General features: G+C 41.9%; 2 protein-coding genes across 2 annotated transcripts; both read right to left on the bottom strand.

Moving 5' to 3' along the window:
• Positions 1-253475: 253475 nt before the first annotated feature.
• LOC126481900 (dopamine receptor 2-like) lies at positions 253476-864341 on the bottom strand. The gene is made up of 3 exons (XM_050105858.1): positions 863863-864341; positions 282419-282503; positions 253476-255095 (listed from the first exon to the last, which is right to left on the bottom strand). The coding sequence occupies exons 1-3, from the start codon at positions 864339-864341 to the stop codon at positions 255006-255008; spliced, it is 654 nt and encodes a 217-aa protein (XP_049961815.1). The 3' UTR covers positions 253476-255005.
• A 149197-nt stretch (positions 864342-1013538) lies between these two features.
• Positions 1013539-1048749, bottom strand: LOC126481899 (dopamine receptor 2-like; the record flags this gene model as incomplete). The annotated part of the gene is made up of 4 exons (XM_050105857.1): positions 1048639-1048749; positions 1017547-1017786; positions 1014754-1015386; positions 1013539-1013583 (listed from the first exon to the last, which is right to left on the bottom strand). Coding segments are annotated over exons 1-4 (1029 nt in total), but the record flags the coding sequence as incomplete, so codon positions are not given.
• Between the last annotated feature and the right edge of the window lie 104684 nt (positions 1048750-1153433).

The following is a 1153433-nucleotide window of genomic DNA, read 5'->3' as shown; positions in this document are numbered from 1 at the left end:
CACAGAGTTAGAGCAGTACAGGTATCTTTTTTACACTCTCATACTGCTTGTAAACAACCAATATTAATAACAACATACTTGCAGGAGCAGCAAACAATGACTAGAGTGTTGTACTTGATTTTTTCGTTATTCTTCTTCTTCCTAAAGGTGTCTGATCACAATACACCATGGTGTGGGTACACGGGGTGACGAGGGAACCACCAACAAGACCTGGTCCTTGGTGGCAAGCTCCACTGTGTCAGACACCACTGTGTGGGAAGCTGCAGCAGTTGCAGCCATGGAAGTAACCACCTACACCACCGCTGTTCCTGCACCAGTGCTTCTCTGATGTCCATCGGCAGCCCCTCTTTGGCAACCGGCTTGCGGTTTTGGCAACATGCATCTCCACAGCTGCAGCCAGGCTGCTCACACTGCAGCACCATCTCCTCCCCATATTCTTGTTCAAATTGCAGGGTGTGTGCACCTCTCTGTTCCCCCTCACAGCCAGAAGCAGTAACATCTTCGTCATCTAGTTTTAGTTAAATTAAAGGTAGTAATCCTGAAGCTAGTGGTAGTACCCTACTCCATCCTTTTAATGAATGGCATCAGATTAGAAACACCATACTGCATTTACAATACTCGGTATTTGCTGATGCCTTTGAGGAGCGAATCTCATCCATCAGGATCATGAATCCAGAGAGACCCTGCAGTGTTTATGAAAGCGTGCCTTCCTGTTCTGGAAACGGAAATCCTCAAGATTGTTAATGATTCGCGGTGTCCCACCATTAAATACTGCGATTTGTTGTGTAGCACACGTTCTGGTAGCGCCCGTGACTTCAGATCATGGCGCTGGTTCTTAATATCTCAGGGCACACAGACATTAATCTTAATCATAAAACCGCAGTGGGATCAATACTGCTGAAACTGGGAGCCTACGGATCTTCTTGCTCGCGTTTGCTTGATACGTGACCGTGCACGACTACCGACCACACACGAATGTCTTACTGGGTACACACAACTTCAAAAATGTGGTGCAACACACGTAAGACCTCTGTTAAGCTTCCCGTAACCATATGTTTCCTGTAACAGTACAGGATCCAATACCGTGAATAATCGCTCTACTAAAATGCAGCAGAGGACTGGATCATCGCTACCTGCTGATAAACGCTGTAGGAAAATAAATCTGGAAGTACTCTCAACACGCTGCTTCACCGAGTGGAGCGTTTCAAGTAAAAAAAATTTTTGACCACCTGCTTCATAACGCCTTGGCCCAACTTTGGAACGCAATACAGCATTGATCCAAAGTGGCTTGAATTTGGCAATTCTGTGGTAGATTTTCGTCCGTACGTTCCACCAGATGTCTAGGCACAGGTCGGGTGGTACAATACTTTCAGGCTGGTAGTTTGTAGGCGCGAAGCTGACACCCGGTAGTGTCCGATGTTTTTCATTGAGCTCAGGTGAGGTAAATTTGATGACCAAGACATGAACGTCGCATCAGTATCGTGCTTCTCAAACCGCTGTGGCATGGGTGTGGCCTTCTGAACTGAACAGTTACCCGCAAGCGTTTCAGGTTGTCTACAGCTATCACGATGCCTTCCATTAGTGGTTCACGTCCCACAGAATCCCAGTTGAATGCCTGCACAGCATAATACTGTCTCCATAGACAAGTGTTTGTGCCCCAGTGCATGTTAGGGGCAGCCGTATCTGGAATATCCGGAAATGATCAACGACCTGGTGCATTAAAAAATGTAATTTAATTGTCCAGATGACACACTTGCATTGACTCACGGTCCTATCTCGATAACCGCATGTCCAAGGCAATCATAATTGACGGTATCAAAGGGTCAGCTTGGGAACACTCAGTGGTCGCCTACCTCTGGTCCAGCAGGTAAACAGTATGCACTGTACAGTGATCTCAGAGGCCCCCGTGCGTGACCAGCGTTGTACTCTGTCATTAGATCTGTCACAGATAGTCACCTACTTTGCATTAAAAAGCGAGCGAGCCTCCAACTTCCCCATTCCGTGTCAAGGCTGGACGTCCATCATCTCTTAACTTGCTTGTAGTTTCCCTGTTTTTCAAGCTCACGATAGAATCACACAAACAACCGACCACTGTAATCATTTCCGAGACGCCATGCCACAACAACGACTATATGTCAAAATCCCTTACGTCGTTAGATTTCTCTGCTTGTAACTCATATTGTCGCCAGGATGATTCCCATCTCTGTCCCACTTATATATTTTCCGTACAGGTTCATGCACCTGCAACACCACCAGGCAGCCCTCAATTTCACGTTGGGCAGTGGCCCACCAGTGTATATATAGCGTAATTATTATTAAACTTCCACTACTTGAGAGGGCCCTTATGAGACACGAGTTATCGTGGGACAGTGAAATGTGGCTGCCCACGGGCCTGCCGTCAGCAATGCAAAGTGCCTACATAGCATCATCTCATACGTCAGCACAGGCCAGGGTCAACAGAGTGCGACCTTTTGGCTTCACCGAGCCGCGACGAAGCATACGAAAAGATTGAATAGAGCCTTCTTTATTGTGAGAAAAGGTTTTCAAGTCGCCACGAGCACTCAGCCCGCCGAGTGCAACTGCACTCTTCAGAACGAAGAATGACTGGTGATAAACTTCCGCATCATCTCTGATTTCTTTGATTTTCTCATCGTGGTTATTTCACGAGACAGTAACAGAAGTTGCAAGGAAAAACATAGGTACAAAGAAGGTAACTGCGAAGAAACCGTGGATAACAGAAGAAATTCTTCAGCTGCTCGATGAAAGTAGGAAATACAAAAATCTGCACCGAAGTTCAGGAATGCGGAAGAAATACAAAAAGAAATGATTGCTGGAAGGACTGACTCATCATACAGAAAAATCAGAACAATCTTCGATGATATAAAAAGCAAGGGTGGTAACATTACGAGTGGGATGGGAATCCCACTGTCAGACGCACAAGAGCGAGCGGATAGGTGGACAGAGCACACTGTAGGCCTCTTTGAGGAGGAATTCTTGTCTCATGACATTTGAACCAATTTCTGTTGTCGATGTATTATGCTCGCAGTAAAAGATCGTAACAACGTGATAAAATTGTCTCTGATAGTGTTACTGTATGATTACATTATGATGGCGTCCTCTTGGGTAAAATATTCCGGAGGTAAAATAGTCCCCCATTCGGATCTCCGGGCGGGGACTACTCAAGAGGATGTCGTTATCAGGAGAAAGAAAACTGGCGTTCTACGGATCGGAGCGTGGAATGTCAGATCCCTTAATCGGGCAGGTAGGTTAGAAAATTTAAAAAGGGAAATGGATAGGTTGAAGTTAGATATAGTGGGAATTAGTGAAGTTCGGTGGCAGGAGGAACAAGACTTCTGGTCAGGTGACTACAGGGTTATAAACACAAAATCAAATAGGGGTAATGCAGGAGTAGGTTTAATAATGAATAGGAAAATAGGAATGCGGGTAAGCTACTACAAACAGCATAGTGAACGCATTATTGTGGCCAAGATAGATACGAAGCCCACACCTACTACAGTAGTACAAGTTTATATGCCAACTAGCTCTGCAGATGACGAAGAAATTGAAGAAATGTATGATGAAATAAAAGAAATTATTCAGATTGTGAAGGGAGACGAAAATTTAATAGTCATGGGTGACTGGAATTCGAGTGTAGGAAAAGGGAGAGAAGGAAACATAGTAGGTGAATATGGATTGGGGGACAGAAATGAAAGAGGAAGCCGCCTGGTAGAATTTTGCACAGAACACAACATAATCATAGCTAACACTTGGTTTAAGAATCATGAAAGAAGGTTGTATACATGGAAGAACCCTGGAGATACTAAAAGGTATCAGATAGATTATATAATGGTAAGACAGAGATTTAGGAACCAGGTTTTAAATTGTAAGACATTTCCAGGGGCAGATGTGGACTCTGACCACAATCTATTGGTTATGACCTGTAGATTAAAACTGAAGAAACTGCAAAAAGGTGGGAATTTAAGGAGATGGGACCTGGATAGACTAAAAGAACCAGAGGTAGTACAGAGATTCAGGGAGAGCATAAGGGAGCAATTGACAGGAATGGGGGAAATAAATACAGTAGAAGAAGAATGGGTAGCTTTGAGGGATGAAGTAGTGAAGGCAGCACACGATCAAGTAGGTAAAAAGACGATGGCTAGTAGAAATCCTTGGGTAACAGAAGAAATATTGAATTTAATTGATGAAAGGAGAAAGTATAAAAATGCAGTAAGTGAAACAGGCAAAAAGGAATACAAACGTCTCAAAAATGAGATCGACAGGAAGTGCAAAATGGCTAAGCAGGGATGGCTAGAAGACAAATGTAAGGATGTAGAGGCCTATCTCACTAGGGGTAAGATAGATACCGCCTACAGGAAAATTAAAGAGACCTTTGGAGATAAGAGAACGACTTGTATGAATATCAAGAGCTCAGATGGAAACCCAGTTCTAAGCAAAGAAGGGAAAGCAGAAAGGTGGAAGGAGTATATAGAGGGTCTATACAAGGGCGATGTACTTGAGGACAATATTATGGAAATGGAAGAGGATGTAGATGAAGATGAAATGGGAGATATGATACTGCGTGAAGAGTTTGATAGAGCACTGAAAGACCTGAGTCGAAACAAGGCCCCCGGAGTAGACAATATTCCATTGGAACTACTGACGGCCGTGGGAGAGCCAGTCCTGACAAAGCTCTACCGTCTGGTGAGCAAGATGTATGAAACAGGCGAAATACCCTCAGACTTCAAGAAGAATATAATAATTCCAATCCCAAAGAAAGCAGGTGTTGACAGATGTGAAAATTACCGAACTATCAGCTTAATAAGTCACAGCTGCAAAATACTAACACGAATTCTTTACAGACGAATGGAAAAACTAGTAGAAGCCAACCTCGGGGAAGATCAGTTTGGATTCCGTAGAAACACTGGAACACGTGAGGCAATACTGACCTTACGACTTATCTTAGAAGAAAGATTAAGGAAAGGCAAACCTACGTTTCTAGCATTTGTAGACTTAGAGAAAGCTTTTGACAATGTTGACTGGAATACTCTCTTTCAAATTCTAAAGGTGGCAGGGGTAAAATACAGGGAGCGAAAGGCTATTTACAATTTGTACAGAAACCAGATGGCAGTTATAAGAGTCGAGGGGCATGAAAGGGAAGCAGTGGTTGGGAAGGGAGTAAGACAGGGTTGTAGCCTCTCCCCGATGTTGTTCAATCTGTATATTGAGCAAGCAGTAAAGGAAACAAAAGAAAAATTCGGAGTAGGTATTAAAATTCATGGAGAAGAAATAAAAACTTTGAGGTTCGCTGATGACATTGTAATTCTGTCAGAGACAGCAAAGGACTTGGAAGAGCAGTTGAATGGAATGGACAGTGTCTTGAAAGGAGGATATAAGATGAACATCAACAAAAGCAAAACAAGGATAATGGAATGTAGTCTAATTAAGTCGGGTGATGCTGAGGGAATTAGATTAGGAAATGAGGCACTTAAAGTGGTAAAGGAGTTTTGCTATTTGGGGAGCAAAATAACTGACGATGGTCGAAGTAGAGAGGATATAAAATGTAGGCTGGCAATGGCAAGGAAAGCGTTTCTGAAGAAGAGAAATTTGTTAACATCCAGTATTGATTTAAGTGTCAGGAAGTCATTTCTGAAAGTATTCGTATGGAGTGTAGCCATGTATGGAAGTGAAACATGGACGATAAATAGTTTGGACAAGAAGAGAATAGAAGCTTTCGAAATGTGGTGCTACAGAAGAATGCTAAAGATTAGATGGGTAGATCACATAACTAATGAGGAAGTATTGAATAGGATTGGGGAGAAGAGAAATTTGTGGCACAACTTGACCAGAAGAAGGGATCGGTTGGTAGGACATGTTCTGAGGCATCAAGGGATCACCAATTTAGTATTGGAGGGCAGCGTGGAGGGTAAAAATCGTAGAGGGAGACCAAGAGATGAATACACTAAGCAGATTCAGAAGGATGTAGGTTGCAATAGGTACTGGGAGATGAAAAAGCTTGCACAGGATAGAGTAGCATGGAGAGCTGCATCAAACCAGTCTCAGGACTGAAGACCACAACAACAACAACAACAACAACAGTGCTGTTAAAAGAATTACTGTTTGTTGCGCGTATTAAGAGTCTTGGGAGAGACGGCTGGATACTTTTAGCAACTATTCATACATGAGATTGCAGGTTTGAGTGCTGTTGTCCACGTCTCTTCCCGTACACGTCGCATTCAATTTGAAACAATTCTGCTATTTCAATACTTCCAAAAATACTAATAAAAGTCGTGACGCTCACCTTTGTTCTCATGAAATAATAACGGTTTATTGTGTCTCTTGTACAATTCCCCACATAACATCAAAAGAAGCGAACAGAAAACTCTAGTTACCCTTAGTTACGAGTAAACCACAGAGAAAGTAATATTCCGAGTCAACGATATCGTAGAGTCTCTCAGATAACGTCTTTGCCACTTAGCTTTCTCACAGTCGATTCAGTACATTACATATTTATTACACTACAACAGGCAGAAATAATGAGCATGAGTGAATTTCAGAGGCAGGAAAAAGACGTCACAGTTGTATACAGGGCTATGCATACGAAATCAGTTACTGGCAATGCAGGTCTAAATAATGAATAAGAAAAGAGAAATTCCTGTAAGTTACTGTGAACAGTATACTGAAAGCATTATTGCAGGCAAGACAGACACAAACCTAACGCCACCACAATAGTGCAATTTTATATGCCAACTGGCTCCGCTGATGATGGAGTATTAGGAAGAATATTCTGTGAGATAAAATAATTATTGATATAGTTAGTGGAGACAGAAATTTAACTGTGAAGGGTGAACGATATTCGATAGTAAGAAAAGGAACCGAAGAAAGAATGTAGAACGTGGACTTGGTAGAAGAGAATGAAAGAAGATGAGTCTTCGTAGAATAGTACAATTTTGCACCAAGCGTAATTTAATCATAGCTGGCATTCGGTTTATAACTCATCTCAGAAGTCTGTACACATGGAAGAGACCTAAAGAAACTGATCAGTGTCAGATTGGAAGAGTAATTGAACGAAATAAGGTAAACCCTTAAAAAAGTAATACAATGATACTGGAATGTATTTGAAGTAAATCAGGTGATTCTGAAAGGATTATATTAGGAAATGGGTACCAAAAATAGTAGTTGACTTCTGGTATTTGGGCAACAAAATAAGTAAGAATGGCTGAAGTAGGGACGATATCAAATCCAAACTGGCAATAGCAAGAAAAGCATTTCCTAACCAGAGGCATATGTTAACAGCAAATACACTCCTGGAAATGGAAAAAAGAACACATTGACACCGGTGTGTCAGACCCACCATACTTGCTCCGGACACTGCGAGAGGGCTGTACAAGCAATGATCACACGCACGGCACAGCGGACACACCAGGAACCGCGGTGTTGGCCGTCGAATGGCGCTAGCTGCGCAGCATTTGTGCACCGCCGCCGTCAGTGTCAGGCAGTTTGCCGTGGCATACGGAGCTCCATCACAGTCTTTAACACTGGTAGCATGCCGCGACAGCGTGGACGTGAACCGTATGTGCAGTTCACGGACTTTGAGCGAGGGCGTATAGTGGGCATGCGGGAGGCCGGGTGGACGTACCGCCGAATTACTCAACACGTGGGGCGTGAGGTCTCCACAGTACATCGATGTTGTCGCCAGTGGTCGGCAGAAGGTGCACGTGCCCGTCGACCTGGGACCGGACCGCAGCGACGCACGGATGCACGCCAAGACCGTAGGATCCTACGCAGTGCCGTAGGGGACCGCACCGCCACTTCCCAGCAAATTAGGGACACTGTTGCTCCTGGGGTATCGGCGAGGACCATTCGCAATCGTCTCCATGAAGCTGGGCTACGGTCCCGCACACCGTTAGGCCGTTAGGCCGTCTTCCACTCACGCCCCAACATCGTGCAGCCCGCCTCCAGTGGTGTTGCGACAGGCGTGAATGGAGGGACGAATGGAGACGTGTCGTCTTCAGCGATGAGAGTCGCTTCTGACTTGGTGCCAATGATGGTCGTATGCATGTTTGGCGCCATGCAGGTGAGCGCCACAATCAGGTCTGCATACGACCGATGCACACAGGGCCAACACCCGGCATCATGGTGTGGGGAGCGATTTCCTACACTGGCCGTACACCACTGGTGATCGTCGAGGGGACACTGAATAGTGCACGGTACATCCAAACCGTCATCGAACCCATCGTTCTACCATTCCTAGACGGGCAAGGGAACTTGCTGTTCTAACAGGACAATGCACGTCCGCATGTATCCCGTGCCACCCAACGTGCTCTAGAAGGTTTAAGTCAACTACCCTGGCCAGCAAGATCTCCGGATCTGTCCCCCATTGAGCATGTTTGGGACTGGATGAAGCGTCGTCTCACGCGGTCTGCACGTCCAGCATGAACGCTGGTCCAACTGAGGCGCCAGGTGGAAATGGCATGGCAAGCTGTTCCACAGGACTACATCCAGCATCTCTACGATCGTCTCCATGGGAGAATAGCAGCCTGCATTGCTGCGAAAGGTGGATATACACTGTACTAGTGCCGACATTGTGCATGCTCTGTTGCCTGTGTCTATGTGCCTGTGGTTCTGTCAGTGTGATCATGTGATGTATCTGACCCCAGGAATGTGTCAATAAAGTTTCCCCTTCCTGGGACAATGAATTCACGGTGTTCTTATTTCAATTTCCAGGAGTGTATAAATTTCATTGTGTTTGGAGGTCTGTTACAAAGGTATTTGTCCGAAGTGGAACCTTGTACAGCAGTAAAACTTGGACGTTCGGGATTTCAGACAAGAAAAGTATTGAAGCTTTTGAAATGTTGTGCTGCAGGAGAATGCTGAAGATTACATGGGTAGATCGTGTAGGTAATGGAGAGGTACAGAAGCAAATTAGGGAAAAGAGAAATTAGTGGCAAAACTTGACTAAAACAATGAATCAGCCATAGAAAATTTCCTGAGCCGTGAAGGAATCGTCAGTTTGGTGATGGCGGGAAGTGTGGCAAGTAATAATTGTAGATGGAGAACATGGGATGTAAACATTTCTTAGGTTAAAATGGATGTAAATTAATTAGCTTCCGGAGATGATGAGGCTTGCGCAGGATGGACTTGGGCTGAGAGTTATATCAAACCTATCTTTGAACTGAGGAGCACAACAACAACAAACTAGTTAGTGTGCTGTTCTTTAGGGTTTAGTGCAGAACTTTCCTGCGAAAAAGCTGCCTTGTGAGAAGCATCAGAATTTTCATAAATCACCACGCTACAGCGCGCATGGGCAAGAGGCAACCCGTTCAGCACCTGCCTGGCTTCCGTCACGGTGTGTGAAGATATTGCTTTAGTGGACATACGAATGGAGCCGGCCAGATAACCATACAAATGTTTTCACTATTGAGTGTGGAGAGAACGCTGTGCAAATGGTTAGAAAAAACTGGAAGGCATCTTCCTACAGCTGAACGGGTGTCTTTGAAACCAATAATTTCTTTCACTCCACGGCTACGAATTACCTGGGCAGCGAACAGTAAACTGGTCAAATGATTGGCTCGAACCTGTATGTTACTACCGAGGAGGTCACACTAGTTTTGTAAACGCTCAGGCTCTATGTTACGGCATTTAATCAGTTTCAACCACTTTATGTAGGAGTAAGCAGTAAAGAGAAGTGGAAAAAATTGACAAACACGTCTTCAAGAGGAGAAGAAACTATAAGAAATATGGAACGTGATAGAACTCGAACGATGAGAAACGTAAGTGAATTGCGGGTAGAAACGCGCTTGTGAGTTAACTAGCGCTTTGCTCTCATTTAAGTATATGGCCGAAAGAGATAGCCTTACAGCAATTGTGAAACGAGTCCTGTCGTCCAGGACCGTGTGCCACAAAGAGGGCAGATTCGCCACGAGATGGGGAAATTCACAGGCTTCTATTGTGCTGAATGAGGCCAGGCTGATCAGGCCTAAGCGCTGTAGTGTGCGAGTGAGACAAACGAGAACCTACGTCATAGGGATACACCATAGGAGCTGTTTGTGCCCAGGGAGGCGTAGCAGTGTTAAATATGGCGGACCTAAGATCAGCCATAAAGGGAAAAATTTATGAAAACTATTTAATTCTGTTGTAATTCAGGGAATGAGGCCACAATGTTCTTGATCTACCATCTTTCTTAAATTTTCATGGTGATCCCAATAAAACTATAATAGTTTAAGATCTACTGTTGAAGCGAAATTAACAACTTTTGTAACAAAGACCTTAATGCTAAAATCTGAACGCTTTGGTCGATCTTAACGATCGACATTTCAAATGAAAGTGCATCATGAAAATGACAAATGTTGTAAATAACAACTCTGTAACTTTATTTGTTTAAAAGGTATAGTAAATTTAAATTATCAGTATTTTCAGTTAAGCATCAGATCATTATTTCCTCCACACAAAGCACATTGGACGATGACAGCATGACACGTTATTGAATCATTAGGTAACAGAAGATTTGTTGCAAAGTTTGGTGCATAATAGTTACTTTTCTCTTTGTTTATTTATCAGAAAGCACATTAGTGCAAGCCTATTGGCTATGACATTCAAAGTTAAGAAGAAAATTGTATTGGTTTTATGTAAAAGAATTCAAAGTTTGTTATGTAATAGATATTATTGTTACTTTATTTAGAGCGTTAAAGTGGCCCAGCTACGATTATTTAAATATGTTAAAATGTAAAACAATGTAGAATAAGCTGTAGCCAATCAGATGGACGGCTTCAGGAAAGGGAGCTGTAATAGTCAGTTCATCGACGATGTACGGCACGCGGCAGACGCGGCCGAGACGGGCAGAGCGACAGTGCCAGTGGAGACGTGAAAGCGGACGGTCGGTCTTTAGGTAGTTAGGAAGTGAAACGATTTAGAAAATTTCCCATTGTCTGGTATCGTGGGATTTAGTCTCACAGTGGAGTGTTGGACTTGTATTTCAGGTTGAGATTATGAATGATCGAACTGTGTCAAATGTATATGCGCTCGAGTGTAATAGTATTTCTAAACACGACAACTTTCGCTATTAATTTGTTTTCTGAATGAACATTATTCTAACCAAATCTAACTGTGTGGCCTACATCATTTATGGGTCATTAATTTAACCTCTGATAATATTATTATTGTTATTGTTTGTTATATTATCTTTGTATGTTTCATACAATTACACAAATTGCCATCAGTTAGACAATTTCACCAAAGGGTCACAAGTATCTAATTTAGGGAATGTAATGCAACACTGCAGGTCAACTCCTAGACGAGTTTGAGCCAAGACATTTCGACGAAGAGGAACCGCATGTGAGCCCGAACATTCTTGTGATGTTAGGTCGCACGCTGACAAAAAATATGGAAGGACACGTGATTATATAGTCTTCCTATTTGCTCTTTCCCTAAAAAACATGTCATCTTTGCACATATGTGTTGAACAGTGTCTCTAGTATGCCCATCGATCTTGTCACGTCGCTCTTTTCAGTACTGAGCGGAGAGTGAGAACGTAAAGACGCCTAGAAAATAGTGTCTCCCACCAAGTAAGGATGCCTAATGAGATATCACCTGATTTCATGAAACGTAACTGTCATGTATTTCCTTCATGACAATTCTTGGCCGCACACTGCAGGGACAACATTTTGGCACAGACAGTGAGCTGCAGACCAGCTATCGAATTGAAGGAAAGTACAGGCGGCTGTCTTCTGTGTCGAGGGTAGTGGTAATTTGGTACAACGCTACAATATTATGTGGAGCAGTAGCTGGAATGTGTAGCCAACCGATGTAAATAAAACATAGTTGATTTTCTCTGTTGTTACCATTTCGTGACCGATCGGACTTCACTTTCCGGATAACACTCGTAGAACAGTCATCTGAGATCATCAGAGAAAATGTGCAGTAAACATGTAGACTGGTACCATGGGAGACTGCTTTCTTCTTCACAGCACGTTGACTCCTGTTCTTCAAAGAACATCTGCTAGTGTTCATGGCGGAGGTACTCCTACATACCAGAAGGACGACTTTGTTCCAGCATGAGGCCTTGGCACACATTGCAGAACGTCTGCTGGATTACGTGCAGATATTTTTAAACATATTCGCCACAGGCCTGGATGACTTAATGCAAGTGATACGCCGCCTTGATAAAAAGAAGGGATATGGAACTCAAGAAGTAACAGAAATAATTGATAAGATTAGTAGCCAGTTCTTCCCCCATATTATGCTCCGATTGTAATTTAGATACGGCTTGTAGCAAAGGCAACGAGTAATTCTTTAATCAGTACTATTACACGGCTTTCGCATGGGGCAGGCCCCAGAAGGCATCAGAAAACATGACTGCTATATCTGTAGCCCCTTCGTAAGTTGCGTGGAAGTCCTTTTATATCTCTTCACAAAAGGCAGCTCGTTTAGTTTGCATTTACAGTGTGTGTGTGGGAGGGCACACACTATTCATGCTCCAGGGGGATTCCTCTGAGGTGCCATTGTGGCGTGCGTAAACCTGAGACACCGCTTCGTAATGTGCCAGAGTTTGTTTTGCGTTAAATCGGCATAACTGGTAGGTGTCACCTGATCTTATAATTGAAAATTGCTGTTACGGAAAAAGAATAATGGTTTCTTAATTGCTTGGGAAATATAATTACATTTATTTTTGTAAAATGTTGTATAGATTGTCTGAAAATATCTGAGCAGCAGAATCCGGTCAAAGTTAGCTGGTTTACAGCTCGCGGACGACTGCAGAATTGCGACAAACATAACATGTACGGCCCAGCTGGCCATCGCAAGTCTCCAACAACGCCGAAATGGAAAACCAACTATTGTTGAAAGGAAGAATTAACGGGCTGTATTTCATTGTAAATGGTTACTCGTTTGTCCCATGAGAAAAGCAATCAGTCATTGCTGGTCTGCAGCCGGACTCAGGTAAGTCCGAATCGGGGGTTGGACTCGGGTGTGTCTCAGTCAAAAGCTAGACTCGTTTTGGAGAATTCCGTGTGATTGTTATCGTTTTTTTGAAAGATATTTACTCCGACCTATGATAATTTTGCTCTCACTTGGTGGGGAGAAAAGTATGAAGTGAATGATTTGTGTTGTAACAGAATTTGGTGTGAAATAACATTAGTGGCTAAGTTAAATTGTAGTTTAAGACTGTGAATTATTATTTTAAAGAAGAAAGCTTTTTCTGTTTTATGTGGCGCTCTTTAATGGTAACTGAAAAATAAATTTTGATAAGAGGAAGTTAACTGGAGCGCCGTTGGTTAAAAGAAGCGGCCAAATAAAGAAAAAAAAATTATAGGTTTAAATTGTCACACAGCGAAGATAAATTTACCACTAAGAAAGAGTAAATTAATAAGGCAAGATTTTGTCTCATCTGCTTTGAAGCTGTGGCGTGGACTGGCCGCGCACATCGTTTGTTGTCCATATGCTGATCATTAATATTACGCGTTGTGCACAGAAGTGATGCCCGGAAACTGCGTTTACACATGTTCACAAACTTCAGGGAATCACGAGTGGTTGCTACAAATTCGAAAATCAATGATGTTCGGCAGTGGCCAGCAAACGGTATGTCGGCAGTCTCGCAGTTCTCGTAGCTAAAACATAAAATGTTGTGTGACTAGGACCTCCCATCGGGTAGACCGTTCGCCGGGTGCAACTCTTTCGAGTCGACGCCACATCGGCGACTTGCGCGTCGATGGGGATGAAATGATGATGATGAGGACAACACAACAACTAGTTCCTGAACGGAGAAAATCTCCGACCCAGCCGGGAATCGAACCCCCGTGCACTTAGGACTGACATTCTGGCGCGCTGACCACTTTTTTTTTTTTTTGCCTTTCGCGGGCAAGTGTTCTACCACTTTTTTTTATTTTTTTTAATTTTTTTTTAACTGAACGAATCCAATATTGACAGATGAAAAGTTGTGGTGGACTGGGAGTGGATCCCAGATTTCCTGCTTTACGCGAGCGTTCGCCTTAACCGCTTTTTTTTTGTTTCTTTTTTTTTTTATTTGATAAGAAACATTCGTATATTATCATCCTACGGACATGGGTAGTTAAATGAAAACAATAAAATATAAATAAATTATCGGGTTGCGAAGCAGGGGCACAAAATTTAGATGCCACGACGCTAACCACTTTTTTTTCTATTAAAAACGCGATTGTTAAGAAAAAAAATTGGTTATGTCAGGACGCGAACCACCGCCTCAACAAATAAACTTTCTACAGGACAGTGACGCTATTCATTACGCTTTTTTTTTTAACCTGAACCGCATTTTTTTAATACAAATACATAAATAAGATTTACATACAAGTTAAATGAAAGTGAAAATAAAAAAATAAAATTTCGTATTCCAAGCGGATTTTTTTTTTGGGAGCAGGAAGGCAGGGTAAACAAACAATCTTCATTGGTACAATTGTACTATCTTAGAGATAAGAAAAGGATCGAGACAGCAAAAACAAAGCAAAAACAATTTGGAAACCAGAAAATCAACGTAAAGGCCGCCCTTTTTTTTGTGGAACATGAATAAAGTAAATGACAATCCTAGTCACGGGCGGGAGTGAAAATAAAGTTATCATCTGCATCACAATCCCTGCAGCACGCGGTGTCGCATCATAAATCTGGCAGACAGCCATATAATCTTGACCATTTCTGCCTTTGTGGGCGGCATATATTTATGTATTTCTCCTGCGTCGACCATGTAGGGGCCAGTTTTCTTCTCAGTGTGCTGTATGCCAATATAACTGAACCGCGCAGTATTGTCTCTAGTCGTTCTGCTGCAGGAGTCTTCTCAGTTCTGGGACACCCCAGCTGTCGGGCGGATTGTGAAAAACAGTTCCTAAAAAATTGGAAAAGTAAGTCCTGTATTTCGTATGATTCCGTATGAGCTCGTGTTGTTCTTATAAATACATCCAATAATCCATCACGGACTTAATATCGTACGAATACAAATATTTCGTCGCATGTCCAGCGATCCAATTGACCGCATACGTCTTTTGTTTGGGAAAAAAGGTCTTGTCCGGTAGAAAACATCCGATGTGATTTCTGTGTAGTAAGTGCGCCGAAGGAAGGCCAATATTCGACGCGTCAGCATCCAGACGTCCCTCGCTGCGCCACACACTAAACCATGTTCTTCCGTTGCTAACAGGCCACAGTTTGTGCAAAGAGGAGAATCGACCATATGAATTGTATGTAATCGACTCCTGGTCACAAGTTTACGGTTTATAAGAATGTACCACATCGATCTCTCTGCTGTTGACAGTAATGGAATATGCACTGCACACCAAATGTGGTTCCACGTTCTCGACGGGTATTTGAATTCCATTACGTTGCGGCCATGGTGATCCCTCAAGCACCTATAGATCTTCCGAGTCGTGGGTATTCTCGTCGAAGGTACTTTCAGACAAACATAACTGTAATCAACAAGAAATGAGGCAATGTGTGCAAGAGAAGGCGAAATATTGCCCACCGCAATAGGGGGTTCGTACGAAGGCGGAACAAGTACTTCTATCAGAGCTGACGTTATGGTGTGCTTTCGTTGTTGCCAATTTCGTATCATCGCCCGCATGTAAAGCGCCAGAGCTTTGTTTCGCACGTTTGTGAGGTTGAGGCCACCGTTCCGGAATTGTAGCGTTAACGTGTCATATGTGATCTTAAACAACATCCCAGTACTAACATAGTAACCAAAGGCAGCCATGAGGCGGTCTGCAATACCCTTCGGTATTGGTAGGATCTGCGCTAAATGGGGCAGTCGTGAGGCTATGTGAACGTTAGTGTATGCCACACGCTGGATCATGTCAAAGGATCTCAGTGAGTTGTTCCGTATCGCCAGACGAACATTTTGCAGAAGCCGCCGAGAACTCACCGCCGCTGACCGCCGTAGTGAACGGGTAAATGTGATCCCCAGACATCTCAGCGATTCCACCGTCTGAAACGGTCCCGGTATGTCTTTCAGACCCCGTCCAATGTGCATAATTTTGGATTTCGTCATGTTAATGACACTGCCTGCTGCCGTCCCGTAAGAGTCTAGATATTCAACAGCCTGATGCACTTCATGACCTGATCTGACAAGAAGGATCAGGTCGTCCGCATATGCGCGACAAACGAAAGAGTTCTCATTAAGCGCTATCCCAGTAAGTGAGCGCCTCATAACACACATCAGCGGCTCAAGCGCTATCGCAAACAGCATCATCGAGAGTGGGCACACTTGTCGGACGGAGCTATTAATATGAACCGAGCCCGCTTCCCGACCGTTTACAATCACCTTCGATGTAGCCCCTCGTATTAGCCTCATAATGATGGAGATGAAAACAGGTGGAATCTCCATTCGGCTCATGACTGACGCCAAGAAGTCATGGTTTATCCTGTCGAACGCACGATCGAAGTCCACAGATATCATCGCCGCTCGCATTTTACAAGTTTCCGCAAGGGCGATAACGTCACGGTATTCACTTAACGCCGAGGAGATGTTGTTTCGCACCCCTAGGCAAGCCTGATCAGGGGATATTGTCCTGGATATCGCCAGCTTGAGACGAGACGCTAGTAGCCGTGCAAAAATTTTATAATCGGTGTTTAGCATAGTGAGAGGCCGATATTGATTAACACTGCGACTCCCCGCCATCTTCGGGATGGAAGAAGAAAGCCCGTCACAAAATCCGATGGTAGGTGCATGTTCGAACTCATCGCCTCATTGTACATCGACACCAACTGTGGCATCATCATGTCCACGAATTCTCGATAAAACTCTAGCGTAATCCCATCTGGCCCCGGTGATTTATGGGCCGCTCCTTTTGTGAGTGCCACCTTTATATCGTCTTCTGTGAGTGGCTCCATAAGCGCTGCCTTATCCGTCTCTGTCAGTGTCGTTTGCAGATGTTGCAGTATCTCTTCCCCCACCAGACGGTCCGTCGGTGTACCGGCATAGAGATGGCGGAAATGCTCTAAAAATTCATTTGCAATGTCCTGTTGTGTTGTCAGTTGATGGCCATCTAAACCGTGGAGCACTGTTACCAATGCCCGGCGGTAACGCTTATGTTCCCGCGACACATGGTGCATCGAAGTACGTTCCCCAGTGATGGTGTCAAGACATCTCGCCCGTATTGGGATGCCACCTAGTCGTCGTCGCGTGATCGATAGGATTTGTGCCTTGACACGATGAACTTCCGCATGATGTTCTGCAGACGGCACCTGGAAGGACAGCTCACGAAGCATGGTGTAATAATAATCAAGAGTGTCTCTTTGCCATCTCGTCTGATCCCGACCATACTGTATGAGAGTTCTTCTTATTGCCGGCTTAGTACATTCGAGCCACCATTGAAGCACGGAGGTATATGTTGGTAGACGGCGGTGACATGTGGCCCATACCTCCTCGACTCTCTGACGACATTCGGGGTCCGCCAAAAGGGACGAATTGAGCTTCCATGTCCCGCGGCTTCTCCACACACTTTGCCTAGGGAGTGACATGGTACAAATGTAAGCCAGATGATCAGTAAATGCCGCAGGCCATCGTTCCGCGTCAACCACCTTATCCTGTAGGCCAACCGAAACATATATTCGATCTAGTCTGCTCGCCGAGTGACTGGTAAAAAAAGTATATCCCTCACGGTTCCTATGAATCATGTCCCAGGTGTCGCTTAACTCCAGATCCCGGCATAGCACATGCAATTCACGACAGGTATTGTAATGTGGTGTCTGGTCTTTTTGGGCTAAAACACAACTGAAGTCACCACCTATAATGAAATGATCGAATCTGCCGGTAAATAAGGGCACAATCTCTTCCGAATAAAATCTCGCACGCGCCCGTCTGTTGTCTGTGCCGGAAGGGGCATAAACATTGAGAATGCGAATTCCATTAACAGTTATCGCCAGTCCTCGTGCCGAAGGTAGATAAGCCAGGTCTCGGACCGGAATCCCGTCCCGGACCAATATCGCCGTTCCACTGTCGTTGTTCGAGTGCGGCGAGGTGTAGGAGATGTATCCATGTACTTCCTGGAACTCAGGAATGTAAATTTCCTGCACCATCAGTATATCCACATCCGACGCGTATATCATGTCCCTAAACAACCGCTGTTTCACGGGCGATCTAATGGTATTTACATTCACTGTCCCTATTCTGTATGCCTGGGGTCGAGTAGCTGTCATCTCCACATGATGTTAAAATGACAAAGTTTCACCGTGTCGATAGTCCCTTTGCACATCCGCCGAGGGTCGCCCGAGGAACGTGTCCCTGCGGCATTAGGTTTCTTGAGATGCGGACGGATGCAAGGCCCCACCAATAGAATGGTCCGCATCGGTGATGTCGTCTTCCTGCTCATACCAGCTGATACTATTGGTGTGCTCCAAATTTTCCTGTGCGGCATTGATGTGTGACATCTGTTGTTCTTTCGCAGCTGTAGACTCCAACGCCGAAGGGGTAGCAGGCCCCTGAGCGGATACGTCGTCTGAACGATATGACATCATTTCACTGTCCGAATTCATATGATCTGCGACATCCGAAGCTTGTGGTTCCATGCCAGAAGGGTCCATTGTGTTAGACTCGTCTGGGCTCCCTAGAAGAGAAGGGAGCGTCTCCGCAGAGTTTAGTCGACGCTTCTTGCGCCGCTTTGGCGAGCGTTGTTTGCGGGCCCTAACCTCGGCCTCTGGTGTTGGCGCATCTTGCATCTCCTGCGTTCCCGCCGCCGCCACAATGCCCTAGGGCCGTTCCACTTCAGCTTCCATGCCTACTGGGATGCTGTCATCCTCTTTATGCGCCACCTGTAGTGTCTGAGATTGGAGGTTGGTCGGAGCCATTCCTTCTTCAGTGGTGTCCGAAGGCGCCTCAATCAACTGCGGCGTCGGTTCGATGGTGCGCTCCGACCTCGGCGTCACCTCCCCGCGAAGTGCCGTCACGTAAGTCATCGGCAGTGACGTTGGTGTAGTCGGATTCTGGAAGTCTCCGCTGGGAATTTGCACGAGTTTCCTCTGCATACACGCTGATCGAAGATGTCCTTCACCACCACACCCGGAGCATGTCCGGGGCTGTCCATCATAGATGACAATAGCTCTACAGCCGCCGATGTTTATGTACGATGGCACATGTTTCGTAAGGGCAATTCGCACCTGTCGGACGCCATTGAGCACTGGATACGTGCTAAAACTTTCCCAGCGTTCGGCCGTATGACTAATAACTCTGCCATATGGCTGGAGTGATTCAGTGACCATTGATTCGGGTACCTCGAAAGGCAGCTCGAAGATTCGAATCGTACGCACGCCCAGGCCCGAATGAGCGACTAAAACTTCGCCAAAATGACCATCGGAGTGTCGGAACTGGAATCCTCGTTTGGCGGCTTCAGTGATCCTATCGCATGCTGCGTCGTCAATCATCTTTACGTAAAGAGTGCTGCTCACGATTGATAAATGAATTCCAATAATCTCCGTGTAATTAAGATGCACTTCGTCCCTCAAGAAACGTTCGATTTCGAAAGCCTTCGGTCTTGCATACTCGTTACAGAACGTGAACTGTATCGTGGTTTTTCGGAAATTGTGTGCCATTGCGTTCGATTCAAACAGTAACACACGCGAGTGACGACGGTGTAAACACCGCTTCTTCCGCGACCGTTCGCAGCCGAGACATAAACAAGTCCGAGCTGCTCCGCGGCGAAAGGCGGACTGCCCACTCAGCTACCGGGGCCGGACACCTGAAACATAGAAAAGTTGACAGGCACGGTTAATGTCGTTGAAATGAAACTTTGGTAAAAAAAATTATTCGTATATTGACGATACTTTTACAGACATAAATACTTTACACACCTTGGAAATATCTTTCAAGTACAACTGCCTGTTACAAAATCATTCGCCAGAGCGGTCATTACAAAGAGAGCGATCGACAAGAGTGGAGACACCAATAGTGAGTGAGCCTCAGGAGTGAGAGAGAGAAAGAGAGAGAGAGAGAGAGAGAGAGAGAGAGAGAGAGAGAGAGATCAAGAAACAGCCAGACGCCACTCGTGTTCAAATACAAGTAGACAACTGAAGGCAACTTTACTGTCATGTTCCCTCAGTCTGTTCCTGTTCTGGAAGCCCCTTGCGTGGGTAAGCGGCTGATCGTATAAAATTTGATTGTTGACGCCGCTTGCGCTGCGTCAGATGCTTTATTTGCCGATTAAAAAATACAATTACCCTCTTCCGCTAATCTGTATGCTCTCTCACTTTTCAGAATTAACTACATTTTTCCATTATAAGACAGTTTAAAGACAATACGCGGAGGTAATACAAAAATAAACGTTTCTTTCGTAGGTTAAAATAAAGTACTTTAGTTTTGGACCTTAAATTTATTTATACATAAAAAGAAACGTTTATCTCGTGGTTGGTGATTCATGTACGTTATGTTCGTAATTAGGAGAAAGAACATCCTACGTTTGAATGTGATAAAGTGAGAACCAGTGTAAGTTAGTAGGAGATTTGCATGTTCGATCTCGAATCTAGTAGCTTTTCCTAAACGACAAAGCAAGAACCATTGTCACTGAGGATACGGAAATTGTCTCTCCTATCGGCTGAGAGCTGTTTATTTCAATACTACTGGGTTCGCGGAAAATAAACACCTGAAGTGGAATTAGTTTTGTGTTTATTTTAAAGTCCAACATTATAAAAGTAGTGGCGATACCTAGACTTTTTATTATTTTTCCTCTTGGAGGGGTTTCTTTGATTGCTCTGCACTTGCAAAATCAAAGCTGACTTCTATCTTTAGTCGTCCTATTTGCTCTTTCCCTAAAAAAGATGGCAACGTCTGTGGTCAAAACAGCGTCCTCGAAATGAAACAGTGAAATATGCTATAAACCAAAAATTGTACTCCCAATCAGGCACTCTGGGAAAGCGGCAGAAATAAAGTAACTGCAGATGCACACATAGAGGCAAATCTGTGTGAAGCTGTTGTGAGCTTAAAAACCATGTTAGGTACCTCAGCAGAGGTATCTCGTGGTCTGCGATACCTTTCAAAGTGCAAGTCTCATCATGTTCCTAGCAGCAAAGTTTGCTTTCGTGCTAAGATTTAGATTCGTTTCTCAGCTTGCAGGCAGTCTACTTGTCAATCACTTTCCCTGTCATGTTGCAGCCTTCCCTCCATGTGGCGCTGTACGTCTGTGCCAATGAAGAGCACTCGTACTTAATATGCACCGAACATTATTTTGAGGTAATCATCCGACGGAAGATGGAGCGTCGCACTATCCCACAGTGATAAATACCAAAACATGTTTCGAGGATACTAGTTTCTGGAAGACATAGATGAAATGAATTTTGAGTGTCTTAATCCAAGAATATATTGCGCAAAAGTGGTGTAGCTACCTACTCATTGGAACTTCGAGCAACCTTGAACCTGTGCAACATCACATGTACAGTTTTTTATGGTTTTTATGGTAAACTTGGCGTCAAACGTGCAGGTTGCCTGGTTGAATGGACAAGACAATGATATCATAATCCAAAATGGTTGTAACGGAAATTGTAAAAAGCAAAACTGTGGAGGTAGCCCAGTTGTGCTGGCAGAAATTAAAAAAAAAAAAAAGGAAAGAAATGATGCGAGATGGCGGAAACAGCCACTCTATGCTTTCTAATCCCTCTGTCACCCAAATCAAAGATGGCGCCAATTCAAAACTATTCAAACAATCTGAACTTTAAAAACGAAACAGCTAATCAGTTTTTAGCCACAATCAAAAGTTTCCAAACAACCTAAATCGCATAAATTGGCATCATGTTCAAAAGCAATCGAATGATCTGAATTTTTTTATCAAAAATATGTTTGTGTATTGAATACTATTGTAACAGACAGCATTTGCACGTCTGCATTGTCTGTAATTATGCATCAGATATCTAAGCTGAGAGAGCCATGCACTCTCTCTCTCTCTTTCTCTCTCTTTCTCTTTCTTTCTCTCTCTCTCTCTCTCTCTCTCTCTCTCTCTCTCTCTCTCTCTCACACACACACACACACACACACACACACACACACACACACACACACACACACACACACACGCACACATACACACACGCAATATTTATGTCACTGTCACAATGTCAGTTTCGCGTCTAAAATACCTGGTAAAAGTTCGTAAAGGGAGTAACTTCCAGTATTTCTATGTCTAAAATGTAAGACAAAATCCCTAAAAGCTGTAACTTACAATAATTGCATGTCTAAAATGTATGTCCAGAACACACAAGCTTTAACTGCAACCCTGTGTTTAAGTTAAATATCACAATTTTTTTGTCATGTCTAAAATGTTTGACAAATTATGTAAAGGGTATAACTTACAGTATTTCCATGTCTAAAATGTGCTTTAAAACTGCATCGAAAACACACAAAATGTTTACGTCATCTGACACAAGCCGAATTACATGTCTAAAGTGTATCTCAGTAATATGTTACGCACTCCAGGTCATACAGATACTTTTGAACATGGCAGCAATTTAATATGTATCAGAGGGATTGCAAAACACAACAGGACTGGTTTCCCCAGCTTGGATATTTTTTTAATGTTCCACTAGCACAACTCTGCTAGTTCCACCGTCTTCCATTTTTAAACTTCCCATCACAGCCTTTTTATATTTTGACAGCTTGGAATTTGACGTCATTTTCCTGCTCTTGCATGTAGACCAACCGCACATATGATGTCATGGGTAAGATACTGATCCACACTTGCTATGTCAAGTTTCCGCAGCTCGTGGTCGTGCGGTAGCGTTCTCGCTTCCCGCGCCCGGGTTCCCGGGTTCGATTCCCGGCGGGGTCAGGGATTTTCTCTGCCTCGTGATGACTGGGTGTTGTGTGATGTCCTTAGGTTAGTTAGGGTTAAGTAGTTCTAAGTTCTAGGGCACTGATGACCATAGATGTTAAATCCCATAGCACGGTATTCACCTAGTAAAATGTAGGAAATTACGTAAAACCAATATCCAGATTGGTCAGCAAAACATCCCTCGTCATCCAGGCGTATTTAATCCACGTCTGGCACACCTCTCCATCCCGGAATCGGCGTTTTAGCACGTACGGCTATCTGGGAGTATACGAGTAGTACATAGCCATACTATTTCCAAAGCATACTTTTAATGTACATAGTTTATAATAATTTGCAGTCGCGATCCTGTTGAAGAGTGTAGTTTTTAATAAAATTATTATCAGATCCGTAACTGCCTGGTTTTCAGGAAGCAGCCCTCCTGGATCAGAGAAGTTCTAATCTGGCTTTAATCTGTGGGATATAAATGCTGAAACGTCCACTTAGAAAATTTTATGAATTACTGTCCTGATAAACCTCTTAAATTATTTTATTTTCAAACAGCTGAGCAGAACTGAACGTACTCAGACATTTCGCTCTTTACCTGTTCTGATCAACACTAAACTGACACACAATATTTTTAGCACAACGCAGTCTGACTTTCAGAAATCCTTACAAAAGAATGGTACTGACTAACATTAACCTATACCTTTCACAAATCACTTACCCCACAAAAATCTTCGTTACTCGAATTACTGCAATACAGTGAGCGCCACTACTGCCAGCTAAATAAAAGATTCAAACTACTGAAGGCACTAACTACTGATAGGCATAGTTAGCAAATGAAAGATTTTGATAGAGAACAAACAATGTATTTACCTTAATAGTGTTCAAAAGTCATAATATATATAGCAGTTCATGACATCCAGTCTTACAAATTTACTGTCTCTCAAGGACACACGTCAGATCGTCCGCTCTTAAAATTCTGCCATCTCTCTCCCTACATCCACCACTGCTGGCGCCTCACATCCTACTGCGCAACGCTATGCGCTGTTCACATCCAACTGCCCACTACAATAGCAAATTCCAACAATGCAAACCAGCCACAGACTGCACACAGCACAATCGGTGATATTCATATAGAGCGCTACATGGCGTTACCAACACAAAAACCTAAACAGGCTACTTACAGTGCTAATGAAAATAACATTAATAAATCTATGAAAAATATGAATAGAAATAATTAAATTATTATGTAAACAACATAAAATGAAAAAACAGAACTTGGATTAGTGCCACTACTAAGTGATAACCATTCTCCTCATCTTTCATCACAAACGAAAGAAAAATACCTATTCCAGCTCTTTTTCCGAATTTGCCACGTAGCCAAGAGATTGTGTCCGTCTCCGGTACAGGGAAAGAGGAATACGGGAGACAGGCATCCATATACAGTTGACCTAATGTCCTTTCGTACTACATATGTTGCTGGTGAACTCTTCTCTTGCTTCAGATTCTACGTGCAACAGTGTAAAAATGGTCCACGACCGTACCTACCTGGGCTGTTCAGGGTCTACGTAACTGTAGCTCCATGACGTTCCAAGAGAGGCCCTCATTGCAGCCAGTCAGAAGCAGTATGTGTCCAGAAGTCCCTGCGAAGTGTTGTCTATGTGCTGGTGTTCCGTAGTAATTTCGTCTTTTTCTGTTTCATGCGCTGCTAAATATTCCCACTATGAGCGGTTCCTGCGAAGAGTGTGTCTGAGTTTTAGCTGTGACTGCTCCAACTTCTTTATTCATCTCGTACGTCTAATCCCTACAAACGTTACTTCGTTAAATATGAGTCGCCATATTTTTTCTTTCAACATTATAGATACTACTAGACAACAGAAATCGGTATCTTGGTATCAACTTAGTTTATTGTCCGGTTTCGACTTATCACCCATCACTCTATCCAACGAGTAAAGTGGCGAAACATATTGAGTTAATGTCTACGTGTCGCTGCTGTACTCGATGGATCTGAGGCTCACTTCAAAGCCGAGCGGTCTCCTCCCGCCCGCATCTCGTGGTCGTGCGGTAGCGTTCTCGCCTCCCCCGCCCGGGTTCCCGGGTTCGATTCCCGGGGGGGTCAGGGATTTTCTCTGCCTCGTGATGGCTGGGTGTTGTGTGCTGTCCTTAGGTTAGTTAGGTTTACTTAGTTCTAAGTTCTAGGGGACTGATGACCATAGATGTTAAGTCCCATAGTGCTCAGAGCCATTTGAACCATTTTTGGTCTCCTCCGCAGATCCAAGCGGCCTGACCTCGCCGCTACACCTTTCGTTCATTCTTTTCCTTTATTTCGATTATGTTCTGAGTCCTGTCAAGTAGTGGATTATTAACCTTGAAAGCACTGTGTATTTTAATGTGAGACGCATCACGCTGTTAGGATGTTCATAACGTAACCAAATGAAAGACCGGATCGAAGAAGACAAGACGACTGACATTTATTAGCAGTTATTTAATAAGGAATCACTACATCAGTAACGAAAGAAACAGCAGGAACTTGATTGCCTTCACTCAATCTGTGTACGTAGAGAATACTTGGCAGACGTGAAGGGAGAAGTAATTACGCTGTTGTTAGCGATGAATTTTGTCACGGAGAAAAAATATTCTACGCCTTGAGCGGTGGTATAATGGACCAACACAAGACAAAATCGTCCAGTAAACATTGACCCTATAAGGTATACCTTAAGAACTATGAGCACTTGTACATCTTCTCCACTGTGAAACATATCTTTTCTACATCAAGCTCTTTGCTAGTACAAATGACCTACAGAATGCAGTAAACAGATGACGACCCAGTCCTCTATTCTTCTCCATGGATACACCATTCACTGAACATCAGTTAGTGCTGTTACTGGAAACCTTGTTCACCGTTCCCGGTAAATATGCGTCATAAATTAGTTCTAATGGAAAGAGTTTGTGTTTTGATAAATTTAAAGCTAGATGGGACTGTCAGCTTACATACCCCACAAGTGATGCGAATATGCACACAGCTAAGAAAGCAAGATATTTTCAGTTATGTAGGCGGTGGAATTATTTGCGATAGACATGCTATATGTACCACCAAACGGTTTGACTGGTGCAAGACGTCGTCAGTTCCTATTGCCTGTCCTGTTAGAGGAGGTAACATCCGACAAGAAGTGGAGAAGTTGTTCATGCATGACGGAGCCCATTTACCACTACATGTCCGAAAACACCTATGACAGACATTTAATGGGTAGCGGATTGGTTGGGGACGTCCAGTACGTTCATCAGTTTCTTCGCCCATTCTTAATCCCTTTGATTATTAATTGTGGGCCACTTGAAATATTTGGGCCACGTTAATGATTTAAAAACCTACAGGAACCCGTCATCAGTGCCTGTCAGCTCACCCATGACAAATGTGCAGTTTTTCAGAGAGACATCGTTCAGAAGTGTGTCTTACTGGCTTCCTCTGAATGGACATCGTTTGGAGCACTACATTTAGCTATAGCTCACAAGTGAAGATCTTATGCAACAGAAAGCAGATTACTTGTTGCAGCACGGGAATAATGTTTTCTCAATTTGTTATGCCCATCCGACTTGGATCTCCGCCCCCCCTACCTTTTATAAATCCCTCCAAATACTTGAACGTCATGCTCTCCGCCTCGCCTATCGCATCCATCTCCCCTCCCCCACACGGATCCTGTACGATCTCATCCCCTTCCCCCACCTCCTCCTTTTCCTTGAAAGGATACGGATCCTGTACACCTCCCGCAAACTCGATCCTCCTCACCTGCTCGTCTCCCCGATCCTCTCCCACCCCCGCCCACTGCCGCACCTGTATTCGCACATCCCACCCGGTCTCCATCTCTCCACCCTCCTTGCCCTCTCCCAAGGTGGCTTCCGCCAGCTCCCCCTCCCTGATGATGCCCTCCTCCCCTCCATCTACCCCTCCTACCAACTTTGATCCTCCCACCCTCCTCCTGTGCTTGCTCCTCTGGGCACCCTCCCTCCCTTCTCTCAGTTTTCCCTCCCTCTTCCGTTTCTCCCCCCTCCTCCCCCGGGCTTCCCCTCCCCTGTCCCTCTTCTCCTGCCCCCATCTCCTCAGCCATTGGCATCCTTTTTCTCCCCTCTCCCCCACCCCATCCCTGTTCCCCTCTTGGCAGGTCCCCCGACTCGCACACGCTAAGTGGACATTCGCGCGCCGGAGATTACCGCCATCAGTGTTTCGTGTGTGCCGTCATGTTTAGCGTTCACTGTCACACTCCATCGTTCACCAGTGCCGTCGTCTTCTTCAGTGTTTGTGCGTCGTGTCAACAGTTCGTAGTGTGGATTGTCATCGAGTGTGAACGGCTCCATGTTTTTTTCTGTTCATGTGTCTACTGTTTTTTCTCGCCGTTTTTCCAAGTGATGTATCTTCTCTGTTTATATCATTGTACTCTCTTCGGCTGAAGAGCGGCGTATTGTGCTGCTGCCAGCCTACATGTTCCACAGGTTTTAAAATCACAATAAAGAAAAAAAAAGGCAGACCAGTCCGCTGCTAATGGCAACCGCTATAGCAGAGTCTCCGAGAAAATATCACCGAACCTGCTGTACTGCACCGTCGATCGAAGTACCAGCCGTCCGAGAGGAACCACATCTCCGGCTAGATCGACGGACGTCTACATCTATTGTAAAGCCAGCTATTGTATTGTAGAAGAAGTTACGTTCAATAAACTGTTGGAGAATACAACAAGTAGAATGCATGTTTGCGCAACAAAATTACGTCCATATTTTGATATGTTTGTGGACTTGCCAATCAATCGCACAGAAACATCATTTCGTTGTGGATGACAAGATATTTGTTAATATAAAGAAATTACCATGGAACCGAACCTTCTATAGAATGAGGTGATAATTACAACAGAAGTAAAATGTTTAGCCCTAATAATCGTTTCCAAACCGTTATTTAAACCATGTTTCGCATTTTACAGACCTGAGCAAAGGTGTCCACTGATGGTAGCACGTATTTGCCGAAACATGTTTTTTTCATTGCAAAGAATAGTTCTTTACGTAATAGTTGGCCCTTTATTCACATAATTTAATCTACAAATACAACTGCTGTTAAAGCTTCCAAATCAAACGATGTTTACGGGTAGTTTCTTCAGGTTAATAACAACGGCAGCTTCGTTTATGAATCAGGATGAAAGAGAACACAACAAGCCGTATCTGAGGGCGACACTGGAGCGCACGCGTGTTGGGTCGTAAACATTGCAGACGACACAGCACACAGCGCCACGGCATGCCGCACGGGCTGCCGGCAGCGCATCCCCGGCAGTGTCCGCGCTGGCGGCGGCCGTAAACAGGCCGGCTGGGGGCATAGGTAGAGAGGCAGGCTACTCGCCTGCAACTGCCCGCCGCTATATCTGGCTGAGCGGCGGTCGATACCGGCGGATTAGGAGCCAACGGCCACCGGTCAGCTGCTAATGCTGTTCCTTCCCGAGTCCGCAGCCCATCCGCATAAGCACTGTACGAGAAACGCCAGCATTTCAGAAACACACTGCCGAAACTGACACGTGCTACAACGGAACCAACAACAAATACATTTCGTGAAGCAGCCGCGTGTCGCAAACGCATACTGAATGTTCACTAAATATGCGTAAGTAAGATAAACAGGAAGTACTTTCTCCATACATTTTTACATCAAAGATGATTGGACATTGAGACATCCTGACGTTCGCATTGAGCCAGTAAATAGCGTGTAGCGTGTACCTGCTTGGCGGTCACAGTAGTACCAGACCACGATATTATTGCACTTGTCCTCCTGTGGTTGTTAATGGAAACAAGCTGTGACGTTACAGGAAGGATTTACAGTGGTGACTAAGGAAAGTGCATCGTACTGATGATGATTTCAAGACTGTTGTGCATGAACTGTCAAGTGGTTCAGCGCGTCTGTGTGAAATGTCACGAACTCACGATAAACCGACCGAAGCGCCCTCACTCGCCAGTGCACTAATACTGTAGTCAACTAATGCACAACATTATGCGCTACACATGCATGTTATTTACGATGTAAATGAAAGGAATACCCGAAGAGCTCAGCGAACGTGCTGTGAATATTTCTCTGCACTAAGATGGTCGCATTGTGGCACATTTGCAGCAATCCTCTTTCGACTGTACAATACACATTGATAGTCACAATGCACGCAAACGACGGTGCGTAATCGTACCTTTCAGGAAGACGCCTGTTACGATTTGAGAACAAGCCCAAGTCAAGTACAATACACTTGCAGTTGCAGCTGAATTCATTGTTCACCATAGCTTAATTCATACATGTTGCCTGAAAATCTGCTTCATCCTTTTAATCCTACCGCAATACAGGTTCCGTTACCAGTTGATTATCGCCTTCACTTGAGTTAGTACGCTGGTTTCTGCAACAGGCTGACGGAAACCCACAACTTATTGAAGATATTCTCTTTACACGGGAAGGCATGTACAGTTGCTACATAATTCGCATGTATGGAAGGACGAGTACTTAGCTGCGAGGATTGAAGGAGTACCTCCTCCATTAACATTACCAAAATGCTCTTGCAAGAACAGTGTGCATCGAGGAGGCAACATTCAGGGCAGAAGAAAATAGTTTCCCATCATACCAGTTCACATGTTAATTGTACGTTTTCTCTAATTATCTCACATGCTTGTTGTACGATATTTATTTGGAAGTGGAATCCACAATGAAAATCGAATGAAGCATTGTGCAGATGTGTTGAACAGTGTCTCTAGTATGCCCATCGATCTTGTCACGTCACTCTTTTCGGTAATGAGCGGAGAGTGAGAACGTAAAGACGCCTAGAATATAGTGTCTCCCACCAAGTGTGGATGCCTAATGAGATATCACCTGATTTCATGAAACGTAACTGTCGTGTATCTCCTTTATGACAATTCTTGGCCGCACACTGCAGGCACAACATTTTGGCACAGACAGTGAGCTGCAGACCAGCTATCGAATTGAAGGAAAGTACAGGAGGCTGTCTTCTGGGTCGAGGGTAGTGGTAATTTGGTACAACGCTACAATATTATGTGGAGCAGTAGCTGGAATGTGTAGCCAACCGATGTAAATAAAACATAGTTGATTTTCTCTGTTGTTACCATTTCGTGACCGATCGGACTTCACTTTCCGGATAACACTCGTAGAACAGTCATCTGAGATCATCAGAGAAAATGTGCAGTAAACATGTAGACTGGTACCATGGGAGACTGCTTTCTTCTTCACAGCACGTTGACTCCTGTTCTTCAAAGAACATCTGCTAGTGTTCATGGAGGAGGTACTCCTACATACCAGAAGGACGAATTTGTTCCAGCATGAGGCCTTGGCACACATTGCAGAACTTCTGCTGGATTACGTGCAGATATTTTTAAACATATTCGCCAGAGGCCTGGATGAATTAATGTAAGTGATACGCCACCCTGATAAAAAGAAGGGGTTTGGAACTCAAGAGGTAACATAAATAATTGATAAGATTAGTAGCCAGTTCTTCCCCCATACTATGCTCCGATTGTAATTTAGATACGGCTTGTAGCAAAGGCAACGAGTAATTCTTTAATCAGTACTATTACACGGCTTTCGCATGGGGCAGGCCCCAGAAGGCATCAGAAAACATGACTGCTGTATCTGTAGCCCCTTCGTAAGTTGCGTGGAAGTCCTTTTATATCTCTTCACAAAAGGCAGCTCGTTTAGTTTGCATTTACAGTGTGTGTGTGGGAGGGCACACACTATTCATGCTCCAGGGGGCTTCCTCTGAGGTGCCATTGTGGCGTGCGTAAACCTGAGACACCGCTTCGTAATGTGCCAGAGTTTGTTTTGCGTTAAATCGGCATAACTGGTAGATGTCACCTCATCTTATAATCGAAAATTGCCGTTACGGAAAAAGAACAATGGTTTCATAATAGCTTGGGAAATATAATTACATTTATTTTTGTAAAATGTTGTAGAGATTGTCTGAAAATATCTGAGCAGCAGAATCCGGTCAAAGTCAGCTGGTTTAATGCTCGCGGACGACTGCAGAATTGCGGCAAACAAAACGTCTACGGCCCAGCTGGCCACCGCAACACTGCAACGACGTCGAAATGGAAAACCAACTATTGTTGAAAGGGAGAATTAACGGTCTGTATTTCATTGTAAATGGTTATTCGTTTGTCCCATGAGAAAAGGAATCGGTCATTGTTGGTCTGCAGCCGGACTCAGGTAAGTCCGAATGGTGGGTGGACTGGGGTGTGGCTGAGTTAAAAGCTACACTCGTTTTGGAGAATTCCGTGTGATTGTTATCGGTTTTTTTGAAAGATATTTACTCCGACCTATGATAATTTTGCTCTCACTTGGTGGGGAGAAAAGTATGAAGTGAATGATTTGTGTTGTAACAGAATTTGGTGTGAAATAACATTAGTGGCTAAGTTAAATTGTAGTTTAAGACTGTGAATTATTATTTTAAAGAAGAAAGCTTTTTCTGTTTTATGTGGCGCTCTTTAATGGTAATTGAAAAATAAATTTTGATAAGAGGAAGTTAACTGGAGCGCCGTTGGTTAAAAGAAGCGGCCAAATAAAGAAAAAAAAAAATGATAGGTTTAAATTGTCACACAGCAAAGATAAATTTTTTCACTCAGAAAGAGAAAATTAATAAGTCAAGATTTTGTCTAATCTGCTTTGATGCTGTGGAGTGGACTGGCCGCGCACATCGTTTGTTGTCCATATGCTGATCATTAATATTACGCGTTGTGCACAGAAGTGGTGCCCGGAAACTGCGTTTACACATCGACTTAACAAACTTCAGGGAAGCACGAGTGGTTGCTACAAATTCGAAAATCAATGATGTTCGGCAGTGGCCTGCAAACGGTATGTCGGCAGTCTCGCAGTTCTCGTAGCTAAAACATAAAATGTCGTGTGATTAGGACCTCCCATCGGGTAGATCGTTCGCCGGGTGCAACTCTTTCGGGTCGACGCAACATCGGCGACTTGCGCATCGATGGGGATGAAATGATGACGATGAGGACAACACAACAACCAGTTCCTGAATGGAGAAAATCTCCGACCCAGCCGGGAATCGAACCCGTGCACTTAGGACTGAGATTCTGGCGCGCTGACCACTCAGCTACCGGGGCGGACACCTAAAACATAGAAAAGTTGACAGGCACGGTTAATGTCGTTCAAATGAAACTTTCTTAAAAAAAAACGATTATTTGTATATTGACGATACTTTTACATACATAAATACTTTACACACCTTGAAAATATCTTTCAAGTACAGCTGCCTGTTACAGAATCATTCGACAGAGCGGTCATTAGAAAGAGAGCGATCGACAAGAGTGGAGACATCAATAGTGAGTGAGCCTCAGGAGTGAGAGAGAGAAAGAGAGAGAGAGAGAGAGAGATCAAGAAACAGCCAGACGCCACTCGTGTTCAAATACAAGTAGACAACTGAAGGCAACTTTACTGTCGTGTTTCCTCAGTCTGTTCCCGTTCTGGAAGCCCCTTGCATGGGTAAGCGGCTGATCGTATAACATTTGATTGTTGACGCCAGATGCTTTATTTGCCGATTAAAAAATACAATTACCCTCTTCCGCTAATCTGTATGCTATCTTACTTTTCAGGATTAACTACAATTTCACATTATAATACAGTTTAAAGACGATACGCGAAGTTAATACAAAAATACAGCGTTTCTTACGTAGGTTAAAATAAATTATTTTAGTTTTGGACCTTAAATTTATTTATACATAAAAAGAAACGTTTATCTCGTGGTTGGTGATTCATGTACGTTATGTTCGTAATTAGGAGAAAGAAGAGCATACTTTTGAATGTGATAAAGTGAAAACCAGTGTAAGTTAGTAGGAGATTTGCATGTTCGATCTCGAATTTAGAAGCTTTTCCTAAACGACAAAGCAAGAACCATTGTCACTGACGACACGGAAATTGTCTCTCCTATCGGCTGAGAGCTGTTTATTTCAATAGTACTGGGTCCGCGGAAAATCAACACCTGAAGTGGAATTAATTTTGAGTTTATTTTAAAGTCCAACATTATAAAAGTAGCGGTGACACCTAGACTTTTTGTTTAACTTTATTATTTTTCCTCTTGGAGGGGTTTGTTCGATTATCCTGCACTCGTAAAATCTTAGCTGACTTCTATCTTTATAGAAACAAACAGGCAATAAAGATAGAACAGTTTATGTTTTAAAAAAATGAAAGTAGTAGCCCGAGTCAGATTTGCTCAGTGTTTAATATACAATAATATTCTGAAAGTAAAGTTCAATTTTACAGCAAACGAATAATTATCAAATCTCATAAATTGACAAAAAGAAGTCAAACATTAGATAAAGAAAAGTCTGCAAGGTTATAAAAAGCGAACATATTAATTCCCAAAGTAATTGGAAGATTACTTCAGATATGTTAATTTGCAAATAGAGAAACAGTTTCATATTTCTAGAGTTCAAAAGGAGAGAAATTATCTCAAGGATTTTATTTAAAGCGAAGGAACGATAATTTACTTATTTCTGAGAGTGTGAGAATTATAAAACGAATAAATACTTTGGTATTCATGTTATGCAACGATAGTGTTGTAACGTGGCTGCTACGTATAAAAGTTATGTCTGATCAATGACGTCAGTTAAACAAGAAAGAAAATTATATGTCTGGAAGTATGATGTTAATATATATTATTTAAAAGTGCAGACAAGGAAACTGCAATTACCTGGTTCTATGTAATCTGGTTGCGGTTTTGAATTCGAAATATATTTAAACGATATTATCGAGTACGATATCTCCCATTTTTTAAATAAAATAGTTGAACGTTTCCGTTGCGTCGTTGCTTAGCAAGGTGTGTTGTCGTGTAGTAGTTTTACAGACTGGAAGATTTTATTTTTTGCTGTGAATGGTGTATTTGAGTACCTGATTTTCTCTCCATCGTATACTACAGCGCATAGCAACTTTCATTGAAGCATAGATCGTCTTTGGTAGTAGTTATTAGTACGAACATTGTAGATCTTTTGATAGTCAGATGCGTTAGCGATATAATTATTATCATATTCTTAGCTACCACTAGTCCGTCAAACGGCAAATAGTATCTTTTGTAATTCTGTAGTGCACAACATCTTCGTAATGGTAAGTAGTGGGTTCTGTATTGAGAGAATTTCAACATCGAAGTAAAAGTGTCTACATTGTGATCTGGACAGACGATATATCCAGTACAGAAGTTTACACCAGCTGGTTATCTTAGCTGTAATCTTTCCTGTGAAGTTGACTGACGTACTTCCACGATAGTGGTAGCACATCAGATTCTTGTGTTGTGCTTCTTCAATACAACTGAGCGAAAGGAAGGTGTCGATTTCTGCTGTGCGGCGTTGCTCTTCTGTTTCGTGTCACTGTGCCTCTGTAGTGTGTAATCATTTTGCTATTTCGGCGAGGCTGGTTGTGTTTGTCGGGTGGCGTAGTACGCCTTCCTCCTGTGAGCAATCTCAGATACTAGTCGGTAAAAATATGTGCATAGGCTCGCCCAATACAGCAATGTATAAGTTGGTAGTTATTCTTCCTCTCTTCTGTCTAGAGACACTGGCGCGGTTATAGTTTGAGTAGTTTAGAGGGAGTGATAGAACTCTTGTCTTTCCAAAGCCAATTTCTTATGGCAAGAAGGAGACGTCCCCGTTGGCGCTACGAAGGCGGCCGCCATGCTCAGGGATGGAACACTCCTTTGTCAAAGTGAATGGACTATGTATTGTAAAAAATGTTTAAATGCAGTCATGTCACCTAATGCACCTATGTTGTCCTATAAATTGGTCTCTCTCTCTCTCTCTCTCTCTCTCTCTCTCTCTCTCTCTCTATATATATATATATATATATATATATATCAGTTATATTGTTCTGAAACTCTCAGTGGAATATTTCCAACATTTTGTTAGGAGGTGGTTTCTAAGCGTTATCTAGTTATCAGTTTTGACTGGCTGAAAATGTGGAGATGAGGCATTTTATCCTTTTTCCTTTTTTTTGCGAAACATTCATGAGAGTGGGAAGTGTAGTCTCTCGGCATTCTGGACTCAGTCTCTGATCAGGACAGTCGGTGGTATGAGATCTCAACGAGCGCAAATGATCTAACGCAGGGTTGAGATTTCGACCAGGCCGAACGCTAACGGGATACTGGTAACTGGTGTCAGACTACAAAGGACGGGGATGCTGCCTTCAGACCCTGATGTTGGTTAAGTGCTGCTTCTCTGGATAGGACGTAGGTACGTGTGGGTGTTTGTAGTCCTGAAGCGATTTTGCGGAGACGCGTGATTCATTCAGTTCTGTAGCAATGATTCTGTTAGTTTCTTTGTCCGATTCGTGTGTAGACGTCATCTTAGTGCATCCTGTCCATACTTTTTTTGTTAGAATGCTCATGATCATGTCTGATTAAGATCCCAGTTGCTTTTATATCACTGGTTAATATAAATGTTACCGAGATCCTTAGAGCTGTTAACTTTCATTACTGTCTTACCTGTTTACCGACAGTCTATCCATAAGCGTTTACTATATAACAATTGGTTCTCTTCCATGTTCGTTAACGGTTATGTTTTCCTGTTATATGTGAATGTCCTGTAGATTTTGTGTGTGTGTGTGTGTGTGTGTGTGTGTGTGTGTGTGTGTGTGTGTGTGTGTGTGTGTGCGAGCGCCGTACATATAAGAGAGCTTAAACCTAGTAAATCCGGATTCATTTTATGTATTCCGTGTCTCGACAATCCCTATTCTCTTTCATTTAAATAATTACTGTAAGGCTGGTATCTACGGTTCATTTATGAGGGCTTTTCTGCGTTATCCACAGCGCGAGATTTCGATTTTATAGATTGGGAAGGGGGCGGGGGTTACGCGCACTAATTCTCGATAGTCCAGATGGTATCACGCACTAAACTGACCAGTCAAGTAGACGCCCACGTCAGCTTCTTGTAGTGAGTCCTGAAAAACGTCATAAATAAATGCCCTCTTCCATATCAGGTTTTAAACCCATAAAATGATTTCATAACTATGGCTGATTAGAACCTTAAAAGTTCTAATGTCCTTTTTTCAACCGAATGCGTTCCAATAAATGTTGCCGTCTGAGTTATCGGCCGTTTTAGCGAACAATGCGCGGGCTGTCGACTGCGCTTAGTCTTTTATATACCATTGCAATATGGCGGAGGATATTTTATGTTTGGTTAGGGACCTCTGCTGTCTCTACGGTGCATTTTATGGACATCCTTCAAGGGGGAGTCCTTATTTTTAGCTTTCTAACCTTCCGTCCATTGGGCTGAACGTATAGACACTTAACTTCTTTTACTTATTGGCGTTCTAAGGTTACGACACTCGCTTTTGTGCCCTACAAAAAAAAAAGTTTTACATTATTCCATGCTAATACTAGGTATATTGAATGCTGAAGGGCAGGAGCAATTTACCTTGGGCAACGATAAAATAGGGGGCGTGAATGAACACTGGAAGCAATCTGTAACCATATTAAATTGTATTATGTTCATACACTGATTTCAAGGACTTAAATGCATCCCACATCGTAGGCACATTACGTACTATAAGCACTCGTGCTTCAGTCAGTTAATCTAATATTCCCATTTTACAACTACGATTTCTAGAGACACACAGGAATCACGTCACACTCTCTGCATTTGCAAATGACGACTTACCTTCTGATATGAAGAGCATGCAAAGAAATAGCCAAAGCGTGTTGCTGTTGCGATATTTTGGAAACGTATATATTGGTTGTAACAGTAGCTCGCCAAGACTCGTTCCCCTGCTCAAGGCAAGAAGTCTGTAAAGTCATGTGTCGTATTTCTATGTAGGCTATGTTGCGAAGTTCACATACTATTGCCACAACAACTGTATCTTTAAACAGCGGCTTAGACTTACATTAAAAACACCATAAACCTTTATTAGAATGATTATTGTTTCATCTAAAGCATAGGAACTCTTGTAATAAAGCATAAATTAGTCCATGTGTGAATATGGTGTAACAAATGACCAGAAAAGGGAGACTGTACAGCTGAATTGAAGAAATCGATATGAATTAGAAATTATTGAAAACCTTATACTAGACGAAGATGTGGTGAATATCCCTAATATTAGCATGGAATAATGTAAAACCTATTTCTCATCTGACGTCATAAGCGCATGCGTCGTAACCTTAGAACACCGATAAGTAAAAGAAGTTAAAAGCGACTAACCGTTAAGTCCAATGAAGGTCTTATCCTTGAAGAAAAGTCCACAAAATGCGCCGTAGGGACAGCAGAGGTCCGTAACTAAAGATTAAATGTTCTTCACCATTGTGGATAAAAACAGAACGCGATCGACAGCCTTCGCATCTTTCGCTAAAACAGCCGATAACTCAGACGGCAATATACACTGGAACGCAAGCGGCTAAAAAAAGGGCATTGGGTCAGAAAATGGCGAACCGTCAAAGGCTGATGACAATTAGCAGAAAGTTGTGGCGGGTCAGCACTTAACAAATGGCGATGGCTAAAAAGACAGTGCCCAATACGTCTTGTGATGAGAGGGCCGAGAAGAGGTCGGCCAAGCCGTTGAGAGAGGTTTAATTCCGTGGAGCTTGTTCCCGAGAAAAAAAGGCCAATGGTGATGCCAAAGTGACACCATCTGCCGACAGATGGCTACACGGAGATCATTCGAAAGGAAAGAGCTATCAGGCCGAAGTAGGAGGATTGCAGCCTTGGCATCAGCGTCAGCAGCCTCATTTCCCACATGAACACCACGATGGCTCCCTCAACAGCGAGCAAGTGGAAATTTTCTTGGCCCTGTTGCACTGAGGGGTGGACTGTATAGAGCGGACAGAGGCTGTGAGAGGCACCGAGAGAATCGGGGCATATGACACAATGAAAAAGCCTGTGTCGCCAGATGTAACAGGTGGCCTGATAGAGGACGAAGAGCTCTGGTGTAAATACTGTTCTGAAAGCCAATAGCGACAATGGTCTGTGCCAAAGACGAAGGCACACCCGACGTCGCCATCAGTCTTAGAGGCATCAGCGTACACGAAATGCTATTGATAAATTGCATGTGAAGGTCGAGAAAATTACATGGATAAATTGAATCCGGAGTAGTTTCCTTGGGAAGCGAATAAAGTCCAAGACGAACATGAACTGCCACCGAAGCCAAGGTGGTGAAGGGTCACACCGATCGGGAAAGTGGCAATTAGCGCACGCAATGAATACAGTTATCCATTGCAGAATGACGGTTAAAACCACTGAGAGCACGTCTCCTTGCGTAAATCGCTTTGCGGCACGCCTCAGTCCACCAGCGCGATAAAGAAGAAGCTCGAGGTATGGAACATTATGCGGAGGTAAGGATAACGTTCATAAGGTATTCTACATCGTCATCACAACTGGGAAAACGTTGTTCATCAAAGGTCACCAGGGAGAAGTGAAGCCTTCAGATGGGTTTACACACAAGTGAGGTAGGAGTCAGCAAATAGACAACACTCTAGTACTTGTCTGAGAGAACGGACCACTCGAAAGGATTGGCAAGTTGGGCAGTGTAGAACGAGAGGTCCAAACGGGAATAGGTGTGCGTGGAGTCTGAGAGGAACCTGGTTGTTAGAAGACAGAAGAGGTTGAGTTGACCGAGAAGGTCAGTCAAGAGGGAACTTCTCGGACGGGGGATGGTGGCGTAACAGACGTCAAGCAACAAAAAGGGGTGATGGAGCTGATCATTAAAGCGGAGTAGGTCTGCCCTGGTGACAGCGAATGACTAAGGAATATAGACATTACAAAGAGAAAAGGTGAAACAAGCAAGGAAAATGCCGACGGCAACAGCTTGTAGCTTGCAGCTGGGTGTTCAATGAGTTGTCTTGGCTATGGATATAATCTCGAATGAGCAGCATGACTCCCTCATGAGATGGAATGCCGTCCTCGACAAGGGGGGGGGGGGTTCAAAGGCGAAACGGAAGGGTACGCTGGAGGTCAAACTGGTTGTGAGGACGCAATATCGTCTCCTGTAGGCAGAAAACAACCCGATGCTACAAATCTAAGAGCAGCCGCAATTCCTGCTTGATGTATCTAATTCCACGTAGGTTCCATTGCGGAAGACTCATAACGGGGAATGGAAGGAGAGAATAATTGAAGGGCAGTCACCTCTGTGGCTGCCTAGTACCATTCTTCGAAGACTCAATGCTACAGGGCGCAGAGGCTGGGGGATCTTGTCTCATGAAACCTACGGAGGCATCAGCATTCTCTCCGGGTCGGCCTGAGAACTCCAGGGTAGGAAAACGGTAGGTGTTGACCACCTGCGAAATGGAGATCGGCCAAGTGGGGCGACATTTGGAAGACGATCTCTGAATAGGGGAAGGAGAACACGGTTTGCCTTTGTTCGATTTCTTAGAAGCTTTACGGTTGGCAGACGACAACTCAGAGGACTGTTGGCTAGAGGGACATAAAAAGTCTTCAGGAGAGTTTTTTGCTCTTTCCAGCGTGCTGGTTGTGTAGCAGGTGATTTTGCCGCTGAGGCAAAGTTTTGATGGCTTTTTGCGCAGCTGTTGGAGAAGGACACGGGGATGCTGCTGTGATACTGGGCGATTGCACAACTGTAATATTGAACTGGAGGTTGTAAGTCTGTGTGGCCATGTCCTTCATAGAGAGAGACGTAGCAAGAACGGTACTTTAAGTAGCGGCCGTTAAAAGTCAGACTACCCAACAACTTGAGAGCGACGCGATAGTGTCCTTTTTCCTTCAATCGGATCACGTGGACGGTTCGTTCATCGAAATACACATCAAACTCACAAGTTGAGGTGGTATGGTTGCCATTACAATGGATACAGCGTGGAGAAGGAGACGTGCGGTTTTGCTGATGGGCATATCTACCACAAGTAACGTATTTTGACCGAACTCTCGAGCGTGGTTATAACGTTGACGCTGGTAGCAAAGCATACGGTCGGACCGTGATGACTCCATAGCCAGCCCTAATCCTCGAGGGATGCACTACTCGATCAAATGTGAGAAAAAGAGTGTATGTAGGCACGGAGTTTGCATCAACCTTTTTTCATTAGCTAATGGACGGCAGTGACGCCCTCATGAGATAGATCATTTTGGGGTTCGCCGTCGATCATACCATCAAGCAACCAAGTGTAAGCAACACCAAGCGAAGAATTCGGCGTACAATGGTCCTCGACACGAACAGGATAACCATGGAGGAGCGAAGCTGTAAGAAGTCGTTAGGTTTGAAAATCACAATTAGTCTCCAGAACCAAAGTCCCAGTACTTAAGCGACAGCAGCATTTCACATGACCTGAAATTGCATAAGATCTTTCTGAATAACAAACGGATCAACTGCTGCAAAAGGCTCATCTTCTTCAGTATTTAATACCTCGATGAAACGAGTTGTAGCTGGGAGAGTCAGTGAAACTTCAGCCTCAAGCAATTTACGTTTATTGGATGTAAATTGAGGTGAAGATCATTGTTGTCTGTCTCCGTGAGTGCAAGCGCCTCCGTTGCGCTCCTTCCAACTATAGACCTACTCAGAGGAGGCTGACCGGCCTTAACTGACCGTCCACACTTCCCGAACCCCAAACAGAGAGGCCAACTGGCAGCTGGGAAGGTAACAGCTCAGGCAGTCACTCCTCCCTGAGTTTGGCGCTGGGAATTACGTGTTAGCTATTCACCTGTTTTTCGTGAAACGCGTATTCCGGTTTTCAGAAGCAGACAGGGAAGAAGAGGAAACAAATACCTCAAACGCGGAAGTGGAAGAAGGGGCTGAGACGGAGAACGATGTGAGAGGAAAAACGGAGACAGGGACTGTTCTGATGCCAGTCTACCAAAACGTCAGACCGCATTCTCCGAAATATCCAAGAAACGTCTCCAAAGGGAGGAGAAAAGGAATAACAGGATAGACATGCAGAACGGGAACGGAAGATGTGCTGCAAAGTATGGCACGCACGAACTCTCTAAAGAGTGTTGAGCCCCTGGGAAGGAAACCCGTTCTGTATCATGTCGAAAACTGACCACTTCAACAGGCGACTTAAGTTAACCTTCAACAATGATAACTGCTCATTAAAGACCTGTAAATAATGCGACGGCAAGCTGCGTGGGGCTACCCAGAATTCCACCAAACATTTTCAACACTTAGTCAGAGAATGAGCAACGTGAAACCATTTCAATATAACTTAATAAATTACTCAACCAAGTCAGCGCCACTGCAGCCAGAATGCGCCAACAGAAAACGCAAACAAGAACAAAATAGGCTCAACTCGCACTGCGACAGTTCCCAGCAAAACATACGGACACGCTCGTCAAAGCATTTCACCGGAGATATTCTTTCCAAGTTCGTCAAAGACTGCGATACCTGCAATGATCGACTGCCTGGTACAGAAGCGTCTTCGCAGTATCTCTGCAATTTTCCACTACGCGGAAGAAGTAACAGTTCTGAACGTTGTCATTGTGACTGGCGACTTTCCACACGCAGTATTAAAGTCGTACTTCTTTCAATTAGTGCATCTTGTGTCATGGATCTCTATATTTCCCTGTGAGATGCCCAAACGACGCCACATTACATATTTCTCTGGGGTTACTTGAAAACCAAACTGTATTTTACCTCTATGGCCTCACAGGAGGAATTAATTTGCTAGCATTTTTGCAGCGACTACACGAGTACTGAATTCGCCACACATTATCTATTGAATACGGGACGCCCTGCTACGCTGGAAACAGCCCGACACTGAAGTTAATGTTGCTGAGAACAATACAGAGCTGAAAAACATAGAATGTTTTATTCTCAGTCACATCCAGTAACCTCCTGGAAACTCAATATGCATTACCGATATATGGTTACTTCCTCCCCATCATGGTACGTCTCATTCCGGCTATTAAATTTACGAATCTTGTATATAGCGTACTCAAAACACTTACTTTTTAGCTTGTTTTTAAAACAGTTGTTATAGCCTGTCAGTACCATAAATTCCCAAGAGAGGTGATCAAATATTTTTATGGCTTCATCGGGCCAGGAATACGTTAAGTTGTGGGTAGTGAAAGCAACTATTATTCCATTGGTATGTATATAAATGTTGCTGTTATTTTGAAACAGTGACTGGTTCTACACGTACGACAGTGAATGTTCTGTAGGGCTGCTGTTAGTATGCATAGTTTCTTCAACAAACAACTGCTTGACGTTTGATAGTAAACACTGGATATTAAGCTTACAATACATTTACTCACAAAGATACTTTGTAGCTATGTGTGGAATCAAACTTTAAAGTTATTCCTGTTATCAGTGACTGGAGATATGCAACTTTCTGATACATCAGTTATAAAAATCAGTCAATTACACCCAGAGCAAACATTAGTCAACTGAAGATCTGTAATATCCGATATCTAGTTCTGATTCTGATCAGTACGTATCTAGTAATTTTGAACAATCTCCTTATGCATTTCCTCTCTGTCATGCCCTATTGTTGTTGAAGATATCAGGCCAAGGTTTGTACAGAATTAAGAGTTTTGTTTGTTGCAGGTTTACAGATCATTGCAGAGAATCACTCAATATCTTTTATTAATATTTTATTTATTGTTCCTTTTGTTGTTACAGATCAACGAGTTTGATTTCCTGACACCATCAGCGTTTCTGCTTTACCAGTGTAAGAAGGAAGATTATTTGCCCATACCAGGAAAAAGAACGGTCTCAATATTTATTCAACCTGAACGTTGTGTGAAGCATCTAATATGACCTTTTGTTTATCACTTATATATGAAGTGAACCACTTGGTCACTGTACCTTCAAGGTCGCAGTCACGGTAATTATGAAAAATATATTGTGATTTGCACATTCCATTACCGTAGGTGTTTTACAAATGTTCTCGGTACGTGAAATAGTTTGATTGCAATATTTTTTTTCCACTTCGGTGGATGGAAGACACGGTGTTTAGAGAGGAAGCCGCTTTCTCGGCCTGACAGCCCTCGAGCGTAACAGCACTGCATCGCGTGTGGCCTACGCGACAAGTTGCAGGAGCTGTATTGGCGAACATTGAAATTCAGAGCGCGGGCCTCGCCTGCCGGCGGCAGTGGTATCGCTACGAGAGGGCGCAGTTAGTACGGACTTACTTTCTATCGCAGGCAGGGTGAGTGGCTCGAAACTAGGACTCATCGTATCCTGGAGCCTCAACAGTTTTTTGGGCCGGTGGCCGGACACAGCACGCCTGTTTTCCACGGATGAGCGCTCTGAGGAATTGCGCCGATTGCTGTCAGTCAGGACCTCTCGTGGAGTCATCCCGCGACCTGTCGTCCGAAGCCAGCCTACCTATCGGATACCTTCCCCTCCGTTGCGCCACAGCCGGTGCGAGCCACTTCCAAGTCCTTCTGAAAACGAACCTGTGACTGACTCAAATCTCATATTGACAGGTAAACTCAATCATTCTTAAATACCCTGCCTTTTCCAAAATTACTGAAAAAATGTTAGTTATGAAGTTCGTCAATAGATATTAATATCTATTATTATTTCGTTTCTGAAGAAATAGTTAAAAATAGTATGCTTTTGTCTGTCTGGAAAAATAGCCTGTGGATGTGATACATTACGTATAGCGACTAGATTTTCCTATTCCACTTAAATATTATCAGTTCCATGAGAATGAAGCAAAGAAAGTTAATTATTTTCGTGTACGATTTTAGCGTAGAATCAAAGTGATTGAATGACTTGGGTATTGATTCTAGTGTATGCAGGAATGGTTTTTGCTATCGATAACTTTGGCGAGACTGACTTAAGTGGCAGTCATATCTCTGTCGCCTTTCACTTACATTTAATACACGTATTCATACTTATTATAACCACTAATAAAATGTAAACAAGAATTGTGTAACATTTGAGTGGATGACAGTGATTAGAAATGGCTGGTTCTAATTTTCCCACATATCTTTGTTTAAGATAGATCTATTCTTGACTTAATATTGGAAGAATTTTTTAAAGATCGCCATTACTCTGCTTCTGTAGCCAAGGGGATGTGAAGTCATATGTTTGAGAAGAACCTGAAAATCTGGATCTATACGTCCATTTATTTTCCACCGCCGAAGTCAGGCTGGTTTTCACCGTTCGTGTTTCAGTCCCAGGTAATTTACAGTAGAACGAAAACTCACCCTTTGTACAGTTTCATTGTCTCCATATACGTGAGACATATATCGGCGGACGGAAGAGATTAGTTTCTTGGCATTCGATGGGGCGATGCCTCTCGGAATTTCTCGAGTATCTCTACAGTGCACAGTGTCTTTCATGGAGAGGAATCCAGTGGAATTTCTGAACAAATTCTGTAGAGATATCGTTCTGATTAAACCAGTCCGTCAGAAGTGTGCGCATCTTTCTCCAGTATTCTGTCTCTTCTATTGATAGTAGATGAAAAATCCTAGACCGATAAGATTACTTATAAATGGTCTTGAAAGCGATCACTGTCCTTACCGTCTACCGCTTCTTAAGGATTCTATCGAAAAAATAAATAATAAAATAATAAAATCTTCATCTCAAGTGGATAAATGCATTTGATCACTCCACTTTGAATCGCTACGTATAGAGATATGCCTTGATACTTGACACTTGAGACTGATTTTAGTGGATGATCACTGATCATGCAGATAGGAAATACAGCGCACTTTTGTCAGTTTGCTCTCAATTCCATATCAAGGGGTTACATGGGCTCTCTGTGTAATAGTATATGGTATTCTTGAATTTGCTGTCGGACTCTAAAATCAACTTACCATAACATTTCAACAGGCTACCTGGCCGCCGTCTACATACAGAAAGCTGCTGCAAAAATTTCCCACCAGTGCTCACTTGACGATACTAACTAGATAGACCGAAGAAATATTGTGCCAAGTTGATTGAAATCTGGTTGCGCAGGACAGAGTGGATCAGGTTGTGGAAAGGGGCTAGGATCAGTTACTGTTAGTTTCACAAGGACACACAACTTTATTCCTCGAAAACTTTGCAAAGTTTTCTCTTTAAAACAACAAGGATCAATTCATAGCTGAGGGCCCAAGTAAATTCTCAATAATAAAGTATAATAATTCCTTTTAAAACACATGGATTTAGAGAAACGGCTGAAGGCCTTACTTAAGTAAAATTAAAATTTCTCCTCTGCTAAAGGGCCAAATAATATTTCAGATCAGCAAAGGAAATTCTTTAAAAGGCAAGCATTTACAAATTTCGGCTAAAAGCCACATTATGGATAATTTAAATTAATTCCTCGGCTGAAAGCCAAATAATATTTCAACATAATAAAAGGGAACCTTTAAAGACAAGCATTTACACAGTACAACAGAAAACCATCTTAAGAAAACTTGAAATATCTTGACGCTGAAGGCCCAAACAATTAATGAAAATAATTAAAGACAATCCTTAAGATACACATTTCCATAGTATGGCCGAAGGTATTCAAGATAATTAAAGAGAAAACAAACAGACAGGATTTTACACATTACGGCTGATAACCACAGATTTGAAAACAAACGCGGCTGAAGGTCTAAATACCGAGTAAGGCCTAATCACAAAATACTTCACATAGGTTCGTCTGAAGGCCATATACTGAACATAGAACAAACAAAGTTAATACACGGCTGAAAGCCTGGCACAGTACTTGCGACAAAAGAAAATCAAAATCACAAACAACAGGCCGGCGGATGTGGCCGAGTGGTTCTAGGCGCTTCAGTCCGGAACCACGCGACTGCTACGGTCGCAGGTTCGAATCCTGCCTCGGGCATGGATGTGTGTGATGTCCTGATGTCCTTAGGTCACTTAGGTTTAAGTAGTTCTAAGTTCTACGGGACTATAATATTCTTCTCGGGTATGCAGCCGGATCATAACGTTATGATCCGGCTGCATACCCGAGAAGAATATTATCAATTATTACGCTGGGAAAGCCTTCGTAGTCACTTCTACGGGACTGATGACCTCCGATGTTAAATCCCATAGTGCTCAGAGCCAACAAACAGCGGAACAGTGGTGCTCAGAAGTGTTCCAAGGGTCGGCCTGGGGAAGAAACAAACAACAGTTTATGTAAGACAGTGAGCGGAGCGTAATACTAAATAATCGGGTGGCAGACGACCTAGGGACGGCTGAAGAACTAACCAATAATCTAATCATTTCCCTTCCACCCGACGAATGGGCGACAACCAAAAATATCAGCGAGGACGAGGATCGCGGCATGAGTATGTCTTAATAACTGGCGTCTATACACAGTCAAGGCACAATAACCACTCAAAGAAAAAGGGATAACATCATCAAGCTGTCGAACTGCACGCCGTGCCGGACAGCATCAACACGGCGAGGAAAACACACTGCCGGAAAACTACGCTAACGACCAGGGCAGGTAACAATTCGTTTGAAGGGTCCAAAAACAGTGAAAACATTAGTTAAATGCAAAACAGTAGTTGTAGCAGTCGCGTTACAGCTCGGAAGGAGCCAGGTAAATGTAGGAAACGCATCGATAATAACCAAAACGTACCGATTACCTCTCTTAGTACGAGGTAAGGGTCCTACATAATCGATACAGAGTTTGTGCATAAGACAGGATTCGCGGTCAGAACTCAACAGACCCTGTTGAAGACCATTTTTAGGTTTGGCTACATTACACATGCGACGCCGAGAAACCATCTCTCTCACGTCACGGTCCATGGAGGGCCAAGTCAAATCCTCAAATTTTTTGCTATGTCTTATAAGTTCCTAAGTCGCCACCCACCAATGACTCATGAAAATAACGGAAAACCGGGCGCACCAGAGCTACTGGCAAACAGATCATAAATTGCTTTTACACAAAATGTCCTGCTTGATAGCATACTCATCCGACTGCTTCCCAGTCAAGAGGTGTTGCTTAACGGGTGCCCAAATAGGGTCCTGATCCTGAAGCCGAGAAAACTCAAACAGAAGGGGAATCTCACCTAACACGCTAAATTAAGGCTGCCTGCCTCTGTCTTCCGGGTGCCCTCACTAGGTGTACTTCAGTGAACTTGCGGCTGAGGAGATCCGCAAAGATACACTCCTGGAAATTGAAATAAGAACACCGTGAATTCATTGTCCCATGAAGGGGAAACTTTATTGACACATTCCTGGGGTCAGATACATCACATGATCACACTGACAGAACCACAGGCACATAGACACAGGCAACAGAGTATGCACAATGTCGGCACTAGTACAGCGTATATCCACCTTTCGCAGCAATGCAGGCTGCTATTCTCCCATGGAGACGATCGTAGAGATGCTGGATGTAGTCCTGTGGAACAGCTTGCCATGCCATTTCCACCTGGCGCCTCAGTTGGACCAGCGTTCGTGCTGGACGTGCAGACCGCGTGAGACGACGCTTCATCCAGTCCCAAACATGCTCAATGGGGGACAGATCCGGAGATCTTGCTGGCCAGGGTAGTTGACTTACACCTTCTAGAGCACGTTGGGTGGCACGGGATACATGCGGACGTGCATTGTCCTGTTGGAACAGCAACTTTATTGACACATTCCTGGGGTCAGATACATCACATGATCACACTGACAGAACCACAGGCACATAGACACAGGCCCTTGCCGGTCTAGGAATGGTAGAACGATGGGTTCGATGACGGTTTGGATGTACCGTGCACTATTCAGTGTCCCCTCGACGATCACCAGTGGTGTACGGCCAGTGTAGGAGATCGCTCCCCACACCATGATGCCGGGTGTTGGCCCTGTGTGCCTCGGTCGTATGCAGTCCTGATTGTGGCGCTCACCTGCACGGCGCCAAACACGCATACGACCATCATTGGCACCAAGGCAGAAGCGACTCTCATCGCTGAAGACGACACGTCTCCATTCGTCCCTCCATTCACGCCTGTCGCGACACCACTGGAGGCGGGCTGCACGATGTTGGGGCGTGAGCGGAAGACGGCCTAACGGTGTGCGGGACCGTAGCCCAGCTTCATGGAGACGGTTGCGAATGGTCCTCGCCGATACCCCAGGAGCAACAGTGTCCCTAATTTGCTGGGAAGTGGCGGTGCGGTCCCCTACGGCACTGCGTAGGATCCTACGGTCTTGGCGTGCATCCGTGCGTCGCTGCGGTCCGGTCCCAGGTCGACGGGTACGTGCACCTTCCGCCGACCACTGGCGACAACATCGATGTACTGTGGAGACCTCACGCCCCACGTGTTGAGCAATTCGGCGGTACGTCCACCCGGCCTCCCACATGCCCACTATACGCCCTCGCTCAAAGTCCGTCAACTGCACATACGGTTCACGTCCACGCTGTCGCGGCATGCTACCAGTGTTAAAGACTGCGATGGAGCTCCGTATGCCACGGCAAACTGGCTGACACTGACGGCGGCGGTGCACAAATGCTGCGCAGCTAGCGCCATTCGACGGCCAACACCGCGGTTCCTGGTGTGTCCGCTGTGCCGTGCGTGTGATCATTGCTTGTACAGCCCTCTCGCAGTGTCCGGAGCAAGTATGGTGGGTCTGACACACCGGTGTCAATGTGTTCTTTTTTCCATTTCCAGGAGTGTATTTTCAGTGCTTTTCACTTGTTTAACTTCAAATTGAAATGCAGGAAATTCATACTGCCCATTTGGCAATACGGTGAGTTTCAAGTGGCCTGGCTAACACCCAGCTCAACGCCTGATTGTCGGTTTCTAGCTGAAAAATCCGATGCTCAATATAGAAGCGGTACTTCTGCAATGCGAACAAAACGGCCAACGCCTCTCACTCGTAGACGGAATTATGAAGTTCGGCACCAGTTAACCGATTAGACGCACAGGTTAATGGCTTCCTCTGACAATCGAAATCCTGGAGGAGCACATCCGAAACACAGGAATTAGATGCGTCAGTTTGGACAATAAACTTTTTATTAAAGTTCGGTACTCCGAGAACGGGAGGGCTGGCTATAGCTGCCTTAATGTGCTCAAACGCGGCCTCTTGGGCATGTCCCCATTGAAAACGTACTCCTTTTCGGCGTATTTCATTTAAAGGGGCCGTCAATGAGCAAAATTAGGGACAAAACACGTAAATCAGTTGGCCATGCCTATGAACCTAGCAATTCCACGTTTATCAGTGGGCGGACGCAGAACTCGCAATGCTTTAGTTCACTCCTGGTCGATGCGAATTCTCTGACCTGGCAATAGGTGACCTAAGAAGGATATCTGCTGTCTGGCTAACGTCAATTTACTGGGTTTGACAGTTAACCCGCCTCCCTGTAATCTCAAAAAGAACTTGCTGGATATGCTCCAAATGGTTCTCGAACGACCGGCTGTAAATAACTAAGTCAAAAATGATTCAAATGGCTCTGAGCACTATGGGACTTAACATCTGAGGTCATCAGTCCCCTAGAACTTAGAACTACTTAAACCTAACTAACCTAAGGACATCACACACATCCATGCCCGAGGCAGGATTCGAACCTGCGACTGTAGAGGTCGCGCGGTTCCAATCTGAAGCGCCTTTAACTGCTTGGCCACACCGGCCGGCAATAACTAAGTCGTCCAGATAAATACACACACATTAATTTCAAGTCCCCAAGGATATTATCCAGCAATCGTGCAAGAACGGCTGCACCAGTTGCCAAACATAAGGGAACCCTGTTAAATTCAAACAGATTCCAATCAGTACAAAATGCAGTAATATGGCTAATGGAATCTGATAATAGGCTTGGTTCAAATCAAGAACAGTAAACCAATTACCACCGGGAAGCCAAGTAAAGGAGTTATGAAGAGCAAGTAGAGGATGAGAGTCGAGGAGAACCTTAGCATTCAGGCATCGGTAGTCAGCAACAGGCCTGAAATCCCACCCCTGATCCTTAGGGACAAGGAATATGCTAGGATAGGCAGATGTCGAAGACCCTTGCTCAAGCATTTTGGATATTTTAGCTCTCAGAATCTTCTCCTTAGGGGGTGAGAGACGATATGGGGACTGCCTAACAGGAATATCGTCAGATAGTCGGATATGGTAATTAAAAACATTAGTAACCCCTAGCCTATCACGAAGAAGCTCCGGGAACCTCTGTAGCAAATTCTGTAACTGAGAGACCTGGTGTGGGGAGAGATCGAACTCATTAGGCACAGACTCAACCGCCAGGATGCCGGAATCTCGATGCACAGAATGTTTAGTACATTCACAAAACCAAACTGCTCCCCAGGAGCGAACGTAAAGAAGAAGGCGTGCCCAGAATAATTCAAGACTAACCCAGTGTTATCGATGAAATCACACTCCAAAATTTAATCGACCGGCAATTTCTTGACCAAGGCTGCTGATAAAGGCCAGAAACATCCCGAGCCGATATACTGCCTCGGACCTAACCATGCAGAGGCGACATCTGGCCATTGGCCATCCGACATCTCTGCATCGGAGAAGAGACCGACCGAAATTTCATAACATGCCCAATTTCAAGAAATTATTCGAAGCTTCATAGTGAAAAGAAACAACCAGAATCCAAAAGCGCGCAAGTTGGTTCTCCACCTACTCGAGAACAGGTATAGGGCAAGGATGGTGATGAGGGAGCGACAACAGGGTTACACCAAGGTTTAAAGTCTCCATCCCGAGGCCGCTGGCCAGCCCGGCGCCATTTATTGGCTCTAGGTGCGCGAGGTTGAACGCAAGAGCGCACCAGATGAGCCGTGCTACCGAATCTGAAGCAACGCCGGGGTTCCTTCTTAACGACCGCAGCCGATGTAGTCAGTTCAGAATTTCCCTTGACAGTGCCCGAGGTCTGACCCTCAGCTTCACGACATACATTTTCGCAAAGCGGCAACGCAGACATCGCCACAACAGCAGCACTATGCTCTTCCCAGGTTGAAGGACGATTACGAAAAACAAAATGTGACTTACCCGCCGCCCGCACTCCCCTAAAAACAATAGACACCAATTCTGGCTCTGGCAAATCGATCAACGATGCCAAGCAGGAGGTCTGAACTCTGTCGATATACTGATGTACCTGCTCTTTATCCTGCTGCATCTTCCACATATAAAAACACTCAAGCTGTTTCCGAACTCCGGTGGTCAATCTCTGCCTAATGATGAACTCCCTCAGTTGTTGTAAGGAGAACCCTTCCATCATGGCTCGGGACAGGAGGTTTTCCAACTCACCTCTAGCTAACGGATACAACATTGACAAAACTACTTGGTGCGGAAGACGAAAGGTAGCAGCATGTTGATCAAGACGAACCAACAACCATAGTAAGTTTTCAACCTGCTCAAGTCGATCTACAACTAGTTCTGTAATATCTCGAAAGAAATACGCCAGAGGATTAGGCAATTTGGCAAACGCTGCATATAACTCCACACAGGATACAACACCATCCCCGGGCTGGCTCTTCGATACAGCGAGTCCCGTTCTTCAGACCTACTGCCATCCAGTTACAGACATGTAAGCTTAAACTGTAATGTATTAACCAGAGACCCCAGCTCGACGGTAAATTTTTTATGATCTTCCTAACCCAACATGCCCAAATCCACTATTCGATTGTTTAAATGCACTAACTGCGCCAGCACCCTATCCAATTGACTGTCACTAGGTTGAGTGCCTTCCAAAACACCAATGGTGTCCTCAAGGCCCATGACCGCTTTAAATAATTACTCCAAGGCCAATTCTGTCTCACCCACCACCGCTGGCATATCGTCAACCTGGTGGAGAATAGTAGCATGCAAGCGGACCACTAAGGCCGGAACACTGCCCTTAAGAGGCTCGCGCCTTATCGCCAACTCATAAACATGGTGGTCATTTCTCAACAGGCCGATTCCCGGACACTACCTGACCGCCATTTAAATACGTAACCTGAAAGAATTAACAACCAAAACAATATTGTGCAACACTAACAGAAGTAAAATTAGAACTAAAAGTAACCGAAACGGGAGTGTCACAACGTAACCACACTCTGCAACCAGTTGAAATCCGGTTGAGCAAGACAGAGCGGATCAGACTGTGGAAAGGGGTCAAGAACAGTTACTGTTAGGTACACAAAAACACACAACTTTATTCCTAGAAAACCAATGCACAGTTTTGCCTTTAAAAAGATAAGTATCAAATCACAGCTGAGGGCGCGAGTAACTTCTCAATAACAAAGTTTAAATAATTCTTGTTAAAACACAAGGATTTAGGGAAACGGTTGAAGGCCTTACTTAAGCGAAATTAAAAATCCTCAAACAATTCCTTTTAAGGCATAAGAATTTAGACAAACGGCTGAGGCCCTTAATTAAAATTAAAATATCTTCTCGGCTAAAGGCGCAAATAATATTTCAGATCAGCAAAGGAAATCCTTTAAATAACAAGCATTTACAAATTTCGGTTAAAAGCCACATTAAGGAAAATTTAAATTAATTCCTCAGCTGAAAGTCCAATACTATTTCAACATAAAAAAGGGAACCTTTAAATTAAGTATTTACACAGTATAACAGAAAAACATCTTAAGGAAACTTGAAGTATCTTGACATTGAAGGCCCAAACAATTGTTCAAAATAACTAAAGACGAACTTTAAGATAAGCATTTACACATTATGGCTGAAGGCCATTTTAAGAGTTCAAGATAATTAAAGAGAAACCTTACACATTATGGCTGAAAGTCACAGATTTTAAAACAAACGTTGCTGAAGGCCTAAATACAGAGCAAAAATGAATTTAAATCAAAATCACGGCTGAAGTCCTTATCATGAAATACTTCACATAATGTTTGGCTGAATTCCATCTACTGCACTTAGAACAGACAAAATTAATACATGGCTGAAGGCCTGGCATAGTACTTTCGACAAAAGAAAATCACAATCACAAACAGCAGAACAGTGGTGCTCAGAAGTGTTCCAACGGTCGGCCTGGGGAGGAAAATCTAGCAACAGTTTAGATGAGACAGGCGGCCAAGCGTAACACTAAATAATCGGTGGCAGCACGACCTAGGGACGGCTGAAGAACCAGCCAACAACCTAATCAATTCCCTTCCACCAAACCAACGGGACAGCAACCATAAATATCAGTGAGGACGAGGATCACAGCAGGACTAATAATTGGTGCCTAAACACAGTCAAGGCACAATAACTACTCAAAGAAAATCGGAGAACCACATCGAGCTGTCTAACTACACGCCGTGCCGGACAGCATCAACACGGTGAGGAAAACACGTTGCCAGAAATCTACGCTAACGAACATGGCAGGTAACCGGAACGATAACGGCCACAAGGCAGAAGATACTGCTGGTGCACTTCACTAATAAATTATAATCATTTCAAAAGTGAATCACCATACGGAAAACGGCTGCGAAATTTTGTCGACTCCAGCACATTACTGCTTGCGGGAACAGCTCAGGAAGCAACAACCAGCAATCAACGAAGAGATGTCACAGCAGTAGAGGTTTCACAACAGGTTCACTGATTACTCAACTCCAGTATGCAGGTTCTATGTGCGACGAACTTCGCATCTCTCGCAGCTAATGCCACACAACTCCGACCGCGCGTGCACGCCGCCAGCGGCCCCGGCCTGCTCTCAGGCCGCGTAGACTTCCTCGCTGTTCTGTCGCAACCGACCAACACCTCACACACACCACGACACGGAAATATAGCGGCCACACCAAAGAAGGTACGGCGGTACTAGTATCGATAAACGCTGCTGCTGCCACTGATGGAGGCAAGTGAGGAACTCGTTCAGGTAGTAACTGAGGGAGCAATAAGACACCACTCGATGGTGACAAAGTGCCAAAAAAGAAAAACGGCATCAGCGCGAGCCGACCACGGCTCATTTATCCTAGAATTCACCAGTAACGTCCAAGGGAAGGCTTCGTCATATGTACGTTGGGAACCATCTATTAGTCTTAGCTGATCCTGCGGTTTTGAACATGACTGTTACTCAGCAACTGTACATTAATTTCGACATAGGATTAAACAGTCAACCACCTGCACATAAGCGACAGGTATATTGACCTATGTTTTCACACCTAAAACGTTGCTAAATCGTAAAATTACATTGCTAAAAAGAATTAGTCACAATATGAAGCAGCCATTCTCAAGTCAAGGGTAAAAAAAACGTTCTAGCCTCTGCCTCGCGTGCCCAGCTAGGCACACATGGCAATGACTAGAACGTTTTATTTTACTTTTGACATTAGCATAGCTGCTTCAAATTCTGACAATTGCTTTTTAGTAATGTAATTTTACGATTTAACATTGCATTCCAATGAACAGCAGATTTATGTTGTTGCCAACTGGGCACCCGTGACAGAGGCTATAACGTTTTATTTTACCTTTGGCTTGAGCATAGCTACTTCAGATTCTACTGCTTTTTAGCAACATAATTTTACGATTTAGCAAGATTTCATTCTGATGAAGCCACCCCTAGTACGTGTCAAAACATAGATCAATGTAACCTTCGTTTATGTGCAACCGGTTTGAAAGTTTAATCCTACATAGATCTAAGCTGATCGTTTTATACACATTACAGCGCCGGATGTGAACTGGTCAAACGAGCTACAAAGATAATACTCAATTTTTCATTTGATATCTGATACGTTAATTAGTATGTGTTTTGGGGTGTAGAAACCGAATCTATATTTCAAAATGTTCTAGCACGTAATAATTGCATTTCCGAGGGTTTTTATTGTTTATTGATTGATTATTCTCTATATTTTACTGTTATTTATCTTTTGTTTATGTGTCTATTCTCTGTTTTTATTTTTTTGTTTGTGATGCTGGAGTGCTTGGAGGATCTAAAAATTATGACTATACGGCAATGTACCTGATGGAAAAGTAATCTAAAGTGTGAAAGAGACTGTATGATCTAGTACATGTTGATACATGTGTAGTGCAGTTCTCATGACTCATACCTTGACGCAACAGTATACAGAAACCTTTTGTTGCCTCAGTGAGCTTTTGTTGAGAGAGACACTGGAAAGGTGTGGTGTTTAAAACTTAGGCTTAGTGGCAACTGGTAAATGTTGTCGTTGGCTAGTCGAACCCGATAACTATTGCTATGTATATGAGAAATTCATCCCAAAATCTCAAAAAGAACCAATCACTCATTTAGTTACAAAGGCACTTAAACTGTACTTTTTGACCTGTCGGTGATCAATTTTGCATGTCACATTCCCTGCATAACCAGTTATACCATTTTAATCTGTTAGATTACCCATGAATTGTCATCCATACAAAGTGAAATGAGACATCAGGACGTTAGTAAATTCACTAACTTCTTTATTTCACCTCTTGACCGTAGTACCTCAGGAAGAGCTTGATGGAGGTGTTCAGTTGCTTCTCAAGTAAAACAACAGATCACTGACATTGCTGACAGCGGAAGAAGAGAGCTGAGCATGAATCACTTGACTGCCGCTTTCATTGACGTCTCCGACTGCGACCCTGATGGCAGCCGTGGCAGTGGTGTCCGCCCTCCAGCGAGGAAGCGGTTCTATGTGCAGTGGCGGCTCCTTTTGTGACTCAGGACAGGCCCTACCCCTTGATCGAAGAGCAGACCACGTGCTGCATTCCATTATGTCACTCTAGGTGTCAAAGACGCGGTATTTTAGTACCGGAATGTCTAAGTATGTATACGCTTCAAACTATGTTCATTTAGCACTTAAAGCGTGGATTCTCAACATTCCTGTGATGGCAAGTGAGGAAAAGTTTTCATCTTTCTGTTAGTGTATTGCAGCATTGACTGTTGTTATACCAATCCATAGACGGTAGATTAAGACATTACTCTAAGAACGTGACATCAATGCTCTGACACCAGTGTTAGGTGACTCTTGGATTGTCACCCATGGATAGTGAAATGATACCTCAGGACAGGGGTTTTTTTTTTGGTCATCAGTCTACTGACTGGTTTGATGCGGCCCGCCACGAATTCCTTTCCTGTACTAACCTCTTCATCTCAGAGTAGCACTTGCAACCTACGTCCTCAATTATTTGCTTGACGTATTCCAGTCTCTGTCTTCCTCTACAGTTTTTGCCCTCTACAGCTCCCTCTAGTACCATGGAAGTCATTCCCTCATGTCTTAGCAGATGTCCAATCATCCTGTCCCTTCTCCTTATCAGTGTTTTCCACATATTCCTTTCCTCTCCCATTCTGCGTCGAACCTCCTCATTCCTTACCTTATCAGTCCACCTAATTTTCAACATTCGTCTATAGCACCACATCTCAAATGCTTCGATTCTCTTCTGTTCCGGTTTTCCCACAGTCCATGTTTCACTACCATACAATGCTGTACTCCAGACGTACATCCTCAGAAATTTCTTCCTCAAATTAAGGCCGCTATTTGATATTAGTAGACTTCTCTTGGCCAGAAATGCCTATTTTGCCATAGCGAGTCTGCTTTTGATGTCTCCTTGCTCCGTCCGTCATTGGTTATTTTACTGCCCAGGTAGCAGAATTCCTTAACTTCATTGACTTCGTGACCATCTATCCTAATGTTAAGTTTCTCGCTGTTCTCATTTCTACTACTTCTCATTACCTTCGTCTTTCTCCGATTTACTCTCAAACCATACTGTGTACTCATTAGACTGTTCATTCCGTTCAGCAGATCATTTAATTCTTCTTCACTTTCACTCAGGATAGCAATGTCATCAGCGAATCGTATCACTGATATCCTTTCACCTTTTATTTTATTCCACTTTTGAACCTTTCTTTTATTTCCATCAATGCTTCCTCGATGTACAGATTGAAGAGTAGGGGCGAAAGGCTACAGCCTTGTATTACACCCTTCTTAATACGAGCACTTCGTTCTTGATCGTCCACTCTTATTATTCCCTCTTGGTTGTTGCACATATTGTATATGACCCGTCTCTCCCTTAGCTTACCCCTACTTTTTTCAGAATCTCGAACAGCTTGCACCATTTTATATTGTCGAACGCTTTTTCCAGGTCGACAAATCCTGTGAAAGTGTCTTGATTTTCCTTTAGCCTTGCTTCCATTATTAGCCGTAACGTCAGAATTGCCTCTCTCGTCCCTTTACTTTTCCTAAAGTCAAACTGATCGTCACCTAGCGCATTCTCAATTTTCTTTTCCATTCTTCTGTATATTATTCTTGTAAGCAGCTTCGATGCATGAGCTGTTGATTGTGCGATAATTCTCGCACTTGTCAGCTCTTGCCGTCTTCGGAATTGTGTGGATGATGCTTTTCCGAAAGTCAGATGGTATGTCGCCAGACTCACATATTCTACACACCAACGTGAATAGTCGTTTTGTTGCCACTCCCCCCAATGATTTTAGAAATTCTGATGGAATGTTATCTATCCCTTCTGCCTTATTTGTCCGTAAGTCCTCCAAAGCTCTTTTAAATTCCGATTCTAATACTGGATCCCCTATCTCTTCTAAATCGACTCCTGTTTCTTCTTCTATCACATCAGACAAATCTTCACCCTCATAGAGGCTTTCAGTGTATTCTTTCCACCTATCTGATCTCTCCTCTGCGTTTACTAGTGGAATTCCCGTTGCATTCTTAATGTTACCACCGTTGCTTTTTTTTAATGTCACTAAAGGTTGTTTTGGCTTTCCTGTATGCTGAGTCTGTTCTTCCGACAATCATATCTTTTTCGATGTCTTCACATTTTTCCTGCAGCCATTTCGTTTTAGCTTCCCTGCACTTCCTATTTATTTCATTCCTCAGCGACTTGTATTTCTGTATTCCTCATTTTCCCGGAAAATGTTTGTACTTCCCCCTTTCATCAATCAACTGAAGTATTTCTTCTGTTACCCATGGTTTCTTCGCAGCTACCTTCTTGTAGCTATGTTTCCTTCCCAACTTCTGTGATGGCCCTTTTTAGAGATGTCCATTCCTCTTCAACTGTACTGCCTACTGCGCTATTCCTCATTGCTGTATCTATAGCGTTAGAGAACTTCAAACGTATCTCGTCATTCCTTAGTACTTCCGTATCCCACTTCTTTGCGTATTGATTCTTCCTGACTAATGTCTTGAACTTCAGCCTACTCTTCATCACTACTATATTGTGATCTGAGTCTATATCTGCTCCTGGGTACGCCATACAATCCAGTATCTGATTTCGGAATCTCTGTCTGACCATGATGTAATCTAATTGAAATCTTCCCGTATCTCCCGGCCTTTTCCAAATGTACCTCCTCCTCTTGTGATTCTTGAACAGGGTATTCGCTATTACTAGCTGAAACTTGTTACAGAACTCAATTACTCTTTCTCCTCTTTCATTCCTCGTCCCAAGCCCACATTCGCCTGTAACCTTTTCTCGTACTCCTTCCCCTACAACTGCATTCCAGTCGCCCATGACTATTAGATTTTCGTCCCCCTTTACATACTGCATTACCCTTTCAATATCCTCATACACTTTCTCTATCTGTTCATCTTCAGCTTGCGACGTCGGCATGTATACCTGAACTATCGTTGTCGGTGTTGGTCTGCTGTCGATTCTGATTAGAACAACCCGGTCACTGAACTGTTCACAGTAACACACCCTCTGCCCTACCTTCCTATTCATAACGAATCCTACACCTGTTATACCATTTTCTGCTGCTGTTGATATTACCCGATAATCATCTGACCAGAAATCCTTGTCTTCCTTCCACTTCACTTCACTGACCCCTACTATATCTAGATTGAGCCTTTGCATTTCCTTTTTCAGATTTTCTAGTTTCCCTACCACGTTCAAGCTTCTGACATTCCACGCCCCGACTCGTAGAACGTTATCCTTTCGTTGATTATTCAATCTTTTTCTCATGGTAACCTCCCCCTTGGCAGTCCCCTCCCGGATATCCGAATGGGGGACTATTCCGGAATCTTTTGCCAATGGAGAGATCATCATGACACTTCTTCAATTACAGGCCACATGTCCTGTGGATACACGTAACGTGTCTTTAATGCAGTGGTTTCCATTGCCTTCTGCATCCTCATGTCGTTGATCATTGCTGATTCTTCCGCCTTTAGGGGCAATTTCCCACCCCATTTCCCACCCCTCGGACAAGAGATTGCCCTGAACCTCTATCCGCTCCTCCGGCCTCTTTGACAAGGCCGTTGGCAGAATGAGGCTGACTTCTTATGCCGGAAGTCTTCGGCCGCCAATGCCGATTATTTATCAAAATTTAGGCAGTGGCGGGGATCGAACCCGGGACCGAAGACGTTTTGATTATGAATCAAAGACGCTACCCCTTGACCACGGGTCAGCGGTACATTTGTTTAATTTGTTTAACGAACTTCTTTATCCTGGCCCTTGGTTGAAGTACATCAGGAACAGGTGGCTGGAGGCGATCAGTACCAAACAATAGGCATCTGACATTGCTGACAGTGCAAAGATTTGGGCCGACTGTGGCTCACTCGCATGCCAAAGTCACTGACGTCGCCGGCTGCGACTGTGATGACAGCGTGGCGGTGCAGCTGGCAGTTCTGCAGGGGGCGGCCGTCACTTTCCTCCAGTGAGAGAGCGACTGTCTGCTCTGGCAGCAGCTGCTTCTGCGGCTCTGGACAGGCTACCCTGTACCGTGGTCGGGAAGCATTCCAGGATGTCGCTCCAGATGTCACAGACTCGTGGTGTTGGTTGTGATGTTGAGATGAGAATATTTTAGCGCACAAATGCCCGAGTTTGTACACTCGCCGAACCACGTTTATTTAGGGCTTAGGGCACATACTCAAAACACTCCCACGGTGGCAAGGGAGAAAAGGCTTCCGTCTTTACCCTAGCGTGCTGCAGCATCAATTGTTTCTATACGGCACTCAGCTGTCAGCCGTATTTTGCTTCACAGTGCATAACACTCTTGTCTGCCTGCAGCTGGTTCTGTTGCAATTCACTTCCACTCTGGTATACTTTTTGAGCAAGTATGGTCGATGCTATAGAAATGGAATAATTGAAGGGAAAATGCTGAGCCATGCCACTTACTGTACAGGGGTGCGGTATGAGCCTAAAGACCATTTTTCACACTTTTACCTCAGACTGATAAATACTGCAGGGCATTGAACTAGTATCTAAATGACTGTCCTTAGTGCTTTTGCCTATGTTCCACGACGAAGGGTTACCTGTTCCTGTCTCCGACTTGCAAGTCACTGCTCTCATATACTGCTGTTTTTTGTCTGTGGAACAGCCGTGAACCCAAGTGCACAATTCAGTCTGGGAATGGTCTACAATGAAATCATACGTGTCTGGAGAGCGAAAAGTATTTGGTTGGTTGAGGCTGGTAAGATCATTTTGCCTATTGTTCATCTCATGTTGAGTCCTATGAAGGACTTTGTAAAAGATGTCGGTAAAGGAAAGCAGGGTTGGTTTGGGTTGTTTGGGGGAAGAGACCAAACAGCGAGGTCATCGGTCTTATCGGATTAGGGAAGGACGGGGAAGGAAGTCGGCCGTGCCCTTTCAAAGGAACCATCCCGGCATTTGCCTGGAGCGATTTAGGGAAACCACGGGAAACCTAAATCAGGATGGCCGGACGCGGGATTGAATCGTCGTCCTCCCGAATGCGAGTCCTGTGTTCTAACCACTGCGCCAAAAGGAGAACACGCTTTCAGCTATTTCACAGAAACGTTTCATAAGTTGACTGAAGGACAGCTGAAAGAATTTGTGTTTGTTGGACCACAGATAAGAAATTTGATGAAAGATTGAACGCGTGATACAAACCCACATATATCGAATCACCTGCCTGGTCCTCTTTCAAAGCGATAGTGAAGGGATTTTGGGCGGCAGACGAACTGATAACTATGTTTCCATTGTGAATCTTCTGATAGACAACTAAAAGATCATGGGGTACTGAATTTTGCTTAAAATTCAATTTTTACCTTCTCATCTTGTTTTCTTTCGCAAAAATTTGAGAGTCGTAAGTGACGAGCAGGGTTCACGCTTTTATCAACACATCCGTGTGTTAGAACGCGGTATCAAGGTCACAGGAGCACTTCCATAACGAAGAGTGCTGCTGGCGTCTTGTTGGAGGTGTGACCAAATGGCAGACGAAGAATGAGCATCATTGTCATATTTTTTAGTATCGAAAGATGTTAAAATTGAACTAATGTTGCGAACTAATGTAGATCTTCTACTGGGTTCATGTCTATATACACATATTAAATATCACTGAGTTCAAAAATTTTGAATATATTTCGTTTTTTTCTGTTAGTGTTCGCCAGTACTGTTTTGGTTCTGCTGCGAATCTAATAAATGTGACGTGTCAAAAAAGACCTGATTTTAGCAGCGAATTCAGCTGCCCAAAAATAGATAAACCAACTTATTTTCAACCATTTGGTCACGAATGTAATCTGCTGGATTGCGTGTGTATTGTAGATAGTGATCTGTACGACGGACGTTTCTTTCTCTTCCGACGAACAAATTACAGAGTACTGATTGACAGAAAGTATGTCACGAATCAATTCCGATATTTCATAATCACGTATTATGTCTACTAGGTAAGGAGGCGGCAGTGAAGACTTTCCGTAAAACAAGAAACCGACTTCATCATCGGCTACACTATCTACGGCTTTCTCATTACTGTGGGTAAAGAGAAACATTAATAGTCCTCGTCCTACAGAGAAACTCATCATATGCTTGTAGAATTGGGGGTGAAATTTCAATACATATCGAAACAAGAGTGATCTGCGGTTTCAAAAGTCATGTCTCTACATTTAATTAATACAAAACAACGCTAAATTGGTCGTCGTGAAACATAAAAATGATTTTACTAGGAAAGGTTTGTGTGTTTATCACATCTTCTGACTTGACAGTGATACATACAAATAGAACCTACTGTTCATGTAGGACAGGTAATGATGGTGTGTTTTAATTTCATTAAATTTATTAAATGAAATGTCTCATTTCTTCAGTTTCTAGCCACGCACACGGTAGAACAGTATGTGTAAATATTTTTCAGCACCGTGTGATAGCTAACAATGGAAATTACAAAACGTTTCTTCACAGAATTCTTCCTGTTTAGTGAAGACACTTTTGGAAAACTCTCTTTTACAATTAATTGAGCGTCTTAATACGCAAAAAATTACACTGAAATATAGTTCATTGCCTGTGATACAGTATTCTACTGCAAGTTCCGCGGAGGCCATGGTGGCTAACACACATAATAGCAGATGTCACTCTTGTTAATTAGACGGCGTAGCATTTTCATCGGCGAACGCGGAAGCTATTGGTGATTGACGTTTGAGCATTATGTCAACACTGATCATGAAACTTGGGACTTAGGGAAAGCAGGAAAGGTGTGGTTCAAATGGCTCTGGGCACTATGGGAATTAACTTCTGAAGTCATCAGTCCCCTAGAACGTAGAACTACTTAAACCTAACTAAGGACATCACACACATCCATGCCCGAGGCAGGATTCGAACCTGCGACCGTATCGGTCGCGCGGTTCCAGGCTGTAGCGCCTAGAACCGCTCGGCCTCCATGGCCGGCAGGAAAGGTGTGGACGGAGACTAATCAGTTACCGTTGGTTGCACAGAAAACACATACACTTAATTTTTTAAAAAACTCTCAACAATAATTTTAAAATATTTTACTACACTGGCGGCTGAAGGCCTTCTTGTTGTTGTGGTTTTCAGTCCTGAGACTGGTTTGATGCAGCTCTCCATGCTACTCTATCCTGTGCAAGCTTCTTCATCTCCCAGTACGTACTGCAACCTACATCCTTCTGAATCTGCTTAGTGTACTCATCTCTTGGTCTCCCTCTACGATTTTTACCCTCCACGCTGCCCTCCAATGCTAAATTTGTGATCCCTTGATGCCTCAAAACATGTCCTACCAACCGGTCCTTCTTTTTGTCAAGTTGCGCCAAAAACTCCTCTTCTCCCCAGTTCTATTCAATACCTCCTCGTTAGTTATGTGATCTACCCGTCTAATCTTCAGCATTCTTCTGTAGCACCACATTTCGAAAGCTTCTATTCTCTTCTTGTCGAAACTATTTATCGTCCATGTTTCACTTCCATACATAGCTACACTCCATAGAAATACTTTCAGAAACGACTTCCTGACACTTAAATCTATACTCGATGTTAACAAATTTCTCTTCTTCAGAAACGCTTTCCTTGCCATTGCCAGCCTACATTTTATATCCTCTCTACTTGGACCATCATCAGTTATTTTACTCCCTAAATAGCAAAACTCCTTTACTACTTGAAGTATCTCGTTACGTAATCTAATTCCCTCAGCATCACCCGATTTATTTTGACTACATTGCATTATCCACGTTTTGCTTTTGTTGATGTTCATCTTATATCCTCCTTTCAAGACACTGTCCATTCCGTTCAACTGATCTTCCAATCCTTTGCTGTCTCTGACAGAATTACAATGTCATCGACGAACCTCAAAGTTTTTGTTTCTTCTCCATGAATTTTAATACCTACTCCGAATTATTCTTTTGTTTCCTTTACTGCTTGCTCAATATACAGATTGAATAACATCGGGGAGAGGCTACAAACCTGTCTCATTCCCTTCCCAACCACTGCTTCCCTTTCATATCCCCTCGACTCTTATAACTGCCATCTGGTTTCTGTACAAATTGTAAATAGCCTTTCGCTCCCTGTATTTTACAACTGCCACCTTCATAATTTGGAAGAGATTATTCCAGTAAACATTGTCAAAAGCTTTTTCCAAGTCTACAAATGCTAGAAACGGAGGTTTGCCTTTTCTTAATCTTTCTTATAAGATAAGTCGTAAGGTTAGTATTGCCTCACGTATTCCAACATTTCTACGGAATCCAAACTGATCTTCCCCGAGGTCCGCTTCTACCAGTTTTTCTATTCGTCTGTAAAGAATTCGTGTTAGTATTTTGCAGCTGTGACTTATTAAACTGATAGTTCGGTAATTTTCACATCTGTCAACACCTGCTTTCTTTGGGATTGGAATTACTATAGTCTTCTTGAAGTCTGAGAGTATTTCGCCTGTCTCATACATCTTGCTCACCAGATGGTAGAGTTTTGTCAGGACTGGCTCTCCCAAGGCCGTCAGTAGTTCTAATGGAATGTTGTCTACTCCCGGGGCCTTGTTTCGACTCAGGTCTTTCAGTGCCCTGTCAAGCTCTTCACGCAGTATCTTATCCCCCATTTCGTCTTCATTTACATCCTCTTCCATTTCCATAATATTTTCCTCAAGTACATCGCCCTTGTATAGGCCCTCTATATACTCCTTCCACCTTTCTGCTTTCCCCTCTTTGCTTAGAACTGGGTCTCATCCGAGCTCTTGATGTTCATACAAGTGGCTCTCTTTTCTCCAAAGGTCTCTTTAATTTTCCTGTAGGCTGTATCTATCTTACCCCTAGTAAGATAAGCCTCCACATCCTTACATTTGTCCTCTAGCCATCCCTGCTTAGCCATTTTGCCCTTCCTGTCGACCTCATTTTTGAGACGTTTGTATTCCTTTTTGCCTGCTTCATTTACTGCATTTTTATATTTTCTCCTTTCATCAATAAAATTCAATATTTCTTCTTTTACCCAAAGATTTCTATTAGCCCTCGTCTTTTTACCTACTTGATCGTCTGCTGTCTTCACTACTTCATCCCTCAGAGCTACCCATTCTTCTTCTATTGTATTTCTTTCCCCCATTCCTGTCAATTGTTCCCTTACGCTTTCCCTGACACTCTGTACAACCTCTGCTTTAGTCAGTTTATCCAGGTCCCATCTCCTTAAATTGGCACCTTTTTGTAGTTTCTTCAGTTTTAATCTACAGCTCATAACCAATAGATTGTGGTCAGAGTCCACATCTGCCCCTGGAAATGTCTTACAATTTAAAACCTAGTTCCTATATCTCTGTCTTACCATTATATAATCTATCTGATACCTTTTAGTATCTCCAGGATTTTTCCATGTATACAACCTTCTTTTATGATTCTTGAACCAAGTGTCAGCTATGATTAAGTTATTCTCTGTGCAAAATTCTACCAGACGGCTTCCTCTTTCATTTCTTCCCCCGAATCCATGTTCACCTACTATGTTTCCTTCGCTCCCTTTTCCTACTCTCGAATTCCAGTCACCCATGACTATTAAAATATCGTCTTCCTTCACTACCTGAATAATTTCTTTTATCTCATCATACATTTCATCAATTTCTTCATCATCTCCAGAGCTAGTTGGCATATAAACTTGTACTACTGTAGTAGGCATGGGCTTTTTGTCTATCTTGGCCACAATAATGCGTTCACTATGCTGTTTGTGGTAGCTTACCAGCACTCTAATTTTTTATTCATTATTAAACCTACTCCTGTATTACACCTATTTGATTTTGTATTTATAACCCTGTATTCACCTGACCAAAAGTCTTGTTCCTCCTGCCACCGAACTTCACTAATTCCCACTATATCTTACTTTAACCTATCCATTTCCTTTTTTAAATTTTCTAACCTACTTGCCCGATTAAGGGATCTGACATTCCACGCTCCGATCCGTAGAACGCCAGTTTTCTTTCTCCTGATTACTACGTCCTCTTGAGTATTCCCCGCCCGGAGTTCCGAATGGGGGACTATTTTACCTCCGGAATATTTTACCCAAGAGGACGCCATCATCATTTAATCATACAGTAAAGCTGGATGCCCTCGGGAAAAATTACGGCTGTAGTTTTCCCTTGCTTTCATCCGTTCTCAGTAGCAGCACAGCAAGGCCGTTTTGGTTAATGTTACGAGGCCAGATCAGTCAATCATCCAGGCTGTTGCCCCTGCAACTACTGAAAAGGCTGCTGCCCCTCTTCAAGAACCACACTTTTGTCTGGCCTCTCAACAGATACCCCCTTTGTTGTGGTTGCACCTACGGTACGGCCATCTGTATCTCTGAGGCACGCAAGTCTTTCCACCAACGGCAAAGTCCATGGTTCATGGGGGCTGAAGGCCTTATTAAGAGGAAATTGAAAAAATTTGTCGGCTGAAGGCCACAAGCACTGTTACAAACAGTTGACGGCTGAAGGCGTGATAAAGGATTCAAAATTATTAGGCGGGTTAATGCCACAAGCAATTTTCAGAATTAAAAAATTAGGTTAAATTTTAAACAATTATGACAACTTGTCTAATGAAGACGGGGTGATCCACAGACAGTGCTCCCTGGATCGACTTCAGGAAAGTGACTGCAGCTGTGTACATAGTGACACAGGCAGCCAAGAGTTGTACTCACGTAACAGGAATGTAGCTCACAGTAGGCGTAGCCTACGTGCCGACCGACCGATTAACCAATCCGCCTAACGTGTTGTCACCGGTACACTGTGGGACTCCTTAAGGGAAGAGCGAAGAGACGGATAGCACCACGTCTTCAGAAACACACCCAAGGCTGAAGGAAACACTAGAACCAAGGTACACCTCCCAAAAACATATGCACAAGATGCTGTCGAACTACATGCCGTGTCGGACAGCATCAACAAGTGTTATAATGTGTGTGAATTCTAAGGGACCAAACTGCTGTGGTCATCGGTGCCTAGACTTACACACTTCTTAAACTAACTTATGCTAAGAACAACACACATACCCATGACCGAGGGAGGACTCGCACCTCCGGCGGGAGGGGCCGCGCAGTTTGTGACATGGCGCCTCTTACCGCACGGCCACTCCACGCGCCCAGAATGAACACGACGGGGAAAGGTACACTGCCGGAAAAGTACGCTAACCTCCAGGGGAGGTATCTGGGGCGTTAGCGGCCACAAGGCATAAAATACCGGTGGTTGCAGTTCACTAAAAAGAATAATACTGAATCCAAATTAACATCAAGGAGTAGAATGCAGCTAATGGTTTCCGCCAACCTGACAGACTCCACTCGTTGCGGTTGGTCCCACCGACCCTTGGAGCAGCAACACGTAAACAACAGCGAGAGCTCAAACAATAGAGGTTTCAGTACTGGACACGGTTCACGCAACTTCAAACGTCCTGGGTTCGGTCGTCGGCTACATCCCCTCAGTGCCTGCGTGCCGCCAGCAGTAAAGCCTGCCTTCGCGGTGCGGACCTGCTCGCTGCTTCGTCCGAAGCCGAACTGATGTCCATTCGCAACTCCCCACCAAATCCAGTACGCAGACAGCATTAAAATAACTGCTCATTCAAAACCACAAGATACACATGGATCCGGGAAAACAATTCCACCAACAACTCACAATACTAAATGCAGTCACTGTGAAACAAGACGGACGAATTATAAGTAGGTACAAACACAGAGAAGCCAGAAACGGTTGAAAGACCAAATGCATCACCCGCTGCGATGACCGACCGAACGACAAATCAACGGTCGTTCCCATTCATGTCAGGCACGGTAAAAATCCCAGTGTAAATCGTCGACTGACAACTTATTGCCATGAGGTCACTTCGACGAGCGGACACACACACAGGTGAAAGTCTCACTACTCGAATATCACGGTCCATTCAACTAAACTCTCGGAAACCGGTCCTTGACGTGGCCGTACACTCTCGCGACCACATCCTTCCGTCGGACAATGCACCTGTGTCGCCAGCGGTCGGGCGAGTACCGGCTGTCCGGACCTCACTGCTGCTCCGTCCCAGCTCCACTCCCTGGACACACGACTACCAGGAAAAATTAGAGGCCGCTCCAAAGATGGTACCACAGTATGCGCTATCGATAAGCGCTGCTGCTGCCACACACGGACTGACAAGGTGAGCAACCATAGAGGTGCCAGTGAACACACTAAGAAAACGGAATTCAACTATCGCTGTTACAAGATGCCAAACTATGAATGGCATCAACGCGAGCCGCACACTGCTCAGATCACTCCTGTGGTTGTGCTACCTACAGAAAAACCTAACAGTGTCTATTGGTCCCTCACTACCACTCCCGAAAGTTGGTGACCATTACAAACTGGATCCACCAATGGTCGACAAATACGTCTGCTTGTCTGTCCAAAGGAAGAAGATATTGGTACCCATCCTCTCTGGTCCCAGAAGTTCATCCCTTGGTAGTCTTCTTGTACATGTAGAACCTACTGTTAGAAGGCGTTCTATTGTATACGACACTGGGTAAATGGAAAGAATTCTTCATGGTCCAGGTTACCTTAGCTCAAAAAAGATTGTGTCATTTTCTTTGTGTCTTCACTTCAGCAGCTCTTGTTCAGGAGGGACCCTATCTCATTAAGTCTAAGGCGAAATCCATGCCTAGGTTTATAGGTGAAGAGCCCAGAAACATCTGCAGAGGAGAAGGTGAACTAACTGCGATGGAGAGCATGGCAGAGGCAGACTTTTACTGAGGGATTAATATGAGTCGAATTTGACTTTGAGTGGGTATGAGCAGGTATGGCATACAGTGTGTGATCTATGACAGGCGGCTACAAACTGAATCTGACCAATAATAGGTAACTGAACCAAGCTGGACTATTCTGTGGGGCAAGAAGTGATACGTAGCCACTCTATCGTTTCCTTAAATTTGAATTGTGTGGAACTACACTCCTGGAAATGGAAAAAAGAACACATTGACACCGGCGTGCCCGACACACCATACTTGCTCTGGACACTGCGAGAGGGCTGTACAAGCAATGATCACACGCACGGCACAGCGGACACACCAGGAACCGCGGTGTTGACCGTCGAATGGCGCTAGCTGCGCAGCATTTGTGCACCGCCGCCGTCAGTGTCAGCCAGTTTGTCGTGGCATACTGAGCTCCATCGCAGTCTTTAACACTGGTAGCATGCCGCGACAGCGTGGACGTGAACCGTATGTGCAGTTGACGGACTTTGAGCGAGGGTGTATAGTGGGCATGCGGGAGGCCGGGTGGACGTACCGCCGAATTGCTCAACACGTGGGGCGTGAGGTCTCCACAGTACATCGATGTTGTCGCCAGTGGTCGGCGGAATGTGCACGTGCCCATCGACCTGGGACCGGACCGCAGCGACACACGGATGCACGCCAAGACCGTAGGATCCTACGCAGTGCCGTAGGGGACCGCACCGCCACTTCCCAGCAAATTAGGGACACTGTTGCTCCTGGGGTCTCGGCGAGGACCATTCGCAACCGTCTCCATGAAGCTGGGCTACGGTCCCGCACACCGTTAGGCCGTCTTCCGCTCACGCCCCAACATCGTGCAGCCCGCCTCCAGTGGTGACGCGACAGGCGTGAATGGAGGGACGAATGGAGACGTGTCGTCTTCAGCGATGAGAGTCGCTTCTGCCTTGGTGCCAATGATGGTCGTATGCGTGTTTGGCGCCGTGCAGGAGAGCGCCACAATCAGGACTGCATACGACCGAGGCACACAGGGCCAACACCCGGCATCATGGTGTGGGGAGCGATCTCCTACACTGGCCGTACACCACTGGTGATCGTCGAGGGGACACTGAATAGTGCACGGTACATCCAAACCGTCATCGACCCCATCGTTCTACCATTCCTAGACCGGCAAGGGAACTTGCTGTTCCAACAGGATAATGCACGTCCGCATGTATCCCGTGCCACCCAACGTGTTCTAGAAGGTGTAAGTCAACTACCCTGGCCAGCAAGATCTCCGGATCTGTCCCCCATTGAGCATGTTTGGGACTGGATGAAGCGTCGTCTCACGCGGTCTGCGCGTCCAGCACGAACGCTGGTTCAACTGAGGTGCCAGGTGGAAATGGCATGGCAAGCCGTTCCACAGGACTACATCCAGCATCTCTACGATCGTCTCCATGGGAGAATAGCAGCCTGCATTGCTGCGAAAGGTTGATATACACTGTACTAGTGCCGACATTGTGCATGCTCTGTTGCCTGTGTCTATGTGCCTGTGGGTCTGTCAGTGTGATCATGTGATGTATCTGACCCCAGGAATGTGTCAATAAAGTTTCCCCTTCCTGGGACAATGAATTCACGGTGTTCTTATTTCAATTTCCAGGAGTGTATGTGTGATAGATTCCTGACTGGTAGGACCTGCCTCAAGCAACTATTGATAATGAAGATTGTGTCAATCGAAACTTAGACCACAGTCATTTGACCACAGCTGTGGACAACCCTGTGGAAGGTGTTGCCATTGCCACACGTAGAGCAGCTCAGGATACACTGAACTACGGAACCCACACAGTTCATCGGGGTTTGGCTACTCCTGGCCCTTGTAACATCATGGACTAAACGACCCTCAACAAAGCTATCCGTCCCATTTGATGCTAATCTAAAGGGGTACAGTATGTGAGGACACTCAGTTTCTTCCTTCTCATGTCCATTCATCCATTTTTCATCCACAGTTGCACAGACACTGTGCACAAGCACACAGGCACATAACCATATAAGATTCTATATGCAGTATACTGATTCAGTTATTAATTTACTTTCAGGTTCAGGTGCTACACCGCTGCGTTCTTTTATCGCTATAGGTATCAGTAACAGTGCAACTGCCTGCAAGTCATTTCACAAGAATCCAGAGCAAATCACTGCAACCGTTAATGACACACAGTGCTAGACTTTAGTAAGTTTACATGCTGTTTACATCCACAATAGAGGGATAATACCAATGGATCAATATTAAGCAAATATGAAATTAATTAAAATTACGCCAGATTTAATGTAATGGTGTCAATTTAAAATAGTGGATGACTCTTTGGAAAGTTAAGTTAATAACTGCTGGTAGTTAATATGCTGAGGTGAAGAGATAATAGCTATTCATAGAGATGTGAGATATATGACAGGGGCCCTGTGGTCAGTACGATACGTGAATAAATACCTAAAAAAAATCTGTCAACTTAAATTTAATAACTAAGTTCGTGAAGTAGAAGTATGAGATAATATGGATCTTAATGGTACTGTTATGTTCCTAGTGTCACGATGAAAATAACAATTAACGTTTTTCAAAGAACTCGACTACTGATAATGAACTAAAGTTATATAATTTATGTTATAAAGAACAAGAGGGCAACCGGTTCACTCTTTAGAATCTTAATTTTACTTCTTGGTACATAAAAATTTTTGAAGATATCGTCGATACTAATTTTTTTTGTAATCGAGCTACCTTTACATCGGTCTTTATACATGATGTAACAAGATGGTATGGCCAAACTTTCAGAAAAAATTCCACACAAATACAGAAAATATGTTATATGAACGCTTTATTTTCATGTTAGAGCCCATTTCCTACAACTGTTCAACCTAATAATTGTGGGAAACACATGTCAGTACTGTACCAAAAGCTTTCATAAATGAAATAGTCAAAATGCCCACCATTAGCAAGGGTACAGTGGTGAAGTCGGCTTCTCATTGAATGTCTGATACACTGATAAATCACTGGAGGACAGCCTTCCACAACATAGGCACGATGACTCTCTACGTCTTGTTCAGGGGTTCCGTACACAAGAGCTTCCACATGTCATCACAAATGAAATGACAGCGGGCTTAGGACCGGAGAGCGTGGAGGTCACCTCTACCTGTCCATCTGTTATGGAATCTTTTATTCAGACGCCTATAAATGTTAACACTGAAATGAGGTGGAGGTCCATCGAGCACGAAGTTATTTTTTTACATGCTTATTTGGGTTATCTTATTTCTAAATTTGATTTTTCCCACAATTCATTTTCTTTATATATATTGTTTTTTGTTAAACTTACTGTCCCTATATGTTTCGTCACACTCGTAAAAGCACATTTCGAAGCAGAACAGGTAGATTATTCTCTCAGAAAACATAGTAAGTTGCTCCTTTGATGCTGGTGGATGGACTGCACGCCCTAACAAACAAGTCGCCAACAATGTCGGCCCAAGCGTTGACAGAAAAGCTTGTTGATGACATGATGGTCAATTTCATGAGGACTGTAAAACTTACAGTCTGACCTCGTCGAAATGAAGCCTCATTCGTGAATAGGACATTTACACTAGGATGAGAATTGACACATTCGCACAATTGAACTCGTGCAGGAAAATCAGCTGGTGACAAAAATTCAAATGGCTCTGAGCACTATCGGACTTAACATCGGAGGTATAATCAGTCCCGTAGAACTTAGAACTATTTAAATCGAAGTAGCCTAAGGACATCACATACATCCATCCCCGAAGCAGGATTCGAACCTGCGACAGCAGTAGTCGCGCGGTTCCGGACTGAAGCGCCTAGAGCCGTTCGGTCACCGCGGCCGTCAGCTGGTGACAGTGCCTGCGTACGTGGTATGGATACAGCATATTTTTATGTAGCACTCTCCGCTTATGTGATCAGCAGCTAATTGTCTCACACTAACACTAGAGGTGTCATGAATTGTACGAAGAAGTTCCTCCACCAGCTGAGGTGGCCACGTCCTCCTACGCCTCCCACACTCTCGATTGATAGTCCTGAACATCCCATGCTCCCTAAGACGACGATCATTGCTTCAAATGTTCTCCTGATGGGGCACAGTCGTTCTGTAAATCTAACCTGATACAAATGTTGAACGCCACGGCCATTGCCATCTGCTAGTCCGTACAGTGAATGGCCGCCTGTCATCTACGCATTTGAGTACACTTCCACTGCACTGTACCGGAAATCAAGTCCATGATGAACACTGAACCGTTGATGCTGTGTACTGCACACTGAACAGTTGATGCTGCGTGGTTGATGCTAGTAGATGCGTTAGTCGCTTGTGAATACACACCATGAATTGATTCACATTCCAACACTATGACATTACAACAAACACTGTCATTAAGCCTAAATAATTACAACCTACTGCACATCATAACCACTCTAACCATGGAGGGTTTTTGACATTTCAAGTAACAAACTGTTTAATGTAAGGTACGCTGAGTTGCTGTGTGTTCCTCATGATTAATGTGACTGCGAAGAGGAGTCGAAAATAAACTCTAACATGGAAATAAAACGTTTTCTGACCCATGTCCACATATTCCTTTATATGTGAGGATTGAATCGTGAAAGTCATATCTTCTTGTCACACGATGTATACGTTTTGACTCACAAGAAATCTATCAACTACGCATATATCAATAAACGTTTAACATACGTCAATAAGAAATTTTGTAATGCAATATACCTGATTATACATAGAATTTCCGTCTCAGATGTTTACACCTCTTTAAAGTACTCTACTGCTTATTATCCGCGTGTCTCTATATTTTAGCAACAAAAACCACTAGATGACACTGCATTATACGTCCTAAGTTTTGTCAATTACCTTTAATTGACGCCAGCTGATATCGTTCATAGTGCTACAAATAAGGAAGTAGACGGCAGGCATATATCGCTTAATACTTGAGTACGACGTCATTCTAATACCGTATTCTGATAATACATTTGGCTATATTGTAGTGGAAATCAGTATAGAGGCATGGGTACGTGTAGGAAAATTGATGTTGTCTCTTGGAACAGTTGCGCACAGTGTATAAGCAATAGAATGAGATCCAATATACTGATAAATGCAATCAAATGGTATCCCATCTGATGAAAGTTGTACAACATATTACCAGACATCAACGATTCAGGTGGCAGTCGACTGTGTGCCATGTTCGTGTCTGCATATGTGCTTTTCCTGAAGTAGACGGCAGGCACATATAGCCTAATACTTGAGTACGACAAAAAACAGACACCATTAATTTCAGTGCGTATTGTGTAGATAAAGCACGACTGTGACACGACCATGCGGAAAATAGTTATTATTTGATGAGAAAGAAAAAATCATTGCGTAGAAGGGAATGGGACTCCTTAATCGTCAAATCGGCAAAATGTTATACCGTTTAAGGACAGCGATGTATAATTTCTTTAGATTCTCCGCACGAAATGTACAGAAAGGAAAGAATGTGCAAACAAGAAAATTATCTGAAGCAATGAACGGTTAGTTTTTCGCAAAGCAAGAGCCACAAACTGTTATTCTTATCAACTTGTTGCTGCTTTAGAGTTGCCAGTAACTGCCAAACCTGTAGGTCAAATTTTGTCAAATGTAAATACGTTGCGTTCAAGAAACTACTACAGCAACCAGCTCTAACAGGCACACATAGACAGGCTAGATTGGAATTTCCTGAAAAACATGTGTCATGGACTTGAGAATAAAATAAAATGTTGTTGAATGAGGAGAAGAAGTTTAATTTGGATGGTCCATATGGACTACAATACGATTGGTACAATCTGAGAACAGAAGCATGTAATTAAGAACAGATACATTGATGGTGGAAGTGTTGTGATTTTTAAACTCTAAGATGAACTATAATGTGTACATTGAGATGCTAGAGAGAGAATGGATTAGAATGTTTGAGGATCTAGGGGACAAAATCCTAATGTTTCAACAAGATAATGCATCCGTGCGGATTTCTCCACAGCAAAAAAGTGGTTTAAAGATAAAGGTATAGATGTCTTGTCCTTGCCTGCACGTAGTCTTAATTGTGAGCGAAAAGAGCGACAAGAAAGGGGTGGGCAACAGTTTCACTGCAAGATCTACAAACGCTAACCGAATCAACACCGAAGAGAATATTGGATGTAATTAGAATGAACGAAAGTTGGACAAAGTACTGACAATACACGACAGAAAATGAATGCCTTTATATCAGCTTCCAACAAGAAAAATGCAGACGGCCTTATTTTGTTACTCTTGTAATGAACGAAACTACGTCTTTCCGTCATGATTGATTAAGGCTACTTATAAATTTGATAGATCTGTGCTTCAGGCATTGTATAATACTTTCGTGGGTACCCTGAGTTTATACTGATTTCCATTACTTTATTAGCAGCATGTAGAGTATTATAATCTTGTTTTGTAGCCAAAACTGGGCAGGTAATAGTGGCTCTGCAGCAGTGATGGACGAATGTTCTAAAATCCGCCTCTGTCATCCTTTTGCAGCAATCTGTGCCGTATCGTGAAGTTTGCTGTCTTGTCGTTTAGCGATATCCCATTTGGTGAGAGCTGGTATCGTCGTTTCGCAGTGTACACTTGCTCAAAGCGCCGTCAACTAAGCTGCACTATTAGCGTTATAAGGTTCCACACCTGTGTGCGAATTAACTTCGAACAACTTTTCCAATTCCAAGTTCACTTTGTAAAGCAAATAGTAGATACAAGAAAGTGTACTTAATTTCCGTATTCTGCGTTTTTCTTTAATGCCTCCCGACCCGTCCTCATTTAACACATACACTTCCACCTTGAAAAATACCGTTGACCTCTTTTTCTTCGATATTTACGATCGATGAGATGACGTAGCAATTGTTTCACCGAAAGCAGTGTTCCCCAAGGCATGATGATCGAATAGATTTCTGTAAACGTACGTCTCTTGAAAATTGATAGGTTGTGGCTAACGATTTCTTCTGCAAGACGCCATCTGAGTTCTTGATATGCCCTTTGGCTCTCGTAAGGATCCACTTCGGTTGGACCGCCCAAAAGTCAGATCCGTTCTGGGCTGACTGTTATCACTGAAAAAACCGGTTTTCTGTTGTACCGGTTTATTTCATCTCCAGTTTAACCTGAATGTTAAAACTGCTACAACCAACTGGTTTCTGAAATAACCGATCGTTTGTCATTGCTATTATTTGTAGCGCATCTATGAAATTTTTACCCTGAAGCAGGTGCGCTGAACATAATTACCCCAACGGGCGCATGCGACACTCAGTGGCACCTGACACCAAATACCATTTCGCTGACAGTTTTTTTTAGTTTCCTGGTAGAATTTGTAGAAGGGGTTTTGAGCTCCAAGCAAGATCGTTGTAACCACAGATTTCAGTGCCTTTAGGGCCTTTACTAAAGGAAGTCTTAGAAAAATTTATAGTCAAGAGAAACGGAAATATGGTATGGTCGTAATAAAGAACAAGACATCCAACTAAGAAAAAAATATCGTTAACACACATCAAGAATCACATACTGGAGAAACTCTGCAATCATTACAATTCACAGCGTTGTGGCTGTGTTGCTTGCGAACAAATCTTTTACAATTACTGCAAGTCACAGTAGTTTCGTTTCTTTTTTTACCACCACAAAGATGGCACCTTTCACACCTTGCAACAACCTCTTCATTACTTACGGGGATTGATCGATAAGATGACAGAAATCCTTCGAAGTCCCTTGCTAAAGTAAAGAGTTGAGCACTCTATTTCAACTGGCTTTCCATTAGAGCCAAGGCCAGTTTTGTGAGGTACGTCCTCCTTCTGAACCTTTATCTGCATTATTTGTGAAGTACAGTACTTGGGAATTAGTTCCTGGATATTATAAATACCGGAAAAACAAGGCCAAGATCCATCTTGTTGTTGTCCTCTGAGTGGAGTAAAAAATTGGAAATTTGTTGTAAGTTCTATGGTACCAAACTGCTGAGGTCATCGGTCCCTAGGCTTACACACTACTTAATCTAGCTTAAACTAACTTACACTAAGGACAACACACACGCTCATGCCCAAGGGAGGAGCAGTGCGAACAGTGGCCAGGCACCCTAGACCGCACGGCTACCAATCGCGGCTCAGTAGAGTAGGATGTAATCAACACTGTCTACGACACCTTTCGTTGCACTGTAGTTCAGATTTACAACAGACTTTGCTGTAGAAGTTTCTATTCCATCAGTTTCATGCATCGACGGCAGAAAAAAGCACAGCCTTGTTTCTTTTCATTTGTCACGAAACAAGACAGAAGTCATTTTGAAATCCAAAAAAACAGTTTCCTATTACTCGCAAACTTTTAGGAAAGAAATCAGGAGGAATTTTTTTCTTGTTCTTTTTAGTGTCCCTATGAAGGTTAACCCATTTTCTAGAAGATACTGTCCTAAAGGGTAACTGCTATAAAAGCTGTCCGTTCCAGTGAGTGCCTTTGATTGGTTCAACTAATCTCTTCACAGTATCCATAGACTGGTTAGACGCAAGATATAGTCCAGGATTCTGTCTGACGCAGTATACTTCAAATTATAAATTGTATTGTTATTGCACAATGTGTAAAAGTTAAAAAAAAAAGACTTGGCAGGCTTATTGGGCATGTACTGCACCAGACCACAACGTCCACGAAAACGAACTAGTATTTCGTCTATGGTTGTGAACTCCTCTGGGGTGTAGCTACTTCTGCAGTTGTTCAAAAATGCATAGTTGAGATCGTGGATGGAAGGAATTTTCTCAATTGCAAGTCGCTCTTTCCTCTTTCAAATAACATCAAACCTCAGTGAACAGAGCAAGAACAGAAAGCACTTGTATCTAAATGCTGTCCTTAGAATAACCATTCCTGTGCCGCTTGATGCTCACAGCTCTACTACCTCTGTGCGTCCTTTTTGTACAGCAGTGCGAAACAGTACTACTAAGAGAGCCATTGTTACAGAGGCAGATGTATTTCTGCAGCCTCTTTCCCTCGCGTAATCCACAGATAACCCCTTGTTATTTATATATCTGTTGGTGTTCACAAAAACACAGTCAATTATTTTAGGATCAACATATTTGAGAAAACTTTCAAGGCAGAAGTATTTCTGCAGCCTCTTTCCCTCGCGTAATCCACAGATAATCCCTTGTTATTTATATATCTATTGGTGTTCACAAAAACACAGTCAATTATTTTAGGATCAACATATTTGAGAAAACTTTCAATTTCAGTTTTAGTTCCTGCAGCTTTGCGTTTTGGGGTAGGTAAGACATTAATTATATTCTTACGTTATGTTTCACCCAGCACCTCTAACGGATTATTTATCCACAACATTTCCTGGCCCTTATCAATTTAAAATGACGCTCATCTCTTAGTAATTCATTCACTTCTTTCCCGCCATCGTACGATTTTTCATATTCACTGGAATAATTTGCAGCCTCGATTAATTCTGATTGATCATCACTGTCAAAGAAGTCAACGGAATTCTCTTCGTCAAATGTTTCCAGAAGAAGGCGCTCAATTTCGTCTCGCATCAATCCTTTTCTTTGTACAAACCTTCAAGACAATAGATAAAGTGTAATACTAATCTTCAGTGACTAATTAATCATTCATTCGAAGTGGTTTTTTTGTAAAACATCGCTTCTGATCTTTAAATATGTAGCTGAGATTACCCCACTCTGACGTATATCACAGGGCGCGTGTGGCACGCAGTGCCGTCTAAATGTAGTTATTCACTTCATAAATGAGTCACGACTATTAAGAAGGGTCTTGCAATGGGACAATTGTGAGACTTGTCGCCTGACAGTGCCATCGAAGCATATTAGCGCCGTTGTTGTGTGCTTCACGTTAATTTTATTACGGAAAGAAAACTCTATTGGCCGTACTATACGGCACCACGCACCAGCCACAGTGTCAATACTGTATATCAAATTTACCTTCTATTCCAGGGAACATTGTCAATATTTTCTCCTTATATGTCGTCGCAAGTTTAATTCAATGAAAGATCGGTTCAAATTAACTGCAGTTTGTTATGATATTCTTTGCTTGCACATAATTTTCTCAGTTAACAGATAAATCAGCACGAACTAATGATAAAATGTTATTGAGGTCGAATACGAAAATTAACAAATGGTTCAAATGGCTCTGAGTACTATGGGACTTAAGATCTGAGGTCATCAGTCCCCTAGAACTTAGAACTACTTAAACCTAACCAACCTAAGGACATTACACACATCCATGCCCGAGGCGGGATTCGAACCTGCGACTGTAGCGGTCGCGCGGTTCCAGACTGAAGCGCCTAGAACCGCGCGGCCACTACGGCCGGCCGAAAATGAACAACCTCAGAAGTTGAACAAATACAAATTAGTAACTGAATGGCTTGGCAAAGCCCGGGAGTAATAGGTGAAAAGAATGACCGACATCTCGCAAGTTATCTATCAAAATAAAAAATAGCGAAGGGTTTACTGTGATTATTATGATCTAATCAAAGGAACGTATGACAACCACAAGCATTCAGCATAGCTATCCTCGGCATAAATGAGCCCTAGATAACTTTAGCAAAATATAGACCACGCAGAGCCTAATCAACCCAGCAGCGTTGTAACAAACATGTATGGAAAGACCGTGTGCGGAATCACGGTTTGGAGGGCGGGGGACGTGGTGCTAGGTTCTTATTTAAGTTAGGAATACGGGGTTAAAAGTTTTTAGTTTATCCGGGATCAGCGGCCATTTGTACAGCCATTCGAACATCAGTCTTACTGTAACTATGTTGCAGTATATTAAGCAATATTTGAACATTGCCGGTGTCCAGGCAAATTGCGAGAGTCGATTATTTCCTTTTACAAAAGATTTAAATAAGGCTGAAACTAACGCATTGCTAATGGCGCCATCTGTATGTGCACAGTTCGTATCTTATTTAAAAAAAAAACAGTCATTCTCGTTCGGATTTAACGTGCAAAGATATCCACCCCTAAATAACTCTGGACTGGGGCGAGACATATGGTTCAAGTTTGGTCCACCGCTGTGTCAGACCTTGCTTTAAGGTGCGTTCTATTGGTCTGAAAACAAGATATTGCTTCGTTTTTATTTCACGTGGAAAAACCATGTTTTTCTGGCAAGCTTTTTAAGTGCGCCACTGCTATAATTTAACCTTGTACGAATCAATTGAAACTTTGCGCGATGGTAGATAAAATGATAAAGTAAAAACGAAATTTTTATCGAAGAATTTTTATCCGTTGTCGAGATACGATTGTTTGAAGTCGAGCGAAATTTAGCATGTAGAACTCGTTCTTACGTGAACTGAGTGCACTAAAACCGTTTAAATTGAATCAAACAATTAAAATGTGCACTATTACGATTACATTTTTTTAGATCTACACTTTTCTGTTTCAGACTTTTCTGAATCGGTTCAAATTTTGTTAGAAAGTTGACTGTATGGTGAAATTAATGGTCGTTCTCTTTTTGTGTGAAAACTGTCCGTTGCCAACATAGAGGCTTCTAAAGTTGTGCATAAAAATATAAAACGTACGTAAAATTCGGTTTTACACGCTTCACACGTCAAAGACTGTTCGAAGTGATACTTATGAAAATAAAAAGATATTCTTGCGGTAATTTCGAAAAGTGTTTTCAAAAATCGTTCATCGTTAGGGTTTTACGTTCGAAAAATCACGCGTTTACACCCGTAAATGTTTTTCGTAGAAATGCATTACATTTTAATCTCTGCTGTTGGATATTATTAAGGAACAATTGTTATCACAATTGATTATCGTTTCATTGTTTACACATTAAGGATTTTATCGCCAGAGGTAAAAAATCACCGAAAAATCCTTGAACGTGCAAAACAATGAGTGTATGAAACGAGAATTACGTACAGCCCTGTACGAAATGGTGTATTGTTTGATGGAGCATTTGAAGCTTTATTGATGACCACGCAGAAAATTAGACTAACCGAAAAATTACTATAAAAATAATTGTCAGAAAAGTGGTCACCTTAATTGTAGTCAACTGAAAATCTTCTATGCTATCTTGTAGAAAATTTATTTTCTTACAATACATGTTTAAGATCGTGAATTTTTGTAGAGGATAATCTTTTGTCATGCATACGTTACTTAATTAAGCCAATCATACTCATTTTTTTTAATTCAGCCTGAATGTTGCAACAATCCGCACCAAAGTTATTCACATGAGTTTTTCTAGCGATTGTTTCTTAAGTGCCAATTTATGTTATTGAATACTTTAAATAAAGAATGGTGAGAATTTGAAGATAATAGATAATAAAAAGTTGTATGCTTTTCAATAAATCATTATTTGTGGCGCAAATCGCGTAGCTTACAATGTAGTAAGCTTACAGGCAAATTTATGTACATATTGTAAGCTCACAGGCAAATTTATGTACATATTGTAAACTGTTTATATGCATTATCTTAAGTTTCGCACAGTATTTAATATTTCATTCGATATCGTATTTATTCTACTGGTGTATTATTTCCTCCTTAATTATTTTTGATTATTTTTCGTATGTTTGCTTATACAGTCTCGTGGATATATAGATAAAATGCGTGTACAGATTAATTAAAAAAAATAAAAACTTTCAACAAAATTTTAAAAAATGAACATAAAACAAAATAATAAAATTATAATAAATAAATAATACGAAAACTTAAAAAAAATAAAACAAGGACCTCCAGCGGGCCAGTTACTTTGACGTGATGACGTGTCTTGTGTGCTCTGAGAACAGAGTAAGCTATACCGGACAACTTCAAAAATACCAGGCAGGTAACGGGAGAGGAATTAATGGGAGAGGAGCCAGACAAACGATGCCCAACTCAAGCAACGTGGTTCGAAATACAATAAAAAACTTACCCGATCAGTCGCCGCCCATACATCGCTTGCAAGGCTATGACTGTCTAATGTCCAAATTATGGTAAAGTGAATTAGCTTCTTTACATCTCTAACTCAACACAGGACAAACTCACCTCTTTCTCCTGTGAAAGGAATATTTTTCATTCTTGTATAATATCTCGTCTAGTTAACGGCACAACAGTCAGGTAAGTTACAGTAAAGAGAGCTCACGAAGTTCCAAATCCTCCATTGCGTGTCCACATACTTATTCATAGATTGGCGCATTTTATTAATTTAGGATCATGGCAGAAGAAAACTTTGAAATACTGATCACACGTTATTTTTCATTCCAGAGTGTCGTTTTCACAAGAGGGTTTGATTTTCTTCCATATACGATGCGAAATTCTACTCAACATTTCTGGCGTGTTGGCAGTAATTGCACGTCGAACACCATCCTTAAGTTGGTGAACTGGTAAGTGAGGCAGCAACCTTCTGCTTAATGAACCCCATAGTGCATTGTCGCAAGATGACACATCAGGAAATCAGGGTAGCCGCTCCAGAGGTGCAGGCAAATGGAGAGAACGACATTCAACCCACGTATCGGGAAATACCTGACTGAGACATTCTCTAACGTGAATAGGATCCTGGACTGGTACTCCACCGTGCTGGAGCCGTACACAACCTAGCAGTAGTCGATCTTGTAGATGTGGAATCAACCAATCACAAAACATGGCGTGACACACAGTTTGGTTGATAATAACTTCAAAATATGGACGTACAAAGTGGGTTGCAGAAATAGCGATCCAGATCATGACATGTAGTGGGCTGTGTTGAAGTTCCTCATAAAAATGTGTTTTCTTTATTTCGGATGTAAATGTGTTTCGATTTTTCTCAGCGATATATCGCATACTCATCCGAGAAAAACATTTTGGCCATTGAAAGAAGGGATGTAGAGACATCGGCATTCGCCCACGTCAGAACCGAACGGATGCAATAATTTAGCAAACACCCTCGACTATGATCAGGTAGGTCAGTCGGGTTTATGACAGCTACTAAGTTTATTGTCATACAGGTGAAATCTACCTGTAGTTTACAGTAATTTGACCCCCAACGAGTAACGCAGTTTCTCATACCCACAATTCCGGTGCATTTACTGTGATTATCTTGCAGTCGTTTAGTGTCTACAACTTCAAGTCTTGATAAGGTGTTTTTGAACACTTTATAACTAAGGAACAGCAGTCAGATATATTATTAGTCTTCTTTACATAAACAATTACATGAGATCAATGCAATGAAATATCCCGCCCAGTGCGGCCACCTTCACTCTAGACAAAAACAATCCACCCTCGAAACATATATACATCTGTGGGTATCAAAAAGAGCGCTAGCAAGAGTCGTCTATATCGCGTAAAGATTGTGACAACCTCCCTGGTCATCGGGGCTCAATGCGTAGTGAGACTCATCACAGAAGACAATTTTACTCCAGTTAATGAGTGTCCGGAGAAGCCCAGGACAGCAGTCAGATACCAACATCCAGGAGTGACAGTTTGGGGTGCCATTTGTCTTTGCAGCAGGACACCATTGGCTGTCATCAGCGGCATTCTTATAGCTCAGCGGTATGTCGGAGACATTCTAAGCCCACTTTGTTGCCCTTCGTGGCAAGCCATTCTGGTAATACATTTCAGCAACAAAATTCCCGCCCGCACTCGGCGAGAGTTTGTACTCTTTGTGTTCGTGCTTGCCAAACCCTATCATGGCCTAGAAGGTGGCCGGATCTCACCCCAACTGAAAACGTTTGAAGTAGCACCTCGGGTCTTTGACGACCTAACGTGCCAACTGGATAGAATTTGGCACGATATCGCTCAGGAGGACATCCATCAACCATATCATTCAGTGCCAGGCCCATACTGCTTGTGTAAGAGGCAGAGGTGGACCAACGCGTTATTGATTTGCTCAGATTATAAAACGTAGCCAACTTTTCCGAAATTTTAATCATTTGTTTGTTTGTAGGCCTACATGTACATCGAATCCACCGATTTCCGTCCCACTGGGAAATTTCTTCGTGGTGGGTCATTTTCTTTTGTCTTAGAGTGTACACTGATTGCACCAGGCTGAAAGGGAGTAGAAGGCCCAAAACAGTACCGCCAACGTTCGATTTTGCAAACTCCACTCTGTTAATCTTGACTAGCGGGTACCAACAGTTCTGACTGAGCATCGCTCACTGGCTCCCAATGCATATGTCGCGGCTATTTTCTGCAGCAATTAGTTTGCATAGGCAGCCTCCGTTATATTTGGATGTGGAGGTCGGAAAACGGTATACTTCTACAATACAATGAAACTTATTCAGTATATTGAAACATCAGACCGATAGAAAGACTATTCAACACGTAGTCGAAATTCAGCAAACAGACTCAACGTCTGGAAACGTAGGATGACATGCCTCCTGAATGCAAAGTGAGAATAAACTTCTCTAGAGTGTAAGAATGATCAAACAATCCTCTCTTCCACTAAGAACCCTTAACGAGCTCAGAATGAACTCAGAATGATTCTATGAAAGCGCCTATTTCACATTTTTATTCTTCCTCCCTCACTCTTGTCCATCGGAGTGCTGAATCTCTCGACATATCGTCGACTCATTGGTGGGCGCAAATTACGATGTCAGCCAGTGAAGGTATAAATACTAATTCTACATATGTAGATATGACACTGAAGAGCCAAACAAACTGGTACACTTCTTAATATCGTGTAGAGCCCCCGAGAGTACGCAGAAGAGCCGCAACAAGACGTGTCATGGACTCCACTAACGTATGAAGTAGTGCTGGATCGAATTTACACCACAAATCCAGCAGGGCTGCCCATAAGTCTGTAAGAGTACGAGGGCGTGGATATCTCTTCTGAGCAGGGAAACAGTAAGGCATCACAGATATGCTCAGTAATGTTCATGTCTTGAGAGTCTGGTGGCCAGCGGCAGTGTTTAAACTCAGAAGAGTGATCCTGGGGCCCATCTGTAGCAATTCTGGACGTGTGGGGTGTCGTATTGTCCTGCTGGAGTTGCCCAAGTCCGTCGGAATGCACAATGAACATGAATGGATGCTTGTGATCAGACAGGGTGCTGACGCACGTGTCACCTCTCAGAGTCGTATCTAGACATATCAGGGGTCCCATATCACTCCAACTTCACACGCCACACACCAATACAGAGCCTCCACCAGCTTGAACAGTCCCCTGCTGACATGCAGGATCCATGGATTCATGAGGTTTTCTCCATACCCGTACACCTCCATCCACTTGAAACAATTTGAAACGAGACTCGTCCGAAAAGGCAACATGTTTAAACTCAACAGTCCAATGTCGGTGTTGATGGGCCCAGGTGAGGCGTAAAGCTTTTTATTGTGCAGTCATCAAGGAAGCACGAGTGGGCCTTCGGCTACGAAAGCCCTTATCGATGAAGTTTCTTCGAATGGTGCGCACGCTGACACTTGTTGATGGCCCAGTATTGAAAGCAATTTGTGGAAGGGTTGCACTTCCATCACGTTGAACGATTCTCTTCAGTTGTCGTTCTTGAGGGATCTTTTTCCAGCCGCAGCGATGTCGGACATTTGATATTTTATCGGATTGCTGATACTGACGGTATACTCGTGAAATGGTTGTACGGGAAAATCCCCACTTGATCACTACCTCGGAGATTCTGTGTCCCATCGCTCGTGTGCCGACTCTAACACCACGTTCAAACTCATTTAAATATTGATAACCTGCCACTGTAGCAGCAGACACTTGTTATCTTGTACAGGCGTTGCCGACGGCAGCGTCGTATTCTACCTGATACATATATGCGTATTTGAATACGCATTCCTATCCTAGTTACTTTTGCGCTTCAGTGTATATTTTTCTCTTTTTCTTTCTCTTTCGCTATAAAGGCTGGCCGTACACATGCGTTTACATGTCTTGGTGAATCTGTTGGCCGTTCACGTAACTAGTTACCAGACATAGAGTAAAGCTAAGTTTTTATAAATTATCATATTCAGATTTTGCTTGTTGTTGTTGTTGTTGTTGTTGTTGTGGTCTTCAGTCCTGAGACTGGTTTGATGCAGCTCTCCATGCTACTCTATCATGTGCAAGCTTCTTCATCTCCCAGTAACTACTGCAACCTACATCCCTCTGAATCTGATTAGTGTATTCATCTCTTGGTCTCCCTCTACGACTTTTACCCTCCACGTTGCCCTCCAATATTAAATTGGTGATCCCTTGATGCCTCAGAACATGTCCTACCAACCGATCCCTTCTTCTAGTCAGGTTAAGCCACAAGCTTCTCTTTTCCCCAATCCTATTCAATACCTCCTCATTAGTTATGTGTTCTACCCATCTGATCTTCAGCATTCTTCTGTAGCAACACATTTCAAAAGATTCTTTTCTCTTCTTGTCCAAACTATTTATCGTCCATGTTTCACTTCCATACGTGGCTACACTCCCAACAAATACTTTCAGAAACGACTTCCTGACACTTAAATCTATACTCGATGTTAACAAATTTCTCTTCTTCAGAAACGTTTTCCTTGTCATTGCCAGTTTGCATTTTATATCCTCTCTACTTCTACAATCATCAGGTATCTTGCTTCCCAAATAGCATAACTACTTTAAATGTCTCATTTCCTAATTAATTCCCTCAGCATCCCCTGACTTAATTCGAATACATTCAATTATCCTCGTTTTGCTTTTGTTGATGTTCAACTGCTCTTCCAAGTCCTTTGCTGTCTCTGGCAGTATTACAATGTCAGTGGCGAACCTCAAAGTTTTTATTTCTTCTCCAGGGATTTTAATACCTACTCCGAATTTTTCTTTTGTTTCCTTTACTGCTTGCTCAAGATACAGATTGAATAACATCGTGGAGGGGCTACAACCCTGTCTCACTCCCTTCCCAACCACTGATTCCCTTTCGTGTCCCTCGACTCGTATAACTGCCATCTGGTTTCTGTGCAAATGGTAAATAGTCTTTCGCTTCCAGTATTTTACCCCTGGCACCTTCTGAATTTGAAAGAGAATATTCCAGTCAACATCATCAAAAGCTTTCTCTAAGTCTACAAATGCTAGAAACGTAGGTTTGCCTTTTCTTAATCTAGCGTCTAAGATATGTCGTAGGGTCAGTATTGCCTCACATGTTCCAATATTTCTAAGGAATCCTAACTGATCTTCCCTGAGGTCGGCTTCCACTAGTTTTCGTATGTAAAGAATTCTCGTTAGTATTTTGCCCCTGCAGCTGTGACTTATTAGACTGGTAGTTCGGTAATTTTCGCATCAGTCAACACCTGCTTTCTTTGGGATTAGAATAATTATATTCTTCTTGAGGTCTGAGCGTATTTCGCCTGTCTCATATATCTTGCTCACCAGATGGTAGAGTTTTCTGAGGACTGGCTCTCCCACGGCTGTCAGTAGTTCTAATGGAATGTTGTCTACTCCCGGGGCCCTGTTTCGACTCAGGTCTTTCAGTGCTCTGTCAAACTCTTCACGCAGTATCATATCTCCCATTTCATCTTCATCTACATCCTCTTCCATTTCCATAACATTGTGCTCAAGTATAGACTCTCTATATACTCCTTCCACCTTTCTGCTTTCCCTTCGTTGCTTAGAATTGGGTTTCCATCTGTGCCCTTGATATTAACACAAATGGTTCTCTTTTCTCCAAAGGTCTCTTTAATTTTCCTGTATGCAGTATCTATCTTACCCCTAGTGAGATAAGCCTCTATATCCTTACATTTGCCCTCTAGCCATCCCTGCTTAGCCATTTTGCACTTCCTGTCTATCCTGTCTATCTCGTTTCTGAGACGTTTGTATTCCTTTTTGCCTGCTTCATCTAATGCATTTTTATATTTTCTCCTTTCATCCATTAAGTTCAATATTTCTTCTGTTACCCAAGGATTTCTACTAGCCCTCGTCTTTTTACCTACTTTATCCTCTGCTGCCTTCACTACTTTATCCCTCAAAGCTACCCATTCTTCTTCTACTGTATTTCTTTCCCCCATTCCTGTCAATTGTTCCCTTATGCTCTCCCTGAAACTCTGTACAACCTCTGGTTTAGTCAATTTATCCAGGCCCCATCTCCTTAAATTGCCACCTTTTTACAGTTTCTTCAGTTTTAATCTACAGTTCATAACCAATAGATTGTGGTCAGTGTCCACATATGCCCTGGAAATGTCTTACAATTTAAAACCTGGTTTCTATATCTCTGTCTTACCATTATATAATCTATCTGAAACCTGTCAGTATCTCCAGGCTTCTTCCATGTATACAACCTTCTGATTCTTGAACCAAGTATTAGCTATGATTAAGTTGTGCTCTGTGCAAAACTCTACCAGACGGCTTCCTCTTTCATTTCTTCCCCTACTACGTTTCCTTCTCTCCCTTTTCCTTCTACCGTATTCCAGTCACCCATGACTATTAAATTTTCGCCTCCCTTCACTATCTGAATAATTTCTTTTATTTCATCATACATTTCTTCAATTTCTTCGTCATCTGCAGAGCTAGTTGGCATATAAACTTGTACTACTGTAGCAGGCATGGGCTTCGTGTCTATCTTGGCCACAATAATGCGTTCACTACGCTGTTTGTAGTATCTTACCAGCACTCCTATTCTTTATTCATTATTAAACCTACTCCTGAATTATCCCTAATTGATTTTGTATTTGTAACCCTGTATTCGCATGACCAAAAGTATTGTTCCTCCTTCCATCGAACTTCACTAATTCCCACTATATCTAACTTTAACTTATATATTTCCCTTTTTAAATTTACTAGCTACCAGCGCGATTAAGGAATCTGACATTTCACGCTCCGATCCGTAGAACGCCAGTTTTCTTTCTCCTGATAACGACGTCCTCTTGAGTAGTCCCCGCCCGGAGATCCGAATTGGGGACTATTTTACCTCCGGAATATTTTACTCAAGAGGACGCCATCATCATTTAATCATACAGTAAAGCTGCATGCCCTCGGGAAAAATTACGGCTGTAGTTTCCCCTTGCTTTCATCCGTTCGCAGTAGCAGCACAGCAAGGCCGTTTTGGTTAATGTTACAAGGCCAGATCAGTCATTCATCCAGACTGTTGCCCCTGCAACTATTGAAAAGGCTGCTGCCCCTCTTCGGGAACCACACGTTTGTCTGGCCTCTCAACAGATACCCTTCCGTTGTGGTTGCACCTACGGTACGGCCATCTGTATCGTTGAGGCACGCAAGCCTCCCCACCAACGGCAAGGTCCATGGTTCATGGGGGGAGATTTTGCTTAATGTTCTGAAATGTTTTATTCACGGTAGGTTTGCTAGTAGCCAGCATTACATTACATTGCATTACAATTAATACTTGTTCCGTAGATCGTGAATACATCACTTCGTAATGATGTGGAAACGCGTCAGTTTAACTTAAGTTTCATTTACGTGGTGAATGTTTATTTTAAATGACCTCACATTTTTTGGCAGCATTATTTCATAAGTGAATTTATGTTTTGCGAAGTACTGTGAATATCTGGAGTTCCTTAAATAAATGCCAGCAAGGTGATCCTGGGTGAGCTCCAGCTATTAATCTGATCACACTCGTTTTTCTAATGAATAATTTTTTGACGAATTGTCCGAAATTATGATACCGATTGAAATCAGTGAATAAAATAAGCATAGTTGGGTACTTTACTGGTATGTTTATCACCAAAATTTGCAATAATCCTAACAGCATAAATAGCTGAACTTACGCGTTTCAGCACATTATCAATGTGTTTCTTCTATTTCAGTTTCTTATCAATACTCACACCCAGGATTTTTGACTATACTGCCTTAGCAACATACTTCTGTTCAAAGTCTATATTTATCAACTGTGTTATGCCATTTTTTGCACAGAACTGTATAAAATGTGTTTTTTCAAACGTTAGTGAGAGTATATTTGCAGAGAACCACTTAATAACTTTCTGAAATACATTATTTATAATTCCCTCAGTTAATTACTGTTCGTTGGATGTGCAGCATTCTTAGAATCCCCGTGTGTTGCGCCATGGCCGCAGCGCAGAAGTACTGTCGCTAACGAGGAGTATGAACGGACGTCTGCAACGCTTTGCTCATCCTTATGGTAAACGGTGAATATTAAGGGAATTATATTTGTCGATAATACAACCATACCATCAGTCAACGAGATTTAGCGGTTAGTCAAATGTGGATTGTTTCATTGGCGAGCCAGGAGGCTCTAGCAACATCTGCAGCTACGGTAACGTGATGAAGAATTATTATTTCTCAGCTGTGCCGCACTTAAACTTGTAAACTGACCACTTAATATGCGTTGTGATTGATATTGCGGGGAGGTAAAGTACTTGAGTGTGTTTTTTGTTCGTTGAGATATTTTGAAATTCGTTCCTATGTCGTGAATAGGAGTGACAAGTCATGAGCCATTGCTGCTTCTATAATTTACAGTCTGATAAATTAGTCAAAGATACATCACTGCACTTGCTGGCTTAAAATTAAGTACTGAAATATTCTAAATTGCAACTGACAACTTGTATATTGAAATTCAGATATGTTTTTGCCGCTACACTGCGCTTGTGTAAACGGCATACTTCTAATTATTTACGCAGAATGTAGTGATTGTGGCCATGGGAATGCAGTGTGCCTTTGCTGAAACGAATGTGAAATTGAATGTGTTTTGCTCTCTTGGTTTTGCTGCTATGTTTAATGTGCTGTGATACGGCATTGTAGACCGATGTTGTAAAACCTGTGCTCATTTAAATTACATTTTGTAAAACGCGTTTTAAATACTTGTTATCTTTGTTGTTATATGTCTTTGTGTGCACTGTTTCGGAGGCGGTACTATTTTTACGTTTCGTAGTACGATTATGGAGTAACGAAAGTCTGGCCCACAAGTCCAAATACTAACGTGACTGGCTGCATTCAATAATCGATAAGAGTATCTACCAGTAAACCCCCGAGTCTGTAAAGAATCTAACTCCCACGCACAAAACAGCTACTGGCTCGTGATTACGTTCATGTGTTAAATATTTGATGTTAAACACATAAACGAGGAAAAGTTTACGAAAGTTTCGACATTGTGTTTAAAGTTTGCTGGAAGTTTCTAATTTCTCTAACTATCAGTCACTGGCTGAGTATGACACGGATAATTTGCGTTTCGTTTTAAGCAAAAGCTAGTTTTCAGTCAACGTCAATGTATACAACGTAACTTCTCCTTTTGCTGTACAATGACATAATTTTGCAGGTCCGTTCAGTGGCTTACTTGGACAGTTTCTACAAAATACGTTGCGAACGGAGTCGGTGGTCAAGAAGTAATATATCAAAACCTCGTGCCTAATGCAGCATTTTTACTGCATGAACAGCAAACATGTAAACCGATAAACTTCCTTTCATCATTCTGTTAGGATTGTCAGCAAGGAAAGGTTTCGTAAACGTTTGAAATGTGTTAAGTTTGCTGTAAGTCACTAACTGCTCTCTCATTCCGAAATACAGAATAAATGAAACCTGAGTATTTGCGCACGATGAATTACGCTGGTTCAAGACATTTATTCAGTTTCTAACTCTAATATATATTCAAAAAATAAAAATTCAAAGACAAATCTTCAAATTTGATTCTTACAATCCTTAAATGCGTCTAACTGTATAAATAAACAAGCTATATAAACCTTGACCATCTAATAATTCACCTCAGCATAATCGAGAGACTCATTGTGTTAAGACCTTTAACTTAATACGTGTTAGTGAGAAGATTATGACAGCGTTTTGAAGTTTTAAATTTGCTCGACGATTACATGAAGTATTGAAAAACAGATTTTTATTGCCCTTGGAAGCCGTTATATAGGTAACATTCGACTTGGACTGTTCATCATGAAACATGAAGTGCGTTAGAGGTTTAGTGAAACGTATACTCCGATGTGTGTCGTTGCACTGCAACAACAGTAATTTTCTACACGCAAATAGTGGTATTACCTCACGATACTTAATTTTTAGGCAGATTAAGGCTACTTTAACGCTGTTAGAATTTTATTACGCCAACTGTTTGTTTCGGTAGAGATGTCAAAATTGTGTAGTGTAACATTTTACGCGTTATTAGGGAGCAGTCCCGCTAAAAATAGATATTGTAATATATTGAACAGTGGTGCCGAACGAAAAGCTAAGAAAGGTAGAAAGATGTTTCTGTTTGACAAGTGGTACGGAAAATAAAAGAAAAAGCACTACTGGTCGATTACGCTAATAATCTCAAAATATCAATGAGTAGTCATCTGTGGTGTCTGAAACTGTAATGATAACATAAGATTAGTTAAGTGAAAAGTAGGTGTGAGAATTTGTAAGAAAATTAAATTCTTCTATGAAATACGTGGCGTATGAGACCCTCTGTCTCGTGCAGTACTCGTCAATCTAGGAAATTTAACAGGTTGGATTAACGGAGGACTTACAGAAGATTCGACTGTGATGTGCACGTTTCGTTACGGGATCACTTTCTAAGCACGGGAGCGTTGCTGTGGTACACAACAAATTCCAGTTTCAGATGATACAACACAGGCTCCGCACATCACAACGAAGTTTGCTACAGAGATTTCGAGAGAGTACGCAATAAGAGTCGGTCTACAAATTCCTTTCACCCATAAAAGTGTCGCGAAGTGACCACAACGAGAACATCAAGGAAATTAAAGCTTACATGTAGACATGACGACAATAATTCTTTCGACAGACCATTCGCGAATGAAACAGGCTACAGGAAGAAGTTCTTTTGAGTAACAAAATATTTTGAAATATTTTTTATGAGCACATGAAGAAGAATTGTAATTCAGAATAATACGAAGGGCTTCCACGATTTTCCCTCTCCGCACTCCCCACCATTTCTCTTCCCTCTGGGAGACGGGTTTCACATTTTGAGAACCTCTGTAATACAGTAAACATCCTAAATAACTTGTTTTAGTTAAGGAAGTTTTGTCTCTTCAGTTATTTCCTTATTAGTGAATGAAGTTTTGTCTCTTCAGTTTTTCCCTTACACTCCTGCTTCCACTGTTAAGTCATTTTTTCATAGGAGACCTAAGAGGTGCTGAACTATCCAGTCTGTGTTGTCTTTTTCTTCGAGGTACTCTTAGCCCATTATTTTTTCCATTCTTACTTGGTTCACTCAGTTCTCAAAATTCTTCTAATGTACCACTTTTGAATTCATAGCATTTTATATCATAACCAACACTCAAATTGCAAGTAAGTGGTTAAATAGGAAAACTGTTGATAATTTCTGACTTGTCTTCATACAACACAAAAACTGTATTCTGACAAATTTATTGTTTTTAAGTATATTAACTTCTAATTAATTTGTCATGCCTGCTGAAAGATCCTAACGAGATGTCAATATTTGTGTGTATAATATTAACACGACGTTACGTAATCTCTGTAGGAAGTACATAAAAATACTTTTTGATTATACAGTTCATTATATCAAGCAACGTTAGAAAAATTCTGCGGGTTTCTTAATCTCACAATAGGCTCACTGCTCTCTTAGCGGTGAAACGCATTACAAGCGTTATTAATAAGCACCTTAAATTGTAAAATACTCTGATTGTTAATTACGCCCAGAGATAGCAGCGAACGATCCGCCAAAGCTCCGCCGCTGCAGCCAAACACGCAACGACCGACGGCCTTTCAAAGTTGGGTCGCGTTCCCGCACGTCAACACGCCAGTGCCGAATAACTTTGCATGCATTAGCGCGCGGATCCAGTTGCTCTAATGAAAATGCAGGCTTTTGGGGACGTGACATTCAGCTTTAGGAACTAGCTCTCTTATCAGCCTCTAAACTTCAATAATACATATCTAGACCTTTTACAGCCCCAAGGTGTCTTCTGCTTGACTACAGTATAGAAGCTATGATTTGCATGTTATTTAAGGAACTTGTGTGCATCAGATTCAAGACTTTTAAAGCTGATTTAAAGATGGTAAATCACTGTATTATTCTCGTACAAATGATCTTCATTGTTTTTATACAGGAAGAAGCCACAGATTGACCGAAAACCTTTGTAACGTGAAATACTGACGGGATGAAGGAGCGCTCTCAAGCCATATTTCATTGTTCTTGGAGCCCTACTGCTTACATCGCCCTGTTCTGAGAGTCTAATTAACATTTTCTGAAGATAACCTGACCTTCACCGTCCCTATTTAAATCCTTACTTATATTTTCTTTGCCAACAACTTAAAATTGTAAAACAACTGACTAAATCACATTTATTTCCCCATTCCATATTTTATACTGTAGTGACAAAGTGTTTCTAAAGTCTTACTACGTTGTTGGAGCTGTGGTCATTTAGCGTACCGTCAAAATTAATCGTATTATTGGAGTACATTTACTTCCGGCATCATCTCCCACACTGTAAAATCTTTTGAACATCTCCCCTTCTTTGTGAGGATTTTCAGTGTGCTCCTACTATCTGCTTCCCTTCTGTATTCAACAAAGCTGTGTGCTGATGATGCTGTGGGTAAGGTCGAGTGACTGTAGGAGGATACAAGGAAACAAAATTTGTAGTTGGTCCGATGAACGGCAGTGAACTCTAAATGTAGAAAAACTTACGTTAATGCGTATGAGAAGGAAAAACAGCAACCCCTAACGCTGGGATGAGTCATTAATGTCTGCTTGACTGAATTAAGTCGTTTAAATATCTGGACGTGAAACGGAACGAGAATTTGAGGATCATAGCAGGAAAGGCGAATGATCAACTTCAGCTTGTTGAGAGAATTCTAGGAAAGTGTGGATCATTTGTAAAGGAGACCGCATACACGATGATGGTGCGAACCGTTTTGAGTACGAATGTTAGCCATTCGAACCAGGTCGGATTAAAGGAAGACATCGAAGCGATTCGTAGATTGTTAGACTTGTTACTGGTAGGTTCTAACAACAAGGAATTGTTACTGGAAGACATCGAAGCGATTCATAGATTGTTAGATTTGTTACTGGTAGGTTCGAACAACAAGAAATTGTTACGGAGGTGCTTTGGGAACTCAAACGGAAACCCTGGATGGAAGGCGACGTTATTTTCGAGGACATTGTTGAGAAAATTTAGAGAACCGACTTATGAAGCTCACTGCGGAGTGATTTCGTTACCTCCAACATATATTGCGCGTAAGGACCACGGAGATAATGTACGAGAATTTAGGGCTCATACCGAGGCATGTGGACAGTCGTTCTTTCCCTTATTCTATTTGCCAGTGAAACAGGAAATGAAATGACTGCTAGTCGTACTGGGTACACTCCGCCAAGAGCTGTAACGTGGACTGAGGAGAATCGATGTAGATGTAGGTGCAAATAAATTGTATTAAGCTCAGAATTTGTGTTATGCATTTCCTACATTTTCTTGAAGTAAATTTTACCACAATTTTTGTGTGATGTAGGTCATGTGATGAAACATTCCCATCATCTAATATTAATAGCGAAATTCAACTTTTTCAGTATCGCCAGTTCTCTTCGTTTACCAGGCTGATTTCCAGTATTTACATTCATAAATGAATAACCTTTACTACTGCCTATTCGTCACACCACTTGTGTTCTTGTATCAGCTGTCCTAAAAAGAAATCAACATTTGGATGCTGAAATCGAAGAACCGGCCAACACTTTCTAGCTAGCATTTACGCCATGCCATTGGCTCTGCAACTGCGAACCAGGCACTGCGTCAGTAACCGGTTTCTCGAGACGTTTAGGCGGCGCTTAGCTGGCTGCGTATGTGTAGTCAGCTGCAACAAGACCTGCTACGTCGTCTACAAAAGCTGGACGACCGGCTAGCTATAGCTGGGATTTGAATCGGCGTCAGCTGCATGTTGGCTTCCATTGTGCACCATTGTCCTTCCGCCATAACTACAGGACCTCCAGCCGAGGGTCCAACCAAACCCTTGATTGTCTGGGGTTCGATCTAGTGCTCTCTCCGCTCCGAGCCTCTGGGCTACGTTAGTGCCAGCCACCGCCCCCATCCACCGATTCCGGACCAGATCGTGGGCTACTGCCGACTACAGCCCTGGCCGCACGCTGTTCGTTTCCGACCGCAGATACAGCAGGGGCGCCGCCGCCTGACGCAGCACTGAGGCAGTGCGATGCACTGCTAGCAAGGTCGCTACCGAGCCGTACTGACAAAAAGTGCTGACTCCGTCGCAGTCTCGCCGGTGCAACTTGCAAGTCAATAAATTTTTAGTCGCCTCTTGCTGCCTTCATCCACTCACCCACATCCATCGCATTTGCGCTACATCTAATACTCTCCACTATACATGTCTCTCTTTCCCTCAGTGCTGCAGCATGCCTCTCTGCCACTATTTAGATTATCATCTCTTTCTTGACAAAGTAGTACTGTTCTTTAAATTCGTCACGTATTACTTCGCGTTAGACAACGTCGTCTTGCGAAATTCAAGATTTGTGTAAGGCGACTACAGTTGACTTGATTCATATGCAAGAAGAACAATTGAAAAATTACGTTCCTTGTGGACGCGCTACATAGACACCCATTAATTTACTCTGTCACTTATTTGGTTATAAAAATGCAAGAAATACTTCATACCAATTCAAATTATATTTTAATATTTAAATTCACATAGAATATCGCAGCTTACTCTCCGATTTTTAGAACTTTAAAGTTACTCTCTCTGTGATTACGCAGGTATGTTCACCAACTCAGGTTTTCAAAAGTAATAACTTTTTACTGTAGTACGTGTGCTATTAAACCATTTTACTATTTGCAAAGCACTGGTTTGAGTTTTTTTTAAGCCTTCAACCGTTTATCATTGCTAATCTGTCACTTTTAGGGAAAGTTTACTGATACCATTGGGAGTCCTGTCCTAAACTCAATTGCTGACCAGGATAACAACCAAGGATTATAAACATATGTTTAAGAGGCGCTTATAAGTTTGGTATAACCTTAAAATTTTTATAGGTTCCAGAGAAGCAGTTTGATCCTTTATTAGTGAATCCTGGAACTGTCAAGGATTAGACGTTGTTCTAACGTAATTTATTACAAAAATTATCTTTTTTGCCTAGACCGTTGCACATTCTGTTCTTACTAGAGGACCTACTGCTCAGTAGCCAATCACAGTACACGATGCAATTTTACTAATGCAACAGGGAGTTCTCCTTGTTTATTACTGTCATTTTGCGAGATTTTGACCTGAAGATTCTTGTGGAATTGCCATCTAGGTGAAAAAAATTGTTATACAATAAACTAATATTTTATGTTTGATCCCCCTTTAGACAGCAGAGGAGGTAAAAGTAAATACTAATCTTGATACATTCATAGACACTGTGGATCTACAGAAATGCTGTGAGTATATTAGATGAAGGAAGACAAGAAAAGAAGTGGCGAAAAAGTTGTTTTACAATAAAAAAATATTTTTAGTTTGATCCCACTTTAGACAGCAGCGGAGGCAAAAGTAAATACTAATCCTTATTCATTCATAGACACTGTGGGTCTACAGAAATGCTGCGAGTAAATGAGACGAAGAAAGACACGAAAATAAGTGGATTGGCACTTAAAATTCCTTTAACGAGGGTATCGTTAGAGATGGAGCCGACCTTCATTGTGGACAAGCATAGGGAAGGAAACTGTCCTGGTCGTTTCATATAAACCATCCCAGCAATTAATTTGGTGATTTAGGTACACTACAGGAAACTGAAATATGGTTTCTGAATACCGTTCCACCACCATGTAAACCCAGTATCGAGTATTACACAACGTCGACAGGTAAAATGGGTTGAATGTTCGAAATCCTGAGAAGAACACGAATAAAGAAGAGTGGCAGAAGAGGTTTTTCAGATATTTGAGTAGTTTATCCAGCTGTTGTTTTACTTGTATCACGAGGAATAAGTTGAAAGAAAATGAAGTACTAGTTCAACGAGAATCTAGACGACGCTCTGATATGATTGTATGTAGCCCTTTGTGCGAAAGTGAGAAATAGTTACAAAGGAACAAACCTCAGATCAGAGAGTTAAAACCGAATAACAATGTTTTCTACATATGGAGATGTATGTCTCCTGGTATCCATTAAGGTAATTTATTGCTCAAACTCACAATTTTGTACGATCGACAGTTTTAGGAAAACCAGACTAGAGACTACAGTCGCACACATCACTGCAGGAATAATACCATGTGACAACCAATTATGAGCGACAAATAGCCATATGTGAGATATTGTTTGAAAGAGAAAGATGAACGTTTCCTCTATACAGTATATATCAAAAGGTGCATTACTTCAGGATCATATTTTCCAGTACATAAGTTGCTGTGTTGCCGTATGTTCTTGCCTTAGTCGTCATTCCACTGCGCATGTAGATCTTCAATGAAATGACTAAAACTCAGCGGAATGGAACAGTATTAATACTTGACAGGGGAAACATGTAGGGAGGCTGCATCATTTTCACTGTGTTCACACCGCAGTAGTCCAATATGAAAGTACATATTGATAACGTTATCCAGGTCTTTGCCATAAGGTGTACCAGTATACTGCCTTTTAAACTCTTTGCAAAACCCCTTTAACTGTGGAGGTAAATTTAACTGAATCGGAGTTAATCATGTATGAGGCGAGACTTAGTGCTGAATTTAATGTATGAAACGGATTTACGAACGCTATAGTTTATTTGGGGCCTAGCCATGAATCTGAAGGTGCTGAATAGACATAAGAATTATCATCGAAGTAGATGATAATAAACTCAAGATTTAAGTGCATACTGTAGTTTATTACAAAAGACGTTTGGAACAGCAAAGCACTGAAAACAATTATGTGATTATAAATGTTACAGTGACGTGTTCCGTTGAGAATTTCAAAGCTAAAACTATGAATTGTTTAAGAATCTCGTAGCTGGCTCTGCGATGTATATTGTAACCTGACTACATGACGAGCACAATGATTGTCTGTCTGTACAACAATCTAACAATCTGAAGAAGCTGAAGAAGCATTGACCAATATGAGACAATGAAACCTATCTACAAACTCTAGTGTGCCCTAATATTCTGGAGCCGTAAGTAGCACTTACCAATGTCTTCTACATAATACATGCAAAGCGGAGACACCAAGCATCTCTGGTATGATCATGCAGCTGAGGACTGAAGCACTGCGCCCCAGCCGACATAACCGGTTCAGAGTGCACCCTACAGAGACCCAGCCTGTTCACCTTTAAGATCAATGAATTTCACACGGCCACATCTGCACCACGTCTGCCCTATTACAATGTTCCTGTCGCCAAAAACCGGTTTGATTCTTTCACCCCATTAACAAAATGTGTGCTCCTATCCTTTTAAAAGTTACTACAGCCTGCCAATGGCGCAGCAGTTTCTTAGACAAAATAAGCAACCAAGAAAAGGCAAAACATCAACAACCTCATAAATTTGAATGTCCTTTCCTCTTCTCTAAAAAGATTCCCGCTAAATTCTACATCCTCTTGACATCAATTCTATCACAGCATCAGTGCTCATTCAGGCACCAGACAGTTTCGCATCACAGGATCTGTGAAATGTTAAAAAAACTGTCCACTCAACTGCAGCTTCCGAACCTTAAAAACATCAGAGCTGTTTTGTCAAGTTTCTAGGAAAGGTGGGAGATTTTATCTCCTTAAGTACCCTACCGGCCAGTAAAATTGCTATACCACGAAGATGACATGCTGCAGACGCGAAATTTAACCGACAGGATGAAGATGCTATGATATGGTTCAAATGGCTCTGAGCACTATGGGACTTAACTTCTGAGGTCATCAGCCCCTAGAACTTAGAACTAGTTAAACCTTACTAAGGACATCATGCACATTCATGCCCGAGGGAAGATTCGAACCTGCGACCGTAGCGGTCGCGCGGTTCCAGACTGCAGCGCCTAGAACCGTTCGGCCACGCCGGCCGGCCACTGTAATATGCAAATGATTAGCTTTTCAGATGATTCACCCAAGTTTGGCGCCGGTGGCGACAGCTACTACGTGCTGACATGAGGAAAGTTTCCAACTGATTTCTCATACACAAACAGCAGTTGACCGGCGTTGCTGGTGAAACGTTGTTGTGATGCCTAGTGTAAGAAGGCGAAATGCGTACCATCACGTTTCCGAGTTTGTTAAAGGTCGGATTGTAGCCTATCGCGATTGCGGTTTATTGTATCGCGACATTGCTGCTCGCGTTGGTGTAGATCCAATGACTGTTAGCAGAATATGGAATCGATGGGTTCATGAGAGTGATTCGGAACACTGTGATGGATCCCAACGGCCTCGTATCACTAGCAGTCGAGATGACAGGCATCTTATCCGCATTGCTGTAACGGATCGTGCAGCTACGTCTCGATCACTGAGTCAACAGATGGGGACGATTGCAAGACAACAACCATCTACATCTACATCTACATCCATACTCCGCAAGCCACCTGACGGTGTGTGGCGAACAGTGTGTGCACGAACAGTTCGACGACGTTTGTAGCAGCATGGACTATCAGCTCGGAGACAATGGCTGCGGTTACCCTTGACGCTACATCACAGACAGGTGCGCCTGCGATGGTGTACTCAACGACGAACCTGGGTGCATGAATGGCAAAACGTCATTTTTTCGGATGAATCCAGGTTCTGTTTACAGCATCATAATGGTCGCATCCGTGTTTGGCGACATCGCGGTAATCGCACATTGTAAGTGTGTTTTCGTCATCGCCATACTGGCGTATCCCCCGGCGTGATGATATGGTGTGCCATTGGCTACACGTCTCGGTGACCTCTTGTTCGCACTGACGGCACTTTGAACAGTGGGCGTTACATTTCAGATGTGTTACGACCCGTGGCTCTACCCTTCATTCGATTCCTGCGAAACCCTACATTTCAGCAGGATAATGCACGACCGCATGTTGCAGGAACTGTACTGGCCTTTCTGGATACAGAAAACGTTCGACTGCTGCCCTGGCCAGCACATTCTCCAGATCTCTCACCAATGGAAAACGTCTGGTCCGTGGTGGCCGAGCAATAGGCCCGTCACAATACGCCAGTCACTACTCTTGATGAACTGTGGTATCATGTTGAAGCTGCATGGGCACCTGTACCTGTTCACGCCATCCAAGCTCTGTTTGACTCAATGCGCAGGCGTACCAAGGCCTTTATTACGACCAGAGGCGGTTGTCCTGATTTCTCAGTATCTATGCACCCAAACTGCGTGAAAATGTAATCACATGTCAGTTCTAGTATAATATATTTGTCCTATGAATACCCGTTTATGATCTGCATTTCTTCTTGGTGTAGTAATAATAATGACCAGTAGTGTATTTCTTTTAACATGCTCTTATGGCCTACCGTCTGTTGACATTTCATCTTGTGGAACGGAAGCTTTTAGCTCGGTTGCCCTACCGACAATGCTATGAAACACACAATAACCTCGCCACCTACTCACTGTTCAGCAAAGCGACCTTCACCCCCCAGCGTGGTGAGACAGCTACACCTGCTCCTCTCCTTTCTACAGATCTGTGAAAGCCTGTGGACTCATGGTTCCCCACGGCTGGTTTCACTGGGCCTTACTACAAAATGCCTGTTTCGCATTCACAGCATTCCTCACTTCCAAAGCTCACCCTTAAAGCGTATTGATATACCCAGTATCAAGCCAGGTTACGGAAGGTTAAGAAGTAGAAATGCAATCAGTTCATGCAATCACCCATTAAACTAATTCAACTCCACTACAGTTCCATTAAGAAGGATGAATAAATGAAAGAGAGACGAGTTGAAGGGCGTGCCACCTGTGAACTTCACTGAAACTCCACATTTCCATTTCGTTAACGAATACATCTACATTTACATATACACTCCGCTAGCCACCAAGCGGTTTATGGCGGTGGGCAATATTCGCGCCAAAGTCATATTTTCCCCTCCCCCCCTCCACTGTTCCACTCGCGGATCGCGAGAGGGAGAAACGGCTGTCTGAACGCCTCAGTACGAGCTCTAATTTCCCTTATCTTTGAATGCTGATCATTGCGCGATTTGAAAGCTGGTCGTAATAATATGTGATCTACATCCTCGGCGATGATCAGATTTTGGAATTTAGTGAGCAGCCCCTTCCGTTTAGAGCTTCGTCAATCTGCAAAGTGTCCCACTTCAAACTTTCTATGAGATTTGTAACGCTCTCGCGATGGCTAAATGTACCAGTCATGAATCTTGCCGCTCATCTTTGGACCTTCTCGATCTCTTGAATCAGACCAACTGGTAAGGGTCAAGACCTTGACACAGTCCACCACCCACACTGAAGTGAGAGTGGGCCGGCCGGCTCAGTCGTACCTGTGGTCGGCTCAGTGACAGAGAGCTGTGACATCCTCCCCTGCACATTTCGTGCAGCAGAGGCTTCCCCAGGCACTCCATACCCACCGTACCTCAAGGTGGCACTCTGGAGCCTATTGACTGTGGCCAACAAAGCCTCCAGCTGCGTTTAGACTGAGGCCAACTCCTCCTGAATCCCCACGCAAGAGACACAGTCCCTATCCATCTAGCTAATACGTGATTTACTACAAGAAACTTAAGGAAACCTAATGCCACACAAGGTTAACAGCTACACTCTGGTTGGCATAAATGTAATAATTATGGTAACGCAGTGATAGCGATTCAGAATCATTAGGGCTGCTCAGCAGAAAGGCTGGTAGTTTTACCTCAACTCTGATAGCCATGTCTCAGCGGCTGGGAGTAACAGCCTAATGATGCCTGAGACGGCTGCATTTGGATATGTACAACATCAGATTCACATCAAACAGCCCTGCAACTCACGTGATGACTTCTAAAGTTGAATGTATCGTTGCAGAAGATAACACTCGGACGTGGATCCGTTTATGAACTGGTTCTGCAACTGTTGTGATAAGAGGAAAGCAGTAGTCTTGTCATAGTACTGTTGCTAACTCACAAAATATTACACGTCACTCATGTAAATAGGTACTTGCAAGTCATCACGTTCATGACAGCTTATAATTGTGTAATCAATACCAATGCATGTAATATAAACTCTGAGGAAGATTAACACACTTTTACCCTGCACATACGCAACTGCTCTCTTCAGCCATCTTCATCGGTCAAATCATTTTGTAATGCAGTTTGATACAATTTCTTCCTAACAGCATCTTAACAAAACTTGACCTCACCACAGCTCAGCTGCTAATTGTCGTGATCTGCGCCATTGCACATGTACGACCGCTCCTGGCTACTGCTGGCCAGCACCATACTCCTCCAGCTTCTGCCTCCAACGTCTCGAATAATTACCGCTCAGGAAAATCGACGCTACTTTATAAGGTGAGCCAACGACAGGTGAAGACGCTGTTTCCTAGTGGACTGCGACGCCCTAGCTCGTTCCAAGATGACACAACCTCACAACAAATCCGCAAAGTAGTGGTTTCTAGCACGTTGCACAACATTACGATTTATTTGGTACCAATTTGCTAGAAATATCACAAGGTGCAAGTACCTTTCACTAGGAAACACAACTTTATTACAAACGTATAGCATAACTATAGCCACAATTTTCTTATACTGAAGAAATGCGTCATATATTACAATACCACAAAAATAAAAAATAAAATTAATCTGTGCTTAAGACAAGAGTTCTTGCACACAAGTAACTTAAAAAAGTTTCCACGTGCGGATAGGACTTACACACTGAGGGTTCCGTACAAACTTAATTATGTATATAGTTAATCCATTATGGGAATCGAGAACACGATCAGTTTTACCTTTTATTAAAATTTATATTGCCAAGATATCGGTCCCAGGGATTCCAAGATTTCTGAGATTGTTTTAATTTCAGTAATACAAATGTGACATAAAGTCATGCAGGAAACAAGCGACCGATATTCTAATAATCAGTAGGTCTCCATTCAAGCTGACTTGGTCGCAATGGTAAAAGCCAAACATCAAGCATATGATACACGACGGAATTTAGCTATTAACAGTTATCCGGGAGCGATTACTGCACGTACATGAGGCGCTGGACATGTAACTTGAAATGCTGTATCTATATGCAGTAATTGCTCCTGGAACTGATGATAGATACACTGAAACACGTCACATGAGCAATAATGTTATTCCTTGCCTGCTTTTTTACTTTTTCCATGGTGACCAAGTCGCCCTGAATGCACAACTCCTAAGTGTTTTAATTTCAAGTTGACGTCGGATGACAAATGACAAAGGACTTCGTTTTAGTGTGATGTAATTACATATTAGCAGTTTACGGAATTTTTCCTTCACTTTTACTGTGAAACGTTGCCTGTTGCCAGACTTCATGATTGTAGGTCAACGGGAAGTACGCTATAGATTTTGAGTGAATTTTCGAGTATCAAAATATGTATCACTGATGGCCGTATCTTTTGACTTAGAAGCATAATTGCTTTTACAGAGAAAGGGGACCCATAGACCACAGAATGTGATATAAATTTCAACTTCATACGTCTACCCGTTCCTGTGAAGGAATGTTTTTAACAGTCAGACGGGCAGACCGGCAGACAGACTGGCGGACAACAAAGTGATTCCGTAAGGGTTCCGTTCTTACCGATTGAGGTGCGAAACTCAAAAAACAGAGAGAATAGAAACAGTATGACACGTCAGCAACTTGTAATGGCTATGTTATCCACAATAATTTTAAAATGAAGTAATAAACAAACTAATTTAACATAGAACACTCTCAACCTCCATAGCTAACTAGTCAGCGCGACAGAAATGCCATTTGAGAGACTCGGGTTCGAATCCCGGCCGGGTCAGATATTTTCTCCGCTCGTGTTATGAGTGTTGTTTTTCCTCAGCGTAATTTCATGCTCGTCGACACCCAAGTAGCCGAAGTTTCGTCGACTAAAAAGATATGCAGCAGGCTGCCCTGTTCCCGCAGTTGCGACTTCCAGTAAGACATGCGCATTATCATTATAACATATAGCACTTTTGGACGGCAAATTCAGCTAATTCAGTGCAACCAATAAGCGGAGATATCTCAATAAAAGGGCAGAGTTTTTATTTCGGCTCCAGCGATAAGAATTCTGCAAGCATCACGAACAAAACCAATCAGACACTCCCACTACTTGCTCTTACTGAATACGCTGCCAGCCGCCAAGCGTCCTGCTCGTGCCATTATCCTCCTCTCAATGTCTAGGTTTCCAGCTGGTTTCGCTGCTCTCTGAAACACGCCATTCTCCCCCCCTGCGGGTCCGGGGATTAGAATAGGCCCGCGGTATTCCTGCCTGTCGTAAGAGGCGACTAAAAGGAGTCCCTCCCCCTCACGGGGGTAGTTAGCGCCTGCGTCCGGAGACGGACGGTTCCACGACCTCTATTTGCGGTCATTTTGCTTTTTCAATTCTCGTTTCTTCCTACCTTTGGTTGGTTCCTTTCTTTGCTCTTCTCCACCTCACTGTCTTCCTTACTCTTTCCCCTGCAAAATCTCCTTGCCTTCTTATTGCCTTCTTCTCCTTGCCTTCTCATTGCCTTCTTCTCCTTGCCTTCTCATTGCCTTCTTCTCCTTGCCTTCTCTGGTCTCCGCCTCGGCGTTTGAGACAGTCTGTCCTCTCTTTCTCTCTCTCCCTCTCTCTCTCCCCTTTTTCCTCTTCTTCCTTCCTCCCTGTGCGTGCCTGAAGGCCGACCCACGCGTTCGCACGCCTAGCCGGTGACGGGGTAACGCGTAATTCCCCGCCCTGGGTAGACATGTAAGGCACGCGCGTACTCCCTGGTAAAGGCCAGGCCCGGGGAGGGGTGATTGCCGGAGCTGATACCTTCTGACCATGCCGATTGGTCCCTCCATCTGTTTTTCGGGAGGTGTGACCTGAGGTGTAAACATTCACCTAAGGCGGGAGTGCCCTCTGAGAGGGTCCCCACAAGGAAGGAGCGCGCCATCGGAGACGCTGGCAATCATGGGGGATTCCTCCGCAATGGATTTCACTCCATCTCTCTCGACTTCTGCCCAAAAACGGAAACATGACCAGCCACCAGTGACAAAAGCACTACCGCCTGCCCCACAGTTCCTCGTCGTTTCTCGATCTGAGGACGGAAAGGATTTTTCCTCTGTCAACCCTTTCGTTATCCAGAAGGGCGTAGATGCCATAGCCGGATCTGTCAAATCTTGTACCAGGTTGCGTAACGGTACCTTATTACTAGAAACTGAGAGCGCCTTTCAGGCACAAAAACTGCTTCGGGCCACACTCCTGTACACGTTCCCTGTCCGGGTGGAGGCCCACCGAACTTTGAATTCGTCTCGTGGTGTAGTCTATACTAGCTCCCTCGACGGATTGACTGACGAGGAGATTCAATCTTTCCTCGCTGAGCAGGGCGTGACGGCTGTCCATAGGGTCATGAAAAAGGTCAACAATGACCTTGTACCGACCCGGACGCTTTTCTTGACCTTCGATAGTGTTAAGCTGCCATCGCGCATCAAGGCGGGCTACGAGGTTATTTCTGTTCGCCCCTATGTCCCGATACCTACGCGCTGCTACCAGTGTCAGCGTTTCAATCACACTCGACAGTCTTGTTCCAATGCGGCTAAATGTGTCACTTGTGGCAGGGATGCCCATGAGGGTGACTGTCCACCTCCGTCTCCTCGTTGTGTGAACTGTCAGGGTGACCATGCCGCATCCTCCCGCGACTATCCTGTCTGTAAGGAAGAACGCTGTATCCAAGAAAGAGAAAGTGTCCACCTCGGCTGCTCGCGAGCTATTGGCTAGTAGGAAGCCCACGCTGCTCCCAGCGGGGAAATACAGTACTGTCCTCGCCTCTCCTCGGACTACCAGGGAGGTGGCAACCCAGACATGCGATATGACCTTCAGCACCACGGTCGTCCTTCCGGCAGTGCTAAGATCGCGCGGTCGACGTCTCCTCTTCCTCCCGTCACCCCACAGACACCAGCCCCTTCATCAGCTTCTGCTAAGACGAAGACCCAGAAGTCAGATGCACGGGCCTTCAAGAAGGAACCGTCCCGTGCAGACTTCCTACGTACCTCGACCTCCCAGCCTTCGACCGGTACTTCCACCAAACGTCCTTCCAAGAAGGCTCATAGGAAGCACAGTTCTCCTTCTCCGCCACGGCGCATTTCTTCTCCTGCGCCACCCAGCGGTTGCCGCCCCAGGCCGTCATCCGTTTCGCCTGGCCGCACCGCTGGTAGCCGAACATCTGGCCGTTCACCGGCGGAGGAAGCTCTCCCTCCCGGGCATCCTCCCAAGATGGCCGATGAAACTATAGACCCAATGGACGATGACTGTCCGCCTACTGATAGCGGCGGCAGTGCTCGCTCGAAGCCAAGCCCTCAGCGGCCTTCGATGTGACCCCTTCTTTCATCTTCCTTTTCTTCTTACGATGGCACTTGTTTACTGGAATATTCGCAGCATTCGCTCCAACCGAGAGGACTTGAAGTTGCTGCTCCGCTTGCACCGTCCGCTCGTCGTAGCCCTCCAGGAAACGAAGCTACGCCCATGCGATCAAATTGCCTTGGCACACTACACCTCTGTGCGTTTTGACCTACCCCCTGTGGTAGGTATCCCAGCTCATGGAGGGGTTATGTTGCTGGTCCGGGATGATATTTACTACGATCCCATCACGTTGCACACCGGCCTGCAGGCAGTTGCCATCCGCATTACTTTCCCCACTTTTACATTTTCCATTTGCACCGTTTACACTCCATCGTCATCTGCCGTTACCAGGGCAGACATGATGCAACTTATTGCTCAGCTACCTGCACCATTTTTGTTAACTGGAGACTTCAATGCCCACCATCCCCTTTGGGACTCTCCAGCATCCTGCCCAAGGGGCTCCCTGTTAGCAGACCTTTTCAACCAGCTCAATCTTGTCTGCCTCAATACTGGCGCCCCAACTTTTCTTTCGGACACATCTCACACCTATTCCCATTTAGACCTCTCTATATGTACTCCACAAATTGCACGCCGGTTTGAGTGGTATGCACTTTCTGATACATATTCGAGCGACCACTTCCCGTGTGTTATCCATCTCCTGCAGCATACCCCCTCTCCGTGCTCCTCTAGTTGGACCATCTCCAAGGCAGACTGGGGGCTCTTCTCTTCCAGGGCGACCTTTCAGGATCAAACCTTCACAAGCTGCGATCGTCAGGTCGCACACCTCACGGAAGTCATTCTCGCTGCTGCTGAATATTCCATCCCTCACCCTACTTCTTCTCCACGTCGCGTACCGGTCACCTGGTGGACCGCAGCATGTAGAGAAGCTTTACGTGCTCGTCGACGTGCTTTACGCACCTTTAAACGCCACCCTACAGTGGCGAATTGTATCAATTATAAACGATTACGTGCACAGTGTCGTCGTATTATTAAAGAAAGCAAGAAAGCCAGGTGGGCTGCTTTCACAAGCACCTTCAACAGTTTTACTCCTTCTTCTGTTGTTTGGGGTAGCCTGCGCCGGCTATCTGGCACTAAGGTCCACTCACCAGTTTCTGGCTTGACGGTCGCGAATGACGTCCTTGTGGCCCCTGAGGATGTCTCCAATGCCTTCGGCCGCTTTTTCGCCGAGGTTTCGAGCTCCGCTCATTACCACCCTGCCTTCCTCCCCTGCAAACAGGCAGAGGAGGCTAGGCCACCTAACTTCCGCTCCTCGAATCGTGAAAGTTATAATGCCCCATTCACCATGCGGGAACTCGAAAACGCACTTGGCCGATCACGGTCCTCCGCTCCAGGGCCTGATTCTATTCATATTCAGATGCTGAAGAACCTTTCTGCTGCGGGTAAAGGTTTTCTTCTTCGTACTTACAATCGCATCTGGATTGAGGGACATGTTCCCGCATGCTGGCGCAAGTCTATTGTTGTCCCGATTCCTAAGCCGGGGAAGGACAAGCACTTGCCTTCCAGTTATCGACCTATCTCGCTTACCAGCTGTGTCTGTAAAGTGATGGAGCGAATGGTTAGCTCTCGATTGGTTTGGCTGCTCGAGTCTCGACGCCTACTTACCAATGTACAATGTGGATTTCGTAGGCGTCGCTGTTGACCATCTGGTTACCTTGTCGACCTTCATTATGAATAACTTCTTGCGGAAGCGCCCGACCGCGGCTGTATTCTTTGATTTGGAGACGGCTTACGACACCTGTTGGAGGGCGGGCATTCTCCGCACCAAGCATACATGGGGCCTTCGCGGTTGCCTACCTCTTTTTATTCGTTCCTTTTTAATGGATCGACAGTTCAGGGTACATGTGGGTTCTGTCCTGTCAGACACCTTTCGCCAGGAGAATGGGGTGCCACAGGGCTTAGTTTTGAGCGTCGTTCTCTTCGCCATCGCGATCAATTCAGTAATGGATTGCCTCCCAGCTGATGTATCAGGCTCCCTTTTCGTGGACGATTTTACCATCTATTGCAGTGCGCAGTGTACACGTGTCCTGGAACGCTGTCTTCAGCGTTCTCTTGACCGTCTTTACTCCTGGAGTGTCGCCAATGGCTTCCGTTTTTCTGCCGAGAAGACGGTCTGTATTAACTTCTGGCGCTACAAAGAGTTTCTCCCACCGTCCTTACGACTCGGTCCCGTTGCTCTCCCAATCGTGGAGACACCCAAATTTTTAGGTCTTACATTTGACAGGAAACTTAGCTGGTCTCCACATGTGTCATATTTGGCTGCCCGTTGTACCCGTTCTTTAATTGTCCTCCGTGTTCTCAGTGGTATGTCGTGGGGAGCGGATCGAACCGTCCTGCTCCGTCTATATCGGTCGATCGTCCGCTCCAAGCTGGATTATGGGAGCTTCGTATACTCCTCTGCACGGCCATCCATCTTACGCCGCCTCAACTCCATACAACATCGGGGTTTACGACTAGCGATCGGAGCGTTTTATACTAGTCCCGTAGAGAGTCTTCATGCTGACGCTGGCGAATTGCCACTCACCTACCGGCGCGATATACTGCTTTGTCGGTATGCCTGTCGGCTACTGTCAATGCCCGACCACCCGTCTTATCGTTCCTTTTTTGACGACTCTCTCGACCGTCAATACGAGTTGTATGTCTCTGCCCTGCTACCCCCTGGAGTTCGCTTTCGTCGCCTCCTTCAACACCTTAATTTTTCACTCCCTGCAACCTTTCGAGTGGGCGAGAGCCACACGCCACCTTGGCTCCAGGCTCAGGTCCGCGTTCACCTTGACCTCAGCTCGCTCCCAAAAGAGGTTACCCCCAGTTCGGTCTACCACTCCCGTTTTGTGGAACTTCGTTCGAAGTTCATCAATATGACCTTCATTTATACAGATAGCTCTAAGACCAATGACAGGGTCGGGTGTTCTTTTATTGTCAGGGCACAAAGTTTCAAATACCGGCTCCATGGCCATTGTTCGGTCTTCACAGCTGAGCTCTTTGCCCTCTACCAGGCTGTTCTTTACATCTGCCGCCACCGACATTCTGCTTATGTCATCTGCTCCGATTCCCTGAGCGCCATCCAGAGCCTCAGTGATCCGTATCTGGTTCACCCTTTCGTGCACCGGATCCAACGCTCTCTTCGGCAGCTGGTGGACGTCGGTTCTCCGGTTAGCTTTATGTGGGTCCCTGGCCATGTCGGTATCCCTGGGAACGAAGCTGCAGATGCCGCGGCCAAGGCTGCAGTCCTCCAGCCTCGGACAGCTTCTTGTTGTGTCCCTTCATCATATTGTAGCAGGGTTATTTGTCGGCGCATTTTATCGCTGTGGCATGCCGATTGGGCTGCACTTACAGACAACAAGCTTCGGGCCTTGAAACCTCTTCCCGCGGCTTGTACGTCCTCCTCCCGCCCTTCTCGGCGGGAGGAGGTCGTTTTGGCCCGGTTACGCATTGAACACTGCCGGTTCAGCCATCGCCATCTGCTAACGGCTGCGACGGCGCCGTTCTGCCCATGTGGGCAATTGCTGACGGTCCGCCACATTTTAATGTCCTGTCCGGATTTTAACACACTGCGTCTAGATCGTAACCTGCCATGTACTTTAGATGCCATTTTAGCGGATGACCCACGAGCAGCTGCTCGTGTTCTTCGTTTTATCAATTTGACAAACCTCTCTAAGGACATTTGATGATGCTGCTTTTTAATCCTATGCCTGTCAGTCTGTCTTTTATCGTGTTTTCCCTTTTAGATGTTGTTTTAAACTTGTGCCCCGCGGTGCATTGTTAACGTAGTCAGGGCGCTAATGACCATTGAAGTTGTGCGCCCTAAAACCACAAAAAAAAAACAAAAAAAAACGCCATTCTCACGCTCCGGCCGTTACCACATTAACACCGGTCCAGCTCATGAGCACCTTCAGTGTCCGGTGTGCCTCCTAGTCCGGAGCGAGAAAACTGCCCGTTGACTTTAAAGCCACTTGCTCAGTGAGCCGAGACTGTACATCGCACAACAGCATTTATACACATAAAAAAAAAGTTTTGCATCACCTCGCTTCCGAGAGTACCGGAACCTGTACAGAAAACTGGAATAGAGATCAACATAAACATCATTTCCGTCCTTTCTAGTGCTCATGAAAACCACACATTGCAAGTTGTACCATAATACAGCGACACCTTCAGAGGTGGTAGTCCAGATTTCTGTACGCACCGGAACTCTAATACCCAGTAGCGCGTCTTCTTGCTTTGATGCATGCCTGTATTGGTCATGGCATACTATCCATAAGTTCATCAAGGCACTGTTGATCCAGATTGTCCCACTCCTCAACGGCGATTCGGTGGAGATCCCTCAGAGTAGTTGGTGGGTCACGTCGTCCATAAACAGCCCTTTTCAATCTATCCAGGCATGTTCGATAGGGTTCATGTCTGGAAAACATACAGGCCACTCTAGTAGAGCGACGACGTTATCCTGAAGGAAGTCATTCACAAGATGTGCTCGATGGGGGCACGAATTGTTGTCCATGAAGACGAATGCCTCGCCAATATGCTGCCGATATAGTTGCACTATCAGACGGAGGATGGCAATCACGTACCGTACAGACGTTACGGCGCCTTCCATGACCACCAGCGGCGTACGTCGGCCCCATATATCGCCACCTGAAAACGGCAGGGAATCTTCACCTTGCTGCACTCGCTAGACAGTGTGTCTAAAGCTTTCAGCCCGATCGGGTTGCCTGCAAACACGTGTCCGACGATTGTCTGATTGAAGGCATATGCGACACTCATCGGTGGAGAACGTGATGTCAATCCTGAGCGGTCCATTCGGCATGTTGTTTGGCCCCTTGTACCGCGCTGCATGGTGTCGTGGTTGCAAAGATAGACCTCACCATCGACGCCGGGAGTGAAGTTGCGCATCATGCAGCCTATTGCGCACGATTTGATTTGTAACACGACTTGGAAAATCATTATTCAACATGGTGGCATTGCTGTCAGGGTTCCTCCGAACCATAATCCGTAGGTAGCGGTCATCCACTGCAGTAGTAGCTCTTGAGCAGCCTATGCGAGGCATGTCATCGACAGTTCCAGTCTCTTTGCATCTCCTCCATGTTCGAACAACATCGCCTAGGTTCACTCCAAGGCGCCTGTAAGCTTTACTTATTGAGAGCCCTTCCTGCCACAGAGTCACAATGTAGACGCGATCGAACCGCGGTATTGACCGTCTACGCATGGTTGATCTACATACAACACGAGCCGTGTACCTCCTCCCTGGTGGAATGACTGGAAATGTTCGGCTGTCAGACCTCCTCCGTCTAATAGAAGCTGCTCATGCATGGTTGTTTAAATTTTTGGGCGGATTTAGTGACATCTCTGAAGAGTCAAAGGGACTGTGTCTGTCATACAATATCCACAGTCAATGTTTATCTTCAGGAGTTCTAGGGACTGGGGTGATGCAAAACTTTTTTATGAGTGTGTATTTTGGGAAGTCTTTAAGCACTACCAGTGTTGATATAAAAGTCTTTGACCGTCTACCCATGGAAATAAAATGTCTGACAGTTAGCAGAAGGGGTTTCAAATGTAGATTAAGGACGTTTCTGCTTGACAACTCCTTCTATACTACAGAAGAATTCTTGAGTAGACATAGTAAAGTATCTGCATGTAGCCATACAAATATTATTTTTTGTTATGTGTAAGTGGTCTAGTCTTTTGAAAATGTCCTTGTTGTACCTGTCCGTTCCACGTAGGAGTTCTTCATCGACCTGTGCTTCTATGCGCTTTATATTTGTTAGCTATCGGACATGGATTCCACATCTGAGTCAGAGCTCTGCAAATACATGTCCTTGATGAATGGTAGACTGGACATATCTCCTAATTTTGAAAACATTTTTATTCGGTTTTATCTATATGAGCTAGGGTGTTTACCTTCCCAGAAGAATTTTTGACTAGAATGGACGGTAACCATAAATAGCGCTACAGATTACAATACATAAAATATTGTATTGAAGAAACTGAGTGTGGTAGATACGTAATTAAAAAGGTTATAGTCTTAGCAATAGGAGAAACTATCTTTCAGTCGATAGTCAAGGATGCAAATCGATCACAGTAAGAAAACAGTGTGATTATTAAAATGGAGTGTAAACATTGTTTTCTTAATGTGACGCTCTCACTGAGTAACGAACTGTATGCTCGCAATCATCCCGAATTGAACAAAAACCCTGTATAAAACGAGCAAATGCAAAGTGCTTTTCCAATCGACGTATGGCAAAGCTACTTCATAATATTCAGTGCCTTACGGTCCTTATCTGCAAATTAATCGATCTAAATCTTGAGTCAGAGAAATATGTTGCTGGAATAACCAACATAATCCGTAAACAGTGGATTATTAAAGAACAGAATGGTTTGTGAAACTTGCAACACCACGAAAAGTACTTGTAAATTATATAAGTTTCATGTTACACAATAAGAGAATGACGATATGCAAATGCTTGTAGCTACACACGCGTTTCAGAGGACATGTTCGAGTGCGCTATCCATCTATATGGTCCATTCTTGGGTCCACACCTCATCAAAAGCGGCTGAAAGTGGACCATGAGGTAAAATTAGTGTCCCAAACGTTTCCAATCCATACGTGATATAACACTAATATGGGCAGGTCAGGTAATCAGAGCGTCCTGTACGTTCTTCGCGGCGTGTGGCCGATTATTATCCTGTTCGGTTGTGGTTTTTGTTGTCCGAAGAAGTTACTGTTAAAGTTCTCTGCTGTCGTGTCTGCTGTTCAGTATGCACCCAAACGGGGAGAGTCCACAGCGCCAGTTTTATCCAACAGCGCCACAGACAAAATGCTTGTCGCTGACGTACTATGGTTGCCATTGAGGCATTTACCATTTCTGGACGACTGATAGATGTGAGACTCGTGCTAAATCTTTGTATTTTTCCACTCCTTACGTCAGTCAAAATCCTTACGTTACTATTGCCGTGTGAGGCGTTTATCATTTCCGCACTCAAAAGGGATACTGGAATAGCGTGCGTGGCACTAAGCGTGGTCATGTTGAGCGTCGACGTACCAGAAGAAAGATCCACACCCACCTGCACACTCCACAAGTGAGTGTGTACGCTACGCTACGGCTACACAGGTGAGACAACATTCATTCTGAACTGTGGTCACACTGCGTAGCTCAGAATTCATTCCACACTGCGTTCGACTTTCTTCTAGGCACCCCTCACTGTCGTAACAACGTGCGGTTGTACGATGTGAAATGGCTTAGTACGACAGAGTCGTTTACTGGTCATTTTGCGTGTCCGAACGCAGTCACTTGATGGTTATGCGCCTTTTTAAGTTGGCGAGATGTACTGGTATCTCCACATTTCTTCTTGGTTTGACGGCTATTCACCGAATAACAGTCCTGGTTACGTAAGAAGGGGCTCTGCTGTGCATCCGGGAATGATATATCTCTGTCGCCTCTGTAGTCATTGCTGACGGACTGCTCTTTGCAACATGCGAGTTTAGGTTCATTCAAGTAATTGTTCATGGTGTTACATACTTAAAACAGTTTGAGTATATGCAAGCATTAAAACAGCATGACGCAGGAGCAACAGAAGTTGAATACAATGCGTGTTACTGGAACAAGTAACTAGCGTTGCAGCCACTCCATGATACCAACTGAAGGTAAAAGTAATTAGTATCGTTGGGTCTACGACTATGCTTCCACTGGTCTTTTTTTTCGTAGTTCGACGCTTTATTGTGGAAAACGAGTCGAAGTAATGGACATTGCTGGTCGCTGCCTTCTCACATCTTTTGGGCAGTATACGAATCCCGCGGCGAAAGAACTGGGCGTTTTTTGAGGAGAGCCATGAATCGATCCAATTTTGCACTTGTTCATAAGCCCGGAAGTGCTGGTCAGCCAGGCCATGGGCTATTGATCGAAAAAGTGGTAAACAGTGGGAGCAATGTCTTTAGAATACGGCGGGAGGAGTGGAACTTCCCATCCCAAATTATCCAAGTATGTGGAGTCGAGCGTTGTTATGCTGCAAAATCACCTTTTCACGTTTATTGCTGTATTGTGGTCGTTTGTCTTTCAGTGATCGGCTCAAATGCGTCAGCTGCTTTCGATAACGGTCTCTTGTGATTTTTTCCATCGGTTTCGGTACCTTCGAATTCTTCTCTCTTCCACCGCCATATGGCCGTTGACGTCAAAATCACCGTTACTGGAGAGTTGAACCATTCTCGGCACGTTCTTTCCCTAAAAGGTGGCTCACCATTGAACTTAGCCAGCATCTTAAAAGGCTCAGCCGCAGATGTCTTCATGTTAAAGCAGAAAATTAAAACTTTCACCAAATGAGGGGAACTGGCCTCGCAAGTTGACATATTCAATCGAAAATATTTCGATTCCGTTATGTTCATAAATTCCTAAGATTGTCTTACGAAACGACCGAAATCCAGCATTACCGCTACTGCCATCTAATGCAAAACGGCGGAAGAAAAGTTGTAGATCTAATAACAAACAGAGGATTATTAGTGTTGAGATAGAGCTTTAGACTGTTGTTGTTGTTCATAATTCTCTATTATTAGACTGACGGGAAAAACACAGCAGAAAGTAGGAGTTGTGCGACGTAAACTAAAGGTGGTAAGGGTATTTCTGCATCTAAAAGATGATGTTTATTCAGATTTCGCGCCAGTTGCGTGTGAGTGGCGTTAGTGGCGCCACTATGAGTTTACAAATCATTTTTCCTTTAAATACACGCTGTAACGGTCGTGAACAGTAGTTGTCTTTGTGATCGGTTGTGGTGAGTGGATGTTAGTCAACAATGTCTTTAAGTTGACAAAGACGCCATTATCAACACCTCACTGAATTTGAACTAGGTCGTGTCATTGTCAGGAATGCAGCCACTGTACATGTTTGCCGGCTGCAGTGGTCAAGCGAATACACAGTCGCAAGAGAACCAGTCTCCGGAAAGCTGCGTTGCATTACCGCGAGCCAAGTCCTTCGTGTTCGGCATATGGCTCTGTGGCATCGCACTGCATCTGCAGCTCCAATTTCAGCAGTAGGTAGCACCACAGTGACACAATGAATTGTTTCAAAGGGGTACATCAAGAACAGCCCCTTGATCCAGACTACCTGTTGCGTGCATTCCACCAACCCAAAACCACCGCCATTTGCGATTTCAGTGGTGTCAAGCGAGAGCTCATTGGAGAGCAGGGTGGACGTCTGTTGCGACTTCTCACGAAATTCGGTTCTGCGTCGGTGCCAGTTTTGACCATGTGTTCGTTAGAAGGGAGCCAGTTGGGGGCCTGCAACCGACCTGTCTGTCTTCTAGACCCACTGGACCTACACGTGGAGTTATGGTCTGGTATGCGATTTCGTATTACAGTAGGAGCACTCTCGTGGTTAACCTCTGCACCATGACTACAAATTTCTACGTCAGTCTGGTGATTCCATCAGTTTTGCTGCCATTCATGAACAACATTCCGGGTGATGTTTCCCAACAGTATAACGCTCGCCCACCTACCACTGTTGTAACCTAACATGTTCTACAGTGTGTCGACATGTTGCCGTGTCATGCTCGATCGCCAGATCTTTCTCCACTCGAGCATATGTGGGACACCATCGGACGACAACTCCAGCACCATGACAACCAGCATTCCCCGCTCCTCTGTAGACAAGCCAAGTGCAACAGCCATGGAACTCCAACCCACAAATTGAGATCCTGCATCCTTACAAGGCAACGCATGCACCTTTGCAAGCTTTCATTCAACATTTTGATGCTTACACAGGCCACTAATGTACCAGAACTTCACATTTACAATGGCTTACATCGCGCTTACAGTAACCTATAAATTTGCAACGTTAGTCACTTACATATGTTATCTGCACAAAATTTCATTATTCTTCATCAATTCTTTTCTGGTGCCTCGATTTTTTTCCGTCAGAGTATTAGGTCTACAACTTTACTTCCGCCGTTTGTGTTGTAGTGAGTTTTCAGATTAGACCTTTTGAAAGACTGGTACAGTATTTGGCAGAGAAGCTGAGGAGAGGTTGTGATGTAAAGTTGGTCATTGCTAGACTCTGCACAAATGTCTCCTATTAAATTCCAGACGTTCGCAGTGTCGCGTAAATTGAGGGGAAATTGTACAGTTGACGGTGAGCTGTTCTTCGAATAGGGACGTTAAACTCGGGAGTCACCATCGTGCTATTCGAGTTGGTTGCGGGCCGGTACCGAATGTCACCTCTCCTCATAACCGTGCGACACAATGAAAACGTCACTCTGTACCCACGTCCACTGGAGTCACCACCAGTAAATACACCAGGTAGGTACACTAAAGACAAAACTCTTACACATTGCGACGAAAGTGACCATTGTCCAGACGACCGGCGATTAGTGCAGGAACTGTACGTTGACCATCAACTTTAATAGATGTAGTTGAGGCGAACGGATTTGGTTGGGGATTGGTACGGTGCTGAGTTAACAAAACTGTATATAGTTTAGCAGTAGTTCACTACTAAAAACACTCGAAACACCTTACAGCTAGCGACATACACAGTTCTGTAATAGAACACTGATGACTAGTAAATAAGTGTGTAAAACACAAGCCTCGCCGCATCAATAAATGCAGGTCTTAAAGTGAATGTGCGCAAGGTGATAATAATTATTAAAAAATCGCCATACTGCAGTGGACTCAAATAACATATTCCTTTTCTTATCAAAAATAATTTAAAGTACTAAGCAATTGTAGCATGTATTACTAATTGTCGTACGTCTTTAACAGACAAGTCGAGAAGTTTCGCTGCTCAAATAAGTAATTGCACTTACAGACTGCACAAACAGCTTAGGCCTAATGATAAATGCGTACCACGGCAGAGATCTTTCAATTAATTAAGTTTTACATACAAATTTCGTCAAATAAGAAGATACCTCTCCCCAAAGGACCAACTTATGGCAACACTAATCAGTCTTAAGAGAACAAATTTTTCGCTACTGAAAAAACTTTTAACAATTAAGGCAGAGTCAACGGCAGGTGTTCTGTCAGGATTATAAACACAGTAAGCCTTGCGGAGCAAACAGCTGGTGCCAGGTATGAAGTTCGTGAGACCATCACGGCTAATTGCCTAGAACAGACAACGTTCCGCAGACGGCAGGACCAGTCTTATACCAAAAGCAGATTCTAGACGGTGTTGCTTAGATTTACTTAAGTTGAATTTAGAAGTAATCATTCGCTGTAGATCCTAAGGGATAATTATAAATATAAAGACCCCTGGCCAATATCATTTACATCAGAAGTATAGAACATCAAAGTGAGGCAAACACAGAATCTCAGGGGGGCAAACGGCAAGCAAACAACGTCAGTGGCCAATCAAATACACAGAAAGAAATAGCTGAGCCATCGGGCAGAAACGACTAACAAACAATTACAATATAATCACTCCATTGGTGGCTAGTTCCGCAAACAGCTAATAACAGGGAAGGTGGATTTACTAGAATCAGCTGGCCACCTGGCTTACAAAAATAGAGACCGTTTCCACATGTGTATGAGAATTTTACATTATCAACGATGGTTTGGTGAAACCACAAGACTATCTAAAGTATACATTGTTCACTCTTTCTGGGTTCGCTCTTCAGTTCCGTAAATAAGATACTAAATCATGTCCAATCTGCCCTGTAATACCCACACATTAGAAGAACTCCATACAATTCTAATAAAAAAGAAAACATCTACAAATAAAACAAGGCGTGCAACCACTGAGTAGGTTACATGGCAGACAGGTAGCTTACATAAAAGTTTTAACAGTAAGTGCAGGCTCGTGTAATCAATCAGTCAAGCCACGCTACCCATTAACGTGGTAAGCAGGAATCGAAATTGAAATTATAATCCACTTTCGCCACAAATCACGAATACGCTTCAGAAAATTGGCAAAACAAAGCCTGGTAGAAAAATACAAACAAGTGCCTTAACTCACAACAAAATATTCAAGTAATGACCAAAAATACGAGCTAGTTTTAAACGGAACCAGGATGCAGTGGGTCCCACGGCAGTTAAAAACATGATTACTGCCAGTTACAGAAAGGGTTCACCATAAATTCTTCAATACAGGCACGTAAAGCTTGCCTGAGCAGGCTCATTTCCTCCATCAGTCGAGTAGCTGACAGGTAGACCCCAACTATTGTCGTGGGGCCAGTAACGATCCACAGGATAAGCCGCCACAATGTAGCTATGTTCACCCAATAGAGCACTCACATGCTCTAAGTAAAAACAGACCTTGCCACACACGTCCCTATATCCGCATCCACCACAGTTCACACACCCTCTTGTGAGCCGGCGTCCCCTACTTTCCCAGCAATGAGTCAGAGACACACACAGGGCAGATACTATCGATAAATGAAAGTCAAGGATGTTGTGAGCGCACGGCACAGTAGCATACTGAGTATAAACAGGCCAAGAAGTCCACTGCTAGATTAAGTTACGTGCGATAAATCACTGGAAAGAGCCATAATTGTAGTATACCTAAAAGTGTCCTACTTGAGCGACTTAAACATGAAACTAGTCATAGCAGTAGCAGATACCAAGCTACGAATCATTACAAGAGCCTTAAGACATGTAATTCCTCTTTGATAAAAGTGGCTTGAATAATTCTTCATTATTATTCATCAGTGTGTGAACCATACCAAATTTAATTAACAGAATAAATAGAGAAGTTTCAACGAAAAGTGGCACAGTCCGTCACTGGAAGGATTAGTAAGTGTGATAGTGTTACAGAGACTCTCAACGAACTCGAGCGGCAGACGCTGCAAGAGAGGCGTTTTGCATCATGAAGAGCTTTACTGCTGAAATATTAAACGTTCCAAAGGAGTCTGAGAACGTATTGCTTAATCCCACAGATGTTTCGCGAAATAACCATGAAAATAAGAGAAATTTTACCGAGAGTTGCTCATCCTACCCACTATTTACGATTGGCAGAAGGAAGGATGAAAAACATAGAGCTGCAGAAGTACTCTCCTTCCCAGACCATTCCCTTCGGCGTCTGCCAGCCAAGAACTCCACGGAGTATGGTTGTCTCGGCAAATGTTAAGTAATAAATTGACAGATGAACTACCAAGTGAATATGACTGAAAGTAACGTGTAAGGGAAAAAATCTACGTTAGATTCATACCACAAAAAGTACAAGTAAGTACAAAATCCGATATGAACTCGAAGCTAGAAAAAGCAGCCGGCGAGAGTACTGTATCTTGGAACATTTCAGGTTTCGCCTCCAGCTAGCCCTGTAATAAATGTTTCATATATTTTCTTGTTCTGTTTTAAAGTGGTAGCATGTATTCTATGTGACCTGCAGCTTTTTCTGAAACTAATATTTTTACAAACGGGAAAATCTATTCAAATTGTTCAAATGGCTCTGAGCACTATGGGACTGAACTTCTGAGGTCATCAGTCCCCTAGAACTTAGAACTACTTAAACCTAACTAACCTAAAGATATCACACACATCGATGCCCGAGGCAGGATTCGAACCTGCGACCGTAGCGGTCGCGCGGTTCCAGACTGCAGCGCCTAGAACCGATCGGTCCCAACGGCCGGCGAAAAACTATTGCAAGGTACAACTCGGTCATGTAGCTCCGATCAAATATTCTATTCAAATTTAGGAGTGTTGAAATCGACAAAATCCAATCAGTACTACGTGTAATAGACTATGTATTACATTACACTGAAGTGACGAAAATCATGGGACAGCGATGTCACGTACACAAGGTATATACACTACTGCATATTAAAATTGCTACACCAAGAAGAAATGCCGACCATAAACGGGTATTCATTGGACAAATATATTACACTAGAACTGGAATGTCATTACATTTTCACGCAATTTGGGTGCATAGATCCTGAGAAATCAGTACCCAGAACAACCACCTCTCGCCGTAATAACGGCCTTGATACATCTCGGCATTGAGTCAGATAGAATTTGGATGGGGAGTAAAGGTACAGCTGCCCATGGAGCTTCAACACGATACTACAGTTCATCAAGAGTAGTGACTGGCGCATTGTGACGAGCCAGTTGCTCGGCCACCATTGACCAGACGTTTTCAGTTGGTGAGAGATCTGGAGAATGTGCTGGCCAGGGCAGCAGCCGAACATTTTCTGTATCCAGAAAGGCCCGTACATGATCTGCAACATACGGTCGTGCATTATCCTGCTGAAAAGTAGGGTTTCGCAAGGATCGAATAAAGGGTTGACCACGGGTCGTAACACATCTGAAATGTAACGTCCACTGTTCAAAGTGCCGTCAACGCGAACAAGAGTTGACCGAGACGTGTAACCGAAGGCACCCAATACCATCACGCCAGTATGGCGACGACGAATACACGCTTCCAATGTGCGTTCACCGCGATGTCACCAAACACGGATTCGACCACCGTGTTGCTGTAAACAGAAGCTGGACTCATCCGAAAAAATGACGTTTTGCCATTCGTACACGCAGGTTCGTCGTCGAGTACACCATCGCAGACGCTCCTGTCGTGTGATGCAGCGCCAAGGGTAACCGCAGCCACGGTCTCCGAGCTGATAGTGCGTGCTGCTGCAAACGTCGTCGAACTGTTCGTGCAGATGGTTCTTGTCTTGTAAACGTCCCCATCTGTTGACTCAGGCATCGAGACGTGGCTGCACGATCCGTTATAGCCGTGCGGATGAGATGCCTGTCATCTCTACTGCTAGTTATACGAGGCAGTCGGGATCCAGCACGGCGTTCCGTATTACGCTCCTCAATCCACCGATTCCATATTCTGCTAACACTCGTTGGATCTCGACCAACGCGAGCAGCAATGTCACGATACGATAAACCGCAATCGCGATAGGCTAGAATCCGACCTTTATCAAAGTCGGAAACGTGATGGTACGCATTTCTCTTCCTTACACGAGGCGTCACAACAACGTTTCACCAGGCAACGCCGGTCAACTGCTGTTTGTGTATGAAAAATCGGTTGGAAACTTTCCTCATGTTAGCACTTTGTAGGTGTCGCCACCGGCGCCAACCTTGTGCGAATGCGCTGAAAAGCTAATCATTTGCATATCACAGCATCTCCTTCCTGTCGGTTAAATTTCGCGTCTGTAGCACGTCATCTTCGTGGTGTAGCAATTTTAATGGCCAGTAATGTAACAGCAGTGAATTGGCAGAACTGTCAGGTAATTCATGTGAAAAGATTACCGAGGAGACTATTGTAGCACGATGGTAATTAACAGACATTGAACGTCGAAGAGCAATTAGTGCGAGTCGCAATATGAGACTTTCTGTTTCGGAAAATGTTGTGGTATTCAACATTCCAAGATCCACAGTGTCAAGAGTGTGTCGTGAATACCAGATTGCAGGCATTACCTCTCACCACAGACAACGCAATGACCGCCGGCCTTCACTTAACCACCGAGAGCAGCAGCGACTTCATGGAGTTGTCACTGCAAACAACCAAGCAACACTGTTTGAAATAACCACAGAAATCACTATGGGACGTACGACGAACGTATCCGTTAGGATAGTATGGCGAAATCTGGCGTTATAGGGCTATGGCAGCAAACTACAGATGCCAGTGCCTTTGCACGATATAGCCTGCAGCATCTGTCCAGGACTCGTGACCATGTAGTTGGCATCTAGACGACTGGAAAACCTTGGCATGGTTAGATGAGTCACAATTTCAGTTGGTAACAGCGGGCCCCACGAAGCCAAGGACACAAGTTGTGAACCACTGTCTAAACTAGTAGTTATTCCATATTGGAGTGGGCTGTGTCTACAAGGAATACCAGATATAGCGTTCCCACGAATAAATAATATAAGTTTTTGATTACTACCACCTTCACTTACCCTTCTTCTTACATCTTCTATAGTAGATAACGGTGCTGGTACAGGATGAACAGTTTACCCTCCTCTTGCAGGAGCTATCGCACATGGGGGGGGGGACCAGTTCCAATTGAACCCATCATTGACTAGAAGTGGCTGCATACGGCTACTTGGAGTCCTCTTCAAGGCATTCATGGACTCTTGTTCCCAAACAACACTGTTCAGTCATCAGGCCACAGTTGCTCACAACTGGTTTCAAGAACATTCTGGACAATTCGACCGAATAGTTTGGCCGCCTTGATAGCCTGAGAAAATCACATCGATTATTCATGGAATAGAACTGAGAGGTCAGTTCATGCACAAAATCCTGCACCATAAACACTTCTGCAATTATGGAAAGCTATTCAGGCAGCATGGCACAGTATTTCGGCAAGTGACTTTAAGCGACTTGTTGAGTCTACAGCAAGCCGAGTTGCTCCATCACACAGAAGTAAGAGGTCTGACATGATATTGGTTTGTATCCTATGACTTTTGTGACCTCAGTTTCTTACTCTACTACACATCAATAATTGGTAAATATATGATTGAATCATATCCATTCTTTCGGGAGGGGGCGGAAGGAAAGGTAAGGAACTAATGATATCAACTGCAGTGGGCCTTTGTCTGATCAGTGGTGACAAGCAAAAATGTGTGTCTGGTCAGGATAGTAAACTGGGCTCTCCTGCTTACTAGGCAGCTGGGCTGAGTTAACCAATGTACCACCCATGCACAGTTTTAATGCAGTTGTACAGATTATCTTGGAAAACCCCCAGACAATCCTGATTCCCACCCTGTGCCACCAATCTGCAGTCTCCATCCATGTCCTCCTTGCTGGCTAAGTAGATATAAAATGGAGGTTTGGGGCTCATGGACTTGGCCTTGCCTTGTGCCAGGATCGACCCAAGTTACCCAGAACTTATTTTTTATGTCTATTGTAGTAGACAATTCAAGGTCAAAATCATGTATTTTCATTTAAAGAAACTTCTGTTTATATTAGGTTGCTTATAAAATTCATAAAAGTTAATATTTTATGTTATGACATTCATTTATTATAAGTTAATTAATTTTTCTCACAAAAGGTGAGTGTAAGAAAATAAAATTAATACGTTTTTATAAAAGGTGAATGCAAGAAAATAAATAAAATGAATTATGGTGAATGTAAAAGACTAAATAGTTGCATTATCAAAAAGTCTAAAATTTTCACAGAGTGAATTACAGACCATGAAATTCATTATTTTTATTTTTAAGTTTCTTCACTCCTTCATATTTCAGTTTCATCTGTTCATTTCCAGTTAATTGTAAATGATAATGAGTAATTAAATTATAATATCTATTTGGTAAAATAATCATAAGTTCATTATTAAGCTCCATACGAATTTTTCTCGCCATATCTAATATTTAATTATTCACATCCAGTAATATTATATAGAACATTTATCTCTAATGGCTTAGTTTTTTAACCTCTTTTGCGAGATTTGCATTGAGGAGCTTCTAGCTTATAGTCTCTGTTTGTATGGAAAATGATTTATTAGATATTTTTTATAATTTATAAGACAGATGTGGTAATGTATCTGTTTAATTTTCCAAAACATATCTTTTGTCATCATGAGGACTCAACACTTTCTTGTTTATTTCAATAGTGTATATTTTGCATTTTTCACTTTGAATCATATTAATTTTTCTGTACTGCTCTCTCTTGTTAAATAAACAATCTTTATAATCTTCTAAGATTATTCTATTTTTAACAACTCATTTCTTAACTCCTTTAAATTTTTCTTTATTTTATCACCAACTTTACAAGCATACATTTTTCCTCTAAAACCAAAAAATTCTTCGATTGTTTTTCCATTGCACTCGGGTTTAATTTTTTCTAAAACTTTCTTGTTTACTTCTGAAACACCATAAATATTATTTTCAGGATGATCACTAGTATCAAATTTAGAAACTATCATTTTTATGTCATAATAGATATATTCCATTTTTATGCTGTCGATGTAACTGCCTGTACCTTGATAACACAACTCAATATTTTCTCCATATATCAGTTTCATTAATCTATAGAGAAGAATCATACATCAGTTCCTTAGACAAATCAAGTATACTCATATGAACATAGATGGATTTATTATGCATAATTTTCTGTATTCATATGGACAGCAATAACATTTTCATTAAATATAGCTCTTAATTTAAAGTTTGGTATAGCTATAAATTTATCGAGTTTACCATCACCTGATACTAATTTTATATCAAGTCTACTTCTAATATTTTCTGTTCTCTTAGCAAATACTGAATTATTCATCAATTTCTAGAAATATTTTTCAATATCATTTTGGGCTTTAGTTCTCATTTGAATCTACATTCTTCTTCAATCAATTGAAGTGTTTAAATTTTAAAACTTTGCGTATTTCCATTAATTTCATTCCTAATGATAATTCCTGTTAGGGATTTCTATGATGAACTACACATCTATTTTTGTCATTCATAGTAGTTAACAACTTGCTGACTTTAGTTTGGTACCATTTTATTTTCAGGTGCTGTTGGTATATCTTTAGGTACATCTTGTAATTCCTTGAGATATTCTGAATCTATATATCCAGTTTTAGCAGTATCTGAAATTTCACTTATTTTTGTACAAGCAAAACTATTTGGTTCATCCCATTCAGATCCTGAATACTCATAGCATAACCATATGAATTATTCACATCTAAATATGCTAGATAATTTTATAGCTTTTTAATATCAAAATCTCTCATATATTTATTGTTTGCGATAACATATCCTTACAATACCATAATACTTCTTCTCTTATTCCCTTTCAACCATAAGAATCGATCATAATCACATAATAAACCAAGTGGTTGTTTACCCATTTTCAACATAGCATCCCAAGACAGAACTAAATCATATGCTTTTATACGAGTTTTTCTAAAATCTTCAAATACATGAGACAATAACTATACATTAGTTTTAAGATTCTTAATATTAATTTTTTTGAAACTATTATTGCATTTTTGTATTCTTCATCACTTATTTCACAGTCATTCAGTTTATTATAGAATTCTACTTTTGCTGGTATCTGTGACTCTTCAATTTCTTTCAAAAAATCCATGTAATTTATGGATATACACCTTTTCTGATCACTAAATTAGATGACTCTTCTGGAAAAATTTTGTAATTTTTTTCATATGGTAAAAGTTAATCAAGTGAAGAAACCATAATTTAACTGCGCAAATGAATCTCATTTTTAAACTTTCCGTTCTCTTACCTCAACTAATAATCAATTTTTGTTGTTTGGTATTAAATCTATTTCTTTTTCACTATCAACAAGTACTTTCACAAACAGATACAAATCATATCATGATAAATTATCTACAATATGTGGAATTTTTAACTTGAAATGATAGTTACTATGTAATGGATTTAAATAGATCCTAGTCAAATGATCATGATGTCAAAATCTTTTATTTTTCTGTGAGTAATGATATTTAAACCTTGTACAAACCCCACATTGTTTGTCTTGATTGTTTCTCTAGAGATGATCTCATTTCTTCAGTTTCAGAAGTTCCAGTTCCTTCAACCTCTCTTTTAATACATTCAATAAATTTCATATGATAATTTGGTACTCTATAAACAACAGGGTCTTTATAGTTTTCATTTATATATATATATATATATATATATATATATATATATAATACCAGGATCTGTTTGGTTTACATGTTTGATATTGCATTGTATATGAATTTACTGGCTTCAGTTGACAGTTGTCATCTTTAATAGCTAATTTTCAAAATTACGTAAGTAACAAATGGAACTTTTGTGCATGTTGATAATATTTAAAACCAACATATGAACCTTAATTTGGCATTTCTACTTTTAACCATTTGTTAATTAAACAACTTTTCCTTTACTATTGAAATGGAGTAAACATAAATCACAAATATACCTTACTTCTTTGTGTTTACTAACTTTGCACAAGACAAGTCTCAATGTATTTTATATAACAATAGTGTGAATTACTGTCACCCTTGAAATAAGGGAGATTTACATGTTTTGTCTCTCGAATTTCGTAAATGTAATGGACACACTTGGTATTTTCCATCACATGAATAAACATGAATAGATACATTAATTCCACTCTCACTTTTTGGAAGATTATCAACCACTATAGGGAACTCAAAATTTTGAAGTTTCTGATCAAGATCAAAACCAACACTTTTTGTATTGTAACTCCTTCTGAATTTTTATCTACAGGATATAATGCAGATCTTATAGCCTATAGAAAACATTTTTGATCATTATTTTTTACATTAATACATGGTTCTTCGTTTTAACTGCTTATTCAATGTAAGATGATCCTCCCAGTGGAACATATCTATTAACTCTTAGTTGTAAAACAATAATATCCATCCTGATGCATGTGCTTGAAAATCACCCATTCTTGATAAATTATTTTCTTTATCATTCCTACATTTTTTGATCTTTCTTTCATTTGTGATAATATAGGTCTGTATATGGAAATGAAATTCCATATTATATCTATTTGTCTACATTTGGTACTGACAATAAGATCTTAAAGTTATTTTCAATCTGTGAAGTATTCTTAGAGTGTCTGTAACAATTTTTGTAATTTTAGATTTTACTGCAGTCAAGGAATTGTTAGGTTCAATTGAGTTTCCATTATTTTCAGAATTTTTGGTTTGCACTCTGTTTGCGGAAGCAGTATCAACTACTTAAGCTCTACATGTTCTTCTCTCTTGGTTTCTCAAATAAATTAGAATGAAAAGAAAATAATATTTCATCATTAGTTCCAAGTGTTTGTTTCTCAAAGGTGTTGTTAGAAAAGGGAATATTTTTTTCAATGGGGTACTTCATTCTATTTGAAAACATCATCATGATTGTTATTTTTTCAGGAAGGTAACTGCTGGAAAGACTTCCTCTTTCCAGATATAACTTTGTGACTTGATGTCTTTTAATAACACTATTTAGAACCCATGAACCATGGACCTTGCTGTTGGTGAGGAGGCTTGAGTGCCTCAACGATACAGATAGCCATACTGTAGGTGCAACCACAACGTAGGGGTATCTGTAGAGATGCAGACAAACGTGTGGTTCCTGAAGAGGGGAGTAGCCTTTTCATTAGTCGCAGGGCCAACAGTCTGGATGACTGACTTACCTGGCCTTGTAACACTAACCAATACGGCCTTGCTGTACTGGTACTGCAAACGGCTGAAAGCAAGGGGAAACTACAGCCATAATTTTTCCCAACGGCATGCAGCTTTACTGTATGGTTAAATGATGATGTCGTCCTCTTGGGTAAAATATTCTGGAGGTAAAATAGTCCCCTATTTGGATCTCCGGGCAGGGACCACGCAAGAGAACGTCATTATCAGGAAAAAGAAAACTGGCGTTCTTTGGATCGGAGTGTGGAATGTCAGATACCTTAATCGGGCAGGTAGGTTAGAAAATTTAAAAAAGGGAACGGAAAGGTTAAAGTTTGATATAGTGGGAATTAGTGAAGTTCGGTGGCAGGAGGAACAAGACTTCTGGTCAGGTGAATACAGGGTTATAAATACATAATCAAATAGGGGTAATGCAGGAGTAGGTTTAATAATGAATTAAAAAAATAGGAGTACAGGTAAGCTACTACAAACAGCATAGTGAACGCATTATTGTGGCCAAGATAGACACGAAGCCCAAGCCTGCTACAGTAGTACAAATTTATATGCCATCTAGCTCTGTAGATGATGAAGAAATTGATGAAATGTATGATGAGATAAAAGAAATTATTCAGGTAGTGAAGGGAGACGAAAATTTAAGGTCATGGGTGACTGGAATTCGAGAGTAGGAAAAGGGAGAGAAGGAAACATAGTAGGTGAATATGGATTGGGGCTAAGAAATGAAAGAGGAATCCGCCTGGTAAAGTTTTGCACAGAGCATAACTTAATCATAGCTAACACTTTGTTCAAGAATCATGAAAGATGGTTGTATACATGAAAGATCCTGGCGATACTAGAAGGTGTCAGATAGATTATATAATGGTAAGACAGAGATATAGGAACAAGGTTTTAAAATGTACGACATTTCTAGGGGCAGATGTGGACTCTGACCACAATCTACTGGTTACGAGCTGTAGATTAAAACTGAAGAAACAACAAAAAGGTGCTAATTTAAGGAGATGGGACCTGGATAAACTGACTAAACCAGAGGTTGTACAGAGTTTTAGGGAGAGCATAAGGGAACAACTGACAGGAATGGGGGATGAAGTACAGTAGAAGAAGAGTGGGTAGCACTGAGGGATGAAGTGCTGAAGGCATCAGAGGATCAAGTTGGTAAAAAGACGAGGGCTAGTAGAAATCCTTGGGTAACAGAAGAAATATTTAATTTAGCTGATGAAAGGAGAAAATATAAAAATGTAGTAAATGAAGCAGGCAAAAAGGAATACAAACGTCTCAAAAATGAGATCGACAGGAAGTGTAAAATGGCTAAGCAGGGATGGCTAGAGGACAAAAGTAAGGCTGTAGAGGCTTATCTCGCTATGGGTAAGATAGATACTGTCTACAGGGAAAGTAAAGAGACCTTTAGAGGAAAGAGAACCACTTGCATTAATATCAAGAGCTCAGATGGAAACCCAGTTTTAAGCAAAGAAGGGAAAGCAGAAAGGTGGAAGGAGTATACAGATTGTCTATACAGGGGCAATATTCTTGAGGACAATATTATGGAAATGGAAGAGGAGGTAGATGAAGATGAAATAGGAGATATGGTAGTGTGTGAAGAGTTTGACAGAGCACTGAAAGATCGAAGTCAAAACAAGGCCATGGGAGTAGACAACATTCCATTAGAACTACTGACAGCCTTGGGAGAGCCAGCCCTGACAGAACTCTACCATCTGGTGAGCAAGATGTATGAGACACTCGAAATTACCTCAGACTTCAAGAAGAATATAATAATTCCAATCCCAAAGAAAGCGGGTGTTGACAGATGTGAAAATTACCGAACTATCAGTTTAATAAGTCACAGCTGTAAAATACTAACGCGTATTCTTAACATACGAATGGAAAAACTGGTTGAAGCAGACCTCAGGGAAGATCAGTTTGGATTCCATAGTAATGTTGGAACTCGTGAGGCAATACTGACCCTACGACTTATCTTAGAAGCTAGATTAAGGAAAGGCAAACCTACGTTTCTAGCATTTGTAGACTTAGAGAAAGCTTTTGACAATATTGACCGGAATACTCTCTTTCAAATTCTGAAGGTGTCAGGGCTAAAATACAGGGAGCGAAAGGCTATTTACAATTTGTACAGAAACCAGATGGCAGTTATAAGAGTCGAGGAACATGAAAGGGAAGCAGTGGTTGGGAAGGGAGTGAGAAAGGTTTGTAGCCTCTCCTCGATGCTATTCAATCTGTATATTGAGCATGCAGTAAAGGAAACATTAGAAAAGTTCGGAGTGGGTATTAAAATCCATGGAAAAGAAATAAACACTCTGAGGTTCGCCAATGACACTGTAATTCTGCCAGAGACAGCAAAGGACTTGCAAGAGCAGTTGAACGGAACGGACAGTGTTTTGAAAGGAGGGTATAAGATGAATATGAACAAAAGCAAAACAAGGATAATGGAATGTAGTCGAATTAAGTCGTTTGATGCTGAGGGAATTAGATTACGAAATGAGACACTTAAAGTAGTTTTGCTATTTGGGAAGCAAAATAACTGATGATGGTCGAAGTAGAGAGGATATAAAATGTAGACTGGCAATGGCAAGAAAGCGTTTCTGAAGAAGAGAAATTTGTTAACATCGAGTACAGATTTAAGTGGCAGGAAATCGTTTCTGAAAGTATTTGTATGGAGTGTAGCCATGTATGGAAGTGAAACATGGATGATAAATAGTTTAGACAAGAAGAGAATAGAGGCTTTCGAAATGTGGTGCTACAGAAGAATGCTGAAGATTAGATGGGTAGATCACATAACTAATGAGGAGGTATTGAAAATAATTGGGGAGAAGCGAAGTTTGTGGCACAACTTGATCAGAAGAAGGGATCGGTTGGTAGGACATGTTCTGAGGCATCAAGAGATTACTAATTTAGTACTGGAGGGCAGTGTGGAGGGTGAAAATCGTAGAGAGACACCAAGAGATGAATACACTAAGCAGATTCAGAAGCATGTAGGCTGCAGTAGATACTGGGAGATGAAGAAGCTTGCACAGGATAGAGCAGCATGTAGAGCTGCATCAGACAATGCTCAGGACTGAAGACCACAACAACAACAACAACATTTAGAACTACTTTATTTTATTTAATGTATACTCTTAAATTATTTCTTTTACAACAGTCATGAAGCCAAACAATTCTGATATTCTCCATTTTGTCCCACCTATTTATATAAAATAAAATTTATTATATTTGTAAAAAGTAATATCTCAATTTTTAAGACTACTGAGTTTTATTATTTAATAGATATTTAAATATTAAGTAAAAATGATTTTACTTTCTTATTTTTCATATATTCAACAGTACTCTTTTGAATTTATTGTTATATTTTTATATAATTAGTAACTTAAAACAGTGTAAATTTTTAATGTCTTGACAACACCTAGATTTCTTTGTAGGTGTATTGTTTTTCTTGTTTTTACCATTATTCATCGATAATAGTATTCATGAATGTTTTATACTTGGTATTAGTTGTGAATGGTTTTTATAATAATATTTAGAAATATTTTTCCACATACACATTGAATTTGTATACAGTTGTCATTTTGGAGATGAGATTCATTGACACATTGTCTACACATAGTTCTTCATCAATATTTTGTATATTTTTGGGAAGTTGACATCTCAAAATTTACAAAATTTGGATTTAGCACTGCTCGGGTTGTTTTTAATGTGCTCCATTTATATAGAAGAAATTTTATTAGGGATATAAATAACAAAATATTAGAAAATTTAAAACCATTCAATTTGGATGCATTAAAGGGTAACGAAAAATCTGCAATATTTATTAACAAACCTGCATTGTGTGTGGTATCTATATAATATTAGTTAAAAAAAATAAAATTCAAATAAAAACTTTTCTCTTAAGTGGAGCCAATTATAGATGTTACAAACCTATTGAATAACAATCTTAGATGTAATAATAAGCAAGTCTTCATGATTACTCATGAAGAAGATAATCCCTGGTTTAATGCAAGTCATGTTGCTGATCCCTTAGGATATAATTGTCCTCATGCTTTTCCGATATATCCTCTATTTCTGATTCACTTCATGCATAAATATGTTGTAGCATTTCGTAAGATTTAATTTCTGCTATACCTCCAAATTAGTCTGTACAATGATGATAGGAATAATATGTTTTTCATGTTTTTAGTTTTCTTTGACAGCTTTCAGAACATTATCAACTATACCATCTGTTATTTGTTTAACTTGTTCAGTACTGGCTGATCTCCTTTTTACATTTTTCATATTTTCTTCTTGGTTTCTTTTCCCAAAGCTTGAACTGTTGTTTCAGTTCTTCAACTTCCTTTCTATTTTGTTCACATTTTTTAACAACTTATGGATCTAATTTTTTAAGCATTTATTAGTGTTGAAAAAAATTTTAATTCATCATTTTAATCATAATGTTTACCTTATACATTCTTGTTTAACTTTTATATTTGAAGTTTATGTTCATATGAAATTTTGAAATTTATTTCTGAACATACCTTGATTTGGGTTACTTGTCATATCTATGTAAGAAATCCAAATTGGTTATTACAACTTTTATTAAACATTTCTTCTCAGATTTTTAATCACAGATTTTAAATCACTACTAACAAACTCTAGGCAAATATTAGTTAAATTTCTCTCATCTTCTCTGAAAATATTTTAAAAGTTGAGATTATCTCTGACAAATTGATTTGGTATTTTTGAATACGTTTGAGCTGAATAAAAATGTTCTATTTCTTCATTTCTTCCTCCAGTAAAAATTCTTAAAGTATGTCTTGTTTTTCAAGAACGAAGTCATCAATTACTACAACTGAATTATCTAGACATTTACCTTATGGAATAATATGATAATTATTTTCAGTAGCGATTTTTCATTTTGCTTGCCTTCAATTTTTTACACCATTTTTATAAATTCTTAACATTTTCGTTGATCTAAGCTTTTTAATAAACACAGAAATGATGAATTTTATTCGAATTCAACCATCCTAGAGATAGAATATAATTCTCCATGAAAAATATTTTTCCACAACTGCTTCGTCCTTTGATTGCACATAGAATGACTTTGATAAAAGTTTCTCATGTTTATTTTTTTATTTCTGTCATTTATTTAAGTACTTTTTTTATTAGTATAAATGGGTAAATTATTTCAACTATATTATAAGTCATCTTTCCTTAAAAGAGATTAACTGTACCAATAAGAGAAAATTATCAATCTTATGTTAATTGGTTTTATTACAACATTTTTAACTCCAAACATTTCACTGAAAAATAATGAAGTATATTGCATTGGGGAAGTGATAGAAATTCCTGTAGTTCAGTATAGTTTATATAATTTAGAAAATTTCATCGTTTCGAAAATCCAAATATTCACATTAATGTTGATGAAATTTTGAATAGTGTTGCTATTGAGAGTGATATTAAGTTATATATGTGTGTAAAAGATAGCACTGGAAGTGTTCTTGCATTTAGCAAACAAACTGCTGAAGCCAGTAGAAAAACTATAGGTAACTATGTTCCTAAAATTATTCCATTTGAATTAATAAATATAAATTTTGATCTAGCTCATGGAATATTTGTTAAACATAAGTGATCATTTTCATAGAGAAACTAATATTATTGCTTTATATTAACCAAATGCTGATTTAGGATGACCGATAGTTTATGAACCACATTATCCTGTAGCTATACTTATTTTTGATCCTATTCAAGATTGAGAAATTACTATAATCTATGAAAATGACAGTCTTGTTGACTTTAATGGAACTTGTGTAACGTTTGTTTGAAAAATACCTTAATAAATTTTATCCTGAATAAATATGAACAAAATCGCGAGTTATCAGTTTTATGCATTCCCTGTGAATGAGAAAATAAAAAGTAATCTAATGCATCCAACAAGGATATAGAGATTGAAGTAATATTGGTGATGTACGGCTTCATCCGAATTACTCACAGTTATACATGAACTTTGGAGTTGTTATAGTTAATCGTGATGGATGAGAATTGGGTGAAAAATTGAATGAAAAATAAATCGACAATTATGAGGCAAAACTGATTTTTAAGACCATGAAGAAAGGAAATAATATTTTATCTAGACTCTAACATCCTTTTCTTCATCAACAGCTTTGTTATATTTGATTTCATCTCTTCCATAGAAGGACATATTCTTAATAATGGAAAAACGAGGAGTAAGGAAAATGAGGTAGTTTATCCACTTGGACTACTTGGCGGAATTTTTTGAAGATTATAGAGGAACTGTGTGGGAAGAAGATTTAAGAGTAATTTTTACTAGGTCTTCCAAATTTGGAGATTTGATTCTTAGATGGCCTGATTATAATGGCATTGGAGTTGAAATTAAAGATACACTTATTAAGGAAGAATACACTGTAATAGAATCGATGGAAATTCGTGTACTAATTGTTAAATATGAACCAAATTATGCATTAGAACAACACGAAAATATTCTGAAAAATCCGAAAGTTCTCCCATCTTTTTATGGTCTGTAAACTACAGGAGTTGAAGCATTGAGTAGTATGTAAAATTTCGAACTACATATCAGGAATTATTATTATCCTGCCGAATTTGTTATGCTATGATTTCTATTAGTTACATCTCAGACAAATCGTAAAAATCATCAGTTATATGACTCATTATTATCAGTCAAATTAATCTACTGAATGTATACTTGAGAAATGGGAGAAACGAATATTTTCTTCAGGAGATATGGAATATTTAACTTTCAAATAATTTTCTCAATGTACACTACACATTTCTCGATTTTAAACGAGTTACACTACTCAAATCAGACACTGACATAACTCCATATAATTTCATTTAAAATAATCCGATCTATGTGATTAACTTGACCCATAGCAACAATGTTGTAACTTCACAGAAAACGACTGTGAGACTTTGCAGAAAAAAATCCATCAGATACTTTGGCTTATGTAACAATGTAAGGTAAGAAAATTTAATTTACGATGCACAGCAGAGAATACTTATTGAAATTTTTTACCTGTATAAATGAATAAAAAATAGAAAAAGTTTTAGAAGTCTTAAATTTATGGTTACATTTCCTTCTGAAGTATTTTTAGAAAGAAAGAGAAAACAGAAATTCAATAAATTTTTTATATTAATTAAAATATATTATCATGTTTGAATTTTCAAAATCTGTTAATGTTTGCGTGAGATCGATGCTTGTTCCCCCTCACAGCCATACAAAACAACACAGGTCTTGCCTGTGTAAGCCTCCTCAGGCATCTGACAGCTCTGAAAGTTTGCAGCTAGTATTTATTTGGAAGCATTTGGTTTCTAGATAAGATAATACTAACAAAGTGATTACTTTGGTCAGTGATCGCATCAGAGATGAGGCCACACACTGACTGACTCAGTTTCATCTCAGGTACACCTTCTGCTGCACTGTTAACTAAGCAGTTCATTACTTTATTCAGAAATGGTGCTAAAGCAGGTAATTTACATCTGAAATAAAGTAATGAAAATAGCATTTTTAGAATGTACTTTGTCAAAGCAATATGAGATTATATTTCGAATGCAATATATATTATTCTTTTTAAATTTATTTTGAGTGTTTTAAAGGAACATTACATTATATTGACATTTCATCTCTTCAAATAAAATACGAAAATCTGAAGAAAATAATTTACTTACATCTGAAACAAACTAATGGAAATATCATTTTTAGAATGAACTTTGTCACTCGAATGCAGATTGTATATACAAGCTGCGATCGAAAACATTTGCTCCAGGAATGCCCCATGCCAGGAATTGGCTGGCTGGTGATGATTGGACATCGATACGCAGCTGAAGAATCTCTGCCCGCTCAATTACAGACGATGACTCACGGAGGGTGCTGAAAAGATCTAGAAAAAAAAAACTCTTGAGGATGATAAGATAAGAAATATAGAGAAGTAGAAAAACTCACTCTACAGGTATCCTTAATATGGTACCAAAGGTTTTCAGTCTTTTTGATAATGAATTTATTTATTTATTTACTTTTTTACATCCACCATAATTCATTTTATTTATCTTCTTACATTCACCATTAATAAACAACACATTAAATTTATTTTTGTATATCCACCTTTTGTTAGTAAAGAACAATTTATTTATAATAAGTGAATGTGATAATAAATTTTTTATCATTTTTCTAAGTAATTTAATATAAAATAGACGCTTTTTAAACGAAAATGCGTGATTTTTACCGAGAGTTGCGGAATACAGTAGCTATAAAACGAAGGTTCTGGGTAGCTTGGGTCGGTCGTGCTGTGAGCCAAGGATGAGCCAAGTGAGCCAGAACCTACATTTTATATCTGCTCCGCTACTTTGAAATTTCTGCATGTTGTCGAATGTAATTGTGAATCCGTATTGAAGGTGGCTGATTCATTGTCAATGTCATTGTCATTGTCAATGACAGTATGTTGTCTGTTCTTTCCGACATCCGCCTTCAGTTTACATAATAATCGCTAATTGAAATAATATTAAGAAAAAGTATCATAGAAAGCAGTTTAAACCTTTAAAAAAACTAATATAGATGTTATTTGCTCCTAACACAAATTTCCAGTCTGAGGACATGGAAAATTGTTGACACAATAAAGATACTCAATTCCTTTACAAATATCACATGTTCCATGACAAAAAGATCTTTCGTTTCAAGGTACAATATGGTGCACGGCTGACGAAGTATGGCTCAACCGTGCACATGTTATAGAAACTGTTTTCAAAATACACAGAATATACAGAATTTTACTCACCATGAACCTATCTAACTGTATAATTGTGCAGCACTCGAATGCGTAGAACTAGTAGTATTTGCAAACCATGCACAACCGTAATCCAATACCAGGAACGGTAGAAAATACTAGAAATTGCTTATGGCGCTCTCTTGCGAACGGTCCTTCATGCGTTACAAAATCGGTCACTAGTCTGAGAAACAGGGCAGGAGACACCATACCTGTATGTTCCAAAGTACATTTTCCTCCAGGTATAACACTCTCCCTACAAGAAAACGTAGTGGCAACAGATAAAGACGGACATGTGCAAAGCAGATTGTTGTTGGGAAAATGTGGAACACTACCCCAGATCTGTCCAAAGACTGCCGACTAACAAATATTTGTATATAAACGGTGTCACTCCTAAGGGTCGTAGGGGGCATTTTTTTATGGTGCTTGGCCAGGCATTAATTTTTGCAACTTGTAGTTAGAGTCAGCCCAAACAATTTCTGATTATCACGCCTTTCAAACGACGCGCAGCATCGACAGAAAGCATCTCTTTGTTTCCCATTCGGTCTACCCCTTTCGACAGAACGATCGCACTTTATACGTTTTATCGATCTGTTTTAAGAGGAACAGCGAAACATGACGAGTAATTAGTACTCCAGCAGCGGCCGAGCAGCGCTTCTGCATGGCGACAGCAGTCAGCTCGGCACAGGGCGGTGGTGTCGCTCCTGGAATATTGACATTCTTCTTGTTTTACAGGTCTTACCACTAAATATCGTAAAAACGAATAACACACTAGACTAAATTGGGGCCTCGCTACCGGATGGGTAGGTAAAATTCAGGTCAAAAAACCTTTATATTTGTAACAGGAAACAAACCAACGCTTGCCATCCACCCATCCACTCTGCGCGTCGCATGAAATACGCGATGACCAGTATTTGTCTTGGCTGACTCCAGCTACACACTGCTAATGTCTGCCGAAACACAAGAGATAATGCGCCTGACGGTTATTAGGAGAGATACAGTGTATGTACGTTCAAATTAAAAGAGATGCACTACATATGAAGAGATGGAAGATGTGAGACTGGTGACGTAAATAATATCAAAGAAACTTCATAGCATCAAAAAGATGTAACAACCTTTAAAGATACAATGCTGGCTGAGAGAGGGAAACCAGTGAACACCGTAAATCTTGGAATAACAATGTGTAGTAAACAGAAACAGTCACAGCTCGCAGAAATTGCTCTCAAGTTCTGGAATGATAGCTAACATTAGAATATGTTTAACAACAAGAAGAATGAAATAGATTGTCCAGCTGTGTTACAACTCTAACAGCATGAAGTATGTAAATTTTCCTAAATCAGTCAAAATAACATACTCAACCAATCGAACAGTGTGAGTCGCAATAATTGCAGCTTAGGAAGTGTAGTACTAAGTTTCTATAGTAACAAACGTGAATGTGTGTGAAAATAAAATAAGAGAGTGGAATGATCTATCAGCATATAATGTGTTACCTCGAAGAGCACCAATGAAAGAGGCTGTTCGACGGACGTACCACGTTTATCAGCATTACTTACGCTATCAGGAGTATCATAGAATTTAATGAAGATCAACGAAAGTAAAACTCATCAGGCAAATTCTAGTGAGGGAAATTTCGGCTATTGTCAAGACGAACTAGTGTCCGATAGAAGAAGAACCGTCCTGGATCACAGATCGTGGCCCCGAAATCGAATGACGAGAACTTATTATTATTTTTGGATGCCTAGCCACAACTCTGTTAATATCCCTGCAGGATATTTTCGAAAATCTTGAAGAATGCTTCCTTCGAGACTGGAATCCGAATCGAGTTCACTCGCACTGTCTGGCGATTTCATTAACGGCACTTGTCTCTGGCGTTCTCTGGGAGGAACGGTTTGAACTCAAGAATTCCGAAAGGCAAGGTCTGCTGGCTTTGCACTTCGGGGAACTTCTGTCGTACTCGGACAAAGAACGTGCTTAATTTCCCGAGTATGCTTTACGCTAAGTGAGCCGAGCAGCGAAGGCCGTTCGGAGCAGGGAGATTTCTTTTTTCAATTAGTGTAAAACCCCGTGCTTCCGAGCGATGCCATTATTGCACATTTTCTCGATATTGGATGTACATAGCGTAAAAATAAGAAGAAAAAAGTTGTTTGAAGAAGCGAGAGGGGGAGAGGGAGGCGGAAGGAGGAAAAACAGAAGGAAAAAAGCGAAGGGGAGAGAGAAACGGTGTAAAGGGAACGTTGATTGCGAACGCATCAACAGCCAATCGAGAGGCCTATACAAAAATTTTCATCATCAGAGGATGCAGACAACATCCCGACATCGTCCCTATCATCAGAGTCCGAAGAGAGCAGCTTAGGCCAATAAGCAGCTTACGTTACCGGGCAGGTCATTACGGCTCTGCTCGCTTCATTTGCTGTATTTCCCATTAGTTAGATACCCTCCTGCCTTCTGGTACGCCCGCAGTGTTTTGTGTACAACAGAGGCTCGGTACTCGCGTTGGAGGCGCGTGCAGTGCGAGCAGTAGGTCCAACTACTTAGTGGATACAGGAAGGTACGTGCGCTGATGCTAAGTAACCATGTGTGATACTGATAAACGGGTAGCACTTTAGAATTTGTCATTTTCGAGTAATATTTTTGGTGGTACGTTTAATGAGCCCTTAACAGTGAAATAATTTAAAATAATTTACCACAAAAATGAGAAACACGTCGTCCAAGGCCTTGTTGCTGTCCAGTTGGCACATGTTGGAGGGATGAAACACATACATGACAGCTAACTCGCATTTGGATAGCACACCAGTGTGTTTCCTAACCTCTCCAGATGCAACACACAAAGTAAGATATTTACCTTCTACGATATGTTTGTAGTATCAGGTCTAGAACTCTACCTATGTGAACAATCCTCCTTTGTAATCGAATACAATCTTTCGCTACTTGTTTCCGGGGTGCAAGGCTTGCTGATCACTTAGCAAAATGTCATACAATAATTTTCTGAACTGTGTACGAATCTTTCGAATTTGTGGTTAACAATTTTTGTGACTGACTTTTAACTGACCGTATGTTTTCAAACATAATTTCCAAAGGTGAAATTGAGCTTTCACTTCATTATCAGCAGACGTCTTTATCATCACCAAATATAAGCATTAGAAAATGATAGAAGCTTCCAAAACTTCCTTTGCAGTATATATTGTTTCAACATCATTTCGATGGTTGGAAGTAAAGTAATTGCCCTACCAGGTTATTCGGTACTCTCTATGGGCTTTTCCAAGAAATTAAATAGAAGAGGGATTCAGGACGGGAGGAGAAGGGGAGATTTGTGGTTTAGGAAGGATGCTTCTATGTGAGGAATCCACATGAATAGCGTACATCTAGGTCACAGGCAGAAGCATGCAGCTGGCAATTCACTCACTCGGTATCAAACGGTGCTGACTCACCAATCGATGGACAACAGCCCTGTGCCACTGCCACGTAGGTGAGGAACATAGATTGTGCCTATACAGCTTCGACACAATGTAGCGGCATAATGTGCCTGCAAGCTTTCATGTGCATTTATAATTAGAATTACCCTTTAGCTCCGATTTTCCCCGTTTTCTGTGAGGAAGGTGTGTGCTGTATACCTGAGATTCACTGTTACCACAGTATAACGAAAATTAAAGAGAGAATCGAATTCTGAATATTAGTGAAGGTGATTGTTTTAGTTTTGGAATTGTAGATTTCCTTGAAATAATAGCTGATGAATTAGTGCTCGCTTTCAGTCAGGTGCTAAAATCGCACTGACATTTTGACATATTTTAAAAAAATAGATTAAAATGTTTACGTTGAGGAATGTTACAATAGACTATAATTGACAGCTTTGTTTATAATTAAGAAAAAACTACATTCAGACTACTCTGTAATATTTTGTACGTATACTGAGGAAACGAAGTAGTTGGACTCGTTACCTTTGATAATATGAATAGAACCAGAAAGGTACTTTCAGGTGTAGTGCTGAAAAGGCGTGGGTAACATTAAAATAGATTTCTATCTGGATATTTATTCGAATAATTGGATCATTCAGACAAATTTCTTCGCCTATAAATTACCTGTAAATTAAATAACGAATGCCACAGTATTTTTTTTTGTTCTTGTACAGAATTAGTATTGGTTCCCTTGGCTCCGTGCATTTTCTGTTTAATTAGTAACTTACTAACGAGACATCTTCGCATATCTGAAAATTTAATGCGTCCTTGTGGAGGAAGGAGTTTTACAAAATAGGCGGTTTGTAGAATGCACTTTTGGCATTTTGGCAGGTAATTATAGAACGGAGAATTTTTCATAGCGTAGTGGATGTTCGAGAAAAATTTGCAGTTACCGTAATAAACGTGTTTTACAAAATAATGTGTCACAAAGAGATGGCTATAAAGCTCAATACCTACTGTACGTGCCTCCAGACCTGAAAATTCCCCCGGAAGCTATCATGAAATGTGGTTCAGGAGTCAAGCGAGGTCTGGCTGTTTCGGCAAGTGCAGACAGACTGAAAGCAGCCACATGCGATTTTCACTAGGCAGGCTGCTTACAACTGGCGGTACGGAGCCACGAAGTCAGAGACGTCGAATGCGCAGGTTGCAGTGCAGGTCATTGTTTTATTGCATGCTGCAGAAGGCCTTCCTAGTGCGTTACGGCTCTTACGTGACCAGCTCGGTCCCCTTCAGTTGTCACTGATCCTGTGAATACGTCTCCCCTCCCACAGGTAACGATTAACGTCACAAGACTTTTAATTTAATGCCTCCTAAAACATTTGTGCAATACTGCTTGACGTAAAAGGTCACCCACAGTGTTTCAGCATCAGTCCCGAGGAATCTTGCTGTTACAATAAGAGATAGCTTTTCAATCCGACATACATCTAGGCGGTTATGCAGACCTTTGAGTTTCAAAAAGTTAGGAAGAGACACTGGGTTCGAATATGTAAAAGAGTTCGTAATACCGCAGCAAACTTGCAACTTGTGCATTGTGGAAGTGTCAAGAGACGACTGGAAGACATTTTTCGCCTTTCTATACCAACTGCAATTATTGTAGCAAAGTCTCACCCAAATTTAAAACCAAGTAGTTCACTTCTATTGCTGTTCGTGATCAAGGGAGACTGACAGTAAACTTGAGACACATAATAGGTAAAGAAATGTCAAAGAAATCGAGTCACGAGTTTCGAATGATATCTGTTTGGAATATGATATGATGATATGAGACGTGAAGTTAGAGTGGAATCACAATAAATTATTTTCCAAAAACTATATCAGAGTTGACGATTTCTCAATTTTTACTGAAGAAGATTGTGGGTTGAAAGTCATACATCGAAGTCATTATTAAAGACGAATTCAGGATTGCACTGCATGTGTAGAACGTATTTTCTTTAGTGTCACAATGGCAAATCTCTGTAAATCAACTAAATATACTCATCAGTTGATCCAAAAAAAAAAAAAAAGAACGAGCCCTTCAGCAAACGAACTTAAAGTTATTCAATACAGCCCAACATAGTGTAGTTAACAAAATCAACAAAAGAACAACATATTTATGAAAGCTAACCAGATACAGGGTGTTTCAAAAATGACCGTTATATTTGAAACGGCAATAAAAACTAAACGAGCAGCGATAGAAATACACCATTTGTTGCAATATGCTTGGGACAACAGTACATTTTCAGGCGGACAAACTTTCGAAATTACAGTAGTTACAATTTTCAACAACAGATGGCGCTGCGGTCTGAGAAACTCTATAGTACGATATTTCCACATATCCACCATGCGTAGCAACAATATGGCGTAGTCTCTGAATGAAATTACCCGAAACCTTTAACAACGTGTCTGGCGGAATGGCTTCACATGCAGATGAGATGTACTGCTTCAGCTGTTCAATTGTTTCTGGATTCTGGCGGTACACCTGGTCTTTCAAGTGTCCCCACAGAAAGAAGTCACAGGGGTTCATGTCTGGCGAATAGGGAGGCCAATCCACGCCGCCTCCTGTATGTTTCGGATAGCCCAAAGCAATCACACGATCATCGAAATATTCATTCAGGAAATTAAAGACGTCGGCCGTGCGATGTGGCAGGGCACCATCTTGCATAAACCACGAGGTGTTCGCAGTGTCGTCTAAGGCAGTTTGTACCGCCACAAATTCACGAAGAATGTCCAGATAGCGTGATGCAGTAATCGTTTCGGATCTGAAAAATGGGCCAATGATTCCTTTGGAAGAAATGGCGGCCCAGACCAGTACTTTTTGAGGATACAGGGACTATGGGACTGCAACATGGGGCTTTTCGGTTCCCCATATGCGCCAGTTCTGTTTATTGACGAAGCCGTCCAGGTAAAAATAAGCTTCGTCAGTAAACCAAATGTTGCCCACATGCATATCGCCGTCATCAATCCTGTGCACTATATCGTTAGCGAATGTCTCTCGTGCAGCAACGGTAGCGGCGCTGAGGGGTTGCTGCGTTTGAATTTTGTATGGATAGAGGTGTAAACTCTGGCGCATGAGACGATACGTGGACGTTGGCGTCATTTGGACCGCAGCTGCAACACGGCGAACGGAAACCCGAGGCCGCTGTTGGATCACCTGCTCCACTAGCTGCGCGTTGCCCTCTGTGGTTGCCGTACGCGGTCGCCCTACCTTTCCAGCACGTTCATCCGTCACGTTCCCAGTCCGTTGAAATTTTTCAAACAGATCCTTTATTGTATCGCTTTTCGGTCCTTTGGTTACATTAAACCTCCGTTGAAAACTTCGTCTTGTTGCAACAACACTGTGTTCTAGGCGGTGGAATTCCAACACCAGAAAAATCCTCTGTTCTAAGGAATAAACCATGTTGTCTACAGCACACTTGCACGTTGTGAACAGCACACGCTTACAGCAGAAAGACGACGTACAGAATGGCGCACCCACAGACTGCGTTGTCTTCTATATCTTTCACATCACATGCAGCGCCATCTGTTGTTGAAAATTGTAACTACTGTAATTTCGAAAGTTTGTCCGCCTGAAAATGTACTGTTGTCCCAAGCATATTGCAACAAACGGTGTATTTCTATCGCTGCTCGTTTAGTTTTTATTGCCGTCTCAAATATACCGGTCATTTTTGAAACACCCTGTATGTCCATACGCTGATCACATTGCTGTACTTTTAATTACTCTGGAGTCCCAAAACAAATGATAATATCATCGGGAAGGTTATTAGGGGAAAAATGCAAACAGGAAACAGGTCTTACTTTCCAAATATGCAACTTTTGAGAAATATCCTTATTACAAGAAAGTAAAAACTACCAGCATATAACTCCTTAGTCCATCCAGTTATCACATACAGATCAGATGTATGGACACTGACAGAACAAGACAATCATACACTGAGAACCTTTGTGCGGAAAAGACTACGGAAAATCTTTCGCCCAATACGAGAGGAAGAAGGCTAGAGAATATGCTACAACGGCGAATAACGAGTATTAATACGAATTAGAGATGTAGTAAAATTTGTGAAATCACGGTGAATGCGATGAATAGGACACGTGGAGAAAATGGCAGACGATAGAACTTCAAAGGAAATGAAAAAAGCTGTGATCCATTCAGCTAGGCGAAAAGGGAGACCTAGAATAAGATGAACTGACGATGTAATAGTGGATCTCATAAGCATGAGAATCAAGGGCTGGAAAAGAGCAGCAAAGAACTGAGAAATGTGGAGGAAAATCGTTTAAGTAGTCAAGGCTCGCGAAGGGCTGTAGCGCTACCAAAGAAGAAGAAGGAGAAGACGAAGAGGAAGAAGAATTTAAAACGAACCAAAAGTACATACATTTAAAAAATAACAAAGAATAGGAAGAATAAATGCAACTAAATTTAAAATTTATCTATTATTCTTAACACTTTTTGTTCACAGATGAAGAATAAGTGTTTTTATTGACGTGAGTGAATAACGTTTCAAGTAATATTTTTTGTTCATGAATAATGAATAATAATTTATATCTGTCTCAATCAAAGGCCATTCGCATAAATTTCTCGCAAATCTGGTGCCAAGCGAAGCGCATTGTGCATGCACACACTGCAAATCAGCAACTTATGTCAAAGTAAGTGCAGGTACGAGAAATCCGCGTGGCTGCGGACAAACCCTCACGCGTCTATCCAACCGTGTGGCTGGTGTATATGCACTCACGTGGCTGTCATTAGGAGCGGTAAGCTTTTGGCACCTTCCGCCAGCGTTCGCGAGGAGTGTTCGCGCTCTCACTCGCACACGTGGAGAAGCCGCGTGATTGCAGGGCTTCATTAGGAGGTGGGAGAGAGAAGGGAGGGGAAGGCTGTGATAAGTAATAGGAGGAGGGCGAAGGTTAAGCTCATCTGAATGCTGATTTGCTTTTCCGTTGTAGCGTGTTTGGGGAAACATTCATCTCAAGATCGGAAATATGAGGAGTCACGGAGATTAGAGGGGAGTGGTGTCAGATTCCTCGATTCCTTTTTCTGATGCTTCTTTCGGTAGCAGGAAAAAGTAGACTCTTTTCGGGTATTAGAATGAAACACCTACGTGGAAACACTAATTTAACTCTTTGTGGGACAACATATTCGTGAGGAATTTTGTTTCATCAGAAAACTAAACACAGTAAAACATTCGTCGAAAAACTAGAGTCTTTTTTACGAATATGCCACAAATGATTATAACTTTACTCATATTAATTACAAGTATTACCATGTTATATTCCAAGCGGAAATTGACTCATAACTTGCCATTAAAATGCTCTGTTTTCAACTTGGATCACTGAATACATCTTCTGGAGACGTTAACACTTTTCATCTGTTGGAGATAAACTGTTGTTATAAAAGTACAAAAATACATAATTTTTACATGATTCACTAGATGATTCAATGGATATGACACGAAGTTTCTGGGATGATGAGGAAAGCCAAACGTAGCGATCTGAGAAACGGAACTCTAGTTTAGAAACCACCAAGCTGAAAATTGTGACAGAAATAAGGAACTTTCAAATTCACCGGTGGCCCCCAGCAAAACTCATAGACACATTTTTGTAATAATTTTATTTACTCGCCCAGCTTGCACACGATACTGAACTTCAACTTGCTCGGTATATTCCGTGGTGCATATAGATTTTCAAGGATGATACAAATAGGCGTTTATTCATTTGAGGTATGTAACCTTCGTCGACAAACGAGTGAATTTAATGTTACGAAGTATTCCATCTGAACAAGCCTAGTGGTGGTTCAATACTGTAGAATAGCCTTCAGCCTCGGCATGGTGTTTTGTGCGGAACAATCTTCATAATACGTCACAAAGAGAAATTAGGAAGAGCAGGCAAGGTGAAAGAGCACGCCAGAAAATCAGACATCCTCTTCTCGTGCACATCTCAGGGCACGTCTGACGCAGATTTGCATGCGCGGGACGAGCGCAGTGAACTGGGGTTGCAGCCATATGTGACGATAAGTGACTGGAAATCAACTCGAGTGGTTTCTAAGTATATGAGCAGAAATGTACCAGAAACCCAGTACATACTCGTGTAGTCAGCAAGAGTGATCCATTTAAGGACCTATTAATCAGTCACTGACTAAGCATGACTTTTCGTTCACTGCAAATGTGTGTTAATGGCTCTTCACAAACGTAGCAGAGGAATTCTCACTATCGCACACTTGACTACAGCGAATATTGAACATTCTGTCCCTGATCAACAGGTTTAATCTGGCAATGTACATTTTGGCACAATATGACGCAAGGTCAAAAGTCAGCAGGAGTTAAATTTCTACTGTCTATGAATGGTATGACTTTATCAGCTACTGCATACCTTAGAATATTAGCAATGTCTCTACTAAGAGTCGTCATGCGTATTTTCTCTGGTGTTTAGGCAGATACTGCCAACTTCGTTTTTGTAACGTGTAGATAAAGTCGGTCCACTCAAAATGCGACGCCCAGTGACAAGGGAAGTTGTTATTTTATTTCCCGTTATAAACCAAATAATATTTATACGGGCCCAGTCAATAGAGCGGCCTCAAAATTAGTGTAGCACGATACTCGTTTTATCGATAAGTGTTAACAGGAACAGTAAAACGATACGAATAACCAATATTCCAGAAGCGGTTCGTGTGCCGCTCTGCATTGGGCTGTCTGCTACAAAAAAATGGCTCTGAGCACTATGGGACTACCCATCTGTGGACATCAGTCCCCTAGAACTTAGAACTACTTAAACCTAACTAACCTAAGGACATCACACACATCCATGCCCGAGTCAGGATTCGAATCTGCGACCGTAGCGGTCACGCGGTTCCAGACTGAAGCGCCTAGAACCGCACGGCCACACTGGCCGGCTGTCTGCTACAACCACACGGCATTGCTACTCAGTCGCTACTGTGGTACTACTTATTCTTTCTGTTTTATTGTGCATCTGAAGAACATCGATGAAATGAATGTCGCAACTGACTAACTTTTATGCTAACTTCGGACCGCCGTTTTGTATTGACATGTCAAATTCTCTCTAAAAAGACTTTTTTTCGTAACAGAAAGTAAACAAATTTTTTCCGTTGACACCAGACATAAAGTGAAACATGTGATAAGCAGTATTTGTTAGGGCCGACACCATTTACACATTGCAAAAACGAAACTGCGAATATCTACACCAACACCAGAGAAAATGCGCCTCACGACTATCATGGGACACATCGTTTCTTAAATTGTACTAGCAATGATTTGGGCTCCCGTATTCCAGTGGATAAGCTATTCTATAACACATTTGGCCTCTTAACATTAAATGCAGTCGTTTGTCGACAAAGGTTACATACCTCAAACGGATATACGCCTATTTGTATCATCCTTGAAAATCTGTATGCAGCCCGGAATATACCGACAAAGTTGAAGTTTATTTTACGTTCCGGAGAACTGTAGAAACGCGCAAGGCAGTACAGACCCTGCCACTTATGTTAGAAAAGAGGCTGAAAAGAGCCAGACTTATGTTGACAGCATTTGCCAATTTAGAAGGGGATTGTAGATCGTGTCTTGAGGAACAAGTTCAGAATAGGAGCCTATGTCATCCAATGAGGCTACAGAAGGCCAAAGTTGGAGGGAAAAACGCCTGACACAGGTACTACGCCACCCATTCAGCAGTAAATTTGAGCCTGCACTCTCTACAGCGCTGTTAAGACAAACGTGAACGCTTCAATGCCATGTTACCTTATACACGCCGTAACCTGTAGTATGAATATCCGAATGCGCTTTTACACCATACAAACTCCCATTGGCAGCCGAAAGGGTATTGCAGCAACAGGTCATTTTCCCTATAGCTTCGACGCTTTTTAGCCTTGTTTTGTGGGACTTACTTGGGTTCCGACCCTCAATTTTTTCCTAAAGACACCACCTACAACCCTTCAAATATTGTTGGCGTTTTCTTCTGTAGTAAATTCCTGATGCGTTCCACAATAAAAGCTCATACGAATGAGAAGGACTTACACAAGTTCAAAATTGTGATTAAATAGAAACGTTTTGTTATATCCCTCCCCCCCTACGCCACCCCCCCCCCCCCCCCGGCCACTACTTCAATTCTCTCCATTACAAAACTGAAAGAGGTTTAAGAACAATCCCTACATCAACCAAATGCCTTTTTACATCTCTGACAATCTTACTGATGCTAGGATTTTATATAGCAACTGTTGATGTTAGTCAGTTGAATGAACTGGTAATGCTTGCGATGGACTCTTCCTGTTTTCTATAATAATTATTCAGTATCTTGTCCTGACACCCAGAAATGTTGTCTGGTTTTCTGCTGTTGATATCCCACGTAACTTTGACTGTATCATCGGAATGCTCTAGCTCAAGGAAGAAAGGAAAATTCGACTTTAGCGATCTGTTATCATCAAGATATTACAAATGGACCGCTAATTCAAGTCGTATATGGAGTGGAAATGAAAACGACTGTACCCTTACTGAAGGTATCACTCAGAAGTTCGCCTCAAATGATTTAAATGCACCATCTGACATGACTGCAGAGTGACGTTGTTCATTTGTGGGTCACTATCTCATATTCGATAAATGGTTTATTCTTTGTGTTTGCTCTTTCTGATATATGAATCCATTCTGATATTGGCCTTTTTATATAAATCATTAATAATTTGTCACCCAATAGCTTTGAAAATAACACGTTTTCCGGTCATACGAGAAGGTAATTAATCCTATATTTTTTTTATTTTTTGCCATATAACTTATTATAAAACACTGTAATATATGTTTTACAAGAAAAATTGACGTTCCAGAAAATATTGGAAGTCATGTATAAATTCTAGCCACAAAAAGACCAATAATGATTTCTGTCTTAATTCTAATCGTGTTAATGTCAATGAATCTAAGGTAACAGTGCACTCGTATAGCGTTAAAATAGGATGGTTGTCGTTGTTGTGGTCTTGAGAGTGAAGAATGCTTTCATGCACCAACTCGCGCTAATTTATTCTGTATAAGCCTTGATCTTCCACCAAAATTTCCACCCCCCCCCTCCCCACCTCACTCCGCTACATTACAAAATTGACAATGACAATTCCTTGATGCCTCAGTATGTGTCCTACGTAGCAATCCTTTCTTCTGGGCAGGTTGTGCCACAAATGGCTTTTCTCCCCCGTTACATCACTACCTCCTCGTCAGTTATTCGATCCGATCCACCTAACCTTCCAACCATCACAGTTCTCGTGCAGCGGCACATTTCTTCTTCTATTATCTCTTTTTTTCCCAACAGTCCTCTGAATGCTTTGATGTGACCCGCCATGAATTCCTTTCCTGTGCCAATCTCTTCATCTCAGAGTACCACTTGCAATCTACCTCCTCAGTTATTTGCTGGAAGGACAGACCTCCTCTTCCTCTACAGTTTTTGCGCTCTACAGTTCCCTCTAGTACCATGGAAGTTATTCCATGATGTCAACAGATGTCCTATCATCCTGTGCCTCTCCGTGTTCTCCACATGTTTCTTTCGTCTCCGATTCTGCACGTACCTGCTCATTCCTTACCTTATTTTCAACATTCGCCTGTAGCACCACATGTCAAATATTTTGATTCTTTTCTGTTCCGCTTTTCGCATAGTCCATGTCGCACTACCACACAATGCTGTGCTCCAGACGTATATTCTCAGAAATCGCCAGGAATGCCGTTTGTGCCAGTGTTAGTCTGGTTTTGATCTCCTCCTTGCTCCATCCGCCATCGGTTATTTTGCCGCCTACGTAGCAGAATTCCCTAACTTCATCTACTTCGTGACCATCAATCATTTTGTTAAGTTTCTGCTATTTTTAGTTATTTTCGTCTTTCTTCGATTTACTCTCAATCCATATTCTGTACTCATTAGACAGTTCGTTGCATTCAGCATATTATGTAATTCTTCTTCACTTTCACTTAGGATAGCAATGTTATCAGCGAATTAACTCGTTGATATCCCATCACTTTGAAATTTAATTCCACTCTGGAACCTTTCTTTCATTAACCTTTCTTTCATTCCCATCATTGATTTTCGGTGTAGAGATTGAACAGTAGGGTGGAAGGACTACATCCCTGTTTTACACCCTTTTTAATCCCAGGGGTTCGTTCTTGGCCGTCCACTCTTATTATTCCCTCTCGGCTCTTGCACATATTGTATGTTGTCCGTCTCTCCCTCTAGCTTACCCCTATTTTCCACAGAATTTCGGACATCTTGCACAATTTTACACTGTCGAACGCTTTTTCCAGGTCGACAAATCCTAAGAATGTGTCTTGATTTTGCTTTAGTCAGCTTCCATTATCAACCGCAACGCCACAGTTGCCTCTCTGCTGCCTCTATCTTTTCTAAAACCAAACTGATCGTCATCTAACAAATTCTCAATTCGATTTTCCATTCTTCTGTGTATTATTCTTGTCATCAATTTGGATGCATATGCTGTTAATCTGATTGTGCGATAATTCTCGCACTTGTCAGCTCTTGCAGTCTTCGGAATTGTGTGGATGATATTTTTTCCTAAAGTCAGATGGTATGTCGACAGACTCATACATTCTACACACCAGCGTGAATAGTCGTTTTGTTGCCACTTCACTCAATGAATTTAGAAACTTTGATGGAATGTTGTCTACACCTTCTGCCTTCGTCTTCAATTGTACTGTTGTATCTATAGCCTCAGAGAACTTCAAACGTGTCTCGTCATTCTTAAGCACTGATTTGCGTATTGATTCTTTCTCACTAATCTCTTGAACCTCAACCTACTCTTCATCACTATTACATCGTGATCAGAGTCTATGTCTGCTCCTGGGTACGCCTTACAATCCAGTATCTGATTTCAGAAACTCTCCCTGACCAAGATGTAACCTGACCGAAATCTTTCCGTATCACCAGGTCTTTTTCAAGTACACCTCCTCCTCTCATGATGCTTAAACAGCGTATTCGATATGAAGAGCTAAAATTTATCACAGAACTCAATTGTCTTTCTCCTCTCTCATTCCTTTCCAAAGCCCATCTCCTCCTGTAACTGCTTCTTCTACTCCTTCCCCAACTACTACATTCCAGTCTCCTTTGAGAATTAGATTTTCATCTCCCTTTATGTACTATATACCCTTTCAATATCCTCATATTCTTTCTGTATCTCTTCATGTTCAGCTTGCGACGTCGGTATACATACCTGAACTATTGTTGTCGGTGTTGGTTTGCTGTCGATTGTGACAACCCTATCACAGAACTACTCACAGTAACACACTCTTTGCCCTACTTTTCTATTCAGTATGAATCCTATTCCCGTTATAGTATTTTCTGCTGCTGTTGATATTATCCTGTACTCATCCACCAGTTATCGCTGTGTTGTTTCCATTTCACTTCAATGACCCCTATTATATCTCGACAGAGACTTCGCGTTCCTCTTTTGAGATTTTATAGCTTCCCTGCCACATTCAAGCTTCTGACATTCCACGCCCAGACTCGTAGAACGTTATCCTTTCGTTGATCATTCAATCTTTTTCTCATAGTCACCTCCCCCTGAGCAGTTCCCTCCCGGCGATCCGATTGGGGGACTATTCTGGAATGTTTTGCCATGACACTTTTTCAATTACAGGCTATATGTCCTGTGGATACACACTGTGGGTCTTTAATGCAGTGGTTTCCATTGCCCTCTGCATTCTCATGCCGTTGACCATTGCTGTTTCTTTCTTCTTTATAGGCAGATTACCACACCACAGACAAGAGAGTGCGCTGAACCTCTGTCCACTCTATCGCCCTCTTTAAATAGGCCGTTGGCTAAATATGAGTGATTTCTTACGACGGAAGTATTCGGCCACCAATGCTGATTGTTATTCAAAATTTAAGTGGTGGCGGGTTTCGAACAGGACACCGAGAACGTTTTGATTACCAGCCGAAGACGATACCCGTACAGCACGGATTTTACCCACCAACTGTAAATCATCAGCATGTACATGCGTTCAGAGCACACTCCAGACAAATACCTAGAGAAAGTATTGCTAATATTAAAATTATATTATAAGTTAGCAGTTTTCTCTGTTTTAGAAATTCTTTCCCACTATTACCAAACCTCTCTATTTTGTCCTTCATCACGTATTTTGCTACCCAAAGAGCAAAACTTCAGGACTACTTTTAGTGTCTCTTCCCCTTTTGAAGACATTATTCACTCATTTCCTCGTCCTTGGCCGTCTCTGGTAGAATTATTTTGATCAACAAAACCTCAGTGTTTTAATAAGTTCTCCCTGAAATTTTATTCTCTTGCTGAACTTCTCCTCGGTTTCCTTTACTGCTTGCTCATTGTTAATATTGAATAACATCTCGGATGTTCAACAAACCTGTTTCACGCCGTTCTCAGTTACTGATTCCTTTTCATGTCTTTCACATGTTGTCTGGTTTATGCACAAGTTGTTGGGACCATTCTCTGTTATCTTTATGATTTCAAAAAAAAGTAATCCAGCCAAGAGTGGCTTGCGCTTTCTGTAAATTTACAAGTGCTGTATATACGTAGACTTGCCCCCCTTCAACCAAAATTCTAAGATAAATCTCAACATGTCTATTGCCTTAGAATTGCTCCTCCTCAACCAAAATTCTAAGACAAATCTTAACATAAGTATTGCCTTGTGTATCCCTATATTTCTCTGCAACAAAAAATCAGTTTCGCCATATCAAACTAAATGATTGAAATACAATAGAAATCCTGATACAATGCACTTATTTCACTCAAATGCAATATTGCATTAGAATCTAAATGAAGGAAAGAAGCCAAATACAGCAAATGAACATCAAATTAGTTTCCAAACTGGTAGGTACACTGGCTGAATAAACAAATATTGCGGTATGTACGAAGAAAGCTTGTAACGTTCTTTCAGTTTGTTTGTGGTACTCAGTACATCCGTCTGTTAGATATGTTGCAAAATGTGACAATGAGAAGTGGCTGTTACCTGGTGGGTTACTCGCGTGATTGCTATGAGACTCGGCAGCGCTGTATTACAGCAAGCTATTGACGTTCCAGTTCCCGGCGACAGCCATCGAACTGCACATGATAAACTGCTGTAAATGTATAAGAACAAATTAACACAGCCACAGTGCGTATTTTTCAGCAATACTCAAACTCAGTTTACACACATTCCCGCTGTGTCATTAGTGTGTTCTGTGACATATAACCTGATTGGTAATCACCTGCGTTGTCTGAAACTGAAAATAACTATCGTAAAATACGAATAGTTTACTATTTCAAATAGAAGTCGACAGTATGTAGCATCCATTCAACAAATTCATGGACCTTATGAGTGCTTTTTTTATATATTTGATTTAATCATGATGAGGGCAGGGTGTGCTATTCTAACAATGAGTTTTCTTTTCACGCAAATCACAAAATCAGAGAGAGTGAAACAGTTCCAAAGTGAGAATATTTCAACAATATTTATATTACTGGTATTCGCTTGAAATTTAATGGAACCCTACATAAACCATAGTCCTTAACTGGAGAGAGAATCTATTTCTGTTTCGGACATGTCCAAAAGAACAGATACCATCTTAGTAAATATACAGTTAAGGCTCACCGGCCACTTGACCATCTTCTTCTTCTGTGCGAATGCACAAACAGTGTCCGAACTCTTACGGGAATCGGCAACGCGCCGCGAGTAATGAGTATAATGGGCGGGGGCACTACGAATGTAGTGCGGAACAATACGTTGAGAATGTGGGTTTCGCGGCAGGCATGCCAGAGATCCATCCCTGCAGTTGCGCTATCCTCTGTGTCCTCGGTAGCTCAGGTGGATAGCCGGCACGGTAGCTCAGCGTGTTCGGTCAGACGGTTAGCAGCCCTCTGTAATAAAAGAAATGAGTTAACCGTTCAAAGACGAACTTAAACGAATGTCTTACGACGTCCGTCTCGAGCACATACAACGAACGAAAGCGAACAAAATGAGAATAAAAAAAAAAAGGATGGATAGAGCGTCTACCACGTAAGCAGGAGATCCCGGGTTCGAGTCCCGGTCGGGGCACATATTTTCATCTGTCCCCGTTGACGTATGTCAACGCCTGTAAGCAGCTAAGGGTGTTCATTTCATTGTAATTTTATTTCTATTTTGTTTGTAGCTCGATTTCGCACACATTCCTAGAGTAAATTTAAAATATTATTTATTACGGACGCTGCATTCAACGTCGAAAAACGTTCTATTGTTTCTCATTTCATCCGAGTGACCTGAGAGCAAGGCACCCAGTTCCCACTTGGAAATATTTGGTAGATTGTTGTTTCTTACGTGTTGCATTTCCTCCTTACGAAACCAGGGCGGACTGTTGCAGAACTTTTTTGAACCAAATACCCCAGTAAGGTGGGAGAGAGGCATAAGGGTCCTTAATTGCGAATATTTAGGAGTGGATTTCCAGTTGCGGCAATTGCCTTATCTTCATCTTCTTCCTTTATCGAATAGGTCAACAAGGTCGAGCCATATCTTCCCTTATCTTCCCCCCTGTCTTCTCCATCTAGGCTTGTAAAAAATAACTTGTTTTGCAAGTCTATTTTCAGGCATTTTGTCTACAAGTTCCTACGATTTATTCTAATATCTTCATTTCTGAAGCGATCTTCTTTGGTGTACACTTTAACAACACGGAGAAATCTCATTTCTGCAGTTTGTATCCCGCTCGTGGCAGTTTACATGGGAAGCTACGTTGCAGTTCCATGGGCCATAGTAGATACTACCATGACTTAGTCAAACTTTATCTGTGTCTCTTTCGGGGCTTCTTTTTGTATCATATTTCTAATTGGATCTTAGGATCTTGTCATAATCACTGTCGAAATTTCATCTTATATCAGCCTAGATATTGGAAGTGGGTAATCTGTTTCAGTATTAGATAATTTATTACAATTTTAGATTTTGTAGGTGATTTCCCTTTGAATGCCCCAAGTTTTATTTCTTGAGATTTCCAAGTTATACTTTTAAGGGGTGAAATTAAGACGAAAAACAGTTGATTGAAGATTATCTTCACTTTCTTGAATTATTATTTGATCGTCTGTGTGTAGTAACGTTTCTCTCTGTAGATCTCTTTGACACTGGCATTATATAGCTTCCAAACCCTGACTGGGTCATCTGTCCAGATGTTGGACGTAGACCACATCCTTGTCTAACTCCCTATGTTGTTTTTAGTTCTTTAGGCAAGTTATCTTCATCTTTGATTATAGCTTATATCTCTTTGTAAAGAGCTTTCATAGTGTTAATTAGATGCGGTGGGAAGCCTCTTTTTATATAATCTACCACAGTTGGTGCTCACTGACTATGTCAAAAGCTTTTTCATAATTTGCAAACGCTTTGTGCATCTCTATGCTAAATTTTATTCATTTCTCTGCCAGATTTATGATAAAAATTCTATCACTGCAGGATTGTCATTTTCTAAAACCTTTCTTTTCTAATAAAATTGTATCAGCGACAGGAACAGGCTATTACTTAAGTTAGTGTTATTGCTTTGATGGCATTTGTTAACAAGGCGATTTCCTTCCAAATTGTTTGGGATGCTTGACAGTTGCCTGATAACCATCGAAACCTCCAGGGAAACCTCTGCTGGAACTGAAAGGTTACTGAAATACTTCCCACTTCTTTTCCTTTTTCCAGGCAAGTATAGAGATATTTCGTGTTTTGCGATGCAAGGCGTAGTGCTGAGGATGGAATAAAACTGAATCTTTGGCATTAACACCATACGAAGTGGAGCTGACAGCTGTAACTGAAATCATTCATTGATTTTATCTGTTGCGTTACTTGTTCCTGTAGTACGTTTGTAGCTCTATAATTGACGTAATATCTGACAAACACGGCACAAATCGAGTACGAGACATTGCATTTATTGTTTTTTAAGCGAATGCTTTTTCCAAGCACCAGAATTAGATTCTCTTGAGCATTTCCCCTATTTTACTAAAATGTGTGTAATATATGTCATCACTTTCAACACAAAAGCCAGTATAATAAAAATATGTAGTTGTCAGACGATTCCTCCAAATTTAGTTATTTATACTGTTATAAGAAGTGAGCTAATGTTTACTGAATCATGTTCGGTTTTTTCACCAAATAATAATTTGCGTTTTATGTTGTTTACTTAATCCAGTACTGTGAAACACTATGAAATTATGAAAAAGTTGACTATTAAGAAAACTGTTGCTGCTAGTCACAAAACGTTAACAATAAGCTATGTACTCGGTAATAGAGAAGAAGAGTATCGCTATTACCTGGTAAAGTGTGACTGAGAAGCTAATTTTACTTCTAGCCCAGGTGCTACAACGTTTAGCAGATTCCACAGGTTATCAGCAATGGGAAAAAAAACTTACAGAAAGAAAGAGAACTGTGATGGTGATAATAAAAGCAGTAGCTTTATCAGTGTCTGTGACGCAAGGAAGGATGTGTTATGTAATGTTGGTCAAATTTTCTGCACCGATTCTAGACATAAGTTAACATGAACAACTAACAACTGAAAGTAACACACGGACGATTTCCAGTCAGTACATTGATAATTAACGCATGTTGACACCAATCATTTTTCAACAACATTATTTATTATGTTTTGAACACATTTTTATACAAACTGAACGTAACATCAGTTAAATGATGTACCAAATGGAATGAAACATGGTGTTTACGTGATTGAAATCGCAAGTAAGTAATTACTTTAGAGTATTATCGCAAAAGAGCAAATGAAGTGCATTTATACTTAACATTTAGGTGCAGATGACATTTATTGTGTATTTTTTCGAATTGGAAGTTATCTCTTTTTATCATTATGTGCTAAATCCGTAGAATATTGACTTCAGTTTCCTTTCTGTATTAAATGTCAAACTAGTCAGATGAAAAATGTTTTCTGCATGCTTTATGTGGTCGTAAGTCTTAATTTTTTTTCTTTTCAAGCGCAAGATCCAACTACTCCCTGGTGCTTCATCGGTAGGAAAGCTGTTTATTGTTCGGAAACTATTTAGCAAGAAGTTACGACACTTGTAACATGAACAGGAACAAGAAATACAATCCAAGAATGCTCTATAACATTTTAATGAGACAGATATATAATGTTTGTCGAAAGATTGCAAAGAAATTGAGTGATGAAACAGTGAATCTTAAACAACTAAAAGATAACATTCCTGGAAAATTAGAATCATGGCAAATATAGTGGTATTAATGTGTGATGAGAATAGAGAAAGAAAGATAGTTCTTGTATTTGTTCCAAAATAAGTAACTAAAATAAGACCAGCATCTCAAGAAAATGGAGCAGACAGCATGTAGACGTGAATTTTAAGAAAGGTTAAGGTTGTACTGATCTCTACGTAAATGGGTAATTGCCAAAGTACAAAACCGAAAGTCACGGTCGTATTATTCAGTAGGACTTGAGATTTAATTGTTTCATTCAATATTTCTTTCGCCTATGACAAATATTAATGTGAAAAATTAAGGAGTTTCTCCAGCTTCAGAGTCCACTTTAAACATTATTAAAGCTTGTTCAAAGAAACGAGAAGTACAGTAAGAAGTTTTAAGTTTGAAATAATTGTTCGCATCGGTAATATGAAGTAAAAGAGAAGAGCATTGAGATCGCACAGTGCGCAATAAATCGTAACAAGGGAAGTGAGCTGGTCATGTTTCTGGGATCAGATTGACATCATAGGCATTGGTCAATACCCCTAGTGTCGTTGAAATAGCATTTGTGTAAAACATTCCTTGCCGGGTCTCCGAAGTCTCTTAAATGCCGGTCGCAGTAACAGTTTATTTATTATGTGAGCGCAGATTGTTTGGCAATGGACTATCATACAAACAAATGGAGCAGATCTTCCTTGCTACACAAAACGGGTCAAAACACTGTTGCAGAACAACGAAAACAACATGCCAAATTTAAAAAGAGGCAAAATCTCCAAGATTGGCGGTACTTTAGAGAAGTTAGAAATATAGTGCTGACTTGAATGTGAGATGCTTATCACAGTTTGCATAACGAAACTTTGTCTCGAAACCTGGCAGAAAATCCAAAGAGACTCTGGTCGTATGTGAAGTATGCTAGCGGTAAGACATAATAAATGCGTTCTCTGCGTGATAGCAATCGAGATAATATCGAAGACAGAGCTTCCAAAGCAAAGTTACTAAACACAGCATTCCGAAATGCCTTCACAAAAGAAGACGAAGTAAATATTCCAGAATTCAAATCAAGAACAGCTGCCAACATGAGTAACGAATTAGATAGCTCGGAGCAGTGGAGCACCTTAAATCACTCAATAAAAGCAAGTCTTCTGGCCCAGACTGCACACCAATTAGTTTTCTTTCAGAGTATGCTGATGCAATAGTTTTATACTTAATAATCAACCGTTCGCTCGACGAAAGATCATTACGCAAAGACAGGTAACACCAATATTCAAGAAATGTAGTAGGAGTAATCCACTGAATTATAGTCCCTTATCATTAACATCGATATGCAGCAGGATTTTGGAACATATATTGTGTTCGAACATTATGAATTACCTCGAAGAAAACGGTCATTGACACACAGCCAACACGGATTTAGAAAACTGCATTCTTGTGTAACACAACCAACTCTTTACTCGCACGAAGTGTTGAGTGCTATCGACAAGCGATCGAGTAAAACAGAAGTTATCTCTGGCGTTCCACAAGGTAGTGTTTAGGCTTCTTGCTGTTGATTACCGATATAAACTATTTGGGAGACAATCTGAACAGCCGCCTTAGGTTGTTTGCGGATGACGCTGTCGTTTACCGATTAGTAAAGACATCAGAAGATCAAAATAAATTGAAAAACTGTTCAGGAATCATATGCTTATGGCGCGAAAATTGGCAGTTGCCCCTAAATAACGAAAAGTGTGAGGTCATACACGTGAGTGCTCAAAGGAGTCATTAAACTTCGGATACGCAATAAATAAGTCAAATCTAAACGTCATAAATTCAACTAAATGTGTAGGAATTACAATTCCAAACGTCTTAAATTGCAAGAAACACACAGAAAATGTTGTGGGAGGGCTAACCAAAGACTGCGTTTTATTGGCAAGACACTTAGGAAATGTAAAATATTTACTAAGGAGACCGCCTACACTACGCTTGTCCGTTCTCTTTTAGAATACTGCTGTGCGGTGTGGGATCCTTAGCAGATAGGATTGACGGAGTGCAGTGAAAAAGTTCAAAGAGGGGTAGTACATTTTGTATAATCGCGAAATAGGAGAGAGAGTGTCACTGAAATGATATAGAATTTGGGGCGGACATCATTGAAACAAAGGCGTTTTTCGCTGCGGAGGGATTTTGTCACGAAATTTCAATCACCAACTCTCTCTTCCGAATGCGAACATATTTTGTTGACGCCGAACTACATTGGGAGAAACAATCACTATGATAAAATAAGGGAAATCTGAGCTTTTGCGAAAAGAAATAGATGCTCGTTCTTTGCGCGCGCTATATTAGATTGGAATAATAGAGAATTGTGAAGGTGGTTCGATGAACCTTTCTGCCAGGCACTTAAATGTGATCTACAGAGTATAGACGTAGATGTATGGTAAATATACAATTCTCAAATACGACTCACTTTTGCAGTGTGTGTTGTCTTCAAAAAGCAATGGTGCCATCGAAATCATGGAATACGGAAATAACTACGAAAGGCTCGACATACCACTGAATTCGTGGGTGGTAGTTAGTGAAAATAAAAATTCTGAACGCCAGGGTGCTTTTCGTCAGATGCAAGAACTCCTCAGTGCAGGGAAATTTAGCGTTTGCTTACCCTGAAATTTCTCGGAATTCTCCTGCTCTCTTGAGTTTTCTATTCGCGGACAACCGAATCCTTCTCCCACCGACCTCGTTTTTCATCCTTGCATGCACGAGGTGGTTGCAGTAGCACGCTTACATGGACGTACTGTGTGGAGACTTGCTAGTCCAGAGTTTCGCGTTCTGCTCTCTATCTCTCTCTCTCTCTCTCTCTCTCTCTCTCTCTCTCTCTCTCTCTCTCCCTCTCTCCCCCCAGCCCTCCTGCGCCCTGGCAGAATAGGGTTAAGCGAGTCTTTTTCGATCCTCGGACTTGGCTAGCAGCTTCGTGTGTCAGAGGGCTACGGTAACAGCCCCTGACTTCTCTGTGTAACTTTCTCCTCCCGCGGGACGCTTTTTTCCCTACTGCTCTGGAATCGTAGCCATTGACTTCTTGCTTTTGCACGTCATAAAAAGACGCGGAAAATTTTGTGTAACGATTGTCCTACAACTCTACAACTCCTTCCAGTATCATAAAATTCTAAACTTCCGAAACAGCTTTTCGGATTTCGGTCCGCTAATAGAAGTTTAACATTTATAATATCTAGAGATTGTCAATACAAGAAATAAAGCATCACATGCTAACCACTGTAGACGCAGCTCATTCCCTAAGTACAAGTTCTCACCACCTGCATACTTACAGGAAGGTTGCAGACAACAGTAATACCACGGTGAAAGCTATTTATAAAGAATTGAGGAAGTAAGGGAAGATGTATAAAGTTTTCTTCAAAAATCTGAATCGCCCAAGAACTATATATCAGCGAAGGAAAGGAAAGTTTGTAAAGATCTCAAGAGGAACAATCACACCGTAGCCACCAGTTGTTGTGGATAAAGTGAAATACCACAACAAGACACAACAGCTGACGGCTATTCATGTATCCTAAGAGGAAACAATATTCCTGTGGACATAATCGCAAGGAAATTTAATAATTAGTTATCAGACTCCAGAATGCTTCTACATCTACATCAAAATCTATACTCAGCAAACCACTGTAAATTGATTGGCAGAGAGTGCTTCCCATTCTAACAGATAGAGAATAAGGATTTCTTAAAATTTCATTAGCTTATGAAACGCCGAAAGAATGACTGTTTAAAGCCTTATTAATAGACGTGAGCATTAGATACCGTGCTGCAATGTACTATATGAAGATGAGCTTCCAGCACAAAACAGGAACAATCGCAGAAGATGACGTCACCCATAACTTAAAGAGTCGGCTGAATATGTGGTAGAAGGAATGAGACGCATGTGACAAGGGCTGGAAAGTCTGAGTTCTTCCAGAACGTAAGCGAAAGACTAAGAATAAAACACAGCAGCCCAAGCTGTGCAATAATTCATTTCGTAACTGTATGTGGCCCGCATCAAACACCCTTACAACGGTTGAACATCCGTCTGAGCCATGATTGCGCATGTTGGGAAACTGGCAACTCCGAACACGTAACACAATACTCCACCTCAGTACAGAGGCCAGACGACAAAGAATGGCTGACGACATCGTATACAACTGTCTCAGGAATCCAGACCAAATTGCAGACCTAGACAGAACACCCGATATTATTTAAGGATATTAGGAGAATGGGTTAAGGAACGGCCTATACGGAGGGGTCCAAGAAATTGTAGTGTAGTAGTTTGTAGTTCTGGCAATCGCCTCACAAACATTGTATTGCGTTGTTTTGTTTTGTCAGATGACAGTCGCCAGATAGTCAGTGTATTGTTCTTAGTTGCACCTAGTTACTCGAGTAAATATGGCTGGCGCAAGGCTTACATTTTAAGTACGAAAAAATTAATGAGTTTCAACGGCAATGACGATATGAGTATCAAACTGAGCCACCGACACGTTTAATGATTCGTCGTATTCGAGACATATCTGAAGCCGAAGGCTGTGTTAAAAATGTACACAAACAACGATCTGGACGACCTGTAACAGTAACAAGTCCAGTTAACTACCGTCGTGTGTTACAACAACTCACTCGCTCACCACAGAAGTCTGCGAGGCAGTGTGCCCGTGAAACTGGAGTGAGTCGCTCAAGTGTACGGCGAATTTTGAAGACAGCAAAGTGGAAGTGCTACATCCCACGATTGCTACACGAAATGATCGAGGACGACCCAGATCGCGGAATGGAGTGCTGCGAGTGGTTTACTAACATGGTGCGCAACGTTGAAGAGTTTGCAGAGGTGATCGTGTGGTCTCATGAGGCACAGTTCAAACTCAATGGTACAGTAAATCGCCACATTTGCATCTACTGGGCCGCCGAAACTCCGGACGTCCATGTAGACAAAGCCGTGAATTTGCCAGGAGTAAATGTGTGGTGTGGGTTGTCTTACCGGGGTTTGATTGCGCCATTCTTCTTTGATGGCACAGTTACCGGTGAAGTGTACCTTCACAAGCTTCAGACGTCCGTTTTACCTATCATCCGAGACTCATATGGAGATGGAAGAGTTCACTTTCAACAAGATGGTGCCCTATCCCACTACCAAAATCGTGTTATGGCCTATCTCGACGAAAATCTACCAGGGAGGTGGATAGGCCGTAGAAGTGCTGTAGAGTATCCACCACGTTCCCCAGACCTACCTCCTCTGGACTTTTACCTGTGGGGAACACTAAAGGACGTCGTTTATCGACAAAAGCCACGCACATTGGATGAACTTAGAGAATCCATCGTACATTCATGTGGAAATATCCAACTGAACACGTTGCAGTCAGTAGTTCGTGCTGCAGTTTGGCGGCATCGTTTGAGTGTGGAAGTTAATGATGACCATTTCGAACACCTGCAGTGATATCTTTAAGTTGGACTTTAAGCTACACGTTCACCAAAAATGAGACAACTTCGTCAATAAGTTTGCAAGTTATGGACTTTTAAACAGTGGATACATTTTCTTGGGCCCCTCTGTAGATACGCACCCGGGACAAACGTAACCGTTACACTAAATGACAGCAGCCATGACAGAGAAAATGAAATATCATTAATTGATACAGGAACAGAAGATGAGGCAGATACACACTCAGAGAAGATAACATGTAACACGAACTTAGCCACAAAAGTAAGTAAATATACAGAATAGTATTACAAATAAGAATACCTTGTGTATACATCTACACAGATCTACATAAACATAGAAAATGTTAGTAAGGAATGCATAACGCATGATCTCATTCCGAGATCTGCCTTCCTCACAAGCCCTGTAAAGAAATGGCAGTAATAAACACTCTAGTAACTGTCTTTGAAGTGCTCTTAGCAATAGTCTGTAAAGACTGACCGACTACTATTGCCTATGGGTGACTTACAAAGAGTAATTTTGGAAATTAACCCTTAATAGAAAGTCATATAATATATAAAACTAGTAATCTCAAGAGGCTCGATGCCATTCCGAATCGTTCCCTTTTGATCACTGACGGTGGCGGAGAACTATACTTGCCTTCTTATCCCTCTTTTATTGTCTTCTAAATTACTAACAAATTTATTAACACCTTCCGTTACCTTAAAGCAATTTCCAGTTCCTATTATGTTTAATTTTCTTTGAAGCTCGTTATTATTATTTTGATTTATTTGTTGAAGACAACATAATCTAATATAACAGAAAAATTAATGAAAACTGTAAAATATAAGACCTGCCTTAAAATACTAGGTAACCGGTTTGAGCGTAGATTTTCGGTGGAGTTTTACCTGGAGTAGGGGTTGTGCACGAGTGGGCTTACCTTGACAAACAACTTTATTAAGCACAAAAGTATCTTTCCTGGCAATTAACAAAATACACTACTGGTCATTACAATTGCTACACCAAGAAGAAATGCAGATGATAAATGAGTATTCATTGGACAAATATATTATACTAAAACTGACATGTGATTACATTTTCACGCAATTTGGGTGCATAGATCCTGAGAAATCAGTACACAGAACAACCACCTCTGGCCATAATAACGGCCTTGTTACGCATGGGCATTGAGTCATACAGTGCTTGGATGGCGTATACAGGTACAGCTGCCCATGCAGCTTCAACACGATGCCACAGTTCATCAAGACTAGTGACTGGCGCATTGTGACGAGCCGGTTGCTAGGCCACCATTGACCAGACGTTTTCAATTGGTGAGAGATCTGGAGAGTGTGCTGGCCAGGGAAGGAGCCGAACATTTTCTGTATCCAGAAAGGCCCGCACAGGACCTGCAACATGCGGTCGTGCATTAGCCTGCTGAAATGTAGGGTTTCGCAGGGACTGAATGAAGGGTAGAGCCAGGGCGGATAGTAACACATCTGAAATGTAACGTCCACTGTTCAAAGTGCCGTTAATGCGAACAAGAGGTGACCGAGATGTGTAACCAATGGCACCCTATATCATCACGCCGTGTGATACGCCAGTATGGCGATGACGAATACACGCTTCCAATGTCCGTTCACCGCGATGTCGCCAAACACGGATGCAAATATCATGATGCTATACCACCATCGCAGGCGCTCCTGTCTGTGATGCAGCGTCAAGGGTAACCGCAGCCATGTCTCCGATCCGACAGTCTATGCTGCTGTAAACGTCGTCGAACTGTTCGAGCAGATGGTTGTTGTCTTGCAAACGTCCCCAACTGTTGACTCATGGATCGAGACGTGGGTGCACGATCCGTTACAGCCATGCGGATAAGATGCCTGTCATCTCGACTGCTAGTGATACGGGGCCGTTGGAATCGAGCACGGCGTTCCGTATTACACTCCTGAACCCACCGATTCCATATTCTGCTAACAGTCATTGGATCTCGACCAATGCGAGCAGCAATGTCGCGATACGATAAACCGCAATCGCGATAGGCTACAATCCGACCTTTATCAAAGACGGAAACGTGATGGTACGTATTTCTTCCCCTTACACGAATCATCACAACAACGTTTCACCAGGCAACGTGTAACCTCCCCCTCACTTATCGACCTTAATGACACTGAAAAATGAAACCTCGTGTACCTAATGGGAATTTTGGAAAAGCAATCGTCACCGAAGTTAACCTGTCGGTAAAGAGGGAGGAAAGGGTTACATCTAAATGAAAGGAAAAATGCAATTGAAACTGGTGGAAATTAATATTGAATCATGGATAAAGTTAATAAAGAAAGTAAATGTGCGGCCGTTACGTTAACAATCAACTAGCGGTAATTAGATATTTGAGATTTGAGGGAAATTACGGTCGCCAGTCCTATGGACAATGACTATAATAACTGAAAAAGAAAGGTTATTACACATATAATTAGCACTAGAAGCGTGGCAACTGAAGGTTGACACGTGTAGCGTGAAAACTGAAAGTTTGTCAGAAGTAATAAATTTCGCTACACTTAATTTAGCAAAAGAATTAATGAAACCGGAAAATCGAGAGTTAATTTAGTGACTGAAGTTAATAGTGAGCTTTCTTTCTGAAGCACATCGAAATACAGTTAGTCTTGGACTACCTCAACAATCATTTCTAAAGCTACTTGAATCTACGCAATTTAGAAAGAAGAGATTTAACTTTGAACTTGAATTAAACGATTCTGAACAATTAACAATAGTAAAATTTAGTACGTACCAAGCTGAGCTGCAGTCACAGGTAAGCTAAAATACGGTAACAAAACTCGCACTCTTAATCTGTGCTTGTGTAATCTAACTATTGTAGCCAGCTAATGCTTAAATTGAACTTTGAAATTAAAGCAGTGAAATGGAATTATGCTGGCGTTTGAACTTCAACGACACTCGGGTTCATTTCGGAAAAGGAAGGGACCCTGCTTGGCAATGCAATTGGGACAATGAGCAACAAAGGTTCATGCTAAGTTGCTGTAATTTTGCGAGGCAAATGGAACAATTTGAAAAGCTGAGGTCTGCCATACAGTTCTGAAACTTTACGTGCTTTTAGTCTTCCTTGTTGGTTGATTGAAAGTTTGAAGCCGTCGATTGAGGAGGTGGCGACAGTCACTCATTGTCGGCCGTCGCTGTTGCAGAAGCTGGATGTTGGCGCGCCTTCTTCTCGACACGGTCACCAGGCGAAACGGGCTCTTGATGTGCGCCAGCTAATGCTTCCCGTCCGCGACACCATGTCAGAAACTATCATCGCGAGTCGAGCGCAATTACATGCTGCCAAACCCCGAAAGCGCGGCAACTCGCGGGAGCGTCACACAACACCTGCTCCACTCGCTACTCCCGCCAGACTCTTTCTTCTGCCCGCGCTCCACGCGGCAGAGTTCCCACTACCAAAGATCCTACACACTTTGATTCTTCACACGACCTATCGATGTAATCGTTCGATAGCAGTTTTCCCTAGACAAGGCCCAGCGTAAAACTACAAATAATCTTTACACAACAAACCAATTATACATCGACATAAATGCATAAATATATATATACACAAATAGTAAAACAATTACAATATATAAAGGCACAGAAATGTCATATATTCAGGTAACAAAACAAAGAAAAAAAATAATAGTACTATAGATAAAAATAGGAGGATATGCATTTCCGGCGTTACACGTGCCCCACATTGTCTGAGGATGTTCGTGTAACGTAAACAGACTCAGAAAATGTCCCAAAAAAGAAACAGCGGAAATGCATATGCTCAAAACATCAACAAAAGTTAGCATTCGTCTAATTAACCATAAATCAATTTTTAGACCATAATAATTGAGTGGAGACACTCCTAATCTTGTTCCACTCTGTCATCTTGCACAAAATAAAATAGGTTGACAACATATTAAAATTCATAGAAAATATAGAAAATGGTTTAGCTATTCCAAAATCGTCAAAATCCGTAAGACTATCAAGAAATGGAATACTATTTACAAAATTAATCAGAGTGCATGGTCATAAAAACAGGTAGATCAAAATACGCAAATAAATAATAAAATAGACTACACATTTTATATAACCTTTTCATAATTAATATTCTCGTCACGAGAATCTATTTAATGCTAAACAAGAAAATAATGTACAGCAGATCGACAAAAACATAAATATTAACAGCAGAATTCTTTCAGCTGTCCAGGAAGAAAAACAATTCCGCCTTCCGTACCCGCAAGTACAAAGAATGCCGAGAGCGGCACGGAGAGCCTACGGCGGCACAAGAGCCGACAGCGGCTCCGCCTCGTCAGTATTGTTGCGCCCGCCTGTGCGGCACGCTTGATCTCACTCGCCTGTCTAACGGCATTTTCAGAACGTCCGCTTCACTGTATTCTTTGGAAAAAAACTCACTCCCGAGTAATCTCAAGGAGTCCATTAACACTATCACAGTGGGTAACTCAACACTGTCCATCATCACACGCATGTACTAGCCTGAAACTTAAAACAGCGTCTAAGTACATCGGCAATGACTAGTAAAACACATATTCATGAAATCTTACAGCTAGTTACAAAATCATATTTACATTGCTTAATCAACTGTGACAGCTGAAAACTTAAACTAGCAGCTTGGATTTTTCAATTGATAAATAATCACTCTCTCTGAAATCATTTAGTCAAAATTAATTACTTATTAATTACAACTTCTTTAATGTCCTCTTGGTCAGGCAAAAGCATGGCAATCTAGCAAACCTTAAATCTTACACTCTATATTTACATACTGTACAAATTACCCATTGTGTGGTATTAATCGATCCTAGGTTGGTACAATTTCAAGTCTACTATATTCCGTATACCTAATCGTTTTCCAGAGCTTGGATACTCTAAGCAATAAGCATTTGTGTGAGGTATACCAATGACTTTATATGGTCCATTATAAACAAACTTAAATTTAGAGATTTCATTGTCTATCTCGCTCGATTTCTCATGAGCTTTTACAAGTACTAAGTCTCCGATTGCAAACTTAGCAAAACGCGCTTTAGCGTCATGACGACGTATGCGAGCATCGGCTTTTAGCTTCATTACTTCTCGCAAACGATCTTTTTTCACACCAATACTAATGTTAACCCGTGGAGGGAATTTGATTATCTCATCCAATTCACTTTCTACACTTTTGTCAATGCCGAGGTTCCTCACATTACAGTAGTTCAAATTCATTCCTGCGTCAATGTCATCCGGCCAGTTAACAATGTGTATAGGCTGGTATTGCCTATGCACACCGTCTCCTGCCTCGTCTAAACTAACTGCAATTGTTTTATCTTGGGATGTACATGTCAAAGTTTTGCTTTCGCAATTAATCACTGCACGGTACTTTAATAGCCAATCTAACCCGATAATTACTTCCGTAGTTAAGTCTGGCACGACGACAAACTCTTGTTCAAATCGTGCCCCACATATCTCGAAGTTGACAAAATCTGTTTTGTGACCGGTTTACTGGCCTTCCCAGTAGCACCGATAATTTTCACTCCTGTTACTGGCATAACTACGATGCCAGGTCTGTCTTTCAGTAACTCAAATATTTTCCCAGATACAGCACTCAATTCTGCACTGGTGTCAATCAACACGTTTAGTTGTAGGCCGTGCATATTAACAGCCACTACTATCTGTCTACGCTTGTCCTCGACTGTTTCTTTATTTTCCCACAGTAAATCCTCGTCTATATCCAGATCATTCCAGAAAAAACCATCCGGCTTTGATCCTAAATCCGGTTTATCTGGCGGCTTTTTCAGCCTCTGTTCACATACAGTTTTAATTTCAACACGTTTGTCCTGAGGCTTAGTCTGTAGCGTCGCCTCCAATACCGAAACCTTTTCCTGTAACTCGTCAACTAGTGAGTGTTGCTTTGCTATCAATTCACTAATTGTCACCTTCGTTGATTCCTCTTTAATCAGATTGATCTCATTTGCCAACCTACCTGGAGACATGTGCCCAGTAGTATCTGCAATTACTTCCTCTAGATCTGCGCAACCCACACTGTTATCTTCTGACCGTATAATGTCAGCTCTAACCTCATACACGCTGTAATCTACGTGCTTTTCTACCAATCGTGTCTGGCTATCACTAAAATTTTCGTAATCTTTCTCCTTAATACTCTCGCAATGTTTAAACTGGGTGTTCGCGTCGGATGGGTCGGTTACTTCTACCACTACAACTTTCGGTAAAGTCTGCCGGTTAGGGCCAGAACTTTCCGTTACTACTTCAACATTCAACTCCTGCGGGACGAAACACGACACATCTTGCTCGTGCTCCCCCTTAACATCAACTATTTCTAGCAAAGTCTGCCGGTTAGGGCCAGAACTTTCCATCACTTCACAATCACTATCTTCCTGCGGGACGAGACGCGGCAAATCCTGCCCGCGCTCCCCATAAACACTTCTCCCATACAGGCCCCTATAATCTCTTAGTTCGTCGTATAAGCGACCGAACTGCCTTAACCAGACCTCATCCCTCTCTGCATCCCCTCGCTCGATGACGGACGTTTTATCCGACATCTGATCTTCTTTCAACACTTGCGAATCATTCTTAAACTCAATCTCCAGTTCCGCTGTGGGTATTACAGCTGCCACTTTATAGTCGATTTCCGGAACACTACTTAAATTGTTCTCACTGACAGTGAATGTATTTTCTACTGCCGTGTCTACAGCTGATCTACTACTTGTGGGCGCACTCCTTTCTCCTAATACTGGCACACTCTCCCGCCATTGATTATTCCATACGGAATTTTCATAACGACGACACCTGGGTTTTCTCCTGTTATTGGGCCGCCAAAATTTCTCCACGCCCGGTCGGCCCCTCACCGGCGCGGCTAATGGTTTCCCTGTCTCGTCCCAGCAGATACGCTCCCCGGATACTGCTGAGGCAGCTGGTCACAACCTCTGGCGTTATTACTATTCTGCACAGCCCGTATCACGCTAGTATGATACTGGTTTCCGTCATTCCTGTTATTATTTGCATTGTACCGATTGTTATTACGGTCCGAACCATTATTGTTATTGCTGCCATGGTTGCGGTATGCATTATTCCCATGGTTATCGTTGTTGTGGTTGCTGTGGTACCCGTTGTTGTTACCACGGCCTCTACCACTGTCGCGATTATTGCGCCAATTGTCGTCGTCCTCAACTCTTTCCAGGAAATCATTGATTGTCCTGTAATTGCTTCCTACGTAGCGTTTTGTATCATCTGGAAGCTTCTTGTAGAGTTCCCAGACTATTTCAGTTTCCGTGCGGCGATCACGCAAATATTCCAACTTGCGGATCCAGCCCTCACAAAACTCCTTCATCGAAACGCGCGAATTCGCATCGAAAGGCCTCGATACATCAAATTCGCGCCAGACACCTTGCTGTTTCTGCTCTGACCAGTATTCAGCCAGAAACAAATTTCTAAACTCGTCAAAAGTCAGGTTCGTAATGTTGAGGTTTAAGCCCCAATGCTTGGCATCACCAGCCAACACATCAATAACCGCATTAATTTTTCTCTCATTAGTCCATGATCTGGGTAAAACTCTTTCACAATTTTTAAAGAAATCCGTCGGGTGTATACCGCCTTTTTTCAAGGGGTCGAACCGCTCCTCTTTCGTCAACAACTCCGAACTATGTGCACAGATTGGCACATAGCTCTGTTTTTCGTCAAGTTTCCTTTCTAATTCCGACACCCTCGTAATCACTTGGCAAGTGGTTGTCGCAAGCGTTTCCACTTCCCTCCTTTTCTCTTTTCAGGTATTAGCCTGCTTCGTCACTTTGGTATCTACTTCGGATACTAAAGCCTTTAAAGTTTCCACCTTCTGTTGATCCTCTTTTCTCACTAATTGAATTTGTTCCGTCACCTTATTCTCGATGATCGGAGCAACTGCGTCTCCTACACTTTTCTCGATTCTGCTAATTTCGGAATCAAAACGAGTATTTATGCTCGCAATTTCCGCCTGAACGCCTACCATTTCCTGTTTAATATTACCGATTTCGGTATTAATCACGACAATATCGTCTTTGATTTTATCAACTTTTGCGTTAACAACTTCAACATTGTTGTTAACAACATTAATAGCTTTGTTCTGATTGTCTAGCATTCATTCAACTTTTTTAGACTGAGCTACTTGCTTGGCAACCTGAGCTGCTTGCTTGGCAGCCTGAGCTTCTTGCTTGGCAGCCTGAGCTTCTTGCTTGGCAGCCTGAGCTTCTTGCTTGGCAGCCTGATCGTCTTGCTTGGCAGACAGAGCTTTAATTTCCGCCGATTGACTCTTGATTTCGTTAATCAAAACATTTAATAAATCAGTTAAATTCCCGGAAACTACCGGTTTTACTTCCGAAGCGGCTTCCTCTTTAATTGTCCCCCCGTATTCGTCATCAAGGGATTCAGATTTGATTTTCACTTCCGATTCCGAAACAATTTCTAAAGTTTGGAATTCCATTTCTGCTCTTTGTTTCGTTTCGGCGGTCGCGTCTTTCATGCTAACCGCCTGCCCCTGAACAATGGGTACCGTGGTGCGCGTTTCCCACTGTTCGACCGATTGTTCCGTATCCAAGTCTACCAAATTTTGGCAATTGTTGCCTTCACTCATTTTAATATTTTTCAATATAAATGCCAAACCTCAAATCTAATTAGGATTCCTCACACTAATATTCTCGCCGACGTATCGACCATTTCGTAACCAGTACTTTGTTACGAGATTTACACAATGCAAAATTCGTGTCCAGAACAACCTCAAATCTGAAGATTGTCCTGTCACCAGGTCGCCACGTGTTACCTCCCCCTCACTTATCGACCTTAATGACAGTGAAAAATGAAACCGCGTGTACCTAATGGGAATTTTGGAAAAGCAATCGTCACCGAAGTTAACCTGTCGGTAAAGAGGGAGGAAAGGGTTACATCTAAATGAAAGGAAAAATGCAAGTGAAACTGGTGGAAATTAATTTTGAAATATGGATAAAGTTAATAAAGAAAGTAAATGTGCGGCCGTTACGTTAACAATCAACTAGCGGTAATTAGATATTTGAGATTTGAGGGAAATTACGGTCGCCAGTCCTATGGACAATGACTATAATAACTGAAAAAGAAAGGTTATTACACATATAATTAGCACTAGAAGCGTGGCAACTGAAGGTTGACACGTGTAGCGTGAAAACTGAAAGTTTGTCAGAAGTAATAAATTTCGCTACACTTAATTTAGCAAAAGAATTAATGAAACCGGAAAATCGAGAGTTAATTTAGTGACTGAAGTTAATAGTGAGCTTTCTTTCTTAAGCACATCGAAATACAGTTAGTCTTGGACTACCTCAACAATCATTTCTAAAGCTACTTGAATCTACGCAATTTAGAAAGAAGAGATTTAACTTTGAACTTGAATTAAACGATTCTGAACAATTAACAATAGTAAAATTTAGTACGTACCAAGCTGAGCTGCAGTCACAGGTAAGCTAAAATACGGTAACAAAACTCGCACTCTTAATCTGTGCTTGTGTAATCTAACTATTGTAGCCAGCTAATGCTTAAATTGAACTTTGAAATTAAAGCAGTGAAATGGAATTATGCTGGCGTTTGAACTTCAACGACACTCGGGTTCATTTCGGAAAAGGAAGGGACCCTGCTTGGCAATGCAATTGGGACAATGAGCAACAAAGGTTCATGCTAAGTTGCTGTAATTTTGCGAGGCAAATGGAACAATTTGAAAAGCTGAGGTCTGCCATACAGTTCTGAAACTTTACGTGCTTTTAGTCTTCCTTGTTGGTTGATTGAAAGTTTGAAGCCGTCGATTGAGGAGGTGGCGACAGTCACTCATTGTCGGCCGTCGCTGTTGCAGAAGCTGGATGTTGGCGCGCCTTCTTCTCGACACGGTCACCAGGCGAAACGGGCTCTTGATGTGCGCCAGCTAATGCTTCCCGTCCGCGACACCATGTCAGAAACTATCATCGCGAGTCGAGCGCAATTACATGCTGCCAAACCCCGAAAGCGCGGCAACTCGCGGGAGCGTCACACAACACCTGCTCCACTCGCTACTCCCGCCAGACTCTTTCTTCTGCCCGCGCTCCACGCGGCAGAGTTCCCACTACCAAAGATCCTACACACTTTGATTCTTCACACGACCTATCGATGTAATCGTTCGATAGCAGTTTTCCCTAGACAAGACCCAGCGTAAAACTACAAATAATCTTTACACAACAAACCAATTATACATCGACATAAATGTATAAATATATATATATACAAATAGTAAAACAATTACAATATATAAAGGCACAAAAATGTCATATATTCAGGTAACAAAACAAAGAAAAAAAATAATAGTACAATAGATGAAAATAGGAGGATATGCATTTCCGGCGTTACACGTGCCCCACATTGTCTGAGGATGTTCGTGTAACGTAAACAGACTCAGAAAATGTCCCAAAAAAGAAACAGCGGAAATGCATATGCTCAAAACATCAACAAAAGTTAGCATTCGTCTAATTAACCATAAATCAATTTTTAGACCATAATAATTGAGTGGAGACACTCCTAATCTTGTTCCACTCTGTCATCTTGCACAAAATAAAATAGGTTGACAACATATTAAAATTCATAGAAAATATAGAAAATGGTTTAGCTATTCCAAAATCGTCAAAATCCGTAAGACTATCAAGAAATGGAATACTATTTACAAAATTAATCAGAGTGCATGGTCATAAAAACAGGTAGATCAAAATACGCAAATAAATAATTAAATAGACTACACATTTTATATAACCTTTTCATAATTAATATTCTCGTCACGAGAATCTATTTAATGCTAAACAAGAAAATAATGTACAGCAGATCGACAAAAACATAAATATTAACAGCAGAATTCTTTCAGCTGTCCAGGAAGAAAAACAATTCCGCCTTCCGTACCCGCAAGTACAAAGAATGCCGAGAGCGGCACGGAGAGCCTACGGTGGCACAAGAGCCGACAGCGGCTCCACCTCGTCAGTATTGTTGCACCCGCCTGTGTGGCACGCTTGATCTCACTCGCCTGTCTAACGGCATTTTCAGAACGTCCGCTTCACTGAATTCTTTGGAAAAAAACTCACTCCCGAGTAATCTCAAGGAGTCCATTAACACTATCACAGTGGGTAACTCAACACTGTCCATCATCACACGCATGTACTAGCCTGAAACTTAAAACAGCGTCTAAGTACATCGGCAATGACTAGTAAAACACATATTCATGAAATCTTACAGCTAGTTACAAAATCATATTTACATTGCTTAATCAACTGTGACAGCTGAAAACTTAAACTAGCAGCTTGGATTTTTCAATTGATAAATAATCACTCTCTCTGAAATCATTTAGTCAAAATTAATTACTTATTAATTACAACTTCTTTAATGTCCTCTTGGTCAGGCAAAAGCATGGCAATCTAGCAAACCTTAAATCTTACACTCTATATTTACATACTGTACAAATTACCCATTGTGTGGTATTAATCGATCCTAGGTTGGTACAATTTCAAGTCTACTATATTCCGTATACCTAATCGTTTTCCAGAGCTTGGATACTCTAAGCAATAAGCATTTGTGTGAGGTATACAAATGACTTTATATGGTCCATTATAAACAAACTTAAATTTAGAGATTTCATTGTCTATCTCGCTCGATTTCTCATGAGCTTTTACAAGTACTAAGTCTCCGATTGCAAACTTAGCAAAACGCGCTTTAGCGTCATGACGACGTATGCGAGCATCGGCTTTTAGCTTCATTACTTCTCGCAAACGATCTTTTTTCACACCAATACTAATGTTAACCCGTGGAGGGAATTTGATTATCTCATCCAATTCACTTTCTACACTTTTGTCAATGCCGAGGTTCCTCACATTACAGTAGTTCAAAGTCATTCCTGCGTCAATGTCATCCGGCCAGTTAACAATGTGTATAGGCTGGTATTGCCTATGCACACCGTCTCCTGCCTCATCTAAACTAACTGCAATTGTTTTATCTTGGGATGTACATGTCAAAGTTTTGCTTTCGCAATTAATCACTGCACGGTACTTTAATAGCCAATCTAACCCGATAATTACTTCCGTAGTTAAGTCTGGCACGACGACAAACTCTTGTTCAAATCGTGCCCCACATATCTCGAAGTTGACAAAATCTGTTTTGTGACCGGTTTACTGGCCTTCCCAGTAGCACCGATAATTTTCACTCCTGTTACTGGCATAACTACGATGCCAGGTCTGTCTTTCAGTAACTCAAATATTTTCCCAGATACAGCACTCAATTCTGCACCGGTGTCAATCAACACGTTTAGTTGTAGGCCGTGCATATTAACAGCCACTACTATCTGTCTACGCTTGTCCTCGACTGTTTCTTTATTTTCCCACAGTAAATCCTCGTCTATATCCAGATCATTCCAGAAAAAACCATCCGGCTTTGATCCTAAATCCGGTTTATCTGGCGGCTTTTTCAGCCTCTGTTCACATACAGTTTTAATTTCAACACGTTTGTCCTGAGGCTTAGTCTGTAGCGTCGCCTCCAATACCGAAACCTTTTCCTGTAACTCGTCAACTAGTGAGTGTTGCTTTGCTATCAATTCACTAATTGTCACCTTCGTTGATTCCTCTTTAATCAGATTGATCTCATTTGCCAACCTACCTGGAGACATGTGCCCAGTAGTATCTGCAATTACTTCCTCTAGATCTGCGCAACCCACACTGTTATCTTCTGACCGTATAATGTCAGCTCTAACCTCATACACGCTGTAATCTACGTGCTTTTCTACCAATCGTGTCCGGCTATCACTAAAATTTTCGTAATCTTTCTCCTTAATACTCTCGCAATGTTTAAACTGGGTGTTCGCGTCGGATGGGTCGGTTACTTCTACCACTACAACTTTCGGTAAAGTCTGCCGGTTAGGGCCAGAACTTTCCGTTACTACTTCAACATTCAACCCCTGCGGGACGAAACACGACGCATCTTGCTCGTGCTCCCCCTTAACATCAACTATTTCTAGCAAAGTCTGCCGGTTAGGGCCAGAACTTTCCATCACTTCACAATCACTATCTTCCTGCGGGACGAGACGCGGCAAATCCTGCCCGCGCTCCCCATAAACACTTCTCCCGTACAGGCCCCTATAATCTCTTAGTTCGTCGTATAAGCGACCAAACTGCCTTAACCAGACCTCATCCCTCTCTGCATCCCCTCGCTCGATGACGGACGTTTTATCCGACATCTGATCTTCTTTCAACACTTGCGAATCATTCTTAAACTCAATCTCCAGTTCCGCTGTGGGTATTACAGCTGCCACTTTATAGTCGATTTCCGGAACACTACTTAAATTGTTCTCACTGACAGTGAATGTATTTTCTACTGCCGTGTCTACAGCTGATCTACTACTTGTGGGCGCACTCCTTTCTCCTAATACTGGCACACTCTCCCGCCATTGATTATTCCATACGGAATTTTCATAACGACGACACCTGGGTTTTCTCCTGTTATTGGGCCGCCAAAATTTCTCCACGCCCGGTCGGCCCCTCACCGGCGCGGCTAATGGTTTCCCTGTCTCGTCCCAGCAGATACGCTCCCCGGATACTGCTGAGGCAGCTGGTCACACCCTCTGGCGTTATTACTATTCTGCACAGCCCGTATCACGCTAGTATGATACTGGTTTCCGTCATTCCTGTTATTATTTGCATTGTACCGATTGTTATTACGGTCCGAACCATTATTGTTATTGCTGCCATGGTTGCGGTATGCATTATTCCCATGGTTATCGTTGTTGTGGTTGCTGTGGTACCCGTTGTTGTTACCACGGCCTCTACCACTGTCGCGATTATTGCGCCAATTGTCGTCGTCCTCAACTCTTTCCAGGAAATCATTGATTGTCCTGTAATTGCTTCCTACGTAGCGTTTTGTATCATCTGGAAGCTTCTTGTAGAGTTCCCAGACTATTTCAGTTTCCGTGCGGCGATCACGCAAATATTCCAACTTGCGGATCCAGCCCTCACAAAACTCCTTCATCGAAACGCGCGAATTCGCATCGAAAGGCCTCGATACAACAAATTCGCGCCAGACACCTTGCTGTTTCTGCTCTGACCAGTATTCAGCCAGAAACAAATTTCTAAACTCGTCAAAAGTCAGGTTCGTAATGTTGAGGTTTAAGCCCCAATGCTTGGCATCACCAGCCAACACATCAATAACCGCATTAATTTTTCTCTCATTAGTCCATGATCTGGGTAAAACTCTTTCACAATTTTTAAAGAAATCCGTCGGGTGTATACCGCCTTTTTTCAAGGGGTCGAACCGCTCCTCTTTCGTCAACAACTCCGAACTATGTGCACAGATTGGCACATAGCTCTGTTTTTCGTCAAGTTTCCTTTGTAATTCCGACACCCTCGTAATCACTTGGCAAGTGGTTGTCGCAAGCGTTTCCACTTCCCTCCTTTTCTCTTTTCAGGTATTAGCCTGCTTCGTCACTTTGGTATCTACTTCGGATACTAAAGCCTTTAAAGTTTCCACCTTCTGTTGATCCTCTTTTCTCACTAATTGAATTTGTTCCGTCACCTTATTCTCGATGATCGGAGCAACTGCGTCTCCTACACTTTTCTCGATTCTGCTAATTTCGGAATCAAAACGAGTATTTATGCTCGCAATTTCCGCCTGAACGCCTACCATTTCCTGTTTAACATTACCGATTTCGGTATTAATCACGACAATATCGTCTTTGATTTTATGAACTTTTGCGTTAACAACTTCAACATTGTTGTTAACAACATTAATAGCTTTGTTCTGATTGTCTAGCATTCGTTCAACTTTTTTAGACTGAGCTACTTGCTTGGCAGCCTGAGCTGCTTGCTTGGCAGCCTGAGCTGCTTGCTTGGCAGCCTGAGCTTCTTGCTTGGCAGCCTGAGCTTCTTGCTTGGCAGCCTGATCGTCTTGCTTGGCAGACAGAGCTTTAATTTCCGCCGATTGACTCTTGATTTCGTTAATCAAAACATTTAATAAATCAGTTAAATTCCCGGAAACTACCGGTTTTACTTCCGAAGCGGCTTCCTCTTTAATTGTCCCCCCGTATTCGTCATCAAGGGATTCAGATTTGATTTTCACTTCCGATTCCGAAACAATTTCTAAAGTTTGGAATTCCATTTCTGCTCTTTGTTTCGTTTCGGCGGTCGCGTCTTTCATGCTAACCGCCTGCCCCTGAACAATGGGTACCGTGGTGCGCGTTTCCCACTGTTCGACCGATTGTTCCGTATCCAAGTCTACCAAATTTTGGCAATTGTTGCCTTCACTCATTTTAATATTTTTCAATATAAATGCCAAACCTCAAATCTAATTAGGAGTCCTCACACTAATATTCTCGCCGACGTATCGACCATTTCGTAACCAGTACTTTGTTACGAGATTTACACAATGCAAAATTCGTGTCCAGAACAACCTCAAATCTGAAGATTGTCCTGTCACCAGGTCGCCACGTGTAACCTCCCCCTCACTTATCGACCTTAATGACAGTGAAAAATGAAACCGCGTGTACCTAATGGGAATTTTGGAAAAGCAATCGTCACCGAAGTTAACCTGTCGGTAAAGAGGGAGGAAAGGGTTACATCTAAATGAAAGGAAAAATGCAAGTGAAACTGGTGGAAATTAATTTTGAAATATGGATAAAGTTAATAAAGAAAGTAAATGTGCGGCCGTTACGTTAACAATCAACTAGCGGTAATTAGATATTTGAGATTTGAGGGAAATTACGGTCGCCAGTCCTATGGACAATGACTATAATAACTGAAAAAGAAAGGTTATTACACATATAATTAGCACTAGAAGCGTGGCAACTGAAGGTTGACACGTGTAGCGTGAAAACTGAAAGTTTGTCAGAAGTAATAAATTTCGCTACACTTAATTTAGCAAAAGAATTAATGAAACCGGAAAATCGAGAGTTAATTTAGTGACTGAAGTTAATAGTGAGCTTTCTTTCTGAAGCACATCGAAATACAGTTAGTCTTGGACTACCTCAACAATCATTTCTAAAGCTACTTGAATCTACGCAATTTAGAAAGAAGAGATTTAACTTTGAACTTGAATTAAACGATTCTGAACAATTAACAATAGTAAAATTTAGTACGTACCAAGCTGAGCTGCAGTCACAGGTAAGCTAAAATACGGTAACAAAACTCGCACTCTTAATCTGTGCTTGTGTAATCTAACTATTGTAGCCAGCTAATGCTTAAATTGAACTTTGAAATTAAAGCAGTGAAATGGAATTATGCTGGCGTTTGAACTTCAACGACACTCGGGTTCATTTCGGAAAAGGAAGGGACCCTGCTTGGCAATGCAATTGGGACAATGAGCAACAAAGGTTCATGCTAAGTTGCTGTAATTTTGCGAGGCAAATGGAACAATTTGAAAAGCTGAGGTCTGCCATACAGTTCTGAAACTTTACGTGCTTTTAGTCTTCCTTGTTGGTTGATTGAAAGTTTGAAGCCGTCGATTGAGGAGGTGGCGACAGTCACTCATTGTCGGCCGTCGCTGTTGCAGAAGCTGGATGTTGGCGCGCCTTCTTCTCGACACGGTCACCAGGCGAAACGGGCTCTTGATGTGCGCCAGCTAATGCTTCCCGTCCGCGACACCATGTCAGAAACTATCATCGCGAGTCGAGCGCAATTACATGCTGCCAAACCCCGAAAGCGCGGCAACTCGCGGGAGCGTCACACAACACCTGCTCCACTCGCTACTCCCGCCAGACTCTTTCTTCTGCCCGCGCTCCACGCGGCAGAGTTCCCACTACCAAAGATCCTACACACTTTGATTCTTCACACGACCTATCGATGTAATCATTCGATAGCAGTTTTCCCTAGGCAAGACCCAGCGTAAAACTACAAATAATCTTTACACAACAAACCAATTATACATCGACATAAATGTATAAATATATATATATACAAATAGTAAAACAATTACAATATATAAAGGCACAGAAATGTCATATATTCAGGTAACAAAACAAAGAAAAAAAATAATAGTACAATAGATGAAAATAGGAGGATATGCATTTCCGGCGTTACACGTGCCCCACATTGTCTGAGGATGTTCGTGTAACGTAAACAGACTCAGAAAATGTCCCAAAAAAGAAACAGCGGAAATGCTTATGCTCAAAACATCAACAAAAGTTAGCATTCGTCTAATTAACCATAAATCAATTTTTAGACCATAATAATTGAGTGGAGACACTCCTAATCTTGTTCCACTCTGTCATCTTGCACAAAATAAAATAGGTTGACAACATATTAAAATTCATAGAAAATATAGAAAATGGTTTAGCTATTCCAAAATCGTCAAAATCCGTAAGACTATCAAGAAATGGAATACTATTTACAAAATTAATCAGAGTGCATGGTCATAAAAACAGGTAGATCAAAATACGCAAATAAATAATTAAATAGACTACACATTTTATATAACCTTTTCATAATTAATATTCTCGTCACGAGAATCTATTTAATGCTAAACAAGAAAATAATGTACAGCAGATCGACAAAAACATAAATATTAACAGCAGAATTCTTTCAGCTGTCCAGGAAGAAAAACAATTCCGCCTTCCGTACCCGCAAGTACAAAGAATGCCGAGAGCGGCACGGAGAGCCTACGGCGGCACAAGAGCCGACAGCGGCTCCGCCTCGTCAGTATTGTTGCGCCCGCCTGTGCGGCACGCTTGATCTCACTCGCCTGTCTAACAGCATTTTCAGAACGTCCGCTTCACTGAATTCTTTGGAAAAAAACTCACTCCCGAGTAATCTCAAGGAGTCCATTAACACTATCACAGTGGGTAACTCAACACTGTCCATCATCACACGCATGTACTAGCCTGAAACTTAAAACAGCGTCTAAGTACATCGGCAATGACTAGTAAAACACATATTCATGAAATCTTACAGCTAGTTACAAAATCATATTTACATTGCTTAATCAACTGTGACAGCTGAAAACTTAAACTAGCAGCTTGGATTTTTCAATTGATAAATAATCACTCTCTCTGAAATCATTTAGTCAAAATTAATTACTTATTAATTACAACTTCTTTAATGTCCTCTTGGTCAGGCAAAAGCATGGCAATCTAGCAAACCTTAAATCTTACACTCTATATTTACATACTGTACAAATTACCCATTGTGTGGTATTAATCGATCCTAGGTTGGTACAATTTCAAGTCTACTATATTCCGTATACCTAATCGTTTTCCAGAGCTTGGATACTCTAAGCAATAAGCATTTGTGTGAGGTATACCAATGACTTTATATGGTCCATTATAAACAAACTTAAATTTAGAGATTTCATTGTCTATCTCGCTCGATTTCTCATGAGCTTTTACAAGTACTAAGTCTCCGATTGCAAACTTAGCAAAACGCGCTTTAGCGTCATGATGACGTATGCGAGCATCGGCTTTTAGCTTCATTACTTCTCGCAAACGATCTTTTTTCACACCAATACTAATGTTAACCCGTGGAGGGAATTTGATTATCTCATCCAATTCACTTTCTACACTTTTGTCAATGCCGAGGTTCCTCACATTACAGTAGTTCAAATTCATTCCTGCGTCAATGTCATCCGGCCAGTTAACAATGTGTATAGGCTGGTATTGCCTATGCACACCGTCTCCTGCCTCGTCTAAACTAACTGCAATTGTTTTATCTTGGGATGTACATGTCAAAGTTTTGCTTTCGCAATTAATCACTGCACGGTACTTTAATAGCCAATCTAACCCGATAATTACTTCCGTAGTTAAGTCTGGCACGACGACAAACTCTTGTTCAAATCGTGCCCCACATATCTCGAAGTTGACAAAATCTGTTTTGTGACCGGTTTACTGGCCTTCCCAGTAGCACCGATAATTTTCACTCCTGTTACTGGCATAACTACGATGCCAGGTCTGTCTTTCAGTAACTCAAATATTTTCCCAGATACAGCACTCAATTCTGCACCGGTGTCAATCAACACGTTTAGTTGTAGGCCGTGCATATTAACAGCCACTACTATCTGTCTACGCTTGTCCTCGACTGTTTCTTTATTTTCCCACAGTAAATCCTCGTCTATATCCAGATCATTCCAGAAAAAACCATCCGGCTTTGATCCTAAATCCGGTTTATCTGGCGGCTTTTTCAGCCTCTGTTCACATACAGTTTTAATTTCAACACGTTTGTCCTGAGGCTTAGTCTGTAGCGTCGCCTCCAATACCGAAACCTTTTCCTGTAACTCGTCAACTAGTGAGTGTTGCTTTGCTATCAATTCACTAATTGTCACCTTCGTTGATTCCTCTTTAATCAGATTGATCTCATTTGCCAACCTACCTGGAGACATGTGCCCAGTAGTATCTGCAATTACTTCCTCTAGATCTGCGCAACCCACACTGTTATCTTCTGACCGTATAATGTCAGCTCTAACCTCATACACGCTGTAATCTACGTGCTTTTCTACCAATCGTGTCCGGCTATCACTAAAATTTTCGTAATCTTTCTCCTTAATACTCGCGCAATGTTTAAACTGGGTGTTCGCGTCGGATGGGTCGGTTACTTCTACCACTACAACTTTCGATAAAGTCTGCCGGTTAGGGCCAGAACTTTCCGTTACTACTTCAACATTCAACTCCTGCGGGACGAAACACGACGCATCTTGGTCGTGCTCCCCCTTAACATCAACTATTTCTAGCAAAGTCTGCCGGTTAGGGCCAGAACTTTCCATCACTTCACAATCACTATCTTCCTGCGGGACGAGACGCGGCAAATCCTGCCCGCGCTCCCCATAAACACTTCTCCCATACAGGCCCCTATAATCTCTTAGTTCGTCGTATAAGCGACCGAACTGCCTTAACCAGACCTCATCCCTCTCTGCATCCCCTCGCTCGATGACGGACGTTTTATCCGACATCTGATCTTCTTTCAACACTTGCGAATCATTCTTAAACTCAATCTCCAGTTCCGCTGTGGGTATTACAGCTGCCACTTTATAGTCGATTTCCGGAACACTACTTAAATTGTTCTCACTGACAGTGAATGTATTTTCTACTGCCGTGTCTACAGCTGATCTACTACTTGTGGGCGCACTCCTTTCTCCTAATACTGGCACACTCTCCCGCCATTGATTATTCCATACGGAATTTTCATAACGACGACACCTGGGTTTTCTCCTGTTATTGGGCCGCCAAAATTTCTCCACGCCCGGTCGGCCCCTCACCGGCGCGGCTAATGGTTTCCCTGTCTCGTCCCAGCAGATACGCTCCCCGGATACTGCTGAGGCAGCTGGTCACACCCTCTGGCGTTATTACTATTCTGCACAGCCCGTATCACGCTAGTATGATACTGGTTTCCGTCATTCCTGTTATTATTTGCATTGTACCGATTGTTATTACGGTCCGAACCATTATTGTTATTGCTGCCATGGTTGCGGTATGCATTATTCCCATGGTTATCGTTGTTGTGGTTGCTGTGGTACCCGTTGTTGTTACCACGGCCTCTACCACTGTCGCGATTATTGCGCCAATTGTCGTCGTCCTCAACTCTTTCCAGGAAATCATTGATTGTCCTGTAATTGCTTCCTACGTAGCGTTTTGTATCATCTGGAAGCTTCTTGTAGAGTTCCCAGACTATTTCAGTTTCCGTGCGGCGATCACGCAAATATTCCAACTTGCGGATCCAGCCCTCACAAAACTCCTTCATCGAAACGCGCGAATTCGCATCGAAAGGCCTCGATACAACAAATTCGCGCCAGACACCTTGCTGTTTCTGCTCTGACCAGTATTCAGCCAGAAACAAATTTCTAAACTCGTCAAAAGTCAGGTTCGTAATGTTGAGGTTTAAGCCCCAATGCTTGGCATCACCAGCCAACACATCAATAACCGCATTAATTTTTCTCTCATTAGTCCATGATCTGGGTAAAACTCTTTCACAATTTTTAAAGAAATCCGTCGGGTGTATACCGCCTTTTTTCAAGGGGTCGAACCGCTCCTCTTTCGTCAACAACTCCGAACTATGTGCACAGATTGGCACATAGCTCTGTTTTTCGTCAAGTTTCCTTTCTAATTCCGACACCCTCGTAATCACTTGGCAAGTGGTTGTCGCAAGCGTTTCCACTTCCCTCCTTTTCTCTTCGCAGGTATTAGCCTGCTTCGTCACTTTGGTATCTACTTCGGATACTAAAGCCTTTAAAGTTTCCACCTTCTGTTGATCCTCTTTTCTCACTAATTGAATTTGTTCCGTCACCTTATTCTCGATGATCGGAGCAACTGCGTCTCCTACACTTTTCTCGATTCTGCTAATTTCGGAATCAAAACGAGTATTTATGCTCGCAATTTCCGCCTGAACGCCTACCATTTCCTGTTTAAGATTACCGATTTCGGTATTAATCACGACAATATCGTCTTTGATTTTATGAACTTTTGCGTTAACAACTTCAACATTGTTGTTAACAACATTAATAGCTTTGTTCTGATTGTCTAGCATTCGTTCAACTTTTTTAGACTGAGCTACTTGCTTGGCAGCCTGAGCTGCTTGCTTGGCAGCCTGAGCTGCTTGCTTGGCAGCCTGAGCTTCTTGCTTGGCAGCCTGAGCTTCTTGCTTGGCAGCCTGATCGTCTTGCTTGGCAGACAGAGCTTTAATTTCCGCCGATTGACTCTTGATTTCGTTAATCAAAACATTTAATAAATCAGTTAAATTCCCGGAAACTACCGGTTTTACTTCCGAAGCGGCTTCCTCTTTAATTGTCCCCCCGTATTCGTCATCAAGGGATTCAGATTTGATTTTCACTTCCGATTCCGAAACAATTTCTAAAGTTTGGAATTCCATTTCTGCTCTTTGTTTCGTTTCGGCGGTCGCGTCTTTCATGCTAACCGCCTGCCCCTGAACAATGGGTACCGTGGTGCGCGTTTCCCACTGTTCGACCGATTGTTCCGTATCCAAGTCTACCAAATTTTGGCAATTGTTGCCTTCACTCATTTTAATATTTTTCAATATAAATGCCAAACCTCAAATCTAATTAGGATTCCTCACACTAATATTCTCGCCGACGTATCGACCATTTCGTAACCAGTACTTTGTTACGAGATTTACACAATGCAAAATTCGTGTCCAGAACAACCTCAAATCTGAAGATTGTCCTGTCACCAGGTCGCCACGTGTAACCTCCCCCTCACTTATCGACCTTAATGACAGTGAAAAATGAAACCGCGTGTACCTAATGGGAATTTTGGAAAAGCAATCGTCACCGAAGTTAACCTGTCGGTAAAGAGGGAGGAAAGGGTTACATCTAAATGAAAGGAAAAATGCAAGTGAAACTGGTGGAAATTAATTTTGAAATATGGATAAAGTTAATAAAGAAAGTAAATGTGCGGCCGTTACGTTAACAATCAACTAGCGGTAATTAGATATTTGAGATTTGAGGGAAATTACGGTCGCCAGTCCTATGGACAATGACTATAATAACTGAAAAAGAAAGGTTATTACACATATAATTAGCACTAGAAGCGTGGCAACTGAAGGTTGACACGTGTAGCGTGAAAACTGAAAGTTTGTCAGAAGTAATAAATTTCGCTACACTTAATTTAGCAAAAGAATTAATGAAACCGGAAAATCGAGAGTTAATTTAGTGACTGAAGTTAATAGTGAGCTTTCTTTCTGAAGCACATCGAAATACAGTTAGTCTTGGACTACCTCAACAATCATTTCTAAAGCTACTTGAATCTACGCAATTTAGAAAGAAGAGATTTAACTTTGAACTTGAATTAAACGATTCTGAACAATTAACAATAGTAAAATTTAGTACGTACCAAGCTGAGCTGCAGTCACAGGTAAGCTAAAATACGGTAACAAAACTCGCACTCTTAATCTGTGCTTGTGTAATCTAACTATTGTAGCCAGCTAATGCTTAAATTGAACTTTGAAATTAAAGCAGTGAAATGGAATTATGCTGGCGTTTGAACTTCAACGACACTCGGGTTCATTTCGGAAAAGGAAGGGACCCTGCTTGGCAATGCAATTGGGACAATGAGCAACAAAGGTTCATGCTAAGTTGCTGTAATTTTGCGAGGCAAATGGAACAATTTGAAAAGCTGAGGTCTGCCATACAGTTCTGAAACTTTACGTGCTTTTAGTCTTCCTTGTTGGTTGATTGAAAGTTTGAAGCCGTCGATTGAGGAGGTGGCGACAGTCACTCATTGTCGGCCGTCGCTGTTGCAGAAGCTGGATGTTGGCGCGCCTTCTTCTCGACACGGTCACCAGGCGAAACGGGCTCTTGATGTGCGCCAGCTAATGCTTCCCGTCCGCGACACCATGTCAGAAACTATCATCGCGAGTCGAGCGCAATTACATGCTGCCAAACCCCGAAAGCGCGGCAACTCGCGGGAGCGTCACACAACACCTGCTCCACTCGCTACTCCCGCCAGACTCTTTCTTCTGCCCGCGCTCCACGCGGCAGAGTTCCCACTACCAAAGATCCTACACACTTTGATTCTTCACACGACCTATCGATGTAATCGTTCGATAGCAGTTTTCCCTAGGCAAGACCCAGCGTAAAACTACAAATAATCTTTACACAACAAACCAATTATACATCGACATAAATGTATAAATATATATATATACAAATAGTAAAACAATTACAATATATAAAGGCACAGAAATGTCATATATTCAGGTAACAAAACAAAGAAAAAAAATAATAGTACAATAGATGAAAATAGGAGGATATGCATTTCCGGCGTTACACGTGCCCCACATTGTCTGAGGATGTTCGTGTAACGTAAACAGACTCAGAAAATGTCCCAAAAAAGAAACAGCGGAAATGCTTATGCTCAAAACATCAACAAAAGTTAGCATTCGTCTAATTAACCATAAATCAATTTTTAGACCATAATAATTGAGTGGAGACACTCCTAATCTTGTTCCACTCTGTCATCTTGCACAAAATAAAATAGGTTGACAACATATTAAAATTCATAGAAAATATAGAAAATGGTTTAGCTATTCCAAAATCGTCAAAATCCGTAAGACTATCAAGAAATGGAATACTATTTACAAAATTAATCAGAGTGCATGGTAATAAAAACAGGTAGATCAAAATACGCAAATAAATAATTAAATAGACTACACATTTTATATAACCTATTCATAATTAATATTCTCGTCACGAGAATCTATTTAATGCTAAACAAGAAAATAATGTACAGCAGATCGACAAAAACATAAATATTAACAGCAGAATTCTTTCAGCTGTCCAGGAAGAAAAACAATTCCGCCTTCCGTACCCGCAAGTACAAAGAATGCCGAGAGCGGCACGGAGAGCCTACGGCGGCACAAGAGCCGACAGCGGCTCCGCCTCGTCAGTATTGTTGCGCCCGCCTGTGCGGCACGCTTGATCTCACTCGCCTGTCTAACAGCATTTTCAGAACGTCCGCTTCACTGAATTCTTTGGAAAAAAACTCACTCCCGAGTAATCTCAAGGAGTCCATTAACACTATCACAGTGGGTAACTCAACACTGTCCATCATCACACGCATGTACTAGCCTGAAACTTAAAACAGCGTCTAAGTACATCGGCAATGACTAGTAAAACACATATTCATGAAATCTTACAGCTAGTTACAAAATCATATTTACATTGCTTAATCAACTGTGACAGCTGAAAACTTAAACTAGCAGCTTGGATTTTTCAATTGATAAATAATCACTCTCTCTGAAATCATTTAGTCAAAATTAATTACTTATTAATTACAACTTCTTTAATGTCCTCTTGGTCAGGCAAAAGCATGGCAATCTAGCAAACCTTAAATCTTACACTCTATATTTACATACTGTACAAATTACCCATTGTGTGGTATTAATCGATCCTAGGTTGGTACAATTTCAAGTCTACTATATTCCGTATACCTAATCGTTTTCCAGAGCTTGGATACTCTAAGCAATAAGCATTTGTGTGAGGTATACCAATGACTTTATATGGTCCATTATAAACAAACTTAAATTTAGAGATTTCATTGTCTATCTCGCTCGATTTCTCATGAGCTTTTACAAGTACTAAGTCTCCGATTGCAAACTTAGCAAAACGCGCTTTAGCGTCATGATGACGTATGCGAGCATCGGCTTTTAGCTTCATTACTTCTCGCAAACGATCTTTTTTCACACCAATACTAATGTTAACCCGTGGAGGGAATTTGATTATCTCATCCAATTCACTTTCTACACTTTTGTCAATGCCGAGGTTCCTCACATTACAGTAGTTCAAATTCATTCCTGCGTCAATGTCATCCGGCCAGTTAACAATGTGTATAGGCTGGTATTGCCTATGCACACCGTCTCCTGCCTCGTCTAAACTAACTGCAATTGTTTTATCTTGGGATGTACATGTCAAAGTTTTGCTTTCGCAATTAATCACTGCACGGTACTTTAATAGCCAATCTAACCCGATAATTACTTCCGTAGTTAAGTCTGGCATGACGACAAACTCTTGTTCAAATCGTGCCCCACATATCTCGAAGTTGACAAAATCTGTTTTGTGACCGGTTTACTGGCCTTCCCAGTAGCACCGATAATTTTCACTCCTGTTACTGGCATAACTACGATGCCAGGTCTGTCTTTCAGTAACTCAAATATTTTCCCAGATACAGCACTCAATTCTGCACCGGTGTCAATCAACACGTTTAGTTGTAGGCCGTGCATATTAACAGCCACTACTATCTGTCTACGCTTGTCCTCGACTGTTTCTTTATTTTCCCACAGTAAATCCTCGTCTATATCCAGATCATTCCAGAAAAAACCATCCGGCTTTGATCCTAAATCCGGTTTATCTGGCGGCTTTTTCAGCCTCTGTTCACATACAGTTTTAATTTCAACACGTTTGTCCTGAGGCTTAGTCTGTAGCGTCGCCTCCAATACCGAAACCTTTTCCTGTAACTCGTCAACTAGTGAGTGTTGCTTTGCTATCAATTCACTAATTGTCACCTTCGTTGATTCCTCTTTAATCAGATTGATCTCATTTGCCAACCTACCTGGAGACATGTGCCCAGTAGTATCTGCAATTACTTCCTCTAGATCTGCGCAACCCACACTGTTATCTTCTGACCGTATAATGTCAGCTCTAACCTCATACACGCTGTAATCTACGTGCTTTTCTACCAATCGTGTCCGGCTATCACTAAAAGTTTCGTAATCTTTCTCCTTAATACTCTCGCAATGTTTAAACTGGGTGTTCGCGTCGGATGGGTCGGTTACTTCTACCACTACAACTTTCGGTAAAGTCTGCCGGTTAGGGCCAGAACTTTCCGTTACTACTTCAACATTCAACTCCTGCGGGACGAAACACGACGCATCTTGCTCGTGCTCCCCCTTAACATCAACTATTTCTAGCAAAGTCTGCCGGTTAGGGCCAGAACTTTCCATCACTTCACAATCACTATCTTCCTGCGGGACGAGACGCGGCAAATCCTGCCCGCGCTCCCCATAAACACTTCTCCCATACAGGCCCCTATAATCTCTTAGTTCGTCGTATAAGCGACCGAACTGCCTTAACCAGACCTCATCCCTCTCTGCATCCCCTCGCTCGATGACGGACGTTTTATCCGACATCTGATCTTCTTTCAACACTTGCGAATCATTCTTAAACTCAATCTCCAGTTCCGCTGTGGGTATTACAGCTGCCACTTTATAGTCGATTTCCGGAACACTACTTAAATTGTTCTCACTGACAGTGAATGTATTTTCTACTGCCGTGTCTACAGCTGATCTACTACTTGTGGGCGCACTCCTTTCTCCTAATACTGGCACACTCTCCCGCCATTGATTATTCCATACGGAATTTTCATAACGACGACACCTGGGTTTTCTCCTGTTATTGGGCCGCCAAAATTTCTCCACGCCCGGTCGGCCCCTCACCGGCGCGGCTAATGGTTTCCCTGTCTCGTCCCAGCAGATACGCTCCCCGGATACTGCTGAGGCAGCTGGTCACACCCTCTGGCGTTATTACTATTCTGCACAGCCCGTATCACGCTAGTATGATACTGGTTTCCCTCATTCCTGTTATTATTTGCATTGTACCGATTGTTATTACGGTCCGAACCATTATTGTTATTGCTGCCATGGTTGCGGTATGCATTATTCCCATGGTTATCGTTGTTGTGGTTGCTGTGGTACCCGTTGTTGTTACCACGGCCTCTACCACTGTCGCGATTATTGCGCCAATTGTCGTCGTCCTCAACTCTTTCCAGGAAATCATTGATTGTCCTGTAATTGCTTCCTACGTAGCGTTTTGTATCATCTGGAAGCTTCTTGTAGAGTTCCCAGACTATTTCAGTTTCCGTGCGGCGATCACGCAAATATTCCAACTTGCGGATCCAGCCCTCACAAAACTCCTTCATCGAAACGCACGAATTCGCATCGAAAGGCCTCGATACAACAAATTCGCGCCAGACACCTTGCTGTTTCTGCTCTGACCAGTATTCAGCCAGAAACAAATTTCTAAACTCGTCAAAAGTCAGGTTCGTAATGTTGAGGTTTAAGCCCCAATGCTTGGCATCACCAGCCAACACATCAATAACCGCATTAATTTTTCTCTCATTAGTCCATGATCTGGGTAAAACTCTTTCACAATTTTTAAAGAAATCCGTCGGGTGTATACCGCCTTTTTTCAAGGGGTCGAACCGCTCCTCTTTCGTCAACAACTCCGAACTATGTGCACAGATTGGCACATAGCTCTGTTTTTCGTCAAGTTTCCTTTCTAATTCCGACACCCTCGTAATCACTTGGCAAGTGGTTGTCGCAAGCGTTTCCACTTCCCTCCTTTTCTCTTCGCAGGTATTAGCCTGCTTCGTCACTTTGGTATCTACTTCGGATACTAAAGCCTTTAAAGTTTCCACCTTCTGTTGATCCTCTTTTCTCACTAATTGAATTTGTTCCGTCACCTTATTCTCGATGATCGGAGCAACTGCGTCTCCTACACTTTTCTCGATTCTGCTAATTTCGGAATCAAAACGAGTATTTATGCTCGCAATTTCCGCCTGAACGCCTACCATTTCCTGTTTAAGATTACCGATTTCGGTATTAATCACGACAATATCGTCTTTGATTTTATGAACTTTTGCGTTAACAACTTCAACATTGTTGTTAACAACATTAATAGCTTTGTTCTGATTGTCTAGCATTCGTTCAACTTTTTTAGACTGAGCTACTTGCTTGGCAGCCTGAGCTGCTTGCTTGGCAGCCTGAGCTGCTTGCTTGGCAGCCTGAGCTTCTTGCTTGGCAGCCTGAGCTTCTTGCTTGGCAGCCTGATCGTCTTGCTTGGCAGACAGAGCTTTAATTTCCGCCGATTGACTCTTGATTTCGTTAATCAAAACATTTAATAAATCAGTTAAATTCCCGGAAACTACCGGTTTTACTTCTGAAGCGGCTTCCTCTTTAATTGTCCCCCCGTATTCGTCATCAAGGGATTCAGATTTGATTTTCACTTCCGATTCCGAAACAATTTCTAAAGTTTGGAATTCCATTTCTGCTCTTTGTTTCGTTTCGGCGGTCGCGTCTTTCATGCTAACCGCCTGCCCCTGAACAATGGGTACCGTGGTGCGCGTTTCCCACTGTTCGACCGATTGTTCCGTATCCAAGTCTACCAAATTTTGGCAATTGTTGCCTTCACTCATTTTAATATTTTTCAATATAAATGCCAAACCTCAAATCTAATTAGGATTCCTCACACTAATATTCTCGCCGACGTATCGACCATTTCGTAACCAGTACTTTGTTACGAGATTTACACAATGCAAAATTCGTGTCCAGAACAACCTCAAATCTGAAGATTGTCCTGTCACCAGGTCGCCACGTGTAACCTCCCCCTCACTTATCGACCTTAATGACAGTGAAAAATGAAACCGCGTGTACCTAATGGGAATTTTGGAAAAGCAATCGTCACCGAAGTTAACCTGTCGGTAAAGAGGGAGGAAAGGGTTACATCTAAATGAAAGGAAAAATGCAAGTGAAACTGGTGGAAATTAATTTTGAAATATGGATAAAGTTAATAAAGAAAGTAAATGTGCGGCCGTTACGTTAACAATCAACTAGCGGTAATTAGATATTTGAGATTTGAGGGAAATTACGGTCGCCAGTCCTATGGACAATGACTATAATAACTGAAAAAGAAAGGTTATTACACATATAATTAGCACTAGAAGCGTGGCAACTGAAGGTTGACACGTGTAGCGTGAAAACTGAAAGTTTGTCAGAAGTAATAAATTTCGCTACACTTAATTTAGCAAAAGAATTAATGAAACCGGAAAATCGAGAGTTAATTTAGTGACTGAAGTTAATAGTGAGCTTTCTTTCTGAAGCACATCGAAATACAGTTAGTCTTGGACTACCTCAACAATCATTTCTAAAGCTACTTGAATCTACGCAATTTAGAAAGAAGAGATTTAACTTTGAACTTGAATTAAACGATTCTGAACAATTAACAATAGTAAAATTTAGTACGTACCAAGCTGAGCTGCAGTCACAGGTAAGCTAAAATACGGTAACAAAACTCGCACTCTTAATCTGTGCTTGTGTAATCTAACTATTGTAGCCAGCTAATGCTTAAATTGAACTTTGAAATTAAAGCAGTGAAATGGAATTATGCTGGCGTTTGAACTTCAACGACACTCGGGTTCATTTCGGAAAAGGAAGGGACCCTGCTTGGCAATGCAATTGGGACAATGAGCAACAAAGGTTCATGCTAAGTTGCTGTAATTTTGCGAGGCAAATGGAACAATTTGAAAAGCTGAGGTCTGCCATACAGTTCTGAAACTTTACGTGCTTTTAGTCTTCCTTGTTGGTTGATTGAAAGTTTGAAGCCGTCGATTGAGGAGGTGGCGACAGTCACTCATTGTCGGCCGTCGCTGTTGCAGAAGCTGGATGTTGGCGCGCCTTCTTCTCGACACGGTCACCAGGCGAAACGGGCTCTTGATGTGCGCCAGCTAATGCTTCCCGTCCGCGACACCATGTCAGAAACTATCATCGCGAGTCGAGCGCAATTACATGCTGCCAAACCCCGAAAGCGCGGCAACTCGCGGGAGCGTCACACAACACCTGCTCCACTCGCTACTCCCGCCAGACTCTTTCTTCTGCCCGCGCTCCACGCGGCAGAGTTCCCACTACCAAAGATCCTACACACTTTGATTCTTCACACGACCTATCGATGTAATCGTTCGATAGCAGTTTTCCCTAGGCAAGACCCAGCGTAAAACTACAAATAATCTTTACACAACAAACCAATTATACATCGACATAAATGTATAAATATATATATATACAAATAGTAAAACAATTACAATATATAAAGGCACAGAAATGTCATATATTCAGGTAACAAAACAAAGAAAAAAAATAATAGTACAATAGATGAAAATAGGAGGATATGCATTTCCGGCGTTACACGTGCCCCACATTGTCTGAGGATGTTCGTGTAACGTAAACAGACTCAGAAAATGTCCCAAAAAAGAAACAGCGGAAATGCTTATGCTCAAAACATCAACAAAAGTTAGCATTCGTCTAATTAACCATAAATCAATTTTTAGACCATAATAATTGAGTGAAGACACTCCTAATCTTGTTCCACTCTGTCATCTTGCACAAAATAAAATAGGTTGACAACATATTAAAATTCATAGAAAATATAGAAAATGGTTTAGCTATTCCAAAATCGTCAAAATCCGTAAGACTATCAAGAAATGGAATACTATTTACAAAATTAATCAGAGTGCATGGTCATAAAAACAGGTAGATCAAAATACGCAAATAAATAATTAAATAGACTACACATTTTATATAACCTATTCATAATTAATATTCTCGTCACGAGAATCTATTTAATGCTAAACAAGAAAATAATGTACAGCAGATCGACAAAAACATAAATATTAACAGCAGAATTCTTTCAGCTGTCCAGGAAGAAAAACAATTCCGCCTTCCGTACCCGCAAGTACAAAGAATGCCGAGAGCGGCACGGAGAGCCTACGGCGGCACAAGAGCCGACAGCGGCTCCGCCTCGTCAGTATTGTTGCGCCCGCCTGTGCGGCACGCTTGATCTCACTCGCCTGTCTAACAGCATTTTCAGAACGTCCGCTTCACTGAATTCTTTGGAAAAAAACTCACTCCCGAGTAATCTCAAGGAGTCCATTAACACTATCACAGTGGGTAACTCAACACTGTCCATCATCACACGCATGTACTAGCCTGAAACTTAAAACAGCGTCTAAGTACATCGGCAATGACTAGTAAAACACATATTCATGAAATCTTACAGCTAGTTACAAAATCATATTTACATTGCTTAATCAACTGTGACAGCTGAAAACTTAAACTAGCAGCTTGGATTTTTCAATTGATAAATAATCACTCTCTCTGAAATCATTTAGTCAAAATTAATTACTTATTAATTACAACTTCTTTAATGTCCTCTTAGTCAGGCAAAAGCATGGCAATCTAGCAAACCTTAAATCTTACACTCTATATTTACATACTGTACAAATTACCCATTGTGTGGTATTAATCGATCCTAGGTTGGTACAATTTCAAGTCTACTATATTCCGTATACCTAATCGTTTTCCAGAGCTTGGATACTCTAAGCAATAAGCATTTGTGTGAGGTATACCAATGACTTTATATGGTCCATTATAAACAAACTTAAATTTAGAGATTTCATTGTCTATCTCGCTCGATTTCTCATGAGCTTTTACAAGTACTAAGTCTCCGATTGCAAACTTAGCAAAACGCGCTTTAGCGTCATGATGACGTATGCGAGCATCGGCTTTTAGCTTCATTACTTCTCGCAAACGATCTTTTTTCACACCAATACTAATGTTAACCCGTGGAGGGAATTTGATTATCTCATCCAATTCACTTTCTACACTTTTGTCAATGCCGAGGTTCCTCACATTACAGTAGTTCAAATTCATTCCTGCGTCAATGTCATCCGGCCAGTTAACAATGTGTATAGGCTGGTATTGCCTATGCACACCGTCTCCTGCCTCGTCTAAACTAACTGCAATTGTTTTATCTTGGGATGTACATGTCAAAGTTTTGCTTTCGCAATTAATCACTGCACGGTACTTTAATAGCCAATCTAACCCGATAATTACTTCCGTAGTTAAGTCTGGCATGACGACAAACTCTTGTTCAAATCGTGCCCCACATATCTCGAAGTTGACAAAATCTGTTTTGTGACCGGTTTACTGGCCTTCCCAGTAGCACCGATAATTTTCACTCCTGTTACTGGCATAACTACGATGCCAGGTCTGTCTTTCAGTAACTCAAATATTTTCCCAGATACAGCACTCAATTCTGCACCGGTGTCAATCAACACGTTTAGTTGTAGGCCGTGCATATTAACAGCCACTACTATCTGTCTACGCTTGTCCTCGACTGTTTCTTTATTTTCCCACAGTAAATCCTCGTCTATATCCAGATCATTCCAGAAAAAACCATCCGGCTTTGATCCTAAATCCGGTTTATCTGGCGGCTTTTTCAGCCTCTGTTCACATACAGTTTTAATTTCAACACGTTTGTCCTGAGGCTTAGTCTGTAGCGTCGCCTCCAATACCGAAACCTTTTCCTGTAACTCGTCAACTAGTGAGTGTTGCTTTGCTATCAATTCACTAATTGTCACCTTCGTTGATTCCTCTTTAATCAGATTGATCTCATTTGCCAACCTACCTGGAGACATGTGCCCAGTAGTATCTGCAATTACTTCCTCTAGATCTGCGCAACCCACACTGTTATCTTCTGACCGTATAATGTCAGCTCTAACCTCATACACGCTGTAATCTACGTGCTTTTCTACCAATCGTGTCCGGCTATCACTAAAAGTTTCGTAATCTTTCTCCTTAATACTCTCGCAATGTTTAAACTGGGTGTTCGCGTCGGATGGGTCGGTTACTTCTACCACTACAACTTTCGGTAAAGTCTGCCGGTTAGGGCCAGAACTTTCCGTTACTACTTCAACATTCAACTCCTGCGGGACGAAACACGACGCATCTTGCTCGTGCTCCCCCTTAACATCAACTATTTCTAGCAAAGTCTGCCGGTTAGGGCCAGAACTTTCCATCACTTCACAATCACTATCTTCCTGCGGGACGAGACGCGGCAAATCCTGCCCGCGCTCCCCATAAACACTTCTCCCATACAGGCCCCTATAATCTCTTAGTTCGTCGTATAAGCGACCGAACTGCCTTAACCAGACCTCATCCCTCTCTGCATCCCCTCGCTCGATGACGGACGTTTTATCCGACATCTGATCTTCTTTCAACACTTGCGAATCATTCTTAAACTCAATCTCCAGTTCCGCTGTGGGTATTACAGCTGCCACTTTATAGTCGATTTCCGGAACACTACTTAAATTGTTCTCACTGACAGTGAATGTATTTTCTACTGCCGTGTCTACAGCTGATCTACTACTTGTGGGCGCACTCCTTTCTCCTAATACTGGCACACTCTCCCGCCGTTGATTATTCCATACGGAATTTTCATAACGACGACACCTGGGTTTTCTCCTGTTATTGGGCCGCCAAAATTTCTCCACGCCCGGTCGGCCCCTCACCGGCGCGGCTAATGGTTTCCCTGTCTCGTCCCAGCAGATACGCTCCCCGGATACTGCTGAGGCAGCTGGTCACACCCTCTGGCGTTATTACTATTCTGCACAGCCCGTATCACGCTAGTATGATACTGGTTTCCGTCATTCCTGTTATTATTTGCATTGTACCGATTGTTATTACGGTCCGAACCATTATTGTTATTGCTGCCATGGTTGCGGTATGCATTATTCCCATGGTTATCGTTGTTGTGGTTGCTGTGGTACCCGTTGTTGTTACCACGGCCTCTACCACTGTCGCGATTATTGCGCCAATTGTCGTCGTCCTCAACTCTTTCCAGGAAATCATTGATTGTCCTGTAATTGCTTCCTACGTAGCGTTTTGTATCATCTGGAAGCTTCTTGTAGAGTTCCCAGACTATTTCAGTTTCCGTGCGGCGATCACGCAAATATTCCAACTTGCGGATCCAGCCCTCACAAAACTCCTTCATCGAAACGCGCGAATTCGCATCGAAAGGCCTCGATACAACAAATTCGCGCCAGACACCTTGCTGTTTCTGCTCTGACCAGTATTCAGCCAGAAACAAATTTCTAAACTCGTCAAAAGTCAGGTTCGTAATGTTGAGGTTTAAGCCCCAATGCTTGGCATCACCAGCCAACACATCAATAACCGCATTAATTTTTCTCTCATTAGTCCATGATCTGGGTAAAACTCTTTCACAATTTTTAAAGAAATCCGTCGGGTGTATACCGCCTTTTTTCAAGGGGTCGAACCGCTCCTCTTTCGTCAACAACTCCGAACTATGTGCACAGATTGGCACATAGCTCTGTTTTTCGTCAAGTTTCCTTTCTAATTCCGACACCCTCGTAATCACTTGGCAAGTGGTTGTCGCAAGCGTTTCCACTTCCCTCCTTTTCTCTTCGCAGGTATTAGCCTGCTTCGTCACTTTGGTATCTACTTCGGATACTAAAGCCTTTAAAGTTTCCACCTTCTGTTGATCCTCTTTTCTCACTAATTGAATTTGTTCCGTCACCTTATTCTCGATGATCGGAGCAACTGCGTCTCCTACACTTTTCTCGATTCTGCTAATTTCGGAATCAAAACGAGTATTTATGCTCGCAATTTCCGCCTGAACGCCTACCATTTCCTGTTTAAGATTACCGATTTCGGTATTAATCACGACAATATCGTCTTTGATTTTATGAACTTTTGCGTTAACAACTTCAACATTGTTGTTAACAACATTAATAGCTTTGTTCTGATTGTCTAGCATTCGTTCAACTTTTTTAGACTGAGCTACTTGCTTGGCAGCCTGAGCTGCTTGCTTGGCAGCCTGAGCTGCTTGCTTGGCAGCCTGAGCTTCTTGCTTGGCAGCCTGAGCTTCTTGCTTGGCAGCCTGATCGTCTTGCTTGGCAGACAGAGCTTCAATTTCCGCCGATTGACTCTTGATTTCGTTAATCAAAACATTTAATAAATCAGTTAAATTCCCGGAAACTACCGGTTTTACTTCCGCAGCGGCTTCCTCTTTAATTGTCCCCCCGTATTCGTCATCAAGGGATTCAGATTTGATTTTCACTTCCGATTCCGAAACAATTTCTAAAGTTTGGAATTCCATTTCTGCTCTTTGTTGCGTTTCGGCGGTCGCGTCTTTCATGCTAGCCGCCTGCCCCTGAACAATGGGTACCGTGGTGCGCGTTTCCCACTGTTCGACCGATTGTTCCGTATCCAAGTCTACCAAATTTTGGCAATTGTTGCCTTCACTCATTTTAATATTTTTCAATATAAATGCCAAATCTCAAATCTAATTAGGATTCCTCACACTAATATTCTCGCCGACGTATCGACCATTTCGTAACCAGTACTTTGTTACGAGATTTACACAATGCAAAATTCGTGTCCAGAACAACCTCAAATCTGAAGATTGTCCTGTCACCAGGTCGCCACGTGTAACCTCCCCCTCACTTATCGACCTTAATGACAGTGAAAAATGAAACCGCGTGTACCTAATGGGAATTTTGGAAAAGCAATCGTCACCGAAGTTAACCTGTCGGTAAAGAGGGAGGAAAGGGTTACATCTAAATGAAAGGAAAAATGCAAGTGAAACTGGTGGAAATTAATTTTGAAATATGGATAAAGTTAATAAAGAAAGTAAATGTGCGGCCGTTACGTTAACAATCAACTAGCGGTAATTAGATATTTGAGATTTGAGGGAAATTACGGTCGCCAGTCCTATGGACAATGACTATAATAACTGAAAAAGAAAGGTTATTACACATATAATTAGCACTAGAAGCGTGGCAACTGAAGGTTGACACGTGTAGCGTGAAAACTGAAAGTTTGTCAGAAGTAATAAATTTCGCTACACTTAATTTAGCAAAAGAATTAATGAAACCGGAAAATCGAGAGTTAATTTAGTGACTGAAGTTAATAGTGAGCTTTCTTTCTGAAGCACATCGAAATACAGTTAGTCTTGGACTACCTCAACAATCATTTCTAAAGCTACTTGAATCTACGCAATTTAGAAAGAAGAGATTTAACTTTGAACTTGAATTAAACGATTCTGAACAATTAACAATAGTAAAATTTAGTACGTACCAAGCTGAGCTGCAGTCACAGGTAAGCTAAAATACGGTAACAAAACTCGCACTCTTAATCTGTGCTTGTGTAATCTAACTATTGTAGCCAGCTAATGCTTAAATTGAACTTTGAAATTAAAGCAGTGAAATGGAATTATGCTGGCGTTTGAACTTCAACGACACTCGGGTTCATTTCGGAAAAGGAAGGGACCCTGCTTGGCAATGCAATTGGGACAATGAGCAACAAAGGTTCATGCTAAGTTGCTGTAATTTTGCGAGGCAAATGGAACAATTTGAAAAGCTGAGGTCTGCCATACAGTTCTGAAACTTTACGTGCTTTTAGTCTTCCTTGTTGGTTGATTGAAAGTTTGAAGCCGTCGATTGAGGAGGTGGCGACAGTCACTCATTGTCGGCCGTCGCTGTTGCAGAAGCTGGATGTTGGCGCGCCTTCTTCTCGACACGGTCACCAGGCGAAACGGGCTCTTGATGTGTGCCAGCTAATGCTTCCCGTCCGCGACACCATGTCAGAAACTATCATCGCGAGTCGAGCGCAATTACATGCTGCCAAACCCCGAAAGCGCGGCAACTCGCGGGAGCGTCACACAACACCTGCTCCACTCGCTACTCCCGCCAGACTCTTTCTTCTGCCCGCGCTCCACGCGGCAGAGTTCCCACTACCAAAGATCCTACACACTTTGATTCTTCACACGACCTATCGATGTAATCGTTCGATAGCAGTTTTCCCTAGGCAAGACCCAGCGTAAAACTACAAATAATCTTTACACAACAAACCAATTATACATCGACATAAATGTATAAATATATATATATATACAAATAGTAAAACAATTACAATATATAAAGGCACAGAAATGTCATATATTCAGGTAACAAAACAAAGAAAAAAAATAATAGTACAATAGATGAAAATAGGAGGATATGCATTTCCGGCGTTACACGTGCCCCACATTGTCTGAGGATGTTCGTGTAACGTAAACAGACTCAGAAAATGTCCCAAAAAAGAAACAGCGGAAATGCTTATGCTCAAAACATCAACAAAAGTTAGCATTCGTCTAATTAACCATAAATCAATTTTTAGACCATAATAATTGAGTGGAGACACTCCTAATCTTGTTCCACTCTGTCATCTTGCACAAAATAAAATAGGTTGACAACATATTAAAATTCATAGAAAATATAGAAAATGGTTTAGCTATTCCAAAATCGTCAAAATCCGTAAGACTATCAAGAAATGGAATACTATTTACAAAATTAATCAGAGTGCATGGTCATAAAAACAGGTAGATCAAAATACGCAAATAAATAATTAAATAGACTACACATTTTATATAACCTTTTCATAATTAATATTCTCGTCACGAGAATCTATTTAATGCTAAACAAGAAAATAATGTACAGCAGATCGACAAAAACATAAATATTAACAGCAGAATTCTTTCAGCTGTCCAGGAAGAAAAACAATTCCGCCTTCCGTACCCGCAAGTACAAAGAATGCCGAGAGCGGCACGGAGAGCCTACGGCGGCACAAGAGCCGACAGCGGCTCCACCTCGTCAGTATTGTTGCGCCCGCCTGTGCGGCACGCTTGATCTCACTCGCCTGTCTAACGGCATTTTCAGAACGTCTGCTTCACTGAATTCTTTGGAAAAAAACTCACTCCCGAGTAATCTCAAGGAGTCCATTAACACTATCACAGTGGGTAACTCAACACTGTCCATCATCACACGCATGTACTAGCCTGAAACTTAAAACAGCGTCTAAGTACATCGGCAATGACTAGTAAAACACATATTCATGAAATCTTACAGCTAGTTACAAAATCATATTTACATTGCTTAATCAACTGTGACAGCTGAAAACTTAAACTAGCAGCTTGGATTTTTCAATTGATAAATAATCACTCTCTCTGAAATCATTTAGTCAAAATTAATTACTTATTAATTACAACTTCTTTAATGTCCTCTTGGTCAGGCAAAAGCATGGCAATCTAGCAAACCTTAAATCTTACACTCTATATTTACATACTGTACAAATTACCCATTGTGTGGTATTAATCGATCCTAGGTTGGTACAATTTCAAGTCTACTATATTCCGTATACCTAATCGTTTTCCAGAGCTTGGATACTCTAAGCAATAAGCATTTGTGTGAGGTATACAAATGACTTTATATGGTCCATTATAAACAAACTTAAATTTAGAGATTTCATTGTCTATCTCGCTCGATTTCTCATGAGCTTTTACAAGTACTAAGTCTCCGATTGCAAACTTAGCAAAACGCGCTTTAGCGTCATGACGACATATGCGAGCATCGGCTTTTAGCTTCATTACTTCTCGCAAACGATCTTTTTTCACACCAATACTAATGTTAACCCGTGGAGGGAATTTGATTATCTCATCCAATTCACTTTCTACACTTTTGTCAATGCCGAGGTTCCTCACATTACAGTAGTTCAAAGTCATTCCTGCGTCAATGTCATCCGGCCAGTTAACAATGTGTATAGGCTGGTATTGCCTATGCACACCGTCTCCTGCCTCGTCTAAACTAACTGCAATTGTTTTATCTTGGGATGTACATGTCAAAGTTTTGCTTTCGCAATTAATCACTGCACGGTACTTTAATAGCCAATCTAACCCGATAATTACTTCCGTAGTTAAGTCTGGCACGACGACAAACTCTTGTTCAAATCGTGCCCCACATATCTCGAAGTTGACAAAATCTGTTTTGTGACCGGTTTACTGGCCTTCCCAGTAGCACCGATAATTTTCACTCCTGTTACTGGCATAACTACGATGCCAGGTCTGTCTTTCAGTAACTCAAATATTTTCCCAGATACAGCACTCAATTCTGCACTGGTGTCAATCAACACGTTTAGTTGTAGGCCGTGCATATTAACAGCCACTACTATCTGTCTACGCTTGTCCTCGACTGTTTCTTTATTTTCCCACAGTAAATCCTCGTCTATATCCAGATCATTCCAGAAAAAACCATCCGGCTTTGATCCTAAATCCGGTTTATCTGGCGGCTTTTTCAGCCTCTGTTCACATACAGTTTTAATTTCAACACGTTTGTCCTGAGGCTTAGTCTGTAGCGTCGCCTCCAATACCGAAACCTTTTCCTGTAACTCGTCAACTAGTGAGTGTTGCTTTGCTATCAATTCACTAATTGTCACCTTCGTTGATTCCTCTTTAATCAGATTGATCTCATTTGCCAACCTACCTGGAGACATGTGCCCAGTAGTATCTGCAATTACTTCCTCTAGATCTGCGCAACCCACACTGTTATCTTCTGACCGTATAATGTCAGCTCTAACCTCATACACGCTGTAATCTACGTGCTTTTCTACCAATCGTGTCCGGCTATCACTAAAATATTCGTAATCTTTCTCCTTAATACTCGCGCAATGTTTAAACTGGGTGTTCGCGTCGGATGGGTCGGTTACTTCTACCACTACAACTTTCGGTAAAGTCTGCCGGTTAGGGCCAGAACTTTCCGTTACTACTTCAACATTCAACTCCTGCGGGACGAAACACGACGCATCTTGCTCGTGCTCCCCCTTAACATCAACTATTTCTAGCAAAGTCTGCCGGTTAGGGCCAGAACTTTCCATCACTTCACAATCACTATCTTCCTGCGGGACGAGACGCGGCAAATCCTGCCCGCGCTCCCCATAAACACTTCTCCCGTACAGGCCCCTATAATCTCTTAGTTCGTCGTATAAGCGACCAAACTGCCTTAACCAGACCTCATCCCTCTCTGCATCCCCTCGCTCGATGACGGACGTTTTATCCGACATCTGATCTTCTTTCAACACTTGCGAATCATTCTTAAACTCAATCTCCAGTTCCGCTGTGGGTATTACAGCTGCCACTTTATAGTCGATTTCCGGAACACTACTTAAATTGTTCTCACTGACAGTGAATGTATTTTCTACTGCCGTGTCTACAGCTGATCTACTACTTGTGGGCGCACTCCTTTCTCCTAATACTGGCACACTCTCCCGCCGTTGATTATTCCATACGGAATTTTCATAACGACGACACCTGGGTTTTCTCCTGTTATTGGGCCGCCAAAATTTCTCCACGCCCGGTCGGCCCCTCACCGGCGCGGCTAATGGTTTCCCTGTCTCGTCCCAGCAGATACGCTCCCCGGATACTGCTGAGGCAGCTGGTCACACCCTCTGGCGTTATTACTATTCTGCACAGCCCGTATCACGCTAGTATGATACTGATTTCCGTCATTCCTGTTATTATTTGCATTGTACCGATTGTTATTACGGTCCGAACCATTATTGTTATTGCTGCCATGGTTGCGGTATGCATTATTCCCATGGTTATCGTTGTTGTGGTTGCTGTGGTACCCGTTGTTGTTACCACGGCCTCTACCACTGTCGCGATTATTGCGCCAATTGTCGTCGTCCTCAACTCTTTCCAGGAAATCATTGATTGTCCTGTAATTGCTTCCTACGTAGCGTTTTGTATCATCTGGAAGCTTCTTGTAGAGTTCCCAGACTATTTCGGTTTCCGTGCGGCGATCACGCAAATATTCCAACTTGCGGATCCAGCCCTCACAAAACTCCTTCATCGAAACGCGCGAATTCGCATCGAAAGGCCTCGATACAACAAATTCGCGCCAGACACCTTGCTGTTTCTGCTCTGACCAGTATTCAGCCAGAAACAAATTTCTAAACTCGTCAAAAGTCAGGTTCGTAATGTTGAGGTTTAAGCCCCAATGCTTGGCATCACCAGCCAACACATCAATAACCGCATTAATTTTTCTCTCATTAGTCCATGATCTGGGTAAAACTCTTTCACAATTTTTAAAGAAATCCGTCGGGTGTATACCGCCTTTTTTCAAGGGGTCGAACCGCTCCTCTTTCGTCAACAACTCCGAACTATGTGCACAGATTGGCACATAGCTCTGTTTTTCGTCAAGTTTCCTTTCTAATTCCGACACCCTCGTAATCACTTGGCAAGTGGTTGTCGCAAGCGTTTCCACTTCCCTCCTTTTCTCTTCGCAGGTATTAGCCTGCTTCGTCACTTTGGTATCTACTTCGGATACTAAAGCCTTTAAAGTTTCCACCTTCTGTTGATCCTCTTTTCTCACTAATTGAATTTGTTCCGTCACCTTATTCTCGATGATCGGAGCAACTGCGTCTCCTACACTTTTCTCGATTCTGCTAATTTCGGAATCAAAACGAGTATTTATGCTCGCAATTTCCGCCTGAACGCCTACCATTTCCTGTTTAAGATTACCGATTTCGGTATTAATCACGACAATATCGTCTTTGATTTTATCAACTTTTGCGTTAACAACTTCAACATTGTTGTTAACAACATTAATAGCTTTGTTCTGATTGTCTAGCATTCGTTCAATTTTTTTAGACTGAGCTACTTGCTTGGCAGCCTGAGCTGCTTGCTTGGCAGCCTGAGCTGCTTGCTTGGCAGCCTGAGCTTCTTGCTTGGCAGCCTGAGCTTCTTGCTTGGCAGCCTGATCGTCTTGCTTGGCAGACAGAGCTTTAATTTCCGCCGATTGACTCTCGATTTCGTTAATCAAAACATTTAATAAATCAGTTAAATTCCCGGAAACTACCGGTTTTACTTCCGAAGCGGCTTCCTCTTTAATTGTCCCCCCGTATTCGTCATCAAGGGATTCAGATTTGATTTTCACTTCCGATTCCGAAACAATTTCTAAAGTTTGGAATTCCATTTCTGCTCTTTGTTGCGTTTCGGCGGTCGCGTCTTTCATGCTAGCCGCCTGCCCCTGAACAATGGGTACCGTGGTGCGCGTTTCCCACTGTTCGACCGATTGTTCCGTATCCAAGTCTACCAAATTTTGGCAATTGTTGCCTTCACTCATTTTAATATTTTTCAATATAAATGCCAAATCTCAAATCTAATTAGGATTCCTCACACTAATATTCTCGCCGACGTATCGACCATTTCGTAACCAGTACTTTGTTACGAGATTTACACAATGCAAAATTCGTGTCCAGAACAACCTCAAATCTGAAGATTGTCCTGTCACCAGGTCGCCACGTGTAACCTCCCCCTCACTTATCGACCTTAATGACAGTGAAAAATGAAACCGCGTGTACCTAATGGGAATTTTGGAAAAGCAATCGTCACCGAAGTTAACCTGTCAGTAAAGAGGGAGGAAAGGAAAAATGCAAGTGAAACTGGTGGAAATTAATTTTGAAATAGGGATAAAGTTAATAAAGAAAGTAAATGTGCGGCCGTTACGTTAACAATCAACTAGCGGTAATTAGATATTTGAGATTTGAGGGAAATTACGGTCGCCAGTCCTATGGACAATTACTATAATAACTGAAAAAGAAAGGTTATTACACATATAATTAGCACTAGAAGCGTGGCAACTGAAGGTTGACACGTGTAGCGTGAAAACTGAAAGTTTGTCAGAAGTAATAAATTTCGCTACACTTAATTTAGCAAAAGAATTAATGAAACCGGAAAATCGAGAGTTAATTTAGTGACTGAAGTTAATAGTGAGCTTTCTTTCTGAAGCACATCGAAATACAGTTAGTCTTGGACTACCTCAACAATCATTTCTAAAGCTACTTGAATCTACGCAATTTAGAAAGAAGAGATTTAACTTTGAACTTGAATTAAACGATTCTGAACAATTAACAATAGTAAAATTTAGTACGTACCAAGCTGAGCTGCAGTCACAGGTAAGCTAAAATACGGTAACAAAACTCGCACTCTTCATCTGTGCTTGTGTAATCTAACTATTGTAGCCAGCTAATGCTTAAATTGAACTTTGAAATTAAAGCAGTGAAATGGAATTATGCTGGCGTTTGAACTTCAACGACACTCGGGTTCATTTCGGAAAAGGAAGGGACCCTGCTTGGCAATGCAATTGGGACAATGAGCAACAAAGGTTCATGCTAAGTTGCTGTAATTTTGCGAGGCAAATGGAACAATTTGAAAAGCTGAGGTCTGCCATACAGTTCTGAAACTTTACGTGCTTTTAGTCTTCCTTGTTGGTTGATTGAAAGTTTGAAGCCGTCGATTGAGGAGGTGGCGACAGTCACTCATTGTCGGCCGTCGCTGTTGCAGAAGCTGGATGTTGGCGCGCCTTCTTCTCGACACGGTCACCAGGCGAAACGGGCTCTTGATGTGCGCCAGCTAATGCTTCCCGTCCGCGACACCATGTCAGAAACTATCATCGCGAGTCGAGCGCAATTACATGCTGCCAAACCCCGAAAGCGCGGCAACTCGCGGGAGCGTCACACAACACCTGCTCCACTCGCTACTCCCGCCAGACTCTTTCTTCTGCCCGCGCTCCACGCGGCAGAGTTCCCACTACCAAAGATCCTACACACTTTGATTCTTCACACGACCTATCGATGTAATCGTTCGATAGCAGTTTTCCCTAGGCAAGACCCAGCGTAAAACTACAAATAATCTTTACACAACAAACCAATTATACATCGACATAAATGTATAAATATATATATATATACAAATAGTAAAACAATTACAATATATAAAGGCACAGAAATGTCATATATTCAGGTAACAAAACAAAGAAAAAAAATAATAGTACAATAGATGAAAATAGGAGGATATGCATTTCCGGCGTTACACGTGCCCCACATTGTCTGAGGATGTTCGTGTAACGTAAACAGACTCAGATAATGTCCCAAAAAAGAAACAGCGGAAATGCATATGCTCAAAACATCAACAAAAGTTAGCATTCGTCTAATTAACCATAAATCAATTTTTAGACCATAATAATTGAGTGGAGACACTCCTAATCTTGTTCCACTCTGTCATCTTGTACAAAATAAAATAGGTTGACAACATATTAAAATTCATAGAAAATATAGAAAATGGTTTAGCTATTCCAAAATCGTCAAAATCCGTAAGACTATCAAGAAATGGAATACTATTTACAAAATTAATCAGAGTGCATGGTCATAAAAACAGGTAGATCAAAATATGCAAATAAATAATTAAATAGACTACACATTTTATATAACCTTTTCATAATTAATATTCTCGTCACGAGAATCTATTTAATGCTAAACAAGAAAATAATGTACAGCAGATCGACAAAAACATAAATATTAACAGCAGAATTCTTTCAGCTGTCCAGGAAGAAAAACAATTCCGCCTTCCGTACCCGCAAGTACAAAGAATGCCGAGAGCGGCACGGAGAGCCTACGGCGGCACAAGAGCCGACAGCGGCTCCACCTCGTCAGTATTGTTGCGCCCGCCTGTGCGGCACGCTTGATCTCACTCGCCTGTCTAACGGCATTTTCAGAACGTCCGCTTCACTGAATTCTTTGGAAAAAAACTCACTCCCGAGTAATCTCAAGGAGTCCATTAACACTATCACAGTGGGTAACTCAACACTGTCCATCATCACACGCATGTACTAGCCTGAAACTTAAAACAGCGTCTAAGTACATCGGCAATGACTAGTAAAACACATATTCATGAAATCTTACAGCTAGTTACAAAATCATATTTACATTGCTTAATCAACTGTGACAGCTGAAAACTTAAACTAGCAGCTTGGATTTTTCAATTGATAAATAATCACTCTCTCTGAAATCATTTAGTCAAAATTAATTACTTATTAATTACAACTTCTTTAATGTCCTCTTGGTCAGGCAAAAGCATGGCAATCTAGCAAACCTTAAATCTTACACTCTATATTTACATACTGTACAAATTACCCATTGTGTGGTATTAATCGATCCTAGGTTGGTACAATTTCAAGTCTACTATATTCCGTATACCTAATCGTTTTCCAGAGCTTGGATACTCTAAGCAATAAGCATTTGTGTGAGGTATACCAATGACTTTATATGGTCCATTATAAACAAACTTAAATTTAGAGATTTCATTGTCTATCTCGCTCGATTTCTCATGAGCTTTTACAAGTACTAAGTCTCCGATTGCAAACTTAGCAAAACGCGCTTTAGCGTCATGACGACGTATGCGAGCATCGGCTTTTAGCTTCATTACTTCTCGCAAACGATCTTTTTTCACACCAATACTAATGTTAACCCGTGGAGGGAATTTGATTATCTCATCCAATTCACTTTCTACACTTTTGTCAATGCCGAGATTCCTCACATTACAGTAGTTCAAATTCATTCCTGCGTCAATGTCATCCGGGCAGTTAACAATGTGTATAGGCTGGTATTGCCTATGCACACCGTCTCCTGCCTCGTCTAAACTAACTGCAATTGTTTTATCTTGGGATGTACATGTCAAAGTTTTGCTTTCGCAATTAATTACTGCACGGTACTTTAATAGCCAATCTAATCCGATAATTACTTCCGTAGTTAAGTCTGGCACGACGACAAACTCTTGTTCAAATCGTGCCCCACATATCTCGAAGTTGACAAAATCTGTTTTGTGACCGGTTTACTGGCCTTCCCAGTAGCACCGATAATTTTCACTCCTGTTACTGGCATAACTACGATGCCAGGTCTGTCTTTCAGTAACTCAAATATTTTCCCAGATACAGCACTCAATTCTGCACCGGTGTCAATCAACACGTTTAGTTGTAGGCCGTGCATATTAACAGCCACTACTATCTGTCTACGCTTGTCCTCGACTGTTTCTTTATTTTCCCACAGTAAATCCTCGTCTATATCCAGATCATTCCAGAAAAAACCATCCGGCTTTGATCCTAAATCCGGTTTATCTGGCGGCTTTTTCAGCCTCTGTTCACATACAGTTTTAATTTCAACACGTTTGTCCTGAGGCTTAGTCTGTAGCGTCGCCTCCAATACCGAAACCTTTTCCTGTAACTCGTCAACTAGTGAGTGTTGCTTTGCTATCAATTCACTAATTGTCACCTTCGTTGATTCCTCTTTAATCAGATTGATCTCATTTGCCAACCTACCTGGAGACATGTGCCCAGTAGTATCTGCAATTACTTCCTCTAGATCTGCGCAACCCACACTGTTATCTTCTGACCGTATAATGTCAGCTCTAACCTCATACACGCTGTAATCTACGTGCTTTTCTACCAATCGTGTCCGGCTATCACTAAAATTTTCGTAATCTTTCTCCTTAATACTCGCGCAATGTTTAAACTGGGTGTTCGCGTCGGATGGGTCGGTTACTTCTACCACTACAACTTTCGGTAAAGTCTGCCGGTTAGGGCCAGAACTTTCCGTTACTACTTCAACATTCAACTCCTGCAGGACGAAACACGACGCATCTTGCTCGTGCTCCCCCTTAACATCAACTATTTCTAGCAAAGTCTGCCGGTTAGGGCCAGAACTTTCCATCACTTCACAATCACTATCTTCCTGCGGGACGAGACGCGGCAAATCCTGCCCGCGCTCCCCATAAACACTTCTCCCGTACAGGCCCCTATAATCTCTTAGTTCGTCGTATAAGCGACCAAACTGCCTTAACCAGACCTCATCCCTCTCTGCATCCCCTCGCTCGATGACGGACGTTTTATCCGACATCTGATCTTCTTTCAACACTTGCGAATCATTCTTAAACTCAATCTCCAGTTCCGCTGTGGGTATTACAGCTGCCACTTTATAGTCGATTTCCGGAACACTACTTAAATTGTTCTCACTGACAGTGAATGTATTTTCTACTGCCGTGTCTACAGCTGATCTACTACTTGTGGGCGCACTCCTTTCTCCTAATACTGGCACACTCTCCCGCCGTTGATTATTCCATACGGAATTTTCATAACGACGACACCTGGGTTTTCTCCTGTTATTGGGCCGCCAAAATTTCTCCACGCCCGGTCGGCCCCTCACCGGCGCGGCTAATGGTTTCCCTGTCTCGTCCCAGCAGATACGCTCCCCGGATACTGCTGAGGCAGCTGGTCACACCCTCTGGCGTTATTACTATTCTGCACAGCCCGTATCACGCTAGTATGATACTGGTTTCCGTCATCCTGTTATTATTTGCATTGTACCGATTGTTATTACGGTCCGAACCATTATTGTTATTGCTGCCATGGTTGCGGTATGCATTATTCCCATGGTTATCGTTGTTGTGGTTGCTGTGGTACCCGTTGTTGTTACCACGGCCTCTACCACTGTCGCGATTATTGCGCCAATTGTCGTCGTCCTCAACTCTTTCCAGGAAATCATTGATTGTCCTGTAATTGCTTCCTACGTAGCGTTTTGTATCATCTGGAAGCTTCTTGTAGAGTTCCCAGACTATTTCGGTTTCCGTGCGGCGATCACGCAAATATTCCAACTTGCGGATCCAGCCCTCACAAAACTCCTTCATCGAAACGCGCGAATTCGCATCGAAAGGCCTCGATACAACAAATTCGCGCCAGACACCTTGCTGTTTCTGCTCTGACCAGTATTCAGCCAGAAACAAATTTCTAAACTCGTCAAAAGTCAGGTTCGTAATGTTGAGGTTTAAGCCCCAATGCTTGGCATCACCAGCCAACACATCAATAACCGCATTAATTTTTCTCTCATTAGTCCATGATCTGGGTAAAACTCTTTCACAATTTTTAATGAAATCCGTCGGGTGTATACCGCCTTTTTTCAAGGGGTCGAACCGCTCCTCTTTCGTCAACAACTCCGAACTATGTGCACAGATTGGCACATAGCTCTGTTTTTCGTCAAGTTTCCTTTCTAATTCCGACACCCTCGTAATCACTTGGCAAGTGGTTGTCGCAAGCGTTTCCACTTCCCTCCTTTTCTCTTCGCAGGTATTAGCCTGCTTCGTCACTTTGGTATCTACTTCGGATACTAAAGCCTTTAAAGTTTCCACCTTCTGTTGATCCTCTTTTCTCACTAATTGAATTTGTTCCGTCACCTTATTCTCGATGATCGGAGCAACTGCGTCTCCTACACTTTTCTCGATTCTGCTAATTTCGGAATCAAAACGAGTATTTATGCTCGCAATTTCCGCCTGAACGCCTACCATTTCCTGTTTAAGATTACCGATTTCGGTATTAATCACGACAATATCGTCTTTGATTTTATCAACTTTTGCGTTAACAACTTCAACATTGTTGTTAACAACATTAATAGCTTTGTTCTGATTGTCTAGCATTCGTTCAATTTTTTTAGACTGAGCTACTTGCTTGGCAGCCTGAGCTGCTTGCTTGGCAGCCTGAGCTGCTTGCTTGGCAGCCTGAGCTTCTTGCTTGGCAGCCTGAGCTTCTTGCTTGGCAGCCTGATCGTCTTGCTTGGCAGACAGAGCTTCAATTTCCGCCGATTGACTCTTGATTTCGTTAATCAAAACATTTAATAAATCAGTTAAATTCCCGGAAACTACCGGTTTTACTTCCGAAGCGGCTTCCTCTTTAATTGTCCCCCCGTATTCGTCATCAAGGGATTCAGATTTGATTTTCACTTCCGATTCCGAAACAATTTCTAAAGTTTGGAATTCCATTTCTGCTCTTTGTTGCGTTTCGGCGGTCGCGTCTTTCATGCTAGCCGCCTGCCCCTGAACAATGGGTACCGTGGTGCGCGTTTCCCACTGTTCGACCGATTGTTCCGTATCCAAGCCTACCAAATTTTGGCAATTGTTGCCTTCACTCATTTTAATATTTTTCAATATAAATGCCAAATCTCAAATCTAATTAGGATTCCTCACACTAATATTCTCGCCGACGTATCGACCATTTCGTAACCAGTACTTTGTTACGAGATTTACACAATGCAAAATTCGTGTCCAGAACAACCTCAAATCTGAAGATTGTCCTGTCACCAGGTCGCCACGTGTAACCTCCCCCTCACTTATCGACCTTAATGACAGTGAAAAATGAAACCGCGTGTACCTAATGGGAATTTTGGAAAAGCAATCGTCACCGAAGTTAACCTGTCGGTAAAGAGGGAGGAAAGGAAAAATGCAAGTGAAACTGGTGGAAATTAATTTTGAAATAGGGATAAAGTTAATAAAGAAAGTAAATGTGCGGCCGTTACGTTAACAATCAACTAGCGGTAATTAGATATTTGAGATTTGAGGGAAATTACGGTCGCCAGTCCTATGGACAATTACTATAATAACTGAAAAAGAAAGGTTATTACACATATAATTAGCACTAGAAGCGTGGCAACTGAAGGTTGACACGTGTAGCGTGAAAACTGAAAGTTTGTCAGAAGTAATAAATTTCGCTACACTTAATTTAGCAAAAGAATTAATGAAACCGGAAAATCGAGAGTTAATTTAGTGACTGAAGTTAATAGTGAGCTTTCTTTCTGAAGCACATCGAAATACAGTTAGTCTTGGACTACCTCAACAATCATTTCTAAAGCTACTTGAATCTACGCAATTTAGAAAGAAGAGATTTAACTTTGAACTTGAATTAAACGATTCTGAACAATTAACAATAGTAAAATTTAGTACGTACCAAGCTGAGCTGCAGTCACAGGTAAGCTAAAATACGGTAACAAAACTCGCACTCTTAATCTGTGCTTGTGTAATCTAACTATTGTAGCCAGCTAATGCTTAAATTGAACTTTGAAATTAAAGCAGTGAAATGGAATTATGCTGGCGTTTGAACTTCAACGACACTCGGGTTCATTTCGGAAAAGGAAGGGACCCTGCTTGGCAATGCAATTGGGACAATGAGCAACAAAGGTTCATGCTAAGTTGCTGTAATTTTGCGAGGCAAATGGAACAATTTGAAAAGCTGAGGTCTGCCATACAGTTCTGAAACTTTACGTGCTTTTAGTCTTCCTTGTTGGTTGATTGAAAGTTTGAAGCCGTCGATTGAGGAGGTGGCGACAGTCACTCATTGTCGGCCGTCGCTGTTGCAGAAGCTGGATGTTGGCGCGCCTTCTTCTCGACATGGTCACCAGGCGAAACGGGCTCTTGATGTGTGCCAGCTAATGCTTCCCGTCCGCGACACCATGTCAGAAACTATCATCGCGAGTCGAGCGCAATTACATGCTGCCAAACCCCGAAAGCGCGGCAACTCGCGGGAGCGTCACACAACACCTGCTCCACTCGCTACTCCCGCCAGACTCTTTCTTCTGCCCGCGCTCCACGCGGCAGAGTTCCCACTACCAAAGATCCTACACACTTTGATTCTTCACACGACCTATCGATGTAATCGTTCGATAGCAGTTTTCCCTAGGCAAGACCCAGCGTAAAACTACAAATAATCTTTACACAACAAACCAATTATACATCGACATAAATGTATAAATATATATATATACAAATAGTAAAACAATTACAATATATAAAGGCACAAAAATGTCATATATTCAGGTAACAAAACAAAGAAAAAAAATAATAGTACAATAGATGAAAATAGGAGGATATGCATTTCCGGCGTTACACGTGCCCCACATTGTCTGAGGATGTTCGTGTAACGTAAACAGACTCAGAAAATGTCCCAAAAAAGAAACAGCGGAAATGCATATGCTCAAAACATCAACAAAAGTTAGCATTCGTCTAATTAACCATAAATCAATTTTTAGACCATAATAATTGAGTGGAGACACTCCTAATCTTGTTCCACTCTGTCATCTTGCACAAAATAAAATAGGTTGACAACATATTAAAATTCATAGAAAATATAGAAAATGGTTTAGCTATTCCAAAATTGTCAAAATCCGTAAGACTATCAAGAAATGGAATACTATTTACAAAATTAATCAGAGTGCATGGTCATAAAAACAGGTAGATCAAAATACGCAAATAAATAATTAAATAGACTACACATTTTATATAACCTTTTCATAATTAATATTCTCGTCACGAGAATCTATTTAACGCTAAACAAGAAAATAATGTACAGCAGATCGACAAAAACATAAATATTAACAACAGAATTCTTTCAGCTGTCCAGGAAGAAAAACAATTCCGCCTTCCGTACCCGCAAGTACAAAGAATGCCGAGAGCGGCACGGAGAGCCTACGGCGGCACAAGAGCCGACAGCGGCTCCGCCTCGTCAGTATTGTTGCGCCCGCCTGTGCGGCACGCTTGATCTCACTCGCCTGTCTAACGGCATTTTCAGAACGTCCGCTTCACTGAATTTTTTGGAAAAAAACTCACTCCCGAGTAATCTCAAGGAGTCCATTAACACTATCACAGTGGGTAACTCAACACTGTCCATCATCACACGCATGTACTAGCCTGAAACTTAAAACAGCGTCTAAGTACATCGGCAATGACTAGTAAAACACATATTCATGAAATCTTACAGCTAGTTACAAAATCATATTTGCATTGCTTAATCAACTGTGATAGCTGAAAACTTAAACTAGCAGCTTGGATTTTTCAATTGATAAATAATCACTCTCTCTGAAATCATTTAGTCAAAATTAATTACTTATTAATTACAACTTCTTTAATGTCCTCTTGGTCAGGCAAAAGCATGGCAATCTAGCAAACCTTAAATCTTACACTCTATATTTACATACTGTACAAATTACCCATTGTGTGGTATTAATCGATCCTAGGTTGGTACAATTTCAAGTCTACTATATTCCGTATACCTAATCGTTTTCCAGAGCTTGGATACTCTAAGCAATAAGCATTTGTGTGAGGTATACCAATGACTTTATATGGTCCATTATAAACAAACTTAAATTTAGAGATTTCATTGTCTATCTCGCTCGATTTCTCATGAGCTTTTACAAGTACTAAGTCTCCGATTGCAAACTTAGCAAAACGCGCTTTAGCGTCATGACGACGTATGCGAGCATCGGCTTTTAGCTTCATTACTTCTCGCAAACGATCTTTTTTCACACCAATACTAATGTTAACCCGTGGAGGGAATTTGATTATCTCATCCAATTCACTTTCTACACTTTTGTCAATGCCGAGATTCCTCACATTACAGTAGTTCAAATTCATTCCTGCGTCAATGTCATCCGGGCAGTTAACAATGTGTATAGGCTGGTATTGCCTATGCACACCGTCTCCTGCCTCGTCTAAACTAACTGCAATTGTTTTATCTTGGGATGTACATGTCAAAGTTTTGCTTTCGCAATTAATCACTGCACGGTACTTTAATAGCCAATCTAACCCGATAATTACTTCCGTAGTTAAGTCTGGCACGACGAAAAACTCTTGTTCAAATCGTGCCCCACATATCTCGAAGTTGACAAAATCTGTTTTGTGACCGGTTTACTGGCCTTCCCAGTAGCACCGATAATTTTCACTCCTGTTACTGGCATAACTACGATGCCAGGTCTGTCTTTCAGTAACTCAAATATTTTCCCAGATACAGCACTCAATTCTGCACCGGTGTCAATCAACACGTTTAGTTGTAGGCCGTGCATATTAACAGCCACTACTATCTGTCTACGCTTGTCCTCGACTGTTTCTTTATTTTCCCACAGTAAATCCTCGTCTATATCCAGATCATTCCAGAAAAAACCATCCGGCTTTGATCCTAAATCCGGTTTATCTGGCGGCTTTTTCAGCCTCTGTTCACATACAGTTTTAATTTCAACACGTTTGTCCTGAGGCTTAGTCTGTAGCGTCGCCTCCAATACCGAAACCTTTTCCTGTAACTCGTCAACTAGTGAGTGTTGCTTTGCTATCAATTCACTAATTGTCACCTTCGTTGATTCCTCTTTAATCAGATTGATCTCATTTGCCAACCTACCTGGAGACATGTGCCCAGTAGTATCTGCAATTACTTCCTCTAGATCTGCGCAACCCACACTGTTATCTTCTGACCGTATAATGTCAGCTCTAACCTCATACACGCTGTAATCTACGTGCTTTTCTACCAATCGTGTCCGGCTATCACTAAAATTTTCGTAATCTTTCTCCTTAATACTCGCGCAATGTTTAAACTGGGTGTTCGCGTCGGATGGGTCGGTTACTTCTACCACTACAACTTTCGGTAAAGTCTGCCGGTTAGGGCCAGAACTTTCCGTTACTACTTCAACATTCAACTCCTGCGGGACGAAACACGACGCATCTTGCTCGTGCTCCCCCTTAACATCAACTATTTCTAGCAAAGTCTGCCGGTTAGGGCCAGAACTTTCCATCACTTCACAATCACTATCTTCCTGCGGGACGAGCCGCGGCAAATCCTGCCCGCGCTCCCCATAAACACTTCTCCCGTACAGGCCCCTATAATCTCTTAGTTCGTCGTATAAGCGACCAAACTGCCTTAACCAGACCTCATCCCTCTCTGCATCCCCTCGCTCGATGACGGACGTTTTATCCGACATCTGATCTTCTTTCAACACTTGCGAATCATTCTTAAACTCAATCTCCAGTTCCGCTGTGGGTATTACAGCTGCCACTTTATAGTCGATTTCCGGAACACTACTTAAATTGTTCTCACTGACAGTGAATGTATTTTCTACTGCCGTGTCTACAGCTGATCTACTACTTGTGGGCGCACTCCTTTCTACTAATACTGGCACACTCTCCCGCCGTTGATTATTCCATACGGAATTTTCATAACGACGACACCTGGGTTTTCTCCTGTTATTGGGCCGCCAAAATTTCTCCACGCCCGGTCGGCCCCTCACCGGCGCGGCTAATGGTTTCCCTGTCTCGTCCCAGCAGATACGCTCCCCGGATACTGCTGAGGCAGCTGGTCACACCCTCTGGCGTTATTACTATTCTGCACAGCCCGTATCACGCTAGTATGATACTGGTTTCCGTCATCCTGTTATTATTTGCATTGTACCGATTGTTATTACGGTCCGAACCATTATTGTTATTGCTGCCATGGTTGCGGTATGCATTATTCCCATGGTTATCGTTGTTGTGGTTGCTGTGGTACCCGTTGTTGTTACCACGGCCTCTACCACTGTCGCGATTATTGCGCCAATTGTCGTCGTCCTCAACTCTTTCCAGGAAATCATTGATTGTCCTGTAATTGCTTCCTACGTAGCGTTTTGTATCATCTGGAAGCTTCTTGTAGAGTTCCCAGACTATTTCGGTTTCCGTGCGGCGATCACGCAAATATTCCAACTTGCGGATCCAGCCCTCACAAAACTCCTTCATCGAAACGCGCGAATTCGCATCGAAAGGCCTCGATACAACAAATTCGCGCCAGACACCTTGCTGTTTCTGCTCTGACCAGTATTCAGCCAGAAACAAATTTCTAAACTCGTCAAAAGTCAGGTTCGTAATGTTGAGGTTTAAGCCCCAATGCTTGGCATCACCAGCCAACACATCAATAACCGCATTAATTTTTCTCTCATTAGTCCATGATCTGGGTAAAACTCTTTCACAATTTTTAATGAAATCCGTCGGGTGTATACCGCCTTTTTTCAAGGGGTCGAACCGCTCCTCTTTCGTCAACAACTCCGAACTATGTGCACAGATTGGCACATAGCTCTGTTTTTCGTCAAGTTTCCTTTCTAATTCCGACACCCTCGTAATCACTTGGCAAGTGGTTGTCGCAAGCGTTTCCACTTCCCTCCTTTTCTCTTCGCAGGTATTAGCCTGCTTCGTCACTTTGGTATCTACTTCGGATACTAAAGCCTTTAAAGTTTCCACCTTCTGTTGATCCTCTTTTCTCACTAATTGAATTTGTTCCGTCACCTTATTCTCGATGATCGGAGCAACTGCGTCTCCTACACTTTTCTCGATTCTGCTAATTTCGGAATCAAAACGAGTATTTATGCTCGCAATTTCCGCCTGAACGCCTACCATTTCCTGTTTAAGATTACCGATTTCGGTATTAATCACGACAATATCGTCTTTGATTTTATCAACTTTTGCGTTAACAACTTCAACATTGTTGTTAACAACATTAATAGCTTTGTTCTGATTGTCTAGCATTCGTTCAATTTTTTTAGACTGAGCTACTTGCTTGGCAGCCTGAGCTGCTTGCTTGGCAGCCTGAGCTGCTTGCTTGGCAGCCTGAGCTTCTTGCTTGGCAGCCTGAGCTTCTTGCTTGGCAGCCTGATCGTCTTGCTTGGCAGACAGAGCTTCAATTTCCGCCGATTGACTCTTGATTTCGTTAATCAAAACATTTAATAAATCAGTTAAATTCCCGGAAACTACCGGTTTTACTTCCGCAGCGGCTTCCTCTTTAATTGTCCCCCCGTATTCGTCATCAAGGGATTCAGATTTGATTTTCACTTCCGATTCCGAAACAATTTCTAAAGTTTGGAATTCCATTTCTGCTCTTTGTTGCGTTTCGGCGGTCGCGTCTTTCATGCTAGCCGCCTGCCCCTGAACAATGGGTACCGTGGTGCGCGTTTCCCACTGTTCGACCGATTGTTCCGTATCCAAGTCTACCAAATTTTGGCAATTGTTGCCTTCACTCATTTTAATATTTTTCAATATAAATGCCAAATCTCAAATCTAATTAGGATTCCTCACACTAATATTCTCGCCGACGTATCGACCATTTCGTAACCAGTACTTTGTTACGAGATTTACACAATGCAAAATTCGTGTCCAGAACAACCTCAAATCTGAAGATTGTCCTGTCACCAGGTCGCCACGTGTAACCTCCCCCTCACTTATCGACCTTAATGACAGTGAAAAATGAAACCGCGTGTACCTAATGGGAATTTTGGAAAAGCAATCGTCACCGAAGTTAACCTGTCGGTAAAGAGGGAGGAAAGGGTTACATCTAAATGAAAGGAAAAATGCAAGTGAAACTGGTGGAAATTAATTTTGAAATATGGATAAAGTTAATAAAGAAAGTAAATGTGCGGCCGTTACGTTAACAATCAACTAGCGGTAATTAGATATTTGAGATTTGAGGGAAATTACGGTCGCCAGTCCTATGGACAATGACTATAATAACTGAAAAAGAAAGGTTATTACACATATAATTAGCACTAGAAGCGTGGCAACTGAAGGTTGACACGTGTAGCGTGAAAACTGAAAGTTTGTCAGAAGTAATAAATTTCGCTACACTTAATTTAGCAAAAGAATTAATGAAACCGGAAAATCGAGAGTTAATTTAGTGACTGAAGTTAATAGTGAGCTTTCTTTCTGAAGCACATCGAAATACAGTTAGTCTTGGACTACCTCAACAATCATTTCTAAAGCTACTTGAATCTACGCAATTTAGAAAGAAGAGATTTAACTTTGAACTTGAATTAAACGATTCTGAACAATTAACAATAGTAAAATTTAGTACGTACCAAGCTGAGCTGCAGTCACAGGTAAGCTAAAATACGGTAACAAAACTCGCACTCTTAATCTGTGCTCGTCTAATCTAACTATTGTAGCCAGCTAATGCTTAAATTGAACTTTGAAATTAAAGCAGTGAAATGGAATTATGCTGGCGTTTGAACTTCAACGACACTCGGGTTCATTTCGGAAAAGGAAGGGACCCTGCTTGGCAATGCAATTGGGACAATGAGCAACAAAGGTTCATGCTAAGTTGCTGTAATTTTGCGAGGCAAATGGAACAATTTGAAAAGCTGAGGTCTGCCATACAGTTCTGAAACTTTACGTGCTTTTAGTCTTCCTTGTTGGTTGATTGAAAGTTTGAAGCCGTCGATTGAGGAGGTGGCGACAGTCACTCATTGTCGGCCGTCGCTGTTGCAGAAGCTGGATGTTGGCGCGCCTTCTTCTCGACACGGTCACCAGGCGAAACGGGCTCTTGATGTGCGCCAGCTAATGCTTCCCGTCCGCGACACCATGTCAGAAACTATCATCGCGAGTCGAGCGCAATTACATGCTGCCAAACCCCGAAAGCGCGGCAACTCGCGGGAGCGTCACACAACACCTGCTCCACTCGCTACTCCCGCCAGACTCTTTCTTCTGCCCGCGCTCCACGCGGCAGAGTTCCCACTACCAAAGATCCTACTCACTTTGATTCTTCACACGACCTATCGATGTAATCGTTCGATAGCAGTTTTCCCTAGGCAAGACCCAGCGTAAAACTACAAATAATCTTTACACAACAAACCAATTATACATCGACATAAATGCATAAATATATATATATACAAATAGTAAAACAATTACAATATATAAAGGCACAGAAATGTCATATATTCAGGTAACAAAACAAGGAAAAAAAATAATAGTACAATAGATGAAAATAGGAGGATATGCATTTCCGGCGTTACAAACGCCGGTCAACTGTTGTTTGTGTATGAGAAATCGGTTGGAAACTTTCCTCATGTTAGCACGTTGTAGGTGTCACCACCATCGCCAGCCTTGTGTGAATGCTCTGAAAAGCTAATGATTTGCATATCACATCATCTTCTTCCTGTCGGTTAATTTTCGCGTCTGTAGCAGGTCATCTTCGTGGTGTATCAATTTTAATGGCCAGTAGTGTAGTAATGCAACAACGGAAATTACTATATACACCAGCTGTAATGCCTGAAGCCAGGCATAAGGATAAAACAACAAATAAACCAAAAGTCGTTCCGTATAATGAAAACATAATCAGAATGAAAGAAGAATTAATATTCCTTCAGCACAGTGATGGCAGAATGTAAAAGAAACACAGCCATAGTAAGACCTGAATCTGGCCAATAACAACAACGTAACATGTCACCATACACCGCCTTTAGGCCATAAATGTAATAAACACAAATGAGAAAAGCACGCTACACAAGCCAATTCATAAATGTACTAAAACTGAAAATCAGCGCTCCGACTTGTACGTATGTACGTATCTATTGAACTGGGGACTTAGGAACGACGGAGAGGCTTCATCCCCGCCTTAGCCCTTACTGGTACACAACTCCACAGGCTACAGCAGCCCACTCGCCCCACCGCCGTCCACACCGAACCTAGGGTTATTGTTCGGTTCGGTCCCCAGCGCCTCCCTTCCCCCACCTCCCGGGAACGTCTCATCCAGTCGAGTGCAACCTCAATGTTTGCGTGGTAGAGTAAGCATGGTGTACTCGTACTTGGAGACAGCGCAGCAATCGCCGACATAGTGTGACTGAGGCGGAATAAGGGGAACCAGGTCGCCTTCGCCGAGGCAGATGGAAAACCGCATAAAAACAATCCACAAACTGGCCGGCACACCGGACCTCGACACTGATCCTCCAGGCGGATTCGTGCGGGGAACCGGCACTCCTTCCCGCTTGGGAAACAGTGCTTCACACCGCACTGCTAGTCGGGGGGGCTCCTCTCCGACCCAGCCGGGGTTTCATATATTTACATTCAAACTAAATCTAGATCTACTAACCACTCCCTTTACCAGCTACTCGTTTTTACAAACACAACAATCAACCCACTAAAATACGACGTACGCCAACATAGCAATTAGAAATCCTTGTGTAGTGGAGTGTACAATTTCTGTAGGGTCCCAGCCTAATGATAACAACGTGGTGAAGAAACAACCGCACGCCCCCTGTGCCAAAACAGACAGTAGCCTCGACACATGACGTTGTACATACTGTCTTTCCGTGTGAAATACACTCCTGGAAATGGAAAAAAGAACACATTGACACCGGTGTGTCAGACCCATCATACTTGCTCCGGACACTGCGAGAGGGCTGTACAAGCAATGATCACACGCTCGGCACAGCGGACACACCAGGAACCGCGGTGTTGGCCGTCGAATGGCGCTAGCTGCGCAGCATTTGTGCACCGCCGCCGTCAGTGTCAGCCAGTTTGCCGTGGAATACGGAGCTCCATCGCAGTCTTTAACACTGGTAACATGCCGCGACAGCGTGGACGTGAACCGTATGTGCAGTTGACGGACTTTGAGCGAGGGCGTATAGTGGGCATGCGGGAGGCCGGGTGGACGTACCGGCGAATTGCTCAACACGTGGGGCGTGAGGTCTCCACAGTACATCGATGTTGTCGCCAGTGGTCGGCGGAAGGTGCACGTGCCCGTCGACCTGGGACCGGACCGCAGCGACGCACGGATGCACGCCAAGACCGTAGGATCCTACGCAGTGCCGTAGGGGACGGCACCGCCACTTCCCAGCAAATTAGGGACACTGTTGCTCCTGGGGTATCGGCGAGGACCATTCGCAACCGTCTCCATGAAGCTGGGCTACGGTCCCGCACACCGTTAGGCCGCTTCCGCTCTCGCCCCAACATCGTGCAGCCCGCCTCCAGTGGTGTGGCGACAGGCGTGAATGGAGGGACGAATGGAGACGTGTCGTCTTCAGCGATGAGAGTCGCTTCTGCCTTGGTGCCAATGATGGTCGTATGCGTGTTTGGCGCCGTGCAGGTGAGCGCCACAATCAGGACTGCATACGACCGAGGCACACAGGGCCAACACCCGGCATCATGGTGTGGGGAGTGATCTCCTACACTGGCCGTACACCACTGGTGATCGTCGAGGGGACACTGAATAGTGCACGGTACATCCAAACCGTCATCGAACCCATCGTTCTACCATTCCTAGACCGGCAAGGGAACTTGCTGTTTCAACAGGACAATGCACGTCCGCATGTATCCCGTGCCACCCAACGTGCTCTAGAAGGTGTAAGTCAACTACCCTGGCCAGCAAGATCTCCGGATCTGTCCCCCATTGAGCATGTTTGGGACTGGATGAAGCGTCGTCTCACGCGGTCTGCACGTCCAGCACGAACGCTGGTCCAACTGAGGCGCCAGGTGGAAATGGCATGGCAAGCCGTTCCACAGGACTACATCCAGCATCTCTACGATCGTCTCCATGGGAGAATAGCAGCCTGCACTGCTGCGAAAGGTGGATATACACTGTACTAGTGCCGACATTGTGCATGCTCTGTTGCCTGTGTCTATGTGCCTGTGGTTCTGTCAGTATGATCATGTGATGAATCTGACCCCAGGAATGTGTCGATAAAGTTTCCCCTTCCTGGGACAATGAATTCACGGTGTTCTTATTTCAATTTCCAGGAGTGTATAACTGACATCTTGTTACACTCGCTGTGTCCTACAGTGTACACTACCTTGCATCACTCAGCCGGCCAGTATAGTACTTGCGGTCGCTGAATCACACTGTTAGTGCTTCCCTTGTAATCTGGAACCACTGTTTGTGTCTTCACTACAGTAGCCGTCATCTTGTACTCGAAAGGACGCCAAATCCCCTCCTGGCTTGTTTGCCTCTACACTCAGAGGCCAAGCTACAATAAATAAAATTTTGTCCTGTCCAGGGACTCAATATTTTAGAATATTTGGAATTATTACCTTGTTCTTCTGTATAAAGCAAAGGAGACTCTTCTAGAATCCTTCTTCCTAACCACTTTCTCTTCTGCCTCTATAAACGTAAGATAGCCAGTTTTATAGCTGTAAGTTAATTCTCAATAATAATGTTAGAATTGCCAATGACTTGTTTTTTGAAGCGCACATCTCTACATTTGTGAACATTGAAAAATTGCTGCTAATCTCTGTGCGACGTTGAAAGCTCTGACGGAATACTGGTGCAACCTTTTTCAGACAGTGCGCCGTTACAGAAAACTACGTCATCTGCAAGTCTGAAGTTACTACTAATATTCTCTTCCATATCATTTACATACAACATAAACAGCAAGGGTCGCAACACATTTTCCTGGTATACCTAAAGTCACTTCTGCATATGTTTTAGGCTCTCAATGCCAGATAACATGTTTGTCGCCTCTCCGAAAAAAATTTCGATCCAGTCATCAATTTCATTTTGTGTATCGCATGATCGACTTTTCGTTAATAAGCTTTAGAGTGGTTATGTGTCAAAGGCATTTCTGAAGTCTCGAAATACTTCCATGATCATGGTTCTCAAAATACCATATGAGGAAACTGCCAGTATGGTTTCACAAGATCCATGTTTTCCGAATTCGTGCTGGTTGCTATGTTTGAGGTCATTCTGTTCGAGATACCGCATTACGTTTGAACTCAGATCATGTTCTAACGTTCCATAAAGGTTGGTTGTCAGGATTGGACGGTAGTTTCGCGGAACACTTCCGTTAGCCTATTTGCAGAGGGCTGTGGGATTTGCTTCCGCCCATCTACTAGGTAAGGTTGTTTGTTCTAGGGCTCCATGCTATGTTACGATTAAAAGATATGTCAATTCAGACGCAGATGTTTACTGAAATCTAAAAACCATTTACTTAGGCTCTTGAGGCTTGTCCTGTGACAGTGATTTAACCTGTTTTTCAATGCCACTGACACTAATATATGTGCCACTCAAATTTTCAGCTGTGTGAAAATTTCATTGCTTTTGGCAGCACTCCTGCTTTTTCTATTGTCAATTTCAATTCCTGCGAGAGCCATTAGGGAAATTCTGGTGCCACCGACAGGCTCTACATATCACAAGCGGATATTCAGCTATTCTACTGAATTTCAGCCGCCGTTCCTATACATATTTTTGCTCAGCACTAAATGTGTGAAGTCTATCATTGAGATATGACATTGCTGTGGTTTCTATCTTGTTTGATGAACGTGTAAGTCCTTCTACTTGTTTATCTGTCCATTATCATTTGGTGATCGTTTCTTGAAACACTGCTTCATGGCCAATGATACCAGTATGATCATAGTTTGCCTCGAAGAAGTCTATTTAGTGTCCTTAAATCAAACTTATCTCCAACACGAGTGGTCTTCCGATCTACCTGTTATAGATAATTTTCAGGAAAAGTGTTGTTTTTGTGGTCTTAACACTATCAACAGTCGCAAAACAGACATTTTTCCAGGTAACAATTTGATGATTAAGGTTTGCTCCCACAATGGTTAATTTGAAGGTCACTCTGGTCCTCAACAAAAAGATCAAACTGTAATTCAATGTCAACTTTCGATACTGAGTCTTGCCCAAACTATTTCGCATTGCTGCTTCAATTTCTGTCTCCAGGAGTTTGGGTTGATTTTCCATTACGACGAATACGTCACCTCCATTTCCTATCCGCCTGCTATTTCTATATACACTTAGATTCACCCCAAAAATCTTACTGTTGTCGATTTCGGGTTTTTGGAATTTTTTTGTATGTGGAATTATGTGATTTCCACTGTGTTTCAGGAACGTTTCCAGATCTGGTGATATATTGCACTTATTTCGGCAGCTGATTGTTTCATCTATGAGAACACATTTCTGAGGATCTTGGACTAATACTTCAGCATCTCGTACAACTTTCATTTCCTTGATGGAAAAACCATTGTGTGCACTTCACATGGAGTCAGCCACCTGGGTAACAGTCTGTTGCGTATAGTGTACGCCTGACCGTTTATGTGGACCTTACAATTCTCAACCCTAATGTGTAAGTTACAGCCTACCTTGTCATAGAATCTTCGAATTCTCTTTTGCAGACCTTCCATTCGTCTCAGGACAAGGAGACCACGAATGGTTCTGCCGACAATACTGCATATTGCAAGTTTCGTTGAAATTTAATGAGACAGGCCGGTTTTCTCCACCATCTCTCGTAGTCGCTGGAAGAATTCCAGTACGAGCTTGGGTATCATTCGTTCCAACATGCGTGACACCCTCCAGGTGGTTGCATCCTGTTGCCCCAAACAGGCTCTTCAAGGATTGTAATTAGGCCGCCAGGCACGCGCTAGGTGGAGAAATTGGTTCTTCCCATTCCTTGCTGTCATTTTACAAATTTGTTCCCCTTTTCTTACTGCCGATGATTAATGGATCCCCAACGCTTCTATGAATACTTTCCCCTGACACGGGACGAAACAGGCTTCCCAGCATGTGATGTGTTTCTCATTAAGACAGTTTCAGTTTCAGTGGGACGCAGTATCTAAAACGTGTTCTTAAGGGAAATGGGCTTAACGCCCTCAGTTCTCCCTGGTCCCCAGTTCACCCCTGTACAAAGCCGGGAGACCAAACACTTACATGCCACTCAGTCACGCGTATGAATATATTCTGCATTTCCTGTAGAGGCAACTTATCCAGCCGGCCGGGGTGGCCAAGCAGTTCTAGACGCTACAGTCTAGAAGCGCGCGATCGCTACGGTCGCAGGTTCGAATCCTGCCTCGGGCATGGATCAGTGTGATGTTCTTAGGTTAGTTACGTTTAAGTAGTTCTAAGTTCTAGGGGACTGATGACCTCAGATGTTAAGTCCCGTAGTGCTCAGAGCCATTTTTTCCGTGAAATTTACGGCAATGGGGAAAGTGGTGCGTATTCGTTTCATCAGATATGGAGGTGGCTATTAAATTGATCCTATATCTACAGAGAACTACACATAAAATTAAGTACAGTTTATCTGTTCACTTGTTCAAGGTTTATGGCCCCTCATCAGTCTATCTCGATCCAACGTCAGTCGGAAGGCTCAACCAAAAATGTCGATTTCTTCAACTATTTCACGGTATGAATATTATTCAATTCCCATATTCAACTTTTACACACGATCACCCAAGAACTTGTCACGCACCTATTAATTCACAAGTTCTAACTACTCAAACTCAGGATTCTATACACTTTTGTTTCACAAAATTACTTAACATAAATATTCGATCACGAACACTAATCGATGATTCTTCTGTCACTGTCAAACTTATGAGACTTCAGCTTATTCCGCACTTCTTGGCCGCAGCCCTGCTGTCATCTTTGACTCCTAGCCACCAACTCACTCACTCCAACGTCTCGAAAGTGCACAAAGTTTACCCTCAACCATTGGCACATAAACGCAACTTCCAGTCCCTTCTAGAACATCTGTGATACTACTGCCACTGGGAAAGAGCAGCAAATACCGATCATAAGACCATTACAAGTTCCTGGTAACCTCTTTCATAGGCTCACCAGCCACAATATTAGTCACCCGCTTAAGAAAGCGCGCTACACTTTCTTTTGTACGATCATGAGGAATATGGCACAAGCACTCTTGTTTTCCTATAAGACAACCGCTGTGTTAACATAGCTCCAAGCAGATGTTCCTGATTTGACGGACACACAAGGACATTATCACATCTCTCTTAGCCAGATAAATGATCTTATACTAATCCCATAGAAAATTCTGTGACTATTTAAAACCGAGGGCGAAATGTAGCAGTAAACATCCTACCAGTTTGTTACTTACACAGACCATCAATGTGAAACATTGCACTGTGATGTTGACCAAGTATTTTGATGCCCAATGTTATCATTTACTTCCTGTTAGTATTACGTCTTCGAAGTACAACCGCACTGCCTCCACCTGTGAATACTCACTTGCACATACCTCTACTGCAGTGATCGTCGCGCTGCACTTCAACAGTCGAGTTGTGTCTGCCGTCTCTTTACACACAACCACACCTGGAAAATTCATATGGCACTACCACTAAAGAGAAAATATTTCTAGTATAAGTGAACTACACACACAGAGGTGACTAAAGCCACAGGATATCTCCTAATATCTTGTCGGACCTCCTTTTGCCTTCCGTACTGCAGCAGCGCCACCTGGCATGGATTCTCCAAGCCACAGGAAGTCCACCACGAAAATACTGATCCACGCTGCCTCTAGAGCCATCCATACACGCTACATCATTACATGTGCAGGATTTTGTTCACGTAATGACATCTCGATTATGTCCGACGTCGGGCGATCTGAGAGGCCGAACCATTCGCTCGAACTATCCAGAATGTTCTTCAAACCAGTTGCGAAGAGTTGTGACCAGATGACATGATGCATTGTCATCCATAAAAATTCCATTGCTGTTTAGAAACATTAAATATATTAATGGCTGCAAATCGTCTGCAAGCAGCTGAATATAGCAACTTTCAGTCAATCACCGATTGAGTTTGACGAGAGGATCCAGTCAACAGAGCCCACACCATTATAGAGTCACCACCAGCTTACACAGTGTCTCGTTTGTTAATAATCTGGGTCCATGTCTTCATGGGGTCTGCGCGACACTCGAACGCTACCATCAGCTCTTACAATCAGGCCACGATTCTCCAGACGTCTAGGACCCAACTTATAGGGTCACAAGCCAAGGAGAGGCACTGAAGGCGATATTTTGCTTTTGGCAAACGGATACGTTGGTCGTACATATCACATTGATTTCTGTGTTTATTTCATGCAGTGTTGATTGTCTGGTAGCACTTACACCACTACGCAAACGCCACTACTCAGTCATCAAGTGAAGGGCGTCGACCGCTGCGTTGCCCACGGTGAGAAATATTGCCTGAAATCTGGTATCCTCGTCACACTCTTGACACTGTGAATCTTGGAGTATTGAATTCCTAAACATATTCCTAAATGCAATGTCTCATGTTCAAAACCTGTTAATTTCCATCGTGTGGCCATAATGACGTCGGACACGTTTTCACATGAATCATCTTAGTACAAATGACAGTTCCACAATGTACTGCCTTTTTATACTTTGTGTACGTTATAATATCGTCATATATATATATACACTCCTGGAAATGGAAAAAAGAACACATTGACACCGGTGTGTCAGACCCACCATACTTGCTCCGGACACTGCGAGAGGGCTGTACAAGCAATGATCACACGCACGGCACAGCGGACACACCAGGAACCGCGGTGTTGGCCGTCGAATGGCGCTAGCTGCGCAGCATTTGTGCACCGCCGCCGTCAGTGTCAGCCAGTTTGCCGTGGCATACGGAGCTCCATCGCAGTCTTTAACACTGGTAGCATGCCGCGACAGCGTGGACGTGAACCGTATGTGCAGTTGACGGACTTTGAGCGAGGGCGTATAGTGGGCATGCGGGAGGCCGGGTGGACGTACCGGCGAATTGCTCAACACGTGGGGCGTGAGGTCTCCACAGTACATCGATGTTGTCGCCAGTGGTCGGCGGAAGGTGCACGTGCCCGTCGACCTGGGACCGGACCGCAGCGACGGAGGGATGCACGCCAAGACCGTAGGATCCTACGCAGTGCCGTAGGGGACCGCACCGCCACTTCCCAGCAAATTAGGGACACCGTTGCTCCTGGGGTATCGGCGAGGACCATTCGCAACCGTCTCGATGAAGCTGGGCTACGGTCCCGCACACCGTTAGGCCGTCTTCCGCTCACGCCCCAACATCGTGCAGCCCGCCTCCAGTGGTGTGGCGACAGGCTTGAATGGAGGGACGAATGGAGACGTGTCGTCTTCAGCGATGAGAGTCGCTTCTGCCTTGGTGCCAATGATGGTCGTATGCGTGTTTGGCGCCGTGCAGGTGAGCGCCACAATCAGGACTGCATACGACCGAGGCACACAGGGCCAACACCCGGCATCATGGTGTGGGGAGCGATCTCCTACACTGGCCGTACACCACTGGTGATCGTCGAGGGGACACTGAATAGTGCACGGTACATCCAAACCGTCATCGAACCCATCGTTCTACCATTCCTAGACCGGCAAGGGAACTTGCTGTTCCAACAGGACAATGCACGTCCGCATGTATCCCGTGCCACCCAACGTGCTCTAGAAGGTGTACGTCAACTACCCTGGCCAGCAAGATCTCCGTATCTGTCCCCCATTGAGCATGTTTGGGACTGGATGAAGCGTCGTCTCACGCGGTCTGCACGTCCAGCACGAACGCTGGTCCAACTGAGGCGCCAGGTGGAAATGGCATGGCAAGCCGTTCCACAGGACTACATCCAGCATCTCTACGATCGTCTCCATGGGAGAATAGCAGCCTGCATTGCTGCGAAAGGTGGATATACACTGTACTAGTGCCGACATTGTGCATGCTCTGTTGCCTGTGTCTATGTGCCTGTGGTTCTGTCAGTGTGATCATGTGATGTATCTGACCCCAGGAATGTGTCAATAAAGTTTCCCCTTCCTGGGACAATGAATTCACGGTGTTCTTATTTCAATTTCCAGGAGTGTATATTTGCATATCGCTATCACATGATGTTTGCCACCACATTGAATTTGGAAGGCCCACTGCCCTCAAAATAAGTGGTTGTACAGTCCTCATCACACCGGAACAAATCCAAAGATCTGACAGAGCTTGTTTAAAAGCGACTGTGCAGTTACCAGTGGTACAAAGGCCATGCACGAAAATGTATTCACATAACGGTTTATGAGCCATAAACCTCACAACACAGGTAATCTGTGCTGAGAAGGTGCCATTTAACTTTATTTTTTCCACGCAGGATCCATCATACTTCGCCAGGGTAGTCAGGGAGGCCATAAATACCCAATCTGCTAGTCTACAAGTCAACACATCTTACAAACTGCGAGTCGCGACGAAAGGGTCATCGGTGACTATAATACAAAAACAACTGAGTAGCCACAGCTCTCTAGTAGGTCACAGTTACCTATCATCATACAGGGAACTAATAATTTGTCCTTGAACTATTCACGTCTAACTCTCAGACATTTGTCACTAGCAGAATAAGCATTAAAACACATAATTAAAGTGCACTACCTTCCCGACTTTACTTCTGTGACGTTGTTAGCAAGATATGTGCTCAAACAAAGCTTATTATGACACTAAGATGGAGAGACACTTGGCGCACGTTCGCACGTTCGTCCTGTCCAATCTCGGAGCGGTGTCTCCCTAACAATGGCCTCTCCCCACCGCTCGCCATTCTTGGTGGCAGTGACGTTAGGCTTCATCGTTTAACGAATATTCACTCTGCTTGTAATTATCTGTCTCTCTGCGATTACTCTGAACATTGCGTAATTCAATTTTGTGACTCCGCTACATGACGTTTTCATAAGATGTACGGTGGACTTTTTTGATTCCAGCTGCGTCCGCTTATGGGCCGCCCTCCTGAACCAAATGGAAGGGGTGTCCGCCCCCGAAGAGTGCGCCTTAACTTTTACGTCGTATCCCTTCTCTGTATCCCAACACCTGCTTTCACCTCTTTCAGCCCCCACTGGCCCTGCCGGCCACGCTGACTGGCTATAATCGGAGGCCACTATCCGTGTCTGCCCCTACTGTGCTAACTGGCATCTTCGCTTTCCAGCTAACTGTTTACCAGTTCAGATAGGCTTCTCTTAATTAATTGATACCTCCACTCTATGTACTTCATCAGTATGGTGTATTTATCATTATTCGTATAACGAAATCCTGCATCATTTATCAGCACTTACTTAAGTTTTTGAATTCTTGTGCTTCATTGCACAAGTGTTTAATTATCAGCTTGAATTTTCATAGTGTTATGACAGTACACCTGAAGAAACTTAGGGATACTTTTCCATAAGGACTATATCTCCCAGGGTAGACAAATTTTTTTGACCAGTGTTCCTACTTCCCGAAATTTCATATAATATCTCCAGATTACCTTTCTAACACGCCTTTGGCGTATAAACAGTGTGTGCCACACAGGAACTGACGATTGGTAATTTCCGTTTAACAGAGAGCTGGCTAAAGCCTGAAATAAGTTCTGCAGAAATTTTTACGAAGTGTCAGACGGTGTTCAGGAAAGATAGATTAGGCAGAATTGGTGGTGGAGTGTTCGTGTCTGTCAGTAGTGGTTTCTCTTGTAGTGAAGTCGAAGTAGATACTCCGTGCGAATTGGTATGGGTGGAGGTTATACTTAACAGCCGAACTAAGTTAATAATTGGCTCCTTCTACCGACCCCCAGACTCCGATGATATAGTAGCTGAACAGTTCAGAGAAAATTTGAGTCTCGTAATAAATAAATACCCCACTCATACGGTTATAGTTGGCGGGGACTTCAACCTTCCCTCGATATGTTGGCAGAAATACTTATTCAAAACCGGTGGTAGGCAGAAAACATCTTCCGAGATTGTCCTAAATGCTGTCTCCGAAAATTATTTCGAGCAGTTAGTCCACGAACCCAAGCGAATTGTAAATGGTTGCCAAAACACACTTGACCTCTTAACCACCAGCAATCCAATAGAGAGCATCGTGACTGATACAGGGATTAGTGATCACAGGGTCGTTGTAGCTAGGCTCAATACCGTTTCTTCCAAATCCACCAGAAACAAACGCAAAGTAATTTTATTTAAAAAGCGGATAAAGTGTCACTAGAAGCCTTCCTAAGAGACAATCTTCATTCCTTCCGAACTGACGATGCAAATGTAGACGAGATGTGGCTCAAATTCAAAGATATAGTAGCAACAACAATTAAGAGATTCATATCTCATAAATTGGTAAGAGATGGAACTGATCCCCCATGGTACACAAATCAGGTCCGAACGCTGTTGCAGAGGCAACGGAAAAAGCATGCGAAGTTCAGAAGAACGCGAAATCCCGAAGATTGGCTAAAATTTACAGACGCGCGAAATTTGGGACGGACTTCAATGCGAGATGCCTTTAATAGTTTCCACAACGAAACATTGTCTCGAAATTTGGTAGAAAATCCGAAGAAATTCTGGTCGTATGGAAAGTACACAAGCGGCAAGACGCAGTCAATACCCTCGCTGCGCAGTGCCAATGGTACTGTTACCGACGACTGTGCCGCTAAAGCGGAGTTATTGAACGCAGTTTCCCGAAATTCCTTCACCAGGGAAGACGAATGGAATATTCCAGAATTTGAAACACGAACAGCTGCTAGCATGAGTCTCTTAGAAGTAGATACCTTATGGGTTGCAAAGCAACTCAAATCGCTTGATACGGGCAAGTCTTCAGGTCCAGATTGTATACCGATTAGGATCCTTTCAGATTACGCTGATACAATATCTCCCTACTTAGTAATTATATACAGCCGCTCGCTCACCGGTAGATATGTACCTACGGATTGGAAAATTGCGCAGGTCGCACCAGTGTTTAAGAAGGGTAGTAGGAGTAATCCATCGAACTACAGACCTACATCATTGACGTCGGTTTGCAGTACGGTTTTGGAGCATACACTGTATTCAAACATTATGAATCACCTCGAAGGGAACGATCTATTGATACGTAATCAGCATGGTTTCAGAAAACATCGTTCTTGTGCAACGCAGCTAGCTCTTTATTCGCACGAAGTAATGGCCGCTATCGACAGGGGATCTCAGGTTGATTCCGTATTTCTGGATTTCCGGAAGGCTTTTGACACCCTTCCTCACAAGCGACTTCTAATCAAGCTGCGAGCCTATGGGGTATCGTCTCAGTTGTGCGACTGGATTCGTGATTTCCTGTCAGGAAGGTCGCAGTTCGTAGTAATAGACGGCAAATCATCGAGTAAAACTGAAGTGATATCAGGTGTTCCCCAGGGAAGCGTTCTGGGACCTCTGCTGTTCCTGATCTATATAAATGATCTGGGTGACAATCTGAGCAGTTCTCTTAGGTTGTTCGCAGATGATGCTGTAATTTACCGTCTAGTAAGGTCAAGCGAAGACCAGTATCAGTTGCAAAGCGATTTAGAAAAGATTGCTGTATGGTGTGGCAGGTGGCAGTTGACGCTAAATAACGAAAAGTGTGAGGTGATCCACATGAGTTCCTAAAGAAATCCTTTGGAATTCGATTACTTGATAAATAGTACAATTCTCAAGGCTGTCAATTCAACCTAGTACCTGGGTGTTACAATTACGAACAACTTCAGTTGGAAAGACCACATAGATAATATTGTGAGGAAGGCAAGCCAAAGGTTGCGTTTCATTGGTAGGACACTTACAAAATGCAACAAGTCCACTAAAAAGACAGCTTACACTACACTCGTTCGTCCTCTGTTAGAATATTGCTGCGCGGTGTGCGATCCTTACCAGGTAGGATTGACGGAGGACATCGAAAGGGTGAAAAAAGGGTAGCTCGTTTTGTATTATCACGTAATAGCGGGGAGAGTGTGGCAGATATGATACGCGAGTTGGGATGGAAGTCATTAAAGCAAAGACGTTTTTCGTGGCGGCGAGATCTATTTACGAAATTTCAGTCATCAACTTTCTCTTTCGAATGCGAAAATAGTTTGTTGAGCCCAACCTACATAGGTAGGAATGATCAACAAAATAAAATAAGAATAATCAGAGCTCGAACAGAAAGGTTTAGGTGTTCGTTTTTCCCGCACGCTGTTCGGGAGTGGAATGGTAGAGAGATAGTATGATTGTGGTTCGATGAACCCTCTGCCAAGCAGTTAAATGTGAATTGCAGAGGAGTCATGTAGATATAGATGTAGATGTATTTTAGTAAAATACATAGAAGGTCCTCTGTGAAGCTTGGATGAACTGATGTATTGGCTGACTAAGGCCTTAGCGCGGTTCCTGTTCACCCATCACTGAGTGTTGAAGATTTTCATAAGTCCAGTGATGGATTAAGAGTTATTCCTTTATATCGTGAGAAATGAAAATATAAATACAGAATAAAAATAACAGGAATCTCTAAGAACTTAGGACACTATCTGGTACGTCAATTTATAACTAATTTCTGTTTGTAATTGTGTTTCCAGACGTTACTTCTGTTATGAATACGCTAAGATACATTTTTTGCTATTTTATGGAAGGGACATATCGCCAAACAGCTGCAAAGTGGGTAGCGAGCTGGTTTGTTAGTCGTCACATAGACACCAATGCTCACGAGGACTGAGAGGATTTAGCAATATTTGGTGTAAGTGACGTGGTTTTCGACGTCAGAACAGGTAATAATTGTGTAAACATTTTTAGTCTCCAGTATCAATATCTTGTCTTCAAGAATTTATTTATTATTTGATGTATTAAAGAAAAATTTCACGGCTTTAGCTACTTTCCAACGGTAAAGCGTAATTTTCTCACTTTGATGTGGACTTGAAGAATCCAGCAAGCAATAGAAGAACGTATGAAATTCTCATATAATACTATTTACCATACTGAAACTGTGCTCTCTACAGTGGCAGATGATGGGTGCTATCATCAGTGTTGAAACTGAAATTTACTGACACCGAACCATACGAAAATGGTAACCTATGTGGAAGTTTTCTCCAAGAACTCAACGTTCTGCCTTGAATTAGTTATATGCCATTAGCTCTCGGGAAAAAGTGCATCAGAAAATTACTTACCATTCCTTCTTTCATTGCAATATTCAATGATACCTTGTAATTGATCTTTGGCAAACCTACTGAGATGGACTTGTTGACTTCAGTATATATATGAAATCTATTTATGAACTAAAACATTCACTGAAGCCTCAAAACTGTCATTTGTAGTGTGAAATCATGTGCATTTGAAGAGTTTGAAAAGTGCAGTGGGCGATTAAGAATCATCTTTTACCTCGGGGATTGTCCATTTACATTTACTCTGATAAACTGAAACATGAATACACAGCAGAGATCATAGAAATGTGTAAGGAGTTAAAATGGATTTGTGATCGTAATTGTGCTGAGGGCCATTACCCCTGTTATGTATACAATAAACGGATCATATTTTCAAATAGTCTCGCAGTTTGTAACGGTCGGATCAGGTAGTCATCCTACAGGGCCCAAACGAGTCTCACGAGGACCAGAGGATTCAGCATTGTTTGCTCTTAGTAAAGTAGAGTTTCGATTTCAGAACAGGTGTACTTGTATAAAGATTTTTGGTCAGCGTTGCTAATTCCTTGTCTTCAAAAATTCAATGTAAGGAAGCGAAGTTTCACCGGGTTTAGTAATTGTACAGTACTAAACAACAAAGCAATTTCGCTTCAATATGGACTGTAAGAAGAAAAACAAACAGCAGGAGTAAACAGGCCCAAATTATCTTCTGTCTGCAGCTAAGGCACTGTGCTGCTTACCTTACCGAAACATTATTCTCTTCGGTGACGGGTGATGAAGGCTGACGTGACGACTGAGTATTGAGACGGAAGTTAGCTGAAACTGAACCATGTGAAAGTGGTAAATCGATACGGATATCTTCTCAAAGAAGAACATTGTAATGTTTTCACCTCGGCTGTTTCTACACGCATTTAGTTTATTTAATTTAGCTCGATTGACCAATACTTGCTTTAGAGGCCATTCTAGAGCCCTGAAAGTGCCAGCACGTAATATATATTATTAATTAGCAGCGAACACGGCAGTTCTGAAGGCGAGCACATACATATTCAAGGGTGAAATTTAGATAGAGTGCTTACTGAAAACAGTAGTAGACATCATAGAAACTAGTGTCACGTTCTGAGACACTGCATGTGCTAACTTTCGTAGTCGATTTTTAAGTGTGTCTGCTACAGTGTGAGTATAGACCGGTACAGGGTGGTGAGCCGTGGCGGCACCAGTTCACTTTATCTCTGTCTTTCCAGTACCTTCTTTGACTGACGCCCCGATAGGTGGCGTGAATTTAACTTGCAGCTTTCGTAGATGGTCACTGGCTCAGAAAGTTGGAATAAGGCCGGCAGTTTGTTGTGGGGTGAGAGCGGACAGAAAGGGCGCAGTTGAAGGGCATCACGTGTCTGTTATCTTGCTCAAAGGTTCCTTCGGCCGTTAGTCTCTCAGGGCCGAGATGGACTTGTCATTCTTTGGGTAGTGGCAATCACACTGTTGTATCGACGGTGTCCTCCTCCGGCCTCCAGTGTATTTGCACTTGCCTGTTTATCCATGCAGTGCGAAGGTGAACACTTATAGTTTTCACCTCCTCGTTTTCGAGTATCCATGGACCATTAATGGGAAATTTTGCGATCGGTATTGCTCGGGTCTGATATCTGTGGCTCTGCCGTTTGTGCCTTATGGATCACTGAAACATTTTAATTTGTGGTGATTAATCATGGCCTCAATCATGTTGAACCTTCGCATTTATTTTATTAGTGGAAATTTTGGGTGTGAACTGATGACTGTGTTGGCAATAAAATGTACCACAGATCTTTCCTTTCTTTGGATAACCAACGCCATAAGCCGTGCAACACTTTGAAATTCAGTGGTTTCCTATTGAAGTGAAATTTGTAACTTTACCTTGAGGGGAATACCCTATATTAATACGCGTGTTTTGAAGCTAAGTTCTGGATGGTCGTCAAGCCTGAGGACTCATTCAAAGAGATAGTGTTTGTGACGCGTTGTCACTAAGTGTTCCTTTGGAGGGGTAAGCTTAATCATTTATTTGTTGTATATGTTTGAATGTTCAAATGTATGTGAATTCCTAAGGGATCAAACTGCTAAGGTCATCGGTCCCTAGACTTACACTCTACTTAAGCTAACGTATGCTAAGAACAACACAAACATACGCACGCCCATGCCCCAGGGAGGACTCGAACCTCCGGCGGGTGTGGTCGCGCAATCACTGACATGGCGCCTCTAACCGCACGGCCACTCCGGGCGGCGTATATATTTGATTCAAATAGGCACGTGGCCATGCAATTTTGGTATAAAGCTTAACTGCATTGTTTAGGGAGACGTTAATTATTGTTGTTGTTGTGGTCTTCAGTCCTGAGACTGGTTTGATGCAGCTCTCCATGCTACTCTATCCTGTGCAAGCTTTTTCATCTCCCAGTATCTACTGGAACCTACATCCTTCTGAATCTGCTTAGCGTATTCATCTCTTGGTCTCCCTCTACGATTTTTACCCTCCACGCTGCCCTCCAATACTAAATTGGTGATCCCTTGATGCCTCAGAACATGTCCTACCAACCGATCACTTCTTCTGGTCAAGTTGTGCCACAAACTTCTCTTCTCCCCAATCCTATTCAATACTTCCTCATTAGTTATGTGATCTACCCATCTAATCTTCAGCATTCTTCTGTAGCACCACATTTCGAAAGCTTCTATTCTCTCCTTGTCCAAACTATTTATCGTCCATGTTTCACTTCCATGCATGGCTACACTCCATACGAATACTTTCAGAAATGACTTCCTGACACTTAAATCAATACTGGATGTTAACAAATTTCTCTTCTTCAGAAACGCTTTCCTTGCCATTGCCAGCCTACATTTTATATCCTCTCTACTTCGACCATCATCAGTTATTTTGCTCCCCAAATAGCAAAACTCCTTTACTACTTTAAGTGCCTCATTTCCTAATCTAATTCCCTCAGCATCACCCGACTTAATTAGACCACATTCCATTATCCTTGTTTTGCTTTTGTTGATGTTCATCTTATATCCTCCTTTCAAGACACTGTCCATTCCATTCAACTGCTCTTGCAAGTCCTTTGCTGCCTCTGACAGAATTACAATGTCATCGGCGAACCTCAAAGTTTTTATTTCTTCTCCATGAATTTTAATACCTACTCCGAATTTTTCTTTTGTTTCCTTTACTGCTTGCTCAATATACAGATTGAACAACATCGGGGAGAGGCTACAACCCTGTCTTACTCCCTTCCCAACCACTGCTTCCCTTTCATGTCCCTCGACTCTAATAACTGCCATCTGGTTTCTGTACAAATTGTAAATAGCCTTTCGCTACCTGTATTTTACCCCTGCCACCTTTAGAGTTTGAAAGAGAGTATTCCAGTCAACATTGTCAAAAGCTTTATCTAGGTCTACAAACGCTAGAAACGTAGGTTTGCCTTTCCTTAATCTTTCTTCTAAGATAAGTCGTAAGGTCAGGATTGCCTCACGTGTTCCAGTGTTTCTACGGAATCCAAACAGATCTTCCCCGAGGTTTGCTTCTACTAGTTTTTCCATTCGTCTGTAAAGAATTCGTGTTAGTATTTTGCAGCTGTGACTTATTAAGCTGATAGTTCGGTAATTTTCACATCTGTCAACACCTGCTTTCTTTGGGATTGGAATTATTATATTCTTCTTGAAGTCTGAGGGTATTTCGCCTGTTTCATACATCTTGCTCACCAGATGGTAGAGTTTTGTCAGGACTGGCTCTCCCACGGCCGTCAGTAGTTCCAATGGAATATTGTCTACTCCGGGGGCCTTGTTTCGACTCAGGTCTTTCAGTGCTCTGTCAAACTCTTCACGCAGTATCATATCTCCCATTTCATCTTCATCTACATCCTCTTCCATTTCCATAATATTGTCCTCAAGTACATCGCCCTTGTATAGACCCTCTATATACTCCTTCCACCTTTCTGCTTTCCCTTCTTTGCTTAAAACTGGGTTTCCATCTGAGCTCTTGATATTCATACAAGTCGTTCTCTTATCTCCAAAGGTCTCTTTAATTTTCCTGTAGGCGGTATCTATCTTACCCCTAGTGAGATAGACCTCTACATCCTTACACTTGTCCTCTAGCCATCCCTGCTTAGCCATTTTGCACTTCCTGTCGATCTCATTTTTGAGACGTTTGTATTCCTTTTTGCCTGTTTCACTTACTGCATTTTTATATTTTCTCCTTTCATCAATTAAATTCAATATTTCTTCTGTTACCCAAGGATTTCTACTAGCCTTCGTCTTCTTACCTACTTGATCCTCTGCTGCCTTCACTACTTCATCCCTCAAAGCTACCCATTCTTCTTCTACTGTATTTATTTCCCCCATTCCTGTCAATTGCTCCCTTATGCTCTCCCTGAATCTCTGTACAACCTCTGGTTCTTTTAGTTTATCCAGGTCCCATCTCCTTAAATTCCCACCTTTTTGCAGTTTCTTCAGTTTTAATCTACAGGTCATAACCGATAGATTATGGTCAGAGTCCACATCTGCCCCTGGAAATGTCTTACAATTTAAAACCTGGTTCCTGAATCTCTGTCTTACCATTATATAATCTATTTGATACCTTTTAGTATCTCCAGGGTTCTTCCATGTATACAACCTTCTTTCATGATTCTTAAACCAAGTGTTAGTTATGATTATGTTGTGCTCTGTGCAAAATTCGACCAGGCGGCTTCCTCTTTCATTTCTGTCCCCCAATCCATATTCACCTACTATGTTTCCTTCTCTCCCTTTTCCTACACTCGAATTCCAGTCACCCATGACAATTAAATTTTCGTCTCCCTTCACAATCTGAATAATTTCTTTTATTTCATCATACATTTCTTCAATTTCTTCGTCATCTGCAGAGCTAGTTGGCATATAAACTTGTACTACTGTAGTAGGCGTGGGCTTCGTATCTATCTTGGCCACAATAATGCGTTCACTATGCTGTTTGTAGTAGCTTACCCGCATTCCTATTTTCCTATTCATTATTAAACCTACTCCTGCGTTACCCCTATTTGATTTTGTGTTTATAACCCTGTAGTCACCTGACCAGAAGTCTTGTTCCTCCTGCCACCGAACTTCACTAATTCCTACTATATCTAACTTCAACCTATCCATTTCCCTTTTTAAATTTTCTAACCTACCTGCTCGATTAAGGGATCTGACTTTCCACGCTCCGATCCGTAGAATGCCAGTTTTCTTTCTCCTGATAACGACATCCTCTTGAGTAGTCCCCGCCCGGAGATCCGAATGGGGGACTATTTTACCTCCGGAATATTTTACCCAAGAGGACGCCATCATCATGTAATCATACAGTAAAGCTGCATGCCCTCGGGAAAAATTACGGCTGTAGTTTCCCCTTGCTTTCAGCCGTTCGCAGTACCAGCACAGCAAGGCCGTTTTGGTTATTGTTACAAGGCCAGATCAGTCAATCATCCAGACTGTTGCCCTTGCAACTACTGAAAAGGCTGCTGCCCCTCTTCAGGGACCACATGTTTGTCTGGCCTCTCAACAGATACCCCTCCGTTGTGGTTGCACCTACGGTACGGCTATCTGTATCGCTGAGGCACGCAAGCCTCCCCACCAACGGCAAGGTCCATGGTTCATGGGGGGGCGTTAATTATTATATTTTTATAATCCCTTACCAGTGATTTAAGATCAGTTTCCTTTGGGCAGTTTTTTTGGGAGTAATATTTACTACCTTTTTTATGCCAGGTTTTTTATGCTTATAGCCGTGATCTCGTAAGATGATGCCGATTGTGGTTCATGTAATTTGTATTTCTATAGCCTATCTCTCACCTATGTGGTATTCATTAGCAGCACCTCTTAGCCTTGTGAAGCGCTAGCCCGACATCTCGGCGGAAGCCGGTAGCGAGGGCCTGTTGCTGTTGCGACCCTGCACGTGCCATCTGCCTGTGTTTGGAGAGTGCCCACTGTTGCTATAAGTACCACCTTTACCTTCTCAAGGCCCTGATGTACTTGCTTTAACTTGTAAATATTCTGCCCAAAGGCCTACACATGAGCGATTTTGTAATTGAATTTTGAGGTAGTTCCTTTGACTCTGAGATATTTGCGAATACTTGTCATTGTGTCCGTTTATGGATGTAAGAAAATTTGTGAGATCTGACATGTTTGGATGTTTATTCTAAATTGATAGTTCTTAATAACTGCCACTGTTTAAGAAGACCGTGCCGGGATTGTGTTATACTTACTTTTTGTTTAAAAGAAGTTTTATTATGAGTTACTTATTTATTTGTTGCTGGCACTGATTCCTTGAGGTAACAACAATTGACAGTTAAGTTATGTCAATCTGTGCTTAAAATTTAAAAAGACTTACTTTCATTCAACAATCTCTTATGATCAGAGATATTTGGTTGTTATTATGTTTTATGTTTCTGCTATCGTGTGCAAAATAAATAAATGTGGTTATTTAAAGGGCAAATAATGAAAGAATTGTGCGTCACCCTTACATGCGATTCTTTTCCTATGTCAACCTGCATCTTGCGGTTACAGGTGGGTCAGATGCAATCTGAAGCATTAATATTATTTTTATGAAGGTCAGCTTGCAATTTCACTAAGGTTTCATGGTGTATTCCGAATGCTTTTTGTGCAAGTGAAATAATATTAAGGTTGAATGGCTTAGTGGATTTATTAATACTTTTACAGTAACTAAGTTACTTGGATTCTCGGACTGATTTACTGTGGTTACATGTGGCAACTTATTTCAGTATTGGAAGACTGTGTGATATATTGAACCATTATGGAGTGTATACTTACCGAATTCTTGGTTGAGTTTCTGTTACATTCTTTTGTCATAGTATACAGATATTAATGTGAGACGATGAGCTATTATTTAATCATTGTCTCTGATTTCACTCGTAATTATTACATTTCGTGTGAAACAGTAAGGCAGTAGTGAATAATATTTCTTAGTATCTTATAGCATGATTAATTTATATTGATTACGTTATTTTATGAAGTTTAATGCAGGATTTATTGTAAGAGCATACCATTTATTTACAATAGGAATGGATATTGATACCTGAGCATACGTCACGTCAGAAATGACAATTATTGCTGTACGAACAGGGATTAAGGTGTGAAGATGATTAGCAACTTCATAAGGAACGAAGTTCAATTTTAACAGCACTGGATAACGATTTATGCATGTTACTGAGGTTGTTTATGGCAACACAGGAAGTTATCATCTCTGATATGAAATAGTAAATGAAAGCTGATACTAGTGAACTAATAGAGCTGATGAAGGCTCGTAAAAATAATTAAAAGACCAAATGAGGACTACTACTAAACAGATAAAGGCTAACTACGGAATGTAAGGATAAAAATGTAAATAAATGGGCACTCTTCTTAAGGAATCGATAGAAGGCATAGGCAAGCAAACAAAGAATAAAACTTGACTGAAAAGAACAGAAACGAGATAGAAGATAATATCACAGTTGTTCAAGGTCATATGACTGAACCTGCAGAGTTCACAGCACAAGTAAACCAAGAAAGTTGAAAGCACAATGTGAGTCAGGTTTCTCTACAGTAAATGAACAAATTAAAGTAACTGGAGAGGAACAGAATTTGTCAGTGAGAGAAACTGAGTTAACAAGAAGTAAGAAAGAGGTGAATAAAATGGTAGATGGATTTGGAGCTATTGTACTTAATTTGTCTGAAAGTAAGAAAGGTAATTCGAAATGTGCAGCAGCTGCCAAGCATGCAACTTGAAAAGATGTCGGTCATTAATGATGGTTAAGGAAAACGTATCTCCGATCACAAATCAATGCAAAACAATAATTTATTCTTCTTCGTCTGATAATGTGGACAAATGTGGTAGTGTGGTACTTGTGCGACTTTATGACTTGAAGGCGACTGATTTTCCGGAAGTTCTACTCGATGAGTAACGTAAAAAATGATTCTGAATGAGGGTGTAAATCATTTGGATGTTTGAAGTCAAAGGTACACTTGTCTCCAAATTAAATCGACAAACGGAACTTTTGCAAGATTGCTTTTATTTTGCGACAAAACAGTGTAAACAGGTAACAGTAAAGTAGATACAGTGAAGAATATAGAAATAATCAACTGCAACATGCATAAAGGTAGACAAAAATGTTCTTCGTTTTTTCTCACTTAATGGGTTTGCACCCACTTTCTGACAACTTATTAATGTGCTCAGTATGGGGTGTGATCATCTGTGGCACAGATGCAATTCTGACATCGACGGGACACGCTGTGCATGATGTCACTAATCTCATGTTGAGGCAATAACGCCCATTCTCCCTGCAGAGCTGCTCACAAGTCTTGGACAGTGGTTGGTGGATGCTGACGTGATAAGTCGTCTCTCTAGTGCATCCCATATGCATGCCATATGGGGTTCAAATCGGGAGAGCGAGCCGACAGCGCCATGCGTACAACATATTCCATTTCCAAAAAGCATCAACCACCCTTGCTCTAGGAGGTCGAGCGTTATCGTCCATCAGTATGAAGTCTTGGCTCACAGCACCTCCCAACAACCATTCATAAGATCCCAAGATCTCCTCACGGTTGCTGACAGCAATTAAATCTTGCTGATTCACCTGTACAGTGTCATGAAGAGGTGTTCGAGATGTCAACATAATCCCTGCCCACGCCGTAAGGAATCCTCCTCGATATGCGTCTCTGTCTACAATGTTTGGGTCCCAAACACGTGGTCCACGTGGTCTCCAGATGTGAATCCGTCGAGAATAACTCTCTAGTCAAAATCGGGACTCATCTGTGAAAAGAACACTGGCCCACCATCCGGCCGGCTGCGGTGGCCGAGCGCTTCTAGGCGCTTCAGTCCGGAACCACGCTGCTGCTACGGTCGCAGGTTCGAATCCTGCCTCGGACATGGATGTGTGTGATGTCCTTAGGTTAGTTAGGTTTAAGTAGTTCTAAGTCTAGGGGACTGGTGACCTCAGATGTTAAGTCCCATAGTGGTTAGAGCCATTTGAACCCACCATCCGACTGTCCCGGTGGCATGTTGATGCCTCCACTCTAGACGTGAAGACACGCCAGAGGTAAAAACAAAGCAAGTCTCCAACAATAAAGACCACTCACTCTGTTGAAGTCCTCTGTACACCGTTTGACTCAATACAACACGTCCAGGACATGTTCCACATCCACGAGGAACTCTTCAGGACGGATCTATGTAACGAAAAACTAATCTAGCCTAATCTAATCTAATCTAATGCTCCGAGGTCGGATGCCAGTTGCAGTGCAGTACAAAGGTGGTACCATAGTGCCCTTAACATTCAAATAACGGTCCACTCTTACTGATACACATTTGGTCAGCCCCGTCTTGGTCTCCAGGATACAATTTTGGTCTCTATAAATTGTCGCCTCATCCGAGAAACAACGAAACGTTTCACATTAAGCCAGCGGGTCACGTCAATTTATGACTCTCCTGCTTCCATTCCTCCTATGGCACTCCACAGCAGAGAGTCTGCAGGCGTCTTCTCTGTGCCATACCACACCACCAGTGAATGTGTACACAGCATTTGTGGATGTGGGACTACCTTGCAAACACTGCCGCTCTTGATTGGTGCCCCGACGTCATTGATGGGGTGGTTACCTGTTGATCGGAATGCCATCCCCGTGCAGAACACGACCGTACTGCCATCAGTTAACAGTTTGTACGATTATATCGTGAATCAGACACAGGACGGAGAAATAGCAGTTTGTTGCTTTTATTTTGGACAACAGTATAGATGATTTTCCACAGTTACTACTGCTTCATTTACTTAATATGATGTCACAATTCCAGAGTGCAGAGCCCAACCGGAAAAATTTTAGGCATAAATTTCATGCCTTTTGCAGTAAGGTAAGTGAAAATTTCATTGTGAGAGTGCGGTATCATCTCATTTTCTGGTACGACTCTATCGTGTGTGGAGTATTCAGTGTTTATGTTAGAGTAATAGCTGACAGTTTTTTATGTGGGCCAGGCAGCGCTCATGTGTTCTCGTTTGTATATCTTCTTTTGGATTATTGATAAGTCATGTGTCATATGTTTTAACCAGTTTTCCTCTTTGTGAACGGTACATGTTAGATGAGAAATGTTTACTTATATATTAATAACTTTTTATGTTGTAGCAATTTTCATTTTTGTGTGTTCCTTCTCCATGTGAATTTTGTATATATAAAGTGAAGAATATTTACAGTGTTATTTCCTCTTCTGATATGATTGATGAGTATCTGTACAGAGCTCATCCATGTAATAGTTCATCAAAAATGTGCATAGTGGTTTCCCATATGATAACGAGGTGTTAGAAAATTGAATGATTGGTTTCCTCTATGCTCTTTCGTAGTTTTTGTCTCAAATTTATATTTCTATATTAGTATCGCTATATATCATGCTTTATTCAATTTTACCTGTCTAAGTACGAAAAGCATGTAGTGATTTTCATATAGTGGTTTGTGTAAGTACAAAATGTCATAGATGCTTCTTCTTGGGCTCTTTTTATTCTTGTCTTTACTATAAAGATATTGGGTTTATTTGAAAATTGTGTAATCTAGTGGGCTGATGTAGCATGGTCATCTCTTCCTTGTGAGTCACAAATTTTGGTAAGAAATATTGAGTGGATATTTTTCTATGGGCTGATATGCAGAACGAGAGTGAATTATAAGCAAGTTTTATGTCACATGTGTTTATCCGCTTTCTTTGATACTGTGTTTCTCTATGTTGATGACATTTGCTGAGATTAAGTGTGTCTTCTCAGATGGGAACCAATAGTTTTTAACACATGCAGCTAGGTATGATCTTATATGGTGGATTGAGTGAAGTAATTCATGCAGTGCATACTTAGTTTTTGTTAGATTTTCTGCTCTGGTTGGATTTACGCTCAGTTATTGCATGAGATTTTTATTCTATTCTCTGGATCCTGTGAATTTCATTCTGAATCCCACAACCGACTGTCTATTTGTCTGTGTGACCTGACTACTTTATGTGAAAATAATTTTGCCTGATCCACCATTAACGATCCACTAAGATTAAAATGTGAGAAAGAACTTTTGCATTTGATATGAAGTAAGGATACCAGCTTTTTAACACGTAGTGCTTCATGTATCATGGGTGTGCATGCTCAAGGATTCCAGCTCTGACATTAAATTTTCACGTTTTTCACTTTTCGGTACTGTTAAATAGAAATTCGTTTCTGAATTTGAGAGTAAGATCTTGTGGTTTGATTTCTTATGTATTATGATTCTGAGTTGCTCCAGAGTGTAGCGATAATGAATATTGTTGCTGGTAGTGATGTTCAGAGGTGAATGATGTGTTCATCCACTGTGACTTCATTAAGGGCTATATTTTTGAGATTATTTCACAGAGGAATTTGTGTGGTTATGGATTCCACATAATGTGATCTGTTCTTTTATTTTGTAAGCATATGAGGGAAAAGTTAGGAAAATAGAGGGTGGGTACACGAAAGCTAGGCCTGAGAGACACTACAACCAACAAAGCAGAATCAGGAGTGTTATTGCTATGGTTACTGGAATGAATGATGGACAGACAGCTGTTTAAAGTGGAAAACAGACAGAACAATCCTTTTCAGATCAGGTAATCACGATGTTAATTCCATATTTGTTGATATGGCACTAATGTTGAGCAAGTTATCTGTTGGTCATTCTTGTTTTGTAGATGTTCAAAAGCTTCTACTTCCTATATTTTCTACTCTTTCTTGTATTACATGGTGTTTATCCTGATACAAAAAAGGAACCCTTATCTGTTGCAAACTGTCCTCAGTCTCTACATCTCTCATACTAATAGCCAGCTATCATCCATTACTCACATGTACAAAGAATAATAATGGTCCCATAATTGAACCCTACGGGATTCCATTCGTGATTTCTAGAAAGTCACTAAAATTTTCTCCCCTTCTGAAGTCGTTTCAGTTATTTAGCTCAACTTTTTGCATTCTATTTATTAAGTTTGATTCAAACCAATTGTTTGTAAAGCTATCAATTAAAAAAAAAGTTTTCATAAGAGAGCAACTTCATCTATACAGTCAAATGCCTCGAACCTCGAAAAGATCAGAAATAAATCTGTTGGTGATATTGTTTTAGTAAATGCTTATAATGTTTGGTAAGTAAGTCAATAAAAATCATTTGCAGTCAAGAAATCCTTCTGGGAACTAAACTTTGATATGTTAATTTGTGTGTAAGTTCTAACGTTTTTTGGTGTATGTTCTGGCAAAAAGTTCTGTGTGTTACTGCACATCGTTATTATATGTTATAATAATGTTATGTTATGTTAAAAGAAACTGCATGTATCCTTTATTATCGCTGTAAGCAAGTGTTTTATCGACGTTCTGTTGGCAACACTATATTGAGGGTAATCGCATGATTCACGTTGTTGACATCTCGGTTAAATCCAGAGCTATCATTATTTGAGTGTAAGGTGGTATAGTGCTCTTGGATGTACCTGCAATTGATTAATGGAAGCAACAACGTGATGATTCCTCATGAACCTAGGGGAAACATGTACGGATACTTTAGAGCTTTTGAAGCAAGCTTATGGATATGGTGCAGTAGGTCGTACAGTGTTAAGTATGGTTAAGTCACTTGAAGGGTGATCATCAGTAGCAGCGTCCCTACTACTATCATCAGTTGCTAATAGTAATGATTAATGTAAATCACAATATCTGAATTACCATTCAATTATTGTGTCTTCTAAAACATCATCAGACATCTGAGTTGTCTCAATACCGTGATAGAAAAGATCTGGTTTTTGGACGTAATCTTGGAGACAAAATCTGGAAACGATGACACCCATCTTGTCTCTAACGTTATATATGACAAGCAGATATTCTTTACCACGATACTGACACATCTCGGGTACCTGATGATGTTCCCGTAGTGCGAAACACGTCATGACACAACAAATGTGTGTTAACAAAGCAGTGGTGGCTTATAAATCATTAATATTAGTGTGAATTAGCTGTGGTGCTCAACATGATTAAAATTACAGTCTGTTGGAGACGAATTTCGAACTCGTCGTCCGTTAGAGGAGTTGCAAGAGAATTCTTCATCTCAGTTGCATCTATTTGAAAAAGTTGAGTGGAAAATTTAAGTAAAGACGCCACAGTTGTCGTAAGACAATAGTTGCTCCACCATTACAAAGTGCCATCTAACTTATTTTTGTCAACACATGAAATTTGTACCTACATAACTATCCACTCCGCGTGGCGGACCTATTCCTGTGCACTACGCAGCTTGCCCCTCGTGTCGAGTCGACCGTTCTTTCTGACACCAAATAGAGCGACCTTTCCTGTGTGCTATCCGTTTGCTGGCACCTACCCAATCTGCGTGCATGCCCAAATGGCAACTTCCTAAGGCTGATTGGCAGCTTTACTCCTCCCTGGTGACCTCTGGAGACCAAGATTTCCCCAGTTGTAGTGACCAGGTGGAATATTTCACAAAAGTTATCCTTACTGCTGCAGATCGATCCATTCCCCACACTTGCTCTTTACCACATTATGCCCCAGTCCCTTGGTGGACTGAGGCATGCCGCGACGCAATTCGCTCACGGAGACGTGCTCTCCGCGTTTTTAACCGCCATTCTACGATGGAAAACTGCATTCATTATAAACACATGATGGCAAAATGTCGTCGCATTCTTCGGGATAGCAAAATGGCTAGCTGGATTTCATTCAGCAGTTCTTTTAACAGTTCCACCCCTTCCTCTATCGTATGGGCCAACCTCCGACTGCTCTCTGGGACCAAGATCCATTCCCCATTTTCCGGCCTGATAGCAGCTGACGATGTCATCGTGGACCCTGTTGCTCTCTCCAACACCTTGGGCCGCTATTTTGCGGAAGTTTCGAGCTCTTCCCGCTATCACCCTGCCTTCCTCCATCGGAAACGACCAGAGGAGATTCGGGCGATACCCTTCTCTTCTTCGAATCGTGAGTAGTACAATTTACCATGAGGGAGCTAGATCATGCTCTCAGTTCATCGCGATTGTCCGCCCTCAGGACCAGACGGCATCCACATTCAGATGTTCCAGCACCTGTCTCTTGCGGGCAAGCACTTTCTGCTTAACACGTACAGCAGCATCTATGCTGAGAGCACTTTTCCCGGCATGAAGCCACGGTCATACCCATACGTAAGCCCGGTAAGGACGGAAAGCTTCCTTCTAGCTACCGTCTCATCACTCTTACCACCTGCGTTTGCAGGGTGATGGAATCTATAGATCATGTCCGTCTGGTATGGTGGCTCGAGTCTCACAATTTACTGGCGAATGCACAGTGAGGATTTCGAGCGCCGCGTTCTGCTGTTGACCATCTAATTACTTTGTCCATTCATGTCATGAATGGTTTTCTGCGAGAATCACAGACTGTGGCCGTTTTTTCGATTTGGAGAAGGCCTCGACGCTTCCTGGAGAACTGGTATCGTCCGTACTCTTTACACGTGGGGCTTCCGTGGCCGCTTGCCTTGTTTCCTTCACGCATTTTTAAAAGATGGAGTTTCAAAGTTCGTGTGAGTTCCGCCTTATCGGACACCTTTACCCAGGAAAACGATGTGCCTCAGTTCCGTCCTGAGCGTCGTCGTCTTTGCTATCCTCATTAACCATATAATGGCCTGTCTCCTGCCAGGCATCTCCTGCTCCCTTTTTGTGGACGATTTTGTCATCTGTTGCAGCCCTCCACGGACCTGTCTCTCTAAGCGGCGTCTTCAGCGATGTCTTGATAGTCATTACTCCTGGAGCATCGACAATGGCTTTCGTTTTTTCACTGACAAAACCGTCTCTATGAATTACTGGCAGCGCAAATGGTTTCTCCTGTCATCTTTACATCTTGGACCTCTTGGCCTTCCGTTCATTGAAACTACGAAATTTCTGGGACTCATACTCGGTAGGGAACTCTCTTGGTCCTGCCATGTGTCTTTCCTGGGAGCCCGCTTTACTGCAGAGTGTCCTACGTGTCCTCAATGGTACTTCCTGGGGTGCTAATCGAACCACCCTCCTCCGTCTGCACCGTTTCCTTGTCCGTTCGAAACTCAATTATGGGTGCTTTGTTTATGCGTCTGCACGTCAATCCCTCTCACGTCGTCTCAATAGAATCCACCATCGTTGCATCCGTGTGGCCATGGGCACCTTTTACAGTAGCCCAGTTGAGAGTCTGTATGCTGAAGCTGCTGAACTACCACTGCCGTGGCTTTCTCCTGAGCAGATATGTTTGCCGTTTGTCTGTCATGCGTGGCCACCCATCCTATGCCTCCTTCTTCGATGATTCCCTTGATCGTCAATACGGGGCGCGTCCCTCTTTTCTGTTACCTCCTGGAGTCCGCTTTCGGCTCTTGCTACGGCTGCTTAACTTCACACTACCTGCGACTTCCTCAGTGGGTGTCAACCCTTCACCACCTTGGCTTCTGAAGCGGCCCGTGTTAACTTTGGCCTTCATTCGCTTCCTAAGGACACTACCGCAGCCTCGGTTTATTGTCTTCAGTTTCACGACCTACGCATGGAAATTCGCGATACTACCTTTGCATACGCTGATGGCTATCGGACTGACCGTGGAGTCGGGTGTGCCTTCGTCATTGGCACCCTTGTCTTTCTATATCGGATTTCGACAAACTGCTGAATATTTATGGCCGAACTCTTCGCCCTTTATCAGGCCACGGAGTACATCCGGCGACACACTCTATTCAGTCCGGTCCTCTGCTCAGACTCACTCGGTGCCCTTCAAAGTCTAAGTACGCTGTATACCACCCATCCCTTAGTATAGCTGGTCCAGGAAAACTATCACTTACTCACTCTTGGTGGAGCCAGTGTGATGCTTCTGTGGGTTCCTTGTGATGTCGTTCTGCCACGAAACGAGGCTGCTGACGCTGCTGCCAAGGCTGCAGTCCTCGTACCTCAGCCCGTGAGTTTGTATGTTCCCTCCGATGATGTCTGTGTTGCCGTCTGTCCGGAAGTGGTGTCCTCTTGGCATGGCCAATCATCCTCCCTTCACGGGAATAAGCTCAGGAATACTAAGCCTCTCCCAGCGGCTTGAACGACCTCCTCTCGCCTCTCCCGCTGGGAGGAGGTCATTTTAACTGGGCTGCGTATTGGGCACTGTCTTTTTAGCAATCGTCATTTGATAAGTGGCGCTGCCCCACCAGTTTGTACACATTACGCTCAAGTTTTAACTGTCCGCCACTTCCTTATGGAATGTCCATTTTTTAACCGTTTACGTTCCCGCTTGGGTTTGCCGTCTGAGGTACCGGCCGTTTTAGCAAATGACGCACGGGCCTGTTTTTAGCTGTATTCTATCATGTTAATAGGGACTGAAGTATAGTCGTTTTTTCACACCTCTCTGTCTTCGTGTTCTGTAGTTTTGACTTGGGCGCGTATGACCCCAGTTTTTTTTTCACCCTAAAGCACACAAACCAACAAACCCTATTAAAGACCGTCTACTGCCTTTTGTAGCGTTCTTGGAACCATTATCGATCACTGAAACTTCAGTGTCATAATTGTCTGTCAATAGAAGTATCATTTCTGTTTGTTTTATTGTATCTTTCTTTCGATTACCTTCTGCACTGTACTGTACTGCATTGTAGCAGTTCTTGCTATGTAGGATCCAAGTTCCGTCCAGCTATGTTACTTGACAGTGTCACATCATGCGAAAGTTACTTCTGTCCTCAAGTTTTGCACTCCAGTGTACACTGAAGGGCCAAAATGTTTTTACCACCACCCATCGCGAGTCTGAGTGCCGCTTGCTACGTTACAGCCCCGACACGCGTGAAGGAAGGTACACACGTGGAGCAGAACCTAATGGGAAAACTTGGTTGCAACGATTGGCGCACCAAACGGAGAAATACACTGACATAAGCGGCACTGAGAAATAATGGGTTATGGTGGTCGTCTGGGAACGAGTATCTCTGAAATGGCGGGACTGGTCGTGAGCATCTATAGTGAATGTTGAAGGTGTTAACCAAGAGTAGGCGATAAGTTACTGGAAGTCCAAGCCTCATCAAAGTGAACGATGGAGGCTTGCTGTCTCTATGAAGAGGATAGGAGACGATATGTGGCAGATTTGAGCTCAGAGTACAACGCTGGTGCCGATATTAGTATTTTGGAGCACACCGTTCAACACGTATTTTTGAACTTCACTCCGTAGCAGACTACGCGTCCGTTTTCCCACGTTGGCGCAATAACGTTGTCAATTACGGTTTCAGTGGGCACCGAATCACTAAGACAGGCTGTGGATCACTGGAAACGCGCCACCAAAAAGTAAAATTCACCTTTCGTCTTACAGAAGATTGACCAAGAATTAAACTGGAAAGACCATGCAACTAATCTCTCGCAGAAACTCTGTTGTGTATGTTTTACTCTGACCAAAATTTGAACTGGACCATGGAAATAATTTCTCCCAGAAACTCAGTACTGCATGTTTTGCTCTGAGAATTATTTGGGAAATTTTCTCTCCAGATGTTGGTAGAGTGACTTATTTTGGTTATCTCTCGTCCCTTGTAGCTTCTGAAATAGTTTTCTGGAATAAAATTAGTAGTCGATTACACGACATTTTTACAGTAGAGAAAAGGGCTGTTCGAATCTTGTTGTATAGCTCGACTGTGGATCATTGCAAGTCCCTATCTGAAAAATTATTTTTGCTTTCTATTCCCTATTTTTACGTACCAAAAATGTGTGTTGATGACAAGAGCTAGATTTGTGAGCTGCTAACCAACTCTGATCACCACAGCTACAGTACTCAGAACCATGGGTAACTCAACACAGAAAAAGTTAGAACAATTCGCACTCAGAGACAAGTGAGCCATTTTGGTGCCATTCTTTATAATGTGCTCCTAGCATACATAAAGAGGTTGGAGATGGAAACAGCTTTTAGATTAGAATTAAAATCATTTCTTTTTGGGAAGTGTTTCTACAGAGTAAGTGATTATGTTAGCTCATGGGATTAATAGGCCTTGAATTATCGCCGCGTGGGATTAGCCGAGCGGTCTAGGGCACTGCAGTCATGGACTGTGCGGCTCATCCCGGCGGAGTTTCGAGTCCTCCCCCTGGCATGGGTGTGTGTGTTTGTCCTTGGGATAATTTAGGTTAAGTAGTGTGTAAGCTTAGGGACTGATGACCTTAGCAGTTAACAGTCCCATAAGATTTCACACACATTTGAACATTTTTTTAAATTATCGTTGGATTCTTTTCATTATGTTAACTGATGTACCAACAATGCGGTGTTTATCTCTGCAAAGAATGCTTCTGTTATTGGTCTTCTGTTACCTGTGTTCCGGATACAATGTGTCACACCTTTGCTGAAGAGGGATTTGATGCTAACCTAATTGTGATGATTCTAGTATCGGCAGGTTTTGTTGTACTTGTGAGAACCTTTTAACAGTACTTTATATTGTGATCTTGTGTTCTATTTGTTAGGGATATTTGAAATCAGAGTTTCATGTTTTTTATACGTCATTCATTGTCTTATTGTGCATTTTGTGCTTGAATGCACTGCCATGTAATTTGTTTGTGTGTTTATGCTCTTCATTTGGTTTGTTTACTTATATGAATGTTGTTCTCACAATGTAAACGATGTATTTCGTTATTCCCCTTCCAGTCATGTACCGAGTGAGGTGGCTCCTCTAGCCTTGATGTACTGGACTCGCATTCGAGAGGACTGCGATTTGTTCCCCGTCCTACCATCCTGACTTGCATTCTCCATGATTTCCCCTTGTCGCAAAAGCTAATGCTGAGATGGTTCGTTTGTTTAGGCCAAGGCCAATGTCCTTCCCTATCCTCACCTTATCCTGTTCTGTTTTGTAGTGTTTTATATACATATGTCCATTCTACTTGTTTCTGACATGTCCGATACTATTCTACCCACTCGTTTATGGACGGATAAATAAGTAGATAAATAAATAGATTGGTTATGCCCGGATACGCCATCTGCCAGAAGAACGGGTGCTAGAAACGTTCACCATGCCACCAACACAGGCCGGCGGAGGTAGTGTTATGCTATAAGAGGCATTTGTCTGGCAGCCATGTAACCTGTGACCTGTCGTAGAAATTACAGCTGTGAACTACGGAGCATTATGCGAACGACTTGCATCTCTTAATGCTTTATGTCTTCCCCGGCAGGATAATTGTCCGTGTCACAGTGTTGTTTGAGGAGAACGATAGTGAAGCCTTGTTGATCCCTCGACTATAAAGTTAGCCTGATATGAACCCGTTGCAACACATACATTGCGCTACCGTGCGCCAGCTCTGCTCCCATAAATCACTGGTCCGTGATTTAGTGGAATTGCCTGAGCGTAGATATGTCGTAGCTTATACTTACGTGAACCTTTATAAGTACTTGTCGAAACCATAGCCCCGCAGAATCGCTGCTATATTGCGATCCCAAGGCAGAGTGAAACCCTGTTACGCAGCTGGTCATAATGTTGCATCTCATCAGCGTATCTGATCTGCGTCCTGTATCACTGAAATCTTATCCTTCCAATCAGTTTAGAAGCTCGACATGTCAGAATGGTTGTTCCAGAGTTCGCACGTTTGTGTGGTCGCGCAGTCTTCGGTAATTTGGCGCTAAAGCTGAGCAAGTTACCTGTTGCACATTTCCGTTTCATATGTGTTGAAAATTTGCTACTTCCCATACCATCCACTAATTTTTATTTTATACGTTGTTCCACCAGACTCTGACATGGGAATGGAACCCCTCTTTCTTTCAAATTGATATGATCACACTGTTAGTCAGCTATCACCTATTCGAGTAATCATCTTTTCTGCTGCCTTAAATAACGTTATTCCACACACATGTCATACGTTGGCACATTTACGTTCGATGTATATGACATTACTTTTACCTTTTTGTGTTCCTATTTTTGTGTTCCAAATTCTTGACTTCTCTATCTCATTCGCTGCAGTGTTGTTCTTTACTGTCCCCGTGGCCTCATTTGCTAGTGAGAACTAGTTTAAAGATAAATTCATCGAGGGTAGTAAAAATACTTAGTTTCATGGTACAGGAAAACATTATTGTCATATGAGTGATAATATGCAAAAGAAGAATTAAATTATATCCAGCAACAGACTTTTATTCAACAAAATGTCGAACATCAATAACTCTGGTAACTCTTGAAACGTGATATAAAACATTTGAAAATACAAAAATTGCAGTATTTATGAACAAGTGGTTATAGAGCCGTTTCAGTTTTAACATAAAATTAGTAGAACATTGCATGTTTACAAAAAATGCTCCAGCGAATTCCATTATTTAACGTGTTATAACTACAAAGACTTGTATGGCAAGGTAAGGTCTATAAATTTACATGCATTTCCAAAGGCCGATGGATAAACTGTAGACATTCCACAGTTACTCCACATCCCATTATTTCCAATTAATTTTTTGTGCGCATCGATAATATTGGTAATCCCTGTTACAATATCTTCTCACCTCAATGTCTTTAAGCTTCTCCAATGTTTTTAACGTAAATGACATTTAAATTGTTGTAGTATATACACAGAAATATTATGAATGCTTTTCTTCCCAGAAACTACGTTACTTCACGAACTACGTCAGAGATCCTCATAATAAGCTGCTCTTTAGGTAATGAAATGTTTTCTGAGGTATAGACACAAAATGTTTCTTTGATAGACGCCAAGTAAATTTCCTTTTATCTGAGATACTCAGTTCTCTTTTGTCGTTTTTTCGTATTACACTTCTTTGACAATTTAATGTTTGGGATTTTGGACGGGCAATAAATGCAATGCGAAAGTGATGCGACGGTTTTGAGCGCAGAACGAACTTACTGAAAAGTAAAAAAGATAGACAGGAAACTAAGAAAATGAAGGTTAATGCAATATTCTTCTAGCGAAGAAGAATTGATGTACCCCAGAATGGGATGCATTAGGTCTCGGCAGAATTTACCATGGTATTTGGCAACAGTTGATGGTGGGTTACCTGACGAACGAGGACGTCGTGTTTCAAATTACCCCTTTCATTCCAAGACACATATCATCAACACAACGATGATCAGAGGGAGAGTAAATTCAAGTATATGAACTTTCTATTACTAATGGGATCCACTCAAAATAAACTACATTGTTTAGCTGATAGTAAAAACAAAGGTCTTTTACTTGTCAGACACCGGTAATACAACAGGCAATGAGAAGAAAATTTTATAATATCTGGAAAATCGTTTTCCGAACTCGATACATCCATTTTTCTAAATTTTATAGTCGCGTTGATTTCGTAAAATAAAAGAGCAGTTTCTTTACAAGCGCACGTTTTAATTTGCTACCACATCTCCCAGTAAAAAACGAATTTACGCTGTAGGAAAGTCTGTAACGAATGAATCAGTGATTTCAACATGTAGAAAAAAAGGGTGTTAATGAGTTTTTTTTCTTTGAGTCCAAACCTGACGAATTTATGAATGCGAATTCTCTTCTCTCAGTCAGAGAGCGTAATTAGGAAAAAGAACTACGTTTCTGAGCGTATAATTTCCCCTCAACAACAACACAAAATATACATCACATAAAGAGCTTAGTTGAAACCAGGTGCGAATCCACGGCAGCCGCTCTCGGAGCGTCGAGGCGGGCAGACACGTGGAGACAGGAAGTGACGCAGCAAGGCGCGGGGTGGCCCGGCGGCGACCGCGCTACGAGAGGCTGGGCCTGCGCCGCAGTTCGCCGCCGGCCGCGTCGTGACGTCATATCCGGTAGAGCTGGTGCTGGTGGCGGCCCACGGAGGAATAGCCGACGCTTGAGTGCGCCAGCATGACCGCCGTGTTGCCCAGGAACTGCAACAGAGGGGTCCACACGTGTCGGCCCTGCGTGAAAGCACATTCAACGAGGCTCCATCACTGTGCATTTCAGCCATATCAGCAACCCCTCAAGATAATGTAAAGCACCACTCGTACATATATACGAAGACACTCCTGACCGCACGGTGTTTCGATGACAAGATGATTAGAGACAGAGCATTGTACATGTTTTCTGTGGTACAAAATGCTTTCTTTGGCATGTGACTGATGACAATGTATTACCCTTTTCAGCTGACACCATTTCGACAGCTTACGTGTGAGGTACCTTAAGTGGAAGTATTCAGTTCCTAAGCTGAGTGTTTATGGTATACTAGCTGTTATCTGCAGCTGCGTTTGCATGCCAGTAGTTTTCGTAGAGTCTACTGTACGGGGGTGTGGGGGGGGGGGGGTGAGGGGTGGGGGAGCTTGCTATGTGTATCCTCTCCTCAGTCACCTGCCCAAACACATAACGTGGAATATACAGTGTCGGTACCGAGTGGCACTTATGGTGGATAGTGAACAGGATCTCGCATCTATACATCATTTTACTGAAGTAGCTATACATTATGAAACGTGTATATTAAGCAACAAATTTACACTAGTGAAAATAAGCCACGTTAAAAAATGTTCCATTCCAAGCTTTATCTTGTTAGGGGTCGAATTCTTTTTCTTACTTTCTGAAGTAGCCTATGTTCTTCCTCAGGGTTCAAACTATCTCCGTAACAAATTTCAGTAGTTTATTCATGAAAACGTTACAGAGTTACTTTCGCATTTATAATATAATATAAAGCGTGGATTACGTACTCTGAAGATTCTACAAGACTGCATTCATTACGTTGACTCGTATTATGTACAATTTATCAGCTAATAAAAGCATTTACGCAAAAGATGTAAGTAACAGTCAGAGAATATATAGCTTTTGTCAAAGGGTAAATATGATCCCTAATTAGTTTGTCTTATTCAAATCAATAAATGTCAGAAAGAACAAACTTTGTAAAGTGGCCCGAGTTCTTCCTCAGTATCCATGCAATCTTCACACCAAAGTTCAACAGAGTCGGTTCAGCTGTTTACTTTTGAAAAGAGAACAGGTAAACACAATTTCACTTTTATAATACTAGTACCGAAGTATGAACTGTCGTGTTGTTAGTTTTGTTGACATGACGAAATGTTTTCTCTGTTGTGTTTGGAGATTGAAGACTGTTTTCATTGCCACTCTCCACTCTTTTCCATCTTGTGCAAACCTCTTAAACTCTGAATAATTCTGCAAAATACATACTTTCGAACATGCTTACTGCATTGATCTCCTGGTCTCCCTCTACAATTTTTACCTCCCTCACTTTCCTCCCTTACTAAACTGGTGATCCTCTGGCGTTTCAGATTGTGTCCTATCTGCGATCCCTTCCTCTAGTCACGTTGTGCCTTGAATTTCTTTTCTCCCTAGTTCTGTTCAGTACCTCTCCCTTGGTTACGTGATGTACCCTTTCAATCTCCAGCATGATTCAATATCCCCATTTTTCAAAAGCTTCTAGTATCTTCTTGTCTCAGCTCTTAATCGTTCACATTTCACTTCCATACACAGCTACACTTCAGACAAACACATCCAGAAAAGACTTCGTAACACTTAAATCTATATTCGTGTTAATAAATTTCTCTCCTATGGAAATGCTTTTCTTACCATTGCCACTGTATATTTTATATCCTCTGTTTCTGCCATCAGTTATTTTAATGGCCAAATAACCCAGCTCATCAACTAGTTTTAATGTCTCGGTCCTAGTCTAATTCCCTCAGCACTGGCTGATTTAATTCGACAGCATTCCATTATCCTTGTTTTATTTTTGGTGATGTTCATCTTATATCTTGCTTTTAAGAGACTGGCCATTCAATTTAATTGCTCATTCATGTCCTTGGCTGTTTCTGACAGAATTATGATATGATCGGCACACATCAAAGTTTTGATTTCTTCTCCCTGAAGTTTTATTCCTTTTTCAAATTTTTCTTTCATGTCGTTTACAGCTTGCTCAATATGCAGACTAAATAAAATCAGGGATAGGCTACACAACCCTGTCTCACTACTTTCCTTTCATGCCCTTCGACTCTTAAAAATGCCATCTACTTTCTGAAAAAGCTGTAGATAACCTTCCGCTTCCTGCGTTTTGCCCCTACTGCCGTCAGAGTTTCAGAGAGTGTATTCCAGTCAACATAGTGAAAAACTTTCTCTAAATCTACAAATGCTACAAACCTGGGTTAAGCTTTCCTTAATCCATTTTCTAAGCGAAGTCGTAGGGTCACTACTGCCTCTTGTGTTCCTTCATTTCTCCAGAATCCAAACTGGCCTTACTCGAAGTCGGATTTAAAAAATTTTTCCGTTTACCTCTAAATAATTGGTGCTACTATTTTGCAATCACAACTTATTAAACTAACAACCACGACTTATTTAACTCATACTTCGCTAATATTCGTACCTTTCAGGGCCTGCTTTATTTGGAATTGGAACTATTACATTCTTCTTCAAATCTGAAGACATTTAGCCTGTCTCTGACATCTTGCATACCACGTGGAATAGTTCTGTTATGGCAAGTTCTCCCAATGATATCAATACCTCAAACGGAATATCGTGTGCCTTATTGGCCTTTTCTCTGCTTAGCTCTTTCAGCACTCTTTCAACTTCGTCTCGTAGTATCTTAGCCACCATGTTATCTTCATATACGTTCTTTTCGATAATATTGCTTTTATTTCTCTTGTGTAGCTCCTACGTCTACTACTTCCACCTTTCAACTTTCCCTTCTTTACTTAGCGCAGGGTTTCCATTTGAGCTCTTAACATTCGTACAATTTCTTATCTTTTTCTCCAAAGGCCTATTTAATTTTCCTGTAGGTGGTATCTATCTTACCTCTTGTGATGTTTTCTTCTATATCCTTACATTTGTCCTCTAGCTTTCCTGCTTAACCAACTTACAGTTCCTGTCAGTCTCATCTTTTAGACGTTTGTATCCTTTTTTGCCTGCTTCATTCACTGCATTTCTCGTATTTTCTCCTTTCATCAGTTATAATTTCAGTCTCTGCTGCCTTCAGTGTATCATCTCTCAAAACTACCCATGCGTCTTCCACTGTATTCCGTTCACTTGTTGTAGGCAATGGTTGCCTAATGGTCCCTCCGAAATTTTCAACAACCTCTGCTATTTTCAACTTATCTTGGGCGCACCTCCTTACAATTATACTTTTTCGCAATTTCTTCGTTTTTGATCTACAGTTCATAATCAACAAATAGTTACCGGAGTCCACCTCTGTCCTTCGTATCTGATACCAAAATCCGTGTCATACCATCATACAATCACGATATTGCAGTGTCTGTGTTATTCCGATTACGATGCAAAGTTCCTTTGTACATGTATGCTCACTGCGGCCAGCACACCCGGTCCGGCGCAAAATGTCATTGCCGTCATTCCATCCTACAGCTGATGGTAGTCCTTGTTCGCGACTGGAAATTCATTTGATGTGTTTTATTTGATTATACAATCGTCTGAAACCCTCTGGTGTCTCCAGCTCACTTCTACGAGTACAACCGTCTTTCATTATTCTTAAACCCAGTACTAGCTATGATTAAATTTTGGTATGTGCGAAATTCTACCAGGTGCCTTTTTTCATTCCTTACTCAAGGTCCATAGATTCCTGCAAAACTGCCTCATGGTAGACAACCAGGGACAGCGCTGCTCCTTCTACAGTCGGACGGTAACCAACCATCACGTCAAAGAATAAGATCCAGTCCATGCTTAGAGTTATGGAAGTCAACCATATCATCACGTTTTATCAACAAGCTCCAAAACACAGGAATATTCGCTGTATCAACAGAGGCCCGCGGCAATGGTGCAGCGACATACCAACTATGCACCTCGGAAGTGTTGTCACGTTTGATGACTCATCACTGCTAGCAACAGTACGGCAACCACCACCAGCACGAACAGGCACAAAATGCAGGACGTCAGCATCAGAACTGTACCAGTTATTCACAGAAATGACAAACGTAGTGAGGTCGGTCACCATCCCTTCTACAAGCTGGTACAGTACTTCCATTAGTGGAAATCAGGAGTCCGCAGCAATCCCACCAGTGACACCAGTATCAGTACCCGCCTCAGGCCACGTAAATCACATGCAGGAGGGCGATGAGTGTACCGATCGTATCTGTCGTCTTTGGGAAACAGCGGTCTTATACACTGTTCAGACAAATTAATGTGGCCACAAATCAAAAGACTGTATAATCACTTTTTGCTGCGGGGACTTCTGCGAGACGTTCGAAAGGATTCAGTTTGGCTCTGGAAGGTGCAGAAAGGGATGTGGAACCATAACGATTACAGGGCCCGGGCCAGATTTGCTAGGTCTCTCGTTTGAGGATCCTTGGCACGAGAGATTGTCGACTGAGTTTAAATCCTTGGAATCTGGTGGTCAAAGAAGAAGGGTAAACTCTTCTTCGAATCACGTACATACACTGTAACATACTGCGTTCTCTTGTTGGTAGATACCATCGTGGTGAGGAAAAACTAACTGCATGTAGGGGTTGGCATAGTCACCAAAAATAGACGCGCAGTTGTGTTGATCCACTGTACCTTACAGAAAAACTACGCAGGGAGTACCACTGAAACATTCTCCACACCACAAGACAACTAGGTATTTGATTTCAGACGTTTCACGCTGTACATGCCAACGGCCACATATCCGATGGGCCATGAGAGGTGATTTTCCTGAAAGGGTCACCTGTCGCCACTCAGTGGACATCCAGCCGTGGTACTGGTGTGCAAATTCCAGCTTACGTTGCCAATGGACAGCAGTCAGCATGAGTGCATGAATGTGGCTCCGGCTGTTGAGCCCTTACAAGCCAACGTTAGCTGAACGGTTGTTAGGAAGATGCTGTTGGCAGCTCCTAGGTTCATCTGGGTGTCAGTTGCTCATCAGTTGCCCGTCTATACGCCCGTGTACTTTCCGCAACCGTCGTTCATCCTCGCTATATAAGTCCCGTGCTTAACCACAGTTGCCTCGTTGCCTCAGTGCCGGTTTTAGATAGAGCCATTTTTCCACGCACGATCTGCTTTAACAATGACGTCAACGCGAACTGTTTACAAATTTAGCCCTTTCGGAAATACCAATGCCAATGGTCATTCTCTTTCGGATGTCAGATAAATTGCTCCGTTTCCGCAGTACGACAATGACTGCACTTTTTTCCGCGTCCCCATGACAACGCTGTATATATCCTTCACTATTACTGCTGTCACCTGCCTGCTATGAGCGGTCATTACACGTTGACGTCGAAGGGAGGCAGTGGTCATATTGATGTTAGTGGACCGTGTATACTTGTCATCGGTGGAAACGGCAGAGACCATCATCACAGGTTAAGCGGTTCCGCCACTACACCAACATAACCACTGCTTGCATGGTAGGCGACTTGCGAAACTTCGAAAAACGCAATGTAGCCGGCTGCAGGACAAGTCGAAGTCATTTCACTTTTGATAACCACTCAAACTGATCATCACGAATTACGCTAAACCACTGCTGTGTCATCGCCTTTGTTCTGGGTCGTTTCGCTCCGATATACCCTGCCGATTACGTCATTTCGCCCTGCTATACTGCCGCGGGATTCTTTCTCTGAAAGCAGCGCTCGACTGCAAGTAATAGACATTGAAACGTCTGCAACGAATATCTGGGTTACCGTGATCTACGTCTTGTGAAACACTCTGAATATGCTCACATTCTGTTAAATGTCTCTGATTTCATCTTTTGACAGACGTCTTATTAATGGAGTAGTTTCAAGTGTCATTTCGTTTTACGTCGTATGTTTCCTTGCGGACTTCTATTTTCTCCGGATATAAGAATACGGCGGATATAGTCATCGGCAACATAACAGAGTGGCAGAAAGTGCGTTTTACAACCACTAGTGGGGCCTTGATAAATATTTTTCCCGGATTGGTGCTCCTCGCACTATTCTGTTTCTCATTGTTCTGGTACGTGGGAGGGACCCAAGAGATGAGCCAGTGACACCAGTTGCCTACACATAACATAAAATCTACTTGATCATGTGGCCCCTGCGCTGTGTCACATCGTGGTATGTTGGGTGTGCGGGAGCAAACGGCGTTTCTTCAGGCAATGCAGGAAAAGTACATGCTTGGGACGAGGAAGGCCATGGGTGGCAGGGAAGTTTGTCAGTGTAGATCGTAGGCAATTGTAGACACAGTTTAAAGTAAATAAAGAAATAATAATTTAGTGTATATGGTATCTCTGTACCAAGTGGAGTTTAACATTTATATGTTTTTTTCCCGTGTTTTGTGTTTTAGTTACTGGAATCAGCTGTGCATGTATAGGGTGTAACTAAATTCCTCTAAAGATGTTGAGGATTTGCAGTGGGGACCTGCACGATTAAACTTAGCAAGTTTAGCATAGAAACTCATGGGAAACGTACCATTTTCCCGCTATATGCAAAATAACAAAACACATGTTCAAATTTACCGGGTTTTCGGAACCACTGACTAGTGCATCGCGTATATTCTTCCGGCTTGCACCCGACAGACTGCATTCTGTATCGTCGCATGAAAAGCTTGATTTAGGAGACCCCTCCGGCGTGCGTTGTTGCTGCAGGGGGTGCTGAAACACTAGGGGTGGTGATCGTGTGTACCGGGAGATTTTGCGAGGTACTGTATCTGTGTTGATGCCGGTGGTCATCACATGGAGCCGTACTTGTAACTGGACCCAGACGACAAGCAGCAGGAGTACATAGACCAACGTGTGTGGTGTGTGGTGACGCTGATGACCTTGACCTCGACGTTGAGCGCCCATAAGACCCAATACACATACAAGTGTGTTGTGGTACCTCACGTGTAATGGCGATATGGTACGTTTCTGGCCATGAGTTCCTACGCTAAACTTAACCGTCTTGGTTCCCATTACAGCTCTTGAAAGCCTGTAGAGTGAATTTAGTTAGTCTGTAAATTATAGGTATGTCTGTTTCTGTGATGCATATATCCAAGAGGCCTACAAATGAACGTAATAGAGACGTTTTGTTTAGGGAATAGGGTAAAGGGACTTGAGCCGTGAGCACGAATGTTTCCTGTTGTACATATAGAATACAGATAGCTGCGGCCCTGCTGTCCATGTCTTTTGGCGTTGCCTAGGAACGAGACCAGCTCGTCCCGCGAGGTGGCGGAACAGTGGACGGGTGCGCTCGGATTTATGTCTGTCTGCTGGGTGGTTTGGGGAGGCAGTTGAATTGACTGATTGGAGGCACCTGGAGCCGTTGGTGAGTAGCGTTGGCCGCGGCTTGTTTTCCCCTTCTGTTATAATTTGGTTTAAATAGCCAATTTCTTCAAGTCTTCCATCTTATTATCTTATGCTTCATTGGACCAAACAGACGGAAGTCGGAATGTGCGAGATCGGGGCTGCAGGGTGGATGAGGAAGAGCAGTCCAGTGAAGTTTTGTTAGCTACTCTCCGGCGAGGAGGCTTGTGTGAGGCCTTGCATTGCCAAGGAGAGGGAGAAGTTTGTTTGCAATTTTTGGCAACAAATACACAGATGTTTCTTCTTCAATTGCTTTAGGATAGCGTAATTCATTTCAGAGTTGACCGTCTGCACCATCACTGAGGACATCAAACAGCATAACCCCGTCAGAGTCCTAGAAGACCGTCGCCATGACTTCATCGGCTGAATGTGCGGCTTTGAACTTTTTCTTAGAAGGAGAGTCTGCGTAGCGCCACTCCGTGGTTTGCCACTTTATTTCCAGTTCGAACCGATGAACCCATATTTCATCGCCTGTGACGATGTTCGACAGTAAATTGTCACTATCAGCCCCGTAACGCGCAAGCAATTACGCAAAAATGATACTACATTTTGCTCTTTATGGTATTCTCTTAGGCGGCGAGAATGTCAGCACTAGCAACAGAGCCGTCCAGCTCTGCAGCGAGGCGTTTCATTGTGATCCGTCGATCACCTCAAATGAGGGAGTCCGCACGTTCCAAGCTTTAAGGAGTCGCAGTTGGGTGCGGCCGGCCGGCACGCAGATGGGACAGATTTGCGCAGCCTTGCTGCGATGGTGACAGGTGCCTCGCCCAATGACTGACCGTGGGTTCACTCCCAGGTCTCGGTATGCATTCTGCAAGCGCCTATAAACAAATGTGATGCTGTGGTTTTCCGCCGAAAGATACTCAATGATAGATCTCTGCGTGTAACACACCTCCTTTACAGACACCATTTTGACATATAGCGACGCCACCTGTCACAATTTCATGAAAGTATAGGGGCTGAAATCGGTATTTTCTGCGATGCCCCACAGCAAATTCTGCATTTTCTGAACCGAAACTATCCGAAAAAGAAATGGGTCGAATTGCTTGCTAAAAGCCACTAATAATAAAGAGTTTACATGCTCGTCGTCTGTCTTGCTTCAGCCACGTTCTAACCACGCCAGCCTCCCTTTGCCCTTGCCAACTGATAGGATACACAACGACCAGGCTGAGAGAGCCACCGCCATCTTAACGGCTAGAAGAATGTCTCCTCCACCTCCATAGCTGTCACTACACATCATACTTTTCAATGTAAGTCGAAGACACATAGAACAATATCTTTTAATTCTATTTAATTTGATGAACGCCGCAGTTACGTTTGTAGACTTATCAGTATTTTAACCTCAAGAGCTAAGTTGCGCAACACTGTGATGAGAGCATTCCCTCTAGATAAGCGTTGTTGAACTGTTCAAATGACTCTGAGCACTATGGGACTTAACTGCTGTGGTCATCAGAACTTAGAACTACTTAAACCTAACTAACCTAAGGACGTCACACACATCCATGCCAGGGGCAGGATTCGAACCTGCGACCGCAGCGGTCGCGCGGTTCCAGACTGTAGCGCCTAGAACCACTCGGCCACTCTGGGCGGCCGTTGTTGAACTACACGTAGGACAGAAAATGGTTGTATGCTGGCTGTTAATATGGTTTAAATATAACAACTGAGACTTCAGGTCCTTAAAATTGATGAATTACTCACATGCTTTCGACGAGAAGATTAAAATTTAAAAATATTCGCAGTGGAATGAAAGACATTAATCACAATGATAATGAAAAACTGTGCTCAAGGTTATCATTATAAATATTACTGTACGAAAAGTAACTCATTCCTCACTTGTTTTTATGAAAATGGCCAAAGATCACGTAAGAAAGAATACTGTGTACCTTTTACTACAGAGTTATGTTACTTGGATGACAGTAACATTATTCTTGAAAAATTTTACACTTCGTTTTTGTTAGGAAGAGCGAGACTACAAGGGAATTTTACTGTGAGTGACGTAATTTTAAATGCTGGTATGTGCAGTTCCTGCCGTGCCTCAAGTAATTTTTATTTCAAATTGTATTAAACTTGAAGATTATATTGTAGATGCGAGTACGTTATTTATTCTCTAGTTGCATTTATTTAAAAACTATTACTTACGAAAGATAAATGTATACTTCTTTTAAAAAATGGTGTTCAGTTAATAACCTAAATGTGATTGGTCTGCTTAATTTACTCAAAAATGTGAGATAATTTTAGCTATTTTCGTAATTAATATTTGGGGAAGTTGGTTTGTTTCAAACTCTACAAACCAATTAATCACTCACAAAGGATATGAAACATAATAAAACTATCAATTTCGTACGAAAAATGTATTTAATTTTTTCAGAAATTTGAGAAAATTATGTCAGCTGTGAAAGTAAGTGTTTATCCAATTATGGGGCCATGTGGCGTTAAATAACGCCACGTTTTGAAGAAAGCGATGAAAAATAAGCTGAAGAAATGCTACTGACAGTATTTTGACAAAATTATACTCAATGGTAACGATTTGAAAACTTACTAAAATGACAGTAATAGCGAAAATTTTCAAACAAATCCATCGAGAACGCACTGTGTAGCACATCTACAGACCCCTCAGTCACCATGTATCAGACACGTATATGTTCACCCGTGCGAGTCTTCCAACAACAAGACAGACAATTAATATACTGAAAAAATCAGCGAGGTTTCAGGCACTTAGTACCCTTCTTGAGGTTAAGGAAATGAAATTCCTTTTACGCTACTGGAAGCTGATCATCTCGATAAATACAGCTTCAGCTTTGAACATGGATAAAATACTAAACTTAACGTCAAGCCAGACACAAAGAATCATGTACCTACCCAAGGAAAACAAACTGGAGACTCTGAAGATATCCAACCACATTCATTTTAATACGGAATGTATCACCAATGAGGACCACAGTAAAATGCGTCTTATTGTTGACAATAGCAAATAATACGATACTTACAATCTTCTGTAGAAAGGCAATAAGTGCCTGAAATCGGTTAATGAAATAAAACTTCGCTTCTGCAACTGCTTGAGATTATTTCGATCTATAGAACTACAGTTGCCGAAGCTGGATCAAATGCTAGTCATTTAATAATAGATAATCTGTCCATTTAATTACAGAATCGGCACCCTTTATCTCGGACCAACCCATGGGTGCTTTCGTTTTGAAGTTATTAACTCTGTTTCGAGTTGCTTCTTATTTCAATTGCAGACTGACCCTGAATCAAAATTCTGAGGAAACCAGAACAAACAGGTACCTGAGGTACTTGAGAAATGAAATCCGAAATCAGATTTCAGACTGTCATTCATAGAAAAGTTGATAATTTGCTCACAGTGACGGCAGCTGTTAGAAAGTAGGTAAAATTTTGACCAGTTTCTACTTCTTCTTCGTGAAGGTTTACAGAGGCAATGAGGACTGATTTGCGATGGTTGTAACAGTGTCAGGATGTGAAACGCATTCTACAAAAGACGTTGTCAGCGGTCTGTGTCAAAATACGTGGTATTTGCCTCGTGGTTGTCGACTAGCATATTTTTTGGGATCAGAAGTTGACTGAAGTGCAGCAGCGTATCCCAGGCATAGAAGCCTGAAGTGCATACGCCGCCGCCACTACCCTCACTACCGCATCAGCTCGCCTGCATCCATATCTTCCGACATGAGAGGACGGCGACATGTTGATGCTTTGCTCTAGACATTTTTCACCTTGCAGCTAGTCACAGCTAGCCTGTTCGTTACCATAAGACGAACTTAATTTACTCTTATAATGAACGGATTACGTAACACGATGATAATATTTTGAGAAAATTATATTCAGTGACTTTAGTAGAAAACGTGATTGAAACTTCTTTAATTTCTTGGTTGTAAGTAGAGCGATGAATTGTCGGCTGCTGTGCCAACTTTGTAGAGCTCACGATGCGTGCGTGGTATATACAGATGCTGAAGTCTAGTGAAGGCTCTGGTAGTGCTTATTGGGTGTCACGAAGCAAACAAGGCCTACACAAGCTGGATCCGCACTCCACTACTATGGCAGCCGAGTTGATTGCCATTTTGGAAGCCCTGTTATTCGCTCAGACGTCTACAGTAGACACAATAGTCGCCGTCTCTGACATTACGGCAGCCCTATAACTGTTTTAAAACAATCATAATAGTTTCACCATCCCCATAGTTGCAAAAATTGTCAACACCGTGTTTCGGGTGTGGAGGTACTGCCCCAACTACGTGACGTATGGATGAAGCGTGACTTTGGGATACCTGGAAATGAACAAGTAGATGTTTTGGCAAAGCAGGCATCTTTGCAGGAGCTATTAAATATGATTAACTCTCTGTCGCAGACTTGACACACATGGTCGGAGAGCGGTTGTCCTCGGACTGGCGAGATGAATGGTAAAATTAAAGACAGTCACCGCCAACTGGTTCAGCCCTCGATTCCAAGAGTACCGTGGTATAGTAAGGTACAAAGATCAAGGAGATAAACGACGATCATAGCAAGGTTGAAATTTTATTATTGTATATTCAATAAACACACCTGTCGGCTCAACTAACCGCCACCCCTCTATGTGTGTACAGAGAGGAAGAAGACCCAAACCATATATTCTACGGTCGCAGGTTCGAATCCTGCCTCGGGCATGGATGTGTGTGCTGTCCTTAGGTTAGTTAGGTTTAATTACCTCTAAGTTCTAGGCGAATGATGACCTCAGAAGTTAAGTCGCATAGTGCTCAGAGCCATTTGAACCATATATTCTACAATGTCCTCTGTACAAATATCACTAAACGTTCTTGCAGGTAATCTTCCGGCTCTTGGTCGTCCGTTCCCAAGCAGCCTCCAAACATTATTAGCATCCAACCGTATAGAAACACCTAAGTTACCTTCATTAGAGTGCACTCAACGAGTGTGATATGACTTTCAAGTGACAGAGCACAGCAAGCAATCGTCCTTTTCTTTCGGGTTTTATTAGGCAAATCTAGATTTCGGCTAGTGCCTAGCAATTGTCAACGCACTATTTCATAGTATTAATGCATGTTCTATTACGTTGTTCGGGCTTCTGCCACAGTTCGTTCAAGACTGCTATGGCAGCCCTATAACTGTTTATAAACAATCATAATAGTTTCACCATCCCCATAGTTTCAAAAATCGTCAACTCTGTGGACAGAAGCACGAACGAAGGGGGACTGACGCACTAGGAGATGCATTGATACTATGACGCTGTGCATTGATAATGGCTAACCACAAGCCGAAATCTAGATTTGCCTGAAAGAAAAGGACGACTGATTGCTGTGCTCTATCATTTGAAAGCATAAGCTTCTACACGTGTTCGTCAACAATACAGAGTGTTTCACAATATTTTGACGATTTCAAATTGGAGTAAAGAACGCTAAAAACAAAATACTGCAACGGTAGCGTCGTATACCAGAAGTATGGCGTGTCAAGTTTCGTCTCAATTACAGGTCAGTAGTCATGCCGTACTGGTCGAAGCAACATCGCGGTCGTTCGCGGCGGAGGGCTGTTTTCGCCACGGCGAACGTGTAGTGCACGTGAAACGCGCCCTTTTTAAGCATTTCAAGATTCAGCCGCTATATACAATATCTTCTCATGGAAAAATATTGAACTTGGTAAGATTCTTCCGCACGACTGACACTGCATCGAATCGAAAGTCAACTGGCCCTCGGAAAACCGTCCAAGTTCCGAGAACATGAGGTCACGGTTTCGCCAGTGTCGAATTTATTCTTCTTGCACGAGCCATGACACCATCCTCACACAAACATTTATAGATGACGGACCCACTGAGTAAACATTCCTAACAAACATAGCGGGGTAGTAGTTTACAGGCAGACCGTTGATCGTTACGAGAACTTGGTTCCAGCAAGACGTCGCAATATGCCACTCATCCATTACTTTCCAAAAGCGGTTGTGTCGAATGGCCGCCTCGCTCCTCTGATTTAACCTTGCCAGAGTTTTACCTATGGGGATATTTGAAAGTGTAAGTGTACTCCGAGCAGTCGAGAATCTTACAACTGTTGATAGGTCGAATTCACTATGAAATTTCAAGAATTCCTCCAGCAGCTACGATAGATGTGTTCAAAACTGGGTGGAACGCATCGAGTGTTGTGTAGCTGCGAATAGTCGTCGATTGTACAAGTAGTATTTCACAATTAAACTGGAATTAATGTTGTACCTTGCGTCGTAAAACGTTCAACTTTGTTTCACGATTCTTTTGTGTTTTATTCAAATTTGAAATCATCAGAACTTTGTGAAAGTCCCTATAAATCAAGACCTACGGAAAACAATCGGTCTTGCGTTATCTTGTTGAAACAGAACATTACCGAGACTTGTAAGATGCGGCATAGCTACAGGCCTTCACAGGTCAGAAAAGTAAAGCCTTTTCTTCAAATTACTGACAGTGTAACCAGTACATGCTTCACATTGCGCCATGTTTTTGGCCCATATGACGATGGCAACATTTTTTCTTGCATAGAACCTCTCATTTAGCTGCTGTATGCGGGTAGGGGAGTCGTCTGTGTCACTGCGCGCCCCTCTGTCGGTGCATCCCTTCCTGCTGCCGCGTTAAGGGGGCAGCAACAGGGGTCGTCGTGCTCACAGTCTGTAGTGCTCCAGACGCCATCTTGCTGTGTACAAGTCCATTTCCTGACTCAAGGTGCGTGACGCAGTTGTACGATGCTGCCCGCCCGAGGAAACAATATGCTTTCTTCTCGGGCTCTAGTCACATGGACAATGAATGGCAATGAAATGGCCATGCTGAACTCATTGATTCCATAATTCCAGATATGGGATTCCTAACTACGTCAACAACAATACGGCAAAACAATAAGTCGCAGTCTCGTCAGGTCACCGTTCCGCAACTGTCGAATTTCTTCTTCTTACACTGTTCGAGTCCTCCCTCGGACATGGGTGTGTGTTTGTCCTTAGGATAATTTAGGTTAAGTAGTGTGTGAACTTAGGGAATGATGACCTTAGCAGTTAAGTCTCATAAGATTTCACACACATTTTCTTCTTACAAGAGCCGTAACACCATCCTCACACAAACATTTATAGATGACGGACCCACTGAGTAATCATTCCTAACATACATAGTGTTCATGTCATAATTCTGCCTGCTTTACATGGTTGCACTGAAACATTAGTTACCTGCTTAACACTGAGCGAGGTGGCGCAGTGGTTAGCACACTGGACTCGCATTCGGGAGGACGACGGTTCAATTACGCTTCCGGTCATCCTAATTTAGGTTTTCCGTGTTTTCCCTAAATCGCTCCAGACAAATACCGGGATGGTTCCTTTGAAAGGGCACGACCGACTTCCTTCCCTGTCCTTCCCTAATCCGAAGAGACCGATGACCTCCCTGCCTGGTCTCCTCCATCGAAACAACCCAACCCAATATGCATAACCAAGCATACTACGTTCACATCAGTTTAATATTTGTTGAAAGTCTCCTTCATGCGATACGAATGATCAGCACCATAGCTGAAAATTCGTCTCGTTCTAGATCACCGACCAGCCAAGAAACCACGTCGAAGATCTTATTGGACAACCTGATTCCGTCTTTTCTTTTAGGGTGATCTTAAAATATTACAAGTCTTTTGCGTATTGCATCTGACATTTACTATGTTTAACCATAGACTTCATCGTTCGGTCTCTTTTGGTTGATGTCATTCGTATGATATCTGCAAGCCAGTTTCTTAATCGGTTTCCTGTAAGAGCACAATTGGAGTCCTATCAGTTTCTCCGTCGTTGGAGAGAATGGTCATATCATTGGCAAAAGGTAAACAGACTGCCATGATTCCCTTGGTCTTGGTTCCAATTCTCATCCAGCTACGTCGGTTCCCATCATTTCTTTAATACACTCTTCACGGTCCATAATAGTTATTCCATAAAATATTCTACGAGAAACCCTTTCATATTTCCTTTGAAGATGAATTCCTTGGAGACGTTAGAGCATCCAGTGGGGGACGGGCGTGCAGCTCCCACGAGGGCGTCTGGAGGGTTTAATACTGGAGAGAGCAGCTGCACGTAGCGCGGCCAGCCACCATTTGTTACGGCGCGGCTGCAAGGTGCGCGTGCTTGGCCGAGATACCCGGCGAACTTGGTCCTTACGTGGGATTTGAGTTATCGACTGCCGTCGAGGGGGCCGTAGTCTGGCTTTGCTCGGAGCAGCTACGCGCCGGAGAGAGCCGCGGGGAAGGCTCCGTGACGAAATGGTGGTCGGGGAAAACGAAACCCACCGACCGAGTGCCCGCCTGTGTGCCACATATCCCTAGCTACAGAGTGCGCCGCGTCCACGCCAAAAGCTCGTACTACTGTCACCACCAAATCAGAGGTATGCTAGGCGACCATTGGTTGCCTAACTTTTCTACCCGACTTGCAACATTTTTTGTCTGTACAATTCATGCGAGGCAATACTGACGCTATGACTTATCTTCGAAAAGTTGAAGAAATTCTATCCTATGTTTGTAGGATCTGTGGAGTTAGAGAGATGTTTTGACATTATTAACAGTGTTATAACTATTGAAATTCTAAAGGGAGTGAGGACAAATTACAGGGGGCAAAAGAGGAATGACATTAAGCTGTATCTTACGCCCGATGTTGTTCTGTCTACACGCTAAGGAATCTGAGGCGGATACAAAATAAAAATTTGGAAAACAAAAGAACGAAGTCCAGGGAGAACAAATGGAAACTTATAGACTTGACGATAACTCTGACAATCTGTCAAAGACGGCAAATATGAGCACATTAATGGAATGGTTAGTGATTTGGAAAGAAGATAATCAATAATGGAATGTAGTCGAACTAAATCAGACGACTTTGAGTCATGAAAAGTAGATGACTTTTGTTGCTTAGACAGCAAAATAACTAATGATGATCGAAGTAGAGAGGATGTAACCGCAATAGCAAGAAAATCACTTCTGAGAAACGTAACTTTGTTAACACTGAATAAAAATGTAAGCCTTAGGAAGACTTTTCTGTAAGTATTCGTATGGAGTGGAGCCTTGTAAGGTAGTGAAAATAAAAAACAAGCGGTTCAAAAAAGATCAGAACAGGAGCTTTTGAAATGTCATGTTATGGAAGGGTGCAGAATATTACATGGGTAAATCGGATAACTAGTGTGGAGGTACTGAACGAATTGGAACTTGACTAAAATCAACAATCTGTTGACAGGATATACCTTGAGCCATTAAATAATCGTCGATCTGGTAATGAAGTGTGGGAGATAAAAATTTTAGAGGCAGACCGACACTTCATTAAGCACCTTAAAGCGGTTCATCTGCTGATACCTTTAAGCGATTTTTGAGTAATCAAGAATCCACTAGTAAAAATTCCCTCAACAAACTAGAAAAGATGAAAGGAACTGTGATCCTTCAGTTACTGTAAAATAAGAAATTTCACAATGGGTTTATAGCAAATAGCAAAATATTTTGGTAAAAGGCGGTCCTGTATTACCATCAAGTTAATTCTCCAGGTTGATATCACAGTACATTGTAGGAATGAAAGAAGAATGACAGGAGTGCAGTCATAGTACCATAAATTTCAAAGGTCTCCGATTTAGTAAAATTTATGCATGCTGCAAGTTAGCAATGTTGCCATGAGCAACAGCCTAACTCTTGCGGCTTGCACGTTCAGGAACCTGAAAAGTGATAGGTAAATCCGCTTTACACGGAACTCAGGCAATAATAAAAACGCGGAGTATACTGAAAAATCAATCTGTTTCTATACAGAAATATATTTGGCGGTAAATTTGTATTTCCTAACAAAATTGCCCACGTGCTCAAGCACTAATTTAATAGCCTTTCATACCGAATTATTTGATTAACATCTTATTCATATTTAGCTAACAGTTCAGTGCATCTTTTGCAAGTTTTTATTTTCCGATTTACTCCCAATTCTCTTAATTTTCGGATGTCATTTAACTTGTGTATGTTACATTATTTCAATAAATGCGTAGTCGTATGCAATGGATGATGTACCTGTCGTGTTGTATGCCATACTTGCGAAGGTTTATTTAACATAGGGAGACATCTCAGGTAATGTGTGACTGTTACATTTTGAACGACAGGGACGAGTAGAATTAGAAATGATTTTGTTGTTGTTTTTCCAAAGGCATACAAGCGGTTGCTCCCAAGAGTTAATATCTCACGGAATACTGTATTAGGACAGGATCGACAGAAGGATGATTGGAAACAGAGTATAAGTTCGAATAGGGAAGGAAGACTATGGGAGGAATTCTGCTATGTTCTTTTCAAAGTATCCTACGCTTTGCCCTAAGTGGTATAGAAAAACCACAAAAAATCTAAATATGAAGTATTGTAGTTCATCTTAGATTGACAATCTACAGTTCTAACCACTGGGTCACTTCGCTCACTTAGTATTTGGAATTATAATTTAATATGTTAACGAAACAAACATTGTCTGCATCACAACTTTTATTTTACAGTGAATCGGTGTCAGTCTGTGATGGACATCATCATCAGGTCTAGGTTGTAACTGGCAAAAACAATAATGATTTAATAGAACTGTAGTATTACGAACACCTGTCTCGTGCACAGTAGAAATAACAACAATATATTATGAACACAAACTGAACATGGCGCCGCAAAATGCAGTTTGTCAACGTTGTTGAAGATAACGCAAGAAACAAGGACATGGTGGAGAGAAAAATTGTCGTATCGTCACATGACATCTGCGTAAGTCACAGATGAGTACATTAAAACAGCGTCAAACTACATCTCGGTACGTAATTAAATAAGAATTGAATAAAAATTGAGACTTAAAGGACACGTTAATGTAGATATTTCAGCGTGAATAATGCGTTACACAATAGTAGGTAAAGACAGATGTAAACGAACTGACCAGACACAGGACCGTGCTTTTGTTTTTTGCCTACTATTGTGTAACGGACTATTCAAGCTGAAAGGTGTCGTTTTTGTCTGATTCCTCATGAAATTTTTTTTTAATTATGTACGGAGAGGTGGCCTTAGACTGTTTCACTGTAATCATCTATGACTTTCGCACATGTCAGTGACTACACGAAAATTTTTCTTTCCACAACCTGCTTGTTTTTTATGTTATTTTCACGAGACATTGACATATTGCGGCGCCATGTATGTATGTGCAAGTTCATAGTACTTACTATCCATCAGACAAGTGTTTCTAACAACAAACTTCTTTAAAATCGTCACTGTTGATACCTTTTTGTTTCAAGCTAGACCTGAAGTTGATCTGCACCGCAGGCAGAAACCGGTTGTAGGTAAGTAAGAAGTTGTTGTGCAGACTGTGTTGGTTTATTTATGATAACACAAGGGCCAATGTTCCTAAGACAAGACACCTTTATGAAGTGGTGTATTAACGAGAGTGTGGTGTACTTTCACTCTGCCACATGTTCTCTTCTTAATGAGTTTAATTATGCTTACCACTGGGATATGATCTAACTAGCACGGGGTTTCAGGCGTTATTCTACTGTTATGTCGTTCGTGAGATACACATCTATTTCTTCCTTTTAGCTGTAATTATGTTTCACATGTCAGGGGCTACATAAAACGATTCGTAGAGCAAACGTCTTTGTTGACGCCATCATTCTTCAAATACTCCTAATTCGTGATGCGCAGAAGTGAAACTAGAAAAACAGTTCAAGAGATTAAAGTGGGTGAACATAATTCAAACATTTATCGTACTACCGGGCTTTGCCTGTGGTGTGCAAACAGTCCATTAACTGATATGTATTTGATAAATTTCCACTTCATTTCTTTCAGTACACACTAGTTAATGAACACATTTGTTTTAGGCTACCGGGATTAGATTTGTCCTCTGCAGAAACCTGTAACAGACACAACAAATAGCATATGCATGTAGCAATATCGTAGCAGAGGAGGTGAGAGATTGGTAGTAGAGAGTTAGGGTAACATGTTACTAAATTTCTGGGAGTGTGTGCATTCATTTATATATGTAGAACGATAGAATAATGTACAACAATGAAAATCTCGCTGGACGGAAGCACTGCAACAATGACATTCAGAAAAAAACAACCTCCTTCGTAATACGTGAGGTTCTTAAAGTTACTTCAAAAATCTGGTATTTCTGGAAACCGAAATATGATTGTTGAACTTTTACGCTTTTCTCTAGAGGATCTGCATCTGGAAAGCGTCAGTTATTCATGTAAAGTTAAGTATTCCTAGAGAAGAGTGGACATACTCATCGTGTGCGACATGCAACATTCACATTTATACATCGATACAGTAGCAGTCCCTTTTGCAGTAACACCTTCGTGCGTTGCCAACACATATGTTAAACAGGCGTGAGTTCCTTTCATTTTCCAGGAAGCGCTGTGAGAGATGTGCACAGCATTTCATTCATAAACCATATAACTGAAAACGAAAAAATAACTTCAGAGGGCTTCCGTTCGTGACAGAGGTCATGCAGTGAGTTTCGATGAGAGGAGGGCCGTGAATAGAAGGATCATGCACAGGCAACGTTTCCCAAACATCATCGTATGCGAAAAATAAATATGATGCACTCACGCGCGACAAATTCGTATTGTATCTTGCTTCTTACTGATCACTCTTGAGTGATAATTATACGATGGAATCATTACAAAGCGCTTGTGAAGTAGTTGAAAAGTTTCCTTCTACATATTTTTTATTTGCCTAACCGAAATCATTGTTTCTTGATTGTAATATTACGTTTAACAGCAAGTTCGACACTGCGACGGAACAGAGATTAGGAAATGTTGCCCATAAGCATCTGGAGAGCGAAGAGGACAAGGGGTTGGGTACACAGACATTCACATTCCTCCACCTGTACACAAAAACGTTTGGGTAACAAGTACATGCAGGATACGTGCGACACTTAAAAACAAATACCAGTAATGGAACGAAAGTGAAGCAAGGGATTTGTAGCGTTGTAGCATGAACCTGGAACACATATCGCGTTTTTGCTAAAGAATTGGAGTATATATTTTCTATGTGATCTTTATGAGTGTTTATGGCATGTAATCTTGAATTTGCTTTTATGTTCTTCTGTGCTGCACAACTGAAATTCATATATTTTGATGATGCTCATTTCTCGTTACATTTTAGGCAATATACTAAACTCCTGTGTTACAATTTTATGTTTACAGCATTTCATTTGGCTTGTAAACATGCGTGAAGGTCGTCAGTGGTAGACACAATTGTCCACATTAGTACAAATGCCAACAAGCCTATACCTCTATTATGAGAATTTACTCACTATCAATACTCATGTGGCCTTTTATTTATTGTATTACAGATCATCAACAAGATGTGAGGTAGTCTCAGCGAAATGAACTTAAGGTATTCAATCCTGTAATGGACTACAATGCTTTACACCAAGTAATTAATTTCAGTATATGAGTACAACCAATTTTTCAGTCACATCCAGCCAACATATTGAATCTGCTAAGAAGTTGTTTGGAGTCGACAGTCAATATGCCTGTTTTTCCAGCTTATATGTGGTGCTTCTACTTTTACATAGAGCTACGAAGCTTTTTTTTTCTTACTTTCTGAGTGTGCCACATATATAAATATTGGTTCGACGCTATTTAAATATCTTGACAGAAATTAATTCCCTGGTACAAACATCTTGGTCTGTAACTCGAATAAAGATACTGACCAATATTCCATTTCTTTCGTGTTTCTGGAAATAAGCTTACGTTTGTTTCTATTCTGCCGATTTCAATAATTTTTTTCATTTCAGAGGTCGGTGTGATTTTTGTGGTGCTAGCGATGTGCTCTGGTGTAAGAAGTTCTTGGCGATGGTGGTGGGTGTTCCTGAACGTAGGTTAGTTGAGAAGACAGACAACAGAAAAAAATGGCGGATGAGCAGTGTGTGCGTGTAGTTACAGTAAGTTCCGTGTTTCTTTCACAACTATCAGCACTATTAATTTTGTGATATTTTATATGAATCGAGCATTTGCGCCATGATAATTATCATTTGATAATTCACTTGTTCATGGCAATGAAAAGTGCATATTATGTTTGCTCCACCAGGAGTATCAAAATATTTCTTGTCTTTACTTCGGTATTTATTTGTATGCGCTTATAGAATCATGTGATGGTGTCAGAATGTGACATTCGTGGCATAATCAGTAACTAAATATTGTACTCTGTTAGATGTATTTGAAGGTTTTGTCGTCACGTTTTTTATCAGTGGTGTATGTATGTGTATGTGTGTGTGTGTGTGTGTGTGTATAAACATTTACAGCAACTGAACACTGTCTTTGACTTAGTATTTGAATACAGCGACGCAGTGTGTGTGTGTGTGTGTGTGTGTGTGTGTGTGTGTGTGTGTGTGTGTGTGTATGTATAAACATTTACAGCAACTGAACACTGCTTTGACTTAGTATTTGAGTACAGCGACGCGGTGTGTAGAGGGAAAACAGAAGTAGAACACATAATGTCAGGCAAACAGTGAACGCAGGGCTGCAGATGAATCCAGGTTGGCATCCACTTGTTGAGAAAACATGCACAACACGTGCAGGCCACGTGGGCACACCACAAAGTGGACACAGACAGGCTCCGTGGCGTACCTTGGGGCGAGCTTACACTAGAGCCAAGCGGACTGGCGTTAGATATAAGTTTGCTCGCAGGAGTCCTCCCTGCTCGGCCGATGGTGATGGTGGTGGTGATGGTGGTGATTGTGCTGACGGAATGAATAATACTTTCCAGCTCCCATCTTCTGCAAACATAAAAAATGCACCAAAAGGAAACACATCAATACAACAATTACAGCCACTCCGTTGATAACACTCGTGTGTAACTTAACCATATGGTAATATGGATGATGTAAAGTCATCATTACAAATTACTCTTAGATTAAAAGTATCGTATAACCATAAGATTCTCAATATGGCGCCCACGTCATTTGTCTAGCCTCCTTACTTCGTTGTTTAACTATTGGCTGTAAATTACGAAGATGCTGAGTTATCTATGTTTAGATGTCGTGAATAATAACAATTTTTACTCAGTACATACCTAGAAATACACTGGAGTGCCAAACGTATGAAGCAAAGTAACTTTCACATTATGTGTCACTGCCAAGTAACACAGCTCCGATGAAACTTGGACCACACACAGAAGGCTCTGTTACACTGTAGGTAAGTGAAGGAAATATGTAATGAGACGTGCAGAAATGACGCTTTTATTGAAAGCCAACAAGTAAAGTGAGTCACGGCGATTTATGATGGTCCCCTGGACGTTGGAAAAGGTAGGAAATGCCTCTTAATGGGGTGTGGGATCACCACAAACAGCAGTGAATGATCTGCAACGTGATCGTGAGCTGACCACAAGAATCGTAAGAGATACTTGGGAGTGCTTATCAACGCAGTTCACAATTCCTGGATAGATTCTGGTGCATGTGGACGCGTTAAAATACGTCTCCCAAACCGATTCCACAAGTACTCGGTGGGATGTATGTCGACAGAATGGGCAGGCCAGTCGATTCGCCGAATATCCTCTCGTTCCAAGAGCTCCTCCATCCGCGTTTCTCGAAGCCATCACTCATTGTGATCTGTAAAAATGAAGTCAAGGGCGATCGCACACTTGATAGACGTATATGGGGAAGGAGCACGGTGTCACAGTAATGTTGTCGGTGAGCGTAACGCGTTCAAACATCTGGAGATCAGTACGCCCACGCAGCATTATGCCTCCTCACACGATAGGACTTGACCATTAAAATAATCATGTTCGACAATGTCACTGGACAATACGTGTTTGCACCGCAACAGGTGCACTTCCGGCACGGTCTAACTCGAACGTTTCTGTGGTCCAGGTGCTGTGGGGAGGCATTATGTTGCCTGAGCGTACTGACCTTACAAATCTTTGAATAATGTGTACTCACCTGTCAGCGTTATTGTGACACTTTACTTCTTTCCCATTTGCGACTTTCCAGGGTTGCATTTGGCCATACCTTCAATTTTACGGATGACAACGTGCGACCGCATCGAATAGCGCTCGTGGAAGAGCTCTCGAAACGAGAGGATTTTCATCGAATGGACTGTCATGCCTGTTTCGCCAAATTAAATTACATCTGGTACATGTGGGGTGCTTTGGGCAGACGCCTGAAAGCACCAACGTCCAACCAGCAGTTGTGAACCACGCAGGTGGTGAAGTAACGCCCTTCCACTAGAAGTCCTTACAAACCTGTTGTCCAGCACTAGAGCACGCTGCAGAGCAGGCATCATTGTTAGTAGAGATCACACAACTTGATAAGTATCATTCGCAGTCTTTTGTAATGCCAAGGAGACCGTCATAAGACGTGATTTCAGTGTGATAATTGTCTTTCCGTTCGTTACATTTTGTGTTTCTTTCACTTGCCTTGTGTAGTACAGATAATCTACCTGTTTCTACATCTACTTGGATCACACTTACATGCCTGGCAGAGGGTTCATCGAACCACCTTTAAAATAATTCTCTATTATTCCACTCTTGAACAACGCGCAGGAAAAACGAACACCTACGTCTTTCAGTGCGAGCTCTGATTTCCCTTATTTTATTATGATGATCATTTCTCCTATGTAGGTTACCGTCGATAAGATTGTTTCACATTTGGAGGAGAAAGTTGGTGATTCAAATTTCGTGAGAAGGATCCGCCGCCACGAAGAACGCCTTTGTTTTATTTGTGTCCATCCCAAATCCTGTATCATGTCCGTGACATGCTCTCCTCTGTTCCGCGATAATACAAAACGCGCTGCTCTTCTTTAGACTTTCTCGATGTTCTCCTTTAATCCTACCTGGTAAGGATCCCAGTTCGCAGAGCAGTACTCCAAAAGACGACGAACAAGTGTACGCACTCTCTTTAGCAGGTATGCTACATTTTCTAAGTGTTCTGTCAATAAAACGCAGTTTTAGGTTTGCCTTACCCACAACATTTTACGTGTGTTCTTTCCAATTTAAATCCTTGGTAATTGTAATTCCTGGATATTTAGTTGAATTTACGGCCTTCAGATTTGACTGATTTATCGTGTAACCGAAATTCATCAGTTTCCCTTAAGCACTCATGTGAATGACCTCACTCTTCTCATTATTTAGGGTCAACTGCCAATTTTCCCACCATTTAGATATCTTTTCTAAATCATTTTTCAATTTGTTTTGTCCTTCTAATGACCTTACCAGACGATAAACGACAGCATCATCTGCAAAAAAACTAAGGCAGATGCTCAGATTGTCTCCTAAATCGTTTATATAGATAAGGAACAGCAGAGGGCCTGTAACACTATTTTGGGGAACGCCAGAAATCACATCTGTTTCACTCCATGACTCCACGTCGGTTACTACAAACTGTGACCTCTCTGATAGGAAATATCGAATCCAGTCACATAACTGAGACGATACTCCATTAGCACGCAATTTCACTTCAAGCCCCTCGTGTGGTACAGTATCAAAGACCTTTTGGAAATCTAGAAATACGGGATCAGTTTGAAATGCCTTATCAGGTGTATTCAACACTTAGTGTGAGTAAAGAGCTAGTTGTGTTTCACCAGAACGATGTTTTCTAAATCCGCGTTGCCTGTGTCAATAGACCGCTCTCTTCGAGGTCATTCATATTGTTCGAACAAAACTTATGTTTCAAAATCATTCTGCATAACGAAGTTAATCTTATGGGCCTGTAATTTAGTGAATTATACCGTTCTTGAACATTGGTGTGACCTGTGCAACTTTTCGGTCTGTGGATAAGGATCTTTCGGCGAACGAGAGGTTCGATAAGATTGTTAAATATGGAGCTACTGCATCAGCATACTCTGAAAGGAACCTAATTGGTAAACAGGAAGGACCAGAAGACTTGCTTTTATTAAGTGATTTCAGTTGGTTCACTACTCCGTGGATATCTACTTCATAGTTACTCTTGTTGGCAGCTATTCTTGGTTTGAGCTACGGAATATTGGCTTCGTCTCTCTTTGGTGAAGGAATTTCTAAAGGCTGTGGTTAGTAACTCTGTTTTCGCAGTACTATCGTCGATAGTATTTCCATTGCTATCTCGCAGAGAAGGCACTGTCTGTGTCCTAGCGCTACCATACTTTCTTCTACGAGTGGTCCAGCGTTCATCGAGCTATGTTACTTGGCAGTGATATATCATGCGAAATTTATTTCCGTCTCTGACATTTGGGCACTAGTGTACTTAACATTCATTACGTGTATGTCTAACCTTACTAACTTAATTGTAGAAATGAAATTATTTCGACTAGTGATGTTAAATACTGTGCTTTTAAATAAAATTAAGACTGTGTGTCTCTCCAAGACAAGAACATGATGCCCACTACGCATGCGTTGTACAACTATTTTTCTACCCGAAGCTGTATAACGCTTCAATTCTCAGCTTCGTGTAGCCCTGTTTCGCCTAGCGTCTATCTCGTTGTACCGTCTCGCTGTGTTTATGATCTCTCAGATTAAAGTAATTTTTATCCTTGCGTCCGGATAGCTTTGCGATCGGATACCCTTCACGTCAGTGAACATAAGGAAGGGAAATCCTTTGCTCTATTTATCTATGAAACGTGCAAGCTTTATTCTTTGGTTTATCCTACGTTAGGTGTTTGTGTATCATTTTTGCTAAGGCAGAGATTGTGAACCAGCGGTAGAGTACGTCAAGAACCACCGAAAAACAGCCATCTTGTCGTCTGGCATTCCAGACCAGCGAACCTTAGTTCTCAGCTCTACTGATTTCTATGTTACTACGTGTAATTTACAATTTAAATAATTACTGGATAAAACAAGTTTTTCTTATATTTAAAAAATTTATTAACCTTCAAAATAAATAAGGTGTTCCATAAAAGTACCAGGGTTCCCAAAGTCTTCCTTCAGAGGAAAAGTTAGGGGACACCTGGCTTAGACAACGAAAAGAAAAGATTAGAACTACTGAACGAAATATCTGGGGAGACAGGCGTAGAAATATCATTTTAAGCACAGAGAAAGTGACCAACGAAAGTGGATCATCAAGAATTTAAAGAAATCAAATATAGCAACATCATAAAAATAGACAGACTTAAATGTCTGGGTGGAAATACAAACATAAAAGTGGAAAACAAGCAATTAAAATCTGAAATGGAAAAGTGACGAGCATACACAAGAGTAAGAAATCTGTACAATATAAACTATTTCTCTAAAGTGTTAAATTTAGGCGGTGTAACACATTGTAAAAATATGGATTACAAACATAGCTTTTATCTGAATGCAAAATGGTATTGTAACATTAGGAAAATACAAATGAGTTTTGCAAAAAATATTTGGTCCAGTGAAGAACAGATATGGCAATTTGATTTTGTAACCAAATGAGTAAATTATTCATTCCGTCCTAAAATAACGTACCAGATCAGGAAAAGGTGTGTAACAATCCACGGAGATCTAAGAAGGAATAAAGGAGAACAAGTTAACAAAGAACCACACATTCTTCCAAAACAGAAAAGCAGACAAATAAAGTGGGTCAGACAGCAAGACAAAAGAAGACATAGAAGAAATGGAGATTGAACAGGGGTCATTTCTTAACAAAGACAACTTGGCATTAGAAGTCAAGCAATTCAAAGATTTAAAGGAAGATAAAACAAACAGAGAAAGAACTGGAGTCAAATGGAAGGGAAAAGAACTCACCATGAGGAAATTATTGTTGGGTGAGGACGAAAGAAAAGAGACCTAAATGATTATTTTGATGGTGTTCTCAGTTGGTCTGAAACGAAATTTTTTTAAAAAAGAAGAATGATAGCAGGTGTTAATACTTTAATAATCTGGAAACTATTCAAAGTAAAATGGATAGCGATTGGGTTTCCATGTTATCGGTGTATTGATTACTGCCACTTTCCATTTTTTTTTCAAAGTCATTTAAGGAAAGTAGTCTTCGGAGAAAGTGCAGCCGTAATAATTTCCTGCATAAGTGCATCGTCGTATACATTAATATCTTAAAGCCTACGATAACTTTGTACCTCGTTTCTTGCGTCTAGTGATAGCAACACTGAGATACGAAGAGCTGTACCTGGCTAGGTTTGGACCGAAGCGCCGGCTGATACTTCCGGCGCATCCGCCTGGGACAGCAAACGCACAGTATCCGCACGAATGCCCTGAAAAGAAGGAGAAACATGTTTGACAGACCTGACTGTATGCAATAAATTAAATTTGTGCCATTGCTAATTTAATTAGCATCAAGACCATCACCTGGATTTGTCCACAAAGCACTAGATCTAATTTTTATCGTGTAAGGGGCTGGCAATAAATAAAAATTGAGAACGGAGACGATAAAGAACAACAGAGAAATGTGACAAGGATGTAGCCTTTCTTAGAATTGTATTTATATTATTGTATTACGAAGATGAAACTCATTAATACTACTCTTTGCAGACAGCTAAATAATTGCTCAAAAGACGGATAACTACCTTCAGTCCCTGAAATGAAATACGAAGGAGTAAGAGCTATCCTCTCAAAATTTCAGCAGAAAGCTGAGGTAGTAATCAGTGAGCCGCAATTTTCTGAACGTCGATAAAACAGGTATCATACATTAATCTGAGATATATGTGTACATAAAAAAGTAAATACTACTAAAGTAAGCGTCAAGTAATGTGGCTCAATAACCTGAACCAAGCATGGCATTCGAAGGAAAACAAGAATAAAATTTTGTAAAGCCAAGGCTACTCCAAAAATGGAAATGCCTCCTGCACATTGACCAATAATGACAAGTAGAAAATAAAATTATCCGCTAAAGTGAAGTACACGTAATGAGATCCGAAATAAGAATTGTGTATTCAGAGATCAAATGAGCTATGACAAAATTAATGACCACTTTTCACTTAATGAGAGTAAAGACATGAAACTATTCATTCAGAGATAAAATGCGCATAAAGTAATTAACGTTCACTTTATGAACCGAGCATAAAATTGAAACGACATACAAATAGAATGGGGAGGGCAGAATAGTTAAAAATGTAATCAAATATAAACGAATAGGAAGGAGAGATACAGGCTGACCGAGATAAAGGTGGCTTTACTAAAGATGTAAAGGGCTGTAAGCCCACTCTATGAAGTGAAAAAGTTTTTCATTGTCAGTATTCAATGATCATCAGAGTCAAAATATACTGAAAACTAGGCAGATCCAAGACGGTACTTTACAATTAACATGCAGAACTACTCTTCTCACGCATATAGCAGAACTTGTGATGCTTTCACCAGTTGCTGGACACGAACCCACACTATGATTCTATACCTACGAATTTCCGTCAGTGCGCTCATAGTGTAGTTTGATCCTATTAGTGATAGTTGGAATTCTTAGATATTTGCTAATTTACGTATTTCACGACGGCACATAATTGTAGATAAAACTACATTCTTGGTGCAGCTCCTGTGCAACATGCCAACCAAGCCGCGAAGTTTTCCATAGGACGGTTAATGACTTGTCATAGGTGTGCAGCGCTGCAAGTACTTCTTTTCACAGTGAAGCAATTCAGTTATCATTCCGTTCGACTACTGGAACATGGAGCAGATAGACTCACCGTATTGATTTTAGAATCATAATGAATGTGGGGGTCGTTATTACAGCGAGTATCCGGCAATGTCATAAACGAACATGTTTCGTTTCCCATTAACGGAGAGCTACTAGCTGACATTTAATCTAATGTCAGCAGCGTTTTTTGCCTTGAGACAACTGCCGAGCGATGTCGGGGCAGACAGATACAGGCAGTATTCTTCTGAGCGTTTTCCCAGGCATTTCTCCCCTAGTCGAACGACAGAATATTTCAGTCTGCCTTTAACACTACCGTCACCTCACGGTGATGTTTAGATTCACCAGGAATCAAACGTCGTTCGGATTTCACGTTAAACTATACGTCACGTATCCGCGGTGGGATTACTGGGATATTTGAGGGGCATAGAAGTCGTCAGCGTGCGATTCTAGACTCACACGAGAAAACATATACTGTAAACATGGCATTTTCATTTCTGCTTATTTCTATTTATCTGTATCATATTCAAGAAACAAACACAGACGATAATATCAGCGAAGACCATTGTTATCAAGCTGTCATATAGTTAGATACTCAAAAACAGTTTCTACATCTGCTTTTGATCAGTGCTATTTTTTACTGGTAGTCTTATTTAAAGATATAACATATTTTACAGTTATCAGCTTTGAGTCTACCGTGACATTAAATTCCATCAGTCATTCCGACTGACCCCAGGACAGGTGTCTCTGGGATATGAAAAGACGTGAAATATATATATTTAATTTAAGTGCAATACAATAAAAGTATTCGACAATATGAAATATTAGAGCATTACAGTGTTAATTTTGATTATAAAATAACTTTAAACCAGATTTTAAGAATTTATGTGATGATGTTCTTCAATGGAATAGAAGGAATCACCAAACACAACGTCCTTTAATTCAATCGTAAATTCCGTTCCATTACTTAAAATATATTTCATATGATCTGCTAGGTTATTGAATGAAAATGTACCCATGTATCTCTCCCTTACCTACTAATGGTCACTCCATGACGACTACATACACATTTCTACTTGCATAAATTTTGTATCCATTGTGTACACCACCTTTTAAGAAAATAAAAATATACCTGAGATCGTTCTTATAACATGCTTGTGTGTTCTGGAAATACTATTTCTTACAGTTCCATTCCCCCAAAAACTGTTTCTGCAACTCATTATTGAATGTAAAATGTAGAATACGTTAATTTCTTCCCTTTTTAATACTGCTGTGTGTACGTTTTTCGGTGAAAATTGTGATGTATATATAGTCCCAAAAAGTAATACTATCGAATCATTGTATTTAATTGTTTCAATTGACTATTTTTGTTGTTTTGGAGGCTACAAATAGAGGTACTGAATTCTATGCACTTAATCTTAGCAAAATGTAATGATAGTGAGACGTCTAGACGCCACTGCTGATGTTTTCAGGTATCTTATTAGTCGTGTTTTCAAAAATAGGGTTCATATTACTTCTTGTTCCAATAATTTTTTATTAAATGCGGCATAGGACAAACCTTGCACCTTCTGACAGTGGATTAACACGTCAGAACCTGATGAGGACTCAGAACAGAACCTTGTGGTACACAGTAAGAAATGGTGATGTAATGGTCACTTATTCTAGTGTTCTACAATGTTTTACCTTTTGCTTGAAGCTATGATTGTCCACACAAGAAAAATATAGCCCCTCTCCACATGAACTGTGCACCTTACCGTTGGCGGGGAGGCTTGCGTGCCTCAGCGATTCCGACAGCTGTACCGTAGGTGCAGCCACAACGGAGGGGTATCTGTTGAGAGGCCAGGCAAACGTGTGATTCCTGAAGAGGGGCAGGAGCCTTTCCAGTAGTTCCAGGGGCAACAGTCTGGATGATTGACTGATCTGGTCTTGTAACACTACCCAAAACACCCCTGCTGTGCTGATACTGCGAAGGGCTGAAAGCAAGGGGAAACTACAGCCGTAATTTTTCCCGAGGGCATGCAGTTTTACCGTATGGTTAAATGATGATGGCGTCCTCTTGGGTGAAATATTCCGGAGGTAAAATAGTCCCCCATTCGTTTCTCCGGGCGGGGACTACTCAAGAGGACGTCGTAATCAGGAGAAAGAAAACTGGCGTTCTACGGATCAGTGTGTGGAATGACAGATCCCTTAATCAGGCAGGTAGGTTAGAAAATTTAAAAAGGGAAATGGGTAGGTTAAAGTTAGATATAGAGGGAATTAGTGAAGTTCGGCGGCGGGAGGAACAAGACTTTTGGTCAGGTGAATACAGGGTTATAAATACAAAATCAAAAAGGGGTAATGCAAGAGTAGGTTTAATAATGAACAAAAAAAGTGGAGCGCTGGTAAGCTACTACGAACAGCATTATTGTAGCCAAGACAGACACGAAGCCCACACCTACAAAAATAGTACAAGGTTATATGTCAATTAGCTCCACGGATGACGAAGGGATTGAAGAAATGTATGATGAGGTAAAAGAAATTATTCAGATAGTCAAGGGAGACGAAAATTTAATAGTCATTGGGGACTGGAATTCGATAGTAGGAAAAGGAAGAGAAGGAAAAGTAGTAAATGAATATGGACTGGGGTTAAGGAATGAAAGAGAAAGCCGCCTGTAGAATTTTGTGCAGAGCATAATTTAATCATAATTAATACTTGCTTTAAGAATGACGAAAGAATGCTGTATTCGTGGAAGAGGCCTTGAGACACTGGAAGGTGGATAATGGTAAGACAGTGATTAAAGAACCAGATTTTGATCTGTGTCGGCTGCATGTGTCTATCTCCACGACGCTGTGCTTTTGAGTTTGAAAGTTATTTATCTAGCCCCGTTAAAATTTCGACATTGTTGCGCAACATTTATTTTGCTATGCGATCATTTTTTATCCATTTTACTCCATTTTTACCTTTGCAAAACCCCAAGAGTGTTTGAAAAGGTTACCCTGACTCAGAAAATTAAGAGCCGGACACACGTTTAAGACCCACGCTGAAATTACTGCTTGCAATAATATGACTGATACAAATGGTTTGAGAGCTTAGCTGCGGATCATAAAGCTGATATTTGATGACGTTAAATATGACATTAACTGGAGCTTGAGGTCTTTACATAAACAAATTTTAATCGAACACATTAATTTATTCAATTAAAAACACAAACATTAAACGCATCTGGATATGAAAGAACTTCAGTTGTAATTACAAATCTGTCCTCCATGAAATACATCAAGTAATCCTGCTGGTTCTCAGAGTTAGTCGAAGATAAAAGCAAACGTACACTTTAGACACAACTGACGTTCAAAAAATAAGTCGCAAGCTTCTAATAAAACAAATGTATTGGCTGTTGGCTGACAGATGGAGAAATGCATGCATCTACTATAGCATACCCTGTATCTGAGACAGATCACAGCAATTATTTGACTAAATACAGACCACTGACTGTCCTATGACGTTGGCGCTGTTAATAATACTCACCGTTAATAATCAGGAACAGATATGCAGAATTCTGCCGGAATGCATGTGTCTCTGAAGCACAGGGCGAGGATCGTGCCTCTGGCGATACGAACACTGGACCTCAGTCAGCTGCTAATATGTGCACCAGATGTGCACAACTGTCTGTCTCAGAATGAACTTCTCTATCCGCCCTCGTCTCAATCACCAGTCGAATTCCTTGATCCACCCTCATCTCCATCTCTAGATGAACTCTTCGACACGCCTCCGCCTCCATCTCCCACTAAATGCACAGGTCTGCCCCTGTCTTCATCTCTGAACGAAGCCCTAGAACCGCCCTCATATCTGTCTCCAGATGAACTCTAAATTCTTTTAGCTGAATTATACAGCCTCCTCTTTTCTTTCCGCCAAACGAGACATGAACACCAATCACTGAATAGCAACATCCAGGCGGCCAATAGCAGCTTGAATTGTTATCTGCTGAAGGCACCCTGCAGAACATATAAGGACGCTGGCCACCCGCTGATAAAGTTCCTCATCCTCGCCACTGCTCGCCCAGTAGGATGGAGGCGAGTCATAAATGCACAGTTGCATCAGCCCCCGGAAAGGCTACCTCCACGGAGAAAAACCTTTTGCTACCTGCCTGGTTGGCTCGGTCTTGCTGTTTTGGTTACGTTGGTCACTGCCTTCCCTGTCCCAGATCCAGTTGGTGCCCTGTCCCCACGCACTCTCAGAAATTACAAAGAAAAAAAAAGACTTGCACCGTGTTAAATGTAGTTCAGATATGAAGTTAGTTACAAGTCAATATGAACAGTCACTGCAGTCCAGTTTGCTTTTATAAAACGTTATCATCTTATTCTCCCCCCCCCACCCCAATTATTTAAGAAGAGTGTGGTTCTCATATTAAATGAAAAAGGGTGTGCTAAATGGATTGCAGCTTTTTACACCTTTATTTTGCATTTTTATGTACCTCTAATCTTACAAACAGTTCAAAATGGCCTTGGTGACCGAAAGCAGACGTGCTGTTAGAAATCAAATTTCAATTGGTGCTGAAATTTCTTTACAATTAATCGGCATAGTTGCCAACATCTTGAGCCATCATGTTCAACGTGTTGGAAAGCACCTTTGAGAAAAGCTAATACATAAAATCACATATTTATGTTCAGTTCTAAATCAGCATTTAGTAATGAAATCATATGAGATTACAGTGATAAATGGCATTCGGTTTTGTTACGGTTCCTCAAAACAGTGAGTTAATTAATACGTAATGTATTTATGCTATGTAAGATGCCCAGAATGGTTTGTTGGAAGTGCCAAAAACCTTTGAGTCGCTTATACTGGAATAATTTTAATTTTAATTTTCCGTCTCCAATTTCAAAAGAGGAGAGAAACTGAATGTCATGACGGCAGCAGAAAGCGCGCTTTCGAGCGGTGTAATCAGCTGGTAGCCGGCTTTGGCGCACTGCAACTAGCTGCGCGCTGCCGTGGTTGGTGGATTAACAAGCAAATAGGGACGGATACGCGGCGGGGCTATTAGCTGGAAGCGCGCTCGCAACGAAGAGGCAGTCCTTGCCGGCGCGGCAGCCTTTGTCGGACGCGGGCGCACCTCGGCGAACCAACCGGCGCAGCCTCCCGTCCCGTGCCGTCACGGCGACCACCCGGCTCCCTGGCTTCTGAATATTAATGAAGGCCGGCCGAGGCTTGTTTTGTGCACCCCGGCAATTTGTCGCCCCTCTTTGAACCGTGAAGAAATGGAGGGAAAAATGGAAGCTAATTGAGTTCGACCTTTGCGACTCCCTTTGTTCGCCTGTTTAATTTTTGTTACTCGAGGAACTGTTAGTTCATTCCGGCGCCAATCTTCTAGTTAAGGCTTTGCTGCGAGCTACGTGAGCGAGGTTATTTAATATTCCCAAAGGAAGCTATTCCTCTTTCGTAGCAGTTGGAGAGCTGGCACCACACCTTAAACGATGTAAACTTCGGACGTTCTGCAAGTGATTTCGAAACTTTCTTAAGTTCCTAGAAGAGTGGTTTTTCTCTCAGCTTATATTCCTGATCTTCAAGTAGCTTCAAATTTGTGAACTCAATACCTTATGAAATCGAAGAAGCTCGCCATATAAAAAAATAGTCACTCCTCAAAAGAGCAGACTGGCGGTCTCTTTGGACGTCCTGTATGTGATACAAAGCTGGTAACAAGCGGTCGTCTGGCACCCCACCAGAGACGTATGGCGTGACAATTCCAGTCGGTTCTACGATATCAGCTTAGTATGAGTAAGAGGTGTCAACCTGAAAACCCTGACAGTGTGGCAGTAATGAAATTGGGCGTTCAAATGAACACACCCTGAAAGTAGTAGAGCGAGTTGTTGGATCAGCGCGGGCTGTTCAACTTGTCTACAAGTAGTAGTCCAGCACTAGAATGCATTTAATCAGGCTCGCAAAAGTGGTCTAGGGGTATAGCCTTTCATTAGTAATCAAAACGTTCGAAACGCTCCACCGCTTAAATATTGAGTAATAACCAGCAATGGCAGCCGAAGACTTCCGGCGTAAGAAGTCATCCTCATTCTCCCAACGGTCTTGTCTTAGGGGTGGTAATTTTCCGTAACGGCGGAAACATCATCAATGATCAACGGCATGAAGCTGCAGGAGGCAATGAAAACAACTGCATTAAAGACACATGACGCCTATCCACAGGACATGTGGTCTGTAATCGAAAAACTGTGATGCGATCTCTCCATTGGCAAATGATTCCGGAAAAGTCTCCCATTCAAATCTACGCAAGGGGCTGCCAAGGGGGAGGTGACCATAGGAAAAAGATTGAACAATGAACGAAACGATAACAATCTACGAGTCTGGACGTGGAATGTCAGAAGCTTGAACGCGATAGGGAAGCTAGTAAGTCCGAAAACGGAAATCAAAGGCTCAGTCTAGATGTAGTAGGGGTAAGTGAAGTGATAGGGGAAGCAGATAAGGGCTCCGGTCAGATGAGTACACGGTAATATCAACAGCAGCAGAAAATGATATAATGGGTGAAGGATTCGTTATGAATAGGAAGATAGGACAGAGAATGTGTTACCGTGAACAGTTCAGTGATGAGATTGTTCTTATCGGAATTGGCAGCAAACCAACTACGATATATATATATATATATATATATATATATATATATATATGTATATATATATATATATACCAACGTCACAAGCTGGCGATGAAGAGACAGAGAAAGCATATGAGGATACTGAGAGCGTAAAACGGTACATAAAGGGAGATGAAAATCTAATAGTCATGGGAGATTGGATTGCAGTTGTAGGGGAAGGAGGAGAAGAAACAGTTACAGGAGAATATGGGCTTGGGACAAGGAAAGAGAGAAGACTAATTGAGTTCAGTGATAAATATCAGCGAGTAATAGGGAATACTCTGTTCAAAAATCACAAGAGCAGGAGGTATATTTGTAAAAGGGTGGGTGATACGGGAAGATTTTAGTTAGATTACATTATGGTCAGACAGTGATTCCGAAACCAGGTACTGGACTGGACTGTAAGGTGTATCCATGAGCAGATGTAGACTCAGATGATAATCTATTACTAATGAAGAGTAGGATGAAGTTTAAGAGATTACTCAGCAAAAATCAATAGGCAAAGAAGTGGAATAAGAAAGTACTAATGAATGATGACGTACATTTCAAATTCTCTAATGCTATAGATACAATAATAAGGAATAGCTCAGTAGCCAGTACAGTAGAAGAGGAGTGGACAATCTCTAAAAAGAGCGATCACAGAGGTTGAAAGAAAAACCTAGGTACAAAGATGGTAACTGCGAAGAAACCGTGGATAACAGAAGAAATACTTCATTTGATCGATGAAAGAAACGAATACAAAAATGGTCAAGGGAATACAGAAATACAAGTCGCGGAGGAATGAAGTATATAGGAAGTGCAGTGAAGCCAAGACGAAATGGCTACATGAAAAATGTGAAGGAATCGAAAAAGAAATAATTTTAACAAACCATTTTGGAACGGCTATAAAAAAAATTAAAAATATTTTTTTTTTAAATTCAGTCTTGATCGCAACACGCATGCTATAAGAATAAATAATTGCCGGAAGGACTGACTCAGCATACAGGAAAGTCAAAACTGCCTTCGGTGAAATTAAAAGCAGGGCTGGTAATATTAAGAGTGCAACGGGAATTCTAATTTAAATGAAGAAGAGCGAGCGGATAGGAGGAAATAGTACATAAAAATCCTCTCTGAGTGGGAAGATTTGTCTAATGTGATGGAAGAAGAAACAGCAGTCAATTTTAAAGAGCTAGTACAATGTGTCGTTACGAGAGCTATGGAGGACTTAAGATAAAATAAAGCAGAAGGGATAGATAGCATTCCACCAGAATTTCTAAAATTCATTGTCGACGTGGAAACAAAAAGGCTATTCACCTTGGTGTGTAGAATGTATTGATCTAACGACATACCATCTGACATTCGGAAAAATATCATCCACGCAATTCCGAAGCCTGCAAGACCTGACAAGTGCGAGAATTACTGCAGTCGCAGCTTAACAGCTCATTCATTCACGTTTCTGACGAGAATAATTCGCAGAAGAGTAGAAAAGAAAATTTAGGATGTGTTAGATGATGATCAGTTCGTATTTAGAAAAGATAAAGGCACTAGAGAGGCAATTCTGACGTTACAGTTGATAATGGAAGCAAGACTAAAGAAACATCAAGACTCGACAATGTAAAATGGTGCAAGATGTTCGAAATTATGACAACAATAGGGGTGAGCCACAGGGAGAGACGGGTAGTATACAAGAACAATGCGTACAAGTGCCAAGAGGGAATAATAAGAGAGGACGACCAAGAAGGAAGTGCTCGGATCATAGTGGGTGCAAGACATGGACGTAGACTTGCGCCTTTACTGTTCAAATTGTACAACGGAGAAGCAATCTGTACATCGAAGAAATAAAAGGTTCAGTTGTGGAACTGAAATTCATCGTGAACGGGTATCATGACTGGTTTCACTGATGACAATTCTGTCCTGAGTGAAAGTAAAGAAGAATTATATGATCTGCTGATTGAAATGAACAATATAATGAGTACAGAATATGGACTGCAAGTAAATCGAAGAAAGACGAAAGTAACGAGAAATAGCAGGAATGAGAACAGCGAGAAATTTAACTTCAGTACTGATGGTCGCGAAGTAGATGGAGTTAAGGATTTCTACCACCTACGCAGCAAAATAATCGATGACAGACGGAGCAAAGAGGACATCAAAAGGAGACTGGCACTGGCAAAAAAGGCATTCCTGGCTAAAGCAACTCAACTTGTATAAAAAATAGACATCAATTTGAGGAAGAATTTCTGGTGTTCGGAGCACAGTATTGTATGATAGTGAAAGATGCACTGTGCGGCAACCGGAACAGAAGAGAGTATAAGCAGTTCAAATGTGGTGCTACAGACGAATGTTGAAAATTAGGTGGACTGAGAAGCTAAGGAAAGAGGACGTTCTGCACAGAATCGGAGAGGAAAGGAATTCTGCGCAGAATCGGGGAGGACAGGGATATGTGGACAACACTGACAAGGAGAAATTACAAATGGTTCAAATGGCTCTGAGCACTATGGGACGTAACATCTATGGTTATGTCCCAAAGAACTTAGAACTACTTGAACCTAACTAACCTAAGGACATCACACACATCCATGCCCGAGGCAGGATTCGAACCTGCGACCGTAGCGGTCACGCGGTTCCAAACTGAAGCGCCAGAACCGCACGGCCACACCGGCCGGCGAGAAATTACAGGATGGTAGGACATTTGTTAAGACATCAGCAAATGATTTCCGTGGCACTCTAGGGAGTTGTAGAGAGCAAAACCTGTAAGGGAAGACAGAGATTGAAATATATCCAGAAGATTATTGAGGACGTATCCAGAATGAGATTTTCACTCGGTAGCGGAGTGTTTGCTGACATGAAATTTCCTGCTACGTTGAAACTGTGTGCCGGCCGCGCGGGTAAGCCGAGTGGTCTAAGGCGCTGCAGTCATGGACCGTGTGGCTTGTCCCGGCGAAGTTTCGAGTCCTCTTTCAGACATGGGTGTGTGTGTTTGTCCTTAGGATAATTTAGATTAAGTAGTATGTATGCTTAGGGACTGATGACCTTAGCAGTTAAGTCCCATCAGATTTCACACACATTCGAACATTTAAAACTGGTATGCCGGACCTGGATTCCAACTCGTGACCTTTGCCTTTCATGGGCAAGTGCTCTACCAACTCTTCTTCTTTCTTTTTTTTTTGTTGATCTCATTTTATTCATTGAATTTGTTTGGAGTGGGCGTCTGATGACACCCGTTTAGGTTCTTCGTCGGTCCATTCACTCAGTTCTTTATTACAGACAGTAACTAACTCTCTGACGGAACACGCTGAGCTACTGTGCCGTCGGCCAACTTAGCTACCCAAGCATGACTCACGACCCGTCATCAGAGCTTCAATTCTGCCAGTACCTCGTCCCCTACCTTCCAAACTTCACCTTCGCAGAAGAGCTTCTGTGAAGTTTGGAAGCTAGGAGATAGGAACTGGCAGAACTGAACCTGTGAGTATGGGACGTCAGCCGTGCTTGGGTAGCAGGGTTGGTAGAGCAATTGCGCGCGAAAGGCAAAGGTCCCGCGTTCGAGTGCTGGTCCGGCACACAGTTATAAACTGTCAGGAAGTTTCATTGAGAACGTAGGTTGTAAGTGCTACCCTGAGATGAAGAGGTCGGCAGAGGAGACTAATTGTTGGTGGGCCGCGTCAAACCAGAAGACTGAGTGCGGTATAAAAAGAAAAGAAAAGTTTCCTAAGTTTCCTAGCCGGAAGGGGCCGGAGACGAATGTCACACGTGTCATTTTCGGCCGATTGAACTCGATAGGAAACCTACATGAAGGACTGTCAGTCACAAATTAAATAGTATCCATTTATATCATGTGATCGGCTACACCATTATTTCTTATCCTGCCTGATTAATGTTGTTGTTATGATTTCGCGCAGACTTGCTTAGGCTGCAGACGTTCAGCTCATGGCTGGTAGTGTATTTTCTTCTGGTTATGTTTTAACTAAAAATTACGTTTTTACACTGAAGGCCGGCCGGTGTGGCCGTGCGGTTAAAAGCGCTTCAGTCTGGAACCGCGTGACCGCTACGGTCGCAGGTTCGAATCCTGCCTCGGGTATGGATGTGTGTGATGTCCTTAGGTTAGTTAGGTTTAATTAGTTCTAAGTTTTAGGCGACTGATGACCTCAGAAGTTGAGTCGCATAGTGCTCAGAGCCATTTGAACCATTTTTTTTTTACACTGAAGATGACTGACAGCTACTCGAAATTAGATCGAAATTAATTCGCTGACTACGAATAACTTGGCGTGAACTGTATTAGGTGCAAATGTTCTACCTGTTTGTGACATGTGAAAATTTGTGCCCGGTAGGGACATAAACAATGATTTCACGCAATAGGTGATGGCCGGTCCGGCACAAATTTTCATTTGTCACCACCGAGTGAACATCTGCATCTAACACAGCTCACAACATGCTATTTGCTGTCAGCGAATTCATTTCGATATGAAAATTACCCTCTCTGCATAAGCTGTTCCTGAAAACTGTAGACGTTACTAAGGTTTTTCTTAGTCGCCCTCCAAGTTTTTAGAGTCCTTCTATGTCTCTTCATTGAAGTGCTACAGACGTCTTGTTTTACCATTAGGTGTCCATATGGTTGAGAGTTTACTGGGAAGGTAATGTTTTCAAATTACGTTAAAAAACGACGTTACCTGGCGCAATCGTAGAGTTTTTCTATCCGGAAAAAGAGTTTGCAGTTTTGACCTTCCGCACATACCCCTTCTTTTACATTGGGCCCAAGAACTTTCATCTTTTCTTTTCACTCTTACTTCCCTCTTACTTCCGTAACATGTACTCATTTCAGAAAATCCTCGTTCTTTAGCGAAAGTGCTGTTCTCGATAGCCATCGATAGAGACAATTTTCTTCCCTAGTAAAATATTCTTGATGCTGTTTTATCAGATAATGACATTACTATTAAAAAAGTGGTTCTTGTGGGTGATGCAGAATGTTTACAACGTACCGCAGCAATCGGCCGCAATTTGGTTTCGGTTTACCTTACCTAAAAAGCGTCACTATCGGTTTCTAATCCACATTTTCGTCGTCAAAAGTCTTGCATGATTTTAAAATTAATCTGCATTTGTTCTTATCTCATACAAATGAAAAAAACATATACTCTACAATGAATATACAGCGATAATGCTTTAATATTTGCATATTACATTTTCTTACATTATGTAGGGGTGACCGGGGATAGCTGGCATATGGGATATGTTGGCACACTGCTTCTTTTTTCTACCGATATAAGAAATGAGCGCTAGGAGTGCAACAGTCAAACTCACAAACGACATTGTTCCTTCCAGTTTCAGTCTGATGAGGACTCCTAGAGAGGAAGGACTTCATCTTTCATGTTTTTCAGACTGGTGAGTATTTTTTTTTTTTTCACTCAAAGTTTTTGTTATTGCGTGAAGCTCTAGAATATGTCTGGGAATTTTAAGCAGCTGTGATGTGTAGAGGAGACAATAACAATTGTATTCATATTGAACTGCTTCGCAAAACTTTTTGTGTAGCTGAGAGACATTCATCTTGTCTAAAATGTGTTGTTGGGCAAGTTGGCATCTTGGCTTAGGGGCATGTCGGCATAGACCACGTGGCGTATTCCAACTTACTCCTCACTGACTTTTTTCTTAAATCATAGGTATATGCTGACATTTTTTAACTACTTTCTGATATATTTCGTTGCAGGTTTGCCATGAGGAATTACAAGAGAAGGACGGAACGAGCAAAGCATACTGACCAGAACGTAAAGAACGTCGTACGTGCTCACACTATCGACAAAAGAAGCCTAGCCGACACAGCGATAGAATTCAACATCCCTGTACGGAACTTAGCTAGCTTAGCTAGATAGCTATTACCAGAAAACGAAAAAAGTGTGATGCTTCCACTGATGAGGACTCTGATGTTCTAAGTGGAGATAAAACTCCTAGGAAGGTATTTATCAGTCAAGTGACATAACTTTTTTTTTTAAAAAAAAGGAGTAGTTGTGTAAGCATTTCCTCGTGGGCCTTCTGAACTCCAAGGCCATATATCTAACTACTACACATGCCTGTCATAACATCAGGTTCGCAACTGATGGCATACTTCGTATTTCGTGTTACAGGTTTTCTCTCAGCAACATGAGTATCTGTTAAGTGAATACCTGAAGAAAGCCTCAGATATTTATTTCGGTTTAAGCCCGAAGGAAGTTAGAAAACTGGCTTTTCAATACGCGACCAGAATTGAAGTTAACATACCACTGTTTTGGGATGAAAAAAATTGGCGGGATCTGACTGGTACACGTATTTTCTGAAGAGATATCAGAGTTTATCCATCCGAACACTTGAAGCCCAAATGCCTAGCCGGGGTCACCAGTTTTAATAACGTAAATCTGAACAATTTCTCCAGTTTCCTTAAAAACGTTTTTGATAGATTAAAGTTGCAAGCTCAAGATATATGGAATATGAATGAAACGGGGATCACAACTGTACAGAAACCAGACATAGTGATAGTATGGAAAGATTTGAAACAAATTGGAAGGATAATCTCTGCTTAAAGAGGTAGACTCTTAACCCTAACAACATGTGTATCATATTCCCTAGAGCAAAATACGAACCACATTTTGTTCTAGACGTTCCGGCTCGCTCTGACGGTGATACGAACAACTCATGTTGGATGATAGAAACAAATTTTATTATGTTCTCCAAGCACTTTCTTCGCTATACTATAAGTCTCAAGGATCGCCCAACACCTCAAATGCTTGCTAACCTCGATTCTCATTTGTCTGTTGAAGCACTTGATTTATTGAAAGGAGGTGGGGTGCTTATCCTATCATTTCCCCCACACTGCAATCATAAATTGCAGGACCTGGACCAGAGTCTGTTTCGGCCACTTAAAAAATATATCAGTACTGCTTGTGATGCTCGGATGAAATAAAAGTGCCTCAGATACTAACTTGTGTTTATCCCTCACAACCTCTTAACCACGCCAGCTTACCCCAACATGTGTGCCAACTTAACCCACATGTGGGGTAAAATGGGACAGATGTAGTGTTTTAGTACACTATTTTTACGAATTCCGCATGTAATTCTAAGTTATATTTTCATCATTAATTAATAACAAAGGGATACCAAGATCTGCAGCATCGATCATATAAGCAGAAAGTACTACAGCAGAAAACAGAAAAATCGTAAAGTAAAAACTATGCCTACTACTCCCGGCATCCCCAATTTTTAACGTTGGTAATGATCTAAAAAGTACGGACACTTTCGAAAATAATCACCATTTACCACTTCTGTCAGTGTAATTGAGAAATCCAAACGAAGAATTAACAAAATTTGATATAGTTATTGATCCATATGTCGACGTAATTTTGGACTACATGAACGTTATTCGATGGGGAAAGAGTGAGAAAACAAACGCTCCGGTTGGTGATTTCAAGGCATCCAATCTGCAAACCAACGTACCATCTCTCATAAAGGCATATACGATATCTTACATTGAGTGTGTAAATTGGAATCCTGTAATAGGGATTTTTTTCTTTCAATAAAATAAGCCAAACTAAAACTGTGGACGATTGGTACTGAATGCTGTGAACGTTCTGCACAAAAGTTCATCAGTCTTATTCTATTATTCTCACTTTTATGTTTTCACTCGTTTTCTTAATTTACTACAAGTCGTAAGCTGTATTATTAGTATTTTCTTTAAATTTACATCTTAATAGTGGAACGTGACGACAACACAACACCCAGTACCCGACCCGACAGGGAATCGAACCCGCGAAGCTTTGGTTAACAACCCGCCACCCTGACCCTTACGCTAGCTAGGCGTACCGATATAACTATTGTACTCGTTGTATTTTAGTTTCTCCGCTACCTGGCGATTGTCGCCGAGATGGCCGGGGTGGCCGAGAGGTTCTTGGCGCTACAGGCTGGAACCGCGATACCGCTACGGTCGCAGGTTCGAATCCTGCCTCGGGCATAGATGTGTGTGATGTCCTTAGGTTAGTTAGCTTTAAGTAGTTCTAAGTTCTAGGGGACTGGTGACCTAAGACGTTATGTCCCATAGTGCTCAGAGCCATTTGAACCATTTTTGATTGTCGCCGAAAGAACCGATTATCGGTTATATCTCTTTTTTTTTACCCCGGTTAAACCTGAATGTTGAAACCGCTGAAAACAACTAGTTCTTGAAATATTCGGTTTTAGGTATTTTATTCCTATAATTTCTGGTAATAGACGTACGAATCGAAGAAACACTGAAAAAAAATTTGACTATTTCTGTTTCAAAATACATAGACTCAAAATATCAAATTAAATAGGGAAATGAAGGAGAAGTTAGTCCGACCACCTTTTGTTGCTTTTCTCGAAAAGTATTAAGTGGCTGAATACTACCAAAAAGTCACGATTATTCTAGCATTGATTGTAAGTTTTTTGAAACTCTGCTCAAAAATCATGAATTAATCGGCGGTCATATCACTATTTGGGCATTAATAATGGTCAATGCTGAAGGATGAAAACTGAGATTGAAACTCGTGTTACTTTGTATGTTTTCAATTACTATAGGCAGATAGACATATTATGTAGAGAGGAATCAGATCAGCAACTACTTCGTATACTCTATGAATCAATTGTTAAATTTATTACTGTTACCATGATTTCCTTTCTCTTTTTTTATTATTTCATAGAAATGGAAGATAAATCACTAATCTTCTAAAGCAACCGAAACATTGTACTTTATTCCCCCATCACTTCATAAAAGTACTTCCACACTAGGGTTGGTACCGTTATACAATAGAACAGATGTCGAAGCGCTAGCGAAAAATGACCGTATGGATCAGATGTAACTAAGTCTTGCACACTGCACGTACAAGCGTAACACACGCAACGAAACACAACAGGGACATTGTTTCTGTAATACTGTACCAGTTCTTATACATTGTGTTTGTTGCTCGTTTCTGTTGGCATCTTTAGTGATACACGTTTTCCTATTTTTACATGTAAAACCAATGCAAATTTTTCGAATAAAATTACTACCTTTGAAAAAAAAAGTGTATATAAATACGAACAATTTTAACATTTCTGCTATGGCTGATTGATATTTCGGTTTTTTACTCGGTTGTTAGGAAAAAATTAAAAAAGCACCGAAAAATACTCGTTATTCAACACTAAAATACCAGTATCGGTTTCAACCGGTCACTTGTTGCCATCCCTGTTTTAGACTAGTCTACACAGAAAATCCAGATTACACATCTGGAGGGTCGAAAACACAACTTGTACGACTAACACTAACTGGCCAAAGCCGAGGCAACACATCAGCCCGCACCAGAGCCTCCGGCATGTGGCTGCACGGCGATGAGGACGCAATCCGCCGCCTCCCCCAGTGGACTACGCCGTTAACCTCTCACCCCACACCTGACATGCCACCACCCGATCGCCAGTCGCTGCCCGCCAGTGACGCGATAGCCCTCCAGTTACAGCGAGTCGCGTGGAGTGCCCCGCGGAGTGCTCCGGCGATCCATATCGTCGAAACTCGGCTCGCTAAGCCCCTCGTTATTTACAAATACACCAAGGTTGGGGGTGGGGGTCGGCGAGGAGGACTTAAAGCAGCGCATCCTCGGAACGAAGACTAGAGTTTAACGTCTCGTCTGAGAATAAGTCTGGTGTACGAACTTCGCTGATCCACTGCATCAGTTCACGTCGGTATCCTCGTTACGTTAACGTTAAATCAGAACAGCTTCTGCCATCTAAATTTTGAGTTTTATTTTGTTTGTACAACTACTTTCAGAGTTACATAACGTCATCTTCGCCAAATGATGATCGAAGGATCGCTGTGTTAAGAAGAAATCTACGAAGATAGGGAAATGAATGGTGGCCCCTATTTTCACAGTTTAGGAGGTGGGTCTCTTCCTACTCATTGGTCAGGGGCCCTGAAGATGTCATAATGTAACGTTGAAACTGGTTCACAAATAAAACAGTACTGGAAGGTTAGACGGCGGAGGTTGTTTTAATTCGACATTTACAGTGAACAGCCGAGGTCTCGCAACCTTCTTGTGTAAAGATGGGCCGGCCAGGGTGGCCGAGCGGTTCTAGGCGCTGCAGTCTAGAACCACGCGACCGTTGCGGTCGCAGGTCCGAATCCTGCCTCGGGCATGGATGTGTGTAATGTCCTTAGGTTAGTTAGGTTGAAGTAGTTCTAAGTTCGAGGGCACTGATGACCTCAGAAGTTAAGTCCCATTTTTTGTAAAGATGGACTTACAGACTTACAGACACTCGCAGTCTTAAGGTTAAAGATGTTTAAGGATTCTTTGAACAGTTAGCTGAAAGCGCGCACTAAATGGGACTACGTCTCTCACATGGCATTTCATAATCCATCGCTGCACTGGTAAAAGAAGGAATGAAGTCTGGTTTTAATGACCCATCGACAATGACATCAATACCAGACTATATGTATAAACTGGGGAGGATGGGGAAAGAAATGAGATGTGTCCAGCCAAAGTATCCATCTCCGCATTCACCTTAAGCGAATTATGGAAATAATGGAAAATTAAATACTTGTGGCTCGTGGGGGATTTTAGCCTCCATCCTCCAGAACACGAGTGAGGTGCGGCAGCAATAATGATCATGTTTCTCTTAAATGCGAGTGATGTGGTAACAGGAACAGAAACTGTACTAGTATTCACGATGTCAAATCAAACCCCTTTCAGCTGTCTAGTTTCCAAACTTGTTTATTTGGCTGCCGGTTTCGGCGATTTGCTACTCCATCTTCAGGCCCCTGACCGACGTGTTGGAAGATTCCACCACGGTTCTGATCAAAACAGGAGCTAGAATTACTGGTATTACTAGATTTCTGTTTGCGACAGAAATCTCTTCAACCATTATCTACGTACCAGAACCGAGGTAAAATCTTCCTGCACGTCGGTCAGCGGCCTGAAGATAGCGTAGTAAACCGACGAAACTGGTAGCCAAACAAAAGATGTTTGGAAGCTTAACGGCTGAAACGGGTTTCGTTTGACATCCTGCAAACGAACAGGGCTTGTGTTCTAAAGGTTGCCGGCACGGTAGCTGAGCGCGTTCGGTCAGAGGGTTAGCTGCCTTCTGTAATAATTAAAAAAAAAAAGCTGAGTGAATGGATCAATAACTAACTTCAACGGGGGTCAGGGAATGTCCGCCACGAACATCTGCAACGAACTTTAACGAACAAAACGAGTTAACAAAAAAAAAAAAAAATAGCGTCTTTGTGTCATAATCAAAACGTATTAGGCCCCGGGTTCGAATCCCGCAACTGCATAAATTTTGTTTTAATAATCAGCATTGGCGGCCGAAGACTGACGTCATAACAAGTCAACGGCTTTGTCGAAGAGGGCGGAGTAGCCGACACAGGTTCAGGGCACCTTCTTATCATAGGCGTGGTAAAATTCCCCTAAAAGGCGGAAGAATCAACAATGATGAAGGGCATGAGGATGCAGAAGGCAATGGAAACCACTGCATTAAAGATATATAACGTGTACCCACAGGACATGTGGCCTGTAATTTAAGAAGTGTCATGATTATCTCTACATTGGCAAAAGATTCCGGAATATTCCCACATTCAGATCTCTAGGAGAGGACTGCCAAGGCCATGAGAAAAAAACTGAATAATCAAGGGAAGGATACTGTTCTACTAGTCGGAGCCTGGAATGTTAGAAGCTTGAACGTGGTAGGGAAACTAGAAAATCTGAAAAGGGAAATGCAAAGGCTCAATCTAGATGTAGTAGGAGTCAATGAAGTGAAGTGAAAAGAAGACAATGATTTCTGGTCAGATGAGTATAAGGTAATATCAACAGCAGCAGAAAATGGTGCAACAGGAGTAGGCTTTGTTAAGAACAGGAAGGCAAGGCAGAGAGTTTGTTTGTGTGAACAGTTTAGTGACAGGGTCGTTCTTATCAGAATCGACAGCAAACCAACACCGACAACGACAGTTCAGGTATACGTGTCGACGTCGCGATCTGTAGATGAAGAGATGGGGAAAGTGTATGAGGATATCGAAAGGGTAATACATTGTGTAAAGGGGAATGAAAATCTAATAGTCATGGGGGACAGGAATGCAGTTGTAGGGGAAGGAGTGTAAGAAAATGTTACAGGAAAATATGGGCTTGGGTCAAGGAAAGAGGGAGGAGAAAGACTGATTGTGTTCTGTAACAAGTTTCATTTAGTAATAGCGAATACCCTGTTGAAGAATCACAAGAGGAGGAGGTGTACTTGGAAAAGGCCGGGTGATATGGAAAGATTTCAGTTAGATTACATCATGGTCAGACAGAGATCCCGAAATCAAATACTGAATTGTAAGGCGTGCCCAGAAGCAGATATAGACTAATATCACAATATAGAGTAGGTTGAAGCTTAGGACGTAAGTCAGGAAGAATCAATACCCAAAGAAGTGGGATACAGAAGTACTAAGGAATGATGAGATACGGTTAAAGTTCTCTAAGGCCATAGCCACAGCTATAAGGAATAACTTAGTGGGCAGTATATTTGAAGAGGAATTGACATCTCTAAAAAGGGTCATCACAGAATTGGGAAGGAAAACATAGATAGAAAAAAGGTAACTGCAAAGAAACCATGGGTAACAAGAAGTACTTCAGTCGTTTGGTGAAAGGAGGAAGTACAAAAATGTTCTAGGAAACTCAGGAATACAAAAATACAAGTCGCCGAGGAATGAAATAAATAGGGAGCGCAGGGAAACTAAGACGAAATGACTGCAGGAAAAATGTGAAGACAACAAAAAAGAAATGAACGTCGGAAGGAGAGACTCAGCACACAGGAAAGTCAAAACAACCTTTGGTGACATTAAAAGCAACGATGGTAACAATAACAGTGCAACAGGAATTCCACTGTTAAACGCAGAGGAGAGAGCGGATAGATTTCAAAGAATACATTGAAAGCCTCTACGAGGGGGACGATTTGTCTGATGTGATATAAGAAGAAACAGGTGTCGATTAAAAGAGATAGGGGATCCAGTATGAGAATCAGAATTTAAGAAAGCGTTGGAGGTCTTAAGGTCAATTACGGCAGAAGGGATATATAACATTCCATCAGAATTCCTAAAATCAGTGTGGGAAGTGGCAACAAAACGACTATTCACGTTGGTGTGTAGAATGAATGAGTCTAGAAGCATACCATCTGACTTGCGGAAAAGCATCATCCACACAATTTCGAAGTCGGCAAGAGTCGACAAGTGCAAGAATTATCGCACAGTCTGCTTAACAGCTCATGCATTGAAGTTGCTTTCAAGAATAATGTACAGAAGAATGGGAAAGAAAATTGAGAATGCTCTAGATGACGATGAGTTTGGCTTTACGAAAAATAAAGGCACGAGAGGGGCAATTCTGACGCTGCGGTTAATAATGGAAGCAAGACTAAAGAAAAATCAAGACACGCCCATATGATTTGTCGACCGGGAAAAAGCGTTCGACTATGTAAAATGGTGCAAGATGTTCGAAATTCTGAAAAACGTAGTGGTAAGCTATAGGGAGAGACTGGTTATGTACAATATGTACAACTCCCAAGAGGGAATAATAAGAGTGGACGACAAAGAACGAAGTGCTCCTATTAAAAAGGGTGTAAGACAAGGATGTTGCCTTTCGCCCCTACTGTTCAATCTGTACATTGAGGAAGCAGTGATGGAAATAAAAGAAAGGTTCAGGTATGGAATTAAAATTCAGAGTGAAAGGATATAAATGATACAATTCGCTGATAACATTGCTAACCTTTGTGGAAGTGAAGAAGAAGTACATGATCTGCTGAACGAAATGAACATCTAATGAGTACACACTATGGACTGAGAGTAAATCGAAGAAAGATGAAAGTAATGAGAAGTAGTAGAAATGAGAACAGCGAGAATCGTAACATCAGGACTGATGGTCACGAATAGATGAAGTTAAGAAATTTTGCTACCTATGCAGTAAAATAACCAATGACAGAGCCAGGAGGACATCAAAAGTAGTCTACGTATGACAGAAAAGGCATTCCTGTCGAAGAGGAGCCTAATAATATCAAACATCGTCCTTAATTTGAGGAAGAATATAAGAGAGGAAGAGCAAGAAGGAAGTGCTCGCATCAAAGTGGGTGTAAGACAGGGATGTAGCCTTTCGCCCCTACTGTTCAATTTGTACATGGAAGAAATAAAAGAAAGGTTCAGGTGTGGAACTAAAATTCATGTTAATGGGTATTATGACACGTTTCGCTGATGACATTGCTGTCCTGAGTGAAAGTAAAGAAGAATTACATGATCTGCTGAATGCAATGAACATTATAATGAGTACAGAATACTGACTGCATGTAAATCGAAGAAAGACGAAAGTAGCGAGAAATAGCAGAAATGAGAACAACGAGAAACTTAACTGCATGACTGATGGTCACGAAGTAGATGGAGTTAAGCAATTCTACCACCTGCACAGCAAAGTAATCAATGACAGACGGGGCAAAGAGGACGTCAGAAGAAGACTGGCACTGGCAAAAAACGGCATTCCTGGCCAAGACAACTCTACTCATACCAATCGTAGACTTTAATTTGAGGAAGAATTTCTGGTGTTTGGAGCACAGTATTGTATGAAAGTGAAACGTGGACTGAGGGAAAACCGGAACAGAGGAGAATCGAAGTATTTGAGGTGGGGGCTACAGACAAAAGTTGAAAATTAGATGGACCGATAAGGTAAGGAATGAGGAGGTTCTTTGTAGAATCGGAGAGGAAAGGAGTATGTGGAAAACAGTGAAAAGGAGAAGGGACAGGATGATAGGACATCTGTTAGGACATGAGAGGATGACTTCCATTCTACTAGGGGAAACTGTAGAGGGCAAAACCTGTAGAGGAAGACACAGATTGGAATACATCCAGAAAATAATTGACGATGTAGGTTGCAAGTGTTACTCTGAGATGAAGAGGTTAGCACAGTAGAGGGATTCATGGCCGGCAGCATCAAACAAGTCAGAAGACTGAGGATGACCAATATAAAGAAAACAAAATGGACAGCAAAGACCCTCACCATCTTTGAATAGATGGACATACAGCGACTCGTATTCATCTTATTCGTGAAATGTAATGTTCAAATTATTGTCTTGGAAAACTGATTTATACTTTTGCAGATTTCTGGAAACAAACGAGGCTGGCACTGGAAAGGCTCTTTGAGTCACGATTCTTGCTGTAGTAGTATAAGCATATAGCTTCTGGAGCAGTGCCTAATAACGACTAGTACAGGTATAAAATAACAGTTTTGAGACACTCTTCATCGATTTAACAAGTTTTAAGTATAAAATTGGCTAATCAAAAGAGACACTCTTATATTGATAATGATCGCATTCGTTTTTGTAATACTGATTAAAAATTACGAATTCACTTACTACTTCATGAAAAATTCACTTGTAAAATCAAGACAAAAAGTGCAAAACATCACCTAGAAAACACCTTCCACTCAGTGACCACCTACTCCTTCACTAAGCTTCAGTCTTCTGTCCTCCTGAATGTCAACGGATCACGGAGACCTACCTCTCAGTTAACATAGTGCTCACTCGGACCTTCCCTAGTACAGTAGTGAGGGTCTCCTCATCGTCCCCTACACTCCTTCGGAGTATGGGATGTCATCATCATTATCCTTTACTTCAGGTTGAAACTCGTATTAAAATCAATCCAGATGTTGGCGATGAATCGTTCAGAAACGATGACAGGTAATGTTTTGCCACATAGCTAGCTCTCTCCACACATAACTCATATAAGACTCCATGAGATAATGGCTAGCTCTCTCTGCACATAACAGATACAAGACTCTGATCAACTATTCGTACAGAGTTAATCGGAGTAAGTGGCCTTCAGCTTGTATATTTAGTTGGTATTCAAAAGGATTTGATCAAATCTAGTCATTTTCAACAGTTTATTTTGAATACAAATACTTTATTTCCTTTGCATTATTTCGTTTACTTGAAGAGACGAAATGTGAACAACTTGTCAATATCAATATGAAGGCTCAAAGGAAGAACAAACAAGAATATTACACGTGGAAAACGAAGTATATTCCTGTAATGTTGAGAATGAGGACAACTTCAACGCCGCAAAATACAATCCACAGCTTGTTTAAGAAGCTAAACGAAATAGAAGAAAAATTGAAGAATTACAGAAAGGATTTAGAAATTGGTAAAAACAACAAAGAACAGAATATGAAAAATATAAAAAAGAAAGTCATTCCGTTATTGACACAAAAGAACTAGTAAAAGAAGGAATCGAAGGATTAAGTGATGATGTACTGAAAGCCACTGTAGAAAACAGAGATGTTGAAAAAAGGTGTTACTATATTGTAAAGAAAATTATGATGACATGTTTCCTATTCCATCAACACCATCAGAATCGTCATTTGAGAGAAGTTTATTTCATAAAGATGATGGTATTGAAAGTCCCTCATCTCAAAGATGAACACAACTTGAAGGAATGCTGCAAAGGGTAGAAGAGGAAAAACGAAAAAATGAGTAAAAAAACGGTTGTACCTCTAACTACCTATCTTGGTCGAACAATAAGAAAGTATATTGATGCTCTCAATGATAAATATTTAGGCTTACGTTTCGAAAGCTGTAAATACATATTGGGGCTCCTGAAGTTAAATTTAACGATGGCCACATCTTAATAATGAAAAACATCATAAAGCAACCAATGATTTAATTCAACTCTTGTCTAAAGACAATTTTCATCCTGGAGGACATGATGAAGAAGCTAAGAACAGCTATGAAGATATATTAATATCTATATCTATATTTAAAAATAATGACACTAATAGTATTAATCGTTTTCTGCTGTTGACTGATGTAACAGAACATTAAAAGACAAAAATATTTATAGAATTTTATATTCAAGGCAATTGGATGGACATTTCAAAATTAGTTGACGAGTACTATAACACATCGTGTCAAAGCACAGAAAATGAAATCAAATGATACAAATAAAATGAATGAAAACCATGTTCTGTTGGTTGGTTGTTTTTGGGGGAGGAGACCAGACAGCAAGGTCATCAGTCTCATCGGATATGGGAAGGAAGGGGAAGGAAGTTGCCCATGCTCTTTGAAAGGAACCATCCCAGCATTTGCCTGGAGTGATTTAGGGAAATCATGGGAAACCTAAATCAGGAAGGCTGGACGGGGGATTGAACCAGCGTCCTCCCAAATGTGAGTCCAGTGTGCTAGCCACTCCACTACCTCGCTCGGTAAACCATGTTTTAAAAAATAGTTATCCTCAAAATATTACTCCTGTTAGCGACAAATATTATATTGGTGATCAAGTGAGAAAAGCAAATTGAGAGGGGTATTTGGAGAAGGATATATTGCTAATTTCTCTACAGAATTATTTGAAATTGAGATGTAATATTTTCAGGTGCTATCACATACAAACTGAAAGAAATTAAAGGAAATTTTTATAACACGAACTACAGGAAACAAATTATCCAAATGCACAGATTATTGAAAAAGTATTAAGAAAAAATGATGATGAAGTATACATTAAATGATTAGCATTTGATAATTCTCATAATAGTTGGCTTTGACAAATAGTGTAAATTAATAACGTAAGCACATAGTAATTAACACATGTTCCTGTATAACTGGCATCTCTAAATGCAATGGCAAGACAACTAGGAAACAAAGGATATTACAAACTTGCTAAAAAAACTTATTGATCTTATTAGTAGTAATAGGGAATTTATGTTCCTTAGTATTCTTCTAAATCCTAAATTTAGAGCAATTGAATGAATTGTATTTAAAATTCGTTACTCCCATTGTTGATTACATTAAAAAATTAAATCCATTTAATGAAGAACAGTGGAGAAAGATATCAATATATCAAGAACTGTCAGAAGATTTTGTAACAGAATTTAACGACATATTTCCTTGCGAAGGTACATAATGGTATCAAGAATTATCTGAGGAGTTTATGAGAGAATTTCAGGACAAATTAGACTGGAATAACATATCTGCTGAACAAGAACTATTTTAAGACTTTATTCGAGAATTTAAGGATAAAGGTAACTGTGTAAATATTTCATTGAAGGAAAAATTTCCTGAAGATTTTATTGGATAATTTCAAGATAAAGTACATTGGAGAAGTATGTCAAATTATGAAGAAATATCTGAGAATTTAACAGCAGAATTTCAAGATGAATTGATTAGTGAAATTTCAAAATTTTTAGATGATAACACAGAATGCTATCATTGTCTGTATTTATAAATTTACATTTCAGTTTTTTTCTATCTAGTTTATCAGGATCTTCTTTATATATATCAATTACAATGTCAGTTTGTTCATGTCTAGGCAAGTAACTTAACACAATCGGTTTTAATTTTTGTCTTTGTTTCCAATATTCAACTGTGTCACAACTTTATATTTGACAAAAATTGGATCAAACTCTATTAGTGCATTAAAATGTTTTCTATTTCGATTAGAACATATTTGTGGGTATCTTCACAGAAATGTCTGATATAGTATGATGGATCATTAAAGTGTATTTGATACAATTTTTCTTTTTATTATCTTTATGTACTACAAAATGTTTTTCATCTATACTTTCTGCAAACATATATTTGTAACATTCTTCGAATAAAATATAATATAATTTGCCACTATCTACTCTGTGACAACTGCATAAAGAACATCTACCTTAAATGGAACCTAGATTGAACACCACCTAATTAAAACAGTTTTGTTGCCTATGTTCAGATGTAGCAATACAAATAATTTGTTCTTCCTTCATTTCTAAGACATTATACACTTTATATTTTAAATATACAGTCTTATAGTTGTATAGCAGATTGTTGAGATTTATGTTCTGTATATCTTCAATACAGATTATCAATCAAATTTTTTGTGTACAAGTAAATAATATTTTCTTACCTGTTTGCTTTGCTTTGTGTTGATGTCATCACTGATTCTATGAAATCATCTACAGTTAGTAAAACACTTTCTAATGAACAAGATTATTTGTTGTCAAGCTTTTCACTTCATTTTGAATGTATTCATGTTCTAGAGCAAGAGGATCATCATATCTTTTTCTGTGTAAGGTATATCATTAGTTTTAAGAGATTCAAATTAATGTCTTTTTTTTCCTTATAATTCCAGACGACAGATCCTTGGCAATTATAATATCATATAACAAGGACATAATACCATTTTTCATTAAGACGTTTTTCTTCAGTCAATGTAGCCCAAATATCATTCAACAAATTCCCTAAATTTAGTTGATAGTTGTAATTCTGAATAAATTTTGATATATTCATCATAGACACTCCTGAATTGTTGCAATAACTGAGGTACATGAGAACAATTCCATTTATATATGAAAAAAATTTGGAAGTTAGTCACCAAAAGAAGATGTGTTGAACACATTTTATGCTTTTTTAGACAACAAACAATCCTGAAGAATTTTTGTATGCATGAACAGAGAGTCTAAAAGTAAGAGCAAAACAACTATGGGTGAAAGGTTATTCTCATCTGAGGAAAATACAACTTGTTGATCTCATCCAAAACTGTAGTAATAAAAAAAATGAATGGCAGAAATGTACTCCAAAAGATCTAAGAAAACAAAGTAAGAAAACGAGCAGTTAAATGATATTGTAAGTTGGTAAAGCAGTGACTTTCGTCTTTGATTAACTGTAATTTGAGAATTTACATCTTAAGGAAATATATAATTTGTATTCTACAGCAACTGAAACATATACAAATAAAAACGTTGATTATATTAAAACAATATCCCTATTGTGAGTTTGGATGGAAATATATATAAGGACATTATGCAGTTTCTATAGATTTCATGAGAGAATTTCAAGATAAATTAGAGTGGAATGTAATATCATATAGAAACTTGACCAAAAATTTCATGAAAGATTTTCAAAATAAAACAAATAGACGTATTTTATAATACAACAAAATGTAACTAGAGTGCAAACAAGAGAATTTCGAAATATTATTAAATGTTGTATCATAACACGAACTGACAAAAATTTCAGAAGAGAATTTCAAGATAAAATATGTTAGGATGATATATGAATAAATCAAATATTATCTGAAGCTTTTACAAGAGAGTTTCAAGAAAAAATAGCTTGGATTAAAATATCAAGAAGTCAACCATTTCAAGCTTTCATAAGAGAGTTTCAAGATAAAGTCAGTTGGAGGATATTTTACATAGTCAAGAATGATCTGAATTTTATATGAATATTCCAAGATAGACTAAATTGGACTTTTATATCAGTTGATCAAATATTGTCTGAAGAGCGAGTTTCATCACAAATTAGACTTGGATACTATAACATGGGATCAATATTTGTCTGTAGATTTTATATGTGAATTTTGGTATTCAGATGGGATATTATATCACAAAACCAAAAACTGTCTGACAATTTAATTATAGAAATGAAAGACCAATTTAAATGGGATAACTTTTTTAAATATCAAGAATAGTCTGAATCATTCACACAAAAAGCAATAAGAGCTTATGAAATAAGGAGTTCTTCAGAAGTAGATTGGTCTATATTCTTAGTCAATGAAGACCTTCATTTTGCCAATGAAATATGGTCATATATCTCATAAAGAATGGGCTGATCAATGGTTAGTAGAGTGGTCTTCTTGTCCAATGTGTAGAACTGTTATTAACAGTATCTGAAGGGTAACAATCAGTAATCAGTTGTTCTTGTGTGTTCATATCGAAAACATTTGAACTTTCTTTCTTTCTTCGATTTGGGATTATACCCGCAGCTTAATTTATATAAATTTTTGTTATTAATAAATGAGGTTGATAAATGTGATAACCCAACTTCATGAGTTTAACATACATTTTTATTAACATAATGACCACAGAGTTGGTTATGTAAAACCAGACAAAATGTTGTGTATAATTTTCAAAATCATTATTTATACCTATACTGAAAAGATATTTCTGTATTTTAAAGAAACAGTTAACTACCTGATGACTATGATGGTTGGGAATTTGTTTCATTGTTAGATAATCATATTATTGATTTGGTTGTCAGTGAGGAGAATGAGTACATGAAGACTGCAATCTATTCAACAACTTAAAAAATATATCTCATGTTCGTTTTATCAGTATAATTTAGGACTGTGTTGTAAACAGGTCTGAAAATATCTTAATATTTTACTTCATCATCGATATAGCTATCTTTTCTAATACATTAACATCATCTATATTACATTTTTATACCTTTTATATTATACATAATAACAGATAAATCTAAGGACCTCTTCATCATGAAATGCCCACATGGTAAAGTATCTCTACCATCTTTCATAATGTGTTGTTTATCATGATTTGAGTTTAGTACTTCCTTGTGGACTGCAACTGGTTTTATGCTTAATTAAACTGATCGTTCTGTATTCTTCTTTGCTGTCAAACAAATATTTTTTTACAATCGTTCAATGACATTCTGGTCTTTAGTATATATTCCTTCACTGCTTTACATTTCTTCTCCTTCTTTTCATCAATTTTGTTTGCATAAATTTTGGGACTCAATCCACAAATTCTGCTATTGTCTTTCCATTGCATTTGACTTTCATTTTTCCTAAAACTTTCTTGTTTATTTGTGGCATATTGTATGTATTATCTGTTGGATGGTCACATGTATCAAAGTTATCGTTAATCGATTTCATATGTTCATAAAATTCTATATGTTATATGTGACTGTCGGTACCTACTTCAACAGTTCAACATAATCACCATATTTTGGTTTCATAAAATTACAGTGGAAATCATACATCAATTCTTTAGATGTTTTCCACTATAAATTGGCTTATTGAATATGAATTTTGTTGAATATTGTTTGATCTTTTAAATTCGGCTTAGCAATTAATTTACCACATTTCTTTCCATCAGCTAATAATTTTATATCCACTCTTGATATTGACTTACCAAATATGGGATTATGCATCAGCTTGTAGAAATCTTTTACAAAATCATTAATTGCTTTCATTCTCATTTCTGTATTTTGTCAACTTATCAGGTGGCTCAAATTTTAAATCTATGTATTTTTGTTAATTTCATTCCTAGAGACAGATACTGTTTAATTTTGTATAATGAACAACATAATTATTTTTGTTGTTCAGACTAGTCATCAACTTACTCTCTGTAGTTCTAGGTACAATTTTATTTTTGGGGGCTAATGAGAATGATGTAGTTCTTTTGGATACACTAAATCTATTTCGAAAATATATCTTGCTTTAGCAGTATATTTGGCTTATCTGTTTAGAATCAGAGGATTCTGACTCATCCAATTCAAACCCACTGTACAGTAAATATTGACACACAGCCCATCTATATAAATTGTTGGATCTAAGAATACTACATAATTCGTTATCTCTTAATACCAATTTTTATGTAAGTATTACTTTCTTTCACATTTCTTTGACAACATTGTGTTGTATCACATCTTATTCCTCTTTTACCATTAAAATCATCTCATAATCTTGTAGTAATTCGATTTCTTTGTAGTCATTTTAATCATTGTATGAAACACTAAAACATATGCAGTACAATACCAAGTGGTGGCTAATTAATGTGCTTTTAGAAGTTTTTCTAAATTTTCAAAGACATCATCTAACAATACATCATATTTAAGGTGCACACTCCTCAATCACCTGCATTTTTAGCATTATCTTCACCCTCATAGTAAACTGATCTATAAATAGCTCAAAATTCTTGCAAACAATTAGGGTCTCTACTCAAAGCATTTCCCAAAAGTCATTGAGGTATTTATTATATTCTATTACTCAAAACTATATTTATAATAGTATAAAAAACAGAACACTATTTGACTGTGCTACCATTTTCTTTGTAACCACTGACTGCACAACTTGGAAAAAGAGTTAGAGTACAGACAACATTCACATAAGTGTTTTATTTCTCCATTTCCTTCCCTGATGGTGGTTTATGAATGCAGGTAATTTAGTTTACCACACCAAAAGTATTTAAAAATGTAGCTAAAATATCGCTGACATCATCATCATCATCATGTTATAAATGTTTCAGAAAATAGTAGGCAAGGTAGGTAGAGCAGCTCATTCTAAATATCTGTACCAATTTTTTCTCATTTAGGAGAAAAGTGTACCTGAATGATAAAAATTCAAGTTTTTGGTAAATTGCAAAAGAAGATTTACAGATTTATTAAATTACCATTATTCTCGTTAGGACATTCCACCTGCATACCCCTGTTGTCCTCCTGTTTCCTTAGCCTCCATACTCTTTCTCTTCATTCTTTTATTTATTTTTGACTCCTTGGTAGCACCTTCTGTAGCTGTCTCCGCTTCAGTTACTCACCTCTTATTAATAGCCATTAGAGCTGAAGCAATATTACTTGCTGTCTGGATGTTTAACTTTTTCATAACATTTATCCTTGAAATTGAACCGTCATTGAATGTTAGTATTGTGTCCATTACACTAATCTTCAGCACTGTCAGCCCAACAAACACAGTTTTGGGTATTCTCTCCCATATACAGCTGTTAAAGCTTTCATTTACATTTTGAGAAAGACGATGCATACATTTACTATATAGATTTTTATTTGCTAGATCCCTATACATAGGCCTAATTGCCTCAATTACAAGCAATTGGTAAGGAGTGCTTGTGGGTAAATTGTATTCCTGTAGCATTGCTCAACCAGTATTTGCACCACAAATCTCACCTTTTGGACACAAACCACGCTGTGGGGTTTCATCTGTTGACACTCTGTGAAACTATGTTCCCAAACATCTAATCTCATGTTCTCTAAATCTCCTACATTTCTCCTTATCGCTAGTCCATAATATTGAGTCAAAGAATCAATTTAATTTTTTGTAAGACGACCTGAACCCCCTACATGTTTTCCATCTGGCAGTTTTTTTCCACTGAAGTATTTACATAATTTTCTCAGCCGAGTTCCCATTCTGTTTTGTACAATGCCCAATACGTTCACGCTATCAGAGTGTCCCCATATGGTCTGCTATTAACAACAGTAGTGTGTCCTTTACAGTCTACATCCCCAAGGTACCCTACATATCTTACACCATGGCTTACCTCTGAACTTCTAAAAGTGTTTAGAACTTCTTTCACTTCCATGTTTCCACTTGGGTTATCAAAGTTCTTTATACTAACATGGGTGCCAATAAAAATACTTGAACAACCGTGGCAGTTCTCTGTTAGACATTCGTAATCTAGTATCTTATCAGTTTCTATAAATGTGGCAGTAATAACCACATTCAGAGAAGTATGACCTCTCTTCTGCCAAGATCCATCAAATTCGGCTACAATGTATGTATTCTCAGACAAGGCTACTCCTTTTCCTTCTGCTGTTTTCATTGAATGTCCACTTACATCACATAAAGCGTTATGCATTAATTTATTGCATCTCTCAAACCTCAGTGGAGGTGGAGGCAAATCCATCACTTCACAAAAAGTCTGGGCAGCTCTCATTCCCCTTCCTATACATTGCATTGCATAAGGAAGCTGAATATTTACACTGTAATGTCGACTGAGAATCACTGTGCATCTTACACGAGTTACAGGCAATCACTAACCCTTCCTTGCTGAAATGTCCCCATAAACGTCAATATTGTCTTCACAATTGCAGTGCTTACATTTCACAGCACTCTGGAAAACTCTTGACAGCATATTTAAGTTCACAATAACATTTCCGTCGTTTATTGCTGCTCACAATACTACTAGGCATGTTCTTATTCCATTCAGAATGCGAAAGTTTACGTCTAGAAACTCTGCCTGTAGACCAGCTTCTGTTGAGTACTTTTGAAGCAACTGACGAGAATTATTCGGTTGTGTTTGGAACTGGTTGCCGCGAAAATTTCGTTTGCGGCTAAATTTCTTTACTCTTGGTATTTGTAGCACAGGAAGCACACACAAAGAAACAAAACGAAACACAATATATACAAAACCACATGCACATGAAATTCTGAAATGATGTATTCTCAGATCTTTGTTTACATTTGGACCATAGCCTTCTAGACATGCCTGTACTTTTGTTCCAGGAAGCAGTGCCTTCTAGAATACACCTGTGTTAATGATGCATAACTAACGAGAGAAAAAACCGGAGAACAAAATAATGCAACATATATTCTGACACACTTCAAACTGACAGATAGGCATGGATCCTGTGCAACATTGCATTCCACATCAATTTTAGAACAAACGGAAAACCATAATGCCTATAAACTATACATTTTTAAATTCAGGACGAAATGCTCTTTTCTATAGACTAGGAAATTGTTTGCAAAATTTTTTTCATTTTCACGAGCATGCCCCCTTAAGCTACAAATCATAATATCTGTGAAAATTCTTGATATTATATTCATTCCAAATTAAATTTCGCAAAAAGTTCTTCATTTGATATAACCTGTTCTTTCACAGTTCTTTTCCAATCATCCATATATATATATATATATATATATATATATATATATATATACATATATGGGTATATGCCTTCCTTAGTCACTATACTGAATTGTTCTTCTGGGAAAAACTTTCAAATGTTGGTCATTTGATCTCTCTCCAAATTTGACAAAAGCTTGTCAAGTGAATCATGAACCTGAATGTGTCTGTGAGTCATGGTATTAAATCTATCACTTTATCATCATATCCAATTTCTTTTAGATGTAGGTGTAGATCAAAACCACTCAAACTATATAAGTATACTGGTACAAATGTTGTCATTTGCAGTTGAAGATTACATTTATTACCGAGTCGTGCAATGAATTTTCAGTAAGGTGGTCCACTTTTATGTTTTATTTTACGCAATGATGTCTACACAGTGTGCAAATTTTTGATATTCCATGTCTTGATTGACCTTCTGGTGTTAATTTTTCATCAGTTCTATTTATTAATTTGTTACAATAATCTCTTAAACTTCTTGCTCAACTGCTTCAATAAAATTTTCACGTGTATCCAAACCTCTATATTCAACAGGATTTTTATAATGACCATTTATATACTTAATGTAATTATAGAAACAAGGCAGTTCATGTTTTTGATATTTCGCTGTATGTGATTCATCTGGATTAGGTTGACATGTATTCATTTTCGATGTTAAATCTCACAAATCACCCTAGATCACAAATTAAACTTTCGTTGCATGTTGAAATATTTGTATCCGTTCTCCTTTCTCTGATAAAACTATTTTAATTGGCTTATTGTTGGAACAATGATTTTCACGAATTTTCAATCCATTTTCTCAAGAATAATGTTGTATGCACATTTCACACACATAAATTTCAAGTTCATATTTAGTTTTTGAGCTAACAATATATCTGCCTAAATCTTTTATCGAATAAGAGTGTGGCTCATTTTCATTCCTAATATTCAATAAATTTACATGTTTTTCTTTCATATCTCTGGTTATATGTAGAGGTAAACCACATATTTTTCATCATATACATAAACATTTAGCGAGATTTTAAGCTTATTTTCAGTTTCATTCATAACATACTTCTTAATTGGGAACTAGATTTCATTTAGTATTCTATCAGCTTCACCACCAAGGTTTTTTATATTTTGTTACTTGTTGTTGATCCTTAGTAACAGGATTCATTTCTCACTCTACAGCCCAAATAAAACATTTTTGATCATCATTGTCAACATTAATACAGGTCTTTTTTATCAGGCAGATCTGTATACAACAAAGTGCAAAAAACCTGATATAGGTATGCATATTCAAATTCGGAGATATGTAAACAAGCAGAAGATTTCACTGTGTTCACAACACTCATATAAGACAACAAGTGCCTGGTGCAGTTGTCAGATCAGCTACGCCTGGTACAGTCACAGGTTATCAAGATTTAAGCGAGTTTGAACATAGTGTTTGAGTTGGCACCTGAGCAATGGGACACAGCATCTCAAAGGTAGCGATGGGGTGGAGATTTTCCTCCATGACCATTTCACAAGTTTACCATGAATATCAGGAATCTGGTAAAACATGAAATATGTGACATCGCTGTAGCTGGAAAAACATCCTGCAAGAATGGGACCACTGACAACTGTAGGTAATCATTGAACTTCACAGAATTGCAACCCTAATGCAAATTGCTGCAGATTTCAGTGCTGGGCCGTACACAAGGGTCAGTGTGTGAACCATTCAATGAAACAGCAACGATATGGCCTTTTGGAGTCAAAGGCCCTCTTGTGTACACTTGATGACTGCATGACATGAAGCTGTATGCATCATCTGTGCCCATAAACACTGCCTGCTTGGACAAGTCTCGTTCCAAATTGTATCAAATGAATGGATGTGTATGGGTATAGAGACAACATCATGAATCCATGGACCCTGCATGTCAGCAGGGGACTGTTCAAGCTGGTGGAGGCTCTGTAATGCTGTGGGGTGTGTGCATTTGGTGTGATATGGGACGCTGATATGTCCAGATACGACTTGGACATATTCTAAGTCTGTATTCTACTTGTGAAAGCCTTTCCTAGCTGATAAATACTATATATTCTTCATTTTTCCCACTTGTTATATATATCATCTTTAAATCCGGATTTTAAATCAACTCTGGTTTGTTAAGTTTTGATTAACAATGTGGACCTAAGCTTTTAGCTGAGGTTATATGTTCCATGACTAACTTCATCCGTAGCTATATTTATATATGTAGAAAGGTATTAGAGAATGTTGTCTGTATTTTCTTGTCAATAAAAATGTATAAATTAATTATAATCAGTAGTGTTCTAGTATAGAACTGCTAATTTACATGTACAATTAATATCGAAGAGAAATTTCTTTATTTTTAGGCATATTTGACATTTTCTCCAATGTTTACCTCTTGTTCATTTAGAATACCCAAAACAAATAATCTCTTTTGTCTCATTATAAGTAGGACATATTTCAGTTGAGATATCTTCAAACATTTTATTGTGAGTTGATGACTGTAAATATTATTGAAATATACTGTGCATAAACTCTAACCACATTTGCAAAGGTATGTTTTCGAGTAATGTATCATTTTGTAGCTATATAATGCTTAGGTTGACATACTTTATCATATTCTTTGTAGCATTATTTACACATATGTATATGCTTCCCTCTTGTGTATGGTTCTAGATGATGATCCTCAGTGCTTTCTTTAAATATTGGATCTCTTGCATATCTTATTGTTATCATTTACTATACATAAAATCTCTCATCTCATTTATAGAATTCAAATGTGTTATACTGTAGCCAAGATACTGAATAGTTTCATTTATACATTAGAAAAAGAATTCTACACATGAGTTTCATGTCAACTGTATATTTTAATCATAGCATTCTACTTAATTTTCATTCAAAAAGTCAAGCTGTTGTCTGTCAAATATGTACTTTAGTGTACTTGTTGGTAGAATGTTTTTGACCTGATTATCTTACCAACTGAGTACTTCAGCATATTTGTTTGGTGTAATGATTGTGACCTGATCAGCAAGCTCTAAAAATGTTTTATAAGCATATTTTATATTCGCATTTTATACATGTTTAATTTCATGTGTATGATTTGTATTAATCTCACTCAACTTCATAAGCAGAATAAATTTATTGATGTTATTGAGCTGCACGATGATTTTTCTCCATTTATGTTTTAATAAATTTGTGTCTAATTGATCACCAGTTGATATCTTAAAAAAAATAGAATTTAATTAACCTTGAATCTGATGTAATGGTTTCATATTTAGAAAGTGTTCCCATAAGATAACATTTTTTCATTTTTTAAATTTTAATACCATGATCAATAATCAAATAATCTGCAATTTTTGTTATTAAATAATTTTTTGGTACAGGTTCTCATTTGTAATTCCTGCTAAACACTGGAAAGAAATTTATTTTCTATCCTTTTCTGGAGCAGTTAACGTAGATATAACTGGCCAGCTGCAGTCATTAATTTATTTAGCTTATTAATAAAATATTTTCTTGATATCTGTGATTGTTGTATATTTTAATTCTCTCTCGTGTACATTCTTAGCATTAATTAGCATCACTACACAACATTTTACTATTTAGACCAAATTCACATTGATTATATTCAGGTAGATCAGGCAGACCTATGATTTCACCTCTTTTCAATTGTAGAATTAATATGTCCTTTTTATGTGTAACAGTTTGCATTTCATTGTTCATATTATTCTGTGTGTTACTGTTTTTGTTCAGTTAATATTTATTTCCACACTCCTTGTTCATACATATTTCATTGATCATGGGTCACCTAACTTCTTCCCATACTTTGTTATGTTTTACCCTATTTCACACTTAGGCACTTCTTTAATATCTGACCCATGACATTCTTAGTATCTCTTTTATTAGCATTATATCTGCTTTTTCGATCGTGATTTATACACACCTTACAAGTCATTCTGGATTTATCTAGTTTCATTCAGTTATGTTCTATATGCTGCTGCATTTAGTACATTTCTTTAGTATGTTGTCTGAGTTGCTATCCATTTATTACACAAAAAATTAGAAATTTTCTGACCATATTTGTTATTTATCACTTGCAAGTCACTGTTTTTTTAAATACAAGAGTGTCTCTCTTGATTAACCAAATTTGTATTGAAAAATGAGCTAACTTGTAAAGTCGATGAAGATTGTCTCAAAGACGAGTCATTTTGTATCTAAAAATGATCAGTATTATGCATTGTGCCAGAACCTACATTCCCATACTACTTACCCTGATGGAGTTTGTGATCCAGAAAGTATCACAACACCAATATTCATTAAAACTTTATGAACTGGTTTGAACTGTAGACAAATTACAACTCTTATACTTAGAAGAAAATATTTGAAAAATAAACTTCGGTGATATGTTCCAAAGATGTGGGTGAACAGAATAATCTTGCCTTTAATAGGTACTAAATTACAAACACAAAGGTATGATAGTGATATTAAGTAGGTGAGTGAAGGAGCTCACATTGTACAAGGTAAAATTTTTCACCACAACAAGAAAAATTATATTAAGTGAATAATGGAAAATGGGGCAAGTGAGTAAGAGGCTTAATGTACAACATGGCCAGGATGGGGTTATGAGTAATATCTGCAGTTATAAGTTTGAATAAGGGAAGTAAGCTTGATTAGATGGACTTACGTTTATTAATTTCTGTTCTTTCAAGACAGTTTGTCTTCCATTCATTTTGGTTGTGACGTGAAACTTCATGTTGTGCTTTGTAAGTGTGACCTACTTTAAGCAAGTTGTCTGCAAAAGTAGAGTCCCCTTTTTCAAGTTTCCAGATTCTGTGGTGTTCCATCTAACAGGTACATATTGTTCTACCAGACAGACCTATACAGATATTGGCACAATTACAAGTAATTTTATATACTCCATTATTTTACATAGCTGGAGTGCTCTCTGAACCACTGGGAAAAATGTGGCCAACTGTGTTGTGTGCATAGGACGACGTTTTTAAGTTCCTGGATTTAAAGTTTTTGACTACATGCAGTGAGAATTTTCCTAAATCTAGAATTGTGCACTATTAATTGCTTTCTGCAGAAGATGAGTCAAAAACATGATATAGAAGAGAGTAAACCTGTTGTTTTTGCATTATGCAATATACTAAGGTATGACGGTAGCCATTGTTTCATACTGTTTGTCTGATAGCATTTAATTCAAGTTCGAGGGTTTTTTCACTCACGCAATGGCTGTTAGGAGATATTTCTTGAAAAACAACTTTTGGTAAATAATACGCTGCCTTTCGTGTTTGTATACAGGTTCCTAAATGTTGATGATGTGTTGTGCTTATGGACAAGTATTCCTCTAGCAGTTAAATTCTCAACACATCAGCACAAAATTGAACATGGAGTGAGAGGGTAGCTGCGTAAATTATTTAGACCCAACCATAGGCGCCAATAATCATACCCATAATTTCAAGATGTATAGGAAACTTACCAGTACAGATATGAGAATACCTGCAAATTCTCAACAACAAGCAACGCAATGAACCAGCTTCCCTTCATTCGAGCCGACCAGAGTGGCCATGAGGTTCTAGGCGCTACAGTCTGGAGCCGAGCGACCGCTATGGTCGCAAGTTCGAATCCTGGCTCGGGCACGGATGTGTGTGATGTCCTTAGGTTAGTTAGGTTTAATTAGTTCTAAGTTCTAGGCGACTGATGACCTCAGAAGTTAAGTCACATAGTGCTCAGAGCCATTTGAACCATTTTTGAACCCTTCATTCGATAGTACATTTCCTAATATCCATCCCCTGAATGACGATAACTTCGAAATGGAATTAAATACAGTCAGACATACAGCATCAAGCAGTGGACACTCTCGTACCTGGTAGACTCCATAATGCAGAAAAAGCAGAAAACAACTATTTTTACCCTGTTTTCGACACACCATGTCAAGAAAACAATAAATGGTGCTCAATTCCATATTTAGGAAAAGTCTCATTGGATGTAGCCAGAAAGGTTAAATTCAGGTAGTTCAAAAGACCATTTTATGTGCACAACACTGCTGCACACCTCTTGCTTAACGATTGAAAAGAGTAGAATATATAAAATTATTTGTAATTGTAGCAAATTTTATACAAGCAATATGCACCTGTTTGAAGAAACACCACAGAATTGGGAAACTTGGAAAAGGAGACACTACTTTTGCAGACCAGCTGCGTAAAGAAGGCCATAGTTACAAAGTGCAACATGAAGTTGCCAACCAAAAAAGGAAGGAAAATAAACTATCTTGACATAATGGAAATTAATAAAGAGATGTCGATCAACCCAAACTTAGTACAGAACGACCAGACATAGTTTCCTTACTCACCACTTCTAACTACAGGTACTACTCAAAATCCCATTTAGGCCATGTTGTAAACTATCGCTCTCACTTACATGCTCCATTTTTCTTTATTTCAGTTACATAATTTTTCCTATTGTGTTAAAAAATTTTACTTTGTATAATCACAGGTACTTCACTCACCTGATTAATATAACTATTATACGTTATGTGTTTGGAACTTAAGACCTATTGATGACAAGATTATTTTGGTCAGCTGCATCTTTGGAACATGTCACCAAAGTTTATTGTTTAAATATTTTCTTCTACATGTAAGTGTTATAATTTGTCAACAGTTCATCCGTTAATGTGTCACATATTTTATCTTAGTTAAATTATCTTACATCGCTTTTACATTGAAATAATTCCACTTGTTTTATTCCTAATTCTAACATTGACATTTTTCGTCTCTGGAAGTGGAGAGACTCTGTAGATCCAGTGGTTTAAAATCTTTGATCTAACAAAATTTCACTGCACCACTTATGTTTCTTTCTACCTGATGATGGCGTCACTGCCGAAAACTGGTTCCTGTGAAAAATAATAAATATTTCAGGATGTTACACAAGTGTTGTGTGTGTTTCGTTCACAATGTATAAAATATTCTACCAACAACCGATGGAAGTCAGTAAAGGCATCTAAAATTTAACGTGGCTTTTCTTTTTCATTCTTCGTAAAAGAAAGACCACCCTATGAATTTGTATGCTATATCAATATTTGATTCATCGGATTTCTGGTAACTGGAAGAAACTACGCCTGTGATGTGCGAACTAAAAGAAATTAAAGACGATCTGATCACGTAATTGAAAGTACGCCATTTGTCGGATTGTTTTAATTAAACTGATGGTTTTGCCAGTGCTGCAGTGTGAGCTGTATACATCGCAGGATGCCGATACAACGTAGATATGTACATAAACCGGTGGGCTCGCGAAATATCCTGATAAAATAATAGCTCCACTTTGTGGCACCAGGTAGAAATATGGCCCTATCAGCGGTCAGAATGTGAAACGTTTCCTCTTTTGAAGCTAGTATGCTGTTTGTTGCTTTATAAGAAGTGTTGATTTCGCTTGGGAGGTGACTATTGGTGTAAAAGGTTAAGAAGGTCGACGTTTTCCGCATGATCGTCAGTGGCTATTAGGAAAAAATGTCTGTGCGCTGCTGGTAGAGTTGTTTCATCAGAGTATCAGCATTAACAACTATGTATTGCGTGGATATCGCCAACAGAAACAGCTGCGAAGAGGTCCATTACAGTAAATGGGCTTCGTAATATGACAAGAAAGCTGTAGAAAGCTGTAGAAACACTTGAATTGAGTGCTAAAAGAAAGCCCATCTTATGGATAGTGTAGAGGGAGGCAGCCCATTGTCATGGCGTCTGTTGATGAAGTTGCTGTAACTACAGCCAACCACGCAGCACATACCATGTATCCTGCAACCAGTGCTCGAGCTGTGTCACTGGAACTGTCTCTTTCCTGGTCAACAGTACAAACAATTTTGTGGCCCAATTTGCACTGGTATTCCTACAAGATACATAATGTGCACGAGATAAAGCCTGAACTTAGCTACAACGCCATGACTTTGCCTTCGTTTCTTGGTTCACTTGGAAATGGATAATTTGTGGCCAGTAAATAGTCTTTGGACAGCCGAGGTATATTTTACCCTGCACAGTAATGTCGCGTATGGCGTTCTATTCAGCTATATGTTGTGCAGTAGAATCCACCGCTCTCAGTTAGTGTGACAGTGTGGTGTGATTCTCGGTCGATTTTTCTTCCATGAGATGACACCTGGTGGGTCTGTACAATGATATCTACACATTGTAAGGACCTCCTTCTGCAATACTGATTACAGCTTCGCAGGCACTCAGCTGTGCCCACACCGCTATTTTCATGCAAGATTGGGCGACACCACATGTCGCTTGCCAGGTGAGAGATTCGTCTCGAGAAACCTTCGGTAACAGCCACATCAGCTCTGGGTGATTTCAAAAAATGTTTTCTTCCAGATCACCGGACGTAAATTCATATACTTCTGCTTATGGAGACACCTGAATGATCGCGGCTATCGGGATGTGCCCGAACTCTTCCTGTTCAGGATAACACTCGATGACGTACCGCTCTGATTACATCGGCTGTGCTGCGAGCAGTTGTCGATCACGTCGGTTTACGGTTGCAGCATGTCGCTGAGGTGCGAGACCACACTGAACACATGTTTTAACTTGAGATCATGTCCTAATAAACGTACCGGAACCACCGTTATCATGTGTTCGATCTTTTCTTCACTTTTACTATACCCACACCACATTCTCAGTGCCTACAACGCCATATTTTCAGCTGGTGGCAGACAGTGGAAATATCAGCTTACCTCGTAGGCGCACAGGTTAATGAACACACCTACGGTATTTCTGCGTCCTGAAATATATACAACCCTTATTTTAAAACTCGGCACAAGTATTACTATCCAGTACAACTAGAACAGCATTGTTGCGACAATTGTAACATTATAATGATAAGGGGTGGCTGGGTACCCTTCCTGTCGCCCCACCACGTCCGCTTTCGTCGGACAGCTGTATGAAAGGGAGCTAATAACAAATAAAGTTTTTGTTGAGTAAGCATTCTTGACTCTGCGTTCCGGGTAGTACTGAAGATTCCATCCCATAGCTTCCGCACACGATACTCTGAAATCAGGGACGGCCATTCCCGAACACCGGCGTCAGCCAGATGTAATAACGTCCAATGGAAAAGCGAACTACATTACAAACAATTGACAATACGCAATATGCGACGCACCTTGTAATGACCTCATTCGACTTCACAATTTTGTGTAAATGCTACAAAACAACTAACTTCAGTAGTTACGACAGAAAACTATCATTTAGGGCACATATTAGGGATATGGTAAACTGTGTTTCGTTAAAATGTGGTAATGTCGTTCTGATTGGTCTCCACATATTTGGCCGCTGAAGATAAATTACCATGTTCGACTTTCGCAGACGAAAATAGAGGCAAAGTGTTGGGCTACTGTCAACGCACCGGATTATTGAAAGAGTTACAGTCTTTTACAATACTGTAATATTCACGGATGTGGACAAAGATAAGAGATGCCGTGGGGATGCAGAAACGTTTCTGTTATCTACGTCGATCTCTAACTGTAACTCATCTGTCGCCATATTGTTGTGTGATATAGTGCCATCGCCCACAAAATTCACTGAGGAAGGTAGAGCATCGGATTCCCATTCGGTACAAGTGAATTTACTGTCCTCATATGACAATCCTCACTTAGGTTTCCTTTGGTTTCTCTACACCAGAAAGAAGAACCCCGATCGTTCTTTCCGCAAGAAGACAGCCAATATTCTTCTCTGTACTTGTTCGAAAGAAGAATATATTGCTAGCGAATGAGATTATTGTGTTAAAGATATGTTTAAAAGTAAGTGCACTAATTAGATATTCCACTAAAAGGGAAACGAAAGGAGCGTGTGGAAAATAATGTGAGACAGCATTATAGAACATTTGCTAAGATACCAGTAAATAGCTTCCATGGGTCTAAAGGGACCTGTAGTGGGTAGAAATATTAGGGGATGGGAGAGGTAGGAATATATATGATACTGTTAGGTTGTCTGTTCTCGTCGAAAGAACATTAAATCCTTATCTTTCACGTATTTAATTAGTGATATTCACCATGAAAACGATTTTACAGAGCATTTCCAGTTTACATTTACACATAATGTTACTTCAAATAGAAAAAATTTTGAACTTTTGAATGATATTTTGACCATTTTTCTGTGCGAGCTTCTTTATTTCATAGGCCTGTTAACGTTATGATTTTGGCCTTAAGACATTGTCAAGTACAACACTGGTAAAATATTTATACCAATGCACCGAAAGTGAGAAATACCAAAATTAACATAATTATGCCATTCCAGTGTCAGATAAAAAAATTATAGAATCAATACTACTAACACGTTGGTATAATTGTACTTTTTTAAATGAAGTCATCGTGAAGACCTATTAAACGGTCGGTCCCAGTGTGTAGATAAGTACAAACTCACAAATATGTATGGCAGCCAGGTAGCAAACATGTTTTCTGTCATAGAACCGTTGAGGCACAGAATAAACATCAGTACAGTAGTTACATGTGCTGTGAACATGGTCTGAAAATGTACTATAGAAGTTACTGGTTGATCGGTGGTCAAAGATGAATAGCGTAGGTTGTAAGCACTGATGTCTATACTGCCTGGTTGTAAATCTCTGACCTTGCTGCATGAAACTTCAGTATACCTGCAAATTCCTGTAATCTGCATCATCTAACACGTTGCAGTTAGGCAAAAATATTTCTACCAGATTGTGCGTGATAAAGAAGTCTTTACTTGTTTCTGACCTTAATATTTATATGAATACGCGGTTTAACAGGACGATACGGGAGCAGAAGCGAAAGGATTTTCATTTTGTATTCTCGCAACATCTCGTGGAAGCCATGTTGTAATTAGACAAGAAATGAAAAACACAGCTGGAGTTCGACATTCGGATAATATAGAGGTTATTGGCCGTGAGTCCATGTTGCACAATCCATATTACGCTAAGATCGTAGGTACATAAAATCGAAACACATTGAAACACCGCTGGTAAGACAGCGTTGTCTGTGAATACATTCGTGAAAGACCAGTGTTATAGTCGTATGTGAATATTAAATGCAAATTCTTACAGTGATCGGATGTTTATTATTGTGGAGGAGGTACAACGGGAGAGGGGAGCGGTGTGGGTTAGAGGTAGAATGGAATCGGAAATAAAATGTGTGGGGTTGGTGCGGGTAATAAGCCGCTCCTCCCTCTCGAAGGGCTGCCATCCTACGTCAGCGTCATGCGCTTCACGAAACCAGAACTGACATAACGGTTATAGGGTACCCTGATTCCTTTTGTTGTTATGAGAGTCGCTTCCGAATCCCTTCATGCACCAGGATTAGTCTTTTTACTCATTCCAACATAAAAAAAGCAATCAAACACAAGGCTAATTGGAGTAACAAAGCATTTTGGTAGTGATTACACCGCAACTGTTTGCTGCGGTTGACAGTGATAGCTCAGGCCGGACATCTATCGATATCTTACGCTACCCTCCTGAAACAGCCACGATACAGTGTTCGTGTAACACCTTCAGCTTTTCGCAGGATGTATTCCATATTTGTCACATATTTACCTATATGAAAAACTGTGCCACGTCAAGTAATTAAACACATGTTTTTGCAACTTAATTGATCAACAAGATATAAGTATTAGCTTTGTTTTCCTTAAACGAAGCAGTGGAATTTTTGACACTGGAGTAGCAGAATTTTACGACACAAATTTACTGTTTTGTAGGAAGCACTATAAATAGGTACAGAATAAATGCCCTGAACCTGAGGATTTTTGGACTATTGTTGCGGCGTTTTTAGTGGCACGCCATCCGGAAGATGACTTCACTCTCCATTCTTGGTCGAGAATGACGTAAACATCAGTGTTGCTTGCTTATATTTCGTATGGAAGGAATCGCAAAGTTCTGGACAGACGGCATACCATTCACACGGCCAGAACAGCACAAAAATCAAAAAAATCACTTTACTTCTTGTGGATAGCTTCTTCTCAGATCTGTAACAATGTTCCATCACTTAATTTGTGTCATAAAGATCTCCTATAAAGGTGCCAATAAATCTTACTGTTAAGTTTAAAAAAGCCTATTTTGATAACAGGTTCTCGATAGATAAAAAAGACATGGAAAGCGAGGTTATTGTTTCATATAACAATGCAAACTATTCGTCTGACTGAAAAGGTACTATATCTTCACTTAAATAGAAGAAAGTTATTTGCGGCTGGTATTTTTGGTGCTTGCAGCTGTGTACCGGAACAGATAATAAGGAGGATGCAGAACTGAGCATTTTGGACTATTCATGAAAATTACCTTATGTTCAGTGTGTTGACACTATGTCTAGACTGAAATCATGTGTACATTGGAAAATTATTTATTGATTTTGATTTATGAAGCATAGCATGGGAAAGCCTTAAATAAGTCCAGTAACAAGCATAGTACATACCAGGTCTCGTAGACTGCGTGTCATATAACCTTGCGAAAGTTTCTCGCTTGGAGCTACACGTAATAACATCGACACGAATTTATCGGTGTTTCATATTTCATGTACGTATACCTTCCCTGCGCAATGCAGTTTCTGTTCACATGCATGATAGATGTCCAGCGTGACACCCCTCTTCCATACTCCACGGGGAATTGCTGCTGGCGATATTCACTCAGACATGGTATACAATTAACAACTAAATCGTGTTAAAGTCCATGTGGAATATGAAACCAGTTGTTATAGCAATATATCTCAGTTGTTTCTCCCCATCCTACTGCAATATTTACCCTGCGTATTTTAAAAACTTTATATTTTGTTACGCACGGTTGCAGGAGAATGAATATAAAAACATAACTGCCGCTCATTCATCTGTTTTATAGATTAATTGGGTCCCTTTGTACCTATGAATAATTGAAGTATTATTTGAGCTCACTGAACGACCGAAATGAGTGAGAAACAGCATATTATGACAGAGTTATTTCACTGAATTATAGAAGTTAAACCGCATCGTAAAACTCTGTATACTTCAAAATTTTCTAGGTAGTTATCCTTCAGTTCCTTTGTTTATTCATATGCTAAAATGACAGTGAAATCGTAATATGGCATCGTGAATCACTGGCAATACAGATGTGGTAAATTTTGTTGACAGTTGCTGACGTAGCTTAGGAGCGGCAACAGAATCAGAAAATAATCCACTCAATGCTTTAAGACTGAAAGAACTTAAACCATCTGTTTCATCAGGTGTTTGAAGCAGAAGTGAATCTGCAAACATTTCAACAACAGCAAAAAAGAACATGACTTTTACATGACTTTCGCTACTGTACTTCTGTTGTCCATACACAAGATAATTTGCTTAAGTTGAGGCATCAAAATAGCTCGGGTATAATGTATCCAACTAGAAAGCTGCGAAGACCAAATTCGTATAAGCAACAGAGACTGACAGGATGCTGCAGTCCACAACACCATTGTTTTGAAGCTAAAGAATCCCTATTTTTAACTACATATTTGCGTACTGCAAGTAGATATATTTATAACAAAGCATTTCCCAAATGTTTACATTTACTTCAGAATAACTCCAAGGAATCACAGCATTAAGTATTAATGCTTCGTACATTTATTTCGCGTAAATAATTCGTGACGACGCAATAGCATTTCTTGGTTACCGAGTACGCAACCATATGTAATACAGTTATTCGTATTAACATTTGTTTATAGCACTTCCAACAGTACGAAATTCCAGAGAAAGAGATCCGAATTGTAATACTTCGTGAGCTAACATGGCTTTTCAAACTGAGGGATCGCTTTGTAAATTACTGAGAAGCCATTAGGCTGGTACCACGTAATTATGCGTGCTGTACTGCGCCTTTAAGAAGTAGCAATATTTTCCCCTTCACAAAACGTTGCACACATTTATCCGTACAAAATAGCCCCGAAACAATACTTGTAAATCAGTTTGTTAAATGTTTCGTGACCAGGTACACGGGCGTTCATCATGCAAGCTTTGCGGGTCTCCCGGGCACCAGTAGTGCATGGTGTTTCAATTAACGTCATCATCACTCGTTAAGAATCAATCATCTGAGAACAACATACACTGTTTTTGTACCATTATAAGCCCATGAAGATTATGAAATTCATCACCATAAAGTTCGTGATACAATGAAATAAGGGCGAAATTTTTTACGCTGTAGTATCCTGAGCACAGCAAACAACAATACTCCAGTGATATTAGCAACGTCTCTTGAATTTACATGAGGATTTACACCATAGGTACCTGACTCTGCTATCTAATCACTGTTCACCATTACAGTTCTTCTACGTGTAGTTTTTTTGGATTGTACATTTCCAAAAGTTGTTAACTCTTTCAAAATGCTGTAAAACGATATGGTACTCTCAGCGGAAAACGTATTGCATACAGTGCGATCAACTTAAGTTGAATTCGTTTCAGTTTCCCTTCATTACATATACCTCAACATCCACATACATACTCCGAAAGCCACCGTAGGGTACGTGACGGTGACTACCCTATACCACTACCATTCATTTTCTTCCTTGTTTCACCTGCATATACAGCGAGGAAAACTGACTGTCTATACACCTCCGTACGACGCCTGACGTCTCGTATCTCATCTTCATGGTCCTTACGCGAAACCTGTGTCGGCGAGAACAGAATCGTTCTGCAGTCAGATTCAAATGCCGGTTTTCTAAATTTTCTGAATCGGGTTGTTCGGAAAGAATATCGTCTTCCCCCCAGGGACGCTCATTGAGCTACCTAAGGATCACTGTAATATTTGCGCGCTAATCGTACCTACCGGTAACAAAAATAGCAGACCGCCTCCGAATTGCTACGACGTCATTCTTTAATCTGACCTGGTGCTGATGCCAGAAACTAAAGCAGTATTCAAGAACAGGCCGCCAATATGCAGTCTCCTTCACAGGAGAACCATACTTCCCTAAAATTCTCCCAATAAACGTTCCCAACCACAATTCTTACTTTCTCGTTCCACTTTCCATCGCTTTGCATCAGATATTTAAACGATGTGACTGCATCAAACAGTACACAACTAATGCTGTACCAGAGTAATTACCTTATATTTATCCTACATTTAGAGGTAGCTGCCACCCACCACACCAACTACAATTTTTGTGTGTCTTGCTTAGGCGATGATCAATAGTGCGCACAAATTTTAAAAAGACCATAAAACTTTGATGTCTGTAATAATGTTACTCTACTGGCCATTAAAATTGCTGCACCAGGAAGAAATGCTGGTGATAAACAGGTATTCATTGGACAATTATATTATACTAGATCTGACATGTGATTACATTTTCACGCAATTTGGGTGCATAGATCCTGAGAAATCAGTACCGAGAACAACCACCTCTGGCCACAATAACGGCCTTGATACGCCTGGGCATTGAGTCAAACAGAGTTTGGATGGCGTGTACAGGTACAGCTGCCCATGCAGCTTCAACACGATACCACAGTTCATCAAGAGTAGTGACTGGCGTATTGTGAGCCACTTGCTCGGCCACCATTGACCAGACGTTTTCAATTGGTGAGAGATCTGGAGAATGTGCTGGCCAGGGCAGCAGTCGAACATTTTCTGTACCCATAAAGACTGTACAGGATATGCAACATGCTGTCGTGAATTATCCTGCTGAAATGTAGGGTTTCGCAGGGATCGAATGAAGGGTAGAGCCACGGGTCGTAACACATCTGAAATGTAACGCCCACTGTTCAAAGTGCCGTCAATGTGAACAAGAGGTGACCGAGACGTGTAACCAATGGCATCCCATACCATCACGCTGGGCGATACGCCAGTATGGCGATGACGAATACACGCTTCCAATGTGCGTTCACCGCGATGTCGCCAAACACGGATGCGACCATCATGATACTGTAAGCAGAACCTGGATTCATCCGAAAAAATGACATTTTGCCATTCGTGCACCTAGGTTCGTCGTTGAGTACACCATCGCAGGCGTTCCTGTCTGTGATGCAGCGTCAAGGGTAACAGCAGCCATGGTCTCCGAGCTGATAGCCACGCTGCTGCAAACGTCGTCGAGCTGTTCGTGCAGATGGTTGTTGTCTTGCAATCGTCCCCATCTGTTGACTCAGGGATCGAGACGTGGCTGCACGATACGTTACAGCCATGCGGACAAGATGCCTGTCACCACAACTGCTAGTGGTACGAGGCTGTTGGGATCCAGCACGGCGTTCCATATTACCATCCTGAACCCAGCGATTCCACATTCTGCTAACAGTCATTGGATCTCGACCAACGCTAGCAGCAATTCCGCGATACGATAAACCGCAATCGCGATAGGCTACAATCCGACCTTTATCAAAGTCGGAAAAGTAATGGTACGCATTTCTCCTCCTTACACGAGGCATCACAACAACGTTTCACCATGCAACGCCAGTCAACTGCTGTTTTTGTATGAGAAATCGGCTGGAAACTTTCCTCATGTCAGCACGTTGTAGGTGTCGCTACCGGCGCCAACCTTGTGTGAATGCTCTTAAAAGCTAATCATTTGCATATCAAAGCGTCTTCTTCCTGTCGGTTATATTTCGCGTTTGTAGCTCGTCACCTTCTTCATGTAGCAATTTTAATGGCCAGTAGCGTATGTAAGGCAATACATAAGCGCGAACTAACGACATTTATGAGTTTCAGATGTGCAAATGCAGAAGCTGTTGTCATGACACAGAGCATCTGTGCAGACGAATGGGAGCGGGTTTCAGACTACTTTGGCATCGGTTGGCATTGCCACCAGAAGCAGTAATAACAGGAGAAGTATATGTAGCATAGTCATAATCTAAGAGTCGAGAGGGCATAGAAAGAAAGTTGACAGGCGTTGGGTAAAATAAATAGAGTAGACTAAGTGATGAGTGGATATCGTGCCATCCTATCATAGGGGTAGGCGTGATGGAAAATGGAACTACGACAACTCTCTCACACAGACCGGAGACACTTCACACCATATTTTTAAGACAATGGTAACTATTCAGGATGTCATGTTTAGTGAATACGATAACACTTATTTCTTCCTTTCATTTCTATGACGATCACTCAAGAAAACATTCAAAGAGCTTATCTTTGTGTTGTTGTTCTATTCATAAGAAACTAAAATTCGATGTAAAATCTTGGTAGATCTTGTGAGTTGTCAGACTCACTACTGGTGCTTCCTGTGGACGTCACGTATCAACACCCTGTGGCTGGCGACTATTACCACGTGGCAGCTTGAAGAACGCCATCGGCGGGGGTGGCCCAGAAACCTGCCGAGTGGGGGGCTGGTGAGCAGCGCTGAATGAATACTGGGACAGATAGGGGTTGTCCACCTGCCTTCACAGCCTAACGAGATTGAAAGGGGAGGGGGAACTGCTCCACGCACCGTAGCAGCCATAAACAAGACTACCCTGAATGAGTATGAATGGAGGTATCTTCCTGGAAAGGGGTGGCCCACTACTGATGTCACATCACTCTCTCATCAGCCTGTCGAACGACCTCACGCCGAGTAGCAGCTGACAGCAAATGGGACCTGATGGACAGAAGGCTCGTCCCTGACATCACGCCAGCCCTCGAATGACCTGCAGGCAAGCCGGCACCACCGGACAAGTCCTGGAAGAATCCTCCAAGTGCGCACACTCCTTTACAGAGCCGGATGGTCACGAACCATATGAGTTGTTCCTGCAGTCATGCACCATGATGCCGAGGGCACTGGCGACTGTTGGGACATCACCTGTTACATACAGGCACGATGAGAGACAATAAATCATCAATAGGAGACGGGTTGTGCACGAAATGCAGCGCTGTCTCACCACACAATTCAAGCAAAGACTATCTCTTTCAGATCCCAGGTCGAGAGACACAGTCGAGGCAGAGTCGTCACTTCCTGAATTAGAGATGTTGGGCACTGTAAATCAACACTAGTGCCTCATTTCCTCCCACCAGATGTCTTGTCTGTCACACCTGACAACATGCCAGACTGCCAAGGTCGAGATGATGCCAACAACCCAGTTGCCGCACTGATGCTGCCATGGAGAAGATGGGGGTCCAGACACATCTGCTGCTGGTCTTTATACCAAGTGCTAAGTGGAGAGCAACCCTCACTCTGCCACAAACTCGCTGCATCGTGATGCTTCCGCCTGTCCAGAGACTATTTTTGTGTGGTGAGTGTGTTTAGCGCGATGTTCTATCTGTGTGACTTTCTAAATGTCGATTCTCTCTTCCAGGGACCCTTGCGGAGGGAACGATAGGATGTTCTGTGGCAATTATTCTCATGTAACTCTGTATAGTTTCTTATGAAACTGATTTAACTTTTGATGCAGCTACTCTAGTGAAGATAATCTCTCAACCATTTATGTAAATATTATTTGGAAAGTGTGATATGCAAATGTTTCGTAGTTCGTAGAAACAATATTACACTGCCCAAGGAAGTAAGCACAAAAGATGATAAATGTTAGTTGCTTGTTAAGATTTTCAGAATGAATGTGATTCTTACATTATAATTATTATCTGTTTAAGTAATATGGATGACTCGAACCTGATGGATGACTGCGCAGGGGTAAATCGCTGAGGCACAGAACGGTAGGAAATCCATGGAATTGTAATACAAACAGTGTCATTAATCGTCTCTGACCACATAAATTGTATGAGTGCGTAAAAATACTGCTGCAAGATCTTTTTAATATAATTTTTTTATTTAACACATATAATTACATAGGGCCAAATTGAGGAACAAGCGTCCCGGTCATGGGAAATGTCAGTACAAGAAATTACAACGCAAACGTAATAACAGATGAAATAAAATGTTTATGAAACCAAAAAAGACGAGCCATATGTTTATTTAAACGCAGTCTACAATAAGACACAGGAATTAGCTTAAATTTTCAAGGAACTCCTCGACAGAATAGAAGGAGTGATCAATGAGGAAATTTTTCAGTTTCAATTTGAAAGCGCGTAGATTACTGCTAAGGTTTTGAATTCTTGTGGGAGATTATTGAAAATTGATGCAGCAGTATGCTGCACACCTTTCTGCACAAGAGTCCAGGAAATGCGATCCAAATGCAGCTTGGATATCTGCCCAGTATTAACTGAGTGCAAGTTCTTGGGAATAAGCTTATTTTATTAACAAGAAATGATAGTAAAGAATATTTATATTGAGACGCCAATTTCAGAATAACCAATTTAACAAACAGGGGTTGACAAGAGGTTTGCGAACTTACACCACTTATTGAGTAACTGACCATTTCTGAGCCAAAATTATCCTTTGAGAATGGGAAGAGTTACCGCAAAATATAATACCAAAGTGAAAATAAGCAAGGTAGGCTACTTTTGCTGTCGAGTTATCGCTTACTTAAGATACCGTTGGAAAAGTAAAAGTGGCAGCATTAAGTCTTCGCACAAGATCGTGAATGTGGGCCTTCCTCGACAGCTTACTATCTATCTGACCACCTAGAAATTTGAATTCAGTTTCATTAATCGCATGCCCATTCTGTGAAGTTTAAATGTCGGGTTTGTTGAATTGTGTGTTAGAAACTGTAAAAACTGAGTCTTACTATAATTTAGCATTAGTTTATTTTCTATAAGTCATGAACTTATGTCATGAACTGCACAATTTGAAACAGTGCCAATGTTACACACAACGTCCTTTACTACCACGCTAGTGTCATCAGCAACCTGTAATAATTTAGAATCAAGGGGGGAAAGGGGGGAATATCATTTATACAAATAATGAACAGGAGCGGCCCCAGCACTGATCCGTGTGGCACCCCTCATTTGACAGTGACCCACTCAGACCCCACATTATAGCCATTCTAAACACGGTGGATAATGATTCCTTGCAGTCTGTTGTTAAGGTAAGGGGTGAACAAACTGTGAGGTAATGCCCGTATTACATAATGGTCCAAATCCTGGATCAATATTTTGTGATCAACACAATCAAACGCCTTAGTTACATAAAAAAATGCTTATCGTTCTAAACCTTTTGTTTAATCTATGGAGTAGGTCACAGAGAAAAGAGAATACAGCATTTTCAGTTGTTAAACCACTTCTAAAACCGAACTGCACATTTGACAGCAATTTATGTGAAATAAAATGATGGATTATCCTAACATACACATGACTTCAGCAAACACTGATGGCATAGAAGTAGGTCTAAAATTGTCTGCATTATCCCTTTCTCCCATTTTATAAAGCAGCTTTACTACTGAGTACTTCAGTTGTTCAGGCAACTGACCATTCTTAAAGGAAAAATCAGAAATACGGCTAAGTACAGGGCTAATATGTGCTGGACAGTACTTTAATATTATGATAGGCACGCCATCATACCATGAGAGTCCTTAGCCGTCAGTGATGTAGTTACTGACTCAGTCTCCCCCTTGTCAGTATCACAGAGGAGTATTTCAGACATCAATCTCGGAAAGGCATGTTCCAAGAAAGTTTTATGATTCCCTGTGGAAACTAAGTTTTTATTTAATTCACCAGAAATGCTTAGAAGATGATTGTTTAATATTGTACATATGTCTGACTTATCAGAAACAGTAATATTTTTGCTACGAATTGACTTTATATTGTAGACCTTTTGCTGTTGATCAGACAGTTCCTTCACTACTGGCCGTACAATTTTAACTTATTCTCAGAATTAACTATTGCGTAACACATACTCTTTGCCTTCCTAATAGCACTTTTAAGCACCTTACAATACTGTTTGTAACGGACCACTGTAGCTTGATTGTGACTACTTCTAACATTTTGATGTAATTATCACTTCGTTCTACATGATATTCATACTAGTCATCCATCCAGGCTGTCTTTTACTGCCAGAATCCTGTTCAGAACGTTCTAATGAAAAGAAAATTTCAAACAACATTAGAAATGTGTTAAGGGAAGCATTATATTTGTCATATATGTTGTCGGCACTATCAACATCCTGCCACTGTTATTCCTTTACGAGGTTTAAAAAACTCTCTGTTGCCATTAGATTAACTTCTCTACATAGTTTCTAATTATACATAACATTTTTTGCGTACAAAAACCTCTTAGTGTTAAAATTAGTGCATCATGGTCTGAAAAGCCCTTAACCCTTTTACTAACAGAATGCCCATATAGTAATGAAGAATGAATAAAACCTAGTTGGGAAAAATATAAACTGCGTCAGATGATATGAAAGTAGGATGTCTTACAACACGCTTTTTCGTGCTCTATCATATGCAAAATTAATATTGAAGTCAGCACATATAATTTTTGGCACTTCTTATAAAGTGAACCAAGAACCCTGTTTAGCTTCAGCAGAAATACTCTGACGTCAGAGTTAGGGGACCTATAAAATACGACAATTAGAAGTTTAGTTTCACTAAATTCAACTGTCCCTTCACACAATTTTCAAATATCTGTTCAGTGCCGCGCGGGTTAGCCGTGCGGTCTAGGGCATCTTGCCACGCTTCGCGCGGCTCTCCCCGTCGGAGGTTCGAGTCCATCCTTGGACTTGGGTGTATAGGTTGTCCTTAGCGTAAGTTAGCTTAACTTAAGTTAAGCAGTGTGTAAGCCTAGGAACCAATGGCCTCAGCAGTTTGGTCCCATAGAACTTACCACAAATTTCCAAATTTCTTTTCAGTGAAATGCCATGATACATCTATGGACTCAAATGGAATACTGTTTATCACGTACTCCACTCCGGAAAGACTTCGTTGCAAACCAGCCAGCAAATCTGTATCCTAGTAAGGGAAGCCTCTGGATTATCAAATTATTTAATTGGGGCTCTGATATACCAATAATGTCAGAGTCGACATCTATAAGCAGTTCACTAACTTTATCTATAATACCTCTTATATTTTTATGAAATATGCTAGTTCCTTTTGTACTTGAATACCTGACCTCCTCTGAAGGTGATTCCTTTGCTGGGGGGACCTCCTTTAAGAAAGTGTACCTATCAGCTGACTTCAATCTAAAAAAGATGTTGCTCTAAAACCAACTACTACAGTAATTTTTTACTGAGTGAGCCCACCACCACCCACTACACTGTCACCTATAAGCCTTACCAGCCTCCTTTACCAGCCTCCCCTTCTCACACCTATTGACATGCAGGCCATTTCTAGTGAAACCCGATCTATCGATAGACTCAACTGGAACCACTGCAATGTGAGCCACGCCCTCCGCCATCAACGCGTTCTCCAGCCCCATGGTATCATGCCTAACAGCAGCATTAAGATGAGGCCGATCATGGTGCTGAAACGGTTGCAGGATGTGCATGTTAGTGCCACCAATCTGAGTAGCTACCTTTACCAAGTCACCACCTACGTCAAACTCCCCGTCGCTATCAAGACTGTTCCCAGCTCAATCCACTATCACCACCTGATCCTCTTTTGTAAAATCCCTACATAAATCCTCTACGTTAACAGTCACCTGAGCCAACCCTGCATTAGGCTTCACAATGCTAGTGACCTGGTACTCACTCCCCACCACTTCCTGCAACTGCTGGCCCACACCTCTGCCTTGTGAACTACCGAGCAGCAGAACCTTCTTCCTTCTATTAGAATTTGCAACTGACTTAGGCTCCCTAGCTGCTGAGGACTGCTGCATGTTTCCAACACCTACAGGTACAACAGGCTTCCCTCCAATGAACCTTGACAGTTGGTTAAATCTATTGGTTATATGCAAAATACAACCATCTCAATATCTCCTCCTCCTATCTGCCTTCTTATAATCTGCCAGTTCCCATTCCCCAGCGCCCTTCACACTCCTCAACCTATCTAGTTCCTCCTTTGCATCTTGTAACTTCACAGGATGGGCACAGATCTTACGCACCTACTCCTCTGTTAACCTATTTCTGCTACAAATTCTACATTTCCAGGAGAGGATCTCTCTAGAGTGCCCACTGGCTTCCTCACTGCATTTCTCCCAATGAAATTACTTCGAACAAATCTCACACCGTAACTCGTTACTCACAAACCTGCGACAAAACCAAATCTTCTCACTCACAGTAAAGTTTTAACAGGTACTGAAAAAAACTAAATGTCTACCTTACGTAAAGTCAGTTTATTTAAAGAACTACCAACAGCTATCTTGAATTTCACTCTCTACTAAGAAAGCAATTACTTTTGTCAATACTACTAAATCACAAATAACACAAATATCAAAAACATGTCACACAATTTGGTATCTGAAACAAAAACTTTAAGCGGCAACTGGATCAATAACGAGGTTAAACACAGTAAACGAATACTTCACTATAAACAACAAGAAACGTCAGCTGAAAACTAAGGTACTAAATTTAATAAATGACTTCAATGCAAAAACAACTCAAAGAAACGCAGTGTGCGAAAACTTCCGAAAGTTATTCCGCCAGAAACAGCACGAGATGGAGTAGAAAACTACTAAATTTAATGACTGTATAATAGTGCACAAACGACTTCGTCAGAACTTAACTAAAGAACCACTACAGCTGCAAGTACACGCCGCGAAATGTAAACACACGGCTAATATTTGGCTGAACGACTGAAAACTACTAAATTTAATATTCGAATACATGTACAAACAATTTTGTCAGTACTTAGCTTAGGAAGTGCTACAGCTGCAACCACACGTTGCGAAATGTAAACAACTGCTGAGACTTCGACAAATGACGGAGGTACACTCCAGATTAAAGGACCACTCTAATCAGTAACACAAAACAAAGATCGAGGTGAATGAATATCCGCTAATAAGTTGCTTTTAAAGCAAATATTAACATCAATAATCTTTAAAATGGGTATCTGAAGTCTAAAACCTTATAAAATATTGGCCAGCGATTTGAACAGCCGTCCAGCATATGTGACGTCACATCAATTACTTATCTGAAGGCTGTGGTGTAGCAACGACATTAGGGTCCACATGAATCATACTATGAGTGTATGAGTGTGTGACCCCTGTGCCGAATGAGGTCAAATTAGGATGATTCTTTCAGGTGCAGCCTTGGTTGGTAAAGTGTCTATCAACACTTATATTATTATTGCGAGATCCCAATATTATCTGATGATTTCCTCTGTTTCGTCTCATATTATAGTACTCTGATGTGAGACTACCCATGTGGAAATCAACTGTAGGTCGGGGCAGAGAGAGGGACAAGTCACTTGTTCAGTTGTTTTCATATTCAAGGCTACTCTTTAATGTGTATATGGTTTTATTACGCACTAGACGTCATTTTTGTGAGCCGACTGGAAGTTATCAAGATGGGCGGGCACTGATGGGAGCATGCAGGATCTTTATGGAGGCTCTCATCTGAATAGTACTTTCTGGAGTTGACAAAAAGGAGGCAGTTTAGTCATTTAACAGTAAATTTTACAGTGGAAACTTTGGGTCTAGAAGCCCAGTACATTTATTAGGGAGAGGAACATCTCGAAGTATTAACCAGTGACAGAACACTGGTCCGAAGAATTCCTCGCACTGGTGTGCAGACGGTGCTTTTGGCTGAAGAGACAAAGAAACTGCCTACCTGGATTTACCTGTTAGTCGCCTCTGGCATGTCAGGGACAGGAACACTGGAGAGAAGTTGGTCGTCCGGCCAAGGCGTTTGGACAGTGTCGCAAACGCCCATTGTGTAAAGGGATGGCGGCCATAAAAATTGGTGATTTTATATGTTATCTAGGTTTAGACAGTATCGAGGGAGCAATCAGGTGGTGTCATACCTCTACTTGCCAAGTTTTTTGGGAAGCCTCAGGGTTTCAGAAGAGTTTTAGAATGGAAACAACATTTATGGCGGCTCTCAAATGGTCTATATAGGGTCACAAAACCACTTTGCTGTGATAAATAAACGTGTTGTTCACTATAGGCCTAAATGGGAACTCAAAACAGGCTGCCTTAAGTGGCTGTAGGAAAAAGAGTTCGGGAGCGTAAGGTCTTCTCCTACCGCTCGGGAATTTTCGAATTAGGGATTGGCTGCTTCTCCAGCAGAGAATAAATATTATTAACTTTGGTTAGGATTGGTCATAGGGTAGATCAGATGAGTTAGAGGGAAGAGACAGAGCTCGTGGAGTCTTGTGATTAGCCCAAAACCCATGTTGGGGGCAGTTGCATGAGATCTTGCTTGTTTTGGTGTTTACCGAGGTTTGATACCCAGGGCGGAGCGGAGAAACGTTGTCGTCTGATTCATACTCTGGTCTGGAGAGGAGGTTCTGGTCTTGACTCTGGCAGTTAGGGGTTGCTCTTAGGACTCTCGTCCTGAGCATGACTTTGCACTGACATTGATCTTCATGGGGAGCCTGTGGTGAGGTCTCAGCTATACTGACCGTTGTACCAAAGGTAATATTATTCATATCAGTCTGCCACCTTGACGTTTGATCTATTTATGTGCACTGCCACATGAGTGAGTCAAACTGGTCCTCGGTGTGATGGTGGAATCTGCTGAGATTTGATGGCTCCATCAGTACTAATTCAGATCCGTCTAACGGATAGCCAGACCGCGACTTTCCATATTTCGTGGCGGCGATAGCGAATACAGGCGCTGCACACACTACTCTGCATATGCATGCACCACGACCATAGCCTGAGACGCGACGCATCGTGAAAGAGGTATAGTATTCCTCTCCTGGTTGTGAGGGCAGAGAGAATCCCAGTCTCGCCACGTGTTTTCAACTGCACCAACGTCGAATAAGTGATGTGGAGAATAAATTTTCGAATTCTATTCGAGCATTACATAATTTCAGATTGCGCTATCCATGTTTTAGGGCCGGAGTAAATAGATTAATCGGACAAACCTTAGTCTTTGCCAACCAATCGCCACCCAATGCAGTGCTTGTTTCTATTTTTGTCACCAACAGTTCATTATTTATTTTTCATCTCGCTTGATTTGTGTTCTTTGTTTTACTTTATGATCGATAAACTTTTGCTATAATTTTATATAAAAGATTAATCCTGCGTTGACATACTAATCGTCTACAAATAGTTGACTACAATAATGAACGGGCCACCACTTCGTTAAATCGTTTCAGCATTTAAGTTTCATTAAAGTCTGATAAGAGTGATAGCCTCCAGTGCAGGCTAGCAAAAGCAACCACTGTCGGAGGGCAGAGTTCAGATGCATGACTAGGTAGAAAGTGGAAAAGTTACTAGTTAAAGTGGCTGCTCTCAGGCATAAACTTACAGTCGCCTGTAGCCTTTCAAATCAATCCGCATGACCAGTGTAGTCTTGCAGATGAGAATCCAACTTCTCTGTGATTGTTGATATTCTGTCCGATTTCGAAATACAGTCTTCGAAAATCGTTCTCTCGTCATTTGTAATTCAGCTGTCCTCTTTTTAATGGCGATAGTTCTTCATCCCGAGTTTCAGTAAAAATAGATGACCATAATTAAGTATGGTTCTCTCTTTCCTTTTGCAGCTGTTTCTGAGACTCATCTATTTAGCTACCACTACATAAAATGTCAACACTTTTGGGCTCGAGTACGCTGAACACATTCAAAATGTCAGCAAGTTTGACAACACTCCAATTAAAAGTATATGTTTGAAATCCCTCAAAAAACATGCAAATGCCCTAGCTGTCATTTTAGTCAAGTTATCGAAATCTCACCAATCACAAAAATGTTCAAAAACATTATCACTGCTTTTCAATTATTGCGTACTGTATGGGCAAGTCTCGGAATAAAAGTCGTTGGGTATGAGCTATTCATGGAAGCTTTCTGGACATAAAGAACGCGAAAGTTCATGCAGTCTTTTAGGAGAATGAGAGAAAAAAAGATGGTAGAGATTTAAGACCACTGAAGAAGATTTTGTTGGATACTGGAAACTATTGCAGTACCAGAGTAATAACATGAGTGAAGAGGGTTTTACGGTACTACTCTAAGACTTCCGTTTGAAGACCATTAATTTGGCCACTCATCAGTGACGCACTATCGCATGTCTGGGCTATTAATTTATTGTCATATTTATATGTCTCCATGATTGTGTTTACGTGAATAAATAGGACTTCTGCAACTCTATTGGTACTTACGTCAACAAAACCAACGACTGTTTCAACGGCTTTTTGTTTATACAGGGAAAAGTGTAGCAACACGATTAAGAGCTGAGACTTGTTGCTCACATCTGATGTCTCATCAAGTATGATGTCCCCAAAATCAGTTTTCTGAATTTCATCGCGTATCTGATCTCTCTGTACTTCAGCAACTCAAGTTAGTAACTCATTCCGAATACTTCCCGTGCTTACGTGAAGGACGCTAGAAGCTCATAAATATTCTTTCAGTGTAGAATCGAACTCAGCACTTGTAGAAAGAAATTCCATATTATTCTCCCTACTGAAGGACTCTCTATTTTCATTGTGACCTCTGAGTGGCATTTCCTGTTTCACTAAATAGCATACACCGCAATAAGCCCTCCTTAATGTTGTTCTCTCTCACCTTTTTATTGTGCAGACCAATTTCAGTCCTTCGTTGGCAATATAACAAAATATCAGTTCTAGTAGGAGACGAAATGAGTCTGTTAAATACAAAAAAAAACTACAAAAATAAATTTTGGACTCACTGCTTTCTTTTGATGCAGTGTTCCGATTGATCAGATCCTCGTATCCTGGGTGATTCCATAGAGTTCTTTTCTTTGTACGAAAACCGTAAACATGTCCAACATTAAAATTTGTTCTCTGCCTCACAATCGAAATTCCACACCACAACATCATGCAATTCTCTACGGAAATCGTTTTCTAACTCTCCTGTAGCTACTTGCACTCGTGTTGACATCTTACCGAGCGAGGTGACACAGCTGTTAGCACAATGGACACGTAATCCTTCCAGGCAAATGCCGGGATGGTTGCTTTGAAAGGGCACGGCCGATTTTATTTCACATCATTGACACAAGCCGAGCTAATACTCCGTCTCTAGTGGCAGCGGTGTTGACGGGACATTAAACCCAATCTTCCTTTTTTCTGTTTTCTTGACATTTGAGAGATGGGCATGGTCAGCCACTATCAGGCACTTGTTTCTTTTTAGTGTAAGAAAGTAACGAAAAACTGGTGTTTAATTAGTGTCTCATTATGCTTTCACTGCCCATATCAAGTACAATGAGGTGACAGAAGGTGGCATAAGCCGTGGGATACCACCTCATGTAGTATCAGACTTTGCCCGGCGTAGTGCAGCAGCTCCAAGTAGCATGGCCTCAACAAGTCGTTGGAAGCCACGCTCTCATGCTGCCATGCAGCCTCTATAGTCGTCCATAATTGCGGAACGGTTGCTGGAGCAGGATTTTGTGCACGAACTGACCCCTAGATTACGTCTCGTATCTGTTCAATGCGATTCACATCAGGTGATCTGGATGATAATTCCTTCGCTCCACTTGTCCAGAATGTTCTTCAAATCAATGGCGAACAGCTGCGGCTTGGTGAGATGGCGCTGTCTCACCCACAAAAATACCATCGGTGTTTGGGAACATGAAGTCTATGAAAGGTTGCTAATGGTCTCCAAATAGCCGAACATAAACATTTGCAGTCAGTGACTGGTTCAGTTGGACCAGAGGACCCATGCTACCTCATGCATACACGGCCCACACCATTGTGGAGCCAGCATAAGCTTTCACAGTGCCGTGTTGACAACTTGAGTCCATGGTTTCGTGGGGCCTGCCCTTCCATCAGCTCATACCAACTGAAATCGGGATTAATCGGACCAGGCCACGGTTTTCCAGTTATCTAGAGTGCGACCGACATGGTCACGAGCCCAGAACAGGTGTTGCAGGTGATGTGCTGTTTAGCATGTGTGTAGCTGCAACTACCATTCCTCGTTCAATGTCTGTTAATTCCCGTCTTGCGCCCATAATCATTTAGGATAACTTTCCACATGGATCGCCTGAGTACAAATGACAGCTCCGACAGTGCACTGCGCTTTTATACTTTGTGTGCGCTGTATTACCGCCATCTGTATAAGTGCATATCACTCTCCCATCACTTTTCTCGCCACAACTCGAAAACGACAATCAACACAAAGCGTGGAAAACCGAACGAACGACCCTCCTCGTGATGGCTTCTATATTGTGCCGCCAGCCTAATAGCCTTCTGCCGCAGTTGTCAAAGGGCCACACAGCAGATTTCAAGCAAAGCACGTATTCCTGATGTCCCACTCCATTTTTTCTCTCCCCTATCGCCTGCGATACTGATAAAGTATATTCGTTACCAAAGTAATAATCATAGCGATTGATTTCTCTCTGTTTGACAAAAATTAGATTCGTATCTTACTTACGAGTCCTCGAAAACGCGAAGATATCGTCCCTTTTTACCACTGTGTAAGATATCTAAAGTCTGATCGGTATTCGTGTTGGAGTTGCCACTGGGTTCCACATGTTGTTTTGTTTTAAGAGCATGTGTGCCCTACGAGTGGATTCTGGAAACTTGTAGCCACAAGCTGCATGTAATCTTTACTGCATTCATTGCGCTTGATTCCATACACCCCTGAATCTTGAAAAGTGTTCCTAAAATTAAGGCTAAGGGTCTCTAATATTGTCCCTACTCCTAATTTCGTCCGCCTAGGATTCCCGTTTCCACAGTTGGTAAGAAATTTTTAACTGTGCATTCACGCGTGAACTGGGTTCATAGTTCTGTTGAGAGAGTCTGCTGTGTACTCGTTTAGTTTCCGTGTACGAGGGAAATTATCTTCTTACACTCAGGTGAGTTAGTGCAGCAATTAAAATAACAGCCTGCTATTCCTCGTGTGAGCATGGTTTGTGTTCAAATATGGAACTTTATTGCTGTCGCTTGTTTTAGTTTATGGTGTGTAACAGCTATTGTCAACGGTTTGGCCTGTGTTGCTTCAGCGGGATGTTCGTAATTTCGTCTCCTTTGCAGGTTCTTTTTTCATCCCGCAGCGAAATTTGGAACTATTAGTATAAATTTATTTCATTTCCTGTTCAATGAGAAGATTTTACTTTTTCCTGCTGAAAAAATGCAATCAGAGAGAAATGAATTTGTTGCCAAGAATGCTTACTTTTTAACTCGAAACGTGCTCTTCCTCTACTCACACATATAAATTCAGATGCTTAAAAGGCGGAAAAACCTTCAAAATTCGTGGCCTTCAAGTGATGGAAAAATTATTTAAATTAATTGTATTTTTGACAATTATTGTGGGGGATGAAATTGCGAATATCTTTTTTGTATTTCTGTTTGTACAGCGTTAACTTTTATTTCAGATACTAATTTCGTTATGTTATAACAATCTAAATGTAAATTGCCTAAAAGTGGCGAATACATTCAGGACTGTATATACCAAACTGTAGCCTTTCCCATAACCTTTCAGGCCCTATACAGGTAGGATTTCTCAATTACATCCAACGCTGGGGTCCAATCCAATACCGTAGAGCCTCAGCAATAGTGACGATTTAAGAAGAATAAAATAAGCTGAAGAAGTGAATTGAAGTTTGTGTTGGCGAGGGAATTGGATAAGTGTAGTCCGTGCAGCTGTGCTACCTATGCTACTATATGAGACCTAGGTTCAAATCCTGGCAATGCACAAATTTTTTCCGGTCGATAGCTCACTTCGCTCAGTTTCCTGTAAAGGAACCCTACGAGCACGTGTGAGATGGATGGCTGTGCGCTAATAACAGTGCTGCCACCTTGCCTGTTATACTGTGGCACAGCCACTGATGCGTTGGACCTGTGCATCTGAACACACGATGTCTACCTCTGCTTGTCGGTGCAGTCTAAGAAATTTATACACTAGCCTTCCTAAAATTAATTTCAGAATTTAGTCCGTATTTGCAGAGAACTTATTTTTTGTGCTGGATTATCCGTCTCGCTTTTATTGCCCTTACACAATATAATCAAATTAGCTAGATATCTTTTGTAATGTAAGATTTTCTCTTTTATGTCAAGATTTTCGTCATATAATTTTTTCCCACTTCTTATATACAACATAGCCCAAGGTACAAACCAAGCTATTAACCCTTACCAAGCTATCCTCCTGTAGATAATTTTTTCAATAAAATTTGAAGTAATTGAAAGACAGCTCTAATGCCAACATTTCCACTACTTGTATCACTTCGGTTAAAGCTAGTTTATTTTTATATGAGGGGAGTATTTTTGATTATTTCCAGCGTTTCTTTCGTGCGGATACATTTATATAAACTGGTAATATCCAATGACGCTAATGCTGCAACCTCAGGTGTTACAATATCTTTAATTTCCTCAGAAAACATATAACTTTTCTTAATATGAAAAGATAGACGATATGTAAATGCTCATCTTATTGCTCGAATTTTTATTTAAGGTAGGTGTTTTTCACAATTGGACATATAAATTTATCCTCCTTTGCATCTTTATTTGAGAGCTTAATTAGGAGATGCCATCCTTCTGATTGAGGCTACAGCAGTGCAAAGGTTGTGGGAATACCTACTTATTTGAGTGCACCTTTGTTTGACGCCATGTGTTGTGAGCGCGACTAATGGTACAAATGTCAGTGTCATTGTGAACCAATAACCATGTAAGGGTCGGAGTTCAGAACAACAACTGTGTAATACGCAAATAACTTCGGTTTAATGTTGCAATCTTATCACAGAAATAAACGCATTTCCACAGTTTACAATGTGACAATGTTACGACAGTTGTCAAACGAACGCATCTCGTCCTCAGAAAGTGAAATAATCCAAAACCCCAAAATGGTAAATTTTAACAGGAAGTTTCTTTACAAAATTATTCTTACGACTATATCATGATATTGGCCAGTAATACGATAAATTATCCGATTCCGGTTCAAAGTTCGGTACTATTTAGGATGACAATCAAGTTTACGGAGGTGGGTTAGTTTTATGACAAGTTTAGCAAAAGATAACCCAAGGTCGCTCGAGTTTACAGTGGACACAAGCTGGTGAACCAACAGGTTTACGCCTCTGCGTATGGTATTTACCTTAGCTGCTATGCGCTGTCGTCTGCAAGGCTGCTCTGGTCCTGTGAAATTCCTATAAAAGCTAATTAAACCCTTACTGATTTTTCCAGCAGAGACTCTCCAAATGTTTCTCGTTATGCGAGAAAACACGCGCTCATCCCTAGTATTGGAATATGGCGATATGCACGAGCATGGCTAGAGGTGCATACTTATTAAAATGCGCTCTCAGTCCTCGCAAGGACAATTAAATAATGGGCTGGTTCGTTCTTCCACGGTGGGTGTTCAACGACGTTTCAGCTAATATTTAGCTGAATGTCAGCCGCAGTGAACGCAGTATTTACACAAATTTCTCCTCTGTGTCATACAGAGCGTTATGCACCCCATTGTGCACTTGACGCCAGTTCAGCGAAGAGTCCCAGAAAATTTTCCTCTCTTGTTTCTCGTAGTTGTACTCACTCACCACATGGGCTCTTTCGTTCTCCTCGTCACGGATTTTTTCGACGAAAGAAGCGTTCCTCTTATTTTGTGGAAATTCTCTCTGCCAATCGCAAGGGCTGAACTGAGTCGAAATCTCTGCACTTTACTCTTTCCTAATTCGTTTCTGCCAATCGGACGTTTCATGCCCTGTCACATTTTTACCATTCGCTGTTAACGTGATCAACTGCGTCACTGGTTTTCTTCATATCCATTTGGAATTCCGAAACGCAGTTTTCTAAAGCTTCTTTCTGTCCTACTTCTGGTGGCCCGTTACTTGCTCTGCAGTATGCGTCACCTGTCGGGTCACTCATCCCCGTCGCGGTAGCCCCCTCTGAGCTGTTTGTGGTGCCTCCCGTGGTGCGGCCTCTGCGCCTGCCTCTGCTGGCTTCCACACAAGACGATTCCTCTCGATGCCTGTTTCGCCTTCTGCTCATTGACATGCGTTATATAAGAGCGGTGTGTTAATACCGTCAACTGAGTGTCATCTCTTTTGCATTACACACTTATAGACAAATCTGCTCATTACCGCCAAAGTAAGTTAGGTGTCATATTCATCATCTTATTACGATTTATAAAACTCTTATGTAAGGTGGAAAAATTGACCTTCATTTATTGTACCACCTTACAACCACAAATAACGACACGTACTGGGATAAGCAACTGAGTGCCTCCCGTGGCTTAACAAATGGGAAAATGCAACTTAACGTCCACACAAAGAGAAAAACAAGAACGTATTCCATTATATGATTAGTTGTGAAGATCTGGAGCATGTAAGATGGCGTAGATACACAAATCAACAAATATTTTTCATCACCCCAACATGTCGTGCAAGTGTGTTTGCATTGGGACTGTCCCTGTACTGATTACAAGGTGATCTGCGGCATTGTAAACATACACACAGTTCCTATGAGCGTTACCTGTGGGCAGTGTTTTAGTTGATGTAAAGCATCAGTAACGATGCATTAGAGAGGTTCGTGGAACAGTAGAGTGAACATCCACCATGCCACGAAGGACAATCGCGACCAGCGATCGGATCTCAGTCATCACACACGGAGGGCTTATCAACAAGGAACGTTGCTCGACGTGTGCAGCGGAGTCGGAGTAATACATGCGGACGTGGGATCCGTTCTATTAGGCAGCTAATGTTGAGGACTTACACCACACAGTCTGTAGACATTCGGCATGTGCACAGGGTCGTCAATATCTACGAGTTTCGATTACCGACGACCATGGTGAGCGCTACGTGTTATGCCACAACACCACGTACTCATTTGCAGATGGGAAAGAAACTATGTGAATGGTCGCCTCAGGACCATTTTGGATACCCTGTTTGGAGATTACAGCGTAATACTGAATGACTCCATTACTGTGTCCTAAATGTGCAACAAGGTGTGCAGGAGTAATGTCCTGGGGTGTACACTCGGATCCACATCGTATTTCCTATGCTTGTAGTGGACATTCTCACTGCTCTACGGTATAGGGACAAGATTCTACAACCAATAGTAGGACCATATCATCAACATTTTAGTGACAAATGATGGATGATAACACGCATGTTCATCGTGAAGTTCACGTAAAACGTGCCTTCAACATGCTTGGGTCACCAGAATGGAGTGGTACGCATGTTCTCTGAACATAAACCGAATCTAACATTAATGACATCCATTGAAACGAGCTATTTTTGGAGGTAGACAACGCCTCTGCGCGACCTACTCGGAATCGCTGCTGAAGAGTGGGACTCTTTGGTCCAGACCATCACATCGATGGTATACCATGAAGAATGCATCGGAGCAAGAGGATGTTCCATCTCGTATTGACGTTGCTCATGAGTGCTGTGAAAAACCCTCCTTGGGAAACAGACGATTCTTTAGTTTCACGGGAGTTTGTTTTTTTATGGTTTGGTGATCTGGGCAAGTTATAAATGAGGATATACGCATGCCTCAGACTTAGTTTTAGTTTTTTCTTTGATGAATTTTGAGATAAAAGGGTGAGGCAAAACTTATGTCGATGTTTGTACTAAGAGGCAGGAAGAGGGACGAACACGTAAAACCATTATGAGGAAAGCGGTGGTGGAAAATTTTGACTTGATGGACTGGTTCTCGGTAGGAGTAGCCCATTTATAAAGGAAATACAACATTAGGCCCCACTGTTCACGGAAACTTCATACAGTATGCATGACAATGCTAGGGTCGTTATAGCTCAGTGTAGCCCCAATAACTTAACAAAGATGCACTAGTAGTTTATGAGGGTGTAAAGCGAACGTAGCTCTCGCGAAATTAAATTTACATTGTGCCAGGAAAGTTACACTATCGTTATCGTGCCAGCGTCCTTCAGTAAATAATGCAACACAATATTTATCTCGGAATATATCTGTTCATAAGTGTTAGAACTTGGCGACCATATTACTCAACGTTTCTTTTACACGTACTATTTTTATACACATTCCCTATCAAAACTTTAGGCCAGTGTTGTGTAGGAGTATTTATTTCCTGCTGGTAAAAGCTCTTGTAGTCTGTTCCTAGACACGTTTTTGTTGCACTCAACAGGATATTTTGCTGCTGTATTAACGGCTGCAAGAAATGCATCATTACTGAACAACCCTCGGATGTTTCACTTAAGGACCATCAGAGTTACAAGACAAATTAGGACGCGTATAGAGACGCTCAGACAGTGATTTTCTGTTACTTAGAACGTGAATAGAATAGAGCAAAGTACCCAGAATTATTCACCTTTCACTGCTGTTAACAGGTTGGTGCGTAAGTTCACAGCATTTTTAATAAACACAACAGATACACATAACAGAGACTTTTGTCATCAGTAATCTTCACTATTTACAACAGTCCGCAGACGATGGGATAACTTTTAGATTCAGAGACTGTAGAAATCAGATGGTTTTGGGGAAAAGAACTCGTGGAGCCCATTTTCATCCGAAAAGGAAGTGACTGGAAGATTGGTCGATAGAGAGCGGAGAATGTGGAAATCTGGAGGGGCAAGACGATTTGAATAACACGGGCGCGAAATAATATCCCAACCCAGCTCCTGCATAGCGTTTTTTGTCAGTCTAGCAGGAAGCGGGGGGGGGGGGGCGTTATCGAGGAGTGACATCATTTCACAGCCTGGTCGTTGTTCTTGGACTGCGTCCGCAAGATATCTCAGTTGTCGTGTCAGCAGTGATGGTTACCCCACGGGGAAGCGTTTCGTTGTACAACGCACCATCGCTGTTCCACCGGAGGCATAACATTATCCTTTGTGGGTGGGCGCAGGGCCTTGCACGGCGAGTCGCTGTTTTGTTTGGAGTCAACAATTCCTTTCTTCTCCTTATGTTAGCATAAAGACACAATCTTCCATCACCAATAGCGATGCAGAATAGGAATGATCGGTGTCATTCACAGCGAATTGTAGGTGTTATTCACGAGCCATTTGATGACGAGCGAGCAGGTTGGCTGGTTGGGTGGTTGGTTAACCGATTCGAGGGAGGAGACCAAACAGCGAGGTCATTGGTCCCATCGGATTAGGGAAGGAGGGGAAGAAAGTCGGCGGTGACATTTTACAGGAACAATTCCAACGTTGACACGAGGCAATTTAGGAAAGTCACGGAAATCCTAAATAAGGATGGCCGGACACTGGTCTTAACCGTCGACCTCCAGATTGCGAGTTCAGTGTGCGTTCCGGAGGTACGTATAAAGTAATATCCGAAACTGTGCTAAACGCTTTCTCTGAAAATTATTTCGAGCAGTTATTTCGTGAGTCCACGCGAATAGTAAACGCTTGCGAAAACACACTTGACCTCCTAGCAACAAATAATCCTGAGCTAATAACGAGCAGCATAGCGGATACAAGGATCAGTGAACACAGGGTTGTCGTAGCGAAAAATACACCTACTGAAAAAAACAGATAAAAATTCGTTGGTGCCTTCCAAATAGACGACATCCACTCCTTCCAAATTAACAATGTAGGAGTAGGACAGATGTGGCTTGAATTCAAGGAAATAGGATCGGCAGTGATTTGTACCATATAAATAAAGAAACGACGGACCTGATCATTCACTGTACACAAAACGGGTCAGGACAGTGTTGCAGAAAGAACGAAAAAAAAAAAAAACATTCCGAATGTAAACGGGTACAAAATTTCCAAGATTGACCATACTTTACAGAAGCTCGAAATTTAGCTCGGACTTCAATGCGAGATGCTTAGAGAAGTTTCCAGAACGAAACTTTGTCTCGAACATTGGCAGAAAACCCAAAGAGATTCTGGTCGTACGTGAAGTATGCTTGTGGAGAGACAAAATCAAGGGTTTCTCTAAGTGATATCATTAGAATCACTGTCGAAGATGGTGCTGCCAAAGCAGAGTTACCAAACACAGCCTTTCGAAATTCCTTCACCAAAGAAGACGAAGTAAATATTTCAAAATTCGAATCAAAAAGAGGTGCCAACACGAGTAACGTAGGAGTAGGTATCCTCTTAGTAGTGAAGCAACTTAAATCACTTAACAAAAGCAAGTCTTCCAGTCCAGATTGTATAAGACTTAGGTTTCTTTCAGTGTATGCTGATACAATAGCTCCATACTTAACAACCATATACAATCGTTCGCTCGACGAAAGATCCGTACCCAAGGACTGGAAAGCTTCACAGGTCACACCAATATTCAAGAAAGGTAGTAGGAGTAATCCCCCAAATTACAGGCCCATATCATTAACGTCGATACCCAGCAGGAGTTAAGAACATGTATTGTGTTGGAACGTTATAAATTGCCTCGAAGAAAACGGTCTATTGACACACAGTCAACATGGATTTAGAAAACATCGTTCTTGTTATCCACAACTAGCGTTTTACTCACACGAAGTGTTGAGTGCTATTGACAAGGGATTTCAAATTGAGTGCGTATTTCTGGATTTCCGGAAGGCTTTTGACGCTGTACCACACAAGCAGCTTGTAGCGGGCTTGTGTACTTATGGAATATCGTCTCACTTGTGCGACTGGAGTCGTGATTTCCTTTCAGAGTGGTCACAGTGCGTAGTAATTGACGGAAAGTCGTAAAGTAAAACGCAAGTGAATTCTGGTGTTCACCAAGATAGCGTTATTGGCCCTTTGCTGAGTCAAATCTATATAAACCACTTTGGAGACAAGTTGAGCAGTCATCATAGGTTGTTTGCAGCTGATCTGTCGTTTATCGACTAACAAAGTCATCAGAAGACGAAAAAAAAAAAATGCACAACGATTTAGAAAAGATATTAGTATGGTGTGAAAATTGGAAGTTTGCCATAAATTACGAAAAATGTGAGTGCTAAAAGGAATCCGTTAAATTTCGGTTACACGATACATCAGTCAAATGTAAAGGTCGTAAATTCAGCTAAATACCTAGGAATTGCAATTACGAACAACTTAAATTGGAAGTAACACATAGAAAATGTAATGGGGATGGCTAACCAAAGACTGCGTTTCATTGGCAGGACACTTATGAAATTAACAGGTCTACTACGTTTTTCCGTCCGCTTTTAGACTACTGCTCGCGGTGTGGGATACTTACGAGATAGAACTGACGCAGTACATCGAGAAAGGTCAGAGAAGGGCAGCACGTTTTGTATTATCGCGAAATAGAGGAGAGAGTGTCACTGAGATGATACATCATCTGGGATGGACGTCATTGAAACAAAAGCGTTTAACGTTGCCACAGAATCCTCTCACGAAATTTCAATCACCAACTTTCGCAATCGAATGGGAAAATATTTTGTTGGCACCGACGTAGATATGGAGAAATCATCACCATAATTAAATGAGGGAAATCAGAGCTCGAACGGAAAGGTATAGGTTTTCGTTTTCGTCCGCACGCTATACGAGGTTGGAATAATAGAGAATTATTGTGAAGGTGGTTCGATGAGCCCTCTTCCGGGCATTTAAATGTGATTTGCAGAGTATTCACGTAGATGGAGATGTAGAACCAGTGCACCACCTCACGCGGTCGAGCAAGCAGTGATGCAAATGTGGCCACCAGCAAATTTTTGTGATTTTTGCTTGTAGCATGCCGTACACGTATACCCAGTCTCTGAGACTTCACCATTCCACTAAAATGTCGCGTGGTGGTGGAATGACCACAGTTCATCACATTTGCCAATTCTCGAGTACACTGACGTGTATCATTCTGAAGTAACGAGTTTTTTCATCAAAGCCTGAAGGTCTTCCGCTCTTCGTCGGAGTGTATTAATAAAATACAAAAAGAAAAAAAAAAAAGAAACAAAATACACCTATGTTCAGAAATAAGCAGAACACCGTGAACGACCAGAGATGGAGATTCATATTCACAGGACATGTACATTAATTAGCATTTCAGTCACCTCAGTTAAGAAGGGTCGTGTGTATTACTAGGTGCAGGGTCCGCCGTGGACCCTGACATCATGTTCCGAGCGTGATGGCATCGACACATATAAGGCGTGAATGGCGTCCTGTTGTATAGCCATCCATGCTGCATTCACCTGCTTTCAAAGTTCATCTGTGGCACTTGCAATTGGGTAACAACACTGCACCCCTCGTTTCACCTTATCCCCACATTTTCGGTTGGTGACAAGTCTGGTGATCTGGTTGTCCAGGGCAAAATGCTGACATCCTGTGAAACCAAGAAGGCACTTTTTCGTGCAGCAACATATGGTCGTGCACTATATTGCTGGAAAAAGGCGCCTGGGGTGTTGTGCAGAAAGGGTATCTCTATGGATATATCACTCATTTAGGTCACACCGGTCACAGTGGCCTGGACACACATCAACTGTGATTTATGGTGTACCCAATAGCACCCCACACCGTAAGGTCTTGATTTGGCGCTGTATATCTTGTGGGAATCCACTCTCTGTGATGCCGCTCCACCTGTCTGCGGCGAAAGTGCATCCATCATTTTCAAACAAGCAGAGTGTGGATTCATCAGAAAACACTGTCTGATGCCATTCATTTCCCCAGTGACGTCATTCCATACACACTGCTGTCTAGCATGTTTCTGCACATTCCTCAAAGGTGAAGGGGAAGTGGACGATACACACGTAACCCATGCCGTAATAGGTGGTGACGAACTGTCACGCCTGATGGTATACGCGGTGTTACACTGTTCGGCTGTTGCGCCAGTACTGAGGAGGACGCTAATCTGCCCTGCAATGCCATTCGGATGAGGTGCCGATCTTGTCGGGTGGTGGTCTGGGTGGTGCGACTTGACCAATCTCTTCGTGTTCTACGGCCTTCCGTGAACTATTCGACACACACGTTGCACTGCCCAAACACTTCGTTCCAGACGAGTAGCAATTCCCCGGATGCATGTATCAACCGCTGACTAGACTAGACGGTATGGGTCGCACAGACGTCTGCAAGGCATCCTGCACACTGATCCATGACCTTCGGTTTATAACGACAACGAGAGCCGTAGACACATTTTACTCGTAGGTGCTGCTGGGCTGCGATATCGATGTTGACCTCGCATCCGAGGGACGACATGGTTGAATTGATTATCATTTTTGTAGAACGTATTAATGTACATGTCCTGTGAATATGAACGCCATGTCTCTCATCGCTCAACGTGTTCCGTTTTTTTCTAAATATTAGTGGTCTTAAATAATTAATTGTATAAAATACGTACTTGTTCTTAATGTTATTACAGAAGGTGCTTGGACTTCGATTTATAGCAACACCTTCATAAAAATCGAGCGCTTCAGTTTACTTAAGTTGCAGCAAATTAGCGGTAGACGAAGAAGGAGACCAGGGGGAGAGTGTTTTGGAACAGATGTGTGACGAATGATTTGGCGAGGAATCCAAACCAATCATTCGGAAAACGTAGAAGTGACTTGGGTGGAAGGGGTGGGATGGCTGCCTGACGTTTGCAGGAAGCTGTTAAGGATAGAACCATGGGTAGATCTCTAGACTGATTTCGTAATCAGGCAGGGAGAGGCTGTCAATTTCGTTAAGATACGAGGTGGAAAGTGTGTACATATAGCGTTTGGAGGATGTGTTGGTAGGGGTGGATGCCTTTTAAGGCTAGAAGCATACGTAGATCTCTAGGCGGATTTCGTAATCAGGTAGGGAGAGGTGCTTAGTTTCGCTAGGATAGAACGTGGAGAGTGTGTAGGTACAGTATTTGAAGGATGTTTTGGTAGAAGCTTAGTGGGTACTAAGTTTTCGGTGTGTGTTGGGAATGCGAAGGTATCAGTGCAGGAGACCGTAAATTAATAACTTGCGACAGGATCCTCCTGTGGGGTGATAGGCGAGATGGTCTGTATTCCATTCAAGGATTTGGAGGGAGAGGTAAGGTTTTTGTGGATCTGAAATCCAGGCGACGTTGATATATTGGAGCAAAGATCTGGATTTTACCTGTGTGGCTGATCTATTGCCAGTTCATCATAGGCCGTTATCGCTCACTTGAAGAATTTCCGCTGGATAGATATTGGATTTGGCTTGGTTCTTGCTTGTTAACAAAACGGCTGTAATTCATAATGCGTGGATCATATTTTCGTGTCAGATGATGAGAGTATAGAAACATTACTGTTACGATATCCACCGGAAAGGAATACACCACCTCGAGGGAATGCTCCATCGTAGATCATTTGTCTGTAGGTTAACCAGTGGTCAGAACCGTTACTGTTACGATATCCACGGGAAAAGAATACACCACCTCGAGGGAATGCTCCATTGTGGATCATTTGTCCGTAGGTTAACCAATGGTCTTACATCGTTTTACAAACACAGCTATAGATCGGAAATAAGCGATAGCACAGGACTAGGATCTTGCTCGATTCATCCGTATTAGCAAAGCAACTCTACTGCAGACTTTTAATTTCGCACCAACTACAAGCAAAACATTATTAAAAGCTTTCATTTCATGTAGATTTCTTATTGCAGTCAATATGTAATATGCGTAGCAACATTCATCTGCGAGACACAGTTTTTCATTCACGAAAGTGGGGTTAGCTCTGATAGGTCTATTGTATAATTGACAGGGAAAGTAAACAACCAAAGAAACTTAATGGATCATAGAACAGTGTGAAGTCGAGGACGTAATCATGAACACAATGAAGCCTAAATGAAAATGAATGGCGTATCTACCCAGACGAATTCGTTGTAAGAAGTTCTTGTCTTTATGAGAAAAGACCAAAAAGATGGCTATTTAAATGTGAGTAAATGGCTTCAACACGCAGAAGCTACATGGAGACCTGTAGCTGAAACGGTAATGAGCAAAAATTGTAGAGTCTTTTTGCACCCAGTGAATAGCAAATTGCTGATGGTAACAGTTTTGAAGATGATATACATGTTATTTATTCTATGAAGAACAGTGGCACCCAGAACTAGTCTGGCTTAATAATATTAGGTTGGTGCTTAAGTTCGTAGGTTTTTCCGTAAGTTTAATAAACAAAAAAGATAGGCATAACAGAGACTTCATTTATCAATAACTTATTTTCCTTTATTATTCACAACAGTCTGCCAACGCTAGGGTAACTTTTCAATTCCGCGGCTGGAGAAATCACATGGTTTTGAGGCGAAGAACTCGTCGAGCCATCTTCGTAGCTCATTTGCATCCACAAAGGAAGTTCCTTGAGAGGTTCCCGATAGAGAGCGAAAAGGTGAAAATCTGATGGTGGGAGATGACATGAGTGAGGTGGGAGCGAAATGACTTTTCAATCCAACTCCTGTATAGAATGCAGGTGGGCGTTATCGTGGAGTTGCACCACTTCACACAGTCTTTCTTGTTGTCCTTGGACTGCATCTTCAAGGCGTCTCAGTTGTTGATAGTAAATGTCAGCAGCGATGGTTACACTTTGGGAAAGCAATTCGTAGTACGCCACACCGTCGTTGTTCCACCAGGTGCATAAAATTTTATTTTGTGGAACTGCGCATATGTTTGTACAGGGAGTACCTGCTTTGCTTGGGTTCAACCATTTCTTTCTTTTCCTGATATTAGCACAAGCACGCCAGCTTAAGGGACCAGTAAAGATACAGGAGAGGAATGGTCAGTGTTGTTCACGAGCCAATTGATGACGAGCAAGCGGAGACGCACATATCGCCACCGGCTGATATTTGTGATTTTGGCTTATAACAGACGGTACTCATAAACCCGAGTTTTGAACCTTCCACAATGCATGGATATGTCCCACGGTGGCGGAATCAGCACATTGCATCACATTTGACAGTTCTCGCGTAGGCTGACGTGGTTCATTAAAGATAAATGCCTTTAAACGATCTTCATCCAATCCCGGAAGTCTTCCTGAACGTGGGGAGTCACTGATGTCAAAACGACCCTCTTTAAGACGAGAAAACCTTTTTCTTGTCGTTCTCTGACCAATGTTATTACCTCCATAAATGGTGCAAATGTTTCTGGCTGCCTCCACTGCTGCGACCCCTCTACTGAACTAGAATAGAAGAATATGTTGGAAATCTTCCAATTTCTCCACTTTATGCTCCATTTTCTAGCATCCACAGGTCCACCCTCTGTCTTCAGATAACAAAGTGACAATATTTTAACTGAAATGGCAATAGTGAACTACTAATTAAAAATAATGACCGATAAATAAACCCGTAGCAATCAGAATACTGACATGTACAAGAAAAACGCAACGAATGTATGCACCAACCTAATAATTTAGAGCCGCTATTGGTTCCGGGTGTTACTGCTGAAACTAGCAGCTCAGCTACAGCAATGTAAGGAGCCACATGCAGCCGTCGGGTGCTAACGTGTCAGCATGCCGGCTGCAGCAACAGCGCTGTTTATACATCGGGAGATGTACTAGGTCAAGCACCGCAGGCCTGCCAGCGCAGCGGTAAGGCAGGGCTCTTGTAGGAAGACTCAAGCAGGTTTTCCGCAACATGCCGCTGATTTCCCGCTCAGAGCACGATTGGAAGCAGTGCATTGGCACGATAAATGGGCTGCTAGTCCGTCAAAATCACCTTCAATTTTAGCAGAGGCATCAGCAACCCCGTATCGCCTCCCACGGCGAGAGGGTACGCTAGGTGCGAGAGAGTCATGAGACGTCAAGCAGGCTAACGATTCGGCCTCCAGCGCAGTATCACCTTGTAGCACCGAGTTGTCCTTCCTGGACTTGGTGCCACCTCCAGACTCCTGCTGTGGAGCGAGACTGGGGGGTGGGGGTGTTTTGCAGCGATCAGGACACCGCGCGCCAACATCGCAGGGCTGAAATCAGTCACCGTAGCCAGTCATCCACTTCAAGTATTCTGGCAGTCTTTTGCGTCATCGGCACCGTCCACGAACAGAACTGCTGTGCCTAATTCGGATGATTGATACCGAGCAATGTTCTGGCGTCAGCATTCCTGGGCGCAGACGTAAAAGCCCACTGGCTGTTAGCTAGCCTCAACCGCGCACTTCCGATGTCTTCACCACGTGCTGAGAAGAGGTGCTGCAGCTTGTGTGGAAATTTGTAAAATTTATCTCACAAAAAACTTTATGTTCTATTGGTGATAAGGCCTTTACGTTTCTAAAAACACCGTCATCTTCAGGTTTTTGTTGTGAAACGTGTTCGTTTTACGTTGGATATAACAGCAATATCATATATAGATAAAAATCAGCACATTATAAAGGATCTGTTATAACTAAAACAAACCTTTTAGAACCTACTGATTTTTATCCATGTGAAAGCTTGGCCTTGACCTGCATGACAAAGTGGTTTTTAAGATCTGAAAATGACAGCAAAGGCTGTCGAAACCGTTTGTATTAAATAAAAAAATACTTAATGCGATCTACTTTGTTAAATGTTTATAGAAAGGTAAAGGCCTTATCAGATAGAGCATAAGTTTTTGTTAGATAGATGTTAAAAATTTCTACACAAGCGGCACATGCATGTGCGACAACCACGCCTCTTCTGCACATGATGAGAATATCGGAAGTGAGCGATGGCGTGTAGCTAACAGCAAGTGGGCTTTCGCGTCTGCGCCCAGGGATGTTGACACCAGAATCTTTCTCTGAGGCACGCATGCGGGTTTCACAATATTTCTGCTCGTGGATGGTGCCTATGACGCTGAAGAATGTTTTTAGCAATTAAAAGAGATTGTTCCTTCAGTATTCCAAAAATGAGAAAATTCTAACAAATAACGCCCTATCAGGCTTCATCATTATTATTATCTCCCAGTCTCTCACTGTCATCAGTTTCAGTGAGGTATAACAGCGCAAGCCTGTTGAAGTTCTCATTCCCATCGTTCTCCTTGCAGTAATCAGCCAGCACACCGTTTTACCAACATGTCCATCTCGATACACTGGCACAAACAGTTAGTCAATTACCAATGGTACTACTGAAACCCAGGACACTTCGGTAGCACTGTGGCAATGGAGTACCTGTACCTGGGGCGTCTGATCATCAACGAGCCCAGCCTCACCCTAAGAGAGCCCATGCGATAGCTTGAAGGGTGGGCGGAAGGGGGAGGGGATTACAAAAGGGGTGAGCTTATGAAATACACTGGGGTCCAAAATTAAAGCAACATGCTGAAATTTTGAAAGGTTTCATGTATTTTGCCACAAAACAGTATAACCAGGTGATACTAAACTAGAAAAAGAGTAAAGAACGTAAACAATGGTAGCAAAAAAGGGTTCTTCGTTTTTCCCAACTTACCAGATTTGCACACATTCCGATAACTGGTCAATGTGTTCGGTATGGGGTGTGACCACCTCTGGCATCAATATAGACGTGACAACGACGGGGTGTACTGTGAATGATGTCATTAGTCCCAAGTCGAGGCAATAACGTCCATTCTCCCTGCAGACTTCCTCGCAAGTCTTGGAGAGTGGTTGGTGGATGCTGGCAGGATGCAACGAGTCTCCCTGGTGCACCCCAGGTATGCTTTATGGGATTCAAATCGGGAGGGAAAGTATAGCACTCGTGTGTGTAGTATCCTCCGTTTCCCAGAAAGCTATCTCTATAAACTGTTGCCATGTCCGAGAAACAACAGAACAGTTCACATTAAGCCGTCCGGCCACCTCAGTCTGAGACTGTTCTGCTTCCATTCTTCCTATGGCCCTCCACCACACAGAGGCTGATAGGTGTCTTCCGTGTGCCATTCTGAAGCGTCTGTGACTCTGTGTACACCGATTATGGGTGGAGGACTATACGGCAATCAGTATCCCGTTTGACATGTGCCCTGACATCATCGTTGGTATGGATGTCCGTTAACCGGAATAGCATCGTCCGTGTAGAACACGGTCGTACGGACATTGAAAGGTGGCTACACTGAGCCACTGCGCCAGAGATTGCGCCAAAGAGTATTATTAAGCCGCCTCCACAGTGCTTGTCGAGAGCTCGTAGTAGTCAGTGCCTGTTGAGAACTCGTAGAAGTCAGTGCTTGTCGAGGTCTCGTGGTAGTCTGTGCTGAGATGTTGTAGCAGAGAGTGTTTGTTGAGATGTGCTATTAGGCAGTGCTTGCTGAGATGTGATATTGGAGAGTTCTGGTTGAGATATAATGTAAGGATTAGAATGATTTTCATCAATATAAATGAGGTAACTAACTCAGTTTGTTTTAATTTCACTATCCTAAATAATGCGTCATTACAGGTTCAGTCAACAAAGCATCTGGCGTGTGTTCTTGTATTAGAGTGTAATTCTGCTTTCCTTACGCAATTATCGTATTTCTAATTTTCTTTTATCACGTCAATATAATTGGTATTTAAAAATTCTTGTCTTGTTGAAGAAGAACCGTGCCAGATGTACGTTGAGTCACACTCCCACATACAGAACAGTTATACTAGTGCTTTGGTTTAGTAGGTTTTATAGTTGCTGGGGACTTAATTAATTAATTGTGTTAACGAAAAATTTCATTTCATTCTTGTTGTTGTTCCTTGCAGTCAGATAGCGTAATAATACAAGTCAGGGCCAACCGTTTACGAAACAGCGTAATCGGACATACAGCTACTAAAAAAAAAATATTTTCAATCATATTTAATTAAGCCCCCATGCACGTGGCGACCGCTGCTTCGGATCGTCCCTTGGAATCATCTGATTGTAAAAATAGTAGAACGTAGTATTGTTGTAGTAATTTGAGTTTAGTAATTATAGTCTATTTTGCATGTGTAGATTTGGTAATTGTCATTCTTCTAATGGTATTTTTTCTCAGAATTTGATTTGTTGTCTTGTATACGCGTTTGACAATCTAGTGCAATTATTTCAATTGTTCGTTAATCGTGTTTGAGGGAAACTTTTCATGTAAATTGTATTGTTGGAGATAAAGAGTCATTGTGTGTAATTTTCGTACAGTGACGAATTTTTTATGTTTTGTAAATGATTACGCGGTCAATGAAAAAGGCAAAAATGATGAATAGTCAGAATAACGAAATTGTTGACATGGCGAACTCGCCAACACAGGACAACAGTATGATGAATAATGGTGTTGAAAACAATTTAATAAGCAGGGAAAATAGTCCGGAAACAGTTCAAAATTTTTCACAATCGAAAAATTCTCAGATTGCGTGGTTAACGACAGAAGAAATGGAGCAGTTGATGGGTGTAATATTAAATTTGGGATCAGAATTAAAAACACGGTTAGACTCACTAATGGGAACAATTAAAACAGAGATGGGAACTTTACGATCGGAATTTAAAACAGAGATTGGATCAATTAAAACAGAGATGGAAACAATGGAAACACGGTTAGATTCAGGAATAGGGACATATTTCAAAAATATGAAAGATGAATCAAACAAAGAAATTAGAGAAGAAGTACAACCGATTTTGAATGCTCACAATAATAGTTTAATTTCAATAGAAATCAGACAAGAGGAACAGGGCAGGGAACAGGAAGAAAAAGATCGCGTGATAGTACAAAAATTTTTAGAATTAAATTTACTACGTGCACACGATAAGGAAGAAATAATTGAAAGAATCGAGGAATCCGTACCAAATGACAGAATAGATAACTTAACGCAACAGTGTGAACAGTTAACTATTAAATGTGACAACACCGAAACCCGAGTCGCGACATTTACAGAAGACGTAAATAATCTGAAAGAACAATTAAGTGACTCATCGGAAAGAGTTGAGGAGATCTCAGATAAATTGACAAGTGTTAGTTTAGCAGAAGGGTTTGAAGAAAATAATTTGTTTCATTTACGGGATCGACAAGAGAGCGCCAGGCGGGCGAACTTAACAATAATCGACATTCGGACTGGGACAGACGCGGTAGGTCTTTGTCGCCACGAGGCGAAAACTTTGACTATAAACACTTTTTGACTGTTCGGAAATTTAAGATCTTCCGCAATTCTAAGAATGACATACATCCATGTGCATGGTTAGATCAATTTATGTACGCACTTCCACTAAATTTGCCACTAAGTCACAAACTGGAAATTATGTGCGGCTATTAAGGTCCTCAGGGGATTCACTACTCTAAGTGAATATGTGCCGTAGCGAGCATAGGGCCCCGAGCTGTAGTGGTGCTATTTCTCTTTTAGTTTTCTGTACCGCTGCCTACTCTTTTACTATTCTTTGCATCTGTCAAAACAACTCTTCGACTATCAATCTATCTAGTGAGTAAGTAAACAATAACCGGATTTGACTAATTGTACCTAAAAGTGATTTCGTAAATTACCATTTGGACTTATTGTACCTTCAGCAGCATTCATTCGTAGCTTAAATGAAATTTTACCTGTTTATCTTCGTGACAATATTACTTCATATGTTGACGATATTCTTATTGCTAAACATTCTTGGAGTGAGCACAACAAAATTTTCGGATTCATTGTTACGTATCTTTGCAAGAGTTGGCATTACAGTAAACTTGGAAAAATCTGAATTTGATCGTTCTCAGGTGAAATTTCTCGGTCACATTATTGCTACAGAAGGTATTCTTCCTGATCCAGAGAAACTAGATGCTATTCAGTTCGCAATGACATTCTTTTTAAACGAAAATCGCTCGACAACTCTGTTTGGTTAGTTTGTATTCCTGATGAGTGGGTTAATAAGCTGATTTGGTATACGCATTTCAGTTATGCACACTTTGGTCCCAGAAAATGCTTTCACAAATTACGAGAAAATTGCTACTTCAGTAATATGGAAAAACGTATTCGATCTGTTCTGGCCAAATGCAAATTATGTCAAAAGGCTAAGCCGCCAACAGTTTCTCACAGAGCACCGTCATTTCCTATCATTCCAGCGAAATTAAAGGAGATGGCTGCAGTCGATTTGTTCGGTCCAGTGGTTCGTTCTACTAATGGTTTTGCGTACATTTTCGTAGCAGTGGAGTTGACATCAAAATATGTGTGTTTTACACCGTTACGCAAAGCAACAGCTCGTTCAGTATCTAATGCTTTCATCAAACATTTTCTTAAAGAAGTTGGTCATGTTGATAAGGTTATATCAGATAATGGATCACAGTTTCGTTCTAAAATTTGGCTTCGTACTCTACAGCGTCGTAAAATTAAACCAATCTTCATTTCACTTTTTCACCCTCAATCTAACGCTTCAGAGAGATGGATGAAGGAAATCAATAAATTGTGTCGTCTTTATTGTCATCAGAATCACAGAACGTGGGATCAGTATCTTCATATTTTTCAAAACATTCTGAATGAACACTCTAATGATTCAACTTCTTTACCGCCTATACTGGTATTAAAAAATAAAGCACCGACAAATCGCGTATCTGAAATCGTTCCTTTTCCGCCTTCACGGAAACTGCGGCATTCTGAAGTTGTCAACCTGGCTCTACGAAATATTGCATCTGCGACTGCTAGAAGAGAGAAATCAGCTAAGCGTCCTGGTCGTTCAAAAATCTTGTCAGTTGGTCAAAAAGTGTTAATTAAGTCTCATCGTTTGTCGCACAAAGGAAAAGGCTTGTGTCGCAAATTTTTTCTGCTTTATAACGGTCTATATAGAATTCGCGAAATTACACATGATAACACTGTTGAAGTAGAAACTCTTAAATCTCGACGCTCTAAAGGAATACATCATATATCTAACGTAAAAATTTTTGTGGAATGACATACTTTAGAGAAACTCACAGCTACATGTAAACATGCGAAGAGTACAAGGATACCGCGCTGTGTTTTGGCGGCGGCAAATACTCAAAGCAACAGTCAAGTCTGCGCGCCGCACAAAGCAGTCGTTGACCGCGAACAATTGCTTCCTACGTCACGCGCCTACAGCTGATCGAGCGCTCAGTGCGAATGCACTGACAGCCGTAAACAAATACACAGTTTAATTTCTCCGATTAAATTCAGTATAAAGCTATAGTGACTTGATGAATTCTGTTATTAACATTCAGTATTTTTCAGGATACGGTTCTATAAAATATTTAAGAACTTCAGGTAAATTCTGTGTGTCTCCGACGTTAAGAGGACTTGCTATCGAGAAATTTTCAGAAAGAATGTAATTTCCAAGAAGAAACTAATAAACTAAAAAAGGTAACTATTAATTGAGTTTATTTTTCAGGTAACATATTTCCACTTAGGTACGTACTTTAGACGTAATTTGCTGCTCGCGATTACGTGATTCATACTTTGTGCTACTTTCATGTTCTATGAAATTACTTGTGAAGCGACGTGCTTGCGTACGTTAACTGACTTTGACAATGATTATTAATGAACTGGGTTGTAACTTGTATATATTATGCATCGCTTGGCTGCACTGCTTTTTCACTGATGTCATATTTTTTAATTATGTGCCTGCTGTGCTTATTTATTTAAATTATAATTGTAACCTGATTAATTGTGCTGACTGTGTTTATGTATGTAAGTTATACTTTGTGATTTATCTGCTTGCGCCTTTATGTTTCCTTATTAAGAGGACCTATGAACATTTATTTGCTTATGCTGATATGATGCTAATGACCTGTTTGCTGCTATGCGTATGGATTGCATATTTATACATTTCTGTTTGTTGTCACAACTACTCTTTAATTTGGTATATAGCAATGCTGATGTACAGTGTACGGACATAGAGTTTAGGTTACACTATGGTATAGGTTACAGATTGTTCGCTTGGCAGAGCCTCGTTGTAAGGATTGTGCTGCATCCACTTGTTGACATTCTGTTCTCTACTGGTATATTTACTCGCTATTGCTTGTTTTGCTTACGCTCAGTGCCTTATATTTTTAAGATAAGAAAATGAACTGCTATAATTCGACGAACGACATTGGTACAAAGAACTTCATAGAAGTCACATGAGCTGAGGTTTTATGGAAGCTGTATAACTTTATGCTAATAGGAAGGAAGCTAACGACATGACATACCATTACTAGGTTTAGACCATTAACAATTATTACACTGCTTTCTTCGTGAGCAATTGAAATCGGAAGTGACACTTGATACAAGAAATACTCCACATGTTTGCTTCTGCCATAATTCTTGAAGTGGTGTATACTCTGTGAAATATTGTGATCATTCACATTCCGTAATCGTACTTAATTACTGAGAGTTATTCGAACTAAGTCTGTTAGAGGTCATGTATGCAGTTCTTTGTTTATAATTCATAATGAGCAGAAGATTTGAGTCAGATGGATTACACAGAGGTTGTGTGTTGGCAATGTGTCTTCAGATTGTATGGGATGATGAACTGAAGTTTGCATTAGGATTTTATCTGTACTTGTTCGAGGAGACTGACTAGAGGAAAGAGTTGTTATGGAAGTGAAATGATATTGGTAATAAGGTTTATATGTATCGACGCATTGAAGAGGTATTATTCAGGTATTATTGAGATTGTGTGAAGTTGATGATTATTGGAGTTTTGGTGGATAAGAGGTAAAGTAAGTGAGGAGCACATATTGGCAATAAGGTTTATATGTATCGACGCATTGAAGCGGTATTATTGAGGTATTATTGAGATTGTATGAAGTTGATGATTATTGGAGTTTTGGTGGATAAGAGGTAAAGTAAGTGAGATGCATATTTTTTTTGTTGGTCTTATGGAACAAGGAGGATGAAGATAGCAGACTAGAACACTAAAGTAGAAGGAAGATAGTCTATACACACACTTTGTTAAATCACTAAGCAGTATATACTTTTTTTTGAAGAGCGGAAGTATTTGCATATCTTGGCTCACTGACAGTTGTTCAGCAACAGTACATTTTGATCTGGCTTGGCAAACATTGGTCTTGACATGATGACTATGACGTTGACTTAACTATTATTGACTGTTATACATTGCTGCCACTACTACTTGATACACATGATGAACATCAGATTTTGACAGAATTGCATTTACACAGTTAACACTATTCAATTACACAGTAGTACTTAATGTGGATGAAAGATGAATGAGTGTGTTTTGTGTGTTTCCCTTTCCTAATCCTACCCACCTATCTCGTAAATATTATTTTATTTGTTTGTAGTGGCTTGCACTGACACCCATAAATATTATAGGTTTACTGATATTTGAGTATTTGTAATAGTTAATATGACAATTATCTGATATCATTTGTGTGTTTGTTATGATTTGTATGTTTAGTGTAAAAGCATTTGTATGTGCATTCAAACTATTGTTCATGCCTGAACTGTCTGATTAGTGATGGTAAATATTATGAACTGTTACCTGCACTTTTTCAACATGATGTGTGACACTTAGAAATGTTTAATTTCTGTTGATGAACTGTGTGATCAGTGATAGTGAATATTATGGACTGTTACTTGCACTCTTTCTACATAATTGGTGCCACTAGGACATGTTTAATTTCTGCTGATGAACTGTGTGATCAGTGATAGTGAATATTGTGGACTGTTACTTGTACTTTTTCTACATGATTGGTGCCACTAGGACATGTTTAATTTGTGCTTATATACTCAGATGAACAGTGTGATCAGTGATAGTGAATATCATGGTCTGCTCTCTGGACCTGCTCATCATTGCTAGGTGCAACTGATGGACTACTTGTATGGAAATGAAGTGACTTGTTGCTGTCTGCACCTACTCAGCATTGCTGGGTGCCACTACATTACTGGGTGCACAGATGAAGCTAGTTCTATGGAAATGATGTCACTTGCCGGTGTCTGCACCTACTCAACAATGCTGGGTGCCACTGTTAGAACTGTTTCTACTGAAATAATGTCACTTGTTGCTGTCTGCACCTGCTCAACATTGCTGGGTGCAACTGATGTACTGCTTCTACTGAAATGATGTCACTTGTTGGTGTCTGCACCTGCTCAACATTGCTGGGTGCAACTGATGGACTGCTTCTACTGAAATGATGTCGCTTGTTGGTGTCTGCACCTGCTCAACATTGCTGGGTGCAACTGATGGACTGCTTCTACTGAAATGATGTCACTTGTTGGTGTCTGCACCTGCTCTCAACATTGCTGGGTGCAACTGATGGACTGCTTCTACTGAAATGATGTCACTTGTTGGTGTCTGCACCTGCTCAACATTACTGGGTGCCACAGATGGAACTGCTTCTACTGAAATGATGTCACTTGTTGGTGACTGCACCTGCTCAACATTGCTGGGTGCAACTGATGGACTGCTTCTACTGAAATGATGTCACTTGTTGGTGTCTGCACCTGCTCAACATTGCGGGGTGCAACTGATGGACTGCTTCTACTAAAATGATGTCACTTGTTGGTGTCTGCACCTGCTCAACATTGCTGGGTGCAACTGATGGACTGCTTCTACTGAAACGATGTCACTTGTTGGTGTCTGCACCTGTTGACCATTGCTGGGCTGGAATTATCAACTATTTGTTTTTTTTGAATAATTAATAGTATTTTATGTGAATATTTGTATAAACTGATTTTTTGTGTATTGTGCAAACTATTATGTAAAGCCACATGTATGAAAAGAATTTGTATTGCCTACTGTATTTTATATATTGGGTTATTGAAAGGTCAGTGCAAAGCCAAAATTTTAACTAATTATGTTATATTTAGGTATTAATATTATCTTTTATTTTTGTCTGTATTTTTCTGGACGACTTTGGTGGTATTTTCACCACCAATGCTGGCAAAAATACCATCAAATTCTGGCCTGTGGAGGAGGGGCATATGAAAGGTGGCTACACTGAGCCACTGCGCCGGAGATTGCGCCAAAGAGTATTATTAAGCCGCCTCCACAGTGCTTGTCGAGAGCTCGTAGTAGTCAGTGCCTGTTAAGAACTCGTAGTAGTCAGTGCTTGTCGAGGTCTCGTGGTAGTCTGTGCTGAGATGTTGTAGCAGAGAGTGTTTGTTGAGATGTGCTATTAGGCAGTGCTTGCTGAGATGTGATATTGGAGAGTTCTGGTTGAGATATAATGTAAGGATTAGAATGATTTTCATCAATATAAATGAGGTAACTAACTCAGTTTGTTTTAATTTCACTATCCTAAATAATGCGTCATTACAGGTTCAGTCAACAAAGCATCTGGCGTGTGTTCTTGTATTAGAGTGTAATTCTGCTTTCCTTACGCAATTATCGTATTTCTGATTTTCTTTTATCACGTCAGTATAATTGGTATTTAAAAATTCTTGTCTTGTTGAAGAAGAACCGTGCCAGATGTACGTTGAGTCACACTCCCACATACAGAACAGTTATACTAGTGCTTTGGTTTAGTAGGTTTTATAGTTGCTGGGGACTTAATTAATTAATTGTGTTAACGAAAAATTTCATTTCATTCTTGTTGTTGTTCTTTGCAGTCAGATAGCGTAATAATACTAGTCAGGGCCAACCGTTTACGAAACAGCGTAATCGGACATACAGCTACTAAAAAAAAAAAAAAATATTTTCAATCATATTTAATTAAGCCCCCATGCAACATCTGTTGACGGTTTGTGTTATTATATCATGAAACAGAGATAATACAGGGAAATAACGGTTTCTTGCTTTAATTCTGGGGACCAAATTATTTTTAATGTACTGGAAGACGAAAGGCGACTTGTAAGTAGCCATACTAAAGTTCCAGTTCCAACCCTGTTAAAACACTCATAATACTGACTTTCAAATCATCTTTTTGAAAGAAAAACACCTGACTATATTCCTTCCTTTCTCTGAGAGCTAGAAGGGATGCCGCGTCCCCCTCTTGCCCATGGATGTGGGAACCCTTGCCTCACGCGTATAAATACAGGTTGTCCATCCGTCGAATATGACCATGAGGCTGTAACCGCCTACCCTCCATCTGCTGGAGTAGTTTCCACTCTTTTTCACCCTACAGGACCGCCTGCGTGGGGGTCCACCTGCAGCACTGAATATCCAAGAGTCGAATGAGGCCTGTTCTGAGCAAAATGCTAATTTTTTACCGATCGCTTATTACAAGATCATCGATGTATCTTTGTTAGATTTTCAGTCGCCTTTTTTCTTGAAAGACAAATGAACACACATTAGAGGCCTTTAGACTCGACCTTCTGGCTGTCATAAATGTAAGATACCTATGCCGGTACTCTTTAGTTACATTCCAATAATTACCATGAACTTGGTAGATTATGACCTTACATTCATTTCATTTACCTGTCCTGTACCCACGATTGTTTGTTTGCGATTACTATCTATGTTACACCTTCACTCTTCCGGTGTGAAGCATAACTTCGGTTGTGTGATGACTCCGCGGCATAGTGCGCTATTACTACATGATTCACTTATTTTATTTTAGAGTCTGCACTTTGATCTGCACAAATTTTTATACCTGATTTGAATTTTTGTGCACCACAGCATACAGTGAGGTGACAAAAGTCATCGGGTGGCGATATCGACACATCCAGATGGCTATAGCAATGCATGCACTAGGCATAAAAGGACAATGCACTGATGGAGCTGTAGTTTGTGTTCAAGTGATTCATGTGAAAAGGTTTCTGAAGGGATTACGGCCGCACGACAGGTGTTAACAGACCTTGAGTGCGGAACAGTAGTTAGAGCTTGGGACATTCCATTTCGGAAATCGTTAGGGAATCCAATATCCCGAGATCCACAGTGTCAAGAGTCTGCCGAGAATACCACATTTCCTCTCACCATGAACAACGCTGTGTCTTACGGCCCTCACTTAACGACCGGGAGTATCTGCGTTTGCGTTGTTGCAGCCACATGTAGTAAGCCTTGCTTCACGCAGTGGAGAATGACAAAACAGAGGCAGCCGGCGATCGCGACATTGGGAAGTGAGCGCGGCACAGATAGCCTTGCTGACAGTTGCAGTCTACCAACAAGCTGACGCAAGGACGCACAAGACCGAGCACCAAGCGAAGCCTGGAGAGTGCTGAGTAAGGGAAGTGAGGCCAGCACGCTAAGTTACTCTGCAGTATACTGCGGGAGTAATAACAAGAAGCTGCCACCGAGGGTAAAAAAACGTCCTCCTGCCGGATATAAATAGTGGAGCACAGACAGCAACGAACAGAAGCCATTAGGAAGCAGTTCGTATATGAGGACGGATGTGGTCCGTGTCCAAATGTTCAGTCTTCGTAGGTGACGATTCCGGAAGTCTGTTCCAGTTCGCAGGAGTCATCCGTTCGCAGCCAGATGTCAACTTCAGCTCTGGGTGTCGGCTCGAGTTCGATCGGCACCACGGCTGACTAACTACAGCGAGAACTTCCAGCAAGCCCGGGCGCAACGCGGTCTTGGTCACAGGTGCCGCCGGGGATTGACGCCCGGACTTCACGGCAACCCGGCCACGCCACGTGGTCCGTCCATGACGGGACCTCGCGGACATCGTGACTGACGGCTTCCCAACCGCCAGTGCAGCAGGCGTCGGCAGCTGACCTCACGGCGACGCGGCTGCCGAGCGGCGACGAGTTCATCTCAACCACAGGTCATCCTGACTTCAGCAGAGCACTCGCGGCCTTAAGCTCCGAATGCGATTGGCGGCGCGCATTGTCGGAGAATCTACACAGCAGTAGCCAGGCGGAGGGATCCGCAGGACTGGGCAGCGACGACGAGTGAGAAATTGTAAAGAAAGTTCAATAAATAATTTAAAACTCCACGCCGTCTCAGTCTTTGGCGCAGCCACTGCGCCTGCTGCTAACAAGTACTGCATAAGTCATAACAAGTAGCAAACGGCCATAACAGAGGGGATTTGTCAGTGCTAATACACAAGCAACTGCGTGAAGCAACCGCAGAAATAAATGTGAGACATACGACGAACGTATCCGTTACGACAGTGAGGCGAAATGTGGCGTCAATGGGCTGTGGAGCAGACGGCCGACGCGAGGGCCGATGTTAACATCAAGTCGTCTACTGCGGCCCTTCTCCTGGGATCGTGAACATATCGGCTGGGCCCTAGACGACTGGAAATCCGTAGCCTGATAAGTTCCAGTTTCACTTGGTTAGAGCTGATGGCTGGGTTGGAGTGCGACGCAGACCCCACGGAACCATGGACGCATGTTGTCAACGAGGCACTATGCGAGCTAGCGGTGGTTCCATAATGGTGTGCACTGGGTTTACTTCGAATGGAGTGGATTCTCTGGTCTATGTGAACCCGATTACTGGCTGTAAATGGTAATGTTCGTCTACTTGGATATGATTCACTGCCATTCATGGACTCCATGTTGCTAAACAACAATTTTTATGGATAACATTGTGCCATTCACCAGGCTACAGTCGTTTGCGATTGCTTTGAAAAACATTCTGGTCAATCTGAGCGAATGAGCTGGCCACCCAGTTTGGCCGACATGAATCCCATCGTTTATGGGACATAGTAGAGGGGTCAGTTCGTGCACGAAATTCTGCACCTGCAATATTTCCGAAATTATGGACGGCTATAGAGGCAGCATGACGCAGTATCTATGAAGGGGACTAACAAAGACTAGTTGAGTCCCTGTCTGTTCAATTGCTGAATTTTGCCGGGCAAGAAGGGGTCCGATATCATATAGGATGTATACCACGACATTTGTCTCTTCACTGTATTCCATAACATAATACTGCAATTCTACATGCTCGATAATCACCCAATTTATTGCTAACCGGCAGCAAATAGTGCGCTTGCCTCTTCAACACAACGACGAAAGGAACTGTAACACAAGCAGGTGGGCTACAGTGGGGAATTTTATACTATCAAATCCAATTTTAAAAATATTCGATATCATTTCTTTCCCTCTGCACGTCTTGTGATGTATCGAGTCAGTGGGGAATTTAACAAACTACCGTCACTAAATATTTTAACCTGACATACCGGATAAATTACATCTATCAGAGATCAAGGCGTCCGCCGACACCAATTGCCTCTATTCGAGCATCAAGGGACTGTTTCCACACCCCGAATGTTTACGCTTTTGTCACTCAACACAGCTTGGCAGGCCTCCGACCCACTTGCTAGCAGCTGATTAGTGCCTAACAGGCGTGGCTGAGTCTGAACACAGCCTGCTGCCCGACATGGAAAGCATATAATGCGAGATGTCTCCGCTCCTGAGTCGCATTGGGTATATGGTTTATGCGACTATTCATTAAGCATATAACAATATTTGTTTAAGGTTCATTTAAATTTTCATAATTTTTTTTCTTTAAAATTTTCGCATATTTGTAGTAAATTTTCTGTATATATAAAGTGAACTGTCTATACTTGAGATTCATGTTCTTTGCATTGTATATGAGCAATGTGTGTAACATACTATGTGAATTGTTTATTATGTTAAATTATTTTCTGATAACCTTCTGATTTAAAAATACGTGCCCCTGGTGACAGTATCTTCTACAGCAGTTAAGAGTCCACAAGTAGTTAAGCACAGTTGTACGTTTTACAGATAGGTAGGAGTCTTTTCGAAGAAGTATAAAGATCTCAGGGGGCACGAATTTGTTAAAGCAGTTAAGAGAGAGGTACAGTAAATTATTGTATATGTGGTTTAAGCAATTATTAAAAATATATAAAGATAAGTACATGCAGTATAGAGAAGTAAAGCAGGAGAATAAGAGTGACGACACTTCGGTAAACAGTGATCAGGAGCAGGACAGAGAGAAATCGATGTTATTGGTGGAAAAGCAGGTAGAAAGTATTGATTTGTGGAGTGAAACTTCTATGCTGTTAAGCCCATCTCGCATTAAGAAAGAAGTAGATTCAGGGAAGGAAGACTAGGGGGTAGACAATTATCAACAAAATGCACAACAACAGATTGATTTGTATGTATTACTACACAGTCCGCATACACTGCTGATAGCACAAAACGAGAACACTGAAATTTTGAGCGAACAAATTGTGAGATAACGGGCGAGTTGTGGCGCCCTGGAAATATTATACGTTCGGAGTTGGGGCGGCCGCACAGGACGCTCGTCCTAGCCGGGACCCGGCAGCAAACACGTGGTGCCAAACGTTAGCTGAGCATGAGGGGAGCACCAGCGCGTGGTCCATCGAGCACGTGGCTGGGAATTCCTTGGTGACGCTGTGGGCCGGGAGGGCCAAAGATGGCAGACTTTGTGAAACCTTAATGGCAGACATTTCACAGTTCATATAGAAATTAATAGTAGCCAGATGAATCATGAGGCCTCAAAAAGAAACATGTACATTACCATTACTTGCACGTCTATTCTGATGGTGTAATTAGATTTTCAATATCTTTATTAGTTTAAAGTTTAGTATCTGTCTGTGAATTATACAAGTAACACGCAGCAATAAATTTCCAAAATATAAACGCTTTTTGTCGTTCGCCATGTCTTTAGAAAGCTATTAATGTAAACCTAAATTGGTATGAATTACAGGCTTTTAACTTGAATAGTACATGAGTTATTGGAGGTCAAAGTGGTCGATTACTATCGACTGCGTTAGGCCATAAGTACACCACAGTTACACGAATAAACGGTAGCAGCATGCTTGTAAATAGATTTATTCGTCTATGTCCTGGTTTATATCCGATATACACTATTCATGAAGAAATAGGTTAAAAATTTACTGTGTGTTAGAAATCACAGACACATTAGGCTCATCACCTACCTTTCGTTCTATTCCATTGATATATGTTTATTTAATTTATGTATCTAATAATGTGTATTAGAGCGTGTTTATGGTCCAGCCGTAGGAATATTTATTTAATTTCATGTATTTAAATGTAAATCCAACATTTCGAATACGTTTCAATATGTGTATGAGTGCTTGGAGAGATGGAGGAAGCGCCCTAGTCAATCACAGCGCTCGTTACTAAGTGAGACATATGGAGGTTGGGGAGGAGGATCGTTTCGAGAGAGAACACGAGAGGCAGTTCTGGGAATGCGGCAGTTCTAGACAGTAAGGGACAGGACACGGGAAGTGTTATTCAACTTATATTTTATATAATTCCTGGACCATCGACACCAATAAGTGTTTTGGAGAAATGTACCGCATTCTCAAAAGTACTTCTACTATGGTCATTAAGATAGTACCTGAAGAATTTCTTTAATTGGAGTCTTCCGTTTATAATTTTATATATTCTTTCATAATTCGCAATTCCCGAGTGATAGAAACGTTCGACCATTCGATTCATGTGTGTATTCTTATCGTATACTGTAGACTCAGCAGTATTTGGCCTCTTATGCGGCAATACGTATCCGATCCCCTACACAACGAAACACGCCAAAACTTTTAATAGTTCAACGTTGTGTCGGAGGGTATGTAGCTGACGGCCACCAACATCATTTCATGTCATATTTATTTTTTAAAGTCCGCAAAATGCAGGCTCAAAATGAAAAATTAGTCAGGAACGGGCCAAGGTTACAAAAAATCTATCTGAAAAAATGGAAACACAGGCTAAAAACACTGCCAGTATAAACGAAAAACTTGAGAAACAGAGTAAACAAATGGAAAGGAATAACCATAAATCAGAAAGAGTCAATAATAAAATACGTTTTCTGACTGAAGAACTTATTAACACGAAGAGAGATGTGAAAGATTTAGAAGAAACTGTCAGTAATATACAGGCACAAATTGTGGACATTAATGACAGGTTTGAAGCCGAGATGGGGAAAATACAGGAACAGGTCGAAGCTCTGGTAGAAGCAAAGGCTGAGGAAAAGATTTCCAAGTTAAGAAAGTAATAACGAAGCAAACGAAGAACAGGTTTCTCAACTAATAATGACTGTTCAAGAGACTGAGAAAAACCTAGAAAGGAAAATAGAGCATTGTGAAGAAAAGTGTTACAATAACACAACCAGAATACAAGAAAAAGTTAGTCACCTAGAAAGAAAGATTACGTGTAATGGCCCTTATGTGGTAGACAGAAAACAAATTTACAAGATGCTAGAGGGCGAAGAAAAATTCGAACCTTACGGAAAAGACAGTGGATTATCCCCTGTGGATTTTATTAACAACTGCGGAAGGGTATTTCCTGAAAATATCAGAGATTAGGAAAAGTAAATATCGTAATTAGTGGTTTAGCAGGAGATGCTAAATGATGGGGACTTAAGTACTGATGAAATGACATTTAGTGAATTTAGACAGAAGTTCTTGGACGAGTATTCGTCCTAGCAGATACAAAACAGCTACTGGTGCGAGTTTATAAAGGCGAGAATGTTTGTAGGTGAAGGCCGAATGAAAATGAAAGAATTTTGTGAGTCATAGTATAGGAGATTGGCTCACTTAAGGAATCGAAGGAGTGATTCTGATATCATATGGGAGATTCCAAAAGATATGTTGGCATAACCACCGTACTTTTTATCCATTTTTAAAAAAAGTGATTGATGAAGACCACTGGTGAGAAAAAAAATTCCGTCAGGTTAATAACCGCTGGAATGAAAGTAACAATCGGAATAACAGCAATCATGAGCAAAATGATAATTTGTATCACCTTAATACTGTTCAAAGAGGAAGAGGCAGAGAAAGATTTTCCTCTAGCCATTGCGGAAGAGGACATAGACCGCAAATTAATTCCCATAAGGAGGAGTTAAACTAAATAACGCGAACGTTGAGGGTCGGACGGACGCGGGAACAAGATACTGGAGGCCCAAACGCAAGAAATATTCTCGACATAGACAGGAAAGCTTCGATACGCTGCAGTAAGGTGCAGATGAGACGAACAGGCATTAGGCCTGCCGTGAAAGATGGTACTGCATGTGAATCACAGTCGGCTACCAACGAACGTATTTCGTGCACTAATACGCCACTGCAGCGGACCGCTGTAGCGAGAATTAATTCTACGGCAATGCAGGCGGAGAGTGACGTCACAGGGCAATCAGCTGAAGCTGTGTGAGCGAGCCAGTAGACGGGTCATTGCCCACTGGAGCCCATTCAGAGGCTATGGTCAGACAACGTGCAGTAACTGAGATGAAAGATAGTTGGTACGGAATTGATAATTAGCGTATACAGATGAGTAAACTGTGTGACGGTACAAAGCAATGTACTGAAAAGGAAGATAGCGTTACTACGACGGGAAAGGAGGTAAAGGAGGAAGGTTTATTGTCTGCAGCCAGGCAGAGTATGCAAGCTGCCAGTACATTTGAATAAAAAAGCACCGCGCAGAGAACGCGTGCCGCTAATGTTAGGGAAAATGAAGAGCTTGTAAGTAGACACGAAGTAGAAGATGCAGATTTACACTTTGCTAAAGAATCATTCCGTGACAACGAATATGAGGATAACGTTTGTCATTTATACGCCTGATTTGAAGGAAAACAAATTTCTGCGATTGATAGAAGTCCGCAAAGATTATAATGTTTATGAAGTGCAGGTTGAGGATGTCAGGGAAAATACGGAAGGCAGTTCTGATGATGGCGAAGTACCAACAGAGGAAAACAATCTACCTGCTACAAAAGATAAGCAAGAGCAACTCGTTACTATAGAACGAATGCAGAAATGCATGAATTACGAGACAAGTGACGATCTAGAGTTTTCAAAGAAATTAATAAACAGCTTTCATGTTAGAAACTGACAGTGATAGGGAAGACGCCGACTTTAATGAAAACGAAGAAATCAATCAGTCTAGTGATTCAGAATCGGAGGAAATGAAACTTACTGGAAAACTCTGTCTGATAGAAATGAGAATACCAGAGAATGAGAATATTCCCAGTGGAAAATACCGAAACTGAACAGTAAACAGGAAAAAGAAGCTAGTCAAGAGGAAATAATATTTGTAAATGACGAGACCCATAAAGGAGCGTGGCCGAGCGGTTCTAGACGCTACAGTCTGGAACCGCGCGACAGCTACGGTCGCAGGTTCGAATCCTGCCTCGGGCACGGATGTGTGTGATGTCCTTAGGTTAGTTAGATTTAAGTAGTTCTAAGTTCTAGGGGACTGATGACCTCAGCAGTTAAGTCCCATAGTGCTCAGAACCATATAAAGGAGCAGCAATGTCAATACAGGATTCGGAAGACATAATGGATCCTAAGAAAAAGGAACCACCGGACAAATGATTAGTCAATAGCAACAACTAAAGTTCGTAAAGGATTTTGCGATCAGATAGAGAAAACAACCACTCGACTTAGAAAATAAAGAGATGAATGCCATTTCATGGGAATATGTAACGGTACACCAAGCCCTATAGTGGGAGAAACAAAACAATGACGATTGAACTTTTAAAACTTTATACTTAAAAGAGGTAGCTGATAGTAATAGATTAGCCAAAGTATGTAAAAATATCAGGTGATTCCAAAACGAACGTGACATGTGGAAATCAGTGAAGGTCAAATTTGACAGTAAAGATTGTCCAAAGGTACCAAAATATTTAAAGGGGTACTGTTTATTTTTTTTTTTTTTTGGTCATCAGTCTACTGACTGGTTTGATGCGGCCCGCAACGAATTCCTTTCCTGAGCTAACCTCTTCATCTCAGAGTAGCACTTGCAACCTACGTCCTCAATTATTTGCTTGACGTATTCCAATCTCTGTATTCCTCTACAGTTTTTGCCCTCTACAGCTTCCTCTCCTGCCATGGAAGTCACTCCCTCATGTCTTAGCAGATGTCCTATCATCCTGTCCCTTCTCCTTGTCAGTGTTTTCCGCATATTCCTTTCCTCTCCGATTCTGCGTAGAACCTCCTCATTCCTTACCTTATCAGTCCACCTAATTTTCAACATTCTTCTATAGCACCACATCTCAAATGCTTCGATTCTCTTCTGTTCCGGTTTTCCCACAGTCCATGTTTCACTACCATACAATGCTGTACTCCAGACGTACATCCTCAGAAATTTCTTCCTCAAATTAAGGCCGCTATTTGATATTAGTAGACTTCTCTTGGCCAGAAATGCCTTTTTTGCCATAGCGAGTCTGCTTTTGATGTCCTCCTTGCTCCGTCCGTCATTGGTTATTTTACTGCCTAGGAAGCAGAATTCCTTAACTTCGTTGACTTCGTGACCATCAATCCTGATGTTAAGTTTCTCGCTGTTCTCATTTCTACTACTTCTCATTACCTTCGTCTTTCTCCGATTTACTCTCAAACCATACTGTGTACTCATTAGACTGTTCATTCCGTTCAGCAGATCATTCAATTCTTCTTCACTTTCACTCAGGATAGCAATGTCATCAGCGAATCGTATCATTGATATCCTTTCATCTTGTATTTTAAGTCCACTCCTAAACCTTTCTTTTATTTCCATCATTGCTTCCTCGATGTACAGATTGAAGAGTAGGGGCGAGAGGCTACAGCCTTGTCTTACACCCTTCTTAATACGAGCACTTCGTTCTTGATCGTCCACTCTTATTATTCCCTCTTGGTTGTTGTATATATTGTATATGACCCGTCTCTCCCTATAGCTTACCCCTACTTTTTTCAGAATCTCGAACAGCTTGCACCATTTTATATTGTCGAACGCTTTTTCCAGGTCGACAGATCCTACGAAAGTGTCGTGATTTTTCTTTAGCCTTGCTTCCATTATTAGCCGTAACGTCAGAATTGCCTCTCTCGTCCCTTTACTTTTCCTAAAGCCAAACTGATCATCACCTAGCGCATTCTCAATTTTCTTTTCCATTCTTCTGTATATTATTCTTGTAAGCAGCTTCGATGCATGAGCTGTTAAGCTGATTGTGCGATAAATCTCGCACTTGTCAGCTCTTGCCGTCTTCGGAATTGTGTGGATGATGCTTTTCCGAAAGTCAGATGGAATATCGCCAGACTCATATATTCTACACACCAACGTGAATAGTCGTTTTGTTGCCACTCCCCCCAATGAGTTTAGAAATTCTGATGGAATGTTATCTATCCCTTCTGCCTTATTTGACCGTAAGTCCTCCAAAGCTCTTTTAAATTCCGATTCTAATACTGGATCCCCTATCTCTTCTAAATCGACTCCTTTTTCTTCTTTTATCACATCAGACAAATCTTCACCCTCATAGAGGCTTTCAATGTACTCTTTCCACCTATCTGCTCTCTCCTCTGCACTTAACAGTGGAATTCCTGTTGCACTCTTAATGTTACCACCGTTGCTTTTAATGTCACCAAAGGTTGTTTTGACTTTCCTGTATGGCGAGTCTGTCCTTCCGACAATCATATCTTTTTCGATGTCTTCACATTTTTCCTCCAGCCATTTCGTCTTAGCTTCCCTGCACTTCCTATTTATTTCATTCCTCAGCGACTTGTATTTCTGTATTCCTGATTTTCCCGGAACATGTTTGTACTTCCTCCTTTCATCAATCAACTTAAGTATTTCTTCTGTTACCCATGGTTTCTTCGCAGCTACCTTCTTTGTACCTACGTTTTCCTTCCCAACTTCTGTGATGGCCCTTTTTAGAGATGTCCATTCCTCTTCAACTTTACTGCCTACTGCGCTATTCCTTATTGCTGTATCTATAGCGTTAGAGAACTTCAAACGTATCTCGTCATTCCTTAGTACTTCCGTATCCCACTACTTTGCGTATTGATTCTTCCTGACTAATGTCTTGAACTTCAGCCTACTCTTCACCACTACTATATTGTGATCCGAGTCTATATCTGCTCCTGGGTACGCCTTACAATCCAGTATCTGATTTCGGAATCTCTGTCTGACCATGATATAATCCAATTGAAATTTTCCCGTATCTTCCGGCCTTTTCCAAGTATACCTCCTCCTCTTGTGATTCTTGAACAGGGTATTCGCTATTACTAGCTGAAACCTGTTACAGAACTCAATTAGTCTTTCTCCTCTTTCATTCCTTGTCCCAAGCGCATATTCTCCTGTAACCTTTTCTTCTACTCCTTCCCCTACAACTGGATTCCAGTCGCCCACGACTATTAGATTTTCGTCACCCTTTACATACTGCATTACCCTTTCAATATCCTCATACACTTTCTCTATCTGTTCATCTTCAGCTTGCGACGTCGGCATGTATACCTGAACTATCGTTGTCGGCGTTGGTCTGCTGTCGATTCTGATTAGAACAACCCGGTCACTGAACTGTTCACAGTAACACACCCTCTGCTCTACCTTCCTATTCATAACGAATCCTACACCTTTTATACCATTTTCTGCTGCTGTTGACATTACCCGATACTCATCTGACCAGAAATCCTTGTCTTCCTTCCACTTCACTTCACTGACCCCTACTATATCTAGATTGAACCTTTGCATTTCCCTTTTCAGATTTTCTAGTTTCCCTACCACGTTCAAGCTTCTGACATTCCACGCCCCGACTCGTAGAACGTTATCGTTTCGTAGATTATTCAATCTTTTTCTCATGGTAACCTCCCCCTTGGCAGTCCCCTCCCGGAGATCCGAATGTGGGACTATTCCGGAATCTTTTGCCAATGGAGAGATCATCATGACACTTCTTCAATTACAGGCCAAATGTCCTGTGGATGCACGTAACGTGTCTTTAATGCAGTGGTTTCCATTGCCTTCTGGATCCTCATGTCGTTGATCATTGCTGATTCTTCAGCCTTTAGGGGCAATTTCCCACCCCTAGGACAACAGAGTGCCCTGAATCTGTATCCGCTCCTCCGCCCTCTTTGACAAGGCCGTTGGCAGAATGAGGCTGACTTCTTATGCCGGAAGTCTTCGGCCGCCAATGCTGATTATTTATCAAAATTTAGGCAGTGGCGGGGATCGAACCCGGGACCGAAGACGTTTTGATTATGAATCAAAGACGCTACCGCTAGACCACTGTTTATTATAAAAGGTAAAAATAGTGAAGAATGGCTAGTCTGTTGGCCATCACAGTTTGAAATAGAATTAATTGATAAATTTCATTTGGCATATGGACATTGTTGGTCGAAAAAGTGCTATGAGAAAATTCCAAGTATTATCAGAATTGGGAGTAATGCTTTGAAAAAGATTACAGAATGTCTTAAGTCATCCGATGTTTGTCAAAGGTCTAAAGAGGTCAACAATATCAACAGAGGGGCTATGCTGAGTCTCAAACCATTACATACCTTAGAGCTACTGTCTGTGGACCTATGTGGGCCCCTATCAAAAACCGCTGGGAATTTCAGATACATTCTAGTTATTTTAGATCTATTTTCAAAATTTATTACACTATAGCCAATCAGGATAGCCACAACTAAAGCAGTTTTCTATAAAATGTTGGAATACCTTAGTGAGTTAGGAATACCACGGAGAGTACTATCTGACAATAGTCCTCAATTTATTTCAAAATTATGGTTAGAAGGAATGAACCAAAGGGAATACAAATAACACACATTCAACCCGCCCGGTTAGCCGAGCGGTCTAACGCACGGCATTCCGGAGTGGGCCGGCCAGTCTGTGGATTGCGAAAGGCAGTTTTCCATCTGCCTCGGCGAATGCGGGCTGGTTCCCCTTATTCCGCCTCAGCTACATTATGCCCGCGATTGCTGCGCAAACAAGTTCTCCACATACGCGTACACCAACATCATACTACCACGCAAACATAGGGGTTACACTCGTCTGGTGTGAGACGTTCCCTGTGGGGGGTCCACCGGGGGCCGAACCGCGCGCTAACCCTGGGTTCGGTGTGGGGCGGCGGAGGGGTGAAGTAGACTACTGTCGTCATCGTGGGGTTGTGAACCACTGCGGCTGCGGTGAGGATGGAGCCTCTCCGTCGCATCTAGGTCCCTAGTTAACATACATACTTACAACACACATTTCAGCCTACCGTCCATGTAGTAATCCAGTAGGACGCTATATGCGAGAATGAGGAAGACTTTCCAGGACATACTGTTACCAAAATAATACAACTTGGGGAAAAATTATTCCAAAATTTGAAGTAATCAAGAATTCATTGCAACATGAAACCACTGGTTTCACATCTGAAGAAATTACGTTAGGCCATAAAACTAAAAGCTTGATAGAAGAAGTGTTAGAATACCCACCTAGTAAAGAAATGGATTTGGCAAAGGAATAGGAAATGGTGAGAGAACTAAGTTGACGAAAAGCAAAAGCAAGAGCCAAAAGGCTTGATGAAAAGGTAAAATTTTCAAAATTTTACATTGGTGAAATGGTGCTTGTTAAAGCTCACGAAAATTCTAGTGAGGTAAATCACGAGATTTAAAAATTTAAATACGTTTATCATGAATCTTTGGAAATTCGAGAAATAGCACACCCTCATGCATACTTTCTGGTTTATCCTAAGTCCCAAAAATTACAAGAAAATAGAAACATTGTTGACCTAAAGAAGTATATAGCCAGAAATGTGTAAATATTTGTAACTATTGTTAGTATCCAATATCTGTATTATGTATAAATTTTATTATAACTATATTACAATCTGTCAAGTTTCAGGTTTTGATATACTTTTGCATAAATATGCAATGATGGAAAATTAAAATAAATGTGTTACTTAGATGAGAGTTAAGTGAAATACTGCAGCCTAAGGGGAATAACAAACCCACGGTTTCTGACGAAAAAGGACTGCCAAAAATAATGTCAAAACAAAAAGGGGCAGCCTACAACGAATAACGCACAAAGTGTTCTTAAAGAAAATGTGAAATGGACTGGTTTTGATCTCATAAAGATGCAGCCAAAAGAAAAGTCTTTGCTATTGGTTCACAGGAACCAAGAAGAAATGCCATAATACCCATAATGGGGGCAGCAAATTGTTCTATTAAAGTGTAGTAATTTTGTATTATTAATGTTAAAATGTTTATGTGTAAAGTCCGTTTTTATGATGTAGCTTGTGACAGACTTAAGTGTATAGTGTTTCTTCAGGAGGACGATGTTTTAATGTAAATGAACCAATGAAACGTGTTATTTTTGGATATTTAAATCATGCTTACCTGTAGGGACACATGATTCACGTAGGGCCACTTATAACAATATTTGTTTATGGTTCGTTTAAATTTTCATAACTTTTTGGTTTAAAATTTTCATATATTGGGACTAAATTTTCTGTAATTGTGCAGTAAAGTGCGCTATACTAGATATTTAAGTTCTTTGCATTGTATATGAGTAATGTATGTAAAATACTCTGTAAAGTGTTTATTGTCTTCAATAACGTTCTGATCACCTTCCGCACTTAAAAATATTTGTGTGTATAAATTGTTTGAGTTAATGTAAATTTGACGATTTAAGAAATGGTCACGCTTAGCAACAATATAAGAAATAAGTGTTATCTAACAGACAGTGTGCTTTTGTTTAAAACGGAAGTGGCTCTGGGGAGTGGAAAAGGGGGCAAGGGGGAATTTGCGCGCTACCTAAAGCAAACGCAAGAAGAAAGTCACAAACTCTGTAGGCAACGATGATTGAGGCAACACCTTTGTGGAGATTCCAAACGGCTTAAGGCATAGTTGTGAGTTGTTGGGTTACTGTATGTAGAATTGAGATATTAAGCCCATACAGCAAGAGACTTGCATGCCGTACTGTGAGTAGTGTAGCCAACATAATTGTTGGCCACACCCAAGCTTACAGCCAACAGATAAGACTTTTTTATACCAAATTCACTTTTCTACACCGTGAACCATTAATTTAAACTGTGTTTTAATAATAATTCTTGAACTGTGAAGAAACTGGTGCATCATATTATTTCATTCTAATCATACACCTATATAGGGTTTCTTCCTGGTGTTTCATTAATCTTATTTTGCAGTCTTAGGAAGTGCTAAGTTAATACAAAGAGTCACCATTTAAAATGTTTTTGTGTTTTCTTAATTATTGCAAAGTGTTATGGTAAAAGTTAGCTTATGTAAAATTCAATCAGAGTGTAGCCAAGTTACTGACCTGCAATGATAGCCGAGGGCGCTAACGCGCTGCTTCCTGGACTCGGGTAGGCGCGCCGGCCAGCCTGGATGAGGTTTTTAGACGGTTTTCCACATCCTGCTAGGTGAATACTGGGCTGGTCCCCACGTTCCACCTAAGTTACACGCGTCGCAGACATTCGAAACACGTCCGCACTATTTCCCAATTTACGCTAGATGCATACAGTTGGGGTACACTGATTCCGTCCTGAAGGGCACAGGGTGGCGGCAGGAGGGGCATCCGGCCATCCTTAACACTAACATTGCCAAATCCGTTGTAACCACGCCGACCCTGGGATCGCTGAGGGGCTATGGCGTAAGCGAAAGAAAGAAAGTAGCCAAGTTACTACAATCTGGTAAATGACTGCACAGAGTTTGTTCAAAGAATAATAGTTTTTTATTGTAAATTCTAGCAAGAATGAGGTTTTCTTGACGTAAAATGTTCAGTATAAAGAGTGTGTGATTTAGTATCTAAGTATTTTAGTATTTAAGTTTGTTTATTACAAAAAATACACTCCTGGAAATGGAAAAAAGAACACATTGACACCGGTGTGTCAGACCCACCATACTTGCTCCGGACACTGCGAGAGGGTTGTACAAGCAATGATCACACGCACGGCACAGCGGACACACCAGGAACCGCGGTGTTGGCCGTCGAATGGTGCTAGCTGCGCAGCATTTGTGCACCGCCGCCGTCAGTGTCAGCCAGTTTGCCGTGGCATACGGAGCTCCATCGCAGTCTTTAACACTGGTAGCATGCCGCGACAGCGTGGACGTGAACCGTATGTGCAGTTGACGGACTTTGAGCGAGGGCGTATAGTGGGCATGCGGAAGGCCGGGTGGACGTACCGCCGAATTGCTCAACACGTGGGGCGTGAGGTCTCCACAGTACATCGATGTTGTCGCCAGTGGTCGGCGGAAGGTGCACGTGCCCGTCGACCTGGGACCGGACCGCAGCGACGCACGGATGTACGCCAAGACCGTAGGATCCTACGCAGTGCCGTAGGGGACCGCACCGCCACTTCCCAGCAAATTAGGGACACTGTTGCTCCTGGGGTATCGGCGAGGACCATTCGCAACCGTCTCCATGAAGCTGGGCTACGGTCCCGCACACCGTTAGGCCGTCTTCCGCTCACGCCCCAACATCGTGCAGCCCGCCTCCAGTGGTGTCGCGACAGGCGTGAATGGAGGGACGAATGGAGACGTGTCGTCTTCAGCGATGAGAGTCGCTTCTGCCTTGGTGCCAATGATGGTCGTATGCGTGTTTGGCGCCGTGCAGGTGAGCGCCACAATCAGGACTGCATACGACCGAGGCACACAGGGCCAACACCCGGCATCATGGTGTGGGGAGCGATCTCCTACACTGGCCGTACACCACTGGTGATCGTCGAGGGGACACTGAATAGTGCACGGTACATCCAAACCGTCATCGAACCCATCGTTCTACCATTCCTAGACCGGCAAGGGAACTTGCTGTTCCAACAGGACAATGCACGTCCGCATGTATCCCGTGCCACCCAACGTGCTCTAGAAGGTGTAAGTCAACTACCCTGGCCAGCAAGATCTCCGGATCTGTCCCCCATTGAGCATGTTTGGGACTGGATGAAGCGTCGTCTCACGCGGTCTGCACGTCCAGCACGAACGCTGGTCCAACTGAGGCGCCAGGGGGAAATGGCATGGCAAGCCGTTCCACAGGACTACATCCAGCATCCCTACGATCGTCACCATGGGAGAATAGCAGCCTGCATTGCTGCGAAAGGTGGATATACACTGTACTAGTGCCGACATTGTGCATGCTCTGTTGCCTGTGTCTATGTGCCTGTGGTTCTGTCAGTGTGATCATGTGATGTATCTGACCCCAGGAATGTGTCAATAAAGTTTCCCCTACCTGGGACAATGAATTCACGGTGTTCTTATTTCAATTTCCAGGAGTGTAATTCTTAAAGTATCCCTTGGCCGAACTTTTTTAGCATCTTTGAAGTTATCTTCTGGGCTTTTTGTCTTTTTAAGGCGTAATGTCTAAAGGTGTAGTAGTCATTAAGAAAATTCAGTGTCTGAACTAAGATTGTTTATGTGGAGTAATATTAATTTGAGTAATCAAATTAAAGAGTAGGAAGAAAGTAGGCAAGAACTCATACTTTTGCTTTTCCAATACTTCACTGTCTCATTGCCTGGATAGGCTCGCGACTATTAGAACATGTTTTAAACCACTTAATAAACTTGGAATTGAGTTGTTCTGGCTACAGTATGAAATTATTCATACTGCGTTTCTATTTTACCGCTGGGTAAAATCTTAGGAAAATAATTGAATAGTCTGATTTACTTATCCATTAGACACAACACACCGTTAAATCCTGTAAAAAGCGCAACTCTATTGATTGGCTTTCCTATTAACATGACTGTCCTCCAACAGTTTACTTTTGTAGGAAACTAAACAAAATATTAGTAAGAGGGGCTATACGTGGCTCTTCCCGTGACAGGATCATTTGTTCTGTTGGGGTACAGTATACATGGTACCATAAAGACAGCGTTTTCTGTTGTTTAGGTAAAAGCATACTAGGATTATAGGCACCAAGGAATGCGTGGATACGATGACCACCGTACACACGCTCCACGTGGGCACAAGTTTTCTGTTGTAAAGTGTTGTAAATAAATGAAAGAAACAACTGTATTTCATGGTGAACGTGATCGGAACTTCCTCGATTATTAGAGCACCTATCATCTTTCCTAGGAGTTAAGACTACTTAGAGCTTGTATGAGAACTACGCTGTAGTTACCGATAAAGAGTGTTTGCTGCAGAAGAAACCAAAACTTACAGTAAAATGTTTTTGTTATTTCTTCTTCGCTCCTGAGTTAGTACCTCCTTGACGAGAAAATCTGCAGTTTCTGGCGCTGCCCTACATTTGGGATTAGAAATGCACGCTTCGAAATGCTGCGCACGCTCCCTGGAAGTGCCTGCTAACTGCTGCCGGCGCTGAAACATTTTGTCGCTGTATCCGAACAAAACGACGAGTGATTTCCGGCGTCGCAGATCGACGCGCCGCAGAATTTCGACGTAGCGACGCGGCTGCAGGCGGCGTTGCGCGGCCGGAACGCGCGGCGCATAAACCAATAATATCGGCGGCGGGTCGTAGTGCCGCTCGTAAAAGATCTCGCCGTTCCGCGACGGTGGTCGTGACCCGCCGCTGCAGCGAGCTGACGCCGCCGGCACTGACGCTGCTGCATCCCTGCACGTCACGGTGCACTGCGAGACACAGTGCCGTGTCTCTCCTGCTGGGTTTACGCCGCCTTCCCCGTAAGGATCCCAGCATGGTTTAAGGCTTCCGTTTATCGTGAATTTTTAGTTTGCTGTGACACTCTTGGGTGCCCTTTTTCAAAGAACCGGTCTTTTTTGTCTGCTTCTTCAACCCGAAGAGAGGTTTGATCCAACTAGACACAACTGCGTCCTGCCGCGAATCGATATATAGCGTCACGCTCTCAAATGCATTCATCTTTGGCGTGGCTGGCGGCCTGATACGCCGCCTCGGATGGGGGTTCGCTCTCTTGGGTTTTGCGATGGGACAGTGAAGTTGGCTGTGGGGAACAGCGAGGAGTGGGGTCCCAGTTTCACTCGCCGTTGGCACGGGTGGCCTCATGTTCTGTGTCAGAGGCTCGTAGCCGAAGTCCCGGTGTACGCCGTGTCAAACACCCTGCCTGACAAAAAGTTAGGCTCCCAGAAGTGGAGGTGCAAGCGAAATGAAACTTCACAGGCTGAGAGATATATGATGCTACGCTAGTGACTGACATGACCGAGTCAGATTTCCCTAAAACTTGGTAGTATCAGCCTGCTTACAAGAAAGACATTCCACACTCACTGGCCTGAGGCAAGACGGCCCAGCAACTGGAACTGGTCCTTGATTGCCTATATGCTGGTGCTGGAACGGAACTAACGTACGAGCGGGTCCCAAACGTGTTTCAGAGGAGACATATGTGGGGATCTACATGACATCTGTGTGCAAGCATTGTCCTATAGAAAAATTGCGCCACGATATTGTCGCATGCGAGGTAACACTAGGGCACAGGACATCATTGTGACATCTGAAACAGGAACTGCCTTGACATGAATTCATACCCGATGGCCCTGTGCCGTGACTGCACGAGCAGCACTAGTGTGCCTCTCCAAAATATTTAAAGAATGGGACCTCCCTAGAATGTCTTCGTACTTGCCTACTGTGATAATCCAGGGTAATGGAGAACAGCGATGCATCGCTGAACATAAAATAAAGACAGTGACATGCTTCCTCGACATGACAAAACTCCAAATGGAGCCGTATGTGTTGTGACGTTAACAGCAGCCAACGAGTGAGACGGTTAATCTGTAGTACGGTTGCCGCTAGCCTCCGACCGACAGATTGCTATGATACAGGCTCCTGCAGCCAGTGCTTTACTTGCTGTAGGGTGGCAGGGGCAGATGTGAAAGGGTTACGACTTTCTGGTGCACAGTACAGCGATCCTTCCTTGCGATGGTATTCTGTCGGAATCTCGACGACAAATGCCTATCCTCATCGTCTCAAGCACTTCAACGTCGATCCACTGTTACACCTGTATGCGCCACATACCTGAATATTGTACGATTTAACCATTTGCACAAACGGAGACAGACAATGATCCCCACTTTCAAACGCTGGTAGTTACTGTTAATGGCGTCTTACACAAGTGCGATGTACTTCACAGTGATCATTAAAAATATATTGATGGTGATCACTCAATATAAAAAGGTGTTCAAGACCCTTATATAGCCTACCAGCCTTGGCCACAACACTATGAATAACACTAATGCCCAGGTGGCCGTTTACATACCACTGTGAATAGCAACTCTAATGATCATTCACACTCAAAAAAAGTTAATAAATAAATAAAATATAAATAAATAGGAAGTGTAGTAGGGCTCAAAGTAATCGGCAGATCGCTCGACCTTTGAATAGGAGTGATGCCACTAGGTGACGATGTTAGCTGGAGTGCACGAATCACAGCCTCAAGCAGATAGACGTCGACCTACAGAGGTGATAGAATGTGAGGACCGGCAATCGTCAGAGTGGCACTTAAAGCCTCTCATTATTATATTATTATGTCGATCCGACAGAACACTGGTACTTCAGTGACCTTAAGAACCTTTAACAGGCGACTTACGGAAAGGGGGCTGGGATCACGGCGCTCCTTGCGCCGACTGCCATTGACCTTTGTACACCGACAAGCCCGTCTGCAGTGTTGTCGGGCACGTTGGGCATGGAAAATCATTTGCTGGAGTAAAATATTCTTCAGTGATGACTCACGCTTTGAAGTGATCTCAGTGTTAGGATATCAAACTGTTGCCCACCATACGGCTCTACAACCAGGAGTGACGGTCTGCGATTCCATTTTATTTCATAGTAGGATCCCTTTGGTTGTCATTCGCGGAACACTCACATCACAGCGGTACACTGACGTTATTCTGCGCTCCGTTTTGCTGCTCTTCATTGGAAACCATCCTGGACTCACATATGAGCAAGATAATGCCCGCCCAGACAAAGGGCTCGTCTACGTGATTGCCAAACCCCACCTTGGCCAGCAAGGACGCCGGATCTTTTCCTAACTGAGATCGTTTGGAGCATAATGGGCAGGACCTCAAAACCAGTTCGAGATTTTGACTATCTAATGCGTCAGTTGGACAGAATTTGACAAGATTTCTCAATAACTCTCCGATGAATACCAAGCCGAATATACTCCCAATAGGGCAATTGACTTGCCCAATAGCCGGCCGGGGTGGCCGAGCGGTTCTAGGCGCTACAGTCTGGAGCCGCGCGACCGCTACGGTCGCAGGTTCGAATCCTGCCTCGGGCATGGATGTATGTGATGTCCTTAGGTTAGTTAGGTTTAAGTAGTTCTAAGTTTTAGGGGACTGATGACCTTAGAAGTTAAGTGCTCAGAGCCATTTGAACCAACTTGCTCAATATGTGAAATTTCTCCCTTGAGTAAATCATCCAATTTTTCTGAAATTGTAATCGTTTGTTTCCCTGTACATGTACATATACATCACACCGATTTCCGTCCCATTTGGATAATTCTTTCATGGAACGTCTTTTCTTTTTTTTCTCCTTTTTGGTCTTAGGATGTTCATCAAAGCCTTTTACTTGCAGGATGTAATGATCCATTTGTTTACTCAGACAGAACAACAAAGAGAGAGGCTCCAATTAGTTAAATTTAGATTTATAATGCTACCTAACAGTAATGCTTTCATCAAAATCTGTACTCTTGTGCATTTACTTTGTTGAAGTTAATTTTATTTCGATGTGGGAATAAATTTACTTGCAGATTTCCCTGCAAAAAAATAAAAAAAAATAAAAAAATGAAAAATAAAATTTAAAATATTTAAAATGGCTATCAGGAATTCCTTCTCTACTACCAAGTAATATGCCAGAATGTCATCTGTGATAAGTACCTCATACTCCGAAAAGACGACTAGAATTGGAATCCAACGAATATTTGAACAACTGCTTCTACTTAAAACGATCGCCTTGGTAGGGGAAACGACCTCCTTGCGTCGGTTGGTTTCTAGGCAGAACTGGGAAATACATGAGGAACGAAGGCATTATCTGCTTTCTGTGCCCCAGAAAGTAGATCTCGGCTGCTGCTTCCCAGCAAGTGGGAGAAGGCCAATTTTCTCGCTTCAGATCCTTACAGAGCATCGGGCCCTTCGAACTCTTATAAGCTCAGGGACGCAGTAGTCTCGTCTTGTTTGAGCATCAGCAGTTGCAGTTAGTACGTCCGGAAGAACCCAATGGCTTTTGAATTCAGTTGTAGGCAGTTACCCTATCGTCATTCAGCTGTTCCCGCTCCATAAAGAGCCCTTGTCCATCGACATGTCTGTAGATCTGAAGATGATTTTGTGATGATCGAAACCGCTCACCTTTTAATAAATATGCCTTGCGATCTAGATTGTCATAATTACTTTGAAACTTCTCCAAGCAGTTGTCACCTAGAGTCTCGTTACAGTCTCGCTTTTCATTATACGTACGCGCGCGCGCATGTGTGTTTGTGTTTGTAGGTTAGATGCGCTGAAAGACGAGTTTATCAGCGCCTCCATATGAGATTAATAGAAACCACTTTGGTTAAAACGGAGAAAACTCCACTAAAGGGAAGCGTAATGACGCCTGGGGTAAAGCACCACCGCTTTAATGTGACGTGAGCAACTTTTTCGAGCAGGAGATTTGCAGCAGTGAGCTGGATGCTGCAAGTCAAATTTGACGTCGCCATTTGGTAAGAAGACAGTGACGGCCCCTCTTTGTCGCTTGGGCCAAGCTCATGCCAACTCTGACGTATAAATAAAGCATCCTTTCAACAGTATCTGCAGTGTAGAAGTTAATTATAGCTTCCGGAGTAACTACAGGTTGTCGCCCTTCTGTAAGCGAAGTTAGTTTCCTTTTAAGTGTTAGCGTCTTGATAACTATGATCTGTAATAATGAATTTTTAACAGAAATCCTAGTTTCATAAAAGCTCTTTTCACCAATATCAAAGTTCTTTGTTTCAATTTAAGACTAGTTTAGCGTTAACCTTCTCCATTTTTCTTTCCTTATTAGTTTGATGTAGACTCTGTATTTTGGGGTAGTATTTACATATATAGTCAATTACCTGCAGTATATTTTCAACTTTTGTGTGTCCATGCTGTTCTTACTCCCTGTAGTACCATAGAGTCAACAGCTTTGCAGCAGTGGCAACACTGAGTCTCGACAGGTCACCGAAATTAAGACCTGTCGGGCTTGCCTAGCACTTGAATAGTGACCGTAATCGTCTGAGGATGACACGGCGGTCAGTCAGCACTGTTGGGCCATTCGAGGCATGAATTTACGTTTCGTCCTTTCGTATCGTCGAAGTTTAATTTGGTGTCTTACACGCATCCTATTATTCCGTAGCTCCTTCTGTCTTGTGTTTTCCAAATATTTCTTTTCGCGCAGGATTTGTAGTGAAAATCTTAATGCCTTTTTTATCAGTCGACTTAATTTTCAGCACTCTTCCATAACATCACATTGCAGACACTTTATGTCTCGTTCATGCTGTCTATCTCAATACAATCAATATTGCGCTTCTCAGAAATTTCTATCTCAAAGTTTATGTTCGTTACTGGTAGACCTCCTTTGAAGGGTAATCTCTTTTCTTGTGCAGGATTCTCGTAACGTCCACCTTGCTTCGTCCGTCAGGCATTATTTTCTCTCAAGGTTGCAGGACTCCTTTCTACCTAATCTTCAATGTTGATGTTATGCTTGTCACTGCCCTCAATGTTGCCGTTTCTCAAATTAGTGTTATTGAATCTCAACTCATTCCCTCATACTATATTCAGAGCTTAGTACACTGCTCGTTCGGCTTAAGAGGTCCCGTAATTTTTCAGCCTCACAGATGATAATGTCCTTCGGAAATCTAATTGTTGTTATCTTGTTACCCTGAAATTCAATATCACTTCTATAACTTTCTTCTGTATTATTAATTCCTTCTTCCATATGCATTATGAATAAGAATATGTCTTCTGGTCTTCACTTTACTTTTACCTTGTTTCAACGTCCTTCTGTAGCGCCACTTCTCACATGCACAGATTTACCACTGTCTTGGTTTTTCCACTGTCGATGATTGACTACCATGCAATGCTGCGCTCCAAACATACATTCTCAGAAATTTCCTCCTCAAAGTCAGGCCTATATTTGATACAAGTAGACCCTCTTGGCCAAGAACGCCGTTTTGCCTGTGCTACTCTACTATGCCCTGCTTGCTTCGTCCGTCATCGCTTATTATGTGTCAAAGATAAGAGAATTCTTTAACATCAGCTGTATTATGATCACCAATTTTCATATTAAGTTTCTCGCTATTCTCATTTCTGTTATGAAATCCTCGTTAAATCCGCAGGACAGAACACGTAGTTGGAATTGTGGAAAGGGCCCAAAAATGAGCGGCTGTCAGCTACACTCAAACACACATAACTTTACTTAGTTGCCCAAGCACTACAGCGAAAATTTCCTAGCTTAACTATCGACTGAATATGTCACACAATCTTATGGCTTAAGGGCAGAACCTCTTTAATTTTTAAAACGGCAGAAGGCCTATGATTTAAAACACAACTACAATACAATTTCAAAAGGCAGAAAGCGAAACGTTTTATTCTTAAATAATATTTCAAATGATGCTGAAGGCCCCAAACAATCTAAGACTTGACAAGTAAGGAATTTTAATTTTAAAACGGCGGAAGGCTCATGATTTAAAAACACAACTACAATAAATTTTAAAAGACAAAATGCCAAAAGCTTTATCCTTAAATAATTTTTAAAAAAGAGGCTGAAGGCCCAAACAACCTAAGACTTAACAATAAAGAATTTTTCCTATAAAGCAGCTGAAGGCCCATGATTCAAACACAACTACAATAGATTTTTAAAGGCAGAAAGCCCAAGGCATTATCCTTATTATCCTTAAATAATTTTTTTATAAACTAGGCTGAAGGCCCAAACAATCTAAGATCTAACAAGTAAGGAATTTTAATTTTAAGACGGCTGAAGACCCATGATTGACAAACAAAGCTACAATAAATTTACAGAAGGCACAAGGCCCAACGCTTTGTCGAAAATATTCTAAATGAGGCTGGCCCAAACAATTCAAGACCTGACAAGTAAGGAACTTTCAATTTTAAAGCGGCTAAAGGCCCATTACTTAAAACCCAACTAAAAGCAAACAAATTCAAACCATCGGCTATGAGTCATTAAAATACACAACCAAACACCAATAAGAAGAGGCAGTGAAGCCAGTAGCCGCCCACAACCAACTATGCATAAGCTGTCAAAACTACACACACGTGTTGGACAGTGACAACACGGTGAGGAAAGGACACTGCTTGAATTTTACGTCAGCTGCCAGGACAGGTAACTGGAACGCTATCAGCCACAAGGCAGAAAATTTCGCTGGTGCACTTGGACTTCAAATAACCAAAATACAGTTAAACTGCACCGGATGGTGACCAAACTTTCGCCAACTCGAACACTCACTGTCGCTCACAGGAGTACCCCCAACAGCCAATCATGGAAACCAGCTGCACAATGTGAACAGACTGGCTTCGGTAATTAAATCACCACTCAACTTTGATGTCCTGGGTCGGTGAGCCACGAACCCCGTAGCAATCGGAACAGCTCCCACACACTCCGACACTGCGTAGAGACCACCAGCGGGCCCGGCCCACTGCGCCACGCAGAGACTTCCTGGCTGATCCACACCAACCGTCCGACTGCCACACATCAGCACGGATACTGCACTAAAATAGCTTAGTGGTCGACATCACAAGCTACACACAGTTTCACGAACACTTCCACGAAGGACTAGACAATACTAACAGCAGCAACTGTGCAATAACAAGGACGAATCACAAGTCGGCACACGCAGGCAACCGATAAGCGATCGCCGGTCAACATACACGCCGTCCGACAAGACGACAGCCTGACGGCCAACCAAGGTGGTTCGCACTCAAGTGATATGTATCAGCAACTGTCGGGTGAGTCATAGCTGTCCGGACCTCACTGCAGCCGCCCGTCGACTGAGCTTCTGCACTGTGCTAAGTCAAACACTGTCAGGTCCGAACTGCACTGCTGGCGCCTCCCAACTCACTGGCAGATCCGAACTAACACCGAACACACGACAACCGGGAAGTAACAGCAGTCAGCAAAGATAATACGCCAGGGCTTATATCGATAAGCGCCACTGCTGCCCCTCACAGGCGGACAAGGCGGCAACTCGGTGACACCACTTATTGAAATTAACATAACTAGGTGGTAGTACAGTAAAAACAGGATGGCAAATGAGGTACGACACGAACACGAACCACGCACGGCTCATGCTACTTCTTATTACTTTTGTCTTTTTCAGTTTACCCTCAGTCCATATTCTGTACTCATTATAATCTGTTCTGTTCAACAGGTCTTCTAATTTTTCTTCACTTTCGCTGAGAGCAGCAATGTCGTCAGCGAATACTATCGCAAATATCCTTTCACCCTGAGTTTTGATCCTACTCTTGAGTCTCTCTTTTATTTCCGTCACAACTTCTTCAGTGTATAGATTGAACAGGAGGGGTGACAGGCTACATCTCTCTCTTAATTAACCGACCACATTCCATGGTCTTCCACTCTTGTTGCGCCCTTTTACTTCTTGTTATATCCCATATTGCCCGTCTTTCCCTATAGCTTACCCCTATTTTCCTCGGAATTTCCCAGATGTAATGGTCTTTACAGGTGGATAAATACTGTGAAATTTTTTTTCCGTAAGTCTTGCTTCCATTATCAAGTGTACCGTCAGAGTCATCTCTCTGATACATTATGTTTGCTAAAGTCAAACCGTTCGTCATTCGTCATTTGATACCTCTCTAATTTTCTTTTCTGTTATTTTAATCTGGTCAACAACTTTGATGTGTGAGCCGTTAAGCTGTTTTTCGCAGAGGCTTTTTGCTCATTGTATGGAGTGAAAAATGAGTTTGTAGGAAGTAAAACGCGGACTCGCGTAAATAAGGAAAAGCGTAAGACATACCATGTAAAAAATGCTACTGATGAAATACAACTAAAATAATTAAGAAAATAAAAATACTAATTAACAATCTATATGAAAAACAGTTACCACGTATATTAACGAAGCCTAGCCACTTTACTAACTGAAGAAAGAGCAGATTCAACACGTTTTGCGAAAGACCATGATTGGACAGATTTTTAGTGTTACAATAACACACTGCTGAAGAGAAGTAGGAAAAAATGGAGGAAACTTCCAGACAATGGAAAGAAGGTTGAGTCAAGGAAATATGAATGTATCACAGTAACGGCACTGATTTGTTGCGACAGTGTTATCACATTTCTGTGTACACACCGGAAAATCGAGATATTTACAGTGGCTGAAGTTTAGCTTTCGAGCTTACTTGCTACTAATTTCCTCTGCAGAAAAATTCAGCCGAGCGCATAATCATGTACCATTTGACGCTAGACTGACAGATTCTACCATATACATTGCTGCGCTGGGTAAAATTCGGAGTCCGTTCAGATAAGCGAAAAGTACACATGTATTTCAATACGAGCAAAATTTGATTTCATGGAAGACAAGAAGGTTGAAGAATTCATGAGAGAGACTAGCAACTTGAAATGAAAATCATAGGTGTTGGTACTATTCGTTCTTTTGTTTCCATTGATATAGGAAAATCACGTAAAGCTGCGATACCGGTCGAAGATATGAAGCCTCAGCCCCGCCAGAGCGTCCAGAGCCACTTTGAACTGTAAAGTAGAACTTGGCAACTGATTAAGAAGCAAGTTTCCCTATACTGTAAGAAACATTTCTGTTAAAGGAATTAAGAGATGACTCAAGAAAGTAAATACAGGATTAACAAGAATACCACCGATAAACATTCAGAAGTTATTCAGGGATACCTTCTGAGTATTTTGGTATAGAGGACAAACGGTCTCCATCGGCTCGTTAAAAAGTAGTAATACAATTATGATTCATTTGGTTTCTTACCCCAGGCACCTTTTTTCATGAGGAAATACATTCACAACAGGGACGAAGGCCGTAATGCGCAGTAACCAAAATGCACTACACACAACACAGCATTTCCCCCCCATCACAGTTCATTAATTATGTTCTAGGTTTCATCTCGGGCTCTGCGGTCATGTGTTATCGTTTTGCAGAATAAAGTGTTCTCTGCTGACAATCGCTAAACTCTTTTCAAGTAAAGACCGATCCAGTTGTTCACAATAAAGGTCTACATTCACACTCTGGCCAGGTTTCAGTTCTTCAAGATGAACGACCCCACGGGTACTCCACCAAACAAACAAAAGCGACCTTTAGAGGTATAAATCTGGCTTAACTGTAATTCGTTTCTATCCATTCGGACAAATCCACTGAATTTTACGTTCTGAATTTATCGTAGAGGATCCGTCTTTCATCTCCAGTGAATCCCTAGTGATCAAGCTATCAAAAAATACTTCTGTACTGTGCACTGAAGCAATAAGTTGTATGTAGTGGATCGGTTAGGTTTGTTAGTCTTTACCAATCTGCTGAAAATGTTCTTGGATGGAAGACCAAAGTTGATTATGAGAAGAGTTTGACAGTTCCTTCATGGTCTGACATGGATTTGCTGCCATTTCCGCCCTTAATTCATTGTCTAAATTCGTTGATCGTCCTGAACTATAGGGATCGGAATGATCAAAATTACCATATTTGCAGAAAACCATCACTGGAATTTACTTACGTCTAAGGCACTCGGATAGACATCCCAAATATTTTTCGTGGGAACTGTTGCGTTACTACCCTTGTAAAACTCAAAAAGCGTACAATGCCGGGTATTTACTTTTGCTGGTATTTGGCTGGCCACTTGACCGTAAATTTAAAACTAAAGTAAAATAATTACGAGGGCTCGTTGAAAAGTAAAGATTCAGAATTTTTTATGCAAAGCTCTTAAAGCTTTTTCAATAAAAGGAAGTTATTGTCCTTCTTCATCTTTAATCTTAATATCTACATATCTGCAGCATTATGCCGCTAGAGGGCTAGGAACTGCAACGAATAACTTGGCGGTGTGTAGAAACACTTTGTCGGTGCATGAGAAATAGTAAACTGTAATCGGATTTTGGAGTCGAATAGTTCGTCCACACATGGAGCACGCTCTCCTTCAGAAAGGCAGTGGCAGACGTCATACGAGTGCTGCGACATTTGCCACAGGTCGACTCCTCGGGTTCACTGTCACCGATCATTCTCCTTATGGTCCCCACTTGGCCTCAGGCGATTATCATCCGTTTCCCTAACTTAAAGATCACCTTCGAGGACTTGAGTTTGATAATGAGAAGCGGTGCATGCAGAGGTTAGGTTGTGGCTTTGTCAACAGTATCAAACATTCTATTCTAACGGTATCAACAAACAGGTCTCTCGGGGGAGACAAGTGTTCGTCGCCAAGATGACTATGTTGCGAAGTAAATACAAAGCGTAAAGATGCAGTAGTTTATAACATTTTTTAAGTAAAAAAGATTCAAGAGCTTTCGCATAAAAAATTCAGAGGCATCACATTTCAGCACGCCCTCGTGTTTACGAGTAAACAAGTCAGTCTACCCTTAAAATAACTTTGGCACGACTTTGAAGTATACAGTGAGGTGATACATCGCAAAAAAATATCCATATATACAGACAAACTGAGATTATCAGAGCACCGGATGTGTTAGGCAAGTCCCCCAAATACATCCGCCGCTGTGATAATATTAGCAACCAGGTCCGTGCGAGCTTCCAGTGGAGTCTCGTAAATTAAGTTCTCCACATGCTCCCAGAAGACGTCTGCCCCGTCGTGTACTATTTTCTGTGCAATGCATGTATAAAGGTACCTGAGGAAAAAAACCAAACGAAATAATATAACTCTGTAGGAAGCCACGGAGACTGTGTGTCCCTTACATCAAATTACTCGGGAGGTACTCGTGAATGTACCGGGTGATCAATAAGTCAGTATAAATTTTAAAACTGAGTAAATCACGGAATAATATAGATAGAGAGGTACAAATTGACACACATGCTTTGAATGACATGGGGTTTTATTAAGACCAAAAAAATACAAAAGTTCACAAAATGTCCGACAGATGGCACTTCATCTGATCAGAATAGCAATAATTAGCATAACAAAGGAAGACAAAGCAAAGATGATGTTCTTTACAGGAAATGCTCAATATGTCCACCATCATTCCTCAACAATAGCTGTAGTCGAGAAATAATGTTGTGAACAGCACTGTAAAGCATGTCCGGAGTTATGGTGGGGCATTGGCGTAACCCCAAAGCCAATAATCGCACGGTCTGAGGTCTGGGGACCTGGGAGGCCAAACATGACGGAAGTCGCAGCTGAGCACACAATCATCACCAAAAGACGCGCGCAATAGATCTTTCACGCGTCTAGCAATTTTTTTTGGTTCTAATAAAACTCCATGTCATTCCAAGCATGTGTGTAAATTTTTACCTCTGTGTCTACATTATTACGTGGTTTATTAAGGTTTCAAATTTATACCGACTTTTTGATCACCCGGTACTCCGAAAGTTTACCGGTGGAATTCTGGTTCATTCAGTATATGCAAATCAAGCCGTTCTTTGCAATTCCCCCTTGGTAACCGCTTCTGGGTCTCCAAGGAAAATATTGGTTTACTTTGAAGGTGAACTTACACGAATATTAAGATACCGCTAATTACTCTTAGACAAACACACAGTGATGAAATGAATATTGTTGTAAGTTTAAATCAGGGTAAGTTGTTTAACGATAAACTGAATAAATTAATGAGACACTAAACCTCCAGCCAAATTAAAAAAGAGATAAATCAACAGTGAGAGATAGAGATAGAGAGAGAGACCATTGAGCTTGCTTTAAGCTGATTCTTTTTGTTGATAAGACTACGATTTCCTGGCGTAAATTTCCTTCTCCTGTTTTTATTTCAACCTCATGGAGGAAAATATTCCTGCGTTTTAAAATCAGCTTGGTTTAACACCCATATCCGGTGCCCATCTCCTCAACGTTAGTATATTAACAACTAAGTGTAGTGCCCACCGAATGTTGAATGCTGAGAATCGAATACGTACCTTGTGGAATGTGTGAAGTGATGTTACGACTTGAACGTTCACATTTTGTTCGCCGTTGACGACTTCAAAAATGAAACTATTGAAATGGCAGTGAATAATCGTTCCAATATCATGCAGTCATAATATGAGAACAGAATGAGCAAAACAAACTTCACTAGCTCCAAACAAAGGAGAACTAATGGCACATGGTGCAATAACCATGACGAAGCAACTTATTCGGCAGAAAGGATACCCTGTTGGTAAACTTTGTCGCTGAATTCTATATGCAACACTGTCATGCCTAAGTCGCTTAAAATTTTGTTGACCGTTTCAGCAATACGAAACATGCAGCCCAGTCTCCAATGTAAGGTGTAAAGATTATCTTTCGGTATAAGAAATTAAGATTTAAACTATTTGCAGGAAAATAATGAAATGGAGAACAGAAAAAATAAATATACGTTTCAACTTTTAGTTAATAATTCCAACTGTCATTCTCTATTCCGTCCGACAGAAGGCTTATCACTGAGTTTCGTTCAATCCATTCCATCAGTTTTGAGATTCGGGTGGCAAAATAGTTGGGAGGTTACTGTACAAGAGTTACATTTCTGAGCTTGTTCAGAAGTATTTACGATGTAGTCTATGAAATTAATTAATTTAGAAAGTTTTAGCAGATAATTCGACTAGAAAAATCAGCAAGCATAGCTTTGTAGTAATTAGCTTGTATATAAAACTGGAATCTTTTGGGGGATCTTTTACACAGAAATTAACGCTACAAAATTTCGTAGGGAAGTTCGCCAGTACGATTCTGCAGTTCGCGATTTAGACATATCGTAGAATCATGCAAGTACCAGTAATTTTAACCGATTAATGCACAAAATATCTATATATTTTCGATGTAGTGCAAAATCACGTGAGGTAAGAGGTATTTTCATACACACAATAAATTACGGTTACAACAAAGAATAAAAGAGTAGGAATAAGGAAAGGAATTACCCATATGATTAGCGCCAGACCTTAAATATTATTGCATTGTGAAGTGTAAGACTTATGATCGGAAAATCAGTGCAGATATTCATTTACTGTCATGAAGAAAGTTTCATATACAAATTTGCAAGCTCTTCGTTTACAATAGTAGACAATATCTATCATGTTTTTAAGAAAGACTGTACAACGTTAACGGACAAGCAAATAAAGAAAGCGACATAGAATTAGGTGCGGCATTCTCAATTCTTCATGTACTATATTAAGTAATGGGTAACATATCAAAATCAGTCAAGAGTTGCTTTCCGTATTAGAAAAATAGCATAGTCTGTGCAAATGAAAGTAACAGAAACAGCTATTGTCACGAATGCAAATGGTAACCGTCACAAAGGAATGTTAGTAGACCAATATATATAGATGAATTCACTGTTATAAGTTGACGTTAAATAGTTTGCATTATTGTTCTCTGCTTTGATAAACAAGAGAGGAGAGGTATAATTTTGGTTTACTGAACTGAGCCTTCGGAGCTTCTAGGAAGGAGTAATTATATATGGCCTGTGCGAAAAATTGTGCAGCCAAACCTTATTTTAGAGTTGGAGTGGTGCTGGAGCTACGAGGGAAAGAAGTTTCAGCTAATCCAGATTTAATACGATATTCAAATAAAAACTTGAATCTGTCTTGACAACTCCTCGTCTAGAGATAGAGAAACTAGTTTTCTAATGACAATGAAAGTCTAGCTCTAATCGCAGAATAGCCAATACTGTCACACATGAATGATACACTGACGGAAAAAAAAATCCCAACACCAAAAAAATAAGTAATGAAGAGTAATAAAATTTTGGGAATACAATTCTCTGCTTAACATATTTAAGTGATTAACACTGCAAGATCACAACTTAATGTAAGCACGAGATAAGCCATTGCAAATCTGAAATACTGGTACATCAGTAAGAGGTGTAAGCACCAGAACGTTGAAGGCAAGCATGCAAACGCGCATGCATTGTGTTGTGCAGTTGCCGGATATCAATTTTTGGGATGAAGTTCCATGGTTGTTGCACGTGGACGGTTAATACAGAGACGGTTAACGCTGTTTGTCGATGAAGCTGGAGTTGTCGTCCGATGATGACCCGTACCTGCACGATTGGAGACACATCTAGTGATCGAGCATGCCAAAGCAACATGTCGACACTCTGTACATCATGTTGGGTTACAACGGCGCTATGTGGGCGAGCGTTATCCTGCCTTACGATCCCACCTGGAATTCTGTTCGTGAATGACCGATGATCGAATCACCAGATCGAAATATAAATTTGCAGAGTTCATGCGATAACCACGAGAGTGCTCCTGCTTTCATACGAAATCGCTCCCCCGACCATAACTTAAAAAAAAAAACTTCAAATGTGTGTGAAATATTATGTGACTTAACTGCTAAGGTCATCACTCCCTAAGCTTACACACTACTTAACCTAAATTATCCTGAAGACAAACACACACACCCATGCTCGAGGGAAGACTCGAACCTCCGGTGGGACCAGCCGCACAGCCCATGACTGTAGATGCCACGTAGACAGGTTGGTTGAGGGCCTTCAATTGGCCTCCTTATCACCAACGTACGGCTTTTACTGACACTGAGACGGATTCAGCTTTCATCAGAAAACACAACAGACCTCCACACTGCCTTCCAATGATCTCTCACTTGAAACAACCGAAGTTGCAATCGGCTATGGTTTGGGATCACTGGAATGCACGATATAGTGCGTCTGGCTCGGAGCTATCCTCGAAGTAATTGGTTTGAAATGTTTTTTTAAGACTACACCGCCATTTGGCTGTATATTAATGCATTTTTCTTCAGTACAATCTAGATTTCGGCCTTTACGCCGTTATGGAGTATAGTGGCGCAGAAGCCGAAATATAGATTGCACAGAAGAAATAAACAGAAATATAAAATCAAGTGGCGGTACATCCATTGAAAAAATACTGTACGGCTGCCGGTCAGCATCATTGAAAACTTTTTTTTCGTTGTGTCACTGTGGTGCCAACTGGTGCTCAAACTGCTGCTGCAGATGCAGTGCGAAGCGCCAGAGTAACACGGCGAGCACGATGGTCTTCTCTCCCGACAGCGCCACTTGGCCGTCCAGAACCCGGCCTTCTCGCGACCGTACATTCCCGTGACCACCACTGCCATCAGTAATCTGCAGTTCCTACATTCCTGCCAGACCTTTCTGCAATATCGCAGAATAAACATCCAGCTGCTCGTAGCCCTGTTACATAGCCTCCTTCATACTAAGCGAGTTGATGATAATGGCGTCCTTGTCCCTTACAGGCATTCTTGACTAGCAACAACTCACCACGTCCGGTCTCACAGGTAATTAGCACTCACGATGGCAGCGTTCACATAAAGCAACCTCACTTGAATCCTGAGAGTAGCAATTCGAGCGCCACTCATATGTGATTGGTGCGAAATTAGAATACACTTAAACTTTCGGATGTGCCCACCAACTTCCGTTTAAATCGCGCAACTCCTTCTTGCTGTTGTCGTTTCTTTTCGTCGGTTTGTAAGACATCGCCAGTGCTCTGATGCCACGCTTGCGTTGAAATGCAGCCTGTGACCTGAAAGAACGAGATGATGAGTGGTACATTGCCTTCCTTTACATGTAAGTCAAGACGATACTTCATCCAGTGACAATATAGGTGACTTTTATAACTGATTATAATATACACAGAAGTGCCAAAGAAACTGGTATTGGCATGCGTATTCAAATACAGAAATATGTAATCAGGCCGAATACCGCACTGAGGTCGGCAACGCCTATATAAGACTGGCGCAGGTATTAGATCGGTTACTGGTGCTACAATGTTAGGTTATCAAAATTTAAGTAAGGTTGAACGTGGTGTTATAATCGGTGCCGAGCGATGGGACACAGCATCTCCGAGATAGCGATGAAGTGGGGATTTTCCCGTACGACTATTTCATGAGTGTACCGTGAAAATATCAAATCTCCGACATCGCTGCGGCTGGAAAAGAACCTGCAAGAACGGGACCAACAACGATTGAAGAGAATCGTTCAACGTTAATCTCTGTAGATTTCAATGCTGGGCCATCAACAGGTGTAACGTGCGAACCATTCAACGAAACATCATCGAAATGGGCTTTCGGAGCCGTAGGCCCACTCGTCTACCTTGATGACTGCACGATACAATGCTTTAAGCCTCTCCGCGTCAGCTAACACCGACAATGGACTGTTGATGATTGGAAATATGTTGCCCTCGGATGACTCTCGTCTCAAATTGTATCGAGCGGATGGAGTTGCACGGGAATGGAGAAAACCTCATGAATTCATGGACCCTGCTTGTCAGCAGGGGACTGTTAAAGCTGGAGGAGGCTCTGTAATGGTGTGGAGCGCGTGTAATTGGAGTGATATGGGACTCCTGATACGTCTAAATACGACTTTAACAGATGACACGAACGTAAGCATTCTGTCTCATCACCTGCATTCATTAATGCTCATTGTGGATGCAGACTGACTTGGGCAATTCCAGCAGGTCAATGCAACACCCCAAACATCTGAAATTGCTACAGAGTTTCTCTAGGAACACTCGTCCAGGTTTAAACACTTCCGCTGGCCACCAAACTCCCCAGACTTGAACATTGTTGAACATATCCAGGATGCCTTTCAACGTGCTGTTCAGAAGAGATCACCACCCCCTGTCTGATCACCTGCATTCATTAATGCTCATTGGGGATGCAGACTGACTTGGGCAATTTCAGCAGGACAATACAACACCCCAAACATCTGAAATTGCTACAGAGTTTCTCTAGGAACACTCGTCCAGGTTTAAACACTTCCGCTGGCCACCAAACTCCCCAGACTTGAACATTGTTGAACATATCCAGTATGCCTTCCAACGTGCTGTTCAGAAGAGATCTCCACCCCCTCGTACTTTTACAGATTTATTGACAGACCTGCAGGATTCACACTGTCAGATCCCTCTAGCACTGATTCAGACATTAGTCGAGTCATGCCACGTCGTGTTGAGGCACTTCAGCATGCTCGCGAGGGCCTTACACGATATTATGCAGGTGTACCACTTTCTTTTGGATCTTCTGTGTATATTGTTGTGCTTATGTAGTTTGTTTGACGTTATCTTTCTGTGGCAGCCCTCACAATCTTGGCTGCTTGTTCATAGTGAAGATTCAAAGCACAAATACAGCGCGTGAGAGTATATCCTTAAAGTGCCACCCATATTTGCAATCAGTGTTGATTCCTGTTGCTTCTAATGTAAGTGGTCAGGGAATACTCATGAAAGTCGGGTTAATTGAAATTGACCATACGAACGAATGTGTGTTAGCGACATAAATAATTCATTGTTGAACGAATGTGTGTTAGCGATATAAATAATTCATTGGTGGAGAGTGAAAATTTTGCGACAAATTACAAAACTGCTTTTAAGCCGAAATCGTTTTTATGCACCTGAATTGATCAACTGTAGAAAATGAATATTTCCTTAAAAAAGGAATCTCTCATAAACTCTCATATAATTAAAGTTTTGTCATTCATATATTAACATCAGCCTATTACATATTTTATATAGCAGTAGTCGATATCAATAGGTTGTTTAGTTAACAAAACAACGTTACATACTGTCGTGTTTTAACAACTCAGTTTTTAAAAAGTTTACATTGTTTGTATGTAAGCCAATTATAGCCGTCTGTCTCAAATAAGTGTGAGAGAAGAAGGGGTTTTCATGATTGTTACACGTCCTTTTTTCGAAAAATTGCTATTTTCTATTTCTATTTCAGTCGCAAATGAGACCTCGTACCCGAATGCCAGGAAATTCAAAGTAAGTCTATTTGGCTTCGTTGCTTTATGGTTCTCAGCCCTGGAATTATCTGCAGCTGCTTGAAGTGAGACATTAAATACATAACAACATACTTTTTTAGTTGATAACGGAAGAAACACTGAGAAAAAACTAGACACGTTTATAGGATTTGTCGACCTGGGAAACGAGTTCAGCAATATAAAATGGTGCAATATGTTCGAAATCCGGGGAAAAATAGGGATAAACCTATGGGAAAGATGGATAATATGCAATACGTACAAGATAAAAGAAGGAACAATAAGAGAGGAAGGAAAAGAACGCAGCGCTCGGATTAAAAAGAGTGTGAGACAGGGATTGAGCCTTTCGCCACTGCTGTTCAATCTATACGTCGAAGAAGCAATGACGGAAATGAAAGAAAGGTTCAGGAGTGGTGTTAAAATTCAAAGTGAAAATATATCATTGTTAAGAGTTGCTGATGAAATTGCTATCCTGTGTGAAAGTGAAGAAAAATTACTGGATTTACCGAACAGAATAAACAGTCTAGTAAGTACAGAATATGGATTAACTGGAAATCCAAGATGAAAGTAATGAGAAGAAGCAGAAATGAGGATACCGATATAGCTAACATCAGGACAGGTGGTCACTAAGCAGATGAAGTTCAGGATTTTTGCCACATAGAAAGCAAAGTAATTCATGACGCACGGAGGGGGAAGAATATAAAAAGGAGGATGTCAGAGGCAGAAAGATAGTTCCTGGCCAGTAGAAGTCTACTAATATCAAACGTAGTCCTTAATTTGAGGAAGCAATTTCTGAGAACATACTTTTAGAGTAGAGCATTGTATGGTAGTGAAACATGGACCGTGGGTAAATTGGAAAGAGAAGAGAATCGAGGCCTTTGAAATGTGGTGCTACAGAAGAATGTTGAAAATTAGGTGGACTGATAAGATAAGGAACGTGTAGGGTCTCCGGAGAATCAGCGAGGAAAGGAACATATGGAAAACAGTAACAAAATGAAGAGACAGTATGATGGGACACCTGCTAAGATGATTTCAGGAAATCTCATCTTTAAACTAACTTACGCTAAGGACAAAACACATACCTATGCTCGAATCTTAAACCGGGGGGGGGGGGGGGGGGGGGAGGGTGCCGATAGCCGCGCGACTCTTGGCAAGGCTACCCCGTGCGGTAGAAGACTGATGACACAAAAATACAAATCACAAAATCTGTGAAAATTAATTAAATACTTCCTCCAAGCAAATATAATTTAGTATGAACTTTAGAACAATAATATGCTTTGTTTCAAAAGCACCTTACGTTCTATTCTTTAAATATTTGATGCTGAGCCTATCATTACTTTTAGAGAAAACCGACTAAAATAAATCTCTTTGTCCAAAACTAGAATTTCTGTCTGGATCTGTTTCCTCACATGTTCATATCATATAGGACAACTGGACTCAAAAAGAAAAATGTGATACATATTTTATTATGTCCTACAGACTAGGAAGTTCGTATGAGAAACATCGTTCAAAGTGCGTTGGCTGTCCTGATAAATTACTTCCCAATTGAAATTCACAGCCTTACGTGGTTGTGGAACCCGTTTTGCATGGAGTGTAATGTAAATATCTTTCATAACACGATTTAATTTTCAGTCCTCAACGAACGATTTTGAAATAACGTTAAAATACGTGCTTCGAAAGCATTCGTCGATAGACTAGCCACACAGAGAAAAAAATTCAGCGCTTTAAGCATTACGACGAATTTATTGCGAATAAAATTCGTAATTGCAGTTATCGATATTTAATCTTCTATTCTTCCTACGTCGTACAATTTTTAGCCGACTCTTGAATCAGTAGTCTCCAGAGAAAAAAGCGGTGCCTCGTTATGTCGCTGAAAATTAAAGTTCCCCGATGAGTGGGGTCCGTAGATATAGAACGCCATACTGTTATGGGCTGTGTATACAAGATCCTTTCAGATATAAATTCTTGTCTCCGCCCGTATCTGTTGCGGATAAACTGAAAAACAGAAAATGAACGACGGTTAGAGATTTGCATAAAAGTAATCCTCGAATTCGCAGGACAATTCAGAAATGTATATTTTTAGCTTGCAACATCTGTGAATAAGTTTGGAAATTACACAATTCTCCAAATTCTAGTTAATGCAGAGCAGTCCGTACCAAAATTCGTAGCATACTGAGACAAAATTAGAAGTGCGTGCCATATCGTTTCCAAAGTGTTATTGTTTATACCATTTAACAAGTTTAATAATCCTCACAGTATACAATGTAATAAATGACCAGTTTTAACGTGCCTGTCTTTTAGCAGCCGTATATAAAATAATAAATAACCACTTATTTGGATAGTTTTTCTGTGAAACGACACATTTAATTATCAAATTACAGTGAAATCCAGACCTTTAGCTGCTTACAGGTGTTGATAAATATCAAGGGGGCAGTGAAAATGTGGGCGCCGACCGGGACTCGAACCAAGGATGGCCTGCATACATGGCTGATGCTCTATCCGACATTTTTAGTGGGTTTCGATCCTATGATCCTTGCCTTTATTACTGTTTCTTTTGGGAAAAAAATCTGCGACGCAGCCTGGAATCGAAACCGGGCCCCTTTGCATAGCATTCCGTCGCGCTGACCACTTTTCTTTTTAATACTTGGACTTTTTTTCATAATGGTGTAACAATAAAAAAAACCTAAACTGCTTCTATTAGAACAAAACAATAACGGACCACGTGTCTCTTCTTGGGCGGGTTCCTCGCTAAACGCTTTGTACCTCGCGTTGGTGCCGGGTACGTCTTCACTTATGGTAGCGGATCCTCTCCACTGTCCTGGTCCTTTCTTGTTCTAAATACTTATATGCAATAATTACATTCCCATACCCAGGACACCCCAACTTGGTGGGGGATCAAGCAAGGCACTCCACAAGAAATTAGTATAATATGATCGATATCTCGGATGTCTCATAATCTCTGAGTGATGTTCTCGTAGTAAGGCCCAAAACTCGAGTATATTGTTACTCTCATTTCGGAAAAGGTAAAGAACAGTCAGTTCCCGAATCCAAGTCACTGCGTTTGTCTGCGTTCGGGGATGATAGGTCATATCTGGGAGAACTAGTATCCGTAGTTCTATTGCTTGCGGCACCACCCGAAGGAGGAAGGCGACCGTTTTTTGCACTGAACACCACACGTCCGCCGAAGGCCCGCATATCAGGCGATGTTCCTCTGTGTCTATAACATTGCACTGCGGACACAGTGGCTCATCCGCCATAAGAATTTTATGCAACCTGGAACGAATCACGTATTTCCCGTTTACCACCCGAATCCACAGTGCGCGCGTCCTCCTATCAAGGTGTGGGTGGCGCACTGTACGCCATACCACTGACCATGTAACTGATGATTGTCGGCGCTCTACGGCATTATTTGACCGTATTCGAGTCCAGATGCGATATTTAATACGTGCCGTTGCCGTCCTGGTACTCGGTAGTTCATATGTACGTAACTGTGATCCACAAAAAATGTTCGCATGTGGGCAAGCGATGGTGAGCTACCGGTGCCAAACGAGAAGGTGGAGCTAGTTCGTCTATCAAGGCGCCCGTCGGCCTTGTCCGGTATCGTGTCTACATCGTTATCATCGTGCTTACGTAAATAGCCACTGCTCAGTCGCATACGTGGACTAGTCCAAGACCTCCACGACTACTAGGAAGGGTGAGGGTTTCATATCCGACCTTGAAAAGCAGACTTGAGCTCACAAAATATCCTAATCCCACCAGAATTCGGCACTCCAACACCACCGGCATAGGAAGAACTTGTGCAAAGTGGGAGATGCGAGAAGCTAGGTAAGTATTTGCAAATCCGCTGTATCATTTCAAGAGCCCTTAACCTGTGACTTCGTACATCCGCACGAATTGTTTGCAGAAAAAGTCTGTAGCTCAGTGCCACCGGGCGTCGAATGTCTTTAGCGTAGATTCCTAGGCAATTCATCTTTTTCATCGGCTGCAATGGTGCCACATTTCCCGTCGGGAGTCCTCTCCCGATGTTCATCACTCCCGACTTGGCCATTTTCATACGACTTTCCGTAGCCACACGATACAAATTAATCCAATGCAAGGCCGCTCTTGCCTCGTCGCTCGACTGTGCTAAAAACAATAGGTCATCGGCCTATGTTCTGCATATGAACTTGTTGTGCCTTATCGTCATTCCTTGGAGTCGATTCCGGAACCCGCAGAGCAGTGGCTCGACAGCGATGGCACACAATATCGTCGACAGCGGCCACCCTTGTCTGACCGATTGTGAGATGCTGATGAGCCCCACCATGCGTCCATTGATGAGCACTCTGGATGAGGCGCCGTGGAGTAGTCTCATAACTACAGTGACAAAAATTTCTGGAAACTTCATTTGCGTCATCACTTCCATGAGATAGGCGTGGCTCATCCTGTAAAAGCGCGACAGAAGTTAATCGATACCATTTCGCCCCGGAGACGACATGTTGTTGCCAGTGAGATAACATCCCGTTTGTCGCTGAGTGCCGTTTGTATATTGCTATCCCCTACTAGTTGGGTTTGGTCGAGTGATATCAATTGGCGTAGTACGCATTTAAAGAGTGCTGCAAGTATCCTTGTGTAGATCTTGTTGTCACAATTAATTATGGTTTGTGAATAGGGACGATCATTCCTACCACAAAGGAGAGTGGAAGAGGCACAATGGGAGACACCAATTCGCGGTACATGGCAGCCCATCGCGGAGTCATGAGATCTTTAAATGTACGATAAAACTCCAACGGAAACCCGTCGGGCCCGACGATTTGTGCGACGCTCCCTTATCAAGCGCTTCCATTACGTCGTGAACTGTGACTTCCCCTGTTAACTCTCGGTCGGCTGCCTCGTCGAGGCGCGCGGATAGCGTTCATCGAACCTCATGAAAGGCTGCCTCATTGTGTTCTGCTTCTTCATAGAGATGACCGTTTTGTTCCACAAATGCGTTGGCAATGTCATTTTCATTGTCATACGACGACCATCTCGCAGTACGACCGTCTGTATTAAGGTTTTGCGGCTACGTTGGTTTTCTCTGATAATGTGATGAATCGACAGTGATTTTCCACGGACTAGCTCAAAGGCCCTTGCGCGGGCTGCGACTCCCTCCAGACGGCGGCGCGTTATGGAAATTATTTGGATCTCCACTCGTTTTGTAGCAGCACTCCGATCCTGTGAAGGAGCTTCTACAGAAAGTTCGTGGAGCACCGTGAAATAAAATTCCGTCGTGTGGCGCTTCCACATCATCTGCTCTCTTCCACATGCGATTAACGTTCGGCGCAATGCAGGCTTAACGCATTCCAGCCACCGCTGCAACGTCGTAGGTTATGTCGGGAGGCGTCGTTCACACATGTGCCAAGTGTCTTCGATTAAACATCTGCACTCAGGTTCCCTGAGGTGTGCTGTATTCAGTTTCCAAACACTGCTACTCCTCCACGCTCATTGACGACTTGGGGAGACAGTGAATATATATGCTATGTGATCTGAAAAGGTGACGGGTCACAATTCCGCATGGAGGTCGCAGATTTGAGATGACGTGTTGCGTAAATTAGAATGAGGTGACTTTCAGTGTGACTTGTGACGTAGGTATATCTGCGTCTGTCGCCGTGTATCATCTCCCATGTATAGATGAGATTCATGTCCTGTATCAGTTGCCGCAGCTCCGGCCATGAATTTCAGTGCGGGTGTTGATCCTTCGTGCGAGCACGCAGATTAAGTCGTCTCCAAATAAGACATGTTCATACCGGCCTAAGAATAGTGGTGCAATCTCCTCTACGTAAAATCGGGATCGGTCGCGCCGTCTGTCGGGTCCCAACGGTGCGTAGATGTTAATTACCCGTACTCCTAGCACTGTGAGCGCCAGTCCTCGCGCTGACGGCAACTACACCACATCCTCGACTACTGTGCCGCAACGTAGAAGTATCGCTGTTCCTCAGCCGCCGTCTGTAGTGGGTGTAATGTATGTATCGCACTCATAGAGGCTGGGGAAGCTCTCGACACATACTTCGTGCAGAATGAGGATGTCGACGGCTGACGCATGCAGCATGTCTCGTAATAATTGCAATCCGACCGGCGTTCTAATTGTATCAATATTAAATGAGGCTGTTCGTTATACCTGCTGCTGTACCTTAGTGCGTAAAGCGCACATGAACGCTTATGTGAACTTGTATGCTGTGGTCAGCGACATGCTGTCTGTGCGACAGTCTGTGTTTTCTACGTGGTTAACATCCCGTGGACTCCGCACTCGCCGTTGCGGCTGCGTCGTCGGTCTGTGGAACAGTATCGGACTCATCAGCCCAGTTCCTGTGCTGGAGGTCCATCTCTCGTGGGGTGGTCGCGCGGTCTAGGGCGCCTTGTCACGGTCCTTGCGGCTCCCCCCGTCGGAGGTTCGGGTCCCCCCTCAGGCATGGGTGTATGTGCTGTCCATAGCGTAAGTTAGTTTAAGTTAGATTAAGTAGTGTGCAGGCTTAGGGATCAATGACCTCAGCAGTTTGGTCCAATAAGACCTTAACACAAATTTCCAAATTTTCCGGCCAGGCTGAACGAAGGTGGAGATGTTGCTGCGGTGCGTGGAGGGAATCCTTCCGGCGGCTCTCCGTCCGGTGCGTCTGTATTTAACCGCTGGTTCAAATGCCTTAACATCTGAGGTCATCAGTCCCCTAGAACTTAGAACTACTTAAACCTAACCAACCTAAGGACATCACACACATCCATGGCCGAGGCAGGACTCGAACCTGCGACCGTAGCAGTCTCGCAGTTCCGGACTGAAGCGCCTAGAACCGCACGGCCACCGCGGCCGGCTATTCAACCGTTGTCTCGTGTGGTTCACGTCGTACTGCTGTGTGGAAGGTAGAACTTCCAGTTGCGCATCTGGATACACTGCATCGTCGTTACACGCAAGTCTGTCTGACGTGGAATGCATTAACCAGGTGTCCGACGGCGCTAGCCGTCGTTTGTTGTGGCGCTTCGGGGATCGTTGTTTGCGCCTGTGCGCCGCCGTGTCCGACTGCGGAAGTGACTCTCGGTGCTCAGGGACGAAAGCAGCTGTCGGCATAACCATAGGATCAGTTTCCATACCTCCTACCGATCCTTTCCGGTCGGCTAACGGCGTCGTCTTGCGCCGCAGCGGCAGAAGTGTACGTCGTTTCGTCACAGGTGGCGGTCTCTGTTGCAGTCGGTTGCCGTAAACTGTCCGGGTGTTGGAGCTGGTCATTCTTCTGGATGGGATGTGTTCGAAACGCGTCCGCAAACTTTAGTGTCAGTGGTGTCAACGTGGACATAGGCTTGGGTTCGCCAACTGGAACTTGCAGAATCCTCAGCTGCATACATTCGGAACGGACGTGGCCCTCTTTCCCGCTTTCAGATCATGTTTTTGGTTGTCCATCGTAGATGACTATTGCTCTGCATCCGCCGACGAACAAGTATGAGTGTACATGTTGCGTCAGTTCTATTCTGATTTGATGCACCGCACTGAGAGCGGGGTAGGTCGTGACGTTGGACCATTTTTCCTCTACGTGGCTAAGCACTCTTCCATATGGGTGTAAGGCGTCAATCACCAAGTCAGATGGAACCTCGAAGGGAAGCCCGAAAATATGAATGCTTCGTAAGCCCCGTCCTTTGTGATCAATAGTTACGTCTCCAACATGTCCATCAGAGTAACGAAATCTGAATCCATGTTTAGTATGTCGAATGATTCTGTCATACACTGCATCGTTAATCAGTTTGACGTAAACGAGACTGCTCGCTGTGGAGAGGAGTATTCCAATAGTAGTCAAGTTTAGCTTCATCTCATAGGAACCTTTCAATTTCATAGGCTTTCGGTCTCGCATATTCATTGGAAAACTAATCTTGATAGTCGACTTTCGGTGTGCATGTGCCGTTCTATATCAAGTCCTCGAAACGTGCGAGTACGCCGAGTAGGTAAACAACCGCGTGCTCCCGAACTTACACGGCATGGACGTAAAGAGACGTCCGTGTCGCAGCACCCCCGAAGGCAGACTGTTGAACCACCGAGGAAAGTGCGACTGCAGGGACTGATCTCTGGCACTCTCCTCGTGAGACCACACTTTCAACCTACTGTCCACACACTACATTTGTAGTGCCCCTGCCCACTATACTCATTACTCGCGGCAGTCAATCCACCGAATCGCGTAAGAGTTCGGGCAATGTGAGTGCATCAGCACTGAAGATCATTCGCCGGTAAGCCTTAGCTACATGAAGATGGTATCTGTGAATTTTAATTTCATTCTCCGAGAGCTGCAAGGTCATCTTGACATATAAGTTTAGTTATCAGTTGAAAACAATGATTTCAAAAACGATATAGCCAGTAAATGCTCTTGCATATTGTAGGAAACTTCCGTTCGCAATTTTTTGGGTTTTAGCAACTAAAAATGTCAGCCAAACTGAAGTTATTAGACTCTATACATAACATGAAACGTTCTGAGTGATTCACTAGCTCATCATCACTCAGCCCAAACCGTTAATGATAGGAATCTGATCGTTTGAAACCGTGTTGATCTTATGCTATCGAAATCGTTTAAGAAGGGATTTTTCGAAATTCCATCCCTAGAAAGGTGAAAAAGAGGCTCAAATGTTTTGGAAAATATGTCGCTACTAAGGCAGTTTTGAAGATAGAACTACGAAAATTGGTGTTTGGTTTCTCGGCAAGAAATAAAAAAATAATTCTCTCAGCACTTTTGGAAATTCAACCTGTAAGGCAGTGAAAAAGTGCGCGATTTTTTTTTTTTTTTGGAAGATAAATCAAAGCATTTTTAAACTACTTCTATGAGTATTGATATTTGACAACTCAATTATAAATAAAAAAAAATACATGGTTTTCATTGAATGTTAGACTGCTAAGGGGTTAAAGTAGGGAATGAAAGTTTATACGAAAATATTGCACTATGGAAGTATTTTTGAAGAATGAAAATTTGTATTTTGCTTCCCAGTTATAAATATAAAATTACTGTTTCAGTGTTTTTGGAAATTCAGTCCCTAAGGGTGTGAAATAAGGTGAAACTTTTCATGAAAGTATTTGTTGCCTTGGACAGAAATAAGAAAATATGTGTCAGTGGATGGAAGTTTCTATGCAAATATAGCCACAAGAACTCAACAGACAGGATTAACAGAAACCTCCGACTACAGGTACCAGAATCGCTTTTTGGTCAGGATTACATTCTGAATCTGAAAAGACTATGGTTCTGTTGCCTTAATCAGACTGCACAGTGTACTCGATTGAAGCAGCAGGCGCTAAGGTACTAGTTGATAAAAGAATTCAGTAGAATGCTGTAAACACAAGCAGAAAGTGTCTGCATTTCGTAATTGTAGACGTATAGAGGATAAAGTTTATAGACTATCACCAGAACGGAAAATACACTCCTGGAAATGGAAAAAAGAACACATTGACACCGGTGTGTCAGACCCACCATACTTGCTCCGGACACTGCGAGAGGGCTGTACAAGCAATGATCACACGCACGGCACAGCGGACACACCAGGAACCGCGGTGTTGGCCGTCGAATGGCGCTAGCTGCGCAGCATTTGTGCACCGCCGCCGTCAGTGTCAGCCAGTTTGCCGTGGCATACGGAGCTCCATCGCAGTCTTTAACACTGGTAGCATGCCGCGACAGCGTGGACGTGAACCGTATGTGCAGTTGACGGACTTTGAGCGAGGGCGTATAGTGGGCATGCGGGAGGCCGGGTGGACGTACCGCCGAATTGCTCAACACGTGGGGCGTGAGGTCTCCACAGTACATCGATGTTGTCGCCAGTGGTCGGCGGAAGGTGCACGTGCCCGTCGACCTGGGACCGGACCGCAGCGACGCACGGATGCACGCCAAGACCGTAGGATCCTACGCAGTGCCGTAGGGGACCGCACCGCCACTTCCCAGCAAATTAGGGACACTGTTGCTCCTGGGGTATCGGCGAGGACCATTCGCAACCGTCTCCATGAAGCTGGGCTACGGTCCCGCACACCGTTAGGCCGTCTTCCGCTCACGCCCCAACATCGTGCAGCCCGCCTCCAGTGGTGTCGCGACAGGCGTGAATGGAGGGACGAATGGAGACGTGTCGTCTTCAGCGATGAGAGTCGCTTCTGCCTTGGTGCCAATGATGGTCGTATGCGTGTTTGGCGCCGTGCAGGTGAGCGCCACAATCAGGACTGCATACGACCGAGGCACACAGGGCCAACACCCGGCATCATGGTGTGGGGAGCGATCTCCTACACTGGCCGTACACCACTGGTGATCGTCGAGGGGACACTGAATAGTGTACGGTACATCCAAACCGTAATCGAACCCATCGTTCTACCATTCCTAGACCGGCAAGGGAACTTGCTGTTCCAACAGGACAATGCACGTCCGCATGTATCCCGTGCCACCCAACGTGCTCTAGAAGGTGTAAGTCAACTACCCTGGCCAGCAAGATCTCCGGATCTGTCCCCCATTGAGCATGTTTGGGACTGGATGAAGCGTCGTCTCACATGGTCTGAACGTCCAGCACGAACGCTGGTCCAACTGAGGCGCCAGGTGGAAATGGCATGGCAAGCCGTTCCACAGGACTACATCCAGCATTTCTACGATCGTCTCCATGGGAGAATAGCAGCCTGCATTGCTGCGAAAGGTGGATATACACTGTATTAGTGCCGACATTGTGCATGCTCTGTTGCCTGTGTCTATGTGCCTGTGGTTCTGTCAGTGTGATCATGTGATGTATCTGACCCCAGGAATGTGTCAATAAAGTTTCCCCTTCCTGGGACAATGAATTCACGGTGTTCTTATTTCAATTTCCAGGAGTGTATATAGCACAACAGTCCGGAGACGTTTGGTATATTGAAATGATAATCAGAATGATTAAACGTCATCCACGACAAGAAACAGAGATAACGTGTTAAGAATGTGTATACACACTCACACACACACACACACACACACACACACACACACACACACACACAAAACAGACAAAATGACGAAAATCACTGACGTTGTTCGGTTGGAAACAAACAGCAAAATTGAAAAAGCAGTGTAAAGAAATAAAAGACTACAGCTTACAGCTGCGGCTAATTGATCGCTGAAGAAAAGGATGAGCCAGACACTACAACACACTAAAACCCTCAGCCTAAAAGCTGAGTGTGGAGTCCAGATAAAATTCAGAGCAGGTCCCCACCTAAATTCCTTTCTGCCTCCTGAAATGAAATGTCGTGTGGCTAGGGCCTCCCGTCGGATAGACCGGTCGCCTGGTGCAAGTCTTCTAGTTGACTCCACTTTGGCGACTTGCGCGTCGATAGGGATGAGAAGATGATGAAGACAATGGTGAACAATAATTATCACATCACAAGCATCACAGACTGTGAAATCCTCTCAATGGAGAAGAAAGCCACGTCTTAGGGGACCAGTTTCCAATTCGGAGCGGTCCAGATCGCTTCATCCCGCCTGAGTGACCGACATGAGGTACGCCACGGAAGGATAGTTTGCTTGACAAATATCAGCCACTCCGCTCCCACCCCCCACAATGTCATGTATCTCTGATGCAACGGTGAAACGGCAGCCTGCAGGGCAATCGCTCATTGTGTCAGGTCATGTTCTCTGCAGGCCTCCTTAACGGCTCTACTTGTATGTTCATTACCACAATTTCCCATGTGCCCTGTTGTCCACAAGAATGTCACCTACTTTCTCCGCCACTGAAAGAAGTGCGCTTGGTCATGTATCAGTTGGGCCACCAAATCTGCTGGGTATGTGTGCTTTATGATTTTGTGCCACTATCAAAGGCCGTGAGGAGATGGATACAGCAGTTCCCCTCAGACCACCAGTATTTGGCTGGGTTGCCGTCCAGATACGCTGCACGCTGTTGCCATTTGCCGTCTTCCCCTTTGCCTTTACGGTGGTGGGGACAGGAGAGTAGTGGCGTGAAGCCCTTGACCGCCAGGCTTTGAGCCAAAGGTCCTAGATTCAATTCCAAAACGCTCCGCAGTGTGCCCTGAAGTGAAGGCATGCAACACTATTGACGGTGATCTGTCCGTTGGATGGGGACGTTTGGCTTGGCGGACGCCTTGGTGCTCTTCGAGGCGATCAAGCTGTGTGCTGCACATGGCTTCATACTCTTCTTTCTCTCATCATCTCCAATACGAACTTCATACTGCACTACACACACACTTATCACAGTCGTCTACACTCCTGGAAATGGAAAAAAGAACACATTGACACCGGTGTGTCAGACCCACCATACTTGCTCCGGACACTGCGAGAGGGCTGTACAAGCAATGATCACACGCACGGCACAGCGGACACACCAGGAACCGCGGTGTTGGCCGTCGAATGGCGCTAGCTGCGCAGCATTTGTGCACCGCCGCCGTCAGTGTCAGTCAGTTTGCCGTGGCATACGGAGCTCCATCGCAGTCTTTAACACTGGTAGCATGCCGCGACAGCGTGGACGTGAACCATATGTGCAGTTGACGGACTTTGAGCGAGGGCGTATAGTAGGCATGCGGGAGGCCGGGTGGACGCACCGCCGAATTGCTCAACACGTGGGGCGTGAGGTCTCCACAGTACATCGATGTTGTCGCCAGTGGTCGGCGGAAGGTGCACGTGCCCGTCGACCTGGGACCGGACCGCAGCGACGCACGGATGCACGCCAAGACCGTAGGATCCTACGCAGTGCCGTAGGGGACCGCACCGCCACTTCCCAGCAAATTAGGGACACTGTTGCTCCTGGGGTATCGGCGAGGACCATTCGCAACCGTCTCCATGAAGCTGGGCTACGGTCCCGCACACCGTTAGGCCGTCTTCCGCTCACGCCCCAACATCGTGCAGCCCGCCTCCAGTGGTGTCGCGACAGGCGTGAATGGAGGGACGAATGGAGACGTGTCGTCTTCAGCGATGAGAGTCGCTTCTGCCTTGGTGCCAATGATGGTCGTATGCGTGTTTGGCGCCGTGCAGGTGAGCGCCACAATCAGGACTGCATACGACCGAGGCACACAGGGCCAACACCCGGCATCATGGTGTGGAGAGCGATCTCCTACACTGGCCGTACACCACTGGTGCTCGTCGAGGGGACACTGAATAGTGCACGGTACATCCAAACCGTCATCGAACCCATCGTTCTACCATTCCTAGACCGGCAAGGCAACTTGCTGTTCCAACAAGACAATGCACGTCCGCATGTATCCCGTGCCATCCAACGTGCTCTAGAAGGTGTAAGTCAACTACCCTGGCCAGCAAGATCTCCGGATCTGTCCCCCATTGAGCATGTTTGGGACTGGATGAAGTGTCGTCTCACGCGGTCTGCACGTCCAGCACGAACGCTGGTCCAACTGAGGCGCCAGGTGGAAATGGCATGGCAAGCCGTTCCACAGGACTACATCCAGCATCTCTACGATCGTCTCCATGGGAGAATAGCAGCCTGCATTGCTGCGAAAGGTGGATATACACTGTACTAGTGCTGACATTGTGCATGCTCTGTTGCCTGTGTCTATGTGCCTGTGGTTCTGTCAGTGTGATCATGTGATGTATCTGACCCCAGGAATGTGTCAATAAAGTTTCCCCTTCCTGGGACAATGAGTTCACGGTGTTCTTATTTCAATTTCCAGGAGTGTATAAGTAACATCTCTCATATTTCACGAAGAAAGGGTACCTACTAGTCCAGGGGGTAGGTAAAACCTTTCCAATTAGGCAGCTAAAACTATCCTTCCGTGTCTTCCAGCCATTCATGTCATAATAGTTTACATTTTAAGGCACCGAAGGAATAAGAGTAGATGAGAAACTGTTTGCCCTGAAGACGCCTCATCTGCGCGACAGCATGGAGCTCTGTGGAAAATACAGGGTGGAGAAAAATTGCGTCACGAAATTTTTAGTCCTGGATGACTGATGCCAGTACGAACCAAAATTAGTAATTTTGTATATGTCGACAATGCACCTTTTTTAAACTACAGAAACTTGGCGCCACGCGCTCCGATTTCCGATGGGATTGCCCTGTTGCCATTCGTCAATTGACGGGCAGCGCTATAGCTGTCGGTTCATACGTACAAACGTCCCTCGCCCCGCCATTGCCCAAACGCTGAGTGTTCAGCGTGACGGATTGCCGTCCTACGGTCCCAGGTTCGACTCCCGGCTGGGTCGGGGATTTTCTCCGCTCAGGTACTTGTTGTTGTGCTGTCTTCATAATCATTTCATCCCCATCCGGCGCGAAGGTCGCCCAATGTGGCGTCGAATGTAATGAGACCTGCACCAAGGCGGCCGGATCTGCCCCGTAAGGGGTCTCACGGCCAGTGACGCCTAACGCTCATTCCCATTTTCATTGCCCCAACGTGATATACACAGGTGTCGAATAGGTCTTGCTGTTTGTCTACACCTCACGTCAGAGGCATTCACACGCTTCGGAGCACACACGTCACCTGCGATTTAGTCATGGTGGCACAGTATTCGTTTCATGAACAACGAGATATGGTTTTTGTTTATAGAATATTCAACGGTAATGCGCATGAAGCTCAACGGTTTTATGTGGAACGGTACGCAGCAAGACGCCACCCACACTCGCAAAAGTTCACAGCAATTCACCGGTGACTTGATGAAACAGGCTCGTTAGCGGGATATCGTGGTGATGCTGGAAGACCTCGAACACATGGGATGCTGCGTTTGAAGATTCCGTTCTCTAGTGATTCGAGGAAGCAACTACGACAAGCACTCGAGTGGTTGAAGACGAGATGAGGGTCACTCATCGCCTAGAATGGGAGGTTTTGAAGTATGAAGGTCAGCATCCATTTAGTTTCCACCCTTTCCATGACCTAATCCTGTGGCAGACAATGAACATTCCGACTTCCCCGCCATTTCGTTGTTTACCGTTGTGAACCTTCCATCGGGATGGACTTTACAACACTCGAAACGTTCATTACTAGGCAAGGGGAAATCCTCACGCCACGTACGCCCACGAACACCAGGAACGATTTTCCCTCAGCATTTGGGCAGGTATTGTGGGTGACCATCTTACTGGGCTGGTGCCGTCTATCTCCTCGACTTACTGGGGCCAATTATCTTCACTTTTTGCAAGAAACTCTACCCGGCCTGCTCGAAGATGTTCTCCTGGACATACGGCTACGCATATGGTAGCATCACGATGGGGCTTTCGCACATAACGGTCGTGCCGTTCGCGGATATTTAAATGAAATCTTCGGCGGCCGGGTAATTGGCAGAGGTGCTCGTAGGACATGGCCGCCGTGATCACCAGACCTCACGTCACCGGAGTTTTTCCTGTGGAGATTCTTCAAGGTTCTAGTTCACCCACCCGGACGCGAACCACATAGAAACGAAGACGAATGAATCGATATCAATCTACATGTCGCCAATCACATCAGGGCAATGCCAGGTATCTTTGAAAGAGTTTGGCAAAACATCTTTCGACGTTACCAACTTGTGTCGCGTCAGAGGGTCGCCAGTTCGAACACCTGCTGTAAGTAAACAATATCCTAGTTACAAAAACCGCAATTTGTAAAAGACTTTCTGTACGCGAACTAACGGGTTTATTTCCGGCACGTCTCATCATGAAACTAGAACGGGACCCCGGCGGATTCGCCCGCAGAGTGGAAGGCTGGCGTACTATCACCGAGCGTGCTGGCCGCCTTGATACATCGCGATCTCCAGCAGGCGAAGCATCCGCGGTCATACTTTGTCCAGAATATCCGGCAGCAGGACCATCCCGCGGCCAATCGGAGCACGTCGTCCCAAATTTCCGTAGTCTAAATATTGTGTGTTGTCGACCTACACAACATTAGTAATTTTGATTCCCACTGGCTTCAGCTATCCAGGGTTTAAATTTCATGACACAATGTTTCTCCACCCTGTATAGTATATTCACAAGGAAGGCGAATCCCGAAGACACAGTCGGAGAACACAACTGAACAGCCAATGGAGTCTCCTTGTTTGGAGTCATCAGCGAACATAGCGTTAGACCTATCTAAAATGTAAAAACAGAGACTGAAACATAAAATATGGAATGCATTCTTTCCGGAAGACTTTAAGTGGAAATCTGATCCAATCTCGGTGTAAAACTATAAAACCAGCCACATGTAATCAAATATAATGAGATCGTGATTAGGTAGGCGTAGACGTTGTTCGCCTTTCTGGTTGACAGACTGTACTACTCCAGCCGTTTCGTTTTCTAATCAGAGGCTATAAACCTCAACAGTTTCAAATTTAAACAATTGTGTGTGTGTGTTTTACCGTGTTGCGGTGTCTGGGGAATTATCGCTTTGGGCGATTTACTCCTATAGGGTTACGGGTTAGTGAATCGAATATCTGTGTTTAATTATCACTTCTGCAGTCCGTCTCCGTAGCTGAGTCGTCAATGCATGTGAGTGCTATGCAGATGATCTGAGTTCGATTCCCTGCCATGTCGGAGATTTTCTCCGCTCAGGGTCTGAGTATTGTCCTCATCATCATTTCATCATGATCGACACGCAAGTCAACCAATGTGGTGTCCACTGAAAAGACTTGCAACTCAGCGGCCGTTCTGTCCCACATGGGGACTTCCGGCAATCAATGCCAATTGATCAGTGTCATCTAGTTTTCTGGGTTGGTGCGGATTTCTTCTTAAATAAGCTCTACAAAGTCAGCTGTGTATACGTAATCCCACAACCTTCAGGAGATTATGACGTCATCAGACTGCAGCCTACGGTCACGGAGCTTTAACTGCAGATGAATTGACGCTGTTTACTTTATTCCCCCCCCCCCCCCCCCCAAGAGCCATGGACCTTGCCGTTGGTGGGGAGGCTTGCGTGCCTCAACGATACAGATAGCCGTACCGTAGGTGCAACCACAATGGATGGGTATCTGTTGAGAGGCCAGACAAATGTGTGGTTCCTGAAGAGAGGCAGCAAACTTTTCAGTAGTTGCAGGGGCAACAGTCTGGATGATTGACTGATCTGGCCTTGTAACACTAACCAAAATGGCCTTGCTGTTCTGGTACTGCGAACTGCTGAAAGCAAGAGGAAACTACAGCCGTAATTTTTCCCGAGGGCGTGCAGCTTTACTGTATGGTTAAATGATGATGGCGTCCTCTTGGGTAAAATATTCCGGAGGTAAAATAGTCCCCCATTCGGATCTCCGGGCGGGGACTACTCAGGAGGACGTTGTTATCAGGAGAAAGAAAACTGGCGTTCTACGGATCGGAGCGTGGAATGTCAGGTCCCGTAATCGGGCAGGTAGGTCAGAAAATTTAAAAAGGGAAATGGATAGGTTAAAGTTAGATATAGTGGGAATTAGTGAAGTTCGGTGGCAGGAGGAACAACACTTTTGGTCAGGTGAATACAGGGTGATAAATACAAAATCAAATAGGGGTAATGCAGGAGTAGGTTTAATAATGAATAAAAAATAGGTGTACGGGTAAGCTACTACAAACAGCACAGTGAACGCATTATTGTGGCCAAGATAGACACGAAACCCACGCCTACTACAGTAGTACAAGTTTATATGCCAACTAGCTCTGCAGATGACGAAGAGATTGATGAAATGTATGATGAGTTAAAAGAAATTATTCAGGTAGTGAAGGGAGACGAAAATTTAGTAGTCATGGGTGACTGGAATTCGTCGGTAGGAAAAGGGAGAGAAGGAAACATAGTAGGTGAATATGGATTGGGGCTAAGAAATGCAAGAGGAAACCGCTTGGTAGAATTTTGCGCAGAGCATAACTTAACCATAGCTAATACTTGGTCTAAGAATCATGAAAGAAGGTTGTATACATGGAAGAACATTGGAGATACTAAAAGGTATCAGATAGATTATATAATGGTAAGACAGAGATTTAGAAACCAGGTTTTAAATTGTAAGACATTTCCAGGGGCAGATGTGGATTCTGATCACAATCTATTGGTTATGAACTGTAGATTAAAACTGAAGAAACTGCAAAAAGGTGGGAATTTAAGGAGATGGGACCTGGATAAACTGAAAGAACCAGAGGTTGTACAGAGTTTCGGGGAGAGCATAAGGGAACAATTGACAGGAATGGGGGAAAGAAATACAGTAGAAGAAGAATGAGTAGCTTTGAGGCATGAAATAGTGAATGCAGCAGAAGATCAAATAGCTAAAAAGACGAGGACTGGTAGAAACCCTTTGGTAACAGAACAAATACTGAATTTAATTGATGAAAGGAGAAAATATAAAAATGCAGTAAATAAAGCAGGCAAAAAGGAATACAAACGTCTCAAAAATGATATCGACAGGAAGTGCAAAATGGCTAAGCAGGGATGGCTAGAGGACAAATGTAAGGATGTAGAGGCTTATCTCAGTAGGGGTAAGATAGATACTGCTTACAGGAAAATTAAAGAGACCTTTGGAGAAAGGAGAACCACTTGCTTGAATATCAAGAGCTTTGATGGAAACTCAGTTCTAAGCAAAGAAGGGAAAGCAGAAAGGTGGAAGGAGTATATAGAGAGCCTATACAAGCGCGATGTGCTTGAGGACAATATTATGGAAATGGAAGAGGATGTTGATGAAGATCAAATGGGAGATATGATATTACGTGAAGAGTTTGACAGAGCACTGAAAGACCTGAGTCGAAACAAGGCCCCCGGAGTAGACAACATTCCATTAGAACTACTGACAACCTTGGGAGAGCCGGTACTGACAAAACTCTACCATCTGGTGAGCAAGATGTATGAGACAGGCGAAATACCCTCAGACTTCAAGAAGAATATAATAATCCCAATCCCAAAGAAAGCAGGTGTTGACAGAAGTGAAAATTACCGAACTATCAGTTTAATAAGTCACAGCTGCAAAATGCTAACGCGAATTCTTTACAGACGAATGGAAAAACTGATAGAAGCCGACCTCGGGGAAGATCAGTTTGGATTCCGTAGAAATGTTGAAACACGTGAGGCAATACTGACCCTACGACTAATCTTAGAAGAAAGATTAAGGAAAGGCAAACCTATGTTCATAGCATTTGTAGACTTAGAGAAAGCTTTTGACAATGTTGATTGGAATACTCTCTTTCAAATTCTTAAGGTGGCAGGGATAAAATACAGGGAGCTAAAGGCTATTTACAATGTGTACAGAAACCAGATGGCAGTTATAAGAGTCGAGGGGTATGAAAGGGAAGCAGTGGTTGGGAAGGGAGTGAGATAGGGTTGCAGCCTATCCCCGATGTTATTCAATCTGTATATTGAGCAAGCAATAAAGGAAACAAAAGAAAAGTTCAGAGTAGGTATTAAAATCCATGGAGAAGAAATAAAGACTTTGAGGTTCGCCGATGACAGTGTAATTCTGTCAGAGACAGGAAAGGAGTTGGAAGAGCAGTTGAACGGAATGGACAGTGTCTTGAAAGGAGGGTATAAGATGAACAAAGCAAAACGAGGATAATGGAATGTAGTCGAATTAAGTCGGGTGATGCTGAGGGAATTAGATTAGGAAATGACACACTTAAAGTAGTAAAGGAGTTTTGCTATTTGGGGAGTAAAATAATTGATGATGGTCGAAGTAGAGAGGATATGGAATGTAGACTGGCAGTGGCAAGGAAAGCGTTTCTGAAGAAGAGAAATTTGTTCACGTCGAGTATTGATTTAAGTGTCAGCAAGTCGTTTCTGAAAGTATTTGTATGGAGTGTAGCACTGCATGGAAGTGTGGAAATGTGGTGCTACAGAAGAATGCTGAAGATTATATCACATAAGTAATGAGGAGGTATTGAATAGAATTGGGGAGAAGAGGAGCTTGTGGCACAACTTGACTAGAAGAAGGGATCGGTTGGTAGGACATGTTCTGAGACATCGAGGGATCACCAATTTAGTACTGGAGGGCAGCGAGGAGGGTAAAAACCGTAGAGGGAGACCAAGAGATGAATACACTAAGCAAATTCAGAAGGATGTAGTTTGCTGTAGGTACCGGGAGATGAAGAAGCTTGCACAGGATAGAGTAGCATGGAGAGCTGCAGCAAACCAGTCTCAGGACTGAAGAGCACAACAACAACAATACTTTATTAAGCACAAAGGCCCACGATTGTCTTACTTCTACTAAAGTTTCATGTTTATAATTTTTTGTGGCCATAGTCTACATCCTAGCATTGTGATAAACCACAGTATCGAAGAAACGAATTTGTTAGTTGCCTGGTTCACTGCATGATCCGCCACTGTTTCCCATACGAAAATTGCCTTAAACCTCCTTATCCGGTGCTAATTTCTCATTTTGCTTACTCCTGATGTGGCAACGGGCAAGCATATGACATTTGCGTTTTTCAGATAACTGCCCTTCTTTTTTGTTGTTTTAAACACAGTGTCTTTTTAGTATTCTGCTGATGCGATCTTTCTACTCGTGGAGAAAAACTTTCTCTTTAAGTGTTTCTTGTTCATCATACGCTCCAGGTACTTTTGGATGTCGCTATTTCTCTAAGTAACAGTTTCTTATAAACGTAGTTCTTAAATGGTCGAACTCCTCCTGCAGATACTATGGTTCACAGATCTGTCAGCCCGGTCTACCACTGTATCAATCTCTTCTATTCTGCTTGGGACGATGATCTGAATTTTTGTGAATATGTCTATGCGCGTGTGTCGGCTTGCTGTTGGCTTTGCACCATACGAATCCTTCACGTCTTCTAAGCACTTTTATATCCACAAATGTAATCTGACACTCTTTATTCCAAAGTAAATATGTTAGCATCAACATCATTTTGAACATTTAGAAATTGTGAGACGGTTTTCTCCCCATGAGGTCACATAACAAAAATATCATCAAGGTATGAAATTTCCTGGCAGATTAAAACTGTGTGCCCAACCGAGACTCGAACTCGGGACCTCTGCCTTTCGCGGGCAAGTGCTCTACCAACTGAGCTACAGAAGCACGACTCACGCCCGGTACTCACAGCTTTACTTCTGCCAGTACCTCGTCTCCTACCTTCCAAACTTTACAGAAGCTCTCCTGCGAAACTTACAGAACTAGCACTCCTGAAAGAAAGGATATTGCGGAGACATGGCTTAGCCACAGCCTGGGGGATGTTTCCAGAATGAGATTTTCACTCTGCAGCGGAGCGTGCGCTGATATGGAACTTCCTGGCAGATTGAAACTGTGTGCCCAACCGAGACTCGAACTCGGGACCTTTGCCTTTCGCGGGCAAGTGCTCTACCAACTGAGCTACAGAAGCACGACTCACGGACGGTACTCACAGCTTTACTTCTGCCAGTACCTCGTCTCCTACCTTCCAAACTTTACAGAAGCTCTCCTGCGAAACACAGTTTTAAGCTGCCAGGAAGTTTCATATCAGCGCACACTCCGCTGCAGAGTGAAAATCTCATTCTGGTATCATCAAGGTATTCAAACCAATACGATGGTTTCTTCTTGGCCGTCTGAAAAGTTTCTTAGCTATATAAATTCGAAAGCACAAAATCAACTCTAACATAAAAGTAGGGTTGGAATTAGACCAGCTATCGAGATCAGTTCTACATAACACAAACAGTGCCGTTTCATCCCCACTACAAGCTGCATACCACATGTCTGCGCGAATCAAAGAGGTGCAACACCGCGACCAGAGCGCAGAGTGAAGCAAATTAAACAACTCTCCGCCATGTTTCCGGAGGTCGAAGTAGAGGGGCACGACACGACAGTGGAAATTACGAAACCTAGGATAAAATAATAAATTTACTTATCCACGTAATGTTAAACACATGAAAGTTCTTTCTGTGCTGATGCATAACGTAAATCTACAAAACAACCAAAATATAATGTTTTTAAAATGTGAGCACTTTATATAGAATGTTTTCGTAGTTTTATTGCTTTTGTGAGTGCGGATATACGTTGCACAAATACTGTGGATGATTTTGAAATAAAATTCGACAAGTGTTTATCTTAGAAACACGCACACGTACGAACCCTAAATAATGAAAAGTGTGAATTCATCCACAGGAGTACTAAGAGTAATTCGTCAAACATCAGTTACACTATAAAGCAGTGAAATGTAAAGAACGTAAATTACAGTAGGTACCTATGAATTACAATTATGAACAACTTAAATGGGAAAGAACACATAGAAAATGTTGTGGGGAAGGTGAACCAAAGACTGCGGTTTATTGGCAGGACACTTAAAATATGCAACAGATGTACTAAAGACACTGCCTACACTACGTTTGTTTGTTGGTCTATTTTTGGTGTACTGCTGCACGGTGTGGGGTCATGTTTTCCGCACGATGTTCGAGAGTGGAATAATAGAGAATCAATGTGTACGTGGCTCGGCTAAATAACGTCAGTAGTCCATTATACGCAAGACGTGGGTACACGGGTAGTGGGGAGCTGTGTTGCGTGGAATGAGCGTTTTTTAGGTTAGAAGGTCTCGAGGAAACACAAAATGGGGTTCAACCTCAAGGGATGCATGTCTAACACAAGAAGAACTTAGGTCTAGGAACTGTTGATAGAACAAGTGTCGTAGCTGTGTTGGCAAAGTATCAGAACTCCAAGAGCTAATAGAGAGCAGTGATGCTCAAGAGGATATTAGGCTCAATTTGACGTATGTCCTACTCAGACCTCCTCCTACTCAGACCTCCCTCCACTTTCATTTCGTTTGTTTCCCGAAGGAAGCAAGAGTCTTCTGCATTTCTGTTGACTGTAGGTGGTACAAACGTTGCTCAATCTGTATACCTTACCTCTTACTTCTTCATATCTGTCTTCTTTTATTTTATTCTGAAAGTGAGTGTAGCTGTTAAGTGTTTTAGCAAATGTCTCTTATCATGTCATCGAAATGTTTGAAATTCTTTGAGAAATTAAACGCATACACGACTAAAAAGTACAAAATAACTGTTCGAACAAAAATTGAATTTTAATATAACACTTCTTAAATCAGACTAAAAAGTACAAATAATCTCTCCTAGTCTCATAAGGATTCCTAACCCCATTAAAATCGTTCTGAAAGTTTCGAACGGTAAATTTGTAGTAGCTATGAACATACATCAACCACATGAGGCACATGCAGTACGTGAGCGACGCATGTGTAGTTGATCTCCTGACTACTATCTATTGCACGCGCCCTACGTTTTTCGTTATAAATTTTATAAGTATTTTCGTAGCTATTAAAAACTCACAAACACAAATTTTGAGAACTAGGAGGGTTGGAACTTTAATAGTGGCAACTATCTATTTCCAGTTCATACAAAATAGATATGTCTTTCAAAGTTTTACTGACCTTCAAAGTAGTCACCATCATTGTGTATCTAACAGCTTGCACTGTACGTGCTTGAGCACTATCCTGCAAAATGATGGTCAGGTCCTGCAGAAAGTGTCATCACTTGTGTCTCTAAGCTGGTCGTTGGTTGTATTCCAAAAGTGTACAGCATAGAGACAGAAGTCATGACACTTTCTGCAGGACTTGACCATCATTTTGCAGGAAAATGCTCAAGCACGTACAGCGCAAGCTGTTACTGATTTGTTTGACTGATGGGGCTGCTAAGTGCTATACCACCTACTGCACTCCCCTGAGTTAAGCTCAATTTCTAAACTGAAGGAAACACTTCACGGCATTTGCTTCAAAACTGCTAAAAATTCGTCAGGCCGTAGACCGCTGCGCTCGAACTGTCAAGGTACTGGTACTGTTAAGAGTATCCTACGGCTTCCACATCGCTGGCAGCAGGTTATACACGATGCTGATGACTACTTTGAAGGTCAGTTAAACTTTGAAACTCGTATCTATTTTGTTCGATCTGTAAACAAACAGTTGCCACTATTAAAGTTCCAACCCTCGTATGTTGCTGCTTATTATGGTATGCGTTGTAATTTCTGAGGCGTTGTTAGGCAGGAACAGAAGAGCACAGCTTAAATTGTTGCGAATGAAACGATCAGCAATCACATATGCCGGCTTACTGGTCACAACGATTTAGCTCCAGTCGAATCCCCAGCAGCTCTTTCGAAAATCTGGTGGTCAAGATCGCACCGCCCCGCGAGCGATCGTTGTCATGTTCCCGATTTCCAATTTCAGCAGAACGTCAATTGCACGCCGTATTCTTTCCACATTTTAATCACTTATACACGATGGCATCCGAAAATATAGCGGTTAACAGTACAGCGTGGCACTGCAGGCACCACTGATAACGTGCCACAGCATCTTTGTGTTCACTCTATGTTACGTATGCTCTACGTCTTTGGCAGTGATCTGATGGCGTAACCACACGACAGTTGCTTGGATATGGCTATAAAGCTAGGCATACCCAGCATGTTTACGTCTGAAACTCCCACCTGAGCTTTATACCCTCTGATGATTTACCCGTGATTAGGAGACGTTACGTTAGACCAAAAACTAAGCCTTGGAAAACATCCTAAGGCCCGTAACACAAAACTCACTAATGACAGCAAATTTATGAAAAAGAACGAGAATAGAGCAGTTGTTGGAAAACTAATTAATAGCTACAGACACTTTCTGAATAGACAAAGGCTGGATGTGAAGAAGGATGAGGTAATGTACAGAATCAGCAACGTTCTCTCAGCCGATAGTCAACAGAAATGGATAAGACCATTGCTTACTTCGGGAGAGCAACGAAATGCAGGTGACGAGCGGTCTGAGTAAGAAGAATGTCAAAAGTGAGCGTTCATGTCCTCTCTTGAGTAAAACAGCGGAAAGTCAGATAGTTTCCTCATGATTCGGATAAAACTGCACGGAGAAATTTGCAACAGGTACTGTTATATCTATACATTCGCTCGAAGCCGTGAGCAAGAAGGTAGATTTAATATTGTCATGTTAACTATTAAGAAGGCCTTGCCGCAGTGGTAACACCGGTTCCTGACAGATCACCGAAGTTCCATATCCCCATCCAGTGACGCCTGTGGGCTGAGGATGACATGACGGCCAGTCAGTACCGTTGGGCCTTCATGGGCTGTTCAGAAGGAGTTTGGTTTAGAGTTTTTTATGTTTACTATTAAAAATGACTGTAAGGTACCTGACGATTATCTGAGGATCGAAATTCGTTGTGAGCAAAAAGAATTATCAGTATCTCTAGGCTGTTCAAATACGACTTTAAAAAAGAAGAAGGTAGGGGGCATGAGTGATCTATCATGAATAGTTACAATGGCTTAAAAATAAACATCTTCATCAGTAATGCTGAAGAATCATTCAGTAAGCACGTTTGTAGAATTTAATACACGATACTGCTATTTCCTTTCCCTGGCCTTATCGCGTGGCTTCGTGGGATCTGCACGCTATTCTGGACCCCAATAGACACGTAATCGGATGTGAGAAACCGCCTGAAAACCACGTCCAGGTTGGCCTGCGCACCAGCTTCATGATAATTCCGGCGGGGAGTCGATCCAGGACTAGAGCGCCTCCCCAGGTCCCGAAATTGGCGTGCTGACGCGTGCTGTTACCCAGGTATGTTACAGGATTGTTTGTGTATCAGGAAATTGTTTTTTTGCGAGATTATGCCATTGACTTGATGCATGAATGCAGCAGTCAAATATCTACAGCCACCGTACATATTACAGTCACACCCCAATCTGTGAAGCTAATGGGCGCGTGACAACGAGCTAACTGTACGTCTGTGTATCATGAAAGCGTTGTGGGAATCGGGGCATTGATTATATGTTTGAAAGCAGCAGCAAACACTTACAACCACATCTGTAAGGCTAATGGGGGAGAGGCACTGAGTTAATTAGTACTTTGCAGGTGGGCACAAATGTTCAATCGGCGCAAAGAACGCTCTCAAGTGAGCGAGGAGCCCAGAACGGTCATTATGTAACTGCCGATTTAGCCCTCAACATTTAATCAAAAACAGAGTGATACTTTATTCCTCTTCGAATTGCATAGGTTGTTTCTGGCTTGGCTTCCGTTACAATACTTGACTTGAAAAGTAGTATTTCAACACCGAAGAAATAATGATAAATGATTCTTTTTTCTCACAACGAATTTTCATCTTCAGATGATCATTAGGTACCTCAAATTAATTTTTTGGCGACGGATTTGACCACGTGTATATATGAATATTTCAGCTGCAATTATAGCGAATTTCTCCATGCAGTTTCATCCGAATCCTGAAGAACCTATCAGAATTTCTACGGTTTCACTCAAGAGGGAAAAGTAAATGTATATGTAGGTTTTAGCAATGTAGCATGGCTGGCATCGAAACTCGATAACAAAATCATTCGCTCGCTGCAGTCCCCATTCTCGAGACTTTTACAACAATACAGAGACTGATACATTTAAGGTATTATAGGTCAACTACAGGGAAAAAAGAAGTACCAGTAAGTCGTTTTCGAACATTTTTACAAGTGACTTCTTCTCAACTCTATCCCTACCAAAGGGGCGAGGGTGTTCCCTTATTCCTACATATTTTCAAACAAATAGTGAGTCATGTATATAAAAAATGTTTGCTGAAAGTTCTCGAGGTGTTGTATTTCTACGTCACCCTTTTTCCACCCCCATCACTAAGGGTAAAATTTTTAATATGAGTCATTAATAAGTCAGACTAAACAGTTTAAATTACGTTCTCCTACCCACATACACATTCCTCACGTAAGTAGACAGTTCTCAAAATTTTTGCATCTAAGTGTCTAATACTTGTAGTATTTATAACGATAAACGTGGGAAACATGCAACAGATAATAATCAGGAGATCAACTATTCGTGCAGCAGTTACGTGTCGAATGTGCCTCTTGTTTTCCCTTATAAATCTTACAAGTATTTTCATAGTTATTAAAAATTCACAGTCCCAAGCTTTCAGAACAATCTGCCTGGGGGTAGGAATTTGTATGGGATAGGAGAAATGATTTATAGTTTTTAGTCTAACTTGAAAAAAAGTTTTACATAAAAATCTATTTCTATTTAAATAATTATTTATTACATTTTAGTTTTGTAAGTGTTAATCTTCTCAATGGATTCTTAAACAACTTGATGACGTGTTAAGAGATACTTGCTAAATTTGAGGTTTATTTCAACACCTTTTCACCTGATCTTTCGTGATATGGAATGCTGTAGTGTTCTATGAACCTGTTGATGATGTATCAATCTGTTTGATTCTTGTTTCCCAAAAGTATAATGGAGAAATAAGAAAAATTAATTTTACACGCGTTTGTATAATATTTTTATTAATACTAGTTGTAAACTTGGGGCTTTACCCTTTATGTGTATTACACATATGCTGCACATATCTTCTGCTCTGATCTCTCCCGCTGTCCAACACATTCTCCTCTCTCTGTCTGTCAGTTTCCTCCTTGCCCCTCTCTGTGTACATATCACCCCTTCCCACCCTCTTACTGTCCATCTCCTCCTACCACCTCCATCTTTCTATCTCCTCCTCCCTCCTTTCTCTACCCATCTCATCTTTTCTTCCTCTCACTATTCATCTCCTCCTAGTTCCTTTTCTGTCCACATGTAAACCTCCTAAAAAGCGTTCTGATACCACCAACAAAGCATGTCAGTCATTCAGTACTATCTTAGGCATTACCTGACGTTTTTACTCCCACCACCTCTAACGAACAGACTGACAAGAAAGCGACTTAATATGGTATCATCTTCTGTGCAATGTTTAAAATTTCCAATCACAATGTTATTGGGAAGTTAGTTAACCATAAATTGCTAAAATCGTATACAATGATGAAAAAGAAAAGAAAGCCACTTAATAAATAGATACTAAAAAAGTGACTATCATTGCATCTGTATGTACCAAGGAAAGTTTCTGCCTCTAAGACACAAGCTTCCAATATGAATTCAATGCATGTCAGATCTTCTAGCTTCAGATACGTTTTCCAAATCGTGATTTTACAGGTAAAATGATTTTGCGAAACTGCAGAAATCCTACATCAGAATAGCCAGATTTACATATAAAGCTTTCTCTGTCCTAATGTGTATGAAAATTTTTGTGTGACAAAGTGGGATTGACCACATGTAACGAAGTCTTAGGGCACAAATTTTTAAAATTTATAATGTCTAGGTATGAATAGTCTAGGATACAGCAGTAGTAGTGAAAGTGACTAAACACAATGCCAATTCGTCATACAGTTTCCAAGTATTGCTGTAATTCATGTATTAATGGCTAACGTTTCACTAGTTACTTGAAACCATTTTTATGGTCATACACATACAGACATTAATTCAAGCATAAAATTCAAGCAGATGTTCTTTATGCCTGCTGAAAGTGTGAAACGGATAAAATGTCTGTGGCTCTATATTGTCAATCTTGCCACATCCTAAAGAATTTATTTTTTCTCAGTTTCGATGTTCTGAGGAATTCTTAACGCAGTATTACAAGAGGTTTTCAGCTGTCTAACCAAAAGATGTATCGTTACGTTTATGACACAGGCCTCACACCTGTGGTAATAGGTTTCAAATTTTCGTACGGCGACTTAGAATTTAATGATGGTGCATCTCCTACAGAAAGGAAACGACCGATTTCTTTCTCCATCTCTGCTCCATCCGACATTATGCATCAAGGACCTCATAATCAATGGAAAGTTAAATTTTAATCTTTCTTCCGTCTCTCCGTTGTCACTGATAGAATTTGCGAAACTGCGGTCCATCCTCCTGTGGATACCTTATAAATCAGCAAGCAGCAGTCCCAGACAGCAAACAGTCAGTAACGGAATTTGAGTACATTTGAAATGAAATGTGACTCGTAAATTGCGGCAGTTTCAGTGATAATCACATGCGCGCAATTTAGTCGTCCAGGTGCTTCAAACAGCGCGAGAAAGTAGCTGCGATGGGTGGAGCAGCAAACAGGTGGCTAAACCACGTAATTAATTTTGTGGCAGAGTTCGGCGGCCTGGAACTATCGATTTTACTGGTCACAGAGATCCGGTGCTCCACCCCCTTTTCATCGGCACATCAATTTCGAATAAAGGAAGAACAAAAAAATTCAGTGTCGAAAACAGCTCACAGAGAGCAATTCGTTCCCCAGGTGCCGTTTTGTGCGCATGACAGTTCGAACGGCAATTCATATGAATAGCGGTGTCACGTCGCATATATAGAGAGAAACAGTATTCTTCTTATTCCCTGAAGGCAAGTGAAATTTTCAAATTGTATCCCTCGAGCTAGTGTCACATGAATGAATGAAGTCAAACAATTGACCACAGTCTGAGATCAGACTACGGAAGTGAGTGGTTAAGGTGGTTAGTCTCAATCCAAACGCCGTCAGCTTCTGAGCTCGGTAAAGATTGGTTACATTTAAAATTTTAGTAAAGTAACACCGTCAATCAATGCGTTAGTTCACATATTCAACACATTAACTATAAATTCTAAGATTCTACACCAAATTAAATAAATTTAACCTAACGAACAACATAATAAGTTAGTTTAACGTAAGGAGTAGTTGAACTGTAATGAAGATGGACTGATTCCTAAAGTAATTCATAAAAATTTGCTTAAAGGGAAAAGACATATTGGGTATCGTAAGAACAGATAGAAAGATCACTCACAGTGCGCTTGGAACTTCAGTAGGAAACGGTATCTAAACGACAAGCAAATATAATGCTGAAAAAAGAATTTATTAAATAAAACTGCTATATTGGGGCAATCGATTTCTTATTTACAATGCAGCTACCAGAAACCTAAAAAACATTAAAAATAAAAATGTTTGATCTGAAGTGGTACAGTATGTAGAGTAAAATTAATTCTTGTTTGCACAGCAACGACAGAAAAAAAGGACGTGAAAGCCATATCTAAGCACTACAAATATTACTAGGTAACATTCATTATGCAGTATGAACTACAAATTGTTAGAGCTCTCCGAGGTGATGGTGTTCATTTGTTGAAAAAGAGAGAAGTGGAATAGACAATCCCAAGTTTTCCTAACAAAAATCATATGCCACACAGTAACTTATCTGGAATTTACTGGCGCCTGGAAAGAAGGAATCAAAACTCTTCAATTTATGTTAGCAAAGAGATAATAGCGATGCAATAATACATTGGTTCAAATGGTTCAAATGGTTATGAGCACTATGGGACTTAACTTCTGAGATCATCAGTCCCCTAGAACTTAGAACTACCTAAACCTAACTAACCAAAGAACAACACACACATCCATGCCGAGGCAGGATTCTAAACTGAGACCGTAGCGGTCGCACGGTTCCAGACTGTGGCGCCTAGAACAGCTCGGCCACACTGGCCGGCAAATACATTGGTCTTGTGATGTGATTTGGAAGGCTACAGGCGACTATGAGTTTACGCCCTGACAGCGGTCACTTTGACTAGTAAGCCTTCCACTTGTCTACATGACCCATGCATCTGCAAATTGTTTTGCCCTTTGACAGTGTTTGTAGTTGTTGGCCAGCATTAGAGGTTATCACTTTTATCGGAATTTAAATAAACTTGAATGTGCTGCCTTAACTATTTCATCTCTTAAATCTACCCTTTCATCTTCTGCTGTATTGCATTTTCCATATTCTACTCAGCTGTTGCCTAATACTTTCTCTGAAACTCTCAACAACCTTTGATTCTTTCGAGTTATCCGGGTCCCTTCTCCTTAATTTTCTGTAATTTCCGAATTCCTTCAACTTCATTCTATGTTAGGTGGGGGCAAAAGCTGTCTTATCTTTAAACCAGAATTTTATCCTTCCCCCACCCGGAAGGGCGTAGGTCATCATGTCCTCAGTTCTAGTCTGGAACCTCGCGGCAGTCGGGCGCTTGTACCTGGAGAAAATGTGTTATGTCACTTCTGTACGTTTTCTATGTAAAATTTGAGTAGTTTCGATTGAGTGCTAGGTAGACTTAGATCTATTTAAAAATTAGGTAAATTCGATACCGGAACTGGTGGCTATAAGTTTCCAATATCCTCATTGATCTCCATGACTTCAGTTGTATGTGCTATCTGTAGACAGACGAAAATTGAAATGGGGTTTAATGGAGTGTAAGTTCGTATTCCGTACTTTTGCCCCATCGAAAAACTATTCTCTAACGTTTACAATTTAACCCGTGCTCCTACTTATGTAGTCCCTCCTAGCGTATTCACACATTTTTACAGCTCTTTATTGCTGGTACCCACAGCAAAAATATTTTTTTTATAAAATCTTTTATAATTTTTATAATAATAATTGGACGACCACAATACTTTTACGTAATGTTACCAAGGTGTTGCATTGTGTGTTGCATGCATAACTGATATAATTTTTCAAGTATTTAGTAAAACTTAAAGTGCACGCCTTTAGGACCACCTACCCAGCAGTTCATATTCAACACACTGAGGTCAAAGTCCACAACTGCACCTGGAAATACAGTTCAAAATCTGGTTCCAAAATCTCTGTCTCACCATTATAAAACCAATCTGAACCCTTTCGGTGACTCTAGGTTACTTCCACAAATACAATCCTTTTCCACAATTCTTAAAACAAGTAGTAGCGGCGATTAAATTATGTTATGTGCAAAATTCTACCAGGCGGCTTCCTCTTTCACTTTTGCCTCTTAGCCCACATTCATCTGCTATTTCGTTGTCTTACTTTTCTTATCATCGAATTCCAGTCCCCCATCACAATTAAATTTTTGTCTCCCTTAAGTACATGATTTTCTAAAATCTCATCATACATATCTTCAGCCTCTTCATCATCTGTTGAGATAGTTGGCACATGATATTGTACTACTGTGTTATATGTGGGTTTTGTGTCTATCTTGGCCACAATAATGCGATCACTATGCTGTTGACAGTATCTTATCCCTGTTCCTTTTTTTATTCATTATTAAACCTACTCCCGCATGATTTTGTATTTGTAACGCTGTATTCAGCTGACCGGAAGTCCGGTTCCACCTGCCACCCAACTTCAATATTCCAACTATACATAACTTTAACAAATTTATTTTTGTTTTTAAATTTTCTAACCTACCTGCCCATTTAAGGGATCTGACATTCCTCGCTTCGATCCATAGAACGTAAGTTTTGTTTCTCCTGACAGCGATATCTTCTTGATTAGTCCTCGGCCGGACATCCAAATAGGGGATTATTTAATCTCCTCCCGGCCGCGGTGGTCTAGCGGTTCTAGGCGCGCAGTCCGGAACCGCGCGACTGCTACAGTCGCAGGTTCGAATCCTGCCTCGGGCATGGATGTGTGTGATGTCCTTAGGTTAGTTAGGTTTAAGTAGTTCTAAGTTCTAGGGGACTGATGACCACAGTAGTTAAGTCCCATAGTGCTCAGAGACATTTGAACCCTTTTCTTAATCTCCGGGTTATTTATGCCTAGAGGATGCCATCGTCCTTTAACTATACAGTAGAGCTGCCTGCTCTCAGAAAAAATTACGGCTGTAGTTTCCGCTTGCTTTCAGCCATTCACAGTACCAGCACAGCACAGCTGTTGTGGTTGATGTTGCTCGGCCAGATCAGTCAATCAGCCAGTTTGTTGCCCCTGCAACTAAAGAAAAGGCTGTCGCTTCACTTCAGGAACCACACGGTAGTCTGGTCTCTCAACAGATACCGCTCTGTTGTGATTGCACCTATGGTACGGTTACCTGAATCGCTGAGGCACGCAAGCAACCCCACCGACGTCAAGGTCCGTGGTTCTTGGGAGATTTCCCATACTTTCCATTCTATGAATTCGATTTTCCCATAGAAAAATATATAGCTCGGATCGTCTCTAAAGAACCCATAAAAACGCAAGCTAGTCAAAATCTGTCCCTCTTCAGTACTATGCAAACTTACACTTGGAAACTGCTCTAGTGTCTTAATCTACGTAGAAAACTATTACAACGGTTTTTTAAGTATTCAAAAGGCAAGAGGGGAGGTTCAACGAGTCGTTAAATCTTCTGAAGAATGGAGAAACGTGAACCTCAAATGTGACAGTATGTGAATGTGTGTGTGTGTGTGTGTGTGTGTGTGTGTGTGTGTGTGTGTGTGTGTGCGCGTGTAGAAAACGTCTTCTGCGGCAGGCGAGTCGCGACGTCACGCAGCTGATAAAGCCGGCCGGAGCAGAATACTCGGAGGATTACTGCCAGCTTAGCGTCCAGGCAGACGAATGTTATCCCGTTTCCGGAGACAGCTCTCTGCCGGAGATATGTGGAGCACCAGGAAACGGAGGAAGGATTGAAACCACAGCGAGGGACTCTGCGGGAAAGACTTACTGTGTGGAACTCGAAGTCAGATTACGCATTTGAAAACACCCTTAATGTGAGGGTAATGGCTCACCATGGAGCAGTGGGATCGTTTACGTCCTAAGAACATCTGAAAATCACTTATGGGAAGCACTACCATATGTGTATCCTTATCTTTGATAAAACAAGCTATGGAGTAGTAATTCAAAGTGATGCATCTAAGTGGTCTGGAAATTTTCATTATTTTATCCATTAAGATCTACGCCCATACCAAAACTGTAACAAAATATCTGAAGAAGAAAAAAAGGGGCGAATGAAACCGAACACAAGAAAATGTGTGACGGATGAGTTACGTCTGCCACGTTACTAAAATGTTGACCCTGAAGAATCCAATGACTCTTAGCTATTATTTAGTATATATTTTCTGATGTTGTATAAAGTTTCTAGCCAAATTAACGTAAGTATTGGTGTTTCACAAATCTCCATATACAGTACTATGTTTTCTGCCGAAGAGCAATATGGAAGACGTCATGATTACAGGGTGAAGGAGTTGAATAATTGCCAAAATAGCATGATATACTCCTTTTTCCATTTCATTACTTCAGGTTGATTAACTGAACAAAACTTGAAAGAGTTTCTTCTGCATTACCGCTTTTAATCTGCAACTTCCAATACCAAGTTTTCTTAAATGTATGTATTTCACTCGTTTTCATTATGTCTCTTTCTTATCTGTCTGTCTGTGCAGTAACAAATTTTGCTGCTGATTTTAAACTAACATGGTGAAGAGATAGGGACTTGAAAATTATTCGTAGCTCAGAACTGTGTGACGCTGCAATACTGACTTGCTTCCTTGTCGGTCAGCATGGTAATGCGGGGGTAGGGGTGATGAGCTATGGTGATTTTCAATGACGTGGTTACACAACAGGGCTACCATTGTGCATGTGAATGCCTTTCACGTCGCACGTGAGCAGACTGGCAGGACTGAGTGGAGAGAGGTGGGAAGAGGAGACAGATGGTGAGAGGGTAAGAGGAGATCTGTGAAACATACGTGACATACGCATACTGTTATGAATTTGTGGGTAAAATGCTTCATAAATAAAATAATTATTTAAGTAAAAGTGTTTAATATCTACCGACAATTATTTCACATGTGCAAAATTAATAAGTAGACAATAATTTTTATATAAAAAAAATTTTTTGATCCAACACATTTTAAAATTGGATTAAAAGATATAAAATTATTTCCCCTAGGCCCACACAGGTGTCTAAAACCATGCAAATTGTCACAAAAATTTATGCTTGTAAATTTTTAATACCTATGATATTACATCATATAAGATTTGTAACAAAAAGTGTGAAATGCATGCAATATGTGAATTGTTCATCCATCATTAATGTATTGCCTGGACCCGACATATTTCATTGTAAATCTTACATGCATTGTCATAGCTACTAAAAATTCACAATAAAATATTTTCAGAATGAACCACTTGGGCTTAGGAATCTGCATGGCCTAGGAGAAATAATTTTATATTTTTAGCTCTGTCTATAAACATGTTGCATAAGAAATTTATTTTTATTTAAATAATTATTTTGAATTTCCGCCCTAATTTCCATTGTTTTGTGGCTCATTGTCTTGTATTTGTACTTGTACTCAATGTCCTTCCCACAGTTAGTATGCATGACATATTTGATGTGTAAATGCATAGTGTCAGTTATACAATCAGTGTATGCAGACATGGGTGGTGGCAATATTCTCACAGCTGTTCCAGTTGTTGATGTTGTTGTTACTGAACTGTGATGACCAGTATGATGATTGAAGAGAGGAGTTTGTACAGGGTATCATTACAAAGCAAATAACCACAAATGAATGTTGGGTAACAGAAAAAATATATTCCAATTATTCGGTGGAAGAGGGAAGTGAGAAACGACGAGAGTACAGCAATGTAAGTCACCTTGGATAAAAATGAAATTGAAGTGTAGGGAATCTAGTGAGAATGGTTAGAGGGAAATAAGAACTCCATAAAGAAATGATTGATGTGTGGACAAATTCAGTGTTCATTGAAATTACAAGCAAAGGTGTCAACATTAAGAGTGCAGGAGAAAATCTACTGTTAAAAATGACACATAGGTGAAATGAATACACTGAAAGCCTGTTTGAGGAGAAGGACTTATGTATTAGCATGCCAGAAGAAGAAATGGAAGTCGATACAGGACCTGCAAGGGAATCAGTATTAAGAGAGTTAATAGAGATTTGAAAGATTTGCCTAAAGTAAATCAGAACACATAGATAACATTTCTTCGCAGTTTCTAAAATCTCTGGAGGAAATGGCAACCCAACAACTATTCAAGGTTTGTGTGAACCTGTGAGACTGAGGACATGCAGCTCGACTTCCAAAATATATTAGCCACACAGTTTTGATGACAGCAAAGACAGGCAAATGCAATAATTATCGCTCATTTAGCTTGGTAGTTGGTGCTAGTAAGCCACTTACAAAAATAATAAATAGAACACTTGAAACAAAACTATATTACAGGTGGCAGTTAGTTTGGCTTTAGGAAAATAAAACAAGAGAGTTCTGATGTGGCGCTTGTAATGGAATTAATCGAATTAGTGACACACTCATAGGACCTGTAGACCTAGGACAAACTTCAACAATGTAATATTTGTAATTTGTAATTTATTTACATGATATATATAATTACATGCATAGCAATTGGAAGTACAATACAACAGTATACAATCTAATTTTACTTTATAATAGGAGCTTAAGAATGTAGTCCAATTTATTTGACATGATAATACTTTAGATTTTAGTTTCTACAGTAGTCTATAGAAGCACTGGTCAATGAGCCACGATTTTAGATGTTTTTTGAATGTCACTCCAGTTATTACCTTCAGTTCATTTGGTAGTGCATTGAAGTAGCACACAAAAAGATGCGTAAGCTAGAGGCAAATATGTGTAATATAAAATTTGTACAGGCCCCAACATGGGACAATGAGAATGAACAAATAAGATTGTAAGACAAGGATGCAGCCTTTCTTCTTACTGTTCAATCTGTACTTCTAACAAGCAATAATGGAATTATAGGATAAGCTCAGAAATGGAATTAAGTTGTAATAGAATGATATCAACGATAAGATTTACTGATGAGTAGATCCATTACGTAGGTTCTATCTCACTTTTAATTTTCTACTGAAAATCCATCATTTCCCTCGTTCTTTTCACTAGAAAATGTAAACTCACCTCAAACCTAATGAATGGATCTCCTATAATTCACTCTTCTGGTCTACCTCACTTATTAAGTTAATGAGCATGAGTGTATATTATTTCTTTATATTGAAGATTACAATTATTTGAAGACTATATTAAATTAGTTTTTATATCTTTTAATTTTCCAGAGAGTGGGACATTACTGGCAGAATTTCCATAATGAATGAATTTTAAAAAACCGTTTGTAATTAACACATGTTTTTCTTCAAATAATATATACCATATATCTAAACAAATTATCTAAATTTCTCTGATAATTATTTTAATTAATAATCTCAATACATACATTAACTTTATCTCTAAGTTGTGTACAATATCAAAGTCAGAACTATTTAGAAGTCCTTCCATATTTTAAGAGCAAATTTCATTAACAAAAAAATTATACAAAATTAGATTTTATAGCTAATGTCATTGTTTTATTTCTATAAATTATAATTTTTAAACATCATTATTAAATTTCTTTTATCACTTTAGTTTCTTATTTAATATAAATTTTTAAGTCCATGACAGTCAAAACTGAAGATTTTTTCAGTTATCATACAACGATGGTTCTAAATGAAATAGGAACTTTCGCACTGTTCCAATTCGAAATCATTTGTGTATTTTTGAATAAACCTATTTTATTTAAATTTTGTTCTTCACTCTGTTAATTAATTTATTAACTAAATTTTATTCTCTTTTATTTCTGATTCTCTTGGACTTAGTGGTTTTTAGATTTCTCTCTAAGAATTTTTCTGTTTAATTAAATAATTGAGTTGTTCATAGCTTTTGTTCATATTATTAGTATAATTTATAACATCTATAAGATAATTAAAGTGTAAATGTACTATTTCGTTATACTGAGAGTCTTTAAATTCATCTAAGATATCGTTTATTATTAATTCAACTGTAGTTACATGAGTAACTTTTTTAGAATAAGAGTAGTGAAATTACTGTCTATGGACCTACTACTATTTTAATTAGATAATCTGCTTTTAATTTGTAAGCTCTTCCCATTTCAAAAACATTTTTTGTGTGTCTTGTCTAAAAGTAGCAATATACAATAATCCAATGGTATATTTATGTTTTCACATTGTCAACCGAATTCCTAAGAGTTCCTGTATGGATAGAAAGATGCTTAAATTTTTCTTCTGTTTATTTTAATTATTCTTGAAGTGCTTTTCTCATAATTTGATTGTTTTCAAATTAGCTATGTTTTTTATATAAAAATGTTTAGAATAAGCAAATAATTTTCTTACTTAATTACTATTTTTATTGTTCATCATCATATTGATTCTGTGAAACCTTCACTGATAATTGTATCCAAGTTTTTGATGTAAAAAATTTTTGTTAGAATTTATTAATAACAACTGTTTTTATATAAAATAGTTGAATAACATTTTATTATTTCGAATTGAATATTATTTTCAATTCAAATGTTTTGTATTTCTGTTTATTATTGCAAAATATTCTATTAAATTTACGTTTTTTTCAGGCCTGTAAATTTTTACAGACCTTAAAGGGTTTTGTCTCATTTCCATAATTTGTTTGCTTCTGTATTTGTATTTCAGTGTCTGAATTCGGTTTTAATGTTGAACTTAAAACACTGGTTTTTTAGTACCTGAATTATCAAATTATTAAAAAATTTCCATAAGAATATATCATTAAATATAGTTTATAAGCACATTTCTGTAAGTATCAAAATGTTGATGTAATATGCCTGATTGATGAATGACATACATACATACATACAATGAAATAAACAACTTACACCCAGAAATTAGCTTCACATTAGAGACAGAAAAACAACACACTACATTTTCTAGATCTCACTATACATAAACAAACAACACACACAACTTCACAATATTCAGGAAACTGACAATCACGAGAACCACCATTCACAACCTATCAATCCACAAAAGAACTAAACACAATAAAACAAATAGCAGTAGAAAAAGGTTATACTACCCATATTGTAGACAAGTTAAAACAAATACTATACAAACAGTACAAAACTGAATATATCAGACACACACAAATCCTCAGCCAGCACAGAACAACACAAACAATATAAACCACAAGGAATGACCACACACAAGACAAAACAGAGCAACAACACACACAGAAAACAAAATGGCACCTACTTACCTACAATAACAAGATTGTTCACAGAATAGGCAACATAATAAAGGAACAGGGACTCCATATCGGTTACAGTATGGAGAACACAACATAGAAAAAGATCAGAACACAAGAAACACCCATGGATGAATTTTACAGATCAGGAATATATGAACACCTGCCAGTCAGTGCATATAGGACAAAAATGCAGAAATGTTAAAACCAGATATTCAGAGCTTTATAAAGCAACAGCTCCCATAGCAAATGTGCTGACCACCTGGTAGCCCACAATCACCACCCAACCACAATAGAAACAGACTTAAGAATACTAAAACCCAGCCGCAGCCTATACAGCAAACGGGTCATTGAAGAAAACTTCCATATACAGAAGGCAATAGCAGAAGGAAAACTGTTCTTAAACGAATACACTACACTCTGCAAGGGCACACTATTTAACACACTAAAGGAAATCTACAAATAAATCAACACAAACAGATAAAGTCTACACATAAAGATAAAATTCAAACAAAATTCAAATTTGGCACTGGACAGTCTGGTGAACCAATGAACACTTACTGGGCTGGTACATACAACAAACCACACTCACACTGTGGTTTGCTGAAGTGTAAAGTGTTTTAATACGTTATTTGTGGAAAATACTTAAATAGTTATTTGTGCATCACAACACCTCACCATGATGCATAGAGTGCGAGTGCTTACCACACTAAAATGTCCGAAAAAATGAAGATAGGCGTGAAAACATCGTGACAACTTAATTACATTCTGGAAGATAGGTTAACTCCTACCTATAAACTCTCTCAACAACATTGTTTGGTTACAGACGACAAGCTACATGCAGTAATTAACATACAAGTAATCTGGAAAATTATGCATATCAAGTGTAAAAGTATTTACAAAAAAGAAACGATCTATTGTTTGAACTAACTATCCACATAATTTTATACTCATTTAACAAAAATGTTCACATTATGGAATAAATAGAAACGAAAACCCACTGATGATGACACAGTGGTGCCAAAACATGTTTGGGAACTTAGGAAAAACGGTATTTTGCATGACTGGCAGATCTCATATCCAACAATTTTAACTGCAAACATGGCCAACACAAGGAACTGCAAATCAAAATGATGAAAATATAAAATATCACTGTAAACTAACACTTGTTTTCCATCAAAGAATGGTTTAACTTTTTGAATTTTATTTTTTTTACAAAACTAATAGAAATTATACCTAGTAAATGGCGAGCCTAAATAGTCTGAAAATCATTGAACTGAAAGTTAGAGCAAAAGAAACTGAATTTAGGGCTTATTTTAAAATGAGAAGACAACATCTTATTGAGCACAGAAATAATCAAGGAATGAATAATGGCAGCAGCAGTGAAGTGAAAAATGTTACTCCAGGAGAAGTTAAAGCTAAAGCAAAAGAACTAGGGATTAAAGTATCATCTAAATTGGAAAATGTGTTGATTAGTAATAATTCTGAAAAAAATATATTTTAAGGAATTGTATAAAATGTACTTGACAATAAGTGAAACACATAGAAATAAAATTATTGAGTATATTAGAAATGATGCTCCAGTTAGTAAATTTGGATAGAACTATATATCAGGACATTATGAATAACCTGAAGATTTTATGGCATAATTTTAAGATAAATTAATGTGGGACTATATGGTAATATTCTAACAAAATTTATCTCAAGATTTTATTAGAGGAATCGAAAATAAAATTATATAGGATACTTAGCCAAGATATGAAACATTATATGAAGATATTGTAAGAGAATTAATGATTAACTGGACTATAATACCATATCATACACTCCTGGAAATTGAAATAAGAACACCGTGAATTCATTGTCCCAGGAAGGGGAAACTTTATTGACACATTCCTGGGGTCAGATACATCACATGATCACACTGACAGAACCACAGGCACATAGACACAGGCAACAGAGCATGCACAATGTCGGCACTAGTACAGTGTATATCCACCTTTCGCAGGAATGCATGCTGCTATTCTCCCATGGAGACGATCGTAGAGATGCTGGATGTAGTCCTGTGGAACGGCTTGCCATGCCATTTCCACCTGGCGCCTCAGTTGGACCAGCGTTCGTGCTGGACGTGCAGACCGCGTGAGACGACGCTTCATCCAGTCCCAAACATGCTCAATGGGGGACAGATCCGGAGATCTTGCTGGCCAGGGTAGTTGACGTACACCTTCTAGAGCACGTTGGGTGGCACGGGATACATGCGGACGTGCATTGTCCTGTTGGAACAGCAAGTTCCCTTGCCGGTCTAGGAATGGTAGAACGATGGGTTCGATGACGGTTTGGATGTACCGTGCACTATTCAGTGTCCCCTCGACGATCACCAGTGGTGTACGGCCAGTGTAGGAGATCGCTCCCCACACCATGATGCCGGGTGTTGGCCCTGTGTGCCTCGGTCGTATGCAGTCCTGATTGTGGCGCTCACCTGCACAGCGCCAAACACGCATACGACCATCATTGGCACCAAGGCAGAAGCGACTCTCATCGCTGAAGACGACACATCTCCATTCGTCCCTCCATTCACGCCTGTCGCGACACCACTGGAGGCGGGCTGCACGATGTTGGGGCGTGAGCGGAAGACGGCCTAACGGTGTGCTGGACCGTAGCCCAGCTTCATGGAGACGGTTGCGAATGGTCCTCGCCGATACCCCAGGAGCAACAGTGTCCCTAATTTGCTGGGAAGTGGCGGTGCGGTCCCCTACGGCACTGCATAGGATCCTACGGTCTTGGCGTGCATCCGTGCGTCGCTGCGGTCCGGTCCCAGGTCGACGGGCACGTGCACCTTCCGCCGACCACTGGCGACAACATCGATGTACTGTGGAGACCTCACGCCCCACGTGTTGAGCAATTCGGCGGTGCGTCCACCCGGCCTCCCGCATGCCCACTATACGCCCTCGCTCAAAGTCCGTCAACTGCACATATGGTTCACGTCCACGCTGTCGCGGCATGCTACCAGTGTTAAAGACTGCGATGGAGCTCCGTATGCCATGGCAAACTGGCTGACACTGACGGCGGCGGTGCACAAATGCTGCGCAGCTAGCGCCATTCGACGGCCAACACCGCGGTTCCTGGTGTGTCTGCTGTACCGTGCGTGTGATCATTGCTTGTACAGCCCTCTCGCAGTGTCCGGAGCAAGTATGGTGGGTATGACACACCGGTGTCAATGTGTTCTTTTTTCCATTTCCAGGAGTGTATTTGAAATACTAATTTCGTGAGAAAATTTCAAGACAATTTACAGTGGATAATTGTATCACACAAAGAGAAATTATTTGTAGATATAACTAGAGAATTTCACAATAAAATTCGTGGGATACAATTTCAAATCATAGCTTAACTGAAATTTCCTTAACATAATTTCAAGATACATTAAATGAGAATATTGTTTCAAATAAAGAAATCTTACTAGAAAAGTTTATAAGAGAATACCAGAATAAGTTAGAGTGGAAAACTATATTAAAAAGAAATTAACTGAAAACTTTGTGACAGAATTTCTGGACATATTAAATTGATATGTAAAAATAGTCAACTAAATCCATCTGAAAATTTCGTAAGTGAATTCCAAGATAAATTTAAATTGAATGAGGACATGTATCAGCATTTCGAAAAAATCAGCAGATTTTATGAGAGAATTTCAACATTTAATTAAACAGGGAGAATTTATCACATGCACAAAAAATGTCTGAAGATTTTGTGAGAGGAATTCAAGATAAATTAGATTCGGATATTATACCACATAGGCAAGAATTGTCTCAAGATTTAGTGAAAGAATTTCAAGACAAATTAGATTGGGATATTATACCACATAGACAAGATCTGACTGAAGATTTTATGAGAGAATTTCAAACTAAATTAAATTAGAAATATATATCAGTATATATAGAGGAATTTAAAGACAAAGTTAAATAGTAAGTACTTTTGAAAAGTCCAGAAATATCTGAGTCTTAAAAAGGTATTCAAATCATATTAATTAATCGAACAGTCTGAAGGTTTTGAATGCCCCATTTGCTTTTGTGATGAGAATCATCAATTCATAAAAACAGGCTGTAATGATATATTTAATAAAGAATGTATTGATGAATGGTTAGAAGAACAAATTTAATATACAATGTGTAGAAGAGTTATTAAAATGTTTTATGAAAGGTCTATAAAAATCAGTCTGCTGCTGATATTTTAGTGGTTGATGATCCTCATAGTGATGATGGTGGTTGAGAATAGATTAATCTTATAATATTTTAATTGTATATAAATGAAAACAGTTCTGCTATTGTTGAATGTGAAAACAGTAGTTTCAGCACCAGCTGTAGGACTACATCCATGGGATAAATATAAAGTATTTAATACTTCAATGATTTTGGATACATAGATAAAGAATACTACCAGGATGATACGCTACTTACTGTAGTAAATAGTGATTTACTAAGAAACTCATTAATGTTGCCTCAACTAACGCATAGGATTCAGATAATTGTTGAGTTAAACGTTATGACCAGGCCTAGCAGTGGCCAGAAAGATTTTTTCACTAGTTTTAGAGCTAGAGTCCACAATTGGAATAAAAAAAGGTAAAAGGGAATTACAGAGGACCAAATAAAAGTTTTTTGAAGTTGTAGAGACAGCATTTCATTTATGGCACATATATATCAATATTCAGTCTGTCCATAACTTTAATAATCCTGATATTTTAATTACATGTAAACGACAAGTACATTTACATGAAATAGCTGGCCATCACTATTGAAGATGGAAAATGCAATGTGTTACATCATATATATTTTCAAATAATCATAATGGTGCTGTAGATGTACATATGAATTTAGTTGAGATTTGGTATATGGAAATTGATAAAAATCTGGCAAAAATCACATAATTTATTTGACATTTGGGTTCACGAAATTGGTCATTCATTAGGTTTATACCACTCACATATTCAAGGATCAATAATGTGTTCGTTATGTAATGGTTCACATTTAGAATTATTTTTAAATGATATTGGTGCTATGGAAAGTTTATAGGGTGAAAAATTATCAGCACAAGTGACTATACAAAAATCTACAGCAGTTATACTTACAATTAATTTAAGTGGTTGAGAATTAATTAATTAATATTTTGAATGAATGAGGAATTTATAAATGTTATCACTTATTAATTGTCTTTGGAGTCCTATATATCTTTTATCAGATGATGATATGAATTCACATTTAATAACTAATTGGTTAAAAATTACAATTTATTTTAAAAAATTATGCATATGAAACAATGCAATTTCAGTTTCACAGAAAAGTAAATAATTTTAGCAGAAATGTATGTAGCAAAAATTTATACCACAGGAAGTTGTATTGTGCTATGAACAAAGCCTGCAGAATATTTCACTTTTGTATCTCCAATAGGACAGGGGAAAATGATCCTTATACACTGAGAAATGGAAATTCTGGGAAATGCACATAAAAGATTTTAGGAGGATTTACATCATAAACTAGTCTCTAAATGTAGATCATAACCATACATTTTTTCGTCTTGCTCATCTTGTACCTGTTTCCTTTTTATCTGATGTTTCTGATATGCCCTTTTGGCTACATCCTTCACAGACCAGAACATGCAAGACACTCAGTATCTATCTTCTTCAATAGTTCCTCAGTGAAGCAAACTGCAACAAATGCTAGTCCAGTAAGGATCATTATTCGTCCAATCTTACCATCATTAAACACCAGATATGCATCATATGTGGCAATTTTAACAGCAGTAGATTAGCTAAACGTTGTTTATGGCCATTCTTCCAAATGAGACTGTTGAAGCTCTCATTTGGGTTTTGTGTTCCACTGTGGGTACATTTCTTTAACAAATCTGGAAGAGCTATAAACTGGAATGTTTGCTTTATGGTGTTTAAGACTGCTCCTGGAAGACTGTTTTTATGTGATTAGGTTTTGTTTTCTGATTTTGCCTGCTTATATTTGCACCAGGAGGATTTATCACACAATTCATGTACTGGCTTCTCATCCGATGACAACCTGTCAAAAATTATTGCCCACAATGCCTTCTGCATTGCCTTATTACTTTGCCATAATATATTTGCAAATTGTGGATCTTTTTGTCACTCAGGCGTTGCGACCTGCCTAGTGGCTTTCCATCTTTGAGTATTATGCCTTTTTACTTTAGTTTCAGTTTCAGAAGTCTCCCACCCATCCTCTTTTGAGTGTGCCCCAGACATTGTAGCTTGTCATTGTTGCATCCCTTTCCATATGGCTTGTTTTCTGCAAGAGATTTGAAAGCACTAGAATCTCCATCACCAAGATATTTCACATATATAACTCAATACCTCATTTCGCTTCATGCCGCCACTAGAACCATCATAATCCTTGCTGCAAATTATTTTCTGTTTTATTTGCCATTGTCTCCCTTCTTCCTTGTTGTCTAGCGTCTTCATCTGTGCAAAAATGGAGCAATATTTTGACATCACCTGCAAATCCAAAATATTCCTGTGTCTGCACTTATAACTGATGACACACTGAGTAGGGAGATGTGGCCCCTTTTCATCCATGTGTTATCACATGAAACACATAGATATCTCTAAAAGGAAAGGGTCATTTACTTCAATCTGAATGTCTTTGTTGAATAAATCTGACTCTTTCACTGCTGCTGACAAACTGGTATTGCATTCTGTTCATAAGATAATCGTTTAGTGTTGAGTATGGGGCAGACGGAGACAGCATATTCACTATTACACAAATCAAATTGCTACCTTCGCTTCCAGCACCAACACATCTCATTCCATAGCAGACTCTTATGTTGGCTTCACACAACCAATTCTTTGCAGTTGCTGTTTTGAATTGAATGTCAGTTTGACAGCTGTTGCAAAACAAATTCATATTACACACAATACCATGTCTGGCATTTCTGTCACACAATCTTAAAGATTTATTGCCACAGTTACCACATCCACACGAATTTCTAATAATAGAAAACACAATTTCTATATCAATTACCCTAAAACCACTATTCAATTCGTTTTTATCGGACTGAAACTGTACACCACTTCCAAGTTTCTTCTGTGAACTGCACGTCGTCCTAACTTAACAATTATCTTCCGCAGAAACGGTTTATTCACACGCAAATGGCGAGCTTCAGACAATTTATTAAACACTTTACCAATATATCTCTGCATTGTAAACGATAAATCATACAAAAAATGCTTGTACGGAGTCGTAATTTTTCACACTAACAGCAGAACTGAAATGTTTATATTTCTGCACCACAGACAATAACATCTGCCGAAGATGGCTAGCAGAAGGCAAAGATAACACGACATAAACGGGTCTACAGCTTTCTATACTCTTCCGGTGCTTTTACGACAGCAGGAAATAATAAAACATCGCAAACAAGAACAGTGTCGCCTAGAAAAGTCGGCGTGGCGCTGTGCAATGATTGAAACAAGACAGCTTTTTTATCATTTGTGGTTCGAATTAATCTGAGACAGTATTTCTAACATGCTACAGAACTGTCTGGTGGCAAAAACATTTTGTTATCATTTCTGACCAATTTTGCCTATGTCCCCCCTTAATTATTTTCAAAAAATACTTTGTTGCATTATTTTTTTGTGCCATTCGGCACAGTAATATCGTAGACTTTGTAGTTCTACAAGCACTGACAATTTAGAGCTCTGCTTTCTCTGCTTAGTCACGGTATAAGACAAAAGGCAACGTAACCTAGGCACGAGCAGCGTATCATGACTTCCAGAAAGTCCTCGATATAGTTTCGGAGCAATAAAGAAAGTCCCTCTTTCAGAAGTTGAAAACATATCTACCAAGATATTAACTCAAAAAGCCAAGAAACAGTCAGTCTCCTATTCCACACGTGTACTGAGCAAGAGTGAGTTTATAGCGTCCTAGGAATGTGATTTGATTTAGGACTTTCTGGCACCCGGAATTCGGAAAGTAGTTTTTAATGGGAACAAAAGATATGTTGTATTAATCAATCACACAGTCTTTAGCATATCGATGTTGTTCGTATCCACAGCAATTGACGTCATTGGCACTTAGCAGTGTTACATAGGAATAATTTAGATTATCATGTCTTGATGCAAAGATAGGTATATCGTGAAACTTCATGGCAGAATAAAACTGTGTGCCGGACAAAGACTCGAACTCAGGACTTTTGCGTTTCGCGGGCATGTGTAAAGGCTAGGTCACGTTTCGCCAATTACTTTCTTTCAGGAGTGCTAGTCCTGCAAGGTTCGCAGTAGAGCTTCTGTGAAGTTTGGAAAGTAGGAGACTAGGTAATGGCGGAATTGAAGCTGTGGGGACGGTTATTTAGTCTTGCTTGGGTAGATCAGTCGGTTGAGCACTTGCCAGCAAAAGGCAAAAGGTCGTGAGTTAGAGTCTTCAGTTTTAATCTACCAGGAAGTTTCACATCAGCGCACACTCCACTGCAGAGTGAAAATTTCATTCTGGCAGGAATATCACCTTGAACAGAAATAAATGTGTATTATTACAAAGTCTGTTCCTACAGACACAGACATGCATGGTTGTCTGAAAAAACAGACAATGGTGATGATATACGGATGTAGTAATATTACCAATTTAAGTCGCAATTACGAATATTCTGACATCAGCTCTATTAGGCATGGAAATCACACTTATCGGTGATACATAAAATTTGGCCAGACCGGAACTCTAGCTCGGTTTTTCCCCTTATCGGCAGCGGTCACCTTAACCATCTCGCCTACCTGTGCATTCTGTCAGGATCGATCCAAACGTCTATATACCACAGTGTCTGTATGCTTTCTGCTCGCGCCTTTCCCTGGGTTCCCGCTAGAGGGTTAATGAGATAAACGTGTTCAGCGTTACTGCTATCTTTGTTTTCACGTCTAGGCTGTAATGCTTTTCAGTTTGTCTGGCCCTTGAGGCTTGCTTGCGTGTCTGAAGGAACAGACATTGGTGAACATCTGCATCTGTAGTGATATTACGAAATTTTCTCATAACTGCGATGATTTTTTGTTGGCAACTGCCCTTTGGCATATGGCAGTTTGCAACGGTCCTGGAAGTGTGGACGGATAGCCGACATGGCTAGGGCGGCCGCTCAGGATGAGGGAAAGATCCGGGCTCGAGCCCCAGTCCGGTACATATTGTGACGGTACGTCACATAAATATTGACATTTTTATCGGTTGTTAACCGTAGTTAACGTATTTTATGAATGTAATTAGTATAAAAGATACAGTTAATGTTCTTGAAACAACTGATACGCAGCGATAATTTAAGAGTAGCATCTTTATTTAATGTCTATGAAAATAAAAAAAGATCGAAAGAGACGCGATGTACGGCCGAGGAAGAAGGACGTACTTTATGGCACACACACTGTTTAGTTTCGCGATACGGAAGGCAGCCGTTGAGCAGCTATACATATTTTATGTAAGTTATTCCTTATTATACTAAAATAAACTAATGATTGTTATCACAAAAAGAATTTCTTTGTAATAGTGGTCACCTCAAATGCTCGCAGTGGCTAATTATTTTTAATAAGAATTTTTTCAGTAATTTGCGCTACGGCAAGCTCATCTTCTGATGCAGCCTCTGGTCGGCCATTACGAACCGAAGTATTAATTTAATTTTTTTAGTGTTAACAGTAACTGTAAATGCGAGAGATTTCGTTGTACGAACCTTTCTAAATTGCAACAGATAATTAATTTACGTTAAAGCTCATCTTTTTTAAATTATACAGATTCCATGGGTTGAGTAAGTTCTGTCTTGGCCGCTCCACGGCAACAATCGAAATTCTCTCGAGCCTTGCTTTACAATCAATAAATAGAAATAAACAAAATTACATTCAATTCAGTTAACGGCAACTATATTTTAGTCACCACGTACAATATCTAAAGTTGGTACATGAATAACAGTGGCCCTTCAAGAACCCGTCCCATATTTATTTATGCACTTAAGTAAAAGTGATAAGAAAAGACAATATCCCTGAGAGAAAGAATCATGCACCAACAAAAGAAAAATTCATGCTGATAAATTAAAAATAAAAATATATAAAATATATATGTAATTTTTTTGTATATAACATAGCAAATGGCACCGACGTAACAATTTCTTATACAGCTGATGTCAAAAATGTTTGCAGTTACAATAAAATTTCATTAAAAGTAATCTATTGTAGGTAAAGAGAAGAAAAATCTCGATATCGTTTCACTATAGGATTGACTGTCAGTCACAGGCAATGTATTTTACTATCTAGCACCCTTCGACTAGTGAGGTTTGCTTATGACATAACAGTTCTAGTGCTTTTAAAGTACCGCTCGCCGTTCTAGGTCACGATTAGACTACTGAAAATCATCGCTCTTCGAAGGCGTACCTTCCTATCATCTTGCTTTCGAAATATCCCATCTAAGATACTACAAGAGCCGACTGCGCTACGTATAAGCATAGCATCTGTTCCATGAAAATTAATTTGGCCTCAAACAAGACATACGACAAGTGGCGATGGAGATAGCTGAGCATCGAGGATACTTCGAAACGGTGCTCTAGAAATCTTTCGTGCACTCGATTATATGAGGCCCAAAGCTCTAATGACAAAATGCTTAAACTCAGTGTTTCAGGATCGAAAATGAGTTTCCTGAATTCCTAGGAGGACGGATTCTTCCACTTAAGGACGCAGGGGGAACTGTTCTCAGAACACCAGTTTTTTGCTAACTGAGGAAGTTATTTTCTTGGTCTTCTGCTGTAGCGGAATTGTTAATCTGTCCACAGAGTTCTCGGCATGCGACGGTTATGCACTGCCACTTGCCTGCAACATAAGTATCCAGCGTATGCATAGAGTTTTACAGACTGCCTTTGACAACCTTGTATCGTGGATAGCCCGATGGAATAAAATCCATACAAACGTCAGGACCGAACGCGAAAGCCACATCGACTTATAACAGACGACATAGCGATCTGTTCTGTGCATAGGATAAATTCAGCTGCTTCTCATCATAATCACCTAGTTTGTCCCTAATGGCAGACCGCTGCAGCAAAGGCAAAGTAACGTATGAAAGACGTACCAAGGAGAAGATAAACAGTGAACTACCACAGCAGAGAAGCCACTCTTGACGCAAAAGTGTCTAGTGGTATTAAACACCGGTGAAACGGAAGTCAACGTACAAACAGGACCTCGCTCTCTGTAAGATTTTCGTTCTTAGGTGTGTAGCAGTAGCCTTCGGCTCACAGGTAACACGGTCGATACATCAACTGCCTGCAGCGGATGCTAAGTGGTGCTCTCAAAATCTGTTGCGGATTTGCCGACACTGGAACTACAACATGTGTCCTATACTCCTTACCATCGGAAATCACTCTGACTATTGACAGGTGACTCCAGAGAGAAATCTGAAAAGCGTCAGATTGGGACACACCCAACATTGGCGCCAGGTAGTTACGCAACTAGTGCTATTTAACTGTTGTGGGTCTGAATGCATTAACTCCAGATCAGGTTGTCTTATGTGTTTCGGATCAACATCAGTGAAGCCTAACAAGAGTAACGGCACTACTATCAGCCAGTGTGTACGTCTCAACGAACAGTCTCTGGTGCTCAGTCTTCACAGAGCGACCAGAGCCAAGGAATCACGTGTCAAAATGTAGAAGAGTTTTACTTCGAGGAGAGAGTAACACTCAGAATCGTTGCCGTGACGTACACATTTATGTATAATGTCTACGAATTATGCACAAGATATACGCAGTTCCCACGGGCAGGAGCTGTGCATTGGCGTTGCTTCACTATTTATGTACCCAAGCCATAGGCTCTATTGTGACACACAGTATCATTCGCGACAAACATACTTCAGGTTAAACATTAGTAGACCACTTCTTTGGATGGCGACAAATGAGTAAAAGCAAATACAGATTTCGTTAGATTCGGTATTTTCGCTTTAGTTAATACAAATTGTTATTTTCTATGTTCCAATACTAACTGTTCTTTTGCAAAATGACGAATCCACCCTCTCCCCCATCCTACCCCACTATGAAAAAAATAAATAAGTAAATACGTGAAGTCTGGAAATAAAAATAAATGATTGTTCCAGTATTTTAATGGCATGTGTAAATTTGAATTTGATGCGGTTTGCAAGGTAACAACAATTTAAAAATTAAGCTGACAAATTAACTGATTTTTTTTGCTTTATGGATGTTGTGGTAAGCAAGGTTCCGCCAACTAATTTTAACCTAACAAGACAAAAAGGGAATGTATGGTTCCCAGTATACGAATAACTTTGACAGTTGGCCGTGGTTGTTACGGAGATGATACGAACAGTGCTTTCGATGGAGACCATCAGTTCCCTAACGTCTGGCATTTAAAAGCATTGCAGAAAACCTATTTTCTAATACCCGATGGTAGGAAACATGAAATGGTGCTATGGCATTACTGGCCGCGAGACCCCGTCTAAGTTTGTTCGGCCGCCTGGTGCAAGCAAGCTTTTCTGTTTGACGCCACTTAGCCTATTATCGCTTCTTTGTGATAAAGGTGGGATAAAAGTGAAGTTCTCTTGTTACAAACATATTATGGTGCCACGTGTAGCTGATCTGTGAAGTCGGACATTATTAGCAGTAATGCCTGACAATGATACTGAATGACGTTAAATGGATACCACGCTTTACACGACGAAGTAAACTGGGTATTAACTGGAAGTGATAAGAAAAGTTCTATCAGCATTATAGCTGTGTGTTTTATACACATTAATCTACGAAACCTAACATTTTCGTGGAATATAAAACTCGTATTTAGTGTGTAGTCTAGACGTCATTCAAATAATCACAGGCTTTTAAAAATTGTAAGCGTATATCGACGACAAGAACAGGTGGGCTGTGGCGTCAAAGTGCATTGTAGTGTCGATATATGTGTACTAGTGCTATACCACATTAAGGTACACTAATTCAGTTGAATCTGGTAGTAAAATGTCATATTTAGAAGAAGGTAAGACTGAATATTTTTTGAATGTTGGTCTACCGAAAAGTCAGTACCAAATTTTCGATTGGTTACGAATCGTTTTTCAATCGTAATACTTCTACAGCACACAAGATCTTCACGTAGAGACAACGACAGTGGGTAATTGTTTGGGTCAAATCTTGACGTGAAACTATTCCTCCCCATTAGACACTATTTCCTGGTTCAATAAATATAAGTGTCAGTCAAATGAAACGAGACAGAGGCAACAGAGACAACAGTAAGTAAACTGTTTATAACTCGTACTTCAAAAGTAATATAAGAAAAGAAATATAAATAAACTTTTCCTATTGTGAGGAAGGATTTTGAGTGCCTTCACGGAAAAATGTTTTCAGTTCGAACCATGATTGTACTCAAGTGTTCACCTCTTCGTCGGCAACAAACCAATGGTCACGAATGTCTTTCTTCAGGGCTACAAAAGTATGGGAAGAGATCGGGGCTGTATGGAGCATGTGTAAGGGCTTCGCAGCGAAACTTCTTCAGCTTACACGAAACAAGCGACATGTGGGAGCCCTTAAAAAATACCTGTTTGGCTGTGCTTCGTGTGAAGAGGTACACGCCTGTTTACAATCATGGCCGCTAGTCAAGTGCAAACATTTTTCCAAGAAGGCATTGACCATCTTGTCACACAGTGGAAAAAAAATACACACACACACACACACACATATATATATATATATATATATATATATATATATATATATATATTCCTCTGTGTGACAAGATAGTCAATGCCTTCTTGGAAAAAAAAAAAAAATATATATATATATATATATATATATATATATATATATATATATATATATATGTATGAATGGCGATTACTTTTAAAATGATAAACCGTTTATTTTCTTTTTTCCTTCTGTCTCTTTTTCGTTTAACTGCACCTTACAGTGAATAATGCAGACTATCATTCCAGAGCCACAGAGTTAGTTTGCTGGAGACCCTTAAGACTTTTTCAACAGTACCAATGCTTTTCGTATGTGTTAAACATCACGTGACTCTGTAGTCTTGTGAAAAATGCTGGGTTAGCAGATACTTGTTTCTGATTAAATGAGATACTTGGGAAATGGCAGGCTACTGCTAAAGCACTTTAATGTTCAAATCAAATTTTGGGTTGATGAATGCATTCCTGATCATAAACACCGTTCAGAGATTAGGTCTTAGGTTTGTTCCGACATCTGCATTGGAGGCGGTATGAGGAGCGATCTACGAGCGCGGGACACGTGATTAGCATCTCAAGAATCCACGCAGCTGTTCTTGCCAGTAGGCGAATCTTAATGATATCGCTGCTTCTTCATTCAGCACGTACTCAACTTAGTTTACAAGGAAATCCAATTACAGAGAATCTGCTTCCTCCGTACTGAAGGCAGCAACGCTAACAATTCGCCTGCACAGGAGGTCATCATTTTATTTCCTACAGTACACTCTTCTAATCTTTTACTAACAAGGCTTCTAAGGAATTATTGATGTAAATGTCAAAAGATCGTGTTAAGGAGTTGCCAAAATGATTTAAAGTTATTCATGTTGAGAATACCCATTCTGGTAGTTACTCGTTATTCATGTGTAAACTATAGAGCTTATACTGTCTAACTGGCCTCGAAACATACACAAAGATGTCATAATAGCAATGAATATCCATTTTTACGCAAGCATGGAAAATATAGAAATGGCAACTTGCGGAAAGCAGTGAGAACCATAGTAAAAAATAAGCTGGCGGGTCTGGGATTGAGATAATTATGAGTTATTTTCAGACTTCAGTTTTAAACCATCTATCATACTTAAATGTTAAATTTTTAACGGAACTTCTGGTGCAACACAGCAGTTACGCCAACAAGGCAGCAAAATTGCCCATAAAAATTGCCTATAAATGTTATTTATACGATTCTCTGCACACGAATATGGTGTCTCTCAGCCGCAGTCGCAGCGCATGAAAAGACTGCAATATCTGGCTCCCATCAGTAGCTCAAGTGTTTGATACAAAAGTTAGAAAAAAACTATTTATATGATACAATAGACTGTCACTTTGCTATTGACTTAGAGCACTGTCCTTTGTTGTTGACAGAACAACGTATTTTTAAACTTCAGACTCGACTAATCGAAACGTCGGTTATGTTTTATTATTTTTTTGGACATATTTTGTATCTGCTGACTACCCGTCGTTGCCCGGGAATGTATTTATTTCCATTCTGTTACTTAATCGCCTCCTTCCAGCTCTCTCTGTTGATCTCCGCTGCCATCCTCTCCCTGCCTGTCACCAGCCCTATTCTCTATGATCTCTTCCTCCCTATTTCTCTTTGTCCAATATCCTCCTCTTCCCGTCCCCTATTTCCTACTCTCCGTCTCTTCCCTTTTCTTATCCATCTCTCCCTTTCTTTAAGGCCTACAATGATGTAATTGTATAGGTGCATTCAACGGGATATGCGAATATTCTCTGCCAAATGTGTTGCGAATAGTGTTTGCATCAAAGAAGTAACAAGTACAAACGTCCAGCACGACACGGCAGTTTTTCACGTATCTCAGTGTTCATGACGTAATATTTCCTGAATTGTGTGTGGCACAATGTTGTCATTTTGCACGTATATTAAGTGCTACATGTGAACACTGCCTGCAAAATGTGTCGTGAATACAGTTAGTTGAAATGAAGTAATAAATTTAAACGTTATGCATGATGGGAAATTGAAGACAGAAAATGTAGTAAGCGATAAGCTTTTTCATCATTTTGTGGGGGTTGTACGAGAGAAAAAGTTCCTTACAGATTTAAAATAATGTGTAAACTTTATTACAAGTCACTGAAGGCCCTCATTCTCAAATTCTGGATTAATAAGATCTAGATAGTCGTGTGTCGTGACCTAAACTTCTTTTCCAACCTCACCCTTACCGCTTTGATAAGTAGATGGTTCTTATCTCTGCAACGATTGTTTCAGAACAGTAAGTGATACGTGTTCCATGTTTGGTTTTGGAGTAGATGTCGAACGAGCAAAGATACATTTTGTAATATATACGAATATCTTCTTTCTGTGCGCAAATTTTGATGAAATGTAGTCTATATGGCGGCCCTAGCTACACTGAAGTTTCCAGTGGAAACCCCATAAAATACGCCAAACAATGAATTAAAAGCCTGTAAGGTACTCAAACAATGCACAAGTTACCTTTCTAAAAGCTCGTGAAAATTCCCGTGGTAGTTTTTTGAAAATTAACGTGTTCAATGACAGACATAGAAGATGGTATTAGAGGTTTTTTATTAGTAGAGTTTGCGTATAGGTTAAAAGGTTGAGCACATGTTATTAGCATTCAAAAATTTCGCAAGATGGACCTTCTGCTTCTGAAATATAAAGTTTGTTACAGAAGAGATAAGGCAACTAACTAACTGAATGTGGTTAAATGACATATGAAGACATAGGAGTTACCCGGAAGCTTCTAGGTGAAAATCAAAATACGTCGACATATATAAAAATATTGATCAGTTACATGTTGTATAAATGATCTGAACCATTCTTTAAGGAAATGATGTGGGATGAGTCAGTCATAGGAAATGTACACAAGGTTGCTGTTAATATTATTGAACAAATGGCTCTAAGCACTATTGGAATTAACATCTGAGGTCATCAGTCCCCTAGACTTAGAACTACGTAAACCTAACAAATCTAAGGACATCAAACACATCCATGACCGAGGCATGATTCGAACCTGCGACGCAGGAGCAGCGCGGTTCCGAACTGAAGCTCCTTGAACCGCTCGGCCACAGACGCCGGCCCATTATTCAACACTGTGTTTAGTTGTGGACATCACTATTTTTCTCAAATTGTGATGGATTAATTATGACTAATTTCACTATCAAGTATATGTATTAGGATAGTGCAGTTGAAGAGGCACCTACTACTGAAAAACACATATTATTTTTACTCCCCTCTTTTGTACAATCAACATTTTCTTCCTATGTGATGTTACCCCAGAAAATTATTCCATAAAACTTTATTGGGTATAAATATGTAGCAGGAGACTGATTCGTTTATTTCTAATTCAAGCAATTATACGAGGAGTGAATCCACCCGAAGTTTATTGTAACAGAATATCAGTAACATACTTCTTCCAGTTCAAATATTCGACATTGTTTACTGACTCCTGTTCACATGCTACATCAATTGTTGATATGACTCCATTTGTCTTTCACAAATGAATATAGTGTGTTTTTTAACATTTAGATAATGTCAGTTTTACATAGAACCAATTAACAGTTCATTGACTAACAGCATTATCAGTCTATTCTATTGCTTTCTCTCTAAAAGGATTTATTGTAATACTAGAATTGTCTACTTGTGAATGTTAAGTGGAAATTCACTCACTCGCATATAAGGAATAGGAATTCACCACAAACTTTATTGTATGGAACTTTCATTGTGTATTCTCCACAGTCACTAAAATTTTCTATCCCCCCAACAGTGAACTACTTACCACGGCCTTCTGCATTCTGTTTAAAAGTGTGATTCAATCCAGTTCTGAGTAAAGCCGTCAGTCCCATAAAAGTTAAGTTTCTCAGAGAGACTAAAATGATCTACATAATCAAATGCCTTGGAAAGATCACAAAAATATCAACCTGCGATATTTTATTATTTAAGGATTGTAATATTTAGTGAGTATATATACAAACATAATTCTCAATCGAACAACCATTCTGGGATCTAAGCTGTAATATGCTAACCAAATTGTTGCTACTTAAATTTGAGACTACTCTTGAGTCCATTACTTTTCCAAACATTTTGGAAAAAGATGTCATGTACAACATTTGTTTAAGTCTTTCCTGCACCTTTCTTATAGAGAGGTTTAACAGTTGCTGGGATTAATCATGGAAAATTAGTTGTACCAGTGATTTATTGTGTATATCACTAAGGGTATTAGCTCTAGTGGCTTAAAGTTTTGTTAAATGACATTTTACTACACCTCTTTGCTTCTTCAACTGAACCATTTAGTAATTCATTTTCAAAGTGATCCTTAAAAATACATGCAAGTTCTGAATTATCAAATATGATCATTTAGATTAATTGTCTGGTTTCTCATTCACTAGTTGTCCTACCAGTTGTTTAACAATATCCAATATACAGTTTTAAGATTATTGCCCATATTATTAATATCTGGAGATTTTGATGATGCTCCTTAAAATATTATAGTACTTTTTGTGGAATGAAAGCAACTTCAGATCTTGATTTAGTCTGGCCTTTGCATAAAATTCCCCTCCTGCTGTTACATGAGCTTTTAATTTCTTTAGATATCCATGACCTACTTTTTTTTAATAGACTTTTGGGACTGCTTATTAGGAAAGCTATTTTCATATACTGGCACATATATTCTATGGAATAAACAGATTTTCACTTTAGTATGTCTTTCTATATGTACTTCATCCCATACCAATTCACTTAATTTACTGTTAAAAAATTGTAGCCTGTTCTCATTAATAAGTCTCACTGTTCAGTATGAACCTGCATCTGAGCTTAAAGTGCTATATTTCTTATTGCTATTAAGTGATAATCATGGTCAGATAAGCTTTAATAATTGCATATGTGTTAAATGTTTCAGTCTCAATACTGTCTATAAAAATATTACTTGTGAGGGTAATGATAACTTACTGCATGTAAGTTGAAGAATTAACTACTGACTGCTAAATGAGATTTAAGTAGTCAAATATGTTCATTCTCCCTGTCAGAATCCTTTGAGAAATCTATACCAAAGTCTCCACAAACTGCCAATTGTTCCATGTTGTCTGACAGGTAGCTCAGTAATGTATCTTGGTTTCTCATAAAATAAGCTTTATAGATTGCTACAATTACAAGAGAAGGATTCTGTAGTAACAACCCACAACTACATAATTCTAGGATCTTACCTTCACAACAACTGCTTGTATCAATACTTTTGACTTCATGTTCTACTTTTACACATAATACGACTCCTTCGTTTTCTGTATTAATTCCAGACAAAAAAGACGTTATTCTATCTATTATTTGAGAATTTTTCATACTTGCTAGAAATACGTTTTGTTCCAGCCTCATAGTTTGTGATAAAACAAAATAATTTTTCTTTTCTGGAAACTGTTGTATGTATTATGGTCCTGTTCTGTTCTATTTCCTTTCGAGGCTTTCTGTCTGTAATGTCACTCCAAACCTAACAATGTGCTCCCGTGACTCCAGTTATCACAGACATTGCTCTGTGTGTGCTTGCCTCTCCTTACACTTCCTGAAGAATAGCTGATGTGTCCATCCCATCCCACCCCCACCCCCCTCTCGCCCTCTTCATTCCCTCTATTCAGGTGAATGCCGAGATATGTATGTCCCCATTTGCAGCAACAGGCATAGCATATAGCAGAGATGTAAGATTTTGTTTCAGTCAAAAGCAATGCTCCCAGCTGACATCTGGTTAATCCAAGGATGGTCACTGCGCTACAAAACGTCCACAGAGCGCATGCATGTGTGTGCTGCTGCTACTGCTGTTACTTTCAGGTGACCTTTAATAGTGTAACTTGATAGCCAGGCTGTTTCCTGCTCCTCCTGCCATACGTATCTGAACTTGTTCGTTAAAACCCCTGGTTTCTCTGGGGCCTGACAAAGCTTGGAACTAGGTGTTACGACACCATTCTAAACCAGCTTTTCATGTTACATTTTCTCCACGCCCCTTCCATGACTGCTATCTGCCAGGAGCATACTTTTCTTTCTACTTGACTTTTATACCGACCTAGCCTTAGAGTCGTTCCTACATATCCCCAGCACTATCCTCATTCTCAAAAACTGATTAAGCTCTTCTCCTGTTTCAGGTGGCAAGCCGAACTGATTGTTAACAAGAATTTTAAATGTGGTTCCTGAGGTTTTCTAGATTTACTTATTACTTGTCACCTCTTCCCAGCTCCCATTGTCTCTTTCCCCCTTCACCTAGCTAACTCAACACATGCAATTTCTAATTGTGCCCAGAGGGCAAAAATCCCTTACTCTTCCACGATTCACTCGTCTCGACTGCATGATGTGCGAGTCCATGGGAGAGCCTCGTCCGGTACTTTACTTATCTCTCCAGTACAGTCACTCCAATGAAAACCCGACCCACAGTCCTGACAAGTTTTTCCCATACTTACTAATCTACAGCTACATCCATGTTTACTTTAAAGTAAAACTAGAATACACCAGGAAGACCATAGTCACTAAAGTGCAGAAATGTGGTTTTCGTGTCACATAAGGTTAGCAGAAGAGCAAAGTAATGCATTTCGCAGTTTATATGAATTGTTCAAACAAATGAAAGAGACAAGACAAGCAATGCGTTTGGAGTGGCAATTAGAGCACAACTTTCAAATAATGCGTACTATAATAATTGAATTACCAAAATAATCCAAAATAGAGATTGGTAAGAGTTTAATGTTAGACACAAATGTTTGGAAAAATAGTACATCGCTGACATATCTAATTATACTTTCAGAATGTAACATATTTATTCTCTAGACCTGTGTTGGAAAATGCTTACATTCCTTCATTTCTCAAACTCAAGACCTAGCAAACGATATAAATAACACATAAGCATAAACAAAGAGAACATTCCTGGACAAAGGAAAACTGCTAGTATCAAACATAGGTCTCTGAGAGTGTGAATTTGGCGCACAGTATTGTATGGTTGTGTGTCATGGACTCTGGTATAATCGGAAAGAAGAGAATGAAAGCTTTTGCGACATGGTGCTTCAGGAGGATATGGAAAATTTGATGGACTAATAAGGTATGGTACGAAGACGTTTCACAAGAAACTGGGGGAAAAGGGTAACATGGAAATCACTAACAAGAACAAGGGACAGGATGACAGGATACGCGTTAAGACATCTGGGAATAATTTCCATGGTATTAGTGGAAGCTGTAGAAGGTGAAACTGTAGAGGATGACAGAAACTGGAATACATCCAACAGTTAACTGAGGATGTAGGATGCAAGAGCTACTTTGAGACGAAACTTTAGGTGCAGCAAAGGAATTCGTGGCGGTCTGCATGAATATAATGCGTAGTTAGTGCAGATATCCTTAACTATATCGTGTATTTTTGGAGATATGCTGACTCAGATTTTCAGGTAGAGATAAACCGTTACAGAGAAGCAGGGGCCGGCCGGGGTGACCGAGCGGCTCTAGGCGCTTCAGTCTGGAACCGCGCGACCACTACGTCGCAGGTTCGAATCCTGCCTCGGGCATGGATGTGTGTGATGTCCTTAGGTTAGAGGATTAGGTAGTTCTCAGTTCTAGGGGACTGATGACCTCAGATCTTAAGCCCCATAGTGCTCAGAGCCATTCCATTCGAGAAGCAGGGCTCACAATAAAGTCGGCTTAAATGATATCTCCGTGATGTTGGAGTTTACTGAAATGCATATAGTGGTTCTTGATAAGATATGAATAAATACTGTGTTTATTAGTTTATTTACCTTCAGCAAGTTTACGTGTGCTACTGAAAAAAATAATTCAGCAACCAGTTGCACAAAGATTGAAACGTCCCCTTTGAGCAATTATACACGACTGTCCTTCAACTGACACACAATATTTTGTTAGCGCAACGCAATCTGACTTTCAAAATTCCCTACAAAAGAATGGCCCTGACTAACATTAAACTATACCTTTCACAAATCACTTACCTCACAAAAATCTTCGCTGCTCAAGCTATTGCAATACAGCGAGCGCCACTACTGCCAGCTAAATAAAAGATTCAAACTATGGAAGGCACTAACTACTGATAGGGATAGTTAGCAAATGAAAGATATTAATAGAGAACAAACAATGTATTTACCTTAGTATCATCAAAAGTCATAATATATATATATCAGTTCATGACAAATTACAAAACTCCGCCATCTCTCTCCCCACATCCACCACTGCTGCCGGCTCACCTCCAACTGCGCAACGCTACGCGCTGTTAACATCCAGCTGCCTAACACTACAATGGCGAGTATTACAACAATGCAAAGCAGCCACAGACTGCACACAGCACAGCCAGTGATTTTCATACAGAGGTGGCGTTACCAATAAGAAATCCTAAACAGCCTACTTACATAAGAACCTAAACAGCCTACTTACATAAAGAAAACATAAACAGCCTACTTACATAAAGAAAACATAAACAGCCTACTTACATAGCCCCCATGCTCCCCACAAAAAATTTTTACAAATGGTGTTGGGCACTGGCCAATACAGATTTGACAAAAATTTTTCACAATTACAGTAACAAAGATATAAAATGCACACACTTATTGATACAACGTTGGTCAAAAGCTCAAATTTTCTCACAGTCCATAAAGACAGTCCTAATCGTACATAACAGTAGAATAGCAACATGCTGACAGATAATGGGCCACAACAGAGCAAACCCACAGCAGAGTCAGTCGTAGTTTGGAAGAATATTGGTAGGTAGGTCATCACAGAGCAGACCCACTGTAGTCCTGGTAGAGATTGTGGTATTGGTGGGCCACCAGAGGTGCAGACCCACTGCAGTCCTTGTAGAAATAATGGTATTGATGGATCATCAAAGATGTAGACCCACTGTACTCCTTGTAGAGATAATGGTATTGGTGGGCCACCAGAGGTGCAGACCCACTGTAGTCCTTGAAGAGATGTCCAGCAGCCATCTGTTGCGATTGTGCAGGTGCACATTCACCATCAAAGAGTCTTGCGGAGAATATAGCAAGTCCATAAACCACCACTTGTGCACTCACAAAGTTTTTGGAATTGTCCTTAGAACCAGCAATGCTGTTATCCAGTCCCTTGCTGAATTAGTAACACACGTGCAAACACTAACAGTCCCTACTTCTCACATATTGTCCATATACTATGACCAACAGAAACGTGTGCAGTGAAAGGAATGCTTACAAGTTACTTAATTTGATGAACTGGTGTCAATTACAATTTTATAAATTTACAACATGAAAATACAATTACAAAGATACAGAAAACATCATTAAAGAACATAACAATACAGATAATATTTGTAGTAAAACAGGCGTTACAAAAGAATAGAAATAGACATATACGTCAGTGTTACAGGAATTATGACATGAGTACATACATAAAAGATCAGAATCACTTTCGAAACATCAACTTCACACATGAGCATTAAACAGAACATAATTAATAATATCTAACATCTTTACAAAGTAAATAACATATTATTAATGCCAATTATAGTTGAGGATAACAGTATTCCTCATCATAGTGAATGTAGCTTAATATTAAAAGAAGAAAAAATTCTATGAAACTACACAGAGACAGGAAGAAAACAAATACACAAGGGTACACAAACACATAGTGGGATAACACAAAAAGAAAGGACAGGGTTTGTTGTACTGCAGTATTTTGCATTATTTCTCGGAGATCTCACTTCATTCGTCATTATTCCCAAAAAGTCCTATCTATACCTGCTTTCTGTATTCTATTCATATTTCTTTCAAAATAAATATGGCTCATTGTACAATACTCATTTAGGCCCAAACCGTTTTCATGTAACTTTCAAAGCATTCTTCCCCTATTCTCCATAGTTCGTTTCTTATATAGTCTACCCCCTCTTAAGCTAACTTAAATCTACTGAGCTCAGATATTAAACTAAGGGACGAGGCAATGCAGCAGCACAAAACAATTAATACAAACAGCAATGATAAAAAATACAAAAGGCAAAGCAAGCAGCATAAATTACAACTAATATAAGGAAATGAGCAGCAAACAAAACAAAAAAAAAAATAAATCTGGCTTAGCAGAGTAACACAAATTAAAGTTCAGTAGCACTATGCCTGGCAAACAGCAGCAGAAAATTAAATAACTTCTACCTAAACATGACATAGTTAAAGCAGAAGAAATAATACACTAAAGATAACAATGCAGATAAGGGAAATGTATATTCACATCTTAATGTCTATGTAATTAAAGTGGTGCACCACAACAACTTATTGTAAAAAGAAATATTACCATGTACTTGAAAAGAAAATTATGTGTTACTGTTACTAGTTCCTTCTTATTGTTCTTTCCTGTCCAAGTGCTCCTTTTTTAAAGAATGTGGATCATAAAATAATTATTTAATAGATCTGTTGACAGAAAGTGTTCACATTAGCAAATGCATTTCATTTTATAAAAGCAATGCTGCAACACAGCTGGAAACCAGAAATCAAATGAAATAAGCAATTACGCAAACCAAAGCATAAAAATATCATTCAATAGTCATGTGACATTTCATAAGTTAGTAGAAATTCTCTCAACTCTCGTAGAAAGACGCTTGTCGTAATCAGGTGTGCAGATGTAAAAATATTTCTCGTCATTTCATTAGGCATTTCAGTAAATATCATAAATTACGAGCTCCACATTATACTTTCAACAAGGAAATGTCAATACCGAGGATAATGGCCCCCCCTTTTGTTTGTTTTTTTTTTACCTGTGCCGCTGTAAGGCTAATGGCATTTTTTCGGGCGGCTGTCGCCCAGGTGGGTGCCCGCGACGCATTATGTGCAGGTGGTCACTTAACTTTCTTACGGAAATATTTACGACACCAGTTTCCGCTACGGTGACAGTCTCACATAAAAATATTTCACAGATCAAGAATTAGCGTTGCAAATCTGTAGAAACAAAATGCTATTGATATAACAGTGTCCAAAAAAATTTTCGCCTGCATTGTAATACATTCACGAATATACACACACATTTCATAACTCTTAAAGTACGTTTCTTGGTTTCCAACATCCTTTTCATAAATCAGAGTCCCTATTAGAAACACGTAGCATAATCAAATTCCTCATATATGGTATCATCATCTTATTGATCATAAACATACCTCAACAGCATAATACACATCGTCGTCGTAAAAATAACATCATAACACCTCAGTCAAATCTCAAAATCGTCGTAGCTTCCTCCAATAATTTCTAAGCCTAAAAAAATTCTCTGCTCATTTCAAAAATGTCAGCTGCCTCAAACGTACTTTAAAAATCATGATCTCATACCAAATACATCATTCAAAGCTCTCATAGTATCACAATGATTCCGAAAAAATATGAACAGTTCACAAAGTACAGACAAAATACAGTTTCATAAGTGTGAAGTTATCCAACTGTGTAATTGCGTAAACATGTGTCACAGATGTAGCAAAAATAAATGTTTGTCTCTCTCAGTTAAATGATCGGATAGCTGTGTAATTTGTGTGTTAGAGAAATATGGTACCGATGTGTAAAGTTGTATAAGCAAATACCATATTAGCTAGGGTTCCTTGTGCTTGCCAAACACATGGTACACAAAGTAGGCGTATACCCCCCTGAGGATTAATGTAATTATACCCTCAGGTGTTACAGATTACAGAAAATGCAATGAAATGTATCACGGAAAACTTTCTTTGTAATTCAAAAATCTTTAAAAATAAATGTTTTAAGTACAAAATTAATCACTCAAATACGTGTACTGTAGCGCTAAATGTGCGTCTTGTTGCAACATAATCTGTGTGGAAGTGTCGTAGTTATCGTCCTCCGAAAGCTAAGTTCTGCATAAGTCAATGTACTTACCTCATAATACACAAAAGTGAAATGCTTTGCGTATAGATATCGTAGTTATTACGCTTATTGTTGTAATGAAGAAAGTACTGTACAGTAACGTAATGTTGTGCCACGAAAAAGGCTGTCTCATTGTTGCTATACCACAAAAGTTACTACTAAAACATGTTTTTCTTTCCAGAAGAATTCAGAAAACTGTGCAGATATAAAACAGATACACCGCAAAAGCAACATTGTAAATTGTCACTCATTAGTAGCGTCGTGATAAAAATCGTGTAGCTGTCACATAAACTAACCTCTGTGTCATCTGGTATCTCTCAGAAAGCACTTTAAATACAGAATGTATTTTCAGGTAACCAAAATGTTGCATTAAAATCTCATTAGCAGTACTGGTAAATGTTCTAAGTATGTGAGCCTTATAGTCGTTACGTAATCGTACAACTAACAAGCAAGAATGTACAAATACAACACTGTGTCGTCTGTTCACTATAACAATGCATTCGTAATTTCTGTTTAAAAATGTTCCCTAGGTTCTAGACTGGATATTGTACTTCAAACATTGTTGTATGTTAACAGTTTCCTAAGCATACTAGTAACGTGAAGTGAAACGTTTTATGGCAAAGACCAAGTTAAAAGGCAAATTATCTTTCAATAAACGGTTTTACATGTGAAATGTGGTGTACACCTTTACTCTTCCTAGTACGCAGAGTTTCAACTTCAAAGCAATTATCATGTTGTATACATCGGTAAAGAATACTGGAATTTTTCTCAAGGTTAGCGTCTATGTTATTTTTCTCTGAGCCAGCCGGCGCACGCGGCTGCCTGCTGTGCGAGTCATTGTCTGTCTCTTTGTTAGCGCACGCCGTTATTGGGATTAGGAGACCTAACTTCTACAAATTCACTCTGACGAGAAGGCCCTGCCCTGTTTGAATCCCGCCAGTTCTGATGCAATTCAGGTCTGTCGTTACGATCATATCGTCTGTCGCCATGTCGGTAGATTCCATAGTTGCTTTCTTGTCGGTCACGTGGTGGAGAATTTCTCCCTGAGACGTAACTGCGCGCTGAACTGTTGCGTCTGAAGTTATTTTGTCTCCCTTGATAATAATTGTTTTGGTTTCCATATTGTCTGTTTCTATGATTGTCTCTGTCATATTCATTACTATGGAAATGTGATCTTTCTTTGTAACTATTATTACTCTGCCAGTGGTTGTCATATGGGTGGTGTCTGTTTTGGTCACGATTTGCATTGTAAGAATAGCCTTGTCGTGTCCAGTTATTGTTTCTGTCATCGCGGAATTGTGACGTATGTGACCTGTAGTGATTGTTTTCCTGTTTTCGCATCCCGCAACGGTCTGTGTCAATTTCCAGTTCTTGTAACAGTCCCTGAAATGCTTCAATGTCGTCTTTGCAACGTCCTGCTAAAATAATGTGTCGTAAATGTTCAGGCAATATGAGTAAGCAAATGCGGATGAGTTCTGAGGGGCTGTATGGGTTTGAAAGATACTGATTCTTATGCAACATGTCTTCAAAATATTTGACAAGACTGGAAAATTCAGATTGTTCGAAATGTTTCATCATTATGATGCCATGTTTTACACGGTCTTGTGTGGCTTGAGACCAATATGCTGAGAGGAAGGCATGATAAAAATCTCCTTCACTGTGACAATCGTCAATTACCGATCGCATTCTTACAGCTGGTTCATTCTCTAAGTAGCCACACATAAATTCTAATCTGTGCTCTAATGACCAGTTGGGAGGAAAACAATGAGAGAATTGATGGAGCCATGCTTGTGGATGAATGTCGTTGCCAGAATTCTTAAACGTTTTGAATTTACGTGTAGTAATGAACAGCTTATAGTCAAAATCATCATGTCGGCAAGTCGCATGTCGGTCATTGTTACGTCGTTTAGGCGGTTCCATCTCAAAATTCGGCGTACCTTGCCAACTTCTTTCACAATTTCCGAAGTGCCCTGTGTTATTATTTTGTGGCTGTTCCGTATTTCTGTGTCCCTCTTCCCGTATTGGGGCGCGAGTGTCCTCTGAAATACGTAATTCTTGTACTACTTGTGCCAACTGATCTTGCACTGCTCGGATTTCTCTTTTGTACTGTGTATTGATTTGATTTTGATTTCGTTTGAATTTTCTAATTTGTTCATACTCTTCTGTGTCAGTGAAGGCTACAGGTCTTGTGTCATTCAGATCATCATCTACCTTTGTAGATAAGTTAGTGACCTGATCCGAAAGTTCGGCTACTTTCTCCGATAGTGTACTTATTTCTTCAGTGTGTTTTTCTGAACCAAGTTTCAGAGTATCTACTGTGTCCTTAAAGTTTTCCTGAGTTTTTGCAAGTTGCGTAACCGAATCGGTAGATGCAACTGAGTCAAATTTAGCTTGCAAGGTCTCATGATTTTCATGAACAATAATTTGCAGTTCTTTTATGGCTGCTTCGTGATTCCGTAATGCATTTTCATGCCGCGAAAAAATAGGTTGAAAATGCTCACAAATTTGTGTTTTTACGTCATTACAGACTTTTTGACATTTCGATTCAATGTTATGTAACTCAGTAGTTAAGTCTTCACGTGTTTGTTCAAGAGTTTGTTCCAATGAGTCTAACTTTTTAAGATTTTGTTCCACTGTGTCTAACTTTTGAAGCTTTTGCTGTGTTTGTCTCTGATTTTGTTCCATTGTGTCTAACTTTTTGAGATTTTGTTCCACTGTGTCTAACTGTTGCTGTGTTTGTCTCTGGTGTTGTTCCATTGTGTCTAACTTTTCAAGCTTTTGTCCCATTTGTTGCATTAATTGTAATAACAATGCACTGGTGTCTGAAACATGTTCCTCAGTGCTTTTCGGGAGTGAAGTTGCACCGGCAACATTCACATTTTGACAAGCGGAAAATGTGTCTTGACTCATTTGAGAAAACGGTGAGAATCCAAAACCTGAATCTACAGTATTTGCGAGATCGTGTCGTGTCATTTCGGCTTCCTGAGGCGAGCTATTGCCGACCGATCGGTCGATAATGCTTCCCTCTTCACTAATTGTTCCACTGTCCGTGCCATTGTTTGCAGCCCGCTCCATTTCCCTATTCACAATTACCAAATTACTACTTTGAACATCAGTTAATTCACTACTCGGTGTCGCTAACACACTGCTTTCGTCTTCACTGTCATTTCTCAGTTTACTTTGGAGCCTAGTATTACGTTTTTCACACGCCATTATTGTCACAATATTTCACACGACAACACAGAAAAACACAATTTGAAGATCAAAAATAAGAGAACACATTAACATAGCACTGAAAGTAATATCTAGTTAATTGCAAGCGCAGCTGCGAAATACTTGGTGCGAATCTACATGCATGCCACAACTGTTTTACTATACAACAATGAAAGACTGCAACTACAAAGGAAATTCTCTCTATAATTACGCGCTAGCAATAAACAAAATCTACACTAATTACACAAACTACAAGAAAAAAATCAGAAGATTCCAGTGAGGTATCCTCGGCTAAGGGTCGACATATGAAACGTCCCCTTTGAGCAATTATACACGACTGTCCTTCAACTGACACACAATATTTTGTTAGCGCAACGCAATCTGACTTTCAAAATTCCTTACAAAAGAATGGCCCTGACTAACATTAAACTATACCTTTCACAAATCACTTACCTCACAAAAATCTTCGCTGCTCAAGCTATTGCAATACAGCGAGCGCCACTACTGCCAGCTAAATAAAAGATTCAAACTATGGAAGGCACTAACTACTGATAGGGATAGTTAGCAAATGAAAGATATTAATAGAGAACAAACAATGTATTTACCTTAGTATTATCAAAAGTCATAATATATATATCAGTTCATGACAAATTACAAAACTCCGCCATCTCTCTCCCCACATCCACCACTGCTGGCGGCTCACCTCCAACTGCGCAACGCTACGCGCTGTTAACATCCAGCTGCCTAACACTACAATGGCGAGTATTACAACAATGCAAAGCAGCCACAGACTGCACACAGCACAGCCAGTGATTTTCATACAGAGGTGGCGTTACCAATAAGAAATCCTAAACAGCCTACTTACATAAGAACCTAAACAGCCTACTTACATAAAGAAAACATAAACAGCCTACTTACATAAAGAAAACATAAACAGCCTACTTACAAGATTTTATTTCTTTACCAATTTCAAGTACCTAGTGCACTTCTCTAGAGGAGTATAACTACGGCACTATTAGCGACCGTACAAAAAAAGCAGGCAATTGCAGCCTACTACTGTAATGACATGGGACACACTTCATGTACCAATATGGTGTAAGGAAACCAAACAAAAAGTCGCAGACATCACTCAAGAACTTGAGCCAATCGGCCAGCAATTATTGTATGGTTTCTTGGCACATGAACTATGATCCATATAACTAGAGTAATATGCTGCTGACGTTCGCTAACAATGCGATAACCCTCACGTTATGAAGTAGGGCACCATGTGCCTGAAACAGGTAAAGGAATAAATTATCTTTTGTACTACTGGTTACTGTTCTGTTAGCAAAAGAAGTTACGTGACGTTAGCCTGCAATAAACGACAACCTTAAGAGATTGTAAGTTTGCACGTCTATTATCTTTTAATTGTGTCACATTGTAGTAAGGTGATGAGTGCATGATATGTGACTGTATAAATAACTGTATGTGAAGCAATTCTAATGCCTCAATATAATTTGTCAGATACTACTGACAGTTTTTATTTTCTGTTTCTGGCTCCGATGATGCATAGAGTGTGCTGTATATAAGATAACACTATGGTTCTGTTGGTCAGAATCCCATATCGGTCACATGAATACTAAATCTATGGGTTGCGAAAGGCCACACGCAACACACATTCAGACCACGACTGAGAGGACAGATATATTTTTCGTTTGGCCATACAGGTTGGCGTAGATACGTCACGTTCGTTGAATCAGGTTCAAATGGTTCAAATGGCTCTGAGCACTTTGGGACTCAACTGCTGAGGTCATAAGTCTCCTAGAACTTAGAACTACTTAAACCTAACAAACCTAAGGGTATCACACACATCCATGCCCGAGGCAGGATTGGAACCTGCGACCGTAGCGGTTCCAGACTGTAGCGCGTAGAACCGCTCGGCTACTCCGGCCGGCCTTGAATCAGGAAATGAGCTTGATTGCAGTAAGCCAGCACGCCCGTCTGTTGCACCTACTGTGTTCAGTATGGTCGTGGTGGATTAGTGGACATTTCGGTAGACGCTGTAACAGAAGAATCAACTGTAAGACATGTTTGTTTAGTAGCTTTACGATCCAGACGGCGTTTTCCGTTCCCTGATATGTTATGTGGACAGACCCTCACGTCAGCCTGCTGCTGAAGTCCTCTGACTGACCTCTGAGCGGATGCATGAGTGTTCAGACCCTTCCATGGCTCTTTTCGTCTTCCCACACCCCACTGTGGAATTGTCAGATGCCGTGATGCCCGACACTAACGCCCAACCATGCACTGCATGTTGCTGTGTCGTCGGCTGTTGTGATGACCAACACTACTGCCCTTCAGGTGACTAGCTGTGTTGTCCTGATGTCTTGCTGATTGCTAATGCTGACCTGTCCTGCTGCAAGGTGATGGTGGGTAGGAGACTGCGACATTAGAGCAACTTTTGTCCCAGCTCCGCGTTATGGTGACAGCCTCCCAATTGTCTCATCAGCAGATGTTGGCATTCTACTCTGTAAGATGGCTCCTGCAGCTCACAAAGATGACAAACTGTTACCTAACAGCAATCAAAGAACCGATTGTTATCGAGGTGAATGCCATCGATTCTTCTGATCGGGTCGCTACTGGCCTGTCGGCTGGCCTATTTACTATGGTTCGGGAAGGAGTTTTGCTATTAGACATCACTGGTAATGACCGAAACGTCCTCATTTATTCCCAGCCGTTAGCAATCACTTCCAATGCTTCATCTGCTTACTAATTTGTTTTGGTACGGGGGCCCTCTTCACAAAACCGTAGTGAGTGACGTTGCAAGGAGAATTGTGCTTCTTGCATAACGTTATGGAGATTCACAGAGGCTCGCCTACATCTATCTCTGTCGCACACTTCGTACTGAATTGCGCGCAGTCACAGGTTCCAGTTTCTGCCGGAAGGGTAATCGCTTACGACACACGCTGCGGCTGTTGACACACTGGCCTCATTGCAAGCGCAAAGCTCGGCTGGTGAACGTAACAGTTTTGTCTTGTCGAACTGTTGTGCAACACAGAGGACAGCCTGACGACATGTGGAGCAGCACAGGCCATCAGAATGGCGATACTGTTGCTATTTTCCCTGAATTGTCAGCAGGAGGAGCCTTGCCATACCTAGTTTGCCAAATAGTTGACAGAAGTTTTTTTTTGTTTCTTCTGAAAAGCCACGGTTTTTCGTACAGCATCACGATATTGATACCCTGTGTGGAGTATCTATTGACAGGGAATGTTTCTAGGGGCGTCAGTGCCATACAGGCCAGATGCTGGTGTGATAGTATTGATGCCTCCACATATAAGTTCGCTGGAAAGACAGAGACGTTTCAGCATCTCTCTGTAGTTCCTCAAGCAATTTCTCCCAACCGTTGCCTGTGTTTCATTTGTTAACTGAAAAAATTTATTTTGTCAGAAATACACTTACAGGTGAAGGTCGTGAGGAAAAGGGGTGACATAGAAACATAGCAGTTTCAGCCAAATTTGGTACATGCATGACTCATCATTTGCATATAAATACTATTGGAGTAAGATACTCCAACGAAGGAACAGTAGTGGAGAGGGGGATGGGAATGGATAAGATGCAAAAATATTCAGAAATAACCTACTGGCATTTATTTCCTGTATTTGGCTGAAAATGGAAGACTTTAATGGATGAAGGGCAGTCCATCTCTCATCTGTATTGTGCATGTTCCAACCAGCTGGTACAGTCTCCTCAAATTTTCGTTTCACAGAATTCGCTAATCACACAACTATTTTGTATACATATAGTTTCTTTTTATATCTGCCAGTAAAATTATTGTCATTATTATTATTATCATTCGTAGTAGTAGTATTATCATTATTTAGTGACAGACTAAGATAAGGCAAACCTACGTTTCTAGCATTTGTAGAATTGGAGAAAGCTTTTGACAATGTTGACTGAAATAATCTCTTTCAAATTCTGAAGGTGGCAGGGGTAAAATACAGGGAGCGAAAGGCTATTTACAATTTGTACAGAAACCAGATGGCAGTTATAAGAATCGAGGGACATGAAAGGGAAGCAGTGGTTGGGAAGGGAGTGAGACAGGGTTGTAGCCTCGACCCGATGTTATTCAATCTTTATATTGAGCAAGCAATCAAGGAAACATAAGAAAAATTCGGAGTAGGTATTAAAATACATGGAGAAGAAATAAAAACTTTAAGGTTCGCCGATGACATTGTAATTCTGTCAGAGACAGCAAAGGACTTGGAAGAGCAGTTGACCGGAATGGACAGTGTCTTGAAAGAAGGATATAAGATGAACATCAACAAAAAGAAAAACGAGGATAATGGAATGTAGTCGAATTGAGACGGATGATGCTGAGGGAATTAGATTAGGAAATGAGACACTTAAAGTAGTAAAGGAGTTTTGCTATTTGGGGAGCAAAGTAACTGATGATGGTCGAAGTAGAGAGGATATAAAATGTAGACTGCAATGGCAAGGAAAGCGTTTCTGAAGAAAAGAAATTTGTTAACATTGAGTATAGATTTAAATGCCAGGAAGTCGTTTCTAAAAGTATTTGTATGGAGTGTAGCCATGTAGGGAAGTGAAACATGGACGATAAATAGTTTGGACAAGAAGAGAATAGAAGCCTTTGAAATGTGGTGCTACAGAAGAATGCTGAAGATTAGATGGGTAAATCACGTAACTAACGAGGAGTTATTGAATAGAATTGGGGAGAAGAGGAGTTTGTGGCACAACTTGACAAGAAGAAGGAATCGGTTGTTGGGACATGTTCTGAGGCATCAAGAGATCACCAATTTAGTATTGGAGGGCAGCGTGGGGGGTAAAAATCGTAGAGGGAGATCAAGAGATGAATACACTAAGCAGATTCAGAAGGATGTAGGCTGCAGTACGTACTGGGAGATGAAGAAGCTTGCACAGGGTAGAGTAGCATGGAGAGCTGCATCAAACCAGTCTCAGGACTGAAGACCACAACAACAACAACAGTGACAGAAGAAGCACCAATAGTAGTACAAATACAGGGCGACCCAAAAGTCCGTGAACATTTGAAAATTTCGTATTTTACTGAATAATATTGACAGAGAGGTAAAAATGGATACTCATGCTTGAGATGACTTGGGTTTTATGGAAACTCCAAAATGCCCAACAGATGGTGCTTGAAATGATATAAAAGCTATAGCTAACATAACAATTGATTTTTAGAAAAGACGATGTTCTTTATAACACATGTCAACCATGTTAGTCATTATTCATCAACAATACCTTTAGTAGAGGGACATCCTTGTGAACAACACTCTACAGCGTATCAGTAGGTATGGTAAGAAACTGCCGTTGGATGTTGTCTTTTAGCTTTCCTTATGAGGTCGGACGATCGCAATGAGCCTGCGACTTCAGGAATCGCACAACCAATAATCACACAGATTGAGGTCTCGGTACTTGGGGGGACCAAGAAAGACGGAAGTAGTGATTCATCATGCGATCCTCACCAAACTATGTGCGCAAGGGATCTTTCACACTTGTAGCCATATGAGGTGCAGCGCTATACTGCATAAATTTCGCACCTTAACAGCAGGTCTTTATCTGCCAGGCTAGGAATGATGCGATTGTGTAACATATCGACTTAGCACACATGCGTCACGTCGAGCGGCATCACTAACGTGTAGCTGGCCAGCGCTATCTTTTGGCCAGATTTTTCCCTCGATTTCAGTTTCAATAGAACCTCATGTCGTTTCAGATGTGTGTGTCATTTTTTACATCTCTACGTCTATGAATCCGTGCTTCAGCACATTTGAAGGTGTTAATGGAAGTATGGATCACCTTATACTGTCAGAATTAACTTTATTAGTTCACAGTCAGTGTCATTTACTCGCATTGTCGCTAAAACAGTTACCGTCTTCATACTGTAGGTGATATAAAAACTGTTATTTCTTAGGTAACTGGTACCCTTCTCACATTTTCTGACTCACATTTTTCCCTGTCTGTCTTTCTTACCCAATGTCCATTTTCCCAACAGCTATTAGTGTCAACAGTCCCATTTCTACTGCACTCCATCTTACGTATCAACAGCCACTCCTACGCTACTGCTGCTATGTACGAGTCCTCCATCCTCATGTCACCACATTCCTATCTTCTTTAACACCAACAGTTTCCTCTTGAACCATTAACTCCGCATTCCATGGCAGGTCCATCCCGTTTCTAGTGACAGGAAAGTGCTTTTTTAACTATCAGTTTTTCAGCAACATGTTTTAAATGTGAGTTTATTGGGTGTCATTTTGCGTTTTATTATTACCGTTTAACCATCAGTGCAAGATGTCGTGTATAGTATAACTAAGAATTTACGTTCTAGTTTTTAGCTTTAGAAAGTTTTGCGATTCGACGTAAACATCTCTGTTGTCTATTTCTTGTTTTTTCACGTCGTTCAGTTTTCTTTTATCAACTGGCTGAAGAGCAGGTTGCCTGTATGGCTAACTGTGCGCCCCTCCCCCTCTCACCACCCAAATTGGTGTGGGTAGATGACATAACAGCAAAGAAAAGGTAACTAGTTCGACGAAAGAGAATGCCTGATGGCATTAATCATATCAGGTTAAATAAATAAACAAAAGAAGATCGCGAGAATTAGCACCGAAGCGAGCCAGTAATGTCTGCGTGTTTCAGGAGTCAAAGGTCATACCACAAGGATGAAGATGCATCTCGGGCTGAAGTCACGAGCAAAATGCTAGTAAATAAACAAATAAATGATTGGCGACTCCAAGGAATGCTGTGTGCACAACGACCATATATGTTAAATTAAAAGGAAGGTCAGCGTTGGCCGCAATATTGATTGTGATCGCTTCTCAGTTTTGGTTATTGATAATTTGATACCAGTATCTAAGTTTAATTTGTACAGCACTAAATATGATCACTATTGTGGTGTGTGTACTGTAAGACCTTTGGTACACACACCATCAGATTATTTCACTTGTCGCTCTAACGAAGTAGACGAGTATCAGCAATATGTCACGTGGTCTTACCGTGGCGTGTTTATCTTCTGCCGTTAGGTTAGACGATAGAAATGCCACTTGCATACTTTGAGTAGCAGATTGACGGTGATCAACTTTAAACAGAACTTGATTAATTTTCACACACATTTATTAAAATAATAAAAATCATAGACATTATGTAACTTGATTCTGGATGCTGTTTACAATTGACAATCTGAAGTTCCTTTGGTCTTGGTACGTTAATCTTGTTCTCACGTATCTCTGATACTTGACAAAGTGTCTATAAATTTCTGTTCATGGCTATGCACAGGAATATGATAATCTTAATAGGCGCAGACTGAAACTTGAGTACAGACTAATGCAGACAAATGCAGACTGACTGATCGGAGGTCTGTACACTCGTTATAATACCTCAAGCGTTCAGGTATCACTGCGCGAGTGTGATCTGCTAGGAGAAAAGGTTCTACATTAGCAGCAATCTCATTGGCTGCGTTACATATTAATAAGCGGTTCGGCGGAAGCAGAATTTGGTCCGTCTCGAAGACAGCGCCATCTCGTAGAGCGGAGACGGACGAGCGCTGTTGTGCTTAGCGGGAAAGTTGTGTACGCGCTGACTATGCGGAACTATGTACACAACAACTATGTAATCGAAAATCGATTCTGCAATCAATAAAACATCAATATTACGGCCAACGCTGACCTTCTTTTAATTTAAATAAATAATTGTTGCCGGAAAGGCCAGTTTCCCTACGACGACCGTTGCCGGCACTTCAACATTATGAGCGGTGCGAGACAGTAAACGAGAGTGGTGCTGCCACTGGGAGGTGGAGAATACGGCCCCGAGCTGACTCTGAGACGCATTACAGATATTACCGGGCGCGGCCGGCAGCCGCTTTTCGATTCCCAGGGAGCGGCTGCGACTGGCCGCCGCAGCGAGGCGAGTCGTGGCGAGGCGAGGCACAAGGAAGGCAAGGCGCAAGCAAGGCGGTGACAGGCCGCGCAACTTGGCCACCCGAGCAGGCCGGTCGCAGCGCGCGTCCCTCGAGTACTGTCCACGCCGCCGCCTCTGCCTGCGCCGCTGTCCTCGAGAACGTGCCGAGTAATTACTCCCCGCCGTACCGTAGACGCCACCAACAGAGCCAAATGGAGACCGCTCTCCAGCTTGTTGCGTCCACGGAACCGTTACGTTTCTCCTGATACTGCCTCTCCTATCCTGTCGCTCTGAGGTCAGTAGAAGTAGTGGAGGACTGTACGTGAAAGTCGTTAGTATGGACTGCTCTCTGCACATTTCTCTTCAACAACAAACATCTGGTCGTGAAGTATGGCTTTGTGGAGCTTCATTTCTCTGATAAATGTACAGAACGAAGGATGAATGGAAATCAAAAATTAAGAAATTATTGCTGACTTTTCTGTTTTAGGCATCAGTCTTCTGACTGGTTTGATGCCGCTCGCCACGGATTTCTGTCCTGCGCCCACTTTTCCATCTCATGGTAGCACTTACACCTTATGCCCTCAATTATTTGCTTGATGTATTCCAGCCTCTATCTTCCTCTAAGATTTTTACCCTGTACAGTTCTTTCTAGAATCATGGAAGTCACTCTGGTGTCGTAAGGGGACTTACAATCCCGCAAAACAGTAAAAAATCACATTTTCAGTTATTAAGCTTTTAAAATAATTTGAGATATTCCGCTTTGAATGGTGCAAAATTTGTTAACAAATTCTAATTTGAAGTATTTTTATTTCATTTTCAAAATTGTATGTGCGCTCAGGAAAGTTATTCAACTTGTGATGTGTTCATACTTAAATCTTCGCATTTCCGAAAATATTAGGTATAGAAGGCTGTGGACTTCACTCCTCTGTTGTAGAATCTCTGATATTTCCGTTGGTACCATTGTCATGGATACTAGCGAAGGCAGTTTTTGATCTGTGAGTTTGTGTTTTGAGACTAGACTTTGTACCTCGTTCGTAGTTTGTTACTTGTCTTCTTTTTACTTTTAGTGCTGACTGCCATAGTTTCTACGATGCTTAGCAGTGCAGCATTATTTAAAAACAATAAGTTCCGCGGGAATTGATTTAAATACAACCTTTGTGTAAGTGATTCTGCTTCAGCACCTGTCGATGATAGTGAAAGTTGTGACGTTTGTGCAGCTGGGATGTGAGAAGGAGACACATCCACTAGTGCATCAAAAAAGAAATTATCAAGTATGTTGTGAAGTTACAGATGAGCAATATGTTTTAGTCGGCTCTCCTATTTTTATTGAGTTTATGAAGAATTATTTGTGTTGTAGTCCTTGTGGAGGTCCACTTGACATGAAAATAGCAAAATCTATAGAACTTTTCTGCAAAACTGCTATAGTTTGTGCCGCCAGTTGTAAAAATGAGATCTGTTTTTGGACATCTAAAAATACAGTAGCAGTTTGTTTGAAAGTAATATCAGGCCGCTGAGTACAATGATAAAGGACACTCTGCTGCTCAAACGTTTTCTGCCATAATGAATCTTCTATCGCCACTTGGTAAATAGGCAATTACACTTAAATGATAGGAGACTCTGTTCAGTCTGTAGCACATTCATCTACGAAAGTTGCTGCCAGTGAGGCTTTTGATGGAACCAGGGAGAAAAGGGGCCACACATCAAAATATGCTGTTGCTAGCGCGGACAGCGCAAATTTTTGTGTTAGAACGTGCTCACTAAGCATTATTACCATTGTGCATCTGTTAAGGAAGACGAAACTCAAATCTGTAGCAAGAATTATGAAGATACAAGTGGAGATATGGAGGCTGCTGCTGCTGCTGCGAAAATTTTTAACAGGTCAGAAAGAGAACGAGGAGTATTTTACACCAAATTACTTGGCTAAGGAACTCCAAGTCTTACAAAGTGTGACAGAGTCCATGCCATAAGTCAATAAGACGATTACTAGAGTGCGTTAGTCACGTTCAAAAATGAATGGGCACCTGTCCAAGGAATCTGAAGCAGAATCGAAAGAACAAGATTTTGTTAGATAGTAAAACCATTAGAGGTCGATTGTCAGATAAAATTGTCAATTATCTCTGCCTCGTGATGACTGGGTGTTGTATGATGTCCTTAGGTTAGTTAGGTTTAAGTAGTTCTAAGATCTAGGGGACTGATGACCATAGATGTTAAGTCTCATTGTTCTGAGAGCCATTTGTCAATTATCTTCAAAAGTGCTCTGGTATGGCACTACGAAATAATGGAAATAATTTGCAGGAAATGAGACAAGCTGTATGGGCAAGATATTTACATCAAACATTGGCTGCTAATAACCCTCTACATTTTGCTTCTCTGGATAGTCCTTAGTCATGCTGTAAATACGAAAAAGCTCAAACTACCGGACATCCTTATCACCACAAAAGTTCTATCCCAGTGGCAGCTGTGGAAGCAATTAAATCAACATATAGAGACTTGGGTTATTCTGGGCTTCTCAGAAAATGTCTTCATGGTTGTATCCATGATCATAACGAGTCAGTCAACAATCTCATATGGACTTGTGTACTTAAGAGTGTGTTTGTTGGGGTACAAACTTTGAAATGGGGAGTCAGTGAATCTGTTATTCGATTCAATGATGGTCATGTGAATAGGTTAAAGGTCATGGAAAGGCATGGCGTTTTTCCTGGTGTTAACACCATCAGAGGTCTTCAACTTCTGGACAAAGTGAGAGTAAGCTAGGCCAAGTATGTAGATGAATTTAATACAAAAAGAGGACGCCAGCAACGAGAAGATAGCCTCTTAGATGGAGAGAAAACCAGAAGATGACCCTGATTACTCTGCAAGGCACATTTGATTATAGAGTAAAAAGATATTTATGAGTTTTCCTAATAAATTACTTTCTGTCATTTGAAATTTTTAGTGTTACATGTATCTTTATCTCACAAACCACTAAACTGATACCATTCAGATTATCAGGAAAGCTATAAAACAGTTAAAAGAGACCACTAAACTAGAATAATGACAAGAACTAGGTTATTCTCAGGATCAGGGAAATTTATGTTAAATTGTTCCCAGTAAAAACGGCCAACAAATAAACATTAATTCTAGTTCAGCGAGCTAACAATATATGATGAAATAAGCTGGTAAAATTTCAAAGTTCTAAGTGTAACAGTTCCAGAGGAAACAAGTACATAACGTTAGCAAATTTAACATTGGCGAGACAGTGCATTCCAACTCCCCTTAACAGATGTCCTATCATACTATCCCTTCTTCTTGTCAGTGTTTTCCACATATTCCTTTCCTAGCCGGTTCTGCGGAGATCCTCCTTATTTCTTACCATACCACGGATCCCTTAAGTTACAACGGTCTTTATTGCTGGACTAACTAAGTCTGAATGAAATCTTCGTCCATAGTTTGGTTGTAAGTAGGCTGTTTAAGTTTTTATGTTGGTTACGCCATGTAGCGCTCTATATGAAAATCACTGATTGTGCTGTGTGAAGGCTGTGGCTGGTTTGCATTGTAGGAATTTGCTATTGTAGTGTTGGGCAGTTGGCTGTTAACAGCGCGTAGCGTTGCGCAGTTGGATGTGAGCCCCCAGCAGTGGTGGATGTGGGGAGATAGATGGACAATCTGGAAGTGTGTGCGCCAGAAAGAGTAAATTTCTAATACTGGATACGTTGTTGTTGTGGTCTTCAGTCCTGAGACTGGTTTGATGCAGCTCTCCATGCTACTTTATCCTGTGCAAGCTTCTTCATCTCCCAGTACCTACTGCAACCTACATCCTTCTGAATCTGCTTAGTGTATTCATCTCTTGGTCTCCCTCTACGATTTTTACCCTCCACGCTGCCCTCCAATACTAAATTTGTGATCCCTTGATGCCTCAGGAGATGTCCTACCAACCGATCCCTTCTTCTAGTCAAGTTGTGGCACGAACTTCTCTTCTCCCCAATCCAATTCAATACCTCCTCATTAGTTACGTGATCTATCCACCTAATCTTCAACATTCTTCTTTAGCACCACATTTCGAAAGCTTCTATTCTCTTCTTGTCCAAACTATTTATTGTCCATGTTTCACTTCCATACACGGCTACACTACATACTAATACTTTCAGAAACGACTTCCTGGCATTTAAATGTATACTCAATGTTAACAAATTTCTTTTCTTCAGAAACGCTTTCCTTGCCATTGCAGTCTACATTTTATATCCTCTCTACTTCGACCATCATCAGTTACTTTGCTCCCAAAATAGCAAAACTCCTTTACTACTTTAAGTGTCTCATTTCCTAATCTAATTCCCTCAGCATCATCCGTCTTAATTCGACTACATTCCATTATCCTCGTTTTTCTTTTTGTTGATGTTCATCTTATATCCTTCTTTCAAGACACTGTCCATTCCGTTCAACTGCTCTTCCAAGTCCTTTGCTGTCTCTGACAGAATTACAATGTCATCGGCGAACCTTAAAGTTTTTATTTCTTCTCCATGTATTTTAATACCTACTACGAATTTTTCTTTTGTTTCCTTTACTGCTTGCTCAATATACAGATTGAATAACATCGGGGAGAGGCTACAACCCTGTCTCACTCCCTTCCCAACCACTGCTTCCCTTTCATGTCCCTCGATTCTTATAACTGCCATCTGGTTTCTGTGCAAATTGTAAATAGCCTTTCGCTCCCTGTATTTTACCCCTGCCACCTTTAGAATTTGAAAGAGAGTATTCCAGTCAACATTGTCAAAAGGTTTCTCTAAGTCTAGAAATGCTATAAACGTAGGTTGCCTTTCCTTAATCTTTCTTCTAAGATAAGTCATAAGGTCAGTATTGCCTCACGTGTTCCAACATTTCTACGGAATCCAAACTGATCTTCCCCGAGGTCGCCTTCTACCAGTTTTTCGATTCGTCTGTAAAGAATTCTTGTTAGTATTTTGCAGCTGTGACTTTTTAAACTGATAGTTCGGTAATTTTCACATCTGTCAACACCTGCTTTCTTTGGGGTTGGAATTATTATATTCTTCTTGAAGTCTGACGGTATTTCGCCTGTCTCGTACATCTTGCTCACCTGATGGTAGAGTTTTGTCAGGACTGGCTCTCCCAAGGCTGTCAGTAGTTCTAATGGAATGTTGTCTACTCCCAGGGCCTTGTTTCGACTCAGCTCTTTCAGTGCTCTGTCAAACTCTTCACGCAGTATCGTATCTCCCATTTTATCTTCATCTACATCCTCTTCCATTTCCATAATATTGTCCTCAAGTACATCGCCCTTGTATAGACCCTCTATATACTCCTTCCACCTTTCTGCTTTCCCCTCTTTGCTTAGAACTGGGTTTCCATCTGAGCTCTTGATATTCATACAAGTGGCTCTCTTTTCTCCAAAGGTATCTTTAATTTTCCAGTAGGCTCTATCTTACCCCTAGTGATATAAGCCTCTACATCCTTACAGTTTTTAGCAAACAGAACACAGCATGTTGTTATCAATGGAGAGACTTCTACAGACGTTAAAGTAACCTCTGGCGTGCCACAGGGGAGTGTTATGGGACCATTGCTTTTCACAATATATATAAATGACCTAGTAGATAGTGTCGGAAGTTCCATGCGGCTTTTCGCGGATGATGCTATAGTATACAGAGAAGTTGCAGCATTAGAAAATTGTAGCGAAATGCAGGAAGATCTGCAGCGGATAGGCACTTGGTGCAGGGAGTGGCAACTGTCCCTTAACATAGACAAATGTAATGTATTGCGAATACATAGAAAGAAGGATCCTTTATTGTATGATTATATGATAGCGGAACAAACACTGGTAGCAGTTACTTCTGTAAAATATCTGGGAGTATGCGTGCGGAACGATTTGAAGTGGAATGATCATATAAAATTAATTGTTGGTAAGGCGGGTACCAGGTTGAGATTCATTGGGAGAGTGCTTAGAAAATGTAGTCCATCAACAAAGGAGGTGGCTTACAAAACTCTCGTTCGACCTATACTTGAGTATTGCTCATCAGTGTGGGATCCGTACCAGATCGATTTGACGGAGGAGATAGAGAAGATCCAAAGAAGAGCGGCGCGTTTCGTCACAGGGTTATTTGGTAACCGTGATAGCGTAACGGAGATGTTTAACAAACTCAAGTGGCAGACTCTGCAAGAGAGGCGCTCTGCATCGCGGTGTAGACTGCTCGCCAGGTTTCGAGAGGGTGCGTTTCTGGATGAGGTATCGAATATATTGCTTCCCCCTACTTATACCTCCCGAGGAGATCACGAATGTAAAATTAAAGAGATTAGAGCGCGCACGGAGGCTTTCAGACAGTCGTTCTTCCCGCGAACCATACGCGACTGGAACAGGAAAGGGAGGTAATGACAGTGGCATGTGAAATGCCCTCCCCACACACCTTTGGGTGGCTTTCGGAGTATAAATGTAGATGTAGATGTAGATTTGTCCTCTTGCCATGCTTGCTTAGCCATTTTGCACTTCCTGTCGATCTCATTTTTCAGACGTTTGTATTCCTTTTTGCCTGCTTCATTTACTGCATTTTTATATTTTCTCCTTTCATCAATTAAATTCAATATTTCTTCTGTTACCCAAGGATTTCTTCTAGCCCTCGCCTTTTTACCTACTTGATCCTCTGCTGCCTTCATTACTTCATCCCTCAGAGCTACCCATTCGTCTTCTACTGTATTTCTTTCCCCCAATCCTGTCAATTGTTCCCTTATGCTGTCCCTGAAACTCTGTACAACCTCTGGTTTAGTCAGTTTATCCAGGTCCCATCTCCTTAAGTTCCCACCTTTTTGCAATTTCTTCAGTTTTAATCTACATACTAGATATCATGACTGACAGATATATTTTATTACATTTGAACACTATTAAGGTAAATACATTGTTTGTTCTCCATCAAAATCTTTCATTTGCTAACTATGCCTGTCAGTAGTTAGTGCCTTCTGTAGTTAGAATCTTTTATTCAGCTGGCAGTATTGGCGCTCGGTGTTTTGCAGTAGTTCGAGTAACGAAGATTTTGTGAGGTAAGTGATTCATGAAAGGTATAGGTTATTGTTAGTCAGGGCCATTCTTTTGTAGGGATTTTTAAAAGACAGATTGCGTTGCGCTAAAAAATATTGTGTGTCAGATTAGTGATGATCAGAATAAGTAAAGAGAGTAATGTCTTAATACGTTCAGTTTTGCTCAGCTGTTTGAAAAGCCAATAACGTAAGAGGTTTTCCAGCACAGTAATTCATAAATTTTTCTAAGGGGATGTTTCATGGTAAGTGTTCACCATCTTGACATTACCATCAACACAATCAAGAGCCATTTCACCATTTCACGAGGAAAGGGAAAGCACAGGAATTTCATCAAGCAACCTCTAAGGTAAACATCATGCATGTTCTTGCACTAGTATTCGTTTTCACATAAAATTTACGCTTCTTGCTACGAGGACAGGCGCAATACTGGTTGTAAATCCATGTTCTGGTCATAGAATAGTTTTTCTCATATTCATATCTACATCTGAAATTCTTTGTTCAATATTTATGTTTCTCACTCAGCCTATCACTCGAAACCGTCCTTTTATACAACAAACTGATATATATGTACATACATGTCCGTACGTACATACAGGATGAGTCACTAACTATTGCTACCTAGAATAGCTCCGAAAGTATGATAGTAGTTGAAAAGTTTGTGGGATAAAAGTCGCATGGAACAACGGGGGCCATAATATGACGTTGGTTTTTTGTTGCTGGTTGGGGTAGCGTTAGAGATATGTAGGTCAACTTTGTTTTCTTAAATGGGATACTATAATTTGGTACTTTTCTGATAACGGCTATCGAGACGAATCCAATGATGTGTAACCGTAATGTCTTTGATGGTCAACGAAATTCAAAAACGTTGCATGAAAGTCCATTTACAGAAGCTTTTCGCAGTGATGGCCATTGGTATCAATGCAGTGCTGCAATCTTCGTATCATGGATTTAGTGGTATTCCTTATCACTTTGGCACTTATCGAAGCACATGCTCTGACAGTTTCCTCTCGTATATCATGAAAATAGTAAACATTCACCGAATACGGCGTATCTATCTTACGTGCCATTGATATGTTAACAGCATTCGACGGTTTCGCAATACAACAATAGTAGGAACGGCAAGTTTAGTATCGTCGAATCAAGCGAATGTGAATGATGTATTCCTTCAAAGATTAAGTCGATATGTTTCTCATTTACGGAGAATGCCAACGAAATTCAGTGAGAGCTAGAGACTTATACGCTGAAAGATATCCTTAACGTAATCACTCTACATTTCGTACATTTAAATACATGTATGATAAATTGAGAACAACTGGATATTTAAAGCATCGGGAACATATCCAGAAAATGAAAGTTACTATCGAGAAAACGGAAATTGGTACTCTTGCCACTATGGTTCGAGATCCTTGTGTTAGTTCGCGCCAAACCGCAAGGGTCTCTGACAAGAGCCAGAGTAGTGTTTTTCGTGTTATGCATTGCCATAAATATCATCCTTACCGTATCAGTCTCTAACAAGAATTAACTGGTACGGATTGTATGCGTCGCATTGAATTCTGCTGATGCGCTCAACTTCAGATTCAGAGGGATGACACTTTTATTAACTTGATTTTATTTACTGATGAGGCTACATTCACGAACCATGGCGATGTTAATTTGCGTAACATGCATTATTGGGCAACTGAAAATCCATGTTGGCTGCGGCAAGTAGGACACCAAACACTATGGTCGGTAAATGAATGTTGTGGGTTTCTGGAGGCAAGAATTGTAGGCAGGTATTTCATCGGAGGAAATCTTTGTGGTAGGAAGTACACCACAATCCTGCAAGAGACATTAGGTCTGTTATTGGAAGAAATACCTTTAGAAACAAGGAACAGAACGTAGTATCAACACGATGGGTGTCCGGCACATTTTTCACTGATAGCTAGAAATGAGTTGCAGAGACAATTCCCAAATCATTTGACTGGACGCGAAGGAGATGTATCGTGGCCGGCTCGTTCGCCTGACTTGACGCCTCTGGGTTTTTCCTTTTCCAACTACACCTGAAGATATGCAAGAGAGAACTGTAAGAGCATGTGTTTCGATAAGTGCAGATGTGATAAGGAATACCACTCAATGCATGATCCGAAGATTGCAGCACTGCATTGATACCAGTGGTCATCACTTCGAACACATTACGTAAATGGACGTTCATGCCACCTTTGTGACCTTCGTTCACCTTCAAAGGCCTTACTGTTAAATATCATTGTGTTTGTCTCGACAGCTGCTATCAAAAAATAAGTACCAAACTGTACCATTCCATTCAAAATAACAAACTTGACCTTGAAACCTATGAAGCGATCCTACCTAGCAACAAAAAACCAACGTCATAATATGGCCCCCGTTGCCACATGCTACTTTTGTCCTACAAACGTTTCAGCTCCTATCATACTTTCGTAGTTATTCTTGGTGGCAATAGTTAGAGACTCACCCAGTACATTCAGTTTACTGTAATAAAACCGATTAATAAGATTTGCTTGAATTGCAATTGAATTTATGTTCAGGTTCAATGGTAAATCTGTGTTCGGCTATAGTGTTCAGTTTTCTTCTACGTCACTAGTTCTGTAGTACGCTTCGTATAACATGAGTGTGTTAATTTACCCTCAAATGTGGCTTGCATAGCCATGTATTTATTTTATTGAATGTAGCACTCAAAGTTTTACGAAATCACTTAACTTGCTGGCTAACTTGATGTGAGATCCACTGTACTCGTTATTACTCTGCACATAGGTCAGTCAGTGCGTCCATTAGCATGTACGCACACATAAAATATAATGCGTTACATTTTATATTGTTGCTAACTACGTTGTGCCTTCATACCTCTCAGAGTATATCTTTATCAATATTTCATGCTTCCTTCTGCGCTCTTTGACAGTGATTTACCTGCTGCCCTGTGTTTGTGTAAATAACATTTTTTTACTGCAATAAATCTTTAAATCTTAACTTACTTTGAGGCTTGTAATTGCCAGCCATGCAAATTTTTTGTCATGTCAATCACGTGTATGCTAAATTTAATATTCTTTTTTTTTAAAAAAAAAGAAAATTCCTATATAGTACATTAGATTTTGTATTCACTTTAATGTAGAGGTAGTTTTCACTGTAACAATGTTAAGTATTGTCCCCCCCCCCCCACACCAACTCTTGTACATTGTTTTCTGACAGTGTATCAGAATGCAGTTATGCTTCATCGTGGAGTAGCATCACTTCATACAGTCGTTGTTATTGGATTGCGTCTGCAAGACGACGGAGATGTTGACAATAAATGTCAGCAGTGATGCTTACACATCGGGGAAGCAATTCGTAGCACACCACACAATTGTTATCTTTTGTGGATGCTTACAGGTCGTTGTAATGGGAGTTGCTGCATTGATTCGGCTCAACCACTCCTTCCTTTTTTTACATTAGCATAAAGACACAATCTCTCTTCACCAGTAACGAAAGAGGGTAGCGATGGCCGGTGTTGTTCACGAGCCAATCGATGACTAACATCCAGAAATGCATATATGGCCTACGGTATGTTATTGAAGATGCATATATGGCCACCTGCTGATTTTTATGATTTTGGTCTAGAGCTTGCTGTACCCATACACCCGATTTTTGAAGCATCTTCATTGCATGAAAAGGTCGCATGATGGTAGAATGATTACAGTTCATCACATTTGCCAATTCTCAAGTACAATAACGTGCTTCATTGAACGTAAATATGTTTAAACGATCTTCGTCAGACCCCCGAAGGTCTTTCTGAAAGTGGAGAGTCACTAATGACGTATCTTTGGCGTGCTCTGTCTAGTAGCATTATCCCTGTACACGGCGAAAATGTTTCTGGCTGCCAACCTAATATTTTCATAATCGGTTACCAGTCCCCTTTCGCTTCTATTTCTTTCTAAGGAATCTCTAGGCAGAGATATTCTCTTACTCCTGTGGCTGGTCAATGCATTTCTCAACACCTGATTCAACAGCTCAGTCTACATACTTTTCCTTCCATCCTTAATTGATGTCTATTGTAATGCAGGCATTTCTTACATTTCTTTTAAATTCCAAAAGACCGAATAAATTCAGACATAGAAACTGATATTTCTTGAAATTCCCTAAACTAAAAGGATATAAAACAATTCCATTCCAAGCAGCAAGTGGTTAGGTGTAATGATATGAGTTTGGAAGTGTCGTTATACCTGCTGCCTATTGTATCCGCAAGCAATGTTGGTTTTGCAGAAGCAATTAACTTAAAATGCGCCAACAGTACGATCACCAGCTGACTCGAATGAGATACTATATATCCACAGCTCCACCCAGTAGAAAAAAAATTGTTTACTTTTCGTTTCGGCGTAGCATCAAGCGCCGGCACGTCAGCCTGGAACGTAACAGCAGAGAAGGCTGTGAGATGACGTCAGCCAATATTACGCTGACTAGGACCGCACCACGGCAGTAGCGGCCCCTATACGAAGAGAATATAAGCGCCACTCCGCGCTAGCCGTGGCCTCACTAGAAGACAAGCAGTGACGTGTGTACAGTATTATTAGCTTGCATGGAAATGGTGTAATGGAAGTACATTGAGTATTTACATGTCGCCATTTGCTTGGTCACCTCATCGTAAATTCGCTAACTTTTGTCAATTCAGTTTACTGTAATAAAGCCCATTAATATGATTTGCTTGAATTGTTATCTAGCTGTAAGAGAAAACAGCTTTGTAGGCACCATATATTAGAAGAGTGGGCCGCACATGACACTTTTGTTGAGTACCACTAATATTGAGTACGATGTATACAGACGGATTCGCTGATGGTGAACTACAGCTTTGAAGCAACGTAGACACAAGAAACACGCGACAGCTAGCTTAATTGCTCTATATCTACAGGTATTTACGTATTTGGCAAACCACAATGAAATACATCGCAGAGAGTAATTAGCATTGTAGCAAATATTTGGTTTTTCTTAAAGTTTCAATCCCGTAAGGAGCCTGAGCTAAGGGCCTGCTTAACTTCCTCTGTGCATGCTGCTTACCTCTGCGGTTCATGCGGGAGCGCTACGTAGCGGAATGCAGTACATGTCTGAAATTCTGCATTTAATACTGCTTTATCAAGCATCGTATGCAGGTTTCCGTGGTATAATAGGTGCCTACCTTCAAACGTCTGTCAGTTCCGGTTTTCTAGCATTACCGTTGCGCTCTCCCGTGAGTGAAACAAGCCTGCCACAATGCATGCCATCTTTGCTTATAAACGTTTAGCATTCTTTGTAAGTCCTGTCTGGAATGGCGTCACAGACTTGCGTAATATAATAAGCTTTCTTTTAAGCAGCTCCGCGTACTGCCTGTATTTTCTCCGTGTCTTGCTAATTAGCTGAAGTATGGCTCCTGCTTTAGAAACGATTACATCTCAAATGCTTACAGATATTTACAGATACGTATTTTTATGATTTCACTGATTCCAACTGTGACTCATTGATGTTGTGCATGTTGCCAGCGTGGGCTTTGGGGAATTGAGTAATTTCACTGGACAAACATCAATTCATCATTTATTAATAAAAACAGAATCCGAGCATTACGCTTCACTGTAAGAGCGATTTCACCATAGGTCGTCGTATCACAATTTAATCACCAGATTTATTTCATCACACCGGGCAATAACAGAAATCTTGCTTCTTACGACAGGTAACAAATATATATTTCGCTTCAATCTTTCAGGTACATTATAAAAAAACAATACAGTCATATACTGGGTGGTCTGAAACAGCCGGAAACGCATGAAAGGGTGTTGCAGGACAGGGCAGGTTGTGCTGAGAAATAATGGTTATTTATTATTCAAGTTATTTAGTATTGAAATTAGTGGATCAGGCCTTTGCACGAGCAAAGTCAAGCGGTCAGCGAGATACCAATCATGTCAGTTGTTCTCATAGAATAGGTAATAGCGAATAAGACCACTTAGGCTATGACTCAGGTTCCTCTCTCACTTCTGTCCAATGTCCAATTTTTGTGTCGCTGTCTTGTTTGGTTTTAGGAAAGAAAACGAAGAACACGTCTGACGACACCGTCTCTAGCAGGCCTCATGAATTTGCAGCGGCCTGACTGGCTAACTTCAGTGCTATCTAACTCGGAAACGGTGAAACGTATCGATTTTTTTTCGTAACAACTACTTATCAGCACAACCTACCATGAAATATCCTCGCAAGCTTTTCAGACTCATTCCGACGAACCTGTATATACTATTAAGGCCTAATCGTTCACCAAAAGTGATAACAAAACTGAATGCCGACGGCAAATTGCAAAACCAAAAATATTTAAAGCTACAGTAATAGCAACTTGACTACCAATTGTAGATTCTCCTTAGCAATTACGAAACGTATTTACAAGTAGTTAGCAATATCTTAAAAAATAAATCTGCGATACAAAACTCTGTAAAATTATACATGAAAAATGAAGAGTAATTAATTTGTCATACGAACTCTTCACATGTCATTGATGCAATTGATATACTAAACTTCACACAGCTAAATTGTGGCAACCTCAGATCAATAGCTTTTTCATGCATGTAACTATCTGTAAAAGAGTCTCGGCGCTACACCGACAGTTAATACCTAAAAGCAATCAGGGTAAGCAAAAGACACCCCAATCTTAAGACTAATTTGATACTGGGAATGAACGAGAAGGCCTCACTTATACTAGGGACCGACGCTCTAATATAGACAGTTTAACATGATCACAAACTCACGAAGAGAAGTAACATTAACTCAAGTCAAAATTACACACAAACATGACGAAAGAGACACACCTAAGAGTGTGGTGTACTGAGAAACTACACAAGAAGAGCTTGGGACAGTCGGTTCCAGAAGTGCCGTGGACGTCTGTCCGCAGCAGAAAGACCGCTGCTCGCAAAGTAAACATGGTGCCAGCGAGAATCACGAGACAGCACCACCACGAAGAGAGACGGGCGCTTAAGCAACCTTCCGAGAGCAGAAGTTGTCAGATGTAAGTTTTAGGTCAATGCGAGTCTTCCTGGGGAGATTCTGCAAAACGATCGTCCCATCTTCAAGTCATCGAGTGAGATAGTGTCTGACAGATAGACAGTGGTTAGTCTTTAGTAGAAACTGAACACCAATACAGCATAGAAATATCGCGTGTGGACAGAGACCGCCTGCCTAAAGATTTAACTGAGTGCTGTTAATTTGGACCTGTTCTTCGAATTGTAAATCAAGATTAGTTTTATTCAGACTTTAGTTAAGGGAGCCCGATTTAGTTTGTGTTAATAGAACTGTAGTCAACGCAAGAAAGATAGGCTAAGCCTGTGAGCCGGTGAGTTTCTGGCGCCAGGCGATATCGATTCCTACTTCCATCTTTGATCGTTGCCCCTGTGCCTTGTTCTCTTTGCGTCTTTGAGGTAGGCTACTTATGGTGGCGCGCGTGCGCAATTCGAAGGGAGTGTGTTCGCGCGTTAGTCGAGTCAGTCCGTGACGTGCCGGCTTTCAGTGTTGCCATTGTGGGGAGTAGGTGACACCACGTCACATGGCACGGCCGTATGCCGTGAGGACCAGTTGAGTTGGACCAACAAAAAAGCATGGACCGCTGCCGGAAAGTATTAAAGTTGTATTGACACGGCTGGCCAATGGCGACCAGGATTTGTTAATACCTCGAGAGCTATGTGGAAGGATGGCGTGTGAATTTCACATGAAGAAGAAACAATTAATCGCCAAGCTTTCGTGGTGGGTTCCTCCTTCTATATATAGTGAATATTATTGTGTATTTAAGGACTGTTGACTGTTGCAGTTGCTCGTACTAGTGGCCAGAAAAACATTCACTGCAGTGGTGGCGATGCATGTTCTGGAACGGCCATGAAATTATGTTACTATAGTGGCTAAAAATAGCGCATCTCATTTGTAAGATTGGATTTGGTGCTTAGTGGCACGCTGAAGGTAGCTGGTTCACTTGAACGTCATTTCTTAATTTAGTTATAGATCTAGAATTATCTGGATTTACGAATTAGTGGTAGTTGTTGTTTCTTAATAATATCTTGTGTGTATGGAAGGCTAGTGGCCATGATAAATATAGGTCACATTGTGTTTTATTTGTCAGCCATTCAGCAAAGACAGATTATCTTGTAAGGTGGACCTTAAGTCATTGAATGTGGACTGACACATCTTTTCACGTAGTATCTAGATTTCTTTTTTGATCAAAGGAAACGAAGCTCCTTAATTCTGTTCATCGGTTAACTTGAAATATGTTTATATTAAGTTATTGATTTTCTATATATATATATATATATATATATATATATATATATATATATATATATGTGTGTGTGTGTGTGTGTGTGTGTGTGTGTGTGTGTGTGTGTGTAACTTGTATATACTACAGTGTGTCTGCCGCTCATGTTTTCCTTTTTTTCAGAAACGTGAATAGTGGTCGACGTGAGCAAACCTCGCCCCGCGAGATTGCAGTGTGACGGAAATCTCAGAATTTGAACACAGGGCCGTCCGGGCCCCGTTAACGCGCGATTTCTTTATTCCATTCAACGAGAGGCATGTTTTAGGCGGAAGAATTTCTATTGTCCAACGATGAGTGTAAGTTCACCCTTTGGATCGTGTGTTTGTGAAATCGTAATAGATTAGCGTTTGCTCGCGTCCATCACATTTTCATCAAATTGACGTTTTGACTTAAGCTTGCATAAAGTCTAGAATCTTCCGGACGTTGAGTGTAGTAGAATGCTAAGTGTAAACAGAACAATTAATAGTACCCTTCAGGTTAGATAGAATCAAATTAATTCTACCTTTCCAGTAAGTGTAAAACTGAGTGAGAAAGGCGATAGCTAACAATGTAAATCTTTGGTTATCTTCATCATCTGTTATTTTGGTTGTTGTTACCAGCACGTAAAGGGGCCGTTGTCACAAGTGTGACGGTTAATATTGTAAGTACTAATTGTGGATAGGGCCTTGGTATGCAAATGTTGTTAACTGATTATGATTGATGATGAATTCATGTGTATGTGTAATCAATAAAGAAGTTTTGCAACTACAAAATGGTTGTGTTACTGGTATACAAGGTTAGAGTGTGCAATCGCCACACCAGCCTGCATTCTACAAATGTTGTAACGTCCCTCAAACACTGAGGAAGCGCACTTTACGTACCCTTCACAATACTGCACCATCTCACAGCAGTAAGGACGAAAACATACTAAATGGCGTCTACCAGGACAGAATGCACGGTGAAGCACTGTAAACAGACGATAACCTAACTTCGTCGATCACTGGCGTAGCCGCTGTTTATCCTCTTGCGAGAACAGCTGAGAACCACGATAGCATAATCCAGTCGCTTCCACATCTATGCTTATTGTAACATCATTTGCGTAGCATCCACAAGCAATGAGAAAGAAAAACGATCAGACAGTGTGCACGCTTTACCTGTACCTCAGTTATGGCAGCACACAGACTACCTGCTCACCGGCCCTCTTCAGCGGGCAGTGTGACTCCCTCATTCCTAAGCAGACTGTTGATGAGTTTTTGCACTAGCGGAGACTATTTCACTTCTCCCATGGCTACAGAAAACAGCACGCGAATAGCTCTCACAGCAGGGCTTCTCCGACATCGATAGTTAGAGACGTTCCTGGATCGGATCAAATGTTCTTGTCATCGGATATAATGACCCAAAACGTTAAGACGTAAGCAGCAAGTTTGTTCGCTTTGGGAACGCAATACAGCAGTCATTGTGCGTGCCATGAATTCGCCAAGTTCTTCGTAGGGTTCTAGAGGTATAGGGCACGAGATGTCTATGCGAAGTTACACAAGTCCCATAAATTTCAGGCCTTTGGTTTGCGGGCGCGAAGCTGGGTGGGATGCTCGCTCTGGTATGCTCTCTCTGAGCTCAGTACTCAGTCTCTGACGGCGCGGTCAGCTCACAGAATAACGAGTCCGTAGCAGGGTCGGGTTCCACTGTCAGCAGGGGCTTAAGGCTGTGACTCTCTCTGATAAGGTACCTGTGACGGCCGTCGCTGATGCAGCAGAGAGTGTGTGCCCACACAAGGACTGTGCATGGCCGCGAAAGCATCTGATACCGTTAGTGTGTGCCCACACAGGGTGAATCAGCAGTAGTAGAGATTCTCCTAACTAGGCAAAGGGGCAGCAGTAGTGCGTTCCCACAAAAGGCCGCTAGACAAACTCATGCATCAACCAAGGACTGCGAGCTGGTGACCGGTGACTGATGGAAGTCAACAGGCAAGAGGCCTTTTAGTTGGAAGGCACCAGTTCGACTCCCAGCAGCATCTGGACTTAGGCACAGTAGGCAGCCTCGCAGCTGAGTGAAGACATCATCTTGCAGTGGCTGCTAGCTGGACCATTTCAGAATGACTGGTGTAGGCTACTTCTCGAAATGGATCGCAGGTAGTGGCTCATACTGGTTTGCTAAAATCAACAATATTTATGGCGGTTTAATTACGAGTGTTTTGACAGGCTAACACTCCTTGTCAGGTAGGACAGGGAGAAGCCCATTGCCAGGCTAGGATGTGTAGGAATTCTGACTGGCATTAAGTTTTTGTATGTCCATTCTTCTGATTGATGTTCTACGGCACTTCGGCCATTCAGTTTCGTAATAAAATCAAACACTCTGAGCTGTCGTTATGGTGCTATTTCATCGTATTGAAACAAATTTCGGTGACTCATTACATCACCTTTAGGCGATCTCCACCCCCCTCAGAGTCAGTTAAGGCCTGAAGACAGTGTATTGAGTCTCCGAAATTATTTATTATATAATAAAATAACATCAAAACGACGGCTGCAAGTGTTTCATTCAATTACATGTGGTTGGCATCAGGCCAGCTGGGCTTCGTAGTTCTGCTGCGTCAGCATTGCTCCCTGCTGCCAGTAGCGCTGAGACATAGATATAACTTCATAGACAGCGAAGTCTGTGGCAGCGGCTCTTGACACGTGATCTCCGGCCGTTCTTGCCAAAGAACGCCTCGGTGGCCTGCCTTTGTCTTGCTCCCTTGACATATTTTTCATCAAGTCTTGATGATCCGCCTCCTTATTTCAGCCACGCCAGTACAGAAGATGTGGCACAACAGTGCGCAGCTTTATGACCAGGTGCTACCGACGCGCCACACCGGAATGCCAAATGGAGCATCTAGTATGTAAGACTTTTTTCCAAGTCTGCTCCTCAGTCGTCTACTTTATTTTCGACTGACAGCAGCTCTCCATCTGCCATAGTGTCCAAGTAACAGGCCGATGCGTCTTGTACCTACAGGGGTATCGGCTTCTGCTCAAAGCAGCAGGTGGCATTTTCATCGTCAGTGAAATATCTTGTATTTATTCTTGGAGAGTCGTTACATGGTAAGTCAACAGTCCCCTATTATTGGGAAGCAACAAAAGAATTGTAAGTTGATTACTGCTTGTTAATTGCATAGCGTCTATTCTAGTAACTCTTTTCAGCCGTATAGATGAATTTTGCGCCCTGTGAGCGACAGCACAAGCGAGTAAGCAATAAAAGGAAGGAAGCGTACACAGAGAGATCTTTCTCCAACAATCATTTAATCACATTTAATTATTAAATTTCTGAATCTGTTGCTTTGTATACACTCGAAGACAAAAGGGCACATCGCACCACGAAGGAATCATCCGAATGGGGTAGATATCGGTAGACATGACGTACATGTACAGACAAACAAATGATTACAGTTTCAGAAGAGAGGGATAATTTATTTGACAGAATAGATGCACAAGTTGGTAGATCTCTGGCCGATGTGCAGGCAGTTATTCGGTTTGACGTTGGTTGACAGAGGTGACGGATGTCCTCTTCAGGGATATCGTACCAAACTCTGTCCAACTGAAGCGTGAGATCATCAAAATCCCAAGCTGGTTGGAGGGCCCTGCCTATTATTCTCCAGACGTTCCCAACAGGGAAGAGATCTGGTGACCTAGCTGGCCTAGTTAGGGTTTAGCAAGCGCGAGGCCATGTTCGGGAGGCATTATTTTCCTGAAACGTAATCCCAGGATGGATTGCCACGAAGGGAGATAAAATGTGGCGAAGACTATCGTCGACGTACCGTTGTGCCCTAATGGAGCCGCGGGTAACAAACAAAGGGGTTCTTATAGGAAAGGAAACAGGCACGCCCCACCATCAATCCCGGTTGTCCGGCCATACGGCGGGCGACAGCTAGTTTGACATTCCACGCTGTCCAAGGCATCTCCAGACACATCTTTACTGGTCATCGGGACTCAGATCGTAACGGGACTCGTCACTGAACACAATTATACTGTAGTCAATGAGATTACTGTATGCATTGTCATTCGCATATTCACAGTGATGCTATGTATCCACACCCGGTCTATGTTAAGCCACTACAAAGTCAAGAAAAAGTAACCTAGAAATTTCGTATTCCATATTGCAATAAGGAGGCACTTTGATTAAGAATGTTCTCATAAACACTGCTGACAGATCGCTGAAAAAATAGGACTAAATAAGAGAATTCCTTAATATTTAGAGAACTTCAGCTAACATAATCCGAAACGATACTGGAAAATCAGCGTATGAAATTTGCTTGAAGTTGTTGTGAGACTTTTAGCAAGGACAAAATGTAAAGGTGAGACATTCTTCTTACTCGTGGAAGACAAACGACCTACGTACACAAGAGACGTTGTATGACATACTAACTCATCTGGACGTGAAACACGATTTCGAAGAATCACGGAGGCGGTAGTGTCAGAATGAAAAATGATCTAGGCGATATACACGACGTCGATTTACGCCAGGCGTCAACTGTCAGGGAGCTGAAGGAAATTCACAGGCGCATTTATCGTTACGAAAAAAAACTGATAACGTCGTAAATGCTGGTATTTTGTTCTGGTTTCTGCTAAATGCATCCACTACACAAAAAATCTGCCTTTCAGGAGATGATTCATCAGTCTGCAAGTTATTGATGGAACAACAGATATATTCGTATATCAGTTTGACAGGACAATAAATTTTCGTGCCTGTCTTTTGCTTCTTTCGTGGTGTATTTCGAGTATGCGATGGCAAATAAAAAGAGCGACGAAATTACTGCAGGCAATAAAAGTGTAACAAAATTTCCATTAGCCTGCTAATTAAACTGCCAAGATTATATGATTCCTTTATTATAGCAGTCTGTCATTTTTATAGTTCTTTATTTCTGCTGAAATAAAACAGTATATCAGTTTCTTTTCTGTTTGTAGGTATCTCTAGACTTCTCTGGGAAACTTTACTCGTGAAATTTGTTGATGCACAGAGCACTAACCTTCAGAATGTTGATACAAGGTGTTTCTACTTACGCTCTGTGATATATTTATGTTTTAAATGATCATCATTTACGATATATTTTGCTACTCTTTCCCTCCAGTTTTATTTTATTTTTTCTCTGCGCCTCTTTGCAGCCCTAAGTTGTTTCAGGTTGCTCTAAGAAAATTCTTACAGCGTTATCCCTTTACTTGTCTTCTGCAGATCTCTCTCCCCGTCTATTCTTTCTAGTGCTTCTTTATTTCCTATTTCGTCTGCCTATTTAATCTTTGACATTATTCCAAAGCACGTATCAAAAGCTTGCAGCTTATTCTTTTCAATATTATAAGTTTAATTTTTTTACAATTTTAATTCCACATTTTCAGAAATGTGTTCCTCTATTTTGTGATAATACTAGATTCGAACTAAGTTATTATACTGGAACAAAATTATCGTCTTCGTCTGCTCTAGTCTACCTCTGAAATATCACTTTCCTCGGCGTTCTTAGAAAATTTTGCCCGATAGGTAGGATTATTCCTTTACTTCTATATGGCCCGATTTTTATATTAAACTCAGTTTTCTATTTCCTACTAATCTTCATCAGTTACCTAGGTTTATGCTAAATTAATGTTTTAAGTATGCTACACAATCCAGTCTAGAATTTTTACAAGTCTTCTTTATTTTCACAAATTAATATGTACTTACTATTCTGTAGCAATTTTTTTCAGTTTATCGCAATAGAATTGTAGTGTTTTGCGGTATGATGAGTAGCGTGTACCTGTTCAGAGTCGTGAAGAGCTTCTTCTCTGCTCTTTCGGCAGATATTTCTTATCTCGTTTTTGTACGTTCAGCCGAAACAAATAGTGCTCATTAAGTCTTTCACATGACGCCGAGCGTCTATGGAAAGAGTAGGTTTGTTTTCCATTACAGACAAAATGACCTTAAGTCGGAATTTTACGTGCCCTTTCTACAAAGCGGCCCGAAATTAGTATTTCGTGATATTAGTTTTATCGATATGTATTTACAGAGAGAGTAAAACAAGAAGGAGAACCAGTGCTCCTGCAGCGACAGCACCACCCTGTCCCGCGTTGGCTGCTACCGCCACGTAGAAGCTCCTCTCAGTCGCTCCTGGAGGACCGATAGTTCTCCGTGTTTACTGTCTCTGGTAATACATACCTATAAAACGAATATCACGTTATACTAATTTCAGACCGCTTTGTAGAAAGGGCACGTAAATGATGATTTAAAAATAATTTTCTTTGTAACGGGTAACAAACCTATGGTCTTCATCAACACTGGGCGTCACATTGGAGACATGACGAGCAGTTTGGGTTGACTCCATCTACACTACGCCGAAACGAGTTTGCAAATATCTGCTGGAACAACAGAGAAACTGCGCATGACGTACACACACACACACACACACACACACACACACATATATATATATATATCCAGGAGTGTATATATATGTATATATATACACTCCTGGAAATTGAAATAAGAACACCGTGAATTCATTGTCCCAGGAAGGCGCAACTTTATTGACACATTCCTGGGGTCAGATACATCACATGATCACACTGACACAACCACAGGCACATAGACACAGGCAACAGAGCATGCACAATGTCTGCACTAGTACAGTGTATATCCACCTTTCGCAGCAATGCAGGCTGCTATTCTCCCATGGAGACGATCGTAGAGATGCTGGATGTAGTCCTGTGGAACGGCTTGCCATGCCATTTCCACCTGGCGCCTCAGTTGGACCAGCGTTCGTGCTGGACGTGCAGACCGCGTGAGACGACGCTTCATCCAGTCCCAAACATGCTCAATGAGGAACAGATCCGGAGATCTTGCTGGCCAGAGTAGTTGACTTACACCTTCTAGAGCATGTTGGGTGGCACGGGATACATGCGGACGTGCATTGTCCTGTTGGAACAGCAAGTTCCCTTGCCGGTCTAGGAATGGTAGAACGATGGGTTCGATGACGGTTTGGATGTACCGTGCACTATTCAGTGTCCCCTCGACGATCACCAGTGGTGTACGGCCAGTGTAGGAGATCGCTCCCCACACCATGATGCCGGGTGTTGGCCCTGTGTGCCTCGGTCGTATGCAGTCCTGATTGTGGCGCCAAACACGCATACGACCATCATTGGCACCAAGGCAGAAGCGACTCTCATCGCTGAAGACGACACGTTTCCATTCGTCCCTCCATTCACGCCTGTCGCGACACCACTGGAGGCGGGCTGCACGATGTTGGGGCGTGAGCGGAAGACGGCCTAACGGTGTGCGGGACCGTAGTCCAGCTTCATGTAGACGGTTGCGAATGGTCCTCGCCGATACCCCAGGAGCAACAGTGTCCCTAATTTGCTGGAAAGTGGCGGTGCGGTCCCCTACGGCACTGCGTAGGATCCTACGGTCTTGGCGTGCATCCGTGCGTCGCTGCGGTCCGGTCCCAGGTCGACGGGCACGTGCACCTTCCGCCGACCACTGGCGACAACATCGATGTACTGTGGAGACCTCACGCCCCACGTGTTGAGCAATTCGGCGGTACGTTCACCCGGCCTCCCGCATGCCCACTATACGCCCTCGCTCAAAGTCCGTCAACTGCACTTACGGTTCACGTCCACGCTGTCGCGGCATGCTACCAGTGTTAAAGACTGCGATGGAGCTGCGTATGCCACGGCAAACTGGCTGACACTGACGGCGGCGGTGCACAAATGCTGCGCAGCTAGCGCCATTCGACGGCCAACACCGCGGTTCCTGGTGTGTCCGCTGTGCCGTGCGTGTGATCATTGCTTGTACAGCCCTCTCGCAGTGTCCGGAGCAAGTATGGTGGGTCTGACACACCGGTGTCAATGTGTTCTTTTTTCCATTTCCAGGAGTGTATATATATGTACACACACACACACACACACACACACACACACACACACACAGCACACTATGTCAAGTAGCATGGGACTTCATTTCCATATATTGTGTGCGTGCGTGCGTGCTATGTTTGGCCCGCTAGATGGCGCTGCCATAGGTCGAACGGATACCAACTGCGTTTTTATAAGTAGGAACCCCAATTTCTTATTACATATTCGTGCAGTACGTAAAGAAATATGAATGTTTTACTTGGACCACTATTTTCGCTTTGTGATAGATGGCGCTGTAATAGTCATAAACGTATAAGTACGTGGTATCACGTAACATTCCGCCAGTGCGGACGGTATTTACTCCGTGATACATTACCCGTGTTAAAATGGACCGTTTACCAACTGCGGAAAAGGTCGACATCGTGTTGATGTATGGCTATTTTGATCAAAATGCCCAACGGGCGTGTGCTATGTATGCTGCTCGGTATCCTGGACGACATCATCCAAGTGTCCGGACCATTCGCCGGATATTTACGTTATTTAAGAAAACAGGACGCGTTCAGCCACATGTGAAACGTCAACCACGACCTGCAACAAATGATGATGCCAAAGTAGGTGTTTTAGCTGCTGTAGTGGCTAATCCGCATATCAGTAGCAGATAACTTGCGCGAAAATCGGGAATCTCAAAAATGTCGGTGTTGAGAATGCAACATCAACATTGATTACACCCGTACCATTTTTCTGTGCACCAGGAATTGCATGGCGACGAATTTGAACACACACACACACACATCCGGGCGCGCGGAAGCGCCCGCACAAGTGCACAATTACTTAGATATACAATAATTCTAAAATCTTGTCTGTCGTCAGTTTTAAAACTTTCTATACCTCTAAACTCAACTTGCAGTTATATGTAAATGTGATATATACAACAATGAGCCAGCTACTCTGCTACAGACTAAAAGCTCCAACTTGAAAGCTTAGTAAATACGCCAATTTGAGCACACTCGTTTTGTCGTCAAACGAAAGAAAGGGCAGGTGCCACGTTAAATTTCTTTTGCCTTACTGTCAAAATATGAGACGCACACAATGAAAATGTCATTTATGGTGATCTGAACTGCACTGGCATCAAAGGCAGGGAAGCACTCCTAGCAGAGTGTGAAACGATGGGTTAATGGACAATGTTTTCTGTAGAGTTGGGTCAGCTTCCTCCCGCGTAGTGACCCACAGTTTATGCTTACAGAGCATTGGCGGCGGTCACCAACCATCAGCTCACGAACCTCGCGAGTTAGACAAATCAGCAACCAGCCAATGAACACTGAGTCCAATGAGGTGGTTACCATTTGGCACGACCCAGGGGCACGTGTGGCGTTCAGATTGCCACGGAACGCTGCGAGCACTGAGCCTCCACCCCACCCCACCCCCACCGCTCCACCCAGCTGCTGCTTTGTTCACTGGAGGTGAAGTAGTACTTCACTTGTATGTGGTATAGCAGAGTCGCAAGTCTATTGTAGTAACCAGGGTGTGCATATGGGTGGTAATGGTGCTTCTATTTGTAGACATAGGCGCAACGTCCACATCGTTATTTGAAACATATTTGTGTTGTGAGTGATAATGCTGTTCTCTAATACTAGATATCGAAATACGTTCGACCTGTGATGTTGCTGTAATGTCCATTGAAATGAAAAAGCCACGTATCTGTAACAGTGCGTGAAATTTTATAAACCTAAGAAAACATAATAATTGGTTTTACAGAAGGCGATGGAGATCCTTGATTAATTGTATGTAATTATTGAAAAAACTGCAGGTTGCTTCCGACATGTGGTAAGAAGTAGACATTGCTCACGTTTTGGCGACAAAACAACTGTTGAAGCTTCACAAATATTTTGCTTAGTGTCATACGATATAGGAGATGTTTTTAGTGGTTGATATTCAAAATGGGTTCAAATGGCTCTGAGGACAATGGGACTTAACATCTGAGGTCATCAGTCCACTAGAACTTAGAACTTTTTAAACCTAACCAACCTAAGGACACCACACACATCTATACTCGAGGCAGGATTCGAACCTACGACAGTAGCAGTAGCGCGGTTCCGGACTGAAGCGCCTAGAACCTCTCAGCCACATCTGCCGGCGGTTGATATTCTAATATCTTGAAATATCTCATCTATAGATCTCGAAATATCTCATCTATAAATCAAGGAGAGTTTGAAATGACGTTAGCAGAGTACAAATGTGAGTAGTGTCTACATTCAAATACGTTTAAAATTTAAATAATTAGGATTTAATTATTATAATGAAACAGCTAGTCAGAGATAAGAAAAATTGTGAAATAGCAAACGCGTAGTGTGATGGAGATGGTATAGGCTCGAGCGCGATTGTCTCAAACGAAGTGGCGTATCAGCTCTATACGTAACGTAAACGAAACCCAAATGAGAGTGCTGTTACGTTATTTGGCAAGTCTGGTGTCTGAAACAGTACATCTCTTTAACAAGAACATGTCTTTCGAGACGTGTTTCTCCTGTACGGCTGTCAGCTTTTCACAGAAAAGAATCATCATTTTCCGCAAGGTAATTAAAAGAGCTATAATAATTTTGTTATATACATGTTGACTAAATGCAACCGAAAGTGCCCAACAATATATTAAATATAAACTTCCAGATTGTTGATAGTTTCAAACAAGGAAGTTGTGATGCCGAATAAACTATTGGAACCTCATATTCTGCTATAAATAAGACCGTCGTAATATCCATCACTTCTGTACCGAAGTACCTCCAAAAGTGTTGCTGTTTGCTGTTGTACAACAAGGGGACGTCTGTTGAGTACTTACCAGTACTGAATAGCTAAGACCCGACGAAATTGTGTGAGAGAGTAGTTTTCCGAACTGACGTATAATTTAGTCAGGTTTAATTTTGTGGCAAGGCAACATTTCGGAATCTAACATTGATTATCGTTTAAAACGTTGGGTAAAAATTACGAACTTATTACTAAAAGGAAAATAAAATCATAGGAAGATAAAAATATTGCAAGGTGAAACCTAATTACGTAGTACACATATCTTTCCAATCCTTACACCATACAAATTTACCGAAATTTTCGAGAAAAGGAACAATAATTGCGATTTTTCAACAGGAGGTACAGTCTGAATGATTGTCGAATTCACAGTCGTTTTACACATCGACAGCAGAATGTTCCTTCACAGACGAGGAACACTTCACGGACGTGATTAGATTATTCCTAGGTGGTATGCAGTTTTAAAGATTTGTTTATGGTTTCCTTCATGCAAAAAAGTTCGCAATGTAGGTTCTTTTGTGTCCCGCACCTTCGACTTCCGTGCATCTATTTGGTGCAGTAGGAACTACTAATACGTCTGAGTGAAGTCCTTATAACTGCTTACCTTATTTCATTTTATTTTTAAGTTATCAGACGACGAAAATTCTATTTGCCTTTTATTATGCATCCTCACTTCGTCAGTCACTTGTTATTATGCTGCCAAAGTAGGAGAATTCCTTCATTTCTTCTAATTCGTGTCCTCAGTTTCCACGTTCACTTTATTCTCATGTCTGTTGCACCTCAAAATGTTTGTCAATCTTTGGTTTGCTCTCAGTCTATCTTTCGTGCACGGTACACTTCATTCCTTAATTTCGTTCATTGTAATCGATGTTTTTGGAAGGCCAACAACTGCCTCGTTCATGATCTATCTCATGAAAAACTGTACCAGTTACTTACTTTTTCCATCACAACGCGTTTCGAGAATGTATTCTCAATTTCAATTGCATTTTTCAGGAAAACAGCTACAATTCAAAAGAGGCAAAAATATCATACACGCAAACGTCACAAAATCTTTGTACAAACAGTTGCACTAGAAAACGAGAAAAGATTCACGAAGCCTGTTGTAGCATGAACTAAGAAGCAACTGTTTCAGACTTCGTTTCATTTAACAGGTCCGTAAATATTTCCTTTCCTTCAAAGAGGGAAACAATGCCATCAACGAGTCTTATCATTGATATGCTTCCACCCAGAATGTAAATTCCACATCTGATTCGTCCCTTTAATTATATTTTTTTATTTGTTCCTTCAGTATAAATGTTGAATAGAAGAGAAGAAATGATATGTCCCTGCCTTTCATCATTTTGTCCTAGCAGTTCTGTTGCAGTCTTCAATTCTTTATGTCGCTTCGTAGTTTCTGTGCATATCATTCACTACGCGTCTTTCTTCAAGACGTGTCACTATTTTTCTAAGGACTTAGGGCTTCTTTTTCTACGCAGACAAATCCTATGAGAGTGTCTCGATTTTTCTTGAGCCTTGCTTCCATTATCAAGCGCAACGTTGGCACTTCCTCGTTCGTGCCCATACGTTTCCCTAACCACGTTGAATATCAGCCACATCCTCAAATTTGCTTTCCTTTCTTAATGCACATTATTGTGGAAGAAAGGTTTCAGTGCAGTGTACGGAGATGGTACTTTGGCAAGAGCATTGATGGGCTACGGGTAAAGACGGTTACGGCGCCACAGAGTGCAGAAACTGACGACCATAATTGGCAAGGTTCGGGGTGTCTGTTATGGTGACAGTCGTTTTGGATGTTGTCATTCTTGTGGATCTGTTCCCCAAAAGGTCACCCATTAATTGAGACTCGTATGTGAAGACTCTAAACACTCTGAAGAACTGTTTCCGACTTGTTCGATCAGACAATAATCCCGAATCGAACTTGCACCAACGCGATAACGCAGACCCACACAGGTCTCAGAACTAGGGAACATATTGCCAAATTGGGTTGGGCATCACTGACTCACCCACCGTACAGTCTTCCTCAGGGGACACCGCCTTAATGAAGCACTGTCCGTGCGGGCGCGGAGGTTTGCGTGCTCTGGATCCGGAGGGCTATGCCGGCGGTAGCTTACCTGCCAGAAAGATGTCACAAGCGGGACAGGCCGAAGGGGAGGAGCCAGACAAAGTGTGTCCCACAACGTCCTGTAAACGCCCATTTTCCTATCCTCATCCTGTCTTAGCCTTGTTCTTTTCCCTACCATCCCTTGTCATAAGACATCGGTGTAGGAGGCGAGTAACGTCGATAGGCAAATACTCACGGCTCCTGTATCGATGAGGCATCTGTAATATGACTTAAGGGCGTGTGTCAGGATGCTTCTACTGGCGTGTGGTCTTTCACTGCATCCTCTGCCTCTCGGCAGTCGTATTGGCCTTGCGATCCACCGCCAACCGAGGTTGAGGACGAGAGAGTGGATCTACACCTGCGCAACTTCTGGTCCACTTAACTATATTCACGCGCAGATGACTCCTGCACAGTTTCATGGGTTACGAATTTTTTTAAAAAGTCCTGCGGCGATGGAGTACTGATGGTGAGGCAAGAGCTTGGTGTGCCCAAACCTTAGTTGGTGCTCTGCACGTTAGGCGGTCAGACGGTGATGGTCTTTCTGGAACTCGACAGGGACGGGAAGATTGGTTCGGCAGCTCGTCAGACGACAAAGCAGCACTATTTAGGATCGCTCTGCTTTCTCTAATCCAGGGAAGGGCCTAGAAAATGTGGTCTAAACATAGCCCGTCTAAACTCAGTGCAAGTGGCAAACCGCGGTCACTTGCTCACCAAAATCTGCGGTCGAAAAAATAATAAAGGAAATACTTGCATTAAACAGTGCAAGTGGCAAACCGCTGTCACTTGTTCACCAAAATCTGGGGTCGAAAAAATAATAAAGGAAATACTTCCACTAAACACTTTATGACTGGTACTTGGAACGTCCGTACTTTACTGGATAATGACCACTTATTGCTAGAGAGTTGGCTGGATATAATATCGACATCGCCGCCCTAAGTGAAACACATCTTAGTGACTCCGGAGAGCTGTGTGAACAGCTCACAGGTTACACCTACTAAAAAAGTGGGAAACCGTCTACCGAAAGGGTGGAAAGTGGCGTAGGCTTTGCCATGCGCAATAAACTGGCGTGTTCATTGACGTAACTTCCAAAAGGCATCAGTTACAGAAGAATAACACTCAGACTTCTCCTAACATCTAAGAAATACATTCGCCTGATCGGTGTCTAAGGACCTACACTGCCATCTTCCGATGAACAGAAGTACAAGTTTTACCAAGATCTCCGTTACTTACTTCTGGGCATTCCTTCTGTGGATAATGCCCCGTTGCTCGGAGATTTCAATGCTCGGGTTGGCAGTGATTTCAATGCCTGGAATGGAGTCATTAGTATCCATGGAATTGGAAAATGCAACTCAAATGGTCTTAATCTTTCAACTTTATGCGCAGAATTTGAACTCTGTTTGACAAATACATATTTTCGAATACCTGATAAATATAAAACGACGTGGATACACCCAAGATCTAAGCACTGGCACCTTGTAGATTATGTGATCATACGAAATAAAGGTCTTGGTGAAATACTGATCACACGTACTATGAGAGGTGCTTAGGGTTGGACAGACCACCGAGTTGTGAGGTCCTAATTAAACATAACTTTGAAAGCAACATGCCGAGCGTCACACAAAATACCATCAAAATTATCGGGCAATATCTTGGTCCACGATCAGACTATGAGAGCAAAACTGGACGATGCATTCGGTTCTGATGGGCTTTTGATATCCGAGTCTACCTCTGTAGATGAGCACTGGAATGTACGAGGGCAGTTCAATAAGTAATGCAACACTTTTTTTTTCTCGGCCAAATTTGGTTGAAAAAACCGGAAATTTCTTGTGGAATATTTTCAAACATTCCCGCTTCGTCTCGTATAGTTTCATTGACTTCCGACATGTGGTAGCGCTGTACGGAGCTGTTAAAATGGCGTCTGTAACGGATGTGCGTTGCAAACAACGGGCAGTGATCGAGTTTCTTTTGGCGGAAAACCAGGGCATCTCAGATATTCATAGGCGCTTGCAGAATGTCTACGGTGATCAGGCAGTGGACAAAAGCACGGTGAGTCGTTGGGCAAAGCGTGTGTCATCATCGCCGCAAGGTCAAGCAAGACTGTCTGATCTCCCGCGTGCGGGCCGGCCGTGCACAGCTGTGACTCCTGCAATGGCGGAGCGTGCGAACACACTCGTTCGAGATGATCGACGGATCACCATCAAACAACTCAGTGCTCAACTTGACATCTCTGTTGGTAGTGCTGTCACAATTGTTCACCAGTTGGGATATTCAAAGGTTTGTTCCCGCTGGGTCCCTCGTTGTCTAACCGAACACCATAAAGAGCAAAGGAGAACCATCTGTGCGGAATTGCTTGCTCGTCATGTGGCTGAGGGTGACAATTTCTTGTCAAAGATTGTTACAGGCGATGAAACATGGGTTCATCACTTCGAACCTGAAACAAAACGACAATCAATGGAGTGGCGCCACACCCACTCCCCTACCAAGAAAAAGTTTAAAGCCATACCCTCAGCCGGTAAAGTCATGGTTACAGTGTTCTGGGACGCTGAAGGGCTTATTCTGTTCGATGTCCTTCCCCATGGTCAAACGATCAACTCTGAAGTGTATTGTGCTACTCTTCAGAAATTGAAGAAACGACTTCAGCGTGTTCGTAGGCACAAAAATCTGAACAAACTTCTCCTTCTTCATGACAACGCAAGACCTCACACAAGTCTTCGCACCCGAGAGGAGCTCACAAAACTTCAGTGGACTGTTCTTCCTCATGCACCCTACAGCCCCGATCTCGCACCGTCGGATTTCCATATGTTTGGCCCAATGAAGGACGCAATCCGTGGGAGGCACTACGCGGATAATGAAGAAGTTATTGATGCAGTACGACGTTGGCTCCGACATCGACCAGTGGAATGGTACCGTGCAGGCATACAGGCCCTCATTTCAAGGTGGCGTAAGGCCGTAGCATTGAATGGAGATTACGTTGAAAAATAGTGTTGTGTAGCTAAAAGATTGGGGAATAACCTGGTGTATTTCAATGCTGAATAAAACAACCCCTGTTTCAGAAAAAAATGTGTTGCATTACTTATTGAACTGCCCTCGTATATGCTATCAAACTGCGTAGATGTGCCACGGAAGTCTTGGGAAAACATTAAAAAAAAAACGAGATTGGTTTGACGATTCAGATGCAGATACCAAAAACCTTGTTAATGATTTCAGAGCATCCGCTCGCAGTCCTGATCTGGGCAAGCGTAAAGCATCCACTACAACCTGAAAGTATTTGCAACCTGAAAGTAATTGTTAGCGCACTCAAACAAAAATGGTGGCTGAATAAAGCCAATGAAATGCAATCATACGCTGACACAAACCAAACATGCAGATTGTTCGAGTGTCTGAAAACTATCTTTGGTCCAAAATCAAGGAAGTTAGCACCTGTTTATGACAAAGATAAAATCTGTCGACTGACGCAACAGAGTGATATCCTTGCTCGGTGGGAATAACATTTTGATGACGTTCTTAATCCCAACCATCGGACGACTGACATTCCATACATAGAATCACTTGAGGGCCTGCCAGTCGATGAACAATTTGCTGATGCCCCTTCGTTCAGTGAATTCATTTCAGTAATGGCTAACCTGAAAAATAACAAATCAGCAGGATTAGACAACTCACCATCGGCATGGTGCTTTCATACATTACGAACTCGCTGTTTGTTCTAATTTCAAATATTTGGGAGTGCGAGATAATTCCACAAGATTGGAAAGATGCCTACATTTGCAAGATTTACGAAGGCAAAGGTGACATTTCTGACTGCAGTTCTCACAGGGGAATCTCTCTTCTTTCAGCAGCAGGGAAAGTCCTGGCTCACATGCTCAACAACCGGCTAACGTATCTTCCAGAAAAAGTGCTACCAGAGACACAGTGCGGCTTTCGCCCGAACAGAGGCACAGTGGATGCCGTATTTGATGACAAACAAATGCAAGAGAAAAGCTTAGAGCAACATCAGCCTCTGTTTATGTACTCTGTAGACTTGCAAAAAAGCATTCGACCGAGTCCTACGGGAGCTCTCTGGACTATACTAAAGAAAACCGGCTGCCCTGACAAAATTATTAACTTGATTAGACAGTTTCATGAGAACATGATGGCAAAAATCCGCCATGAAAACGAGCTTTCACACCAGTTTACCGTGACATGTGGTGTAAAACAAGGTTTTGTGCTGGCTCTCACACTCTTCTCACTTTATTTCGCAGCCGTTATGAGAGACGCGACCAAAGCCTGTAGTAGACAAACGGGTCTTGACTCGAGAACAGACAAAAGTGTCTTCAACATCTCTCGCCCCAGAATGAAAAGTTGCGTAAATAAAATATTTACCTTAGAAATTCTATGCATGATGCCTAATTCTCCTGAATCTCTCCAAACATGCATGAACCTGCTAAATGACTCCTGCAGAAGATTTGGTTTAGTTATAAGCATCACGAAGACGCAAGTCGTTCAACAACCACTTATGGGTTCCAATACAGACGACTGCAGGTGACAAACTGAATCACCGACTATGGAAATCACATGATTTCAGACTACAAACTATTATTGCGGTCTACAAAGCAATAATATTACCAACTTTACTCTACGCCTCGGAACCCTGGTGCTGTTATAAAGCTGACATTAGGAAGCTAGACACCTTTAACCTTCGCTGTCTGAGATCAATTCTCCACATGGAATGGGAAGACCGTGTTTCAAACACGGAGATTTTGCGTCGCTTGAAACTGCATGGCATTGAAGCTCTCTTAATGAAACACCAACTGAGATGGACTAGCCATATCATATGCATGGATGACAGCAGACTTCCCAAAGCGGCGTTCTTCTCAATACTCTCGTGTGGAAAGCGGCGGCAAGGTGGCCAACACCTGCGATATAAAGACACCATCAAACGCCACCTCACAGCCTGTGGCATTCCGTGCAAACGTTGTGAGGAGCTTGAATTGCACCGATCAGAGTGGCATTCAACTGTACACAAGAGTGTGGAACAATTCGAGCATATCCGCCTAAAGAACCTGGACAATAAACGATGCTCCACAAATCTAAGCCCAAGCCTAATTGCATCTATACATATAACTCCACTGGGCAACTGTATTGCACTTCTTGCGACCGTACCTTCAAAGCAACGCTCGGTTTTGCAAGCCACATCCGAGCCTTCCACAACACGGACTAAACGACTGATGGAGTCGTTGTCGCCGGACACGGCGAGGAGGACGTGATAGTCCAAACATGGTGCCTTCCAAGTTCCATCTATTTGGGCGACTTAACAATTGTCTGCGTCCGACAAAACTTGAAGTTAATGAGAGTGTAATTGTCGCAGTGAAAACATGGTTACAAGAAGAGGACTAGAGCTTTGACCAACAGGGAATGGATGCTATTACATAACGCTAGAGTAAGGCCGTAGAATGTGATAATGGCTGTGTAGATAAATAGCATGTGTAAAAGAAATGTAGACTGATCCTGCCATCAAACTATAATCCTACAGAGTACATCTGGTCTGAGAAAAGAACTGTGGGCGATTATTTACTGAACAACCCTGTTGTTCACTGTATACTACCCGTGTTTCTATACAGTTTACTCCGTTTTTCCTGAGAATTTCTAACATTTGGCTTCATGTTACAGTCGATTTTTCTAGCTCTACAAATATCACGAACATGAAATGGTTTTTGTAAAATCTTATTTCTGTTTTCATTCACAGCGACTGAACGTCCTCCTTGGTGCTACTACCACTCCAAAAACCCAAGCGATCGCCATCTAATCGATTCTCAGTTTCAGAAAAAAAAAAAAAAATCGTTCAAATGGCTCTGAGCATTATGGGACTCAACATCTGAGGTCATCAGTCCCCCAGAACTTAGAACTACTTAAACCTAACTAACCTAAGGACATCACACCCATACATGCCTGAGGCAGGATTCGAACCTGCGAGCGTAGCAGTCACGCGGTTCCGGACTGAAGTGCCTAGAACCGCACGGCCACCACGGCCGGCTCTCAGTTTCATTTTCTATTCATCTAAACAGGGTGATTCACAATTTCTAGTACAGCCTTAAGGATTTTAGATGGGACTTACTACGAGAGGGCTGATCAATAAAGACTGAGACTGATTTTCTCCCGTACCTTCCGTGATAGTTCCCTACCAATACCACAAATATTTGAAAACAGCTGGTTTGTATGTGTCATGTCGATACCGGCAGCGCTCCGCAGCTTACTTGTAATGCTCTGTTTTGTAGACACTCGTTGCATTTGCATACCAAACAATACCAAAACCTGCAGCAACCATACGGTGAAGACACACTACCTTGTACAAAAGCGTTTACGTCGTTTCGGGGACTTCAGGAAAGGTCGACTTGTCTGCATCAAGGAGGGTTGGCGTTGTGTTTGGGCTTCTGATGAAGTCAATATCAACACAGTTTATGTGAACGTACCTAAGGATCGGAGTCTCGGTCCGGCACACAGTTTTGCCGTGTGGAGTGGCTGCGCGGTTTGATGGGCCTTGTCACGGATTGCGAGGCTTCTCCCGCCGGAGGTTCGAGTCCTCCCTCGAGCATGGGTGTCTGTGTTGTTCTTAGCGTAAGATAGTTTACGTAGTGTGTAAGTTTTGGGACCGATGGATGACCACAGAAGTTTGGTTCCTTAGGTTTTCACACACATTTGAACATTTCTAGGATCGGCAGATAATATTACCTAACTTCAGTGAAGTGTTCAGAATTTCCTATTGCAATATGGAAGTGTCTTTACGATTGCGAATGACCATTTCCGTATGACACGTATTTGTGTCCAATGGGTGCCACGTCTGTTGACTCCTGAACAAAAGCCTGTGCGAATGGGGACAGCCCCGAGATATTGCATCTCCTTGCTGATGGAGGGGATACGTTTCTGGAGTCATGGCTGCATCGTTATAATCCTAAAGGAAAACGAGCCAGCACATTGTGAAAATCGGCAGGATCTCCAACACCTAAAAGGGGAAAATAATGGAGATCACATTTTTGACTGTCATGCCATCATTTATCGGCATGCAGTTCTCCCTCTCACTACTGTTACAGCAGCATATTACAGGGCAGTACTGGTTAAACTGCGGAAGCACATTACAAGGAAACGACCAGAACTTTCTCGGACTGGATGCAGACTTCATAATTAATAAGCGTATCCTCACATCGCAATCAACTCATGTACGATGATGTCCAAAATTGAGGCAATAAAAGAAAATTTGGCAACGCAGCGTTTATTTTTCCATTAAACAGTATAAACAGGTAACAATAATGTAGAAAAAAGTAAAAAATACAGAACGCAAACAACTGCAACATGCGTAACGGTAGACAAAGACGTTCTTCGTTCCTTTCAACTTAACGGATTTGCACACACATTCCGATAACTGGTTAATGTGTTCAATATGGAGTGTTACCATCTCTGGCAGCAATACAAGCCTGACAAAGACGAGGCATGCTGTGAATGATGTCATCAATCTCATGGTGAGGCAGTAACCCCATTCTTCGTGCAGAGCTGCTCACAGTCTTGGAACGTAGTTGGTGGATGCTGAAGTGATGCAAGCCGTCTCCCTAGTGCATACCAAACATGCTCTGTGGAACTGTAATCTGGAAAGCGAACAGCCGGTCGGAGTGGCCGAGCGGTTCTAAGCGCTACAGTCTGGAACCGCACGACCGTTACGGTCACAGGTTCGAATCCTGCCTCGGGCATGGCTGTGTGTGATGTCCTTAGGTTAGTTAGGTTTAAGTAGTTCTAAGTTCTAGGGGATTGATGACCTCAGTAGTTAAGTCCCATAGTGCTCAGACCCATTTGAACCATTGTTTTGGAAAGCGAACAGGCCACGCTATGCGTGCCGTATCTTCCGTTTCCAAGAAACATCAACCAGCCGTGCTCTATGAGGTCGAGCATTATCGTCAGTCAGTTCGACGTTTTGGCCTATAGCACCTCACACCAACAGCAAATGAGGTCCCAAGATCTCGTCACGATACCTGACAGCTCTTAAAACTTGCTGATTGATCCGTACAATTTCACGAAGAGGTGTTCGTGTGGTAAAATTAATCCCCGCTCTCAGCATTAGGGATCCATTAGGGATCGATCTCGGTCTCTTTCCATAATGTTTTCGCCCCGAAATCATATTCCACGTTCCCTCCAGATGTGAATCCCTCGAGTCAGTCTCCATATGAAATCGGGACTCATCTGTGAAAACAACACTAGCCCACTGTTCTACCGTCTAGGTGGCATGTTGATGACTCAACGGTAGACGTTCCCTTCTGTGAAGATACGTCAGAGTTAGATATACAGTATGTCTTCGACAATAAAGGCCACTCTGCAGAAGCCATCTGTACATCGTTTCCCTTGACAGAACAAGTCCAGTGGACAGAGATTTAGGAACCAGGTTTAAAATTGAAAGACATTTCCAGGTGCAGATGTGGACTCTGACGATAATCTATTAGGTATAATCTGTAGATTAAAACTGAAGGAACTGCGAAAAGGTAGGAATTTAAAGAGATGGGACCTCGATAAACTGAAAGAACCAGAGGTTGCAGAGTGTTTCAGAGATAGCATTAGGGAACAGGGGACAGAAATACAGTAGAAGAATAATGGGTGGCTTTGAGAAACGAAATAGTGAAGGCAGCAGAGGATCAAGTAGGTAAAAAGACGAGGGCTAGTAGAAATCCTTGGGTAACAGAAGAAATATTAAATTTAATTGATGAAAGGAGAAAATATAAAAATGCAGTAAATGAAGCAGGCAAAATGGATTGAGACTGACAGGAAGTGCAAAATGGCTAAGCAGGGATGGCTAGAGGACAAATGTAAGGATGTAGATTCGTATATCACTAGGGGTAAGATAGATACTCCCTACAGGAAAATTAATGAGACGTTTGGGGAAAAGAGAACCAGTAGTATAAATATCAAGAGCTCAAATGGAAAACCAGTTCTTAGCAAGGAAGGGAACGCAGAAAAGTGGAAGGAGTGTATAGAGGGTCCATACAAGGGCGATGTATTTGAGGGCAATATTATGGAAATGGAAGAGGAGGTGGATGAAGATGAAATGGGAGATATGATACCTCGTGAAGAATTTGACAGAGAACTGAAAGAGCTAAGTCATCCACACAATTCCGAAGATTGCAAGGGCTGACAACTGCAAGAATTATCGCACAATCAGCTTCACAGCTCATACATTCAATTTGTTGACAAGAATAATATGCAGAAGAATGGAAAAGAAAATTGAGTTTGTGCTAGATGACGGTCACTTTGGCCTTAGAAAAGGTAAAAGCACGAGAGAGGCAATTCTGACATTGTCGTTGATAATGGACGCAAGACTAAAGAGAAAACAAGACACGTTCATAGGATTTCTCGATCTGGAAAAAGCCTTCGACAGTGTAGAATGGTGCAAGATGTTCGAAATTCTGAGAAAAATAGGGGTATTCTACAGGGTGTTACAGAAAGGTACGGCCAAACTTTCAGGAAACATTCCTCACACGTAAAGAAAGAAAATACTCGTATGTTATGTGGACATGTGTCCGGAAACGCTTACTTTCCATGCTAGAGTTCATTTTATTACTTCTGTTCAAATCACATTAATCATGGATGGAAACACACAGCAACAGAACGTACCAGCGTGACTTCAAACATTTTGTAACAGGAAATGTTCAAAATGTCCTCCGTTAGCGAGGATACATGCATCCACCCTCCATCGCATGGAATCCCTGATGCACTGATGCAGCCCTGGAGAATGGCGTATTGTATCACAGCCGTCTACAATACGAGCACGAAGAATCTCTACATTTGGTACCGGGGTTGCGTAGACAAGAGCTTTCAATTACCCCATAAATGAAAGTCAAGAGGGTTGAGGTCAGGAGATTGTGGAGGCCATGGAATTGGTCCGCCTCTACCAATCCATCGGTCACCGAATCTGTTGTTGAGAAGCGTACGAACACTTCGACTGAAATGTGGAAGAGCTCCATCGTGCATGAACCACATGTTGTGTCGTACTTGTAAAGGCACATGTTCTAGCAGCACAGGTAGAGTATCCCGTATGAAATCATGGCGGTGAATCGAGGAAGTACAGTACATACAGACGAAACTAAAATGAGCTCTAACATGGAAATTAAGCGTTTCCGGACACATGTCCACATAACATCTTTTCTTTATTTGTGTGTGACGAATGTTTCCTGAAAGTTTGGCCATACCTTTTTGTAACATCCTGTATAGGGAGAGACGGGTAATATACAATATGCACAAGAGCCAAGAGGGAATAATCAGAGTGAACGACCAAGAATGAAATGCTTTGATTAAAAAGGTTGTAAGACAGGGATGTAGTCTTTCCCTCCTACTGTTCAATCTGTTCATCGAAGAAGCAATGATGGAAATAAAGTAAAGGTTCGGGAGTGGAACTAATATTCAAAAATTGAAAAGATATTGATGATCCGATTCGCTGACGACATGCCATCCTGAGTGAAAGTCAACGAGAATTACATGATCTGCAGAACGGTATGAACCATCTAATGAGTACCGAATATGGACTGAGAGTAAATCGAAGGAGGACGAAAGTAATAAGAAGTAGCAGAAATGAGAACAGCGGGAAACATGAGGATTGATGGTCACGAGGTAGATGAAGTTAAGGAATTCACATACCTAGGTGATGAAATAACCAATGACGGACTGAGCAAATAGGACAGCAGCCGCAGACTAGCAATGGCAAAAAGGGCATTTCTGGCTAAGAGAAGTCTGCTAGTATCAAACATAGGCCTTTATTTGAAGAAGATATTTCTGAGAACGTACGTCTGGAGTATGGCGGTGAAACATGGACTATGGGTAAACCGGAACAGAAGACAATCGAAGCATTTGAGATGTGGCGCTACAGGCGAATGTTGAAAATTAGGTGGACTGATACGGTAAGGAGGTATTGCGCAGAATCGGAGAGGATAGGAATATGTGGAAAACACTTACGGAGGGGGACAGGGTAATAGGACATCTGTTAAGACATGAGGGAATTACTTTCATGGTACTACAGGGAACTGTAGAGGGAAAAAACTGTAGAGGCAGACTGAGATTGGAATACATCCAGCAAATAATTGACGACGAAGGTTTCTAGTGCTACTCTGAGATGAAGAGGTTGCCACAGAAGAGGACTTCGTAGTGGGCCGCATCAAACCAGTCAGAAGACTGATGACCCAAAAAAGAAAAAATAAATAAATCAATAAAAAAAAAAACCTAAGGCGGTAATGTCGTGCCCTTACAGCAGAATAACGATCAGCTCTTCTGAACTCTGAGGTGTCAGCCCTGACCTAGTCGTCGGGATTCAGTTTTGGTCTCTATAAATTGTCGCCACATCCGAGGAACTACAGAACGATTCACATTAAGCCATCGGGCCATATCAGTTTGCTACTGCCCAGCTCTCTTTCTTTCTATGGCCCTCCACTGCAGAGAATACGGTAGGCATCGTCTCTGTGCCATACTGCTCCGTATGTGACTGTGTACACAGCAATTTGGATGTGGGGCTACCAAGCAAACACTGCCTCGTTTCACATATGCTCTGACGCCATTTTTGGCGTGGTTGTAAATTGACCAGAAAGCCATCTTCCGTGCAGAACACAATCGTACGGACATCTGGTAGACAGTTTGTATGATTATAACGTGAATTAGATGCAGGACGGGGAAATAGCAGTTCGTTGCTTTAACTTTGGACACCTGTGCAATTTCTGGCTCAATTTAACATTACCTATGTACCCCATCCGCCTTATAGCCCCAATCTCGCACCCTGTGATTCTTTTTTATTCCTATAGCTAAAAGCAAAACTTCGGGTCATTAGATTTGAGAACTCTAAAGCAGTGCTCTAGAAAAGAGAGGCGATTATCAAGAACCTGTCTGCATCAAGAGTTTGAGGACTGGCAAAGATACTATAAAAAGTGGATTCAGCAAGAAAGGAGTATTTTCGAAAAAATCGTGTGAAAACTGAAATTGAGAAAGAAACACACGTGACATAATTCGATCTCAGTCTTTGTTGAACAACCTTCGTACATGCACGTTGATAATATCGGGAAATGTACAGTTTTGTTCTAAAATAAGCTGGAAGAGGGCATCAATTGCAAATCTCTTTCTTCACAATACCCACCTATGACAGGGAATGGGTTCTGATCATAGCTCTAAAGGAGCGCATAGCACTGACATTATTATAAATAGTTCTCATCGAGTTCACTTCTACGTGATAAGGGACATCTCCTGTCCCCTCTACAACGTCTGGAAGTATTTTATAGCCATTGTTAAACACCCTTGATACGTGTAACACTTCTGTGAGCAACTTGGATGCATGAGCTGTTAAGTTAATTGTGCGCTAGGCCTTTTACTTTTTTATGCTTGTTATCTCCGATATTGTGTGACTTTTTTCCGGAAATCTGATGGAACATCTGCAGTCTCATATGTTCTACACACCAATTGGAATAGTCGTTCCGTTGCCACTTCCCCTAACAATTTTAGATATTCCTTTTATTGTTATAGACCCCTCCCACCACATTTCATGCCAATATTTCGAAACCTCTGACTCTCATATTGAGTCCTCTATGTCGCCCATATCGACTCCCATTCCCCCTTCTATCACATCTTCAAACAAGTTCTCCCCCTCGTAAAGCCATACAGTGTAACCTGTCTACCCACTCTTCCCTACATTTTGGACAGAGAGATTCTCGCTGCACTCTCAGTATTGACGCCCTTGCTTTTAATTTCACCGAAGATAGATTTGAATATAATGAATCAGTATCTGTTTTTGGAATGTCTGTTTCACAGTGAATAATCTCATGATATCTTCTTGTGTCTCCTGAACTTTTACAAGTACACCTTATGTTCATGTTATTTTAATACAGTGTTGCTCACCGAAATTTGTTGCAGAACCTAAGCAATGTATGTCATCTTTCAGTTCTAAAGACGAGCACGTATTCTTCCATAACGCACTCTCCTACGTAAATAACTGCGTCCAATCTTATATGATTATAACATTTACATTTCCTTCTAAATTCTAAATTACTCATCTGATTCCCTTGTATACTCATCTTATTCCTTTACCTTCTGCTTTTGATGTCGGCATGTATAGATGAACCATAGCTGTAGTCATTAGTTTGATTTCTTTTATTACAAGAGCAATTCTTTGAATTATCTCTTCACAGTGACTCTTTTCCCTACCTCTTAATTCACACGTATTACCAGTCCCTTTATACTTACTTTTATCCCATATTCTTTTGATCATATTTTTCTTCTTCATTGAATTTCACTTCATTCCACCTCCCGCTAAATGAAATTCCAGCCTTTGCATTTCCCTTTTAATATTTTAGAGCTGCCTTAACATAGCTGCACTTCTGACATTCTACGCTACGCCTATTAAAAATTACTATTTCGTTAGTTTTTCATTCGTCTCATAATTATCTCTATCTACGTACTGTATTAAACCTCACTAAGAATCACGGAATCACGACTATGCCATGTGGCTTTACTGTAGCACGCAATGTTTCCCTCTACCTATCAAAGAATAAAGTCATCTCTCCATGTGGGCTGTTTGTTCCATTCTACGTTTTATATTCACTCCCAGATTTCTTCAGGAGTCATATTTCTCAAATCAGCAGTTTCTTCATTCTTGCCTTTTCTATTACGTGTAAGTCTGTGTGCGTACTTTTTTCAAATAGACATTATCTCGTTAGATGCACTGCTATATGTCGCCCTTGATTTCACTCCAATTTCATTTATTCTTTTCTACACATAATCTAGGATGACTAAAAATTTTAACCTTCCGTCTGGGGTTTCTTACTCTGACATTCGTTTATCGCACTTAGCCTTTAACTATCTTTCCTCATCCAGCTACGTAAATGTCCCGTAAACAAATAAACTTTTCTCACTGTGAAAGGATAATTCCGCTTGCAAGCACTCTAGTAAATGATTTCAATGGATTTTTTTCATCTCTAAAATATCTCCACTATTTATTACTAGTTCGCATTTGCTTTTTGGATATTAGCTCCTTTTCTGGTCTCTTTTCTCAAATTACATTCGCTCTTCTCATGCGCAGAACTTCTTTTTTCAACACATGCTGTCTCTTACCAATTAGGCTATATTTTTCTTTTACTGGAATTTCTAGTCATGACAGATTTGCTCAATCATAAATGGAAATTTCTTTTTGTTCTTGTCAATTTGGTCCCTAACACACCAGGGTTGGAACGTAAATAGCGGCAACTATTTATTCACAAGTTTGCACCTGTTACTGTCCTTCAAAGTAGTCAGCAGCGTTTTGTAAAACCCGTCGCCAGCGACGTGGAAGGCGTAGTATACCGTTAGCAGAGCCTGTTCTGTTGACGGTGGGAATGGAGCGGTCTACTGCCTGTCGAATCTCTGGAACAGTCCTGAAGCGAGTGCCAGGAAGTGGTTCCTTCATCTTCGGAATCAAATCAAATTCACAAGGACTTAAGTCCGGGGAATATGGTGGATGGTACAGTACTTCCCAGTGCCATCGACCGAACAGAGCAGCAACTGCTTGCACTGTATGCTCCTGCACATTGTCGTGCAAAATGATGGGTGGGTTCCGGGGAAAGTGTCGCCGCTTCTCTCACAAAGCTGGTCGCAGGTGATGCTCCAAAAACGAACAGTGGTACTGTGCATTGAGGGTCTGCAGTGGAGGAACGTAATACGTTAGGATAACACCATCACATTCGTACACGAGAATCACCGTAACTTTACACTGCTCGATTCGTATCATCAACAAAACAGGCTCTACTAACGGTATACTACGCCTTCCACATCGCTGGTAACGGGCTCTATACAACGCTGATGACTACTTTGAAGGACAGTAACAGGTACAAACCTGTAACTCCTTTGTATAGGTTGTGAATAAATAGCTGGCACTATTTAAATTCCAACCCTCGTATAAGATATGCCGACGACAGATCCTTCAGTCTCTACTTTTCTTAGGAGTAAAATAGTTTCACCGATACTCTTTTGTAATTTATTATGTAGGAACCCCGCTGTGAGCCATGAAACTTGCCGTAGGTGGGGAGGCTTGCGTGCCTCAGCGCTACAGATAGCCGTACCGTAGGTGCAAATACAAGAGATGGGTATCTGTTGAGAGGCCAGACAAACGTGTTTTCTGAAGAGCGGCAGCAAACTTTTCAGTAGTTGCAGGAGCATCGGTATGGATGACTGACTGACTGACTGACTGACCGTAACATCAACCAAAATGGCCTTGCTGTACTGGTACTGCGAACAGCTGAAAGCAAAGGGAGACTACAGTCGTAATTTTCCCGAGGGAATGAAGCTCTATTGCTCGGTTTTATGATGATGGCATTATCTTGGGTAAAATAAGCTTGACGTAAAATAGTCCCCCATTTGGTTCTCCTGGCGGGGACTGTTCAGGAGAACGTCGTTATCTGGAGTTACGTAACTGGCATTCTACGAATGGGAGTGTGGAACGTCAGATCCCTTAATCGGGCAGGTAGGTTAGAAAATTTAAAAAGGGAAATGAGTAGGTTAAAGTTAGATATAGTGAGAATTAGAGAAGTTCGGTGGCAGGAGGAACAGGACTTCTGATCAGGTGAATACAGGGTTATAAATACGAAATCAAATAGGCGTAATGCAGGAGTATGTTTAATACTGAATAAAAATATACGAACGTGAATAAGCTACTGTGAACAGCACAGTGAACGCTTTACTGTAGCTAAGATAGACACGAAGCCCATACCCACCACAGTAGTACTAGTTTATATGCCAACTAGCTCCGCAGATGAGGAGGAGATTGAGGAAATTTGTGATGAGATAGCTAAGGGGGACGAAAATTTAGTAGTTATGAGGGATTGGTATTCAATAGTAGGAAAAGGAAGAAAAGGAAATGTAGTAGATGAATACGGACTTGGGAAAGGAATGAAAATGGAAGCCGCCTTGTAGAATTTTGCATTGAGCTTAATTTAATCATAGGAAACACTTGGTTTAAGAATCGTGAAAGAAGGTTTTATACGTGTAAGAGTAACGGAGACACCAAATTATTTCAGACTGGTTATATAATGGTAAGACAGAGATTTTGGAACCAGGGTCATATGTGTAATTTGACCACAATTCGTTGGTAATGTAGTGTAGATTAAAACTGAAGAATCTAAAAAGGCAGGAATTTAAGAAGACGAGACCTAGATGAAGTGAAATAACTAGAGATTGTTGAGAGTTTCACAGGGAGTATTAGGGAAATATTGATAAGAACAGGGGAAAGGAATGCAGTAGAAGAAGAATGGATAGCTTTGAAAGATGAATCAGTGAAGGTCATCAGAGGATCAAATAGGTAAAAAGACGAGCGGTTGTAGTAATCCTTAGGTAACACAGGAGACATTTCATTTAACGAAGAAAGGAGAAAATACAAAAATGCAGTAATAAAGCAAGTGAAAGGGAATACAAACGTCTATGCGATGACACTAGCAGAAACGGGAAAATGGCTTGGAAGTAGTTGCTAGATGACAAAGGTAAGGATGTAGAAGCATATATCTTTAGAGCTAAGATCGATGCTGCCTACAGGAAAATTAAAGAGACCTTTGGAAGAAAGAGAATCACCTGCACGAATATCAAGAGCACAGTTGGAAAACCACCCCTAAGCAAAGCAGGGAAAGCAGGAAGGTAGAAGTTATATACACTCCTGGAAATTGAAATAAGAACACCGTGAATTCATTGTCCCAGGAAGGGGAAACTTTATTGACACATTCCTGGGGTCAGATACATCACATGATCACACTCACAGAACCACAGGCACATAGACACAGGCAACAGAGCATGCACAATGTCGGCACTAGTACAGTGTATATCCACCTTTCGCAGCAATGCAGGCTGCTATTCTCCCATGGAGACGATCGTAGAGATGCTGGATGTAGTCCTGTGGAACGGCTTGCCATGCCATTTCCACCTGGCGCCTCAGTTGGACCAGCGTTCGTGCTGGACGTGCAGACCGCGTGAGACGACGCTTCATCCAGTCCCAAACATGCTCAATGGGGGACAGATCCGGAGATCTTGCTGGCCAGGGTAGTTGACTTACACCTTCTAGAGCACGTTGGGTGGCACGGGATACATGCGGACGTGCATTGTCCTGTTGGAACAGCAAGTTCCTTGCCGGTCTAGGAATGGTAGAACGATGGGTTCGATGACGGTTTGGATGTACCGTGCACTATTCAGTGTCCCCTCGACGATCACCAGTGGTGTACGGCCAGTGTAGGAGATCGCTCCCCACACCATGATGCCGGGTGTTGGCCCTGTGTGCCTCGGTCGTATGCAGTCCTGATTGTGGCGCTCACCTGCACGGCGCCAAACACGCATACGACCATCATTGGCACCAAGGCAGAAGCGACTCTCATCGCTGAAGACGACACGTCTCCATTCGTCCCTCCATTCACGCCTGTCGCGACACCACTGGAGGCGGGCTGCACGATGTTGGGGCGTGAGCGGAAGACGGCCTAACGGTGTGCGGGACCGTAGCCCAGCTTCATGGAGACGGTTGCGAATGGTCCTCGCCGATACCCCAGGAGCAACAGTGTCCCTAATTTGCTGGGAAGTGGCGGTGCGGTCCCCTACGGCACTGCGTAGGATCCTACGATCTTGGCGTGCATCCGTGCGTCGCTGCGGTCCGGTCCCAGGTCGACGGGCACGTGCACCTTCCGCCGACCACTGGCGACAACATCGATGTACTGTGGAGACCTCACGCCCCACGTGTTGAGCAATTCGGCGGTACGTCCACCCGGCCTCCCGCATGCCCACATACGCCCTCGCTTAAAGTCCGTCAACTGCACATACGGTTCATGTCCACGCTGTCGCGGCATGCTACCAGTGTTAAAGACTGCGATGGAGCTCCGTATGCCACGGCAAACTGGCTGACACTGACGGCGGCGGTGTACAAATGCTGCGCAGCTAGCGCCATTCGACGGCCAACACTGCGGTTCCTGGTGTGTCCGCTGTGCCGTGCGTGTGATCATTGCTTGTACAGCCCTCTCGCAGTGTCCGGAGCAAGTAGGGTGGGTCTGACACACCGGTGTCAATGTGTTCTTTTTTCCATTTCCAGGAGTGTATAAAGGGCTGTACAAGGGATATGTACTTGAGGGCATTATTATGGAAAAGGAAGAGGACGTAGATGAAGATGAGAAGGGACATATATCATGCTGCGTGAAGAATTTGATAAAGCACTGAAAGACGTAAGGAACAAGGCTCCAGGAGTAGACAACATTCCATTAGAACTACTGATTGTTTTGGGAGTGCCATCCATAACAAAGCTCTTCCATCTAGTGGGCAACATGTATGAGACAGGCGAAATGCCCTCACGCTTCAAGAAGAATAGAAGAAAGTAGGTGCTGACGATGATGAAAATTACGGAACCATCTGTTTAATAAATCACTCATACAAAATACGAGTACAAATCCTTTACAGAAGAATGGAAAAACTAGTAGAAGCCGACCTCAGGGAAGATCAGGTTGGATTTTGGACAAATATATGAACACGCGAGGCCTACGGACCCCACGTTTATAGCACTTGTAGACTTCGAGAAAGCTTTTCACAATGTTGACGGGAATACTCTGTTTCAGACTCTAAAGGTGGCACGGGTAAAATACAAGAAGCGGATGTCTATTTCTAATATGTTCAGAAAACAGATGGCAGTTATGAGTCGAGGGGCACAAAGGTAATCAGTAGTAGAGAAGGGAGCTAGACAGGGTTGTAGGCTACCCAGATGTTATTCAGTGCGTATACTGAGCAATCAGTAAAGGAAACAAAAGAAAAATTTTGAGTACGAATTAAAGTTCAGGGAGAACAAATAAAAACTCTGAGTTTTGCCGATTACACTGTAATTCTATCAAAGACAGCGAAGGTCTTTTAAGAGCACTCGAACGGAATGGACAGTGTCGTCAAAGGAGAATATAAAACGAACACCAACAAAAGCAAAACGACGAAACTGGAATGTAACTAAATTAAATTAGGTGATGCTGAGGGAATTAGTTTAGGAAATGAGACACTTAAATTAGATACATTAACCAGATTCAGAAGGATGTGGGTTGCAGTAATTAATCGGAGTTGAAGAGGCTTGTACAGGATAGAGTAGCATGGAGAGATGCATGAAACCAGTCTTTGGGCTGAAAACCACAACATCAACAACTATGTAGCAACTGACTTCCACTGCAAGTTTACCGATTTCTTTCCTTGGTTCGGTGGTCACCTCATTTGTGAACTTCGAATTCAACTAATTTTTAAAAAATGTCATGTACCTACTATTCAATGTGGCGTCTTTTATTATTATTTAGTCTACTTCTCGTTACCCAAGCTCTGTCCACTTAAAAAAGAGATAATGAAATACAGACCTTAAATGTGGTAAATATTCAAAGTCGCAATGGATTAGGTTCAAATGGTTTAAAATGGCTCTGAGCACTATGGGACTTAACATCTGAGGTCATCAGTCCCCTAGAACTTAGAACTACTTAAACCTAAGGACAACACACACATACATGCCCGAGGCAGGATTCGAACCTGCGACCTTAGCGGTCGCGCGGTTCCAGACTGAAGCGCCTAGAACCGCTCGGCCACTCCGGCCGGCGCAATGGATTAGGATCCAGGATCAAAGATGGTCGAAGCAAACTCTTCGCCATATCCCCTGGCAGTTTGTCAAAAACTGCTAATGATAACGGAGGATGGCCTAGGATTTAAGCTCAGGTTCTCTAGATAATATTGTATGGGTCGAAAATGGTTTATTTTCTTATACATTTTTGTGTTTCGGTTTCTATTACATTTAATTCAAATAACAAATTTGAAACATTCTGTAACATAGTTCACCCTGCATGGTGGTCAAGGCAGAACACCGCCCACCCAACTCATCATCAACGTATCGCCGAATTGCTTTGCCCGCTTCCCTAGTCTGTACTTACTCAAATCGACGCACTCTTCATTTCAGTGGGCCACCGCTCCTTCGGGAGAGCCGAGGTACTAATTTATTCTGTACGTGTCTCTCGCTGCAGCACGGTGGGGAAAAATTATATTTCACTGGGGAAATTCGTGCGTCGTTCTACAGATGCTCTCCTGTGATCAAAGTGAGGAACTGTGGCTGGCAGTAAAGCTCTCATACGATATTTCTGGAAGAATGATCTGTCACACATTAATTAACAGGGCTTAACGAGTGGCGTAGAGTTTCATTACTTTCGGCACCGTTTTACGGCCGTAGTGCTCTGAAAACCTTAGGAACAGCACCTTATATTTTGGTTACCGCATTTACTACTATCACTTTCACATTCGTGTTAGCAACTATAAACATATAGACGAAACACGTCTAGGGCTGATTGACTTGTGGTTACACAGTCTTTCACTTCCATACCTCACAGAAATTGTTCGTTCGAAATGTTAAACATTTCTAATAAGTACCAAACTCACAATTATAAACTTATTTTGGATAGCTGCCGCCATGAGCGAACACAATTAGCCACAAGCACATTTCGTTTCATTTCATCATGTAAAGAACACAGAACCTGAAATGACAATATCATATGCAATTGGCCATCACCAATAATATCAATGAAATGCACCTAATTCCCAGTTTTCCATCATTCAGGTTTATTAAAGACGTGGCGACGATCTATGATGGTCATCTCAGTGCATTGACAACAGTTGTTAAAATAAGTTTTGCCGTCATTTTCTCCTGCAGCAGTAATTATCGCCGAACTGCACAATCTATAGTGCTATGTAAAGACAAATCGCAGTTTAACGTCGTTACCAAAAATCTCAATCCCTAATGAACTTTTGTATTTACATAAGATACACTTTTTAATATATACGGCATATATTCTATACAAAAGGGAGAGCTTTTGAGCAAAAAATATCGGGGAGATATTGATGGATTTATGTACAATTTGCACACGATACTTCAATAAACGTTCAACAGACATATTCTACTTGTTTCTCGTTGACACAAACACACACACACACACACACACACACACACACACACACACACACACAAAAAAAAAAAAAAATCTCGAAATGTTCTTGACCTATTTACCTTAAATTGTTACACGATGCTGTAATACAGACGCACACAAAATATATATCGGAAAGGTTGTTAGCAAAAATCTCGAAAAATTGTTCACCGATTTACTATAAATTGTTAAGCGAGAATCTAATAACCTTTCAGACCGACACAGGCAATATATATATATATATATATATATATATATATATATATATATATATATATATATATATATATATGGACTGATTGATGAGGGAAATCGGAACAAAAAAGGTCAATTGAACTAATGTCGGGAAATACAAGATTTCCATGCTAGAGATTTAGTCACACGTTGTTATAGAGACTGGGGTCTAATATGCGCTGAACCGTGCAGTCACAGTTGCAGTATTTGTTGACAATGGTTTCCATGTGCCTGAAGGCATGCGTGTACCCACCGTAGTACATTGTGTTTACATGGGGCAGGCAGCATGGATACACTGCTCTGCGATGCGCTCTGCATACACGACACCTCTGAGATGGCCCTATAACCACAAATTGCAAAGGCTGAGGTACGTTGAACGAGCAGGCCATGCAACTGGACTCCTTCATCTGATCCATCGACTAGGGAAGACGCGATTGAGAAGCATCCGGACTTTAAAGGCGAAGTGGGGTGGGGTACCATCATGTAGTAGCCACATAACCCTTCGAATCATCAGTGGCACTTCTTCCAGCAGAGAAGCAAAGTCATCCGCAAGCAATACCGACTGTTCGGCCTGTAGGCAACGTGGAAGGGAGACTGGCCCAAAAAACAGTCGCCAATTATCTCGGCCCACACTTTCTGCCTGCACGGATGCTAATGATTCTCGGGGGATCTGCATACTATCCCAAAGATGACTGTTAGAAAGTTGAAGTTACCACTTCGTTTAAAGGTGGCCTCATCCGTGGACAGGATGGCTGGCACAGATTTCGGAATCGTGATTGCCTAATGAAGAAACCAGTGACAAAACTGCTCCAGATGTGGGAAGTAGTAAGCCCTGCACACGATATGAGTGATAAGGGTAGTAACAATTGTCATGGAGAATGTTCCTCACGGTAGTCTGGCTTACCCTGTACTGGCGGACCAACTGCCTGGTACTGAGATAGCGCTCACCTTCCACGGCGTTAATCACTTTTTCCTCCAAGTAGGGTGTCCGAACATTTCGGGTACGTCCTTCAAGATTTGCTGCTTCTTGAAGCGACCCTGTCTCACACAAACGGCGAGACACTATTGCAGACACTGAACGATGTGGTTGTTGTCAATAGGGATAGCTTTCCTGATGCAACCTTGCTGCCCGCAGCCCGTTGCAATTTGCCTTTTCGTAAGTGGACACCATGTCGGAAAGCTGTCGATTCAAATATGGAACCACTGTGTACAATGCTGAATCGCATCCACTACAAGGTGAGTCAGCAAGAGAATGGACTCGGACACAACGTTATCTTTTAGTACGGCAGGACAGGGTGCTAGGGCGTGACGTATGAGGAACAGTACTACCCTCTAGAGTCTCTGTAACACTGACGGAGTAAATGGTCTCTAGCATGGAAGCCACGCATTTGCGGACATAAGTTCATTAGACCTTTTTTGTTTCGTATTCTCCCATTGATCAATTCCTACAGTTTTTTACACGGTGTAAAAAATAACCTTACACAGGTACTCTCCCCCCCCCCCTCCACCCCCACCGCCGCCGCACCTCATTGGGTGTTGCTTTAGAATACAGTACACTGCATTCCATGGTAGTCGAGCGTCAGAGTAACTTAGTAAGTGGATGGCGGTAGTACACATTGTGAATACAATTTTTGTCGTGTAGATGCGTAACGATAAGATAGAAATACTGCTGATCTACGGAGAAAGTGCGTTGGCAGGAAATGATTTAACAACTTTCATTTTCATGTTCAGTGCTGTTAGAGAACATCATGATTATTATGCTGCAGGCGACTCAAATTCTGTTCATGAAAAACTGATGTATAGCTGGCGATTCTCGGACATGCCATTGCCTTCTCTCTGGATGTTTGGTTGTCTGATTTCTTGTCTATTTGAAACGGGAAGTTTAATTCCTAGACCTCGAAATCGTCGTAGACCACGGACAGACGAAGCTGCTGGGGTCCCTGTGCTCACTACCGTAGGCGTGAAACCTCACCTCAGCACACGACGAATTCAAGATAAAGTTGGCGTCTCGAAAACAAGTGCATAACGCTCTATGCAACGTCACAAATTCTGTCATTACCATGTTCATTTACACCAAGAACTTTATGGAAATGGCTTCAGCAATAGAATACAATTTTGTCAGTGGGCTCAGCAACAACTTCTGACTAATCCTAATTTCTTCTCCTATGTTATTTTTACTGACGAAGCGCTATTCTCCTACAAAGGATTTGTCAGAAATATTCATTGTTAGTGCATCACCAACTCATGATGGCCCCAACAGGATGAGCATTAATGTCCATTGAACGTTAATGCTTGGTGCGGAATTATTGAAGGTACAATACGCCTGATTTTTAAGACACACTCTTCCAGATCTCTTAGACGCCGAAGCTCTCAATCAGAGGAAGGTCATGTGGTATCAGCATGGTGAATGCCCTGCACTTAAGGCCTTACGGGCACTGATTCGGAAGACACTAATTCAGTCAGGCAGTACCTACTTGCCGAAACAGAAGAAGCAACAGAAAAGTAACCGATTTTGTGACATTTATCAGTTCCTAACCAGGAGCGAATTGTATAATTTTATGTGTGTGCTTTGATAGTTTAGTTACTTGACTTTCTGTATGTTAACTCAGTATCTACTAGATACAGTTGTCGCGATTTCTTTTTTGTCGGAAAGTAAAACGATTTAGTGACATTTTACAAGTTCCTAATCAGGGGCGAATTACTTAGTCTCACCTGAGTGTTTCGGTAGTTCGGTTAATGAATCTCTGCGTACTAATCTAATTTATTAGACACAGTTCTTGCGTTTTAGTAGGATCTACAGAAGAGTTCTGCAGCTTGTGTTGATGGTTTGAGTAGAGTAGTTTTCCACGGTCTTTAGTACGGACGGTGTTCGTGATTGTTGTGTGCGAATGTGAGCCGAGTTGGTTACACTTCGCTCTCAGCTCCAGGCTCTGATGGCTTTGGTTCCACATTTTGAAGCTGCAGCGGATGGGCATCACTGTTATGGGCCGGCCGTGTGGATCCAACGGACGTCCAGCACGCAAGTCCTCCAATCAGTCCGCACAGTTGGCCAGTCCAGTCACTGCCCGCACTGAGGTTGACCCCTCACCCGTGATCGAGCGGTTCGTCGCCTCAGGGCGTCGCAGGCGGTGAAAGACTTCCCAGGGGCCTCCACAGGTAGTCTGATACTCAGGTTCCAGGTGATATCCGTGGCTGATAGTCGCTTATCACGCTACAGCCGCCTGTCGTGTTTCAGAGGAAACCTCTCGCCTGCAAGTACAGGGAAATCACAGAGATTGGAAATATTGGTAGTTGGGAACTCCAGTGTTAGTCGCGCCCCTTAGGGATATGGGTGCCAAGATGGGCAAGGAAAGCCAATATGCACAACGTACACATACCGCGTGGAGTCGTTCTATACATGGGACGGGTCCTTCCCGATGCCGTGACGAGCACAGCGCGCAGCCAACTGCCGGTAATGGCGAACAATGATGTGTGCCGCTTTGGATAGGAAGATATTCTCTCTGGTTTCTTGCGGCTAACAGAAATGGTAAAGGCTGTCAGTCTTGTTTGCGAGATGAAAGCAGAGCAAACCACTTGCAACATAGTCGACAGGACCGATTGCGGATCTTTGGTACAGAGTCAACTGGAGGGTCTGAATCAGAGGCTCAGACGGTTCTGTGACTGTGTAGGCTCCAGATTCCTCGACCTGCGCCATTGGGTGCATGGTTTCGGGTTCCGCTCAGTAGGTCAGGAGTCCACTACAAGCAGGGGGCGGCTGCACGGATAGCAGGGCCTCTGTGGCGTGGACTGGACGGTTTTTTAGGTTGAAGGGTCTCGGGAAACTACAAAAATGTCTTCAGTCTCAAAGAGTGCAAGCTGAACACAGGAAGAACGTGTGATCAAAGGCATCCAGACACCCCGAAAAACATATGTCTTTCATATTAGGTGCATTGTGCTGCCACCTACTGCTAGGTACTCCATATCAGCGACCTCAGTATCCATTAGACATCGTTAGAGAGCAGAATGGGGAGTTCTGTGAACTAATGGACTTCCAACATGGTCAAGTGTTGTATGTCACTTGAGCCATACGTCTGCAAGCGAGATTTCCACACTCCTAAATATCCCTAGGTCCACTGCTTCCAATGTGATACTGAAGTGGAAACTATTCAGGTCTAACAATTGCTGAAAGGTACAATGAAAACTTGAGTTTAGTTTCAATCACGTTCCCATCTCATAAAATTATAGTTGGTGGTGACTTTAACTTACCGTCAACATTTTGGCGAAAATACACTCCTGGAAATGGAAAAAAGAACACATTGACACCGGTGTGTCAGACCAACCATACTTGCTCCGGACACTGCGAGAGGGCTGTACAAGCAATGATCACACGCACGGCACAGCGGACACACCAGGAACCGCGGTGTTGGCCGTCGAATGGCGCTATCAGCGCAGCATTTGTGCACCGCCGCCATCAGTGTCAGCCAGTTTGCCGTGGCATACGGAGCTCCATCGCAGTCTTTACCACTGGTAGCATGCCGCGACAGCGTGGACGTGAACCGTATGTGCAGTTGACGGACTTTGAGCGAGGGCGTATAGTGGGCATGCGGGAGGCCGGGTGGACGTACCGCCGAATTGCTCAACACGTGGGGCGTGAGGTCTCCACAGTACATCGATGTTGTCGCCAGTGGTCGGCGGAAGGTGCACGTGCCCGTCGACCTGGGACCGGACCGCAGCGACGCACGGATGCACGCCAAGACCGTAGGATCCTACGCAGTGCCGTAGGGGACCGCACCGCCACTTCCCAGCAAATTAGGGACACTGTTGCTCCTGGGGTATCGGCGATGACCATTCGCAACCGTCTCCATGAAGCTGGGCTACGGTCCCGCACACCGTTAGGCCGTCTTCCACTCACGCCCCAACATCGTGCAGCCCGCCTCCAGTGGTGTCGCGACAGGCGTGAATGGAGGGACGAATGGAGACGTGTCGTCTTCAGCGATGAGAGTCGCTTCTGCCTTGGTGCCAATGATGGTCGTATGCGTGTTTGGCGCCGTGCAGGTGAGCGCCACAATCAGGACTGCATACGACCGAGGCACATAGGGCCAACACCCGGCATCATGGTGTGGGGAGCGATCTCCTACACTGGCCGTACACCACTGGTGATCGTCGAGGGGACACTGAATAGTGCACGGTACATCCAAACCGTCATCGAACCCATCGTTCTACCATTCCTAGACCGGCAAGGGAACTTGCTGTTCCAACAGGACAATGCACGTCCGCATGTACCCCGTGCCACCTAACGTGCTCTAGAAGGTGTAAGTCAACCACCCTGGCCAGCAAGATCTCCGGATCTGTCCCCCATTGAGCATGTTCGGGACTCGATGAAGCGTCGTCTCACGCGGTCTCAACGTCCAGCACGAACGCTGGTCCAACTGAGGCGCCAGGTGGAAATGGCATGGCAAGCCGTTCCACAGGACTACATCCAGCATCTCTACGATCGTCTCCATGGGAGAATAGTAGCCTGCATTGCTGCGAAAGGTGGATATACACTGTAGTAGTGCCGACATTGTGCATGCTCTGTTGCCTGTGTCTATGTGCCTGTGGTTCTGTCAGTGTGATCATGTGATGTATCTGACCCCAGGAATGTGTCAATAAAGTTTCCCCTTCCTGGGACAATGAATTCACGGTGTTCGTATTTCAATTTCCAGGAGTGTACATGTTTAAATCTGGAGGTACGCATATAAATGCATTCTCTGAATATTATTTCGAACAGTTAGTTCATGATTCCACGCGGAAAGCTAACGGTTGTGAAAATACACATAACCTCCTAGTAACAAATAATCCTGAGGTAATAACAAAGATGGAAACGGTTTCAGGGATTAGTAAATACAGGGCTGCCGTTGCGAGATTCAATACCGAATGAATTCGCAGTAGCAAATAAGGACAACTGTCACAGCCAGCCCCAAACTTCCATATTCTTGAATCACGCGTCCGCCTAGCCTCCAAATCTTATTGTTTGCTCTTGGTTGTTGTGCACATTGTACAACCTGTCTTTCCCTATATCTCGTCCCTATTTTTCTCAGAATTGCAGCACTGCCGCATTTGATATTTTCTAACGTTTTTTCCCGTTCGCCAAATACTATGAAAGTGTCTTATTTTCCTTCAGTCTTGCTTCCCCTGAGAACTGCCTCGCTGGTGCATTTGTCTTTCCTAAAGCCAAAGTGATCGTCATCTAACTCATAACCAGTTTTACATTCGTCTGTATATTACTTTTGTCAGGAGCTTAGATGCATCAGCTGTTAAGGTTAAAGTGCGATAATTCTCACCCCTCTTACTGTCTCTGGAGAAATCTTGTGGATGATGTTTCTCTGAAAGTCTGATGCATGTGAATAGTCGTTTTGTTGCCACGTCCTACATTGATATTGGAAATCATGATATTTTTCGTTATTTGATCTTAAGTCTACGTAAACTCTAAAGCTGTGATTGTAATACTGGATCCTCTGTCTCTTTCCTGTCTACTCTTATTTCTTCTTATGTCTCTTCACATGACAAGTTCACACCCTCATACGGGTCTTCAGTATACTCTTTCCACGTTTCTGCTCTCTCCGTTATATTTAACAGTTGAATTCCCATTGCACTCTTAATTTTACCGCCCTAGCTACTGATTTCACTAAAGGACGTTTCAACTTCTATGTACTCTGATGCCTGCAAACTGAGACAGTCCTTCAAACAACCATTTTTGTTTTTTTGGTTCCTTCACATTTTTCGGGCAGCCATTTCTCCTTAGCTTCCCTACACTTCTTGTTTAATTCATTCCTACGTGATTTTCATTTCTGTATTCCTGAATCTCCTTGAACATTTTCGTACTTCCTTCTTTCATCGACCAACTGAAGGATATCTTCCGTTACCCATGGTTTCAGCGCAGTTCCCTTCCCTATAACCATGTTTCCCTTGGAACTTCCGCGACTGATCTCTTGCTCTCTTTAGAGATGTCCATTCCTCTTCAACTGCAATGCCTACTGAGCTGTTAACTATCGTAATACCTACAGTACCAGAGAACTTCACGTATTGCCTCTTCATTCCTTAGAACTACCATATCCCATTTCTTTTTGTATTGACTCTTCCTGACTAGTGTCTGAACTTCAGCCTACTGTTCATCATTAATAAATTTTGATCAGAGCCTTTGTTTGGTCCTGGGTACACCTTACAATCCATTATTCGATTTCGGTATCTCTGATCTCGGTATCTCTTCCCGTGTCTCTCAGCCTTTTCCTAATATACCTTCTCCTCTCGTGTTCCTTCAACAGTGTATTCGAAATACACCTTCAGTATTGTTACTTTATTGATTTAGCTCATGCATCTGATACATGAAATTTAATTGGGAAATACATAAAATAAATGATTCCTTGCGATCCATAACATGTAGGACTCTGAAACGTGTCAGTCCGTCTCGACTGATCCGTCTCATTTCAATTCCATTGCTTTAATTCATTTTTCGCGTCTGAGACATTGTTGTTCGCGTCTGAGACATTGTTGTATCGGTTAAATACTCCATACCAAAGCTTCAGTGGTTGGAACGATTAAGCCGTCAATTACTGTTAAAATTCTCTTAAAACACCGGATTGCTGTTGAATGTCGAAAGTTCTTGTGTCTGCATGTCTGGGTAGCGTAATGAGCTAAGGAAGGGGCAGGCGAGTTTCGACGACTCCAAGTAGAATACTGCCGATTTTTACATGCCAGCGCTGCAGTGGCCGGTAGCCTTCCTAGAACGGAGGAAGGTGGTACATCACCCGCAGATATAGATCTCTGTCTTTTTCGTGGGAAGAGGAAGAGTTGTGTTCTTTTTCTTTTCTCCTTTTTTGGAGTCAAGGTGACGTCAGCTACGTGCTCCATGCAGTGTGAATCACCTCTCGTGTCATAGAAAACTTGAGAAAGAGCTCCACTGGCTGCCCCGAAAACTTACCAGGGAGTCGGAGGTAGGAGGCCCTTTTCTAAAAGTTACAGACGCAAGAGAATTGCAGATTATCTCAAACGAAAAAGTTTTTGAAGAGTGGGAATTCTGAGCTTAACTTTCAGTAAATTTTCTCACAGATTCACAAGCCATTCGGCATTTTTGTAACGAATATTTCCGTTGGCCAAAATTTAATGCAGCCTTGTCATTGGTAAAAGGAGGTTAATATGAACTTGGGGCGACAGAGAGCTCTGCGAGGGCACTCTGGTTCGACAGCTCTGGCAGAGCACTCGTGAAAGCTCTGCCAGAACACATTGGTTCGACACCTTTGGAGATAGGGCTATTTGTGAGGGTGGAGTCAGTATATGGTGGCCAAACTGTCAGCAACTGTCGCTGGTGCTCCACCCTGCAGCTTAAATAATAGTGAGAATCTGCAGCACAGGCCACCAGGAATCGTTCGGCAGGCGCATGGTTTGAATACTGTTAGTTTCCGGACTATATATCCTTGTGATTAGATATTCCAGGGATCATTAGTGACCCAGCTGCGTGTGGTAGTTGCATGTGACATCCAATGTCTTTTGCAGAAGACTGCACAATCGTCGTGCGAACAATGTGTTTGTTTCTTTTTATCAGTGATCTGAAGTATGGCAACCTTCTCCTCTTCCTAATTCTCTACAGCTACATTTACATGTAAATGGCTGCTTTGCAATCCATTCTTACAAGCCTGGCAGATGGTTCATCGACCCCCCATTCGTAATAATTCTGTATTATTCCACTCTCGAACAGCGCGTGATATGCCTGTAGGGGGTCCAATGGATGCAGATCATTGTGACTACAAGAAGACATGTCCAACTTGGTTGACGTCCTTCTTTAATTTTCGACCCTGCCAGAACATAACTCGTTTGTCAGATTCACACTTTTTATCTTACTATTCCATTGAACAACTATTACAGCATCTGAGTCCATGGGGAACGATCTATTTCTAAGGAAGTCCAATTGATATGGATAAATGCGCCTTCAAGAAGACATGTCCAGCTCGGTTGGCATCTTTCAAGTCATGGAGTATATTGCGAACATCGAAAGAAGAGCAGAGGGTTTGTTCACAGATTGATGCAGTTAGCGACAAAGCTTATGGGGGTTCGTATTCAAATTCAGTGAAAACGCTACTGCAGAAGTGTCGTGCATAGCGGTGTGGTTAAATGTTAAAATTTTGAGAGCTTGTCTCCTTGGAAGAGTCAACCAATATATTGCTTCCTCTTACTTATATCCCGTGAAAGACCTAGAAGATAACATCATAAATACTATAGCTCACAAGAGCGCTTACCAACAACCGTTATTTCCGCAAACTATTCGTGACAGGAGGAGGAGATTGGGAAATGATACTGATAAATAAATTACCTTCGGCTACACATGATACGGTGGCTTGCGGAGTATGGGTGTAGATGTAGCTACACGTTATACAGAGGGAAGAACTACGCCTGCAGCAAAGTGTGAAGACACTTTTCCAGACTACTGAACTAAATGTTCCAAGAGAGTTATAAGCATACGTGTGTAGTTACACCCATGACGTATAATATTTTAGTCTGGTTCAGTATTCGCAGTGACTGCGACATCGTCTTACTCAGGAGATGAAGTGCTGAATTATGTTTCGTTCATTGTTGAGACATTACCTCTTGACATATTTTTGATACTTGCGTCTCTGATGATCTGCACTGGTCCTACCTCCATAATGGGGTCTCTGAAAGCTATATATACCAATGCGCCTGCAACTTTTAGGTATGTACGTCTCTACAATTTTTACACCCGAGCTATTGATAAGTTCAGTTTAGGTGTCGGTTCATTTTGCAGACTGAATATTCTCAATGACAGCCTGCCGACAGGTGCTCATCACTTGACAATAATAATGCGAAACTCAGTATCAATATTGGGACTACAATTTGTTGATTTGCATGTCTCGATATGTCAAAAAAGGACAAAATGACTCGTACAGAGTAACATATCATTAGAGTCCGGCATTACTTTTGCGAGAAAATTCTGTGGAATACATTGTACCTAGGCTAATGCGTGAATAAGACGACATCCTTTCTTCCACATCGCGTCTTCCTTCGGCTTATATCTACGGGTTATGAGATTCTGGGAGGAACCTGCGCTTCTGAAAATGGATGTCATTTTCACCGCGGAAATCGAATATTATTCCCCCTTATATAAGCTGTTGGAGGAAGGGATCGGTTTATAGGAAATGCTCCTTCATAAAGGACTATCGTTTCTGTTGGAGGTACAGTTTTTCCTTGTAATATCAAAGCTCTCTTACATTCTGAGGAGTGCTCGTAGTGCACTTAATTAATTCGCCGATATGGAAAAGTCAATGAAGAAACGCACAATGATGCTAAGGGATACTAATAATCTTCTTCTTTCATATATATAACCAGATGACGTACACATAATCCGATCCGGTCATGGCAGTATATGCAAGCAGTATGCATAGCAGTATGTACAAGCGAAACTGAAATAAAGGAGATCTTACTTTCACCATCCTGCGAGCATCATCAGCCATGGCTAAAGTGAAGGATTTCCCATACAATAAACAAATATAGATAGAAAACATTAATTATGTGATGCTGAGACGATAGCGGTCTTAATGTTCGTGCAAACAAGAAATTAGGAGAAACGTACATAACTTTTTCACTGAATGAAAAATGGTAAGTTACAAATGACATGGTAGGTCTTTCGCTCAGAATTAAACACTGTAAGTAAATTTTGCGGTAGACTGGGAAATAATAGTGCATTATGAAACAGGCATTACGACACGCACATATTCAGAAACACACAGATACATATATTTTCCGACGCAATGACCTTCTCACCCGATAAGTTGTGTAGTTACTTTAGAAAAAGGAAGTTATTTTTGACTGATGTTAGTTGTTGGCTCAATATCCTTCACAGTTGCTTAGTTCTCATGTAAGGTGCTTTAATTACTGTTCCGGCGTAACATCAAGCGCCGGCACGTCGGCCTGGAACTATACAGCAGAGAAGGCTGTGAGACGACGCTAGCCAATGGAACGCGGACTCGGACGACACCACGACAGGAGCGGCGAAGAGAATATGTACACCGCTCCAGCTAGCCTCGGCGCACTAGAAGATCCCCACTGGAAGACGAGACGTGACTTGTGATCAATATTAACTGCTTGCATGGAAATTTTATATATCGAAGGACACTGATTATTCGCATGTCACCAATTGCTTGCGATGCCTCATTGTAATAAGGCAAAATTAGGTACTGTCTATTGAATTCACTGTAATAAACTACATTAATATGATTTACTTGAATGTGGATTAGCTATCCGAGAAAACGGCTTCCTAGGCACCCTATATTAGACGAGTTGGCAGGATTCCACAATTATTGAGAGTAGTTTAATTGTATTAAGTAAGATGTGATTTGTAGTAAAATTCAGGATGAAAAATTTGTAAGTATGGTAATACAGGGTGTCCCAGGAGGAACGATTAATATTCATGTGTCTACATGTACAGTCGTGGACAAAACGAGCGAGACCGCTCGCCTTTTCGTTATGCTGATCCGCACAGCTTTTAAGTCTGCTACACTGCGTAACAGGCAAGGCGACGAAGTGGTACCAACATACTATGCACAGGCGTGAAATTGAAAAACTATCCGAACTTTGTCAGACTGTTTTCAATCATGTCTAAGACTATATTAATGCTGATTAGTGTGTTAAACAGAACACATAATTATAAGATATAAAAGAAAGAAGAAATGCTAATTAGTATGAAGTGTACTAATAAAAATGAATTTCAGCTTATCGAGATAACATAACTGTTTAAGGCAAAGTACCGCAGATCGTTACGAATTAGCAAAATATTATGCGCATTCGGCCGCAAAACGATCTGTGTCAACGTTCAGACCAGTCATACTGGATTACGTTGCGTAAATATTCTTTTCATAAACAACCGTATCTTTAGATTGCGTTCACATAGAAGCTCACTTTTCTACACCACCATGGGACCGTGTACCGGAGGAAGTGCGATACATTTCCGCTTATTATGTCTACCCTTACTCGAGGTAAACGTGTTTTAAGGGTTTGGTAGACAGATAGACAGTCAAGAAAGTGAGACTAATAGGGTTCCATTTTTACCGATTTAGGTGACTAAATACTAACAACGAAAATAGCTACGACATTTACTGAAGATGAGGGCCGCATAAATAATTCCCCCTACTCTTTATTTGAAATGCTCTAGTTGCAGTCGACACTTCAACATTTTAATCGTAGCTACGCTTTCGATCCAAATCACGTTTACAGGAAAGCAAATAAAATCCATTTGCCTATACACGCGGTAATTCAGATGCTAATATTAATGCCACCGCGTTTTAGTAGTGCGAGCATTTCCATTGCTTAAGAAACACTTTGGTTAATGAATGTTTCCTGGCTGTGGCGAGTCTAATGAAGAATTAGAAACATTATAGAATACGTTTGGCAGCTATGTCACCGTTTATTTTTGGGGTGGTGTAGAATCATCCCACTAAACGTAATCGCTAATAACAATATTTGGTATTTCGATAAACATACCGGATGATTGTCACATAAGCGGTGACATAAAGGCAGAAAATTCATATTTTTGAGTCCAGAGAGCTCTATGTAACAGAAACTGCAGATCATTTTGCTATTTTCATTGCGAAATTGCCGGCTTATTCATGTCTGGGGTAATAATAGAGGGCTGTTTGCCTGGGCTGTCTGCTAGCGTAGTTTGGTGTTTGCTACTGCAAAAACGTCTGGTTTCTTTTCGGTTCTAATCTCGATGGAGGCAGATAGACTATCAATAAAGCAATTTTAGGAAATTCTCGCGCCCACAATGCGATTTTTTACTACCTTTATTCTGTAGCGGCGCCCTGTGGATGTCAATATGAAACTCTTGTAGAATTTCATACTGGTTACTGCCTACTTTTTTTCGTTTCTGTCAATAATTGAATTGACTTATGTGTGTCACTGAATGATTTTTAACTGCATTTTGTTTTGAAACTTCACGCATTGCTAAATTTGCACACTTTCATGGTAGGTCAGCAACGGTAATCCAGTATTATTGGTCTGAACGTTGACACAGACCGTTTTGTGGCCGAATGCGCATAATATTTTACTAATTCGTAACGATCTGCGGTGCTTTGCCTTACTAAAACAGTTACGTTATCTCGATGAGATGAAATTCATTTTTATTAGTACAGTTCATACTAATTAGCGTTTCTTCTTTCATTTATATGTTATAATTATGTGTTGTGTTTAACATACTAATCAGCATTAATATAGTCTTAGACATGATTGAAAACAGTCTGACAAAGTTCGGAGACTTTTACAAATTCACGCCTGTGCGTAGTATGTTGGTAGCTCTTCGTCGCCTTGCCTGTTACGCTGAGTAGCAGACTTTAAAGCTATGCAGATCAGCATAACGAAAAGGCGAAGGGTCTCGCTCGTTTTGTCCACTACTGTACATCTAAATGGATATTCTGTATATCACATTTCAATGCCTGGCAAAGGGTTCATTGAACCACCTTCACAACAATTCTCTGTTTTCCAATCTTGTACAATGCGGAGAAAACGAAGACCTACATCTTTCCTCTATTTTCCCTTATAATGATGATCGTTTCGCCCCATGTAGGTGGGCGTCAAAAAAATATTTTCGCTTTCGAAGGAGAGAGTTGGTGATTGAATTTCGTAAGACGATCCCGCTGCAATCAGATTAGTACAGGTAATTTAGACTAGAATCTTGTAATTCGGAAAGTAAATAAAATTTAATGAAAACTAAATATAATTCATTTCCACAAAATAAATTACTAATAAATTTAACCCTCAACGCCATTTCTGGCTGCTCTTTACAAAATCAAGCTCACTCGGACATAACGTCACAAATTTCCCATTACACAACCACTTTCTCATGGTTACATTTACATAGTTTGATAAAATACCAAATTCTCACTATACTTATGACTTCCATTCACTCTCTCAGTCTTTTCAAAACACTCAAGCAACCAAAACACAATGAACCAATTATTTCCAATGTACTTAAATAACGCCATAAATCTGTGGGAAATAAACTAAAGAAAATTCCAGAAAATTAGATTATGTGAACCTATACTCTTGGTTTTATTCCAGTTGACACTATAGATGAAGATACTACAGTACCTAACTCGGTTTCACACCGACAGCACAGTTACTATGTGTTTCAGGTAAAAATTTATTTCTCCGCTCATATTGGAGTTACTGATTTGAAATTTTACCAATATTGTTTTCGTATCCATAGCATTTAGTGTACAAAGTATGATATATAATTGCAGTTGCTCAAATTCACAGACAGCATCTTTAACGTATTACACGCAGCATTAGTCATGCACACCGGTCGCCCGGCCCAGTAGCCAGCGACCGCTGTAAGAACGTGAGAACCAACATCTCCTCTCCCCCCGGCTCCACGCCGAGCTACGTTTGCAATGCAAGGTGACAACTGGTAATAAAATTGCTACGTTACCTGTCGTTTCCCCGTAATGAAATTTACTACAAACTAGTATCACATGCAAAAAGTAGCAGTGCTACTTGATGATTTTCACTGGACGATTACTATGTTCTTAATATATATTAATGACTTGCCATTCCATATTCACGAAGATGCAAAGCTGGTACTTTTTGCCGATGAGACAAGTATAGCTATCACACGCAACAGACAAGAATTAACTGGTGAAATTGCAAACGATGTTTTACAGAAAATCATTAAGTGGTTCTCTGCAAATGGGCTCTTGTTAAACTTTGACAAAACACAGTATATACAGTTCCAGACAGTAAATGGAATGAGACCATTAATAAATATAGATTTCGAAAGAAATCGGTAGCTAAGGTAGAATATTCAAAATTTCTAGGTGTATGCATTGATGAGGGGTTGAACTAGAAAAAACACACTGAGGATCTGCTGAAACGTTTGAGTTCAGCTACTTATGCTATTAGGGTCATTGCAAATTTTGAAGATATACATCTGAGTAAATTAGCTTACCACGCCTGTTTTCATTCTCTGCTTTCGTATAGCATCATATTCTGGGGTAACCCATCATTGAGTAAAAGAGTATCCATTGCACAAACGCGTGTAATCAGAATGATTGCTGGAGCTCATCCAAGATCATCCTGAAGACACTTATTTAAAGAGATAGAGATCTTCACTGTAGTCTCACAATATATACATTCACATATGAAATTTGTTATTAACATTCCGAATGAATTCAAAAGTAATAGCAGTGAACATGGTTACTGCACCAGGAGATAGGATGACCTTCACTTCTAAAGGTTAAATCTAACTTCGGCTCAGAAGAGGATAAATTTTGCTGCCACAAAAGTCATTGGTCACTTACCTAATAGCCTCAACAGTCTGACAGATAGTCATATAGCAATTAAAAGGAAATTAAAAGAATTTCTTGATGGCAACTCCTTCTACTCATTAGATGAAGTTTTGGATATGGTAAGTGGGTAATTTCCCCAACACCCACAAAAAAAAAAAAAGAAATTAAAAATATTGAGTGTCATGTAATATTTTGTGTAACGTAATGTCTTGTATATACACATTTAATGAACCTGACACGTTCCACATCATTACGAAGTGTCGTATTCATGATCTATGGAACAAGTAGTAATCTAATCTAATCTCTAATCTCCCATGTATAAGGAATTAGAGAAGACATAAAATTTAACCCTGTGGGAACACGTTAGTGATTTAACACCAGTCGCTAAAATTTTCTTTCCTCCCATCGTTGTCTGAGTTATTCAGCATAACTTTTGCATTCACTTTGTGAAGTACCATCAAATCATTTGGTTTTAAAGCCATCAATTGCACAAAACTTACGTTTTTCTAAGAGACTAACATAATCTGAACAAACATCTTGCTTAACACACAAAGATATGTTAGTGATATTATATTATTTACGTCGTATCATTTGTGAGATGACTGGGATATTGTGTGAGGGTGTAATTTACCTGGGATGTGCCGTAAGAAATATAAGAATGGGTATGTCTAACGACGGATACGAGGCCATGCTTGTGGTGCAGGTAGTAAGTCTTAGGAAGATGAGCAGTTGACTTGTTCCCAACTTGAAAGGAACAGACCAGTGCCTAATTTGGTATCTGCCGACGAAATAAACGACTGTGTAACTTTTGATTTTTATAGTTCCTCCATTAAACATGTTTCTGGGGGCTCATTTCCTTGCAGCACAGCAACACGAAACGAAAAATTTAACTTCAAACACTTAATACAAAACATTAGCCATTATGTAATAAAGATTTTACACAGAAAAATCTGTTACAAAAATATGAGTCCAACTGAAACTGAACCATGCACAGTGTGGGTGCCGCCACAGGTGTTTGTACAGAGTTACAATAATGAAGATCCAACTTAGGCATGGTAATTTCAATGCATTTTACAAATTACAATTGAGGTTTTAAAATTTTGGATAGTTGATCAGTAAATCTAAAGACATAATTCTTCGGGCTATCCCGTAGGGGCCTTTCCAAGTTGAATAATCGGTTTTCTGTCGGTTATTCACGTCTTTCCTGCACGATATTTCAACTGCGTGACTCGCAGGCTTCTTCAGGTGCCGTCTGATACTGATTCAAGTGGGAACGAGTCCGATATTTATGCCTATGTCGTGCTAGACTCTCCCTCTGCGGTCCGCGAAGTGTCAGGCGCTCTGTCGGTGGTATGCGCCGAACTATAGCAGCGACTTAACGTTTTCTTTGAGCCACTACCGTTCTGCACGCTGTGCTCGTACTTTGTCGTTATTATCCGTTGTCAATCTCGCTGTATTAAGTTCTGAGTAACGTCCAGGAAGTGTTAGATATTTTATCTTCTGACTGTCGTCATGTAAGTCCTCATGGGATCTAGGATGTTTTATCACCGTGGTGTGCCGCATTAGGCGTTCCGTATGAAGTTCTTGCCCGCCAGGAGCGGCTGCAGTGTTATTTTCAGGCCGATGGTGTTCAAAGTGCAGCTCTAGACTAGTAAGAACCGCGTCAGATATTATGTCTATTATCGAAGGTACCATTTCACGTGCGCCCTTTGTTACATGTGCTGGGCTGTTTTCTCTATCTTCAGACTTGTGTCCCTTTGGATTTTGATGTTACCTCCGTTGCATCTTCAGAAGATCAAGTGCCAGGTTCGAAGCCAAGCTCAGCTGCAAACAGGTGTTACGGTTAATATGATTCTCCATGACCTTAATCGCAATAGATTCCTTGATGATGGTGTCCAAGTATCTCGGTTACTGTTAAAGTCTTGGCATTGTTGTACTTCATAGAATGATTGAGTTCTAAGCAATGCTCGGCAATCACTGACTTGTTTGCCTGTCTCAGTCTGGTGTGCCTTTGGTTCTCTTTGCGCCTGATGTCAACGTCTCCGTCGTCTGGCCGATGTATGCCATACCACATTCAAATGGTTTCTGTAGACGCAGGTCATCCTTCACACTCCCTAGCAGAACCTTAATCTCGGTAAGGAAAATTCTGCTGATTGTGGAAGGTATCGGCCCGGCATATGGCGAATATGTAACCTTCTGCGTTTTTTCTTGTACCTCTTCAGGAAGCTCTGGCAGGGAGACAAGGCCTAGTGCCTTGTGAACATCTCGAGTAGTGTATCCATTTTTGTAGAACACAGACTGTAGATGTTCTATCTCCATTGCCAAATTATCAGGATCCGGCACAGTTCGTGACCGGTGAACCATAGTTCTGAGTAATCATTTTCTGTGCCGGGTGCTGGCAACTGATGGCTTCCAGGTCCAAGTCGGTGTGAGTTGGTTTGCAGTACACACTGTGATTGAAGTTACCATCTGCTTTCCTCTTATCTTGTACATGTAGGAAAGTTTGAAATGGTTCAAATAGCTCTGTGCACTATGCGACTTAACATCTGAGGTCATCTGTCGCCTAGAACTTAGTACTACTTAAACCTGACTAGGCGCGGTCGCGCGGTCCCAGATCTAGCAAAGGAAGTAGTACAATCATCTCTAGTTCCATGGTGAATTTAATGTCAGGATGGCGTGAAATTAGATGGTCAAAGAAAACATAGAACTTTTCCCTCCCGTGAGGCCATATGTCCAAGGCATCATCCATGCATTTCCATTGATCTGGAGCCGATTTAGGTGCCTACTCTTCAAATCTTTTTATAAAGAGATTGGCCAGCACTGGAGAGAGAGGACTGCGCTTTGCCAACCCTACCGTTTGCTCGTAGAATTGACTCTTATGAATAAGTCCAGCAGAACACGGTCGAACTTTTCAAACTCAGCTCAAGTGAATCATTCAGTGCTACGTACGTGAACAGGGAGACCACGTCAGAACTCACTATAATGCAGAGTCCGTGATCCGTAGCTGCGTGAGATATTGTAGGAAATTCTCTGATTACGACTGTGATTGGCACACTGCCCCTAATATGGTGAGAGCATCTTCTTAAGGTGTTGAACAGTGAAGTAGGTGGCTGCGCCAATGATTCTGACTATTCACCATAGAGGAATCACTTTCTTGTGCACCTTAGTCAGGCCATAGAGCCTTGGTGGTACTGGTGCCATATTTCGTAGCTGCATAAGGATCTTTTCTCGAAGCCCGGTTTCCTTTAGAAGAGCCATGGTCTTCCTATCCACCTTGTCTGTGGCGACCCTTTCTACTGGTCCGTATGCCACGTCGTCCAGAAGTTGTCGCACCTTTCTGTCACAATCTGCATTCTGTAGGACAATGATAGCATTCCCCTTATGTACTGGTAACGCCACAATGCTGTCATCTTCTTGGGGTTGTTTGAAGGCCCATCTCTCGTCAAGGGAGATGCTTCATTTGGGCAGCTTGGTGTTAGTAAGTGCCCATGTCGCTCGTCGTACGTCTTCAGCCACACTGACAGGAAGTTTCTGGGACACCTGTTCCACTGCAATGACGAAGGTCCTAACAATAAGGTTTCTGGGGGTAACTGCAAAATTAAGACCCTTGCTCAATACATTCAAGGTGGTCGCGTCGAGTTCCTTCTCACTCAGGTTTACGACCGTCTTGTTGTTAAGACGTTCAAACTTATTGACGGGACAATGATTTCTTCCTCGTGCACTACGCCAGGGACCAGGAGGCGTCATCAGCTTGGTCCCAGTCTTGTCTGGTTAGAGAATTTGCTATAAAAATGTGTAGAGACAGCAGCTCTGGATGTCACGTCAAGCCGGTGGCGCATGTCATTTAGTCTCAACCTGGCCAATGCTAAATTCTCTTGTTTTATTTTGTTGGCCGCTCTGGTATCGACATGATGTTTAGCAAATACCGAAAGCACGTCCTCTTCTCAGCATCGCAACACGAAACAGAGAGAACTGAGCAGCCTCCGCTTCCTTTGTCGAAGATTATCCAGCTTTCTGGTATTCAGATACATTTCCTCCCCACAGAGTCTCCTAATGTAATTCTTCAGGTTTTGAAGGCAAGGCGTGGTCATACTGAATAACCAAATTTCTTCCGGTTATTCGCATCTTTCCTGCACTGTATTTCAACTGTGTGACTCGCAGTCTACTTCTGGTGCTGTCTGGTACTGATTCCAGTGTGGAACGAGTCAGATATTTATGCCTGTGATTTGGTAGGCGCTCCCTCACAATCGACGATTGCCGAGATACTTGGATAGCGTCAAAATTGTTCAAATGGCTCTGAGCACTATGGGACTTAACATTTATGGTCATCAGTCGCCTAGAACTTAGAACTACTTAAACTTAACTAACCTAAGGACGTCACACAACACCCAGCCATCACGAGGCAGAGAAAATCCCTGACCCCGTCGGGAATCGAACCCGGGAACCCGGGCGTGGGAAGCGAGAACGCTACCGCACGACCACGAGCTGCGGGCTGGGATAGCGTCATCAAAGAATCTATAGAGATTAAGGTAGCAAAGAATCTTATTAATCGTGACGCGGGTTTCCAGCTGAGCTCGCCTTCCATCCCGGCACTCGATCTTCTGAGAAGACGCAGCGGAGGCAACATGATGACCACAAGGGAAACAAGTCAGAAAATGGGGTTAGAGATACCAGCCCGGCACATGTAACAAAGGACGCACGTGAAATCCAAAACTCTCTCTTTTATCTGAAAAACATTTTACGAACTGCAGTAAACCGAATATGCTTCGCATGTGCAGAGAACTACACGAATATCGCACTCTCCGAAATACCTGACGTAGACTGTTCATTATGTACTATCCAATTTTAACACAATGTTAAGGATAAGAATAAGGAAGTGTGGATTAGTCTGTAACAGAGATAAATGTCATGTTGTCTTTCCTGATTTGAATGCCTGTTAAAGTTGAATGATTGTATTGGATTGGGTTATGTGTTACTATAGCTACAATGAAGTACCAGGACTGGGAATTAGTGTGTGGAATGCGGGTGAGACAACTGGCCTTTTGAAATGCAACACACAGATATAATTGCGGTGGTAGCAAGTCAACTGTGGTACCACGTTTCTGGTAATGTGGGTGATGATCTCGTTGTAGGTTAGGCATCAGAAATTCGCCTCTTCATCCTAGAAGAGTTCTGTAGCTAGACTTATGGAGTAAAAGATAATGAGTTTTCAAACAAAACAACTATTTAATAGATTCGCTTCAACCTAATAAAAGACGATCACACTTTTTTTCCTAGAATAATCTTTCTAAGTCCTGTACCATTATACGTCGGAAAAGGTTTCAGCGTCGACGTCCGTGGAACAAAGCTAGAAGAAAAGATATCGGGGCTGGTCGATACGTCGCGACTCCAATTACAGGGACAGCCCTGCGCTCCAAACAGCCGTTGCAAGAGCTCCAGGCAGATTTCTGTCCCGTTTCGTTCCGTGCAGTGTGGCCTGCAAGCATTTTCAAAGCCTGACGATTTCTGAGCTCAGCCAACGTCGGCAGGGACTATTTCAGTCAGAATATAACTTAATGTAATATTAAAATGTAAAGAGAAAGTCCACATGTAAACTAACCTTAGTCACTTAATAAAGATAAGTCCCCAGTTTAAAATGTTTACCAGCTAGTTTCTTCCGAAGTATGCTGTTGAAGTAACTTCATTTTCAGCAGTCACGTATACTCGTTCGCTCGACAGAAGATCCGTACCTGCAGAGTGGGAAGCTCCACAGGTGACAATAAAAGAGCTTCCATTTTTCTGTATTTCCAGAAGGCTTTTGACACGATTACTCATGAGGGACCTGTTATCAAATTACGTGCCTATGAAGTACCGTCACAGCATTGATACTTGCTTCATGATTCCCTGTCAGGAAGTTCACAGTTAATAGTAACAGAGTTAACTCATGTAGTAAAACAGAAGTGATATCTAGGGCTCCCCAAGAAAGTGCCATAGACCCTTTGCTATTCTTAATCTACATTAACGATTTGGGAGACTATTTGAGCAGCCGTCTTAAAAGTGTTTGCAATGATGCTCTCGTTTAACGCCCAGTAAACTCTTTAATATCAAAATGAACTGCTAAATGATTTAGACAAAATACACAGCACTATACAAAATTAGAGCGTAGCACCTCACCATTTTTTTCCACATGCATTGCAGTTTTCTGAAATTAGACTAACATTATTAACATTTATTGCATGTCGGAATCACCTCTTGCTCAAAGTGACATAAGAGGGTTCGTGCGGAATAGCTTCCATCAGCAATCCTATTAAAGCTTTTAAGAGACCATGGTTCATCTTAGTTTTTGGAAACCATTAGTAAAGCCTTTTGTAGCTACTGAGCTATTTTAGTCCAAACAAGAGGCTATAGTACATATATTCAAAATACTGTGTTCGGTACGGACAATGCTGGGAATGGAAGCTTGCGATCGGCTCCTAGCGCATTTGCTGTTTGGAAATGCCCTGTCTCCTTCTTCCTGGCGAGCCATCTTACAGCTCATAAAAAAACGAATTTGTATGGGTAACTCATTACGAAAGCGACACGAAAGTAGGATTCACTTTAATATTTGAGTAATCGAGTCGCTAGAAAGAACAAGTACAGCCTCTTCGTTTAGTATTGCAGATAGCATTAACAGTCACTGCGCACACGAATTAATTGAAAATTTACAACGGCGCAAAATACTGTTACGTAGCTTGATGACAATGAACGTGAACATTCAGGAGCGCTGCATAGCCCGTCGACTTTCACTGATCAGAAAAGGATCAAGTCAAAGTGTGTGCACTGTACTATAGTCAGGAAAGTAAATTACCAGCACGTAATAAGTTAGCTACTCATTAATATTTTATCACGGAATGGAGAAAAATGGGTCACCTGCCACTCTCCAATTTTAGATATGGGCTTTACAGCCATAAATTTCAGTCCTTCATGAACTACATCGCGGCTCATTAACTGATTGCAACGGTAAATAAGGACGGTGCTATCAAATGTACAAAATATTTAAGAAATTTAGTTGAAATACTAGCTAAGGACTTTTTAATGTATTTTACAGTCAATTTGGTCCGCTTTTAACCCTGAACTCACAACAATTCAATGGCCAAACATTTTGAATTGGTTACCATCAGCCTCATTGCTGCTGCCATCAGCCTGCCTTAACAATTTCATTTTTCTCCGGCCTTATTAGCCCACATCAGTACTCACACTTTTGCAATGTTAATACTTTTGAGGCATTGTGGCCGCCTGCTGTTGAAGTATTGGCGTAAATACGATTGTGGTAGCCGACGTCCAGCAGAAAAGTAGCTTGCCAGGTTTGGAAATAAAACGAGACTTTAACAGTACGATAAAATCAGATTTTTTTCATTTATTTCTACAATCTTCGCGGTACTCCATAAAAACTTCACATAGTTTTGCATTTGACACCGAAATTACGAGACCAAGGAAAAAGTGCTATTCAAACAGGTTCCGCTGGTGTTTCACTCAAAACAATTATTTCACGAATTGCAACGAAATAGAAGGCAGCGGGCCACCTCATATTCGATAAATCGACTCGACCCACTATTGTACTTCTCGTTTCACGCTTGTCAAACAATGTTGGGATTTAACGACCTCCAGAAAACAAAGCAGCTGTTTTTGTTAGACTACGAATGTTTCTGAGGATTTCATATTTTGAATAAAAAAGCCAGCCGTAATGTCTTGCGGGACTCGTGGCACTGGCGACCTGCGGGCCTCCTATTGAGCAATGTGCACCCAGTTCTTTTAACATATTATTTTACTTCTGTGTAATACATGAAACTAACATCTAACAAAAATTTATTTCATTCACTGAAACACTAGCAGGTGCTATGTGTTGCACGTCTGCCTGTCTGGACAGCGATTAAGTACAAGTAAGTCACAGAGAGTAATAGCTCCTGACTCTTGGTTAATCGGCAGAAACAAAGACTTCTAGAGGTTGATAACTCTTGGCAATTAAATTACTCCGATGATTTACCGAGAAACTCAAATGACAGGGCTCGCCGAGAACACTGCTAACTTTGTCAGGCTGGGAAGCACTCGAATACCAAGCGCTGTGTTGGTGCATGCACACGCCGTCGTTGCATTCACGGTAGGTATAGCAAGCTGTCGAACGGAAAAAAGAGATCGGAGGGCTGGACCACATTCCTTTGCAATCCGAACTTCTACGACCGTGAAAGACGAGTGAGCTTGAGTTTCACTACAGGAAACTCTTAACTTCCCGTTTAAGTTGTTTTAACCTCGTGTTTTACCATGACTTTTTCGGTTGTTTTATATCTGGTTCTTACCTCTGGCTGCCATTACTTATAGAAAATTTAGTGGAACCTACTAATGTTAGCTAAGTATTGGTTGCATGTTGAAACTAGTTTTGTCCAGCCACAGCTATTCGTTCTTCGAATGCTCTGGGAGATGGTTAATTTTTAACTACAACAGATGAAATACTTGCTCACAATATTGCATTAGAGAATGAAAGATTCACCTTTGACACACTTCCTTGCCACAGGAGTACTGAATAATTTACAACTGACATGGACTAGCACAGCATCATTTGATGCTCTAACTAACTAACTGTTCTTTATGGTAAAATGTTCTGCATTACAACACTAAGAGTTAATCTGAAATTTTAACTAACAAGTAAGTCAATATTCGTAATTTTATATCAATGTGCATCTAATATTAAAAAAGAAATCAAAATGTTTCGCGATGTGTTTTGTTATTTACGTGTTCCAGCCTTTAGCAATGTACTTGATAATGACATAAAACTAGAAATCTGGATAGTACAAAAGAGAAATGTCATACACAATCAAATGGCGGTCTATTCTTTGAAAAGTATTGCATGACTATAGCTCAATACCATCGAAAACTTTTTAACTATCACGTTGGTCCTGTACTATAATGTTCACTCCTTCTGATGACGTCACGAACTGGGAGAGCTTTAGCATACTCGACACTATATTGACAACGTCTGTGCGCTGAAGAGCTGACAGGGGAGGCGCGTTCTGCAGGACCAAATGGCGTTAACGATTGCAGACAGTCCCAACTAATGTATCAAATCGCGTAGCCAACTTTCGTGTGACATCGCTACCTCTTTATGATACCAGAGTATCGGTTTTCTTACACTTTACTTTAGCCGCGCTGCTGCTACGGTTGCAGGTTCGAATCCTGCCTGGGGCATGGATGTGCGTGATAACAATGGAGATACTTCCGAAGACAGTGCTGCCAAAGCAGATTTACTAAACACAGCCTTCCGAAATGCCTTCACAAAAGATGAGGATGTAAATATTCCAGAATTCGGATCGAGAACAGCTGCCAACAAATTTAATTGGAAATAACACAGAAAATGTTGTGGGGAAGGCTAACCAAAGGCTGCGTTTCATTGGCAGGACACTTAGAAAATGTAACAGACCTACTAAGGAGACTACCTACAGTACGCTTGTCCGTCCTCTTTCAGAATAATGCTGCGCGGTGTGGGATCCTTACCAGGTAGGACTGACGGAATGCATCGAAAAAGTTCAAAGAAAGGCAGCACGTTTTGTATTATCACGAAATATGGGAGAGAGTGTCACAGAAATGATACGGGAATTGGGCTGGAAATCATTAAAAGAAAGGCTTTTTTCGTTGCGACGGAATCTTGTCATGAAATTCCAATCACTAACTTTCTCCTCCGAATGCGAAAATATTTTGTCGTCACCCACCTACATAGGGAGGAACGACCACCACGATAAAATAAGGGAAATCAGAGATCGTACGGAGAGGTATAGGTGTTCATTCTTTCCGCGTGCTATACGAGATTGAAATAATAGAGAATTGTGAAGGTGGTTCGATGAACCCTCTGCCAGGCACTTAAATATGATTTGCAGAGTATCCATGTAGATGTAGATGCAGATGTCCTTAGGTTAGTTAGGTTTAAGTAGTTCTAAGTCTAGGGGACTGATGACCTCAGATGTTAAGTCCCACAGTGCTTAGAGCATTTGAACCATATTTTATTTTATTTACTAATTTTTTTTATTATCGCTGAAAATTACTACCGAAGATGGTGTGGCCTGTTGCACACAGGTGTACGCTCAGGTGACAATCCATGGGGTAGCGACATGCTCATATACAGCCGGCGAAGGTATCGCATACGCAAGATACAAAAGGGCAGTGTGTTTGCGGAGCTATCATTTATACTCAGGTGATTCATGTGCAACGGTTTCCGATCTGATTACGGGCGCACGACCGGAGTTAACAGACATTGAACGGGGAATGGTATTGGAGCTAGACTCTTGGGACATTGCTTTCCGGAAATCGTTATGGAATTCAGTACTCCGAGATCCAAAGTGTCAAGAGTGTCCCGAGAATACCTCTCACGATGGACAACGCAGTGGTCGACAGCCTTCACTTAACGTCCGAGAGCAGCGGCATTTGCGTAGAGGTGCCAGTGCTAACAGGCAGTGCTAAACGCAGAAATCAGTTAGGATAGTACGGCGAAATTTGGCGTTAATAGGCTATGGCGGGAGACGACCGACGCGACTGCCTTTACTAACAGCATGACACCCCCTTCAGCAACTTTCCTGGTCTCGTACCAATCCAGTTGGACCTTAGATGGCTGGAAACCGTGGCCTCGTCAGATGAGTCCCGATTTCAGTTGGTAAGAGCTGATGGTGGGGTTCGAATACGGCACAGACCACAAAATGTCATGGGCGCCAGTTGTCATTAAGGCACTGTCCAAGATGATGGTGACTCCATAATGTTTTGGATTGTGTTTACATGTAATAGACATGGACCCCAGCCCCAATCGAACTGGTCATTTACTGGAAAAGGTTATGTTTGGCTACCTGGAGACCTTTTCCAGCCTTTCATGGACTTCGTGTTCCCAAAAACGATGGAATTTTGATGGATAACAACACGCAGTGTTATTGGACCGTAATTGTGCACGATTGGTTTGAGGAATATTCTCGATTATTCGCCGGAGTGAAATGGCCACGCATCGAATATTTACGCGACGTAATCGTGAGGTTAGTCGTGCTCAACATTCTGCAATGTCGACGCTTTCACAATCGCAGACGGCTACAGAGACAGCATGGCTCAATATTTCTGCAGGGAACATCCAAAAGGAGGTCCATCACGATGTTATGAAGTACCCATAGCTTTTGTCACCTCCGTGTATCTGCAGATCTTGCATTTTTCCGATATCGTTATTTCAGACGCCATAAATCAGCCAATAGATGCATTTCTCTCCACGGACCCACAATCAAGGAGATGTCGTGTGGTATACTCGTAGATTGAAGACCGGCGTGTGTGGGCAGCATAGATTGTGGGTTTAAAGTCGGATATAAGTTTCTGAGCAGTCCAAGGAGCTTGACACGCACTTCTATGAGTTGGGACTACTTCATAAATCTGTGCAGCGTGATAATGGATAATAGGTATGTCGCGACAAGTGCAAGAACTGCTGGCGTCACCCTCTTCATATTGTTGATGGTCTGCATCTTGTCTGGGTCCCGTGATGACACCTCGTCGGAAGTTATCTCCATTCAGGTAGTTGTACAGTAGTCCCTTGTGCGGTATTGGGACTCCATGTGTTAGTAACTTGTATAGTAGTCCCTCGTGCCACATAAAGTCGAAAGCTCTAGTAACATACGGCAGCAGGGTTCCAAAAAATTCGCTGTGATTGAAGGTGAGAGCGAGACTGTCCGTGGCAGCCCCTATATCTGCCACTGTTGTTTACGCAAATGCCTAGGGGCCGGCGAATGTGTCGCCCCACGCTGCGTCTAGCGACCTCGCCGCGTGGTTTTGCAAGTAGATAGATCGATGCGTCTGGCAAAATTACAGGACTATGTACATCGATTTTTGGACCGTTGTTCAAGATATTAAAACTTAGGAGCTCCACTGATATTTAAAAGAAAAATTATCGCTTCCGAAAAAAGAATCAACTTTAAAACTGAAATAAAATTTTACAACTCAGGCACTGAAACCGAAAAGGCGGTCAAGGTACATTTGTTTATACTTAGACTAAGGTAATCACTTCTATCCTCTCACCGTTGACTGAATTACCGGAAATCAAAGCTGACATATGCCCGCTCTTGCAGTTGCTGGCTTGAGCAAACTATCTCGAAAGTGATTATCAATTATTACAGCTCACGTTGAAAAGAAAAACCTCCTAATGCTTAGATCCGAGAATAAACGAAAAGTGTGTGAATCGTTGCACAGAACTTTGCCACCGTGCGAAGTGGAGCGAGGCAAATGTTGCGAAAGCTTAATCTATGACGTGCTTATTGGTGGAAGCTAGGAACCTAACGCTGCAGGTGAGAATGCAAACACTGTCATATCGGCATGCATTAAAACTAAAGCACACATGATCTACAGAGAGGCTGTAGTAGATAAAAATACCATCCCTACTGTACTGATTACCTTTTGCTAGGAAGGATCCCATCGACGACAAGATGATTAGAGTCGAGGCACAAGCGCGAAATGGACATGGATGGTTAAAAAAAATGGTTCAAATGGCTCTGAGCACTATGGGACTCAACTTCTGAGGCCATTAGTCCCGTAGAACTTAAACTAGTTAAACTTAACTAACCTAAGGACATCACTCACATCCATGCCCGAGGCAGGATTCGAACCTGCGACAGTAGCGGTCTTGCGGTTCCTGACTGCAGCGCCTAGAACCGCACGGCCACTTCTGGACATGGATGGCGCGGGCGACTGGCAATATAGTATTCAAAAACATCTACTTAGGACATGCCATGACCTATTTAAGTAATGTAACCACGATGTAATTCCCGGATGGAAATTTAATCCCGCTCTTCCCCGTATACGAGACCATAGAACCGCCTCACTCGATTCCCGTTCATATTGCTCTCAGCACACGGGAGTCGAAATTACATGTATCATACGGTGACAGGAAGTACCAAACTTGACGTTTGTTCACGAAGCCGTGCAACAAAGTTCAGTTGGCAGATTGTGGACACCACATTATCATCTAATACGAAAGGAGACAAAAACTGTAGGATAAACTGAAGCCAATCTCGTCCGAAAATTCTATTTCTTATCCCTCAGCACAGCTGAAGCGAGAAGCTGACACTGAGGACAGAGCTGTTCGGTTATTTGTAGCCATGGCGACACGATCATTCCGTGAAGCAGACCCACAGACGAATCAGAACAGATGCAGTAGCCCCTGTACGAGGCGAAGCGTCGCTGTACGATAAGCCCGTTTGATAGAGGCCACTCATTCCAGCCCGCGACTCATTTGAAGTCAGAGTGTCATTCCGGTACTTACTATCACGCTTCTACTTCTTATGACGACAATTTGCTAAATAAGGGTGGCATAAAACTGACATTTGTGATCACTCAAGATAGGGCAGTGCTGTGCTTACGCATACAACATCTGTGGGTAATTTCATTCCAGGCGGGATTCATTTGACACACTCTCTCGACTCATTCAACACACTCTTTGAAATTTTCACAAACGCTAGTGTTTTCTATGGTGACATTTATCTACGTAGTATATGTAGCACATTCTACGGGCCCCGTGATGTGTGTTTAGTTAGTTAGTTAGTTGGTTGCGTGTTCCATTGATCAATCGCACGGTACGGTAGCCGTCATGATGTGGAACATGTCAAATGCACAAGAAATGCACATATGAAAAAAGGTTTTTTTAATATATATATATTACAATACAGAGTTAAAGATTAATATATCTATTATTTACCCCATTCCCTTAAATGGCACAAAATGCATATGCTATATTTATAGATTTATTTATTTCTATTGAAGCCGGCCGTGGTGGTCTAGCGGTTCAGGCGCTCAGTCCGGAACCGCGGGACTGCTACGGTCGCAGGTTCGAATCCTGCCTCGGGCATGGATGTGTGTGATGTCCTTAGGTTAGCTAGGTTTAAGTAGTTCTACGTTCTAGGGGACTGATGACCACAGATGTTAAGTCCCATAGTGCTCAGAGCCATTTGACCATTTGAGCCATTTGTATTCAAAAATTCATCTATGGTGTAGAAGGAATTGTCAAGGAGATATGATTTCAATTTATTTTTGAAGCTATTGCTGCTGTTTGTCAGACATTTTATTTCATCTGGTAATTTGTCTAAAACTTTTATTGCAGCATATTTTACCCCTTTCTGTGCCAAAGATACGTTGAGTAAAGGATAGTGTAAGCCTTTCTTTTTTTCTGGTACTGTAATCATGAATGTCACTGTTGTTTTTAAACTGATCCATGTTGTTGAGAGAAAATTTCATTAGTGAGTAAATGTACTGCAAGCTGTTGTACCAATTCCCAACCTTTTAAAAAAAAAAGCCTACAAGATGTGCGACTATGAACCCTTCACATTTCTCTAACCACTTTCTTTTGAGCAGTGAATACTGTTTGTCTAAATGTTGAGTTACCCCAAAATATTATTCTGTATGACATCAGAGCGTGAAAGTATATTAGCTTACTAATTCCTATATCCGTAAAATTGGAAATTATTCTGACTGCAAAATTTGTTGAACAGAGTCACCTTAGAAGATCCAAAATATGAATTTTCCAATTAAGATTCTCATCTATATGTACATCCAAAAACTTAGCAAGCTCTACCCTGTCTACTGACTTCTGTTGATGTGTTATATTTATTGAATGAACTGTACTTTTGCAGCAGAAAATTGGATCTACTGTGTTTTTTCAAAGTTTAGACCAAGCCCATTTGCAGAAAACCAATTAATGACTTTTCCAAAGACCTTATTTGTATCATTTTCAATTCGGGTTTCTTTTACTGGACTAATAATGACGCTTGTATCATAAGCAAACAGTGTCAGTTCAGCTTCCTGTTTCAGATAGGAAGGGAAGTCGTTCACATACCTCAAGAACAGAAGGGGACTCGTGATTGAACCGTATAGAACACCTAATGCAATTTCACCCCAGTTATATGAAGTGGCAAACTTATTTAAATCACTTGACCCACATAAGGAAACTTTTTGCTTCCTGTTCTGTAGGTATGACTTATACCACTTATATGCTATACCATTTATATCATAGAATAGTAATTTCTGTGACATAATGTCATGGTTCACACAATCAAATGCTTTGGACAAGCCACAGACTCTATTATGTCTACCGTGAAACTGTAAATTGCTGTCTCAGTGGAACAGCATTTTTTAAATCCGAACTGTGATCTACAAAGTATCCAATTACTGTTGACATGGCTAACCACTCTTGAGTACATTACTTTCTCAAAGGTTTTTGAAAATGGTGTAAGCAAGGATTTTCTTTGGGAAACAATGTTCAAAAAGGGATATAAATTTATCAACAAATATGTTGCACTTATCATTAGCATTTGTCTCATTATATACATCTCCACAATTAACATTTCTTAAGCTTTCTCTGAAGTGCTCTATAGACACCAGGTTGAGCGACCTCACAGTTTTACTTAATGGTTTCCGAACTGTGCACCCTGTTAGGTTTTGTAAGTTAATAAGTTGTGCATCATGATCTGACAATCCATTTACCACAGGGAAAGCATGTGTTTGTTATACATCCTCTTTCTGTACAAATACATTATCTATTAGCGTCCTACTGTCTTGAGCTATACGTGTAGGGAAATTGATCACTGATTCTAAGGTATATTATGTTAGTAACACTTCACTTTTCCTATCGAAATTATTTAGAAAGTTTACATTGAAATCACCACAGATTAATAACTTCTTCTTTTTGTCTGACAGACAGCATAATAGTGAGTCAAACTTATTTATGAACAGATCCCAGTCTCCTAATGGGGACCTGTACACTATTGCTAATATCAATACTACATTATCTAGCTGAAGTTCACATGCACAAACCTCAAAGTGTTGATCAACACAATATTGGCTTACTTCTACAGTTTTGCATATATACCCTTGTTTTATGAAAATGGGAACGCCTCCTTTATCCATCCTAGATCTACAGGTGTAAGATGCTAAATTATACCCACTTAGACTGACACTATCCACGTCCACAGTTACATGGTGTTCAGACAGACAGATTATATCAATCTCATTCTTATTTTTGAGATCACCTGCCGGCCGGAGTGGCCGAAAGATTCTAGGCCCTTCGGCCTGGAACCGCGCGACCGCTACGGTCGCTGCTTCGAATCCTGCCTCGGGCATGGATGTGTGTGATGTCCTTAGGTTAGTTAGGTTTAAGTAGTTCTAAATTATAGGGGACTGATGACCTCAGAAGTTAAGTCCCATGGTGCTCAGAGCCATTTGAACCATCTGAGATCATCTAAACACACTAATAACTTATCTAATTTATTTTTTATTCCCCTGATATTTCGATGAAGTAAGTTGATAATGCCCTTAGCTTTTCCCCTATTTACTGTACATGAAGTTTCTTTTATTCTATTTACCTTGATTGTCATCTGTCTGGACTTTGGCTTTAACTTGTGTGCCTGGACCCATTCACCACGGGGATCACCCCTTGTGTGACTGTGGGCCCCCTTACAGTTACTGCTAGTAGAGATGCTAACTTATTTTTTCCCATCCTATTGAGGTGTAGGTCATGTGTAGTGTATCCGATCTACCAATAGCATTTACTGGAACAACACTTACGTGAGATTTTGCCGGTGGCTGGAGCATTCTGTTCAGCTCAGTGTTAACATGCCTTACAGCAGTGTTTACCCAGGGCTGATCATGACGCTGAAAGACCTCCACAAACCCCACATTTGTGTGCTCAGTTTCTGCTTCTATCTTATCTAGGTCACTCCTCATACTGTATCTTGGATTCATAGCCAGGCTGTTTCCTGCTCCCACAGCCATAATTACCTGATCTACTCCAAAGTCCTTGCATAGCTGACCTAAGTTTTCTGTCACCTGGCCAAGGCTAGCACTTGGTTTCACAAAATTTGTGACCTGGTACCCAGCACCTAATTTCTCCTAAAGCTGCTGGCCCACACCGCTCCCATGACTGCTGCCTATAAGCAGAATTCTTCTTTTCCTATTCTGGTTTGATCCCGACCTGTCTTTTTCCTTTAACCTAATATTCTGCTTCAACCGATTTTCAACTACATCTGGATGAGGCCCTTCCTCCGCTTCAGATCGCAAGCCAAACTGATTTACTAATTGCATTTCTGGAGTTTTTTCAATTGTTTCCCTTTTTCGACCTTTGCTTGCTACCTTTTCCCAGATCCCAGTCTCTTTTTCCTCCCTTAACCTACATAATTCCAAATTCGCGTTTTCTAATTCAGCCTTAAGGGCACAAATTTTTGCCTCCTGTTCAGCGATTTTTCTGTCAACATAACCTACACTGCCATGGAAGAGCCTCATTTTCTACCCTCACTTCGTAGCCGCTACATTCGCCCCAACGAAACCATAACTTAACGGTCTAAACGGAACACCCCCTCTTTCAAATTTCTACGGCCAGCACGACATTTGTCACACATGGTTTGACAGACAAACTTAACACAAAAGCAGAGAATAAGTTTGCACAAGACCACAGTAGTTTCGTAACCTGTAGCCTACTAACCTGCAAGTAAACACTAATGTAAACAAACCTTTAAACTTAGTTCCGAAAGTTTTAACTACCTAAACTCTGTATGACCGAAACGAATTAAACTGACTTTGAAGCGATAACTCTAGTCAAAAACGAAAATCTACACTCGCGCGAAATTTACGCCTAGAAAACGTAACCAAAACTAGCGACTACAGGCCTTTTACGAAATATTTCCTTTTCGATCTAAATACGGTCAAATGGCTCTGAGCACTATGGGACTTAACATCTGTGGTCATCAGTCCCCTAGAAATTAGAACTACTTAAACCTAACTAACCTAAGGACATCACACACATCCATGCCCGAGGCAGGATTCGAACCTGTGACCGTAGCAGTCCCGCGGTTCCGGACTGAGCGCCTAGAACCGCTAGACCACCGCGGCCGGCTAAATACGGTCAGAAAAGCGAAACCTTCAGTAGATAGCCTAGAGAGGAAGTATATACGTTAGTCTAAAATGTAATATTAACTAATTAGCTATTTTTTTCAATATTAATCACTTAACTTAGCGAGAGCTGGGGCCTCGTACCGCACTCCTTATTGATTTGGAAGAAAATTAGTTGTTAACTGCTTTGAATTGGAAATAATGATACTATTTATAGTTAAGTGTGTATATTGTCTAAGGTTTGAAGAATAAATTCTATCTAATTTTATTGTCCTAAACCATAATTCAAGTATTAAAAGGGTGCATAAGACTTTTAGTTACATGTTTTGCTCCACTATAGGCTGTTGTGGATTATTACGAACTGGAGCAGCGTTTCTGTCAACAGGAATTATTTGCTTTTTGAACGTCTTAAAAGCTCTCCTAGGAAGCATTTCTTGGTATAACCTCGCATCGAACGACACAGATCGCTCAGCGAAATACTAACACTATCATAATGCTCCAAAAATCTGACGGGTTCGTTTGAATTAAGAGAAATAAAAATCCAGCTCATTTATGGTGTTTTCGCTTTCACGTTTTATGTTCGTTCCACTAATGGCCTTTTCAGTTTGTCTGTCCACTGCCTGCTGGAGCACAAGCAGGTAACTCCGCATGACCTGGACATAGGTATAGTTCTCCTGTACTGATCACGTTTGCATTGCCAGTTAACAAATTTGATCACTTTCATTTAAGACAGATGTATTCATCTTAGTTGTTCGCAGCTCGTGGTCGTGCGGTAGCGTTCTCGCTTCCAGCGCCCGGTTTCCTGAGTTCGATTCCCGGCGTGGTCAGAGATTTTCTCTGCCTCGTGATGGCTGGGTGTTGTGTGATGTCCTTAGGTTAGTTAGGTTTAAGTAGTTCTGAGTTCTAGGGGACTGATGTTCATAGCTGGTAAGTCCCATAGTGCTAGGAGGCATTTGAATTTTCATCTTAGTTTTCCGTCTTTATCAAAAGGCGAGCGTAACGAAGTAGACAGATGCACTGATATACAAGTAAGTGGGCAATGGACACTACGCTGTTAACTCTTATATTCAATTTTTAAAATTCTATCTTACCGAACGTGTGATCTGCTCTTTATAGTTTCCTCAAGTTCTGACTGTTTCAACCTTGCTTTCATTCTCGTTCAGTTGTAGCCTGCTGCACAAATGAGTGAAAGAAACATAATCCTGTCTTGTAAACTACATTATCTTCTGACAAGATGGTGTGTACGCTTCCATGAAACGTAACAAATTGACGTGGGATCACTTTCAGATCGTCCTATAATTGTCCCTTGGACTTTATTATAGGCAGTGTGCGAGTTGTTCAGATCTGCAAACAAAAATTGAGGGAAGTGGTACGTGGCTCGCCGAACGATTCTTTGTGTGTCTAGTGAGTGACGTTAGGTATCGTCTTAAGCTTCGTAAACGATAGGTTACAGATTACAGTACTGTCGGAATGCGTCATTGCGTTTCTATCTGTTTTGTTTTCCACGTTTTTTATATCTTGCCTTAAGTTAAGGGATGTACCGAGAAGCAAACATGTCAGGTCTAGACAAACGCACCTTACCCATATCATCCTTCGCGTGTAGGTGCGCATTCTGATTTTGTTGAAAGATTTAGTTACGTAGTACTCTGAGAGCGTTCGCCGAAAATTTTCATATAACTACGGTGCTCAGCGTCTGCGGAACACTTAAGGTGTCAGAAACGATCAGGATCTTATTCATTTCTACAGGCCTGAGCAAATGACGAGCTTGCAAGCGTATGATATAAACAATGAAGTTTTCTGAGACAGAAAGTAATATTTTGTTTTGGGATTAGGGGAAAAGAGCGTGCTACGCAGACGGTTCATCAGCAATTTACAACCCTTTAGCTAATTTTTTAATAGCTCTTAGGCACTATATTTCAATGGATGTCGTGAACACGTTGTTTATGTTCGATTTTAGCAGCCTAGCAATGTTGCGCAAAGTGAATGGCTGAGAAGAAGTAATTTCGAAGTGCTGGTTCATCAGGTGAACGGAGCAGAAAGAAAGCGTGCCTGTTAAACAACGATTAACATGCAGAAGGGCGCTTTTATTTTCGGCAGAGAGGCAATAATTAGTTCGAAATAGCTCCTCTAGATTGTAAACGTCTCGACACGCAATACAACGATAGACAACGCACTGGCTACAGCATTAGAAACAACGCATCTGTAAATAATTTAACTGACCTCTGATAACTCTAACTTCTTAATTATGTTTTCGACTGTAGACCTCTACTTATAAGCTCGTTACTTTGTAATTTTCCCCTTAAGTAATCAGACACTATGAAACGACTCAACACTCATGTGTACGAAGTGCTTGATATTCTCTGGGTCTGTGCAAGGTTTGAGCATTCACATTCTTATGTCAGCCAACACTTATATACATAATAATTACTAAAGTCATAATTTTCAACAACAGCGATTTTGTAAGTAATTTATAAAAAAAACATCTATCTAGATCGCAACGTGTTTATTTTTCTGGTAACCGTTTTCTGTCAGAGATAGACTATCCAGACCATTATGTGTCTCCATCGGTGACGCGTGGAGTCGATGGGCAGCGCTAATAGGCAACAGTAGTCGACTACTCCCATCCTCAGTTGACGGCAGGTGCCTCTTAGCGCTGCCCATCGACCACGCGCGTCACCGATGGAGAGACACACTAGGCTGAAGATGGTATGTCTGTGATCGAAACCGGTTACCATATAACTAGACACAAGTTGCTATCTAGACTGACTTCTTTTGTTAAACTTCTGTACATAATCACGTGCTCTAACTACTGACATCTGCACCCTATTTCTCTGATTTCCCATACTTTACTATATCACTTCGTAAGTTCCTATTGTGGACAATTTCTTTCGTGATTCGTTCTGTTTCACAGCAGAATGGCCTTTTTATTTTACGAGTTTGTGTGCTTTACGGGATTAAAACGTTAGTTTTGGACTAAAGGCGGAAATACTTTCTGCATATAAAACGTAAAGAAACAAACTTCCCAACACTGAGACAGAAAGGTTTCCTTTGTTACCGTATTAAGATTAGCTCCAGGTTATCTTGCTTCTGTAACAAAGCAAAACAGTATAGGATCTTAGAAAACAGAAGCGGCAGATTCACACAGAATATTGCACTGACCATATAGTCTTTGTAGATCAAAATCACTTATTGGTAATTTACCAAAATTAAATATTTCTATTTCAGCATCGTCTACAATCACAAGCCTCGAGGTAACAGCGCACAGAGCGACACGTGACCAACAGCAGACTCATCTACCTCCCATTTTCCTCAGCTATGATTTTAGACCATTAGATTGTACTTTCCAGCCATGTGTCATCAAACGTGAAACAGTTAACAGTGTTTCTACAATTACTCTCAGCACTGATATTTCTCTGTTCTTCTCAGAACATTACAGACTCATATTTGAATAGGAATATCCTCGGCTTTCGTAGGGTCTATTCTCCACTCCCGGTAAATCTCAACCGCTTTCCGGGTAAATCTTAACCAGTGTACACTCATCATAAACAAAAAATGATATAAATGGTGTTGAACAGTCTGGCAGAAGGAAAACACTCTATTGCCGTTGATGATCCCAGAACTAGTTAATAATGCCAATTATCTAATGGCAAGACTATAATTAAACTGTGATTGCAACGAATCAGCTGGCATCTAAAGGCCCAATTCAACAACGCAAAGGGGCTCAAGATTGCTAGACCTATCCACAGTAACGGTGTATCTCCACGTGCAGAGTTTTTGGTATTGTATATATTCTCCTATACAGAGAGTGTTGTCGCGTAGTGTAATGAGATCATTTGCGTAATAATCTTTCCTGAATGTTCGTGCAATAGGGCCACAGACTTTCTGGGATGAGGGAGAAAGGGAAGTTACGAATTTTAGATGTGGGGCCCTAGTACGAAATGGGCTGAGTGTTAGAAATTACGAAGTCATAAGTGTTGTGGCATAAATGTCACAGTATAATACAAGAATCAACAAGTTGTTATATTGGTTGTCGTTTTTAAGGCATAATAAAACTGATTCATTAAACGCACTCACGCTTGGCGATGGCGCTTGACGAACAGGTACGCGGTGGAAAATTCCCACTGTCAGTATTTGGCCTGCGAGGGAAGGAGAGATGGTGACGTTAAGTTCTTGATCACCATCTTGTTACGCCAGTGTCCTGGTTTCAGTTCCAAACCCCTCCGCAGTGTCTCACGAAGAGAGGGTATGTGATGCGAGGGTATGTGATACTGTTGATGGTGATCCATCCTTCAGATGTGGCTATGAAGCACTGCGGATCCTTTGGTACTATTCGAGTGGGGTGTTAAAAATAACCTACATTAGTAACTGTTGAACTCTCAAAGGTTTCTGCGAAAATAAACAGCTTTCCATGTTATCAAACTTTCCATTAATGATTTGACCACAGCGCACAACGGAAACATCATCACAGTGACATAACATCTTCGTGCGTTCCTGATCACATTTGTTGAAAAGGGTTGCCTAATCATGGGAGAAATTGCAGGAAGTAGGGTTCATAAATGGAAGTCTCTTTCAAGAAGTACTATACTTTCATTCAAATTTAAAAACCACATGGAATCTAATTGCAAGTTGACACTTGGTAAACAAAAACACGAAAACTAACATAAAACACTGAAGCAAATAAAACATGGGACTATGTAATACATCGGTAGGAAGATTGGAAGACGAAAAAATTCAGACTAGCTCGTCTCTGAGATTGGTATTTTCAAATAAACATGGGAGATATACATGAACTTCACATTTACGATGCTCAATAAAGCAGTTAATTTTGAGCTGCACAGAAAGAGGACTCTGAGATATGGAACTAATACTTCATGTTACAACAAAAAGCGTGCAGACGTTAAGGGTAGTCAAAGTTGGTCATCAGAAAACTGGAGTGCTTCTTGCAAGATAAATTTCTAGTGGCACTGAAGAAGAGCGTCCTGCGCCAGCCGCTTAAAAAATTTACGTTGGCCTTTTTGCTTTAGTGGTAGCGTATAAGACTTCCGTCTAGAATAGAGTAAAGGAAAGGTAGGGGTTTAGCCATTCTCCACTTGCGAATGACTCATGAAGAAGTAGAATTTTGTGCTAATATTGGAGTGGCAAGAACCGCGCTGTTGTTTATGGAGTACAAACGTGAAGCGGAGAGTGACCCATGCATAGTCGCGGGGGCAAAGGGTGTGCCTGTTGACAGGGCGGCGCGGTTCTCTGCAGAGCAGCGGGCGTTCATCCAATTAAGGGGTCTCACGCTTGTGAAGCGAGACGTGGAGCGAGACCGACGGGACACGCCTTGCCACTTAGCCCGCCGCTACCTCACGCTGTCCCCTCCGTCGTGTTGCTATGTGGGCTCATCACCTCACCCAGCCCGTCCTTAATGCTCTAGCGTCAGGATGGAATTGTGCGTCCACTGGCTTCCACCGCTGCGTGTTAGCCTAAGGTTTTATTAGCGACTTAGTAATGAATACTGCTACGTACGAGGGTTAGGTAATGCCGAAGAAAAGAGTTCAAAATCTTGTTCAATATTTGGGTTACTAGGAGTGACAGTGGCACAGTACCGTAAGAGGTCTTCAGCATATCTTATTCACGAACATATAACAAAAAGACAACGAGAACAATCGTTCGGAACTGAAAATCCACTTGTGAAGAACATGATTTCAATGGCTGCAACACACTACACTAACGAGGTAAGTGCGACGTTCTCGTAAATATAAGCTGATGCAGCCATTGCAAGTTTCCGCACAATCATCCGCGTAAGTAACCGCATTCTGGTCTTTTGGCAGTGACCAGCACTTCGATAACTGTTGCAGAAATATTTCACCTAATTTGTACATACTGCTACGTTAGTGCCTCTTCAGTTGTTTTACACATTTGCTTCTTGCCTCACCGACTATCACTTACGGACAACGTCATACAATCCTAGATTCGATGAGAAACTCATACACAAAGTACCACAGGCATCCCCTCACCCTCATTTGTACCCCCTTCCACCCCCCCCCCCTCCCACCATCGCATCACCAATGTCTGAGTCTGCCCCCGGTGGCTGTGTGGGCAGCGCGACAAAATGTCAATCCTCAGGGCGCGGGTTCGATTCCCGGCTGGGTCGGAGATATTTCCCGCTCAGGGACTGGGTGTTGTGCTGTCCTAATCATCATCATTTCATCCCCCATCGACGCGCAAGTCGCCGAAGTGGCGCCAAATTGAAAGACTTGCACCCGGCGAACGGTCTACCCCACGGGAGGCCCTAGTCACACGACATTTACATTTACCAAAATCTGAAATTCTATTGACTGAGTAATCATAAATATATATTATAAAAGCAGTTGTACAGTCTGCGTGCCGCTAAAACTCAGAAACGAGTCCCGGTAGGATCAAGGGGGGTTATGTGGTGCGGTAGCCCTGTATCCCTAATCCATGAAGAAGGTTCTTATTTTTCCTGAAGGGCGTGCTTTTGAAGACATAAGGGCTGGGAAGTTTCACCCTCTAGAAATTTTTAGAAAATTCGAAAGTATTCCATATCATTCCAGAACATTCGAGAATATTCGAGAGCACTTCAGAATATTCCAAGATGTTCAACAATGATCCGGTATGTTTTGGAATGTTCGGGAATAGACTGTAATATTCGGGAAGGTTCTAGAATGTTCAGGAACATCTTGGAACACCGCAGCTCATTGTGGAACATTCCAGTACACTCTCGAATATTGGGGAATGTTCTGGAACACTGTGGACTATTAGAAGCCTTTTCGGTATGTTCTGGAATTCGCCACTGTTTGGGCTATCCATCGATAGGGGTATATGAAGCAAGACCCGTCCTGGGTTCTGACGCCAGTTTCATATAAGTGACGAAGGGAGAAACCGAAAAAAGTAGTGCAGTGAGTGAGTAGTCAAAGTGATACATTACTGAACATAAATCGAAAATACAGCGTGATAAGTGTGTAGTGTGTACTTGGTATATTTGTTAATAAAATGTTGATGTGATTTATATTTTAGACACTGCCCAAACGTAAAAGAGGAGGCAGATTTTAACCCAGAGCACTTTCTCTGATACTAAGTAAATATTAGCTCTTTATTAAACAGTGTCGCCCACAGCACTTTCACTAACGCTTAACAAAAAAATGGTTCAAATGGCTCTGAGCACTGTGGGACTTAACAGCTATGGTCATCAGTCCCCTAGAACTTAGAACTACTTAAACCTAACTAACCTAAGGACATCACACAACACCCAGTAACGCTTAACAAATATTAGCCTTCGTTAAACAGTGTCATGAAATTTTCCAACACAAACGGCGTGTCTTACTACTATGATAACTATAATATTATACATTTAGTACGAAATGAATAATTTTTGTCGCTTACAACTTTTCCGCTGTCCATGCAATAAATGTACTGCATGGCGCTTGCCGTTAAAATTTACTACTTCTTTACTACTAACTGTATTCGCACATATTTTACTTACACATACCACTGAATGTAACAGCAGAATTCTATCATTGTGCTACACATAGTTCAAGAGATATAATGGCATAAACAATGAGATGCATGAAAAACTGCCTCATCATGCAGGCGTTTAAATTTATTACTGCTTTTCTGCAAAGTCTATTCCTAATAAATTTCGAAGACGGTATCTGCATACGCTGCTATAGGTACCTATGTACCTACAATATTACATCATTGTTTGATACATAGTTCAGGAGACATGACGTCACAAACAGTGAGATGTGTGGAAAGCTGCAGCTTTGTACATGATGTTCAAATTTATTACTAGTTTATTACTAGGATGCTACTGTCACCATTCGCAACACACTTAGCAGCCAGTATCCAAATACGCATGTGACTGTATCTACAAAATTATATCATTGTACGACACTTAGTTCAGGAGATATGACGTCATAAACATTAAGCGCACGACCAGACGTTGTTTGGTACTGGAGTGTTAGCACAGTTATAAATAAATACCTGGGCAACGCCGGGTTTCCCCATTAGTAACACGTAACCTTCATGAAGGCCACTTGCAACATTTGCTCAAACGCGGCTCAGTTTTACTGGAAGCGATACATATCCGGAAAAATGATACTGAAATCTTCGTCTTTGGTATATTTTTAACCCGTGATATGTTGATATTTTAAGCGGCAAAAATTCATTTAAATTACTGGAATATTTCAGACGTATTCGCAGCATGTTTCATGGAAGAATTATTTGGTAACTAGTAACTAGACTGAGGAGTATATATTCTTGCAAAAGCAGAAACGCTTATTGTATCTAATGAGATATCGCTGAAAGCCTAAAAAAATCAAGACAAAGTGACAATTTTCGAAAGCCAAACACTAGGTGTAGGGGCACTGACGAATTAAGAAAAGAATAAGTGATTAATAACTTCATTAACTGCCATCCTAACAGCCACCGATAATGAAGGTCTTGCAGATGGCGTCGACAAATGCAGCCGACAGGAATGGCTACACGTGAAATTTATACAGAAAAATGCGAACAGTGATGTACTGGAAACCATAGGTTTGTCGAATATAAAACCATCTTTCATTCAACCAATAGACACAAGGTAATCTGAAGAGAACATGATAGCAGAAATCAAAAAGCAGCTGTTACAAGCCGAATATGTTAACATGTTAGCCATATCAACGTCGCCGTATCGTAGATTCAACAACATCTTCTTTCAATATGACTTAACATGTCTGAAAGCTATCAAAACAATTAAGTGTGCCCTTGTTGTCGTCTAAACGCTGTCGGTGAGGATGGGCGGCAAGGGTGATACAACACAGAAAAATTGATAAACCTAATTTGATTTGTGGAGTGGAAACTACGAAATGACAAAGGAAATTAATAATTTTAAATGTGGAACGGGAATAGACATGCAATCACACTTCAGATGTTGTCTGGGTTAGCACCTTCTACATCTTAAACAACATCCATTAGGGGTTTCGATTCATATCATCAGTAACACCTGTCCAGAGTAACAAAAGGCTGTATCTTAATATTTGATCTCTATTGCGACGTCGTCAATTCCTGAAATAATTTTCTCGAATCAGGTGTAAGCTGTGAAAAAGGCCCCGTATTGAAGGGAAACTTGCTCAAAAACGTTTTTTTTACAGCCTACACACAAATGTTTTGCTATATATAACGTTAATTAACGTCGTAAACATTCCTTCATAAATATGAGGCTAGATGTGTTTCCATGCTGCTTTTCACGCCGTTCTAGGGATTCATCATTTAACATCTATGTTTTGGAGTCAATTATTACCACACATCGTTGATCAAACATTGCTCTCCCTATAATTCTTTGACCCTAGCAGTACTGTAGAAAAACACATTGGAGGATGGACTGATACGTTATTGAAAACGAAAACGGCAGCAAACAACGTTATTTAGAAAAATCTAAAATCTGTATCTGAACAAAATTCTCACTGACAGCAATCTAAGGAAAGAAGTTTGCTTTGTATAATAGTTGTATAGCTTACAGCCCGTGGTATCAGTCGGTAGGATGGCAAACTACAGTGCGTCCCAGACTTTAAGCGTCAAAATCGCAGAAATCAAAAGAACCATAAACTGAATATTTGTAATAAGAAAACAGTGGTGACAAATGTGTCATGTGGCAAGAGATCGTGGATGAACAAGGAAGGATTTAGTTTCTACATCGATGTTGATAGCGATCCCTTTTGACCCCGGCAGTTTATGCTCATGGCGTCATTCATGTAGGAAATTCCAGAAGAATTTTCAGGGCGTCATCCGTATTGGACGTTCCAGAAGAAACTGAAGAGGAAGAGAGTGGCTGGGTCGTGACTGCCTGCCTTCTCACAGTACAACAGGGACATTAGAGAGAATGCATCGGAGTGTTATGTTCCAATGCATTGTATAACACGTACATAAACGATGAATACTTGGCGTGAGGTTAACTTCTTGTTATAAGGTTTCTTTTTTTTACGTGTACTGTGCTTTCCATGTGACGGTTACTTATAGAAGGTGTTTTTAAAGAGATAAACAGTGGTAAGATGTAGTGCACTTATGGAATTAAAAATGGTTTGAAATAATATCTGAACGTATCTACCGCCATTTGCAGTAACAGTACTAAGGACAAATAACAGTAATACTAGCGATAATAGTACTGATAATAATAACAATAAAATAATGTATGAAATTTGGATGCTAATAAAAAAGCCGCACTAACGGTTTGGTTCTTCAGCTTGCTCCGGCTGGCCGACAGCTGCCCACAAGGCACTTCGAGGCGCGATCTACGATCGTGGGACATGTAATCAGCATCCGCCAGTCCCCCCAGCCGTTATTTCCAGTAAAGATGAATCCTGGTGATGCTGCTCCTTCTTTACTCAACCACCAAAGGCAGCGATGCTAATCATTCGGTTACATACCGTCTAATAATAACAATAACAATAGTGTGAACATAATATACAAAATGTATTTATAAGTGTACGAAACCCATATTTTATGATACACGTTTCTCTGAGAGAAGGAAATTCAGACTTCACCAGTAAGGGGCTTTGCTGAATGTGGGAAGTGTTGCGGCGAAGAAGAGTTGCGATGGAGTAAGAGAGACGTATATTACAGGAGTATTATCATAGTTTTAGCAAATATGTAATTAGCTGTCGTTTGAAGCATGTGATATTATTTAGTTATAGAGCGAGGAAAATTACTCCAAAGTCGTGTTCCTGCTACGGAAAAGTACTTAGATAAGGCGTTTGCATAATGGAGTGATACAGAACAGATTTTGCTCTGATGGGAGTGAGTGTTTATGCTGTGTTGTTTAGACAAGATAACTCGAGCAGAGTTATGGGAGGCAGTGTACATTGTTAAGACGGTAGAGATGAATGAACATGTGGAAACGTCTGTGCCGGGATAGCTAGGCACAAGATGGTGAATTATGATCGAGATGTCGAGCCTTACAGATGTACAGTACGCAGGCGTCCAGCGTCACGTGCAGCTACCGTGAGCTTTCCTCAGACAGATGTTGCGTGAGAACATCGTTGTAATGAATATCAAGAATGAGAAGCTTTGGTGTAAGTTTTATTTTCAGGGCAAATGAGAAAAGCTGTTTACATTTTTCTAGCCTATGGAGAGATATATGTTAATACTTTCTCGATAATTATAGCTAAGTGATAATCTTGGTATAGATTTTCACCTCTTCCCAATCCTAGACTCTTTGCTCAGGGAGAATTCCTGTAGTTTCTACCAATAACAAAAATAAATGTAATTTCCATTTTTTCCTAAAAATTATTTCCGATAATTGATTCCTTACCTAACATACTCATTTTATCATCCTCTCTTTGTATAACTGGGGCAATAAAGTTTAAGAATACTTGGTACGATTCACTGGACTCTAATTCGGGAGGACGGCGGTTCAATACGGCGTCTGGCTTTCCTGATTTCGGTTTTCCGTGATTTCCCTAAAATAGCACCAGTAAAATGCCGGTATGGTTCCTATGAAAGGGCACGGCCGACTTCCTTCCCCGTCCTTCCCTAATCCGATGAGACCGATGACCGCGTAGTTTGGTCTCTTTCCCCCAAACAACCCAAACCAACTTCGTACGATTAAGCTTCTCAGGCCAGTAGGTCACACTGATCGTCTCTCCTCATGCACGTAAGTGGCTAATTAGCAAGGAATCGAGCTTACTCGGACAATGTGCGTTTTCAGTAATCGTTATGTGTGGTGTTTGTCTATTTATATTGAGCTCTGAGTTTTAAGTGACGTTCGTACCGGTTACTTCTATATTCCAAAAATTACAATGTGGAAATATCCAGAACATCATAAATAGCATGAAGAAAGTAAGTTATGCAGCTCATTTCAGTTTGTTGCCCAAGCCGTAACGTTTTGGGTTGGACCTCAAAACTTTTCCTTATCTATATCCGACGAAGGCCTTCTTGGCCGAAAGTTCGTCTTGTGACAGTCTCTTTGTTGTGGCATCTGCCACTCAGTTAATTTCGTCATAGTCACATTGCTGTGCCCATCCGCCACTCAGCACCTCAGCAACTATCCTGTTCACAATGTTTAAAGAGGTATGTAAATGTGAACAGTGCGATTACGTGTAAAATACTGGTTTGAGGATTAACGGCAACGATTTGTGAGTCCAAAAATCGTAACAAATAGAAATCCATACTTTGGTCATCTTGGGGGGGCGATGTAGTCATATGTGAAAGAAACCTGTGGCAATCGCCAAAAGGGTGTTAGAGAGCCATTGCTACTAACGATACGTATAAAGGGTACTATAGATCATCACAGCTACTTGAGGATGAACTGAAAGAACCTGAGGAAATGTAGATACCAACGAAAGAGATTGCTCACAGATACAACAACCGATTACTGAATATTGTTCATCCATGCGAGAAAAGTACCAAGACGGATGACAGAAGACCATGGGAGGGCGGCAGGTTTCGTCAAGAGCTCGGTTGGTAAGCGGTAGCTTGTTCAAAGATACACATGAAATTCCAGTGCTAAACGCTGCAAGAGAGGCGTTTTGCCTTAAGAGCAGGTTTGCGGTTAAAATTCCAAGAGCACACACTCCAAGAATAGTCTTTACTTTTTCGTGTGTGTGTATCGGAAAACTGCAGTGACTCGAATGAGGGTTGCAAACTGAGGTGGAGGCATACCGACAGGCATCCCTGATCCACAACCACCACATTCGTTCATTGACCTAGTGCAGGAGCACGTGTGAGAGAAACGAACAGGCCTTGAAAATATTTTCTGTCGTATACACTGCTTCACAGCCAATTTCATCGCATTTGACATCACATCGTCGCTCGTGAAGACTCTTCTTCCTCTGACCAAGCAGGTTTAGGTTGTGGGACACTAGAACTGGGCTGTTCTGTGAATTGGTGACCACGGACCATACAGTTTGTCAGATAAGTTCTAGACCATTACGCAGTTTCGTATCATTAATATCTTTTCTATGCTTCTGGCATGTCTCCATGTACCACTTGCTGTTAATGGCTTTTTCTGAAACGCTAGAAAATCGAGAAAATGGCGTCTTCGCCAAGCTTCGTAGGCGTTTGATGCCATCCTTCGTTCTGGATAGCACACACATGTCAGTGTTTCAAACCTGTCAACATACTGAAACAGTATGTCATTATTGGCACTGGATCCTTCATACAGGTGGGAGAAGACTTGTAATTTCCTCTGCCTCTTGCAGAGCCCACGCTCTTTACACACGCGTATCGATAACAGAAAATATTCCAGCATATTCTCTGTGTTAGTGTGGGCAAAATTCAACTGTTGAATAAAGTCGTACACCATGCCTCGTCAGTCTATGGGAATGAACTCGTCAGTGAAAATTCATGTTGGCGAGGTCTTCTGATCTGTTTGTCTCCCATTATGTCGTTTGCTCGCTATCCATTGTGCAAACTTCCTCCTAAATCTGTGTACATTACAAATGGCAATGGTGTTTGTTGACTTTTTATATCCTTATCTGGACGTCCATCTTATAATTGTCCGTCCAGACCTCAACGGTGAAGTATTGGTTCTTCTTGGAACGCATCAACTGTGCCACGCGGAGTCGCGATAAAAACCTGTGGACAAGTCTAAAGCCGAAACACAGACAAACGTGTGTGTTTTTTTACCTTCAGCCAGGCGCGGGCCGCGGTTTTCACAGTTGTCCTGTTATACGGCGACTGACAGTGTGCTTATCAGACCCCCAGATGATGTAATCCTTCTTCAGGAGAGTCTGTGAAAACTTTCCAGTTAGACACAATACATTCTCATTTTATAGTTTCACTCTCTTCGTTAAAATGTACACTTTATCTTTTCCTGGTTGGAATGCTGCTTTTAAATTGAATATCTCATCCGTTTGAATTCGTAGATGACGCAATCAAAAATGGAGCCGCTGGAGGCGCTATGTTTGGTGTAGTTTAAGTCGTACGTCAGTGCGCGTTATTGGAGAGGATCGCCGTTCTCTCTTGTGTGAGTGCGTATTTGAAAGGAGAACCGGATGCATATAGGTACTTTTTAGAAATTAAAAAAAAGATTAATACCAACATCCAACAAACTCAACTATTTTCTGTACATCGCGCTGCACTCGAGGTTGTAGACAGACTTTCGCATACCCAGAGACACATTTAACTTTAGGACACTTATTCCATCATGTTCTCTGTAGTGTGATAGTTTTATTCACGGGACATTTTGTAACTCTTATTCGCCATAATATGTTAACATCAGTAAATGAACAGTGTAGTTTGAAAGGAATAAATAACATTGTCTTTGTTCTGCTTAATTGTGCCTGGATTTGGTACTGTCTCAGGGATCATGTGTTATAAACTGAACTACCTGTAATGCAGCTTTATTACAGAATTAGTCACTATTGACAGTGTATCTGTAAACTGACAGGAAGACAATTAATTGTTACATGAGTGAGACATTCATTGGGAGCTTGGGACATGGTAATCCTCTCTTGAACCTGATAAGCGCTTACAATCTATTAACACAATACTCGGCACGTGACTGTAATCTGCATTCAAAGACCATAATTTACACAATGTATGTAATCTAGAGGAATGGGGATGTGAACACTGATTCACGGTCAGACACATTCAGCATTCAGTGGAGAGGAGATTTGTACACGTCGACTACGCAGTGTGACCTACAACCAAACTACGGTAAATACACCCTGTCTTCAAAACTCAGAAGCGTGTTCAGAGGAAAGGCTCTATCCTGACATGGCTTCTGGCCTCGGATATCAGTCGACTTGGCGAAGGATAAATACAAAAATTGCTTAAAAAGACGGTAATCTTAGAAATCGGATAATTCCATCAAATTGACGAAAATGATACACGAACTCACCGAGCGGAGAAAAGTGTTATGAATAGCGCTAGACTCATATTCACTCCATATTCACCGAGTAACAAACAAGTGCTAGCAGTCTAACCACACCCCGAAGGCTAAATTCGAGTCTGTCTTCCATAGAAAACCGAATCTCTCAAATATCACTGCACAGACTTTTGCACGTGTAAATTTCGATGACGTGTGGGAATAGCATCAAAGTAGCCTTCGAACAGGTAAAGTCTGCCTCCTGGACGTAGTTTTCAATCATTGCAGAGGAGCTATCTTATTTGAAGTGGGAATCTACAAAACAAAATGGAAAAAATGAGAGACTATATTGCACTCTGCAACTGAATTTAACGAATGTCGACACAATGAAACAGCGAAACTTAATCCGGGACTGAAAATTTAAAACTTTCCTGGCCAGACTAAATATATCAACGTCACATTGTTAAGAGTCCTGGAGTTCGTACCTCAGACGTGTACCAACTGTCGCGAGCGCCCACGTGATTCAACTGTATGAGTCGCGACAGGAGTGACTGTGTGGTGACAGCCAGGTATGTTAAATGGCAGCGGGGAGTAACTTCTTTTCGGAACTCTGTACAACAGTCACCATTCTTGGTAAAACTCTCGTCTACGTCGAAGTGATAGTACTTTCTTAGACAATCACTGCCTTTTAAGCTACGGAAAGGAGGCTAGTGCAGAACAGGATAAATAAAAGAGTGTCCATGATAACAGTACCAGGTCATACAGTGACATACATGTTAATCATTGTAGCACCACATTATGCCAAAAAGGTGTACATCATGCAGGAACAAAACTTTACAACAGATTACCAAGACACATAAAATCTCTTACTGAACTACAAAGCTTTAAAAAGTCTGTGACATCCTACCTTTTGTAAAACTGCTACTATTCAATCTCGCAGTATCTTATGCAAGAAAAATGTAATTTGTGTCTTTAACTGTAGAAATAAGTTATAAATGTACAGTATTTCAAAAATTTGTAATTATTAACTGTATAGATCCAACTTGTCATAAAAATTTATAAAATGTATGCTTGACATTTTAAAAACCAATAGATAAAAAGGTTTTCTGTCCAATAACCTGTGTACAATATATGTACTTAAAAAGAGATTTATATGGACAAATATATAAAATAAATAAATACTGTGTCATACTATTTGAAAATTCTCCGATAGTAATCAAAAGCCAAACACCATACATAGACATATATCAGAAAGCAAGGATATACATGAAACTTTGCTACAATGGAGTACCAAACCTTTTGCAGAGGATATACGAGCCTGCCTTTTGAATTAGGCCTTAGATGGTTCCACAGTCGTCAGATATTTGCCATATTACATTTGCAGATGCAAAGCTACTGTGGGGCGGCGCCGCATCGATAAGCCACTTTTCCACTACATTCAGCGAATCGACACACGAGGTGCATACCGACCAACCCTTCATCAGTAGACCTTTTCACAACTTCACTACTGGCCATTAAAATTGCTGCACCACAAAGATGACGTACTACAGACGCGAAATTTAACCGTCAGGAAGAACATGCTGTGATATGCAAATGATTAGCTTTTCAGAGCATTCACAAAAGGTTGGCGCCGATGGCGACACCTACAACGTGCTGACATGAGGAAAGTTTCCAACCGATTTCTCATACACAAACAATTGACCGACGTTGCCTGGTGAAACGTTGTTGTGATGCCTCGTGTATGGAGGAGAAATGCGTACCATAACATTTCCGACTTTGATAAAGGTCGGATTGTAGCCTATCGCGATTGCGGTTTATCGTATCGCGACATTGCTGCTCGCGTTGGTCGAGATCCAATGACTGTTAGCAGAATATGGAATCGGTGGGTTTAGGAGGAAAGTAATACGGAACGCCGTGCTGGATCCCAGCGGCCTCGTATCACTAGCAGTCGAGACGACAGGCATCTTATCCGCATGGCTGTAACGGATGGTGCAGCCACGTCTCGATCCCTGACTCAACAGATGGGGACGTTTGCAAGACAACAACCATCTGCACGAACAGCATGAACTATCAGCTCGGAGACCATGGCTGCCGTTACCATTGACGCTGCATCCCAGACAGGAGCGCCTGCGATGGTGTACTCAACGACGAACCTGGGAGCACGAATGGCAAAACGTCATTTTTTCGGGTCAACCCAGGTTCTGCTTACAGCATCATGATGATCGAATCCGTGTTTGGCAACATCGCGGTGAACGCACATTGGAAGCGTGTATTAGTCATCGCCATACTGGCGTATCACCCAGCGTGATGGTATGGGATGCCATTGGTTACACGTCTCGGTTACCACTTGTTCGCACTAATGGCACTTTGAACAGTGGACATTACAATCCAGACGTGTTACGACCCGTGGCTCTACCCCTCATTCGATCCCTGCGAAACCCTAAATTCCAGCAGGATAATGCACAACCGCATGTTGCAAGTCCTGTACGGGCCTTTCTGGATACAGAAAATGTTCGACTGCTGCCCTGGCCAGCACATTCTCCAGATCTCTCACCAATTCAAAACCTCTGGTCAATGGTGGCCGAATAACTAGCTCGTCACAATACGCCAGTCAGTAGTCGTGATGAACTGTGGTACCGTGTTTAAACTGCATGGGGAACTGTACCTGTACATGCCATCCAAGCTCTGTTTGACTCAATGCCCATGCGTATCAAGGCCGTTATTACGGCCGGAGGTGATTGTTCTGGGTAGTGATTTAACAGGATCTATGCACCCAAATTGCGTGAAAATGTAGTCACATGTCAATCCTAGTATAATACGTTTGTTCAATGAATACCCGTTTATCATCTGCATTTCTTCTTGGTGTAGCAATTTTAATGGCCAGTAGTGTATGTCGCGAGCTGACAGCGTGTAACTAATACTACCGGAGTGGCAGAAGGTTAGCGCCTTTCATTCTGCCATAAATGTAAATAATATGCTGTGATTTTGAAAATTTCAGTCTAACATTAAGCTGATACGACCTCGCTACGAATGTATACCAGTCACGAATCAGCCCTTTCTCACTTTCATTGAATAAAGCCGGCCGGGGTGGCCGAGCGGTTCTAGGCGCAACAGTCTGGCACTGCGCGACCGCTACGGTTGCAGGTTCGAATCCTGCCTCGGGCATGGATGTGTGTGATGTCCTCAGGTTAGTTAGGTTTAAGTAGTTCTACGTTCTAGGGGACTGATGACCTTAGAAGTTAAGTCCCATAGCGCTCAGAGCCATTTGAACCATTTTTTATACATAAAGAATAATTCTTACTGTGACTCTCAGAAGAGAGAAGGAGATGTAAACCACTTTCTGGTTTCATGCAGTTCATTCGAAAAATAACAAAACTATTTCCCATCAAACCCTGTGGAATAACAGGTACCTCTTCCAACATGAGTTCCTTTCTTATTGTGCCAAGATCATCCGATATTTAAAGGTGTTTCCATTTTATAGGAGATATTAATGTGTGTGTGTGTAATATTTGTTGTAATATCTGTGGTTGCATAAACAGTCCAGTCTCAAGCCAGATGTGCGACAGTTATTTTTCACGTCCTATTTCTGTAATCAATAAGTCAGTATTACTGCATTAAGAATTGTACCTATGTGGACAATGTAAAATAGCATCGAGTCATTATGCAAGCGTCGCTATCGGGGAAAAAATAGATCAGCACGCAGAAGGGGAGGAGGAAACGAAATGGAACTTCACTGGTTAAGAGGGTATGTGATGTTATTTCAGTGGTTACAACATTGAGGGAAATTCACAAAGAAGATGGTAATATGAGTCAACTTAACATTATGACGCTGCACCCACTCTAAACTATATGTAATCAGTAATTCGGTTAGGAATGGTGTCACAAAGCTGTTTTATTCTAACTTAAGGCAAGATGGCTCACGAGTGTTGTAGATATGATGACGAAGCTGCTCTCACAAATGTTCCAGTGGGAACACCTCTGGAGAACTTGCTGCCCAGAGGAGTACCTCAACATTACACGGATAGTTCATAGAGACATGAGTCGTGTGTGTAAGAGCAATGTTCATTTGAAAAATGACACCTCGTTTACTGTCACCTAGAGATGAAACGCGAGCACTCCAGGTTGTCAACGGTTTACCATTGTGTCGTCAGCATTCTCTCACTCAGCACCAGCCATGACCTGTAATCATAGCTGATAGCCTCGCCCCCTCCACGATGTTACTATTAACACCGCTGTGCATCTCCAATATATTGACTGAATGGGACCTCTCCCAGGTCCTCGTCATACTCGCTGACAACGGTCACACACTGTTGTACAGAACCGCTATGCAACGCTCAACACAATGTCCATGCTTCCGGACACAACAGCTCTCCATATGCAGTCGTTTGTGTTGCGGTGTTAACGGCAGCCTAAATGTGTGGCACGAGATGACACAGAATGTAGCAGCAAGTCCATTACTTGTTCTCGGATGGCAGGCGAGGATGTGAAAGGTTTACGATGTAATTTCCTTGCTGCGCAATACGGCGTTGATCCGTGGTGGTGGTCAGTGGTGGTCGACCAGAACCTTCGCGAAGAGCAATCCAGCCCTCACTTTCTCATGAAGGCCAACATCTGCATCAGACCAATTTCAAACTCTGTCACGTTGTGATAATGCTGACTCATGCGAGTACCTGGCATCGCCATCTCTATCACAGTGAATAACATCTGACGCTGTTCTGACCCCTTACCGTATTTTACGGACTACAAGATTCTTAACAAACTTTGTAAAAAATAATTTTTTTACCATTTTATTATTAAATTGCAAAGCCAGACAAAAAAGATTATTAGTTTATAAATCCGAACTGATCTTTACAATCCCTGAAAATCATCGTCTCAACTTCCTTCTTCATCTTCTTCCTCTTCTTCATGTCCGCCCCGATAGATGAGTGACTGCCAGCACGGTAGCTCAGCGTGTTCGGTCAGACAGCTGGCTGGCCTCTGTAATAAAAAATCTGAGTGAAAAGATCAACAATGAACTTCAACGGATTCATGTGACACCCTCTACGACGAAATACAACAACGAACCATAACAAAAAAAAAAAAAAAAGATAGCGGTCAGCGTGACGGATTGCCGTCCTACGGGCCCGGGTTCGCTTTCCGGCTGGGTCGCAGATTTTCTCCACTCAGGGACTGAGTGTTGTGTTGTCTTCATCATCATTTCATCCCCATCCGGCGCGCAGATCGCCCAACGTGGCGTCGAATGTAATAAGACCTGCAACAAGGCGGCCGGACCTGTCCGGCAAGGGGCCTCCCGGCCAATGACGCCCAACGCCCATTTATACTTTTTTCTTCATCATCGTTGTCCTCTTTATATATAAGATGGACTTCACTGCCATCGAGAGCGTTTCTCCAGCCGCACTTCTTGAAAAATTTGACAATAATGTCTTCTCTCACTCTAGACCACAACTGTTTTATCTACACACACTTGTTTAACTGTGTGTCGTTTTAAAGCTCCTTTCGGTGTGAATTCATGTTGGATTTCATCCATCAACCATTTATTCCACCCCATTCTCGCATACATTTTACGCAATTCAATTTTTACGAAGTCCAATCTAGCCACTGTCACGATTGCTGATGAGGGTGAAATGATGAGGTCAACACAAACACTCAGTCCCCGGGCTCAGAAAATCTCCAATTCCGCTGGGAATCGAACCCGGGGCCCCGTAATCCAGAGCCACTAGACCACGAACTGCGAACAACACAGTTGTTGTTCACGTGCATGACTATGGTTGGATGGACGAGGCTAGTATAAAATTATGGATTAACAGTGTGGGAGAGAAAGAAACGTGCTTTATTGTAGAAGAGTAAGTACTCCGAGAGTAACAGCAAGCTCTATGTTTCCCTGTCTCATATCCTCTTTCACTGGACTTTTCAAATACCTACTACACTAATCTAGCACAAGATGAGAGCTCTTCTACAATAAAGTACGTTTCTTTCTCTCCCACACCGTTAATCCATAATTTTATACTAGCCTCGTCCATCCAACCATAGTCATGTACGTGAACAACAACTCTGTTGTTCGCAGTTCGTGGTCTAGTGGATATCATTGCTGCCTCTGGATTACGGGGTCCCGGGTTCGATTCCCGGCGGAACTGGAGATTTTCTGTGCCAAGGGACTGGGTGTTTGTGTTGTCCTCATCATTTCACCCTTATCAGCAATCGTGACAGTGGCTAGATTGGACTGCGTAAAAATTGGATTGCGTAAAATTTGGGACTTTGTGCGGGCGGTGATGACTGCTCAGTTGAGCGCCCCACAAACCAAAAATCATAATCATCAACAAGAACATCTGTCGGTATTTCAGAAGGTAATTGCAATGTTTTTCTAATTGCTGTATTATGTTTATTACCGTTAGCAAATCTGAAAGGCGGTGGCCGAGGGGTTATAGGCGCTTCAGTCCGGAACAGCGCTGCTGCTACGGTCGCAGGTTCGAATCCTGCCTCGGGCATGGATGTGCGTCATGTCCTTAGGTTAGTTAGGTTTAAGTAGTTCTAAGTCTAGGGACTGATGACCTCAGATGTTAAGTTCGATAGTACTTAGATCCATTTGAACCATTTTGAACCAAACTTGAAAGGACAAAAATGTAGTGCCTTTTTTATGTCCACTTGTTTTTACATTTACAGTTTTAGCACATTTCATGGAAACGTTTCTGTTACTCGGCTCATCAAATACCAGAGAATTTTCGTCCATGTTCGCTACGTGGCGTAGGTCCACACTGTTTTTGTTTCGATGTTGAATAATAACGCGATGGAAAGATAATGTTTTCTCATTATACTCTGTTGACATTTTCTGTTTATTTGTGTTTTCGTTCGCACGCCAAGTTCATCGAGCTTCACCAGCAGCTTCAGCAGCACCAACCAAATCCACCCATAAAGCCTGTTAAGTTCCAATGTAGCGCTAGCTTATGACTTCGTATTTGAATGACTTTTATATTAATTCCAATTTCATTTTGACGGCGTCCTTGAATTCATTTCAGTATGCCATCTTCTAGTTTTGGCCATTTTGAATTGAGTCCTCTATTTTCATATTTAGTGTTCCTCATTTCTTCCATTCTTTACTCGCCCATCAATGATTTTTTTCTTTTAGTGGAGGGCCGAAATGTCGCTCAGTTGCTCTGATTCCGTGTTCTTCTGCATATGCTATTGCTTTCAATTTATAGCCCGCATCATACGAATAGTTTCTACTTTTTTCCCATTACAAAACTGGCTACCAACAAAAATATTGTATTGTTGCCGATAAACATAAATCACTATCCGGTCAAGTTCAATGGCACCGTAGACTGCAATGACTCATCATAGTATTCTTGGTATTTGTTGGCGGGGCGGGACGGAGGCAGGGCTAGCAAATTTGTGAACCCCAGAAACTCATGTTCGTTGAATCGATACACTGCTACTGCCAATTGAATCCATTGTTTCCAGACAGAGATAGGTTTCCCGTGACATCGAACATATGGCCATTATTAAAACTGGAGAGAGTTTAAACCAAATGCTGAACACTTTTATATTAATTTCGAGTACAAGAGGCACCTCTGAGTTTTCGAAGAAAAAAGTGCGTCTTATAGTCTTTAACATACGATATATAACACATCACGCTTGCTAACAACACTAGGAGCGAACTGCACTAATGCGCTCTGGTGGCTGCTATGTCTGTCAAAGAAAGCTGAAATTGGAATCATTTGCGTACTCGTATATGGCGTGTAGATGACGAACTTACACTAACATCCGACCAGGTCATCTGGGTTGAATTTTTTTTTTTTCAGTGTACAATAGAATTAAAGACCCACACTTTCGAAAGCTTAAGTCTGAAATTTGGCTCAAATGGGTCCACAAGCTTTCTCTGCGATGATGCAAGAGCGTCGCGCCCTGAGGTGTCACTGCCGTGCTCAAAGTAGCTTTAACATCGAAGTGTCAACATTTGTCCTATGGCACCAGACTGCTGAGATCATAGGTCCCTAAGCTTACACACTGCTGAACCTAAACTAACTTACGCTAAAGACAACACACACACCCATGCCCAGGGGAGGACTCGAACCTTTGGCTCGAGGGGGGGGGGGGGGCGGTGGTAGCCGCGCGAACCGTGACAAGACGCCCGGGACCGCACGGCTACCCAGCGTGGCCAACACCTGTGAAAACAGGCCACAGCACATAAGTTCACGTGACGTATCAGGGACGTTAATTATGTCACATTGGCACCAAATTTCACCATAGGTATGCCCAGTGCCCCAATGGACATGTCCTTGCTGGGATGTACGACATAGCCCCTCTTACTTATATTACGACTCTTCATTTGAAGCCTCTGCGTTGGAGGTCCGAACCGCGATCTCTAGCATTGAAATCATGCGGATTTCTGTGTGAGTGGGCGAGCAAAACATTTCACATAGCCGCTCAGAATCGACACGAAAAGGCCTCAGGAGATGGCCTCAATGAAACCACATCTTTCCTTGTGCCCTTTACTCCCACACATATCGTGACTGTAAATACAGTTCGCTTTGCGATGAGCAGCAGGACGATGTTCTTGACAACCTCTGAAACTACTGACACAGCCGGATTTTTCCACCGTGCTCAAAGTACTGTGTGTGGCTGCATCCCCACTGAACATGAGCGCACCCCTTTGTAATGCAGAGTGACCGTAGTTTGTTTCGCGTCTTCCTATGGCGTGATCACTGAAGAGTGGAGGTGTGCGGGGTGAAACTGACACATGCCAGATTAAAACAGCCTTGACCCTCCAGTTCGCAAAACCCTTAGCGTCATGCCTCCACTTTTTAAATATGAACCTGTTTAGGGACGACCAGTCGGCAAGCTTCTGGAATCCGAGGAGTTTTAAGGGGTTGCCTGTCTGCAGCCGCCTAGAACTACTTCACTGTACATCCTCATTTTTAAGATTCTCAGTAAGGATGGGCAGTGACACCGTGAGTTTTGCCGAACTTGGCTATTGGTGGGGGGGGGGGGGGGGAGAGGGGGGGAATGGAGAAGGGTGGTTGTCTTAGATGGCTGTTTTATTCAGCCCTGGGACAGTTTCACTCGCTCCTACCATACTGCTGCAATCACGCTACAGGACGACGCGAAATGAAAGGCTGAAAAACATAAGCACTATTTGCTGCTTTGTAACGTTCCAGTTTCGTTGAATGGTTTCGAACGGGCCATAGTGGTACGAAGGCGTACACAAGAGTGAAAATTGTTGTCGTGCCGTATTGTAAAGGGATGCTATCTCGTTCAGTGTGTATGGTAGTCCCTCAATTCCTTTGAGAAGGATTGAAATGTTCGGCGGTGTTAGCACAGTTGACGTTCGCCAAAAAAAGTCGTCCTGTTTCTCAATACCGTGCGCACTGTCATTTTTGACCGCGAAATGCGTGCGAATCGACGCCCCAAAGAAGGGCGCGGTTTCATTTATGCCCATTATACCACCCCCTGAGGCCTTTTCGTGTCGATTCTCAGCAGCGGTGCCCTCGGCCATCGTTAAGAAATCCACGTGATTTCAACGCTGGGCATCGCGGGCATGTGAGTAAGAGGACCTGTGACAACCTTCCTATTGTGTGACACGTCTGCCGTTGCAGTGGGCAAAACTGTGGTGAAATTTGATGCCAATGTGGCATCATTAACACACCTTATACGTCACATGAATTTCTGAGCTCTCGCCTTTTCGCCACAGGTGTCGACACCTTGCTCTTCCAAGCATCTCCGAGCGCGAGCGCGATGCTTCAGGGCACAACGCTTTCTCATTATTATAGAGGAAGCTTGTGGGCCCCTTCGAGTCATATTTAAAACTTCACTGTCGAAATGTGAGAGTGTTACAGAGTTTGGAAAAAGTGATCCTTCAATTCTGTTGCGAATGTGCCTGTGATTTCCCAATGTATGTGATCTTATACTTGCACGAAGCTGTTAGCACCTTGGCCAAATAAGAAAAATAATAAACTAAAGAAAAACACCCGAAAGACAACCGATTAGCAGTGAATGCAAGCTTTAGGGTGGAGAGAAAACATCTCTGTTGTCAATAGGACGTACCGTGCCTGAATAGAACAGTTTGTTTCCAGACAATATACACTGAGCATACTATGAGCATTTGAACTACTGTGCAGATATTTGCGTGTTATCCAGACGGAAATATGAATGGGATAATAAATCAAATGAAATCTAAATACTCCATGAAGTGTAAGTTCACGAGTATCTTATGTAAAAATACTCAGAATATAAACCTAAAAAAACCTTATAAAATTGTATCGGTGGCGTTGGCTTCACCATGTGTGTGACGTAATAAATGAGTTGTAATATCCTTTGCATTGCTTTTGGCGCATCACTCGTGCCTCATGTCGGACGACAACAGCACGCCGCTCGGCGCTCGGCGCTCTGCGCATGCGCGGTAAGCCCGGCGGGTCTTCGCTGTCACAGGTCAGCGCCGCCGATGCCGGCTAGCCGCGATGTTTTGCGATTGGCAATTAGCAGCGCGATTGATTGCCGTGGGCCCACAATCATCAGGTCGCGCTGCGTGTGCTCGCACCGCCATTGTTGTTGCGGGATCCGGCCGCGCGGTTGTCGCTTTCCGCGTCTCTGCCGCTTGTTTGTCCGCCATCACAAAGCGCACTCTCAATTTCAGTCCGCTCTTAATTACCTTAGCCCATTTTAGTTGCAAAGTGCGCACAGGTTTAGTTAGGCTGGTGTCTTTGATACATGTATTAGCCATCATCAGCTGATTACCTTCCAATAACCCTATTTCCGGCAGCGGAATTCGCTTTGAAATGCATCCGGCTATAATGCCTACAACTCTATAAAGTTTTCGTCCGGTATCAGCCTTTTAAGAGAGCTTGCGTAGGGAGAGACGGTCGGGAGAAAACGTAGACGTTTATCTAAGCTCATTCTATGTCACAGAAACGTGCAAAATGTGGTATTTGTGTTTATTTATTTATTTATTTACACGTCAAGTATCGTAGGACGAAATTGAGGAGCAAATATCCAAGGTCATGGAAGTTGTCAGTACATGAAATTACAACAAAAAATAGTAACAGATAAAAATGAAATGTTTATGAACGCGAAAAAAGTCAGGCCATAAATTTAAGTAAACGCAAAAAACAATACAACAAGAATCAGCTTAATTTTCCAAGGAACTCCTCGACAGAATAGAAGGAGTGAGCCATATGGAAACTCTTCAGTTTCGATTTGAAAGCGCGTGGATTACTGCCAAGATTTTTGAATTATTGTGGTAGCTTATTGAAAATAGATGTAGCAGTATATTTCACACATTCTGCACAAGAGTTAAGGTCTGATTCCTGCCGAGTATTAACTGAGTGAAAGCTGCTTATTCTTGGGAATAAGCTAATGTTGCTAACAAGAAATGACAGTAAGGAATATATATATATATTGAGAAACCAATGTCAAAATACGCAGACTCGTGAACAGGGGTCGACAAGAGTTTCGTGAACTTACACCACTTATTCCCGAAACCCTCCGTTTCTGAGCTAAAAATGAAGAGTTACCCCAAAATATAATACCACACGACATAAGTGAATGAAAGTTTACTATCTAACCGAATACCTAGAAATTTGAAGTGTTAAGTTTCATTCTGTGAAATTGAACCCGTCAGGTTTGTTCAATTGTCTGTTAGAAACTGTAAAACCCGCGTCTTACTGTGATTTAGCGTTAGTTTATTATATATAAGCCCTGAACTGCGCTATTTGAAACACTACCAAGCCAGTGTCGTTAGCAAACAGAAATATTTTATAGTTACCCATAATACTAGAGGGCATATATTTATATAAATAAGGGAGTGGCTCCATTACTGACCTATGGGGCATCCCCCCCCCCCCCCCTTTTGACCGTACCACAGTCAGATCCCACATCACAGCCATTCTCAACACTGTGAATAATGACCTTTTGCTGTCCGTTGCTAAAGTAAGAGGTGAACCAATTGTGAGCTACTTCCCGCATTCCGTAATGGTCCAACTTCGGGAGTAATATTTTGTGATCAACACAAACGCTTAAGTTAAATCAGAAAATATGTCTAGCATTCGAAACTTTTTGTTTAGCATATCCAGTACCTCACAGAGGAAAGAGAATATAGCATTTTCAGTTGTTAAACGATTTCTAAAGTCTAACAGTACATTTGAATGCAACTCGTGTGATATAAAATGGTCAATTGTCCTTACATACACAGCTTTTCGGTAACTTAAGCAAACACTGATGGCGTAGAAATGGGTCTAAAATTGTCTACATTATCCCTTTCTCCTTTTCTATAAAGCGGCTTTACTACTGAGTACTTTAATCGTTCAGGAAACTGACCATTCCTAAAGGAAAAATTACAACTATGGATAAAAACAGGGCTAATATGTGCGGCACAGTACTTCAATATTCTGCTAGGCACTCCATCATATCCAAGACAGTCCTTAGCCTTCAGTAATTTAATTACTGAGTCAATCTCCCCCTTGTCTGTATCACAGAGGAGTATTTCAGACGTCTTGGAAAGGCATTTTCCAAGGGAGTTATATGATTTAATTCACCAGCAATGCTCAGAAAATGATCGTTAAATACATCTCACTTTATGTCTTCGACCTTGTGCTGCTGTCCAGACACTTCCTTCCACAACTGATCATATGGTTTTCATTGTATTCTCTGAATTAGGTATTCTATTTATGATACTACAGTATCGATTTTCATATATAGATACTGTGTTTGTACTATGCAGCCTTCATTTCATTAAGGCAACTCAACACGAAAATCAATTCACAGTGCGGTACGATTTAAGTACCCACATGCATACTGTAAATTCTAACTGAAAAAAGAGATATGTGCTATCTCTTGACGTACCTCACAAGCTCGCTACGTAGTTATCTTCACCAGCACAATAATTCAGAGGAAGCAACTGAGGCAAATCTGATGCATTACGTCAGAAAACGATTTACACATACTACAAGTAAAATGTTTTTTCGAGGGTATTAATATCCGTGTGTAGGACATAAAATGCGTAAAACTTTATTTAGGGACCATACTGAGCACACAGATACACAGATTTCCACACAGAGTGCTGAAGTTGTTTAGATCTGCATTGTATGTTGGCATTACAGAGAGCATAAGACAGGGATGCTATTTTTCGTCCCTATTGTTCAGTCTGTATACTAGGGAAGGAATGGTGAAAGTAAAACTTCAAAAGCGTGTTTAATTTCGGCATGTATAGATGTTAATAATAATGTTCGCTGTTGACACTGTTATCCTCAGTGAAAGCGAAGAAGAATTACAACACATATTAAATCGAATGAACAGTCTAATTCATGAAGAATATGGATTGCGAGTAAACTGAATTAACACACAAGCAATGAGAAGTAGCAGAAGTGAGAACAGCGAGAAAAGTAACATCAGTGGGATATATAGAGACTAAATACTGTAGGGGAAGAGAGAGGTTGGAACACAACCAACAAATAACTGAGGACTTACTGTGCAAGTGATACTCTGCGCTGCAGAAAATGCCACAAAAGACGAATTGACAAATTCGTGGAGAATCACACAGAACCGGTCAGAAGAGTAATTAATAAAATAAAAATGAGAAAAGATTACATGGACGTCGACCGACTCTGAAATTTGTACAAGACAAACTTTGCGTGTCACACCCAGTAACTTTTTTACTTATGTTATCGTCACGTAACCAAAACCTCTGATAAACATCAGAAGTTTAACAGTACCATTAGTAAGACTTCCTGGCACATTAAAACTGCCTCCGAAAGACACAGGTCCCTTTTTCGAGTCTCGGTCTGGCACACAGTTTTCATCTGCCAGAAAGTTTCATATCATCGTTCGCTTCGCTGCAGAGTGAAAATTTCATTCCGGTAACATCCCCCAGGCTGTGGCTAAGCTGTGTCCCTTTCTTCCAGGAATGCCAATCGAGGACGTTACCCAGGAGCCCTTCTGTGAAGTTTAGGGGGTAGAAGATGAGCCACTGGAGGAAATACAACTGTGAGGATGTGTCGTGGCACTTTCTTTTGTAGCTTAGTTTGTAGAGCACTTGCTTGCGAAAGGAAAAGGTCCCGAGATCGAGTTTGCGTCCAGTAAACAGTTTCAATCTGCCAGGAAGTTTCACATCAGCGCACACTCTTCTGCAGAGTGAAAAATTCATTCTCGATCTCACATGCACTATGAGAAATGTCGCGTTAAACGACGAAATTATCATGCGATTTAGAATATTCCTTGCCTCTGAGTGTCCTTTCGCTGAGGACACAACTAACTATAAATACTATCTTGAATGACAGAAGCAGCAGTTGATTTCCCAACTATCAGATGATCGACTGTCTTCTCCTGAAAAATAGCCCATTACACATTACTTACGTAAATTGAGATATTTCCTGAACAACGACTTTCTTGAAAGTTTTGTTGATAGAGATTGTCTAGTTTTTAGAGCCTTTCAGGTCTAATGAACCTACTGTGTTTGGCGTGAGTAAAGAAGAAGAAGAAAGCAATATGATGTAGACGGTTTTATTTTTCCCCTTTTGCGTTGCTTCCAACGTGTCATTTAGCCAATATTACTGGGAATATGGACGACTGTTGTGCACGGTACAAACAGTGGACTCTATAGAAAGTTCAGGCTGGAGTCTATTTTTAATGACTTTTCTTTTCAATCCGATTCACTTTTTTTTGACTGGAGCAACCTTCAGCAGGTATTGGTGTACTACAGAATAGGAATTTAATATACTGTTATACCTGTTATCAGAATCACTTTCAACTGCATCAGATAAATTATTCTTTAATATAACTCGGGGTAGGTGGTTGTTCTCTGCAATTGCGGAGTTGCAACTGCAACGCTCCTTTAATGTTTACTTAATTTACGCCTAATGGAGACTGTAAACTGAGCTCTCTTGATTGTATTACACATCTTTATCTCATTTTACTCCGACTTAAATTTGTATCGTTAAATGTGAGACAGGATTCGTAATATTTTGTTTTGAGCTTTGGTAGCACCCAGACCATCGAAAATATTACCTTACGGGAACAGGATGAAATTTAGTAACACTACATGAATGTGTGTTTTCTCTGGCTACTAGCAAACACTTTTACGAACTACATAAAACACAGAAACAAAATGCAAGAATAGATGGCAGGAACACTCCCCTTAACTTTCAGTCCACACGATTCGTTTACTATTTCGATGACGCAGTGCTCACATGCTAATGGCGTTGAGTGATTATCCTGGCTAATTCAATACTTCTTGACCTTGCACGTGTAATATATTATGTAGCTGTAATGCAAAAGCTCCAGTAGCATGAATCATCACTATACATAATGGAAAAATAACATTTATTACATCGAATGAAGTGGCGTAGTAATTACTCGCATTCGGGAGGACGTCGGTTCAAACCCGCGTCCGGCCATCCTGATATAGGTTTTTCATGATTTCCCTAAATTGCTTCAGACAAATAAACGGGAAGGTTCCTTTGAAAGGGCACAGCCAACTTCCTTGCACGTCCTTCCCTTCTCCGTTGGGAGCGATGACTTCGCTGTTTGGTCTCCTCCTCCAAATCAACCAACCAACCTAACTTTTATTACTGTTAGTGACTGTCACGGTCATTGGTCAGGAACCAATACAAATAAGAAAACTTCTCGAAATCCCGAGAGCCTACGTCCAATACAAGTCAAAAACATTTTATTTTAACTTATACCACTCGTAAACAACAAAAAGGGAAAAAGAGAAATCTCGGTGCATACAGTTGGTTATTAAATACCTCTTGCGTCACAGAGTCGATTTAAGAACATTTTGAAAAGCAGTGTTCAGCTTTAAGTCCGAACTCTTCCTCTACAAGGGATCAAGTTCATTCTGCCAACGGCATTTTCAAATGAGGTCGGATGAATAGTTAATGGTTCCGAGCCTCTTTTTGCCTTTTGAGGTGAGAAACAGTCCATAAATGCGCAGGGATCAGGATGGCCTACGGCTGAATTGTGATGGAACGAAAATCATTGCACGAATTTGTGTCTACAGGTTATGTAGCCTGTAATGGAAAGGGTCTTTTAATGATCTCTACAAGGGCAACAGATTCCTGATGAGCTCTCTTTCGGATGTTCGGGAGTGGAACGCCAGTTCACAGCGACCACTAGAAAAATACTAGAAGCCAACAAAGAAGTTACAAAATCATGCAATTTATTTAAGTCATAGTGCCTGTATATTACTCTGCAACGTCTTTCAGATGTGCATGTATGTCTCAAGGAGCAGCCACTATTGACAATCCGCAGCCATATGGAGGAGAAAAGATATATTTGCACATTGCGAATACGGTTGGACATCAGCTGTACAATTTATTAGCAACACAAGAAAATTTTTGCCGGACAGGGACTCGAAACCAGATTTCCCTGTTTATGCGAGCGGTCGCCTTAACCACTTCGGGGATCAATGCATGCCTCCTGGGCCGACAAAAACCACGATGTGTCAACGTGAGTAGGATACCAAGGAGAGTTCGGATGAAGATAATGATCGTACCACATCGGTGTTTCGTTCGACATCCAGTGTCAGGATACCCACTTGGGCTCCTTGTTTCGTCCACTCCCTGTCCTCCAGGGAACTACTAAGAACTGATCCAGGTCGCCGCAGGGACTCATCCAGGCAGTTGTGATAGTTACATTCGAGGTCGTGCCTTAAGCGGTGATGCACTGTAAAATTAGAAGGAATCCCTCATTCCCATCTCCGCCAATAAGGATCATGTAACCCTACTACATCTCATCATGTGTAACTGGGACACTTGTTTGGTAAAAGTTTCGCAAGAGCTGCACAGCATAGGGAGAGGGTGTGTCTATTTGTTAATAAAAATATCAAGTGACACCAGTAGAGACCACACTCAGCTATATAAATATTCTCATTTTTACGTATTTTTGGATATTTTACTTAGTTTTACGTAATTTCCTCAATTTTCCATTTTATAACTGGATGCAGTCTGGGGCATTGGGAGAGGTTGTGTCTATTTGTTTATAACAAAGTACATCACTGTAGGCAAACGTGTTGATAACAATTTAGTATTACGTGACACAAGCAGAGACCTCACCTACGCAGAAATGTAAGTACCGCTCAGTTTTACATATTTGTCTTTAAGTGTTTTTTCACATTTGTTGTAGTTTCCCCAGTTTTAAGTATTTTTGTGCCGCTTTGCACAATTTTTCTATTGTACAAGAGGAGGAACTGAATCTTTGATTAGCAACAAACGTAAACATGTAAATTATAGATTGCACCGATCAATTGGCCTTTTTAAATTTTATTGTGCAGATCTAGATTTCGGCTTGAAGCTAACCATTCTCAATGCACTATTATTTTCACTCATTGCATGTAATGCCTGTTGATCGGCCTTCGTCCACAGTTCATTCAATGAACAGGTTCGACGAATGAACGGAATATAAAATGTCTAGGAAAAGAAAGGAATGCAGCAGTACAGATCACTTAGAACTGAAATTAGTAGCAAATGCTCGAAGGCGAAATGCCTCCAGGAAAGCAAGCAAAATAACTGAAGAGGAAATGTTCGTCGGAAGGAGAGAATCAGCATATGGATATTTCAGAACAACTTTAGGAGAATTTCCAAGCAGAATGAAGACTGCAACATGAATACCACCATTAAATGCAGAGGAGAGTTTTGACATGACCAGTGCACTGTGGGAGAGGGAGGAACTGCCTGACATCGTGATAGAAACTGACTGCACGACGGTGAGGAGGACACAGGTTGTGGAGCAAGAGACTTAAATTTTGTATAACGTTTGGAAAGTCTAAAGCTATTGGCGGAAGGGCTAACCATACGATTGTTCTTATTATTGTGTAGAAACTTCTGGATTGGAGACTTACCGTAAAACTTTCTCTCAAACATCATCCATATAAGAATGGAGAGAGAGCAAGGGACATGTAACAGGAGAATATTCTAACGATCAACTTGACAGCTCATTCTCTCTTTTGACCATAATTATATAGAATATAGAGGAAAAGAAAATTTACGATCTATTAGAGAATATCCAGTTTGGGTTAAGGAATCTAAGTGCACGATGGAACTGGCTGGTTTCGTCAGGTTAACTACAGAGAGACGCTAATGTAATGTTTTTGGATCTACATAACCAATATGAACATTTTATTGTAATATCATATCCAGTTTGGCTCATGGAAATGTACAGGGTGACAATTAAGGCAGTGCGTAAAAAAAAATTAAATTAGTTACAAACTATGGCGTGCACACACTTCATTCAATATGTGAATGTCACTACAGATATTCGGATTTACGTTATGAGATGTTCGATATCCCTGCCATCATTTTCGATGACGAGGCGCACACGAATAGTGAAATTCTGCATGACCCGCTGAAGTGTCGGATCATTGATGCTGTTGATTGCCTCTTGAATGGCTGTTTTCACCTCAGAAATGGTTTTGGGCTTATTGCTGTACAAGGAGGAACATGTGTTCAGATCCGGAGAATATGGCGGCCAATTTGGGTCTACGCCAGAGGCCTCCAGGTTACCCCAAAAGCCAGAAAGCAGTCCTCCAGGACATCAAACACTCTCCTGCGTCGATTAGGTCGAGCTCCGTCTTGCATGAACCTCATCTTGTCGAAATGCTGTGTTCGGATGCAGGCTGAGTTGGCATCCCTTCGCTCCCAGCTTCAGGCAGTGTTGGCTTCGGTCACACAGCTTGAGGCTGTTGCCAATGGGCATCACTGTGGGGGTCGAGATGGGGGTTTGTTGGGGACGGCCAGCTCGTCCCACGCATCCCCTGATCGGACTACGACTTTGGTTGCCCGGGATACTGCCCGCATTGAGGCTGATCCCTCACCTGTGGTAGAGTGGGAGGTCGTTTCAAGGTGTGGCAGGGGGCGAAAGACATTCCGGAGGGCTGAACGGAAAGCCTCTCCAGTTTGTCTGACGAACCGGTTTCAGGCTCTGTCTCAGGCTGATACTGATCTTCGGCCAGACATGGCTGCTTGTCCTGTTCCAGAGGTTGCCCCTCAGTCTGCAAGATCCGGGCAGTCGCAGAGGGTGGGCTTACTGGTAGTTGGGAGCTCCAACGTCAGGCGCGTAATGGGGCCCCTTAGGGAAATGGCAGCAAGAGAGGGGAAGAAAACCAATGTGCACTCCGTGTGCATACCGGGGGGAGTCATTCCAGATGTGGAAAGGGTCCTTCCGGATGCCATGAAGGGTACAGGGTGCACCCATCTGCAGGTGGTCGCTCATGTCGGCACCAATGATGTGTGTCGCTATGGATCGGAGGAAATCCTCTCTGGCTTCCGGCGGCTATCTGATTTGGTGAAGACTGCCAGTCTCGCTAGCGGGATGAAAGCAGAGCTCACCATCTGCAGCATCGTCGACAGGACTGACTGCGGACCTTTGGTACAGAGCCGAGTGGAGGGTCTGAATCAGAGGCTGAGACGGTTCTGCGACCGTGTGGGCTGCAGATTCCTCGACTTGCGCCATAGGGTGGTGGGGTTTCGGGTTCCGCTGGATAGGTCAGGAGTCCACTACACGCAACAAGCGGCTACACGGGTAGCAGGGGTTGTGTGGCGTGGGCTGGGCGGTTTTTTAGGTTAGATGGCCTTGGGCAAGTACAGAAAGGGCAACAGCCTCAACGGGTGCGGGGCAAAGTCAGGACATGCGGGGACCAAGCAGCAATCGGTATTGTGATTGTCAACTGTCGAAGCTGCGTTGGTAAAGTACCGGAACTTCAAGCGCTGATAGAAAGCACCGAAGCTGAAATCGTTATAGGTACAGAAAGCTGGCTTAAGCCAGAGATAAATTCTGCCGAAATTTTTACAAAGGTACAGACGGTGTTTAGAAAGGATAGATTGCATGCAACCGGTGGTGGAGTGTTCATCGCTGTTAGTAGTAGTTTATCCTGTAGTGAAGTAGAAGTGGATAGTTCCTGTGAATTATTATGGGTGGAGGTTACACAAAACAACCGAACTAGGTTAATAATTGGCTCCTTTTACCGACCTCCCGACTCAGCAGCATTAGTGGCAGAACAACTGAGAGAAAATTTGGAATACATTTCACATAAATTTTCTCAGCATGTTATAGTCTTAGGTGGAGATTTCAATTTACCAGATATAGACTGGGACACTCAGATGTTTAGGACGGGTGGTAGGGACAGAGCATCGAGTGACATTATACTGAGTGCACTATCCGAAAATTACCTCGAGCAATTAAACAGAGAACCGACTCGTGGAGATAACATATTGGACCTACTGATAACAAACAGACCCGAACTTTTCGAATCTGTATGTACAGAACAGGGAATCAGTGATCATAAGGCCGTTGCAGCATCCCTGAATATGGAAGTTAATAGGAATATAAAAAAAGGGAGGAAGGTTTATCTGTTTAGCAAGAGTAATAGAAGGCAGATTTCAGACTACCTAACAGATCAAAACGAAAATTTCTGTTCCGACACTGACAATGTTGAGTGTTTATGGAAAAAGTTCAAGGCAATCGTAAAATGCGTTTTAGACAGGTACGTGCCGAGTAAAACTGTGAGGGACGGGAAAAACCCACCGTGGTACAACAACAAAGTTAGGAAACTACTGCGAAAGCAAAGAGAGCTCCACTCCAAGTTTAAACGCAGCCAAAACCTCTCAGACAAACAGAAGCTAAACGATGTCAAAGTTAGCGTAAGGAGGGCTATGCGTGAAGCGTTCATTGAATTCGAAAGTAAAATTCTATGTACCGACTTGACAGAAAATCCTAGGAAGTTCTGGTCTTACGTTAAATCAGTAAGTGGCTCGAAACAGCATATCCAGACACTACGGGATGATGATGGCATTGAAACAGAGGATGACACGCGTAAAGCTGAAATACTAAACACCTTTTTCCAAAGCTGTTTCACAGAGGAAGACCGCACTGCAGTTCCTTCTCTAAATCCTCGCACAAACGAAAAAATGGCTGACATCGAAATAAGTGTCCAAGGAATAGAAAAGCAACTGGAATCACTCAACAGAGGAAAGTCCACTGGACCTGACGGGATACCAATTCGATTCTACACAGAGTACGCGAAAGAACTTGCCCCCCTTCTAACAGCCGTGTACCGCAAGTCTCTAGAGGAACGGAGGGTTCCAAATGATTGGAAAAGAGCACAGATAGTCCCAGTCTACAAGAAGGGTCGTCGAGCAGATGCGCAAAACTATAGACCTATATCTCTTACGTCGATCTCTTGTAGAATTTTAGAACATGTTTTTTGCTCGCGTATCATGTCATTTCTGGAAACCCAGAATCTACTATGTAGGAATCAACATGGATTCCGGAAACAGCGATCGTGTGAGACCCAACTCGCCTTATTTGTTCATGAGACCCAGAAAATATTAGATACAGGCTCCCAGGTAGATGCTATTTTTCTTGACTTCCGGAAGGCGTTCGATACAATTCCGCACTGTCGCCTGATAAACAAAGTAAGAGCCTACGGAATATCAGACCAGCTGTGTGGCTGGATTGAAGAGTTTTTAGCAAACAGAAAACAGCATGTTGTTATCAATGGAGAGACGTCTACAGACGTTAAAGTAACCTCTGGCGTGCCACAGGGAAGTGTTATGGGACCATTGCTTTTCACAATATATATAAATGACCTAGTAGATAGTGTCGGAAGTTCCATGCGGCTTTTCGCGGATGATGCTGTAGTATACAGAGAAGTTGCTGCATTAGAAAATTGTAGCGAAATACAGGAAGATCTGCAGCGGATAGGCACTTGGTGCAGGGAGTGGCAGCTGACCCTTAACATAGACAAATGTAATGTATTGCGAATACATAGAAAGAAGGATCCTTTATTGTATGATTATATGATAGCGGAACAAACACTGGTAGCAGTTACTTCTGTAAAATATCTGGGAGTATGCGTACGGAACGATTTGAAGTGGAATGATCATATAAAACTAATTGTTGGTAAGGCGGGTACCAGGTTGAGATTCATTGGGAGAGTGCTTAGAAAATGTAGTCCATCAACAAAGGAGGTGGCATACAAAACACTCGTTCGACCTATACTTGAGTATTGCTCATCAGTGTGGGATCCGTACCAGGTCGGGTTGACGGAGGAGATAGAGAAGATCCAAAGAAGAGCGGCGCGTTTCGTCACTGGGTTATTTGGTAACCGTGATAGCGTTACGGAGATGTTTAATAAACTCAAGTGGCAGACTCTGCAAGAGAGGCGCTCTGCATCGCGGTGTAGCTTGCTCGCCAGGTTTCGAGAGGGTGCGTTTCTGGATGAGGTATCGAATATATTGCTTCCCCCTACTTATACTTCCCGAGGAGATCACGAATGTAAAATTAGAGAGATTCGAGCGCGTACGGAGGCTTTCAGACAGTCGTTCTTCCCGCGAACCATACGCGACTGGAACAGGAAAGGGAGGTAATGACAGTGGCACGTAAAGTGCCCTCCGCCACACACCGTTGGGTGGCTTGCGGAGTATCAATGTAGATGTAGATGTAGATGTAGAAATCATGGTCACTTTGGACAAGGGGGATGAAATCATCTTCCAAAACCTTCGGGTACCTTTCGGTAGTTACCGTGTCACCAAGGAATATCGCACCCATTATTCCGCGACTGGACATTGCACGCCACACAGTAGCCCACTGAGGGTGAACGGACTTCTCGATCGCGGAATGCGGATTCTCAGTTCCCCAAATCCGCCAATTTTGCTTGTGGAACAGCCCATACAAATGAAAGTGGGCTTCGTCAATGCATGCGCATACTAATTCCCACCATCCCCCGCTGCCTACCGTGCTCTTTGAACATCGTAACGCCAACAGCTTAGAAGATCGTATATAGTTCAATGACTATCACCCTGAAACTGCACCATGGAGACCATAAATTAAAGTCCTGACTGGTATCGTCAGATTAACTAAAGACAAACGCCCATGGAATGTCCCCAGACCTACACACCCGGCGTGTGCATGTTTTGATAATGACATACTTTGTTTTAAATGTTATCGTGAAATGTTTCGCCGGCCGCGGTGGTCTCGCGGTTCTAGGCGCGCAGTCCGGAACCGTTCAACTGCTACGGTCGCAGTTTCGAATCCTGCCTCGGGCATGGATGTGTGTGATGTCCTTAGGTTGGTTTGGTTTAAGTAGTTCTAAGTTCTAGGGGACTGATGACCACAGCTGTTAAGTCCCATAGCGCTCAGAGCCATTTGAACCATTTTTTGAAATGTTTCTTATGTCAACATTCCGAAATTAGAATATTGTTTATTTCTTATGTCTTGAATGACAACTGTCGACATCTTGAAGAGGAATGGTGGAGATAACGGTGATGAACAAATGAACCACGCAATCTAAATTCTAGTAATAGTATTCGACTTGGCCACCAGAGAACAAGCAGTGCCATCAGTGTGAGTGAATGTGTATGTTAAACTCCGAAATTATTCTCGTGCTGAAAATATTTTTTTTTTATTCCAATCACCTGTGAGTAATTCAGTAAATATATATAATATAGAAAATAGCGGGATGCGTGTTTTTGAGATCTGACCAATCTAATGTAGGCCGTTATTGAGTATTATTAATGCAAAATAATTGCTAGGATGCAGACAGATGTAAAACTGAATTATTTAATCGTGAGCCCATTAGTCTGTATCAGGTAGCATAATTACACGAAGTATATTTTGTGTAGAATACGCAAGATTATCTTCCTTCTACAGGTTAATTAGAATCACCCTGTAGAAAGTTATAAGTCTGAAATAAGCGTTGCACTGCATTATGTGAAATTTTTTACTCTGTGAATATTAAATGTATTCTAGCAGCAGAAATGTTGTCAGCTGTGGGAGAAACTGTATTGGAAAAGAAAAAGAAAAAGAGGATAAAACGAACACCACTTAGATGGAAACGCCGAACAACTGCGAGAACCCCAAGTTGTGACGTCAGCGAGAATCGGCAAGAGTCAAGAGCTGTCTTATGTTGTATTAACAACGTATTGCGCTCAAAAACTCTTTGTGTTATGCGGTTATTCAGAGACTGTTGTTTAAGCAGATAGAAGTCACAATATGAGTTACTAGTGTGAGTTTAACGCAGAATAATTATGCAGTTTACCATTCATTACGATGATGATGTGTTCCCCGCCAGAAGCTAATGGGAAAAAAAACAGCGTTAAACAAAACTCATGTATTCAAGTTTCCTGAAGACGATGTAAAGAGACAGAAATGGCTGCACTCAATTCCAAGGAAGGGTCCTCCAGTTCTTAATTATTCAGTGGCAAGCTTAGTTTTGAGTATAATTTAGTAAAGCATTTTGTAGATAATGATTTACTATTATTTACCGGATCACATGTCTTGATCAAAATGCTTCACTGACCATTTTTTAGGGTGTCACAAGTAGCTACATTATCAGAGAATAATTAGCCGCAGACAGAAATAGCATAACTGCTCGACTTTCTAAACCACGGTTTAATTCAAATGCCGTGCCAGGCATTTCAGGCATTTCTCCGATCTGTCCTGCCTTCAGACACAGGACCATGAAGAGAGGAATCAGAAGAAAAAGAAAAAAAAAAAACACGTTGGAAGCAGCAGTAGCGCAGGAAAGCGCCAAGATTACTACAGCCAACCACAGTGACTATTTAAAACGAATTCCATATAACAGCACTGAGGAACTTAAAGTTAACGTAATATCCTTATCGGGGAATTGTGTCAAAGCAGCGAAAGAAGAGCATCTTAATTTTCTGTATATCTTTCTCTTAGTGGAGTCCTGTTACTTGCAATTAGTGTATACTGTGTCCGCCTGCTTAGCTGAGTGGTTGCGTGCCTGCCTACCATGCAACGGGCCCGGGTTCGATTCCGGGCCGGGTTGGAGATTTTCTCCGCTCGTCGACTGGGTGTTGTGCTGACCTCCTCCTCCTCATGATCATCATCATCAGCGACATGCAAGTCGCCCAGTATGGCGTCACCTGCAATAAGACTTGCAACTCGGTGACAGAACTACCCCAGAGGGGCATCCCGGCCATCAGTGCCATACGATCATTTCATTTCATTTTTCAGTGTATATTGTGATTAATAATCACTTTAAAGTGGAGGTCTGTTCAAAAGAAGTTTCTTTAAGAAAATTCTAGTCACTGAATTTGTTCTTGATGTTGAATTATTAATAGAAACATGCATGGATACAACTGACTATAATGTGTTTGGCCCAGTGTTATCTGGCGCATGAAAATATTATTTGGAAATATGAAAATATTTATCTAAATGACTACTAAAATACATTTAAAAATGCCCAATATGTTCCTAAGAGTACATACGATTGAAAGTAACCTATTTTCTCAAAGCCGTCAGCAACTTTGTTAACAAATTTGCTAGTCATATTGTATACGCTATGCACAAAATTAACGGCCGATTTGCTTTCTCAATTTTTTTTGCTTCACTTCCGCATGTGCAGCTGTATGTGTTTCTTCGTTAGTTAATTTCATTCAAGTATCAACTCAAAAATAGCTAATTTTACGAGCCACACAATTCCTTTAGTGTCGGCTGCTTTCTATTACAGTCGCTCCTTGACTATGACGTCACGATACGGTTATGTGAACTCGTCTCTATGTGGTGTTGTTAAACTGCTTTTCACTGTAATTATATTTATACTTGTCATGCGTCTTGACTAACTTCGATCCACAAACTTTTTAAATCTACGGTATAAACAAAAACAAACTGTTTGTTGATTGCGTTCTTTTGTCGTAATCGTACAGCTTCTAATTAATCTATTGTTATGAATTTACAAGAGTTTAATACATGTATTTCTTTTTCTCTCTAAAAGTTGGTGTCACTCAGCTAAATTGGACACGAATCCGATATGACCAAATTGTTCTTATCAACAACAGTATCTTATTAGTGACGTCCTGTTGTATATACGAATGGGAACGGGAGTCTGTTTTTCTGCACCTTCCACATCCAACACAGTTATTTGTGTCTACGTTGATGGACTAACTCCAATAGAACCAAAGGGCCCACACGAAGGCCACGATTAATGTATGAGGCTCGATCCGGTACACCAAACGCATTACGTTTTATTTAATCTATACATTTAACCTCGTATTACACTTTACATTGTAACCGTACCAGTTTTACAAGACAACTTTCGCCCCTTGTGTTTCAGAGCTTTAATTTCTGAACCACTTGATACAGCAATGATCCGTACCATGAGTGTACCGATCTGTAACCACGGATGGAACTTCGTGACGTCAGTTTTTTTCCCAGATCACATGACTAAGGTACTGTGATAACCACGACTGATGACGTCTTACAATAAATTATAAATTTACACACACAAGCTCAAGAAACTTGTGGCTCGCATAATTGCACGACAGGCTCATCAGATAATAAAAGAGCGCGTTAGAAGTAAAGTGTGTAGAAGAAAAAATATTTCCCACTGTAGGGTAACTATTGAAATTTGAAATTATCTGCCCTATAGTATAACCTTTCCCCATACTTTGGTTCTACATACAATCTCTGCTGAAGGGTAAGATATTGAGGGCAGATGATTGAATAGACTGGCCATGTTTGACGTGGAAGGAATACTTTTAAAAAGATTATGATGAAAGGAGATATCTATCGTTTCGTTGGCAGCTATTAGACAGATTCCGTACTGCCGATGAACGTTGCAGTTAAACGTGTACACGCGACATGTGGAAGTGCATATTCCCATGTTTATCCCACTGTAAATTTATAGATGTGAAATCTCGTTAAACGTCCTGTGCAATGACGAAATTGCTGTGACAGCAAACAGAAATAAATTGTGGCACCGACAAACAAATTACGTGCTATGTTCAAACTTTGCTGGCTTACCGGGGAACGCGCTCCGAGTAGTAAGTTAAGCGAGTCGAGTGACTGTAACGAACTCAATCGAAAATGTATCAGATAAGCGCTAGGAGAATGACGGTGCCCTAATTATTCACTGGAATTATGCAGAACACTTTGACGCTCACAGATCGTAAATTGAGTGAGATAAGCCGATAAAATTATACATGCTGCTGTGTTTGAATATTTTAACGAGTGCGAAACAACGCTAATTCAATAATTTATTCCTATTGTCATTTAGCTGTTCCGTAGCTACCGGGCTGATGTCTATATGGCTCATAATGACACATAAGCGTAAAAGCTGAGTCTGATGTTAAAACGCAGTTTCATACAAGTAACATATAAAAACCATGAACATCAATTTTTTTAGTCCGTAGATTTTACATTAATTTCATTTTTGTTATTTCCTTGTGTGATGTCACAATAAGATACTCTGTGATTTTCTACTTCCTTTCACGCGCGAGTGTAGCCTCTCTCCTTACTCTGACTCTATACACAACTGATGGCTAGGTAACACCGAAGAGAAATGACGATTTGTGCAACATCCCCTATACCCCCTCCCCCCCCTCCTCCCCCCAAGTGCTTGTTCTCAATGTCAGCAGCGCTTCCAGACGTGGGGAGGTAAGGATCAGCATGCTACCAGGATTCTAATTTATATTACTTTGTGAAGTCATGTCGTAGTTCATCAGTAAGCCACCAGGAATTTAATTTATTCTATACAGACAAGTCGTAGTTCTACGTTGTTGCCTAAATTCTCTAAAGGCTCTTGAGTGATTTACTTCCAATTTTTAAACGATACTCTAATGAACATTTGGACGTAAGTAGGTTATATATGTTTTAATATATATGTATAATGTATACATATGTACACACATATAAAGGGGAACTATTGCTATCAAAAACATCGAAAAGTTGCTGACCAATTGACTTCAGATTCTTACTCGATACTCTAATGAACATACAGGCAGACGTAGGCTACATATTTTTTGAATCTATTATATATAATTACATATTTAATATGTGGAAGCGCTGTTCCCAAAAGTCTCGAAACGTTCAGCACCGATTCACTTCAAATTTTTAGAAGATACTCTAGTGAAAAAAAAAAAAAATATATATATATATATATATATATATATATATATATATATATATATATATATATATAACACGAAACATCCAAATTACCAAACGAACGAGCCAAAATTTTAGTGACCGACTTTAATGCACAAGTTGGCAAAGAAATAAGATTTAAATCAGTAGTTGGAGATTATCCAGCACATGAAAGAACCAACAGAAATGGGGAAAGACTCATACAGTTTTGTAAACAATTTAACCTATAACTTATGTCGACATTTTTCAGGAAACTTGCAAAAAGGAAAAAAACGTAGGTATCACCTAATTCAAATCAAGGTGAATATCACTTCGACCATGTGGCAATAACGACTCGCAACTACAAGAAAATCTAGGATGTCTAGGAAGGGCCTAAACATAGACTCCGACCATTATCTGACTGAAATAAAGACCAAATTGCAACCGAACAAACCTAAACCAAAACCAAGAAGATTTTCAATAGTGAACACTAAATTTATCACGCAAAATCAGGACAAATTCTGTGATATACTAAACACAAGAAAAATCGATGCTTGGGAAGAAATTAAAGAATCAATGGTAGAGTCAGTTAAAGAAATGGGGCAACCATGAGGAATACCAAGACACAGATGGTGGAACGAGCTGTGTAATGAAGCAATTGACAGTCGACTAAAGGCATGGAAAAAATGGAAGAGAAATAAGAAGCATTAATACTGGGAGGAGTTTAAAGAAGAAAGGAAAAAGCTAGCAAAAATCATCAGATAAGGGAAAAACAAAATATAACAAAGCCAGATTAGAAAAAATGGGTTCAGACTTTAAAAGAAACAACACTAGAGACCTCTATAGGACTTTCAAAGAAGTTTTAACAGGATTCTAGACACCAAGTTTACATTTTAAATATAAAATGAAAAAAAGTTTTTAAGTAGTAAAGAGAACTGCCAAATTTTATCTGAATACTTTGAAAATCTATTAAATTATGTAAAGCCGAAGGACAGATTACAATTTCAAAAACCACAACATGAAAATCCATTGGAACCACCTACAGTAGAAGAAATAGAAAAGTTAATCAAAGCATTGAAGAATAACAAAGCACCAGGAGGGGATGGGAAAGTAGCAGAAATGTGGAAACACGGGGCTTATCTGCAAGGCAGAAAATTCACGAAGTGATTAAAGACATTTGGAGAAAAGGAATGATTCCCATTGGATGGAAACAAGCATTGATCCATCCTCTCCATAAAATAGGAGATAAAACAGACACCAACAACTACAGGGGGGTATTCTTGTTTCCAGTAACATGCAAAATACTGTCTAAAGCGCGTTTAAATAGTACAGAGGAACAAGCAGGTCCTAATATAGGAGATTATCAAGCAGTATTTATAAAAGGTAGATCATGTGCAGAACAGGTTATTAATTTAAAAGCAGTTTTGACAGTGATATATGTATATACAAAACAAAAATGGAGTAGTTACTTTCGTAGACTTCAAGAAGGCCTACGACTCAGTTGACAGACGAACCCTATTCCAGATACTTTATAAATCAGGTATAGACGAAATCATCGGAAGACTTGTTGAACTAACGCTCATATATACAACACCAATAATTAAGTTTCAAGGCGAAATTTCTGAACCATTCAAAATCAAAACAGGAGTTCGACAAGGAGATGGACTGTCCCCAATTCCCTTTAACTTTGTATTAGATAAAATAGTAAAAACATGGAACAGCACTTAAAAAAACAGAGGCACAAAGGATATAAGTATGTGCCAATGAAAGAACAAATTTCAAGTGAAATGTTTAGCCTTTGCGGATGATATGGCATTGATAACTGAAAACCGAACAGACGCAGCAGTTATGCTTGATCTGTTACACGAGATTACTGAAAAGACTGGGCTAAAAATGTCCTATGAGCAAACCGAGTATATAGAACACAAACATAATACAGACATGTTTACGAAAAAGAAGTATGGAAAAATTAAAACAGTTGATAAATTCAAAAACCTGTGCGAGTGGATCCAAGTCAATGGACTGGATAACACAATAGATAAAGAAAGAATAAAAATCTAAAATTTGCGTATAAATTAACACAAAACTACTACAATAAGAAATCAGTATCCATACAAGCGAAAATTAGACAGTTATTAGGACATAAGCAACATATGGATGAGAGAGCCTAACATTGAATAAGAAAGGCGAATTAAGAGCACTAGAAAAAAGAGAGAGAAAAATAGTAAGAAAAATTATAGGTCCTGAGAAAAAGAATGAAAGTAGGTGGTTTAAAAGGAGAAATGAAGATTTATACAAAAATACAGAAAAGATCACAGATACAATGAGGAAGAGACGGCTAAAATTTAATGGACATTAAAATGAATGGTGAAACACGGAGTACAAAGAAAATTTTTAATTACGTTAGTAAGCTGATTAAACTGTAGAATGGATAGAAGCAGTAAAGGAAGATACCAACAAAATAGGTGTTACAGCAGAAATAATACTTGACAGGAATCAATGCAGGTTACTGATTGAAAGGTATGAAGATGAGTCAAATGCTCTACCAAGAGAGTGTGGACACATGAGCAGAGAGGAGCAGTTGGAGAGGAAATTAAGAACTAATGAGAATAAAGGAAGAAAAAGAAAACCATAAGTCTTAAGTTGTATGCGGTCCATCACTGGCCAAATTCATAAATAAAAAAAACTATGTATGTAACGTATAAAAAAACCTTGTTACCAAAAACCTCAGAAAGATCTCGGAAAGTTCTTGACAGATATTCTTGAAATTTTTCACTGTACTCTAATAAACTTTAGGACGGACATGGGATATGTACACTTTTAAGCACGTATACTACTTGAAAATATATTCTGTCATGGGCTATACACCCTTTTAAACATGTATACTACTTGAAAATAGACACAGTACGTGAAGGTGAATTGTTGTCACCAAATACCTCGACAAATTCTTGAGCAAATATTCATCACGTTTACCACGGTACTGTAATAGATCGGCATTGTCATATTCTTTTAAGCGATAGTGTACAGATTTTCTGTTAATACTGACGGCGAGAAAGGAAATGATGTGCTGTTCTGTAGAAATTAGAAGTTTTCTTTTCTTTGTCGCAGTCACTTTCAACTACGGCGGGAGGGCATGTAAAATACGAGGACAAATTGTTCCCGGAGTATATTCTCTCTCATCATATGAAGGGCTTATTTCAGTAGTGGTACAGATCTATTTTTGTTCATCTTCAGATACAGAGTCCTAAAGTTAAATGAGCGCTGAAAAATCTGCAGTTGAGATACCAGAAATATTCAAGCATATGGCTTCTTGCTAGAGATGAACCTTTCTTTCTGTTTGTTTGGATCATTAATTTCAGAAGCATTGTAGGCAGATAAGTGGAGGTAATGAACTTGTACCACTATTTAAATAAGCCCTTCATTTATATTTTGATACAATAATGGTATTCGTAAAAATTTTCTGTTTGGTTTTCTTCATCACTGTAGGTCACACGGAAAGCAGAAAAAGTAATTTTATACCTTATCGGCTGCTGATTGGAACGGCATTACGGAATCTGAATCGTCCGATACTTTGTAATGCTATCTATTCACATATAAAAGGTATGTAAAATAGATGCAGCAGCCGGAAAGGTGTCTCTCGTACCCAGTATATCAATAATCCCAATCGATTTATTCATTGATTTTAAGCGACTTCAGTTTCCAATCAAGCTTTCGCTTGCAATAACAATAAACAAGGCTCAACGTCAGAGATCGGGGCAATAGGTGTACAGAGAGAGGAGAACAAAATGGATATGGAGAAGGGGAGGAGGAAATGGACAGAGAAAGGAGGCGGAGGAGATGAGCAGAGAGGAGAAGAGGAAGGAGTTAACGATGTGTGTTCAATTCCCATACACATTTATCATATTGCGAATTCATTAGTAAGCTATATTACACACTGTGTATCCCAGTAGGGATTCCAATACCACTTGAAAGTTTCCTATCTAACGTCGTCATGTCGCAAAAAAATCTGATTTGCTATATTTCGCGTAATTATTGACCGAATTTGTAAATATGTGATCCTTTCATATTCTGCTCATTGGGAGGTATGATCTTATCCACATCATTGAAAGTAAAATTATTTTACTCTACGACACATAGTATAGCATATATGACGTCATAAAAAATTAAATGCGTGAAAACATAGCTTCTCCCTAAAATGGTGCACTTTAAAACGTCAACATCAGACATGACTTTTTAATTTATTACTTCATTACAGCTAATAGCCACACATTTAGCAGACAGCACCAACATCACGTATCACTGTATGTACCTGCAAAATTATACCAATGTACGACACGCAGTTCAGGAGGTATGAAGATTGTCATGCGTGAGCAGTTAGGTTTTGTTTAAAAGGAGCACAAATTACCCAGAATACTTTCGTCCATCGCTTCATTATGAAAACGCTTAGCGACTTACAACAAACTTGAAGAGTAATTTCAATCATTTTCTGAACTTTTTCTAGCTTATGTGCCTAACGTCAAATGTTTAACACGTAAACTAATCTTTAATCAGACGTTGAAAGCTGTTTTATGCATGAGAGTTCAGTTCTTTAAGGAATCGGCGTTTAACTGGTAATTATCTATTCGGTGTACAACCCCGTAAGACAGAGACGTTTCTGCTTGCAGGAGTCCCCTGTTAGTACAAGACAGAGGAATATTGAGGGCGAACGTCGCAACTAAGAAGAGAAAAGGATGTATTAATAGACTATAGACTAACAATATTTAGTCTCGAGCAGCCCCAACTAGTGTTAAGCATTAGTAAAGAAGACTACATAAGGATGGAGGATTTGCAAAAGACTTAGGGTCCGTTTTTTCTCGGTTTTGAGTTCCGAGTACAGCAGTGTTCATATATCCAAGTCTCATCATTTAGTAGTACCAAAATGACTCAGTTCACATCTTCTGTATATTATTTCCAGGAACCGGAAATTTGTGTTTACCGGCAGAACTGCCTATCCAAGACTTCAGTTCTTTTGCTTGGCCAGAATGCAGATTTTTTCCTCCGTTATTTCATTAACTGGATTTCATCTGGCGTTAGCGAACTTTGATTGTTTCGTAGAAGATGTTCAGGCCAGAATAAAAACAAAACTCTGATCAGGTTTTTAATGACTTCTTTCCCCTGTCGGAGAACGTTCTCTTCCGCTATCATACAGTCCCTTCGCAGCACTGAAAAGAACGCCGAGGCTTCCGGACAGACTCTACACAATGAAGGACATGTGAAACATAGTTAGCTCAACAGGGTGGGCACAAAATCCCGTTACCCTCTACAGTAACCAACACAAACCCCTAAACTTAAATAAATAATGTGAAGAACAGTTCTTTAGAGCAGTTTGCTTGACATATGAACCATTACTTATCCAAAAGATCAGCTCATGGTAAAGGACACTACGCCGCCTAGTGGCGTGCTACATTTTTTCGAAGCATTCCTAGTATAGTTTGAATAAAAGCATGTCTCACATGTTTCAGTTCTTCAGCGGTATCGTGGCGGTTCTGTGAGTCAATATTCTTCGTGAACCCCCTCTCCTGGCCACCACGAAGCCCAAACCTCGCCACATGTGATATCCGCTGTGGGATTTAAATGAAGGGTATTGTTTCATGCTTCAGAAAACTGTTTCGATAACACTGGCGACCTGAAACCTGCTGTGAGACGATCCTTCCCTCAAACTGCACCAGTAGTGCCCCGAGAAATAGCACACAGAAAGTAGCGGCGTATTATCCTTTGCTACGGGAATGACAGTGAGCACAATGGGAAAAATAATGATTCATACCTCAAGAAAATACCTCCAAAGACCCGTTGTTCATGTTATTTATTTGACTTGAGAGGCTTATGTTGTTCATTTCCCTTAATGAGTTACCTTTCTCTGTATTTTGAAACGTTTTTCAGTAAACAAAACACGTATTATATACGGGGCAATTACAAACGATTGAAGCGATTTCATAAATTCACTGTAGCTCCATTCATTGACGCATGGTCACGACACACAACAGATACGTAGAAAAACTCATAAAGTTTTGTTAGGCTGAAGCCGCACTTCAGGTTTCTGCCGCCAGAGCGCTCGAGAGCGCAGTGAGACAAAATGCCGACAGGAGCCGAGTAAGCGTATGTCGTGCTTGAAACGCACTCACATCAGTCAGTCATAACAGTGCAACGACACTTCAGGACGAAGTTCAACAAAGATCCACCAAGTGCTAACTACATTCGGCGATGGTATGCGCAGTTTAAAGCTTCTGGATGCCTCTGTAAGGGGAAATCAACGTGTCGGCCTGCAGTGAGCGAAGAAACTGTTGAACGCGTGGGGGCAAGTTTCACGCGTAGCCCGCGGAAATCGACGATTAAAGCAAGCAGGGAGCTAAACGTACCACAGCTGACGGTTTGGAAAATCTTACGGAAAAGGCTAAAGCAGAAGCCTTACCGTTTCCAATTGCTACAAGCCCTGACACCCGATGTCAAAGTCAAACGCTTTGAATTTTCGGCGCGGTTGCAACAGCTCATGGAAGAGGATTCGTTCAGTGCGAAACTTGTTTTCAGTGATGAAGCAGCATTTTTTCTTAATGGTGAAGTGAACAGACACAACGTGCGAATCTGGGCGGTAGAGAATAATCACGCATTCGTGCAGCAAATACGCAATTCACCATAAGTTAACGTGTTTTGTGCAATCTCACGGTTTAAAGTTTACGGCCCCTTTTTCTTCTGCGAAAAAAACGTTACAGGACTCGTGTATCTGGACATGCTGGAAAATTGGCTCATGCCACAACTGGAGACCGACAGCGCCGACTTCATCTTTCAACAGGATGGTGCTCCACCGCACTTCCATCATGATGTTCGGCATTTCTTAAACAGGAGATTGGAAAACCGATGGATCGGTCGTGGTGGAGATCATGATCAGCAATTCATGTCATGGCCTCCACGCTCTCCCGACTTAACCCCATGCGATTTCTTTCTGTGGGGTTATGTGAAAGATTCAGTGTTTAAACCGCCTCTACCAAGAAACGTGCCAGAACTGCGAGCTCGCATCAACGATGCTTTCGAACTCATTGATGGGTACATGCTGCGCCGAGTGTGGGAGGAACTTGATTATCGGCTTGATGTCTGCCGAATCACTAAAGGGGCACATATCGAACATTTGTGAATGCCTAAAAAAACTTTTTGAGTTTTTGTATGGGTGTGCAAAGCATTGTGAAAATATCTCAAATAATAAAGTTATTGTAGAGCTGTGAAATCGCTTCAATCATTTGTAATAACCCTGTACACTTCCGGGAATGAAATTAGTAAACCTGGAAAGACCACGTCAAGTTTGATCCGATGATGGCATATGCCCGCTGGGGGTATTGTATGTACCTATAATCCTTTCAACGTCTTTCGCCAACAGATAGCGTTGTGGCATAACTAAAGCACTCCATCTTCAGGCCACAAGAGGACCATCGGGACCATCCGACCGCGGTGTCATCTGCAGCTGAGTTGTGGATAGGAGGGGCGTGTGGTCAGCACACCGCTCTCACGGCCGTTGATTTCTGATTATATGAGCAGTACTCCAACGTCGGATACCACCGGCTCTAAAAGCCCTTGCGTTTGTCTGTTGCGACATTCTTTAATACAGAAAATGATGATTCGACATTACACGAAGGATTGAATAATTCCAGGTCCTTTGCATTTTCGCCAGCAAAAAGCATTCAAGTTTATATGTTGAACAGAGATCTCTCCATATCAACGGAGCTGTTGGTAATAATCATGGTGTTCAAAATAATTCGCGCTGGCCCATTCCTTATCACTTCTTTTGCTAACATCCAGATTTCAAGAAGCGTGAGATTGGAGCATGTCTGTTTCAGAACGGTCTCCCCCCCCCCCCCCCCCCCCCCAAGAAAAACAGTTTTAAGTAATGAAATAATGGTTATGCTTGATGAACATTCTGAGATCATTGCCGAATAAAATGGTTGATCTTTCTTTACGGAAGTTTTCAGAGTGAACGATAAATATGAGTCATAAGGTCCTCGTTAACAAATCGGAGCTCCCATCTGTCAAAATCCAGGCAACGTCCTTGCAACACGAATTGTTGCGAACCTTTACCAGCAGTGGTACTATGAGCACGAACGACTCTAGCCTGTCTTCTTCTCAAGCCATAACACTGATATGCACAGCTCAAATAGTGCCGTCAGAGCGTCACTTGGAGGATGGGACGAGAAGCGACTCGTGCGGTTCGTCAACCAACTACTCTTACAGAACTACATGAACATCAGGCAGGAATGGACTAACGCACAGCCGAACAGTATTCGCCATCTATAACGATGACAAGATGCCAGAATCAGCACAGGCGTTGTTGCCCGTTGAGGCTACACAAGTAATAATATGAGTGTTTCGGTATGTGTCGGTACCTGGTAACCCGGAACCACTTGTGCTAGTGATCTGTAAATGGAATCATTTCAGATGCTCCATATGCTGTGCTGGAAGAATAAATCTGAATGGATTGGAGGCCTCTAAAATACTGTAATAATTTTTCCCAACAATGTATATCACAATGTTATTGCATACGAAACACAACTCGAGTTAATTTGAAAAGCGACGTAGGAGCTGCTTTTTTAAAACAAAATTTGAACATGAAGAGGGAATAAGATCATATTTTTTAAATGACAGTTTTATGTAATTTATTTTTTCGTATCATATCATACGATAATGTATTGCTATATCCACTTAATTTTTTTTGTAGTTTCTGAAAATTTGCCACTAAGGACTTAGGTCGTTTTGTAAACTCATGATTTTAAATGAAAGATGGAAGACTTAGCTAAAGGGCACAGTAATTACCCCGATGCAAATTTATTTCAACTACACAAAGGGCAGTGCTGTTCTAAATGGAGAATGCTGGAGGCATTCGCTCAGACCAGAGGGACAGCACTGAGTCGTAACATACCGACCGATTCCGGCGACAAATGGGAGGCGACGGTGGAATCTTACCGCATGGCTGACGCTATCAGTCCGCACCCGTAGCGCGGGGTTCGCACTCGCCGTGCAGATCAAGGTACGTGCGTACGCAGAGCCACATTGCGGAGTTCTGTTGAAGACACACTATCGCTAAATGCCAGGAGGCACGTTCGTATAGCAAAACGCGTCCGCGAGGCAGTTTCTGTTGTCGGCATCGGACCTGAAAGCTGAATAAGCCTGGCGAGGCAGCGGTACAAACTCCAGAGGCGCCACCCTATAGTCAGGTCCGATCCTGGAAAAGAGGTCCATTGCAAACTTACCTGAAGGGACAATGTACGGAACTGACCTTGTCTATCGCCGACAGAAGTTTCACATTCTGGCTTAGCATGGCTGTTGGAAAAGCTGTACTCACTGTATTCCTTCAACTTCAATGGAAGAAGAAGACACCGTATCAAATTAGGAAGGTTTCTAATGGTTGTCGCCATTTTGAGTAAATTAACAAATTCGGAGAGAAATCCGTTTGCAGATTTCGGTTTCACAGTAGTTCAACAATAATGGAGGCATTTTCCAGAAGAAAGGCTTATAGTAGAATCTCATATTTGAGATAGAACAGTAGAAATACTTTAACCCTCAGAACACAATAAAACACAATAATAACATTATTCTTAATAATATCTACGATCAGGGAACCCTCAGAGAGATCCAAAAATAATGTAACAGAAAGTAAATTGGTAACAAAATACGATATGTGAGTGGAAAGTTTTAAGAATGGGTCTGCTACTGCCTCCTGGTTTGGTGGACAGGTACACGAAGGGCGGCGAGTGTGTCATTACCTTGTACTTGAACGCCTTCTGACAGGAAACTACGTTTCCTTTATTCACTTTGTTGTGGCAGCTAGTTGACTGCGAGTCTGTTTGGACTTGCTGCCGGTTTCTGTCTGCGTGAAAACGGAGATTTTGTTTTAAAACCGGGAAATCAGCTTCTGAGACTTACGAACTACTAAGAGCAGCTTTTGGAGATAATTGTGGGAGCCAGTCAAATGTTTTTGTCTGGTTCAGCAGATTTAAAAGTGGCCGCGAATCATTTGAAGACGAAGGTAAAGACAATGTTGGTGATTGTTTAGATTCTACCGGTATTGTGCATCATGAATTTACCCCTGGAGGACAGACAATTAGCCAGGAATATTATAAATGTGTACTTGAGCGTTTGCGCTAAAAGAAGCGGAAGAAAAGGCCTGCATTGTGGAAGGACAGGAGTTGAGTGCTACACCATGACGATGCTGCGGCTCATCGTGCCTCCTCCATCGTTGAATTATTGACCAAATTCAAAATTCCTGTACTGCCACAACCACCGTATTTCACTGATTTGGCCACTGTGGACTTCTGTCTCTTTCCTAAACTGAAATTTTCACTGAAAGGGAATCGATTTTACTCGATTGAAAACATCCAGACAAATTCGGAGAGCGTCCGTAACACACTTCAGAGAAAAAAAAAATCAAGTAATATTTCCAAAAGTGGAAACACCGTTGGAGTCGGTGTGTTCAGACAGAAGGGTACTATTTTGAAGGAGATGCATCACAGTAGCATGTAAGTATCACCATTGTACAATTACAAGCCCATTCTTAAAACTTTCCAATCACACCTCGTACAATTATGAGAATGAAATGTCACTGTTTTGTCCTATATTTCATACATGATGAAGGAGAGTTTCTCTGGTATAGATACTGTAGGACCTTCTTCTTCTTTTCCCTGTCGTGCATGGCTGTCTATTATCTGAGTAACTTCTCCTTGGTGATGACTGTCTTGAAGTATATTTCGTAAACATGAACTACATAAGAGTCTTGAAGTATATTGTGTAACCACAAACTACTTTCATCATGCATTTCCTTAAATAAATACCCAAGGCCCTTTTTTCTGGTTTCAACGGAATAATCGACACTGCACATAGTCTCAGTTATTGCAGTGCTCCATTACTGTATTTCTGTTTTCGAAACAGAAATACACTAATGGAGTCGAAGTGCTATATTTGAACCTTTTGAGAGTTAGTGACCCTATATCTGCATTGTATTTCAGAATAAAACACTTCTGAAGTTTGAACACAGTTCCTTTGGAGATAGTCTTCTTGAAGTTGACCTGCACGTAAGCACCCGCTGCATTAAACGGAATAAGTTCTGCGTGCACAAGCATCAAGAAAATGCTGCCCTGACCTCCAGTACCGAGATAGTAAAACAAAACCGTTGCAGGATATTCTAAATGACCCACTAACTAATTTTAAATGAATACCCGACAGAGGGCCATAGACTTATGGACATTTTCTCTGGAAAATTCCTGAGTTATAGTGTCAATTTTTCCCCACAATATTTTTTGCGAGTTGAACAGCAATCGGAAACTGAAAGAACTCGAAATCAAATTTACAGCAACAAAAATTGTACATAGTTTTATTGATCAAAAAGGGTTCTTAATCTGAAATCAAACAACGTTATTTTTTTATTATTAGTATTTTCTTCCTCTTTCTCTCAGGGTTAGAGAGGGCGCACTCGAGTGCCGTGTTACATCTCAGCCACGACTTCTAAATTTATTTTGTAGACGCTTCAATTTCATCATGATAATTATCTGAGACTTGGTATGATATTCAATGTGCAGAAAAATAATTCGAAGACCCACAAATTCTTCAACAATTAGTCGATCAGCAACTAACACTGTTTATAAGGAAATTTTTCTCCTCTCTCCAAGATTCCTAACGTATCTAAAACTGTTCGACAGCAATAATTTCTTCGTCATATTTGACGCTTGATCCGTTCTAAGCATCTAAAAAGAAATGGATTGGACGTTACAGGAGCAAAATTCATGACAAGAAATTTCAGTATGTGGATAAAACGGATAAAAACAGTTTTTTAGGGTGTACTCGTACATTTGCAACTTTCGCTTCTTCCTCAGAGCATGACACCGAACTTCACGTTACGATGATATGAGCAACATCGTAAATGCTTAGCCTGCCATTACAAGCGTTTACATAATATGCGTCTCACTTTCAGAGCCGATGGGTTGCGAGAGACGGCCTTTATCCTTCCTCTGGTGGCCCCGGCAAGTTGAGCGCGCTATTTCCTTTCTGAGATAAATCGCCTAAGCCTGCCCATGGTGATAACGTGTTTGCTGGCTTATCGAGGCCATGTGAGAGGGGAAGAAGCGGGACCAATTTACACATGCATAAAAAAATACGCGGCTCGGCCAGAAAGTTCTGAATATCCGTCCCTGCCCTAATCTGATGGGGGCTTCACATACACTGAAGCCTGAGATGAATATTTAACATCGCTCGTGACACAGAAGAAACTCTTCCATATGCGATTTGTCAACAAGAGGCAACGGGCTGCTTCTGTGATTTCCTTATCCACGCATGGGAGTAAGGGCAATTTTCCTGCCATGTCGCAAGAAATCCGTGATAGTAGTTGGGATACCTTCCTACAAATCTAGTATTAACATCGTCAGCGACCGGCTATAGGAATACCTTTTCACTCTTCAATGTTACAGTCTTTCTGTTGAAGGCACTTCACATTCAAGGAACATGGCTCTGTAGATCAACAAGTTAATACTTTAAGTTCGTTTATACGTCATTGGACGCAATATCCTTTTGATTGAGTAAAGAAAGGTCCAAGCGTAAGAAACGCGAGCTTTGGAAGTTTGCCAGCAGCAACAGTATTATTCAGTCCCAATGCAACAGAATCAAATAACGCTGCTTAAATTACTTGTTCAGGTTGCTTCTTTCCCACTTCATGATGATACTTAGTTACGGGAATACACGATCCCCGCGTAGCGGACAGTCTAATATTGGCAACACTATCGTTGAGACACAAACGCACCGGAATCACGTAACGCTGCTTAAATCACATGTTAGTTAAACACATCTACCTCAGTGATAATGGATTCTTCTTCCCCATTTAATGTCTAAAGGAATACTAGATCCTCGAATAGCGGCCGTCCTAATATAGTGCTGTCGGAATTCGGCAAAAATTGAATGTACTAGACGACATATAGGACAACAGTGTCATCGAGGTATTCAAGAGGCCTGTAGGGAATGTGCATCGGTTTGTAGAAAAATGGCAAGATGGATAAAAGCTTTCTACAATACAAGCCAAAATGTGACCCACGTTCATCGGCCAGATCTTCCCGCGTCAATTAAAAAGTGTCTGCTCCTACACGTTACTGGACAGTGATTCCGCCAAACGATTCGTGAGCTGACTCGAGAAACAGGATTAGCGTGAGCGAGTGTGTTTCAAATTCTGAAGAAACATCGCGGCATGAGAAATATAGCGTCCCGGTGGGCTGCACGTGATTTGACGGATTTACAGAAATGGCTACGTTACGACGCCGCCCGCACCACTTGGAAAACCACGAACACGAAGGAGCCGCTTCCTTATGCCATAACATGACACTGGTTGAGAAACAGGTCTATTCTTACGAAGCACAGTTGAAACTCCCATCAAACGAATCACATCATTACGCGTCACTTTCATTCACAAACTGATACTGTGCCGAAGCACTGTCCGAGTTTTGCATAAGCATTCTGCCTCTGGGGCAAGTGCTTGCAGTCGTAATCCCTTATTACTTCTTCTACTAATCCTTCCAGTCTGGATTCAGTATTGTCGTTCTGTCTTAGTGTTACATTCTTTAGAAACTTTAATGTAGTTTAGCTCTATCTGTGAAAGAGAGTCCCACCAATCGTCTTATCATGAAACTTTCATTGCATTGCATCGACTTTAAATTCACTAAAAAATAAGGAAGAAGTTGGCGGTAACAGGTGTCTCGCAGGGAATTATTCCATAATCACTGGGTTCACTGAGAATCATCGTGACACAGTTTCACCAATGTGACTACTAAAAAAATAACTTTAGCTCCAGTAAGTGATCATATAAACATAAAATAAGTACGATCTGATTTACTTTAGAGCTCAGTGAAGGTAAGTTTGAGTTATGTTATATGGTAAAAATGAGACCAAAGACTTTTTGAGAAATCTAAAATGCATACTAGACTTGTGTGCTGCAAGTGTTTATTAACGAAACTTATACTCATAACATCACAACAACAAACTAATTATAAAGATGAAGGCTTCTTTGCATTGATTCTAAAAATGTTCTAGGTGAGTCAAGTTGTAGGGTCTAAAAAAATGTTTCAAGTGGCTCTGAGCACTATGGGACATAACATCTGAAGTCATCAGTCCCCTGGAACTTAGAACTACTTCAAACCTAACTAACCTAAGGACATTACACACATCCATGCCCGAGGCAGGATTCGAATCTGCGGCCGTAGCAGTCGCGCGGTTCCCGACTGAAGCGCCTTGAACCGCTCGGCTACCGCGGCTGGCGTGTAGGGTCTCCGATTTCGTTTTCACACAGTAGTCGGTCATAAAATAAGAAACTTTGGTCATTTCTCAGTTTAATCTACTTGCATCCGTACACACTTTTCATAACGACGACTTCATTAATCCACGGCCGCTGCGACTGTCATTTAGAAGTTATTTTAACCTTTGAAAAATCGGTGACGCAGTAGCGGAATGACTGGTCTTTGTGCACCCGAGGAGTGTGTCTTTCATCTTTGAGATGAGCCAAATACGATTCGAAACAACTCTCGAAAGCTAAGTGACATTAATGCCGTCATCATGTGTCAAAATCACCGGGCAAATTTCCACGCGCGCAGCCTTCATGTCATACGTCACACTCGTGGCACCTGGCTGGAGGACACTTTCCACGTTCTCAGGTCGTCATGTGCGATTGTTGGCACAAGTCCCAAGGAACTAACAACTTTCAGATTCAGTCGACCAACTTCTTAAACGTCGCCAGTCACATGACCATGTTGTCATACCAACTGATGGACGGCCGAATGTACAAGTACGTTGTTACGTTGTCACATGATTTTCGGATTTCTTTGAACTTTTGCATCCACAACACATATTCTTCACATTCGTGACACTGTTACCACACATATGACTCGTCGATGAATGTCAGTGCGTGTCGCTTCACGACAGGATAGGTTCATGCAAAAAAAGCACCATTTCTCGTAACAAAAATACATCTCTCTCTCGCCGCAGCCTCAGTTATGTGTGCTGTACAGTGCTACCGTCTGTGTTACCCATACATAAGGAGTTGTCACATGTTTTAAGCCCATTGGCATGTTTACATTTGGTCTCAGTTCAATGGGAAAACTCCAAGTACTGTAGAACATGACCGAACCTTTTATGCATTAACTTTCAAAGCAGAGTATTAAATGTGAAAGCAGGGTACTATAGTGTTTGAAAATTAAAAAGCTATCTGTTCAGTAACACAAAACAATGTTGAACAATGCCTGCAATAAGAAACATCTAACCTACACTGTTGAAAATAATACATGTAGCTTACAAGATAGATATAGCACTTACTATGTTTAGCTTCGGTGTTAAAGAGTAAAGTACGTAAGTGTCATGCTACGCTGTGAGAAGTGAACTCCTACATATTGTTTTTGTTAAGCTTTCTTCTTTTACCATCACAATATATTTCTCGTTGAACGCTGCATCTAGTGTTCCGAAAATTTCTCTCATTAAGGTTAGAACAAGTGACGCATCATTCTGAATTAGTTTTCCGTTAACAAAAATACGCACTAACTGACTCAAGCGAAGATAAGAGTCTAAGATTTGAGCTATGAGGTTACTTTCAAAAGTCCCGCACACTGCACTTGAGTGACCATTACGGTGGCATCATCAAGTTGAAGTTCATGTCAATTGTGAACGAGACTTTAAGAGTGGCCATCGTGTATGGGTTTGCTATTTAACGTGGCTGTGTCTGGAGTAATTCAGTTCTAAAATGGAACTCGAAACCGAGTCAGGTTGGATTATCAGTGATCAGCGTTCCACTATAAAAATCGAATCCCTATCTGGAATGGACCTACGGAGGCGTTTGGGAGAGTGTATTGGATCGTAACGCAGTATCAAGGTAGTCTGTTCGTCTTCACGAATGTCGGGTAAGCATTGAAGACAACACAAGAAGTGAAAGGCCGTCGACTACAACAGACATAACCTCTCACGTTATTGTTAATGGTATTTTGACGGAGATCAACTAGAAACATGAGAGGAAATTGCTTTGGATTGGATTGTTTAGGGGAAGAGACCAAACAGCGGGGTCATCGGTCTCATCGATTAGGGAAGGATGGGGAAGGAAGTCAGCCGTGCCCTTTCAAAGGAACCATCCCGGCATTTGCCTGGAGCGATTTAGGAAAATCACGGAAAACCTAAATCAGGATGCCCGGACGCGGGATTGAACCGTCGTCCCCCCGAACGCGTGTCCAGGGAAATTGCTTGTGAGGCCAGAGTGTCTGTCACTTCACTTAACAGAATCATAATCGAGAAGTTAAAAATGAGAAAAGTTGCTGCTGCCAGATGGGTTCCACATTATCTGTGTGAGTAGCAGAAAGCAGGTCGCAAAATAATCTCGGAAGAATTGCTCCAGTGCTATCGAACAAAAGGAGAAAAGTTTCTGAAAAGAATTATAGTACTTCACGAAACCCGGAGATTCTGAGCCAGAATTTAAGTCTCAGTCCTCACAATGGCAGTCGCGTACTACAAGCTGTTTCTGAAAAATGTTTTGCGCCCGCAAACTCGTCAAGAAAGGCCCGACATGCTTTCAAATGGAATCTTCATTTTGCACCACGGCGCAAGAGCGCATATTAACCTAACAGGGAGAGAAACGCTAGAGAAATATGGATGAGTAATACTTCCCCTCATGTGAGACAACCAGACGTTATCTTCCAAACTGAAGGAACCGCAACGTGGAAAACGTTCTGATACAACTGATGAATCTTTCAGTGAGGTACTCGAGTAAACCGGCAGCTAAACAATGAAGGTGCCTATCCGCAATACAGAAGTTGCCAAATCGTTGAGAAGTTGTAGTTAGCAAGAATGGAGATTACATTGAGCATCTGTAAAGGTATTTTGTAAATTAATTTGTTTTCTTTAATTCCTTCTTTCAGTGTGCAGAACTTTTGAAATGGCCCTCGTATAATGTGCTGATGAAACTAACAGAAGAGGGAACAGTTCGCTGCCAGCAAACGTGAGAGTTGTAACAAATGCGTCGTTTCCCTCGCACATCCGACATGAGCCCGCGCAGCCGCCGCCTGCCGCTCCTGAGACAGCCGCTGAAACGAAGCCGTACGTACGTGACCTGCCGGCACAGAGCAGGGGCCACTCTGTGTGCGCGTCTCGTCCTCAGGACTAATGGCGGCTGCTGATTGCCACGGTTACCGCCAACTGGAGGAAACTCTCACAAGGAACCGAGACTACTACAAACGAGAATACAGTCCGCGTACCGCAGCCGCAAATCCCACAGGCGAACAACACCCAGCTTAAAGGAAATGAAACACAGCTTCATCTTCCCTTTCACTTGTAGCTTTGAGGGGGAGCAGAAAACAGTTTGATAAAGAGATACAAAACTGTGTCTTTCAAAATGTATTCGCCAAAACAAATCACAAAATGTTCTCATATTTGACTCTTCCACGAGTACAAATACGATGTACTGTATGTAAGCTGCCTGACAAAAAATTAAAGCACCCAGAAGGGTAGGAGGAAGCAAAATGAAACATCACGCCTTGAGAGGGTATGTGATGTACCTGCAGTGATTTCAAAATCAAGTGATATTTACAAAAATCTTCGCAGTATGAGCCTCTCCATCATTATCCTCTCAGAATTCCGTCAATCTCATCCAGCCGTGACGTGCAATCAGACCCATAGCTACGCACACTATCTCGCCAGGAGTAAGACTGCTGTGCCCCTCTAAAATTTTAGATGTTTGAAAGGGAGCTCAGCCCACGTCGCCGTAATAATCGCCCACGGTGGTCATGTTTGGTAGTGCAGAACTGAAATTCATCGCTGAACACATTGCAACGCATTTCTCCGGCAGTCCAAGCTTCCCGATTACGGTAGCATCCAACCGCAGTCATTTGTAGTATGATGTTAAGGCAGCCTAGGCATGGTATGGCAACTCCTCTTCGGCACTGATTGTCACCGACCAACGTTGCATGGTAACGCATGATGTTGCAGGAAGTGCATTACTTGCCCGGGTGGCAGGCACAGATGAGGAATGATTAGAATATGGCGATCCTCCTTGTGATAACCAAATGAAGTCGACCGGATACTTGACGACGAGCGTGTCTGCCCTGACATTCCCTTGTTGTCCAACACTGGGCCACTGTCACTTTCGAGTACCCCACAAATATGGATCAGCAACTATTTGACCAACCATTCAATTGCAGACTCACAGTGAGGTCCATTTGAATTTCTGTCAGGCTTTCATACGCTACGTCAAACGAGTACTAAGAATCTACATGTCCTACAGCGTGATGACTCATTATCTGACCGTCTTCATACCCCTTACACAATGTAACTAGAATCATCCATAACAGCTTGTTAGGGTGAGCGGACAAATAATTGTTAAGAAAAAATCGAACAACATCTTCCCACCACCACTTACTGCAGTCTGGTGACTAGTAGCACCTATTCCATCAAAGGCAGGGCTACCTGTGGAACCAGTAATGTGATCTACAAACTAAGCTGCAACCGCTGTGCTGCATTCTATGTAGGTATGACAATGAACAAGCTGTCTGTCCGCATGAATGGCCACCGACAAAGTGTGTCCAAGAAACAAGTGGACTACCATGTTGCTGAACACTCTGCCAAACACAATATCTTTCATTTCAGTGACTGCCTCAGAGCGTGTGCCATATGGATCCTTATCCTATGGTCCCGAACGCGCCCCCCCCCCCCCCCCCCTGGGCTCAATCTTTTTTAATTACTGTTCCCATTCCAGGACTGCATAGCCATCATTCCACCATCACACTCAATCTTTTTGTTTCTCTCCTTTCCGTTACTCCCCCCCTCCCCACCTCTCCCCTGCCGTCTGTCTAATCTGCAGCACTTCAATGCCTACCACACTCACCATGCTATCCATCCCCTCCCCACCCCAGCCTCATCCTTACCCTAACCAGTCGCCACACCCATTATGCACTGTTGCTGCTGCTCACAGTGTGGTTTCAGCTTCCTGAGACTGCAGTCATGTGTGAGAGTTGCGTCTGCGCATGCGCGCGCGCGCGCGCTTGTGTGTGTGTGTGTGTGTGTGTGTGTGTGTGTGTGTGTGTGTGTGACCTATTATTGATGAAAGCCTTAATGGCCCAAAGCTATAATTGTGAGAGTCATTTTGTTGTCCATATCTGCAACTCAGCATCTCTGCTATATGATGAGTGGAAACTTCCTCCTCATAATACTCTTAAGAAAAAACTTAAATACTCTGAGTCATTTCCGAATTAATTATCATTGAAGTAAGTCAGTAAGGCCGCTGCACGCACAAATTCAAACGACTGACAAAAGTCGGTGTTGCCAGAATTGTTCTTCATTTGGTTTTCTAAAATCAAAAAGGAGAGCAATACAAAAAAAGACGATTTTATGAAATCCATCTTGCTTTGTTAGTTCAGGAGATCCAGAAGGCAGTAATAGAGCTGAGGACCTCGCTGTGTTTCTTCACTTACAGAAAACTTTAGATTCAGTTTCGCACTGTCATCTAGCAAACAAAGTAAGTCCATTGGTAATATACAAATAGATATGGAAATCTTCTGTGAAACGGATGCCTTGCTAACAGACATATGTAAGAAAGTCGTTCATAAAGTGGAATCATTCCTAGAAGCAAATGATGCATCTGGCCTAACTCAAACTAACATAATGCAAGCTGTTACTTACAATATACAGGATGTTTCAAAAGAATTCATCCAATTTCGTAAGAGTATCTTCTATATGAATGAAGATAGGAACTTGGAGTGAATTTTAACTTACGCACAAGACTATAATGTGTTAGTTTTCATCACACCCGTCCGGTTTTAAGAGGATTAATTAATTTGCACGGATTCACACAAAATCTTTGGGTGCTTTTTATAATTACGGGTAATGCTCGACTTACAGCCAGACGACTGTCAAACGGATCCCACACATTTGAGAGCATCCCAGGGGCTACTGAACTCACTGCTGTTGTTTTCCGGCGTCGCAAATCACTCTATGTTGTTGGAAGGGAAGGTAAATAGACACTTTTTGAGAAATCCCCATAAAAGAACGCACAGAGTGTGAGCAATGTGTCTTGAATGCCAATAGTGTAATGTGTGAAGCAGTTTGTGATAAAAAGGACTCCTGTATGTTTGTGACAATGCAGTATCGATCTCCTCTGCACAAAGATAATATTTTCGACCTGTTCGTGCATGTGCACGAAATACCAGTTGTCTACGTAATTTCGATGACAGTCTTTTCCGCAAAAAAGGTGTTGGTCCGAAATCTTTCTCGGGTAATGCTGCAAGACAAATGGTTTGGAGAGTCTCCTTCATTTTCCACCATGGTATGTGGTTACTGCGATTTCAATATACTTACCTTGTGGTGATTCACTTTTCCACTTAAATCGCAGGTAGTCTCATGACTGAAATATAATGTGAAAGGAAATCTTCAATTCAGCTCTATGCCCACCAGCCTCTATGAATTGTTAGCTGCTGTGATCACCATGAAGGACTTGCAACATTTGAGTGCGGTATGATTTGAAATACAAGCGCTGCTGCAAAACACGTCAGGCCGACACATGAGGAACTGAGAACAACTGGTTAACGAGTCGAATAGAGTTGTGTTCACTACGTGCAAAATTCATCGCAGTGCGCTCTCTACGTCTTTAACGAGCACACGAGGGCGACTTGCGGATTTTAAGTTAAACAATGAATGTCTTGAAACTGCTGGTGCCATCTTCGAATGCTTTCAAATGTAGGAGGCGCAACGCCGTACTCGCGACTGAAATGACACGGCATAATTCTGAGTTGCACCTACTGAAAAGGAAAGTGCAATACGCCATTGGTCGTTGTGTCATTGTCATCTCGATATGTAGTACGATGAGTAATGAATTAGGGAGCGAGTGAACAGACTGAGCCAGGGAAACCCCTGCTAGCAACCACATGGACCGTTAATTTGAAAGAGGCACCCAGGTAAAAATTTAGTGTCGATGAGAGAGTTAAAATTTAACCCAAATTTCTATCACTATTTATTGTATGTTTTCGGGCCGGCCGGTGTGGCCGTGCGGTTCTAGGCGCTTCAGTCTGGAACCGCGTGAGCACTACGGTCGCAGGTTCGAATCCTGCCTCGGGCATGGATGTGTATGATGTCCTTAGGTTAGTTAGGTTTAAGTAGTTCTAAGTTCTAGGGGACTGATGACCACAGATGTTAAGTCACATAGTACTCAGAGCCATTTGAACCATTTATTTGAATGTTTTCGGAACACACTACGTATGAATCACCTGACGCTCCTCATTTGCAGCTCTATGAATACAAGACACAGTTGTGCCTCAATAGTGGTAACGCCAGTGGGAACTTATAAAATGCAGAAAGCCCTCCAGATCATTAGCGCGCGGGACAAAGCCTGACATTCGGTCGGGAGGGAAAGACTCATTCACAAAATTACGAAAGAAATGAGTCGAGGAGCATACCACATCTTTGAACATAACCCATGTAACAACTGCCACGGTAAAGTTAGAGAAATTGGAGTACAGAACGGAAGTCGAAAGAGCAAATCAGAGATTTTGACGACGTACGATACACTGTGTATCGGTCTGCAGAGTTTAGATGTAACTGTCGATCTTGAGTTATTAGTTTTACTTTCTGTACCGGATCTGGGGCAGAACAACTGTTTTAAGAGTAAAAGAAAAGAAATAATTCTCTGTTGAATAAACTGACATGGCAGTTCCATAGCGTTGAGTAAATAGTAAAGAAACTCCCATCTTGGCTGGATCAACAATTTCACCATTAATTTACGATTATAAAACCAGAATTTTCGATATTGAATTACCCATTTTCTGCTATATTTCTTTCGAGACAAATGCTGATTTTGATGTTAAGACATGAACGATTTATTAGAATGGAAAGGTGGATATGACGTTAATTCCGCACCCAGATAGAGACTACGTTGATGACTCCAGCGTATAGGCATATTCATAATTACGTCAGGGGTTTCAGAAGACGACTGCGCGATGTCTACGTGAAATTCTGGAAAATGACACAGATTACTGAACAGAGCATCTCCCCGAGCTTCTACAAGGGTTATTCGAAAAGTAAGGATCGATCGGTCGCGAAATGGAAAATACAGTGAAAATCTGATGAGGCTTTGCAGAGATACATTGGGCAATGTGTCTAGTACGCCCGTCTATCGCATAATGTTGCTCTTTTCATTTCTGAGCTCACAGTGAGAACGTAAAGATGGCTAGAAATTATGGTCTCCCGCCAAGTATGAGGGTCTGGCGAAAGATTTCGCCTGAAGCTATGCAAGCCCATAACATAACTGACATGCGGTTCGGTCTCCACGACAATTCTCGGGCAGTCCGCTGTGGCCGAGCGGTTCTAGGCCCTTCAGTTGGGAACCGCGCTGCTGCTGCGGTCGCAGGTTCGAATCCTGTCTCGGGCATGGATGTGTGTGATGTCCTCAGGTTGGTTAGGTTTAAGTAGTTCAAAGTCTAGGGGACTGATGACCTCAGATGCTAAGTCCCATATTGCTTAGAGCCATTTGAACCATTTTTGAACAATTCTCGGTCGCTCTCTGCAGGGGTAATGGAGATGCTCCTGCAGCGTTTTCGATGGGAAGTGTTTTATCACCCATAATACAGCCCGTAATTGGCTACCCCTGAGGTTCATCTCTGCTCAAATGAACCGCTCGCTGTAAAGATAATATTTTGTTACAGACAACGAGCTGCAATTCAGAGTAGAAAATTGTCGAAAGACACTGACGGCTGTCTTCTATAACGAGGGAATTGAAAAGTTGGTACAACGCTATGACAGATGTCTACGTCTGAGCGGCGGCTGGGGAGAGAAGTAGCTGGAAGGTGTAGCTAACCGTTGCAAATAAAACAGTTTTGATTTTCACTGTGGTTTCCTTACTTTCCGAATAGCCCTCATATTTGCTAAACGTGGTGTAGCGTTGCTTCAGCGCGCAGGAACAAGGCACTGGCGTGTCCGAACGTGGCTTATAATGATGAGGTGCTTCCTTTTGCAGGAATTTGAATTCGCTGAATGTGTGTCAATTATGACGCTTAACGCTGATCTCGTAGTAAGTAACAGGTAAAACCTCCAACAGACAACGAAATACATGGGCACATTTTCTGAGAAAGCCTGCTTAATTCGTGCGAAGAAAACTGATCAGCCGTGACCGTCAGCAGACAAAGTGGGGCACACCTAGGAATCATTTGTCAGGAGCCCGAGGAAATCGAAGGCTCGTGTGAGCAGTGAACTGCCGATACAGCAGTCAACTGGCTGGTGCATTCTAGGTCTGAGTGTAAAACCATACCCGCTGCTTTTATTGCATGATATGGTAGGATGTGTATGGCAAGTTTTTGGCTATCGTATTGACGTCAGTGTGTCGTAAATAATACCCATATTGAGCACCCATATTGCAAGGTGAAAACTTCGAGAGATATTCTATCCATTTATATGTGCCTATGTGTGGCATGTAGTTGTCACACAGTCATGTTCTGAAACCTTAGAGATAAGATGAATACTATCTCTGTACGTATTGCTATGGAAATCGAGTTTCCGTTAAAATCATACCTAGCACTCTCAAACATCCTGGATGAGCTAATAAAAAAATAAACGAATGTTTCGGACTGAATATTCCGATGTACATGGATAAATAAATATATTAGCAGGGAAACCCTTGATCACCATATTCTTTCGTTGCCGTTGGGCTTTCAATTCTTCGTGAATTAGTTTGTGTCCAATCCTCATACTAGTAATCAGGCTGAGTATCCTTTACGTAACCATCGATTTAGGCTAACCACCGATTTAGGTGTCGCAGTGTAATGTGCTGGTCGGTTTTTTTTTCTTTTTAGGGGGTGGGGGTGGGGGGAGGGGTTGGGGTGGGGGGTAAGGTGGCTCAAATTCTCATCCGACCATTCAGTTTTACTTCTTGTCTGTTTCTTGCAAAATTTCCAAGTCAAATGCTGGAAAAGTTCCTTTTAGAGGTCACTGCCTATTTGTTCTCCATCCTCCCTCAATCCTAGATTGTACTGTGTTCCTAATGATCACAACATAGATGCTACGTTTAAACCCAAACTTCCTGGAATTTGGATCTTACGGTTGCTCATCGGCGTGGCTATCAGCGCAAAACTTCCTAACTTTCATCCGTTTATTGACCGAATATCGTCTCTGAAGATCAGAATATTTCCAAGCGCTGTCGTATGTATAGAACATTTGTATGTTATTCACACAGAATGCGTAGCGTTTAAGAAAAGTTACAATATAGTCATTGGTTCAAAACTCTCTAGTAGCAACTGCGTGCCAAGTGGGTACCGTCGAACAGACAATAAATACACGTTTGTTTATAGATCCTGAACAGTATTATCCTGAACAATATTAACATATGTAACTCGTTTTCACATATAACAAAATGGCTGTCCGGACGTCTTTATCGAATCTCAATTTACGAGTACATTCATATCATAAGTAATTAAAAATAGAGGTTATTTTTATCAAGAAATTATGATTCGTGTTAGTTGATTACTCCCTCCCATCTTGGTATAGTAACTCATTAATTATAAATAAACAGCACAATATTGTGTATGTCCTCCAACAATAATTTGTTTTTGTTAATCGAGTTTCGCCTTACAAATCCATTATCAGCTTGACTATCTTCATCAAAACATGTATCGTCTATGAGTGTCGATGAATATGTTACTGATAGCTATTTGTTATCTAACATCGGTATTGGTTAAAAAAATGGAATTTAAATAGATGTAAAAATTTGCTGTGCTACCGAGATTATGCAACTATCACACTTTAACACTATGCACTCAACTACCAAAGAAATGATGATAACATACAAATGTGTTGTGCTTAACAGAGTTTGAATATTTTCCAATCATCAAGGACAATTACCTGTTTCTGTTTTTAGTAGTGACATATTGTTTTAGGAAACTAATGTCCTGGAATGACTTCCAGATCCAACATAAATGACGAAAGACGAAGAGCGAGACTCCCAAATGTCACCTTGCAATTTTCCTGTTTTTTTTTTTCTACACAGGTGCATGTTGATATCATTGAATTGTTTCGAAATACGTCTTCCACCAAAATGAAAACTTTTACATCTCTTCCACCAGTTAATAATTTACGTAACAACGAGCCATAGAGTCTCCAGAATGAGATTTTGACTCTGCAGCGGAGCGTGCGCTGATGTGAAACTTCCTGGCAGATTAAAACTGTGTGCTGGGCCGAGACTAAAACTCGGGACCTTTGCCTTTCGCGGGCAAGGGCTCTACCAACTGAGCTACCCAAGCACGATCCACGCCCCCTCCTCACAGCTTTACTTCTGCCACTACCTCGTCTCCTACCTCCCAAACATACAGAAGCTCTGCAGTTCTGCAAGGTTCGCAGGAGAGCTTCTGTAAATTTTGGAAGGTAGTAGACGAGGAACTGGCAGAAGTATAGCTGTGAGGACGGGAAGTGAGTCGTACTTGGGTAGCTCAGTTGGTAGAGCACTTGCCCGCGACAGGCAAAGGTCCGAGTTCGAGTCTCGGCCTGGCACACAGTTTTAATCGGCCAGGAAGTTTCTACAGCCATAGAGTGTAGAAAAGATGGCGAAACGTCGTTTAGACTTTCGAAGGTGTGCAAAAATTGAATCTCTGGTTACGTTACATTTTAATCTTAGTTTCACATCAGCGCCAAGAAATACATCTATTATATTCGTCGTGCAATACGATGACAATCTTCCTTGAGTGCCAATGAGGCTGTTACTGATTGTCTTTCACTCTAGCAGTATGTCATTTACTGAGCAGTGAGAAGACACATTGAAACGCCAAAGACTCTGGTATAGGCAGAGACACGTAAACAGGTAGAACATGGCGTTGCGCAGTTGTTAGTTCGGTTACTGCTGCTATAATGGCAGGTTATCATGTTTTACGCGAGATTCAACGTAGTGTTACAGTCGGCCCACGAGCGATGGATCACTGCTTCTCCGTGGTAGCGACGAAGTGGGGATTTTCCCGTACAATCTTTTCACGAGTGACCGTGAATATCAGGAATCCAGTAAAACATGAAATCTCCGACATCGCTCCGGCCGAAAAATTCCTGCAAGAACGGGACCAATGACGACTAAAGGCAATCATTCAACGTCACAGAAGTGCAAACTTTCCGCAAATTACTGCATATTTCAATGGCTAGTGTGCGGACTATTCAACGAAACATTATCGATATGGGCTTTCAGTGCGAAGGCCCACTCCTGTACCCTTGATGATTGCACGACATAGAGCTTTATGCCTTCCCTGGGCCCGTCAATACCGATATTGGACTGCTGATCACTGGAAACAAATTGCCTGGTCGGACGAGTCTCGTTTCACATTGGATTGAGCGGATTGACGTATGTGGGTTTGGAGGCAACCTCATGAATCCATGGACCATGCTTGTCAGCAGGGGAATTTTCAAGCTGGTGGAGGCTTAGTAATCTATGGGGCGTGTGCATCTGGAGTGATATGGGATGCCTCACACGTCTGGATACGACTCTGACAGGTGTCACGTACATGAGCATGCTGTCTGATCACCTGCATTCATTCAAGTCCATTGTGCATTCCGACGGACTTGAGCAATTCTAGCAAAACAATGCGATACCTCACACGTCCAGAAATGCTACAGACAGGCTCCAGGAACACTTCCGCTGGCCAACAAACTACCAAGATATAAATTTTGGTTCAAATGGCTCTGAGCACTATTGGACTTAACTGCTGTGGTCATTAGTCCCCTAACTAACCTAAGGACATCACACACATCGATGCCCGAGGCAGGATTCGAACCTGCGACCGTAGCGGTCGCGCGGTTCCAGACTGCAGCGCATATAACCGCTCGGCCACCTCGGCCGGCCATAAATTTTATTGGGCATATCTTGGACGCCTTGCAACGTGCTGTTCGGAACAGACATCTACCCCGTAGTACTGATGCGGATTTATGGACAGCCTTGCAGAATTCGTGTTGCCAATTCGCTCCAGCACCACTTCAAACATCAGTCGGGTACATGCCATGTCGTGTTGCGGCACTTCTGCGTGCTCGTGGGGCAGTACACGATATTAGACAGGTACAACAGGTTCTTTGGCTCTTCAGTGTATATCGAATGGCTGGATGCATAGGTTTGAGTGTTGTAAACGAGCAAACGAATACACTTGATCCGCATGCGAGCTGCTGTTTCATACATCTCCAAGGGATGGAGTTTCAAACATTCTTTAACATTTCAAGCTTCTACACTGACCAGAACTGTATAAATCTGGCAAGAGAAATCTACGGCCGCTGTGCTGTTCTATTCAGCCGAGCCTTGTCTTCCATGTGGTCTATCTACAGCAGCCGTCCTCAAAGTGGGCGTCGCGCCCTCTTGAAATATTTACCTTTCGTATTACGTAAGAAGTAGACTTCTGACGAACAAATATTGCTGGCGTCAGATTCTCATTTCCATGAATCAAGCTGGCCCATCGTTAACTTTCTGTCTTATTTCAAAAGAACTGACCAGTAGATCCTTGTAGCAGGAATGGTGAGAAAAATCACGTGCCATATTTTATAACACATCCCATGTCACCGTTCACCTTTGTATTAGCTACTTCCCAAACGTTTAACAGCCACTAATGACAGTAAGCGGCTTGACACTGTGACCGTCACTTCCTTGCAACACTGACTGCGCGAATGGATTGTTATTGACAGAAATTTTGACCGTCCTCCCGGTTTCACTCAGGTTTCTGGATTCAGCTCAGAGGTAAGGAGAATTGTTGGGCAACATAAATGAAAAACTTAAATTTGCTAATCATTAATCCATTACTAAAATAGGTAAGATCGTTAAACGTTAAGAGATAAGTAGGAGGTTTATCGGAACTTTAAGTTAATCGTTCACCTTAACTAGTCATGGTAATCTTAACGTTGTGGTTGTAGTGAAATGAGTGACTGAATCAAAAGCATTACTGTTGCTTAAATCAATTTTTTTGTTGTTGGGCGATCTTAGATAGGACATCTAAGATAAGAAAGACGTTTAAATCAATTAATCATTTATTTATAATTATATGGTTATCAATATTAAATGACGGGAGGATCAAAATACAGAATAAAAATGTAGCATCTGATTCGTGATGCATATTTCGGTTAACAAGATCTTGTTTTAATCGAACATACTCATCATTGATGTGTCCGCCTAATATTCTACTAAAATTTGAAGTTTTTCTGGGGTTTAATGTTTTTATCAGTTTTTCAAATGACTTCAATTCGATAACACGTAAAGAAATCACTTCCATAACAACGAAGTTTACTATGAATTCGTCCACGCTAGCTTGAGGCACACCACTGCGAATTGCTGCAATGCCAAAAGCTTCTCAAATGCTTGCTTCACTGTCGTATTCTTTCAACCGGATAACTGCTACTGACTCTAATGTCGACATCTGGATGCCCTAGATTGATTTTTCCTTTTGGCTTTCCTCGAACTGTCTTCAGTGTTTATTCAGACCATATATTCCGCGATTCACGCCCTGCTTCAAACTGTTAAGACTCGAAGTTTGAGCTCTAATTACAGATTGTTTAGGCAAGCGTAATTTATAATTGAAAAGTGTTCGTCCTTCCGATCTCGATACAAAATTAGTGTAATTATTTAAACGACAATCACTTAACGCGCCCACAGATTGTCATTGGTTGTTCCAATTCCATGACTTATTTTCCACAGTCAGTCCACTAAAAGATAGTAGTGGTTAACACAACTCAATAAGTAAACAAAACTAAACAGCAAACAGCTAAAGTTATCCTTTTTCACTGTCGTATTCTTTCAACCGGATAACATCAATGGCGAATACTCCGGCGTATCGACACATCTACATGACCAGAACTTGTCAGAACATTAGTTTTGAGGGCAGCGCGGGGTAATTTTTGTCAGAAATAGTGCGTACCCTAATTAATGATTAACAGATTCAAATAAACCTAACGGAAATTAAGGAATCCATTAACGGTTTTCAGAATTAACTTAAAAGTTAATTCGCTACTCGAAACGTTAACTTTGTTAATTAACGATTAAGGGTCCTGTGCCCACTTATCGTAATGAGATAGCTAGAAGTTGAATTCTAGTGCTTATGCAGTGGAAGGAGTTAACCGGATTTAAATAAAGTGACAAAACTTCCGTCCTTCTCGTGGATAAGAGTCTGATTCTCAGCAAGAGATTTCATGGAAGTGGTTTACCGACTGTCTCTTCTCCTTCGGTACTATTTTGTTCTAATAAGGAAAAAGACACGAATTTAATCAAAGTACATTCTTTTTTCACATCTTCCTCTGCTCCTATCAGTTCTAGATTCTTAAAAGACAGGTATATATTCCCAAAAAAGCGCTAAGAGCACCTCTTGAGTCATCCTACTTCATTCCCAAATTCAAATCACCACACATCACTGGTGAGAAACTGCTCCTCCCACAGCCTCCAAAATGTTCAAAATCGTGCAAGAAGAAAAGTTTGGCGGTAGTAGGCCCAACTTTCGCAAGGTATCGTGCCTCGTAGTGTTGACGCTATAGTCTCTGATATGAAAAATAAATTGTTCCCACGTCTTCATGCGCAAGTAATTCTCTCTGTACTACCGATATCGACAGTCTTCCCCAGTTTCTTGTGTTTGTACGTTACTGTTTCTATTGCAATGGTACGTTGATTGTCTCGTGGTAAAGTTCTTCGTCGTATTGTCGAACTGAAGGATGAACTTTGTTTGTTCCAAATGAACAGCAGTCCCACACTTTTGGCTAAATTTCCACATGAAAATTAGTTTTTAATATTTTGCTACTTGACCGATGTTTTCGTGAAACTGAATGATCTCAACATATCAATTCGAGACCGGAGTTGTAATATCATCTTTCTATGGAAGAAAGTACTTCCATTTAAAAGGAGACTTGGACACATGGAGACGGATTACTGCGAAATTTTTTCTTGCCTGTATGATGTCGTGGAGTAAAATGAGTTAGCTGTAGGTAAAAGTAATAGTATTGGCGTAATACATCTCGAAAACCATATTCAGTTCTCTCCAGAACCTTCATCTGAGTATGACTGCGTTTACAGTACGCTTGACACATCATAACGGATTACTTGCCAACAGCAGACCAGGAGGAACTAACAGAACTCTCAAGAGAGAGAACACTTCGGAATAAATTCAAATCGAAGTCTCCTGAAAATTTCTGGGTGCTGATTGGGAACGAATATCCCAGTTTAGCAAGAAGGGCAGTGGACATACATCTTCAACGCCACCATCATTACCATTATAGTGTATTGTGGTGTAAGTCAAGATATTCTGTAATTGCGTTAATCAAGGCGAAACATCGTTTTCGTCTGCAGCTGGAAGGGGATCTGTAAGTTTCTGTTTGGAAGATCCAACCAATGTTGCATCTGCTTTCTTCTTAGGAAGAAGCACCCACAGCACTCTAAATGTACCAATTCCAAAAGATATTGGAATTTTTAACACGTACGTTTTTACTCTTGTTTATTTCCGTTTTTGGATGATGAGTTTCAATAACAGTTTTTAAATTGGCATTTAAATGTTAAATAGTGTTCTATCGTTGTGTGTACATCGTGGTCTTTCAGATATAAAAACTTTCTAAACGAATTAAAAGCATTTGGTGGAAACAGTTAAATTTCAACTAACCAACGGATTTTTTAACCAATTTGTAAAAAAAGGAACGAAATATGCGTATTTCCTCAATTCAAATGATTGAACTCATAGCCGTCGTTATTTATAAAATAGTTGTATGTCACATTCCACCACCTTTGAATAAAACAAATATATGGTAGTTTAAAGTTTACTTCTGGTGTACTCGAATATCGAATGACACCCTCTATTATTAACAATATTAGAGCCACGACAGATTGCTAGTCCCATAAAGACGACCCTTTGAGTTGCAGACAAGCACAACGAAAAACTGTTACATATCACAGCTTTCGGCCAAAGCTCTTTTCAGGAAAGAACACACACACGCATTCACACAAGCAAGTACATCTCACGCACACGTGGCCGCTACCGGCGTTAGCTCCAGCTCTCTACTGTTATTATTACTATTAATATTGTTGTTGTTATTGTAACTGATAATAACAGTAATTAGACAGACGTAAACGGATATAGCTGCCCGTTTTTGAGCCACATATGAGAAATGCTGGGGATGGAAAGTAAAATAGGGGGAAGGGTTAAAATAAATTATGTTTCAATAGAAGGGGGGGGGATGCGTGACGGAAAAAAGCTTTGATAACCCCTGATCAGCGATTCATCCGGCCAAGCCTTTATTCAAAACACCACACTTCTTAGCAAATATCTGCTTCTCTTTCTAGATCTGTATGGTTGTTACTATATTTGATATAGATGGAATGATTTTTTTTCTCGGAGTTAATGACTCAGCCACTCATGAATTTCTTCCCTTTCTTCTCACTTACGTGGTTCAGGGGTATTTTTGCTCCAGTCTACAAAGATTCCGATAAGATTTACAGTGTAAAATGTTGTTTCGTATGAATACAAGCGCAATAATGGATGAAGTTGGTTGATAATACATAAGATTAGTCAGCCACATCTCATCACACAGCTCGCACTGCATACACATTTATCGCACAACAGAGCCATAACGACATCTGTTAAAAAAATAAATCGTTTGATCTTTCCCATTTGTTTGTCTTCTGCATTGAGTTGCTTCAATCCATAATGAATGAAATTTGCTACTCAGGAGTATGAGAGGATACCGGTGGTATCTATCAGAGATCGTCGTCAGATGGTACATATTTATTGATTGTCTGTAGTGTGGGAGTTGTGTAGCTGTGGCAAGATGTGTAGACGAAATATTTAAGTACTGAGTGTGGCGAGAGTTATCCACATAACGAGATCGCTTTTGTTGTGCTAGTTATAGTAATCAATATCCGTTGGTTGGCTACTGTGCGCACGGTATTCTGGAAAACATAACGAATGTTTTGCAGTGACGTTAATTTTATTGCATTTCACACACTTAGCCACAGGTAACACGTTCCACTGGCTTTAAAAAACGTTAATAAACTAAGGAGCATAGCTAAAGTTATGTGAAAGAGTTTGTATTAGGGCTGAGAGTCTCTTTATCTGCTCTTGTAATACATACTGGCGACATTAAGTGTGTATGTACTTCATTATTGCAAAACTAACATTATGTTGCATGGCAAAGTTCATATGTGCTATTTATAACATCCATTAAGCAATGAGTTTGAAAGGTATTTCATCTACAATTTTAGCACTGAAATACCGTTTGACATTTCAATTATCTCCTGTGCAACTAACACTGAACAACACTAATCGCTTGCACGTTCTCGAAGGACAGAGAGAGAGAGAGAGAGAGAGAGAGAGAGAGAGAGAGAGAGAGAGATGGTCGCGGAGGAGAAGAGATCTTTTTTGAGTTATTTAATTTTTCAAGTTTAATGATTCTTTGAAATTTTTTAAAAAAGGGTTCTTTGGCGAGTCTGTTTGTTTATTTAAGATGGTGCAGGGTGAGCTATTGCATGGGTGAAAATCTCTAATTGTTCTAGTAAGTCCATTTCTATTCCTCTGCCTGCAGTGCGTATGGTGAGGAGATTTGTTTGTTTGTAACTCAATGATTGTTTTGTGCTAGGCGGGTTGCAAAACTCGATTTACTTAAATTTTGTAGACTTAGTGCATCTATGTGGTCTTTGTACCCAATTTCAAAGTTTCATCCTGTTTGCACTATGTATTAGCAGGAGCAGCTGTCACAGGTTAATTTATACACATCAGATGTTTGAAAAGGTTACTTGGCTCTATTATTCTTATGAACTATTTTGATTTGTATTTTGTTGGTTGAGTGATAAATTATTTTGGCATCGTGCGGTTTAAATATTCTTGTAAGTTGGTACGAGATGTTACAAAGGAATGGCATAGATATATATTTAGTTTCTTCTGCTAGTGAGGGCTGTGTTGCTGATGCTGTTTGGTTGGTTTTTATTTTGTAATGTAATTTGTCATTTATGGATGGGTGATAAACATCGTTGTGTGTAGCTGTTTTTAAAATATTTAATTATTTCATTTTTATATCAAGTTAATCATGAATTTTGTTTTCACAGTTGAGTGCTGATCTAACAAATGCTGATTTATTTATAATAACAACAGATGTGGTAGGTTTTCCACAAATTTGGAATTTATGTCTGTTGTAATGACAGACTATGTTTAGGTCAAGAAAATTAATTCCTTATTGTGTTTAGTGTTCAACTGTGAACTGGGTCTTTAGATGTATATTATTAAGTTTCTCAACTGAGCTTTCTATTTCAGTGGTTGCACATTGTGTAGTATCAAGATATTCATCAACATAACGTTTATAATAAATGATGCTGTCATTTTCAGTTTTGTTTGCTTTGAAAACATTTATGTCTAGATAATTAATATATACGTCAACCAAGAGACCTACTAAGCTAGTTCCCATTGTTAGACCATTCTTTTCACTATAGATTTTGTTGTTAAAGGAAAAGTACTTATGAGGTATCTCCAGCTCAGGCAGATCCATTGGTTCCTAGATTTCTGCACTGCTTAACTTTAAGTATTGCATAAATTTATCTTTGGTAATATGGTTGGCTCATCTTAAAGGTATATTGGTGTAGGGGTTAACTGTATGAAGGGATGGAAGCTTTGCTTTACTTGGTATGGTGATACCTTTGATGCTGTTCATCATTTCATGAATGTTGTTTACAGTGTAGTCAGGTGTCAATTTAAATTTGCTAAGAATATCATAATTTTTTTTATTGTTTTGTATGTAGGGCTGTTTTATTGAGTTGAATAATGAGCGTATTGGATATCCTTGTTCATGAATCGTGAGCTATGATGTGAGCTTTGGAGCTGAAAGACTCATTGTTATGCAGTGCTTAGCTTCATCAGATGTTAGGAGGAAATTCCAGTTATTTATCTGGTTTTCTATTTTAGCTTGGTATTTGGTTCTGGGATCAGTTTCTAATTCAGTTATATTGTTATTTTTGAAAAATTCTAAAGATTCGTTAACGTGCTGTGATTCATACTTTATTAGGCTGTGTTGCTTTTGTCTGTCTTAACAACAAGGGATTACTGTTAGCTAGCGTTTTACTGATGTTATTCAATGTTGTAGCTTCATTACATGTTTTCCTTTTTCAGGTTTTGTGTTTTTAGATTTTTCATTATTATTTTATTTGCTTCATGTGCTATATAATTTTGCTCATTTTGACTTAATTAAGCTGACAGGAAGGCCACTGTAGATTAGTAATTATACCTTTAACTGTGTTTTCATCATGTTTGGTGACAATATTGTGCTTGAGTCCTTTATTTAACAAATTAAGTTCCGTGTTGTTGAAGTTCACGTTGGTAGTGTTCACTACCATATCAGGAAAGTTATGTTTTTCAGCAGTCGATTTGAATTTTTTAGCTATTGATAGGAAGAGATTTTTAGCATTTTTTATCCACAGGTTGTTGCATTGCATCTACGAATTTTCAGGTTGGGATGGCATAAAGCAGTTCCACAACTATAAGTGCAGCCTGTGGATGTCACTGTTGAGTAAGTCTTTTTGTTTATAATGAGACCTAATTTCATTTTTTATCCATGCGATTTCACACTTGTCGTTGGTTGTTTGTGTTGATTTGCTTTAGTCTTTTCCAGAACACTGTGAGCACCAACAGCCAACCAACGGATACTAATAACTATAAGTAACGCAACAAAATCGATTTCATAATGTGAATAATTCTCGCCACACTCAGTACTTACATGTTTCGTTGAAACATCTTGCCAGAACTTCACAATTCCCAAGTACTGCAGACAATCGCTGACGATGAATCAGTAGGAGGTCCGAAAATAGTAATAAATAAATAATAAAAATTGAAGAACGAAACAAAAAGTGACTGGCTGAAGTAATTTCGAGAATCCTTTACACAGGGTGATTTCCTCCACAGTATACAAACTCTAAAGATTGATCGATGAGAGAACAGAACAAAAAATGTCAATTTACTTATGTCCGGATATGCATGGTTTTCATGCTATAGGCCGTTAAATCATACATTTTTACAGAGACTGCCATATAATACGCGCCATGTCCTGCAACCTTAGTTACAGTATGTACTGAAAATGGTTTCCATGTGCCCCAACGCATACGTGCCTGTGCAGCAGCAAGTTCTGTCTCAGACATTCGCAACGTTCAGGCTGCATCTGAACGCTGTCAAAGGCAGCATGAATATGCTGCTCCAGATTCGACACAGCTGGAATGGACTCTGCATTCACGATACTTTTGAGATGGCTCCACAACCAGAAATAGCACGGCTTAAGATTCGATGAATGAGCCGGCCATGCAACTGGACCCCCTCGTCCTATTCATCGACTAGGGATGACACGATTAAGATGAGCCCGGACGTTAACGGCTACGTGGGAGGAACACAATCATTTAGAAACCACATAACCTTTCGAGTCATCAGTGGCACTTCTTGCAGAAGGGGAGGCAAAGTCATCCTCAAGAAACGCCGATAATTCCGGTCCGTTGGGTGACGTGGAAGGAACACTGGTTCCAAAATACGGTCACCAATTATCCTTGCCCACACATTGCTGCTGGACCGGTGCTGATGATTCACTGTCACCACACCATGGGGGTTCTGCATACCACTCCATGGATGACTGTTATGAAAATTGAAGACACCACTCTGCGTAAAGTTGTGCTCGTCTGTGAATAGGATGGATGACGTAAATCCTGGAATCGTGGTTGCCTGGTGAAGAATAAACTTCTCAAAATATGGAAAGACTGTCGCCCGTAAGCCTGTACACGCTGTAAGTGATAAGGGTAGTAACAATTGTCACGGAGAATGTTTCACACGGTGGTGTGGCTTACCCTGTATCGGCAGGCCACTGCCTGGTACTGACACGGCGGTCGCTTTCGACGGCGTTAATCACATTTTTCTCGAAGTCTGGTGTCCGAAGATTTCAGGTAGGTCCATCATGATTTCCTGCTTCCTGAAACGGCACTGTCCCAGACAAACGGGGACACGCTGTTGCATAGATTAAATGCTGCGTTTGTTTTCGGTGGGGATAGGTCTTCTGACATAAACTAGCTACCTGTCGCCCGTTGCCATTTCCGGTTCCGTAAGTAAACACCTTGGCTGTAAGTACTCGATTCTCATATGGAACCAGCCTGTACAAAGCTGTGTCACATCCACTACAAGGTGAATCATCAAGAGAAGTGAATCAGACACAACATTGCTAATTAGTAGGGCAGGAGAGGGCATAAACTGTACCACCCTCTAGGAGAAAACCATTCATACTGTAACTGTGGCTGCATGGTACAGCATGTATTAGATCACAGTCTTTGTAGCAATGTATGATCGATTAAATTGTCTCTAGCATGGAAACCATGCATTTACAGAAGTAAGTACATTAGAAATCTTTTTTTTTCGCATCATCTTATCAATCAGTTCCTAGAGTTTGCACACCGTGGTAAAAATCACCCTGTATATAGAAACGACGCATTGTTATTGTGAAACCTTAATAATCAGTTTCTTACAAAAATATATTTTCAGGATTTACGAGAAATTGTTGGCAACAGCCTTGCCGCAGTGGATACACCGATTCCCGTGAGATCAATGAAGTTAGGCGCTGTCGGGGGTCGTAGGCACTTGGATGGGAGACCATCTGGGTCGCCATGCGCTTTTCCCATTTTTCGGGGTGCACTCAGCCTCGTGATGGCAATTGAGGAGCTACTCGACCGAATAGTAGAGGCTTCGGTCAAGAATACCATCATACGACTGGGAGAGCAGTGTGCTGACCCCACGCCCCTCCTACCCGCATCCTCCACCGAGGATGTCACGGCAGTCGGATGGTCCCGGTAGGCCACTCGTGGCCTGAAGACGGAGAGAGTACGAGAAATTGTTTCATGGTAACAATTAGTAAAGTTTTTCACAATCCTTTTAACGGTTCAGGGAGACAACTGAAAATCTAAATCAGGATGATGAATGAGCATATGATACTCTCGGTTACGTCGTTATCATCACCATAATAATCTGTTCCACCTATTAGGGCTGTGAGCACGTTCCCATAGGCTGTTTTTCCCATATATTGTTTGTCTGTTGATTGGCATTCAAAAGTTTGTTTTGAGAGTCACTTGTAGCGCACTTGGAGGAATGCCCTAAACAAATTTCTGTTTTCATGTAACATGAAATCTGATTACACCAAATTTATCGATGTAACTCTGAACTCCAAAATGACCATTGGCTGAAACTGGCTAGTAAAGCAAAGCAAACATTCAAATAACAGTTCAGTTTGTAGATATAAATATACAGCCTACGGTCGACAAAATGCTTTTAACCGTAATGGAAACTAATACCTTTTAAGCTGCTTCATCTCTTACCTACTTCTGATGTACTATTCCTCTGGAATAGTTACGCTGTCTTCCATTACTATCAAACGCAGTTATTCAATTCATAATATTTGTTTTGTTTTCTTATTCTTTTCGATTTTCTCATCGTATGATCTTCGGAAGCATTTTTCCCCTTTTCATCTCCTCGTCAGTCCTCTCATTCCTCCCTTTCACAGTTCATTAAAAGCTGTTTGCATTCAAAGGTCACGACAAAACTATTCTTAAACAATCATCGATCTGCTATTCACAAGTACATTTACGATATTCAGGAAAAATGATTTTCATCTATATTGATGTAATTTAATCTATTTTCTTATTTATATTAGTGTTTGTACATATAACAGTTCAGTTTGGAAAAAATTTAAATCGAATTGTTCTAAAGTGATGCATTCGGAGATAGGTCCTGTCAGTTTGAAGAACATTCTTCCGACAGAAAACAGGTACGTATACTGCAGTGTCTACTGGTATTGGTTGTCAGGCAATCGTATAGCCGTAACATACCGCATCATCTGCGTATAATGTGGCAAGAAGATCAGTCAGGCAAAACATGGATAAAAAAAGTGGTGAAAGGGTGAGAAATAAGTCTTTGTTATAAGAACGCAATAGTTATAGTCTTTTTGTTCAGTACAGTTATGTCCTCGAGTGTAACATTCTGACTTGTTCTAGCTACGTTGAGATTAACCTGCACACATAAATCATGATATTTACTATAAGTATATTTGTTGGTAGGACCGTCTGGTCGGTCCCTTTTCATCTACGTACGCTAGATTCACTTTTAACACATGCCCTGCACATATTTTAGAACAGATAGCAAAAGTTAGTCCCGTGAAAGAAAACTGAGTGATAATTAATAAATTATTTAATCAAGCAACGGATAACGCGGTTGTAGATCTGCATGAATAATCACGCGCATGTAAGAATTGGTGAAAATGGCGTCATGAACTTGGCAGATTTTCTACCCCTTGTTAATAAAGGTAATCAGCTGCTTCCGTCATTAATTTGCTTAGTTGGGGCGCATGATCGGGAAAGAAACGATTCAGGTTAATTAGTATCTACAATGGTTTCATTTCATTTGACATGTTTTATTTTTTTAACGAAAACAGCAGTTCTCGTGGGTGTGAACAAAAAGAGTATTTATGGTAAAATTGATCCCTTGAGCTGGATTCAAACAGAGAGATTTCGATTCATTTAACTTTGCACAGTACTGATCGGTGACGAGTTATGCTTGGGATTCAGAAGAAAAGAATCGTTTGCTCATTCGCAGATAGGAAGTCATTCCATGACGTCGTAACAGTCGTCCTTTCATCCTGTCCCTTCTCCTTGTCACTAATTTCCACTCATTCATTTCCTCTCCGATTCTCTGCAGAACCTCCTCAGTCCTTACCTCACCAGTCCATCTAATTTTCAACATTCGTCTGTAGCACCACATCTCGAATGCTTCGATTCTCTTGTGTTTCCCCACAGACCATTTTCAATTACCATACAATGCTGTGCTCCAAACATACATTCTCAGAAATTTCATCCTCATATTAAGACATACGTTTGATACTAGTAGACCAGGAATGTCTTTTCTGCCATTGCTAGTCTGCTTTAGATGTCCTCCTTACTCCATCTGTCATTGCTTATTTTATTGTTTTGGTAGCAGAATTCCTTAACTTCATCTATTTCGTGACCATCAATCCTGATGTTATGTTTCTCGCTGTTCTCATTACTGCTACTTCTCATTACGTTCGTCTTACTTCGATTTACTCTCAGTCCATATTCTGTATTAATTGGATTGTTCATTCCATTCAGCATATTATGTAATTCTTCTTCACTTTTACTCAGGATAGCAATTTCATCAGCGAATCTTATCGCTGACATGATTTCACCTTGAATATTAATACCATTCCTAAACCTTTCTTTTGTTTCCACAATTACTTCTTCGATGTACAGATTGAACAGTAGAGGAGAAAGACCACATTATTGTCTTGCATCCTTTTTAATCCGTCCACTCTTATTATTCGCCTCCTTGCTCTTATACATATTGTATATTACCCGTATCTCCCTATAGCTTACCCCGATATTCCTAAAAATTTCGAGCATCTACCAATATTTAACATTGTCGAACGCCTTTACCTGGTTGACAAATCCTATAATAGTGTTCTGATTTTTCTTTAGTCTTTCTTACATTGTCAACTGCTTCGTCAGAATTGCCTCACTCGTGCTTTTACTTTTTCTAAAGCCAAACTGATTGTGTTCTAGCACATCCTCAATTTTCTTTCCCATTCTTCTGTATATTATTCTTGTCTGCAACATGAAGACATGATCTGTTAAGCTGATTGTGTGATAACTCTCACACATGTCAGCTCTCACAGTCTTCGGAATTGTGTGAATAATATTGCTTCGAAAGTCAGATGGTACGTCGCCAGACTCACACATTCTACACACCAACGTGAATAGCCATTCTGACTTTACTTTCTCGCATGATTTTAAGAATCCTGATGGAATTGTATCTATCCCTTCTGCCTTATTTGAACGTAAGTCCTCCAAAGCTCTCTTAAATTCTGATTCTAATACTGTATCCCTTATCTCTTCTAAATCGACTCCTGTCTCATCTTCTATGACATCAAACAAATCTTCCCCTTCATAGATGCCTTCAGTGTAATCTTCCCAAGTTTTCACTCTCTCCTCTGTATTTAGCAGTGGAATTCCCGTTGCACGTATAATGCTACCACACATGCTTTTAATTCCAATGACGGTTGTTTTGACTTTCCTGTACGTTGCACCTGTCCTTTCGATACTCATCCCTTTTTCGATTTTCTCACATTTTTTCATGCAGCCATTCCTTCTTTATTTCATTCCTCAGCGACTTGTATCTCTGTATTTCTGAGTTTCCCGGAACGTTTTTGTACTTCCTTCTTTCATCGATCAGCTGAAGTATTTCTTCTGTTACCCATGGTTTCGTTACAGTTACCTTCTTTGTACCTATGTTTTTCTTTCCAACTTCTGTGCTGGCCCTTTTCAGAGATGTCCATTTCTCTTCAACTGTACTGCCTACTGAGCTATTCCTTATTGCTGTGTCTTTAGCCTTAGAGAACTTCAATCGTATCTCGTCAGCCCTTAGTACTTTCGTATCCCACTTCTTTGCGTATTGATTCTTCCTGACTAATGTCTATTCCCTGATGATGTCATTGTTCAGAATCAAGAGAAGGGATGTGTGACTGAAACTTTGATGTCTGACTGGCTCCGAAACGCGTGGGAACTTCGTCCTGGTGGGCTTTCCTAGCAACGATCAATGCTTTGTCTTGAGCATTTCGTGGTCATCTCACTGACGACGTAAAAAAGAAGATCCACAGCCTACCCAATGTCCTTGTTATTATTGCTGGAGGAATGGATTCTGTATTACAACCCGTGGACGTTAGTATAAACAAACCTTTCAAAGGTGACGTTCAGGAACAATGCGAAAAATGGTTTTGCCAACCACATCGTGAACTGACTCCAGCAGAAAAAATTAAACGCGCTGCAATCTACATTACGGCGCACTGGGCTGTGGCTGCCTGTAAACGCATCGAAGCATCAATGACAGTACGATCGTTCAAGAAATACTGTATTTCAAATACTCTGGATGACAGTGAAGGTGATGTGCTCTGGAATGACACCGAGGATGGAGGGGAAAGAGGAAGTGAATCTATTTCTGATGTAGACTCTTCCGAGGAGTCCAGTAATGATGCCATTAGAGAATAATGATGAATAACGCCTGTAATGTATAGTATGTTTCTTTGTACGTCATGTAGGTAATCAAGTTAGGCGTCCTTTTTTAATAACGGAAATGTCACTTATTACCGTAATGAGTAACTTGAAATTAAATTATTGTTGTATTTATAGCTCACAAATACATTCCTTGTTGTTTGAAATAAAGTTAGCATTGTAAAATAAAATTCAATAACACAAAAATATCCTACCATCGATGTGCCGAAATTTTCTTTTTTATTAATTTATTTTACAAAATTGGGGTGCTCATTACATTCGATGGCTCATTAAACTCGCGTAAATACGGTATTTGTTATTTTGGGTAGCCATAAACTCTGTAGAAGTTTTTAACTGTTTGAATTGCGCAATCAGTGAATTTTGTACCGCAAGAAGTTAACTTCCGAGGTACTGGATGTGACAATGTCGGTGCCTTTGTAAGTCTCGGGGTCGTCTATTACATTCCGAAGTTATTAAAATATGATTAAAGGGGTGTCATTTTTCTCTATTATTTTGACATGTGTCCTCTCAGTTTCCTAAGATTACTCAATTTATGTAAATTTCTGTCAACTATCAATGGAATATTGCTGGTACTTATTGCCGATATTTTATATTTAACTATCGGAGTAACCCGGCGTTGCCCAAGTATTTATTTATAGCTGTGTGTCCACGTCCATACCACACGGCATCTGGCAGTCTGCTAAACGTTTATGACGTCATATCTCTTTAACTATGTGTCATACAATGATATAATTTTATAGATACATTCAGCCTCATATGTGGATACTGATTGCAACATGTGTCGCGAATGTGTTGCTACTACTGGACTTAGTACCAACAAAGTAATAATGCACGACGCGACACTTTTTCACACATCTCACTAGTAATGACGTGATACCTCCTGAAATATGTGTCATACAGTTATATACCACTGTTGGTACATTCAGCGGCATATGTAGATAATGTCTGCGAAATTTATTGCAAATACAGTTAGTAGCAAAGAAATAATAAATTTACATGTCATACATGGTGCAGCAGTTTTTCACGCATCTCGTTTTTTATAACGTCATAACTCATGAATTGTGTGTCGTAAAATGACATAATTTTGCAGTTACATTCAGTGGTATATGTGCATACTGTTCTGCAAACTGTGTCACTAACACAGTTAGTACTACATTCAATGCACGAACAGTGGAAGAGTAGTAAGTGATAAGCGTTTTGCCTTTCATCAAATGCAGGTGTTGGCGAGAAATTTTTTTGTAGAGCTTTGAAATTATGTGTAACGTTTGTTGTAAGTCACTAGATACTTTCATTGTCAAATAGTGGATGAATAAAGTGCGAGAATTCAAGCGTTGCGGACAGCACGCCGTTCTCAGCCCCACTCCGTTGATAGGTGATTCTTAGCCCTTACCACGCATCCCCCCCCCCCCCATATATATATATATATATATATATATATATATATATATAATATATATATATATTAGTAATATGTGTGGATTGTATTCAAAGTCAACTCGAGTGGATATGGATTTAGGTCTTAATGAATGGAGGTAAATTTATTCTTATTTTAGAGCGCTGCTCACGGTGTCACAGTCTTAGATACTTTTATTGCCACAATATTGTTACTGAGTCATGTATTATGACACTATGACATTGTCTCCTCTCAGTTACGGCAATATATTTTCCATGACAAAACCAGAGATTGCAGCTTTATTTTCATGCAACATTATTTTATGAGAGAGATTTGGAATAACTGTAATAACTACATACTTTCTTTTCAGCCGGACCTGCAGTGTCATACTCCAGAATATGATATTTTATAATTAATTATTTCAAACAAGCTGCAGATAGTTTAATTAGTAGTGCTTCTTCCTTACTACAATCTTGGTTCCGCTGCTGCGCCATTTTCAAGTAAACCTTTAGCTGTTCCAGTCGGTCTATTCACTTACGTTTGTAACAGTTATACACAAAGTACAGTTTAGATATATGATTACCTCTAGGTGGAATTGAAGCCCAACTGCATCAGTGAGTAAACTGTCGACTGTTGTTTTGTTGCTGGACTGTTATAAGTCACGAAATTTCTGTAGATGTAAATTTTTTAGCCGTGAAAAGCTTTTCACTGCTGAATTCTCACTGATGCTTTATGTTTAATTGTAATATAAATGAAACGCAACTAACATCAGTGACGAGCAAAGATTACACTGTAAACATAAAGCATCAACGAAAATAAACTTTCACTCTGTCTGTTAAAAGAATTTCAAGGGAAAAAATTGTATACAGATAGAAATGACGTGTCTTATAACAGTCTAGCAACGAGTAGACAGTTTACTCACTGATGCAATGTGGACGTCTATTCCAACTAGATGTAAGTATGCACGTAAACTGACCTTTGTGCGAATGTTTATAAACGTCAGTAGACTCTCCAACTGTTAACATCAACAAGTTTACTTAAGAATGGCGGCCTAGGCGAAACAAGCTTGTAGCAAGAAGAAAGCACTACTAATTAACCTACTTGCAGCTTGTCTGGGATGATTCAGAATCAAACTATTTACTCATTGTTTGCTACAATACTAAAAGAAATCACCGCTAATAATAACTATGTGGTCGATGGGTAACTATTTACATACTATCCTAAACACGATCATGCTCGATGAAGTATGATAACCTGAACAGTAAGGTAATGGAAGCCGTACTATAGACATCTCGAAAGAGGCTATCAAGTTATAAACTTGTTTACATTCTAGCCAAGACTTTTAAATTGAATTTTACGAAGTCGGAAGCCATTCCGAATCCCAACCTCGCAAAGAACGCAGGGCTTTTCCTTAGAAAAAAGCTTTTGCGGAGTTTTATGAGTTGATGGCTTGTTTCTGGTGTCACATGGCGTTACCTCGTGCAAAGCGTTTACTTTTAATTCATGGAATGCTTGAAAATTTTTTTGATGAGAACAGAGGAACTCGTGTACGTTGATTACTTAAGACGTATCAAAGCAAGCAGATTCTGTAACCGGTGGAAATGTTAACTTATTTTTTAAAATTCTTTGTGAAAATAAAAAAAAGTATTACTAATGGCTCTCTGGATAAAATGACAGCTGAACACTTCGACTGAGGTTTTGTACATTTTGCTTTCAAAAAGAGAATAAACAACACTTCATAAAGTACAATTATGTAATGATATTAGACGTACGGAAGTTCATAGGTTATTTGTAAATCAACTTTAGGTTCATTTACATTCAGACCGACGGACTGGTCGACCATAAGTCGAATGTGAGACTGTAACAGTACATCAGTGAAAGTAATAGAATGTGTACTATGCGCGTAAATTTGAAAAAGAGCTACGAGTTACATAACAAAAATAAATAGACTTAACTATTAACTGAACGTAAATGACCACATTATAAAACATAATAGCCAAACAAATTGTTATTTTGCTCTGGGTAGCTATAGCGCTCAAAATGAAAAGGGCGAAACGTTCTATTTGTGAACATGTAAACGTACTACGCCGACTGAAGGTGAGCGGAAGACAGTAACCTGTCTTAGTATCAGTAAAACTGTATAAAAGCGGCTGGTTGAGTTACTTCTTCAAGTAACGTATCATTATTATCTAGAGACTTTCTTATTTTCATTTATGGGCTGTGTACGTTACTTTCACGACTCATGCTACTTTAATTTGTGATTTTATCTGCTGGATAAACAAGAACTGACAGACAACGATAGTAAAGTCAATAACTCAATTGCGAGTAACATCATGCCATATATACATGAATTCGCAGGAAGGCGTGAGTTTCCTTTAGTTAAATGTATCCAGTCACAACCCAAATGCATTTTAAATAGATTTTAAAATAGACTTTAGTCACTACAGTGTGTTGGGGCGCAGTAGTATTCCCAACACTGCCATAATTGCAAATATTCAGCTTCATAGCCATTAGTAACGTGGTCAGTCATAAGAATTCGGTACAAAAAAGAAGAGGGTCTGAAGAGGGTCTGAAGTGTTATTATTGTCGTATAAACGGAGTGCATATTTCACTGTAGCCAACGAAGTCTGTCGTGTTTTGTGCGCTGTTGTAAACACGTATTGAACAAATCTCCGTAACTTGTACTTTCTTACGCAACAGTTCGGACTGGAAAGACCAAATGATCAGTGGAATATAAACAGACACTTCTGTCTACGAGAAAATAATACAATGAACTGCTGCCCTCTGTTGAAAGTGGCGTTAACGATACCCTTCTACAGCATTTCACAGGGATCAACTCTTACTGAAAGAGTGTAGTGCATATTGCATGCATCGTATGCAGTCAAATGACAGTGTCCCGACTGTGGGAAGCTGCCACGATGCGAATGGATTAATTATCTTGGGGGAGCTGCAAGTGGACCACCGATTATGCCGACGACAGCGATAGCACGACAACAGTTTACATGAGAACGTCGAGATTAAATTGATCAACGGTCACGGTGTACCTATACTTTATGTCTGCTGTCGAAAACTATGTGGGCTAACAGGATGAAAACCCATTGCATACCATGGGCGAGAAATCGAAAACACACACAATAACTTAAGATCCTGGAAACTGTACGTCAGGTTTTGAATTATGTGACCAAATTTAAGTTGCAGAGATCTTGCAGTGCTTTATTGTCAAGGTCCTAATAGGATATCTTGGGACTGGTCATTGAGCTATCTGTACTATGTGCACCAGTGCACGTGTTGCCTGATGTTGCTTGTGTTTTGTTTGAGTAATTATGGCACACAGCACAGTCCTCTCTCGAACACCGTCTCCATACGACTGATAACCTCTGTTGCTTGTGATAGATGCCGTAAATTATGACAAATAGAAAACAGGTTTGGAGATCAGGAATTACGAAAACCTCTTTATCAGCTCACGCCTAAATTGAGATAGTGAAAAGTATCTGCTACTCACAGCAGTTCGAACCAGCTACCGCCCGTTCGATTGTAGCTGCAGTAGCGGGCGTTAGTTCGGCCTATATTTTACAGCCAGGTAAAGATTTCGAAAAGTAAGGAAGAAGTGTAACTAAGAATAATAACAGGCGCATTTCACTTCGAAAAGGAAATCTAGAGGCCTATACTGTTTTGTTTATAAAAATAATGGAACATTAATTTGAATATATTCACTCCATGCCACTCCAGACCCAAAAATAGAATAACAATGAACAGTGTAAAGCTCGGAAAAACACGAAACTCTCCGAACATAACCGATAGTACTTAAGACCCAGAGAATTAGATTCCTGTACTTTTTGTTGTCAATTTGAAACGTAACACCATAATACATGAATATACAAATGTGAATAGTTGGTCTTTACTTGAGAGTGTAAGGTACTATTTCTGATCGTTGTCTTTTACCACTTAAATAGGGGAAATGTACGGCCTCTTAATACGGCACCATATCTTGTCCTATCACCGAAAGACCGTAGGCCCATTGGACTCGCATTCGGGAAGACGTCTGTTCAAATCCGCGTCTTGGTATCCCGATTTAGGTTTTCCGTGAGTTCATAAACAGCTCCAGCCAAATGCCGGATTGCTTCCTTTCAAAGCGAAGAGTCGACTTGCTTTCCTTCCCCATCCTTCCGTGGCGCGAACTTGCAATCCGTCTCTAATGGCCTCGATGTCGGTGGGACGTTAAAACTTCGAGTACTGTGTCCAACTGCGGTTCGTGACACACACACAAACACATACACACACACACACACACACACACACACAGGCGCGTGCACGTGTACACATACATGCGACACCGGCACGTGTCAGCCAACGCGCGGTCATCGTAATAGTACCAAACTATATTAACGCGGTGTTTCTGTAGCTTATATTAGGGTCAGTTTTACATATACTCTAATAGACAAGAAATTACAGGTTGCCCGAAAGCTCGTTACTGAGCTTGGAACATTATACAGCCATCGATCAAGTATCCTTATAGGTATCTGCAGTTACACAGCCAACGTTCAACTACAGTTAAATGAAGTACTAACTGGTTATAAAATGGCCTGTACTACTATTTCGCAGTTTACGCTCATACGACAATGTAGTATTTATTGCATATGAGAATGTAGAAAGACGGTAAGAAACTACAGTTTGAGTCACAAAAATCTGGATATGGAGGAAACGTTCCGTCAGTAAGGTTACTCCCAGTTAACCAAGACAAAATTCAGCACAAATAGGAGTGTTCTTTTAATTTAATATATCACGCATGGATATTGCTACACAATGATTATTGTCAGCTCCCTTGTACGGATGATGGATATTTCTCGTTTCTTTTTCGTTTTTCATATGTCATATGTCAATCTGTGAACTATGTACTGACTCGTTCCACTACCAAGTAGCTTTGACTGTGAATGTCCTACGGAAACTGATCAATAAATAAATAAGTTAAAGGATATACCAGAAAGATTCACCCAATTTCACTAAATTATAACCTTTTTTGTTACTGCCTTCTTGTTTTGTGACTGTGCAGCCTATCGTAATTTATACATACTACAAACAGCTGGCAGTTTTGAGAATTATCTACGTAGAACATTTAAATTCATTTATATCAACAGAGATATAATTTCAATAAAGCAGTAGGGTGAACACTACGCTTATCGAAGTACAAAATTTGAATTTAACTCGGATAGAATAAAATGAATTTTATTTTCAACTACCAACACTTGTACAAATACATTAAACTCCAGTTAATCCTCTGTCGTATTGGGTAATTGAGGTCTGTTCTCCAGACAATACGATTTTGCTTTCGGCTTTTCTGTCTTGGAAAGTTCGCCCTCACGTATGGTCTCGTGCTGCCGGACTTCTCTGCCTCATGTCCCTCCTTCCCACATCCCCTTTTGTGACGCTGATATATGTTTTATATCAGTGGTTCCCAGTTTTGGGGTAATCACCCTCTGAGGGGCAAAATGTAATTTTCCGAGAAATAAAAACAAAATAACTCCAATGTTTTTCTGTCACAGAACTAAATTACTTTTAAAAGATTTTCGTAAGGGTCTAATACTGATTACATAAGTTACCAATAAATTGGGCTATGTGAGATGAAGATGTTAATTCATTCATTTCGTAACCTGTAATCTCCACCTCATTGGTCGCACGTTATTACTAGTATAGAAGAAAAACTAAAAAATGCTACCATTAACGTGTGACACAGTATGGTGTATATTACCGTTTGTAAAATGGAAGTATGAAGATCTTTTAACTGACACACACCAACTACTCACTACACTCATACTCTTTACTTCGTATCATGCACCTGCAACAGCAAATTTGAAAACTATATATCATATACGCTTAAGTACTTTATGAGAAAGCCTGCTCCGAATTGTAGGTAGTTCCCACAATGGGACGAAAATTGTTTCATCATTAACTTCGCAACAGACAATCTAACCAAGAGCGACAGACAGAACATTAACTATGTAGTGATCACTAATTTGCTGTTGGGCCTACACGTTATTATTATTGATCCCAGAGGTGAGACACAAAACATTGTTAGCCTGAAGCCTTCCAATTTCTGAGAATCAAGTGGCTTACAAGCAGTAGGTGCACACATTTGTATTAAGTTTGTTTTAAATAGGGGCTCAGAGTGCAGGTGAAGCAAGTGCGGCTAAGAACGGGAGTGATGCCGAGGCAGCATGTTCTGCAGCAAGTACCAATCGTCAGACTATAGACAGCTTTCTTTTCCTTGAATAAGCTGTAAGTAGTATTCGTGATGCACTAAGAATTGCTCCATCATTCTGCAAGAAATACACTGTTAGGAAGGAAACAATACCAATTGTCGTAATGACTCATTAGTTCGCAGTGTAATGAAACATTTAAAACTTAGATTTCATTTGCGTTTCGTCGTTTTGAAAATAAGAGTTCAAAGGAAACTCATTTTTATTCTGAAGTTTAGTTAGGTCTGATGTTGAGGGTGGTGGTGGGAGGAGTGTGTGTGCTAGGTACTATCTCATTGCACACACAAATGTTCGAACCACTGATGGACACAAATGAAGATAGAAGCTTGGGGTGAATTTTTACTTCCGTGTACTAACTAAATGGTTGCTTTTACCTCACTAGTTCATTACTCAGAGTGCACTGAGTCAAGATGTTTTGCGATCTCCGTTTGAAAGGGATTACATCTGTACGACGTGATCTACATCTACATCTACATCTACATTGATACTCCGCAAGCCACCCAACGGTGTGTGGCGGAGGGCACTTTACGTGCCACTGTCATTACCTCCCTTTCCTGTTCCAGTCGCGTATGGTTCGCGGGAAGAACGACTGTCTGAAAGCCTCCGTGCGCGCTCTAATCTCTCTAATTTTACATTCGTGATCTCCTCGGGAGGTATAAGTAGGGGGAAGCAATACATTCGATACCTCATCCAGAAACGCACCCTCTCGAAACCTGGCGAGCAAGCTACACCGCAATGCAGAGCGCCTCTCTTGCAGAGTCTGCCACTTGAGTTTATTAAACATCTCCGTAACGCTATCACGGTTACCAAATAACCCGGTGACGAAACGCGCCGCTCTTCTTTGGATCTTCTGTATCTCCTCCGTCAACCCGACCTGGTACGGATCCCACACTGATGAGCAATACTCAAGTATAGGTCGAACGAGTGTTTTGTAAGCCACCTCCTTTGTTGATGGACTACATTTTCTAAGCACTCTCCCAATGAATCTCAACCTGGTAACCGCCTTACCAACAATTAATTTTATATCATCATTCCACTTCAAATCGTTCCGCACGCATACTCCCAGATATTTTACAGATGTAACTGCTACCAGTGTTTGTTCCGCTATCATATAATCATACAATAAAGGATCCTTCTTTCTATGTATTCGCAATACATTACATTTGTCTATGTTAAGGGTCAGTTGCCACTCCCTGCACCAAGTGCCTATCCGCTGCAGATCTTCCTGCATTTCGCTACAATTTTCTAATGCTGCAACTTCTCTGTATACTACAGCATCATCCGCGAAAAGCCGCATGGAACTTCCGACACTATCTACTAAGTCATTTATACATATTGTGAAAAGCAATGGTCCCATAACACTCCCCTGTGGCACGCCAGAGGTTACTTTAACGTCTGTAGACGTCTCTCCATTGATAACACCATGCTGTGTTCTGTTTGCTAAAAACTCTTCAATCCAGCCACACAGCTGGTCTGATATTCCGTAGGCTCTTACTTTGTTTATCAGGCGACAGTGCGGAACTGTATCGAACGCCTTCCGGAAGTCAAGAAAAATAGCATCTACCTGGGAGCCTGTATCTAATATTTTCTGGGTCTCATGAACAAATAAGGCGAGTTGGGTCTCACACGATCGCTGTTTCCGGAATCCATGTTGATTCCTACATAGTAGATTCTGGGTTTCCAGAAATGACATGATACGCGAGCAAAAAACATGTTCTAAAATTCTACAAGAGATCGACGTCAGAGATGTAGGTCTATAGTTTTGCGCATCTGCTCGACGACCCTTATTGAAGACTGGGACTATCTGTGCTCTTTTCCAATCATTTGGAACCCTCCGTTCCTCTAGAGACTTGCGGTACACGGCTGTTAGAAGGGGGGCAAGTTCTTTCGCGCACTCTGTGTAGAATCGAATTGGTATCCCGTCAGGTCCAGTGGACTTTCCTCTATTGAGTGATTCCAGTTGCTTTTCTATTCCTTGGACACTTATTTCGATGTCAGCCATTTTTTCGTTTGTGCGAGGATTTAGAGAAGGAACTGCAGTGCGGTCTACCTCTGTGAAACAGCTTTGGAAAAAGGTGTTTAGTATTTCAGCTTTACGCGTGTCATCCTCTGTTTCAATGCCATCATCATCCCGTAGTGTCTGGATATGCTGCTTCGAGCCACTTACTGATTTAACGTAAGACCAGAACTTCCAAGGATTTTCTGTCAAGTCGGTACATAGAATTTTACTTTCGAATTCAATGAACGCTTCACGCATAGCCCTCCGTACGCTAACTTTGACATCGTTTAGCTTCTGTTTGTCTGAGAGGTTTTGGCTGCGTTTAAACTTGGAGTGGAGCTCTCTTTGCTTTCGCAGTAGTTTCCTAACTTTGTTGTTGTACCACGGTGGGTTTTTCCCGTCCCTCACAGTTTTACTCGGCACGTACCTATCTAAAACGCATTTTACGATTGCCTTGAACTTTTTCCATAAACACTCAACATTGTCAGTGTCGGAACAGAAATTTTCGTTTTGATCTGTTAGGTAGTCTGAAATCTGCCTTCTATTACTCTTGCTAAACAGATAAACCTTCCTCCCTTTTTTTATATTCCTATTAACTTCCATATTCAGGGATGCTGCAACGGCTTTATGATCACTGATTCCCTGTTCTGTACATACAGAGTCGAAAAGTTCGGGTCTGTTTGTTATCAGTAGGTCCAAGATGTTATCTCCACGAGTCGGTTCTCTGTTTAATTGCTCGAGGTAATTTTCGGATAGTGCACTCAGTATAATGTCACTCGATGCTCTGTCCCTACCACCCGTCCTAAACATCTGAGTGTCCCAGTCTATATCTGGTAAATTGAAATCTCCAACTAAGACTATAACATGCTGAGAAAATTTATGTGAAATGTATTCCAAATTTTCTCTCAGTTGTTCTGCCACTAATGCTGCTGAGTCGGGAGGTCGGTAAAAGAAGCCAATTATTAACCTAATTCGGTTGTATAGTGTAACCTCCACCCATAATAATTCACAGGAACTATCCACTTCTACCTCACTACAGGATAAACTACTACTAACAGCGACGAACACTCCACCACCGGTTGCATGCAATCTATCCTTTCTAAACACCGTCTGTCCCGTTGTAAAAATTTCGGCAGAATTTATCTCTGGCTTAAGCCAGCTTTCTGTACCTATAACGATTTCAGCTTCGGTGCTTTCTATCAGCGCTTGAAGTTCCGGTACTTTACCAACGCAGCTTCGACAGTTGACAATTACAATACCGATTGCTGCTTGGTCCCCGCATGTCCTGACTTTGCCCCGCACCCGTTGGGGCTGTTGCCCTTTCTGTATTAGCCCAAGGCCATCTAACCTAAAAAACCGCCCAGCCCACGCCACACAACCCCTGCTACCCGTGTAGCCGCTTGTTGCGTGTAGTGGACTCCTGACCTATCCAGCGGAACCCGAAACCCCACCACCCTATGGCGCAAGTCGAGGAATCTGCAGCCCACACGGTCGCAGAACCGTCTCAGCCTCTGATTCAGACCCTCCACTCGGCTCTGTACCAAAGGCCCGCAGTCAGTCCTGTCGACGATGCTGCAGATGGTGAGCTCTGCTTTCATCCCGCTAGCGAGACTGGCAGTCTTCACCAAATCAGATAGCCGCCGGAAGCCAGAGAGGATTTCCTCCGATCCATAGCGACACACATCATTGGTGCCGACATGAGCGACCACCTGCAGATGGGTGCACCCTGTACCCTTCATGGCATCCGGAAGGACCCTTTCCACATCTGGAATGACTCCCCCCGGTATGCACACGGAGTGCACATTGGTTTTCTTCCCTTCTCTTGCTGCCATTTCCCTAAGGGGCCCCATTACGCGCCTGACGTTGGAGCTCCCAACTACCAGTAAGCCCACCCTCTGCAACTGCCCGGATCTTGCAGACTGAGGGGCAACCTCAGGAACAGGACAAGCAGCCATGTCAGGCCGAAGATCAGTATCAGCCTGAGACAGAGCCTGAAACCGGTTCGTCAGACAAACTGGAGAGGCTTTCCGTTCAGCCCTCCGGAATGTCTTTCGCCCCCTGCCACACCTTGAAACGACCTCCCACTCTACCACAGGTGAGGGATCAGCCTCAATGCGGGCAGTATCCCGGGCAACCACAGTCGTAGTCCGATCAGGGGATGCGTGGGACGAGCTGGCCGTCCACGACAAACCCCCGTCCGGACCCCCACAGTGATGCCCATTGGCAACAGCCTCAAGCTGTGTGACCGAAGCCAACACTGCCTGAAGCTGGGAGCGAAGGGATGCCAACTCAGCCTGCATCCGAACACAGCAGTTGCAGTCCCTATCCATGCTAAAAACTGTTTTGCAAAGAACGTCTGAACTAATCTACAGAGAGCGCAAACAAATCGACAAAATTTAAACGGTGATATCCGTCGGCAGTACGGAACTGCACCTCCTGCAGCTCAAAGTATTCAACGAGGGCAGCAGCAGTTTCAAGACGCTGGATGGATCTAATCTATGATATTTTTGTGCAGGCCTGTGAAAGATTCCACGAGCCTTCTCTTCTAATAACTTTGGGTGAAGTGCGAAATCGAGTAACAAGAGCATTGACTGCTGTATCTTCAGTTGTGCTCTGCGATGTGTGGAATGAGTATGAAAGTTTGTCGTCGGTGAGGGGGAGGTCACAGCATATTCGTGAAAGGTAAATGGAAATTCTGATTTTAAACACATTTGGAGAAAAGTATTAAAAACCTCCCAAGATTGTATGTGTATGATTGTGCAAACTACGTCCTTCTAAACCCGGATGTCCATTTGAAGATAAATTAAAATTCACCCAAAGTATCTAATTTCACTCATGTGAAGATTCAGTTTAAAAAATTTTGGGAATTTTTCTAAAAGCTCCCTGTTCTGTGGAAATAACGTAACGAACAAAATGACAACGGACTGCATGCGACAGAGTCCCTGAAGAATACTTTTAACAAAGAGGAAGTAGAATTCGAAGCATTATAATGTGCAAATGACACTTATAGAAATCTGTAATGAAATTGCAGCTAGCACTTTGATCCCTCATGTTCGCTGCACTTGCATGTGACTGCAAAATATGTTACCGCACAGGACAATGAAACGCCAACTTGGAGCAATCCCCTTAAGACAGCGGAGAGGCTGAAGCACTGCCTAGCGCTGCCGCCGACAGCGCTCGGAGCGTAGGATTCACGACCGGGGAGGACGTGCCCGCCGACGTGTGTGACGTAGGCACATCTCTCGGGAGAGCTCCCTCCGCTTTATGTGTCGCCAGCAGAAAGGCGCCCGCAAGCCTCCTTCCGCAATAAGAGAGAGAGACAGGGAGAGCGACAGAGGGGGAGAGAGACAGAGAGAGTGAGAGAAGGGGTGGCACCGGGACGGAAAGACAGACACAAGCGCTCTGGCTATTGTTGTGGGCGAGTATTGTGCCGCAGCTCTAATTAAGTCCCGGGCCGTAAGTCTGACCTCTAGTCGAGCCCACCCACTGCCGCACACCTCGCCTAGAAGGGAAAGGTACACTGCAGTCCACTCTCGCAAATCGCAACGCAGGCAGTGAGATCCACAGCCCCATTTCCTCGTGTGCGAGCCTAAGCTCACTGCGAGGCGTGGGGTGGTGACTAACTGCTCCTGCACCTTAAGGGCCGAGGCCCTCTTTGATTTTCTTAGTACTTGAGGGATTCGATGGCCAGTTGCCCAGATATCTTTTCCTATACCAATAAGACGGAACTGTAGTGAAAACTCGAAAAAATATCGCCTTCGAATATTAGAAGATTCTTGAATGGTGTTACGTATAAAAATTCTTTTGGTCTGTTGACGTATTCGCCAGTAGACGAATGCACAGCGTTATCCATTCACATTGTAAAAATGGAAGTACATATATATGTACTCGTGCATATGTATGTATGTACGAATGTTCCACATCTCCTCCTAAACCATTATACTAATTTTCACCAAACGTGGTACACTTATCACTTACGGTCTGGAAATGATTGCTGTGGGGGTCAGAACCACGTACCTATCAAAGGGATGTGGGTTAAAAATAAGTATACCCAGTATATGGGAATGAGAGGACTTTTGCAATGACCTGTACGCATAATTTCAAGCCTTTATGAAATTTTTCTCGCTGAAGACCCCCACAAAACGATTAAAAGAAAAAAAAATTGTCTCTGTTAATGTAATAAAACTGCTGCATGAACAATGAATTCTTGATGTATTACTTGTTCATTACTTAATGTATCAGCGATACGTTTTGTGGACAGTATTCACGTACACCACTCAATGTACCACACAAATTATGTCGTTGTACGACATATATTTCAGGAGATATGAAGTGACAAATAGTGAGCTGCGTGAAAACCTCCTGCATCATGGAAGCAGTTTAAATTTGTTAGCTCATGGCCACAAACTCTAATCGCAACACATTTCGCGGACAGTATCCACACCAGCCGCTGAATGTACCTACAAAAATATGTCATTGTACGAGTATGATACACAGTTCAGGAGATGTGATGTAAAATAAGAAGATTTGTCAAAAACTGCCGCATCATGCATGATGTTTCAATTTGTAGCTTATTGCTATTAACTCTATTCGCAACACATTTTTCAGACAGTAGCCACATGTACCACTGGATGTATCTGCTTCACTGTACTGTTCATAGTTCATATAGGATGTTATAAAGATTAAGCTGGTTGAAAGTGAAACTGCAGTGCGAAATTTGGTAGAGATACAGGTCAAATATGTGTACAAATACGTGAGAAATAAGATAATAATGTATGAAATACATCCGACATGTGCGTACACGGGGAAAACCACGGGTGGAAAGCTCATCATAAACTCCTACAGCAATCTGCACAAAATTTGGCAAATGCAACAGTTACTATCGGAGAAAGAACACGACTCCTATTGGGGTGAAGGGGGCAGGAGGAGATGGACAAAGAGAGGGGCATGAGGAATTGGGCAGATAGGGGGTGAAGGAGGAGATTGATGAAATAAATACATACCTGGCAATCGTTATAGCTAGTTCGAATTTCGCTGGCATCAAATTATTTTTACTTTTACTTAAATTCCATATTATTTAGGTGTTACTAAACAAATATTGAAAACAAATTATTAGTAAATATGACGTCTTTTCCATTTTAATTAGTATTTGCAAACAATTTAAGTATATTATTATTAAATAAATTGAAATATAGCTCAGAAAATGAAAAGCCGCGTGGAGCTACCGCGTGATTTGAGGCGCCATGTCACGTATTGCGCGGCCCCTTCCGCCAGAGGTTCCAGCCCTCCCACGGGCATGGGTGTGTCTGTTGTTCTTAGCATAAGATAAATTACGTTAGTTTAAATACGGTGTAAGTGTAGGGACCGATGGCCTCAGCAGTTTGTTCCCTTAAGAATACATACATCTGAACGTTTTGAAAACCATCAGATAGAAAATAAATAATTTTTTAATTATTGAAATGTGGTATCGATCGAGTGTGATTGTTCTTCTTGACTGCTTTGTATGTTTCACTTTTCAAAAATTTGCACCTTAAAGTGTCTGCGCCACGCCTCTCATGACAACGTGTCATACAGACACAACAAATGAGAAGTAATATTTCTAACAGAAATACAATAACAGATTGTACAGAACAAAATGCACACGTACCACCTTTAAAAACTTGATACGCTGTATCTTGTCAGTTCATCTGTACTCTTTCACCATGACTAATGCTGCTTTGTCAGACGGCCTAACTTAAACAACGATCTGTGGCCCTTAGGTGGCGTTAAATGCAATTGAATCTCTCAAGTGAAATTCAAATTAACATCTACAAACTAAGCGTCCAGTCATTTGAAAAAATAATGAATTGGCGCTGCCATGATGAAATTCAAAGTAACGTGTACAATTTGAACGCATGTTCGTTTCATAAGTAATAGCTGACACTCATTTCATAAAAAACAATATATAAAAATAAAATGCACAATTACGTTTTTAAAAATAATTTAACTTATGGTTTTAAAATTATATGAGGCCAACCTTAATGTAGACGTATTACCCTCTTTTCCTTTTCATCTGGTGGTGACATAAAACATACTGATTTTATTTTTAAAATATTTGATGAAATCACTCTATGTTAAATTTATAGACGTTACTTTGGGTTCAACGGGGAAATTATACTTCACTATTTTTATTATTTTTTTGGAATGATAGTATGCGCAGTTTGTGTATGTTATATTCAATTTCAGCGTGACAAGTCCAATGCATTTAAGGCCATCTAATGGCCGCAGATTTCTTTTTTAAGTTAGGCTTCCTCTCTACACAGCATTAGTCGTAGCACAAATGTAGAAGTAAACTGACGAGATACAGTGTATTGAGTTTTTAAATGTGGTAGCGATATATCTCTGTGTGGTAGAAATATTACTTCTCATTTCTCCTATTTATCTGACACGTTGTGATGACGGCTGTGGCCGAAATGGTTTAAGGTTTTAAAAAAATAAAATATAAATATCGATCAAGACAGAGAATTATTTTGCCTAGTGGTGATGATTGTGTACTCGTTCATTAATGCTTGTTTTACAGACGTATGGACTTAAAGAAATATTTCTCATGGCTCTGTCAAATTTTAACTCATTTCAGGACGGCGAATGATTAAGAGCAAAAAGGTAATATTTTTATTAAAAAAATGTGATTCAGTATTAGTTAATTACCACGTCTTCGTGGTAAAGCGCGTGAAGCTCTCAGAAACGGTAGCAAAATCAAAGATGAGAAGCAGATACTATAATCAGGGCTCGCTTCAGCATTTGTTTCATACATATATCAATGTAGCACGTGATCATACACATCATTCTAGCCATACATGGCATGCAATGTCACGCCCTCTTCCTCAGCATTTGATGCTATGCAAGAACTTGATACTGCTACAAAGTTACTGCTACACGTATGTCTGTGCTGACCCAGTGCGTTTGTTTATGATTTCAATGTCAGATTCATCGATCCCTAAAAAGCAATTACCAGTAAATTGGGTGCACTGTGTATGTTCATTATATTTCCATGGAACATCTGCCAGCTTCCGTAATCAAAGGTCAAGCAATGGGCATTCATATTGCAGTGCGTTATCTTCTCCAAAAGTCGTTAAATATGAGGGACAATGGCTGAGTGAAAGCTTCATTATGGATATTTTGTCGACATATAGAAAATTACCTGTACAATCAATGTTTCATTTTCTTTCTCATGTCTCCTGTTTCACACTCTCAGCTGACGATGCGTTTCGATCTTTTCCACTTTCGAAAACAGAGCTACATTATTTTCTTAACTATAGATCGGAACTGCGATTTTCAGCGAGTACAAAACAAATACAGCACGGTAGGAAAATAGCAACAACTGCATTAGATAGTTATGGCTAATGGGGAATATGAAGCTGTAGAACAGGTATGACTGTATGTGGGAGCGCTATGGTTCCAATCTCTGTTCGGCCATCAAGATTTAGGTTTTCCGTGATTTCCCTAAAACATTTAAAAGTATCGGGATGATTCCTTTGAAACGAGCAGGGCTGAGTTCTTTCCCCATTCTTTCCCGATCCGAGCTGATGCACTGTTTCTAATGATCTTCTTGTCGACGGGACATTACTGTGCTTTCTTTAGGTATGACTATGGCTTAGACAGAGCCACCAACAGAAAACTTAAAGAAACGTTTGAAGAGAATCTTCAGCACCAACACCAAGAGATAAGACGGCAAGCAATCAAGAGAAGTCATCTAGGGTATTAACAACCGCTTCAGCTGTATTTAGTCCTTTATTACAAGATCACAACCGGTTTCGTGGCACTAAAATCCCACATCTTCATGTGAACATATGTATAACAATAAATCCAGAAGTAATAAGAGCCCTGAGATGTTCACTAGCATGGTAAATTATTTTAAGATTTTCAAATTTAAAAAAAAAACTATTAAAAACTTTTACATGGGAATATCAAATTGTTAGTACTCACATAGCTAAGAAATTAGAGCGGAAAAGCTCGGAACCTTTTTACCCAACATTCGTTGTCCGTCAGAACAAAACACATCATGCTCGATATTGGTCTCTTTCCATATCATCTGGGTCCCAAAACAGTGTTCCACGTTCCCTCTACATGTGGATCTCTCAAGAATTGCCCTCCTTACGAAATCAGGACTCACCTGTGAAAGAACATTGGCTCAGTGCTCGACTTTCCAAGTGGCATGTTGACGATCCTACTCTGGACGCCTTCTTCTGCGAAGGCGCGTCGGAAATACACATACAGCAAGTCTCCTACAATAATGACCACTCTGTCGAAGCCTTCTGTACACAGTTTATCCCTGTGCAACACGTTCAGGGGATGCTACAAGTTTGTGTGCCAACTGTCGTGCAATAACAAGCCGATACTGTTGTGCACTTACAACCTTACGGTCTTCTCTTTGTGATTTCAAACGTGGTCGGCCCTGTCCTTGTCCTCGGGATGCAGTCTCGATCTCTATAAACTGTTACGACGTCTGAGAAATAACAGAACTATTCACATTAACCCATCGGATCACATCACTTAGCGACTGTCCTGCTTCCATTCCTCCTAGGGCTCTGCGTTGCAGAGAGTCTGGTAGGCGTCTTCTTTCTGCCATTCTGCACTGTGTGTAACTGTGTATACAGCGATTGTGAATGTGGGGCTATCCCGCCAACACCACCCCGTTTGTTAGGTGCGCTGTCATCATCGTCGACGTGGTTGTCCGCTGACCGCAATGCCATCTTCAGTGCAGAACAGGATCGTAAGGACATGTGTTGAAAGTTTGTATGATCATAACGTGAATTAGAGACAGGACGTGGGAATACAGGTTTGTTGCTTATATTTGGAGACAAGTGTATTACGGCAACGAAACAGATCCACAGATTAGATCTTATAACTTTAAAAAACCGTAAGTATATTAAGATTCAAAAAATTATTCTTTCGTACAAATGTTTTAAGAAATTCTTCACTTGGACAGTTAAAAGAATCCAAGAGTGTATTGAATTTTGGTACTCATTAAGAGTACAAAACTTAAGAAAATTTGTAAAAATTTTTAAAAAGTACTTGAAAGGATAACGTGGTAAACCTAAGATAACGAGACGGGTGCATTAGAGGTGGGGAGGTGAGGATGGAAGAAAAAGGAAAGGCCAAGGAAGGACAACGGGGGACAGGGTACAGTAGAACCCGTTCATTGTACTCGAATTCGGCTGTCTTAGTCTGCGATATAACGCCTTTTAGCGGTGTTTTGTTCTGACGGACAACGAATGTATGGTAAAAAGGTTCCGAGCTTTCCCGCTCTAATTTCTTAGCTATGTGAGTACTAACATTTTGATATTCTCATGTAAAAGATTTTTAATAGCTTTTTTTTAATTTTAAAATCTCAAAATAATTTACCATGCTAGTGAACATCTCAGGGCTCTTATTACTTCTGGATTTATTGTTATACAGATGTTCACATGAAGATGTGGGATTTTAGTGCCACGAAACCGGTTGTGATCTTGTAATAAAGGACTAAATACAGCTGAAGCGGTTGTTAATACCCTAGATGACTTCTCTTGATTGCTTGCCGTCTTAGCTCTTGGTGTTGGTGCTGAAGATTCTCTTCAAACGTTTCTTTAAGTTTTCTGTTGGTGGCTCTGTCGAAGCCATAGTCATACCTAAAGATAGCACATTAATGTCCCGTCGACAAGAAGATCATTAGAAACAGGGCATCAGCTCGGATCGGGGAAGAATGGGGAAAGAACTCAGCCTTGCTCGTTTCAAAGGAATCATCCCGATACTTTTAAATGTCTTAGGGAAACCACGGAAAACCTAAATCTTGATGGCCGAACAGAGATTGGAACCCTAGCACTCCCACATACAGTCATACCTGTTCTACAGCTTCATATTCCCCATTAGCCATAACTATCTAATGCAGTTGTTGCTATTTTCCTACCGTGCTATATTTGTTTTGTACTCGCTGAAAATCGCAGTTCCGACTTCTAGTTAAGAAAATAATGTAGCTCTGTTTTTGAAAGATGGTAAAAGATTTTTGAAATTCTGAGAAAAATAGGGATTAGGTATAGGGAGAAAGAGGGAATAATAAGAGTGGATGGATGCTCGGATTAGAAAGGGTGAAAGACAGGGATGTACAATTTAATCCATATATCGAAGAAGCAATTATGGAAATAAAAGAAAGGTTCAGGAGTGGAATTATTACGATTCGCTGATGACATTGCTATCCTGAGTAAAATTGAAGAATAATTATATTATCTGCTGAATGTAACGGAAGGTCTAATGAGTAATGAAAATGGATTGAGAGTAAATCGAGGAAAGTAATGAACAGTAGCAGAAATGAAAACAGCGATAAACCTAACATCGTGATTGATGATCACGAAGGAGATGAAGATATTCTGCTACCTAAGCTGTAAAATAACCAATGACAGACTAATCAAGGAGGACAACGGAAGCAGATTAGCAATTGCAAAAAGTGGCTGGCCAAGAGAAGCGAAGTAGTATCTAAGATAGGCGTTAATTTGAAGAAGGAAAATCTGAGAATATCAGGGACTGACTTCCATGGTACTAGGGGGAGTCGTAGAGGACAAAAACTGAGGAGGGAGACAGAGATTGTTATACATCCAGTAGATAGTTGAGGATGTAGGTTGCAAATGCTACTATGAGATGAAGAGGTTGGCACAGGAGAGAAATTTGTGGCGGGACACATTAAACTGGTCAGAAGCCTAATGACTCAAAAGAAGCATACAAAGGAAACGAACTTGAAACAAATGTAATATTAGTGTTGCCGTTAGATAAAGTGAGATCCCCACCAGTTTCAAGTGCAAAAACTGCCAGAAACCCTGTAACAAAAATGTTCCTACTCTCACAATCGCTATAATTTCCACTAACAATTTTTCAATTATTATGAAGGTAAACAATAAGTATATCAGTAATTAGTTTCTTTTATTATTAAGTATCGTAATAAAATATTCACAGTAATTATATAAACATACAATACATAAATCAGGAAGTCGATATTAATGGACTTTCATATTCGTTGCAGCATTTTCCTACCAACCTCAAACCACAGCGTATTCTTAGTATAGCAGTTAAAAGATTTAACTTCACTCTATTCCTCTGCTTGCTGTTTATTACATTCATAATGAAAATAGTCTCTCAACATCGGCACTGGAATGAGGCAGTTCTCGGAGGATGATCGCAAAAGCCACTAAGTCCTCAAATCTGGACTCTCCTTGAGCATCTTTGAACTGCAACACTTCACAAATGTTCCAGTTCAACAATTGAATTTGTCGCCGCTGATCATCCACTCTTGCTATAAATTCTACACTTTCATTGAACTGAGCCACTATATCGATTAGATTTTCTTTGTTGTGATTAAGTGCTTTTTCAACATTTACTCCGGAATTTTTTTTTAATCAACGTAAAATTTTCTGTTAGCCTGTTTTTATTCCTTCAACCAGGCTTACTATAAGTGTTATGCACTAAACTACGCAACATTTCTTCATTTTCCCACGGTGATCCTTTTTCTCTCATTTCAAGCAACTGTTTTTCAAAGCGGAATCCCAGATAACATCTTCGATCGAAGAAATCACCAATATTTTGATTAAAAATGTTAACTTTATTTGCAGGTTCGTAACTTTTCTCACAAGCATATCTATCAGGTTGTTGAACTCAAATAACTTGGTGTGACCTGTATCTTTCGACTCTAACATTTGATTAACTATGTTTATTTCAATTAATATTGGATATAAAAATGAAATAAATGCGTAATTAACCTCGTTCGCATACATAGCGTCCATTAACTCTGCCATGTGACACCTTTCGCGCACTTTAGCTACGGAAAAATGTGTTTTTAGTTCTGACCATTGCATGAATATTCTTGATATAGTGGATACTATTGATAACCATCTTTCCTGGCACCTTTGAACTATTTTTAACTGTTACTGTTCGTCGTTGATGGTTTTTTTCAAACGTTCAAATGTGTGTGTATACCTAAGTGACCAAACTGCCGAGGTCATCGATCCCTAGACTTACACACTACTTAAACTAACCTATGCTAAGAACAACAAACACACCCATGCCGGAGGGAGGACTCAAACCCTCGACGGGAGGGGTTGCGCAATCCATGACATGGCACCTCAAACAGCGCGGGCACGCCTCGCGGCCGATGGTTTTGTATAGCTCCTTATAAAGAGATTGTCTGGAGCACCTAAACCAATCGTATGTCTCTTTAGTCAAAAACTCCAAATTTCTCTGTAAATATTCTCTTGCAGCAGCTGAAGCAGCCAGTTTCAAGGAACGGCACAAGCAACATACTAAAAACATGTGTTGTATCTCTTCTTTCAATTTCGTAAATACTCCGTTATTAACTCCAACCATGACACAGGCATAATCTATACCATTGCCCATTAAATTTTCAAGCTACAAATCGAATAATTGAAGTGTATTCTCTATAGCAGAGACAATAGCTTCAGCATAACACTCCTGCAGTTCAGCAAGATAAAGGTATGTAGATACTGTTTTTTGATGTAATTCAATGTACTAAACTATAATAACCCAAACTATTTTGTACATCAATATCAGTAGATTCATCAATTAATAAGCCAAATGGTTGATCTTTGCAATCTTGTTTTAGAACGTCAGTGAAATGCGGTGCTAACATGTTTCTCATAGCTGAGGTTCACTTAATTCAGTGCACCTGAACTTTTTCGATACCTTTTTCATGACTGTGAGTAATTACCTATCGCAAACTGTCGACTACACCTATGCTTGTATGCATGGCTGTGAATAATGCAAGTCTTGCTTCTTCCTATTTTTGTATTCCCAGTGGGCTCTGACTTAAAGGCTGTATAGTTACAACGAGCAACAATTTACTTAGTAAAAGATGTAAAACCGATCAACGAATGACTAGTCAGTTAAAAAAAGTTGCTTATCTTTTTATTTTCACTTCCCATGAGACTTGAAATCTCCACAGTGACTCCTTAGAACTGTACCACAATACTTACACTTCACTACCTGACCCGCAGTACAATTAATAACCTGAAGTCAATCTTTTTAAATGTGGCACTTAAAGCGAAGAATCCCGGATGTTTTGCGTGTATTGTGGTTTCGGCATAGTTATACACATATGAAGTCGTGAAATAATACCATATACTGAGAATCACAATTGTATAGTGCACACCACGAACGACGACAGTAGAGTTACTTTTTCTGCGTATCTGACGTGACGCACCCTGCGTGAGCTAACAAGCAACCACTGGTTATTCGAATCGATAATGAAGTAAGTGAGCACCCATTGTTTGAAACTGGTTGCTGCACTCCCTGCCCGTGTGGAAGCCGCCTTGGCTTGTGAAATGAAATCTATCTAAGAACTACTAAATACTGTTCATTCTACAGGGAATCCCCGGATGTTGGCTATCGATTGTGAAGTTTCGTTTGATGCCACATTGTAATGCAGCTGTATTGTCTTCGCAGCAGAAGTTAAATACTCCTGCAATTAAATAAAGTAGAAATAACATATTTCGAAACGTATAAATAGCTTAGTGGTTGAAATAACGCATTTTCAGTAACTGAGACTGAATTCTACTAAACCACTATAAAATCCGCCACCCACTAGAAGCAATATTTCACCACTAAAGAAAGGGTGTAAACCCAGTTTTAGTGGACGATCCACTAAGTTGGCAACACTATGTAAGATCTGGGAAGACGGACTAGATGAAGATGAGACGGGTGATACAATGCTGCGAGAAGAATTTAACAGACCACTTAAAGAAGTTACGACACCTGGAGTAGTTGACATCCTTCAGAACTATTCAGATACCTGGAAGAACATATCATGACAAAGCTATTCGAACTGGTACACAAAGTGTAGGAAATAGACGAAATACCTCGGGATATAATGAAGAATGTAATAACTCCAACTCTGAAGAAGGCTTGTGTCGACAGATGTACAGTAGCGTAACACACGTTTAAGAAGGCAGTGATGAAAAACACCCACACATATTACGTTTATACAGAAGAGTGGAAAGAGTGGTTGAAGGCGTCAGAGAATATCAGTCTGGTTGCCAGAAAAATATACGAACACGTGAGCGAACTCAACCTATGACTTATCACTTCAAGACAGAGTGAAAAACCGCAAACTTGCGTATGTAATATTTGTAGATAAAGCGAAGTCTTGTGATACTGTTGACTGGGATTCTCTCTTTGAAATTCTGATAACAGCAGGGTGAGCCGCGTATCGACTCGTGCTACACTTTGTGTTTAGATTGCATTGGTTTTCCTTTTCTTCCCCTGACATGTTTGATATGTTGTCTGTCATTAAGTGGCTGCTTGGTTGTCTTTTCCGTCTGCTATCGATATCTGAGTTTTTTGCTTCCGGGAAACTGCTATGGAGGAAGTGAGTTCTTTGACCGGTTGTAACGTCTTGTGGTGGCGCGGAAGTAGTGGGTTGCGCGCAGAGAGAGAGTGTGGTGGACGCGGGAGGGCAGTGTGGCTCTCCAGCGCGAAGCAGGCGTGGTCAGTTGTACCGAGTCGCTACGTGATGTATGTCTGTAGTGTGTAACGAGCGGCTCGAGTTGACGGAAGAGCTCCCCGCGTGTCGGTTGTATACAGAATCGCCCCACGAATAGTTGCTGTTCATTTCGCCTTGTTGGAACGTTAACAAGCTTCTTTAAATCTTCCGTTTCAACACTGGAGTTTAGAAGGAGACACCTAACATGAAGGAGGGGTCACTACCCGTCAACGTTGCAGAGAAGACGTGAACTCCGGTGACAGAGCTTGTTGTCGCGTGATCGTGGCGTGTTGGGTACGCCGGCGACGCTTGCGCGGTCGGATGTGTGGATCCTTGCCATCGGAGGTCGAGTAGTGACTGTTCGAGGGTAATTTCAAGTTACGTTCGTGGAAGGTTTAATCATTAAGTAATAATTCTGTGTAACCAGCGTCTCTTCTGCCTTGTGGCCTCCGGCGACCGGGTTTCTTATCCCTGGCACCGGTGTAATTGAAGATAGTGATCTTTCCTCCTCCCCTCGTTACTGTCCGATGGGAGGTGTAGTTTCGGCAGTTTAATTGTTTCGCTATTCTTTCGTGGGTTATGAGTAAATTCATGCTTCTTGTTGGTTAATCATGTGGTCGCTGATTCAGGACTGTGTGGTGTAATGTTTCCTTGCACGAGGTTAGCTCTAATTCTGTCAGCAAGTTAAGCCATCTTATAATAAGTTTTCGCTGGCTAAAAGTCGGTGCAGTGGCCAGCCTGAGAGTGGCAATTGTGTTTACGGGCGTATTTAAACTGGTCAGTAGTCTGTCTAGCCTGATCATCCCTGAGTGGGTGATTTGTGGCCGCCTTACACGGGTCCGTCATATCTGTTATGCTCTAATGATATTCCAGGACACTTTTGTTTAAATTTTTTTTAAATTCCTCCAAGTTTGTAAATTCCTTTTATTACCATTAATCGTGTGTTTGCTGAGACCTGTTTAATTTTTTTAGTGGTGGTGTTGGTTGCTTCACTACCTCACAGTACGTTATTAACAAAGTTCTGTATTTACTTTAGTAGTTTGTTTACTAATGTTCTTTAAATTTTTTCAATTGTTGTATTGCTATAAATTACTTTTATTGGCGTTGCGGCGTGTTTAAAAGGCTGTTTATTGCCGTACTGCTAGTTTCTGTAAGGTACGAATAAATCTCAACTCGACAGTGTACTACTAGAAATCTGGCCCCGTTTCCCATCTTGTGGTGTGGCTTGTGGTAACCGTAACCACTGTCTGCCACAGGGATACGATATAGGAAGCAAAGGATATTTACAAGGATAGTTTCTGTAAGGTACGAATAAATCTCAACTCGACAGTGTACTACTAGAAATCTGGCCCCGTTTCCCATCTTGTGGTGTGGCTTGTGGTAACCGTAACCACTGTCTGCCACAGGGATACGATATAGGAAGCAAAGGATATTTACAAGTTGTGCAGAAAGCAGATCGTATTTATAAGAATCGAAGAGAAGCAGTGGTTGAGAAGAAAATGAGATAGTCACGGCATTATCTTTGGTAGTTACCCAGGAACCTGATCGGATGCGTCCCATGAGAAGATGCGACCAGTAGCCCGCGAAGTTCTTGCAGAGGTCACCACACGGGCAGAGATTTTTTTTCTTTTCTTGTTTTTCCGTTAGGACTGGCGCAGATGACGAGGCAGCATCTGCTGTGGGCCGAGCGTCGGCGCTGTGCAGACTGGCAAGAGGAGGCGGATGTGCTGGCAGGTCTTCATTCTGCGGAAGTTGGTGGAGCTCTGAGTGCACCGGCTAGTGGCATTCAGAAATAGAATGGACTGAAGAATTTGTTGCTGTTGGCTATAAATCATGCTTCGGCAGCCATTACCAATGGAATTAAAACTCGTGAGCACTTTACTGACTTCTGCAAAGCATGCCTGTTGACACTCATTCTGGCCAGTTTGGTTTGGGCTGTCAAGCTTCAATTACTGCGAATGTTTCTGGTATTGTATTGCATTCCTGACACTGCATTGCTTCTGGTTAGTCTATGGACCTGTGAACTTGGATTCGTTAAGGCTTTTTCTGTGTTTTGGAACTTGCCAAACAGATTGGCTTTGCCTTGTAAGTACCTAAAGTCAGAGTCGTTATTTCAGTAATTTTGCTAGCTGTTTTGGAGCTTAGCAGACTGATTGACATTATTTCGTGCTCTTTGCTTATGTTAAAAATGTAATCTCATTAATTTGGCTGCATGTATGCTAATGGCCGTAAAGATAGCATCAGCTCACAAAAGGCCGTTTTACAAGGGGCAGTCAAATACAAACTGAATGCCCACCACAACGAGATCATGGAACTGTTCCATTCAAAAGTAATCACCACACGGATTAGGACAATAATTCCACAGCGAGACGAGACGATCTAATCGTTCTTCGTACAACGCAGTCAGCCACAAAGGCATTCAGTCTTGCACCTCACCGTCCGACTAAAACTGATGTCTACTGATGTCTATCTATGGTGAAAAATCACACAGTCAAAGATCCGGTCTGTACGGAGAATGTTACAGTCTTTCCCAACAAAATCGCTGCAGCGAATCGTCCGAATGTCGTGTGGGAGCGGGCGTTATCGTGCAACTTACCAGGACTTGTGTCAATGCCTTTAGATTTCTTAGGCGGCGGAGATGTGGGATGTTCCCACTGCTGCTTTACTGTTTTCCCTAGCGCTCAAAGTTGTCAGCACGTAAGTTACGATAAGCTCCTTCTTCGATTTCAGGCGCCCTCTGCTCATCTATCTTCGCTGAGCGTGGAACCACGATCAATGCGGAGTGCTATGTGGACGCTTTGCAGGAACTGCGAAGCGATACAAAACCAAAATCCTAGGAATGCTGTCGGACGGAATCATCCTGTTGCACTATAACTTTCATCCCCCGCACTAGCAATCGGACGAAGGCTACATTTCGACGATTAGGTTGGGAAACACTACAACATCCATAGACAACCCAGATCTTTCACTACGTAATTTTCACATTTTTGGTGACATGAAGAAAAACATGCGTGGACGTCGGCTTCAGTCGGACGAGGAAGTGCAAGAGTGGGTAGTGGGTGTGGCTGTGGCCGACCGCATTCTACGTAACAGAACTTGATTGTCTCGTCTCCCTGTGGGATAAATGTCTTGACGAGTGTGGTGATTACTATTGAATGGTAGAATGGTACCGTTGTCGCGGGTGTTCGTTTTTTATTTGGCTGCCCTAACATTGTTTATTGACTTTATGATTAATTTTCTGGGTATTATGAGTTTTCTATGCCTGGGTTGTAATGAGCTGTTTTTTATAAGTTGCAGGAACTTAGTCAGGGAATCACATACACGGCCAGTATGGTGACAGGTGCCAGCTCCTGGTGGTACGGATTATCCAACATGCTAAATAGTATTTGGTGTGTCTCTGACAGGGTTTGTTTCGGCGACTGTTAATGATTCTTATTTGATTAATGCAGTGCTGGACCGAATAACTAAAATTTTAGTTTCTTTTGTGGAAAGAACCTTTTTCCCCTGTAAAAGTTTCTCGGTCCCTTCCTTTCTGAGCTGTAGATTATCCCCGATGTTATTCTGTCATTTAGCAAGCGTTAAAGAAGAAAAGGAAAAAATTTAGAAAAGGGCTAAAATACAGGAGGGATGGATGTAAAGCTTAAAGTTTACAGATAATTCTGTAATTCTGAAGGCTCTAAGCACTATCGGACTTAACATCTGAGGTCATCAGTCTCCTAGACTTAGAACTACTCAAACCTAACTAACACACATCCATGCCCAAGGGAGGATTCAAATCTGCAACCGCAGCAGCAGCGCGGTTACGGAATTAAGCGCCTAGAACTGCTCGGCACGACGACCGGCGCTGTAATTCTGTCAGAGACGGCATATGACTATAAAGTTACATAACTTCAATTAATGAACTCATGACTCAAATTATTTATATTTAAATGATTCTGACATAGCCCGTGAACGTAATGCCTCTTCGATGTAGCTGATTGATTATAGAAGTGCCACAAATAAATACAGGGTGATTTCTTCCATCGTCTACAGACTCTAGGGATCGATCGATGAGAGAACACGGACCAAAAAAAGATCTAATGAACTTGTACCCGGAAATGCATCGTTTCCATGCTAGAGACCCTTTGTTCAAACACATTTTTTTTTACAGTGACTGCTGTCTAATAAGCACCGTACCATGCAGTCACAGTTACAGTACACATAGTTTCCACGTAGAGGGTGATACTGTTCCTCATACGTCATGCCCTAGAGCCATACCCTGTCATAGTAATTGTTAATGCTGTGTCCGATTCACTTCTCTTGCTGACGCACCTTATACTGGGTGTGACACAGCGTTGTACACAGTGGTTCAGTATTCGAATCGAGAGCTTGCCACATGGTGTTTACTTATGGAACCAGAAATGGCAACGGGAGGGGCGGCAGCGAGATTGTTTCAAGAGACCTATCCCCGCCGACAACAACCACAACATTCAATGTTTGCAACGGTCTTTCCCCGTTTCTCTCAGACAGGGTAGTTTCAGGAACCAGGAAATCATGAAAGACGTACCCGGAATGTTCGGACACCAGACTTGAAGCAAAGTTTGATTAACACTGTGGAAGGCGACCGACGTGTCTCTAACAGGCGGTTGGCCCGCCCACACAGGGTAAGCCAGATGACCGTGTGGAACTTTCTCCATGACAATTGTTACTACGCTATCACTTACAACGTGTGCATGGGTTACTAGCGACAGATTTTCTCCATTGGGATCACTTCTGTCACTGTTTCTTCATCAGGCAACGATCCAGGGATTTGTCATCCATCGTATTGACAGTCGTACCTACCACTTTCATAACAGTCATCTGTGGGGTAGTAACAGTCATCTGTGGGGTAGTATGCTGAATCCCCATGGTATGGCGACAGCGAATCGTCAGCATCGGTGCCGCCGGAATGTGTGGGCTGGGATAATTGGCGATCGTATATTGAGACAAGTCTTCCTTCCACGTCAGCTAACAGACCGGAACTACCGGCGTTTCTTGCGGGTGACGTTGCCTCCCCTGCTGGAAGAAGTGTCATTGATGATAGGAAGGGTTATGTGGCTGCTACAGAATGGTGCTCCATCCCACTTGGCTGTTAACGTTCAGACGCATCTCAATCCTGCTTCTCTGGTCGATGGATCGGACAAAGGGCCCCAGTTGCATGGCCTGATGGTTCACCGGATGTGAATCTATGCGATTTCTGGTTATTGGACCATGTCAAGAGTATCGTGTATGCAGAGCCCATTCCAGACACAGAGACACTGGAGCAGCGTATTCATGCTGCCTCTGACACTGCTCGGATGCAGCCTGGCCGATGTGAAAGTGTGAAACAGGACATGATACTGCGCGTACACGCATATACTGAGGCAAGTGGAAAACATTTTCAAAACATACTCTAAGTATGGCTGCATGGTATAGCACGTATTAGACCGCAGTCTCTGTAACAATGTATGATTGAATAAGTGGTCTCTACCATGGGCACCATGCATCACCGGACAAAAGTTCATTAGATCTTTCTTGCGCCGTATCACGTGATCGATCAATCCCTAGAGAATGTATACAGTGGATAATATCACTCTGCAAAATTGTTCGAGAGGGTAATTGCACTCCTGTGACGACCCTGTGAAAGGTACAAAATTTGACATAAAACTCGACCGGCGGCCGGCCGCTTCAGAGGCTAAGTCCGCGCCGATCGCGACATGGAACAAAAAACAGGCCAACTCGCTAATTCTCTAAGTCCGGTTATCTGCACAATCTGGCAACACTGTAGATTGCAGCACTTCCTGGAGGAAAACTTATCCCGTGATAGAAAAACCCTAGGCTGATTACGCCTGTGGTCTAGCGGTAGCGTGCGTTGTTTCTGTTCATAATGTCAGTGGATCGAGAGCAGCTGGCATAAAATATTTTTATAGCCTCTTCTGTCTGAATGCTGATGACGTGAATGTAATGGTAGCGCAGATTCAATCTATTTCGCTTTCTGACACACCGATATCAAAATTTTATCCAGTAACGATTTTGCGGCAGATTTCCTGCAGACTGTCTTCCTCTGGACGCCGTATGCGGCAAAGCTCCGGGATCCATTTGCTGGCTACCGGCAGCGGCCGTGGCGACAGCAGCGGCGCTGCACTCCCCGGTTCTTTATCGAAAGCGCCTGCTCCCGCTCATCGCTTTTGATGATTTAAAACGCTTTATTATTAAATGTTGCTCCACAGAAAATTTCTACAATTTCCATTCAAGCCCAAAAAAAAAAAAAAAAAAAAAAAAACACGGAGAGAGACGCCCTTATTAGTAGGCGGGTATTATATTACATTAATCGGCAAGAGCTGAGTATGGCCCGAAATTAATTTTATTGACTGGGACGAAATTACACCATCTCACTACATTCGATGAATTTATAAATGCTTCATACCTCGTTTCTTTTCCTTTCAAACTCAATTATGTGTGCAACTTTTGGTCAATGTTCGGATGTTTTCGTCAAGCCAGAGTGAGCGTCTGTGGTTTAAAGTGTATTACAGTTCTTGTTTCATTCCTTATGGTAAGTCTATGCGATAACCTGTGTGAATACCTGGCAATGCATGCTATGTGGCAATGCGGGAACACTGCACATTTGGAGTTCCATGTATGGGTTCATGAAGTATTTAATGTTGATAGGAAATGATAGTTAAGGTCATCAGATTTAAACCAGAAAAATTTGTCGTTTTGTAGGTTTCAGAGAAAGGAAAGGAATTGCTAACGCCGGTGTTAGAAAACGTCTACAGTTAAATGCTATTGCAAAAATTTAGAAGAGGGGAATTATATATTAATCAACATGTGCACTTCATGAACAACCTTCTGACATGTTAGACCTATGTGACGAACAATGCTCAAATTTACATCGTTGACAGTCGGTTTGGATCTTTTCAGGATCTATTTTACAGTGAAGCACCTTGGCATTTGCAAAGCAGACATCCATGATATTAACTTAATTTACTAAGTCGAAATCGGACGAAGATTGATGTTCACAGGCATTCTTCAGATTTCGTATAAGGAATTTTTACTAGCAGTTTGCAACTCCATTAATTAAAATGGAAAATAAAAGGTTGTAGTCAGCGGCTTCTACCGTGATTGGACCTGCTATGTCATATAGTACGATCACTGCAACACACAAGGGAACCTCTGAGCTAACGACACACTGACGGCAAGAGACGGACTATAGTCACTGCGATGTTGCCTGAGCCTCAAAACGCAACCTTAAACACACAAACGGAGGAGGAGGAGATTACTGTTTTAACGTCCCGTTGACAACGATGTCATTAGAGACGGAGCACAAGCTCGGATTAGGGAAGGATGGGGAAGGAAATCGGCCGTGCCCTTTCTAAGGAACCATCCCGGCATTTGCCGGAAGCGATTTAGGGAAATCACTGAAAACCTAAATCAGGATGGCCGGGCGCGGGATTGCACCGTCGTCCTTCCGAATGCACACACTAACAGGTGTTACTTATGTGAAGAACGCTGTTCTTGGAGTCCGGAAATTAAATACACTTTCTAATTGTGTCATCTTACAGTGGATTATATCTTACGAGTCTTCGATGTGGAAAACGAATGTCAAGTGAATTTAGCGAGGTAATGCCGGCCTACACCGGGAAGTAAATGCACTATCAGAGTGTTGACAAATACATGCTACGACGCTGCCATTTCTCGGCTCTCTTACGAGGCAGCTCTTCAGCGAAAAGCTTGCCGTGATTCTCCGATACGGTTCTTCAGAGTGGAGACGCGCGCGCACGTTTGGTTTTTATGCGGTGTTCTCCCCTGATGGTTTCTGACGTCGCCTTGTGGGCTATGTATACATTTGAGACATTCAATTAATCCAGAATGATAAAAGTTTCAGCTTCCGGCATGGAAGAAGGCTGTCGACGCCGACATTATATCATTTCAACGCAGGGAAGGCAAAACGGGTCATTCAATGTTTCTCATTCAACATAAAGCATGTGAGATAATTTTCCGTAACGTTCATAATCATCTAAAAATACAAACGAAGTAAAAATACATCGGAAGCTTATTCGAATTGAATATAATGTAAGATACCAAACGCTTTGCACCTCGATGTCGAATTTGTCCACGTGCAATATTTTGCAGCATACACATAGAATGTCATGATTACCACGAGAATGAAGAAATATGTTGGTAAGGATGGAAGCAAGAAGAGACGCAGTCAACAAATATTCGATTCCTCATGGCATTCATTTCATTTGAGACGTAAGAAGAGGTAAAGCGGGATATTACTTTCGTTAACACGAAGGATATGCCGCACATATTGATAACGAGGAAGTCTGCGTCTTCATACGTTTCCTCCTTGAAATATGTATGCTCTATTATATACTAAGTAGCCTGATCATTGTTTCAGTAATGTTACCCTCTTGTTTGACCCCGTAACGATGAAGAGATTCCAAATGCATGTCTCTGCATGGAAGTAGCTGTTCGAACCCTTCCTGGGTTGTTTTTTGTGTTTTATCGCTTGGAATTCCTGAAGCAGACCACTGTCTTCCCCCCTCGTGGGTTAGGTCTCAAAACTAAACCGCTTTTTATCCAATGGCATAATTTATTCAGACAGCATCAGCACAAGACTATCAATCAAAGCCTTCCATTTACAGCTGCAACACTCTAACCAGCACTGACCGAATTGTAATCCACGGTCATGGTCCGAAATTAGCAGCTGTCTGCTACTGTGGCAAAGTCCGTGCTACACTTTCGATTCCGCAGCACCATTTTATCTGGTAACACTGTGTAGTTTCAGAGTTGTGCCAGCATGTCTGTTCTCACACTGTCAACTTTATGTATCTCACTTCTCCTGTAGCGTTGATCACGAGGAGCCGAAGTAAATGAGTGTATTCTGCATGACGTAACATTCAGTATTCCCTTCTTTCATAGCCACTCTTCATGTGCATCGATACCAAATAGGAATGTGAAAACTCTTGCGAGTGAGAGAATGACAATAACAATCGTAACAAGAACAAGCAAAGAATAAATGATGTTTATTACAACGCAGAACGAGAATGGCATTAAATATAAAAATCTATATCTATATCTATATTCATATCTATTGACCTCTGAGTTGGCACAATGCAAATATATTCTTAGCATTTAGTTACTGAATTTAGTTCTGGATGTTTGCAGAGAAAAGGAAAAGTCGATACTTCTCGCTAGTGTAATATAATGAGAACCAGCTACTACCCATTCCTTAGAACACGACTCAAGCAGGTCCCCAAGTAGGTACCAAGGCACTGCTGCATTCTGTTCCCAGACATTGCTCTGATGACGGTTAATGCAGATAGTTCCGATTATGAAATACAAAACGTATTGCAGGTTAATTCCTAGGATAGTAACATTAAATTTGCGTTGTAGACGGCACATGAACGTGACGGCTATCCATATTACTCATCAATATAAAAAGACAATATTATGGGAATTTAGCAGGATCACTCAACATGAATTCTGAAATTGGGTGACTGTGCCGCACAGGTGCTTAACGTCGTCAAGAGTATACGATGTCCTAATCAGATTAGGAATATGAAGATCGTCTTCGACAGCTCGCAACTTTCACATTGCTATCTCCACCCTACTCCAGACAGCCCTCGGTGGAGTTGCACTACGTTGCCGATGTAATGGAAGGCCTTCAAACCGACAACAGACCACATATTGAAAAATACAAGCGAATTCTCTTGCAGTGTAAGCTTATTGTAACTAGTCTAAAAGTTATTGGAGAGGAACATTGTCCTATTCAGAAAAAGTAAAATGCTACACACTGTTGACGTCAAACGGACATTCTCTATGTCCTGTCTTGTGTCCTAAACATCTATAGTATCAAGTGTACTATCAAAATGATTATATATAATAGATGGTAATGTAATGCATTGATACCAGATGGTGGGTTCACAACAGTATTGATGTGAAAATAAAACAGAAGTTCGAAAAAGTGCCGTTGTGCATTTTCGTACGTTTTCACCTCGAGATGTACAGTCGTGCTCAAAAGTATCCAAACGACCTAAATGGCATTTCGCCTGATTCGCATGCAGCCGGCATAACGCAGCTGTCTGGCAGGTCCTCTAATCGCTCCTTGGTACAGTCGTTTGACTATTGAAAATGGTTCCAACAAGTCACCACTAGAAAACACTGCTCTGTATCGCAATAACTCAAGATGTAAAGTAATACCACGATAATACAAATATCAGGGAACACCTTATCACAGATAAGACTGTCCTTAAGGCATGTAAGCTCACATTTATTACAATAAATGACATACCTGAAATGTTACCACTCTCATTATTACGTCAGTTTGGTAATGCACGTAGTAAGTTCGTCGTATTCATGATTTCCTCGTGAAAGTAACATACCGTACTTATTATTTAACACAAAATGACATTAAAAGTTTAAGTTATTCACGAGCAGCTAGTTGAGAATATGTATGAACTTCAAATGACACGACGAACCGTCTTGTACCGCATATGGATTCAAACCCAGTCCATGTAGACTAAGCAAAGATTTCGTGACTGACGGAAACTAACAGTCATTCCTGATTAGGCATACAGAGAGTGATACACCTCGATTTTAGATAGTATCAGTTAGCAAATATCAACTTTAAATTGCATAACGCAAACATTTTTAACAGACGCGAATTCCTACCCAGCATCTATTGTTCCTGTTAACGAACTACGAGAGATGTTAAATATTGCTTCTTCACAAGTAACTTACTTGAAATGCCGTGAGGTAAAGCTTTGTGTTGGACACGGATTCGAACCCAGAACCTAATCGGATTGCTATCGGAGCACAGTCAAATGTGACATACCGGATTTTCGCGGCAGTAGCTAGATGTTTTAACTGAAATGACGAGACGAAACATTAATTTTTTCCTTCCCAGGCACCAACTCGGCACCTATCGCTGTTATATTCTAGAGAAAACGAACGTTAAATATGGGTTTGTTGCACCAGCAGTGACACGTGAGCATGTTTGAACTAGGAATGATATGACGAAGAGTTCAGCGCTCACTGGGAATAGAGCCCCACACATATCGTTGTTGACTACACACAAAGAGACGTCAGCTACCGAATTTTTCTCCACCAGCTGCTCAGAATAACATCTTGAACTTACAGTCATCTCGCAAATAGTTGTGTGTCTCACTCGGAGTTAAAAACGTCAGATATCGTTAGTGTTGACAACAAATGAAAATACATTAAAAATCAATTGTTGTCCACCAGCAGATAGGTGTTCTCATGCTAGAGCTTGATAATAAATAATTAAATCTTTAGTGCCGGGCCAGGATTCGATCCCATTGTGGAGATGTTGAGGAATCTGCAGTTTTGAACAAACAACAAATTGTAGCCGAGCTGTATTGTCACGAAGGGATCAAATTCCGCGTTAAGGGCGGTCTGAGTTGCATTCCCAGTTCAGAACCAATTTTATCGACATACAGAAGCTCAGATAAAAGATGGAATAAGTGTCCTGTGACCATACATAGCGTTTGTTTCGTCACTTGCTATAAATATCTAGTATAAGAAAGGTTACTGGTGATAGAGTATCTACATGTCGCCACTCCAGACTTTATTGTTGTTCAACCTACCGTCTACTTGGTAGAGAAGGAAAATCATCTTTAATGTGCATTTTCAGACCACACTGCCATTATATCTCCTTCATTTGGTGTAGCCAGGAGAGAATGGAATCTGTCTCTCCCTACCTAAAATCATTGATAGAAGTGGGAAGCGAACCCAGACCATAGGTATAACAACCTACCATCCGTCCAACAGACCACGAAATCCTCTTCTCTGCGACTCATTTTTCTATCGTAACGCCGTAACGCCACCCTGGATGAGAATTCAGACACGCAGGCTCCCTGTAGTAATTTGCAGCATGTTCAGTAAATTCATTTGCTTGGTTGACCGAATCACCATGAACTAGCTGCCTCGGCTACCCAGTGCATACATTCGACTCTATTTTGAAATTACCGAAATAAAATCACGTAACTGCCACCTACACAGAACTGCCAACAGTGTAGGATGCAGAAGTTTAAATAGGAAGTGTTCCTTTCCATTTGAGCTATTCTATTGCGCTATCTGTTTGTAGAAAACGTCGTTCAGTCCAAAAGAAAAGCTGTAACATTTTGTCTCTCAGAAGTCAAGACCTGGCCATATGCATCATCTCACAGTGCTGTGGAATCCAAAAGTTCTGGAGGAATTGTTGTCGAGCTCTGGAGCTGTCGTGTGGCAGTGAGATTTTATTTTTCTTCAAACTTTGTTTGACAGCTTTAACTCAGAACAAGTTTTCTACATGCATGTAATCAATAAACTGCATGTGCATTGTCAAACTGTCATAGGTAACATCAGAGAATTCGCATATATCGTTGATGATTAATTTCTCTCTCATGTTTACTATTGTTTTAACAACACCAAATGAAACCGTACGAAAATTGTGCACTGTATTATAAGAAACGAAATAAAACTAACCACGATAACTTTACGACGAAAGTCTGTTTTAATAAAACCGAGTATCTGTAAACAAGCGTGCCTCTGTCGACACGAATTAGTAAAATACTACTCACTTAGATTTTGATTGGGTCTATGTTTAATTAGTATGCTGTGTCATATTCAAGAGGTATGCAAATGTGGCATTTCATAAGTATAAAGTCCGGAGTGGCGACATGTAGATACTCTATCACCAGTAACCTTTCTTATACTAGATATTTATAGCAAGTGACGAAACAAACGCTATGTATGGTCACAGGACACTTATTCCATCTTTTATCTGAGCTTCTGCATGTCGATAAAATTGGTTCTGAACTGGGAATACAACTCAGACCGCCCTTAACGCGGAATTTGATCCCTTCGTGACAATACAGCTCGGCTACAATTTGTTGTTTGTTCAAAACTGCAGATTCCTCAACATCTCCATAATGGGATCGAATCCTGGCCCGGCACTAAAGATTTAATGATGTATTATCAAGCTCTAGCATGAGAACATCTATCTGCTGGTGGATAACAATTGGTTTTTAATGTATTTTCATTTGTTGTCAACACTAACGATATCTGACGTTTTTAACTCCGAGTGAGACACACAACTATTTGCGAGATGACTGTAAGTTCAAGATGTTATTCTGAGCAGCTGGTGGAGAAAAATTCGGTAGCTGACGTCTCTTTGTGTGTAGTCAACAACGATATGTGTGGGGCTCTATTCCCAGTGAGCGCTGAACTCTTCGTCATATCGTTCCTAGTTCAAACATGCTCACATGTCACTGCTGGTGCAACAAACCCATATTTAACGTTCGTTTTCTCTAGAATATAACAGCGATAGGTGCCGAGTTGGTGCCTGGGAAGGAAAAAATTAATGTTTCGTCTCGTCATTTCAGTTAAAACATCTAGCTACTGCCGCGAAAATCCGGTACGTCACATTTGACTGTGCTTCGATAGCAATCCGATTAGGTTCTGGGTTCGAATCCGTGTCCAACACAAAGCTTTACCTCACGGCATTTCAAGTAAGTTACTTGTGAAGAAGCAATATTTAACATCTCTCGTAGTTCGTTAACAGGAACAATAGATGCTGGGTAGGAATTCGCGTCTGTTAAAAATGTTTGCGTTATGCAATTTAAAGTTGATATTTGCTAACTGATACTATCTAAAATCGAGGTGTATCACTCTCTGTATGCCTAATCAGGAATGACTGTTAGTTTCCGTCAGTCACGAAATCTTTGCTTAGTCTACATGGACTGGGTTTGAATCCATATGCGGTACAAGACGGTTCGTCGTGTCATTTGAAGTTCATACATATTCTCAACTAGCTGCTCGTGAATAACTTAAACTTTTAATGTCATTTTGTGTTAAATAATAAGTACGGTATGTTACTTTCACGAGGAAATCATGAATACGACGAACTTACTACGTGCATTACCAAACTGACGTAATAATGAGAGTGGTAACATTTCAGGTATGTCATTTATTGTAATAAATGTGAGCTTACATGCCTTAAGGACAGTCTTATCTGTGATAAGGTGTTCCCTGATATTTGTATTATCGTGGTATTACTTTACATCTTGAGTTATTGCGGTACAGAGCAGTGTTTTCTAGTGGTGACTTGTTGGAACCATTTTCAATAGTCAAACGACTGTACCAAGGAGCGATTAGAGGACCTGCCAGACAGCTGCGTTATGCCGGCTGCATGCGAATCAGGCGAAATGCCATTTAGGTCGTTTGGATACTTTTGAGCACGACTGTACATCTCGAGGTGAAAACGTACGAAAATGCACAACGGCACTTTTTCGAACTTCTGTTTTATTTTCACATCAATACTGTTGTGAACCCACCATCTGGTATCAATGCATTACATTACCATCTATTATATATAATCATTTTGATAGTACACTTGATACTATAGATGTTTAGGACACAAGACAGGACATAGAGAATGTCCGTTTGACGTCAACAGTGTGTAGCATTTTACTTTTTCTGAATAGGACAATGTTCCTCTCCAATAACTTTTAGACTAGTTACAATAAGCTTACACTGCAAGAGAATTCGCTTGTATTTTTCAATATGTGGTCTGTTGTCGGTTTGAAGGCCTTCCATTACATCGGCAACGTAGTGCAACTCCACCGAGGGCTGTCTGGAGTAGGGTGGAGATAGCAATGTGAAAGTTGCGAGCTGTCGAAGACGATCTTCATATTCCTAATCTGATTAGGACATCGTATACTCTTGACGACGTTAAGCACCTGTGCGGCACAGTCACCCAATTTCAGAATTCATGTTGAGTGATCCTGCTAAATTCCCATAATATTGTCTTTTTATATTGATGAGTAATATGGATAGCCGTCACGTTCATGTGCCGTCTACAACGCAAATTTAATGTTACTATCCTAGGAATTAACCTGCAATACGTTTTGTATTTCATAATCGGAACTATCTGCATTAACCGTCATCAGAGCAATGTCTGGGAACAGAATGCAGCAGTGCCTTGGTACCTACTTGGGGACCTGCTTGAGTCGTGTTCTAAGGAATGGGTAGTAGCTGGTTCTCATTATATTACACTAGCGAGAAGTATCGACTTTTCCTTTTCTCTGCAAACATCCAGAACTAAATTCAGTAACTAAATGCTAAGAATATATTTGCATTGTGCCAACTCAGAGGTCAATAGATATGAATATAGATATAGATATAGATTTTTATATTTAATGCCATTCTCGTTCTGCGTTGTAATAAACATCATTTATTCTTTGCTTGTTCTTGTTACGATTGTTATTGTCATTCTCTCACTCGCAAGAGTTTTCACATTCCTATTTGGTATCGATGCACATGAAGAGTGGCTATGAAAGAAGGGAATACTGAATGTTACGTCATGCAGAATACACTCATTTACTTCGGCTCCTCGTGATCAACGCTACAGGAGAAGTGAGATACATAAAGTTGACAGTGTGAGAACGGACATGCTGGCACAACTCTGAAACTACACAGTGTTACCAGATAAAATGGTGCTGCGGAATCGAAAGTGTAGCACGGACTTTGCCACAGTAGCAGACAGCTGCTAATTTCGGACCATGACCGTGGATTACAATTCGGTCAGTGCTGGTTAGAGTGTTGCAGCTGTAAATGGAAGGCTTTGATTGATAGTCTTGTGCTGATGCTGTCTGAATAAATTATGCCATTGGATAAAAAGCGGTTTAGTTTTGAGACCTAACCCACGAGGGGGGAAGACAGTGGTCTGCTTCAGGAATTCCAAGCGATAAAACACAAAAAACAACCCAGGAAGGGTTCGAACAGCTACTTCCATGCAGAGACATGCATTTGGAATCTCTTCATCGTTACGGGGTCAAACAAGAGGGTAACATTACTGAAACAATGATCAGGCTACTTAGTATATAATAGAGCATACATATTTCAAGGAGGAAACGTATGAAGACGCAGACTTCCTCGTTATCAATATGTGCGGCATATCCTTCGTGTTAACGAAAGTAATATCCCGCTTTACCTCTTCTTACGTCTCAAATGAAATGAATGCCATGAGGAATCGAATATTTGTTGACTGCGTCTCTTCTTGCTTCCATCCTTACCAACATATTTCTTCATTCTCGTGGTAATCATGACATTCTATGTGTATGCTGCAAAATATTGCACGTGGACAAATTCGACATCGAGGTGCAAAGCGTTTGGTATCTTACATTATATTCAATTCGAATAAGCTTCCGATGTATTTTTACTTCGTTTGTATTTTTAGATGATTATGAACGTTACGGAAAATTATCTCACATGCTTTATGTTGAACTAGAAACATTGAATGACCCGTTTTGCTTTCCCTACGTTGAAATGATATAATGTCGGCGTCGACAGCCTTCTTCCATGCCGGAAGCTGAAACTTGTATCATTCTGGATTAATTGAATGTCTCAAATGTATACATAGCCCACAAGGCGACGTCAGAAACCATCAGGGGAGAACACCGCATAAAAACCAAACGTGCGCGCGCGTCTCCACTCTGAAGAACCGTATCGGAGAATCACGGCAAGCATTTCGCTGAAGAGCTGCCTCGTAAGAGAGCCGAGAAATGGCAGCGTCGTAGCATGTATTTGTCAACACTCTGATAGTGCATTTACTTCCCGGTGTAGGCCGGCATTACCTCGCTAAATTCACTTGACATTCGTTTTCCACATCGAAGACTCGTAAGATATAATCCACTGTAAGATGACACAATTAGAAAGTGTACTTAATTTCTGGACTCCAAGAACAGCGTTCTTCACATAAGTAACACCTGTTAGTGTGTGCATTCGGGAGGACGACGGTGCAATCCCGCGCCCGGCCATCCTGATTTAGGTTTTCAGTGATTTCCCTAAATCGCTTCCGGCAAATGCCGGGATGGTTCCTTAGAAAGGGCACGGCCGATTTCCTTCCCCATCCTTCCCTAATCCGAGCTTGTGCTCCGTCTCTAATGACATCGTTGTCGACGGGACGTTAAAACAGTAATCTCCTCCTCCTCCGTTTGTGTGTTTAAGGTTGCGTTTTGAGGCTCAGGCAACATCGCAGTGACTATAGTCCGTCTCTTGCCGTCAGTGTGTCGTTAGCTCAGAGGTTCCCTTGTGTGTTGCAGTGATCGTACTATGTGACATAGCAGGTCCAATCACGGTAGAAGCCGCTGACTACAACCTTTTATTTTCCATTTTAATTAATGGAGTTGCAAACTGCTAGTAAAAATTCCTTATACGATATCTGAAGAATGCCTGTAAACATCAATCTTCGTCCGATTTCGACAGTAAATTAAGTTAATATCATGGATGTCTGCTTTGCAAATGCCAAGGTGCTTCACTGTAAAATAGATCCTGAAAAGATCCAAACAGACTGTCAACGATATAAATTTGAGCATTGTTCGTCATATAGGTCTAACATGTCAGAAGGTTGTTCATGAAGTGCACATGTTGATTAATATATAATTCCCCTCTTCTAAATTTTTGCAATAGCATTTAACTGTAGACGTTTTCTAACACCGGCGTTAGCAATTCCTTTCCTTTCTCTGAAACCTACAAAACGACAAATTTTTCTGGTTTAAATCTGATGACCTTAACTATCACTTCCTATCAACACTAAATACTTCATGAACCCATACGTGGAACTCCAAATGTGCAGTGTTCCTGCATTGCTACATAGCATGCATTGCCAGGTATTCACACAGTTTATCGCATAGACTTACCATAAGGAACGAAACAAGAACTGTAATACACTTTAAACCACAGACGCTCACTCTGGCTTGACGAAAACATCCGAACATTGACCAAAAGTTGCACACATAATTGAGTTTGAAAGGAAAAGAAACGAGGTATGAAGCATTTATAAATTTATCGAATGTAGTGAGATGGTTTAATTTCGTCCCAGTCAATAAAATTAATTTCGGGCCATACTCAGCTCTTGCCGATTAATGTAATATAATACCCGCCTACTAATCAGGGCGTCTCTCTCCGTGTTTTTTTTTTTTTTTTTTTTTTTTTTTTTTTTTTTTTTTTTGGGGCTTGAATGGAAATTGTAGAAATTTTCTGTGGAGCAACATTTAATAATAAAGCGTTTTAAATCATCAAAAGCGATGAGCGGGAGCAGGCGCTTTCGATAAAGAACGGGGGAGTGCAGCGAAGCTGCTGTCGCCACGGCCGCTGCCGGTAGCCAGCAAATGGATCCCGGAGCTTTGCCGCATACGGCGTCCAGAGGAAGACAGTCTGCAGGAAATCTGCCGCAAAATCGTTACTGGATAAAATTTTGATATCGGTGTGTCAGAAAGCGAAATAGATTGAATCTGCGCTACCATTACATTCACGTCATCAGCGTTCAGACAGAAGAGGCTATAAAAATATTTTATGCCAGCTGCTCTCGATCCACTGACATTATGAACAGAAACAACGCACGCTACCGCTAGACCACAGGCGTAATCAGCCTAGGGTTTTTCTATCACGGGATAAGTTTTCCTCCAGGAAGTGCTGCAATCTACAGTGTTGCCAGATAGTGCAGATAACCGGACTTAGAGAATTAGCGAGTTGGCCTGTTTTTTTGTTCCATGTCGCGGTCGGCGCGGACTTAGCCTCTGAAGCGGCCGGCCGCCGGTCGAGTTTTATGTCAAATTTTGTACCTTTCACAGGATCGTCACAGGAGTGCAATTACCCTCTCGAACAATTTTGCAGAGTGATATTATCCACTGTATACATTCTCTAGAGATTGATCGATCATGTGATACGGCGCAAGAAAGATCTAATGAACTTTTGTCCGGTGATGCATGGTGCCCATGGTAGAGACCACTTATTCAATCATACATTGTTACAGAGACTGCGATCTAATACGTGCTATACCATGCAGCTATACTTAGAGTATGTTTTGAAAATGTTTTCCACTTGCCTCAGTATATGCGTGTACGCGCAGTATCATGTCCTGTTTCACACTTTCACATCGGCCAGGCTGCATCCGAGCAGTGTCAGAGGCAGCATGAATACGCTGCTCCAGTGTCTCTGTGTCTGGAATGGGCTCTGCATACACGATACTCTTGACATGGTTCAGTAACCAGAAATCGCATAGATTCACATCCGGTGAACCATCAGGCCATGCAACTGGGGCCCTTTGTCCGATCCATCGACCAGAGAAGCAGGATTGAGATGCGTCCGAACGTTAACAGCCAAGTGGGATGGAGCACCATTCTGTAGCAGCCACATAACCCTTCCTATCATCAATGACACTTCTTCCAGCAGGGGAGGCAACGTCACCCGCAAGAAACGCCGGTAGTTCCGGTCTGTTAGCTGACGTGGAAGGAAGACTTGTCTCAATATACGATCGCCAATTATCCCAGCCCACACATTCCGGCGGCACCGATGCTGACGATTCGCTGTCGCCATACCATGGGGATTCAGCATACTACCCCACAGATGACTGTTACTACCCCACAGATGACTGTTATGAAAGTGGTAGGTACGACTGTCAATACGATGGATGACAAATCCCTGGATCGTTGCCTGATGAAGAAACAGTGACAGAAGTGATCCCAATGGAGAAAATCTGTCGCTAGTAACCCATGCACACGTTGTAAGTGATAGCGTAGTAACAATTGTCATGGAGAAAGTTCCACACGGTCGTCTGGCTTACCCTGTGTGGGCGGGCCAACCGCCTGTTAGAGACACGTCGGTCGCCTTCCACAGTGTTAATCAAACTTTGCTTCAAGTCTGGTGTCCGAACATTCCGGGTACGTCTTTCATGATTTCCTGGTTCCTGAAACTACCCTGTCTGAGAGAAACGGGGAAAGACCGTTGCAAACATTGAATGTTGTGGTTGTTGTCGGCGGGGATAGGTCTCTTGAAACAATCTCGCTGCCGCCCCTCCCGTTGCCATTTCTGGTTCCATAAGTAAACACCATGTGGCAAGCTCTCGATTCGAATACTGAACCACTGTGTACAACGCTGTGTCACACCCAGTACAAGGTGCGTCAGCAAGAGAAGTGAACTTGCAGAGAATTAGAGACGGGGACTTGTGGTTTGTTGTAAAGGAAAATGGGAACAGACCAGCAGATGACGCAATGTGTCATCTGCTATGTTGAATTCAAATCCATGACAACGATGCAGCGGTATTTTCGACGCCAATATTGGAGGATACCACTGGCAAAGAAAAGCATAATGATGTGATTCACACGCTTTAAAGAGACAGGCAGTGTCAAAGACCACCTGCAAAGTGTACGTTCCCCTGTGTCTCACGTACGTGTAGAAAGAGTGCAACCTGCATTCGAACGCAGTGTCAAGAAGTCAGTAAGTAATGCATCACGCGAATTACAGACAGCAAAACGAACTTCCATAAACTTGTACATAAGCGGTGACGCCTTTCTGCGTACAAAGCTCAAATGGTTGAAGCACTGCAATGAAACGTTCAACCTCTGCAATATGCATTCACGTGCTCCATGTTGGCTTCCATACATGCTGACAATGACTTCCTGGAGAAATGCCCGTTTTCAGATGAAGCAACATTTTATATTCATGGACACTTGAACTGTCGCAACATTAGAATTTGAATCTCCGAAAACCACAAACCCCCGTGAACACATCCATGATAGCCTGAAGCTGAAAATTTTGCATGGCTGAACGCACGATTGGGTGGTAAATCCATTTTTCTTCGCAGGAAACCATAAATTGAAATGTTTCCCTGGACATTCTCGAACAGCTTTCTGACATCACAGATCAAAGGTCTGCAGTCATCCACATCCTTCCTGAGTGATGATGCACGTAGGAGATAGAACGTTCGGGATGTGCTGAATGATACATTTCCTGAGATGTGGATGTGTCTTGATGGCCCATAACAAGGTCCCTGTCCTCCCCGACGTTATGCCATCATACTTCTCTTTGTGGGATCATGGCAAGGGTAACATGTATACTAGTCAATGACATTCCTGCCGTTCGTGCACTATACACAGAGCTGATGACGCAGCAGTGCTGACGTGCACATAGGCTGAACTCGAATATCGCCTTCATTTTCTACGAACGACGACGGGACACACTCCTGAATGCTTAACAACGAACTACGATGTTCTATCTTAAATAATATCCACGTTATGAATATTTGAAATCGTAGTAGGACTTTATGGATATCAGTTGAAGGAAAAGGACAGTGTTTTTTTTTTAAATAAAAAGATGTAATGAGATGACAATCAGCAAAAGCAGGCAAGCGTAATGGAATCTCGCTGAATTAAATCAGATGATATTGAGAGAAATAGAATAGGAAATGAGATATCAATATAAGTTGATCAATAACAGACGATGGCTGAAGTATAGAATACAGAATAGATATTTGTTATTGTCACATAAAAATGTAAGAGTTAGGAAGTCTTCTTGAAGATATTTGTCTGGAGGATGTAAGTGTGAAAGTGAAACATGGGCGCCAAATATAATAGAGTAGAAATTTACCGTGAAACAGAAGGTAACTGGAAATTAAATGGGAGATCGGATAAGCAATGAATAGTTACTGAAACGGAATGAGGAGAAAGGAAATCTGTAACACAACTTAATTAAAAGAAAAGACCGTTAGTAACACAAGTACTGAGTAACGAGGGAAAGTGGAGAGTTTCAAGTGGATTTACAGTGCAGTAGTATCAGAGATGAAGTATTTTGCAAGGGAGACACTCGTATTAGAGTAGAGAACTGCATCAAATCATTTTTCGGACTGAATAACACCTCACGAAATGTGCGTTCTGAATCCATCAAGCTAGCGCATTCGTCTTTCCAAGTGCAAATCTTTCCACCTTTACTGCTGTGGAGCATTAGAAGATACTGCTAACTGCTATACGTAGTTTCCAAGCCATAGCAGCGAAAACTAAAGAATACGATGTCCTTCCGACATAATAATGTCGGCATAATAATGTCGACACAATAATGTCATAAAGGCGCATGGTACTGTAGTCCGGGAGACCTCCAAAGGTTATTGAGCTGCCTAGCTGGTAAGCAGTTCTCTTCATCATGCACATTGCTGGATATCCATCACTAAGTGTGTCTGGTGTCATGTGTACGTGTTCGTTTTAGGTACAAGGGTTGGAACTTTAATAGTGCCAACTATTTATTTACAGCTTCTTGAAAATAGATACGTGTTTCAAAGTTTTACTGACCTTCAATGTAGTCATCAGCATTGAGTATAACCAGCTGCCAGCGATGTGGAAGTCGTAGGATACTCTTAGCCGTGCCAGTTGTGTGACAGTTCAAGCGGCGCCGTCTACTGCCCGACGAATTTGTAGCAGTTCTGAAGCGAATGCCGTGAAGTGTTACCTTCAGTTTAGAAATCAAGTGGAACTTACGAGGGCTTAAGTCAGGAGAGTGCAGTAGGTGGATAGCACTTAGCAGCCCCTGCCTCTATGCTGTTCATTTTTTAAACTCAACCTACGACCAGTTTAGAGACAGAAGTGATGACATTTTCTGCAGGACCTGACCATCATTTCTCAGGACTATGCTCATGCACGTACAGTGCCACCTGTTACTGATTTGTTTGACTGGTGGGGCTGCTAAGTGCTATACCACCTACTGCACTCTCCTGACTTAAGTCCTCGTAAGTTCAACTCGATTTCTAAACTGAAGGAAACACTTCACGGCATTCCCTTCAGAACAGCTAAAAATTCGTCGGGCAATAGACCGCTTGAACTGTCAACACAGCTGGCACGGCTAAGAGTATCCTACGACTTCCACATAGCTGGCAGCGGGTTGTACACAATGCTGGTGACTACTATAAGTTCTAAACTCGTATCTATTTTGGACGAGCTGTAAATCAATAATTGCTACAATTAGACTTCCAACTGGTTTGATGGTTTTGGGTTTGGGGTACAAAGCACATCATTTGCGGTTGTGAGACTGTAGAATTTATTCATGCTTCTGAAATCTGTTGATCTTATGGTGAGTCAGGTTGATCTGTGCTGTAGGCCCATATTGTACATTTGAAAAATCACGAACAGCTATATCACTTGTTTTTCTGATATTCTCTTAAATGTTTGATCTACTGCGGTGTGCTTTAGGCCGTTTTGGATCTCAGCGCCTCATCTGCATTCTAGTCAAATGACCATATTGGGCCGGCCACTGTGGCCGAGCGATTCTAGGCGCTTCAGTCCGGAGCCACGCGGCTGCTACGGTCGCAGGTTCGAATCCTGCCTCGGTCAGGGATATGTGTGATGTCCTTAGGTTAGTTAGGTTCACGTAGTTCTAAGTCTCGGGGACTGATGACCTCAGATATTAAGACCCATAGTGCTTAGCGGCAAACCACTATTGACCACATTGGTAGACATTACTACTTGACCTTAATCATTTCCACAAAAGACAATTCGTGTTTGGAGTTGGTAGTTTACTGTGTGGGAATCGGCTTTCGTCTGCCGTGTAAACATGAACTATGTTGAATCTGTTTTAAATAGGAAGCGTCGTAAGTCGTGGTTGGGTAGCTCAATCAGTGGAGCGCTTCCCACGAAAGGCAGAGTTCCAAATTCGAGTCTCGGCCCGCCACACAGCTTTAATCTGCCAGGAAATTTCATATCAGCGTACACCGCTCTGCAGAGTGGAAATCTCATTCTGGGAACATATAAGTAAATTATTAGAAGAAGTTAGCCGCAAAGCAACTAGGGCCTACGAGAACACATTCTTTGATTGGGAGAGTGACGAAATCATAATAGCGTGACTACAAGCGAACATTTAACAAGGGAAGTGTACAGGTAGCACAAATTGCTGTATGACTGCAGCAGAAGAATATCTAATTTTCACCCCGAAAGTAAAGTTGTGAATCAGTACATCTGTTAGGGATCTTGTAGATTTGTCCCACAAAATGGAAAAGCACTTACACAAAAATGCGAAACGGAGAGCTGCGAAAGCTTACGCATTGTTTCGTTATGGCTCTAAGGTGTAATGTACGGAACAACTAAGTTCCACAAAAACAATTCTTTCTTTTGTCAGATATGTTATACATCTGATTATTATTATTATCATAATAATTATTACTGTTGTTATTATTATTGGCAGTGGCTGTAGTTGTGTAAACTTGTCAATAAGCGTAACTGTTATACAGCAGATGCTATTAATTTCACACTCCCAAATTTATCTTACTCTAAAAATTTGTGTACACTCAGAATATATACTCATGAGCCCCCACTGTGTAGATATATCGATATCTCTAAAATGTATCGAATCTTTCCGTTACTTATCGCTGCTGGACCAAACATGTATAGACTCATGAATGCACCCGCCGGCAAAGGATTGGGATGAGCTTTCAGCACTACCACGAAAGCTGCCTAGGCATGGAGTCTTGTGGATTGATTCACTGAGTGAAGAAGACGCGGGGCGTAAATGTTGGAAGGGAATAGCGGCACGGAGTATTAATTCTATGATTATTATTGTGCAGTATGAAGCAGTAGAATTTCTTTTACGGCGTCCTAACGAAATCAAAAAGGAGATTGGCTAACTCAGGTGAAAATTTGAATAATGTGTGTGTAAAAATCCTCTGAGTGCACTTTAGGTCCACGTAATGAACTTTTCCTGAAGTGAACGTAATAAATCCAGTGTTAATCATAATGTGTTAAATTTCGAGATACCCTTTTCATCATAATATTTTGGCGAGTCGCAGTAGCAGACTGAGATGTCACGTGCCACATAGGCACATCTTTATGAAACTTATTACAGTGATTAGTCTACCTTTGGTGTAAATTGTTCAGTAATGCTGTCTGCAAGTACTCTGTTGTCTGATCAGTGTGACAGCAAGAAAATGGTCAATGGTCTTTGTGAATCAGTGAACAGCTTACAAGATTTTCTAGCACCCTAGCAACTTACAGGTGGTAATACATGGACTCTCGTTTCTAACACCACCAAGGGGGAAGGAGCTGTCGAGCTTATCCCATCAATGCACAGTGGCAACTAAAGTTGGCAATGAATTTAAAAATTAATGTTGGCAACAATGATAATGTTATACACAATTAAGATTTTGGAAGCAGTTATGGAAACTTTCCTTTGTTGTTCAAATTTGAAATATCAGTATTCAGTTCGTAGATATTGCTTATCAGTGTTAAATCTGTTAGTGTGCATGGATGTCAAAAACCGCTTCAACGAAAAATGTAAGTATAGGACAATATATCAGTATTTGGAGTAAATTTTCTTTTCTGTCATGTAATAAATAGTCTAAATTATAAGGCGTGACTTCTTTGAAATTTGTAAATTTGTTTTTATATACCGGGTGATCAAAAAGTCAGTATAAATTTTAATAAACCACAGAATAATGTAGACAGAGAGGTAAAAATTGACACACATGCGACGGCCGGAGTGGCCGAGTGGTTCTAGGCGCTACAGTCCGGAACCGCGCGACCGCTACGGTCGCAGGTTCGAATCCTGCCTCGGGCACGGATGTGTGTGATGACCTTAGGTTAGTTAAGTTTAAGTAGTTCTAAGTTATAGGGGACTGATGACCTTGGAAGTTAAGTCCCATAGTGCTCAGAGCCATTTGAACCATTTGACACACATGCTTGGAGTGACATGGGGTTTTATTAGAAAAAAAAGTTATAAAAATGTCCGACAGATGGCACTGGACAGCAAAACGTCAGTAACTGCTACAGTGACAGGTGAGAGGTACGCCGATATGTTAGAGAATCGCATCATCTCCAGCCTGGCTGATAAACACCTGCTGGAACGTACGATGTTTATGCAGGATGGCGCTCAACCCCATATGTTAGACGCGTGAAAGATCTCGCGCGCTCATCGTTTGGTGATGATCGTGTGCTCAGCCGCCACTTCCGTCATGCTTGGCCTCCCAGGTCCCCAGACCTCAGTCCGTACGACTATTGGCTTTGGGGTTACCTCAAGTCACAAGTGTATCGTGATCGACCGACATCTCTAGGGATGCTGAAAGACAACATCCGACACCAGTGCCTCACCATAACTCTGTACATGCCTTACGTTGCTGTTCACAACATTATTCCTCGACTACAGCTACTGTTGAGGAATGATGGTGCACATATTGAGCATATCCTGTAAAGAACATCATCTTTGCTTTGTCTTACTTTGTTATGCTAATTATTGTTATTCTGATCAGATGAAGCGCCATCTGTCGGACATTTTGGAACTTTTGTATTTTTTTGTTTCTAATAAAACCCCATGACATTCCAAGCATGTGTATCAATTTGTACCTCTCTATCTACATTATTCCGTGATTTATTCAGTTTTAAAATTTATACTGCCTCTTTGATCACCCGGTATGTTGGGGAAAATACGTCTGGCGTCTTTATATCCCACTGGGCACCTGTGTTGTCTTTCAAATGTGACGATAATTTATGGACTGTGGACGCAATAATACATTTTCTTGAAGCAGATCGAAATAGAACAATACGGTCAGTTGGTATTATCCCTCTTTATAAAGCTCAAGTAGGAGATGCTGATGTAGGTTCTGAATTTAAAGGAAAACCATGTCATCTTTCTGCACGTATACTAACGGCACAATTCGGGAGGACGACAGTTCAAACCCGCGTCTGGCCTTTCTGATTTAGATTTTCCGTGATATCCCCAAATCGTTTTAGGCAAATGCTGGGATGGTTCCTGTGAAAAGGCACGGCCGATTTCCTTCCCCTTCCTTCCCTAATCCGAGCTTGTTCTCCGTCTCGCATGACCTCGATGTCGACCGGACGTTATACACTAATTAATTTCCTCCTCTTCTTCCTCTGACATCACAGGCACAACTTCAGTTCGAGGAAAATTAACATATCGTAAATAAAAAGAGAAAGAAAAAAGGCACGGCGAGGCTTTGAGACAGGAGCGAACGAGAAGATGAAATTGGGAACTCCGCAGGCATTCAAACTACACTTCCTGCTGCAGATACTAACACGCTTTATATACCCACTCTGCTTGTGCTCTGATCTGCCGTCAGTGAGTGTCATTGCACGGTGACGTGGAATGACATAACTGTTACTGTGGCGTCTCGCTTGGTAACTACATTTAATATCAGAATTGATGTTTATTTAATTCTCTTTATCCTCCGTGTTGTAAGCTTCAGTAAGATACATGGTAAATATGTGAGTGTTGTTTTGTTTACCTTAAATTGGACAGTAAACTTAATTTTATTCTTTTTCACCCTAGAAAAATGCGCATGGAATTAATCAGTCTTGTGTAACACACTTAAGTTCATTCGCTGTAACATAAAGAGCATACACTGCTGTTTGCATCACTTGAATTTATGTCCACTATACCGTTGTGTTATAAGGCGGAAACTTTGTTTTAACCACATTATCTGTTGAAATTTTGCAAAATCTTTTTCTAACTTCCTTTTTTAATGAAATATCAGGTATTTGTATCTTATTTGGGACTGTCACATAACAAACGGATTAGCTGAAAACATGTCACTGAAGTTGGCAAATTTGGGAATGAGGCCAGTGTGGTATTAAAGTGCTTCAGTTACGTGCACCGGCTGTGGCAGTGTTTGCAACATGCTGTGAAGAGAGACTGCGCGCACGTGACATGTGTGTCGTATAAACGTGCTTTGTGTGCGCCTCTCGTTCGTGGCGAGCGGTGAGAATGGCTCCCGTGGGGGGCGTCTGCTGTCAGCGGCTGTCGGGCCAGGGCTGCCGATCGACGCAGCCTGGACTAGAGTGCCCGGCGCGCCTCCTTGTCAAGATTTTCATCGTTATCCTGCTCGGAAGAGCTCCAGGGAGCTGTCTGCTCCCCTGTTATGCTTGCACAGAAAGAGTGACCTGTCATGGGGCCCTTGTACTGCTTCGTTACAATGGCTTACAATATTAACATTCCGAATGAAAAGTACACTACTGGCCATTAAAATTGCTACACCAAGAAGAAATGCAGATGATAGACGGGTATTCATTGGACAAATATAGTACACTAGAACTGACATGTGATTACATTTTCACGCAATTTGGGTGCATAGATCCTGAGAAATCAGTACCCAGCACAACTACCTCTGGCCGTACTAACGGCCTTGATACGCCTGGGCATTGAGTCATACAAAGCTTGGATGGCGTGCACAGGTACAGCTGCCCATGCAGCTTCAACACGATACCACAGTTCATCACGAGTAGTGACTGGCGTATTGCGACGAGCTGGTTGCTCGGCATCCATTGACCAGAGGTTTTCAGTTGGTGAGAGATCTGGAGAATGTCCTGGCCAGGGCAGCAGTCGAACATTTTCTGTATCCAGAAAGGCCAGTACAGGACCTGCAACATGCGGTCGTGCATTATCCTGCTGAAATATAGGGTTTCTCAGGGATCGAATGAAGGGTAGAACCACGGGTCGTAACACATCTGAAATGTAACGACAACTTTTCAATGTGCCGTCAATGCGAACAAGAGGTGACCGAAACGTGTAACCAATGGCACCCCGTACCATCACGCCGCGTGATACGCCAGTATGGCGATGGCGAATACACGCTCCTAATGTGCGTTCACCTCGATGTTGCCAAACACGGATGCGACCATCATGATGCTGTAAAGAAAAACTGGATTCATCCGAAAAAATGACGTTTTGCCATTTGTGCACGCAGGTTCGTCGTTGAGTACACCATCGCAGGTGCTCCTGTGATGCAGTGTCAAGGGTAACCGCAGCCATGGTGTCCGAGCTGATAGTCCATGCTGCTGCAAACGTCGTCAAACTGTTCGTGCAGATGGCTGTTGCCTTCAAACGTCCGCATCTGTTGACTCAGGGATTGAGTCGTGGCTGCACGATCCGTTACAGCCATGCGAATGCCTGTCATCTCGACTGCTAGTGATACAAGGCCGTTGGCATGCAGCATGGCGTTCCGTATTACCCTCCTGAACCCACCGATTCCATATTCTGCAAACAACGCGAGCAGCAATGTCGTTATACGGTAAACCGCAATCGCGATAGGCTACAATCCGACCTTTATCAAAGTCGGAAAAGTGATGGTACGCATTTATCCTCCTTACACGAGGCATGACAACAACGTTTCACCGTGGAACGCCGGTCAACTGCAGTTTGTGTATGAGAAATTGGTTGGAAACTTTGCTCATGTCAGCACGTTGTAGGTGTCGTCACCGGCGCCAACCTTGTGTGAATGCTCTGAAAAGCTAATCATTTGCGTATCACAGCATCTTCTTCCTGTCGGTTAAATTTCGCGTCTGTAGCACGTAATCTTCGTGGAGTAGCAGTTTTAATGGCCAGTAGTGTAGAAGATTTAAATATCCTTGCTTGAGAATAGCTGTGCGGAACAAAAGGTAAGTACGCGTTGAACACAAAGAATTGTGTTCTAAAGAACCTGTTAGCACAGAAATTTGATACTTAAATTATTGATAGTGCTACAGACCCCCCGAAAGAATGGGTAGAAATAATAAGCACTAATAGGGTATCCGCAAAAGTGTGGTTGAAGTCTTCATCAACTGGAACCTGTTCTCCGTACTTAAGCCTTCGTGTCAACATAAAAAATTTACCACACACATCACTTTCTTTTAAGGGGCGATCCAAAAGTTTCCGCTCAAAGACCGCAGAGTCCAGAATCGCTATACCAATAAAGAATTGCCGTAAGCACTGAGGCAATCATCCGAACGGTGCACCAGGTTGAAGACACCCATTGAGTGAACCACCGCGTCCTCTTGTGTGAAGGACACCATAACTCCAACCTGTACATCCTTGTCCGACAGGAATTATTGACCCTAGAAGATAATTTTTAAGAAACCTAAGGCGTGATAATCGCATGGAGAGAAATTAGGACGGTAGGGCGATTGCTCAAGTGTCTGCTACTTGGGTTGGCGTAACGTCTGCCTTACGACATTTGTGATTTAGAGAAGTGGATTATCATGAATCTGTCTGAGATGACGTCAGTATGATGGCTCTGTCCGCCGTGTTCGTCACAACTATACGTTAGCTCGATTTACTCTTGATTAACAAGAGTAAATCGAGCAAGCGTATAGTTGTGACGAGCACGGCGGACGGAGCCATCACACCGACGTCATCTCAGACGCCGTCGCAATCTGTTCCACCGCGCGACCGTGGCGCGGGGCGCGGACGGCGGAGGGAGCGCGCCGCGGGCGGAGGGTATTTAAATCGGCCGCCGCCGCGACCGAACCCAGTTCCCCGTGAGCAGCCATAGCGTACGGATCTCCGTGCCGGCACGTTCACAGGAGCTCAGTCCGTCAGTTCACCTGATGATGGCGACATGTATGATCGCCGAAATATTGTGCCCGTTGTACACTATAGACCGGCAGCACACCCGTGGATATTTTGACATTATCTGCTGTATCTGTATTTAATAGTGTTTTGCTAAATTATAACTCACTGAAAACACTATTATTTTTAATTAATAACGTGTGGTATTTTTATTTATTGTTGAGTCTGGAATTACTGGTTTAAAATAAGTTGTGTGTGACTGTAAAAGGCAACCAATAGTAACTGATTACGCCCCGTCCGCAATCGTAACCGAAACGTGCCTTTCCTTGACTATCAGGTTTCATACAGCATCTTCAGAAATTTTTCGGCAGACGTGTGACCACTCGAAGTCCGAGTCGAACAGTGCGTGTTACATAGTTGACAGAGATCGGTCTTTCGGATGGCTATGTAAAGTTTACCGACCACCTAGGTACTGTTTCATAAGAGTTTCTTCTTTCTCCCAGTCTTTCATAGTCAACAACATAAACTGGATATACTGAAAAAGCGGTCATCACTGTAATTCACACAGTACATACCAGACACTATTAACAACAATAGGTATTCAGTAAACTAGGCCAATCAGGATCATGTCCAGAACAACGATGTGGAAATCACGCATTGTTCTCTACGATCATCACCGTTCTGCCTTAGGGCAGGTCTTCACATGTAGTTCTCCGTGCAGTTTCTTGTATAACAGACAGTAATTCTGTAATAGTCTGCGTTTCTGTTACATCTATGAACATATGGAAATAAGTCCCTTGATCCACGAATCTCACTCTCAGTGGGCCTTCATTAAAGTGCTACATACAGCTCCATAACAAAAATCTCATGACTTTCCAGAACACGCAGGTCTTCTTTGTTCGTTTCTGCGTATTGTCTGCCCTATACATTTTCCATCTATTCACCTCGCCCACGAAGAGATTTGTCACTTTATGACAGATATAATTCACTGTTCGATAACAACACGATATCTTACAAACCGGTCGTAAATTTGTCGCTGGGTAGAAGATTTACTTCACTGTCAAAGCAATATCTATCATCCTATATTTACATCTCACATAGCAATAAATTTTGGACCTCAATTTGGAAGATGTGATTTGAAACACTTCTTCACGTACACAGTGTAGTAGCATCTCGTGACCTATAATGAACCGGTATTATTGTATTCAGACATACGCTAAATAAAAAAATGAAAGAACGAAAGTTTGCCCTATTAGCGCTAGACTCATTCCATAACTGTTCTTGGAAATTAACAACATGCAAGCAGTCCTGACCACAGTGTTCGGAAGTATATCCAACAACCTTCGGTTTCGTTTTATTTCTCCTGAATTACGTATAGAACGTTCAGCATAATAACATTTATAACTTATCAATTGAAGAAACGAAATGAAAGGATTTTGAGTCTATTGACCAGAAATGGTTGCTGAAGTCACTAGCATAGGCCAGGCACTTGTAATGGAAATAAACAATTAAAGACATATATCCGCAATATCCTTCCCTCCAGAGAAGTAGTCTCACACACACACACATATATATGGGGTTCAAGTTCCGATCCAGTACTCAGTTTTAATCTGCCAGCAAGTTTCAACATATATTAGACTTTTAAAATTGGCATCTGTTCTTTCTGCCGGTAGCTGATCGCGTGCAATTCACGCAAAAGAATTATGAGTACTGAACTAAAATTCTGCACTCACAGTATGCATCAACTCCATAAAATGTAAAGTCCTTCTTTTATTATCAATCAGTCATTTATTTCTACTGAACTGTAGTCTTTACACCGTTAGCCTCGAAAAAAATTTTATTTATACGTATCACGCTAAGGCGGGATTCATGACACCGTTAATACATAAAGCAGCACGAACTCATGACTACCTGACATGCATTTATCATTAACCAGAACTTGTACATATGTTTGAAAATAACTGTTATAGAATTAAACATCAACAGGTATCCACGAAAGCACTAAGATAGGTACAAAAAATGGCTCTGAGCACTATGGGACTTAACATCTATGGTCATCAGTCCCCTAGAACTTAGAATTACTTAGACCTAACTAACCTAAGGACATCACACAACACCCAGTCATCACGAGGCAGAGAAAATCCCTGACCCCGCCGGGAATCGAACCCGGAAACCCGGGCGTGGGAAGCGAGAACGCTACCGCACGACCACGAGCTGCGGACCAAGATACTTACAGAAGTCCAGATTTCAATAGCGTGAGTTTAGTTTAGAAATGTGACACGTTCCATTTCTGTAAATTTAATATTAAGTTTAGATGGCTGCTCTTTGTCATTGGTTAATTTGAGAGGTGTCATATTCCGAATAAATATTTACAGTGCCACACACAATACATTTGACTAGTAAATAATTTAACCAGAAAAAATTTTTCTTATTTATAAACTTCGCCTTGTAAACGTAATATACAGGCACAACTAAATCACTTTGGTGATCAATACTGTTGACAATGTAAAGAATTGAAATATCTGTCACTAAAATTTAACTCATTCGACCCGTTTGTTTATGAGTAAGATCTTGAAGTTAGTTCAGTTTCGTTTGTCTATACAATTTTGTTTGCTGTTTATAGTTTGGTAAAGTTTGGTCTACTGTCTGTTTGCTATCGATGTCCTTCGAGCTGTTAAAAATTATGGTTCTCCCTATCTCTCTGCTAAAGGGGTCAAGTGACCTATATACACCCTTGGCCAAAATACTAAGCACCCTAGAAATTTTGTGTGTGTGCAATGCATAACAGAAAATAAACCCTTCGGTACAAAAAGTAGTTTGTCGGCATCGAAAAAGGCCAAAAACAATTATCCACCTGAAAAACACAAATAAAACATCTGGTGTAACACATTTGTGATTTGAAAATCTTTTATGTACTATCAGTTCGTTACACTCGCTCGTTGAGGCCACCTATTAGTTATCCAGTACTCTTTGATGTCGAGATCTGTGACACGATGGTACTGCTGCATTATGCCTAAAAGAAACGAACTTAGTTTACAAAAACGGGTGCAGATGAAGCCTTTCCATGAGCAAGGAAAATCGCAGGTAGAGATTTCGAAAACAGTGAAATGTTCACACCCATGTGTGCGATATGCTGCAAAGCGACTTGCCATGATCGGGTCGCATGTTAATAGGCCCAGAAGCTGGCGAAAGTAACTCACAACAGACCATGAGGACTGAATGATTGTAAGAGATTCGTTAAAAAATTGGAAGAAAACCTCTTTAGTCCTCGCTGCTGAGTTGTCTGAAAGTTTTAACAAAACACAATCTGCTCGCACCACTCGTAGACGACCTCAAGAAGCTGGTATGAATGTAAAGCCATGAAGAAGCCACGCCTGTGTTACAAATATGGAAAGGCACGTTATGAGTGGGCTCTAAAGCACTAAACATTCACTGAGAAAGATTGGTCAAATATCGTGTAGCAAATATTCAATTAAGTTTGTCAACCTGATGCTCCAAAAACACATACCAATGTGGGTAGGAAACAAAATGTATTAATTTAAAAACCCATGAAAGAAATTTCTATAATATTTATTTACATTTCAGATTCTTGGTACACCGGGGGTGACCTATGTCAGTCACCGGATGGGCGAAGAATACAATGCAGAGTGTGTGGTATTTGCCGTAAAACAGGGCGGAGGGAGTGTCATGATCTGGTGCTGCATAAGCGCTGTAGGAGTGGGACGAATGCTCTTAAGGAACGCCCCATGGATTCCACAACGTACATAGAAGTCCTAGAGTCAGCTTTACTGCCCTCTTTTACAACCCTTTTTGGGGATAAAAATATGGACGGCTTTAAATTCCAGCACGATAATGCACCCTGCCATCAATCTGCAGCACAATGACTTGGCTTCGGCAAAATAACTTCGGGCTTCTGAGCTTGCCCGCCCCGGAGCATTTATGAGGTTGATTCTAAAACAAAGTCAGGCGGCACACAACTAAATCAAAAGAAGAGTTAAAAGGCCGCCTGCTCCTTGATGGAACGCTATAAGTGGCGAAGATGGTTTAAATTATTGTACTCTCTACCAAAACTAATTTCTCCTATGATAAGGGCCAAAGGAAGGCCCAGGAAATATTGGTTTTATGTTATTAATAAACATTATAAAGTCGAGAAAATTCTTTCTGTTTGCCTTATTTATGGACTCTTCCGTCGCTTCTTGATGGATCAATTCCAAATTTCTTATTTTTCACAACACTCGGCACTACTTATGATGCTCAATACTTCTGGCTAAGGATGTACTTTCTGAGTGGAGCATCCAGGTCTCCGAACATACAGTTCATGACTTGTTCCAAATTACTGTCGTCTCCACGCGCGCCGCGTTGTATTTAGACAATAAGTTTGGGTAAGTCTGTACGTGAGTAAGTGTCACTCATGTTTTTCTGGTGACCAACTTTGTATCATTGACTGACACAGTATGAACTACGAAAGCATCAAATGAGAACAAGATTGTAACACTACATAATAGACGCCCATATGACCAGTAGAATTCACATAACATTCGTATTGTTGCGCCTAGATATAGTATCAATGGTGGATACTAAAAGTTCTTCTTGTTGTACCTTGGCAGCACACGAACCGAACCGCCTGTGCCAACGACCAGTAGTGGACTGCCAGCTAGGGGGAAATGCTGAGCGAGTTGTAGCAAACATACAAGCTGTCGCAGCAAGCGGTAACGGCTAGGCGTCAGAGTCTGCGAGCAAAGCATAATGACATCATGGAAGCCGAGAAACACTGTCATACAGTGACAAAGCAGGGTACCGTAAGGACCGCTATGGATAACGCAACAACAAGTCTTCAGGTATTAGACCAGCGTAAAAGAGGCTCTGATAGGTGAAGCTGCGAAAGTGTGAAGTCACTAGGAGAGCTGACAGCCAGATAAAATCAGGACACATGATGTCATAGCCATCCTCACCGCCACAGAGCGCACAGGAAGCGCCAACATAAATACTCTACGCTTCTTAAAAATGAAGTATTTCTTATTGCTGAGTGCCAACTGCAGTCTGCCCCGTGCATAGTCTCAGCCCTTCTGTAAGCTGCAGCTACCCTGTGTGAGGGGAGGCTATACAGGTCGACTTTCGGCATGCCTACCTCTACGGAACGACGAGTCCATCTGGAAGCAAGCTCTTGCTGCCAGCTGCACTGCCAACTTCCGACGTCATCCTGTAGCCCTGCTGGAGGCTTGACCGGCATCACCCGCTCGCTGTCGATCATCTGCCTTCGAGTGGGTGAGCGCCGCTACGGCTCATCCCGTTCCTGTGGCACACACCGGTGCTGCTCGCTCGTTTTCCTAAACTGTGGCTGAGAGCCGACCTCTGTGAGTCAGCGAGTACTTCAGTTGGACCTGGGGCGAGATTCCTGCGTGGAAATCTACGTCGTCCACGAGAACGCTTTGGAGATCACAATGGTGAGCTGGAGGGCGCCTTATTCCGCGGGGCGACAGCCGTCCCGTGAAAAAACAGCCACCACCTGAAGCTTCGCTGTTTTTCCGAAACGAGCACACGCTGACTTTCCACCGATAACAAGACGTTACTCTACCGGCTGGGTGTGGTGCGTGCTTTGAAAAACAATCCTGTATTACTGCCCAATAAACGTGTTATTGTGAACATCGCTTTCTTGGGCAGCCCGAGTGTAACTTGAACCTACCACCACATCGTGCACGGCTGTCTCCTGACTATGAAAATGAGCGTTTGGCGTCATTGGCCGGGAGGCGCCTCGCGGGGCAGGTCCGGCCGCCTTGGTGCAGTTCTTATTACATTCGACGCACACTGGGTGACCTGCGCGGCGGGTGGCGATGAAATGATGATGAAGACAGCACAACACACAGTTCCCGAACGGAGAAAATGCCCGACCCACCCGGGAATTGAACCCGTGCCCGTAGGACGGAAATCTGTCACGCTAACCACTCAGCAATCGGGTCGGACTCCTGACGACTACAGGAGGCTGAGACCGGACCCCTGCAGTACTGCTTTAATATCTCTTTTGGTGTTCCAGATACGATTAGTGCGCTTTGTAATCTTTACTATGCATATCATACTGGAAACTGGAAGAATTTTGCAACATGATTCTCAAACTCCAATGTTTATCACATTACATAAGATATATTCAAAAGAAACGAGCTGGTGGCTGTAAAACCAAAACTACTAAATGGTTCATAATTTCAGTTTCCTACAGTGGAAGGTGTTCATAAAAGAGCGCTGATGCCCCAGACTCGCCGTCAGAGGAACATGGGCGTACACCCACATGACGCCAGAGTGAGTACGAGTGGCATCGATCGTCCATAGGACTCAGTTGCGTCGTAAACGGAGAAGAGCAAAGGGGAATACTGTGATTCCCTGGAACAAAACGATTGCGGGGAACGGAAATTCATCGAATAATTGCACAAGTGTAAGGAGAGCGTAGTGTGTGCGTTCAGATTCCGATGGTCAATCCGATATGAGTGGCAATAGCTACGACCGTATCTCGCCGGTCTTGAACAATGAGTTCATCCACCTGTTGGACAAGGTATCAGATATGCGGTGTGGCGTTCAAGATCCCACTTCATGGGCCAACGACTTCTCTCCTTTCTTGTATTGCTTGCGCAACGCCTTGACTCTATCATTTACTTGTGCCATTCTTCGATGAATTTTCGTATCTCGCATTCCTTCTGCTGTCAGGAAATTCTCTACATCTTCGCTCCTCTTTTGAAACTTCCTTTTCACTGTTTTCACCACAGCTGTGTGCAGTGGACGGTCGACTCTTGAACGTGCTCGCTCTGTCGTTACGTGTCTGTGAGCCCATCTCCCAATTCCTACAAAAGGTTCCCATGTGCACACGAAAGCTGGAGTCACACAGTAAGGGGCAAGCTTAGGTGTTTCAGCTGGGGTAAAGCTGTGAAGGGAGTTATCCATAGTTTTTACTGAATCTCTGCAGATCTAAATCACCGTACACAAATGAACTACAACAAAAACAAAACACCTTCTTTTGCAAATGAAATAACTGTTCTGCCAAGAAGAAAAACGAGTCAAGAATAACATCTATGGGACCCAGTTCAAAATGCAAATCGATTAAGAGACAATGAAACAAGGAAACCAATCACAAAAAATGATCCTGATCGAATAACAGAAAAGGAAACAAATGTACAAGCTTGTCCCTCTCTATCTGTAATTAAAAGTACTTTAATTCTCCTATAGAATACTAGATTCGATATCGAAAGTACTAGGAGCGGTAGTAACCATACTTCTTTTGTTTTTAGGTTCTAGGTATTTTATTTACGATCGGTATTAAGATTCATTTCCTCTGACTGAAATATTTTTGTAGGTTTTTGTAGTTTTACTCTACCTTACTCACAAGCATCACAATTGTCTATTAAATCAAATTTTGTGTTAACAGTAATATTGTCATTTCCTGACAAACAAGGGAAAGTACACAAATGTATACTCAAAATTAAATGCAGGAAGAAATGAAAAACACTTATCCTTCATCATTACAATAAAAATGAGGAAAATTATTACTGTATAAATGGGCCGATACCCTATGGTTGAGTGAGTCTGCACATTTGTGTCGCTTTCCTATGTGTGCGTTGTATTTCACAAATTCTCTCTCTCTCTGTCTATATGTAAATTGCAATTTTATATCTGAGGTACAACCCAAACATATCGTAAAATGTGTGTGTGTGTGTGTGCGTGTGTGTGTGTGTGTGTGTGTGTGTGTGTGTGTGTGTTGTGGTTGTTTGTATTCGTATGTGTGTGTGTGTGTGTGTGTGTGTGTGTGTGTGTGTGTGTGTAGTGGTTGTTTGTATTCGTATATGTGTGTGTGTGTGTGTGTGTGTGTGTGTGTGTGTGTGTGTGTGTGTGTGTGTGTGTGTGCGTGTGTATGTATGGTGTACATCTCCTACTAAATCACTGGAATGATTTCAACCCAACATGGTACACAATCCATTACTGTCAGGCAACAATCGCAGTGGTGGTAAGAACCGCCTTACCATCATAGTTCAGAAGATATGACGTCGCAAACAATCACATGCGTGAAAAATTGTGGCACAATTCGGTGTAGTACTTCTGCGCTACAAATTGTGTTCGCAATAAATTTAGCAGGAAATAAACACATACGTTGCTAAATGCAACGACCAAAATATCTCACGGTACAGCACTTAGTTCAGGAGATACGAGATCATCAACACTAGGATGCGTGGGAAACTGCCGCCACTGTTTATTACGTTTAAATCTATTACTTCTTTTCTGCTAACTCTATTCACAACACGGTTTACAGACAGTATCCACATATGCCGTGGATTATACCAGCAAAATTATATCATTGTATGAGATATAGATCAGAGGCGACGGCCTGAACAATGAGGTGCGTGAAAAAATGCCCCAACACGAGGATATTGTATTACATCTATTCTTTACTACTAAGACACTCCTACAGATGACTCATCTTGACGAAATCATTCACATCTGGCAGAGCTTTTGACAACTTTCTGCTGCAAAGCGCAAACGGCCGTATTCGAAAGTGATAGCCGTCTATAGCTCTAAGAAGAGGCGCTAATATAGAGACGTTTCAAAAATGGCGTTGTAAATACGTGAAGGTCCTGCGCCTGAAGTTCATATAGTGTTCTAGGGTCATGTTTGTTAGCATGAATACCGTAGATATGCATTTGTGCGTTATGAACGTTTCTTTGCACGTCTGTTTGATAATTTCATAGGTGCTTTCGCGAATAAATGGAAACGAAATTTTTTCGATGCTTCTCTGCACAGTTCATCTTTTGTTTCCGTTTCTAACTGAAAATTGCAAAATGTATACCTGGGCAATGCCGGGCCAGTTAGCTAATAGCAGTAACAACGTCTTATGGTTCAACGGCTTAGCACAAGTCTCTCAATTGGACGCCACTTCAGAATCTTGCCTGTCCCGGCGTCTATGCAACTATGCGTCCCCTAGCGATCCCCCAATGGGCCGATGTTGCGTAACTTCCGTTATCGGGTGAGAACTGGTGTATCCAACGTGACAAGGCAAGGCCGTTGATGTCATATTAGGTAATTAGTCAAGAATGTGCAATGTTATTTCGCAAACCTGTTGCTAATCACAGAACAGGCCAATTATTAACTGACTAGGAGAAGAAATGATACATAGTCTAATAGACAATTGTTCAAATGGCTCTAAGCACTATGGGACTTATCATCTGTCATGAGTCCCCTAGACTTACAACTACGTAAACCTAGCTAACCTAAGGACATCACACACGTCCATGCCCGAAGCAGGATTCGAACCTGCGACCGTAGAGGCAGCTCGGTTCCGGACTGAAGCGCCTAGAACCGATCGTCCACAACGGCCGGTTAATATTTATATTAGGGTAAGCTACTAATTATCGCCACCTTTAATATCTCCGAAAGTATGATAGTAGCTGAAATATTTGTGGAACAATTGTTGCATGGGACAAAAGCAGCCAAAATATATACATTTTTTTTTCTTTTCTTTGCTAGGTGGGGTCGTGTCAAAGATAAAGGAAAATTTTTTTTATTTGGAAACGGATGCTATAGTTTGGTACTTGTTTTCTGATAGTTGCTACCGAGAGTATTCCAATGCTGTGTAACAGTAAGGTCTTTGAAGGTCAACGGAGGACAGAAAGGTGACATGAACGTCCATTTACAGAAGGTGTTTGAAGTGATGACCATTGGTATCAATGCAGTTCTACAATCTTATTATCATGGACTTAGTGGTATTCCTTATCACTTCAGTACTTATCGAAGCACATGCTCTGAGAATTCTCTCTCGGATATCGTGCAAATAGTAAATATTCGTCCAATACGGCGTATCCATCTAACGTGCCATTAACTTCTAAGCACAATTCGACGGTTCCGCAATACAACAGTAATGGGAATGGTAAGACTAGCATCGTCAAATCAAGCGAATGTGAATGATGTATTCCTTCGAAGTACAAACCCGTATGCTTCTCAATTATGGAGAACGCCAACGAAATTTAGTGAGAGCTAGAGACTTACACACTGAAAGGTATCCTCAATGCCAGCCGGTGTGGCCAAGCGATTCTAGGCGCTACAGTCTGGAACCGCGCGACCACTACGGTCGCAGGTTCGAATCCTGCCTCGGGCATGGATGTGTGTGATGTCCTTAGGTTAGTTAGTTTTAAGTACCTCTAAGTTCTAGGGGGCTGATGACCTCAGATGTTAAGTCCTAGTGCTCAGAACCATTTGAATTTTTGGTATCCTCAGTGTATCCACCCTACATGTCGTATATTTAAATATGTGTATGATAAGTTGAACAAATGGATCTTTAACGCATCGGAAACATATCCGGGAAAAGAAAGTTACTAACGACGAAACGTAAATTGATACTTTTCCGACTGTGGTTCGAGGTCCTTGTGTTAGTTCGCAAGGGAATCTGGCATGTGCCAAAGTAGTGGTGTTCGTGTTCTGCATCGCCATAAATATCATCCTAACCATATCAGTCTACACCAAGTATTAACTGGTACGGATTGTATGCGTGGCATTGAATTCTGCCGATGGGCTCAACTTTTGATTCAGAGGGATGACACATTTCTTAATTTGATTTTATTTACTGACGAGGCGATATTCACGAGCCACAGAAATGTAATTTACATAACATGCATTATTGGGCAACTGAAAATCCACGTTGGCTGCAGCAAGTTGCACACGAAAAGCAGTGGTCGATGTATGTATGGTGTGGTATTCTGGGGGACAGAATTATAGGCGCCTATTTCGCCGAATAAAATCTTAATGGTAGGATGTACACCACATTCCTGTATGAAATATTAGGTCTGTTATTGGAAGAAATACCTTACGGAACTGGGAACAGAATTTGTTATCAACTCGATGGGTATCCGGCACATTTTTCGCTGACTGCTAAAGTGCGTTGGTTTGGATACGGAGGAGATGTGGCGTGGCCGGCTCGTTAAGCAGACTTGACGCCTCTGTGTTTTTTCTTGAGGGGCTTCGTAAAAGACATTGTTTGTAAAGACGTTCCAACTACACCTGAAGGCATGCGAGAGAGATCTCAGAGCATGTGCAATGATAAGTGCCGATGTGATAAGGAATAACACTCAATCCACGATAAGCAGATTGCAGCACTGCATTGATAGCAATAGTCTTCACTTCGAATAGTTTCTGTAAATGGATGTTCGTGCCAACTTTGTGACCTTCGTTGACTTTCAAAGACCTTACTGTTAAACACCATTGGATGCGTCTCGATAGCCGCAGTCAGAAAATAAGTAGCAAACTATAGCATCCCATGTAAAAAAAAGAAGAAAAAACCAAGTTGACCTTCACATCCCCGAAATGACCCCACTTAGCAACAAAAAACCAACGTCATATTATAGCCCCGTTGTCCCATGCAACATTTATCCCACAAACCTTTCAGCTCCAACATACTTTCAGAGTTACTCTAGGTCGCAATAATTTGTGACTGTGTGTATGTGTGTGTGCGTGTGTATGTGTGTATGTGTGTGGAGGGCGGGTGTATGTTCCACATCTCCTCCTGAACCACGGGACTGATGGTGAGAGGGATAGGACTTCAAACGGGCTGACTTGGAGCAGGAGAGGTACCACAGGACATTTTAATTATCACTATCTATACTTTTACAAATAAATTCATAAAACTTGGTCAGCATGACCAGGAAGGATTCAGGATTCACACTCACAGCAGCGTAAGGTCAAAAGCATAATAAAATAATTCTTTTTGCATTTCAACTTCCATCATTTATGTCACTTATTATTGGCTGCATTTGTTTCTATTGGTACACTTTGCTTCATAAGAGAGAATCTTCTATGAATTTTGCACTGCTTATTAAACAAACTCCTTACTGCAAAACTCTAGAATTTTCAAAATCTGCTAAAAGGTGTTGTCAAAGTTGAGATAATTAACTACAAAATTTGTTTTACTTTTCTAAACTTGGACAGATGGTCATCTGTAGAGCTATGAAGAGGTAAAGAGGCTTTGCCATTCAGAAGTTTACAAAATCACGTTATAGATATGCGCAGCGATTGTACCAAACCTACAGAAATTGTCTGACGTCATGACTGTTAATTTGGATACTGTACTTATACACTTGTACATTACATATATTTCTTTGTACAACTGTTTTATAATTTCATAGGTGTTTTCACGAATGTATTATTTGGGTAAAATAAACACATTGCAATTGTTTTTAGTTGAAATGTCTTATATATAAAATTTTTTGAAAATCTCCTGGGCAGTTTCTCAAAAAAAAAAAAAGAAACCAACTTGTCTCTTAACATTGTTTACAGACAATGTTTTCATATATGGACCTGAAATAAATTAAAAAATTAAGTATGTCTCTAAAATGCATTTTTTATGGTAACAGAATTTAAATTATCCGGAGATAAACGACAGAAATGCAGCCCAGTGAAGCACATAATGAGGATAATCATAATACAGATAGTCGTGGGAAGAAAGAAGTTAAAAGGATCGACAGGAACAAAGAGCCTGTGAATGTATCCGAGGTGAAAGGAAAAAATAGCATCAGACTACGAAAGCTAAGCGAGATAATGTTTTTGACGTATGGAGATTTTGTTTTATTAGCGAGATATATGACGGGAAATATATGAAAAATATTAAAAGTGAACGTCAAATTTACCAAACTCATCAGAAAGTATACTCAAGAAGAATATTCAACAACTTATGTAAAACAGTAGAACGTTGAATATTGCTGAGAAAACGGAAATTGATTGTATCAGGTTTATGCGTAAGCCCGTAGCGTTTTTATATAAGTTCAATAAACACAACAGACACATATAATAGAAACTTTAGTAATCATAGACAATAGACATGTGTAACAGAAATTTTAGTAATTAATAGCATATTCTCCTTCAATATATACAACAGTCTGCCGACGCTGGGGTAACTTCCCGATTCCGTGGTTTTGAGGAGAAGAACTTGTCGAGCCGTTTTCGAAGATCATTTTCATCAGAAAAGGAAGTTCGTTGAAGGCTGTTCGACAGAGAGCGGAAAAGCGGAAAATCGGAGGGCTAGAGATCAGGTAAATAGGGTGGGAGCGGAATGACTTCTTAAACCAACTCTTGTACTGCAGTGTTTTACGCCAGTATAGTTTTATGAGAGGGTGGGCGCAGTCTTCTTGGTCGTTGTTCTTTGACTACGCCCGTAACACCTCTCAGTTGCTGGCAATAAATGTCAGTAGCGATGGCTACACTTCGGGAAAGCAATTCGTAGTAGACAGCACACACTAGCCGTTCGAGCAGAGGCATAAGTAGTATTGTCTTTTGTGGATGCACGCAGGTTGTTAACGGGAAAGTGATGCTTTATTTGGGTTAAAGGAGTCCCTTCTTTTTCCTTACGTTAGCATAAGACACCATTTTTCGTCAGCAGTAACGAAACATGATAGGAGTCGTCGATGTTGTCCACGAACCAATTGATGACGAGCAAGCACAGATGCACATATGGTCATCCACTGATATGTGTATTTCTGGCGTAGAGCATGTGGTGTCCACTCATCAGATTTCTTAACCTTCCCCACAGCATGCAAATGTCACACGATGGTGGATGGTGAAATGGTCACAGTTCAACACATCTCCCAGTTGTCGAATGCACTGACGTGGATCAGTGTGGATTAATGCGTTTAAACGAACTTCATCAGCCTCTAAGACCTTCCAGTGCGTCGAGAGTCATTAACGTCAGAATGCTACGGCTGAAAACGAGAAACCATTTTCTCGACGTGCTCTGGACAATGGCATCGTTCCCATGCACGGTGAAAATTTTTCTGGCCGCCTCTGCTGCTGTCACCCCTCTAATGAAGTAATGCAGAAGAATATGTCGGAAGTGTTCCGATTTCTTTACTTGGCACTCCATTTTCCATTTCCCACAGCTCCACTTACTATCTCAAACGACAATATGTTAACTAAACAGCAACAATGAACTACAAATAAAACATGACAATCGATGAAAAAACCCATGACAACCGGAATACCAGCACTCAAAACGAAAACCCCACGAATTTAAGCACCAACCTAATATCTCTTCATAATAAATGAATCTTTACATCTGTTTTTTTAAGATAATCGTAACATCTAACGCCCACGAAATAATGCACATGTTTGCAACTGACCAGAGGCGATATCTAACGAAGTCGAAAGAGTTTCAGACGAAAGAATGATCAATGGGACATCCACGAAACATGTCACTGCAACAATAGAATATTTAAATTTCCTTATGTACATACTAATTCTGCTTTTAGCTACACTTACCATTAATTGAAGTAAACTCATTTGAATTTGTCATAAAAAGACCTCTATCGTGCAGAATTTTCTGTTTAAGTATATTTGACTTGAACTTTCGATTCTCACCAGGCCATTATAAATGCTAATATTGTACCGGTAACAGCAATTAGTATGGAAATGCTAGCTGTATCGTCCTTCAGAATAAATACAGTGGTCTCCAGTAATTTCAGGCATAAAATAAAAGCTAGAAATTAGTGTTCCTTCAATACATGCGATTACCAGCATTTCAAAACGTGAATATGAACTTGATAGTATAAAAAATATTGATGAGTGGTCTACTACGATAGTATAAAAAATATAGATGAGTGCTCTGGATATGAATTTCTATGGTATAGTGCCAGAACTGACTTCAGAATTATTGTTACATTTTTGCATTAAAAACCATAACGGAAAATAATATTCCTGAACAATTATGTATTTATCGCAACAGGAAAATTCCCAAAACCTGAATCAAAATAAATAAAAGACACAGTACGGTAACAGTAGTGCAGAAGTTAAGAGCATATACTTACTGTTAAACAATCATAACCAGACTGCTGGAAGGAGAGAATAACAGTGAGGGATAAATTCCGTCAACCGGACGTCAGAGAGGCTGCTTTTTCAGAGGTTGTACATTTGTGACGTTCTCTGCAGTTCCGACACGTATAAAAAAATGAATTTAGAACTTCGTTTACCTACAAAGAATTTGTGATGCGATTCATACTGAGAGGAAACTTTTTTGTCCTGAATTTATCGTACAATAGTATAAGATCTTACTACTGGTGTCATACTGTATTTTACTGTGTGAATAGTTTTCTTTTAGTACTTACGATTCATTGAATTGTTTTTGATTTCCTATATTGTTTGAGTCTGATTTCCTATCAAAGACGTAACATGGTTTCTCTGAATCATGTTTGGGTATAGGGAGAAGAACAGAATCATAGTATGCCTACGAACGTTATTACTGGATCAAACGTTATTATTATCCGTGCAAAATTATGATTTTAACAATTTTATCGCTTTACTTTTTAATGGTTTATATCCTTATCTGTAAGAGCAGCGTTACATCTCCAAAATAACCTTTCAAGCCGCAGTGGAGTATGCACTTATCTGAAACTGGAGATCAAAACTTGTGCTGGATGAGCTTCGAAACCCAGACGAACACGAAGATTTAATGTACAAGGAAGTTCCTGGTATCAAGGATGTTACTCAAAAAAAGCGCCTGAAATGTACAAAATTCAAATTTTCAGTCGGTGTTCTAAAACAACTAGGCACTAATTAAATGGTAGAGGCGTCGGTTTGTTGAGTTTTTCTCTTAAATGAATAGAGAAACTGGCGATAGCTCGTCAAACATGAATTAATTTCTTATGAATAAGTATTCACTGTTATTATACGTATAAATCCTATAAAATAGTCAGTCTGTGAATTAACGTATCCAAGGAGGTAAAAAGATATAACCTAAACCAATACAATATATGGATGACGAAAACATAATGTAGATGTATAACAAAATGAAATGTCTAACCATTCCAAACAGTCAAATGGGAAGGCCTGCAGAATGAATACAAGGGCACCATATCTGCAGTACGTGTACTGACTACTGGCGAGATGTCAGTGAATGGTACAACATTAGGTTTGGTAAGCTTTGCATTAACTAACTTCTTGGTAATCTTAGTACGTGTCTAATCAATGGAGGCAACCGAATGGAAACAGTAGATTTAGTCGCTTGTAGTTCTATGTATCTACATCTGCATATATACTCTGCTAGCAACTGTGTGGTGCGTGACGGAGGTATCCCTGTACCAGTACTAATTATTCCTTTTCCTGTTCCACTCGCATATAGAGAGAGGGAAAAACGACTGTTTGTATGCCTCCCTATGAGAGCTAATGTCTGTAGTTCTATCATCGAGGAACTCATACGAAATGTACCTTGTCGACAGCAGAATTGTTCATCAGTCATCCTCAAATGCTGGTTCTCGAAATTTTCTCAAGAGCGCTCCTTCGAGCCACTCATATACCTGGGATTCCGTATGCTCGTACCTTCATTAACAGTCGGCATGTGGCACCGTGTCAAATAACTTACGGAAATCTTGAAATTTGGAATTTGCCTGTTGCGTTTCAATCGTGGTTCGTAGGATCTCATGAGAGAAAAATTATCGGTTCGATTATTCACTCGTTCTATTCAGTGAAGCCTGTCTGTGTGAAGATCCAAATGAAAATAACTGATTCAGTCGGTTGTAGTTTTACGCGTCGGTTCGGCTGCTCATTCAATCCTTGGACTCAAATCAGTGTGCAGGAGCATCCGAATGAAAACAGTCGATTCAGTTCTTCGTAGTTTTGCATCCCGACCGAATCACTCCTTCCTTCTCTTCAAGTGAAACCAGTAGGTAGTTTTTCTTTCAACTGAAACTACGCTTTAGTAATTTAGTTGACTAAGGTATCCACTCCATCTTCTGTTTGAAATGAGACTTTTGATCAGTCAAAATTAATTAATTAATTGCTGTGGATTAAGTTTTTCCAGAAGCAATTGAAAAATAACTAACTTAGGTCATGTGTCGTATTCCGTTTTATTGAAAAGATTTGATTAATTAAAAATCATTTTAACCTGACGCTTAATCATTCAACCATTTATTTGTGTGGAAGATAATCGCATTGTGCAGAAAATTTTGTTGCCAGCTACATTTACACAAATCATACACAAGCACACAGATCAGTTCACATTTTACAGCGTTTGAAAAGTAGCAATTACAGTATATCACGGGCAAGAAGAAGCACTATTCGCGTTCATACACTGATACTTCCGTTTCGTTGTTAAGCCTTTTTCTAACCACGGCTCTAGATGAACGGCCTCCAACGAGGTTCGCTTCCCGCTTGTAGATGCGCCTCCCTTCCCCCTGCCGCCGTCGCCAGCTAATCGCTAATATCAGCAATTGGAATCGCCTGATCCTCGGCTCTATGCATTCAGTTCTGAGTGGAAACATTCGATTATTTGGCATTTTTACTTTGACTGCTCTCTGTTATCACTTTTTATCACGGTTATCGCCGTTCCAATATTTGCTTTTTATTGAGGACCAAAAAGCAAGCTTTTAACTCAGTTTTTCGTCCATGATTGTGACAGTCGGTTACTTAACAGTAAATGTAGTGTCTGGATCAAAATGCCTAAGCGCTCAGTGGCGTAGGAACTTGCGAAATTGTATAACGGATTACAAAGAAATACTGAAGATAAATTGAGTGCGATATACAGTTTCTACAAAAATGATTCATATTCTGAAACTATATGAACTACAGAAATTAAAAGAAGATTAATGAATGATGACAAATATTTCACACACACAGACACACAAAGAATTATTTCTTTATTTCCGACAGATGACGGTTTGTGCTTAATAACAAGCGATTAAGTCACCAACAATTAATTATCTCTTTTCACATCACCTCAGCATTTATCGAAAGAGAATTACCTGTGATAGGTACAAACGGGCAGGAAGAGAACCACAAATCATCAATAAATTTAAATGAAGTGTAGTTCTTCATTTATTTAAACATAAACTTAAAAAGGAATACCAGTTATTTGCTTTTTAAACCCAGACAAAAGTACATCCTTAGTGCCAGAACTACGAAAAAATAGTAAATAAATACAAAATTTTCAAAATATATCAATTTTAGAAATATTATTTTTTATCCACTTTTCCTTGAAATAATAGACGTTATTCGTCTCTAAAAACATTGACAACCCTATCATGATTGATGTTTACTCGAAAAGACTGAAAAGTGCTTAAGTAGAAACACTCAAACCCAGAGACTGAGTAAAAATATTTACAGGTCTATAGTCGACGCAACTGTCGGACAGTTGTGTCAGTCGGTTGTCTCACATTGAGTGCAACCACTGAAACTCGGAGAGTGACGGGGCCGCAGTGACTATGGTTCAATTCTTTTATCTTGGCGGTTCGCGCATGCCAGCCCAGACGCGGGAGATTGCTGCGTTGCCAGTTATACGCACCAAGAGAAGCAGCGCCATCGTATTAGTTCGCAAACTTACGTTTAGGGGGGAGCGCGCAATTTATGAAGTAAGGCCACCACGGCCGCATTAACCCTTTCGCTGCTACAGAGACGTGTTCCCCGCATTCCGCGATGTGCTCAATTTTGTCATCACTGCACTGCTCGCCTCTGCACACACGGTGTTTCGACTGCTTTGACACACTTTATCATTCGATTTCACACGAACTATTTGACCCAAAAATTTGATTCTTACAGATCTTCCTGAATGATACCTTCCCCCCATAAATGACTTAATTTTGTTTCGATGATCAACGCAGTTACTGTGCAGCATTAGATGTAGTAAACCATTGCACGAAATTTTGAAGAGTTTGCAGAGGTAAAAGTCCATAGCGTATACTTTCCGTATGGTCGATTTTAGTTGCCACTAGAAATTTGAAAAAATTACATTCAAACGGATAAAATTCATGAAGTAAGACACTTCGATATTGTTTTTAAATAAAGAAGTATCGATCAAGGATTGAACTAAGAACCTTTCGCTTGGCAGCCATACACTTTAACCATTACGCTAACGCTGGTCGTCGTCCATTTTTTTCTCCCAGAGGACTTTAAACTACCAAGCAAATTACTGACAAACACTGTTGGTATGATTATGAATTACTCACGTTTCGTCGAAGTACAATAGGAAATAAATAATTACCGCTGTTCCTTATTGCGAAAAAGCGGTTAGTGAGAATGATACAAACACCTTTCCTTGCTATCGCCTGAATTAGGGGGTCTAGTGCAGCAGGGGATACAACCCGTCGGCTTTGGACAATGACGTCACAAGTCGCCATATAGCAGTTTACCATTTTCGCTTTTGCTGTTATGTTTCAGTTTCGTTTTTTTACTGATTGCTTAATAAAGTGGATCTGTTTATTCTATCTCGTGAGATTTTTTTTAAAAAGCCAAAAAACACTTATCAGCCACTGAAGGGAGCTACAACATTAAGAAGAATCGCTTCTCGATTGGCGACTTGTGACGTCAAAGTCCAAAGCCGACGGGTTGTATCCCTGCTACACTAGTCCCGAATTAGGAGGCTTAATGCTTGTTTGGTTTAATTAATTAATAGAATATGAAGCAATTGGTATAAAGAATGCTTTTTCCAAAAGAAAGTCTGCTATAAAGACATTGCTTTTGTTCAATTACTTTATTTACGACTGAACATTTCTAAAACTGAAGACACTCGTCCGTGCTCTGCACCGCAGTCGAGCACTGGCAACGTCGTTCTCTGTTCATTGGCTGACTGTGTTTTGTGACGTCAGATGGGCAGAACGAACCTAAACTCGGCCGCCCGTCATAAAAGACGCCCAATTAAGTTTCATTCGGTTGTTTCATTGGACTAAAAAAAAAAAAAAGTGACAGGAGGAGAAAACAATTGACTAGACAATTGGTTATTGAAACCAAACACGTGTCCTACCACTATGTGCTGATCTCGTCGTTACCGCAGTAGTACCGTCGGGTGGTGCCGACATAGTAACGATATAACCGTGTCAGGGTGTATGTGATGGTATGTCTATTGATAAAGTTCAAAGAAGCTATGCATCCGGGCGTTATTAATTGGGCGGTTTATCTGGCCGTTGCAAATTATACGCGAAAACTGCTAGTTCCTCCAGAATATTAAGATGACGGCTCCACATGTGCTATTTTGTATTTTTTGTCTTGTGCATTACAATCCCAAACGCTGGTTTATTATTTGTGCACACGTCTTTCTTAAATCAAATGTGGGAACTGTGACCTTTTCGTCACAAGTTGCAAATTTTATTTGATATATATAGTGAAATGACAAGATACGTGGGTTAGGGATATGCACTTTTGCAGGTGGCGGTTGAATAGCGTACAGAACATTCTGGGAGCTTTTATTTGCACCTAGGTGGTTCATGTGAAAAGATTTCCGACGTTATTACGGCCGAACACGGGAATCAACAGTCTTTGAACGCCGAATGGTAGCTGGAGCTAGATGCATGAGACATTTTATTTCGGAAATAGTTGAGGAATTCAGTATTCCAAGATCCATAGTGTCAAGAGTGTGCTGAGAATGCCAAAGTTCTGGCACTACCTCTCACCACGGACAAAACATTGGCCGAAGGTGTTTACTTAACGACCGACAGCAACGGCATTTGCGTATCCTCAGTGCTAAGAGACAAGCAACACTACGTGAAATAACCGCAGAAATCAATGTGGTACATACGACCAACGTATCCGTTAGGACAATGTGGCTAAATTTGGAGTTAACGGGCTATGACGGCAGACGACCGACGCGAGTGTCTTTGCACGGCGTCGCCTGCGGCGCTTCTCCTGGCTCGTAACCACATTGGTTGGATTTTAGCCAACTGGAAAACTTTGTTCTGATCAAATGAACCCCGATTTCAGGTGGCGAGACCAACGAAGCCATGGACAAACATTGTCAACAAGGCAATGTGCAGGCTAGTGGTGGCTCCATAAAGGAGTGGCTCTGTTTACATGGAACTAATAATTGACTGGAAATGGGTTTGTTCGGCTGCTTGGAGACCACTTGCAGCATGCAGATCTTTTGCTGCAGATGGCATGAATTGTTCACCAATGGTTTTAAAGAACATTCTGGACAGTGCAAGCCAATGTTTGTAAAAGTTTAGTGGTAAAATGGTTTGTTCTTTCTAAAATTGCTCAAAAATGGTTCAAATGGCTCTGAGCACTATGGGACTTAACATCTGAGGTCATCTCTCCCCTAGAACTTAGAACTACTTAAACCTAACAAACCTAAGGACATCACACACATCCATGCCTGAGGCAGGATTCGAAACTGCGACCGTAGCGGTCGCGCGGTTCCAGACTGTAGCGCCTAGAACCGCTGGGCCACAGCGGCCGGCTCTAACATCGCGTTGGACCTCCTTTTACCAGGCGTAGTGCATTCACCGGATGTGGCATTGACTCAATATGTCGTAAGAAGTCCCTCACAGAAGTAGCCATCCATAATGTCGAAAGTGATGTCGGGAGAACAATTCAAAACAGAACAAAGAGATTGACAGAAACACTGGCGAAGTAACATCCCGCTAAATCGATCTTTTATGTGCGAATAATGATGAGAGACCGCGCTAGTTTCATATGCTGCGCCGGCTGTCTCAGGAAAACAGCCAAAGAAGCAGATATGTTTGCCTAATACCGTGTAGGGTCCAGGCGAGCACGCGTAAGTGCCACAGCACGACGTGGCATGGACTCGACTAATGTCTGAAGTAGTGCTGGAGGGAACTGACACCATCAACTCTGGAGGGCTGTCCATAAATCTGCAAAAGTACGAGGGGGTGGAAGTGTCTTCTGAACAGCACTCTGCGAGGCATCCCTGGCATGCTCAATAATGTTCACGACTGGGGCTTTGGTGGCCGGCGAAAGTGTTTGAGCTCAGCAGAGTGTTCCTGGAGCAGCTCTGTAGCAATTCTGGATGGGTGGCCTGTCCCTTTGTCCTGCTGGAATTGCCGAAGTCCGTCAGAATTCACAATGGGCATGAGTGGATGCAGAACGGTTGCTAACGTACGTGTCACCTGTCAGAGTCGTATCTACACGTATCAGGCGTCGCAAATCAGTGCAAGTGCACACGCCCACGTCATTACAGAGCCTCCAGCAGCTAGAACTGTCCCCTGCTGACATGCTGGGACCATGAATTCAAGGACGTCGATACATCGATACAACCTGAAACGAGACTCTTCCGAAAAGGCAACATGTTTCCAGTCATCAACAGTCCAATTACGGTGTGGACGGGCCAAGATGAGGCGTAAAGCTTTGTGTCGCGCAGTCATTAAGGGTAAACAAGTGGGCCTTCGGCTCCGAAAGCCCATATCATTGTTGTTTCGTTGAATTGTTCGCACTCTGACACTTGTTGATGGGTCAGCATTGAAATCTTCTGTCACGTTGAACGAATTCCCTTCAGTAGTCTTTGGTCCCGTTCATGCAGGATATTTTTCTGGCCTCAACAACGTCGGAGATTTGATGTTTTACCGGGTACCTGATTTTCACGGACACTCATGGTCGTACGGGAAACTCCCCACTTCATCATTGCCCTGGAGATGCTGTGTCCGACCGCTCGAGCGCCGATTATAACATCACGTTCAAACTCAGTTAAATCTTGATAATCTGCCATTGCATCAGCAGTAACTGATCTAACAACTGCGCAATACACATGTTGTCTCACATAGACGTTACCGGCCGCAGCGCTGTATTCTGCCTGTTTACATATCTCTGTATTCGAATACGCGTGCCTATACCAGTTTCTTTGGCACTTCAGTGTACTTCCCTTGAACGTAAGCGTAGAATACTTCATAGTGTTGTTGCGTATGGCTTTGTTCCTTAGAAGCTGTGGCATTTTCTTTTGGTTCTTGTATGCATATTCGTTTTGTCACCTCTATCTGAGTCATTTGCCTCTTCCACTACCGAGCGAGGTGGCGCAGTGGTTAGCACACTGGACTCGCATTCGGGAGGACGACGGTTCAATCCCGTCTCCAGTCATCCTGATTTAGGTTTTCCGTGATTTCCCTAAATCGTTTCATGCAAATGCCGGGATGGTTCCTTTGAAAGGGCACGGCCGATTTCCTTCCCAATCCTTCCGTAACCCGAGTTTGCGCTCCGTCTCTAATGACCTCGTTGTCGACGGGACGTTAAACACTACCCACCACCACCACCACCACCACCACCTCTTCCACTTATATGGACTATGCGGCTGGTCCCGGCGGAGGTTCGAGTCCTCCCTCGGGCATGGGTGTGTGTGTTTCTCCTTAGGATAATTTAGGTTAAGTAGTGTGTAAGCTTAGGGACTGATGACCTTAGCAGTTAAGTCCCATAACATCTCACACCCATTTGAATTCTTCCTCTTATTTGAGGATGTCTGTGTCACGCTGCTTTTCATGTTCGGTTAAGAGTAGTTTTAAAAATCATTTAATCGTGCTACTGCAGGAAGCTTTTTCATAAAATATTGAAGGATACAATACAACATCACTGGAAATTTATTTTTAGGGTCTGCTACCATTAGCACTTTTCGTACAAAAGCAACAGTTAATAGTTTCTGAACTCAATGGCCAAATCTAGGTGACAAAATGAATATACCAGGTAGTTTCAGAATATAGAGAGAAATTACTGTATCACAGCATCATAAGTAATACGTTGCCGGCCGCGGTTCTAGACGCTCAGTCCGGAACCGCGCGACCGCTACGGTCGCAGGTTCGAATCCTGCCTCGGGCATGGATGTGTGTGAAGTCCTTAGGTTGGTTAGGTTTAAGTAGTTCTAAGTTCTAGGGAACTGATGACCACAGATGTTAAGTCCCATAGTGCTCAGAGCCATTTGAATCATTTTTGAATACGCTGCTAGCAGTATTTACAGAGAAATCACGAACCAAATTCTGGGATAAGATTTATAACGCGGAAAGTGTAGTTAAACTTATTTCTGCACAACTCTGAGTGTTGTTTCCCCCTAAAATAAGTACATGAAGAAAATAACGGGAAATAGGACAATGGATCGAAAGTTACTGGGATTAAAATATCTTGCGCTACAAAAAGTGAACTCTACCTGTTTAAGAGGACGAAATGTTGCCTTGAAGTGGAACCCCAATACTACCGCTATTGGAAAGACGTTGAGGGTGTCATTAAAAAGGCGATAGTCATGCGTTTTACTGAAAAACACAGCATTCCAAAACTACACCAAAAAGATGTTGGAACATAATGAAACAATAATAAAACATAATTTTACTTATTTTAGGTCACAGAACAAAGCTGTCGAAGAAATGAAAATGTATTGAAATCAAAAGCTTACTTAATATAACTATCCTGATCTCTCACGAAACGTTCTCTGAGAAACAGAGTTTCACAAATCCTCATATAATACTGCTTCAAGTTAATAAAGAAAGAACTGATACTATCACATGTAGAAATTAATGATCATATACATGTATAAAGTTACTTGGTGTCCAAATGGGTAATAAGCTAAATGGAGGCAACTATTAAATAACCTAATCGAAAAGCTCAGTTCATCATGTTTTGGTAAGTAGTTTCTCTCATTGTGTTGATTTAAAGACAAAAGTGTTTGTTTTATATGCATGTTTTAAATCTGTCATGTCTAACGGGGCTATCATACGGTGAAGAATCTTTCAGGCCTTGGAATTCTATACTCCATCATCAGTATATTTACTCTTTAATCCATTTTTTTGCTGATAATAAAAATGAGTTACAACAGATCTGTGATGAGTTGCACTATGACAACACAAACACAAAAATAATTTTCATGCAGTATTTGCCTACTTGTCTAGGATTCAGAGTGGACTTAGACATTCTGGTGCAAGGGTTTTCGAAAACTGTAATCTGAAATAAAGCCCAAAAAAATGGGGATTTGTGACAAATTCAAATGAAAATATAAAACATATGTTACTCATCTTTTTCTCGAAATTAATTGATTATCTATATTCAAGGTTGAAAATTTGGTAACCAAGTGGTAAGCAGAGGTGTTCAGTGCAAAACTGCATGACAAAAGTGTATCTGAACAATCGTATGTCTAACAGATCTAGAAAATAATATTCTTTGCAAAATATCGTATTTTCAAGTCAATATCAAGCTACCATTAGGAAATGAGCAGGAGATAAATGCAGATAGTTCTAGAATCAGCTGTGTTTGCGAACTAAATATTGAGAATTCAGGTTCGCATATTTTGCAAACAACTATTGCTGCCATTTGGAGGACAGGAAGGGAACAAGTCACATGGAAGTAACACCTTGCACAACACAGAAGAACCCAACACACAGATAATGACCACGAACACACACACACGAACACACACACACACACACACACACACACACCAGGGCGAGATTCCATCCACAAAACAGAAGACACAGAATAGACAATATTTCAAAGAATCAGCAACTTTAAACAGGATACAGAACAAACAACACAACACATAAAACGCTCAGAACACAGGAAACGTCCACAGCAGCTTTCTACGAATCTGGCATATACCACCATATATGAAACTCCTGTCAGTACACGGGGAGTAAATATGCGTGGAAGTTTAATGCAAAATATTCAGAACGGTTCAGAGCTCAAAAATGTAATAGCCACTGCAGCACGTTTGCTTACCGCCTAACAGTCTTCGTCCAATATCCAATTAAATACACAGATTTAAATAACAATAAAATCCAGCCAAAGTCTATACAAAAATTTTAGAAAAGTTTCACATTCAGAGAGAATTAGCAAGAGGAAACAGGCTATAAAACGACTGCAGTATATAACGACATATTATTCAACACAAACACAAAAAAGACATCATAAATTGCCAAAAGAGAGCACACACACACACACACACACACACACATATATATATATATATATATATATATATATATATATATATATATATATATATATATAATATGCAGCTCACGGAGAGAAAAGGGAAACAGAAATCAAATTGGGCACCAGACTGATATGAAGACAAGTGAACGTTGACAGGGACTCAACAAGTAGTATCAGCAGAAACTTTGTGTTTTGTGAAGTCATTATTGCATATTCCGTAAGGGCAGAATTACACTACTTCCGTTTAGGGCCAGGAATTTTTACGTCTGACTGGTGTACTTCATTGATTCGACGGAGGAGAAACCATTGATTTTGGCATATTTGTTTTTTTTATTATTGTAACTTTCAGTACGCCATCTCAGTGCAGCGGTGAACTGAAGATTTATCACAACCACGTCACTCTTATCTTTAAATGTCAGTCAATGACGCATGAAGGATATAAATCTGCGAGAGGAACTATGATAACCGAAACCATAGCCGAAACTGTCAAAACTAGATCCGTAACGCAATTAAAAGACTTGCAGAGTGTTGCGCTGAAGGATGTAGGTCTACATCCCACTCGGTGTTAATACATTTTGTCTCATATTAGCGTTATCAACACATAGTGCTACTTTCTTATGAATGTATGGAAAGTATTTTCTGCAATATTCGATGTTATTCACATTCCCGCCTGATTACGTAACGAAGCACGGTATAAATATTTCCCTGTTTGTTTCCTATTAAGTTACGTGGCAATTTCCTGGTGTCTGGTTAGATAAAAAACTAAGAGTTCAGCTTAAACTACTCCGAGAGAAACGACGGGCAATGACGATCATACTGTTTCTTTCCTGTCACAAGTATCCCGTTAGGCAGAAACCTAAGAGGACAGCTTAAATTGTCGTGGGTGAAATCAGCAGCAATAAATTTCATAATCTTTCGCGACACAAATGTATTGCTGTTAATTACCGAATAAGCTATGTGACGATTTTCGGGAGTGTCATTAAATAGGAAACTAAGAGGACAGCGTAAACTGCTACGATTCGGTCTCGGGCATGGATGTGTGTGACGTCCTTAGGTTAGCTAGCTTTAAGTAGTTCTAAGTTTTGGGGGACTGATGACCTCAGATGTTGAGTCTCATAGAGCTCAGAGCAATTTGATCCACGAGTTCCGGTTGGTATACTTCTACCGCTCACGTTACGTGCGATAGTGCAACTCACCAACTGTGTTCCTGAAAACATGTATCACTCTTCTGTGTGAATTTCCACGAAACATGAGCATGCAGATGAGGACGGATACCTACTTCGGGAATAACTACAAGTAATAGCAAAATAGTCATGAAATATTTTCGTACAACAAAATCACATTTATCGATATTGTGATTTGTTATCTCACAAACCAAAGTCTTAATATATCGTTTGCTGCAGATGACGGACCACCGGCATACAAAACTGTAAAAATGGTCTACTGAATCAGGCAATCTAGAAAATTACTGAAAAAACAAACATAAACTATCTTAGGCCTAAATTGCTTATAATAATTAATTAATACTTGAAACATGCCTGCATTATGGATAACTGAGCTGATGATAGCACAGCTGTTCGCATAATAGTCGCATCTTAACTCCCCTAACTTGTAGGTGGTATGTATAAATGAGGAAGCAGCAATTTTTTTTTCAAACTAGCAACTTTACTTTCAATTCGCATAATGAGTTGACATTGTTAAAAGTTGCCTTTCTCGAAGGAATGTATGAAGTACGATGAGAGAATTTAACCTAGAAGCTGAGACAGTTCTTTTGAGGTTTCCCGATATTAATATCTAGTACTAACCACGACAAGTCTGACATGCTATTCAACGCTGTTTCTCAAGTGCGGTATGAATCTTCCACTTTATACTCTGCTGTGGAGAATGAGCAGCAAAGAATTTTTCATTTAATCGTCAATAAAAGTTTTTTAGTTCACAATTGCAGCAGTTAATCGGTTTATGATCTCCGGCGCTAACAGGTGGGTACTACGTGACACCAAAAGAACCAAAACAGACCAAGAAATCCAAATCACCTTTAGGAGTACTTATTGAACATTCGAACAACATCTGTAGAAAAATGGTTCAGATGGCTTTAAGCACTGTAGGACGTAACATATGAGGTCATCAGTCCCCTAGACTTAGAACTATTTAAACCTAACTAACCTAAAGACACCACACACATCCATGCCCGAGGCAGCATTCGAACCTGCGACCGTAGCAGCAGCGCGGTTGTGGACTGAGGCTCCTAGAACCACTTGGCCACATCGACGGGCAACATCTGTAGAAATTTAGACATTATTTGCGATATAAATACACTCCTGGAAATGGAAAAAAGAACACATTGACACCGGTGTGTCAGACCCACCATACTTGCTCCGGACACTGCGAGAGGGCTGTACAAGCAATGATCACATGCACGGCACAGCGGACACACCAGGAACCGCGGTGTTGGCCGTCGAATGGCGCTAGCTGCGCAGCATTTGTGCACCGCCGCCGTCAGTGTCAGCCAGTTTGCCGTGGCATACGGAGCTCCATCGCAGTCTTTAACACTGGTAGCAGGCCGCGACAGCGTGGACGTGAACCGTATGTGCAGTTGACGGACTTTGAGCGAGGGCGTATAGTGGACATGCGGGAGGCCGGGTGGACGTACCGCCGAATTGCTCAACACGTGGGGCGTGAGGTCTCCACAGTACATCGATGTTGTCGCCAGTGGTCGGCGGAAGGTGCACGTGCCCGTCGACCTGGGACCGGACCGCAGCGACGCACGGATGCACGCCAAGACCGTAGGATCCTACGCAGTGCCGTAGGGGACCGCACCGCCACTTCCCAGCAAATTAGGGACACTGTTGCTCCTGGGGTATCGGCGAGGACCATTCGCAACCGTCTCCATGAAGCTGGGCTACGGTCCCGCACACCGTTAGGCCGTCTTCCGATCACGCCCCAACATCGTGCAGCCCGCCTCCAGTGGTGTCGCGACAGGCGTGAATGGAGGGACGAATGGAGACGTGTCGTCTTCAGCGATGAGAGTCGCTTCTGCCTTGGTGCCAATGATGGTCGTATGCGTGTTTGGCGCCGTGCAGGTGAGCGCCACAATCAGAACTGCATACGGCCGAGGCACACAGGGCCAACACCCGGCATCATGGTGTAGGGAGCGATCTCCTACACTGGCCGTACACCACTGGTGATCGTCGAGGGGACACTGAATAGTGCGCGGTACATCCTAACCGTCATCGAACCCATCGTTCTACCATTCCTAGACCGGCAAGGGAACTTGCTGTTCCAACAGGACAATGCACGTCCGCATGTATCCCGTGCCACCCAACGTGCTCTAGAAGGTGTAAGTCAACTACCTTGGCCAGCAAGATCTCCGGATCTGTCCCCCACTGAGCATGTTTGGGACTGGATGAAGCGTCGTCTCACGCGGTCTGCACGTCCAGCACGAACGCTGGTCCAACTGAGGCGCCAGGTGGAAATGGCATGGCAAGCCGTTCCACAGGACTACATCCAGCATCTCTACGATCGTCTCCATGGGACAATAGCAGCCTGCATTGCTGCGAAAGGTGGATATACACTGTACTAGTGCCGACATTGTGCATGCTCTGTTGCCTGTGTCTATGTGCCTGTGGTTCTGTCAGTGTGATCATGCGATGTATCTGACCCCAGGAATGTGTCAATAAAGTTTCCCCTTCCTGGGACAATGAATTCACGGTGTTCTTATTTCAATTTCCAGGAGTGTAATTTCATCGTCGACCACTGTGCACGACGTGTATGCATTACATAGCCTCACTTTCTACAGTGAAGTACCCCGCTCTCTATGTGGCTGTTGCTTGCTCCATCGCAGAACGTCTGTGCCTTCCAGAACTAACGGTTAATCACATGTATCTGGCTAGGGTGGTGCGTAACTCCTCTTTCAGAATTAGATTATGAGTTTTGAGCGAAAAACAATTATCGAATTGTCGATTGAACCTCTTCTCTTTCGTCCTGTACAGTAATTTCTTCGTTGAATTCAAAAATTGTTTACAGCTCATCTACCTTTCTTTGACGACCTCCTTCGGTAAAGCTACTGTGGGAGTTGCAACACAAAAACACAGTAGGAGAACTGTATGTGTGGCGGTGTACTAGGACATCAGGCAGTTTATAAGACAGACAGAGATTTAGTGTTGGTATCATTTGCCATTCTTTTTATGGTGTTTTCTGTGTTATGCAGTTATATTGCTTAACAATTTGATGGACGTACATGTGTTACGCAGCAAAATAGGTTAACAATTTTTTGGGCGCCGTTATAGTATTTCTACAATTTATTGTCAACGGTAACTGATATTATGTTATTTAGTAGATTTCTCTCCCTTCATTTTTAATAGTCAGCAAACAAATGCATAGCTGAAACTTACCTAGCAGATTAAAACTGTGTGCCGAACCGAGACTCTAACTCGGGACCTTTGCCTTTCGCGGGCAAGTGCTCAACCAACTGACCTACCCAAGCACGACTCACGGCCCGTTCTAACAGCTCAACTTCTGCCAGTACCTCGTCCCCTACCTTCCAAACCTTACAGAATCTCACCTGAAAACCTTGCAAAACTAGCACTCCTGAAAGAAAGGATATTGCGGAGACATGGCTTAGCCACAGCCTGTTTCGTATCAGAGCACACGCCGCTGCAGAGTGAATATCTTACTCTGGAAACATCCCCCAGGCTGTGGCTAAGCCATGTTTCCACAATATCCTTTCTTTAAGGAGTGCTAGTTTTGCAAGGTTTGTAGGAGAGCTTCTGTAAGGTTTGGAAGGTAGGAGACGAGGTACTGGCAGAAGTAAAGCTGTGAGGACGGGGCGTGAGACGTGCTTGGGTAGCTCAGTTGGTAGAGCACTTGCCCGCGAAAGGCAAAGGTCCCGAGTTCGAGTCTCGGTCCGGCACACAGTTTTGATCTGCCAGGAAGTTTCATAACAGCACACACTCCGCTGAAGAGTGAAAATCTCATTCTGGAAACGCGTACCTGTCTTTCAAAATAGTTCTACGTATAATTCAGTAAGCTCAGAAGCAGAGGTCGAGGAAGATGTCCAAACATGAATGAACGATCATTACTGAACTAGAGGTATTTCAAAGTGAAGATGGCATACATAAATATAAGAGTTTGAGTCACTGCACTTAAAGAATTAACCTTGACACAGGTCGTGCCAAATAACTGACTTACTTGTTAAATGTCTATTTAAAGGAAATACGGTTGAGAATTTATCACTATTTTTTTTTTGGATTACTTACAACAAACATTTCAGCTGAGTTTGTGTAGTACTCGGTTATTGTTTGCAATGCGTCGGTCTACAACTACACGCCAAGAGCGAATTGCAGACCGATTAGTGTCAGGAATCTGGTAGCCATATCCCGAAAAGGTAAAGTTTATTTCAGTTACGAGATGCGTTACATTCAATTTTATTTGTGGTATGAAAAGGATATTCATATCAGTAATGAAAGAGTAAGGAAACAGCTACTGAATGTAACCCAAAGCTTCTGAATGAAAAAATTCGCGAGAAAGAAAAATAAGGAAAGAAAAACACGTACACAAACTGGTGTTTTATCAATTGTCAACTGATCGATTTGAAATAGAAATGTCCACGTCGTTCACCAGATTCTGCACCCTCTAAGTTTAAAATATTCTCACAGTTGAAAGAACTGATGGTACATTTTGAGACCAATGAAGAAGCTGCGACAGGCAATCATAGACTGGTATCTGGTGCAATTTCTAGAATCACACTTCAGGAATGTAATCTAGTGCATCGAAAATCGAATAAATTAAGAAAAGGCTAAGCCTTTCATTGTTGGGAGATTCTATCTCCATACCTGATTGCAATAATCCAACTAAAAGCAATCGACTGAATGGTAAAGACCAAATATTTTAGTTTCATTCAGTATACCCTAAAAGGCCAGGGGAATTGGAACACTTCAGCGTTTCAAAAATTTGGAAAAATATAAAGGACCAAGGACGTGAAGCGGATCGGAAGCAGGTCGTCTGTTTTTCCTCCCTGTACCACTGGGGCTTGCTGCTATACGGCAGCAGGGAGGTGGGTAGCGGTTTTATAATCATTCCTTTGGTCCGCCGCTGGTGAGTCATAAATAAGGGAGCGATGGTACGGGGGTGGGCCCTATATCAGGCGGCGACACGGCGCCGACGCGCGGCTCACCGCGGAGGGCAGAGAGTAGCAGGGCTCGGCTCGCGTGCCGCACCACGCCACCGCCGCATACACGCACACATACACATAGACACGCGCTGCTGCTCCAGTCGCCCACCTCTGCTCTCGCTGCGTCTCGATATTACTGTGTCGCGCTCCTCGACGCTTGATTTGTGGCCCTGTTCACTTTGATATCAAAGGAGGAACACGGCTCTTAAAGGGGCTCAGCTGGTGGCGCAGGTATACCGGAGGCCGGGTGCAGCACCATACTGAGACCACCGAGCTTAAGCACATGCTCGGAGCCAGACAAGTTGTAATCCATCAGAATAATTCTTTTAGCAAACTTCTTTATCAGAACTGATTGTTACCATGGTGACGAAGTTTTGGTACTGTTTTGATATGATAATATTAAGTTGTCTCTTCTCTATGAATAGATGATGAATGCAGCTAGTCGCTAACTTTGTGTAATGTCTTGTCTGTATAGGCGTGTATCTGTTGTCTTTAAGACCCTTTCCCCTTCACACATAAATCTATACAGTAATGTAAGGGCCTCCCGTGTCTTGGCTGATCCGTGATACGACAGGCGAAAAGTTATACTAATGGAGGATTATTAATATTATCTCTATTTTCATTCGCTCTCTCTCTTTCTCTCCTTTATCTATGTACAGTTTTTATTATAATATTTCATTACGTGAAATCAGCCAAATAGGATCTTTGGTGGTGTCCTTCGTCTTGGTAATCAGCGGCTGGCTTGCTGTAAAAGATCTTTACATTTATTATTACTGTTAAACACTGTATTCAGTCGGGAGAATCAATCGTGTGGACAATTTGTTCCTTTTACGAAAGATTGCGAATTCCAGATGTGTACGAAGCCTTTTTGGACGATTTAACACAGACTCAGTGATTGCAGGCTCTCTTCGACACAGCTGAAACTTACCACACTAATTACAGGGCCAACGTGATCATCAAATGGTTCAGAAAAAAACTCATTCGTTCATTCACTCCGGAACAAAAAGTCACAAACCTTATTTATGAAGGAAACTGTGTATTAAATCCATCTCCATTACATGTCCAGATCTCCAGTGATTCCACGTCTTAATTACTTTCCGTTTACACTCTCTTTCTATTCAAACAAACCGCTAGTGGCACACAAGTTAATTCGCTCGATTTAGCGAGAAGAAAATCAGAATATGTATGTCTCAGAAATACGTCAATCCCTCAATCCCTACTCCAGAAGCTGTCCTAGTTACCACTCTAACAACCATGGAGAATGCATATATGCATCTCTGTTATTTCAAAGAATAAACGCGCTAGAAAATACTTTGGCGTCGTCTAGCTGTCGCCGCATATGTTACGAGAAAATCAGATCAGATACTTTTCCAAAGTGAATGAATGTGGATGGTTTGATTGACCATGATTAATTGGTGCGTGGTAGAGGGTATTTTCTGTGGGGACGTTACACTGTGACTGATATAGATGTATTATTAGTTTTGTTTCCATACCGCTCGCATTGTTTATATATTTTTTAAGTTAGTAGACAATCTATGTGTTTAGAGCATGTTATGCTCATCATCAGGTGATTATTGCTGTTATACAAAAACAAAAGTTACTTAAATTAAGTCTTGTTGTAGTGACCTTCAATCCAAAGACTGGTTCGAAACAGTTCTCCATGCATCTCTGAATAACTACTGTAATCTACATCTTTTTGAATCTGCTTACTGCATCCATCTCTTGGTCTCCCTCTAAGGTTTTCACCCCGCCACATTCCATCTTTTATTAAACTGGTGATCCCTTAAAGTCTCACAATGTGTTCTGTCAACCGACACCTTCTTCTGGTCTGGTTGTGGCACAAATTTCCTTTCTCCCAATTCTGTTCACTACCTCCTCACTTAGTACGTAAGGTAGCAATCTACAGCTTCCTTCTCAAGAACCAAATTTCAAAAACTTCTATTGTCTTCTTGTCAAGACGGTTTAAAGTCTACGTTTCACTTCCATACATGGCTACACACCATACAAATACTTTCAGAACGGGACTCCTAACAAATCTGCATTCGATGTTAACAAAATTCTTTTCTCCACAAATGCTTTTCTGTACACTGCCATTCTACATTTTATATCCTGTCTACCTCGGCCATGGTCAGTTAATTTCGCTGCCCAAAACTCATCTACTACTTTATGTGTCTCGTTTCCTAATCTAATTCGCTCAACATCGCCTGATATAAATCGACTACATTCCGTTATCCTTGTTTTGCATTTGTTAAAAAAAATGGCTCTGTGCACTATGGGACTTAACATCCTTGGTCATCAGTCCCCTAGAACTTAGAACTACTTAAACCTAACTAACCTAAGGACATCACGCACATCCACGCCCGAGGCAAGATTCGAACCTGCGACCGTAGCGGTCACATGGTTCCAGACTGAAGCGCCTAGAGCCGCACGGCCACACCGGCTGGCTTGCATTTGTTGATGTTCACCTTTTTGCATTTGTTGATGTTCACCTTGTTCACTCCTTTGAAGACAATATCCTCATCTACATCTACATCTACATGGATACTCTGCAAATCATATATAAGTGCCTGCAAAGGTTCCATGAACCTCCTTAACATTTTTCAGTTATTCCAATCTCGTACAGAGCGCGGAAAGAACGAACACCTATATCTTCCGTACGAGGTCTGATTTCCGTTATTTTAACATGGCGATCGTTTCTCCCAACATACGTTGGCGTCAACAACATATTTTTGTACTCTGAGGAGAGCTGGTGACTGAAATTTCGTGAGAAGATTCCTCCGCAACAAGAAACGCCTTTGTCTTAACGATGTACATCCCAAATCATGTATCATTTGACTGACACCGTCTCCACTATTTCGTAATAATAAAAAACTTGTTGTCTTTCTTTGAACTTTTTCGATGTGTTCCGTCAATCCTATCTGGTAAGGATCCCATACCGTGCAGCAGAATTCTAAAAGAGGGCGCATAAGAACAGTGTAGGAGTCTCCTTAGTAGATATGTTACATTTTCTGTGTCCTGCCAATAAAACGCAGTCTTTGGTTAGGCTTTACCACAACATTTTCTATGTGTTCCTTCGTTATATTAATTCCTAGGTATTCACTAGAGTTCACGGCCTTTAGAGATGACTTATTTATCGTGTAACCAAAGTTTAACGGAATCCTTTCAGCATTCATGTGGACGACCTCACACTTTTCGTTGTTTAGGGCCAATTGCTAATTTTCCCACCATACAGATATCTTTTCGAAATTGTTTTGCAATTTGTTTCGATCTTCTGATGACTTTATTAGTCGATAAACAGTGCCCTCTGAAAAAAATCTAAGACGGCTGCTCAGATTGTCTCCCAAATCGTTTACATAAATAAGGAACAGCAAAAAACCTGCAACACTACGTTGTGGAATGCCAGATATCGCTTCCGTTTTACTCGATGAATCTCCGTCAGGAAATCACGAATCCAGTCACATAACTGAGACGATATTCCATAAGCACGCAATTTCACTACAGTGTCAAAAGACTTCCGGAAATCCAGAAATACGGAATCAATTTGAAATCCCTTGTCAATAGTACTCAACACTTCTTGTGAGTAAAGAGCTAGTTGTGTTTCGCCAAACCGATGTTTTCTTAATCCGTGTTGACTGTGTATCAATAGATCGTTTTGTTTGAGGTAATTCATAATGTTCGACCACAATATATGTTCAAATATCCTGCTGCATATCGAGGTTAATGATATGGGCTTGTAATATAGTGAAGTACTCCTATTACCATTCTTGTATGTTAGTGTGACCTGTGCAACTTTCCAGTCTTTGGGTGCGGATCATTCGTCGAGCGAACGGTTGTATACGATTGTTAAGTATGGAGCTATTGCATCAGCATACTCTGAAAGCAACCTAATTGGTTTACAGTGTGGACCAGAGGGTTTACTTTTATTAAGTGATTTAAGTTGCTTCATTACTCGAGAATATCTACTTCTAAGTCACTCATGGTGGCAGCTGTTCTTGATTAGAATTATGGAATTTTTACTTCGTCTTCTTTGGTGAAGGAATTTCGGAAGGTTGTGTTTAACAACTCTGTTTTGGGAGCACTGTCTTCGATAGTATCTCCATTGCTATCGTCCAGAGAAGGCATTGATTGTTTCTTGCCGCTAGCATACTTTACTTACAACCAGAATCTTTTTGGATTTTCTACCAGGTTTCGAGATAAAGTTTCGTTGTGGAAACTATTATAAGCATCTCGCATTGAAGTCGGCACTAAATTTCGAGCTTTTGTAAAAGATCCCCAATCTTGGAGATTTTGCGTCCGTTTAGGTTTGACACTTCTTTTTCGTTGTTTCTGCAACAATTTCCTGACCCGTTTTGTATACCAGGGAGGATAAGCTCCGTCGTTTATTAACTTATTCGGTATAAATATCTTAAGACCTGTCGATACGATTTCTTTGAATTCTTGCCACATCTGGTCTGCAAACAGTGGAGATTGTCTCTCACGAAGGCGTCAGGTGAATGTTTATCTGCTTTTTTAAATAAGTTTATTTTTCATTTATTTTTTGGAGGATTTGGGGTTACAATATTCAATCTCGCTACGATAACCCTATGCTCCCTAATCCCTGTATCCACTTTGATGCTCGTTATTAATTCAGGATTATTTGTTGCTAAGAGGTCTAGTGTATTTTCACTACCATTTACTATTCGCGTGGACTCATGAATTAACTGCTCGAAATAATTTTCAGAGAATGTATTTAGAACAATTTTTGGTGATGTTTTATGCGTGCTTTCGGAATTAAATATGTATTTTCTCCAAGATATGGAGGGTAAATTGTGAGCATCACCAACCATAATTGTATGATTCGCGGACATATTTGTAGCCAAACTCAAGTTTTCTTTAAACATTTCAGCAATTACATCATTTGAATTTGGAGGTCGTTGAGAGGATTCATTTATTATTTTACACCGGTTGCCATTACCTCTGCCCTTACTAACTGACAGGAGCCACCTACTTCAATTTCGTGATAAGGTAAACTACTTCTAACAGCAACAAACACGCCACCGCCAACAGTTTATCATATATCCTTTCGGAACAGTTATGATTTTCACAAAAATTCGCCTGAACTAATCTCCAGGTTTATCCAGCTTTCAGTGCCTATAACGATTTGAGCATAAGTGCTTTCTATTAGCGCTTGGAGCTCTGGTAGTTTCTCAAAAAAGCTACGACGATTTGCATCTGTTATACCGATGGTTCCCGTATCTATGTTCCTCCTCTGTTCGGCTTGCACCCATTGAGACAAGCCCTTTATTTGTTTTCCCGAGACCCACTAACCTAAAAACGGCCCAGTGGCCCAGTCCACGCCACAGGGTCCCTGCAACCCGCGTAGCCACCTCTTGCAGTGGACTCCTGATCCAGACAGAGGAACGCGTAACCCAACCACCTTATGCTTCAAGTAGAGGAATCTGCAGCCTACAGTGTCAGAAAACCATCTGAGCCTCTGATTCAGACCCTCCACTCGGCTATGTACCAGAGGTCCGCAATCGGGCCTGTTGACTATGCTGCAAATTGTCAGCTGTGCTTTTCATCTCGCAAACATGACTAACAGCCTTTACCACTCTTGTTAGCAGCTCGAAACTGGAGAGAATCTCTTCAGATCCAAAGCGGCACACGTCATTGGTACCGACGTGAGCCACCACCTGCAGTTGGCTGCACCTTGTGCTCTTCATGGCATCCGGAAGTACCCGTTCCACGTCTGGAATGACTCTACCCGGCATGCACACAGAGTGCACATTGGCTTTCCTCCCCTTCTTGGTAGCCATGTCCCTTTTTTTTTTTTTTTTTTTTTTTTGTCATCAGTCTACTGACTGGTTTGATGCGGCCCGCCACGAATTCCTCTCCTGTGCTAACCTCTTCATCTCAGAGTAGCACTTGCAATCTACGTCCTCAATTATTTGCTTGACGTATTCCAGTCTCTGTCTTCCTCTACAGTTTTTGCCCTCTACAGCTCCCTCTAGTACCATGGAAGTCATTCCCTCATGTCTTAGCAGATGTCCTATCATCCTGTCCCTTCTCCTTATCAGTGTTTTCCACATATTCCTTTCCTCTCCGATTCTGCGTAGAACCTCCTCATTCCTTACCTTATCAGTCCACCTAATTTTCAACATTCTTCTATAGCACCGCATCTCAAATGCTTCGATTCTCTTCTGTTCCCGTTTTCCCACAGTCCATGTTTCACTACCGTACAATGCTGTACTCCAGACGTACATCCTCAGAAATTTCTTCCTCAAATTAAGGCCGGTATTTGATATTAGTAGACTTCTCTTGGCCAGAAATGCCTTTTTTGCCATAGCGAGTCTGCTTTTGATGTCCTCCTTGCTCCGTCCGTCATTGGTTATTTTACTGCCTAGGTAGCAGAATTCCTTAACATCATTGATTTCGTGGCCATCAATCCTGATGTTAATTTTCTCGCTGTTCTCATTTCTACTACTTCTCATTACCTTCGTCTTTCTCCGATTTACTCTCAAACCATACTGTGTACTCATTAGACTGTTCATTCCGTTGAGCAGATCATTTAATTCTTCTTCACTTTCACTCAGGATAGCAATGTCATCAGCGAATCGCATCATTGATATCCTTTCACCTTGTATTTTAATTCCACTCCTGAACCTTTCTTTTATTTCCATCATTGCTTCCTCGATGTACAGATTGAAGAGTAGGGGCGAACGGCTACAGCCTTGTCTTACACCCTTCTTAATACCAGCACTTCGTTCTTGATCGTCCACTCTTATTATTCCCTCTTGGTTGTTGTACATATTGTACATGACCCGTCTCACCCTATAGCTTACCCCTACTTTTTTCAGAATTTCGAACAGCTTGCACCATTTTATATTGTCGAATGCTTTTTCCAGGTCGACAAATCCTATGAAAGTGTCTTGATTTTTCTTTAGCGACTTTCCTCAGCGACTTGTACCTCTGTATTCCTCATTTTCCCGGAACATGTTTGTACTTCCTCCTTCCATCAATCTACTGAAGTATTTCTTCTGTTACCCATGGTTTCTTCGCAGCTACCTTCTTTGTACCTATGTTTTCCTTCCCAACTTCTGTGATGGCCCTTTTTAGAGATGTCCATTCCTCTTCAACTGTACTGCCTACTGCGCTATTCCTTATTGCTGTATCTATAGCGTTAGAGATCTTCAAACGTATCTTGTCATTCCTTAGTACTTCTGTATCCCACTTCTTTGGGTATTGATTCTTCCCGACTAATGTCTTGAACTTCAGCCTACTCTTCATCACTACTATATTGTGATTTGAGTCTATATCTGCTCCTGGGTACGCCTTACAATCCAGTATCTGATTTCGGAATCCCTATCTGACATGATGTAATCTAATTGAAATCTTCCCGTATCCCCCTGCCTTTTCCAAGTATACCTCCGCCTCTTGTGATTCTTGAACAGGGTATTCGCTATTAGTAGCTGAAACTTGTTACAGAACTCAATTAGTCTTTCTCCTCTTTCATTCCTAGTCCCAAGCCCATATTCTCCTGTAACCTTTTCTTCTACTCCTTCCCCTACAACTGCATTCCAGTCGCCCATGACTATTAGATTTTCGTTCCCCTTTACATACTGCATTACCCTTTCAAAATCCTCCTACACTTTCTCTATCTGTTCATCTGCGCGACGTCGGCATGTATACCTGAACTATCGTTGTCGGTGTTGGTCTGCTGTCGATTCTGATTAGAACAACTCGGTCACTTAACTGTTCACAGTAAAACACCCTCTGCCCTACCTTCCTATTCATAACGAATCCTACTCCTGTTATACCATATTCTGCTGCTGTTGATATTACCCGATACTCATCTGACCAGAAATCCTTGTCTTCCTTCCACTTCACTTCACTGACCCCTACTACATCTAGATTGAGCCTTTGCATTACCCATGTGCCCTAAGGGACCCCATGACGCGCCTAACGTTGGAGCTCACGACTAGCAATATTCCGTTCAACTACCGTTCCAAATCCTTTGTTGGATCTGACAGGATTACAATGCCAAGAGCGAACTTCAAGGTTTTTATTTCCTCTCCCTGGTCTTTAATTTCTGTTCCCAATTTTTCTTTGATTTTGTTTATTGCTTATCAGTGTACAAACTGAATAACATTGGGGATAGGCTGGAACCCTGTCTCACTCGCTTCTCAACGCTTCCCTTTCATGCCCATCGACTATTATAACAGATGTCTGATTTCTATAGAAGTTGTAAATAGCGTTTCAATCCCTGTTACCTCCAGAGTTTCAAATACAATATTTCGTTCAACACTGTCAACAACTTTCTCAAAGTGAACAAATGCTGTGTCCTTAACGTATCTACTAAGATTAGTCCTTGAGTCAGCAGTGCCTCGTGTGTTCCTACATTTCTCCGGAATCGAAACTGATTTTCACAGGTCGGCTTCTGCTACATTTTTCTGTAAAGAATTCGTGTTAATTTTTTTGGGGGCTCATACCTCGGGTTCTATCGGTGACAGAATGGTACGGTCAGGTGTTCCGATGGTCCTTGGGTTAAGGACCATTTGTATACCCAACAGAAGGATCGTATTACTGTAACTATCATACAGTACAGGGTCGAAATTTGAATATTACACACTTCCTCCGTCTTTGGTAAATGGAACCAATAGATTCGTTTCTTGCATTCCGTTGGGCCTACCGTGCTTCTCAGGGGGCTTATAGAGATACCATTTAGATCATGGGCGGTTCCTGAGAAATCTTGAAAATAACGGTTTTTCACTATTTAATACACGACAAGTGACTGAAATTTATATGGTAAGTTCCTAAGAGCCCCATCTCCAACAATATTAAAAATTTTCTTGAGATTTCAGCTGTTTCCGAAATATACAGGTAGAGTTTTACACTACTTACATACGTGAAACACCAACTTAAAATACGGTGTGAGGCAAAATCTAAATTATGAATAATCTTAACAAATTGCTGAAATTTTAACGTTACATTCTGTAGGTATTTATCTAGAAATGCGATCTTCCCCGTTTTCAAAAATCCTTATCCGTTATCAAGAAACATCAAAAAGCATGGTTTTTGCGTACCACAACTGAGTCGCTGACTCCAAGGCGGCTATGCAAAGCAAATGACCGAAATTTTTACGATACAGGTATACTCCTAAGATCTCATCTCGAAAATCGTTGAAAATTTTCTTAATGTCCATTTTCGAGATACTTACAAAATACGAATGCGAATTCATTTTAGCCTGGAGGTCTTTGAGACTATCTGGCTGTCTGTGCTTCTTGGCACTGGATAGTTCCCTTGAACACTAATGAACAGTCTGTGTTCTTGAGAGCTTTCTCTGTATCCGAAGTTTCTGCTGCTCTCAAAACTCTAAAACCCGGAAAGGGACCGGGAAATGATGAAATCCACCCAACATCTCTTCTGCATAGTGCGAATTATGCAAAAATATGGCTGGTGGATTTCTTCTCTGATTAAGATATCTGGTTCAGTGCCACAAAAAATGAAGCAATCAAAAATCGTCGCAATTCTTATACCCTCCAGAGCAACAGACCAGCCTAAAAACTGTGGCCCAGTCGCATTATTGAGAATTATTTATAAGTTACTTGAAGGGATTCTGTACTGTAGGATTAGTGATCTTTCGTAATCTTCGTATTGAGCAAGCTGGATTCCGACCGGGACGGAGCTGCACTGATCGGCCTTATCGCTAACAACATTTATTGAGGCAGGATACCAAATGAAGTAAGAAGCATCAGTTACTTTCTTTGATCTAAGTGCAGCATATGAAGCCATTTGGAGGCATGGACTAATTTACGATCTCGTTCCACGTACATGGACAGCAAAACTAATAGACAAAATGTTAGCGGGAAGGAAATTCACAGTAATTACATAATTACAGAGAAGACACTATGTGTTCGAAAGTATTGAATATGGCTGGCCACAGTGACACGTCCATGCTCCTCTCTTGTGTAATACACTCGTATACAGGGTGATTCACGAAGATATGCAAATATGTAGAAGTTCAGATAAACATAGGTCCGCAAATGTTTAGTTACGGAGTTACGAATAAGGAAAGATTTTGCCTGACATTTAGCAACTTCGCGAATATGAAGCCATCGCAAATCTGTACGAGGTTAAAGTAAAGCAAGATTTCCATTTATTTTGTTGTTATTGATCTAGTAAATTTAGTAAAACATGTCCCAGACGTGTATCTGCAGTAGTTTTCTAGAACATCCATAGAAGTATAGATTATTATACAAGTAAATTTGTGTCCTTTTTATTAAGAATGTAGAAAGGTTATGTCATTGTTGGCAACCGTTAGTGAGCTGTTTCCGTCGTTTCCTAACCGAGAAACTAGTTAGTTTTCTGTGTTGTTCAGAACAGAATAACAACATGTATTTAAGTGAAACCACATAATAACTTTTGTAGTTTGCAGATTATTTATGAAATAAGGATGCCTTTCCAATTTACGACAGAGGAATACGCTGATATGGTGTTTATTTGTGGCAAATCTGATGTCAGTGCTACGGCTGCAGTTAATGAATATTGCGTACGTTATCCAATTGGGAGGATTTCGAATGCACGAACCATTAGTGGAGTATTTCAAATGTTAACGGGAGACAGATTCTCTGCCTAGCGCTCATAATAAGTACGAGCGCTCGATACATGTTTTATCAGAGCCAACAGATCAATAATACAAAATAAATGGAAATCGTGCTTTACTTTAACCTTGTACAGTTTTGCGATTGCTAGCGATGGCTTCATGTTAACGAAGTTGCTAAACTGGAGGCAAAATCTTTTTTTAGCCGTAACACCGTAAATAAAAATTTTCAAACCTATGACTATATAAACATTTTTCTTCAGTTCTACTTGCAGAATAACATATTAAAATATTTGCATATCTTCGTGAATAATGATCCAGGAAGTTTGGCTATGTGGACGATTGGGCAGTAGATACAAACACAGAACCTCTGAAATAGCTAAAGAAATCGTAACTTCTGATCTACACGTCTGAAGCCATTATTTCCGAAAATGGAGGATACAACCAAACATACTTAAAACAGAAGTTCAAAATTGGTTCAAATGGCTCTGAGCACTATGGGATTTAACTTCCGAGGTCATCAATCCCCTAGAACTTAGAACTACTTAAACCTAACTAACCTAAGGACATCACACACATCCATACCCGAGGCAGTATTCGAACCTGCGACCGTAGCGGTCGCGCGATTCCAGACTGTAGCGCCTAGAACCGCTCGGCCACTCCGGCCGGCCTTAAAACAGAAGTCTGATGTTTTCATCTGTCCGACAGACTGGCACACAGAGCCATCGATGTCTATTTGAGGGAAAAAAAACTTCATCATAACATGCATGCAAAACATCGTGATATCACGTTAGATAAGACACTTGCTTGTAAGGAGCACCTGACACAAACATCTGCTAAGCTCAAAAGTAGAAGAATCATTCTCCATAAACTCTGCAGCACTCGTTAAGGATCGTCACAGACACTCCTCGGGTATCAGCGCTCAGATTGTTTTATTCAGCAACAGAGTTCTCTACACCTGCCGGGTTTAGTAGTCCACTCGCAAAAAGGATAGATGTACAACTTAGTGAGGCCATGTGCAATGTTAGTGGGCCAATACGCTCTAGTCCCACATACAGGTTACCTATACTGAGCCTCATTCCTCCCAACCCCCCCCCCCCCCCGACATCAGATGAAAGAGCAGACTACTGTATGGATACCAGAAAATTGCTGATAACACCGACATTCCAATATTAAACGACGTATATCATGCAGAGCTCAAAAGACTGAGATCAAGACATCCCAATTTCATCACGATCGGTACTATCATAGAATCAATTAATGGAAACTCTGCTGCCGACAGAGCTGCCGTCCACAATGGCTGAAACCGTATCCGAACGGGTATGGAAGATGTGCAGATACTCTCAACAAGTGGGGCAAATCTTCGTCACCATTGTATATGTATTGCTACACATCAAATTCGATGTCAGGCGAAAACGTAATTTATAAAGTTACATAGCAGTGAGAAATATGCTGTTAAGAGTCTCTGTTATCATCAGAAGGGTTCTGGGAACCCCCCATGTTGTAGTACTCAAACACATACAAAATGTTTGTGCACGTAAAATACGGCCTCAGCTGTAAAATTTGTTTTGCGTTATTTCATTTTCATGTTAGTAAAGTGTGAGAATTTTACTGACCCATATAGTTCTTTTGATGCCATGCTGTAGCAGGGAAATTAATGGAACCAACTGAAAAATGCTGCCGGCCGGAGTGGCTTAGGTTAGTTAGGTTTACGTAGTTCTAAGTTCTAGGGGACTGATGACCTCCGATGTTAAGTCCCATAGTGCTAAGAGCCATTTGAACTATTTTTTTTTAAATGCTGCTGTCAGAGAACAGGAAAGGCAAAAAGTCTCGGACTGATAATAGTGGTACCAACTGCCTCACTCTACCGTCTCCAGCACCTTTAAAAAATTTCCCAAAATCTTTGGCACATGACACATTTTCGCCCTTTTTTGCTGAGAAACAAGGACAGTGGCAGTGGGAAAGAGACGGAAAATTAATAAGTACTGGACGCCAGTAGACAGTGTTTGTGGTACAAAATGAGCGCAGGAGAGACCGGCAGTGTGAGTGAAAGAGATGGAAAAACAGGCAATGGGAAATAATTGGCTGTAACAGTGAGTGAGGGATACACTGCCAGTGGGAGAGGAAAAGAAGAAGGAGAAATTGCAAGTGGGCCAGAGTTAGTGATATTGAGGGACGGAGTCTGTAACAGTGAGAGCGAGGAAGAGAGAGATAGTGACAGTGAGAGGAAACAGCGGCATTGGGAAAGAGTGAGTGAGATAGCAGCAGTAACAAAATGGAGGAAGGACACAGTGACGGTGAGAGGAGATAATAGTAGAACAGAATCAAGGAGACGGTGGCTGTGAGACACGAGACAGCCACAATTAGACAGACACATAGAGATAATGACAATTAGTTGGGCTGAATGAGTTAGTGAGAATATGCAAGTGGTACAGGATGGATATGAGCGACTTACCGCCATATACTAGAAAGTGTGAGTGAGTTATACTAAGGGAACTTGTGGGAGGAAGAGGTGAACTGCATTTTAAGAAGAGAGCGAATATGTTCACCGATCAACATTTTAGGGAATATTTCTTAAGGTATTAAGGGATAGGGTGGAAGGGGGGGATGGTAGAGTGAGGCTGCTGGTACACCATTTTTCAGTACGTCCTTTTTTAAATAGGAACATATTCGCCTTATTTGCGCACCGGTAGAAGCATTTTTCCTCTGGCAGTATATAATGAATAGCGTACAATTAGCAATGACACTGGTATGGTACCATGTTCGTGGCCCAGGATTCGCAAGTGAGTGTTCATAGAGTGCGCAGCGGCGGAGGAAAATACTATACTATATGTTATTAGTTATCTACAGCAAATTGTGTGTAAATCAGAGAACATGTTACAACAAGAAACAACCAAACGAGCCACTGCATTTTTTGAGACATTGATCTCATTCCTACCATTCTGATGTTTGCTGCCCGTAGTTTCCTAAGTAATTTCAGGCAAAGACTGGAACGATTACTTTTATCAAGCCCACGGCCGAACATCTCTCCTATCCGCATAGAAATGAATTTACGTATTCTACGTGTATGTATAGTTTGACCTGTTTATTGTCACTGTATTATGATTTCAAATCCTGCACCATTGCAAGATGACTCCCAGACGTGTATATAAATAAAGAAATATAGTGTGTGTTCTACATTCTTCAGTATATGTTTGATTTCCCTGTGGAACCCGTTTGCCGGATCTGACTTTAGTCTAGAAATTGTATTCTACGTAATATATTTTTGTTAGATGTTAAAGCATTCACGTTTATTTGTGGAAACCATTGTATTTCCCTTGTCCGTTTCATTGTGTATTTTTTTTCGGTAATGGTTTTCAGAGTTTTATATTCTGTAGTTATCGATCTTGTTTGTTGTGGTTATGCCTTATATCTATCACGCTAATAATTTCTGCGCCTTTTTATTTCATTGTTACACCATTGTTAACGGTGCGTGTGTCCTTCCTATGTTCTTGAGACGGTACGTTATCGGATACTAAAATGAGATTGTACGTGTAACGTTTCTTTACTACTGTGTTTACACACACACACACACACACACACACACACACACACACCAATCGAAACATACAAAACCACAAAGGGACAGCAGAAGTAGACACAAGCAGAAAAACAAAACTAAGGACATCGCACCCTGCACGATGAAAACAAGGTAGGCTCTGCACGTAGTGGAGCTGTGTATAAAGCATGAAGATGATAGAATATTCTGTGTCAGTGAAGTGCAGTGTGATATAAATGGAACACATGTTGAAGACAAACGTTAGGAAACGAAGCAGGAGGAGAATACCGAGAGTAATTATAGTTATTTAAACACGAGAACTATTTAATAACAGTAATTTAAAACATGAGAAATTTTTATGATTTCACGTAACAAATTCACGAGAGGATTCATAGTTTTCACGGAGACCACATGGTGAAACGAGTCCTGTCTAAAAAGGATGGTTATTTCAGTCGTAAGGAATTGTAAAACAAAGATTGCAGAAGACAGGCCTAGAAGACGACATTAAGTATTTGATTCCTTCTCCCAGAACTTTACCTTCCGGATTTCTTCCTTCTTCCATGTGTTGCTGTTGCAGTGTAAGTACTGACTAACATGCGGTACGAGCTCAACCATCTGACTCCTCTCAACGCCCATTGACATTTAGACTTGCAGATTTCTTTACACACGAGCTGTAGATATTCATTTTATCCCTGTATTTTATCTCAAATCAGTTCAGTGTTTCAGTGTGTATATTCTTAGGATAAATGTCAGACGCTTGTTCAGTTGTAATAAACCCTATACATGTGAGTTGCTTTTTCATCTTACGTAATAAGTCGTAGCGTCATAATTGCTTCGTATATTCCTATAATTCTTTTTCGGATTCATGCAACGTGTTTTTAGAGACGTTATTTTTCTAACTAAAGATGTTACGTATTCAACCGATAGCTTATGAAAGCACTACACTTACTACCACGGATATTAAATCAGTTGCAATGTGTATGAATTGCGGCATTCCATCCATTCGCCACCGCTCGCTACTGCTATAACACAAAATATTATTTCTGTGCACTGTTAAAGCTGTCCAGAAGTGTTATTATAAGCCTTCCGTGCGATTATCTCCTCCACAACTCTCTCTCTCTCTCTCTCTCTCTCTCTCTCTCTCTCTCTCTCTTTCTCTCTCTCTCTCCTTTACTTCTCTGGCCATGGATATTTTGCTATTTTTCGGAGAAAATTACACGAACAATGGCGTTTGAACCCTGAAAAAATATTAAGAAAATAGCATTTTGTATGTTATCGTCGTAACGCCACATGGTAAATCTAGAACGACAGCCTTACAGTGTGGCGGCATAGCAGGTTACTAGGCCGTGCTGCATAGAGCGCGGTTATGCATTGGCTGCCAGGCACAAACGACTGGAATGTGCATTGGAGTTTGTAATCCGTGAAATTTACAAACTTGTATCATGATCTACGGAATATGCATATTCAGACATTCGAATGCTTCTAGCTTCGTGGGTTATTCCTCCATTATATGGGAAACAATACTGTTCCGCGCTAATCTTAACATTAGGTACAGTAATGCTCTCGATTGATCAGATTCCTAACTAGAGATTTTTGAAGGACTAATAAATAAACTGTTTGGGCTTTCAGAAAACAATGAGTTACTTCTTACAATAGTAGACCCATTTTCAGAGGCCAATGTTTCTTATGGGCAGAACGCAGTGCATATCACATGAATTATATTGTGATGGACGGTTTTTGCTGAATAAGGCCGTCTTCAGCGACTCTTTGCAATTTTTGTCCAATTTAAAAAAAAGATTAAATGGCGTTTAAGCGGTTTTTGTAAACTCTAGAGCTGTGAGATTCAGTTGAAAGAATAACAGGTCTACTACAATTAGGAACTTTTGACGTACAAGCTTTTCCCTGTTTCCTCCTAGGGGTATTTCTTCATCCACCTGTAAAATGTTCTCAAATGTGCAAACACCGAATTTATTCTGTAACCAAAAACATTATTCCAGTTTAGAATTATATCAGAATAAAAACAGTTTGGTTGCGAAATTATTTAATATTGATGACGCATTTCACCCTTTGTGGCATCATCAGATTGCTGGATATGTAACCCATCCGTCATAGAGCCTTTAATAACCCATCTGCGTAAGGCTATATAATATGGAAAACCGTCACAACATCTCCAGCTACTGTTGCGTCCATTTTCCGTTTTATGTGGCTTTATGACGGATGGGTTACATATCCACTAATTTTTACACAGTTTGATGATAGCCCAAAAGGGTGAAATGCGTCGTCAATATTAAATAATTTCCAACTAAACAGGTTTTATTCTGATATATTCTGTAGCCTTTAGCACATAACGTACCGCTCTCACCCTCCCTTCATCAAGAACTCAGTCGAATCTCGTTCTTGTCTGGAATTACATCATTCACTTACAAGATGAAACAGGAACAGCAGTCGAAAACGCTTGTGTAAAGAAAGTCTCTGGAATTACAGGTTTTATTTGAACTGTCAGTATCGACCAATAAAGATGTTACGATCACTTTTGTCCTACTTTTGGTATAGCTCTAGAAGTTATATTTTGCCTTTCGTTTTGAAGATGTCTTTCATTTAGAAGCTGCTATAAGTCTACGTAAAGCATATAAATGGCCAACATTCGGCGTACGGTGCATTATATTCGCTGTCTGCAGGCTGGCCTTCTGCTCGTGCTGTTGCGTACGCACTGCTTCGCTCAGCTGACTGGCAGAAACGTCCGCGCCAAGCACGGGCCTGAAGAGGGTAGCTTCTTCAAAAGGCTCGCACCCGTGTTTACGGCCCTTTCCTCTGCAAAAGCGATCCCGCCCTCGTTATTCAGAAAAAGGTGCCTTCTCGCACAGGCGAATGCCGTGTTTAGACTTCTCGAAGGTAGGATTTCACTAAAGGTTTGCCACTGCACGCTAATTTCGCTGGTGTTCTGACTGATTTCCTCATTAGTAATGGAAATATTGCTGCTGTCTGTCGGAAGTTTTAAGAAATTAATTTGTCGTATAAAGGATACATACGCCGATAGCCTCCAGCTTATTAGCTAAATATCTAAATAAATGAGTTGAAACGGGAAGCTACGGCAATTAGCTATTACCGGAAGAAGGTAGTGACGTAATACGCATCTTCGTGACTGACGCTGTTAAATGGTCGTAACCCGATGGCAGTCAGCACAGGTAGTCTGATCAGTCCGCATTGAGAATAATTTTTCCGGTGAAGGTCCTAGACGGGCCAGTCGGGCCGACCGACCGCCGTGTCATCCTCTACCAAGGGCGTGAGCATGAGAGTTTCTTGGAGCTACGTCATATGATGTTGCTGACGTTCTGCATATGTCAAGATCGATAGGGACGGTGATCGAGTGAGCTGATTTTGCGGGACAACAGAGAGATGTTGATGGCCGAGATGAAATTTCGCCTCTGCGTCATCTGTCTCAACTAATTCACACCTCCACCTGTGCCCACAAAATGCTTGGCCTGTATAAGCGCAAAAACATGATACGATACAGAGCACAGGTTGTGGTGTCGGATCTGGACTGAACGACCACCACGCAGTAGGTGAGCTGTATTTAGACGGTTGAAACTTATTCAGGTACCGAAAGTGCACACTATCATATTAACAAGTTACGTCATTAAAACCAACAATTCGACTGATACAGACACTCAAAATAACTTGAGCACCGAAAATGGAATATTGGTATTCACAAAGGATGTACCAAAACAAATCTTATCATGCGGTGTAAGACGGAAATCACGTAAGAAAAAGAAAGGGTAAAATGTTAGGTAGGAGACAATGTCGCTTACTACAATATAAACAATGTAAATAAAGACCGGTCCTCTTCAACCTGTTCAGAAACGTGGTATTCGACACCTCCATAAGACCACAGCCTTGGCTCCACTGTCACGTCAAGATTGCACAAACGTAGAACATGCTATGGACTCATTTGCCACCTTCGTACTAATGACACTTTTATAATGTTTCACAGTCATCTACATTAGTTGTTAAATTAATACGTTTACCTTTTCAAGAACCCTTCATTCGCTTTGAAATCATCTGTACACTGGTGTGCAAAGCTGAAGGACGAAACTAACTTTCGCATGATGTGTCGAGCCAACAATGAAAATAGAACTATACACAGAAATAACTGCTACAATACAGCAAAGAAGATAACTGAAAAAATACGTGATGAGACGGACAGAAGTGACATTTTTATTCAAAGACAATACTTAAACCGAAATCTCCGCGATTCATTATGGTCCCCTGGATATCCCATTTGCGAAGCACTAGACTGGCGTCGTAGAATGGACATCTTAGCAAAAACACAGACTGCCAGAAGTCGATACTTTGGCTGCTCGTTAACGTTTTATAACGGTGCACAACTGCTTAAGCTATCCCTGCCTTCAGAATAACTCAGTGTAAAGATTTACCACAATAGCTTTCATCGTTAACAATTTTTATGATACATTTGTATTCCCCTAACAAGGAACTGTGCACAGAAAGATTCAAAACTGAAATCAAAGAAACTCTAGGGCATTTTGGTAATATATTTTTGTAGTTTTACTTCAGCATTACACATTTTCAGAAAACGTTATCAGCTAGATTTGCAGTGAAACTCAGTGATGTAGTCCGTAGGTGTGTTTAAGACTGCCCTCAGCGTCTGGTAGTCCAGACGAATGGCTAATGTGTGCAGGCATGTGACAGAAGACAGACGGCAAGATGTTCAGAGCCCATTCCTGAAAAATTTCCCTGTTGCTGAATTTGCTGAAACTTGCAACACTGAAGAATATGTTTTGCAACTCGGCGACCATCGACTTACTTCCCTGACTGTCACAAAGTTATCCTGCCAAATTCACTTCGTATTTTCTTGTCAGTGGTTTCTAGACCATATCTGAAATGATTCTGAGTTGACTGACGGCGTCGATTGATATGCATGGTGGAGGACAACCTCAACAGTCTACATAAAAGTTCGAATGCTTACAGACAGACACTCTACAGCAGAGGTATTGAATAAATCACTTTTATGGCAATGGTAGTCATTCTGCAGCTCCCCATACAATTATTATGTTCAGCTAAGTTCGGGTTAGTAGTATCCTAGAATTAAATAGTATGCGCGTCATGAGGCACGCAGCAGAGAGCAGGACAGGAAGAGTAGTTACGACTGGTGAGAGTAGCTGTTAAAATGCTACTCCATCATTATCAGAATCAAAGCAGTGTAGCAGATTGCTGATAGGTTGCATTCTTAGAAGAGTGTGTCACAGTATTTCTCCAAATGCTGGCGCGTGGAACAGTCACTATTTTCGCTGTAGAGTGCAACTGTACGGGTCTAGTGTGACTTTCAGTCACGTCTCTCGGAGAGGGACATGTTTCTTCCATACGCTTTAAGATATCCTTTGAAATTGTTGTTTCCTTCTCAGACCTATCCGTAGAAGGGGCGGTGTTTCAGCTTTCAGCGCATGTGTCTCTTTAGTCGTAGAAAGTGGGGTGGAGGGATTGCGGCCGTAGGGTGGGTGGGGGGCCGGGCAGGACATGTGATGTTAGTTTCGTGGTGAATAGCGAAATAGTTTTGAGACTATACGAAAAACGGCTTAGGTATCTTGCTACTAGTCAGTATTTATTACATATCCTGGCTTCCTTCAGAACTCATACCTCTCTCTTTATGGCTGGCCACGATGTAAGCTCGCTTTTCTAAAACTATTTTCCTTCCGTGCGCCCCTCGCTGGGTGCATCCTTGTGCTGTCAGATCGTAGCGAGTGGCTTATCAGTAAATTCTTCGTTTTCAGATCGTCAAGCGCTAAGCCTCCTTCCCTCCGTGCTTTATTGCCTCACCTGTAGACACATAATTGACATGACAGTATTATTTTTGGTTTAGCAAGTGTTTCCCGAAAATGTCATCCCACAGCAGGAGGTCGTCTAATCTTGACAGTAGAATTCTTTGACTTCTATAAGCCTGTATTTCCGAATGCAGTCCTTTAGCTGTGTTGGTCCGCATTCTGGTACTGTTATTCACTGGTATTACAACATAAAGTAATGGCACATCAGGTGTGTGGCTGGATATCAGCGACTAACAAGGATTAGACATTCCATCGATCAGTACCAGAAAGAAATACAAACACATGGCAGGGTCAGGTGTACATGCGGGTTTTAGTTTCAGACAGTCGAATATAGCAGCAGACTCACATCTTGTTGTACGACAATTTCAAGGAAGCACAATGACACGGAAAAAAACAGCAATGGCACAATTCAAAGAAAAGTCAAGGTATACGGCTTTGGAATTTCACAGTCGAACGAACGCTAATGAAAATTAAAGCCTGATCCTGTCAAATACCTGACAGTAACTAATGACGGGACGAGACCTCTGTACATGCGGAGCAGCTGCATCAAGTACACCGACAGCGTAGCACAACAATTGTGCTGTGTTGTCACGCAACGGCGATGTCTGCGGCAGACGCACGCGCGCGTGCCACACAAATGAGGGCCAGCCTTGACATTACGGCAGCAAAACAGCCAGGGCTCCAGCTTCACGCCACACCGCACGGCGCGGTGTCGCCGCGCAACGAGCAGCACGTTGTTTTCGTGTTAACGACGTGCTAGCACGAGGGGCGCTCAATTAGTAAAGGAAAACCATTTTTTTCTGAAAGCAGACTGGTTTTATTAAAAATTACAATACACCATATTATTCTGTACTCTTTTGGCTGAAAAACCGTCTGCTTCAACATAACCTTCTTTCAATGCGACGGCCTTGCGCCACCTTACTGGAGGGCATGTGTGCCCAGACAGTACCATTCTACGGATCGACATCGGAGTCACCGCCGTGGTGCATCAATAACCTCATCATCCACGTACTGCTTTTCGAGGAGTGCACCCTTCATTGACGCAAACAGTCCTTCTTTGCGGTCTTCTGTAATATGGCGAGAAACCCAGCGGGCACGCACCTTTGAGTACTGGGGGACGAGAGTGTTAGCACTACCAATGGTTACGTCCAGCCGGATTTTTGGTTGCGATCCATCGATCACATCGAATGGGAGTTTACGCACCATCCAACATAGCTGTAGTCAAAGCAATGTGCGGCTGGCAGGCACGCGATATATCGGACAGGTTCAAATGTTCAAATGTGTGTGAAATCCTAAGGGACCAAACTGCTGAGGTTATCGGTCCGTAGACTTACACACTACTTAATCTAATTTACACTAACTTAAGCAAAGAACGACCCACACACACACACACACACACACACACACACACCCATGCCCTAGGGAGGACTCGAACCTTCGGCGGGAGGGGCCGCAGATAACACAGGTGTGCACGACCTTGTTGCGATGATGACAGATGCCTCGCCCAACGGTACACCGTGCTTCCGATCACTGCAATGTCTCCGTAGACATTCTGCAAGCGTCTTTGAGTATACTCTGTTTTTCCACCAAAAGAAACTCAATGTCAGCTCTCTGGATGGAACGTTACAGACGCCGTTTTGAAGGGCAAGTATAGTGCCGCAACCTATCGCAACTTCGTGAAACTACAGGGGCTGACGCGGGAATATTCCACATTGTCCCACAGCAAATTCCGCATTTTTTTCAACAGAAATCGGCGGAGAAGAAAAATTTATTACGTTACTTGTTGAACGCCTGTCGTAGTATTGCCGCGCAAATCTCCCACAGCACTGCTCCGTTTCTACACTAACATGAGGGAGGGACCCAGAAGGACACCAGAGGAAAAAAATACTTCAGAAAACAAGGAGGGAAAATAAGGGTTCAACGAACAGTAACGCCGACGGCGAGATCGTTAGATACTAGGGTGACCAACACTTTATCACGGCTCTGAAGGATGACCAATATCTGACCACGATATTAAGCAATAAATTTCATCAGCACGACTACGTTATCTTTTCTTGGAATGGGTGACAATGGAGGTTTAAATACCAAATATATGACATATTTCGCAAAGTTTAACTCTGACATGTTGTACGGTACTACATTTTAAGTTAATTCCACAAACTTATAGAGATTTTAAGAGTGCAATGACAAGCAGTAAGACTCATTTTTTATGTAACTTCAGAAAACGGTATTACACTCACGTATTCTATATGTTTGTTATACTGTGTTTTCGACAATGTTCCACACCTCGCGGATTTCCTAATTTTTGTGCCTGTGAAATGAAAACTGGCCAAGTGCGAGTAGTGTCCGTGGTCTGAAAGCTCTGTTAGAACTCATGATTTATGTAGACTGCTCATTCGAGCTGGAAATCGAAAATCTTGAATTTTTTTGCCTGTTATCGATACCGACATTGGCAGATTTCATGCCTTCCAAGAATGTTCTTATTTCGAGTATTACGTTTAAATTATTGTATAACTTCGCATTTCGAATTTAACTTATTATTCACTTTATTAATTTTGGAGTCACTTTCACATACTATGCTAATTAGCAACACCAATTATTTCACATTTATAAAATCCGAAATTAAATAATGTTTCAGTTAGCTGAATACAAGTTAAACAACAGGAAACAAATGTCAAAGAAAATATTTTTTCGTGTGATGTGGTTATAAATTAACAATTTTTGGATTTTTTCCTTGACTTGTTTTGTGAATCTTATTTATTGCCAAATTTCATGGTTGTATGTCAACAGGAAATACCCTATCGATCTTGATGAGTGAGTTCACTAGTCTCAAAACAAATGACATAAATGGACGTACCCTCTGAGAGCCCTGACTCACAAGCTTAAATGTTTTACAGTCCCATGCTACTGTTGACATTAACAGCTGACAATTTTTAACTCGACAGACAACGAAGTGATCCTATATGGGTTCTGTTTTTACCGACTGAAGAACAGAATCTTAAAAAAGGAATCTAATATAATCCAAAAATAGTTTATTGATTTATCGCATATAATACAGATATAATCACAAACATTTAACAAACTCGCCCCTCGCCCACATACATTGTGAGTCACTAACTAGTGTCACCAAGAATAACTCTGAAAGTATGATAGGAGCTGAGAAGTTTGTGCGACAAAAGTTGCATGAGACAACGGGAGCCATATTATGACGTTGGCTTTTTGTTGCTACATGGGGTCGCTTCAGAGATATGAAAGTAAACTTTGTTCTTTTTTTATTGGATGCTATAGTTTGGTTCGAGGTGTTCGAAGTGATGGCTGTTGGTGTCAATGCAGTGCCGCATGACGCGCATACTATTTAATTCTCAAAACCCATGTACTGAGGATACTACTAACCCGAACTTAGCTTAACATAGTAATTGTATGGGGAGTTGTAGAATGACTAGCATTGCACTTAAGTAATTTATTCAATAACTCTGCTGTAGAGCGTCTGTCTGTAAGCATTCGAACTTTTCTCTAGACTGTTGAGGTTATCCTCCACCATGCATATCAATCGACGCAGAAAATAAGTACCAAATATAGCATCCTATTTAAAAAAACGCAAACGCCTAAAACACAAAATTCAGATACATCGTAAGGCAAAGAGTAAACTGCAAGCGTGACTGGTTTATTATAATATTAACATTCAGTGTTGCCTAATTTCTAAAGTGATTCGTATCAGATCCGGATTAAGAAAGCTGTAACTAACTAACTTTGAGTCTTTTTGTACCGACTTTACTTGACGGTAAAAATTTATTTGTTAACTGATTCAATCTTCCCTTATTGGCAGTATGTTCCTGTAAGTAAGGACTCTACATGCTTCTATCATATTTAGGTTCCATGCCTCAGGTGTAAAAGCGGAACGCTTGTAGAACTGCTTTGTTGTTCGCCTGTCTGTCTGTCAGTCTATCCGACTGTTAAGAACTCTTTTCCTCAGGATATGGTAGACATATCCAGTTCCAATTTACGCTACATATTAAGGTTTATGGTTCCCTGACAGTGTCAAACATTTAAGTTTCTAAGTAATTTGAATCAAAATATTTGGCCATCTATATCACATATTTTGAAACTCAAAAACTCACACATTAAAACCTTTAGTGTATTTCCCGTGGACATGGAGTCACAAAATTTGGAAAGAATCGAGGTTTCACAGTATAGATGATGGTAAAAAATCTGAAAACTGTTAATTTATGATTACATAACATGAAGAAATATTTTTTGTAATTTTTTTACCTGTTTGTCTGTCCACCTGTTGAGACACCTTCCTCTCGTGAACAGTTTGACGTATAAGATCCAGATTTACGTCATTGAGTAAGGTATGTGCTCTCTAGGCGGGTTAAAAATTTAAGCTTCGAAATCAATACAACCAAGAGTCGAAATTTATTTCACGTATTTTGATGTTTCCAAACACACTAACCAAGATCTGTAGGGTACTTCCAATAGAAAAATAATCATGAAATTTGACAAGAACCAAGGTTTCTCGTGCAAGTAAAGTAAAGAGGTCTGAGAGCTGTTAAATTGCAATTATATAACATAAAATATCTGTTTGCCACTAGAACCTAGGTTGCTTTCATCATACGTCAAAAGCATAAGATAGGAACAGTACTACATGTAGAAATAAAATGTGCGGTGTAGTCTCCTTCAGTATGCAAAAAATATTTTAATAAGATTCACGTATGTACATATATAAACTGAAGTGTCCCGTTAGCTTCTTACTGTATGTCCGGGCTAGCCGGAGCAACTACTGTAGAAATTTTGATACGGTCGTGAAATTCTTGGAACTGATGTCTTGCCAGAATGTTTATCGAAAAGCCGGCCGGTGTGGCCGAGCGGCTCTAGGCTTTACAGTCTGGAACCACGTGACAGCTACGGTCGCAGGTTTGAATCCTGCCTCGGGCACGGATGTGTGTGATGTTCTTAGGTTAGTTAGGTTTAAGTAGTTCTAAGTTCTAGGGGACTGATGACCTCAGAATTTAAGTTCCATAGGGCTCAGAGTCATTTGAACCATTTGTTTATCGAAAACAGTCAAAATTCGTTAAGATTCTCAATTCCAAAGACAGGTGAACTATCTCCATATATAACTAAGTTTGCACTGGACGAGTCCCACTCGGACTTGGCCAAACTTTACGTGCACCAGATCCAAAACCCAGGTCGACTAAAAGATTTAGAAATGTTGGTACGAAACTGCCGTGTCCAAATCCGAGAACTGTGTGTACTACGATGCACATACCACTGTCACCTCTTTTGTCATTGACGAGGACAGGCGTTAAATACTGCAAGCCACAACAAGAAAAGTACTTGGTCTAGTTGCAAGGACCACAAGGAAGGAACAGATGTCATCCTCGTAGAGCAGATATGAAATAACATTGAGGTGAACTTGTGTTAGCAACAGATTGAGATTTTTCACTCTGCAGTGGAGTGTGCGCTAACATGAAACTTCCTGGTAGATTAAAACTGTGTGTCGCACCGAGACTGGAACACGGGACTTTTCTTTTCGCGGACAACTGCTCCACATCTGAGCTACGCGAGCACGACTCACCCCCTTTCTCACAGCTTCAATTCTGACAGTGCTTCTTCCCCTACTTTCCCAACTTCACAGAAGCTCTCCTAAGGACCTTGCAGAACTAGCACTCCTGGAAGAAAGGATATTGCGGAGACATGGCTTAGCCACAGCCTGCAGAGTGAAAATCTTATTCTGGAAACATCCCCCAGGCTGTGGGTGAGCCATGTTTCCACAATATCCTTTCCTCCAGGAGTTCTAGTTGTGCAAGGTCCGCAGGAGAGCTTCTGTTAAGTTTGGAAGGTACGAAGAGAGGCACTGGCAGAATTGAAGCTCTGAGGACGGGTCGTGGGTCGTGCTAGGGTGGCTCAGATGGTAGAGCGCTTGCCCGAGAAATGAAAAGGTCCCGTGTTCCAGTCTCGGTCCGACACACAGTTTTAATCTGCCAGGAAGTTTCATGTGTTACCGACATCCGCCTCAGTCCACATATAATTAACAGAGCTACGTCATGAAAGTAATCCCTCAGAACCTAAATGGTACACTACCCTAGTTACTAGTCAGGATTCCAAAGTTGTGAACATTATCGTGAATGTTCAGAAGATGTACTACAGTACTACTTGCATCTATGACATGACTGCGCAAAACACTTTCAAGTTTCTTATTACATTCCTTGAAGCTGTACTGACGTTTCATCTTACCAAATACTCAACATGGAGTCCCCGAATGGGGCCTCCCGGCCGTCAATGCCACACGATCATTCCATTTTTCAACCAACGTATAAACCTTGCTGCTGTGACCTTCCGCAGGCAGCCAGTATTTTAACATTTTATGAATTTTATGAGATGACGCACAGTAAACCCACAGATATTTCAGAGACTGGCACCGGCTACGGCAGTATACATATTTACATCAGTTTCAAGTTAATGTTGCTATTGGTTGGTAGAGAAATAAGTCGTTGCCGGTACAATTCCAACTTAATGTGAATATCACACAGAGAATCGCAAGACTCAAAGACTCCATCTAATTTGAAAAATTATTAACTCAGTATTAAGGAAACAGTCTTAATTGCGATTTTTTAATTTATTTAGAGTCGACCAGTTATATCCCATCGCCGGGGCCATCTTCAGGGCGAACATATATTCGAGTGCTGGTGTCGTCACGTCTACCGAGCTGTGGCAGGAGACCTCGGTAGACGTGACACCACCAGCACTAAACCGTATGCTCGCTCTGAAGATGGCTCCTGCGATGGGCTGAAACCGGTTGGCACTAAATAAATAAAAAAATCCCGATCAAGACTATTTTCTTAATACTGAGTTAATTTATAGTAATCGCTGTTTCTCCACAACCATGTTGTCCAAACATCTGAAAAATTGTTATTGATGTTGTTGCTGTCTTCACTTGTTAAACTGTCTGATGTTGCTCTTCATGTTAGTCTGTCCGGTGTACACGGCTACTGCAAGCTACATCCCGTTGAACGTGTGCACTGTACTACAGCGTTTGTACCGTACAATATTGACCCCACACACTTAGCTCCATGATCAAATTAAGTATATGCTGACGGCTCAGGAAGTGTCCTATTAGTCGATGCCTTCTTTTCGTCAAGTTGTGACGTAAATTATTTTCTTTCCGATCTAATTCAGAACATCTTCGTAACTTTTCCGATCTACCATCTAATATTCAGCGTTGTTCTGTAGCACCGTATTTTAAAAGCATACATTGTCCTCGTGTCTGTACTGTTGATCGTCCTTATTTCGATTCCGTATTTAGGTACACCAGAGACTAATATTTGCAGAAAAGAATTCCTTACACTACAATTGGCGTTCCCTCTTAACACAAATCTCTTGTTTACAACAGATTTTCTTGGTGTACCGTCAAATTTTTACGTCCTCTTTACCTTGGCTACGATCAGTTATTTTCTCTTCAAGTGGTCAAGATCGTTCACTAATTCTATCGTCTCGTTTCTTAATCTGATTCTCTTCGCATCATACCACATAATTCGACTACATCACCCTTGTTTTCCATTACCTGATGATCACATTTTAAGGTCTTTTCAAGGCTCTACCCATTCTATTCCACTGATCTTCCAAGCCCTTTTCCCACTTTGACAGAATTACAATGTCATCAGCAATCCGTAAGGTTTTTTTCTCTCTTCTCCTTCAAGTTTAATTCTCTTCTCACATTTCGCGTTAGTGTCTTTTACTGCCCGTCCTGTATACAGATGAATAATGTTGACGCTACAACCCGAACTCAGTCCCTTTTCCATTAATATCGCCATTTCAGGTTCACCGCCTCTTTTACCACAGTTGTTTTCATGCAACTACTTTTCATGAGACATGGCGTCTACCCCGTGACACTGGTGTACCGTCTACTGACCGGGAATGTGCGACGTCACCGTTATCCCCTTGCCGATTGAGTAATAGCCAGGAAATTTTCAATTAGTAAAATGACTTGTTCCGTCTGCCTTCAGGACGTGCCGAACTAGCATCCCCTAAAAACCTCAGTTACATAGGTGCTACAACTTACAAAAAATCAACAACACAGTGACATATAAGACTAGATAAGCAATGGAAGGCACTCGCAGAAGAGAGTGAGTATTTTATTTCATAGCTTCAATATTTATTCCAGTGGGTCAGTTTTTTCTTCGGAGATTGACTCGAATGAAATATATAATGGTCGGGCATGTATTAAGACACTAAACATCTTGTACCTACATGCAAAGTACGCGCAGCAGCAAGACTCACCACCCAAATAAAAGTATATCCATAGGCCAACTCAAAGCATCTCTGAAACTACGTACATTTAATTTACGGACTTTTTACTAAATTTTATATACCGTGGTTGTGGAAACTCCCTTGCTATTACCATACAGTCCACCACAACAGAACGCATCGTATGGTCTCCAATTACAATTCTTGTAGTTGAGTATCGGTCCCGTACAGTGATCCTTCAAAGTGATCCAGAATCCCTTTCGGCTCTGTTTACATGCTTCCACGATCTAAAACGAATGAACGTCCGCACAGTTTCATTTACCATAAAATTGTGAAGTTTCCCTCGCTGTGCTGCCATATGCTAGGCAGTAACACTCAGCATACTTTCGACATTGTCATTTCTCTATCTTTGGGATACTCTGCGCATTCCCATATTCTGCTTTTTCCTGTGTATTTTGGTGCATTTACAAAATTTAATTCAAAAAATCTATATTCCAAGTGGTCGTCACCATGGTAAATGATATAATGTTAATGCCTTCAAAACGTGTTTCTTTTGTTATTTTGTTTTACACTGTTCACTCTAATATCTTACCGATTGCTGGAAGTTAATATCTTTCTTGGAACGCATCCTTGCAACCTATACCTGTGTGTTAAAATCTGCTACAACTTTCCGTGACATTTCTTTTAAATTTATGTTATTGTCATATTACACAACTCTGAACGAAATGGATAGTCATACCGATGTTTCTAAACCATTTTAAAAATTTTAATATCGTTTTTCACTGTGTTCGATAACATCCTTGTTTTAAGTAGTATGTTAACACCGCAATTTAACAGGCTCAGTGCGTTACGTGAGTGGTGAGCAGCGCTCGATTTGATATTTCTCAGCTAATGTAACGACCAAAGATTCTGTGCGAGTTGAAAATACCTTTGTTTCTAATGTTTGGTTTCCTATACACTAGTGTCTCTTACGAGCGCTAGTTCGTTGTTCCCTCAAGGTGCCCAATAAATAGGATCGAATTAGCGAAATATTAGTGGAACTGAAACACATATTCTTTGTATTTTCATTGTGGTTGCCACGAAAAAGGAATGTCTTTCGCTAAGACAATGCATCATCTCACACTTTAGCAGTCACAATTACAAAAGCGCATGAACTTTGGTTGAAACCGTCCCGTTATCCGCCACGTCTCTCAGTTCAATTCCTAGAGACTTCTTCCTATACCTCAAATTGAGTATTAGTTAGTAGAGCAGACATTTCAAAATGAGGAACTGATCGATTGCATCGTCAAGTAGTTTGCTGACTTCCACGAAACCTATTCTTCAGATGGAATGAAAATGTTGCCTATTCGTTGAACGAAATGAATAATAGTGGGTGAACGTCTCTTTGGAAAACAATATTAGCCATTTAACCTAAAAAAACGTTTTCTTGCTAGGGAAGACATACTGGTTTGCGTTTTACCGAGATAAAAATCTGTGCATCAATTTCGTTGGATCCGCAGCGTTTTTAGCATACGTCAGCAATGTTCTTTAAAGGAAGCATCCTTGGTTTAAGACTTCTGTCTGTTTTGGAATGCATTTTACTTCCGATACTTTACGCTTGCTAGAAGTGGGCAGGTAGTGGAGGCAAATCGCTGCCTGAAACACCGCTGCAGAAGATGACGGCAGGGAGCAGGTATCTGGCACGGTAGTGAATCTTGAAAGTGGGGAGGAGTACAGGAGCCCTGAGAGCGAATCTTACTTCGCATTCAATGTGTGGGGGAACCACAAATGATCTGGCACGAAACGCAATATTTACATTAGAATATATTTAATTAAAGTCCACTTCTGCCATAGCAAATGCAAGGACGAGCCTATGGTCATTACGGCTTCAATACATACTATCGCTATGTAGTTGACCAGCTAATTTAATAGACAAATGAATACTGTTAAATTACCGAAGATGTACAAAAAACTAAGAATTTTGCGATGTAGGCAAGAGATTTAAGCTACAGTCAGCCTCGCCAGTTGGTGGTAGAATGTACTCGGAGCCTTTTCTCATTTGGTAGTTGGATTTACCACGTTCTCCAAGTTTATTAAGTTTTCTATATGAACCGTTTCAGATTATTAAATTGTTACTTTTCTAAGATGTTTGCCAATTAATACATCGTAATGGCGCCCCTCAATTTAGTAGTTATCCGCATATCCACCTTAATCATAGGTTGCCTGGTTGCCTTCCACGAGAGATTTGCAGAAAAAGAGGTAGGCGGATATCCTACCCGTTGATTCATGAAGATGATCCACGAAAGGTTTTGCTTAACTAGTGCTGTCTCGGGTGGGAAAGCATGACCAGTTTACTGTACGTTACTTAAAACACTTTCTATGTGTTTAAGGGTAAACTTTTCAATAGCTTTAGTACAGCGTGGGAGTCGTGCAAGATTTCTGGACAAAAACTTCAACGAATGACTTTCTTGGCAACAAAATTTGAGAGATGTTATTGCTAGGCACATGAATAGGCTTTATACGAGGGCTGGGACTTTAATAGTGGTAACTAATTATTTACAGCTCGTGCAAAATAGATACACGTTTCAAAGTTTTACTGACCTTCAGAGTAGTCACCAGCATTGTGTATAACCCGTTGACAGCGATGTGGAAGTCATAGGATATTCTTAGCAGTGCCAGTTGTGGTGACAGTTCGAGCGGCGCGGTCTACTGCCCGACGAATTTGTAGCAGTTCTGAAGCGAATGGCGTGAAGTGTTTCCTTCAGTTTAGAAAACGAGTTGAACTCACGAGAGCTTAAGTCAGGGGAGTGGTGTAGGTGGTATAGTCCTTAGTAGCACCATCAGTCAAACAAATTCGTAACAGCTTGCACTGTACGTGCTTGAGAATTGTCCTGCAAAATGATGGTCAGGTCCTGAAGAAGGTGTCATCACTTCTGTCTCTAAGCTGGTCGTAGGTTGTGTTCCAAAAACAGTCGCCCCGCCGCTCAAACTGTCAACACAACTGGCACTGCTAAGAGTATCCTACGACTTCCACATCGCTGGAAACTGGTTATACATATTGCTGGTGACTACTTTGAAGGTCAGTAAAACTTCGAAACACGTATCTGTTTTGTATGAGCTGTACATAAATAGTTGCCACTATTAAAGTTTCAACCTTCGTATATTAAAATGCCGGAACAGAAGATCTTGTGCAGCAGAATATTTGGCTCTACTCTCACATAAGTGTCATGGACGTCATTTCCAGAGATTTTTGATAGATGGTACCTGATAAATTTTGCGAATTCCAAACAAGTAACGATGATTCTTCCAGCTAGGCCAGAAAGAGATGCACCCCATTTTGGAAAACGAGTGGCGTACCCGCTTCAGACAATGCCTCACGTTGTGGACATTGTTTGAATCTTTTTGTAGGCTATAATTTCTCCACCGAACGTTCAAAAATTCTAAACAATTGATTACATCGAATCCTCATGCACACTTGTTTAGTGTTCGAACCTACAAACCATTGTTACTGAGGATCCTGCAAAGGTGGGCCTCTCTATGGTGTTCTGTATTATTATAGAGTTTTTCCCGCATGGAAACATGTAAACCGCATATGCAGCTTTTCTCTTCTATGGATTTTGCTTTTTTGTCTTTTTTCTGGTTTTTAACTACATCTATAGGCAATGGACTTTTATAGCTTACATTGCTTTTGTGACAATATGTCTCTAGAATTTCCTATGATTTCTGGATACAGTCCTACGTACTTCGTTTGTTCTTGAAAGACGAGCTGCTGTAATTCAGTATTTCTTAAAAACTTTTCAGTGTTTATTGAGGGACAGTGAGACTTTTAAATTAGCTGTTAAGTGTAATTTTATAATACCAGCATAACTCACAATGCTTCGGCTACTCTGAGACATGTTAGTACGCTGAACCCACGAATTTAAACACTCAGAAAAAGTAGTGAATGTCATTATGAAATTCATAACCCAATTACCTCCATGAACAGCATTCATAATTAAATGGAACACTCACTAGTCGCTACAATCGCAATGTTATTTATAACGCAGCGATATATTCATTGAGACATGCTGGTATATTGCAGTAACAAAAACGGAGTAATATAGTTACGCAAATATCAAACACATTCTGGTGCTATAAAAACGTTGCGTGAATGGAGGAATACAGAAATATGACAAACGGAAAATAGTCGTTTCAAATGGGGTACGATATTGAGTGAACATCGAAACGGAATATTGCGTGAAACTGAGTGAGCATAATAACGACCAAGCGTAAGTAATTAAGCTAAAATTACTACCGCACAAAGAAAATAAAAATGTTATTGATCTAGTACACTACAGATTTGAAAGATTAGTCAAATATTTCAACCGAAAATAAAAACGTTCGAACAGCATTTCAATTATTTAAAGCTCCATTTCCATTAAACTGTTGTTCGTGGACAGGTGAATTACAAAATGTAAGTATTAAATAAACTACTCTAAAATATTTCCACGATTTGCATATACCGAGCGAGGTGGCGCAGTGGTTAGCACACTGGACTCGCATTCGGGTGGACGACGGTTCAAACCCGCGTCCGGCTATCCTGGTTTAGGTTTTCGGTGTATTCCCTATATCGGTTCAGGAAATTTCCTTTCACAGGCCACATGTGACATCCTTCCCCATCCTTCCTAATCCGATAGGACCGACGACTTCGCTGTTAGGTCCCTTCCCTTCAAATCAGCCGACCAACCTACTTACATATCTGCCAACAAGATTAGACATACATGCAAGGGGAGTACGAAATGATAAAACAAGCCGTATAAGACGAAAAAAGTACTGTGAAATATTCAAAAAAGAACCCAACGCATTCCTTTTTTAATTTCACTTTTAAATCCACAATTAAGCTTCAGAACTGCCAAAAATTGCTTCAATCAATAACTTCCACTTGTATCAATAGCTTAACCGTGACTCGTAACATGAATTATGCTGATATTCAGTCGTTGATGAATTCAAAACCATTTGATACTGAAATCAAATTTCTGCATACAAAAGCATGCACTTTAAGAAAATTTGCATATGAAACAAAGAAACCGACTAAGTAAAGAAGCTATGATTAAATTTTTGAGCAATTAGACAATGTCAACAAAGTCAAGAAAACTTAGTTAATCTTTAATATTTCAATACACCATAAAGGTGACACTTTTAGCACTTTTTGTAACACTGCCTTATACAAACTGGACTGCTACGGTTAATTTCCACATTTTCGGATTTGCACAACCCTTATCTTTTCATTCAGACGGTAGTAAATCTTTCGCAAGCAATGGGGTATTCAGAATATGGAATATTAACTGTCACAAAGTAACGCGACAGCTCAGGACAACATTGTGACGCGAGATCTAAATCCGGGAAGGTGGAGTTAGAAACATATGTCAAAATGTGCGCTGACCTAGCGTTTCTCTATGGCATACAGTTGTATCTGTTTTAGAAATTTGTTTCGTCAGCACATAGTAAAATATTTGTCACAAAGTTCAACATTTATTTTTCTAATTTCTATAAATGCAAATGATGATACGCCTATCCTCAAAAGAACAAATGAAAAATGAAAAAAAAAAGCTCCAGTAAGAAGAATAATTAAATAACCCTTTTGCAGTACTATTAACGCATCTTTTCAGTGGAACAGTATGAGAAAAACAGCAATGACACAGTTAATACTCTGAGCTACTGTGTATTACATTTTGAAACAAATTATTAATGCGAAAAGAAACTTTGTCTTTCTTACGAAGCCAATATTAGATGTCCTTAATTTCACTATTGAGACTTTGTTTCTACAGTTTCAGCTGTCACACGAGTTGCTGCAGGTACGTGCTGTGTCACGTCAGTAACTTTATCCTCTTTCCAATAGATGAATAAAGTTTTGTAAAATTTAACTCTTGTACAGAATGGTCAGAACACATAATTTCTTATAACAGTCCACCTTCAGTTAGGTAGCTCTTCAGATATATCGGCAGTAACAGAAAGTGTCTAAGAAATACACAGACGCGATTTTCCACCTAGGAACAAAATGATTTCGTAGCGAGTAATGTGCGTACTTTTGACTTCCATGACTAATGGCAGCACTCTGCAAGAACACACTGCAAGAGAACAATATGATGAATGCTGACCTGAATTATATTTAAGGATAAAATGCTGTAGCGTGCTGTTGTCACGAAGTAAAACATGTGTCACAAATTTGCCTACTTCCCGATGGTTAAGAGAAAAATAGGAAAATATTACGCAAGAGGATGAAGAGAATTACATTCCCAGTTGACAACAAAAGCTTGTAACAGATATGGATCTAACTCAATTAGTAACAGCAACAATTACCTGTCTAAATGTTCCTTGGCCTGTGATACCGCAGTAGTATGGCAGTGGTGATGTCTGCTAGGAACTATTCAACACGTGTCTCTCACGTGTGACTCTCTGACATAAGCCCTGTTAACAACTGCTATCAGCGCCTTGTGCCTCATACGTAAAACATTGCCATGAAACAGCTATTCATGATGACTTTCCGAGAGTAACTGAATCAGCTGTAGAGAGTGAAAGCAAAAAATGTCTACCATTTCAGCCATGACTACATGTCATAGTATGAAGACGAGAAGGGAGGTATGATACTGAGTGAAGAATGTGACAAAGCACTGAAACAAGTCGAAACAAGTCCCCGGCAGTTGAGAACATTCCGCTAGAGCTACTGATATCCTCGGCAAAGCCAGCCATGACGAAACTCTTCCACCCGGTTAGCATGATGCATAAGACAGACGTAATACCCTCAGCCTTCAAGAACAATATAGTAATTCCAAATCAAAAGAAAGGAGGTGCTGAAAAGCGTGAAAATTACCGAACCTGCTAGTAAGTCACGGCTGCAAAATAACAACATGAATCTTTTACTGGAGAATGGAAAAACGTGTAGAAGCGGACCTAGAGAAAGATGAGTTTCGATTCCGGAGAAATGTAGGAACACGCGAGACAATATTGACCCTACCACTTCTCATAGACGATAGGTTAAGGAAACATAAAATTGCGTTTATAGCATTTGTTGACTTAGAGAACACTTTTGGTAATGTTGACTGCAATATTTTTTTTTTCAAATTCTGAAGGTGGCAAGGGTAAAATAAAGGGAGCGAAAGGCTATTTACAATTTGTACAGAAACCAGATGGGAGTTTTAAGAGTCGAGGGCAATAAATGGAAAAAGTGGGGTAGCTATCCCTGATGTTATTCAATCTGTATTTTGAGCAAGCAGTAAGGCAAACAAAAGAAAAATTTGGAGTAGGAGTTAAAATCCAGGGAGAAGAAATAAAAACTTTGAAGTCTGCCGATGAGTTTGTAATTATGTCAGAGACAGCGAAGTCCTCGGAAAAGCAGCTGAATGGAATGGACAGTGTCTTGAAAGGAGGATAGAAGCTGAACATCAACAAAAGCAAAACGAGTATAATGGAATGTAGTCGAATTAAATCAGGTGATACTGAGGGAATCAGTAATTCTAGTTACAGAGAATAAAATATGCTAGGACATAAGTTGCGATGGTATATGTGTAGATGTGACCTATACCGTTTAGAGAGAGATCGGTGCTCATATTGTAGTAGCTTTACATATGCATCTACAATGGGCGCTATTCAGTCAACCTTTTGGGGTGTACTTATCAGAGAATAAGTAAAGCTAAGATTAGGTACGTGTCGAATAAGATTATTGTTACCTATGTCACACAGTTACGAAATAGGTGTCGTTGGATGAAGAAGTACTAAACATGACGAAGATTGAAACACAGTTACCACAACAATGTATTGTTCAAATCTGTTTGGATCAAGGTGTACCTTTCGCAACATTTCAACCTTGATTTGACTGCCATATAAATGCGGAGCTTTGCTTTACCTTCATGAGCACCACACTCTTTAAAAGTTTGCTGAAATCATACGGAAGCTCCCAGTAGTTTCCAGAACGTACAGAATGCATTAGAGATACGTTTATTTCTAAAAAGAGCAGTTCATTATGTTACTAATTCCCTCAGTATGATTCTATGATAACAAGGAAAATGACAAGGTTGACAGCGCTCATAGCTCTATAACTTGGAATCCAGTCATTTAATAGTTCCACCTACAGAGTCGTCAAGACAGGTTACTTGGACGGTTATTAATCGTGTATTGTATCTCACATTCACATCAACTTCCAGTTAATCAAGAAGAGTGAATGCCACCTCAATCTTTAAACGATGTGAGGCAGCGTAACTTTCATTTTCCCCCTCTGCCAAACGGAAACTCCATTGGAATCGAATTTGAAGGAGAACTGATGAGCGCTGGCTGTAAAAACACTAGGATGGATGTTTTGCAGAAGCTGGAATTGAGCTTGATAACCAACGCTGGAACTAAATTTTCCTATTACGAACTGTTAATAACAAATTCCTGCTGTCTGTATATTTAGCAGCTTGCCGTTTTCTGCTGTCTGTATGTTTAGCAGCTTGCCGTTTCAGATCCTGAATTCCCACACTTCAGTGAAAAACTCTGACGAACAGACTGATTTTCGCATAAATCAATTTTCTTAATTTGTATTAAATGGCAAATAGGATAATTAATAATATTACGTTGCTGCTACTTTTAGGGGGATACTGGAAGCATTTGCATAGTATTTGTTGCAAAAATAAAGAGAATGCACAGTAACTGTATTGAGATTTCTAAAAAAAGGAGCCAAAATTTTACCACTTAAAAAAAAAAAGATATACGACAGAGAGAAAACGTGATTCGAGTATATGCTATACGTGCTGGAAATATGTATTTATTATAATCGCAGTTCTTTAAGTGTTTTATTCAGATTAGCAGTATACTACATACCAGTCGTATCTGAGACTGCGAGTTAGGTCGATAAACGTACCTAAATTAATAAAAAATTCAGTAACTGAAATTCTTATAAATATACAGACATACACGTTTGGGTTGTGATCGTATGTGTTCATATCAATAAAACTGACCAACTACAGAGACGGGTTCCTGACTAGAAATGGAGGAAATAGGTCTTATGAACATATTTCCTAAAATGCATCGTTCCACGATAGATGACGCTGACGAATGAGGTTCCTATGACCATGTGCCGTGTGTTCCTAATATTTTGCAGGCTGTGTCATTGACGCAGTGTATCGTAAGCAGCAGAATAGTCCGATATTAGTGTCGGGAACAAGCCCAGATTGTGTTTGTGAATGGCCAAGCAGATGGAAATGATCAAGAAGTAGTATGGCTATATCCAAAAGAGTACCCTGCATCACACAACATTTCAAGCCGTTTTAGGGTACTGTGTAATCAGGGTCCCTTCCAGACTGACGATCTTGACAAGAGGCGGTAGACTGCGTACGCAAAGTCCGCGTACACCAGATTCTTGAGACGAACCTTAGTACAAGTTCCAGGCCAGCGCCCAGCCAAAATGCGTAAGCCAAAGCACGATCATGTGCATCCTACAGGACAGCCGCTACTAAACTATCAGCTGCATCGAGTGAAGAATTATCAGCAACGGTCAAAGGAACTGCCGTTTCTCAGTGTCATCTAACGTGGCAGCGAAGCATTTCCGGGTTTCCAGTCAGGCATCTGGCCTTGCAGTTTGTCAGTTTTATTAACGTTGACCCCGGGTACAAAGAGAGAGCGCGAGAGAGAGAGGGGGGGGCAGAGAGAGATAGAGAGATAGCTGTGAGAGATTTTTGACAAGAAAACTTTTAGGAAACTGAGCGCTTCTCAGCGAGCAACGAATAGATGCATGTTGGGAATCAAATGGATCACAGAACAAACTAGAGTAGAATACTGTAATGACAATGAAATTATGATAAGCAGACAGTTGAAAGGGTGCTAGATGTACTAAGCAAGTCCTTTCCTGGATTACAAGAGATCAGAAAGAAAAAGAGACAAAAAATTATTAAAAATATCGCAGATGATAATTGCAAAAATAACATGGATGTGTTTAGTTGAAGACCTTAATACAAAATGAAGAGAATGCTTCTATCAGTGGATTTAATACGGCTGCTGATAGTGTTCAATAATAATAACACTGGTGCCGCAACATGATTCATGAAGGATTAGGTTCGCTCCTGCGTTGGGAAGTGCTCACATCACATTTGCTACTTCGTAGGTTTGTTGTACACATTAACAGCTTTAATCTTAAACCTACTCTCTTGTGAGTTTTGATGTTGTGTCTCTTTTTACCAGATTTCCTTTACAAGAATCCTTGCTATTCATTGGCCAGACATACAGACTAACAACCTTTTTGGGCATGTCTTGACGTCGGCATTCTTTCTTTCCAACGGTGGCTACTATGAGCAGATTGAAGTAGTAACCATAGGGAGCCCCCTTCACCAGTTGTTGCCAACATGTATACAGAAAATTCCGAGGAGGAGGCCCTGGACTCTGGCGTATGGAAACCTCCCTCCACAAATTGTTGCCAACATGTACACGGAAAATTCCAAGGAGGAAGCCCTGAACTATGCCAAATGTAAAACTACCTTAACCAACTGTTGTTAACACGTATACAGTTTATTTAAAGGAGGAAGCCCTGGACTCTGCCGGACGGAAACCCCCAGAATTGAGCGGCATCATTGCTATACGGACACGTGGAAGAGACAAGCTAAATGACTTCCTCATACAGCTCATTTCAGTACAGCAGAAAACCAGTTTTACCATGGAAGTCGAAGTGCTCCCCTTTCTGGATGACCTGGGAAAGGAAGAGTGCACGGTGTGTTGGGCAACAGCGTGTACATGCGGACAGCTGTCATCACCTGGCCTAGAGGAAAAGCGTGCTCAAAAGTTTGGTACATAGGACTTGCACCCTATCTGACAACGAAAGTATCAGCCAAGAACTTAAACATCTGAGAGCGGTTTTCCGGAAGTATGGTTACACGGCGTAGCAATTTTGGAAAGGCCTACCTCCTACACCCTCTGCTCAACCGGCGGAACCAGAGGAGGATTCTCAGGAGAAAAGAGGAACTGCTTTATTTCTTTTTTGACGTATTTTCCTGAAAGATAGGACGAATTCTCTGGAGACATCAAGGAGCGGCATAGTAGTGTCAAACATGATCTCGAAATACAGAAATCGTGGTGCTATCAGATACCTTACCAATGTGATAGGGCATGTATGGGTGAGACAGTGCGTACTGTCGGAGATCCTTCATGAGAATACCAACGGTACACAAGAATGCGGCAGCGTAACAAGTCGGCAGTCGCGGAATTTCGCATATCAGAGTAACACAGAATGAATTACGGCCGTACTATGTTTTTGATACAAACGTGTCATTTCTAAGACTGTGTCACTAAAAAATCTATCTAGATTCGTGAAAGTGAACAGCTGTCAGTCGTGATAGTGGATATATCCTTATGAATGCTTGAGAATCCACAATTACTCAGATTAATAACATGAAGGAGGTATCCTACAACGAAGTGACTTCAGGGTAACGGCAGAGCAGCAGAGGTGCCGCCGGCACGCATTCCTGAGCGCGTACCTAGAACGAAGCAACGAGGCGGTTGGAGGGATGGGGGAAGAGATGCTAGGCGCAGACGGTAGAAAGACTGGCATACCTGAAGAGGTGTTGGTAGCGGGAGGCGTGGTGGGGGCGGGGGGGGGGGGGAGGGGTGTTTGGGAGAAATGTGCCGCGCCGTCCCCTGAGTGGTGTGAGTTCATCACTGACGTACCTGATGATGCCCGTTGAACAATAGTGAACTATTTCGTCACTGTTAATTCATTTCATTACCCAACAGAATCTATGCTGTCGCGTTTTCCTTCCATTCATAATTTACACCTTACCTTGAAAATACGTCACACTTCTGTCAGCTTTGTACTATAGAGTGCAGTAGAAGCTCTAAAAAGAACAGAAAATAATGTTCCATGGCTTAGTTTTACGTCTCATAGCTACGTAATTTAGTCGGCGACACTATTGTTTTTATGAAATAGCTGATAAGCCAAAATATTGGGTACACTGCCCACCGGAAAGATGCACGCCGCCTGGTGGCTTTCAGGCCACGTGACGCGTTAGCAAAAGTATGTAAGCATAGAAGACACTGGCGGGGATTACCGTAGCAAATATAAGGGCTGCAGATGGGGAAATACATTGGGATAAGTGACTTTGACAAAGAACAGATAATATTATTACGCAGAACCTGTGAACGACTATCTCGAAAACGAAGCTGGTAGAATGTTCACGCCGTGAGCTTCTACGGAAAGAAGTAGAAGGACAGTGAAACCACCCCTACGCGCCAGATGGTAGGACGCCCACGACTCTTCACAGAACATAGGGTTCGGAGGTTTGTCTGCTTTGTAAAGATGACTAAATGGTAATCTGTGGTATCTCTACCTAAAGAGCACAATGAATGTGCACGCACAAGTGTTGCGGAGCACACCGTGCATCGTACATTGTTGAACATGGAGCTCTGCAGCAGACCGTCCCTACATGTTCACATATTGACCCAACGACGTCGTCACTTAAGACTGCCGCGGGGATGAGACCATTGGCATTGAACTGTTGATCGATGAGAACGTGTCGGCTCTTTGGGTGAATCACATTTTTGCTGCACTAGATCGATGGTCGTCTCCACAAACGCCGTCGTCGAGGTGAACGGTTGCTCGAAATGCGCACGGACACAGGCTGGTGCGAGCAATATTATGCTGTGGCATACATTCTCCTGGTAATAATAGAAGAGACGTTGACAGATGCGAGCCACCTGCATACCTTCATGCTTGACGTCTTCCCTGACAGTGATACCGTTTCTCAGCAGTATAACTGTCCGTGTTTCGGCTCCTGAACTGTGCCACAGTGGTTTGTGTAGCATTATAGTGAATTCACTTTGATGTGTCGGTGGCCATATTCGCCTGATGTAAATCATTTGGAACGCATCTGGGCAATTATCGGGCTCTATCACTGCGTATGCCAATCAGCGGCCCGTTATTTACGCGAATTACATGATCTGTGCGTAGACTTCTAATGCCGATATTTCCGCAAACCCACCAAGAAATTGTCGGATCCCTAATAGAATCAGTGACGTGTTTTGTTCCAAAGACGGTAAAACAAACTATTAAGCAGGTGGTCATAATGTTTTGGGTCATCAGTGTAATGTTAAACGAAGTTCGTAGATAATTCAAGCATACACCTGTCCAGAATCTGTCATCAAATTTGGCAGTATGCGTTCCTTCAGAGCATAACCGAGAAAATATAGAATCTTATCTGCGATTGTTACATCAGGAATAATGTCACATATTTCGGTTAAGAGCCACAGATGCAGGTGTTTGTTTTAATTTGAGACTACTAAGTATCTCGAAGACTACTCATTGTACAAAAAAAAAAAAAATGTTCTAGGTGAAAAGTTAATATTAGTAAATGGGACATATATCTGTGCTGCAACTGGCCAACTCCTAACCACCCATCCAGCGTGTGTGTGGGACCAAATTCGTATTTTGAAATGGAAACCTCACCATTTTCTTGCGTATTCGTATTCTACGCCACAAAAAATTTAGAGTTTCCTTAGACCACTCTTATTCTTTCCTGGTAGACACATACCATGTGGGAAACCCGATCATACAAAATTCGAGTGTCGTAAAGAAGCAATTGCTGGTTGTATTCCTTTCAAGAACAGGAAAAGAACATGTAACAAAGCTGTGGGATCAGAATTCCCTACTTACAAAGAACTCTACAAAAGACAAATATAAAAAACGGAATATGATGTCATCAACAATGCCAACTAGCACACAGCAAAACAAAAGCAATCAGACAACACTCTTTGGGTATCGAAGTAGGGATATGAATACAAATATCAACTACGAAAATGTACAGATATCCCCTCAACAATACAAGGATATGAACGCCATCATCCCACCTCACAGAAGCAAACATAAATCATCAGCAACCAAAACAAGGTTGTGGCGACGTGCAGTAGCCTGGAGGCAAGTACTTGTGATGATGCTGACCACAGACTCTCCAACGGCCGCGAATCCCCCTCAACACCTGGAACATTGTGTAAGAAAAATATTTTAGCTTAACAGATTATATCGACGATGGGTGTTTCTATGGTACCATGGACTATAATTTGGCGGGGCACATCAAGTACGAACTTTTCCGGTGGGCAACATTCCAAACGGCAACCTTTCTTAGAGTAGAAGAAGTGGAAGAGGAAGCCCTGAGTGAAGAAGACCTTAAAGACAACACGCTGCCCAAAACAGAAGATTATAAAGATGACGATCGAAATCCAAGATATGTTCATGACCACTAAGAGCAGGACCATTTTGACGCAGTCGTTAAACACAGCACACCACACTTAACAGAATTACATAACAATGACAACAGAGGTCCGAGTCAACGTCAAGCCGTTGCAGAACAGGCTAGCGACACAGGCATAAAATCAGTACATCTGGACACACCTAAGCAACTTAAATGTAAACTAAGTCTTCCCTTGCCACAGTATAGATTACCGTGTAATGAAACAAAATCTTCGGAAAAATATGATAGTGACACATGAAAATGTAAACCATACAAGCAAACTACACATTTCGACTATGGTGGCAATACGCAAGAAAAGACAACTCAGGCGCAAGAAACAATTACAGTGAGAAAGAGACATAAACAGAAAACTTCAAACAACAAAAAGTGATTATACACTAAATGGATACTAAAAGCAACATGAACACACGAAAAGCTCATACTGAAAAATCACAGCAATATTCAACTGATGAGACATCAATTTACCAACAACCGGAAACTACTCCAAGAGATGAACACCACGACCCAATTAATCAAACAAAGTTACTAAACCAGGAAGTAAGAAGCAAAATAGACTACGAAGAGAACTTGCGCCTAAGTCGACTGGAGAGGAGGAAGATTTTCAGATTGAAACTGCACTAAGAGTGGCAACAAGACTGAATCACCCATTGGGCAGCACTATATGCTACCCCACGACTGAAAAACAGACAGAATGATTATACGAACAGAAAATCTACCAACAGATAAACTCGAACTCTGTAAGTTTTTACGTAAATCATTTGAAAGAAGAAATGAAAACCCTAACCTAAACAATGTTTACAAGGGCCTGGTAAGGGCACCTGGACGTGCGTATCTCGATTACACCGAGAGCGGGCCGAGGTTCTTTGATTTTACCAAAATTTCCATAGCGAAAGCCTTGCAGTTAAACTGTATGGGTTGCATGACGGTGGCTGCAGAGCTTGGTAGGCTGGAAACGAGGTATTCGCGGACATATTGTGTCTGCAAGAACCGTACAAAAAAATGGTTCAAATGGCTCTGAGCACTATGGGACTCAACCGCTGAGGTCATTAGTCCCCTAGAACTTAGAACTAGTTAAACCTAACTAACCTAAAGACATCCCAAACGTCCATGCCCAAGGCAGGATTCGAACCTGCAACCGTAGCGGTCTTGCGGTTCCAGACTGCAGCGCCTTTAACCGCACGGCCACTTCGGCCGGCTAAGAACCGTACACACGGGATGGGAGAATTCCAGGCCTTACGAGGCAGTACATGCAAATCACTGGCATGAACAAGACCAAGGCTGCAATCGTTGTAGTAAACAATATGATTAAAGTAACACATATTGCGTAATTATGCACACAACGTACGGATACAGTCGAAATAGCTTTAGGCACGGAATCATGGACCATCTCGTCGATCTACGCCCAGTACTCATTTGATACATCTTTTTTCTGAAATAATTAAAGATATTGTTCGATTTGCAAATGCCACACTACTTATTATCCTAACTCACATAAATGCTAGGTCAATCCTCTGGTGCTCTGACAGAACGGACGCCAGAGGACAAACAATAGTCGAAGTTATAAACGAATGTAATCGTTTCGTTTTGAACAAACCAGGCCAGCCACCAACTTCCCACGGAAATAGTAGAGTAGGCAGCAATATACACATTTCTCTGGCATCGTTAGTACAGGTAGCGGAGTGGCAGGTGCTCGATAAGAGAATATACACTCCTGGAAATTGAAATAAGAACACCGTGAATTCATTGTCCCAGGAAGGGGAAACTTTATTGACACATTCCTGGGGTCAGATACATCACATGATCACACTGACAGAACCACAGGCACATAGACACAGGCAACAGAGCATGCACAATGTCGGCACTAGTACAGTGTATATCCACCTTTCGCAGCAATGCAGGCTGCCATTCTCCCATGGAGACGATCGTAGAGATGCTGGATGTAGTCCTGTGGAACGGCTTGCCATGCCATTTCCACCTGGCGCCTCAGTTGGACCAGCGTTCGTGCTGGACGTGCAGACCGCGTGAGACGACGCTTCATCCAGTCCCAAACATGCTCAATGGGGGACAGATCCGGAGATCTTGCTGGCCAGGGTAGTTGACTTACACCTTCTAGAGCACGTTGGGTGGCACGGGATACATGCGGACGTGCATTGTCCTGTTGGAACAGCAAGTTCCCTTGCCGGTCTAGGAATGGTAGAACGATGGGTTCGATGACGGTTTGGATGTACCGTGCACTATTCAGTGTCCCCTCGACGATCACCAGTGGTGTACGGCCAGTGTAGGAGATCGCTCCCCACACCATGATGCCGGGTGTTGGCCCTGTGTGCCTCGGTCGTATGCAGTCCTGATTGTGGCGCTCACCTGCACGGCGCCAAACACGCATACGACCATCATTGGCACCAAGGCAGAAGCGACTCTCATCGCTGAAGACGACACGTCTCCATTCGTCCCTCCATTCACGCCTGTCGCGACACCACTGGAGGCGGGCTGCACGATGTTGGGGCGTGAGCGGAAGGCGGCCTAACGGTGTGCGGGACCGTAGCCCAGCTTCATGGAGACGGTTGCGAATGGTCCTCGCCGATACCACAGGAGCAACAGTGTCCCTAATTTGCTGGGAAGTGGCGGTGCGGTCCCCTACGGCACTGCGTAGGATCCTACGGTCTTGGCGTGCATCCGTGCGTCGCTGCGGTCCGGTCCCAGGTCGACGGGCACGTGCACCTTCCGCCGACCACTGGCGACAACATCGATGTACTGTGGAGACCTCGGCGGTACGTCCACCCGGCCTCCCGCATGCCCACTATACGCCCTCGCTCAAAGTCCGTCAACTGCACATACGGTTCACGTCCACGCTGTCGCGGCATGCTACCAGTGCTAAAGACTGCGATGGAGCTCCGTATGCCACGGCAAACTGGCTGACACTGACGGCGGCGGTGCACAAATGCTGCGCAGCTAGCGCCATTCGACGGCCAACACCGCGGTTCCTGGTGTGTCCGCTGTGCCGTGCGTGTGATCATTGCTTGTACAGCCCTCTCGCAGTGTCCGGAGCAAGTATGGTGGGTCTGACACACCGGTGTCAATGTGTTCTTTTTTTCATTTCCAGGAGTGTATAATTCTATACACTAAAACAAATACAGACAAACACAGACACATTTCTACATCCAAGGTTGCTGTTACGCAAAGCAAACTGGTAAAAACTAAGGGAAGTGGTTGAAGAGCTTCCTCTATGCGGCACCCAAGTAAGCGTTGACTACAGATCTCACTTTCTTAAGGAAGTTTTACACAGTGTGCAAGCAACAGCAAAAGCTGCAGCACGTGACTCACCCAAACAAAGGACACCATGATTAGCACTATAAACAAGACTAAGAAAATACACTTGTGATAAACGAAGATGTTACCAAAAATGAAAGACAGCACAGGAAAGAGAAATTAGTGATCAACATTATCGTGATGCTGGAACATAATACAAAGACGTACTACATAAGACCAGGAAAGACCACTGGGAGACATATGTTAGGACAAACGTACAGAACAACCTCGGGGGGGGGGGGGGGGGAGGCGTTCAAACTGCAGACTGCACGTGTAAAGACTCCTACGGTACTACAGTATTATAAACACTGATGAAGCCAGATGGTACTACCACAAGAGGTTGGAGATGCACAGCACGAACTACTTCCTGACGATGACCACTCCCAGAACAACTAACTTCACACCGGCCTTCGCAGACTACTTTATGACAGATACGGAAATGAAGCTATCACCATCCCCTTTGCTCACGACGAAGTTGCACTGGCAATATACAAAATAGAGAATAAAAAGGCTCCGGGCCCTCATGGAATCCACCCCAAAACCATCAAACAAGCCGCTCCATCTATTGTACCATAGCTGACAGACTTGCTGAATGATTCGCTGCTAGAATGACGAATATCGAATATATGGAAGACGGGAAATGCACTTATAATCAACAAAACGAATGACAAAGACCCGATTGACCCTAAGACATGCAGCATACATATGGCTCATTAACATTCTGGCAAAGGTAAAGGAAAGATTGCTGTGCGACAGACTTAAGTCGCACCGGCAGCCCTTTGGCCTTAGCCAACATTAGTTTGGTTTCGAACCACATAAATCAATCGACGACGCATTAAACAGGGCCATAGAAATGACATAGACAATACACGACAAGTACGTAGTAGCAATCCTAATTAACATAGCTGGTACTTTCGACAGCCTTTGGTGGAAGGCGCTTTTTGCAAGACTTAGAGAGATGAATGCTCCACTGGCTTTATGCAACAGTCTTAGAGATTACTGTAAAAACGAGACAGTTGAATGGAAGATTGGTCGCCAAAAGCTTATAAAGAGGGTAACAAAGGGTTATCCTCATGGATCCATATGCAGACCGTTTTTCTGGGACGTAGCCATAGTATCACTATGGGCCTAGTGCTTGGGCACATCGTTTATGCATAGGTACGCATAAAGCCATTGTGAGGCGCTGCCAGAGGAGTGTCCTAATCAGAATCTCGGGACCTTCCCGCACGACCTCGGTTGAGGCACTGTGCGTGGTACTGAGAGTTTTCCGTATAGATATTACAATTCGCCACAGAGCAGCTGCATACTGACTGTAGAGGTAAAGACGTGACAAAATAAGAGAAATAACTGATAGGCATAATCGACATACGGAAAGTAAACAAGTGGAGAATCGATATATGTCAGACGGAATGGGACACAACTGGTAAGGGAAGACGAGTCTACTCTTTCTTCCTCCAGTATACGAGAGGGGATGAATTTGAAGTACATAAATCCAACACGCAGGATGGTGCACTATCTCACGGTCCATGGCCCGTATCCAGTGCGTCTTCACAGGTTTGGTCTAAAACAGACTTTATCCTTTACTTTTTTAATAAAACGTTCACAGGCGTCTTTAGTTTTTGTTCGTGGACAGAAACTGAAGCGGCGGCAAATAACCGTCCTAGTTAGCTTTTAGGGCAAAAGTGGCGGAGGTACTAGCTTTGTTTTTTGGTTACATAGGTTTTTGGGGGTAGTATAGGGGACAGCGGCCGACGCCTGAAGTGGAAGAGGCCTAAGGAAAAAAGGAAAATTAAAAAAAACTGGGGTAGCGCCTTTGATTAGTAATCGTAAGTCTTCAATTCCGGGTTAGAAACCTGCCACTGCTTAAATTTTGATTAATAATCAGCTTTAGCGACCGAAGAGTTCCGGCATAAGAAGTAGCCCTCATTCTGCAACTGGCCTTGTGAAAGATGGCGAAGAAGCAGACCGAGATTCAGTTCACTCTTTTGCCCTTGGAGTTAGTAACTGGCCCTTAAGACGGAAGAATCAGCAATAATCAATGGCATGAGGACGCAGAAAGTAATGGAAACCTCTGCATTAAAGACACGTAACGTCTGTTGAAACGACATGTGGCCCGTAATTGAAAAAGTGGCATGATAATCTCTCCATTGGCAAAAGAATCCGGAATAGTCCCCCATTTGGATCTCCGGGAGGGGCCTGCCAAAGCGGAGGTCACATGAGAAAAAGATTGAATAACCAACAAAAGGGTAACGTTCTACTATTCGGTGCGTCGCATATCAGAAGTTTGAACGAGGTAGAAAATCGGAAAAGCGACATGCAAAGGATCAGTCTAGAGATATTAGGAGTCAATGAAGTGAAACGGAAAGAAGACAAGGATTTCTAGCCAGATGAGCACAGGGTAATACCAGCAGCAGTAGAAAATGTTATAAGAGGACTAGGATCCGTTATGAATAGGAAGGTAGGGCAGAGTGTGTGTTACTGCGGACAGTTCAGTGATAGGGCTGTTCTTATCAGAATCGACTGCAAACTAACATCGACAACGGTAGTTCAGATATACATGCTGACGTCCCAAGCTGAAGATGAAGATATAAAGAAAGTATATTAGGATAGTGAAAGGGTAATACAGTAAGTAAAGGGAGATGAAAATCTAACAGTCGTGGGGGAATGGAAGGCAGTTGTAGGTGAAGAAGTAGAAGAAACGGTTACAGGAGAATATGGGCTTGGGACAAGGAATGAGAGAGCTAGAAATAGAAAATACTTTGTTCCAGAAACAAAAGAGGAGGAGGTATACATGGAAAACGCCGGGTGATACGGGAAGATTTCAGGTAGATAACATCACGTTCAGAGATAGATTTCGAAACGAGATACTAGATTGCAAGGAGTACCAAGGAGCAGCTGTAGATTCAGATCACGATGTAGCATTCATATGGAGTAGGCTGAAGTTTACGGATTTGTCAAGAAGAGTCAGTAAGCAAAGTAAGGAATGACGAGAAAAGTTTGAAACTCTCTAAGGCTGTACTTACAGCTATAAATAACAGCCCAGTACGTAATTCAGATGCAGACGGATGGCCATCACTGAAAAGGAGAATCATAGAAGTTGGATAGAAAAAAACAGGTACAAAGAAGGTAACTGCGAAGAAACTATGATTAACAGAAGAAATATTTCAGTTGATCGATGAAAGAAGGAAGCACAAAAATGTTCAGCAAAATTCAAAAATACAGAAATACAAGTCGCGCAAGAATGAAGTAAACAAGAAGTGCAGGGTAGCTAAAAAGAAAGAGAAAAAGAAATGATTGTGGGAAGGACTGACTCAGCATACAAAAAGTTGAAACAGCATTCGGTGCCACTAAAACAAGGATGGTAGGATAAAGAGTGCAACGGGAGTTCCGCTATTAAATGCATAAGAGAGAGCAGATATGTGGAAAGAGTACACTGAAGTCCTCTATAACGGTGAAATGTTTGTCTGATGCGACAAAAGAAGAGATAGGGGATCTACTATCAGAATCAAAAGTTATGAGAGCTTCGGAAGACTCAAGATCAAATAAGACAGAGGGGATAGATAACACACCATCAGAATTTCTCAAATCATTGGTGAAAGTGTCAACAAAAGCTCTATATATTTTGGTGTGTAGAATATATTAGTCTGGCGACATACCACCTGTCTTTCGGAAGAATATCGTCCACATAATTCAGAAGACAGCGAGAGCTGACAACTGCGACTATTATTGCACAATCAGCTTAATAGCTCATGCATCTAAGTTTCTGCCAAGAATAATCTACAGAAGAATGGAAAGAAAATTGAGAATGTGTTACACGACGATCACCAGAGAGGCAATTTTGACGTTGCGGTTGAAAATGGCAAGACTAAAGTAAAATCAAGACACCTTCATAAGATCTGTCGATTTGGAAAAAAGAGTTCGACAATGTCAAATAGTGCTAGATGTTCGAAATTCTGAGAAAAATAGGGGTAAGCTTTAAGGAGATAAGGCTAATACAGAAAATGTACAGGAGCCAAGAGGGAATAATAAGAGTGGACGACCAAGAACAAAATGCTCGGATTAAAAAGGGTGTAAGACAGGGATGTTGTGTTTCGCCCCTCTTGTTCAACCTGTACACCGAATAAGCCAATTCAGAACACAGCTTAAATGAAATGAGCGGTTTCCATAGCGAACACTGTGGAGTAATTATCAAACAGTCAAAGACGAAAGCAGCGAGGATTAAGAGCAAAAAGACAGCGACTTTCACAATATAAAAATTGAGGAAGACACAGTGGAAAAGTGAATGAACTTTGCAGTCAAGTAAGCAAAGTTTTATCGCACGGCCAAAAAGGAGACACATGTCATAAGCAATTAACGTCGGCGAAGAAAGCTTTCTTCAATATATTTATAGAGAGTGAGGAACACATGCCTTACTTTGAATGTATACAGCAAATTATTACATGAAAGTGGAGCTAAGGAATGTGAACAACATGGAGCGTACTTGCCAGATTACTTGCTGAAATTTTCATTAACAACTCAGTATGTAGATTATCTGGGGAAAACCCCAAGGCTGTTAAAAAGTGATATACTATAAAAGATATGTTTATGATATACTAACTTTTTTTGATACAACAGAAGGTACTAAGGAACTTGCGAAAGAAATGAAAATGCATCGGAATATCATCTACACTATTGACAATAGACATTCGAAGATTTAACTTTCCTGGACTTCTGAATAAGTAGCTTCCATAACAAAAATAATTTTGAGGTGTAGAGGAAATCAAGCTGCACAGATTCCAAAATCAGTAAAACTTTATGCCACGCGGGTAAGCACAACTGGCTTCATTCAAATCAATGGTCAACAGCATACACAGAATCTCATCATGAACAGCTGATCAAACTAATAAAGTAAACGGCATAAAGCAATTTCTTAGGGTAAACGCTGCCGTTCAAAGTCAATAGATGAGCTAAATATTAAAACAGATTCCCACATAACTATTCACAAAGACAAACCAACACTGAAAAGCACCACATCGCAGCTAACAAAGAAATATGTGAACCCGCAACTGTAGGCAACTTTGAATATTAAGTAGCAAAGCTTTTCCAGTGACCAAATATCAGAGTGAGCTTTTATGCAAAGAACAAAATAAAAGACTAACAATCCGTAATACTAAAAATAACAGGAAGCCATACAATCTGTTTTGGAATATACAAACTTAACCACAATTAAAGTTCGAAGATAAGCCAAACGGGAAGAAATTTCACTATTCGTTTCAACGAACACATGCGTTTTCTTCGTTTCAAAACCATGAAGCGACAGGCGTAGCACACAACAAACAAATACGTCACATAGCCCACAAAGGTTACAGAATTAATTTTCTCGAAAAAGTTAAAATTTGTTCTCACAAATGAGCACTTCCCAGATGACATTCTAAATGACCAAACAGAGCTACAGAACAAAATGTTTCTAGGAAGCTTCCATAATTTACTTATACAAACAAAAATGAATCCAGTCCTCAAAAATAATAATACTAATAATCGATAAATAGGAGACCATATATTTCTGTTGTCATATACATACTGAATAGCTCTGCATCACGTAAGACAATTGTTCTACCGTTATTCTTTCTAAGTGTTACTCTTGTACGTTAGTTTATTAGCCGTGGTAAAATAAGTAATAGTAATTATGTAATATAACGTTTACTGTGTACTTCTTATAATGTACTGAAAACAGTCAATATTGCACACAGTAAACAGCCATGCGTTGGAATAACTAAAGTCGCTTCATGAAACTGTAAAATAAGCTCCACTGGCTCCTGGCTCAGTACATTGGGTGCTAAGCAGTGTCAGTTTACAGTCATTCATGGGCTCGAATTAAAATATTTGGTACATGCACGTAGCTGATTTCAGAATAACGTTCTGACGCTGTAAGCAATGCGTTTATTTGATTTTAGACGTAACTTCCCGGTATAAACAAACGTTTCAGTAGCCTGTTTTTGTGCATAACCCGAAGAAAAATGTTCATGCCTCGATTAAAAATGCGGAAAATAGGAGCAACAACAAGTAGAATTGAAAGTAAAACAAGCTAACTAGTAATATTTTGTAAATGTACCACACCCGAAGTGTAACAGATTTCTGTAACACAATTGTTATTTGGTTCTGCGCGGCTTCTGCACCCAAATTGAATCCCATGATTTTAACGATGTGCGAATTGTAGACTTAGATATGTATTACTCCAACGGAAGATGAGTTGCTGTTAAAGTAAGAAATTAACATTTTAGGTTTCTCGCTTTCGGTGAAAAAGTGTACATTGTTGAATATGTAGAATAGGATTCAACTAAGAATCTCAATGTAATGCTTATTTGAGTCGTCAGTCTTCTGATTGGTTTGACGCGGCGCGCTACGAATCCCTCTCATTATCATCTCAGAGTAGCAGTTGTAACCTATGTCTTCAATTATTTGCAGAATGTATTCAAATTTCTGTCCTCCTCTACACATTTTTATGCTCTTCAGCTCCCTCTAATAACATGGAAGATTATTCCTGATGGCTTAACAGATGTACTATCATCCTGTCCCGACTTCGTGACAGTGTTTTCCATATATTCCCCTATTCGCCGACTAGGCGGAGAACCTCTTCAACCTTACCTTGTCAGTCCACCTAATTTTCAACATTCATCTGTGGCAACACATCTAAAATGCTTAAATAGTCTTATACTCCGGGTTTCTCAACATACATGGTTCACTATCATACAATTCTGTGCTCCAAACGTACATTCTTCCTCGTATTATGGCCTATGTTTGACACTAGTTGACTTTTCTTTTTCTTTTTGCCAGTTTTAGTGTTGTTTTCGTGTCCTCCTTGCTCTTATTTTGGTGCCTAGGTAGCAGAATTCCTCAATTTTGTCTCTTTCGTGATCACCACTTCTGATGTTAAGTTTCTCGCTGTCATTATTTCTATTAATTCTCGTTAATTTCATCTTTCTTTGATTTACTCTCAATCCATATTGCTTGCTAATTAATAGAATAATAATTGTCAGTAATACTTACGTACCAATAATACTTACGGAAGGATGTGTCGCATTCACCATGAGTTCCACGCTTTTACCAGCAGTACATGTTAGGCATTATCTCGTTTCACACGGCAGACAGCTGTAAACATACACTGTTGTATGTAGCCCATGCAGTACTGGGAAGTTCCCTAATAATTTCCAGTGAAAATCGATCCGCAAATGAGATTTCCAAAAGACGATTGTGATTGTATGGCTACGATCCACCACTGATCTCGGTACGAAATATCGTTCTAAGTAGAACAGATGTATTCGAAATATAAGATTTTCCATTAAGTTTCCTTGTAAATGGCCTTAAATGTAGCTCTTGGTCTGTCTTTCGGCACATTACATTTTACAATGTCTTGTGCTCTCTTACATGTTAAAGGGAGTGTTTACGTGTCGTCCTCGCATTTCGATGCAGTATTGCACTTCTCTTTGCACTGAGTTACAAATTCTTTCAAATATCACAAATCTCGTAAGTCCTGACGGGACTGTAGAATTCGCTGCCGCAGTTCCTCTGTAGTGTCGAAGGATGCTGTACAATTTTAAGAAGGCTTCAGCCGGAAAAATACAGATGATTGACGTCAAGTTGTCTTGGAGTTCAAAGGTATTTACCCTGTGCAACTCATTTATCTTTCACATTATTAGTGCGTTAGATGTCGCCTTAGATCAGCATCAAAATGTGTTGTCGATTCCCCGTCATATGGTTACCATATTCCTGAACTTATGGCCATGGGTTACATTTAGGCCCAATTACGTCGGGATTACTCGAAAAGTTTACGCTTCAAGTACCTGCAGACTCTTAACTAAAGTACAAGCACATGGGATTGGTTCCCTGGTATGTGAGTGGCCAGAAGACTTCTTAAGTAATAGAGCCCAGTACGTTGTCCTCGATGGTGAATGTTCATCGGAGGTGAGGGCATCATCTGGAGTGCCCCAGGGAAATGTGGTAGGTCCGCTGTTGTTTTCTATCTGTATAAATGATCTTTTGGATTGGGTGGATAGCAATGTGCGGCTGTTTGCTGATGATGCTGTGGTGTACGGGAGTTGAGTGACTGTAGAAGGATACAAGATGACTTGGACAGGATTTGTGATTTGTGTAAAGAATGGCAGCTAACTATAAATATAGATAAATGTAAATTAATGCAGATGAATAGGGAAAAGAACCCCGTAATGTTTGAATACTCCGTTAGTAGTGTAGCGCTTGACACAGTCACGTCTATTAAATATTTGGGTGTAACATTGCAGAGCGATATGAAGTGTGACAAGCATGTAAGGACAGTTGTGTTGAAGGCGGATAGTCGTCTTCGGTAGAATTTTGGGAAGATGTGGTTCATCTGTAAAGGAGACCGCTCATAAAACACTAATACGACCTATTCTTGAGTACTGCTCGAGCGTTTAGGATCCCTATCAGGTCGGTTGGGGTCCCTATCAGATGAGGGAGGACATAGAAGGAATTCAGAGGCGGGCTGCTAGATTTGTTACTGGTAGGTTTGATCATCACGCGAGTGTTACGGAAATGCTTCAGGAACTCGGGTGGGAGTCCCTGGAGGAAAGGAGGCGTTCTTTTCGTGAATCGCTACTGAGGAAATTTAGAGAACCAGCATTTGAGGCTGACGGCAGTACAATTTTACTCCCGCCAGCTTATATTTCGCGGAAAGACCACAAAGATAAGATAAGAGAGATAAGGGCTCGTACAGAGGCATATAGGCACCCTTTTTTCCTCGTTCTGTATGGGACTGGAACAGGGAGCGAAGATGCTAGTTGTGGTACGAGGTACCCTCCGCCACGCACCGTATGGTGGATTGCGGAGTATATATGTAGATGTAGACATACAGAGTAGGACAGTCTTTCATAGTGAATTCAGTGGCGGGTGGTAACCACACGTTCGCAAACGGCTCTTTTTCGAGAGCCTTTTTATTTCCTTCTGTTAACGTATAGTTTCATCCGTTCTGTTTTCCCTGTGAACTGCAAGATATTCTTTACGATTAAGAGCAATACTTCATGTTTCTAGAAACATTTGCTATGGGACATAATAAATGTCAGTTTAGAACTTCTGTATGTAGTACCTCGAGAGGGTTTTTGAATTTTTCCATTGGTCTACGACTATTTTGGCAATGTTGTGTGTGCTTAACATGTTTCATTATGCCCGTACTGTTACCCTACCACTGTTCGGTAAGTACTGAGAATGTCGGCCCACAGCGCAGAACTTGAGCTTTTGTGATGTACAAACTCGCTACTGTGGCACAGAGCGCCTGCGAATGCCGCCGCCACGGCAGAGCGCGGCGGTAATAACAGCGCGGCGGTGCCGGCACAGTGCCGGAGCCCGCGCTGATTGCGCAGCCGGCAAGTTGGCGCCAGCCGCGGAATTCTGCGCGCCTTCTGCTCCGGGGAGCGCCAGCAGCGCGGGCTGTGTCGCGCGAATGTCGCCACCTGCCGGAGAGCCAACGTCTCAAGCAGACCGTGGAAGCGTGCTCAGCTGCTACGCACTTCGGGGACTGGGTTCAAAGAGAAATTTGCGTTCCTGGCTGGATATCAATAGGAGGTGTTTCAGCCGGAAGCGAATATCCTTAAAGAGGTGATACTGTGAACCACGTTCTAGAGAAAATATTGTTTACGTTTTACAAGTAAGCTAAATCTATTTATATTTATTACATTTGTTTCTTGAATGTACACATATAGACCCATGAAAGTTCTAGTCCAACCATGGTTATAAGTGTTTAGTACCATTTTCTTTCTTTCATTCTTTCTTTTGTCATAAATTTTCTGACTGGTTTGATGTTTGATGCGGGTCACCACAATTTCCCCTCTGAGAGTAGCACTTGCAGCCTACGTCCTCAATTATCTGCTGGATGTAATAAAATCTCTGTCTTTCTCTACAGTTTTTGCCCTCTGCAGCTCCCACTAGTGCCATAGGCAGTATTCCTTGATATAATACGGGTCCTACCAACCTGCCCCTTCTTCTTATCAGTGTTTTCCATATATTCCTTCCTCGCTGATTCTGCGGAGAGCCTCCTCATTTCTTACCTTTTCAGTCCAACTGATTTTCAACGTTGTTCTGAAGCGCCACATCGCGAATGCTTCGATTCTCTTCTGTTCCAGTTTCTCACAGCCCATTTTTACTATCGTACATTGCTGTGCTCCAAACGTATATTCTCAGAAATTTCTTTCTCAAATTAACGCTTATGTTTCTTACTAATAGACTTTTAATGGCCAGTAATGCCCTTTCAGGCACTGGTAGTCTGCTTTTCATGTCCTTGCGCGGTTTGTCATGGATTATTTTGCTGCCTAGATAGCTTAATTCTATAACTTCGTCCACTTCGTGATCCGCAATTCCCAGGTCAAATTTCTCGCCGTTTTCATTCCTCCTGCTTTTCATTACTTTGGTATTTCTTCGATTTACTCTCTCTCCATATTCAGTTTTCATTAGAATGTTCATTGCATCCAGCAGATCCTGTAATTCTTCTTCACCTCACTCAGGAGAAAAATGTTATCAGTGAATCTTATCGCTGATATAATTTCTTCTTGAATTTCAATTCCCCTCTTGAACCTCTCTTTTATTTACGTCTATTGATTGAACAGTAGGGGCGTAAGACTACATCCTTGTGTTACAACCTCTTTAATCTGAGCAGTTTGTTCTTGGTTTTCCACTTTTATTGTTCCGTCTTGACTCTTATTGGCCGTCTTCCCCCATAGTTTACCCATATTTTTCCCAGTATTTCGAACATCTTGCAGATTTTTACAATGCGGAACGCATTTTCCAGATTCTTGAGTCTTGTTTTCATTATCAACGGCAACGTTGGAATTGCCTCTCAGGTGCTGTCACCTTTCCTAAAGCCAGACTGATGGTCATCTAACACATCCTTAATTTTCTTTTCCATTCCTCTGTATATTATTCTTATTAGTGACTTGGATGGATCAGCTGTTAAGGTGATTGACTGATGAATCTCGCACATTTTGTCTTTTGCAGTCTTCGGAATAGTGTGGATGAGGTTTTTCCATAATTCAGATGGTATATCGATAGTCTCACTGATTCAAACACCCACGTGTGTAGTCGTTTTGTTGTGACTTCCTCTAATTATATTTTAAACTCTGATGGGAATTTATTTACCTCTTCTGCCTTATTCGATATTAAACCGTTCGAAGCCCTTTTAAATTCTGATTCTAAAACTGCATCCCTACCTCTTCTATATCGACTCCTATATGTTCTTCAGACACGTCTTCCCCCTCATAGAGGCCATCAATGTACTTTTACCCCTCTCTCCTCTGCGTTTCATTGTGGAATCGATCTTTTATCCTGGGAACGCCCAACAATCCACTATCTGATTTCGGAATCTCACCTGACCATGGCGTAATTTAAGTGATATGTACCCATCTTCCAAGTATACCTCTTCCTCTTGTGATTCTTGAACAGAGTATTGACTATTACCAGCTGGAATTTATTGAAGAATTCTATTAGAACTTATCCTCTCTCATTTCTAGTACCAAGCTCATATTCTCCCGTAACGCGCTCTTCTAATCCCTCCGCTATAATGGCATTTACGTACTGATTTACCCGTTCAATATTCTCGTTCACTTTCTCTGTCTCTTCATATTCGGCTCACGGTGTTGATTTGTATACCAGAACGATCGTTGTCAGTGATGGTCTGTGTCGATTGTGATGAGAATAACCCTATCACTGAAGTGTTCACAGTTCGCGCTCTCGGTCCTACCTTCCTATTCAAAATGGTTCAAACGGCTCTGAGCACTATGGGACTTAACATCTATGGTCAGCAGTCCCCTAGAACTTAGAACTACTTAAACCTAACTAACCTAAGGACATCACACAACACCCAGCCATCACGAGGCAGAGAAAATCCCTGACCCCGCCGGGAATCGAACCCGGGAACCCGGGCGTGGGAAGCAAGAACGCTACCGCGCGACCACGAGACGCGGGCCTTCCTATTCATAACGAGTCCTACTTCCGTCATACCTTCATCTGCTGTTATTGATATTATCCTGTTCTCATCTGACCAGAAACCCTTGTCTTAGATTATGAATCTACCCACGCACAGGGTGGGGTATCGTTGAATGTCCTTCTACGAGACAAACAAATCAGAATTGTATCTTGTTTGATCCGATTATAGTTTTCGAAATATCTCAATGTCTTCAGTTAAAATGAACACTATATATGTAGTAATTAAGAGTATGAAACTTATATCACCTGGAGCTATTCTTCCATTTCTATACACCGCAGTAAATTATGAATCGCTAATAGGATATTATACAGAAATGCAGCATATAGCGCAGTCATAATAGTGGCAAATCGTAGCTAAGTGTAAGAAGACTTACAGAGAACCGACGTATCGCAAGCAGGGGCTGGTAGTTGACCATGAACATAAGTAAATGTATCGTATTACGGAAATATGCGTTATTTTATAATCACACGAGTGAATATTTCTCGTCCGTCTGAGATCAGCACCAGGCATTACTGATAGAGGAAACAGAGAGTATATAAAGTATAGCAGCGCGTTTCGTCGTAGATTCTTTCATAAGTGCGAAAGCGTTACGAAGGTGCTCCGGTGACAAATTAAATGATAAGAGGAGAGGAACACTGTGGTGTGCTTTACTGATAAAATTCCGTGACTGTAGAAGAGTCAGTCAGTACGCTGCTTCCTTCTGCGTAATCTCGCGAAACGATCAAAAAGGTAAAATTAGATAGACTGTAGGACAGAAACGGAGGCCTTTCAACAGTTTTTACTCCCGCACAAATTCCCGACTGAAAGGGAGAAACTGATGGTACGCAAAATTAGCCTTCGCCAAACGCCAAAACGGAGTGTAGATATAAATGTAACATATATTCGGTATCTCTCCTAAGAGTCGTTAGGAACATTTTCTCTGATGTTTCAACAGATATTTTCAAGTTTATTTTTGAATTGTGTAAATGGATTCAGCAAAAACAAGTATTGTATCAAATGTGCACGGAAGATTCGGCTTTTAATTATTTTTTATGTTTTATTTTTACGGCAAACAAACCGACGCTTTCCGTGGGCATTACAAGGAAGAGGTGAGGAGCAGTGTTTGTTTGTTGTTGATAATTCTTCCGGGTTATATGGACGTGGTCCATGGAATTCTTCTATTCCTAACGTTTCGTCCAATACTACTTTGGACATCTTCAGAGGTAAGGCTGGTCCTGCTGAGTCCTGCCGACTGATTAGTCGGGCTTTTTTTTTTTACTTTATTGTAATTTTGATACCTGATCAACCAGGTAGGCTGGCAGCAGCACAATACGCCGCTCTTCATCCGAAGAGAGTACATGGAGATAAACAAAGAAGAGACATCACTTAGAAAAATGGTGGGAAAAAACAGGAGACACAAGAACATAAAAGCACAAGAAGCCGTTCACACTTGATGACAATCCACACTATGAACTGGAGACCCGACGCACAAACACTAAAGAAGATGATGGCACTGGTGAACAATGGAGCGTGACAGCGAAACTCAACACTAAACATGACGGCACACACGATACACTGATGGCGGTGATCTCCGGCGCGCGAATGTCCACTGAGCGTGTGTGAGTCCGGGGACCTGCCAAGAGGGGAACAGGGGTGAGGAGGGGGAGAGGGGAGGAAATGAGGATGCCACGGCTTAGGAGACGGGGACAGGAGGATAGGGACAGGGGAGGGGAGGCCCGGGGGACGAGGGACGAGAAAAGGAGGAGGGAGGGAAAAGGGAGAGAAGGGAGGGAGGGTGCCCAGAGGAGTAAGGACAGGAGTGGGAGGATCAAAGTTGGTAGGAGGGGTAGATGGAGGGGAGGAGGGCATCATCAGGGAGAGGGAGCTGGCGGAAGCCACCTTGGGAGAGGGTAAGGAGGGTGGAGAGATGGAGACCGGGCGGGACGTGGGAACACAGGAACGGCAGCGGGCGGGGGTGGGAGAGGAGCGGGGAGACGAGCGGGTGAGGAGGATGAAGTTTACGGGAGGTGTACAGGATATTAGTCGGGCGTCGGAGAGCGGCCTAAATACCGAGGAAAGTGGGCGTGGTCTAGCTTGCACATAGTAGGAGAGATAAAACTAGTCAAAGATTAAATGTAACTATCGATAATAGTCCGTCATAGATAAAAATCACTTATCGATTCTGTAACGCCACTGTCCATATCTCACTTAATTTCAAGGCCTCTTCTTTTCTATTAAAATTATCTTCATGTTTATAAATTTCAATAGCCTCCCTGTACAGTCGTGGATAATAGTTCGTGGTAGCACTTAAAACTGTATTTTCAGAAAACTTAACGACATGGTCACCTGACTGAAGAGCATGTTTCGCAACGGCCGATTTATCTATTTTTCCCAGTCGGCAAAGACTTTTATGCTCCTTTACCCTCGTATTCACACTTCTTTTCGTAGTACCAATGTAGACCTTGCCACAAGTACACGGAATTTTATACACACCGCTACATGATAATGGTGGCCTTCTATCTTCAACAGAACGAAGTACTTGTCCTATTTTTCTGGTAGGTTTGAATACCGGTTTCACTTTATGTTTCAGCAAGATTTTGCCGATTCGATCTGTAACCTTATTAATGGAAGGTAAAGACACCGTGTTTATTCCGTTGCTGTGTACCATCCTTGTCCTTTGGCCTGCCGTAATTAGGTCTTAAAACTCTATTAATTTCTTTGTTTGAGTACCCATTATTTTCGAAGGCCTGTTTCAGATGATTCAGTTCCGTATCCAGATGTTCCGGCGTTCAAATCCGTTTTGCCCTGTCCACTAAACTTTTGATTACACGTCTTTTTTGTTGCGGGTGAAGACTACAGCTGCACAATACAAACACGAAATTGCAAATATCTGTTTGAAAACCAGAGAATATGCGACTCATGATTCTTCGTAGAGACTCTCTGGAAATGTAAATGTAGTATTTCTCTCATCGGTAATGATAGTGCAGTGAGCGTGTTTTCGCCTCGTGGTCGCCAGTTACCCCTTCAGCGACGTGACAGGGAGGCGCCTGTGTGCTGAAACGACGTGCGCTACCGCCAGCTTCCCGGAAGCGGCGACGCGACGTGCTGGGCGCCTGCCGCGGTGCTCGCAGTCTGGCACCGGCAGGGCCGCCGCCGCCGCCGCCGCGCCGCCCTATCGTCGCGTGACGAAGTCGCGTGACCCGCGACCACCGAATAATCACCCGCCTTCCTATTACTTTGCAGCAAGGTGGGCGGAGGTCTCGATCTGTCAACTGCTGGGGCGCTTACGTCCGCGTTCTCAGAAGACAAATACCGCGGACCTCAATTACTCAGCTTATTTCCTCGTAGTCACGATACGTTAACTAACTCCTACCGGCACTAACTGTATTAAACATAAGCACTCTTTCTCCTCACCAGTTTCGAGTGAGACTTTGTAGCATTGAAATACCTTCCGTATCCCGAACATTTTCATAACTAGCTGAAAACATTCTGAGAGCTAATGATGCCAATGTTACTCATCATTAACACGCTTTGATTTACGAGAAAATTAACTATGGTTGTCACATATGACACGGTGTGATTTAAGTTTCATGTTAAGACAAGCAATAGATGCAAAATGAAAACATCAGTGCCTGGAGACGCCGTTGGCATTTATGAATTTCTTTTGCAACGTTGGTGTAATTGGTCAATTATATTGTGCGAAATTTTTCTATATGCACCATTTTTGTGTAGTCGTTTTGTGGAGATTTCACGGAAATGCGTAAAACTGATAAATCGGGAATACATATAATTCTTGGTTCTGACTGATTTATCTCCGAAGGAAATTGGTATAACATATGAAGAAAGAACAGGTACTATTGATGACCATGCAGCTTCGCTAGAATGAAACGATAATTAAATGGACACCCTAGCTGCAAACAAATGGTTCAAATGGCTCTGAGCACTATGGGACTCAACTGCTGAGGTCATTAGTCCCCTAGAACTTAGAACTAGTTAAACATAACTAACCTAAGGACATCACAAACATCCATGCCCGAGGCAGGATTCGAACCTGCGACCGTAGCGGTCTTGCGGTTCCAGACTGCAGCGCCTTTAACCGCACGGCCACTTCGGCCGGCTAGCTGCAAACAGGCGTCGACATATTTCATTGGGGACATGTTGAAAATGTGTGTGGTCCAGGTGAAGGTTCGAGTCCTCCCTCACGTATGGGTGTGTGTGTGTTTGTCCTTAGGATAATTTATGTTAAGTAGTGTGTAAGCTTAGGGACTGATGACCTTAGTAGTTAAGTCCCATAAGATTTCACACACATTTGAACATTTTTGAAAATGTGTGTATATAGTTAAAATATGGCTTGACCTTCTTGTGCGAACACACACGCTATGCCCGAACTCGTACGGGACTTGGTAGATTAATCTGCCACGAGTAATGAGTATGATGGGCAAACATCTATTAGGCTCACTACGAATGTAGTGGTGTGGACATGTTGGGAGTGTGGGTCTCACGCGGAGCATGTAAGGGATACGTCCCTGCAGGTGCACTATTCTCTGTGCCCTCAGTGGCTCAGATGGATAGAGCGTCTGCCATTCAAGCAGGACATCCCGAGTTCGAGTCCAAGTCGGGGCACACATTTTCATCGTGTCCCCAATGAAGTATATCAACGCCTCTTAGCAGCTAGGGGCTCCATGTAATTATCATTTCAAATTGGTATAAGCTTAATGAATGCTTATTCTTCAGTTTCAGCATCTGTTAAATGAATCCAAACGTGATTTACTTTTCTTGATTAAAGTGCTCGGGAATGACACAAAAAGAAATCAGGAAAATTCAAAATATGACGTTCGAGTGAAGCGATTAAAACTATGTGAAAAAGCTGATGGAAGAAACACAAATTAATAAGAACACGCTCCTTTTCCCATGAATGATTAGCAATGAGAAAACTACCCTAGAGTCTGAAAAAGAGTTCAACTGATTTTATGCTCAGTTTGTTATTATGGACGAGGCATATAACAACTTCACACTACAAACGGAACAGGAAGCCAAATCCTAACATAAGCCGATGGCCTAACACAAAAATAAGCTTCAAAAATGAGTCTTCATGAGCATGAATTTGCAGATAATAGAATAATGAATGACAAATACTAGCCAAATCATCTGTACCACGTACACAAAGTATCACGCTAACCGCCTCACAGATATGCTTCAGCAGTGGGAAAACATTGGAATTTCAAGTTAAAATTGTTATAGCATTCACCATATTCACCAAATTCGACATTCTCTGCCTTCTGCGTATTCTAACATCTAAAGGCATTTGTGGCCCAATGTCTTCTTGGGTGACTGAATTGATTATGGTTACTGCTATTCGGTATATTAGTCCTTGTGCAATGACACTGAGTTTTTTTAATTATTTATTCTCTTTGGGTAAAATTTCTTCCCTTTGGGTACAATATCTTAACAAAAAATTAAAAATAACTTCTAATCTAACGTACTGCGTGGCGCTCCTGCTGCTTTTGTTTAGTAGCATACCACATGGGCTGTAATTTTAGGTGCTTTCCGCTGGTGGCCGAGCGGTTCTAGGCGCTTCAGTCACGAACCGCGCGACCCCTACGGTCGCAGGATCTAATCCTGCCTCGGGCATGCATATGAGTGATGTCCTTAGGTTAGTTAGGTTTAAGTACTTCTAAGTTCTAGGGGCCTGATGACCTGAGATGTTAAGTCCCATATTGCTCAGAGCCATTTGAACCATTTGTAATTTTAGGTACCATCCTGAAACGTACGAGCGAGTTAACTCTGTGATTTAAACACTCGATTCCTTTGCTGGATTAAGTGGTTTGAGATCACTGTTCTCTCATCTAGTGTTACATTTTTCTTGGTTTACTAAATCCTTGAAGGTGAATGCCAAAACGGCTTTTTTTTTTTTTTTTTTTTTTTTTTTTTTTTTTTTTTTTTGCTGTCGGTATATTCATCGTTGCTCTTGTTTCTCCTCAAGTGAGATGTATTTTTCTCTACGCTCTTTGGCGGCTTACGAAGTAAGGCGATACTTGAATCTCAATTACCTTAATAAAATCATGATTTGTGTAGCACCGCTGGTTTAAACTATTTATTTTTTTCATTCCTAATTACTATGGCTATTTGAAAACGACGGCTATTTCTTTATTGTAAATTAATATTATTTCAGAATGTAAACATTTAAAATGTGACCTAGAGCAAGTCACTTTCGCATGAAGGTTGCTAAATTGAGTTTGCGGCTTATGTAGATGGTCACTAGGCAGTAATGATGCCAACGTTGTTGAGCTTTTCGTGGCCACTCGTTGACGTATAGCTTCTTGGCTGCTGTTCCGTATTCTTCGGTCGAGGTTTCTTTGACGATATACCTGATGTCCTGGTAGTGGTGGGTGAACCTGTGATAATGCTAGCCAGTCGTGCAGGCGAAGCGTTAGAAAACAAGCACCGGCCGAGTTACGCCGTGTCATGGAAAGCGATACGGTGACATGTAGCCTAAAGCGGAATAAAACAGATGTAATCTAGAGATGCATTCTAATGATGTCCTGTACAATGTTAACTTAATAATTTAATGTAAGAGAAAGTAAGTATTTGGGAGTGGTGGTAATGGGCCGATGAAAAAAATTCATTACCATGGAGAAACCGTTATGTTTGCATCGCTAGACGTAAGACTGCAACAAAAACCTACTACAATACAAGAGTAAGTCATCTCACAGTAAGATAGCTAAATGGGAACACAGATAATGTATGCTGATGAGCAAAATTAAACGTGTAACTCTGTATGCATTAATTACCTGTTGTTGCTGTTGTGGTCTTCAGTCCAGAGACTGGATTCATGCAGCTCTCCATGCTACTCTATTCTTATTACGAGTATGAAATTCAAATTAGTTGGTATTGTTCTTTCAATTGTACCTACTATAGTAAACTAGGAATGATTAATAGTATAGCCGGCCGGTGTGGCCGAGCGGTTCTAGGCGCTTCAGTCTAGAACTGCGCGACCGCTATGGTCGCGGGTTCGAATCCTGCCTCGAGCATGGATGTGTGTGATGTTCTTAGGTTAGTTAGGTTTAAGTAGTTCTACGTTCTAGAGGACTGATGAACTCAGATGTTAACTCCCATAGTGTTCAGAGCCATTTGAACCATTTGATTAATAGTATAATTAACAGGACTGTAGTACGAACGAACCTTCAAGTACAGGCGGAAATGTAGGTTTCGAATATCAGATAATTTACTACGTAATCTGAAGCATTCTAATCCTAAACATCGTGACAAAGCGTATGACAATCTGCAACTACAGATGGTCGTATGACAATGACATTTTGTGAGATAAGCGTTCTTCTTGTGGGCTGATATATGCAGAGTCTTTTGTAATGTCATTAATCACAGATCTAATAGAAATGATAACAGTTTACATTTAAAGAAAGCTAACTACAGGCCAACAAACAGTGAACGTAAGTTTTTCTTGATTTTTCAGTGTTATGTATGATACCTAGGGTACTGCAATGAAGTGATAATCCATTTCGCAAAAATTAGTGAGTTATGTGCCCAGTATAACATGAGTAGCTTTACCTACACCCCGTCCTAAATTCTATTCATAGACTCTTTTTCAACAGGTCTTGTTAAATAGGTATCTCACCATGATTCTCACACTCCTTATTGTCAAATTCAAACAAATACAGTGTGTATTGTTAGAGGAGGGGTAAGTTAAATATTTCCCACAGTAGAGCCTTGATGTGTTTCTTCCCCTTCACCACTTGCGCTGAGGGGAAAACGGTACCATGTCAATGCGATGTTGTTGTTTCTTGAAGCAGCAATAATTGACTACCTACTGCTGTCCATCTGAAGTTCCTTCAATATAGTTGGTTGTCATACCAATCACACACTGGTAGCGCCTGGTGTATCGATGCAAACTATAAACGTGTCTGTGGATGTGTATGTATGTATGTTCCACATCTTCTCCTAAGCCACTGCATAGATTTCAACCAGACTTGGCACACATAAGTCTTATTGTCTGGAAACAATCAATTTGGAGACAATAACCACCTCCCTCTCAAAGGGGTGAGGGTGGGGATGAAAATTATCGTAGCTCGCGACACGCTAATAGCCAGATTTTATTCATCCAGTATCTGAGAATGAGAACCATAAGTGATTTGCAACAAACATTACACATAATTTCAAACCCTTATGAAACTTCTTCTAGCTGACACACCTCTCAAAATGATGAAAAGAAATAAGTTCAGCTCATACTGTTCACTGTTCATGCAACAAAACTATCAGACAAGACGTTTTACTTTATTTCTTCCTTACCACTATCTCCAACACATTTTGCAGACAGTATACATATACACCACCGAATGTACATAAAAAATAATTGACTGTGGGCCACATACTTCAGGAGATACGTCGTTATAAAAATTAGGCTGTGAGGAAGCTAAACTGCAGGACGAAATTCACTAGAGATACAGATGAAATATGTATGCAGATATGAGTGAAATATATGCGGAATGTGACAACTGCGTACGCAAACAAAGGAAGTAGTGAAATGCTCCTCCTAAACTCAGACTTGTTACTTAAATTACTTACTATCTAGAAAAAATGCGATGCGGGCAAGAACCAGCAATCTCCTATTGGAGTGGAGGTGATAATGTGGAGAAAGTAGGAGGGGTAGAAGATGGACAAGCAGTGAGGGGGAAGGAGGAGAGACAGAGGGAGGAGGAGACAGAGAGAGGAGGAGGGACAAGAGGGACAAGAGAAGATGGACAGAGAAAGGGGCGAAAAGAGCTGGACAGACAAAAGGAGGAGGAGGAAAAAATTGTGTGGTAAGTTCCTAAGGAACCAAACTGCTGAGGTGATCGGTCCTTAGGCTTACACACTACTTAATCTAACAACTCATGCTAAGGACAATACACACACCCATGCCCGAGGGAGGACCCGAACCTCCGACGGGGGGAGTCGCTCGAACCGTGGCAAGGCGTCTTAGGCCATGGAGCTACCCCGTGTGGCGAAGAGGAGGAGATGGGCAGAGGGAGTGGGAGGAGGGTATGGACAGAGAGAGGGGGAGATGGAGAGATAAGTGGCAAGAGGAGATGGACTGCAGTTACGGGTTGAGGGAGTTGAATAGTGAGAGGGGAGGAAGAGAGGAGCAGAAATGGGGGGGGGGGAGGAGAGTATGTACAACATAATGGCGGAGGAGGAGCTGGTCAGAGAACGTGGGTTGGAGGAGGAAGACAGGAGATGCGAAGGAAATGGATATTGAGGGTCTGAGGAGGGAATGATTGGAGTGAGTTTGGGAGGAGATGCACTTAGAAGAGAGGATGAGATGGACAGAAGAGATAGCAGCAGATGGACAGAGGAAGGAAGAGGAAGTGGATAGAGGAAGGAGGAACAGGTGGATAGAGAGATGAGGCAAGAGCAAATTGACAGGCAGAGTGGCAGGAAAAGATGAAAAGAGAGTGGGAGGATGAAGGAGGTGGCCAGAGGAGGGGGAAAGAGGAGACGGGAGACATAAGAGATGGAATAATAGATAATTAGAATAAATACATATCCAGGCAACGCCGGATACTCAGCTAGTTAGAGAAAAAATACTTTTCTAATTCTCGAAGATTTCTCAAATTCTTTGTTCCACACAGACAGAAACTCTACGTGGGGAACAGTGGTTCAGATCAAAATATGACTTGTTTCTACAGACTGAGTGGTTTTATTAGCGAAAAGATTTATCGTTTAGTCCCACAATATCCTATTATTCTGCGGAAGCTGACGTCCTATTGACGGCCATATATTTTATGTTTGGGGAGTGACGTCTTCCTCTGCAAAACCGCCGCAGGAGAGCAACCATTGTTCTTAAATTCGTTCTTGCGATAATGTGTTTCCCACTTTTTCTCTTTGCGTAAATTATTGCTTGTTGATAAACTGCCCGATTCTGTAGTTGTTTTGGTAGGAACCTGCGTTTGTTGCTTCTGTTATGACGTAAAATCTTATGTAGATCAGTTATCTCCATTCTGAATTCTCTTGTCCCTAATGAGGGAAATTTGGAAACCTTTAACGATATCGCGTGAATCCCATAAGTTTCATTATAGATGCCGCAGTCACTTTCTATAGACGGTTATCTCGGTGTTTTTTTTTTTTTTTTTTTTTGTTTTTGTTTTTTTTTGACAACATGCCAAAACATTTTATATTAGATCTCCTGGAAAATGAGCCACTCTAATGACACTGTTCATCTAACTGTCTTTGCTCTCAAGGCGCTTAGTCTAGGCTCTCTGGCTGTCTCTATCTCGATGTTAACAAGTTCCGCCGTTTGTAGTTCGTCACTTAATCCATCTTTGCGGAATTAGTCCTCGAATTGACCTCATCTGTAACTTGGTCATCCTAAGTTATCAATGATACAAGATATTTGGGTTTAGTAACTTGGGGAAATGTACCTTTAAGTTCTTCTACGGCAGTAGATATCTCTGGTGCTTTTCTGTCATAAACAGCTCAGAAATTCCTCAGATATGACACAAAAGAGTTTAGATATACAGTGCCTGAAGTCCATTGAGACATAAACCTCTTTTAACAGATATCAATCCCTTTCCCTCATACTTGCTGTTTATGAAGGCTATTGCTCATTTCACAATTTGACGTATGAAGTACCGACATACTTCACTTTTTGCCTCGAGGATGACTCTCGAACACCCATAAAATATTCACCATAGCATTTCAAAGACGACGTTACTTCATTATTCTTTTAGAGAACAGCAGTACAATAGTTAACTGTATAAAAAATTCCTTTCCTGTTTTGTAATGTTAGTAGCCGAAAATGTTTATTTTGAATATGCCCACTTATACACGGCACACAGATTGATGAACGGTAAGTCACGGTATTACAGTGGGTGACTGGTCTCTTTAAGAGACCTTGTCCCTGGGCAGCACATAATAGCAACGTCATGTTGTTTCTTATTTATTCTTATTGTCAATATTTTAACTATTTTTTTACAATGAGGTTACAAGTTCTTTCTTACTTCTTTGCTGCAGTCAATAAATCAGATTCACCTTTCATTTTAAAAACTCGCCTGCCCGCATTACGAAGCTTGATACATGTTAACTGTCGGGTATAACGGGATTTCATTTCATTATTGCTTCTCGTAATAAAATTATAATTACATTAGATATATGTTACAGAATCTTCCCTTATCAGAAAATCAGCGCTTGTCTGGGACTGCTGTAATGAAATCTGAAAAATTTCCCGCTGCAAAAACGTATTAAATTCATCATATTCCGTTTAGCGAAATGTACACAATTTATAGATAAAGTTTCGTAGGTAGGTAACGTTCTTCCTTGTAATTCGGGTAAAATTTATCCAAAGGAACGCAAAGATTCTATACTTCCTAAATGAACTTGCTGTTGTTTCTTTCGAGTACTGAAATCACATTTATTTACGTGTAACTATTTCCACAACTGTAGCCATATGGCTACAATCATATTACAAAGTGCACGGATAATTTGTTTATTAATCTTTCTACTTAATGTTTTGTGATAAGTTCGTCTTTTTTTTCACTTCAAGAACTGTCACAGAAGCATTCATAGCCCTTTCTTACTGCCTGGTCCCACCAGTTTCAAATTCAGCAGCACGCCTCTGCCGCCTTCTACCTGCTATAATGCAATCTACAGGATGTCCAACACCCACGCAATACTTAAGGATGTATCGCACGTATGTTTGGCTCCTTCAGACTTATTCCTCTCAACTGTTCTTCACGACTCCAATATTTTCCTGCATACAAACCTTCCATTTTCCATCTCTAAAATCATTTTATAAGTTCGTCCTGATTCATGTCACTTCGTAACGTTTAACTATATTTTGTGCATGAATCCAGAGACACATAATCTCTCGCATTATTCTGCAGTTACGCCTAATGAAAATTTGCTGACCTTAGTTGCAAATGGCTAATATTATTTTTAAAAACCTTCTGCAATTATCTAAAGCTTCTCAGCGGTGAGATTTCTTTACAAGCAACTCCAACAGAAACAATATTTACGACCTGGTCTTACTGTCTGATAAAACGTTTGTACTTTCAGAGAACAACAGTAGTAGAATTACTCCTCTTAGGGAAATTCCGCCTACACCTTTCCATTTCGTTGACCATATGCCATTTAGTGTCTTCAAATAATGAAAAACTCGTCGAGTGAGTCACCTTTTTACTCCTTATGCTATCTTTGACATCATGCAGCAGTGAGGTACGCAGTCACGGAATCTGCCTGTTACTGTACCCCGTCATTTACTAATTACTATGTACTAAAAACGTAAACTCCGCTTCACGTGAGTGAAATTTCCTGTATCTGCGATGCCTTCAGCATGAAATGTGTTCTCCATACTCGTATTTCAGTGTATTCGAGTTTACGATACAGGATGTTTCAGGAAGAACAGTAAATATTACAGTCAGTGGGAGTACGAAGCAATTTAAGTCAAACATCCCATGTAACATGTGTACAATTTGTGTTGGATGCAGGTGTACAGCTGTTAAAATATAACGCAAATACGCAAAGAATACGTTAAGAAAAGGCAAATGATTCTACCCCCTACTGCAGTGCATTTCCGAATTAATTTATTAACATATCGCGTAGCTCTTCTCAAGTCATCTAGTCGTAATTTTACTGGGGCAGAACCACTCATAATCCTAATGGCAAAATTACCTTTTTCTGTTTCTAGGCAGAAGTTTCCTTTCAAAGTCAAACTTCCAAAATGTTAATGTCTGGGAACGTTGGTGACCAAAAAAGTTACCATTTCTACCGATCCATCGTCCGGAGAGTGTTAGGTTTGGATGATGGGTCACCTTGAGATTAGAATGTGAATGTGATCCGTCATACAGGAGGACCGTGTACGTCTCAGTAGCCTTAAGGAGCCTCTTCTAACTACGCTACAGTTCCTTTTCAAGGCCAAGTAGCGGGACCCTGTGAGACAATGTGGTAATACAACAGCCCAAATCAAATGACTATAATGTATCCTAGTCTTTAATTTGCGCGAGATTCTCGCGCATAACACTAGTACCCTCTCTCGTTAGATGTATTCCTCAGCGCAGGCTTCACCTGCTTGACATTAGGACACAGGCAAATTGGTGTTAATATTTTCTGTTTTTTAAATGGTTCTGATATGTTTTATTTATTAAGACAGAGGGTTTGAATTAGCACAACCTTTAAAATTTTGACGCGCATGAGTATGTATCCCTTGGTTTCAATGTGCGCGAGTGTCTCGCGCATAGCCTGCCGCTGTGTCAGAGCGGTTCTAGGTGCTTCAGTCTGGAACCGCAGGTTCGAATCCTGCCTCGGGCATGGATGTGTGTGATGTTCTTAGGTTAGTTAGGTTTAAGTAGTTCTAAGTTCTAGGGGACTGATGACCTCATATATTAAGTCCCATAGTGCTCAGAGCCACTTCAACCATTTGTCTCGCGCATACCCCAAGTGCCCTCTCTCGGTGAAACTGTTTGCCCTAGTGCTTCCACACCCTCTTCACGCTAGTTCACAGATTAAGTACTGATAACATGCCGTGTTCGCATTGACCATCTCTTCATAGTTATGCTGTACAGATGGAGGTGATATTTTAACTTTAACTACTGACAACGCCTTTGGCACAATTGTTTTGTGCTTCTCCACTGCCGGATGTAAGTTTAGTAAGTGACTAAAAGTTTTTGTGTTTGTAATACTTTGGTAATTTTCATGGTTACATAAAGCTATAAGTGTTGGTTTTTTTCTTCTATCTCAGTTACGTTGCTTTTTTTGCTAATGAAGATGTCTTCCTGTTCAGGTGTATTTTTCTTCTGATGAGCGTATATTTAGATATACCGAAACCGTGGTCAAGGATTTCAAAAATTTTAATCCTGAAACTGTTTGCCTGTTACCATTTACTGTTAATATCACACCACACATTTACATGGCACCGTTCTTAAAAATGTGTCTCTACAATGATATGGCTTTTCATCGGAACACCGTTATGGAGTATGGGTGTAACTGTAACTGGTTTGATCCGGCACGCCAATAAACTTCTCTCTTCTGACATCTTCATCTCAGATTTCGCTTGTACTACACGTCTTTAGTTTTTTAATGGTTGTATTCCAGTATTTTTTCCTACATTTTAACCCTCTAAACCTGGCCCTAGTACCAAGGACGCTTTTCTCTGAAATTGGCCTGTCATATCATCATGTTGCTTCTTATTGACAGTGTTCTACAATTAGTTCTTTGTTGGCAGATCACAATCGCTCCTTATCTTATCACTCCACCTAATTTTCAAAATCATTCTCTAGTATCACATTTTCCCAGTACCCATGATTCATCAACATATAATGCTGTGCTCCAAAGGTACATTCTCAGAAATATCCTCCTCAGTTTAAGGTCTGTCTTCGATACTACTGGGTTCCTATGGCCAAGAACGTCCATTTTGCTGTGGTACTCTGGTTTTTATGCCTTTGTTTCGTCCGTCATGTGTTATTTTGCTTCTTAGGCAAGATCATTCTTTTATTGTGACTACTTTTTGATCATCAAACTTGAGCTTAATTTTATCGCTTATCTAACTTCCTATACTGCTACTGCTCATTACCTTCGATTCTCTGGTTTTTCCTCAGTCCATAGTGTGTCCTCATTAGACTTCTCATTCAATTCAACACATCAGGTAGTTCTTCTTCACTTTCGCTGGGGATAGTAAATTCCATCACCGAACATTATCTTTTTCATCATTTCCCTACACTTGAATCTCACTTATTTACCTGATTGTTTCTTCGCTTTACTGATTGACCCGTAGGGCTGAATCAGTGCGTTACTGTGCTACAATTATTTAAATCTGAGAACTTCGTTCTTGGTCCTCCATTCTTAACATTACCTCTTGGTTCTTGGATGTATTGTATACTATCCGTCTTTCCGTGTTGTAGTCTCCTGCTTCTCTGAGAACTTCGAACTACTCGTAACATTTTACATCGCCGAAAAATTTTTCTAGGTCGACGAAGCATATGAATGTCTCCTGTGTCCATTATCAACTAAAACTTCCGAACTGCTTCCCCCTTTTTTTCTTACATGTCGAAACCAAGATTTATCGTCATCCAACAGATCCTAAATTTTCTTTTCCAATCACATGTGTACTATTCTTCAGAGGAAATTGGATGCTGAGCTGTTAAGCTGATTTTGGGATATTTCTCACACTTACCTGCGCTCGCTATTTTCAGAACTCTCCAGATGATATTTCTCCGAAAGTAAAGTGGAATGACAGGGGTTCTTTAAACGAACTTGAATAATAGTTCACTGGCCAAATCTATCACTAATTTTAGAAATAATGAAGAAATAGTATCTGTGTCTTCCGTCTTCCTTGATCGCAAGTTTTCCAAAGCTCTGTTGCACTCTAACTCAGGATCTCATATATCTTCCATGTCGACTGCCATTTCATTTTCTACCACGTCAAGAGACAAGTCATCACCCTCGTGAAAGCCTACAATGAATTCTTTCCGCCCATTTGCTATTGCCTTAGCATTTAACAACGGAATTTCCTCTGCACTCTGAATGTTGAGTCCCTTGTTTTTAACTTCACCGAAAACTGATTTTACAATGTGCTGAAACATGAAGGCTATTTCTATTTCGATTTCTTAACGATTTTCATGCAGACATTTCGCTTTAGCTTCCCAGGACTTCGTATTTGTTTCATTCTTAAGTGACTTGTATTTCTGTCGTTTTACGAAATTTTTTTGCTTACTCCTTTCGTTGATTAATTGAAATATTTCTTCAATTACCCAAGGTTCTTCGTTTTTAATACCCATATATTTTTGCCCAACTGGTGTGATCGTCCTGTTTAGAAAGTCTGTTCCTCTTAAACTTAACTGCCAGCTTTAGTATTCGTTATCTGTCTACAGCCTTGGAGAACTCCAAATGTAAGTCATCATCTCTCGTTTCAGTAACTCCAATGCTTGCACACTGATTCATCCACACGATTATCTTAAGGTTCAGTCTATTCTTTATCAGCACTAAACTGTAATCCGAGTCTATATTTGTACCTGCGTACGCTTTACAACCCAACATCAGATTTTGGAATCTCTGATCACCAACTTATACAGGTGGAATCTTCCCGTGTCTCCGGGTATTTCCCAAGTGTACCTCTTTCTTTAATTATTTTGTACAGTCTTTTTCACTGTTAGCAGCTAAAAGTTATTGTGGAACGCATTCTCCTCTCTGATCCCTAATACAAAGCCCAGATTCTACCATAACTTTCTTTTCTGTTCCTTCCCATGCTACTGTGCCCCACTCCCCCATGATTTAGATTATGATTCCCCTTTACATACCGACTCCAGTTGCAATGAGCTTAAATTACATTTTTCCTTCGTGTATTCAATGAAAATTTACTATCTAAGTCGTGTTTTCGGCAATTTAATGTGTGAAACATTCAACTCTGCAACTGTACGATGTGTGTGTCTCATCTATTAGTCATACTTGGAGAGCTGTACGTGAACTGTATTTCACACCATCCAAAAACGTATTCCAGTGAGTTATTCGAGTCAACTACAGTGCCAGCCGATCCGAAAATGCACTAGACGCTACGGCACGACAATATGCTAGCTGACACCAACTGCAGCGAATCATTATAAATCAATATTATACATACCGCGTAAATAATCTGTAAGACAGATGGACGGCTTATTCTGTAGTCAGCCATGTGTCAAACGTTACTACAAAACACGTTTTGAGAAATTACCCATTCGTATTCCAGTGGAAAACTATCGTTCACTAACGTGATTGATAGCTGCCGCATGGGTGTGCTAGTGCTGTTGATCACCTCACTGAAGTAAGTGATGGCACGTAACAGTACGTAATAATATATCGAACGTTTGGAATATAATGTCTGGGGTGCAGTGAATGGTGCCAAAGTTTACAGAACTATGTCCTTTATCAACAGTGAGTTTAAACGTTTAGTGCCTCGTACTATGCCAACTATATAATAATGTCATACTTTAAAGTTCAGAGACTGCGAACGAAATTTTCATTCCACAAATATATTTAGTCACACGATCATAAAACATTTCAGAGGAACATAACATTATGTGAAACAGATATAGCAGCTATAGACAAGAAAAACTATGGCACCACATGTCACTGAAAAAATTCAGTAATTTGTGCCTGAAAGTATCCTCAGAATTCGAAAACCATCAAACAGCATACATAACTTAGGAGTGCAATCAATAGGGAGCGCAAAAAATTCTAAAGCAGTACAACCACAGGAAGCAAATGTGTCGCAACATTACATTTTTATATGAAAACACACTTTCACTGCATACGATCTCGTTATAGTGAGATCATTAGTCCGAAAAATACTTGTAAATGAGAGAGCACATGTAATAAATGTTTTATCAGTTAACTGGAGAACAGATTTTATGGAATCCCTGAAAGAGGTAAGGGCTTTCCAAAAAGATCATAAAAAGAAGATAGTAGTAACAGTCTTCAGCGCAAGGACTGGTTTGATGGAGCTCTCCGCGTTCTATCCTGTGCAAACCTCTTCATTTCCGAATAACACAACTTCAACACCAACCGATTTAAACCTACTTACTGTACTCATCACTTGGTCTCTTTCTGAAATTTTTTAGCATCCAACCTTTCCTCCATTAATAAACACCGGCTGTCTAAGAAAGTATGCTTTAAACTCGACCCTTCTTTTCGTGAAGTTATGACACAAATTTTTTCACTCCACATTTCCGTTAAGTAACTGGACTACCAAGGTAGAAGTGCACGGACTAAAAAGTGTATAAGACAGGGATGTAGTCTTTCGCCCCAACTGTTCAATCTGTACATCGAAGAATCAATGATGGGAATACAAGAAAGTTTCAGTAATGGGATTAAATTTCAAGGTGAAAGGATATCAGTGATACGATTCGTAGTGGCAATGCTATCCTGAGAGAAAGTGAAGAAATTTTACATGATCTGTTCAATAGAATGAACAGTGTAGTGTGTATAGAATATGGATTGAGAGTAAGTCGAAGAGACAAAAGCAATGAGAAGCAGCAGAAAAGAGAACAGAGAGAAACTTAACATCAGTAGATGGAGTTAAATAATTCTGCTACATAGGCAGCGAAGTAAACTATGACGGACAGAGCAAGGAGGATAAAACAAGTAGATTAGCACTGGCACAAAGGACATTCCTCGCCAAGAGAAGTCTACTAGTATCAAACATAGGCCATAATTTGAGGAGCAAATTTCTGAGAATGTACTTCTGGAGCACAGCATTGTTTGGTAGTGAAACATGGACTGTGAGAAAACCGGAACGGACGAGAATCTAAGCATTTGAGATGTGGTGCTACAGAAAATGATGAAAATTAGGTGGACTGGTAAGATAAGGAACGTGGAGTTTCTGCACAGAGTCGGAGAGGAAAGGGATATGTAGAAAACACCGACAAGGACAGGATAACAAGTCATCTGTCTACGCATCAGGGATTGATTTCAATGCCACTAAAGGGAACTGTAGAGGGAAAATTGTAGAGGAAGACAGAGATTGGGGTACATCCAGCAAATAATTGAAGACGTAGGTTGCAAGTGCTACTCCGAGACGAAGAGTTTGCCACTGGAGAGGAATTTGTGGTGGCCCGTATCAAACCAGTCAGAAGACTGATGACTCGAGAAAAAGAACAAAGAAATGCTACTTAGTTCGCTAACCACCTATCTAATTTTCATAATTTTTCTGTAACACAAAATTTCAAAAGCTTTTATTTTCTCCTTGTCTGAATTGCTTATCGTCCATGTTTCACTTCTGTACAAGGCTACACTCCAATTAACTTCAGAAAAGAGTTCCTGACACTTAAATTTATATTCGATTTAGCAAATATCTCTTCTTCTAAAACACTTTTCCTACTATTGCCAGGATACAGTTTATATTTCTGTACATTCTCTATAAGAAGACAGATATGAAGGTAAAACGCGAACCATCGTTGAAATCATAGTTTTATAGGCCAATAAATGTTTTAAGTAATAAAGTACTATACCACTTAGGTTTATTCGTCTGCATTACGAGTTGTTTCAAAAATGTATTGCTGTTTTCAAACATGTACCAAATTTAGATCAGTACTGGACGTGACGTTTGTTTGTTTGTAATTCAGTTTTTCTTTTTATAGACCCAGTGCCGTAACACCACTTAAAGACGACACGCACCGAAAGACGTTTCTGGATTACTCATTGATCGTGAATTTTCTCAGCATGTATCCTCTGCTTCTTCTTTCATTGCTCCGGACTGGTATTTTTGTACGTGTCTCTTGCGAATGTTCCTGTAGGTAACGAAGAAAGTAATGCTGTCGCATGTCAGTATTTAATTCTCCTGTTTGCAATCCATAGATGTGTAAATACGGTTTCTTTTCTGTTTTATATGTTTATCTTAGCGTGCATTACTATTCGATTTTCTGAATTGCGATATTATAAAAAGAAATTGAAACTTCTTTGCGAGGACGTGTATGAATTTCCTGCTGATGGTACTGTATCAGATTTTTATTTATTTCAATCGTTGAGCAAGAGCAAGAACAAATTATTCACATGAGTACTAAATGAAACCAGGTAAATTTCGATTACGCGCTAAGTCACACAAATCTGAAGGCTGTAAATTCAACTAAATACTTAGGGATTACAATTACAAATAACCTAAATTGGAACGATTTGTGTGACTTATCGCGTAATCGAAATTTAGCTGATTTCATTTAGTACTCATGTGAATAACTTGTTCTTGCTCTTGCTCAACGACTGAAGTAAATAAAAATTGGGTAGAGCAAACCGAAGACTGCGATTCATTGGCAGGACACTCGGAAGGTGCAACATGTCTACTAAAGGGACAGCTTACACCACGCTTGTCCGCCCTATTCTGGAGTATTGCTGTGCGATGTGTAATCTGCATCAGGTGGGACTGACGGATGACATCGACAGAGTATAAAGAAGGGCAGCTCGTTTTGTAGTATCGCGATGTAGGAGAGATAGTGTCACAGACATGATAAGTGAATTGGAGTGGCAATCATTAAGATAAAGGCGTGTTTCGTTGCGACGGGATCTTCTCATGAAATTTCAATCAGCAGTTTCCTCCTCCGATTGCGAAAGCATTCTGTTGGCACCCACTTACTTAGGGAGAAATGATCATCACGATAAAATAAGAGAAATCAGGGCTCGCACAGAAAAATTTAAGTGCTCGTTTTTCTCAAGTGCCGTTCGAGAATGGAACCTACAAAACGTAAATGACAGGTAAACGTCTACGGTTAAGTATCAGTACATATCATTAATTAAAAATTTAAAGAAATAATTTGTATTTTCTTTGAATCATCATTAACAATGCCGCGACCAAGACGATCGTATATATATATATATATATATATATATATATATATATATATATATATATATATATATATATATCAGCCACATTGTTAGAAGGATGCCGTACGGCTCATTCAGCATTAAAATTACCGTTAAATCTTCAAACTATTGAAGAACCAACATGTAATAATACAAAAAAATCAGCAATGGCCAAAGTTTTATCAGCATCCAAGATCATCATCTGGGACAAATGCACAATGGCGCATAAACGTGCATTGGAGGCACTTAACCGAACATTGAAAGATCTACGCAATGACTCGAGATGTTTCGGAGGAGCAGCTTGAAGGTGGTTCATTGAACCCTCTGCCAGAAACATTATTGTGAATAGCAGATTAATCACGTAGATGTAGATGTGGAAGAGACCATGTTATGTAGCGCCGTACATCATTCAAATTATTTTATATATTGTGTTACTGCATCGCTGTGTTTTGTCGGTAGTTATCTTACCAGGAATTGTGTGATTGTGTTTGTTACAATTCGCATATTTTCCTATTTTATTGTGGTAACGTTAGTTCTGCAAATGGTGAATATTAATCAATTTCCCTGTTAACGTATGCGAAGCCAGCGGGTTGTAGCACACTCCTGGGTACAATTCGAGGGCCGTTGCATGTGTTGGTCGGATACGGCTGTCTGGATAGTAACAATATTTGCATAGCCTGCAATACTGCACACGGTTTCTGGCAACTCTAGTCATACTGTATTAGGCTGGCAGTTGAGGCTTTCCGTACAACGCAGTTCTCACATGACCTACCGGTAGAGTCATGAGGATTCGAACACCAAACAAAATGTGCAGTATACGATTTGGCGTCTCTGCTCGTCTGTGTTGACTGGCTTCAGCTCTGTCTACTGACTACTGTGGTTGCATCTGTGGCGGATTGGTCTAACTGAGAGCAGGTAGTGTCGGTACTATCCTGAGTTGTCATTAAAACAGGTATATCTCCATACATGTAGTTATTAAGGAAAATATTACTTTGTGATAATGGATTTACTATTCCTGTAGTTTCTAATTCCATTTTACTCTATTACGACACGTGTAAGCAACGTTCACATTTACGTAATCTCCCAAGTCTTTATATAGCGTCATTATGAGCATCATTAAATGTATAGCTGTTTGCATTAAAAGTGTTTGTTGGTAGTTCTGCCTCACATACTTCAGATATGTACAGTACGTAGTATGAGCTGTTGGAATCTCCAGTGTCTTTTTGTACTGCTAAAGATACTGTAGTTCTTGTATTTCTATTGATGATGAGTGAAACTTCCTGTTGTATCAATATTGGCCGACGTTTTGCTACAGTCGGCTTTGATTTCAACGGGTTTGTTCAAAACTACTGATGTATTCTCCAGGTGTTGGTAGTCATTCAGTAACGTAACTGTAGTTTGCACGATATGTAATAGCAATTCACAGTTATAAATCTGTTAATATTCATTCCAGTGTTATCTATGAATTTCATTTTTCGATAGTGGCATCTAGACATTAATAGGGAAGTGAATCACGTTGTGTTGGCTATTATAACGCACTGTGATGCGTGGAATGAATACTTCTGCAGTAGAATTTTCCTGCAGTTCAAGTGCACTTGATTATACGTTTTCACTGCGCAAAATGTAACTTAAATGCGGAAAAGAAGTCGAGAAATGATGGAAATTAAGTGACATAGCTTCGTGGGTATAAATTTATATTTTGGTTATTAATTTCACTGGACGTTTAGTATCAAAGTCAAATTTACTAACAGCACTATTAATTCTATTATACAATTATCTGTCCATACAAATGAAATTACTGGCTTATTTTCCTTTTTTCTGTGCCTAAACCGAAACAAAAGGCTATTGCATTAAAAAATTTGTTTCCTTTACGCGAGGTCGAGTGCTTTATCGATAATACAAGTTTGTTTCTCTAATTAAGCTCTGTATTTACGTTTTAACATGGCAAAAAGGCAATAGCTCATCCTGTACCGAACATTTGTTGTGTTTTGATTACAAAATTCAGCAGAGGTTTTCAGTTAATTGGGAAGTCTCTCACTGAACTGTGTGTCATAATTATTTGGAGCAGCTAATTCGAATGTTCATTCAAACAATTGACCATCCTTTTAGATGTACCGATTTATCAGTCCCAACTAAAATTAATAAGAATAAAGGAATGAGATTTACCACAGGTTTAGCCCCTCGGTTTCTTACAATGGCCTGCTTTCTCTTTCACACGTCATATAATAATGTTGCTAACAATGATACGACATGTAGACGCTAGTGCAAAACATATTTTAAGTTTATTGAGGAATCGCTACCGAAATATATATTGTTCACTGATACCAATGATTTCTGTACCAGCTTAATATGTATTTGAAAATGAGGTGTTTGCTTCGTAGCCAGAAACAGAACTAGATTACATATTAGATCTGGAACTACTTAACTGTACATTACTCGGAAACGCTGTTCTACCAATCCATGGAAAATAGAAATCAAAAGTACCTGTCAGTTGCACTAATGCAACCAATGCAGAGTGAGGTGTTATTTAGAAAACGATTTGCAATTTTTTTACTGCGATACTTCTCACGTTTTCTAATCAATTGTATTACACAAGAAAGCAAACGTCTTCCTTGTTCCGGAATATATTACGAAATTTATAAGACTACATGAACATGAAGCGAAGCTTATACATATAGCTTGATGCTCCCAATCTTGTGTCGTATTTCATTAGCACAATATAGAATGGACAGAATTGTGAAAGACTTAAATTGATTCACATATGACGTCATTATTAACAGCTCAAGCTTACCTGAATTGTATTTTATGCTATTTATAACAAAAGCTTATGTAAAAGTGTCTCAATTATCATGAGGAATATATAATTGTAAGTCAATATGGCTGCTGGGATTTTAGGATGCTCCAGAACGACATGCGATGAGCGAGTCGTGATCTGTCACACCGAAAATACGTAGAAAAATTCAAACAATAATCAACAAATAATAATTTTTGTTGTGCCATATGATGGTAGGCAAAAGAAGTCGTCAGTTATTGTGGAATAACTTTATTCTCATTAACATTCTCATATGATTAGGCCGCCAGTCGCCAGGTTCAGTACCTCAAACGTTTTAAGATAGTCATATTAAACTTCGAATACGACCAGCAGCTACAGTGCCAGTTTGTGGACTGCGTTGCATGACGCCGTCTCTTGACGGATTGAGGAATGTAAGAGGAAAATCCGGATAGTATATGAGTCTGTAGATGATTGAGGTAACGAAATCCGCTGCAGCCCAATCAAATGACACCCGACTATGACTGTGACTAAAGCTGTTGTACAGTAAGAAATTTAAAGATTGACTACCTAAATTATTTCTTTAAAAAAGTGTTTTTAATATATTCCTTGATGACCGTCTGCGACACACATAGCAACGTAATGCACGTAACGGGGTATTTAGAACTTCAGATGTCATGGATTAACTCTGGTCATAGTGCTGCAGGCGACATAATTAAATTGTTATGAATCATAAATGTCCGTGAAGATTACCTTCTGATATAAATTAATTTAATCTAAATAAGTAGTTTTAAACTATGGAGATTGGACTTTATTTACAACTTCCTCCTGTTTTTCTATCCAACTACAGAAAGTTCACTCGAGTAGAACAGGTTTTTGCTGCTTTCAGGCAGGGCTTTCATATACTTCATTTCTCATTAACTTTTCGGAAGATAGTACATTTCCTTATATCCATTTATGAAAACAAAAAAAAGTCAATCGCTTCCATGCAGTTTTCTTATTTAAGTGACAACGGTGATTGGAAAGTTGATATGATCCAGCGTTATTGTGCAATGGCAACTTTTCTAACCTGTCACTCATTGCTCTTAATTACTAAGTTAGTGTTAGAATCTGGGTGGGAATTAGATATCTGGGATTAAAAAATAATAAAAAGAGACTGTGAGGAACGAGTATTGACAGCAGAGCCAAAGTACAGAGTCACTGTCACAGAAGAAGAGGTCGAACACAGAGAGAGAAAAAAGGAGAGAACGACAGAGACAGAGAAACAGATGGTGGTGGGAGGAAGAGAAGCGAGGGTCGGTCGAGAGAGACAAAGAGAGGGACAGCTTCCTCTCTGCCGCGCCGATGCGGAACTGTAAGCAAACGCGACGTTTCCACATTTGCGTGGGCACAGCGTGGGCGCCAGCTTTCCAGGAGACGAGGACTTAAGCCGGTTTTGTGCCACCGAAATAACACGTGTAGGTGTGTGTGTGTGTGTGTGTGTGTGTGTGTGTGTGTGTGTGTGTATGTATGTCTGTGTGTGTGTGTGTGTGTGTGTGTGTGTGTGCCCGCTCGCTGCACCTATGTGCGGTTCTACTGTGCAAACGAGCCACCGAGCATTGGTGATGAATCTACTACGCCGCTCCTGAACTGTGTTACATTGCTGCGACTATATTCTGCTCAGTGCAGATTGCTTACTTCACTGCAGAGTGTGGTGGGCTTGAAACATTGTTCTGCTAATTGGGACTTTTGTTTGAGAAAGAAGTGTTGGATCTTGCCAGAGTGGTCGATTTCAAAACGTACGCCGTCCTCGGATCTGTGGAAATAAAAAGTGATGCTGTCAACAGTACAGTCACAGGTCTAATTCAGCAGGTTTTACTGATTGTTTCCTGTCTGTAATATTGCGTAGGTTGAAACTCAAATAGTGGCAACACTGCTGTGGAAACATTATGCACTGGAATCTACTATTGTCGCTGATAGCACACGTTGTTGACATACCTACCTTACCTCCGAGCGAATGGACTCGCCCGTCCCACGTCAGCGGCGTGCACAACGGAGTAGGATCAAGATTGAATGTGCCAGAGGTCGTACAGCACAGTGTCATCAAGGTCTTCAAGAGGTCAGCGGGGAACCGGCATTGCCGTACAGAACAGTGGCACGTTGGGTAAAAGCCTTCAACGGTGGTCGGCAAACTGTGGCAGACATGCATGCATCTGGCAGGTCGTCCTAGCGTCTCTGAAGAAGAAGTGCATGCTGTTGCCGCGTTAGTGGACAGTGATCGACTCCACTCGATTCGTGACCTCGCCCACGAAACGGGATTAGCGCTTACAACTAGGCTTCGCATCCTGAAGGAACGCCTGGGCATGTGAAAAATTGCATCACGATGGGTTCCGCATGACTTGACGGAAATGCAGAAATGGAAGAGTTACGACGCTGCTCAGACGCACTTGGAGCGCTATGACTGCGCTATGAGAGCCGTATCGTAACACTACATGAGACATGGGCTACATCGTACGAGGCAAAACTGAATGCCTATCCAACGCATGGCGTCATTATGGGTCTCCGCGAAAGTCGAAAGTGCGACCGAAGTCAGCGCCGCTTGCAGCTGTGAGCGAAGGGATGCCAACTCAGCCCTCATCCGAACACAACAATCACAGTCCACATCCATTCTAATCGATGTTGAACAACAGTTACTGAAACACGAGTCCGTGCGTAGATAACGCAAGGGAAACAGGCAAAGAATGTATTAACTAACCTGTACAAATGCCTAACGACTGCGCTACAATCTGCCTGAATTTACGATTACAGTAACTAAAACTCGGAATTACCTCCTACACGAAACTCACACGCAATTTAAATAAGAATCTACGAAGTAAACACTACAGCGCGATGCTACAACTCTTAAATACTATAATACGCCCGAAATTTAAGAATTAAACAATGTAAGTACCCAAAAACACGCAAAGAAATTAAGAATTAAAGTATGTAACAAATAAGTAAGCTAGGGGTATACGACTTGCTGCTGCAGCTGCTTATCCAACGGTGGCAGGGAGCACACTGGCTGTGAGCCAGTAAGCCGATACGACGTAACCATCCCCTACCATGACTACCCTGTTGCATATCTACCTCACCAACATGTTTTCAGACGGCTGTAGCACGGAAACGGTACATTTTTGGACGTGGGTTACTGTTCAAAATAGTATCCACTCACTGCCTTCTACAAGTCCTGAAGTTTGTAACAGAAATTTTCAAACTCCCTGTATTGAGAAATATTTCGTCACTTTTCCTTGTGACACCTTCTCTTTCACAAACATTTTAGTGATACATTACGCTTTGTGCTATTTGCGATTTATAACATTTGTCTAAAATGTGCGATTTACTTTGATAAGTTTTATGTAGCCTATCGAAATGTGCCACGTGAAAGTATATCCCTTTGACCCTCTTGCCATCGCATATCTGACAGATAGACAGATATCTTCAGTTGCAGAGTCACTAAACGAGAAAATGTAGTGCTATGACAGTTCTGTGAATTTAACGCTGTTTGCTAAGGGACGAGTACAGAGTTTCGTAAGTGTAATACAAGTATATACGGAAAACTAGACCTTTGAGTGAAGATTTTGAAACTGTCGAAAGTGAGACAGAACTTGGTTCACTATTTATTTGGCACACAAAACATTAACCGAAAATGTGTCAATATGGTAGAAAAAAAAATTTGCGCTATCGGTTGACATAATCGTCTTGAGAGATTCAGCAAGTATGCAGGCATTTGAGATAAATCTCATTTATTGGTCCACCTGAGTTGCACACTTCCAATTACATTATATGATTCAATCACTGTGAATTAACTTCAGATCTAAAACCAAGTAAAACTTAACATGTACTATCTAATATTTTACAGTAAGTAGAAAAGAAAATAATTGAACATAAATGTAGAGGTTATCTAAGAAGTTGCGTCAGTAACCCGTCTTGTCTATTCAGCACCATAGACACTATGTGATGAGAAGTATCCGGGCACCCCCAAAAACATCCGTTTTTCATATTAAGTACATTATGCTGTCACCTACTTCCACGTACTCCATATCAGCGACCTCAGTAGTCATTAGACACCGTCAGAGAGCAGAATGGGCTCTCCGCGGAACTCACTGACTTCGAACGTGATCAGGTGATTGGCTGTCACTTATGTCATACGTCTGTACTTGAGATTTCAACACTCCTATACGTACAGCACAAAAGCGCACAAGCCGACCTCACCTGTTGACTCACAGAGACCACCGACACTTTAAGAGGGTCGTAATGTGTAATAGACAGACATCTATCCAGACCATTACAAAGGAATTGCAAACTGCATCAGGATCCACTGCAAGTACTATGACAGTTACGCGGGGGATGAAAAAACTTGGATTTCATGGTCGAGCGGCTACTCATAAGCCACACATCATGCCGCTAAATGCCAAACGACGCCTCGCTTGGTGTAAGGAGCGTAAACATTGGACGACTGAAAAGTGGAAAAACGATGTATGGAGTGACGAATCATGGTGCACAATGTGGCGATCCGATGTCAGGATGTGGGTATGGCGTATGCCCGGTCAACGTCATCTGCCAGCGTGTGTAGTGCCAACAGTAAAATTCGGAGGTGGAGGTGTTCTGGTGCGGTCGTGTTTTTCATGGAGTGTGCTTGCACCCCTTGTTGTTTTGCGTGGCAGTATCACAGCGAAGGCCTACATTGATGTTTTAAGCACCTTCTGACCAAGTGTAAAGTCGTACGTTCTTACTCTGAAAGTATGAAAATAAAATTGTATAATTTTTTTCTTTAAAATATTGGTAATATATGGCTAGAACAATGGATGTATTAAAAGTAAAAATACTCTAAGGTTATATACAATTTCTTTTCTACTTGTGAAGTAGTACTTTTCTACTTGTACAGTATTGGATGATGCAAATTTAATTTACTTTGTTTTAGAAATGAAGAAGACCCGGAGTAACATAAACTTGTAATATAATTAAAAACGTGCAACTAAGACGGAACAATAAATGAGAATTATCTTAAAAACATTCTTCTTAGACAGCCGTGTTTTATTTGCCCCCCCTCCCCCCACCGCGCTAAGTGGCCACGCGGTAATAGGTGCCATGTCACTGATTGCGCGTCCTCTCTCGGGCATGAATATGTGTGTTGTTCTTATCATGATTTTCATTAAGTTAATTAAAGTAATGTGTAAGTCTAGGAACCGATGACCTCAGCAGTTTGATCCGTTAGGAATTCACACACACATTATTTGCCCTGTCGAATGTCTAGTTCAACAAGGAGAGAAGATGTTCACGTTGTAGTAAACTTCGGACTTAACGTGTTGTGTTCCCTGACGAAAAATAGTCGCCTCCGTTGGATCTCTACAGTAAGTGCTGTTTAAGAACTTGTCACGGATTTATTTTCCATTTGCTCTCACTAAAAGGTCTTGTAACAAATTTGGAACATACCAATAATTGTCGCTACATGTAAACCGGCACCAAGTTAAAATTCTCTTCATAAAATCCCTCCTTTTAATTTACTCTCCAATCAGGACACTTGCGTTAGTATAGTTCATGAAACTAAAAAACGTCAAATGAGGTGTGCCACAAGCTGTTAAAAATGCTCGTGGAAAGAAGGATTGTCGGTATGCTTCTGTGTGGGCTCTAATCTCTCTGACTTTATCCTCATGGTCTCTTCGTGAGATATACGTAGGAGGGAGCAATTTACTGCTTGACTCTTCGGTGAAGGTATGTTCTCGAAACTTTAACAAAAGCCCGTACCGAGCTACTGAGCGTCTCTCCTGCAGAGTCTTCCACTGGAGTTTATCTATCATCTCGATAACGCTTTCGCGATTACTAAATGATCCTGTAACGAAGCGCGCTGCTCTCCGTTGGATCTTCTCTATCTCTTCTATCAACCCTATCTGGTACGGATCCCACACTGCTAAGCAGTATTCAAGCAGTGGGCGCACAAACGTACTGTAACCTACTTCCTTTGTTTTCGGATTGCATTTCCTTATGAGTCTTCCAATGAATCTCAGTCTGGCATCAGCTTTACCGACGATCAACTTTATATGATAATTCCATTTTAAATCACTCCTAATGCGTACTCCCAGATAATTTATGGAATTAACTGCTTCCAGTTGCTGACCTGCCATTTTGTAGCTAAATGATAATGGATCTATCTTTCTGTGTATTCGCAGCACATTACACTTGTCCACATTAAGATTCAATTGCCATTCCCTGCACCATGCATCAATTCGCTGCAGATCCTCCTGCATTTCAGTACAATTTTCCATTGTTACAACCTCTCGATACACCACAGCATCATCTGCAAAAAGCTTCAGTGAACTTCCGATGTCATCCACAAGGTCATTTATGTATATTGTGAATAGCAACGGTCCTATGACACTCCCCTGCGGCACACCTGAAATCACTCTTACATCGGAAGACTTCTCTCCATTGAGAATGACATGCTGCGTTCTGTTATCTAGGAACTCTTCAATCCAAACACACAATTGGTCTGATAGTCCATATGCTCTTACTTTGTTCATTAAACAACCGTGGGGAACTGTATCGAACGCCTTGCGGAAGTCAAGAAACACGGCATTTACCTGCGAACTCGTGTCTATGGCCCTCTGAGTCTCGTGGACGAATAGCGCGAGCTCGGTTTCACACGACCGTCTTTTTCGAAACCCATGCTGATTCCTACAGAGTAGATTTCTAGCCTCCAGAAAAGTCATTATACTCGACCATAATACGTGTTCCAAAATTCTACAACTGATCGACGTTAGAGATGTAGGTCTATAGTTCTGCACATCTGTTCGACGTCCCTTGTTGAAAACGGGGTTGACCTGTGCCTTTTCCTATCCTTTGGAACGCTACGCTCTTCTAGAGACCTACGGTACACCGCTGCAAGAAGGGGGCAAGCTCCTTCGCGTACTCTGTGTAAAATCGAACTGGTATCCCATCAAGTCCAGCGGCCTTTCCTCTTTTGAGCGATTTTAATTGTTTCTCTATCCATCTGTCGTCTATTTCGATATCTACCATTTTGTCATCTGTGCGACAATCTAGAGAAGGAACTACAGTGCAGTCTTCCTCTGTGAAACAGCTTTGGAAAAAGACATTTAGTATTTCGCCCTTTAGTCTGTCATCCTCTGTTTCAGTACCATTTTGGTCACAGAGCGTCTGGACATTTTGTTTTGATCCACCTACCGCTTATAAATAAGACCAAAATTTCTTAGGATTTTCGTTTCGAACCCGTGCCCAGCCACCCAGATTTACGTTTCCCGTAATATCTCTATATCTCTCCGGACAAACACTGGGATGGTTCCTTTCAAGTGGGCATGACCGATTTCCTTCCTACTCCTTAACCAGTCCTATGTTGAGCTCCAAAGAGCTCATTGTCAACGGGTCTTCAAAACCTAATTCACCTTCCTTCCTTCTTAAAAGTGCCATGCCGTAAATTTTTATTCAGATGGCTGGGTTCCGTTTGACGTCCCGTAATACTGCACACTGTAAGAGAATATAAACAATTTCCCACGACGGTACGAAATACATTCGCAGAATACTCGAGAAACTTCTCTCTTCTAATAGGAATGTTTTCTTTCAAACCGTGTGACGTTGTTTTTACACCTTCCGCTTTCGTTTATTTTGGTGGGAAGCTGCTGCGTGTAAAACGGCGGATTCCTCTTTGAGATAATAGTCATGACTTCTAAAAATAAGCAAAGCGGCGAGTGTGTTGTAAGGCGGTACCAAGACGGTGCTTGAAAAAATGCAAAGAGAGTCATGCATCAGGGCGGCTTAACGACTGCGAGGCGTCAGCAATTAAAATTAGATCTTCTTGTAATTAAGATAAGCAGCGGCAGGGCTCCCGCAGCGCCTGCAAGAGGCACTTAGGAACAAATTTCATCTTCCGAGCACCTGAAAACGGTAGCCAGCCGCAATTCTTGTTACTTGCGGCAAAATTTTCCACAGCGATAGAGTAAACGAATGGAGGAGCTGCAGAAAGTTGTGGCATTATGCAAAAAGCGCATGAAATTTTAAATCCTTCATATCTGATGTTATGCGACTGGAGTGAGAAGCAAGATACCAAGATTTTAGCGTGTTGTAAAACAAAATAAGACAAATATGCCATTATCTTCCTCCAGCTGAACATCGGAAAGTTATTCACTGCTCTCGTAATAAACAGCCTGCCATATAACGGAAACCGGAAAATTCTCTGACCATTGCATTGAGATCGTCATTATGAAAAGACCGGGTGAAACGATTATTGAAACTATGCAGAACTGGCCTGTGGAAGTCATAGTGTGCCTAGGCCTCGCTGACAAGAAAGGCGTAGGGCGCTGCGTCAAGAGGCTGAGAAATACATTGTGCAACAGAATTGAAGGATCGTTCTTTCGAAACCGCGTAACTGTCTCCCATTCTGTAAGTTTCAAATATGACTCAGAGTTTCCTAAGTCCTTCCTCTTCCAATGTTCCAAATGTGTGGGGACCTATGACGTGAAGCTCGGCCTCGACGACAGTTCAGAATTTCATGTGACATTTGAGATGGGTTAATAATGTCACATTGGCACCAAATTTCACCACAATTTTGCCCACCGCCACCGTGGACGTGTCACTAGGTGGAAAGGTCGCCACATATGCACTTTTCACACCTCCGTGATGGTCAGAACGTCCAACATTGAAATCCGCGGTTTTCTTACGAGTGGCAGAGGAAAACATTTCAGACACCACCGCTCAGAACTGACATAAAAGGCGTCAGGGGGTGGTACAAAGAGCGTTAATGAAACCATGAAACATTGATTTCCATACATTTTCGCGATCAAAAACAACAGTTTGGAGCGCGACGAATAACAGGAAATCGTTCGTGACAATCTTTGATATTGGTGACATCCCCTCATGCTCCTTCTCGAAGGACATCGTAGGCTAGGAACTCTATCGAACTTGATCTTATCTCTCTTGAGTGCAGTGCAACCACAATTTTAGCTCTGGCGTACTGGGTGGAATCACCAGCGATTGTTCAAAACTATTCGATGAAATTTGAACTTGATCTGTAGGATCAGATGGTGTTTATGCTTTTTCAGTCCTCTTGTTTCACGCTCTCCTGTGGCGTAAACACGGACGGTTGCGATTTTGACACATTCATAAATAAAACGGCAAACAGCTGTTCTGAGATTCCCCAGTTCGCCAAAACCCTTGGTAGTACCCGTCCAAATTTGTTGAGAATTTTAAAAATGTGCCTTTATAGATAAAACATGCGAAGTAACCTTATGTATCTGCAGGCAAGGAATTGGCAACGGGGATGTGACAAATAGTTTGCATCTTTCAGGCAAATTTTAAACATATGAGTCGCAATGGGAGACAGTTAAGGAGTTTCGAAAAAGTGATCCTTTAATTTTGTTGCACAGTGTAGAATGCATTCGAAGGTAAGTCACAAACTTGGTTGGAGGCTCTGGGGACACAATCGCGCTCTTGTCAGCTAATTCATAAACAATTTCATTTGATCTCGTGGAAAAGAAAAAATTCCTGTGTTTCCCCTTTATAAGTAGGTAAAGTCAATCGATAGTGAAGCAAACACTTAGCAACGCCATGAAGGTTGATATAATTTGTGAGCTGATGATCCTATATTAGTGATCCAATTTTCCATTTGCCATTACAGACATAGTAAGATCTTTACTCATTCTTAATAGAAAACGGCCTACGGCATTGCTGCTAACGATATAGAGTAATAAAGGAAAAGAGCCAATATCAATAGTTTCATGGTGAAGAAAATTTCGGGTGTAGATTGTTAAATGACTGGAACACAATTTCTTATTGTCAGGCACAGCAAATGATATCAAAAACACAAGGACGGTATGTGACAATAATGTAGCATTAACGACGAACATCGTCCGACGCTGTTTCCTTAACCAGTTTTCTTCGATATCTTTGCTCCCTATAACGCACAAATCCCTCTGTTGACATATAAACTACACGCACTTAGAATGTAGGAGACCGGCATTGCAGGTAACTACTCGCAACTTCATGGCGAATCGTCATGCAATGAGCAATGAAATTTTGGGTCTAAACGGGTGGCCCTCATCTAAATGATGAGTAGTTTATATACAGGTGAAACTAAATTCTCTATCACGAACTAAAAATCACGAAAATGTGTAGTTTGTATATATATTAGTAAATAATAGAGAGAGCTTAAGATAGTGATTTGGATGCTCCACATATCGTAAATAGTCTCCCCCCATTTGAATAAAATGCACAGGAAGTTCATACAACCGTGTGAAATAGCCAAAACAGTCTTCCTCTGAGTTGTTGTTTAACTCGTAAACCTCATTCACACATTCTTTGGTCTTGGTGAGCTATCTCCGTGATGATTTTCTCCAGGAAAGACGTGACATCGTTTTTCATCTCACAGCAGGCGTCCAGGCATCATCGTTTTTGTTCGGCAACCAAGGTGTGCGTAACAGACTTTGAACACACTTTTCTGTTCATCAAAACATTCCGGAGCATGCGTTCAAGGCCTGACTTACAGGTACTGCTCCATGGCCATTAGCGACGCATCACTGACACATAACGGCCGGTCGTCCGTTATTTAACATTTCATGATCTCAAGTGACTCATCGAATTCACGTAGAGGATGATTCCCTGATGGTATTTAGAATAATATCGGAAACGATAGAGAACGGTAAATGTATCAATTTGAGGTAAGGGGGCCTGGATAAGAAATGAGAAGGTCGAAAGTTACACAGCGAAAATCGTCCTGATACCTCTGTCAGTGTCAAACGTTCGCCGGCATTGTTGTTGCTAAAATTGAAGGCTACGTAACTTTCAGAGGTGGTAGTATGGACCAAACACGAAAAAAAAAAAATAGTAAATTTGGGATCTAAAATTCATACCTTAAGAGCTATGTACAGTTGCTCATCTTCGATATTGTGAAACACAACTCTTCTACTTCAAATTCTTTGGTTACCATACTTTTGGAGGATGTATTTTGGATCAAAACAAGAAAAATTGTCGGTACATATGGGCTCCAAAACAAATACCTGGAGATCTATGGGCACTTGTCGGAATGATGTTTTTAGAGTATCAAAGATGAACAAGCGCAAATCGCTACTAAATTATGCAATTTAAAGCTCATGATTAGAGCAAACATCTTTTTCTTGTTTCGAAAGTTCCCTACGCTACAATCTTAGCAACAATAGGATTCGTATGCATTCCACTGGCAGACGTGTCAGAAGATTTTTCTGTTAATATTTTAAGCTCGGTCTTTCCTGGTCCTGGGTTCTTCATTACAAACTGATAAATTTGCTCTTCTCCATCATACTTGAAACTTTGTAACGTCAGCACGGAATAATTATTTATTAGTCCAGTCAATGAAGAAAAATGAAAGGAAAATATGAATATACGTTGTCTCAAATATTTGTTAAATTCTAGGGTTGCATCTAATGAATAAAATTATAAAAGTCATGATTGCTGAATGTAAGCCTGAGGGTTGGAGGGGGTGAGGGGGACGCTGTGTGTTTAAAGGGCAATTTTTTCTACATCTACATTTACGTCTACATAGATACTCCCCATGCCACCGTACGGTGCTTGGTAGTGGGTACCCTGTACCACTACTAGTCATTTCCTTTCCTGTTCCTCTCGCAAACAGAGTGAGAGAAAAATGACTATGTGCCTCCGTCTGTGCCCTAATATCTAAAATCTTATGTTCGTGGTAATTACTTCCAAAGTATGTTGGTGGCAGTAGAATCGTTCGGCAGTGAAGTTCAAAAGCAGGTTCTCTAAATTTTCTCAACAGTATTTCTCCCTCTAGGGAGTCCTATTTGATTGGAACCTATTGGTAACAAATATAGCAGCCCGCCTCTGAATTGCTTCGATGTCTTCTTCAAATCCTACCTGGCACGTTCAAGTTTTCATTGAATAACTCGAAAACTGCGGCTTCCAACAAAATGTTTCCCGGAACAAAGTTAACAACATTAAATTTCCTGCAATGAGGTCGAATCCACGTTTTTTTCTTCGGCATTGTAGGAGATGGAAGAGTCCCAGATTATTATTAATTTTGTTTTAAAGTTATAATATTCATGTACATTTTTAAATAACGTGGGTTAAGGACAAATATCAAATGTTTGTAGCACAACTAAGTGCAGCAGAACAGTTAAGGGATAAATGAAACAGTGCAGGAAGGTGTGTTTGGAGCGTAGAATTACGAGCGAAGCTATGTCGCCTGACTGCGGTCATGTATTTTCCTGGTTTGTAGATGTGCAAAATAAAGAGCGAACAGGCGATTCCCCATTCTGTCTGCCGCATTACGTGTTTCGTATAGTTCCACTGACCCTTCCGGCGCTCGCTTTGTGAATCACTGGCAGAGCAGTGTGCTGACAGGTGCAGGGGTGTTTATTTTCCACAAAGTGAGTTAACATTATTTGAAATACAGATATGAATTACTAATAATACTAACGCAAAAAAGGATATGGAGAGAGTCTATGTAAATCTCTGCACACTGTTCTACAATCCTATAGGGGAAATTGATTCTTAGTCATCCGTTACGGCTGATGGAGTTCTTCTGTTAAAGGTAACTTCCCCCATAATGAGTGTAGCTTTCTTTTCAGTTTAGGGCGGACTATACCTCCCCTATAATTCCTGCCCAGCTCAGTCAAGGAAATAGACAAAATGTAGAGGAGTTATTTTCAGTTTATCAAGTGAGTACTTACTTGCAGTTGTTAAATGAGCTATTATGTAGAAAAGATCAACGGCTGGAGGTGGCAACTGCCTGTCACGCTGAAGGGGCTGCCCCAAGTGTATAGCACACCGTCTATATTTATTTTATAATGACGATTTCATTGTCTCCACTAGCAATGGCTGAGGTAATCAAGTGTATCACCGCTGCCTGAGCTCTCCCAGTGTCTGAAGAAGCACAGAAGGTTAAATTAGCCCCTCTGTAACAGAGGTAGGCAACCGGGTGTTATAGAACGTAATGCATAACAGCAGATTACTATTCTACATTTAAACACGATCAGCCTCACTCCATGAGACATATTGAAACCCACCTTGGAAGAAAACTGCAGATGTGAGGCGTGGTTCCATTGAGTTAGTAGGCTGTTGTGTCGGGCGCCACTGTCTCAGGTGTAGTATCGACTATCACTCTTTTGGCCCCATTGCCAATATCTATGAGGAAGAGTGGGTATCTGTGGGTTGTGTCCTTTGAAGGTCTTTCCTTGTCGTTTTTATATACGGGGTTCGCTGGCCCGATAACGAGGCACGCAGTTTAGCGACAAGAGGTGTTACGAGTGTTTTAATCGGCCGGCTATTTGGTCTTAAATGTAGACCGTAGTATTGTACTAAGACACTAGTTGTCGTTTGAAAATTTTCCCGCTATTATATTGCCTTTCCTTTCTGGTTTGTACCCGGTAATTAATGTTCTAATGAATCAGCTCTTGGTAGTAAACAGTTGTACTAAGTCACAGGTTGCCGTTAAACTAAAGAGGGACCGTGTGGTTAAATTTAGGTGTTAAACGGTTCAATTCCTTGATTGTAATTGCTTTTCTCAGCCATCAGTTATAATCTGAATAACTTGTTGTACTAAGCCGTTCGTTGCTGTGTTTGAAAGACTTGGTCATTATTGGTGTATTTTAGCTGGATCTTGTGGTTTCGCCGAGTGAGTTCTCTTGTAATTAATGTTCACAAGTAATGTTTTAAGACGTTCCTTCAGAGCGGTCCTAATAACTGACAATCAGTTTAAATATGAAGATATTAACAGTCAACTGTCACGAGCATTTTCGTCAAAATAAAGTCATAAGAAGGGACGGGTTGGGATCCACTCGTAGCCGATTGAAGTTAAGAGGTAGTTTGCTTTGAAGTAAGCCTTGTCATTGTCATATTGTTTACTTATGTATTTAACCTTTAAGCACTGTTGGGCATCTTAACTGCGAACCTTTCTACATACAGCTTTCTATTTAAAAGTTACGTCATGTGTTTTGAGTAACTGAATCGCTCTTGTGATCAATGGTGCTTATATAGTTTTCATGTGTTGCAGAAGGGCAATTAATACGACAGACTGTGTCCAGCGCGGTAGTAAACACCGCTGTTTCACGCGATAACGGGCGGGCTGCAGATCCGGCCACCTTGTAATCATTGTCATATTGTTTTCTGTTTTGCAGTACAGCACTTCAGATTTCTTTGGCAAAAGCTTATTCAACTTGAGCCTTAAGCTCAAAAGAATTCTGCAAATTTGTTCATTTTGTTTAGGAAAATTTTATGGTTGTATAAATATACAGGTTGTGTGAAAAGAAAGTTGTATTGGTGGGTCCTCCCTTGCACGTTTTCCTTAATTCCACTACGTACCACGTATCAAGATGTGTGGTAAGTGGTTCACTAAGTACAGCGGCAGATATTCATCAATGGAAGGCATTTCTGCAGTATACGAGTGAGACATGTGCAGTAACTTTATCATCACTTATTAACTCATGACCAAGTGACTACAACACTGTGGCATGGCTTTACTGTATGATTTCTAGGACAGCCAGCTGCAAGATGCCACAATTACCAATTAACTACCTTTCCGACCAACACTACATAGCTCACTGACATCACATTTACAAATTAAGCGCTTCCCAGCCATTGGGAAGAGCTTAATTTGTATTCACCTAATAGATTGAAAACAAATCCTTTTTACAAACCCGAGTTCAGTGAAGTAATTTTTTCAGCTCACATAAAGTAAATGGCCCGTATATCCTGGGGAGGTATAGTCTACCTCTAAACTGGAAAGCGACCAGCGTTCATGGTTGGGAAAATTACCTTTCCCCGAAGAATTCTACAACTGCCATCCATGGTGAATAAGAATCAATATTCCCTCTAGCAACGTAACACAGTGTGCAGAGATTTACGTAGAACGTAATACGCTGTAGTTGCTTTATGTGACATAGTGTGATAGAAGGGAATTTGCATATTTGCTCTACATTTTGCAGACCTAAGAAGGGGGGAAGTGCATGACCATAATCCGGCGACCTACCTTCCCCCATGCTTCTAATCTTTACCTCCCAGCTTTCCATTGTATTACTGCCCCAGAGACGGCCGCGGTGGCCGAGCGGCTCTAGGCGCTTCAGTTCGGAACCGCGCGACTGCTACGGTCGCAGGTTCGAATCCAGCCTCGGGCATGGACGTGTGTGATGTCCTTAGGTTAGTTAGGTTTAAGTAGTTCTAAGTTGCAGAGGACAAATGACGTCAGATGTTAACTCCCATAGTGCTCAGAGACGTTTGAACCATTTTAACAGCCCCAGAACACAGTTTATCCCTTAATACGGTTCTGCTTCACCTGGATGTGCTACACACGTATAATATTCGTTTTTAACAAACTAACAATAACAACAATTCTACACCATTAAAGCACTGTTTCTTGCTGTGCACGCCTGTAACGCGGAACACAATCCTAGACATAATATGAATATGTAGAAAATTTACTGTACAGTACTTTAATTTTTTGCTGGAGCAAATTTTCGCTAAATATCATGGTTTTCGAGGTTTTCAAGAAAAACTAAATGAAGTGATCTTCCCTCCGGCCCCCCTCCCCACATTCACATCTCACAAGCATGGTTGGTTATGGTGTGTGGTATGTGGTTCATGACAGTCCGCCCGACCACTGTACAAAAACTCTCGACTACACGATTTCTCCCTCGGATTACATTTTTGGTCTTCGCTGACTGGGATTTATTGTTTATAGTTCTTAATTAAAGCTACCATCGTAGATACTATGCTGATGTCACTGCTACGCCAGGAATAAAACCAGTCTCGAAACTTTTTGTATGGATGGCGTATACTCATTAGCCACTACACTCCAGCATATCGAACGTAGACCAAAGCAGATTACCTGACTGGCTGATAGCTAATGAACTAGCACTACTATGACATTTCAATTTTCGAAAGATTTCGATGAAATATGGATTAGGTTGTTAGAGATGGGTCTCCCAAGTGAGGTAGACCCTAAGAAAAAGATTTAAAAATTAACAAAAACTTTATACGAGCCGGAATATAGGTTGTCAGGAGTCTAAATTTGGTGGAGAAGCTATATTATTTGAAACTATAATGAAGGGAAAGAAGCCCATGGTGTCAGAGGAATATATGACAACATATGAGAAAATATTATATCGGTTGAAAGACTCATTAGGAGATGTAATAAAGGGCACAGCGGACGTTCAGGGGTGGAAGTATTCTAATTAGAGTAGAAACCGAACGAACTACTACTGTAGTTCAGATGTATGCCGACGTCACAAGCTGAATATGACGTGAGAGGAAGAGTGTATGAGGGTACTAAATGATAATTCATTATGTAGTTCTTGTTGAACACAACTAGCTCTTTGTACTCATGAAGTAATGAGTACTATCGACAGGGGATGTCAATTTAATTTCATATTTTTAGGTTTCCAGAATGGTTTCGATACCGTTCCTCACAAGCGTCTTCCAATCAAACTGCATACCTATGGTACATCATCTCAGTTGTGGTACTGGATTCATGATTTCACGTTAGAAAGGTCCACAGTTCGTAGTAATAGACGGAAAGTCATCGAGTGAAACAGAAGTAATATCCGGCGTTCCCCAAGGAAGTGATATAGGCCCTCTGTTTTTCCTGATCTATATTAACGACACAGGAGACAATCTGACTAGCCCTCTGAGATAGTTTGCAGATGATGCTGTCATTTACCGTCTTGTAAAGTCATGAGATGACAAAATGAATTGCGAAATGATTTTAATAAGATAACTATATGGCGCGTAAAGTAGCAAGTGACCCTGATTAAAGAAAGGTGTGAAGTTATTCGCGCGAGTACTAAAAGAATTCCGATTACTCGATAAGTCAACCAATCTAAAGACTGTAAATTCACCTAAATACTTAGGGATTACAATTACAAATAACCGAAATTGGAACGATCACATACACTCCTGGAAATTGAATTAAGAACACCATGAATTCATTGTCCCAGGAAGGGGAAACTTTATTGACAAATTCCTGGGGTCAGATACATCACATGATCACACTGACAGAACCACAGGCACATAGACACAGGCAACAGAGCATGCACAATGTCGGCACTAGTACAGTGTATATCCACCTTTCGCAGCAATGCTTGCTGCTATTCTCCCATGGAGACGATCGTAGAGATTCTGGATGTAGTCCTGTGGAACGGCTTGCCATGCCATTTCCACCTGGCGCCTCAGTTGGACCAGCGTTCGTGCTGGACGTGCAGACCGCGTGAGACGACGCCTCATCCAGTCCCAAACATGCTCAATGGGGGACAGACCCGGAGATCTTGCTGGCCAGGGTAGTTGACGTACACCTTCTAGAGCACGTTGGGTGGCACGGGATACATGCGGACGTGCATTGTCCTGTTGGAACAGCAAGTTCCCTTGCCGGTCTAGGAATGGTAGAACGATGGGTTCGATGACGGTTTGGATGTACCGTGCACTATTCAGTGTCCCCTCGACGATCACCAGTGGTGTACGGCCAGTGTAGGAGATCGCTCCCCACACCATGATGCCGGGTGTTGGCCCTGTGTGCCTCGGTCGTATGCAGTCCTGATTGTGGCGCTCACCTGCACGGCGCCAAACACGCATACGACCATCATTGGCACCAAGGCAGAAGCGACTCTCATCGCTGAAGACGACACGTCTCCATTTGTCCCTCCATTCGCGCCTGTCGCGACACCACTGGAGGCGAGCTGTACGATGTTGGGGCGTGAGCGGAAGACGGCCTAACGGTGTGCGGGACCGTAGCCCAGCTTCATGGAGACGGTTGCGAATGGTCCTCGCCGATACCCGAGGGGCAACAGTGTCCCTAATTTGCTGGGAAGTGGCGGTGCGGTCCCCTACGGCACTGCGTAGGATCCTACGGTCTTGGCGTGCATCCGTGCGTCGCTGCGGTCCGGTCCCAGGTCGCCGGGCACGTGCACCTTCCGCCGACCACTGGCGACAACATCGATGTACTGTGGAGACCTCACGCCCCATGTGTTGAGCAATTCGGCGGTACGTCCACCCGGCTTCCCGCATGCCCACTATACGCCCTCGCTCAATGTCCGTCAACTGCACATACGGTTCACGTCCACGCTGTCGCGGCATGCTACCAGTGTTAAAGACTGCGATGGAGCTCCGTATGCCACGGCAAACTGGCTGACACTGACGGCGGCGGTGCACAAATGTTGCGCAGCTAGCGCCATTCGACGGCCAACACCGCGGTTCCTGGTGTGTCCGCTTTGCCGTGCGTGTGATCATTGCTTGTACAGCCCTCTCGCAGTGTCCGGAGCAAGTATGGTGGGTCTGACACACCGGTGTCAATGTGTTCTTTTTTCCATTTCCAGGAGTGTTGATAAAGTTGTGGGTAGAGCAAACCAAACACTGCGATTCATTGGCATAGCACTTAGAAGGCACAACAGGTCTACTAAAGAGAGTGCTGGCACCACGCTTGTCCACCCTACTCTGGAGTGTTGATAAGCGTTGTGGGATCCTAATCAGGGGGATTGACGGGTCACATCGAAAAAGTTCAAAGAAGGGCAGCTCGTTTTGTATTATCGCGAAATAGGGGTGATAGTGCCACAGACATGATACGTGATTGGAGTGGCAATCAATAAAACAAGGGAGTTTTTCGTTGCGACGGGATGTTCTCATGAAATTTCAATCACCAATAGTCTCCCTCAGTTGCGAAAACATTCTGTTGGCACCCACATTCATAGGGAGAAGTGTTCGTCACCATAAAATAAGAGGAATCCGGGCTCCCACAGAACAAATTAAGTTCTCGTTTCTACCGCTCGTCGTTCGAGAGTGGACTGGTAGAGAGACACATTGAAGGTGGTTCATTGAACCCTCTGTCAGGCACTTTATTGTGAATAGCAGAGTAATCACGTAGTTGTAGGTGTAGATGTAGGAAATTGGGACGCTATGATAAGGGTAGGAATAGAGGGTTATGAGAGAAGACACCAAAAGATACAGGAAAGTGCAAGCTGGATTAGATTATTATGGGACACAGATTCCAAAATTAGGTACTCGATGTTAAGGCGTATCCAGGAGTGCTATGAATTCTGATCAAAACTTTGTGATGATCAAGTGAACAGAGTACAAGAGAATCCTCAGGAGGAATGGACGTAAAATAAAGTGGGAAGCTGACGACTGATCATCTGAATGTTGTCTCTCCATCATCTGTGTGTAACTGATTGAGTTCGAAAATACAATGTCTGCTGCTAAATCAAGTTCAGAAAATATGCGGATACCTGATAAATTTATCAGAGTAGAATAACATGCACCTGTTGACCAAATGTCATTTATTTAACACAACATTTTTGGGGCGACATGATTTCATCAACAAGTTCTTAAAATTTATATGCAGCCGGCACAGTCAAGTGGCATATTAATAATAAGACGTTAATAATGGAATCACTAGGTCCAGAAACACGTTGTGATAAAAAAACACAAATTTGGAGAACAGGTGTGTCTTATTCCGTACAGATTTCGTGATGCAGTTGTTACAAGGACTTAACATTAGATAATCTAATACACTTCTGTACAATGAACACTTTTCTGTGTTATTTGTAGATACGATCCTTGAAAGGCCAAAGTCAGCTACTTATGTGAAAGTCTAGACTTTCGTCGTATAGTCACAACCAAAGAAACGTAAAAAGAGTTTGCCTAGTAAAATTACATTGACTGCTTATAGCAAAACTTTCGTGTTCCTAAATGGTGGCTTTCGTATTCGGAAGTTATTTTTCTTCAGGAAAATGTTAGTTTTGTATCAGAAATGTACTGCATAGAAATGAGCGTCATGTTGTTGACACCTTACGAATTTGTTACTTAAATACAAATTTTGCGAGATAATAGAATGACTTGTAAGTGTTACTTACCTTTCTAAATTATTTGGCAGATATGTGAATAGTCTCATACAGGGTGTCCCAGCTATCTTTTCCACCCAAAATATCTCTGGAACAATAACAGCTATTGGAAAACGATTTTCACCGGTGTCAATGTAGGGCTGGGGCCCATGAATGTACATATTTGGAAACATTCTAAAACGAAAGCATATGTATTTTTTAACACAAACTTACTTTTTTTTAAATGGACCTCCTATATTTTTTCTTCAGCAATCCATAGCATGACAAAGCACGTACACAATGGCGTTAATTGCATCGCAACATTCCCATTACATCCCGAGATATTGAGACGCGAAGTTGACGCTTGAAACACCCGACATACGCTGCAAGCGCACGTCCTGAGGCTCAGGCATGAACCCCATGCTGCCCGTAATCGCGATGTGATTGACAAGTAAGTGTCCCTCTTGATAAGTATGGAGGTGTGATTACGCATGTCAATCACATCGCGATTACGGGCTGCATGGGGTTCACGCCCGAGCCTCAGGACGTGCGCTAGCAGCGCACGTCGGGAGTTTCAAGCGTCAACTTTGCGTCTCAATATTTCGGGATGTAATGGGAATATTGCGATGCAATCAACGCCATTGTGTATGTTCTTCGTCATGCTATGGATTGCTGAAGAAAAAATATAGGAGGTCCATTTAAAAAAACATATGTTTGTGTTAAAAAACACATATGCTTTCTTTTTAGAAAGTTTCCAAATATGTACATTCACGGGCCCCAGCCCTACATTGATACCGGTGAAAGTCGTTTTCCAATAGCTGTTATTGTTCCAGAGATATTTTGGGTGGACAAGATAACTGGGACACCCTGTATATTTAATGACATGTGTACGATCGAAAACACTGCTGAAAGACCGAATTACCACAAAAATTATTAAGCTTCTTATGCTTAAATGAAACTAGCAAATTTTGTTGGTCCAGGGGTCCACTGGAGAAAGTGCAAAATACGCATTTTACTGACTCTTAGAAAACATTTTTCGTATTTTGATATTCAGTGAGAACTGCAAAGAGCTGGTTTTATTTTAGCTTTCATGTATTTATTTGTTGAATTAGATGTATAGTATAGTGTGTTTAGATCTCAGTGTTGTCTATTATTCTGTACCAGACGATTAACCTAATGAAGTGTAGACGATCAAGGTTTTACGTAAAGGATAAAGGCAGGTGGTGTGTGTGTGTGTGTGTGTGTGTGTGTGTGTGTGTGTGTGCAGCTTATTTGTACGTATTATACTCGTAATGCGAAGTCATAACTGAAGACTTCGCACAGAAAGAGCTACCTTTATTGATTAGATAATCTAATGATTTACTTCTCAAACTACGGAACCGATAAAGGTACAACTTATTCTGTAATTGAATCTTTGTAGTGCAGAAGGACTTAGAGTGAGCGGTTTCCCTGCGAGTACGTACTTACAATATTAGCACTGGGTATGTAGTAAGATTTTTTATGTAAGAATGCTGTATTTGAGCATAAATATTTGGTGTTGCGATTACTGACGAATCAATACCTTAAATGAAACATGTGCTAAATACAGCACGTCCCTTCAAACTGTACATAACGAGAAAATGGGTTTCAGTAAATATTGAATCTTATACGTTAGTGGCTTGTAAAAGGGAAATATGTGAACTGGAAAGTATCGTTATAAATGCTATCCTGCAGGAATACGAATGCTCGATTGAGTTTCCGTTGTTTGCTTTATTTTCGTTACTTGAAAGCAGGGTGGAGAGGAAAGGCCATTACGAGGAACTATAATCAAAATTCACCCGTCTGCAGGTCGGGGGGTGGGGGGGGGGCTGAGGCAGAACTTCCCGTGAGGGGAGGTAGCGCTCACGTTGATGACCATCGACCACTCGACGCGAAAGGGGTGGCTCCGCTTCGCTTTGCTTTGCTTTGGAAGGTACCTTCCTCCTACACCTCCGCGAAAAGCCTTTGACAGGCGCGAAGCAATATTGATCTGTTTTCGCAGTAAGACCCACAACAAGGACGAAAGGACGATGTTTTCTTTACAATCAGCCCAAGTAGATGTCCGAAGCAGATGTGAACGACAGAGAACCGGGGAGTTAACCTATTACGGTCGTAACTGCTTCTAATTTCCTTTCACTCGTTCCTATGCTGTTATTATTCGGCTAAGACTGTTATTTGAAAAGTTAATGTAGCCCAGCTATGCTTCCTATTCTAAGGAGGCCTACAAGCAAACAATCACCTACATTTCTGTACACTTCGTAAACTCGTATGATCGAGATTGTGGACAAAAAACACAATTTACACAGAATGGACCCTGACAAGTTATCCACTCAATAACAACATTTAAGAATAAGTGCTGATGTGGTAATACATGCCCATGGGAATGTGCGCAGGCAGAGTTACAATGCGTCAATAATTCTAGGAAGCAGTCTACCTCTCTTCCATGTAAATCAATATACCAAAACACTTCGTTACGTGAAAAATTCTCTAATGTCCTTGCATAGAACTGGTCATTTGTAGCACATATGTAATTTTATTATGGTGAGTTACTACGAGAGAAGTATAGAAAAGATAGATCGAAAGCCGACATGAACTCATGTGACACATTTTAAATGTTTATGGTTGGTACTTTTATGTCGACAAATGCTAGCTAACATCTGACTGTGTGATTACGTAGATACGTTTATCTGCTCCCTACCTGGGATGGCTGCTGCAATATTTTTGGTTCCCACGCTTCGTTGATCGCTGGTCTGGAGCAAATACAGCAATGCTTGATTCCAAAAATGATATTGAGTGTCTCCAGAACTTAATAATACTGCGACAGCTGCTCCGAAGAGTCACATGTAAAAACACGCTGAAAAAAGGAACCAGTTTTCACAAGTCCGCCGTAAAAAGTGACAAGACACAACCGACCTCTGATCATAGAAAACACTCTATATCTACAATGGATAGCTGAATACACACCCTTTTTTTATATAGCACCCCCATTTATTCGTACTTCTCAGGGTCTAACAGCATTTGACGCTCGGCCGTAGATGCAGCAGCAATTACGACTGCATCAAAACATGCAATACTGTTTACTAAACCAACGACAGTATTTCACTGTACGTGACTCAGCAGCATAACACGGCTCAGAGACTCCTTTCGAATGTAAATTACACTCATATATCTGGTTCTATATACATCGGGATGATTACTGCCATAGCTGAATATTATTCCAGTTTACCAGCGGCTCCCTTCGGTTGCGCTCTGAGGCATCAAAGTATAATGTGTCGTCTTCTACGTTGTATCTTTCCCAATCTCTTCTCTCTTCCAAATCTTGTATCTTCTACTTATTCCTCCTCCTGTGATCCTCTCCTCTTGCGAATTCGCCTCCCTCTCTATTGGTTATTAAAAGCCTCAGAATAAATATATCCCGAATACAAACGTTGCTTTATCTCCCAGTGCCACTGTCATTGTTCTATATTTTCAACAAATCGCATTGATGAAAACTGTTCCTTCCTCTCTTACCGATAAAAATTACTCTTCTCAATAAAACTGCCGAGCTTTTACCTCAGTATAAATTAGTCTTAGTCCTTCTCTTGACTCGCTGCAGCGTTCTCCATCTCTCTCTCTCTCTCTCTCTCTCTCTCTCTCTCTGCGTTATTAACATAAAGCACCGATATTAATTCTCCATTCTGGCCGAGGTCTACAATTACAATGAAATTGTATACACACGTAAAATATACAGATAAACATTACACAAAATCACAACAAAACAAATACATAAATGATTTAAGAAAAGTATAGAGGCATACTCAAAGCGTGGTTCATATTGGTCTGTCAAAAACCACGATTCATCACACTTTTTTTCTAATATGATGTTCACTTTTTTCGTTATTTACAGCTTCTCTTTCTGTAATACTAACAGAAATGTTGTATTATGTAATGTGTCAACATTTTTCTGCAGATTTATTTCTTTTATCTTCTAAAATTCTCTTTCAGTGTCATCACTGCTCTTCTACACAAAGGTTTAACTGCGTAATTGATTGTTACGTTTGTTCTTGGTAGAGTAATTTGTGCATTATGAATGAAAAAATATAATGCTTTCTTCTTCTTCTTCTTCGTTTCACCCAACTTTGGGGTACGTTGAATCAATCACTTCTGTGTGTTCTGTGCCTTTCTTTTCGCCCAGTACTGCTTCATTCTTTCTGATCTTGCTTTTCTTTCCTCATCAGAGATGACAATCGTTCTTTTCTTTCTATTTTGGAGCTGGAATCCCTCTTTTCTGTCTTTGCTTATCATTTTTGCGGTCCTGTCTGTGAGCATTTTTTCTGTGATGTGTAGTTCTCTTAAGTCTTTCTCTGTTTGGATAAACCAATTTGGTTTGGATTTTTTATTCCTGAAGTAGTCAAACATTCTTTTTGTAAGTCTATTTGGGTTCATTCTGAGAATGTGCCCATAAAACTCAATTCTTCTTTTCCTCATTGTATCCGAAAGTTTTTCTGTGGTTTTGTAGAGTGTTTCATTTTTGGTATGAATTAGTTTGTCGTTATGAAATTTGGGGCCTAAAATTTTTCTCAATATTTTTCTTTCTTTGATCTCTAGCCTTTCAATTGGGCCATGGTTAGTGATAGATAATGTCTCAGCTGCATATAGTGCTTCTGGTTTAATGACAGTGTTGTAATGTTTTATTTTTGAATTCCATGAGAGGGACTTTTTATTATAAGTATTTTTAGTAAGCTGAAAGGCTAGTTCAACTTTGTTTCTTCTTAATTCTATTGCTTTTTTCTCAAGGGCGTTCCAGCTAATCCATTCACCAAGATATTTGAATTCTTTAACAATTTCGATCTTTTGGTCTCTTACTTTAAGATATTTCATTGGCTTTTTTATATTTGTGATTATTTTGGTTTTTTCAAAAGAAATTTTAAGGCCTATTTTCTCTGCTTGTTTCTGTAATTCGAGGATCTGTTCTTTGGCTTCTTCCCATGTTTCAGCTAGTAGGTCCATATCATCTGCAAATGCTAGGCAATTAACCTTGATGCCTTTGTTTTTTGTTCCTAGTCGGATTCCACTATTGATTTTCTTGTTCCATTCTCTTACTATTTTTTCTAGGGCACAGTTAAATAACAATGGAGAGAGTCCATCACCTTGTCGTACTCCAGTTTTTATCTCAAATAGGTCTGAGAGTTCTCCCATAAATTTAATTTTGGAGTATGTGTTGGTGATGGTTTCTCTAATTAGGTTTGTAGTTTTATTGTGTAGGTTCAATTCTTTTAATATGGAGATTAGAGATTCCCTGTCTATGGAGTCGTACGCCTTTTGAAAGTCAATGAATGTGATGACATACGCTTTTGCTCTCGAATTTTGGTAGGCCATAAGATTTTTGAGGTTTAGAATTTGTTCTGGGCAGGATCTTCCCTTTCTGAAGCCTGCCTGGTATTCTCCAAGTTGACAATCTAGCTGGGGTTCTGCTCTGTTCAAAAGGACTTTAGACAGTATTTTGTATGTTACGTCAAGGAGCGAAATCCCTCTGTAATTGTTGGGGTCTGTTCTGGATCCCCTCTTATGAATTGGGTGAATGAGGGCCATCTTCCATTCATCCGGAATTCTTTCTGTTTTCCATATTTCTTCAAATATGTTTTGGAGAGATTCTATGGCATTTCTATTGACATTTTTCCACAGTTCAGCTGTAATTTGGTTCTCTCCCGAAGCCTTATAGTTTTTGAGATTCAAAATGATTGATTGTAGTTCCTCGACGGTGGGTGGTTCTGAGTTAGGACTTGTTGAAGTTGAGTTGCTGAAATCCATTTTTTCAATTGGTTCTTTACAGTTGAGAAGGTTTCTAAAATATTCCCTCAAAATTTTGCAATTATCCCTGTTGTTGTGTGCAATATTACCATTTTTGTCTTGTAATTGGAGTGTCGGTGGGCTGTACTTGGTTATTTTTTGTTTAAAAGTTCTGTAAAAGCTCCTAGTCTTGTTTTTGTTGAAGTCTTCGTTGATCTGCAAAAGGAGTTGATCTTCTTGTGCTTTTTTAATTCTTTTGAGGTTTTTACTCACTAGTTTTCTTACACTCAGGAAATTTTGCCTATTATATTCATTTTTCTGAGATTGCATCTGTTGCCATGCTTTCTTTCTTTGCTCAATAAGTTTGTCACATTCCTCTGTCCACCATGCGTGTTTTTTTATTTTGGTTATAGGTGCTATTTGTTCAGCTTTGGTTAGTAGGCTTTCCTTCATTTGATCCCAATTTTGGTTCCTTATATCTTGAGTCGCGAGGGGAAACTCCTTCGAATTCATTATCTTTTCTGGATCGTATCTTCTGCTTTTGGGTTTACTGTTTCTATCTTTCCTTTTGGGGATAATTTTGAGTTTTATTTTAGAAAGATAGTGATCAGAATCCAAGTTTGCTCCTCTGAGTACTTTGACATTTTGTATTTCTGTATGGTGTTTCCATTTTATCGCCACATGATCAAGTTGAAATTCACCCAAGTGTGGGTTTGGTGAAGTCCATGTCTTCTGTTTTCTGGGTAGTCTCTTAAAGGCTGTGGATTTCAGGATCAAGCCATGCGCTTGGCAGAGTTCTACTAATCTGACTCCATTTTGGTTAGTTCTATTGTGCGCTGGGTAGTTTCCAACAATATTTTTGTATTTCTTCTCTTTTCCTACTTGAGCATTGAAGTCCCCCGTAAGTATGATGTTGTGTTTGTCTGAGATCTTTTGCACCACGTCATCTAGTTGTTCCCAAAAACGTTCCACCTTTTCCTTATTTTTCCTATTGTCTTCATTTATGGGGGCATGTGCATTCACAATTGTGTATACTCTATCAGCAGATTTAAAAGTGAGTGTGGAGAGCCTTTCCGATTGTGATTGAAAGCTGATAATGGAGTCTAAAATACTTTTATCTATTATAAAGCCCGTTCCGAGGTGGGGTGTGTTTTTCATTATTCTTTTGCCTACCTTTCCTTTGTATATTCTGAAACCTCCGGAATCAAAATTGTTTTCATCTATGTATCGAGTTTCTTGTAGTGATGTTATGAGTATTCTATGATGTTTGAGGGTATCTGTAAGATGTTTTAATTTTCCTGTTTTTAAAAGAGAGTTTACATTGAAAGTAGCTATGTAACTTGTTTTTTTACATTTCAATTTGCTTGATGTCTTATCATGTCCCGATTCATCTCTGTGCAATATTTATTATTTTACAAACCTATTTTCGGCTGTTACGCCAACATCAAGATGTAAAATACGTGTGGCTGTGAAAAATGTTGTAGGATCAATGATTTTAAACTAGTGCCGCAATAGAATATCTCAGTTCGTTTTCAAAATGACAGTTGTTAATGTTTTATTCAGAACTAAAACTAGAGAGACTATTCAGTGAAAATTAAGGTTAAATGAATAATGTGGCATAGCACATAAAGAGATATGAGGAGTATTCAGATATAAACTGAATACAAACCAAAAAGGGACCATGGAATGGTTCGAAATCACCACACGCGTTGACACTCACCCCATTGGGAGACGAGACGATCAATTAATGTTTCGAAGAGCGCTGTCGGCTGCTGACAGGTCTACAACCGCATTCCACAATCGACTCTTGCACTTCCTCGTCAGACTGAAACCAACGTCCTCACATGTCTTTCTTCAGGTCACTAAAGACGTGAATATCACGTTGTGGAAGATGCCAGCTGTACCGAGGATATTCATGTTCCCAACCAAAACGCTGAAGCATAGACTTCGCCCATCCGAGAGTGTATTTGGGCTGGAGTTATCGTGCAACAGGATGCTGCCGTCCCACAATAGTCCTGGGCCTTAGCGGCTTCTGCAAAGTGTCTTGATAGCGCTGCGCACTGATTATAGTTCCAGGATTGAGCAACTCGGTGAACGGAGGAAGCATCCTGTTGTAAGATGACGCCCGCCACCGTTCCGCCACTTAAGCGAAGGCTATGCATCAGAGATGAGGCTGGGAAACAAAAAAACACCCTCCGTACCCCCACCATCTTTCGCTTTGTGTTTCTCACTTCATTGGCCATCTGAAGGAAGCTATGTGTGGATGTCAGTTTCAATCTGACGAAGAAGTGCAAGAGTGGGTGCGGCTGTTGACTTGTCAGCATCCGATCGCGTTCTACGACACAGAAATTGATAGTCTCGTGACCCAGTGAGGTAAATGTCTTAAGGCACATGGTGATAACGTTTGAAAGGCACCATTCCATGGTCCAGTTTTGGCTGGTGTTCAGTTTTCGTTTGACTGATCATTATGCATGACAAATTTAGCCTGTGTAACAATAGCATTAGCTTCCAAATCTACGTTACATGTTTTTTTTTTTCACACAAACCTTTCTTTTCTTACACTTGCTTGATTTTTAAGGTCTTTTGCAAATTACAGATCCCTATACCTACTTTAACATATTATTATCACAACCTGACACACTTTTACCCCTCTTCCATTGTCAGGGGCGTTCGCTGCGCTATGACTATAGTGTATTCTAGTTTTTAATTTCTCGTTATAAATCAGTAATAAAATTTTTATGAAATATTCGTAAATAATACTCGATCAGCCAGACAAGCTTCAGAAAAAAGTGTCTTCGCTTTCTCTGGAACACATTTTCATTCTTAGGACGACCGGCAGAATTCTCTGTATTAACGGAAAGTAAAATACGACTTTTAATACAGTTGTTGAAAATTATGTGGACTGATAAGGTATGGAATGAGAAGGTTCAGCTCAGAATGGGAGAGGAAAGGAATTTGTGTAAAAGAGAAGGAGAAGAGACAGGATGATAGGACATCTGTTAGCACATCAGGGAATGACTTCCGTGGTACTAGAGGGAGCCGAAGAGGGCAAAAACTGCAGAGGAAGACAGACGTTGGAAGAGATCTAGCAGATAACTGAGGACATAGGTCGCAAGTGCTACTCTGAGATGAAGAGGTTGGCACAGAAGAGGAATTCGTGGCGGGCCGCATCAAATGAGTCACAAAATGATGACTAAAGAAATAGATAAATAAATAAATAAAAAATAAAAATAAAAAGTAATAACAAAAAATACAGCTGCAGCGAGAGGGATATTTAAATGAATTTTGTTGAGAATGAAACCAAAATAAAAGAAAAAATATCAGTTTTTGACCCTGGAATTGTTTTCCAATATTTACGTTCTACCTGTTTTTCGTTGTTACATTCGGCTGTATTCTTCATCACGCATCCATGAATTGAGGAAATCCCTAGTAGAATTTGTGAACACTACATGTTGAAAAAGACTTTCAGGTTCTTAATGGCGTTGCGGTGAAGATTCGTATCCGTGGTATTGCCTGAATGAATTTGAATTTCTCGTAACATGTGATATTTTATGAACGTATTATTACGTTTCCATTTTGTCTTATTTCTAGACAAACGTACCGCTAATATGGATTCATTTTAAGATTGGTTTTCACCCATTTCTTTGACGTACTATGGGAGCTCTGTTTATAGCTACCTTTATGGGTGCAAACTACTTGTGTATAGAAGATGTAACATTATCGAAGATCGGCTATAACTGGGATAATGACACCCAATATCGCCCTTAGGTTCCTGCACATTTCGTAATGCTTTCTCAATACTCTGAATATTATCCTAAATGCCTTTCTTTTCTCGCGCTATGCTGCTTGGAACTCTAATGGAATAAAAGTAATGTCTGATTTATGCACGCTATACGTCAAAGTCAATGTAACAGAAGGAAATGCAATAGCAAAATGAAATTATTGAAACTCCTTGTGATGAGTGTCACGAATGTTCTAGGTGGTATACTGGGAGAATTACAGTTGTGCCGGCCGGAGTGCCCGAGCGGTTCTAGGCGCTACAGCCTGGAACCGCGCGACCGCTACGGTCGCAGGTTCGAATCCTGCCTCGGGCATGAATGTGTATGATGTCCGTAAGTTAGTTAGGTTTAAGTAGTTCTGAGTTCTAAGGGAACTGATGACCTCAGAAGTTATGTCCCATAGCGCTCAGAGCCATTTGAACCAATTACAGTTGTAAATTAAGATATCTGCTGTTAAATTTCTCATCGGATATTAATTTAGATGGTGGAATGTAGTCGACTGCAAACTGAGCTAACTATGGCAAGGTGTAACAACAACATGTGGCTGTTGCTTCAGTCGAGTAACCATCTACAGTACATAACCATTTGTAATACGTCTATCTGCATACACTGCATGATCCATTTAAATAAATATTAAAAATTAAGATAAATGAAAGGACACGTTTGCTAAGTCGACCTCGTTCTGACAAGTTGAAGATTCGTAAGTTTTCCTCCTTTTAATTTTGTGCTCGATGTTCTTCGGCTTCTAACGTAGTGTTTCACTATTATAAACTCATTAGCTGCGTCTGATATGTTTCAGCGAATATAATTCTTACAACAAGACTACGATCTCGTAGCAAAGATGGTTGATATAAGTTGTAGGTGTTATTTTGCTTCACAGTAGCCTCATATAGCAGAGTTCGAACTATATGCTGTACATAACTATCCCACACGGGCAGGGACGAGTCGCACTAGCAAACAGAAAAACGTTAGTGGAACAATACGAAATATGACACTGCACTGAGGTCCGGGAAGCATAAAACATGACGAAATTTAACTTCCTGTGCGTACACGGTATGATAGGAATCTCACTTAATGGAACAGATTTGTCTTCAGTGATGAGTTCCACCTCGAAATCAACCGTAGTGACCTTTGAAGACGTGTCTGGAGATGTTCTGGACAGCGGTGCAGTGCCTACCTTACTTACGCCGCTAGTCCCGCTAACCAAGAGTATTTGTCTTTTCATAGCAGGACCCTTTGGTTGTCATCCGCAGCACCCTCCAGCACAGCGGTAGGTATTCTACATCCCGTTTTGAAGCCCTTCATGACCGGCCATCAGGGACTTACATTTTAGCAACATAAAACTCACCCACATAGTTTCTGCTGCTTGTCATCGTGCTTGCCAAACCCTAAGTTGGCCGTCAGGGTCTCCAGATGTCTCCTTATTTGAGAAGGTTTTGAGCATTATAAGTAGGGCTCACAAAACAGCTCGGGGTTTGATGGTTTATCGCATGAAATGGACAGAATTTGGCACGATATCCCTCAGGAAGTTATCCGACGACTCTATCAATGTCAAGTGAGTAACTGCTTGCATAATGAGTAGAGGTAGACCAACGTGTCATTGACTTGCTCATTTTGTCAAACTCTTACTCTTGAACAAATCAACCATTATTTTGGTAAACTGTGGCTATTTGTTTGTCTGCACATGTCCATCACATCGACCTATTCTGATCCAATTCGGAAAATTCCGCCGCAGTGCGTCGTTTTCCTTTCTCTCTCTTTTTCCTCTCACAATATTCCTCATTAAAATTGTAAGTAATATTGAGGTGTTCTAACCCGGCTATGCAGCAAGACAAACTTAGCCTGGATGACGGTTACTTGTGCATGATGGCTTAGTACAACTTCAGCTTTATGCCGGAGAGCGTCGAGTGATGATGGTATGGCAGTCTCTCAGTAACCCGTAATGGGTAGTTTTCAATGGATGAGTGATCCCGAGAACGTGCAAACCAAAGCCGCGAGAGCACACCCTCTGTACTAAAGTAGGTCAAGAAAGAATGGGTAACGGAATTCTTGAAGATAATGCACTGCCACCATCCTAACACGTAACGCCTGCAGTCAGATTGGCATGCCACATAATCATGCAAGATGCTGAGATCATATCACGATGACTAATGTATTCTGACTTTTCTTGCTACAAACAAGTCCATTTCGTGACTCAAATTACGTTCCGAGGTTTGTACGATCCTGGCAAATTAAGCAAAACCTCTATTCTCCTCTCGGGCGATAGTCGCGTAGGTACGTTGAGATTCGCCATGGCGTAAACGATGGCTCTTCTGAATGTATGGATTCCATATTCGCATGACAGCCGTTCGATCCCGATCATTGCAATACAACAGAATGAGAAACCGAAGTCGCAATAGGTTACGATCATGTTGCTGTCGAATGCCGACACGTGCTGCCTTCTTACTCGAGGTGCAGCGATATTATTTCAATAACAACCAGTATTCGATTTCTTAACGAGAAACTATCTGCACAGACTTTCGTTAAATTCGAAAATGTTGCGACAGACTTTGAGGTGTTGCAGAGAGTGTCTTCAGAAGTGAATCGAGGGTAGGATGCCGTATCCGGAAACATCATCCAACGACACCTCGAAGTTACAGGCGCCAGAACCTGCCGCTAGCCCACGCCTTTTGCAGCAAATTTGTTTTCGTAAGCTGATGGACTGTTGGCGGAAGGTCTCTCAATGCTGCTTGTTATTCGGTGATCACAACTGATTGCCACGATCGCCGGAGGAGAAGATGAAGCTAGATCCTGGATAGATAGGCTTTCTTTCCTATGAATGCGATGCTCTCTTAGCTCTCCATGGATATTAACTTGCAGTATATCTTTTTCCTATATGTCGAAAAACATTGGACGTTCTAGACGATTCCAGGAGAAAAATAAACTATAGATTGGTACCTTTGCCCGAAACATTCACTGAGGTAACGCAGGATGGCATTCGTAGGAGGTGAGCCCTTTCTACAATGGAGCTACCTCCATTTATTCCATTGGCAATTGTGGCAGTCAGTCGGTATCACTGAACAACAAACAACATTCAGAGACGATCCACATATGGTCTTAAGCGCACAGAGCCACTTTCGCTGCGGAAGGGGTGGACCAGTGGCAGGCGCCGGTGCCCGTAACCTCGTCGCTCTGTAGTGTTGTTTCATGACGTTTCCAGTCACGGGTTCCCATCCTAGATTTGTTCCTCAAGACGTACTCTACAATCGGACGATATTTCTAACAATATTTCTGAAACACGTTGTCGATAATGTTACTCTTACGTACTTTCTATAGTTGTGTTGAAATGAATGTCAGTGAACTGCATATCCAAGCGAATACATAGCCGGACAAGAAAGTGAAGCAGGAAGAAGAGGAGCAGGGAACTAAAGTAAATGGGTTGGAAGGCATACGATGTTATTTCATGAAAACAAACGTATAAGAAATTGACAGTAGACCACTTATCAATATCATGTTGCATCGTCTGTGGCATGTATGCAACCACTGATCCAGATGGGAAGAGTGTTATAAAACTGCATCTCCTCCAGGCTTACAACTGTCGTAACTGCTCCTTGATATCCTGTCTAGAGGCACTGGGACAGAGTTTATATCCGAGCTGGAGACATATCTGGGGACCTCGCTGCGCTCGCTAGCACCTGTCACACAGACAATTCGTAGAGTAAGGCGCCGTATGTGGCCGAGCACTGCCTGTTAAATACCGACACAAAATTTCTGTCTCCTGAGAGGTAATACACGAGGACACAAGATGTCCTTGACGTACCGTTGTCCCGTCAGGGTGACTTGGTTTCACTACCAGCAGTGACCTGAAGTCATACGGTATGGCCCCCACACATTGACGCCGGTAGTAACCCCACTGTACCTTTTCAAAATATTGGAAGTATAGGACCTCTCTCTAGCTCACCGCCATTATTGCCGACGACGGTCATCCGAGGTACAGCAGAACCACGATTCATGGCTGAACGCAATGTGACGCCATTCGTCAGCAGCTCCATTGCTTCTCGATCTCGGAACCATTTTAAACGCAGACGTTTTTGTTGTGCAGTAAACGGCAGCCGATACATGAGGCATTCATTTCCTAGTCCGCCTGCTCCTAGTCTCCCGCCAAAGGTGCAGGATGGCACAAAATGTTTCAGGGAATCCGGTACTCGTTCTTCGATGGCACGTGCTTGGTGCACAATCCACACTTGTTTTGGTCAGAGGTGTTCAACCGGAAAGTTGACGATGAATGCCTACTCACATTTCCACGCAGTTCCTGCCGCTGTCACATCCGAATGCCACACAAGTCTGGATCTAATGCCTTTCGACCATGAGGCCCTATGGACTCCCTTTCAAAGTCAGTTGCTCATAACGCTATCTCACACTAGATAACAGCGTCTACGTCTCTTTCGCAGTGATCCCTCAACACCCTCTCACAGATATTTGTAACTCTAATCATTACAAACCCGCCGATGATGTGCAATTGTATGAAGTTGCATTAACATCCAGCATTATGTTATTAGAGTTTCACTTTGTCAGGCAGTGCAGCGAACTTCGTACCACGATGATGATTATTACATAACAGCTACCTAGTGTTGCAAATTTAAAGGCCAGCAGCGTACATGCAATATCAAGATTTAAATGCTGAACGTATTTCCTTAAATAAATAAAGCAAACAAACGCTTGTAGTATATATATATGAGAATGATTTAAACGGATAATCATTTATGAATGTAGCTGATATATTTTTCCCACGTTAATGCGTTCCAGCACTCTTGAAAATTAACGCTTATTCCGTTCTGTTTGAACAAAATTCTCGTAATCCTATTACAGTTGGGAAAAAATCCCCCCGATGAAGATATGACATTGATTTGCAGAAACAGTGTATTTTTCAGTTTATGTTACTAGATTTCTAGGCGTTTTTACGTAACACCTACTTTACTCAAATAGTCAGCTGGCGTCAATTCTGTGATGCATACTCCAATATCGATTAAACTGTTACGGTACAGTTTCCCGAAATAAGTGGATCAAGGCCACATTGTGCTCATCTGTGATTCCTAGTAAAATCCGCCATCCATTTATATTATTATATACATGTTTACAACAGCAATTTTCCTAAACACAGTTGGAGCATTATGAGTTAAATGAAGATTTTCTGCACATTTTCCTCTCACATGTGATAAATCAGCGTTCTCTGATTGCTAACCAGTTTTCTAAATTAAAAGCAGCAGTTGCTACTGACTAAACAGAGTTTCTGTCAGCAAGGAAGGCAGACAGTGAACGTGTAAGCAAATGTTGCGGAAGCTCTGATAGGCAGCATCCAAAAGCCTAAATAACAGGTTGCGTGCTAATTAGGTACACAGCCCAGCCTGTGTTATGCAGGTCTACAGGGAGGGGAGGGGAAAACTTCTAACATCGCGCGTGCCGGCCGGAGTGTCCGAGCGGTTAAAGGCGCTACAGTCTGGAACCGCACGACCGCTACGGTCGCAGATTCGAATCCTGCCTCGGGCATGGATGTGTGTGATGTCCTTAGGTTAGTTAGGTTTAAGTAGTTCTAAGTTCTAGGAGACTTATGACCACAGCATTTGAGTCCCATAGTGTTCAGAGCCATTTGAATCATTTTTCTAACATCGCTCTTGAAAACAGAAACTAAATATGAAACATAAGCACTAAAGAAACTTTACAATTTTTGACATTAATCGCACACTGATTTTAAAATATTACGCTTCACACACACTCTCTTCTCCATCCCTCTCTTTCATGTCGTTTTCTCAGCAGCTTGTGTTTGACAAAGAATGCAAGTAACAAAGTGAATTTACTTTCGAAATTAGCCCACAACACTGATATCATTTATTTAAAAAACATGATAATTATGTGCATTTCGAATGCGTAGAAATGTGACAAACAGCTTTGAAGAAAGAATTTTTTATTCTATGGATTAGGTCCGCAATATTACGCTATGGTATCAAACAAGTGATCCGGTACAATAAATGTCGATGGTGTTTCGCAGTACCTATTAGCAACTTCCAGCGGCTGTGGAGCGGACTTGGTAGTTGAAGTTTTGAGAGGGAGCCTTGTCGAAAATGTATGGTTTTGATATAAGTTTGAAGATCGGATCCCTTTCAAAAATTTCGATTCAAGCGACGATACGTAATGGTAGAGCTACACAACGCATGTATCAATAATGTTTTCTGGATCATCTCAGTCCACCAGATAGCATTTTAGTCCGACTACAGCAACAGCTGCCAGAAACTGGTACGTTTGAAACTAGGAGGGTTAACAGTGCTGCTCCAAGCACGTAAGAAATGAATTGTGGATTGTGTGTGTGTGTGAAAGGATGCTTTGCAGAAACACTTTGTGCAAGAAACGGCAGAATCGCCACGTGTAGTAGTTCCTACACAGTTCACAAGATGTCTCTGCTGTATGCGTACCGTGAGGAGGCAGATCTGTAAGTAGTTCGATATTCAGATTTATTTTACATCCAAACGGTACATTTTACTTTATAAGTCCCATTTACTACATCAAAATTATAGGGGTGACAACGTCATGGGAACAATTTTTGTTAGAGACAGATTAACTGACAGTTCCCTTAAACGCTAGGTATCCTTTACGATTCGCCGGCCCTGGGACTACGAAATTTCGCCGAACTACCAGGGTCTACTACCCAGCTGTGTTCCATACTACATATTCAAATAAATGATACAGTGATGTTCAATAAGAAATCCTTAAGATAGAGTACAGTAAATGTATTCGCACATGTGAATATTGACAACTATCAGCTGCATATTGGAATGACGAGAATGAAAATTTGTGGTGGAAGGTGACTTGAACTTGGATTTCCTGCTCATCGCGAGCGGTTGTCTTACAATTTGGCAGTCCGATCACAACCCACGGCCAGACCCAAACTTCACTACGTCTTCAACAATGTGTCTAAAACCTGTATTCGTACATCCATTATGTATATTCACGTACAGGAGAGACACCGTACCTGAAATCCGATTTCCCAGTGTCGGTGGGTAAATACGATACTTCAGTGCCTATGTTATTCCGATTTAAGATGCAAGGTTCCTTCAGGCATGGTAGAAGGAACAATCACTGCGGCAACTACAGCCGTAATGAAATACATTAAATGTATTCACAGTTGCGAATACGGACAGCCATGAGCAGTATAATGGCCGACAGTCGTCCTCGGATAGCCATATGGTAAGATGACTGCTCGCGATAAGCGGGAAATCCGGATTAGTCCTCACTCGGCGCAAATTTTCATTGCCGTCACCGCTTTATACAACCAATGGCTGTCCATATTCGCAACTACGAATACATTTAATGTATTTCCTAACCTCTATAATAACCGCAGGGCTTGTTCCTTGAAGGAAACTTGCATCGTAAATCGGAATAACATAGGCATTGCAATATCATATTAAGAGTATCTCTGAGTTGAGAGCCGGCCGAAGTGGCCGTGCGGTTAAAGGCGCTGCAGTCTGGAACCGCAAGACCGCTGCGGTCGCAGGTTCGAATCCTGCCTCGGGCATGGATGTTTGTGATGTCCTTAGGTTAGTTAGGTTTAACTAGTTCTAAGTTCTAGGGGACTAATGACCTCAGCAGTTGAGTCTCATAGTGCTCAGAGCCATTTGAACCATTTTTTCTGAGTTGAGAAAGATATTTTGAAAGAAAATCAGAAACTTTAGATGTCGTAGGGAGTAGGTGACTGAATTACAGGTAACACACAAGGCATATGCACGCTGCAGAGTGCCTGCATCCTGCCGCTTCTCAGGGAGTAACCAATAAAAAGGGACGCCTATCGTTGGTGGGAAGCGTCAACGAATATTATGTCCTTATCACCTCTAGTCGTCTGATGCAAAGACTTTGAGACACCTTGTGCATGCTTGGTGAAAATACATAATTTATATGACTCGTTTTTATATTTAAGTTTTTTCATGACACTTAACTCTGTTGAAATTTTTTGGTCAATTACTCAAACATACTCAATGACAAAACTATCTTTTCGGAACATGTTATTTCAAAAAGAGTAAGCTTACAACCAAAGTTACAAGTTAACGTGGGCCGGCCGAAGTGGCCGTGCGGTTAAAGGCGCTGCAGTCTGGAACCGCAAGACCGCTACGGTCGCAGGTTCGAATCCTGCCTCGGGCATAGATGTTTGTGATGTCCTTAGGTTAGTTAGGTTTAACTAGTTCTAAGTTCTAGGAGACTAATGACCTCAGCAGTTGAGTCCCATAGTGCTCAGAGCCATTTGAACCATTTGAAGTTAACGTGGAGTCAGCTACGTATTCAATATCCGTAGAACTGTTATTTATTTACTCAAATAAAAGTCAGTTTCCCTGTAGCTGCATTTATTATTGCATTATGACGTTCATCTCCTGTAAGTACTGTTGCTTTCAATACAATATTGTCTCATCTTCAGATAGACCTTCATGAATCAAAAGCTGTAAGTAACTATAGAACCATCTAGAAAGGCCCCTAATATGCGTCTGCCACAAAGTTTGATAATTCGTGTCCAACAGCCTGAGCTCTCTGGGCCAGAACGATAAATCGAAAAAAAGGAAGAATTGATTTTCGCTTGGTCGGAGAGAGTAGAGGATTTTCGATACGAATTAGTAAACTGTCCAGCAGGCAAAATTTAGTGCAGAACACTAATGCCATATTAAAAATAGAGAGCTAGAGAAATCGGCCATTGCGGAGCACAGCCCAAACGTAAAATACTGTTTGATGAAAGAAACATTTTGTCCCATATCTCCACGTACTGGTATTCTGTTGGGATTCTGTTATTAATGAGGCTGTTGAAATAAGAATGAGCGACAAGAACTTTAAGCGTGATAGCGGATATTATCTGAGCGGTGCATGGAAACGAGTGATCTATGTAGTGAATCAGCAGAGACTTTCGTTGTTGCTTTTACGTTTCCACGGAAGCAGTGGCGCCAACAGCGCAAACGCTGACACCGTCCGAGACAGCAGCGCGTAATCGCCGACCAATCACAGGTCGGCCAATCAGAAACCGTCCACAGGTTATATAAGTCCACCACAGCAGCAGTGAAAACAGTCACTTGTTTCTGACGATGGCAATGGAGGCTACCGTCGAAAGCTCGAGATTTTATCTCGAACTAACGCGGCAAGAAAACCGAGAATGTTTTACATATCAGTGCCGTCGCGAAAGACTTAGTTCTCACAGTACTATGAACACAAACTAAATAATGTTTTCTGAACTACAGTCGAAAGAAAACAAATCTTCTGTCTTTTTGTACTATCCGTAAAACCGTTCCATATTAACAGTACTCAGTTAAATCTCTGTCCATACACTGATTCTATTGACTGTTCTGTTTCTTCTGAAGACTAATCACTGTCTGCCAGTCGGCTACTATTTCTATCTCACTCGACGACTTGGAGAGTTGAAGACACAACGAACGTTCTGCAGGAACTCCCTAGCACGGCTGGGACTGACTTATTAATTGCAACTGACAACTTCTGTTAGTGCACGATTACTTAAGCTCAAATCTCTATTCCTGGTGCTGCTGACGCTCCAAGGCGCAGTGTGATTGATTTGCACACAGTGATGTTCCTGCTGCGGATGGACATTCATAGTGCTTCTGGGAACAGTCGTCGAAACACTTTTAGATTGGTATCTTAGACACCACAAGAACCAACTGTGTGGCCCTTTGGTACAGATCCGAGTGGAGGGTCTCAACTAGAGGCTCAGACTGCCGAAGGGTGGTGGGTTTCCGTTTTCCGCTAAATAAGTCAGGAGTCTACTACACATAGGAAGCAGCTACGCGGGTAGCAGGGGCTGTATGGACTGGGTGGTTTCTCAGGTAAGAGGGTCTCGGGAAAGTGCAGAGAGGGCTTTAGTTTCAAAGGATGCGGGACGAACACAAGAAGAGCGTAGACATAGTCACAATCAGTATTGTAGTTGTAAACTTTCGTAGCTCTGTTGGAAAAGAACCATAGCACCAAGTGCTAACAGAAAGCACCGAATCTCAAATCCTTATAGGGACAGAGAGCTGGCTAAAGACGGAAATAAGTTCACCCAAACTTTTTACAAAGACCTAACCGCGGACAGAAAGGATAGAGTGAATAAATTTCATGGCGAAATCTTTATTGCTGCCAGAGGTAGTTTACCATGTAGTGAAACTGAAGTAGATAACTCCTGTGAGTTGTGATGGGCATAGGTTATTTGTTCCTGACAACCGGAATAAGCTAATGATAGGTTTCTTTTGCCGACCGCTTGACTCAGATGACACATTTGGTAAACAGTTCAAAGATAACCTGAGTCATTTACAGTAGGTAACAGACTCATACAATTATAGTTGCTAGTGACTTCGATTTGCTCTAGACGTGTTGGCGAAAATACATATTTATACTCGGTGGTAGGTATAAAGCGTCGTCCGAAATATTGCTAAATTCGTTCTCGCAAAATTATTTTGAACAACTAGTTGAGGAGCCCATTTTAAGTGTAAGTAGTCGCGAAAACATACTTGACTTCTAAGCGACAAATAATGCTTACCACCTAAGGAGACGGTGACAGATATACGGATTAGTGGCCACAAGGGTGTTGTAGCTTGACCGAATACCGGAACATTCAAATTCACTAAAAATAAACGCACCATGCACCTATTCAAAAAAGTAGATAGAAATTCGCTTGACACCTTCCTAAAAGGTAGACTCCACTCATTCCAGTCTGTGTAAGCATAGACCAGATGTGGTTCAAAATTCAGAGAAATGGTATCGACTGCAGATGATAGATATACAGGGTGAATCACCTAAAAATTGCTTCTTAGATATTGCGGAAAAAGAAAATGCCATTGAAGCGGGATTTTCACTGATTGGGTTGGAAGTCAAGGGCTCGTATTATTATCAAATCGAGAGATTGTAATAACACAAAGTGTATTTTTTGGGTATACATACATGTTTTGAACTGAACAATGCCTATCGAAACCAACAGAATGAAATTATGGTAAATTAGAATGTCTGTCGTGTTTGATGCATGATTCTAATGCAAGTTGTTTACGAAATGTCGTATTTTGAAAAGTTCTCACAGAGACACTCATGCTGGTACCACAGGATCCTCCTACTAGGCCGAGGAACATCTTCCATCATCTGTGGAAGACAGGCTTCTAGGAGACTGCGATACTTTAGCGCGTTTACCGTTCCGTCTAAGAAAAATGGGCTTATGAGCTGCTGGTTCGCTATTCTACACCATGGACGCTAACGGTCAGCCTAACTAAGCCAACGAGGTTTGTCAACAGCCCAATAATGCATTTTTCGGTGGTTTAGCTGGCCATGATTGGTAAAAGTTGCTTCAGCTCTAAGCAAGATACATGATACATCTTGAGTATCCATATTAGTGCCCGCGTAAATAAGTTAACACTATGCTCATAATCGTTTTCATGCAGCGCTTCATGCACAGAGAGGTGATAGGGATGAAACTTATTTCGATGGAGAATGCGTGGGACACTTGCTTTACTCGTGCTACTTCCACGTGCGATTACACGGGAGCAAATGTGCGGATCAACAGCAGCAAGAAAATTAATTAAAGTTGCAATGAAACCTAGACCTTTCGCTGCTTACAGGCGTTGATAAATATCAACGTGGACAGTTGAAAAATTTCTGCCTCGACCGGGACTCGAAATCGGGACCTAATGCTTACTTGGCAGACGCTCTATCGTCTTTTTTTTTAACAACTGTTGAAGAAACAATGTTACACATTCTAAATACATACTAAGTACATGTACTAACCACGTACACATGTTATACATGAAATGATTTAAACCAAAAATAGTTTGATCATTGCAATTATGCTGATGTTAAAGAAATGCAACAGAAGATTGTGTTACTGAATAAATTACCCGAAAGAATTTATTTAAACATCAATAAATATTTTTTAAAGACATTCAAACTTCAAACATGATTAAATAAAAACTGCACTTTGAATTACATGGGCTCCATTCTTTACGGAAGCATAAATAACTCTTTATGAAGGATATCAGCAAGTTGGCGGGATAGTTTTTAATACATTAATGTACACAAGTAAATCGTCTCCGTGAGAGACAGGTTAAGGGTTGAAACTGATTTTTAACCTACTCATCTCAGTCAGACTACCTATGAGCATTTCATACAAATTTATGAAAGTCAAAGTACAAAATATGGAAGATGTATGCCCACCGCACATAAAAACAATTTAATAATCTTATTAGACAATTTCTGAAATACTTGAGAATTGAGTAAAAGAGATGTGATAAATTTGAGTAGCCTTCCGACTACACATTCTGGACATTAATGGAATTTTAAGTATCTGAAGTAATCAGACCTATATAATAAGTCTCTCACTGTATAACTGACTTACACATAACAGTAAAAAATGAACAGGGCAATGTGCAAGCCATTTAATATTACGTTATATCAGATAGAATCTTATGGTTTTAACCAACCGATAAGGACATTTCCATAACAACTGTCAATTTCCATATTTTTTTATAAAAACCAATAAGTCCAATAGTGTTTTGACACTATTGGACACACAATCTGACTGTCACATAAGTTCTGTACATTAGCTTATAAAATTAAGTAACTACTCTCTGAAGTAGAAAAAGCACACACTAAAATTTTACAGTAAAATCTTAAATAATTTCCTTAAGATAACTTCAATACATCAGTATCAACACAGTCTTCTTTTTTTACATTAACCAATGCCAATTCTCTCAAATATAATGAATAACATATTACCGAACTTTTTCTTGTGATTCGAATAACTTCTAATTTTGTGGAATTCACAGAGCATGTGTACCTTGAACTCTATGGTGCTGTCGGAGTCTAATTTGTTAATGACGTAATTAACAAAATTTCCCAGCAACCAGTACACAGCGTTATTTTTTGCCTCTGGGAAATAGCGTGCTTCAGGCCTGTGTATCAATGACAGTGATATATACTGAGGGGATGTCTTGTAAGCAGAACTATTTCCTCTGGGATCCACTTCCAACTATTCATGTGACCGCTACGAATGCATCTATGAATTATTGTGTCAACTAGATGGCAGTGTTGCATATATTTGTCTCACACAGTCCGATTGCGTGCAGTATTTCATTGGCGCTAACTATGTTGTTAACTGTCTTGTACCGTGACTTTATTATATTAGGCGTGAGCACATTAGAACTGTTTTTCCAAATCTCAGTCCACTCAATGTTTGGAAACTACCGTTCTATTTTGTTCCTTCCTTCGTTTTATTGCGTTCCCGCATCATGGATCTTTATGTTAAATGTCGTGACTGCCTGACATCGACACTTACATAACTGAACTCAACACAGAAAACCCTCACATGCTGTAAACGACTGTTGATATTCTGCACGTTATTTGGGAGACTCAGGCTTCGAGGTTTAATGATCTCGAAAAGTTGGCTGGTTATGCTTTCTCGCGAGTCTCTTATTAAATTAGCTTGCCTTTTGATAAAAAGTGCTGAGGCTTTATCCGTTATATCAGTTAATTCTAGTCCACCATTTTTAGGATCTAAAGTGGCTACTTTATCAGGTACTCTGAACACTTCACCTCTCCACAAAAAGTCTGTGAATTTGGACATTAATCTCCTAGCTATCATTCTCGGTATTGGAAACAGCTGGGCAGTATAACGACCTTTAGAAAGGATGAATGAGTTGATATACTTTGTTCTTAAAACTTGGTTCATATATCGAGTTAAATTCTCTATAATGGCTCTTTGCACTTTACCCGCTGAAACTATCCAATTTAAAGCCGTCATTTTCAGGGGGCATGCTGTCAGCATGATCCCAAGTGCTTTATGTTGTCGGACTAATTTTGCCCACTCGACGTTGATATTATCAAATCCTCTGAGATTTAACACCTTACGGTTTTTCGTCTGCATTGGCTCCAGATGCTCTATCACACGAATCAATCACTGTTGCTAGCGTGGTTAACCCTTTATTATTCTTTATAATGACCCCTGTATCGTCAGCATAGGCTCTTATAACTGTTTTATTTCCAGATAATGTTAAGCCTTTTAATCTAGCATGGAAATGTCGGAGGAAAGTTCCAGTGAAATGGAGAAGAGCTACGTGGACAGAGGACTGCCTTGAGGAACACCTCGTTGTATTTGTGTCGGCCTGGATTGTTGAGAATACACCGCTATTTTTGCATTTATTCCAGATGCTATATTCTTTATCAACTGTATAACCCCATCGTTGAAACCTATTTTTTTCAGCGTCTGTAGAAGATATTCACGACTTACTACATCGAACGCCTTATAAAAATAAAAATAAAGCACACTTTACGTTTGTTATAGAAGTTATTGCAATGACATCCCTGAATTTTGCTAGATTTTGAAAAATTGTTCTACCTTGCGCGCGATTCTGATGTTGGCTAATAATTTTATCTGTAAGACATGAAATTCTCTTGTTTACTATTCTAGCTAATAATTTATAATCAGAATTCGGCAGTGAAATTGGGCTAAAAGTATTTAAATCTTTGTTTCCAGAATTTTTGGCACCAGAACAATTTCACTCTCCTTAAACTCAGCCGGAATCATTTTAGCGTGAATAATCTCATTTACAATGTCCGTGATTTTCGAACCTGGTATTGGTCAGTAACGGATGTAAAACTCAGCTGACAGACCATCCGCTCCTGGGGATATTCTTTGGTGGTGAGGCGCATAGATTCTCATACACGTCCTCTTCACTGACAACCTCGAGAAAATTTTCGTTGTCAGCTTCTGTCAGCTGTGGGGCTAGGATGTCAAGGAATTATTCCAAGGAAGCACCACTGTTTTGATTTCTAGAATATAGCTCGCAATAACAGCGATGAATCTCGTCCATGATATCCTGCTGGGTTCTGAGAATTGTACCTTGTTTTGTTCGAATTTCATCAATAAAAGACCTTCTCCCGTTTTTCGTATGCTTCACTAAATGATACAGGAAGTAGTTTCATCTTCTGACACCGAATTTGCCTTCGGTATAATTTTAAACCCTTCCATTTGACTTCTCTTGATGTTAAGTAACTTGGCGTTGACTCTTTTTATATCTGCTATCCGAAGTGAGGAACCTGCTGAGACCCGATCATATAGATCTCTCAAAACGGAATAGTAATATTCGATAGTGCATTTCATTTCTCTTGCGCTCTGTTCATAGTATTGAAGAAGAACCTTCCTCACCTTTGGCTTCGCCATTTTAACCCACCAGTCGATAGCAGTGGCGTATCTACTACGAGCACGCAGGCATATTGCCCATGCCTCTTTAATCAGGTTTCCTAAATCACGATTTATTAACAAGAAAGTCTTCAAATTCCACTGACTCTTGAATCGGCGAACTGGCTGTGTTGTTAGATTTATACAAGCTAAGACACTTTAATGGTCGGAAAAGTACGTAGGAATGGTTTCTACTTTTGTCACGGAAATTTCAAGATTGTTAGAAATATATAATCTATCAATCCTGCTACGAGATGTCACCGTCACATATGTGAACTCAACAATGGAGCGGTATTTTATCCTTTAATTCTAAACCAGTAACTAGTAATTTTAGTTCATTTGAGAAATTAAAATAAGGTAACTGATCTTTTGGATTTAAAACAATTAAAATCAACTCCAAGTAATAACTGTCTTGGAGTTTTCCTTAACAAGTCACTTTGAAGAAACGTGCCCCGTCAGCTTGGTGAGAACTTCCTGAATGGCCGTTCAAGTTGATGATAGTCACATCATAGATATTTATTCCTATTCCCCTTCTGTATTCCAGTCGTTCCTCCTCACTTACTGTAATCCCTCCCCTCACCAAAACATCTGTTCCAACACTTGTTTCGGGAGACAATTTTTTTAACCGACATAAGGGGGAACTACTAAATCTGACATTAGGACTTCTTGTAACAGAGCAATATCAGTCGCGAAATCGTATAAAAATTCGTAGAGTGCCGATAATTTCATATTTATGTTTATATTGGTGACAGAATAAGATTGTGTCATTGCGCTGTCACTGTGTAGTTGTTTTGATGAACTAATTTAGTTTCCTTTGGTTCAGGGTTCATTTAATCTATAACAGTTTTCTCGGAAGGCTGAACATGGAATAATGCTTCAATCAGTTTATTAGTTACTGTCCCGTTTTTTTCTACTTCTGATGTTTTCTCATTTACAGCAAGCAGACTAATTTACTTGTACACTTTCTGATTTTTCCTCCAGTGATTCATGTAGGACGGTTTCGTACTGAACATCTTTGGGCTTGGGTCGCCCTTTGCGTATATTCCCTTCCCTTGGTTACGAGCTACATTCACATTTGGTTGCGTCGGTATTTTACTTCGCGGCTCATCTGGAACAGCAGCAGACGCTTTCGCAATTTCTGATACCGGCGCCTGCCGTGAGGTGTTGACCGTGATTTCATTTTTGCACCACTTCCTCGTTCTTTATTTATGTCACTTACTGCCTGATCGAGGGAACAAATGGAGACGGCAGTTGTGCAACCTCTCCCTGAATTTTGTTTACTAACCGATAGCTGCTGATATTTGCAATCGGCTACAGCATCTGTTGTTTCTTGCAACTTAATACTGACTACATCCCCCTTCATTTTCTGGTGCAGTAAGTCCATTATATTTCTGTTAATCAGTACCCATTCGCATTTTTCCTTCCGGTTCTCTATCTCCTCATCGCACTGATTTGCTTGCGAACTGAGGGAGTTGGACAGGAGAGCTCGTCCTCTGAACAACTATCAGGTCTCCTGAGGTCATTTTCTCGGTTGCATTTCAGTTTCTCGAGTAGTGGTAACAGGGTTTCCCTTTGTTGCTAACGGGGGAAATTGGCTGTTGTCGTGAAGGGAGACATCAGCTTGGCCCGCTGCGTTAACATCCTCAACCAGTTGATCCGGTCTATTCTTTGGTAACAGATCATTCAAGGTAAGCTTCTGACAGTGTATTAAAGTACTTTTAAGAACAACCGTCCGCCGCGGGCATTCCTGTCTGAAGTGGCCGGTTTCTTTACATGTATGACATGTAGCTTCCTGACCTGTATAAACAATTTGTGCCTTATACCCACGAACAGTTATGTGAGACGGAATATTCGTCTTAACGTCCGTCTCTACAAAGCGGACCCCGTTGAAACATTGCAGGTTAAAGCGAGACTACCATCTTCCACTTGCAGTTGATTTAACGTCCCCGTAGTTTGAAAGAGCTTCCTTAATCTTATGATTTTCAGTTTCAATGGGAAGGTTCAAGACACGAACGGTTTTATAATGAATGTCAGCTCTATAGATGGAAACCTTACTTTTGTAATCATTTCTATGAGCAAAATTTACTTCATAGCCACACTTTCGTAAAACTTTATCAACACTCGAAGCACTGAATAACTTGACCAAAACACAGCATTTTTCCTGATCAGTTGCCAGGTTCGGACGATTTCAGAGTTGAGACCAATTACCTGTCTAATCCAATCATATATTTCCAGGGATGTCGGCTGAACAGGACGGGATTTCTTGGCAAAAGCAAATACCAGCGTATTCTTCCTGAGGTTTGTAGCGACGAAATTGCGGTTAAACAACCGAAATTCCAATTAGCAGCAGCACAACCACAACGAGTGATCTGATCACAAGGAATATGAACGAACACGGAGATTAACGGACGGACATCACTTGGCGAAGCACAAGTGCAACGATGTAAACACGGAAGTGTACCGCAGCAGTTAACAGCGTCCACTCGCTAGCGCGGCTGAAACGGAACTGATCCGACTCAGCCACGTTAGACACAGACGATAGAGCGACTGCTGGAACTTATCTCTGGCACGCTCCCTGTCAGACCCACACCTTCCAAATTACTGTCCATACACTGCATCTGTAGCGCTCCTGCCCACAATACTCGCCACTCGCGGCAGTCAACTTTACGATTCCCGTAAGAGTTCGCGCAATTTGTGTGCATCTGCACTGAAGAAGAAGATACCATCTTCATATATATAAGGCTTACCGGCCAATGATCTTCTTAACTGCAACTGCTATGTTTGTACTACTGAATGAAATTTTCTGCCTTGTTTAATGGTTTAACTATAACTGCTATGTTTATACCTGCACCTTGTCATTTACATGTACTGGCTTATCATCTTACCTAGAGAGAGGAGTATGTATTTGTGTACGACAGAATCCCTTCCAATTATCTCTGTCTGTCTTAGCAAGTTTCTACTGACCTGATTACAATCATTGTGAAGGCTTTTACTTATTTAAGTTTGGCTTTAACTATTTGTTTTATCTAAGGTTAGGAGCTGTATTTATCTTGATAATGCGAGTCTCATCATTTGTAAGCGCATATTCTATTACTGTTTGAGAGTGCTGCCTTGCGTGTGATTTATGTTCATAGTTGACTGCAAAACACGCAAGTCCACCTTGGTGTTTGCAGCCGTGACAGCTGGGCCGCTACCTTAGCGGCATCCTGCCCAATGTCCGAGGTCTAAGTTACTGCCGCAGAAGCGCTTTGCCGCGTCGTCTGTCATACATGGCAAAAGTTGAGTAGTTGTGCTGTTCATCGAGTTGAGCGACTGGCGCCAGGGTTGTAGGCTGTGGAGTTTGGCGAGATTAACTTACGAATGTTTGTTAATTAAGATTCCAATTTCATTCTAACTATTATAAAATCAGATTCTTTGTGTTTATTGAATCCTGTTTGCTTTTGCTTATATTGGTAAATTTCAGTAGTTTGTCACTTTACGTGTCTCTATAATCCCGATTGTTTTCATGATTGTTATTAATGTGAAATTTAAATGATCAGTATGTTTTTCTTAAATAAATGTTAATTGGGTGAAAATGGTGAACTATCTGGTAGTTCTCCCTTCCACGTTTGATCCTTTCCTATGCTGAACCTGTTACCTGGGTTTTATGCACAAAATATCAAAACAATGTAGACACTCATGTACAAATATAAAAACATGGAATATTAGACGAAAATATACCACTAAGAAAAAATCCAAAAGAATTCCTTGTCAATTACGCTACGGCGTTAGGGACTATTGAAATTTTTGATGCTTCTCACTGTTGCCCCCATCTTCGTAACCCTGCAGTAATGATATAGGAATCTGTCAGATTATTGTATCATTTGCTTCTTGAAGACTGTCTCAAATCGCAGTACCTAATTTCTTTTGAATACCACAGTTGTGGTCTCTTCTGCAGAGGTTATGCTTACTCATATTTAAGCCAGTGCTACTATCATAAATACAGAGTGTTTCGCAATGTTTAGACGTTTTCAGTTTTGATTAACGCGCGCTAAAAAGAAAATACAACGGTGGCCCATTCTATTAGTGGTGCTGAGTGTCAAGTTTCATCCCACGTACAGGTCAGTAATGATGTACTGATCGAAGTAACTTCCTGGGCATGCAATGGAGAATTATTTTCGTTATAGCAAATCTGTTGTGGGCATGGGGCGTGCATTTCGTACGCATTTCAAAATTCAGATGCGATATTCTATTCGTGTTTGTGCAACAATATTGATTTGGGTAAGGTACTTCGTGAAACTGTCAGTGCATCGAACCGAAAGTCAACCGGCCCTCGGAAAACCGCTCGAACTCCAAAGAACATCGAACTCCAGCGCAGTAGTTTACAGGCAGAGTCCCGTCGTTCGTTACGGAAAATGGTTTCAACAAGATTGCGCGACATGCCATACACCCAACAAGACTTGAAGTTTCCCGTCATGAGTTTGGTGTGTGACATTCGAATATGAAACCGTCAAAGCATTGATACATGCCCTATTTTTGCAGCCTGCTTGTTATCTATAGAAAGGTTCTTATCTTCCATAATTTCATAGTTTGGGCTTCCAACGCATCCATGTACGTAAGTTTGCAGGAGACTGTTACGGAAGAAAAAGAGCCTTGCAATAGCGTTAAACAGTGATTTCTTCATGTTAAGATTGCTGCCTAGTGATCACATTCCGTTCCAGTTTTATTTTTAATCTGGAAAACAGAGGGAGTCAAGGCCTAATAGCCTCATTTCCAGCAGATGATTCTACAACGTCTCGTATCGTAACAGCAGCAACTGTAATCTGATCTTCATTAAATATTGGTTTGAACGCCGGAACTGCTACAAGTACATGAAAAGAAAAGCAGCTTAGCAGCACAGAAGATGGGGAAGTGTGGAGCTGAAGCGCGACCTGACCTGCGGAAGTCCCGGCTCCAGCAGGCGTAGATGACGGGGTTCATTCCCGAGTTGAGCCAGCCCAGCCAGCAGACGACGGCCGAGAAGAGCTCCTGCTGCGGCAGCACCACCGACAGCGGGTTCACGATGAAGAAGGGCAGCCAGCACACGATGAACACGCCCATCACGATGCCCAGCGTCTTCGCCGCTTTCTTCTCCTTGGCGAACTTGGCCAGCTTTCGGCTCAGCGAGAAGTTCTTGGAGTTGAGCGCCTTGGAGGGCTGCCGGCTGAGAGGCTGCGATTGTGGCGGCGGTGGCGGTAGGGGCGGCGGGGGCGGCGAGCTGGCGATAGGCGCGGGGGCAGAGGCGGGCGCCTGCCCGTGCTGGTGCGGGTGCTGCTGGTCGGCGTCGTCCGAGGTGAGCTCGCTGCCGCTGCCGCCGCTGTGGTTGTGGCCGCCGCGGTGGATGCGCAGAGTCAGCTCGAGCTCGCCCGACGCCATCAGCACCTGCGCGCAACAATGCGGCTCAGGCCTCGAGGGCTTTCCTGATGCGCTGTGAAGGCAAGTCACATACTTCTATCGGTTGCAGGTGTAAAGGGAGATTCTGCTAACCTACTGCTTGATTTTATGCAACCTTCAACACCCTAAAATAACATGCACATGATTTTCATATTCCCATTTTCTTTAGATTCAAACTGTTAGTGCTACAGAAAAAACAAACTGTACCGTTTTCTAGGGAATTTGATATAATTAAATTTTATAGTAGGATGCATTTTCGATAGTTTCCGAATTATTCGAGAAAACTGTACAAGAGCGACATTCTAACTACTTTTTTTCAATAACTCGAAAATCGGGACTTCCAACAAAAACGTATCTCAGTAAAAGATTAAACTACATTAAATTTCCTACAAAAAAGTTCCTGTACATTTTTTCTGACGTGCTAATACACTACTGGCCATTAAAATTGTTACACCAAAAAGAAATGCAGATGATAAACGGGTATTCATTGGACAAATATATTATACTATAACTGACACGAGGTTTCATTTTCATGCAGTTTGGGTGCAAAGATACTGAGAAATCAGTACCCAGAACAACCACCTCTGGCCGTAATATCGACCTTCATACACCTGGGCATTGCGTCATGCCGTGTACAGGTACAGCTGCCCATGCAGCTTCAACACGATACCACAGTTCATCAAGAGTAGTGACTGGCGTATTGTGACGAGCCAGTTGCTGTGCCACCACTGACCAGACTTATTTCATTGGTGAGAGATCTGGAGAACGTGCTCGACAGGGCAGCAGTCGAACATTTTCTGTATCCAGAAAGGCCCGCACAGGACCTGCAACATGCGCTCGTGCATTATTCTGCTGAAATGTAGGGTTTCGCAGGGATCGAATGACGTGTAGAGCCACGGGTGGTAACACATCTGAAATGTAACGTCCATCGTTCAAAGTTCCGTCAATGCGAACAAGAGGGGACCGAGACGTGTAACCAATGGCCTCCCATACCATCACGCTGAGTGATACGCCAGTATGGCGATGACGAATACACGCTTCCAATGTGCGTTAACTGCGATGTCGCCACACACGGATGCGTCCATCATGATGCTGTAGACAGAAACTGAATTCAACCGAAAAAATTACGTTTTGCCATTCGTGCACCCGGGTTCCTCGTTGAGTACACCATCGCAGGCGCTCCTATCTGTGATGCAGTGTCAACGGTAACAGCAGCCATTGTCTCCGAGCTGATAGTTCACGCTGCTGCAAACGTCGTCGAACTGTTCGTGCAGATAGTTGTTGTCTTGCAAACGTCCCCATCTGTTGACTCAGGGATCGAGACGTGACTGCACGATCCGTTACAGTCACGCGTATAAGCTGCCTGTCATCTCGACTGCTAGTGGTACGAGGCCGTTGGGATCCAGCACGGCGTTCCCTATTACCCTCCTGAACCCACCGATTCCGTATTCTGCTAACAGTCATTGGATCTCGACCAACGCGAGCAGCAATGTCGCGATACGATAAACCGCAATCGCGATAGGCTACAATCCGATCTTTTTGAAAGTCGGAAACGTGATGGTACGCATTTCTCCTCCTTACACGAGGCATCACAACAACGTTTTACCAGGCAACGCCGGTCAACTGCTGTTTGTGTATGAGAAATCGGTTGGGAACTTTCCTCATGTCAGCACGTTGTAGGTGTTACCACCGGCGCCAAACTTGTGTGAATACTCTGAAAAGCATATCACAGCATCTTCTTCCTGTCGGTGAAATTTCACGTCTGTAACACGTCATCTTCGTGGTGTAGCAATTTTAATGGCCAGTAATGTAGTATGTAAGTAGCGAGCGAGAGAATATGAAAATATCACATACAGTTTTTGAAGGCCTTACGCGTTGCATAAAATCCAGCATAAGGGTATCCCAAATCGCAGTACATTTGCACAGTGCATTTACATAGTGCAAACCAAGTGCCACTGCAGCACAGTACACCTCTGAAGGTGAAAAAAGTGATGCATCCTGTAGACGGAGTTGAGTATCGATTGGTAATTCACTTTATCAATTTGAAGGAGAGCAATTCTGCAACAATAACTGCTGAGCTGCTAGAACTGTACGGAAAAAGTACATCAGCATGACTCAGTGCCTCGATGGCGCTGATACATCCAGTGAGATGAACCAAGTCCGAAAGATGAGGACAACCCCTCTATCAGAACCAGGATACACCAGAGGAGTGGAAGGCCTGCTGCTCGATGAATGGTGTGTCACGTTCGTCAGGACTAAAAATCACTCATGCATCAGTTTTCCACATCTTGCATAATATATTGAATATGAAAGTTCCCACTGGGTCCCACAATTGCTCGTACCCATTCAAAAAGCCCACAGATCCACTGTAGCAACGGAGATGTTGCGTAATGAACAGTTCAACGGTTAGTTACCTTCCCCACACCTAGACCAGCATGGAAGTGTATACTAAATTTCCTATGCTCACACTGAAGTACAATGTACAGTCTGACACGGCACAATGCTGCTATAAGCCTTAGCGTAACATATTACATTGTCCACTGCCATTAGGAATTGCCTTGCTGCCCGCCTTCTTATGTGCACAACACCACAACTTTCCCTGGAGCCGGAGGAAACCGGCTCGACTCGATTCGTGTTGGAAATAGACGATAGTCGGAACACAGATGATGGATTACAGTTCCTGGTCACCTGATAATGGGCGAACGTCTATTTTTAAATAACAAGCAAATCTGCGTCGTGTTGTGTAGTGCAGGTGGAATGTGGCACAGACCGATATCCCTTAGTCCCAACAGGACTTTAGCTCGACTGATCATTTGCTATATTCCGGAAGCACTCATTACAAGACCATGCTGCAAACAGATGCTACACTCGCAAACATGAACACAGACATTCCTGACGCCTTATGAGGTAAAATAAAAGAGTGCATTTAGGTATTTCAGAATGTTTCACTAAGACCGGTAAAAATAAACTGCAACTTTTGGGCTCGAACTAATGATCAGATGTGTTTCCTGAAGTAGCGAAAGTGTAGGAGAAATATTATCAGCAATGTAATCGTCACCTACTTCATTCCTAGTAAGTCAATTTTAACAAAGTGTGTGAACGACAAAGAGAATGAATGTATGGCGCACCGCACTTCAAGATATCTAAGGCATTTCATTCGTAGTGAAATCGGTTATAGCTCCAGTTTGTATGTATGTGTGGTTTAAATTCTATTGTCCTCTTACTCAGCAATGAAATACGGGAATAATGAAAACGGAGTCAGCATATCCTAAAGTCTCCTAGAGACTTTCCCACTTTCTAACTTAAAAGTCTGTAATAGCGTCAATCAACAATGGAATATCCAAGTGATCTAAGTGACGTACGTCTTCATAATTTAGGATCCAAATATACCATCCTAATATTTACTTCGTGATTTAACTTTAGTTCGTAGCCGTGTATAAGTCCGGGTGGTTGTAGTTAAATTGCGGCTAGTCAGTGAGGTCCAGTGTGGGCTGTAATTAATGTATGGCAGCGAAGCTTGGTAGATTTGCTAATGTGTTAATGCGTAACAGTTGCTATTACAGCGACCGGGTGCAAATCTGGCGCTGTACACAGCATAACGATATGACATCCACGCTATTTTCAGACAAGTTATAAAGTGAGTGAAAAGTATGGGTATCGACAAGAGAGACCGTATGCTGTTAGTGAAACTGTATTATGGCAACAGCAACAATTACAGTGCTGCACTGGGAGAATATCGGCAACTCGAAGGTCTGAGGAGATGCCCGAGATCATTAAGTTGTTTAAAGAAGATGATAATCAATTTCTAAGGCACGTGTGGGCTTGGTGTGGCTAATGGAAGAGGAAGGCATCCTATCCCGGTAGAAGTTTGTGACGAGGTTGCTGTTGCTGTAACTGTCCACACAGAGCGTGCCCCAGCTAGTGCTAATGGTCGTGCAGTGTCACGAGAATTGTACATGGTCCATGGTCACCAGTACAGAAATTTTTCTGCTCTATTTTACATTGGTACCAACACAAGACCCAGACTGTGCAGCAACTGGAATCTCATGTTGCACATCAACATTCAGAATTAGGTCTTCGGTTTCTGGCACGGATCGCTGCTGATGACATGTTTCGGGGCAATATTCTGTGACATGTCGAGGCACATTTTACACTATAGGGTGCTGTGAATATACAGATCTGATGAATTAGGAGTAAGTTACTGTTAAACTGCGTGTTGTGCACGAAGAGCTACGCACTCACCGTATTTGCCTGAGTGTTGTGGATTCATAAGCACTTTTATTCTCGGTTCGTACTCCTAAGAGAATATACCCAGAGGGCTGCCTGGTGTACATTGACATATGCACGTTATCGAGGCATGTAGATACTGCCTGTGATTCCTGCTTTCTAAGAAAGCAGTTGTGTGCAAACCACTGTTTTCAAGCTAGATGGGGCAAGATGTCACTCGCCGCGCAGAGTGGCCGCGAGGTTCGAGGCGCCGTGTCACGGATTGCGCAGCCCCTCCCGCCTGAGCTTCGAGTCCCCCCCTCGGGCATGGGTGTGCCTGTTGTTATTAGCATAAGTTTGTTTAAATAGTTTCTAAGTCTAGGGACCGATGATATCAGCAGTGTGGTCCCTTAAGAATTCACATACATTTTAACATTTTACGTCGGTCGCTCAGTGAAAGATCTGCTAAATGCAACCTTCCACGAACGCGTTATCTACAGAGATTTTGCAGCTGCGTGGTCTGCGAGATCCCCTGATCTAAATCCGTGTGACTTTCGGCTCTGTGGCATCTAAAAGAACACGTTTAACATTGACAGGTTCGGTCTCTTCCAGATCCTTCGCCAGTATACAGGAACGCGTTGCTCAGATTCCATGGGAACTGCTGCGAGAAACTGTTGATTTCGCCGTTTTACAGATGCAGTATCTCTTTGACGTCTCCGTCGTTCGTATTTAACAAATTGTGTGAGCAACAGTTATTAATAAAATCAAGGTTATGCCCTTATCACTTGTTTGAAGTTTTCTTTCGGTGTCCTTTTCCTAAGCCATTACATATGGAAACATTTCTACATATCTTTCTTGCACTTTCAACGCCAGATTTGTACCTAGCGGCCAAAACTGAAATTACTTGTTTTCAACGTAAATCGCTTCCGCATTAACGAATTAAATTATTCAACAAGTTTTGTGCCAAACAATAATTACAGTCCACAATGGACCTCTGTGGACAGCTGCACTTTAATTACAACCACCTACTACATTCTGTAGAATAAATTTTCTGTAACTTATAAACATGTGCGACTTATAGGAGAACTGCCTGAGAAAGGAAGAAAATCAGTAACATAAAGTACCCTATTAGAAATTGTCTGTAATTTATACTTTCCTATGTACCAACGGAATTCCAGGAACGAGCGATGTTCATAAAATACACCCCGAAAATCTCTGCCAATTGCGTTTTAACAGCGACACGATATTGAATTTAACAGTGGATTCAATTCGCTGCCATTTTCTGCATTATCTGTGCAGCGAGCGTCAGCAGCGCGTTCTGTTAACAAGCAGGCTCTCAGCTGGGGCCTCCCCCTGTAAATCGGCACATTAACACGACCATGCTCACACGCCGTCCTGAAAGTACACAACACAGCACAAGAGCAGATGCACATACATACACACACAAGTACACAGAGAGAGAGAGAGAAACAAATGAACCGCGACAGCTGACAGGTGGTGAATGGACTTCGCAGCGGTTTGACATTGGCTTCGATATTGTCATTCTCGACATCTGCAGGCAAACCACATCAATGAACAAATAAAGAACAAAACTGTTCTACTGTTGTTGAGAAAGGTTAATAGCTTTGTTTCAGTATACTCGTACATTAGCGTTGAGTTTGTGGTCTTGTATATTTTCGTAATGGGAACGAAAATTTCAGATTTTCGATGTTTGGTGTTTTGAAGTAAACGAAGAAAAAATATCACAAGTAAAACCGATTGTACAACTATAGTTCTTAGATACATGAAACATGTGTGTGACTTTTGTTAAAACTTGTAGCCAGTTAAACTTTCTTTTCAGATGGTTCAGATGGCTCTGAGCACCATAATACTTAACATCTGAGGTCATCAGTCCCCTTGAACTTAGTACTACTTAAACCTATCTAACCTAAGAACAACACACACCTCCAAGCCCGAGGCAGGATTCGAAACTACGACCGTAGCGGTGGTGCGGTTCCAGACTGAAGCGCCTAGAACTGCTCGGCCAAACTTTCTTTTCGTCGTGGTTTCTACGTAGAGCGTTCTGCAAATGTTGTAATGTGACAGCGAAGCAAGAGTTCCATCTATGAAACTCTTTTGTTATTACTCCTTGTGTAAATCATATATAGTCATGGGTTATAAGTTTATACAATATTCCATGACGAAATCAGGAGGTAATTATACGAAATTATGAGAATACGACTACAATCTGTTTCTTGATCTTAAGTTCAGATTCTACTCCGCGACAGATTTCCTGAAAGTTGATCAACAAAGTGTCAATGGACGAGCAGATTACTACATACATGATCTACGATCCTTCCTAGAAATGTTATACACTGTATCTGATACGAAGAAAGCAAGGCTGATGCTGTAACACACACATCAAAAAAAGTTTTGCATCACCCCGCCGCTTCCCGCAACTCCAGAAGATAGACATTGACTGTGGATATTGTATCACAGACACAGTCCATCTGACTGATCAGAGATGTCACTAAACCCGCCTGCCGGCCGCAGTGGCCGAGCGGCTCTAGGAGCTTCAGTCCGCAACCGCGCGACTGCTACGGTCACAAGTTCGAATGAGAGATGTTATGGGACTTCTAAGGTCATCAGTCCCTAAACTTACACACTACTTAACTTCAATTATCCGAAGGAGAAACACACACACACACACACACACACACACACACACACATGCCCGAGGGAGGACTCGAACCTCCGCCGGGACCAGCCGCACAGTCCATGACTGCAGCGCCGTAGACCGTTCGGCTAATCCCGCGCTCACAGTTTCGAACCCTGCCTCGGGCATGGATGTGTGTGATGTCCTTAGGTTAGTTAGGTTTAGGTAGTTCTAAGTTCTAGGGGACTGATGACCTCAGATGCTAAGTCCCATAGTGCTCAGAGCCATTTGAACCATTTTAACTAAACCCGCCCAAAGATGTAATCAACCATGCATGAGCAGCACCCGTTAGACATATGGTGTCCGACTGCCGATAAGTTCCAGTCATTCTACCAGGAAGGTGGTACACGGCTCTTGTTGTCTGTAGTTCACCCGTGCCAAGACGTTGAATACGCGGTTCAATCGCGTCCGCATTGTAACTGTGTGCCAGGAGGGTCCCTCGGGTATGGGTGTGTGTCTTTGTCCTTCGGATAATTTAGGTTAAGTAGTGTGTAAGCTTAAGGACTGATGACCTTAGCATAAGATTTCACACACATTTGAACACTTTTTGTGTACATCGTCTTGCCCGCCTCCCAAAAAAGACGGATAGCGAAATGCAGAAATAAAAGATAATGTTGACAGCTTATTTCGGCATCTAGGGCTTAATCCATCACGAATCTCTGATCAAGGGAGTAGAAGACTACGAACAATACGCCATTGACTATCGCTTGTTCTCCAGACCGTATTGGTAGCGCCAGGTCTCACCTCCCCGTTTTGATGGGGTGTCTAGATACGCTTCAGAGATTCCACAAGAAGCGTTTGCTGTCAGTTTCTAATAGTGTCAAAAGGGTGCTGTAGGTAATAGTGATTAATTGGAGGGCTAGTATAGGCACTCGGTAACTCTTGCTTTATTTATGTTCTTAGAATATTCACCGAACTTTTCCGACGCACTATGTTCACCTTCAGTCATGCAGGCAGAATCGCGTACTTATTTTTGGTCTTGGTGTTCACCTTTATTGATCTAAATTGTTCATATAAATCGATTCTTCAGCTGCAACTGTTTTTATATCACAATGAATACGATTTTTACAGTCGTACATGTAGAGAGGAGTACAAAAGAGCTTTGTGACGAATGCAACCACTTGTCACTATACTTGTTGTTCCACTGATGTAAACGAATGCTTCACCTTTTGCGCTATTGCACGTTTACTTTTCTGTAGACATGTGCATGGATGGTAAGCTGTCCTACGGTTTACACTATTAATTCATCTATGCTTTCCCATGTAGCATTTTTTGAGGAAATATTCACTCAACATGAGCTTCATGTGTTCGAGATTCCTTTCCTGCTACATTCGTCTTTCGGCTCAGTCTCATTTAATTCCATAAACGGTTTGTTTTAAGAAATAGAAGGAAGTACCGGAGAAGCAAGCCATACTCTCTACTCAGTAAAAGAAGAAGAAGAATCAAGATATCGTCATACTGTTTTCGCAGCTACTGAACGACCTCGAAAGTGTAAAGTGGAATAACACCTTCGAGCTACTAAGTCAAATTAGTGCAAAATACTCGCAAATATTTATTTACAAACACCAAGAGAGTTCAACATCGGAGACAGATCAAAAACAACTACTTCATCTTGAGGATGTGAAAAGCGATGGATGGAACTTAACACGTCTATTGCCAGACTGGCCAACATACATCGCATAGAATATGAACTACGTCTAAGAAAGCAAACTCGATGGTGGAGTTCAGTAGGTAAGAGAAGAACATCAACTTGCCTATCGTTTAGTTTGGGAAAGACTTCTTAGTAGTAGTAGTAGTAGTAGTAGTAATGACAGAATTATCACAGTAAACTAGAAACATTGTTATGTTTAATTTTCGCGTTACATCGTCAAAGTGCCGAGATGCTTGGGGCCCTGCAGATAATGCTCAGAACATCCTTAAATCTGGGAGAGGCCCGGTGACCTTGCTGGCGAAGGTAGGGTTTGGAAAAAATGAAGACAAGCAGTAGAAACAATCGCCATGCGCAGATGGCCAGTACCTTGCTGAAACAACAACAAAACAGGTCGTAGAATATCGCTGATGTACTGCTGTGTTGTAAGGGTGTTGTGGGTAACAACAAAAGGGACCTGAATGAAATGAAATGGCATGCCAGACCATCAGTCCTGGTTGTCGGGCCTTATGGTAGGCGACAGTCGGGCTGGTGTCCCACCGCTGTACGGGGCGTCTCCAAACACGTCTTCACTGGATATTGACTCTCATTTCGAAGAAAGACTTATCACTGAAGGCAATTCTACTCCTTCTTGAGTTTCTCCCGGCGTATTTAATAATCAAAATATCCACGGGTATACTGCCGGTCTACAGTGTCCAACGGGCACAATATTTCGGCGATCATACATTTCGCCATCATCAGGTGAACTGACGGAAGATTATAGCCACAGTCACCAACGACGACCTCATAAACCGTGACTGTGGCTATAATCTTGGCAAGGCTTGGGAACCAGCGATTGGGTTAATCAAGAGTAAATCGAGCAAACGTATAGTTGTGACGACCACGGCGGACAGAGCCATCACACCGACGTCATCTCAGACGCTGTCGCAATCTGTTCCACCGCGCGACCGTGGCGCGGGGCGCGGAAGGCGAAAGGAGCGCGCCGCGGGCGGAGGGTATTTAAATCGGCTGCCGCCGCGACTGAACCTCTGAGCAGCCATAGCGTACGGATCTCCGTGCCGGCACGTTCACAGGAGCTCAGTTCGTCAGTTCACCTGATGATGGAGACATGTATGACTGCCGAAATATTTTGCCCGTTGGACACTTAGACCTGCAGTGCACCCGTGGATGTTTTGAATTCTACTCCTGTCAATGAGATTCAGGCCGAATGTTCCCGTCACCGCTGCGAACAGGCTTGTTGGTGTACAAACGTCAATGGAAGCCGGTGCAAGGAGCAAGCACCAGTTACACGTTGGATCAATGATAAATCAGGCGCTCCGAGTGTGTCTCTAACGATTGCACGGCTCCCTCGTTCTGTCACCTCGAGAGATCGCCCGATTCCTTCTTGACGCTATGTGGGGCCATGGTTCATCCTTTCCTGCCATTATAGTCAAACGGTGGCATGGCTCCTATTCAAATATCGATCGATTCGCCGACTACTGTAACCGTCTTCTTTCAGCCCAACTACATGTTCTCCCTCAAATTCTGACATCTGAGTATATTATTTATGCGCCTGTCTGCGAGGCAAAGTTATTGTCCAGCTGAATACGCGGAATGAAGTGCGCAATGACTTTATACCCTGCTCTGACATGTCCTCTGTTTAATGTCCTTCACAGTTTCGCAGTGCAATTTCACTGTAGCGTCGCACTTCATCCATTGGCCGCCACATTTTATAATTTTGCGTTTTGCGACGATACCTGTGTGGGTGTCACTCGGTGACCAATTTACACTACTCTTTCATAGTACGTCGTTTTTTCTGTCTCAGAGTGTAGTTCCCGTTGTATCTGAGCGCTAAACTGCTTGTTAAATAACAGCCAAGAAAATTCTTATCGCTAACGATTAATTTAGTGCTTGCAGAAGCGGCTGGTTAGTGCTTTTTGCAGCATTATTCAACAGGTACGAGATACGGATTCGGGATACGCCACCTGGCTGACTGCAGGATGCTGACTGCTGAGGTTGCAGGTGTTCCAGCGTCGGCTGACAGCTAGGGCAGCGGCGGCGCATTTCGCACTGTGCGGGGGCGTCCGCCGTTATGGGATTATCCGCTTGCGAGTGATGGCGGAGGCGGGGGTGGGGATGGGGGAGGGAGTTATGTCGTAGCGCGGTGGACACAGCCAGGTGGCAGCTTGCAGCTGGGTGCACCGCGCCTCAGGACGACCAAACAGCCTAAGCTTCGTGTAAGGGCCAAAACTTGCCTGAAGAAAACTTACGGGCATTTGCGGCTCTGTTACATAAACAACATATTGTCCTGCGTGGAGAGCCATAGACAGCACAGCTGTAGAGTAACAAAGGCCCTCGCTGATCACTTTGTACATTAATACCCCTGCTATCTCAGATTTCCAAACATGAAGTGGTTATCTATAGCGAAGTAGTGCCTGAAAAATGCTGCACAAATGTTCAGTCGCATCTTCACAGAATTTTCAAATAGTGAAAAGGTTGGCAACTTGTTCTAAACGTTCAGAATCGCACACCTGTGAACTCACAAAACATAAACTACGGTGAGTACAGTTTGAATGAGTCACAATTAAAATTGCTCAATTCACACAAATATCTAGGTATAATAATTTGTAAAGATATGAAATGCAACGAAGACAGAAGCACAACTGTAGTTGAGCCCTGTCAATCTGCAAACGAGATCGTCTACAAAACAGTTCTATGATCCATTCTAGAATATTGCCGCAATGTATAACTTTAATATGGGATAGCGAATTTACTTAAAGATATGTATCATGAATGTTCGGAGCTTTGCTGGACACATGGGAAAGTGCCACGGAGATGCTGAAGAAACTGAAGTGACAGACGCTCGAAAATGAACGCAAACTATCCCGGGCAAGCCTGCTTACAAAGTTTGAAGAACCAGCTTTAAGTTGTGCATTCGGAATTAGACTAATTAGAGCGTGCGCAGAAGTGTTTAAAAGCATTCCATAGGTAAATGAAGAGGGAAGAGGACCTGATAACGGGTACAATGTGACATAGCCTCTGCCACGCTATTAACAGTGGTTTGCAGAGTTAGAAGTGGATGTGGATATCTCACAGTCATATGGTTAAAACCGAGCATTTGATAGACGATCCTAAGCGAAATATTTTATAAATTTACCTGTTTACCAATAAATCACGACGAACAATAGAACTTCATTTACATAGAACTAAAAGATACTATATCTGAAAGTTAAACCTATTCTGACTTTCCGCGAAATAAAATTTACGTGGTAAAAATATAACATCTCTGGAGCCACAGCTATCAATAAACTCTGAAAACCAATTTAACGAGATCGTGCGTATAAAAGCATATAGAAATAATGTGATAATAACATATAGGAAAGCCAACCAATACTTACACTCCAGGATCCAATAAAGACCACGTTTGCGAACAAGGACGTAAGCATTATGTATCATACGTAGACACAGTAACAAACATAGACGTAAGTTACAGCATTATACCTGTTATACTCTCTGCACATGTATGCTTCACAATGGCAAAATGCTGAAACGAGCTCTTTTTGTAAGTCTGTAATCAATATGAGTAAATAAATCAACTGTGCTAAAGAAACCTATATCAAAAACGAAATAGTTTATTTTATCAAGCAAACACTGTAGTTCGCGTTTTACTGTTAGGACCGCAGGTGGAACCACAACTGAGTCATCTAAGTGCCCAGCCTCTTCGGAAATAAGCAGCTTCTACACTTCATGTGCGTCATTTATGGAGACAGCACACTGCATCGATATACGTGATAAACTGCAGTTACGTAAATCTGCAAGCTTTTGTGGCCATTGTAATTGAGGACAAATTCTTCTTGGTTATTGGTCTTGAATTTCTTCTACACGATGGAAGTTTCGACCTCTCTGCTGGTATATTCTCCACGATCTTTTAGTGTTCACGTCTAGCAGCGGACTGTATTCTGCCAACTGTGAAAATGCTGAAGAAGCTTCCATCAGAGGGGTCGTAAAATCGGTCGTGTACAAGAAACGGAAGAATAACACAATGCAGCCTAACAACCGGGAAGTTTTTACCTTCAATTATAATTATGTCAGAAGATTTTTATAAATCTTCATGTTGTTGTTGACTTTACATTCGTGTTATTATAACGTATCTAAGGAATTCATTTGAAATTTCATGCTTTCTTCATATAAAAACTACCTTACTATAAAACGGTAGCAGCATTTTTTGAATTACTATAAGGGCTGAGCGAAAATTTCCTTTCGAGAGCCATAGACCCTACAGTTGAGAATCGGTATGCCAATCAGGCAAACTATCCGCACTGGGCTCAAAACGCCAGTTTGATAAAAAATCTCCTCCTGTTGCGTAAAGAAGTCCGTAAATGCCTTCTGCACATGATGACGCTCTTGCCATCGTGTCGCTGGGCAGCACTGTGGAAACATTTGATGTCAACGTGACAGCTTTATTCCAGGCCACCTGAACTGAGCTGCGGTCTTTGACTCATGCGCCAACACTTTGTTGTGTGAAGCACTGTCGAGCCCAAAAGTGATGTCGCAGGGCGCCACACATTTGCATAAATACAGAGGTCGGTTGTACGTACCTTTGAGGCAAATTTGAAACTTATATGTCGCAATAAGAGGCAATCACGGTGTTTCGAAAAGATGACCCTTTAATTATGTTACGCCGTGCAAATGCTTTGAGTTAAGTACTTACAGTTGGAAAGGAATATATTTTTTAATATACCTTAAGCAATTTCCTACAACTTGGTAGAAATTCAGTGATTGTTATCTGAGACAAGCTTGACATGCTGTTTTTCACAATGCAGTCATGATTACTGCGGCTGCTGGAAAACAGAAGTCTCATCAGAGGACAATACAAAGTCTGGCACTGCAATACGTCACTGTATGATCCATCTACAGTAGTGAATCAGGTGACTCCATCGCTTGCAACTGTAGCCTAGAGCACGTGTATAAATGCTGAGACGCCATTACTATGCACATGCCGTTCTTCGAAGGGAGCATTTTGAGCAAATTCACGGCTGCTTACTGCTCCCATACAATCTGATATCATCTCCTCACATTACATAATATTTCATTTTTGTGGGCATTGTGTCCGTAATTGCTTTAACAGTTGATAAAGGTATTTAACACTGTCAGTCAAGCTGCGAGAAATGCTAATCTCAGGCATGCCCGTTATCAAACGACAACAGAGAAGAAATTGACCCAGTCAAAGAACTGCAATGATATTTCTTATCACTTACAAGCATAACTGAAGCGCAAATGAAAGAGACGCTCAATTACAATTTCACGGGGGTAAAAAAAAGTAACCACGAAAAATTCTGTCTAAAGCATGTGATGCAATACCGTCAAAATGCCATCATGCATATCAGCTCAGCATCTACTGGTTATGATGACGTAACAGTCGAAAAGATTAAGTTTATTATTGACCCACCCCTGCCCACTATAACAGATACCTTCAACCCCTCCTTAAACCCAGCACACTGGACTCGCATTCGGGAGGACGACGGTTCAATCCCGTTTCCAGCCATCCTGATTTAGGTTTTCCGTGATTTCCCTAAATTGTTTCAGGCAAATGCCGGGATGGTTCCTTTGAAAGGGCACGGCCGATTTCCTTCTCCATCCTTCCCTAACCCGAGCTAGCTCTCCGTCTCTAATGACCTCGTTGTCGACGGGACGTTAAACAACACTAACCTAACCTAACCTTAAACCCAAGTATATTCCCTGAGTCTTGGATACAGACACTAGTTAAGTTATTACCTGTAAAGAACTTTGCCACAGCACCCTCTGATTATAGACCAAGTTGCATTCTTCCTGCGATTTTCTAGGCCTTAGAATAGATAGTTGACGTCCAGTTAACAAACTACGTAACTATTAACAATCTACTATATGAATACAATCTGGTTTCCATAAACATCGCAGTACAACATGTGCCTTAGCGAATGTAACAGATGGCCAGAAGCTTATCATAGATCAATAAGGAGTGACACACTTCAGCAAAGTCTTTGACACTGCCGACTTCGACTTTTTCTTTCCAAAATTCCCAGTCCAAATTTTTCACCAAGAGCAGTGGTCTGTCGTTCATACTTGAAATCTCTCCAGCAATGCGTCATGTCCGGCACTATTAAGTCACAATGCAGGCAGATGCCATCAGATGTGCCCAACGTCCGATATTGGGTTCCATACTCTCTTCAATGTATGTGAATGATGTGTCATTATCTTTGTCCTACTGTAGATACCATATGTCTGCTGATGACCTGTAGTTGTATCTAAGTGCAAAACCGATAAAGCTGCAGACCAGCATCGAGAATATCAGTACCGACTCGTCCGCACTATCAAAATCAGCTCACAGCAGAGGGTTAAAGCTCTACCTAATCATGACTAGCTGGTCATTCTAGGCTCTTAGCCCGAAATATTTTGAATCCCTATAATTTTTAATACTAAATGGGGCAAACATCAACTTCTCTCCCTCAGGAAAAAGTGTGGGATAATAATGAACGAAAATCATAACTTGAGTAGGGCACGTAACTGCAATGTGCAAGAAGACGCCAGCATCTCTTGATGCCCTACAAAAATTTAAAGAACTCTTACCTCTTGCTCTCACAAAGAAACTTGCAGAAACACTTGTACATCCAGTTATTGATTACAGCATTGTTGTGTTGAAACATCTGCCTCAGGAAATCTCACATATCGTCGAAGTATCTGTGAATGTCTTTGTTCGCTTTATCTGTGATGTTCGACATTTTGATGATATTTCACCATCATAAGCACAGCTCCCCCCTCCCCCCGCACCACACTCCATGAACCATTGACCTTGCCGTTGATGGGGAGGCTTGCATGCCTCAGCGATACAGATAGCCGTACCGTAGGTGCAACCACAACGGAGGGGTATATGTTGAGAGGCAAGACAAACGTGTGGTTCCTGAAGAGGGGCAGCAGCCTTTTCAGTAGTTGCAGGGACAACAGTCTGGATGATTGACTCATCTGGCCTTGAAACAGTAACCGAAATGGCCTTGCTGTGCTGGTACTGCGAACGGCTGAAAGCAAGGGGAAACTACAGCCGTAATTTTTGCGAGGGCATGCAGCGTTACTGTATTGTTAAATGATGATGGCGTCCTGTTGAGTAAAATATTCCGGAGGTAAAATAGTCCCCCACTCGGATCTCCGGGCGGGGAGTACTCAAGAGGACGTCGTTATCAAGAGAAAGACAACTGGCGTTCTACGGATCAGAGCGTCGAAGGTCAGATCCCTTAATCGGACAGGTAGGTTAGAAAATTTAAAAAGGGAAATGGATAGGTTAAAGTTAGATATAGTGGGAATTAGTGAAGTTCTGTGGCAGGAAGAAAAAGACATTTGGTCAGGCGAATACAGGGTTATAAATACGAAATCAAATAGGGGTAATGCAGGAGTAGGTTTAATAATGAATAAAAAAATAGGAGTGCGGGTAAGGTACTACACACAGCATAGTGAACTCATTATTGTAGCCAAAATTGACACGAAGCTCACGCCTACTACAGTAGTACAAGTTTATATGCCAACTAGTTCTGCAGATGACGCAGAAATTGATGAAATGTATGATGAGATAAAGGAAATTATTCAGATAGTGAGGGGAGACGACAATTTAATAGTCATGAGTGACTGGAATTCGATTGTAGGAAAAGGGAGAGAAGGAAACGTAGTAGGTGAATATGGATTGGGGGTAAGAAATGAAAGAGGAAGCCGCCTGGTAGAATTTTGTAGAGAGCACAACTTAATCATAGCTAACACTAGGTTCAAGAATCATAAAAGAAGGTTGTATTCATGGAAGAATCCTGGAGATACCAGAAGATCTCAGATTATATAATGTTATGACAGAGATTCAGGAACCATTTCCAGGGCAGATGTGTACTCTGACCAGAATCTACTGGTTATGAGCAGTAGATTAAAATTGAAGAAACTGCAAAAAGGTGGGAATTTGAGGAGATGGGACCTGGATAAACTGACTAAACTGGAGGTTGTACAGAGTTCATGTAGAGCATAAGGGAACAATTGACAGGAATGATGGAAAGAAATACAGTAGAAGAAGAATGGGTAGCTTTGAGGGACGAAGTAGTGAGGGCAGCAAAGGATCAAGTAGGTAAAAAGACGAGGGCTAGTAGAAATCCCTGGGTAACAGAAGAAATATTGAACTTAATTGATGAAAGGAGAAAGTATAAAAATGCAGTAAATGAAGCAGGAAAAAAGGAATACAAACGTTTTAAAAATGAGATCGACAGGAAGTGCAAAATGGCTAAGCAGGGATGGCTAGAGAACAAATGTAAGGATGTAGAGGCTTATCTCACTAGGGGTAAGATAGATACTGCCTACAGGAAAATTAAAGAGACCTTTGGAGAAAAGAGAACCACTTATATGAATATCAAGTGCTCATATCGAAACTTAGTTCTAAGGAAAGAAGGGAAAGCAGAAAGGTGGAAGGAGTACGTAGAGGATATATACAAGGGTGATGTACTTGAGAACAATATTATGGAAATGGAAGAGGATGTAGATGAATATGAAGATGAAATGGTAGATATGATACTGAGTGAAGAGTTTGATAGAGCACGGAAAGACCTTAGTCGAAACAAGGCCCCAGGAGTAGACAACATTCCATTAGAACTACTGACAGCCTTGGGAGAGCCAGTCCTGATCAAACTGTACCATCTGGTGAGTGAGATGTATGTGACAGGTGAAATAGCTTCAGACTTCAAGAAGAATGTAATAATTCCAATCCCAAAGAAAGCAGGTGTTGACAGATGTGAAAATTACCGAACTATCAGATTAATAAGTCACAGCTGCAAAATACTAACGCGAATTCTTTACAGATGAATGGAAAAACTGGTACAAGCCGACCTCGGGGAAGATCAGTTTGGATTCCGTAGAAATGTTGGAACACGTGAGGGAGTACTGACTCTACGACTTATCTTAGAAAATAGATTAAGGAAAGGCAAACCTACGTTTCTATCATTTGTAGACTTAGAGACAGCTTTTGACAATGTTGACTGGAATACTCTCTTTCAAATTCTGAAGGTCGCTGGGGTAAAATACAGGGAGCGAAAGGCAATTTACAATTTGTACAGAAACCAGATGGCAGTTATAAGAGTCGAGGGACATGAAAAGGAAGCAGTGGTTCGGAAGGGAGTGAGACAGGGTTGTAGCCTCTCCCTGATGTTATTCAACTGCATATTGAGCAAGCAGTAAGGGTAACAAAAGAAAAATTTGGAGTAGGTATTAAATCCATGAAGAAGAAATAAAAACTTTAAGGTTCGCCGATGACATTGTAATTATGTTAGAGACAGCAAAGGACTTGGAAGAGCAGTTTAACGGAATGGACACTGTCTTGAAAGGAGGATATAATATGAACATCAAGAGAAATAAAACTAGGATAATGGAATGTAGTCGAATTAAGTCGGGTGATGTTGAGGGAATTAGATTAGGAAATGAGACACTTAAAGTAGTAAAGTAGTTTTGCTATTTGGGGAGCAAAATAACTGATAATACTCGAAGTAGAGAGGATATAAAATGTAAACTGGCAATGGCAAGGAACGTGTTTCTGAAGAAGAGAAATCTGTTAACATGGAATATAGATTCAAATGTCAGGAAGTCGTTTCTGAAAGTATTTGTATGGAGTGTAGCCATGTATGGAAGTGAAACATGGACGATACATAGTTTGGACAAGAAGAGAATCGAAGCTTTTGAAATGTGTTGCAGCAGAAGAATGCTGAAGATTAGATGGGTGATCACATAACTAATGAGTGAGTATTGAATAGGATTGGGGAGAAGAGGAGTTTGTGGCACAACTTGACTAGAAGAAGGGATCAGTTGGTAGGACATGTTCTGAGGCATCAAGGGTTCACCAATTTAGTATTGGATGGCAGCGTGGAGGAGTAAAAATCGTAGAGAGAAACCAAGAGCTGAATACACTAAGCAGATTCAGAAGGATGTAGATTGCAGTAGGTACTGGGAGATGAAGGAGCTTGCACAGGATAGAGTAGCATCGAGAGCTGCATCAAACCAGTCTCAGAACTGAAGACCACAACAACAACAACAACAACAACTGCGTGCAGACGAGCACCGAGATTTCCATATCCATGTCTTCTCTACCGTCTTATCAACGTACAATGTCCATCGTATCTCTCTTCTACCTTAACGTCCATGTCTGAACAACATGGTAGGATCACCGTGCCCATTAGTGCAAAATCCTCTCTGCTAAACCCACCCTTTCATCCACTTTCTCGAAGTCCTTCTCCTTGTTTGAAATAGCCACCCGTACTGTATTAGAGAAGTAAATAGCACCTCCAGCTTCAGTAGGTAGTCAATGACATATGTACTGAAGCAACAGTGATGACTTCCATTTTCCCCATAAGCACTCGTTACACCTGTACATCCTTTTTCCCAGCCATAACTTCATCATTTCCAGTATTCTTAGGTGGAGCAGTTCCCTAAATTTCCTTTCTCCTGAACTCGTTGTGTCAGATAACATCTATTTTGTACACCTGTAAATTAATTTTATATCTGACACTATCATTAATGGTAATGTTATCATTAACATTATTATTGTCTTTATAAATGGTAGCAGCAGCAGTAATAGAAGTACTGTCAGTATCATACTAACTTCATTAGTCCTTGACCAGTATTATTTAGTCACCTTGAGTCTTCAGACACTCACATCATTGAAATTATTTTTTTTTTCAAACTAAAATTCTTATTTCTGAGGTAACTTTGATGGGAGAAAGGTAATATTTTTGTGAAACCCTTGTCCTATGTAAGAGAAGGTCTGATGGCCCTAATCAGAACAGGTTAAATAAATAGATATATTAATAAAATGAAATAAACTCCATCTGAGTAACTATCAGAAAAAGCATATTTGTATTATTATAAGCGTTTAGTTGTGTGGTTGTGTAAAATTGCCATTAGTGATATTTTATGTTCAATTTCGCTTACAGGGGTACGTATGCACTGCTTAAACGTTTTTGAGGCATTCTTTCGTTTGCTAGAATACATCAGTGCCAAACGAAACAGTACCTAAAAAACGTGCAAGCAGACGACACTTCACGTTGTAAGCGAAAATCGGACACAAAATACCACCACTGACGACGTTTTACAAAAATTTTCCGGTTACATTGATACATTTTGATAAACTTGTCTCTTTACATTGGTTCAGCTGTCCAGGCACTTACATTAAACGCATCTATGTGAGTTCCTGTAACGGTAATGCTCCACTTGCCTCAACCGGTCACGAGCCGTAAATAATGGTAAACGACACGACGGACGCATTGCCGGCGATTTTTTGTTGTTCTTTGTTGTAAAGTCCTCAAAGTAGATGCAACAAGCACACCGGCATTTAAAACTTAAGCACGAAAGCAACTTTCGCCTGTGTTACTTCCAGGTAACATTCTCGATGAAACTTGTACCATGTACAGAAAGTAGGATTACGGTATAGTACAGAAGGTAGCTGAAAGAATCATCAGTGATACGAAAACGACAAAAATTGCCCTTGAGTCACCGCGATGTATGATGGTCCTAAGGACTTTACCGAAGGCCGGACAGGGTTTTCAGTAGGATGAGCGAGCACTAGGAATGGCAACCCATGTTCTGCAACGTTCTTCCATACTGGCCGCAAGGTTGGTAAGAAGATATTATGGTACTGCGTTCCATTCCTCTACCGCTGCATTTGACAACTGCTGGATGGTCGTTGCTCCATGTAGACGCACTGCAGTACGTCTCCACAAAGCATTCCATATGTGGTCTATGGGAGTTAAGTCAGGGAAATGGCAGGCTAGTCCAATCGCTGAATAACCTCTGGTTCCCTGAGCCGCTCAACGAGTTCATTTCATTGCGCTCCCTTATTGTCATTCACAGTACTGAAATCAGTGCGGAATGCAACCCTGAAAAGGAGCACATGGTGAAGGATTACAGTATCACAATTGTGTTTACAGGTGAATGTACTTTGTTCAAAGATTTGAAGGTAAGTATTTCCACGTAACATTATGCCTCCCCACGTCCTAACACCTCGACCATACAAACGATCATGTTCGACAATGTTCCAGAGCTCATTATGTGTTAGCACCTCTCGCTATATGAGGATGGGTTCGGCACTGTGACTTTGATAGCATCAGTTAAGGTGAAGAAGAAATACAGAACGTTGACTGGAATGAACAGTGTAGTGAGTACTGAATAGTGACTGGGAGTAAACCGAAGACAGACGACTGTAATAAGGAGCAGCATTTAATGATATTAACAATAAACGTATCATAACTGGCGTCCACAAGGTAGACGGTATTGAGATATTCTGACACCTTGGAAGAAAATACAAAAAGAAGATTAGCATGGGAAAATAAGGCATACCTGACGAAAAGAAGTATACTAATGCAAAGATAAGCCTTAATTTGAGATGGTAATTCCTAAGAATTTTCGTTTGGAGCACAGAATTGTGTGGTACTGAACCACTGATTGTGGGAAAATCGGGAAATAAGGGAATCGAAGCGTTCGAGTTGTGGTGCTATAGAAGGATGCGGAAAGTCGGGTGGCGTGATAAGGAATGGAGAGTTTCTCTACAGAATTAGTGAAACGAGCGTAGAGAAAACACTGAGAAGAAGACCTGACAGTTTGATAGGACTTTTGGTGGGACATCAGGAAATAACTTCCATCGCAATAGAGGGAGCTCCAGAGGCAGACAGAGATAGGGACAAATAAAACAAATAATTGAGCACGTAGGGTGCCAGTGACGTTGGCACAAGAGAGTAATTCGTGGCGGGCAGCAACGAACCCGTCTGAAGATTAATGGAGAAAAAAACTATCTGATATCATCTCCTCACAATACATACATCATCAATGTGGGCATATGTTCGTAGCTGCTTTTATAGTTATTGAAAAAATTTAAAAGGTTGTGGGCAATGTAACCGTATGACAGTCGCTTTCAGATTTAAATTTATGGAATCTACTGATGAGGAATTTTCAAAATAGTGTGTGAAACATAGTTAAACTGTCTTGTGAGAATCAATATGACTTACAGTACTAAGTTACCATTATTTAAGAAGTTAAATCTGTATGCTGCACTGAGATTATAAGTCGGATTCCCGCCTGTCTCATTCAGTGTGCTACCAGCTTTGCCATCCAGGAACGCGTGAGGGACGAATTATAATCTTTAACTTATAACTTTTGTAGGACTCTGACGTCCTTTAAAACGTGAAGAAAAGGGGAACTGGGGCTTCCTCGGATGACCTAATTGATAATCGTCCTCGAAAGCAAGGGAGACAGTTTTAAACCACCACATGCAGGAAAAAAATAGTTTTCATGTCAAGAATGGTCATTATCTTCATGTTCATTATATGGAGGTAACAGAGCACTTTCATCAGATGCACAATTTTGTCCACGATTTTTAGAAGGAGGAAAGCTACTGCTTTGGAATTTTAAGGGTAGTAGCTACACTAGAGAGCAGTGTATACTAATTGAATAATAGGACGGCTAATTTCCATTCTCCCCCTTCCTTAATTCGAACAAGAGCTGCGTCTCTAATTACCTCGTCACCGACGGGACGTCAAGTGCTAACCTTCCTTTCTCCGTTCCTTTCTGCGCCAATACGCCTTTGGCATCCTCGCCGTCAGTGTAAAATGTGCGAGTAGTCAGTCAGTGGTGAGTTTCACACGGAATTACGGACGGAATAAGAAGCGGGAGACGAAAGGCTGGCGGATGCGAGTAATGAGTGGGGTCGCGACAGCTGAATATATTTACGTAAACTGTGGCCATGACAAAATGTCTTGAAAATGTATTGACTAGCAGTGTTTAATTCCAGTCGTGTAATAATCCCAGTGGGCGAAGCCAGAGCTTAAAGCGCAAAATGATCAAAAACAGAGAATTATGTGTAAAGAGGCTTGCAAAATTTTGCATTTTATTTATTTTGCTAGCTTATTTCAAGAGGGAGTTTGATGTTATAATTCAAACCAATAGAAACTGTGCACATACTACGAACTGTGCCGTGGAAAACTAAGTTATTAAAATATACTCTGTCACAAAAAAGACGCAACATGAAGGAATAATCCGAATGGGACTGAAATCGGTAAATTTAATGTACGTGTACAGACAAATAAATGATTACAACTTCAGAAAAATTGGATGATTTATTCGAGAGAATGAATATCACAGATTGAGAAGTTTAATCACGGGTAGGTCCACCTCTGACCCTTACTGAAACATTTATTCGCTTGGCACTGATTGATAGTCCCACTGGCGTGATAGTTCAGTACCAGATCAGTGCGGTTTCCTTCATCATACGGTAATGATTTATTTGTCGACTGAACTTCCAACACCCTATGTCTCTAGCTAATTTTAGCTACTCACAGTACCTGGCTGTTTAAAAAGTTGATAACCTTCCTTTCATTTAAATCAAGCCGCCAGCATTCCATGTATCCAGTAGGAAATTCGTTTATTTGAGGGAAACTTAGCCGCTGATGTTACTACGCTTTACATTAGTGCTTGTTGTTGTTATGCATTTCCCAAAGGTATAGCAATAAATAATGATCTTTCAAATTAATTATTCCTAGAGTAAGTTATGTGGCCATTTCAACTAGCCTATGGAAACCTCTTTTATTTAAGTGACTAGTCTTCTTTGATTCTGTCTTAGATTATTAATTTTGATAATTATTTATTGAACTTTAGTGTTATTCTACTATCTTTATCGTTAAATTCTTCAATGTAGTTCCAACTATCGTGATACCAACAAATGTGAAGTAACGTGTTTTAATTTACTGTTTTGTTGATACTACTGAGTGTGTAACACATCCAGTAATTACGAGAATCGTTCAATAAGTACGGAAAACGATTTTTTTTCTTTGCCGATTTCGATTAAAAAATGCAGAATTGCTAGTGGGAGATCGTGGAACACTCCCTCTTCAGTCCGTGTGCTTTCGCATGCAGCTCAGACTCTAGCCTTCAAAGTGGCGTCTGTAATTGACATGCGTTCCAAGCAGAGAGCTGCCATTGAATTTCTTTTGGCGGATAACCAGAGCATCACAGATACTCATAGGGGCTTGCAGAATGTCTACGGAGATCTACTAATGAACAAAACGAAGGTGAGTCGTTTGGCGAGGCGTCTGTCATCATCGCATCAAGGTCGCGCAAACCTGTCCAGTCTCCCGCATGCCAGCTGTCCGCATACACTTGTGATTCCTACAACGTTCGAACGTGCGGATACTCTCAGTTGAGGTGATAGACGGATTACAAACACCTCGCCACTCAACTGGGTGTCTCTGTTGGTGGTGCTGACAAACTCGTACACCAGTTGGGGAGCTCAGAGGTGTGTGCCCGCTGGTTCCTCTGCGCCTAACACAAGACCATAAAGAGCAACGGAGGTCGACCTGTGCGGAACTGCTTGGGCATTAGGAGGCTTATCGTGACAACATTTTGTGGAATATCGTCACAGGCCATGAAACATGGGCTCCTCACTTCGAACAGGACAGAAAACGGCAATCCATCGAGTGGTGCCACACCATCCCTCCTCTGAAGAAGAAGTTCAAAGCCTCACACTCAACCAGTAAGGTCATGGGAACGGTCTTCCGGGACTCTGAAAGTGTCATTCTGTTTGATGACGTCCCTCATGTTGCAATGAGCAATTCGGAAGTTTACTGTGTTATCCTCAGGAAATCTATGAAACTACTTCAATGTGTGCGTCGACACAGAAATGCCATGGAACTTTTCCTTCTCTATGACAACTTAAAGCTTCACACAAGTTTGCGCGTCGGAGAGTAGTTTACAAAACTCCATTGGATTGATCTTCTTCGTCCACCCTACAGCTCGCGTCTCGCACATTCCAGCTTCTGTCTGTTTGGCCCAAAGAAGGATACACTCCGCTGGAAGCGTAAGTCGATAACGGGATGGTTATTGATGCAGCAGGACGTCGACAAGTAGAGTGGTACCATGGGAGAATAGGGCAGGTCCTCCCAGGAAGGTGGCATAAGGTCGTCACACTGAACGGCGATTATGTTTAAAAATAGGGTTTGTAGCCGAAAGGGTGAAGAATAATATGGTGTATCGTAATCCTGAATAAAACCAACTTGCTTTCAGAAAAAAACGGCCCACATCTCAAACTACTCGCTCAAAGTATCGCATAAAGGTAGCAGAAATCACTGTAGCGTAGCGTAACCTCTGGTTAGTTGTGGAAAAGGAATGATTTATAAACGCGAACCATTTTTTGTTGTTGAAATCATTAGGTTTTATAAAATGCAACGAATTGTTCATTCTTTCCATCCTGCAATCGACAAGTTGTGCCCAGTGAAACGCAGCTAGATCATCTATAATGCTACTTTGCCATCTCCCGGTAAATATAGACACTTCTTTCAGTTCCCACTTCAAATCAATTGTGTAGTGCCCTATAATCTCAAAAAGCCAGCCGAATACCAACTTACATTTCTCAAACTTTTTCTGTCATTGTTTCTGCCGTTTTATCTGCTTGGACTAAGACTGGTGGGATTCTCTCCATGGCAGTTCAGTTCGAATTGTTCCTGTGGCCAGAAACTACCGTGTAAGCTTCCATTATAGCCCGTATAATAATTCACTCGGAAACGTTGCTCAGGTACCATGCCGACAGTTGTGTTTGAGTTAGATCCTGCAAATATTTGTTACGCTCTCCCTTATCCGCTAGGCTCTGTGGCAACTAATTAAGCCCGGATATATTTCAGAATGAGCTGATTCTGCGTCGTGGGGCACAAAGGACATTCGTACCTAATTCTCTGCCGCACTGAATGAAGCCAGTTGGAGTTACCCAGCTTATACTGCGTAGAGCACTTCCTGCAGATATTTCCACATATGTTACCCATATTACCTCATGTATCCCTACACTGTACCTGCTCTTGATATTGCGAGCATTACAGCTAACCTTTCTCTAACATCCGAACTATGAATAATATGACACGCATAATCTGAGAACATGTGCTACTGATGACGTACGCATGTCACGGTTTGTACTTGTCCGTTATCACTGAAGAAACGCTGATTTGCCGCTAGTAGGGTTTGAAACACATGCGCCCAAGATAAGCAATGTGCGTGAAACAACATAATCTCTTAATGTTGAGTACACCTTACCCTAGTTATAGAACGTGAATGTTGCAATGGAAGCTTCGTCTACCGACTTAATACAGTTACCAGATGACATTTTCTCAGAATGCAGATAGGCTCGTGGCAGAATGTCAAAGCGTTACGTTGTCGGTGTGAGATGTTTCTCAAGCAGACTTTGTGAAAATCACTTTATGACCAAGAATATGGCCGGCCACAGTGCCCGAGCGGTTCTAGGAGCTTCAGTCTGGAACCGCGCGGCCGCTATGGTCGCAGGTTCGAATCCTGCCTCGGGCATGGGTGTGTGTGATGTCCTTAGGTTAGTTACGTTTAAGCATTTCCGAGTTCTAGGGGACTTATGACCTCAGATGTTAAGTCCCATAGTACTCATAGCCATTTGAACCAAGAATATGATTATTTTCTCCATAGATACGACTTGCTGCAGAATACGATGGAAAGACGGAGTTACGTTAAACTTTTAATGTTTTCTTCAGAGCCATCAGTCTTCAGACTGATTCGATGAGGACCGTCACATATTTCTCTTTTGTGTCAAACTCTACATTTCTATGGCATCGGCCTTGCCGCAGTGGATACACCGGATCCCGTTAGATCACCGAAGTTAAGCGCTGTCGGGCGTGGTCGGCACTTGAATGGGTGAACATCCAGGCCACCATGCGCTGTCGCCATTTTTCGGGGTGCACTCAGCCTCGTGATGCCAACTGAGGAGCTACTCGTCCGAATAGTAGCGGCTTCGGTCAAGAATACCATCTTACGACCGGGAGAGCGGTGTGCTGCCCCACGCCCCTCCTATCCGCATCCTCCGACGAGGATGACACGGCGGTCGGATGGCCCCGGTAGGCCACTTGTGGCCTGAAGTCGGAGTGCTTCATTTATATAATACTTACCTCTTCAATTATCTTCTGGATCTATTCCAATCTCTGTCTCCCACTACATTTTTACCCTCTGCAGTTCACTGTAGTAGCATAGATTTTATCCCCATAGTATTTCTTTACACATAATAAATAATATGTATACTAAATTGGGTTGAAATCGATCCAAGGGCATTTGAGGAGATGTTAAACGCACATGTAAGTAACATATATTGCACACAGATGTATCTGATTCTCTGCTAGTTTACACATACGACACAAGAGAGGGTGTTAAATTTATTTGTGTCATTTAGCCGTGTGGAAGATTACTGACTCGCTACAGTGCTCACTCTCACGATATGTTTGACACACTGAACAGCACAAAGATGAGACGAATTGCACTGCAATATTTAAATCTATTTCAGTTCAAGTAACTACAGTAAATAAATACCAACAGGTCGTTTCCGAACGTTTTTACACTCGTTGTTACCCACACTCCCACCTGTAGTAGTGGTGGGGAATCGTAATCCCGTAACATTTTTTATACAAATAATACACTACTGTAAAATGAAAAAGGAATACATTGACGCAGGTAAATAAGACACACGATACTTGCACTGGACACTACGAGTGGGCGGTGCATGGGCAGCATTTGCGGACGCACCAGGAACCACGTAATGACCGTGGGCCGTAGCTAGCTGTGCAGCGGTTGGTCACCACCAGAGCCAATGGCAGCCAGTTTGCCCTGGCATAGGGAGCTCCATCTGTGTCTGCAACATTGTTAGTATGCTCCGACAGTGTGTATGTGAACCGTCTGTGCAATTGATAAAGTTTAAGCGAGAGCGTATGGTAGGCCTGTGGGAGTCTGAGTGGATGTACCATAGAATTGGGCAACACGTGGGGCATCGATGTTGTTGCCAGTGGTCAGCAGAAGGTGCACATGCCCATTGACCTCGGTCAGGACAGTGATGAAGCACAGTTGCAAGCCACGACAGTCGCATCCTACGAAGTGCCGTATTGGGCCACACAGTCACTTCACAACAACTTAGGGACACACTTGCTCCAGAGGTATCAGCGAGAACCGTTCGCAACTGTCTCCACGAAGCAGGGTTACGGTCCCACGTACCATCAGGGCGTCTTCCACTCATGCCGCAACATCGTTCAGCCCGCCTCCAGTGGTGTCGCGATAGGCGTTTATGGAAGGACGAATGGAGACTTGTCATCTTCAGTGACGAGAGTTACTTCTGCCTTGGTGCCAATGATGGTCCTTCATATGTGTGGTGTCATGCAGATGAACGGAAAAATCAGGAGTATATACGACAGAGGCATAAAGAGCACATGCGAAAGTTTATTTTAAACGTGCTGGCTACATGCAGACCCAACCTTTCTGTGTATTTAATCAAAGAGAGAGGAATGAGCAACCTTGAGGTTACGCAGGAAGAGTGGTCAAAGACAAAAACATCATCAAGAAAGCTAGGAATGTAAGTTTTTCTGAAATCGCTGAGAGTCAAATGACACCTGTATAAAGCATAAAAAAATAAAACATTCATTTCAGATACAGATATGGACAGACGAAGCTCACTTCTCACTGACAGGTGAGAGGAACACACAGAACTGCCGACTGTCGGTCTCTTCACCTCCAGTCACTGTGAATCAATTTGCTCTGTATGGTGAACGTGTCACCGTATGGAGCGGTTTCACTGCTACCTTCGTCACTGGACCATTCTTTTTTGAACATGTCGGCCTTCAAGCACCAAAGAGGAGCAGTCTGACTAGCCAGAGTTACTGCGATATGCTTCGCCATCATTTAGTGCTAGCCCTGAAGGAGAGAGACGCATTGAACTCTCATGCCCCACCGCCCATCACTCGTGAAGTTCGCCTGCTTCTCCGAAATATAATCGGAACGATCAAATTATCAGCCGATCGTTTCCAAATGCTTATGCGGGACGATAAACTGATCTCATTCTCTTTGATTTCTGGTTGTGGGGCTACCTGAAGGACAGGGTTTACCAGGTGAACATTTACACACGTCCTGATCAGAAGAGAGAGGTAGCCAGCATACCTACGGACTTGATTCGTTCTGCTGCGCAGAATACAAATAGTTAAAATGGCTTTAAGCACTATAGGACTTAACATGTGAGACCATCAGTCCCGTAGACTTATAACTACTTAAACCTAACTAACCTAAGGACATCACACACAGCCATTCCGGAGGCAGGATTCGAATCTGCGGCCGTAGCAGCAGCGCAGTTCCAGACTGAAGTGCCTGGAACAACTCGGGCACAGGGCACAGCGGCCGGCTCGCAGAATGCAATACTGCAGTTTCAAACTCTTCTGGACAATGATGGGTGCCATACTGAGCTCCTTTTGTAGCAGTAATGGTACCGGTATGCAATGGTATGATGTACCGTAGCGGCACATTAGAAGTGCTCCAATTTAACTAAATCTGCATTATTTCTCTTTCCCATGTCCTTGATATTAATACTACCAAGTTTGGTATTCGTACGGTTATTAGTTACCGTGTTATAACGTGTTAAATACGGAAAGTTTAATTATAACCAAACGGTACGTGGCACATATATCATGTAAGGTCAACAACTTTGTCTAATCATTATATATCAAATCTAGTTTCTACAGGAAATATCGACTTTAGACGATCGTAAGAACAGGCATTCTACTCTCTGAAATCGTTGTTAGCTCTGTTCGCTAGTAGATAACTGCAAGACAGTATTCATTATAATGAGAAAGAAAACTATCGTGAATGATTGTAAGATAAGTTGCAACCTTCTCGAATCCACTGCATCACTTAAATATTTACTGTCGATACAGTGCGTTCCACACTGAGCAAAAGATACGGTTGCGATATGATGGGTTACAAATGCACCGTAACCTTTTTAAAAGAACCACCTTCTCATTTACTCATATGTTTTTCTGCCAGCTTTCGTGGCCGTTGTCTTGAAGATTCCTCTTAATACCTCTTCCAGCTCAACGTTTCGATCTCTCTGCTGGGATCATTTTCGTGATTCAACTCTTGTCCATGTATGGCTGTTCAGTCCGAAAGAAGCTCCCAGCAGGGTAATCGCAACGTTGAGCAGTGAAGAAGTATTACACGACGCAACCGCTCAGAAGATATTTTCACAACGTTCGTATCTGCCTTAAGTTGTTTACGCAGCCCACGGGAAACCCAAATCTGGACGGCTGCACGGGGAACTGAGCCCCAGTATTCCAGAATGCGAGTCCAGAATCTTAACCAGTGCGCTACCTTTCTGCGTATGTACGTGTAAATTTCTGTTTCTCTCGTAACATATGCGAAGAGATGTAATTTACCTTAATTTGAAAGAGTTCACCACCGAAGTTATAGGAACTCTGTAGAAATCAGCATTGGTTTCGAAAAAGACGATCGTGTGAAACCCAGCTAGCGCTATTCGTCCACGAGACTCAGAGGGCCATAGACACGGGTTCCCAGGTAGATGCTGTGTTTCTTGACATCCGCAAGGCGTTCGATACAGTTCCCCACAGTCGTTTAATGGACACAGTAAGAGCATATGGACTATCAGACCAATTGTGCGATTGGATTGAAGAGTCCCTAGATAATAGAACGCAGCATGTCATTCTCTTCCGAAGTAAGAGTGATTTCAGGTGTGCCGCAGGGGAGTGTCGTAGGACCGTTGCTATTCACAATATACGTAAATGACCTTGTGGATGACATCGGAAGTTCACTGAGGCTTCTTGCGGATGATGCTGTGGTATATCGAGAGGTTGTAACAATGGAAAATTGTACCGAAATGCAGGAGGATCTGCAGCGAATTGAGGCATAGTGCAAGGAATGGCAATTGAATCTCACTGTAGACAAGTGTAATGTGCTGCGAATACATAGAGGGAAAGCTCCCTTATCATTTAGCTACAATATAGCGGGTCAGCAACTGGAAGCAGTTAATTCCATAAATTATCTGGGAGTACGCATTAGGAGTGAATTAAAATGGAATTATCATATAAAGTTGATCGTCGGTAAAGCTGATGCCACACTGAGATTCATTGGAAGAATTCTAAGGAAATGCAATCCGAAAACAAAGGAAGTCGGTTACAGTACGCTTGTTCGCCCACTGCTCGAATACTGTTCTGCAGTGTGGGATCCGTACCAGATAGGGTTGATAGAAGAGATAGAGAAGATCCAACGGAGAGCAGTGCGCTTCGTTACAGGACCATTTAGTAATCGCGAAAGCGTTACGGAGATGATAAACTCCAGTGGAAGACTGCAGGAGAGACGCTGAGTACCTCGGTACGGCTTTTGTTGAAGTTTCGAGAACATACCTTCACCGAAGGGTCAAGCAGTATATCGCTCCCTCCTACGTATATCTCGCGAAGAGACCATGAGGATAAGATAAGAGAGATTAGAGCCCACACAGAGGCATACCGACAATCCTTCTCTCCACGAACAATACGAGACTGGAATAGGAGGGAGAACCGATAGAGGTACTCAAGGTACCCTCCGCCAAACACCGTCAGGTGGCTTGTGGAGTATGGATGTAGATGTAGATGTAGAAATGTGATCTATTATAGCTTAATACGTCCAGAAAATTTGTTGAGATCTACGTCCCAAATGGTTCAAATGGCTCTGAGCACTATGGGACTCAACTGCTGAGGTCATTAGTCCCCTAGAACTTAGAACTAGTTAAACCTAACTAACCTAAAGACATCACAAACATCCATGCCCGAGGCAGGATTCGAACCTGCGACCGTAGCGGTCTTGCGGTTCCAGACTGCAGCGCCTTTAACCGCACGGCCACTTCGGCCGGCTCTACGTCCCATTGTAAGGTATACAAGCAGCAGTAAAGTGAAAGGTCACAAGATTACTGTTGGAAAATAACCTTTTCGTAACCATCCTCGCCATATGGAGAGTTGGCGACACACAAAGTGCATATACAAAATAGTAATGCCATTAAGCGAAATGAACTATGACACGCTTAATTCTAATGTATCAACTCACTGACAGCGGACGCAAAGTTTACTACTGATCTTTCCCTCTGTCTTAAGAAATGGTGTTCAGTGCTAGTCAAAAGAGAAATTTACGCTGGAGATTTGTTTAGCCAATTTTAATCAGCTTCGCAGTAATCCCAACTTGAATTTTCAAATGTTTGCATTTGCTTCTTATACAGAATAGGATACCCCCGTGTACCATATCACGTGAGGTATCGAAGAAGCCTAATGCAAGAACATGTCACTACTCCTCCGCTCTCATTGCGACGATGGATGTTTTTTTAAATAGCAACACAGCAAGAAGATAGTTTAAAGTCGAGATAAGCTACCATGCTATAATAGGTCATGAGAGAGGCTAATAGTCTCGTTTTTTTCTCCGTCATGTAATTTTAAAAAGAGGGACTGTCGGTTGAACCTAAGGTTTAATTTATGTCAATCATTGAACTGTACCACTACTTCATCGACGGTGTAGAAGCAGGTAAACTCTTGAACTATAACAGCTAACGAGTGCTTTAAAGGTTCAGTAAGGTAAGACCTTTACATTTCAGCTCTGAGTGTACAGAAGTAAGGTAATATTTATCAGATTATCAACTGGAGTCATTTACAGCTACGAAACTTTATTTCCTCGATTACCGTTTATAGTATACGCTCAGAAGGCGAAGCACAATCTTTCGACCGATTCCGACCACCCAAGGCCCAAAGAAAATCAGCTAATCATTTTGTATGTACTTTGCCTGACGGAAAAAAAAGGGGAGGAGGAAACGAAATGGAACTTCACGGTTGAGGGTGTATAAACTTTTATTTCAGCTATTGCAATATCGAGTCAAATTTACAGAGAACTTGGCATTACAGTGTTGGAGTATATGCCCACTTATCACCCCCCCCCCCCCCCTTCCACCCACTGATGTGGATGGATGCACCGATTCGGTTGGGAAACTGTCATAACTCTCCATCTCTCCCGAGACAAGCTAGCCCACGAAGCTTCTAGATGGTCACTGCCTTCATCGATAGTAGTTGTGGGACGGAGTTGATGTCATAGCTGGTACCAAACATGTTCTGTCGGGGAAGACATGATAATGTTGCTCATCATGGGATAACCTGAATCTCACACGGATAATTCATGGTCATACGTGCCATGTGTGGACGAACATTGTGTTGTTGGAAAAGGGCGCCGCGACACAACTGCAAGAGTTGTAGCACATGAGGACGCAGGATGTCTGTGACGTAGCTCTGTAGTTTCCCCGATCACTACTAGACTTGACCTCAAGCTATACTGAAAGTTATTCCACATCAGACTCCAGGAATATCGACGAAGTATTTTTCCGAAACATTTGAAGAATGAGATCTATCCCCAAGTTACTGGTATACTCAATGACGATTGTTATCTGGGGTAATGCATAAAAAAGTTTCATTGGTGAACACAGTGTGACATCATTCATTAGCAGCCCACGGTTCTCAGTCACGGCATTAAACCAAAATCAATCAGTTAGATGCATTAACGGCAGCGTGTACATGGGACAGTAATTCTCTAGTCTGCCTGCTGCTAGCCTATGACATATGGTGTGGGATGACACTTAAGTTGAGGGAGTCTATTTGCTGTGCTCTGATCGCAGGCACAGGTTATTAAAAAGGAAATTAGGGATGGAGCACAAGCTGAGATTACTAAATGGTGGGGGAGAAATTCGGTCATTTTCCTGGAGCGATTTACGCAGGCTACAATGTGCTTGGTACACAATACGGCGATCGTCCCTCATGGTGGTTGGACGTGGTCCATCAGAACCTTGACGACGAATATACCCGCCCTCACAGTCTCTTGCAATCCGGTACCAGGGCACTGTTACCTCCGAATGCATCATCAATCTCGATATCGTACGATTCGATCTGTGGACCAGATCGAGACCAACAATGCGACCACCTCAGTCTCTGTCTCACACGAGTGCGCTACGTCCATGTGTCCTCCGCAGTGAATACTGAACTTTTGATGCTGTTTATGTCGTTTATATACACTTCCAGGCTTGGTAACAACACAAAATGCGAAAAACACTTATACACTTTGGTAGCCGTTGTAAGGTGGCAGAATAAATGACGGTCAATTTCGCACCTTACATAAGAGTTTTATACATCGTAACGGGAAGGTGAATATGACACCTAACTTACTTCAGCGATAATGAGCAGATCTGCCTATAAGTATGTAATGCAAAAGGGTTGGCACTCCATCGACGGTATTAACACACTGTTACCATATAATGCATGTCAAGGAGCAGAAGGTGAAACAAGCAGCGAGAGGAAACGTTTTGTGTGGGAGCAGGTGTGGGAACAAGCAGAGGCCACATCATGGGAGGCACCTCGAAAACCTCTTAGGGGCATCCTGCGGTGGGAGACAGCGACCAGACAGGTGACACACACTGGAGAGCAAGTAACTGGCCACCAGGAGTGGGACAGAAAGAAGTTTAGATGACTGTGTTTCGGAATTCCAAACGGATACTAACAAAACCAGTGACGCAGTTGATGACGTGAACAGCGAGTGGTACACATGTGATGTAGACATGTAACTTTTAGGCATCTGGAGTGGAAACAATTGTCCGATTGGCGGAAACGAAATGTGAAGGGGTAAAGTGCCCAGATTTCGATGCAGTTTAATGGTAGGGCGATTGGCACAGAGAGTTTCCACAAAAATAAGAAGAATACTATTGGTCGAAAAAAGCAGTGTTGTGGTAAATGAAAGAACCCAGATGGGGAGACAGTTCGGCAACTAGAAAGAAAAGAGAAAAATTTTCGGGGCTTCTACTCTGAACTGGCATCATATGCAGAACGGATCGCATAACTCTCTGTATGACGCAGAGGAGAAATTTGTGTGAACACTGTGTTCACTGTGCCTAAAATTCAGCTAGATATTAGCTGTAGCATCTTTGAGCTCCAACTGTAGGGAACAAACAAGCTAGTTAGTTAATTGTTGTTGCAAGCACTGAGAGGGTATTTTAATTCTCACGTTGCTCCAGGCATGCACGTGCATATCGCCATATTCCAATACTAGGGATAAGTATATGTTTTCTCGCATAACGAGAAACGCAGGGAGACTCTCTGCTGGAAATATCAGCAAAGCCTAAATTAGTTTTTATAGAAATTTCAGAGGACGAGAGCAGCCAAGCAGACGACAGCTCATCACAGTTAAGGTAAATACCGTGAGCAGAGGTGTAAACTTATTGGTTCACCAGCTTGCATCCACTGTAAACTCGAGCGACCTTGGGCAAACTTTTGCTCAACTTGTCACAAAACTAACCATCCTCCATAGACTTGATTGTCATCCTAAATAGTACTGAACTTTGAACAGCATTCGCGTGATTTATTGTAGTGCTGGCCAACATAATGACATTGTTGTAAGAATAATTTTGTAGAGAAACTTCTAGTTAAAAAATGGCTCGCGGCACTATGGGAGTTAACATCTTAGGTCATCAGTCCCCTAGAACTTAGAACTACTTAAACCTTACTAACCTAAGAACACCACACACATCCATGCCCGAGGCTGGATTCAAACCTGCGACCATAACAGTCGCATGGTTACGGACTGAAGTGCCTAGAGCCGCTCGGCCACCGCGGCCGGCTAAGCTTCTAGTTAAAATTTACCATTGTTGTATTTGGAATTATTTCACTTTCTGAGGACGAGATGCGTTCGTTTGACAACTGTCATAACATTGTCACATCGTAAACCATCTAAATGCATGAATTTCTGTGATAAGATTGTAACATTAAATCAAAAATATTTACAGGTTACAAGTTTTTGTTCTGTCCTCAAAACCTTACACCGTTTTTTTTTTTTTTTTTTTTTTGTCATAGAAAATTGCAAGTGTGTTCATTTACGAGGGTCACTAAAAAAGAAAGGCACACTATTTATGTAAAAATACAGTTTTCATTCTGAACATATGAAAGTCTTACAGTGTGTAGATACACTTTTCCCGCTTGTTTTCAAACTTAGTTCAACCTTTTCCCGTGAGTGGTGCCGTCACAGCATGTCTTCAAGATGGCTGCTGCATTTGACGTTCGTCAGAAGCAACGTTCTGTCATAGAATTCCTGTGCTGTGAAAACGAGACAGTGGTGAACATCCACAAGAGGTTGAAAAAGGTGTGTGGAGATGCTGCTCTCGATCGCAGTACAGTTAGTCGCTGGGCAAGCAGGTTACGTGATGAAAGTGGGCACGGCAATATTAAGGATTGTCCTCGCAGCGGCAGGCCTCGTACTGCACACACTCCAGACAATGTGCAGAGAGTTAACGAATTGGTGATTGCTGACAGACGCATCACAGTGAACGAATTGTCACGCTACGTTGGGATAGGGGAAGGAAGTGTTTGCAGAATACTGAAAGTGTTGGCGTTAAAAAAGGTTTGTGCCAGGTGGGCTCCCAGGATGTTGACAGTGGGTCACAAAGAAACAAGAAAAACGGTATTCAGCGAACTTTTGGAACAGTACGAGAATGGTGGAGATGAATTTCTTGAAAGAATTGTTACAGGTGATGGCTCCATCATTTTTCACCAGGGACAAAGAGGCAGTCAATGCAGTGGCATCATGCAAATTCACCCAAGAAAAAAAATTCAGAACCGCACTTTCTGCTGGAAAAGTTATGGCTACGATGTTTTTCGATTATGAAGGGCTCTTGCTTGCGGACGTCATGCCAAATGGAACCACCATAAATTCTGATGCATATGTGACGACACTGAAGAAACTTCAAGTTCGACTGAGTCGTGTTCGACCACATCGGGAAAAGCAGAATGTTTTGCTGACGCACGACAATGCACGGCCACATGTCAGTCCAAAAACCGTGGAAGCAATCACAAAACTCGGATGGAGAACACTGAAACACCAGCCTTACAGTCCAGACCGGCTTAATGTGACTATCATCTCTTTGGGAAACTGAAAGACTCTCTTCGTGGAACAAGGTTGGAAGATGATAACTCCCTTGTGCACGCTGCCAAACAGTGGCTCCAACAGGGTGGTCCAGAATTTTATTATGCGGGTATACAGGCGCTGGTTCCAAGATGGCGAAAGGCAGTTGAAAGGGATGGAAATTACGTGGAGCAATGAAAATATTGTTCCTAAAGGATGTATCTACACACTGTAAAACTTTCAAACATGTAGAATAAAATATAGATTAAAAATAGTGGGCATTTCTTTTGGAGTGACCCTCGTTCATAGTCACTGAGGATGTGTAAGACTATGAAATAGCGTTGACATCTGACGGTTTCTTCGTGGTGCTTTACATTTTTTTCAGACTCTATATACACACATCAGAAAAAGTTTTGCATCGCCCCAGTTCCCAGAATTCTTGAAGATAGACGTTGACTATCGATATTATTTCACAGACGCAGTCGCTTTGACTGTTCAGAGATGTCACTAAACCCAACCAAAGATGTAAAAAAACCTAGCATGAGCAGCGTGAGGACAGAGAGGGACCAACAGCAGATTAGTTCTAGTCATTCCATCAGGAAGTAGGTACTCAGTTCGTGTTGTCTGTTGTTCAACCATGCCTAGACGGTCAATGCCACGGTCCGATCGCGTCCGCATTGTTACTTTGTGCTAGGAAGAGCTCTCAACAAGGGGAGTGTCCACGTGTCTCGGAGAGAACCAAAGTGATGTTGTTCCGACATGGAGGGGAGACAGGGATGGTCTATGACATGCCTCGTTCAGGCCGCCCAAGGGCTACTGCTGCAGTAAATGACCGCTACCTACGAAATATGGCTCGGAGGAACCCTGACAGCTACTTTTCGTGCAGGCACAGGACTTCGTGTTACGACTCAGACTGTGCGCGATAGCCTGCATGATGCGCAACTTCACTCCTTACGTCCATGGCGAGATCCATCTTTGCAACCACGACACCATGCAGCTTGGTACATATGGGCCTCTCAGGCTTGGCGTCATGTTCTCTTCACCGATGACAATCGTCGGAGACGTATTTGGAGGTAACCCGGTAAGGCTGAACGTCTTAGACACACTGACCAGCGATTGCAGTAAGTTGAAATTTTCCTCACGTTTTGTGGTGGCATTATGTGGGGCCGACGCACGCCGCTGGTGGTCATGGAGGGCACCGTAACGGCTGTACGATACGTGAATGCCATTCTCCGACTGATAGTGCAACCGTATCGGCTGCATTGTGGCGAGGCATTCGTCTTCATGGATGATAATTCGCATCCTCATCGTGCACATCTTGTGAATGATTTCCTTCAAGATAACGACATCGCTCGACTAGAGTGGCCAGCATGTTCTCCGGACATGAACCCTATAGAACATGCCTTGGATAGACTGAAAAGGGCTGTTTATGGAGGACATGAACCACTAACAAGTCTGAGGGATCTACGCCAAATCGCCTTTGAGGAGTGGGACAACCTGGACCAAAGTGCCTTGATGAACTTGAGGATAGTATGCCACGACGAATACAGGAATGCATCGTTGCAAGAGGACGTGCTACTCGGTATTACAGGTACGGGTGTGTACAGCGATCTGGACCACCTTCTCTGAACGTCTCGCTGTATTGTGGTGTAACCTGCAATGTGTGGTTTTCATGAGCAATAAAAAGGGCGGAAATGATGTTTATGTTGATCACTATTTCAATTTTCTGTACAGATAGCGGAACTCTCGGAAGCGAGGCGATGCGTAACATTTTTTGATGTGTGTATATTCTGTGACAGGTCCCAAAATGAAAGCAACCAAGGCAGTCGTTTCCGGTAACGAAACATCACATTCCGACGAATATTTTAGAAAACAGTCGCAAAGGGTGACATGTCTAGCTCTCTTTGTGAAATAAGTTATGGTAATGCATATGGTAACGTCGTCGACAACCGCCGATACGTCGACAGAACACCACTCCGTCTGTTTGAAGGTAAAAACCCCAGCAGGAAAGCCCTGAGTAAGAAAATTTAAAACCTCGGTTGGCAGAGCAATTCTGGGAAGATGCACACACACGCACACACACACACACACACACACACACACACACACACACACACACACACGCACGCACGCACGATTGCTGGCACACTCTACATACCAGTAGCACCACAAGGACCAAAGACGATTGATTTCAGAGGTTATCGCCTTTGAGGTAGCTTTAACTGTTCTGCTCTCTTTGTTGACAAGGGAGGAAGGAGCACTCGACGCATAATTTAAGAAAAAAAATCTCCGTCTCTGTTCAGAAGCTTACATACTAATTTCCATTGCTTCCTGCATAATACCTTCCCAATAGTTGGACGTGCATGCCAGAATCTCCTTTTTGTTACCTTCCATTGGTGATCGGTGCCAAGACATTGTTCTACAAGAGCCTATTTTCTCAGCTGTTGTAAGCATGCGTGGAGTCTACGCTCAGTACACCGGTCCTCCGTGGTCCTGATAATTTTACCAGTATATGAGAGGCTACAAGTGCATGGAATACAGTAGATACTCCCCTTACGCAAACAAACGTCATCCTTAAGGGAACCTAGTAGGACCCTAATCTTAGGTGAAAGTTGGAAGCCACATTTCGCATTAAATTTCCTCAGAGTACGACCAATCTAATTGGAAATGCAGAAGGTCGAAGCCCTTAGTGGCAATTCGGTATTACCATCACTCATCCGATGCACGGTTAGTGGATAGCGCAATGCATTTCTAATCCGTCTTTCACTGTTTCATTCTGACTGAAGGTGAGGTTACGATGGATTAACTCAGCTAATTACCTGTTACTGTCTGAAATGACTTGGACCCTGTGAACCAAGGTACGAGCCGGATGGTGACAACTATCAGCCTACAGACACAGGAAGCAACCATCCTCTTCCAACTCCATCGTGAAAGCGGCTCGGGTAGACTGACTCCAGGTGCTTGAAAATGTCGTTCAAATTCTTACTACCGGGGGGGACAACTAACAGAAGTATCGTTTTAGTTCTGAAAGCTAGGTGTTTTTTTCCAGATCTATAGACGATTTTTTTTCGTTTGACCTCACAGCCATGAGAATATGAAAGACAGTTTAGAACACCTGACGGTATGGATGAGAAAAGAAATCGGCCGTGCTCTTTTCAAACGAAGCATACAGAGATTTGCCAGGAGCGACTTAGGGAAATCACAGAAAACCTAAATCTGAAAGGCCGGACGGGAAACTGAACCATCGTATACCCGAATACGAGTCTAGTATGCTGACAACTTTCCCACTTCGCTCGGTCAAGACATACACACAGTTTCTAACTCTTATATTTGTGTTACTGTGTTAAACGATTAACATAAGATTAGCTGATTACGACAGCACGGTCGAGCGGCTGCTCATAAGCCACACATCACGTCGGTAAATACTAAACGACGCTTCGCTTGGTGTAAGGAGCGTAAACATTGGACGATTGAACAGTGGAGAAACTTTGTGTGGCGTAAAGAATCACGGTCACAATGTGGCGATCCGGTGGCAAGGTGTGGTTATGGCGAATGCCCGGTGAACGTCATCCGTTTTTCCACTGCTCAATAGTCCAGTGTTTACGCTCCTTACACCAAGCGAGGCGTCGTTTGGCACTTACCGGCGTGATGTGTGGCTTATGAGCAGCCGCTCCACCATAAAATCAAAGTTTTCTCATCTCCCGCCGAACTGTCATAGTTTTCACTGGCGCATCGGAAACAGTGGACCCAGGGATGTTTAGAAGTGTGGAAATCTCGCGTACAGACGTATGACACAAGTGATACCGAATCACTTGACCACGTTCAAAGTCCTCGAGTTCCACGGAGGGCCCCATTCTGCTCTCTCAGGATGTCCAATGACTACTGACGTCGCTGAAGTGGAGTACCTGGCAGTAAATGGCTGCACAATGCATCTAATACGAAAAACGTATGTATCTGGGGTGTCCGGATACTTTTGTTCACAGGGTGTATGTTGATGGTAGATGTAGGTGTGCGTGGACATTTTGTCCTCTCGAGGGCATCCCTGCAGGTACAGCTGTGCTTAGTGGTACGATTCCAGATTGTACGTGTACACATTAGACACCGCTACATCTAAATTTCTTCTTCTTAAAGAATTTTAGTTAATGAATTCTTGAAATAAATGAAGGCAGTGAGATGTGATTTAGAGAGATGTGAATGTTATGTAAACACCCAGTTAAAAAAATACAAGCTGGCTACCAGTACCCAGTATTTGGAGTGTTTTAAGTTTAGCAGCAAATGAGTACAGGAGTAAATACTTCTTACGGACGCGTTGATAAGTATATCGTTGTTAAGATCCCTGGGCTAGCAGGACAGAGCGGATGCGGTTATATTTGTGGAAAGGGGCCAAAATAACTTACTGTCAGTTGCACTCAACATATAAACTATATTTCTTAAAGCACACACTCACACAAGCAAGAATCGAAACTCTGAAGGTTTTAACGAAAGACCTCCTTCTATTTAATCTAGATCATCTGAAGCCCACATTGAAAATCCAAGGTACAAGACCTAAGCAAGGAATTGAGTTACAGGAGTTCTTCTGGAGGTTTCACTTCTTTAGAACTTTTTTTTAAATCTTCGATATAAACAGGCTGAAAGCCTTATGCTAAATCTTTCCCGTAGAACTCGGCTGAAGGCCTCACATTAATCAAGAACGGTGTTACGGCTTAAGGCAGAGACAAAGATTTTCAAAGTTTAATCTAAATATCCTGAAAACTCTGCTGAATACCGCATATCAACCAAACAATGTAATGGCTTATGGCCTAGGAAGAAGAGCCATCAATTTGAAAAGGCTGAACACCTTATATTTAAATATTTCTTGTAAAACTCGGCTGAAGGCCTCATACTAAAGAATAACAATCTTATAACTTAAGGGCAAGACAAGGATTCTGAATTTTTAATTTAAGAGGCCGCACACCATGCAGATAACAATTTTACGGCTTAAGGCCTAAAGGGAAGAGCTTCTAAATTTCAACGAAAATAGGCTTAAGGCCTCATGCTAAAATGCTTCATATAACTCCCGGCTGAAGGCCACATACGAAATCCAAACAATATCATGGCTTAAAGCCCAGACAAATAAATTTCCAATTTTTAATTTAAGCTGGAAAACTCGGCTGAAGGCCACATAAAAAATTTCTTACAGCTCAAGGCCTAGACAAAAATTTTCAACTTTGAAAAGGCTGAAAACTCGGCTGAATGCCACACACCGACTTGAAACCAATTTAAGGCTTAAGGCCTAGGCACAAGAAATTTTCGGATTTAATTTTTGAAAGGCTAAAACTCGTCTGAAGGCCACATACCAAACAAGAACCATTTTTATTGATGGCTTAAGGCCTAAGAAGAAAAGCCTTGCAATTTTAATAAGGTAAAACTAGGCTGGAGGCAACAAAGAGTACTTAAGACTTAAAAGGAAATCACCATGTAAGACACAAGAAGCGGCACTCACAAGTTTCCAAGGATCGGCGTCAGAAGGTAACACTAACGCACGTTTAGGTGAGACAGGCAGCCAGACCGACAATCTCTTAATTGGAAGGCAACCCAACTGAAAGCCAGCCGACGAACCAACCAACAACATCAGTTCTGCTCCACTCAATCAGCAAATCGACAACAATATGTCAATAGCATAACGTTCTGGATACTGGTGCGCAATCCAGCCAAGTCAGAATAAACGCCCACAACTACCAACACCTCAGTTGTCGAAATACACGCCGTGCTGGACAGCATCAACACCAGGAGGAAAATACACTGCCGAAAACTACGTCACGCTTCAGTCCAGAACCGCGCTGCTGCTATGGCCGCAGGTTGGAATCCTGCCTCGGTCATGGATGTGTGTGATGTCCTTAAGTTAGTTAGGTTTAAGTAGTTATAAGTCTAGGGGACTGATGACCTCAAATGTTAAGCCCATAATGCTCAGAGCCAGTTTTTGAAAACTACGTCAACACCCAGGTTAGGTAACCGGAATGTCAACAGCCACAAGGCAGAAGATACCGATGGTATACTTCATTAATGGAGGAATGAATTAAATTAAGTTAAACACTACACAGGAAGACAGTTGCAATTCTAGCCAACTTGAATGCACACGTGTTATTGGTCACAGGAATCTCCCAGAAAGCGACAACCATAATCAAAGGAAGAGATGTGATAGTAGTTGGGGCTTGAGTAGGTTATGTGACCACTCAACTTTAGTGTCCCGGATGTGTGGGAGACGAACTTCGGAACCCTCGCAAGAAGCGCCTCACAACTCCAACCACGCGTGCACGCCACCAGCGGATCCGGCCTGACTATGCGCCATGGGGACTTCTTGGTGCTCTGCCCCAACCGACCCACTGCCTCACACACGGAAACTGTCGAAAGACCAAATACACGTCGGCCGATGAGACGACCGACCGTACGACCAACCAACGGTCGTTCCCGCTCCAGTCTCCTTCCATCGGACAGTGCATGTGTGTCCCCAGCGGTTGGCAAGTACTGTCTGGTAGCAGCTCACTGGCGCAGCGTCCCGACGCTACTCCGTGAATGACTGCACTCCTGGCCCATCTCCAACTGACTTCCAGACACACGACGGCCTTTAAAATTCCTGTACCAAGAAGAAATGCAGATGACAAACAGGTATTCATTGGAGAAATATACTAGAACTGACATCTGATTACATTTTCACTCAATTTGGGTGCATAGATCCTGAGAACCCAGAACAACCACCTCTGGCCATAATAACGGCCTTGATACGCCTGGGCATAGAGTCAAACAAAGCTTGGATGGGGTGTACAAGTACAGCTGCCCATGCAGCTTCAACACGATACCATAGTTCATCAAGAGTAGTGATTGGCGTATTGCGACGAGCCAGTTGCTCGGTCACCATTGACCAGACGTTTTCAGTTGGTAGGAGATCTGGACAATGCTGGCCAGGGCAGCAGTCGAACATTTCCTGGATCCAGAAAGGCTCGTACAGGACATACAACATGGGGTCATGTATTATCCTGCTGAAATGTAGGGTTTCGCAAGGATCGAATGACGGGTAGAGCGACTGGTCGTAACACATCTGAAATGTAACGTCCACGGTTCAAAGTGCCGTTAATGCGAACAAGAGGTGACCGAGACGTGTAACCAATGGCACCCCATACCATCACGCCGGGTGCTACTCCAGTATGGCGATGACGAATACACGCTTCCAATGTGCGTTCACGGCGATGTCGTCGTGAACCCACCGATTCCATATCCTGGTAACAGTCTTTGGATCTCGACCAACGCGAGCAGCAATGTCGCGACACGATAAACCGCAATCACGATAGGCTACAATACTACCTTTATCAAAGTCGGAAACTTGAGGGTACGCATTTCTCCTCCTTATACGAGGCATCACAACGACGTTTCACCAGGCAACGCCTGTCAACTGCTGTTTGAGTATGAGAAATCGGTTGGAAACTTTAGTCTGTCAGCAGGTTGTAGGTCTCTCCACCGGCGCCAGCCTTGTGTGAATGCTCTGGAAAGCTGATCATTTGCATATCACAGCATCTTCTCCCTGTCGGTTAAATTTCGCGTCTGTAGCACGTCATCTTCGTGGTGCAGAAATTTTAATGGCCAGTACTGTACTATCAGTCGCTGCAGATATGGTACGACAGTCCAGTTATCGATAAGCGCTGCATCTGGCACTCACGGGCAAGTAATTCAGAAGTTAGTGACGCCAGTAAATGGAATAAGAAAACTAGGTGGCAGTACCGTAAAAGAAGATGACAAACAATAAATGGCATGAACGCGAGCCGCGCACGGCTCACTTGTTAAGACCTTAGAGCTACTGCTTTGTGCTAAGCGACAAAATCACGGTTGGAGACAACAGGACGACTTAGAGGTGGTAGTTTGGTTACTTTCTTCCATTCAATCCTACAACATATCGAAGTTTAGCGCTCGTGACAGGTACCTTATATACATGGACAGGTACTCGTATTTGTAGTAGATGTGCCCATCAGATGCAGGCGGCGTGTTATGAAGTGTACACGATAAAGACATAGTATTTATCGTAGCATGATGGAGGAATCTTATCAAACTTGTCGAAAAGTAAAGCGAAGTAAATAGACTCAGTTCAAAACTTTATTGAATAGGCAACAGTCAACTCATGTGAACTCTTGTGACGTACAAGAAAATATAAAAAAAGTCCGGTATATGAATGTTGAAAACCTAACTTTGTAAATAATGTTCTCATAATTACTGCTTACATGAACCATAAATTATGACTTTCCAGATATTGTGTTACACTTCCACTGTAATGTCGCAATACGCAGTTACTACTGATTTTTCGTATCTCTGAATTGTCTGATCATAAACTGTTTACGTATGGGGCTCAGAATCTACAATAATTGTTCATGTTTCACAGTATGTTCATAGAAAATGAGTGTTGCATGAAGTTATGAGGATGTTTCGTCAGAAAAGTCCAGCTACCCCTGTTTCGTTTATGTAAATGAATGACTACAATCTTTCACGATTTCATGTAAAGAAAAGCTTAATTTGAACTTCAATCACTAAAGGAAACATATTATAGTCTTTAGAATTACTTATACATTAACGACGCTAGCTGTGCTCGTAGAAACTAGTATTGAAGAGAATTAATGGAATTTATTATCTTACATTCGAGCTTTACACGATGACGGTTTTTGTTCAAGAAGTGGTGTCCTATGCCAGATTTACAAAATTCATCTTTCATCAATCTGTAATTGGTTTAATGTTCCACTGGCTATGAATTCAACGCGTTCGGACAACAGATACCATTATGTCTACTTCTGATCTAAATGCTGTTTATTTTAAATAATTTTTGCCAGGTATGTACAAGTTTCGCATCTCGTTGCTTTGATTTTGAGGAAAGTTAGATAAGTGCGTGTATTTTGAAATTTGACAACATTTGTTTAAAGTTTTGTGACCTTTTAGTCTGTGTTTACTTCTTTTTTATAGAATGTATACAGATGTTCCATACGTTCGTTAGAATTACTTGATTCACACAGTAATGCGCACTATGCAGTCAATACAATTTCGCAAAATCCAACACGTCAAGAAATTTCGTTGTCTACTTCTGATCCGCATTCCATTATGACCTCTAACACTTGCATGCACCGTTTCTAAGTTTTTTCGGGTTTCACATTTTCTCAGGAGTTATAAGTAGAATATACATTTTTGTTTATTTTGTTTCTTTATCTGAACGCGTTCTTGTGGTGTTGCCAGAAGAATGATGTCCCTTCTTTCGTTTCTCAGAGCTTTCGCCTGGAACTCTCAAGTCACTCTAATTTTAGTGTGAGTGCTTTTTGTGGGCATCTTGTACTTGCTTTTCTGTTTACGCTTCTGTCCCAATAAAATTCGTGGTAACAGAGGTTATTGGCATACAACTGCGAAAAACTGTTAATTATAGTTTGCAAAACTTCACGGGAATGCAGAGGAATATTACACTCAGGAACACCTGCGACAGAACTAGGTGGAATTTGATTATAGAGAAATGTAATGACAAACTATTTTGATATCTTGAATACCATCCTAGCGATATGTTCAGACATAAATAAAATCACCAGCACGAAAGCCAGAGTCACACTGGCACTTGTTTGTGCTGATGAGGGAGCATTCAAATCGAATTCATACCGCTATAAGCCAATGAAGATCATTTATCTTCCAGCAATGCTAAGCAAATCGCATTGGCGCCAAATTACGCTGCATGTTATCAACATGGAAATTTCACAGATATGAGCAATTAACTTATACGCCGATAGTAACGTGTAACACGCAACCTCATAGCTTCTCGTCGATGCAATTCAGGGTGTTTACAACGCCAGTAACTGTCGACAATTGGCAAATTAATTTAACCTTGCGTTAACAGTAATTTTACGGCTGCTCTTGCCATACGATGGATTGGATTATTGCGGCATACTGGTTGTAACGGGTCTGGGTGCAGATATTTTTATAAGTGGTACCTTAATACGTACACACGTCAGTGCGTTGGTTGTTTTCCCTCTCCATCGAACAGTCTTCCCACAAACTATACGGCCTGATGTTTTCTGCACATTCGTAACTGCACTACCAAGTGAGAGCACCTGTCGGTGTAGACTAAACGTTTCGTGACCACGTGTCCACACTTCAAAACCTGATCCGCTGCTGGCCAGGGGAGTATAAGTTTTAATGTCTGCCACATGTACCTGGAGGTACTAACCAACATAAAAACATATTACTTCTAATAGCTACAATTACTAGTTGCAAATGAAGTACTACTGATATAATGATGTTCAGTACACTGTTCTCAGTCGCCATCAGAGATATCTGCACGTATAACCGTTGCACCCTATATAGTAATCTCAAATAAACGGGAAACCGTAAGCACTCAACAGAATAAGTGATCATTCAAGTATCGTAGAGGTGAATATTTTACCATAGTGGTAATTTTTCACCATACTGGTAATATTGCACGTTCATCGTGCTTGCGTTACGTAGAAGTAAAGTAGTGGTTGAAATATTGCAATAATAGTAGACCGTAGCAAATGTAGTAATGTCTAAAAGAAAGATAAGATTACGTAGTGACACTGATAAAATCATTCCAGAATCTGGGGAGGAATTAAGTGACTTGTCAGAACAAGAGGAAAGTAGTAGAACAGTAGTAAATGTAGGAGGAGAAACCTTTATAGAATCAGATAAAATAATTACTCCTAGTGTATCGGGCATCGGAATGGGACGTAAAGTTGTGGAGTTAGCAGATAATAATAATTCTGATACTAAGAAGGAAGTAGGTAACGAATGTATGATGAGTGTCGCACAGACCAGTTCCGGAAGTGTCGATGTACTCAGTGTTATATTAGCAAAATTAAATATATTTGCTGATGAATGCTAAAATCAATGAACAGCAAGCAACATTAAATAGTAACTTTTCTGACGTAGATAAAAGGTTAACTGAACAACAAGCAAATTTAGGAACTAGATTATCTAACATGGATGCTAAGACAGTGCAGCAGCAAACTGCTGTTGAAGCCAATTATAGGGAACAACTACAAATCTTTGAAAATAAATTTGCCGAACAGCAGGGTAATGTAGATAATAAAATTGAGGATGTTGAATCTAGACTGCTTGTTATGATTCAAAAACTTTATCAGTGACGTGGTAATATGATGCTGAGGAACAGTACGAGAACACAAAATTTTCCTCTCAACGCAACTCTAGGAAACAAACAGGAAAATTACCTAGAGGAAAGAGGCAGCCTACCGAGAATGAGCTGTTATGCCTTTTTGTGGATGGCCAGAGATGTTTTACCTTAAAAAGCAATGAGGATGGAGAAATCATCTCCGTAAGTACTCGAGTGCTGTACATTCTTCTTTAAAAAACTAGCCGTTAAGCAGCCATGAGCATCTATTTGAACTAAAATTGTATTTGCAGGCTGACGTATTAAAGTTAATAATTTCTTGTATAGGTAAGACATATTATAATGTGATAGAATGTCAGTAACTAAGAAGTATTAGTGGTGATAGTGACGCAATTTTGAACACACTGTAGTGACCAGCCGTTCTGAAATAACTTGCAGACAAATTCTGTTGTACGAGTCTCATCGTACTTCAGATAGACACTGTAATTGGAAGACATTTACATTTTCGTCTAAGTTTCAGAGGTAATCAATAAAACTAATTCATTACGAAAGTAGGTGATAATTCACACTGTGTCACTGGCTGTGATAGCTTCTATGTGAGCTGAAAAAAATAACTATGAGGAATAACCAGAACCTCTCGTTAATTCATGTGTCAAATGTTGCTTGCGAATACTGCTTAGAACGTTATTCCTACAAGACTCAGTGTTGCAGCTGTCACGACATTGTTTCAGAGATTATTCGAGGTAGCTGACTAAATTAGGAATGAAACTTTCGCCTTACCTTTAGCGCTCGTGTTATAATTATAAAGCCTTTCGAATTTAAATTGTCTCTTATCAAGTCCTCATTAAAACTTTGCTGACAGTTTATGGAGACAATTATTGGAGCACTAAGCAGCAATCTAACGAAACGGAAGCCAGCAAGTGCTGTCAGAAGAACGATACTTGAAATTCTCTACCAAAGTCCAGTCGTCTTAGTGTCATAATGACGTAATTATAGTAGCCACCCATGATTTTTACGCAACTATTAGCTTCACTATTTAACGGAACGAAAGAAGGAAAATTTCCCCTTGAACACCTAGTAATAATCCTATATTCAACAACAAAAGGTAACTAGAATTGAACTTCGAGGCCTGTGCCAATGATAATCGAAATAAAAAAAAAATAATTTTGAAGTGGAGATTTAACTAGATTCATCAGAAAAACTGCTGATCATTCTTGTTTCTTGATACCCGAAATATATCTAACGAACTGCGACACTCAATAATTTATCGTAACTTATGTCTGAAACAAACTGATGTAAATCGCCGAATTTGTACAAATGGACACAGCATAGACGTTTGAAATTATTGTGAGGAACGCCAGGGTCTTAGCAATGTAACCGCTTCCTCACCCGGAACGTAGTTCGATAAGGACATTGTTCAAAGTCAATTGTTTATTTCATTTACAATCAGCATTACCGTTACGTTATTACTTAATTTCAGTTTATCCTGTTTTCGACAACTTCAGCTACGATCTTTTGTTGCAGTTGTTCCTCACAAATGAAGTGCTGCTCAATATTCTGTGAAGCGTGGAATACGAATTCCTAAACCATTCAGTAATTCTCGCTTACATGCAGCTTTTGCTTCCTTTGTAGAACTTCTGTGTGCACATGTTAAACATAGCAGCCATTATCTTTGCCGTAATCTCATTGTAGTGTTGGTCTGTTGTTCGTCTAATGCAAATCTTGCAATTGTCTTTTCGATTATAACGGAGCTCCATTGACAGTATGTTTTTATACTTCATAATTTTTCACCTTGATCGTTTTCCTTCAGTATAAATTACGATACTATAACCTATAATTACAATCTCTTACCTTATTTTGTTGCCTCATAACAAGCCAGACAGGTGTGTTACATCGTTTATTACGTACCGTTTTTATTATTTTTAATTTTTGCTACAAATGAAATCCATGTAGACTGAAGTTGGTTTTCTGTCTCATATAATACCAAAATATCGAGTAATCTTGGTTCCATCAATGTTATGATACGAATGCCTAATGACGACGTTATTAAACAATTATTTTTTGCTATCGTCGTACAAAAAATTCCTGGGAAAGGGGGCGGGGGTAATGTCGGATGTCTACGAAATTACTTCTTAATAGATTAAGACTGTGTGGTGGATCAGGTCTCAACCTAGGTCTCAGTTTCGAATACCGTTCCGGTACAGTATATAGTTTGCCAGGAAGTTTCAAATCAGCGCACGCTCCACTACGGAGGGAAAATTCACTATCGTCATCTATGAAATACTTTCAGAAACATCGTAGGCTGAGTGCTATGTAAGTTTGTGAGCAGGATGATGGAGATAATGAGAGATTATAGCAGAAAGGTGAGCGTCAAGATTGGCAGCTAACCCTCAGCATAACTGAATGAAATATCATGCCTATAAATAAATGAAACTGACAGACGCTGCCTGACTGCCCAGTCGGCTTCCAGGTACTGTAATCACTTCTAACCACCAAGTATTTTGGAGTGACTGTCCCGAGCATTTCACGGTGTGACAGCTACATAAATGTAGCCGCAGGGAAGGCAAATCTCGAACTGACATTTATCACAAGATTCTTAACAATTTGTAATTTACCCACATTTATAGAACTTTCATTCATTAACTATTGAGTACTGTACAAGATTTACCAAACAAGATTAAACGGAAGAAATAGAGGTGACGCTATGGAGAGCTTCATGCTTTCTTGTGCCTTGTTGGTTTATTTCACGGAAGTATGTGACGGTAACGTTCCACACTCTCTAAAGGAACATTGCATAAAGCACTGTGCTTCATGACCAACCTCACTTTCAAATTTCTGAGAACCCACGTCTCAGTAGTAGTAAAGAAACATGTAACAACTCGCACAAAATAACGTAGCATCGCCGGCCGCGGTGGCCGTGCGGTTCTAGGCGCTTCAGTCCGGAACCGCGTGACTGCTACGGTCGCAGGTTCGAATCCTGCCTCGGGCATGGTTGTGTGTGATGTCCTTAGGTTAGTTAGGTTTAAGTAGTTCTAAGTTCTAGGGGACTGATGACCTCAGATGTTAAGTCCCATAGTGCTCAGAGCCATTTGAACCATTTTTTTTAACGTAGCATCGGTGCAGAACGCATTCACATTGTGAGCGCCTCGCGATTCCATTCTGTTGTTCCGAAGGGTCGGCTTTTTCATGCTAACCTACACACTTCGTGAATCCTCGTTGCTGTCTCTTTGCTATATAGCAAGGCACCGTAGTCTTTGCAAGCCATATGTGTCGGAACAGCGCTCTATGTGATCATGCACGTCTGATTGGACGCCTTGGCATTAAATTATTTGTTACATGAGACAAATGAGAAAGTAAAAATCTCGTCACAACGGACTTGATAGTGTTCCTGGAACCGCTAGCTCTTCCTGTCGCCCTAAAAAGAATAAAGAAGGAGGAGGATAACTTAGCTACTTGTATTTCGCTACGCTTCACAAACTTCCAGATGATGCAGAAGAAGGTGAGGAAAAGTTTATTTTTAGGTAACCAGTGCAGTGACCCTCATTTTCCACGTGAAGCATGTTGTTGATTTTACATTGTTAGTATCATAGTAGGTGCTGTTGTCACTCGACATTCTCTAGCCCTTTTTTGTTATATGTTGCTGCGACTACAGCCTTTATAAAATAGATTAAACTTTGTTACATTTGCGAATATGGACAACAATCAGCTGTATAATGGTGTACACGGTGTATCTCTAAATAACACACACAATGGAATATCGTATTTTTCCGCAGGCACTGGGCATGCGACTTTCAATTAAAAATGTCTCACCTGTAAGGCAATATACCGTGTGATCAAAAAGTCAGTATAAATTTGGAACCCGAATAAATCACGGAATAATGTAGATAGAGAGGTACAAATTGACACGCATGCTTGGAATGACATGAGGTTTTATTAGAACCAAAAAAATACAAAAGTTCAAAAAATGTCCGACAGATGGCTCTTCATCTGATCAGAATAGCAATAATTAGCGCAACAAAGTAAGACAAAGCAAATATGATGTTGTTTACAGGAAATGCTCAATATATCCACCATCATTTCACAACAATAGCTGTAGTCGAGGCATAATGTTGTAAACAGCACTGTAAACCATGTCCGGAGTTCTGGTGAAGCATTGGCGTCGGATGTTGTCTTTCAGCATCCCTGGAGATGCCGGTCGATCACGATACACTTGCGACTTCAGGTAACCCCAAAGCCGATAATCTCACGGACTGAGGTCTGGGGACCTGGGAGGCCAAGCATGACGAAAGTGGCGGCTGAGCACACGATCATCACCACACGACGCGTGCAAGAGATCTTTCACGTCCTATCTGTCGGACATTTTGTGAAGTTCGTTTTTTATTATCTAATAAAACGCCATGTCATTCCAAGCATGTGTGTCAATTTTTACCTCTCTATCTACATTATTTCGTGGTTAATTAAGTTTTCAAATTTATACCGACTTTTTGATCACCCTGTACATATGAATGTACTACTGTAAGTTGTAGACACAAGGTTGACACCTTCGCTCCAGCCGTGAGTCGTGTTCGGATAGCCTAATGGTAAGGTGACCGCTAGCGATAAGCGGGAAATTCGTCCTCAAGTCCCGGTCCGGCACAAATTTTCATTGTCTTCATTACGCTCTACGGCTGATGGTTGTCCGTATTCGCAATTGCGAATACATTTAATGTATGGAAGTTTTGGTCAGGCAGTGAATCGTGCTCGGTCGTACTGAGATAAACTGCTAATACGATCACTTGAGAACTCACTAGCTAGCTGTAGCTTAAAAGTTATGGAATATATAGGTTTGTGAGTAGGCCTCACCATTCGCAACGGAGCCCTCACCATTACCGTTGTCTCCTCTATTGTGCTCTCTGCGCAGATATAGCTCAAGTTGTTTTGTGCAGACTCTACCGCATACTTTAATTTTCAAATACAGACCGCTAGTCAGAAATTTTGGTAGATTTTTTCAACGATAATGTCAGTATGAAATGCAGTTTTTATACCTGGAAGCTTTGTTAGCAGTTTCATTAATGTCAAGCACAAACTTAAGATGTGATATAACTGCCAGGAATCATTTCCTAATATTCTGGTGATAATTGCCTACTCCAGTTTCTTAGCTGTTCGAAACTTTAATAGTGCTATAGATCACAGCATCTGTATTAAAATTCATTTAACAGTAAAATTTTCAGTGAACTGCTAGTAAAATATCCGTAGCGTAGTTAAAGATGAAACACCTGAGTGATTATATGCAGTCATCACAGAAAAGGCTTATGTCTTCTTCTAGGTAGTCCACAATCCCTAGACCACAGAGGTCAAGTAAGTGCTTACGTACTGAAGAAGGCATCACACCAGAGCCATGTAACTTCAGCGGAGCCACATAACTGCATTATATTCAAAATTCGTTAACCATGAACATAGCTCTCTGTTTCATGATAACCAGTATGAAATCAAGAGATAACACTATCTCGGAAATTAACTGACTTTAGTTACTCATGAAATCTTAAAAGGCAGCTACCAGGTACATGTAATGGTAATGTAGTTCAAGGTATTCGCAAAGTCTCAGAGTCAGTAACTGCACCGACATAGACTAAAGCAAGTGCTGGTTCCATTTATTGCAAGGTACTTAATATGGAGTATTTTTACATGTAGAACGCAGCATTGCTTTCCAAATGCAGTCGGATAAAATACATAATAGTCGCAATTTCAACAGTAACTTCATAATTTTTGCAGGCTCTTCTGTTATCGAAAGATTCACGAAAACCGCATCGGTTCACTCACAGCTTTGTAAGATTTCAGCTTTTGAGCGAAACTCCTCTTAAATGTGTAAAAACGGAAAATTGAACATATCATTAAAATACTTGTAGCGTGTTATTGTAAAACTGTAGTAACTACAGTAACTAATGAAGAGGCGTTACAAGTATCTCGTATTAATGATAATAATAATAATAATGATAATAATAATAATGAATGGAGAACCTTCGAAGTCCTAGTGAAAGACAAAAGAGATGCAAGAATTAAGTTTATCTGCGGAATATTTTTTATTACTGTATACGAATGTAGATATGTTCAAGATTTATAATCGACCGTTAATTACATTTCAATTAGGAAATTCTAAGGAAAACACTGATTTATGTTTGTTTCGTCTTCTAAAATAACTGCAGCAATGCACTGATACCTCGCATCCTAACTGTATGAGAGTGGTTCGACGAACACTCCGCTAATGGCAAAGTAGTTGTTCGTCCCGCGATATCCCACGGCCTTAATTAAACCGGTTTTAACACATCAAATACGCCGTCGGCGTGGATGAGCGTGCTTTGAACCAGCTCTGACCAGTCTCCGTGAGTTCAGACCGCTGTTGAGTGCTCATGACTGCCTAGAGCGTTCGACATCCTGCGGAATCCATGTCAAGGGGAATCAACAACTTGTCTGAGTATACTGCGTGCTGCTAGACAAAACTGTCTAATTCAGTGGTTCGTCTGTGAGTTCCTTTTGTGTATTGTCAGACACTGACGGCACCATACGAGTGACACGCCTTACCGATGATTAAAACTGAAATTCGGAATCGTATTGAACAATATGTGCACGAATTCTGTCTAATCATTCAGCTTAATCGCATATTGCAGATGCTATGTACATCACTCTGTTTGTATTTTCTCACAAGAGCCTTACTGTCACATAAATAAAACTGACGTTCACTATTTGCAATGACAGAAAACAGTTCAGAAGTAAAATCAGAAACACGAAGATTGAAGAAGTCTCGAGAATAGAAATGACATTGAAAAAACGGACACAGGAAACGAAAATAAAGCTGCGAGTTAATGAAGAGATTCTGGGAAGAGAAGAAAAGAGAAGAAAACTATGACTGGCTCAAGTTCATGCGTTCTTGAAGGGAATAATCTGAAATAATAATAATAATGATAATTTAAATGGAAAATCTCATCAAAATCGCCTCCAAAAAATTAAAAATCGTCTGCAACAAAAAATCATTGCCAAGAGTGGAAAAAATTCGACACTACAATACTGTCATAAAACCAAAAATCCTCTACGCAAGTGAAACAGTAGCCCTTAACAGAAATCAACAGATTGAAGACATCAAAAAAGAAGAGGGAAAGATCATCAGGAAAATTCTAGAAGGAAGACATAGGCTTTCCAAGACGGTTAAAGGCTACAATCAGTGTAAACAAGTTTTCAAACAGCGAAACTAATATTAGGAAGAGGCAAATTAAATTCTTTGGTCACCTCAGCTATTTACCTGAAAATCAGTTAACGAAGAGAATAATAATGTAACATCACTTAAGAATTGTAGACCTTGGCTAGATCAAATTCGAGACGCCGTAAATAATGAAAACATAAGACCTGCCGACATTCTAGAAAGAGGCACCTTCAGACACAAAGTAGACAAATGGAAAATTATGTCAGAGCAACCAAAAGAAGAAAAGAACCTACCAAAGTGGCCGGATGAGCGTAAACAAGCCGTTCCGTAAAGAATGAAATCCTGTTGGAAGAACATGAAGAAGTGAAAAAAATAAGCTGATCAAGTTATCTGCTTAACGCCTTCCACTTGTGGGAAGAATTCGCCAGTAATAATAATTATAATAATAATAATAATGTAATTCAATCCTAGTTTGAGTTTTACGTCGTCTTCAGTTAATTGTTTGCGACTGATACTGTGTTCTACACAGCAGCATGCATAAAGTATGTCTGAATATGCCTTATTAAAGTTAAAGCTTGCAAAAATACCCTGCTGGCCATTAAAATTGGAACACCAGGAAGGATAGTAAATACCAAAATTTTACTTACTTCACATATACAGTATAGCAGCACGAATACCTGATGACAAATCGCTAGTCAGAATATAGGCAGAATTTTTCGTTGATGATGTCAGTATGTTATGCAAAAAATTGATTGAAGATATGATGTAATCGCTCAGCAGTCATTTCCAAAGATTCTGCAGATAACCGCTTACCCGAGGCGGCTTACTTCATCCAAATTTCCCGCTGTGCGCACCAGAGAACTAGCGATTCCTCGCCACAGAGAGCGCCTTCCAACTAGGGGGCGCGGTCGTGGCTTCAAGATCGGCCCGGCAGGTACTGTCAGCGGTAGTGTGGTGAGCGGCATCAAGCGGCAGTCGGCTATGCTCGGTGTGATTGGCTGTGGGGCACTGGTTTGGTCACGTTGGCCGTCAGTATTGGGTACGAGGCCTGTTGACACGGCGGTTTTTTGATGTTATTCCCAATTCATCTCCATCTACATGGATACTCTGCAAATCACATTTGAGTGCCTGGCAGAGGGTTCATCGAACCACCTTAACAATTCTCTATTATTCCAATCTCGTATAGCGCGCGGAAAGAATGAACACCTATATCTTTCCGTACGAGCTTTGATTTCCCTTATTTTATCGTGGTGATCGTTTTTCCCTATGTAGGTCGGTGTCAACAATATTTTTTCGCATTCGGAAGAAATACATAGTGGTGCCGATTTTTGTAGTGATTTTGGCCCTATGTGTTCCTTAATCTCCAGAATTTAATTTGTATGTTTAAGTCATTGTTCTGTCATTTGAGGATTCAGTTTGTATAACTAATGTGTGGAAAGTCAAATGTTTTGGAGAGCCTCATTCATTATGTGCTTTGGCACGCTGGATGGTGCGATGTTGATGGTGCCTGGGTTTGCTTCGTGTCCCCGTGTCTTGCCTCCTGCGGCTGGGTAGAATCAAGGGGTTCAGATGGTTCAAATGGCTCTGAACACTATGGGACTTAGCATCTAAGGTCATCAGTCCCCTAGAACTTAGAACCACTTAAACCTAACTAACCTAAGGACAGCACACATATCCATGCCCGAGGCAGGATTCGAACCTGCGACCTTAGCGGTCTCGTGGTTCCAGACAGAAGCGCCTAGAACCACTCGGCCACACCGGCAGGCAGAATCAAGGGGATGGCTTGTCTAAAATGTGGCACTATTAAGCGTATGCTCATCAATAAATCTGAGAGGGTAAATGTATTAAAATTGTATACATGATTCTGTGTGCGGAGAACTGCTGATTATGGTGGGGGTCGCGCCTGCAACGGGAACCGTTTCCTGACTGAAAACCTCATTACGGGAGACTGTTGAAGGGGCTAGTGGTGCCGCACCTTAGACGCTCACTTAGTTTGTTCCAGTCTTAAGACTAGTGTGGCACACGCAGAGGTCATCTCTTGGGTCATGTCTTCACCGAGCGTACCACTTAGGCCGCCGCCTCACGCCGCAAGGAATTAAGTTCTGTTATCTTGTTACGGGCTTTTGCCGCAGTAATTGTAATATTTTATTATATTCTCGTTTTTTAAATCAGCCTGTCTCGTGTTATTTTAATTAATGTGGGCTTATGAGTTTAGCTCTGTTGGTTTAATTTGTTGAAGAGTCGTCGACGGCTGTTGCCCAGGTTGCTTAGATTTATGAAAGTTTATCATCGGGCACTGGCCAGATTTAAATTTTTGAAGAGTGCTGGTTGGCAGTCTCTTAAATTCTTAAATCTATTCTTAAAGTTTTGTTAGCTGGCACAGCCAAGTTTTTAATTAAAGGGGATTTTAGATGTAGAAACTGTATGTTAATGGGGATGCATTTATAAGTAATTGCCTTTATTACCCATCATGTTCTTGGTCTCTAATTTGTCGGGATCCCGTTTCTAGCTTTTAATTTTAGATTCTAGAACGCAGCTGGTCGTCATTATCAGAATAATTTCGCAGCATGCTGACATTGGCAGATTTTACCCATTTCCCAAATGTGTAATATTCATAATTACACTAAATTATCTTATTTCATGTTCAAGTTTTATGTGAAAGCTCTGTGGGATTGTTTTTAAATTGTTGAAGAATTTTTCGGATTTACTCTGTTTCAAATTTATCAAGCGGCAATTGCCGCTGGGTATTACTGAAACTTGCTTAATGTGAAACTGGAAATTTATGTAACATGCTATGAGTGCCTGGGCGCTCTTTGCTATCGCCTACTTCTATTGTATTGTATTGTATGTTAACCGTCCCCGCCGCAGCCACAGTGGTCCACAACTTCACCACGACTACATCCTTCCGCCGCCCCACACCGATCCCAGGGTTACTGTGCGGTTCGGCCCCCAGTGGACCCCCCAGGGAAAGTCTCACAGCAGACGAGTTTAACCCCTATGTTTGCGTGGTAATGGTGGTGTACGCATACGTGGATAACTTGTTTGGTCAGCAATCGCCGACATAGTGTAACTGAGGCGGAATAAGGGGAACCAGCCCGCATTCGCCGAGGCGTGTGTGTGTGTGTGTGTGTGTGTTGGGGTTTACGGGCGCTCAACATCGAGGTCATCAGCGCCCTGACACACATTAAAAGGAACGAATGCAGATGGGAATCCGCCTAAAAACCATCCACAGACTGGCCAGTTCACCGGACATCGAGACAAATCCGCCGGGCGGATTCGTGCCGGGGACCAGGGCCTACTCCAGTTTCTTAGCCATTCCCCAACCTTGATAGTGCAACTAACGGATAACTTTCCAAGAGTCGGGGAGAGGAACATCAGAAGCGCGAATGCAGCAGAAGCTAGAAAATCTGTAAACGGAAATGCAAAGGCTCAGGGGTCAGTGCAGTGAAATGGAAATGAAACAACGATTTTACCATCCTTAGATATCTTCGTGACCAACCAAATGTGTCATCATCATCATCAGTAAAGAAGCCTGAGTTTATAATGACGTAGAATGGCAAAAATGGCGGCCTTGACACTATGGACCAGAAGGCGACATTCATCAGTGTGAAGAGAAAGCAGGGCGCCGGGCACTGGGGGTTTTCTTCAACATGATCGGTATAAGTAATGCATGCGTAATTTGGATGATGTTGGCTACCAATTAAAAATAAAACGACGGACTTTAGGCCTCAATTTGTGAAAATCACTAGCAGCGGTAAGGAAGCCAATTAATTAATTAGTAGCACGGGATTCAGGTAGGCAGCGAAACTAACAGCTAGGAACTGGAGAAGATGTGCAAATAGAAAAAGATAGAAGTATAAAAACAGTGTTTTAAACGTAAACTTTAAATAAATAAAATAATTTTAAAAGTATTTACATCTCAAAAGTCATTCACATCGTAAGTAGTCAAAACGGTGTCACTTTATGTCAGTTCAAACGACACGGGCCTGGAAGCCCTACTGTCATGCAACGCTACACAAATTTTCTAGTAAGCAGAGGATTAGAGCCAATTGCTACCTTTTGCACCAGATACCTTATCTACATAATTTTGCTATTCGTTTTGTGCTTCTAATGCTTTCACTAGCTGGTAAACGACAGTATCACGAGCCAAAATTAAATAGGGCTGTTCAGATTGTCTTGTAAATCGTTTATATACGAGGTAACGAACAACAGACGCCGTATATTATTTCTCTGATGAATTCTAGAAATTTACTCAATGATTTTCCGTCAGTTAATAAGGATAGGACTGTTGTAGCGGAAATCACGAACCTAGTCACACAACTGAGACAATAGTCAATAGACACGCAATTTTATTAGAGCTTGCTTTTAAGGTGTGGTATCATACGCCTTTTGGAAATCTGTAAGTAGGGAATCTATTTGAGATAACCTGTCGATAGCAGTTAGTATTTCGTACGAAAAAGGAGCCAGTTGAGTTTCACAAGCATGGTACTTTCTGGAGACGTGATGACTACAGGGTGTTACAAAAAGGTATGGCCAAACTTTCAGGAAACATTCCTCACACACAAATAAAGAAAAGATGTTATGTGGACATGTGTCCGGAAACGCTTAATTTCCATGTTAGAGCTCATTTCAGTTTGTCCTTCCACGTACGCTCAATGGAGCACGTAATCATGATTTAGAAGAATGCTGAAGATTAGATGGGTAGATCACATAACTAATGAGGAAGTATTGAATAGGATTGGGGAGGAGAGAAGTTTGTGGCACAACTTGACCAGAAGAAGGGATCGGTTGGTAGGACATGTTCTGAGGCATCAAGGGATCACCAATTTAGTATTGGAGGGCAGCGTGGAGGGTAAAAATCGTAGAGGGAGACCAAGAGATGAATACACTAAGCAGATTCAGAAGGATGTAGGTTGCAGTAGGTACTGGGAGATGAAAAAGCTTGCACAGGATAGAGTAGCATGGAGAGCTGCATCAAACCAGTCTCAGGACTGAAGACCACAACAACAACAACTCTACCTGTGCTGCTAGAACATGTGCCTTTACAAGTACGACACAACATGTGGTTCATGCACGATGGAGCTCCTGCACATTTCAGTCGAAGTGTTCGTACGCTTCTCAACAACAGATTCAGTGACCGATGGATTGGTAGAGGCGGACCAATTCCATGGCCTCCACGCTCTCCTGACCTCAACCCTCTTGACTTTCATTTATGGGGGCATTTGAAAGCCCTTGTCTACGCAACCCCGGTACCAAATGTAGAGACTCTTCGTGCTCGTATTGTGGACGGCTGTGATACAATACGCCATTCTCCAGGGCTGCATCAGCGCATCAGGGATTCTATGTGACGGAGGGTGGATGCATGTATCCTCGCTAACGGAGGACATTTTGAACACTTCCTGTAACAAAGTTTTTGAAGTCACGCTGGTACGTTCTGTTGCTGTGTGTTTCCATTCCAAGATTAATGTGATTTGAAGCGAAGTAATAAAATGAGCTCTAACATGGAAAGTAAGCAATTCCGGACACATGTCCACATAACATCTTTTCTTTCTTCGTGTGTGAGGAATGTTTCCTGAAAGTTTGGCCGTACCTTTTTGTAACACCCTGTATGTGTTAATAGATCGCGTTCTGTGCGGTAATTCATAATGTCCGAACACAATACATGCTCTAAAAATCCTACTGCAAATAGAAGTTCGTGATAAGAGTCTGTAATTCAGCCTGTTATTGTTTCCCTTCTTGCGTATTTTATAATGTGAATATCTGTTGGGCTGATATTTAAGGTTCTCGCTGAAAACTAGTTGCAGGGATGTTCCATTATTCACATTGCTGTACCTAGTATGGCTGTGTTTGGTCCCACTTCCAATATAATTATGTCGTCAGAGAAGTCACAATTTCATGATGAATTAAAGAGGATCCAACGTATTGCAAAAGGACAATTTTAAAATTTAACAAAACAAAAAGGAATTTCTTGCAAGACGGCAGATCCTCCTTAATTAATTATTATTTACTGTCTGATTATATATGGAGCTATTATTTGTTGGTTATGTGGGGGAGGGGGCCAAACAGAGAGGGTATCGGTCCGATCGGATTAGGAAACAATGGGAAAGGAAATCGACCTCCCCCTTTCAAAGGAACCATCTAGGAATTTGCATGAATCGACTTAGGAAAATCACGGAAAAACCTGAATCAGGAAGGTTGGACGTGGGTAAGAACCGGCGTCCTCGCGAATGCAAGTCCAATGTGAAAACCACTGCACCACCTCGCTCGGTAAATGGAACTTTAAATTCCATTGTGATAATCAGGGAATGCACGAATGTCCAGTTTGGTTCAAATGGCTCAAATGGCTCTGAGCAGTGTGGGACTTAACTTCTAAGGTCATCAGTCCCCTAGAACTTAGAACTACTTAAACCTAACTAACCTAAAGACATCACACACATCCATGCCCAGGCAGGATTTGAATCTGCGACCGTAGCGTCGCTCGGTTCCAGACTGTAGTGCCTAGAACCGATCGGCCACCCAGGCCAGCCGTCCAGTTTCCAAGTCACATCGTGGGACACCATATTTAAATTTTAAAATTTCGGAATTGGTCTTACTCTCGTCTTACAATTTGTTAATGTGATTCTATGTTGCCTACTGTTAAGAGTGTTAAGTGCTGCGAATTTGTACCAGGGGGTGTGATCGGGGGCTTTTGTACCGGAGATAGCTCCGCTCGGAAGTGAGCTGCGGCGGCGCGAGTCGGAGTTCGGCAGTCACCTGATCCGCTCTGAACGAGAAACATCTCGAGGCCAGCTCCATGGCCGCCTTGCGGAGCTACCGGGAAGCCTGCGGCGCGTCACCGGTGGTCAATTATTGCGCTGTAGTTCCTTCTCTAGATTGTCGCACAGATGACAAAATGGTAGATATCGAAATAGACGACAGAGGGATAGAAAAAAATTAAAATCGCTCAAAAGAGGAAAGGCCGCTGGACCTGATGGGATACCAGTTCGATTTTACACAGAGTAAGCGAAGGAACTTGCCCCCATTCTTTCAGTGGTGTACCGTAGGTCTCTAGAAGAACGTAGCGTTCCAAAAGATTGGAAAAGGGCACAGGTCATCCCTGTCTTTAAGAAGAGACATCTAACAGATGTACAGAACTATAAACCTTTATCTCTAACGTCGATCAGTTGTAGAATTTTGGAACACGTGTTATGATCGAGTGTAATGACTTTTCTGGAGACTAGAAATCTACTCTGTATGAATCAGCATTTGTTTCGAAAAAGACTATCGTGTGAAACCCAGCTCGCGCTATTCGTCCTCGGGACTCAGAGGGCCGTAGACACGGTTTCCTAGGTAGATGCCGTGTATTTGGACTTCCGCAAGGCGTTTGATACAGTTCCCCACAGTCATTTAATATACACAGTAAGAGCAAATGGACTATCAGACCAATTGTGTGATTGGATTGAAGAGTTCCTAGATAACAGAACGCAGCATATCATTCTCAATGGAGAGAAGTCTTCCGAAGTAAGAGTTCAAATGGTTCAAATGGTCTTAGCTCTATGGGAGTTAACTTCGAAGGTCATCAGTCCCCTAGAACTTAGAAGTACTTAATCCTAACTAACCTAAGGACATCACACACATCCACGCCCGAGGCAGGATTCGAACCTGCGACCGTGGCGGTCACTCAGTTCCAGACTGTAGCGCCTAGAACAGCTCGGGCACCCCGGCCGGCCCTGAAGTAAGAGTGACTTCAGGTGTGCCACAGGGGAGTGTCGTAGGACCGTTGCTATTCACAGAATATATAAATGACCTTGTTCATAACATCTGCAGTTCACTGAGGCTTTTTGCGGATGTTGCTGTAGTATGTCGAGTGGTTGTAACAATGGAAAATTGTACCGAAATGCAGGAGGAGCTGGAACGAATTGACGTATGGTGCAGGGAATGGCAATTGAAACTGAATGTAGATAAGTGTAATGTGCTGCGAATACATAGAAAGAAATATCGTTTATCATTTAGCTACAATATAGCGGGTCAGCAACTGGAAGCAGTTAATTCTATAAATTATCTGGTAGTAGGCACTAGGAGTGATCTAAAATGGAATGACAATATAAAATTAATCGTCGGTAAAGCAGGTGGCAGACTAAGATTAAATTGGAAGAAACCTAAGGAAATGCAATCCGAAAACAAAGGAAGTAGGTTACAGTACACTTGTTCGCCAACTGCTTCAATATAGCTCACTGGTGTGGGAACCTTACCAGATAGGACTGATAGGAGCGACAGAGGTCCAACGGAGAGCAGCACGCTTCGTTAAGGATCATTCGTAATCGCGAAAGCGTTACAGAGACGATAGATAAACTCCAGTGGAAGACTCTGCAAGAGAGACGCTCAGTATCTCGGTACGGGCTTTTGTTGAAATTTCGAGATCATTCCTACACTGAGGAGACAAGCAGTATATTGCTCCCTCCTACGTATATCTCGCGAAGAGACCATGAGGATAAAATGAGAGAGACTAGAGCCCACACAGAGGAATACCGACAATCTTTCTTTCCACGAACAGTACGAGACTGGAACACAAGGGAGAACCGACAGAGGTACTCAAGGTACCGTCCGCCATACACCGTCAGGTGGCTTGCGGAGTATAGATTTAGATGTAGATGTAGATCGCGACCAGGATTAGAGTTGCTGCCGCGAATTTTGGTGGAAGCAGACATGACCTGGAGATGTTGCTGCAACGGCTGCAGTGCGATAGCCGGCCCGTTCTGGGAGCAGTGCAAGACCTGGCATGGGGCACCGGCCTGATTCGTTTTGCACAAGGCATAGCGGCCCTAATGGCTACAGTGGACTTCAGTAGGAGATGATGAGTCTCCTGGTGCCCAGCAGCAAAGAAAGTCAGCCGGGGACTGGTGTCCCTGGAACCAGGCTTTCTGAACGACCAGTGGTCGACGTGGTCATAACCATACAGTGGCACACGGTGCAGACCAGCAGGACTGTCGGATGATGCCAAGTCCCTGTAATTATTGCAGTGGAGACAGACTGTGAGCGATTTTTTTTTTTTCAGTTAACAAGTGGAGAGTGAGAGAGAGTATCTATGCTGTGACTGCGACGGTTGGTATCAGTCAAATATTGTGCTGGGCTGTGAGCACAGTATTTTGTGTGGTATGTTGATTTCTTACATGCTGCTGGTATGTGTCAAAATTTCTGGAAACGAGAGTTTTGTGAATTATTTATTTTTCCTGTCACACTGAGAGCGTGATCCATATTGTAAATTAATTTAAGTGCGAGATATTGTGCGATGTTGTTCATACCGTATGCAGATTTTCCGGCAGTTTTGACTGAAGCAGTAGGAGCGGTAGTGCTAGCAGTGGTGCGTAACTGCCTGGGGCTGCGGGGGCGGGAGGGGGGAGGGGGCGCCTAGTAGATAGTAGAGGCACTGACAGATGTTATTACTCATTTGTTCGACTGTTTAGAGCAGATGAATGTAAAGTTTAACGTCCTAAAGCGTGAGTTTAGTGTTTCCGCTGTACCAGAAGGTAATATGGAGCGAGGACGGGCGTTAGAAAGTCGAAATTACACTTTAAAATTTTTACTAAAACTAAATGTTCGCCAGTGATTACAAATTATTGAAACATTAATCACAATCGTTGTTTGAATGTTGCCACACCAAACAACAAATACAATCATTACAGAAAATAGCCCAGAGTATCGGCCCTAAAATATATTTTGAAAAATAAACAGCAGAAAAAATGCTAACGGAATCGACACTGGCAAACAGAGTTGGAGAATACAACATAAAAATTTTCGAAAAGTAAATACTTGAGAGAAATACACTCCTGGAAATGGAAATAAGAACACCGTGACTTCATTGTCCCAGGAAGGGGAAACTTTATTGACACATTCCTGGGGTCAGATACATCACATGATCACACTGACAGAACCACAGGCACATAGACACAGGCAACAGAGTTTGCACAATGTCGGCACTAGTACAGTGTATATCCACCTTTCGCAGCAATGCAGGCTGCTTTTCTCCCATGGAGACGATCGTAGAGATGCTGGATGTAGTCCTGTGGAACGGCTTGCCATGCCATTTCCACCTGGCGCCTCAGTTGGACCAGCGTTCGTGCTGGACGTGCAGACCGCGTGAGACGACGCTTCATCCAGTCCCAAACATGCTCAATGGGGGACAGATCCGGAGATCTTGCTGGCCAGGGTAGTTGACTTACACCTTCTAGAGCACGTTGGGTGGCACGGGATACATGCGGACGTGCATTGTCCTGTTGGTACAGCAAGTTCCCTTGCCGGTCTAGGAATGGTAGAACGATGGGTTCGATGACGGTTTGGATGTACCGTGCACTATTCAGTGTCCCCTCGACGATCACCAGTGGTGTACGGCCAGTGTAGGAGATCGCTCCCCACACCATGATGCCGGGTGTTGGCCCCGTGTGCCTCGGTCGTATGCAGTCCTGAATGTGGCGCTCACCTGCACGGCGCCAAACACGCATACGACCATCATTGGCACCAAGGCAGAAGCGACTCTCATCGCTGAAGACGACACGTCTCCATTCGTCCCTCCATTCACGCCTGTCGCGACACCACTGGAGGCGGGCTGCACGATGTTGGGGCGTGAGCGGAAGACGGCCTAACTGTGTGCGGGACCGTAGCCCAGCTTCATGGAGACGGTTGCGAATGGTCCTCGCCGATACCCCAGGAGCAACAGTGTCCCTAATTTGCTGGGAAGTGGCGGTGCGGTCCCCTACGGCACTGCGTAGGATCCTACGGTCTTGGCGTGCATCCGTGCGTCGCTGCGGTCCGGTCCCAGGTCGACGGGCACGTGCACCTTCCGCCGACCACTGGCGACAACATCGATGTACTGTGGAGACCTCACGCCCCACGTGTTGAGCAATTCGGCGGTACGTCCACCCGGCCTCCCGCATGCCCACTATACGCCCTCGCTCAAAGTCCGTCAACTGCACATACGGTTCACGTCCACGCTGTCGCGGCATGCTACCAGTGTTAAAGACTGCGATGGAGCCCCGTATGCCACGGCAAACTGGCTGACACTGACGGCGGCGGTGCACATATGCTGCGCAGCTAGCGCCATTCGACGGCCAACACCGCGGTTCCTGGTGTGTCCGCTGTGCCGTGCGTGTGATCATTGCTTGTACAGCCCTCTCGCAGTGTCCGGAGCAAGTATGGTGGGTCTGACACACCGGTGTCAATGTGTTCTTTTTTCCATTTCCAGGAGTGTAATAACACATAACCTGAATGAGAAACCATCATGTCAGAGTAGAATAAACAAATTGATTAAAGTAGAACATATTACGAAGAACACATACAACAAAAAATGGCCACAAAACAAACAGTACAAAGCAGTCACCAGCCGAAATAACATATGCTGGCAAAACTATATTAAGTACAACCAACAATCGTGCAATGGACAGATTACTCAAAATAGAAAGAAAGATTGTCAGAACATGTAAAAATAAAAAATACGAAAAAGACAAAATTTCGAGAATGGCCTAAAATATTTATAAGAAACAGAACCAGATGTATTACCAAGACAGATTACAAACAATTTATACTATGTAATTTTATGAATGTGTAAGTAGTCTGTTTAGGTTTTTATGTTGGTAAAAACGCCACGTAGCGCTCTGTATGAGAATCACTGATTGTGCTGTGTGCAATCCGTGGCTGATTGGCATTGTTGGAATATTCGCTATTGTAGTGTTTGGCAGTTGGATGTCAACAGCGCCTAGCGTTGTGCAGTTGGAGGTGAACCACCAGCAGTGGTGGATGTGGCGAGAGAGATGGCAAAGTTTTGAGAGCGGACGATCTGTACGTGTGGCCGTCAGAAAAAGGAAATTTGTAAGACTGGGTCTATATATATATATATATATATTAAGGTATATACATTCTTAGTTCTCCATCAAAATCTTTCACTAGCTAACAATGCCTATCAGTAGTTAGTGCCTTCAGTAGTTAGAATCTTTTATTTAGCTGGCAGTATTGGCGCATGCTGTATTGCAGTAGTTTAGGTTATTGTTAATCAGGGCCATTCTTTTGTAGGGATTATTGTGTATGAAATCTTATGGGTCTTAACTGCTAAGGTCATCAGTCCCTAAGCTCACACATTACTTAACCTAAATTATCCTAAGGAGAAACACACACACCCATGCCTGAGGGAGGACTCGAACCTCCGCCAGGACCAGCCGCACAGTCCATGACTGCAGCGCCTCAGACCGCTCGGCTACTCCCACATGGCTGTAGGGATTATTGAAAGTGATTAAGAAGAGAAAGGATATTTCCCAGAGTGTACCGATTGCAGGGGAGGAGGGAAGAATAAAGAGAGCGGTGCCGGCTGACCCTCCTGAACGAGAAGACCTAGGACGCAACGCCCAGACAGCAGGAGAACGGACGCTGTACCTGGACCGCGCGCGGGGAAGCGCCTGAGGGAGTAGCGGGAGGGGGATTGTCCTATATATACATGGCGCCGGCCCACCGCCGGTCAGTACATCAGCTTACCTGATGATGGCAACGTGGTCGATTACCGAAATATTGTGTCCCATGCACACTCATACCAGGCTGTTCTCCCGAGATTTATTTCGTCATTTGTCGTACTGTCAGAATTAGATAGCGTTAACTTCCTTTTGCGTCACATTAAATTACCAACACTTGACAGAAATTTGTAAATTTCTTTTCATTTCAGCTGAACTGACAACCCAGAGGGTTCAGATCCGCTCCATAGACAACCGGCACGCAGCATACAGCAGGCGACAAGCTAGCACTACTGACAACATGCACTGGAGATTCACGAATGTTACACTATACCACACATTTTATCAGATTATCTGAAAACAACCATAATTAGTTACAGGAAGACAATATCACTAAGGATTTTAAAAGGTTGCCAAAAAAACTACAGTAACGGTACTGAGAGACTAGTCTCCTCCAGAAAACTTTTCTTAACTATAACACAATAATACAAGATTTTGACATTCTTGTCTCGATAGTTCGTAGGCGAAGTACTGGTGCTAAACTGTTCGCATTGACCCTGTGCCCATAGTCATGTTGTACAAATGGAGAAGATGTCTTAATTATTGACGACGCCTTTGACACAATTGTTTTATTAACCTCCATTGCATGATGTAATTTTAGATTTTTTACTTCTGATAAAGGTATATTTATATATACCGAAACCTTGGTCAAGAATTTTAATAAATTTTTATCCTGCAACTGTTTTGGCTGTCATCCTTTATCGTGAACAATAATACAACTTAAGACCTTCACGCAGGCATCTTCTTCAGTTAAAACTTAGGCCGTGGTGGATGTATAAAACTGCTTCCTAACGTTTCGTCTCAGTTTCTCCTGGGACGTTGTCTAGCGCAGTTGGAGAAGAAACATTAGGAAGCCGTTTCAGATATCGACCACGGCCCCTCAGCTTGTAAGTTGTTACTGAAGAATAACACAGTGGTAATACGTTATAATTTAGTCAAACCTTTAGCAGTAAAGCTTTAAAGAACTGTCAGATACACCTACACACATTTTTAACTCAATCATCGCGTGAGTAAAACAACCAACGCCCTTTTTCCTCTTAAGTAGGATCAATTCCTTCATACATCTATATTTGAATTTTTGTCACTGCAAAGCGAATCTTTAAAATCACTCTGCTTATATCACACAGAAATATCTCTTTCCATGTTCGTCTATCCAGTCGTGGCATGCCATATATGTACTAGAAATGTAGGCACGCGTTATACAGCGAAAATATGAGAGTATAACATACGATTAGATGAGCCGCCTTAATCGTTTGCTGTTCATAGGTCACCCAGTATAATACTGTAGTATAAAATCCAACAGTCTCCACCTCAGGCCACAGTTGCATACCGACCGTGAAATCAGAATAAGCCATGATGTCTCACACAGTCCGCTGGGTGTCTTTAGACAGACAAAGTCGCACTCAAGTCCGTACCGACCGTGCCCAGGAGGAGCCAGCAGTCTCCCCGTGCCAACTCACACTGACTGCCACTCTTGCGTTTCTAGCTCTGGTTTCAGGCCTAGAGCGGCATCGCCGCCAGGCGTCAATGACGCTGGTCATCACAAATGTGCGACTGCACGGCACGTCGGAACCAACGTAAACAGTGTGACACTGCCCTCGCAATGCCACGAGACGGAAATGAAAACAAACCTGTCTCAGTTTGAGGAATAGATCAGTTTTCACAGACTGGGGCACAAGTGGTGGCTGCCACATCTTATAAAGACCGACTGGTGCCACACACTAATACACATAACCGTTCTAAATATTGGGCTGGTGCAAACCTACTGGTTTGGGCTACCTCTCACCTAATGTGCCGTTTTACTGTCCACTTCAATTTTGCCCCAGAGGTTGGCTGCACTGGCGCTAGCTCAGCCTTTAAACCCCCAGTCTTTTCTGTATTCTTGTGGGTTTCGCGAAGAAGAAGACGCTCCTCCCATTCATGAATCTTTTTAACGGTAGCCTCCATGTTGAAAACAATTATCAACTACTCGCAAAATTGCGGCACCCAAAATATATTTACAGATCGCAGTTCTTCTGTACGTTGGGAATTATTGTTGTAATAAGGTTTCTTTCTTTTAAGAACAGGAGTTTTAGGTACCTCGAAATAAAATTGATATTGTAAGTATGAACGTACCTGCGGGTTACATCGTGAGAGGAACCCGAATATTTCATCTATTACCTGTTCAGCACTTCGACCCGTCCTTCGTTGTTGGCCGACGCACTTGTACAGCACGTAGCGTCTTTTGGAGATTTCGTAACATAAGGTGTCACAAGCTGTTTTACGATCTGGCTTTTGTGAATACGGAATTGGCTTTAAGCCTGCTTCTTGACGCGAAGAAGAATAAGAAGAAGAAGACGCAGAAGAAGAATCGTTATCTGCTGATTAAGATGTAAAATATTATGTTAAAAGTTGAAGGCACTAAGACAGGTATTAGTGCTAGACAGTGTGTATACCTCGCTAAGCAGCATAACTAAGCAATCGTAGATTATCCGTGCTAGATTCACCCAGTATTTGAGATTACTACATTTTCACTGTTCATCCAGTAAAACTTCAACATTAATTCTTTACTACTAAATATATTCGCAACATGTTTTGTGTACGATATTCATATATAGTACTAAATGTACCTGCGAAATTATATCATTTTGTGACACATAATTCACGAGATATAACATCATAAATACTGAGATGTTTGAAGAACTAGGTTTTACTTAGAACGGAGCACAAATTATCCTAAGTGTATACACAGTGTTTCATAAAAAGAGCCTTTAGCAGCTTCCAACAAATTTTAAATATAACTTCAGAACTTTTTCAAACTTTCTACCGGCTACATGGGCAACGTGAAAAATTTAACACGTTACTCTGTTGTAAACGGACGTTTGAAACTCATTTACACGTTATACTTCGGTTCGTTAAAGAATCAGAGTCGGGAGTTTACTGGTTGTTGACTATTCCGGTCTTACAGTTTCTTAATATGACCCTCTGTCCTCCAGTGTTCAGTTATGCCTTTAAGGAGATGTTGTTTAATGCCACACTGTTCCCACTTCCTTGTAGAATTGTGGAAATTACACATTAGATGGTCTTTGCAACACCACATAAAATGAAACTACGGTAGTGTTCCTTATATGATTCGCCCAGAATTGAGTTCGTGAAATCACGTGTTACTGTCACGACAGTACCCTCAAGGAAACGAAGGCCTCAGAATGTGAAAAAAATTTCAACTTGAGATGTCTACCACTCTCTGACGATAATGAATGTTAAAAGATAAACAAACGGTCACTCAAAAAATTATAAGAAAATGTATCTTCGGTGTGAAATAATTATAAATGAAAGATTTTCGATTTTTTTGTTATACTTGTACGGTGAAATCTTGCTTCTTGTCAAATTTCATTATTATAGATAAACTGGAAATACCCTACAGGTTTTGATGCAAATATCATAATAAGCGACGCCAATGGCCGTATCTTTAGAGCGCATTGGCTCAGAACCTAACGTCTACTATACCACCAAGTGACTATAAACCTTTGTATCTGACATAAATTTCAGCTTGATTTCCTGAGAAAAAGGGTTCTTAACTGTTGGACAGACAAATAGATAGGCGGACATCAAAATTAATTCTATAAGTGTTCCATTTTTACCGCCGGAAGTACAGAAACCTAACACTTAATGCATTCGGGAAAATCATAGTCAATACTGTTGTTGTTGTTGTGGTCTTCAGTCCTGAGACTGGTTTGATGCAGCTCTCCATGCTAATCTATCCTGTGCAAGCTCCTTCATCTCCCAGTACCTACTGCAACCTACATCCTTCTGAATCTGTTTAGTGTATTCATCTCTTGGTCTCCCTCTACGATTTTTACCCTCCACACTGCCCTCCAATGCTAAATTTGTGATCCCTTGATGCCTCAGGACATGTCCTACCAACCGATCCCTTCTTCTAGTCAAGTTGTGCCACAAACTTCTCTTTTCCCCAATCCTATTCAATACCTCTTCATTAGTTACGTGATCTACCCACCTAATCGTCAACATTCTTAAGTAGCACCACATTTCGAAACCTTCAATTCTCTTCTTGTTCAAGCTATTTATTTTCCATGCTTCACTTCCATACATGGCTACACTCCATACAAATACTTTCGGAAACGACTTCCTGATACTTAAATCTATACTCGATGTTAACAAATTTCGCTTCTTAAGAAACGCTTTCCTTGCCATTGCCAGTCTACAATTTATATCCTCTCTACTTCGACCATCATTAGTTATTTTGCTCCCCAAATAGCAAAACTCCTTTACTACTTTAGGTGTCTCATTTTCTAATCTAATTCCCTCAGCATCACCCGACTTAACTCGACTGCATTCCATTATCCTCGTTTTGCTTTTGTTGATGTTCATCTTATATCCTCCTTTCAACACACTGCCCATTCCGTTCAACTGCTCTTCCAAGTCCTTTGCTGTCTCTGACAGAATTACAATGTCATCGGCGAACCTCAAAGTTTTTATTTCTTCTCCCTGGATTTTAATACCTACTCCAAATTTTTCTTTTGTTTCCTTTACTCCGTGCTCAATATACAGATTGAATAACATCGGGGAGAGGCTACAACCCTGTCTCACTCCCTTCCCAACCACTGCTTCCCTTTCATGCCCCTCAACTGTTATAACTGCCATCTGCTTTCTGTACAAATTGTAAATAGCCTTTCGCTCCCTGTATTTTACCCCTGCCACCTTTAGAATTTGACAGAGAGTATTCCAGTCCACATTGTCAAAAGCTTTCTCTAAGTCTACAAATGCTAGAAATGTAGGTTTGCCTTTCCTTAATCTTCCTTCTAAGATAAGTCGTAAGGTCAGTGTTGCCTCACGTGTTCCAACATTTCTACGGAATCCAAACTGATCTTCCCCGAGGTCGGCTTCTACCAGTTTTTCCATTCGTCTGTAAATAATTCGCGTTAGTATTTTGCAGCTGTGACATATTAAACTGATAGTTCGGTAATTTTCACATCTGTTAACACCTGCTTTCTTTGGGATTGGAATTATTATATTCTTCTTGAAGTCTGAGGGTATTTCGACTGTCTCGTACAAAAATGGTTCAAATGGCTCTGAGCACTATGGGACTCAACTGCTGAGGTCATAAGTCCCCTAGAACGTAGAACTACTTAAACCTAACTAACCTAAGGACAACACACACATCCATGCCCGAGGCAGGATTCGAACCTGCGACCGTAGCGGTCGCGCGGTTCTAGACTGAAGCGCCAGAACCGCTCGGCCACCAGCTGTCTCGTACATCTTCCTCACCAGATGGTAGAGTTTTGTCAGGACTGGCTTTCCCAAGGCCGTCAGTAGTTCTAATGGAATGATGTCTACTCCGGGGGCCTTGTTTCGACTCAGACTTTCAGTGCTCTGTCAAACTCTTCACGCAGTATCGTATCTTCCATTTCATCGTCATCTACATCCTCTTCGATTTCCATAATATTGTCTTCAAGTACATCGCCCTTGTATAGACCCTCTATATACTCCATCCACATTTCTGCTCTCCCCTCTTTGCTTAAACTTGGTTTCCATCTGAGCTCTTGATATTCATACAAGTGGCTCTCTTTTCTCCAAAGACCTCTTTAATTTTCCTGTAGGCTGTATCTATCTTACCCCTCGTGAGATAAGCCTCTACATCTTTACATTTGTCCTCTAGCCATGCCTGCTTAGCCATTTTGCACTTACTGTCGATCTCATTTTTGTGACGTTTGTATTCCGTTTTGCCTGCTTCATTTACAGCATTCTTATATTTTCTCCTTTCATCAATTACATTCAATATTTCTTCTGTTACCCAAGGATCTGTACTAGCCCTCGTCTTTTTACCTACTTGATCCTCTGCTGCCTTCACTTCTTCATCCCTAAGAGCTACCCATTCGTCTTCTAATGTATTTCTTTCCCCCATTCCTGTCAATTGTTCCCTTATGCTCTCCTTGAACCTCTGGTGTTTCAGTTTATCCAGGTCCTATCTCCTTAAATTCCCACCTTTTTGCAATTTCCTCAGTTTTAATCTACAGTTCATAACCAACAGATTGTGGTCAGTGTCCACATCTGCCCCTGGAAATGTCCTACAATTTAAAACCTGGTTCCTAAATCTCTGTCTTACCATTATATAATCTATCTGATACCTTTTAGTATCTCCAGGATTCTTCCATGTACACAACCTTCTTTTATGATTATTGAACCAAGTGTTAGCTATGATTAAGTTATTCTCCGTGCAAAATTCTACCAGATGGCTTCCTCTTTCATTTCTAAGCTCCAATCCATATTCACCTACTATGTTTCCTTCTCTCCCTCTTCTTCTGTCGAATTCCAGTCACCCATGACTATTAAAGTTTCGTCTCCCTTCACTACCTGAATAATTTCTTTTATCTCATCATACATTTCTTCAATTTCGTCTTCCACTGCAGAGCTAGTTGGCATATAAACTTGTACTGCTGTAGTAGGCATGGGCTTCATGTCTATATTGGCCACTATAATACGTTCACTATTCTGTTTGTAGTAGCTTACCTGCACTCCTATTTTTTATTTATTATTAAACCTACTCCTGCATTACCCCTATTTGATTTTGTATTTATAACCCTGTATTCACCTGACCAGAAGTCTTGTTCCTCCTGCCACCGAACTTCACTAATTCCCACTATATCTAACTTTAACCTATCCATTTCCATTTTAAATTCTCTAACCTACCTGCTCGAGTAAGGGATCTGACATTCCACGCTCCGATCCGTAGAATGCCAGTTTTCTTTTTCCTGATAACGACGTCCTCCTTAGTAGTCCCCGCCCGGAGATCCGAATGGGGGACTATTTTACCTCCGGAATATTTTACCCAAGAGGACTCCATCATCATTTAACCATACGGTAATGCTGCATGCCCTCGGGAAAAATTACGACTGTAGTTTCCCCTTGCTTTGAGCCGTTCGCAGTACCACAACAGGAAGGCCATTTTGGTTAGTGTTACAAGGCCAGATCAGTCAATCATCCAGACTGTTGCCCCTGCAACTACTGAAAAGGCTGCCGCCCCTCTTCAGGAACCACACGTTTGTCTGGTCTCTCAACAGACACCCCTCCGTTGTTGTTGCACCTACGGTACGGCTATCTGTATCGTTGAGGCACGCAAGCCTCCCCACCAACGGCAAGGTCCATGGTTAATGGAGGGGAGTCAATACTAGTTTTATTTAAACAGAACTGGAATGGAATAAATATGGTCCTAGTCGTCGTTCTGCATATTGTGCTGCGTAGCAGGCTTACTAGATCAAATTCGTAAAATCTGGTGATGCATTCTGTCTAATCACAAATCACTGTTCCGCCGATAAACCTGAAATGACAAAAAGCTGTCGGAAATTATATTGTCCGGAAGATTCCTGAAAAACATTTTATACTATTAAAACTTATTTTTATCAGTATTCTGAATAACACCATTAGTTCCAGATTGAATCCGAATTATATTAAATGTCTTTGCGTCGTTCTCTTAAAGAGAAGGGATCGTTATGTCCAGATAAAGAGTCCAACAAAATAATAGAATTAATTTCTGTAAATGGTAAAAAGACGTTCTATATATATATCATTAAAAATTATTGTCTCCCATTTTTACACACTTTTCTACGGCGATTACAAGGTTTGGGCAAGTAAAGAGACCATTCCACAAGATTTCGGGATTGCAGCCGGATCTCATCGACTTCTTTCCACGATATTTCAGCTGACAACCTTACAGCCATCTTCAGGCAATTGCTAGTTTTTTTTTCTTTATTGAGTTTCAATTCCCCCCGAAGGGGGCGGGCTGGCCGCAGCTTACTACGCTGCTCTACAGCCTACAGACTTTTTTGTTAAATAAAGGAAGAAGAAAGAAACAAGGAAAAACAGGCGATAAAATGGTGATTTAAAGTGTAAAATGGCGTAAAATTGCGGAAAGTTAAAACAGAAAGCAAAAGGGGTGGGCAACGTAGATAAAAGACACAGGAATCAGACAAGTAACATAGTAGACACACAATTAAAAAACATGGTGACATTCTGGTTTCTGTTCACAAGAGATAAAAGGCACACCCAGCGACAGTATGATGGCCATTCGCTACAAGTCCCAAAAAGCACAACATGGAACACTCACTGTAAAACACGCACTGTAGAACACTCACTGTAGAACACTGCACGAAAGCGGCAGCACAAAGACGACACTCCCGAGCCAACGGCTGAGGGGTGGGGGGGGGGGACCTGCAGGAGGGGGAAAAACAAGGAGTGAGGAGAGGAAAAGAAGAAAAGGGGGGGAACCAAGGAGGGAGAGGACTAATAAAGGGGGAGAAGGGCAGACGCAAGAGGGAATGAGAGGAGGCAGAGGAGGGAGATGGAAAAGGATGCGGGGGAGAGAAAGGGGCAAAGAGAGGGGAGGTGAGGAAGGGTGGGGAGAGGAAGCCCGGGGAAAGGACAGAGGAAAGGAGGGGGAGTGAGGATCAGAGTTGATAGAAGGGGTAAATGGAGGGAGAGAGGGCATCATCCGGGAGAGGGAGTTGATGGAACCCACCTTGGGAAAGGAGATGTAGGGTGTAGAGGTGGAGGGTAGGGGGGGCACAACGGTGAAGACGTGGCCGTGGGCGGGGATCAGAGAGGAGAGGAGCAACCAGGGAGTGAAGGGGTTCAAGATGGCGGGAGGTGTAGAGGATGCGGATATGTTCGAGGAGAGATTGCTAGTGCAAGTCAATCTATTTATATGTAAAAGTGCCACAGGCGCGCATGCGCAAGTTACTGTAGCATGCGCGCCACCTGTCGTTTCCAAGGCCCTCTACAATATTACTGCATCTATAGAGCGCAATCGAATGCGTGAAAAAAGTAAAACATGCATGCAGACGTGTCCAAAACAATAAAATGCAAAATTTCAATATTAAAATTACTTGTCACTTGACGTGTCAGAAGCCGTAAAAAGTTTTCTTTTGGTTGAAATTAAGGAAATCAACGGGTCCCAGGCCTTATTCAATAAAAAGCCGCCATCGCGATTAATGAGATTATCCGCTAAACATATTCCCACGGATTCCTTCACAACTGAATCCCAGAAGGATCTCGATGGGGCCAAGATTTTCGTGGCTGAATAATCCATTGTATGTCCTGTGGAAACACAATGTTCGGCTATGGCCGACTTACTGGGCTGTAAAAGGCGAGTGTGGCGCTCAAGTTCAACGCAGCGGTCGTGTACTGTGCGTGTGGTTTGACCAATGTAGGCTTTACCACACTCGCAAGGTATTTTATAAATTTCAGCCTTCCGTATTCCCAGATCATCCTTGGCTGAGCCCAGAAGAGCGCGAGTCTTTGTAGGTGGCTGGAAGATTGCTTTCACACGATGTTTCTTTAAAATTCTGCCTACTTTCGATGAAATGTTCCCGACATATGGGAGAAATGCTCCGAACTTAAACACCTCCTTATCCTCTTGATCTTGTTGGTGGTCACGTTTTTTCCTCCTTAAAGCAGTACTGAACTGATGTGCAGAATATCCATTATGTTGAAATACCGATTTCAAGTGCTCTAATTCGTCTGCAGGGCTGTTTTTATCAGACACGACAAGTGCCCTATGCACCAACGTTCGAAGGACGCCTGTAGTTTGCGACGGGTGATGAGAGCTTGACTCCCGCAGGTACAGATCCGGATGCGTGGGTTTTCGATAGACCGAATGCCCCAATGACCCATCCATCCTGCTAACCATGACGTCCATAAATGGTAGGCAACCATCATTTTCAACTTCCATCGTAAACTGAATGTTTGTGTGGATGGAATTCAGATGTTGTAAAAACCGTGAAAGCCCTTCTTCACCGTGGGGCCACACTACAAAGGTACCGTCCACGTACCGCCAGGAGACTGTTGGTTTCAACATCGCCGAATCGAGAGCCCTCTCCTCAAAGTCTTCCATATAAAAGTTTGCTACCAGAGGGGACAGCGGACTGCCCATGGCAACACCGTCAAGTTGCTCAAAATATTCATTATTAAATAGACAGTAAGTAGAGGACAGGGCATGGTAAAACAGCGCCGTTATATCGGCCGTAAACGTACAGCCGATAAGTGACGATGAATCCAAAAGAGGGACCCTCGTGAAGAGTGAAACGACATCGAAACTTACTAACAAGTCCGAATCATTTAGCTGTAGTGTTCTCAGTCTCTTGATAAAGTTCGCAGAGTTGCAATTATGGTGCATACATTTGCCAACAAACGGTCTCAGTAGCGAAGCCAAATGACTACATAAATCATATGTTGGAGCACAGACATTGTTCACTATGGGGCGTAAGGGCACATTATCATTATGGATCTTTGGATGCTATATAACCTCGGTGGAACAGAACTGTGAGGTCTCAATCTTTTCACAACTTCTTGCGGCAGAGAAGAGGAGTTTAGCAACTCTGACGTTTTCCTTTCTAGAGTAGGGTCTTTATCAAGCTTCCTGTACGTTGTCTCACTCAGCAAACTATATACCTCCTGATCATACATGTCACGTGGCAACAGCACAGTATCATTCCCCTTATCCGCCGGAAGGACCACCGTCTGAGGATCTTCCCGTAACTTGCGCAGCGCAGCCCTTTCCATTGAAGAAATGTTGCTCTTCTGAGGTCGAGTTCTCGTAGGGGCGCGACGTGTTTCCCGCCTGATTTCTTCTGCTGCTTCACTGGATAGAGGTCTGACAGCTTCTTCAACAGCACTAATAAAATCTGTTAAAGGTAAGGTCCTAGGTTTCGGTGCGATGTTCAGACCTTTCCCAAGTACCGACAGTGTCACGTTGTCTAAATCCTTATCCGTGAAATTTACCACAGAGCGTCGAAAAACATCTTCTTGTCGTGACGTTGCTGAGAGTCGGTCGAACTTCGATGATTGTCTTAAAGAATAATCGTGGCGGACCCAGTCTGATTTGGCCCATGTTACACCATCGACCCATTCCCAGGAAAGGGAAGGAAGATTAGATGCCATCTCCATATGCAAATAAAACAGCTCTTTCGAAAGCATGTCCAGTTCTCGGTAAGTGAAGCGTATTCTCTCCTTCACAAGGGCTAAACTTGCGTTACGAGTGATGAACTTCGCAGCGGCGGTCTTGATAAAATGTGTCACTCTGGCGAACTTTGAAACAAGGTCATTATTCCGGCATTTCAGTAAGAACCATAAAGCACTTAACAATCTCACACGTTTGTTTCGTAACTTATCCAACTTCTAGATGTTAGATGCCATCTCCTCCCCGAAGAGGTATTTGATGTGACTTTTGAAATTTTCCCGGCGTATAGAATATTCCACAAGATTTCGGGATTGCAGCCGGATCTCATCGACTTCTTTCCACAATATTTCGGCTGACAACCTTACAGCCATCTTCAGGCGAGTGTTTGACACTGGAGATTGCTAGTGCAAGTCTCTCTATTTATACGTAAAAGTGCCGCAGGGGCGCATGCGCGAGTTACCGCAGCATGCGCGCCACCTGTCGATTCCAAGGCCCTCTACAATATTACTGCATCTATGGAGCGCAATCGAATGTGCGAAAAAAGTAAAACATGCACGCAGACGTGTCCAAAACAATAAAATGCAAAATTTCAATATTAAAATTACTTGTCGCTCGACGTGTCAGAAGCCATAAAAAGTTTTTTTTTGGTTGAAATTTGGATTCATTGTCACTTATCTGCAATATGTTTACGGCCGATATAACGGCGCTGTTTCACCATGCCCTGTCCTCTACTTACTTTCTATTTAATAATGAATATTTTGAGCAACTTGACGGTGTTGCCATGGGCAGTCCTCTGTCCCCTCTGGTAGCAAACTTTTATATGGAAGACTTTGAGGAGAGGGCTCTCGATTCGGCGATGTTGAAACCAACAGTCTTCTGGCGGTACGTGGACGATACCTTTGTAGTGTGGCCTAACAGTGAAGAAGAGCTTTCACGGTATTTACAACATCTGAATTCCATCCACACAAACATTCAGTTTACGATGGAAGTTGAAAAGGATGGTTGCCTACCATTCATGGACGTCATGGTTAAACGCAGGGTGGATGGGTCATTAGGGCATTCGGTCTATCGAAAACCCACGCATCCGGATCTGTACCTGCAGGCGTCAAGCAGTCATCACCCGTCACAAACTATGGGCGTCCTTCGAACGTTGGTGCATAGGGGACATGTCGTGTCTGATAAAGACAGCCTTGCAGACGAATTAGAGCACTTGAAATCGGTATTTCAACATAATGGATATTCTGCACATCAGGTCAGTACTGCTTTAAGGAGGAAAAAACGTGACCACCAACAAGATCAAGAGGATAAGGAGGTGTTTAAGTTCAGAGCATTTCTCCCATATGTCGGGAACATTTCATCGAAAGTAGGCAGAATTTTAAAGAAACATCGTGTGAAAGCAATCTTCCGGCCACCTACAAAGACTCGCGCTCTTCTGGGCTCAGCCAAGGATGATCTGGGATTACGGAAGGCTGGAATTTATAAAATACCTTGCGAGTGTGGTAAAGCCTACATGGTCAAACCACACGCACAGTACACGACCGCTGCGTTGAACATGAGCGCCACACTCGCCTTTTACAGCCCAGTAAGTCGGCCATAGCCGAACATTGTGTTTCCACAGGACATACTATGGATTATTCGGCCACGAAAATCTTGGCCCCATCGAGATCCTTCTGGGATTCAGTTGCGAAGCAATCCGTGGAAATACGTTTAGCGGATAATCTCATTAATCGTGATGGCGGCTTTTTATTGAATAAGGCCTGGGACCCGTTGATTTCTTTTATTTCAACCAAAAGAAAACTTTTTATGGCATCTGACACGTCGAGCGACAAGTAATTTTAATATTGAAATTTCGCATTTTATTGTTTTGAACACGTCTGCGTGCATGTTTTACTTTTTTCACGCATTCGATTGCGCTCTATAGATGCAGTAATATTGTAGAGGGCCGTGGAATCGACAGGTGGCGCGCATGCTACTGTAACTTGCGCATGCGCGCCTACGGCACTTTTACGTATAAATAGAGCGACTTTCACTAGCAACCTCCGACAGGCCACGACGGTTCGCGATGCCGACGAGCGAGGACGATGCGCGCGCGGCCGGGGCAGCCGCCTCGGACGCGCTGGAGTCGGCCGCTGGTCGGTCGGTTGGGCCTGGCCCGCCGGACGCTCCAGCGGCAGCTCCACACAGGACGGATCCCAGGTTGACGACCCAGGCTACGGCACCGGTTCATGACAGGATAGAACGACGATCGACAGGCGCTATTCGACCGCAGAAAACTACACACCACACGACGAAACCATATTCGGACGTCGGCCATACATCACATCACGACGGACGCAGCAATGAAGACGACCGCCAGGACTACGCCAGAAGGCTCGATATATGTCGGGAGGAGGACAAAGAAACGCTGAAGGACATACAACGCCTTATCCGCTATTCACGGGAAACGCAAGAGCAGGAGAACGACACCTGTCTGGCATCTCCATCTGTGGACTCAGATGTCGAATCACAGCACTCCCACCAAACGGTCGACGACGCGGAGATGGCAGCGGCCTTTCCAGCAGACAACGACAACGACTCCCTACACGCAGAGGGGGACTTTACGCTCGTACACAACAAACGACGCAGAAGCAACGCATTAGCCAAGGACTTAGCCAACCCGGCTAAGAGACGAACGGAGACCATCCCCACAACGAACCGATTCGCCCCACTGACACCTCAAGCTGCGCCTCCATCAACCACCAACAAGCCGCAGGGACAAACTTCTAATGCCGCAGAAGCCGTGGACAGAGACAAGAATGTGCTTCGCAAAGTGCCCCCAGTCACAGTTTATTACACAAAGGATTACGTTCACCTCAATGAAACGCTCAACGGACTTCTAGAGGGCAACCTTAAAGCTATATACCAAAAGGACCGCATCAAATACCACTTTGAGTCCTTCGAAGACCAAAGGCGTGCAATAAAATTCTTCACGAACCACAACTTCTCCTATTTTACACATCAAGCACCAGAAGACAGGGAACTGAAAGTAGTTGTCAAACGCCTTCCGGCGGAAGTTACCGAAGAACAACTTTACTATGCCCTCAAGGAAAAAGGCTTCAAAGTGCTACAAGTCTACCAATTTAAGGAACGCGACGAGAAGACGAAACAATTGATACCGCAACCTGTGTACCGAGTCACCCTCCCATCCGGAAAAGACAGTGACAAGATCTATGATGTCAAATACCTGCTCTACACACGAGTGATAATAGAAACCTATAACAGTAAAGAAGGACCAGTCCAGTGCCGACATTGCCAACGTTTCGAGCATACAGCGAACTACTGCAGCATGCCAGCACGCTGCGTCCGCTGCGGTGGATCCCATAAATCATCGAATTGTACCCATCCTAGGACGGCGCCCCCAAAGTGCGCCAATTGTGAACAAGAACATCCAGCGACCTTCCGTGGCTGCCCCACATTTCAAGACCTCCTACGGAAATATACTAGAAGGACACCAAAGAAGTCGACCCCACAACGGCCTTTAATTTTTAAGAACTCGGCCATGGCTGCGATTCCGGCCACCCAACAACAAGCGGCACCTCTCCCTGTGGAAACAATCGCCTCTCGACCACAACCGGCACCCAGAGTGACTCTACGGCAGACAAGACAACAGCGCACGTACTCCGAAGCACTACATGCCCATCCGCCGACTCCAACACCAGCGGAGACGTCATCTGCCTGGTCGACCACCTTTACACCAGCGTTAACAGATATTCTTCAACTACTCACCGCCCTCCAGCAGAAGCTGACGTCTATCCTCTCGCTTGTAGAAAGCGTACTGACAGCTTTTCAAACACCCTAAATGGATAGACGGCATCACGCGAGGAATCTTAACTTCTGCATTTGGAATGCCAACGGCCTGAAACCGAAGAAAATAGAATTCACGGACTTCTTACATCGCCACAAGATAGACGTAGCATTTGTCTCCGAAACACATCTTCGCGAGTCAACCGACCTGCGCTTGAGGAACATGCACATCTACCGGACGGACAGACGGGACCAACGGGGTGGAGGGACCGCAGTTCTGATCAAAAAATGTATTCGTCACCACCAAGAACGTTTACCTCAACTCCAGACTTTAGAGGCCACGGCAGTAACAATCCACACAACGCTCGGAAACATTACCTGTATTGCGGCTTACCTTAGCCCAAAGAAGCCTCTCCACCCAGAAGATCTTTACTCCGTTACAGAGGGCTACGACAAGATCCTCCTTGGAGGGGATCTTAATAGTAAACATGTTGCCTGGAATTCCCGTAAGACTAACCCAAAAGGACATATGTTGTTTGCACTGGCTGAGAATTTACATGTTTCCGTCCATGGACCACGGGAACCGACGAGGATACCTTACGTCCAGACACAAGACGCTGATGTTCTAGACATCGCCATAATCAAGAACATCAATCCGAATCTCCATCTGCGGACGCTGGATGATCTTTCGTCGGACCACAGACCGGTGTTAGGACTCATAGAGAGGGCTACTTTGCAACTCCCACTGCCGACGACAAGAACTTACGACTGGCAACAGTTCCAAGCGTACCTCAACAACAATGTGCGACCAACCCAGGTTGTTACTACAAGAGAAGCGATTGATGTGGCAGTCGCAGTACTCACGAAGAAGATTACCAGTGCGAAACAACGAGCACTCACGGAGCACCTGCAACCGGAAGTCAATTATGACGAGTTTCCACCACCACTGCAGGAGCTTAAGACAAGGCGCAATCGCTGTCGGAAACGATGGGTCCGTTACGATAGACGGGAAACTCACAGACTAACCCGAGAACTCCGGCGGAAGGTTCAGGACTGGAAGCAACACACATGGGAACTCAAAATGGACAACTTTCTATTACGCACCAAAGATGAATGGCGAATAGTTAAAAGTCTCAGACAGCAACAGCCCCCCAAAAGGGCAATTCGAGGACCCCATGGCCTCTTGTACGACTCACTGGCGCAGGCGGAGCTGTATGCGGATACATACCAACAACAGATGACTACGCCCCCCACGGAGGATGGAGATGATGCACTCCACCGTGCAGAGGAGGCCACAGCGGCGGAATGGGAAGCTATTCGGGACGCCCCGACTAACACTATGCCCCGGCTGACAACGCCGGAGGAAATTCGGAGGATTATCAAGTATAGCAAACACACCTCACCTGGAGCAGATAGAATCAGCAATACGGAATTGAAACACCTCCCGAGAAAGCCTGTTGTGCTTCTCACCCGGATAGTGAACAGCTGCCTCAGGATTGGATACTTCCCAGAGGCGTGGAAGATTGCCAGAATAGTGCCAATACCAAAACCGGGCAAGGATCTCTCACACCCTGGCAGCTACAGACCCATAAGTTTACTGTCGACGCTGGGAAAGGTACTGGAACGTGTCCTACTGAAACGCCTGCTGGACATCCTTGTGGCACACAACATCATCCGACCGGAGCAGTTTGGCTTCCAGGCGAAGCTATCGGCTGAGTTACAACTACTGCGCATCACGGAATCTATCCAGGACAATTTCAACAAGAAAAGACATACTATTGGAGTCTTTCTCGATATAGAGAAGGCTTACGATAAAGTATGGCAACGCAACTTGATCGTCAAGCTCCGACGTACCACTCCCCTACCAGACTGCTATTTAAAACTTCTCGACAATTTTCTTCAGGATCGCAGACTGTATGTTCGCATTGATGACAAGAATTCAACAACACGGCCTGTCCTTGAAGGACTTCCACAAGGATCGGTCATCTCTCCACTGCTCTTTAATTTATATATTAACGACCTCCCGACGGTGCCACATGTTACTGCCAGTTTCTATGCCGACGACACAGCGCTCCTGACTGCAGGCACCAGAATGGACCACCTCGTCACACGGATGCAGCGCCAACTAGATTTAGTGGACCACTGGACCCACATGAACAAAATAACGGTCAATGCGGAAAAAACCAAAGTTATTGTCTTCACACGTCGGAGACCCATCGTCAATGACCGCCTGCGGATATCAGACCAGCCACTCCCCTGGGCAACAACTGTAAAATACCTGGGAGTGCATCTAGACGCCAAACTGTTGTATAGTCATCACATTATGGAGAAGAAGACGTCTGGCCTCAAAATGCTGGGAGCTCTCCTCCCCTTTCTGAAGAGCTCATACCTCAGCCAACGCACGAAACTCCAGTTGTACCATGCCACAGTCGAACCATCCATTTTGTATGGATCGACCTCTTGGGGTACTACGTGTGCCACGAACTACAAGCAGTTACAGGTTGTACAAAGCAGATGCCTGCGATGGATCACAGGAGCCCAATGGTGGATCCGAAATCAAGACATTCATCGAGCCTTAAGCGAATCTTACCTCTCAGACAAGGTCAAGGAGAAGGCACGAACCTTATTTCGGAAGTTGGACATGATACGTGACAGTACACCACAACTCACCACAGTAGGGGCGGTAGAACCCTTACGCAACCACAAATATAAAGTACCGAACGCGATAGTATTTGAGCCTCCGTAAATGATATCCCTACGTAATTCTCCATAATTTAAGGACATATCGTCCTTTAGCACTTCTACACACATGTTTTCAAACACACACCAAAAGCAGCGAGTTAAAGGACCCTTCTGTGTGCCCAAACTAAAGCTGAAAGAAGAATAAATAAATAAAGAGAAAATTTTTACCCCTTCCATTCCCTACAGAAGTAAAAATCAACGAAGTTGATCAGACTTCAGCACCACCACCACCAAAAAAAAAAAAAAAAAAAAAAAAAAAAAAAAAAAAAAAAAAAAAAAAAAAAAAAAAAAATAGCAATCTCCAGTGTCAAACACTCGCCTGAAGATGGCTGTAAGGTTGTCAGCCGAAATATCATGGAAATAAGTCGATGAGATCCGGCTGCAATCCCGAAATCTTGTGGATTATTCGATACGCCGGGAAAATTTCAAGAGTCACAAAGAGACCATTGTTTTTAAAATTTTGGTCCTAATTTGCGGTGATGTTCCTACTGATAATTATCGGTCGTATTGTTGTATATGAATCTTGCATACCTTTCATCGACTGATCAAGCGATTTCTTTCGCTCTAAGCAGTAAAGCGTAGTGTGCATACGGTTCTTGCATGAACTGTAACTGATGGTGTTTATTCCCATCATTCTAGGGGATAAAATGAAGCTTCGTATTCGTCTCAGTTACGGATTTCTCTGTGTTATTACCAATTAAGAACATCTCCAATAACATTTATTTTTTTCGCGCTTCCTTTTCCGTATAATTTCTTGAACCTGGGGGCTGAAAATCAGTAACGTTCATCTCACTTCCAATTCATTGTGCCCAGTCTCGTAGATTTCAGTTGGTAATGGTGCACTGTCCTCTTTTGGTGCTTATCACCTACTATGAGTAAATCTTTCTTCCATTCATACAATTCAAGTTCAGAATATAGGTAACACCCTAGATAGAGCGGACTTCAAACTAAGAACCAGTCAACCCGAGTTCCTGGTGTCTGACAGCACCAGTCCGGTTTCGAGCACTGGCAACATTGCTGACTATCCTTGGTACGCAAATGATTTATTCTAGATTCATATCGCACTGTGAGGCAGCTGGAATGCTCTGCTAGAAAGACCGCTACCGTGGACGAGATGTAATATCGCTGCATCATCACCAGTCCGTCCCAAACTGAGGATTATTGGCTCTCACCGCCATCACTCGTCTCCTGTGGGCGCGCAGTTTCTACATGTGTCTAACTACGAAGCCAATAAATTATTTTTCACCACTAGCTGCCTTCGTCAGTACGTTACAGTTACCTGAGGAGTCTGCTACAGGAAATTTCTGGATGGATGTCGCACGTGCAACTTTTCACCCTATATCGGACTTTGAGAAAGGTAGAACTATTGGCAATTATGGATATGGAAGTGTCATACCGACAAGTAGCACACACACACACACACACACACACACACACACACACACACACACACACACAGCACACACAGTTGACTGCAATTCAATTACTGCAGAATAGACACGAACCGAACTCTGGTGAATGGAATGGCAAGAATAGTAGGTATAGGTATGTCCAGAAGCACTACACCATGAGTCAATTGTGCAGTTGGCCTATTGGCTCTGACGAACAGTCGAATCAGGGTAGCTGAGAGTAGTAAAAGTTAAATGCAGAGTGTCATTATGAATCTGCAGTCACAGTTCACAGGAAGTAGTATTGAACTTATGGGTTGCCATGCGTCGTTTGCCGCTGATGTCACACTACTGACGAGAAGAACTCATGGTGTAGAGGCAAAATGAACTACGATACTCGGAGTCATTATGTGATTTTTAGAGATAAGTCACGCTTCTGTTTGTGATGATCAGATCCGCGTCAACGTGTCCGTAGGTGGCCTAATGAAATGTCACAAGAAGTAGCGATTTTCAAGACCAAAACCTCTCCAACTTCTGATATCATTGTGCGGGTAACTACTGCATATGACAACAGGACAGTTTTGATAATTCTTGATAGTAGGATTAATCCTCGCCAGTAATTGGCGAAAATGGCAAACCCTAATAGGCAAGAACGGTAAACCCTATTGTCATACCCTACATAAGCCGGGTAACAAATTGCACATTCCATCAGCAGTACCCAATATTGCAGTTCACACCACATATACTTTAAGCATTATGTGGATCCTCGTATGACCTATTTTTTTCCTTGATTTGACGCCCATTGAGTATGTGTTGGATTCTATAGGAAGAGGTATACTTTCATACCAACCTCCACCCAGCAATGTGCATAAACTGATACAGTGTGCGTTACAGACATACGGAGATGCTATTCGGAAGTTGTCTGCTTCCATGGAACAATGACTATAAGTGTGTATTCGTTACCTTGCGGTCATAACGCAGTTGATGATGGGCAAAGGTCCCCGATGGGAAAGGAAGTATAATCTTTGAGTACCCTTTATAATAAATATCGGATAGGTGATTCATGGTGAAGAACTTTCCATTTCTGTCAATATAGGTTCAACAACAACTTGACGATTTGATTGTACAGATACATGGAACTGCTTTGAGGCTCTTCTTCATGACAGTCACGTGGTAAAGGAGTAACCTTTTCATATTTATGCAGTTTGGCGGCTACACCAGGAAGCATCAGAGTTGTTACTCGGGGTTTCTCACGCCCATTGTTGACAAATTTGATATTCTTTCCCACCTCCATATCAAACACACACACACACACACACACAAACAAACAAACAATTTACAACACAAGGCAGACAGTGCAAAACACACCTTCCTTTAAAGTAATATGATGTTGAGGGGCCCCCGAGAACGTACGGATACGTGGAGATAAGCTGCTTTCATTACCAGAAAACTTCGACAAATTAAAAGAAGATGGAAAGCTAAAGAAAAAGTACATAGTCACGGAAATTTGATTTTTGTTCTATTCGTATCAGATCAAGCGGTCATGGCATCTATTTATTTATGTATTTCTCTATGTTTCTAACTTTGTAAACTTTGTGGAGATCTTCAAGGGAAAAGGGTAATAGCTCAAGCATTACTGTAAATTTTTAACGACCCCGTTAAGATCTCTCCTTTCTGTTGACCATTATTTGAATCGCTACAACGTTGCCCCTACGCGATCAATATTCGCTCAAGACAGAATGCAACACGATAAATTTTTCCAGTTTTGATAACGTGAATACTTCATTACGGAGCTCGCCTTTAGTACACCAAAACCTTAATTCAATCTTGCATCATAAGTAAACACCTTTCTACTTCGTTTATTACTTATAACCTTCAAATTTCTGTATTATCTCTAAGTATGTAAGACTATCGAAAAATACATCAGTGTACTTTATTTGTTACACAATATGGTGTCACGTCGACATATTAGCGGGTGCGGTTTTAAATTAGTTGTTTGTAGAAGAATGATTCGATGGTCGTTGCGAAACATTAATTTATCGGCTGACGTAGCATACCATCTCAACATATAATTGTTTTATTCGATGTTCAATTTTACATCTGCTGTTATTGACAGCACTCCGGTATTGCCGTCCATCTGGCTACGTCCAATTTTGCAGCAGTCGCAGTATTCGCGAACATAAAAGTGGAAAAATACATTCTGTAACTCCTCATTGGGTCGCACTGCTGTAGAGAATAATGAAATTATAACAAACAATCTTATTCGCCTTCGAAATGTTAGCACTAAGTATCTGCGTCCAGACGTCTTGTCCAGCATGACAAATGTGCAGTAAACTGACTCAGGAATCAGTCTATCTAGCAGTGAAAACCGCACCAAAATCTCTATTATACTTCCCGAGATTAGGCTACACTTACAGACAGAAAAATACAACTAGAGGACTTTAATGTACAAGCAAGCTGTAGTGGCCGTTGTAACTCTTAACATTTTATACAGGTCTGTTTCAGCTCGGTCGCTCGAACCGGTTATGAGTGACTGCTCTGGATAATGACAGTTGTGAAATGGAAGCACTGAGTGTGGAAGACGAAAACATTTTGTGACCAAGCAAGACGGAAGATTCTACGTAGACTATACAGTTTTTCACTGAGAAGACGTTTGGTGCATAAAGGAAAATATCAAGAAGTTAATGGCTTTACTATCTAAATGAGCAATTACGCGCAGTGCACTTTGCACCTATAAAGCTGACGTGAAATTTTTTCTCCTCTGCATAGTCTACTAGTGACTAATTTATATTTATAACTTAGGACAATGAAGACATGTGTGTATAAATCTTTGTCGTATAGGAGTAGACGAATGATCCGCAGAAATACAGTATTTAAATAAGGTCAAACTAGCAAATCATTTCTTATTATTCAACGCACTTATACCATAGGGACAAAATGATATTACTTAGAGGTAAAGATATTTCTAAAGCAAAATTCTTCCCCTTCTGAATTCTAACGAGGTGTCTCTCCCATACCTTTTATAGCCGAGCAGCTTTTGTTTACAAGGTAAACCGAATTAACTTTTAATTAAAACCACCCTTTCTGTTCCGAATAAAACAACACAAGAAAGGTCTGCACTGTCTCCCAGAAAAGTAGAACCTAATGAGGCAGTAAATTAAAGAATAGCAAAACACTCTATAGTTTCTGTCGAAGTGAATCTACAACAGTATTTGCAGCCCTGTTAATATCCAGTTTGCAGCAGAACTTTACGTGCAAAGTAACAGCGGCTAGTGAGATCGCAGCAGCAAGGGTGTTTTAGAAAACAACAAATGATCAAAAATCTTACTAATCTAATGATACTGTCTCTTAAGTCCTCCTTGAGATAATGCGGGCAGAGCGCAGATCACAATTCACTTACTCATATTTCAGTTCGCTACCAGCGAGATACAGTGAAGACCGTCTGTACCCTGCGAGTTTTCGTCTTGTTACTTAATAACGGACGTTGGTTAGCCTGATACCTTGAGTGAAGTGTTGAATTCTAATTTTGTATTCTGAATTCACATCAAAAAGTACAAAATAAGTCATTCATTCGCTTTCAGAGCTTTATATTTTCAAAAGTATTACATGTAGAAATATGACTGATGTATTAATAAAATCGTAAATTGACCAAGTCTGCACAAATGTTCCTTGTATGCCCCTAGGGTCACACAACACACACCCAAGAGGCATCCATTTTCGTACCACACCTTAAGTTGCAAAATCCTGTCAACGGACATAGCAGCCGCACTGGTGTGTTCTGTGAGCTGTTAAAGTGTTCTGGGCGTTGGGGGTTCGGAGGCACGGTCCTCAACGCACTCCACTCCTCAAGGGAAAGAGTGACAAGTCGCTACTTCACGAATTCTGAAGGGGGGGGGGGGGGGGGGGGCGGCGTGGCAAGGGAATGGAGCAACATTACCGCTACGGCCAATCCAGCTATGCGGAAGTTCATCGTTTAGGAAGTGACAAACATCGAGGCCCCAACCAGGGCAGTGCCCTAACTTGTTGGAAGTTGGAAGTTCTCGGAAACAGCCCCAACAGAAACATTTAAAGGTAAGGGTCACTCGTCGTATTCTTGCTGCAGAAGAGAAACGGCATATACAGCTTCGCCTGTGACATTTCACAGAAAACGTTACATTTTGGCGAATCTCACAGAGCAGTATTGACCTTTCCAGACAAACTGAAGGTCTGTCACAGCCCAACGAAAAAACCCTTTTCTGGCTTCATTCGTCCCAATTTTGTCGAGGAACTACACACGTAACGCCAACTGGCAGGCCCAATGCTATGTCATTCTGATCACGCATCAGTCATATTTGTGTGTGTAATACTTTGGACAGTATCGCCTTCTTAAAACGAATTAATCTTTCATAATAGCCCCGGATAATGACAAGCTGTTACTTATATTTGTCCGCGAGGGTTTAACTTTTTCTGCAATTGCGAAAGCATAGACTCCGTTAACCACAATATGGCCACTGCCCTTCCACTGCAGAGCTCTTTTGTAGTCTCACTAATTGTAAGTTGACTTCAGAAGTCTCTAGCAGGCCAAGATGAAGATAATTTTATACTGCAATATTTCTGTTGATTTTCCAGTGAAACGTTTCTGGGCAGTTTTTTATGAACTGAACTGTTACGGAGGCTTAAAATAACGAGTATTTAAATTATTGCTCTATCAAATAGTTTGATAAACTTGTGCTGTTACAAAGAGCTATTTCTAAACTGTCATTGCTTTCATATCGGGAGAAAACGTATGCATTGGTGCTTTCATAAAGCGAATTTCTTAGTGTTTCAAACATTCACGATATAACGTATCCGTTTTCCGTCGAAACCCAATACACAGTATTTTCTTGCGTGAGTCCATCTACGGATTTCAGAAACTGTAAATACCTGCCTAGTAGGCTAAAAAATGAGAGTCGGCAGTAAAAGTGAAGGTAAGCTACACAATTAAGTATAGGGTTGACGTCCTGATGCTTGATATCTGTGTCACCTTGTACAATATTTCGACAACGTGACACTCTGTCTTCTTCTGTGAAGTTTGGAAGGTAGGATACGAGGTACTGGCAGAATTGAAGTTCTGAAGGCGGGTGCTGTATCGTGTTGGGGAGCTCAGCTCACCGGCACGGTAGCTCAGCGTGTTCGGTCAGAGGGTTAGCTGCCCTGTGTAATAAAAAAACTGAGTTAATCGATCAACAACGAACTTAAACGGATGTCTTACGACGTCCGCCCCGAGCAGATGCAACGAACAAAATGAGATAATGAGATTTAAAAAAAAAAAAAAAAAAAAAAGCTGGTAGAGCACTTGCCTGCGAAAGGCAAAGGTCTCGAGTTAAAGTCTCAGTCCGGCACACAGTTTTAATCTGTCAGAAAGTTTCATATCAGCGCACATTCCACTGCAGAGTGAAAATATCATTCAGGATCTATCATGTTTGTAGTCGTAGGTGCTGATGACCGGACCCGTAATGAAGTTACGCTCTTTATTGTTGAATAGGTGTAGAGATACGAGATTCAAGTAAAACGTAAGTGCGGTAGTAGGGAACTTTAAGCAGATGTAGCTCATCTATAAAGAAGACCACGTATAGGACACATGTCTACTCATTCTTCAATTCTGCTCTAGTGATTGGGATCCCCACCAGGTCGGGAAAAATCGGAACAGTTCGGAGACTTGGAACCTAATTTGTTACCGATGGATCCAGTCAATTACAGAAAAACTCCGAGAACTCAAATGGACGTAAATTTTTCAACATTTGGCGGCCCTGTCAGCAACTGTATAAATATTAATTTTAATTTTAAAAACCAACAGCCTCAGTTGAAAAGTTTACCTAGATTTACCTAGGTTTCATTCTTACGAATAAAAGTAACTACCGTTTGTCCATAGTGGACATCGCCAAGCTAAAACTACAAATCCATAAATTATCGTCAGACTGTAAAAACTTACCTGAAACTGCCTCGGCCACACTCCGCGACCACGATGCGGCAGCCACGAGGGTTGAACTGGAGCAGTACATTTTTACACCGTCCAATCCAGCCACTGTGATAAATCATGATGATGTTGATGAAATGACGAGAACCACACAAACACCCACTCCCCGGGCAGAGAAAATAGCCAACCCGGCCGGGAATCGAACCCGGGACCCCGTGATCCAGAGGCAGCAATATTAGTCACTAGACTATAAGCTGTGGACCTCAGGGATGATGATATGCGTTTGAAGTTCCCTGAGGCTGTCGATACCGCGACAATGAATATCACAGAAGGTAGTTCACTTCAAGACGAATGGACATCTCTAAAAAGGACAATGATTGAAGTTGAAACATAGGTACAAGAAAGGCAACAGCGAAGGAACCTTGCGAAGCAGAGGAAATACTTCAACTGATAGACGAAAGACGGAAGTACAAAAGTATGCGAAGAATAAGTCTGTTCGGGATGAACTAAACAGAACGTTCAGGGATGCAAAGACGAAATGGCTACAAGAAAAATGGGAAAAAATCGAAAAGTAAATATTCATCGGAAAGACAGATTTAGTATAGAGAAAAATGAAAACGGCCCCGGTGAAACTAAATGTAAGTCCGTCAATATTAAGAGTGCTACGGGGATCACATCATCAAGCGGAAAGGAGAGAGCGCTTAAGTTGAAAGCATAAGTTGAAAGAGTGATTTGACGTCTTGGCCTGTACGGTAGGGGTGGGGGAGGTGGGGGGGGGGGGAAAGAGAAGGTCTGGTAAGTCACAACGGATGCATAAAATTCCTTCGGAATATCAAGATGTATTAAGAATAATGGCAACCAAGCGACTCCCTGGAGACATAACGTTAGACCATCAGACTTTCGGGAAAATACTATATAAAAACAGTTCCAAAGATAACTAGCGCAGATACGTGCGACAGCTATCGCACTATGAGCTTAACAGATCATGCATCAAAGTTGCTGGCAAAATAACGTACAGAATAATGGAAAAGAATTTTGTTGATCTGTCAGGTGACGATCGCTTTGAATTTCTGAAAGGTAAAGGCACATTTTCGTAGGATTTCTCGAAGTGAAAAAAGCTTTCGACAATGAAAAATCGTGCAAGACGTTCGCATTTCCGGGGAAAATGGGAGTAAGCTATTAGGGAATTTGTGTAATATGCACTATGTACAACAGTTACGATGGAGCAATAAGCATTGGAGACCAAGAGCGAGTGCTGGTATAGAAAAGGATATAAGACAGGAATCTAGCCTATCCGATCTACTTTTCAATGTCTACATCGAAGAAGCAATGCGTGAAGTAAAAGAAAATATCAAGAATGGAATTGAAATTCAACGTGAAAGGCTATCAGTGATGACGTTGCTAACCTCAGTGAAAGCGAATAAGAGCTTGTAAAGGCAAATTAATTGCAAGACAGTAACATACACTTAAAGTCACTCACTTGCGTAACATAAAAGCACAGCATAAATTTTATTAGTGATCTTATTAATTTCAGTTGCTAATGCGATCTGAAACATTTCAAAGTACGCACTACTGTTGAGAGACTGTAACCAGTAACGTCATCTGTTGGGAGTGTAAGTAAACGTTTACATAATTACTGTCATTTCCGCCTGATGACTTTCATATTTCCGCATAATATATTTCTGTCAGTGTTTCAAAAATTAAAGTGTTGTGTACATAGTTCCGCGTAGTCAGCGTGTACACAACTTTCCCAATAGAGCGCTCCCCGCTAAGCACAACAGCGCAGGCGCAGGGCTCGTCCGTCTCCGCACTACGAGATAGCGCTGACTTACAAGGGGAGGCCGGCAATTGTGCAATTCAGATTCGATTCATACTGCGCATAATAAAAGCTCATGGCCAGAGGTGTAATGTGGCAAAGCACCAAAATGCACTTCTCAGCCGTTGTCGAGAAAATCGACAGTTAAAAGAAACCGTTGCGGTGAAATACTCTCGACGATTAATAATTTTCAACAGCGTCGTGGCGCAGCGGTAAGCACTCGGGTTCGTAATCTGAAAGTCGCCGGATCGAATCTCGCGCCGTGCAACCTTTTTTTTTATTATTAGTTTGTTGTAATTCAAATATATATATATATATATATATATATATATATATATATATATATATATATATTAATGAATTGCTTATGCATGTTGGTGAAGCCGGATCGCTCTCCAGCTGTACCGCCTCCATTTTTCCCTTTTTTTTTTAACACGGTGTACCAAAGCTCTCCCGTCCGCACTGATTTTCGACGATGTTATAAGTTGCGCTAGGGACCGCATCTACCTTCTTTCGAAGTTAGCACGCAACTACGCTGTTATGCGGCGGCTCGTTTCGTCCCATTCAACATCTGTCCTTCAAGTGTAACGAGCGAGTAACGGAGTTTATATTTCATACCTGCCACAGCAAATTTGTGTTCGTGGTGTCTCTGTTCGAATTCGAACGTTTGACTTATGCTATACGTATTCGCTTCGGAATATCGTTTCTACGTCTGCCGTTAACTATACGTGGATAACATTATGAAGATAATTAATAACATTTGTGAAATACAACTTTGTTTGCGGAAAACATAATGATTTTCGAAGTCGCCAGTTTTTCCACGACAAACGACTTTCAACAACTTATTATATGCATAATTGTTGCAACTGATTGCCGGGAATTATATATATATATATATATATATATATATATATATATATATATATATTTGAATTATAAAAAACAAATACTAAAAAAAAAAAGGTCGCATGCCCCGAGATTCGATCTGGCGACCTTCGGATTACGAACCCGAGCGCTTACCGCTGCGCCACGACGCTGTAGAAAGCTGTTAATCTCAGAGAGTATTTCACCGCAACGGTTTCTTTTAACTGTCGATTTTCTCGACAACGGCTGAGAAGTGCATCTTGGTGCTTTGCCACATTACACCTCTGGCCATGAGCTTTTATTATGCGCAGTATGAATCGAATCTGAATTTCACAATTGGCGGCCTCCCCTTGTTAGAGACGGACCAAATTCTGCTTCCGCCGATCCGCGTATTAATATGTAACGCAGCCAATGAGATTGCTGCTAACGTAGAACCTTTACTGCTCGCTGATCACAGTGACTTTAAACGTGGCGATCTAGTCGGTGTACGAGCGTTGAAACACAGCATCTCCGAGGTAGTGATGAAGTGGGGATTTTCCCGTATGACCTTTTCACGAGTGTCCCGCGAATATCAAACCCCTGACATCACTGCGGCCGGAAAAAGATCCTGCAAGAACGGGACTAACGAGGATTGAAGAGAATCATTCAACGTGACAGAAGTGCAACACTTCCGCAAATTGCAGCAGATTTCAGTGCTGGAACCGAAAGCCCGCTCGTTTAGCTTGATAATTGCACAACACAATACTTTACGCCTCACCTTGCACCCGTAAATACCGTCATTAGACTGTTGATAACTAGAAACATGTTGCCTGGTCGGACGAGTCTCGTTTCAAATTTTATCGAGCGATGGACGTGTCTGGAGACAACCTCATGAATCCATGGACCCTGCCTGTCAGCAGGGGACTGTTCAAATTGGTGGACATTCTTTAACGTCGTAGGACGTGTGCTGTTGGAGCAATACAGGACCTCTGGTACGTCTAGATACGACTCTGACAGGTGACACGCGTCACGTGCGTAAGAATCCTGTCCGATTACCTTCATCCATTCATGTCCATTGTGCATCCCGACGGACTTGGGCAACTTCAGCATGACAATGCGACACCTCACACGTCCACAACTACTATAAAGTGGCTCCAGGAACACTTTTATGAGTTTAAATACTTCAGCTGTCCACCAAGAACCCCAGACATGAACAGTACTGATCATATCTGGAATGCCTTGCAACGTACTTTTCAGAAGATATATCCACCTCTCATACTCTTACGGATTTATGGACAGCCGTGCAGGATTCATGGTGTCAATTCCCTCCAGCACAGCTTCGGATATCAATCGAATCGATGCCACGTCGTGTTGCGACACTTCTGTTGGCTCACGGGGCTCTATACGGTATTAGGAAGGTGTACCAGTTTCTTTGGCTTCTTAGTGTAGTTGTTACGTTACTAAATTATTATGTGATTCAATGATGCAACAAAACTTGTCGTTATCTTATTTATGTCGTCCTTCGATTTGTAGTAGCTGTTTTATTTCATTTAAATTAGAAATTGTCTAGTTACTAATTTAATTACAAATTACAATTTTTAATTAATAAGTACAATAGGAAGAAACTGGAACATAGTTCCCATCATTATTCTTGTCTGATGATGCAACAGGGTGAATTCTGGAAAAAAAATATGTAGTCTTTACTAAAACTGGAAGACAGTGAACGAAATGCGTGTAGTTAATAATTTAATTACAAATTAAATATTTTAATTAATAAGTATCCCAGGAAGAAACTGGGAGATAGTTCCCGTCATTATTGTAATCGTAAGAGGGATTTACAGGAGAACAACGTTACGATTCTGCTATAACAAGAACGTCACATTTACCCTTCGTATATAGTAGAGAGGACCAGTAATTTTGTAGGAGGCATCGGTAGACGGATTAAATGCCGAGAAAAATCGAGTCATTAGTGGATATTAATAATACTATTGATTTCAAAACTATTAGGGAATCGGCAGTGGAACCTAGTTATATACCAATTCTCGCTCTTTTAAATGGAAAAGTAACGATTACTGTGTAAAGAAGTTCTTTCTAAATAAAAGTGTGAGAAGCGCAAACGTGGAAAAGATTGGTGCTATGGAACAGTGAAATAACGGAGTTATCCAGTGTAAGCCCAGAAAGGATTTCAACGAAGTTGTACTCCGTAACGAAGTCCAGTTAGCGGTGCTGATGATGTAATCTCTGTGAATATGCTGGCGACCGACCAGCTCTACATGTTGCTGCAAAACACCCTGCGGGGGTATGAATGTGTAATCAGAACTCCAGAGTACTTTCATTAACATTAGGGGCCAAAAATTCGGGCAGCAAACAAATGCAGGGTTGTATGAGAAAGCCCTGTTAAGTTTTTTCTACCTTCATTTTTCCTCCTATTCGGGAGTCGATTAAAATATAGTATAGCAGGCAAAAGAGTGACGAGAATGGCCGTGACTTTTTAGCAAGTCAGTGGACTCTGAACAGCCAGCAGTTTGTTACTGTTTTAAAAATATGCCACAAATAAGCTTCTTATACTAACGAATTTTATTTTTAAATATATGTGCAAGGTATCGGAAGCATAAATTGATTGTACAGTACACTAGTAGCCTTCTACCACATTTTAACATTGACTGGTAGGTTATATTTTTTGATCATCATTCTTTACGCTAGTTTAATACTAAGTATCTCTTTCGAAGTGCAGAATTTTCCCATCTCTGAAAGTCTACTAGATTCTCAGTATTATGCTTTAATTATTCTGTTATTCATTATTTTCCTTTATATATTTTCCCTCTTGTGTCCTTTTAGGTACTTAGGTCATTGTAGCTGAATTTTTAGCAAATATTTCACTTACTGTCTCCTCAATGATTACTGATTTTCAGTCACTCGTTTGTAATATCTTCACTTCCCTTCACTCTTCTCCCATGCTGTCTGGGGGTAAGAATAGACCCGCGGTGTTCCTGCTTGTCGTAAGAAGCTACTACAAGGAGTCACACGTTTCGACCTTTATATGCTGGTCACCTGTAGGGTTTGACCTCCATTCTTCAAAATTTTTCCGAAGAGTGAGCCAATTGGGGAAGGGCGCCTTACATGGTGCGTCATGTCCTTGCTCCCCTTTCTCGTCGTCGCATTGCAATCCGGCTCATTCTCCATCTACTGGGCCAGGATGCATTCCTAGGTGCGGTTTCCACCATGCACTATGTAGTGTCGCTTTCTACGCCGACGACAAGCATGGACTTCTTTGCCACCTGATATCCACCACGGTAGCCTGTCCGTTGTGGTGGGACCGCCATGTATTCCGTTGGTTGTAGACCCCTGACAACACAGGGATCGCTCTGCTGATGCCTACGCCGTTAGCTCCCCACGTATGCTAAGGAGTAGATGACCATCACTCTAGGGCATCGGGACTCCCGCCAATGGCCATAAACCAGGTGGGCCTTGCTGCAGCTGGGTGGCGCCCATGGTGAGAGCCTTTGGTCGGAGTGGATGACACTCGATAAAGCGTGGCACATCTTCTGTTGATGGTGGCCAACCACCAGCAGTCTCTAAGCGTTCGAGGGCTCAATTCAGTGCGCAGAAGTATGACCCCAAATCGTTCCCCACCCTGGCCACACCATGGGAGAAACCAAAGGCTAAGGATGGCAGCGATGCACGAGAGCTGCTGGGAAGTCTTTCATGACGATGAAGCCTCAGTTTTTTGTAGAGCATTTAGAGGACAAGTTTGGGGAGATGGAGGGCTTGTCCAAAACGCGCTGTAAGTCAGTTTTGATAAAAACAGCATCCTCTGCCCAGTCACAGGCATTACTCGCTTGTGACAAGCTGGGGTGTTTCTGTTACCGTCACGACCCATAATAGCTTAAATACCGTTCAAGGGCGTTATATTCCACAGGGACCTTCGTTTGGAGTCTGATGACGAGCTGCACGCCAATTTAGAGCGGCGAGGTGTTCATTGCGTCCGGCGCTTTCATAGGGGTCCATGGGATAATAAGATTGCCGCTGGTGCGTTCATCTTAGCCTTCAAGTGTGATACATTGCCTGAGAAGGTCAAAGTGATGGCCAACCACTGTGCCATCAAGCCCTACTTCCCTCCCCCGATACAGTGCTTTAAGCACTGGAAGTTTGGCCGCATGTCTTCCTGCTGTACTTGTGCCCCACCTACAATCTAGGTCAACTGCAGAGAGCATCATTTACCTTGCTCGCCAGACTGCAGGATTTTCCAGAAAGAGAGGAAAATCATGGAATGTAAGACCCTGGACCGACTGACCGACACTGAGACTAAGCAGAAGTTTCAATGCCTCCATCCTGTTCGTATGCCCCCCTTTTACGCAGCCGCTACAACTGTTCTATCCCCATCAGCTCCATGTGCCCCAGTCACCTCTCAGAGCCGGAAACTACACCTTCATCCTTGATGGTTTGGGGCAATTCCCATCCTGTTGCTCCTGCACCACCTACTTTGGGAGCAACACCCCCACAACCGTTGGGAATGTCTGCCCCGACTTCTAAGCTGGAGACGCATCCAACTTATTTGGCTCCTCTCGCTTGGAAGGGGTCCCTCCCTACATGGGTTTTCACCGTTATGAAAGATGACTCCTGCCAGTGGTTGAAGTACCCAAAAGCAGCAGGTTGCAGGGCTTCACGATACTCCTCAGTCCTGGAGACTGAATCATTGAAGCCCTCACAGCCAGAGAAACCCAAGAAGCAGGGAGAAAAGTTCAAGAACAAGACCGCTAAGACCAAGGTACTTGCAGTGTCACCCACCCCTTCGCTACCTATACGATCTGTGTCTGAGAATGAGGTAGAGGTTTTGGCATCTGCTGAGGACATGGATATCGACAGACACTCAGACATGATGGATATCAACTCCTCAGGAAATCAGTCGGTGGCAGCAGATGACCCTGAGGCATAAACCACCTCATTAAATGTTCAATGCCTTTCCAGCCTCATGATCATATTATCCTCAAGCGGAATTGCGGTGGTTTTCTCAATCACCTTGCTTAGCTCCGACAACTTATCAGCTTTCAACCTTTCTTCTCTATTGCTCTCCAGAAAACTTGGTTTCCAGTGATGTGAGCCACCACCCTCTGTGGCTGTCAGCGTTATTATAAGATCTGGGCAGCTTATGTGAGGATATCTGGTGGAGTCTGCATCTATTTCCTTTACACTCTTTACAGAGAGTGTGTACCTCTTCAAACACCTTTAGAGGCTGTCGCTGTTAGGATGTGGACGCCTCAGGCTGTTACTGTCTGCAATATCTATCTTCCAGTGGATGGTGATGTCCCACAGCATGTACTGGCTGCGCTGATATCCCAAATGCCGCCACCTTTTCTGTTACTGGGTGACTTTAACGCCCATAACCCTTTGTGGGGTGGATTGATGGCAACAGGCCAAGGCACTGTTGTTCAGCAAGTGTTGGCACAGCTCGACCATTCTGTCTTAAATAATGGTGCCTCCACACATTTCAGTGTGGAGCATGGCATGTACTCAAGTGTCGACCTTTCGGTCTGCAGCCCTGGCCTTCTACCATATGCGCCACCCTGAATCGTACAATGTTCCATTCAGTGAGTGGGAATTCCAAAGTGCCCTAGCCTCTTTCCCTGATACAGCTCCCGGGCAGGATCGCAACCACTATCAAAGGATAACACCTCTCGGTGAGTCCAGTGACACCTACTAGACCTTTTCAACTGTATCTGGGTTGAGGGTGAGTTGCCATTACAATGGCGGGAAAGCATCGGTATACCAGTGCTGAAACCTGGCTAGAACCCACTGGAGTTGGACAACTGCCGCCACACTAGCCTCACTAACAGTCTGTGCAAGTTGCTCGAACGCCTGGTGAGCCAGAGGTTGAGTTGGCTACTTGTGCCTCGGGGCCTTCTGGCTCTGTCTCAGGGTGGGTTCGGTAAGGGCCGCCCTGCCATCGATAATCTGGTCTGCATGGAGTCTGCCATCAGTAATGCGTTTTTCCGCCATCAGCATCTGGTTGCCGTCTTTTTTGTCATGTGGAAGGTACATGACACAACATGGCGACATCACATCCTCACCACACTTCAGGGTTGGTGCCTTAGGGGCCCGTTCCCGATTATTATTCAAAATTTTCTGTCTCTTCGTTCCTTCCGTGTCCAAGTTGGTTCCTTCCATAGTTCCTCCCGAGTCCAGGAGAATGGGGTTCTGCAAGGCTCTGCCTTGAGCGTCTGCCTATTTTTAGTTGCTATCAATGGACTAACGGCAGCTGTGGGGACATCCATACCAGATTCTTTGTATGATGATGACTTTTGCCTGTACTACAGATCCACCAGAATTGCAGTTGCTGAACGGCAGCTGCAGGGCGCTATCCGCAAGGCGCAGTCTTCAGCCGTAACTCTCAGCTTCCAGTTTTCGGCTGCCAAGATTTGCGTCATACATTTCTGCCGGCGTCGCACTGTTCACCCTGAGCCACGGCTTTATCTTTACGCCGAACCTCTAGCTGTGGTGGAGACGCATCGGTTTTTGGGATTGCTTCAGATACCTGGTTGACTTGGCTCCCTCATATTCGGCAGCTTGAGCAAACGTGCTGGCGGCATCATAACGCTCTTCATTGCTTGGGTCACACCAGCTGGGATGCCGATCGGTCTACCATTCTACGAGTGTATCAGACTTTGATTCAGTCCCGTCTCGATTGTGGGAGTCTGACTTACGATTCGGAATCACCTTCCACATTGCCGTTGCTTGACCCCATACTTTACCGTGGGATCCGACTCACAACTGGAGATTTCCTCATAAGCCCTGTATACAGTCTGCTTGTGGAGGCTGGTGTCCGTGTCCCTCCATTGCGGATCCGGCGCCATAGACTACTGACAGCTTATGCTGCACATGTTTGTAGATTGCCCAGGCATCCAAATTACCGTCTTCTGTTCCCCAACTCGGTCGTCCATCTTCCAGACCGGCGGCCCCGGTCAGGATGTTCCATATCAGTTCGTGACCGGTCTCTTCTCTCTGGGCTTGATTTTCCCCCTCCCACCTCTTTTCTGGGCCCATTTACTTATACCCCCGTGGTGTGTGCCCACCAATGCGTTCAGCTAGATTTGGCACAAGGCCTGAAAGACTCAGTCCCTCCTCAGACCCTCTGCCGACGCTTTCTTTCCATCGTTGTCGCTTTTCACGGCTCTGACGTAGTCTATACCGATGGTTCGATCGTTGCTGGTATAGTTGGTTAAGCTTTTACTTTTGGGGATCGATCTGAACAACGCTCATTGCTGGATGGCTGCAGTGTTTTCACTGCAGAGCTGGTAGCCATCTCTCGCGCTGTAGAGTATTTCCGCTCCTGCTCAGGTGAGTCCTTCGTTATCTGTAGTGACTCCCTGAGAGGTTTACGAGCTATCAACCAGTGTTTTCCTCGCTCTCGTCTGGTAATGGCTATCCAGGAGTCCATCCATGCTCTTGCCTGTTGCGGCCGCTCCGTGGTTTTTGTGTGGACCTGGGTCATGTCGGCACCCCGGTTAATGAACAGTTTTACAGACTGGCCAAACAGGCTATCAGTGAACCTGCCCTGGAGATTGGCCTTTCTGAATGTAATCTCCAGTCCGTATTGTGGCAGAAAATCCTTGGTACCTGAGGTGATGAATGGCGCACCCTGCCTTCACCCAACAAACTTCGGGTCATCAAGGAGACTACAGGTGTGTTGCGTTCCTCAATGCGAGCTTCTCGCAAGGACTCCGATGTTTTCTGCCGACTACACACTGGCCACACCTGGTTGACGCACGGTCATGCATTGCTCCGCGAGAACCCATCTCTATGTCGTTGCGGATCAGCGTTGACGGTGGTCCACATCTTGTTGGACTGTCTGCTTTTGCTGCGCTCAGACAGACGTTTGCTCTGCCTGATACGCTCCAGGCTCTTTTAATGGATGACGCTGCAATGGCTGGCTTAGTTTTGAGTTTTATTCGATCAGGGGGTTTTTATCACTCAATCTGAGCGTTTGTCTCTCTTTTGTATTGCATTTGGCCTTTGGCCTAAGGTTTTGGATTGGGGTTTTTAGTGTGTCTCTTGGTGGTCAGCCTTTCCTTTCTTATTTCCATGGTCGGCCAACTACTGTACAACTCTGTGTGCTTTTAATTCCTTTTTTTCTGGTCTTTATTTGTATCTTTCTTGTTCTGTGTAGTCCCTTGTTACCTCCGTTGCTTGATTTTATTCCTTGTGGGTTTCATGGTAATAGACACAGGGACAGATGACCTTTGCAGTCTGATCCCTTCAACGCCACAACCCCAACCAACCTTCCCTATTCAGCAGTGTTTAATGTCTATATTAATCATGTGTTAAACAAGTTTACCAACCAAAAGGTCCTCTAAGAAGATGTTGATTTTGCTTCTGAGATACTCAACACTGGCGTCAAACCAACTGGCCAAGGGTAGGGCACTGCATATGTTTTCCTTTGTAAAAGCAACACCGATTTCCTTCTCCACCTTTCTCCAATTCAAATGTGTGCTCCACTTCTAACGTTAAACTTCAATATTGCTTTATTCCCTTTATTATCTGTTGATCTTAATCCCTAAATTACACTCAAGTTGCCAAACGTGCTTAATTCAAGCTGTTAACAAAACCTGAACACCGCAACAAAAACAACAACAACAACTACAAGAAAAAATGGTTCAAATGGGTCTGAGCACTATGGGACTTAACATCTATGGTCATCAGTCCCCCAGAACTTAGAACTACCTAAACCTAACTAACCTAAGGACAGCACACAACACCCAGCCATCACGAGGCAGAGAAAATCCCTGACCCCGCCGGGAATCGAACCCGGGAACCCGGGCGTGGGAAGCGAGAACGCTACCGCACGACCACGAGATGCGGGCCAACAACAAGAAAGTTACATGAAGTAGGGAGCAGTTACCACCGCTATCTGCATTGTAAATTGTTGCTAGTAATCCGGTTGCAAGGAATAACAAATTTAGGTCTAGACATGTACTAGGACGATGATAATGGATGAGCATAACCTGTTACTTTTAAAGAAGTGAAAGCATTTAAATCTGTGATTGGTAATGCTGATTTATAGGCTATGACTTGTTGTATGCTCTTTCTTACTGCAGATCGCTGCCTACTACTGTCATTCGCGACGTAAGTGTTGGTGCCAAACGCCGGTAGATTTCCACGATCACTGCTGTGACATCACGAATTTTGGACCCGCTTCACTCTTCCGCCAACTACCGTCTGAACAGACAGTTTAAGTGAATTTTCACGTCACACATTTTGTAGTGCCAATTGTAAGCTCGACTGATTCCACCATTGTGCTCTATACTGCTACGGTAGCTGTTGGGTTAGCGCTTTATAGGATTGTCAGATCCCATGTTACGCCTGTTGCTTGATCGTGAGTGGTGCTACCATTTGTTAGTTGTTTATCAAACAACGCACTACCTCCCACTCAGAAAACTGCAAACTGCTTATGACAACCATCAGCTACAGTGCCTGAAAAAAGTAAGAGCGAGAGCTACAGCTAACTTTACACGCATTTCGAAGGAAGTATACAACTTTAATCACGCAAGTGTCATTGAACATTACAGATATTCTAAGGAACGAGTACAGAAATTATTATGTACACTAACATACCTTAATAATAAAACGCTGTTTTACGCACGTTACGGCGTATGGATGGGAAAATGATAAATTCCATGGCTCACACTACCATTGATGATAAAGAACCAGCTATGGCCACCATTTAGTTGTTTCAGAAGCTATCATCAAACTGCCCACTATAAAACTTGAGGCACTTTCTGGCGATGTAGCGACCTGGCTTCGTTTTTTGGAACGGTTCCACCAATCGATCAGGCTCCCACGGTGCCCAACATCCATAAACACATATTTCTGCGTGGTTGCTTAGAACGAGAGGTAAAGTACTTATCTGAGGGTATCACTGTGAACTCTGACACATGTGGATAAAGCAGAGGGATTCTCACAGCACGCTATGGCGATAAAAATAGAATTATACGAGGTAACCTGGATTATTTGGTATCTATAAAACCCATGCACTTTCTGAACCCAGAAGTACTTATAGTATGAAGGCTTTCACGACCGGATGACATATCTTCGGGTAAACCTTCCGGGATGTAAGGTCTTGGTCCATGAAACTCTTCAGCTCCTAACGTTTCGTCCAGAGCTGTGCTGGACATCTTCAGAGGGGTGTTTCTCCTCCGGTGAGTCTTGCCGACTGACGGGTCGGACGTCTGAGAGCGACTTATGTATCGTAGAAAGTGGGCGTGACCAGAGTTACACGTGATATGCAGAGATAACCTTTGTCAGAGATAAAACTTAACTATCGATCGTAATCTCGTCACGGATAAAACTGTCAAGCAATTCTGTAGTGCTACTGTCCAAATATCACTAAGTTTCATGGTCTCTTCTTTCCGATTAAAATTATCCCTATGTTTATATATTTCAATTGCTTCTCTACAAATCCGTGGGTAATAGTTCGTCGTCGTAGATAAAATTTTTGTTTCGGAAAACTTCACTTGTTGATTTCCTGGCTGAAAAGCGTGTTCTGCTGCAGCCGATTTATCTGTTTTTCCTAATCGGCAAAGACTTCTGTGTTCTTTCAACCGTGTATTTACGCTTCTTTTTGTTGTTCCAACATAAACTTTACCACATGTACACGGAATTTTATATACGCCACTGGCTGATAGTGGAGCGCGTTTATCACTTACAGCACGCTATGGCGATAAAAATAGAATTATACGAGGTAACCTGGATTATTTGGTATCTATAAAACCCATGCACTTTCTGAACCCAGAAGTACTTATAGTATGAAGGCTTTCACGACCGGATGACATATCTTCGGGTAAACCTTCCGGGATGGAAAAACAGGTCTAATATTATGTTTACTTAAAATCTTTCCAATCTTATCCGTTACTTTCTTTATAAAAGGAAGAGAGACTGTATTCTTCCATCGTTTTTCGGACTTGTCCTTAAGCTTTTTGTTGTTTGGTTGCAGAATTCTGCTTACTTCTTTCTTCGAGTAGCCATTTTTCTCAAAAGCGTGCTTCAGATGTTTTAATTCGTCGTCTACATACTCCGGCGTGCAAATCCGTCTGGCTCTGTCAACTAGACTTGTAATCACACCTCTTTTTTGTTTTGGATGGTGGTTAGAGTTTTTATGTAAGTATCTGTCTGTGTGCGTTATTTTTCTAAAAATCTGTTGTTTCAAGCTTCCATCCGTCTGTCTCATAACTAAAACATCCAAAAACGGTATTTTGTTATCATTTTCTCTCTCCGTGGTAAACTGGATTCTTGGATTTATATTATTAAGGTAATCAAAAAATTCGCCTAAGGCTTCTCTACCATGTGGCCAGACCACAAATGTATCGTCTACATACCGATACCAGCGAGATGGTTTCTTATCTGCTTTTTCCAAGGCTGACTGTTCGAATTTCTCCATGTAGAAATTAGCTACTGCAGGACCCAATGGGTTACCCATTGCTACGCCATTAAGTTGTTCGTAAAACTCATTATTCCACTGGAAATGACTGGAAGTAAGACAGTGTCTGAAAAGAGCAGTCAGATCTTCTGGAAAAATATCCGTTATAAAATCCATAACATCATTAACTGGAATCATAGTAAATAAAGATACTACATCGAAACTTACTAAAATATCTTCAGGAGTCAGAATTAAACCTTCAATTTTCTTTATAAAATGACGTGCGTCCTTCATATATGAGTCCGTTTTTCCAAAATATGGTTGTAAGCGAGTTGTTAGATATCTTGCTATTTCGTACGTAGGAGAATTGATAGTACTAACAATCGGTCTCAGAGGTAGGTCCTTCTTATGTACCTTGAGTAGGCCATAGAGTCTAGGACACATAGCTTGAGTCTTCAATAAAGCTCTTTTTTCTTCTTTTTGAATAGAAGTGGCCGATTTTATCAAATTAACAACGGATCAGATTGGAAAGATTTTAAGTAAACATGATATTAGACCGGTTGTAGACCAACGAAGAAAATTTGTCATGTTCTTCTGTCTGTAAAAGATAAACGCGCTCCTCTATCAGCCAGTGGCGTATATAAAATTCCGTGTACATGTGGCAAATTTTATGTTGGAACAACAAAAAGAAGCGTAAATACACGGTTAAAAGAACACAGAAGTCTTTGCCGATTAGGAAAAACAGATAAATCGGCTGTAGCAGAACACGCTTTTCAGCCAGGGAATCATCAAGTGAAGTTTTCCGAAACAAAAATTTTATCTACGACGACGAACTATTACCCACGGCTTTGTAGAGATGCAATTGAAATATATAAACATAGGGATAATTTTAATCGGAAAGAAGAGACCATGAAACTTAGTGATATTTGGACAGTAGCACTACAGAATTGCTAGACAGTTTTATCCGTGACGAGATTACGATCGATAGTTAAGTTTTATCTCTGACAAAGGTTATCTCTGCATATCACGTGTAACTCAGGTCACGCCCACTTTCTACGATACATAAGTCGCTCTCAGACGTCCGACCCGTCAGTCGGCAAGACTCACCGGAGGAGAAACACCCCTCTGAAGGTGTCCAGCGCAGCTCTGGACGAAACGTTAGGAGCTGAAGAGTTTCATGGACCACGACCTTACATCCCGGAAGGTTTACCAGAAGATATGTCATCCGGTCGTGAAAGCCTTCATACTATGATCAGAAGACTCTACGGGGAGCAGTTCTCAAAATCAGTTAGACGCCTGGAAATTTTACGTAAGATGAGAGCGCATTTAATTTGTACTTTAACTTTCTTGTTGCGTTGTAGGGAATCGTCTACCATACCAAATTTTCTAAAGTTGAAGAGGGTGTTCCAGACAACTCGTGTTCATCGGATATTTGATTAAACAGAAGCAGCACTACTTCGAGAGAGGATACATTATACAAGACGAGAGATGGATTCTGTTGACCGTAAGTTACTGCAGTTACATTTATTCCTTGCTAGTAAGATACAGAGAGACCTATGGAATAAAATAGATTGCCTTAAATTTCGATCTAGGGAAACCATGATGGAAACGACTACTAGAAGGCATAAGAAGAAGTTCGAAAAGTTACAAACTTATGCAGAATCTACAAATAATATAGTGATGTCCGAAACTGTTATTAATAAGTCAGACAGAGTTTTATCTCAAGACGAAATTTCAGTTCTTGCAAAAGGAGGAAACTACTCTATAACACCTCCGAAAGTTCCTGTTGAAGATATTATTGCAAATGTAGAAGCAGGTATACGTACTCTCCCCAAAGAAACTGCTAATGCAATCCGGATCGAAACCACCAGAGTATTATGCCGCAGTAAACCTCTGGAAAGTAATTTAACCAATGGCGAAAGAAAGGCTCTGAGAGATTTAAATCCAGATGAAGTCATAGTGATTGTTCCTGCTGATAAAGGGAATGCTACAGTCGTTTTAAATACAGAAGATTATCAAAGCAAAATTTTGAATCTTTTAACGGCAGGGCAATACAAAAAGCTTAAGAAAGATCCTACAGCCAGCGTACTACGGAAAACAAATAATTTGATAAAATCGGCCACTTCTATTCAAAAAGAAGAAAAAAGAGCTTTATTGAAGACTGAAGCTATGTGTCCCAGACTCTATGGCCTACCCAAGGTACATAAGAGGGACCTTCCTCTGAGACCGATTGTTAGTACTATCAATTCTCCTACGTACGAAATAGCAAGATATCTAACAACTCGCTTACAACCATATTTTGGAAAAACGGACTCATATATGAAGGACTCACGTCATTTTATAGAAAAAATTGAAGGTTTAATTCTGACTCCTGAAGATATTTTAGTAAGTTTCGATGTAGTATCTTTATTTATTATGATTCCAGTTAATGAAGTTATGGATTTTATAACGGATATTTTTCCAGAAGATCTGACTGCTCTTTTCAGATACTGTCTTACTTCCAGTCATTTCCAGTGGAATAATGAGTTTTACGAACAACTTAATGGCGTAGCAGTGGGTAACCCATTGGGTCCTGCAGTAGCTAATTTCTACATGGAGAAATTCGAACAGTCAGCCTTGGAAAAAGCAGATAAGAAACCATCTCGCTGGTATCGGTATGTAGACGATACATTTGTGGTCTGGCCACATGGTAGAGAAGCCTTAGGCGAATTTTTTGATTACCTTAATAATATAAATCCAAGAATCCAGTTTACCATGGAGAGATAAAATGATAACAAAATACCGTTTTTGGATGTTTTAGTTATGAGACAGACGGATGGAAGCTTGAAACAACAGATTTTTAGAAAAATAACGCACACAGACAGATACTTACATAAAAACTCTAACCACCATCCAAAACAAAAAAGAGGTGTGATTACAAGTCTAGTTGACAGAGCCAGACGGATTTGCACGCCGGAGTATGTAGACGACGAATTAAAACATCTGAAGCACGCTTTTGAGAAAAATGGCTACTCAAAGAAAGAAGTAAGCAGAATTCTGCACCCAAACAACAAAAAGCTTAAGGACAAGTCCGAAAAACGATGGAAGAATACAGTCTCTCTTCCTTTTATAAAGAAAGTAACGGATCAGATTGGAAGGATTTTAAGTAAACATGATATTAGACCTGTTTTTAGACCAACGAAGAAAATTTGTCATGTTCTTCGGTCTGTAAAAGATAAACGCCCTCCTCTATTAGCCAGTGGCGTATATAAAATTCCGTGTACATGTGGTAAACTTTATGTTGGAACAACAAAAAGAAGCGTAAATACACGGTTAAAAGAACACAGAAGTCTTTGCCGATTAGGAAAAACAGATAAATCGGCTGTAGTAAAACACGCTTTTCAGCCAGGAAATCATCAAGTGAAGTTTTCCGAAACAAAAATTTTATCTACGACGACGAACTATTACCCACGGATTTGTAGAGAAGCAATTGAAATATATAAACACAGGGATAATTTTAATCGGAAAGAAGAGACCATGAAACTTAGTGATATTTGGACAGTAGCACTACAGAATTGCTAGACTGTTTTATCCGTGACGAGATTACGATCGATAGTTAAGTTTTATCTCTGACAAAGGTTATCTCTGCATATCACGTGTAACTCTGGTCACGCCCACTTTCTACGATACATAAGTCGCTCTCAGACGTCCGACCCGTCAGTCGGCAAGACTCACCGGAGGAGAAACACCCCTCTGAAGATGTCCAGCGCAGCTCTGGACGAAACGTTAGGAGCTGAAGAGTTTTATGGACCACGACCTTACATCCCGGAAGGTTTACCACCAGAAGTACTTCATTGTAGATTTAGTGATCGCAACAGCCGTATCCAAGTTTTGTGCACGGTCATTGAAAGCACAAATGCTTATTTTCGTGCGCTGGCACAAAAAATTCTTAGAACATTTATGATGATAAATGCCGACGCTCTCTTATTCATGTTAAATAAATCGTTTTTCGGAACATCTATTGATAGGATTTATAAGAGCGGAAATAGACGTGGAACTGATTCGCATAGGATCGGCTGTGACTATACAACATCGAGTTACACTTCCACGCCAGCTGCCACTCATGTTTGCTCCAAAAGAACGTGACCATTGAGCTGAACAATGTAACGTAAAGTGAGAAGTACTAACAGTGTCTAAACAGCGGACATAAAACAGAGGACGTAAAATGTAAAAATGCGGGAAGAAGGTTGGGCATTTTGTGCTAACTGTCAAAAACCGCATCACAACTCGTCATACGTTCATGGTACGACGAGTAAGATCTCATAAGATCTCAGCAGGACAGAGCAACATCACTTCTGTAAGAAAAACAGAAGTGATTATGCCAATCATCACATTCATCCAAACATCTCAGGCGCGCATCGTATAACTGACAGGACTAAGTAAACTTATTCGGTGTATGCTAGACAACTAAAACCTTCTTAGTACTTGGACATTAGAATCTCACACTAACTCCTCAAGACTGCGTAGCCTTGCCAATTTCGAAATTAGTGGAGTGTGGACTATGAAAGTGACCAATGTTTCACGCCTCATCCTGGAGTTCCACAAGTCATAACGAATATGGCCCATGTTTGCACACGCAGTGAGCTGATCAAAAGACTGATTCTCAAGGAGATATATTCATCGAGCTCTCAGTTAGTAGGAATCATCGCTGGATGACTGTCGCCGACATTTCTGAATCCATTGTTCTTTTTCCCACAGTACTTGGCTGGGTCCTAAAAGAAAGCAGAACTACCCTCTGTGCGAATTCAGCGGTTGTTAACTTTTTACTTCAGACTACAGGCCACAGATGACCAACGAAACCATTCTGGGACCTAAAGAAAATCTGCGTAGCTGAATATCTTGATACAGTAAAGACCAACAAAGTTTCTGCTCTCCTTCAAGAGTTTCAGGCACCTTATGGTGTCCGTGATCATAGGTGTGTCATTCGTCTTACAAAGAAACAAAATACAAGTATTATTCTATATTCTACCAACGGCCTGAACGAAAGAAACAGACTTTGTAGTTTACAGTTTACTTAAAAGGCGAGTTAGCGACGATTCCATAAATGACACCACGGTCTTACGTTGGACTAAATGTTTTACCTCTCGATTCTGGGAGGAGTTTTTTTTTTTTTACGAGAAAGAGAAACTTGGTAAAATGAAGCGGAAAACCATTTCCGAAGTGTCTTGTCACTATGTCAACGAACCCCCTCACAATACCAAGTTAGTTGCATGCAGGACCACATCAACTACCAGAAGTATTTGCTGTTGTGTTACGTTTCCAACTGCATCCCTTGGCTATTACTAACGACATTACGCAAGCGTTTCTGCAACTTGTTCTGCAAGAAAACGACAGGAATTAGACAGGATTGCTGCCGCACAAAAGGTTTGAAGATAGTCACGAAAACTACTACACCACGAACGAAGTAACGACTTAACGTTTCACTGGACTTCCATTCGGTCTGACATGCAGTACGTTCTTGCTTTCGGCAGCGCTGAGAGAACACACATCAAGACATGATGTAAACGATGGTATAAAATTCCTGAAATTTATGCCTGATAAGCTTGAAAATTGTCTACAACCGAAACTAGTAGCACTGTGCAAAGTAAATGGCAGCCGAAGTTTTTCACCATGAATTTTATTTAGCAGTTGTATTTCCCACATATATGCATACATACCACAGAGGTCCATCGCTTCCTCGTCCAAAATGGAATCACTTGAAATTCATTGTACTATGGGCGTCTTGATCGGAAGGATGGTGGGTACCGTCAAGCATCATGTGTAGAAGGTGTTGGGGCGACCACGGTGAACTGCACAAGAATTATACACCACTTGGCCAGTATCGAAGCTGCAGTGAACTGTCTCTGCTAGACATTACGCAGCACACTTTCAGGTCGGTCAAGCACTATTAAATCCGCCCCCAGGACGACCCTACACACAGCCTGATCAAAGAATTTAAACTACGGCAGAAACAAGCAGACGACTTCTGGAAAACATAGCCTAAGGAATATCTCATGGAGTTTACGACCTTTCACGAAGTTAAAGGCACATCTGCTGGATTATGGACTTTTGTACTGGCTTTAATTCCAGTGGAAGGACAGCCACAACTTGCTTGTAGGAAAGGGAAAACGGAAATAAGAGATAATAAAATAAGGACGATATACTGAGCATGTCAGAACTACAGCAAGTATCATGTCCGGTTCAGCTGTTGACTCCACTGGAGATTGATCAGGTTGGAGAGGATGCTGGAATTACATTTTCAAGATATGACTTGTTGTAAACTCTTGTGTTATATGCACTGACGGAAAAAATAGCAACACTTAAAAAACAATTAATGTAGTGTAGCGAAATTTCGGGATTACACTTGTGTAGGTAACGTATGTAAGTAATTAACACACGTTAATGTAAAAGCGAGATAAGCCACTGCAATTGCTAAATTTTGGTGCATTACTAACCGTTCGAACCAACAGAATGTTAAATGAAAGCGCGAATACGTGAATACATTATGTTGCACAGGTGCTGGAAGTCGGTTTGTGGGATGGACTTCCAATCATGTTGAACTTGGTCGGTAAATATACGGACGGTTAATGTTAATTGTGGATCACACTGGGTCGTCCGATGATGTCCCATACATACTCCACTGGAGAAATATCTGATGATTGAGCAGCCCAAGGCAAAATATCGATACTCAGTAGAGCATGTTGTGTTACAATAAGTTACGTAGACGAGCTTTATCATGTTGGAAAACATTACCTGGAATGCTGTTCATGAATGGCAGAACAACAGATCGAATCATCAGTTGATATACAAATTTGCAGCCATGGTGCGTGAGATTACTACTAATGTGCTCCTGCTGTCAAACGAAAGTGACCTCCAGACCATAACTCCAGATGTAGGTCCAGTGTGTCTAGCATCGAGACAGGCTGGTTGCAGGCCTTCGATTGGCCGCTTTCTAACCGACACACAGCCACCATTGACCCTGTGTCAGAACCAGCTTTCATCAGAAAACACAACAGACCTGCACCCTGCCCTGCAACGACCTCTCACTCGACTCCACAGAGGTCACAAATGGCAGTGGTTAGGGGTCAGTGGAACGCGCGATACTATGAGTCTGTCCTTGAAGTAATTAATTTTTAAGTGTTCGCTTTGTCGTTGTGGTCCCAGCTGCTGTATTTTTATGCAGAAACTGCATCATGATTAGTACAACCTCAAAATCCTAGCATTAGTACCTACTACTGCTCAATTATAATGACAACGTAATTTGCTTAATGGAACTGTGTCACCTCGAACTAGTCACTTCCCTGACACCAGGGAAGAGGTGCCAGATACAGTTGCCCTGGGTACCACTTGCAAGCAAGCACATGATTGAGGTATTGATTGTTAAGATTGTTGTATAAAGTAGTCTAAATTTTGACCGTGAGCGTTGATGTATTGTGGTGTAAAGCCATTCTGATCGGAGAAAACTGCACGTAGAAGTTCATGCGGTCTTATCGGGGCACAGGCTGCAGTTCTGCCTCATATTAATTTTTCGGGATTCTTCGGTGTTTCCCCGTAGTCCTCTTTTTTATTTTTCCTCACAGACAATATCCGAGAAGTAGTAACTCTGGTGTTCCTTGCCGTTTTAATCTCCAAGGATCTAAGCGAACGTTCAGTTCCTAGGGAGAGAATTGAGAGGAACTTCGGCTCAAAAGTAGATGAATTATAGGCCGTATACTATTTGGGCGTCATATATGATATCATGAGATGTAAACGAAGAAACTATGGTTTCAGTAATAATGTTAAGAAACTAGGGAGAATTGAACACCAGATTTCAACGAGGCCGAATCCTTCTTTGTAGCCGGCCGGGGTGACCGAGCGGTTATAGGCGCGTCAGTCTGGAACCGCGCGACCGCTACGGTCGCAGGTTGGAATTCTGCCTCGGGCATGGATGTGTGTGATGTCCTTAGGTTAGTTAGGTTTAAGTAGTTCTAAGTTCTAGGGGACTGATGACCTGAGAAGTTAAGTCCCATAGTGCTCAGAGCCATTTGAACCATTTCGAACCTTCTTTGTAAACAGAAGCTGAGTGAAGGGAAAGAAATACGCTCAGAAATGTAAGGAGCACTGAATGAAATAAATGAATTAAAAGTAAGCGATTATCTGCAGACAGTTTTCTACCTAAGTCAAAGAAATCAGTGGAAGAACATCGGCTATCTCAATAGTCGTTGAAAATGATAATAGAAACTTATGATCTTAAGCCAAGTATAAAATGCTGAACAAGTTTAATGGAACCGATGTAATCTGCCTGGTCACACAAGCCTGAAATATATACTATACTAGCTCCGTTAAACCTTATAAACTATTCGCAATTTTGTCTTTGTATTCCTTATTTATAGACATATGCCTTTGTGAACTCAGTGTCACATACATTCTGGATCGAAACCTTCACCTTACTTCATTGTCTACATCCCTCTTGTTATTAATAAGACTACCGCATTTGCTCTACGCACCTTAGTAACACCTCCACCCTATGTACAGGTTAGGAAGGATAAGACTGTCCGAGAAATGATCGGAAATTACGGTACAGTTGCGCTGATTTTTACAGAGTTGTACACGAGTTCTTGCTGAGTTGTGTACATCTCAGTCAGACTAGTACCGACACAGTGTAGTCGCTGCTCTGTTTACAAAACTAATACCTCAGGATTGGGCTCAAGACATATGAATATATCTTACATGTGATTAGTTGAAGTGTTTGACTTATCCCGGTTTTGTGAAGGACTTGTACCTGGAATTCATCAAGGAGCCACTGCAGTGAAGTTACGGGTAATAGAATAATTTCCAAGGGCTTGCGTTCTCTTAATCCTTTTCTTTTACCTCAGTTCACGTGCACTGCCTCGATGGGGCACGAGTGTGTTTGGCAATGACATCAGTTGGTCATTTCACTTACAGTAACGGTATGTGGCAGACGTGACCTTAGCTGCTGTGGCGTGAATAAATCCTGGCCAGCCGAACAGGCTGGTCATCGATAAAATTATTGAATATGGATTCATCAACTGGCATCCTTACGGTCTCCGCCATGAGGTCGCTGCTGCTCTGTCGTCATCCGGACAGTACCAAGGGGTCCTGCCGCCACTGATGGTCCAAAGCTCGAACTGAGAGATCACCCACCGACCGATGATCTGGTCGTCCGCAAGCACCAACTACCGCCAGCCAGCCTCCCGTCAGGGGTGCCCTGGACGTCTGTGACTCTGTGCCCGCCCCTTTTCGTGGCCCGGCAGTGTTTGGAGTGGCACACTCAGCAGTGGCAACTGATGTAGCTCAGCCGAGGTCGTGACCATTGACTGCTAATCTCCACATCATACCCGGGCTGCGTGGAGCTTAAGGGGAGGTTTACTAACTTTTGGATCAAAAAATCAATTTTTTTTAAATTGCATTTTTGGATTCATAAAAGTTTTTACAATCCACCCCTGAAACGAAAATGTTTGTTATTCGCGGCAAAATAAAAAAATGCACCTGCCTGAAATCGGCCTTTTTCACGCACCAGTGTTTTTCTTTCGGAAGACGAGTTATTGTACCGGTGCTTGGGAGGAAACACACAAAATTCAAATGAAACGCATGTGTTTGGAAATTATCCCCCAAGCAATTGTATTCTGGTGCGATGACTGTGGAGATTGCGACTTTCCTGGCAGCGAGCAGCTTCTACGAAAGGTATTCAGCAATTCTGAAGACCATGACAACGATGGACGTCATCCCGGGACTCTATTTGACGCAGTTCGCCACGCATTCGGACAACCACCGGATTCAAGCGGCCGAAAACCGCTTGTCACCGACCGTACGAGCAGCTCTGGAGCAGCGCAGGATAGCCCAGATCGAGCAGAACGCTCTCTATGAGGAAGAGGAAGGACTATTTTATGGACCCGGAATAGCAGATTGAACGTACGTTGAATAATATTACATTTATATGTAGTCAAAATTTCAAACGCGTTTTTCTCGAAATGACGTTTTCCTTTTCTTTTTCTTTTCTTTTCTTTTTTTTTTTTATCGCGCGGTGTGGTAACTTCAAATCTACTGAACCGATTGGCACGATTCTTTGTTTCTGACGAAGCTAACTAAATTGTCTACGAGTTGTACCACTTTTATTCCGATCCATAAACTATAAATATTTTTACTTGGCCGACGAAGGCGAAAAATCGATTGAAAAACCCTATTTTTTTCAAATGGTCGCCATTTTGTTTCCTATGGTCCAAATAACCTAAGCGAGGTACAACTCCTGAAAATTCTTTTATAATTCGCTAACGTCAACTCAGTTTTAAAGTTAGACGAGTCAGTTGACCTGTGACATACCGCGCGTGGAGGGCTACATTGAAATTTTGTTTCGTTCCTACAGCACTTCCGTTTTTGCTCTTCGGCATTTCAGGCGAAAAAATTTCAGTTTATAGAGGAAATATCAGTAAACATTTTAACCAAATTTGAAATTGACGGGGTACAAATTCTTAAGGAACATGCTTTTTTTGGGGCTAAAGATAGTAAACCCCCCCCCCCCCCTAAAAGGCCGCCTGCGTCCTGTGACAATGTTTTATTCTGTAACGTGGCTCAAGGTCCATTTTCCAGCTGGCACCAGCTGTGGGGGTGAGCTTGTAAAAATTCTTAAATGGATGAAGATATTATGCTTCCATCGAGCGGCTTCTGATTCACCCCCAACTCATCATCCTCCATCACAACATACACTCATCTGCTACATAACTCGCTTTATAATGTAAGACGTGTATATTTCTATTGTCTATTGTCAAACCACAATTTATGAAAGATGTTCATATTTTATTAATAGGATTAAGTAGGAATAATTAATATTTGTCATGCTGAAAATAATTGTGGTAGCAGGGAATGTCTGCACCAAAGTATTGTTGGCAAGAGAGACCGCAAATTGATATAATTTTAAAAAAGGCGGGAGAGACAGCGTATGGATACATTTTAAGAAAAGTGCCGGAAAGACCGCGCATTGATATATTTTGTAATGGTAGCAGGGATTGTCTGCACCAGAAAGCGTCGTTGGCAGGGAAGACCACACTTCAGCGTTCGTAGGAAGTCAGCAGTAAGCGAGATGTGAAGCGAGTCGTCGAAATAATCAGAAAATAACATTTAATTAGCAGCATTTCAATTTGTACGCGAAGATTGAGAAAGAGAATAAATTTCAAAGGGAAGATTTCATTTGTTATTACTAAGCAAGAGGTAGAAATACTAAGGGAAGGTTTCATAGGTTATTGTAAAAGGGAATGTGGGGTCACAAACAGAAGAGATATAGAGGAGACGGGAAGGTTCCAATAACAAACAGGCAAAAGGCAGCGGCACTAGAGCTCACAAAGGAGGGTACCAACAGTCTTTTTACAATATGCGAATAGGGCAGGAAGGGGATAGTTCAATAATTAGTGTTACTCTAAGTGTATCTATGTATATGTGTGTGTGTGTGTGTGTGTGTGTGTGTGTGTGTGTGTGTGTGTGTTAGGGCCTCCGTGCCTCCGCTGTACACTACGATAGCATGCCAAATGCAGATGTAGACTTAGAAGGATTAGAGTTTAACGTCATGTGGGAGTGAGGTTATTAGTGACGGAGCAAAAGTTCGGATTATGAAAAGATGTGGAAGAAAATCGGCTGTGCCCTCTCGAAGGTGAAATCCCCAGAGGTGAGAAATCATGGGAAATCTGAGTCTGCACAGCTGGACCGAGATTTTAACCGTCGTCTACTGGAATGCAAGTCCATTGTGGTAGCTGCTCCGCGACCTCGCTCGGTATAGACGGATATGTAGAATCAGACATAGTGGAATGAGCGAACACAATATTTAAGTATCACAATTTTGAACATGGGTGACAGCAGCAAGGGTAAGTAAATTTTCAATAAACAACCGGTTGTCTGTATATTTTATTTATTGAAAAAAGGATATTTAACTATATGGCACAGCTGTCACAGATCAGTTTTATCCGAGCCAGATACTTAGCTATGCCAGCAGAATGAGTCTGCACAGATGTGCTTGGATATAAGCAACATTCAACTGGTTATAGATTTCGTTTTCTGCCAATTACCGTTTCATACTTCCTGCAATTCATGCAGTAATCCAGAAAGAAAGTTACAATAGTTTCAGATGGTTCGACCTCCATTTTTGTGATTCTTTTCCCTATATTCAGTTACAAGATCTGTGCTCCGTAGTTTACAAAGTACTGGTCCTTAGATCTTATCTTTAATGATTACTTACCATGAAATGGAGATGGCTACTGTGTCTATATTCATTTCTGAACCCTTAATTTATTTACAATCATTAAAACATCTCCTCGAAAATACGTTACTTGCTCGACAATTTAATATTGTTTCTTGTAGCCGTTTTACACGCTAAACTGATCATTTGTGTTCATTCTGTGATAGTTGGTATACGGTAAATTCTGGACCTGAATATATTTTTGAGAAATATTGCCAATGACGGATGACTCACGTTGTAATCAAACACTACTTAACTAACTTTCGTCACGACGCTGGGATGATCTGCGGTTGACACAAATTCTTAGTTTCATCTGTTGGTAGCTCTGAAATAATAAATTGTTGAAACTTCCTGGCAGATTAAAACCGTGTGCCCGACCGAGACTCGAAGTCGGGACCTTTGCCTTTCGCGGGCAAGTGCTCTACCATCTGAGCTACCGAAGCACGACTCACGCCCGGTACTCACAGCTTTACTTCTGCCAGTATCTCGTCTCCTACCTTCCAAACTTTACAGAAGCTCTCCTGCGAACCTAGCAGGACTAGCATTCCTGAAAGAAAGGATATTGCGGAGACATGGCTTAGCCACAGCCTGGGGGACGTTTCCAGAATGAGACTTTCACTCTGCAGCGGAGTGTGCACTGATATGAAACTTCCAGGCAGATTAAAACTTTGTGCCCGACCGAGACTCGAACTCGGGACCTATGCCTTTTGCGGGCAAGTGCTCTACCATCTGAGCTCGTCTCCTACCTTCCAAACTTTACAGAAGCTCTCCTGCGAACTTTGAAGAACTAGCACTCCTGAAAGAAAGGATATTGCGGAGACATGGCTTAGCCACAGCCTGGGGGATGTTTCCAGAATGAGACTTTCACTCTGCAGCGGAGTGTGCGCTGATATGAAACTTCCGGGCAGATCTGAATAGTATGTGCAACCAGCACTGTCTCGTTTACTACTTGAGACACAGCGCGTTCTAGAGAATTCCAGTAAGACTTCAGATTTAGTGTTACATTCATTACGCAGATAGCTGAAAGTAACGATTCCCTGTTGTCGAAAGAGCGTTGAGAAAGAGTATTCCGATAAAAAAACAACACGGAAGCAATATTTTTCTGTAGCTTACACACCATTCGACACACGCAGTATCTCCTTTCAAGGCATCTGTTTGATGAATGTAAAGGGTCATGACAACACGTCTGGTCTTACTTTGTAAACTACACAGGACTCCCATATGACACAAGCAGTCGCACATGCCGTCTTATCTGAAACATATGACTTGCAAGAAATCTTGTGTATACAGCCGGTAACTTATCCATTATTCGATAAGTGCTAAGTGGTAGAGGTATACTTAGTAAGGACGGAGTTCTGTGTAAATTTAACCGAAATACGTCTGTCGTTCCGGCGGCAAGAAATAAGAGCTGGCGTACGTAAATAACCGCAAAGAGCACGTTTTCCTCTTACATTCCGAGAAAGGCGGTAGTCAAAAAGCGGTGCGGCTTGAGACGAGAGGAACTTTGATCATGGTGTCCGATACACGAGTAAGCGGACCGACTCTTCAGTGGCTGTGAAAAGCCGACGCGGCGGCAGCAACGTGACGTAGACACGCAGTATGTACGGACTCCGTTCACTAGGGGCAGAGGCGCTGCACTGCACTTGGATTGCGCCGACAAACGTGGCCGCAGTAAGTCATCCAACAGGCCGAGAACAACTCTCGTTGTTGAATCCTGTCAAAACCGTTATACGGTTTCATTCGGTCCTTCAGCTACTCAAAGGGGTAAGTTTCGGTCATGCTAAATTTTGAGCTAGGTAGCTACAATTAGAGCCTTTCGTAAAAGCATATATTTCTGAAACAGCTCATGCATTTTAGATTAATGAAACGATTCCTATCTTTGTAAAGCGCTAAACGTAATAGTGATAAAAAACCACCGAGCAAACTGTTAATTTTTACGGGGACTAGACGGTGACTAGATTAAAAATTTAAAGATCTGTCAGAGTTTTCATTACAAAATGGTTCAAATGGCTCTGAGCACTATGGGACCCAACATCTGTGGTCACCAGTCCCCTAAAACTTAGAACTACTTAAACCTAACTAACCTAAGGACATCACACACATCCACGCCCGAGGTAGGATTCGAACCTGCGACCGTAGCAGTCACGCGGTTCCGGACTGAGCGCCTGAAACGCTAGACCACCGCGGCCGGCTTTTCATTACAGTGCGAGAGAACTTTTCTGATGGAGAGTAAAATACCACCCATAACATATAGGCAGGAAGTAAATGTGAATGTATTATGTGACAATTACTAAATTTTGCAATGAATTACAAATGTCATGTTGATGTAATATATCTTTGTTTGGTGAAGACTACTCAATGTTCCATGTAAAGGAATAAACCGCAAAAAAGTCAGTGTAAAATTAAGAAAGAAAGGAGAGGAGGCATCAAAAAAGTCGGAACCTACGATTTGTGTAGGCCAAATCTTGGATTATACTCTGTCGGACTTAGGACACTGACCACTACAGTGCAATTAGCTGGATTAAATGGCGTCGGATAACAGTAATTCCCGTGTCAAAGACTAGAGGAGTGTCGCCTCCATAATAAGACACCAAATTTTGTACGAGAATATAGAGCGTAAATCGTTTGGAAGCTGACGTTCGTGTTTCCCATACGTAGAAAATGAGAGCATGGGCGATTGGACAGACTTTCGGGTAGACACAGCGTCATACCGCCGTAATGCACACCATAGTTGAATTGTAAACGCATAGATTGGTATGTATTGTTGCGAAATAAACAAATTTTGCCTTAAACTTAAATTATGTGCATGTATCTTGTTACCTGAGATATTCCCCTTTGAAAATATTGTTTATGATCGTCTGTGCTTAGAAATAATTATTGCTTCTTAAATCAAGAAATATTTCAATCTAAATTTTCATGAAAGGCAAAATGTTTCAGATTTAAGTATTCCAAGCTAATATTTCACTTTCTTTTTCGTATAGAATCATAAGGGCTACTGAGTTTTTATCAATAACATTTATATTCTGCAACGGTGGCCGGCTGCTGCGGCCGAGCGGTTCTAGGCGCTTCAGTTCGGAACCATGCCGCTGCTACTGTCGCAGGTTCGAATCCTGCCTCGGGCATGGATGCGTGTGATGTCCTTAGGTTAGTTAGGTGTAAGTAGTTCTAAGTATAGGGGACTGATGACCTCAGATGTTAAGTCCGATAGTGCTTAGAGGGATTTGAACCAATTTTTTGCAACGGTGATTAATGAAGTGCTTTTTACGTGATTTACTCACGTTTCGTCAGCACGAGTGGCTGGCATTGTCAAAGTTTCACCCTCCATTGCTGGTGGTAACTGCAGCCGAGCTAGCGGCCGCAGACTATGTACCTGGCGGGCCAACGTCCGATGGCTTCACGTAGGTCATTTTCGGTGCGGTTCTCCTCTTGCTACCTGCGACGGTGTTCGCTGTAGCACGGGAAGCCAGAATCTGTTTACCTTTTCTTCTTTCAAAAATGGTTCAAATGGCTCTGAGCACTATGGGACATCTGAGGTCATCAGTCCCCTAGAACGTAGAACTACTTAAACCTAACTAACCTAAGGACATCACACACATCCATGCTCGAGGCAGGATTCGAACCTGCGACCGTGGCAGTCGCGTGGTTTTTCTTCTTTCTTGTTGAAGCTATTCCCGTGTTTTTGTATTTCTATCGCTTCTCTGAACAAGGCGCTAGTTCAGAGAGGCGATAGAAATACAAAAGCACGGGAGTAGCTTCAACAAGAAAGAGGAAAGCATTAAGGTAAACTCAATCTGGCCTCCCGTGCTACAGCGAACACCGTCGCAGGTAGCAAGAGGAGAACCCCACCGGAAATGATCGAGGAGAAGCCTTCGGACGTTGGCGCGCCAGGTACATAGTCTGTGTCGCCGAGCTCGGCTCCAGTTTACCACCAGCAATGGAGGGTGAAGCTTTGACGATGCCAGCCACTCGTGCTGGCAAAACGTCAGTAAAATCATCAGACGAACGTCGGCCAAAGAACCCGAGACAGAATCCAATAAGCAGTTTGTCAACAAGAGGCCATGAAAGTCTTACCAATTTTCTATTTTTTACTTGTTTGTGTTTACTATTCCTGATCTTGTATGTACCTTTGGTTTCAGTATTTGTTCAGAGACGTTTGTTAGAAACCTGTCAGCTAAGCAAGGCACTTTTTTCTTCAATCTAGTTCATTGACAATAAGAGAGAGCCTCTAAGTTTACGTAGCTATGTTTTATACAACTTACATAACGCTAGATAAACAAGTATTTAAGTTATGTATTAACTGGTCTAGCAACCAGTCATTTTACTTCCATAATTTACATGAATATGTTTCTGTAGATCGATTTTATCCAGTACTATTCTAGCACTTCATTGTATCTGTAATTGCATTACACTATTTCTTCTGAACAGAGTTTGTCATTTAAGGAGAAAGTGTTGTTGATTATTTATTCCCATTATAACGACAAAGAAGCTCGATGGCTTCTCCAGTGCTTCTGTAACACTTTCACAGTAAGGTGTATAAAGCAGTAGCGAGATCAGAAAATTATTAGTGACGTTACTCAAATAGCCTGAAAATGTTCCGTGTGTGTCCGAGTATTGTTCATTCCCATACTGGGTTCTATTTTTAAAATCTTTTTGCGATGGGATAATAATATTCCTTCTTTTTCAACTTCACGATGTATTAACATGACAGAAAAAATTCAGTTACTGTCTAAACATAGTGCTATCAAAGAAAACTTTGACACTAACATTAAAGTCGATGTGTAGTTTCATATGCGTACAGAGGGCAACCATCCGAGATGGAGGAGGAGATTACTATTTAACATCCCACCGACCACGAGTTCAATAGACACGCAGCACAATCTCGAATTAGGGGTGGATGGAGAAGGAAAGCAGCCATACCTTTCAAAGAAACGATTCCAGCATTCGCCTGAACCGATTTAGGGAAATCACGGAAACCTAAAAAAGGATGTTCGGACGGTAGATTGAGCCCCGCTGCGCTGCCCCGCTCGCTAATCATTCGACAGTAACTACGTAAGCAAAGGTTCATGGCAGAGCTAATATAATGAGCGGCGGATGAATATAATAAGAGGTCTGAGAGGGGAAAAGAAAGCAACACGTGACTCAAGTAAACGAAACATGAATTTATTTTCATGTAATTCACAAATGTTAAATGGAGAAAACCGAGAAAAACGTAAGACATATACTGTATTCTTCTATAACTGAAGAAAAGAAAAGGTATTGTATAAGGTATATGAAACGATCTTGGTTGTCTGTTTAACTCAACCTTGGTAATTTATTTCCAGCAGCACAGAGATTGCCTTGAGATAAATTTCAAGAAGATAAACCTCGTCTTTACCGACTTCACCACTGACTGAATGTGAATATCATTAAAGAACCATGATCTGCATTGAAAACGACTAAGGAGGCGTGAAGTTTATTCCATTGCAGGTGTGGTATAGAGGCCCACTTGTCACAATTTCTGATTTTCAGGGTTGAGTGAGCATTGATCCCCTAAAGGAAACTGTTTGAGAGACCAACTTCATTATTTTTTATGACCGTATTTTTTCTACAACACAAGACCTTGCTACATGTACAGTAATTCCGGTCTGACAAAATGTTACTGTATTACTAATCTCACTAGTTACGAAGATACCCCTCAAGTTCATGGGAGCATAATTTCATACATAGCTGTTGTCGCTTTCCGAATGTTTTCAGGGCAAATTGTATGCCGTAGTACTGTCTCATTACTAACCAACCAGCGCTGTGCAGGAGACAATAATTTATATCTCTTCTCTTATCTCACGTAAACAACTCAGTCTTGATGTACAATGAACCGGAAATCCTTTACTAATGTTCAGGAATGAATAGCAATAATTATTTAAAGCATATTTGTAACTGTCATTTTTATGTGTCTATAATTTGATGTGTACTCTTGATAGGCAGTTGCCTATTAAAATTGGAACACTATGAACACGGCATGCAACAAACGTAGAAATGATAACACCTAACTACTTGAACACGGACTCGATTAACATTTCAGCGCAGCCGCACAAAGTGGGTAAAGAGTACCGCTATCTATGTTCTGTGTGCAAGGAATCGCATATGAGTATTTGTGAGATGATCTTGTAATATTCCGTGTAAGAGTCGTAATACTACATGGTTTCCTATCGAGCCCGCAGATTTTCGTTTCTACATATCGCGTCTCACTTTGGTCGGGGTCCAACTACAGCCATGCGAATATGAGATCGATGACGTCAGAACTGAATGTTATGCAGGATTGCATCAGGCTTCCACTAATTGCGCCCGAGTGAACAGACACACAATCCAATCACAAGCATCCGGACACCCTTATGTAATGTGGACATGACCACTAAATGTCACGAGAGACGGACCAGTCAGTATTAACATTTTGGGGTTAAAATTTATTTTCATGTATCTCAGACATAGAAGGTCAAAAACTATCTTTCAAAGTGATAAATTATACACATTCACTACCAAAAAATTTTAAGTTGACTCATTTTGAAATACGATGAAGTGACACACATGTGTCCCAGTAACCTAACTACCTCCATGCTTTCACGTGAACCTACGATTTTCAGAGTTACATTTTTAATGTTAGAACGACTTTATCAGGATGAAAACGATTGAGAAGGTATAACAAACCAGTACAAAACGTATGTATATTCCCGATAATGAAACACGAAATCTTGCTCACACGTTTTAAACATAGCATTTCTACATCTACATTCATACTCCGCAGGCCACCTGACGGTGTGTGGTGGAGGGTACCTTGAGTACCTCTATCGGATTCTCCCTTCTACTCCGCCGGCCGCGGTGGTCGTGCGGCTCTAGGCGCTGCAGTCCGGAACCGCGGGACTGCTACGGTCGCAGGTTCGAATCCTGCCTCAGGCATGGATGTGTGTGATGTCCTTAGGTTAGTTCTAAGTTCTAGGGGACTGATGACCTAAGATGTTAAGTCCCATAGTGCTCAGAGCCATTTGAACCATTTGAACCTTCTACTCCAGTCTCGTATTGTTCGTGGAAAGAAGGATTGTCGGTATGTGTGAGCTCTAATCTCTCTGATTTTATCCTCGTGGTCTCTTCGCGAGATATACGTAGGAGGGAGCAATACTGCTTGACTCTTCGGTGAAGGTATGTTCTCGAAACTTTAACAAAAGCCCGTACAGAGCTACTGAGCTTCTCTCCTGCAGTCTTCCACTGGAGTTTATCTATCATCTCCGTAACGCTTTCGCGATTACTAAATGATACTGTAACGAGACTCTTCGGTGAAGGTACGTTCTCGAAACTTTAACAAAAGCCCGTACAGAGCTACTGAGCTTCTCTCCTGCAGTCTTCCACTGGAGTTTATCTATCATCTCCGTAACGCTTTCGCGATTACTAAATGATACTGTAACGAAGCGTGCTGCTCTCCGTTGGATCTTCTCTATCTCTTCTATCAATCCTATCTGGTACGGATCCAACACTGCAGAACAGTATTCAAGCAGTGGGCGCACAAGCGTACTGTAACCTACTTCCTTTGTTTTCGGATTGCATTTCCTTAGGATTCTTCCAATGAATCTCAGTCTGGCATCTGCTTTACCAACGATCAACTTTATATGATCATTCCATATCAAATCACTCCTAATGCGTACTCCCAGATAATTTATGCTTACCTGCTATTTTGTATCTAAATGATAAGGGATCTATCTTTCTGTGTATTCGCAGAACATTACACTTGTCTACATTGAGATTCAATTGCCATTCCCTGCACCATGCGTCAATTCGCTGCAGATTCTCCTGCATTTCAGTACAATTTTCCATTGTTACAACCTCTCGATACACCACAGCATCATCTGCAGGAAGCCTCAGTGAACTTCCAATGTCATCCACAAGGTCATTTATGTATATTGTGAATAGCAACGGTCCTATGACACTCCCCTGCGGCACACCTGAAATCACTCTTACTTCGGAAGACTTCTCTCCATTGAGAATGACATGCTGCGTTCTGTTATCTAGGAACTCTTCAATCAAACCACACAATTGGTCTGATAGTCCATGTGCTCTTACTTTGTTCATTAAACGACTGTGGAGAACTGTATCGAACGCCTTGCGGAAGTCAAGAAACACGGCATCTACCTGTGAACCCATGTCTATGGCTCTCTGAGTCTCGTGGACGAATAGCGCGAGCTGGGTTTCACACGATCATTCTTTTTCGAAACCCATGCTGGATCCTACAGAGTAGATTTTTAGTCTCCAGAGAAGTCATTATACTCGACCATAATACGTGTTCCAAAATTCTACAACTGATCGACGTTAGAGATATAGGTCTATAGTTCTGCACATCTGTTCGACATCCCTTCTTGAAAACGGGGATGACCAGGCCCTTTTCCAATCCTTTGGAACGCTACGCTCTTCTAGAGACCTACGGTACACCGCTGCAAGAAGGGGGGCACGTTCCTTCGCGTACTCTATGTAAAATCGAACTGGTATCCCATCAAGTCCGGCGGCCTTTCCACTTTTTAGCTATTTTAATTTTTTCTCTATCCCTCTGTCGTCTATTTCTACAGGGTTATTACAAATGATTGAAGCGATTTCACAGCTCTACAATAACTTTATTATTTGAGATATTTTCACAATGCTTTGCACACACATAAAAAACTCAAAAAGTTTTTTTAGGCATTCACAAATGTTCGATATGTGCCCCTTTAGAGATTCGCAGACATCAAGCCGATAATCAAGTTCCTCCCACACTTGGAGCAGCATGTCCCCATCAATGAGTTCGAAAGCATCATTGATGCGAGCTCGCAGTTCTGGCACGTTTCTTGGTAGAGGAGGTTTAAACACTGAATCTTTCACATAACCCCACAGAAAGAAATCGCATGGGGTTAATTCGGGAGAGCGTGGAGGCCATGACATGAATTGCTGATCATGATCTCCACCACGACCGATCCATCGGCTTTCCAATCTCCTGTTTAAGAAATGCCGAACATCATGATGGAAGTGCGATGGAGCATCATCCTGTTGAAAGATGAAGTCGGCGCTGTCGGTCTCCAGTTGTGGCATGAGCCAATTTTCCAGCATGTCCAGATGCACGTGTCCTGTAGCATTTTTTTTTTTTTTTTTCGGGGAAGAAAAAGGGACCGTAAACTGTAAACCGTGAGATTGCACAAAACACGTTAACTTTTGGTGAATTGCGAATTTGCTGCACGAATGCGTGAGGATCCTCTACCGCCCATATTCGCACATTGTGTCTGTTCTTTTCACCATTAAGGAAAAAATGTTGCTTCATCACTAAAACAAGTTTCGCACTGAACGCAGCCTCTTCCATGAGCTGTTGCAACCGCGCCGAAAAATCAAAGCGTTTGACTTTGTCATCGGGTGTCAGGGCTTGTAGCAATTGTAAACGGTAAGGCTTCTGCGTCAGCCTTTTCCGTAAGATTTTCCAAACCGTCGGCTGTGGTACGTTTAGCTCCCTGCTTGCTTTATTCATCGACTTCCGCGGGCTACGCGTGAAACTTGCCCGCACGCGTTCAACCGTTTCTTCGCTCACTGCAGGCCGAACCGTTGATTTCCCCTTACAGAGGCATCCAGAAGCTTTAAACTGCGCATACCATCGCCGAATGGAGTTAGCAGTTGGTGGATCTTTGTTGAACTTCGTCCTGGAGTGTCGTTGCACTGTTATGACTAACTGATGTGAATGCATTTCAAGCACGACATACGCTTTCTCGGCTCCTGTCGCCATTTTGTCTCACTGCGCTCTCGAGCTCTCTGGCGGCAGAAACCTGAAGTGCGGCTTCAGCCGAACAAAACTTTATGAGTTTTTCTACGTATCTGTAGTGTGTCGTGACCATATGTCAATGAATGGAGCTACAGTGAATTAATGAAATCGCTTCAATCATTTGTAATAGCCCTGTATATCTACCATTTTGTCATCTGTACGACAATCTAGAGAAGGAACTACAGTGCAGTCTTCCTCTGTGAAACAGCTTTGAAAAAAGACATTTAGTATTTCGGCCTTTAGTCTGTCATCCTCTGTTTCAGTACCATTTTGGTCACAGAGTGTCTGGACATTTTGTTTTGATCCACCTACCGCTTTGACATCAGACCAAAATTTCTTAGGATTTTCTGCCAAGTCAGTACATAGAACTTTACTTTCGAATTCATTGAACGCCTCTCGCATAGCCCTTCTCACACTACATTTCGCTTCGCGTAATTTTTGTTTCTCGTCAAGGCTTTGGCTATGTTTATGTTTGCTGTGAAGTTCCCTTTGCTTCCGCAGCAGTTTCCTAACTTGGTTCTTGTACCACGGTGGCTCTTTTCCATCTCTTACGATCTTGCTTGGCACATACTCATCTAACACTGATAATTACTTCATACATTCTTGTAATGGAAAAGAAGGTGATTTGATCTGATTTTCATGAAACAAATGCACTGTGCTACCTATAAACACACACCACATCATTTGATCGCTCACAGACTTCTGTACATACACCCAAAAGCCCGTGGTATTTTTCTCCAAGTCCTGAAAGCACCTCGCTCCGTGCTAGCACTAGACAGATTCTCAAAGCTGCAAATTACTTCAGTGAGACATGTGTATCCCATCAAGCACGAAAGTGCTAACGCAGGTTGTGTGGGCAGGTGTCGTCAGTAACACCACAGTTGGTAGGTCAGGAGAGGTTAGTGACTTCGAACTTGTACTATTCACTGGTTTTCATCTGAGTAACGGTTCTATCAGTGGCATTTCAAACTTCTAAAGTTTCTCAAGACAACTATTAGCCTTCTGATTATTAAGGAATAACCAAATGATTGGAAAAGAGTACATGTAGTCCCAGTTTTCAAGAAGAGCCGTCGAGCAGATGCGCAAAGCTATAGGCCCATATCTCTGACATCGATATGTTGTAGAATTCTAGAACATGTTTTTTGCTCACGTATCATGTCATTTCTGGAAACCCAGTATCTACTCAGTAGGAATCAACACGAATTCCGGAAACAGCGATCGTGTGAGACCCAACTCGCTTTATTTGTTCGTGAGACCCAGAAAATATTAGATAGAGTCTCCCAGGTAGACGCCATTTTCCTCGACTTCCGGAAGGCGTTCGATACAGTTCCGCACTGTCGCCTGACAAACAAAGTAAGATCCTACGGAATATCAGACCAGCTGTGTGGCTGGATTGAAGAGTTTTTAGCAAACAGAACACAGTATGTTATTTTCAATGGAGAGACGTCTACAGACGTTAAAATAACCTCTGGAGTGCCACAGGGGAGTGTTATGGGACCATTGATTTTCACAATGTATATAAATGACCTAGTAGATAATGTCAGAAATTCCATGCGGCTTTTCGCGGATGATGCTGTAGTATACAGAGATGTTGCAGCATTAGAAAATTGGAGGGAAATGCAGGAAGATCTGCAGAGGATAGGTACTTGGTGCAGAGAGTGGCTACTGACCCTTAACATAGACAAATGTAATGTATTACGAATACGTAGAAAGAAAGATCCTTTATTTATGATCATATGATAGCGGAACAAACACTGGTAGCGGTTATTTCTGTAAAATATCTGGGAGATTGCGTACAGAATATTTTAAAGTGGAATGATCATATAAAATTAATTGTTGGTAAGGCGGGTGCCAGGTTGAGATTCATTGGGAGAGTCCTTACAAAATGTAGTCCATCAACAAAGGAGGTGGCTTACTCGTTCGATCTAGAGTATTCCTCATCAGTGTGGGATCCGTACCTGGTCGGGTTGACAGAGGAGATAGAGAAGATCCAACGAAGAGAGGCGCGTTTCGTCACAGGGTTATTTGGTAAGCGTGATAGCGTTACGGAGATGTTTAGCAAACTCAAGTGACAGACTCTGCAAGAGAGGCGCTCTTCATCGCAGTGTAGCTTGCTGTCCAGGTTTCGAGAGGGTGCGTTTCTGGATGAGGTATCGAATATATTGCTTCCTCCTACTTATACCTTCCGAGGGGATTAGGAATGTAAAATTAGAGAGATTCGAGGGCACACGGAGGCTTTACGGCAGTCGTTCTTCCCGCGAACCTTACGCGAGTGGAACAGGAAAGGGAAGTAATGACAGTGGCACATACAGTGCCCTCGGCCACAGACCGTTGGGTAGCTTGCGGAGTATAAATGTAGATGTAGATGTAGATAAACCGAGACCAGGCAAAATTTACGTTGTGATTAACAAGGGCCATCGATCATTGCGGTGAATGGTTACTAAATATCGCATGAAATCAGCGGAAGGAATCACTGATGAGTTACAAACTGGAACAATGGCTGGCCATAGTGACTTAAAAAGAATGGTGTTCAATGGCTGAGCAGCCATTTCTGTAGTCAGAGTTAAACGTCGGTTAAGTAGTTGCAACGAGCGACGCCACAGGAACGTAAATGACTGGAAACGAGTGATTTGGAGTGATGAATCAGGCTTCACCCTGTCGATTTGGCGAATGCCAGCCGGATGTTACCCGACATCATGTGTAGCGTTAACAGTGAAGAATGGAGGAGGTGGGTCTTGTTTCGTTTCCTTCCCACACATTCAGACGTCTCATAAATTTCATCCGTACCATGTTCATTTACACCAGGATCTTCATGGAAATGACTTCCGCAATAGGGTAACATTTTGTCGGTGGGCTCAGCAAAAACTCCTGACTAATCCAAATTTTTTTGCAGATGATCTCTTTATCGACGAGGCATCATTCTCCAACAAAGGAATTGTCAATATGAGGAATATGCATTATTGGTCCGCAGACAATCCAAAATGGCTCGGTCAGGTAGAGCATCAACGTCCGTGGAAAGTTAATGTTTGGTGTGGTATTATTGGAGATACCGTTATCGGACCTTTCTTTATAAATGGCATCCAAAATGGCAGACAATACTCCAGATTTATACGACACAATCTTCCTGTTCTCTTGGACACCGTACCTCTGAACCGGAGAATGGTCGTGTGGTATCAGCATGACGGATGCCCTGCACATAACGCCTTACGAGCATGACGACTTCTGAACCGTAAGTTCCCTGGTAGGTGGATTGGACGAGGTGGCCCAGTTAGGTGGCCTGCCCGATCTCCGGACCTTACACCGCTGGATTATTTTCTCTGGGGAGCAGTGAAAGATGCTGTTTACCAACAACACCAGAGGACATGGAGCAACGCATTATTGTTGCTTGTACAGCCATCAAAGAGGAAACAGTAGCACGAAGTAGGGCATCCTTCATCCGTAGAGTGACCCTATGTATGCAAGCCAATGGGCATCACTTTGAGCATGAGATGTGAACGCTATGTTTAGTATGTAGTGCTGGTATCACAGCGGAAGTTTCTACAAAGGGCCATTTTACCCAGTGATGTTAAGAAACATTTGTTTGCAACAATTTGTCATTTAACGCATTAGATAAACATAACATTGATAATTATATGATAATAAAACTAATTGGTTAAACATGTTTACATTCATTTTCTATGTCCTACCTGAACTTCCCAAATCAAAACATTATAACCTAAACAACGGTAAAACTTTTAGTCCACTGGCTCGTTTCACTAAAACCATCAACATGAATTTTACTATTACGAGTGAATGATTAACTGTCACTTGCGCTAGATTTACAGTAAAGTAAAGCTTTAACGTTAAATGGCATTACCTTTTTAGTAACGGATTAACGATAAGCGAAGTTAACTTTGTGACTAACGTCTCGGTACACAGATATGTTACAGAACCGCATCACCCCTAGCCTATGGGATAAATACCTGCTGGAATGTACGACGTTAATGCAGGATGGCAGCAGACCGTATTATTCGTTTCGGACCTCTTGATAAGTATGGAAGTGTGATTACGCATGTCAATCACATCGCGATTACGGGAAGCATTGGGTTCACGCCTGAGCCTCAGGACGTGCGCTAACAGCGCATGTCGGGTGTTTTAAGCGTCAACTTCGCGTCTTAATATCTCGGGATGTACTGGGAATATTGCGATGCAATCAACGCCATTGCGTATGTGCTTCGTCGTGCTATGGATTGCTGAAGAAAAAATATAGGAGGTCCATTTAAAAAAACATAAGTTTGTGTTAAAAAACACATATGCTTTCGTTTTAGAATGTTTCCAACTATGTACATTCATGGGCCCCAGCCCTACATTGATAACGGTGAAAGTCGTTTTCCAATAGCTGTTATTGTTCCAGAGATATTATGGGTGGACAAGATAGCTGGAGCACCCTGTATACTGTACGTGGCAGTCGTAATTGTGCTGTCTACTCATTCCAGTTTACATGAAAAAAACTGGAAAAGAGTTGCGCAGCTTTTAATTTCACAAAAAAATTCGATAAAGGGATCAATATTACCTTCCATAGGTTAGTGCTAGTTCTTAGATATTTTGTATGTTAATACACTTGCGTGATAAATGTGTCCACGATATGATAATATGACAAACGTGCATTTAATTGAACCACAGATTAAAAAAAAAAGTGGTTAAATTCTGTCAGGACACAAGGTATCCGACAGAAAACCACTTTCTATGTTTGGACCACTCCCAGGGACTTGTCTCCTTGCGAACTATGTATCTTTCAGTAGGCTGACAGATGATGCTGTTCTATCTGTCCTCGTTTCCCGAACCACCCGTCAGAATATAAACTATTTCTGTGAACCATAGGGCCTACTATATTTTATTTTAACAATAGAACTTTAAAGACACTACAGTGCAGCGAACAGGAGATTTCGTGTAGTTTTGCCACCACTATGGCTGATATTCAATTTGTCCGCTTACTGGGTTTGAGACATTGATGCCACAGTCTTACGGAAGTAAGTTTAGTTCCTACAGCGTAATGAGCTTGAAGTACTTATTTCTGTACGTGAGCAATAAGTTCAAGGGTTTTTCGTTCCTGCGCCCTTCTGAGTAATTTAGAATGCAGCGCCGCAAAATGCAAATTTATATTGATGGTCTTTTGTAGTATCAATAAATCTGTTTCTAGGGTAGAGAGAGTGCGAAATCGTAGTATTCAGTTAGCACTGAGTGTAAATATAGTGGAATAGAAGTGTAGCTTTTCTACAGTCACTTTACAACATCGATCCCTGCTGAGTGGAGTTTATTAGTATTTAGCACACGAGTGCTGTACTAACGTTATTCGAAGAAGAAATACGCAATTTTATAATGACTCGTTGTTCCAGATTATCTATATGAATTCAATACACAAGTCTGTTGTAAAGGACTATATAAACAAAAGTTTTACATAAATAAGTTGACACTTGACTTACCATACGCACAATATAACTCCGCACATTTGTGGGAGCGATGGAATCGGTGCAAGTCAGATAACGTCTGGGCAGTACAGAATGTATACGACCATCGCCAATCTTAGCTGCTGTATAATATAACACGCCGGAACAGTGTACTAGGCACTGTGAATTCAGTGTCCATTGCAGTGCCTTTGCTGCTTTCCAAGAAAGAGATGGGGCTTTTTTCACCTACACCCCTCCACCAATCGCACCAGCACGTAACTTAGGCGAAGTTTGTATGTTTAGGCTCTCAGTGTACCCTGCAAAAGCTCCAAGTAATATTCTGCGTAAAATACGTAATTTCTGTAATTGTACCATCATAATTAGCTGAACGTTTGATGCAAAAATAATGTATTTACGTTAATGAGAAAAACAATACCCAAATATTTGAATTGAGATCCGGTTGCCCACGAAATATTTCATCTGACACATAGATGTATTTCAATTTAATAATTTTCTGACACGTTACTCTCCTTACACAATCAACAACATTCATTCGTTATTAACGACAACGATGTCTTGGCTATACAAAATGATACTGATGAAATGGTGACGCTGCGCTGTCTGCATGTAACAGGAAACATGTGGAAGGACGCGGATGGGTAAGTTTGATTTTCCTAAACCTCTCACTGAAGTCATTACTTACAACATTATGAACCTACTTCTGGAGGACAAAACTGTTATTGACGTCGTTCGTACTGGTTTGTTGGTTGGTTGGGGAAAGAGACCAGACAGCGTAGTCATCGGTCTCATCGAATTAGGGAAGGATGGGGAAGGAAGTCGTCCGTGCCCTTTCAGAGGAACCATCCCGGCATTTGCCTGGAGCGATTTAGGGAAATCGCGGAAAACCTAAATCAGGATGGCCGGACGCGGGATTGAACCGTCGTCCTCCCGAATGCGAATCCAGTGTCTAACCACTGCGCCACCTCGCTCTGTTTAGTCGTTCGTACTCTTTTTAAATACGTCACGAATATTAATTTCACAATGAAATTACATATCTAAGGACGTAGACCTTCGTGTATGATATCTCAACACGCCTCCGTCGTTTGCGTTCACATTGTGTGATCACACCGTACAATTTTTGTTTTCTAAGCTATCCACAGACTACCAAGATATAATGCAGAGGGCTAATCGTTCCTTACCATCTTGTTAATATCGTGTACTCAAATCATTTGACAAAGTAAAGAGGCCATTCACATTTGTGAAGACACAGTATGGGTTCTCTGATTGTATTGTATAGCGAAAGATATCTTTACTGACTATGTTTCAACTGGAGTCGCAATGTTTCAGTTCTTTTACATGGTGATGGTTACATCGATGATGTTACTTAGTGAATGTTATTTGTTGCGTTTTGTGCTGAAAATTGGCTTATAGCGTTGAGATGATAATAATTTTCCTTATAAAAATGGCAATAGATTACTGAATTTTCACTGTCATATTCCTGGAAGAATTTCTCACTGATCTATTAATCTTCGTAGTAGCAATGTGTAAAGCTGAAATCGAAATTTTAGAAAGGTTTTCTTACCTTTACACGTGTGTAAAGTTGTTTTGCAGTTACACTATAGTTTTAAACAGTACAAGGAAATGTGGGAAGTACTTGAATATCTACGTCACCATTCCATACTTATTGTTAATGGTACTGTTATCCTCAAAACTATGCGGTCGTTCTGAACTGCGTTCCGCCTGATTTGCACCCAGCCCACATAACGTAACTGTCCTGCAGGTTCTTTAATCGCTTTTCGTTACAGCCTTTTGACGACGGTTTGACAAAATGGTTACCACATTCGACCACTAGATAACTCGGCCGTGAATGTAAATAGCTCCAGATTTAAGTTTATACCACAGTAATTCTAATGTCAGATGACACCTTCTTGGAGATGAGCCATTGCGTAACGTTTGTAAACGCAAATTTATTACAATAAGTGACATTTCTGAAATGTTATAACTCTCATAATTACCTGAGACAACAAATTTCCATAAATCAACCACATAACTCATTCCGTAATCCTTTTCCAAAGCAATTCTTTTTGCGAGTAAGAGATTTTTCAGTAATACGTGTACTGACTAAGTTCGATGATTACTCCAATTATTCTTGCTCTTTAAAACGTTTCCAAGTTACCTGTCACGGTTATTTGGGTAGACTAGTTAATGAATTAACCAATTAGAAATCCGCAATTAAAAGCGTCATGTGCTGTATGGACATGTCACCATCAGCAATGTATCAATAGCAGTTTCACTATATTCATGATGTACGAGCAGTTCGAAAACCACCTTCCGTCATTGTTAACTAACACAAAGTGACATTAAAAATCTGGGTTATTCATTGTCAGCTAGTTGGGAATATGTCTGAACTTTAAAACACGTGACTGACTGTTCTGGTCTTGATGTGGGTTCGAGCCCAGTATATATAGGCAACGCAAACTAAGAAAAACATTGTGCCTGACCCAGATCTGCACAAAGGACTTTGTAAGGGCCTCCCAGTGCAACTTCTGCAGCACTGTCGAAACAACATCCCAACGAAATCCCACCCACACGTTGCCACGGTTGTTTCCACTATGTTGCATAAGATTCACCTGGGAGGCATTACACATCCCCCGTACTATCGCGGTTTCTTCCCTTGCGACTTCGATATTTTTGAAGGAGCCCTGAAGAAAGGTATTCGTGACTATGGATTTGCTACGTACGAAACGGTGCAAGCCTGGGTACAATGGAACAGGCAACTGCAGACGTTTTTCCACGATGGAGCTGACCATCTCGTTTTATAATGGGGTTAATGTATTGACAGTTATGACACTTACTTTCGAAAAAACAAAGGGTTTCCTTAGTTCGGAGTGAAATTTTCGCTCTGTATCGGAGTGTGCGCTGATATGAAACTTCCTGGGCGATTTACACTTTGTGCCGAACCGTGACTCCAACTCGGGACCTTTGCCTTTCGCGGATAAGTGCTCTACCATTGAGTTACCCCGTCCTCACAACTCTTAAGTTCTGCCAGTAGTTCCGTAGTGCATAGAAGCGCTCCTGCGAAACTAACAGGACTAACATCCATATAGATCACTTGCCCGCGAAAGGGAGAGGGCCCAAGTTCGACTCTTGGTCCAGGACAGAGTTTTAACATGCCAGGAAGTTTCAATTTATTTACATTTTCTCTTCTGTCTCGTTTCCATTTGACCGTCCCTTGTCGCTGACTGAATGTGTATAATACCACAGAAACATTATAAATCTGAGAGAAATATCCTGTGATTCATTTAATTGGGCTATCATGTTGTAAGTCGGTAATTTTTTGACGAAGATATAATTGTGTCGTGATGATCGTCAATGATCAAAGTTCCGTCGTAAAACATTTTGAACTAGCCGCATCTGTGGCAGCTACATTCCTAGGATTGTGGAACATCGATGGCGACCAGTATCTCTCGGCTTTCGTCTTTTTTAAATGTGAAGAATAGCATTATACTGTTGGAAAATTCATAGACTACGAGCTAACAGTAAAAACTAAACACAAATGTAACAGTTGCCGTAGACACGTTGGTAACCGAGAACTGATGGAGAGACATGTCCGCAGCCAATTTACTGTAGCAGATGAAAGTTCCTCGTTTTAGAAAAGTGGATATAATTGTAATCCGCCAAGTGGAATGGGTTGTTTTGCTTTTATGGAAAGTACAATTATCAGTTGTAAATTGACTCATTTTACCAGATGCAGATAGAACACTAATTCACCAAATTTTCACAAAATTTGTTTGTCATCTGAGAAGATATAAATGATTTCTAAACCGCTTTGACATCTGTGTAGGGGGACCTTAATGTCATTCTACCCTCAGCTTCATTGTTTGTGACAGCGCTATCCCAGGTGAACCGGACAGTAATCAGAGTGCAACATCTGTTCATTTAAATAAGTACTAGTCAAAAAACTGCAGAACAGATAAAGAAATATTTCAATGAATTGATTATCAAACAGCTCGAAACACACACAACACGAACAGCGATTGTTATTTAAATTGATGGCAGACGATAAAACTTGTTTTGAAAAATTGATTTAACGAACATACCAAAACCCAATTAGTTTTGTTGTCATCTTAATTGCATTTACAGCACAACAAATGAGATTTACATTCGTTGTCTCGTGTTTCTCATTTTGATATGGACTTGAAGAGATATCCTTTGAAATTCATAATAGTGCATCATTTGAACGTCATATAAACAGGCTTAACACTCGTAAGTAGTATCGTGTAACATGATTTCATTATTAACACTGGTGCTAAATTAGGACAGAAATTGCGTGACAGATCATGATTTTTGGAATAAAACCGTCTTCATCGCTTAATATGCTTCTATGATTCTATATTTACTGCATCGTTTCGGCTACTGCCATCATCAGCTCAAAAAGTACTTATTAATTCCTTTTATATGAAGTTGTGGTGATGGGCGTAAATAGAGTTTTAAGAATAAGTAGACTGTCAATGCTAGTTACAGAGAAAAATAGTGGAAATGAGACATTGTGAGTACTGCCTACAGTGCGATATTTGTCGGAACCAAGAGTGTTCATATCGTTCACACGTTGTGGAGCAGGTTTACGTTATAATTTGGTGGACAACGAAAGCTGTTAATGAATTTCGGTAGTTTGCAAGCATCTGGATAGTTCCCACACAGTGCAGCAGCGTCTGCCCATCTATAACGACGTTCGAATACACAGACATTGCTGTGGGAAGCTATTGTGTAAACGCCACACCAGATTGCTTTTCAATTTTTTCTTTGTTTGAGGGCCTCCTGTCATTGAGCCCTTCATCAGAATGAGTAAGAAGCTATTCTCTTACTTCCACTTTACCCCACAGTACATTCTAACGATCACTATTCAGTAATTCACGTATGGATTTTCTATTGACCTAGAGACTGAAACAAGAATAAAATACGACATCTGGGTGGAGGAGGGCAACCCATTTAACTTCTCCTGCTCTTAATTTATCGTGTTTCGGTTGCCTTATATACATTTAGTTCTACTTGTCGTTTATATTAAAAAACTAAAAACCCGCCTCGTTTGCGATGTTGAAGGTTTTTCTACTTGTCGTATTTCAAGCATCTGTCATTTTGGTGAAAGTTCCCGATTCATCTTTGAAGTGCAAGCTTTCCTCCTGGATTGATCAAGAAATGGAATCCACCTAGCTACGAGGATGATTGGGACTAGTCAACACTGTAGAAAATATCTGGCAACTCTCTGATAGTCGCGTCGCTTCCTGGAGTGACATTGAATCATCCTGCCAATTCCCTCTGTACTTTCTTGATCTCTCAAATGTTCGAAAAATTTTCACTTACGGTGTGTCATCTAACTATCAAACGTATGGTTTTAGTCCAGGAAGGGCAGATGCTACGACTAATTTGGCCTTTTTCGCTGCGATTTTTCTGTATGAGTAACCACTACGGAGATCAAGGAACACCGAATACTGCAGTTAGTCACTTGATCTGTGTAAAATTACCGACCTGTGAAGTCCAGGTCCCAGTCGCGTTAGAAACCAGCGATTTACCTCTTTCGTGACTGAGCTACAGTTGTTGGGTCTCCTTAAATTGGCGATTAATTTGTGTCTAAATGATCTTACATCTAGCGAGAAAACAATTTTCTGACGTGATTTCTTCAATAGAATTCACCCCACACCCAGCTTGATCTTCCTCCAATGCCTTCAACGCTATATTAAATTGAAAGAAAACAGAACACTGCTAAAATTTAACTTTTTTTCACTTTAACACTTCGTTTTGTGTTGTGTTCAAATGTGTGTGAAATTTTATGGGACTTAACTGCTAAGGTCATCAGTCCCTAAGCTTACACGCTACTTAAACTAAACTATCCTAAGGACAAACACACACATCCATGCCCGAGGGAGGACTCGAACCTCCGCCGGGACCAGCCGCGCAGTCTATAACCGCAGAGCCTCATCCTGCACGGCTAATCCCAAGCGGCTTCGTTTTCTAACCCGTAAATAATGGCACTCACAGTCCTTAAATAAGCAATGTCCAGGATAGTCTAACAACAATACTAGAAGCTCCAATAACAAATGACGATTTATTTACTGGATGTCCACAATTAAAGCTCCAGTTTGAAAACACTGTATAAAGAGAACCGATGCTTAGAATGACGTCAAATTTGAACAGCATATTATTAACGCAGGGGGAAACGTCACGGAACAAAAAGAAAAAGAATTTATGAAAATTTTACCAATACCGGTCGCCTTAGCTCTTTACTTAATAGGATTAAAAAGAGACTGCTTACACTACGTTTGTCCGTCCTCTTCGGGAATAGTAGTGTGCGCTGTGGGACACATATCAGATAGAATCGTCAGGGCACATGGAAAAACTTAAAAGAAGGCAGCTCGTTTTGTGTTATGGCAAAATAAGGGAGAGAGTACTGCGGTTATGATACACGAATTGGGTGGAAGTCATTAAAACAAAGGTGTTTCTCGTTGCGGCAGGACCTTTTCATAAAATATTTCAATCACCAACCGTCTCCTCAGAGTGTTAAAATATTTTGTTGGCGCCCACCTACATATACAGAAATGATCATCACAGTGAAACAAGATAAATCAGAGCTAGCGCGCTGTACGGGAGTGGAATGTTAGAAAATTAGCTTAAAGTTGGCACGATGAAGCCTCTGCCAGGCACTTAATTGTGAACTGAAGAGTAATCATGTAGATGTAGGTGTAAATATGATCGGTTTCAAATGAAAAACGAATCGCAATGCGACGGCTATGGTTTCAGTTGCACATTAAATCATCCGTACTGTCAACGTGCATGACTGCACATGTTTCGCAGCCATCAGTTGTCGCACTGTTAGTTAGGTAAGCCCACCAAGATTGTGCCACATCGACTGAGAAAAATCTCTTTTTAACTGTCCTGAAGCGAGGAAACGTTAAAAAGTCTAAATGGCATTGGTTTCCATTGTTCTGGGGCCATAAACAGCATAAAAATCAAAATGATATCGGTGTGTAATTGTTTTGAGACTGGCGTGAGACATGTACTATATGCTGTCCACTGATTTCTGCCACTAGCTGAAATAATGAAACAGCATGTGGCACAACAGATCGCAGTGTCTCAGGGTCACGTTCAGAATGTATTGCACAACGCCCGCCTTCAGTTCAGTTCTGTTCGTAATTTGAGCACGAACACAAAATCTTTCAGATAATCCCACAGCCACGAGTCACACGGATTAAGCCGGCCGAAGTGGCCGTGCGGTTAAAGGCGCTGCAGTCTGGAACCGCAAGACCGCTACGGTCGCAGGTTCGAATCCTGCCTCGGGCATGGATGTTTGTGATGTCCTTAGGTTAGTTAGGTTTAACTAGTTCTAAGTTCTAGGGGACTAATGACCTCAGCAGTTGAGTCCCATAGTGCTCAGAGCCATTTGAACCACCACACGGATTAAGATCAGCTGACGGCCGGGCTATATGTAAATGACAGCTGATAATTCTAGCAATTCCAAAATGTCTTCGCAACAGCTGCTACACTGGCTGCGCAATGTCTGTTGGAAGGCCATCTTGCGCAGAAATCATCCTACTACCCATACATACACGACGTTGAGGGTTTCTAATGACATAGTTGCGCAAAAGATTCTTATAGTGTTTACCAGTCGCGGTACAGGTAACAGGAACTGCAGAACGCATCTCCTCGAAAAGATACTACCCTACGATAGAATATCAACCCTCACCATGCAGTCACCAACGCAAAATGAACTGTTATCGGTTGATGTGCGCGCGGATTTACCATGTCCGTATTCTGAAATTCTGCGTATCGAAATGTCTTTGGAGGTTTGAAATGGGCTTCGTCAGTCCACAGAATTTTCAATGGCAATTCATTGTCCACCTTCATGTTATAGAGAAATTCCAGAGGAAACCCGTTTGTCTTGCTGGCAGGTCAGCAGAAACAACTCCTGAACCTGGATGATTTTGTATGGACAGCAAAGCAAGATGTTTCGCAGGATTTTATGCAATGTGCTCTCGGGCTTGTCTGATGTTCGGGCAGATCTCCGTGCGCTGCACGTTTCCCTACCACCGCTCGATCTATTCAGCAGTGTCGACACACGTCGGATCAGCTACTTTCCTCCCTCTGCCAGGTTGAACTAAAAATGAATCTGTCTTTGCAAATTTTGTAATCATTTTTTCCAGATCCTTAGCAGACATCGGATCTACGCCTTTTTCCATACCCCTGTGTCTTCAGAACTTCTGCAGGGCTACTGGCTCACCGTCACCATTCTTGTGAAAGAGGTTTGCCAGCAGTGCGCGAACCTTCATGGAGACACATTGGGTGTCTCTAACGCAAACTGAGGAGCAGCCTCGAGCCGCGCTTAGGCTGGTATGCATATTGTGACACAGCGATTTATACTGGTAAAATTTTTGTTAGATTAATTTTGTACCATGACGTTTCCATCTGCGTCAATTATATTCAAAAAAATGGTTCAAATGGCTCTGAGCAATATGGGACTTAACTTCTATGGTCATCAGTCCCATAGAACTTAGAACTACTTAAAGCTAACTAACCTAAGGACATCATACACATCCATGCCCTAGGCAGGATTCCAACCTGCGACGGTAGCGGTCCCACGGTCCCAGACTGTAGCGCCTAGAACCGCTCGGCCACTTCGGCCGGCCGGTCTTTAGTCGATGTTGTGGAAGAGTGTTAAGCGTGTAAGAAGTACTGCTATCTTCGATGTCATAGCGTATGGACACTGTGGTCCATACTTATCTCTGGCTTCTGGAACTTTCGGGGCCGAGAGCGCCTTTTCTCTGAGGGAGCATTGTCCTAATGTGTAATGTCAACAATGCACCCCGCGCCTACTTATCGTGTGCTGAAAAGTCGTTGATGGATCCTGCATGAAGCGATCGCAGGCAGCCGTGTCGAGTGTAAGTGGTGGAAAGAATTTCGTAGAATGTGGAATTAGCAGTTCAAAGTGTCACGTCCGTTAGTAGAAGAAAAGTATTTCAGTAATTCAGTTCATTTGCAGATGGGCGCTGGAGATTGTTCAGTGGATTTGTGAATGATTCTTTATTGTGTTTCAGAATCAGTAACTGTCGGGGAAAAACAATATTGAGAGCAAAATATAAATGAAAAGGCTTCGTGATCGTGATTACCTGTTTAATTAGTTTGGAAACGCAACGTAGCAATGGTTACTTCAATGTGCATGTGAAACAAACATAAGTGCTAAACGAGACTGGATGATCATAGGCATAGTTAGGGAAGTGGAGTTAAGAGCATAAAAAAGAAATAATTTGCCTTGCACTGTTTGTATTTCAAATTGACATCTACCATCATGTAACTGAGTAACTGAAGTACTTGAACAGTAAAAAAGACACGTATTCGTTTTAGGTACATGGCCAGGTTTATTTCATTGTGAAGCGAGTTCTGTTATGCAAATCTCCCATACTGATATTTAGATAGCCGCAAAAATAAACTACAGAAGACATTTTATAACGTGAGAGATGGAGTTCTACAAACGCCAAAGGGAAACATAGGAAGTAGGAATCTACGTGCTCATCAGCACCTACTGTTTGTCACATGCCGTTTACGAGTAAATCAAAATGCATTTCTTACGCAGTTGTTTTCCTGAACCCACGTTGATGATTTTTGAAAACTTACTGCCTCAAGAAGATGAGAATGTGCACTAGGATCCTGCAACAGACGGATGGTAGTGATACTGGTCTATAACACTACGCATTCGAGCTATTATCTTTTTCGTGCAAAGAAGTGGGCGTGCTCTTTCTCCAGTCACACGAGACTATTCGCTGCGCAAGCGAATATGAGCTATGACGTATCCAACGTAAAATGTAACTGTAATTGTATCGTGGTCTTCCGTCTAGTTTACTTTAAATAATTTTGTTTTCCAGCAACTGGACTGAGTCTATGAGGTGGTCAGATGTGGGTACGGCCGTATCCTTTTCCTGCTATATATATTTTTAATGTGAAATTTAAAATTTCTACTTTCTGCTTGTTGTGTTCAGTTTCGACACCCATTTTCGACATCACATGGATCGGCGAGAGGGTGTATAGGCGATGGATCCGTGAATTGATTTTATTTATGACCAAAACTTCCTAGAATCTTCTGATAAATCTTTCGTCAGGATCTGACTGAAAATTATTGTAGAATTCACGCATGGTGTTTCTGCCAGATACACTAGTCGCTATTTACTTTCTTCTATCCCTGCAATTGTTTTCGCAGCATTGCACGAGTGGTACCGATACAACCAGTGTGTGTGTCTTTCCCATCCGTTTTTGCATGCTTTTCCGCTTTCATCACATCTTATTGAATGTTTTGAGTATATCTTTTAAGTAAGTTCATAGTAACTCTCTATCAATTTGACTAAACACAAATACTGACTACTGACCCAGCTTCGCTGAAAATCTTTGTGTTTGTGGTGACCACCTTTCATGAACGATCGTCGTCGTTATCAAGGTCATGTGACGAAATAGAGTGGTACTAAACGCTACACTGGAGGAAATATATCATTTCCTTGGTAGTCCTTTGCCAGAAGAAAGCGTTTGTTGGACTAATGCCAAAACATTCTTAACAAACAGAAACATGTTGGAGCAGCGGAGTGAAAATAATAATGTGGATTGAGATAAGGCTCAGAACGCGTGAAAGATGTTACGGTGGTTTAACACGAGAGCGTCTCTTTCCAAGGCGTTTTTGTCCGAAAGATTACATTACGAAAATTACACAGCTTATTTGAAGCTAGTTCTGGCAAACTGTGACATATCCCATTTCCTACATAATTCTGTATCTTACGATATCAGCTAAACACCCCCACTACACGTTTTACGGTATGTTGTTACTCCGTATATCGAGTGGAGTTGAGACTTAAGCAGGTGAAATGACACAAGAAATCATGGTTTGTTTCCGTATACGATCGCCTTCAGCAGTTTGTAACATTCAGAAATTTACTGAAAAATAGATAGTCGTTCAAATACAATATCAGACAACGCAAGAACCTAATAGAACACTTTCGCATTCCATTAACATTAGATTAAAGTAACATTTCTGAACTCAAACTGTACAAATTAACGAAGTCATAGAAGTAGTTCTTCTAGCGTTTAGGTCGATTACAGACAGTGATTGCAAAGAAAATGTGCCGGGGAGAAAATAGACCCAGACTGCTTTTGGAACACTAAAAAGGTTTGTGACCTACGTTTGCGATGCTTTAGAAACACAAAGGCTACAATCAGTGTAATCAGTGTCATAATGTGAACGTGAAGACGTGCAGAAGGTCCGTGGCCATTATGTAAACATGAAGAGACTTATGCCACTGCTCAATAGGTCGCTAGAATATCTGGTCGCTTGATGTTTAAAAATTCTTATTTATTGCCACATTTCTTGTGCAGCCCATCATCAGAACATAAAAAAGAAACGCTTCATACAAAGTATTAAACTACATGTATCAACCGTCAGCATCTGTGGTCAGCGATCAAATTTTGTGTCGAGTTTAGGCTTTAATAATTGAGTCATGAGCTTCCAACCCGAGAACCGTTCAAAAACTGAGCTTTGCTCAGCAGGTAAATGACTAGGAGGATATTAGACGCGAGACGAGTATAGACACAGCTGAATGAATGGTCGATGGACCGTAGCTGTAATTGGTGTATTCCGAGAGACGAGTAATGACGGAGTAGGTGACTGATTAAATGCCTGTTGACGATAATGATAATTCTATAAATTTTTATGGTGTCATATGAAGCTTATTTAACAAGGCTATAATAATGGTGGACAATTTACGAGTCACCGCAAACAAATTTCAAGTACAGGGAAGAAGATTGCGATATCGTTTCCAGTACAACAGAAAGCTGACCATGAAGAAGTAACGGCAGAATCAATTGCGAACTAAGCCACATCGACTTTAAATGAAGTGCTGTTGTTAGTGTTTATGAAGAACAGAAATTCGCTAACTTCTAATATAGATTTAAGTGTTAGAAAATCTTTTCTGAAGGTATTTGTATGGAGTGTAGCCACGCATGGCAGTGAAATATCAACGATGAACATTTTATATATGAAAGGAAAAGAAAGTTTTGAAACGTGGTGCCACAGAAGAATGCTGAAAATTGTATGGCTAGACCACACAACTAATGAGGAGGCACTGAATAAAATTGGGGAGAAAAGAAATTTGTGCCCAACATGACTAGAAGATGAGATCGGTTGACAGGAATAGTCTTAAGCATCAAGTGATCATAAGTTTAGCACAGCACAAGAAGGGAGTGTGTGTGCGTGGGGGGGGGGGGGGGGGGGTGTCATAAATGGTATGGGGGAAAGGAGACAGGAGACGAATGCAGTAAGCAGATTCAGAAGGATGTGGGTTGAAATAGTTTTCCAGAGAGGAAGAGGCTTGCGCAGGATAGAGCAGCAAAGAGAGCTGCATCAAACCAGTCTTCGGATTGAAGACCTCAACAATAACTGTTAGGGTGAAACACGCGCACCTCAGTAGCACTCAGCAGAGCCGTGTGCTGCCCCACATTCGCTCGCCACAACAACGTACATGGATTTTTAGCATCACTGTCTTAGATTATGTATTTTATTAAAAATGTTTAATTACAATTATATTTGTATTTGGGAAGTAATAACCCACAGTCCGTAGATAATAACTAATTTACTGATTGCATTCTTTTAATTTCTTACAATCGCAATATCTTCAATGTCATGAAGAGCTCAAGTGATTCTGTAGCAGAGGAGAAATTTATGTCTATATCTCAGAATTTAGATCAGTGCAACATACGTGTATAGTACGAAACGACAACAGTATATCGTGTGACGATAAACATTTTTTCTCTTCGCAGATAGACACTCGCGCGTCCGAAACTGTGTAGACAACAAGGAGAGAGTAAGGGAGAGGGAGAGAGAGAGAGAGAGACAGAGACAGAGAGAAGAAAGAGAGGGGGACAGATGAGATATTCAGAATAGGTCGTACCATATGAAGTACAGCACAGACCGGACAGTCGAATTAGTAAAAAAAATGTATTACATCTACTTCTAAAAATGTTATATCTAACAGATTACCTGGGAACTTAACGAATTATGACCAACAGAAGAGTTATGGAAGATCCAACGAAGAGCGGCACATTTCATCACTGAATTATTTAGTTTATACGCAAATATTACGGAAAATCTCAACAAACTTTAGTGGCAGATGTTACGAGAACAGCCTTAAGCAACACGGAAAGGTTTATTGCTGAACAGCCACGTTCCAAGAGGTGTCTGGTGACGTATCAATTCCAAATTCATCCTGCGAAATGACCACGACAAGGGCACCAAGGGAATTAGAGCTTCACTGGCAATAGTGCTGACCACGTGCTATTCATGGTTGGAATAGGTAGAGATGGAAAAGACAGTGGTACCAGACCTACCCACCGCCACACACCTTAAGGTGGCTTGCTAAGTTTTTATGTACAAAAGCAGAGTAACGATGATAATATTGGACAATATTAGAAGAAACGGAACTATATTCACTGGTCAACCAGGTGTATGGAAGACCACCAGTACTGGTTAGTATGACATGAGGGACTGCAAGGTAGTAATTTCGTAAGAGGAAACCCCTGTCCAAATATGCGTAGTTTGAGTGCCGTGGATCATTGAAGTTGGATAACAGTGGTGTCAATGTGTGTTCGAATTGTATTTGATACCTGAATTATTAATACATCGTCCATTTGAAGTGCTCAAGACGAGGGTGCTGTTTAGCACCTATTCTTTACGATAATTTTAACGAAATTCTTAAGAAATGGACAACAAAGTGTGGAGCAAACGGATTAGGAATAGTGGGGAAGTACCTATCGAGTTTACTCCTTGCCGATGATCAAATTATATTGGCTACAGGTGACTATGATAAAGCGTTGGTATGAAAAAAATTGTAGAAACATATTATAAGGTAGGATTAACAATAAATATTTCTGAAACAAAGTATCTTTCCCTAGGATTTAAGTATCATGAAATCATCATAGACGGAAATATTTCTAAAGCTTATCATAAGTATAAGTATCTGGGAGTTATTATCCCAGATCAGTGATTAAGTAAACAATTCATGAGGCAGGGGACAACACAAACCAAACAAACAATCGACGAGGAGAAGTCTATGCTTTGGTTAGATAAAATTAACAAATGACAAAAAGGTAACGTTATATGAATTACTAATAATAGCATTTGTTTATATGCTGCAGCGTGCTGAGGACTGACGAAACAAAACGGAAGAAGACTTGAAGCCGGGCAAATGAATGTCTTGAAAAGAAGTTGTAGTGTCAGAGCGAGAGAAGATCCCAAATAAGCAAATCAACAAGCGAAAAAATGTCTCACCTGTAGCGCCGAGTATGAATATGAAGATGGTATCTGTTCTTTCGGACATGTCCGAAAGAACAGATACCATCTTCATATAGATAAGGCTTACCGGCCAGTGACCGTCTTCAGGCGCGCGAAGTGGCCGCGCGGTTAGAAGCACCATATCACTAATCGTCCTCCCTCGAGTGTGAGTGTTGTCCTTAGCGTTAAGTTGGTTTAAGAAATGTTTATGTCTAGGGACCGATGACCTCAGCAGTTTGGTCCCTTAGGAATTCACATACATTTGAACATTTTTATTTTCTTCAGTGCGGATGCGCTCACATTGCCCGAATCCTTACCGGCATCGGTAGACTGAATGCCGCGAGTAATGAGTATAGTGGGCAGGGTCACTACAAATGTACAAATGTACTGTGTGAGCAGTAAGTTGGAAGTGTGTGTCTCGGAGGTGAGGGGGGGGGGGGTAGAGGGGGCTAGAGATAAGTCCCTGCAGTCGCCCTCTCCTGTGTCCTCGATGGCTCAGACGGACAGAGCGTCTGCCATGTAAGCAGGAGATCCCGGGTTCGAGTTCCGGTCGGAGTTCACATTTTCAAATGTCCGCGCTGATATTTATCAACGTCTGTAAGCAGCTGAAGGTCTAGATTTCATTGTCATTTCATGTACCGCCGAGAGTGTGGAACAACGGTGTATACAATGATAAGGGCGTGTGATATTAGGGGTTGAATGACTGCCAAGGAAATTTCTTTCTTGGCAGCCCCCAACAACAGAAAATGAGTAATACCTAATGAAGAATGTGAAAATCGAATAAGGGAGGATAAGCAAAGAAGAAATTTAAAAGAAGAGTTATACAACAATCGAAAGGCTTGTGTACGAAGTTGTGACAAACGCCCTCAAGAGCTGGAAACAACTCACAAATATGCCTTTCTTAATGAGATGTGCATTCCATTAGTCGGCAGCGGAAGGAGGACGAAGGCGCAGTCCCGGTGTCCACTTCACACGGATGGCAAAACGGCTGCATCACCTGTTAGGACACCAAAGTTTGTCTTAAGAAGCTTTGACGTCCCATTTTTTTCAAATTTCGACGTCCCATCGTCCCATAGAGGCGAAATCATGTATCATAAAAGCGAAATCATGTATCTAAATGGACCATTTTCTGTACGTACTAAACATTGACAACCTTTTTTGCCCCAATTTGTGTTTTTGGGGTTCCTCAACCATTTAAATCACGTAATGCATTTGTTAAGGTCCTAAATTCCCAGGGTGTCATAATTAATAGCCACAGTTCACACAGGTGAAATCCTACAGTAATGGAAGCAACAACTTTCTTATGAATATCCGGTCGCAGAGAAGTCTTTGCGAAGTACTTGCGAATGTGTGATAACAAGCTGCGTATGACTTCGATACGCAATATTGTCCTGGTTAGTACAAATCTATTTTATATGTAAACTATTGGATTAAGTCGACATGTAGTTGGGCACAAATTCGTAATTGCTTAGCAAACGGTTCGTTTGCTTCTGCTAAATGTAGCCCAAACCCTAAGGATAGAGACTTGAAATATGGAGGAGTTGCTGATCTTCGTTTATCTTTTACTCCAGGCGTCATTTCAGTTGGGATTTTTAGAAATTCCATTCCAAAGGCGGTGAAATAAGAGATGAATTTTTTTTAAATATTTCGCTATAAACGCAATTTTAAAGCTAGACCTACGAAAATTCGTATTTGGTTTCTCCATCAGAAATAAAGAAAAGCATGATTCAGCATTTTTGGAAATTTAACCCCAATAGGAGTGAAATAAATGACGAAAATTTTTAAGGAAGTATTTCGTTATATTAAAAAAGTTTTTAATCTTCGAAAACTTATATTCCATCTCTCGGTTAGATATAATGAAATACGTGTTAGTGCATGGGAGTGTTTATGGAAATATCACCATAAAAACGCAAAAGCATGATTAACATAAGCCTTGGACTCGGGCTGCCAATATTACATTTTGATCAGAAGTATTTTCTGAAAAGGCCGTACCTCTATCGCCTTGAGTAGCGTGAAAACGTTAAAATGTGTTGCAAATTGTGAACAACGTAAAAATTCCATTGAATGGAAACAAAAATAAAATCTGTGTAGACAATACAGTTTACGCGAGCGAAGTAGCGGACGCTAAGTTAGTTATGATACAAACTGTAAACGTTTCACCAAGAAGAGGCACATATTTCATATTAAGAGAGAAAATGTAGAGACTAGCTGGTGGCATAGGTTAATAGGTAGAACCCACCATGAAAAATAGTTTAGCAATAATCACAGAGCGGAAAATCCATGGAATAATGAGAGAATAATGAAAAGCATAGATTGCTACTCGCCGTATAGCGGAGATGTTGAGTCGCAGAAATACATGACGTAATTACTACTAAAAACACGTGAGCTGTCGGCCAGAAGAGCTTCTGAAATAGACAACATATACACACGCATATGCCGGCGCCAAGCTGCGACTCTAGCATCTATTCTGTACGGTGAGTAGCAATTTATCCTTTTCATAACATTCTCATAACTCAGGAAGAACATCAAGAGCCACTCGCCTGCTTGGTGCCCAGCTTGAGCGACCGCGTCTGGACGACGGCAGCGCGGTAGATGCGGTAGTAGGTGAACACCATGACGAAGAGCGGCAGGTAGAAGGAGATGGTGGATGAGAAGATGAGGTAGCTGAGGTTCTCGGTGAAGGGGCACTTGTAGGGCGGCACGTGCTCGGGCCGCACGGCGCGCCACCACGCGATGGCGGGGAACGAGATGGCGCCGGAGCACACCCACACGGCCGTGATGAGCGCTGCCGCGCGCCGCCCCGTCATCCGCGCGGGGTACGAGAAAGGGTCCGTGATGGCCCAGTAGCGGTCCAGCGAGATGACGCACAGGTTCAGGATGGACGCCGTGCTCGCCAGCACGTCCAGCGAGCGCCACGCGTCGCACCAGTCAATTCCGAAGAACCATGCGTGGTTGGCGACCTCGTAGGCGGCGCTGAACGGCATCACGACGAGCCCGACGAGGCAGTCAGCGACGGCGAGCGACGTGACGAAGTAGTTGGTGGCGGTGTGGAGGTAGCGCTCGCGCGCCACCGCCACGATGACGAGACCGTTGCCGAAGACGGTGGCCGCAGAGAAGAGCAGCAGCAGCGCGGCCAACGGCGCCCGCTCGCGCACCAGCGTCTGCCACAGTTCCTCCGGGCCGGAGGCGGCGCCGGCGCCGGGGGCGGCCGTCGCGTTGACCGCCGTCAGGTTGCCGGCGGCGGCGTCCATCGCGGCCCCGTCCGCCGCCACCGCCGCCGCCCCCGCCGCTGCTGCCGACGCCGCCTCCAGGCAGCCGAGCCTCCGCCGGCGGTGCGCTAGCATTCGCCCGCGCTCGGCATCTCTTCCTGCCGCCCTGCTTGTAAATCACTTGTTGCTCTGCAGTGCCGCGAGGTTCCTCTATAGGCACTGTGCACCACTACAGCCTCAGCAGCAGGACGCGACCGTCGAAGTGCCGATAGTCAAGCACTGTCGAAAACCAGACTTCCGAAATCGATCAACGTGCACTACTACAGTTTTACAAACAGCGAAATACTTCACTTTCACTGGTGCTTATGTCAACGTCCGAATGTCAAGTCTTTGTCATATTTCCCTTTCTTCCCTTCAATAGCACTACACATCCTAGAAGACGAACGAAAGATACGTCACAGCACCTTCATAGATATTTCCAAGTTCCCTTCCACTATGGTTTACAAATTATGTTTTTTTTTTTTATCTGAGATACAGTTTGTACGATGAAAGGTGCTAAAAACAAATCCTTCAACAGCTCTTTGCAGGAAAGGAGTAGCGATATTCCTGTAGTAAAGTTCTTTTTTCTTTCTCCCTTTAGAAGACCTTATGACTCAAAATTTCTACTACTGAAGATGTATTTACAGTCTCCTTATTCTTTAATGAAGGTATACAAACAGAATTGCGAAGACATATTTCTTCAACACTGTGTATTCTCGTTTGATTTGTAGGGCGCCAACGCACCTGCAAATTAATTTCGCATTTTATGATGGACAAACTACTTATGACGTAAATTTCTGTTCTTTTAGAGGATTCTGCAATTATTAACAACTGGGACAGCGTTTTATTACGTATGTTGTTTATGCAGCTGAGCAAACTGAAACAGGCCAAAAGGGCCTAGTTCTTATGACGGTTTTATTGAATACTTATATCCTACAAACATGTGTACTGATCATACACCTCTGCACAGATTATAAATATTCATTCCAGGCTTGAAAAAATTATGTCTCACCAACACGAAATTGTTTCTGCGTGCAATGTGAAAAAGAATTTTTAACAGTGATTCAGATCAAAGTGACCGCACTTCCTGACAACAACAACTATATAATATTTTAAAATTTTCATCAACTAACGTTAACTATTTGTAACTTACGAACACTTTAAACGTAGACAATGTGAATCGTAAACAGGACGATCCAGTATGTTGACTGCACTCGCAGAATCTGACTCAGAGAAATAAACACTGAGAGTTGCTTCCGAAAAATTTCGAGTTCGATGTTGAACATATGTTTTTTCGGGAAAACAGAGGAGTATTGCTTCTCTCTTCGTCTCATTATTAATAAAAGAATATTTACTGTGAGAATGCCGACGTATTCATTAAATACGGTAGGTCTGTCGTCGGTGCGTTGATAAGAAACGAAGTTGAAGCTAGTGCATCTCCGATACAAGGTTTATTTGCAGAAAGGTGTATCAAGCAGGCGACGTCTGTATATGGACATTCAGCTAAGATTTCTTTTATATCACCACTCAGCAATAACTTCTATCAGAGGAAGGACATGTGGCGACAATATTACTTCGGCGAATGTAAAATGTATTTCAACAAGTGGTTTGAATAACAAGATTTACGTGAATATAAATGTGCGGGGTCAAACTGATTTATATTTAGGATGTTTGCGATGTGTTTATTTTTATTACTCGAAAATTATTTTTTAATTGGAATACAGCTATTTTCCCTCAACGATCCTGCTGTAGAACGACAGTTGACACATTTAAATGTTATCAGACTGACAGGTCCGGTGTTTATGCTACAGTTTCGCAAATGTATAGAATGCAACGTATGATGCACGGATACTGCCTGAAGAACACACAAAATTTTAACATAAACGAATTTCCTATCGCAGAATTCACCACGACATGCAGTTACAGGAACACTTCGTCAGCATTTCCGGGCTATGTCACCTCGCTTCCGCTATTAGTCTGTATCGTGTCACTGTGAGCACAGCGGTACGGATCGCCGCGATAACGACTCGGTGAGGTGCGAGCGATTAGCGCCCGAGACCGCGGCCCGCGAAACGAGCGACTGGCGCGCCGGTGCGTGCTGAGGCGGGAGTCACGTGAGGCGGCGTCACATTCGGAGGTGGCGTTGGCGGGGGCGGCCGCATTGTGCGGGCGGCACGCAGGCGCAGCTGCTGTGCGGGCAGCGTCCGCGCGGGCGGCCAGGGGCGCAGCGACTACTGTGCGCGGCGCACGGGGTGGCCACAGCCGCCGCGGCGGGCAGCCCGCCAGCCGACGGCGCACGCGCGTGCGAGTTCGCGGAAACCGCCACTGCGTGACGCCGGGTTGCAGGCTGCGACCGGCTGTAGTCCGGGAGGGTTGTTTGACTGAGAATGTTACTTACACATTCACTCAGGGCTGAAATAATAAACTGCAGTGTCAAAAGTCATGGGACACCTAATATCGTGTAGGATCTCCTTTTGCCCGCCGTAGTGCAGCAACTCGAAAAGGCATCGACCCAAGTCGTTGAAAGTCCCCTGTAGAAATTTTGACCCAGGCTGCTTCTATAGTCATCGATAATGGCGAAAGGTGGTTTGTGCAGGATTTTGAGCACGAACTGACCTCTCGGATATGTCTCATATATGTTCGATGGGTTTAATATCGAGCTATGTGGCTGGTCAATCAATCGCCGGATTCCTCAGGCCAACCGCGAACAATTGTTTTCCAGTGACCTGAAGTATTTTCATCTATAAATGTTACATCGTTGTTTGGGATCTTGGACGTAATGAATAGTTGCAAATGTTCTCCAAGCAGCTGAACATAACCATTTCCAGTCAATGATTGATTCAGATGGACCAGAGGACCCAGTCCACTCCATTTAAGCACAGACCGTACCTTCATGGAGCGGTTACCAGCTTGCACTATGACATTTAGCCAACTGGGGTCCGTGGCTTGACGGGTCTGCACCACATTCGAAACCAACCACCAGCTGTTACCAACTGAAATCGGGGTTCATCTGACCAGGCCACGGTTTTTCAGCCGTCTAGGTCCAACCGATACGGTCTGAGCCTAGGAGAGGCGCTGTAGGCAATGTCGTAGTGTCCTAACGGATACGTTCCTCGTACGTCCCACATTCACACGCACTGTTGCTTGTCTGTTAGCACTGACAACTCTACGCAAATGCAGCATCTCTCAGTCGTTAAGTGAAGGCCGTTGGCCACAGCGTCGTCCGAGGTGTGAGGTAATGCCAGAAATTTGGTGCCTGGGTACAAATGACGGCTCCACCAATGCGCTTCCCTTTTCTACCTTGTCTATTGAAACTACCATTATCTTTATATGTGTATATCGCTATCCTACGACTTTCTCACCTCATTGTAGAACATAGCCTCTTGTGTGTGTACGTCTTTTTTTTTCCTTGATCTTTCCAGGGCTTCAATTGCGTAGAACATGGTACTCTTTTACGAAACTTAGGTTTTATGCCTTAACACAATACTGGTGTGAATCATATTTAACAAACATGTGGTGAATAATTCAAACTATGCTGAGATGGTAAAATTTGTAGTGACTGGGAAAATCACGAAGGGAGTATCACAACGTTCTATTTTCGGCCCACTCCTATTCCTTGCAAGTGGTTCCTTCTGTAGGTTGTCTGGTACATTTTCTCTGGTTAGCTGTTTCGAGGTATGCTGGAATGGGATAGTAGGTCCACAACCTTGAAGAAATCTGATAACTTCTCTCTGTGTTTGTAACACGATCTTTCGTAATGTAAACCTATGTGATGCTGAACTACCAGCATTTTAATGCAATACTTTTACATACAACATTAAGCATGTATGATCAAAGTACTAGTACAAATGACCTTCGTATCATGTTTGACGAATGCATCGGATGAACCTCAACATGGTGCTGTGTAATGTTTATTTATTGCGTAACTGTGGATTTGTTACTAAAGGTTACGGAAATAATTTGATTTAAAGAAGATGTAACTGTTCTATGTCTTTCAGTTTATTTTTTTCACTGGACAGTATGTACATAACATAGAATAAAAAATTTTAGAAAGCATTTTTGATTTCAGCAGTGATGCATTGTATGGAATGAAGTATTATTTGGTACTTTGCCTGCAGTAAAAATACAGGGTTAGAGACAGGGGTGCCCACGGTTATCTCCTGGCTTTTTGCGTTTCATTTGGATGGTACTATATTTTGTAACAAATTTGTTAAAATTGCCTGTAATGTATAATAGATATTTTGATTCGGATGTTACGATATTTTGTGAAACAAAATTGTTAATATATCCGGTAATGTGAAATTCATATTTTGCTGCTTTTTAAACAATGTTATCAAAAAATACAGTGGGTGTGCCAGTACCATAGACGACTAATAGGCAACCATATGTGCATGGGCATATGTGTGAGGGCGACACCTATCCAAGTGTTCTGGAGCTTATCGAAACTAATACTTGTAACTTTGGTTGTGTCAGTCAGGTGAAACAGTAAACATTAACTCGTTGCCCACAGTTTGACTTATTGTGCCACCATATTGTATGACTAGTTACAGTTAATAACAAGGTGTGTCCATAAGCATGTACGTACCTCTAATATGCACACGCATACCGTATTTAAACGCTGTATACCACGTGCTTTGTAATTTTTAGGTGTGTGTTCTGAGAACGGGCGTGTCAGCCCGAAACCAGTAAACACTGCAGCAAATTGAGACGGATGAAATAAAGAAAGTATCAAAATTCCTCATTTTATATGGTGTTTCGCTTGATGTTAGCAATTTAGTTATCGCAGTGAGTAGCTGGTGTCATTCCATACAAATCCTACTCAGTAAATTATTCATACGACGTCCGGGATGGACGGAATGCGTTGTTTTGTTTCACGATTAAAATAAAACGATTTTTAAGTCGTAATTTTACGTCCCCATTCGAGAGAACGCTATCAAATTGTACTGTTGTGAAATTCGTTTTACCTATATATATTAAGAAAAAATGTGTGAATTCCAAAGGTACCAAACTGCAGAGGTCATCGGTCCCTTGACTTACACGCTACCTAAACTAACTTACGCTAAGGACAACACACACACACTCATTCCCGAGGGAGGACTCGAACCTCCGGCAGGAGGGGCCGCACAATCCGTGGCATGGCGTCTCAGACCAAGCGGCCTCTCCACATGGCGTCTATTAACAGAACAGTAAAACATGATGGAAAATCGGTACTAGAGCAGAGAGTGAGTAGAACTTCCGTGTGACAATAGGAGTAACCGCGGGCCAGTTGCAGTGATGTCACTACTGATGTACATGTTATTCTTCTTGTTTCACTAATCTGCAGCCGCTCTGCCGAATGGAAATGTAAAATTCCACTTTAAAAATCGTTTTGTTGGTATTGGAATTCAAACCAACGATTTCTATCAACGCTTGGCGTTACATTAAAGACGTGATGAGCAGCACTGGTTTGGGCTTGCTCCAGCTAGACGTTGTGAAAAGAATATTGCATATATAAAGACTAGGAAAAACGCGCCTGATGACTCTTTGGAGAGACATCCTGTATATGTGAATGATGTTCAATTTAACATTCATCAAGCATCATTGAGACTTTTATTCGGCGATAGTAGCGTTATCATCTATCTCACTAGAGGGAAGCAACAGAAGAGATTGATACCGACAGTTGTCGAAGAATAATTAAATGACTATCTGAGAATGGACTCTCCTTAAATTTTGAGAATACACGATATATTCCGTTTTGTACAGTAAATAGTCTTACTGCTAACTGATATAGCACACGAACAAGAGTCAGTGAACAAAAAAATGCTCCACATTTTTTATATACAGTACATACTGATGGGAAGCTGAACTGGAAGAATGTAGTTATTGAACAGCTCGGACAGTGAAGATACTTTAGTTAATCACTGCTTTACTTCTGCCAGTACCTCGTCTCCTACCTTCCAAACTTCACGGAAGCTCCCCTGCAAACGTTGCAGAACTGGCACTCCTGGAAGAACGGATATTACGGAGACATGGCTTAGCTACAGCCGGGGGATGTTTCCAGAATGATATTTTCACTCTATGGCGGAGTGAGCGCTGACAAGAAACTTCCTGTAGATTAAAACCTTACGCCGGACCGAGACTCGAACTGCGGACCTTTACCATTCACGGGCAAATGCTGTACCATCTGAGCTACCCAAGCACAACTCGTTACCCGTCCTGAAAGCTTTACTCCAAAATACACGGGACATCTCCTCCGAACTTAGCACTCATGTCCTTAGCAGGTAATTTATAAATCTTGCAATATTTAAAACTAGTGAACACTCTTGCTAAGTCGATAAATCCAGCTAGCGGTCTTTATTTTCCATAAGATTCCATTATCATGCGCTACATCACAACTACCGCTCTGGTGCATTTGCCAACAGAGATTAAATTTCTACTGTGTGTTACTCCTGTAATAAACTTGGATATATCTACTGCTGAGTTTTTGTGGGATGGTTCTACCACTTATCTGACCATTAACATTTTCGAAATTCTGTGGCTGATATTTTTCCGAAAGCCTGTTGGTATATCTTCCAGTCTCAGAATATCTACACCACATTTTTGGTTTTGGTTTGGTTGCCATCTCCACCAATGGCAAAAATTCCGAAGCAATGTTACCCATGCCTTTTGCCTTATTTCATCGCACGTCTTCCTAAGCTCTGCTAAACGGAATATCGGCTCCCATGTTCACTTCTATTACGTCATCATACATGTCCTCTTCCTCCTTCCTGTCCTGTGTGTTTAACAGTGGAATTCACGTTCTTAATGTTGACGTCTTCACTTTTCGTATCATCGATAGTGTTTTAACCTTTTTACGTGCTGAATCAGACCATGAGATGACGGTTTCTTTAGATTTTTCTGCATATTTCCTGGCGCAATTTCACCTTCACTTGCTGCACTTCCTGTTTATTTCGTTCTTAAATGATTCAAATCGCTATACTCCTGTCTATCGCTAAATGTTCTTATATTTCTTTCTTTCGTCATCATTTGAAGTCTTTCCTTTATTACCAAAGACAAAAGGTGCTTTACTCCTAAACGTACAAAAAAAAAGTGAATGAGTATTTATTTAGATACATAAACGTAAGCAACACCCTACCTGGGGTTTACGAGCATAGTTTACTTAATTATTTTCAAGAGATTTACACCAACGAGGTATAACTTTTTGAATAGGACATTATTTATTTATATCATGTAGTTGAAGTATTTGAACGAAGTGTATACAGTTCGATTTGACTCAAATTTTTCTCAATTTTAGATAGTGAGCTAGAAAATTTCGAAGTGTTAAGGACGGATGATACATATTCTACCCAACTGGCTATGTTCAAATGGATTTTCTGGTGGTGGAATGTACATTTAAGTAAAGTTTTCAAACGAGTGCTCGTTTTTCTGAACGTACGTGTGCGTTCTAAAAGATCTGCAGATATAATGTCGCGACAAGCTTCCTCAGTGCCCGTTTTTAAAGTTATCTAGGGTTGTGAGTTCTGGCAATACACATCATTATTTAGATACATGCACAGAAAGACATCTCATGGTTCTAAATCAGGCGACGTGCAGGTCATTACTGAGAACCATGGTGTCCTACTTATCTTCTAGGAATCCTGTTACTCATTTCTTGCACACCACTCGCAGAATGGGAAGGGGAGAACAGTTCTGCACCCACATTCAAGGAGAGCACCTGAACCGTTCATGATAAATGCTCGAAACATCTCACTTCGCCGGCCGGGGTGGCCGAGTGGTTCTAGGCGCTATAGTCTGCAACCGCGTGACCGCTACGGTCGCAGGTTCAAATCCTGCCTCGGGCATGGATGTGTGTGATGTCCTTAGGCTAGTTAGGTTTAAGTAGTTCTAAGTTCTAGGGGACTGATAACCTCAGAAGTTAAGTCCCATAGTGCTCAGAGCCATTTGAACCACCTCACTTCTCAGAGTACCTGGAAAGTAGGTATATCAATGGTTTCGTCTCCAGCGATTCCACAACACACGTTAATGGCCCTCCTTTTACTGTCGACTGTGCCCACAAATATACAATATGACCCCTCACTGAACCATTATTTGTGTACGTACATTCATCAGAGAACATAACATTGCCCATTCTCAGAAAGTAATTCTCCGACTGAAATAATTCCCATTCATCTCCTACCGACTGAGGTGGCGCAGTGGTTAGCACAATGGACTCGCATTCGGGAGGACTTCAAAGCCTTGTCCGGCCAATCTGATTTAGGTTTTCCATGATTACCCTAAGTCACTTATGCAAATGCCGGGGTGGTTTCTATGAAAGGGTACGGCCGATTTCCTTCCCCATCCTTCCCTAATCGGAGCTTGTGCTCCGTCTCTAATGACGTCGTTACCGACGGGACATTAAACACTTATTTCCTCCTTCTGCTCCTCCCATTCATCTCCTGTGTCAGTGACAGTAGTGACATGGCCCTTTCGCAGAAAATAACTCACTGACTCAGATCGTTTGCACGCATCTCACTGACTGGGACCGTTTCCATGCATCTCCTATGTCAGTGAGAGGTAGTACGGTGAAACCTGTGATGCTATACTATTGGCCACAAAAATTTAACTTTGATAGAAGGTGCTGCAGTAACTTCTCGTATGGTGAGTTGAGAACGCGATTTATTATAGTTAAGACACACATTTCTTTGCTTTCTGGTCTTTGTCATTGCATAGCACCAACCAGTCCTGAAGTAAGCAGTGCTTATCACTGGATTAGCGCGCTTTCTCTATAAGCTGTTGAAACGAACTGTAAACTCTGTGGTAGCGTAACATCAAACTACCATATGTGAGCTGTTTGTTTTTCTTGGACATGTCCGAAAGGCAAAACACGATACACATAACAGTAACGTGTATATGCCTTCACCGAATTACAAATGGTTCAAATGGCTCTGAGCACTATGGGACTCAACTGCTGAGGTCATTAGTCCCCTAGAACTTAGAACTAGTTAACCCTAACTAACCTAAGGACATCACAAACATCCATGCCCGAGGCAGAATTCGAACCTGCGACCGTAGCGGTCTTGCGGTTCCAGACTGCAGCGCCTTTAACCGCACGGCCATCACCGAATTACATGAAACACCTTAAGTGATTGCAGCGTGGGCCCAGCCTCATGTGGAAATCATGATAACAGCTGAAAGTATTGGAAATGGGTGACAATGGGAGAAGTAGTGTGAAATAAGTTAAGAATTTTCACTGAACGTGAAGCAAGCTCGGATAGCAGGAGTGGCAGTCTGCCAGTGGCAATGAGGCAGTGCGGACAGAGTTGTTTACGTCCTCACTGCAGCACACACTGTCGAGGTGTTTACTTGCTTCAGTGACCTTCGTGCAAGTGAGTGTCTTCCGAAATTAATTGCCAATTCCTACCGGATATCGACGCTGAAATTGTGGTTCTCGTCTGAGTATGCACGTCCAAAGGCGCTGGAAGTAGAACGATTTCTTCAAAACGATGTTAAGGTCCCATGTACTGATTTTCGAATCAACATCTCTGCTGTGTGGCTTACGTTAAATTAGTGACTGATGCCCCATATGACATAGTTTTATAGAAGATGAGGGACAGGCTCAAGTCATAATATTCAGAAGGTAACATTGGTCTGGCAACTGTAAATCACGTGGTTCTTAACCTAAGGACGATTCCAGTACACGGACTACCACTTGAAATGCCAATTGACAATGTAGCGTCTATGCTCAGGCCCTACACAATGATTCAAAATTACTTTGCAGGGAAGTGGGCTCAATTCACTATAAACCTTGTACTAAATGGAGTGTGACAAGTATGCATTGACCTCAGGAACCATGTTCCATCCTACCTCTACATCGCGGATAGCAATAAATGACAATCTACTGAGGAGCTAGTTGGGATGTGGAAAAGAGAGCGAAATTTGCTCAGGTTGTCCGCAGCGATGTATTGTGCAGTTCTCACCTACAGATCTGCGGCCTTCCACTACCAGCTATATCTACCTCTCACACATGTGGCGGTGATCTGAATGGGACCCAGTCAGATCCATGTGCCTGACCAGCCACACGATGTTTGGCAACCTCCAATGTCAAGATTTCACTAGAATGGACAACAAATGACTAACGCTGTTCCCCCATCATGCTGTGTGAATAGGTCATTACCACCCTCATGGCTGTATGGGAATTTCTGCAATGGTTCTGCCCACAGCCATCTTTGTGTATGGCCTTGACGTCGAGGTTCACTCCCATCATCTGACAGAGGAGCAGTCTCACCGGAAGCAGTGGACCTCAAAGAGGCATAAGAAGTGAAAGATGACCTCACCCGGTGGGTCCACAACACAGCCGCGTGGAAATGCGACCTCCCACCACCACAACGAGATTCTGATGGATGACTCCACGTTGAACTGTGACATAGGTCCTTCCTCTGAGCCAGGAATCTATTGGTCAGACAGCCGTTGATTGCCAACCAATGCAATGAACGAGCCACACATTAATGAGAAGTATCCCCATAGCTGCCATATCGCTTGTGGAGCCCTCTGAAGACACCCAATGGCAAAGGCGGATGATATTGTCACTGAATATTCGGCCTAGGACGCACAGGCGACTGTTGCATGGGAGAAGACAGGAAATTTTGTGCAGTGAAGGTGTAGCTCAGCGTGATTGATCTGCTGCTGCGATTACATCTTCTCCCCATGTTGTTATGAAAAGCTGTAAACCAGCTGCCAGCCTAAAAGATTGCCTCCATCAATCTCAATATGATAAGCACATGTATCAAACATTTAACTGTTGGGCGAATATGCTCAGGATGGCGGACGCAGACCTCTACAAGTTGTTGCCTCTGCTACTATGGGAGACAGTGGAATGCCGCCTCTTGTGTGACATGGAGTAGATGTAACTAATGTGATGCACTTGATGTGAGAACGACGACTGGCGTCAAGTAATCACGGGACTTGATATGTTAATGCCTATGTTCCTTCTGGTAAATGTGGGATTCCTCACGGTTTCGTGAGGAAGAAATCATACATCTCGTCTTGGACCGCTATGACAGCGTCATTATGGGTCACGACTTTAATAATTTCTGACTCAGAAGACAAACAACGAAACTACACTCCATGCCGCAAACCACCTGTCGTGGTACAGCACCTGCATCTAGCTGGTACTTTCGAAGTATGACGAAGGCCCACGCTTTACTTATGTGACCAGTCATTTCACCAGGAAAATCGACCACATCTCCATCTGCTCTGTCCTTGTCACAGCGATTCTAGCAGTAGAGCACTGCCCCACAGCTTTCTCAGAACATAGTGCATCTGCATACTCAACCTCCAGAGACAGATCGTGTGAAGAAGTTGGGTATCAAGAATGTAGGCAACCAGAACGTAGCCTGGGGGCCTGACGTGGAAGTCGATTGTTGCATTATACATTGCGACTTTGATGGTAGTTAAAGTTTCTCAAACTCACTTCATGACATTTGCTGTTTGGTTACAGTAGGGAAAGATCGCTCTGGCATCGACATATAATGGGCTTCTATTACGTGCTTCTCCAAGAGCTTACGGCCCTCCCACCATCTCCCAATCGCCAGGCAATATACCGTCATGCCAAAGCAAGGATTCTCACCCTTTCCCCATAGGTTTGAATGTATTGTGGTGTGGATGCGATTCCAGGGCAGGATTGGCGAAGTACCTCCCTCCATGAGCCAAATTATCTAGGAACAGCAACAAAGGTGACGAACAGCGGCACACGATGTCGTTCTCTCACATGGTGCAGGGTGATGAACCAGGAAGACATCACACATACGTGCATAGACGACTATGACCAACTATATCAGGAGATGTTCCATGATGATGAACCTGATCCTTGCTGGCAAACTTGTGATACGGCGTTGGCATCCCTTCTGGAACGGGTCACGAGCAATGATGTTAAGGACGACCTTGCCACTGGGGCAGTTAATAAATCACTGCATTCAGAAGGTTTTCTGTCGGAACTCTACGGGAAATTTAAGGACCTAATGGCCCTGCGATGGAAGGAGGTCAACCAAGAATTGCCGTTATTAGAAGTCCCCATTCCGCTGGCTCTCATGGAGCTCGAGTTATCCTGGTGCTCAAACCAGCTGGATACTGAATATGAGCGTCCAGTCACCCTCCTCCACTGCGATGACGTCAAGATCTTCATCAGAATTCTGCCGATGCATCTTTAGTGAGTCTTGCACCAATTTTTTCTTATGAACAAACATCTTTGGGAGGGGTCTCAGCGGATTTTGAGATGTGATCAACCTTGCATCAGCCTGAAGGCTGTGTGGTGCGCTGTTACCATGTACTTCAGTCGCACATTTGATGAGGTGAGCCATTATTTCTTGGCTGCTGTGGTAGATAGTATGGCCATCCACATTTACCACGTGATCAAGTGAATTCTCCGTGGTGTCCCATCCAGGGTGACGATTGATGTTAGAGTGGAAGGACACATCCCCATGTAATGTTCGATTTACACAACTGTCCCCTCTCAAATGATTCTCTATGCAACAGCGACAGAGCTGCTGCCGTGTAGGCTAAAGCGGTATATTTTGGGAATCACGCTGAGGTGACACAATTTGCAGTGCCATTGATTTTCGGAAGATCTGTTCTTTTTCGCTCAGTCTAAAGAGAAGATACAGGTTCCTTTAGTATGGGTTGTGTCATATGGAAATGCAGCAGGTAGCGACGTGATCTTGGTCAAGTCACATGTCATGGAAATCGGCAAAGGGTTCCAGGAGTGGAGTGCGATCTCACTGCAGATGATGGATACACTTTGGTATATTTACGAGAGGTGTCTGCCGTACAATGCTGCTGAACTAAACTATAAACGTCGTTAGAAGGTCTCTGTGCAGGCGCCTGAGGCCACCTGCTCTGAACTCTAGATATAGTCCAAATGGTCTCCTTCATTAACACCCACATGGCGCCCCAGATGCCTCATTTGGCGCAGATCCTACCAATGTCTACAATAATGGCACAAAAGAACCAGGTAGCCTTTGGAAACTTAGTTAGTAATTGACTTCTCTTCAAGATACCACATAATGCCCTAGCACCCCCACCATGCTTTGGAGGAGTGGTGACACATAATGCCTTTTTATCTTTGGCTCTGATCGTTTGGCTGCTCTTCTATTTGGCTTGTCTTTGCCGTGGTGTGACTGGCTGCCTACAAGTTGGTCGGTCTGCCACGACGTTGGAGAGAAAGATTGATGGGGATGAGTGGGAGAAGGCAGTACGCTCACGTGCGAAGTGGTGAGATGATTTTGGTATGGGCTGGCAGTCAGCACTCTAGCTGGGTGTTGTTGTTGGCTTCACTGGACACAGAGGGTCGGCATAGCTGAGTGGGACGGCGTGGTGTAGCGAAACCGGGGTTGGAAATCACATTGGAAGTCGTTGCTGTCCATAGGCCGTTAACGTGTGGCATCGCGCAGTGTCTGTAGCCTTTTTACTGCTGCTGATACTGATTGTATTCTTTTTTGTATGTGTAGTACGAGGGTTGGAACTCATATAGTGGAAATTATTTATTCACAAATGATACGAAAGAGTTACATGTTTGCACCTGTACTGTCCACCAAAGTAGCCGCCAGTAGATCCCGTTGCCAGCGATGTGGAAGGCGTAGTATAGCGTTAGCAGAGCCTGTTCTGTCGATGGTGCGAATGGAGTGATGTAGTGCCTGTCGAGTCTCTGGAATAGTTCTGAATCGAATGCCACAAAGCCAAAACTTAAACGCCAATCTAACGATTGGCGTCATTATGGGTCGCCGTGAAAGTCGAAAGTGCCTCAGAGTGGTGAAAGTTAAGATGATTCTCGTGTACGACTGTGATGGTGCTACCCTAACGCATTACGTTCCTCCATGGCAGACCGTGAATGCACAGTGTTACTGTTCGTTTATAGAGCATCACCTGCGACCAGCTTTGCGAAAGAAGCGGCGACACATTCTGCGCAACCCACCCATCATTTTGCACAACAATGCGCGGGCCCACACAGCGCAAGCTGCGGGTGCTCTGTTCAGTCGATGGGACTGGGAAGTACTGTACCATCCGCCGTACTCCCCGGACTTAAGTCCTTGTGACATTGATTTGATTCCGAAAATGAAGGAACCACTTCGTGGCATTCGCATAGTGCTACATTTTTTTTAAAAATCATTTGGTTGTACCTGTTCATGAGGGTGATGTAAATGGTTTGGCAATCACTGTGGAAGGCGCTAAGGTGTTCTTGTGTGAAGCAAGTACAAGTTCTAACTACAAGTAATTCTGCTGTTGTTCCTAAACTACTCTTAATTTGGAAATGCTATAAAAATCGCAATAAGAATCTAAAGCCTCTTGCTTCACCTTACACCCAAATTGTGTTGCTTAGGCAAGTCTGTTTCTTAATTACCTAGTGCTTCCTTGAATTGTCTTACATAATTAGGTAATGACCCGCTACCTGCTTCTGTTGTGGTTACGTAAGAAAGGCGAAGTAGTAGTTTTATTAATTATCGCTTTCCTGAGTGACAGTTGAAAGAGAGAATTGTGTTGACTATATTATCCTCAAGAACGGCCAATGTTGAGCTTTATTAGAAGAAACAATTCTTGCAGTCCCTGGTTGGATAGTTTATCGTCGTATACTGATGGTTCGTAAAGGATTGTGGCTAGGCAAGTACCGTCACACTTAGCCGTGAATTTATTGCTTTTTTGTGTGTTGTAGAGTGGGAATTATTTTGTCCATGTTGCTGCCTCGGTAGTTGCCGTCTAGTGAAGTCAGGATTGTCTATGCTCTCAGAAAGATGCCGTAGTGAGTGGAACGGCACAGTAATTGATGTAATTGTATGTAGTTAAGAAAGGGCTTTCTCTTTTGCCATTTGGCACCAGGTTTAATAAATTAACTCGTTTCTTAAAATATTTTCTCATCAATAATTTTGATGAAGTAAATATTTTCCAATATATTTTGCTTAAAGTTCCCCTTTTAATGAAGGCTTTGTTGAACCTTTCATATATATATATATATATATATATATATATATATATATATATATATATATTCTTAATTCTGGACTCACGTTTTTATGCATTGTACTTATTAAAATTTTTATGGGTTAGGACCCTGCTATTTGTTGTATTTTGTTTGTTACATTTTATCCTCAATTCGGTTCTAACTTCCACTCCAGGAGCCCTTGTGCCCTGCTATCACCCGTCAAGTGAGTCATATCAATGTCAGAGTGTATATGGCATTTCTTTACGTGAATACCATATCAAGATAAGGACCCATAGTCGATAAATTTTCACATATCTCCTCAGTGATGAATTTTTGCCTCCATCCTGCCAGCCTCTTGTTGCACTGGCTCACATCGCGCCTGCTTTCTCCCACATCAGAACATTCTTCCTCGATTATAGCTATGTCACCGTATGAGGGCAACTACAGAGTGTGATGTGGACTACCTGTTGATGACGAATCACGCTCGGAATGTAACTGAGAAACGCTACCAGGAGACGTATGGCCTGCGGTGTGACAATCGATTCACCAAAAATATTTCACGAGGCAGATATGCACCACCTGGTACTTCGTAGTCATTGAAATATTTCTGACAAGATGGAGACTGAATGACATTCCTCTAGCCGATTCCACAGTGCGCCTGGAATGTAAACCACCTGTTGATGAGTGACTTTTAATTAAATAAGTGCTCGCTTTCTATCTACGAGTGCCAACCTTAACGATTAAGCTCAGATTGCTGCATCACTCTTTATGACCTACTGTCCGCAACCAAAGCCACATACGACGATCCTGGCTCAAAGTACTTCCTGTGTGCTACCCTGTTCTGGACGCTCTCAAAGATATGCTTCACTTTTCGACTTCCTTACATGAACGACACAGTAAATTGCAATACTCTTCTAAAAATCGTCAGGGTTTTGCTAACTACTCAACTAGTGTCTTAAAGGATCGCCCACGACCCCTGAAGCTGGTTTGTACCTGGTAAGAGAAGCTGATTCAGGTGGGCACTGATTTGCATCTAGTAGCGGACGATTGAATAAGAATGTTCTCTGAGAACACATACCTGGGTCACTGCTGTGGAATGTTGGCACCGAACAGTGTTTATTTTCTGATGCTTCAGGTGGTCGTTGCTCTTACCTTGTACTACCAGAAGGGTCGTCAGTTTGCCGATACAACGCCGTCACGCAAGTTTCTTCATTATTGTACATATGTTAAACCATTGGTGGGTCCTTATGAGTCCACTGGCCTTAAAATAAAGGTTAGTATCCAAAGGACAGAAGCTACAGTGGGACATTTTGTTGTGTTTTCCACCTTGTTATTATTTTGAACTTTCTGTGTATGATAACAAAAATAAAGCGATTACGGTGACCGCGCGTGTAAAGCGGTAAATTCTCGTTGACTTCCCAGTTCGGCACAAATTTTTACTTATCGCCATGGAATTACATTATTGTTTGGAAACGGTGAAACCCCAAGACCTAGAGATGTGTCTGCAATGAAATTTGTTCCACCAATTAAGGTGATGTCACTACAGAAGTGATTAGCAGTACAGACCTGTACATGCATTTGGCTGTCGAAATTCAGCACAGCGTAGCGCTACCACGTGCTGCAGTCAGAGCCTCTAGACATCGTGACATGTATGCAAGAGGGGCTGAAAGCGCCGCTGGGGAATACTTTGACAAGCGACTTGTCCAAAAGAACAGATACCATCTTCATATATCCGACACATGTTCGATGGGTGACATGTCAGGCGAATGGGCAGGGCAGGCAGCAGTGGTACCTGTCTTTTCTCGAAGCACACTCCTCACCACATGCTGCCGGGCGTTGCTCTGCTGTAATTCGTCATATGGAACGACCTGTTGGAGGGGTAGTACCTTGGGCTGCGAAACCTTCCTCATGTAAAAATAACTTTAGGTTCTGCTGAAGACTCAGGAAGGGACACTGCTTGCCGGCCGCGGTGGCCGTGCAGTTCTAGGCACTTCAGTCCGGAACCGCGTGACTGCTACGGTCGCAGGTTCGAATCCTGCCTCGGGCATGGATGTGTGTAATGCCCTTAGGTTAGTTAGGTTTAAGTAGCTCTAAGTTCAAGGGGACTAATGACCTCAGATGTTGAGTCCCATAGTGCTCAGAGCCATTTGAACCATTGGACATCGCTCGTCATAGGCAATGGTGCCCCAAACCGTCACACTTGGTGTTTGTGTATTATGCCTTAACAATACAGTCGGTCTGCCCGACTGCATTCACCACGGCGAGTATTCATCAAGCTCTTTAGTATGCTTCAACTGAATTGTCTTCTCCTATGTTCATATTGTGCACTTCTCGATCCTGGCGGTTTGTATTGAACTGATATTACGGAATAACGAATTCTTGATCTAGTAGGCCAGTGAAACAGTGGTAGCCGCGCAGTGATATGTCAGTCTCTGTGACTCTCGCTTTATGGCTCTTAAAAAATTGTTCATCTGTTGTAATTATTCTTTGCCACAACTGATTTGGTCGAGTTTGATTCATTTTCTGGTTAGTGCTTGTTCCGTACATATAATGGTGGCTGCTTGCCATTATAGGTGTTACTTGAAGTTTTACCTTAGTGTTACTTGTTCACACTACAAGTTTTGTGGTACTTTAAATCTGGTGGCTTTCCAGTCAGTGTCATTTTCCTGTGAGCAGTCAGGCCGTTTTTTGTTACATGAGTGTATAATGAAATTGGCTGTTTAGTGCCGTTAAATTGCTCATAACCTCTGTGGTAAATCTTGTTTATAGACTGTTGTTTTTAACGTCTTGGGATATTTTCTCGGATTTATTACTTAATCTTTTAATTATTTTAAGGAAATTTGTCGAACTAATATACATCGATGAAATTGTGTTTTAGATCGTTCTGAAATCTAAGTCCCATGGAAGAGAGTTTTATTTGTGAATGCTTCCAACTAAGTATCACCTCCTAAAGTTAAGCTTCCGCTCCTCACAGAAATTTCAGTATGGCGCAAACACGTCTCTGACTTTGTAACCTAGGTGACTTAATGACTGTTATTCTATCTGAGGTAAATTTGCTAGCCTAATGATTTCATCCAGTTTAATTAAATTGTTTTGGGGGAGACGTTTATTACGCTATCATTTTACTGTTCTATGTCACTAAGCGGTGTCTGCGCAAATTTGGGTAACGTTACTATTTGATAGATTTTAATATTTTATGTAATTAGGTTATTAAGGCTTAGGTCAATTACATTTTATTAACTTCCATCTTTTAGCTCATGTCCCACCAGACTGCTGATTGTCAACAGCTTTTAGGTTTACAAATTTCAGGTTCCCTGTTTGGGGCGGCGCTTCGTGGTGGGGATGTGTTGCTATTACGCACTGACATGGTGTTTTTGGGAGTGTTTGTGGCCGCCCGACTTTACCTTGGTGGAGCTGTGCGTGCTAGAAGCGTATCTCTTAAGTTATGCTTGTTTAGCCTACGCTCTTATTTACAAGCTCTTATGTAAATATTTCCCGTCAATATGTCTCTCCTGATATGGGTAATATTTTCCTGTTTATGACTTACGTTCAGATTTTCTAAATTAGATTATTTCAGTTCGTACCTATTGTGCTAATACTTGGAAACTTTGAGCTTACTCTCTGTTTGAGATGATTTTCTGACTATTTAGCCGCCACCTCTGCATTGTATTCATTCCACGCATGTAAAAGAAAATCTTGCTGGGTCGTAACTGTGGGCACTTAATTTTCATGGTTGGTATGTTCTGAAAAGTGATTTGGTAATTAATAACCGCAGCTGCAGGTGTTCCTTTAAAGGCTAGTTTGATTAACATTGAAATAAATTTAAGTTTTTTAAACCATTTTAAGAGCTGTAGGTGGCGATTTGTTTTTATAGTTTTTGGAGAGTAATTCTTTTAGTTATTACAAGGCAAAATTGGTGTAATTAAGGAATTTCTTACTTTTTGTCTTGCAGTTTTGTATTTACACTGATTTCTCGTTTGTGGCTTGGGGCCTCTGATCAGTGACTTGAATCAATTATAATAATAAAACCACTAGCGATATTCCAGCTGGTCATTCTTCGGTATCGTTAGTATTGTATTCGGTTTGTTACTGTAATACATTCTGTAAACAAATCTGAAGTGTTAAAGGAAAAATGATGGGATTATCGTGGGTCCACACTTCCAAGTGTCCTCTTCCTTTCCCATCTTATGTAGGGGGATTTCATGGACGAAGCTGTCCTCTCCGTGTTGTGGTCACGTTGTGCCGTCCAGTACACTGTCAGTGCTGTTTGTGGCCCTCTTCTCTCCCCTGGTTCCACACACACCTCACTGTGGAAGGAGCGTGATCCATATCAGCCACGGAACAACACATGCCCTTCTCCCGGTGACCAATCATTCTGTCTCTTTCGAACGTACTGACATGCTGATATTCCACTGTAATGTCAGCGAGGCGAAGTTAGTTACACCTTTCAGATTCAAATGCGACTCCGCACCGACATTTCGGGTCACACAAAAGAGAGCACTGTTGGGCCTACGCGCACGCCACCTCTCTGCAATTTAAATCGCTTATAATGTTTCCCCTGTTCTACACATTCTCTTGTCGTTGGATAATGCAGACCATCGCTTCCGAGTATTTCACTTTTTCCAAACAGTTGTGCATTTCAGTGTCCTCGTGTGGCTCAGGTCTCAGAAGCCTGCGAAACGCCTTTACTTACTCTCATGCAAGCTACCTCTAAATTTTTTTATAATTTGTGGAGAGGTCCTATGGGACCAAACTGCTGAGGTCATCGGTCCCTAGCCTTACACACTACTTAACCTAACATAAATTAACTTACGCTAAGGACGACACACACACCTATACCCGAGGGAGGACTCGGATGGGGGGGGGGGGGGGAGAGTCACGCGAACCATGGCAAGGAGCCTGAGACAGCTCTGCTACCCCGCGCGGCTATTCATATTTGCTGCAACATGCGCAACAACATTGCAGCTTTCCACGGGTAAAGAAAAAAAGAAACCTCAGAACTTGAGCATTGAGGCGCTTATTGTCAAAAGCCAGTTCCCCAAGCCTCGTTCAGGTATCGCCATAAGTAGCGGAGCCCGGCCGGGCGGCTAAACTGCGGCGCTCGAGGGCAGCGCGGAATTATTTATGCTGCAGCGAGTCGCAGCGCTCTGCGGCCTTGCCTCAAAGTGGCCGGTCTGCCCGGCCGGCCCCGCTCTCCAGGCGCAGGCCTTCTGCGAGGTCCGCACGGCCCCAAGTGCGTAGGAGGAAGCTGTCCCCGCACAGCCTCCACTCACTGCGATGATAAATCACTCCACCTGTGTGAAGTATTAAAGAAGCACAAAAATTTTCAGGGAAATTCAGGAATACAGAAATACGAGTCACTTATCAATAAAATAACAGGAAGTGCAGGGAAGCTAAGGCGAAATGGTAACATGGAAAAATGTGGAGAAATCGAAAAAGAAATGATTGTCTGAAGAACTGACTCAGAATGTACTAAAGTTAAAACAGCCTTTGGTGAATCAAAAGCAATGGTGGTAACAGTTAAAGGGCCATGGAATCACCACTGTTCTCTTACCGAAGTTCCTGTAACTCCCCCAAAGTCTTTTGTCCATAGTCTACTACGATGGTTTAAAGACTTGTCACATTCTATGGTAGTAGGTGTTTCCCTGCACGGAGTCAACGGATCGCCACCACTAGAATTAGCCTCAGCTAGTCACAGGCCGACCACCTGTGCTAAGTCAGATCTATATCTACGTGACTACTCCGCAATTCACACTTACGTGCCTAGCAGGGTGGTCTTCGAACCCTGTAGACGCCCTCTCACTTTTCCTTATTCTGAGCAAACTGGCACTGACGCTGCTGACTTAGTCTCCTCCAAATGGCGTGCCACCCGTCAGCCTGCTTCCAGAAACTGCCAGCCTCCTCTGGCCGGCTATGGTTCAACTGTATGGTTGTGCAGGTTCTCAGCTGCCTTCAGGTGCATGGACAAATCAAATGGTTCAAATGGCTCTGAGCACTATGGGACTAAACATCTGAGGTCATCAGTCTCATAGAACTTAGAACTACTTAAACCTAACTAACCTAAGGACATCACACACATCCATGCCCGAGGCAGGATTCGAACCTGTGACCGTAGCGGTCACGCGGTTCCAGACTGAAGCGCCTAGAACCGCACGGTCACACCGGCTGGCAGGTGCGTGGACAAATTCCCTTGCTGTTCACAACCTCTTGTTTGGGCCGGACTGTTGCTAAGAGCTGCCTCCTCCACAATGTGTCCACGGCATGATCCGCCAGGTTCTGGCACCCTGCAGGCATTACAGGTGTGGACAACATGATGTCACACAAAGAAGACACGATGTTCAATAACTCTTTAGCGAGGCAGAACTGAGTAACAGCAATTTTGAATTGATAATCTACATTGCCCTTGAATTAAACCGGCAATTATCATAAGCGATGTGGTATTCATAATTCATAGAAACACAAATCGAAATTCTGTCATTCACAGAAAAATAAGTTCTTGGAATATACTAGTAGAATGTGGCACCTTCCAGAGAAGTCCTATTGGTGGGCTTTCTGTAATCCGGTTAAACACACTGCTGGTTGGTGAGATGAGCACACTGCTTCTCCAAACATTTTCGTGACTTGAGCCATTGTTGATCCGTCAAGTAACTCCTCAAATGACCTCACAAGGGCTGAGTTCGGTCCGCTTGCCAAAAGCGCTCATGAGACTCTGCTGGTCATCCATCCAAGGTCTAGCTAAGTTCGACATCGTGTGTCTTCGGTGATCTGGCGGAAAGGCCGTTGGCGAGTGCTTGTCACTGACACCCGTCAGTGGCAGACCTGCGAGTTACCGCCTCCTTAACCTGCAGTGTTGGCGCCGTCAGAGACGCAAGGGGGACTAGTGCATATACAGATTGGAATGTATACCGCAGAGACGGGCTGGACAGTGAAGGGGGAGGCCTGTTTATAGCGATTAAAAGTGCAATAGTATCGAAGGAAATTGACGGAGATCGGAAACGTGAAATAATTTGGGTGAAGGTCATGGTTAAAGCAGGATCAAACATGGTAATTGGATGTCTCTATAGGCCCCATGGCTCATCAGCTATTGTGGCCGAGAACATGAAGGAAAATTTGGAAAATATTTCGAGTAGAATTCACGACCATGTTATAGTTCTGGGTGGAGATTTTAATTTGCCGGATATAGACTGGCAGACTCAAACGTTTATAACGGGTAGCAAGGACAAAGAATCCAGTGAAATTTTTTTAAGTGCATTTTCTGAAAACTACCTTGAGCAGTTAAACAGAGAACCGGCTCGTGGCGATAACATATTAGACCTTTTGGTGACAAACAGACCCGAACTATTTGAAACAGTTAACGCAGAACAGGGAATCAGCGATCATAAAGCGGTTACTGCATCGATGACTTCAGCCGTAAATTGAAATATTAAAAAAAGTTAGGAAGATTTTTCTGTTTAGCAAAAGTGACAAAAAGTAGATTTGAGAGTAGTTGACGGCTCAACACAAAAGTTTTGTCTCAAGTACAGATAGAGTTGAGGATCAGTGGACAAAGTTCAAAACCATCGTACAATATGCATTAGATAAGTATGTGCCAATCAAGATCGGAATAGATGGAAAAGAGCCACCGTGGTACAACAACCGAGTTAGAAAACTGCTGCGGAAGCAAAGGGAACTTCACAGCAAGTATAAACATTGCCAAAGCCCTCCACACAAACAAAAATTACGGGAAGCGAAATGTAGTGTGAGGAGGGCTATGCGAGAGGCGTTTAATGAATTCGAAAGTAAAGTTCTATGTACTGACTTAGCAGAAAAATCCTAAGAAATTTTGGCCTTATGTCAAAGCGCTAAGTGGATCAAAACAAAATGTCCAGACACTCTATGACCAAAATGGTACTGAAACAGACAATGACAGACTAAAGGCCGAAATACTAAATATCTTTTTCCAAAGATGTTTCACAGAGGAAGACTGCACTGTAGTTCCTTCTCTAGATTGTCGCACAGATGACAAAATGGTAGATAACGAAATAGACGACAGAGAGATAGAGAAACAATTAAAATCGCTCAAAACAGGAAAGGCCGCTGGACCTGATGGAATACCAGTTCGATTTTACACCGAGTACGCGAAAGACTTGCCCCCCTTCTTGCAGCGGTGTACCGTAGGTCTCTAGAAGAGCGTAGCGTTGCGAAGGATTGTAAAAGTGCACAGGTCATCCCCGTTTTCAGGAAGGAACGTCGAACAGTTGCGCAGAACTATAGACCTATATCTGTAACGTCGATCAGTTGTTGAATTTTGGGACATGTATTATGTTCCAGTATAATGACATTTCTGGACACTAGAAATCTACTCTGTAGGAATCAGCATGGGTTTCGAAAAAGATGATCGTGTGAAACCCAGCTCGCGCTATTCGTCCACGAGACTCAGAGGGCCATAGACACGGGTTCCCAAGTGCATACCGTGTTTCTTGACTTTAATGAACAAAGTAAGAGCATATCGAATAGCAGACCAATTGTGTGATTGGATCGAAGAGTTTTTAGATAACAGAACGCAGTATGTCATTTTCAATGGAGAGAAGTCTTCCGAAGTAAGAGTGATTTCAGGTGTGCCGCAGGGGATTGTCATAGAACCGTTGCTATTCACAATATACATAAATGACCTTGGGGATAACATCGGAAGTTCACTGAGGCTTTTTGCGGGTGATGCTGTAGTATATCGAGAGGTTGTAACAATGTAAAACTGTACTGAAATGCAAGAGGATCTGCAACGAATTGACGCATGGTGCAGGGAATGGCAATTGAATCTCAATGTAGACAAGTGTAATGTGCTGCGAATACACAGAAAGAAGGATTCTTTATCATTTAGTTACAATACAGCAGCTCAGCAACTGGAAGCAGTTAATTCCATAAATTATCAGGGAGTAGGCATTAGGAGTGATTTAAAATGGAATGACCACATAAAATTAATCGTCGGTAAAGCAGATGCCAGACTGAGAATCATTGAAAGAATGCTAAGCAAATGCAATCCGAAAACAAAGGAAGTAGGTTACAGTACACTTGTTCGCCCACTGCTTGAATATTGCTCACCATTGTGGGATCCGTACCAGATAAGGTTGATAGAAGAGATAGAGAAGATCCAACGGAGAGCAAAGCGCTTCATTACAGGATCATTTAGTAATCGCGAAAGCGTTACGGAGATGATAGATAGAGACTCTGCTGGAGAGACGCTCAGTAGCTCGGTACGGGCTTGTGTTGAAGTTTCGAGAACATACCTTCACCGAGGAGTCTAGCAGTCTATTGCTCCCTCCTACGTGTATCTCGCGAAGAGACCATGAGGATAAAATCAGAGAGATTAGAGCCCACACAGAGGCATACCGACAATCTTTCTTTCCACGAACAATACGAGACTGGAATAGAAGGGAGAACCGATAGAGTTACTCAATGTACCCTCCGCCACACACCGTCAGGTGGCTTGCGGAATATGGATGTAGGTGTAGATGTAGGGTCGAGTGGTGGAGGTTGGTGCGGCAAGATGGTGACGGCCGCGGTATATATGAGTGCGACTCATTGAAAGTGATTGTCTGGCTAACGGCACTGCTTTCGTTTCGCTGATATCCCATTGCTTACCCGGACTGATGGTCTAACCTGCATGATGAGATGTCTTACAATGCAATCAGCTGCATCAGGACTTCGTGTGGATTCAACGGCGATGAGCGAAAACGTATACCATACTGGAACTCGAACCTGGTATCTCCTGCTTACTAGGCAATTGAGTTAACCACTGCGCCACCCGGACACATTGCATATAGCAAATTAGTGGACTGTCTCGGCACGCTCCCAGACCGACTCACATTCTCAGCAGCGCCATCGCCTTACATGTCCACCAGGCCCACTAATTTTTATGTTCCTGCTGGAGATCAACCGTAAATGTACATCCACACTGAAGGCTGTGGATTCATTGCCCATCGAGGAGAAACTGTTATATGAATGCGTGGTGTCAGACACCATGCATTCATGTACTTGCGATTGAGGCGGAATAATACGGTCATATTTGTGGCCAGCGAAGGATTGATATGTTACGTCAACTTGTACATTCTTGTCTTCAGTATTTATTCTCATTGTGGAATTACCTTCAGATTGCCATGGCGGTATCAAGGAACTGACAAAATAAGTCTGAGATATTACTTTGTACTGTTCTTATCTTGCCATAGCCGTTCTGAGTTTTGCACCTAAAGTGTTGTGAGTCTGAAACCTTGTATTATTTCGTCAGCATACATACACAGAAAATTGTTGAGTACGTTAAAAATACGTTTTAATTAGTTATATTTAGTGAAAGATAGTGAAGCAATGCTGCTAATGTGTATCTGATTGAACTCTGCATACTCATGTTTGTATCGGCCAATCTGAAGATGTCTAAAGATGTGTGACTGTTTATCTCATACAGTGTGTTTATTATGATGACTGAATTTGAAAATGAGTGCATCCTCGTTAATTCTGTCACTGTATTACCATCTGATTTCATACTTACTGTGGCTATCAATGAAAAATTTGTTGCTTTCCTGGAATTAATTATGGTCGTTTTCGGATTATGGATTGAAGTGCGTCTGACTTATAATTTGTTTGGACGGACATTGGTGGTCAAGTAAATGTTAGCGTTTGAAATGATCTCATATCAGTTGCCACCGACCAGGGAGTGATGGCTGTTAGCAATACTGAACCTGCAGTGAACTTGGACAGCTTCATTGCGTTGGCCGAGGTTTGGTCTGGAGAAATTGCGTCCGACTGCAGTAAACTTATTTTTTTTCCTATGTCTTCACTCATATCAAAGTTAAATGCATGACTTTGTTGATTATTTTTATTTCATGATCTTAATTAGTCCATTTCTTGAGGAGTATGTTTAATGTTTACTTTCAATAAATGTTTGGAAGTGTTAATCTCTCTCTTGGCACCCAGTCCTCGCTCCACATGCTACACTGTACAGAAGGCGTCTTCGAGCGCCTCTTGGAGAGCAGGAAGCGTCATTTTTCAGAGAAGATGTATTGGCAACATTAGGCATTTAATAGTGTCAGTTTTTACATTCTTCCTCAGATGCTGATAGGCTAAGACGTGTCGATGTTAGTTTCCTGGAGCAGTTTTGGTGCTCACAAAATCAGGAGTCGGTGGGCTGCACCATGGGAGTAGGAAGGCAGTCACGGGTGCAGTGCGGAGGAGGTAATGTTTCAGCATTGTTGACTGTATTAAATCAGAAACCAGTGACAGGATAGATTCAAAAACTCAAACTGACCAACAGTGCTGTTGCAGCGTTTTTGAGTGTGTTAAATCAGTGGCCAGTATTCGTCAAAATTCAGAACCCGAAACTGCCCGACAGTACTTATCGACCACCAAGTCATTCTTAGTCCAAAGATGCCAGGGGAAGTGGATAACAAGGGGAAAGTGGTCAGCACATCTCTGCCCCACCCGCTGTAAGTTTCTGTGTCCGGAGCCGCTTCGTTCAATCAAGTGGTTCCTGAATTATCCTCTCAATGGCTCAGTGCAGCCAACTTGCCGAGGACACTCAGCAGACATGGTCGGTCTCCGATCCAAGTGTCAGGCAAGTCCGACAGCGCTTCGGTGATATGGCGGGAACTGGTGTTACCACTGCCGCAAGGCCACTGGCCGGTGATTATCGCTGATCAATAAACTTCCCTGCAAAACTGAAAGCTTTGAAAGAGCTGTATGTGGTCACAGTACGCAGCTTGTTCATACTCGTTAGAAATTAGACACATAGCAGAACATTACAACAGTACCCGTTGATGAAGGAGGCGGGCCTGATGAGGTCTCGTAGGGGACAATAAATTCCACTTGTTCCCTTAGAATCGTGAAGTGTGGCTGCTGATTTTGTAAGTGTCCTTTTTCTTCACTTCTGAGCTCAAACAGTTATCCTGTTTTAATTATCAGGGTAATTATGGGCGAGAGTTTCTAGAAACCAGATAGATTAGACGTTGTGGCTGTTTGCCATGTTCGTGCCGTTGTATGGTATTAGAGTATTCCGAAAGTATTTGATTAGCTGAAGGGCCTATATTAGTGAGAGCAGTGACAGTTTTAACCCACTCTCGCCGGTCAAAGCAAGCATTAGACCCCTAGTTAGATTGTTTTAAAAGTGTAGCGGTGTTGAGAATTTATCGGGGTCCGCAGTAAGCGTTTCTGTGTTAAACTACGGAGCAATGTGCCATTTGGTTTGTTTCGCAGCTGCACGTCGATGGAAGTGCCTGGACTCTTGCCGCATGGTGTGGAACTTCGCTCCACGCCACAGAAGCTCCGGTGACGAGTCAGAGGGAAGGTTCCCGATGAGTGCTTCACAAGAACCGAAAAGTAGGCCCTAAAAATATATTTTGTGCCAGTCTAATATTAATGTTGGAGAAATCTCCTTTACTGCAGAAAGGAACCACACGGAGTAACAACTCGTAACGGATCCTCTACTACAGTGATATGGTTGTTTGTTAGTTGGTTGGTGTGGGGAAGGAGACCAGACAGCGTGGTCATCGGTCTCATCGGATTAGGGAAGGATTGAGAAGGAAGTCGGCCGTGCCATTTCAGAGGAACCATCCCGGCATTTGCCTGGAGTGATTTAGGGAAATCACGGAAAACCTAAATCAGGATGGCCGGACGCGGGATTGAACCGTCGTCCTCCCGAATGCGAGTCCAGTGTCTAACCACTGCGCCACCTACAGTGATATGAACAATATTATTGACATAATATTGACCAATAAATGACAATGCTAATCTTTACATATTACACTTGATGTAGATTGTTTACTTCAACTAATGCAGTACAGAATGTCGGCTAGTGTGGTGAGAGGGTTAAATAAACAGTGTATGAGTGGGGTGAGAGCCTGTTTAACGACTTTAATGTAGGCCCACAAAGCAGATTAGGTTCCGAAATTTCAGACGCTGAAACTGTCTAAATAAAGATTATGATGAATCTGCAGGTGTGAATCGTTGTTGAAGACGGGAAGGAAGTAACTATTTGCACGAATTATGACTTCAGTATATACTAAATTTTACGAGTAAAAGCTCAAGGTTAATGGGACTGGAAGCCTAATGTTGAAGCAGCATATATAAACCTTGAATTACTTTGTCATTGTCAATGAAATTCACCGACAGCCGTGTAACTTAAGATATTATTTTATTTTACTTGGAAGGCTACCAGTTTCAGCATTTCGTTACGCCATTTTCAGGCCACTACATAATAAAAGAGTATACACGTAGTGTATATCAGGATGTACAAAGCAATCTTACAGAACGTTTGTGGTAATCAGAATAGCGCTTACAGCTTGAGAGCCGCGCGGGGTAGCCGCGCGGTCTGAGGCCCTTTGTCACGGCCCAAGTGGCTCCTCCCGTCAGAGGTTCGCGTCCTCCCTTGAGCATGGGTGTGTGTGTGTTGTCCTTAGCGTAAGTTCATTTCAGTTAGATTAAGCAGTGCGTAAGCTTATGTACCGTTGACTTCAGCAGTTTGTTGCCATAAGACCTTACCACATATTTCCAAATTTTACAAAGCTTAAAAATGAAAGTAGTGGCGTGAAACCAAATCTCTGTGTACATCCAGCACAATAGACAAAAGCAATTGTACATACTTGTTACTGGCCTTAAACCAAATCTCTGTGTACATCCAGCACAATAGATAAAATATATGCACATATTTGTTAGTCATAAAACTAGTTAACACCACAGATTCACAAGAAAATGTGCAAAAACGTTAAAAAGATCTGAACTAGACAGTATACAATCAGGAACTCCGTTGAAGCAAAGCTTGTCTTTCTGTTATATGCAGGGTGTCTCACCTCACTCTGCCATCTCAGATATATCAACAACAATAGATATGCAAAAACGGTTTTCACCAGCGTGAGCGTACGGCAGGGGCTTAGGAAACGAAATACTATACGAAATTTTAAAACGTAAACAAATACTACTTTCAACACAAACTTGTATATTTTTAAATGTTCACCTTCCCCCTCTCCCCCCCCCCCCTCCTGTTATTTCATATGCAATCAATAGCATGAAAAATCACAAAAATAATGGCGTTGGTTGCATCGCAATACGTCAATTACATCCCGAGAAATTGCGAAGCGAAGTTGTGCTTGAAATGGTTCGAATGGCTCTAAGGACTATGGGACTTAACATCTGAGTCATCAGTCCCCTAGACTTAGAACTACTTAAACCTACCCCGCCCGAGGCAGGATTCGAACCTGCGACCGTAGGAGCAGCGCGGTTCTGGACTGAAGCGCCTAGAACCGCTCGGCCACAGCGGCCGGCGCTGCTTGTAATGAATGAAGCGCACAGCTAGCGCACGTCCTTAGACTCAATCGTGCACCTCACGCTGCCTGTGTCAGGGGCTCACACAATGGGAAGGTATGGACAATCCACTTGCATTCACTTTGCTACACACATTTACTAGTGATTTGTCGCCCACAGAAACTGTATTGTTGTACATTACATCCAGCATAAAAAATACACAAACATCTTGACCAATGAAACTGTGTCACGTCAACATATGTTTGAAGTGCCCTCCGTTTGCATTAATACACGTTAGCAGATGGGTAACGAGAGAGTGTTGCACAGATTGTAGAGTTTCTACAGATATTGCCGCACACGCCGCAGTAATACAATGCGGAATATCCTCTACTGTCGTTGGGGGTTCTTGATACATTCTGTCTCTCACTGCGCCCCAAAGAAAGAAGTCTAATAGCGTCAATTCGGGGAACCGGGCTGGCTATCGCACAGTACCTCCCCGCCCCATCCATACATTTTTAAATGGCTCTGAGCACTATGGGACTTAATATCTGAGGTCATCAGTCCCCTAGAACGGAGAACTACTTAAACCTAACTAACCTAAGGACATCACACACATCCATGCCCGAGGCAGGATTCGAACCTGCGACCGTAGCGCCTGGAACCGCTCGGCCACTCCGGCCGGCCGATATTTTTAAATTTCGCATCTAGAAAGTCTCTGGCAGCTTTTGCATGGTGTGAGGGACATCCATCATGTTGGAACCACATCGATAGACGAGTTTCCAGTCCTAGATCCTCCATGAGGCACGCTAGTGTCTGTTGAAGAAATGATGCATTTCACTGTCCATTCAATGTTCCACGGAAAAACAGGGACCTACAACACAGTTAGCAATAATACCGCACCAAACATTGACACACCACTGTCGCTAATGAGCAACTTGGCGAAGCCAGTGGGGTTTTTGCACGGACCAGTAGTGCATGTTCCGCAGATTCACATTACCATGATTTGTAAATGAAGCCTCGTCCGTAAACGACTTATTGCTTAGGAATACTGGGTTACCTTGCAACTGTTGAAGTACAAAACGACAGAATGCAATTCGGGATTCAAAGTCATTGCCGCACTGTTCTTAGTGCAGTGAGATATGGAACTGATGAAATCGATGCCGATGCAAGATTCTGTACCCACTATTGTGGCATATTCCTACACCTCGTGCAATTTCTCGCACACCCACCTGAGGATTGTGCGCTACAGCAGCCAGAACAGCATTTTCGTTTCCATTGCCAGTCGCTGGCACTGTACGTCGACGTTTTTTGGGAGCCCAGCTTCCTGTTTCCATGAGCTTCTTGCAGATGTGGCCAATGGTTCGATGTGACGGACACCGTCGATCTGGGGCGCTGATTTGTTTGGCTACAGCATACAATATCTCTCCTTCATATGAGCTCGTAGATCGCTGGTTCTTTTCTGGAACACTTTGTATCCCGCTTTGTAGCAGTCTACTCTCTTGGTAGGAAGCATGTTTTTATTAGAAACGATGTTTTCGGTTCCTTGTTATCCTATATGCTACCACCTTTTAGCCAGTTGCATTTCGAGACTCTAATTGATAACATTCCCCAGTTAACTTGTGGGAATTCGCTACGTCTTGGCTGCATCTTATGAGCATGATTTGGACCCGGATAGTTTATCAGCATGTCAGCGTTGTCGTTACTTCTCCATACAGCTTAGGGGGAATGTTATGATGTTCTTACTAGAGCCGTATTTTGTTCTTCGTGGAGTTTGATGACGTTACTCACTTTGTGGGCTTCACTTTGATGATACGGTCTTTGCACAAGCATTTGCCTTTTATCTTTTTCCATATCCACGTTACCTGCTGCGATACAACTTGCTATGTCTTATTAATTAGATGGGTTAGTCATCTATAGATAGATCGTTTGGATATTGCCTCACACTCCCAGGGAAATAGTATGACACTGTCGGCACAGAACTTGGATGACTCCCCTTGGTTAAGTAGGACTTGAGATCCTTGTTGGTTTTTCACTGTGGTGATTCCGACTTGTTAAGCGATATAAAGGAAACCAATTCATATATTTTTATTTCGATTTTTGGTATAAGCTAGGCCCACAAGCTATTTATGAATATTTTCAGCGTGCTCTTTGCATACTGTTTTTCACTTAACATGTCGACTGCTACTGTGTTTTGCGTTAAGTTGTTTTTTGATGCTGTGACAACTAATTGTATCACCAGTTGTGATACAACCTAGGCTGTAAATATGCATACTACAGTACTTCATAAATTACTGTGTGATATTTTACTTTAAATGAAGATAGGATCTCGTATGAACTAGGGATTTCCTCATCTAAAAAGAAAGACAAGCTTTGTTCCAAGTGATCTCCTGATTGTATACTTTGTAGCTCTGATCTTCTTAATGTTTCTGCACATCCTCTTGTAAATCTGTGATGTTAAATAGTTTCATGACTAACACATACGTACACATGTTTTAGCTTATTGTGCTGGATGTACACAGAGATTTGGTTTTACGTCACTACTTTCACTTTAAGGTTTAAGCGCAATTATGATTACCGTTACACATTGTTTCAAAATTTATAGAAAAACCACAACTACAGACATAGTTATACCTTCTTGCTCATAACATTCTGTAACATACAAAAATACAGCTTTTCACATAATGGTACACCGTCTCGTACCTGTTCTCAAGCCCATACAAAATTTCAAAGCAGAGTCAGATACAATAAACTTTATTACTCAACCAATAACTACAGTCCTGTCCGGAGTGACCACATACTGAAAAGGAAACAAATATAGAAAAATATACTCCTCCTTTAGGCTCCAAGTGCTGCCCCTTCCACTGTCTGTAGGAAATAGTGTACAGTATCATACCTATGACAGGTATCGTACCGAAATCCTACAACTATAGGATTTCCTACTAGGTGAAGACCACCACAGTCCAGTTTAATTTCAAAAGTAAAGATAACACACAGAGTCTAGCCAACAGTAAGACATACAGAATTACTTAACGTATTTGTGATCATTTCTATATTGGTCGATCAGGCTGAGACATGGCAACTAGGTTGGCTGAACATGAATGCAGCTGGAGGTTGCAGAATCATGAGTTCACATTTGCAAATCACGTACTGAGTGAGTGCCAGAGCCACCAGCTACAGTCCCATGTACTTCACTCAGCAAACAAAGCCCAAAAACTCAGCTTGCTGGAAGCTCTGGAAATCAAGATACATCACGCCCACACTTCTGATTTAATTTTAAAAGACCAAGCTCAGCTTAATACTTACCCTCTTCTGAATTTCCTACAATCCTTTCAGCTTTAAATTACTTACCACGCCGTCTGCTACTTCATTTTCTTCCATTTTCCTGTAATTATCCAATTCTTTTTATTTTATTGTGATTTTCTATGTACTCCACGTGATCTGTTGTTACAGTTGTTAATTTGTTAATTCTTTCTTCTAATTTCTTCCTGTACCACTTTCCATGCTTAATACCCCTTGAAGCTGTCCTGTACTAATTTTATTTTATTTTATTTGTTCATTAATTAAACTGACGCGTAGACACTGTTAATGGTTTTCCTGTTTGCTTCTTTACATTTACTTATTGTTCAAAAATCTTTTCAAATTGTATTACCACCACACTGTCAAAGATGACATTTACTCTGTGTTTTTGCCTTAGTCTAGACGCGTAACATATTTCCAGTGTTGCTTAGAAACGTTGTAGCTTCTTCGGCAACGATACTCATTTAAGGTCTGATGGTTGTCTTGTAAGCCGAAAAAGGATCAACTCAATAAATTAATCGTGTAGAACATAGTACCGTACTTTTCATTTATCATGATTTTCTTATACCAATAATCGACAGAAGAATCAATAAAAATCACCTCGTTAAACCACTTTATTAAAAGTAGTTCTCAGTGCGGTTGCTGCTGTAGAACTTTAGTACTTTAGTACTTCAGTAACTCCATTGCTATACCTCCATGAGGTTGTCTTTCCATTTTTGTAATATTTGAAGGGCCTGATAATCTTTATTGTCAGCCGCCTCTTCTTCACTCTGCTTTGATATAAATTCTTCCCCATCCTCCATAATTAGATCTTTAAAATGTGTTTTCTACTCGGAAATGGCAATCGTTCTAATTTTAGCAAGAGCTCTCACTTGACGTATAAATCGCTAGGCTCCTGGTGCCCTGTTGTATCCAACTAGAAGTTCTACGTCAGCAGGTGTCTTCTCCTACGACTCCTTTTTAATTCGGATAACCGTCCCTTTTACTTTCCTCTTGACTGTGTTGTAGTGATTTCTATCTTCCTCCCTGTTAGAGCTTAACCATTTCCGGTGAACAGTCTTCCTTTCATCAGACATTCCCTTAATGCCTAAGTCATTTGCTCAGCATTTTTGCATCTTCCTCTTCCAAGAGCTTTCTCATCAGCTGGTAGTAAACGTGACTCCCTCTGCCTCTTCCTCTTCCGAGAGCCTCCTCAGCTAATAGTAGTAAACATGATTTTAAATCCTCGTATAGCGGTGTTGCAGTTCCGTCCTCACCCATTCTGAGTCTCTGATCAACTCGTCTCTGGTACAGATCTCTTATACTCCAATCCTGCACAAGCCATCCATTTAGCCGTGGCATTTCGATAGTGAGTCTTTTTTCCTGCTCCCTTCTACATCTTCGGATCTTCGGGGGATTGTGATTCTTCTGAGCAAGATCTTCTAGCCTGCTTATCGATTATTAAATCTATGATTCTTCCGAGCAAGATCTTCTAGCCTGCTTAGCAATTATTAAATCTATAAATGACCTTAGATTCATAGTTGTGTGAATCTGCGTTTACTTATGGAAGTCCTTGTGTCGGAAAATCCCAATCATAGTTTGACACTGCGTGTGATCACATACTTGTTTTTCATTGTTTCTTCACAAGATTTCCGAACCACACTACTATTTAATAGAGACTAGTTCTACAATTTAAGTCCCACAGAACGGACAGTTCCCGATGCGGAGAAGTTGCCTCATATTCCTAAGCCAACCAAAAACTTCCTGTCTATTAGCGACTGTAGCGTCGTCACAGGGAGCACATGTTGCTATTATAATCACTTAATTACCAAACATTTGATTCAAGAACTTCGAGAACCTCTCAATTACCCCATTCCAGTTTTGTATTCTTACTTTCCATCGGTTCTTTACCAAACTAGACAGGACAGCTTTATCCCGTGCATCTTTGTTAACACCACTCTATACACGTTGGTGTTTCTTAAGATTTTCACTGCTTCTGCCTTCCTTCTTTGTCTCTGTCAAAACTGACATATCACTTGCTGGGAATTAACCTCTGATACCACCTCTTGGAATCTTTTGCTGAAGCTCTGAATATGCCATATTCAAATTCGAATAGTCGCTTTATGAAGCCATTGCCGTTTTCTCTGATATACGTCGCAGTAACCTTTTTCCGCGTATGGATAGACGGCCTGCATCCAACCCGCAACCTGAAGTTCCAGGGGACTACTCCAATGGGCATAACCTCGCCTTACAGGGACTGCCTTCACTGTGGCTGTGAGATCCCTGCTCCCATCCCTTCCATATTACCTGTAATAGCAGGGTTGCTTCATCCACTAATTCTGCAGTTCCGACGGTCGCCGTTTCCGCCTTCACTGCCATTGAAGTCTTCGCCGTATCATCAAGAAGCACAATCACTTGAGCCAAAAATCTAGGTTGTTTTAACGTGGTGTTACTCCTTCCTCTCCTCCTTTCTCAAACGAGCTTAGTACCGGCCATGGTAGAGTTCATTATGTCGTATGACAAATGACCTACTATATAAAAACTAGGACAGTCTGGGCAAGTGCTCTCGCATCCAGCTGGTTGTTAATATATCAGATTTGCTTCAGCTGTGAGGAAGGACACTATTTCATATTTATTTTGTGTGTAATAACTCATTTTAAAGCAACAATATCTTTTGAACTGATTAGCGGTTTTGTAAGAGGTTCTCCCAATGAATGGAATACAGAAATATTTCATGCTTTAGTTCTGTTGGTAACTAGTGTGCTGTTTCATTTTGATTTCGTTTTTTACTATGTTATCAATGAATTATGGGTCTTTGTTCGATTAATAAAATGTCATCACGAAGATGATGTTCTGCCACTGGATGTTCACTGCTCCATTAATCATACACTCCTGGAAATTGAAATAAGAACACCGTGAATTCATTGTCCCAGGAAGGGGAAACTTTATTGACACGTTCCTGGGGTCAGATACATCACATGATCACACTGACAGAACCACAGGCACATAGACACAGGCAACAGAGCATGCACAATGTCGGCACTAGTACAGTGTATATCCACCTTTCGCAGCAATGCAGGCTGCTATTCTCCCATGGAGACGATCGTAGAGATGCTGGATGCAGTCCTGTGGAACGGCTTGCCATGCCATTTCCACCTGGCGCCTCAGTTGGACCAGCGTTCGTGCTGGACGTGCAGACCGCGTGAGACGACGCTTCATCCAGTCCCAAACATGCTCAATGGGGGACAGATCCGGAGATCTTGCTGGCCAGGGTAGTTGACTTACACCTTCTAGAGCACGTTGGGTGGCACGGGATACATGCGGACGTGCATTGTCCTGTTGGAACAGCAAGTTCCCTTGCCGGTCTAGGAATGGTAGAACGATGGGTTCGATAACGGTTTGGATGTACCGTGCACTATTCAGTGTCCCCTCGACGATCACCAGTGGTGTACGGCCAGTGTAGGAGATCGCTCCCCACACCATGATGCCGGGTGTTGGCCCTGTGTGCCTCGGTCGTATGCAGTCCTGATTGTGGCGCTCACCTGCACGGCGCCAAACACGCATACGACCATCATTGGCACCAAGGCAGAAGCGACTCTCATCACTGAAGACGACACGTCTCCATTCGTCCCTCCATTCACGCCTGTCGCGACACCACTGGAGGCGGGCTGCACGATGTTGGGGCGTGAGCGGAAGACGGCCTAACGGTGTGCGGGACCGTAGCCCAGCTTCATGGAGACGGTTGCGAATGGTCCTCGCCGATACCCCAGGAGCAACAGTGTCCCTAATTTGCTGGGAAGTGGCGGTGCGGTCCCCTACGGCACTGCGTAGGATCCTACGGTCTTGGCGTGCATCCGTGCGTCGCTGCGGTCCGGTCCCAGGTCGACGGGCACGTGCACCTTCCGCCGACCACTGGCGACAACATCGATGTACTGTGGAGACCTCACGCCCCACGTGTTGAGCAATTCGGCGGTACGTCCACCCGGCCTCCCGCATGCCCACTATACGCCCTCGCTCAAAGTCCGTCAACTGCACATACGGTTCACGTCCACGCTGTCGCGGCATGCTACCAGTGTTAAAGACTGCGATGGAGCTCCGTATGCCACGGCAAACTGGCTGACACTGACGGCGGCGGTGCACAAATGCTGCGCAGCTAGCGCCATTCGAAGGCCAACACCGCGGTTCCTGGTGTGTCCGCTGTGCCGTGCGTGTGATCATTGCTTGTACAGCCCTCTCGCAGTGTCCGGAGCAAGTATGGTGGGTCTGACACACCGGTGTCAATGTGTTCTTTTTTCCATTTCCAGGAGTGTATTTCCGTATATAGCTAGTTTTTGCGTAGTGGTACGGAAGGTACTGTTTTGTATAGCCCTATGTGTAGCTGTTTTCTTTCTGTATACGGTGAAAGTGCATCTGTTGTTTTATATACAATTTTTTAGATCAAAGAATGTGATGTCTTGTCTGTCTTATGCTCAATGGTGAACTTAATGTTGGGAGTGAATTGCCTGAATAGATTATATATTTGTCCTACGTCGGTTTTGTGGCAATGAAATTAGTCTTTCTACCGTAAGAGAAGTCACACGGACACTTCCCATTCGACGCGGGAACAAGGAGGAGGTGCGCCGACAGTGGACGCACGAGGGCCACCACAGCGTCTTCCTGGACGAAGCTTGGTTGTGCATACAGCCTCACAACGAACGTATGCGCATGTTGAAGTTCCACGAAGAATGATCATCTCAAGATTGCATTCGAAATCGTTATGCAGAAACAACGCATGGAATCAAGGAACGGTATGCTGCTGGGTACACAAAACGAACAACTCTGGTTCGCACTGCCGGTAGTTCTACACAAGAGGTTCCGGTTCTGGTATGTGAAAGCCGGCGTCTATAACCTATCTTAGAGCTGTCCGCCACGCTTTATTTCAATAAAATAAAAGAAGACCATCTCTTCCTCCTACAGTTCAGACGTTATTCTATGCAGAGGATGTTTGATTGTTGCTGCGACTAGTACGTTTCCACATCTCTCATCCATTGAAAACAATATGACATGGGTTTCTGAGTGAGTGGCATGCAACCAGTCAAATACTGTTGCTGAGAGCAGTATGTTTTCAGATCTCTCATCCATCAAAAACAACAGGATTTGGGTTGGTGAGTGACTGCTCGACACCTGTAAAATACTACGACTGACAACGTTTGAAAAAGAATGGTACGAGTTACGTGTACTTGTCATCCTAGCCGAGTTTCACTGAATGCGCTATCGAGTAAGAGCCAATTTTGCTGTTAGAGTGGCAGGTCTATGTACTATACAGCATACATCCAGTATACCCCCAATGTCCTTCAGATGTAATGATGTGTTCTTCTAACTGCTCTCTAAACCCACGTTTACTGCCCAACACTGTATTTACCACAGTTATCACATTGTTTGTTTGTTTGTGTTCGTATCTTGTGTGTGTGTGTGTGTGTGTGTGTGTGTGTGTGTTTGTGTGTGCGTGTGTTTCTGTGTCTGTGAATGGGTGAAAGAGCAAAGGGAGAGAAGGAAAGGAAGGAAAGGGGGGAGAGAGATCGGGAGGAAGGAAGAGGTGAGGCAGGACAGAGAGTTGTCGCAACTGACAGGGAACCATCACCAACGTGACCTCATATTTTAAGGAAAAAAAAAAGCACACTTGCTGAACATCAGCCTCAGTAATCGATCCCGGGTGCGAATTTGAGGCTTAATTCTGACACTCTGCAGTTATGGCTTACTGTATGTACAGCTTTATCGCGCATAGATTGTTTGTTACTCACTCCGCCCCACAGCAGCTGCGTAATGCCCTAGAGCGAAGTACTCTTCAGCGAAGTGACAACAGAGCCCTCTTATTCCTCGGATGTTGAAGGCGAGGGAAGAGGAGGAGGGAGGTGGACATCTCTGCAACGGATTTTGAAATGTTGTTGGGGAACGGTCGTGTTACCCTACGCCAAAAATTTAAATATGAGTACGTAATATGTGAAGCTCAGGTCCATATATGCTTAAAACTGTTGTAACAGTAGTCTTGTACTGATATTCTGCTGCTACATATACGTCCCGTAACCAAAATTAAGAAACCTAACTGGCTGAGGAATAATTATGAAATGAAGTTAAAGACTTTCGATTTACAATTTCATTGTGACCTGCTACTGTTCTCCACTTTAATCGTGTCCACATTAAAACCCAAAGAAAATAACGCACAACAGCAATGTTAATTATTAAATAGTGCCACAATTCTTCTTTAATGACGCTCTAATTCATTTCATTCATTTGCGCTGCATTTGTGAATCGAAGCATAAAAATGTTCAAAGCAAAGAGATCTCTGGCACCAACTGCACATCAGGAACAGCGCACTTTGGCATAATGAACAAAGCATGTTACCAACGTCAAAACGATATTTCACAAACCTCCTACTCACTCCCCTACACAGTACTTCGCGCTCGGACATTAGGTGGGTCCTGTGGGGCAGAGTTAGTGATAAAAGAACGGTGCGCCAAAAATTTTGAAAGCTGTACTTTCAAAACATCATGATCGTGAACTATAGCAATTACAGCCCAAACTTTCGCACGGGATCCACTTCTGGGGCTAATATCTTGCAAGTGAGTTTTTCCTCCTTTCAAATATGACGTCAATGATGATGATGTTCAGTCTGTGGTGCTCAACTGAGCGGTCATGAGCGCCCGTACACATTCCCAACCTATACACAGTCCAACAACTGCCACTAATGATGATGAAATGATGAGAACAACACAAAAACCCGGTCCCCGCGCAGAGAAAAATCCCCAGCGCGGCAGGGAATCGAACCAGGGACCCCGTGATCCAGAGATAGAAACGCTAGCCACTAGACCACGAGCTACGGACATATAAGACCGAGTTGGTAATGTTCGCTTTTGGGGTGAATACATTGTTGGGCTCTAAAATTGCAGCATCCGAAAGTTTCTCTTACTCTGCGTAAACAATACAGTAGGGAAAATATATGATTAAATCTGAAGGTGATTTGTGTTTTTTTTTCTACCCTTCCTTTATTTTCTCTCTCTCTCTCTCTCTCTCTCTGTCTCTCTCTCTCTCTCTCTCTCTCTCTCTCTCTCTCTCTCTCTCACACACACACACACACACACACACACACACACACACACACTTACACACACACACACACAGAGAGAGAGAAACATACACACAGGCGTCGTGTAGATATGTGTGCGCGTCTGTGTGCATATCATAGATTTCATGTACACGAGCATCATGAGTATCTAAGCTACATCCTACATTATTCGTTCATTACCACAATGCATTCCACAACTGTGAGTGCTGCCGCACTTCATGAAGGATTAGCACCGAGACAGCCAACTGTAAGACGAGAGAAGCGGGCGTTCCCCAATAACAGGTGGCAGTGCAGCGGTACGTGTTATGGAATGAAACATCAGGACCTCTAAGTGTCAGTGTACTTGGAGTATTATTTACGTATCTACGACCCCGCCGTTGTCTGTAGTGGAGGAAAACGCCATTTTGTTGAATGCCAGACTCGAGGATGTGGGCGTCGACATTATGCTACGCACGGCGCCCGGCAGCTGCCGTCGGGGAAGCTTCGAGGGCGGCGCGGCGTGTGACGGCACGTGCCGTTCTCAGGTGTAGGATGACCCGCGACAGCGCACACTGCACCTCTATTCGCCGTCTCAACAGCTCGCAGTAGCCGACAAGGCGCCCGCCGCCTTACATAACGCGCCACTGGAATACCAAATGAAGCGGAATTGAGTGTGTCTAGTCTCCAAATGGGTGTGATCACGCTAGCGAAACTGACAATATTTTACCTCCATTTGCACGAGTCCCTACTCGTTCAAGTCTAGCGCCCGTCTACCTGCAGTTGTGCCATTGCTACTTCAATATTTACTCCTGCTGGGTCGTTTTTCCTTCATTCGGTTATCATGTTCTTTCGCTAACACCACAGGGACAGCGTCTCTCTGCAAACTGTGTGAACCCTCCTCCATTAGTTTTGTTCGAACGGTAGACCGAAACATCTGCATATCTATAATAAGTATTGTATGCACGTATTGGCCCTCTGCACGTTTGAAACCACCGAGTCGATACCAACCAAACTTAATAAACGTATCACTTACTATTTGTAATAAAGCACACTGACGGCAAGAACCATCTAACTAGAACCACCTCTCTCTCATACGAGAGAGGGAGAAAAGTCCAGAAGCTTATTTCAGGAACTTCTCGAGCATATTTAACCTAATTTTGTATTTATATGAACTATTTGTGTAAAATTACTGTGTGGGCAATACACCCTTGTGAATGGTAGAGGCGGTGAGAAAACGTGGCAAGTAAAAATATTTAATAACGACCGATATTAGTATTAAATTCATAGTTTTCGAAGTCAATAGGGTTTCCGATGACAGCCCCGAAGACGCTCCACCCCTAATACGAGTTGAGGAATTGGTAAAAGACAGTGGCATTAGGATATCTGAGGCGGCAGGGAGCTGGTGGGGGAGTACTAAGGTTCTGGGTTAGCAAAACTGTATATAATTAAACAGTTGTTAATTATCAAAACACAATGTAACACTTCAAAATTATTTAAATACACAACTTAATACTTGGAACACCGATGACAAGTAAATTAGGAAGCTAAACCCAAGGCTCACCAGGTAGTAGATACAATTCTTGGAATGTATAGATGCAAAGTTGTAATTTAAAAGCATCGCCTCACTTTGGCAGACCTAAAATAAAATATCCTCCCTTTTCACATCAACAGAATTTAAATAACTAAGCAGTTGCAACAAAAATTATTTACTGAGTTGGTTGTTAACAGACAACTACAAGTCAAGGCCTTCAACTGACCGAACAACTAACTGCACTTGGCAATAGCAGAAACAGCTTAACCCCTGATGATAAATCTCTACCAATGTCAAGCCTTTTCAAGTAATTACATTTCAGATACAAGTTTCATCAAGGAACAAGTTGCCTCGCCCTTACAGACCGCCTTTTGGAAAACTAACCAATCTGAAATAAGGAACTTTTTATAGCAAAAAGTTGTAATAACATGTAAGACAGATCCGGGATAACAGAATCAACGGCCAGTGGCCATGCAAAAAGATTTCACGATGAGCAAAGGTGCTTCAGGATTTACAGGAAATTTGGTAAAGTGTACAAGATGCCTATTGGTTCAAATGGCTCTGAGCACTATGGGACTCAACTGCTGAGGTCATTAGTCCCCTAGAACTTAGAACTAGTTAAACCTAACTAACCTAAGGACATCACAAACATCCATGCCCGAGGCAGGATTCGAACCTGCGACCGTAGCGGTCTTGCGGTTCCAGACTCCAGCGCCTTTAACCGCACGGCCACTTCGGCCGGCCAAGATGCCTATTAATGTTTGTTTTAACGTATCTTAAGCTTACGCTCAAATACGCCTCAACGAGTAGACAGGCTATCAGGTTTATTAACACACATCCCAGGTACAAGGCGTGAGTTTCGTGAGACCTCCACGATAAATCGCCGTGAACATACAGGGTTCCGCAAACGGCCGAACCTAAATGACAATAAACGGTGTTGCTTACATGTACATTACTGGGGTTTAGAAGGAACTAGCTGTAGTAAATCATAAAGAAAGCTAACTATAAAGGTCCGCTAGACGGATAATAATTAGCTGAAGTGGAGAACGCCAAAGTAAGGCAAACACAATCTGAGAGGGTTATATGCAAGCAAACAACGGCAGTAGCCGGTCAAATAAACAGAAATGACTAGATGAGCCCAGCTGGTGGAATTTGCAAACAAAGAAATCACAATATAATTATAACAACAGTAGCTAGTTCGGCAAACAGCTAATATCAAGTAATGCGGTGTTACTAGAATCAGCTTGCCAGCTGTCTTACAAAAATAAGATTAATTTTCCACAGATGTCCGACGAATTTACATTACCAAAAATGATCGGATGACCAACTGAAAAGTAAAGTGAGGTCCCTTTCCTGGTTCGCTCTTCAGTTCAGTAAAAACCGCATAGGACAGTGGCTAATCCGTCCTACAACACATATACATAAGCAAGGATGTCGCACGCGCGGCGCACAATATCTCTGTCATGCCGGAAGCAGTCTCTAAGAAACTTGGACTGTGTTCCTTGCTATCAAGAACAAGATACGGCGATTGTACACACCTCTAGAATTTTTCTGAATGGGGGGAGAGGGAATGAAAAGGACGACGGAAATGCATAACTTAGGTATGTCTGGAGCAATTTCTACTAAATTTGGTATATATATGAATAAGTACAACTAGAAAAATGTATTGGGAATCGGCTATCCCTACAACCATAGACTGAGGAAAAACCAAGACTTGTTAATCGGATTTGTATACCTGGAAACAGCGTTCAACAATTTAAACTGGTGCAAGATGTTCTAAATATGGAGAGAAATAGGGGTAAGCTGTGGGAAAAGAGAAGAACAAGAAAGAACTGCTCGGATTAAAAAGGATCTAAGACAGAGATTTGTTCTTTCGCCCCAATTGTTCTATCTACATGTCGAAGAAACAATGGTGGAAAAAAAGCAAGGTTCAAGAAAGAGATTAAAATTCAAGGTGAATGGATATCAGTTGTTAAGATTCGCTGATGACGTTGCCAACTACAGTGAAAGTGAAAAGCTATTACAGGATCTGTTGGATGCAATGGACGGTATAATGAGTAAATAATATGGATTGAGATTACATTGACGAAAGAAAGGTAGCAGAAATATTAACAGCGAGAATATTAACATCAAAATTGGTGATCACGAAGCAGATGAATTTAAGGAATTCTTCTACGTAGGCAACAAAATAACCCATGAAGGACGGAGCAAACAGAATATAATATGACGACTATCGCTGGCAAGCAGGGAATTCCTAACCACATGAATTCTACAAGTATCAAACATAGGTCTTCCTTTGAAGAAGAAATTTCTGAGTTGTATTTTTGGAGCACTTGTTAGGTAATGAGCGAATTGTGGCGCCCTGAAAATATTCTAAGTTCGAAGTTGGCATGGTATCACGGGTCGCTCGGCGGGCGCGGGCCGCTCTCTAGGCCGATCACGTGGTGCCGAACGCTGGCCGAAGCAAGAGGGGTCCAGCCCGATCGCGTGGCTGGGAATTCCATGTTGACACTTTGACGAGGACGGTGCTTTGTGTCGATGAAGGAAATGTCTATGTCGGGAGTGCCAAAGATGGCAGACTTTGTGAAACCATAATAGCAGATATTTCACAGTTTGTACAGAAATTAATCGTAGCCAAATGAATGATGTTACCTCAAAAAGAAACATGTACACTACCATTATTTGCACAACGATTCTGATGGTGTAATCAGATTTTCAATATCTTTATTGGTTTAAAGTTTACTATCTGACTGTAAATTATGCAAATAACACCCAGCAACGAATTTCCTAAATCCAAGCAGTTCACCCGATTTTTTCGATCGGCATGTCTTTATCAGTATAAACCTAGATTGGTATGAATTACAGGCATTTAACGTGAATAGTCCATGAGTTAGGCCGTCCGGTGTGGCCGTGCGGTTAAAGGCGCTTCAGTCTGGAACCGCGTGACCGCTACGGTGGCAGGTTCGAATCCTGCCTCGGGCATGGATGTGTGTGCTGTCCTTAGGTTAGTTAGGTTTAATTAGTTCTAAGTTCTAGGCGACTGATGACCTCAGAAGCTAAGTCGCATAGTGCTCAGAGCCAGCCACATGAGTTATTTGAGGTCAAAGTGGCCAATTACTACCGACCGCGTCAGGCTATAAGTACTCCACAGTTACACGAAAAAACGGTAGCAGCATGCTTATCAATATATTTATTCGTTTATGTCTTTGTTTATATCCGATATATACTATTCATGAAGAAATTGGTCAAATATTTACTGTGTTTTAGAAAGTATAGAGACTTTAGGCCACTGGCCTACTTTTGCTTGCTATTCCTTTGATATATGTTTATTTAATTTGTTTACGTATTTAATATTGTTTGTTAGAGCGTGTTTATGGCCAAGCCATAGGAATATTTATTTAATTTCAAGTTATTTAAATGTAAATCCAGTAGTCCGAATGGGTTTCAGTATGTTTGTACAGGTGCGTTGGCTTTAAGACAGGACAGGAACGCTCTAGCCAATCACAGCGCTCGTGAATGGGGAGACTGGATGGAAGTGGGAGAAGAGGTGCTGGACGCGACGGCGCGACAGACGCACAGTCGCGAGGAAGGACTTGGATTGTCGAGCAGTTTGCTAGTGGTCGCGAGAGGTAGAAATACTTCGGAGTGCAGACTTGAGAACTTGTGAGATTTCCGAAGTTTCTACAGTGAAGACGTAGTATGCGTATGAATATCTCGCGAGCTATGTTGTAGTTCATAACTAATTATGTGAAGTAGGTATCTATTGTTTCCCTGCAATTCAACTAGTAATTTATTTAATTGGGGGACCATCGACACCAATGTTTTGCAGAGCTATACCGCATTCTCAAAACTACTTCTGCTGTCGTATTCATAATTTAAAGTCGTTAAGAAAGTACCTGCAGATGTTATTTAATTGCAATCTTTCATTTATAACCGTCTTTGTTACGTTCTAAATTCGCAATTTCCGAGTGATAGGAACCTTCGACCATTCGTTTCATGTGTATGTTCATATTGTATAGAGTAGACTCAGCAGTTATTTGGCCTGTATTGCGGCAACTACGTATCCCAACCCCTAGACAACGAAACCAGCCAAAACTTTTAGTATTTCAACTCTGAGTGTGTAGGTGCGTAGTTGAGAGCCACCAACATCATTTCATTAATATTTTGAAAGCCCGCACACTGCGCTGCACGGTAGTGAGAAATGAACTGTGGTAAAACCGGAACAGAGGGAAATAAAGCATTTGTTATGTGGTGCTACAGAACAATGTTGAAAATTAAGTGGATTGGTAAGGTAAGTAATGAGGAGGTTGTCTGTATAATCAGCGAGGGGAGGAATACATGGGAAACATTGGCAATAAAAAGGCAAAGGATGGTAAGACATCGGTTAAGACATCAGAGAGTAACTTCCATTCTACTAGCAGGAACTGTTGAGTACAAAATCTGTAGAGGAAGGTACAGATTGGTATAACTCCAATAAATAACTGAAGGCATATGAGGACACAGGTTGCAAGTGGAATTCATGGCAGGCCGCTTCAAACCAGTCGGAAGACAGATGAATGAGAAAATAAAAAATAAAAAAATACCACTAGGGGTGAGGCTGAGGTCAAGAAGAGTTCAAATGGCAATATGTCCGAAAGCTGGCTACACACAGGAATGAAGTATGTATGAGATACGCCTGTATGTAAAATGTACATAAGTCTGTGAAATATGCATGACGTATGTGCACACTGATGAAACCTAATCCAAAAAGAGAGTTAAAAATTAGAAAATGAAGGGTATGAGAGGAAGGGGAATGAACCTATAAATGATACGAAGTTCTCCCTGTCGGGTATCTAGGAGCATAATTAAAAGCTATGAGAGTTCTGGCAGGAGTGCAGCGCATGTAGTGAGAACGAAATATTTAAACCATTTGATTGCACCAAAGGCACTGCAAAAATAGTTGGAAAAAGTCTGTAGTGAGAACACACATATCGCCAAATAAATGTAAGATTTAAGAAGATAGAATGACAGCAGTATAAATTACATGGAGATGAAACAAGCAGAAAACAAAAAGGGACAAAACATAGTTGCACGTGCGAACAGCTTTAGGAGAATAGGAATGATATTCCATGTGAGCACAGTGTAATAAAACGCAAACAAGCTACTGTGCGGAGTTGAAGAAATATGTAAGGAAAATGTCACGCACTATATCGAAACGAAAAGCACCCTATTAACAACCTAAAGAATCGAAAATAGAAATGTAGAATGAGGAGGAATATTTAAAAATTGGTTGTATTCAGCTCAGGAATGAAATATGGAAGAATTTATATGAAATACATTACGTTTCTTTAGGTTGAGCATAAACTAGCTGTCTGATATCACCCCCCCCCCCCCCTACACACACACCCTTCCTCCCCACCACAGCTTTGCCTCCGCTAGTTACCTCATTTCCTACCCTCCACACTTCACAGAACTTCTGAATATCTTGCGGGTCTGGCAATCTTGGAAGAGAGAATATTGCGGAAACATGGCTTAGATTCAGCCTGAGGGATTATTTCCTGAACGAATATTCACTCTGCAGCGGAATGTGCTAGGATCTGAATCTTCTAGGCGGATTAAAACTATGATTCGAACCGCTATTCGAAGCTGGAACCTTTGTCTTTAGTGAGAAAGAGGTTTTCCGAGTGACCTATCCGAGTTTGGAAGGTAGTGGACGAGGTACTTGTGGAATTTAACCTCTGAGGGTGGCTCTTGTGTCGTGCTTTGATAACTCGTGGGTAAGTCTGGCTTGAAGCGTCATCGCGAGCGAACTTATTGCCGCTGAGCTGTCCTCTTCAGAAATCAAGACAAGTTTGTTGTATTAATCGTTGAGTATTTAGCTAATGCAGTTGTTTTATTAGTTATTTGAAGTCACTGATATCAAGACGAGATGCTCTGAAGTTCATTTCTGATCGTGAATGTACCTGAAGCCCATTGAACTTGAATGTCACAGTTTTGTTGTTGCGAAGTTTAGACTTACTTCAGGTAACATTATTGGTGTACACCTTCCGCAGTTCGCCAAGCTTAAAGGTTTGCCAAGCTTAAAGGTTCACGAAATTGCAATCGTGTATTTGAAGAAACATATGCACTGCGAAATTTACATATATAATCCTTTGTGAGATAACATATGGTGGTTTAGGGTTGCGTGGAAAAAATTTTAAATGAAACTGGGAGAGCAGTTTCTATGTATCGGATTTAACTTGCCTGTTCTCAGTGGACTGATCTGTTGAAACACATCCTGTTGTTCATGAATTTATATGGCTACCGTGGGTCAGTTATCTACAACGGACAGCCTGTAACGTGAGGAATAGAATCTACACTGAGCATTGTCCGCATTCTTAGCTGAGTGCTGAGCGCATCTGATTGCTATTCAACGGGTCCGGGTTCGATTCCCGAGGGGGTCAGAGTTTTTCTTCGCTCGGGTAGAGGGTGCAATGGTTTCTCCTTCATCGTGATCGATACACAAGTCGCTAAATCTGACGTCAACTGAAAAGACTTGCAACTCCGGTGCCGCGCTTCCCAAAGTGGGGACTCGTGGCCACCAGTGTCATACGATCGTTCGTTCATTCACAGAACGTTTGCGTGCTGAGTGGTTGCGGCGGCGGGTGTCACAGATACCGGACTGAGACGTGGGCGAGAGCACGACGGGCACAATAAACGTGCTGGTGACTTATGCGGTCGCTATTCCCTGGGTGACACCAAGCAGTATTCTGGAAACGTAGAGTGACAATGACTCATTAACTGAAAACATGCACGGGAAACCTAAACACACTGAAGCTACTCGACAGGAAACAGGACCTACAGTAAGTTCTCCTACCGAAAACATCGTGGAAATTGGCGGCAGTGCATCTAGAGATCATGTTGCAACAGGCAGTAATAACAAGGAAAAAATGATAGCAAATTCAGCAGCTGGTGCTGAGCCTCCGGAAACGAGAGGCAAATCACTTAAACCAAGAAAGAACAAACTTAAGCAAAGATAAATAAACAAATATCGCCCGTATTACCAAACCATTTAGAACAAGGAAGACAACGTAAGCAACACAAACATTGCAGAATACCCTAAATCTCACTTCAGGAAGAAGGAAATCTGAAGAGTGTTCGCTATATGAAACTTCCTGGCAGTGTGCGCACTCTCCGCTGTAGAGTGAAAATTTCATTCTAGAAACATCCCCCACGCTGTGGCTAAGCCATGTCTCCGCAATATCCTTTCTTTCAGGAGTGCTAGTTCTGCAAGGATCGCAGGAGAGCTTCTGTAAAGTTTGGAAGGTAGGAGACGAGGTACTGGCAGAAGTAAAGCTGTGAGGACAGGGCGTGAGTCGTGCTTGGGTAGCTCAGTCGGTAGAGCACTTGCCCGCGAAAGGCAAAGGTTCCAAGTTCGAGTCTCGGTCCGGCACACAGTTTTAATCTGCCAGGAAGTTTCAACAGCATCGTTGCACAACTGGCGCACCACGTTCAACTTGCGTGGTACATCTCCGAAAGGACCATCCCGCCACTCGGAAGGCCACATTATCCCTTTCAAACTCTCTCAGTTGGCTGTAGGAAGCACGTGTGCGAACCTGTGGCGAGATTGCCTACTTGCTGCGCACGCTATCGCCGTACTGAGCATTCTGTGTATGAGCATTCCCTATTAAAGGATAGAAACACATGGCTCTCTAGTAGCTAAGACACTACAGTACCTACTGGCGAATGACACTGAAATCAGTACATTTACTAACTCACAAGTTTACTATCTCACAGGTGGCAATACTGTCATCGGATCAAAATCGACGTTGTCTTTGCAATGTACTTTTTTTTCGTCAGTGTATTTTGATGTAGTGGTATGTTCAACTTGGGTGTCTTCCAAGGTCACTTGCCATTTTCTTCTTGTTTGTCTGCTTTTATGTGGAAGACTCACACTTGTGTTTTTTTTTAATTAGGTTTTAACTGGTTGTCTTGGTTGTAATCACCGAGGTTTTTTACAAATTGTAGTAAATTCCTCTCAATATCCTTGTGCTTTTGATGGACTGGGTTTCAACTACTTGTCCTAGTAGTAATTACTGAGGTACTTTAGACACTGGAACAATTTCCTTTAACCAAGCTCTATTCTTGTCTCTTGTGTTGATGTTGCACGGTCGTCTGCGTAGATGAAGCTATTTGTATCTTCTGGGCAGAAACGATTAGTGGTGTAGGTGTTAAAGAGGATGAGAACTAAGACTCTTGCTTGTGGGAGGCCTTTTCCCGGTTCTCCCATCTACATCTATGGCTTTGGAAGACAATTAAAAATCTTCAGTTCTGTAGCAAGCATTCTAATATCTGAGTTGCTTTATAACCCTTTGTTATTTCATAGAGCTTCTTTAACAGTAGTTGCCGGTTCTCTGTGTCATATGATGCCATTAGATCGATGGAAACTACACCCGTGATGTAATTGTTTTCAAAACCGTCTTCAGGGTACTACGTTACGTGTAATACTTAAGAGATGCAGTTTTTCCGTGATCGATAATCTGCTTCTTCCGGTGTTACTGGTTCTATTATTTTGGGTGTTAGAAGAATCATTACTGAGGCTATTTCTTCCCATGCCTACCTCCTCCATCAACTTAATCCACTGTGAGCGGTTTGCTTCAGAAATAGAAAGAATGACACATCGATTGGTTGTGATCGTTTCAGCACTAAATGGGTTCATCTATAAATTGTATTTATATTCATTCAAGAGAGTGGTGTATGTTCCTGGAAAAAGTCCCTATAAGTATACACTTCGGCACTATCTAGGGATAGCTTTGAGGGGGCAGAACCTGCCAGTGTTCACATATTTTTCATATGTTTAGACAGGTTAAATACGTTCAACTTTCTCTGGTTACACAGTGGTGACCTTTTTAACATCTGCCTTTTTTAAACTGTATTGTCACTTGAAATTCACTGTTTTTGGTCGGAATGCTTATACTAAATGCCACATTGTTGGACGGTGTTGCGTATGTGGAACCGGTAGGCGTACTGATTTGATGCACTGCTGGGATAGGTTTTCACTAAAAAAATAAGCTCAGGATTATAACTACGCTGCCATTTGCCACTGTTGAAAGACGTTGGCAGTTTTCGGTTTTCGGTCATGTATGGCTGACAGCTGATGATGTTGCTGTTGTTCTGGTCTTCAGTCCTGAGACTGGTTTGATGCAGCTCTCCATGCTACTCTATCCTGTGCAAGCTTTTTCATCTCCCAGTACCTACTGCAACCTACATCCTTCTGAATCTGCTTAGTGTATTCATCTCTTGGTCTCCCTCTACGATTTTTACCCTCCACGCTGCCCTCCAATACTAAATTGGTGATACTTTGATGCCTCAGAACATGTCCTACCAACCGATCCCTTCTTCTGGTCAAGTTGTGCCAAAAACTTCTCTTCTCCCCAATCCTATTCAATACTTCCTCATTAGTTATGTGATCTACCCATCTAATCTTCAGCATTCTTCTGTAGCACCACATTTCGAAAGCTTCTATTCTCTTCTTGTCCAAACTATTTATCGTCCATGTTTCACTTCCATACATGGCTACACTCCATACGAATACTTTCAGAAATGACTTCCTGACACTTAAATCAATACTGGATGTTAACAAATTTCTCTTCTTCAGAAACGCTTTCCTTGCCATTGCCAGCCTACATTTTATATCCTCTCTACTTCGACCATCATCAGTTATTTTGCGCCCCAAATAGCAAAACTCGTTTACTACTTTAAGTGCCTCATTTCCTAATCTAATTCCCTCAGCATCACCCGACTTAATTCGACTACATTCCATTATCCTGGTTTTGCTTTTGTTGATGTTCACCTTATATCCTCCTTTCAAGACACTGTCCATTCCATTCAACTGCTCTTCCAAGTCCTTTGCTGTCTCTGACAGAATTACAATGTCATCGGCGAACCTCAAAGTTTTTATTTCATCTCCATGAATTTTAATACCTACTACGAATTTTTCTTTTGTTTCCTTTACTGCTTGCTCAATATACAGATTGAACAACATCGGGGAGAGGCTACAACCCTGTCTTACTCCCTTCCCAACCACTGCTTCCCTTTCATGTCCCCCAACTCTTATAACTGCCATCTGGTTTCCGTACAAATTGTAAACAGCCTTTCGCTCCCTGTATTTTACCCCTGCCACCTTTAGAATTTGAAAGAGAGTATTCCAGTCAACATTGTCAAAAGCTTTCTCTAACGAGGGGAGGCCGCCAATTGTGAAATTCAGATTCGATTCATACTGCGCATAATAAAAGCTCATGGCCAGAGGTGTAATGTGGCAAAGCACCAAGATGCACTTCTCAGGCGTTGTCGAGAAAATCGACAGTTAAAAGAAACCGTTACGGTGAAATACTCTCTACGATTAATGATTTTCTACAGCGTCATAGCGCAGCGGTACGCGCTGGGGTTCGTAATCCGAAGGTCGCCGGATCGAATCTCGCGCCACGCAATATTTTTTTATTATTAGTTTTTTGCAATTCAAATATATACATAAACTATTAATGAATTGCTTATGCATGTTGGTGAAGGTGGATCGCTCTCCAATTGTACTGCCTCCATTTTTCCGTTTGTTTAACAGGGTGTACCAAAGCTGTCCCGTCCGCACTGATTTTCGACGATGTTACAAGTTGCGCTAGGGCCCGCATCTACCTTCTTTCGAAGTTAGCAGGCAACTACGCTGTTATGGGGCGGCTCGTTTCGGCCCATTCAACATCTGTCCTTCAAGTGTAACGAACGAGTAACGGAGTTTATATTTCATACCTGCCACAGCAAGTTTGTGTTCGTGTGGTCTCTATTCTAATTCGAACGTTTGACTTACGCTATACGTATTCGTTTCTACGTCTTCCGTTAACTATACGTGGTTAACATTATGAAGACAATTAATAACATTTGTGAAATACAACTTTGTTTGCGGAAAACATAATGATGTTCGAAGTCGCCAGTTTTTCCACGACAAACGACTTTCAACAACTTATTATATGCATAATTGTTGCAACTGATTGCTGGGAATTATATATATATATATATATATATATATATCTATATATATATATATATATATATATATATATATGAATTACAAAAAACAAACACTAAAAAAAATATTGCATGGCGCGAGATTCGATCCGGCGACCTTCGGATTAAGACCCCAGAGCTTACCACTGCACCACCACGCTGTAGAAAATTACTAATCGTAGAGACTATTTCGCCGCAATGGTTTCTTTTAACTGTCGATTTTCTCGACAACGGCTGAGAAGTGCATCTTGGTGCTTTGCCACATTACACCTCTGGCCATGAGCTTTTATTATGCGCTGTATGAATCGAATCTGAATTTCACAAATGACGGCCTCCCCTTATAAGTCTACTAATGCTAGAAACGTAGGTTTGCCTTCCCTAAATCTTTCTTCTAAGATAAGTCGTAAGGTCAGTATTGCCTCACGTGTTCCAGTGTTTCTACGGAATCCAAACTGATCTTCCCCGAGGTTGGCTTCTACTAGTTTTTCCATTCGTCTGTAAAGAATTCGTGTTAGTATTTTGCAGCTGTGTCTTATTAAACTGATAGTTCGGTAATTTTCGCATCTGTCAACACCTGCTTTCTTTGGGATTGGAATTATCATATTCTTCTTGAAGTCTGAGGGTATTTCGCCTGTTTCATACATCTTGCTCACCAGATGGTAGAGTTTTGTCAGGACTGGCTCTCCCAAGGCCGTCAGTAGTTCCAATGGAATGTTGTCTACTCCGGGGGCCTTGTTTCGACTCAGGTCTTTCAGTGCTCTGTCAAACTCTTCACGCAGTATCATATCTCCCATTTCATATTCATCTACATCCTCTTCCATTTCCATAATATTGTCCTCAAGTACATCGCCCTTGTATAGACCCTCTATATACTCCTTCCACCTTTCTGCTTTCCCTTCTTTGCTTAGAACTGGGTTTCCATCTGAGCTCTTGATATTCATAGACGTCGTTCTCTTATCTCCAAAGGTCTCTTTAATTTTCCTGTAGGCAGTATCTATCTTACCCCTAGTGAGATAGGCCTCTACATCCTTACATTTGTCCTCTAGCCATCCCTGCTTAGCCATTTTGCACTTCCTGTCGATCTCATTTTTGAGACGTTTGTATTCCTTTTTGCCTGCTTCATTTACTGCATCTTTATATTTTCTCCTTCCATCAATTAAATTCAATATTTCTTCTGTTACCCAAGGATTTCTAATAGCCCTCGTCTTTTTACCTACTTGATCCTCTGCTGCCTTCGCTACTTCATCCCTCAAAGCTACCCATTCTTCTTCTACTGTATTTCTTTCCGCCATTCCTGTCAATTGTTCCCTTATGCTCTCCCTGAAACTCTGTACAACCTCTGGTTCTTTCAGTTTATCCAGGTCCCATCTCCTTAAATTCCCACCTTTTTGCAGTTTCTTCAGTTTTAATCTACGGGTCATAACCAATAGATTGTGGTCAGAGTCCACATCTGCCCCTGGAAATGTCTTACAATTTAAAACCAGGTTCCTAAATCTCTGTCTTACCATTACATAATCTATCTGATACCTTTTAGTATCCCCAGGGTTCTTCCATGTATACAACCTTCTTTCGTGATTCTTAAACCAAGTGTTAGTTATGGTTATGTTGTGTTCTGTGCAAAATTCTACCAGGCGGCTTCCTCATTCATTTCTTAGCCCCAATCCATATTCACCTACTATGTTTCCTTCTCTCCCTTTTCCTACACTCGAATTCCAGTCACCCATGACTATTAAATTTTCGTCTCCCTTCACAATCTGAATAATTTCTTTTATTTCATCATACATTCTGTGGTGTCACCGCCAGGCACCACACTTGCTAGGTGGTAGCTTAAATCGGCCGCGGTCCATTTAGTACATGTCGGACCCGCGTGTCGCCACTGTGTGATCGCAGACCTAGCGCCACCACAAGGCAGGTCTCGATATACGATAGAGCACTCGCCCCAGTTGTACGGACGACATTGCTAGCGACAATACGGACAAAGCCTTCCTCTCATTTGCCGAGAGTCAGTTAGAATAGCCTTCTGCTAAGTCCATGTCTACGACCTAGCAAGGCGCCAATTGTAACAGTGCATGTATCTTACGAGTCTCATTTGAATAGTCCAGAGAGATGTATCACAAGGAGTAAATAAAGTTAAGTATATTCCAAAGCTACGTATTTTCTTGATAGCAGTCATAACGTACCTTGTTCCAGACTTGACGCCAGTCGGCGTGTGTGTACGCGTGCCTTTCTTTCGGCTACTTCAGTGTGGCGTAACAGTCTTGTTACGTCACAAAACATTCCTTCAATTTCTTCGTCATCTGCAGAGCTAGTTGGCATATAAACTTGTACTTCTGTAGTAGGTGTGGGCTTCGTATCTATCTTGGCCACAATAATGCGTTCACTATGCTGTTTGTAGTAGCTTAACCGCATTCCTATTTTCCTATTCATTATTAAACCTACTCCTGCATTACCCCTATTTGATTTTGTGTTTACAACCCTGTAGTCACCTGACCAGAAGTCTTGTTCCTCCTGCCACCGAACTTCACTAATTCCCACTATATCTAACTTAAACCTATCCATTTCCCTTTTTAAATTTTCTAACCTATCTGCCCGATTAAGGGATCTGACATTCCACGCTCCGATCCGTAGAACGCCAGTTTTCTTTCTCCTGATAACGACATCCTCTTCAGTAGTCCCCGCCCGGAGATCCGAATGGGAGACTATTTTACCTCCAGAATATTTTACCCAAGAGGACGCCATCATCATTTAATCATACAGTAAAGCTGCATGCCCTCGGTAAAAATTACGGCTGTAGTTTCCCCTTGCTTTCAGCCGTTCGCAGTACCAGCACAGCAAGGCCGTTTTGGTTATTGTTACAAGGCCAGATCAGTCAATCATCCAGACTGTTGCCCTTGCAGCTGATGATGATCTGCCTATTCTAATATGGCTTCTCCATTTAGATCGTCTTCAGGCTATCTCCGGGCAATGCTGTGGCTATTGAAATCGCAAATGACAACAAAAGTTTTCTGACCTGAAATTAAGAGGAGGTTTGAAAAAAAGTCTTTGTTTGGAGGTTAGTAGAAGTTACTAATTCAGACAGTGTTGGTTTCATTGTTTTTGTGACCTAAAAATGGAGTTGAGAGAATCTGACGATTTGGTTTGGCAAAACTGGCACTACCATTGTGAGTATGTCTTTATACGATAAATTCCAGTTTTAGACCTTAGGGCAGTGATGGTTAGAGTCCCTACGAGTTTCTAGGGTTCACAATAGATTACAGTTTTTAATGTGGCAGAGATTATGCAACAGCTCTTCCTTACAGTAAGACAGTTCTGAAATGCTTATAGACATTTTTTAATGCCTGGCTCTGCCAGCATTTCCCAACTTCGGAAGATCTTCATTATCTGATATATGTTTCTGAATGCTGAATACTTCCATGTACTTAAGCAGGATCACCATAGGCAGAACTATGCTTCACTCCATCACAAAAGGTAATCTTTAGATAGTATACTCTAATGAAATGTGGCTGTAAGCAACTTTGTCAACTACGTCATCAACGAAATAAGAACCGACTTATTTTAGGGACACAGATATTATACTGGATTAACACAATGTGAAAATCATAATAAAAACTTTGTCAGTGTCTTAAAAATAACATTTCATAGTAAAGGTACAAAGTAACTTTATAATATAATAGAAGCAGACTACTTCTTCGTAAGGAGTGATACAAAAATCCATGAACTATTTTCGCTACGTATTCCACGTTTGATTTTAGCTCTGTTAACATTTGTTTGCGTAGGTGATTGGACAATTATTTAATTCATGCCTGTATTCAGGAGTTCAAAAGAAGAAGCAATTTATTTATAAATATTTTTCTTACTTATTTGCTTTTCTCTGGAACATGATAATACAATAAAGTGTTTTAGAAAGGGTCGGTAGAGCACTTCGCCGTGGAAGGGGAAAGTCGCACGTTCGATTATTTGTCCGACACAGTTTTAACATACCAGGAACTTCCAAATCAGCACACATTTGACTACAGAGTGAAAATTCATCCTGGGGTTATAGTCATCGGTTTCAATGATTCCAACACACAGTACACGTTGCTGTATGGAATATACTAGTATTTATGTAATCTTTTGATTTGAACATTGTCTTAAATACGAATTTAAAAGTTTGTAGCACCTCGTAAGCCGCTCCCGTATTACACAGTGCAAGCACATTCAGCCACACACGGCGTCCAATTGGCAGGACACGATTGAAAGACTACTACTTGTATCTGCACACTCGCAACGTCAGCTGCACGCAAGAACCTCATCACACTACATAACAGCGCTCTCGCTAGGTATGTCCGTGCTCCTACTCCATCTCAGCTGAGAGCTCCTCACCTCGAGCGTCGATCTCGACACAATGAAAAACTTTTGCCACCTTATATTCTAATTATGCATACAGCAATATTCATCTCCTCATAACGCCTTTTACAGTAGACCTAATTCATATTACGTAATATTAACTGATGATCTGTATACATTTTTGTACAGTATAAGCAACGGTATTATTAACAGAGATGCAGAATATTTACACCCATATATCTAAAGGCCTTGCCTTTATTAACCGGTACAGCGCATTCAGCTAATTTGGTCACCAATTTGTGGCTTTGCTTGTAATGTAAAATCCTAGTAGTGCACATATTGAAAAATTATGTTCATTATTCTACACTTCAATTGAAAATCAGAAACGGAATGATGTAATGATAATTAAGCATAAAGCATGAAAACAGCAGGTTGAACGTAGGAATCAATATCCCCAACTTCTTGTCTTCATATCTCTAGCTGGATGTTACGTAACTAAAGATACTTACCGACCCTTAATTGTCAGCCAAATCACATCTAAACAACTGTGATCGTAAAAATATCTTAATAGACGGATACTGGAGACAATAGTCATACCTGTCAATGACAGTCGGTTTGAAGTACGAGAGAAATTGCTGCTGTCAACAAACCTTGTGGAGACTTGTGGAGTTGCGTATCTCGCAAAAAGGCCAATGCTCACAGCTGCACTTGAATATATGCGTCTTCAATAGGCAAAACAATACTGGAAATGACCAGTAGCCTAACACAGGTGAGTAACGACTTTTTCTCTCTGAAATTGTGGAAAATGTTGAGAGCACCGATGGTCGATTGATAAGTTTTACCAGCAGTTTAGGGTACAGTTCAGGCCGGAGGTGATTGTATGGCTTATTGGGGGTGCTTTTCGTACCTTGACTTAGGCCCATTCATTCAAAAAATTCTGACCAAGAACCAAGGTGTTTATTTCAACATTCACGCTCTATCCTCTTCGTCTTCATGAGGGTACTACTTCCTCCAAAATTACAACAACCGTGTTCACAGGGCTTCACACTTCCGTTCTGGTTTGTCTAACACCCAGGCTCAATAACACGCCTCAGCTGGCCTTCTAAAGCACCCCATGGGTAATGTCTAGGACTGTCTGGAAAGGCAGTGCAAACGTAGTAACTTTACGTCGTCTAATCGTCACTGATGGTCTTCAGCTGGATTTTGGATCACTGTAGAAACTGGTGGATTTTCTTCGTCGCCGAAATGAAGTCATGTTGATTCCGAGCTTGACAGATGACGTTATCAACCTCGAAGTCAAGGATAAAAAAATGGTTCAAATGGCTCTGAGCACTATGGGACTTAACATCTGAGGTCATCAGCCCCCTAGAACTTAGAACTACTTAAACCTAACTAACCTAAGGACATCACACACATCCATCCCCAAGGCAGGATTCGAACCTGCGACCGGAGCGGTCGCGTGGTTCCAGACTGTAGCGCCTAGAACCGCTCGGCCACACCGACCGGCAGTCAAGGATACTTTAAGCGCTTATATTTATCATGAAGTAAATAAAATAAGTCTTTGAATGAGGGTCTAATGGTACTCTTACTAATTAAACGATCCTCCGACAAAGAAGTGCTTTTGACAATACAGTTTAAGGACATATGTGTAAAAAGATGTGAGGCATCGAAATTACACTAAATTTACGTTAAAGATAAACTACATGAACTATCGGTGAAAAATGGAAATGAACACTGAATTGTTACATATCAAAAGCTGAAAAGTCACAAAGCAGAGCGGTGAACATTGAATAATATGTTTGGAAATCAAGGAGCGCATTAAGAAAACTTTTTACATTGAAAAATCTGTACAGAAATGAAGTGAAATTCTAACAGTGAAACTATAGGTGATGGAGGCAAAGAAATATTCTAAATGTGGTTATATGTGTTAGATAATGATCAGTTTGGCTTTAGGGAAGGTAAAGACACTAGACAATTCTGACTTTACAGTTGATAATGGACGCAAGACTAAGGAAAAGCCAATATACTTTCATGCAATTTGTCGACCTTGGAAAAAGTGTTCGATAATGTAAAATGGTGCAAAATGTTCTAAATTCTGAGAAAAATAAGGAAAGGCGGGTAATATACAATATTTACAAGAACTAAGAGAGAATTGTAAGAGTGGAAGAGCAGGAACAAAATGCTCGGATTAAAAAGGGTGTAAAACAAAGATGTAGACTTTCGGCACTACTGTTCAATCGAAATGTTGAAGAGACAGTGACTGAAATAAAGGAAGATTCAAAAGAAATTAAAATTCATGGTGAAAGGATAGCAATGATAAGATTCGCTGATGACATTGGTATCCTGAGTGAAAGTGAAGAAGTACGGTATCTGCTGACTGGAATGGACAGTCTAATAAGTATAGAATATGCACTGAGGGTAAATTGAAAAATGAAAGTAATGAGGAGTAGCCAGAATGAGAACAGCGAAAAACTTAACATCCGAATTGATGGTCACGAAATAGATAAAGTTAATTAATTCTGCTACCTAGGCGGCAAAATAATCAATAACGGATGGAGCAAGGAGGACATCAAAATCTGACTAGCACTGGTAAAAACGGCCGGCATTCTTGGCCAAGAGAAATCTGCGAGTATCAAACATAGGCTACAATTAGAGGAAGAAATTTCTGAGAAAGTACGTTTGGGGCACAGCACTGTATGGTAGTGTAACATGAACTGAGGGACAACCGGAAAAGAAGGGAACCGAATCATTTGAGATGTGGTGTTACAGGAGAATGTTGATAACTAGGTCGACCGATACGGTAGGAATGAGAAGGTTCCTCGGAGAGTCGGCTAGGAAAGGAATGTGTAAGAGGTGCTGACAAGAAGGACGGGCAGGTTGGTAGGACATTTGGTAAGACATCAAGGAATAACTTCCATGACACTAGAGGTAGCTGCAGAGGGTAAAAACAATAGAGAAAGACAATAATTGGAATACATCCAGCAAATAATTGAGTTCGAGGCGTAGGTTTCAAGTGCTACTCTCAGATGAAGAGGTTTGAACGGGAGAGGAATTCGTGGATGGTTGCATCAAGCCAGTCAGAAGACTAACCTCTCCCATAAAAAAAAAAAAAAAAAAAAAGAACGTGAGAGAATGAAGTAGTCCCAGTAAATAACCGAGGAAAAATTTTGGAACGTTGTAGTAAGGACTATGGGACCAAACTGCAGAGATCATCGGTCCCTAGGCTTACGCGCTATTTAATCTAAGTTAAACTAATTTACACTAAGGACAACACACATACCCATGCCCGAGGGGGGACTCAAACCTCCGACGGGGAGAGCCGCGCGAACCGTGACAAGACGACCAAGACGGCACGGCTACCCCGAGCGGCAATAAGCGAGGAAAATGGTTTAAATGGCTCTGAGCACTATGGGACTTAATTTCTAAGGTCATTAGTCCCCTAGAACTTAGAACTACTTACACGTAACTAACCTAAGGACACACACACACCCATGCCCGAGGAAGGATTCGAACCTGAGACCGTAGCGGTCGCGCGGTTCCAGACTGTAGCGCCTAGAACCGCTCGGCGACCCCGGCCTGCTAAGCGAGGAAAGGAGGTTATGTACATTTCCTTACTAAAATGAAATAATTAGATGGATACCTGATACCTCACGCAGTAGCAGTTTGTCATTGGAGGAGTAGGGAGAGCAGCAGACTATCTGTCTCGGCAGACCGTAGAATACTTACACACATTATTATTGACATACAATTGTTTTTAAAACGAGCATGTTAATGGAACGGCAGTTACGGTGTTCTACCGCACACCGCACAGTACTGCCGGCTGTGGCCTATTTCTTCACAGTAGCTTTACGTTCCCGTAATGAGAGTGTGCCTGCGCGTCAGTGTTTCTGGCGCGTCGCTCGCTATCAAATCTGTTCTTGCCCTGCTTACGTCTTTGGCAGTGGTGAGGAGACAGAAGGGGCGGGCTACACCGTGAAGAACGGCTACATAGAGGCGCGAGCAACGTGCAGTCGAGTGAGGTGTTTACTCCGCTAATGCGAGTGAGTAAAAGCATGTTGAGCGGGGCCTGGTGCAGGGCTGCCTTCAGAAGCTAAACAGGTTGACGAGCTGGCGGCTGCTTTAAGAAGAAACTGTTGGAAACCGTAGCTGCAACGCGTATGGGCTGTGTGCAGTCGTTGTAATTGTGGAATAATCAAGCAGTGCGGTGGAAGGCGATCATTTCTTCTTTCTTAGGACAGATGGTTCAAATGGCTCTGAGCACTATGCGACTTAACTTCTGAAGTCATCAGTCGCCTAGAACTTAGAACTAATTAAATGTAACTAACCTAAGGACATCACACACATCCATGCCCGAGGCAGGATTCGAACCTGAGACCGTAGCGGTCACACGGTTCCAGACTGAAGCGCCTAGAACCGCACGGTCACAACGGCCGGCTCTTAGGACAGATCATCCGTTATTCATAGCCAAGAACTTTCCTGTGCTGAAACTTGGTCGCTCCTCCATTTGAGCTGTCTTTTGTGTTTTTCCGACTTGGTACCAATTATTGATAGTTTGCTACGGCTTTCCGATTTTTTGATGTGTCAGGGAGAAGCGTCTTTTATCTGCTCATGAGCCTTGATCAGCTGATAAAGCACGCCCACGTCTGTCTGTAATCATTTTGGTCTCTTGAACGTTTAAATTAGTATGGTGTAAGAGTTTCGTATGTCTTTAACTTGTTAAGTAGTGTACATTGCAGTAGGAACCTGTGGATGCAATTAATAAGTTATTGTTCTTACTTCACGGTTTTTCTACTACTGCTTACTCGACGTGGGATCCTTTTTAAGAATCGAAACCTTGTGCACGGGCAAGAAAGATCGCAGTATGAGAGGTATTTCTGTGTCTGTTTAGATAACAATTGAGAAGCTTCTGAAAGTATGTAAGCTCACGTCGGAATTGGGGCTTCTGTGCTTTAATTTCCTTAATAATTAATTGGTGGTGTAATTTCCCGTTACGTATGTTACAGTAGTAACCAGTGTACGTGACTGAAGGGAGTCTTGATGTTCTTTCTGCCCATAACGCTTACTGACAAGAACGGTGGCAGAACGGGCGCCATCGTATTGTAAATACTGAATGCTTGTATCTGGAAGAGAACTCCCATGGCGCAATAAAGTACATGTGGTTACCGAATTACGAATTATCAACCAGCTGACAAGGGCTCCGCAATTGTTACAGTTAATATTTTGATTCATAGATTCCGTTGCAAGTTTGAGTGAGACAGGCAAAACCCCTTTAGTACTGTTTAATCTCGTAAGTCATTTAGTGTTGTTGTGTGAAGAGAGCACGGACGTGTCTCATCGACCGTTTTTCTTCAAAGGTAGCACTAAATGGTAATTTTACCTTGGGGCATATCTTAGTCCAACTAAATTTAAAGAACTGATACTGGTTCAGCAGTACACATGCTTCAATTTAATATATCGTCTTTCACTCAGTATTAAACAAGGCAAGAAAAGAAATAGTCTACCTCTGTAACGAGATATATGACAAAGGGGAATGGCCTGAGGACTTCACTGCAACAGTTATGATACCAATAGAGAAAAAGAGAAATACTACAAAATGTGAAGAGCACCGGACCATCAGTCTAATTCCTCATGCAGCTAAAGTCTTGCTGAGAGTGTTGAATAGAAGGTTATATGGCAAGCTGGATAGAGGGACTGCAGAGGAGCAGTTCGGATTTACAAGAGGAAAAGGAACAAGAGATGCTATTGACCTGCTAAGAACTACAGGGGGAAAGATATATGGAAAAGGGTAGAGAAATCTTTGCTGTTTTTATAGATTTAAAAAAGGCTTTTGACAGAGTTCAGTGGAACAAGCTGATGGATATCTTGAAGAGGAAAGGAGTAGATTGAAAAGAGAGACGACTGATACAGAATCTATATTTACACCAGAAAGTAAGGATAAGGATTGGAAATGAAATGCCAGAAGGAAGCAGCATTGGTCGAGGTGTTAGACAAGGTTGTTGCCTTGCCCCACTGTTATTTAACGTATACCTTGAATAGATTATTGCGAAAAGTTCAGATGGGAAAAGAGGAATATGTATTGGTGGAAAGAGAATGGAATGTATAAGATTTGCTGATGACATGGTATTAGTGGCAGAAAGTGAGCGGACAGTGAATAACATGCTCAAAGATCTGAATGAAGCTTGTGTGGAATATGAGATGCAAATAAACACAGCAAAAACAAAGAGTATGGTCATCAGTACAAGACGCAGACTGTCCAATATTAAAATAGGACAACCTACCATTAGCCAAGAAAGTGAATTTAAATATCTCGGAAGTACAATAACTGAAGACTTGAGATGTCACCAGGAGGTGAAAACTCGAATTGCCATAGCCAAGGAGACATTCAACAAAAAGAGGAGACTCTTATGTGGCAAATTAGATAAAGGACTAAGGAAAAGGCTTGGCAAATGTTATGTCTGGAGTGTGGCACTATATGGGGCAGAAACATGGACACTGAGACGAGAGGATGAAGAAAGGTTAGAAGCATTTGAGATGTGGATGTGGAGGAGAATGGAGAGAATAACCTGATGGAAGGTGTGAGTAATGAAAGATTATTGGAAACGGTTGGTGAGAGAAGATGTCTGCTGAAGGTTGTAAGAGAAAGGAAAAAGAACTGTTTGGGACATTCATTGAGAAGGGAGTGCTTGCTAGTAGATGCTCTGGAAGGATTGGTTTGTGGGAGAAGACTGATAGGAAGAAGGAGATACAAGGTGATAGACGACATAAAGGGAAGAGGAAATTATGCAGACCTGAAGAGGATGGCAGAAGACCGGACAGCCTGGAGAACTGCCATGTGAAAACCTGCCTTTAGGCAGAACACTGATGATGATGATGATGACACTCAGAATTCTGATGTAGGTGCGTAAGTAACTGCTTAATTTTTGTTGGTTCCCTTTTTACTTAAGGCAAGCTTTGAGATCGGCTTCTTGGCCGCATAAATTAAAATTTCTGCAAAGGTATAAGACTAGTTATTTGTGGAAGATCGGAATGATTGTCTCGCGTTGGGCTAGAGTGTCCTCGAATGTTTAACTTCTAGTCACTCTAACGGTTAACTCTTTAAGTTCTTACACACAATACGAGGTGTGGAACTGCTGGAAGAATATTATCATTAATTTATTGGTCGCAGTTTAACGAAAATCTGTAGGGACTTCGGCAGCAGTATATCAGATTCAACTCACTCTGCACTGTATGTTAGTGATGCCGCCATTCCCCCGTTCCGTACGATAATTCTACTGTGGCATAACTGAACGGTACTTGCGCTTCATGTTTTATGTACTTGTAAGCTTTTTTAAAGATCCTGAAAACATTTGTGAACTATGAGTCACTATCCCACGTACCTGTGGGCATTAAGATCCTCAAGTGCGTAATGCTAGTTGCAGGTTGTTAACTTAGGAATACTATTGACTGTGTTACTTTCAGTTGTTTCTTAAAGGAGGGTAAATTTTAGATTAGAGTCTCCACATCAATAGCCTTATTATTGTACATTTAAGCAAAGAAATTATTTGGCTGCAGTATTACAGAATCATAAAGATTTGTTCGTGCCTTTTGACAGATCTCTTGTAAAATTGTATACATTGTATAAATAAAACCCATTGTTAACTGAAGACTTCGTTTACTTGGGAATCAGTAGCTTACCGCTCCTAAACCTAGATCCAACCTAGATCTCTACCGTATATCATAATTCTTCAGTGTTGACCTAGACACCCCGACCAGGCATCTGGGCTATGTTGCACTACGAGACATTTTAGCCATTTCTCTCATTAACATAGTCTGAAGAAACTGTGAAGTGCCGTCAGTAGCACGCTGAAACATCTCTACATTCAAGGTGAAAACTTGTAGGCTGTTAGACGGCGTCATGTCCCGCGTCAGTGTCTCACTCACGATCGACGGTTCGATTCCTCTGCTGGGATATCCTTCTGCATTTTCATGGGTAGCTGACGAATGTCAAAGCTAAGTGTGAACTTCAGTCATAAAAGGGAATTTTCCCGCGCTTATTCTGAAGAAGTGGGGCTGTTGAAAAAATATTCTTCCGGCTACTACTGGTGGGCCATCATCATTGGATACGAAGCGAAAAGAGCAGAGTGAGGGAGGGAGAATGACTATCAAATTATTATTTTCGTACTGCAGATGTGATTTCGTCATCTTTTTATAGCATGTAACTTAATTCCTTGATGGCGGGAAACCACGAAATTAGAAGCCTATTGCTGATCGCTCTGACTTGAATTATATAAAATTGGCTTCCTTGATCAGCACACGTATGTTGTAGATAGCACTGTCCTGGCCGCAGTCCTCCACGTGTTCGACTGCTGCAGATTTCACACGTTACACTAACATCATGTTTTGATCACGCTCTTTAATACATACTTCTACTATCCTTCCAGTTTCTATACAATTTTACTGAATCACATGTCCACCTCCAAGTCCACGAATCAGCATGATTTTAGAGAGCATCGCTCATGCAGCGAGTGTTCATCAGAGATAATGCCACCGTCAGGAGTGACCTAGGAAACTGTGATAGGACCGTTGTCACTCTCTATACAGATAACTGATTACGCAGACAGGGTGGGCAGCAATCTGCAGCTGTTTGCTGATAATGCTGTGGTATACGGTAGGGTGTCGAAGTTCAGCGACTGCAGGATACAGGTTGACTTAGAGAAAATTTCTAGTTGGTGTTATGAAAGGCAGGTAGCTCTAAATGTAGAAACATGTAAATTAATGGGGATGAGTAGGAAGAACAAACCCGTAATGTACGGATACAGCATTAGTAGTGTCCTTCTTGACACGGTCACGTCGTTTATTTATCGGGGCGTAACGTTACAAAGCGATATAAAGTGGAACGCGCATGTGAGGATTGTGGTATGGAAGGCGAATGGTCTACTTTATTGGAAGAATTCTGGGAAAAGTGTGGTTCATCTGCAAAGAAGACAGCATAAACCACGCTAGTGCGACCTATTCTTGAGTACTGCTCACTGCTCGAGTGTTTGGAATCTGCACCAAGTCGGATTAAAGGAAGACATCGAAGCACCTTAGAGGCGGGCTGCTCGATTTGTTTCTGGTAGGTGTTATAGATGCTTCGGTAGCTCAAGGAAGGCGACATTCTTTTCGAGCAAAACAACTGAGAAAATTTAGAGAATGGAAAATCCAGTATGGAATGTGAAAATATTATGAAAAGGATGGTTGCTACTTACGACATGCGAAGATGTTGAATCGCATATAGGACTGTCAGAAAGTAAACTTTCAGAAACAAAGCCCTCGTCGGAAATAGACAACACACACACACACACACACACACACACACACACACACACACACACACACACACACACACACACACACATGACCACTGTCTTTGCTGTTGAGGCCGGAAATAGACAGTCTCGCCTCAGTAGCCAGAGACAGCTGTGATGAGTGTGTGTGTATAGTCTATTTCCGACGAGGGCTTTGTTGGCTCAAAGTTTACTTTCGGGTGATCCACAGTTGAAATACCTGAAGACGAACATCGTCAAACTACTGACGACAATCCGTAAGCGATAACCAAAGACGAAAAAGTACGACCAGCAAAAAATATCGCACCATAGGCGATCATCCATAAGCGTAATCACACTCGAAAACCACCAACGAGAACATAACGCTTCACAGGCGATAGCCCTAATTTAACCACATACTCGAATGTCAACACGCCTCTGATACCTCATGGGTAGCGGTGGCACGATCCAAATCACGCCAAGATCCACTATAGTATCACAAATCAACTCCTGGGCACCACTATCGCCTCCTCAATCCGGATGCTGGAAGAGACTGTGCATACGCCCTCCGACAATGCACACAATATCAAAGCAAAAGCCATACCTATATACTTGTGCAATTACTTCTGGTCCAAAAAATGCAATTTTCACGTTATTCCAACACACACCTTTGTTGTGGCATTAAACACTGTTAATACAGCAATGTTCAAGTGTTGAACCATTCAGTTCTGACATAAACCCGAGGTGTTTCCGCTGAGAAATGAGCACATTCTTATCCACGAAATAATTTTCTATCAGTAAAAAATAAGAGAATACCACAACATCACAAATTTGTGGTAAATGACCAATGTGCAATTGCTGTACAGTAAAACCATGAACGCCAAATTCATTGATCAGATGTCACAGGAGAAGATCTTATCCGCTAACTATAATAATAAATGACCCAATAAGAATAAGTGAAAGGAAATAAATAACAATAGACTCAGAAAATTCAGGATTCAGATGATTCTTAACATAAACTTAATGATATAACTGTACAAGATTTTTCTTTGTTTAGGGCTGTGGCCGCAGTGGCCGACTGTCAGTTTCTACGGCGACTTCTGCTGCGGTTTCTGATTGAGGGGTTAGGTAGTCTGATTTCCACTACACAATGCGGACTTCGACTTCCACTCTCCCCATTATTCTTAGTTTCCCTGAGTTTCCGACCGGCTGCACGAAGTGATTAGAATTTGTCATTTCCTTCCTGTTGCTATTTCCGCTTTCGTGGAAGTTACCACCACATGTCGCCTGTCTGCATCATTCCACTGAGGCTCATTATTAAATCTTTGGCCTTGATACTGATTTTTGACCTGTTTCTGTTTGTATTTTGCCCATCATTATTTCCTCCAGACGCGCCCTGTGAATTTCGTTCATTATGTTTCATTCGGTCCCTCGCGTTTTGTGCTTCCTTGACAAAGTTTCACTCTCGCAGAGCGCCTTTGAAAGACTCTATTGTGTAATTGCATTTGCCGGTGAGCATTTCCTGGTACCTTAACGGCAGTTTCATGCAGTAGTGTCGCATTATCTTCTTATCAGTATATAGTTGGTCCAGGTGACGATTCTTGTTGACAAGCATCTCGAAAAACTTTACGGGACTGCAGCACCACGATGCTTCGTAGTCCTTCTATACTATAATCTGTTTAATCCTTTCTTGAGTGTCTTGTGACCAGTAGGTATTTAGGAAAGCCTCTCGGGAATTCACTATAACTGCGGCAGTTTGCTGCAAACACTGTTCATGTGCTCTGCTATTGCACCTTCCAGATATGCACAGACATATTCCAATTTTTATACTAGCGGCGATGACTCTGGTAGTAGCTTATCATACTGAGCAATCCATCCCATGGGGCGTAATGATTTGCGGTTCTCTTTGTAAAACAGAAAATTTTGAACTGAGAGAAAATATTTTAAGTCACAATATTCACACCTTTGCTCCCCTGGAATTTGTCTAAATTCTGGCGCGCATGTTCCCAAGATTTCATGACCAACCGATCAATAATTAAGTTGTACCTTCGTATCGTGTCATTAGAGTCATACACTAATGGTTCAAATGGCTCTGAGCACTATGGGACTTAACTGCTGAGGTCATCAGTTACCTAGAACGTAGAACTACCTAAACCTAACTAACCTGAGGATATCACACACATCCATGCCCGAAGCAGGATTCGAACCTGCGACCGTAGCGGTCGCGCGATTCCAGACTGTAGCGCCTAGAACCGCTCGGCCACTCCCGCCGGCCATGCACTAATGTTTCTGTACTTCTGATGTTCCTGGTGGCCAAAGAACCCACGACGACATGCGGTTACTTCCATCTGAATTTCTTCACAAGCGACACTTTCGCATATTTGTCTCATCTGATCCGTCTGTTCATTCTGCTGTGTTGCGAGACGTGTCTGCTCGTCTTTGATTTCTAACATTTCTTCCGGTGTCTTTCTATCCTTCTTGGTTTTACTCAATTCACCTTTGCCAGCGTTTCTTGATCTCGCACAATTTGAGCATTTTTCCGTGCATCTCGTTCTATTAATCTGGCTGTCCTAGGCTGATGTCTGGAATCTATCACTGCTTCTCGTGTCTCATCTGATGTTTTCCTCACGTCTTCAACCTCTGTATTTACACCCTTAACGCCGCGCCCGATTAGCAGAGCGGTCTAAGGCGCTGCAGTCGTAGACTGTGCCGCTGATCCCGGCGGAGATTCGAGTCCTCCCTCGGGCATGGATGTGTATGTTTGTCCTTAGGATAATTTAGGCTAATTAATGTGTAAGCTTAGGGACTGATGACCTTAGCAGTTAAGTCCCATATGATTTCACACACATTTGAACACCCTTAACTCAATTCTGACCTGATTTACGTTTTCAACGAACTCATCTGGCCTCCTTTGAATTTCCTTAATTTCTTTCATGACATCGTCCTGTCTCTTTTCCTCCTTGTCTAGCTGCTTCTGAACTTCCGTAATATCATTAATGAAGTTCTCCTGTCTTTGGTCTTCTTTCTGCCGTCTCTTTTCTTCCCATTCCTTCCTCTGCTTTCCCACCTCCTGTCGTCTCTTTTCTTCCGTTACTTTCCTATCTTTGTACTGCTCCTCTCTTCTCTTCTGTGCCTTTTGCGTAAATTGAATGATCGATTCTAACAGCGTACTTCCAGTAACGTACCCAAGACCAGACGCAGACGACTCAGCTGCTCTATGGTGAATTGCCCGATAAATCGGACTGTTTCTGTCCCTGACTTTACCTCTTCCCGTTACATTTTGGACGACATTAGTGAGCAGTCTTTCTTCTGGTAAGCATTAAAATCAATTGCTACTTCCCCAAGTTTCCGACTCTAATGCACCACACGCTACAATGCTACTCTGACCTTCTTTCAAATAATGAACACATCTATGCCTAAGCACATAAAACAAAACGTACACTAAAGTGTCGTTCACATCCCCGTAAGCAAATTAATTCCATAAAAGTTCGCACAACGCTGTTAGCATCGACGCGACATCGCACGAGAAGTGATGCAGAAGTCGCTGACACGACACAATGAGAAACAAAATTACCCTGGTGTCCAAAATTAAAGCAACAAACCACCATTTCCCCGTAGTGTGTCCAATTCAAGATGTAATCGTACAGACTGTCAACCAGATGTCCGTACGATCCTGTTTTGTAGAGAAGATAGCACTCCAATCCACGAACAACTACGCCAACGACGACGTCAAGGCACGTATGAAACGAGGTAGTGTTTGCTGGGTAGCCCCACATCCACAATCACTGCGTACACAATTACAGACGTTGGAGTATGGCACAGAAAAGACGTCCACCAGACTCTCTGGCCAGAGAAAGAAAGGAAGCAGGACAGTCGCAAACTAATGTGGCCCAATGGCTTGGTGTCAATCGTTATGTTGATTGTACCCGAAGACCAGAGCAGAGCCCGCCACGTGTGACTTCAGAAGTGAGAACCGCTATTTGGCAGTAAGGGCACGACAGTACCGCCTTAGTAATGCACGGCAACTGGCGTGTGAGCTCCAGCATCAACTGGACGTTTTGTGTGGAGGCAAACGGTTTGCAGATGGCTTCGGCAGAGTGGCCTTTACTGTCGGAGACATGCTGTATGTCTACCTCTGATGCGTATTCACAGAAGGGATCGTCTAGAGTGGAGTCATCAACATGCTACCAGGGCGGTCGAACACTGGGCGAATGTTGTTTTCACAGGTGAATCCCGATTTATTCTGTAGAGTGATTCTTAATGGATTCATAACTGGAGGGAACGTGGATCACTATTTCGGGACCCAAACATTGTTGAAAAAGACCGATATCCAGGAGGATCCCTAATAATGTGGTCACGGATTAAGTTGGCCACTCGAACCCTTCTTCATGAAATTGTTCAGGTGAACCGGGAAGGTTTATCTGCAGTCAAGTATTGTCACAAGATCCTAGGACCTCATTTGCAGTTGTTCCGAAGTGCTGTAGTCCTAGACTTCTTATTGATGGACGCCAGTGCTGGACCTTACAGAGCACGAATGGCTGCTGATTTTTTTCCTAAAAAAAAAAAAAAGAAAAGAAAGAAAAACCCACAGAAGAATTGTACGCGTGGTGCGGCAAGCTCACTCTCCCTATCCGATTCACATAGAGCTGGTTTAAGATGCATTAGGGAGATGACCTTGCCTCACATCAACATCTACCAACCAATTTCGAAAAATGCGAGCAGCTTTCTGGAAGAATGGGCCTTATTGCCTCAATATGAGGCTGATGACTTAATTCACACTGTTCCCCGTCGTTGTCAGGCCTGTATTGTTGCCAGAGGTTATCATACCCCATACTGAGCATATTACCAAGTTTACGGAATGTGTGTGGAAATCCGTTAAGTTGTGAAAAATGGAAAATGTTTTTGCGTACCGTTATGCATGTTGCACTTGTTTACATTCTGCGTTCTTAACATTGCTTCAACTTTACTATCACCTGTTTATACCGTTTTGTGGGAAAATAAACGCAACCTTGCAAAATTTCCGTTGGTTTTTTTAATTTTGGACACCAGTGTAGATGACACAGACAATATATACACTGAAATACCATGAATGCAACATATTAAAAATTACTGAGATACAATGCATAGCGCCGAAGCCGAGTCTAAATGCTCCAGCGCACTATCATCACACTTTGAAAGAGAGAAAATAGAAAATACGCGCCTGTTCCGCAAGATACCACTCTAACTATCTCACAATGTGCCGTGATTCGGGATCTGGCCAAGGGTCGCCAGTTGCAGCCGTTGTTTGCTTTAACCATAAATATAACTCCGAGCAATGTTAAATGTTATTGTCTTTACATAAAGAAACGTATTTTTTCTCAGTAACCTTCAAAGTGTGAGCTACAAGCTTAATTTTTTAAATTTGTGTAATTGGTGACTTTCTCTTGGGACTTTGGTTGCCTGTGTCTGCAGTCACTTTCGGAACTCAAATTAATGATCATACTAACTAATTTAATGAAATTCTAACATCAATTGCTGGTGTACCCATGTATTACCATAAAAATTAAAATAAGAAATAGAAATAGTGAATGGTTGGGGACTATAAATGAGAACAGAGGGGAAATTAAGTTTACAAAGACAGTGACAAGTTTTCATTCATCCTATTATAACTACAATCGAACTGACAAATCAGTCAAATCAGTCGCGTCTGTTTCGAGTCTTCAACAAAACTGTTTGTTTTCGCAACAACTACTCCGACAACTGAGTTGATAAAAAGTGAGTTGGAATATTGATTCTATTCACTACAGGTCTCAGTGGGCACCCTTCTTCGTGAATTTTCTTTAGACCATGTATTTTGGGTTTGACCGATATCTGGGGCATCAGGTTCTTGGCCATAGAGCTATCCATTCTGGTGTCTCGTAGCGGATTTTCTACTTTTCGAACGATTCTGTTCGTCTGGTAGCTTTTTAAATTACGGTACAGAGGGTCAACAAATAACTGTTGAATCTTCTTTTGCTGACCCACAGCATCTATAGCAACAGTAGGATATTAAGTTCGAAAACTCTGCGTATGAACAAACCATCACGGCCATTGGCCATCATTGTCTTCCTTAAGAAATCGAGCTCAGACTCCAAACCACTATTCATACTGATACGGGAGGCACATGAAAACATGCGGATGAGCACGGCTTGCTTCTGGGCTGGTGGTACAAAGTGGCCTTTCTATACACTCTGGGTCCTAGATTGTCGTCAGGTCTCTCTGAGTCCAACACATCTAGCAAAGAGGGACCGACTACACTCTCTACCTTCAAGGTGATATTGATTTTAGGAACAACATCATTCAAGAACTTGTGGAATCTGTGACACCCTTCTTCATTGTGAGGCCGTGTATCACACATTCATTTGGGAGAATTATTTTTATCAATAAAACACCGTATGTTTAGGACATACAGATGCACACATGTAAAAGGTAACAGGACGCGATGGCATCAAATCAAACAGAAGGATTTTTGACCGAGGGAAAAATTAAACTAATATTAACTCTAGATTGGATAAACCAACAGCTTGTAACGTTGAGTGCGGAAGTGCGCGCAGTGCTACTGAGAACTTGCGATGACGCAGCAGCAAAGTTCCGTGTCTCTCATTCACATAGTGAATAACAAAAGACAAAACCCACTATATTACCTTATATGGAATGTTGGTATGCGAGTAAAGAGAGTAAGAAGCTCAAACGGCAGACTACCTGTCAAAGGGTCAAAATAATCTAACTGGCAAATGGCATTTGACGATTGTAAGTAACGATGAGTCGCCTGTGGTCTGGGGATAGCTTCTTTGTCCATCAACAAAGCAGTCCTAGGCTGAGGGTAGAAACCTAGCCTCTGCTAAAATTTCGAATAAAAATCTTCAGCAGTGGCTGCCGAAGACTTCCGGCATTCTGACATGAAAAGTCACCCCGTACTGCCAACGGCCTTGTCAGACACTGGCGGGGGGACAGAGGCTCAGGGCACTGTCTCTTTGTCCTCTGGGTAGGGAACTGCCCCTAAAGGACGGAAGAAAAGGCAAAGATCGACATCAGGATGCAGAAGGTAATGGAAGCCTCTGCGCTACTGACGCGTAATATGTACCCACAGGACATTTCGCTTCTAAGAGAGAAAGTGTTACGATGATCTTTCTATTGGCAAATGATTCCGAAGTAGCCTCCTATTCGGATATCCGGAAGGGGACTGCAAAAAGGGAGGTGATCATGGGAAATGAAATAACCAGCGGAAGGGTAATATTCCACGAGGAACAGCGAGGAATGGCAGAAATCTGAGTGTGTGAGACAAACTACAAAATCTGATAGAGTGCGTTCAGTGCAACGAAAAGAAAAGAAGACAAGACGCATATATGGTAATATGAACAGAAACAGAAAGTATTATAATGGGAGTAGGATTCGTTATGAATAAGAAAGTAGGGTATAGAGTGAGCCACTGTGAACAATTAAGTCGCAGGTTTCTTCTATCGGATTATACAGCAAGCTATCGCCGTCCGCATTAGTTCCGGTATGCCGATTCGCAAGCAGAATATGAAGAGATAAAGGAAGTGTGCCCCACCCCCACTCCCCTCCTAAGAACCATGGACATTGCCGTTAGTGGGGAGGCCTGCGTGCCTCAGCGATACAGATAGCCGTACCGTAGGTGGAACCACAACGGAGGGGTATCTGTTGAGAGGCCCGACGAACGTGTGGTTCCTGAAGAGGGGGAGCAGCCTTTTCGGTAGCTGCAGGAGCAACATTCTGGAAGACTGACTGATCTGGCCTTCTAACACCAACAAAAACGGCCTTGATGTGCTGGTACGGCGAACGGCTGAAAGTAATGGGAAACTACAGCCGCAATTTTTCTCGAGGGCATGAAGCTTTAATGTATGGTTAAATGATGATGGCGTCCTCTTGGGTGAAACATTCCGGAGGCAAAATAGTCCACCATTCGGATCACCGGTCGGGGACTACTCAGGAGGACGTTGTTATCAGGAAAAAGAAAACTGGCGTTCTACGGATCGGAGCGTGCAATGTCAGATCCCTTAATCGGGCAGGTAGGTTAGAAAATTTAAAAAGGGAAATGGACAGGTTAAAGTTAGATGTAGTGGGAATTAGCGAAGTTCGGTGGCTGGAAGAACAAGATTTCTGGTCAGGTGAATACAGGGTTATCAATACAAAATCAAATTGGGGTAGTGCAGGAGTAGATTTAATAATGAATAGAAAAGTAGGAATGCGGGTAAGCTACTACAAACAACATATTGAACGCATTATTGTGACCAAGATAGGTACGAAGCCCAAGCCTAAAACAGTAGTACAAGTTTATATGCCAAGTAGCTCCGCAGATGACGAAGAGATTGATGAAATGTATGATGAGATAAAAGGAAGTGTTCAGATAGTGAATGGAGACGAGAATTTAGTAGTCATGGGTGACTAGAACTCGATAGTAGGAAAAGGAAGAGAAAGAAACATAGTAGGTGAATATACACTCCTTGAAATTGAAATAAGAACACCGTGAATTCATTGTCCCAGGAAGGGGAAACTTTATTGACACATTCCTGGGGTCAGATACATCACATGATCACACTGACAGAACCACAGGCACATAGACACAGGCAACAGAGCATGCACAATGTCGGCACTAGTACAGTGTATATCCACCTTTCGCAGCAATGCAGGCTGCTATTCTCCCATGGAGACGATCATAGAGATGCTGGATGTAGTCCTGTGGAACGGCTTGCCATGCCATTTCCACCTGGTGCCTCAGTTGGACCAGCGTTCGTGCTGGACGTGCAGACCGCGTGAGACGACGATTCGTCCAGTCCCAAACATGCTCAATGGGGGACAGATCCAGAGATCTTGCTGGCCAGGGTAGTTGACTTACACCTTCTAGAGCACGTTGGGTGGCACGGGATACATGCGGACGTGCATTGTCCTGTTGGAACAGCAAGTTCCCTTGCCGGTCTAGGAATGGTAGAACGATGGGTTCGATGATGGTTTGGATGTACCGTGCACTATTCAGTGTCCCCTCGACGATCACCAGTGGTGTACGGCCAGTGTAGGAGATCGCTCCCCACACCATGATGCCGGGTGTTGGCCCTGTGTGGCTCGGTCGTATGCAGTCCTGATTGTGGCGCTCACCTGCACGGTGCCAAACACGCATACGACCATCATTGGCACCAAGGCAGAAGCGACTCTCATCGCTGAAGACGACACGTCTCCATTCGTCCCTCCATTCACGCCTGTCGCAACACCACTGGAGGCGGGCTGCACGATGTTGGGGCGCGAGCGGAAGACGGCCTAACGGTGTGCGGGACCGTAGCCCAGCTTCATGGAGACGGTTGCGAATGGTCCTCGCCGATACCCCAGGAGCAACAGTGTCCCTAATTTGCTGGGAAGTGGCGGTGCGGTCCCCTACGGCACTGCGTAGGATCGTACGGTCTTGGCGTGCATCCGTGCGTCGCTGCGGTCCGGTCCCAGGTCGACGGGCACGTGCACCTTCCCCCGACCACTGGCGACAACATCGATGTACTGTGGAGACCTCACGCCCCACGTGTTGAGCAATTCGGCGGTACGTCCACCCGGCCTCCCGCATGCCCACTATACGCCCTCGCTCAAAGTCCGTCAACTGCACATGCGGTTCACGTCCACGCTGTCGCGGCATGCTACCAGTGTTAAAGACTGCGATGGAGCTCCGTATGCCACGGCAAACTGGCTGACACTGACGGCGGCGGTGCACAAATGCTGCGCAGCTAGCTCCATTCGACGGCCAACACCGCGATTCCTGGTGTGTCCGCTGTGCCGTGCGTGTGATCATTGCTTGTACAGCCCTCTCGCAGTGTCCGGAGCAAGTATGGTGGGTCTGACACACCGGTGTCAATGTGTTCTTTTTTCCATTTCCAGGAGTGTAGAATGGGAGTAAGGAATAAAAGAGGAAGCCTCCAAGTAGAATTTTGCACAGAGCGTAACTAAATCACAGCTAACACTTGATTCAATAATCATAAAAGAATGTGGTATATATGAAGAAGCCTGGAGATACTTGAAGATCTCAGATAGATTATATAATGGTAAGACGGAGGTTCAGGAACCAGGTTTTAGGTTGTAAGACATTTCCAGGGGCAGATGTGGGCTCTGGCCACAATACATTGATTATGAAATGCAGATTAAAACTGAAGAAACTGCAAAAAGGTGGGAATTTAATAGATGGGACCTGGATAAACTGATAGGTCCAGCGGTTGTAGAAAGCTTCAGGAAGAGCATTAGGGAACGATTGACAAGAATGGGGGAAAGAAATACAGTAGAAGAAGAATGGGTAGCTTTGAGAGATGAAATAGTGAAGGTAACAGAGGATCAAATAAGCAAAAAGACGAGGGCTAGTAGAAATCCATGGTTAAGAGAAGAGGTATTGAATTTAGTTAATGAAAGGGTAAACTATAAAAATTCAGTAAATGAAGCAGGCCAGAAGGAATACAAACGTCTCAATAACGGGATCGACAGGAAGTCCAAAATGGCTAAGCAGGGATGGGTAGAGGACAAATGTAAGGATGTAGGGGTAAGATAGATACTGCCTACAGGAAAATTAAAGAGACCTTTGGAGAAAACAGAACCACTTGTATGAATATCAAGAGCTCAAACGGAAAACCAGTTCTCAGCAAAGAAGGGAAAGGTGGAAGGAATATATAAAGGGTCTATCCAAGGGCGATGTTCTTGAGGACAATATTATAGAAATGGAAGAGGATGTAGATGAAGATGAAGTAGGAGATATGATACTGCGTGAAGAGTTTGACAGAGCACTGAAAGACCTAGGTCGAAAAAAGGCCCCGGGAGTAGATAATATTCCATTAGGGCTACTGAGAGCCTTGAGGAGCCAAGCTTAACAAAACTCTACCATCTAGTGAGCAAGATATATGAGACAGGCGAAATACCATCAGACTTCAAGGAGAATATAATAAATCTAATCCAAAAGAAAGCAGTGGTTGACAGTTGTGAAAATTACCGAACTATCAGTTTAATAAGCCACGGCTGCAAAATACTAACACGAAATCTTTACAGACGAATGGAAAAACTGGTGGAAGCCGACCTCGGGGAAGATCAGTTTGAATTCCGTAGAAATGTTGGAACACGCAAGGCAAAACTGACTCTACTACTTATCTTATAAAATAGATTAAGGAAAGGCAAACCTACGTTTCTAGCATTCGTAGACTTAGAGAAAGCTTTTGACAATGTTGACTGGAGTTCTCTCTCTCTAATTCTGAAGGTGGCAGGGGTAAAATATAGAGAGCGAAAGGCTATTAACAGTTTGTACAGATGGCTCTGAGCACTATGGGACTTAGATTCTGAGGCCATGAGTCCCCTAGAACTTAGAACTACTTAAACCTAACTAACCTAAGGACATCACACACATCCATGCCCGAGGCAGGATTCAAATTGCGACCGTAGCGGTCGGGAGGTTCCAGACTGTAGCGCCTAGAACCACCCTGCCACCCGGGCGTCGTTTCTACAGAAACCAGATGGCAGTTATAAGAGTCAGTCGAGGGTCGTGAAAGGGAAGCACTGGTTGGGAAGGGAGTGAGACAGGGTTGTAGCCTCTCCCCGATGCTATTCAATTTGTATATTGAGCAAGCAGTAAAGGAAATAAAAGAAAAGTTCGGAGTAGGTATTAAAATCCATGGAGAAGAAATAAAAACTTTGAGGTTCGCCGATGACATTGTAATTCTGTCGGAGACAGCAAAGGACCTGGAAGAGCAGCTGAATGGAACGGACAGTGTCTTGAAAGGAGGATAAGAGATGAACATCAACAAAAGCAAAACGAGGATAATGGAATGTAGTCGAATTAATTCGGGTGATGCTGCGGGAATTAGATTAGAAAATAAGAAGCTTAAAGTAGTAAATGAGTTTTCCTATTTGGGGAGCAAAATTATTGAGGATATAAAATGTAGACTGGCGGCGGCAAGGAAAAGGTTTCTGAAGAAGAGAAATTTGTTAATATCGAGTATACATTTAAGTGTCAGGAAGTAGTTTCTGAAAGTATTTGTATGGAGTTTAGCCATGTATGGACGTGAAACGTGGACGATAAATAGTTTAGACAAGAAGAGAATAGAAGCTTTCGAAATGTGGTGCTACAGAAGAACGCTGAAGATTAGATGGGTAGATCATATAACTAATGAGGAGGTATTGAACAGATTTGGAGAGAAGAGAAATTTGTGGTAGAGCTTGACTAGAAGAAAGGATCGGTTGGTAGGGAATATTCTGAGGCATCAAGGGATCACCAATTTAATACTGGAGGACAGGGTAGAGGATGAAAATCGTAGAGGGAGACCTAGAGATGAATACACTAAACAGATTCAGAAGTATGTAGGTTGCAGTAGGTACTGGGAGATGAAGAAACTTGAACGTGCTAGAGTAAAATCGAGAGCTGCATCAAACCAGTCTCTGGACTGAAGGCCACAACAACAACAAAGGGAGGCTCAAATGGTTCAAATGGCTCTGAGCACTATGCGACGTAACTTCGGAGGTCATCAGTCGCCTAGAACTTAGAACTACTTAAACCTAACTAACCTAAGGACATCACACACATCCTGCCCGATGCTGGATTCGAACCTGCGACCGTAGCGGACGCTCGGCTCCAGACTGTAGCGCCTAGAGCCGCTCGGCCTCTCCGGCCGATCAACAAAGGAAGTGTATGAGGATATTGAACAGGTGATGAAATAAACACGAACTGCGGAGAAGCGATGGCGAATTACCTGTATGAAAATACTGAAGAAATAGAAAATGAATTTGTCGTTGGAAGCACTGTCTCAGCGTACACATAAGTCAAAAACACCTTAGATGAAATTTAAAGTAAAGATGACAACATTAAGAGAGCATTATGAATTCCACACCTAAATGCAGAGGGCTGGTACAGGAAAGAGTACATTGAAGGGCTCTGTGAGATGATAGGGCTTGTCTGATGACATGATACAGGAAGAAATTATTTTGGAAGAGGTAGGGGATCTAGTGTAGGATGCCAAATTTAAAGAGCTTTGTAGAAATTGAAATTAAAAAAAAAAAAAAAATAGAAAACATAGATAGCATTCTCCCGGAATTTCTAAAACCATAGGAGTAACTGCAAACCAAACGACTAGTCAAGTCGTTGTGTAAAATCAATGATACTGGCGACATATCATCAGACTTTCAGAAAAGTATCCTCCACTCAGATCCAAATACAGCATGAGCGTGTAAGAGGGACTAAAATCCCACAATAAACTAAACAGCTCATTCGTCCAAGTTACTCACAAGCGTAGTATACAGAAGAATGAAAGAGAAAACTGAGGCGCAGTTAGATGACGTCCAGTTGGGCTTTGGAAAGATGAAGGCATCAGAGAGGCAATCCTGACGTTGTGTTGAATAATGGAGGACTGAAGAAAAATCGAGACACCTGATAGGCTTGACCTAGAAAAATCGTTCGCTACAGTAAAATAGTGCTAGCTCTTCGAAATTCCGAGGAAAACAAAAGCGAGGTACATTTGATATATTGTATGTACAAGAACGAAGAGGGAACAATAGCAATGGAAGACCAACAACGAAGAGATCAGATTGAAAAGGGGGTAAGACATGGCTGCAATCCTTCACCCCTTCTGTTCAATCTACTCATCTATATCTACATCTATATCCATACTCCGCAAGCCACCTGACGGTGTATGGTGGAGGGTACCTTGAGTATCTCTATCGGTGTCCTATTCCAGTCTCGTATTGTTCGTGGGAAGAAGGACCGTCGGTATGCCTCTGTGTGGGCTCTAATCTCTCTGATTTTATCCTCATGGTCTCTTCGCGAGATATGCGTAGGAGGGAGCAGTATACTGCTTGACTCCTCGGTGAAGGTATTTTCTCGAGATTTCAACAAAAGCTCGTACCGAGCTACTGAGCGTCTCTCCTGCAGAGTCTTCCACTGGAGTTTATCTATCATATCCGTAACGCTTTCGCGATTACTAAATGGTCCTGTAACGAAGCGCGCTGCTCTCCGTTGGATCTTCTCTATCTATCACCCCTATCTCGTACGGATCCCACACTGCTGAGCAGTATTCAAGCAGTGGGCGAACAAGCGTACTGTAACCTACTTCCTTTGTTTTCGGATTGCATTTGCTTAGGATTCTTTCAATGAATCTCAGTCTGGCATCTACTCTACCGACGATTAATTTTATATGGTCATTCCATTTTAAATCACTCCTCCTAATACCTACTCCCTGATAATTTATGGAATTAACTGCTTCCAGTTGCTGAGCTGCTATGTTGTAGCTAAATGATAAAGAATCTTCATGCTGTTGAGAGGAATGTCGTTAAGCGTATTTCCAAATGCATTAAGGTTGACGGACATCATTTTGAGCATTTATTGCATCAACGTGGTATTTACAGGTAATCACGCTGTAACAGCATGCGGTCTCAGAAATGATAAGTTCACAAAGGTACATGTCTCACATTGGAGCAATAGAAATAAAATGTTCAAACGTACCTACGTTCTGTATTTTAATTTAAATAACCAACCTGTTACCAACTGTTCGTCTAAAATTGTGAGTCATATGTTTATTACTATTACAGCTCCATCTATCACATAGCGAAAAAAGTGGTCCCACTGAAACATTCAAATTTCTTTACGTACCACACGAATATGTAACAAAAATGGGGGTTTCTATTTAAAAAAACGGCAGTTGATATCCGTTTGACGTATGGCAGCGCCATCTAGCGGGCCAACCATAGCGCCATCTGGTTTCTCCCTTCAAGCTAGACAAGTTTCGGTCTGTCTAGGTTTTTCGTTTGACGCGTGTTTCGTGAGATATTTGGCCCGGTCACGATCAGTGAACCACCCTGTATAAATACGTCCTGAGATGCAGTGACACTTCACTTAGCACCAAGCTATCACTCTGCCTGCATCAGTCAAACACCGGCTTACACTAAGCCTCGGATGACGCCACAGTCAGACTGCCACTAAACACATGTTTTTGGCAGAAATAGGAACTGAACTCACGAGGTTTGGAGACCGTCCAGGATCGCTTAGATATCGCGAAAGTAACTGTTTGTTTCCAGAATGAGATTTTCACTCTGCAGCGGAGTGTGCGCTGATATGAAACTTCCTGACAGATTAAAACTGTGTGCCGGACCGAGACTCGAACTCGGGACCTCTGCGTTTTGCGGGCAAGTGCTCTACCAACTGAGCTACCCAAACACGACTCACGGCCCGGTCTCACAGCGAGACGAGGTACTGGCAGATGTAACGCTGTGAGGACGGGGAGTGAGTCGTGCTTGGGTAGCTCAGTTGGTAGAGCACGTGCCCACGAAAGGCAAAGGTCCCGAGTTCGAGTCTCGGTCCGGCATACAGTTTTAATCTCCCAGGAAGTTTCTTAACTGTTTGTTTGCCACTCCATAATGTTAACAAAACCACGTGGCAAGTGGTGATATTATTTTCCATTTTTGTGGCGAGCAATTAACTTTGGTGCTTAGAAGTCATGACGGAAGACCACTTTAATTGAAACTTACCGCAGAGGCTGTCTCCAAAATGCTCATAGTGCTGTTTATGATAATGACATTACTATTGTTATTTTATTATTATCAGGAATATTACTAAGTTGTACGCGTGAAGTTTTATCAAGTGTAAGAATCAGTTAGAACTCAAAACTTTTATTATAACCATGGATTCCGATCCTGTTGAGTATTTAGAGAGTAGAAATATTTCGTGGTTATGCATCCTGTCTCCATTCCAAGGATTATCGTTTCGACTGAAGGGCTTCAAGGACGACCCAAGTCTTATCCTTGGTCACTGTTTTGCTTCAAAAATCACCATAACCTCTGTTGTAACGTGTCAAAAAAAGTCAAGTCCTACGCACACATGCAGTATGCGACCAATTTCCAAAACTGTCCAATAACCGAAGTCAAACCCAAAATATAAGACGAATGAAATCGTAATAAACTGATCCCCACCAGTAAATGAAATATGTATTGGTATCAGTGACAGTCAGTAGTTAACCATATTGATTACTGCTTCCTATATTGAATGGGATGTACACTTAATATAAGGCCTCTATGAGTACCTCTTGCATTTGCTTGTAGGAGAGTGGCTGCCTCATGGATCATAAACCGGCAGGGGAAGCAGCTCCAACAGAATTTGCGGGGTGTCTGCAAGGCCACTAGCATACGTGTGGGGGGACCTTCCCGAGTGGTCGGATTGGAGAGTGCTTTAAGGAAAGCTTACTTGGCGCCGGGTCCACTGAAAGCCACTATGCAGATTGCATGTCTAGGCTGTGTAGGGACAGCGAAGACATGTTTTAGCAAGCTATGTGTGGTCTATGGATGCGTGCTGTTTTGGTAGAGTCCTGGAAAAATTCCTATTGTGGATGGTATGGCTGGGAGTCTGAATTCGCGGAAATGTGCAGGCCATTAAGATTACAACTGGAAAAATGGAACGGAAACAAAAGAGTTTAGGATGTCATTGAAGGTGGTGAGACATCGTCGCCACGTTCAGGAACTGGCAAAAACCTAAATTTTGAACGAACTGTAATAACAGCTACCATTGGTTAACGTGAACAGTATTGGGAGAAAACAACATGGCTGAGCTTAAAGGGCTCCACCATTACTGGCTGACACCCAAATATAGACAGCGAGATGGAGAAAGTGGCACACAGTTTTGTACAACCAAATAGACGAATTTAGTAGTTGGTTAGCCAACTGAAACGACAGTAAGGAAGGGAAATTTGTCTCTCAAAAGACATCACTCGCAATGTTTATCTTTCAGCCAATGACGAATTTTGTAGTTGGTTAGCCAACTGAAACGACAGTAAGGAAGGGAGATTTGTCTCTCATAAGACATCACTCGCAATGTTTATCTTTAAGCCAATCAAAATTACGTGATGCTAGAAAAACGGAGAGGACAAAGGGCTCCTTGTCGGAAGTGCACTGTAGTAAGTGAATCTCTGGCAGATTTCGCAGACAGACTTTGTACGGCAGTATCTGTTCAGCCAGGTGCCACCCCAGGCAAACTTCCCCTCGGCAGTGCTACGCTCTCATCCATCAAAGCTAAACAAAGAAGCAAGTTTTGGTACAGAGCCAAAGATTTATTTTTAGCCACTTCATTTATCACTTGTGGATTATTAATATGGTGAGACCCAACCGCAGCTGTAAGGCGAACTGAAGCGAAATTTGAGTCTTTTTTAATGATGTTCAGTAATTTCAATCTCCAGTCTGAAGACTCGCTTGTTGTTAGGAGTTCCATACACTTTCTGTTCATATCATGATGAAAAATCGTAGTATTTGGTAGCATTCTCTGTTCCTTTGCACTGACCTTCAGCAATGATGGTACAGCTTACACGAATGTTAATCTTTTTATGCAGTACGTATTCATTTGAATCACATCTCTGATCCTATGTCCAGGTTTACCATAGAATCATCTTATTGTTGCCAATGATTGTTAAGTATTTTCTTTGGTATTTTCATGTAATAAATTGAGTTAACTGAGATATATGTTTAATTTTTTACATAACACACTCCTTTGCCATTGTTTTGTGGGATGGGCGATTTAATTATGTCAGATATACTCGTACAGGGCCGTTTAAGTATGCCCATTTCTAGTTTCAGGTTTTCAAATCACCACCACCAGCAAACCTAAAAATGTCAGATTACACTCTGTAAGAACTTTTCACGCCCAACGAGCACTCTTTTTTAAACACTTCAGTTTTTGGAAAACAGTTTCATGAAAAAGCTATGGCGAAATTGCTGGAAAATCTTCATAAAGATCAGACACTGTAAACACAAGATTTTTCTGTACGAGTTATTCAACAACAAGAAACAATTTCTCAATAACCACACATGGGAGCGCCATTGGTTCGTCATCGTATTTTTGATCTCGTCTTTCCTGAAACAATCGCCTTACCATGGAATCACTTGCAGCATTTTCTTTGTAAACGTTGAAAATTTTCGACTAGCTAGTGGTTTTTTTTCAATCAACTAAATCATTGTAAACAATCACGATACGACATAAACAACACATAGATACCTGAAATTGGCTACATACCCTTATCCTTGACCAAAAGAAACTACAACATATGCGCCGAACTGATTGTGTAGCACTGCTACGAAAATACACTACCGGCCATTGAAATTGCTACACCACGAAGATGACGTGCTACAGACGTGAAATTTAACCGACAGGAAGAAGATGCTGTGATATGCAAATGATTAGCTCTTCAGAGCATTCACACAAGGTTAGCGCCGGTGGCGACACCTGCAACGTGCTGACATGAGGAAAGTTTCCAACTGATTTTTCATACACAAACAAAAGTTGACCGGCGTTGCCTGGTGAAACGTTATTGTGATGCCTCGTGTAAGGAGCAGAAATGCGTACCATCACGTTTCTCGACTTTGGTAAAGGTCGGATTGTAGCCCATCACGATTGCGGTTTATCGTATCTCGACATTGCTGCTCGCGTTGGTCGAGATCCAATTACTGTTAACAGAATATGGAATCGGTGGGTTCAGGAGGGTAATACGGAACGCTGTGCTGGATACCAACGGCCTCGTATCACTAGCAATCGAGATATCAGGCATCTTATCCGCATGGCTGTAACGGATCGTGACGCCACGTCTCGATCCCTGAATCAACAAATGGCGACGTTTGCAAGACAACAACCATCTGCACGAACAGTTCGACGACGTTTGCAGCAGCATGGACTATCAGCTCGGAGACCATGGGTGCGGTTACCCTTGACGCTGCCTCACAGACAGGAGCACCTGCGATGGTGTACTCGACGACGTACCTGGGTGCATTAATGGCAAAACGTCATTTTTTCGGATGAATCCATGTTCTGTTTACAGCATCATGATGGTCGCATCCGTGTTTGGCGACTTTGCGGTGAACGCACATTGGAAGCGTGTATTCGTCATCACCATACTGGCGTATCACCCGGCGTGATGGTATGGGGTGCCATTGGTTACATGTCTCGGTCACCTCTTGTTCGCACTGACGGCACTTTGAACAGTGGACGTTACATTTCAGATGTGTTACGACCCGTGGCTCTACCCTTCATTCGATCCCTGCGAAACCCTACATTTCAGCAGGATAATGCACGACCGCATTGCAGGTCCTGTACTGCCTTTCTGGATACAGAAAATGTACGACTGCTGCCCTGGCCAGCAGATTCTCCAGATCTCTCACCAACTGAAAACGTGTGGTCAATGGTGGCCGAGCAACTGGCTAGTCACAATACGCCAGTCACTACTCTTGATGAACTGCGGTATCGTGTTGAAGCCGCATGGGCAACTGTACCTGTGCACGCCATCGAAGCTCTGTTTGACTCAACGCCCAGGCGTATCAAGGCCGTTATTACGGCCAGAGGTGGTTGTTCTGGGTGCCGATTTCTCATGATCTGTGCACCAAAATTGCGTGGAAATGTGATCACATGTCAGTTATAGTATAATATATTTATCCAATGAAAACCCGTTTATCATCTACATTTATTCTATGTGTAGCAATTTTAAGGCCAGTAGTGTACGAGGGCAGTTCAATAAGTAATGCAACACATTTTTGTTCTCGGCCAATTTTGGTTGATAAAACCGGAAATTTCTTGTGGAATATTTTCAAACATTCCCGCTTCGGCTCGTATAGTTTCATTGACTTCCGACAGGTGGCAGCGCTGTACGGAGCTGTTAAAATGGCGTCTGCAACGGATGTGTGTTGCAAACAACGGGCAGTGATCGAGTTTCTTTTGGCGGAAAACCAGGGCATCTCAGATATTCATAGGCGCTTGCAGAATGTCTACGGTGATCTAGCAGTGGACAAAAGCACGGTGAGTCGTTGGGCAAAGCGTGTGTCATTATCGCCGCAAGGTCAAGCAAGACTGTCTGATCCCCCGCGTGCGGGCCGGCCGTGCACAGCCGTGACTCCTGCAATGGCGGAGCGTGCGAACACACTCGTTCGAGATGATCGACGGATCACCATCAAACAACTCAGTGCTCAACATGACATCTCTGTTGGTAGTGCTGTCACAATTGTTCACCAGTTGGGATATTCACAGGTTTGTTCCCTCTGGGTCCCTCGTTGTCTAACCGAACACCATAAAGAGCAAAGGAGAACCATCTGTGCGGAATTGCTTGCTCGTCATGTGGCTGAGGGTGACAATTTCTTGTCAAAGATTGTTACAGGCGATGAAACTTGGGTTCATCACTTCGAACCTGAAACAAAACGGCAATCAATGGAATGGCGCCACACCCACTCCCCTACCAAGAAAAAGTTTAAAGCCATACCCTCAGCCGGTAAAGTCATGGTTACAGTCTTCTGGGACGCTGAAAGGGTTATTCTGTTCGATGTCCTTCCCCATGGTCAAACGATCAACTCTGAAGTGTATTGTGCTACTCTTCAGAAATTGAAGAAACGACTTCAGCGTGTTCGTAGGCACAAAAATCTGAACGAACTTCTCCTTCTTCATGACAACGCAAGACCTCACACAAGTCTTCGCACCCGAGAGGAGCTCACAAAACTTCAGTGGACTGTTCTTCCTCATGCACCCTACAGCCCCGATCTCGCACCGTCGAATTTCCATATGTTTGGCCCAATGAAGGACGCAATCCGTGGGAGGCACTACGCGGATGATGAAGAAGTTATTGATGCAGTACGACGTTGGCTCCGACATCGACCAGTGGAATGGTACTGTGCAGGCATACAGGCCCTCATTTCAAGGTGGCGTAAGGCCGTAGCACTGAATGGAGATTACGTTGGAAAATAGTGTTGTGTAGCTAAAAGATTGGGGAATAACCTGGTGTATTTCAATGCTGAATAAAACAACCCCTGTTTCAGAAAAAAAATGTGTTGCATTACTGATTGAACTGCCCTCATAAATACAATCAGAACTTATTTTCTGGCCGTATCTCCTATACTTGGATAGGTCAAAAGGTTTTGCCGTTAAAAAAAAGACTACATTTGCAATTTAACAACTACACGCATTTCTTGCTGCAGAAACTATTCTTATTAGTGACGTTAAAAATTGTACAATATAATTTGTAGCAGTACTAGTTTATGTTTACTAAACATGGTCGAACTAGGTTATGATTCTAACCATCTTCTGCTGTCAAAAAGCTATTCACCTTTGCATTGCACAGTTGCAATGCCAAACGAAACTCTTCAAATGTTCTATTGTTAATACAGCTCTCCGTTCGTAAAAATCATATTATGTAAACCTTAAACATGCTTGACCTAGCAGTAAATGAAAGAGATAATTATTAGTTTTCCTAGAAAAATATTTCAAACAATATTGAGGAAGAACTAAATAATTAGGGAATCTTCATTTGGGAACAAACTGTTCGTCTTTCCGCCTTCTGCAACAGTGAGAAACCTCTGCATTTGCACTCACATCTCAAATGACAGTTATACATACGAGGAGCGTTTTATAAGTAGAGCAAGAAAGTTCTGACTGAAAGCAGGTTGGTTTTATTCAGGAATTCAATACACAATAATGTTACCCACTCGTTTGGTTACAAAGACCCTACTTTTCAACATAATCTCCGTTCAATGCATCTGCCTCATGCCACCTTACAGGGACCATCTGTGTGCACTCATGGTATCACTCTGTTGGTCTACGTCGGAGCCTGCCGATCATTCGTGTACTTCTTCCTTCCGAGAGCACTGGACCAGACAGATGGAAATCAGAGGGTGCGAGATCCGGCTTGTTGGGTGGATGAGGATGAACGGTCCAACGAAGTTTTGTAAGATTCTCTCTGGTGCACAGACTTGCGTTGTCATGCAGAGGCACAAATTTGTTTGCATTTTTTTGGCAATGATCACGCTTAAGCCGTTTCTTCCATTTCCTGAGGACAGCGCAATACACTTCAGATTCGATCGTTGCACCGTAGAGGAGTACACCAAACAGGATAACCGCTTCAGACTCTCAGACGATCGTCGTCATCACATTACCGGCTGAGGGTGCATATTTGGCGCCTGCAGTGTGGCTCGATTCTATGGGTTGCCGTTTTATTTCCTGTTCGAAGTGAAAAACCCATGTTTCGCGGCCTGTGACGATGTTAGACAAAAAAATTGTCACAACCAGTCTCATAACGAGCAAGCAATTCCACACAGATGGTCATTCATTGCTCTTTGCCACCCGGGGGAGCCGCGGGGCTTGAGGCATTTTGACACGGTCTTCGCGGCTCCCCCGTCGGAGGTTCCAGTCCTCCCTCGGGGATGGGCGTGTGTGTTGTCCTTAGCGTAAGTTAGATTAAGCAATGCTTAAGCTTAGGGATCGATGATCTAAGCAGTTTGGTCCCATATTACCTTACCACAAATTTGCAAATTTCATTGCTCTTTATGGTCTATTGTTAGGCGGCGAGGAACACAGCGGGCACATGCCTTCGAGTACCTCATCTGCTGGACGACTCTGTCAGCACTACCTAGAGAGACGTCCAGTTGAGCAGCGAGGTGTTCGGTTGCGATTCGTTGGTCACTTCGAATGAAAGCGCCCTCACGTTGCAACATTGAAGTGTGTCAGCTGTGTGCGGAAGGCCGGCACGCGGGAGACTGGACAGGTTGCGATGACAACAGTATCGAGCTTGTGTTCACTGTCATTACTCCGCAGACGTTCCGCCAGCGCATAGGAATATCTGCGATGCTCTGCATTTCCTCCGAAAGAAACTCAATGAGAGCTCTCTGGTTGGAAAGCACCTCCATTATAAACGCCATTTTGAAGGCTACATACGGCGTCGTCACCTATCGGAACTTCTGAAACTATAGGGGCTGAAGCGGGTGTAGTCATGTCCCATAAAAAATCTGCATTTTTCAACCAAAACTGACTTACGAAAAAATGTGTTGCATTGCTTATCGAAAGCTCCTCGTAAGTACGTGTTTTGAAAATAGAACGTTATAACAGTTTCTTTCGACATGCGATTTGTGCAGTATAGCTGGATATCTTTCTGAGACCCGAAGATACGATCATAACCGAAATCAATCGTGTTTAATAAAAATCACGTAATATAGCTGTATATTACTCAAGGGAATTTTAAACATCCATAAAAGCTGTTCCACACCACATACACAAAATACAGTATTTCTATTCTTTTATTATTCATCTGCTGTAGATTAACATTACAAGCTGAAATCCCGTATTAATTAATGAACTTGAGAGAATATTCCAATGTGTAACTCTAGCCTAAGCTGCAAAGCATTTCCGAACTGGGCAGCGTTAATGCAGTTGAGCGAAAACTGTAGCACATGGGATGCTCATTAAATAAGTGCGAAATCTGTAACAGTAGCCGAACTAGTTGATGATATCCAGTTACGTGTAAAAGCACTTCTTTAGTGGCCAAGGTTCTACAGCAGACATGTAGTCATGAAGGATCGTTACGTAGTGCTCATTGTATAAAATGAAGTTACTGTAGCACAAAATTAAATTTAAACAGTAAACCAGATCTTTCGAGTACCTGTAAAGATTCATGAATGTGTTTCTTCACTGCTGTCACCATTATAATACGCTCAAGAAAAGGATTGTGGCGCTAGGTTTCGGTGTTGTTTCCACGAAACTGGGGTGAACTTCAGACTCTCGCAGTAAAGGTCATTAATTAAGAGAGCATTCAGGTCCATTTTAAGAAAGAGAGACTACTTTGGGAAGTGAAAAAGCACAGAAACACTCACAGCAAGAAAGTGATGTTAATTTTGCTTGTGATGTAAGCCAAAGGGATGACTGGAAACAGGCAGAATTATTTCTTTGAAACTGAAATTTGCCGCCGAGCGGGACAGGATGGAAAAAGCCCGGCATCTTTGTGGCGACTAATAATATACTATGAGGAGTGGCGGAGGTCTTAGCAACTGTTTACCTGTAGGATGTACTTAAAGTAATTAATTGACACGTTCACAGCTAATAAGCAATACGCTACAATTCCTGCGATAGTAGAGTAGCAACAATTAGTACAGAGGCAGGTTCCTATGAAATTAATAGTATAATGTTTCAAGCATATATGTATCGACATTCTTATTAAGGTAGTAGATACATGTAAAACAAAAACAAACATGACGGAGTTATTTAGTTTCTTTCATGACACAAGCAACAAAACAAGGCGTTTGCATTTCCTCTATGGAAATTGGAGTAAAGGGGCTCGCTGTCCTATTGTTTCTCTACTGTTAGTACTCTATCAAACCTCAGTTCTTCATAATTACCTCAAAAATTCTCTTTGGCATTGATTTTGTTAGGGGTTTGTATTTCTTGCAGTGAAACTGAAGCCCATTCTTCTCCTATCGCTCTTTGCTGCTCGCATACGTCTTCAAATTGCCTTGTATTGAGACAGACACGCTTTACAATTCCTCAAATGTGTTCCACGGTGTTCAAATCTGGGCTACGTGCGGGCCAGAGATAGACATCGACATCTTTACATTCAAATAACATTTTGACTGTATCAGAAGCATGCACAGGTATATTGTATTGTTGAACACTAGACTTCCGCACCTCGCATCCTCATACATTCTAACCATTTCTGTCTCCGGTATCTCAGAGTACATGTCAGAGTTCATTGTAGTTTTCAGCCAAGCAATACGTGATATACCTTTGGTGTAGACGTCTGCCCACATCATTACACTTCGAGCACCAAAATTTCTGCTTATTCCTACGTGGTGCTCTCTTCACGTATAATGCCAGTACTATTGAAAGCCATCCTGCGTATCTAAATTAAACTTCGCCAGCCGAAGTGGCCGTGCGGTTAAAGGCGCTGCAGTCTGGAACCGCAAGACCGCTACGGTCGCAGGTTCGAATCCTGCATCGGGCATGGTGTTTGTGATGTCCTTAGGTTAGTTAGGTTTAACTAGTTCTAAGTTCTAGGGGACTAATGACCTCAGCAGTTGAGTCCCATAGTGCTCAGAGCCATTTGAACCATTTTTTTAAAATTAAACTTCCTGTGATCACTGAAAAACATATTTTCCCATTCGTAAGTCCATGGCATATATTTTTCAGCAAATTCCAATCCAGCTTCTTCTTACTTGGGTGTTACTGCAATTTTCTGCAGTCTTTTACTGAATGCAAGATGTTGCCACGTCGTAAAATTTGTCGTACACAAGTTGATAACAATACCTGTTTGTGAACCTTGTTCTGCGTGTTTCGATGCTTCAGATTATTTTGTACTTTGTCCATATTTTCCGTTCTGTCCAGATCGAGTGCCCTGTCTAACAAATTATCTATCTCTGTACTTCAGTGGTTCAACTTCTTGACGGTTTGAAGATTCCGATCAACAGTAAAGGTATGCACGGACACACTGACACCGCACATAGTCGACTGCCTTTATACCGAGTTCCATCCTCTGCCAGTTCCACGTTCTGTAACATGAACTTTTGATGTCTTGTTTCACAGCGTGAAAATTATTTAATCCGACAAGCTGAGGAAGGTTCAAGCACCTTCGAAACAAATATTTTTCTCTAATGTCGATTTTCTCTGAGGAGTTTCTAAACAGGTAGAGGGAGATTTTCTAGATGAAAGTTAATTGAACGAGTAACCTCTGGGAGGTTGCATGAGACAACGAAAACATTTTTTCTAACGTGTTTTCCTTGGAGAACAAAAAGTAACACAAACAAGTATTAATTTTATGTCACCAAGAGACAACAACGTTAACAGAATTCAATTACAGTAGAGCTTTACAAATGGCTCAGTCAACTTGTAAGCAGAGGTTACACCGGTGGATCACGTTCTGTGTAACACAGTCGAGGACTGCAGGAGTATCTTCAACCAAATCCTCTTCTGGAACAACAAGAGTTTTGTAAACAAGCTTGCACATCTTTGGTCTTACAATAGAGTCCAGAGGGGTCAAATCAGGGAATAGAGCAGGCCACAGTGCCAATCCGCTTTCTGGAAACTGTTCCAGAATCGATGCACAGGGCGACTAAAACGTGTCGGCGCCCTGTCAGACTGAACCACGTGCGCTGTGTTGCAGCGAGTGGCACGTCATCCCATTTAGAAACTGTGTCCATGCTCTGGCAAGGAGATGGTAATAATGCCTGTCATTTAATGGTTGGCTGGTTGATTTTCGGGAGGAAACCAAACAGCGAGGTTATCGTTCCCAACGGTTTAGGGATGGATGGCGAAGGGTGTCGGCCGTGACGTTGCAAAGGAACCATTCCGGCCTATGCCTGACGCGATTTAGGGAAATCATGAAAAACCTAAATCAGGATGGCCGGGCGCGGATTTGAACTGTCATGTAATGGACTAGATAGGATAGGCAGCACGTACAGTCCAATTAAACAGTCATCAAAAACATGTGCCAATACACCCACGTAGAAACGCAATTGGCGCGCGCGGGTAAATGTGGTATGTGGATTAATCTCACTCAAAGCTCGTGAACAGAAGATGTTGAAGAGCCCATCACACCCGAACGTTACTTAGTCTGCAAACAGCACAGAGGATTGGAATGTAGGAAGCATTTGACAGATTTCCAGGTGCCACTACGAAAACTGCTCTCAATTGATACTCATCTGATTCCATGTTATGCACACGCTGTAAGTGAAATGGATTAACAGCTCTCATGTAGAGCTTTTTTTATGTTCGTCTGATTCGTCAGCATATTATACGCAACTGCACGAGTGCTGAGAGCGATTACACACTCTGTGGGATTGAAAAATGCTCACAGGTAATTATGAAAGTAGAAAGCTGTGTGTGTGTGTGTGTGTGTGTGTGTGTGTGTGTGTGTGTGTGCGTCATACATCCTCCCAGGGCTTGTCGATTTAAATAGTTTACACTCCGTTTACTGTACTACTAACATCAAATGCGATACTACTTGACTGCATTTGTAGGTAAACTGGATTTCACGCTGCATTTTCTCATGTTGAGAAATCAGAAAGAGCGATCTATTTTACTTGTCAAAAATTTTCTAGAGCTAAGAGCGCATATATATATTTCTTTATTTACAATAACCGTTTTCAACAGACTATGCTGTCATTTTCAGGTTGTCGAACATTTTTGTTATACAACATGTGCACTTTATGTTGGAACCTTGTGCCATGGCCGGCCAAGGCGACCGAGCGGTTCTAGGCCCTACAGTCTGGAACCGCGCGACCGTTACGGTCGCAGGTTCAAATCCTGCCTCAGGCATGGATGTGTGTGATGTCTTTAGGTTAGTTAGGTTTAAGTAGTTCTAATCTCTAGGGGACTGATGACCTCAGAAGTTAAGTCCCACAGTGCTCAGAGCCATTTGAACTAATGCCATGTTGTCACATTCCTGGATAAAATATAACACAGTATATGCGCCTTGTGAACACGACATTGTCAATATATGTAGTCCTCGAAGATGATTGTTACGTCATAAAAATCAAAGTACATAACAAAATGTACAGTAGCACATAAGATTAAGTTAGCTGTATCTCATATTATCGCATACACACAGTGCACAACTATTCCAACGTAAAATGTATTAATTTCCTACCAATATCCATGACTTCCTACTGATTTCCACAACCGTTACATGAGAGAATGGTAGACCAAGTTTACCATTATTTAGTACAAGACTGAAACAGTAGCACCCTTTCGTTAGACAGTCGTAGGATATTGAGCAACTGCAATACTCAGCCTAGACAAGGCAAAGCCACAGTAAGCTTACTTTTTTACTGTTCTCTAGTATAAGAATTAAAAGAATATATTTGTACAGGATTGCCTAAAATTCCGATTACGAACTTCTACGCTCGTAAAGAGGACTGAGTAGATAATATTTTGAACTCCAACCGAAAACGTACCATTCCCGTTCTACAACAACTGGAAAACATGTTGGTAACGCTAGCACTTTTACAAGTAATCAATTACGCATGACCCAGCACATCACTAGTTTAACAGTTCCACAGATTAATAACAAAAGATACAAAACTGAGCCTTAATGAGTTTTCAGAAACACAATTGTTTACAGTACGGCCGTTTCCCATTCGAGTGTACCGGGTCTCCTTAAAGCACCACAGTCGGTCCTGCTCACGGCGAAGTTACCCCTTTCTCGAAACTGTTGTGCCAATGATGTCGAAAAGGGAATGTCATGGAATCGGACGTTATGAATAATGACCTTCATGAAGGCGACGAACAGCTCTTCCAATACCATGAGTTATGCCATACTAAAGTGTCACGTCGGTGCATTCTGCAAACTTGTACTCAACTACGTTCCTCTAGCACTCACAGACACGCGAATGAGCTCGAACCGAGTCAGATGGGTAGGACGTTAACTGAACCAACGTAAGCAACCCTCACCATGATTACCCAATTGCATACCCCAACTATAAAACATGTTTTCAAACGGCTGTAGCACGGAAACGGAACGTTTCCGGACGTGCGTCCCAATTCAAAGTATAGTATACTGAGTCCTCACTATAATTCCTAGAAGGCTATAAGGGAAATTTTAGAACACGCTGTATAACTCTCGCCATTTTACATATTTTCCTTTATAGTTGAGGATACTTTGGAAAGATGTACCTTCCAGCACTGAAGTGTTTGTGAATGAGGTTCAGTTACCCTTTGCTACAGAGTTCCTCATTACGGTATGTTTCGGCGGCCTCAGCAGCAGCATCAGTTTCCGTGCGCCGGAAACTTTGTGCGCCCATCGCATTGCTCCCTTTTTAATACAGCAGACGGTGTCGAGCCGTCAGCGCGACTCGCGACCTCCAACTGCGTCACGCGCGGAATTCTGGGAGTCATTAGGAGGGCGCGCCGGCCAGCACCGGCCATAAATGTTTGAGCACCGCCCCCAGCGCTGCCGGCGGAAGCACGCGCCGCCCTCTCATGCCCGCTTCACTAGTTCCGCACTCGCCTACTACCAGCTGCAACATTCTCTTTCTCTAGGCTCTAACGACACTCCGGCGCAGTTTCTGGAAACGGTAACGCTAAGGGCAAAACGATTTTGTTTAACCAGTCCACGAACGTAACATGAATGTTCAACCAACATCCATGGGAGAAATTTCGAGAAAGAAATTGAGCCTCATGGAGAGCTTTACTTCCAGAACCCAGCGAACAGCCTTTCAAAGAAAAGCCAGGCTTCTCTTATAATGAGTCGAAAACAGAGTTGCAAAACTACCGTATGCTAATGTAGACTACCAAGTAAGCGTAGATTACGGTAGTTTTCCTCGTAGTATTATAGCTGCATTACCTGTAATTTAGATGAGTTGCATACCTTTGGTGCGTCACCTCATATGGATTGCTTTCTTTACATTTGCGATCTGTGTCTTACTATTTCCCCTAAACACCGAAACAGATGCCCGCATCTCGTGGTCGTGCGGTAGCGTTCTCGCTTCTCACGCCCGGGTTCCCGGGTTCGATTCCCGGCGGGGTCAGGGATTTTCTCTGCCTCGTGATGGCTGGGTGTTGTGTGCTGTCCTTCGGTTAGTTAGGTTTAAGTTGTTCTAAGTTCTAGGGGACTTATGACCACAGCAGTTTAGTCCCATAGTGCACAGAGCCATTTGAACCATTTGAACCGAAACAGGTAAACTGTACAGAAACTGAGTTAGGATACATAAAAAGTCACGTAACCTACCGAACGTATCTCTTCTAGACATTTATTTTCGCGTTCTGATATTTAAAAACATAGTTATAGCAAAATTGAAATTGTCAATTTTTAATTCAGGTACTATTTGAAAGTAGTTGATTTTTGACGTGAAACAGAGGTCTGCTGTAGTGAAAATAAAGAAAACTATACTCATTAATAATACTCGTGTACTGCTAGAAAATGCAGTTTCCTCAGCGAGACCTAGCGACCTGGCGCCGTGGTTAGCACACTGGATTCTCATTCGGGAGCACGACGGTTCAATCCTGCGTCCGGCCATCTTGATTTAGGTTTTCCGTGATTCTCCGAAATCGCTTCAAGCAAATGCCTGGATGAGTCCTTTGACGGGGAACGGCCGTTATCCGATGAGACCGATGACCTCGCTGTTTGGCCTCTTCCCCCAAATGAACCCAACCCAGCCCCTCAACAAGAAAACAAAAAGAAAACTGAAAAGAAAACATGTCTAACATTGCTTCGGTGCTTCATCGAGATTGTAACAGGAAACTTTTCTTTTTTATCATGATGAAGAATATTGTTTGAGTACAAAGTAATAGCATTAATTATATATTCGTTTAATGTTTGTGCATGTAAACTGTACTTCCATCAACAGTAATTACTTTGGTTCCATAAAAGCGCAGGAGTTAGGTTATCAACTAATTTTTGTTAATTTTAAAATGCCATTTATTTTTTGCGAGGATATAAAATACACCATGGACTAACACTAAATGATGTGCGGTTCTAATTACGTGCAAAAAAACAACAAAATAAAAAAATAATGAAAAGTAAGGGAAACTGTCGACTCCCAGTTTCTCTCCTACACATTTATTTATGTTTCTTTCTCTACAAGTGCTTTCAAAACCAATGGTAATACCACCATTTACTACAACACTTATGTAGAGCACCAAAACTGTGATACCTTAGTTTTCGTTGAGGACAACTCTAGTCAAAACATTTTGAGCACCTCCTTACTAGCATAATGGCCCACCATCGGAACGCAGTACAGCATCGATTCTGCATGGAGTGGATTCGCCAAGTCTTGGTCGTTTCCAGCATTACGTGGCACCAGGTGTATACGCATAAGCCATTCACTTCCCTTAATTTACGGGCTGGTGGCTTGTGGACACGGAACAGGTGTGCAATAGTGTCCCAGATTTGTTTCGTCGGGTTCAGCTCTGGTGAATTTGTCGTCCACGATACCTATGACATTTCAATATCACGTTCCTCACACACCATTTTAATGAAATGCTGGCCTTCTGAAATTGAAATGGACAATTATCCTGCTGGAAGACGCTTTAGCCATCAGGAAAGACATCGTGCATGAAGGGAAGCAAGTAGTGCAAAATAATAGTTATTTAGTCCACAGCCATTGTGGTACCTTCGATTCACTATTGCAGATCACAAGACCCACATGAGTATTCCAAGTAGCAACATCCTACAGCAGGTTCTTACGTTTGTGGCGCAATGCATGTTTTGAGCATCTGTTCGCCTGTATGACGACATAAATGGACGAGTCCTTCCGTCTGGTATAACAAGAAGCGTGACTCATACCGCCACTGATAAATTTCTGTTGATCCACGATCAAATGTGGATAACGCCAGCCAGTTACAATTGTAGGTGATGACCATTGGCCAGGACAAAAAATTGTTCAAATGGCTCTGAGCACTATGGGACTTAACATCTGAGGTCATCAGTCCTCTTGAACTTGGAACTACTTAAACCTAACTAACCTACGGACATCACACACATCCATGCCCGAGGCAGGATTCGAGCCCGCGACTGTAGCGGTCGCGCGGTTCCAGTGCCTAGAACCGCTCGGCCACAGCGGGCGGCATTGGCCAGAACACTTCAGATCGTATGTTTAGAGATGCCTGTTGAGCAGTGGGCTTCGAAACACTAGTACCTGGACCAGAATTGTAATCTGTCGTCAGATCTGTCATAGATCATCGCTTATCTTGCGTTGCTGAGGGCAAGACTCTGACCTCTACATTCTATTATGACTTGCCGGCGAACAGTACTTTTACATTATCTCATCTATCCAATTTCACCATCCTTCATCCACTTTGCGTTCATGCAAACTACAGTAGCACTCGAATACACAGGTTTAATTCCTGTTCTACTTCATCCCGCTTATGTACTTTGCTTACCGCATCATATCAATGCAATACCATCAGGCAGCAATCATTCTCACATTGTGGGCAGTGGTCATAATATTTTTGCTTATCAGTGTAAATCTCTAGCGAGGGCTGTGGTTTTCATTGTGGTCTTCAATCTGATGACTGGTTTCATACAGGTCAACACACTAGTAGTATGAAAATGGCGCTACTGCTACATCATTTTGTTAGTGTTGGTTGCGTACATTCAATGGCAAGCGCATATTCAGGAGCATATCTATTGTTATGCTAACTGATTTGTTACCACTTGAGGATTGATTTACAATCCCTGGGCATAATTCATCCTTGTAAGAAACCACTCCACCAGTCATCCCCCTCCACCATATCCCCCACCCATATGAAATGCTCAACCCCTCCTCCTTCCCCATCGCAGATACAAGTACACTTATGATAACAAACTAAATGATTAATTAATTAAATTTATCATTTAATTACCCCTTACCCCTCCTTGGATATTATTTGATCCTCCCCTCCCATCCCAAATAACACCTTCCCTCCCCCGTCTGGAAACTGGCCAAAGAAGATTCAATCTGTGTTAGAGAGGAAGGGTCCAAAAGTGAAAACAATGTTTATTACATAGCAGAGGATACATTGTTTATTTATAAAATTAGATTTGCAAGGGCTGGATCTTTTCATTTGGTGGGAAAGGCTCATCATCCTCTGCTGTTTATTTAATTTTGGAAGATTCAGATCTTGTAAAATACATCGAAAGGAAGTAATTAAATACATAAATAGATCACTTTCAATCCAAATGTGCAAGAAACACCATGTGGAATTAGACATTTACATAACCTGCCACACGTAAGTATACAGTTAAAAAATCTTCCGATCACATCTTCACACCAACCACAAGGCAGACATGCTGGCCACTTTGTGTATTCCTTCACACACAGGTCAGGAGAGAGACCCACACACAGGACTGTCTCTTGTGGTACAAAGACCAGAAGTCACACTAATCCCTGAACAAAGATCAGGTGACGGTTGCCGTCCATCTGGTTGTGCTGACAGGTAGGAGGTGGTAGCAAGCATTAACTTTCCACTCCCACAAACATCAGACATAACGACCTCCTTTGATTGCAGTGCCACACATTGGTGGTGGAAATAACACGTATAGAAGAATCGGCAATAAAGACCTAAACATTCCACAAAAATCGAATAAAACGACCTAACACATATACCACAAATAGACTCTGTAGAACATACACACAACAATACCTCTAGCAAATGTATGGTACTAGCAAAATAACTCCAGTGCTGCACTTTGCTGGGACCATTGTGACAAAACCTATGATTCCCGCCGTGTCCAGAAGCCTTGTGACCAAGCCTGTGTACAACTAGCGACGGATCCCAGTGCCCAAAGCGACATTGGTGAGAACTGCTGACTGTTGATCGCATCACAGAGAGAGTGACATGGTCCCTCCCCATATGCATAGATAGCCGAAACCAATTCAAGTCATTGAATTTCAAGAACACTCGCCATATACTGTGGAGGGGGGGGGGGGTCTTGTATGCAGAGACATTTGAAAACACAAGCACACTCTGCTGTGGGTTGCCTGTAATACACACAGTCATGAAAGTAACCAAACACACACTGAGCAGTAGTTCACTATTCATTCACACAGCGGACGCCTCGAGCATCTCCAGCTGTACAGTTCAGCGACCCCAGAGCAGAAGTCAGCGTCCTTTTAATATCTGATGCCTGGGAAACCACCTCCACTCCTTCTCAAGTGGCTACTTTCACTTTTTGTGGGAACCAATGTGCCTAACAAAGAGGCAGAGGTTTTCATCCGCCCTCAGAATAGTGCACTGCTGTTGGCTAATGCTGTATCATTGGAGGTATATAAACCTACCCCCTTCAGCCCCAATCTCCATCCACTGTCATCCACCATTGTGTGGGGTCGATTTTCTCTGTCTCACTCATGTGTGCGTTAATCATAGCTTTGCTTTCAGGATGAAGTGTTTTCAAAGCAGCATTTACAGCAGTGCCAGTGGCAGCAAACGCACAAAAATGTCGCAGGAGTAGCATTTACCAGCAGTTTCCTGAGTCGACGTTGAGTGCTACAGTGGACCAATTTTCTAATATTGAAGTCAGTCGATTAACTAAAGTACTCCGCCGAACACTACACCTTCACATAAATACAGAAGTCTATGATCTAGTAAATGAAGGGTCCAGCTATATCATGTTTCCTGAGGATAAGAAGGCATGCATAACTGTAGAAAATAAAACCAACCAGACTTTCTTTGCATAGTCAATCCTGGCTTGCAAAAGAAATTTTAAGCAGAATCCAGTACACACATCTCGATTCAATTGATACCTTGACGTCATAAGTGTAGTAACTTTGACAGTACTGAGTTCCCTATTACAGACCAGGACATACCTAAATTTCTGGCGCAGAATACCGGAATCTCGGTTCATGTTTGTGGCCCGGAGAAACACATGTCGGATGAGCAGATGGAGGATATACTCATTGGCCTTCTCGATTTCTCAAAAGTTTCTGGTGACCAGCAGCTGCATATTAACATACTGATGTTCTCCGAAGATAAAAATAATGAGATAGACAGTTATCATTATGTTTTGATCAAAGAGAAGCCCTGACTCTTATTCTCTCAATAGAGTAAACATGAACTGAAAAAGCATATTTGCGTAAGGTGCGTCATTACCTTTTCGACAAGCGAGTTTATGGTATATAATCTAGAAGATCGTACTTCCAAGGACCTGGTAAGTTTTATTATGCCTACTATGGAAAGTTATTTCACAAGGCTTCAGAATGCTCAGCATCAGGGGTTTGCCAGTTTGTAGTGAATGCTGACCCCAAATGCCTCCTCGCACCTCTGACCCCTTGTGAAGGTGGCCACACAGCCTCGCATACTACGTTTACAGAAAAACATGTACCACATGCAGGTGCATTACAATTTATATCGTCCTATGTTTCAAGTCTTACCTTTGCAAATCTTATTTGAGATATAATCCTGCATTTTGGCTTCTCATTGAGCTTGAAAACTTTCACAGGAATATTACAAGATTAACAGTGACAAATTTCCCATGATCAGATCGAAAGAGAATGAAGATCTGTACAATAATGCGGTCGACTGCCATATTTGTGGCTTACCGTTACACAGAAAAGCAGAAACTCGTGCTAGGGACCACTGTCATTGTACGGGAAAGTCGCATGGCGTAGCTCACACCAAATGCAATTTGAAATACCAGTTACTAAGGCAAACACCCGTTTTCTTCAGTAGTATGCTCTCTTCCTTGTTGACCACTTAGCTAAATTTGGCTTGGAGAAAAGTAGGTTAGTGTCCTCTCTGCAAGAATCGAGAAATATGTTTCATTCTCCAGATGAATGAGACCAAGAATTACGCTCCACTTCCTTGCCTCACTAAATCTGATGTAGCCACCAATTCAGAAACTTTTTGAAACTCTACTTAGAGTGGATGCGCATGTCACTCGAGCTGCATTTCCTGATGGGAAAATCTTTCAGCTTGCGATCATCAAGGGGGTTTTCCGACATGAGTATCTGGATAGTATGGCAAAACTGAAAGAAACCAGATTACATTCTGAGGTTGAGCGTTCTATGAATGTCTGGCAGGAATTCAGCATCTCCACTTTAGGAGAGTATTGTGCAGCTCTGCATGGACACAGACGAGTGCTTGCTTGCGGATGTTTTCGAGAAATTCCGGAGATTATGCATGACCACATATTCTCTGGATCCTGTGCCCCATGGGGGTCTTTGCCAGTGTGTCCATAGGAATACCAAGGAAAGAACCAAGTGTGAGGTTCAGTGCACCCTTTGATTCATTTCTATCGTTTATTTAGAAGTCAATAACTTCTACAGGCACGCCTTGCAATAATCACTGCCGCCTGGGGAGTTTTGATGGGTTCCCAAAGAGAAATGCAAGGGATTAGGTAGAACAATCGAGGATGTGACAGCTGTTTCTGATATGGGATATGTCATGGAGGCACAATTTACAAACCATACTAATTTGCACAATGAGTATTCCAATTTGCCACTGTGTCCAGAGCAACTAGTTTCATGAGGAGGCTCCACCACAAAACTGATACAACACTGTGGAATAAGCGGAGATACAGTATTCACATATTGTAGTCTCCAGCAGTGTCTCAGATGGAGCTGATTAGAATCACCCAGGCCATCTCTATCAAGCAATCACTCTGGATGAAGCAGTATATTGATTTGAACATGAAGCTGAGTGTTTCTGTAATGTACGACTTCGAGATAAAATTTGTTTACATTGACAAATAATTCAATTTTCGCTAAAACAATTGAGAATTTGCCGTAACAGCATGAAATTTTTGTTAGAACCGAATGGGATGGGCGTTGGGGATTACGAAATTGCATAGCCAGACCAAATTTTAAGTGGGTCATACTATTGAATAAGAACTTTACCACTGTGGAGATGGTGGATGTTGAGGTAAAATTCACAAAACATATCTATGGGAGGATGTGCATACTAGACCTATCCAAACTCTAAATACCACTTTCATTATGGTTTGTGAAACCTCGTTTCATTTATACTAAATTACTTTATATGAATATAGACAGCTTCATCTCTAGGATGAAAAATGGCGATCCATGTGAAGTAATGAGGTACCTAAGCATTGAATCCCACACATCCTCATATACAGCTGATTATGCTTATGGTATTGTTCCACAGTACAAGAAAGTTGTCAGGTTAATTATAGATGAGACAAATGCATAACAGATTGTGCAGCTTGTAGGTATACATATCACACATTGAAAGTAGAAATATTTTCAGTTATCAGATACACACACACACACACACACACACACACACACACACACACACACAAACACACATTATATATATATATATATATATATATATATATATATATATATATATATATATATATATATATGCTTTTATTCTTATCCTACAACAGTCCCAATAGTAGTAGTTACAAGGATGAACAACAATAATTTTGATGGACTGCGAACAATGTACACTTAAAAACTTGTCTGATATGGATAGCTACAGCAGGTGCACATGTAATATGAACAATGTACACTTAAGAATTACACTGGTTTGGATGGCTAGCAGCAGGTGACACTCAATTACCATTCTCTTTACAAATGTACATGATTTGCACAAACAAACAAACACACACAAAAACACTATAATAAAAGTGTCATACTATTCTTTATTCTATTTACAGCTTCTCATTCTCTCCCTCTCACACAGTCTCCCACTCCCTCGCTCGCAACAAATGAATACTGTGAGAAGGAGAGTTTCAAATCCATCATCATAAATTAACATTTTTATCGTCATGAGGCGACAGGTCGACCTTAGATTGCAGCAAGGTACATGTCTCATGTCCTCTCGATTGAATACTAGTATGCCACTCCATGTGCTGTGGCTGAAGCACAGCACCACGAACACAGCAGTACAGACATTGCAAATAGTCTTCGATGGAGAGGATTGTCACGCAACACGACACACAGCGTTAGCCTGACTCTAGGTGGCACCCTCCATGGGTGATACACATACACTTTTGCTCACAGATCTACAAACTCCACAATTGGCAATCTATTTGCCTCATCTTTCATTAGGTCAATAGTGTTGTTGCTGTGTGGAACAATACTGAAAGTTTTATCAGCTGTGTATGTAGAGACGTCAAATTAGTTGCCATGGTACCTCATTACTTAACTCATTACGGACATCCTCAGTGTCATATTCAAATCAGTATGCTTCTTGAACCAGGGGACTGCTTGAAGGAGATATCCTGGTTAATTATAACCAGCTCCATCCCAAATCTGAGACATTGCTGGAGATTATGATAGTAAATAATATATCCCCACTTTTTCCCCATTGTCATCATCTGTTTTGGGGTGGAGCCACCTCATGAAACTAGTTGCTCTGCAGGTGGAAAATCGGTGTGTGCATCATGCACACTAGTACCGTATTTGAGTTCTTGCACCACCACATACTCCACATCAGTATCAGCCGCTTTGCCTCGATTTTTCCACCTAATCCGATGCAATCGTCTTTGGGCACCAATCAAAACTCCACAGTTGGAAGTCATTGTTGCATGGCATGCCTGCGTAAGTTATTGACATCCAAGTACATTATGTAGCATGGATCAAGGGATGCACTGAACCTCTCACTTGGTCCTCTCCTTGGAATGCCTATGGACACATTGACAAAGTCCTCCACAGATCCCTTGCTCAAAAGAAAGGAACATATCAACATCGCCAACAGTTCGATACTATGCTTAATTTTCTTCATAATAACATGGAAGGACAACCAAGTTATTGTATAATAGGAAGGCAGGATCCAGAGATTAGGTGGTTACGCATAGACTTTAGAATATTACGGAAACATCTGCAAGATAACAGACATGTGCGTAAATGTGTAAGCTCTGCATACTCTCCTAAAGTGGGATATTGAATTGCCACCAGGAATTTACGTCATGTTAATACTCCGCATCCGTTATGGCATCACAAGTAAGATTGCCGGAGACTGCAGTTATGTCAGGTAGTCTAGTTTTGTTAAGTCTTGCCATACTATACAGATACGCATATGGGAAAACCCCCTTTACAGTCACTAGTTGTCAGGAAATGCAGTTTGAGGGATATGCATATCCTCTCTATGTACAGTTTCATCACCATGCTGGAGTGGTGCCTGCATAAAAGACAGCGAGTGAAGGAAGTGGAGGGTAACTCTTGGCGTCATTCGTTTGGAGATTGAAATAAATTTATCGACACTCTCAAATAGGACACTAGCCCAATTTTCCTCCAAACCAAAATTAAGCAAATGCTTAACAAGAAAGTGAGCATCATACCCACCAACATTATGGATGAAAACAGGTATGTGCCTTGGTAACTCGTCCTTCAAAATGCATGTATTGTGAGCTGTGCCACAGAACTTCCTGTAAGACAATAGTGGTCCCTAGGAGGAATTTTAACTTTTCTATCTAATGGCAACTATCAGATATGGCGGCTGTTGTTGTCGTCTTCAGTCTGGAGACTGGTTTGTTGCAGATCTCCATGTTACCCTATCCTGTGTAAGCTTCTTCATCTCAAAGTACCTACTGCAACCTACATCCTTCTGAAACTGCTCTGCGTATTCAGCTCTTGGTCTCCCTCTACGATTTTTACGCTCCACGCTGCCCTTTAACAATAAATTGGTGATCCCTTTATGACTCAGAACATGTCCTACCAACCGATCACTTCGTCTAGTCAAGTTGTACCACAAATTCCACTTCAGTCCAATTGTTTCCAGTACCTCCTCATTAGTTACGTGATCTATCCAACCAATCTTCAGCATTCTTCTGTTGCACGACATTTCGAAAGCCTCAATTCTCTTCTTGCTAAACTATTTGTCGTCCATGTTTCACTTCCATACATATCTAGATTCCATACAAATATTTTCGGAAAAGACTTCCTGACACTTAAATCTATACTCGATGTTAACAAATTTCTCTTCGTCAGAAACGGTTTCCTTGCTACTGCCAGTCTACATTTTATGTCGTCTCTACTTGCACCATCTTTAGTTATTTTGCTCCCCAAACAACAAAACTCATTCTCTACTTTAAATGACTCATTTCCTAATCTAGCTCCCTCAACATTACCTGACTCAATTAGATTGCATTCCATTATCTTCGTTTTGCTACTGCTGATGTTCATCTTATATCCTCCTTTCAAGACACTGTCCATTTCGTTCAACTGCTCTTCCAAGTGCTTTGCTATTCGTGGCAGAATTTCAATGTCATTGGGAAACCTCAAAGCTTTAATTTCATCTCCATCGATTTTAGCACCTGTTCCAAATTTATCTTCTGTTTCCTTTACTGCCTGATCAGTATTCAGATTAAATAACATTGGGGATAGGCTACAACCCTGTCTCACTCCTTTCCCAACCACTGCTTCCCTTTCATACCCTTCGCCTTTTACAACTGCCATCTGGTTTCTGTAGAAATTGTGAATAGCCTTTCGTTCCCTATATTTGACATTGCAACCTTCAGAATTTGAAACAGAGTATTCGAGTCAAGATTGTCAAAAGCTTTCTCTAAGTCTACAAATGCTAGAAACGTAGGTTTGCGTTTCCTTAATCTTTCTTCTAAGATAAGTCGTATGATCAGTATTGCCTCACGTGTCCCAACAGTTCTACGGAATCCAAACTGATCTTCCCCGAGGTCGTTATTAGTATGAAAAAATCTCCAGCTCTGAAATGAAACGTCGTGTGGCTACCCGTCGGGTAGACCGGTCGGTTGGTGCAAGTCTTTGGAGTTGACACCACTTTGGTGACTTGCGCGTCGATGGGGATGATTTGAAGATAAACATGACAACACAACCCCCAGTCCCTTAGCGGAGAAAACTCTCTGACCCGGCCGGGAATAGAATCCGGACCCCTGTCCACAACATTCGGCCGCACTGACCATAATCTTCATTGAACAAACTAACAGTACATACATATACACAATGCAACAGTACTTCAAGGTACAATTTAAACATATACAAATGATTGTTAGTTTAACAAAAATATTAGAAAAATATTAAATGCAACAAAATATAACACATTCTATATTCTTCCTTTTTTGTCGATGCATGAGAACGTGGATAAGGCTGTTGTTGCATCATGGGACGGGTAGGCATGGCACACCCCAACTTTGAGGGGGGTCGAGGAAGACGTTGCGGAGATAACTGGCAAAAGTTTGTCGGTAAGATGGTTTTCGGTTGAGAGTGCTATGCGTGGTCACAACTTTGTACCAGAAGTCGAGGACTGTATGCGGACCACTCTGAAGGAGGTATTCTAAAGCCTGTCCTCGAATCAGATGAGTGTATGGTGCTTAGCAAAAGGATGTTGAAATGTCTGGGCCAACAACAAGAAATTTGGGGTTAACGTCGTTTGCTGGGCACGAAGGTAAAAGCCCACAATTCCTTGGATGAGGAACCAAACGTTTCGTTTTAGGGGGCACGTAAGACGGTGCTCGTCGGTGTCTTCGAGCTGATAGTCAGAGCAGAGTGGGGAAGTGGCCAGTCCTATCCGATAAAGTCGACTATTAGTAGGGAATAGACTAAAATATACCAGAGTGCAGATCTATCTTCTAAGATAAGTCGTAGGTCTGTATTGCCTCACATGTTTTTTATGGAATCCAAACTGATCTTCCCCACGGTCGGCTTCTACCAGTTTTTCCATTCGTCTGTAAAGAATTCGTGTTACTATTTTGCAGCCTTGACTTATTAAACTGATAAGTAATTTTCGCACCTGTCAACGCCTGCTTTCTTTGGGACTGGAATTATTATTTTCATCTTGAAGTAGGAGGGTATTTCGCATGTCTGATACATCCTACTCACCAGATGGTAGAGTTTTCTCAGGGCTGGCTTTTCCAAGGCTATTAGTAGTTCTAAGGGAATGTTGTCTAGTCCTGGGACCTTGTTTCAACTCAGGTCTTTCAGTGCTCTGCCAAACTCGTCATGCAGTATCATATCTCCCATTTCACCTTCATCTACATCCTCTTCCAAATCCACAATATCGCCCTCCAGTACATCGCCCTTTTATATAACCTCTATGTACTCCTTCAACATTTCTGCTTTCCCTTCAGTGCTTAGAACCGGTTTTTCATCCAAGCTCCTGATATTCATACAATTGGTTCCCTTTTCTGCAAACGTCTCTTTAATTTTCCTATAGTCTGTATCTATCTTACCCCAAATGATACTTGCCTCTACATCATTACATTTGTTTTCTAGCCATCTCTGCTCAGCCACTTTGCACTTCCTGTCGATCTCATTTTTGAGACGTTTGTATTCCTTTTTGCCTGCTCCATTTACTGAATTTTTATATTTTCTCCTTTCATCAATTAAATTCAATATCTCTTCTGTTAACCAAGGACTTGTACCAGCGCTCGTATTTTTCCCTACTTGATCCTCTGCGACCTTCACTATTTCATCTCTCAAAGCTACCCATTTTTCTTCTACTGTATTTATTTCCCCCATTATTGTCAATCGTTCCCTAATGCTCTCCCTGGAGCTCTCTACAATCTCTGGTTCTATCAGTTTATCCAAGTCTCATCTCCTCAGATCCCCACCTTTTTGCAATTTCTTAAGTTTTAATCTACTTTTCATAACCAATAGATTCTGGTCAGAGTCCACATCTGCCCTTGGAAATGTCTTACAATTTCACACTTAGTTCCTAAATCTCGGTCTTACCATTAGTCTATCTTAATACCAGCCAGTGTCTCCAGGCGTCTTCCACGTGTACAATCTTCTTTCATGATTCTTAAACCAAGTGTTACCCATGACTGAGTTATGCTCTGTGCAAAATTCCACCCGGTAGCTTCCTCGTTCATTCTTTACCCCCATTCCATATTCACATACTACTTTTCCTTATCGTTCTTCTCCTGCTATCGAATTCCAGTCCCCCAAGACTATTTAATTTTTCTCTCTCCTCACTATGTGAATGATTTCTTTAATATCATCGTAGATTTCTTCAGTCTCCTCGTCACTTGCGGCGCTATTTTGGAGATAAACTTGTAGTAATGTGGTAGGTATGAGCTTCGTGTCTATCTGGGCTACAATAATGCATTCACTAAGCTGTTCGTAGTAGCTTACCTGCGCTCCTATATTTTTTCATTATTAAACCTACTCCTGCATTACCCTTATTTGATTTTGTATTTATAATCCTGTATTCACCTGGCCAGAAGTCTTGTTCCTCCCGCCACCGAACTTCACTAATTCCCACTATATCTAACTTTAACCCATCCATTTCCCTTTTTAAATTTTCTTAAATACCTGCCCAGTTAAGGGATCTGACATTCCACGCTTCGATCCGTATAACGCGAGTTCTGTTTCTCCTGATAACGACGCCCTCCTGAGTAGTCCCCACCAGGAAATCCGATTGGGGGACTATTTTACCTCCAGAATATCTTAACCAAGAGATCGCCATTATCATTTAACCATACAGTAAAGCTGCATGTCCTTGGAATAAATTACAGCTGTAGTTTCCCTCTGCTTTCAGCTGTTCACAGTACCAGCACCGCAAGGCCGGTTTGGTCAAGGTCAGATCAGTCAACCATACAGATTGTTGCCCCTGCAACTAGTGAAATGGCTGCTGCTCCTCTTCAGGAACCACACGTTTGTGTGGCCTCTCAACAGATAACCCTCCATTGTGGTTGCACCTACAGTACGGCTATCTGTATCACTGAGGCACACAAGCCTCCCCGAAAAGGTGAGGTCCATGCTTCATGGGAAAAATACGGCTATGAACTGCATTATTGTACAGATCTTCAATATTCTTTGATTTGAGCTTGGTAACGTTGTAGCTGTAAGGCTCATCAACCACCCATGACAGTTTCTCAAGCTAAGTGACAAGCCAAACCACAGGACTATCCCCCAAATAAGATTTGTGGCGGTTAAGAGTTGATTCAGAGGACGATATATTTTGGAGCGGATCTGCTGATGCTATTTGTTTCTCTGTGAAGCCTGGGGATCATCTTCATAGAAGAGAGGAGAAATATAAAGTTTGCCTACACCAGTAATGGACATCACTCCTGATGGTGAGTATGTTTAAACTTTGTGAATTTGTTTTCCCCGGTATACACTTTAAGTACCAGATCCTCATAACCACAATCTTCTAGACGCTTTGTTAAAAGCTTGCTTGCCGAAACGATGTTGAGGCAACACATGAAATTTGGCGTTTTAGATTCATGTTTACACAGTTGATGGAATAGGAGTAGGGACGTGCCTTTGATACAAACATAGTAATACTTTCCTTTGTTATTATTTTTCTCATCTGAGAACAGCAGAATGTTTACAGGCAACTTCAGCTTACCAGCAAATTTTCGGTAATGGAGGGCCTCTACGACTATATGCTCGCTCTGCTCGTCTAACTAGCATTTCTGCAGACCATTTACATGACCCGATAATCTGGAATTCTGCACCTCAAATTTATGTATGTCCTGGAGCTTAGCTGAGAACCATCAAACTTATAACATTTGTGAATGACAAGGTCTTTCCGTATCGAAATGTACGCTCTTGAATCTGTTGAATATATCTTTTGCAAGCCAGGATTGACCATGCTAAACAAGTCCGACCAGTTTTATTTTGGAAATTAATGCATGACTTCCGATCAACTACACCCTTAGGAGACGTGATATAGCTGGACCATCCTTTTACTGGACCACAGGCAGGCATATGGATGTCGAGGTGCAGCATTCAGCTGAGTTCTTTTTTTGACACTTTAACTTCCATCTCGGAATACCGGTCCAATATAACACACAATGTTGACCTTCTACATCACTGGGCCATTGACGTGCTGCACGTTATCACGCCGTTTCTGCCCCCCACGCCCCCTCCTACAAGATAATGAATACTTGTCTCTTCATTGCCACAGGCCTGTTTGGGGGGAGGGGTTTGGGGTACAATAGTACAATACACAGCACAGTGCTGCATTCCATGGCGGGATACCGTGGATCATTAAGAACCTTGTGGAGCTCTGGTCGAAACGCACGCTTTCAGAAACCCTACAGGGTTACATGATACCCACTTCCCAAATTCTCGATCCTAGAGAAGGATATTCGCTCCTCGAAGGCGTTCACAATCGCCAAGTATTGTAATTGTGGTATGGTCTTACTATTCTGATGTCCTTCACTAAAAGAACAGGAGGGGGAATTGCTGCTAGCCACAGGATTCCTACTATTATTACATTAAATACAACTAATTGACGACAATATTGCTGCTGATGACTGTTGCATGGAGGAGCACGAAGGTGTACATCTTTTGTGGTTCAGGCCGGAACATGGGGAGGAGGAGATTATGCACTTCCTAAATGTGAGCAGCCTCACTGTTGTTTTGCCTGTGGATATCTTTGTTGTCACATCACTGAACCATTTTGCAGAGGGAGGGTGGCCTATGGACGCCATAGTGGTGCTGGGACGACACCAGGGGTGAGAGAGGCAGCTACAGCTATGGCTGCATGCGGGGAGGAGATCTCCCATGCAGTGACAAGGACCATCTTACACAGATGCGCATGTCACACATCAACTCATGTAGACAGTGGTTTCTTCACCATCCCTAGTACCCACGCCACTGCATACTGCATGGACGTTGGTGCTGTAGAGGAAGAATAATATAAGATAACTGCGTCATTCCAGGCAGCATCTGCAAGTGCAAGGAAAGGAAGAACGCTTGTTATTTGTAAGCAGAGTGAGTACGTGGATCAGTTACCTATACCACTCTGGCCCCATGACATATCCCGCAGTCACCCGGCATCTCCTCATGGCAGCATAGCTCCCTCTCCATCTCCTCCACACACTCAGGCATCTCCTAACCTGAGCCACTGTGCATCAATTGATTGAGGTCTCCGAAATCACCTACAACAGCAACATTAATATGATAACCATACACACACGAGTAAGAAGTAAGAGAATTGTGTAACGAATGTGTACTTCTTTGGTAGCTGTATTGTTAATGGCATCACTACCTCTGTTCCTCCCTGCTCATGCTCTTTGAATTCATCCACAAGAACAACAAACGATAAGCAACATTTTTAAAATATATGATGAAGGTTTAGTGCAACAGCAGCATATTAAGTAAATGCAAAGTACTATGAACAAGAAAATACGTATTGCTAACAATGCTGCTGCTGATGCTGTTGCTGTCTTTCAGCAGGTAGATCATGAATTGTCTGCTGGACATATACTGATACAATAACATAACTTGTAGTCAATAATTCTAAATTCTTAGTGAAAAGGCTATAGTTATCGATATTGATCCTTGAAGTCATGTACAACAGCAATGACTCACTGACCACTAAATAACAGCAGGATATTACATATATGAAGAAGAATATGTATAATGCTTATGACACTGTTGCTGCTGCTGCTGCCTCTCTGCCTCCAGCTGAATTATAGACTAGATCTGAACACATGCTACGACACATTTTTAATTTTGAAATCTGGACACACAAGGATTCGATACTATCAAACTTTTTTCCTAAAATATACTTCTAAATCTGAACATGCAATGACTTGAATTATGATATACTAAGATACACTACACAGTCTGACTTCACACTATGAAGTTAAATACGTGGTTACCTGGTGATTCCCGTTCCTGTTACAGTCTTGGTCGTTTGCTGCCACTGGCACTGCCTTATCTGCGGCTTTGAAGACACTTCATCATGCAAGCAAACTAACGATTAACGCACGCATGAGTGAGAACGTGACTATCGGCCTCACACAGTGATGGATGACAGAGCTCTGAGGATGGGGTTGGAGGGGGTAAGGCTTATGTACCTTTGCTGATACCATATTAATCAACAGCAATGCAGTACTCTGAGAGGGATAAAAACTTTTGTCTGTATTTTAGGCACATTGGTTATCACACAAAAAAGAAGTAGCCACCTAAGAAGGAATGGAGGTGCTTCCCCAGGTATCAGATATCAAAAAGGACGCCGACTTCTGCTCTGGGGTCGCTGAACTCTCCATTTAGTCATGTGTTTGGCGGCCTTCATTACTACATGCATTATTCGCAATGTGGGGAGAAGTCTGCTTGTGTTCTCAAATGTCTCTGCATACAAGATCCCCAATACATGGCGAGTATTCTTGAAATTCAATTACTTGATTTGGTTTCATCTGTCTATACACGTGGGGATGGAACAAATTATTGTTTGTGATGTGGTAATCAGTCAGTAGTTACCACCAGTGTCACTTTGGGGTGCTTGGATCATTGGCTAGTTGCCTGTGGGCCTGGGCACAAGGATTTTGGACACCATAGAAAGCAGATGTGTTTGCGCAATGGTTCCAACAAAGTGCTGTAAGGGTGATACTGCACTAGCATTTTGCATTTGCTCACAGCTGTTAGTGAGTGTGTGGTTTATAGAATCTATGTCTGATAAACGTTAGGGCAGCTGATATAATACCGATGTATCGAAAAAAATGTCATATACGTCCATTAATATCAGTGATATTTCTTCCCTATATAACGACATCAAAACAGTAAAATCGAGTGTGTAATTTTTATTTTATGTCACATATTTTTCGCAATACTGGGTGAATATTTGAAGTTGTTCATTTGAAATTGTAGTAGAATATAATTTTACTTTCACTGTGTGAAGGAGTCTTACTACTTTCACGCTTTCATCATTTCAAATTTTTCCCTCTGAATACGTAAAATAAGTATATGTTGCTCAAAAGAAGAAGTCTCCTTGCTCTGTTCGGTGCCAGTGTGAATGAAATAACAAAATTTCCGATGTGAAGAAATAGCACACCAGCTGTGTTAAGAAATGATTTTCACCACAACTAGTGTGCTATTTCTTCCCATCAGCATTCTTTAAAAACAGTTGCTAAAAATGATGAAAAAAAATCTAAATGATGAGATTGATTTCTGCAGTGGGTGGAGATATGTATGGGGAAATGCAGACATAAACGCCCTGCGCAATCAACAGAAACTGCAATGTTCAGCATCAACACGTAAATCTGACACTGCAACTGCTAGGTAGCTGGTGATGGTAGAAATGAAAAAAAAAATACAGTAAAGTCGATGTGAAGTGTTCTGGACAGATCCGATATGTGATGAAATTGAACGATGAACCCACCGAACACCTTTGACAGTGCCACTTACATTGAGTTATCATTATTTGGAAATAGGTTATTGTCAAGTTTCCCTTTCAATTCTTGCTCTGAAGGGGATAGGCAGGCTGCTAGTTTGTTGATCTACAGAATCAACACTTCAGTATAGCCTCTAAAACCAGCAATATAGTATGTACAATGAGAAGCCGATATTTTTATGGGTTGTTAGGACGATATGCTTTCCATCAGTATAACGATTTATGGATATACTGATACTTTCCCTCGATGTATCGAGAACCAGCAATCGTATTTTCATCAGTCAACCGGTTTGATGCAGCCCACCATGAATTTCTCTCATGTACCAACCTCTTCGTCAGAGAGTAGCACTTGCAACCTGAATCCTCAATTATTTGCTGGATGTGTTCCAATCTCTGTCTTGCTCTACAGATTTTACCCGCTACAGCTCCCTCTACTACCATGGAAGTCATTCCCTGATGTCTTAACAGAGGTCCTATCATTCTATCCCTTCCTCTTTTCTGTGTTTTCCACATGTTCCTTTTTTCTCCGATTCTGCACAGAGCCTCCACATTCCTTACCTTATCAATATGGCTAATTTTCAATGTTTGTCTGGTAGCACCACACCTCAAATGCTTCGAATCTCTTCTGTTCCAGTTTTCCCACAGTCCATGTTTCACTAAAATACAATGCTGTGCTATTAACGTACATTCTCAGAAATTTTTTCCTCAAATTAAGGCCTAAGTGTTATACTATTACACTTTTCTATGCCAGGAATGCTATTTTTGCCAGTGCTGGTCTGTTTTAGATTTCCTCCATGTTTTGTCCATCATTGGTTACTTTACTACCTAGATAGCAGAATTCATCTACTTTGTGACCATCAATCCTGATTTTAAGTGCTGTTTTCATTCCTGATACTTCTCATTACTTTTGTCTTTCTTCTGTTTACTCTGAATCCGTATTCCGTATGCATTACACCATTAATTCCATTCAGCAGATCATGTAATCCTTCTTCACTTTCACTGAGTATAGCAATGTCATCAGCGAATCGTATCATTGATATCCTTTCACCTTGAAATTAAATCTCTTTCCTGAACCTTTCTTTTATTACTATCATTACTCCTTTGATGTACAGACTGAACAGTAGGGACAACAGACTTCGTCCCTGCCTTACACCCTTTCTAATCCAACCACTTCATTCTTGGTCCTCCACTCTTATTTTTCCCACTGGGCTCTCGTACATATTGCGTAGTACACGGCTCTCCCTATAGCTTCCTTCTATTTCTCTCAGGAATTCGAACAACTTGCATCATTCTACGCTGTGAAACCCCTTTTCCAGGTCGATAAATCCTATGAATCTGTGTTGATTTTATTTATTCTTGCTTCCATTATCAACTGAAATGTCATAATTGGCTCACTAGTGCCTTTACCTTTCCTCAAACCATGCTGATCGTTAACTAACACATCCTCATTCTTCTGAATGTTATTCTTCTCAGGAACTTGAATGCATGAGCTTTTGAGCTGTTTGTGTGCTAATCTGATAATTCTTATAATTCTTATACTTGCCAACTCCTGCAGTCTTTGGAATTGTGCAGATAATATTTTTCCAAAAGTCAGATGGAATACATACATACATTCTGCAAACTAATGTGAATAATCGTTTTATTGCCACTTTACCCAATGATTTTAGTAAATGATTTTAGAAACTTTATGTATCCACTCTGCCTTCTTTGGTCCATTTACTTATTCAATTTCTTTTCTATATGTCTTGCAAGACCTGTATCTTTCAAAATTAAATGAACAGCAGAAACTGATGAGCTTTCCCCAACAAATAAAGAGATCTGACCCACACAAAAAGAATTTTATAAATAAAGAACATATCCTCTGCTTTGTATTTGATATTTGTTTCAATTTAATATCGTAAGATCCTTACTCTCCAGCACAGATTGAGTCTTTCTCCCACCAATTTCCAGGTGGGGGAGGGGAGACAGGCTGTGAGAGGGTACAGGAAGATTGAAGGATTTCCTAGGAGAGAGAGGGGTAGTTAACTATCAATTAAATTAATCAGTCAATTTATTCGATATCATAAGTGTGTTTGTATGGCCAATAGGGTGAGTGAAATGATTGGAAGTTTCCCAGAGGGGTGGGGAAGTGGTGGTGGTGGAGAAAGAAATTTTTGCGTTCTCACAAAGAAGGATTATGTCCAAGGGACATAAATTAACCTCTGGGGGATATAAATCTATTAACATAACAGTAGGTTTGCTACGTAATGTATGTTTGCCCTTGAATTTATACAGTCCGCACTAATAAAATGCACCAGTACTGTCATTACCCTATTACTGCTCACTTCAGTCTATCATGTGGAAGCCTCTTCTGTTCTGAAGAACTACTTCATCCTACATCCATTTCAACGTCCTTCCTGTATTCATGCTCTGGTCTGTCTTTAGATTTTCTCTTACCCCCATTTCCCCCACCATATATATAAATCTCTCTGCTTACTTTGTTTGACTATCTGTGAATTAATTACTAATCTTCAGGAATCTTATTTAGCACCACTCCTCAATAAAATCTGTTTTCTTGTATGAAATTCCATAACAGGACACACTCCACACAAATACCTTCCTGATACTTACATATGTATGAGATGTGTCAAAATTCCTCTTTTTCATGAAAGACTTCCTTGCTTTAGCCAATCTGTATTTTCTATTCACTCCAGCTCGGCTGTCAGTAGCTGTTTTGCTGCCCAAATAACAAACCTCATGTACTTCTTTCAGTGTCTTATATCCTACATCTTTCAGTCTAGGTGTTCAGAAATTTCTTTTATTCACCATTAATTCCAGTACCCATTAATTGGTTGTCTGATCTACCCTTCAGATTCTTAGCATTCTTCTGTAGTACTAAATGCTTCTAGTCTCTTCATTTCTGCTCAGTTTATAGTCTTCATCTCACTCCTATACATGGATACACTCCATTTATTCAGTAACTTCTTCCTTACATTTGCATTTACGTTCGATGTCAATAAATTTAGCTTTCAGGGACGTTTTTTATTGCTATCGCCAGTCTGTATTCTCCATTCTTTATTTTCAGCTGTCGTTAGTTATTAATCTACTAGTTTAGATGTCTCATTTCCTCAACCTCGTCTGATTTAATTGGACTGCATTCCATTAACATAGTCTTACTACTTTATGTTCCTCTCATAATCTCTTCTCATGTTAGTATGCATTCCTATCAATTGTTCTTTCTGGTCCTTTTCCTGATTATGACAGAATAAAAATCTGATCGACAAACCTCTTATTTCCAATTTCCTTCTCCTGAACTAAAATTCTCTTTCTAAATTTATCCTCGGTTTCATTCACCACTTGTCCATTACACAGCTTGAATAACATCAGGAATGGGCGACAATTGTGTCTCATTCCCATCTCAGATTGCTTCTCTTTCATATGCTTCAAGTCATAAATGCAGTCTGGATTCTGCGCAGCTGTAGGTAACCTTTCGATCCCTGTATTTTATTCTGTCTACTTTCATAGTTTCGTAGAGTGTACCCCAGCCAAGGTCATAAAAAGTTTTCTCTTGTTCTACAATTACTATAATCGTACTAAGTTAAGCAGTAGGATCACTATTGGCTGACAAGTTCCTACATTTCACCATAACCCAATTTAATAGTAACAGAAATTGACTTGTTCCAGCTTTTTCTCGTTCTGTGAACAATTCGTGTCAGAGTTTTGCAACCTTGATTTGCTGCTTCACGCCTGGATGCCTATTTCAATATCCACTATATGGCAGTCCGAGTGGTGGTCAAAGTACGGTATCGCTGTACGATCCTCCTATGTGAACGCGCCCATAAGATACGTCCCATGTGAACGATATTCAACGCCACATTGAAAACTTCATCTCTACTTTTACTGCCTTCTATACAAAAGTGGAAGTAACCCGTGGACTAGGGGTAGCGTCTTTGATTCATAATCAAAAACGTCTTCGGTCCCGGGTTCGATCCCCGCCACTGCCTAAAATTTTGATAAATAATCAGCATTGGCGGCCGAAGACTTCCGGCATAAGAAGTCAGCCTCATTCTGCCAACGGCCTTGTCAAAGAGGGCGGAGGAGCGGATAGAGGTTCAGGGCACTCTCTTGTCCTAGGGGTGGGAAATTGCCCCTAAAGGCGGAAGAATCAGCAACGATCAACGACATGAGGATGCAGAAGGCAATGGAAACCACTGCATTAAAGACACGTAACGTGTATCCACAGGACATGTGGCCTGTAATTGAAGAACTGTCATGATGATCTCTCCATTGGCAAAAGATTCCGGAATAGTCCCCCATTCGGATCTCCGGGAGGGGACTGCCAAGGGGGAGGTTACCATGAGAAAAAGATTGAATAATCTACGAAAGGATAACGTTCTACGAGTCGGGGCGTGGAATGTCAGAAGCTTGAACGTGGTAGGGAAACTAGAAAATCTGAAAAGGGAGATGCAAAGGCTCAATCTAGATATAGTAGGGGTCAGTGAAGTGAAGTGGAAGGAAGACAAGGATTTCTGCTCAGATGAGTATCGGGTAATATCAACAGCAGCAGAAAATGGTATAACAGGTGTAGGATTCGTTATGAATGGGAAGGTAGGGCAGAGGGTGTGTTACTGTGAACAGTTCAGTGACCGGGTTGTTATAATCAGAATCGACAGCAGACCAACACCGACAACGATAGTTCAGGTATACATGCCGGCGTCGCAAGCTGAAGATGAGCAGATAGAGAAAGTGTATGAGGATATTGAAAGGGTAATGCAGTATGTAAAGGGGGACGAAAATCTAATAGTCGTGGGCGACTGGAATGCAGTTGTAGGGGAAGAAGCAGAAGAAAAGGTTACAGGAGAATATGGGCTTGGGACAAGGAATGAAAGAGGAGAAAGACTAATTGAGTTCTGTAACAAGTTTCAGCTAGTAATAGCGAATACCCTGTTCAAGAATCACAAGAGGAGGAGGTATACTTGGAAAACGCCGGGAGATACGGGAAGATTTCAATTAGATTACATCATGGTCAGACAGAGATTCCGAAATCAGATACTGGATTGTAAGGCGTACCCAGGAGCAGATATAGACTCAGATCACAATATAGTAGTGATGAAGAGTAGGCTGAAGTTCAAGACACTAGTCAGGAAGAATCAATACGCAAAGAAGTGGGATACGGAAGTACTAAGGAATGACGAGATAAGTTTGAAGTTCTCTAACGTTGTAGATACAGCAATAAGGAATAGGGCAATAGGCAGTACAGTTGAAGAGGAATGGACATCTCTAAAAAGGCCCATCACAGACGTTGGGAAGGAAAACATAGGTACAAAGAAGGTAACTGCGAAGAAACCATGGGTAACAGAAGAAATACTGCAGTTGATTGATGAAAGGAGGAAGTACAAACATGTTCCGGGAAAATCAGGAATAGAGAAATACAAGTCGCTGAGGAATGAAATAAATAAGGAGTGCGGGGAAGCTAAGACGAAATGGCTGCAGGAAAAATTAGAAGACATCGAAAAAGATATGATTGTCGGAAGAACAGACTCAGCATACAGGAAAGTCAAAACAACCTTTGGTGGCATTAAAAGCAACGGTGGTAACATTAAGAGTGCAACGGGAATTCCACTGTTAAATGCAGAGGAGAGAGCAGATAGGTGGAAAGAATACATTGAAAGCCTCTATGAGGCTGAAGATTTGTGTGATGTGATAGAAGAAGAAACAGGAGTCGATTTACAAGAGATAGGTGATCCAGTATAGGATCGGAATTTAAAAGAGCTTTGGAGGACTTACGGTCAAATAAGGCAGAAGCGATAGATAACATTCCATCAGAATTTCTAAAATCATAGGGGGGGAGTGGCAACAAAACGACTATTCACGTTGGTGTGTAGAATATATGAATCTGGCGATATACCATCTGACTTTCGGAACAGCATCATCCACACAATTCCGAAGACGGCAAGAGCTGACAAGTGCGAGAATTATCGCGCAATCAGCTTAACAGCTCATGCATCGAAGCTGCTTTCAAGAATAATATACAGAAGAATGGAAAAGAAAATTGAGAATGCGCTAGGTGACGATCAGTTTGGCTTTAGGAAAAGTAAAGGGTCGAGAGAGGCATTTCTGACGTTACGGCTAATAATGGAAGCAAGGCTACAGAAAAGTCAAGACACTTTCATAGGATTTGTCGACCTGGAAAAGGCGTTCGACAATATAAAATGGTGCAAGCTGTTCGAGATTCTGAAAAAAGTAGGGGTAAGCTATAGGGAGAAACGCGTCATATATAATATGTGCAACAACCAAGAGGGAATAATAAGAGTGGACGATCAAGAACGAAGTGCTCGTATTAAGAAGGGTGTAATACAAGACTGTAGCCTTTCGCCCCTACTCTTCAATCTGTACATCGAGGAAGCAATGATGGAAATAAAAGAAAAGTTCAGGAGTGGAATTAAAATACAAGGTGAAAGGATATCAATGATACGATTCGCTGATGACATTGCTATCCTGAGTGAAAGTGAAGAAGAATTACATGATCTGCTGAACGGAATGAACAGTCTAATGAGTAAATCGGAGAAAGACGAAGGTAATGAGAAGTAGTAGAAATGAGAACAGCGAGAAACATAACATCAGGATTGATGGTCACGAAGTCAATGAAGTTAAGGAATTCTGCTACCTAGGCAGTAAAATAACCAATGATGGACGGAGCAAGGAGGACATCAAAAGCAGACTCGCTATGGCAAAAAAGGCATTTCTGGCCAAGAGAAGTCTACTAATATCAAATACCGGCCTCAATTTGAGGAAGAAATTTCTGAGGATGTACGTCTGGAGTACAGCATTGTATGGTAGTGAAACATGGAGTGTGGGAAAACCGGAACAGAAGAGAATCGAAGCATTTGAGATGTGGTGCTATAGACGAATGTTGAAAATTAGAATGAGGAGGTTCTACGCAGAATCGGAGAAGAAAGGAATATGTGGAAAACACTGACAAGGAGAAGGGACAAGATGATAGGACATCTGCTAAGAAAAAAAATGGTTCAAATGGGTCTGAGCACTATGGGACTCAACATCTTAGGTCATAAGTCCCCTAGACCTCAGAACTACTTAAACTTATCTAACCTAAGGACATCACACACACCCATGCCCGAGGCAGGATTCGAACCTGCGACCGATGCAGTCCCGCGGTTCGGGACTGCAGCGCCAGAACCGCTAGACCACCGCGGACGGCCATCTGCTAATACATGAGGGAATGACTTCCATGGTACTAGACGGAGCTGTAGAGGGCAAAAACTGTAGAGGAAGACAGAGATTGGAATACGTCAAGCAAATAACTGAGGACGTAGGTTGCGAGTGCTACTCTGAGATGAAGAGGTTAGCACAGGAAAGGAATTCGTGGCGGGTCGCATCAAACCAGTCAGTAGACTGACGTAGGTTGCAAGTGCTACTCTGAGATTAAGAGGTTAGCACAGGAAAGGAATTCGTGGCGGGTCGCATCAAACCAGTCAGTAGACTGATGACAAAAAAAAAAAAAAAAAAAAAAAAAAAATGGAAAGTGCGGAGTTTAAAATGAGACATGTCGGGAATCCCATAATTTACTTCGCAACAGAAAAACACCCTCTAAAGAATGACTCATAATTTGTGTGTAACGGAATTAAATTCAAATTGTTAAAGTTAAGGCGTACTGATTGAAGTACTTCACGTCTTCCTCTCAATCAAATTATTTCCCCAAATCATATTAAATCGCAAATAAGGTAAGTCGGGGTGTTATCTACTTTAATTACAGACAGTTCTAAGGATCACGAAAATGTTTAATTCAAGTGAAAGACAAGTTTCAAAAGACAAGTTTAAAAGGTTATCGGTACGTTAATTGATAAACTTAACTTGCATACATCGAGTAAAATCAGTTGGGGTTAGCAAAGTGGTGTAAGTGGAGGAAAGATTTCCTTGACTTCCCTCGTGATGAAATAAACAGATAAGGGAATCTAACAAATTCATGCAAAAGTGAAAATGGTTGAACCTCAGCGTTTGGTGGCCCCCTAAACTTGCAAGTAACGGGGCTCTCACTGTTACAAAAGGCTGGTTTTACGCATGAACTGTCTCGTGTGTGAAATTGCTCTACTTAATCTGTGCTGATATCACCTGTACCCGACAGAAGTTGCCAGACAGGTGATTCGACGTGCAGTGTATTGTCCCAAAAGTAATCTCGGACAGACAGGTAGTTGCTACCAAAGAAGGCTCTAGACGGCAGCATTACTTACTCTGCTGGACGAAGTCTCCATTTTCTACGAGCCCGAGAGCCGAAGTCCTTACTCTTCCGCTTCCACGGCCGTAATGTCTTCATTCCACGCTGCCAACAGGCGAACTCTCTTCGTTTGACCCGTAAAATTTCTGGTTTACTCCACTTGTCTGAGTCAGAAAAATATGTTAGAACACCTGTGCGAGCGTTGTTCCGCATCTCTGCCCCAATCACACACATTCTAGCATCAGAAAATCCCCCTCCGTAGAATTTTGAAGCATCACTTCTAATATGGCACATCATGTATCCGACCGCAAGCCATGTATTTTTTCAGATAGACGCTGGCGAGAGCCGTCGCTATCCTAACACTTCTTCTAGACCATCGTTTCAACTGCATACGCCACAGAACTCCCCACACCACTCTAACCTCCATTTACGTCTCTTTTAATAGAGTTTTCTTCTAGAGCAGTCGCCCAGTTAAGGGCAAGGGATTTGGTATCACCGTTTCACTTCAGAAAGTTCGTCCTGTGTTCAGACCACAGAATTCCGCTGGCGGCGCTCTGCCGGCGTCCCAGACTCCATTTAACAAAATCCGCCCAGCGCAACATAACAGCTTCACATCATACTGGCTGCTCGAATTGTGTTACGCTAATGCAGACTACATACTGTGTCAGATGCAACACCTGCTCTCACATCTCTGTCCAGTGAACATCCCTGGTTGCAGCAGCGCCACCGCTTCCACTAATGCTTTTCTCGCCCTGGTGAGGCAAAATACGTCTGGTCATCCCGTGGCTATTCCCCGCAAGCAATATTAAGCTCAGCGGAATGCATTCATCCACCAACCAAAACCAGAAACCAACCATTGTCAATAACATTTAAAATATGCATCTAATCCAGCAGTAAAATTAATTTGTGAATAAATTGGTCACATAATAGCGTCTGACAATCCAAGTATGATCTTAAAGTGAAAGGAAAGAGAGTATAAATGACGGGCTACATTTCACATCCTCCCGTCTGTGATAAATTATTACACAGTGAATGTCGCACATAGAAAGTGTGACATATACTATTAATAATTTCAATGACTCGTTTTTCCCACCTCTGAACAACAGAACCATATGGAAGAATAAGGAGTAACGTTAGCAACCCTAAGAAAAATTTATATAACTAAACCACTTTCATACAAGAGGCACTTTCGAAGAAACTCAGACACACACGCACACACACACACACACACACACACACACACACACACACACACACACACACACACACATCCTTACAGGAATACTGGAAGCCAAGAGAAAAGAATTATAGTGGATGCCGTTCATAGAACAATCGCACCTTACGGTCTGCAAATAATTCAGATCCAATACAAAGTAGGTACTGGCTTGAAAGCAAACAATTTGTATTCACATTTACTCAACTAAGGAGTACAGATTACATGTACGTCTGTACTTTAGCAAATTTGTTTGTCTCCCTGTACGCATGTATTCACAAAATAACAAATGAGTCAATGCATTCAAGTCCCTAAGTGACAATTATTTGAAACTGCCCAAATTCACAAGCATTCATCCTCAACAGAAAATATAGTCAGGTACATCTGTATGGCATAATATGTAACAGTAAATCTCATTTTTAAAATGAAACAAATTACTTCTCCTTGCAAATTAGGTGTGTAATTGACATACACAACTAAAGAACACTTCTTAATGAAAAATGTTATGATACATGGCATGATATACAGGGTGGTAACTTGACAGTGACCGGGCCAAATATGTCACGAAATAAGCATCAAATGAAAAAACTACAAAGAACGAAATTTGTCTAGCTTGAAGGGGAAAACCAGACGGCGCTATGGTTGGCCCGCTTGATGGCGCTGCCATAGGTCAAACGGATATCAACTGCGCTTTTTAAATAGGAACCCCCATTTTTATTACATATGCCTGTAGTACGTAAAGAAATATGAATGTTTTAGTAGGACTACTTTCTTCGCATTGTGATAAATGGCGCTGTAATAGTCACAAACTTATGGCTCACAATTTTAGACGAACAGTTGGTAACACGTAGGTTTTTTAAATTAAAATACAGAACGTGGATACGTTTGAATATTTTATTTCGGTTATTCCAATGTGATACATGTAACTTTGTGAACTTATCATTTCTGAGAACACATGCTGTTACAGCGTGATTACCTGTAAATACCACATTAATGCAACAAATGCTCAAAATGATATCCATCAAACTCAATGCATTTGGCAATACGTGTAACGACATTCCTCTCGACAGCGAGTAGTTCGCCTTCCGTAATTTTCGTACGTGCATTGACAATGCGCTGACGCATATTGTCATGCGTTGTCGGTGGATCACGATAGCGAATATCCTTCAACTTTCCCAACAGAAAGAGATCCGGGGACGTAAGATCCGGTGAATTAGCGGGCCATGGTATCGTGCTTCGACGACCAATCCACCTGTCATGAGATATGCTATTCAATACCGCTTCAACCGCACGCGAGCTACGTGCCGGACATCCATCATGTTGGAAGTATATCGCCATTCTGTCAAGCAGTGAAACATCTTGTAGTAACATCGGTAGAACATTACGTAGGAAATCAGCATACATTGCACCATTTAGATTGTCATCGATAAAATGGGGGCCAATTATCCACCCTCCCATAATTCTGCACCATACATTAACCCGCCAAGGTCGCTGATGTTCCACTTGTCGCAGCCATCGTGGATTTTCCGTTGCCCAATAGTGCATATTATGCCGGTTTACGTTAACGCTGTTGGTGAATGACGCTTCGTCGCTAAATAAAACGCGTGCAAGAGATCTGACATCGTCCCGTAATTTGTCTTGTGCCCAGTGGCAGAACTGTACACGACGTTCAAAGTCGTCTCCATGCAGTTCCTGGTGCGTAGAAATAAGATACGGTTGTTACTGATGTTGATGTAGCATTCTCAACACCGACGTTTTTGGGCCGGCCGCGGTCGTCTAGCGGTTCAGGCGCTCAGTCCGGAGCCGCGCGACTGCTACGGTCGCAGGTTCGAATCCTGCCTCGGGCATGGATGTGTGTGATGTCCTTAGGTTAGTTAGGTTTAAGTAGTTCTAAGTTCAAGGGGACTGATGACCTCAGATGTTAAGTCCCATAGTGCTCAGAGCCATTTGAACCATTTTTGAGATTCCCGATTCTCGCGCAATTTGTTTGCTACTGATGTGCGGATTAGCCGCGACAGCAGCTAAAACACCTACTTGGGCATCATCATTTGTTGCAGGTCGCGGTTGACTTTTCACATGTAGCCGAACACTTCCTTTTTCCTTAACTAACGTAACTGTTCGGCGAACGGTCCGGACACTTGGATGATGTCGTCCAGGACACCGAGCAGCATACATAGCACACGCCCGTTGGGCATTTTGATCACAATAGCCATACATCAACACGACATCGACCTTTTCCGCAATTGGTGAAAGGTCCATTTTAAAACGGGTAATGTATCACGAAGCAAATACCGTCCGCACTGGCGGAATGTTACGTGATACCACGTACTTATACGTTTGTGACAATTCCAGCGCCATCCATCACAAAGCGAAAAAAACGGTCCAACTAAAACATTCTTATTTCTTTACATTCTACACGAATATGTAATAAAAAATTGGGGTTCGAATTTAAAAAAACACAGTTGATATACGTTAGACCTATGACAGCGCCATCTAGTGCACCAACCATAGCGCCATCTGGTTTCCCCCTTCAAGCTAGACGAGTTTCGTTCTTTGTAGTTTTTTTCGCTTGATGCTTATTTCGTGAGATATTTGGCCCGGTCTCTATCAATGGACCACCCTGTATAGTGTTTTAAAATACCTGGTAGTGGACGGAAAGTCAGACTGGAATATTGGACACCTCCAAGAATTAGGTCCAGGAGTGAGTAATGTTGTCTACTGGGGTTGTGATAAGATTGGATATAGGAAGTGTGAGTGCAGAGATGCAAAGGGAGCAGCAAGCATTATAACAAATAGTTGTCAGGAAATGATATCAGTGAGATTCGCTACAAGGTGGGACTGTGGTTGCCGTTTGTAGGTACCGCATTTAACGGGGACATGTGAGCGTGTTGTGGGACTTGGGCAGTGCCATTTCGGTGATTAATTTTGATCCGTTTGTTAAATATGAGCGACATATGAAAACGGGGAAAATTGAGGCCAGAGTTCGGACGAAGATTTGGGCGGATAGTATAACAGATTTAAGAATGAAGGGTTGTGTTAAGATTAGTGTCAGAGATTGGGAAGTTCCTGGACGATGGACATGAACTGAAAGAAAATTTAGTTTGCCGCTTGTATCCTCTGACCCGATTAGATTGCTAAGGCAGCCAGTTTTAATTTAAATATCGTCCTCAAAGAATGTTCTCATTCTGCCCACATGGACACAAGGCCGCCGCTTTTGCCACAAATGGGACACAGAAGGGTGAAAAGTAGGTCGAGGTAAGACTGAACTATTGCAAGAACAATTGGTTCAATTTGATGAGGCAAATCAACAGAGTGTACTCTGAGTGTTAGAATGTTCTCACGAATAAATTAACGGTTACCGGATTGCTAGAAACCATATTGAATTATCGGATCGGAGAGAAGCGACCTATCTCCACCTATGATGAAGCTTTTCAGGGAGCATGTGGATAAAATGCTACAGAAACGTGTCATTCACCGGCCGAAGTGGCCGTGCGGTTCTAGGCGCTGCAGTCTGGAACCGCGAGACCGCTACGGTTGCAGGTTCGAATCCTGTCTCGGGCATGGATGTGTGTGATGTCCTTAGGTTTGTTCTAAGTTGTAGCGGACTAATGACCTCAGAAGTTGAGCCCCATAATGCTTAGAGCCAGCCGTGTCATTCACCACTCTGAATCACCTTACACTTCTTCAAAAATGGTTCAAATGGCTCTGAGCACTATGGGACTTACTTCAGAGGTCATCAGTCCCCTAGAACTTAGAACTACTGAAACCTCACTAACCTAAGGACATCACACACAACCATGCCCGAACCAGGATTCAAACCTGCGATCGTAGCCGTCGCGCGGTTCCAAACTGTAGCGTCTAGAACCGCTTGGCCACACCGGCCGGCCCTTACGCTGCTCCTATGTTTTGGTGTCAAAGCGAATGGCGAGTGGCGGCTAATTCTTGACTGTCGGAAACTTAATAAAAACATTGTGTTACTGTTAGTACCTCTTCCTTCCCTGCATTCGGCTTTTTGATGGTTTAAGGGAGCTCGTGTTTTCACCACACCCGACCTTAACCAGGCCTATAATCAGATACCGTTGGATGAAGCTTCAAAGCCATCAACAGCTTATGTTACTTACTGGAACTTACTCGAGTTTAGCAGAGTCCTATTCGGCCTATCGGCAGCCGTGGCTGCAATTTACCAGTTAAGGGACTTCATATTTTCGGATATCAAGTTTAAATACGTGTTCTATAATTTGGTCGATCTGGTCATTTACATTCGTTCTTTGCACGAGCATGTTCAGCAACTACGAGAAATATTTAAACGTTTGAAAAAGACTGGGTTAACGGTCAGTTCTACAAAGATAGTATTTGCTGGATCGTATGTGAAGTTTTTGGTACATTTGTAACTGTAGAAAGTTAATGTACTGACCCCAAAAGGATACGAGCAACTGAGGAATCCACAACACCATGGAATGTGAGAGAAGTAATTCAATTCGTTGGGATAACTTTTTTTAGTAAATTCATTGGTGGATTTACTCGAAAGGCCACCTCCTTTGAATCAGCTTCTCAAAAAGTGTAAATTTTATTGGGTGCCACCTGAGCAGGCAGCATTTACCAGTTTGAACGAAGCCTATACTTCAAGGGTTACATGTTACAGAAAGGTTTCATTACCTGATTATAATACAAAGTTTATTTTACAAACGGTTGCGCCATATTTAGGGCTCGGATTTGGATTGAAAAGTTAATATACTGCTTTGAACATCTACACTTTTTGCAGGAAACCAACAACCAAGCCCTCATTTGGATTGTAGCGAGTCACTGGGAAACTGGACGCATAGCAAGGTGACCCACTAGTAGACTTAGGATTAAATTTGATATCTGTTAAGATTAAGGGGTCGGCAAACGCGTTGGTGATGACCTGAGCCGAATTTTTCCGGAAGAGGTAACAACAAGCCGATGGAGATGATTGGGCAGATGAAAATGAGAAGCCATTTCCGAGAGCTACTCTGATTTAGATTCCGTCTCGTTTTGGAAATAACACAGTGTTTTAGGTTCAGGACCAGGATTTATGCCTCATCAACGATAGGTTAAAAGAAAGATAAGAGACGGCGTCGTATGTTTCATAGAACGCTGTAGATAATAATGTAGTGTTGTCGCTCCTAAGGAACTGCGCGTATTGCTCTTACGTTATTTTGATGACCCACCTGTTGGTGGGCATTTGGGAATCTGGAAAACCAGAAAAAGGACCAGGCAGCAGTTCATCGGGAGTGGAATGAATAAGGAGATCCACAAGGCAGTAACGGCCTGTGATGTCTGTGCCATTAGTAAAACAGGACAGAGTTACAAGGTGGGACTCTTGGCGTCCAAGGTTAAGGAGAAACCATTCCAACGAATGTATATTGATTCTGTGGTCCTCTGCTTCGCTCAGTTAGTGGCAAATATTTTCTCGTGTGTGGGGATGCGTTTATGCGATTTGTCTGGTTGTTACCGGCCCGTACCGCTAACATTCAGACAGTTACTCAGAATTTACATGTAATTTTTGGAACATTTGGACTGCCCCAAAGTTTGACGACGGATAATGCCACCAGTACCAATAAGTTCAAACAATTTTGCGTTGGTATGGGAATCCGTCACCTTATAACAACCTTTTCTCCTAACCCTTCGTATGCGGAGAGAATTAATCCCTATCTGATATCTACATTAATAGCATACCATAGTAGCAATCAGGGTGCATGAGACCGTTCGTTTCCATCACTCATGATGGCCTTCATTATTGCTCGGCACGAGAGTCGTAAGGCTGCTGCGTCATGTTGGGTTATAGGTTAGCGACCCCTCTTTGCAATTCGTGGTCCATTAAGGACTTGTTATCGAAGAACATGTATTGTCGTCAGGTGACTGCAAATTGACGGTCAGTCAAAAAGGAATATTCTGCGAGCCTACGAAAGAGAACATACGCATTACTATCAAGGGAGGCAGCCGACCACTTACCGAATTCGAGACCGGGTTTTGATTAAGGACTACCAAGGAGTCAGTAAGACATCCGAGAGGTTCACTAAAACGTTTCAAGGAACCTTGGAGGTCTCTGGATCTTTTACGCTTGTTACAGTGAAACTAAAGCAATGACGAACCTTAGGGCAGTCAAGCTTTGGGAGGCTCTCGGGCGTAGCGCTTGGCGGCGAGAGATAGGTGGTTGGAGTGGGGCAAGCCGGAAGCGTCGCAGGCACTGCGTAGCTGGTGGTCCGAGGGAATTGGGTGGGTACTAGTGGTGTGCTGGGTGACCTGCTCAAACAGTGCTATTGCAGAAGTGTTAATGTTTTATCGGAAAACGTGTGTGTGTGTTGGGGTTTACGGGCGCTCAACATCGAGGTCATCAGCGCCTCGGAAAACGTGACGGTTGAATTCTGTGGCGCTGTAAGCACATACGAAACCGCTGTCTGAATTAAGATATGATTGCACTCTGTCTCTGCTGTGAGTTTATTAAGGAAGCGTCTTGGAGCTATTCATTGCTGAAGTCATAATCAGTCTCTTGTGAAATATCGAATGTATTATTTATGGTTCAGAGTTAAGGTGCTGAATTTACTAGTGGCCAGTCCTTTGCAATGTGGCAATGGTGTTTTAAAAGGAACACTAAAGACATCTTTACGAGACACCAAAGTGATAGACTGATCTCATTACGGGTGTTTCCTTATTATTTACTGAGCTAATGAAATGTAGATCTTTCCAGTTTGTAACATACACCTGCTGCAGCTTAATGAAAAGAGTGTCTGAGTCTTATGTACAGTATATGAGGCCACGGTCTGTGCTGATGAACTCCATGTAATGTTGTTTCTCTAAAAGGAAAGCACACTATATACTGATGAGCCAAAATATTATGACCACCTACTTAAAAGCCTGTTGCTGCTACTGTGGAAAGCAGTTCAGTGACCCATCGACTCGACAACTACTTTATAGGTTTCCAGAGGTTTTTGGCCTAAGCACAGAATACAGACTTCCCGTAATTTCCGGGCTGTAGTTTTGTAGGTGCGGGGCTGACACTCGTTAGCGACCCAGTTGGATTTTATCGGATTCAGATAAGCCGAATTGATGGCCAAGACATCAACGTGAGATCACTATCATGCTTCTCAAATCATTGCAGCTGGCATTTGGCCTTATGATATGCACAGCTATCCCGCTGGAGGATGCCGTCTTTGATGGGGAAGACATCAAGCCCAAGAACTTACAGGGGGTTCCTACTAATGTTCACGTAGTCGACAGCTGTCAAAGTGCCGTTGATTACTACCACAGGTCGCATCGAAGCCTCCTCATAAAATTGCTCCCACGAGCTTGCGTCCATGGCCCGCTGCATATTTCAAGCAGCTGTTCGCCCCAATGACAGCGTATCTGGACACGACCATTGACCTGTTTTAACAAAAAACGGGAGTCTTGCAATCGGAAGTTACGATTCCATTGATTCACGCTCCAATCATAATGATCTCGTGTGAAATGCAATCATTACGGAAGATGTTGTTGGGTCATCATGGGAACACGTAGGAGTCCTCCGCTGCGGAGCACCATGTTCAACACTGCGCGCTGAACAGTGTGCTCCAAAACACTAATGCCTGCGCCAGCCCTGTGCTCTGTAGTCAGATCTGCCACAGATCGCCGCCTTTCTCCCTTTAGAGAGCGGAGGTCCCGATCCTTATGTTCTGTGGTGAGGTATGGACCTCAAATTTTTTGGTGCCTACTCTTGGATTCAGCATTCTGTAACTCCTTCCCACAGATACTCACGACAGTAGCACGCGAACAGCCGACTAGTTTCACCGTTCCCAAGATTCTCGTTCCCAGGCCGCAAAAATCTGGTTTTTGTCAAAGCCGCTTAAGTCGGCGGACTTCACATTTGAGAAACTTATCGTCGCTAGAATGATTCCCCATTCGTTTCTCCTCCGCTCATATACTTCTGTTCCCGCGTCACGCACCGTCAACGCTACCAGGCACCATACAACCCTCGGTGGGCAGTGGTCATAACGTTCTGGCTGATCAGTCCATAGACGTTCTAAACTGCTGAATAACTGGACAGGATAGTGGCAGAGGATTCGGAGTGCTGCAACGTAAGGGAACCATTCTCTTGTATACATTATAGACTTCTGTATTTCTGTAAGCAGTGTTCATTTATGCCGTTCTAAACTGGATCGAGAGACCAGTGAGAACCATGGTTATCGTTTTTTAAAAGTATTATGATTTTATAACATTAACAATTTAGGATCCCGTATGTCTGTATGTTTTTCTTTTTAAAGATTATCTTAGTATCCTGTGTTCATTGATTATCAGGAACTATACAGGGTGAAATGTATTTAAACCGACAAACTATGGGAGGTTTTAGGGGACATCAAAACAAATATTTTTCCGTACTGTCATTTTTTCCTATGAGGAGTATTTAAATCGGTAGAGGAAGATTTCTCCGGCGGCAAATTGATTAAACCAACAAACACTTTTCCATTTTCTTATGACAAGTGACAACACATCAACACAACCCAATTTCAATTACAGTAGATTTTCAAAAATTCCTGCATTGACACGTAAACAAAGGTTACACTATCGGATCATGTTCTGTCTGACACGGGAAAAAACCCCAGGGGTATACTGAATTGTTCCTGCTGCTGCTACTATCCGGGAAACCAGATCCTCTTCTGATGTAACAGGGGTTGTGTAAGCAAGGTTGCGCATCTCTCCCCACAAAAAAAGTCCAGAGGGCACAAATGTGGGGATCGAGCAGGCCATGGTACATGACCATCTACATCTACATTTATACTCCGCAAGCCACCCAACGGTATGTGACGCAGGGCACTTTACGTGCCACTGTCATTACCTCCCTTTTCTGTTCCAGTCGCGTACGGTTCGCGGGAAGAACGACTGTCTGAAAGCCGCCGTGCGCGCTCGGATCTCTCTAATTTTACATTCGTGATCTCCTAGGGACGTATAAATAGGGGGAAGCAATATATTCGATACCTCATCCAGAAACGCACCCTCTTGAAACCTGGCGAGCGAGCTACACCGCGATGCAGAGCGCCTCTCTTGCAGAGTCTGCCACTTGAGTTTGCTAAACATCTCCGTAAGGCTATCACGGTTACCAAATAACCCTGTGACGAAACGCGTCGCTCTCCTTTGGATCTTCTCTATCTCCTCCGTCAACCCGATCTGGTACGGATCCCACACTGATGAGCAATACTCAAGTATAGGTCGAACGAGTGTTTTGTAAGCCACCTCCTTTGTTGATGGACTACATTTTCTAAGGACTCTCCCAGTGAATCTCAACCTGGCACCCGCCTTACCAACAATTAATTTTATATGGTCATTCCACTTCAAATCGTTCCGTACGCATGCTCCCAGACATTTTACAGAAGTAACAGCTACCAGTGTTTGTTCCGCTATCATATAATCATACAATAAGGGATCCTTCTTTCTATGTATTCGCAATAAATTACATTTGTCTATGTTAAGGGTCAGTTGCCACTCCCTGCACCAAGTGCCTACCCTCTGCAGATCTTCCTGCATTTCGCTGCAATTTTCGAATGCTGCAACTTCTCTGTATACTACAGCGTCATCCGTGAAAAGCCGCATGGAACTTCCGACACTATCTACTAGGTCATTTATATATATTGTGAAAAGCAATGGTCCCACAACACTCCCCTGTGGCACGCCAGAGGTTACTTTAACGTCGGTAGACGTCTCTCCATTGATAACAACATGCTGTGTTCTGTTTGCTAAAAACTCTTCAATCCAGCCACACAGCTGGTCTGGTATTCCGTAGGCTCTTACTTTGTTTATCAGGCGACAGTGCGGAACTGTATCGAACGCCTTCCGGATGCCAAGGAAAATGGCATCTACCTGGGAGCCTGTATCTAATATTTTCTGGGTCTCATGAACAAATAAAGCGAGTTGGGTCTCACACGATCGCTGTTTCCAGAATCCATGTTGGTTCCTACAGAGTAGATTCTGTGTTTCCAAAAACGACATGATACTCGAGCAAAAAACCTGTTCTAAAATTCTACAACAGATCGACGTCAGAGATATAGGTCTATAGTTTTGCGTATCCGCCAATCCACGTTTCTGGGAACCGTCGGTCCGGGAATCTACCCACACGACGTCTGCAATGTGTCGGCGTCCCGTCATGTAGGAACCACATGCATTGTCTTGTAGGGAGCGGGACGTCTTCCAGCAATTCTGGCAATACTCTGGCAAGAAAATTGTAATAGTGCCTGCCATTTAATGGCCCAGGTAGCAGATATGGCCCAGTTAAACAGTTCCCAACAACACCGACCGACACATTAACGAAGAACCGCACTTTATGAGCGCTAGTACCTGTGGCATGTGGGTTATCCTCACTCCAAACATGCGAATTGTGCATGTTGAGGACTCCATCACGCCCGAACCCTGCTTCATCGGTAAAAAACACAGCGGATGGAAATGTAGGATGCATTTCACACTGTTCCAGGTACCACTGCGAAAACTCTGCTCTGGGTGGATGATCAACTGGTTCCAGATTGTGGACACGCTGTAAGTGAAGTGTACGTAACAATTGCTATCGAAGGAATGTTCTTATATTCGTGTGATTCGCTGTAATGTTACGTGCAATTGCACGAGTGCTGATTGAAGGATCCCTCTCCACATGCTGCAAGACAGCTTCCTCAAATTGCAGCTTCCTTACCGTGCTACGGCGCCCCTGTCCAGGTAATCTGCTAGATGACCCGGTCTCAGGCAGACCTTGGTACACAGCAGCAAAGGTCGTATGATGCAGGATACGACGACTAGGATATTGTTGTTGATAAACCTGCTGTGCAGCTTGTCCGTTGTGGTGGGCTTCGCAGTACGCACCAAAAATATCAGTGTACTCACTCCAGGTATATCGCTCCTTTAGTAACCAGAGAGAATGCATTTCTACACTGGTGGAAAGCAGAAGCCTACAACTGAAGTGCGTAATACGCCCTCTAATAACTGAAGATCGTAATACTGCCTCTAACAACTGAAGAGCGTAATACGGCCTCCACGGGTTTAAATAATTCTCATAGGAAAAAATGACATTAGGGAAAAATATTTGTTTTGATGCCCCCTACAACCTCCCAGAGTTTGTCGGTTTGTATACTTTTCACCTTGCATAATGGAAACTGCTTTTTGAGAAAAAATTTCCTGCACCAGTTCGATTTTTAGTAGTGTAAACCATTCAGTCATTCTTAGATTAACTGCCAGTCATTATGTTATACTAAATATGCTAACTATACAGCAGGTCACTGTTGTGCAATTCGATAAATAACTTTGACCCTGTACTGCATACACAGTCAATGTCTCCACGAGTAACTATTTTGGGCCCCAACTCCCTGCTCACATCTTAGTGCAAGGGTTAGTTTCTACGATGTTTTAACGACCTCTTTTTTTACGCACAATTGGAAGACCGTTAATTGTAATAATACACTCCTGGAAATGGAAAAAGAACACATTGACACCGGTGTGTCAGACCCACCATACTTGCTCCGGACACTGCGAGAGGGCTGTACAAGCAATGATCACACGCACGGCACAGCGGACACACCAGGAACCGCGGTGTTGGCCGTCGAATGGCGCTAGCTGCGCAGCATTTGTGCACCGCCGCCGTCAGTGTCAGCCAGTTTGCCGTGGCATACGGAGCTCCATCGCAGACTTTAACACTGGTAGCATGCCGCGACAGCGTGGACGTGAACCGTATGTGCAGTTGACGGACTTTGAGCGAGGGCGTATAGTGGGCATGCGGGAGGCCGGGTGGACGTACCGCCGAATTGCTCAACACGTGGGGCGTGAGGTCTCCACAGTACATCGATGTTGTCGCCAGTGGTCGGCGGAAGGTGCACGTGCCCGTCGACCTGGGACCGGACCGCAGCGACGCACGGATGCACGCCAAGACCGTACGATCCTACGCAGTGCCGTAGGGGACCGCACCGCCACTTCCCAGCAAATTAGGGACACTGTTGCTCCTGGGGTATCGGCGAGGACCATTCGCAACCGTCTCCATGAAGCTGGGCTACGGTCCCGCACACCGTTAGGCCGTCTTCCGCTCACGCCCCAACGTCGTGCAGCCCGCCTCCAGTGGTGTCGCGACAGGCGTGAATGGAGGGACGAATGGAGACGTGTCGTCTTCAGCGATGAGAGTCGCTTCTGCCTTGGAGCCAATGATGGTCGTATGCGTGTTTGGCGCCGTGCAGGTGAGCGCCACAATCAGGACTGCATACGACCGAGCCACACAGGGCCAACACCCGGCATCATGGTGTGGGGAGCGATCTCCTACACTGGCCGTACACCACTGGTGATCGTCGAGGGGACACTGAATAGTGCACGGTACATCCAAACCGTCATCGAACCCATCGTTCTACCATTCCTAGACCGGCAAGGGAACTTGCTGTTCCAACAGGACAATGCACGTCCGCATGTATCCCGTGCCACCCAACGTGCTCTAGAAGGTGTAAGTCAACTACCCTGGCCAGCAAGATCTCCGGATCTGTCCCCCATTGAGCATGTTTGGGACTGGATGAAGCGTCGTCTCACGCGGTCTGCACGTCCAGCACGAACGCTGGTCCAACTGAGGCGCCAGATGGAAATGGCATGGCAAGCCGTTCCACAGGACTACATCCGGCATCTCTACAATCGTCTCCATGGGAGAATAGCAGCCTGCATTGCTGCGAAAGGTGGATATACACTGTACTAGTGCCGACATTGTGCATGCTCTGTTGCCTGTGTCTATGTGCCTGTGGTTCTATCAGTGTGATCGTGTGATGTATTTGACCCCAGGAATGTGTCAATAAAGTTTCCCCTTCCTGGGACAATGAATTCACGGTGTTCTTATTTCAATTTCCAGGAGTGTAGTTCATGGAATTAAAATATTTTTGGCTGGGTGCAGTGGTAGTTTTTAAAGAAAAAATACCCATCTTGTTTCTTGAGGATCTGCTTAAATCCGTTGCTTAAATTTCTTCTGTTTGGAAACTAGGTTCTCTAGTAGGTCTGCAAACCATACAGGTTGACGTGTTTGTACAACAATGTAGACGACAAAACCGATTCGTACGGAATTTCATATTTAATAGTCCTAGAATGCCTCGCTGCCATAAATTTATAATGTTCACTCAGTGAAATACATTCCGTTTGTACGCAACTCTAGAAAACTTTACCTTTCTACTTCCTTCCTGCCAGACACACAACATGCAAGCCAACCGCACCCAGTTAACATCGTCCAGAGTACATCACTAAAGATATAGTCATACTAAGATCGAGACATAGAACGTAGAACATTAAATCAAAAATAATTTGCAAAAAAAAATTACTCAGCAGCATAATAGAACAAATGATGGTAACATACATTCACTTAAAAATGTATCGTTTTGTAGTACAGTTATTTTATGAAATTTGTTTTTTAATCACAAGGATAATTGTGTTACCAGGATGTATACTACTATACAGTCGGAGTTTAAAACATTTCAAATAAGATCGAGAAAATGATAAGATTCTAAATTTGGGAATATCCATGGCCCAAACGGCTTATTGAACGTTACCTCCCCCCGAAAATTTCGCTCGCATTCCTATGCGTGGGAAAGTCTCACAGGCGTGCACGATATTAACAAATTTGAGAAGCAGAACATGCAACAAAACAGGTGCTTTCGAAATATCATCGTAGGTTTCTGTGGTCTGAATAGTTGAAGGCTGGTAAAAAGAGGCGTCTATTGTGCGATGAACTGGAGGTCGGTGTCCGATGTTTCTTCCAACTGCTGATGGTCTTGGTAATTTTTTTGGAGTGGACACAGCTGCCAGGGTATTTCCTACAGCATTTTGCAGTGTATCAGCTTCAGAATACAACGTTCCCTGCTCTCATATATGAAATATTTCACGAGGAAATTGGAAGATACACAAGGCTCTCAGAATCTGAATTTAAAAAAAATTTGAAACGCCAAAATCAGTTCTTAAATGATTTGAAGTTAAGCGAGAAGTATACTTGGCATTCTCTTAGGCAAAAGTAAGTACTAATTCATCTAAAAAAAGTTCAAGAAAGGTCACTTCGCAAAAGAAATATTTTCTATTTTGTCAGATGTATTTATGCTGTTGAATTTTGTAGAAATACTGTTTATCAATATTAGAGAAAAAATACTTATGCTAAGACAAAATTTTGAAGCAATTATTGATGTATTAGTGGTAACAAGATTAAAAACTAACACTCAACGATCAATAAATTTTAACTTAGTTGCAGAAAAAGATAAGATAAATGATTTGTTCTTTTATACTTTGACTTCCTAAAGTCACTCTATTTTCGAAAAGTTAATACTATTTTGAAAACAGTTTTTTCTGTTACTTTCATCATAACTATAAAATACGATACTACTTGCTATATTGGAGATTACGATACCAATTTCACTACCACAAAATGCAATACCACATCTTACAATCATGTCCTCCTTGCCTTTTTGGCACTACCATGGCTTACAATATCATTATATATAATCAATAGTTCATGTAATACTACGTGCAACATAGACATTACTAAAATGTCAATGCATTTGATAAAGACCTGTGTGCTACATGGCACAACTTCAATTGGGAATACCATGAGTGTGTTTAAACACACAGCTAAGTTCACTATCAGTTAGGTTCCTCAGATACGATACAACATCAATGAAATAACTATATATAAGGGCTATGGTGAGTGTAGATGGAATACGTCATGTAACTAACACTTAAAGCACAATGATGAAAATCTTCTCTCCAGATCATGGGGTTGTCTGAAATGTACATACCATTTCCAGTTGAAACCTCACTGAAAGCTAGGTAGAGCTGGCAAATGTCCACTTAGGTAATACACAAAATTATATACTGTACACAAATGATGTTATGTATCATTTTTTTGGGAAGCAATTGGCCACAGATTTCAATAACTCTCCTGATATCCTTGTCTTTACAAGGTTACTAGACCACTTAAATTCACATAATTTGCTGCCTAATGTACAGTTTGGTCTTAGAAATTGTTTAACAACTGAAAATACTATATTCTCTTTTCTCTGTGAGGTTTTGGACGGATTACATAAAAGGTTGCAAACGCTAGGTGTTTTCTATGATGTAACGAAGGCTTTTGACTGTGTTGACCACAAAATATTACTGCAGAAGTTGGACCATTATGGAGTAAGGGGATTAGCTTACAATTGGTTTGCCTCTTACTTTAAGAACAGAAAGCAGAAAGTACTTCTCTGCAATATTGAGAGTGGTAGTGATGTTCAGTCCCAATGGGGAACTGTTATGTGGGGCGTTCCCCAAGGGACGGTGCTGGGGCCACTGCTGTTTCTTATTTACATAAATGATATGCCTCCTAGTATTACAGGTGATTCAGAAATATTTCTGTTTGCTGATGACACCAGCTTAGTAGTGAAGGATCTTGTGTGTAATATTAAAACAGTATCAAATAATGTAGTTCATGAAATAAGTTCATTGTTGTTGATGTTGTGGTCTTCAGTCCTGAGACTGGTTTGATGCAGCTCTCCATACTACTCTATCCTGTGCAAGCTTCTTCATCTCCCAGTACCTACTGCAACCTACATCCTTCTGAATCTGCTTAGTGTATTCATCTCTTGGTCTCCCTCTACGATTTTT

Source organism: Schistocerca serialis, chromosome 5 (genome assembly GCF_023864345.2).
Source record: "Schistocerca serialis cubense isolate TAMUIC-IGC-003099 chromosome 5, iqSchSeri2.2, whole genome shotgun sequence".
NCBI lineage: Eukaryota > Metazoa > Arthropoda > Insecta > Orthoptera > Acrididae > Schistocerca > Schistocerca serialis.
This window is presented reverse-complemented; position numbering and strand designations above follow the sequence as displayed.

What these genes read in the sequence shown, in the direction of transcription:
- LOC126481900 (XM_050105858.1), bottom strand. Translation starts at nt 864,341, where the DNA reads ATGGCGTCGGGCGAGCTCGAGCTGACTCTGCGCATCCACCGCGGCGGC. An exon ending in TGGAGCCGGGACTTCCGCAG is followed by an intron (nt 282,504 to 863,862) that starts GTCAGGTCGCGC and finishes CCTTCTTTTCAG; the next exon opens with GGCATTCGTGCGGATACTGT. An exon ending in TTCGGTCCAAACCTAGCCAG is followed by an intron (nt 255,096 to 282,418) that starts GTACAGCTCTTC and finishes CCTCTGTTGCAG; the next exon opens with TTCCTGGGCAACACGGCGGT.